We start from the raw sequence: 1153433 nt of genomic DNA, 5'->3' as shown, positions 1-1153433 counted from the left end.
CGCCTCTCCCCGCCCCCCGGCACCCCCCGAATCTTTTCACCCCCCGAATCTTTTCACCCGAGTACTGAAGTACTCGAAAATGGCGGTACTCGGGTGCGTAAGTGCTCGAAACGAGTACGTTCGCTCATCTCTACCAGCCACACAGAATTTTATTAAAGGCATATTGTTGGTATTAAGAGACTATATACAATTCGATATAAAAAAAAAAAACAAAAAAAAAAAACATCTGCACTGCTATTAACATCTCAGTTCAAGAACTTTGTGATGGAGTCAACTATGCAGAATCAAAAATGTCCGAGCTGACAAAGTCGTACAAAGACCTAATAGGTGCCCATTATTCACAAGAAGAAGAAGTGCAGCAACTCAGAGCCAAAATTACAGATATGGAAGATCGTAGTAGATGCAATATCATCAAGCTTTGTGGCATCCCTGAGCCTGTCTCTACACCAAATTTACAGGACAGATAGAGCACACAGGCTCCCAGACCTAAATTCCTGATGGTATCTACCGCTCATGACAGCATTGCTCGTATTCACTTTTTTCATCCCAAGGAAGCGCTGATGTCATCTTACAGAAAATTAGACCATCTCCTGAGTCTCTACTTAGACATTCAATTATACGCCTTTGAATTCCAAGCTACGATACAGAAAATTGCTCTTGCCTATAACTACTTCCCTCAGGAAGGCAGATATTACTTACAAATGGGGATTCCCCACTAAATCTTCTATATATATATAAAAACGAATGTATGTATGTCTGTCTGTTTGTCCTTTATGCATTACTACACCATTCATCCGATCGCCATGAAACTTTGGGAAGTTGTTGAGTACACTCCTGCGTAAGTTTCTGGCATAGTCCATCTATCCTACGATAGGTGGCGCGCGTGTTGAAGGTTTTATTATTTTTCAGCAAATTAGTGAGCATCGTCGACAGTTACCGGGTGTATAATGTGAAATCATTTGCATTCATTGTGAACATCCAATCGCCGCTCTCACTCAATACATTTACACACATTTTTTTCATCGTGAGTTTAATCGATTGAAATTCTCATAAACTTTCGAATACTGCATTTTTCCATTTTTTTTTTGTTTTTCAGCAAATTTTTCAAGCATCGTCAACAGTTATGCTCCCAAAACGGAAATTGATTGGACGCTCTACATCTGTTTGAATACAAACTGCTGAAGCCCGTTCTTTTAAACTAATGAGCAACGAGAATCAAGATCGGAAGCTGATTAAGTTCACACTGCTCAAGCCCGTTCTTCTCAAACGAATGAGCAACAAGAATCCAGATTGGAAACTGATCAATTACGCACTACCCAAACCTGTTCGAATGACACAATTGACCAACGGAGAGCAAGACTGGAAACCATTCGAGAACCCAATGTACGATCTAGACAGACACTGCATGATGATTTGAATCTTGCTGCGTTCCATGCTGATTATGATTACAGTCTTCATCTAAGTGTCGTTATTGGAAAAATTGACAACATATGCCAATTTTGCCGTGCATTGAAATTCAAAAATGAAACTCCAGGAATGTGCTGCGCAGGTGGAAAAGTGAAATTGCCTGAATTGCATTTACCAGCCGAACCATTATCAATGTTGGTATCAGGTGACACAAGCCAGTCTAAACATTTCTTGGCAAACATACGCAAGCACAATTCATATTTCCAAATGGCATCATTCGGTGCAACAGAAATCATACGTGACAATTCACTGAGTCTCCGAAACTCATCGCTCATACGATGCATTGCAGTATCCAATTTTATTCTGGCAAGGAGAAGATGGATATCATTTCATCATCAAAATGAGAAATCCACAAAAATATGGATAGACCAATAAGAAAGTTAGTGCCATGAATTACTATTCATATCAATTGATGATTCGTGAGAACCCAGACAATCACATTTTGAAATGTCGGCAATTGTTCCATCAATAGTTTGTCAATCTGTATGCCATAACTGAAACCGAACAACTTATCTTCATTCGATCGAATCAAACCAAACTGCATTCAGAAGAATACATTCATTTACGCGATGCAATTGCTACTGATGGCAATCCCATTGAACTAGGAAAAATGGTCATACTACTGGCTACATTCACAGGAAGCCCAAGGCGCATACATGAATGCGCACAAGGTGCAATGACTTATGTTCGCGCATACGGCCGTCCAGATTTTTCATAACATCCATGTGCAATCCTATGTGGGATGAAATTTAAGAACTTCTGTTGACTGGACAATCGTCTTCGGATCGCCATGACGTCATCGCACGTGCGTTCAAACAAAAATTGAAATCTATGATGGATTCCATTGTCAAACATTATGTTTTTGGGGTGACACACTGTTGGATGTATTCCATTGAATGGCAGAAAAGAGAATTACCGCATGCACACATTTTGATTTGGTTGATCGACAAAATTACACCAAGCAAAATTGATGAAGTCATCTCAGCAGAAATCCCAGATGTCGACATTGATCCAGGCTTATTCGAAGTCGCTACCAAAACATGCTTCATGGTCCATGTGGTGCGATCAACAACTATTCTCCGTGCATGAAGGATGAAAAATGCACAAAACGCTATCCAAGAGACTTACACACCAAAGCTATCACTGGAAAGGATGGATATCCACAATATCGTCGACGATCAACTGAAGATGGTGGCAAATTCGTACTTCTAAAAGTGTGAATTTAACGTCGATAATCGTTGGGTTGTGCCGTATTCACCATAACCCTCAAAGATGTTCAAAGCACACATCAATGTCGAGTATTGCAATTCAGTGAAATCGATCAAATACATTTGCAAATATGTCAACACTTAGGCGACATGGCAGTTTTTGGAGTGGGAAATGCATCTGCACCAATCGATGAAATCGAGCGATATCGATTGGGACGCTACATTAGTAGCAATGAAGCTGTTTGGTGTATTTTCTCATTTTCAATTCATGAATGTCATCCAACAGTTGTTCATTTGGCAGTACATCTTGAAAATGGACAGCGCGTATGTTTTACAACAGAAAATATACATGCAAGAGCATCTTCACCACCGCAAACAACATCAACTGCCTTCTTCTCATTGTGCATGCATGATTTGTTCGCAGGAACGCTACTTTACTCAGAAGTGCCAAAATACTACACATGGAATGCATCAGCGAAAAACTATCAACGTCGTAAACAGGGCAAACCAGTTGAAGGACATCCGAATTTATATTCGTCCGACACGTTAGGCCGCCTGTATACAGTTCATCCAAACAATTAAGAATGTTTGATTGTTACTTGTGATTACTGTTAGTTAACATGCGTGGACCGAAATCCTTCCAAGAACTGAGAACAGTAAATGGTGAAGTATGTGCGACATATTGAGAAGCTTGACAACAATTAAATCTTATTGAAAACGATGCCCATTGGGACACAGCACTCAATGATGCATCGAATACTACTCAACCACAGCAAATATGCACTTTATTTGCGATAATATTGACAAAGTGTTTCCCATCCAATCCAAAAGATCTTTGGGGAAAATACAAAGATTACATGAGTGAAGACATCCTACATCGTTTGTGAGCAACGAATCCGAAGATGCAATTCACAACAAACGTGTATAATGAGGCGTTAGTTTTGATCAAGGATATATGTTTGGCAATCGCTAACAAAGGATTGGTGCAGTTGGGAATGTGTGCACCGAATCGAGCTGCAAATGACGCTTATGATCGTGATTTGCAACGTGAAACACACTTCGATGTCGATGATTTGGGTACATTTGTTGAAAAGAATCTTCCATATTGGTTCCAGAACAACGCATTGTATATGACACAATCATAAAAGCAATTACAAATCAAAGCAGAGGACTGTACTTCATAGATGCGCCCGGGGGTACAGGCAAAACTTTTCTCATTTCAATCATCTTGGCAACTATACGATCACATAATAAAATTGCACTGGCAATTGCATCATCTGGAATTGCGGCAACATTTTAGGATGGTGGTCAAACAGCGCATTCAGCACTGAAATTACCCTTGAATTTGCAAACCACTGAGACGCCAACATGCAATATCACCAAAAATTCCAGAATTGGCAAAGTTCTCCAAACGTGTGCACTTATAATGTGGGATGAATGCATAATGGCTCACAAAATAGCATTGGAAGCGCTTGATCGTACACTGCAAGATTTGAGGGGAAATGCACAGCCCTTCGGAAAAGCTCTCATTGTATTGTCTGGTGATTTTTGACAAACTCTGCCAGTTATACCACGTTCCAACACCCGCTGATGAACTTAATGCATGTCTCAAATCATCAGTTCTATGGCGACATGTTAAGAAATTGACTTTGAAAACCAATATACCTGTTTAACTACAAAATGATGCATCTGCCGAACATTTCGCTAAGGCCTCATGTCCACGGGGAAAATAATAATTAAAATCCGCAGCGGATCACCCGCGCGCGGATCCGCGCCCCATAGGAATGCATTGACCACCCGCGGGTAGCTAAATACCCGCGGATGGTCAATAAATGTGAATTAGAAAAATCATGGAGCATGAAAAAAAATGGACATGCTCCATTTAGGTGCGGATCACGCTCCGGATGGCCCCATTGATCTCTATGGGGTGCGGGAAATCCGCTGCGGGTGTTAAATGCCATTTATTTGGGTGCGTGAAATCTGCATGCGGATTACAAGTTTGGCTTCTTTTTCAGTGGCCTTGCATTTTTTTTCACGCGCAGATGCAAAAATGCCATCCGCGTGCATACACGCGTGAAAAAAAACGCATCCGCGTGTCATCCGCATGCAATAAAATACTATTTTAAGCTCATCCGCACTGCATCCGCGGCCCAAATCCGCGTTACAAATCCGGAGCAGATTTGATTTTCCCCGTGGACATGAGGCCTAAACAATTGCTGGATATTGGGAAAGGGAGGATGGCAATCGACAATGTATCACATTGCCAAAAAACTTTGGTAAGATGACATCAACCAAAGATGAATTCATTCAAAAGGTTTTCCCAAATATCACGCGGAATTACAAAAATCCTCAGTGGCTCAGCGCACGGGCTATATTAGCAGCTACCAACAACAATGTCAATGCCATCAATTTCAGCATTCAAAACGGAATACCAGGCGAAGCGACAACATATAAGTCTATTGATACTGTGATGAATCAAGACGAAGTTGTCAATTACCCAACGGAATTCTTGAATTCACATGATTTTCCCGGTATGCCACCACACATTTCAACAGTGAAAATTGGCGTGCCTATCATTCTTCTCCGAAACATCCATCCACCACGACTTTACAACGATACAAGACTTTTGGTGAAAAAGATGATGAACAATGTCATCGAAGCTACAATTCTGAATCGGAAATTTACGGGGGAAGATGTCCTGTTGCCACGGATTCCAATTATCCCAACAGATATGCCATTTTAATTCAAACGTTTACAGTTTCCGGTGCGACTCGCTTTTGCAATGACCATCAAAAAAGCACAAGGACAGTCGCTGCAAGTGTGTGGGCTAGATTTGGAGAATCTGTGCTTCTCACATGGATAACTGTATGTGGCCAGCTCACGCCTCAGAATACCTTCTGATTTATTCTTGTACGCACCAGACGCAAAACAAAAAATATCATGGATCCACAAGCACTTGAATAAATAAAGAGAATTAAAACAACACTTTGAAATGTTTTCCATATGAAAATGAATATGTTTCAATAAAAATTAGACAATGTAAATTCAATGTTACTATAACAAGTTTCCTTGAATTTCCTTTATTCAGAGGTCACAGCAACGCGTCACGGGTAAGCTAGTTAATAATAAACAAGGACGGCAAATTACATACCATGTACAATCTAAAAACAGGAGAATAAACATTTAACTCTTGGGGAATACCTCCCATTTCAAATACTCATGACAATGCAAGATTTGGGCCTTCGAAACGTAACAGTACTGGGACTCGTAAGAAATCAGTCCATTGACTTTTATGTTTAATTCTACTATTAAGGGAGGCTACCATATATTTAAAAGACTTTTCACCCCTGACTAATTGCAGGTTACAATCCTGCCATGTTTTTCTTTAATGTTGTTGTCTGGGCGATCTTCTGGCCTACCATTGGGACACCTGGTCCTTTGTCCGGGCTTCTCCAGTGGTGGGCAGGCGACCTGCTAGACTACTTGTTTTTCTGTTTAATTGGTTTTTATTGTTTTACGCTCTCATTATTATCAAATATTCTGTTCCACAGTTTATTGCTTAATATGTACATATTTGAATGTCAGTAAACATTTTCTCCATTGACACACATGGCTTAAATTCACCATATAGAAGAGCTGCATGGAGAGGGGCACTTAAATCTTGAGTCGATATAGTCTGCTTACAGAAATCCCATTTTAAAGCTTTGCACCTCCTATTATGACACACCCCAAATTCCCCACTTTGTTTACTGCAAATGCAAGCAAAAATGGGCTGGGGGTAATTATAGCCATAATGACTCTTTAAATTTCACAGTAGAGGATCACATTTTAGATTCTAGAGGCCAATACATTTTTCTCAACTGAACAATGAATTTATTCCCAGTAACGTTAACTAATATCCAGGCTCCAAACAACAGGCAAATCCATTCTTTGAACAGGGTGCGGAAGCTTTCTAAGGGCGATAAGAAAATCTGTGGTGATTTTAATATGACTCCGGACAGGGAAATAGATTATACAGGAATTAGCAATAGACACAGTCCCTCTTTGCGCTAGTGGCTACCAAAAGAGGCACTATAAATCATTTTCTGATGCAAAAATGCCTCATAGAGGGAATTTTCCTTCTATTTCGGTCATTACAGTTCATTCTCAAGAATAGACCTGTGTTTGGTGAATAGATCTCGCTTACCAAACGTGTTGACTTTCAAATTGGGCACTGCCACATGGTCAGACCACGCTCCCTGTATCACCGCCTTCTCCTTGGGCATGTCCCAATTGCCTCCTAAGTCCTGGAGAATTCCTCAATGTAAGGCAATTATAATGGAAGAAATTAAAAACTACTTTAGCTCTAATGCCATTCCGGGGTCTAATTCTGCGTGGTTTTGGCTTGTCCACAAGGCATATATGAGAGGTGTCTATTAAATTAGGGGCAAGGTAAAAGAGAGAGAGAAAACAAAGGAGATTGACGAACTCACAAAGAAAATTCAAATTATAGAAAACGATTTGAGAATGAACCCCTTGAATGGTGCTCATGAACAACTTTTCAAACTTAGGGAGCAACTACGCCAATCTCTTTTCAGCGACTATCCAAACCAGTATAAAGAAAAAGACCCCCGCGCTCCGGGACCAGGAAACTCCGTTACATAAATTAAATAACTTTTATTGCGACGCGTTTCAACGGTACACAGCCGTCTTTCTCAAGCATTACATACACAATCAAATACACACCTTTATATACATAAATAAATCAATCTTTACTCACTACACCCGGCTCGGATAAACGCCGCATCCCGGCGCCATCTTGAAACCACGTGGAGTGATCCAACATACAATCCACGTGATGATGATGAACACGTCATCTATTTCATTCATAAAACAAACCTATTCACCACTGCTATAATCTCTATTAAAACCGAATCACATGGTCAAAAAATAGCCTTATTCCGTAAAATTATATATTAAACAACATATCATAATTATCAGTAGATCATTATCTCTATCATATACAAAAATTCCCTTCCATTATATACTATCATAATATAATTATAAACATTTGTAGACGCAAACCATAAATCTATTAAATAATGAATATATGTAAAAAAAACAATAATAAATAATGTATTATCACATAGTCCCTCTATATGGATAAATGAAAATAAATAAATAAATATATCTAATTATATAAGTATAGGTAGCATATTTTATCTAAACAATCATATCCTAATTATAATTCTATAAAAATTAATAAATATATTGTCATCATATAAAATACTCTATAAAATTAATATAATAAATATATGTTATATCTCAAATATTCTATCAATAATAAATCCAATATTTCCCCTTAATTCGTATTTATTTTAGGAGAGAAAAAAAAAAAAACATTAAAAAACCTTTTTTATATATTACTAGAGATGAGCGAACACCAAAATGTTCGGGTGTTCGTTATTCGTAACGAACTTCCCATGATGCTCGAGGGTTCGTTTTGAACAACGAACCCCATTGAAGTCAATGGGCGACCAGAACATTTTTGTATTTCGCCGATGCTCGCTAAGGTTTTCATGTGTGAAAATCTGGGCAATTCAGGAAAGTGATGGGAATGACACAGTGACGGATAGGGCAGGCGAGGGGCTACATGTTGGGCTGCATCTCAAGTTCCCAGGTCCCACTATTAAGCCACAATACCGGCAAGAGTGGGCCCCCCCCCTCCCAACAACTTTTACTTCTGAAAAGCCCTCATTAGCATGGCATACCTTTGCTAAGCACCACACTACCTCCAACAAAGCACAATCACTGCCTGCATGACACTCCACTGACACTTCTCCTGGGTTACATGCTGCCCAACCGCCCCCCCCTCCCCCCCACAGCGCACACCAAAGTGTCCCTGCGCAGCCTTCAGCTGCCCTCATGCCACACCTCGCTCATGTCTATTTAGAATTGCGTCTGCCATGACGAGGGACCGCAGGCACACACTGCAGAGGTTGGCACGGCTAGGCAGCGACCCTCTTTAAAAGTGGCGGAGCGATAGCCCACAATGCTGTACAGAAGCAATGAGAAATAGAATCCTGTGCCACCGCCATCAGGAGCTGCACACGTGGGCATAGCAATGGGGAACCTATGTGCCACACACTATTCATTCTGTCAAGGTGTCTGCATGCCCCAGTCAGACCGGGCTTTTTAATTCATAGACACAGGCAGGTACAACTCCCTATTGTGAAGTCCCTGTCGACCCACAGCATGGGTGGCTCCCTGGAACCCACCGGCGGTACACAGAAATATCCCATTGCATTGCCCAACACAGCTGAGGTAGTAATGTCGTGCTTAATGCAGGTGGGCTTCGGCCCACACTGCATGCCCCAGTCTGACTGGGGTTCTTTATAAGTGTACAGATGTAGTAAAAACTCCGTGTGCACCTACAGCATGGGTGGGTGCCAGGAAGCCACCGGCGGTACATAGAAATATCCCATTGCATTGCCCAACACAGCTGAGGTAGTAATGTTGTGCTTAACCCTTTCCAATCCAATTTGTATATGGTTTTCCTAGGGGGCTTACTCTTTTTCTGCTGTTATACAACGGCGCTATATGCTGGCTAAAGCCAGTACTGCATGAGCTGACACGTAGGATAGGCTCCGACAGCAGAGAGGCTGGCAATATACAGTAAGAGAACCCCAACGGACGTCTACCAACAACGGAGCTGTACAGCCTTAAACCCTAATGTCTTCACAGGTCACACAGTGGACTGGAAAGGGTTAATGCAGGTGGGTTTCGGCCCACACTGCATGCCCCAGTCAGACTGGGGTTCTTTACAAGTGGACACATGTAGGTTTAACTCCCTGTGGACCCACTGCCTGGGTGGGTGCCAGGAAGCCACCGGCGGTACATAGAAATATCCCATTGCATTGCCCAACACAGCTGAGGTAGTAATGTCGTGCGTAATACATGTGGGCTTCGGCCCACACTGCATGCCCCAGTCAGACGGGTTCTTTAGAAGTGTACAGATGTATTAAAAACTCAGTGTGCACCTACAGCATGGGTGGCTCCCTGGAACCCACCGGCGGTACACAAAAATATCCCATTGCATTGCCCAACACAGCTGAGGTAGTAATGTCGTGCGTAATACAGGTGGGCTTCGGCCCACACTGCATGCCCCAGTCAGACTGGGGTTCTTTACAAGTGGACACATGTAGGTTTAACTCCCTGTGGACCCACTGCCTGGGTGGGTGCCAGGAAGCCACCGGCGGTACATAGAAATATCCCATTGCATTGCCCAACACAGCTGAGGTAGTAATGTCGTGCGTAATACAGGTGGGCTTCGGCCCACACTGCATGCCCCAGTCAGACTGGGGTTCTTTACAAGTGGACACATGTAGGTTTAACTCCCTGTGGACCCACTGCCTGGGTGGGTGCCAGGAAGCCACCGGCGGTACATAGAAATATCCCATTGCATTGCCCAACACAGCTGAGGTAACGTCAGCTGTAATGCAGGTGGGCTAAAAATTAATTAGATTACACTGTAGGCGAGGGCCCACAAAAATTGCTGTATCAACAGTACTAATGTACATCCCAAAAATTGGCCATGGCCAGCCAAGAGGGCAGGTGAAACCCATTAATCGCTTTGGTTAATGTGGCTTAAGTGGTAACTAGGCCTGGAGGCAGCCCAGTGTAACGAAAAATTGGTTCAAGTTAAAGTTCCAATGCTTTTAAGCGCATTGAAACTTATAAAAATTGTTCTGAAAAATTATTTGAGTGAGCCTTGTGGCCCTAAGAAAAATTGCCCGTTCAGCGTGATTACGTGAGGTTTCAGGAGGAGGAGCAGGAGGAGGAGGAGGAGGAATATTAGACACAGATTGATGAAGCAGAAATGTCCCCGTTTTGGATGGTGAGAGAGAACGTAGCTTCCATCCGCGGGTGCAGCCTACGTATTGCTTACGTATCGCTGCTGTCCGCTGGTGGAGAACAGAAGTCTGGGGAAATCCAGCCTTTGTTCATCTTGATGAGTGTTAGCCTGTCGGCACTGTCGGTTGACAAGCGGCTACGCTTATCTGTGATGATTCCCCCAGCCGCACTAAACACCCTCTCCGACAACACGCTAGCCGCAGGACAAGCAAGCACCTCAAGGGCATACAGGGCTAGTTCAGGCCACGTGTCCAGCTTCGACACCCAGTAGTTGTAGGGGGCAGAGGCGTCACCAAGGATGGTCGTGCGATCCGCTACGTACTCCCTCACCATCCTTTTGCAGTGCTCCCGCCGACTCAGCCGTGACTGGGGAGCGGTGACACAGGCCCTTAAAGACTGTTGCACTGCCTGGGAAGTACATGCTGCTCGATCTACGCACATCCCCTGCAACATGGCCCTCGGAACTGCGCCTTCTGCCACTAGCGCTGTCGGCTGGGAATTTTACCATCAGCTTGTCCGCAAGGGTCCTGTGGTATAGCAACACTCTCGAACCCCTTTCCTCTTCGGGAATCAGAGTGGGCAGGTTCTCCTTATACCGTGGATCGAGCAGTGTGTACACCCAGTAATCCGTAGTGGCCAGAATGCGTGCAACGCGAGGGTCACGAGAAAGGCATCCTAACATGAAGTCAGCCATGTGTGCCAGGGTACCTGTACGCAACACATGGCTGTCTTCACTAGGAAGATCACTTTCAGGATCCTCCTCCTCCTCCTCCTCCTCCTCCTCCTCAGGCCATACACGCTGAAAGGATGACAGGCAATCAGCCGGTGTACCGTCAGCAGCGGCCCAAGCTGTCTCTTCCCCCTCCTCCTCATCCTCCTCATGCTCCTCCTCCTCCTCCTGTACGCGCTGAGAAAAAGACAGGAGGGTGCCCTGACTATCCAGCGGCACACTGTCTTCCCCCGCCCCCGTTTCCGAGCGCAAAGCAGCTGCCTTTATGGTTTGCAGGGAATTTCTCAAGATGCATAGCAGAGGAATGGTGACGCTAATGATTGTAGCATCGCCGCTCACCACCTGGGTAGACTCCTCAAAATTACCAAGGACATGGCAGATGTCTGCCAACCAGGCCCACTCTTCTGAAAGGAATTGAGGAGGCTGACTCCCACTGCGCCGCCCATGTTGGAGTTGGTATTCGACTATAGCTCTACGCTGTTCATAGAGCCTGGCCAACATGTGGAGCGTAGAGTTCCACCGTGTGGGCACGTCGCACAGCAGTCGGTGCACTGGCAGCTTAAAGTGATGTTGCAGGGTGCGCAGGGTGGCAGCGTCCGTGTGGGACTTGCGGAAATGTGCGCAGAGCCGGCGCGCCTTTACGAGCAGGTCTGACAAGCGTGGGTAGCTTTTCAGAAAGCGCTGAACCACCAAATTAAAGACGTGGGCCAGGCATGGCACGTGCGTGAGGCTGCCGAGCTGCAGAGCCGCCACCAGGTTACGGCCGTTGTCACACACGACCATGCCCGGTTGGAGGCTCAGCGGCGCAAGCCAGCGGTCGGTCTGCTGTGTCAGACCCTGCAGCAGTTCGTGGGCCGTGTGCCTCTTATCGCCTAAGCTGAGTAGTTTCAGCACGGCCTGCTGACGCTTGCCCACCGCTGTGCTGCCACACCGCGCGACACCGACTGCTGGCGACATGCTGCTGCTAACACATCTTGATTGTGAGACAGAGGAGGAGGAGGAGGAGGAGGGTGCTTTAGTGGAGGAAGCATACACCTCCGCAGATACCAGCACCGAGCTGGGGCCCGCAATTCTGGGGGTGGGTAGGACGTGAGCGGTCCCAGGCTCTGACTCTGTCCCAGCCTCCACTAAATTCACCCAATGTGCCGTCAGGGAGATGTAGTGGCCCTGCCCGCCTGTGCTTGTCCACGTGTCCGTAGTTAAGTGGACCGAGGCAGTAACCGCGTTGGTGAGGGCGCGCACAATGTTGCGGGAGACGTGGTCGTGCAGGGCTGGGACGGCACATCGGGAAAAGTAGTGGCGACTGGGAACTGAGTAGCGCGGGGCCGCCGCCTCCATGATACTTTTGAAGGACTCCGTTTCCACAACCCTATACGGCAGCATCTCAAGGCTGATGAATTTTGCGATGCGGACGGTTAACGTTTGAGCGTGCGGGTGCGTGGCGGCGTACTTGCGCTTGCGCTCGAACACTTGCGCAAGCGACGGCTGAACGGTGCGCTGAACTACACTGCTGGATGGGGCCGAGGACAGGGGAGATGAGGGTGTGGGTGCAGGCCATGAGGCGGTAGTGCCTGTGTCCTGAGAGGGGGGTTGCATCTCAGTGGCAGGTTGGGGCACAGGGGGAGAGGCAGGGGTGCAAACCGGAGGCGGTGAACGGCCTTTGTCCCACCTTGCGGGGTGCTTGGCCATCATATGTCTGCGCATGGTGGTGGTGGTGAGGCTGTTGTTGTTGGCTCCCCGGCTGAGCTTTGCGCGACAAAGGTTGCACACCACTGTTCGTCGGTCGTCAGGCGTCTCTGTGAAAAACTGCCAGACCTTAGAGCACCTCGGCCTCCGCAGGGTGGCATGGCGCGAGGGGGCGCTTTGGGAAACACTTGGTGGATTATTCGGTCTGGCCCTGCCTCTACCCCTGGCCCTGGACACCGCACTGCCTCTTGCAACCTGCCCTGCTGATGCCCTTGACTCCCCCTCTGAAGACCTGTCCTCCTGAGTAAGCGTTGCACACCAGGTGGGGTCAGTCACCTCATCGTCCTGCTGCTCTTCCTCCGAATCCTCTGTGCGCTGCTCCCTGGGACTTACTACCCTTACTACTACCTCACTGCAAGACAACTGTGTCTGATCGTCATCGTCCTCCTGACCCACAGAAAGTTGTTGAGACAGTTGGCGGAAGTCCCCAGCCTCTTCCCCCGGACCCCGGGAACTTTCGAATGGTTGGGCATCAGTGACGATAAACTCCTCTGGTGGGAGAGGAACCGCTGCTGCCCAATCTAAGCAGGGGCCCGAGAACAGTTCCTGGGAGTGCTCCCGCTCCTGAGCAGGTGTTATTGTAGTGGAGTGAGGAGGCTGGGAGGAAGGAGGAGCAGCAGACAGAGGATTCGGATTGGCAGCAGTGGACGGCGCAGAACTGCGGGTAGACGATAGGTTGCTCGAAGCACTTTCTGCCATCCAGGACAGGACCTGCTCACACTGCTCATTTTCTAATAACCGTCTCCCGCGTGGACCCATTAATTGGGCGATGAATGTGGGGACGCCAGAAACGTGCCTCTCTCCTAATCGCGCAGCAGTCGGCTGCGACACACCTGGATCAGGAGCTTGGCCTGTGCCCACACCCTGACTTGGCCCTCCGCGTCCTCGGCCGCGTCCACGTCCTCTAGGCCTACCCCTACCCCTCAGCATGCTGTATTACCAGTGATTTGATTTCACAGGCAGGAAATAAATTGGCGCAAGACTGCAGGCCAAATATAATTTTTGCCCTTTTTGGAAAACGAAAGGCCCCACTGCCTCTAGTGAATGAATAATCTAAGTTTAATAACTGTGCTGTGTCCCTGCTTATGTGTCACAGAACGTGAGGGTAGCAGAGTTATTATAACTCTTGGAGAGCAGGTATTTTTTTCCCAATTAAGGAAAGCAAATGGCGAAGCCAGCAGTAAAGCGTAGCTGGGTGCGTATGATTTAGCACTGTTCTTCACGCAGCTCACACGTCTCCACCGCCCGTAAGGACGGACAGAGGCTGGACAAATAGATTTGTTTTCAGTTTTTTCCCACCAACAGGCAGCACTGCGTATATTTAATGAACATGAGAAGTTTAATAACTGTGCTGTGTCCCTGCTTATGTGTCACAGAACGTGAGGGTAGCAGAGTTATTATAACTCTGGCAGAGCAGGTATTTTTTTCCCAATTAAGGAAAGCAAATGGCGAAGCCAGCAGTAAAGCATAGCTGGGTGCGTATGATTTAGCAATGTTTTTCACGCAGCTCACACGTCTCCACAGGCGTAAGGACGGACAGAGGCTGGACAAATAGATTTGTTTTCAGTTTTTTCCCACCAACAGGCAGCACTGCGTATATTCAATGAACATGAGAAGTTTAATAACTGTGCTGTGTCCCTGCTTATGTGTCACAGAACGTGAGGGTAGCAGAGTTATTATAACTCTGGCAGAGCAGGTATTTTTTTCCCAATTAAGGAAAGCAAATGGCGAAGCCAGCAGTAAAGCATAGCTGGGTGCGTATGATTTAGCAATGTTTTTCACGCAGCTCACACGTCTCCACAGGCGTAAGGACGGACAGAGGCTGGACAAATAGATTTGTTTTCAGTTTTTTCCCACCAACAGGCAGCACTGCGTATATTCAATGAACATGAGAAGTTTAATAACTGTGCTGTGTCCCTGCTTATGTGTCACAGAACGTGAGGGTAGCAGAGTTATTATAACTCTGGCAGAGCAGGTATTTTTTTCCCAATTAAGGAAAGCAAATGGCGAAGCCAGCAGTAAAGCGTAGCTGGGTGCGTATGATTTAGCAATGTTTTTCACGCAGCTCACACGTCTCCACAGGCGTAAGGACGGACAGAGGCTGGACAAATAGATTTGTTTTCAGTTTTTTTCCCACCAACAGGCAGCACTGCGTATATTCAATGAACATGAGAAGTTTAATAACTGTGCTGTGTCCCTGCTTATGTGTCACAGAACGTGAGGGTAGCAGAGTTATTATAACTCTGGCAGAGCAGGTATTTTTTTCCCAATTAAGGAAAGCAAATGGCGAAGCCAGCAGTAAAGCGTAGCTGGGTGCGTATGATTTAGCAATGTTTTTCACGCAGCTCACACGTGTCCACCGCCCGTAAGGACGGACAGAGGCTGGACAAATAGATTTGTTTTCAGTTTTTTCCCACCAACAGGCAGCACTGCGTATATTCTATGAATAATAACTGTGTTGTGGCCCTGCCTATACAATTCTTTCCCTGCAGTATCAATGGAGGGTGGAATGCTCTGCAGAGGCGATTTTGAGAAGCCCAAAAAAAATGCAGCACAGCTAACAGCAGCCTGGACAGTACTGCACACGGATAAATATGGCCCTAGAAAGGACCGTTGAGGTTCTTGAAGGCTACACTCACTCCTAACACTCTCCCTGCCTATGCAGCACTTCTGTCCCTAATGCCAGGTGCAACGGTCTGCAGAGGCGATTTTGAGAAAAAAAAAAATCCCACTGCTAACAGCAGCCAACACACAGCTATCAGTGGCCCTAATAAGGACCTTTGGGGGGGTCTTGAAGCCTACACTAACTACCAATTCTTTCCCTACAGCAGCTCCGGTATAAACAGCACTGTCCCTCATCTAACTCACACCGCATCTGAGGCGAGCCGCGGGAGGGGCCGACTTTTATATTAGGCGAACACCTGATCTCGCCAGCCACTCACAGCAGGGGGGTGGTATAGGGCTTAAACGTTACAGGGGGAAGTTGTAATGCCTTCCCTGTCTTTCAATTGGCCAGAAAAGCGCGCTAACGTCTCAGGGAAGGAAGTGAAAGTAACCAGAACACCGCATGGTGTTCGTTACGAATAACGAACATCCCGAACACCCTAATATTCGCACGAATATCAAGCTCGGACGAACGCGTTCGCTCATCTCTATATATTACTTCTCTATAAAAATATTTTTTTCTATATATATGTTCAAAATTCATATTTTCCTCCCTAATACATCTAGATTTTTTCTAATATTTCATTCAAACCTCCAGGTACCAGGGTCTTCAATTTATAAATCCAGTACATCTCCTTACGTCGGAGATGACTGATTGATTTATTCTGAACTTGTTCCAGAGGGGTAACCTTCATATATTTCGGTTCACAGTTGTGCTTCTCCAAAAAGTGACGTGATAGGCTGTGTTTCAAATAACCTCTCTTGATATTAAATCTATGGTTATTGATGCGCATTCTCAGGGTATTTTTTGTTCTCCCTATATACCTCATATTGCAACTACATTCTATTAAATAAATGATGCGTTTACTACCACAGTCTAGTCTATTTTGATTACCACATTTCACCATTTGATCATCAAGTTCAACGGATGTTATCCCTTGTTGAATATGCGAACAGCATCTACATTTAGTTCTGCCGCATTTAAAAATACACGTTTTTTTTAAAAAAAGTTCCCATCTCTATCTCTCCCGATTTTTTTAGCTTCTGCTCTTGAGGGGGCAATGTTATCCTTAATAGTTTTATTTTTCCTGAAGATTAATTTTGGATATTCATCTATATTTTTCCCAAGTATTGGATCACTTCTGAGGATGACCAATTTCTTTGTAAAATCCTGCGGATTTCCCGATTTTGGTTGTTATATTTTGTTATAAAAGCTGTCTTATATGCATTCGCCCCGACGTATGCAAATTTATATGTGGGGGATTTTGAGAGACATCGATTTTTAGATACACGTATAGTCTTTTTTAAAAGGTTTATAGACGGTATTATTCTGATTTGGGATGGGGAAAAAACGAATTATTAGATTTTATAGCGACATTAAACAATAATGATTATAATTTACGTTTTACATCCAATATTGATCATAATAATTTGGTTTTTGTAGACTTGGAATTAACTCATATTAATAATAAAATCGTTACCCGTACTCATTTTAAGAAGGTGGATAGTAATAGTTATGTTGATTTTTATAGCTGCCATGCACGTCCATGGAAAGTAAATATCCCATACGGCCAACTCAAAAGAATTAGCCGTAACTGTACTAGAGATGATGATTTTAAAAAACAGTCCCTCATTTTAAAAAAGCGATTTTTAGATAAAAATTATCCTGTAGGTATTTTTAATACAGCATATAATAGAATATGGAAAGAAAGAATTAATGTTGAAAATAGGTTATCAAAACACACGGAAGATTTAGATAATGATAATAGTTCAGGAAATAAATTTGTAAATGGGAATAAAAATACTCTCAAAACAATTAATGAAGAAAAAAATGCATATAAGACAGCTTTTATAACAAAATATAACAACCAAAATCGGGAAATCCGCAGGATTTTACAAAGAAATTGGTCTATCCTCAGAAGTGATCCAATACTTGGGAAAAATATAGATGAATATCCAAAATTAATCTTCAGGAAAAATAAAACTATTAAGGATAACATTGCCCCCTCAAGAGCAGAAGCTAAAAAAATCGGGAGAGATACAGATGGGAACTTTTTTTAAAAAAACGGGTATTTTTAAATGCTGCAGAACTAAATGTAGATGCTGTTCGCATATTCAACAAGGGATAACATCCGTTGAACTTGATGATCAAATGGTGAAATGTGGTAATCAAAATAGACTAGACTGTGGTAGTAAACGCATCATTTATTTAATAGAATGTAGTTGCAATATGAGGTATATAGGGAGAACAAAAAATACCCTGAGAATGCGCATCAATAACCATAGATTTAATATCAAGAGAGGTTATTTGAAACACAGCCTATCACGTCACTTTTTGGAGAAGCACAACTGTGAACCGAAATATATGACGGTTACCCCTCTGGAACAAGTTCAGAATAAATCAATCAGTCATCTCCGACGTAAGGAGATGTACTGGATTTATAAATTGAAGACCCTGGTACCTGGAGGTTTGAATGAAATATTAGAAAAAATCTAGATGTATTAGGGAGGAAAATATGAATTTTGCACATATATATAGAAAAAAATATTTTTTTAGAGAATATATAAAAAAGGTTTTTTAATGTTTTTTTTTTTTTTTCTCTCTCCTAAAATAAATACGAATTAAGGGGAAATATTGGATTTATTATTGATAGAATATTTGAGATATAACATATATTTATTATATTAATTTTATAGAGTATTTTATATGATGACAATATATTTATTAATTTTTATAGAATTATAATTAGGATATGATTGTTTAGATAAAATATGCTACCTATACTTATATAATTAGATATATTTATTTATTTATTTTCATTTATCCATATAGAGGGACTATGTGATAATACATTATTTATTATTGTTTTTTTACATATATTCATTATTTAATAGATTTATGGTTTGAGTCTACAAATGTTTATAATTATATTATGGTAGTATATAATGGAAGGGAATTTTTGTATATGATAGAGATAATGATCTACTGATAATTATGATATGTTGTTTAATATATAATTTTACGGAATAAGACTATTTTTTGACCATGTGATTCGGTTTTAATAGAGATTATAGCAGTGGTGAATAGGTTTGTTTTATGAATGAAATAGATGACGTGTTCATCATCACGTGGATTGTATGTTGGATCACTCCACGTGGTTTCAAGATGGCGCCGGGACGCGGCGTTTATCCGAGCCGGATGTAGTGAGTAAAGATTGATTTATTTATGTATATAAAGGTGTGTATTTGATTGTGTATGTAATGCTTGAGAAAGACGGCTGTGTACTGTTGAAACGCGTCGCAATAAAAGTTATTTAATTTATGTAACGGAGTTTCCTGGTCCCGGAGCGCGGGGGTCTTTTTCTTTATACTGGTTTAGATGTCGGAAGCCTGAAGGCTTTACACCCCGGGACGTCTCTCCTGCAGATACAGGATTGAAGACCAGGATCTTTCTGAAGGCAAACGTGGATATCGGGTGCCGGTGGCTCCTTTGATTAGGAGCGCACTGTGCACCAGGTGAGTTGTCACTCACCATTCTTTACATTTACCTATTTTTTTTATATATTTTGAGGCGCTGAGATTTTATTTCTTTTTTTCAGCGACTATGATAGAGAATTAAATAAGTTTAAGTCATCTACATACTCAGGAGTGCGTAAACCATCTAAATACCTGGCGAGGAGAGTCATAAAGAGAGAAGCTAAAACAAAAATTGTGTGGGACCCTGGGGATCAGGGTTTTAAAATCTCCCACCCAGAACAAATTGCTGAAACTTTTAGGTCCTATTAGGAGAAATTCTATAATCTTAAAAAATAACACAAATCTTTCACATACAATAACAGAAAATATAGAGGGCTTTCTACAGCAAATTCCTTTTCCGACTATCTCTAAAGAAGACAATGCAATATTAGAAGCCCCTTTTTCTCCACTGGGGTTAGAAGAAGTAATCAAAACATTGAAACCAATGAAAGCACCAGGTCCAGACGGATTTGCCAGTGAATATTTCAAATTTTTTGTAGAACACTTTTCTCCATATTTATTAGAAGCATTAAAATTAGCAGCGCAAATTGAATATCTCCTCGCCAAATTTTTACAGGCCACCATTGTCACCTTGGGAAAACCTGGCAAGGAATCATGTTCTCCTGGAAATTTTCATCCAATATCCCTTTTAAACATGGATGCAAAAATCTACGCCAAAATAATTGCTACATGCCTTCTCATTATTCTTCCCAATGTAATTCACTCTACTCAATTGGGATTTACAAAGGGCAGACAATCTTCAGATAGAGTCATAACTTTGATACACAATGTAAAACAATCCCACATCTTGACTGTATTATTAGCGCTATATGCCGAAAAGGCCTTTGATAGAGTGCATTGGGATTTTGCCTTTGCGACCCTTAAAAAGTTTGGTCTGGGAAGTAACGCAATCAGAACAAAGCACTGATGCAACTGTTCTTTGGTATTTCTAATGGCGTTAGACAAGGCTGCATATCTCTACTTCTTTTCACTCTAACTATAGAACTCCTCGCAGAACTAATTTGTCTTAACCCAAACGTGCAGTGAATTCGCACAGGGATGTGAATAAATGTCAACCTATCCCTCACAGTGCAGGCCTCTTTAGAAAATTAGAAAACACCTTTAAATATTCCCTCTCAATTCACTAAACCTAGTATACCCATAGAAACATTAGAATTCTAATTGCCCTTGAGTATATGGAAATCAAAGGGAGTAACTTATGTAGAAGAGATTTTCGAATGATCTGTCATAATGCCTTTTGACACTATAAGGGCTCAGTCACACATGCGTTTTTAATGTGTGTTTTCTGCACGTCAAAAAAAATTCGCACTAGATAGAACCAATGCTTTTCAATAGCAGCAGTTACATGTGCGAATTTTACATGTGGAAAAACACCTGCGGCGAAAATTATAGGACACCGGTTCATAGAACGCATGTAACTGCAGCAAACTGGTGTTCTATATAAGATCCTTTTTGCACTCAACAAATTTACAGAAGATTAAGAAACCCATAAAAAGCATTGAAATTTAAAGTCAAGCTCTCTAATAAACAAATCCCAGATAGGAGTCTTCTATGATTGCCTGACTGGTAATAGTATATTGAGCAAAAAGATACACTTATTAAACTGGGAAAGAGATTTAAAGGCAGTATTCAATGATGCCCCATTCAAACATCTAAAGCAAGCAAAGGCTCAGGGGTTCTTCAAGTATACATAAAAATTGTAACACGGGGGTTAATTGAAAGTGACTAGAGATGAGCGAGCACACTCGTCCGAGCTTGATGCTCGTTCGAGTATTAGGGTACTCGAGTTGCTCGTTACTGGAGTCGAACACCTCGCGGTACTCGAGTCAATTCCATTTGCTTCCCCGCATGTTTACCGCCGTTTTCTAGCCAATAGACATGCGGGGAAGGCATTACCCCTTCCTCCTGTGACATGCCAGCCCTATCCCACCCCCCAGCAGCGAGTGGCTGGCGAGATCAAGTGACCGCTGAGTACTTAAAGCGGTCCCGCCCGCGGCTCGCCTCAGACACTCACTGGCAGAGGTTAGGGAAAGTGCTGTTGCTGATATAGGGAAAGTGTTAGCGTAGGTCCTGTCTTCAAGAACCCCAACGGTCCTTCTTAGGGCTACATCTGACTGTGTGCATTACTGTTGTGGCTGGCTGGGAGCAGTAGTGTACAATTCTTTTTAATCTCTTGCTGTGCAGGACATTTCTCAGTCTGCAGTGTATTATACAGAGTATAGGGAAAGTGCTGCTGAGATAGGGAAAGTGTTAGTGTAGGATCCTGTCTTCAAGAACCCCAACGGTCCTTCTTAGGGCCACATCTGACCGTGGGCATTACTATTGTGGCTAGCTGGGAGCAGTAATGCACCATTTTTGTTTTCACCTGGGGCTGTGCAGGCCATTTCAGCTATAGCGTTCTCAGTCTGCACTGTATTATACAGAGTATAGGGAAAGTGCTGCTGCTGATATAGGGAAAGTGTTAGAGTAGGTCCTGTCTTCAAAAACCCCAAAGCTCCTTCGTTGGGCTACATCTGACCGTGTGAATTTTAATTGGGGCCTGCTGGGAGTAGTAGTGCTTCCATTTTTGTATTATGCAGCTATGCCTGTTTGCAGCCTTTCAGTAATACTTTTGTTCTGGCTGCAGTGCCGTACAATACCGCTCTCACTGTGAAAGTGCACTCAAATAATTCCTAGCCTGCTGCGAACTACTTCATTTATACCGTTCTCTGTCTGCAGTGCATTAGACAGAGGTCTCACCGGTAAACAGTACTGTAATATTTCCTGGGCCACTGCAAAGTATTTCAGCTCTGCCGCTGTGTAGAGCGTCTCACAATACCATTTCCGTTGGTAGGGTTGAGATAGCTGCAGTTACCAGCACTATCCACTGGCTTTAGAGTCTTCTCCCACTCCACACAGCCTCTATTATCTACAAGTCTCTGTGAGCGGTAAATTACCCCTAGGTATCAGCGCAAGACAGTGGGTTCCTATTTTCAAGCCACAGCATAGAGCCTCCGCTATCTACAAGTCTCTGTGTGCGGTGAATTAAGCCACAGTTGTCAGTGCTGTACAGTGGGGTAATTTATTTGGGCCCTGCTCTATTCTTAATCCCCCATTGATGAGGAGTAATGGTCCAGGATGTGGACGCGGATGAGGACGCGAACATCCAAGCGAGAATGTGGGCACAGGCCGACTTCCTGGTCCAGGTGAATCACAGCCGGCTGCTGCGGGATTAGGAGAGAGGCAAGTTCCTGGGGTCCCCAGCTTCATATCCCAATTTATGGGTCCGTGTGGTAGACCTTTATTACAGAACAGAGCAGTGTGAGCAGGTTCTGTCGTGGATGGCAGAAAATGCATCTAGCAATGTATCGACCACTCAGTCTTCTACACAGTCCACTACTCCCGGACTAGGGACTGCAATTCTGAATCCTCTGGCTGCTGCTCCTCCTTCCTCCCAGCCTCCTCACTCAATGAAGATGACATATTCTGATGAGCAGGCAGACTCCCAGGAACTGTTCTCGGGTTTATGCCATGAGTGAGAAAAGATGGTTCCTCTCTCACCGGAGGAGTTTGGCGTGACCGATGCCCAACCTTTGGAAAGTTCCCGGAGTCCGGGTGATGAGGCTGGGGACCTCCGGCAACTGTCTCAAGAGCTTTTTGTGCAAGAAGAGGATGATGATGATGAGACACAGTTGTCTGTCAGTGAGGTAGTAGTAAGGGCACTAAGTCCGAGGGAGGAGCGCACAGAGGATTCGGATGAAGAGCAGTTGGACGATGAGCTGACTGACCCCACCTGGTTTGCTAAGCCTACTGAGGGACAGAGGGGGAGGCAAGTGCAGCAGCAGGACAGGTTGGAAGAGGCATTGGGGTGGCCAGGGGGAGCGGCAGAGTGAAGAATCCCCCAACTGTTTCCCAAAGTACCACCTCGCGGCAAGGCTCCGTGCAGAGGGCTAGGCGTTCAAAGGTGTGGATCTTTTTCAGTGAGAGCGCAGACGACCGACGAACAGTGGTGTGCAACATGTGTCGCACCAAGATCAGCCGGGGAGCCACCACTACCAGCCTCACCACCACCAGCATGCGCAGGCATATGATGGCCAAGCACCCCACAAGGTGGGACCAAGGCCATTCACTGCCTCCGGGTCACACCACTGTCTCTTCCCCTGTGCCCCAACCTGCCACACAGATCCAATCCCGCTCCCAGGATACAGGCACGAGCGCCTCCCGGCCTGCACCCACACCCTCACCTCCACTGTCCTCCACTCCATCCTGCAATGTCTCTCAGCGCAGCGTTAAGCTGTCGCTAACACAAGCGTACGAGCGAAAGTGCAAATTCACCGCCACGCAATCGCACGCACAAGCTTTAAATGTGAACATTGCCAAATTAATCAGCCTGGAGATGCTGCCGTACAGGCTTGTGGAAACGGAGGCTTTCAAAAACATGATGGCGGCGGAGGTCTCGCGCTACTCGGTCCCCAGTCGCCACTATTTTTCCCGGTGTGCCGTTCCAACCCTACACCAGCACATCTCCTGCACATTAATCATGCCCTCACCAACATAGAAACTGGGAAGGTCCACTTAACCACAGACACGTGGACAAGTACTAGTGGGCAGGGCCACCATATCTCCCTGATGGCAGATTGGGTGAATTTGGTGGAGGCTGGGACCGAGTCAGAGCCTGGGGCCGCTCATGTCCTTCCCACACCCAGAATAGCAGGTCCTACCTGCTGCTGGTATCTGCAGCGTTTTATGCCACCTACTCCAACCCTCCCTTCTCCTACGCCACCTCTACCTCTCAATTAAGAAGTGTGGCGCACGTCGCCAGCAGTCGGTATTGTGCGGCAGCACAGCAGTGGGCAAGCATCAGCAGGCCGTGCTGAAACTACTCAGCTTAGGTGACAAGTGGCACATGGCCCCCGAACTGTTGCAGGGTCTGACAGAGCAGACCGACCTCTGGCTTTCACCGCTGAACCTGCAACCGGGCATGGTCGTGTGTGACAACGGCCGTAACCAGGTGGCGGCTCTGCAGCTCGGCAGCCTCACACACGTGCCATGCCTGGCCCACGTCTTCAATCTGGTGCTTCTGTGGTTTCTGAGTAACTACCCTCACTTGTCTGACCTCCTCGGCAAGGTGGACCGCGTCTGCGCGCATTTCCGCAAGTCCACCATGGACGCTGCCACCCTAAGGACCCTGCAACATCGGTTTCAGCTGCCCGATCACCGACTGCTGTGTGACGTGCCCACATACTGGAATTCTACGCTGCACATGTTGGCCAGGCTGTATGAGCAGCGTAGAGCAATTGTGGAATATCAACTCCAACATGGGCGGCGTAGTGGTAGTCAACCTCCCCAATTCTTTACTGAGGACTGGGCCTGGATGGCAGATATCTGCCAGGTCTTCGGAAACTTTGAGGAGTCTACCCAGATGGTGAGCGGCTATGCAGCAATCATGAGCGTTACCATTGCGCTGCTTTGCCTGCTGAGACGTTCGCTGCAAAGCATAAAGGCCAATGCTTTCCAGTTGGAACAGGAGACGTGGGATGACAGTTTTGGAGGAGGAGGGAGGAGAAGCAGGAGAGGGAAGAGACAGTTGGGCACACTGCAGAGGGTACCCATGCTGCTTGCCTGTCATCTGCTCAGCGTGTATGGGCTGAAGGAGAGGAGGATCCTGAAAGTCATCTTCCTAGTCAGGACAGCGATGTGTTGCGTACTGGTACCCTGGCACACATGGCTGACTTCATGTTAGGCTGCCTTTCTCGTGATCCTCACATTAGACGCATTCTGGCCACTACGGATTACTGGGTGTACACCCTTCTTGACCCACGGTATAAGGAGAACCTTTCCACTCATTCCCGAAGAGGAAAGGGGTACGAGAGTGATGCAATACCACAGGGCCCTGGTGGAAAAAGTGATGCTAAAGTTCCCATCTGACAGCACTAGTGGCAGAAGATGCAGTTTTGAGGGCTAAGTAGCAGGGGAGGCGCGGGGATCAGGCAGCATGTCCAGCACAGGCAGGGGAACACTCTCCAAGGCCTTTGCCAGCTTTATGGCTCCCCAGCAAGACTGTGTCACCACTCCCCTGTCAAGGCTGAGTCGGAGGGAGCACTGTAAAAATATGGTGAGGGAGTCTGTAGCCGATCGTACCACCGTCCTCCATGATGCCTCTGCTCCATACAACTATTGGGTTTCAAAGCTGGCCAATTGTAAATAATAGTACATATGATGTACTATGTAAGTGGCGAAACAACGCAGCCCCTCTAACATACTTCTAACTTATGCACTTTGTGCATTAGCCTGGATAACATTATGCGTTCCATTGTGGAACGCTCGGCACAATGCGCGTGTGCGGTACACTCTGTGACGCGCGCTCACATGATCGCTATACTACTGTTGCGTCCTCCGGAATTGCAACCTCAAAAACACAAACAAAAAGGCACAACTGTGCAAAAGGAAACAAAAACTAAAGTGGAATGCTCTCCCTATCATCCCCTAACCCGGGAGGGGGCCCTGCCTACTCAGCGGACAGACCGCTCTGACAAGTGCGAGCCCGCTTGCATGCCTGGGCCACTGACAAGTCCCTATAGGGGAGCCCTGGCACAACAGAGACACAAAACCGAAAACCAAACAAAGCATAAAAGCACTTAGCTAGGAGCTTCAGCCAAGGTACGATCCTCCATCGCTGTCCACAGGTAACTGAAGGATTGACCAGCACTGGAGATCATGCTGGCACTGTTGGAGCCAAGCTACTCAGCACCAGGTGCTGACTGACGTTACTCCTGCAACTATCACGCCCCTCAGCTCCAGGAGAAGCAAGGGCACACCCAAAACCTGGTCTGGCCTGCAAGCCCGCTGCAGGCCTCAGAACGGCTGCAACAGTACCTCCCCTTCTAGAAGGGGCCCCAGGACCCTTAGGACCAGGACGACCAGGGTGTGATCTATGAAAATTTTTTACTAGCCGATCTGCATGAACATCCGCTGCAGGAACCCATGACCTCTCTTCTGGGCCATAACCACGCCAGTGCACCACGTACTGTAGGGAATTCCTGACTAGACGGGCGTCCAGAATGCGACTGATTACAAACTGCTCCTTCCCATCCACTAGCACAGGGGCCGGGGGATGGTGAGTCATTCCCAAAAAAGAAAAAGAAAAAAAAATGGATGAATCTTTTGAGCAGAGATTTATGGAACACATTGTTGATTTTCATCGTGCTGGGAATTTCTAACTGGAAGGCCACCGCGTTAATCTTTCCAATTATTTTAAACGGACCGATAAATCGCGGGCCCAGTTTAGCGGATGGTTGTTTGAGTTTTATATTTCTGGTAGACAACCACACCAAGTCTCCAACACAGAATCACGCCCCCTCTGAGCGATGACTGTCTGCAACTCGCTTGCTGCGCGAAACGGATCGCTGTAAATTTTTCTGGACCTCCGCCCACCCGGCCTAAATATCAAAACTAATTTGCTCCTGGTATCTCCGAAACCCTCTTGGAAAGGCGGCCAAAACATGGGTGAAATCCGTAGTTACAAAAGAACGGTGAGGTCCCCGTAGCCTCCAGTGGTCTATTGTTTAGAGCAAACTCGCCTAGTGGAAAGAACTTCGACCAGTCCTCCTGATTTTCCGAGGCATAACAACGTAAATACGGCTCCAGGTTCTGATTACACCTCTCCGTTTGCCCATTGGTCTCAGGATGGTATGCCGAGGAAAACGAAAGCTGGACACCCAAACGAGAGCAGACTATTCACCAAAAGCTAGCCACAAATTGTACACCGTGATCGGAGACTATATTCTCTGGCAAACCATGTAGTCTAACGATGTGGCAATTGAACAAACTCGCCAACGTCTTGGCATTAGGTAAACCGGGGAGCGCCACAAAATGGCACTAACATACCCGCTGGCCGACTGCGGGATGACTTGGTTCTGGCACACACCTCACATGACGAAACAAAACTGAACGTATCCCGTCGTAATGACAACCACCAATATGTTCTAGAGAGTAACTTACGGGTATTATTAATCCCCAGATGCCCGGCCAACACCGAACTGTGAATCTCGGCCAGCACCTGTAACCTTAGATGAACCGGAACAAAAAGCTTCCCAGCCGGAAGCTTTGACGGGGCCAAACTTTGTGCTTTACAGACTTGCTCCTCTAACTCTAACGACACTGCCGACACTACCACCCCTTCAGACAGGATAGGGGCAAGAGGTTCCTCAGAAACCACTGGAAGAAAACTTCTGGAAAGAGCATCGGCCTTCACATTCTTCCAGCCTGGACGATATGTAACTAAAAAATTGAAATGGGAAAAGAAAAGCGACCAGCGTGCCTGTCTGGAATTAAGTCTCTTGGCAGATTCCAGATATATGAGGTTTTTGTGATCCGTGAAAACCGTTACTTTGTGTCGCACCCCCTCTTGAAAATGGCACCACTCCTTGAATGCCCATTTAATCGCCAGCAATTCCCTGTCCCCAATGTCATAATTTCGCTCCGAAGACGAAAATTTATGGGAGAAGAATGCACACGGCAGGAGATCTTGCAATGTCTCCGTTCCCTGAGATAGAACTGCTCCAACCCCCACCTCAGAAGCATCGACCTCAACAATAAAGGGCCTGGAAGAATCTGGCTGCACCAGAACCGGAGCAGTAGCAAAACACCTCTTCAATCTTTGAAATGACTGCATAGCTTCCGTCGACCATTTAGTAGGAAAGCACCCCTTAGTCATATCAGTGAGAGGTTTAACTATCACCGAAAAATTCCTACTGAATCTACGGTAATAGTTGGCGAACCCCAAGAACCTTTGTAAGGCTTTCACATTTTCTGGTAAGACCCAATCCTGTACAGCTCGGACCTTCTCAGGATCCATCATGAACCCTTCGTGGGTAATTATATGCCCCAAAAATGTGATCTCTTGTACAGCAAACACACACTTTTCTCTTTTGGCGAACAAACAATTCACACGCAAAGCTTGGAGGACCTGGCAAACATGAGAAACATGGGACTCGAAATCCGGAGAAAAGATCAAAATATCATCCAAGTATACTAGTACAAATCTGCCCACAAATTGAGAGAGAACCTCATTGATCAAGGACTGGAATACAGCAGGGGCATTAGTGAGACCAAAAGGCATCACCAGACTCTCAAAATGCCCCTCTGGGGTATTAAACGCAGTCTTCCACTCGTCCCCCTCCCTAATCCGGATTAAATTATATGCCCCGCGCAAGTTCAGTTTGGAAAACCAATTGGAGCCGTTCAACTGCGAAAACAGATCCGGAATAAGGGGAAGAGGGTATGGATTGCATTTCGTGATTTTGTTCAAATCCCTAAAGTCAACACAGGGACGTAACCCGCCATCTTTTTTCTTTACAAAAAAGAAACCAGCTGCTAGTGGGGAATTAGATAGTCGTATATGATTCCATCTCAAGATGTCCTGGATATAATCTTTGAGCGCCTCTCAGGGGCCGATATGTTGAACATGCGACTCTTGGGGTACTTGCAGTCAGGGAGAAGTTCAATGGCACAATCCCCCTTTCTGTGCGGTGGTAATTTGTCTGCCCCCTCTTGGGAAAACACATCAGAGAAGTCAGCGATAAATTCAGGCAACTTCTCTGCCTGAATGGAGGCTATATCAGCAGAAATGCAACCGGACAGACAACCAGGGCTCTATTTAACAATGTCCCCCTTTTCCCAGTCCACTACCGGGTTGTGTAGGCGCAGCCAGGGAAACCCCAGAACTACTTGCGTAGGGAGGGATTCCATGACATATAGTGTTATACATTCCGTGTGGAACAGCCCAATCTTTAAATGGACATTAGGTACACAAAAGCTCAGATTTCTCTGAGATAGTGGAGCAGCATCAATGGCGGACACAGGGAAGGGAGAATCAAAAGCACTCATCTCTAAGCCTAAACGTTTGACAGTCTCCTGATGTATTAAAGTAATACTAGCTCCACAATCCAAGACTCGTATGGGACTGTCAACACTGCCACAACGAATTTCAGCGGGAAGTGCCAGCCTGGAAGAGGATACCCAAGCTATCTGATGGCCTAGGGTAACCTTCCTTCTAACCTCTAGGCCATCTAGTTTTACCCCTGAGCATTATGACGTGGGCAAAACTGAGCCATATGACCTGTATGATTACAGACAAAGCATCGGCCATTAAACTGTACCGTCCTTCTCCTCCTAACCCTGCCAGCCAGAGAACCCAGCTGCATGGGCTCTTCCATACCTGTAGGTAGGAGGTCGGGATCCGTAGACGGTTCCTGATGCCTCTCCCTGATCCGTCTCCCAACTTTAATAGCCAGAGACATGGCCTCATCTAGACTGCGAGGTACTGGATGTCCTACCAGTACGTCCTTGATCTCATTGGACAGACCACAATGGAACTGGCTCTTTAAAGCAGGGTCATTCCACTGAGTTTCCGCAGCCCAACGTCGAAACTTAGCACAATCTTCAACAGTGGAATCTCTCTGTCGTAAACGCCTCAGAACGGCTGCAACAACTACGACATGACGCTGGGTCATGTGACATCGGCGTCATGACTCGTCCAGCCAGGATACCGGCACTAGACTGAACAACTGAAGAAAGTGGCAAGCATAGTTGTGCTTACAGCTGTCTTAAACCACCCATATTATAGAGTGATAAAGCAGAAAATCAAGAATAGACGGAGAGAATATACAAAAGAACTATATGCTAGCCAGTCTGAAGACCAAAAAGATAATGATATGGCCATATGGACATGAAACCTAACGTTTTGGAAGAAGAAATAGCAAGGGCTGTGAGACAGCTGGCAAATAAGAAAGCCGCAGTAAGGCCGCCTGCAGACGGCCAGGTCGGATCTGGGTGCGAGAATTCTCACCGACCCGACCCGAGCCCCTGCAGAGAGCAGTGCGTACTCACCCATGCCCCACAGCTCCGACTCTCTTGTGCAGAGCAGAGCTGGCGGTACAGAATTAGAACATGCCGCGGTTTGCTTGCCGCGCGATATTTCGATAGTTTGCTAACGCAATCCTATGACAGCTTCCAAGGGCGGAAATTCTGCGGGAAATCCGGCCGTGGAATTTCCGCCCGTCTGCTGGCGGCCTAAGTGATATGATACCTGTGGAGCTTATGAAACCAATATCAGTCAGTACCCTCACAGTCTTCTGCCAACAGATATTCCAATAAAAGAAATAGCCAGCAGCATGCATGGATGTGAATAGCACAAAGACTTTTGTTGCCCCATCACATAGACAGCGACGTTTCGGCCGTAGTGGCCTTCCTCAAGCCTATACATACAAATACATACTATAAGGCAGTAAATCCTTCAATTAACCAATAACATTGTGAGACACACCTTGACATCATGTGTAGATCCTGTGTCCCTGATTGCCTTGCCTCCACCACATACTATCCCTGTTATATGCAGGCATCCAGTGAAGCAGAAACTCAGCTGTGTATAGTAAAGTCCAATGGGCGCAGGCCTGGAAATACAAGACACGCGGGAGTACCGCGTCACAGGGAACCACATCGCCGTCGCAAGGCACATGCGCGGGAGTACCGTGACCGCGAGAACACGGCATCACAGGAACTCATCCGCTCAGTGAAGAGCCACAGCGCAGGCGCAAAAGTCCATGACACACAGGGTATCAGCCACTACAGCGTTATGGTCAGCGCATGCGTGCCACATATACCGCAAGTCTCAGTACCTGAGCATCGTCATAAAAACGACATTATCTAACGCAACCTAACTGTGTGGCCAACAAAATAGCAATATATCCTCTGAATTATCAGTCCCAATGCATAATATCCAATTGTTACTTATAATGTAGTTGCATAATTTCATATGTATGTATGTATTCCATTCTCACAAAATGTTCCATATATTTTTATTATGCTCGAATATTAAATGTGTAAGTGCTGCATACTATGTATCTTGTGTCATTAGGCAAAACAGGTAATGCCATATAAGGTGTCCCAATTCATAGACACATTCAAATTGTACATCAGTACAAGGATGTGTATACATCAAAAGGGACCTAATTACAAGTTAGGGTATATATAGAGACTATAAATGTCTCAAGTGCCTCATACATGCCACCCAACGGTATATACGGGTGATGCATTAATAAAGATGTATAATTAACCCTACAGGTAGGTCCCAAGCACAGGCACTATGCAATAAGTGGGACACGACCATTACTGTACTATGTACATACAATCCAAGTCCCACCATATCGGTCATAACACCAGACCCTATTCAACCAACTAAGGAAAAACAGAGTCAAAAATCATTGTATCATTTGCAGCATAATTTATTAAAGATTGATAATTTTTAACAAAACGAGGATGTGAATTTGGAAAAAAAATTTTGGGGAAAAAAGATAATTTTCAGTAAATATGAAAGAACGTTTTGTGTATATTTAATAAAGACAAAAGAGGCGGCGGTGGAAAGAGACGAGGAACCAACGAGACACGGATCCTGTAACGACAAACAAAAATATGAAATAACATATAGTACACAAATTATAATATACTCATGACAACACACAAGAATAATCAAATAAAATTGTACCCAACATACACTGTTCAATGTCAAAAGAATGTCATAAATGTGGCTGGAAAATGAACTCTTGATTAAGACCCTTGGGGGACATAGTATCGAGCTCAAATATCCATTTGAGCTCCCGTTTTTCAGGAGTTTCTCCCTGTCCCCACCTCTCGGTAGTGGGGGTATATGGTCGATCACCCTGTACCTGAATTGGCTAATGGCGTGCCTAGCTCAATGAAATGTCTGGAGACAGGGGGTTGCATATTCTTTGTTCTGATGGTACTCTTGTGCTTCACCATACGTGATCTCACCTCCATTGTGGTCTCGCCTACATAGCCCATTGCCACATGGGCATGTGATGAGGTAGATCACTTATGATGAAGCACAAGTAAATCTCCCCTTGATTTTACACCTGTTGCCCCTCAGAGGGTGAGACAAATATTCACCCCTGGCTATGTTGCTGCAGCAGGAGCACGCAAGGCATGGGAAATTCCCCCTTTGTGGAGGTATCAATGTTGATTGGATGGATGTTTTTTTACCCCCAAAAAATTATCCTTCGACATGATTGTTCTCAATGTAGAATTTCTTTAAATTGCAATAGAAGTACATCACGACTGACTACTCTTGAAAATAATATTCTGGAGCTAATATCACAAGAGGAATGGACTAAACACAAGGAGAAAAAAAATGGTGAATATAAAACGACATCAGGAAGAAATGGAGAATATTAAAAAGACAATGGTTCTGGGACGTTGACGACTATAGTCATGGTTGTGTATTTAATTGGCAAGTCTCTAAAAACAGAAATAAGGACGTCTTCGACACAACGACAAGACCAAGAAGACAAAGACGGCGCCCACCCAGGAATAGGGCCCACTTTGGTTTTTCCTCACGGGGCTCCATCTCGACGGATGACTTGAGCAAAAACGATAATACAATGGGTGCCTCTACATCTTTTTTAGGTCGGACAGCTACCATCAGAGGGAAGAGAAAGGAGGGTCCTTCCAATCTAAACGCTGAGCACGAAAGCATCATAGGACATACAAATGGTCCAGATGGGATGATAACTCGATCTACGAAGAGACCTCCCCCAATGGATCCAAGGAAGTGAATGATGGGGACATTGTGGTAAATATCTCATCTAGAACATTGTCACAGATGGAAAGTAGGGTATTGTCTAAAGGTCTCTCCTTCTGTCCCATTTCTCATGTGAACTGGTTTGACTTAAATCTTGATTTACATCGTTTCTTTAGAAATACCAGATTGAAAAGTAATTTTGCCTCACAGCCGACACGTACTGCTACACAGACCAACCCCCGTGAGAATTTTTCTTTGGGGGGTGTTGGTCTGCGTAGCAGAAGTAATTATCAGCCCCCTATGACTAACCACCAGGTGGAGGTGTTTGCGAGTGCTGTATTAGGAGACGTGGAACAATTGAGATTGAATACTCTCAGCAGAAGCAATAGATCTAAACGTAATCTTTCTAGGCCCGAGGAAGAAGCTCTCACGGCACTTTCCTCGGATGAGAGTATAATAGTCAAGCCGGCTGACAAAGGCAGTGCTATAGTTGTTATGGACACAACTAGGTACACAAGGGAAGTTGAGAGACAGCTCTGCGACACCAACATCTATTAAAAACTTAAACATAACCCAACATCCAGATACCAAAATCAACTTAGGATCATGTATAATGATGCTCTATTTATAGGTATAATAGATGACAAACTATTTAAGTTCTTGGACGTTCAATACCCGGTGGTCCCCACCTTTTATATCCTGCCTAAAATCCATAAAGATTTAACCCCCTCCTCGGAAGACCTATAGTGTCTGTCCGGGACTCTCTTTTGTGGTCCAGCTCGTTTCCTCGATAAAATATTGAGGCGATTTTCAGATGAGGCAGTCACACATCCGAGACACGTCAGACTTTCTGAATAAAATCTCCACCCTTACAATAACGGAAGGGACAATTTTGGTCCCATTCGATGTGGCTGCCCTTTATACCTCCATTGACCACTCCAAGGGGGTACAGGCAGTCAAACGATTCCTTGTGGCTTCGGACATGCCCTCCAGTTGTGTCAATTTTGCCCTGTCGCTGCTGGAGTACATCATCGTGAACAATTATTTTTTGTTCGGGGGAGGGGGGGGGTGTACTTCAGAAAGCAACAGGGAACCGCCATGGGTTCGAATATGGCGCCTATATACGCCAATATCTTTGTGCGCCAATTTGAGGAACAATTTATCTACACCTCTACATACAAATCCTCGATTCTGTACTGTGGTCGATATATCGATGATGTCTTCGTACTATGGGATGGTTCGCTAAAGACATTACATGAATTTCACAGCTTCCTTAATTCTGTATACCCTGAGTTACAATTTACAATGACACACTCGACTTGTGAGATTCAATTTCTGGACGTTCTCGTCAAAAAAAAAGGTTTTTGCTTACAAACTGATCTGTTTGTTAAAAACACAGATCGCAATAGCCTCCTCCTCTACAGTAGCAACCACCCCACGGCTATGAGGAACTCCTTACCTTGGAGTCAGTTACTACCAGTGAGGAGGATTGCGCATGATGAAACTGTAGACCAGATGTGTGACAGGTTTGTTAGCAGGGGCTATCCTGAGCAGGTTGTAAGAAAAGCTAGAGCCTTATCCCAACGGGACCTATTAATCCCCAAATCCAGGACTAGGGACTTAAAGAGGTTACCGTTTGTGTCCACATACAACAGTATGAGTGGTACTATGAAAAGCATAATAAAGAAACATTGGCCTTTATCGACTTTGGGTGGCCCAGAAGTGTTAGAATTTAATAACGCTCCACTGATGGCGTACAGGAGGGGGACCACTATTAGAAACAGATTGGCGAATTCCCACTTTTTGGGTAAAAAAACATCCATCCAATCAACATTGATACCTCCACAAAGGGGGAATTTCCCATGCCTTGCGTGTTCCTGCTGCAGCAACATAGCCAGGGGTGAATATTTTTCTCACCCTCTGAGGGGCAACAGGTATAAAATCAAGGAGAGATTTACTTGCGCTTCATCATACGTGATCTACCTCATCACATGCCCATGTGGCAATGGGCTATGTAGGCGAGACCACAATGGAGGTGAGATCACGTATGGTGAAGCACAAGAGTACCATCAGAACAAAGAATATGCAACCCCCTGTCTCCAGACATTTCGTTGAGCTAGGCACGCCATTAGCCAATTCAGGTACAGGGTGATCGACCATATACCCCCACTACCGAGAGGTGGGGACAGGGAGACACTCCTGAAAAAACGGGAGCACAAATGGATATTTGAGCTCGATACTATGTCCCCCAAGGGTCTTAATCAAGAGTTCATTTTCCAGCCACATTTATGACATTCTTTTGACATTGAACAGTGTATGTTGGGTACAATTTTATTTGATTATTCTTGTGTGTTGTCATGAGTATATTATAATTTGTGTACTATATGTTATTTCATATTTTTGTTTGTCGTTACAGGATCCGTGTCTCGTTGGTTCCCTCGTCTCTTTCCACTGCCGCCTCTTTTGTTTTTATTAAATATACACAAAACATTCTTTCATATTTACTGAAAATTATCTTTTTTCCCCCAAAATTTTTTTGCAAATTCACATCCTCGTTTTGTTAAAAATTATCAATCTTTAATAAATTATGCTGCAAATGATACAATGCTTTTTGACTCTGTTTTTCCTTAGTTGGTTGAATAGGGTCTGGTGTTATGACCGATATGGTGGGACTTGGATTGTATGCACATAGTACAGTAATGGTCGTGTCCCACTTATTGCATAGTGCCTGTGCTTGGGACCTACCTGTAGGGTTAATTATACATCTTTATTAATGCATCACCCGTATATACCGTTGGGTGGCATGCATGAGGCACTTGAGACATTTATAGTCTCTTTAGCCTAATGATACAAGATACATAGTATGCAGCACTTACACATTTATTATTCAAGCATAATAAAAATATATGGAACATTTTGTGAGAATGGAATACATACATACATATGAAATTATGCAACTACATTATAAGTAACAATTGGATATTATGCATTGGGACTGATAATTCAGAGGATATATTGCTATTTTGTTGGCCACACAGTTAGGCTGCGTTAGATAATGTCGTTTTTATGACGATGCTCAGGTACTGAGACTTGCGGTATATGTGGCACGCATGCGCTGACCATAACGCTGTAGTGGCTGATACCCTGTGTGTCATGGACTTTTGCGCCTGCGCTGTGGCTCTTCATTGAGCGGATGAGTTCCTGTGATGCCGTGTTCTCACGGTCATGGTACTCCCGCGCATGTGCCGTGCGACGGCGATGTGGTTCCCTGTGACGCGGTACTCCCGCGTGTCTTGTATTTCCAGGCATGCGCCCATTGGACATTACTATACACAGCTGAGTTTCTGCTTCACTGGATGCCTGCATATAACAGGGATGGTTGGTGTGGTGGAGGCAAGGCAATCAGGGACACAGGATCTACACATGATGTCAAGGTGTGTCTCACAATGTTTTTGGTTAATTGAAGGATTTGCTGCCTTATAAATAGTATGTATTTGTACTTGTATGTATAAGCTTGAGAAAGGCCACTACGGCCGAAACTTCGCTGTCTATGTGATGGGGCAACAAAAGTATTTGTGCTATTCACATCCATGCGTGCGGCCGGCTATTTCTTTTATTGGATTATCACGTGGAATCTGTCTGGTTTGGACTGCGGCCTGGCTTTGCATCTTACCAGCCTGACCCTGAAGTGGGATTATCTGAAGTGCTGCTAGTGGAGCTTTCGCGTATTTCTGCCAGCAGATATGTCTACTTGTAAATGGCCAAATGATTTGACAAGATCAGTATTCAACACACTACCAAAGAGAGGTGATGTCTTAGATTGCTCCAATTATCTCACAATAACACTAATGTCCCAAACCAGTAAGATCCAATTGAACATTATTCAAAAGAAGTTGCAGCAAGTCATTGATCAGGAGCTGTGTAATGCCCAAGCCGGTTTTAGGAAGGGGAGATGTACTAGGGGTCTCATCACCAACATCAGATGGATCATGGAAAAGGCCACGAATATCAGAAAGATTTATACATATATTCCATTGACTACAGCAAGGCTTTCAACTGCATTGAATATGACATGATCCGAGCAGTTCTCAATGATATCCGTGTATCAAATCACTGTATATTAATCAAGAAGCAATGGTGCAAACACTCTATGGAGATACAGACTGGCTCAAAATTGGCAGAGGTGTGAGACAGGGCTGCATATCGTCCCCATTTCTTTTCAGCCTTTAGACATCTTTCACACGAGCAGATATCGTCCGACTGTTTTCACGGCCGGCCAGTATACACTACGTCGGTTGAGAAAAGTTTGGTGAACAAACATTTGTGCGCCCCTTGAAATGGCATGGTGAGCCCAGCGCAAATGCGCCGAGATCACCAGGCCATCGCTCATTTCCCCTCCCCAAGGCGGGATACCTCTCTTTCTCCCTGCTCGTTCTGTGCAATGGGAGGGGGCAGGATGTGGTGGAGCTAAGTGCCAGTCGCCACACCCGCTCCGATTGATGGCTATAGACAAGGGGCAGGAAGAGGGCGGCCATTTAGCTCCGCCCCCATTCCACCCCCATCTATACTATCAATGAGAGGAGGTGGGGTGGACCAGCGCTTGGCTCCGTCACTGCCCCACCCCTTCCATTGCACACAACGAGCGGGGAGGAATACAGATGAGCCTGCATGGGAGAAGGAGAACAGTGGGAGGGAGTTTAGCAGCTACGCTCCCTCCCACTTACGGCTGCTGCCATGGGCTTCCATAGGAGCCTATTCAGCGGACGACGTATTCCGGCCCAAAACATAGTTCCAGAACTATGTTTTGGGTCTGACATAAAAATGCCTGGCGCTATATTGGCTTGGTCGGACGTTTTTACGTCTCACAAATACGCCCATGTGATCTGATGCATTGGAATCCAATGCATCAGATCACAGCGCATATTTGGCTGACCCTGAAAAGTTTGCATTGCTGCGATTTTTGTGCAATGCGATTTTAACATTAGAAAGTCCCATTGACATTTGGAAAAAAACGCAGCAAAATCGCAGCGAAAAAAAAACGCTTGTGGATAAAAACACTTAGAAAGTGCAAAAATTGGGCTACACCTTAACATCAAGGAAACAAAGAACAGGACAACAGCAGCTAATGGAAAATTGAAGCTAAAAATTAAAATACAAAAAAATTTAATCAGTTCAGGAATTCATCTTCCTTGGATCAAAAATCAACCATGATGACGAATCCAACCCAGAAATCAAACATAGATTAACATTGGACCACCCGCAATGGTTTCTTATAAAATCTGGAAGAGCAAATACATCACTCTAATTATCAAAAGCAGACTAGTAAGAGCCATCGTCTTTCCTATGATGATGTATGGGTCTGAGAGTTGTAAACTTAGTGAAAAGTCGACAGAAGGAGAATCAATGCTTTCAAAATGGGATGCTGGCGGAAATTATTAAGAATGCCATAGACAGATAACAGAGAAGTGTTTGATTGCATGAAACCAGGAAAATTGCTAGAAGCTAAAATTCACTAGATTGCGACTGACTTATTTTGGCCACATCATGTGTGCAAATGATGAACAGAAGAAGGGGCCAACAAAGAACAGATTGGCTCGACACCATCAAAATAGATACCAATTTGTGTGTCAAGCAATTAAAGAAGCAGTGCTTGACGGGGTAGCTGGAGAATGTTTGCTTATAAAGTCACTTAGAGTCAGTCGCAACTAAATGGATAGATTGAATGTCATACAGAAAAGGATTACTTCAGGTTGCTGCTAAAGGTGGTTTAGCAAGCTACTGATTCATGGAATGTACTTAATTTTTTACACACTGCTTCTGTATTTTGTCCTAGTTTTTGTTAAAGAAACAATTACTTATTTTTATGTGTTTTAGTACATCTGAGGTTGCATTTACCTAATTTTAAGACCTTCTAAAGAACCACGTGTCCTCACCTGTTAAGCAAATAGCATTCAAGTAGGGTGTACTTCGTTTTCTCATGACTGTATGTTAAGGACTGGGATACTCTGACCCACATTGCACCTGGTGGATGCATCTAGGTGGAAAATGTTTAAAGGGTTGACCAAGTACATTATGTGTGCAGCTCTCTCCACCCAATTCTATTATGCAGTTGAGTCAACAGCAGTCACATATTTATAGCATAACCTGTGGTTATGCCCTAAATTTCTGAGATGAGAACACCTCTTTAAGTGGTTCCATATCTGGCCACCTATTGAGGAATAAAAACTCTTACAATAAGTTTTCTACTTGTATCTTTAACTTCTTTGTTATTCAGACTGTAAATTAGAGGGTTCAGTAATGGACAGATAATATAAGACAATGAGAAATATTTTCCTTGGTTGGTGGAGTATTGAAATGATGGACCAAAATACATGATAATTGCCGTCCCATAAAATAAAACCACCACAGTGATATGGGAAGTGCATGTAGAGAAGGCCTTAGACCTTTCTGTAGAGTGAATCCTTAGGACAGAGGATATAATACAAGCATAAGAAACAATAACAAACAAAAAAGGTAGAAAAAGGGAGATAAAACTACTCAGAAACATCGAAAGTTCATTAAAGTAAATCTTATCACAAGCCAACTGCATGACAGCGAGAGTCTCACACATATAATGATTGATATAGTTTGGGTAACACAGGTCGATTGGCATCAAAAGGCAGGGAAGGATGACGACCAAAAAACTTATTATCCACAGCAAGGCTGTTAGACGATAACAAATGCTCCACCTCATCAGGATCCGATAGTGGAGAGGGCGGCAGATGGCGATGTATCTATCATAGGCCATTAGAACAAGTAGGAAGGACTCGGTTCCTGACATAAGTAGTAAGCTGTAGAACTGTATGGTACAAGCACCAAGAGATATCAACCTAAGTGTGGAGAGCAGGTCTGCCAGGAGTCGGGGCACAACAGATGTTGACATACATAGATCCACCAAGGATAAAACAAAAAGGAAGAAGTACATTGGGGTATGTAGATTGGGGGCTGTTATAATTAAGCTTATAATAAGAACATTTCCAATGACAGTTACTATATAGATCACCAAAAACAGCAAAAACAGGAAGATATTCACCCTAAGATCCTTAGAAAAACCCAGGAGGATGAATTCAGTTGCCAGGGTCCGGTTCATGATCTTCAAATGGCAGACAGTGGAGAAGATTATTATTAGATATACAAAACAAAAGGTGGTAAGATGAAAAGGTTATGAGAAATCTTCATTTCTGGGTTTTGCAGATATTAGCAGAAGAAGCCGACTTGATATTCCATCAGGAATGTCCTGAGGGATTTTCAGTCCAGCAGTCAATTGGCTCATCCCAACTCATACATTGCTCAAGCTAAACTAACTGGCCTCCATAGGTTAGATGCTAGCAGGAACTCTGGAGTCAGCATGTAAGGGGGCAGTCCTCCTTCAGTGATAAAGAAGTGTGAGGAGTAAATATTAATCACTATTTCATGCACATAAACTAGGTTATAGTTGATTAAGACCCTGTGTCAACGTATTAGTGTCACTCTTCTCAGCAACTATAGGCACTAGTAGAAAGGACAGAGTCAAGAAAACGTTACTACCAGATCACACCATACAACGTCTGGAAATAAATAGGTCTGTATATGAGATAAATACACAAGATGGCAGGGGATTTACTTAACCAAGTCTATTTGCATAATTGTACAATTTTTATTTTAGATGCATTTGAGCAATTGACTAGAAAGTTGTTACTGTTTATTTTGAGTCAGAATTCACCCGAAGAAATATCTGAGCCACTTGACTAACATGGCTCACACAAAGACTGAATATTCGCACATTTTTAACATAGTCTAATAGCAAAACTTTGAAGCAAGATTTCCATTGACTAAGATATCTGATTTCACCATGTGCTTAAGACCTCATGGACAGAGCCATATCAAAGATCTGCACAAACCTCTAGTTGCATGGAGCTGTAACATGACACTTATGAACCATACTGGTACTTCAATTGCAAATTGAATGAAATAAAAGATAAAATTGTGCCATGCTCCATCAAATGTCATAGAATGCTGGCGAGCTCCTCTAAATGCAGTCTTCTAAGAAGAAACACTTAGATAATATGTAGCTGTACACAGATATACATAGGTTTCTACTGTTGAATTCCTACAAAATTACACTGGAAAACACTATGAGATACTCCACTGCACTGTTTATACGTTATGGATGGTCAGTTGAGAAGTCATTGCCACTCCAAGAATCCCAAACACAAGTGTAAAATTTCTCTGCCAATAACTTCCTCACAATTATACCTGTCCGTTTTCAAATTCACCTGTCATCTCTAAAACATAGGAAGAAGACAGGGTATACTGCATTAAAACTGTGTCAACAAGAGAAGTATGGTTATGTTTCTTTAACTATACTCACAAATGAATTAGTAGCCCCGGAATAAGCTGTAAAAGTGAAAACTCGATTCAGGCAGAAGAGGACTCTCCATGTTGGATTGTCTTCACACCATTTACACTTTGTCATCTGTGAGTGTATTAATAGGATTGTACCCATACTGCTATTGTGGCCAAAACTTTATTGCACTACATCCTGTTTTCTATCTCTGTATTTGGGATGACAGGTTTAATTGTGTAAAAGCTATCGGCATAGATCGGTACTTGTGTCCAGGACTCTTGGAGTGGTGATCTATGAATATTGTATGAAAGAGATTTGGGACAATTCTGGCTGGCTGCACCCAGTAAACGTTTACCAACTGCTAGAACATTATTCTTTCCGTATACATTCTGCCATTGAGCGCTGGATTATGGAGCATTACCTGATTAATACAGTGCTGTATGGACACACTCCAATCCTGGCACACAGAGTTCTTACAGCTCTGATTTAAAGGGCTATAGGGACTTCAGGGGCTCCTGGGCTACAGTGTGTGCCTGACGCCTTACATAGAGCAAACATATTGCACTCTTAATATCCAAATTATAGAATTGAAAGCTATTATACAGTAAGTCAGTGTTGGGTGCCGATGATATCCATCCTACAAAGGATCTGGAACTGCAATTTAGTCTTCACGATAAACAGAAACCACCTAAACATACAGTCTCAGATAGTGTCATAAATAGTCCCATTACATAGTGATTTGATTCTGAATAAAACAGGCAGCAGCTCACATTACATTTAATTCAGTGACACACATGAATCTCTATTCCTACAGCATGGCACAGCAAATTGTAAGTTCCATCTGCAGTTTGGAGCCAACAATTACTGCTGAGTCTTTATAAGCCACCAGGAACTCTAGAGATCAATTAATGATACCCAGGACAAAGAATTGCATATGGAGACGAGGGATTTATCATCAACTGTTTTTTGTAATTATCTTCTATTAAATATAATTAGTCTATTTATTAGAGATGAGCGAGCGTACTCGTCCGAGCTTGATACTCGTTCGAGTATTAGGGTACTCGAGACGAGCACCACGTGGCACTCGAGTCAATTCCATTTCCTTCCCTGAGACATTTGCGCCATTTTCTGGCCAATAGAAACACAGGGAAGGCATTACAACTTCCTCCTGTGACGTTCCAGCCCTATCCCACCCCCCTCCAGTGAGTGGCTGGCGAGAATAAGTGACCGCCGAGTATATAAGGCAGCCCCACCCGCTGCTCGCCTCAGACACACGCTGGCAGAGCTTAGGGACAGTGCTGCTGCTGCTATAGGGAGAGTGTTAGCGTCTACAAGAACCCCAACGGTCCTTCTTAGGGCCACAGCTCACCTAGTGCATTACTGTTGTGGCTGCTGTGAGCAGTTTTGCACATTTTTTTTATGTATATCGGGCGTGCAGGCTATAGCGTTCTCAGGCTGCAGTCTGTACTTGAGTAAAGGGGCAGTATTGGTCAGGCAGGGACAGTGGTAGTGTAGAATTCTGTCTACAAGAACCCCAGCGGTCCTTCTTAGGGCTACCTGTGACCGTGTGCATTTAACTCCGTGGTTGCTGGGAGTTGTAGTACCTCAGTATTGCACAGCAAGGCCTGCGTGCAGCCTTTATTTAAATATTTTAAAATAAAATAAATATTTTTCTGCCCGCAGTTAGCGTAACGTCAGCGCTGTCTGCTTCCAAGTGTACGCCAAGAAACCCCAAATTTTGTACAACGCTCTGAGTTACACGCCGCTGCCTCAGAAGTGTACGGTGTGTCAGACACCCATAGATTGAAAGTGCAATACACACTGCATAGCCTCAGCCTGCATTGCATAGAAAAAAAAGGAAATTTAAAAAATAAATACTTTTTACGGCTACCGGTGACCCAGTGCATTTGCCGTCCACTGCTGCAACTCTGAATCCTCTGGCTGCTGCTCCTCCTTCCTCCCAGCCTCCTCACTCCATGAAAATGACACATTCTGAGGAGCAGGCAGACTCCCAGGAACTGTTCTCGGGCCCCTGCCCAGATTGGGCAACAATGGTTCCTCTCCCACCGGAGGAGTTTGTCATGACCGATGCCCAACCTTTGGAAAGTTCCCGGGGTCCGGGGGATGAGGCTGGGGACTTCCGGCAACTGTCTCAAGAGCTTTCAGTGGGTGAGAAGGACGATGAGACACAGTTGTCTATCAGTGAGGTAGTAGTAAGGGCAGTAAGTCCAAGGGACTGGTGTGATAAGCCAACTGAGGACAGGTCTTCAGAGGGGGAGGCAATTGCAGCCACAGGACAGGTTGGAAGAGGCAGTGGGGTGGCCAGAGGTAGAGGCAGGGCCAGAGCGAATAATCCACCAGCTGTTTCCCAAAGCACCCCCTCGCGCCAAGCCACCGTGCAGAGGCCAAGGTGCTCTAAGGTGTGGCAGTTTTTCACTGAGACCTCGGACGACCGGTGAACAGTGGTGTGCAACCTTTGTCATGCCAAGATCAGCCGGGGAGCCACCACCACCAGCCTCACCACCACCAGCATGCGCAGGCATATGATGGCCAAGCACCCCACAAGGTGGGACGAAGGCCGTTCACCGCCTCTGGCTTGCGCCACTGCCTCTCCCCCTAGGCCCCAAGCTGCCACTGAGATCCAACCCACCTCTCACGACACAGGCACGAGCGTCTCCTGGCCTGGACCCACACCCCCACCTCCGCTCTCCTCGGCCTCATCCAGCAATGTCTCTCAGCACAGCGTCCAGCTGTCGCTAAGAGAATCGTTGGAGCAAAAGCGCAAATACGCCGCCACGCACCAGCACGCTCAAGCTTTGAATGTCCACATAGCCAAATTGATCAGCCTGGAGATGCTCCCCCACAGGCTTGTGGAAACTGAGGCTTTCAAAAACATGATGGCAGCGGCAGCCCCGCACTACTCTGTCCCCAGTCGCCACTATTTTTCACGGTGTGCCGTCCCAGCCATGCACGACCACGTCTCATGCAACATTGTACGCGCCCTCACCAACTCAGTTACTGGCAAGGTGCACTTAACAACGGACACGTGGACAAGCACAGGCGGGCAGGGCCACTATATCTTCCTGACGGCACATTGGGTGAATTTAGTGGAGGCTGGGACCGAGTCAGGGCCTGGGACCGCTCATGTCCTACCCACCCCCAGAATTGCGGGCCCCAGATCGGTGCTGGTTTCTGCGGCGGTGTATGCTTCCTCCACTAAACCTTCCTCCTCCTCCTCCTTTAACGCAACCTCTACCTCGTAATCAAGACATGTCAGCATCAGCACGTCGCCAGCAGTCGGTGTCGCGTGGCAGCACAGCGGTGGGCAAGCGTCAGCAAGCCGTGCTGAAACTACTCAGCTTAGGAGAGAAGAGGCACACGGCACACGAACTGTTGCACGGTCTGACAGAGCAGACCGACCGCTAGCTTTCACCATTGAGCCTGCCACCGGGCATGGTCGTGTGTGCCAAGGGCCGTAGCCTAGTGGCGGCTCTGCAGCTCGGCAGCCTCACGCACATGCCATGCCTGGCCCACGTCTTTAACTTGATGGTTCAGCGGTTTCTGAAAGGCTACCCACACTTGTCAGACCTCCTCGGCAAGGTGCGCCGGGTCAGTGCACATTTCCGCAAGTCCAACACGGACGCTGCCACCCTGCGGACCCTGCAAGATTGGTTTAATCTGTCAGTGCACCGACTGCTATGCGACGTGCCCACACGCTGGAACTCTATGCTTCACATGTTGTCCCGGCTGTATGAGCAGCGTAGAGCTACAGTGAAATACCAACTCCAACATGGGCATCGCAGTGGGAGTCAGCCTCCTCAATTCTTTACAGAGGAGTGGGACTGGATGGCAGATATCTGCCAGGTCCTTGGAAACTTTGAGGAGTCTACCCAGATGGTGAGCGGCGATGCTGCAATCATTAGCGTCACCATTCCCCTGCTATGCCTGTTGAGAAGTTCCCTGCAAAGCATGAAGGCTGATGCTTTGCGGTCGGAAACTGAGGCGGGGGAAGACAGTATGTCGCTGGATAGTCAGAGCACCCTCATGTCTATATCTCAGCGCGTTAAGGAGGAGGAGGAAGGGGAGGAGCCTGAGGAGGAAGAAACAGCTGGGCCCACTGCAGAGGGTACCCATGCTGCTTGCCTGTCATCCTTTCAGCGTGTATGGTCTGAGGAGGAGGAGGATCCTCAAAGTGATCTTCCTAGTGAGGACAGCCATATGTTGCGTACAGGTACCCTGGCACACATGGCTGACTTCATGTTAGCATGCCTTTCTCGTGACCCTCGCGTTAGACGCATTCTGGCCACTACGAATTACTGGGTGTACACACTGCTTGACCCACGGTATAAGGAGAACCTTTCCACTCTCATTCCCGAAGAGGAAAGGGGTTTGAGAGTGATGCAATACCACAGGGCCCTGGTGGACAAACTGATGGTAAACTTCCTATCTGACAGCGCTAGTGGCAGAAGGCGCAGTTCCGAGGGCCAAGTAGAAGGGGAGGTGCGGAGATCAGGCAGCATGTTCAGCGCAGGCAGGGGAACACTCTTCAAGGCCTTTGCCAGCTTTATGGCTCCCCAGCAAGACTGTGTCACACCTCCCCAGTCCAGGCTGAGTCGGAGGGAGCACTGTAAGAAGATGGTGAGGGAGTACGTAGCCGATCGTACCACCGTCCTCCGTGACGTCTCTGCTCCGTACAACTGCTGGGTGTCAAAGCTGGACACGTGGCCCGAACTCGCGCTGTATGTCCTGGAGGTGTTGGCTTGCCCTGCGGCTAGCTTCTTGTGTGAGAGGGTGTTTAGTGCAGCTGGGGGAATCATCACGGACAAGCGTACCCGCCTGTCAACTGACAGTGCCGACAGGCTTACACTCCATAAAGATGAACAAAGCCTGGATTTCCCCAGATTTCTCTTCTCCACCAGCGGACAGCAGCGCTACCTAAAGACCTTTGTCAATCTGTGTATGATATTTATCCTCCTCCTCCGGCTCCTTCTCCTGAAACCTCACGTAATCACCGCAAACGGGCAATTTCTCTGTGGGCCAAAAGGCGCACATAATTTTTCTAAATAATATTTATCTGTTTCAATTCTCATTAAAGCATTGAAACTTCGACCTGTACCAATTTTTATTTTGACTAGGCTGCCTCCAAGCCTAGTTAAAAATTAAGCCACAGTAAGCTAAGCGATTAATGGGTTTCACCTGCCCTCTGGGTTGGGCATGGGCAATTTTTTGTGGGGTACATTTGTACTGTCGGTACACCAATTTTTCAGGCCCACGCCTACAATGTAATCCAAGTAATTTTTATGGGCTTCGCCGGCACTCATGCTACACCACTGTGTCTGGCCTACACTTTTGCTACAGAAATGTAACTCTGTTCTGCCTACCTATACTTCTGCCACAGTAATGCTACAGGGCTCTGACTATACTTCAGCAACAGAAATGTAACTTCTGTCTGCCGAAACTTCTGCTCCTGAAATGTTACCTTGGTTGGTGTATACTGTTACTACTGTAATTTTACTAATACTGGGCTCTGCCCATACTGCTTCAACGGAAATGTTACTGGGGCATGTCTATACTGCTACTACTGAAATGTTACAAATACTTTGCTCTCCCTACACTGTTGCCAGGGAAATGTTTTTCTGCTGCTTTGCCCATACTGCTTCTACGTAAATGTTACTGCGGCCTGCCTATACTGCTACTACTGAAATGATACAAATACTATGCTCTCCCTACACTGCTACCAGGGAAATGTTTTTCTGCTGCTTTGACCATACTGCTTCTACGTAAATGTTACTGGGGCCTGTCTATACTGCTACTACTGAAATGTTACAAATGCTGTACTCTCCCTACACTGCTGCCAGGGAAATGTTTTTCTGCTGCTTTTCCCATACTGCTTCTACGTAAATGTTACTGGGGCCTGTCTATACTGGTACTACTGAAATGTTACAAATACTATGCTCTCCCTACACTGCTACCAGGGAAATGTTTTTCTGCTGCTTTGACCATACTGCTTCTTCGTAAATGTTACTGGGGCCTGTCTATACTGCTACTACTGAAATCTAACAAATGCTATACTCTCCCTACACTGCTGCAAGGAAATTGTGAATCTGCTGCTTTGTCCATACTGCTTCTACGTAAATGTTACTGGGGTCTGACTATACTGCTACTACTGAAATGTAACAAATGCTGTACTCTCCCTACACTGCTGCAAGGGAATTGTGAATCTGCTGCTTTGTCCATACTGCTTCTACGTTAATGTTACTGGGGTCTGACTATACTGCTAATACTGAAAGGTTAAAAAAATATGCTCTCCCTACAGTGCTGCCAGGGAAATGTGAATCTGCAGCTTTGCCCATACTGCTTCAACGTAAATGTTACTGGGGTCTGTCTATACTGTTATTACAACTGAAAAGTTACTGCACTCTGTCAATACTGCTGCAAATGAAATGTTGGCTCAGCCTACACTGCTGCAACGGAAATGTTAAAGGAGTGTCTCTATAATGTTACTACTACTGAAATGTTACTGGGGTCTGTCTACACTGCTGGAACAGAAATTTTACTGGAGCCTGTCCCTAATGATACTACTGAAATGTTACTGGGGTCTGTCTGCACTGCTGGAACGGAAATGTTACTGGGGTCTGTAAATACTGCTGTAAATGCAATGTTACTGGGGTCTGTCTAGACTTATACTACTGAAATGTTACATGGGTCTGTCTAGACTGCTGCAAATGAAATGTCAGTGGGGTCTGTCCCTACTGCTGCCAATGAAATGTTACTGGGGTCTGTCCATACTCTTACCACTGAAATGTTACTAATTCTCAGCTCTGCCTATACTGCTGCTACTGCTGTGTTACAGGGTTGTGGAAACGGAGGCTTGCCAAAGACATGATGGTGGCGAGGCCGCGCTATTAGGTCCCCAGGCGTGACAATTTTTCAGCGACGCAGTTACTGGTAAGGTGCATATAACCACGAACACGGGGACAGGACACGTACTGCCTCAAAGACATCCCCCTCCTTATCCTCCAACAATGAAAACATTCTTGGCAAATGCTTTCGCAGTGGTCCGTCTGGCGGCAGTCCAAGAATTTCACCTTAAACGACACAATAAGAAAGCCCCCCACCACCACCCCGCCACGGCCCACTTAATCCTGGCCACATCCTGAAAACCAACTAAATACAACCGCGGTAGTATTCCATTATCCCTAGCTGAAGCTTTTAGCCGACTGGTAGAGCATTGGTGGCTTTAAAGTTCTTAGTACTGCTAAGTTCAAAGATAAGCGTACAGCTGAGGTCGGAATATAGGTGACTATAGAACACACCATCCCTGCAGGGCAAGGGACTAAGTGGCCGCAGGTACCGACCCTAAATGGAAGCAGGCTAGCTGAGAACCGCATACTCCCTGAATGATTTTGGACTGACCCATGATGAGGGCTTTTTTTGTGATCATCTTTGGTAATTCCTAAGAAAGATGCTTGCGTGGTAGTAGCCGGAAACTTGGATTGCTATTTGCTAACACTTTGAAATGGACAACGGAAACCATAGGAATGAAGCCTTTCCATTTTCCAGCTTGAGATGAGAAGGAGTGCAGACTTTCAGTACCTTGAGTATCCTTTTCATTGCAATCAAATGCCCCTCTCTTGTCTTAGAAAATCCTAGCTTTTCCACAAAGGTGTTGTCAATCTGTCTATACTGTTACTACTGAAATCCCACTAATACTGGGCTCTGCCTATCCTGCTGTAACGGAAATGTTACAGGGGTCTGTCGATACCGTTACTACTGAAATGTAATTGATACTGTGCTCTGCCTATACTGCAGCTACTGAAATGTCACTGGGGTCCGTCTATACTGTAACTACAGAAGTGTTAATAAGGTCTCCCTAGACTTCTGCAACATAACTGCTAGTGGGGTGTGCGTATACCTTAGCTACAGGAGTATTACAGGGGTTGGTGCATACTATGGGTGCACTAAGTGTTCCCATCGCTGTGTTCCACCTACATGGCCCAAAAAAAAATTACCCAGTCTGACTAGGGCATGCAGTGTGGGCAAAAGCCCACCTGTATGTAATCTGACGTTAGCTCTGCTGTCCAGGGCACTGCAATGGGATATATTTATGTACCGCCGGTGGGTTCCAGGGAGCCACCCATGCTGTGGGTCCACAGGGACTTCACAATGGGGAGTTGTACCTGCCCGTGTGTATGTATAAAAAAACCCGGTCTGACCGGGCATGCAGTGTGGGCCAAAGCCCACCTGTATTTTATCTGACGTTACCTCAGCTGTGCAGTGCAATGCAATGGGATTTATTTATTTACCGCCGGTGGCTTCCTGGGACCCACCCATGCTGTCGGTCCACACGGAGTTGTACCTGCCTGTGTCTACTTATAAAAACCCCAGTCATGCAGTGTGGGCCGAAGCCCACCTTTGTGCAGAGGCCTATGTCCTGGGTGCAGTGAAAGTCGGCTCCCTGCCTAGGATTGCTAAAGCTGTGGGCCGAGGCCTATGTCGTAGGCACGGTGCAAGTCTGCCATGTTTGGCCGCTCAGATCTATTTTTTGTTCATGTCTTGGGTTTCCTAGGATCCACCTATGCTGTTGGTGCAAACTTAGTTCCCATCGCGGTGTTTGACCTGTCTGGCACAAAGACACTGACTGACTTGGGTAGGGGGCAGAGTGCAGATGGCTTTCCCCTTGCAGTGTCGATTGAGCTATGCGACACCTTGACAGAACGAATACTGTGTGGTACATGGATTCCCCATTGCTATGCCCACGTTGGCAGCTCCTGACGGAGGTGGCACATGATTGGATTTCTCATTGCTTCTGTACAGCATTGTGGGCTATCGCCCCGCCACTTTTAAAGTGGGTCGCTGCCTTGCCCTGCCAACCCTCCGCAGTGTGTGCCTCCGGTTCCTCCTGATCGCAGACACACTTATAAATAGACATGAGGGTGGTGTGGGTATGCAGCCAGCGTGTGGCATGAGGGCAGCTGAAGGCTGCGCAGGGACACTTTGGTGTGTGCTGTGGACGCTGGGTCGTTTGGGGGGGGGAGGGGGTTGGGCAGCATGTAACCCAAGAGAAGAGGCAGCGGTGTGTCCTGCAGGCAGTGCTTGTGCTTAGTTGGAGGTAGTGTGGTGCTTAGCTAAGGTGTGCCTTGCTAATGAGGGTTTGTGCAACGTAAAAATTGTTAGGGGGGAGGGGCCCACTCTTGCCGCTATTGTGGCTGAATAGTGGGACCTGGCAACCTGAAAGGCAGCCCAGCATGTTGCCCCTCGCCTGCCCTATCCGTTTCTGTGTCGTTTCCATCACTTTCTTGGGTTTTGCAGATTTTCACCAATGAAAACCTTAGCGGAGCATGGGTGATATACAAAAATGCTCGAGTCGCCCATTGAGTTCAATGGGGTTCGTTACTTGAAACGAACCCTCGAGCATCGCGGAACGAGCATTTTGGTGCTTGCTCATCTCTACTATTTATTTATTGTTTTATCAGAATTCTCTAGTGACATACATAGAAGATAAGGGTCCAAAATAAAAATAAGTCCCGATTAGTCCACTTGAATTTGATATCCAGGCCAGGAGGACCTTGCATTTGTTTGCCCTCCACGCTCTATCCATGACCATTGGGCCAAATTTACAACCTTTTTTCAATAACAATGCAGCCACTCTGGGTTGCCACTATAGTACAATTGTCCTTGATTATGTAGCAGGATTACAGATTGCCCCACTTCAATTAATATAAAGTCAGAAGCATTAAGATTAGGGATGAGCGAGTATACTCGCTAAAGCACTACTCGTTCGAGTAATGTGCTTTAGACGAGTATCTCCCTGCTCGTACCTGAAGATTCAGGGGCCACCGCGGCGGGGGAGAGCGGGGATAAACGGAGGGGAGATCTCTCTCTCCCCCGCCCGCTCTCCCCTGCTCCCCGCCACAACTCACCTGTCAGCTGCGGCGGCTCCCGAATCTTCAGGGACGAGCAGGGAGATACTCGTCTAAAGCACATTAGTAAAAAGCAAGTAGTGCTTTAGCGAGTATACTCGCTCATCCCTAATTAAGATCAATGGACTGTTATGCAGACTGCAAAAAAGTTGTCCTCTCCAGGAGGATGATTTGCTTATTCCAGCTGCATTCTTTGAAGAGTGAAAATATCCTTGAGCGGTACGATTGCTGAGTTTAGCCATGTCCGTTGCAATCTGGGAAGAGTGAAGAGTAGAGATGAGCGAGCGTACTCGTCCGAGCTTGATGCTCGTTCGAGTATTAGGGTGTTCGAGATGCTCGTTACTCGAGGCGAGCACCACGCGGTGCTCGACTCCATTACATTTCCTTCCCGGAGAAATTTGCGCGCTTTTGTGGCCAATAGAAACACAGGGAAGGCATTACAACTTCTTCCTGTGACGTTCCAGCCCTATCCCACCCCCCTGCAGTGAGTGGCTGGCGAGATCAAGTGACCCCCGAGTATTTAAATCTGCCCCGCCCGCGGCTCGCCACAGACACAAGCTAAGAGAGATAAGGGAAAGTGCTGTTGCTGCTGTAGCTGCTATAGGGAGAGTGTTAGGTGTTATTTTAGTCTTAAAGAACCCCAACGGTCCTTCTTAGGGCCACATCTGACCGTGTGCAGTACTGTTGAGGCAGCTTTTAGCAGTTTTGCACAATTTTTTTTTTTTTTTTTTAATATCGGGCGTGCAGACCATAGCGTCCTCAGTCTGCAGTCATTTTACAGAGTATAGGGGCAGTACTGCTGAGGCAGGGACAGTGGTACAGGGAAAGAGATATACTGGCTATATAGGCAGTGGGCTTTTTCAAAAAAATTGTAAAAAAAAATCTTTGGGCTGCCTGTGACTGTGTTCAGTTTACTGCGTGTCTGCTGGGGGTAGTAGTCGCTACCTATTACCCAGCTAGGTGTTACTGCAGCCTTGCGCATAATTTTTTCTGGCTGCACTGTGCTTTCAATAACCACAGTCATCCTCCAACAGGGAAATCCTTATACAGGCTATATAGGCAGTTGGTAAAAAAAAAATACTATATTTGGGCTGCCTATGACCGTCTTCAGTTTACTGCGTGTGTGCTGGGGGTAGTAGTCGCTCATTATTACCCAGCTAAGCGTTACAGCAGGCTTGCGCATAATTATTTCCTGGCTCTGCTGTGTCCGTTACATGATCGCCGTCATCCCGCCAGAGGGAAAGAGTATACATATATACGTTGCATACGATGTGTCTGGTTTTTCACCTCACCATTTTAAAAAATTGAAGCAAAATACTTAAGGCCTACCGCTGGCCTTTGGCCACTTGACTGGTTCTGCCCTGTGAATCCCAGTAGCTCAGTCATACGCACCTAGGTCTGACTACAGGCTTGCGCATAATTGTTTCCTGGCTCTGCTGTGCGTTCCGTAAGCGAAGTCAGCCTCCAACCACAGGAGGCACATTTAATTACAGCGTTCTGTTTCTGCTCTACTCGTAGTACACCATGCTGAGGGGTAGGGGTAGGGGTAGGCCTAGAGGACGCGGGCAAGGATGTGGGCGAGGACGCGGAGGCCCAGGTCAGGGTGTGGGCACAGGCCGAGCTCCTGGTCCAGGTGTATCTCAGCCGACTGCTGTGGGATTAGGAGAGAGGCAAGTTTCTGGGGTCCCCAGATTCATCTCACAATTAATGGGTCCACGCGGTAGACCTTTATTAGAAACTGAGCAGTGTGAGCAGGTCCTGTCGTGGATGGCAGAAAGAGCAACCAGCAATCTATCGACCACCCAGTCTTCTACGCCGTCCACTGCTGCAACTCTGAATCCTCTGGCTGCTGCTCCTCCTTCCTCCCAGCCTCCTCACTCAATGAAAATGACACATTCTGAGGAGCAGGCAGACTCCCAGGAACTGTTCTCGGGCCCCTGCTCAGAGATGCCCAACCTTTGGAAAGTTCCCGGGGTCCGGGGGATGAGGCTGGGGACTTCCGGCAACTGTCTCAAGAGCTTTCAGTGGGTGAGGAGGACGATCAAGATGAGACACAGTTGTCTATCAGTGAGGCAGTAGTAAGGGCAGTAAGTCCGAGGGAGGAGCGCATAGAGGATTCAGAGGAAGAGCAGCTGGACGATGAGGTGACTGAGGTGACCCCACCTGGTTTGCTAAGCCTACTGAGGACAGGTCTTCAGAGGGGGAGGCAAGTGCAACAGCAGGGCAGGTTGGAAGAGGCAGTGCGGTGGCCAGGGGTAGAGGCAGGGCCAGACCGAAAAATCCACCAACTGTTTCCCAAAGCACCCCTCGCGCCATGCCACCCTGCAGAGGCCGAGGTGCTCAAAGGTGTGGCAGTTTTTCACTTAGAGTGCAGACGACCTACAAACTGTAGTGTGCAAGGTTTGTCGCGCCAAGATCAGCCGGGGAGCCACCACCACCAGCATGCACAGGCATATGATGGCCAAGCACCCCACAAGGTGGGACGAAGGCCGTTCACCCCCTTCGGTTTGCACCACTGCCTCTCCCCCTGGGCCCCAACCTGCCACTGAGATCCAATCCCCCTCCCAGGACACAGGCACGACCGTCTCCCGGCCTGCACCCACACCCTCACCTCCGCTGTCCTCGGCCCCATCCAGCAATGTCTCTCAGCGCCGCGTCCAGCCGTCGCTAGTGCAACTGTTTGAGCACAAGCGCAAGTATGCCGCCACGCACCCGTACACTCAAGCGTTAAACGTGCACATAGCCAAATTGATCAGCCTGGAGATGCTGCCGTATAGGCTTGTGGAAACGGAGGCTTTCCAAAACATGATGGCGGCGGCCCCGCGCTACTCGGTTCCCAGTCGCCACTACTTTTCCCGATGTGCCGTCCCAGCCCTGCACGACCACGTCTCCCGCAACATTATACGCGCCCTCACCAACACGGTTACTGCCAAGGTCCACTTAACAACGTACACGTGGACAAGCACAGGCGGGCAGGGCCACTATATCTCCCTGACGGCACATTGGGTGAATTTAGTGGAGGTTTGGACCGAGTCAGAGCCTGGGACCGCTCACGTCCTACCCACCCCCAGAATTGCGGGCCCCAGCTCGGTGCTGCTATCTGCAGCGGTGTATGCTTCCTCCACTAAACCACCCTCCTCCTCCTCCTCCAACACAACCTCTGTCTCGCAATCAAGATGTGTCAGCAGCAGCACGTCGCCAGCAGTCGGTGTCGCGTGGCGTGGCAGCACAGCGGTGGGCAAGCATCAGCAGGCCGTGCTGAAACTACTCAGCACACGGCCCACGAACTGCTGCAGGGTCTGACAGAGCAGACCGGCCGCTGGCTTGCGCCGCTGAGCCTCCAACCGGGCATGGTCGTGTGTGACAACGGCCGTAAACTGGTGGCGGCTCTGCAGCTCAGCAGCCTCACGCACGTGCCATGCCTGGCCCACGTCTTTAATTCAGTGGTTCAGCGGTTTCTGAAAAGCTAACCACACTTGTCAGACGTGCTCGGAAAAGTGCGCCGGGTCCGCGAACATTTCCGCAACCTGCGGACCCTGCAACATCGGTTTAATCTGCCAGTGCACCGACTGCTGTGCGACGTGCCCAAACGGTGGAACTCTACGCTCCACATGTTGGCCAGGCTCTATGAGCAGCGTAAAGCTATAGTGGAATACCAACTCCAACATGGGCGGCGCAGTGGGAGTCAGCCTCCTCAATTCTTTACAGAAGAGTGGGCCTGGTTGGCAGACATCTGCCAGGTCCTTGGAAACTTTGAGGAGTCTACCCAGATGGTGAGCGGCGATGCTGCAATCATTAGCGTCACCATTCCTCTGCTATGCCTGTTGAGAAGTTCCCTGCAAAGCATACAGGCAGGCGCTTTGCGCTCGGAAACAGAGCCGGGAGAAGACAGTATGTCGCTGGATAGTCAGAGCACCCTCCTGTCTATATCTCAGCGCGTTGAGGAGGAGGAGGAGGAGCATGAGGAGGATGAGGAGGAGGGGGAAGAGACAGCTTGGCCCACTGCTGAGGGTACCCATGCTGCTTGCCTGTCATCCTTTCAGCGTGTATGGCCTGAGGAGGAGGAGGAGGATCCTGAAAGTGATCTTCCTAGTGAGGACAGCCATGTGTTGCGTACAGGTACCCTGGCACACATGGCGGACTTCATGTTAGGATGCCTTTCTCGTGACCCTCGCGTTAGACGCATTCTGGCCACTACGGATTACTGGGTGTACACACTGCTCGACCCACGGTATAAGGAGAACATTTCCACTCTGATACCCGAAGAGATAAGGGGTTCGAGAGTAATGCTATACCACAGGACCCTGGCGGACAAGTTGATGGTAAAATTCCCATCCGACAGCGCTAGTGGCAGAAGGCGCAGTTCCGAGGGCCAGGTAGCAGGGGAGGCGCGGAGATCAGGCAGCATGTACAGCACAGGCACCGGAACACTCTCTAAGGCCTTTGACAGCTTTCTGTCCCCCCAGCAAGACTGTGTCACCGCTCCCCTGTCAAGGCTGAGTCGGCGGGAGCACTGTAAAAGGATGGTGAGGGAGTACGTAGCCGATCGCACGACCGTCTTCCGAGACGCCTCTGCCCCCTACAACTACTGGGTGTCGAAGCTGGACACGTGGCCTGAACTCGCGCTGTATGCCCTGGAGGTGCTTGCTTGTCCTGCGGCTAGCGTCTTGTCAGAGAGGGTGTTTAGTGCGGCTGGGGGAATCATCACAGATAAGCGTACCCGCCTGTCAAACGACAGTGCCGACAGGCTAACACTCATCAAGATGAACAAAGCCTGGATTTCCCCAGACTTCTCTTCTCCACCAGCGGACAGCAGCGATACCTAAGCAATACGTAGGCTGCACCCGCGGATGGAAGCATCGTTCTCTATCACCATCAAAAAACGGGGACATTTTTGCTTCATCAATCTGTGTATTCTATTCATCCTCCTCCTCCTGCTCCTCCTCCTGAAACCTCACGTAATCACGCCGAACGGGCAATTTTTCTTAGGCCCACAAGGCTCAGTCATATAATTTTTGTAAACAATTTTTATACGTTTCAATGCTCATTAAAGCGTTGAAACTTGCTCCTGAACCAATTTTTATTTTAACTGGGCTGCCTCCAGGCCTAGTTACCAATTAAGCCACATTAACCAAAGTGATTAATGGGTTTCACCTGCCCTCTTGGTTGGGCATGGGCAATTTCTCTGAGGTACATTAGTACTGTGGGTACACCAATTTTTTGGGACCCTCGCCTACAGTGTAATCCAATTAATTTTTTGCCCACCTGCATTACAGCTGACATTACATCAGCTGTGCTGGGCACTGCAATGGGATATATTTATGTGCCGCCGGTGGCTTCCTGGCACCCACCCATGCTGTCGGTCCACACGGAGTTGTAACTGCATGTGTCGACTTCTAAAGAACCCCAGTCTGACTGGGGCATGCAGTGTGGGCCGAAGCCCACCTGCATTAAACATGACATTACCTCAGCTGTGATGGGCAATGCAATGGGATATATTTATGTGCCGCCGGTGGCTTCCTGGCACCCTCCCATGCTGTCGGTCCACAAGGACTTCACAATAGGGAGTTGTACCTGCCTGTGTCTATGAATTAAAAACCCCGGTCAGGTTGGGGCATGCAGTGTGGGCCGAAGCCCACCTGCATTTAATCTGACGTTAGCTCTGCTGTCCAGGGCACTGCAATGGGATACATTTATGTACAGCCGGTGGGTTCCAGGGAGCCACCCATGCTGTGGGTGCACACAGAATTTCCATTGCGGAGTTGTACCTGCCTGTGACTATTTATAAAAAAACGCGGTCTGACTGGGGCATGCAGACACCTTGACAGAATGAATAGTGTGTGGCACATAGGTTCCCCATTGCTATGCCCACGTGTGCAGCTCCTGATGGCGGTGGTACATGATTATATTTCTCATTGCTTCTGTACAGCATTGTGGGCTATCGTCCTGCCCCTTTTAAAGAGGGTCGCTGCCTAGCCGTGCCAACCCTCTGCAGTGTGTGCCTGCGCTTCCTCCTCATGGCAGACGCACTTATAAATAGACATGAGGGTGGTGTGGCATGAGAGCAGCTGAATGCTGCGCAGGGACACTTTGGTGTGCGCTGTGGACACTGGGTCGTGCGGGGGGGAAAGGGGGTTGGGCAGCATGTAACCCAGGAGAAGTGGCAGCGGAGTGTCCTGCAGGCAGTGATTGTGCTTTGTTGGAGGTAGTGTGGTGCTTAGCTAAGGTATGCATTGCTAATGAGGGCTTTTCAGAAGTAAAAATTGTTGGGAGGGGGGGGGGCACTCTTGCCGCTATTGTGGCTTAATAGTGGGACCTGGGAACTTGAGATGCAGCCCAACATGTAGCCCCACGCGTGCCCTATCTGTTGCTCTGTCGTTCCCATCACTTTCTTGAATTGCCCAGATTTTCACAAATGGAAACCTTAGCGAGCATCGGCGATATACAAAAATGCTCGGATCGCCCATTGACCTCAATGGGGTTCGTTATTCGAAACGAACCCTAGAGCATCGCAAAATTTTCGTCCCGAGTAACGAGCACCCGAGCATTTTGGTGCTCGCTCATCTCTACTTGTGAGCATTCCATGTAGTAATTGGAGATATCCCAGGGTGGTGTTGTTTTTGAAATATTCTTTTAAGTTGGACACGATTGTATTATGATATTTTGGAAGCTTCATTAGAAACACGTTGTTTCTCCAAGATTTGGCTCTTTCTTGGGCGCCTTCGAAAGTTATGGAGATTTATGTGGTGGCATGATTAGACCAAGTCATAGAAGCCAACTGAGCACTCGTGATCAGGGGAAGAGCATTTTTATTAACTAAAATGAGATCTATTCTAGAAAAAAGATTTATGTCTTGCTGAATAAAAGGAATATTCCTTGGCGGAAGCATTTAAGCATCTGAAAGTATCATATAGCGCCTCTTTTTGAATCCATCGTGCCAACTAGGGGGTAGATCTTAGGGAGCCTCTTGATGAATCAAGCAATTTGTCCGGAACAGTGTTGAAGTCTCCACAAATAATGAGGGTACCCATCTCGTGTTTTCTTACCTTTTTCATTAATTTGTTTAAGAAACGTATCGGAGCATTGTTAGGTGTGTATAGATTGACGAGAGTAAAAGGTTTTAAATTTAATGAGCCCGATAATATCAGATATCTGCCTTCAGGATGTGAAGTTTGTGAAGTTATTTCAACTTGTATGGATTCTCTGAAGGCTACCAAAATTTCAGCTCATTTTTTAAGGAAACATGCTAAAAAAATTTTGGAAATTTTTTATGTGAAATGTTGTGGCAGGCAGATGTCACGAGATTGGTCTCCTGTGCACAAATCATATCTGCTTCTACAAAGATAGCTTCTTTCCACAAGGCGGATCTTTTAAAGGGGGAATTGAGCCCGTTAACATTCATGGATAATATTTTAATAGCCATTTTAACGGTATATTGGGGAGTGAGGAAGAGATATGTAGGGTTGCGAGGTTTCCAAGTAGACCAGAAATATAAATTTCAAAGATTAACAAGAAAAAGCAATTCTAACGCATATCAGAATATTCTTTGTTTACAGTGTTTGTATATATATTTTTTGACAACAATAAAAATGAAACACAATAGATTTCAGTTAGAAAGAATAGAAAAGATGAACGTTGGATTGACACAGGTACTAAGCCTGTGCAATAAGGGGGGGGGGGGGGTAGCAGAAAAGTTCACCTGGAGAGGAGCTCTCCAGAACCACCTAGATGAGTCATGTGGCTTGTCTTCTCCTGATGAGTCGGTCATTTGTTGAATGTTTCTTGATCTTGGTCATGTGATTTTTTTAGGTGATACTTGCTGGCGTTGAGGTAGTGGTAGGTTTATACCCCAAGTTTTGAGTTGTTGCTCAGCTTCTTCTGGTTTGACAAATACATGGGTGTAGTTGTCTTTTCTGATTATGAGTTTTGTGGGGAAACCCCATCTATAGGGGATTTTTGCTTGGCGCAAGGCTGAGGTAACCGGAAATAATTTTTTCCTTTCTGACATAGTAGTTTTAGATAAGTCTGTAAAAAGACGGATATCTTCATATGGAGCAGGTAGCTGAATATATTTTCGGGCAGCTGCCATAAGGGCTTCTTTTGTTTGAAAAAAATGGATTCTTGCGATAATGTCTCTTGGTATAGAGTCGGCGATAAATCTAGGCTTGGGTAGCCTATGGGCTCTATCTATAATTAGATCTTGTGGCGTAGCATCAGGTAGCATAGTGACCATCAGCTGGTTGATGTATTTGGGGATTTCAGATGTTGTGATAGATTCAGGTACCCCGCAAATTTTTATATTATTTCTTCTATTTCTGTCCTCCATATTTGCAAGTTTCGCTTTAAGTTGGTCTACTTCGTCAGCTAGGTCATAGTGTGCATCAATCAGGGCATTATGCGATTGTGAAAATTCCCCTAATTTATTTTCGGTGTGGGAGACTCTTGCGCCAAAGTCTTCAATTATTGCTTTCAGAGCTGAATTTAAAGATTTAAAATTGGATTGTAGAGAGTCGCTTAGCGCGATCACCATGTCTTTAATGAAAGACTCTGAGGCAGGTTTTGTAGATGAGGGTAAAGATGATATGTATTCTTTTAAGGAGGAATCTTGGATTTCAGAAATATCCTTAAATTCCTTTCTAGGGCGCTGCTTAAGAGGGCTTATTGAGGGGGAGATATCCAGTGACCCCTGTGATGGAGAAGTCGGTGCCATGTTGTGAATTTGCTGGGGGGAGTGGTTGTGTCTTTTTTCCCCTGTTTTATAGTATGTTGAAGAGGCTGCGTGCTCACTCACCATTCTCTGAGATGAGCGCTCCGGCTGGGAGGTTACTGCTGCCGCTGGAGGTGTTGATCTCTCTCCTCTGCTTTCAGCGCTTGAGGTAGGAGAGGCAGGAGCTGTGGCTGCAGGAGCACGCCGGGCCGCCGGCGCTGTGAAGAAAGCTTCCAGCCGCTTTGGCTGTGACCGCGGAGCTCTTCGTCGGGACATCCCGGAGGTGAGAGATACTTGGCAAGTATAGATGCGGTACAGGAGAGTTTTTTTAACTGCTTTTTAGTTGCTTCTAGGCAGGTTCTCTAGCGGAGCTCAGGATTTATGCCACCATCTTAGAGCTCGTTCAGGCCACGCCCCCCAATTTCCATTCTGACATGTAAGAGGATGTCAAAATTATAAATGGCAAATGGTAGGTGAGGTTGCTCTGGGGCACACCCATGGGCATCTGGGCTCCCTAATCCAAGACATTGCCTGGTTAACGTGACTTACAATGAACCAGGTTACTAATAAAGAAATCTACCAATACTCTGGTATGCACCCAATACATTCCCAAGTCACTGAAGACAAACTCCATTTTGTTGGGCACATTTTTTGCCTCTCTTAGACAAGACTGGGAAGAATCACCATCTCATGGAATCCAAAAAATGGGCAGCGTCATTATGGAAAGCAAAAGATCACCTGGCGACATACATTTATAGAGGACTTGCGTACTATTAATCTTTCTTGGCTTGATTCCAAAACTGCTGCCTTTTATTCTCAACGATGGTGTTCTTTTCCGAAGTGCCAAAAGGCATGGGAGGACCTAAGTAAGTCCCCTTATAGCATTTGGCACCAGAGTGAAAGAGGTCAGGTAACTTCTGTACAGCCAGTGGCAGTCAACATTTTCTGCAAGTAAATAGCCCAGGAACAGACTAGGCAGGCAAGAGCAGACTGAGGCCACCTGCAACGATAATTGTATTATTACCCGCTGCAGTAGATGTTGCAATTAGCATGGCTCCACCACTTGAAATTGATTATTAGTGTTGAAGGAACCAGAACAGTTGAACCCTGTTTTCAGTTGAACTTTGCTAAATGATCAGTTCGACATGAACCCAAGCCTCAGGTGATTCTTCTTGGCCGAACCCACTAAAATGACACCTACCACATGGCAGAAAGGAGAAGGTGAAAAGATCACGATGACAAAAGTTTTACATCTAATATGCCGATACTATTCACAGAGAAAGTAACTTTCTTTTAATTTAAATAGCTAATCACAGAAGAAGAAAAATGATTAAAAACTAGCTTTATTAGGTATACTTAAATTAATTGGGACAGATTTAAAACATATAAGCAGACAGTAAGAAAGAAGCATATTAGAGTTAAAGTCCACCCTTCTGATTAATTTAAATTGTCCTGATGATAAGCAGACAATTTAGAGTATGGGAGAATTGATAGGTGTGCAACACTTAACTCTTTATTACTGCGATCCCACTACTAATTGAATGAGTGGGGAGGATAGGGTTATCTCCGAGACAGCAAGGACAGCATTAATGTTATAACCTACATACAATTGATATGTATTTTCTTCCCTGCTGAAGTATAATACTCACAATAGTGTAGTATTCTTAATAAATAATGACTTTGTGTATTTTGTCAGTTGTTTGTATTTACTTAATTTTAAGACATTCTAAGGACCAGATGTTTTTATTAAGTCCTGACTTGTAATGCCATAGCATTCAAGTAGGGTGTACTTAGCTTTTCTCATGACTATATGTTGAGGACTTGGATTCTCTGACGCACATGATGGATGCATCTAGGTGGATAAAAATTAAAGAGGTGACCAAGTACATTATGTCTCCATTCAAATCTATAGAACAGTTGAGTCAACAGTAGTCACACGTTTATAGCATAGCCTGTGGATACGCCCTAATTTTCCGAGATGAGAACCCCTCTTTAAGTGGTTCTATATCTGGCCACCTATTGAGTAATAAAAACTCTTACAATGAATTTTCTACTTGTATCTTTAACTTCTTTGTTATTCAGACTGTAAATTAGAGGGTTCAGTAATGGACAGATAATATAAGACAATGAGAAATATTTTCCTTGGTTGGTGGAGTATTGCAATGACGGACCAAAATACATGATAATTGCCGTCCCATAAAATAAAACCACCACAGTGATATGGGAAGTGCATGTAGAGAAGGCCTTAGACCTTTCTGTAGAGTGAATCCTTAGGATGGAGGATATAATACAAGCGTAAGAAACAATAACAAACAAAAAAGGTAGAAAAAGAGAGATAAAAGTAGTCAGAACCATCAAAAGTTCATTAAAATAAATCTTATCACAAGCCAACTGCATGACAGCGAGAACCTCACACATAAAATGATTGATAAGGTTCGGGTAACACAGGTCAATTGGCATCAAAAGGCAGGGAAGAACGAAGAGCATGAAGCTCACTATCCACAGCAAGGCTGTTAGACGATAACAAATGCTCCACCTCATCACAACTGGATAGTGGAGTGGGCGGCAGATGGCGATGTATCTATCATAGGCCATTAGAACAAGTAGGAAGGATTCAGTTCCTGACATAAGAAGTAAGGTGTAGAACTGTATGGTACAAGCTCCAAGAGATATCAACCTAAGTGTGGAGAGCAGGTCTGCCAGGAGTCGGGGCACAACAGATGTTGACACACATAGATCCACCAAGGATAAAACACAAAGGAAGAAGTACATTGGGGTATGTAGCTTGGGGGCTGTTATAATTAAGCTTAAAATGAGAACATTTCCAGTGACAGTTACTATATAGATCACCAAAAACAGCAAGAACAGGAGGATATTCACCCTAAGATCCTTAGAAAAACCCAGAAGGACGAATTCAGTCACCAGGGTCCGGTTCATGATCTTCAAATTGTAGATAGTGGAGAAGATTACTGTATATACAAAACAAGAGGTGGTAAGATGAAGAGGTAATAAGAAATCTTCAATTCTGGGGGTTGCAGAAGAAGCCGACTTCAGACTCCATCAGGAGTGTCCTGAGGATCTTTTTTTCCAGCTGTCATTTGGCTCATCTCTGAATACATCGCTGAAGCTAAACTAACCGGCCTCCATAGGTTACATGCTAGCAGGAACTCTAGAGTCAGCATGTAAGGGGGCAGTCCTCCTTCAGGGATAAAGAAGTGTGAGGGGTAAATATTAATCACTATTTCATGCACATAAACTAGGCTATAATTAATTAACACCCTGTGTCAACTTATTAGTGTCACTCTTCTTGGTAATCTACAGGCACTAGAAGAAAGGACAGAGGCAAGAAAACGTGACTACCAGATCACACCAAAGTCTGAAGATAAATAGGTCTGTATATGAGATAAATACACAAGATGACAGGGGATTTTTTTAACCAGTCTATTTGCATAATTGTACAGTTTTTATTTTAGATGCATTGGAGCAATTGACTAGAAAGTTGTTACTGTTCATTTAAATTCAATATCCAACCGAAAAAATATCTGAGCCACCTCATCAATATTGCTCACACACTAAAGACAGAATATTAGCACATTTCTAACTCAGTAAAATGATTATCAACGCAAAAAAAAAATTGTGCCATGCTCCATCAGATGTCATAGAATGCTGGTGAGCTCCTCTAAATTCAGTCTTCTTAGGAGAAACGTTTACATACCATGTAGCTGTACACAGATATACATAGGTTTTTACTTTTGAATTCCTACAAAATCACAGAGGAAAACACTATGGGATACTCCACTACACTGTTTATACTTTATAGAATGGCAGTTGAGAAGTGATTGCCACTCCAAATATTCTAGACGTAAGTGTAAATCTTCTTGGCCAATAGCTTCCTCACAAGTAGACCTGTCTGTTTTAAATCTGGCATCTCTAATACAGCGGTAGAAGACAGGATATAGTGCAATAAAGTTTTGACAACAAGAGAAGTATGGGTATGTTCCTTTAACTATACTTACAAATGCATTGGAAGCACTTCAAGAAGCTGTGAAAGCGAAACTCAATGCAAGCAGAGAAGGACTCTCCATGTTGGACTGTCTTCACACCATTTACACTTTGTCATCTGTGAGTGTATTAATAGGATTGTACCCATATTGCTATTGTGGCTAAACCTTTATTGCACTACATCCTGTTTTCTACGTCCATATTAGAGATGAGAGGTCTAATTGTGAGGAAGCTATTGGCATAGAAGATTGGTATTTGTGTCTGGGATTTTTGGCATTCCATTCTTTGTTTTCCAGTGAAGTGTATTCCGTAATGTATAAATATGGAATTAAAGATTTGGGACACTTTTGGCTTGCTGCATCCAGTAAGCCTTAACCAACTGCGAGGAATATTATTCTTAGTGTATACATTCTGCAATTAAACATTGTATTATGGAGAATTACCTGAGTAATACAGTGCTATATGGACACATCATGCGTGGCACTCCGAGTTCTTACAGCTCTGCATCAGGGGGCGATAAGAACTTCAGGGGCTCCTTGTACTTGGCTACACTGTGTTTCTTACATAAAACAAATTGCACCGTTAATATCCAAATTATAGAATTGAAAGCCATTATGTTGGGTGTTGATGGCATCCATTATACAATGGATCTGAACAGCAATGAAGTCTTCACTATAAACAAAAAACGCAAAATAAATGTTAATAGAGCCTCAGATAGTTTCATAAATAATCCCATCATGTAGAAATCTTAGCTCACATTACATCTAATCCAGTGACTCACATGAATCCCCATTCCTGTGACTATAGCATTCCACAGCAAATTGTAAACTGCACCAGCAGCTTGAAGCCAACAATTACTGCTGAGTTTTTATAAGCCATTGGGAACTCTAGAGATCAATTAATTAAACCAAAGACACATACGGAGATGAGGGATTTATCATCAACTGTTTTTTGTTATTTTTTTAAATTAAAATAATTATTTATTTATTAATTAGTTTATCATAATTTTCTGTTTTTTAGTAACATACATAGAAGAGCGGCATCCAAAGTCAAAATAAGTCCCTATTAGTCTGCTTGAATTTGATATCAAGCATAGTAGAATATTGTATAATCAACAGCATGCGGAGATATAGATACCTCCTGGTGTTTTTAAAGCCTTAACCCAATGCGAGGAGGATGATGCAAAGCCAGGTTAGATCCGGATCAAAGACCAAGTAATTATCCACTGTAGTAAAGAGTTCCAGGCAGCATCAGATGAGTTTATTCATCCATAGTAAAAAGATTGACCAGCAATGTTTCGACCTACATACCGAGGTCTTTGTCAAACTCAGCCATCATTAACAAATGCCACATATAAATACATACACACAAAATTAGAAAAACCATTGCAGCTGTGAGAAGGGGGGTGCTGCTGTCCATCACCACAGGTGCCTCACCTCATTTACATCATCGCAATCCAGTTAACCAACTCATGGCTGAATAGCCTATTCTTACAATGTAGAAGGTAAGTATAGGCTATTCAGCCATGAGTTGGTTAACTGGATTGCGATGATGTTAATGAGGTGAGGCACCTGTGGTGATGGACAGCAACACACCCCTTCTCACAGCTGCAATGGTTTTTCTAATTTTGTGTGTATGTATTTATATGTGGTATTTGTCAATGATGGCTGAGCTTGACAAAGACCTCGGTATGTAGTTCAAAACATTGCCGGTCAATCTTTTTACTATGGAGGAATTAAAGGATTTTAAACTCATCTGATGCTGCCTGGAACTCTTTACTACAGCCAATTTGATATCAAGGCCAGAAGGACCTTGCATTTGTTTGCCTTCTACGCTCTATCCGTCACCATTGGGCCAATTTTACGACTTTTTTTTCAATAACAATGCAGCCACTCTGGAGAGGGCAGTCCTGCACAGGTTAATGTAGAAACCCACATGGGTTGTCACTATGGTACATATGCCCTTGTTTATATAGCAGGAAGACAGGTTGCCCCACTATAATTAATATAAAGTCAGCCACATTAAGATCAATGGACTTTTATTCAGTCAGCAATACGATTGTCCTCTCCAGGAAGATAATTTGCTTATATCTGATGTATTCTTTGAAGAGGGAAGGGACCTGTTGAGTAGGATGATTGCTGGGTTTAGCCAAGTCTAGCTGCTTGGAGGAAATTGCCAGGCCAGGGATCAGAGCTCTAGAAATATAATTTGCTTATACCCACATGCTGCAATCTTGGAGGAGTGAAAAGTGAAAAATTTGTACACTTAGTAACATCTTATACTGTAGGTTAAATATCATTGCAAGAAATTTTGACTTTTAAAAGTTTGGAAGTGGACATACACTGACAACATGGAAGGGAAGAGTAGCCAAATGATGAGCTGCAAAATGTGTTGTATCTTTACTGACCTACCAGAGGAAAAGTCAAACTTCACCTTCCAGAAATACAAGCTTGTGTATCTATTGCAGGATAGCAAATAGCAAAGTCTTCAGGATAATAGCTACATTGAAAACTCATTAAGGAAGATGGGTATTTCCTTGACATAGCTGAAGTAACTCTCCAGAAAGTTGCAGGAAAATAAGTGTTCAGTGTACCTGTAGTAGTGGGGGAATGGAAGAATGGAACTCAAAGAATCGGGAGGATCTGGAGTTGCTCAGAGCAGTATAGCATCTACATATCTCATCAAACACCCTCTTCTAGCAAAGTGACAGGTGCCACACCCACTGACCTTTTGAGCCCTTTGATTAACTGAAACAAGTGTGATCACCATGCCCCTGCCCTTTTGACCTCATTTGATAGTTTTTATCCCCCCCTCCCGCAGAGTGTACTATGATTATGAGGCTTTTATTTATATTTTTAGTTATGGCATGGAATTTATACACCTCGAAGACGTAGTAAAAGGTATCCCCAGCCGTTATTAGATTTATGCAGCCTTCCACGTAAATTGTGTTATTAATATAAGGCTTTATTTATGGCCTGACATAAAGTTATGTAGCTTCAAGTCCTAGTCTAGACAGCCCCCACCTTTTTTGTTTGACAAGAACTTGTAGACATATTATAGTAATATAGAGATCATGCTGCAGACTATGCAGACTAAATGCAAAGTTTTAAAAAGCTTTATTGAGTGTACGTATGAACACATTAACGACATACGATAAAAAAATATGGCTAATAGAATTATTACATAAATATGTATAACATTAACAGTGACATATTACATGGTAATGAATATATTGTATAACGTGTATTCTCCTTTAGCTGTAGGATAACGAATACAACGTGTAAATAGTAGAGATGAGCGAGCACCAAAATGCTTGGGTGCTCGTTGCTCGAGTCGAACTTTCCGCGATGCTCGAGTGTTCGTTTCGAGTAACGAACCCCATTGAAGTCAATGGGCGACTCGAGCATTTTTGTATATAGCCGATGCTCGCTATGGTTTTCATTTGTGCAAATCTGCAAAACCTATGAAAGTGATGGAAACGACACAGAAACGGATAGGGCAGGCGAGGGGCAACATGCAGGGCTGCATATCAGGTTCCCAGATCTCACTATTAAGCCACAATAGCGGAAAGAGTGCCCCCCCTAAAAATTTTTACTTCGGACAAACCCTCATTAGCAAGGCACACCTTTGCTAAGCACCACACTACCTCCAACCAAGCACAATCACTGCCTGCGGGACACACCGCTGCCTCTTCTCCTGGGTTACATGCTGCCCAACCCCCCGCACGACCCTGCGTCCACAGCGCACACAAAAGTGCCCCTGCGCAGCCCTCAGCTGCCCTCATGCCACACGCTGGCCTCATAGCAACACCACCCTCATGTCTATTTCTAAGTGCGTCTGCGATGAGGAGGAACTGGAGGCACACACTGCAGAGGGTTGGCAGGGCCAGGCAGTGACCCTCTTTGAAAGCGGGGGGGGGGGGGGTGGTAGCCCACAATACTGTTGAGAATTGGTAATAGATTGACGTTCCATCTTTATTCCAATCCTTTGCCACCTCCGTCAGGAGCTGCAAACGTGGGCATAAATGGGAGCCCGCTGCCAGCCCAGCACTTCTACACATCTCCACAATGCAGCAATACTCGGTGTGGGCAGTATGTGAGCGGACCCTGGGTCAGCCTCTGTCCCAGCAAACACCTTGTGTGGTCCAAGGTGCTGCGAGTGACAGAGCAATGGGGACTCCATGTGTCCACACACTACTCATTCTGTTTGGGTGCCGGATACCTCATTGACAACGCAAGGGGTAAACCATCTGCACTCTGCACCCTACCCAAGTCTGTCAATGTTTTGGGGGCAGACAGGTAAAACACCTCAATGGGAAGTCTGTGTGCACCCACAGCATGGGTGGCCCCCTGGAACCCACAGACGGTACATAAAGAAATCCCATTGCAGTGCCCCGGATAGCTGAGGTTACGTGATAGAAAATACATGTTGGCTTTGGCCCACACGCCATGCCCTAGACATTCGTGGTTTCTTTAAAAGTGCCAGGCAGGTACAACTCTGCTATGGCAAGTCTGTGTGCACCTACAGCATGGGTGGCTAGCAGGAACCCACAGACGGTACAGAAAGAAATCCCATTGCAGTGCCCCGGATAGCTGAGGTTACGTGAGAGAAAATACATGTTGGCTGCGGCCCACACGCCATGCCCTAGACATTCTGTTTTTTTTTTAAAAGTGCCAGGCAGGTACAACTCCGCTATGGCAAGTCTGTGTGCACCCACAGCATGGGTGGCTAGCAGATACACACAGACGGTACAGAAAGAAATCCCATTGCAGTGCCCCGGATAGCTGAGGTTACGTGAGAGGAAACACATTTTTACGGGAGAGGAACCATTTTTTCCCAATCAAGGCAGGGGCCCGAGAGCAGTTCCTGGGAGTCTGTCTGCTCATTAGAATGTGTCATTTTCATGGAGTTAGGAGGCTGGGAGGAAGGAGGAGCAGCAGCGAGAGGATTCAGAGTTGCAGCAGTGGACAGCATAGAAGACTGGGTGGTCGATACATTGCTGGATGCATTTTCTGCCATCCACGACAGGACCTGCTCACACTGCTCAGTTTGTAAAAAAGGTCTACCACGTGGACCCATGAATTGTGATATGAAGCTGGGGACCCCAGAAACTTGCCTCTCTCCTAATCCCGCATCAGCCGGCTGTGATTCACCTGGACCAGGAACTCGGCCTGTGCCCACACCCTCACTTGGACCTCCACGTCCTCGCCCGCGTCCACGGCCATGTCCTCCAGGCCTACCCCTACCCCTCAGCATGGTGTATTACCAATAGAGCAGACACAGAACGGTCTGAATAATTATGCAATTAGTGGAGTTGGAGGCTGACAGCGGTTACGCACACTGCAGTCCGTAAAAAATTATACGCTTGGCTGCAAAAAGGCCTAGCTGGGTAAGAGTGAGCCACTGCAACTCCCAGCGGCCACGCAGTAAAATGCACATGGTCACAGGTAGCCCTAAGAAGGAGCTTTTTTTCAGATTTTTGTAAAAAACCCAGCAGCCTAGATAGCGTGTATATGTCTTTCCCTTTATCAGCGGCTGTGGGCATACGTTGTGCGTGAAGTTGACGGGACGCACAGAGCGGTGTAAAAAATTAGGCAATTATTGGCCTGCACTTGGAGTGTCACAGCGGTTATGTTACGCACACTGTAGGCCGAAAAAAATATACGCTGGGCTGCAGAAAGGCCTAGCTGGCTAATAGTGGGCCACTACAACAGTAATGCACACGCTCACAGGTAGCCCTAAGGAGGAGTGTTTTTTTAGATTTTTTGTGAAAAAACCAGCAGCCTAGATAGCGTGTATATGTCTTTCCCTCTATCAGCGGCTGTGGGCGTACGCTGTGCGTGAAGTTGACGGGACGCACAGAGCGGTGTAAAAAATTAGGCAATTATTGGCCTGCACTTGGAGGGTCACAGTGGTTATGTAACGCACACTGTAGGCCGAAAAAAATATACGCTGGGCTGCAGAAAGGCCTAGCTGGCTAATAGTGAACCACTACAACAGTAATGCACGCGGTCACAGGTAGCCCTAAGGAGGAGGTTTTTTGGGGTACTTGTTGACAGGATTCTACACTACCACTGTCCCTGCCTGACCAGTACTGCCCCTATACTCTGTATAATTGGCTGCAAACTGAGAACGCAATAGTCTGCATAGCCCAAGATGAAAACAAAAAAAATGTGCAAAACTGCTCCCAGCAGCCACTACAGTAATGCACACGGTCAGATGTGGCCCTAAGAAGGACCATTGGGGTTCTTGAATACGCTAACACTCTCCCTATAGCAGCAGCAGCACTCTCCCTAATCTCTGCCAGCGTGTGTCTGAGGCGAGCAGAGGGCGGGACCGCTTTATATACTTGGCGGTCACTTGATCTCACCATCCACTCACTGCAGGGGGGTGGAATAGGACTGGAACGTCACAGGAGGAAGTTATAATGCCTTCCCTGCATGTCTATTGGCCAGAAAATGGCGCTAAACATGCAGGGAAGGAAATGGAATTGACTCGAGTACCGCGTGGTGCTCGTCTCGAGTAACGAGCATCTCGAGTACCCTAATACTCGAGCGAGCATCAAGTCTGGACGAGTACGTTTGCTCATCTCTAGTATATAGTGCGACAGAGGCGCAAAAGTATTTTGACTTAAGTTTAAGGCATCTAAGAGATCACGCGTGCAAGGGACAGCAGCAATATCAGTCGGTAAATTAATCTCATGCATAGAAATGTTCCATCCCACTGGCAGAGTTTTTTTGATGAACATGTGGCTCTGCATCGTATGTCTGATCAATGCAGGGTTGTTTGATTCCGTAATAACGGTTCCCTTGTAAACCAGTTCACCTTTAGTGTTCCAGGTAATAATATATCACTGTTAGAGTAGTTTGCCCAGCAATTGCACTGTTTTTCCTCCATGCTGGTACCAGGTCGCATCGCTGTATGACATTTGTTATTTCAGTCTAATATCGCTCTCTATCAGCATTCTGGATCATTGAAATAGCATAATACATTGTATCCGTCTCAGTGTCTTTCAGCTCAATGTTTCAGAGCCAAGCATGTGTTAATAGTGGGGAGTTCAACCATAGAATGAAGAGTTGGCTACATTACCATACAGCAGTTATTAAAATAAAAGCCCTGCAGGTGTATGCACCGTAGTGGGGGGCTGACATGCCTCGTAATGATTATACAGGTGTAAGCGTTTAAACATGCAAGGGTCTATTTAGGGCTAAGTGAATTTTTAATTAAAGGCTGTGAAGGCTAAGTAAAAGTTTAATTTGAGGCTGTGAGAGTCATCTAGTAGTTAAGCCCCTAATCAGCTATTGAGAGCTTGGCATGTCATGTTATAAACACATTCCCTGGGGCATCGGTGCTGGGGCTCAGGGAATTTCTCTTTTATTTAATTTATAAGCTGTAGTGTGTTCATAATTAGTCGTAATCATACAGGACTTCTATTCTGTGGTTAATTTCTAGAATAGTGGGATTGACGACATATACTATTATATTTACAGTATGGGGCGTTGGAGCACAAAATCTTATTTCAGTGCGTAGGTTTCCTATTTTAATGAGGGAAAAGTGTATTCCTGATTCTTGATCAGGCAAAAGATCAAAAGGAAAAAAAATGTACTCTCTAATGGCTAATTCAGCCTCAAAATTAGGCTGAAAAGGCCTGGCGTGGGTCTGCTGACCGTCTAGATACAAAGCGGCGTGATACACGTTCTACTAGTGGAAACGTCTTTTTTCTGGTAGCTGCCACTAAAGGCTTCATTATCAATAAATTCCAATATAACTTTTTTAGGAATCTGTCCCAAGAACAAATTTTCATGGTTGGTATTTCTTGTTCCCGCGGGTATGCTGTATACTTCAGCTATAAAGGTTATCTAACTGCGAAATAAGCCGATCTCCCAGTGTGATGACCACTTGATTGAAAATTGTAGCTATTGGATAATTAATAAACCCACACAAGAGTCATTGGGAATTATGTTGAGTTATCTTGTTTCACTATACGACAATTTATATACAAGAGGGTGTTATTCAGATCGTAATACTATTCGTCATTACCGGACATGAAGAATTCCAACGGAGAGTTTTCAATCAGCGCTACTATAGGCTGGACTTCGACAAATAGTTAATTTTCAATGTTCGTTTGCATGGGCAGTATGTCGAAAATGTCCAATTCAGATTTGGTGCACTCCACAGATCCTTCTTGTATGAAAGCCATGTTAACAAATTAGAAGATGTTGTCCGCTGAGCGTCTAACGAATTTCCATCATCTTCCCCCCTCATGTCCCCTTCTTTCTCTCCCTTCTCCCCCCTTATTTCTTTCTATGTGTTACTTGTTTGGTAATGTCTGTCTTTTATTTGGCTGCTATTTTGTTTACACCTTTGGAGTAATTTTACATGTCTGGGATGTGGCCTTGAGAGGGCGTGAGGAGTTTTGCCACCCTTTTTTGCTACTCCATGTTCTTACAGGGACCATTGAGGCCATAGATACTCTCTGGATGACGGTGACATGTTGTGCACTGTTTGTATAACTTGTGAAAATTTAATAAATGATGATTAAAAAAAAAAATGTATTTTAAAACGTCATTCGCTCCTGAATAATCAAGCATACTAACTAGATCCGCTTGCCATTGTGAATCAAATACTGAAACTTTAACGACTGTGGATGGGGAACCACTGTGTTCCAATCCAACACGGTTGACAGCCGATTCCAGCGTGGGAGGTAAGATACCAGATTTACAAACCTGTATGAAAATGAAAGCTAGGGAAAGTATCTTGCCCTAAGCTGATAACCAGGAGTGGAAGACCCCTGCCTAAAAGCGGGGCTGTCGTCCCGATAGGGATGACCCCACGGTCTTCTTCTAGGTACTGACTGACCCTGACAGGACAGAACACCTATAAAACAAAAGACAGAACGATATCAGGGAGTACAGGTACAAAGGAGGTACAGGCTAACAAGGATAAACAGAGAATCAGACTCACAAGGATGACATGCAGCAGGATACATGAATGGAGGACACAGAACATGAGCAGAAAGCAAGGTAGCAAGGTAATAGCCTAAGCAGTGGCTAAACATGAAGTTATGGACACGAATCACACAACACTATAGCACTGTCTGAAAGGCCCAGGGCAGCTATATGGGGTGGTGCATTAGCTGAGCAGGAGGCCCAGAAGCAATTAACCCTAGGTGTACTGAAAGAGAATAAATGAAAGTTCAGTGAACAGGGAAGCAGGACGACTCCCATGCATGCTAGACACAGAAGCAGAGGATTGTGCCTGGACAGTGCACCTAACAGAAACTATTATTCTATTACACACAAATGTTTTCTTAACAGGTTTGTGCAAAGTATAGGTGTCTTCTTTTTTTAAGCCAGGCTTTGATGTCATTTTTCTTAATTTTCTTATGTCGATAGACGAATATAACCTATCAATCCCACCATAGGATGCACTGTATTTGGGATTGTAATAATGGCTTTTTAATACCTAAGCAGTCTGTCCCGCGGCCATGGAGCTAATTACAGAACACAGATGACCTACACCTTTAACTCCTTCCCGCTCCAGGATATACACTTACATCCTGGAGTATCGGGGTATGTATGAAGAGAGGTCGCGGGGCGACCTCGCTTCATACAGTGCGGGCGCCAGCTGTTTATTACAGCTGACACTCACAGGCAATAGCTGCAATCGGCTGTGCGGCAGATCGCGGCTATTAACCCTTTAAATGCCGCTGTCAATTGTGCCAGCGGTATTTAAATCCCCCGAATGATGTTCGTGGGTCCCATATGCCCCCCCCCCCCTGCGGTGAGATCAGGGGGGCCATGCAGGTGTCATGGCCCCAGGGCTGCCTTGTGAGACTGCCTATCAAGCTATCCTCAGCTGCCTGTCAGAATGCAGTATGACATAATGCTATAGCATTACAGCATGCTGCAGGAGCAATCAAAGCATCGCATGTAGAGATGAGCGAGCACCAAAATGCTCGGGTGCTCGTTGCTCAAGTCAAACTTTTCGTAATGCTGGAGAGCTCGTTTCGAGTATCGAATCCCATTGAAGTCAATGGGGGACTCGAGCATTTTCGTATGCAACCGATGCTCTGTATTGGTGATGACTTGTAAAACACCTGAAAACATCAGAAACTCATGGAAACACCACAGAAATGGGTAGAGAACGGCAGGGGCAGCATGCATGGCTGCATCCGAGGCTCCCAGGTCCCACTATTAAGCCAAAATGGGGGCAAGAGCCTGGCCGTCAACCCCCTGACAATTTACTTGGGACAAACCCTCATTAGCAAGGCACACGCACTGGCACATCTAAGCTAAACATCACACTACCTACAACCAAGGACAATCACTGCCTGTGGGTGACACCGCTGCCTCTTCTCCTGGGTTACATGCTGGCATTGCTGTCCCATCCCCCGCAAGACCCTACGTCCACAGCGCACACAAAATTTTGCCTGCGCAGCATTCAGCTGGCCTCATGCCACACGCTCGCTTCATAGCCACACCACCCTCATGTCTATTTATAAGTGCGCACTGAATGAGGAGGAACCGGAGGCACACACTGCAGAGGGTTGGCAGGGCCAGGCAGCGACCCTCTTTGAAAGTGTGGGTGATAGCCCACAATGCTGTTGAGAATTGATGATAAATTGACGTACAATCATCATTCCAATCCTGTGCCACCTCCGTTACAAAATTGTCAGGAGCCGCAAACGTGGGCATAATGCAGACTCAGGTGCCAGCACTTCTACACATCTCCACAATGCAGCAATCCTCTGTGTGGGAAGCACGTGAGCGGGCCCGGGATCAGGCTCAGACCCGGCCTCCACCATGTGTGACCCAAGGTGCCGTGAGTTACATAGCAATGGGAAATCCATGTGTCCCCACACAATTCATTCTGTGTAGGTGTCAGATAGCTCAACACCGCAATGGGAAGTCCTTGAGTTCCTTGGGCTCGCCTATGCTGTGGGTGTACAAAGATGGTATTACACAGGAAGAAATAAGAGTGCCTAAACATGGCAGAGTTTCACTCCGCCAAGGACCTCAGCCTCAGCCCCCATTTCTGCCCAAGTCAATCAGTGTATTTGTGCCAGATGGGTAAAACCCTGCGATGGGAAGTCTTTGTGCATCCACAGCATAGGCAAGGCAAAGGAACTGAAAGATGGTATTACACATGAGGAAATCAGAGTGCCCAAACATGTCAGAGTTTCACTCCACCAAGGGCCTTGGCCCACATTTCTGCCCTAGTCAGTCAGTGTATTTGTTCCAGACAGGTAAAACACCGCGATGGGAAGTCTTTGTGCACCCACAGCATAAGCGACCCCAGTTACATTTCTGTAGCAAGAGTATAGGCGGACCCAAGTAACATTTCTGTAGCAAGAGTATAGGCGAACCTCTCAAACCATTCAGTAGCAAAAGTATCGGAGGACACCAGTAACATTTCTGTAGCAAGAATATAGGCAGACCCCTGTAACATTTCTGTAGCAAGAGTATAGGCGGACCCCAGTAACATTTCTGTAGCAAGAGTATAGGCGAACCCCAGTAACATTTCTGTAGAGGTTAAGCGGACCCCAGTATTACTTATTTAGCAAGAGTATAGGCGGACCCCTCAAATCCTTCAGTAGCAACTGTATAGGCGGACCCCAGTAACATTTCAGTAGCAAGAGTATAGGCGAACCGCTGAAACATTGGTGTACCAATAGAATAGGCGATCACACGTAAAAATTTGTTTACCAAGAGTATAGACGGAGCCTGGAAAAATAAGTTTGCTAACAGTATTGGCAATGGCCTGAAAACTTGGTGTACCAAGAGTACAAGTGTACCCGTGAAAAATTGCTGAATGCCGAGGGCAGGTGACACCCGCAAACATTTTTTGAAGATACAGCTCGTTATTGGTTAATTTGTAACAGAGCCTGGAGGCAGCCCTCCACAAACATTGGTTTAAGTTTAACTTTTAAAACTTTAAAAACCTATAAAACTTTTAAAAAGAGCCTTTTGGGCCGCATAGAAATTGGCAGTTCAGCGTGAAGACATGCTGTTTTAGAAAGAGGAGGAGAAAGAGTAATAATATCCGATAGGGATACACAAAGCTAATTCTCACTTTTTTGGGGGTGATAGAGGATGGATTTTTCTCCTTTTACAGCGAAAAGATTCTTTAGTATCTGCTGCTTTCCACCAGTGGAGAAGAGAAGTCTGGGAAAATCCAGCCTTTGTTTATCTTTATGAGGGTAAGCATGTCGGCGCTGTCATTTGACAGGCAGGTACGCTTATCCGTGATGATCCCCCCAGCAACACTAAACACCCTCTCTGACAAGACGCTAGCGGCAGGGCAGGCCAGCACCTCCAGGGCGTACAGCGCAAGTTCCTGCTACTTGTCCAGCTTTGACACCCAATAGTTGTATGGAGCAGAGGCATCACGGAGGACAGTGGTACGGTCGGCTATGTACCCCCTCACCATCTTTTTACAGTGCTCCCTCTGACTCAGTCTTGACTGGGGAGTGATGACAGTCTTGCTGGGGAGACATAAAACTGGCAAAGGCCTTGGAAAGTGTTCCCCTGCTTGCGCTGGATATGCTGCCTGATCCCCACGCCTCCCCTGCTAGTTGGCCCTCTGAACTGCGTCTTCTACCGCTAACGCTGTCAGATGGGAAGTTTAGCATCAGCTTTTTTTTCACCAGGGCCCTGTGGTATTGCATCACTCTCGTATCGCTTTCCTCTTCGGGAATGAGAGTGGAAAGGTTCTCCTTATACCGGGGGTGAGAAGGGTGTACACCCAGTAATCCATGTTGACAAGAATGTGTCTAACGCATGGGTCACAGGAAAGGCAGCCTAACATGAAGTAAGCCATGTGTGCCAAAGTCCAAGTACGCAAAACATCGCTGTCCTCACTAGGAGGATGCACCTCCTCCACGCCCTCCCCCTCCTCCTCCTCATCCTCCTCCAAAACCTGCTAAGATATAGACGTGAGGGTGGTCTGGCTATCAAGCGACATACTGTCATCCCCTTTCTCCTCTTCTAACTGCAAAGCGTCAGCCTTTATGCTAAGCAGCGAACTTCTAAGCCGCATCGCCGCTCACCATTTGAGTAGACTCTTCAAAGTTTCCGAGGACCTGGCAGATGTTGGCCATCCATGCTCACTCCTCTGTAAAGAACTGCGGAGGTGAACTACCACTCCGCCACCCATGTTGCAGCTGGTACTCCACAATTGCTCTACACTGCTCGTGCAGCCTGGCCAACATGTGTAGCATAGAATTCCAGTGAGTGGGCACGTCGCACAGCAGTCGGTGCTCTGGCAGCTGAAACCGATGTTGCAGTGTCCTGAGGGTGCCAGCATCTGTGGTGGACTTTCGGAAATGTGCACACACATGGCGAACCTTGCCGAGCAGGTCAGACAAGTGGGGGTAGTTTTTCAGAAACCGCTGAACCACCAGATTGAGGACGTGCGTAAGGCATGGCACGTGTGTGAGGCTGCCAAGCTACAGAGCCGCCACCAGTTTGCGACCATTGTGACACACGACGATGCCCGGTTGTAGGCTCAGCGGCGAAAGCCAGAGGTCGGTCAGACCCTGTAACAGCTTGGGGGCCGTGTGTCTCTTGTCACCTAAGCTGAATAGTTTTAACACAGCCTGCTGACACTTGCCCACTGCTGTACTGCCGTGCTGTGCTCTACCACCTGCTGGCGACGTGCTCACACTATGTATTTGAGAGGTGGCGGTGGAGGAGGAGGGGGGGGGTGGAGGAGGTGGCATAATACGCAGCAGATACCAGCACCGAGGTAGGACCCGCTATCCTTGGTGTGGGTACCACATGAGTGGTCCCAGGCTCTGACTCGGTCTCAGCCTCCACCAAGTTCACTCAATGTGCCGTCAGGGAGATATAGTGGCCCTGCCCGCCAGTACTTCTCCACGTGTAAGTCATTAAGTGGACCTTCCCAGTAACAGCCTTGTTGAGGGCACAGGTAATGTTATGGGAGATGTGCTGGTGTAAGGAGGGGACTGCACACTGGGAAAAATATTGGCGACTGGGGACCGAGTAACGTGGGACCGCCGCCGCCATCATGTTTTTGAAAGCCTCCGTTTCCACAAGCCTGTAAGGCAGCATCCCCAGGCTGATTAATTTGGCAATGTGCACGATTAAAGCTTGTACATGTGGATGGGTGGCAGTGTATTTGGGCTTTCGCTCCAATGCTTGTGTTAGCGACAGCTGAACGCTGCACTGAGAAACATTGCTAGAGGCCGTAGAGGACGGTGGGGGTGAGGGTGTGGGTGCTGGCCAGGAGATGCTCGAGCCTGCGTCCTGGGAGGGGGATTGGATCTGTGGCACAGGTTGTGGCACAGGGGAAGAGTCAGTGGTATGGCACGGAGGCGCTGAATGGACTTCGTCCCACCTTGTGGGGTGCTTGGCCATCATATGCCTGCGCATGCTGGTGGTGGTGGTTCCCTGGCTGATCTTGGTGCAGCACAAGTTGCACACCCCTGTTCGTCGGTCGTCCACGCTCTCACTGAAAAACATCCACACCTTTAAACATCTAGCCCTCTACACAGAGGCTTGTTGCAAAGGGGTGCTGTGGGTAACACTTGGGGGATTCTTTGTTCTAGCCCTGCCTCTCCCCCTTGCCATCCAACTGCCTCTTTCTACCTGTCCTGCTGCTGCACTTGCCTCCCCCTCTGAAGACCTGTCTTCATTAGGCTTAGCAAGTCAGGTGGGGTCAGTCACCTCATCGTCCAGCAGCTCTTCCTCCGAATTCTCGGTGTGCTCCTCCCTCGGACTTACTGCCCTTACTACTACCTCACTGACAGACAACTGTGTCTCATCATCCTCATCCACTGAAAGCTCTTGAGACAGTTGCCAGAAGTCCCCAGCCTTATCACCCAGACTCCGGGAACTTTCCACAGGTTGGGCATGGGTCACGACAAACTCCTCTGGTGAGAGAGTAACCGTTTTTTCTCCTCTGGGCAGGTATCTGAGAACAGTTCCTGGGAGTCTGCCTGCTCAGAATCTGTCATTTTCCTGGAGAGACGAGGCTGGGAGGAAGGAGCAGCAGCCTTAGGATTCAGAGGCGCAGTCCCTAGGCCGGAAGTAGTGGACTGCGAAGAAGAATGGGGGTTTAATACATTGCTGGACGCATTATCTGCCATCCATGACAGGATCTTCTTGTAATATAGGTCTACTACGCGGACCCGCAAATTGTGATGGGAAGCTGGGGAGCGTATTGACTTGGCTGTCTCCTAATCCCTCAGCAGCCGGCTGTGATACACCCCACCCAGAACCTTGGCCTACGCCCACACCCTCACTTGGACGCCTGCGGCTGCATCCATGTCTTCGACCCTTACCCCTACTCCTCATCATGTCGGATTTAGAATAGAGGAGGGCTAAAATAAATTACTCCACCGTACAGCACTGAGAACTGTGGCTAATTTACCACACACAGAGACTTGTAGATACTGTAGGCTCTATGCTGTGACCGGAAAAAATTAAACCGCTGTCTTGTGCTGATACGTACGGGTCATTTACCGCTCACAGAGACTTGTGTATAATAGAGAGGCTGAATGGAGTGGGAGAAAAATAGAAAGCCAGTGGATAGTGCTGGTAATTGGGGCAACTTCATTACACCCAAGAAAAGGGTATTGTGTGATGCTCTGCCCAGGGGCAGAAAGCTTTAAAGCCAGTGGATAGTGCTGATAACAGGGGCAACTTCACCGCACCCAAGGAAAGGATATTGTGTTACGCTCTGCCAGGGGCAGAAAGCTATACAGCCAGTGACCAGTGCTAATAACAGGGGCAACTTCACCGCACCCAAGGAAAGGATATTGTGCGATGGTATGCACAGGGGCAGAAAGCTATATAGCCAGTGGATTGTACTGATAACTGTGGCAACTTCACCCAGCACATAGAGTGGTATCTGTGAAATGCTGTTCTGCAGTGGGCCAGGAAATATTTGCGTACTATTTAGCGATGAGAGGGAGCTGCTATCGCTGGAATGCTCTGCAGAGGGATAGATGTTTAAATAAATAAATAAATTGGTGCACTACTGCTCCCAGTCAGCTACAACTGTAATGCACACGATGAGGAGTAGCCCTAAGAAGGACCGTTGGGATTCTTGAAGACAGGATCTTACTCTAACACTTTCCCTACATAAGCAGCTCTTTCCCTCAACTCTGCCTACGGCACTGCACACACAGAACAATATAGGTGTAATGGCCTGCAAAGGCCTAGATGCTTAAAAAAAAATGGTGCACTACTGCTCCTAGCCAGCCACAACTGTAATGCACACAATGAGGAGTAGCCCTAAGAAGGTCCATTGGGGTTCTTGAAGACAGGATCCTATGCTAACACCTTCCCTGTATAAGCCTCAGCACTTTCTCTAACCACTGCCAGCATGCGTCTGAGGCGGGACTAGTTTAAGTACTCGGCGGTCGCCTGATCTCACCAGCCACTCACTACTGTAGGGGGGAAGGGCTGGCACGTCACAGCAGGAAGTGGTAATGCTTTCCCCGCATGTTTATTGGCTAGAAAATGGTGCTAAACATGCAGGGGGGAAATGCAATTGACTCGAGTACCGCGTGGTGTTCGTCTCGAGTAACGAGCATCTCTAGCACCCTAATACTCGAACGAGCATCAAGCTCAGACGAGTGTGCTCGCTCATCTCTAATCGCATGTTGTAGTCCCAAGGTGGACTTAAGAAAAAGTGAAAAAAAGATCAATAACGTTTTAATAATTGTAAAAAAAAGAAATAAAAGTTTAAATCACCCCCCTTTTGCCATATTTATAATAAAAAATTTCTAAATCATAAAAGAAAAATTCATATTTGGTATCGCCACATCCGTAAAAGAACAAACTATCAAAGTAGTGCATTATTTACCCTGCAAGGTGAACGTTGTTTGAAAAAAAAAACCCGCCAGAAATGCACTTTTTCAGTTACCCTGTCTCCCAGAAAAAAACGCAATAAAAAGCGATCAAAAAGTCATATGTATTCCAAATTAGTACTATCGGAAACTAGAGTATAGCGTGCAAAAAATGAGCCATCACTCAACTTCGTCGACGGAAAAGTAAAAAAGCAATTGCACGCAGAAGATAATTGAAAATTAAATGTCTTTGAAAAGAAAAAAATAGTGCAGTAAAAAAAAAACTATACAAGTTGTGTATCGTACTAATCATACTGACCCATAGCTACTCACCACTCCCCCGCGCCGGCACCCGAACCTGCAGTCTCGAGCGGGGGAGATACTCGCTAAAGGCAATGCTCACTCGAGCAATTGCCTTTAGCGAGTATACTCGCTCATCTATAGTTATGATGTCATTTTTGTTGCAGTTTGTGTGCCGTACAAAAAAACAAGACACACTGAAAGGTGGCGGTATGTCGTTTTTTTTTTTCATTTTACTCCACTTACAATTTTTTAAAGTTTTTCAGTACATTATATTGTACATTAAATAGCATAATTGAAAAGTACAACTCGTCCTGCAAAAACCAAGCCCTCATACAGTGACATCAATTGATAATTAAAGGAGTTATGATTTTTTTTAAAGGGGGGGGGGCGATAATGGGGAAAAAAAGGGGCCGCATCATTAAGGGGTTAATTAAATAAGTCCTTTTAACAAACTAACTAAGAGGCTTCATTAACTAGGTGGTTAACTCCATGACCAGTAAACGAACAACCAGTTGTAGCGGTGTGAGTTACTCCTGTGACCCCCTAACTTACAGAGTTAAATACAGCAAGACTTTTTTTTAAAAGCGTAAAAGACATACTGGATGTGCCAGAGACAAAACTGTCTAATTACAGAAGACCTTTAATGATCTAGCGGCACAATGAATGTATGTAAGAAGATGCAGAAGAAAGATGTATGTATATAAGCCGTGACTACAAACAGTTCTCTATAAACAGCCTCTCTACAGAGAGCAGTCAAAGTCATCATTCTGTGGTAAAGGTAACTCTTTTAGTTGTTTTTTTTTTTTGTATTAGATGAATAAGAGCCTTGTGTGCCGCAGTGTTAAATACAGCAGAATTACAGTCCTAAGCTCTCGCTCACGATTTGAAGGTTGCGAGTTCAATCCCCGCTTGCTTCAGGTAGTCGGCTCAAAGTTGACTAATCCTTCCGAGGTCACTAAAATGACTAGCTTGGTGGGGGTAATAAATAAGTTATCGGATAGCGCTGCAGAATAAGTTGGTGCTATACAAGTTTGTTTTACAAGATTTATTTTAATAAGCATAAATGGCTTGTTTATACTGTCCCGTATTTGATAAGGTTTAAACAGGATCTCTGGCCGGTACCTGCATGAATGTTACAGCTATGTATATATATATTTTTTTTTTGTATATCTGACTCGTAATGTTTGTGTGGTCTAGATTGATGTTGAGATGACAGTGTATTTTTTAATATTTAAATTAGATTTTTAATATTTATATTGGATCTCTGTCTAGTGTCTGAGTTATTCTCACAGAGCTGTATGTTCTGTGAAAACCGCATAATAAAAAGAAAACGCTTGCTGTTGATATTATTTAGTGATCTACACAGATATGTTGTGTATAACTATGAAGCCCTTTTAAACATGTATAAATTTCTGTATTAGTATACACGTCTGGTAATCAGTAAAAAACATCTATAATCATATACGTAGGATAAATGGATGGTTATTTATAGCTATATATGCAACATGTGTAATCACTGTATAATTCATAAACTATGTTATGCTTTTTTGACCAGAGAATGAGTGGGTAGCTCCAGAAAAACCACTACAGCTACGATGTCAAAATCTCCAGCACCATGTACGGAACGCAAGACCGCATCGGTGAGGGTCGACAATCCGGAACTAAAGGCCCACACGGATCCGCAAAGATATGTGCAGCTACAGATAGCGCGCCCAATAGAACCAACAGTAGTTCATGAACATATCTCAGCCCTGGCTGCATGCGTCAACCCGCAACACCCCGCATTAAGACAACAAAATGGATGTGTGAGATACAAAGCACTATCGCCTACTTGTATACACAAACGTTCAAAATGTCATATATGTGAGGGTCTGTGCTGAATTATTTGTAAAAAAGTTGCAGAAATTTGACGTGCACTTCTGCTCTATGCAAAATTACCACCCGAGGAAAGAATTGGTTCATTGATTTACTTAATTTCATTCCCATGCATCTTAGTAAACTACCACAGGCTATGGGGTTTTCAGGGTCATTTCCCCTACTTTTTCAACACTGATAAAAACCAAAATTATGTTGAGCCCCTACCTGATGCTAAATATCACACCCCCAAGTACATGATGCCGGATGAGAAAAACAAGTTTGTGCAGTGGTATGAGGAGCAAAAAGGATGTACTTTTGTTTTAAAGGCAGAGCTAAAAGCTTACTGCAAGCAGGATGTTGAGGTATTGAGGCAGGCTTGTGAACGTTACGGAGATCAGGTAATGGAAATGTCTGAAAAAAAACTGTTACAAGGTATTGTGAGGAAAAAACAAAAACGGCAGAGTGACTTATCGCGTTTACTCGCTCCAGCACATCACCCAGGCTTCTGTATGTATGGCAATATACAGGTTTAAATTCCTGCCTGAAGACACTTTAGCTATTTTGTCCTCTGTTAATTATCACAAGGCCAAAAAAATGTTACTCAACCCCGGCCATTCACAGGCTGATATACGTGTCTCACAGCGAAAACGTAGTCATACAGCACACATTGAGAAGCGGTCAGTAATTATTATTTAGACAGTTACATGTATGTTGAAGGTTGTCATATCACGTTAGAATTTCAGGGTTGTTTTTACCACAAATGTCCCGTCTGCTATAATGAAAACACCAAAAATAACATCACTAAAACCATGTACAGTCAACTATACCAGGCTTTTTTAGCCACAAACACTCTTTACAACACACAGGATACACTGTACATGTTTTATGGAAACATGAGTGTCGAGAAATGGTTGAGAAGGATTCGTGCCTTCAGGCATTTCTTCTTAAAATGCAGTTCCCAACAATGCTAGACCCCCGCAATGCCCTATATGGTGGCAGAACTAACGCCATACCACAAAGCAGAGCGAGACGATAAATTGTTATAATTTAACTGGTCTGTAACGCTTTGTCAACAAGACAAAGACTTATCTTAGAGGGCATCCAATGATCATTTACAAAAAACTTTGGCTACATCCAAAACTACTTTGGCATTGCAAGAGTTAAAGTGAAGCCACCGAGAGATTTGTTTTTTCTGGTACTGCCAGTGAAAATGAATTATAAATTGATTTTTCTCTCTGCTACACATGTGTTCTATATTCACAGCCAGTTCCATGTACACATACTGTTGAGGAGTGCTCTCTGATTAGTACTTGGGGCATGATAGAGCTGGAGATTGTTGTGGAAAAAAGGGTACAGTATAGCACAACCCTACAAATTTTGTCATTTTCCAGAAACATCAGATGACCTGTTTACATCTTACATAAAACTACATCTTAGGGATAACTAAGAGGCTTCAGGGAACCCTAGCTGGTGTACAGACAATGTCAAGAAAAAAGCATACTTTTTTTCCCCACACCTTCTTGAAAAAGAAGGTGTGGAATTGCATAGGGGCGAAGTAGGTGTAAATCCTGCTAAAATACAAATCTCCAAGCTTTTCTTAAACTGCTTGTGGGGAAAAAATTTGCACAGAAACCAAATTTCTATGTACCAGCATTATGAGTGACCCTGACAAACTCTTTGAGTATGTGTTTCTACCCCACTACGAAATTTCAGACCTGAATTTTATCGATGATGACACAGTCAACATCACGTGGAAATACAGAAAAGAGGACCAAACGGTCAACAAAAATATCAACATCTTATTTTACAACAGCCTACCCCAGACTAAAGCTCTACTCACTTCTGGACAGACTGCAGTAACACTATTTTTACCACGGCACAGATTCTGTCATTTTTGTCCATCAGGAAGGTAAGTGGAATCCACCGTTAAGCAATTATCTGGGTGAATTGACCAGCAAGATTCCCGATGATACATAAATCACACAGTTTGTATCTGCGGGTTCCAAAACCTACGGATACAAACTAAGTACAGGTAAAATGGTGTTAAAAGTTAAAGGCATAACTTTAAATGATGCCAACACCCAGCTCATAAATTTTGACAGCCTGAAAGATCTGGTTTTGGATTACCCGCATAACACATCCTCTGAAACGTATAATCACTAGGAACACTATGATGGTAGGTTGGAGAGCAATCCAGCTGAACTGAACGATATAATAAACGAACAACCTAATAAATAGAACTAAACAATATAATAAACAGAACTATGTATACATGAAATGAGAATGACATGTAAGAAAGCTATATAGTCCATCTGATTGCTTCTGCCTCAATTACAGGCAGTGGATATTTATCATTCCACAGCCTTGTGCATTTTTCGGAAAGCTACTGTTGGACAAAAACAAACATAACAATAGCTAAAACCTAAATTCAATAAGCAAGAGAGCTGCATAACTCACCTGATCGCTTTTGTCCTATGGACACACAGTGGCTGTTTATTATTCCACTTGTGCGCTTCATATGGGGAACTATTGTTTACGTTAATTAGCTCTCTGCCACTTACCCTCAGAAGATTAGTGAGTAGAGATAAGGGTCCAAGCAATATTGACAGGGGCCCTATCATCACTCCATTTTTTTTACTCTTTTTTTTACACCTTTTGACATTTTGTCAAAATTTACCTCAATTGTCACTTGTTTTTTTTGTTCGCTTCTTGGTCCTTTTATGTTAATTCTATAATAGAATTTTAATTAAATCTACAATAAAAGCTATATTTTAAGAGGTCCCACCCAGTGATTATGCTATATTCCCTTTTTGGGATCTCTCCCGCATCAGTGACTTTTTTTATCCTCTATAACTCGGAAAACCGTTAGGATAGAGAAGCCAGGGTTTGTAGGAAATAAGAAGTATTGGGACATCAATACAAGGCCGCTGCACAAAACACAGAGGTGTGTTTATACAAAGAGACATCTATTATATGATTTTAGAACCCTACCTTACAGTTATTAGCTCTGCTACTGTGAAATTCGCTGCTTCAGACACACAAACACCCGTGAACCCATAATATTGTTTGATTTTATACATGCCGGCAAAATTATATGATGGTCTGACTGTCTCTTTTCCTAACCAGGTTTTGTAATAAATAAGAGGTATCGGGTCACGGGTTTTAGACAAATGTACTATATAAATTCACGGTTATTAGCTCCGATGTGATGGTCACATGCTTGCAACACCCCTTCTCGTGTATTTTAATGGGACCGTCTAACTCTGAAAGAAATTACTTTGTAAAACAACTGTTACATAACTCCGCGACAGATATATCGCACAAACCCGATAATATTGTTTGGTTTTATGCATGTTGGCAAAAAGTGTATGATGAACTGAGTAATTATTTTCCTAACATCAGGTTAATCAAAGGTCTTCCACAGACCTTTATTGACAACTTTTTTTCTCCCTACAAGGTAAATTTGACTGTTGTTGATGATCCCATAGAGAGTGCTAGTGAAAACTGCAAAATGGAAAAAATGTACTTGGTCCTTAAACACGAGCTTAACAAGATAAGGCAAGCTGTTACAATGTCCCCTAACATACATCAGGCTGCTATTCATCACCTTGAGGATAAAATTAGCTGTTTTACAGCGTTGTGACCTACCGGATGATGTGAAAATTAAAAAAATACACTGCTGTGCTACGAAGATACTTGGTTCATGTTAAACAGCATGCAAAAAAGCTAATAACTTTAAATGTTGTAACTCTGAGTGCAATAACAGAAAACGGCCATTACTTACTGAATAAGGAGTGCATATAGCTGCATCCTCTCACCATGCAGGTAGCTGACTACTAAATGAGGGAGCTAACTGCACCTGTGCGGGACACCGATGAGACAGCCACTCACACTGCCTCTTGATATAGATCGGGGTAGCTGCTTGGTGTATATTCCCACACAGAGTGGATACAAAGTGGCAGACCATTCTGATACATGTAGGTCACCATGCAGACTAGCAACCTATTAATGATTATGTTACGGCACTCTGACCCCCTGAGCGCCAGGTGGGGTGCCCTGAACTTCCCGAAGGGACGAAGGGTTTCAACAAGGACTTGTGGAAAACCCTATGCACTTTCCACGTGGCTGGCAGCTCAAGTTCGTAAGCGAGCAGGTTAATTACCCGCGTGATGGTAAAAGGACCTACAAAGTGCGGCGCGAGCTTTAAGGACGAGACCTTCAGTCTAAGGTTCCTGTAGGACAGATACACCTTTTGACCCACTTTGTAAGGTTCAGAAACTGAGAGGCTTCCCCCACTGCGCAGCTGCATGCGAGACCCCACTACTTCTGGATTCTTTTGCACTTCCTTCCATCCCCCCTGCAGCACCTCAGTGGCGACATCAGCTGCAGGACAGGCAGACGGGGTAGAAAGAGGAGTCAAAACACGGGGATGCCCTTGTGATTCTGGCAAGTCGGTAACAAAATCCACCGAAAGATGCGACCGGGGGCGCGACGGCACGGGCAACGGTCGCAGGGGACCATCCAGACGCTGCCGGCGACTCTTGCCGCGAGCGCAAACAGAGCACCCCCTTACGAAGTCATGTATCTGATGAGACATGCCAGGCCACCAGTAGAGCCTGGAGCAGAGATCCCGAGTCCCTTGCACTCCCGGATGACCCGCGAAAACTGACGAGTGGGACTCTTCAATAACCGTGAGGCGTAACGATTCGGGCACAAACCATCTGCCCTCAGGAACCCCTGGTGGAGCGTCCTGCTGAGCACTCTGAAGGCGGGGACTGAGCGCGGTCTCTACTGAGCAGAGAGGAAGGGGAGCAAGATGGCTATGGCAGGATGGTCCCCAATGAGTCAGTTCCCGGGTGGCCCAATTGAATTGGGGGTTGTGCAACGCCAACCACGGCATCCCTAGTACCATGTCTACCCACATTTTCTCCATCACCAGGAATGATAGATCTTCCGAGTGGAGACCCCCCACCGTGAACTGTAACACTGGGGTCCTCCATCGTAACAAGCCCGTAACAAGAGGTGTAGCATCAATGCTAGTAAAACGAATTGGCGTCTTTAGCGCCACAAATTCAGCCATCAGGGGTCTAGCGAAACGCATGCTTATCAGGTTAGCGGCTGCTCCAGAATCAAGAAACGCCTGCCCTGGGCGGGAAAAGTTCCGGAATCTAACCTGACAAGGTACCAGAAGTTTCGGAAGTGCCTGAAGTCCTAGGCGATCCTCCCTGCAATCGCCTAGGACTTGGAGTTCTTCCGCCGGTTCAGACTGTGAACGCTGAGGCCTCAGGGGGTAGGTTATCACCCGATGTCCAGCTTTCCCGCAGTGGAGGCAGAGATGATGCAATAAACGAATCTGGCGTCGCTCCTTGGGGTCCAGCGGGTCCACCTCCATAGGCTCGGGAACAGAGACTGGTGATGAAGAAGGGGGAACAGGACAAATGACCTCCTGCTCTCTACGGGCCTGTCTATCTTGCTTCCCAGCCCTGAGCCTCCTATCCGCCTTCACCGCTAGCTCCATAGCTTCCTTTAAGGACCCGGGAACGGGATGGGAAATTAACAGGTCTTTAACCGAAACCGAGAGGCCCTGCAGAAAAACGTCTTTCAGAGCGCTATCGTTCCATGCTGTATCACCCGCAGAGCGTCTGAAGTTAGAGCAATAATCCCCCACACAAATCGACCCCTGATGCAACGCCAACAGCCGAGAAACCGCCAACCCCACTTGGTCCGGTTCATCAAAGATATCCCCGAGTTCCTGAAAAAAGGAGTCCACCGACTGTAGGCAGGGGGAACCCTCGGAAATGGAAAAAGCCCAGGTCTGGGCAGAGCCCTGCAGCAGGGACATTATAAGCCAGACCCTCTGGGCCTCCGACCCGGAAGAGTGGGGACGCATCCGAAAAAACAAGCGACATGCCTGTTGGAAAACAAAAAACTTGTTCCTCTCCCCAGAGAACACCTCGGGAAGAGGGCACTTGGGTTCGGGACTAGTTGAGGCGTCCGGCCCCTGCGACAACCCCCGCTGCTCCTGGGCCGCCATGCGAGCGGATAAATCCTGGACTAGGGCTTGCAGCTGGGTCGCCAGGGAGCTGATCGCCTTCATGGCAAAAATAGTTTAAAGGGCCAGTTATTATGTTACGGCACTCTGACCCCCTGAGCGCCAGGTGGGGTGCCCTGAACTTCCCACACCCCACTGTCCCTGCCTACTTGCCTCGGCCCTGGCTAACCCCAGGCGGACAACTGAACGTCGGTCCCTACCCTTGGCTAGGGACCTGGCAACTACCAGATGGAACTACCTAACAGGGGGCAAAGTGCCGACAAAGGAAGGCAGATGGAGATACCAACAGAAAATGCTGAGCACTAGACAAAGCTAGGGAAAGGAAGCTGACAAGCAGACTAGCGGACTGACGCCGGAGCCAAAGCCGAAGCGGCGCGCACCGACTGCGGGACCCCGCGCTGTATGGTAACAGATTATTTATATTAGTATTTATATTAGTGTAGGGACCCACTACAACGCAAGGAACCGTGACATGGTTAGTGGGCTGATGTATCTTGGCCAAAATCCAACTAATGCCTTGCATTTATTATCTATCATTCACATGCAGTGTGTCTTTAAGACTCCAGGGGGAGCCCAGGGTGGCAGTACCAATGTGGTTCACTGTTGGAAGTGCAAGACAACCCGCCGAATTATTATGCATCATTAATAGGTTGCTGGTCTGTATGGTGAGCTACATGTATCAGAATGGTCTGCCACTTTGTATCCACTCTGTGTGGGAATATACACCAAGCAGCCACCCCCATCTATATCAAGAGGCAGTGTGAGTGGCTGTCTCATCGGTGTACCGCACAGGTGCAATTAGCTCCCTCATTTGGTAGTCAGCTACCTGCATGGTGAGAGGATGCATCTATATGCTTTCCTTATTCAGTAAGTAATGGCCGTTTTCTGTAATTGTTTTTATGTTCCTTATTTGTAACTCCGAGTGAAACTGGTCATCAGCAATTGTCAATCACTAAACCTGATAATAAAAATACTGTTCATTAAATTATAAGTTACGTCAGCCCCCATTTACACTAAAATGCAGAACTTTTGCTAAACAGGCTGTCACAGAATGGTGATTTTACAGCCTGCAACAATAAGGATGAATTCATCTAAAAGGGGAGCGCCATCCACAACTCCAACATATTGGACTTGATCCATCATGCGACACAGAACCATAGCCTCTGGATTGGTAAACTTTTTTGCGATCCATGTTCAAGATTAATATACCTTCTACAGTCATAGGCAACCATGGTACTAGAGAAATTCCTTAGATGCTGAAAATGGGTTTAAATGTCGATTCTGTGTACGTTACCCTGCAAAGCATAAACCGGCCATTCACTTCCACAACTCCAGGATTAAAACAGGCCAGCTCGCTGCCTAAAAAGAGGACTCTACTGCTGCTTCAGGGCTTGGTCACACGGGCGTTTTTTGGTCCGATCTGCAGACGCGCTTGCGATTTCATGAATGGGTGAGTGAGTGCTGCCTCTGATTGGCTGAGTGCAGGGACCAATCAGAGGCAGCTCTCAGATATTGAATGACAGCTGAGAGCTGCTTCTGATTGGCGCTCAGCCAATCAGAGGCAGCACTCACTCACCCATTCGTGAATTCATGAATGGGTGAGTGAGAGCTGCCTCTTATTGGTGAGGGCTGTGACCAATCAGAGGCAGCCCATTCGGCATAATCTAATTCTCTCACCTCCCGATGTCATAGAAACTTGAAGTTTGGCACGAGCATTGATTATGTCGTAAATAGGAAAAGTTAATGGGTCCCAACTCGATTATTCAATTCTGGAGCAAAAAAATTAGCGTCCATATGTTACGTACGAAGTCTAATTCTCTCACCAATGTCATAGAAATTTGAAATTCGGCACAAGCATTGATTATGTCATAAATAGGAAAAGTTAATAGGTCCCAAGTTGATTATTCAATTCTAGCACAAGAGAGCTGGCGTCCAAATTTTATGTACGTTATCTAATTCTCTCACTTCCCAATGTCATAAAAATTTGAAATTTGGCACAGGCATTGATTATGTCATAAATAAGAGAAATTAATGGGACCCAACTCGATTATTCAATTCTAAGCGCAAAAGAATTAGCGTCCAAATTTTACGTACAGAATCTAATTCTCTCACTTGAAATTTGGCACGAGCATTGATTATTATGTCATAAATAGGAAAAGTTAATGGGTCCCAACTCGATTATTCAATTCTAAGCGCAAAAGAATTAGCGTCCAAATTTTAAGTAAGGAATCTAATTCTCTCACTTCCTGATGTAATTTTATATAAAGGAAACGTTGCATGGTTACCTTCACGTGGTGCTTCCTGGGTAACGCAAAGAACCATGGAAAATGGTGAACATATTTTTCTCGGTATCTCAAAAGTAACCACGACTTCATAAGATTTTCTGTGTGAACACCAGATAAACACCAGTACTGAATTAACGCGGGCGAAGCCGGGTATATCAGCTAGTCTATATATATAAAGACAAAAGCCTTCACCGACTGACTGACTGACTCACTCACTCACTGACTGACTTGCCACTAATTCTGCAACTTCCGGATGTCGTAGAAACTTGAAATTTGGCACAAGCATAGATTATGTCATAAATAGGAAAAGTTTATGGGTCCTAACTCGATTATTCAATTCTAAGCGCAAAAGAACTAGCGTCCAAATTTTATGTACAGAATCTGATTCTCTCACTTCCTGATGTCATCAAAATGTGAAATTTGGCACGAGCATTGATTATGTCATAAATAGGACATCTGATGGCCCCCAACTCGATTATTCAATTGTAAGTGCAAAAGAATTAGCATCCAAATTTTACGTGTGGAATCTAATTTTCTCACTTCCCGATGTCATAGAAAGTTGAAATTTAGCACGAGCATTGATTGTGTCATAAATAGGAAAAGTTAATAGGTCCCAACTCGATTATTAAATTCTAAGCACCAAAGAATGTGTCCAAATTTTATGTATGGAATCTAATTCTCTCACTTAAACTTTGGCACGAGCATTGATTATGTCATAAATAGGAAAAGTAAATGTGTCCCAACTCGATTATTCAATTCTAAGCGCAAAAATATTAGCATCCAAATTTCACATACGGAGTCTAATTCTCTCACTTCCCGATGTCATAGAAACTTGAAATTTGGAAAGGACTTTGATTAATTCATAAATAGGAAAAGCTAATGGGTCCCAACTCGATTATTCAAGTCTCGGGCAAAAGAACTAGCGTCCAAATTTTACGTACATAATCTAATTCTCTCGCATCCCGATGTCGAAGAAACATGAAATTTGGCAATGACATTGATAATGTCATATATTGGAGAAGCTTTTGCGTCCCAACTCGATTATTCAATTATAAGCGCAAAAGAATTAGCATCCAAATTTTACGTACGGAATCTATTTCTCTTACTTCTCGATGTCAGAGAAATTTGAAATTTGGCACGAGCATTGATTATGTCATAAATAGGAAAAGTAATTGGGTCCTAACTCGATTATTTAATTCTAAGCGCAAAAGAACTAGCGTCCAAATTTTACATTCGGAATCTAATTCTCTCATTTCTCAATGTCATAGAAACTTGAAATTCGGCACGTGCTTTGATTAGGTCATAAATAGTAAAAGCTAATGGGTCCCGACTCAATTATTTAATTCTAAGCGCAAAAGAACTAGCGTCCAAATTTTACGTACGTAATCTAATTCTCTCATTTGAACTTTGGCACGAGCATTGATTATGTCATAAATAGGAAAAGTTATTGGGTTCGAACTTCATTATTCAATTCTAAGCGCAAAAGAACTAGCGGCCAAATTTTACGTACGGAATCTAATTCTCTCACTTCCTGATGTCATAGAAACTTGAAATTTGGCAGGGCATTAGAGATGAGCGAACGTGCTCGGCCACGCCCCTTTTTCGCCCGAATACTGCGATTTTCGAGTACTTCCGTACTCGGGTGAAAAAATTCAGGGGGCGCCGTGGCGGCACGGGGGGTAGCAGTGGGGAGTGGGGGGGGGGAGGGAGAGAGAGAGGGCTCCCCCCTGTTCCCCGCTGCTACCCCCCGCACCGCCACGCCTCTCCCCGCCCCCCGGCGCCCCCCGAATCTTTTTACCCGAGTACTGACGTACTCGAAAATGGCGGTGCTCGGACGAGTAGTTACTCGAAACGAGTACGTTCGCTCATCTCTACAGGGCATTGATTATGTCATACATAGGAAAAGTTAATGGGTCCCAACTCGATTATTCAATTTTAGGGGCAAAAGAATTAGCGTCCAAATTTTATATACGGAATCGAATTCTCTCACTTCCCGATGTCATAGAAACTTGAAATTTGGCACGGACATTGATTATGTCATAAATAGGAAAAGTTAATGGGTCCCAACTCGATTTTTCAATTTTAAGCACAAAAGAATTAGCGTCCAAATTTTATATACGGAATCTAGTTCTCTCACTTCCCGATGTCATAGAAACTTGAAATTTGGCACGGGCATAGATTATGTTATAAATAGGAAATGTTAATGGGTCTGAACTCGATTATTCAATTCTAAGCACAAAAGAACTAGCATCCAAATTTTACATACGTAATCTAATTCTCCTATTTCCCGATAGAAATTTGAAATGTGGCTTGGGCATCGATTAAGTCATAGATAGGAAAGCTAATGGGTCCCAACTCAATCATTCAATTCTAAGCGCAAAACAATTAGCGTCCAAATTTTAAATACGTAATCTAATTCTCTCACTTCCTGATGTTATTTTATATAAAGAAAGCGTTGCATGGTTACCTCCACGTGGTGTTTCCTGGGTAACACAAAGAACCATGCAAAATGGTGAACATATTTTTTTCCCTGGTATCTCTAAAGTAACCACGACTTCATAAGATTTTGCGTGTGAACACCAGATAAACACTAGTACCAAATTAACTCGGGCGAAGCCGGGTATATCAACTAGTTGTAAAATATAAATATATCTCAGTTAACGTTATACATCTTTATGTAATAATACTGTAAACCATATTTTGTATTGTAAATCATTTATATATTTATATGTGCGCTCAATATAGATTTTTGAAACTGTGCATTTAGTCTGCAGTTTCATCTTTATACTACTATAATAAGTCTTGATGGTTTTGCGAAACAAAAAAAGTGGAGGCTGGATAGACTAGGACTTGAAGCTACATAGCTTTATGTCAGCCTATAAATAAAGCCTTATACTCATAATAAAAGTATATACTAGGACTTGAAGGTTTATAAGTTCATGTCAGGCTATAAATAAAACCTTATACTCATAATACAATTTACGTGCAGGGCTGCATACATCGTATAAGGGCTGGGGATACAATTTATTAGAATTCCGAGGTGTATAAACTTCATGCCATGGCTAGAAATATAAATAAAAGCCTAATAATCATAATAAACTCTGTGGAAGCGGGGGATAAAAACCATCAAATGGTGTCAAAAGGACAGGGGGTATGGTCATCACACGAGCCTCACTGAGTCACACTATCAAATGGGTCAAAAAGTGGCACCTGTCACTTTGCTAAAAGAGGATGTTTGACAAGATATGTAGATGCTATACAGCCAGCACCCATGCAGATCAGGTACCAGTACCACACTCTGAGGCAGGAGAATAACAAGGAGGTACATCAAGTAATGACTTTGGCCACAAAGAACAGTCTAGTAAGCACTCAGATATCTGTTGTGTTGGGACTAACCTCTTGGAAGACATTGCCAGACAGCACACTGTTAGGGCTTTTACCCTCTAGCATTTTTTTTTTAGACCTGCGATATTTCTGCATTTTTTTTAATGGGACTTTCTGATGTTAAAATCGCATCGCAAAAAAATCGCAAGTGCACAAACTTGTGATTTTTGTGCGATGCGATTTTAACATTAAAAAGTCCCATTGAAAAAAGCACAGTGATATCTCAGCGTTAAAGGAAACGCTAGTGGGTAAAAGCCGTATACTTCATAACATCTTATAGGTTAAATATCATTGCAAGAGTTGACTATTTGAAATGTCATTAACTGACTATGTGAAACACGGAAGAGCAGAGTAGCTATAAGAAAAGCTGCAACATATGCTGTATTAGCTGATATACCCGTCCTCGCCCGAGTTAATTTGATACAGGTGTTTATGTGTTGTTTGCACAGAAACTTTTATGAAGTCAAGGTTACTTTAGAGTAACTGAGGGAATAAAATATACACTACCGTTCAAAAGTTTGGGGTCACCCAAACAATTTTGTGTTTTCCATGAAAAGTCACACTTATTCACCACCATGCGTTGTGAAATGAATAGAAAATAGAGTCAAGACATTGACAAGGTTAGAAATAATGATTTGTATTTGAAATAACATTGTTTTTACATCAAACTTTGCTTTCGGCAAAGAATCCTCCTTTTGCAGCAATTACAGCATTGCACACCTTTGACATTCTAGCTGTTAATTTGTTGAGGTAAGCTTGAGAAATTGCACCCCACGCTTCTAGAAGCATCTCCCACAAGTTGGATTGGTTGGATGGGCACTTCTGGCGTACCATACGGTCAAGCTGCTCCCACAACAGCTCAATGGGGTTCAGATCTGGTGACTGCGCTGGCCACTCCATTACCGATAGAATACCAGCTGCCTGCTTCTGCTGTAAATAGTTCTTGCACAATTTGGAGGTGTGTTTAGGGTCATTGTCCTGTTGTAGGATGAAATTGGTTCCAATCAAGCGCTGTCCACTGGGTATGGCATGGCGTTGCAAAATGGAGTGATAGCCTTCCTTATTCAGAATCCCTTTTACCCTGTACAAATCTCCCACCTTACCAGCACCAAAGCAACCCCAGACCATCACATTACCTCCACCATGCTTAACAGATGGCGTCAGGCATTCTTCCAGCATCTTTTCATTTGTTCTGCGTCTCACAAACGTTCTTCTTTGTGATCCAAACACCTCAAACTTGGATTCATCCGTCCACAACACTTTTTTCCAGTCTTCCTCTGTCCAATGTCTGTGTTCTTTTGCCCATCTTAATCTTTTTCTTTTATTGGCCAGTCTCAGATATGGCTTTTTCTTTGCCACTCTGCCCTGAAGCCCAAAATCCCGCAGCCGCCTCTTCACTGTAGATGTTGACACTGGTGTTTTGCGGGTACTATTTAATGAAGATGCCAGTTGGGTACCTGTGAGGCGTCTGTTTCTCAAACTAGAGACTCTAATGTGCTTATCTTCTTGCTTAGTTGTGCAACGCGGCCTCCCACTTCTTTTTCTACTCTGGTTAGAGCCTGTTTGTGCTGTCCTCTGAAGGGAGTAGTACACACCGTTGTAGGAAATCTTCAATTTCTTAGCAATTTCTCGCATGGAATAGCCTTCATTTCTAAGAACAAGAATAGACTGTCGAGTTTCAGATGAAAGTTCTCTTTTTCTGGCCATTTTGAGCGTTTAATTGACCCCACAAATGTGATGCTCCAGAAACTCAATCTGCTCACAGGAAGGTCAGTTTTGTAGCTTCTGTAACGAGCTAGACTGTTTTCAGATGTGTGAACATGATTGCACAAGGGTTTTCTAATCATCAATTAGCCTTCTGAGCCAATGAGCAAACACATTGTACCATTAGAACACTGGAGTGATAGTTGCTGGGAATGGGCCTCTATACACCTTTGTAGATATTGCACAAAAAAAACAGACATTTGCAGCTAGAATAGTCATTTACCACATTAGCAATGTATAGAGTGCATTTGTTTAAAGTTAGGACTAGTTTAAAGTTATCTTCATTGAAAAGTACAGTGCTTTTCCTTCAAAAATAAGGACATTTCAATGTGACCCCAAACTTTTGAACGGTAGTGTATATACACATAGAGGAGCATTAGATTCTCCTCAGGCTGCATGTACCGATGTCTCTTTACAGAATGTACTACCTCTCCCACCCTCCTCATTTGGGACCTAGAGAATGCTTGCACCAAATTTTACACTTGTAGGACACCAGGAATTTACATTACATAGGCGTCCACTTAGTTTTGCAATTAGCATTGAATAATTGAATTGTAACCCCTTTACTTTTCCTATTTAAGACCGAAAGAATGGTCATGCTAAAATTCATGTTTGTATGACACCGGGAAGTTAGAGAATTAGGTTAGCAACATTACATGGGGGTGCCAATACTTTTGCACTTAACATTGAATAATCGAGTTGAGCCCTCTTTACTTTTCTTATTTAGGACCTAAAGAATAGTTGTGCCAAATTTCATGTTTGTACAACACCGAGAACAAACATTTCATAGGGTGCCAATATTATGCACTTAGCATTGAATAATCAAGTTGTGACCCCTTTACCTTTGCTATCTTGGACCTACAAAATGCTTCTGACAAATGTCATGCTTGTTCGACACTGGGAAGTTACATTACATAGGGGTGCCAATACTTTTGCAGTTAGCATTGGATAATCAAATTTTGATCCCTTTACTTTTCCTTTCTATGAACTAAAGAATGCTCCTGCCAAATTTCATGTTTATACGACTTTGGGAAGTTAGACAATTAGTTTAGAGTCAGTCAGTCAGTGAGGGCTTTTACCTTTATTTATAAACATGAGGAGACGCTTCTGTAGTAATACTGTATAATGTCTGCTCCTCCACACACACTGACAGACATGAGGAGACGCTGCTGTAGTAACTCTCTATAATGTCTCCTCCTCCACAAACATTGACAGACATGAGGAGACACTGCTGTAGTAATAATGTATAATGTCTCCTCCACAGAAAGTTACAGATATGAGGAGACACTACTGTAGTAATATTGTATAATTCCTCCTCCTCCGCAGACACTGACAGACATGAGGAGACACTGCTGTAGTAATACTGTATAATTATAGATGAGCGAGTATACTCGCTAAAGGCAATAGCTCGAGCGAGCATTGCTGGCAGCGGGCACGGAGCTGCGGGGGAGAGCGGGGCGGAACGGAGGGGAGATCTCTCTCTCCCTCTCTCCCCTCCGCTCCCTCCTGCTGACAGCCGCAACTCACCGCTCCCCCGCGCCAGCACCCGAACCTGCAGTCTCGAGCGGGGGAGATATTCGCTAAAGGCAATGCTCGCTCGAGCAATTGCCTTTAGCGAGTATACTCGCTCATCTCTATGTATAATGTTTGTTCCTTCACAGACACTGGCAGACGTGAGGAGATGCTGCTGTAGTAATACTGTATAATGTCTTCTCCTCCGCAGACACTAACAGACATGAGGAGACAATGCTGTAGTAATTGTTACGTTCGTGTGGGCAAACAAGCACCAGGCGCACACGAACGTGACCCGAAATCACAGGTTTTGGGACAACTGACCCTATGCTGAAGGGAAGATGGCGAGACCCTTCCTAACAAGCGGGGCGATCGCCTCTACAGATATTGACTGATATAAGGAGACACTGCACAGTCTGTCTCCAACTTCTCCACAATGGCTGCAGGACTTTGCCATGGCTGGAAAGCTCCCCCGCTGCCACTGGCACATTAGTGGCAGACAGTGCGGCTATTGGGTTTAGACGCAACCCATCCTAACCTCCCCGCAACTTTAGGTCCTGGCTTCAATCTTCACGCTAGACCCGACTAGGCCACAGTATTAAGAAGCGTCGAAGAAGGATGCAAGACCCTTTTTCCAATGCCTCCCTTGGTGGTGGAGACCCTGATGGTGATAGGCAGCACTTCTAGGGCTCTGTATGCTGGATGGCTGCAAATTTTTGGGTAGACAGGCGGAGCTCTGAAGTGGTACATCTTCGGTCTCTAATGGCTAGGCCAACCCCTCCGAAAAATGGCATTTTAACAGTTGTTTGTGGACTTTTTATATACAATGTACATGTTGCAGTTGTTTCTGAATGTGATACGTAAAGGGTAAAACTTCTAAACAGTTGCTTATTAATTCCTAATCTCCAGATGCAATTCTGTGTTCCGGGGTATCAGTAATTGATCTCAAGAGTTTCCATCATCCTATAAAGACTCAGCAGTAATTGTTGTCTCAAAGCTGCAGGTGGTAAATGACGGCGGCCGCAGAGTTCACGTCAGACACTGGATTGGATGTAATGTGAGCTGCTGCTTGTTTTATTCAGGATTAGGCTATGTGAATTGTTGTTTTGTAAAGATTATTTAAGACTCTGTTAATGTTTGTTTCATTAAAAAACACAACGCAGCACCAAGAGATACCACCGGCATCCAATGCAACCTACTGATGTACTGTATAATGGCTTTCATTATAAAATTGGGATATTACATCTATCTATATATATATATATAAGGTGAAAGCTCTCACTGACTGACTCTCTCACTGACTGACTGACTGACTGAATGACTGACTCGCCACTACTTCTCAAACTTCCTAATGTCTTACAAACTTGAAATTTGCCACAACCACTTTTTGGTCCAAAATAGGAAAATTAAATGGAACTCAAATATATTATTCAATGCTAAATGCAAAAGTAAGTGACCCTCATTGTAATGTATGAAATCTAATTCTCTAACTTTCTGATGTCGTACAAACTTGAAACTTGTCAGGAGCATTATTTTGGTCGTAAATGGGAAAAGTAAAAGGGCCGCAACTTGATTATTCAATTCCAAGTGCAAATGTAATGTAACTAATACCACATATCTGTTTAGCATAAACGTTAAATTTGGGACGACCATTCTTCAGGTCCTAAACAGGAAACGTAAAGGGGTTGCAACTTGAATTTTCAATTCTAAGTGCAAAATTAAGTGACCCCCTATGTAATGTAACTAAATACACACATCTGTACCGCACAGTCTGAGGAGAATCTACCACTCCTCTACGTGTGTACATATTTTATTCCTCGTTTCCTCTGAAGTAACCACAACTTCATAAAATTTTCTTTGCAAACAACAGGTAAACACCTGTACCAAATTAACTAGGGCAAAGCTGGATATATCAGCTAGTAAACAATATGTTTTTCTTACTTAAGGTCTCACACACAGAGTAGCCAGGTACAAGCCGCCCAGAGTCCCCATAGCTCTCTAGTGCAGTGCTGAAGGCTGTCTGTGTCATGTGTGGTGTCTCCATACAGCACTGTATTACAGATATTTTTGCTAGTAGCAATGCACCATAATACAATATACAATGGTTCTTTCCTATCAGATTTTGTAGGAATCCAAGAGGAAAACACTCTGTAAACTGCATACAGCCCTGTATTACATGCATAGATATTTTTGTTAATATGCTTGTTAAGGGGAGAACACCAGCACCATATGGCATCTTGATTCAATGTCCTGCAATTTTTCAAAAAATCAACTTTGCAAATAGTCATGATTTAAAATTGTCTGCCATCTTGTGTATACAGATCATATGCAGACCTTTGCATCTCCAGACCCTGTGTGGTGTGATCCCGCAGTCATGTGTACTTGACTTTGTCTGTTCTTGTAGTGTTTATAGATTAGCTAGAAGAATGATGCTAAGAAGCTGACAACTTGCTTCAATCGAGTTTATGTGCATAAAATAGCAATTAATATTCACTCCCCATACTTCTTTATCACTGGAGGAGGACTGCCACCTTACATGCAGACTCCAGAACTTCTGATAGAATGTAACCTATGGAGGTCAGTTAGCTTAGCTTCGGCAATACATGAGTAGAGGTTACTGCTGATGGACTACTGGGTTACAAACCCCTTAGGACACTCCTCATGGAGTCTGAGGCCATCCTCTTATGTTATTATCTACAGCCCACAGAAATGTAGATTTTGTCATAATCTCTTCATTATACTACCTTCTATTTTCTCTATGCAGCAACCTTCTCCACTATCTGCCATTTGATGACCCCAATGAACCGGACCCTGGCAACTGAATTTATCCTCCTTGGCTTTTCTAACAATCTTAGGGTGAATATTAGCTTGTTTTTGCTGTTTTTGGGGATCTATCTAGTAACCGTCAATGGAAATGTTCTTATTATGAGCCTAATTCTAAGAACCACTAATCTACATACCCCAATGTACTTCTTCCTTTGTATTTTATCCTTTGTGGATCTATGTATGTCAACATCTGTTGCGCCCCGACTTCTCGCTGACCTATTCTCCACTCATAGGTTGATATCTCTTGGTGCTTGTGTCATACAGTTTTATACTACTCTTCTTATGGCAGGAACGGAGTTCCTGCTCCTTGCCCTAATGGCTTATGATAGATACATTGCCATCTGTCGCCCGCTCCACTATCCGGTCCTGATGAGGTGGAGCATGTGTTATCGTCTAACAGGCTTGGTATGGATATTTGGTTTCATGCTCTTCGTCCTTCCCTGCCTTTTGATGCCAGTTGACCTGTGTTACCCAAACCATGTTAATCATTTTATGTGTGAGCTTCTCGCCATCATACAGTTGGCTTGTGATGACACTTACTTAAGTAAAATTTTGACGCTTCTGACGAGTTTAATTGCAATTTTTCTCCCTTTTATGTTTATTATTGTTTCTTATGCCTGTATTATATCATCCATCCTAAGGATTCATTCTACAAGAAAGTCAAAGGCCTTCTCTACATGCACTTCCCATATCACTGTGGTGATATTATTCTATGGGACGGCAATGTTTGTATATTTTAGTCCATTATCTCAATCCTCCACCGACCAGGGAAAATACTTAGCACTATTTTATTATATTATCTGTCCATCATTAAACCCTCTAATTTACAGCCTGAATAACAAAGAAGTTAAGGAAGTTATCCAAAAGATGTTTCATAAATGCCTGACTAATGTGGACTCAACTGCTCCATAGAATTAAATTGAGGGAGATGTGTACATAATGCAAGTGGTCATTTCTTTATTGATTCTCCACCTGGATGCAGTTAAGATCCACCCCATCAGGTGTGATATTGGGTCAGGGGCTACCAGCCGTTATCATGGGTATAAAGTGACAATGTTTAATGCCATAAATGTCTGGGATTGGAATACTCACTTAAATGTTTCTTATTGCTATACAGTTATGCACAACTGCATGTGGTTGGGCAATTAAGAAGAGTGCATGGATCTATTGATTTTTAGAGAGAAAATACAAACACAATGAAAACCATAAATAAGAGTTTATAAGTTTTTCTGGGTGGACTACATAGGATGAACATTACTTCTTTATTGCCCTAATATGGCTTCAATGCCCATGACATTCTATTCCATACAGATGTCCTGTTGTGAGGTCACAAAAAGGCAGTGGCACTTCAGTCCCTTGGCACAGGGTGTAACTACAGCGGATGCAGGGCTATTATTCGCTATTTGGCACTTTAGCCTTAGGAGACCAAAAAGCTCCTCCATCACATAAGAAGACATCAGTATTATAAACAGTACATGGTGGGTGTGGGCCTTGTTACATATTTTACATTGGGGCCTAAGAGCTTCTAGTTATGCCTCCGCCTTGGGAGGACCATTTTGACGGCTCTTGAGACACTAAATCCATGAAATGACATCATAATTGGGATGCAACATTATGGTGCTGAAAATAGGTCCCTGGAAAAGATTTGTTTGTTTTCCATGACATTGGAAACTAGGTGTGTGTGTGTGTGTGTGTGGGGGGGGGGGGGGGGGGCATTGCAGGAATTGTAATTCCAGTAAATACTAGAAAACCAGGGTTTGGTACACAGGTTTGTTGGGATAGAACAAATCAAAGAGTCAGGCCATAACCCTGACTTATTTTTTATATTGAAGCCAGTAAATATAATGTGTTTCAAGGCAATATACCCCTTTATCAGATGTTGCTGGAATGTGCTCAGTTGTGGTCTTGGGATCAGCTTAATTCGGGGCCGTAAAAACATGTTGACTCTGAAGAATAAAGCTGCGGAGTCGGGGAATGTGACATCTTCATGCTGTCAGTTACAAGAGGTACCTGAGAACCTGGAGCTGTCATCGGGCGCTGCAGTTGTCAGTCTCCTATCACACGGTCGCCATTATCCAATGGATAATGGCGATCATATAATGGTTGAAAAAAAGGTAAAAAGTTAGTTTCATCTCCCCCAATGGATATGATGCATGCGGAGAGATGAAACTTCTTATTGGAGGCCCCTGGATTCGTCCCCCGATGCAATCATCCTCCAAGGACCTTCCCCGCTTTCAGCGCATGCAGCTGCCATCAAAATAGTGAGTACATGCACAGAAGCCAGAGAGAGAACAGACAATTAAAAATCTGCTTGCTCCGGGCCACCAAAGGTAGCTGAGAGCCTGGAGCAGTGACTGGAGACCTCGCTAAGCAGTCACTGATCATGTAATCGCCATTATCCAATGGTATAAAAAGGTAGCAATCTATCTTAGACCGGTCTCACACGACTGGAAAGTAATTGTGGATTCCGCAAGCTTTTGATCTGCGGTAATACACGGATCAATCAAATGCCTTGGATTGCACAGTTCTGTTCACATTTGTGAGTCGGAATTCCATAATTCGCTTGTAGAAAATAAAACACAGCATGCTCTATTCTACTGTGGATATCTGTGACACAGGGACTATTGTGCTCTATGGTCGCAGATATACCTGGACCCCATGTGCCACATACTCGGGTACCCTCATCATCACTAAGGGATGGCACAGGAAATATAAACATACAGAAAAGGTGTACTGTGCATGACCACCTGTGTGAATATGCAGTCATGTGTATAATGGGTATGTAATTTAGAAAAAGTCCCAGGGGACGCCAACTTTCCTGCAGTTCCAGGAGTAGCTTGTTGAGTGCCTATTGTTTGAGACCACCGCACTTCAACAAGCTTACGAGTCTGAGGAGGTGTGAAGGCTCAAAGTGCACCACTTCCTATACCCCCCTTCTTCCACTGAGGTAAAAAAAAAAAGTGATGGCTTTACAGCAAGCATGAGAAAAGGGATACACCGCTTAACAGCCCATGTGCCTATCCCAACTAGTTTTTTGTAATTAGCCCCACACGGTTTTACATTATACCTTTTATCTAAGATTTAGGGAATGCCAAAAAGGCGGGTGGGGAATCTTTTTAGGGAGTCAATTTTTTTTTCTGCACGAGTGTGCAATGGGGCCTGGTATTTATTCAGCTGTGGCCTGGAAGCCAATGGATGATCCCTCCATTGTGGGCCTAGCCATGAGTCTAGTAAGAATATTGGGCTGCAGTGGGTATGATTCTGAACACAGGGCAAACAGGGGTATCCATATTGGGGTGTAAGTCTTTGGTGGATTTTCATCTCCACTTTTCAAAAGGCATAACTTTATATTTTTCCATTGCCATGGCCATATGAAGGCTTGTTGCTAGCATGGTAAATTGTAGTTTTCATTGGTACCATTACACATACAGATCTACTACATTCATCCTGACCCCACACATCACACACAGCACATAACACACACAGCTCTACTACATTCCAATTCACACACATACGGCTCTGCTACGTATTACATCCATTATGATCCGCAAACATCACACACAGCTCTACTACATCCATCCTGATTCACACACATGCCATACACAGCTCTGCTACATCCTGATTCACACGCACACAGAGCTCTGCTACATCCACACACACAGCTCTCCTACATCCATTCTGATTTTCACACATCACCAGACTCTTGGATACAGTGATCATCCCCTGGTCTTATTGATTCCTGACTCCACCCACGCAGGTGATCACATGGCGGTGACATTGTCACAGGTCCTGGTGGCTGCTGTCGGGTTATAAAGTATACAGCACTTTCTACCAAATTGCACAATGCCAGTAATGTCACCGCAGGTCCTTCAGGCCACCGGATCTCTTTTACTAAACTACACAATGGCTACTCCCACAGTAGTGATGTCACCGCAGGTCGTTCACCCCACTGTATCACTGAGGTAATGGTAGGTCGGTGTCTTCTATCAGGATTGCTAAGTTGTGTCTGAGATAATAACGGCTTAGTTGTATTCTCATTTTGTTATTTTTGTTCTCCACTTTTCAGGAGCCCTAACTGTGTTGTTCTTCTGTCGGTCAGGCTCTGTGTTTTATATATGTTGTAGGACCTTCAATGATGTCACCAGGGGGCAGAGCGATGACGCCACCATGGGTGGATCATCAGAAGCACTCACATACATACTAACGGACAAGTGATCGTTAGTAGTTTGACTGCATAATTCTAACGGTGTCTGTAACATCTTTTCTATTGGCAACCTGACATGATAAAACATATTTTGGTGCTGTGAATAGGATATGATAGAAAATGATATATAACTAGAATAAACCACCCATATATTGGGTCAAAAGATGAGAAGAGAGGGGGCGGAGGCTGAGCGGGATGGAGTGCTGAGAGTGAAGCTCCGTCCCAGCGGCACCTAACGGGACCCTATTCAGCTAACAAAAGTCTTACCATGGCGAAGACAAGTAAGGAGAGAGGCAGTGATCTTCAGAGCATCCCCCGATCGAGCAAGGGACAGGTAGATATGCAGCGGTACTTAAAAGAACGGAGCGCTTGGTCCCTGTATGAAGCACCCAAGATGGCGCCCACCCAGGAGTTAAGCAAGGCTGTCGGAGGAGACAGAGAGGAGGAAGCTTTCTCGGAGGGAGATGAAGGTGAGATCATCTCTAAAGCTTTCATGAGGGATCTGCTGACATGCACCATGAGACCTGTGCTGGCAGAGCTGGGAGAAATTAAAGAAGAAATGAAGCTCCTGGGCAGACGAGTGGAGAGTCCTCTTTTTCCGTTTGGCCTTGGCATTTCACACAAAGGGCGGAGGCTGAATATCTGCTCACCGGAGGACCTGCAGAACTGCTGGCAGATCTTAGAATTAGAACCCATAGAATTGCCCTGCTGGCTGCCCATCCCTGATCTCCCACGTTTTCCTCGACTGGAACCCCCTGAAAGATGGCAACCGGTGGTGAATGTGAAATCCCCTAGAGGGAAAAAGAAGAAGGCACGGGAGGAGACCGCGGGTTACGACAACTGAAGTAGATGTTATTTCACTGGGCGGTATTTCCTCTGCTCCTATTTTGTTTTTTTTTTGCTCTTTATGACATGCTGTTCGCATAATGTTTCAGGAGCTTTGTGGCTTGCCCGACTCTTACCACCATGCTCAGACCAGTAGCAACGCTGCTGGGGGGAGAAGCTGAGAACAGAGGTTCTCCCAACTGAGCGGGCCGCCCCTAACCGCCTTTTTGAGCCTTCCTTCTCTCTTTTGAGGGCTCATCTGATGTTCCTCTGTTTAACATTTTCTTATCTGTCTCTCTCTGAATGTATCAAAATACACTTAATTACCTATGTCTGTTCTCCCCCCCCCCTCCCTTCCCGCATGGGTCCTAATTGGTGCCTGTCAGGTCGGGATGTGAATAGTTTTCTCCTGCGATTGTACCGTAGTTGTAGTCGCTTATTTCGCTCGCCCGCATACTTGGAGGGCGCTTTCTAAATCTTTTTTGGGAAGCCCGCTCCATCCTTTTCTGTCTGAGTTTTACTTTCTTTTTCAAGCTTTTATCTGTTTTACCCACTTTACCTCTGTCTAGGATTAAGTTCCTACTTTCCCCCCTACCTTGTGTGCCCCTCTGACCCTAGCCTTACCAACTCTCGTCCCCCTCCTCCCCCCTCTGTCCCACTTAAAAGAGCCGATTGTTACAGCCAGTTCAACAGATAAGTCTAGGACCACAGTAACATTACCTTTACAATCCATACTCGTAGGCTAGCCTCCACCGGAACTGGTCCTCTTATCTCATGATGGACGACTTACGGATCACGTCCTTTAATGTGAGGGGCCTCAACTCTCTCGTCAAGAGACACAACGTTACCCTGCTGGCTAAAAGGTATGGCACAAGCATTCTTCTTTTGCAGGAGACACTCTTTAAAAAAGCTAAATGTCTCTCCCTACCAGGAAGACAATTTGAGCAAAGTTTCCACTGCGCCCATCCCTCCTCGGCCTCCAAAGGGGTGTCAACCTATTTTCACAAATCTACAAACTTCTCCTGTCTCTTCCAGTATAGGGATGAGGAAGGCAGAGTCCTGTATCTAATGACCATAGCAAATCTCTATGCCCCAAATGTAGACCAAATTCCTTGGCTAATCAAACAACTGACAACTCTGAGTCACTTTGCAGAGGGCCATTTGATTCTGGGAGGCGATATTAATGTCGCTCTCCACCCATTGGTCGATTCTTCGGTGGGACGCTCGCATATCTCACAGTCAAAACTGAAAAGGCTTTCCCATGTCCTTCAAGATTTAAATTGGGTGGATGCTTGGCACCTTCTGAACCCCTCTACAAAAAACTACACCTATTTCTCCCAGGTGCACTCGTTCTTTCAAAGGTTGGACTAGCTCTTTGTCTCCTCTGACCTCCTGGCGCGCCTTGGGGGAGCTAAAATTGAGATGATGACTGTCTCTGACCTCGCCCCAGGCCACATGGAAATCCGCCCGTTACACCCTAAACCCAGAGAGTGGAGATGGCGGCTCAATGCATCACTATTAGTCTCTCATGAAGAGAGAGATTGCCTCTCCAAACTCATTGAAGAATTTTTTTCAGGTGAATACGGAGGGTGGTCCCGAGGCTCCATTGGTCTGGGAGGCCCACAAGGCCTTTGCTCTGGGTTTATTGATAGCATTGGGCTCTAAAACTAAAAAACTTCCACAAAAAGCCATAGATGACAAACTCAGCAAAATTGCCAAATTAGAACAGATGGTGAAACTTTCCCAAACCCAAATCATCATGGATAGTCTTACAGAGCTGAGGAGGGATCTGAAACAAGCCCTTGAATCAAGATTTAACAAAAAACATTTGTTTTTAAAACACGCAGTCTATGCGCAAGGTAACAGGGGGAGCAAATGTATGTCCGCTTTAATAAAAAAAAGCGTGAGCAAAAAAAATGTATTAAATCTATTAAGACCCCTACAGGTACTTCGGTGACCTCCTTGGCAGATATAGCCAATGCCTTTCAGCAATTCTATTCCCATCTTTACAATATCAGACAGGACAACCTCCCCCCCCCCCCCCCAGCAGGCTCTGATATGAAAAAACTGACTGAATCCATTCTATATCGGGCACAACTTCCGAAGTTGAGTGACAGTCAAGCTGACTCCTTACTAGCCCCGGTTACACAATCAGAAGTGGAATTGTTATTAGCTTCATGCCCTCATAGTAAGAGCCCTGGTCCAGATGGTTTGAATCTCCCATATTATAAATCCTTTAGTCCAATTCTGATTCCCAGATTAACAGAACTCTTCAACGCACTTATGAGAGGTTCTACCTTGCCCAATCAAGCCCTAGAAGTGAATAACCTTAATCCACAAAGAAAATAAAGATCCGGAGATAGGTGGCAGCTATCGTCCGATCTCCCTGATCAATTTCAACATTAAGCTTTGGCTCAAACTTATGACCAAAAGGCTTGAAAACTATATCCCCCTATTGGTCAATGAGGAACAAACGGGCTTTGCATATCCTAGTTTGGGAGAAAAAATATCCTAAAAACCTATGTTCTACCCATAGTGCTCTACAAAATCAGGATGCTTCCCATCCACCTACCAGTGAGCTTCTTTGGGGTAATACGCAGAGCTTTCTCCGGGTTTGTCTGGAGGCAGAGGAGACCGAGACTGGCTTACAGCCTAATGATTAAGAGGGGTTCGGAAGGTGGCATAAATCTTCCAAACGTCCATGATTTCTAACGGGCCTCCCATCTGAGCTATTGGATGGATTTAGTGCATCCAATTAAGGACCAACTACTTGTTTCCCTGGTGGAGGGTGCTGGAGATAACTCGCTTGTGGAGGATTTCTGATTCCCATCCAAAAACAAATGTAGATCAAAAGACTTTAACCTACTAATCAGAGGTTACGAAACTTCCCCTGAAGGGAGAGTTGGCACCGGACCCTTCCCCTTGCTCCCCATTAAGTTCTATCCCCAAACTTTTGAGCATCCCCTATGATCTAACCTCCAGGTCAGTCTGGAGGAGATTTAATCCTTTCAAACTAGGTGACCTCCAAGACCTGGCGCATAAAAATCTCACTGACATTCTTCAAACCCTACTACCGCAACAAAACCTTTCCTTCCTACAGCAGGCTTCTGTTAAGAAAATGTTCAGTGAGTTTCTCAAAAGATTCCACTCCACCAGACCCCTGACGCACTTTAAGAGAAGGCTGAAGGAAACTAACTCTAAATTCAGGAAAACAGCCTTTGTACGTAAACAATTTATTGTAAGGGCTCCTTCAACCAAACCATCTTTCTTTATTTTTTGGGGGAAAAAATTAGGCATTTCTCTCTCCTTGAGTGTCATAAAGTCAATCTTAAGCACATCCTTTGGCCTCTCCCCCTGTATCCTAGCACAAGAAAGCCACTACAAGTTACTTGTCAGATGGTACAAAACTTCTCAGTGGCTCTTTGCATATAAATTGGCACTGCATGAGAGATGCTGGAGATGTGAGAAGGAGCCGGGATCCTACCTCTATATTTGGTGGAGCTGCCCGATATTGACACCCTTTTGGCATGAGGTGGAGGAAGTAATGAGGAAACTTACTCCAAATCTCTCTATCTCACCAGAGATGATATTTTTGTGGAAACCCTCACCAGTGTTTCACCCTAAGAAGAATAGACTCATTGCCTTCCTACTAGATGCTGCTAAGGCCCTGATACCCCCACAGTGGCTTCAAAAAACCCCACCTTCTCTGGCACAGTGGTTAGAGAAGGTAGACACATTTTGTAACTTAGAAGAACTTTCCAGCTGGTCCAGAGGTTCCCATGATAGCTTTGTGCGGACATGGGGTCCTTGGAGGAATCTAAGGTCAGTGTCTTCTTGAGGGGGGTTGCTGGGAACCCCCGTTGAGATCAATCTTCCAGCCATTTCCCGGGAAATTACATCTCCAGAGGTTCGATCCCCACCCAATATGCTTCCTGATGCCTCACAGGCTCGACGGGACTTAGAGCATGGACCCCCTGCCCAGTTACAACCCCAGTAAGACTCTGGGGAAAACCCCGGCAACGACTACACTTAGAGTTCTCCTACCCCCCTAGGCATCCTTCGGATATGGGGCCCCCGTCACGGTCCCGATATCTACCCTCCCCTGCCGTCTACCTCCCCCAAGCTGCCCCCTCCTACCCCCCCTTCTCCTGGTCCCCACCCACCGTCCCCCCCCCTACTGTCTCCAGTTCTTATTCTTCAGTTGTTATAGAGTCTCCAGACCGTGGACTACTCCATGCAGTTCTTTTCTTTAATTGATCCATCTTTCATATACTTCAGAGTCTACTCACATAACACACCGAGGCGGATCAGTCCGTGCAAGTTATGTGTTATTTGAAAGAACGTGTTCTCATGAAGTACTTTGATCGTATAAGTGTCCGCTTCTATCCATACCATTGTTGTACACTGCTGTGTTATAAAACGAAAATTGAAATAAAACTTGATTAAAAAAAAAAAAAAGATGAGAAGAGAGACCAATCCAGTGGGTTTTAGGGAACTATCATAATTATCCTAGGAGGACTTTCAATTCCATCTTCAAAAAGGTGGAGTAGACTAAACAGCAGATTCCAAAAAGGAAAATGCTGTTAAAAAGAGTATCAAAAAAATATCCTTCCCAAAAAAGTGATATGACATGATTGAATTTAGATAGATACTCTATCAATGAATACCAGGGAATGTTAATGGCATATAAGTTCACCTGTATATATCGTTGGGGCACCTATCATTGCTGCACCTCGTGTGGCGCAGAGTACTAAAGCAGTAGAAATGCATTCCTTGGCACTCGCTCACGACCTTAAGGTTGCGAGTTCAATCACCTCATGGTTCAGGTAACCGGTAGAGATGAGCGAACGTACTCGTCCGAGCTTGATGCTCGCTTGAGTATTATGGTGCTCGAGATGCTCGTTACTCGAGACGAGCACGACCCGTTACTCGAGTCAATTCCATTTCCTTCCCTGCATGTTTAGCGCCATTTTCTGGCCAATAGACATGCAGGGAAGGCATTACAACTTCCTCCTGTGACGTTCCAGCCCTATCCCAACCCCCTGCAGTGAGTGGCTGGCGAGATCAAGTGACTGCCGAGTATATAAAACAGTCCCACCCGCTGCTCGCCTCAGACACACGCTGGCAGAGATTAGGGAGAGTGCTGTTGCTGCTATAGGGAGAGTGTTAGCATTCAAGAACCCCAACGGTCCTTCTTAGGGCCACATCTGACCGTGTGCATTACTGTTGTGGCTGCTGGGAGCAGTTGTGCACATCTTTTTTGTTTTCATCTTGGGCTATGCAGACTATTGCGTTCTCAGTCTGCAGCCAATTATACAGAGTATAGGGGCAGTACTGGTCAGGCAGGGACAGTGGTAGTGTAGAATCCTGTCAACAAGTACCCCAAAAAAACTCCTCCTTAGGGCTACCTGTGAGCGTTTGCATTACTGTTGTAGTGGCTCACTATTAGCCAGCTAGGCCTTTCTGCAGCCCAGCGTATAATTTTTTCGGCCTACAGTGTGCATAACTAGAGATGAGCGAGTATACTCCCTAAAGGCAATTGCTCGAGCGAGCATTGCCTTTAGCGAGTATCTCCCCCGCTCGAGACAGAAGGTTCAGGTTCCGACGCGGGGGAGCGGTGAGTAGCGGCTGTCAACAGGAGGGAGTGGGGGGGAGAGAGGGAGAGAGAGATCTCCCCTCCGTTCCGCCCCGATCTCCCCCGCAGCTCCGTGCCCGCTGCCGGCACCCGAACCTTCAGTCTCGAGCGGGGGAGATACTCGCTAAAGGCAATGCTCGCTCGAGCAATTGCCTTTAGCTAGTATACTTGCTCATCTATATGCATAACATAACCGCTGTGACCCTCCAAGTGCAGGCCAATAATTGCCTAATTTTTTACACCACTCTGTGCGTCCCGTCAACTACAAGCACAGCGTACGCCCACAGCCGCTGATAGAGGGAAAGACATATACACGTTTTCTAGGCTGCTGGTTGTTTCAAAAATATCTGAAAAAACACTCCTCTTTAGGGCTACCTGTGAGCATGTGCAGTACTGTTGTAGTGGGTCACTATTAGCCAGCAAGGCCTTTCTGCAGCCCAGCGTATATTTTTTTCGGCATACAGTGTGTGTAACATAACCGCTGTGAACCTCCAAGTGCAGGCCAATAATTGCCTAAATTTTTACACCGCTCTGTGCATCCCGTCAACTTCACGCACAGTGTACACCCACAGCCGCTGATAGAGGGAAAGACATATACACGCTATCGAGGCTGCTGGTTTTTAAAAAAAAATCTGAAAAAACACTCCTCCTTAGGGCTACCTCTGACCGTGTGCTTTATTGTTGTAGTGGCTCACTATCAGCCAGCTAGGCCTTTCTGCAGCCCAGCGTATAATTTTTTCGGCCTACAGTGTACGTTACATAACCGCTGTGACCCTCCAAGTGCAGGCCAATAATTGCCTAATTTCTTACACCGCTCTGTGCGTCCCGTCAATTTCACGCACAGCGTACGCCCACAGCCGCTGATAGAGGGAAAGACATATACACGCTTTCTACGCTGCTGTTTTTTTTTTTTAATCTGGAAAAACACTCCTCCTTAGGGCTACCTGTAAGCGTGTGCATTACTGTTGTAGTGGCTCACTATTAGCCAGCTAGGCCTTTCTGCAGCCCAGCGTATAATTTTTTACGGCCTACAGTGTACGTTACATAACCGCTGTGACCCTCCAAGTGCAGGCCAATAATTGCTTAATTTTTTACACTGCTCTGTGCGTCCCGTCAACTTCACGCACAGCGTACGCCCACAGCCGCTGATAGAGGAAAGACATATACACGCTATCTAGGCTGCTGGTTTTTTAAAAAAAAAATCAGAAAAAAAAGCTCCTTCTTAGGGCTACCTGTAAGCGTGTGCATTACTGTTCTAGTGGCTCACTATTAGCCAGCTAGGCCTTTCTGCAGCCCAGCGTATAATTTTTTCGGCCTACAGTGTGCGTTACATAACCGCTGTGACCCTCTAAGTGCAGGCCAATAATTTCCTAATTTTTTACACCGCTCTGTGCATCCCGTCAACTTCACGCACAGCATATGCCAACAGCTGCTGATAGAGGGAAAGACATTTACACACTATCTAGGCTGTTTGCTTTTTTGAAAAAATGTGAAAAAAAAGCTCCTTCTTAGGGCTACCTGTAACCGTGTGCATTTTACTGCGTGGCCGCTGGGAGTTGTAGTGTCTCACTATTAGCCAGCTAGGCCTTTTTGCAGGCTAGGGTATAATTTTTTACGGACTGCAGTGTGCGTAACATAACCGCTGTCAGCCTCCAACTGCACGCCACTAATTGCATAATTATTCAGACCGCTCTGTGTCTGCTCTATTGGTAATACACCATGCTGAGGGGTAGGGGTAGGCCTAGTGGACATGGCCGTGGACGCGGGCGAGGACGCAGAGGTCCAAGTGAGGGTGTGGGCACAGGCCGAGTTTCTGGTCCAGGTGAATTGCAGCCGGCTGATGCGGGACTAGGAGAGAGGCAAGGTTCTGGGGTCCCCAGCTGTTTTGCCAACTCGAAAGGCAACAAGTTCGGATACGGCTTTAAAGAAGGACAGATAGGTTGATGCAACTCAATTTTATTAATAAGATGATAATTGAACAAAATTGTATAAAATAAGTGATAATCAAAGTAAGTTACATAAAATAGGTGATATGGCATACACTTTTACAATATTTCTTATGCAAAGGTTAAGTACTAAAATCACCAAGAGTTATACATGAATCATATGCACCTTACCTAGGAATATACTCACATCACAAACACATCATCTGTCTTGGAACATCAACTGCAGGAAGAGGCAGTGAAAAACAGAGAACCAATCCCATCTGTAGGAGCCTTCCTTAACATCATCTGTCTGGACGTCCACTGGAGAAGCGGACAGCGGAAGACAGAGAGCCCCTGGGAACTACACCATGAGAGAGCGTCCCCTAATCATGGGTCCATGGCTTCTGTCTTCCATGCATCAACTCCAATCTTTTATACGCTATAAAGTAGCTTAGTCATCTACTATGTCCTAAGCTTGCATTTTTGCAAAGAACAAAGGTTTGTTTCCCTGAAGTTATTACACATCCAAAGTGGCCACATTTAGAGTGTAATAAAGTCTGGTCAAACAAGACAATGGGGATATTAGCACTGGATTAACTAGGCTCAACAGGTCTTTTACAGAGATGTTCATAGTCCATACAATGATATACTCATGGAAAATCTAATTATATAATCATCATATATATAGTCATGGTTACTAAGATACAAACTGGTGGGCTACAAATAGTCACTTTTATACATTTTCATCACAATCCACCCTTGGCTATTTGTAGCCATTATAACTAAAAAGAATTAAACAACGATTTTTTGATATATCATGGTTTGATTTTCAAGTTCTATTAATGAATAGATTCTAAATGTTCCCTTTAAATATTCCATATTCTTCATAACAATGATACATTCACCTTTATTACACTGTTCCCTATATTTTCATTTGCTATCAACATAAAACCAATCTTGACAAATCTGGGCTCAGAGCAAAAATAAAAACAAAAATGAAAAAAAAAAACAAAGCCTTCATATGTTGAATACAAATGTCTCTTTTTCTTCTTCTCTTGATCTCCTTTGGACCCTAAATCCACAGGGTCTCCGATGCAAGGAAGCAGGGGATTATTATGCCCTTACTGCTTTCCCTGGTTGGCCAAAGAACAGACCCTAAGCAGGAATCTGTCCCGCCCATTACATTGGTGTCAATCAATCTTCTCCATTCTCCAAATCCAGACGTATCCACAGCTGACTATAGAGCCCCTTTGCTTTATAGATTCCACAGTTGCAGATGCCCTCTGTACACCACTGCGTTGCCCAAGGTCCTCAGGGAGGAGCTGTGATGCTTAGCCCTCATTTAACGTCATCAGTTGGCACTTGGTGTGACAGTTTAGCAGCACTCAGGCACTTTGTTAGAAACACTTGTCAGTTCTTCAGGCTCAGATGAATAGTCATACCTATGGATAGATGCAGCATGCACTTAGAAAGGATGAAATTTAAAATCACACTTGGAAAGTCCCGATGTCCTGGCGGAAATAACTCAGTTCATGAATTTACTCAGTCCGAAATAAACTTGATCCAGAATAATTCAGTCCAAAACAGTTCGAACAACACTAAAACAACAAAATGGCAGTCCTGGGTCTTCTGTGCTTTTCTTCACCCCTCCATAAAAATAGATAAAACAAAAATCTGTAGGTCCATTTTATCAATAAAACATTTTTTGCCCAGAGTGACCTGATAAGTTTTCTGCTGCAGCAAATGAATATTTCTAATATTCCTAGACTATCTTCATTACAAGCACAAACTTCTATATACAGTATACATAAAACTAATCAATGAATTATTACTATTTAAACAAACAATATAATATCAAACATTGCAAATCAACTTTACAATACAATAATCTTCGATTTATCATCAACATCATCAGCACAGTTATTGGTTTATCACATATGCTATCAAATACTGCAAGTCATGTTATTCAAATTTATAACACACTCTTCGATTTATCATGATTATCTTCATCAATAGTTACCTATTTACCACATCCAATTTCTAGATTTGTCGTAACAAGTTTTCACAAATAGATTGTTCTGCATTATATTCACATAATTCTCAGTTTTCCCCCCAAACACAACCCAAATTGATATACTATTAATCCAACCCATGCAAATGAATTTGTACGTAACAATGTCCCATCCCACATCGATCATGCGCATCTCACACTTACTTTCCCTATCTTCACCAATCCATCCAGTCAATATGTAGTAACGTTTCTGATCTACACAAATAACCATATATTTCATAAACCCCACATTTGTATTGCATTCTGCATCATCTCAGATGTGTAGATGCAAAACCTGTTACCAGGATCCACAAACTTTTAACGTACACAAACCATTTACATGTAGACAGACCACAGACAAACATTAGACATTGAACAAGGGCTTTCCTACAGCTAATATGCATAGGAAAGACAGTCTGTTTTTTTTCAACACATATGAGTTCTTCTGAACTCCATATGCACTGGAGCTCCAGAAAATATGGAAATCAAAAACCTTTCTCTACATAGGTTGGTTATACAATGTATAGTGAAGCAAAGCTAACACTATCTATTCTATCTATTGTTGGGTGATATCACATGTCAATGAACGACCACAATTCTGCTCTTGTATTCCTACAAACAAACAAAAGTTATTAGCATTCTTCTTTTCCCAACTGAGCAGCAAATAACCAGTAGTTTTAATTTCTGTTCTGCAAAATAAAACATCTCATTAGAAAAGGTACTTCTGTGTTTTTTTCAAAATCAACTATCTCAGCCGGCACAACATCATCCTAGTATTCCTTGCTGGAATACTTCTCCTGTTAGTTTCAAAGAGGAAAAAGAAAACGCAAAACATAGTGAGACAAGCATCACATTAAAGATCAAATGATAACAATCATTATAGTCTTTCCACATTGATGGATTTGGAGTTCTATCATGTACATTTTCCCTGAATTCTTCCCCTGTGTCATACAATTCACTTTTCTTATACTTTCTCCACATGTCATCTGTATGGATCCCATCTATTTTCTCCCGTGGGACCCCATCTTTTAATAAAACTGGGAACATATTTGTCCTGCTCACTTCATCTTGATTCACCGGTGTTCTAGTAGGATTGGGATTTTGATCTAGCTGTGACTCCTCCTCCTTTTCCTGTTTTAACTCTTTCACCAATGATCTAACTTCCGAATAAAAATCCTCTAACCTCGATGCAGTGGGTTGTTCCGGCGACATGGAAGGACGGAAGTCTCTCTTGCCACGTGACCCAATACACCCCCACTGTGGAATTTCTGAATCTTTAATCGTTACCTTTTTATTTTGGGACCCCTGTTTCTTATTAAGCCCCCTTTCCTGGTACATCCTCCACATATCTGCTGTGCTTATACCATCTATTGTGTCTCTCATGACACCATCTTTCAATAATGCAACATTTCTTTTCTAGTAACCTGAGTCTTATCACTAGTACTCTGTTCCTCATCTCCTGTTTCTCTAGTAGAAGGTTGCTGGGGACCCCATTCTCCTGTTTCTCTGGTAAATGATTGCTTGGCACCCCATGCTAAGTCTCCCAATTGTCTGACCGCCTCCAGAACGGCTCCTGTTTCTTGTCCAGTCTGGTTCACCAATAAAGCCATAATAACAGATTTGTATGCTGGCGGAGCACATTTAAAAATTTTATTCCTCACACCCACTGGAAAGGGCAACTATATCATTCCATCTGCATGTCCCACAACAATAGCTGTTTTCATCATCTCCTATTTAATACGCTGCATGCAATCTCTTACCGTAAACCACTGTCTATCATTAGAAGGCCAATCAGCTTCACTGGGATATTTCTCATTACACCCCCTGGCTGCTACAGCTAACACATTTGTTAACCCTTCTTGCTCAGTATAATCATGGAATGCTGTTTGGACATTTGGTTCATTACTAAGGGTGATAAACTTTTTCACAACCTGTGCATCCAAGTTAACCCCTGACGCTCCTTGATCATATAGGTGGACCATCCAAGCTATTAAACTTTCTCCTGACTTCTGCTGAAATCTACCAATAAGATCCATTATTTCTTGCTGAGAAAAATCTTCTCTTGTGTTAGTAAATTTTGTAGCTATTTGACCATTACCATGAGTATTTACCTGCTTTCTTCTAACAGCTGGTTTAGCCTCAACAGATAAGGAATCTACTCCTCTTTGTTCATTACAACCCTCATCATCCTCTTCACTACTGCTAGAATCCCAGATATTTCCATCCCATTTATCAGGATCCCATTTAACCCCTGCTTCAGCTATAGCCAAGGCAACTTTCCTTTTATTTACTCTTCGTCTTTTCTTACACTTATACTGAGCCACTCGTACTGCTGCCTTCTCAGCTACATACTGATAGCCATCACATTTATCCATAAGCAGCTTATTTTGACACTGAGCAACTGTCCAAGCACTTTGTGCATCACACAACTGTTTTTCCAATTCTTGCACTTGCACCAACGTTCGCTCCTTCTCTTCTCGCTGTTTACGGTAGGCAACTAGCAATATCCATCCACGTCTGGACACAGTAATAAAATCTTTTTCTTTCCTCAATTTCACTTTTTGCAAACACGCTACCACATTCACTGGTTCTGCATCTTTCAAACACTTTTCCCATGATTCACTTAAACCTGCACATTTTGACCATTCAGCGGCCAATGTATCATCGGGAGTCTCCTCCCACCCTGGGATCTCAACAGATTCATTCAAAATATTCTTTTTCTTAAAAAGAGACATGGTATGCAATATCACACTATGTCCTGGATTATTAGACCGAGTCCTTAAAATTCCAGATTATCGGAATTTTGCTAAAAATCAACCTCTGAACCTTCTGCGTATCCTGTTCACAGCGCCAATTATGTATTGCCAACTCGAAAGGCAACAAGTTCGGATACTTTAAAGAAGGACAGATAGGTTGATGCAACTCAATTTTATTAATAAGATGATAATTGAACAAAATTGTATAAAATAAGTGATAATCAAAGTAAGTTACATAAAATAGGTGATATGGCATACACTTTTACAATATTTCTTATGCAAAGGTTAAGTACTAAAATCACCATAGTTTTACATGAATCATATTCACCTGACCTAGGAATATACCCACACCACAAACACATCATATGTCTTGGAACATCAACTGCAGGAAGAGGCAGTGAAAAACAGAGAACCAATCCCATCTGTAGGAGCCTTCCTTAACATCATCTGTCTGGACATCCACTGGAGAAGCGGACAGTGGAAGACAGAGAGCCCCTGGGAACTACACCATGAGAGAGCGTCCCCTAATCATGGGTCCACGGCTTCTGTCTTCCATGCATCAACTCCAATCTTTTATACACTATAAAGTAGCTTAGTCATCTACTATGTCCTAAGCTTGCATTTTTGCAAAGAACACAGGTTTGTTTCCATGAAGTTATTACACATCCAAAGTGGCCACATTTAGAGTGTAATAAAGTCTGGTCAAACAAGACCTTGCTTCAGACAATGGGGATATTAGCACTGGATTAACTAGGCTCAACAGGTCTTTTACAGAGATGTTCATAGTCCATACAATGATATACTCATGGAAAATCTAATTATATAATCATCATATATAAAGTCATGGTTACTAAGATACAAACTGGTGGGCTACAAATAGTGACTTTTATACATTTTCACCACACCAGCTTCATATCACAATTTTTGGGTCCATGTCGTAGACCTTTATTACAAACAGAGCAGTGTGAGCAGGTCCTGTTGTGGATGGCAGAAAATACATCCAGCAATGTATCGACCACCCAGTCTTCTTTGCTGTCCACTGCTGCAACTCTGAATCCTCTTGCTACTGCTCCTCCTTCCTCCCAGCCTCCTCACTCCATGAAAATGACACATTCTGATGAGCAGACAGACTCCCAGGAACTGTTCACATGTATCTCTAAAGTAACCACGACTTCGTAAGATTTTCCGTGTGAACACCAGATAAACACCAGTACCAAATTAACTCGGGCGAAGCCGGGTATATCAGCTAGTTATGTCATAAATAGGAAAAGTTAATGGGTCCCAACTCGATTATTCAATTCTAAGCGCAAAAGAATTATCGTCCAAATTTTAAGTAAGGAATCTAATTCTCTCACTTCCTGATGTAATTTTATATAAAGGAAACGTTGCATGGTTACCTTCACATGGTGCTTCCTGGGTAACGCAAAGAACCATGCAAAATGGTGAACATATGTTTTTCTTGGTAACTCTAAAGTAACCACAACTTCATAAGATTTTCCGTGTGAACACCAGATAAACACCAGTACTGAATTAACTCGGGCGAAGCCAGGTATATCAGCTAGTCTATATATATAAAGCTGAAAGCCCTCACTGACTCACTGACTGACTCACTGACTGACTCACTGACTGACTCACTGACTGACTCACTGACTGACTCGCCAAAAGTTCTCCAACTTCCCGATCTCGTAGAAACATGAATTTTGGCACGAGCATAGATTATCTCCAAAATAGGAAAAGTAATTGGGTCCCAACTCGATTATTCAATTCTAGCGCAAAAGAATTGGCGTCAAAATTTTATGTACGTAATCTAAATCTGTCACTTCCCAATGCCTTAGAAACTTAAAATTTTGCACGGGCATTGATTATGACATAAATAGGAAAAGCTAATGGGTCCCAACTCGATTATTCAATTCTATGCGCAAAAGAATTAGCGTCCAAATTTTACGTACAGAATCTAATTTTCTCACTTTCCGGTGTCATAGAAACATGAAATTTGACACGAGCATTGATTATGTCATAAAAAGGAAAAGTTCATAGGTCCCAACTCGATTATTCAATTCTATGCGCAAAAGAATTGGCGTCAAAATTTTACGTGCGGAATGTAATTTTTTCACTTTCCGGTGTCATAGAAACATGAAATTTGGCACGAGCATTGATTATGTCATAAATAGGAAAAGCTAATGGGTCCCAAGTCGATTATTCAATTCTAGCACAAAAGAATTAGTGTCCAATTTTTATGTATGTAATCTAATTCTCTCACTTCCTGATGTCATTTTATATGAAGGAAACGTTGCATGGTTACCCCCACGTGGTGTTTACTGGGTAACGCAAAGAACTATGCAAAATGGTGAACATATGTTTTTCCTCAGTATCTCTAAAGTAACCACGACTTCATAAGATTTTCCGTGTGAACATCAGATAAACACCAGTACCAAATTAACTCGGGCAAAGCCGGGTATATCAGCTAGTCTATATATATAAAGACGAAAGCCTTCACCGACTGACTGACTGACTCACTCACTCACTGACTGACTCGCCACTAATTCTGCAACTTCCGGATGTCGTAGAAACTTGAAATTTGGCACAAGCATAGATTATGTCCAAAATAGGAAAAGTTAATGGGTCCTAACTCAATTATTCAATTCTAAGCGAAAAGGACTAGCGTCCAAATTTTATGTACAGAATCTGATTCTCTCACTTCCTGATGTCATCAAAATGTGAAATTTGGCACGAGCATTGATTATGTCATAAATAGGACATCTGATGGCCCCCAACTCGATTATTCAATTGTAAGTGCAAAAGAATTAGCGTCCAAATTTTACGTGCGGAATCTAATTCTCTCACTTCCCGATGTCATAGAAAGTTGAAATTTAGCACGAGCATTGATTGTGTCATAAATAGGAAAAGTTAATAGGTCCCAACTCGATTATTAAATTCTAAGCACCAAAGAATGTGTCCAAATTTTATGTACGGAATCCAATTCTCTCACTTGAACTTTGGCACGAGCATTGATTATGTCATAAATAGGAAAAGTAAATGTGTCCCAACTCGATTATTCAATTCTAAGCACAAAAATATTAGCATCCAAATTTCACGTACGGAGTCTAATTCTCTCACTTCCCGATGTAATAGAAACTTGAAATTTGGAACGGGCGTTGATTATTTCATAAATAGGAAAAGCTAATGGGTCCCAACTCGATTATTCAAGTCTCGGGCAAAAGAACTAGCGTCCAAATTTTACGTACATAATCTAATTCTCTCGCTTCCCGATGTCGAAGAAACATGAAATTTGGCAATGACATTGATAATGTCATATATTGGAGAAGCTTTTGCGTCCCAGCTCGATTATTCAATTCTAAGCGCAAAAGAATTAGCATCCAAATTTTACGTACGGAATCTATTTCTCTTACTTCTCGATGTCAGAGAAATTTGAAATTTGGCACAAGTATTGATTATGTCATAAATAGGAAAAGTAATTGGGTCCTAACTCGATTATTTAATTCTAAGCGCAAAAGAACTAGCGTCCAAATTTTACATTCGGAATCTAATTCTCTCATTTCTCAATGTCATAGAAACTTGAAATTCGGCACGTGCTTTGATTAGGTCATAAATAGGAAAAGCTAATGGGTCCCGACTCAATTATTTAATTCTAAGCGCAAAAGAACTAGCGTCCAAATTTTACGTACGTAATCTAATTCTCTCATTTGAACTTTGGCACAAGCATTGATTATGTCATAAATAGGAAAAGTTATTGGGTTCTAACTCCATTATTCAATTCTAAGCGCAAAAGAACTAGCGTCCAAATTTTACGTACGGAATCTAATTTTCTCACTTCCTGATGTCATAGAAACTTGAAATTTGACAGGGCATTGATTATGTCATACATAGGAAAAGTTAATGGGTCCCAACTCGATTATTCAATTTTAGGGGCAAAAGAATTAGCGTCCAAATTTTGTATACGAAATCTAATTCTCACACTTCCCGATGTCATAGAAACTTGAAATTTGGCTCGGACATTGATTATGTCATAAATAGGAAAAGATAATGGGGCCCAACTCGATTAATTAATTCTAAGCGCAAAAGAACTAGCGTCCAAATTTTACATTCAGAATCTAATTCTCTCACTTCTCAATGTCATAGAAACTTGAAATTCGGCACGTGCTTTGATTAGGTCATAAATAGGAAAAGCTAATGGGTCCCAACTCAATTATTTAATTCTAAGCGCAAAAGAACTAGCGTCCAAATTTTACGTACGTAATCTAATTTTCTCACTTCCTGATGTCATAGAAACTTGAAATTTGGCAGGGCATTGATTATGTCATACATAGGAAAAGTTAATGGGTCCTAACTCGATTATTCAATTTTAGGGGCAAAAGAATTAGCGTCCAAATTTTATATACGGAATCTAATTCTCTCACTTCCCGATGTCATAGAAACTTGAAATTTGGCTCGGGCATATATTATGTTATAAATAGGAAATGTTAATGGGTCTGAACTCGATTATTCAATTCTAAGCACAAAAGAACTAGCGTCCAAATTTTACACACGTAATCTAATTCTCCTATTTCCCGATGTCATAGAAATTTGAAATGTGGCTTGGGCATTGATTAAGTCATAGATAGGAAAGCTAATAGGTCCCAACTCAATCATTCAATTCTAAGCTCAAAACAATTAGCGTCCAAATTTTAAATACGTAATCTAATTCTCTCACTTCCTGATGTTATTTTATATAAAGAAAGCGTTGCATGGTTACCTCCACGTGGTGTTTCCTGGGTAACACAAAGAACCATGCAAAATGGTGAACATATTTTTTTCCCTGGTATCTCTAAAGTAACCACGACTTCATAAGATTTTCCATGTGAACACCAGATAAACACTAGTACCAAATTAACTCGGGCGAAGCCGGGTATATCAACTAGTTGTAAAATATAAATATATCTCAGTTAACGTTATACATCTTTATGTAATAATACTGTAAACCATATTTTGTATTGTAAATCATTTATATATTCATATGTGCGCTCAATATAGATTTTTGAAACTGTGCATTTCGTCTGCAGTTTCATCTTTATACTACTATAATAAGTCTTGATGGTTTTGCGAAACAAAAAAAGTGGAGGCTGGATAGACTAGGACTTGAAGCTACATAGCTTTATGTCAGCCTAAAAATAAAGCCTTATACATATAATAAAAGTATATACTAGGACTTGAAGGTATATAAGTTCATGTCAGGCTATAAATAAAACCTTATACTCATAATACAATTTACGTGCAGGGCTGCATACATCGTATAAGGGCTGGGGATACAATTTATTAGAATTCCGAGGTGTATAAACTTCATGCCATGGCTAGAAATATAAATAAAAGCCTAATAATCATAATAAACTCTGTGGAAGCGGGGGATAAAAACCATCAAATGGTGTCAAAAGGACAGGGGGTATGGTCATCACACGAGTCTCACAGAGTCACACTATCAAATGGGTCAAAAAGTGGCACCTGTCACTTTGCTAAAAGAGGGTGTTTGACAAGATATGTAGATGCTATGCAGCCAGCACCCATGCAGATCAGGTACCAGTACCACACTCTGAGGCAGGGGAGTAACAAGGAGGTACATCAAGTAATGACTTTGGCCACAAAGAACAGTCTAGTAAGCACTCAGATATCTGTTGTGTTGGGACTAACCTCTTGGAAGACATTGCCAGACAGCACACTGTTAGGGGTTTTACCCACTAGCATTTTTTTTTTAGACCTGCGATATTTCTGCATTTTTTTTAATGGGACTTTCTGATGTTAAAATCGCATCGCAAAAAAATCGCAAGTGCACAAACTTGTGATTTTTGTGCGATGCGATTTTAACATTAAAAAGTCCCATTGAAAAAAGCACAGTGATATCTCAGCGTTAAAGGAAACGCTAGTGGGTAAAAGCCCGTATACTTCATAACATCTTATAGGTTAAATATCATTGCAAGAGTTGACTATTTGAAATGTCGACGTAGTCATTAACTGACTATGTGAAACACGGAAGAGGAGAGTAGCTATAAGAAAAGCTGCAACATATGCTGTATTAGCTGATATACCCGTCCTCGCCTGAGTTAATTTGATACAGGTGTTTATGTGTTGTTTGCACAGAAAATTTTATGAAGTCAAGGTTACTTTAGAGTAACTGAGGGAATAAAATATATATACACATAGAGGAGCATTAGATTCTCCTCAGGCTGCATGTACCGATGTCTCTTTACAGAATGTACTACCTCTCCCACCCTCCTCATTTGGGACCTAGAGAATGCTTGCACCAAATTTTACACTTGTAGGACACCAGGAATTTACATTACATAGGCGTCCACTTAGTTTTGCAATTAACATTGAATAATTAAATTGTAACTAGAGATGAGCGAACGTACTCGTCCGAGCTTGATACTCGTTCGAGTATTAGCGTGTTCGAGATGCTCGTTACTCGTGACGAGTACCACGCGATGTTCGAGTTACTTTCACTTTCATCTCTGAGACGTTAGCGCGCTTTTCTGGCCAATAGAAAGACAGGGAAGGCATTACAACTTCCCCCTGCGACGTTCAAGCCCTATACCACCCCTCTGCAGTGAGTGGCTGGCGAGATCAGGTGTCACCCGAGTATAAAAATCGGCCCCTCCCGCGGCTCGCCACAGATGCGTTCTGACATACTTTAGGGAAAGTGCTGTTTTGGTGGAGTTGCTATAGGGAGAGCGTTAGGAGTATTTTAGGCTTCAAGAACCCCAACGGTCCTTCTTAGGGCCACATCTAACCGTGTGCAGAACTGTGGAGGCTGCTTTTTGCAGTGTTGCACTTTTTTTTTTTTTTTGGTATATCGGCCGTGCAGAGCATTGCGCCCTGCAGTAATACTCCAGGGCCAGAAGTGGTGGTTAGGCAGGGACAGAAGACATATATTGTGAGGCAGGGACAGAACACATATATTGTGAGTCAGGGACAGAAGACATATTTATTGAATATAGGCAGTGGGCCTTTGCAAAAACATTTGGGGAAAAAAATCTATTTGGGCTGCCTGTGACTGTCCTCAGTGTTCTGGGTCTGTGTTGGGTGTAGTAGTCCTCCTAATTCATACGCAGCCAACTAAGTGTTACAGCAGGCTTGCGCAAAATTATTTCCTGGCTCTGTGTTGGCTGTTAAATCACCGCTGTATTACAGTCCACAGTGCAACACTCTGCAGTTATTTGACATACTCCAGGGCCAGTAGCGGTGACGCAGAGAAAGAAGAGATATATTTATTGAATATAGGCAGTGGGCCTTTGCAAAAACATTTGGGGAAAAAAATCTATTTGGGCTGCCTGTGACTATCCTCAGTGTTCTGGGTCTGTGCTGGGTGTAGTAGTCCTCCTAATTCATACGTAGCCAGCTATGTGTTACAGCAGGCTTGCGCAAAATTATTTCCTGGCTCTGTGTTGGCTGTTACATCACCGCTGTATTCCAGTCCACAGTGCAACACTCTGCAGTTATTTGACATACTCCAGGGCCAGTAGCGGTGACGCAGAGAGAGAACAGATATATTTATTGAATATAGGCAGTGGGCCTTTGCAAAAACATTTGGGAAAAAAAATCTATTTTGGCTGCCTGTGACTGTCCTCAGTGTTCTGGGTCTGTGCTGGGTGTAGTTGTCCTCCTAATTCTTACGCAGCCAGCTAAGTGTTACAGCAGGCTTGCGCAAAATTATTTCCTGGCGTTCCGTAAGCGAAGTCAGCCTCCAACCACAGGCCAATAAGCGGCACATTTAATTACAGCGTTCTGTTTCTGCACTACTGGTAATACACCATGCTGAGGGGTAGGGGTAGGCCTAGAGGACGTGGATGCGGGCGAGGACGCGGAGGCCCAAGTCAGGGTGTGGGCACAGGCCGAGCCAGTGCGGTGGCCAGGGGTAGAGGCAGGGCCAGACCGAATAATCCACCAACTGTTTCCCAAAGCGCCCCCTCGCGCCATGCCACCCTGCAGAGGTCAAGGTGCTCTACGGTGTGGCAGTTTTTCACAGAGACGCCTGACGACCGACGAACAGTGGTGTGCAACCTTTGTCGCGCCAAGATCAGCTGGGGAGCCATCACCACCAGCATGCGCAGATATATGATGGCCAAGCACCCCACAAGGTGGGACGAAGGCCATTCACTGCCTCCGGTTTGCACCACTGCCTCTCCCCCTGGGCCCCAACCTGCCACTGAGATCCAACCCCCCTCTGAGGACACAGGCACTACCGTCTCCTGGCCTGCACCCACACCCTCACCTCCGCTGTCCTCGGCCCCATCCACCAATGTCTCTCAGCGCAGCGTCCAGACGTCGCTAGCGCCACTGTTTGAGCGCAAGCGCAAGTACGCCGCCACGCACCCGCACGCTCAAGCGTTAAACGTGCACATTGCCAAATTGATCAGCCTGGAGATGCTGCCGTATAGGCTTGTGGAAACGGAGGCTTTCAAAAGCATGATCGCGGCGGCGGCCCCGCGCTACTCGGTTCCCAGTTGCCACTACTTTTCCCAATGTGCCGTCCCAGCCCTGCACGACCACGTCTCCGGCAACATTGTACGCGCCCTCACCAACGCGGTTACTGCCAAGGTCCACTTAACAACAGACACTGGACAAGCACAGGCGGGCAGGGCCACTATATCTCCCTGACGGCACATTGGGTGAATTTAGTGGAGGCTGGGGCAGAGTCAGAGCCTGGGACCGCTCACGTCCTACCCACCCCCCGAATTGCGAGCCCCAGCTCGGTGGTGGTATCTGCGGCGGTGTATGCTTCCTCCACTAAACCACCCTCCTCCTCCTCCTACGCAACCTCTGTTTCGCAATCAAGATGTGTCAGCAGCAGCAGGACGTCGCCAGCAGTCGGTGTCGCGCGGCACGGCAGCACAGCGGTGGGCAAGCGTCAGCAGGCCGTGCTGAAACTACTCAGCTTAGGAGAGAAGAGGCACACGGCCCACGAACTGCTGCAGGGTCTGACAGAGCAGACCGACCGCTGGCTTGTGCCGCTGAGCCTCCAACCGGGCATGGTCGTGTGTGACAACGGCCGTAATCTGGTGGAGACTCTGCAGCTCGGCAGCCTCACGCACGTGCCATGCCTGGCCCATGTCTTTAATTTGGTGGTTCAGAGCTTTCTGAAAAGCTACCCACACTTGTCATACCTGCTCGGAAAGGTGAGCCCGCTCTGTGCACATTTCCGAAACTCCAAGACGGACGCTGCCACCCTGCGGACCCTGCAACATCGGTTTCATCTGCCAGTGCACCGATTGCTGTGCGACGTGCCCACACAGTGGAACTCTACGCTCCACATGTTGGCCAGGCTCTATGAGCAGCGTAGAGCTATTGCGGAATACCAACTCCAACATGGGCGGCGTAGTGGGAGTCAGCCTCCTCAATTATTTACAGAAGAGTGGGTCTGGTTGGCAGACATCTGCCAGGTCCTTGGAAACTTTGAGGAATCTACCCAGATGCTGAGCGGGGATGCTGCAATCATTAACGTCACCATTCCTCTGCTATGCCTCTTGAGAAGTTCCCTGCAAAGCATAAAGGCAAACACTTTGCACTCGGAAACGGAGGCGGGGGAAGACAGTATGTCGCTGGATAGTCAGAGCACCCTCATGTCTATATCTCAGCGCGTTGAGGAGGAGGAGGAGGGGGAAGAGACAGCTTGGCCCACTGCTGAGGGTACACATGCTGCTTGCCTGTCATCCTTTCAGCGTGTATGGGCAGAGGAGGAGGAGGAGGAGGGGGAGGAGCATGAGGAGGAGGGGGAACAGACAGCTTGGCCCACTGCTGTGGGTACACATGCTGCTTGCCTGTCATCCTTTCAGCGTGTATGGCCAGAGGAGGAGGAGGAGGAGGAGGAGGAGGAGGATCCTGAAAGTGATCTTCCTAGTGAGGACAGCCATGTGTTGCGTACAGGTACCCTGGCACACATGGCTGACTTTATGTTAGGATGCCTTTCTCGTGACCCTCGCGTTACACGCATTCTGGCCACTACGGATTACTGGGTGTACACACTGCTCGACCCACGGTATAAGGAGAACTTTTCCCCTCTCATTCCCGAAGAGGAAAGGGGTTCGAGAATGATGCTATACCACAGGGCGCTGGTGGACAAACTGATGGTAAACTTCCCATCCGACAGCGCTAGTGGCCAAAGGCGCAGTTCCGAGGGCTAGGTAGCAGGGGAGGCGCAGAGATCAGGCAGCATGTACAGCGCAGGCAGGGGACCATTATCCAAGGCCTTTGCCAGCTTTCTGGCTCCCCAGCAAGACTGTGTCACCGGTCCCCAGTCAAGGCTGAGTTGGCGGGAGCACTGTAAAAGGATGGTGAGGGAGTACGTAGCCGATCGCACGACCGTCCTCGGTGACGCCTCTGCCCCCTACAACTACTGGGTGTCGAAGCTGGACACGTGGCCTGAACTCGTGCTGTATGCCCTGGAGGTGCTTGCTTGTCCTGCGGCTAGCGTCTTGTCAGAGAGTTTGTTTAGTGTGGCTGGGGGAATCATCACAGATAAGCGTACCCACCTGTCAACCGACAGTGCCGACAGGCATACACTCATCAAGATGAACAAAGCCTGGATTTTCCCAGACTTCTCTTCTTCACCAGCGGACAGCAGCGATACCTAAGCAATACGTAGGCTGCACCCGCGGATGGAAGCATCGTTCTCTATCACCATCAAAAACGAGGACCTTTTTGCTTCATCAATCTGTGTATAATATTCCTCCTCCTCCTCCTGCTCCTCCTCCTGAAACCTCACATAATCACGCCGAACGGGCAATTTTTCTTAGGCCCACAAGGCTCAGTCATATAATTTTTCTAAACAATTTTTATACGTTTCAATGCTCATTAAAGTGTTGAAACTTTCACCTCAACCAATTTTTGTTTTAACTGGGCTGCCTCCAGGCCTAGTTACCAATAAAGCCACATTAACCAAAGCGATTAATGGGTTTCACCTGCCCTCTTGGTTGGGCATGGGCAGTTTTTCTGAGGTACATTAGTACTGTTGGTACAAAAATTTTTTGGGGCCCTCGCCTACAGTGTAATCCAATTAATTTTTAGCCCACCTGCATTACAGCTGACGTTACATCAGCTGTGTTGGGCAATGCAATGGGATATATTTATGTACCGCCGGTGGGTTCCTGGGAGCCACCCATGCCGTGGGTCCACAGGGAGTTGTAACTACATGTGTCCACTTCTAGAGAACCCCAGTCTGACTGGGGCATGCAGTGTGGGCCGAAGCCCACCTGCATTAAGCACGACATTACCTCAGCTGTGTTGGGCACTGCAATGGGATATATTTATGCACCGCCGGTGGCTTCCTGGCACCCACCCATGCTGTCGGTCCACACGGAGTTGTAACTGCATGTGTCCACTTCTAAAGAACCCCAGTCTGACTGGGACATGCAGTGTGGGCCGAAGCCCACCTGCATTAAGCACGACATTACCTCAGCTGTAATGGGCAATGCAATGGGATATATTTATGTACCGCCGGTGGGTTCCAGGGAGCCACCCATGCTGTGGGTGCACACGGAATTCCTATTGCGGAGTTGTACCTGCCTGTGACTATTTATAAAAAAACGCGGTCTGACTGGGGCATGCAGACACCTTGACAGAATGAATAGTGTGTGGCACATAGGTTCCCCATTGCTATGCCCACGTGTGCAGCTCCTGATGGCGGTGGCACAGGATTATATTTCTCATTGCTTCTGTACAGCATTGTGATCTATCGCCCCGCCCCTTTTAAAGAGGGTCGCTGCCTAGCCTTGCCAACCCTCTGCAGTGTGTGCCTGCGGTTCCTCCTCATGGCAGACGCACTTATTAATAGACATGAGGGTGGCGTGGCATGAGGGCAGCTGAAGGCTGCGCAGGGACAGTTTGGTGTGCGCTGTGGACACTGGGTCGTGCAGGGAGGGGTTGGGCAGCATGTAACCCAGGAGAAGTGGCAGCGGAGTGTCATGCAGGCAGTGATTGTGCTTTGTTGGAGGTAGTGTGGTGCTTAGCTAAGGTATGCATTGCTAATGAGGGCTTTTCAGAAGTGAAAATTGTTGGGAGGGGGGGGGGGCACTCTTGCCGCTATTGTGGCTTAATAGTGGGACCTGGGAACTTGAGATGCAGCCCAACATGTAGCCTCTCGCCTGCCCTATCCGTTGCTGTGTCGTTCCCATCACTTTCTTGAATTGCCCAGATTTTCACAAATGAAAACCTTAGCGAGCATCGGCGATATACAAAAATGCTCGGGTCGCCCATTGACTTCAATGGGGTTCGTTACTCGAAACGAACCCTCAAGCATCGCAATAATTTCGTCCCGAGTAACGAGCACCCGAGCATTTTGGTGCTCGCTCATCTCTAATTGTAATCCCTTTACTTTTCCTATTTAGGACCGAAAGAATGGTCATGCTAAAATTCATGTTTGTATGACACCGGGAAGTTAGAGAATTAGGTTAGCAACATTACATGGGGGGTGCCAATACTTTTGCACTTAACATTGAATAATCGAGTTGAGCCCTCTTTACTTTTCTTATTTAGGACCTAAAGAATAGTTGTGCCAAATTTCATGTTTGTACAACACCGAGAACAAACATTTCATAGGGTGCCAATATTATGCACTTAGCATTGAATAATCAAGTTGTGACCCCTTTACCTTTGCTATCTTGGACCTACAAAATGCTTCTGACAAATGTCTTGCTTGTTCGACACTGGGAAGTTACATTACATAGGGGTGCCAATACTTTTGCAGTTAGCATTGGATAATCAAATTTTGATCCCTTTACTTTTCCTTTCTTGAACTAAAGAATGCTCCTGCCAAATTTCATGTTTATACGACTTCGGGAAGTTAGACAATTAGTTTAGAGTCAGTCAGTCAGTGAGGGCTTTCACCTTTATTTATAAACATGAGGAGACGCTTCTGTAGTAATACTGTATAATGTCTGCTCCTCCACACACACTGACAGACATGAGGAGACGCTGCTGTAGTAACTCTCTATAATGTCTCCTCCTCCACAAACATTGACAGACATGAGGAGACACTGCTGTAGTAATATTGTATAATGTCTCCTCCACAGAAAGTTACAGATATGAGGAGACACTACTGTAGTAATATTGTATAATGCCTCCTCCTCCGCAGACACTGACAGACATGAGGAGACACTGCTGTAGTAATACTGTATAATTATAGATGAGCGAGTATACTCGCTAAAGGCAATAGCTCGAGCGAGCATTGCCAGCAGCGGGCACGGAGCTGCGGGGGAGAGCGGGGCGGAACGGAGGGGAGATCTCTCTCTCCCTCTCTCCCCTCTGCTCCCTCCTGCTGACAGCTTCACAGACACTGACAGACGTGAGGAGATGCTGCTGTAGCAATACTGTAAAATGTCTTCTCCTCCGCAGACACTGAAAGACATGAGGAGACAATGCTGTAGTAATTGTTACGTTCGTGTGGGCAAACAAGCACCAGGCGCACACGAACGTGACCCGAAATCACAGGTTGAAGGGAAGATGGCGAGACCCTTCCTAACAAGCGGGGCGATCGCCTCTACAGATATTGACTGATATAAGGAGACACTGCACAGTCTGTCCCCAACTTCTCCACAATGGCTGCAGGACTTTGACATGGCTGGAAAGCTCCCCCGCTGCCACTGGCACATTAGTGGCAGACAGTGCGGCTATTGGGTTTAGACGCAACCCATCCTAATCTCCCCGCAACTTTAGGTCCTGGCTTCAATCTTCACGCTAGACCCGACTAGGCCACAGTACTAAGAAGCGTCGAAGAAGGATGCAAGACCCTTTTACCAATGCCTCCCTTGGTGGTGGAGACCCTGATGGTGATAGGCAGCACTTCTAGGGCTCTGTATGATGGATGGCTGCAAATTTTTGGGTAGACATGCGGAGCTCTGAAGTGGCACATCTTCGGTCTCTAATGGCTAGGCCAACCCCTCCGAAAAATGGCATTTTAACAGTTGTTTGTGGACTTTTTATATACAATGTACATGTTGCAGTTGTTTTTGAATGTGATACATAAAGGGTAAAACTTCAAAACAGTTGCTTATTAATTCCTAATCTCCAGATGCAATTCTGTGTTCTGGGGTATCAGTAATTGATCTCAAGAGTTTCCATCATCCTATAAAGACTCAGCAGTAATTGTTGTCTCAAAGCTGCAGGTGGTAAATGACGGCGGCCGCAGAGTTCACGTCAGACACTGGATTGGATGTAATTTGGCTGCTGCTTGGTTTATTCAGGATTAGGCTATGTGAATTGTTGTTTTGTAAAGATTATTTAAGACTCTGTTAATGTTTGTTTCATTAAAAAACACAACGCAGCACCAAGAGATACCACCGGCATTTAGATAAGGTGAAAGCTCTCACTGACTGACTCTCTCACTGACTGACTGACTGACTGAATGACTGACTCGCCACTACTTCTCTAACTTCCTAATGTCTTACAAACTTGAAATTTGCCACAACCACTTTTTGGTCCAAAATAGGAAAATTAAATGGAACTCAAATATATTATTCAATGCTAAATGCAAAAGTAAGTGACCCTGTTTGTAATGTATGAAATCTAATTCTCTAACTTTCTGATGTCGTACAAACTTGAAACTTGTCAGGAGCATTCTTTTGGTCGTAAATGAGAAAAGTAAAAGGGCTGCAACTTGATTATTCAATTCCAAGTGCAAACGTAAGTGAACCCCTATGTAATGTTACTAACTCCACATATCTGTTTAGCATAAACGTTAAATTTGGGACGACCATTCTTCAGGTCCTAAACAGGAAACGTAAAGGGGTTGCAACTTGAATTTTCAATTCTAAGTGCAAAATTAGGTGACCCTCTATGTAATGTAACTAAATACACACATCTGTACCGCACAGTCTGAGGAGAATCTACCACTCCTCTACGTGTATACATATTTTATTCCTCGTTTCCTCTGAAGTAACCACAACTTCATAAAATTTTCTTTGCAAACAACAGGTAAACACCTGTACCAAATTAACTAGGGCAAAGCTGGATATATCAGCTAGTAAACAATATGTTTTTCTTACTTAAGGTCTCACACACAGAGTAGCCAGGTACAAGCCGCCCAGAGTCCTCATAGCTCTCTAGTGCAGTGCTGAAGGCTGTCTGTGTCATGTGTGGTGTCTCCATACAGCACTGTATTACAGATATTTTTGCTATGGGGAATGATGCTAAGAAGCTGACAACTTGCTTCAATCGAGTTTATGTGCATAAAATAGCAATTAATATTCACTCCCCATACTTCTTTATCACTGGAGGGGTACTGCCACCTTACATGCAGACTCCAGAACTTCTGATAGAATGTAACCTATGGAGGTCAGTTAGCTTAGCTTCGGCAATACATGAGTAGAGGTTACTGCTGATGGACTACTGGGTTACAAACCCCTTAGGACACTCCTCATGGAGTCTGAGGCCATCCTCTTATGTTATTAGCTACAGCCCGCAGAAATGTAGATTTTGTCATAATCTCTTCATTATACTACCTTCTATTTTCTCTATGCAGCAACCTTCTCCACTATCTGCCATTTGATGACCCCAATGAACCGGACCCTGGCAACTGAATTTATCCTCCTTGGCTTTTCGAACAGTCTTAGGGTGAATATTTGCTTGTTTTTTCTGTTTTTGGGGATGTATCTAGTAACAGTCAATGGAAATGTTCTTATTATGAGCCTGATTGTAAGAACCCCTAATCTACATACCCCAATGTACTTCTTCCTTTGTATTTTATCCTTTGTGGATCTATGTGTGTCAACATCTGTTGCGCCCCGACTCCTCGCTGACCTACTCTCCACTCATAGGTTAATATCTCTTGGTGCTTGTGTCATACAGTTTTATACTATACTTCTAATGGCAGGAACTGAGTTCCTGCTCCTTGCCCTAATGGCTTATGATAGATACATCGCCATCTGCCGCCCGCTCCACTATCCAGTCCTGATGAGGTGGAGCATGTGTTATCGTCTAACAGGCTTGGTATGGATATTTGGTTTCATGCTCTTCGTCCTTCCCTGCCTTTTGATGCCAGTTGACCTGTGTTACCCAAATCATATTAATCATTTTATGTGTGAGCTTCTCGCCATCATACAGTTGGCTTGTGATGACATTCACTTAAGTAAAATTTCTATGCTTTTGACATGTTTAATTGCAATTTTTCTGCCTTTTATGTTTATTATTGTTTCTTATGCATGTATTATATCATCCATCCTAAGGATTCATTCTACAAGAAAGTCAAAGGCCTTCTCTACATGCACTTCCCATATCACTGTGGTGGTATTATTCTATGGAACGGCAATGTTTGTATATTTTAGCCCATTATCTCAATCCTCCACCGACCAGGGAAAATACTTAGCACTATTTTATTATATTATCTGTCCATCATTAAACCCTCTAATTTACAGCCTGAATAACAAAGAAGTTAAGGAAGTTATCCAAAAGATGTTTCATAAATGCCTGACTAATGTGGACTCAACTGCTCCATAGAATTAAATTGAGGGAGATGTGTACATAATGCAAGTGGTCATTTCTTTATTGATTCTCCACCTGGATGCAGTTAAGATCCACCCCATCAGGTGTGATATTGGGTCAGGGGCTACCAGCCGTCATCATGGGTGTAAAGTGACAATGTTTAATGCCATAAATGTCTGGGATTGGAATACCCTCTTATATGTTTCTTATTGCTATAAAGTTATGTACAACTGCATGTGGTTGGGCAATTAAGAAGAGTGCATGGATCAATTTATTTTTAGAGAGAAAATACAAACACAATGAAAACCATAAATAAGAGTTTATAAGTGTTTCTGGGTGGACTACATAGGATGAACATTACTTCTTTATTGCCCTAATATGGCTTCAATGCCCATGACATTCTATTCCATACAGATGTCCTGTTGTGAGGTCACAAAAAGGCAGTGGTACTTCAGCCCCTTACAGGGGTGTAACTACAGCGGATGCAGGGCTATTATTCACTAGTTGGCACTTTAGCCTTAGGGGACCAAAAAGCTCCTCCATCACATAAGAAGACATCAGTATTATAAACAGTACATGGTGGGTGTGGGCCTTGTTACATATTTTACATTGGGGCCTAAGAGCTTCTAGTTATGCCTCCACCTTGGGAGGACACTTTTGACGGCTCTTGAGAGAGTAAATCCACGAAATGACATCATAATTGGGATGCAGCATTATGGTGCTGAAAATAGGTCCCTGGAGAAGATTTGTTTGTTTTCCATGACATTGGAAACTAGGTGTGTGTGTGTGGGGGGGGGGGGGGGGGGGCATTGCAGGAATTGTAATTCCAGTAAATACAAGAAAACCAGGGTTTGGTACACAGGTTTGTTGGGATAGAACAAATCAAAGAGTCAGGCCATAACCCTGACTTATTTTTTATATTGAAGTCAGTAAATATAATGTGTTTCAAGGCAATATACTCCTTTATTAGATGCTGCTGGAATGTGCTCAGTTGTGGTCTTGGGATCAGCTTAATTCGGGGCCGTAAAAACATGTTGGCTCTGAAGAATAAAGCTGCAGAGTCGGGGAATGTGACAGCTTCATGCTGTCAGTTACAGGAGGTACCCGAGAACCTGGAGCTGTCATCGGGGGCTGCAGTTGTCAGTCTCCTATCACACAGTCGCCATTATCCATTGGATAATGGTGATCACATAATGGTTGAAAAAAAGGTAAAAAGTTAGTTTCATCTCCCCCAATGGATATGATCCATGCGGAGAGATGAAACTTCTTATTGGAGGCCCCTGGATTTGTCCCCCGATGCGATCATCCTCCAAGGACCTTCCCCGCTTTCAGCGCATGCAGATGCCATCAAAATAGTCAGTACATGCACAGAAGCCAGAGAGAGAACAGACAATTAAAAATCTGCTTGCTCCAGGCCACCAAAGGTAGCTGAGAGCCTGGGGCAGTGACTGGAGACCTCGTTAAGAAGTCACTGATCATGTAATCGCCATTATCCAATGGTATAAAAAGGTAGCAATCTATCTTAAGCCGGTCTCACACGACCGGATAGTAATTGTGGATTCCGCAAGCTTTTGATCTGCAGTAATACACGGATCAATCAAATGCCTTGGATTACACAGTTCTGTTCACATTTGTGAGTCGGAATTCCATAATTCACTTGTAGAAAATAAAACACAGCATGCTCTATTCTACTGTGGATATCTGTGACACAGGGACTATTGTGCTCTATGGTCGCAGATATACCTGGACCCCATGTGCCACATACTTGGGTACCCTCATCATCACTAAGGGATGGCACAGGAAATATAAACAAACAGAAAAGGTGTACTGTGCATGACCACCTGTGTGAGTATGCAGTCAGGTGCATAATGGGTATGTAATTTAGAAAAAGTCCCAGGGGACGCCAACTTTCCTGCAGTCCCAGGAATAGCTTGTTGAGTGCCTATTGTTTGAGACCACCGCACTTCAGCAAGCTTACGAGTCTGAGGAGGTGGTAAGGCTCAAAGTGCACCGCTTCCTACACCCCCTTTCTTTCACTGAGGTAAATTAAAAAAGTGTTGGCTTTACAGCAAGCATGAGAGAAGGGATACACCGCTTAACAGCCCCATGTGCCTATCCTAACTAGTTTTTTGTAATTAACCCCACACAGTTTAATATTATACCTTTTATCTAAGATTTAGCGAATGCCAAAAAGGCGGGTGGGGATTCTTTTTAGGGAGTCAATTTTTTTTCTGCACGAGTGTGCAATGGGGCCTGGTATTTATTCAGCTGTGGCCTGGAATCCAATGGGTTATCCCTCCATTGTGGGCCTAGCCATGAGTCTAGTAAGAATATTGGGCTGCAGTGGGTATGATTCTGAACACAGGGCAAACAGGATATCCATATTGGGGTGTAAGTCTTTGGTGGATTTTCATCTCCACTTTTCAAAAGGCATAACTTTATATTTTTTCATCGCCATGGCCATATGAAGGCTTGTTGCTAGCATGGTAAATTGTAGTTTTCATTGGTACCATTACACACACAGATCTACTACATTTATCCTGACCCCGCACATCACACACAGCACATGACACACGCAGCTCTGCTACATTCTAATTCACACACACACGGCTCTGCTACATATTACATCCATTATGATCCGCAAACATCACACACAGCTCTACTACATCCATCCTGATTCACAAACTTGCCATACACAGCTCTGCTACATCCTGATTCACACACACACAGCTCTGCTACATCCACACACACAGCTCTCCTACATCCAGATTAGAGATGAGCGAACGTACTCGTAATGAGTACTTACGCACCCGAGTACCGCCATTTTCGAGTACTTCTGTACTCGCGCGTAAAGATTCGGGGGGCGCCGGGGGGCGGGGAGAGGCGCGGCGGTGCGGGGGGTAGCAGCGGGGAACAGGGGGGAGCCCTCTCTCTCTCCCTCTCCCCCCCACTCCCCGCCGCAACCCCCCGCGCCGCCACGGCGCCCCCCGAATTTTTTCGCCCGAGTACGGAAGTACTCGAAAATCGCGGTACTCGGGCGAAAAAGGGGCGGGGCCGAGCACGTTCGCTCATCTCTAATCCAGATCCATTCTGATTTTCACACATCACCAGACTCTTGGATACAGTGATCATTCCCTGGTCTTATTGATTCCTGACTCCACCCATGCAGGTGATCACATGGCGGGGACATCATCACAGGTCCTGGATGCTGCTGTTGGGTTATCAAGTATACAGCACTTTCTACCAAATTTCACAATACCTGTAATGTCAACGCAGGTCCTTCAGCCCACCGGATCTCTTTTACTAAACTACACAATGGCTACTCCCACAGTAGTGATGTTACCGCAGGTCGTTCACCCCACTGTATCACTGAGGTAGGTCAGTGTCTTCTATCAGGATCGCTAAGTTGTGTCTGAGATAATAACGGCTTAGTTGTATTCTCATTTTGTTATTTTTGTTCTCCACTTTTCAGGAGACCTAACTGTGTTGTTCTTCTGTCAGTCAGGCTCTGTGTTTTATATATGTTGTAGGACCTTCAATGATGTCACCAGGGGGTGGAGCGATGACGTCACCATGGGTGGATCATCAGAAGCACTCACATACATACTAACGGACAAGTGATCGTTAGTAGTTTGACTGCATAATTCTAACAGTGTCTGTAACATCTTTTCTATCGACAACCTGACATGATAAAACATATTTTGGTGCTGTGAATAGGATATGATAGAAAATGATATATAACTAGAATAAACCACCCATATATTGGGTCAAAAGATGAGAAGAGAGGGGGCGGAGGCTGAGCGGGATGGAGTGCTGAGAGTGAAGCTTCGTCTCAGCGGCACCTAATGGGACCCTATTCAGCTAACAGAAGCCTTACCATGGGGAAGACAAGTAAGGAGAGAGGCAGTGATCTTCAGAGCATTCCCCGATCGAGCAAGGGACTGGTAGATATGCAGCGGTATGAGGGTTAAAATTCTAAGTGCAACACCAATCGGGCCCACCCCACTTGCCCCGCTGCCGGCCGTAAGAATAGACACCACACACAGGAGTCTGGTATAGTTTCTCACACGGGAGAAAAAACTGCGCACTTTATTACAGATTACATGAGATCTTATACCCTCTGCCCTCTCACCACTAAGGGGTGATGGGCTTATAACCATATATGGGCAGTCCGGATTTGCGGACTGAGACAGTGAAAATCATATAACAGTCATGTACATTTGAACATCTTGATATCTTGTTCCAGCGCTTCTGGGAAATTGGCCAAGTACATGCGTCCTTGCGTCTGGTTCGGTATCTTCTCTGAACTTCTAGGACATCTCTTGCAAAACCTTGGCATATCTGATGTAAGGCGAAGTATTAAAGTTTTTTCTCATTTGGAATTGAATAAAACTTGCATATAGGTATAAAACCATAAAAAACACATATGGCAATATATATATATACCCTCACAAACCCCCCTAAAAAACTTAATATGGAGATCAAGCATCAGACCTTGCACTCTTCCTCGGTCGTCTCTCCCTTGCGTCAGGGTTTCTCCACTGCCCGTAAGTCCCTACTCCTAAAAGGGAGGGATCCCTACCTCACCTCAGAAGGAGGCCATGGATTCCCTGGGCTTATTTCCGGGCCTCCATACCCTCTATCTGTACAAGTTAACACCCCACAGGGTGTGCCCTCGCCGGAACCTAAGGTCTTCTGCACTTTCCTTAGGCAAATGGGAAGTCCACTGACAGTCCATCTTATGAGACTGAGGCAGACACAGTACTAGTCCATCTCTCCATTCTTCTGGTAACGTACCTGGTTGGCATTATCGGAACTGGCTCTTCATCTTTTTCAAACAAGGGAAATTTTGGTCACATTATCCAGTCCCTTACTCATACTCTTTGATCAAAGGGAAAATACACATACATGAAATTACATACCCCACCTCTTTCTACTAAAACCATATCCACGGCCACTCTATTTTGGAACGCCATGGATGCAGTGGGCCCTAACTGGTCAGCTAACCCTTGTAAAGCATCTCTGGTGTAGTTTACAAATCTCTGCTGATTGTAAAAGATATAATTCATCTAATCTACATTATTATTAACAGTGACAATAGAAAATAAGGACTCAAAACCTACTTTAACCTGATCTCTAGAATTAAATTCATCTCGCACCCCCCTTGGCACTCCTATTGTATCTATGTGTACATGTGGATCAAAGTTACCACCTGGAGTGTCAATGTCTCTCCTAGCACGATGCGGTGTTGGATTCTCATCCTCAGTGTACTCTTATTGCACATTTCATTGTATTAATTTGTTCTGAAACAGGGGGCTAGTGTACAGTAGTCAAAGGTGTGTGTTAGAGGAATTGTACCACATTATAGCATGTAAAGGATATGCAGGATCATTAGTTTTTGCAGTGCGAAGTGTGGATCCAAGTGGGTTTTCCTTCGAGCTTGACTGCAGTTGGGTGAACAACATCTGGTAAGGACCTTTAAACAGGGTTTCTCTCTCAACTTTTTCCACATAGACCCTGTCACCTGGTTTTAGATTGTGACACTCATCTGTAGGACCTGGGATAAAAGCAGAGACTACAGAATACATTATTGACAATTCCTTGGAGAAACCTATGGCAAAATTAACAAGAAAATCATTCCCCAAACTCTGATACTGTGGCATGTATCCTCCTAAGGAAAAAAAACTAATGGAAAACACTCAATTCAAAATTTTACCATTTTCTTCATTGCCTTTTGTATCTACTTTCCCCCTACTCCGCGGACGGTAGGGTGTGTGAAAAGCCTGGAAAATACCCAAAACAGACATGATGTGTTGCATTATTTCACCTGTGAAGTGTGTACCTTTGTTTGACTCAATCACTTCTGGTACCCCATATCTGCGGATTACCTCATTCATGAGCTTCTGTGCGGTTACCTGCTTATTTACTTTGGTAACAGGGTAGGTCTCCAACCTGAAAAACATTAACATCAACAACAAGCACATATTCATGCTTCCCAACAAGTAGGAGCTGAGTGTAGCCAATTTGCAATCCCTGAAATGGGTAGAGTGGTCTAGGCAAGTGTGATGTGGCAAATTTACTTCTGCCCTGTTGCTTACGGCAAAGATCATGCAAAATTGGACAAATGATGCAGTAGCTACAGAAAACCAAGGAGCCACCCGTCCTTGTTCAAGCGTTGTCATCATTGTTGCTTTAAGAGGTGCGTCTTTCCGTGCGTCAGCTGGGCCATTATGAGGCACAGGGACTATGGTAAGCAAGTTCTGTTGACTGTTCACCATACGCCGTCCCTTTTTAGTCCATTTGTCTTTTTCTTAACTGTAAAGTCATTAGCATATCAAAGTCCAATGTTTTTATCAAAGTCCAAGATTTTTATCAAAGTCCAAGATTTTTATCAAAGTCCAAGTTTAGTCAAATTCTTCTTTTCTTCTGTCTTCCACGGCTTGAGGGCCGCTGCTTTTGCTGTGTGGTCTGTGATGGCGTTGCCTCTTGTTTCTCCGGTGTAGGAATTGGTGTGAGCTTTCCACCTTGTCAGGTAGAAGTAGGGTCTCCATGAGACTCTGCACCGCTGCAACATTCTTAATTGGCTGTCCTGCTGTGGTAAAAAACTGTCTGGCCTTCCATTTTGGGCCTTAATCATGAGCTATGCCAGATGCATACCGGGAGTCAGTGTAAATGTTTACCGTCTTACCTGTGGCCACTCCACACGCCTCCGTGAGTGCTTTTAGTTCCGCTTCTTGTACTGCGACATGCGGAGACATTCTGCTTTTTAGGACATCTTGTTGTGTAACCACCGTATATCCAGTGTGGAGTCGTCAATCACCCTGGTACCATCTATAAAAAACAACTCAAAATATGCATTATTAACAAGGGCTTTGAGTAACTTTTTTAAACTTAAAATTTTCTTGTTGCATCAATGCTAGACAATCAGGCTGGTATTCTATTTCAAAAAGATCAGAATCTTGTTGCAAAAAATTTAAAAATGTAAAAATGGCTTGCAAAAAATTTAAAAATGGCTGAATTTAAAAATGGCTGACTTGCAATACCTAGATCACCTATGCCTTCTCCTCCCCCCCTTTAAACCAGGGTACGCAATTGGAACAATAGTAGCCGGGTTTAAGTTATTATAACATTGTAAAAAGATTTGATGGATGCAGATAAGGCCTGTAAAATGTTAGCACCTATAACAGAAACATGAGTTACACCGGGGAAGAATAATCTACAAAACCTCTACTAATATTTGAAATGTGATATCCCTTTAAGTGAATTCATTATTAGTCTGATCCTGCCTGCAATATCTTTATCAAATTTCAGACAGGAGAAAAAAAAACAAAACAAAAAAAACTAGCTGCTCAAAATTCTCCCCCCTCCCTTGTGCAGGAGGGATGAAACATTATTACGTACTATTACATCATCTAACTCCACCCCTTCGATATTGGCACATTGCGTCCGTCTTCTCAACTTAATTTCAGCTTAACCGTCCACACGTCCACATCTCAACCAAGCAAAGTCCCATGCATGGGGTAGGACTTTTACCCCCAGTCAATTATCTGCATCACACATTCCACACAGCCCAAACACGGGTCACTAACTCTCATCCATCCATTCTCTCAAGTCTGCTCCGTCACCCCCCTTTAAAGGTGTACCAGTCCATACAGATGCACGGACAAAAAAAGTTTGGCAAACATACATACATCAGTTGAAAAACATTGAGGTGAGTGCTTTTAATTTTATAAAGTACATTATTCTATTGAGATGAGATTGTGAATGAGCGCTATCTTTGACAAATTATGTGAAAAAGTTTGCTGAGTGACTGAAATATTCTATATTTCTTATCTACTGAAGCTATTATATGCTGTATTAAACGCTAAAGTATTTAGTTTCTGTGACCCTGAATTTGGAGTGAATTCTGAAAGCCCCCACCCTTTTTTAAAACAAACCTCTTATCTCTCCGCGACTATGAAACACAAACTGATTTGTTTTAGCTTAAACTATTGAAAAAACATTTGAAATCATAATTAACACATATGCTGGGACCTTACAACATTCATTTTCAACCCCTGTATAAGTAAGAATATACATTAGAAATTACTATATTTTCCTGCCTACTAAGACAGTATAACTAATTAAATTCATTTCAATTCATTGCAAGCAAGCCAAGATATTAACCAAGGATGTTATTGCATTTCCTCTCTCGCTGTTATCTTCCAGACCTTGGAAGGCTACACAGAGTCGCAGCTATATGTCAACAGACTCTTCTCACCTAAGAGCAAGCTGTTAACTATTTGCACATACAGTATATATATATATATATACACACATATATCCACCTAGTATGGATTATACATATTATCTATTATCTATCTTGTATTATACACATTTCCATCTCTCTTTACCAACAAATCACGTGCATTGTACTTCTCTCCCCTACCTAACTGCCAATATAACCTTCAATAGACCCTCTCCTAACGCCCTCTTGATCACTTACTGTACTTTTCAACATTTCACTTACGGATACTTTCTTAAACAAATAATGCGTACATACGTAACTTACTCTGACTGTCTATCTCTCTCTAGCAAACCTTGGTCTTCCAAGGCACCTCTGGGTCCTAAAGACCTCCTCCCAGACACCATTTTGTAATCTGCCGTAGGGTCGGTGTCACACATTTTCATTAGAGTTTTCTTACATTTTACAGATTCATCCACACGGCGGCAGCCCTTGAGGGGCTCTGTCTTCTTTAATAAGATCTTACGCATATTACAACAAAAACAACAAAAAATAACACGCTCCATAGAATGCATCCCTCTTAATTTTCAAATTGTCAGCCCCTTATATACCGGCAGACAACCGAGGGTCCCTTCTCCTTATGGAACCAGTCCCATAAAAATGCATCTCTCTGAAATCAAATCGCTAGCCCCATATATAAGGCAAACCGACCGAGAGTCCCTTCTTTCTATGAGACATCTCACAAAATGCATCCCTCTCTGCTAAACCATTAACAACTAACTAAACTAACCTGAGGGTCCCTTCTCTTGTGAGATCAAATGAAAAGTAAGAGAAAAAAAATTCTGCAGATACAACAAACAATCTCCACTATCGCTAAAACGCTACGGACTTCAAAGTACAAATAAACTACAGACTAGTTTCTGGGTGAGCCATTGGTGCGCATATCACGGTCAGTGGTCCATGACGGCAAACCCGGAGCCCACACGAGTTACCGTGTAGAACTCTTAACCCAACCCGTCCGGTCACAAACCACAGGTAGTCAGTCCCGCTGCAAGACTCTCAGCGTAAAACACAACATAAATATATGTTTGTCTTACCTGGAGTTCTAAGTGAGTTGATCAGGCTCGGTTTGCAGTAGGACGGTTTCTCAGTAGCGTGGATCCGGGTGAATTGCGCTGTAAGCTCCGATTTTACCGCCCCAGTTGGTTGCGCCATTTATGAGGGTTAAAATTCTAAGTGCAACACCAATCGGGCCCACCCCACTTGCCCCGCTGCCGGCCGTAAGAATAGACACCACACACAGGAGTCTGGTATAGTTTCTCACACGGGAGAAAAAACTGCGCACTTTATTACAGATTACATGAGATCTTATACCCTCTGCCCTCTCACCACTAAGGGGTGATGGGCTTATAACCATATATGGGCAGTCCGGATTTGCGGACTGAGACAGTGAAAATCATATAACAGTCATGTACATTTGAACATCTTGATATCTTGTTCCAGCGCTTCTGGGAAATTGGCCAAGTACATGCGTCCTTGCGTCTGGTTCGGTATCTTCTCTGAACTTCTAGGACATCTCTTGCAAAACCTTGGCATATCTGATGTAAGGCGAAGTATTAAAGTTTTTTCTCATTTGGAATTGAATAAAACTTGCATATAGGTATAAAACCATAAAAAACACATATGGCAATATATATATATACCCTCACAGCGGTACTTAAAAGAACGGAGCGCTCGGTCCCTGCATAAAGCACCCAAGATGGCGCCCGCCCAGGAGTTAAGCAAGGATGCCGGAGGAGACAGAGAGGAGGAAGCTTTCTCGGAGGGAGATGAAGGTGAGATCATCTCTAAAGCTTTCATGAGGGATCTGCTGACATGCACCATGAGACCTGTGCTGGCAGAGCTGGGAGAAGAAATTAAAGAAGAAATGAAGCTCCTGGGCAGACGAGTGGAGAGTCCTTTTTTTCCGTTTGGCCTTGGCATTTCACACAAAGGGCGGAGGCTGAATATCTGCTCACCGGAGGACCTGCAGAACTGCTGGCAGATCTTAGAATTAGAAGCCATAGAATTGCCCTGCTGGCTGCCCATCCCAGATCTCCCACGTTTTCCTCGACTGGAACCCCCTGAAAGATGGCAACCGGTGGTGAATGTGAAATCCCTAGAGGGAAAAAGAAGAAGGCACGGGAGTACACCGCGGGTTACGACACCTGAAGTAGACTTTATTTCACTGGGCGGTATTTCCCCTGCTCCTACTTTTTTTTTTTGCTCTTTATGACATGCTGTTCGCATAATGTTTCAGGAGCTTTGTGGCTTGCCCGACTCTTACCACCATGCTCAGACCAGTTGCAATGCTGCTTGGGGGAGAAGCTGAGAAGAGAGGTTCTCCCAACTGAGCGGGCCGCCACTAACCGCCTTTTTGAGCCTTCCTTCTCTCTTTTAAAGGGCTCATCTGATGTTCCTCTGTTTAACATTTTCTTATCTGTCTCTCTCTGAATGTATCAAAATACACTTAATTACCTATGTCTGTTCTTCACCCCCCCCCCCCCCCTTCCCGCATGGGTCCTAATTGGTGCCTGTCAGGTCGGGCTGTGAATAGTTTTCTCCTTCTGCGATTGCACCGTAGTTGTAGTCGCTTATTTCGCTCGCCTTCACACTTGGAGGGCGCTTTCTAAATCTTTTTTGGGAAGCCCGCTCCATCCTTTTCTGTCTGAGTTTTACTTTCTTTTTCAAGATCTTATCTCTTTTACCCCCTTTACCTCTGTCTAGGATTAAGCTCCTACTTTCCCCCCTACCTTGTGTGCCCCCCTGACCCTAGCCTTACCAACTCTCGTCCCCCTCCTCCCCCCTCCGTCCCACTTAAAAGAGCCGATTGTTACAGCCGGTTCAACAGATAAGTCTAGGACCACAGTAACATTACCTTTACATTCCAGCGGACCAATCCGACTCGTAGGCTAGCCTCCACCGGAACTGGTCCTCTTATCTCATGATGGACGACTTACGGATCACGTCCTTTAATGTGAGGGGCCTCAACTCTCTCATCAAGAGACACAACGTTACCCTGCTGGCTAAAAGGTATGGCACGAGCATTCTTCTTTTGCAGGAGACACTCTTTAAAAAAACTAAATGTCTTCTCCTACCAGGAAGACAATGTGAGCAAAGTTTCCACTGCGCCCATCCCTCCTCGGCCTCCAAAGGGGTGCAAACCTATTTTCACAAATCCACAAACTTCTCCTGTCTCTTCCAGTATAGGGACGAGGAAGGCAGAGTCCTGTATCTAAAAGGGCTAGTTAACAACACGAAAATGACCATAGCAAATCTCTAAGCCCCAAATGTAGCCCAAATTCCTTGGCTAATCAAACAACTGACAACTGAATTCATGAATGGGTGTGAGTGAGGGCTGGCCTCTGATTGGTCAGGCTGTGACCATTCAGAGGCATCTTATTCAGCAGGCGGGGATTTTAAATCCCCGGCTGCTGAATACTACTCACAGCTGTTCAGAGCAGTTCAGGAGAACTGCAGCCTGCCGCGCTGAACTCCGTCTGTCGGCACCAGGTGAGTATATATATATTTTTTATTTTTACACATTTCTGGATGAATTGCAGGAAAGGGCTTATATATTTAACCCCTTTCCGACAATTCATCCCGCGATCGCCGGCAGCCCATTGCATTCAGTGGAGTCGGCTGTAATGCCGGTTCCATTGAATTCAATGGGCAAACATCGTTCTTCTCTGTCACAGCTGTTACAGCTGTGGCAGAGAAGAAGGATTTGTCTTCTATATGTTCTCAATGGGGTTGGCGCTGCTGCCGCCGGCCCCATTGAGCGCATATAGAAATGATTTCTCAGGGAAGAAAGTTAAAGTAACCCGAACATCCGAACATCGTGTGGTGTTCGTTACGAATAACGAACATCCCGAACACCCTAATATTCGCCCGAGCATCAAGCTCGGACGAGTACGTTCGCTCATCTCTAATTAAGACCCCTACAGGTACTTCGGTGACCTCCTCGGCAGATATAGCCAATGCCTTTCAGCAATTCTATTCCCATTTTTACAATATCAGACAGGACAACCTCCCCCCCAGCAGGCTCTGATACGAAAAAGCTGACTGAATCCATCCTACATCGGGCACAACTTCCGAAGTTGAGTGACAGTCAAGCTGACTCCTTACTAGCCCCGGTTACACATCCAGAAGTGGAATTGTTATTAGCTTCATGCCCTTATAGTAAGAGCCCTGGTCCAGATGGTTTGAATCTCCCATATTATAAATCCTTTAGTCCAATTCTGATTCCCATATTAACAGAACTCTTCAACGCACTTATGAGAGGTTCTACCTTGCCCAAACAAGCCCTAGAAGAGCATATAACCTTAATCCACAAAGAAAATAAAGATCCGGAGATATGTGTCAGCTATCGTCCAATCTCCCTGATCAATTTCGACATTAAGCTTTGGCCCAAACTTATGGCCAAAAGGCTTGAAAACTATATCCCCCTATTGGTCAATGAGGAAGAAACGGGCTTTGTGTGGGGGAGGGAGGGCAGAGACAACTGCCGCAGATTGCTCCACGCAATACGCTTCGCCCAAAAGAGCCACATTCCACTAGCCCTAGTGGGCACGGATGCTGAAAAGGCGTATGACCAGGTTGACTGGGATTATATGATAGACGTCCTATTACATCTCAACTTCCCCCCGATCTTCGTCCTTTCCCTGTATTCAACTCCGTACGCCAGGCTGAAAATCAACGAAATCCTATCCCCACCCTTTGACATTAAAAACGGCATCCGTCAGGGTTGCCCGCTCTCCCCCACTTTATTCTTCCTGGCACTGGAACCCCTCCTTCAACTAGTAAGACAAGACCCGTAGATCACAGGACTCATAGTCTTTCTCGTAACAAATCCTGAGAGAGGCCTTCCCAAACTAGTCGACCTCCTGAACAGCTTTGGCTTAGTGTCCAATTTTAAAATTAATTTTTCAAAATCAACAGTTCTTAACGTATCTATCCCAGCAGTCCAGAGCAAACATTTAAAGGAGAGCTCTTCTTTCTTCTGGTCAGAATCCTCACTGGACTTCTTAACTTCTTAGGGGTTATAATAACTAAAGAGCTACACAACCTCTATTCCGCTAATTTTCCACCCCTACTAGGATTGATAAAAAACCTTCTGAGAACATATGACCTGCCCTGCATATCCTAGTTCGGGAGAAAAAATATCCTAAAAACCTATGTTCTACCCATAGTGCTCTACAAAATCAGGATGCTTCCCATCCACCTACCAGTGAGCTTCTTTGGGGCAATACGCAGAGCTTTCTCCGGGTTCGTCTGGAGGCAGAGGAGACCGAGAATAGCCTACAGACGAATGATTAAGAGGGGTTCGGAAGGTGGCATAGATATTCCAAACGTCCATGATTTCTAACGGGCCTCCCATCTGAGCTAATGGATGGATTTAGTGCATCCAATTAAGGACAAACTACTTGTTTCCCTGGTGGAGGGCACTGAAGATAACTCGCTTGTGGAGGATTTCTGGTTCCCATCCAAAAACAAATGTAGATCAAAAGACTTTAACCTACTAATCAGAGGCCTCTGCGAAACTTCCCCTGAAGGAAGAGTCGGCACCGGACCCTTCCCCTTGCTCCCCATTACGTTCTATCCCAAAACTTTTGAGCATCCCCTATGATCTAGCCTCCAGGTCAGGCTGGAGGATATTTAATCCTTTTAAACTAGGTGACCTCCAAGCCCTAGCGCATAAAAATCTCACTGACATTCTTCAAACCCTACTACCGCAACAAAAGCTTTCCTTCTTACAGCAGGCTTCTGTTAAGAAAATGTTCAGTGAGTTTCTCAAAAGATTCCACTCCACCAGACCCCTGACGCACTTTGAGAGAATGCTGAAGGAAACTAACCCTAAATTCAGGAAAATAGCCTTTGTATGTAAACAATTTATTGTAAGGGCTCCTTCAACCAAACCATCTTTCTTTATTTCTTGGGGAAAAGAATTAGGCATTTCTCTCTCCTCGAGTGACATAAAGTCAATCTTAAGCACATCCTTTGGCCTCTCCCCCTGTATCCTAGCACAAGAAAGCCACTACAAGTTACTTGTCAGATGGTACAAAACGTCTCACTGGCTCTTCGCATATAAATTGGCACCGCATGAGAGATGCTGGAGATGTGAGAAGAAGCCGGGATCCTACCTCCATATTTCGTGGAGCTGCCCGATATTGACACCCTTTTGGCATGAGGTGGAGAAAGTAATGAGGAAACTTACTCCAAATCTCTCTATCTCACAAAAGATGATATTTTTGTGGAAACCCTCACCAGTGTTTCACCCTAAGAAAAATAGACTCATTGTCTTCCTACTAGATGCTGCTAAGGCCCAGATACCCCTACAGTGGCTTAAAAAAAAAACCACCTTCTCTAGCACAGTGGTTAGAGAAGGTAGACGCAATTTGTAACTTAGAAGAATTTTTCAGCTGATCCAGAGGTTCCCATGATAGCTTTGTGCGGACATGGGGTCCTTGGAGGAATCTAAGGTCAGTGTCTTCTTGAGGGGGGATGCTGGGAACCCCCGTTGGGATCAATCTTCCAGCCATTTCCCGGGAGATTACATCTCCAGAGGTTAGATCCCCACTAGAGATGAGCGAGCGTACTCGGATAAGCACTACTCGCTCGAGTAATTGGCTTTATCCGAGTATCGCTGTGCTCGGGTCTAAAGATTCGGGTGCCGGCACGGAGCGGGGAGCTGCAGGGGAGAGCGGGGAGGAACGGAGGTAAGATCTTTCTCTCCTTCTCTCCCGCCCGCTCTCCCCTGCTCCCCTGCTCCCCGCTGCGACTCACCTGTCAGCCGCAGCGGCACCCGAATCTTTAGACCCGAGCACAGCGATACTCGGATAAAGCCAATTACTCGAGCGAGTAGTGCTTATCCGAGTACGCTCGCTCATCTCTAATCCCCACCCAATATGCTTCCTGATGCCTCACAGGCTCGACAGGACTTGGAGCTTGGACCCCCTGCCCAGTTACAACCCCAGTAAGACTCTGGGGAAAACCCCGGCAACGACTACACTTCGAGTTCTCCTACCCCACTAGGCATCCTTCGGATATGGGGCCCCCGTCATGGTCCCGATATCTACCCTCCCCTCCCCTGCCGTCTACCTCCCCCAAGCTGCCCCCTCCTACCCCCATCCCTCCTGGTCCCCACCCACCGCCCCCCCCCCTTACTGTCTCCAGTTCTTATTCTTCAGTTGTTATAGATTCTCCAGACCGTGAACTACTCCATGCAGTTCTTTTCTTTAATTGATCCATCTTCCATATACTTCAGAGTCTACTCACATAACACACCGAGGCGGATCAGTCCGTGCAAGTTATGTGTTATTTGAAAGAACTTGTTCTCATGAAGTACTTTGATCGTATAAGTGTCCACTTCTATCCATACCATTGTTGTACACTGTTTTGTTATAAAACGAAAATTGAAATAAAACTTGATAAAAAAAAAAAAAGATGAGAAGAGAGACCAATCCAGTGGGTTTAGGGAACTATCATAATTATCCTAGGAGGACTTTCAATTCCATCTTCAAAAAGGTGGAGTAGACTAAACAGCAGATTCCAAAAAGGAAAATGCTGTTAAAAAGAGTATCAAAAAAAGATCCTTCCCAAAAAAGTGATATGACATGATTGAATTTAGATAGATACTCTATCAATGAATACCAGGGAACATTAATGGCATATAAGTTCACCTGTATATATCGTTGGGGCACCTATCATTGCTGCACCTTGTGTGGTGCAGAGTACTAAAGCAGTAGAAATGCATTCCTTGGCACTCGCTCATGACCTTAAGGTTGCGAGTTCAATCACCTCATGGTTCAGGTAACCGGTAGAGATGAGCGAACGTACTCGTCCGAGCTTGATGCTCGCTCGAGTATTAGGGTACTCGAGATGCTCGTTACTCGAGACGAGCACCACCAGGTACTCGAGTCAATTCCATTTCTTTCCCTGCATGTTTAGCGCCATTTTCTGGCCAATAGACATGCAGGGAAGGCATTACAACTTCATTCTGTGATGTTCCAGCCCTATCCCAACCCCCTGCAGTGAGTGGCTGGCGAGATCAAGTGACCGCCGAATATAAAGCAGTCCCGCCCGCTGCTCGCCTCAGACACACGCTGGCAGAGATTAGGGAGAGTGCTGTTGCTGCTATAGGGAGAGTGTTAGCATTCAAGAACCCCAACAGTCCTTCTTAGGGCCACATCTGACCGTGTGCAAAACTGTTGTGGCTGCTGGGAGCAGTTGTGCACATCTTTTTTGTTTTCATCTTGGGCTATGCAGACTATTGCGTTCTCAGTCTGCAGCCAATTATACAGAGTATAGGGGCAGTACTGGTCAGGCAGGGACAGTGGTAGTGTACAATCCTGTCAACAAGTACCCCAAAAAACCTCCATCTTAGGGCTACCTCTGACCGTGTGCATTACTGTTGTGGCTGCTGGGAGCAGTTTTGCACTTTTTTTTCATCTTGGGCTCTGTAGACTATTGCGTTCTCAGTCTGCAGCCAATTATACAGAGTATAGGAGCAGTGCTGGTCAGGCAGGGACAGTGGTAGTGTAGAATCCAGTCAACAACTACCCCAAAAAACCTCCTCCTTAGGGCTACCTGTGAGCGTTTGCATTACTGTTGTAGTGGCTCACTATTAGCCAGTTAAGCCTTTCTGCAGCCCAGCGTATAATTTTTTCGGCCTACAGTGTGTGTAACATAACCGCTGTGACCCTCCAAGTGCAGGCCAATAATTGCCTACATTTTTACACCGCTCTGTGCGTCCCATCAACTTCACGCACAGCGTACGCCCACAGCCGCTGATAAAGGGAAAGACATATACACGCTATCTAGGCTGCTGGTTTTCTAAAAAAAATCTGAAAAAACACTCCTCCTTAGGGCTACCTCTGACCATGTGCTTTACTGTTGTAGTGGCTCACTATTAGCCAGCTAGGCATTTCTGCAGCCCAGCGTATAATTTTTTCGGCCTACAGTGTATGTTACATAACCGCTGTGACCCTCCAAGTTCAGGCCAATAATTGCCTAATTTCTTACACCGCTCTGTGCGTCCCGTCAACTTCACGCACAGCGTACGCCCACAGCCGCAGATAGAGGGAAAGACATATACACGCTATCTAGGCTGCTGATTGTTTCAAAAAAATCTGAAAAAGCACTCCTCCTTAGGGCTACCTGTGAGCATGTGCATTACTGTAGTAGTGGGTCACTATTAGCCAGCTAGGCCTTTCTGCAGCCCAGCGTATATTTTTTTTGGCCTACAGTGTGTGTAACATAACCGCTGTGACCCTCCAAGTGCAGGCCAATAATTGCCTACATTTTTACACCGCTCTGTGCATCCCGTCAACTTCATGCACAGCGTACGCCCGCAGCCGCTGATAGAGGGAAAGACATATACACGCTATCTAGGCTGCTGGTTTTCTAAAAAAAATCTGAAAAAACACTCCTCCTTAGGTCTACCTGTGACCGTGTGCATTACTGTTGTAGTGGCTCACTATTAGCCAGCTAGGCATTTCTGCAGCCCAGCGTATATTTTTTTCAGCCTACAGTGTGCGTTACATAACCGCTGTGACCCTCCAAGTGCAGGCCAATAATTGCCCAATTTTTTACACCGCTCTGTGCGTCCTGTCAACTTCATGCACAGCGTACGCCCACAGCCGCTGATAGAGGGAAAGACATATACACGCTATCTAGGCTGCTGTTTTTTGTTTTTTTTTAAATCTGAAAAAACACTCCTCCTTAGGGCTACCTGTGCGAGTGTGCTTTATTGTTGTAGTGGCTCACTATTAGCCAGTTAGGGCTTTCTGCAGCCCAGCATTTAATTTTTTCCGCCTACTGCGTGTGTTACATAACCGCTGTGACCCTCCAAGTGCAGGCCAATAATTGCCTAATTTTTTATACCGCTCTGTGCGTCCCGTCAACTTCACGCACAGCATATGCCAACAGCTGCTGATAGTGGGAAAGACATATACACACTATCTAGGCTGCTTGCTTATTGGAAAAAAATGTGAAAAAAAGCTCCTTCTTATGGCTACCTGTAACTGTGTGCATTTTACTGCGTGGCCGCTGGGAGCTGTAGTGGCTCACTATTACCCAGCTAGGCCTTTTTGCAGCCTAGGGTATAATTTTTTATGGACTGCAGTGTGCGTAACATAACTGCTGTCAACCTCCAACTGCACGCCACTAATTGCATAATTATTCAGACCGCTCTGTGTCTGCTCTATTGGTAATACACCATGCTGAGGGGTAGGGGTAGGCCCAGAGGATGTGGCCGTGGACGCAGACGAGGACGCAGAGGTCCAAGGGAGGGTGTGGGCACAGGCCGAGTTCCTGGTCCAGGTGAAACGCAGCCGGCTGATGCGGGACTAAGAGAGAGGCAAGTTTCTGGGGTCCCCAGCTTCATATCACAATTTTTGTTTCCACGTGGTAGACCTTTATTACAAAATGAGAAGTGTGAGCAGGTCCTGTCGTGGATGGCAGAAAATGCATCCAGCAATGTGTCGACCACCCAGTCTTCTTTGCCGTCCAATGCTGCTCCTCCTTCCTCCCAGCCTCCCCACTCCATGAAAATGACACATTCTGATGAGCAGACAGACTCCCAGAAACTGTTCTCGGGCCCCTGCCTTGAGTGGGAAAAATTGGTTCTCTCTCAGCTGAGGAGTTTGTCGTGACCGATGCCCAACCTTTGGAAAGTTCCCGGGGTACAAGTGATGAGGCTGGGGACTTCCGGCAACTGTCTCAAGAGCTTTCAGTGGGTGAGGAGGTCGATGATGATGAGACACAGTTGTCTATCTGTGAGGTAGTAGTAAGGGCAGTAAGTCCGAGGGAGCAGCGCACAGAGGATTCGGAGGAAGAGCCGCTGGACGATGAGGTGACTGACCCCACCTGGTTCGCTAAGCCAACTGAGGAGAGGTCTTCAGAGGGGGAGGCAAGTGCAGCAGCAGGACAGGTTGAAAGAGGCAGTGGGGTGGCCAGGGGTAGAGGCAGGGCCTGAGCGAAGACTCCCCCAACTGTTTCCCAAAGCACCCCCTCGCGTCAAGCCACCCTGCAAAGGCCTAGGTCTTCAAAGGTGTGGATGTTTTTCAGTGAGAGTGCAGACGACCGACGAACAGTGGTGTGAACCTGTGTCGCGCCAAGATCAGCCGGGGAGCCACCAGTACCAGCCTCACCACCACCAGCATGTGCAGGCATATAATGGCTAAGCACCCCACAAGGTGGGACGAAGGCCGTTCACCGCCTCTGGGTCGCACCACTGCTTCTCCCCCTGTGCCCCAACCTGCCACTCAGATCCAACCCCCCTCTCAGGGCACAGGCACGAGCGCTTCCCGGCCTGCACCCACACCCTCACCTCCGCTGTCCTCGGCCCCATCCAGCAATGTCTCTCAGCGCAGCATCCAGCTGTCGCTAGCGCAAGCCTTGGAGTGCAAGCGCAAATATGCCGCCACGCACCCGCACGCTCAAGCTTTAAACGTGCACATTGCGAAATTGATCAGCCTGGAGATGCTGCCGTACAGGCTTCTGGAAACAGAGGCTTTCAAAAACATGATGGCGGCGGCGGACCCACGCTACTCGGTCCCCAGTTGCCACTATCTTTCCTGGTGTACCGTCCAGCCCTACACCAGCACGTCTCCCGCAACATCAATCGTGCCCTCACCAACGCGGTTACTGGCAAGGTCCACTTAACCACGGACACGTGGACAAGTACTGGAGTGCAGGGCCACTATATCTCCCTGATGGTACATTGGGTGAATTTGGTGGAGTCTGGGACCGAGTCAGAGCCTGGGACCGCACACGTCCTAACCACATCCAGAATTGCGGGTCCTTGCTCGGTTCGGGTATCTGCGGCGGTCTATGCCACCTCCTCTAAACCCTTCCCCTCCTCCTCCTACGCAACCTCTACCTCTCAATTAAGAAATATGAGCAGCACGTCGCTAGCAGTCGGCGTGGCGCGGCAGCACAGCGGTGGGCAAGCGTCAGCAGGCCGTGCTGAAACTACTCAGCCTAGGTGACAAGAGGCACACGGCCCCCGAGCTGTTGCAGGGTCGGACTGAGCAGACCGACCTCTGGCTTTCGCCGCTGAGCCTCCTACTCGCACTTGTCCCACACGTGCCATGCCTGGCCCACGTCTTCAATCTGGTGGTTCAGCGGTTTCTAAAAAACTACTCGCACTTCTCAGACCTGCTCAGCAAGGTGCGCCGCGCCTACACACATTTCCGCAAGTCCACCACGGATGCTGCCACCCTGAGAATTCTGCAACATCGGTTTAATCTGCCAGAGCACTGGCTGCTGTGCGACATGCCCACACGGTGGAATTCTACGCTCCACATGTTGGCCAGGCTCTATGAGCAGCGTAGAGCAATAGTGGAATACCAACTCCAGCATGGGCGGTGTAGTGGGAGTCAGCCTTCCCAATTCTTTACGGAGAAGTGGGCCTGGATGGCAGACAGCTGCCAGGTCCTCGGAAACTTTGAGGAGTCTACCCAGATGGTGAGCGGCGCTGTGAGGGGCAACAGTATGGTGGTCTCACGGCCTCGGCGTATAGGTACTGGGCCATTGCTGTCGGAATGGGTGCAGAAATGTTAGATTTGTATGCCCGTTCACAAGTTTTTACTCCTTAGATCGTAGTGTATATTGGTCTGCGTGAAAGAGCCCTTAGAGTGAATATTTGCTTGTTTTTGCTGCTTTTGGTGATCTATCTAGTAACTGTCATTAGAAATGTCAATAGCCTTATTCTAACAACCCCTACTCTAGATACCCCAGTGCACTTCTTCCTCTGTGTTTTATCCTTCGTGGATGTATGCATGTCAACACCTGTTGTGCCCCAACTCCTCCTGACGTATTGGTTTATGATAAATACCTCGTCATCTGCCGTCTGCTTCACTATCTGGTCCTGATAAGATGGAGCTTGTGTTATCGTCTAACGGTTTTGCTTTGGATAATTTCGTCTCCAGCCTACCTTCAAGGCTGATGACACTGCTAAAATTTTTATTTTGTGCTGCTGGGGAAATGCGGGATAGAATGTAACTCGATAGAACTATTCTCTAATTGATACTTTCTGAACTACACCTAGACACAATTTAAGCTCTATGGTTTCTTTGCAAAACTGGATAAAGGTTCTTCTATAGAACCCATCTAATTTGTTGGTTTGGTCATTGATGAAACTGTACTATGTACAGTAGAAACATGCCAAACCAGTTCATAATCATTAAAAAGAATGATTTCATCATTAGTACAGCAATAGAGAACTAGTATAGAATTAGTGCCTATTTTTTAACCAGTTTATTAATAAAGAAAACAAAAGAAAGAGCCAGCCTAAGATCTAGTACCTAACCAGTACAAGACACTTAACCATTTTACAGATTGGCAATCCCTGATAAGGGGGGGGTCCTATTTGGGCAATTCTTTCAAGGACGAACGAGCACCAATGCATTATGTGTATGGTGACTATTGCGTTCTGTCACAGCTTACCAGTTACATTAAATGGTGATATTTTTTTTTTTAGCCCCTTGCTGGCTCTTGTTTTTTTAAATTTCAGTTTACCAGACACTGAGAATTGTCATGTGTCTGTAGGCTGGAGGGAACCTTCTCCCTAAGCAGTTGATTCCTTGAACACCTAGGTGTGATTTTGTGTATATATTTGTGTCTGTTAGTTAAAATTCCGGCATAGTGATTTTTATATTCAGTCATTAATAATAATTATGTCTTAAGAGACCGAAAAAGAATCAACACAGAGAAAACTGCTTTGGATAATGAGTTTCATGATCTTCATCCTTCCAGCACTTTTGATGCCAACTGACCTGTTACCCAAACCAAATTAATCATTTTATGTGTGAAGTTCATAGAGTTGGCTTGTGATGATGTTCACTTAAGTGAAGCTGTGATGCTTTTGACAATTTTTATCGCCATTTTTCTCCTTTTTTGATGATTATTGTTTCTCCATCCTAAGCATTAATTCTACGAGAAGGTCTAAGGCCTTCTCTACATGAACATCCCATATCACTGTGGTGGTATTATTCTATGGAACAGCAATGCTTGTGCATTTTAGTCCGTTATCTCAATACTCCACCGACCAGGGAAAATACTTATCACTATTTTATTGTATTATCTGTCCATCATTACACTCTCTAATGTACAGTGTGAATAACAAAGATGTTAGGGAAGTTTTACAAAAGATGTTTCATAAATGTCTGACTAATGTGAACTCATCTGCTCCATAGAGTTGAATTATTTGATTTAGTAATAACTGGGCAAAATGTCTATATGACCAGACTAGTAATTATTAGGAAATTATAGTAGCAGTGTTTCTGGTAGTGTAATGCACCGAACAGCTTGGCTACATGCACGTCACACACACAGCTGTGGTACATGGGCGTGTGACAGACACACACAGCTGTGCTACGTACCATGCGCCTAACAGACACAGCTCTGCTACATTATATGCACGTGACAGACACAGCTGTGCCACAGTACATGCGCATGTTGCAAAATCAGTTCTGCTACATGACTTGGGCATCACAGACACAGCTTTGGTATATGACATGTGCCTGGTACAAACACAGCTCTGCTACTTTATATGTGTGTGACAGACACAGCTGTGCCACAATACATGTGCCTGTTGCAACCTCAGCTCTGCTACATAGAATGGGCATCACAGACATAACTTTGATACATGACATGCACCTGACAGACATGACATGCGCATGGTACAAACACAACTCTGCTACATTATATGCATGTGACAGACACAGTTGTGCCACAGTACATGGGCATGTTGCAAACTCAGCTCTGCTACAAGACATGGGCATCACAGACATAGCTTTGGTACATGACATGTACCTGGTACAAAACAGCTCTGCTACATTATATGTGCATGACAGACACAGCTGTTCCACAGTACATACGCATGTTATAAACACAGCTGTGCTGCATGACATCCATGCTGACACACGTGCCTTCAGCCAATCACAGCCATTCAATGACATCATTGTCATTGGCTGTGATTGGCTGAAGGCACCTGTGTTTCTGGAGGCGGGGATTTAAAGCCCTTCGTACAGAAAGCAATGCTCTGCCGGGAACCAGGAGGGAGCGACAGCCTGCAGCAGCGGCGCAGAACGCCAGGAGAAGTGAGTAATGATTTTTATTCTTTGCTCCACTGTATTGCCGGCGTATAAGGTGACAGTTGGGGGGTCGTCTTATACGCCCCGTCGCCTTATACGCCGGTATCTATTTTTATTGTAACACATTTCTGGATGAATTGCAGGGAAGGGCTTATATATTTAAGCCCTTCCCGACAATTCATCCCGCGATCGCCGGCAGCTCATTGCTTTCAGTGGAACCTGCTGTATTGCCGGCTCCATTGAATTCAATGGGCAAACATCGTTCTTCTCTGCCACAGCTGTTACAGCTGTGGCAGAGAAGAATGATTTGTCTTCTATATGTTCTCAATGGGGTCGGCGCTGCTGCCGCCGGCCCCATTGAGCGCATATAGAGAAGAGAACAGAAATCGCAGATCGCACATAGGTGCGATCTGCGATTTCTATGGCCTAAGAAGGACCGTTGGGGTTCTTGAAGCCTAAAATCACTCCGAACACTCTCCCTATAGCAGCTCCGGCATCAACAACACTTTCCCTGAACTATGTCAGAATGCATCTGTGGCGAGCCGCGGGAGGGGCAGATTTTAATACTCGGGTGACACCTAATCTCGCCAGCCACTCACTGCAGGGGGGTGGTATAGGGCTTGAACGTTGCAGGGGGAAGTTGTAATGCCTTCCCTGTCTTTCTATTGGCCAGAAAGCACGCAACTTTCTCAGGGAAGAAAATGAAAGTAACCCGAACACCGCGTGGTACTCTTTACGAGTAACGAGCATCTCGAACACCCTAATACTCGAACGAGTATCAAGCTCGGACGAGTATGCTCGCTCATCTCTAATCATGTTGCCTAATGCAGCTGCTGCAGAGAGGGCGGGGGGGGGGGGGCTGGACAGGTTATTGTAGGTTTTGTAGTTAAAAGTAATGTCTTTATTCCGTCATTGGATGGCAATGTAGATGCATGCAGAAAAGAGAATGTTTCAGCCACTAAGCCCTACCGCGTCTTAAAATTTATTTATCATGTTCCTAATAGTAACAAATGACCATCTACATACTCCAATGTACTTTTAACCCCAAGCCTACTGTAGATGGAGCTATGTATATCGAAATCAGTTGTCACCCGACTCCTCACTAACTTATTCCCACTCATAGCTGTGTGACAGTTGATGCTTTCGCAATACAGTTCTACACCATACCATGGACTAAAATGGTTTCTTCTTGCCCCTATAGTAAATTCATCCCCAAATACCATTTTCTTATCCTTATGAGGTGGAGCACTTGCTATCATCTAACAACCTTGTTAGATAGGTTGGGATAGGTTTGGTAAAGGAGCCTAAGCTAGACCTGCCAGATCGTTCTTCTGGAAAAAGGCAGAAAACTCTTTCCATTTAAAAAATCCTGCAAACTATACTTTAAACTATGCCCTTTTTCTCAGGCGATGAGTCTCAGAAGGTAGGGATGGTGATTTCCAGGTTGCAGGGAGACCCTCAGGCTTGGAGCTTTTCATTACCACCCACTTCTGAGGCTGTGGATAATTTGTTTTTGGTTTTGGGTTTGATCTATTATGACCCTGATAGCATCTCACTGGTGGAAGGTAAGATTAGAAGCCTATGGCAGGGGAGATCACCCATTGAAGACTTTTGCACAGAGTCTCGCCGTTGGGCAAACGATCTACAGTGGAATGACTCGCTTTGGGCTAGACAAGGAGATTAAAGATCTTATGGTTTCCATCCAACACCTAGAACTCTTGGCGAAGCCATGTCTCTAGCCATATGGATTGGTCAGTGGGTTAGAGAGCAGGCAAGTGACCTATTGTTTGCATTGTCTGTAGAATTTGTGGTTCTTGATGAACCCATGCAATTGGGTTCCTTATCTGGTAAAGTTGTGAGAAAGGAGAAGCAGGAGGGCACAGGTTGCTGTTTTTCTCTGCGGCCGTATAGGACACTTCATACAAGTGTGTCCTTTTCAGGAGTCTCAGTCAGTAAAATTGGATGGATTGGGGGTTAAGGGGAAGTTCCCTTTGGGTCCACAGATTGCCTGGATATCATCCTGCAAGTTGGTCCTTCCTACGCAGATTCTTTTTAGTGGACGCTGAAAACGAAACTTTTATTAAATGTTAGCTGAAAAAAAAATTATATATATATACCAACTTAAATAGAGAAACAAATGACACTTTTGTCATATAGGTGATGGAAATAATATTGTCAACAGTAGCATAAGGGGTCAGAATCGGAAAAAAAGCCCAAGTAGATGGTGCAGGTTCTTCTGTCTGGAGCGAGCAGATCCAGATATGGTGGTACAGATCCCCACAGCAAAAACTGCAGATGGATTGTCCAACCACGGAGAATACACTCAAAAATTGACATTTTGTTGTTTTTTTTGGTTCACTTTTTAGGTTTAAAACGTTTTGTCATGCAAGCGACTCATCAGGAACCGCATGAAAATAGACTTCCCATATGAAGATTTTCTAAAGAGATCTAGGTGACTTCATGACCTAGGATATAGTGATTGATTCTAGAGTAAAGTGGGAGAGACTATGAATATCTGGACAAAATAAAATAAAGCAAGGGCTCATATATATGCAAAAAATGTGTTCCAAAGTGCCCAGATAAATTCAGATTTCTAATACTAGACTGTCATTCAGCAAATTAGTCCTCATCTAACTGCAGGGTAATCTGGCAGGTCTAAGACTACAAGCTTTTCTAAAATCTGTGACTAATCTCACTCTAAAGATTCTGCTTAGTCTTGACCACATAACCCTAGGAATAAAAATAATAAAACAAGGGCATGATAGAGTCTCCAGCCTTGATGGTAGGCTGGAGAGCAATGAGAAAACCAGCCTTAGTGCTCATAATTTATGGTCCATTTGGATCCACCCCTCCTGGAGGTGGGTGTCCCCTCATCTAATCAAAACAATCAACCAGGAAGCCATGCCCATGGGGGGGAGGGGGGGATGCCCCTAATGGCTACGGGGTATGAGCTCAAAAATACCAGCATGCAGGGAGACTAATATTTGTCAGCCGCTAAGTAGAAAAAGATCCCCACCTGCGCCGGACAAGCCTGACTCCGAAGGGTGACACTGTTCATCACTGGAGGCCCGTATGTAATATCAAAAGGGACCCTCCTTCCAGGGAACAGTGATCATGTGATAATCACATGACGTGGCACCGTGACACCATCCTGTGGCGACACAGTGTGCAGAGTCAGCGTTCATGGAGGCTGGTCCCGGCCTGACGCAGGGGATCTACCTTCCCCATTGGTCATGTGACCCCAAGATGAAACCTAGTAACATACTCACAGTACATAAAATAGCGTTACCTTGGATTCCAGGATGCTGAAAATACCGAAATTACTGCTGTATGGGCAGTTGTCATGTGGCATGCATAAACAGCAGACTAAACGAATTCACCAAGCAATATCCGGGGATCATTTCAGTGACGATACATACTTTACTTTTGATTTCCTCTGCCTTAGTGATTCTTTTTTTACTGAACGCAGTTGTCCGGTGACAATTTTTTAATGTAAAATGTGTCAGGTCTCTCAGGACTGGTCCTGAGAGGTTGGTCCTCAAGCAGTAAATTGCTGACAGCTCGAGAAAGAAACATATACATCCATCCAATTCACCAGTAGCTGACGGTTTCTTTTTTGCTAAGAAGAAAGATGCAGGTCTGCGACCATGTTTGGACTTTAGGGAACTTAATAAAATGACTAAGCCCAACCCTTATCTGTTACCTTTAATTCCCGATATGTTTAGTCAGCTAATGGGTGCCAGCTGGTTTTCTAAGTTGGAATTGCGGGGGCATGTTTGGTGTTGGTTTATTTAGATGATATTCTTAATTTTTTTCTCTGAGAATGATTGCTATGTTTTGCACATTCGACAAGTGTTGCAAGCCATCCGTAAAAAATATATTTTTGCCAAGAAGTGTACTTTTGCCCTACAGGAAATTACCTTTCTGGGGCATATTATACCCCAGGTGGATCTAAGATAAACCCTGGAAAGATCCAAGCTATTTTGGATGGGGTTCAGTCTGAGAACTTGAAGGCACTTCAAAGATTCTTGGGGTTCACAAACTATTATCGGAAATTTATACAGGTGTTTTCGGCGAGGGTCAAACCTTTGACTGATATGATTAACAAAGGATCCTTTTCTTTTAAATGGTCTCCAAAAACAATTCACGCATTTGAGACTTGGAAGAGGTGTTTTGCTACTGCCCCTATTCTTATATAGCCAGATTCTTCCAGGCCATTTGTTGTTGAGGTGGATCCCTCAGAGGTCAGGGTGGGGGCTGTTCTATCTCAAGCTACTGCTGAATTGAAAAATCTTTGCCCATATGCATTCTTTTCGCAGAAGTTTACCTCAACCAAACAGAATTATGACATTGGTGACAAAGAGTTGTTGGCCATTAAATGGGCCTTCGAGGACTGGCGTCACCTTCTGGAGGGGGCTCAACATAAGGTGACAGTTATCACTGATCACAACAATCTGATTTATTTAGAATTGGCGAAGCGACTTAACCCTAGTCAGGCACGGTGGTCGCTTTTTTCTGGCTTCGATTTTGTGGTCACATGCCAGCCTGTAAGTCGGAATATCAGGGCAGATACTTTCTCCAGGAGTTTTGTCCCGGTGATCTTTGATGAACCCCCTGCACCTATTCTGTTCAAGGGGGTTGTGGTGTCTGTGGTGTCCCTGGATCTGCAGGAGCAGATTCATAAGGCCCATGATTTGGTGCCTGCTGGCCTGCCAGAAGGGAATCTTTTTGTTCCTCTACATCTGAGGTTTTAGGTACTCAGAGATGCATTGTTCTGTCCTGGCCAGTCATCCAGGCATTAATAATACTTGAAAGTTGGTAAATAGAATTTTTTAGAGGTCATCTTTGAGATGTGATGTTTTTTGCTTTGTTTCTGCATGCGAGGTCTGTGCTAGAGCCAAAGTGTCTTAGAATCTTCCAGCGGGGAAATTGTTGCCCCTACCGGTAGCAGAGAGACCGTGGACTCATTTGTCCATGGATTTCATCACCGACTTACCATCCTCGGAGGGAAACACTGTTAACTGGGTGGTGGTGGATCATTTCAACAAGATGTGTTCTTTTTTTGCTCTGCCTAGTCTACCTAATGCTCAAAAATTAGCTAAATTGTTCATAGCTCATGCTGTTAGATTACACAGGGTACCATCTAATATTGTCTCTGATCAAGGGGTTCAGTTTGTATCTGGGTTCTTGCGTTTTGTGTGTTGTTAGTTAGGTATACAGCTATCTTTAACTTCTGCTTACCATCCTGAGACAAATGGTCAGATGAAGATGTGTAACCAGAGTCTCGAAAAGTACCTGCAATGCTTAGTTTCTGATAATCAAGAATGCAGGTCTGGAAATTTACCTTTAGCAGAATTAGCTCTAAACTAAAGTTATTTAAAGTCTACAGGCACATCTCCTTTTTTTGCAACGATAGTTTCCATCTGTGTTTTGGTTCATTCACTAAATCTATATTGGAGGTGCCCCAAGATAATAAAGTCTCATCCAGACTTGAGACAGTCTAGGAAGAAGTCTAGAGAAATCTTAAATGATCAGTAAGAAGCTATAAGAGGATGACAGACAACAGTCGGTCACAGGGGGTTGGTTTTCAGGTGGGTGATTTAGTCTGTTTGTCTATCAAGAACATCAAGCTTAAACAACCATTCTTTAAGCTGGGTACATGTTTTATAGGTCCTTTTAACATCACAGAGAGCATTAACCCAATGTCATTTAGATAGGAGATCCCTAGCTCATTAAAGATCACTAATGTGTTCCACAAATCTTTACTTAAGAAAGTGGTGAATCCAGTACGTGGGTCATCCTCCCTTTCGCTAGTGTTGGTGGATGGGAATTTGGAATTTTAAGTAAGCTGCATAATTGACTCTCATTAATTCAGGAACTCGCTACAGTATCTGGTGCGTTGGGAAGAGTATGTTCTTTAGTAGAGGACGTGGGTTCCAGTGGCTGAGGTGAACGCGGACCAATTAATTAGGAACTTCTATAAAAGGAATCCCGGTAAACCAGGTCCTAGTGGTCCAGAGGCCCGTCCTTGGAGGGGAGATACTGTCGCGGCTTGTCAGTTGCAACGACGTTGATACATGGTAGCCACGACACAGGGTCTGACCCATCACCCTGTTACTATGCAGGACAAGGGTTAATGCATGTTGTGCAGAGCTGTGGAAAGCTGTATATTCCTACCAAACCCTCTTCTCCTTGCTATTGATTTCAGTTCTTTGGATGAGTTTTTGGAGTAGGTTGGTGCCTCTTTGCTGGGTGAAATAATTCCAAATTCAGATAAGTACTGGTGGTCATTTTTGTTGATTTTTGTTAACTCTTGCACAGTAGAAAGAGCAATATCGGGATGTGATTGGCGCCCTGATATCGCTCTTGCAATCCTTCTGAAGCCCTGGATACGAGGAGTTTTCACAGGGAAACAGCCTCCAATCCTAGCAGGGCTGAAGGAATCTCCTGCTGTGGGTGTGACAGACAATTGCTGAAGCAATCCCCTACTGCAGCTGTTACAGCTAGAGCAGTGAATCCTGATGTTCTCCCATTGTTCTCAATGGGGCTGGCAGCAGTGACAGCAGACTGTCTGCGGCAAAGATTTTAGGGGGGGGGGCTTAAAATATAAGCCTTACCCTGAAAATAATCCTTAATTGTAGAAAAAAAATGCATCACCTTAGAAGTGCTACCATCTCCGGTGCATCTTCTAGCTGGTCCACGACACTCTTCTTCAGCTTCTCTTCTGGCCGGGGATTGAAAACTCCCTACCTCCTGAAAGCCCTGCCTCTGATTGACTGAGCGCTGTGACCAATCCAAGGCAGCTATTCAATGAATGGCTGCAGGGCTGGCCCCATTGGAAACAATGAATGGACATAATGTGAGCCATGAGAAAGGAGCCATTGGAAGCCATTTGCTTCAGAATTTAGCGATTTCTCACAGCCTCGCAGCGCTGGAAAATCTTGCGATTTCATTGCCAGCTTGAAGGCATCCTTATTGTTTCACTTTTGCTGTGTCAGTGCACCTCTCCATGGGTTCCTACAAGGGATAGTCAGGGCCCAGGAGAAGACAGCAGGGCTGTCCTTATCAGGACAATTACTCTGCTTGTAGGCAGGGGCTCCTCACTTCCATTAGGTAAGGGACAGATTTTTCCATCTTATTTTTCATGGAGTGATGTTTACTGTCCAGCATAGTTTTGGTGTAATCTTTTTGCATTCTGTGTGAATGTCATCCTGCATTGGGGCGAGGGACGAGAGCATTATTCTTCCACTATATAAGGCACTTGTCAGGCCTCACATGGAATACTGTGTAAATTTCTGGACACCAGTGCTCAGGAAATACATCACCGTGCTTGAGGAGGTACAAAGAAGGGCAACTAAATTAAATAATGAAATGTGAGGACGAGAATACCCAAAGACGCTATCAAAATTGGGATTATTTACCCTTGAAAAAAGATGGTTAAGGGACAATCAAATAACTATGTATAAATGCATTAGAGGACAATACAAGGATCTATCCTACTGTTGCAGCCGTTCTGAGGTTCCCACCTTGCTTTCAGGCCAGACCAGGGTTTAGCAGCATTCCTACCTCTCCTGGAGCTGAGAGGTGTGGTGGTTGCAAGATTAATGTCAGTCAGCACCTGGTGCTAAGTAGCTCTGCTCCTATTTAAGCAGTGCTAACTGTTACTCCTGTGCTGGTCAATTCACTTCAGTCCTATGTTGGACAGCGTCGGAGCAACACAGCGTGGTGGAAGCTCTTTATTTGAAGCTAAGTTCTTTACTGTTTGGTTTTGTTTTGTTTCTCCTTTTGTTTTGTGCTAGGGCCCCCAGTGAGGGACTGGCCAGTGGCCCAGATTCGAGTGCAGGCTCGCACTTATCAGCTCCGTCGGTCTGCCGAGTAGGCAGGGCCCCCTCCCGGGTTAGGGGACGATAGGTAGAGCATCTCCCTTTAGTTTTGGTTTCCTTTTGCGCAGTTGTGCTTTTGATTTATGTTATTGAGGTTGCACGTTCTTAGGACGCAACAGATTGACCAGCCCTTACCTACTCAGGGAGATTCTGTGCTGTTATTATGGATCCCCTTGAGGTTTTGTCGCACCAGCTTGGCACACTGGCTGCTGAGCTCACTGAGATAAAACAGCAACAAACTGCACTGCAGGTTCCCAGCAAGGAACCAAAAATTGAGCTACCCAACCGTTTTTCTGGTGATAAGCAGGAATTCGGATCCTTTCAAGATGCCTGTAAGCTCTACTTTAGACTGTGTCCAGTGTCTTCAGGGGACGACGCCCAGAAGGTGGGCATTGTCATGTCCAGACTGCAGGGGGCGCCACAGGCATGGGCTTTCTCATTGCCCCCAATGTCTGAGGTCTTGGACTCGGTGGATGACTTTTTTGCTGCATTGGGTCTTATCTATGACGACCCAGACAGGATATCGGTGGCTGAAGGGAATATCAGACGTTTACGACAGGGAGACTCCTCTGTCAAAGATTATTGTGCTGGATTTCGACGTTGGGCAGCAGAAACCCCGTGGAATGACCCTGCTTTAAAGAGCCAGTTCCATTGGGGTCTATCCAATAAAATCAAGAATGTACTAGTAGGTTATCCAGTACCCCGCAGTCTTGATGAGGCCATGTCTCTGGCTATCAAACATGGAGACGGATCAGGGAGAGACATCAGGAACTCTCCATAGATTATGGCTTCTTATCAGCGGATGTGGAGGAGCCCATGCAGTTGGGGTCTCTGGCTTCCAGGGCTAGGAATGGGAACAAAGTACAATGTAAAGGTCGTTGCTTTTCCTGTAACCGCATTGGTCGCATGGCTCAGTATTGTCGCCGTCATAATTGCCAGCCAGGACTTGATGACCGAGAGATTACTGAGGGGGCCCCTCTAGGCCATCAAATTGCCTGGATATAACCCTCCAGACTGGTGCTTCCTGCTGAGATCCTGTCTGATAGTGTGGGCAGCCCCATAAGAGTCCTTCTGGATTGTGGAGCTAGTATTAATTTAATACATCGGCAGACGGTCAGACGTTTAGGCTTAGCGAGGACGGCTCTGGAGTTTCCGATTCCCATATCCGCCATTGATGCTGCTCCACTATCGCAGAGAAGTCTGAGGTTTTGTGTGCCTAACGTCCGTTTAAAAATTGGGCTGTTCCACAGGGAGATTATAACATTATATGTAGAGATGAGCGAGCACCAAAATGCTCGGGTGCTCGTTACTCGGGACGAAATTATCGCAATGCTCGAGGGTTCGTTTCGAGTAACGAACCCCATTGAAGTCAATGGGCAACCAAAGCATTTTTGTATATCGCCGATGCTCGCTAAGATTTTCATTTGTGAAAATCTGGGCAATTCAAGAAAGTGATGGGAACGACACAGCAACGGATAGGGCAGGCGAGGGGCTACATGTTGGGCTGCATCTCAAGTTCCCAGGTCCCACTATTAAGCCACAATAGCGACAAGAGTGGGCCCCCCCTCCCAACAATTTTTACTTCTGAAAAACCCTCATTAGCAATGCATACCTTAGCTAAGCACCACACTACCTCCAACAAAGCACAATCACTGCCTGCATGACACTCCGCTGCCACTTCTCCTGGGTTACTTGCTTAAAGCCGGTTCCACTGAAAGCAAGGGGCTGCCGGCGTGCGCGGGGTGTGAATTGTCGGGAAGGGCTTAAATATAGAAGCCCTTCCCTGCAATTCATCCAGAAATGTGTAAAAATAAAAAAAATATATATACTTACCTTGTCCCGGCAGACGGAGTTCAGCGCGGCCTACAGTGGGTGTGAAGGGGGTGTGAGTCAGACCTGCCCCCTGATTGGCTCAGTGTTTTGTTTTATTTCCCAATTATTTACCTATGTTTATGTATATACACATGCATATCAATCAGATGTAATTTGCTACTATCACATTTTTGAATACAAAACTTAATGTTTAAAAAAAACCCTGAGAAACCTCAGATTCTGACAGTTTAGACTTTACATGCCACAATCAATAGCAACTGCAGCATGTAATCGGATGACAGGGGGAGGGGGCTCTTTCTGCTGCAAATTGGAACCACACAGTGTGATTGCAAAGTACCAATAGGTTCCCTTGTCAGCCAGAAGCCTGACAAAGGCATCTATGTCTGCCATGTAATAACTCAGCATTTGAGGCCTTGCCTCCTGCAGATTCTAATTGGGCACTGTCATAGGCTTAGTAGAATGTACTGCATAAGTAATGCAGTGTACTATCATAGCAGTCAAACCATCACATCTTCAGGTCCCATTGAAGGACTTAAAAATAGCATTAACAAATTTAATTAACTTCACTTGAAAGAATAAAATCCAGTTTAAGAAAAAATACTTATTTTTCACCCCAAAAACTTTTCAAAAAAGGAAAAAATACCCACCAAAGGTTTTTAAAAGTATCATATAAATGGTATTAATGTATTTGTAATGACCCAGACTTTGAAAATATTTTGATATTTATCGTGCCTGGTGACTGCCGCAAAACAAATTTTAAAAAGTAATTTCAGTATGTTTATTTTGTTTTTAATTGCCTTACAAAAAACACAATAAAAAGCTATTCAAAAGCCACATACATCTTAAATAGTTACCAATAAAAACTACAACTCTCTCTGCAAAAAACGAGTTCTCGCATAGTTCCACACCAGGAAAAATTAAAATGTTCTGGGACTTAGATTGTAGCAATGTAGAGGCAATTGCTTTCTAAAAAAAATGTTTTAGGCCGCCTGCAGAAGGGCGGAAATTCCGCGGCGGGATTCCCTGCAGAATTTCCGCCCCTGGACGCCTGCATAGGATTGCATTACAATACACAATCCTATGCAGACGGCCGCTGTTTGTCTGAGCGAAATCACACGCAGAAAACAAACTGCGGCATGCTCTATTTCTGTGCGGGGCTCGCAGAGAAAGAGCCGGAGCTGCGGCAGCGGGTGAGTTCCGCGCTGCTCTCTGTAGGCGTTCGGGTCAGGTCCCACTGCGAGAATTCCTGCTGTGGGGTATTCCCCCTGCTGAGCAATTCCCCAGCAGCTGAGGCAGCAAGGGACTCTCTCCACCTCTCGCTCCAAAGAAATTCCCTATAGCCTGGAGAGAGAGGGGCTTTTCCCAAGTGCGTATAAGGAGGGGTGGGGCTAGAGGTATCGACCCTCTATGGTTTGCTATGGGGAATCTCTGGAGAAAGACCTATAGCCCCACCCCTCTACTTGCACTATTGGGATCTCCCTCAGGGATCAACATAGCAGGGAGAGACAAAACAGGACTATGGATTTCCCCATAGCAGGGAGAGAGAATGGAGCTATGGGGAAATAACCCACAGCCCGATCCGCCTCACCCTGCTATAGGGAATTCCCATAGCTCCACTCTCTCTCTCTGCAGTGGAGGAATTCCGAAACCTTGCAGGGCTTCTTCTCTCTTATCCTGGAGCTGCTGTGCTTCTCCAAGCACAGCAGCTTCAGTGAACAGGCAATGTTTCACGCATTTTCAACACATGCAAGTGAGCCCCTATAAGAACCAATGGCTATCACTCTTGGCCATTTTGCAGGGCCATTAGTGCTCTGGACCCAAACTTTGTCTCTACTAGATATTATCAGTAGAGCAAAATTTGCCATGTGTCTGGTGTGGGATTGGAATCTTGTGTTGTAGCCACTTACTGGAGAGTAGCAAGGACAAGGAGTAGCTGGGGTCTGGTACAGAAGATGGTGGTGTAGTACAGTAGATTCAGGCAGATTAGTTTTCAGGAGGTAGCTTAAGTCTGGTATAAGAGATGGTCGAGCAGTTGTAGAGGAGCAGGTATGAGGGAGGATAGCTTTTTTTAAAGTCACAAGGCACAATAAACATGCAAGGAAAGAGGGAAAAGGGCCATGTTTATATAGGAGACTAATTGGGAAATGTACTAAGACACGGGGTGGACTAGATAAGGGAAACACGGAACAAAGAACAGGAGACAAGGACAAGGAACACAGGAGTAGAAATCAGGGGAGCTATACAGTATTCTGAATAGCTCAGTGTGGTGCAAGAGGTCACAGGTTCAAATCCTTATTTTTTTTTTCGCCTTTCACTGTAATTGCTACAAATGCTTCTCCTTTTACAACCTGTGGTTTTGTCATAGGGAGTATTGAAAACTGTGCAATCCTATCCTGTGATTGTATTAGTAAGTCATGTTCTCCACTATTCATTAGAATAACTTTAATTTCTCCCTGATAATCTGCATCAAACACTCCTCCTAAAACTTGTATTCCTTTCAAAGCCAACCCTACTCATGGAGCGATCAATCCAAAGTGGTTGGGAGGCAGTTATATACGTATACCAGTGTCTATAACTGCAATGCTTTCATGATTAAGTTTGACTATTTTAAAGCATATAGGTCTAGATCTGCTTCTTCTGGAATAGCTCGATATGGTGATAGGACATCTGTTTCTATTTGCCAATACATGACTGTTTGGGACCTTACATATGCACTATTGACTTTTACCTGCAAGTTAATCATACTCATAAGAGAAGTTTGTAAGGTAATGCCATGATACAACATTATGAAATCTAATCTGGACAACATACACTGGCGAGGGGTGAAGGAAACTGAGCAGTTAAAATGCTTTCAGAACTCCCGCCCAGCAGCTGATTTGGGCAAGGAGCCTGACAGCAGCAGGACCCAATCATAGGATGCTGGGAGAACAGCCCCCAGCGCCTACGAGACAGGCAGAGAACCAGATATCAAGCAGAAAGTCCAGAGCAGAGATCCAGACATCAAGCAGCGAGTGAAGAGCAAACGTGCTCCCCTGCGCCGCATCCCCAGAGTCCGGGTACTAGGGCTGGTAGTGTAGGCACAGGGACCTCGAGAGTCGCCGGATCTGACATATACATTTTAATTCCAGATTGATAATGTCCTCGTGAAAGTTGCAAAGTCATTACAGAATACAATTACTGAGCTAAATGCCCAGCCTTCAATTCTGTGTCTGCACTTCCTCAATCTATTTCCCGTCTAAACCTGTCACTACTACTTTTTGTCCTCTAAATACTTTGGATTACCATAAATAAGAGTAGCCTCAGCCTAGTCTCTACTAATGCCTGAATTTACTAACCAGAAATCACTGAAGGTCCTTCTAAAACTAAATTTTTATAAGAAAATTAACGGAGGCAAATAAATAATAAATCCAAATGAAAAGCTGTCACCAAGTAAGAATATAATATAAAGCTGATCCCTAAACCGTGAAGTTGAGGAATTTGCAGCTGAGTTTGAAAGAAGTAAAGAAATGATTGATGGGAAGGCCCAGCTCTAATAAAAGAATGGGCTAGGCAAGATGTCAGACCCATGTAGATTTAACTATGTTCTAGAAAAATGGATCTAGTCAGGAAGTTCTGATGGTGAACTGATAGTAACTCAGATCCACTGAATATCACTACTGGAGATATTAATTGGCCCCCGATTGATGCCACTCGCAAGAAGGGCCCATCCGATTGTTCTATAAAGATTTAGTTTTAGAAGTACCTTCAGTGATTTCTAGTTAGTAAATAGTTTCTTCCCTGCCCTTCTGTGATACAAACTTGCCAACAAGATCCATTTTCCAGAACATAGTTATATCTACATGGGGTCTGATATCTTGTCTAGCCCATCTCTCTCCTAGAGCCAGGCCCTCACAGCAATCATTTTTTTTTTACTTCTTTCAAACTCAGAGGCAAATTCTTCTATTCCTGATGGATGTACAGGTCTTCTTACCCCTCCCACTTCTTCAGCTGGCCCCTTGGAACCAGTATGTGGAGAGTCCCATTGAGAATCTGCATCTGGGGTAGATGAAGTAAAAGAAGCTGTGGGCACCTCTCCATTTACTGTTTCTCTATTTGCCTAATTTTTCCAATCCAAACTCCTATTCTTGTACATCTTCCACAATTCATCTGTAGTAACACCAGCAATTTTATCATGAGACACACCATCTTTCAGTAAACCTATAAGCAAATATCTTCGAGACGCCTGACCGATACTCCTCTCACTCCCTCTGTCTGTCTCTTTTGTTTCAAGTCTCCAATCTGCCCAGTCACTAAGTTGCCTGCCTGCTTCCACTACCTGTGTAACCGCATTTCTTGCTAGTCATTATCCCCTGCTTGTAAGTGTAGAAAGTCTGATTATCTTATTTCGAATAGCGTTAGACAACACAATATCCCCTATATCTACTCATTGATTCAGAACTATGGCATTTTTCATAGTCTCCTCTGTAATTCTCTGTATGACATTGTTTAAGGTAAACCAAGATTTGTTATTTGGGGGCAATTTTCCTCTGAAGGATAAATTAAGATTCAACTGCTTGCTGCCTACAGCGATCACAAATATCATTTACTTCCTGTTGACTGAAATCTTCTAGCGCACCCCACTTAATCAACCCTCCTTTAGGTCCCCTCTCTGTCCGTCGTCTCTGTACTGGCTGTGTCTACATTGAAGGAGGATCATTCTATCTCTTCTGATTATAAGATTGCTCCTCATTTTCAGTATCTGACAAGGATTCTGACCCTGAAGAATCCTATACATCACCATCACATTTATCAGGGTCTCATTCTAAGCCTGCATTAGCAATAACTAAGTTCACCTATTTCCTATTTACCTTTTCGCTCCTCTTTCTGCATTTACATTGTGCCACGCATACAGCTGCCGTTTCTGCCACTGTCCTAATAGTGTCTAATGTGTCAACACATAACTGCACTATGGGGTCGTTAATACATGCTGCAAGTCACAATTCTTTTACTCCAACTTCTGTATTAACTCTTTCTACTATTCCTTCAGTTCATGCCTGTAGGCATATAGCACGATCCATCCACGCCTCCCACAGCACTGAACAATCTTCCTTTGTCTATAACAACTCTTATTAAACACTTTTATACATCTATCAGCTAAACATTTACTAAATAGCTATCTCATTCTTCATACAAATCCGCACAATGTTCAAGGATCTCTCCCATGATCTGTTTATACCCAGGACTGCATCGGTAACAATAGGGCATCCACTACGACTAGAAGAAAGAAGGTTTCATTGCCAACATAGAAGGGAGTTCTTAACTGTGTAAGAGCAGTGAGACTGTGGAACTCTCTGCCCGAGGACGTGGTGATGGCAAAATATACCCCTGTGTGTCGATGCATACTCTTTAACTGACTGTATGCAGTTTCAGTGCATATTTTGGCCTAAAACCATACACTCTATACCCACATGTACGTACTTTCAAAAAACACTTTCTAACAAGACTATATGCAGTTCACGTTTGCGTTTTTGGGGTTTAAGGCGACCGCTATGTACTCCTGTGTGTGTCCTGTCAATGCATATGCTGTAACTTGACTGTACGCAGTTTACAGAGCATATTTTGGCCTAAAATCATACACTATATACCCCTGGGTGCGTCCTTTCAAAAAACACTATTAAACAAGACTATACACAGTTTACTTTTGTTTTTTGGGGGGCTTAAAGCGTACGCTATACATCCCTGTGTAAGTACTTTTAAAAAACACTTTCTAACAAGACTATATGCAGTGTGCGTCCTGTCGATGCAACTCTGTAACTTGACTGTACGCCGTTTACAGTGTATATTTTGGCCTTAAAGCATATGCTGTATACCCCTGTGTGCGTCCTGTCAATCCACACTACCTAACAACACTAAATGCATTTTACAGTATCTGCTTTGGGCTTACAGAGTTCGCAAACTACCTTGCAGTTTGCGTAGTTTTTTGACAGAGTGCATTTTACAAGATGATGAAGGCTAAGGTAAGGGTCGAGGATGTGGATGTGGGCGTCCGAATGAGGGTGCGGGCAGTGGCTGAGGTCCTGGGCGGGGTGAAGCAGCGCTTGCTGCTGAGGGAGAAATAGAACGCCGTGTATTTATGCTCCCTAGCTTCATCTCACAGTTTGCAGGTCCACGTGGTAGACTATTATTAAAAGCACAACAGTGCGATCAGGTGATGACGTGGATAGCGGATAACGCATCCACTAATTTATCCAACACCCAGTCTTCCACGCAGTCCACTCACGCTAGCCAAGGGACTGCACCTCCCGAATCCTCAGGCTGCTCCTCCTTCCTCCAAGCCTGGTCACTCCCGGTAAAGGAGAGATTCTGAACAGGGAGACTCCCAGGAACTCTTCTGAGTCAGAAAAAATGGTTATTGAGCCACCTGAGAAGTTTGTCGTAACTGATGCCCAAAATTTGGACCTTTCACAGTCTCACGGTGATGAGGGTGGTGACTTTCAAGTAGTGTCTCAAGAGGTATTTGTTGATGATGATAATGAGACAGTTTTCTGTCAGTGAGGTTGTTGTTAGGTCATTAAGTCTGAGGGAGGAGTAGACTGAGTATTCAGAAGAAGAGCTGGTGGATGATGAGGTGACTGACCCGATCTGGGTTGGTAAGCCTACTGAGAACAGCGCTTCTGAGGGTGAGGCAACTGCAGCACCAGAACAGGTTGAAAGAGGCAGTGGGGTGGCCAGAGGGAGAGTCAGGGCCAGAGCAACTAATCCCCCTACTGTTGCCCACAGCACCTCCTTGCAGCAAGCTCCCGTGCAGAGGGCTAGGTGTTCGAAGGTCTGGAGTTTTTTTTTATTGAGAGTGTGGACGACCAACGAACAGTGGTGTGCAACCTCTGCCGCACCAAGATCAGCAGGGGAGCCACCACTTCCAGCCTGACCACCAGCAGCGTGCGCAGGTATAGGATTGCTAAGCACCCAATCAGGTGGAACGCAGGCCATTCACCACCTGCGGGTCACACCACTGCCTCTTCCCCCGTTTCACATGCTGGCACTGAGATGCAATCCCCCTCCCAGAATGTAGACACAAGCGTCTCCCGCCGTGCTTTCACCCCTTCAGCTGCATGGTCCTCCACTGTCTCCACCAATGTGTCCCAGTGCAGCGTTCAGCTGCCCATAACAGAGGCATTGGAGCGTAAGCGCAAATATGCAGCCACCCACCTGCATGCACAATTGCTAGACATGCATATAAGCAAACTGCTGAGCCTGGAGATGCTGCCATATAGGCTGGTTGCCTTCCGCAACCTTATGGCGACGGCTGTCCCACGCTACTCAGTCCCCAGTTGCCACTATTTTTCCCGCAGTGCCGTCCCCTCTCTACACCAGCACGTGTCGCGGAATATCGACCATGCCCTCACCAGCGCAGTTACTGGAGAGGTCCACTTAACTACCGACACGTAGACAAGTGCTGGCGGACAGGGACACTTCATCCCCCTGACGGCACATTGGGTTAACCTGGTGGAGCCTGGGACAGAGTCTCACCCTGGGTCCACTCACGTGCTACCCACACCAAGGATTGTGGGTCCTACCTCGGTCATGGTTTCTCCGGCTTATTATGTCACCTCCTCTAACCCCCCACCTCCTCCTCCACCTCTCAATTACCATCTGTGAGCACGTTGCCTTCAGTCGGTAGCTTGAGGCACTGCAGCACTGCGGTGGGGAAGCGTCAACAGGCCGTGCTGAAACTCCTGAGCATGGGAGACATGAGGCACACTGCCCAAGAACTGTTACAGGGTTTGACGGAGCAGACAGATCTGTGGCTTTCGCCGCTAATCCTCCAACCAGGCATGATCGTGTGTGACAATGGGCGTAACCTGGTGGCGGCTCTGCAGCTTGGCAGACTAACACATGTGCCATGCCTGGCCCACATGTTCAATCTGGTGGTTCAGCGCTTTTTTAAAAAACTACCCCAATTTGTCTGAGCTGCTCAGCAAGGTGTGTCGCGTGTGCGCACATTTCAGAAAGTCCACAGATGCTGCTACCCTCAGGACACTGCAACAGCACTTCCAGCTGCCAGTTCACCGACTGTTGTGTGACGTGCCCACGCGCTAGAATTCAACTTTGCACATGTTGGCCAGGCTTTACGAGCAGCATAAAGACATTGTTGAATACCAGCTACAACATGCCCGTCGGAGTGGTAGTCAGCCTCCGCACTTCTTCACAGAGGAGTGGGCATGGATGTCTGACAGTAGTCAACAGAAATGGTGAGCGGTGATGCGGCCATAATCAGCGTAACCATCCTGCTGCTTTGCCTGCTTAGAAGCTTGCTGCTTAGCATTAAGGCCGACGCTTTGTGGATAGAACAGGAGATGGGGATGACAATACGTCACTTGATAGCCAAACAACCCTCACGTCTGTTTCTCAGCGAGTATTGGAGGAGGAGGAGGAGGAGGAGGGGAAAAGACAGCTGTCCACACTGCAGAGGGTACCCATGGTACTTCCCTTACATCTGTTCAGCGTGTATAAGAAGAGGAGGAGGCTGAAAGTCATCCTCCTAGTGAAGACAGTGATGTGTTGCGTACTGGGATTCTCGCACATATGGCTGACTTAATGTTAAGCTGCCTTTCCAGTAACCCTCGTGTTAGACTCATTCTGGCCAACACAGATTACTGGGTGTTCACCCTTCTTGACCCACAGTATAAGGAGAACCTTTCCACTCTCATTCCCAAAGGGAAAGGAGTACGAAACAGATGCAATACCACAAGGCCCTTGTGGAAAAGCTGATACTAAACTTCCCATCTGACAATGCTAGCAGTAGAGGACATAGTTCAGAGGGCCAACTAGCAGGGGAGACAAGGGGAACGGGCAGCATGTCCAGTGAAGGCAGAGGAACACTTCACAAGGCCTTTACCATTTTTATGGCACCCCAGCCAGACTGTGTCACCACTCCCCAGCAAGACTGAGTAGGAGGGAGCAGTGAAGAAAGATGGTGAGGGAGTACATAGGCGACCGTACCAACATCCTCTGTGATCCCTCTGCTCTATACAACTATTGGGTATCAAAGCTGGACACAAGGCACGAACTTGCTCTGTATACCTTGGAGCTGCTGGCCTGCCCTGCCACTAGCGTGTTATCAGAGAGGGTGTTTAGTGCTGCTGGAGAGATTATCACGAATAAGCGTACCCACCTGTTAACTGACAGCGCCGACAGGCTTACACTTATTAGGATGAACAAAGGCTGGATTTCCCCAGACTTCTTTTTTCCACCGGTGGAAAACAGCTTAACATAAAGATTCTTAATGCTGGAACTGGAGAACCATGCACCCCCAAAAAGGGTAGAAGTAGCTTGGTCTATGCTTCTCTGATCTTTCTCCTTCTCCTCCTAAACCAGCATGTCAGCATGCTGAAGAGCCAATTCTTCAGAGGGTGAAAAGGCTTTGTGAAGACTAATTTTTTCGGATGGCTGCCTCCTGGCTCTGTTAGCAAATTAGGCAAGTACTAGCTTTTTCTTTAAAAAAAAAATTCAGGGGTTAACCTGCACTCTGGGTAAAAAAATCTTTCAGGGGTACACCTATACTCTTGGTACACACATTTTTCTGGGGTTCACCTATACTCTGGGTAAATAAATCTTTCAGGGGTTCGCCTATACTCTTGGTACACAAATTTTTCAGGGCTTCGCCTATACTCTTGGTAAACAAATCTTTCAGGGGTTCACCTATACTCCCGGCCAACAAATACTCTGCACTCTCGCTCAAAAAATCTTTCAGGTTCTCACCTGCAATCTTCGTAAACAAAATGTCTTCTTTTTAAAATGGGTTATTTTCTTCATTAAAAATGTAGAATTACTGTCCTCTGAGTCCCCCTTATGCTGGTATTTGTGACTAATGAAATACTGCAACAGAGGTGGCATGGGATGGTACATACAATCATACATTAATTTGTCTGCGATTTGTCAGCTATGAAGCACAATTTTGAAAAGGTCACGCGGCGTACGGAAACGTATCCCAGCGCGGTGTCCATCTTTGATCTTTGGCCACGGATTTTTTTACAGTTCATGCAGTCTTTCCCTGTGGCATTGGTTAACAAGCCGCTCGGGGAGAGATTTTTTTCAGTTTTTTTTTCTCTTTGCACGCTTCCTCAAATGGCAGAGGTGTCGTTGTGTGCCCGGATGCTCGGAGTTGATGCCCGGGTTGGATAACAGCCCGCCAGCTACCAAGAATGGACAGGCAGAGTGGGGTCTCGGGTATTCCATAGCTCTGCTGCAAAGGGAGGCGGTAGAGGGGCAGCTGCGGTGCAGTGACTCCAGTGTGCGCCTCCCCACTCATCAGCGCTTTAAGAAAATAGGTCAAAGACCGCCAGCTCTCTGCCAGTACTCCCAGACAAAAGCAAGTTTACCCAAACCCCTGGGACAAGAGAAGAGTGATGCTCCTCTTTTGCGTGCCGCTCTGTGGCGTCGATCCATCGGACGTCACTAGCCGGAAGGACCGGCCTACTGTGTTGCCGAGCTCCCATCGTCGAAGTATGGGATGGGGACAGCTGTACGCTGCGCTGGGAAAAAATGTTTAGTACGCTGTGGACTCAGGCTCATGCCTGCATCCTGGGGGGAAATTGGAAATTGGACAGCAATGCCAGCAGGTAACAGAGGAGAAGAAGCAGTGGTGTCACCCACAGGCAGTGATTGGCCTTTGTTGCACCTAGTGTGGTGCTTAGCTAAGATGTGCCAGCGCATGTGCCTTGCTGCTTATGTTCTGGCCCAACTAAATTGTTAGGCAGGTGATCACCAGGCTCTTGCCCACAATTTGGCTTAATTGTCTGTGAGAAATGCATACAGACTACTTATATAGTGTGGATCGACAAGACACACACTGGGGTATTTTGTGACCTGTGAGCCTCAGATGCATCCATGCATGCTGCCCCTGCTGTTCCCTATCCATTTCTTTGGTGTTTCCATCACTTTTAGATGTTTTCCGGTGATTCCCACAACCTCCCCTATGCAGAGCATGGGTCACCTTGAAAAATGCTCGAGTCTCCCATTGACTTCAATGGGCTTCGTTACTCGAAACGAGCTCTCGAGCATTACGAAAAGCTTGACTAAAGTAACGAGCACCCGAGACTTAGCACATATTATGTATTAGGAGGACATTTAGGAACTGATAAAACGCAGGATAGAATTCTTCAAAGGTTCTTTTGGCCAGGGGTATACAAGGACATAAAGGAGTACTGTGTCGCACTTCCACAGTCCCTTGGTGCGTCTCCCGATTATAGAGGTACCCTTTGAAAGAATTGGAATGGATTTAGTGGGTCCCATCGTCAAGTCGGCTAGAGGACATCAATACATTTCGGTCATGTTAGATTATGCCACTCGATACCCTTAGGCAATCCCTTTAAAAAGCCCTACTGTCAAAAACATTGCATGTGAGTTGTCCCTTATGTTCTCCAGAACAGGTCTTCCCAAGGAAATCCTCACGGACCAAGGGACCCCATTCATGTCCAAAGTAACAAAAGAATTGTGCCAACTCTTTAAAATTGATCACATACGAACCTCGGTTTACCACCCTCAGATAGATGGGTTGCTGGAGAGGTTCAATAAGACCCGGAAGCAAATGCTAAAGTGGGTAGTAGAGAAAGATAGTCGGGACTGGGACCGTCTGTTACCTTATTTCATGTTCTCCATACGGGACGTACCACAGGCTTCCACATCCTTCTCGTCATTTGAGTTGCTATATGGTCGGCACCCCAGAGGGTTGTTGGATAAAGCCAGAGAAACCTGGGAGACCGAGTCTACTCCCTATAGGAGCATCATAGAGCACGTGGCTCAGATGCAGGATCGCAATAATACTGTAATGCCCATTGTCAGGGAACACTTGCAGAGGGCACAGGAGGCCCAAAGCAGAGTGTGCAATCGTTCTGCCAGGGTGAGAACGTTTAGTCTTAGTGACCGAGTTCTCATCTTGGTGCATACTGTAGAGAGTAAATTCCTCGCCAGGTGGCAGGGTCCCTACAAAATTGTTGAGAAGATAGGCAACGTCAACTATAGAGTGCACCAGCCAAGGAAAAGGAAGCCGTATCAGGTGTACCATGTTAATTTAATAAAGCCCCGGATAGAGAAGCTTTGGCTACTTCAAGTGTCACGAGGGGTGGGCCACATCCCTCCCTGCCCGATGTTAGAGTAGGTGAGGCCCTCTCGGTGTGCCAACGGCAGGAGGCAAAAGAGTTCCTGCAAAGAAACAGAGACAAATTCTCTGACCTGCCCGGTGGTACATACTTCATAATAACACATGATATCATAACTGAACCCGGGATGAGGGTAAACTTAAAACCATACAGGATTCCAGAAGCACGTAGGAAAGCAGTTTCTGAGGAGCTTAAGCACATGCTGGAGTTAGGGGTGATAGAGGAATCAAAAAGCGAGTGGTCAAGCCCCATTGTGTTAGTCCCCAAACCAGATGGTATTTGGAGGCTTTGAAATGAATTTAGGAAGTTGAATGAAATCTCCAAATTTGATGCATATCCCATGCCCAGGGTTGATGAGTTAATTGAGAGACTGGGCAATGCCAGATATATCACCACACTTGACCCTCCCTCCCAGGCTCTTAGTCTGTACAGGGTGGAGATCCAGTCCACAACTTCACCCTGATTCTTAGGAAGCTCAGCTGTAGGCACTGACCTTATTACTGGGGCATAAAAGACTGCAGCCCCCCAGGAAGTCAGTGCCTGACAGCCTGAGGAGGAAGCCTCTGAGCACCTTGCATGGTACAGCTTTTCATTTGTGATTTTGCATGGACCTGAGCACCCTGCGTGGTGCCTCTGCTATTTTTAAAAGACTTTTCTGTTTTGCTATGCTTGACCAATAAAACTGAAGGAAATTTTATTTTACTTTTTGGTCCTGTGTATCTTTGCCACCCACCCCCTGGAGAACATTATTACATTATGTTTTTCACAGTTTTGCATGAAAGTGTGCACAGTTGTTGTATAGATTGTCACTAATATGATGATACCAAACGTGGTTTTTTTTACATTTCTCCTATTATATGTAAAGAGGGGAAAGTGCGCAAAAAGGGGTTTTTAAGTTATTTTTTTTACGCTATTTAAATTTTTTTAACACTTATGTCCCTACACCGGATTCGTGTCAGAAAAGCTCTAATCGCCATGATAATGCCTTTCAGTACTTCTGTGCTCATTATAGTGATCACAGGCCATGGCAGGCCCAGACACACATAGCAAAGGGCCAATGACATTGCAGAGGGAGCAGTCTCTCTGTGAACTCTTTACATGCCACGATCTATATTGATCGTGACATGATGAGGTTAACAGCAGTATTCTTATCAATCCCCATTGTTATAGCAGGAGTCTGGCTATCAATCATAGCCATCTTCCACTTCAGTATGCCACGGGCTCACTTCTCCTAACATCCACAGGACATATGGTAGGGTCCTTTTGTATTAACTAACATCATGCTAGGATGTAAACTTTCCTTATGTGGCTAATATTTGTCTGTGTTGGTTCCTCTCCAAATATTGGCTAGGTACCTAGAGAAGTGACAAGTCAGCAAAGCAAACATTGTTTTAGCTAGAATTTATGTTATGGCCCTTTTACATGGGACAACATTCTGCTAACCATCTGCATAAATGCTGACCTCACCGCTAAGGTTGTTAGCACTCTTGCAGAGCGTTTACACAGGCAGAGTTTGCCGCTGGATGACAGATTTCTCACTGGCTACTGACTCAGTGCTTCACATCCTACGTGAAGTACAATGCGGGGAGCATTTAAATGGAACAAGAACTCAGCAATAGTTTGTATGCTAACTGAAAGTCAGCGATAACGATCTGTGAATGAATAGTGAGTGTTTTTTTGCATTTACACTGCATGATTATCACTCAAATTGGTTCATTTTAAGGAATTTTGAGCAATAATCATTGCATATAAATGTGCCATTAGGTAAACTGTCAATAAAATGAAAACCTCTTTTACATTCAGAAAACAGTTACACTAAATGTTAGTATGACTTCCAAAATACAATATGGAGGCCATATAGAGAAAATCAATAAATCTGCGTAGCATTATGCAAAGAAGAATTGCAGGCCACTGAATGCTTTTCTGAAATGCTTTACTTATGTTGCAACCGATAAACGTAATACTAAAGACAGCTCACCATTTTTGTTAGTACAAAGACAGTTCCTATGAGCGACTGAAGATAATAATAATCTTTATTTAAATAGCGCCAACTTATTCTGCAACGCTTTTGAGGCACATAGGAAACATAAACAATAAGCAGTTTACACAAATTACAAGAGTTCCATGTGGTATTCAATTATTTGGAAACAAAGGAGGTGGGGTGATACAGAAGGTACAGGGACAAGAGGTGGAGCAAGTGGGAACACAGCAATGCAATGATAACATGTGATATGCAGTTTTTAGGACACGTATGGGGTGTGGGTAGTACAGGAGGTATGGGGCTGGAAGTTTACATGATAGGCAAAAGTGGAAAGCCATAGGGAGGAGCAGGGGGCATAAGGTGGGGTGGGAGACTAGATCAGGAGGTTTGTTATGCTTGTTTGAAGAGGTGCGTCTTTAAGGCACGTCTGAAGTTCTGTGTATTCGGAACTGTCAGGATGTTTTGGGGTAGAGCATTCCAGAGGATTGGTGCTCCTCTAGAGAAGTCCCGGAGGCAAGCATGCAAGGTTCGTATTAGAGGGGTGTTTAGTCTGAGTGCGTTATTAGGTAGGAGTGTGTGGACTCAGTGATGTATCGACAGGAGGGAAACTATGTATAGTGGCGGGGCACCATGGAGAGCATTGTTCCTAAGGGTGATGAGTTTGAATTGAGTTCTGTAGTGTATGGGCAGCCAGTGCAGCGACTGGAATAGCGCAGAGGCATTTGAGAAGTGGCTGGATAGGAAGAGGAGTCTAGATGCCACAATTACTATGGATTGGAGAGGGGAGAGTCTGATGCGGAGAAAGCCAATGAGCAGGGAGTTGCAGTCGTCAAGTTGCGGATGGATGAGTGTGAAAAAGATATTGCATACTGATATGCAGATGTTGGGGGGAAGTCAGCTGGTTGAGGTCGGAAAGATAGGGAGGTCTGTTTTTGAGAGGATATTTTTGGGAAAAGGATGGACATGGTGTTAGAGACAGCAGACAGACAGTCAGTGATGTTTTGGAGGAAAGGTGCAGAGATGTTGCGGGAAGAGGTGTATAAATAGGTGTCATCAGCGTAGAGGTGGTATTGGAGACCAAATCTGCGGATGTTTTTATCCAATTGGGGCTGTGTATATAGAGAAGAAAAGGGAGCCAAGGACCGAGCCCTGAGGGACTCCAACAGCGAGGGGGAGTGGAGAGAAGAGTAAACAAGCAAAGGAGATGCGGAAAGAACTGTCAGAGAGATAGGAGAACAGGAGAGAGCAGTATCCTTTAGGCCAATAGAGCAAAACATAGCAAGGAGGAGGTCATGGTCGACAGTGTCAAATGCAGCAGAGAGATCAAGGAGGATTAGTAGGGAGTAGTCACCCCTCGTTTTGGCCATCTTCAGGTTGATTGATACTTTTGTGAGGGTGGTTTCCTTCGAATGTAGAGGGCGGAAGCTAGACTAGAGGGGATTGAGGAGAGAGTTATCAGAGAGAAAGCGTGTGAGGTGAGAATAGACAAGGCATTCAAGTAATTGGAGATGAAGGGGAGGTTTGAGATTATCGGTAGTTGACAGCATCGGTCAGGTCAAGGGTAGGTTTCTTTCGCAGAGGGGATATGATGGATTGTTTGAATGAGGAGGGGAAAATACCAGGGATCAGGTAGAGGTTGAAGATGGTGGTGAGGTGAGTAATGACTGCCAGGGAAAGGGACCAGATGAGGTATGAGGCAAGAGGGTCATTAATGCAGGTGGTGGGGTGGTCAGCAGACATCCGTCTGGAGACTTCTTCCTCTGTTGTTGGTTCTAGTATAGATAGTGAGTAAGTGATGGATGCAGTGCTCAAGAGACTGGGATCAGGGCTAGCCGTGCAATGCTCTGAGATTTCTTTGTGGATGTTTATGATTTTTTCCCTGAAGTTGGCAGCTAGCTCTCCAGCACTGAGATCCATCATGGGGGCCTGCTCTTTGGGGTGAGCAGGGAGTGCATGGTATCAAAGAGTCATTTGGGGTTGTGGTATAATGAGGAGATGAGAGAGTTGAAATAGACTTCTTTAGCATGGTGGAGGGCAAGTTTGCAGGTTTAGAGCATAATGTGAAGTGAGTGAAGTCTGCAGAATGTTTGGATTTTCACGACAAACGTTCAGCATTCCTAGAGCATCACTGTGGTCTATGGTGGACGACTTGGATCACGGGGAGTGCTGCTTCCTCCATGGCACGTCTGAGGGTGGTGAAGTGTTCAGCAGCCAATTTGGGGCATGAGAGGAGAGAAATGGGGACAGGGAAGACTGTAAGATCTCAGCAAACTGATGTGTGTGGACAAGCTGAAGATGGTATGTAGATGGTTGAACAAACTCTATAACAAAAATGTACCTGCAGTATCTGGCTCTTAACACCTTACAGCTGAAAAAAATTTATATTTGCTGGTTTTAATTTAAAAAAAAGAAATCAGGGTCATGCCATGGCTATGTGATTTAATGTATCTAAACAAACCTGTGTGCCAAACCCTGGTTTTCTTACATTTACTGGTATTAAATTCCCTGCAATGGCCACTACCCTACACAATTTTACTAGTTTCCAATGTCAGATGAAAAAGAAAAATGAATCTTTTCCAAGGACCTATTCCCAGAACAATAATGTTGCATCCTAATTATGATGTAATTTGGTAGATATATCATCACAAAAGTCGTCCAACGCATCCTTCCAAGGCAGAAACATAACTAGAAGCTCTTGGGCCCAATGTTAATTCTGTAACAGGACCCACACCCACATGTACTATTTATGTGATGGAGGGGCTTATGGTGACCCCCAAATCTAAAGAACAAAGTAGCAATTGCTACCCCTGCATCCCCTGTAGTTACATTCCTGTCCCAAGAGACTGAATTGCCATTGCCTTCTTGTGATTTCACAACAGGACTTCTGTATGGAATAAAATGTCTAGAGCAGTGAAGCCATATCAGGGCTATAAAGAAGTCAACAGATGCATGTTTCCCCTATTGAATCCACACAGAAACACTTATAAACCCTTATTTATCGTTTTAATTGTGCTTATGTTTTCTCTTTTAAAATCAATAGACCCATGAACTCCTTTTGATTACTAAACCACAGTGCAGTTATGTATACTTTATATCAATAGGAAACATTTAACCTCTTAGTGACCAGGCCTGTTCGCGCCTTAATGACCAAACCAAATTTTGGAAATCTAACCTGTGTCACTTTGACATAGAATAACTCCGTAAAGGTTTTGCATATCCAAGTGATTCTGACATTGTTTTTTCATCACATATTGTACTTCATTTAGGTGGTGAAAATAGTCCAATAGAATGTATATATTTATTAAAAGCACCAAATTTGGAAATTTTTGAAAAAAATTGTCATTTTTTTCACATTTTCAGCTGCAATATTTCAAATATGTACAAACATACTGTACACATTTTTATAAGATATATATTTCCATCTTTTTACTTTATTCCGGAGGCACATTGGAAAAACTTCAATTTTTTTAACCGTTTAAGAGATCTACAAATTTGACATTGATTTTTAACATTTTGAGGAACATTTTCTTTTCCTACACCAAGCTAAGATTGCAAAGGCTTGTAGGTGTCAGAATGAGAAATACCCCCCACAAATGACTCCATTTTAAAAACTACACCCCTTAATGTATTCACTGAGGGGGGTAGTGTGTATTTTTTCCCAGGAATTAATGCAATTTAGAAGAGAAAAATTTAAAAGATGGGATTTTTTTATCGTGTGCATGAAAGTAAGTATTTGCACCCAAAATGGATACCCCGTTTGTCCTGTATTCAGAAACATACCCATTGTGGCCATAATCTTATGTCCGTATGCACAACGGGGCCCAAACCGAAAAGAGCAGTGGTGGCTTTCAGAACAGTCAATTTGCTTGAAGGTGATTTAGGCCCCATTGCCCACTTGTAGAGCCCCTGAGCGGCCAAAGCAATGGAGAACCACCACAAATGACCCCATTTTGAAAACTAGATTCCTTAATGAATTCATCTAGGGGTGTACTGTGCATACTGACCCCACAGTTTTTTAATGAATCTAAGCAAAGCAGGAGTTAAAAAAATTACGATTTTCGTTTTTTTGGCAATTGTGTAACTTTTAAAACAGTTTTTTTTTTTTTACAGCATACACAGGAATGAAGACTTGTACCACAAAATAGATCCCCTTGTTTGTCACGTGTTCAGAACCATTCCCATTGTGGCCCTAATATTATGTCCATATGCACAACGGGCCCCAACCAAAAGGAGCAGCCGGTGGCTTTTAGATCAGGCATTTTGCTTGAATGCGTTTTAGGCCCCATAGCGAACTAGTAGAGCACTTGAGCAGCCAAAACAACAGAGAACCACCACAAATGACTCCATTTTGAAAACTAGATCACTTAGTCCATTTATCTAAGGGTGTACTGCGCATTTTTACCTACAGTTTTTGAATGAATCTGAGCAATGCAGAAGGAAAAAATTTAGATTTTTTTTTTTTTGGCAATTGTGTCATTTTAAAAACATTTTTTTTGTACAGCACACATCTGAATGAAGACTTTCACCCCAAAATGGATCCACACCATTTGTCCCTGCACAACGGGGCTCAAACCGAAAGGCACATCAAGCTTCAACTGTGTCTTAACTTTTACGTAATCACCATTACCCATTGGATAACGACGATCACGTGACCGGCGACCGCTTACTGCAGCCTACGATGACTTCCTTCTCCAGGCTCTCGGCTACCTTTAGTAGCCAGAAGCAAGGAAGCTTTAAATTTACTGGGCCCTCCACAGCTTCTGCGCTTGTGTCCCCCATGATGTCTTTCTGGAGTGGAAGGATATTACAGGATATAAATTTTAGGTAACCAGTGGGTTGTTGATCTGGGTATACAGACAGGTAGGAACTCTTAGAGGTCGATCCAGGGATTAGTCTGATTGCCATTAGGGAGTCGGGAAGGATTTTTTCCCCCAAAAGGGCTAATCGGCTTTTGCCTTTTGGAGTTTTTTGCCTGCTTCCGCATCAACAAGGAGGATAAATAGGCTAAACTAGATGCACATTGTCTTACTTCGGCCTTATATACTATGTTATTTTGGGGAAAGGTCCGCAGATAAAGATCCCGCCGGGGGACATCGCTGGAGTTTCACCTATCCTCACGGATCAGATTCGTGATTTGAGGTGAAACTTGAACTTTTTTTTACTCTTACGTGATCACCGTTTTCAAGTGGAAAATGGCGATCACATGACCAAGGGCCGTGCACTACGGAACCCCTTGAAATCTCCAGGCTCTTGGCTATGTTTGGTAGCCAGGAGCAGGTAGATTTTAAATTACCCTAGCAATCTGCGGCTTTTGCACATGCGTCTGCCATTTTGAAAGTGGGCGCATGTGCAAAAGCCGTGGTGAGGTACTTAGGTAAATCCGGGGCCTTGAGTACGTTATTTCATTTTTCTTCACGGATATGAGCCGTGAGTGGAGTTAAAACGTAAACATTTTTTATTTTACTTTTTTAAAACTTTTTTTTTACTTTACATGATCTCTGTTATCCATTGGATAGCAGCGATCATGTGATCCGGGCCGTGAGCGCCTTCTGTGCGCATGACGTCTAGCACACATGCGCAGAAGGCACCAACGGTTCCCGGGAGGCCAGGACAGCACGGAACATCGCGGAGAAGGCAAATGAGTATTTTCAGCTGCCCTAATGGATCTGATCCATCAGAGCAGCGGAATCTTTAACTTTTTAAAAACTTTTTCTTGACTTTTATATGATCGCTGGCATTCAGTAAATGCTGACAATCATGTGATCGGGGGAGGGGTCCCACAGAAGGAATGACAGTTCCAGGTTGCTGGCTCCCTCTGAGAGCTGGCAACATGAAGCTGGCACATCCTCAGCTTGCAGTGCCTTGATCCCTGCAGGAAACATGTTTTTACATCCTCAGGGAGGAGAGCAAGCAAGCTAGGACGTAAAAATGCAATGGGCTGGTCACTAAGGGGTTAAAAGGGTATTCCAATTCCAGATATTAAAGCCATTAAAAATTGTAACCTTACACCGATGATGAGGGCTGGTAGTTCCTGACCCAAAATTACGCCTGATGAGGTGGCTTTTAACTGGATTCAAGTAAAGAATGATTAAAGAGATGACCAGTTACATTATGTATACAGCTCCCTGCATTCAATTTTATTGAGCAGTTGAGTCCACATTAGTGAGACATTTATGAAACATCTTTTGGATAACTTCCTTAACTTCTTTGTTATTCAGGCTGTAAATTAGAGGGTTTAGTGATGGACAGATAACATTATAAAATAGTGCAAAGTATTTTCCCTGGTTGCCGGAGGATTGAGATAATGGACTAAAATACACAAACATTGCCGTCCCATAGAATAATATCACCACAGTGATATGGGAGGTGCATGTAGAGAAGGCCTTAGACCTTTTTGTAGAGTGAATCCTTAGGACGGAGGATATAATACAGGCATAAGAAACAATAATAATCATAAAAGGGAAAAGAATTGCAATTAAACTTGTCAAAAGCATCACAATTTTACTAAAGTAAATGTCATCACAAGCCAACTGTATGACAGCAAGAACTTCGCACATAAAATGATTGATATGGTTTGGGTAACACAAGTCAGTTGGCATCAAAAGTGCTGGAAGGATGAAGACCACGAAACTTATGATCCACAGCAAGGCTGTTAGACGATAACAAATGCTCCACCTCATCAGGACTGGATAGTGGAGCGGGCGGCAGATGGCGATGTATCTATCATAAGCCATTAGTGCAAGGAGCAGGAACTCTGTTCCTGCCATGAAAAGTATAGTATAGAACTGTATGGCACAAGCACCAAGAGATATCAACCTAAGAGTGGAGAATAGGTCAGCGAGAAGTCGGGGCACAACACATGTTGACACACTTAGATCCAAAAAGGATAAAACACAGAGGAAGAAGTACATTGGGGTATGTAGATTAGGGGTTCTTAGAATTAGGCACATAATAAGAATATTTCCATTGACAGTTACTAGATAGATCCCCAAAAACAGCAAAAACAAGCAAATATTCACCCTAAGACTCTTAGAAAAGCCAAGGAGGATAAATTCAGTAGCCAGGGTCCGGTTCATGGTGGTCATCAAATGGCAGATAGTGGAGAAGGTTGCTGTATAGAGAAAACAGAAGGTAGTAAAATGAAAAGGTTACGACAAATCTACATTTCTGTGAGCTGCAGATAATAACAGAAGAAGCTGACCTCAGACACCATCAAGAGTGTCCCAGTGTTTGTATCCCAGCAGTCAACCAGCAGTCACCTCTACTCATATATTGCCAAAGCTAAGCTAACTGACCTCCATGGGTTACATTCTATCAGAAGCTCTGGAGTCTGCATGTAAGGTGGCAGTCCTCCTCCAGTGATAAAGAAGTATGAGGGGCAAATAATGCACATATGCTCTGTTAAAGTTGATTAAACCAAGATGTCAACTTTTTAGCATCACTCCTCTAGCTAATCTACAAACACTACAAGAACAGATAGAGTCAAGTACACATGACTGCGAGATCACACCACACAGGGTCTGGATATGCAAAGGTCTGCATGTGATCTGTATACACAAGACAGCTGGGGGTTTTAAATCATAAGTAATTGCAAAGTTCATTTTTTTTAATGTAAGATGCATTTGAGCAATTGACTAGAAAGTTATAACTGTTCATCAAGGTTCAATCGGCATCCATATAGTGTTGGAATTCTCCCCTTAAAGCTGTCTTATTAACAAAAATATCTTATTAACATGTAATACAGAGCTGTAAGCTGGCTTACAGAGTGTATTCCTATTGGATTCCTACAAAATCCGATAGGAAAGAATCATCACACTCTCCATTGTATATTGTATTATGGAAAATATCTACAATACAATGCTGTATGGAGACACCACACATGACACAGAATTCCCTTAGCACTGCACTAGGGAGCTATAGGGACTCTGGGCTCTAACTGGGTCCTTGTATTCTGTGTGTGTGAAGCCTTATGCAAGAAAAATATATTTTATATGTAATATCCAATTGATAGAGATGAAAGCCATTATACAGTACGTCAGTGGGGTGCGTTGGACGGCGGTGGTATCTCTTGGTGCTGCTTTCTGTTTTTTTCATGAAATAAACACTATCAGAACCTTAAATATTCTTTACAAACCAATTCACATAGCTGTCTGATCCTGAATAAAACAAGCAGCTCACATTACATTCAATCCAGTGTCTGACGTGAACCCTGTGGCCGCCGTCACTTACCACCTGCAGTTCACAGCTGACAATTATTGCTGAGTTTTTATAAGATGATGGAAACTCTTGAGATCAATTACTGATACCCGAGAACACAGAACTGCATCTGGAGATGAGGGATTAATAAATGGTTTTTATTTCATCCTATTAACTCAATGTTTCCCAACCTATTCAGCCTTAAGACACCCCTAGAAAAAATGTTTATTATGGGGCACCACTACCAAAAATAGGGTGTGGTCAGTGGCATAGCTGGTTGTGTAGTTTATCACAAGGTATGATTTACTGCCAGTCTTGCAGGTGACATTTCTCCCAAGCATCCTCCAATGTCATTGGAGAGGAGCAGCTCCCTTCTTTCAACATTGAATCATAGCCAACTATGGGCAGAACCTCCACTCAACCTGGTCTACCATCAGCAGTGAGCTGGAGAGGTAGGGGAGGAGGGAAAGCCCAATGGTGGCTGAGTTATTTCCAGGCTGGGAGCTGTGATGACCCTGCCAAGTTCTGCCAACACAATATGACCCGTTGTATGAATAATTCTATTGAAAAACAAACTAAAATCTTTTAGGGTGGAAAAATGAAATAAAACTAAAATAATGGGATTGCATAAGTCTGATTGTTGAAAGGTATCAGGAAACCAGGGGGTACCTAAATATACTGAAGGCATTACAAATATCACGGAACACAGAGAAGAAGTGGATTAGATTTGGCACAACAGTAATACTACTAAGCATTAGAATTCCCTCGAAGATTGATGAAAAAAAACTGCATGTGAAAACCATCTCCATATTCCTCATATGTCTGTGCTGTAGGGTAGGATAGCAAAATGGAAACAAAAGAAAATATCCAAGCCCAGCTAAGAGATGCCAAAACCTATATGACGTTTGCCAGAAGTATGTGGGAGAACATGTTGTGGTCTGATGAGATCAAGATGTACTTTATGGTCATGATTAGAGATGAGCGAGCACACTCATCCGAGCTTGATGCTCGTTCGAGCATTAGGGTGCTCGAGATGCTCATTACTCGAGACGAGCACCACTCGGTACTCGAGTCAATTCCATTTCCTTCCCTGCATGTTTAGCGCCAATTTCCATGCAGGGAAAGCATTACCACTTCCCCCTGTGACGTGCCAGCCCTATCCCACCCCCCTGCAGTGAGTGGCTGGCGAGATCAAGTGACCCCCAAGTATTTAAAGCGGTCCCGCCCGCGGCTCGCCTCAGACACACACTGGGAGAGATTAGAGAAAGTGCTGCTGCTTATTCAGGGATAGTGGTAGTGTAGGATCCAGTCCTCAAGAACCCCAACGGCCCTTCTTAGTGCCACATCTGACTGTGTGCATTACTGTTGTGGCTGCTGAGAGCAGTTTTGGACAATTTTTTTTTTTTCTCATCTCGGCCTGTGCAGGCTATTACAGCTATAGCGTTCTCAGTCTGGAGTCAATTATACAGAGCATAGGGAAAGTGCTGCTGAGAAAGGGAAAGTGTTAGAGTAGGATCCTGTCTACAAGAACCCCAACAGTCTTTCTTAGGGCTACCTCTGACCATGTGTATTTTACTATTACGCAGCTAGGCCTGTTTGCAGCCTTCCGTACAATTTTTTTCTGGCTGCAGTTTGCATTGAATAACCGCTGTCAGCGTGAAAGTGTACGCAAAAATTCCATAATTATTTACACCGGTCTGTGTCTGCAGTGAATTATACGCACAGCCCAGGGCCAACACAGCCACTTTTAAAGGGAAAGTAATATAGATAGTAAACAGACTGTATTTTTTTTCCACAAAAAAAAACCAAAAACCTTCGTTGGGCTGCATCTCAGCGTCTGCATTTTACTGGGTGCCTGCTGGGAGTTGTAGTGCTTCACTATTTCACAGCTAGGCCTGTTTGCAGCCTTTCATATAATTTTTTTCTGGATGCAGTTTGCGTTACAATACCGCTGTCAGCGTGAAAGCGCACGCAAATAATTCCATAATTATTTACACCGGTCTGTGTCTGCAGTGAATTAGACGCACAGCCCAGGGCCAACACAGCCACTGTTAGAGGGAGAGTGATATACACAGTATACAGCCTGTATTCTTTTTCAAACAAAAAAAACCCAGTTCCTTCATTGGGCTGCATCTCACCGTCTCCAATTTATTGGGTGGCTGCTGGGAGTTGTAGTGCTTCAGTATTTCACAGCTAGGCCTGTTTGCAGCCTTCCGTATAATTTTTTTCTGTCTGGAGTTAGCGTTACAATACCGCTGTCAGCTTGAAAGTGTACGCAAATAATTTCATAATTATTTATACAGTTCTCTGTCTGCAGTGAATTACACTGCGGTCCCACCACTAAACGTGGGCATAGCAATGGGGAATCCATGTGCCCACACAGTATTCATTCTGTCAAGGTGTCACATAGCTCAATCGACACCGCAAGGGGAAAGCCATCTGCACTCTGCCCCCTTCCCAAGTCAGTCAGTGTCTTTGTGCCAGACAGGTCAAACACCGTGATCAGAACTAAGTGGGCACCAACAGCATAGGTGGGTCCTAGGCAACCCAAGACATGAACAAAAAATAAATCTGAGCGGCCAAACATGGCAGACTTGCACCACACCTACGCATAGGCCTCGGCCCACAGCTTCAGCAATCGTAGGCAGGAAGCGGACTTTCACTGCACCCAGGACATAGGCCTCTGAACAAGCCCTCAGCAATTGTGGGCCTAGAGCGGACTCCAATGCTAGCGTAGCTGTGAACGTCTCATTAGCGCAGTATTGCTCCTGTAGTTTGTCCCAATGCAGTGCCCCCGATAGTAGAGCTAACGTCAGATAAAATACAGGTGGGCTTCGGCCCACACTGCATGCCCCAGTCAGACTGGGGTTTTTTATAAATAGTCACAGGCAGGTACAACTCCGCAAAGAGAATTCCGTGTGCACCCACAGCATGGGTGGCTCCCTGTAACCCACCAGCGGTACATAAATAAATCACATTGCAGTGCCCTGCACAGCAGAGCTAACGTCGGATAAAATACAGGTGGGCTTCAGCCCACACTGCATGCCCCAGTCAGATTGGGTTTTTTTTATAAGTAGACACAGGCAGGTACAACTCCTTAATGTGAAGTCCATGTGGACCCACAGCATGGGTGGGTCCCAGCAAGCCACCGGCGCTACATAAATAAATCCCATTGCAGTGCTATGCACAGCTGAGCTAATGTCACATTAAATACAGGTGGGCTTCGGCCCACACTGCATGCCCAAGTCAGACTGGGGTTTTTATAAGTAGAAACAGGCAGGTACAACTCCCCTATGTAAAGTCCCTGTGGACCCACAGCAGGGGTGGGTCCCTGGAACCCAGCGGCGGTACATAAATCCCATTGCAGTGCCCTGCACAGCTGAGCTAACCTTACATTAAATACAGGTGGGCTTTGGCCCACACTGCATGCCCCAGTCAGATTGGGGTTTTCTATAAATAGTCACAGGCAGGTACAACTCCCCTATGTGAAGTCCGTGTGGTCCCACAGCAGGGGTGGCTCCCTGGAACCCACCGGCGGTACATAAATAAATCCAATTGCAGTGCCCTGCACAGCAGAGCTAACGTCAGAGAAAATACAGGTGGGCTTCGGCCCACACTGCATGCCCTAGTCAGTCTCTGTTTTTTTTTGGGGGGGGGGGCCTTGTACGTGGAACACCGCGATGGGAACACTTATTGCACCGATAGTATGCACAGTCCCCTGTAATACTCCTGTAGCAAAGATATAAGCTGACCCCACTAACAGTTATGTTGCAGAAGTCTAGGGAGACCCTATTAACACTTCTGTAGTAATAGTATAGCCGGGCCCCATTTCCATTATAGCAGTATAGGCAGAGCCCAGTATTAGTGGGATTTCAGTAGTAACAGTATAGACAGATAGATAACACCTATGTGGAAAAGCTAGTATTTTCTGAGACGAGAGAGGGGCATTTGATTGCAATGAAAAGGATATCAAAGATACTGAAAGTCTGCACTCCTTCTCATCTCAAGCTGAAAAATGGAAAGGCTTCATTCCAATGGTTTCTGTTGTCGATTTCAAAGTGTTAGCAAATAGCAATCCAAGTTTCCGGCTACTACCACGCATCTTTCCTAGGAATTACCAAAGATAATCACAAGTAAAGCCCTCATCATCGGTCAGTCCAAAATCATTCAGGGAGTATGTGGTTCTCAGCTGGCCTGCTTCCATTAGGATCGGTACCTGCTGCAACTCTGTCCCTTGCCCTGCAGAGAAGCTGTGCTCTATAGTCACCTGTATTCCAACCTCAGCTGTACGCTTATCTTTGGACTTAGCAGTGCCAACAAGTTGGAAGCCACCATTGCTCTACCAGTCGGCTGAAAGCTTCAGCTAGGGAGAATGGAATACTACCGCGGTTTTATTTAGTTGCTTTTCGGAATGTGGCCAGGATTCACTGGGCCGTGGCGGGAATCGGGGTGGGGGTGGTGGGGGGCTTTCTTATTGTGTCATTTATGGTGAAATTCTTGGACTGCCGCCAGACGGACCACTGCGAAAGCATTTGCCAAGAATGTTTTCATTGTTGGAAGAGAAGGAGGGGGATGTTTTTGAGGCAGTACGTGTCCTGTCCATATGTCCGTGGTTATATGCACCTTATCATTAACCGCGTTGGTGGGAAAGTGGTCACGACTGTGGACCTATTAGCGCGGTTTTATTTAGTTGGTTTTCAGAATGCGGCCAGGATTAAGTGGGCTGTGGCAGGGGGTGGGGTGGGGGCTTTCTTATTGTGTCGTTTAAGGGGAAATTCTTGGACTGACGCCAGACGGACCACTGCGAAAGCATTTGCCAAGAATGTTTTCATTGTTGGAGGAGGGGGATGTTTTTGAGGCAGTACATGTCCTGTCCACATGTCCGTGGTTATATGCACCTTCCCAGTAACCGCGTCGCTGAAAAATTGTCGCACCTGGGGACCTAGTAGAGCGGCCTCGCCACCATCATGTCTTTGGGAAGCCTCCGTTTCCACAACCCTGTAACATAGCAGTAGCAGCAGTATAGGCAAAGCCCAGAATAAGTAACATTTCAGTGGTAAGAGTATGTGCAGACTCCAGTAACATTTCATTGGCAGCAGTAGGGACAGACTCCAGTAACATTTCATTTGCAGCAGTATAGACAGACCCCAGTAACATTTCAGTAGTATCAGTTGCAACATGCCCCAGTAACATTTCAGTTTCAGCAGTGCAGACAGACCCCAGTAACATTTCAGTAGTATCAGTAGGACAGGCCCCAGTAACATTTGAGTAGCAACAGTATAGACAGACCCCAGTAACAGTTCAGTAGTAACATTAGGGAGAGACCCCAGTAGCATTTCATTGGCAGCAGTAGGGACAGACCCCAGTAACATTTGAGTAGTATCAGCATGGACAGGCCCTAGTAACATTTCAGTTCCAGCAGTGCAGACAGACCCCAGTAACATTTCAGTAGTATCATTAGGGACAGGCCCCAGTAACATTTCAGTAGTATCATTTGGGACAGGCCCCAGTAACATTTCAGTAGTATCAGTAGGGACAGGCCCCAGTAACATTTCAGTTCCAGCAGTGAAGACAGACCCCAGTAACATTTCAGTAGTAACAATATAGACAGACCCAAGTAACATTTCAGTAGTATCAGTAGGGACAGGCCCCAGTAACATTGCAGTTCCAGCAGTGAAGACAGACCCCAGTATCATTTCATTTAGAGCAGTATTGACAGACCCCAGTAACATTTCAGTAGTAGTAACAGAATAGACAGACCCCTTTAACATTTCCGTAGCAGCGGTATAGGCTGACCCCAGTAACATTTCATTTGCAGCAGTATAGACAGACTCCAGTAACATTTCAGTAGCAGCAGTCTAGGCAGAGCCCAGTAACAATTCAGTAGTAACAGTATAGACAGACCCAAGTAACATTTCATTTGCAGCAGCATAGGCAGAGCAGCACATTAACATTGCCATTGCAGCACTACAGGAAGAGCACAGTATTTGTAACATTTAAGTAGTAGCAATATAGACAGGCCCCAGTAACATTAACGTCGAAGCAGTATGGGCAGAACACAGTATTTCTAACATTTCATTAGTAGCAGTATAGACAGGCCCCAGTAACATTAACGTCAAAGCAGTATGGGCAGAACACAGTATTTGTAACATTTCAGTAGTATTAGTAGGGACAGGCCCCAGTAACATTTCAGTAGGAACAGTATAGACAGACCCCAGTAACTGTACAGTAGTAACATTAGGGAGAGACCCCAGTAACATTTCATTGGCAGCAGTAGGGACAGACCCCAGTAACATTTGAGTAGTATCAGTAGCGAAATGCCCTAGTAACATTTCAGTTCCAGCAGTGGAGACAGACCAAAGTAACATTTCAGTAGTATCATTAGGAACAGGCCCCAGTAAAATTTCAGTAGTATCATTTGGTACAGGCCCCAGTAACATTTTAGTAGTATCAGTAGGACAGGCCCCAGTAGCATTTCAGTTCCAGCAGTGCAGACAGACCCCAGTAGCATTTCAGTAGTATCAGTAGGGACAGGCCCCAGTAACATTTCAGTAGCAACAGTATAGACAGACTCAAGTAACATTTCAGTAGTATCAGTAGGGACAGGCTTCAGTAACATTTCAGTTCCAGCAGTGCAGACAGACCCCAGTAGCATTTCAGTAGTATCAGTAGGGACAGGCCCCAGTAACATTTCAGTTCCAGCAGTGCAGACATACCCCAGTAACATTTTAGCAGTATCATTAGAGACAGGCCCCAGTAACATTACAGTAGCAATAGTATAGACAGACCCCAGTAACATTTCACTAGCAGCAGTCTAGGCAGAGCCCAGTAACATTTCAGTAGTAACAGCATAGACAGACCCAAGTAACATTTTATTTGCAGCAGCATAGGCAGAGCAGCACATTAACATTGCCATTGCAGCAGTACAGGAAGAGCGCAGTATTTGTAACATTTCAGTAGTAGCAATATAGACAGGCCCCAGTAACCTTAACGTTGAAGCAGTATAGGCAGAGCGCAGTATTTCTAACATTTCAGTAGTAGCAGTATAGACAGGCCCCAGTAACATTAACGTCGAAGCAGTATGGGCAGAACACAGTATTTGTAACATTTCAGTAGTATTAGTAGGGACAGGCCCCAGTAACATTTCAGTAGGAACAGTATAGACAGACCCCAGTAACTGTACAGTAGTAACATTAGGGAGAGACCCCAGTAACATTTTATTGGCAGCAGTAGGTACAGACCCCAGTAACATTTGAGTAGTATCAGTAGGGAAATGCCCTAGTAACATTTCAGTTCCAGCAGTGGAGACAGACCAAAGTAACATTTCAGTAGTATCATTAAGAACAGGCCCCAGTAACATTTCAGTAGTATCATTTGGGACAGGCCCCAGTAACATTTTAGTAGTATCAGTAGGACAGGCCCCAGTAGCATTTCAGTTCCAGCAGTGCAGACAGACCCCAGTAGCATTTCAGTAGTATCAGTAGGGACAGGCCCCAGTAACATTTCAGTAGCAACAGTATAGACAGACTCAAGTAACATTTCAGTAGTATCAGTAGGGACAGGCTTCAGTAACATTTCAGTTCCAGCAGTGCAGACAGACCCCAGTAACATTTTAGCAGTATCATTAGAGACAGGCCCCAGTAACATTACAGTAGCAATAGTATAGACAGACCCCAGTAACATTTCACTAGCAGCAGTCTAGGCAGAGCCCAGTAACATTTCAGTAGTAACAGCATAGACAGACCCAAGTAACATTTCATTTGCAGCAGCATAGGCAGACCCCAGTAACATTTTAGCAGTATCATTAAGGACAGGCCCAAGTAACATTTCAGTAGCAACAGTATAGACAGACCCCAGTAACATTTCAGTTCCAGCAGTGCAGACAGACCCCACTATCATTTCCTTTACAGCAGTATTGACAGACCCCACTATCATTTCCTTTACAGCAGTATTGACAGACCCCAGTAACATTTCAGAAGTAGTAACAGTATAGACAGACCCCTTTAACATTTCCGTAGCGGCAGTGTAGGCTGACCCCAGTAGCATTTCATTTGCAGCAGTATAGAAAGACTGCAGTAATATTTCATTTGCAGCAGTATTGACAGACCCCAGTAACTTTTCAGTTGTAGTAACAGTAAAGACAGACCCCAGTAACATTTCCGTAGCAGCAGTATAGGCAGAGCAGCACATTAACATTGCCATTGCAGCAGTAAAGGGAGAGCACAGTATTTGTAACATTTCAGTAGTAGCAGTATAGACAGTCCCCAGTAACAATAACATTGAAGCAGTATAGGCAGAGCACAGTATTTGTAACATTTCAGTTGTAGCAGTATAGACAGGCCCCAGTAACATTTACGTAGAAGCAGTAGGGGCAAAGCAGCAGCTTAAAATTTCCCTTGCAGCAGTACAGGAAGAGCACAGTATTTGTAACATTTCAGTAGAAGCCGTTTAGACGGGCCCCAGTAACATTAACGTTGAAGCAGTATAGGCAGAGCACAGCATTTGTAACATTTCAGTAGTAGCAGTATAGACAGGCCCCAGTAACATTTACGTAGAAGCAGTAGGGGCAAAGCAGCAGCTTAAAATTTCCCTTGCAGCAGTACAGGAAGAGCACAGTATTTGTAACATTTCAGTAGAAGCCGTTTAGACGGGCCCCAGTAACATTAACGTTGAAGCAGTATAGGCAGAGCACAGCATTTGTAACATTTCAGTAGTAGCAGTATAGACAGGCCCCAGTAACATTTACGTAGAAGCAGTATGGGAAAGCAGCAGATTAACATTTCCCTTGCAGCAGTATAGGGAGAGCACAGTATTTGTAACATTTCAGTACTTGCAGTATGGACAGACCCCAGTAACATTTACGTAGAAGCAGTATAGGGAGAGACCAGTATTAGTTACATTTCAGTAATAGCAGTATGGACAGGCCCCAGTAACATTAACGTTGAAGCAGTATGGGCAAAGCAGCAGATTAACATTTCCTTTGCAGCAGTATAGGCAGAGCACAGTATTTGTAACATTTCAGTACTTGCAGTATGGACAGACCCCAGTAACATTTACGTAGAAGCAGTATAGGGAGAGACCAGTATTAGTTACATTTCAGTAATAGCACTATGGACAGGCCCCAGTAACATTTACGTAGAAGCAGTATGGGCAAAGCAGCAGCTTAACATTTCCCTTGCAGCAGTACAGGAAGAGCACAGTATTTGTAACATTTCAGTAGTAGCAGTTTAGACAGGCCCCAGTAACATTAACGTTGAAGCAGTATAGGCAGAGCACAGTATTTGTAACATTTCAGTAGTAGCAGTATAGACAGGCCCCAGTAACATTTACGTAGAAGCAGTGTGGGCAAAGCAGCAGATTAACATTTCCCTTGCAGCAGTATAGGGAGAGCACAGTATTTGTAACATTTCCGTAGTAGCAGTATAGACAGGCCCCAGTAACATTTCTGTTTCAGCAGTATAGGGAGAGCCCAGTATTTGTAACATTTCAGTAGTAGCAGTATAGACAAGCCCCAGTATCATTAACATTGAAGCAGTTAGGCAGAGCACAGCATTTGTAACATTTCAGTAGTAACAGTATAGGCAGGCCCCAGTAACATTAACGTTGAAGCAGTATAGGCAGAGCACAGTATTTGTAACATTTCAGTAGTAGCAGTATAGGCAGGCCCCAGTAACATTTACGTAGAAGCAGTATGGGCAAAGAAGCAGATTAACATTTCCCTTGCAGCAGTATAGGCAGAGCACAGTATTTGTAACATTTCAGTAGTAGCAATATAGACAGGCCCCAGTAACATTAACGTTGAAGAAGTATAGGCAGAGCACAATATTTGTAACATTTCAGTAGTAGCAATATAGACAGGCTCCAGTAACATTAACGTTGAAGCAGTATAGGCAGAGCACAGTATTTGTAACATTTCAGTAGTAGCAGTATAGACAGGGCCCAGTAACATTTACGTAGAAGTAGTATGGGCAAAGCAGCAGATTAATATTTCCCTTGCAGCAGTATAGGGAGAGCACAGTATTTTGTAACATTTCAGTACCTGCAGTATGGACAGACCCCAGTAACATTTACGTAGAAGCAGCATAGGGAGAGCCCAGTTTTTGTAACATTTCAGTAGTAGCATTATAGACAGGCCCCAGTAACATTATCGTTGAAGCAGTATAGGCAGAGCACAGTATTTGTAATATTTCAGTAGTAGCAATATAGACAGGCCCCAGTAACATTAACGTTGAAGTATAGGCAGAGCACAGTATTTCTAACATTTCAGTAGTAGCAGTATAGTCAGGCCCCTGTAACATTAACGTTGAAGTAGTATGGGCAAAGCAGCAGATTAACATTTCCCTTGCAGCAGTATAGGGAGAGCACAGTATTTGTAACATTTCAGTAATAGCAGTATAGACCTGCCCCAGTAACATTTCAATTGAAGCAGTATGGGCAGAGCCCTGTATTAGTAACATTACAGTAGTAACAGTATACATAAACCAAGGTAACATGTCAGGAGCAGAAGTATCAGCAGACAGAAGTTACATTTCTGTTGCAGAAGTATAGTCAGACCCCTCTAGCATTACTGTGGCAGAAATATAGGTAGGCAGAACAGAGTTACATTTCTGTAGCAAAAGTGAAGGCCAACCCCAGACACAGTGGTGTACCATGAGTGCAGGTGAAGCCCATAAAAATTACTTGGATTATATTCTAGCCAAGGGCCCGAAAAATTGGTGTACCGACATTGCAAATGTACCCCAGAAAAATTGTCCATACCGAACCCAGAGGGCAGGTGAAACCCATTAATCGCTTAGCTTACTGGGGCTTAATTTGTAACTAGGCCTGGAGGCAGCACAGTTAAAATAAAAATTGGTTTAGGTGGAAGTTTCAACGCTTTCATGAGAATTGAAACATATAAATATTGCTTACAAAAGTTATATGAGCCTTTTGGGCCACAGAAAAATTGCTCGTTCGGGGTGATTACGTGAGGTTTCAGGAGGAGGACAAATCATACACACAATGACAAAGGTAAAGGTCCCCATTTTTTTAGGTGATAGAGAACAATGCTTGCATCCGCGGTTGCAGCGAAAACAATCTTAAGGTACCGCTGCTGTCCGCTGGTGGAGAAGAGAAGTCTGGGGAAATCCAGGCTTTGTTCATCTTTATAAGTGTAAGCCTGTCGGCGCAGTCAGTTGACAGGCGGGTAGGCTTATCCGTAATGATTCCCCCAGCTGCACTAAACACCCTCTCTGACAAGACGCTAGCGGCAGGGCAAGCCAGCACCTCCAGGGCATACAGAGCGAGTTCGGGCCACGTGTCCAGCTTTGACACCCAGTAGTTGTACGGAGCAGAGGCGTCACGGAGGACGGTGGTACGATCGGCTACGTACTCCCTCACCATCTTTTTACAGTGCTCTCCCGACTCAGCTTTGACTGGGGAGTTGTGACACAGTCTTGCTGGGGAGCCATAAAGCTGGCAAAGACCTTGGAGAGTGTTCCCCTGCCTGCGCTAAACATGCTGCCTGATCTCATGCCTCCCCTTCTACTTGGCCCTCGGAACTGCGCCTTCTGCCGCTAGCGCTTACCATCAGTTTGTCCACCAGGGCCCTGTGGTATAGCATCACTCTCAAACCCCTTTCCTCTTCTGGAATGAGAGTGGAAAGGTTCTCCTTATACCGTGGGTAGAGCAGTGTGTACACCCATTAATCCGTAGTGGCGAGAATGCATCTAACGCGAGGGTCACGAGAAAGGCATCCTAACATGAAGTCAGCCATGTGTGCCAGGGTACCTGTACGCAACACATGGTTGTCCTCACTAGGAAGATCACTTTGAGGATCCTCCTCCACCTCCTCGACAGGCCATACACGCTGAACAGATGAGAGGAGAGTAGCATGGGTACCCTCTGCAGTGTGCCCAGCTGTCTCTTCTTCCTCCCCCTCAGGCTTCTCCCCCTCCTCCTCCTCCTCCTCAGCGCGCTGAGATATAGACATGGGGGTGCTCTGACTATCCAGCGACTTACTGTCTCCCCGCCTCCGTTTCCGACCGCAAATGCCTTTATGCTTTGCATGGAACTTCTCAACTGGCATAGCCAGGGAATGACGCTAATGATTGCAGCATCGCCGCTCACCATCTGGGTAGATTCCTCAAAGTTTCCGAAGACCTGGCAGATATCTGCCATCCAGGCCCACTCCTCTCTAAAGAATTAAGGAGGCTGACTCCCACTACGCCGCCCATGTTGGAGTTGGTATTCCACTATAGCTCTACGCTGCTAATATAGCCAGGCCAACATGTGGAGTGTAGAGTTCCACCGTGTGGGCACATCGCAAAGCAGTCGGTGCACTGGCAGATTAAACAGATGTTGCAGGGTCCGCAAGGTGGCAGCGCCCGTGTTGGACTTGCGGAAATGTGCGCTGACCCGGCGCACCTTGCCTAGGAGGTCTGACAAGTGTTGGTAGCCTTTCAGAAACCGCTGAACCACCAAATTAAAGACATGGGCCAGGCATGGCACGTGTGTGAGGCTGCCGAGCTGCAGAACCGCCACCAGGTTACGGACGTTGTCACACACGACCATGCCCGGTTGGAGGCTCAGTGGCGAAAGCCAGCGGTCGGTCTGCTCTGTCAGACCATGCAACAGTTCGCCACACCGACTGCTGGCGACGTGCTGCTGCTGACAAGTCTTGATTGCGAGGTAGAGGTTGCGTTGAAGGAGTAGGAGGGTGGTTTAGTGGAGGTGGCATACACCGCCGCAGATACCAGCACCGATCTGTTGCCCGCAAATCTGGGGGTGGGTAGGACATGAGCGGTCCAGGCTCTGACTCGGTCCCAGCCTCCACTAAATTCACCCAATGTGCCGTCAGGGAGATATAGTGGCCGTGCCCGCCTGTGCTTGTCACGTGTCCGTTGTTAAGTGGACCTTGCCAGTAACCGCGTTGGTGAGGGCACGTACAATGTTGCGTGAGACGTGGTCGTGCAGGGCTGGGACGGCACACCATGAAGAATAGTGGCGACTGGGGACAGAGTAGTGCATGGCCGCCACCGCCATCATGTTTTTGAAAGCCTCAGTTTCCACAAGCCTGTACGCGAGCATCTCCAGGCTGATCAATTTGGGTATGTGGACATTTAAAGCTTGAGCGTGCGGGTGCGTGGCAGCGTATTTGCGCTTTCGCTCCAATGCTTGTGCTAGCGACAGCTGGACGCTGCGCTGGGAGACATTGCTGGATGGGGCCGAGGACAGCAGAGGTGAGGGTGTGGGTCCAGGCCAGGAGACGCTCGTGCCTGTGTCCTGAGAGGTGGGTCGGTTCTCAGTGGCAGCTTGGGGCCCAGGGGGAGAGGCAGTGGCGCAAGCCAGAGGCGGTGAACGGCCTTCGTCCCACCTTGTGGGGTGCTTGGCCATCTTATGCCTGCGCATGCTGGTGGTGGTGGCTCCCCGGATAATCTTGGCGCGACACCACTGTTCGTCGCTTGTCCGTGCTCTCACTGAAAAACATCCACACCTTTGAAGACCTAAGCCTCTGAAGGGTGGCATGGCGCGAGGGGGTGCTTTGGGAAACAGTTGGGGGAGTCTTCGCTCTAGCCCTGCCTCTACCCCTGGCCACCCCACTGCCTCTTCCAACCTGTCCTGCTGCTGCACTTGCCTCCCTCTTTTGAAGACCTCTCCTCAGTTGGCTTAGCGAACCAGGTGGGGTCAGTCACCTCATCGTCCAGCGGCTCTTCCTGCGAATCCTCTGTGCGCTCCTCCCTTGGACTTACTGCCCTTACTACTGCCTCCCTGATAGACAACTCTGTCTCATCGTCATCGTCCTCCTCACCCACTGAAAGCTCTTGAGACAGTTGCCGGAAGTCCCCAGCCTCATCCACCGGACCCCGGGAACTTTCCAAATGTTGGGCATCGGTCACGACAAACTGCTCCGGTGGGAGAGGAACAATTGTTGCCCAATCTGGGCAGGGCCCAAGAACAGTTCCTGGGAGTCTGCCTGCTCCTCAGAATGTGTCATTGTAATGGAGTGAGGAGGCTGGGAGGAAGGAGGAACAGCAGCCAGAGGATTCAGAGTTGCAGCAGTGGACGGCGCAGAACTCTGGGTGGTCGATAGATTGCTGGATGCACTTTCTGCCATCCACGACAGGACCTGCTCACACTGCTCGTTTTTTAATAAAGGTCTACGACGTGGACCCAAAAATTGCGGTATGAAGCTGGGGATCCCAGAAACTGTCCTCTCTCCTACTCCCGCAGCAGCCGGCTGTGATTCGCCTGGACCAGGAACTCGGCCTCTACCCACACCCTCACTTGGAACTCCGCGTCCACGTCCTCTACCCCTACCCCCACCCTTCAGCATGGTGGATTAAGAATCGAGCAGACACTGAGCGGTGTAAAAGTTTTTGTGAATTATTGCCGCGCAGTTGGTGCCTGCCAGCGGTTATACAACGCAAAATGAACCCAGAGATAAATTATAAGGAAGGATGCAAGCAGGACTATCTTTGCAACATGCAGTTGTGATGCACTTGAAGTCCCACAGGCCACACAGTAAGATGCACTGTGTTACAAGCAGCCGTAAAAAGGATTTCCTTTTTAAAATTGTTTTTTTTCCAATGCAATGCAGGCAATGGAGCGTGTATTGCACTTTCCCTCTATGGCTGTCTGGCACCGTACACTGTGCTGGCAACTGACTGGTAACACAGAGCGGTGAAAAAAATTAGTGCTTTCTTGGCGTGCACTTGGAGGCAGAGAGCGCTTATGTTACACTAACTGCCCCCAGCAAAAAATGTAACTGAAGGCTGAATGCAGGCCTTGCTGTGCAATGCTGAGGTACTACAACTCCCAGCAACCACGGAGTTAAATGCACAGGTAGCCCTAAGAAGGAGCATTGGGATTGCTGTAGACAGGATTCCACACTACGACTGTCCCTGCCTCACCAATACTTCCCCTATATTAGTACAGACTGCAGTCTGAGAACGCTATAGCTGTAATGGGGCTGCACGTCCGATATACAAAAAAGAAAAAAAGTGCTAAACTGCTCCAAGCAGCCACAGCAATAGTGCACTAGGTGAGCTGTGGCCCTAAGAAGGACCGTTTAGGTTCTTGTAGAGGCTAACACTATTCCTATACCAGCAGCAGCACTCTCCCTAATCTCTGCCAGCGTGCGTCTGTGGCAAGCCGCGGTCGGCGCTACTTTATATACTCGGCGGTCACTTGATCTTTCCAGCCACTCACTGCAAGGGGGTGGGATAGGGCTGGAACGTCACAGGAGGAAGTTGTAATGCCTTCCCTGCTAGTCTATTGGCCAGAAAATGGTGCACATTTTTCAGGGAAGGAAATGGAACTGTCTCGAACACCGCGTGGTGCTTGTCTCGAGTAACGAGCATCTCGAACATCCTAATACTCGAACGAGCATCAAGCTCGGACAAGTATGCTCGCTCATCTCTAATTGTTATCATTAGAGGTCGGCAATTACCTTTGCTCCACTCACAAAATGCCCCTCTTCTAGGACACGAAAGGTGCAAACGGGACAGGAGAGGGGTACCCGCCTTATCATGCTTACCTGTGGCTTGCTCAGGGGTATAACCCCAAGATGTACCTGTGTTCCATGCTGCCTGAGACCAGGAGGAACAATAATCATCACCTGGTGAGGTTACACAAATATAATATTGAGCATTTAGTGATTGTAGCTGAGACTCAGAAGCACATTTACCTATGTCACAATAATCAAACTTAATAGTGACACTGCCAGAGCTAGTATCAACATACATGTATACTGGTTTCTGCCCATTTCTATTGTTTAGCCATGAATTCGCAACACAGAGTGGTATGAGGAAACAAAATAAGGGTAAATAGATGAAAGGCTTCATTTCTCCTTTGGCTCAAGTACTTTCTTGCAGTGCGAAGCGTGTATCCAGTTGTCCTTCCCCTGTAGCTTAACAGTAGTAGGAGTGTTTAGCAGGACTTGGAAAGTTCCATCATATCTGGGCTCAAGGCTTCTCCTGACATGCTTCTTAATTACCACCCAATCTCCTGGCTTGAGACAGTGGGTTCCTTCCACAGAGTCTGCATAGACCTTTCTATGCAGTTTGGTTAACTGAGAGGTAAGTTTTCGCATGTATTGTGACATGTTATCAAATTGCAACTGTAATTGCTGAGGAAAGTATAGGCCTAGACGAGGTGCTGAACCAAACAGAATCTCATAAGGACTCAGACCTGTCTGTTTGGTGGGAGTGTGTCTTATTGAAAACAGAGCCAAGGAAAGACAATTAGGCCAAGGTTTGTTCAATTCAGTCATTGCTTTCAAAATTTTATTTTTTATGGTCCCATTCAATTTCTCTACTCTCCCACTACTTTGAGGATGGTAGGGTGTGTGAAATGCCTGTTCTATGCCTAACATCCCTGCCATCTCAGTCATGACTTCTGATGTAAAGTGTGTCCCACGTTCACTCTCAATGGTTTCTGGGACACCAAACCTACAGAGCATTTCAGAAAGAAGCTTTTTGGCTGTATTTTGGCAGTAGCCGCAGAAACAGGGTAAGCTTCCACCCAGCCAGAGAAGAGATCAACACATACAAGGACGTATTGAAATGGTCCAGATTGCGAAAGTTGTATACAGTCGATCTGCAACCTCTGGAAGGGGTACAAGGGCCTAGGAGTGTGTTTAGAAGGGGTTTTTACAGTCCTACCTGCGTTGGACAGTGCATAAGTCATACATCCCTGAGTATAAGAGGCAGCAACTACCGAAAAACCGTCCGCATACCAATACCTGGAAGCAAGATCACACATTGCAGTTTTAGAGGCATGCGTGGGGCCATGTGTTATGGAGGCTAGCACCAGAAACAAGGCTCTTGTAAGACAGGGCTTCCCGTGAAGTGTCCACATACCAATGGAATCTGAAGTGGCTCCTTTTGCTTGCCAACTCGACACTTCATGGGAAGATGCTTGTTTCTGAAAAGTCAAGGGAAGATGTTGTGAGACATTTAGTGATGGTGACATATCTTCTTCTTGGCAGGTGGCCAGAATTGCTGGTGCGAGGGGCAGCAAGGCTGCCTCTTTGGCTGCTTGGTCTGCCAAAGCATTACCTTTAGCTTCTGGACAATTGACTGACATATGTGCCTTGACTTTAAGGATGGCCACCTGTTTGGGTAGGAGAAGAGCAGTCATTAGTGCTTGAACTTGTGTTCGGTGTTTTATTGGCTGACCCATAGATGTAAGGAAGGATCTAGCTTTCCAGATTGGACCATAGTCATGTGCAATACCAAAGGCATATCTGGAGTCTGTGTAAATGTTGGCTGTCTTCTCTTGTGCCAGCGTACAGGCGTGTGTAAGGGCTTGCAGTTTGGCTTGTTGGGCTGAGACGTGTGTAGGTAATGACTGTTGATGAAGTACAGTGGTCTGCGTGGTGACCGCATATCCAGTGTGGAATTGTCCATCTACAGCATACCTGGAACCATCAACAAACAGGGTTAAGTCAGGACTGGGTAACGGGGTGTCCTTGATAGAATCAAACTCACAAGTTTCCATCTGCATGAGTTGGGCACAGTCATGAGGTTCTTCTTGAGTCGCTTGGTCAGTGTCATCCTGTTCTGGTAAGAGAGTGGCAGGATTCGATGTCTGACAGCGGATGATGGTGACATTGGCAGACATCAGGAGGGCATATTGGAGTCTCAGATGATGAGCTGCAGACAATTGCATAGGCTGAACCTGTGTTAGAATGGCAGAGATGTCATGTAGTGCTAACACTTGTACCTTATGATCCAGAACTAGGTCCGCTGACTTGTCCAACATCCTAGAGACTGCTGCTACTGCTTGTAAACAGGAAGATGATCCTCTAGTGACAGGGTCTAACCTGCTGGAGTAGTAGGCAATGGGTCATTGGTGCCCTCCGTGCTGCTGTGTAAGAACTGCTGCTGCGTGTCCATTGTTCTCATTGCAGTAGAGCCTGAAAGGTTTGTCATAGTAAGGCAGACCCAGGGCTGGGGCTGCCAAGATGGCTGCTTTAAGCTGGTGAAAAAAATCGATGGCTTCTTCTGTAAGTTCGAAGGGTTCTTTCTTGAGACAGTCACACAGTGGTTGCATCAGTTGCGAAGCATTCACAATCCATGGTCTACAATAAGAAACAAGTCCTAGAAGGGACGTAATTTAGAGACAGAAGTGGGTACCTTAATGTCCATGATGGCAGATTTACGATCCTGGGTGAGATGAAGAGCCCCTGCCGTGAGACAATGTCCAAGAAAAGTTACAGATGAACAACAAAACTGGAGCTTCTTCTTTGACGCCTTACATCCGTTCTTTGCCAGGAATTGAAGAAGAGAAATTGAAGCTTCTATGCATGTAGCTTTGTCTGGAGCACAGAGCAAAAGATCATCAACGTATTGCAACAAAACAGCTTGTGACTCAGGTTGCCAGCCTTCCAACACTTGGCCCATGAGCTGAGAGAACAGAGAGGGTGAATTCTAAACCCCCTGTGGCAACACAACCCAGGTATATTGTTTGCCTTTGTGTGTGAAAGCAAACAAATACCAGCTGTCTTTATGCAAAGGGATTGAGAAATACGCATTGGCAAGATCGACCACTGTATAGCAACAAGTTCCAGCCGAAATTTGTGCCAATAGGGTGTGTGGGTTGGGCACAATGGGCGTGTCCAAAATTGTGGCTTCATTGACTGCTCTGAGATTCTGCACCATTCTGTATTGGGCAGGTTGCCCTTTCTCACTCTTCTTTTTGACTGGAAACATAGGGATGTTACAAAGTGACTCTATTGGAATTACTGCCCCATTTTGCAGTAAAGCCTCCAGTTGACAAGAAATGGCTTCTGTTTGTGGAACTGACAATGTGTACTGAAGTATACATGGCAATGGGACGCCTGGTTTCAACCCAACCTGAACTGGTGGTACTGCCAATCTACCTATATCCACTGCTCCCTTGCTCCAGAGGATGACTGGAACTTGTTGTAAGCATTGTTCTAGCTCCTTCTCTGACAACAAAGGTGTGCATACGGCTATAGGGGTTTCTGAAGATTGACAACATGCAGCTAGTATACAGATTTATTCCTCTGCTAACTGACCAGTGATTCTAACCGACCCATCCTCCCTGAACTCTAAAGAGGCGTGGATTTTCTGTAGCAAATCTGCTCCTAGTAGGTTGAGAGGAGGGGTTTCACTAATCAACAATCGAGTAGTCAAAGAGTGGTTAGGTGTGAACTTCACTTCCATGGGTTTAGACAAAGGAATATCTTTTGGTGTTCCATCTACTCCTACATATGAAAGGCTTTGTTTACTAACGTCACTCTTTTTCACTTGTCTGCTGTGTATTACACTGGTGGCTGCTCCGGTGTCTACCAGAAAGGGGAAAGGAACTTCTGAACCTATAGTCAAAGAGACAATCGGTACTGGGCCCCTTCTGGATTTGCTAACTTGCAGAGGGCAGACGTCATCAATGAGTACAGACACCGGATTGCCTGTTTCCTAATGGTCAGAGGAGGACAGTCTGGGTTTGGACTGTCCATTCTGAGCATTAGGAGGTGTCCTACAATGTCTACGCATGTGGCCCTGTTTGCCACAGTTGTAGCAAGTGATAGGTTTTCGGGATTCATTATTGTCCAGGTTTACAAGTACCGTGGTACAGGAGCCTAACCGCGGACGACTTGAAGAAGAGTCTGAGCCTCTAGAGTACGCCATTCAGGATGGGCAGCTTCTAGTTTGTCCTTCAGGTTCTTTTTGAGACCTCCACAAAGGCTTGTGTAAGAAGTTGGGCATGTGCAGGGACATTAGGACTGTATCCCAAGTCCCTCCATGCTACCAGAATCCTAGACAGAATTTTTCTGCTGATTCTGTCTTCTCCTGCCTAACATCATGCAAGGTAATTCCTAACTCTGTCATACGCTTCGAGGCCCAGTCTTTCAGATGACATAGGAAAGTAGCCCCTGAACCTGACACCTTAGGGTCAAGTGGTGGATTAAATTGGTCCATCATCAGAGGGCAGAAGAAGGGATCAGCCTTATGTCTGGCCACTTCTTCTAGGTCTTTATAACAACAGTCATAAACTCCTGCTAACTGTAGACAAGCTCTATAAAATCCCATGGGTTGTTTCTCGGGATCTGGCATTTTATTAGTGATACTAATAATATCTTGGGGACACCAAGGAACATAGTCCTTGCGGTCAGAGTCAACATGTTGGTCAGGATCATTGGTTTTGATCCTCCAGGTAATGAGACATTTAGGAGTTTGTGCAGTGGTCCCTTCCTCCTCTATCAATTCTTCTATTATCTCTTCCTCTGTGGTGACAGGACCCTTTGACTTGGTATTATATGAGTTCATCATAGGTGCTATAACTTGTGGATGTAGAGGGGCAAAATCTTTACCTTCAGGGAACATAGGATATAATCCCGTATTCCCAACAGGCTCATGAAATTTTTCTTTTAAGGCAAACTGTCTGCTGGCTCCACAAGCCAGACAGATGTCTCTCCAATCGGGGTTTTGTTGACCACAAGAGTGACAAACCCAATAGGGGCCACCGTTGGGGTTATAGGGCGGGGGTATATTTCTAGATATTGTCTTTCTCATTTTGTACTTACTGACACCGTCATTTTCAATCCTTCCTTCAATCTTCCCTTTAGCAACCAGGCGAGCACATTGGCCCCAACCTTCAGCTGCCTCCAGGAATTTAGCATCCTTAAAACTACCTTTATATTCTATCATTGTATTTAACCACAGACAGGGACTAAGGGTCCCATGTCTGGTGTCTTGTTTCATGATAGACATCAAAGCCTTGCATTCTTTAGCTATTTCTTTACATTCCATATTCTTAACTATGTCCTTGGCCAATATCCATTCTGACTCATCCGAGGTGGCTTTCTTAGACCACCCATGTTTCACTGGTAATCTATATGGGTTTTTAATAACCTTTTTCCTCCTTATATGAGGAGAGGGTAACCCCGTCTGAGGATATTATGTTGATTATGGCAAGAGATTCTTGTCACAAATCAGACATTTTTCCTACAGACAACATACATTACAAGTGTTCCCGCTGCGTGACTCTAAAAAACTCAGACTTCACAGTGCAGAACCCACTTAAACCATATACACAGGTGTTCCCGCTGCGTGACCCTAAAAACTCAGACTTCACAGTGCAGGACCCACCTAAAGCATCGGTCCCTCGTCAGAGATCCGGAACACGTTACCAGTAGATTAGGGAATTTAGATTATAGAATAGCCACACTAGAACAATTATTCAACCTATTGATATTATTATGGCCTTTTAACACACTGAGTTACACATTCATTCAAACCTAGACAACGAGACAGCTTATTTGACAGGGTTCTTTGTCATATAAAATAGACCGAGTTTAAACCATAAATGAACCACTTAAAATAAATGAACACACTTACCCAACTTTGAGCAGACAGAAGCACAGAGACACAATGAGGGATGAGAATAAAAATTTCTTACCTGCCGGCTTTGTCCTGATTATGGGTCTGCGCAGTCTGTCCGTTCAATAAGTCGGGTCAGAGGTTCTGGTCACTCGGTCCCTGTTCGGACGCCAGCTGTTATCGGACCGCACCAGTACCGATCTGATGACCTTGTTGCCGGTGCCAAATTGGTAGATATGGAAGCCCATGATGAGGAGATTTTGCTAGCAAATAGCTATCAATAGCATGAAATTACTCCATGTTATGTCAAGACATTTCTCCAGTGAGAATCTCAATGAAATTTTACTTTATTATCAACATTGCCAACTCATACAAAAAGAAGAAGGCGTATACAAGAGCTACTTGGTACAAATATTAGTGTTACATAGTTTACTCTTACAAAGGTGAAAATACTTATTGATCATAAGACTTATTGACATCTACCAAATAGTCTCAAAGCTCTTAAGACTTATCTCAGACATGGAAATCACTAGTCAGGAAATTATTATTGTTCTAGACACTATTTCTGCTATAGTTGTGTGTCCTCTCTGTTAATATAACTTAGCCTTATTTAATTTGTCTGTTGACTTCTTATCTTAAAATACTAGTTCCCGGCACTACGAAGCATAGGTTTTATTTTTCTATTTAAGGGCCAGTAGTCCAATACAAGATAAGAAACATACACTTATTGCATTCTGAAACATAACACTCTATATTCCATGACACTAGTGTATAAAGACTCAACATCCATCGTGACCAGGATCATATCTGCTCCCAGGCATAACCCATCTAATCTCATCAAGACCATCAATGTGTCTCTGACGTATGAGGGCAGGTCCACCACCAGTTTTTTAAGGTAAAAGTCTACAAATTTACATAAGGGCTCAGATAGCCCTGCCATGCTGGACACAATTGGATATCCCTGAGGGTCACAAACTCTTATGGACCATCAGGAACATAAAGAATGCAAGGACACGTGGATGTTTGCATAGCAATCCATCCTTATCCTTTTTTGGAAACACTGGAAACATTCCCCATTTACTATCTTGAAAATCTTGACCGTAAAAGAGGACAGTGGATTACAAGATAATTTTTCATATGTATCACTTTTTTAATTGTCTATAGGCCTCCCTTTCATAGAGAGCAATAGATCATTTCACTACATTCCCCCCCTCATCCGCTGGTTTTATAACCACATCTGAACATTCCCTCAGCTACAGAGCTCGGTGCTCAATCTCTGTAAAATTCATGTTTATACAGCTTCGACAAAAGGTATGAAAGTCCTCAGTCACAAGTTTTGTAAAAACATTGATTTGAGATGACAGAGACAGGGCGAAGAAAGCGGTCGATCTAGGGCCATATTATCAGGAAATATACCTGATGTGGGTCGATCCAGATTCTCCGAGAAGGACACCAAGTCATCAAAGCAACTGATTCTAAATCACTGCTGGATCCCACACTTGGAGGCTTACTATGTATTTTATGCAAAATCAATTTTCTAAGGAATAGATAAAGGTTAGAGATGAGCGAACGTACTCGGATAAGCACTACTCGTCCGAGTAATGTGCCTTATCCGAGTACCGCTGTGCTCGTCCTGAAAGATTCGGGGCGCTCCGCTGCTGACAGGTGAGTCGTAGCGGGGAGCGGGGCAGAGCGGGCGGGAGAGAAGGAGAGAAAGATCTCCCCTCCGTTCCTCCCCGCTCTCCCCTGCAGCTCCCCGCTCCGCAGCGCGTCCCGAATCTTTCAGGACGAGTACAGCGGTACTCGGATAAAGCACATTACTCGGACGAGTAGTGCTTATCCGAGTACGTTCGCTCATCTCTAATAAAGGTCCTTCAAGGCTGTAAAAAATTTAAATTCATTGTTAGGCTGGAAGGAAAGATTCCCTAAAGAGAACATCATATGAACATCAGAAAAATTAACTCTCTGGGCATCTGAGAGATTAACTACCTCTAAAGCACTCCAACGTTTTTATCCTGCACAAAGGCTTGTAGGATAGTTGGGTATTGGATTATTCAATGGTTCAATCTAGTCTGCGGCTTTTGGTAATCCATTTATTACTTGAGTTGCCTACCTTTGTACCCACTCAAGTTCTGATGTCCTTCTCGAGCCATAAACATGGCCAATTATTGAGCGATGAACAATAATTCATTTGCTTATCATTTGTCGTTCATTTCATGCAGGCATAAAAAGAAGTGTTCGCTCGTTCACAACTCATTACATGATACAGTGAATACGAATGACTGAATGATGTAGTGAACAAAAATTTATCTTCGGGTATAAACTGGCTTTTATGATACTAGTAGTGTGCGCTGGTACGCATGGCACGGGACTTACAATACTAGTAGTGTGCACAGGTGCGCACAGCGCGGGACTTACAATTCTAGTAGTGTGCACAGGTACGCACGGTGCGTGACTCCCTGACCCTCACCCACGCCAATGTCCCTTCCTGGAGGTAGCCCCTAAGGTGGACAGGTCCAGGCCACCAATACTGACCCTATGCTGCCTAGTCACAAGGCAGAAAGGAATCGCCGTACTTATGCAGGAGAAACCTTACTAGTACCGACAGGCTAGGCAGAAAGTATAGACAAACCTGACAGAAAAACCACAAAGACGCAGCAGAAAAACAACCGGCACAAAATGGGAACAGGTCAAAGTACCAGAGCCAGAACTCAGCAGGTCTGACCAGCAGGACTGCTCAAGGATCACTGGAGATTAATCGGCAACTCCCAGGGAGCAAGAGCTGTATCTTATAGGGAGGTGGGAAAAGCTGATTGGCAGACAGACATGCAGTAAAAATGAAAAGTGAGCAGCATCATGAGTGTCTTCCATAAAATTGTATCCGAACGATAGGTTGACAGCACTCGCATTAGTACGAGTCCGAGAGCATGACGCGTTGATTTCGAGAGGTCCTCTGCTTCACACGAGACTTGCGAGGACTCGCACATGCGCAATAGAACATACTGGACGCCGATTGGAGCATACCGGCACTTGAGCATGCTAAATGTATGGAGGACCGGAGTGGCTGCGAATCCTGCACCTGCGATGGCGATTTGCAAGAAGACTTTCAGCTGTAAGTGGGATTGGCTTTATTGATTAATGTATGGTGATTGGTGAGGGTATTCTATATATTATGTGTATATGGCAATTGTCTGATACTTGAAAAAGACCCCTGCGTGGGTTGAAACGTTGTGCTGTTCTGTCTACCTTGGAGTAAATAAACGGGCAGCGTTCGGATGCAATTTTATGGAAGACACTCATGATGCTTGCCACTTTTCATTTTTACTGCATGGACTGATTTGGATCATTGTAGTCTTGTCCCCTTTCTGGTGAAGCTTTGCATTCTTAATACAGTTGCCTCCCACTGATGTGGTAGTTTGGTAGTGCCGTTGTGACTTTTCTTTATTCTGGCAGACAGACATGTCAATCAGCAGCACCCCTCTCAGAAACTAGCAAGGTAATTAACCTAGACTAGAAAGCACATGAGCTGTTAACCCTGGCTTGTCTGGACAGAACCTACAGAAACAAGGTGTGCTGGCAAATAATTAACTATGTGCTGACTGAGATGTGACACTGGCTGCACAAGCAAGCAAGTGAACGCTCTCATCGTTTGCTCATTTGTTTGTGTGAATGATTTCTTGTTCCATGTAAAAGCCCCAAGAGCGTGCCAAGCACCAAGTGTAGTTTGTCGGTCTTCTAATGTTGTATTGCCAAGTTTTTGTGTTTAAGGTTTTAATATGCCTTTAAAGAAGGACAAGGAGCTAAATCGAACACAATTTTATTAATAGAATGAGCTGTACTACAGTTGCATATAGTAAATGATATAGTGTCCTTGTTACCAGATCATCATAGCCAGCCAATTTTATTGTCAGCCAATCAAGATGAGCAAAAATAATATGTACCATACGTACAAATCATTCAGGGCACTGGGTAAAGGAGCTCTATTCCTGGTTGGTTTTATTCTCTTTCCTCTGATAACTTGTCCAGGAATCCCCTCTGCAGAGCGGTTGCATTGTTATAAAGATCTACGTGTTCAAAAATTAGTCAAAAGATAGTCAAAAAGGTCAAAGATAGAGTTTGGAGGGGGTAACAAACACAAGGTCCTTCTAGTCTGGGCAGCTTAATAGGGGCTCATTTGATTTCGGACCCCTTTCTTCTCTGCGTGTCACTGAAAAGAGAAATATATGATAAACCAATTAATTAATAAATGAATGGGCTAATTGTATTTATTAGAAGGAAATAACCAAAAGCAGTTGCTGATAAATCCCTTGTTCTGCGATGGAATTCTATACCCTTGGGTTTCAATAATTGATCTCAAGAGTTTCCATTATGTTATAGAGACTCAGCAGTAATTGTGGGCTGCAAAGAGATAAATGATGAGAATCACAGGATTCATGCCAGTTATTGGATCAGATGCAATGTGAGCTGCTGCTTGTTTTATTCACGGTCACACTTCTATGTAATAGGATTGTTTGAAAGTATATCTGAGGCTCTGTTAACATCTATCCTGTGGTTACTGTTTGCAGTAAAAACTGCATCGCAGTTCCAAATCTGTTGTATGACGGATACCATCGGCACCCAACACCGACTTATTGCATCATGGCTTTCAATTCCATATTTGGATTTCAACTGCACAATAATTTTTCCTACATAAGGTGTCAGGCACACAGAAGACCCAAGTATAAGCGGCTCCTAAAGTCCCTATAGCCTCCTAATGCAGAGCTGTAAGAATGAAGCGCAGCAAAATAAGTTGGTGCTATACAAATAAAGATTTATTATGAATAACTCTGTGTGCCACGTTAAGTGTCTCCATACAGCACTGTATTACATAGATAATGCTCCACAATACAATGTTCAATGGCAGCATATATACAGAAGGAAAAATGTGCCTCTGCATGTGTAACCTATGGACGATATTTAGCTTGGCTTTAATAATATGATTATAGGTAAGCCAATCAACTGCTTTGCTACAAATTCGCTACAAGTCTGTAGTCACTTTCTGCTATTTTCTGTAGCCCCCAGAAATGAACATTTCTCATAAGCTTTTCTCTTATCAACTTGCTTTTCCTATGACCTTCTCCACTATCTGGCATTTGAAGATCACCATGAACCGAACCCTGGCTACTGAATTTATCCTCCTTGGCTTTTCCAGGGATCTTACGGTGAATATCTTCTTGTTCTTGCTGTTTTTGGTGATCTATCTAGTAACCGTTATTGGAAATGTTCTAATTATGAGTCTTATTGTAACAACCGCCAATCTACATATACCAATGTACTTCTTCCTCTGTATTTTATCATTGGTGGATCTATGTGTGTCGACATCTATTGTTCCCCGACTACTGGCAGACCTGCTCTCGTCTCATAAGTTAATTTCTCTTGGTGCCTGTTTTACACAGTTATACATCTTGCTTCTCATGTCAGGAACTGAGTCTTTACTCTTAATGCTAATGGCTTATGATAGATACATCGCCATCTGCCGTCCACTCCACTATCCAGTCCTGATGAGGTGGAGCATTTGTTATTGTCTAACAGCCTTGCTGTGGATAATGAGTTTCATGGTCTTCATCCTTCCAGCACTTTTGATGCCAATTGACCTATGTTACCCAAACCATATCAATCATTTTATGTGTGAGGTTCTCGCTGTCATGCAGTTGGCTTGCGATATCATTTACTTAAATGAACTTGTGATGTTTGTAACTACTTTTATCGCTCTTTTTCTCCCTTTTGTCTTTATTATTGTTTCTTATGCCTGTATTGTATCTTTAGCTCTAAAGATTCATTCTACTGGAAGGTCTAAGGCCTTCTCTACATGCACCTCCCATATCACTGTGGTGATTTTATTTTATGGGACAGCAATAATCGTGTATTTTGGTGCATCATCTCAATACTCCACCAACCAGGGAAAATATTTTTCATTGTCTTTTATTATCTGTCCATTACTGAACCCTCTAATTTATAGTTTGAATAACAAAGAAGTTAAAAATGCAAATAGAAAACTCATTCTAAGATTTACTATTACTCAGTAAGTGGCCAGATATGGAACCATATGGACATTAGAAGGATATTCCCATCTTAAATTTTTATGATAAATATTTGAGTGATGTGCTTATTAAATAATGCTATTTGTATGCCCTATCTCCGCACACAATGTAGATACTTCAAGGCAGAGCTACAATGGTGTTATTCAAAAAGTGCATCGCCAAATTTCTTTGGGCTCCCATTCTTCTGGAAGGATTTATACTCCTTTAAAATGAATTTCATAGGCCATTCCAAGAAGTACAACAATCCAAAATCTAGAGTTTACATTCATAGGCCTTTTAGGGTCGGTGTAAATGGATTACCACCCCATAGTCACTGCAATGGCTTCCATTAACTTGTCAGATACTGCAAGTACTCATGAGATAAAGGCAACCTGGAAATAGGATAGAATATTAGTAGATGCTTTTGTAAATATTTTCACTATTAATTTTAAAGTTTTCGTTGATGAATCTTTATATCTGCACACAAGATCCTATATGGGCCATACCCACATTTAACAAGCAAATTACCTGTCTTAGAAATGGAAGTTTAAACAACATTTTCAGAATCCCCCTAGTTTCACTTCCATTAATTCCAATTGCTCTTAAAATCTGCCTAGCTTCCTATTTGGAACTATTTTGATTGTCATTGCCATTGTCATTTGTAAGTGCTATTGCCTACGGCCCTGCCATTAGTTTTTGCTAGTCCCCTGGCCCCCACTAGTGATGCTTCCAGAGCTATTACTCAAGAGTTTGGGAGGTCTCTCACAGGTTTTATCTTGCAGACAGGATTCCCTTTTTTCTCTAAATTGTAGTCCGGTAGTGGGTCAGAATGCTAAGTTAAAAAACCCCTAGTGATGGTGATAATGAATTACATGTTGCTCAAAGGAGTAAAGCAAAAAACATATGTATATAAAGTAGAACTACAGTAGTTATGACTGCTGTCAGGGACAGACCAGCCAAAGTAAAACTAGTCAGAAAAAAGGACACGGATAAACCAGGGCAGATCATAGGGATAATAATTCAAGGACATGCAACTAAATAAACGGGAAAAAGGATAAATTCTCACTTATGCCCCAGGACAAACTGCAGTTCAGGCGGAATATCCAAGAAGCTTCTTTTTTTGATATCTCTGCATCTACTATTTGAACATATCTGTTCAATTCCACAGAAAGATACTAATTTGCCATCCCCTTGATGGTGAGTTCTAATGTGGGATGATGGGGGTGTTTCTTCATCTCGTCTAATATTTCACACATGTGCAAGGATACGTCTGCTGAACTGCTGGATGGTTTTCCCAACATAGTTCTTAGGGCATGGCCTAGTAGCCAGGAAAATGACATTGTGTGATTTGCAATTTATAAATTCCCTGTTGAGGTACTTGAATCCAGTGGATGCTCCGATCAAGGAGTTACCCTTGCAAATGACCTTGCATGCCTTCCAATCTCCGCACCTAAAAATGCCCCTAGCGATGTCCCTATGCAACCAGGTTTGAGTGGTGCAAGATGGCTGTGAACTAGTCTATCACCCAAGTTACAGCCTCTACTAAAGGCAATGGAATGTCTTGGTGTGAGAACTTCTGAAAGATCGCTGTGTAAAATATCCAAATAAGAAGTCCATCTCGTCTCTGGGCTATAGCAAAATCAAGGGCATTTGTCACCATTGTTTCAGCATACCCATTTTAGCTGATTCTTTTCTAAAACTACCCTCATCTAAGCAATTCCTTCTGAGTCTCAGAAATTGGCTTTTAGGAATACCTCTTTTGGGGGGTTGGATGGAAATTCTCCCAACCAAGAAGATTGTCGGTGGCTGTGGGTTTTCGGAAAGCCGTAGTCATGAGGTCTTCATTTCTACCCCTCTTGATCTGAAGATCCAAGAACATAATAGTTAGAGATGAGCGAACGTACTCGTCCGAGCTTGATGCTCGGGCGAATATTAGGGTGTTCGGGATGTTCGTTATTCGTAACGAACACCACACGATGTTCGGATGTTCGGGTTACTTTAACTTTCTTCCCTGAGAAATCATTTCTATATGCGCTCAATAGGGCCGGCGGCAGCAGCGCCAACCCCATTGAGAACATATAGAAGACAAATCCTTCTTCTCTGCCACAGCTGTAACAGCTGTGACAGAGAAGAACGATGTTTGCCCATTGAATTCAATGGAACCGGCAATACAGCCGACTCCACTGAATGCAATGGGCTGCCGGCGATCGCGGGATGAATTGTCGGAAAGGGGTTAAATATATAAGCCCTTTCCTGCAATTCATCCAGAAATGTGTAAAAATAAAAAATATATATATACTCACCTGGTGCCGACAGACGGAGTTCAGCGCGGCAGGCTGCAGTTCTCCTGAACTGCTCTGAACAGCTGTGAGTAGTATTCAGCAGCCGGGGATTTAAAATCCCCGCCTGCTGAATAAGATGCCTCTGAATGGTCACAGCCTGACCAATCAGAGGCCAGCCCTCACTCACACCCATTCATGAATTCATGAATGGGTGAGTGAGGGCTGCCTCTGATTGGCTCAGAGCCCATTGTTGTTACAGCTGTGGCAGAGGAGAACGATCTTTATGCTGACAGTGCGGGGGGGGTCTCACTCTTGCCACTATTGTGGCTTAATAGTGAGACCTCGGAGCCCGAAATGCAGCCCTGCATGTTGCTCCTCGCCTGCCCTATCCATTTCTGTGTTTTTTACATGACTGTGGTGATTTGCTAAGATTTTCCTTTAAGCATATTGATGCTATTAATTTAATTCTGTTTGCTATGCACTCATCAGGTTTGTCGAGTGCATAATTATCCCCATTATTTATTATTAACCATCCAGCTTTCCGGAGGCAATTTTATTCAGCTTTCTACACAGTACAGGATTTTGCTCTCAGTATCTGTTTCTCAGAACCTTAACCTTACACCTCTTTTGCTAATTGAGGAGGGTTAAACCCATTGCATGCTCTTCTACCTTACATAATCTATCTCCACCCCTTTAAGTCTGGCTAACTGTTTATTTTTCACATTTGAAATCTAATAGTCTAACAGAGCATATCTATATATATAAAGCTGAAAGCCCTCACTCACTCACTGACTGACTCACTCACTCACTCACTGACTCGCCAAAAGTTCTCCAACTTCCCGATGTCGTAGAAACATGAATTTTGGCACAAGCATAGATTATCTCCAAAATAGGAAAAGTAATTGGGTTCCAACTCGATTATTCAATTCTAGCGCAAAAGAATTGGCATCGAAATTTTGCGTACGGAATCTAAATATCTCACTTCCCAATGTCATAGAAACTTAAAATTTGGCATGAGCATTGAATATGTCATAAATAGGAAAAGCTAATCGGTCCCAACTCGATTATTCAATTTTATGCGCAAAAGAATTAGCGTCCAAATTTTACGTACGGAATGTAATTTTCTCACTTTCTGGTGTCATAGAAGCGTGAAATTTGGCACCAGCATTAATTATGTCATAAATAGGAAAAGTTAATGGGTCCCAACTCGATTATTCAATTCTATGCGCAAAAGAATTAGCGTCCAAATTTTACGTACGGAATCTAATTTTCTCGCTTTCCGGTGTCATAGAAACGTGAAATTTGGCATGAGCATTGATTATGTCATAAATAGGAAAAGCTAATGGGTCCCAACTCGATTATTCAATTCTATGCGCAAAAGAATTAGCGTCCAAATTTTACGTGCGGAATGTAATTTCTTCACTTTCCGGTGTCATAGAAACAGGAAATTTGGCACGAGCATTGAATATGTCATAAATAGGAAAAGTTCATAGGTCCCAACTCGATTATTCCATTCTAGCGCAAAAGAATTAGCGTTCAAATTTTACGTACGGAATCTAATTTTCTCACTTTCCGGTATCATAGAAACGTGAAATTTGGCACAAGCATTGATTATGTCATAAATAGGAAAAGCTAATGGGTCCCAACTCCATTATTCAATTCTATGCGCAAAAGAATTAGCGTCCAAATTTTACGTACATAATCTAAATCTCTCACTTCACAATGTCATAGAAACATGAAATTTGGCACGAGCATTGATTGTGTCATAAATATGAAAAGTTAATGGGTCCCAACTCGATTATTCAATTCTATGCCAAATTTTATGTACGTAATCTAATTCTTTTACTTCCTGATGTCATTTTATATAAAGGAAACGTCGCATGGTTACCTCCAAGTGGTGTTTCCTGGGTAACGCAGAGAACTATGCAAAATGGTGAACATATGTTTTTCCGGTATCTCTAAAGTAACCACGACTTTATAAGATTTTCCGTGTGAACACCAGATAAACACCAGTACGAAATTAACTCGGATGAAGCCGGGTATATCAGCTAGTCTCATATATAACACAAACCGGAGCCCTTCACACACAGTCACACAAAAATTCACAAAAATAGCAGATTCACATTATTTATGGTCAGAATCGACAAGGATTTAATTTTTATTATCTAGTGTAGGAAAGTCACACATTTTTAGTTCCCATTGCACAAACATCTTTAAATCACTTTCTTCCCACCTGATTCATACTTACATGCACCAGTTTATGTTCGACTGTGAAATCTACTCCTAAGATGACAGCCCCTCCCTTTTGCCATTAATTTTATCTCTGAAGTCACAATGTATTAAATTACATGCTCTCTCACATGGGAATAACAGTCTTATTATAAAATTAGTGTTTCAGCATTAGAACACCACGATTAATGCAAAATCTGCAGTACACACTGAATATGCTGCACAAGCAGTTTCCCCTGAGACCCGTACATCACTATGTTACAGAAAACTAAAGCTGACAGCCCCTTCCTTTGGTATTCACTCTTGTCTCTCTTTGAGAAGATAAGAGTCTCTGAGAACCAAACATAATATCTATTTTAGCACTGCTACATCTGTTTATTGGTAATTGTAGTGATACCTCTCTCCGAGTGTCTAAGTAGCACTGAAACTATTAATTCATCTCTATTTAAGAATATTATATGAGAATGCCCCCTCCCCTCCCTGCAGATGCAGATTACACAAAAAGTTATTAATAGCTTTTTACAAAGCATAATTGCAGGAAACGGTCAAAAAGTGTACAGAGATCGGTAGGAAAGCCCTACACACAACAGATCTAAGTGTCTGCCCAGTATCAACCATTTCAACCGCTCAATGCCGCTGACAATCCTCAAAAGTCAATATATGGCCGATTTCCACTTGCACAATAGTTCAGGCAATCTTCTGGATTCATACCAGCTCTTTTTAACATTGCTTGACATTCTTTTAACTGCATTTTTAAACCCATTATCACTCAACAATCCCCAATGTTCACAGGTAAATTTTCTCCATTCCACAAAACATCCAAAAGACCCTTTGGCCACATGCCTACTTGTTTAAGCATCTTTTCATACCTTCTGACTGCGTTTTTGCACTTTCTCTTCCATCGGCTGCCTGGTCATCTTCCAAACAATGTCCTATTCAGCTTTATTACTTAGCCTGTTCCTCATAGTTTCTGTTTACTGTTGTATTACACAGGAATACTCAAAACAAGTTTTTTTTCCCATTGACACACGTGCTATACACCTGGGGGAACAAACACACTACAAACCTGGGAAGTGCATTACATAGTACACTCCTGGCAATATCTTTATTGTCCTGAAAAAACTCAAATTCAGCAGTAAAAAGGAAGACACACCCAGGGGGGTAGGAAAAAAACAAACGCTTCCAACCTTATTCTTTATGTCAAATAAAATTATTTTTTGTCTACCACAGCAAGAAGAGGATCTTGCACATCCTTTGCTGGATGTACAGTCCTTACGGGAAATGAGCAGTACAAAAATATTTCCTTTGAACAGAAACTACTTTACGCATAAATCAATGACAAACAATCTCAGGATAATTTACAAAATAATGTCATGTTCTGCTCTCATTTATATTTGCCAAATTCAGTTCACAGTGTGTTGTAGCCTCAGAAATATCAGGGGGAGGCAGAGGGGGGGGTAGGTGAGAAAGACGCCGCTAGCTTTTTTTTTTTTTTTTTGCAAAAGCCAAGCATTTCAAAGGAAACAGGCTTTTTAACTATTTGTAAGACGAACCATATAACGTATTTAGTACTTATTAAGGGCATGGCAAATAATTTTGATCACACCATAAACTTTTTCTACCTTTTCCTCTCGGATTCATTCAATTTGCTTCTGAACATTCATTCACTCAATCTTATCGCCCAGGACAGCTGTTTCACACAGGTACACACAGTTTCTTACTCAAAAACATACTGTCTGTCAGATGCTTTAAAACTGGTGGTCGTATCACAACAATAGTGGCCTTCAAATGCAGCAATCAGGGAAGGCTAATGCATTCAGGGAGGGACGGATAAAACGTAATAATAAAATACGTTTTGGTACCTCTTTTATGGAGCTTCTTAATCCGTCCATTTCAGAATGCAGAAATGCTTCCAGTCAAACATTGAGCATCAATTGTTAGTGCAAATAAAAGATTTGCTAATAGGTATGTCTCCAGGTATCCAAATTAATTCTTTATTTTCTAGCTCAAAGTCGTTTTATGGATCACTCACGCATTGGATGTGATTGGAAGTCATTTGTTTATTCCATTAACAAGAGGAAGTATATATAGAAAAGACATTTACAATAAGGCTAAAACACACCTCACTTGTAATAATTATAATAATTTATTATAATTAATTTATTCACATTGGTTAATACCATAGAACTAAACATAGGACAGTGACGACCCAAGGCCCATTTACATGGCCAGATGATCGCTCAAAGATCGCTCAAACAACAGTTTGAGTGACAGCTTTGAGCAATCATTTTGCATAAACTTTTAAGTAGCTACTCAGCTACTTAAGAGCAATTAAGTGTGCAAATGAAGCCGTAGCTGAAAGCAGTTAATAGCCCGAGGGCTATTATCTGCATTCAGATCCTTAGTTCTCCAGCAGGAAACAATGGTATCAGCCCTCCCGTTGGAGAACTGCTGATAAGGCTGACCAACGATTTTTAGGTTGGACGGAATTTAACAATCAGCTAGCAGTGCATGAAAAGTGCATGATGGGCGCGCATTAAGACGCGCCGATGATCACTAAAACGATCGTGTTTTTTAGTGATTTTTTAGTGATCATCGCTCAGTGTAAATGGGTCTTTTGTTGTTAGACAGTACTTCTCTTAAGCAAATAATGTATAAACAATAATATATAGATACTTCTTGGGGAACGGGTTGTGCTGACACATAGACCATCAGTCTGGTTTCCTTATCTGTGCAGTACTAGATGTTCTAAACAATCAAGGCCTTTAGAACTGTTAGTCCATATCTGTAAAATTCTTGTTAAAGGAAAATGGCAAGAATAAGAAATGACAGGCTAAAGCATACAAGATGGAAGATGGATACAAAGTGGATTAATATTTACTACCTTGATTGGCATTTGGGGGTCTTGAACAGGTCCTTGCAATGAGATCTTGGGGTGCCATTTGGTTGTTATGGCAGCTCAAGGCCTTCTAAAGGCCCCCTGAGATATTTATTGTGCAGCCTGTCCTAATGAAATGCCTGAAAGGAATACCATATACAACAATAGTGAAGGATGGCAGTATATGATTCCTCTATGAGGAATATAAAACAAAGTATAAGTGAATTTTTTTTTTCCACAGTATTGTAAAAATGAAAGGGTATTAAAGTTAAAAAAAAAAAACCTTTATCCATATTTAGGCCAAAGTCTGATGAGTGATCTTTTGTGCGCAAAAAATTCCCGCCTATGAAGTGTTCACATGTGCATTTTTCCAGGCGCAAAATACTTGCACCTGCGAAAGATAGGACATGCATGCACTGGAAAGGTCTGTGCTGCGCATAACATCTTGTGATGTTTACAGGAAGCCGCCTAATCACTGAACCCTGTGACATCACTGTCACAGTGTTCAGTGATGAGGGGACTGCAGCGAAGTTGAAAGAATCCCTTGCCACAGCTGTCACAGCTGTGGCAGAGAATCACGATGTTCTCCAATTGCTAAATGAGGCTACCGCTGCTGCCACCCCATTGAAAGCTATGGGATGCAGGCAACCCCCGCAGTGATTTATGGGGAAGGGCTTGAAATATATTAATGAGGTAAAATTCTAAACGAAGTGCCAAAGAAAGACATCATTTACATTACGGGCAATTTCAATTACAGCCAGTCGTCAGCCAGCTAGAAGCAACAATCACAGGAAGATTTGGCCTTGGTGAAATAAATGAAGCAGACGATCACCTGGTACAAGAAAATTGTCTCAGGATAACAAACTCATGGTTTATGCAACCGAAACGCCAATTGTACATGCAGACATTATCTCCCAATAGCCTCCATTGAAATCCGATTGCATCCTGTGCAATCATTATTGGCGAAGTTGCAAAGTCATTGCAATAAAAACCTTTCCTGGCACCAACTGCAGCACTGATCATAAACTCATCACAGCTAAGGTCAAGATTAAATTCTGTAGCATTAAGAAAGCTGTTCCATTGATAAAAGTTTTACATTATGAAATCCCCCCATCATATACTATTGAGGTAGCAAACAGATTCAAACTGCTTGATATATTAGAAAGGCATCAAGATTAACTATGTCACAATATACAGTCCACAGTTATGGACACAGGCATTACGCATTTCACCTATAAGTAGCAGGCTGTTCCCCTGATTTTTTTAAACTTTTGCCACTGTGTTAATGGGCCACTTAAGAGACCCAGCGATGCAGTAGAATGCTTTTGGAGGGGGGCCCAAGATAAACTTCTTCACCTGGGTCCAGGGGCCTTTAGTTATGTAGATAGGTACATAGATATGAGATAGACAGATAGATTACATAATGTGTAAGGCTGAAGAAAAAACACATATGTCCATCCAGTTCAGCCTATTACCCCTCAATGTTGATCCAGAAGAAGGCAAAAAAAACAATGAGGTAGAAGCCAATTTTCCCCACTAAGGCTTCAGTCACCTGAACATTTTTCTTTGTGCACCTATGTGTGCAAAAAAATGTGCTGCACAGATGTGGAAAATGCGCCTGACCGAAGCTCCATGCACATTGCTTTCAATAAGGCAGGTGCTACTGCTGCCCCATTTGAAAGCAATGGGATGCAGCCAACACCCGCAATAATTTTCAGGGAAGAGGTTGAAATATAAGCCCTTCCCTGAAAATCATCCCTCATTGCTGGAAAAAATAAAAAAATATATATACATCACCTCTCCGACACAGTGCAGCATTCTCTCCTGCTGTGAATTTAAAAATCCCTGCCTATGGAAAGCGCTGTGTCTGATTGCCTGAGCATTCAACCAATAACAAAAAGCGCTTAGCCATTCATTGCCATAGCCATGCAAAAAAACCACTTGTCTGACTGAGCCGTCATAATGAAAAAATCAAAAGAAAAAAGAGCAATGGCATAATTGGTAGCACCATGTCTATAAAAGTCTGATCTATAAAAGCAGTGCATTATTTACCCTGGACAGTCAACATCATCAGAATAAAATACACCAAAATTTCCATAAAAACTTTTAAAGCAAAGCAATCAAAAATTTAATAGAAATCTAAAATATGACTAATAAAAACTGCGTAATGTCGCCCAAAAAAAAAAACCCTCTTGTAGATATATCAACAGGAAAATAAAAAAGTTATATTAAAGATATTTTATAAGTACTGTAGTACCGAAAAAAGAATTTAAAAATTTGGTAGTCATAACTGTAATAACCCACAGAAGACAGTTATGTCATTTCTTCCACAGTGCGTACTCCGTAAAATCATGGTTTCACAGCCCTTTCCCCTGTGTCAGTGGATAAAGCAGCTCTTCAAAGGAAGGGCGCCCACCCACTGGCGATCTTTTTTTCTTTGCGTTTTGCGTTTTTTATCAAGAGCAATTAGAATTGAATGTACTCCTGTCCACTGGCGTTTTTTTTTGCGGTGCGTTACGATTTTTAACATAGGAACTGTCAGTTGCATATGTGTCCTTATTAATCTCCTAATGCACCCATGAATGTCAATGGAAATTAATGGAAAAGGCGCGAAAACGCCGCGAAAACGTGGCAAAAAACGCACGGAAAACGCTGCGTTTTTCACGCACGAAAATCGCAAACGCCAGTGGGTGGGCGCCCGAAGACTGATGATAGGGTATCAGCAAACAGAATAGTAATGGATAAAGTCCAGAAGATGCCTGGAGCAAGTTGAAGAGAGGGCACTTTTCAAATTCTCAAGCTGTTAAACAATGCAGAGCACCTTAAAAGAGGGTCTGTACTACACATTGCAATCGCAACAACATCCAGGACCCCCCCCCCCTTCCCCACACACACCTTTAGTGAATGGAACATGGATCATTGTGATATATATCAGGGTACAGTTGTAAGGAATTAACCCTATTGACATGCCTGACTTTACATGGTTAAAGTCATGAATAGAGATGAGCGAACATACTCGTCCGAGCTTGTTACTCGTTCGAGTATTAGCGTGTTCGAGATGCTCGTTACTAGAGGCGAGTACCACGCGATGTTCGAGTTACTTTCACTTTCATCTCTGAGACGTTAGCGCGCTTTTCTGGCCAATAGAAAGACAGGGAAGGCATTACAACTTCCCCCTGAGACGTTCAAGCCCTATACCACCCCCCTGCAGTGAGTGGCTGGCGAGATCAGGTGTCACCCGAGTATATAAATCGGCCCCTCCCGCGGCTCGCCACAGATGCATTCTGACAGAGATCAGGGAAAGTGCTGCTGGTGCCGGAGCTGCTATAGGGAGAGCGTTAGGAGTTATTTTAGGCTTCAAGAACCCCAACGGTCCTTCTTAGGGCCACATCTGACCGTGTGCAGTACTGTTGAGGCTGCTTTTAGCAGTATTGCACAATTTTTTTTTTTTGTATATCGGCCGTGCAGAGCATTGCGTTTGCAGTATGCAGTCATTGTACAGAGTATAGGGGCAGCACTGGTGAGGCAGGGAAAGAGATATTCAGGCTATATAGGCAGTGGGCTTTTTCCAAAAAATTGATCGCCGTCATCCCGCCAGAGGGAAACAGTATACATAATATTATACGCTGCCTACAGTATCTATCTGCTGGGGGTAGTAGTCATAATTAATACGCAGCTAAGCGTTACAGCAGGCTTGCGCAAAATTGTTTCCTGGATCTGCTGTCTCTGTTACATGATCGCCGTCATCCCGCCAGAGGGAAAGAGTATACATAATATTATACGCTGCCTACAGTATCTGTCTGCTGTATCAGCTCAGCATTTTAAAAAAATAGAAGCAAAATACTTAAGGCCTACCACTGGCCTTTGGCCACTTGACTGTTTCTGCGCTGTGAATTCCACTAGCTCAGTCAAACGCACCTACGTCTCACTACAGGCGTGCGCAAAATTGTTTCCTGGCTCTGCTGTGCGTTCCGTAAGCGAAGTCAGCCTCCAACCACAGGCCAATAAGCGGCACATTTAATTACAGCGTTCTGTTTCTGCACTACTGGTAATACAGCATGCTGAGGGGTAGGGGTAGGCCTAGAGGACGTGGACGCGGGCGAGGACGCGGAGGCCCAAGTCAGGATGTGGGCACAGGCCGAGCTCCTGATCCAGGTGTATCGCAGCCGACTGCTGCGGGATTAGGAGAGAGGCACGTTTCTGGCGTCCTCACATTCATCTCACAATTAATGGGTCCACACGGTAGACCTTTATTAGAAAATGAGCAGTGTGAGCAGGTCCTGTCGTGGATGGCAGAAAGTGCATCCAGCAATCTATCGACCACCCAGAGTTCTGCGCCGTCCACTGCTGCAACTCTGAATCCTCTGGCTGCTGCTCCTCCTTCCTCCCAGCCTCCTCACTCCATTACAATGACACATTCTGAGGAGCAGGCAGACTCCCAGGAACTGTTCCCAGGCCCCTGCCCAGAATGGCCAGCAATGGTTCCTCTCCCACCGGAGGAGTTTGTCGTGACCGATGCCCAACCTTTGGAAAGTTCCCGGGGTCCGGGGGATGAGGCTGGGGACTTCCGGCAACTGTCTCAAGACCTTTCAGTGGGTGAGGAGGACGATGACGATGAGACACAGTTGTCTATCACTCAGGAAGTAGTAAGTGGAGTAAGTCCGAGGGAGGGGCGCACTGAGGATTCGGAGAAAGAGCAGCAGGACGATGAGGTGACTGACACCACCTGGTTTGCTACGCATACTGAGGACAGGTCTTCAGAGGGGGAGGCAAGTGCAGCAGCAGGGCAGGTTGGAAGAGGCAGTGCGGTGGCCAGGGGTAAAGGCAGGGCCAGACCGAATAATCCACCAACTGCTCAAAGGTCTGGCAGTTTTTCACTGAGAGTGCAGACGACCGACGAACAGTGGTGTGCAACCTGTGTCGCGCCAAGATCAGCCGGGGAGTCACCACCAGCCTCACCACCAGCATGCGCAGACATATGATGGCCAAGCACCCCACAAGGTGGGACGAAGGCCGTTCACCGCCTCCGGTTTGCACCGCTGCCTCTCCCCCTGTGCCCCAACCCCCCTCTCAGGACACAGGCACTACCGTTTCCTGGCCTGCACCCACACCCTTACCTCCGCTGTGCTCGGCCCCATCCACCAATGTCTCTCAGCGCACCGTCCAGCCGTCGCTAGCGCAAGTGTTGGAGCGGAAGCGCAAGTACGCCGCCACGCACCCGCACGCTCAATCGTTAAACGTGCACATAGCCAAATTTATCAGCCTGGAGATGCTGTCGTATAGGGTTGTGGAAAGGTATGATGGCGGCCGCGGCCCCGCGCTACTCAGTCCCCAGTCGCCACTACTTTTCCCGATGTGCCATCCCAGCCCTGCACGACCACGTCTCCCGCAACATTGTACGCGCCCTCACCAACGCGGTTACTGCCAAGGTCCACTTAACAACGGACACGTGGACAAGCACAGGCGGGCAGGGCCACTATATCTCCCTGACAGCACATTGGGTGAATTTAGTGGAGGCTGGGACCGAGTCAGAGCCTGGGACCGCTCACGTCCTACCCACCCCTAGAATTGTGGGCCCCAGCTCGGTAGTGGTATCTGCGGTGGTGTATGCTTCCTCCACTAAACCACCCTCCTCCTCCTCCTATGCAACCTCTGTCTCGCAATCAAGATGTGTCAGCAGCAGCACGTCGCCAGCAGTCGGTGTCGCGCGGTGTGGCAGCACAGCGGTGGGCAAGCGTCAGCAGGCCGTGCTGAAACTACTCAGCTTAGGAGAGAAGAGGCACACGGCCCACGAACTGCTGCAGGGTCTGACAGAGCAGACTGACCGCTGGTTTGCGCCGCTGAGCCTCCAACCGGGCATGGTCGTGTGTGACAGCGGCCGTAACCTGGTGGCGGCTCTGCAGCCTCACGCACGTGCCATGCCTGGCCCACGTCTTTAATTTGGTGGTTCAGCGCTTTCTGAAAAAGCTAGCCACGCTTGTGAGACCTGCTCGGAAAGGTGCGCTGGCTCTGTGCACATTTCCGCAAGTCCCACAAGGACGCTGCCATCCTGCGCAACCCACAGGTTTCATCTGCCAGTGCACCGACTGCTGTGGGACGTGCCCACTCGGTGGAACTCTACGCTCCACATGTTGGCCAGGCTCTATGAGCAGCGTAGAGCTATAGTGGAATACCAACTCCAACATGGGCGGCGCAGTGGGAGTCAGCCTCCTCAATTATTTACAGAAGACTGGGCCTGGTTGGCAGACATCTGCCAGGTCCTTGGAAACTTTGAGGAGTCTACCCAGATGGTGAGCGGCGATGCTGCAATCATTAGCGTCACCATTCCTCTGCTATGCCTCTTGAGAAGTTCCCTGCAAAGCATAAAGGCAGACGCTTTGCGCTCGGAAACAGAGGCGGGGGAAGACAGTATGTCGCTGGATAGTCAGAGCACCCTCCTGTCTATATCTCAGCGCGTTGAGAAGGAGGAGGAGGAGGAGCATGAGGAGCCTGAGGAGGAGGGGGAAGAGACAGCTTGTCCCAATGCTGAGGGTACCCATGCTGCTTGCCTGTCATCCTTTCAGCGTGTATGGCCTGAGGAGGAGGATGAGGATCCTGAAAGTGATCTTCCTATTGCGGACAGCCATGTGTTGCGTACAGGTACCCTGGCACACATGGCTGACTTCATGTTAGGATGCCTTTCTCGTGACCCTCGCGTTACACGCATTCTGGCCACTACAGATTACTGGGTGTACACACTGCTCGATCGAGTAATGCTATACCACAGGACCCTGGCGGACAAACTGATGGTAAAATTCCCAGCCGACAGCGCTAGTGGCAGAAGGCGCAGTTCCGAGGGCCAGGTAGCAGGGGAGGCGCAGAGATCAGGCAGCATGTACAGCACAGGCAGGGGAACACTCTCTAAGGCCTTTGACAGCTTTCTGGCTCCCCAGCAAGACTGTGTCACCGCTCCCCAGTCAAGGCTGAGTCGGCGGGAGCACTGTAAAAGGATGGTGAGGGAGTACGTAGCCGATCGCACGACCGTCCTCGGTGACGCCTCTGCCCCCTACAACTACTGGGTGTCGAAGCTGGACACGTGGCCTGAACTCGCGCTGTATGCCCTGGAGGTGCTTGCTTGTCCTGCGGCTAGCGTCTTGTCAGAGAGTGTGTTTAGTGCGGCTGGGGGAATCATCACAGATAAGCGTACCCGCCTGTCAACCGACAGTGCCGACAGGCTTACACTCATCAAGATGAACAAAGCCTGGATTACCCCAGACTTCTCTTCTCCACCAGCGGACAGCAGCGATACCTAAACAATACGTAGGCTGCACCCGCGGATGGAAGCATTGTTCTCTATCACCATCAAAAACGTGGACCTTTTAGCTTCATCAATCTGTGTATAATATTCATCCTCCTCCTCCTGCTCCTCCTCCTGAAACCTGACGTAATCACGCCAAACGGGCAATTTTTCTTAGGCCCACAAGGCTTAGTCATATAATTTTTGTAAACAATTTTTATACGTTTCAATGCTCATTAAAGCGTTGAAACTTGCACCTCAACCAATTTTTATTTTAACTGGGCTGCCTCCAGGCCTAGTTACAAATTAAGCCACATTAACCAAAGCGATTAATGGGTTTCACCTGCCCTCTTGGTTGGGCATGGGCAATTTTTCTGACGTACATTAGTACTGTTGGTACACCAATTTTTTGGGGCCCTCGCCTACAGTGTAATCCAATTAATTTTTTGCCCACCTGCATTAAAGCTGACGTTACATCAGCTGTGCTGGGCACTGCAATGGGATATATGTATGTACCGTCGGTGGGTTCCAGGGAGCCACCCATGCTGTGGGTCCACAGGGAGTTGTAACTGCATGTGTCTACTTCTAAAGAACCCCAGTCTGACTGGGGCATGCAGTGTGGGCCGAAGCCCACTCGCATTTAATCGGACGTTACCTCAGCTGTGATGGGCACTGCAATGGGATATATTTATGTACCGCCGGTGGCTTCCTGGCACCCACCCATGCTGTGGGTCCACACGGAGTTGTAACTGCATGTGTCCACTTCTAAAGAACCCCAGTCTGACTAGGGCATGCAGTGTGGGCCGAAGCCCACCTGCATTTAACATGACATTACCTCAGCTGTGATGGGCAATGCAATGGGATATATTTATGTACCGCCGGTGGGTTCCAGGGAGCCACCCATGCTGTGGGTCCACATGGATTTGTAATTGCATGTGTCCACTACTAAAGAACCCCAGTCTGACTGGGGCATGCAGTGTGGGCCGAAGCCCACCTGCATTTAACATAACATTACCTCAGCTGTGATGGGCAATGCAATGGGATATATTTATGTACCGCCGGTGGGTTCCAGGGAGCCACCCATGCTGTGGGTGCACACGGAATTCCCATTGCGGAGTTGTACCTGCCTGTGACTATTTATAAAAAACCGCGGTCTGACTAGGGCATGCAGACATCTTGACAGAATGAATAGTGTGTGGCACATAGGTTCCCCATTGCTATGCCCACGTGTGCAGCTCCAGATGGCGGTGGAACAGGATTATATTTCTCACTGCTTCTGTACAGCATTGTGGGTTATCGCCCCGCCCCTTTTAAAGAGGGTCGCTGCCTAGCCGTGCCAACCCTCTGCAGTGTGTGCCTGTGGTTCCTCCTCATGGCAGACGCACATATATAAATAGACATGAGGGTGGTGTGGCATGAGGGCAGCTAAAGGCTGCGCAGGGACACTTTGGTGTGCGCTGTGGACACTGCGTCGTGCGAGGGGGGGGGGGGTTGGCAGCATGTAACCCAGGAGAAGTGGCAGCGGAGTGTCATGCAGGCAGTGATTGTGCTTTGTTGGAGGTAGTGTGGTGCTTAGCTAAGGTATGCATTGCTAACTAGGGCTTTTCAGAAGTAAAAGTTGTTGGGGGGGGGGGGGCACTCTTGCCGCTATTGTGGCTTAATAGTGGGACCTGGGAACTTGAGATGCAGCCCAACATGTAGCCCCTCGCCTGCCCTATCCGTTGCTGTGTCGTTCCCATCACTTTCTTGAATTGCCCAGATTTTCACAAATGGAAACCTTAGCGAGCATCGGCGATATACAAAAATGCTCGAGTCGCCCATTAACTTCAATGGGGTTCGTTATTCTAAACGAACCCTCGAGCATCGCGATAATTTCGTCCTGAGTAACGAGCACCCGAGCATTTTGGTGCTCGCTCATCTCTAGTCATGAAGTCATGTTTAAGGACCTTCCAGGGAAGTCACATGAGTTTAGCTCAGTTACAATAGATTACTAAAAGTACCTTTGCCCCCACTCCCTCACATGAGTGTGCAGACGTGGCCATCTTGTAAAAGGGCATTTGTGCCTAGACAGTAGTAAAATAAAGCCCTCGGACTGTAGCTCTACCCCTGCCCAGTGTGCAGAAGCATAGAAAGAGGGGAAAGCATAAAAAGCAGAGTAACAAGCAGTTCTTAGAGAGATTGTGATGCAGCAAATAAAGAGCAGAGGATCCAATGCAGTCATCCAACCTATTGAAGCGGCAGAGGGTGTTAACACCATGGAGTTTGGAACAGACCTCAGAGCAGCCTCAATCTATCCTACAAGTGAGGTAACAGCTGAGAGTGGTCTGGGCAGAAGGGAACATGCTACACTCCTGTAGGTTGTAGGGGTGCCACATGTCACAAACAAATACCAGTTAAGATAAAAGGGGGTGAGATTTGTAGTTAGGGGTGTGGATTATCACAAAGTATATTTTGAAATTTGTTATTCCAATAGCCCCACTAACAATAATGCCCCCTCTTAGAGGCCTCAATAATAATAGTGCCCCCTCTTAGGGGCCCCAACAATAGTAATTGTGACGCATTTAGTGACTGTGAGCTGTAGTGCTTGATGGCAGGGTGCTGGCCGGCTGGAGTCGCTCACATCAGGTCAATTTGGTGACTATTTTTCACTGACTGTATATTGTTAAATTCTATGTATTGTTTAATTATTTAAACCCCCTAAGGAGCACTGACACGTAAGTATTTCTGGTTACTAAAAATTTTGTTTTGTTGAATGAAATTGCCTCTGCTTTGATCTGTCACTACCCCACCATCGCACAACATTCCACTGCATCTTACAAGTTAAGACATCGGGCACATCAGATTTCAATATACATAGATCACTGGGGTATCTAGTTGGACAATTGTTCAATTTAGGCATATCAAAGGAATATTTCTGTGCTTCTTGCCAAATGTGAATACATAGTGGGTTAATACAGGCCGCTTAGTGGCTGAAACTTTGATCTCATTTACATATTTTTTGTTGCTTAATGAATAAAGACATTCTTTTTAACCACAAACCTCTATAAATTTGGTGCTTTGATGTTCTTTGCTGGAAAGAAAGTATTGTAACCAAAGCTATCCTGGAAGACTCGGTGTAATGTTGATTACAGTTTATGGTTTCAACTAAGCAACTTTTTGGCTTTATTTGTTTAAAGTTTCTCAGATAACATGGATCAAAATGTGATTGTTCCCAGCAAGAGAAACCACATAATCTTGTAGATATGATACCTTTTAATGGCTAACAAAAATACATGATGTTACAGCGAGCTTCCGAACCAGCGCAGGGTTCTTCCTCAGGCTTAAATGGATTGGATCTGAAGAGGCATGGATATTTATACACACTTATAACATACATACTTATGACAAGGCACAGATATGGATGTGATTGGTTAGCACTTAAAAGGAATTCTACAACAGCAAACAAACTTTTTTGTCTAGGCACTGATAGCGGAGTGAAAGTTTTATGGTCCCTAAATTACTGTTGGGGGGGGGGGGGGGGCGTCAGGCTAGAAATGCTACAAGAGGTACACTGACATTTTTAACTAAACACTGATAAGGGTGATAAGGGAGTGAAAGTTTATGGTCCCTGAATTACTGTTGATGTGGGTCTTATCTGTGCAATAAGTGTCTCACACTTCCTATTCACGTATAAATCCTGGGGAACGATTTAAAGCAGTATTCAGCATGTCAAAGGTTGTTATCAATTTATTTTCCCTAATTCTTCTGTGGTTTTGCGACTTGAAACCACCCTTCAATATCAATACTCTCATATCTCCTATGTCATAGGACAGTTTCCATCCTAAACACATCAAAAAGTCCATTGTCTACAGCCAGGCCATCAGGTATAACCGGATATGCTCCAACCCAACAGACAGAGAGGAACATTTGTACCATCTTAAAAGGACATTGATAAATCAGGGCTACTATCCCACCTCAATTGATGACCAAATCACCAGAGCCACCAGGATACCCAGGAATCACCAGAGCCACAAGGATACCCAGGAATCACCAGAGCCACCAGGACACCCAGAAATCACCAGAGCCGCCAGGATACCCAGGAATCACCAGAGCCGCCAGGATACCCAGAAATCAACTACTCCAATACAAGGAGAAGGAAAGAAACAATTGTGTGCCTCTAGTAGTGACCTACAATCCACAACTAGAGGTACTAAGGAAAACCGCAAAGAAACTCCACCATACCCTACACAAGGATGACCGTCTGAAAACCATATTCCCGGACCCTCCCCTTCTGTGGTACAGGCAACCTCCTAACTTGAGGAACTTTATAATCAGCAGTGCATTACCCTCTGACACACAAAAAGGAACTTATCCCTGTAATGTAAGGAGCTGTAAGACCTTCTGACACGTACTGACTGCGGACAGGATACGGATCCCCAACACACAGCAGGACTATAAGATCCCAGGGACATTCACATGTTCCACGTCCAATGTTGTGTACCTGATCCTGTGCAGTAAATGTCCTGTTGGGGGCCTTTATGTTGGAGAAACAGGACAGAAACTGAAAGCCAGGATGAGATCTCATTGCCACACGATTAAACACAGAAAAAGAGAATTACCTGTGGCTGAGCACTTTTCTAACCATGGACATGACATAGGAGATATGAGAGTTTTGATATTGAAGGGCGGTTTCAAGGAAGGTGAAAAGGAGGTGTGAGACATTTATTGCACAGATAAGACCCCCATCAACAGTAATTCAGGGACCATAAACTTTCACTCCCCTATCAGTGTTTAGCTAAAAATGTTTGTGTACCTCTAGTAGCATTTCTAGCCTGATGACCTTCCCCTCCCCCCAACAGTAATTCAGGAACCATAACACTTTCACTCTGCTATCAGTGCCTAGACAAAAAAAGTTTGTTTGCTGTTGCAGAATTCCTTTTAAGTGCAAACCAATCCCAACGATGTATATGCCTTGTTGTAATTATGTATGTTATTAGTGTGTATAAATATCCATGCATCTTCAGATCTATTATATTTTTAGCCTGACGAAGAACCCTGCGTTGGTTCGGAAGCTCACTGTAACATCATGTATTTTTGTTAGCCATTAAAAGGTATCATATCTACAAGATTACGTGGTTTCTCTTGCTGGGAACAATCACATTTTGCTCTACTGGCTAACACGGTACCAAACCTTTGTTTTCATTATGGATCAAAACTTAGTGGCACAAATTCCTATTGGTGTACGGAGGTAACAAGAATTGAAATACATATCAGGAGAAAACCATTCAGGGTCCTTGGATGATGGGGGAGGGCATTCGTGGTTTATTCCATTCCCTTTACTACGATAATCTGTCCAGGACACCCCTCTCCAGAGTGGCTGCATTGTTATCATGCCAGGTGACCAAATATTGGCCCAATGGTCAAAAATAGAGCATGGAGGGGAAACAAACATAAGGTGTTTTTTTTCCGGGATAACAAATCCAAACAGTTTATTAGGGTCTCATTTTGATTTTAGACCCCTTTCTTCTCTGTATTTTCCTGCATACAGGAAAAATGATAAACCTATTCATAAATAAATAAATGGACTAAATTCATTTAATAGAAGAAAATAACCAAAAATAGATGGTGATAAATCCCTCGTCTCCAGATGCAATTCTATGTCTCAGGTATCAGTAATTGATCTCAAGAGTTTCCATCATCTTATAAAAACTCAGCAGTAATTGTCGGCTATGAAGTGGAGGTGGTAAGTAATGTCGGCCACAGGGTTCACGTCAGACACTGGATTGGATGTAATGTGAGCTGCTGCTTGGTTTATTCAGGATCGGACCTCTATGTGAATAGATGCTCTGAAAGAAATATTTAAGGCTCTGTTAGCATTTGTTTCATCGTAAAATTTACACTGCATCACCAAGAGATACCACCGGCATCCAATGCACCCAACTGACTATATTTTTCCTACATAAGGCCTTATGCATAGAAAAGCCAAGTACAAGGAGCCAATGAGAAGCCAGAGTCCCCAAAGCTCCGTAGTGTAGTGCTAATGACACTATGTGTGCTGTGTATGGTGCCTCTGTTCATCACTGTATTGCAGCTAGAAGTAATGCTCCATTATACAGACTTCAATAGAAGTTTTGTTGGAATCCAAGAGGAAAACACTCTGTAAGCCCGAATACAGTTCTATATAATATACATAGATATTTTTGTTTATAGGATTGCTTCTAGTGGAGAACACCAACACCTATAGCATCCTAATTAAATGTCTTGCAATTAAACTGGATTTAAAAGGTCCTCATATACTGTCTTTGCTGGTGTGATGTTGGTCAAACAGCTGAGATATTTTTTTGGAATGATGCATCTAAATGAATATTTAATCTTTCCCAGTTACTTGCAGACCTATGCATCTCCAGACCCTGTGTGGTATGATCTGGTAGTCATATGTTCTTGCCTCTGTCCCTTCTACTAGTGTCTGTAGTTTAGTTAGCACAGTAAAGCTAAGGAGTTAATATATAGCTTAAAGGGGTATTTCAATGTGTTTAATATCACAAAACAATTCACTCAGATTGTTTACTGCTCATTACCAGAGATACTGAGCACCCCTATAGAAAGTAATAGCAGAGCCCAACAGCAGATGGTGGCTGGACTGATAGCTATTGCTCATGTGCTTCTGAGATCCCGGTCATCACATGTAGATGAAAGAAATACGCAAGAGGCCGCCTCCTCTGCTATTTCTTTCCATAAAAGAGGTTGTCTCTTTTCCTGGTAGGGAGCAGTAAACAACCAGTGGATAGAGTAGCCAATATCTGCATTATATGGAGAATAGAGCATTGTATACATAAATATCTTATGGATGAGAGCATTGTTTTATTCTGAAACTGGATTCCTGAAATGGGAATACCCCTTTAATCAATTATAGCCTAGTTTAAATACATAAAATACTGATAAACATTTGCCCCTCGTGCTCCTATGTCTATGGAGGAGGACTTTCTTACAAGTTGATTCCAGAGCTTCTGCTAGAATGTAATCAATGGAAGTCAGTTAGCTTAGCTTTGGCAATGTATGAGTATGAGATGAGCCGATTGACTGTTGAGCTACAAACCCCCAGGACACTCCTGATGGTGTCTCAAGTCAGCTTCTTCTACTATAAACTGCAGCCCACAGAAATGAAGATAACCTCATAACCTCTCCATTATACCACCTTGTGTTTCCTATGTACAGTAATTTGCTCCACTAACTGTCATTTGATGGAAACCATGAACCGGACCCTGGCTACTGAATTTATCCTCCTGGGCTTTTCTAATAGTCTTAGGGTGAATATCTGCTTGTTTTTGCTGTTTCTAGTGATCTACCTAGTAACCGTCAATGGAAATGTTCTTATTATGAGCCTAATTCTAAGAACCCCTAATCTACATACCCCAATGTACTTCTTCCTCTGTGTTTTATCCTTCGTGGATCTATGTATGTCAACATCTGTTGTGCCCAGACTCCTGGCCGACCTATTCTCCACTCATAGGTTAATATCTCTTGGTGCTTGTGCTATACAGTTCTATACCATACTTCTAATGTCAGGAACTGAGTTCCTACTCCTAGCCCTAATGGCTTATGATAGATACATTGCCATCTGCCGCCCGCTCCACTATCCGGTCCTGATGAGGTGGAGCATGTGTTATCGTCTAGCAGCCTTGCTCTGGTTAATGAGTTTCATGGTCTTTGTCGTTCCATCACTTTTGATGCCAACTGACCTGTGTTACCCAAACCATATCAATCATTTTATGTGTGAGGTTCTCGCCGTCATACAGCTGGCTTGTTATGACATTCACTTAAGTGAAGTTGTGATGCTTTTGACAAGTTTTATCGCCATTCTTCTCCCTTTTTTGTCTATTATTGTATCTTATGCTTACATTATAATCTCGGTCCTAAGAATTAATTCTACAAGAAGGTCTAAGGCCTTTTCTACGTGCACATCCCATATCACTGTGGTGGTTTTATTCTATGGGACAGCAATGCTTGTGTATTTTAGTCCATTAGCTCAATACTCCACCAACCAGGGAAAATACTTAGCACTATTTTATTATATTATCTGTCCATCACTAAACCCTATAATTTACAGCCTGAATAACAAAGATGTTAAGGAAGTTATCCAAAAGATGTTTCATAAATGTCTGACTAATGTGAACTCATCTGCTCCATAGAATTGAATGGAGAGAGCTGTATACATAATGTAAGTGGTCATCTCTTTAATTATTCTCCACCTTAATACAGTCAAGAGCCATCTTATCAGGTGTGATATTGGGTCAGGGGCTACCAGCCCTCATCATGGGTGCAAGGTAACAATTTTTAATGCCATAGATGTCTGGGATTGGAATACCCTCTTATATCTTTCTTATTGCTATAACGTTATGCACAACTGCACTGTGGTTGGGTAATCAAGAAGAGTGCATGGATCTATACATTTTTTATAGATAAAACGTAAACACAATGAAAACCGTAAATAAGGGTTTATAAGTGTTTCTGTGTTGATTCCATAGGACAAGCTTGGATCTCTTAATTTCTTTGTAGCCTTGATGATGCAGCTTCAATATCATTGTCATTCCATGTCAAACATATGTGCTGTTGTGAAGTCACAAGAAAACAGTGGCACTCCAATCCTTGGGAGAGGGGCATAGCTGTAGGGGGTGCACGGGCCCAAAAGCATTTCTATCATATAAGAAGACACCAATATTATAAATAGCACCTGATGGGTGTGGGGTCTGTTACAGATTTTGTATTTAGGTCGCAAAGGCTTCTATTCATGTCTTTGCCTTGCGATGACCCTTTTGATGGCACTTGGTACTGTATAAACACCAAATGACATCATCATTAGGATTTAGCATTATTGAGCTAAGAAAAATTCCATAGGAAAGGATCTGATTGTGTCCCCTTACATTGGCAACTAGCAACATGGTGTGGGGTTATGAATGCTGGTAAACCTGCAGTTTAAAGCCAGCAATTGCTGCTGAGTCTCTATAAGATTATAGGAACTCCCTGGCTTTGATTGTGTCCCCTTACATTGGCAACTAGCAACATGGTGTGGGGGTATGAATGCTAGAGTTTTATCTGGAGATGAGGGATTTATCATCAACTGTTTTTAGGTATTTCCTTCTATTAGATGAATTGATTAATTAATAAATAAATGAACTAATTATATCATTTTTTCCTGTTTGCAGTGACATACAGAGAAGAAAGGGGTCAGAAATATTAAGTTGCTTGGATTTGCCATCCTGGACAGAAGGACTTTGTGTTTGTTTCCCCTCCACATTCTACAACCATTAGGCCAATTGTTGATCACCCTGTATGATAATAATGTAGCTGCTGTAGAGAGGGGAGTCCTGGACAGGATATTGTAGCAAATGGAATGGGACCAAGCATTAATTGCTACCAAAGGGCTCTGAATGGTTTGTTGCTATGGTATATATACCTCAGCTTGTTAACTGTATATACATATAGGTTTGAGGGTTTCTGTGATTGAGTTATGACTCATTTTATCTGAGAAACCTAAATCAAATGAAGCCAAAAACATCCTTAGTTAGTTGAAACCATAAACTAATTGGCAATGCACTGAGTCTTCTAGGAATTCTTTTATTTGAGTTATGGCATTTTCTTCCCACAATATCCAACAAAGAACAATAAAGCACCAAACTTAGAGAGGTTTGCAGTTAAAAGTAATGTATTTATTCCATCATTGATTGGCAATGTAGATGCATGCAGAAAAGAGAATGTTTAAGACGCTAGGCCCCACCGTGTCTTCAAATTTGGCAACACACAAAGAAATGTATTTATCATGTTCCTAGTACTAACAAACGACCAACTACATACTCCAATGTACTTTTACCCCCAAGCCTCCTGTAGATGGAGCTCTGTATGTCGTAATCAGTTGTGACCCGACTCCTCACTAACTTGTTCCCACTCATAGCCGCGTAATACTTGATGCTTTTGCCATACAGTTCTATACCGTATCATGGACTAAAATGGTTTCTTCTTGCCCCTATGGTAGATTCATCTCCAAATACCATTTTCTTATCCTTATGAGTTGGAGTACTTGTTATCATCTAACAGTCTTGTTGTGGATAATGGAATTTGTGGTCTCCATCATATAATCTCTTTAACTGTGTATGAACTAGTGTTACTCAAATGACATTGATCACTTTACTGTCTAGTCAAAACTATTCCTACCATGCTTTTGTCTTGTGGTAATGTTTATTGTGTATTTTTTGTCCTTAACCCCTTAGTGACTATCCTTACATGATTTCATGCCCTGGGTGTCTGGGCTTTATTCTACAATGCTGTATAAACCCACTGGCGTTGTAGAATAAGCCCCCAAGGTCAGTGAGTGTGATAGCACCCTATTATCAGAGTATATTCCCCGGTCATGTTGTCACCATTATTTAGGGGATAACAACAATCATGTAAAAGCAAAAAAAAGTTTCAGAAGTTAAAATTCCATCTCAACTCATGGATCCAATCCATGCTTCATGGACCTTCCCTTAATTCTGCACATGCATGTCACAGGCAAAATGGCTACACGCATATGCAGAAGTTGGGAAGGGGCAGGAAATTTAAAATCTTCTTGTTCCCTTCTCCTTTGGTAGCCAAGATCTTCCCTCACCGATTTGCAGGCCACAATAGATAGGCCTTTAACTGGACATTTCTTCAGAAGTTGGTAGAGGCTGGTTTTAGAATAGTACATTTTTATGCATATCACTAGGCGGCAGCAATCATTTAGAGACAATAGGCAGATGGTATAAAAGAATGCTATTTTGGATGGAGTAAATCTGTAAATTTGCAGAAAACAAGAAAAAAGTAGTATACAGCGCTTCTGAGGTGATCTGCTTTGTAATCCAAGGGAGCAAAATGGAACACACAGTATTTCTGCAGAAACGTGTTAAAATCTTTATGTTGGAGGAATACTGTAGGTATCTCATTAAAAAAAAACAAGAGACCTGCAGGCCTGTGATTAAATAGAAAATACACAGTTCACAGTACCTTTCCCTGCCCTCCTCTGTGCATCTCAAGAACTTCCTCATTAATGATGAATTTCCAAGGGAAACTCAGAAAATACTAGAAGGATACTTCCATTTTAGTCATACTGAAGACATTAAGATCACCTATTTTTGGTGTGCAAATTAGGTGGTTTGGAGATGACGTTTTCTAAAAAAGGTTGCATTTAAGAAAAAGCAAAGACTTAGAGAAATAGATACACTTCTAAAAAAAATCAAAAATGTAGGGGATCAAAATAAAATTCAATTTTCTGACAAAATATTAGATCTAAACCAAGCATGTTTCCAATGATATAATCAAAACACAGAGAGAGAGCAGGAAGCAAGCAAGAACATGCCAGCACTCCAATATGCTAATTACACCTTTATTAAACATAATACACAAACACATCACCTGACAGAAAAACCTAAAAACATTTTAACACACACATGTGGCCCGAGCCTTGTGCCTAGAGTGCAGTATAGACAGCTACAGATAATGGACATACAGATACATTCAATCTAGAAAGTGCTGTGAGCATTCCAGGCTGAGGACATCCATCCCCACGATCACAGATAAGACCGGTGATCCCCTCCACATCATCCATCATGTGTGACTGCAAAACAAATGCAATGATGAAGACACAATACTTGACCTGCATGGAGGAGTCACTGCTAGGCCTGTCTTAAAGTAACAAGGTCCCCGGCCCCTTAACCTTACTCATTACACTAGTATACACCATCAGAGACAGCAGTCAAGTCAAAAATCAGGTTTAATCAATGCCTGGTGCCCCTGCTCAGGACCGCAGCCTACCCCCACTACATACTGCAAGGTCAAGCTGCAGGTCAGAGCACAACACTTCCTTGCGTTCCTTTTTGTATAGCAAAACTGATAAATGTAGAAGTTTTCCTGGCTGTACCGTACAGCGTGCTATCACGGAGTCAGACTGTCTGCGTCTCCTTATATGGTACCCCTTTCCATATGAAGTGTACAGTGGTCCCAGCCTCTGGTCCCAGATTCACATTGCTGCATAAGATCAAGTCCTAATACCATAAAGCTGGGGGAGGGGGGAAGGGAAAACACACAGAGGGTTGTTATAAATAGTATATAAGCACAGCGCTGTGCTGCCGCTTCAATCAGAGCAACCATAGTTAACCTTTTATCTACATCGGCAGGGAGGTATGGTGCTTATTAATGTCACATGTAGAGATGAGCAAGCACCAAAATGCTCGGGTGCTCGTTACTCGAGTCGAACTTTCAGTGATGCTCGAGAGTACGTTTCGAGTAACGAACCCGATTGAAGTCAATGGGCGACTCGAGCATTTTTGTATATGACTGGTGCTCCGCTAAGGTTTTCATTTGTGAAAATCTTAGCAAATCCCCAAAGTCATGTAAAAAAACACAGAAATGGATAGGGCAGGCGAGGAGCAACATGCAGGGCTGCATTTCGGGCTCCGAGGTCTCACTATTAAGCCACAATAGTGGCAAGAGTGAGACCCCCCCCCCTGCACTGTCAGCATAAAGATCGTTCTCCTCTGCCACAGCTGTAACAACAATGGGCTCTGAGCCAATCAGAGGCAGCACTCACTCACCCATTCATGAATTCATGAATGGGTGTGAGTGAGAGCTGCCTCTGATTGGTCAGGCTGTGACCAATCAGAGGCAGCTCATTCAGCAGGCGGGGATTGTAAATCCCCGGCTGCTAAATACTACAGAGAGCAGTTCAGGAGAACTGCAGTCGGCCGCGGCTGAACTCCGTCTGCCGGGACAAGGTGAGTATATATATTTTTTTTATTTTTACACATTTCTGGATGAATTGCAGGGAAGGGCTTATATATTTAAGCCCTTCCCGACAATTCATCCCGCGATCGCCGGCAGCCCATTGCTTTCATTGAATTCAATGGGCTAACATTGTTCTGCTGGTACAAGGGGAGTATATATTTTTTTTATTTTTACACATTTCTGGATGAATTGCAGGGAAGGGCTTATATTTTTAAGCCCTTCCCGACAATTCATACCTCGATCGCCGGCAGCCCATTGCTTTCAATGGAGCCGGCTGTATTGCCGGCTCCATTGAATTCAATGGTCAGTGCTCGTTTAATCGAGACGAGTACCGCGTGGTGCTCGTCTCGAGTAACGAGCATCTCGAGCACCCTAATACTCAAACGAGCATCAAGCTATGACGAGTATGCTCGCTCATCTCTAGTCACATGCCATACTCACTCTCACAGTCTAGTATAGCCATAAATGGGACTTAGCACCTAAACTGTAATGATTTTGTTCTCTGTTCTCATCTTCCGCTGCAATACTTTAAGTGGGGGCGCTACTGCTCATCAAAAAGCATACTTATAACTCAAAAAGAAAAAAAAGGGAAAAAAACACAGACACTCGTTAACCCCTTCCGGCTCCATGACGTATAGGTACGTCATGGAGCAGCGGGGTATGTATGAAGAGAGGTTGCAGGGCAACCTCTCTTCATACAGTGCAGGCGTCAGCTGTTTATTACAGCTGACACCCACGGGCAATAGCCGCGATTGGCCTTTGGGACGATCGTGGCTATTAACCATTTATTGCTGCTGTCAATTCAGAAAGCGGCATTTAAATCCTCCAAACGCTGTTCAGGGGTCCCTCACGGCCCCCCTCGATGAGATCGGGGGAGCTTTGCGGGTGTCATGGTAGCCGGGGCCTTTAGAAAGGCCCCAGGCCTGCCTTAGCAGACTGCCCATCAAGCTGTCTCCGTCGGTTGGCTTGATAGATTGCCTGTCAGAATGCAGTATGACGTAATGCAGGAGTGATCAAAGCATTACTGGTTGTAGTCCCCCAGGGGGACTTTAAAGTAAAGTAAAAAAAAAAAATAAATAAATAAAGGTTTTTAATTGAAAAAAAGTTATAAAAGTTTAAATCACCCCCTTTTGCCATATCTATTATTAAAAAGTTTAAATCATTTAATAAAAATATGTATTTGGTATCGCCACGTCCGTAAAAGTCCGATCTATCAAAGTAGTCCATTATTTTTCCCGCACGGTGAACGTCGTCCGAAAAAAAAAAACCCGCCAGAAATGCACTTTTTTAGTCACCCTGTCTCCCAGAAAAAACCGCAATAAAAAGCGATCAAAAAGGTGTATGTATTCCAAATTGCTACTATCAGAAACTACAGGGCACCTCGCAAAAAATGAGCCCTCGCACAACTACGTCGACGGAAAAATAAAAAAAGTTATTGCACGCACAAAATGACCGCAGAAAATAATTGAAAAAAAATGAAATGTCTTTGAAAAAATCAAAAAGAGTAGTACAGTAAAAAAACACGTATACAAGTTTGTTATCATAGTAATCGTACCGACCCATAGAATAAAGTTATCATTTCGCTTTTGTTGCCGTTTGCGCGCCGTAGAAACAAGACACACTGAAAGATGGCGAAATGTCGGGTTTTTTTTTCATTTTACTCCACTTAGAATTTTTTAAAAGTTTTTCGCAACATTATGTGGTACTTTAAATACCACCATTGAAAAATACAACTCGTCCCGCAAAAAACAAGCCCTCATACAGCAACGTCGATGAATGAAGGAGTTACGATTTTTTTGAAGGGGGGAGGAAAAGACGAAAATGGAAAAAGAAAAAGGGGCCGCGTCATTGAGGGGTTAAATCCTTCACATGCATAATTTGTGGTCAGATCTAGAGATGAGCGAGCACACTCGTCCGAGCTTGATGCTTGTTCGAGCATTAGGGTACTCGAGATGCTCGTTTCTCGAGATGAACACCACGCGGTACTCGAGTCAATTGTATTTCCTTCCCTGCATGTTTGGCAGCATTTTCTGGCCAATAGACATGCAGGGAAGGCATTACCACTTCCTCCTGTGACGTGCCAGCCCTATCCCACCCCACAGTAGTCAGTGGCTGGGCTGATCAGGTGAGCGCAGAGTACTTAAAGTGGTGCCGCCCGCGGCTCACCTTAGACACATGCTGGCAGAGGTTAGGGAAAGTGTTAGCGTGGGATCCTGTCTTCAAGAACCCCAACGGTCCTTCTTAGGGCTACTGACTCTTCATAGTGTGCATTACTGTTGTGGCTAGCTGGGAGCAGTAGTGCGCGATTTTTTTTTTTTCATCTCCGGCTGTGCAGGCTATTACAGCTATAGTGTTCTCAGTCTGCAGTGTATTGTGCAGCGGTTAGGGAAAGAGCTGCTGCTGATATAGGAAAAGTGTTAGTGTAGGATCCTGTCTTCAAGAACACCAATGGTCCTTCTTAGGGCTACATCTGACCGTGTGCATTATACTTGTGGCTTGCTGGGAGTAGTAGTGCATCAATTTTTGTATTACACATCTAGGGCGTAGGCCAGTTCCCAGTCTGTTCGTAATAGCGTTCTCAGGCTGCAGTGCCGTACAACCAGCTCTCACCCTGAGGGCTTAGTCACATGGGCGCATACCGTTCTGTGTCTGCAGTGCATTAGACAGAGTGTAGGGGCACAGCCACTTCTATAGGGAAAGTTATATACACTATACAGCCCTCCTGATCCACCGTGCCAGAAACCCAAAGCTCCTTCTTAGGGCTACATCTGACATCTGTGTCCCCCTCACTATTCTTTGAATCCAAGCAAAAATAATATTGAGGGATTCAACATAGTTACTTTTATGGCCCCCGACTGTAGCAAGGTATGAATCGTTACTTAAAATGCTGCCTCTGGTCTGGGTCATCAGGGCCTACTGAGGCATAAGAGAAAACACAGCCCCTTCCTTGACCTTCACCAAGGCATGTGGATATTGGAAGTTTCACAATTTCTGTCTTGCTAATCACCCATAGAATTTATGGGCCCTGTGTACAAGACAATGTTGTCCATTACCAACAGAAGTGATCCACAATAGAGATGAGCGAACGTACTCGTCCGAGCTTGATGCTCGGGCGAATATTAGGGTGTTCGGGATGCTCGTTACTCGTAACGAGTACCACGCGATGTTCGGGTTACTTTCACTTTCATCTCTGAGACGTTAGCGCGCTTTTCTGGCCAATTGAAAGACAGGGAAGGCATTACAACTTCCCCCTGTGATGTTCCAGCCCTATACCACCCCCCTGCTGTGAGTGGCTGGGGAGATCAGGTGTCACCCGAGTATAAAAGTCGGCCCCTCCCGCGGCTCGCCTCAGATGCGTTGTGAGTCACTTGTGACAGAGATCAGGGACAGTGCTATAGTGTTGGAGCTGCTGTAGGGAGAGCGTTAGGAGTTAGTATAGGCTTCAAGAACCCCAACGGTCCTTCTTAGGGCCACATCTAACAGTGTGCAGTACTGTGGAGGCTGCCTTTTGCAGTGGTGCACATTTTTTTTTTTTTCAAAATCGGCCGTGCAGAGCATTGCGCCCTGCAGTAATACTCCAGGGACAGAATTGTGTAGGCAGGGCCAGAAGACATATTTTATTGATTGAATATAGGCAGTGGGCCTTTCCTTTAAAAAAAAAAGGGCAAAAATTCTATTTGGCCTGCCTCTGACAGTCCTCAGCGTTCTAGGTACGTGTGTGCTGGGTGGAGAACGTAAAAAAAATCATACGCAGCAAGCTAAGTTTAACAGCAGGCTTGCGCCAATTTATTTCCTGGCTGGGAAATCACCGCTCTGCTGCAGTTAATAACAGTGCAAGACTGCAGTTCTGTGACACACTGCAGGGCCACAACACATTTATTATTGATTGAATATAGGCAGTGGGCCTTTCCTTTAAAAAAAAAGGGAAAAAATTCTATTTGGCCTGCAGGCTTGCGCCAATTTATTTCCTGGCTGGGAAATCACCGCTCTGCTGCAGTTAATAACAGTGCAAGACTGCAGTTCTGTGACACACTGCAGGGCCACAACACATTTATTATTGATTGAATATAGGCAGTGGGCCTTTCCATTTAAAAAAAAGGGAAAAAATTCTATTTGGCCTGCAGGCTTGCGCCAATTTATTTCCTGGCTGGGAAATCAAATCACTGGTAATACACCATGCTGAGGGGTAGGGGTAGGCCTATAGGACGTGGACGCGGGCGAGGACGCGGAGGCCCAAGTCAGGGTGTGGGCACAGGCCGAGCCAGTGCGGTGGCCAGGGGTAGAGGCAGGGCCAGACCGAATAATCCACCAACTGGTTCCCAAAGCGCCCCCTCGTGCCATGCCACCCTGCAGAGGTCAAGGTGCTCTACGGTGTGGCAGTTTTTCACAGAGACGCCTGACGACCGACGAACAGTGGTGTGCAACCTTTGTCGCGCCAAGATCAGCTGGGGAGGCACCATCAACAGCATGCGCAGGCATATGATGGCCAAGCACCCCACAAGGTGGGACGATGCCCGTTCACCACCTCCGGTTTGCACCACTGCCTCTCCCCCCGTGCCCCAACCTGCCACTGAGATCCAACCCCCCTCTGAGGACACAGGCAGTACCGTCTCCTGGCCTGCACCCACACCCTCACCTCCGCTGTCCTCGGCCCCATCCAGCAATGTCTCTCAGCATAGCGTCCAGACGTCGCTAGCGCCACAGTTTGAGCGCAAGCGCAAGTACGACGCCACGCACCCGCACGCTCAAGCGTTAAACGTGCACATTGCCAAATTGATCAGCCTAGAGATGCTGCCGTATAGGCTTGTGGAAACGGAGGCTTTCAAAAGCATGATGGTGGCGGCGGCCCCGTGCTACTCGGTTCCCAGTCGCCACTACTTTTCCCGATGTGCCGTCCCAGGCCTGCACGACCACGTCTCCCGCAACATTGTACGCGCCCTCACCAACGCGGTTACTGCCAAGGTCCACTTAACAACAGACACGTGGACAAGCACAGGCGGGCAGGGCCACTATATCTCCCTGACGGCACATTGGTCAGAGCCTGGGACCGCTCACGTCCTACCCACCCCCCGAATTGCATGCCCCAGCTCGGTGGTGGTATCTGCGGGGGTGTATGCTTCCTCCACTAAACCACCCTCCTCCTCCTCCTACGCAACCTCTGGCCAGACTCTATGAGCAGCGTAGAGCTATAGTGGAATACCAACTCCAACTTGCGCAGCGCAGTGGGAGTCAGCCTCCTCAATTATTTACAGAAGAGTGGGCCTGGTTGGCAGCCATCTGCCAGGTCCTTGGAAAATTTGAGGAGTCTACCCAGATGGTGAGCGGGGATGCTGCAATCATTAGCATCACCATTCCTCTGCTATGCCTCTTGAGAAGTTCCCTGCAAAGCATAAAGGCAGACGCTTTGGAATCAGAAACGGAGGCGGGGGAAGACAGTATGTCGCTGGATAGTCAGAGCAACCTCATGTCTATATCTAAGCGCGTTGAGGAGGAGGGGGAAGAGCATGAGGAGGAGGGGGAAGAGACAGCTTGGCCCACTGCTGAGGGGACAGATGCTGCTTGCCTGTCATCCTTTCAGCGTGTATGGCCAGAGGAGGAGGAGGAGGAGGAGGAGGAGGAGGGGGAGGAGCATGAGGAGGAGGGGGAAGAGACAGCTTGGCCCACTGCTGAGGGTACAGATGCTGCTTGCCTGTCATCCTTTCAGCGTGTATGGCCAGAGGAGGAAGAGGAGGAGGAGGAGCATTTCCGCGGCCCAGGTAGCAGGGGAGGCGCAGAGATCAGGCAGCATGTACAGCGCAGGCAGGGGAACACTCTCTAAGGCCTTTGACAGCTTTATGGCTCCCCAGCAAGACTGTGTCACCGGTCCCCAGTCAAGGCTGAGTTGGCGGGAGCACTGTTAAAGGATGGTGAGGGAGTACGTAGCCGATTGCAGCACCGTCCTCGGTGACGCCTCTGCCCCCTACAACTACTGGGTGTTGAAGCTGGACACGTGGCCTGAACTCGCGCTGTATGCCCTGGAGGTGCTTGCTTGTCCTGCGGCTAGCGTCTTGTCAGAGAGTGTGTTTAGTGTGGCTGGGGGAATCATCACGGATAAGCGTACCCGCAAGTCAAATGACAGTGCCGACAGGCTTACACTCATAAAGATGAACAAAGCCTGGATTTCACCAGACTTCTCTTCTCCACCAGCGGACAGCAGCGATACCTAAGCAATACGTAGGCTGCACACGCGGATGGAAGCATCGTTCTCTATCACCATCCAAAACGGGGACCTTTTTGCTTCATCTATCTGTGTATAATATTCCTCCTCCTCCTCCTCCTGCTCCTCCTCCTGAAACCTCACATAATCACGCCGAACGGGCAATTCTTCTTAGGCCCACAAGGCTCAGTCATATAATTTTTCTAAACAATTTTTATACGTTTCAATGCTCTTAAAAGCGTTTAAACTTTAACTTGAACCAATTTTTCGTTCAACTGGGCTGCCTCCAGGCCTAGTTACCACTTAAGCCACATTAACCAAAGCGATTAATGGGTTTCACCTGCCATCTTGGTTGGGCATGGCCAATTTTTTCTGAGGTACATTAGTACTGTTGGTACACCAATTTTTTGGGGCCCTCACCTACAGTGTAATCATAGTAATTTATATGTTCTTCGCCTGCACTCATGGTACAGAAAGGTGTGTGGGGTTGGCCTACACTTTAGCTACATAAATGTAACTGGGGCCTTGTCTATACTGCAGCTACTGAAATGTGAAAGAGACTGTTATCTCCCTAAACTGCTGCAATGGGAATGTTACTGGGGCCTGTCTTGAGTGCTACTATTACTGAAATGGAACTAAGACTGCGCTCCCCCTATACTGCTGCTAGTGATATGTTAGTGGGGCCTGTCCCTAATGCTACCGCTGAAATGTTAATAATTCTGGGCTCTGCCTATACCGCTGCTAATGGTATGTCACTGGGGTGTGGAAACAGAGGCTTCACAAAGACATGATGGCGGCGAGGCCATTTCCCACCAACGCTGTTACTGTTAAGGTGCATATAACCACGGACACGTGTAGAGGACACATAATGCCTCCAAAACATCCCCCTCCTCCTCCTCCAACAATGAAAACATTCTTGGCAAATACCTTTGCATTGGTCCGTCTGGTGGCAGTCCAAGAATTTCACCTTTAACGACACAACAAGAGAGGACCACCACCATCCCCCCGCCACGGCCCACTTAATCCTGGCCACATTCCGAAAACCAACTACATAAAACCGCGCTACCAGGTCCGCAGTCACCACCACATTACCACCAACGAGGTTACTGTTAAGGTACGTATTACCAGTCTGACTGGGGCATGCAGTGTGGGCCGAAGCCCACCTGCATTAAGCACGACATTACTACCTCAGCTGTGTTGGGCAATGCAATGGGATATTTTTATGTACCGCCGGATGGCTTCCTGGCACCCACCCATGCTGTGGGTCCACAGGGAGTTGTTACTACATCTGTCCACTTATAAAGAACCCAAGTCTGACTGGGGCATGCAGTGTGAGCCGAAGCCTACCTGCATTAAGCACGACATTACTACCTCAGCTGTGTTGGGCAATGCAATGGGATATTTTTATGTACTACCGGTGGGTTCCAGGGAGCCACCCATGCTGTAGGTGCACACGGAGTTTAACCTACATCTGTCCACTTGTAAAGAACCCCAGTCAGACTGGGGCATGCAGTGTGGGCCGAAGCCCACCTGTATCAAGCACGACATTACCTCAGCTGTGATGGGCAATGCAATGGGATATTTTTATGTACCGCCGGTGGCTTCCTGGCACCCACCCATGCTGTGGGTCCACAGGGAGTTGTTACTACATCTGTCCACTTGTAAAGAACCCCAGTCTGACTGGGGCATGCAGTGTTGGCCGAAGCCCACCTGCATTAACCACGACATTACCTCAGCTGTGATGGGCAATGCAAAGGGATATTTTTATGTACTACCGGCGGGTTCCAGGGAGCCACCCATGCTGTAGGTGCACACGGAGTTTAACCTACATCTGTCCACTTGTAAAGAACCCCGGTCAGACTGGGGCATGCAGTGTGGGCCGAAGCCCACCTGTATTAAGCACGACATTACCTCAGCTGTGATGGGCAATGCAATGGGATATTTTTATGTACCGCCGGTGGCTTCCTGGCACCCACCCATGCTGTGGGTCCACAGGGAGTTGTTACTACATCTGTCCACTTGTAAAGAACCCCAGTCTGACTGGGGCATGCAGTGTGGGCCGAAGCCCACCTGCATTAACCACGACATTACCTCAGCTGTGATGGGCACTGCAATGGGATACATTTATGTACAGCGGGTGGGTTCCAGGGAGCCACCCATGCTGTGGGTGCACACGGAATGCCCATTGCGGTGTTGTACATGCCTGTGACTATTTATAAAAAAACGCGGTCTGACTGGGGCATGCAGACACCTTGACAGAATGAATAGTGTGTGGCACATAGGTTCCCCATTGCTATGCCCACGTGTGCAGCTCCAGATGGAGGTGGCACAGTATTGGATTTCTCATTGCTTCTGTACAGCATTGTGGACTATCGCCCCGCCCCTTTTAAAGAGGGTCGCTGCCTAGCCATGCCAACCCTCTGCAGTGTGTGCCTGCTTTTCCTGTGGCAGACTCACTTATAAATAGACATGAGGGTGGCGTGGCATGAGGGCAGCTGAAGGCTGGGCAGGGACAATTTGGTGTACGCTGTGGACACTGTCGTGCGGGTAGGGGGGGGGGGGGGGTTGGGCAGCATGTAACCCAGGAGAAGTGGCAGCGGAGTGTCATGCAGGCAGTGATTGTGCTTTGTTGGAGGTAGTGTGGTGCTTAGCTAAGGTATGCCATGCTAATGAGGGCTTTTCAGAAGTAAAAGTTGTTGGGAGGGGGGGGGGCCCACTCTTGCCGGTATTGTGGCTTAATAGTGGGACCTGGGAACTTGAGATGCAGCCCAACATGTAGCCCCTCGCCTGCCCTATCCGTTGCTGTGTCGTTCCCATCACTTTCTTGAATTGCCCCGATTTTCACACATGAAAACCTTAGCGAGCATCGGCGGAATACAAAAATGCTCGGGTCGCCCATTGACTTCAATGGGGTTCGTTACTCGAAACGAACCCTCGAGCATCGCGATAATTTCGTCCCGAGTAACGAGCACCCGAGCATTTTGGTGCTCGCTCATCTCTAATCCACAACTATTGGCTAATATTACTTACTGCTCCCTGTTGCCACGTCCTCCTTATTTCCAGGCACGACTACACACAGAGTTGTGCAAGGATCTTCTGTGTGACCAGTAATTCCCACATTTAGGACGCCCACCCACTGGCGTTTTTTTTTCCCTGCGAAATTCGCAGCATTTTTTTTCTGCAGGGGTCTATGGGACTTGTAATGTTAAAATCGCAATCGCACAAAATCGCAATTTACCGCGAATCGCGGTAAATTGCGATTTTGCGCGATCGCGATTGTAACATTACAAGTCCCATAGACCCCTGCAGAAAAAAAATGCTGCGAATTTTGCAGGGAAAAAAAAACGCCAGTGGGTGGGCGCCCTTAGCAGGAACTGGGAGCAAGCAATATAAGGGGAATGCCTAGTACTTAAAATGGTCCCGCCCGCTGCTCGCCTCATGCTGGCAGAGGTTAGGTAAGTGCTGCTGCTTATACAGGGAAAGTGTTAGAGTAGGATCCTGTCTTCAAGAACCCCAACGGTCCTTCTTAGGGCTACTCTTCATCGTGTGCATTATAGTTGTGGCTGGCTGGGAGCAGTAGTGCACCACCGTGAAACAGAAAATCTAATATTTCCTAGGCTACTGCAAACCATTTCAGTTATACCATTCTCAGTCTGCAGTCCATTATGACGAGTTTAGGGACAGAGCTGTATGGACCACTGCAGAAATACTCTTGCTGCAGAAATGTTACTGAGGTCCGCCTATACACTTGCTACTGAAAGATCTGAGGGGTCCGCCTATACACTTACTACAGAAATGTTACAGGGGTCCGCCTATACACTTACTACAGAAATGTTACAGGGGTCCGCCTATACACTTACTACAGAAATGTTGCAGGTGTTTGCCTATACTCTTCTATATATATAAAATTGAATGTATGCGTGTCTGTGTGTGTGTCTGTCTGTGTGTTTGTCCTTTATGCGCTACTACACCATTCATCCGATTGCCATGAAACTTTGGGAAGTTGCTGAGTACACTCCTGGGAAGATTATAGGCATAGTACAACTATCCTACGATAAATGGCGCACGTGCGTAGATCGTTCGATTTCCATCACTGCCACTAATTCTCTCACTTCCCAATGTCGCAAAAACTTGAAATTTGGCACAAGCATTGATTATGTCAAAAATAGGAAAAAGCTAATGGGTCCCAACTCGATTATTCAATTGTAAGCGCCAAAGAATTAGCGTCCAAATTTTACGTACGGAATCTAATTTTCTCGCTTCCCAATGTCACAGAAACGTGAAATTTGGCACGGGCATTGAATATGTCATAAATAGGAAACGCTAATCGGTCCCAACTCGATTATTCAATTCTATGCGCCAAAGAATTAGCGTCCAAATTTTACGTACGGAATCGAATTCTCTCGCTTCCCAATGTAATAGAAACGTGAAATTTGGCAGGAGCATTGATTATGTCATAAATAGGAAAAGCTAATGGGTCCCAACTCCATTATTCAATTCTATGCGCCAAAGAATTAGCGTCCAAATTTTACGTACGGAATCTAATTTTCTCGCTTCCCAATGTCATAGAAACTTAAAATTTGGCACGAGCATTGATTATGTCATAAATAGGAAAAGCTAATGGGTCCCAACTCGATTATTCAATTCTATGCGCAAAAGAATTAGCGTCCAAATTTTACGTACGAAATGTAATTTTCTCACATAGAAACTTGAAATTTGGCACGGGCATTGAATATGTCACAAATAGGAAACGCTAATGGGTCCCAACTCGATTATTCAATTCTATGCGCAAAAGAATTAGCGTCCAAATTGTACGTACGGAATCTAATTTTCTCACTTTCCGGTGTCATAGAAACGTGAAATTTGGCACGAGCATTGATTATGTCATAAATAGGAAAAGTTAATAGGAAGTTGTTGAGTACACTTCTGGGAAGATTACTGGCATAGTACAACTATCCTATGATAGGTGGCGCGCGTGCGAGCGTCGTCGACAGTTATGCCCCCCAGACAAAGATCGTTTGATTTCCATCTCAAGCACAAAAGCAAAAGGCATTACGAGCAACGGGATGCGTGTTCCACTACAAAATGATGCATCCGCCGAACGTATCACAAGACAATTCCTGGATATTGAGAATACTGAGGTAAAAAAAAATGCTGTGCTGTGATTGGTTGCTATATATTATACCGCTGAGGTAAAATGAATGCTGCGCTGTGATTCGTTGCTATTTTTTGTATTGCTGAGGCAGAATAAAAGTTGCGCTGTGATTGGTTGTTATTTCTCTTACTGCTGACGTAACATGAAAGCTGCACTGTGATTGGTTGTTATATTTTATACTGCTGAGGTAACATATAAGCTGCCCTGTGATTGGGTGTTATATATTATAAAGCTGAGGTAACATGAAAGCTGCGTTGTGATTGGGTGTTATATATTATACCACTGAGGTAACCTAAAAAAGCTGTGCTGTGATTGGTTGTTATCTAGATATATAAAAACGAATGTATGTCTGTCTGTCTTCGCAGCAACGCGTGACGGGTAAGCTAGTGCTACATAAATGTTACTGAGGTCTTCCTATACTCTTCCTACTGAAATGTTACTGGGGTCCGCCTATAAACTTGCTACTAAAAGGTTTGAGGGTTTCACCTATACTCTTGCAACAGAAAAGTTTCAGGGGTCCGCCTATGCTTTTGCTACTGAAAGGTTTGAGGTGTCCACCTATAAACTTGCTACTAAAAGGTTTGAGGGTTTCACCTATACTCTTGCAACAGAAAAGTTTCAGGGGTTCACCTATACTTTTGCTACTGAAAGGTTTGAGCCGTCCGCCTATACTCTTGCTAGAGAAATGTTACAGGGGTCTGCCTAAACTCTTGCTACATAAATGTTACAGGGATCCGCCTATACTCTTGCTACAGAAATGTTACAGGGGGTCCGCCTATACTCTTGCTATCGAAATGTTACTGGGATCCGCCTATACTTTTGCTACAGAAATGTTACTGGGGTCTGCCTATACTTTTGCTACAGAAATGTTATTGTGGTCTGCCTATACTTTGGCTACCGAAATGTTACTGGGGTCTGCTTATACTCTTGCTACCGAAATGTTACGGGTGTCCACCTATACATTTTTATAAACTAAAAGGTTTGAGGGGTTTGCCAATACTCTTGCAACAGAAAAGTTTCAGGGGTCTGCCTATACACTTGCTACTGAAAGGTTTGAGGGGTTCGCCTTTACTTTTACAACAGAAAAGTTTCAGTGGTCCACTATACTGTTGGTGCACAAAGGTTTCCCATAGTGGTGTTCAGCTGCCTGACCAATACACAGAATGAAGTGTGTGGGGACACATGGATTTCCCATAGCTATGTAACTCACGGCACCCTGGGTCACACAAGGTGGAGGCTGGGACCGAGCCTGACCCAGGGCCCGCTAACGTACTTCTCACACAGAGTATTGCGGGTCCTACCTCGGTCATGGTTTCTCTACCTTATTATGCCATCTCCTCCTCCTGCTTGGGGTCTAGGGATCAGCGTTGAGCAACATGTATTTTCTCTCGTGTTACCACAGTTATCTGAGACAGTGGTTTGGGCCAAACAAAGCGAGCGTTACTGCATTAATGAGACTTCACAGCTGTACTAGCATCCGAGTCCGCTTGATGCCCACGATTACTGAGGGTGTGGGCAGAGGCCAAGGTCCTGGGGGGAGAGAATCAACTGCGCCAGTTTTGGCCTGTAGAACTTCTTTGTGGTTCATCCAGTCTTTGGAGCGATAAAAGCAACCGTACCTGCATTAATGAGACATTCACAGCTGTACTAGCATCCGAGTCCGCTTGAGGCCCACAATTACTGAGGGTGTGAGCCAAGGCCGAGGTCCTGGACGGGGTGAGACTGCCTTGTTTGGGCTCTCTGATTTCTTTATGTGTAATACTGTCTTTGAGTTTCATGGGCTCTCCTATGCTGTCGGTGCACAAAGACTTCCCAGTTATTTTACCTATCTGGCAGAAAAACACTAACTGACTTGGCAAGGGTGCAGATGGCTTTCCCATTGCCGTGTTTTACCTATCTGGCACAAATACACTGAATGACTAGGGCAGAAGTGTGGGCCGAGCCCCTGGGCGGGGTAAAACTCTGCCATGTTTGGGCACTCTCCTTTCTTCATGGTTAATAGTGTCTTTGAGTTTCATGGGCACGCCTATGCTGTGGGTGCACAAAGGCTTTCCCATTGCATTGTTCAGCTATCTGACACATACAAAGAATGATTTGGGCAGAAATGTGGGCCGAAGCCGAGGTCCTTGGTGTGGTGAAACTCTGCTATGTTTGGGCACTCTGATTTTTTAATGTGTAATACTGTCTTCGAGTTTCTTTAGCTCGTCTATGCTGTGGGTGAACAAAGATTTCCCATTGCGGTGTTTTACCTATCTGGCACAAATACACTGAATGACTAGGGCAGAAGTGTGGGCCGAGGCCCTGGGCGGGGTAAAACTCTGCCATGTTTGGGCACTCTCTTTTCTTCCTGCTTAATACTGTCTCTGGGTTCAAGGGGCTTGCCTATACTTTGGGTGCACAAAGGCTTCCCCATTGCATTGTTCAGCTATCTCACACATACAAAGAATGAGTTGGGCAGAAATGTGGGCCGAGGCCGAGGTCCTTGGCGGGGTGAAACTCTGCTATGTTTGGGCACTCTGATTTTTTAATGTGTAATACTGTCTTCGAGTTTCTTTAGCTCGCCTATGCTGTGGGTGAACAAAGATTTCCCATTGCGGTGTTTTACCTATCTGGCACAAATACACTGACTGACTTGGGTAGGGCGCAGAAGGCTTTCCCATTGCGGTGTTCAGCTATCTGACACATACACAGAATGAATTGTGTGGGGACACATGGATTTTCCATTGCTATGTAACTCGCGGCACCTTGGGTCACACAAGATAGAGGCTGTGACCGAGCCTGACCCTAGGCCCACTCATGTGCTTTCCACACAGAGTATTGTGGGTCCTACCTCGGTCATGGTTTCTCGTCCTTATTATGCCACCTCCTCCTCCTGCTTGGGGTCTGGGGATCAGCGTAACCACAGTTATCGTAGATACTGGATTGGAGCATTCACAAGAAGCCTTAGTGATTTCATGAGACTTTCATAGGGTCACTGTATACCTGTGGTGGCTACTTTTCACTTTCTTTCCACCTGATTCATACTTAAACCATGGCAAATAATTTTGATTACACCATAAACTTGTTCTACCTTTTCCTCTCAGATTCATTTAATTTGCTTGTGAGCATTCAATCACTCACTCAATCTTATCTCTCAGGACAGCTGTTTAACACATGGGTATATACAGTTTCTTACTCACAAAGATACTGTCTGTCAGATGCTTTAAAACTGGAGGTCGTATCACAACAATAGTGACCTTCTAATGCAGCAATCAGGGAATGCTAATGCATTCGGGGAGGGACAGATAAAACGTAATAATAAAATATGTTTTGTTACCTCTTTTATGGAGCTCCTTAATCCGTCCATTCCAGAATGCAGAAATGCTTCCAGTCAGACATTGAGCATCAATTGTTAGTGAAAATAAAAGATTTGCTAATAGGTATGTCTTTAGGTACCCAAATTAATTGTTTATATTGAAGCTCAAAGTGGCTTACAGATCACTCACACATTGGATGTGATTGGAAGTTATTTGTTTTTTCCATTAACAAGAGGAAGCATACATAGAAAATACATTTACAAGGCTAAAACACACCTTACTTGTAATAAATATAATTTTTAATCATTTATTTATTTTCATTAGTTAAAACCATAGAACTAAACATAGGACAGTGACGACTTAAGGCCCATTTACATGGGCCGATGATCGCTCAACGACAGTTTGAGTGACAGCTTTGAGCGATCATTTTACAGAAACTTTTAAGTAGCTACTAAGCTACTTAAGAGCAATTAAGTGTGCAAATGAAGCCATAGCTGAAAGCAGTTAATAGCCTAAGGGCTATTATCTGCATTCAGATCCTTTGTTCTCCAGTGGGAAACAATGCTATCAGCACTCCCCATGGAGAACTGCTGATAAGGCTGGAAGACGATTTTTAGGTTGGACTGAATTTAATGATCAGCTAGCAGTGCCTGAAGAGTGCACGATGGGCGTGCATTTAGATACGCCAATGATCACTAAAACAATTGTTTGTCTTTTTTAACGATCATCGCTCAGTGTAATTGGGCCTTTTGTTGTCACACAGTACTTATCTTAAGCAAATAGTGTATAAACTATAAGATATAGCTATTTCTTGGAGAACGTGTTGTGCTAACACATACACCATCAGTCTGTTTTCTTTATCTCTGCAGTACTAGATGTTCTGAACAATCAAGGCCTTTAGAACGGTTAATCCATATCTGTAAAATTCTTCTTAAAGGAAAATGGCAAGAATAGGATACAACAGGCTAAAGCATACAAGATTGAAGATGGATACTGTAAGGGCTGCCGCCTAAAAGATGGAATACAAAGACTCCATTTTGTCTCTTTGCTTGTCTGTTATAATACTCAGCTACACATATATATTTGCATGGTTTCTAATTTTTACTGTATGGTTTCCAACCTTCACTTAGAAATATGATAAATTTCACCTTGACTAAATGCAGATGGAAAAATTAATTGGGACCACCACAATGTTTCCTATATTCTTATCTTAAGATATGTCCTGCTAAAACTCACTAACGAGCGTCAGAGGATGTATCTTAAGGCTATACACCTGGGGAGAGAAGGACACGTTTGATAAGAAACTGATGTATTAAGAAACCAATATTAATTGTATCTTTAATTGTATTTGGCATAAAGCCACTCGCTTTGTTAAATCCTTTAAAGATTGAGTATATTGTACAAGAAACCAGAATGCTACACAGATACCACCATCTCTGCGTTCTCATGACCGGTCATATCACTTTATTTGGAGCCCATCAGCATATAAGCAATCCATTGAATTTCCCCATCAATACAAAAAGGATTCATATTTACTACCTTGATTGGCATTTGGGGGACTTGAACAGATCCTTGCAATGAGACCTCGAGGTGCGATTTGGTTGTCATGGCAGCTCAAGGCCTTCTGAAGGGATACTATTTAGTGTGTGGCCTCCCCTATTGGAATGCCTACAAGGATTACCATATACTACAATAGTGAAGGATGGCAGTATATGAATCCTCTATGAGGAATACAAAACAAAGTATAAGTAAATGAAAAAAAAATGTTTTAACAGTATTGTAAAAACAGAGGGTATTAAAGTTTAAAAAAAAACTTTTATCATATTTAGGCCAAAGTCTGATGAGTGATCTTTTGTGTGCACCTATGTGCGCAAAAGAAATCACGCCTTTTAGAACCATTGGTTCCCTATGAAGTGCTCACATGTGCATTTTTTTCAGGCTCAAAATACTCGCACCTGTGAAAGATAGGACATGCATGCACAGGAAAGGTTTGTGCTGTGCATAACATCTTGTGATGCTACAGGAAGACCCCCATCGCGCCAGGATTCTGGCCTTCAGTTTGGCGTAGTTACAGGAGTCCAATTCCCTTGGGTCGTAATAGGCCTTTTGGGGCTCCCCCACCAGAAAAGGGGCCACAACATCTGCCCATTAGTCCTAGGGCAGCCCTTCTCGTTCCGCAATCCTCTCGAAGATGTTGAGGTAGGCTTACACGTCATCTGCGGCAGTCATCTTCTGCAGCGCGGCTTCCACCGAGGCCCTTGCGGTTGGTTGTCCTCCTTGGGCCCCCTGTAGGTGGGTGCTCTGACTTGCTGTGACCGCAGGCCGTTGTATCAAAACCGCCTCTCGCAGTGTTGCCATTTGTTCCATTAGGAGGCGATTAGTCTTTTGCTGCATGTGCCTTGCCTCTGCCTGGGCGTTTTGTTGCTGTAGACAAATCTGCACCAGCTGTCGCACCAGGTTCTCTGTGGCAGCAGTCTTCTTAGATAGGGCACCAGTGGCTTTTACTCAGGACCAGCCTCAGCACCAGCACCTGGCTGATTGACCTCAGCACCTGTGCTGATTGACCTCGCCCACAACCTGGAGTGGAGGCAGTGGAATGGATGGCCCCACTACCAACCTAACATCCATTCCAAAAAAACAGGCCCAGATACTTTTAAAGAAAAAACCTCCAGCAAATACTTGCTGGAGATTACATTGCACTCCTGGCTTTTCATGACTCAAACATTGGGACATGCACTTCCTCCAGCCCTACTAGGCATAATAGCGGAACCTAGGGGCGATGTAGCGACCATCCACTATCACGCCCCTCAGTACCTCACAATATAAATATATATTTGTATATATATATATATAGTTTCTAATTTTCACTGTATGGTTTCCAACCTTCACTTAAAAATATGATAAATTTCACCTTGACTATTGCAGCTGGAAAAACTAATTGGGACCACCACACTGCAACATTGGTTTAATATGCTAGTGCACCGACTGCTGTGCGACGTGCTTACACGGTGGAACTCTATGCTCCACATGTTGGCCAGGCTCTATGAGCAGCGTAGAGCTATAGTGGAATACCAACTCCAACATAAGCGGTGTAGTGGGAGTCAGCCTCCTCAATTCTTTACAGAAGAGTGGGCCTGGTTGGCAGACATCTGCCAGATCCTTGGAAACTTTAAGGAGTCTACCCAGATGGTGAGCAGCGATGCTGCAATCATTAGCGTCACCATGCCTCTGCTATGCCTCTTGAGAAGTTCCCTGCAAAGCATAAAGGCAGACGCTTTGCGCTCGGAAACGGAGACGGGGGAAGACAGTACGTCGCTGGATAGTCAGAGCACCCTCTTGTCTATATCTCAGCGCCTTTTGGAAGAGGAGGAGGAGGAAGAGGAGCATGAGGAGGAGGGGGAAGAGACAGCTTGGCCCACTGTTGAGGGTACCCATGCTGCTTGCCTGTCATCCCTTCAGCGTGTATGGCCTGAGGAGGAGGATCCTGAAAGTGATCTTCTTAGTGAGGACAGCCATGTGTTGCGTACAGGTACCCTGGAACACATGGCAGACTTCATGTTAGGATGCCTTTCTCGTGACCCTCGCGTTACACGCATTCTGGCCACTACGGATTACTGGGTGTACACACTGCTCGACCCACGGTATAAGAGAACCTTTCCACTCTCATACCCGAAGAGGAAAGTGGTTCGAGAGTGATGCTATACCACAGGACCCTGGTGGACAAACTGATGGTAAAATTCCCATGTGACAGCGCTAGTGGCCGAAGGCGCAGTTCCGAGGGCCAGGTAGCAGGGGAGGCGCGGAGATCGAGCAGCATGTACAGCGCAGGCAGGGGAACACTCTCCAAGGCCTTTGACAGCTTTATGGCTGCCCAGCAAGACTGTGTCACCGCTCCCCAGTCAAGGCTGAGTCGGCGGGAGCACTGTAAAAGGATGGTGAGGGAGTACGTAGCCGATCGCACAACCATCCTCCGTGACGCCTCTGCTCCCTACAACTACTGGGTGTCGAAGCTGGACACGTGGCCTGAACTCGCGCTGTATGCCCTGGAAGTGCTTGCTTGCCCTGCAGCTAGCGTCTTGTCAGAGCGGGTGTTTAGTGCGGCTAGGGAAATCATCATGGATAAGCGTACCCGCCTGTCAACTGACAGTGCCGACAGGCTTACACTCATAAAGATTAACAAAGCCTGGATTTCCTCAGACTTCTCTTCTTCACCAGCGGACAGCAGCGGTACCTAAACAATACGTAGGCTGCACCCGCGGATGGAAGCATCGTTCTCTATCACCATAAAAAATGGGGACCTTTTAGCTTCATCAATCTGTGTATTATATTCATCCTCCTCCTCCTCCTCCTACTGAAACCTCATGTAATCACGCCGAACGGGCAATTTTTCTTAGGCCCGGTCATATAACTTTTGTAAACAATGTTTATACGTTTCAATTCTCATTAAAGCGTTAAAACTTTCACCTGAACCAATTTTTATTTTAACTGGGCTGCCTTCAGGCCTAGTTACAAATTAAGCCACAGTAACAAAAGCGATTAATGGGTTTCACCTGCCCTCTTGGTTGGGCATGGGCAATTTTTCTGAGGTACATTAGTACTGTTGGTACACCAATTTTTTTGGGTCCTCGCCTACAGTGTAATCCTGGTAATTTTTATGGGCTTCACCTGCGCTCATGGTACAGCAAGGTGTGTGGGGTTGGCCTACACTTTTGCTACATAATTGTAACTGGGGCCTTGTCTATACTGCAACTACTGAAATGTGAAAGAGACTGTTATCTCCCTAAACTGCTGCAACGGGAATGTTACTGTGGCCTGTCTTGACTGCTATTACTACTGAAATGAAACTAAGACTGTGTTCCCCCTATACTGCTGCTGCGGAATTGTTACTGGGGCCTCTTTTGACTGCTACTACTACTGAAATGGAACTAAGACTGTGCTCCCCCTATACTGCTGCTTAGGAATTGTTACTGGGGCCTGTCTGGACTGCTACTGAAATGGAACTAATACTGTGCTCCCCCTATACTGCTGCTAGTGATATGTTACTGGGGCCTGTCTAGACTGCTGCTACTACTACTGAAATGGAACTAATACTGTGCTCCCCCTATACTGCTGCTAGTGATATGTTACTGGGGCCTGTACAGACTTCTACTATTACTGAAATGGAACTAATACTGTGCTCCCCCTATACCGCTGCTAGTGATATATTACTGGGGCCTGTCCCTAGTGCTACCGCTGAAATGTTACTTATTCTGGGCTCTGACTATACCGCTACTAATGCTATGTCACGGGGGTGGGGAAACGGAGGCTTCCCAGAGACATGATGGCGGCGAGGCCATTTCCCACCAACGCGGTTACTGTTAAGGTGCATATAACCATGGACACGTGGAGAGGACACGTAGTGCCTCAAAAACATCCCCCTCCTCCTCCCACAATGAAAACATTCTTGGCAAATACCTTAGCATTGGTCCGTCTGGTGGCAGTCCAAGAATTTCACCTTTAACGACACAACAAGAGAGCCCCCCCCCACCATCCTCCCGCCACGGCCCACTTAAAGGGGTTGTCTCACGGCAGCAAGTGGGGTTATACACTTCTGTATGGCCATATTAATGCACTTTGTAATATACATTGTGCATTAAATATGAGCCATACAGAAGTTATTCACTTACCTGCTCCGTTGCTAGCGTCCCCGTCTCCATGGATCCGTCTAATTCTGATGTCTTCTCGCTTTTTTAGATGCGCTTGCACAGAAGGGTCTTCTGGCTTCTGTTCGGTCCAGTACGAGCGGCGTTTTGGCTCCGCCCCCTTCTACTCGTCATCGCGTAGCTCCGCCCCATCACGCGTGCCGATTCCAGCCAATCAGGAGGCTGGAATCGGCAATGGAATGCACAGAGCCCATGGTACACCATGGGAGAAGACCCGCGGTGCACCATGGGAGAAAACAGCAGTGCATCCCTGGGAAAGGACCGGCCGCCATCTTAGGCAGAAGATTTTTTAAACTTCATATTTCGTCGGATCGGTGAGTAGCAAGCGGCTTAAAAACCACTTTAAATTGCTATTTTATGCCAGGGGGGTGACAGAGGGAATGGGGTAATCTAAAATTTTGATGTTTGCCGTGAGACAACCCCTTTAATCCTGGCCACATTCCGAAAACCAACTTAATAAAACCGCGCTACTATTTCCACAGTCGCGACCACATTCCCACCAACTCGGTTACTATTAAGGTACATATTACCAGTCTGACTGGGGCATGCCCTGTGGGCCGAAGCCCACCTGTATTGTATTTGACGTTAGCTCTGCTGAGCAGGGCACTGCAATGGGATACATTTATGTACCGCCGATGGGTTCCAGTGAGCCACCCATGCTGTGGGTCTACAGGGACTTCACATTACGGATTTGTACCTGCCAGTGTCTATGTATTAAAAACCCCGGTCAGACTGGGGAATGCAGTGTGGGCCGAAGCCCACCTGCATTTAATCTGACGTTACCTCAGCTGTGCTGGGCAATGCAATGGGATTTCTTTATGTACCGCTGGTGGGTTCCAGGGAGCCACCCATGCTTTGGGTCCACACGGACTTCACATTAGGGAGTTGTACCTGCCTGTGTCTACTTATAAAAAAAACCCAGTCTGACTGGGGCATGCAGTGTGGGCCGAAGCCCACCTGCGTTTAATCTGACGTTACCTCAGCTGTGCTGGGTAATGCAATGGGATTTATTTATGTAACGCCGGTGGCTTCCTGGGACCCACCCATGCTGTCGGTCCACACGGAGTTGTACCTGCCTGTGTCTACTTATAAAGAACCCCAGTCTGACTGGGGCATGCAGTGTGGGCTGAAGCCCACCTGTATTTAATCTGACTCTAGCTCTACTATCCGGGGCACTGCATTGGGACAAACTACAGGAGCAATACAGCGCTGATGAGATGTGCACAGCTACGCTAGCATTGGAGTCCGCTGTAGGCATGCGATTGCTGAGGGTTTGTGCAGAGGCCTATGTCCTGGGTGCAGTGAAAGTCCGCTTCCAGCCTAGGATTGCTGAATCTATGGGCCGAGGCCTATGCCGTGGGTGCGGTGCAAGTCTGCCATGTTTGGCCGCTCAGATTAATTTTTGGTTATGTCTCGGGTTTCCTAGGACCCACCTATGCTGTTGGTGCAAACTTAGTTCCCATTGCGGTGTTTGACCTGTCTGGCACAAAGGCACTGACTGACTTGGGTAGGGCAGAGCGCTGACGGCTTTCCCCTTGCAGTGTGGATTGAGCTATGTGACACCTTGACAGAATGAATACTGTGTGGCACATGGATTCCCCATTGCTATGCCGACGTTTGCAGCTGCTGACGGAGGTGGCACAGAATTGGAGTTCTCATTGCTTCTGTACAGCATTGTGGGCTATTGCCCCACCCCTTTTAAAGAGGGTCACTGCCTGGCCCTGCCAACCCTCCGCAGTGTGTGCCTCCGGTTCCTTTTATGGCAGACGCACTTAGAAATAGACATGAGGGTGGTATGGCTATGAGGCCAGCCTGTGGCATGAGGGCAGCTGAAGGCTGCGCAGGGAAACTTTGGTGTGCGCTGTGGACACTGGGTCGTGCGGGGGGGTTGGGCAGCATGTCACCCAGGAGAAGTGGAGTGTCATGCAGGCAGTGATTGTGCTTTGTTGGAGGTAGTGTGGTGCTTAGCTAAGGTATGCCTTGCTAATGAGGGTTTTTCAGAAGTAAAAATTGTTGGGGGGGCCCACTCTTGCCGCTATTGTGGTTTAATAGTGGGACCTGGGAACTTGAGATGCAGCCCAACATGTAGCCCCTCACCTGCCCTATCCGTTTCTGTGTTGTTCCCATCACTTTCTTGAATTTTCCAGATTTTCACAAATGAAAACCTTAGCGAGCATCGGCGATATACAAAAATGCTCGAGTCGCCCATTGACTTCAATGGGGTTCGTTACTCGAAACGAACCCTCGAGCATCGCGGGAAGTTCGACTCGAGTAACGAGCACCCGAGCATTTTGGTGCTCGCTCATCTCTAGTGATAACAAATCCAAACAGTTTAATAGGGGCTCATTTTGATTTCAGACCCCTTTCTTCTCTGTATTTCACTGGAAACAGGAAAAATAATAAATCGATTCATAAATAAAGAAAATGGACTCATTTCATGTTATTGAATAAAATAACCAAAAATAGTTGGTGATAAATCCCTCGTCTCCAGATGCAATTCTATGTCTCGGTTATCAGTAATTGATCTCAAGAGTTTCCATCATCTTATAAAAACTCAGCAGTAATTGTTGGCTATGAAGTGCAGGTGGTAATTGATGTCGGCCACAGGGTTCACGTCAGACACTGGATTGGATGTAATGTGAGCTGCTGCTTGGTTTATTCAGGTTCGGACCTCTATGTGAATAGATGCTCTGAAATAAATATTTAAGGCTCTGTTAGCATTTATTTTATCGTAAAATTTACACTGCATCACCAAGAGATAACACCGCTGTCCAATGCACCCAACTGACTATATTTTTCTTAGATAAGGCCTTATGCATAGAATAGCCAAGTACAAGGAGCCAATAAGAAGCCAAAGTCCCCATAGCTCCGTAGTGTAGTGCTAATGACACTGTGTGCTGTGTATGGTGCCTCTGTTCATCACTGTATTGCAGCTAGAAGTAATGCTCCATTATACAGACTTCAATGGAAGTTTTGTTGGAATCCAAGAGGAAAACACTCCGTAAGCCAGAATACAGTCCTATATTAGATACATAGATAGTTTTGTTTATAGGATTGCTTCTAGTGGAGAACACCAACACCTATAGCATCCTAATTCAATGTCTTGCAATTAACTGGATTTAAAAGGTCCTCATATACTGTCTTTGCTGGTGTGATGTTGGTCAAACAGCTGAGATATTTTTTGGAATGATGCATCTAAATGAATATTCAATCTTTCCCAGTTACTTGCAGACCTATGCATCTCCAGACCCTGTGTGGTATGATCTGGTAGTCATATGTTCTTGCCTCTGTCCCTTCTTCTAGTGTCTGTAGTTTAGTTAGCACAGTAAAGCTAAGGAGTTGATATATAGCTTAAAGGAGTATTTCAATGTGTTTTTATATCACAAAATAATGCACTCAGATTGTTTACTGCTCATTACCAGAGAAACTGAGCACTCCTATAGAAAGTAATAGCAGAGCCCAACAGCAGATGGTGGCTGGACTGATAGCTATTGCTCATGTGCTTCTGGGATCCCGGTCATCACATGTAGATGAAAGAAGTAGGCAAGTGCCGGCCTCCTCTGCTATTTCTTTCTAAACAACCAGAGGACAGAGTAACCAATATCTGCAATATATGGAGAATAGAGCATTGTATAAATAAATATCTTATGGATGAGAGCATTGTTTTATTCTGAAACTGGATTCCTGAAATAGGAATACCCCTTTAATCAATTACAGCCTAGTTTAAATACATAAAATACTGATAAACATTTGCCCCTCATGCTCCTATGTCTATGGAGGAGGACTTTCTTACAAGTTGATTCCAGAGCTTCTGCTAGAATGTAATCAATGGAAGTCTGTTAGCTTAGCTTTGGCAATGTATGAGTATGAGATGAGCCGATTGACTGTTGAGCTACAAACCCCCAGGACACTCCTGATGGTGTCTCAAGTCAGCTTCTTCTACTATTAACTGCAGTCCACAGAAACGAAGATAACCTCATAACCTCTCCATTACACCACCTTGTGTTTCCTATGTACAGTAATTTGCTCCACTATCTGTCATTTGATGAAGACCATGAACCGGACCCTGGCTACTGAATTTATCCTCCTGGGCTTTTCTAACAATCTTAGGGTGAATATCTGCTTGTTTTTGCTGTTTTTAGTAATCTACCTAGTAACCGTCAATGGAAATGTTCTTATTATGAGCCTAATTCTTAGAACCCCTAGTCTACATACCCCAATGTACTTCTTCATCTGTGTTTTATCCTTCGTGGATCTATGTATGTCAACATCTGTTGCGCCCCGACTCCTCGCTGACCTACTCTCCACTCATAGGTTAATATCTCTTGGTGCTTGTGTCATACAGTTCTATACTATATTTCTAATGTCAGGAACAGAGTTCCTGCTCCTGGCCTTAATGGCTTATGATAGATACATTGCCATCTGCCGCCCGCTCCACTATCCGGTCCTGATGAGGTGGAGCATGTGTTATCGTCTAGCAGCCTTGGTCTGGTTAATGAGTTTCATGGTCTTTGTCGTTCCAGCACTTTTGATGAAAACTGACCTGTGTTACCCAAACCATATCAATCATTTTATGTGTGAGGTTCTCGCCGTCATACAGTTGGCTTGTGATGACATTCACTTGAATGAAGTTGTGATGCTTTTGACCTGTTTTATCGCCATTCTTCTCCCTTTTTTGTCTATTATCGTATCTTATGCCTGTATTATAATCTCTGTCCTAAGAATTAATTCTACAAGAAGGTCTAAGGCCTTCTCTACATGCACATCCCATATCACTGTGGTGGTTTTATTCTATGGACCGGCAATGCTTATGTATTTTAGTCCATTAGCTCAATACTCCACCAACCAGGGAAAATACTTAGCACTATTTTATTATATTATCTGTCCATCACTAAACCCTATAATTTACAGCCTGAATAACAAGGATGTTAAGGAAGTTATCCAAAAGATGTTTCATAAATGTCTGACTAATGTGAACTCATCTGCTCCATAGAATTGAATGGAGAGAGCTGTATGCATAATGTAAGCGGTCATCTCTTTAAATATTCTCCACCTCAATACAGTCAAGAGCCATCTTATCAGGTGTGATATTGGGTCAGGGGCTACCAGCCCTCATCATGGGTGCAAGGTAACAATTTTTAATGCCATAGATGTCTGGGATTGGAATACCCTCTTATATCTTTCTTATTGCTATAACGTTATGCACAACTGCACTGTGGTTGGGTAATCAAGAAGAGTGCATGGATCTATACATTTTTTATAGATAAAACGTAAACACAATGAAAACCGTAAATAAGGGTTTATAAGTGTTTCTGTGTTGATTCCATAGGACAAACTTGGATGTCTTGACTTCTTTGTAGCCTTGATGATGCAGCCTCAATACCGTTGTCATTCCATGTCAAACATATGTGCTGTTGTGAAGTCACAAGAAAACAGGGGCACTCCAATCCCTTGGGAGAGGGGCATCGCTATAGGGGGTGCATGGGCCCAAAAGCATTTCCATCATATAAGAAGACACCAATATTATAAATAGCACTTGATGGGTGTGGGCTCTGTTACTGATTTTGCATTTGGGTCGCAAAGGCTTCTATTCATGTCTTTGCCTTGCAATGACCCTTTTGATGGCACTTGGGACTGTATAAACACCAAATGACATCATCATTAAGATTTAGCATTATTGAGCTAAGAAAAATTCCATAGGAAAGGATTTGATTGTGTCCCCTTACATTGGCAACTAGCAAAATGGTGTGAGTGTATGAATGCTGGTAAACCTGCAGTTTAAAGCCAGCAATTGCTGCCGAGTCTCTATAAGATGATAGGAACTCTTAAGATCAATTATTCATATCTCAGAACATAGAATTTTATCTGGAGATGAGGGATTTATCATCAACTGTTTTTAGGTATTTCCTTCTATTAGATGAATTGATTAATTAATAAATAAATGAACTAATTATATCATTTTTTCCTGTTTGCAGTGAAATACATAGAAGAAAGGGGTCAGAAATAATAATAAGCTGCTTGGATTTGCCATCCTGGACAGAAGGACTTTGTGTTTGTTTCCCCTCCACACTCTGCAACCATTAGGCCAATTGTTGATCACCCTGTATGATAATAATGTAGCTGCTGTAGAGAGGGGAGTCCTGGACAGGATATTGTAGCTAATGGAATGGGACCAAGCAGGAATTTCTACCAAAGGGCTCTGAATGGTTTGTTGCTATGGTATATATACCTCAGCTTGTTAACTGTATATACATATAGGTTCGAGGGTTTCTATCTTTGAGTTATGACTCATTTTATCTGAGAAACCTAAATCAAATTAAGCCAAAAACGTCCTTACTTAGTTGAAACCATAAACTGTAATTGGCATTGCACTAGTCTTCTTGGAATTCTTTCATTTGTGTTATGGCATTTTCTTCCTAAAATATCCAACAAAGAACAATAAAGCACCAAACTTAGAGAAGTTAGCAGTTAAAAGTAATGTATTTATTCCATCATTGATTGGCAATGTAGATGCATGCAGAAAAGAGAATGTTTAAGACGCTAGGCCCCACCGTGTCTTCAAATTTGGCAACAAACACAGAAATGTATTTATCATGTTCCTAGTACTAACAAACGACCAACTACATACTCCAATGTACCTTTACCCCCAAGCCTCCTGTAGATGGAGCTCTGTATGTCGTAATCAGTTGTGACCCGACTCCTCACTAACTTGTTCCCACTCATAGCCGCGTAATACTTGATGCTTTTGTCATATAGTTCTATACCGTATCATGGACTAAAATGGTTTCTTCTTGCCCCTATGGTAGATTCATCTCCAAATACCATTTTCTTATCCTTATGAGTTGGAGTACTTGTTATCATCTAACAGTCTTGTTGTGGATAATGGAATTTGTGGTCTCCATCATATCAGCTCTTTAATTGTGTATGAACTAGTGTTACTCAAATCACATTGATCACTTTACTATCTAGGCAAATCTATTCCTACCATGCTGTTGTCTTGTGGTAATGTTTATTCCGTATTTTTTGTCCTTAACCCCTTATCGACTATCCTTATATGATTTCATGCCCTGGGTGTCTGGGCTTTATTCTACAATGCTGTATAAATCCACTGGCATTGTAGAATAAGCCCCCAAGGTCAGTGAGTGTGATAGCAGCCTATTATCAGAGTATAGTCCACGGTCATGTTATTTAAGGGATAACAACAATCGTGTAAAAGCAAAAAAAAGTTTCAGAAGTTAAAATTTCATCTCACCTCATGGATCCAATCCATGCTTCATGGACCTTCCCTTGATTCTGCACATGCATGTCACAGGCAAAATGGCTACACGCATATGCAGAAGCTGGGAAGGGGCAAGAAATTTAAAATCTTCTTGTTCCCTTCTCCTTTGGTAGCCAATAGTATACACCATCAGAGACAGCAGTCAAGTCAAAAATCAATACATAGTGCCCCTGCTAAGGACCGCAGCCTACCCCCACTACATACTGCAAGGTCAAGCTGCAGGTCCGAGCACAACACTTCCTTGCGTTCCTTTTTGTATAGCAAAACTGATAAATGTATAAGTTTTGCTGGCTGTACCCTACAGCGTGCTATCACGGAGTCCGACTGTCTGCGTCTCCTTATATGGTACCCCTTTCCATATGAAGTGTACAGTGGTCCCAGCCTCTGGTCCCAGATTCACATTGCTGCATAAGATCAAGTCCTAATACCATAAAGCTGGAGGAGGGGGAAGGGAAAACACACAGAGGGTTGTTATGAATAGTATATAAGCACAGCGCTGTGCGGCCGCTTCAATCAGAGCAACCATAGTTAACCTTTTATCTACATCGGTGGGGAGGTATGATGCTTATTAGAGATGAGCGAGCGCACTCGTCCGAGCTTGATACTCGTTCGAGTATTAGGGTGTTGGAGATGCTCGTTACTCGAGACGAGCACCACGCGGCATCCGACTCCATTACATTTCCTTCCCTGAGAAATTTGCACCCTTTCCTGGCCAATAGAAACACAGGGAGGGCATTACAACTTCCTCCTGTGACATTCCAGCCCTATCCCACCCCCCTGCAGTGAGTGGCTGGCGAGATCAAGTGACCCCCGAGTATTTAAATCTGCCCCGCCCGCGGCTCGCCACAGACACGCACTAAGAAAGATCAGGGAAAGTGCTGCTGCTGCTATAAGGACAGTGTTAGCGTCTTCAAGAACCACAACGGCCTTTCTTAGGGCCACAGCTCACCTAGTGCATTACTGTTGCAGCTGCTGGGAGCAGTTTTGCACAATTTTTTTTTTTTATGTATATCGGGCGTGCAGGCTGTAGCGTTCTCAGGCTGCAGTCTGTACTTCAGTATAGGGGCAGTATTGGTCAGGCAGGGACAGTGGTAGTGTAGAATCCTGTCTACAAGAACCCCAACGGTTCTTCTTAGGGCAACCTGTGACCGTGTGCATTTAACTCCGTGGTTGCTGGGAGTTGTAGTACCTCTGCATTGCACAGCCTAGCCTGCATGCAACATTCATTTATAAATATTTTTCTGTCCGCACTTCGTGTAGCATCACTGCAGTCTGCCTCTAAGTGTACGCCAAGAAACCAGACATTTTCTACAACGCTCTGTTATACATGTGCTGTCTTAGACATTCACGGTCTGCAATGACGCCCATAGATTGAAAGTGCAATACACACTGCCTAGCCTCAGGCTGCATTGCAGAGTAAAATAAGGAGATTTAAAAAAAAATCCTTTTTACGGCTAACGGTTACCCAGTGCATGTGCCTGCGTGGCCTGTGGGACTTCACGTCCATCCAAACTGCATAGGTCATAGCTAGGCCTGCGTGTAGCCTTCATTTATAAGTACTTTTCTGTCCGCACTTCACGTAGTCTCACTGCAGTCTGACTCTAAGTGTACGCCAAGAAACCACACATTTTCCACAACGCTCTGTTATACGTGTGCTGTTTCAGACGTTCACGGTCTACCCGACGCCCATAGATTGAAAGTGCAATACACACTGCCTAGCCTCAGCCTGCATTGCAGAGTAAAATAAGGAGATTTTTTTTTTAATTCCTTTTTACGGCTAACGGTTACCCAGTGCATGCGCCTGCGTGGCCTGTGGGGCTATACGTCCATCCAAACTGCATAGTTCACAGCCTAGCCTGCGTGCAGCCTTCCTTATAATTTATCTCTGGCTTCATTTTGCGTTATATTACCGCTGGCAGCCACCAACTGTGCGGCAATAATTCACAAACATTTTTACACCGCTCTGTCTCTGGTCGATTCTTAATCCACCATGCTGAGGTGTAGGGGTAGAGGACCTGGAAGCGGTCACGCTCGAGGACGCGGAGGTCCACGTGAGGGTGTTGGCATAGGACGAGTTCCTGGTCCAAGTGAATCGCAGCCGGCTGCTGCGGGAGTAGGAGAGAGGACAGTTTCTGGGGTCCCCAGCTTCATATCACAATTTTTGGGTCCACACGGTAGACCTTTATTAAACACTGAACAGTGTGAGCAGGTCCTGTCGTGGATGGCAGAAAGTGCATCCAGCAATGTATCGAACACCCAGTCTTCTACGCCGTCCACTGCTGCAACTCTGAATCCTCTGTCTCTTCCTTCCTCCCAGCCTCCTCACTCCATGAAAATGACACATTCTGAGGAGCAGGCAGACTCCCAGGAACTGTTCTTGGGCCCCTGCCCAGATTGGGCAGCAATGGTTCCTCTCCCACCGGAGGAGTTTGTCGTGACCGATGCCCAACCTTTGGAAAGTTCCCGGGGTCCGGGGAATGAGGCTGGGGACTTCCGGCAACTGTCTCAAGAGCTTTCAGTTGGTGAGGAGGACGATGACGATGAGACACAGTTGTCTATCAGTGAGGTAGTAGTAAGGGCAGTAAGTCCGAGGGAGGAGCGCACAGAGGATTCGGAGGAAGAGCCGCTGGACGATGAAGTGACTGACCCCACCTGGTGTGATAAGCCAACTGAGGCCAGGTCTTCAGAGGGGGAGGCAATTGCAGTCGCAGGACAGGTTGGAAGAGGCAGGGGGTGGCCAGGGGTAGAGGCAGAGCAAGAGCGAATAATCCACCAGCTGTTTCCCAAAGCACCCCCTCACGCCAAGCCACCGTGCAGAGGCCAAGGTGCTCTAAGGTGTGGCAGTTTTTCACGGAGACGCCGGACGACCGACGAACAGTGGTGTGCAACCTTTGTCGCGCCAAGATCAGCCGGGGAGCCACCACCACCAGCCTCACCACCACCAGCATGCGCAGGCATATGATGGCCAAGCACCCCACAAGGTGGGACGAAGGCCGTTCACCGCCTCCAGCTTGCACCACTGCCTCTCCCCCTGGGCCCCAACCTGCCACTGAGATCCAACCCCCCTCTCAGGACACTGGCACAACTGTCTCCTGGCCTGGACCCACACCCTCACCTCCGCTGTCCTTGGCCCCATCCAGCAATGTCTCTCAACGCAGCGTCCAGCTGTCGCTAAGAGAATCGTTGGAGCGAAAGCGCAAATACGCCGCCACGCACCCGCACGCTCAAGCTTTAAATATCCACATAGCCAAATTGATCAGCCTGGAGATGCTCCGCTACAGGCTGGGGGAAGTGAGGCATTCAAAAACATGATGCCGGCGGCAGCCCCGCGCTACTCTGTCCCCAGTCGCGCAACATCGTACGTGCCCTCACCAACTCGGTTACTGCCAAGGTCCACTTAACAACGGACACGTGGACAAGCACAGGTGGGCAGGGCCACTATATCTCCCTGATGGCACATTGGGTGAATTTAGTGGAGGCTGAGACCGAGTCAGAGCCTGGGATCGCTCATGTACTACCCACCCATAGAATTGCGAGCCCCAGATCGGTGCTGGGATCTGCGGCGGTGTATGCCACCTCCACTAAACCTTCCTTCTCCTCCTCCAACGCAACCTCTACCTCACAATCAAGACTTGTCAGCAGCAGCACGTTGCCAGCAGTCGGTGTCAGGGGGCGGCAGCACATCGGTGGGCAAGCGTCAGCAGGCTGTGCTGAAACTACTCAGCTTAGGAGAGAAGAGGCACACTGCCTACAAACTGTTGCACGGTCTGACATAGCAGACCGACTGCTGACTTTCACCACTGAGCCTCCAACCGGGGATGGTCGTGTGTGACAACAGCCGTAACCTGGTGGCAGCTCTGCAGCTCGGCAGCCTCACGCACGTGCCATGCCTGGCCCACGTCTTTAATTTGGTGGTTCAGCGGTTTCTGAAAGGCTACCCACACTTGTCAGACCTCCTCGGCAAGGTGCGCCGGGTCAGCGCACATTTCCGCAAGTCCAACACAGACACTGCCACCCTGCGCACCCTGCAACATCGGTTTAATCTGCCAGTGCATCGACTGCTTTGCGACGTGCCCACACGGTGGAACTCTACGCTTCACATGTTGTCCTGGCTGTATGAGCAGCGTAGAGCTATAGTGGAATACCAACTCCAACATGGGCGGCGAAGTGAGAGTCAGCCTCCTCAATTCTTTACAGACGAGTGGGCCTGGATGGCAGATATCTGCCAGGTCCTTGGAAACTTTGAGGAGTCCACCCTGAGGGTGAGCGGCGATGCTGCAATCATTAGCATCACCATTCCCCTGCTATGCCTAAGTTCCCTGCAAAGTATGAAAGCTGATGCTTTGCAGGCGGAAACGGAGGCTTGGGAAGACAGTATGTCGCTGGATAGTCAGAGCACCCTCATGTCTATATCTCAGTGCATGGAGGAAGATGAGGAGGGGGAGGAGCCTGAGGAGGAAGAGAAAGTTGGGCCAACTGCAGAGGGTACCGATGCTGCTTGCCTCTCATCCATTCAGCGTGTATGGCCTGAGGAGGAGGAGGAGGTGGAGGATACTCAAAGTGATCTTACTAGTGAGGACAGCCATATGTTGCGTACAGGTACCATAGCACACTTGGCTGACTTTATGTTAGCATGCCTTTCTCGTGACCCTTGTGTTAGACGCATTCTGGCCACTACGGATTACTGGGTGTACACACTGCTTGACCCATGGTATAAGGAGAACCTTTCCACTCTCATTCTCGAACAGAAAAGGGGTTTGAGAGTGATGCAATACCACAGGGCCCTGGTGGACAAACTGATGGTAAACTTCCCATCTGACAGTGCTAGTGGCAGAAGGCGCAGTTCCGAGGGCCAAGTAGCAGGGGAGGCGCGGAGATCAGGCAGCATGTTCAGCGCAGGCAGGGGAACACTCTCCAAGGCCTTTGCCAGCTTTATGGCTCCCCACCAAGACTGTCTCACACCTCCCCAGTCCAGGCTGAGTCGGAGGGAGCACTGTAAGAAGATGGTGAGGGAGTACGCAGCCGTCTGACTATACTTCAGCAGCAGAAATGTTACTTCAGTCTGCCGATACTTCTGCTCCTGAAATGTTACCTTGGTTGGTGTATACTGTTACTACTGTAATTTTACTAATACTGGGCTCTGCCCACAATGCTTCAACGGAAATGTTACTGGGGCAGGTCTGTACTGCTATAACAGAAATGTAACTAATACTGGGCTTTGCCCATACTGCTTCTACGTTAATGTTACTGGGGCCTGCCTATACTCCTACTACTGAAATCTTACCAATACTACGCTCTCCCTACACTGCTGCCAGGGAAATGTGATTCTGCTGCTTTGTCCCTACTGCTTCTACGTTACTGTTGCTGGGGACTGACTATACTCCTACTACTGAAATCTTACCAATACTATGCTCTCTCTACACTGCTGCCAATGAAATGTTACAGGGGTTTGTGCATACTCTTACCGCTGAAATGTTACTAATTCTCGGCTCTGCCTATACTGCTGCTACTGCAATGTTACAGGGTAGTGGAAACGGAGGCTTCCCAAAGACATGATGGTGGCGAGGCCACGCAACTAGGTTCCACAGGCGCGACAACTTTTCGGCGACGTGGTCACTGGGAAGGTGCATATAACGACAGACATGGGGACAGGACACGTACTGCCTCAAAAACTTCCCCGTCCTCCTCCTCCAAGAATGAAAACATTCTTAGCCGAAGCCCACCTGCATTTAATCTGACGTTAGCTCTGCTGTCCAGGGCACTGCAATGGGATATATTTATGTACCGCCGGTGGGTTCCAGGGAGCCACCCATGCTGTCGGTCCACAGGGACTTCACATAGGGGAGTTGTACCTGCCTGTGTCTATGAATTAAAAACCCCAGTCAGGTTGGGGCATGCAGTGTGGGCCGAAGCCCACCTGCATTTAATCCGACGTTACCTCAGCTGTGCTGGGCAATGCAATGGGATTTATTTATGTACCGCCGGTGGCTTCCTGGGACCCACCCATGCTGTCGGTCCACACGGAGTTGTAACTGCATGTGTCTACTTATAAAGAACCCCAGTCTGACTGGGGCATGCAGTGTGGGCCGAAGCCCACCTGCATTTAATCTGACGTTACCTCAGCTGTGCTGGGCACTGCAATGGGATTTATTTATGTACCGCCGGTGGGTTCCAGGGAGGCACCCATGCTGTCGGTCCACAGGGACTTCACATAGGGGAGTTGTACCTGCCTGTGTCTATGAATTAAAAACCCCGGTAAGGTTGGGGCATGCAGTGTGGGCCGAAGCCCACCTGTATTTAATCTGACGTTAGCTCTACTATCCGTGGCACTGCATTGGGACAAACTACAGGAGCAATACAGCGCTAATGAGACGTGCACAGCTACGCTAGCATAGGAGTCAGCTGTAGGCCCGCGATTGCTGAGGGTTTGTGCAGAGGCCTATGCCCTGGGTGCAGTGAAAGTCCGCTTCCTGCCTAGGATTGCTGAAGCTGTGGGCTGAGGCCTATGTCGTGGGCGCGGTGCAAGTCTGCCATGTTTGGCCGCTCAGATCAATTTTTTGTTCATGTCTTGGGCTTCCTTGGACCCACCTATGCAGTTGGTGCAAACTTAGTTCCCATCGCGGTGTTTGACCTGTCTAGCACAAAGACACTGACTGACTTGGGTAGAGGGCAGAGCGCTGAAGACTTTCCCCTTGCAGTGTGGATTGAGCTATGCGACACCTTGACAGAATGAATACTGTGCGGCACATGGATTCCCCATTGCTATGCCCACGTTTGCAACTCCTGACGGAGGTGGCACAGGATTGGATGTCTCATTGCTTCTGTACAGCATTGTGGGTTATCTCCCCGCCCCTTTTAAAGAGGGTCGCTGCCTGGCCTTGTCAACCCTCTGCAGTGTGTGCCTGCGGTTCCTCCTCATGGCTGACGCACTTATAAATAGACATTAGGGTGGTGTGGCTGTGAGGCCAGCGTGTGGCATGAGGGCAGCTGAAGGCTGCGCAGGGACACTTTGGTGTGCGCTGTGGACACTAAGTCGTGCGAGGGGATTGGGCAGCATGTAACCCAGGAGAAGAGGCAGGGGTGTGTCCCGCAGGCAGTGCTTGTTTTTAGTTGGCGGTAGTGTGGTGCTTAGTAGAGATGAGCGAACGTGCTCGGCCCCCCCCTTTTTCGCCCGAATACCGCAATTTTCGAGTACTTCACTACGCGGGTGAAAAGTACTCGGGTGCGCCGGGGGGCGGGCAGAGGCGTGGCGGCGTGGGGGGTAGCAGCGGGGAACAGGGGGGAGCCCTCTCTCTTTCTCTCTCCCCCCCCCCACTCCCCGCTGCAACCCCCCCGCGCCGCCACGGCGATCCCCGAATTTTTTCGCCCGAGTACGGAAGTACTCGAAAATCGCGGTATTCGGGCGAAAAAGGGGCGTGGCCGAGCACTTCGCTCATCTCTAGTGCTTAGCTAAGGTGTGGCTTACTAATGAGGGTTTGTCCGAAGTAAAAATTGTTAGGGGGGGGCACTCTTGCCGCTATTGTGGCTGAATAGTGGGACCTGGGAACCTGAAATGCAGCCCAGCATGTTGCCCCTTGCCTGCCCTATCTGTTTCTGTGTCGTTTCCATCACTTTCTTGGGTTTTCCAGATTTTCACTAATGAAAACCTTAGTGGAGTATGGCTGATTTACAAAAATGCTGGAGTCGCCCATTGACTTCAATGGGGTTCGTTACTCAAAACGAACCCTCGAGCATCGCGGAAAGTTCGACTTGAGCAATGAGCACCCGAGCATTTTGGTGCTCGCTCATCTCTAGTGCTTATTAATGTCACATTCCATACTCACTATCACTATCACTTAGCACCTAAACTGTAATGATTTTGTTCTCTGTTCTCATCTTCCGCTGCAATACTTTAAGTGGGGGCGCTACTGCTCATCAAAAAGCATACTTATAACTCAAAAAGGAAAAAAAAAAGAGAAAAAACACAGACACTTATTAAATCCTTCATATGCATAATTTAGTTCTAAATAGCTCATAAAGACCCAGAAAAACATTTTTATTGGTCATAAAGACCCAGAAAAACATTTTTATTGGTCGTTTCCGAGGTTGGGGGTGGTGGGTGGGGTATATTTATGTAAAGGCAAAATTCTTCTTTACAATATTTGACCAAAAATCAAGCTCTGTATGCCCACTTATTTAATGCAGTCCCATACATCAGTCCAAGTGATGCGAATTGTCCGTTATGGTGGAAAAAAGGTCTTCAGTGGGCAAACAGCCCACAAATCCCAACTCTAAGATGGTTTCTCGGTCTCTTCTATCGTCTGGTAGGGTACACATAGTTACCCAACGTGCAATCCCTATTAGGGGGAAAAAAAGACAAAACAAAAAATTTAAATAAATAATTATTACATTTATATAGAGTGTTTCAAGGGTTAATTTACATAATACAACGCATTACTGTTTATAAAAACAGTGAAAAGCAGATTGTCATTAGGTCCCCTAAGAGCCAACCAAAGAAGGAAACCAGGATACCATACTTAGTTTTTGCACCTAACAACAAAATTATAAACCCTCGCCAAATTGCAGAAGAATTTGCTAAATAATCTAAGTCAATGTACAACTTAACCCATTAAGGACATGGCCTATTTTGGGCTTAAGGACGCAACGATTTTTGACAGATTTTTATCCCCATGTTTGAAAAGCCATAACTTTTTTACTTTTGTGTGGACGCGCCCATATAAGGGCATGTTTTTTGCGTGGCGAACTGTAGTTTTTGATGGTGCCATTTTTGTGTACATAGACTATATTGTAAAGCTTTTGTAATTTTTTTTTATGATAACAGGGAGAGAAAACGTATCAATTCTGCCATGGATTTTGGTTTTTTTTTTTACAGCGTTAATCATGCAGCATAAATTACACAATATATTTTTTTCTGCGGGCCAGTACGATTACAACGATACCAAAATTATTATATTTTTTTGAGGTTTTTCCACTTTTCAGCAATAAAAACCCTTTTTTTTTAATCTTTTTTTTTTCTATATCGCTGCATTCAACGCCCTGTAATTTTTTTTAATTTTTCTATGTATGGAGCAGACGAGTAGTAATTTTTATTGGTTCCATTTTAGGGAACAAATGGCTTTTTTGAGCACTTTTTGCCGTACAAAAAAAAGTGTGTTTAACTTTTTGTACACATCGTTACGGATGAGTCAATACCAAATATGTGCCATTTTAATTTTTTTTAACCTTTTTTATATTAATATGAGAGAAAAAAATAGTTTTTTAAACATTTTTTTACATATTTTTTTTTGTACATTTTTTTTACACTGTTTGTGTCCCTCTGAGGGACTTAAAGCACAGCACTGATGATCGCTGTGATAAGGCATGGCAGGACTTCTGTCCTGCCATGCCTTATCGCTTATACAGCGATCCCAGGCACTGGCAGCACAGGACGACAGTATCTGGCATTCTGTTACCATGGCAACAGGCCGGGCTCTCTGTGATTATATCGCGAGAGCCTGGCAACTTCACAGAGGGAGCGCGCTCCCTCTGTGAACCCTTCCCATGCCACGATCTACATAGATCGTGGCAGGGAAGGGGTTAACAGCGGGGGGGGGCGCATATCCAATGCACCCCCACTGCTGCAGCAGTAACCGGCTGTCAGTGCTGCACTACTCGGTCCCCAGTCACCACTATTTTTCCGTTGTGCCATCCCAGCCCTACACCAGCACGTCTCCCACAGCATGAATCGTTCCCTCACCAATGCCGATACTGGGAAGATCCACTTAACCACAGACACGTGGACATGTACTGGTGGGCAGGGCCACTATATCTCCCTGATGGCACACTGAGTGAACTTGGTGGAGGCTGTGACTGAGTCAGAGCCTGGGACCGCTCAAATCCTACCCACACCCAGAATATCGGGTCCTACCTCGGTGCTGGTATCTGCGTTTTATGCCGCCTCCTCCATACCCTCCCCCTCCTCCTCTTCCACCACATCTACCTCTCAATTAAGAAGTGTGAGCACGTCGCCAACAGTTGGTAGCGTGCGGCGCGGCAGCACAGCAGTGGGCAAGCGTCAGCAAGCCGTGCTGAAACTAATCAGCTTAGGTGCAAGAGGCACACGGCCCCTGAGCTGCTGCAGGGTCTGACAGAGCAGACCAACCTCTGGCTTTCGCCGCTGAGCCTCCAACCGGGCATGGTCATGTGTGACAACGGCCGTAAGCTAGTGGTGGCTCTGCAGCTCGGCTGCCTCACACACATGCCATGCCTGCCCCACTTCTTCAATCTGGTTGTTCAGCGGTTTCTGAAAAACTACCCCCACTTGTCTGACCTGCTCAGCAAGGTGCGCCACGTCTGCGCACATTTCAACAAGTCCACCACGACGCTGCCACCCTGAGAACCCTGCAACGTTGGTTTGAGCTGCCAGAGCACCGACTGCTGTGCGACATGCTCACACGCTGGAATTCTACGCTACACATGTTGGCCAGGCTGTACGAGCAGCGTAGAGCAATAGTGGAATACCAGCTGCAACATGGGCAGCGGAGTGGTAGTCAGCCTCCGCAATTCTTTACTGAGGAGTGGGCATGGATGGCAGAAATCTGCCAGGTCCTTGGAAACTTTGAGAAGTCTACCCAGATGGTGAGCGGCAATGCGGCAATCATTAGAGTTAACATCCCACTGCTTTGCCTGCTGAGAAGTTCGCTGCTAAGCATAAAAGCCGACGTTTTGCGTTTGGAACAGGAGACGGGGGATGACAGTATGTCGCTTGATAGCCAGACCACCCTTATGTCTATATCTCAGAGCGTTTTGGAGGAGGAGGGGGAGGGAGAGGAGGGGGTGGAGGAGGAGGAGCAGGAGGAGGGGGAAGAGATAGCTGGCCACTCTGCAGAGGGTACCCATGCTGCTTGCCTCACATCAGTTCAGCATGTATGGGCGGAGGAGGAGGAGTATCCTGAAAGTCATCTTCCTAGTGAGGACAGTGATGTGTTGCGTACTGGGACCCTGGCACACATGGCTGACTTCATGTTAGGCTGCCTTTCCTGTGACCCTCACATTAGACGCATTCTGGCCAACATGGATTACTGGGTTTACACCCACAGTATAAGGAGAACCTTTCCACTCTCATTCCCGAAGAGGAAAGGGGTATGAGAGTGATGCAATACCATAGGGACCTGGTGAAAAAGTGATGCTAAAGTTCCAATCTGACAGCGCTGGTGGCAGAAGATGCAGTTCAGAGGGTCAACTAGCAGTGGAGGCACGGGGATCAGGCAGCATGTCCATCGCAGGCAGGGGAACAAGCTCCGAGGCCTTTTCCAGCTTTATGGCTCCCCAGCAAGGCTGTGTCACCACTCTCCAGTCAAGGCTGAGTCGGAGGGAGCACTGTAAAAACATGGTGAGGGAGTACGTAGCCAATCGTTCTCTGTGATGCCTCTGCTCCATACAACTATTGGGTGTCAAAGCTGGACACATGGCATGAACTTGCGCTGTACGCCCTTGAGGTGCTGGCCTGCCCTGCCGCTAGCGTCTTGTCAGAGAGGGTGTTCAGTGCAGCTGGGGGAATCATCGCGGATAAGCGTACCCGTCTGTCAACTGACAGCCCCGACATGCTTACCCTCATAAAGATGAACAAAGGCTGGATTTCCCCAGACTTCTTTTCTCCACCGATGGAAAGCTGCGGATCCTAAACAATCTTTTCACTGCAACAGGAGAAAAATGCATCCTCCATCACCCCAAAAAAGGGGAGAATTAGCTTTGTGTATCCCTCTCGGATATTATTACTCCTCCTCCTCCTAAAACAGCATGTCATCACGCTGAACTTCCAATTTCTAAAAGGCCCAACATGCTCTGTTTAAAACTTTTAAAAGTTTTATCATTTTTTAACATTTTAAAAGTTAAACTTAAACCACTGATTGCAGATGGCTGCCTCCAGGCTGTAACAAAAATAACCAATAACGAGCTGTATCTTCAAAAAATGTTTGTGGGTTTCACCTTCCCTCGTTGTTGAGCAATTTTTCAGGGGTACACTTGTACTCTTGGTACACCAGTTTTTCAGGCCATTGCCAATACTGTTAGCAAACTAATTTTTCCAAGGCTTCGCCTATACGCTTGTTAAACTTTTTTACAGGTGTTCGCGTATACTCTTGGTACACTAATGTTACTGGGGTTTTACTAATCACTGTGACAGTAGGGTTCTTTTTAAACTTAATTATTTACACTGGGAAGAGCCCACTAACTAATTTTAAACATAAAATATAACTTTTATTCATTCTGTTAAAAATTGAGCTCACTGACAAACATACACAGATATATATCAATCTAAATGATCAATTTACGATCAGTAAAGTATCAACACTGTAGTTCCAATATTAATAGATTCTGTTGGTGGACAAAAAGTATATAAATTATGCACGATCAACTTGTTTTTGTGTATCGTGCAGAAATTAATTTATTCTCCCACAGTCGACGCGTTTCTTCAGTCACCTCCAACCTGTGACTGATTCATCAGGATGGGGAGACAGTAAATTACAGAAATAGGTCCACTTTGATGATGGATAGTGAGGATGTATTAATCACTTATCAAAAACTCCCTTTTTTTTTTTTTTTTTTTTTCCTTTTCCTGTGGATTTTTATATAGTACGGGAGTTTTCTTTTCCCCAAAATTTGATGATACTTGTGTTGCAAATGGTCTGAATTCTGATATTAATTGGTTTCAGCTCAGTACTTGAACTAATGATAACACAGTTTATCAATGGGCTCATAATATTGAGGCCCAACTGTGTTTATGACCGCCTATATAAAAACATTTCAAGTAGCTGAGTAACATCTGTTAGCTACTTACTGATGGTTTATAAACAAACATCAGGGACAGCTACACAGAAGTACCCCAGTAAGTTACTAGAATAATTTATGGAATAAGATCACACTGATGACCATTAGTCTAACAGAGTCACAGTGAAGATACATACATCAGTTGGATACCAGTCCGTGTATTATCGTAACCACATGATTTCTGAATGATATCATTAATGTGGTTAGAGATCTAGCTCGGATGGCATCCGTTAACCATGATTAAACCTAAATCAATCTGGGCTGGATACTAGAGATGAGCGAACATCAAAATGTTCGGGTGTTCGTTATTCGGAACGAACTTCCCGTGATGCTCGAGGGTTCGTTTCGAACAACGAACCCCATTGAAGTCAATGGGCGACCAGAACATTTTTGTATTTCGCCGATGCTCGCTAAGGTTTTCATGTGTGAAAATCTGGGCAATTCAGGAAAGTGATGGGAATGACACAGTGACGGATAGGGCAGGCGAGGGGCTACGTGTTGGGCTGCATCTCAAGTTCACAGGTCCCACTATTAAGCCACAATACCGGCAAGAGTGGGCCCCCCCCCCTCCCAACAACTTTTACTTCTGAAAAGCCCTCATTAGCATGGCATACCTTTGCTAAGCACCACACTACCTCCAACAAAGCACAATCACTGCCTGCATGACACTCCACTGACACTTCTCCTGGGTTACATGCTGCCCAACCGCCCCCCTCCCCCCCCACAGCGCACACCAAAGTGTCCCTGGGCAGCCTTCAGCTGCCCTCATGCCACACCACGCTCATGTCTATTTAGAATTGCGTCTGCCATGACGAGGGACCGCAGGCACACACTGCAGAGGTTGGCACGGCTAGGCAGCGACCCTCTTTAAAAGTGGCGGAGCGATAGCCCACAATACTGTACAGAAGCAATGAGAAATAGAATCCTGTGCCACCGCCATCAGGAGCTGCACACGTGGGCATAGCAATGGGGAACCTATGTGCCACACACTATTCATTCTGTCAAGGTGTCTGCATGCCCCAGTCAGACCGGGCTTTTTAATTCATAGACACAGGCAGGTACAACTCCCTATTGTGAAGTCCCTGTCGACCCACAGCATGGGTGGCTCCCTGGAACCCACCGGCGGTACACAGAAATATCCCATTGCATTGCCCAACACAGCTGAGGTAGTAATGTCGTGCGTAATACAGGTGGGCTTCGGCCCACACTGCATGCCCCAGTCAGACGGGTTCTATAGAAGTGTACAGATGTATTAAAAACTCAGTGTGCACCTACAGCATGGGTGGCTCCCTGGAACCCACCGGCGGTACACAAAAATATCCCATTGCATTGCCCAACACAGCTGAGGTAGTAATGTCGTGCTTAATGCAGGTGGGCTTCGGCCCACACTGCATGCCCCAGTCAGACTGGGGTTCTTTACAAGTGGACACATGTAGGTTAAACTCCCTGTGGACCCACTGCCTGGGTGGGTGCCAGGAAGCCACCGGCGGTACATAGAAATATCCCATTGCATTGCCCAACACAGCTGAGGTAGTAATGTCGTGCGTAATACAGGTGGGCTTCGGCCCACACTGCATGCCCCAGTCAGACGGGTTCTTTAGAAGTGTACAGATGTATTAAAAACTCAGTGTGCACCTACAGCATGGGTGGCTCCCTGGAACCCACCGGCGGTACACAAAAATATCCCATTGCATTGCCCAACACAGCTGAGGTAACGTCAGCTGTAATGCAGGTGGGCTAAAAATTAATTTGATTACACTGTAGGCGAGGGCCCACAAAAATTGCTGTATCAACAGTACTAATGTACATCCCAAAAATTGGCCATGGCCAGCCAAGAGGGCAGGTGAAACCCATTAATCGCTTTGGTTAATGTGGCTTAAGTGGTAACTAGGCCTGGAGGCAGCCCAGTGTAACGAAAAATTGGTTCAAGTTAAAGTTCCAATGCTTTTAAGCGCATTGAAACTTATAAAAATTGTTCTGAAAAATTATTTGAGTGAGCCTTGTGGCCCTAAGAAAAATTGCCCGTTCAGCGTGATTACGTGAGGTTTCAGGAGGAGGAGCAGGAGGAGGAGGAGGAATATTAGACACAGATTGATGAAGCAGAAATGTCCCCGTTTTGGATGGTGAGAGAGAACGTAGCTTCCATCCGCGGGTGCAGCCTACGTATTGCTTACGTATCGCTGCTGTCCGCTGGTGGAGAACAGAAGTCTGGGGAAATCCAGCCTTTGTTCATCTTGATGAGTGTTAGCCTGTCGGCACTGTCGGTTGACAAGCGGCTACGCTTATCTGTGATGATTCCCCCAGCCGCACTAAACACCCTCTCCGACAACACGCTAGCCGCAGGACAAGCAAGCACCTCCAGGGCATACAGCGCTAGTTCAGGCCACATGTCCAGCTTCGACACCCAGTAGTTGTAGGGGGCAGAGGCGTCACCAAGGATGGTCGTGCGATCCGCTACGTACTCCCTCACCATCCTTTTACAGTGCTCCCGCCGACTCAGCCGTGACTGGGGAGCGGTGACACAGTCTTGGTGGGGAGCCATAAAGCTGGCCAGGCCCTTAAAGACTGTTGCACTGCCTGGGATGTACATGCTGCTCGATCTACGCACATCCCCTGCTACCTTGCCCTCGGTACTGCGCCTTCTGCCACTAGCGCTGTCGGCTGGGAATTTTACCATCAGCTTGTCCGCAAGGGTCCTGTGGTATAGCAACACTCTCGAACCCCTTTCCTCTTCGGGAATCAGAGTGGGCAGGTTCTCCTTATACCGTGGATCGAGCAGTGTGTACACCCAGTAATCCGTAGTGGCCAGAATGCGTGCAACGCGAGGGTCACGAGAAAGGCATCCTAACATGAAGTCAGCCATGTGTGCCAGGGTACCTGTACGCAACACATGGCTGTCTTCACTAGGAAGATCACTTTCAGGATCCTCCTCCTCCTCCTCCTCAGGCCATACACGCTGAAAGGATGACAGGCAATCAGCCGGTGTACCGTCAGCAGCGGCCCAAGCTGTCTCTTCCCCCTCCTCCTCATGCTCCTCCTCCTCCTCCTGTACGCGCTGAGAAATAGACAGGAGGGTGCCCTGACTATCCAGCGGCATACTGTCTTCCCCCGCCCCCGTTTCCGAGCGCAAAGCAGCTGCCTTTATGGTTTGCAGGGAATTTCTCTAGATGCATAGCAGAGGAATGGTGACGCTAATGATTGTAGCATCGCCGCTCACCACCTGGGTAGACTCCTCAAAATTACCAAGGACATGGCAGATGTCTGCCAACCAGGCCCACTCTTCTGAAAGGAATTGAGGAGGCTGACTCCCACTGCGCCGCCCATGTTGGAGTTGGTATTCCACTATTGCTCTACGCTGCTCATAGAGCCTAGCCAACATGTGGAGCGTAGAGTTCCACCGTGTGGGCACGTCGCACAGCAGTCGGTGCACTGGCAGCTTAAAGTGATGTTGCAGGGTGCGCAGGGTGGCAGCGTCCGTGTGGGACTTGCGGAAATGTGCGCAGAGCCGGCGCGCCTTTACGAGCAGGTCTGACAAGCGTGGGTAGCTTTTCAGAAACCGCTGAACCACCAAATTAAAGACGTGGGCCAGGCATGGCACGTGCGTGAGGCTGCCAAGCTGCAGAGCCGCCACCACGTTACGCCCGTTGTCACACACGACCATGCCCGGTTGGAGGCTCAGCGGCGCAAGCCAGCGGTCGGTCTGCTGTGTCAGACCCTGCAGCAGTTCGTGGGCCGTGTGCCTCTTATCGCCTAAGCTGAGTAGTTTCAGCACGGCCTGCTGACGCTTGCCCACCGCTGTGCTGCCACACCGCGCGACACCGACTGCTGGCGACATGCTGCTGCTAACACATCTTGATTGCGAGACAGAGGAGGAGGAGGGTGCTTTAGTGGAGGAAGCATACACCTCCGCAGATACCAGCACCGAGCTGGGGCCCGCAATTCTGGGGGTGGGTAGGACGTGAGCGGTCCCAGGCTCTGACTCTGTCCCAGCCTCCACTAAATTCACCCAATGTGCCGTCAGGGAGATGTAGTGGCCCTGCCCGCCTGTGCTTGTCCACGTGTCCGTAGTTAAGTGGACCGTGGCAGTAACCGCGTTGGTGAGGGCGCGCACAATGTTGCGGGAGACGTGGTCGTGCAGGGCTGGGACGGCACATCGGGAAAAGTAGTGGCGACTGGGAACTGAGTAGCGCGGGGCCGCCGCCTCCATGATACTTTTGAAGGACTCAGTTTCCACAACCCTATACGGCAGCATCTCAAGGCTGATGAATTTTGCTATGCGGACGGTTAACGTTTGAGCGTGCGGGTGCGTGGCGGCGTACTTGCGCTTGCGCTCGAACACTTGCGCAAGCGACGGCTGAACGGTGCGCTGAACTACACTGCTGGATGGGGCCGAGGACAGCGGAGATGAGGGTGTGGGTGCAGGCCATGAGGCGGTAGTGCCTGTGTCCTGAGAGGGGGATTGCATCTCAGTGGCAGGTTGGGGCACAGGGGGAGAGGCAGGGGTGCAAACCGGAGGCGGTGAACGGCCTTCGTTCCACCTTGTGGGGTGCTTGGCCATCATATGTCTGCGCATGGTGGTGGTGGTGAGGCTGTTGGTGTTGGCTCCCCGGCTGAGCTTTGCGCAACAAAGGTTGCACACCACTGTTCGTCGGTCGTCAGGCGTCTCTGTGAAAAACTGCCAGACCTTAGAGCACCTCGGCCTCTGCAGGGTGGCATGGCGCGAGGGGGCGCTTTGGGAAACACTTGGTGGATTATTCGGTCTGGCCCTGCCTCTACCCCTGGCCACCGCACTGCCTCTTGCAACCTGCCCTGCTGATGCCCTTGACTCCCCCTCTGAAGACCTGTCCTCCTGAGTAAGCGTTGCACACCAGGTGGGGTCAGTCACCTCATCGTCCTGCTGCTCTTCCTCCGAATCCTCTGTGCGCTGCTCCCTTGGACTTACTGCCCTTACTACTACCTCACTGCAAGACAACTGTGTCTGATCGTCATCATCCTCCTCACCCACAGAAAGTTGTTGAGACAGTTGGCGGAAGTCCCCAGCCTCTTCCCTCGGACCCCGGGAACTTTCGAATGGTTGGGCATCAGTGACGATAAACTCCTCTGGTGGGAGAGGAACCGCTGCTGCCCAATCTAAGCAGGGGCCCGAGAACAGTTCCTGGGAGTGTTCCCGCTCCTGAGCAGGTGTCATTGTAGTGGAGTGAGGAGGCTGGGAGGAAGGAGGAGCAGCAGACAGAGGATTCGGATTTGCAGCAGTGGACGTCGCAGAACTGCGTGTTGACGATAGGTTGCTCGAAGCACTTTCTGCCATCCAGGACAGGACCTGCTCACACTGCTCATTTTCTAATAACCGTCTCCCGCGTGGACCCATTAATTGGGCGATGAATGTGGGGACGCCAGAAACGTGCCTCTCTCCTAATCGCGCAGCAGTCGGCTGCGACACACCTGGATCAGGAGCTTGGCCTGTGCCCACACCCTGACTTGGCCCTCCGCGTCCTCGGCCGCGTCCACGTCCTCTAGGCCTACCCCTACCCCTCAGCATGCTGTATTACCAGTGATTTGATTTCACAGGCAGGAAATAAATTGGCGCAAGACTGCAGGCCAAATATAATTTTTGCCCTTTTGGGAAAACGAAAGGCCCCACTGCCTCTAGTGAATGAATAATCTAAGTTTAATAACTGTGCTGTGTCCCTGCTTATGTGTCACAGAACGTGAGGGTAGCAGAGTTATTATAACTCTGGCAGAGCAGGTATTTTTTTTCCCAATTAAGGAAAGCAAATGGCGAAGCCAGCAGTAAAGCGTAGCTGGCTACGTATGATTTAGCAATGTTTTTCACGCAGCTCACACGTGTCCACAGGCGTTAGGACGGACAGAGGCTGGACAAATAGATTTGTTTTCAGTTTTTTCCCACCAAAAGGCAGCACTGCGTATATTCAATGAACATGAGAAGTGTAATAACTGTGCTGTGTCCCTGCTTATGTGTCACAGAACGTGAGGGTAGCAGAGTTATTATAACTCTGGCAGAGCAGGTATTTTTTTTCCCAATTAAGGAAAGCAAATGGCGAAGACAGCAGTAAAGCGTAGCTGGGTGCGTATGATTTAGCAATGTTTTTCACGCAGCTCACACGTGTCCACCGCCCGTAAGGACGGACACAGGCTGGACAAATAGATTTGTTTCCACTTGTTTTTCCACCAAAAGGCAGCACTGCGTATATTCTATGAATAATAACTGTGTTGTGGCCCTGCCTATACAATTCTTTCCCTGCAGTATCAATGGAGGGTGGAATGCTCTGCAGAGGCGATTTTAAGAAGCCCAAAAAAAATGCAGCACAGCTAACAGCAGCCTGGACAGTACTGCACACGGATAAATATGGCCCTAGAAAGGACCGTTGAGGTTCTTGAAGGCTACACGCACTCCTAACACTCTCCCTGCCTATGCAGCACTTCTGTCCCTAATGCCAGGTGCAACGCTCTGCAGAGCCGATTTTGAGAAAGAAAAAAATGCCACTGCTAACAGCAGCCAACACACAGCTATCAGTGGCCCTAATAAGGACCTTTGGGGGGTCTTAAAGCCCACACTAACTACCAATTCTTTCCCTACAGCAGCTCCGGTATAAACAGCACTGTCCCTCGTCTAACTCACACCGCATCTGAGGCGAGCCGCGGGAGGGGCCGACTTTTATATTAGGCGAACACCTGATCTCGCCAGCCACTCACAGCAGGGGGGTGGTATAGGGCTTAAACGTTGCAGGGGGAAGTTGTAATGCCTTCCCTGTCTTTCAATTGGCCAGAAAAGCGCGCTAACGTCTCAGGGAAGGAAGTGAAAGTAACCAGAACACCGCATGGTGTTCGTTACGAATAACGAACATCCCGAACACCCTAATATTCGCACGAATATCAAGCTCGGACGAACGCGTTCGCTCATCTCTACTGGATACTTCAAGTACTGAGCTGAAACCAATTAATATCAGAATTCAGACCATTTGCAACACAAGTATCATCAAATTTTGGGGAAAAGAAAACTCCCGTACTATATAAAAATCCACAGGAAAAGGAAAAAAAAAAAAAAAAGGGAGTTTTTGATAAGTGATTAATACATCCTCACTATCCATCATCAAAGTGGACCTATTTCTGTAATATACTGTCTCCCCATCCTGATAAATCAGTCACAGGTTGGAGGTGACTGAAGAAACGCGTCGACTGTGGGAGAATAAATTAATTTCTGCACGATACACAAAAACAAGTTGATCGTGCATAATTTATATACTTTTTGTCCACCAATAGAATCTATTGATATTGGAACTACAGTGTTGATACTTTACTGATCGTAAATTGATCATTTAGATTGATATATATCTGTGTATGTTTGTCAGTGAGCTCAATTTTTAACAGAATGAATAAAAGTTATATTTTATGTTTAAAATTAGTTAGTGGGCTCTTCCCAGTGTAAATAATGTTACTGGGGTTCGCCTATTTTATTGCTACAGAACTGTTACAGGGGTTCACCTATACTTTGCTACAGGAATGTTACTGGGGTTCACCTATACTTTGCTACAGAAATGTTACTGGGGTCCGCCTATACGCTTGCTACAGAAATGTTACTGGGATCTCCCTATACTTTTGCTACAGAAATGTTACTGGGGTCCACCTATACTTTGCTATAGAAATGTTACTGGGGTCTGCCTATGCTGTGGGTGCACAAAGACTTCCCATCGCGGTATTTTACCTATCTGGCACAAATACACGGGCTGACTTGGGCAGAAATGTGGGCCAAGGCCGAGCTCCTTGGCAGGGTGAAACTCTGCTTTGGGCACTCTGATTTCTTCCTGTGTAATACTATCTTTGTGCACCCACAGCATAGGCGAGCCCAAGGAACTCACAGACTTCCCATTGTAGTGTTGAACTATAATGAAAACAAAGGTTTGGTACCATGTTAGCCAGTAGAGCAAAGTGTGATTGTTCCCAGCAAGAGAAACCAGGTAATCTTGTAGATATGATACCTTTTAAAGGCTAACAAAAATACATGATGTTATAGCTCGCTTCCCAAGAACCCTGCGTTGGTTCGGAAGCTCGCTATAACATCATGTATTTTTTATTAGCCATTGAAAGGTATCATATCTACAAGATTACCTGGTTTCTCTCGCTGGGAACAATCACAGTGTTGAGCTATCTGTCACCTACACAGAATGAAGTGTGTGGGGACACATGGATTACCCATTGCTATGTAACTCGTGGCACCTTGGGTCACACAAGGTGGAGGCTGGGACCGAGCCTGACCCTGGGCCCGCTCACGTGCTTTCCACACAGAGTATTGCTGCATTGTGGAGATGTGTAGAAGTGCTGGCACCTGAGTCCCCTTTATGCCCACGTTTGCGTCTCCTGACAATTTCATGATGGAGGTGGCATGGGATTGGAATGAAGATCTTACATCAGTTTATCATCAATTCTCAACAGCATTGTGGGCTATCGCCCATACTTTGAAAGAGAGTCGCTTCCTGGCCCTGCCAACCCTCTGCAGTGTGTGCCTCCGGTTTCTCCTTATCCTGTGTTTAACTCACGGCACCTTGGATCACACAATGTGGAGGCTGGGACCAAGCCTGACCCAGGGCCCGCTCACGTATTTCCCACACAGAGTATTGCGGGTCCTACCTCGGTCATGGTTTCTCTGCCTTATTATGCCACCTCCTCCTCCTCCTGCTTGGGGTCTGGGGATCAGCGCTAGGCAACATGTATTTTCTCTTTTATTACCACAGTTATCTGAGACACTGCTTTGTGTCAAACAAAAGGAGCATTACTGCATTAATGAGACGTTTATAGCTGCACTAGCATCCGAGTCCCCTTTATATAATTAATGAAGGTGTGAGTCGAGACCAAGGTCCTTGGCATGGTGAAACTTCCTTGTTTGGGTGCTCTGATTTCTTTATTCGTAATACTTTCCTTGGGTTCCAGGAGCTGGCCTATGCTGTGTGTGCACAAAGACTTTCCATTGCAGTGTTTTACCTGTCTGGCACAAATACAGTGACTGACTAGGTCAGAAATGTGGGCCAAGGCCGAGGTCCTTGGCTGGGTGAAACTCTGTGATGCTTGGGCACTCTAATTTCTTCTTGTGTAATACCATATTCGTGCACCCACAGCATAGGCGAGCCCAAGGAACTCAAAGACTTACAATTGCGGTGTTGAGCTATCTGACACCTACACAGGGGCACATGGATTTCCCACTGCTATGTAACTCGCGCACCTTGGGTCACAAAAGGTGGAGGCTGGGACCGAGCCTGACCCTGGGCCCGCTCACGTGCTTTCTACACAGAGTATTGCTGCATTGTGGAGATGTGTAGAAGTGCTGGCACCTGAGTCCCCTTTATGCCCACGTTCGCGGCTACTGACAATTTTGTGACTGAGATGGCACGGGAATGATGATCGTACATCAATTTATCATCAATTCTCAACAGCATTGTGGGCTATCGCCCACACTTTGAAAGAGAGTCACTGCCTGGCCCTGTCAACCCTCTGCAGTGTGTGCCTCCGGTTCCTCCTCAACCAGTATGCACTTATAAATAGACATGAGGGTGGTGTGGCTATGAAGAGAGCGTGTGGCATGAGGGCAGCTGAACACTGCGCAGGGAAAATTTTTTGTGCTCTGTGGACGCAGTGTCGTGCGGGGGGGGGGGGGGGGGTTTGACAGCAATGCCAGCATGTAAACCAGGAGAAGAGGCAGCGGTGTCACCCACAGGCAGTGATTGTCCTTGGTTGCAGGTAGTGTGGTGCTTAGCTAAAATGTGCCAGTGCGTGTGCCTTGCTAATGAGGGTTTGTCCAAAGTAAATTGTTAGGGGGGTGATGCCAGACTCTTGCCCCCATTTTGGCTTAATAGTGGGATCTGGGAGCCTCAGATGCAGCCATGCATGCTGCCCCTGCCCTTCCCTATCCATTTCTGTGGTGTTTCCATGACTTTCTGATGTTTTGCAGTGTTTAACAAATCATCACCTATGCGCAGCATCAGTCTAATACAAAAATGCTCGAGTCGCCTATTGACTTCAATGGGGTTCATTACTCAAATCAAGCTCTCGAGCATTACGAAAAGTTCGACTTGAGCACCCGAGCATTTTGGTGCTCACTCTTCTTTACTTTCCTTCACTTATTGTTCTACACATTTACCTACTAAGTAAAACGTCAGCTAGAGCGGGCAGCACCTTTGGTATCTATACCTCTTTGTCTTAAAACAGTGTATCCGGGTCATAGCCCCACTTGTTACACCATTCCCTCTTTCACCAGGCTTGCTCCACCTTTTTTTCTATATATTACAAATCCTTAATTTAGAAATTAAAAATCAATCTCTTCTTTTCTAACATCCATGTATAAATTTAACAGGGTTACTGAAACTCTCCCAAATATACAAATACTGCTGCTACAGAAATGTTACTGGCGTCTGCCTATACTGCTGCTACAAAAATGGTACAGGGGTCTGCCTATGCTTCTGCTACATAAATGTTTCAGGGGTCTGCTTATACTGCTGCTACAGAAATGTTACTGGGATCTGTCTATACAGTTACTACATAAATGTTACAGGGGTCTGCGTATACTTCTGCTACAGAAATGTTACTGGGTCTGCCTGTACTTCAGCTACAGAAATGTTACTGGGGTCTGTCTATACTGTTACTACATAAATGCTACAGGGGTCTGCGTATACTTCTGCTACAGAAATGTTACAGGGGTCTGCCTATGCTTCAGCTACATAAATGTTACAGGGGTCTGCCTATGCTTCTGCTACTTAAATGATACTGGGGTCTGCCTATACTGCTGCTAGAGAAATGTTTGTTGGGTCTGCGTATAAACAATAAAAACATTGAACAGTATTTAAAAACATACTAACGATAAAATATAGAAACAATCTTTAAAAATGTACACGTAAATTTTAAATGGGTGCCTTCTGGCAAAAGGAAAACAACTGTTAGAATCAAGAACTTTAGATTATTATTATTACTTTTTTTTAACACTGTAGATATGAATGCCCTTCACTTAGAACATAACGGTACAAGTATTTTGGTTTTAGAACGTATAAGGGTTAAAAATAGATGGATTACAAACGGTCGATGGATCAAACATGGCAGCTGGGTTATTGTCATAAGAGGCAGGAGCCTGAAAACTAGGTTGCAATGGATAGGATGGCCAAACAAGGGCTGTTCCTTGTATGGGGTTTGACTGGTTAGCTGGGGGCACAACATGAAAATTATTGTTGTTCTGGATTGCAATCTCCTGCAGGTTATTTGACAGTAAACACAGAAGGTTTATCGGTTCTGGCATACCCACTTCTGCCACCCCAGTGCTCTGCTGCCCTACAGCTGGAAGCCCTTGTTCTGCCATCAAGTTCTCCTCTCTTTGGACATCTTCTAATATAGATAAGAATATGTCATCGGGAACATCCAGCTCCTTCTCTCTTTGTATCTTGCGGACTTTTCTGGGACAAAAAGGCCAACATGGATGGTTTGGAAGAAGTAGGAGCAGTAAAATGATAGGATGATCATCATCAAGACCTGGCCCCCCTAAGGGTTGAAGTTTGGAAGGTAATGGTTGGCATGCTGCCAGAGGAATAATGAAGGCTTCCATCTTGTTGGTAGTGATAATTACATATTTTAGTTTACAGCTGAGGTAGGAATAGAGCCGACTATAGAACACAGCATCCCTGAAGGTTTGGAGACAGAGTTGCAGCAGGCACATATCCTTGGTGGAAGCAGGCTAGATGAGATCCACATACTCCCAGACTGATTCTGGACTGATGAAGCCTTTACTTGTGATCATCTTTGGTAATTCTTGACAAAAGATGAGTGGTTTGCCAGAAACTTGCATTGCAAACACTTTGAAATGCTTAATAGAAAACATATGAATGAAGCCTTTCCATATTTCAGATTGAGATGAGGAGGAGTTCTGACGTTTAGTACCTAGAATATCCTTTCCATTGCTATCAAATGCCACTCTTGTCTCAGAAAAGAGGAGTTTTTCCACATAGCTGTTGTCGCTTCCACTTTTGTTCTGTGGCTTTACTTTTGTCCATTGGCTCATATTTGTATCTGAAGGTTTGCTTTTGCGCATGGAGACAAAATTCAAGGTGGAGGCGCGGAACCAAGCTTGATCCTGGGCCCGCTAACGTGCTTCCCACACAGACTATAGCGGGTCCTGGTCATGGTGTCTTGGTCTTGTAATGCCACCTCCTCCTGCTTGGGGTCAGGTGATCAGCACTGGGCATCATGTATTTTCTCCCGTGTTACCACAGTTATCTGAGACACTGGTTTGGGCCAAAGAAGAGGAGCGTTACTGCATTGATGAGACCTTCACAGCTGTACTAGCATTGGAGTCAGCTCTATGCCCACGATTGCTAAGGGTGTGGGCAGAGGCGCACTTAAAGTCTGGCATGTTTGGGCACTCTAATTCCTTCATATTTATTGCTGTCTTTGGGTTCCTTCGACTCGCCTATGCTGTGGGTGCACACAGACTTCCCATAGCGGTGATTTCCCTGTCCTGCACAAAGTGACTGACTGACTTGGATAGGGTGCATAGTGCAGATGTCTTTCCCCTTGCGGTGTTGCTAGAGCTATCTGACACCTAGACAGAATGAATACTGTGTGGGCACATGGACTGCCCATTGCTATGTCAGTTGCGGCACCTTGGGTCTCACAAGGTGTTTGCTGGGACCAGGCCTGGCCAAGGGCCCGCTCACATCCTTTCAACACAGGCTACAGCGGGTCCTGGTCATGGTTTCTTGGCCTTGTAAGGCCACCTCCTCCTCCTGCTTGGGGTCAGGGGATCAGCATTGTGCATCATGTATTTTCTCTCGTGTTACAACAGTTATCTGAAAAAACTCGTTTGGGCCAAAGGAGAGGAGCGTTACTGCATTAAAGGGGTTGTCCCGAGGCAGCAAGTGGGTCTATACACTTCTGTATGGCCATATTAATGCACTTTGTAATATACATTGTGCATTAATTATGAGCCATACAGAAGTTATAAAAAGTTTTATACTTACCTGCTCCGTTGCTAGCGTCCTCGTCTCCATGGTGCCGACTAATTTTCGCCCTCCGATGGCCAAATTAGCCGCGCTTGCGCAGTCCGGGTCTTCTGCTTTCTTCTATGGAGCCGCTCGTGCCAGAGAGCGGCTCCGTGTAGCTCCGCCCCGTCACGTGCCGATTCCAGCCAATCAGGAGGCTGGAATCGGCAGTGGACCGCACAGAAGAGCTGCGGTCCACGAAGGTAGAAGATCCCGGCGGCCATCTTCAGCGGTAAGTATTGAAGTCACCGGACCGCCGGGATTCAGGTAAGCGCTGTGCGGGTGGTTTTTTTAACCCCTGCATCGGGGTTGTCTCGCGCCGAACGGGGGGGGGGTTTAAAAAAAAAAAAACCCGTTTCGGCGCGGGACATCTCCTTTAATGAGATGTTCACTGCTGTTCTAGCATCAAAGTCCGCTTCATGCCTACGATTGCTGAAGCTGTTGGCTGAGGCCTAAGTCCCGGGGGAAATTGCAACTGCGCCAGGTTGGGCCTGTGGGACTTTTTACTGGCTAATCCAGTCTTTGGAGCGGTGAAAGAAAACGTAACTGATTTAATAAGACCTTAACAGGTGTACTAGCATCGAAGTCCGCTTCATGCCCACAATTGCTGAAGCTGTTGGCTGGGGCCTATGTCCCGGGGAAACTGCAACTGCACCAGCTAGGCCCTGTGGAACGTTTTCCTGGCTAATCCAGTCTTTGGAGCGGTGAAAGAAAACGTAACTGATTTAATGAGACCTTCACAGGTGTACTAGCATCGAAGTCCACTTCATGCCTATGATTGCTGATGCTGTGGGCCGAGCCTATGTTGTCAGCGCAGTGTAAGTCTGCCATGTTTGGCCACTCTGATTTCTTTATTGTTCATGTCTTGGGTTGCCTAGGACCCACCTATGCTGTTGGTGTACACAGACTTCCCATCGCGGTGTTTGACCTGTCTGGCACAAATACACTGACTGACTTGGGTAGGGGGCAGAGTGCAGATGGCTTTCCCCTTGCGGTGTCGATTGAGCAATTTGACACCTAGACAGAATGAATACTGTGTGGGTACATGGATTCCCCATAGCTATATAAGTCATGCCCACGTTTGCAGCTCCTGACGGAGGTTGGCACTTTATTGGAATGAAGATCGAACATCAATTTCTCATTGATTCTCAACAGCATTGTCGGTTATCGCCCCCCCCCCCCCTTTTAAAGAATGTTGCTACCTGGCCCTGCCAACCCTCTGCAGTGTGTGCCTGCGGTTCCTCCTCATGGCAGACGCACTTATAAATAGACATGAGGGCAGTGTGGCTATGAAGCCAGCGTGTGGCATGAGGGCAGCTGAAGGCTGCACAGGGACACTTTTGTGTGCGCTCTGGACGCTGGGTTCTGCAGGGGGTTGGGCAGCATGTAACTCAGGAGAAGAGGCAGCGGTGTGACCCGCAGGCAGTGATTGTGCTTGGCTGGAGGTAGTGTGGTGCTTAGCTAAGGTGTGCCTTGCTAATGAGGGTTTGTCCGAAGTAAAAATTGTTAGGGGGGGGGGGGGCACACTCTTGCCGCTCTTGTGGCTTAATAGTGAGACCTGGGAGCCTTAGATGCAGCCCAGCATGTTGCCCCTCACCTGCCCTATCCGGTTCTTTGGCGTTTCCATGACTTTCGGATGTTTTCCAGATTTTCACAAGTGAAAACCTAAGCAGAGCATCGGTCATATACAAAAATGTTTGAGTCGCCCATTGACTTCAATGCCGTTTGTTACGCGAAACGAGCTCTCGTGCATCGCGGGAAGTTCGACTCGAGCAACGAGCACCCGAACATTTTGGTGCTCGCTTATCCCTTACTTAGACCATTATGGCTGGATGACCTGCCTAAATCTTAGGTCTTAATTGAAAAATCCCCCCCACCCCCAATGTACTTATTAGCTATTTTATTTTTTTTTATCCAACGATCGATTTGCCCCAAGTACTCTACAGACTATTTCAAATGTATGAAAAAGGGCAACACACAAGAGCCTATTGATCTCTTTTCATATTCATAAATATGACCTGGAGTTAGTTGAAGTTGCAATCAGAAACATCTTCCTGGAAAACTGTGGGTTCATCACATATTCACCACTATGGGATGGAGAATCCTTATTTCCTTTGCTGATATGACCCTCAATGATTTAACAATTTAATATCCATCAATCAGTTCTCCTCAAGCACATTCAAATGAGCCATTTACTAAAATCCTTTCCTCCTCCTTGGAAAATTAATGTACCTTCAAAACTGGATAATTGGTTAACTTCCCTCCAAGATTCTAATAAAGGCCTTTCTACCTGCTACCAAATTCTAAACTCCTCATCCGTTGACCCCATGCTTAACCTAAACAGAAAATAAAAATGACCTAAAAACTACATTCTCAGATGATGAATGGTACAGTGCCTACTCTTCAGTTTTCTCGATCGATCTCTAAATAGACAAATCATTTTGAAAACTCCTGCAAGGCCCTATATAGGAGGTATGTCACTCCTCGTATCCTTAATAAAATTACATCCCACTTTTCTAAACCGCTTTTGGAGGTGTGGTTTAGTGGACAGTACCTTGCTACACCTATAGTGGGACTGCCCTTATGTTTCAACCTTGTGGAAATGGGTCTTTCAGCTGATGTCAATATTTAGCTGCTTTCAACTACATCCTAATCCTGCAATAGCTTTACTAAATATAGATAAGAATCAACTCCCAAGTCTACTTCGCACCCCCCTGCTTCACATTATCATTGCTTCTAGAGTAACCACTTCTCGCCATTGAAAAAACAATTCTATTCCTTCCACATCTGAAATAACCAGATTAGTAAATAAAAAACTGCTGGTTCGAAGATATGAGCGCAAGTGCCTTAAAAAAAAAAGGAACATTTAGAAAGGATTGGGCAGCCTGGCTCCAGAATACTCTGTGCTACATGCATTCTTTTTTAGATCACTGACATCTACCAATGTCTTTAATCTCTTTATTTGAAAAATGTATCAACACTGATCATGAATAAGCTTGTCTTACTCGTGTCACTTGTTTCGCTTGTTTTACTTATTTTCTATATTTTTAACTTTTTACCCAAAGTGTTTTGTTGTATTTCCCAATTGTTTACCTATGTTTATGAATATACATATGCATGTCAATTAGATTTTTCAATACAAAACTTAATGTTTCAAAAAAACCTGAGAAATTTCAGATCCTGACAGTTTAACCCTTACATGTCACAATCAATAGCAACTGCAACATGTAATCAGATGACAGGGGGGAGGGGCTCCTTATGCCGCAAATTAGAACCCCACAGTGTGATTGCAAAGTACCAGTAGGTTCCCATGTTAGTCAGAAGCCTGACAAAGGCATCCATGTCTGCTATGTAACTCAGCCTATGAGGCCTCACCTCTTACAGATTCTAATTGGGCACTGCCATAGGCTTAGTAGAATGCACCTACCTAAGCAATGCAGTGTACTATCCTAGCTATCAAACAATTGCATCTTCAAGTCTCCTTGAAGGATTAAAAAATACCATTAAAAAAATGTAATCAATATCAATTAAAAGAATAAAATCCAGTTTAAGAAAAAATACTTAGGCAGTTATTGACCTATATCAGTATCTATAATTGCAATGCAATTGTCAGGGTAAAATTCTAAGTACAGCACCAATCAGGCCCACCCCACTTGCCCCGCTGCCGGCGGAAAGAAGAAAACACCACACGGAGGTCTGGTATAGTTTCTCACACGGGGACATGACTGCGCTCTTTTTTTATTACAGATTACATGAGATCTTATACCCTTTTGTCCCATCACCAGGAATGGATGATGGGCTCATTGGCTAAAATTCACAGCATAACCATATATGGGAAGTCCGGATTTCCGGCCTGAGACAGTGAAAGTTCAGATGCATAGTTGAACATCTTGATATGGCGCTTCTGGGAAAACGGCCAAGTACACGCGGCCTTCTTGTCTGGTTATTCCTTGTGTTCAAGATACATTTTGTCTTCGCCTGGCAAGGCCTTTGGCATATCTGATGTAAGGCGACATATAAGTTTTTCTCATTTTAACTTTGAATAGAACTTGCATACAGGTATAAAAGCATAAAGAACATATGGCAATATATACATATACCCTCACACTTCTATGATTAAGTTAGATTTTTTCAAAGCCTATAGGTCTAGATCTGCTTCTTCTGGAGTAGCTCGATATGTGATAGGGCATCTGTTTCTATTTGCCAATATATGACTGTTTGGGACCTTACATATGCACTATTGATTTTAATCTGCAAATTGAGAATAATCATCCGCATAAGAGGGGTTTCTGTTTCTGCAATAGATTGATTGTTTGAGAGGTGATCTCTCCATTGACCAAAAGTACCCTCTCCTAATTTTCTCAGCTGTTGTTTCAATAATCTGCTCATTTTTTCTATTAATCCTGATTAATCCCACATCTTGAGGATAACAAGGAATATGGAATATCCATTATATATTATGTTGTTGACAGAAATCCTGAACTACCTTATTTTTGAAATGAGATCCATTATTTCTCTGTATTTGTAATCTAATGCCATAATACAAAATTATCAAATCTAGAGTTGTTATCGTATTTTCCTAAGTCGCTGTTTTGCAAAGATTAGCTATTAGATATCCCAAATATGTGTTTGCAGCTGTATAGATATATTGGCTTTGTGTCAAGGTGCCAATATGAACCTTTTGCCAGATCTGGCCAGGCAATTTGTCTCAGGCCAATTGTTCTTTGACTATATCTGGGACTTCTCATTGTTGACATGTTGACCTACTGTACACTGGGCTATAATGGGTTAAATAATATCAACTATAAGTGGTATACCTCCAATCTGTGCAACCTGCAAGTAGTTTTCTCTCCTAGGTCTCCATATTTTTGAAGGACCCACTAAGCCAAATCTGTGTGTTCTTATCGTTGAATCTCTTCCACATCCACCTGTGAAACTTTTGATTGTTTATCTGTAATAGAATTATACCATTGTTCTAGAGTGTCTAAAACCAAACTAGAAAATTTCCTTCTAAACATCTTTTCCTCACACTTCTTTTGCATGAAGATACCAATCATTTTAACCCACATAACTATCCATGTATTTACCGATTTACAACAGACTATGAATCAGTATATACATGACATCTTTCTGTCTCAATGCTTGGAACATGCCATTTCTGAAAACGGCCTGCTCGTTATCCCTGTGGCAGTGAATAATAACACTGTGCAACACAATCTTTGTAATCGATAAGCAGGTAGATGGCTTATAGTAACTTTAGTGTGCTAAATTCAAATATATCTGTTTTCTTTTTCCACATAAGGTTTTTTGAATGATGGGGAATATTGTAATCCTATTGCCGTTGTATTGTATTTTTTGGAAACATGCCTACACAATTAATCCAGTAGGCTCGCCATTAACCTTGCTTAATAAAAATAATAACAAAAGTGATTGTGCAACTATTTCACAATCACTGTTACACACCAGGTGCTGACTGAACACTATAAGGGTAGGTTTATGTAACATATAGGGCATGTTTCCACGTGGTGTAAATACTGCGGATCATTCACCAGTAAGTTGTAATTAATGAACTGTGTGTTTACAGGTCATTGCTTAGACTAAATAAAAGAATCGAAATCATAAAACAAAAACACATGTTTGGTATCGCTAAATCCGTAAGTCCGATCTATCAAAGTAATGCATTATTTACCCTGCAGGGTGAACGTTGTCCGATAAAAAATGAAGAATGCCTGAAATGCGCTTTTTCAGTCTTTCTGTCTACAAGAAAAAATGCAATAAAGAGCAATCAAAAAGTCATATGTGTTATGTCCGCTTGGCGCATTAAAGCACCACTTCTCAGAGTGGACGCAGGATTGTGTCCTTGTAAAACCGCAAACACTCGCATGTTGTTTGCATGGACAAACTGCACCTCTCCAGGCTAAGATGGAAGCACCCCTGTGCCTTACTAAACAGGGTAAGTGGGGAGCCCCTTCCTAAAAGCGGGGTAATCATTCCAATAAGGTTGGCCCCACTGTCTTCCTCTGGGACCTAGCTATCCCTGATCAGGAACCTGGAGAGATGCACTAAAAACACAGGACACGACTTTGTTCACACACAATGAACACAGAACAGGACTGCACATAAAGCACTTGTCTGGCCACCAGCACAGACATAGAAAACAAGTCACTGTTCACACCAACATACAGAGAAACATAAACCTCATAGAACAAGACTACACATAGAACACATGTCTGGCCACTTGCACAGACCTAACACACGTCACTGTTCACACCAACATACATGGATATTCATACACCATATAACGGGAACCCCACCCCGAGCTCACATGCATACAGATGGAATACCATAGTCAGTCCAAGTATTCTCACACCAGGGAAATAGAATGTCAGTCACTGTGCTGACATAGGGAACAGTGTCAGACATCATTCATTAAATAAAACAAAAAAATAAAAAAATGGTTTGGTACCGTGTTAGCCAGTTGAGCAATGTGTGATTATTCTCACCACCATTCACCACCAGGATACCCAGAAATCAACTACTCAAATACAAGTAGAAAGAAAAAAATAGACGTATACCTTTAGTAGTAACCTACAATGCACAGCTAGAGGTACTGAGGAAGACTGCAAAGAAACTCCATCATACCCTACACAAGGATGACTATCTGAAAACCATATTCCTGGACCCTCCATTTCTGTGTTACAGGCAACCTCCAAATTTGAGAAACTGTATAATCAGGAGTACATTGCCCTCTGACACACAAAAAGGAACTCATCCCTGTAATGTAAGGATCTGTAAGACCTGCTCACATATACTGACTGCGGATAGAATACAAATCTCCAACACACAGCAGGACTATAAGATTACAGAGACATTCACATGTTCCATGTCCAATGTTGTGTACCTGATCCTGTGCAGTAAATATCCTGTAGGGGGGCTTTATATAGGGGAAACAGGACAAAAACTGAGAGCCAGGATGAGATCTCATTGACACTCAATTACAGAGGGAAAGACTGAACTACCGGTGGCAAAACATTTGTGTGGTCAGGGACACAGCATAGAGCAAATGAGAGTTATTATACTGAAGGGCAATTTCAAGTCGCAGCATCACAAAAGAATTTGGGAGTACAAATTTATAGTCATGTTTGACACCCTCAAGAATGGATTGAACCTCAGCCTGGGATTCTTGCATATGTGGAAAATATGAAAGATCTGAAGGAGGTCAAGAGGGATGTCCTCCTCCGAATCATTAACCCCTTAGTGACCAAGCCTGTTTACGCCTTAATGACCAGGCCAAATTTTGCAAATCTGACACGTGTCACTTTAGCATGGAAAAACACCAGAAAGGTTTTGCATATCCAAGCGATTCTGACATTGTTTTTTCGCCACATATTGTACTTCATTTAGGTGGAAAAAAAAGACCGACAGAATTTGTGTTTATTTATTAAAAGCGCCAAAATTGGGAAACTTTTGAAGAAATCGTCATTTTTTCACATTTCCAACTGCAATATCTCAAATATGTGCAAACATAATATAGAACTTTTTGCTAAGATTTATATTTCCATCCGTTTACTTTATTTTGGGTGCACATTGGAAAAACTTTCGTTTTTTTTTAACCATTTAGGAGACGTACAAATGTAACATTACTTTTCAGCATTTTGAGGAACACTTTGTTTTCCTACACTAATCCAAGATTGGAAAGGCTCATAGGAGTCAAAATGATAGATACCCCCACAAGTGACCCCATTTTAAAAAGTACACCCTTTAACGTATTCACTGAGGGGTGTCATGAGTATTTTAACCCCACAGTTTTTTTTCAGGAGTCAATGCAATTTAGAAGAGAAAAACAAAAATTTCATATTTTTGCAAATATGTCATTTTAAAGGCAGGACTTTTTTCTATAGTACACATGAAAATTAGGATTTGCACCCCAGAATGGATACCCCTGTTTGTCCCGTGCTCAGAAACATACCCATTGTGGCCCTAATCTTACGTTTGGATGCACAATGGGGCCCAAAATGAAAGGAGCAATCGGTGGCTTTCGGAACAGAAATTTTGCTTGAAGGAGATTTAGGCCCCATTGCCCAATTGTAGAGCCATTGAGTGACCAAAACTATGGAGAACGCCCACAAGTGACCCCATTTTGAAAAGTAGACCCCTTAACGAATTTATCTAGGGGTACGATGACTTTTTTGACTTCACAGTTTTTGAATGAATCTAAGCCAAGCCAAAGGAAAAAAATTACAATTTTCATTTTTTTGGTAATTCTGTCATTTTAAAAGCAGTTTTTTTGTACAGCACATATATGAATGAAGACTTGCACCCCAAAATGGATACCCCTGTTTCTCCCGTGCTCAGAAACATACCCATTGTGGCCCTAATCATATGTCTAGATGCACAATGGGGCCCAAAATGAAAGGAGCAACCGGTGGCTTTCGGAATAGAAATTTTGCTTGAAGGAGATTTAGTCCCCATTGCCCACTTGTAGAGCCATTGAGTGACCAAAACAATGGAGAACCCCCACAAGTGACCCTATTTTGAAAAGTAGACCCCCTAACGAATTTATCTAGGGGTATGATGACTTTTTTGACTTCACAGTTTTTGAATGAATCTAAGCCAAGCAGAAGGAAAAAATTATGATTTTAATTTTTTTGGCAATTGTGTCAATTTAAAAACAGTTTTTTTTGGAAAGTGTACATAGGAATGAAGACGTTCACCCCAAAATGGATATCCCTGTTTGTCCCGTGTTCAGAAACATACCCATTGTGGCCCTAATCTACTTAAAGGACACATGGCTAGGCCTATAATGGAAGGAGCACCCGTTGGATTTCAGGGTACAACGGAATAAATTCCAGTCCCCATTGCCCACATGTAGAGCCATTGAGCGTCCAAAACGATAGAGAACCCCCACAAATGACCCCATTTTAAAAACTAGACCCCTTAACAAATTAATCTAGGGGTGTACTGCATATTTTGACCCCAAAGTATTTGAATGAATCTAAGCAAAGCAAAAGGAAAAAAATACGATTTTCATTTGTTTGGCAATTTTGTCAATTTAAAAACAGGTTTTTTTGAACAGTGTACATAGGAATGAAGACTTTCACCCCAAAATGGATACCCCTGTTTGTCCCGTGTTCAGAAACATACCCATTGTGGCCCTAATCTACTTACAGGACACATGGCTAGGCCCATAATGGAGGGAATGCCAGCTGTATTTCAGGGCAGAACTGAATAAATTCCAGGCCCCATTGCCCACTTATACGGAAAAAAATTTGACTTCCTAAAAATAATCCCCCACCCCCCCGCCCGACATCCCCATTTTTTGGCATTCCCTAAATATTAGATAAAGGTAATAATATAAACTGCGTTTTATGTCCGAAGACAGGGGTATTTACGGAGGCTGGTTGGATTGGACACATGGGGCAAGAAAACTGGGTATCCCCCCCCCTCCTCTCATGTATTTTGGGGGGTATTTCGTAACCTCAGCGGCGGGGATGGGGTGTAGAAAGTGGCGCTGTGAGGCTTTGTAATCTTGCTGCGGTGCGGCGGTCTCACAGACAAGGCGCACAACAAGCTGCTCCTGGAACTGCAGGAAGGCGAGCGTTCCCGAGGCTTCTTGTAAATTACGGATTACAGGTAGCGGTCTGAATAACGCCGGGCTCACGTAGCCGTAGGCGGAATCCGCTTGCCGAGGCCCGCAGCGGATCCCAGCTGTGAGCCCGGCTGTGACCCTGCGTACGGTTGCGTAATGTACTGCGCATAACTGCCTACTCACACAGGCGGTTTTTTGTTTGCATTTCCCGCGCCGTCGCTTAGAGATGACCCGGGTACCCGCAGCCCGTACACAATGTGTTTGTATATGGGCTGCGGGTATATCCGCGGTCATAGAGCACAATCGGCTCTAGGTCGCGGATATCCGCAGTAAAATATAGCATGCCGTGTTCTGTTTTCTGCGAGTGGATTACGTAATTCCGACCCGCTAATTGGGGGGAATTGTGTAATCCAATGCATGCGATTGATCCGTGGATTACCGCTGATCAAGCGCATGCAGAACCTGTAATTCCTCTCTGGTCATGTGTGACCGGCATTATGTTAGTTCGCTACTTTATCACGTGACCGGGGACCGCTCAACGAGGCCATCGGTCACTGCTCCAAGCACTCAGCAACCATTGGTCACTGGGAGCAAGGAGATTTAAAATTTCCTGGGCTTCCCGGCTCCTGCGAATGTGTCCGGCATTTTGCCGGCGGGCGCATGCGCAGCAGCCGGAAGGGTCCATGGAGGATAATCGCATCTGGATTCAAATGCGGAAGCCTCCGAGAAGATGTTTCATCTTCCCCAACCGATCGGTGAGGGGAGATGAAACTGCCACTTTTTAAAGAACTTTTACGTGATCGCCATTATGCATTGGATAACGGCGATCACGTGACCAGTAACCGCATACCGCGGCTCCCCGTGACATCTCCAGGCTATTGGCTACGTTTGGTAGCCAGCAGCAGGGAGATTTTATATTTCTTGGGCAATATTTCACTTTTGCGCATGCGTCCGCCATCATGCTGACGGGCGCATGCGCCGAAGCTGGGGTAAGATCCGCGGATCAACATCCCACCAGGGAACAAATCCGGGACCTTGGGTACGTAATTTCATCCCCCCTTACCGATACGATCCGTAAGGGGAGATGAAACTTTAACTTTTTAAACTTTAAAATCTGTGACAGCCGGGTGCAGGGAGATTTTGAATTTGCCGGGCTCGCCGGCTTCTGCGCATACGCGCCTCATCGGCACATCGCAGAAGCCAGCGGGGGGTCCCGACACCGGCCGGAGGACATCGGCGGACCTGAGGTGAGTATTTTCACCTCCCCTCATGGATCCGATCCATGAGGGGAGGTGAAACTTTTCTTTTTTTACACTTTTTTTCACTTTTCCGCGATCGTCGTTATCCATTGTATAACGGCGATCGCGGTACCGGGGACCGCTCACCGCAGTCCCCGCTGACATCTCCTGCCTCCCGGCTACCTACAGGAGCCGGGAGCCAGGAGATTTTAAGTCTCCCGCGCCGCCGGGCCTTCTGCGCATGCGGCTGACGTAATGCCGCCTGGCGCGCATGCGCAGAAGGACGGCTACGGCGCCCGGAGCATCGGGACAGCGGGGAGTCGTGCGGCGGACCTCGGTGAGTAATTTCAGCTGCTCCGATGGATCTGATCCATCAGAGCAGCTGAATCTTTAACTTTTATTGCACTTTTATTTACTTTTTTGCGATCGGCGCTATCCATTGCATAGCGCCGATCGCAATGCCGGGCGGGGGTCCGAACAGCCCGGGATGACAGCTCCATGCTGTCAGCATGGAGCTGTCACGTCCAGAGCCCGAGGGGCATTATTCTCTGCAGGAAGCATGTTTTTACGTCCTCAGAGAATAAAGCCCACTTCGGGAGGACGTAAAAACACTATGGGCTGGTCGTTAAGGGGTTAAAAATAGTTTAGTTTTTTTTTTTCCTTTTACTTTAAAACTTCATAAATATTCAGAACTTGACTTGTAATAATGTTGCTATCTACTAGGTAGTGCTGCATCTCCTTCTATGTGCAGGTTGAAGGAGAGATAAGATGCATCATGAAACTGTCCTGTGCCCAGTGGACTGATTTACTATGTATGTCTCCTCTCTGCTTGTTTGTTGCTTTAAGTTTTGAGTGCAAAACAGTCCCAAATTTCTGTGTGTTAACATTTATTTTGATCAAGAAGAATGTGTTCTCCTCCCCTCCCCTCTGCATCTGTATGTAATAATTTTGTGCCATCCAAACTAGTTTTATTCAATAGCCTGACGAAGGAGGCGAGATATCCCCGAAAGCTTGCTTGCTGTAACATCATGCATCTTTGTTAGCCATTAAAAGGTATCATATCTACGAGATTACTTGGTTTTTTGCTCTGAGAATAATCACAAAGGGATCATTCATCTGACACACACATAGGACATTAGGCGTATGGGGGGGGCTGCACCTGCCCAGGGATAAGGAGAAACCTGCGGCCTGCACCTGTGTGATCACCGTACCACACACTACACAATGCATGTACCCCAGAAACTGCAAGGAGGGGAGGGAAAGCAGGTGCTCAGACCATCTTCAGGGGAGGAGGGAGACACTTCAAATAAGCATGCACCACACCAGCTCTGAGTGGGCTTAACACAGGGTACAACAGTAAAGCACTAAAATAACCAGGAATCTCTCCCAAGAGTTTGCTGGTATTTATCTGCAGCAGACAAGGGGAATTGGCTGGTGGAGAATACCACACCCAGCCTGCTCAATTAACCCCTACATGTAAAGGTGTGACAAGAAAGCCTGAAGAGCCACAGGTCCCAGATGTGCAACCTAAACAATATGTATTCCAAAATGGTACTAACGCAAACTATAGGACATCCTTTGAAAAAAAATAAAAGTAGTACAGCAAAAAAACTACATACTTTGGTATTGTAGTTATTATACTTACCTACAGAATAAAGTTATCATGTCATTGTTGGTTGCAGTTTGTGCACTGTAGAAACAAGATGCACCAAAAGATGGCAGAATTTTGTTTTTGTTTTTTTTTCATTTTACTCCACTTAGAACTTTTTAAAAGTTTTTCAGTACATTATATGGTACTTTAAATAGTGCCATTAAAAAATACAACTCATCCCACAAAAAATAATCCCTCATACAGATACGTTGATGGATAAATAAAGGAGTTATGATTTTTTAAAATGAAAAAAGCTTGGTCGCTAGGGGGTTAAATAACTTGAAAATGAGACGTACTGCTATTATTCAGTTTTGACACATCCAATGGAGGACTAAATTATTCCCGAGGATTTATGGGTGAATGGGAGGTATGAGACATCTATAGCACATATAAGACTGCTGTAAGCCCCCCTCCCCCCCCCCAACAGTAATTCAGGGACCATAAACGTTCACTCCCTTATCAGTGTCTAGTTTAAAATCTTTGTGTACATGTTGTAGTATTCCTGGCCTGGCGACCTCCCAAGAGTAATTCAGGGACCATAAAACTTTTACTCCCTTGTTAGTGCCTAGTTAAAAATGTTTGTCTCTGTTGCAGCATTCCTTTTAAGTGCAAACCAATCACATCCATGTCTGTGCCTTCTCATAAGTATGTATAAATTTCCATGCCTCTTCAGGTCTATTCCTTTTAGCCTCAAGAAGAACCCTGCATTGGTTCGGAAGTTCGGTATAACATCATGTATTTTTGTTAGCCATTAAAAAGGTATCATATCTACAAGATTACTTTATTTCTCTTGCTGGGAACAATCACATGATAAGACTAATTGTGGTAGTATTATCTCTTGAAATTTTTTATAGTATGCCAGGGGAGACCACCAGGCCCTGGACTTTTATGTAAAGGTAAGCTGTTTAGGACTAATGTGAGTTCTTCAAGTGAGAGCAGTGTTACTAATTCAGAAGCCTTGTCCCGGTTCAGAGAAGGGAGAGTAAGCGAAGACAGCAAGTCTTCAATTTTTTTTTTCTTTAGCATCTCTCATATGATTATCAGGCTCGCTCAGGTTACGCAATTCTTCATAGATTTCCTAAAAAGTTTGTGTTATTTTAGTAGATTTTTGGTAAATCCCTCCAGACCGATCACTAATGCTAAAGATATGCGTTTTGCTTTTGGCCTTTTTTTTATTAGGGAGGACACCCTTTATTACAATGTTAATAGAGCTGGTGTTTGAAGTTTAGTAGAGATTTTGCAAATATATTGTTAAGTATTAGAGATGAGCGATCACACTCGTCCGAGCTTGATGCTCGTTCGAGCATTAGGGTACTCGAGATGCTCGTTACTCGAGACGAGCACCACGCGGTACTCAAGTCAATTCCATTTCCTTCCCTGCATGTTTAGGGCCATTTTCTACCCAATAGACATGCAGGGAAGGCATTACAACTTCCTCCTGTGACGTGCCAGCCCTATCCCACCCCCCTGCAGTGAGTAGCTGGTGAGATCAAATGACCGCCGAGTATTTAAAGCGGTCCCGACCGCGGTTCGCCTCAGACACACACTGGGAGAGATTAGGGAAAGTGCTGCTGACGAAATAGAGAAAGTGTTAGTGTAGGATCCTGTCCTCAAGAACCTCAACGGTCCTTCTTAGGGCCATATCTGACCGTGTGCATTACTGTTGTGGCTGGCTGGGAGCAGTTTTGCACAATTTTTTTTTTTTTACATCTCGGGCTCTGCAGGCCATTACAGCTATAGTGTTCTCAGTCTGCAGTCTATTATACAGAGTATATGGAAAGTGCTGCTGAGATAGGGAAAGTGGTAGTGTAGGATCCTGTCTACAAGAACCCCAAAGGTCCTTCTTAGGGCTACCTCTGACCGTGTGCATTTTACTGGGTGGCTGCTGGGAGTTGTAGTGCTTCAGTATTACGCAGCTTGGCCTGTTTGCAGCCTTCCGTATATTTTTTTCTGGCTGCAGTTTGCATTACAATACCGCTGTCTGCCAGAAAGTGTACGCAAATAATCCCATAATTATTTACACTGGTCTGTGTCTGCAATGAATTATACGCATGGCCTAGGGCCAACACAGCCACTTTTAGAGGGAAAGTGATATACACAGTATACAGCCTGTATTCTTTAAAAAAAAACAAAAAAAACCCAGCTCCTTCGTTGGGCTGCATCTCACCGTCTGCAATCTACTGGGTGGCTGCTGGGAGTTGTATTGCTTCAGTATTTCACAGCTAGGCCTGTTTGCAGCCTTCCGTATTATTTTTTTCTGGCTGCAGTTTGCGTTACAATACCGCTGTCAGCGTGAAATTGTACGTAAATAATTCCATAATTATTTATAAAGTTCTCTGTCTGCAGTGAATTAGACAGAGGTCTCACCGCTAAACAGTACTGCAATATTACCGGGGCCACTGCAGAGTATTTCAGCTCAGCCGCTGTGCAGAGCGTCCCACAATACCATTTCCGTTGGTGGGGTTGAGATCGCCGCAGGTACCAGCACTATCCACTGGCTTTAGAGTCTTCACCCACTCCACACAGCCTCTATAATCTACCAGTCTCTGCGAGCAGTAAATTACCCCAAGGTATCAGCACGAGACAGCGGGTTACTTTTTCCTAGTCACAGCATAGATCGTTCACTATCTACAAGTCTCTGTGTGCGGTGAATTTAGGCACAGTTGTCAGTGCTGTACAGTGGGGTAATTGATTTGGCACCTGCTCTATTCATAATCCACCATCATGAAGGGTAGGGGTAGAGGTCGAGGACGTGGACGTGGACGTGGCCGAGGACACGGAGGTCCAAGTGAGGGTGTGGGCACAGGCAAGTTTCTGGGTTCCCCAGCTTCATATTACAATTTACGGGTCCGCGTGGTAGACCTTTATTACAAACTGAGCAGTGTGAGCAGGTCCTGTCGTGGATGGCAGAAAATGCATCGAGCAATGTATCGGCCACCCAGTCTTCTAGGCAGTCCACTGCTGCAACTCTGAATCCTCTCGCTGCTGCTCCTCCCTCCCAGCCACCTCACTTCATGAAAATGACATATTCTGATGAGCAGGCAGTGTCAGGACGCGGGGTCCGGGAAACTGGAGGTCCCTGAAAATACCCGCAACCCCTGTCCCTACCTACTTGCCCCCCTGGGCTAAGCCCCAGGGCGACAACTGGGCGACGGTCCCTACACTCACTAAGGAAGGGGGACAAGGGGACTAACGAACAGACAGGCACTGGAACAAACAACAGCAAGGAGAGTCAGACAATCCGGGTCAGCAACAAGAGGGTACGCGGTACAAGAGGGTCAGGAACAGGCAACGTCAGGTCCAAAGGCAGAAGGTCAGTAACAGGAGTCAGGAGTCAGAAGTATGAGGTACGCTGGTGTAGCAGGAAATCCAAAACTAACACTGGCAATGCTAGAGAGAAACAGGCACGTTTAAATGCTGTCAGAACTCCCGCCCCAGCAGCTGATTGGGGCGGGGAGTCTGCCAGCAGCCAGACCTAGGCAAAAGGCAGCGAGTGCAGATCCCAGACCTGCAGCAGCAAGTGCAGATGCTGCTAATCCTAACAGTACCCCCCCTTCTACGGGGGGACACTGGACCCCCAAGACCCAGAGCTGGCTTAAGAGGGAGGGCCCTGTGGAATAATCGGACCGGACGTGGGGCATGAACCTCTCTGGCAGGAACCCAAGTCCGTCCATCAGGGCCAAACCCACTCCAGTGGACCAGATACTGCATAGAGTGCCGAACCCGCCTGGGGTCAACAGTACTTTCCACCTCAAATTCAAATTCTCCTTGCACCAGCGTAGGAGAGGGCGGGTCACGGGTGGGCAAAACTGAAGTCACATATCTTTTTAGCAAGCTTTTATGAAAAACATTATGAATCTTCCAAGAGCCCGGAAGAGACAATCTATAAACCAGTGGGTTAATAACCTGCAAAATAGAAAAAGGACCAATAAACCGCGGTGCAAGTTTTAAAGACGGAACCTTCCGTCTCAAATTCTTAGAAGACAATAAAACTTGCTCCCCAACCAAAAAAGGTGCAGTGATAGTGCGTTTCTTATTAGACTGCCTAAGTACCTTCTCCTGGGAACCCTGAAGGTTCTTATGAACCTGGGCCCAAACTGTGCACAGTTCATCAATAGCAGTATTAGCGGGTGGAGTGTTCGAAACAGGAGGCGTAGAGAGTGCAAATCGAGGATGGAAACCATAATTACAGAGAAACGGCGAAACTTGGGAAGACGAATTGTCATGAATATTGAATGCAAATTCAGTGGATTCTGCAGGTTCCGGGGTACAAAAACTCCTAGACAAGGCATCTGCTTTAACATTCTTTGAACCAGTTCTGTAAGTCACTGCAACATTGAACCGTGAAAAGAACCCAGCCCAGCGGGCTTGTCGAGCATTCAACCTCTTGGCGGAGTCTAGATACATGAGGCTTTTGTGGTCTGTAAGTACAGTGATTTGATGGAGGGCACCTTGCAGGACGTGCCTCCATTCCTCAAAAGCCCATTTAATAGCTAGTAACTCCCGGTTACCTACGTCGTAATTACGCTCAGTAGAGGAGAATTTTCTGGAAAAGTAGGCACAAGGCCTAAGGTTTGTGAGTGTGGAGGTACCTTGGGACAGTACCGCTCCTACTCCAAACTCGGAGGCGTCTACCTCCACCACGAACGGACTGGATAGATCAGGTTGGATGAGGACGGGCGCTGAAGAGAGAGCAGCCTTCAGGGTGGTGAAGGCCGCAAGTGCATCTGGCGACCAATTACTCACATCCGCCCCCTTTCCGGTGAGATCCGTTAAAGGCTTAGCCACCACGGAGAAGTTCTTAATGAACTTACGATGATACTCAGCAAACCCCAGGAAGCGCTGCAGGGCTTTTAGGGTAACTGGCTGAGCCCATTCCGTGATAGCTTTCACCCTAATGGGATCCATCTGAATATCACATGGTGTAGTGATATATCCCTTTGTCAAACTGTCCTGAATATTGTCCTTTCTGGACTCTCTCTCAGGAACAGTTACATTGTAGATCCGACCCTTTGGGAGTTTAACACCTGGGGTCAGATCAATTTCACAATCAAATTCTCTAAGAGGAGGCAATCCTTCAGAGAGTTGTTTGGAGAAAGCATCAGAAAACTCATTAATATAGTCTGGTAACTCGACCCCCTCCAAAACAGAAGTATCCAGGTGCACTGGATTCATGTGATTAGTACAGTGGGACCCCCACTTGACCAGCTCCAGCGTGTCCCAATTAATAATGGGATTGTGTTCTCTTAACCAAGGGAGCCCTAAGACTAGGTCCACCGACAAGTCTTTCATAACGAGGAAGGTGCAAGTCTCAGTATGCTGGGCTCCAATGGTGAATGTCAACTCTGGGGTAACAAGATTGACGAGGCCGGCATGCAAGGGAGTGGAGTCTACCCCTGCAATCTGAATAGGAGGATCTAAACGTAGCAAGGAACCAAAAATCTGAGCCACAAAATCAAAGTTCACAAAGTTTGCTGCTGCCCCAGAATCAACAAAGGCTTGTCCTGCACGAGAGAAGGAACGGAGCTTCAAAACGCAGGGCAAGAACATTTTAGACACAACAGGGGGTACCTGAGCCCCTAGACAGTCCTCTTGACAACTGCCTAGGAGCGGAAGTTTCTCCTGCCGAGGTCTTTTCCCGCAGGTAGCGATGCGATGACCAGGCTCTCCGCAATAGAAACAAAGGTTCTTGTTTAACCGATATTCCCTTCGCTGTTTAGGTGACATCGTCCCCAGTTCCATGGTTTCAGCGGGGGGAGGTGAGGTTGTCGGTCTTGCCGCAGAAGTGGCCGGGAAGGCCGGATGGATCAGACTGGGCCGAGCAGATAGTCTGGCCCTCAGGCGCCGGTCGGCTCGGATGGCTAACGACATTGCTTGTTCCAAGGTACCAGGCTCCGGCTGGGCCACCAGCAGCTCCTTTAGGTCTTCAGATAGACCAGTCAAGAACAAGTCCTTGAGGGCTGAGTCGTTCCACCCCGACTCAGTGCAGTGCTGTCTGAATTGGGAGCAATAATCTTCTGCCACCTTCTGACCCTGTCGCAAGGACAACAGTTTGGCGACAGCGTAGGCAGCACGGTCGGGTTCGTCATACAGCTGGCCCAAAGCAGCAAAAAAGGCGTCTAGTGACTGTCGGGTGGGGGAGTCAGCTGGTAAGGAGAAGGCCCAATTTTGGGGTTCTCCCCTCAGGCGAGTTATCACGAAACCCACTTTCTGGTACTCTGTGCCAGAGGTGTGGGGTCGGAGGTCAAAATAAAGCTTGCAGCCTTCTCTGAACACAAAAAACTGACTTCTCTCACCGGAAAAGAAGTCAGGAGGTGTTGCTCGGGGTTCAGAAACCGTACCAGGAGTGGCAGGGAGCTGCATCATATTAGAAGCCCCTCGCTGCTCCTGAAGCTGCTGGCGGGCAGTCAGGTCCTGGACCAGGTCCGTCAGAGTCTGTACCTGGTTGGCTAAAGCCGCCACAGCCTCCATAGTGGGTTTCAAGGTTGCTGGTCGGATGTAGGGAACCGACTTCCGTTCGGCCAGTGTTACTGTCAGGACGCGGGGTCCGGGAAACTGGAGGTCCCTGAAAATACCCGCAACCCCTGTCCCTACCTACTTGCCCCCCTGGGCTAAGCCCCAGGGCGACAACTGGGCGACGGTCCCTACACTCACTAAGGAAGGGGGACAAGGGGACTAACGAACAGACAGGCACTGGAACAAACAACAGCAAGGAGAGTCAGACAATCCGGGTCAGCAACAAGAGGGTACGCGGTACAAGAGGGTCAGGAACAGGCAACGTCAGGTCCAAAGGCAGAAGGTCAGTAACAGGAGTCAGGAGTCAGAAGTATGAGGTACGCTGGTGTAGCAGGAAATCCAAAACTAACACTGGCAATGCTAGAGAGAAACAGGCACGTTTAAATGCTGTCAGAACTCCCGCCCCAGCAGCTGATTGGGGCGGGGAGTCTGCCAGCAGCCAGACCTAGGCAAAAGGCAGCGAGTGCAGATCCCAGACCTGCAGCAGCAAGTGCAGATGCTGCTAATCCTAACAGGCAGACTCCCAGGAACTGTTCTCGGGTCCCTGCCTTGAGTGGGAAAAAATGGTTCCTCTCTCACCTGAGGAGTTTGTCGTGACCGATGCCCAACCTTTGGAAAGTTCCTAGAGTCCGGGTGATGAGGCTGGGGACTTCCGGCAACTGTCTCAAGAGCTTTCAGTGGGTGAGGAGGTCGATGATGATGAGACACAGTTGTCTATCAGTGAGGTAGTAGTAAGGGCAGTAAGTCCGAGGGAGGAGCGCACAGAGGATTTGGAGGAAGAGCAGCTGGATGATGAGATGACTGACCCCACCTGGTTTGCTAAGCCTACTGAGGACAGGACTTAAGAGGGGGAAGGCAAGTGCAGCAGCAGGACAGGTTGGAAGAGGCAGTGGGGTGGCCAGGGGTAGAGCCAGGGCCAGAGCGAAGAATCCCCCAACTGTTTCCCAAAGCACCCCCTCGCGGCAAGCCTCCATGCAGAGGGCTAGGTGTTCAAAGGTGTGGATGTTTTTTAGTGAGAGCGCGGATGACCGACGAACATTGTCGCAACCTGTGTCGCGCCAAGATCAGCCGGGGAGCTACCACTACCAGCCTCACCACCACCAGCATGCACAGGCATATGATGGCCAAGCACCCCACAAGGTGGGAAAAAGGCCGTTCACCGCCTCCGGGTCGCACCACTGCCTCTTCCCCTGTGCCCCAACCTGCCACTCAGATCCAACCACCCTCTCAGGACACAGGCACGAGCACCTCCCGGCCTGCACCCACACCCTTACCTCCACTGGCCTCCACCCCATCCAGCAATGTCTCTCAGCGCAGCGTTCAGCTGTAGCTAGCACAAGCATTGGAGTGAAAGAGCAAATACGCCGCCACGCACCCGCACGCACAAGCTTTAAACGTGCACATTGCCAAATTAATCAGCCTGGAGATGCTGCTGTACAGGCTTGTGGAAACGGAGGCGTACAAAAACATGATGGTGGTGGCAGTCCTGCGCTACTCGGTCCCCAGTCGCCACTATTTGTCCCGGTGTGCCGTCCCAGCCCTACACCAGCACGTCTCCCGCAACATAAATCGTGCCCTCTCCAACGTGGTTACTGGGAAGGTCCACTTAACCACGGACACGTGGACAAGTACTGGCGGGCAGGGCCACTATATCTCCCTGACGGCACATTGGGTGAATTTGGTGGAGACTGGGACCGAGTTAGAGCGTGGGACCGCTGACGTCCTACCCATACCCAGAATATCGGGTCCTACCTCGGTGCTGGTATCTGTGTCGGTCTATGCCACCTCCTCCAAACCCTCCCCCTCCTACTCATCCTCCACCTCTACCTCTCAATTAAGAAGTGTGAGCACGTCACCAGCAGTCGGTATCGCGTGACGCGGCAGCACAGCATTGGGCAAACGTCAGCAGGCCGTGCTGAAACTAATCAGCTTAGGTGACACATGGCCCCCGAACTGTTGCAGGGTCTGACAGAGCAGACCAACCTCTGGCTTTCGCCGCTGAGCCTCCAACCGGGCATGGTCATGTGTGACAACGGCCATGACCTGGAAGCACATAAATGTTACAGGGGTCTGCCTATACTTCAGCTACAGAAATGTTACAGGGGTCTGCCACTATTTTTCCCGGTGTGCCGTCCCAGCCCTGCACTAGCACATCTCCCGCAACATTAATCGTGCCCTCACCAACACAGGTACTGGGAAGGTACACTTAACCACGGACACGTGGACAAGTACTGGCGGGCAGGGCCACTATATCTCCCTGGTGGCTCATTGGGTGAATTTGGTGGAGGCTGGGACCGAGTCAGAGCCTGGGACCGCTCACGTCCTACCCACACCCAGAATAGCAGGTCCTACGTTGGTGCTGGTATCTGCGGCGTTTTATGCCACCTCCTCCAAACCCTTCCCCTCCTCCTCCTCCTCCGCCACCTCTACCTCTTAATTAAGAAGTGTGAGCACATTGCGAGCAATCGTAATTGCGCGGAGAGGAAGCACAGCGGTGGGCAAGCGTCAGCAGGCCGTGCTGAAACTAATGAGCTTAGGTGACAAGAGCACACGGCCCACGAACTGTTGCAGGGTCTGACAGAGCAGACCGACCTCTGGCTTTGGCCACTGAGCCTCCAACCGGGCATGGTCGTGTATGACAATGACCGTAACCTAGTGGCGGCTCTGCAGCTCGGCGGCCTCACACACATGCCATGCCTGGCCCAAATCTTCAATCTGGTGGTTCAGCGGTCTCTGAAAACTACCCCCACTTGTCTGACCTGCTCGGCAAGGTGTGCCGCGTCTGCGCACATTTCCGCAAGTCCACCACGGACGCTGCCACCCTGAGGACTCTGCAACATCGGTTTAGGCTGCCAGAGCACCGACTGCTGTGCGACGTGCCCACACGCTGGAATTCTACGCTGCACATGTTGGCCAGGCTGTACGAGCAGCGTACAGCAATAGTGGAATACCAACTCCAACATGGGCGGCATAGTGGTAGTCAGCCTCCCCAATTCTTTACTGAGGAGTGGGCCTGGATGGCAGATATCTGCCAGGTCCTCGGAAACTTTGAGGGGTCTACCCAGATGGTGAGCGATGATGCTGCAATCATTAGCGTTACCATCCCGCTGCTTTGCTCCTGAGAAGTTTGCTGCAAAGCATAAAGGCCGACGCTTTGCGGTTGGAACAGGAGATGGGGGATGACATTATGTCGCTTGATAGCCAGACCACCCTTATGTCTATATCTCAGCGCGTTTTGGAGGAGGAGGAGGAGCAGGAGGACGAGGGGGAAGAGACAGCTGGGCACACTGCAGAGGGTAGCCATGCTGCTTGCCTCTCATCTGTTAAGAGTGTATGGGCTATGGAGGAGGAGGAGGAGTATCCTGAAAGTCATCTTTCTAGTGAGGACAGCAATGTGTTGTGTACTGGTACCCTGGCACACATGGCTGACTTCATGTTAGGCTGCCTTTCTCATAACCCTCGCGTTAGACGCATTCTGGCTAACACGGATTACTGAGTGTACACCCTTCTGGACCCACGGTATAAGGAGAGCCTTTCCACTCTCATTCCCGAAAAGGAAAGTGGTACGAGAGTGATGCAATACCACAGGGCCCTGGCGGAAAAAGTGATGCAAAACTTCCCATCTGAGAGCACCAGTGGCAGAAGACGCAGTTCCGAGGGCCAAGTAGCAGTGGAGGCGCGGGGATCAGGCAGCATGTCCAGCGCAGGCAGGGCAACACTCTCCAAGGCCCTTGCCAGCTGTATGGCTCCCCAGCAAGACTGTGTCACCACTCCCCAGTCAAGGCTGAGTCGGAGGGAGCACTGTAAAAAGATGGTGAGGGAGTACGTAGCCGCTCGTACCACCGTCCTCCGTGATGCCTCTGCTCCATACAACTATTGGGTGTCAAAGCTGGACATGTGGCACGAACTTGCACTGTACGCCCTGGAGGTTCTGGCCTGCCCTGCTACTAGCGTCTTGTCAGATAGGGTGTTTAGTGCAGCTCGGGGAATCATCATGGATAAGCATATCCGCCTGTCAACTGCCAGTGGCGACATGCTTACACTCATAAAGATGAACAAAGGCTGGATTTCCCCAGACCTCTCTTCTCCACCGGCGAAAAGCAACGGAACCTAATGATTCTTTCCGCTGCAACAGGAGTAAAAAGCATTCTCTATCACCAGAAAAAAAGGGCGAATTAGCTTTGTCAATCATTCTCAGATATTATTACTCCTCCTCCTCCTACTCCGCCTCCTAAAACAGCATGTCATCACGCTGAATTGCCAATTTTTCTGCAGCCCAAAAGGCTCTGTTTATAATTTTTTTTACAATTTTTCAAAGTTTAAAAAGCATTGATACTTTTAAAGAAAGCAATTTTTTTTCACAAGGCTCTGTTACAAATTAAGCAAGAGCGAGCTGTATCTTTAAAAAATATTTATGAGTTTCACCTGCCCTCGCGGTTGAGCAATTTTTCATGGGTACACTTGTACTCTTGGTACACCAATTTTTTTGGCCCTCGCCTATACTATTGTCTAATTATTTTTTCCCGCCTTCGCCTGCACTCACGGTACACCAATGTTTCAGGGGTTCGCCTATACCCTTGCTACAGAAATGTTAATGGGGTCTGCCTATACTTCTGCTTCAGAAATGTTACAGGGGTCTGCCTCTACTTTTACTACAGAAATGTTACAGGGGTCTGCCTATATCTTTGCTACAGAAATGTTACTGGGGTCTGCCTATACTTCTGCTACAGAAATGCTACAGGGGTCTGCCTATACTTTTACTACAGAAATGTTACTGGGGTCTGCCTATACTTTTGCTACAGAAATGTTACAGGGTCTGCCTTTACATTTACTACAGGAATATTACAGGGGTTTACCTATACTGTGGGTGCACAAAGACTTTACATCGCAGTATTTTACCTATCTGGCACAAATACACTGACTGACTTGGGTAGGGTGCAGAGTGCAGATGGCTTACCCCGTGCGGTGCTGATTGAGCTATTTGAAACCCACACATAATGAATTCTGTGGGGACACATGGATTTCCCCTTGCTATGTAACTCAGGGCACCTTAGGTCACACAAGGTGGAGTCTGGGACTGAGCCTGACCCAGGGCCCGCTTACATACTTTCCACACAGACTATAGCGGGTCCTGGTCATGGTTTCTTGGCCTTGTAATGCCACCTCCTCCTCCTGCTTGGGGTCAGGGGATCAGCACTGGGCAACATGTATTTTCTCTCGTGTTACCACAGTTATCTGAGTCACTGCATTAATGAGACGTTCACAGCTGTACTAGCATCGTAGTCCGCTTTAAGCCCACGATTGCTGAGGGTGTGTGCAGAGGCCTATGTCCTGGGTGAAATGCAACTGCGCCAGGTTGGGCCTGTGGAACTTGTTCCTGGTTAATCCAGTCTTTGGAGCGATGAAAGCAACCGCAACTAATTAAATGAGACGTTCACTGCTGTACTAGCATCGGACTCCTCTTTATGCCCACGATTGCTGAGGGTGTGGGCAGAGGCCTATGTCCTGAGGAAAATGCAACTGCGCCAGGTTGGGCCCGTGGAACTTGTTCCTGGTTAATCCAGTCTTTGGAGCGATGAAAGTAACCGCAACAAATTAAATAAGACGTTCACTGCTGTACTAGCAACGGAGTCCACTTTATGCCCACGATTGCTGAGGGTGTGGGCAGAGGCCTATGTCCTAGAGGAAATGCAACTGTGCCAGGTTAGGCCCGTGGAACTTGTTGCTGGTTAATCCCTTCTTTAGAGCGGTGAAAGCAACCGCAACTAATTAAATGAGACGTTCACATCTGTACTAGCATCGGAGTTCGCTTTATGCCCACGATTGCTGAGGTTGTCTGCAGAGGCTGAGGTCCTCGGCGGAGTGAAAGTCTGCCATGTTTGGGCACTGTAATTGCTTCATGTTTAATACTTTTCTTCGGTTCCTTTGGCTCGCCTGTGATGCGGGTGCACAAAGACTTCCTATCACATTGTTTTACCTGTCTGAAACAAATACACTGACTGACTAGGGCAGAAAAGTAGGCCGAGACCCTTAGCAGGGTGAAACTCTGCCATGTTTGGGCACTCTGATTTCTCATGTGTAATACCATGCTTGAGTTCCTTGGACTCGCCTTTTCTGTGAGTGCACAAAAACTTCCCATTGCGTTGCTTTACCTGTCTGGCACAAACACACTGACTGACTAGGGTAGAAATGTCGGTCGAGGTCCTTGGCAGGGTGAAACTCTGCCATGTTTGGGCGCTCTGATTTCTTCTTGTGTAATACCATATTTGTGCACGGAAAGCATAGGCAACCCCAAGGAACTCAAAGACTTTCCATTGCGGTGTTGAGCTATCTAACACCTACACAGAATGATTTGTGTGGGGACACATGGATTTCCCATTGCTATGTAACTCGTGGCACCTTGGGTCACACAAGATGGAGGCTGGGACCGAGCCTGACCCTGGGCATTGTGGAGATGTGTAGAAGTGCTGGCACCTGAGTCTCCTTTATGCCCACGTTTGCGGCTCCTGACAATTTTGCGACGAAGGGGTCATGGGATTGGAATGATGATCGTACATCAATTTATCATCAATTCTCAACAGCATTGTGGGCTATCGCCCACACTTTCAAACAGGGTCGCTGCCTGGCCCTGCCAACCCTCTGCAGTGTGTGCCTCCGGTTCCTCCTCATTCAGTACGCGCTTATAAATAGACATGAGGGTGATGTGGCTATGAAGCGAGCGTGTGGCATGAGGGCAGTTGAACACTGCGCAGGGAAACTTTTGAGTGCGCTGTGGACGCAGGATCGTGCGCGCGCGGGGGGGGGGGGGGGGCGGGGTTGGACAGCAATGCCAGCATGTAACCCAGGAGAAGAGGCAGCAGTGTCACCCACAGGCAGTGATTGTCCTTGGTTGCAGGTAGTGTGGTGTATAGCTAAGGTGTGCCTTGCTAATGAGGGTTTGTCTGAAGTAAAAATTGTTAGGGGGGTGATGCCAGACTCTTGCCCCCATTGTGGCTTAATAGTGGGACCTGGGAGCTCAGATGCAGCCATGCATGCTGCCCCTGCCCTTCCCTATCCATTTCTGTGGTGATCCATGACTTTGAGATGTTTTCCGGTGTTTCACAAGTCATCAGCTATGCGGAGCATTGGTCCCATACAAAAAATGCTTGAGTCGCCCATTGACTTCAATGGGGTTCGTTACTCGAAATGAGCTCTCGAGCATTACGAAAAGTTTGACTCGAGCAACGAGCACCCGAGCATTTTGGTGCTCGCTCATCTCTAATAAAGACATATTAATTAAACCCCTACATGATATGTTCCAGACCCTGATGGATGGAAAAATTTCGCCACAGGAATTCCTAAACTCCAACCTTAGGGCGCCCACCCACTGGCGGTTTTTTACCTGCGTTTTGCGTTTTTCCTGCACAGGCATAGAGATAACATGTGTTCCTGTCCACTGGCGTTTTTTTTTGCGTTGCGTTTGCGTTTTTAACATAGGAACTGTCAGTTGCATATGTGTCCTTATTTTTCTCCTAATGCACCCATGAATGTCAATGGAAATTAACAGAAAAGCCGCGAAAACGCCGCGAAAAACGCCGCGAAAAACGCAAACGCCAGTGGGTGGGCGCCCTTACAGTGATCCCCAAGGCTATCAAGGACCTTCTAATCCCAAAGAATTATAGACCTATATCTCTCTTGAATATAGATTACAAACTATTCACTAGCATCCTAGCAGCCCGGGTAAACCATCTTCTTCCAAAACTAGTCCATAAGGACCAGGTGGGGTTCATTCCACAGAGACAGGCCCCAGATAATATGAGGAAAGTTCTCAATATTATTGACCAGACACAGAAAAACAATGGCTCTCTAACCCTCCTTGCCTTAGACATTGAAAAGGCGCTTGACTCCTTATCTTGGAATTATTTATTTTTTATATTACAACAAATGGGTTTCAAGGGGGAGTTTATACAGGCTCTTAAAACCCTCTACTCCTCGCCATCCACCCTCCTAAAACTCCCAACGACTAAGGAAACTCCCATCCCAATTAGGCGAGGCACCCGTCAAGGATGTCCCCTCTCGCCTGCACTTTTCGCATTAGCCATGGAACCTTTAGTGATTGCAATACGAAAGAATCCCAATATAAAAGGTGTTAATCTGGGGAAGGAGGAATACAAACTAAGTCTATTTGCAGATGATCTATTACTCACTATCACTCAACCGTTGACGTCGCTGCTGAACCTAATAAGCTTACTAGGGAAATGGGCGGCCCTTATGGGACTAAAAGTAAATACCGATAAAAGTGACATCGCTTATGTAAACACCCCACCCTCTGTATCAAAACTAGTGGACTTAAATTTTGGCTTTCAGCAACAGGCACACTATATCCCATATCTGGGAGTCAACCTGACCACCTCACTATCTACTTTATATAAGTGGAACTATCCACCCCTGATAAGGAAACTTTCCATAGAGCTGCAGAAATGGGATGACCCAATGCTATCCTGGGTAGGAAGGATACACGCTGTTAAAATGAACCTACTCTCTGAACCATGCTCATTCCAATCCCAAGAGAAGCTCTGAATAATCTTCAAAAACTTATTTTTAAGTTTATCTGGGCCAATAAACACACTAGAATAAGAAATAATGTTATGTACTACCATAAAAAAACAAGGGGGTCTCTTGGTCCCTAACTTGAGGAAGTACTATACAACGGCTAGAATAGCACAATGGATTGAGACTTTCGGGGGAGTTGGAGCCCCTCTGTAGGTAGAATTGGAAGCATCAGGAATAGCCCAACACACATTCCCAGAATTGATATGGTCTAACACCCCCATGATTACTAACCTTCATGGCACAAGTCCATTCTCATACTACTTATTATGTACCTGGAGGAACACCCGATATAAATATAAACTCTCAACAAGCCCTTCTAGACTACTACCCCTGATTCCAAATGAGAGATTCCCACCAAGCTTGGACGTGGTTCATTTTCAATGGTGGAAAATCAATGAAGTCACTAACCTTCACCACTTGATAGAGAATTCACGCCTGCTGACCTTGAGCCAATTCCAAACCAAGTTCAATCCCCCTTCTTCTGAAAGTTACTGGGTTAATCAAGTATTCCATTTCCTAGGCTCACTCCAACTAACTCGAGTTCTCCCGGATATAACTATGTTTGAGAGATTATGTTTACGAGACCCTATGAAGAAAGGCACTTTATCTCTGATTTACAGTGTCCTGAACAACCCGACGGGAGAGGGCAAACTACCTTATACGGAAAAATGGGAGAAAGACCTGGGTGTCAAAATGTCAATGGAAAGATGGGGACATTGTTGCGAAATAATATCTAAAGGTAGCCATCAGGTAACTTTGATGGAAACCTCCCTAAAAATTTTGCATCGTACTCATTTGGTACAAACGAGATTACACAAAATTTACCCAACCTCTTCACCCCTATGTTTTAGGGGTTGTGCAGAAGAAGGCTCCCAGTTACACATCTGGTGGACCTGTCCAGTAGTATCCAGGCTCTAGACACAGGTACACAGACTTCTACACAGACTATTTATAGGCACACTCAAAAATCTCCATCAGTGTTCCTCCTAGGGGATCACCAACCAGGAGTCAGCTACTAAGCACATAAATTGATTCAAATTATTTGCATGGCGGCTAGAATTCATATTGCAGCCAGATGGAAACAACAGAAACTTTCATTCCAGGATGTGATGAATAGATTCTCACAGATCGCATTGTATGAGAGACTACATGCCATAGGGTCAGACTCATTAGAAAATTTCAGGCAAGTTTGGGGACCCTGGATAGAACTGGTAGACATTCCGGGATCCAGACACGTCCTACAGTCGACAATGAACACTTAAATCTTTGGATAAGATAAATAAAAGTCGAAACTAATAAAGTAGGCGATTACAAGAAAATAAGTTTATTTAAACTATATGTATAAGTATTTTGATATCAAACTGATTGCAAACTTACATGTTATGCCCCCTGCGAGGGAATCTTCGCTGTTTAAAAAAAGATAGACTTATCAGTATATGCTTCTCTAATGAAAGTTATTTGAAACTGAGTGTCTTAGTGGATCAGAGTGTGTGGGCTGGGTGGTGTACGGAGAAGAGGGAGGCAATGTATCATGGCGTGGCACCATAGAGAGCTTTGTGGGTAAGGTTGAGGAGTTTAAATTTAATTCTGCAGTGGATGGGCAGCTAATGCAGTGACGGGCATAGTGCAGAGGCATCTAAGTAATGGCTGGATAGAAAAATGGGCCTAGCTGCCGCATTTAGTATGGATTCGAGTGGAGAGAGTCTGGTGTGGGGAAGGCTGATGAATAGCAAGTTGCAGTAGTCGAGTCGGCAGTGGGTGAGGGCGACCATGAGTGCCTTTAGCGTGTCCGTGGTGAGGAACGGCCATATTTTAGCAATATTTCTGAGGTGCATGTGGCATGTTTGGGCCAGAGATTGGATGTAGGGGGTAAAAGAGAGGTTAGAGTCCAGTGTGACCCCAAGGCAGTGGGCATGCTGTCTGGAGGTTATGATGGTGCCAGACACTGGAATGAAGATGTTGAGGGGAGGTCAGTTGGAAGGTGGAAAGATGAGAAGTTCCGTTTTAGAGAGCTTTAGTTTGAGAAAAAGGGAGGACATAGTATTAGAGACAGCTAACAAATAGTTGGTGATGTTTAGGAGGAATAGTTCAGAGATCTCATGGGAAGAGATGTATAGTTGGGTGTCATCAGCGTAGAGATGGTATTGGAGGATGGTTTGTCTAATTGGGGCTGTGTAGATAGAGAAGAGAAGAGGATCAAGGACCAAGCTCTGGGGTACCCAAACAGCGAGTGGAAGTGGAAAGGAGATAGAGTCAATGAAGGAGACACTGCAAGAGCGGTCAGAGAGGTAGGAGGAGAGCCAGGAGAGCAGTGTCCTTTAGGCCAATAGAGCAGAGCATACTAAGAAGGAAGTCATGGTTGACAGTGTCAAATGCAGCAGACAGGTCATGGAGGATTAGTAGGGAGTAGTAACCTCTCGACTTAGCCGTCATCAGGTCATTTGATACTTTTATGAGGGCAGTTTCCATCAAGTGTAGAGACCGGAATCGAGACTGGAGGGGGTCGAGGAGTGAGTTGTCAGACAAAAAGCATGTAAGGTAGGAGTAGATGAGGCGTTCTAGTAATTTGGAGATGAAGGGGAGGTTTGAGGTGGGCCGGTAGTTGGCATTGGTCAGGTCAAGGGTTGTTTCTTTAAGCAAAGGGGATATGATGGTTTAAATGAGGAGGGGAAGGTTAGTTAGGCGAGAGGATGATGCCGACTCCGCCATGTCTGTTGTCCGATCTGGGAGTGTGGGAGAACTGCAGACTGTCATAGGTCAATGCAGCGGGGAAGGTAGAATTGGACTGCTGTATCCAGGTTTTGGTGAAGGCGAGCAGGTTGAAGTGTTTGGTGGTAAAGAGGTTGTGGATATTTGGGAGTTTGTTGCATACAGATTGGGAATTCCATAGGGCACATTTAAAAGGGGCAGGTGGAGCATTTTGGTAGAGAGCAGCACGAGGTGGGCCTGGGTTGGGGATATGTCCCCTGCGGCTAGGAGTAGCAAAGTAGTGAGGGTGAGCACGTGGTTAGGGAATTTTTGTGGGTGGATGAGGTGTTTCTGGGTGGTATGGGGGGGTTAAAGGGGTCTGAAGATGGTGAAAAGTGCATGGGAGCTGTGCCATAGATGAGTCTTCCATAGTATTTCCCATTATTTGGCTGTATTTAACTGTTATTGTAATTGCTGCATGTCCTATGACTGTCTTGCTAATTTTGTTTCTTTTTATTGTATTGTGCAATAATAAATTTGGAAAATACCAATAAAACCATATTTACAAAAAAATACAGCAGAGAGGTCAAGGAGGATTAGTAGAAAGAAGTCTCACCTCATTTTGGCCGTTCTCAGGGCGTTTGATACTTTCGTGAGGGCGGTTTTGGTCGAATATAGGGGACAGAAGCCAGACTGGGAGGCATCAAGGATAGACTTATCAGAGAGAACGCGTGAGAGGCTAAAATAGATAAGGCATTCAAGTAGTTTAGAGATCAAGGAAACGTTTGAGATGGGTCATTGGTTGGCAGCATCAGTCGGGTCAAGGGTAGATTTTTTTAGCAGGGGGGATATGATGGATTGTTGAATGAGGAGAGGTTGAAGATGGTGGTGAGTTGAGTAATGACTGCCAGGGAAACAGGTCGGAAGAGGTGTGAGGGACCTGGGTCGCTAGTGCAGGTGGTGGGGCGGGCAGAGGAAAGCAGTCTGCAGACTTCTTCCTCTATCATTGGTTCTAGTATAGATAATGAGTGATGGATGCAGTGCAGAAGAGACTTTGGGGTTGCCGTGTAATGTTCACAAATTTCTTTGTGGATTTGTTCAATTTTTTTCCTTGAAGTGGGAAGCTAGCTCTCCAGCACTGAAATCCATCATGGATGCCTGATCTTTGGGGCTGAGCAGGGAGTGGAAGGTATGGAGGAGTTGTTTGGGGTTGTTAGATAGTGAGGAGAGGATATAGGTAAAAAAAACTTATTTGGCAAGGTGGAAGGTGAGGTGGTAGGTTTTGAGTATAAATTTAAGGTCAGTAAAGTCTGCAGGGTTTTGGGATTTGCACCACAAACGTTCAGCACACCTAGAGTATCACCAGATGAAGCACATTTGGGGCATGAGCCAAGGTTGCCGTGGTCTGTGGCGGGCAACCTGGGTCACGGGGGGAGGGCGTTGCTCCATTTATGGCATGTCTTAGGGCAGTGGAGTAGTGTTCAGCAGCCAGGTTGGCCCATGAGAGGAGAAAGATGAGGACAGGCAAGACTGTAAGGTTTCAGGAAACTGCTGAGTGTGGACAAGCTGAAGGTGGCATGTAGAAGCGGTTCAACAAACTCTATAACAAAAATGTACTTGCAGTATCTGGCTCTTGACACCTTACAGATAAAAAATGTTAGACTTGCTGATTTAAAGGAAAGAAAAAAGAAGTCAGGGTCATGCCATGGCTCTGCGATTTATTATATCCCAACAAACCTGTGTGCCACACCCTGGTCTTCTTGCATTTACCGGTATTAAATTCCCTGCAATGGCCCCCCTCCTCCACAATTTTACTATTTTTCAATGTCAGAGGAAGCAAACAAATCTTTCCCAAGGACCTATTCCTAGAACAATAATGTTGCATCCCAATTATGATGTTATTTGGTGGGTATAGCTATAAAGAAGTCAACAGATGTATGTTTGCCTTATAGAGTCGACACAAACACTTATGAACCCTTATTTATGGTTTTCATTGTGCTTATGTTTTCTCTATAAAAATCAGTAAATCTATGGTCTCTTCTTGATTGCCCAATTACGGTACAGTTGTGCATACCTTTATAGCAATAAGAAACATTTAAGAGAGTATTCCAATCCCAGATATTAAAGCCATTAAAAATTGTAACCTTACACCCATGATGAGGGCTATTTGGTCCTAACCCCAAATTACGCCCGATGAGGTGGCTTTTAACTGGATCCAAGTGAAGAATGATTAAAAAGATGAGCACTTACATTATGTATACAGCTCCTCCCCATTCAATTTTATTGAGCAGATGAGTTCACATTAGTCAAACATTTATGAAACATCTTTTGGATAACTTCCTTAACTTCTTTGTTGTTCAGGCTGTAAATTAGAGGGTTTAATGATGGACAGATAACATTATAAAATAGTGCTAAGTATTTTCCCTGGTCAGGGGAGTAATCAGATAATGGACTGAAATACACAAACATTGCCGTCCCATAGAATAAAACCACCACAGTGATATGGGAAGTGCATGTAGAGAAGGCCTTAGACCTTTTTGTAGAGTGAATCCTTAGGACGGAGGATATAATACAGGCATAAGAAACAATAATAAACATAAAAGGGAAAAGAATTGCAATTAAACTTGTCAAAAGCATCACAATTTTACTAAAGTAAATGTCATCACAAGCCAACTGTATGACGGCGAGAGCCTCACACATAAAATGATTGATATGGTTTGGGTAACACAGGTCAACTGGCTTCAAAAGTGCTGGAAGGATGAAGACCATGAAACTTATTATCCACAGCAAGGCTGTTAAACGATAACACATGCTCCACCTCATCAGGACTGGATAGTGGAGCGGGCGGCAGATGGCGATGTATCTATCATAAGCCATTAGGGCAAGGAGTAGGAACTCTGTTCCTGCCATTAGAAGTATAGTATAAAACTGTATGACACAAGCACTAAGAGATATTAACCTATGAGTGGATAATAGGTCAGCGAGGAGTCGGGGCACAACAGATGTTGATACACATAGATCCAGAAAGGATAAAACACAGAGAAAGAAGTACATTGGGGTATGTAGATTAGGGGTTCTTAGAATTAGGCTCATAATAAGAACATTTCCATTGACAGTTACTAGGTAGATCACTAAAAACAGCAAAAACAAGCAGATATTCACCCTAAGATTGTTAGAAAAGCCAAGTAAGATAAATTCCGTAGCTAGGGTCCGGTTCATGGTGGTCATAAAATGGCAGATAGTGGAGAAGGTTGCTGTATAGAGGAAATAGAAGGTAGTAAAATGAAGAGGTTATGGCAAATTTACATTTCTGTGGGCTGCAGATAATAACAGAAAAAACTGACCTCAGACTCCATCAGGAATGTCCCAATGTTTGTATCCCAGCAGTCAACCAGCAGTCACCTCTACTCATATATTGCTGACGTTAAGCTAACTGACCTCCATAGGTTACATTCTATCAGAAGCTATGGTGTCTGCATGTAAGGTGGCAGTCCTCCAGTGATAAAGTAGTATGGGGAGCGAATATTAATTGCTGTTTTATGCACATAAGCTCTGTTAAAGTTGATTAAAGCAAGGTGTCAACTTTTTAGCATCACTCTTCTAGCTAATCAACAAACACTACAAGAATGGACAGAGGAGAGTACACATGACTGCAGGATCACATCAGAAAGGGTCTGGAGATGCATAGGTCTGCATATGATCTACATACACTAGACAGCTGGGGATTTGAAATCACAACCAATTGCAAAATTGATTTTCCTAATGTAACATGCATTTGAGCAATTGACTAGTGCAGCGCCTGAGGAGCAGGCCCACAGCCGATGAGACAGCGGGGTAGAGAAAGGCCTTGTCATGGGGGTTCTACCATCTTCTTTCCTGGTGTAGTAACCAAAGGTTACCTGTATTCCACTTGTCACTCATTTGACCGCCGTTCCGTCCTCTGTGGCAGATCTTCCAGACGTAATAAAGTAGTCCACACACAGGGTAATTTCTGAACAAGAATCGGGAAGGGTCTATTATGTTCCTTTACTGAAGCTCTTGAACTTAGATCCAAATAAACAGTCTTTATACAGAAAGCAAGTCATAGTGGTATAACCAGGAGGATTCTCGGGGCATTTGTATAATCCACAGTCTAACTTATCTGTACGATTCTCACCTGCAAACTCTCTCTTCACGGGCAAACACTCAAGATCTCTCTCTTCCCTTCTCACTATGAAGCGGCTTGTCCTTCTCCTAGAGCTCAGCAGAAGCCCTGAGGATTTCTGGGTTAAACAGGCCCAGGCTAAGCATAAGGAAGTTGCCTCCTCCTTGTTCTCCACACATGAGACGATCTCACAGCCTCACTCACTGTCTGCCAACCTCACTCCTCCTCACTCACTGACAGAACCTACCAGACATTAATTCTTTCTGTCCTGCAGACATTTAATATACATAAATCTAATGCATTCCACAAACAAGACATTGACATAAGACAGACATAGAACATTATGGAGGGGCCCCACTAACTCTGGGCCACGACACTAGAAAGTTGTAACTGTTTATTAAGGTTCAATCGTCATCCAGTTTAATTGCAAGACCTTGAATCAAGATGTGATATGTGTTATTGGTATTCTGCCTTTAAAGCAGTCTTATTAACATAACTATCTATGCATGTAATACAGGGCTGTATGCAGCCTACAAAGAGTTTTCCTCTTGGAATCCTACAAAATCTAATGGGAAAGAACCATCACATTCTCCATTGTATATTGTATTATAGAGCATTGCTATTAGGCAAAATATCTACAATACAGTGCTGTATGGAGACACCACACATGACACAGACGGCCTTCAGCACTGCACTAGGGAGCTATAGGGACTCTGGGATCCTTGTATTCTCTGTGTGAGGCCTTATGCAAGAAAAAACATATTGTATATATTATATCCAAATGCTAGAGATGAAAGCCATTATACAGTAAGTCATTGCGGGGTGTTGGATGGCGGTGGTATCTCTTGGTGCTGCATTGTGTATTTTCATGACACAAACGTTAACAGAATCTTAAGTATTATTTACAAAGCAAAAATTCACGTAGACGTTTGATCCTGAATAAAACAAGCAGCTCACATTACATCCAATCCAGTGTCTGACGTGAACCCTGTGGCCGCCGTCAATTACCACCCGCAGTTTGGAGCCAACTATAATTGCTGAGTCTTTATAAGATGATGGAAACTCTTGAGATCAATTACTCATACCCAAGAACACAGAACTGCATCTGGAGACGAGGGATTAATAATAACAGTTTTTTTATTTCATACTATTATCTTAGTATTTTCCAACCTATTCAGCCTTAAGACACCCTTGGAAAATATTTTTGTTGCGGGGTACCACTACCAAAAATGTGGTGTGATCAGCAGCATGCTGGGTATGTAGCTTATCACAAGGTATGATTTACCACCATTATTCCAGTGACTTTGCCACCCAGTCTTGCAGGTAGTGTTTTTACCAAGCACCCTCCAATGTCATTGGAGAGCAGCAGGTGCCTTATTTCTCCTTAGCTGACTATGGGAAGAACCTCCACTCAACTTCATCAACTATCTGCAGTGAGCTGGAAAGGTAGGGGAGGGGGGAAATATCAATGGTGGCTGAGTTATTTCAAGGCTGGGAGCTGCGACAATCCTGCCGAGTTCTCACAACACAATATGACCCATTGTACTATGAACTATTCCATTGAAAAAAAAAAAATAATTAATTTGGAGTGGAAAAAATGTCCTGTTGGAGAGCTATATATTGTGGGAACAGGACAAAAACTGAACTGAGAGCCAGGATGAGATCTTATTGGCACACAATTAGGGAATTACGAAATTACCTGTGAAAAAACATTTTTCTAGTCATGGACACTACAATAGAAAAGAGAGTTATCATGCAGAAGGGCAACTTGAAGTCGCAGCATCACAGAAGAATTAGGTAATATAAATGTAGGGCCATTTTTGATACCCTAAAGAATGGAATGAAACTCAAAGTGGGGTTCTTGCATCAGTGGAAAATATGAAAGGTATAAAGGAGGTCAAGAGGAGTGTCCTTAAGGAGAGCACCCAGGGCGTGCGTGGAGACAGGCGTGCGTGGGGGGGGGGGTGAGCAGGTCGGGGGATGGCATTGTCTCTCCCAATGAGAGCATCCAGAAGGGGTGCTATTCACAATCATTGTGTTACAGGCTTGGTTAAAATTCATACATTGATTTGAAGGAATGCTACTATCCAAAAGTTAGCGCTGCAGAGGTTTTGTTCCATCTTCCTTATTTACAGATCTGAAGGACAGATAACACACAGGGTCACAGACTGTGATTCCCTAACACCAATATAGAGATTAGAGATGAGCGAGCACCAAAATGCTCGGGTGCTCATTGCTCGAGTCGAACTTTCTGCAATGCTCCAGAGCTCGTTTCGAGTAACGAACCCCATTGAAATCAATGGGCAATTCGAGCATTCTTGTATGGGACCGATGCTCCGCATCGGTCATGACTTGTGAAACTCTGGAAAACATCCGAAAGTCATGTAAACACCTCAGAAACGGATAGGGAAGGGCAGGGGCAGCATACATGGCTACATCTGAGGCTCCCAGGTCCCACTATCAAGCCACAATGGGGGCAAGAGTCTGGCGTCACCCCCCCTAACAATTTTTACTTCGGTCAAACCCTCATTAGCAAGGCACACCTTAGCTAAGCACCATACTACCTGCAACCAAGGACAATCACCACCTGTGGGTGACACCGCTGCCTCTTCTCCTGGTTTACATGCTGGCATGGCTGTCCACCCCCCCCCTCCCCCGCACAATCCTGCGTCCACAGCGCACACAAAAGTTTCCCTGCGCAGCCTTCAGCTGCCCTCATGCCACATGCTCGCTTCATAGCTCCACCACCCTCATGTCTATTTCTAAGTGCATCTGCGATGAGGAGGAACCGGAGGCACACACTGCAGAGGGTTGGCAGTGCCAGCAGCGACCCTCTTTGAGAGGGGGGGCAATAGCCCACAATGATGTTGGGAATCGATGATAAATTGACGTACGATCATCATTCCAATCCCTTGGCACCTCCGTAGCAAAATTGTCAGGAGCCGCAAACGTGGGCATAAAGGGGACTCAGGTGCCAGCCCAGCACTTCTACACTGCGCCACAATGCAGCAACACTCTGTGTGGGAAGCACGTGAGCGGGCCCAGGGTTAGGCTCGGTCCCAGCCTCCATCTTGTGTGACCCAAGGTGGTGACATAGCAATGGGAAATCCATGTGTCCACACACTATTCATTTTGTGTATGTGTCAGATACCTCAATCGACAAAGCAAGGGGAAAGCCACCTGCACTCTGCACCCCACCCAAGTCAATGTATTTGTGCCAGACAGGGAAAACACCACTATAGGAAGTCTTTGTGCACCCACAGCATTGGTGAGTCCAAGAAACCCAAAGACAGTAAACATGAAGAAATCACAGTGCCCTAACATCGCAGACTTTCACTTTCTCCGCACACACCCTCAGCTATTGCGGGCATAGAGCGGACTCCGATGCTAGTACAGCTGTAAACGTCTCATGAATGCAGTAACGCTCCTCTTGTTTGGCCCAAACCAGTGCCGCGGATAACTGTGGTAACACAAGAGAAAATACATGTTGCCCATTACAAGGCCAAGAAACCATGACCAGGACCCGCTATAGTCTGTGTGGGAAGTATGTGAGCGGGCCCTGGGTCAGCATCGGTCCCAGCAAACACCTTGTTTGACCCAAGGTGCTGCGAGTGACATAGCAATGGGAAATCCAAATGTCCACACACTATTCATTATGTGTAGGCGTCGGATACCTCAATCGACAACGCAAGGGGAAAGCCATCTGCACTCTGCACCCTACCCATGTCAGTGTATTTGTGCCAGACAGGTAAAACACCGCTATGGGAAGTCTTTGTGCACCCACAGCATAGGGGAGTCCAAGGAACCCAAAGACAGTAAACATGAAGAAATCACAGTGCCCAAACATGGCAGACTTTCACTGCGCCGAGGACATAGGCCTCTGCACACACCCTCAGCTATCGCGGGCATAGAGCGGACTCCGATGCTAGTACAGCAGTGAACGTCTCATTTAATAAGTTGTGGTTACTTTCATCGCTCCAAAGATTGGATTAACCAGGACCAAGTTCCACAGGCCCAACTTGTTGCAGTTGCATTTCCCCCAGGACATAGGCCTCTGCCCACACCCTCAGCAATGGTGGGCATAAAGCGGACTCCGATGCTAGTACAGCTGTGAACGTCTCATTAATGCAGTAACGCTCCTTTTGTTTGGCCCAAACCAGTGCCGCGGATAACTGTGGTAACACGAGAGAAAATACATGTTGCTCAGTGCTGATCCCATGACCCCAAGCAGGGGGAGGAGGTGGCATTACAAGACCAAGAGACCATGACCAGGACCCGCTATAGTCTGTGTGGGAAGTATGTGAGCGGACCCTGAGTCAGGTTCGGTCCCAGCAAACAACTTGTGTGACCTAAGGTGCCGCGAGTTACATAGCAATGGGAAAATCCATGTGTCCACACACTGTTCATTCTGTGTAGGTGTCGGATAGCTCAATCAGCACCGCGAGGGGAAAGGCATCTGCACTCTGCACCCTACCCAAGTCAGTCAGTCTATTTGTGCCAGGCAGGTAAAACACAGCGATGCGAAGTCTTTGTGCACCCACAGTAGAGGTAATCCCCTGTAACATTCCTGTAGCAGAAGTATAGGCAGACCCCACTAACATTCCTGTAGCTAAGGTATAGACAGACCACTGTAACATTTCAGTAGCAGAAGTATAGGCAGACCCCAGTAACATTTCTGTAGTAAAAGTAGAGGTGGACCCCAGTAACATTTTTGTAGTAAAAGTAGAGGTGGACCTCAGTAACATTTCTGTAGTAAAAGTATAGGCAGACCCCTGTAGCATTTCTGTAGTAAAAGTATAGACAGACCCCTGTAACATTTCTGTAGTAAAAGTATAGACAGACCCCTGTAACATTTCTGTAGTAAAAGTATAGACAGACACCTGTAACATTTCTGTAGCAGTAGTGTAGGTGGACCCCAGTAACTTTTCTGTAGAAAAAGTAGAGGCAGACCCCTGTAACATTTCTGTAGCAGAAGTGTAGGCAGACCTCTGTAACATTTATGTGGCAGTAGTATAGGCAGACCCTAGTAACATTCCTGTAACAAATGTATAGGCAGACCCCTGTAACATTTCTGTAGCAAGAGTATAGGCGAACCCCTGAAACATTGGTGTACCATTAATGTAGGCGAAGGCCAGAAAAATTAGTTAGATAAGAGTATAGGCGAGGGCCAGATAAATTAGTGTACCAAGAGTACCAGTGTACCCCTGAAAAATTGCTCAACCGAGAGGGCACGTGAAACCCATAAATATTTTTTAAAGATACAGCTCGATCTTGCTTAATTTGTAACAGAGCCTGGAGGCAGCCCTGTGGAAAAAAATGGTTTATGTTAAGGTATCAAAACTTTTGAAGCTTTGAAAAATTGTTAAAAAATTGTAAGCAGAGCCTTTTGGGTTGCAAAAAATTTGGCAGTTCAGCATGATGACATGATGTTTCAGGAGGAGGAGTACGAGGACTAATATCCGAGAGTGATTGACAAAGCTAAATGCCCCTTTTTTTTCCGGTGATAGGGAATGCTTTTTTCTGTGGTTGCAGCTAAAAGAATCTTTAGGTTTCGCTGCTCTCCGCCGGTGGAGAAGAGAAGTCTGGGGAAATCCAGGCTTTGTTCATCTTTATGAGTGTAAGCACGTCGGCACTGGCAGTTGCCAGGCAGGTAAGCTTATCCGTGATGATTCCACCAGCTGCACTAAACATCCTCTCCGACAAGACGCTAGCAGCAGGGCAAGCCAGCACCTGCAGGGCGTACAGCGCAAGTTCGTGCCACGTGTCCAGCTTTGACACCCAATAGTTGTATGAAGCAGAGGCATCACAGAGGACGGTCGCACGATCGGCTATGTGCTCCCTCACCATCTTTTTATAGTGCTCCCTCCGACTCAGCCTTGACAAGCTGGCAAAGGCCTTGGAGAGTGTTCCTCTGCCTGCGCTGAATATGCTGCCGGATGTCCGCGCCTCCCCTGCTACTTGGCCCTCGGAACTGTGCCTTCTGCCACTAGCACTGTCAGATAGGAAGTTTTGCATCACTTCTTTCACCAGGGCCCTATGGTATTGCATCACTCTAGTACCCCTTTCCTCTTCGGGAATGAGAGTGGAAAGGTTCTCCTTATACCGTGGGTCGAGAAGGGTGTACACCCAGTAATCCATGTTGGCCAGAAAGCGTCTAAGGTGAGGGTCATGAGAAAGGCAGCCTAACATGAAGTCAGCCATGTGTGCCAGGGTATCAATATGCAAGACATGGCTGTCCTCACTAGGAAGATGAATTTCAGGATCCTCCTCCTCCTCCACAGCCCATACACGCTGAGCAGATGAGAGACAAGCAGCATAGGTACCCTCTGCAGTGTGCCCAGCTATCTCTTCCCCTCCTCCTCCTGCTCCTCCCCCTCCTCCACCTCCTCCAAAACACACTGAAATATAGGCATGAGGGTGGTCTGGCTATCAAGCGACATACTCTCATCCACCGTCTCCTGTTCCAACCGCAAAATGTCAGCCTTTATGCTTTGCAGCGAACTTCTCAGCAGACAAAGCAGCGGAATGGTAGCACTAATGATTACAGCATCGCCGCTCACCATCTGGGTAGACTCCTCAAAGTTTCCGAGGATCTGGCAGATATCTGCCATCCAGGCCCACTCCTCGGTAAAGAATTGAGGAGGCTGACTCCCACTACGCCGCCCATGTTGGAGTTGGTATTCCACTATTGCTCTACGCTGCTCATACAGCCTGGCCAACATCTGCAGTGTAGAATTCCACCGTGTGGGCACGTCGCACAACAGTCGGTGCTCTGGCAGATTAAACCGATGTTGTAGGGTGGTCAGGGTGGCAGCGTCCGTGGTGGACTTGCGGAAATGTGCGCAGACGCGGCGCACCTTGCCGAGCAGGTCAAACAAGTGTGGGTAGTTTTTCAGAAACCGCTGGACCACCAAATTGAAGACATGGGCCAGGCATGGCACGTGTCTGAGGCCGCCAAGCTGCAGAGCCGCCACCAGGTTACGGTCGTAGTCACACATGACCATGCCTGGTTGGAGGCTCAGCGGCGAAAGCCAGAGGTTTGTCTGCTCTGTCAGGCCCTGTAACAGTTCGGGGGCCATGTGTCTCTTTTCAACTAAGCTGATTAGTTTCAGCACGGCCTGCTGACGCTTGCCCACCGCTGTGCTGCCGCGCGATGCCGACTGCTGGCGATGTGCTGCTCACACATTTTAATTGCGAGGTAGAGGTTGCGTAGGAGGAAGAGGGTGAAGGCTTAGAGGAGGTGGCATAAACCGCCGCAGATACTAGCACCAAGGTAGGACCCGCTATTCTGGGTGTGGGTAGGACGTGAGTGGTCCCAGGCTCTGACTCGGTCCCAGCCTCCACTTAATTCACCCAATGTGCAGTCAGAGAGATATAGTGGCCCTGCCCGCCAGTACTTGTCCACGTGTCCGTGGTTAAGTTGAGCTTCCTAGTAACCGTGTTGGTGAGGGCATGTATAATGTTGCGGGAGACGTGCTGGTGTAGGGCTGGGACGGCACACCGGGAAAAATAGTGGCGACTGGGGACCGAGTTGTGTGGGACCGCCGCCGCCATCATGTTTTAAAAAGCCTCCGTTTCCACAAGCCTGTATGGCAGCATCTCCAGGCTGATTAATTTGGCAATGTGCACGTTTAAAGCTTGTACGTGCGAGTGCGTGGTGGCCTTCTTGCGCTTTCGCTCCAACGCTTGATGGATGGGGTCGAGGACAGAGGAGGTGAGGGTGTGGGCAGAGGCCTATGTCCTAGAGGAAATGCAACTGTGCCAGATTAGGCCCGTGGAACTTGTTCCTGGTTAATCCCTTATATGGAGCCGTGAAAGCAACCGCAACTAATTAAATGAGATGTTCACAGCTGTACTCGCATCGGAGTCCGCTTTATGCCCACGATTGCTGAGGGTGTCTGCAGAGGCCGAAGTCCTCGGCGGAGTGAAAGTCTGCCATGTTTGGGCACTGTAATTGCTTCATGTTTAATACTTTTCTTGGATTCCTTTGGCTCGCCTGTGCTGCGGGTGTACAAAGACTTCCTATCACATTGTTTTACCTGTCTGAAACAAATACACTGACTGACTAGGGCAGAAAAGTAGGCCGAGACCCTTAGCAGGGTGAAACTCTGCCATGTTTGGGCACTCTGATTTCTCATGTGTAATACCATGCTTGAGTTCCTTGGACTCGCCTATTCTGTGAGTGCACAAAAACTTCCCATTGCGTTGCTTTACCTGTCTGGCACAAACACACTGACTGACTAGGGTAGAAATGTCGGTCGAGGTCCTTGGCAGCTTGAAACTCTGCCATGTTTGGGCGCTCTGATTTCTTCTTGTGTAATACCATATTTGTGCACGGACAGCATAGGCAACCCCAAGGAACTCAAAGACTTTCCATTGCGGTGTTGAGCTATCTAACACCTACACAGAATGATTTGTGTGGGGACACATGGATTTCCCATTGCTGTCACTCTCACCACCTTGGGTCACACAAGATGGAGGCTGGGACCGAGTCTGACCCTGGGCATTGTGGAGATGTGTAGAAGTGCTGGAACCTGAGTCCCCTTTATGCCCACGTTTGCGGCTCCTGACAATTTTGCGACGAAGATGTCATGGGATTGGAATGATGATCGTACATCAATTTATCATCAATTCTCAACAGCATTGTGGGCTATCGCCCACACTTTCAAACAGGGTCGCTGCCTGGCCCTGCCAACCCTCTGCAGTGTGTGCCTCCGGTTCCTCCTCATCCAGTACGCGCTTATAAATATACATGAGGGTGGTGCGGCTATGAAGCGAGCGTGTGGCATGAGGGCAGCTGAACACTGCGCAGGGAAACTTTTGGGTGCGCTGTGGACGCAGGATCGTGCGGAGGGAGGGGGGGTTGGATAGCAATGCCAGCATGTAACCCAGGAGAAGAGGCAGCGGTGTCACCCACAGGCAGTGATTGTCCCTTGTTGCAGGTAGTGTGGTGCTTAGCTAAGGTGTGCCTTGCTAATGAGGGTTTGTCTGAAGTAAAAATTGTTAGGGGGTGATGCCAGACTCTTGCCCCCATTGTGGCTTAATAGTGAGACCTGGGAGCTCAGATGCAGCCATGCATGCTGCCCCTGCCCTTCCCTATCCATTTCTGTGGTGATCCATGACTTTCGGATGTTTTCCGGTGTTTCACAAGTCATCAGCTATGCGGAGCATTGGTCCCATACAAAAAATGCTTGAGTCGCCCATTGACTTCAATGGGGTTCGTTACTCGAAATGAGCTCTCGAGCATTACGAAAAGTTCGACTCGAGCAACGAGCACCCGAGAATTTTGGTGCTCGCTCATCTCTAATAAAGACATATTAATTAAACCCCTACATGATATGTTCCAGACCCTGATGGATGAAAAAATTCTGCCACAGGAATTTCTAAACTCCAACCTAACAGTGATCCCCAAGGCTAACAAGAACCCTCTAACCCCAAATAATTATAGACCTATATCTCTCTTGAATATAGATTACAAACTATTCACTAGCATCCTAGCAACCCGTGTAAACGATCTTCTTCCAAAACTAGTCAATAAGGACCAGGTGGGGTTCATTCCACAGAGACAGGCCCCAGATAATATGAGGAAAGTTCTCAATATTATTCACCAGACACAGAAAAACAATGGCTCTCTAACCCTCCTTGCCTTAGACATTGAAAAGGCGCTTGACTCCTTATCTTGGAATTATTTATTTTTTATATTACAACAAATGGGTTTCGAGGGGGAGTTTATACAGGCTCTTAAAACCCTCTACTCCTCGCCATCCACCCTCCTAAAACTCCCAACGACTAAGGGAACTCCAATTCCAATTAGGCGAGGCACCCGTCCAGGGTGTCCCCTCTCGCCTGCACTTTTCGCATTAGCCATGGAACCTTTAGTGATTGCAATACAAAAGAATCCCAATATAAAAGGTGTTAATCTGGGGAAGGAGGAATACAAACTAAGTCTATTTGCAGATGATCTATTACTCACTATCACTCAACCGTTGACGTAGCTGCTTAACCTAATAAGCTTACTAGGGAAATGGGCGGCCCTTATGGGACTAAAAGTAAATACCGATAAAAGTGACATCGCTTATGTAAACACCCCACCCTCTGTATCAAAACTAGTGGACTTAAATTTTGGCTTTCAGCAACAGGCACACTATATCCCATATCTGAGAGTCAACCTGACCACCTCACTATCTACTTTATATAAGTGGAACTATCCACCCCTGATAAGGAAACTTTCCATAGAGCTGCAGAAATGGGATGATCCAATGCTATCCTGGGTAGGAAGGATACACGCTGTTAAAATGAACCTACTTCCGTGAATACTTTATCTCTTTCGAACCATGCCCATTCCAATCCCAAGAGAAGCTCTGAAAATCCTTCAAAAACTTTTGTTTTTAAGTTTATCTGGGCCAATAAACACACTAGAATAAGAAATAATGTTATGTACTACCATAAAAAAACAAGGGGGTCTCTTGGTCCCTAACTTGAGGAAGTACTATACAACGGCTAGAATAGCACAATGGATTGAGACTTTCGGGGGAGTTGGAGCCCCTCTGTAGGTAGAATTGGAAGCATCAGGAATAGCCCAAGACACATTCCCAGAATTGATATGGTCTAACACTCCCATGATTACTAACTTTCATGGCACAAGTCCATTCTCATACTACTTATTACGTACCTGGAGGAACACCCGATATAAATATGAACTCTCAACAAGCCCTTCTAGACTACTACCCCTGATTCCAAATGAGAGATTGCCATCAAGCTTGGACGTGGTTCATTTTCAATGGTGGAAAATCAATGAAGTCACTAACCTTCACCACTTGATAGAGAATTCACGCCTGCTGACCTTGAGCTAATTCCAAACCAAGTTCAATCCCCCTCCTTCTGAAAGCTACCGGGTTAATCAAGTATTCCATTTTCTGGGCTCACTCCAACTAACTCGAGTTCTCTCGGATATAACAATGTTTGAGAGATTATGTTTACGAGACCCTATGAAGAAAGGCACTTTATCTCTGATTTACAGTGTCCTGAACAACCGACGGGAGAGGGCAAACTACCTTATATGGAAAAATGGGAGAAAGACCTGGGTATCAAAATGTCAATAGAAAGATGGGGACATTGTTGCGAAACAATATCTAAAGGTAGCCATCAGGTAACTTTGACGGAAACCTCCCTAAAAATTTTGCATCATACTCATTTGGTACAAACGAGATTATACAAAATTTACCCAACCTCTTCACCCCTATGTTTTAGGGGTTGTGCAGAAGAAGGCTCCCAGTTACACATCTGGTGGACCTGTCCAATAGTAACCAGGCTCTAGACACAGGTACACAGACTTCTACACAGACTATTTATAGGCACACTCAAAAATCTCCCTCAGTGTTCCTCCTAGGGGATCACCAACCAGGAGTCAGCTACCAAGCACATAAATTGATTCAAATTATTTGCATGGCGGCTAGAATTCATATTGCAGCCAGATGGAAACAACAGAACCTTTCATTCCAGGATGTGCTGAATAGATTCTCGCAGATCGCATTGTATGACAGACTACATGCCATAGAGTCAGACTCATTAGAAAATTTCAGGCAAGTTTGGGGACCCTGGATAGAACTGGTAGACATTCCGGGATCCAGACACGTCCTCCAGTCGACAATGAACACTTAAATCTTTGGATAAGATAAATAAAAGTCGAAACTAATAAAGTAGGCGATTACAAGAAAATAAGTTTATTTAAATTATATGTATAAGTATTTTGATATCAAACTGATTGCAAACTTACATGTTATGCCCCCTGCGAGGGGATCTTCGCTGTTAAAAAAAGATAGACTTATCAGTATATGCTTCTCTAATAAAAGTTATTTGAAACTGAGTGTCTTAGTGGATCAGAGTGTGTGGGCTGGGTGGTGTACGGAGAAGAGGGAGGCAATGTATCATGGCGTGGCACCATAGAGAGCTTTGTGGGTAAGGTTGAGGAGTTTATTATTTAATTCTGCAGTGGATGGGCAGCTAATGCAGTGACGGGCATAGTGCAGAGGCATCTAAGTGATGGCTGGATAGAAAAATGAGCCTAGCTGCCCCATTTAGTATGGATTCGAGTGGAGAGAGTCTGGTGTGGGGAAGGCTGATGAATAGCAAGTTGCAGTCGTCGAGTCGGCAGTGGATGAGGGCGACCATGAGTGCCTTTAGCGTGTCCGTGGTGAGGAATGGCCGTATTTTAGCAATATTTCTGAGGTGCATGTGGCATGTTTGGGCCAGAGATTGGATGTAGGGGGTAAAAGAGAGGTTAGAGTCCAGTGTGACCCCAAGGCAGTGGGCATGCTGTCTGGAGGTTATGATGGTGCCAGACACTGGAATGGAGATGTTGAGGGGAGGTCAGTTGGAAGGTGCAAAGATGAGAAGGTCCGTTTTAGAGAGGTTTAGTTTGAGAAAAAGGGAGGACATAGTATTAGAGACAGCTAGCTGACAGTTGGTGATATTTAGGAGGAATAGTTCAGAGATCTCATGGGAAGAGATGTATAGTTGGGTGTCATCAGCATAGAGATGGTATTGGAGGATGGTTTGTCTAATTGGGGCTGTGTAGATAGAGAAGAGGATCAAGGACCAAGCTCTGGGGTACCCAAACAGCGAGTGGAAGTGGACAGGAGATAGAGTCAATGAAGGAGACACTGAAAGAGCGGTCAGAGAGGTAGAAGGAGAGCCAGGAGAGCAGTGTCCTTTAGGCCAATAGAGCAGAGCATACTAAGAAGGAGTTCATGGTTGACAGTGTCAAATGCAGTAGACAGGTCATGGAGGATTAGGAGGGAGTAGTAACTTCTCAACTTAGCCGTCATCAGGTCATTTGATACTTTTATGAGGGCAGTTTCGGTCGAGAGCGGAATCGAGACTGGAGGGGGTCGAGAAGTGAGTTGTCAGACAGAAAGCATGTAAGGTAGGAGTAGACGAGGCGTTCTAGTAATTTGGAGATAAAGGGGAGGTTTGAGGTGGGCCGGTAGTTGGCATTGGTCGGAATGATTAGATGAGGAGGGGAAGGTTAGTTAGGCGAGAGGATGATGCCGACTCGGCTATATCTGTTGTCCGATCTGGGAGTGTGGGAGAACTGCAGACTGTCATAGGTCAATGCAGGGGGAAGGTAGAATTGGACAGCTGTATCCAGGTTTTTGGTGAAGGCCAGCAGGTTGAAGTGTTTGGTGGTAAAGAGGTTGTGGATATTTGGAAGCTTGTCGCATGCAGATTGGGAGTTTCATAGGGCGCATTTAAAAGGGGCAGGTGGAGCATTTTGGTAGAGAGCAGCACGAGGTGGGCCTGGGTTGGGCATATGTCCCATACGGCTAGGAGTAGCGAAGTAGTGAGGGTGAGCATGTGGTTAGGGAATTTTTGTGGGTGGATGAGGTGTTTCTGGGTGGTATGGGGGGGTTAAAGGGGTCTGAAGATGGTGAAAAGTGCATTTGAGCCGTGCCATAGATGAGTCTTCCATAGTATTTCCCATTATTTGGCTGTATTTAACTGTTATTGTAATTGCTGCATGTCCTATGACTGTCTTGCTAATTTTGTTTCTTTTTATTGTATTGTGCAATAATAAATTTGGAAAATAACAATAAAACCACATTTACAAAAAAATGCAGCAGAGAGGTCAAGGAGGATTGGTAGAAAGTAGTCACACCTTATTTTGGCCGTTCTCAGGATGTTTGATACTTTCGTGAGGGCGGTTTTGGTTGATTGTAGGGGACAGAAGCCAGACTGGGAAGCATCGAGGAGAGAGTTATCAGAGAGAAAGTGTGAGGGGCGAAAATAGATAAGGCGTTCAAGTAGTTTGGAGATCAAGGGAACGTTTGAGATGGGTCATTGGTTGGCTGCATCAGTCGGGTCAAGGGTAGATTTCTTTAGCAGGGGGGATATGATGGATTGTTGAATGAGGAGAGGTTGAAGATGGTGGTGAGTTGAGTAATGACTGCCAGGGAAACAGGCCGGAAGAGGTGTGAGGGACCTGGGTCGCTAGTGCAGGTGGTGGGGCGGGCAGATGAAAGCAGTCTGCAGACTTCTTCCTCTATCATTGGTTCTAGTATAGATAATGAGTGATGGATGCAGTGCAGAAGAGACTTTGGGGTTGCCGTGTAATGTTCAGAGATCTTTGTGGATTTGTTCGATTTTTTCCTTGAAGTGGGCAGCTAGCTCTCCAGCACTGAAATCCGTCATGGAGGCCTGATCTTTGGGGCTGAGCAGGGAGTGGAAGGTATTGAGGAGTTGTTTGGGGTTGTGAGATAGTGAGGAGAGGATATAGGTAAAATAAAACTTATTTGGCAAGGTGGAAGGTGAGGTTGCAGGTTTTGAGTATAAATTTAAGGTCAGTAAAATCTGCAGGGTTTTTGGATTTGCACCACAAACGTTCGGCACACCTAGAGCATCACCGGATGAAAGCACATTTGGGGCATGAGCCAAGGTTGCCGTGGTCTGTGGCGGGCAACCTGGGTCGCGGGGGGAGGGTGTTGCTCCATTTATGGCATGTCTTAGGGCAGTGGAGTAGTGTTCAGCAGCCAGGTTGGCCCATGACAGGAGAAAGATGGGGACAGGCAAGACTGTAAGGTTTCAGGAAACTGCTGAGTGTGGACAAGCTGAAGGTGGCATGTAGAAGCGGTTCAACAAACTCTAAAACAAAAATGTACTTGCAGTATCCGGCTCTTGACACCTTACAGCTAAAAAATGTTAGACTTGCTGATTTAAAAGAAAGAAAAAAGAAGTTAGGGTCATGCCATGGCTCTGCGATTTATTATATCCCAACAAACCTGTGTGCCACGTCCTGGTTTTCTTGCATTTACCGGTATTAAATTCCCTGCAATGGCCCCCCTCATCCACAATTTTACTAGTTTCCAATGTCAGAGGAAACAAACAAATCTTTCCCAAGGACCTATTCCTAGAACAATAATGTTGCATCCCAATTATGATGATATTTGGTGGATATAGCATCTTAAAAGACATCAAAAGGATCCTCCCAAGGCAGAAGCATAACTAGAAGCTCTCAGGCCCTGATAAAAATTCTGTAATAGAGCCCACACCCACCATGTATTATTTATAATACTGTTGTCTTCTTATGTGATGGAGGGGCTTATGGGTAACAATTGCTACCCCTGTATCCCCTATAGTTTCATCTCTGTCCCAAGAGACTGAACTGCCACTGCCTTCTTGTTACTTCACAACAGGACATCTGTATGGAATAGAATGTTAAGAGCATTGCAGTCAAATCAGGGCTATAAAGAAGTCAACAGATTCATGTTTGCCTTATAGAGTCGACACAAACACTTATAAATCCTTATTTATGATTTTCATTGTGCTTATGTTTTCTCTATAAAAAATCTATGGACTCTTCTTGATTGCCCAACTGCGGTACAGTTGTGCATACCTTTATATCAATAAGAAACATTTAAGAGGGTATTCCAATCCCAGATATTAAAACCATTAAAAATTGTAAACTTACACCCATGATGAGGGCTATTAGCTCCTAACCCCAAATTACGCCCGATGAGGTGGCTTTTAACTGGATCCAAGTGAAGAATGATTAAAAAGATGAGCACTTACATTATGTATACAGCTCCCCCCCATTCGATTTTATTGAGCAGTTTAGTCCACATTAGTGAGATATTTATGAAACATCTTTTGGATAACTTCCTTAACTTCTTTGTTATTCAGGCTGTAAATTAGAGGGTTTAATGATGGACAGATAACATTATAAAATAGTGCAAAGTATTTTCCCTGGTTGGCGAGGGATTGAGATAATGGACTGAAATACACAAACATTGCCGTCCCATAGAATAATATCACCACAGTGATATGGGAAGTGCATGTAGAGAAGGCCTTTGACCTTTTTGTAGAGTGAATCCTTAAGACGGAGGATATAATACAGACATAAGAAACAATAATAAACATAAAAGGGAAAAGAATTGCAATGCAACTTGTCAAAAGCATCACGATTTTAGTAACGTAAATGTCATCACAAGCCAACTGTACGATAGCGAGAGCCTCACACATAAAATGATTGATATGGTTTGGGTAACACAGGTCAACTGGCTTCAAAAGTGATGGAAGGACAAAGACCATGAAACTTATGATCCACAGCAAGGCTGTTAAACGATAACACATGCTCCACCTCATCAGGACTGGATAGTGGAGCGGGCGGCAGATGGCGATGTATCTATCATAAGCCATTAGGGCAAGGAGCAGGAACTCAGTTCCTGCCATTAGAATTATAGTATAAAACTGTATGACACAAGCACCATGAGATATTAACCTATGAGTGGAGAGTAGGTCAGCGAGGAGTCGGGGCACAACAGATGTTGATACACATAGATCCAGAAAGGATAAAACACAGAGAAAGAAATACATTGGGGTATGTAGATTAGGGGTTCTTAGAATTAGGCACATAATAAGAACATTTCCATTGACGGTTACTAGATAGATCCCCAAAAACAGCAAAAACAAGCAAATGTTCACCCTCAGATTGTTAGAAAAGCCAAGGAAGATAAATTCCATAGCCAGGGTCCGGTTCATGGTGGTCTTAAAATGGCAGATAGTGGAGAAGGTTGCTGTATAGAGGAAATAGAAGGTAGTAAAATGAAGAAGTTATGACAAATTTACATTTCTGTGGGCTGCAGATAATAACAAAAAAAACGGACCTCAGACTCCATCAGGAATGTCCCGATGTTTGTATCCCAGCAGTCAACCAGCAGTCACTTCTACTCATATATTGCCGAAGCTAAGCTAACAGACCTCCATGGGTTACATTCTATCAGAAGCTCTGGAGTCTGCATGTAAGGTGGCAGTCCTCCTCCAGTGATAAAGTAGTATGGGGAGCGAATATTAATTCCTGTTTTATGCACATTAGCGCTGTTAAAGTTGATTAAAACAAGGTGTCAACTTTTTAGCATCACTCTTCTAGCTAATTAACAAACACTACAAGAATGGACAGAGGAGAGTACACATGACTGCAGGATCACATCACAAAGGGTCTGGAGATGCATAGGTCTGCATATGATCTACATACACTAGACAGCTGGGGATTTGAAATCATAACTAATTGCAAAATTGATTTTCCTAATGTAACATGCATTTGAGCAATTGACTAGTACAGCGCCTGAGGAGCAGGCCCACAGCCGATGAGACAGCGGGGTAGAGAAAGGCCTTGTCATGGGGTTCTACCATCTTCTTTCTTGGTGTAGTAACCAAAGGTTACCTGTATTCCACTTGTCACTCATGATGCCACCGTTCCATCCTCTGTGGCGGATCTCCCAGACGTAATAAAGTAGTCCACACACAGGGTAATTTCTGAACAAGAATCGGGAAGGGTCAATTATGTTCCTTTACTGAAACTCTTGAACTTAGATCCAAATAAACAGTCTTTATACAGAAAGCAAGTCACAGTGGTATAACCAGGAGGATTCTCGGGGCATTTGTATAATCCACAGTCTAACTTCTCTGTACGATTTCTCACCTGAAAACTCTCTCTCCACGGGCAAACACTCATGATCTCTCTCTTCCCTTCTCACTATGAAGCGGCTTGTCCTTCTCCCAGAGCTCAGCAGAAGCCTTGAGGATTCCTGGGTTAAACAGGCCCAGGCTAAGCATAAGGAAGTTGCCCAGCCTCCTCCGTGTTCTCCACACATGAGACGATCTCACAGCCTCACTCACTGTCTGCCAGCCTCACTCCTCCTCACTCACTGACAGAACCTACCAGACATTAATTTTTTCAGTGCTGCAGACATTCAATATACATAAATCTAATGCATTCCACAAACAAGAGATTGACATAAGACAGACATAGAACATTATGTAGGGGCTCCACTAACTCTGGGCCACGACACTAGAAAGTTGTAACTGTTTATTAAGGTTCAATCGTCATCCAGTTTAATTGCAAGACCTTGAATCAAGATGTGATATGTGTTATTGGTATTCTGCCTTTAAAGCAGTCTTATTAACATAACTATCTATGCATGTAATACAGGGCTGTATGCAGCCTACAGAGAGTTTTCCTCTTGGAATCCTACAAAATCTAATGGGAAAGAACCATCACATTCTCCATTGTATATTGTATTATGGAGCATTGCTATTAGGCAAAATATCTACAATACAGTGCTGTATGGAGACACCACACATGACACAGACGGCCTTCAGCACTGCACTAGGGAGCTATAGGGACTCTGGGATCCTTGTATTCTCTGTGTGAGGCCTTATGCAAGAAAAAAAATATTGTATATATTATATGCAAATGATAGAGATGAAAGCCATTATACAGTAAGTCATTGCGGGGTGTTGGATGGTGGTGGTATCTCTTGGTGCTGCATTGTGTATTTTCATGAAACAAACGTTAACAGAATCTTAAGTATTATTTACAAAGCAAAAATTCACGTAGACGTTTGATCCTGAATAAAACAAGCAGCTCACATTACATCCAATCCAGTGTCTGACGTGAACCTTGTGGCCGCCGTCAATTACCACCCGCAGTTTGGAGCCAACTATAATTGCTGAGTCTTTATAAGATGATGGAAACTCTTGAGATCAATTACTCATACCCAAGAACACAGAACTGCATCTGGAGACGAGGGATTAATAATAACAGTTTTTTTTATTTCATACTATTATCTTAGTATTTTCCAACCTATTCAGCCTTAAGACACCCTTGGAAAAAAATGTTTGTTGCGGGGTACCACTACCAAAAATGTGGTGTGATCAGCAGCATGCTGGGTGTGTAGCTTATCACAAGGTATGATTTACCACCATTATTCCAGTGACTTTGTCACCCAGTCTTGCAGGTGGTGTTTTTACCAAGCACGCTCCAATGTCATTGGAGAGCAGCAGGTGCCTTATTTCTCTATAGCTGACTATGGGAAGAACCTCCACTCAAATTCCTCCAACAATCTGCAGTGAGCTGGAGAGGTAGGGGAGGGAGAATATCAATGGTGGCTGAGTTATTTCAAGGCTGGGAGCTGCGACAATCCTGCCGAGTTCTCACAACACAATATGGCCCATTATATGAACTATTCCATTGAAAAAAAAAATTAAATTAATTTGGAGTGGAAAAAATGTCCTGTTGGAGAGCTATATATTGTGGGAACAGGACAAAAACTAAGAGCCAGGATGAGATCTCATTGGCACACAATTAGAGAATTATGGAATTACCTGTGAAAAAACATTTTTCTAGTCATGGACACTACAATAGAAAGAGAGTTATCATGCCGAAGGGCAATTTCAAGTCGCAGCATCACAGAAGAATTCGGTAATATAAATGTATGGCCCTTTTTGGTACCCTCAAGAATGGAATAAACCTCAAAGTGGGGTTCTTGCATCAGTGGAAAATATGAAAGGTATAAAGGAGGTCAAGAGGAGTGTCCTTAAGGAGAGCATCCAGGGCGTGCGTGGAGACACTTGGGCGGTGAGCGGGTCGGGGGATGGCATTGTCTCTCCCAATGAGAGCACCCAGAAGGGGTGCTATTCATAATCATTGTTTTACAGACTTGGTTAAAATTCATACATTGAATTGAAGAAATGCTACTATCCAAAAGTTAGCACTGCAGAGGTTTTGTTCCATCTTCCTTATTTACAGGTCTGAAGGACAGATAACACACAGGGTCACAGACTGTGATTCCCTAACACCAATATAGAGGTTAAAGATGAGCGAGCACCAAAATGCTCGGGTGCTCGTTGCTCGAGTCGAACTTTCTGCGATGCTCCATCTGCGTAGACTCCTCAAAGTTTTTGAGGACCTGGCAGATATCTGACATCCAGGCACACTCCTCGGTAAAGAATTGAGGAGGCTGACTACCACTACGCCGCCCATGTTGGAGTTGGTATTCCACTATTGCTGTACGCTGCTCATACAGCCTGGCCAACATGTGCAGCGTAGAATTCCACCGTGTGGGCACGTCGCACAGCATTCGGTGCTCTGGCAGATTAAACCGATGTTGCAGGGTCGTCAGGGTGGTAGCGTCCGTGGTGGACTTGCAGAAATGTGCGCAGACGCGGCGCACCTTGCCGAGCAGGTCAGACAAGTGGGGGTAGTTTTTCAGAAACCGCTGAACCACCAAATTGAAGACGTGGGCCAGGCATGGCACGTGTGTGAGGCCGCCGAGCTGCAGAGCCGCCACCAGGTTACGGTTGTTGTCACACACGACCATGCCCGGTTGGAGGCTTAGCAACGAAAGCCAGAGGTTTGTCTGCTCTGTCAGACCCTGTAACAGCTCGGGGGCCATGTGCCTCTTTTCAACTAAGCTGATTAGTTTCAGCACGGCTTGCTGACGCTTGCCCACCGCTGTGCTGCCGCGCGATACAGACTGCTGGCGATGTGCTGCTCACACTTTTTAATTGTGAGGTAGAGGTTGCGTAGGAGGAGGAGGGGGAAGGTTTAGAGGAGGTGGCATAAACCGCCGCAGATACCAGCACCGAGGTAGGACCTGCTATTGTTGGTGTGGTTAAGACGTGAGTGGTCCCAGGCTCTGACTTGGTCCCAGCCTCCACCAAATTCACCCAATGTGCAGTCAGGGAGATACAGTGGCCCTGCCCACCAGTACTTGTCCACGTGTCCGTGGTTAAGTGTACCTTCCCAGTAACCGTGTTGGTGAGGGCACGTATAATGTTGCGGGAGATGTGCTGGTGTAGGGCTGGGACGGCACACCGGGAAAAATAGTGGTGACTGGGGGCCAAGTTGTGTGGGACCGCCGCCGCCATCATGTTTTTAAAAGCCTCCGTTTCCACAAGCCTGTATGGCAGCATCTCCAGGCTGATTCATTTGGCAATGTGCATGCTTAAAGCTTGTACATGCGGGTGTGTGGTGGCGTACTTGCGCTTTCGCTCCAATGCTTGTGTTAGCAACAGCTGAACGCTGCGCTGAGAGACATTGCTGGAAGGGGTCGAGGACAGTGGAGGTGAGGGAGTGGGTGCAGGCCGGGAGGTGCTCGTGCCTGTGTCCTGAGAGGGGGGTTGGATCTGAGTGGCAGGTTGGGACACAGGGAAAAAAGGCAGTGGTGTGACCCGGAGGCAGTGAATGGCCTTCGTCCCACCTTGTGGGGTGCTTGGCCATTATATGTCTGTGCATGCTAGTGGTAGTAAGACTGGTACTGGTGGCTCCCCGGCTGACCTTGGTGTGACACCGGTTGTACACCACTGTTTGTTGGTAGTCCGCGCTCTCACTGAAAAACATCCACACCTCTGAACACCTAGCCCTCTGCACGGAGGCTTGCCGCAAGGGGGTGGTTTGGGAAACAGTTGGGGGATTCTTTGCTCTGGCCCTGCCTCTACCCCTGGCCACTCCACTGCCTCTTCCAACCTGTCCTGCTGCTGCACTTGCCTGCCCCTCTGATGACCTGTCCTCAGTAGGCTTAGCAAACCAGGTGGGGTCAGTCACTTCATCGTCCAGCTGCTCTTCCTCCAAATCCTCTGTGCGCTCCTCCCTCGGACTTACTGCCCTTACTACTACCTCACTGACAGAAACTGTGTCTCATCATCATCCCCCTCACCCACTGAAAGCCAGTTGCCGGAAGTCCCCAGCCTCATCACCCGGACTCCAAGCACTTTCCAAAGGTTGGGCATCGGTCACGACAAACTCCTCAGGTGATAGAGGAACCAGTTTTTTCCACTCATGGCAAGTACCCGAGAACAGTTCCTGGGAGTCTGCCTGCTCAGAATATGTCATTTTCATGGAGTGAGGTGGCTGGGAGGAAGGAGGATAAGCAGCCATAAGTAGCAGTCCCTAAGCTGGGAGTAGTGGACTGCGTAGAAGACTGGGTGGTCGATACATTGCTGGATGCATTTTCTGCCATCCACGACAGGACCTGCTCACACTGCTCTGTTTGTAATAAAGGTCTACCACGTGGACCCGTAAATTGTGATATGAAGCTGGGGACCCCAGAAACATGCAGAAAAATGGTATTGTGAGACGCTCTAGACAGCGGCTGAGCTGAAATACTTTGCAGTGGCCCCGGAGATATTACAGTACTGTTTAGGGGTGAGACCGCTGTCTAATTCACTGCAGACACAGAACGGTATAAATAAGTTTGTTCGCAGCAGGCTAGGAATTATTTGCGTGCACTTTCATGGTGAGAGCGGTATTGTTTGGCACTGCAGCCTGAATAAAAATTTTACTGAAAGACTGCAAACAGGCCTAGCTGCGTGATACAAAAATAGTAGCACTACAACTCCCAGCAGGCACCAAGTAAAATGCACACGGTGAGATGAAGCCCAGCGAAGGAGCTTTTGTTTTTTTGCACAGAGGATACAGACTGTATAGTGTATATAACTTTCCCTCTAGAAGTGGCTGTGGCCCAACGCTCTGCGTCTAATTCAGCCTTCAGTGTCGCAAGTCTGATTATCTTATTTCGAATTGCTTTAGACAACACAATATCCCCTATATCTACTAATTGATTCAGAACTATAGTATTTTTCACAGTCTGCTCTGTAATTCTCTGTTTGACATTGTTTAAATTAAACCAAGGTTTGTCATTTGGGGCCAAATTACCTCTGAAGGATAATCTAAGATTCACCTGCTTACTGCCTAAAACAATCATGCATATCATTTACTTCCTGTTGACTGAGATATTCTACCACATCCCAGTTAATCAACCCTCCATTAGGTCCCCTCTCTGTCCGTCATCTCTGTACTGGCTGTGCCTACATTGAAGGAGGATCATTCTACCTCTTCTGATTATAAGATTCCTCCTCATTTACAGTATCTGACAAGGATTCTGACCCTGAAGAATCCCATACATCACCATCACATTTATCAGGGTCTTAATCTAAGCCTGCATTAACAATAGCTAAGCTCACCTAGTTCCTATTTACCTTTCCTTTCCTCTTTCTGCATTTATATTGGGCCACCCATATGGCTGCCTTTTCTGCCACTGTCCTAAAAGTATCCAATGTGTCAACACACAATTTATTCTGGCACTGTGGGGTCGTTAACGCATGCTGAAGGTCACAATTCTTTTACTCCAACTTCTGTATTAACTCTTTCTACAATTCCTTTCGTTCATGCTTATTTCTTGTATAGGGACATAACACGATCCATCCACACCTCGTCACAACATTTCCTTTCCTTTTTCTATAACAACTCTCTTTACACACTTTTTCTACATCTACCAGCTCAAAATTCACCAAACATATATCTATTCTTCATACAAACCCGCACAATGTTACCACTCTGTGGCCTAGCTGCCATAGGACTCTTACCCACTTGCGTTTTTTTAATGCTGCGATATTGCTACGTTTTTTTAACGCGATTGCCAGTGGGACTTTCTAATGTTAAAAATGCATTGCAAGTTTGTGCTTTGTGATTTTTGTGCGTTCAATTTTTAAGATTAGAAAGTCCCATTGACAATTGCATTAAAAAAAAAACAATATCGCAGTGGGTAAGAGCCCATAGGGAGGATTTTTCCATCAGGCAACACTAATACCTAAAGCATTACCATTAATAGCATTAGATTCTATTTTCTTCCTAAAAAGAAACATTTTCTATCATATCCTGTACACAGTGCCAAAATATGTTTTACCAAATCAGGATGCCAATGGCTGCTGTATCACATTGTTGACTCATGTTCAGACTATAATCTATTAGTATTCTGAAGTCTGTTTCACATGTGCTGATGCTTAGCCCAATTTCTCCCATTCTGCATGTGTTTTATTACCACATTTCCCTTATCAACACAGTTGGTGATTCTGTCATAGAAGGAAATTAGAATTGTCTGGCATGACTTGTTTGTTACAAACCCATGCTGGCCCTGGTTAATTACTCCATTCTTATCCAAGTACTTGCCTACATGCTGTTTAATAATTTGTTCAAAGATCTTTCCCAGTATAGAAGTCAGGCTCACAGGCCTGCAATTTCCTGGATCCACCTTTTTTTATATATTCTTTTTTATATGTTTTCTTTATAATTCGTTTTGGATATGCTTCCAGTCTGTTATCATGTTTTTAATCCTCACATATCTGTGTGTATATCGTAACCCCCTTGGTTGTCCAGTCTGTGTGTATCCCTTGTTTTGATAGATATGTACTTTGTTTCAGATTTCTTTTGGGACATGCGTGATGTGGTGACGACGATCCATCTGGCACCCTCTATGAGATTGTTTTTTTTTACTTTTGACGCACGACTGCGGATGATAGTTTAAGTAATGTGTTAGTTACAAATGTTTCTATATTGATGCTGTCGACATGGCGTTATATCACTGGCTATACCTCCTTTACAGATACCAAGAGTTGGTATTTTTTTGTTAAAGTAATGAGATGGATTTTCTGCCCAATTGTCAATGGATGTATTAATAAACTTCATGTATCAGTTGTGGGTATTTATCGTATACCACCCTCTGCGTGGTTTTGTATATGCTTATATATACATATATATTGTGGATAACAGTAAAGCAGCCATTTTTATGACACATATGATGTATATTTTTGTAATGCACTATTCCACCATTAAGAGCCGATATTGCCGATTTGCATGGCATATACATACATCTTTCATAACTTGGATACTTACGTATATGTTGCGGCAGGTTAAATAACTTTATTTTCCTGATACAGCCATTTTTTCCATTATCGAAGATATGAGGTCGGTATAGGTTAGAGTGGGAAGTGATACTCATGCCCACATTGAGGACCTTTTGACTTGACATACGTGTTTCGTATGCATTCGGAATGCAGAGTATTGATCAGCTGTCCACTACTCTGATCATGTGACTATGACGTTGGATGTCACATGGGTAGCGTGACGTGCTACACCATGTTACCCGATAGATGTTTGGTACATACATTTGGATCGCATAGCGCCGATCAATTGATTACCCTGTCTATCATGTGACTATGACGTTTTATATCACATTGGATCCATGTACCTTCTCACATGGCACTTAGTTGTGTGAGTCGCGCCATTATGACGCCGGATGTGTTCTAGTTGGGTGCCAGGTAAGTGATTGAACACCCTAGTTCCATTGCATGTGATACTTATTGTGGGTGCACACACGATTGGCCGCTGAGGGAGGTGTGTTTTAGTATGTTAATTATTTAATGATACTGATTTTAGTGTGCAGTTAGCTTGAAAAAGATCCCAGTAGGGATTGAAATGTTGCTACTGTACTTTTGTTTGAACACTCATGTCTTGGGACCAATAAAGACAACTTTTCATATGGACTGAATGAATCTATTGGGATGCTGTTGGACACTTCATCCATTTGATGTACCTCTTGGAGAGCTAGGATCCAGCTCTTTGTCCTAACTTGCATTCATGGTAAGACCACGATTTACCGCACCCAGGTGAGTGTTTCTGCTACTCTCTTTTTTTTAATTTCTCGTAGTGGATCCAAGCCAGCGAGCACACCCCAGAGCCATGGGTGGCTCCTATGATCCTGTTAATGACTTTCCTGCATCCTCCCAGACATTTGCGTACACTGACGAGGACGCCACAAGAATTTTGAGTGATCTGAATATTGATGGTACATTTGTCCAATCTCCTTCAATCCTTCTATTACAAAGGAAATACGAGGTTGAACGAAAGCGATTGATCTCTCTACAGTTACATATGACGACCCTGAGTGAGTATTTCTCAGCGAAAAAGGATCCCTAGGGGTCTACGAGCACATACTTGGCCCACCCTTATGGCGGACAATCCGTCGTTTTGTCACAAATTTGAATTGATTGCCAATAAATTTGCCTTCGATTTAATCTTGTTCAACATTGAATTTCTCAAAGAGGAGATTAGGAAGCATCAGGATGTCGCTGATGAAATTGAGATGCAAATACATCGGCAAATGCCCCCTAATGAATGGGACACATTGAAAAAACAAATGGAAGGGCTGTGTAAACGATACAGAGATAATATAAAACATGTAAAGAAGTCAAAAGGGTAAAGTGATTTGGAGGACTATAGAGATGGGAGGGTATATGCATGGCAATACTCTAAAACTTCTGCTCGAGATATACGGACACAGGGAGGTTCATTTTCCAGGAATGCCAGACGTAAGAGAAGACCACGCCAGTTTGGATTCTCCTCAGCAACTTCCTATTCCACGGATGAATTGGGTAGTTCTACATGATCTGGAAGGAGAAATCCATCTTTTTAGGCCAAGAGACCTCCACCACAGGTGAAGGAACGATGGCAGGGATCAGAAGCTCACGAAGGGGAGGCAGGAAACACAATAGAGGCAGAAAGAGGGGTGGTCCAAACAAGATCCTCAACCAGGAAGCCTCAGACCGAGAGGGGATGGATTTAGCGATCAATCTGTCTTCTCAGAGCCTTACCGACGTGGAAATAAAGGTACTATCTCGGGGTTTGACTTTTTGTCACTCCTCTGATACTAACTGGTTCCAACTTGACCTTGACTATGAGGGCTTCATTTGGAGACTTAAGTGTAAATTGTTTTTTGCAGATAAATTACCAGTGCCTCCTACTTCTGGGTCAGTGGAGCAGTTCACGTCCCAAAAAGTAGGGTTACGCTGTAGAAGCAATTTCCAACCCCCTATATCTGATGCCTCCCTAGAAATTTTTTCTAGATTAGTCAAAAAAGATATCTCTAACTTTTTTTTTAACCATTAGATTTTTTTTATTGAGGATAAGAAAGTAGTACAGTACAGTCGTTGATATGCATTACAAACCTAATCATACAAGAATGTCAAGTAACAAATACAGAGTGTATCTTTACATCCTCAGTATTTTCCTTTTTTTAAAAAAACACTATAACAGAGAAACACGTCTCTTTTATATAAGGACATGAACTTTCTTGTTGTCGTACTGACTTTCTAAGAATAGTCTGCGATATATAATTGTCTAAACTAAAGATAACATCAAACTTGGCATCGCGAAATACTTAATCATTTCAAGATTTTGTGTATTCTCTCCAAGCGCTCCACCTCTCCTCATGTCTCTCTAAGGCATTGTCCTTGAACGCCAGCAATCTCTCGAATACATTCTGTTCAGCCATGCGGTCTTTGAACTCTCTAACGGGTGGGGGTTCAGGCCCTCTCCAGTGTTTTGCAATTATAGTCTTTGCGGTCATTAAAGCGTGGCCAATTAGGTATCTAGATGGTGGTGGGTATTTATCTAAGTCCACCAACAGCAAAATCAATTTTGCTTCTCTGTGAATATGAATTTGCAAGATTTCGTCAATCAGATTCAGTATTTTTTGCCAGTAGCGGTTTAATTTAGGACATGACCAAAATATATGTGAGAGAGAGCCTTTGTGGCCACAGTTCCTCCAGCAGGTACCGTCACCCCTATGGAGCCTACTCGTTAGCAGTGTGGGGGTATAGTGCCATCTCATCTTAATTTTCATTTGTACCTCCAGTATACCTAGTCCCTTGGTTGATTTTCCTGCCAGTCTATAAGCTTTGTCCCATGCTTCAATAGGAATAACTGCCCCCAATTCTTTCTCCCAACTCAGCATTTGTGTTTTTTTTGTCAACTTATTATTACCTGTCAAAGTATCATAAAATACCCTGGTGTCGGATTTCCCTAACTTAGGGTTTGAAATTATTCTGTTAATAATTTCAGTTGGGATCTTCATTCTGTGTATTTGAGACTTTTTTATGAAGTGTTTGGCTCTAGAGTACTTGAATATATCCTGTTGCGGTAAATTGTAGGTGGTTTTGAGCTCTTCAAAGGGTTTGACTGTGTTTCCTGATATAAGGTCATTTAGTTCTCTCACGCCCCTTTTCTTCCATTCTTTTAGTTCCAATTCAGGTATGTATACATTTAAAATTTCAAGAGGCAGAAGAGGAGTCTTAAGAGTGTTGTATGTGGCTACTTTTTTGAGTTAGCTCCTTCCAGACCTCAAGGGAGGCCAATGTGTGTGTGTGTGTGTGTGTGGGGGGGGGGGGGGGGGCAGCATTTCAATTTTTATTTTTAGGTCAAGGAGAGCTGATAGAGCCTCCAGGGAAGCTGCGAATAAGAGCGGCTTGCTCGAAGAAAGTATGGTGAAGCTGTTCTCCATGCCCACCGAGCTCAGTGTATCTCCTTGGTGTAGCCAACTACCAGTTTGGTTCAGAAGAGTGGCTTTAAAGTATTTTTCTATGTTGGGTATGTCCGCCCCTCCCCTAGTGTGACGCAAGGCTAAGATTGACAGCGCTAGGCGAGGCGTTTTACCCCCCCCCCCCAAACAAAGTCTGATAATTGTTTTTGAAATTTTTGCAACGTGGTCTTTGAGATCAGAACTGGCAGGACTCTGAAGAAGTAAAGGACTTTGGACAAGATCTTCATTTTGTAAGTCATAATTCTTCCTAGCCATGTAAGGCTCAGTTTGGATAGGCGCTCCATCTCCCTCTGAGTGGAGTCTAGCAGTGATATGTAGTTATTTTTTTCTAAGTCTTTTAAGTCAGGTGTCTTATGAACTCCCAGGTATGGTAAGTCTTTTTCTTTCCACTCGAAAGGAAATTCTCGTTGGATTGCCATCTTTAAGTCTTTTGGAATGTTTATTCCCAAATTCATTGATTTTCCCACGTTGAGTTTATATAGTGATATGCTACTGAATTGTGATAGAGTTCGTTGGGCCGCTCGCAGGGACTTCAGTGGATGAGTCAGAGTAAGGATAATATAATCGGCAAAAAGGCCAATTTTATGTTGATGGAGATTTAGGGGCACTCCTTCTATCTCGAGTGACGACCTGATTGCTTCCGCTAGTGGTTCAATTGTAAGAACAATTAAAATAGGAGAAAGCGGGCAGCCCTGTCTCGTGCCATTTGTTATTTTAAACGGCTCTGAGAGTACTCCATCTATCAGTATTTTGGCTGAAGGTGATGTATACAGGGCCCGGATGGCACGTTACACCCCCTCTCCCAGTCCATACCTAGATAGGGTTTTAAATGCATAGTCCCTATTGACGCGGTTGATAGCTTTCTTAGTGTCTAAGGCTAGCATAACAGCCAGAGAGCGGGACATTTTCAGAGAATGCAGGAGGTTCATGATTTTTCTTGTGCCATCAGAGGCCTGCCTCCCCTTAACAAAACCGACCTGATCTGAATGAATTATTTCGGGGAGAATACTGAGTAATCTATGGGCCAGCGTTTTTGAGTATATTTTAATGTCAGTATTTAGTAACGAAATTGGTCTACAATTTGCTGGGTCGTTCTTTTCCTTGTTTAGGTAGAACTACAATGGTGGCCTGAAGCGCCTCCTCCGGGAAAGAGCCTCACTGCATAGCTACATTAAAATTTTTTATTAAATGTGGGGACAATGACCCTAGAAATAGCTTATAATATTCAGTTGAGAACCTGTCAGGTCCTGGGGCTTTTTGGGTTTTCATGTCTGAGATTGTGTCCGTGATTTCAGGAATTGTCATTTCCCTATCTAGCGCCTCTATCTGTGAATTGCTTATTTTTGGAAGGTTTAATGTGTTTAAAAATTCTTCTATCGTAGCACTGTGGGGCTGTTCTAAGTGTTTGTCGTTTTTTAGGTTATACAGTTTGCTGTAATAAGAACAGAATGAGTCTGCGATTTGTTTCGGGTGGGTGATTTTAAACTCTTTGTTTCTTGAGTTGCACTCATAGGGAAAGCTAGCTTTAATTGTCTTCTTTTTTACCAGGTTGGCCATCCATTTAGACGGTTTGTTTAGTGAGGAATATATGTTAGCCCGGTGTGCGTTAACTTTTTTGTCATGGTCGCTCTGTAACACCTTACGGAGTTCCAGTCTTGCTTTGAATAATTTATCATGGGTGGACTGGGAGGGGTTTTTTTGTAGCTCATTTTCTAGAAGTTGGATGCTAGCCACGAGGGATTCAGTTTTGTTGAGTTTACTTTTTTTTATATCTGGCGCCTAGCTTTATAAGAACTCCTCTCATATAAGCCTTATGGGCATTCCAAAGTGTCACAGGGTCTATATCTGGAGTATTATTAAAAGCAAAAAAATGCGTCCAGATTTTTTTGTATTTCTTTCTTGTAGTCGGGGATTTTCATTAGGTAGGTGTTATTTCTCCATGGTCTAGTTTTTTGGCGATGGCTACATAGTGCAATTGTTGTCAATGTCGGAGCATGGTCCGACCAAGTGGCTATACTAATTTCAGCTTTAACTACTGAAGTTATTAAGTGTTTATCTGCCAGGCAAAGGTCTATTCGGGAGAATGTTCTATGACGTGCACTCGTGTACTCGTGTACACGTGTATGTGTACGTGTACTCCCTTGCAGATGCATTGAGACAGCGGAAGGTGTCATATAGTGCCACACTCCGCAGCCACCCGCCCAGTGAAGTGCCTTTTTTTGCGGTTTGTTGTGTGGAGTCAGTAGGTCTATCTGGAACTAAATTGAAGTTCCCGCAAAAAATCAAAGAACCTTTTGCCACCCGGGTTATGTTCTTTTTTAGTTTGTTTAGGAAGTTAATTTGTTTTTGGTTTGGGACATAGGTGTTGATAATTGTAACCAATGTGTCTCTTAAAGACCCAACCAGGACTATATAACGGCCTTTAGGGTCGCAGATTTTCTTCTCTACAGTGAATAGTGAAGAGTCCTTTAATGCTACCATGACCCCTGCTTGCTTTCTGGGTGCACAGGCAAACACTGAGGATATCTGAGGATATTTTTTATGTGTCATGCGGCCCGTGTCTGTGTCTAGCAAGTGTGTGCTTCTTTCCAGATGGATCTTCTCTTGAGTTCAGACCATTGGCGTTCAGAGATAGTAATTTCGTAGCCATTTCGGATTCGGAGAGCAGAAGAGCAGGAGTAGAAGACGATGCCTGTTAACAGAAAACTACAACAAAGACAAACATGAAACATGCTGGATATCTCAAGTGATTGGAGCAATAAACCAAGTGTGAGAGTCTTGCTGAAAAAAAAATAGCAAGACCCTAAAAAGTAAGCAGGACAAGTTGATGCTTGTATTCTCATTTGGGGTACGTGTGTGGACACTATCAAGCAATGTCTGTGATGTAGCGGGACCAGAATGGTATGGTCTACAGCTTCATTACAGGGAAACTTGTTTCTTCTTTTTTTTCTTTTTTTCTTTTCTTTTATTTTTTATTTATTTATTTTTTTTACTTCAATTTTTTTTGGGACTGTTTGTCTCGAGAGCTCCTGGGGCCCGTTCTGGCGTAGCCAAGGATGGGGTCTTGCAGATTTACTCCCCAGGATCTCAAAGTGTCCATTGCCGAAGCAGGGTTTTGGAAGACATAATTTTTGTGGGGAAGCCCCACCTATAGGGTATGTTCGCCTCTCTCAGAGTAGAAGTTACACCCGCAAAACCACGTCTCGCCTCCATGGTGGCCTGAGAGAGGTCGATGAAAAGACGTATGTCAGTGTAATGACTCGGTAGCGTTTTCAGCTTCCTTGCCGTATTCATTAGGGCTTCCTTCCGGCACTATAATGTCCGGGGGCTGTTTTTTTTTAAGGATTCGAGGGAGAAGAAGTCTATGAGCCCTATCTATTTTGAGATCTTGTTCAGGGAGATTCGGGAGGATTTTTCGAATAAGGCGGGTGACATAATCAGAGATTTCAGCGTTGGAGACTTTTTCGGGAACACCGTGGATTTTAATATTGTTGCATCTGTTCCTATCCTCGAGATCTGTTAATTTACTTTGTAGTTTGGTGACTGTCTCCTCCAGCTCGTAGTGCGCGTCTATAAGTTCGTTATGTGATTTAACCAGCTCCTGCATTTTGCTTTCTGTATTATTTAATCTGTTATTGACCTCCAGAACAGAAGTATTCACATGGTGTGTTAGGCTTTTTAGGTCAGCCTGGATGGTGTTTCTAAGTGCCATTATTGCTTCTTTAATATAGCATTCTTAGGGTGGCTTGTTAGATGCAGAGAGGCTGACCAAGCCACTTTCACTTTCACTGTCAGAGCCGAGAGACTCAGGAACATCTGCCTCTGCATCTACAGACAGTTTCTGCCTCTGCTTGGCTGGGCTACTGACTGCAGGGGAGCTTTCCCCCAGCGTGGTCGGCGCCATCTTTTTGTCAAAATGGTGCGCTGTGGAGTCTCCCGACATCTGTGTGCATTCCCCTGCAGCTCCCCCCTCTGCCTGTCCGGACCCTGCGTCCATATCCTGATCACTGGCATTCTCTCCTTCTCTTATGAGCAGGGGCTCTGGGGAGTCCCGATGATCTCTTACCGTTGGAGCAGCTGCTGGAGCGTCCTCCGCCGCCATTGCAGGGAGAGGGCCGCGCGGCACAAAGAACTCCACCAGTCTCGTCGGCTTCGCCTTGGAGACTTTCCTTCTGGACATGGTTTCCGTCCTGGATGTTTCCCCCGGCAGTAAGGTGAGTGGGGATAACCGCTGGTCGCTGTGAATAGTTGCTGGGTATCCTACCGAGCGGAGCCTAAGCAAACACGGCCGTCTCGGTGTCTCTCCAAGCCACGCCCCCCCAAGATATCTCTAACTTGAGGGCACGGGAATACAAGCATAGTCTTAGGTCCAATTCCAGCAAGAGGGACAAGTTAGCTGTTAAAGAGCTCAAAAATGAATCCTCCATTTTTATCAAGCCGGCTGACAAGGGGGGAGCCATTGTCATCATGAACAGAGCCGACTATGAAAAAGAAATAGACCACACAATCTGATAGTAGTCTCTCTATCAACCTCTTGAGTTTAATCCCCCGCCACGCTTACAAAGAGAATTGAAGTCGTTGGTTGATGAAGCTCTATTGGATGGTTTGATTGATTATTCTTTATCTGAATTTTTGAATATTCATTTTCCAATAGTTCCATGCATCTACGTATTGCCAAAAATCCACAAGAGACTTACCAACCCCCCCAGGTAGACCCATCATTTCCAGAAGTGACTCTTTGTTCAGTAATCCATCACGGTTTCTTGATTGTATTTTACGCCAATTTGCACAAAACGCCAGATCTTATATTCGAGACACAAGCGATTTTTTAAATAAAATCTACTCATTAATAGTCCTGGGTGGGACTCTCTTGGTAACCTTGGATGTAATTTCCCTGTAATATTACACATGCGAGGGGAATTGAAGCGGTCCGTGACAAGCTTCTCTTCACAGAATGGTCTGGCAGAAGGGTTCAATTCATTCCAAACCTTCTGGAATTTATCTTGACTAACAATTTTTTCATCTATGGTGAGAATTTCTACCAGCAGATGTGCGGGACTGCTATGGGGTCCAATGTGACCCCTACATACGCCAATATGTACATGGATGCTATAAAGTGCCAACACATCTATACCTCCCCATCCTGGAAATTTGTACTAGGATGATGGAGGTATATTGATGATATTTTTGTATTATGGAGCGGCTCAGCACATGAGCTGGTTGATTTCCGAAATTAACAATATTCTCCCTGAATTAAAGTTTACATTAAACTATTCACAAGTTGAGATATAATTCCTGGATGTCCATGTGAGTATCAGGAATCAGCATCTCAGTATGGACATCCTTTCAAAACCAACCGATAGAGACATCATTTTACGTTACAACAGTTGTCATCCACTGAAGATGATTGAATCTCTTCCGTGGAGTCAACTGTTACGAGTCCGACGAATCATGGATGATGAGAAGGTGGATGTCAGATTACAAGAAATGTGTCAGAAATTTATCAATAGAGGTTACCCAAGTGATCTGGTGACCAAATTTGCCTCTAGAGCCAAATTGACTCCATGTTTGGAGTTACTGACACCTAGCGAATAGAGATGAGCGAACGTACTCGTTTAGGGTGATTTCGCAATCGAGCATCGCTTTTTTCGAGTAACTGACTACTCGAGCGAAAAGATTCGGGGGGCGCTGGGGGTGAGCGGGGGGTTGCAGAGGGGAGGGGGGACAGAGAGATCTCCACCCTGCTCCCCACTGTTACCCCCCGCTCCACCACACTGCCCCCCGGCGCCCCCTGAATCTTTTCGCTTGAGTAGTCAGTTACTCGAAAAAAAGCGATGCTTTATTGCGAAATCGCCCTAAACGAGTACGTTCGCTCATCTCTAATACCCATCATTTGTGATTTAGTAGGGTAAACTTTATAATAGGAGATGGCTCCAAATTGCTGCAACGTAGACAGTAGAGATGAGCGAGCATGCTCGTCCGAGCTTGATGCTCGTTCGAGTATTAGGGTGTTCGAGATGCTTGTTACTCGAGACGAGCACCACGCGGTACTCGAGTCAATTCCCTTTCCTTCCCTGCATGTTTAGCGCCATTTTCTAGCCAATAGACATGTAGGGAAGGCATTACCACTTCCTCCTGTGACGTGCCAGCCCTATCCCACCCCCCTGCAGTGAGTGACTGGTGAGATCAAGTGACTGCCGAGTATTTAAAGTGGACCCGCTCACGGCTCGCCTCAGACACACGCTGGCAGAGATGAGGCAGAGTGGTGTTGTTGCTATAGGGAGACTGTTAGCGTCTTCAAGAACCCCAACGGTCCTTCCTAGGGCCACATCTGACCATGTGCATTACTGTTGTGGCTAGCTCGGAGCAGTTTTGCACAATTGTTTTTTTTCATCTTGGGCTGTGCAGGCCATTACAGCTATAGCGTTCTCAGTCTGCAATCTATTATACAGTGTATAGGGACAGTGCTGGTGAGACAGGGACAGTGGTAGTGTACAATCCTGTCTCCAAGAACCCCAACGGTTCCTCTTAGGGCTACCTGCGACCGTGTGCATTTTACTGCCTGGCTGCTGGGAGTTGTAGTGCATCACTATTGCAGGGCCAGACCTTTTTCCAGCCTTCCGTATAATTTTTTTTCTGGCTGCAGTTTGCGTTACATAACTGCTGTCAGCCTCCAACTGTACGCCAATATTTCCATAATTATTTACACCGCTCTGTGTCTGCCGTCAACTTCACGCACAGCGTACGGCGACAGCCCCTGATAGAGGGAAAGTCATATACAAGCTATATGGCCTGTATTCTTTTTCAAAATTTTTTTTTTTTTTAACTCATTCTTAGGGCTACCTGTGACCGTGTGCATTTTACTGCCTGTCTGCTGAGAGTTGTAGTGCATCACTATTGCAGAGCCAGACCTTTTTCCAGCCTTCCGTACAATTTTTTTCTGGCTGCAGTTTGCAATACATAACCGCTGTCAGCCTCCAACTGTACGCCAATAATTCCATAATTATTTACACCGCTCTGTGTCTTCTGTCAACTTCCCGCACAGCGTACGGCGACAGCCACTGATAGAGGGAAAGTCATATACACGCTATATAGCCTGTATTCAATTTTTAAAAAATTAAAATAAAAGCTCCTTCGTACGGCTAGCTCTGAGCATCTGTAATTTACTGGGTGTCTGGTGGGAGTTGTAGTGAATCACTATTGCACAGCTAGGCGTGTTTGCAGCCTTCTGTATTCTTTGTTTCTGCCTGGAGTTAGCGTTACAATACCGCTGTCAGCCTCCAACTGTATGCAAATAATTCCATAGCTATTTACACCGCTCTGTGTCTGCCGTCAACTTCACGCACAGCGTATGGCGACAGCCACTGATAGAGGGAAAGTCATATACACGCTATATAGCCTATATTCAATTTAAAAAAAATTAAAATAAAACCTCTTTCTTTGGGCTACCCCTGACCGTCTGAGATTTACTGGGTGTCTGGTGGGAGTTGCAGTGCATCACTATTGCATGGCTAGGCCTCTTTACAGCCTTCCGTATTCTTTTCTTCTGCCTGGAGTTAGCGTTACAATACCTCTGTCAGCCTCCAACTGTACGCAAATAATTCCATAATTATTTACACCGCTCTGTGTCTGCTCTATTCATAATCCACCATGCTGAGGGGTAGGGCTAGAGGATGTGGACGTGGACGTGGGCGCGGGCGAGGACGCGGAGGTCTAAGTGAGGGTGTGGGCACAGGCCGAGTTCCTGGTCCTGGTGAATCGCAGCTGGCTGCTGCTGGATTAGGAGAGAGCCAAGTTTCTTGGGTCCCCAGCTTCATATGACAATTTATGGGTCCACGTGGTAGACCCTTATTACAAACAGAGCAGTGTGAGCAGGTCCTGTCGTGGATGGCAGAAAATGCATCCAGTAATGTATCGCCCACCCAGTCTTCTACGCCGTCCACTGCTGCAACTCTGAATCCTTTTGCTGCTGATCCTCCATCCTCCCAGCCTCCTCACTCCATGAAAATGACACATTCTGATGAGCAGACAGACTCCCAGGAACTGTTCTCAGGCCCCTGCCTTGATTGGGAAAAAATGGTTCCTCTCTCACCTGAGGAGTTTGTTGTGACCGATGCCCAACTTTGGAAAGTTCCCGAAATCCGGGTAATGAGGCTGGGGACTTCCGGCAACTGTCTCAAGAGCTTTCAGTGGGTTAGGAGGACGATGATTATGAGACACAGTTGTCTATAAGTGAGGTAGTAGTAAGGGCAGTAAGTCCGAGGGAGCAGCGCACAGAGGATTCGGAGGAAGAGCAGCTGGACGATGAGGTGACTGACCCCACCTGGTTCACTAAGCCAACTGAGGACAGGTCTTCAGAGGGGGAGGCAAGTGCAGCAGCAGGACAGGTTGGAAGAGGCAATGGAGTGGCCAGGAGTAGGGGCAGGGCCAGAGTGAAGAATCCCCCAACTGTTTCCCAAACCACCCCCTTGCGGCAAGCCACCGTGCAGATGCCAAGGTGTTCAAAGGTGTGGATGTTTTTCAGTGAGAGCGCGGACGACCGACGAACAGTGATGTGCAGCCTGTGTCACGCCAAGATCAGCCGGGGAGCCACCACTACCAGCCTCACCACCACCAGCATGCGCAGGCATATGATGGCCAAGCACCCCACAAGGTGGGACAAAGGCCGTTCACCGCCTCCGGGTCGCACCACTGCCTCTCCCCCTGTGCCCCAACCTGCCACTCAGATCCAACCCCTCTCTCAGGACACAGGCACGAGCGCCTCCCGGGCTGCACCCACACCCTCACCTCCGCTGTCCTCGACCCCATCAAGCAATGTCTCTCAGCGCAGTGTCCTGCTGTCGCTAACACAAGCGTTGGAGCGAAAGCGCAAATACGTCACCACACAACTGCATGCTCAAGCTTTAAACGTGCACATTGCCAAATTGATCAGCCTGGAGATGCTGCCTTACAGGCTTGTGGAAACGGAGGCTTTCAAAAACATGATGGCTGCGGCGGTCCCACGCTACTCGGTCCCCAGTCGCCACTATTTTTCCCGGTGTGCCGTCCCAGCCCTACACCAGCACGTCTCTGGCAACATCAATCGTTCCCTCACCAAGGCGGTTACTAGGAAGGTCCACTTAACCACGGACACGTGGACAAGTACTGGCGGGCAGGGGCACTATATCTCCCTGACGGCACACTGGGTGAATTTGGTGGAGGCTGGGACCGAGTCAGAGTCTGGGACCGCACACGTTCTACCTACACCCAGAATAGCGGGTTCTTCCTCGGTTCTGGTATCTGCTGCATTTTATGCCACCTCCTCTAAACCCTCCCCCTCCTCCTACGCAACCTCTACCTCTCAATTAAGAAATGTGAGCAGCACGTCGCCAGCAGTCGGTGTGGCGCAGCAGCACAGTGGTGGGCAAGCATCAGCAGGCTGTGCTGAAACTCCTTAGCCTGGGTGACAAGAGGCACATGGCCCCCGAACTGTTGCAGGCTCTGACAGAGCAGACCGACCTCTGGCTTTCGCCGCTGAGCCTCCAACCGGGCATGGTTGTGTGTGACAACGGCCGTAACCTGGTGGCACTTGTCTCACCTGCTTTGTAAGGTGTGCCGCATCTGCGCACATTTCCGCAAGTCCACCACGGATGCTGCCAGCCTGAGGACCCTGCAACATCGGTTTAATCTGCCAGAGCACCGACTGCTGTGCGACGTGCCCACACAGTGCAATTCTACGCTGCACATGTTGGCCAGGCTGTATGAGCAGCGTAGAGCAATAGTGGAATACCAAATCCAACATGGGCGGCGTAGTGGGAGTCAGCCTCCTCAATTCTTTACCGAGGAGTGGGCCTGGATGGCAGATATCTGCCAGGTCCTTGGAAACTTTGAGGAGTCTACCCAAATGGTGAGCGGTGATGCTGCAATTATTAGCGTCACCATTCCTCTGCTATGCCTGCTGAGAAGTTTGCTGAAAAGCATAAAGGCTGACGCTTTGCGGAACAGGAGATGGGGGAAGAGAGTATGACGAGTCAGAGCACTCTCATGTCTACATCTCAGCACATTTTGGAGGAGGAGGGGGAGGAGCAGGAGGAGGGGGAACAGACAGCTGGGCACACTGCAGAGGGTACCCATGCTGCTTGCTTCCCATCTATTCAGCGTGTTCTGAAAGTGATCCTGAAAGCGATCTTCCTAGTGAGGACAGCGATGTATTGCGTACTGGTACCCTGGCACACATGGCTGACTTCATGTTAGGCTGCCTTTCTCGTGACCCTCGCGTTAGATGCATTCTGGTCAACACGGATTACTGGGTATACACCCTTCTCGACCCACGGTATAAGGAGAACCTTTCCACTCTCATTCCCGAAGGGAAAGGGATTCGAGAGTGATGCAATACCACAGGGCCCTGGTGGACAACATGATGGTAAACTTCCTATCTGACAGCACTAGCGGCAGAAGGCGCAGTTCCGAGGGCCAAGTAGCAGGGGAGGTACAGAGATTAAGCAGCATGTTCAGCGCAGGCAGGACAACACTTTCCAAGGCCTTTGCCAGCTTTATGGCTCCCCAGAAAGACTGCGTCACCACTCCCCAGTCAAGGCTGAGTCGGCAGGAGCACTGTACAGAGATGGTGAGGGAGTATGTAGCTGATCGTATCACCGTCCTCTGTGATGTCTCAGCTCCATACAAGTATTGGGTGTCAAAGCTAGACACGTGGCACGAACTTGCGCTGTATGGCCTGGAGGTGCTGGCTTGCCCTGCCGCTAGCGTCTTGTCAGAGAGGGTGTTTAGTGCAGCTGGGGGAATCATCCTGGACAAGCGTACCCGCCTGTCAACTGCCAGTGCCGACATGCTTACACTCATAAAGATGAACAAAGCCTGGATTTCCCCAGACTTCTCTTCTCTACCGGCGGAGAGCAGCCGAACCTAACGATTCTTTTCGCTGCAACCGCATATAAAAGCACTCATCTCTATCACCGGGAAAACGGGGCATTTCTTTTTGTCAATCTGTCTCTGACATTAGTCCTCCTCCTGCTACTTCTCCTCCAGAAACAACATGTCATCACGCCGAACGGCCAATTTTTCTGTAGCCCAAAAAGTTCATCTACCAATGTTTTTACAATTTTTCTAAGTTTCAAAAGTATTGATACTTTAACATGAACCAATATTTCAACAGGGCTGCCGACAGGCTCTGTTACAAATTAAGCAACAGTGAGCTGTATCTTTCAAAAAATATTTATGGGTTTCACCTGCCCTCTCGGTTGATAAATTTTTCAGAGGTAAACTTGTACTCTTGGTACATTTATTTTTCGGACCCACACCTACACTCTTATCCAACTAATTTTTTCGGGTTTCGCCTACGCTCATGGTACCCCAATGTTTCAGAGGTTGGCCTATACTATTACTACAGAAATTTTACTGAGATCTGCCTGCCTATACTTCTGCTACAAGAAAGTTACAGGGGTCTGCCTAAACTGCTGCCACTTAAATGTTACAGGGGTCTGCCTATACTTCTGCCACGTAAATGTTACAGGGGTCTGCTCATACTGCTGCCACAAGGATGTTACAGGGGTCTGCCTATATTGCTGCCACGTAAATTTTACAGGGGTTTGCTCATACTGCTGCCACAAGGATGTTACTGGGGTCTGCCTAGACTGCTGCCACGTAAATGTTACAGGGGTCTGCCTATACTTCTGCCACGTAAATGTCAAAGGGGTCTGCCTATACTGCTGCCACAAGGATGTTACTGGGGTCTGTGTATACTTCTGCTACATAAATGTTACTGGGATCTGTCTATACTGTTACTACAGAAATGTTACAGGGATCTGCGTATACTTCTGCTACAAAAATGGTACTGGGGTCTGCCTATGCTTCTGCTACATAAATGTTACAGGGGTCTGCTTATACTGCTGTGACAGAAATGTTACAGGGGTCTGCCAATACTGCTGCCACGTAAATGTTACAGGGGTCTGCTTATACTGCTGGTACATAAATGTTACTGGAGTCTGCATATACTGTTACTACAGAAATGTTACTCAGCTCTGTCTATACTGTTACTACTGAAATGTTACAGGGGCCTACGTATACTTCTGCCACATAAATGTTACAGCTGTCTGCCTATACTTCTGCTACAGAAATGCTACAGGGGTCTGCCTATACTGCTGCCACAAGGATGTTACTGGGGTCTGCCAATACTGCAGCCACTTCAATGTTACAGGGTCTGCCCATACTGCTGCCATAAGGATGTTACTGGGGTCTGCCTATACTTCTGCTACAGAAATGTTACTGGGATCTGTCTATACTGTTAGTACAGAAATGTTACAGCGGTCTGCATATATTCTGCTACAAAAATGGTACTGGGGTCTGCCCATGCTTCTGCTACATAAATGTTACAGGGGTCTGCCCATACTGCTGCTACACAAATGTTACAGGGGTCTGCCTATACTTCTGCTTCAGAATTGCTACAGGGGTTTGCCTATACTGCTGCCACAAGGATGTTACTGGGGTCTCCCTAGACTGCTGCCACCTAAATGTTACAGGGGGCTGCCTATACTTCTGCCACGTAAATGTTACAGGGGTCTGCCTATACTGCTGCCACAAGGATGTTACTGGGGTCTGCCTATACTTCTGCTACATAAATGTTACTGGGATCTGTCTATACTGTTACTACAGAAATGTTACACGGGTCTGCATATACTTCTGCTACAAAAATGGTACTGCGGTCTGCCTATGCTTCTGCTACATAAATGCTACTAGGGTCTGCTTATACTGCTGCAACAGAAATGTTACTGGGGTCTGCCTTTACTTCTGCAGAAAAGGTACTGGGGTCTGCCTATACTGCTGCTACAAAAATGGTACTGGGGTCTGCCTATGCTTCTGCTACATAAATGTTACAGTGGTCTGCTTATACTGCTGCTACAGAAATGTTACAGGGGTCTGCCTATACTGCTGCTACACAAATGTTGCGGGGGTCTGCCTATACTGCTGCTACAGAAATGTTACAGGGGTCTGCCAATACTGCTGCCACGTAAATGTTACAGGGGTCTGCCAATACTGCTGCTACATAAATGTTACTCGGGCCTGCCTATACTGTTACTACAGAAATGTTACTCGGCTCTGTCTATGATGTTACTACAGAAATGTTACAGGGGTCTGCGTATACTTCTGCCACTTAAATGTTACAGCTGTCTGCCCATACTTATGCTACAGAAATGCTACAGGGGTCTGCCTATACTGCTGCCACAAGGATGTTATTGGGGTCTGTATATACTGCTGCCACTTAAATGTTACAGGGGTCTGCCCATACTTCTGCCACGTAAATGTTACAGGGGTCTGCCCATACTGCTGCCACAAGGATGTTCTTGGAGTCTGCCTATACTTCTGCTACAGAAATGTTACTGGGATCTGTCAATACTGCTACTACATAAATGTTACAGGGGTCTGCGTATACTTCTGCTACAAAAATGGTACTGTGGTCTGCCTATGCTTCTGCTACATAAATGTTACAGGGGTCTGCTTATACTTCTGCTACAGAAATGTTACTGGGGTCTGCCTTTACTTCTACAGAAATGGTACAGGGGTCTGCTTATACTACTGCTACAAAAATGTTACAGGTGTCTGCCTATACTGCTGCTACACAAATGTTACAGGGGTCTGCCTATACTGCTGCCACGTAAATGTTACAGGGGGCTGAATATACTGCTGCTACATAAATGTTACTGGGGTCTGCTCATACTTCTGCTACACAACAGTTACAAGGGTCTGCCAATACTGCTGCTACATAAATGTTACTAGGGGGTCTGCATATACTTCTGCTACTAAAATGTTACTGGGGTCTGCCTATACTTCTGGCATGTAAATGTTACAGGGGTCTGCCTATACTTCTGCTAATGAAATGTTACTGGGCTCTGTCTATACATGAGGGTGGTGTGACTATGAAGCGAGCGTGTGGCATGAAGGCAGCTGAAGGCTGCACAGGGACACTTTTGTGTGCCCTACAGACGCAGGGTCGTGCGGGGGGTTGGGCAGCATGTAACCCTGGAAAGGAGGCAGCAGTGTGACCCGCAGGCAGTGATTATGCTTGGTTGGGGTGGTGTGGTGCTTAGCTAAGGTGTGCCTTGCCAATGAGGGTTTGTCCGAAGTAAAAATTGTTAGGGGGGCGGCACACTCTTGCCGTTATTGTGGCTTAATAGTGAGACCTGGGAGCCTGAGATGCAGCCCTGCATGTTGCCCCCCGCCTGCCCTATCCTTTTCTGTGGCGTTTCCATCACTTTCTGAGGTTTTACAGCATCGCAGAAAGTTCGACTCGACCAAGGAGCACCCGAGCATTTTGTTGCTCGCTCATCTCTAGTAGACACCACTTTGGGAAGTGAGGCTCTCGGATTTGTTAGGGTTTATATTACGTTATCGGCAAATAGGTTAATTTTATGTATGTTTTTCCCTATAGGGATGCCCTTAATATGTGGTGTGAGGTACTGAGGGGCGTGATAGTGGATGGTCGCTACCTCGCCCCTAGGTCCCGCTATTATGCCTAGTAGGGCTGGAGGAAGTGCATGTCCCGCTGTTTGCGACATGAAAAGGCCAGGAGTGCAATGTAATCTCCAGCAATCACTTGCTGGAAGTCTTTCCTTTAAAAATATCTGGGCCGGGTTTTTTGGAATGAATGTCAGGTTTGTAGTGGGGCCATCCATTCCACTTCCTCCACTCCAGGTTATGGTGAGGTCAATCAGCACAGGTGCTGAGGCTGAGCCAGGTGAGGTGTAGATATAAATAGCAGTGTGCATAGACACAGGGGGGGGGGGGATTAGATGGCTGCTGGACCCAGGCAGCCTGTGATACCGGCTAGAGCTGAAAACCCTGCTGTGTGGTGCACCTGCAGAGCGTTACCTTGTCAGGCAGAGGCTGCCTATTGTTATTCCTGGACTGTTATTTTTGTGCCTAAAGCTAAGGCTGCATTTGTGTTTACCATTTTGGACTGAAATAAACGCAGGTCATGCCTGCTTTTGGACTTGATCCACTGGTTTTTGCTTTTGACTGCCGCCCACCCGCTCTCTTCCAAGCTGTCCTCCCACAGTGGGTTGAACCTTATTGCCTCAGCCAGTGGTTCCATCAACATTGAGAATACAAGTGGGGATAGTGAGCATCCTTGGCGTATGCTGTTAGTGATTTGAAATGGTTTGGATAGAATGACATTCGTCAGGACAGAAGCTGACGGGGTGGTGTATAGGGCGGCTTTGACCGAGAGGATCGGCCCGGAGAGGCCATAGCTTTCCAATATCCGGCGCATGAATCCCCAGTGTACTGTGTCGCATGCCTTCTCCGCATCCAGAGCAAGGAGTAGAGAAGGCATCCGCATAGCGCAAGCTCTGGCTATAAGATTGATCAGACGTCTAGTTCTATCTGGAGCCTGATGTCCTCTTGTAAAGCCCAGTTGGTCGTTTTTAATAAGTTGGGGAATGATAGGAAATAGTCGGTTGGCTATTATTTTTGCATATAGTTTTATATCCGAGTTGAGGAGTGAAATTGGTCGAAAATTGCCTGGGGTCTCAGGAAACTTACCCTGCTTGGGAATAGTAACTATAATTGCTTTTAGGTTTTCCGGAGGAACTTTACCTGTAGACTTTATGTGGTTAAAGAAGTCGCATATATATTGAAGTAAAGTTGGCTTGAAACGTTCGAGAATCTGTCTGGGCCTCGTGATTTGCCTGTCTTTAATGATCGAATAGCCCGTTCCACTTCTTAAAAAAAGCAAGATCAGCGCCTACTCGTTCATAACAATTTTTAAACGTTGTGTGAATACTTATAGTACTCACCTGGTGCTCGGTAAGACCCCCTGCTTGGAAGGTCCACCCGCACCCTGTATCCTTGCTGGCTTGTAACCGTTCCTAGAATTCCAAATCCCGATCTCCGGAGAGCGATCAATGGGGTAACAGCCCGGAATCGGCTGTTTGCATATACACCTTATAAGAACCAGAAAAATCCCCCCGCGCTCGTGGTTTCCAGGAACATCAAAGGACACAATGGTCCATAGAATATAATTATATTTTATTAATTATCTATTGCTACACGTTTCGGCGTTTTAAACCGCCCTCTTCAAGCAATGTAATAGGGAGGCTCAGCTCTTATGTTTGTTTTTGTGAGAGAGATGGGAGAGATAATGTGGAGAGGAATGCGTTGATTAACTCCTCAGTAGGTTGGGGGGTATCCTTGTTGTGACTTAAGTTATAGAGTGAATTGTAGTATTTGCTAAATTCATCAGTGATTTCTTGTGGGCTGTAAACCCTGTTGTTCATCGTCAGATATATTAAGTAAGGGATTCTCGTGTTGGCTCTTGTTGTTTTAACTCTATTGGCCATTAATTTGCTCGCCTTATTATGCGAGTAATAGTGTTGCATTTTAAGTCTTAGGTAGTCTAGGTAGTTCTCGTGGTGTAATGCAAGATGCGCTTATAGTTCCGTTCTTGCTTTTTTTAAGGTAAGTAAATTTCCCAGGGAGGGATCTGCCTTGTGAATCGCAGCCAGGGTGGAAACCTTGGATAGTAGGTCTTGTGTGGTTGCGTTACGTTGCTTTTTATAGTACGCTGCTTGTTGGATGAAAAGGCCTCTTATAAATGCCTTATGTGCATTCCATAGCATGGAAGGGCTGGTGAAGTGGAGAGAATTGAAGGTGAAGAATTTAGTTAGGATCTTTTCAGTGGTAGTAGTGTTGTTCTTAAGGGACATAACATAAGTGTTGTTTCTCCAGATAAAAGTATTTGTGGGTGGGTAGGACAGGTGGAGGGACAGGGTAATCGGGTCGTGATCTGACCAAGTTATGTCTCCTATTTCACAACTTGCCACCATTGGTAAGAGCCATTTAGTTGTTAGAAACATGTCGATACGAGAGTAGGTGTTGTGTCTGTGTGAGAAGAACATGCAGTCTCTCTCAGATAAGGGAGATGGAATAAATCCTCCACAGTGCCACCTATTGAAAGGCAGCATTCCTTCGAGTCAAAGTGGGACTTTTTATACAAGTCTTGTTACAATTACTGGGAATTAAAAGCAAGATTGTAACAAGACTTGTATAAAAAGTCCCACTTTGACTCGAAGGAATGCTGCCTTTCAATAGGTGGCACTGTGGAGGATTTATTCCATCTCCCTTATTTGCATATTACCCAGAGGAGCGTGCGTGGCCATTTGAGTCTCCTCACTTAGTTTATAGTATATAGTTGCTCTCCCTAAGGAGAAAAGAGCGTTTCTGACACCCGTCTCTCTCAGAGGCATGTTTACATCACCATACGTTCTATAAATCTTCTCTTCGTAGTCACTCGGAGAGGTGGGGGGGAGGCCTGTTGCTTTTCGTTGTGGAGTCCAAATCTGGACTATTGATATTATTGAAGTCCCTGCATATCAGGAGTTTGCCTTTAATTGTATGTGAGATCTGTTTGAGGACAGAATTTAGAAAGGCAAGCTGTGCAGAGTTGGGGGCGTATACACTTACTATAGTGAGTGTCACATTATTGATCTTACATACCAAAGCGACTAATCTCCCTCTCTCATTCAGGACCTCCTGCAGGAGCTGGAAGGCAACAGTTTTTTTAATTTCAATAAGGACTCCCGCTATTTTATTTGGGCCATTAGCATAGAAGATTTGAGGGAAGTCCCTATTAGTCAATCTGGTGGTGTCAGATTTTTGGAGATGAGTTTCCTGAATGCAAACCACCTCCGCTTTGGACCTTTTAATTTCTCTCCACAGAAGTGACCTTTTAAATGGGCTGCTCAAGCCTTTCACATTAAGAAACAAGACTTTCAGTGCCATATGAATTAAAGTAGTATTGCGGAAACCACATCCTGATGATAACTACAACTGGGACACCAATTTGTGTAGAATGTCAGTGAAAATATGCAGTCTGTAGAAAACAAGCAATTAGGCAGCTTTTGGGGGACAACAAACATTTGGAGAAATGTAAATATAAACAGAAATATAATCGCACAGTGATTCAAACTGCGCAAACTTGGGGAAAGTCTGCAGAAATATTGTGGCAAGACCTGTACTTGTACAATCAATGATCAGCGGCACAGCCATTCTAAGTTGCATCTTTCCACTTCTAAGCAATCTTGGGGGAAGAGTTGTTCCTCTGTGACTGGTTTTGGTCCGACCGCGTTGGCAAGGAATGTTCCACTTCTCCAATAGTTCCAAGCCTTTATCAAGGGTAGAGATTACGTGGGTTCTCCCGTTCTTTGTGATGATACCTTTAGTTGGGAAGCCCCATTTATATCTTACATCATGGTTATGTAAAGCAAAGGTAATAGGGGTCAATTTCTTCCTTGCTGCTATCGTAGCTTGGGAAAGGTCAGCATAGAGTGTAATGTTCTGGAAAGGAGCTGGTAATGAGGGCATTTGTCTCGAGGCTCGCATGAGTTGGTCTTTGATGTGAAAAAAGTGTATCTGGGCAATTGTGTCTTGAGGATAAGACGTCGGTACAGACTGAGCTCTTGGTAATCTGTGGGCCCGGTCAATTGTGAGGTCCAAGGATGAACATTGTGGAATGACTGCACAAATTAGGCTTTGCAGAAATGCAGTGAGCTCAGTAGGAGGTCTCGATTCTGGAATACCTCTTAACTTAATGTTGTTCTGGCGGTTTCTATCCTCGATATCTGCGAATTTGTTTAGCAGATTTTTTACTTCTTCTTCTATATTATTATGTGAGTCCGTCGCTTTTATGCCCGCAAGGCTGTTGGCAATGTCTTTTTGTATTGAGATGTGTAGTGCCAGAATTGCATCCTTCATGAACCTTTCAGAGGCTGCATGGTTATGGGCTGGCATATCTTCTAGCGACATTTCAGTTGGTTGATCGGAGCTAGTGGAATAGCGAGCTCGCTGTTTTAATGGGCTGGAGGAGTTTGAGTTAGTGTTCTTCGTCACTTATGAACTGAGTGGGGGTGTTGGATACCTCTTTTGCTGCTTGTCACCACTAACTTGGCAGAGGAGGCGTCAACAGGGTTTTTGTGAGCCCCATCCAGGTGTTTTTTGTCAGCTAAGGGAGACTCTTTAGTCTGGGATTTTTTAGTAGGCGAAGCACGAGGAGGGTTACGTACATTTATACAAGACCGTTCCCCAAAGGTTGAGTTGGTCTAAAGTCTCATAGAAGTGCCTGGTGTCAGGGCGTCAGCATTTAGATTGTCTTGGGGAGTACTCCCTGCTTTAGTTGGGGCTCCAGCTAGAGGCTTTAGGTAGCTATTGTCAGTTGCCTTAGAGCCTGTGATTTGGATTCTGGTCTGGAATAATTCACAGGGGGAGCGCCCCCAGTCAGCATGGGCCCGAGAGGCTGTGCAGGGATGTCCTCTGGGACTTGCAGTAGCAGTGGCTCCGGCAGGGCGGCTCTCATCTTGAGTGATCTGGGGGAAGAGCACTGCACCCACCTGCATATTCCATGCCCAGTCCGGACGGCCAGTGGCACTCACAGTGAGCGGTGTGGGCAGAGGTTCCACAGCGGATCCCAGGAGGGCAGCGAAGTCGCGAGGAGCCTGAATCCAGCCTCCGTTCTCTATCTCCTCCTGAAGTGCGGCCGGAGACCCCGCGGGTGAGTCTAGTGCGGCAGGGGAAGCTCCGTGCCTCCAGTCTGAGCGGCTCTCGGTGTCAGCAGTGGGAGATCCTTCCAGGGAACCAGCCGTGGCGGAGGCGGGGGGATCTCTCGGCCCCCGGCTCGAGCAGTCACCTGTCATCTCCCCAGTGTCCGTGGATAGCGGTGTTTCATGCAGGGAAGCAGGGGGTAGAATCCTCCAACCTGTAGGCAGTTCAGGGAGGCTTCGTCCTCTGTTGTGGCTTGTCTCTCGTCCAGCAAGTCCAGGTGCGTTGTCTAGGATCTTCTCTTCTCTCACTGAGCACGTAAGTTCAGGACTGCTATCTTTGGGCTCGTCTCCTCGGCTTCTTGTGGAATAAAAGTCAGTTAATCTCTTAGGAGACAGCTTTCTCACACTTCTGGGCATGGTGTGTGTGTAGTTATCCTTCCTCAGGAGTAGAAGTAATGTAATCTAAGCTGATTTAATAGTTGCTTTTCCAGTCACTAAGCAGATTAGGAGGAGAGCTGTATTAACGTGAAACCATTTAGCACTCTTCCTAGGCCACGCCCCCCATTTTTTTTACTTTTGATGCACGACTGCAGATAATGGTTTAAGGAATGCATTAGTTACAAACGTTTCTATATTGATGCTATCGACATGGCGTTGTATAACTCCCTATACCTCCTTTACAGATACGGAGATTTGGTAATTTTTTGTTAAAGTAATGAGATGGATTGGCTGCCCAATTGTCAATGGATGTATTAATAAACTTCATGTATCAGTGCATTTCTGTGATTATTGTGTTTTTATGATCAATTAGTTGTGGGTATTCATCTTATACCACCCTCTGGGTGGTTTTGTAAATGCTTATATATACATATATATTGTGGATAACAGGAAAGCAGCCATTTTTATGACACATATGATGTATATTTTTGTAATGCACTATTCCACCATTAAGAGCCGATATTTTCGATTTGCATTGCATATACATATATTTTTCATAAGTTGTATACTTACTAAAGATGAGCGAACGTACTCGTCCGAGCTTGATGCTCAATCGAATATTAGCGTGTTCGGGATGCTCGTTACTCGTAACGAGCACCACGCGATGTTCGGGTTACTTTCACTTTCATCTCTGAGACGTTAGCGCGCTTTTCTGGCCAATTGAAAGACAGGGAAGGCATTGCAACTTCCCCCTGCGACGTTCAAGCCCTATACCACCCCCCTGCTGTGAGTGGCTGGCAAGATCAGGTGTCACCCGAGTATAAAAATCGGCCCCTCCCGCAGCTCGCCACAGATGCATTCAGACATAGAGGAGGGAAAGTGCTGTTGGTGCCTGATCTGCTATAGGGAGAGTGTTAGGAGTATTTTAGGCTTCAAGAACCCCAACGGTCCTTCTTAGGGCCACATCTAACCGTGTGCAGTAGTGTGGAGGCTGCTTTTTGCAGTGTTTCACTTTTTTTTTTTTGGTATATCGGCCGTGCAGAGCATTGCGCCCAGCAGTAATACTCCAGGGCCAGAAGTGGTGGTTAGGCAGGGACAGAAGACATATATTGTGAGGCAGGGACAGAAGACATATATTGTGAGGCAGGGACAGAAGACATATTGATTGAATATAGGCAGTGGGCCTTTGCAAAAAAATTTGGGGAAAAAAATCTATTTGGGCTGCCTGTGACTGTCCTCAGTGTTCTGGGTCTCTGCTGGGTGTAGTAGTTCTCCAAATTCATACGCAGCCAGCGAAGTGTTACAGCAGGCTTGCGTAAAATTATTTCCTTGCGTTCCGTAAGCGAAGTCAGCCTCCAACCACAGGCCAATAAGCGGCATATTTAATTACAGCGTTCTGTTTCTGCACTACTGGTAATACACCATGCTGAGGGGTAGGGGTAGGCCTAGAGGACGTGGACGCAGGCGAGGACGCGGAGGCCCAAGTCAGGGTGTGGGCACAGGCCGAGCCAGTGCGGTGGCCAGGGGTAGAGGCATGGCCAGACCGAATAATCCACCAAATGTTTCCCAAAGCACCCCCTCGCGCCATGCCTCCCTGCAGAGGTCAAGGTGCTCAACGGTGTGGCAGTTTTTCACAGAGACGCCAGACGACTGACGAACAGTGGTGTGCAACCTTTGTCGCGCGAAGATCAGCTGGGGAGCGACCACCACCAGCATGCGCAGGCATATGATGGCCAAGCACCCCACAAGGTGGGACAAAGGCCGTTCACCGCCTCCGGTTTGCACCACTGCCTCTCCCCCTGTGCCCCAACCTGCCACTGAGATCCAACCCACCTCTCACGACACAGGCACTACCGTCTCCTGGCCTGCACCCACACCCTCACCTCCGCTGTCCTTGGCCCCATCCAGCAATGTCTCTCAGCGCAGCGTCCAGACGTCGCTAGCGCCATTGTTTGAGCGCGAGCGCAAGTACGTCGCCACACACCCACACGCTCAAGCGTTAAACGTGCACATTGCTAAATTGATCAGCCTGGAGATGCTGCCGTATAGGCTTGTGGAAATGGAGGCTTTCAAAAGCATGATGGAGGCGGCGGCCCCGCGCTACTCAGTTCCCAGTTGCCACTACTTTTCCCGATGTGCCGTCCCAGCCCTGCACGACCACGTCTCCCGCAACATTGTACGCGCTCTCACCAACGTGGTTACTGCCAAGGTCCACTTAACAACAGACACGTGGACAAGCCCAGGCGGGCAGGGCCACTACATCTCCCTGACGGCACATTGGGTGAATTTAGTGGAGGCTGGGACAGAGTCAGAGCCTGGGACCGCTCACGTCTTACCCACCCCCCGAATTGCGTGCCCCAGCTCGGTGGTGGTATCTGCGGCGGTGTATGCTTCCTCCACTAAACCAACCTCCTCCTCCACCTCCTACACAACCTCTGTCTCGCAATCAAGATGTGTCAGCAGCAGCACATCGCCCAGCAGTCGGTGTCGCGCGGCATGGCAGTACAGCGGTGGGCAAGGGTCAGCAGGCCGTGCTGAAACTAATCAGCTTAGGAGAGAAGAGGCAGATGGCCCACAAACTGCTACAGGGTCTGACAAAACAGACCAACCGCTGGCTTGCGCCGCTGAGCCTCCAACCGGGCATGGTCGTGTGTGACAACGGCCGTAACCTGGTGGCGGCTCTGCAGCTCGGCAGTCTAACGCACGCGCCATGACTGGCCCATGTCTTTAATTTGGTGGTTCAGCGCTTTCTGAAAAGCTACCCACACTTGTCATACCTGCTCGGAAAGGTGCGCCGGCTCTGCGCACATTTCCGCAAGTCCCACACGGACGCTGCCACCCTGTGGACCCTGCAACATCGGTTTCATCTGCCAGTGCACCGATTGCTGTGCGACGTGCCCACACAGTGGAACTCTATGCTCCACATGTTGGCCAGGCTCTATGAGCAGCGTAGAGCTATAGTGGAATACCAACTCCAACATGGGCGGCGTAGTGGGAGTCAGCCTCCTCAATTATTTACAGAAGAGTGGGCCTGGTTGGCAGACATCTGCCAGGTCCTTGGAAACTTTGAGGAGTCTACCCATTTGCTGAGCAGGGATGCTGCAATCATTAGCGTCACCATTCCTCTGCTATGCCTCTTGAGAAGTTCCCTGCAAAGCATAAAGGCAGACGCTTTGCACTCGGAAACGGAGGCGGGGGAAGACAGTAATTCGCTGGATAGTCAGAGCACCCTCATGTCTATATCTCAGTGCGTTGAGGAGGAGGAGGAGGAGGAGGAGGGGGAGGAGCATGAGGAGGAGGGGGAAGAGACAGATTGGCCCACTGCTGAGGGTACACATGCTGCTTGCCTGTCATCCTTTCAGCGTGTATGGCCGGAGGAGGAGGAGGATCCTGAAAGTGATCTTCCTAGTGAGGACAGCCATGTGTTGCGTACAGGTACCCTGGCACACATGGCTGACTTCATGTTAGGATGCCTTTCTCGTGACCCTCGCGTTACACGCATTCTGGCCACTACGGATTACTGGGTGTACACACTGCTCGACCCACGGTATAAGGAGAACCTTTCCACTCTCATACCCGAATAGGAAAGGGGTTCGAGAGTGATGCTATACCACAGGACCCTGGCGGACAAGCTGATGGTAAAATTCCCATCCGACAGCGCTAGTGGCAGAAGGCGCAGTTCCGAGGGCCAGGTAGCAGGGGAGGCGCGGAGATCAGGCAGCATGTACAGCACAGGCAGGGGAACACTCTCTAAGGCCTTTGACAGCTTTATAGCTCCCCAGCAAGACTGTGTCACTGGTCCCCAGTCAAGGCTGAGTTGGCGGGAGCACTGTAAAAGGATGGTGAGGGAGTACGTAGCCGATCGCACGACCGTCCTCCGTGACGCCTCTGCCCCCTACAACTACTGGGTGTCGAAGCTGGACACGTGGCCTGAACTCGCGCTGTATGCCCTGGAGGTGCTTGCTTGTCCTGCGGCTAGCGTCTTGTCAGAGAGTGTGTTTAGTGTGGCTGGGGGAATCATCACGGATAAGCGTACCCACCTGTCAACCGACAGTGCCGACAGGCTTACACTCATCAAGATGAACAAAGCCTGGATTTCGCCAGACTTCTCTTCTCCACCAGCGGACAGCAGCGATACCTAAGCAATACGTAGGCTGCACCCGCGGATGGAAGCTACGTTCTCTCTCACCATCCTAAACGGGGACATTTTTGCTTCATCAATCTGTGTATAGTATTCATCCTCCTCCTCCTGCTCCTCCTCCTGAAACCTCACGTAATCACGCCGAACGGGCAATTTTTCTTAGGCCCACAAGGCTCAGTCATATAATATTTCTTAATCATTTTTTATGTTTCAATGCTCATTAAAGCGTTGAAACTTCCACGTGAACCAATTTTTATTTAAACTGGGCTGCCTCCAGGCCTAGTTACCAATTAAGCCACATTAACCAAAGCGATTAATGGGTTTCACCTGCCCTCTTGGTTGGGCATGGGCAATTTTTCTGAGGTACATTAGTACTGTTGGTACACCAATTTTTTGGGGCCCTCGCCTACAGTGTAATCCAATTAATTTTTTGCCCACCTGCATTACAGCTGACGTTACCTCAGCTGTGCTGGTCACTGCAATGGGATATATGTATGTTCCGCCGGTGGGTTCCAGGGAGCCACCTATGCTGTGGGTCCACACGAAGTTGTAACTACATCTGTCCAGTTCTAAAGAACCCCAGTCTGACTGGGGCATGCAGTGTGGGCCGAAGCCCACCTGCATTAAGCACGACATTACCTCAGCTGTGCTGGGCAATGCAATGGGATATATTTATGTACCGCCGGTGGGTTCCAGGGAGCCACCCATGCTGTGGGTCCACACAGAGTTGTAACTGCATGTGTCCACTTCTAAAGAACCCCAGTCTGACTGGGGCATGCAGTGTGGGCCGAAGCCCACCTGCATTAAGCACGACATTACCTCAGCTGTGATGGGCAATGCAATGGGATATATTTATGTACAGCGGGTGGGTTCCAGGGAGCCACCCATGCTGTGGGTGCACACGGAATTCCCATTGCGGAGTTGTACCTGCCTGTGACTATTTATAAAAAACCGCGGTCTGACTGGGGCATGCAGACACCTTGACAGAATGAATAGTGTGTGGCACATGGGTTCCCCATTGCTATGCCCACGTGTGCAGCTCCAGATGGAGGTGGCACAGGATTGGATTTCTCATTGCTTCTGTACAGCATTGTGGACTATCGCCCCGCCCATTTTATAAGGGGGTCGCTGCCTAGCCATGCCAACCCTCTGCAGTGTGTGCCTGCTTTTCCTCTGGCAGACACACTTATAAATAGACATGAGGGTGGTGTGGCATGAGTGTAGCTGAAGGCTGCGCAGGGACACTTTGGTGTGCGCTGTGGACACTGCGTCGTGCGGGGGGGGGTTGGGCAGCATGTAACCCAGGAGAAGTGGCAGCGGAGTGTCATGCAGGCAGTGATTGTGCTTTGTTGGAGGTAGTGTGGTGCTTAGCTAAGGTATGCCATGCTAATGAGGGCTTTTCAGAAGTCAAAGTTGTTGGGAGGGGGGGCCCCACTCTTGCCGCTATTGTGGCTTAATAGTGGGACCTGGGAACTTGAGATGCAGCCCAACATGTAGCCCCTCGCCTGCCCTATCCGTTTCTGTGTCGTTTCCATCACTTTCTTGGGTTTTGCAGATTTTCACCAATGAAAACCTTAGAGAGCATCGGCGATATACAAAAATGCTCGGGTCGCCCATTGACTTCAATGGGGTTCGTTATTCGAAACGAACCCTTGAGCATCGCGAAAAGTTCGTCTCGAGTAACGAGCACCCGAGCATTTTGGTGCTCGCTCATCTCTAATACTTACGTATATGTTGCGCAGGTTAAATAACTTTATTTTCCTGATGCAGCCGTTTTTTCCATTATCGAAGATATGAGGTCGGTACAGGTTAGAGGGGGAAATGATACGCATGTCCACATTTAGGACCTTTTGACTTGACATACGTGTTTCATATACATTCAGATTGCAGAGTATTGATCATGTGTTCCCTACTCTGATCATGTGACTATGACGCTGGATGTCACACGAGTTGCATGACGTGCTACACCATGTGACCCGATAGATCTTTGGTACATACTGTATATTTGGATCGCATAGCACCGATCATGTGATCACCATGTCGATCATATGATTATGACGTTTTATATCGCATGGGATCCATGTACCTTCTGACATGGCACTTAGTTGTGGGTGTTGCGCCATTATGACGCCGGATGTGTTCTAGTTGGGTGCCAGGTAAGTGATTGAACACCCTAGTTTCATTGCATGTGATTCTTATTGTGGGTCCACACACGATTGGCCGCCGAGGGAGGTGTGTTTTAGTGTGTTAATTATTTAATGATACTGATTGTAGTGTGCAGTTAGCTAGAAAAAGATCCCAGCAGGGATTGAAATGCTGCTGCTGTACTTTTATTTGTACATTTATGTCTTGAGACCAATAAAGACACATTTTCATATGGACTGAATGAATCTATTGGGATACTGTTGGACACTTCTTCCATTTTATTCCATAAATCTGTTATCTTTAGTTGTGACATACAATACATTGATTAGGAGTGGAGGGTCCTTTTACTTAAGGGCTTGATCAATAAGAACAAAATAACCATCATGAACCTTTATATGCCTAACTCGGACTAAGTGACTTGGTAAGTCAAACAGTTAGATGTTCTCAAACAGTTTGCCGTGGGTCATGTTCTGCTGGGAGGGGATCTAAAGTCACAGTACACTCTTTACTTGACTCTTTAGTGGGTCACTCCCAAGCCTTGCAGGTGAAACTAAGGAAGCTAGGTCGGTGTATCCAGAAACTGTGAGTAGTGGAGGCATAGTGTCCTTTACATCCCTCGACAAAGGACTTTACTTCTTTCTCCCAAGTCCATTCCTCCTTTCAGAGGTTGGACTATTTGTCTCCTCTGGCCTCTTGACTTTCTTAGAGAAAGTGAGTATTGATACTATGACTGTCTCGGACCATGACCCATTACATATTTATATCCGCCCCTTGCAGGAAGTACCTCGGGAATGGAGCTTTCATCTCAATGACTCCTTATTTACCCAGTTGAAAAAAGAGTGAAGAAGCAGCGACAAAGGGGGCATGGCCTAGCCGAGCTTGAAGATGGCAGCATAATCCGTACGCTCCGTGCAGATACCACCGAAATCTACTAAAAAAAGCAGCTCTCCGCTCACCTGTCACAGCGCACTGCAGCCCCCAGCTCTTCTTACTACAGTGATGACCCGATTCCGTCCTTCCAGGTCTCAGCTGAGATGCCTGGATGAATTCTTCCTCCCAACGGAGGTCCCGCGCCTGAGAGCCGACAGCCTCCCGGCTTCTCCCACCTCACAAACAGCAGGCAGAGAGGAGGAGAATGCCGAGACTGACTCAGACCACGCAGAGGGCTACCTCCCGGACAGGGAATTGCGGGACCTGGTGAGTGAAACTACATCATCCTGACCACGCAGCCAGAGAAGCAGGGAGAGACAGAGCCCCTCATTACAGCCACACATCAAAATGGCTGCGGCCATCCCAGCCTCCACAAAACAGGGTCCCCCTTCTCCGACTGAAATCCCTCCAGACTCACTCAAACAGCGTTCCAAGGCAGAACGTGCTAAGACCTCCCTGATAGACTGGGAATCCGGAGATCGGGTGAGTGATTGTCCATACACCTCACCTCACAATCAGACGGGAGGAAAAAGACAGAAATCCCCCTCACAGGCTCACATCAAAATGGCTGCAGCCATAGCTGAACCTACAAAGCATGGTCCCTGTCCTCTAACTAACTCTCCCTCGGATAGCCCACTGAAACAGCGCCCCAGAACAGATGAAGGGAACACCCCAGATAACCAACCAGAATCTTTACGCAATTTTATAACTTCCCTACCATCGTCATCCCAGCCTGCCTCAGAGGCTTTAATCAAAAATATGGTAGTAGCTCTCAGCGATTCCTTCCAAGCCAGCTTCAAATCACTCAACTCATCCATAAAAAACACCATCGATTCTATTGGAGTAAGAGTGTCGCACACCGAAAACAAAATGGGAGAAATAACACAATCCCATAATGCCTTGATTGACGCGCACTACGAATTGGTAGAAGAAGTAACCCAGCTTAAAACTAAGCTCGCCGATATAGAAGACAGAAATAGACGCAATAATATAAAATTTTGCGGTATCCCTGAGTCTATTGCAACATCTGAACTGTCCAACTACTTAAAAAAATTCATGTCAACTCTTCTCCCGGAGGCCACTCCATATGATTTAACCATTGACAGAGCCCACAGGCTCCCCAGGCCAAAATTCGTACCTGATTCTAACCCGAGAGACACTATAGCCAGAATCCACTTTTATCACATAAAGGAAGCCCTAATGGCCTCGGCCGGCAAAAAGAATCAGCTTCCAGCTCCTTTTTCCAACATCCGACTTTTTGCAGACCTATCACAAGTCACCATGAATGAGAGAAAAAAAATTCTTACCAATCACCGCAGCCCTACGCCAAGCCAACGTTCTATACCGCTGGGGCTTTCCAGCAAAAATAATAATACGTAAGGATAACTACACACATGTCCTACAAAAGCCAGAGGACATCCACCAACTACCAAAGTCCTGGGGAGTAAAGTTACCATCCCCACAACACTCCCAACCTCTTCCGAGGAAACCAGGAAAGCAAACCCAAGAATGGATCCAGACCTGAAATCTCAAGCGGAACTGACATTTACCCATAACAACCATTAAGGTGGTTGCACCTTTGGAAAGCTCCTCAACAGGCGAATTCTTCCATCCCCCCACTTATTCAGCGTCCTCACGCACTTGGCTGAATCGACGTTTCATGTCTACCACCCCAACCCCAACCAAGATTACTAATTCTAAAAGTGTTTGTTGCTCAAGATTTTTCTACTTTTACATTACAATGCAATGGAAACCAAACAGTTATGCAAATGCTAACATAATTTTCTATAATTGCAAAACAAATGTTACATCTTTTAATGTTACTGTTCTTCCTCTTTTCCACACTTCACCGATCTATAGAAGGCTTCCACGGACCCTCAAATCAATACTAAATAAACAAAAATGTCTACAAAAATATTATCCCTAAATGTAAATGGGCTAAACTCGCCATTTAAAAGGTCATCCTTCTGGAAGGAGGCGCTTAATTCAAAAGCCGAAATAGTATGCGCTCAAGAGACACACTTTGCCTCTGACCCATGCCCAACTATATCACATAAGAAATTCCCAAAAATCTTTAAAGCATGCTCCGCTAAAAAACAAGCAGGAGTCTTGATAGCCTTTAAAGACTCACTGCAAATAGATGTAACCCATCAAGAAGTGGACACCAAAGGCAGATATCTGATCCTGACAGGTCACATCAACGGCAAGCCATTCACAATCGCCAACATCTACACCCCAAACTTTGCCCACCTGCGTTTTCTAAATAAGATAATGAAAAAAATAAGAAAATGTGAGAAAGGCACCCTACTAATATGTGGGGATTTCAACTCTGTTCCTGATAACTATCACCGAAAGGACCACAAATTATAAAACTTAACTTTTATTAAATTTCAATGTGTTAAAAGGCGAACCAAAAGATTTCTATTGTGACCGCGGTCACACTAAACTAAAAAACAAAGGGGTTCATCTATTGCAAACGTGGTCCACAGTGGTCTATCGCAATAATTGATATGACAGTATCCACTGCTGGTACCACTGATAGTTTCGATCAGTGATAATTTGCTAAACCCCAAGATGAACAATGGTTATATCAATGACTTTAAATCTTGAGTCAAATGCTAATAATCTGATGTTCAAATGTTTGCCTCCGCTATTCTGTGCAGGCAAACTTTAATACTTCGGCTATTTGATAATATATGATGAGATCATGCATGTCACTATGAGGATGGAATATATGTAGTGTATCCCTATTTTTCAAGCGTCACATTCCTGCACACTTAGATATCGAATGGAATGCCTTATGTTAAGTTAAAAGTTACGTTTTATAATTTGTGGTCCTTTCGGTGATAGGTTCAATAGTTGAATTAAAGGATTAACTGCTACGGTGACACTGTTCCTTATAACTTACTCGATTCTACAAAGGGACTAACGAGATCCACCCCCCCCCCACCCCCCTCTACTCCCCTGGCTTCACAACAACGCTCTATTTGACACTTTCAGATGCCTCAATGCATCATCAAAAGAATTCACTTTTTACTCCTCAAGACATAAATCATTTTCAAGGATCGACCTAATCTTAACAGACAGATCTGCTTTACCCTATATCAAATCAGCACAAATAGGAACGGCCATGTGGTCAGACCACGCACCCGTATCAATATCAATCTCCCTTGGACAAACAAACAAAATCCCAAGATCATGGAGAAACAATGTGTTCCTCATGAAACTACCAAAAAAACAAGCAGACATCTCCTCAGCTATAGAAGAATACTTTAAAATGAACACAACCCCGGATGTCTCCCCCACCACCATCTGGAACGCCCATAAAGCCTACATTGGAGGAACTTTAATTAAAAATAGTGCAAGATATAAAAAAGAAAAAGCCCACCAACTAAACGAACTCCTATTACAAATAACTGAAATAGAAAGCCAACTGTCCAGATCCCCCTCTGATACTCTCCACATCAAATTATTTAAACTTAGACAAAATCTTAGAAATCTACTGATTGACAACTATGAAAAAGAAATGAAATCCTCAAAAGCAACTTACTATTCATCAAATAACAGATCCACACGCATGATGGCAAACTTAGTCAAGAAAAAGATCTCCAGAACCAAAATCCCATATCTATATGATCCCCATAACCACAACAACAAAGTATACCACCCCAACCATATAATAGAACTCTTCCACCAATACTACAAGGAACTTTATAACTTAAAAGACGACCCCTCCACCCCTCAACCCCATTCATCCAACATTGAACAATTTCTCAGAGGAATAAATCTTCCTTCACTCTCAGAAACACAACTCAACTTCCTCAATGCCCCCTTAACACCCAACGAAATCATAGATAATATCAAATCTTTAAAACCCCATAAAGCCCCAGGCCCCGACGGGTTTTCTAACGATTACTATAAACTCTTTTCAACACTTTTGGCTCCACACCTATCTAAAGCATGCAATCAAGGAATTAATGAAGCTTCCTTCCCAACTGAAATGTTAGAAGCCACAATAATAACAATCCCCAAATCAGGGAAAGAACCCACCTCTCCCTCCAACTTTAGGCCAATATCCCTATTAAACTGTGATATAAAAATATACGCCAAAACATTAGCACTAAGACTTTTAAACATATTACCCAATTTAATCCATTCAGATGATGTGGGATTCGTAAAAGATAGACAAGCCTCAGATGGAACTAGAAGGATACTCAACCTCTTATACAAACTTGAAACCACACACACTCCCTCAGTCTTACTTGCCCTCGACGCTGAAAAAGCCTTTGATAGGCTCCATTGGAAATATGCATTTGCCACCCTACAAAAATTCAGATTCTCTGGTAATATACTTAAAGCTATCCAAGCCCTGTATACTTCCCAATCGGCAAAAATCTTTGCTGACGGTATGCTATCATCCCCTTTTCCAGTCACCAATGGCACACGCCAGGGCTGTCCGCTTTCCCCCTTAATATTTAACCTGGTTATGGAACCCCTATCGGAATATATAAGAACCTGCCCGGACGTCCAGGGAATAGTAGCCGGCTCGAGACAACACAAAATAAGCCTATTTGCCGATGATATCCTACTAACGCTCTCCAACCCAATCTCATCTTTAAGAATAATGCAAAAAATACTAAAAAAAATTTCGGAAATCTCCTATTATAAATTGAATATTACCAAATCACAAATTTTAGGCATAAATACACAGGGAAGTCTAAAAAAGGATATACAAAAAGAATTCCCCTTCCAATGGCAACTAAAGTCCATCCCATATCTAGGTATAAATTTAAGCTTTCCCACATTGCACTTAATAGCGGCAAATTTCCCCTCACTCCTAGAAGACCTTCAAAAAGAACTAGACACATATCACGCCTACCCTCTCTCATGGCTAGGCGCATCACCATATATAAAATGATGACTTTACTTAAGATCCTACACTACTTTCACACCCTACCAATACCTATACCTAAAACCCTTCTCAATAGATTTCAAAGACAGCTATCAAACTTTGTGTGGCAAAATAAAAACCAAGAATCGCACTCTCTATCTTAACCTTAAACAGGCGCCAAGGAGGTTTGGGTCTTCCCAACCTAGACTCATTCCGCAAATCTACTATTCTTAACAACTTAAGAGCCTGGACAAGACAGAACTCAAAAATAAGCTGGCCCTCCTTGGAAAAGGACTTTAATGACCAAAAACCCTTAAAACATCTTCTAATTACATCTATCATAGGTATTATACACCCCGCAATATCGAAACATTCTAAAAACTCACACCTCTCTCCACCAATGAGAGCATCGATAGAAGCCTGGACAGATCTGATACGCAACCTCGATAACTCTACACCTCCTACCCCCCTGAAAATACCTTTGGAAACCATAGAACTTCTTATTCCTAACCTAAATATTAGGTCATGGTCCAGACAGGGCCTTGAATTCATATCTGACCTTTTCCTCTCAAATAAACTACTCCCTTTTCGGGACTTGACCAACAATTTCCAACTCCCAAACTCAGATATTTATAAATATATTCAAATATCCTCCTTCTTACACAACCACCAACTAGAAAATATCAGAATCCCTAAAATAATTGCTGCATTCTTAGACGAACCACAAAGCAAAACGAGCACACGGATATTCTACGACATCTTCTCAGGAAACCTGAGACCACCGGACAAATGTCATCTCATTAATTGGAGCAAGGACTTCGGGAAGGAAATACCCCTAGACCAGTGGCTCAGAGCCTTTGAATGGGCTAGACAATCATCGCAGGGCGCAAATCTAATTGAAACACATTTAAAGCTCCTCACACGTTGGTATTACACCCCTCTGGTCCTAGCCAGAAGGGGACTTTCTGATAGCGACAGATGCTGGAGAAACTGCAAAAATAAAGGCTCCCTCATCCATATTTTTTGGTCATGCCCTCTCCTAACCCCATTATGGAAAGAAGTATATAATCTCATATATAGACTTACAGCTTTCAAACTCCCCTTCTCTCCAGAACTTGCCTTGCTGCTCCTAAACACAGCCAAAATGCCCTCACATCATAAAAAACTGGTAGGCCATATATTCTTGGCAACAAAATCCCTTATAGCCAGACGTTGGAAATCTGAGACAGTCCCAACGCTGACAGACCTCATCAACCTAGTGTCGGAACATAGCCTTACGAAAAGATTTTAGCCCTCAGAAACAATGACATCAATAGATTTGAATTGATGTGGAAGCCTTGGATCAACACATTCCATCCCTAACAACAAAAATTTCGGTGAATCTATGCTTTTCATTCTATCACTATCAAACATCCCCTGCTTTCTACCTTCCTTAAATCACCTCCACATCCCAACCCTCCCTCCCCCCCCATTCACAAACACGCTTACACTATGTTTCAAACCAGTTTCAAACTGTTTAGTTTTTACCAACTAATATCGAGCGGTTACTCGATAGCTATGAATACCGTTTTATTTCTGTTATGCATAAATGAGTACCACGTATAAAAGACTTATGTATACTGCTTATACTCAGAGCGTGAATTTCTAGTTCTGTAACCTTCCCTATAAAACAATAAAAAAACTATTGAAAGAAAAGAAGCAGCAACAAAGAGATCGATATTGATTATTCCAAATAGCAAAACTTGAACAGGTATTGAAACGCTGCTAGACGAGGGACAACTTAGCAGAAATTACATTCCTGAGACGGGACCTTCGCTGCTGCCTCAAGTCTAAATTTAATAAGAAACGCTTATTCCTTAAGCATGCAGTGCATGCCCATGGTAATCAAGGGAGCAAATTTATGTCTGCCTTACTCTAAAAAGCACATACTAAAAACTTTATTAAATCGATTAAAACACAATCAGGTAAATCCATTTCCTCGACTCCGGAGATAGCTAGGGAATTCCAACAATTCTATTCACAATTATATAAAATCAGGGATCAAGGTGCACCTTTAGACTTAAAGAAAACAAAGGAGAAAGTAGACTCCTTTTTAAGCTCTTTACACCTTGCCAAACTAGTAGATGAAGATGTTTCCACCTTATTAAGACCAACTTCGACTCTAGAGGTAGAAGGTATTCTAAACTCGTGCCCTCTGGGTAAAAGCCCTTGACTTGATAATCTCTCCAAAGCATTTTTTTTTAAAAAAGCCTTTAAAACATTATTGGTCCATCTGTTGCTAGATCTTTTTAATGCATTGCTTCAGGGAGGGGCACTACTGAAACAATTTTTAGGAAGCTCACATCACACTTTTACAGAAAGAGAACAAAGACCCAGAATTATGTGGCAGCTATAGGCCGATCTCTTTGATAAACCTGGACGTCAAATTATGGACTAAAGTCTTGTCGAAAAGATTATAAGATCACATCCCTGCCCTGATAAATAGTAAACAGTCAGGTTTTGTTAAAGGGAGAGATGGTAGAGATAACTGCCTTAGGCTGCTACACACTGCTAGATATGCCCAAATTCACAATATCTGCACCCAGATATTAAAGGTTTAAGTCTTGGACCTCTGCTGCTGCATTTGCGGATGATATCGTGTTTGTGGTATCTGAACCTGAGAGAGGTATTACTAGACTTGCCTCACTTCTGGAGGAATTTGGGGTCATCTCAAACTTTAAAGTGAATTTGCATGGTCGGACACATCATTAGATTATTTGTGTATTAAGTTTACCAAACAAGCAGAGGACCTTTATTCATTTAAGTTTCAGTCTCACCATGTTAAGTCACTGCTTTGATCTTATGATTTACCCTTTATTTCCGGGTTTGGCCAAAAGAATATCTTAAAAATTTTAAGTACTTCCCTCAATTCTATATAAAGTCTGCATGCTCCCAATTTACCTGCCTAAGAGTTTCTTTAGGACCCTTTGTACGGTGTTCTCAGGCTTTGTCTGGAGGCAGAGGAAACAGCGCCTGGCTTATAGTTTAATAATTAGGTGGCTGTTAAGGTTGTACATCTGGGAACTGTGGTTCTACAGGCTTTCTTCTGCACACCTTCCCGGGTAGGGGTTAACTTCCTCATAACCCTGGTCATTATCTATGCACCAAATTCATTTCAGATCTGATTTCTGACCAGGGTGATGAGGAAAGCAACACAGATTCAACAGGGAAGTTTTATACAAATAAAGATTAGTATTATTTGTTATTATTATCTATTTCCGCAGATATCTTCACATTGTAAAAAATAAATGGATGGGGTTGAGAGAAGGAAAAAAAAAGGATGGGTGGGACAGGGAAAGGGTCAGGATAAGTTCTAACCTGAAGGCATTTAATACCTGTTTCACTCTCAGTTACGTCTGCCACTGTCGCCAACTTCCAAGTCTGAGGCCACAACAATAAATTATGTTAGAAAGAATGCAAATAAACACCAACCACTGGGCATAGCTCTCTACATCTACTTGGAATATTTCAACCATGATTGTGAAAAGCAATTGAGTCACCTATCGTTTCTGAACCAATGTTCTCCAGGGGTTTCAAGTCTGCACAAATCTATTATGTGAGCCCTTTGACCAACTCAAGAGTTCCTCTAAGTTATAAATGAGTTCCACCTTCTCTCTCCACTGTGCTAGGGAGGGAGAAGTTATTTTGCAGCCAAAATAGGGGAATCAAGGCCTTTGCTGCATCTATCAAAAGGGCAATCAACTTATTTTTCAAGGGGTGAAAACTGGAGGAAGGCCTCCAGAGGAAAATCATGTCTGCTGTAATAGACAGATCTGGGGTGAGGCGCCTCATTACCTTCTCAACATCCCTCCAGCATAGGGGAATGCGTGCAGTACGGGAATTTCAGGTGGAAATCAATTATTAGAAAGCAAACGGGATAGGGCGGTAAGGATGTGCAGGAGTAGAGGTCGTATGTGATAGGCAGGGTGGAAGGTGTGGGGAGCCATAGGGAGGGGCAGGGGGACTAGGTCAGGGGATTTGGTATGCCTCCCTGAAGAGGTGAGTTTTTAAGGCGCATCTGAAATTTTGTGCATTGAGAATTGTCCGTATGCCTTGGGGTAGAGCATTCAAGAAGATGGCTGCTGCTCTGATGAAGTCCTGTAGGCAGGCATATGAGGTTCATATTAGAGAGGTGTTTAGTCCGAGTGTCTTAGTGGATTGGAGTGTGTGGGCTGGGTGGTGTACGGAGAAGAGGGAGGCAATGTATCGTGGCGTGGCACCATAGAGAGCTTTGTGAGTGAGGTTGAGAAGTTTAAATTTAATTCTGCAGTGGATGGGCAGCTAATGCAGTGACGGGCATAGTGCAGAGGCATCTAAGTAATGGCTGGATAGAAAAATGAGCCTAGTTGCCGCATTTAGTATGGATTCGAGTGGAGCGAGTCTGGTGTGGGGAAGGCCGATGAATAGCAAGTTGCAGTAGACAAGTCGGTAGTGGATGAGGGTGACCATGAGTGTCTTTAGCGTGACCGTGGTGAGGAACGGCCGTATTTTAGCAATATTTCTGAGGTGCATATGGCATGTTTGGGTCAAAGATTGGATGTAGGGGGTAAAAGAGAGGTTAGAGTCCAGTGTGACCCCAAGGCAGTGGACATGCTGTCTGGAGGTTATGATGGTGCCAGACACTAGAATGAAGATGTTGAGGGGAGGTCAGTTGGAAGGTGGAAAGATGAGAAGGTCCATTTTAGAGAGGTTTAGTTTGAGAAAAAGGGAGGACATAGTATTAGAGAAGAGCTAGCTGACAGTTGGTGATATTTAGGAGGAATAGTTCAGAGATCTCATGGAAAGAGGTGTATAGTTGGGTGTCATCAGCGTAGAGATGGTATTGGAGGATGTTTTGTCTAATTGGGGCTGTGTAGATAGAGAAGAGAAGGGGATCAAGGACCAAGCTCTGGGGTACCCAAACAGCGAGAGGAAGTAGAAAGAGATAGAGTCAATGAAGGAGACACTGAAAGAGTGGTCAGAGAGGTAGGAGGAAAGCCAGGAGAGCAGTGTCCTTTAGGCCAACAGAGCAGAGCATACTAAGAAGGAGATCATGGTTGACAGTGTCAAATGCAGCAGACAGGTCATGGAGGATTAGTAAGGAGTAGTAACCTCTCGACTTAGCCGTCATCCAGTCATTTGATACTTTTATGAGGGCAGTTTCGGTCGAGTGTAGAGAGCGGAAACCAGACTGGAGGGGGTCGAGGAGTGAGTTGTCAGACAGAAAGCATGTGAGGTAGGAGTAGACAATGCGTTCTAGTAATTTGGAGATGAAGGGGAGGTTTGAGGTGGGCTGGTAGTTGACATTGGTCGGGTCAAGGGTTGTTTTTTTAAGCAGAGAGGATATGATGTTTAAATGAGGTGGGGAAGGTATAGTTAGGCGAGGGGATGATGCCAACTCTGCCGTATCTGTCGTCCGATCTGGAGGTGTGGGAGAACTGCAGGCCGTCATGGGTCAATGCAGCGGGGAAGGTAGAATTGGACTGATGTATCCAGGTTTTGGTGAAGACGAACAGGTTGAAGTGTTTGGTGGTAAAGAGGTTGTGGATATTTGGGAGTTTGTTGCATACAAATTGGGAGTTCCATAGGGTGCATTTAAAAGGGGCAGTTGGGGTATTTTGGTAGAGAGCAGCACGAGGTGGGCCTGGGTTGGCGATATGTCCCCTGCAGCTAGAAGTAGCAAAGTAGTGAGGGTGAGCACATGGTTAGGGAATTTTTGTGGGTGGATGAGGTGTTTCTTGGTGGTATGGGGGGGTTGAAGGGGTCTGAGGATGGTAAAAAGTGCATGGTAGCCGTGCCATAGATAAGTCTTCCATAGTATTTCCCATTATTTGGATGTATTTAACTGTTAGTGTAAGTGTTGCATGTCCTATGACCGTCCCAGGTTGGGACTCTTGCTAATTTTATTTCTTTTTATTGTATTGTGCAATAATAAATTTGGAAAATACCAATAAAACCATATTTACAAAAAAATGCAGCAGAGAGGTCAAAAAGGATTAGTAGGGAGTAGTCACACCTCATTTTGGCCGTTCTCAGGGCATTTGATACTTTTGTGAGGGCAGTTTTGGTCGAATGTAGGGGACAGAAGCCAGACTGGGAGGCATCGAAGAGAGAATTATCAGAGAGAAAGCATGAGAGGTGGAAAAATACCAGGCGTTCAAGTAGTTTGGAGATGAAGGGAGCGATCGAGATAGGTCATTGGTTGGCAGCATCAGTCGGGTCAAGAGTAGATTTCTTTAGCAGAGGGGATATGATGGATTATTGAATGAGTAGAGGTTGAAGATGGTGGTGAATTGAATAATGACTGCAAGGGAAACAAGCCGGAAGAGGTGTGAGGGACCTGGGTCGCTAGTGCAGGTGGTGGGGCGGGCAGAGGAAAGCAATCTGCAGACTTCTTCCTCTATCATCGGTTCTAGTGTAGATAATGAGTGAAGCATGCAGTGCTGAAGAGACTTTGGGGTTGCCATCTAATGTTCAGAGATTTATTTGTGGATTTGTTTGATTTTCTCCTTGAAGTGGGCAGCTAGCTCTCCAGCACTGAAATCCATCATGGAGGCCTGATCTTTGGGGCTGAGCAAGGATTGGAAGGTATTGAGGAGTTGTTTGGGGTTGTGAGATAGTAAGGTAAGATACTTAGTAAGATAGAAAGTAAAGAAAAAATTCTTTGGCATGGTGGAAGGTGAGGTTCTAGGTTTTGAGTATAAATTTGAGGTCTGTAAAGTCTGCAGGGTTTTTGGATTTGCATCACAAATGTTCAACACACCTAGAGAATCACCGGATGAAGCAGCATTTGGGGTGTGAGCCAAGGTTGTCGTTGTCTGTGGTGGGAGACCTGGGTCACAGGGGAGCGAGGTGCTGAACTATCTATAGCGTGTCTTATGGCAGTGGAGTAGTGTTCAGCAGCCAGATTGGGCCATGAGAGGAGAGAAATGGGAACAGGCAAGACTGTAAGGTTTTAGCAAACTGCTTAGTGTGGACAAGCTGAAGGTGGCATGTGGAAGCGGTTCAACAAACTCTATAACAAAAGTGTACTTGCAGTATCCGGCTCTTGACACCTTACAGCTAAAAAATGTTAGACTTGCTGATTTAAAAGAAAGAAAAAATAAGTCAGGGTCATGCCATGGCTCTGCGATTTATTATATCCCAACAAACCTGTGTGCCACATCCTGGTTTTCTTGCATTTACCGGTATTAAATTCCCTGCAATGGCCACTACCCTACACAATTTTACTAGTTTCCAATGTCAGAGGAAAGAAACAAATCTTTCCCAAGGACCTATTCCTAGAACAATAATGTTGCATCCCAATTATGATGTTATTTGGTGGATATAGCATCTTAAAAGACATCAAAAGGATCCTCCCAAGGCAGAAGCATTACTAGAAGCTCTCGGGCTCTGATAAAAATTCTGTAACAGAGCCCACGCCCACCATGTATTATTTATAATACTGGTGTCTTCTTATGTGATGGAGGGGCTTATGGGTAACAATTGCTACCCCTGCATCCCCTATAGTTTCATCTCTGTCCGAAGAGACTGAACTGCCACTGCCTTCTTGTTACTTCACAACAGGACATCTGTATGGAATAGAATGTTAAGAGCATTGCAGTCATATCAGGGCTATAAAGAAGTCAACAGATTCATGTTTGCCTTATAGAGTCGACACAAACACTTATGAACCCTTATTTATGGTTTTCATTGTGCTTATGTTTTCTCCATAAAAATCAGTAAATCTATGGTCTCTTCTTGATTGCCCAACTACGGTACAGTTGCGCATACTTTTATATCAATAAGAAACATTTAAGAGAGTATTCCAATCCCAGATATTAAAGCCATTAAAAATTGTAACCTTACACCCATGATGAGGGCTATTTGGTCCTAACCCCAAATTACGCCCGATGAGGTGGCTTTTAACTGGATCCAAGTGAAGAATGATTAAAAAGATGAGCACTTACATTATGTATACAGCTCCCCCCATTCGATTTTATTGAGCAGATGAGTTCACATTACTCAGACATTTATGAAACATCTTTTGAATAACTTCCTTAACTTCTTTGTTATTCAGGCTGTAAATTAGAGGGTTTAATGATGGACAGAAAATATAATAAAATAGTGCAAAGTATTTTCCCTGCTTGGCGAGGGATTGAGATAATGGACTAAAATACACAAACATTGCCGTCCCATAGAATAAAACCACCACAGTGATATGGGAAGTGCATGTAGAGAAGGCCTTTGACCTTTTTGTAGAGTGAATCCTTAGGATGGCTGATATAATACAGGCATAAGTAACAATAATAAACATAAAAGGGAAAAGAATTGCAATGAAACTTGTCAAAAGCATCACAATTTTAGTAACGTAAATGTCATCACAAGCCAACTGTACGATAGCGAGAGCCTCACACATAAAATGATTGATATGGTTGGGGTAACACAGGTCAACTGACTTTAAAAGTGATGGAACGACAAAGATTATGAAACTTATTATCCACACCAAGGCTGTTAAACGATAACACATGCTCCACCTCATCAGAACTGGATAGTGGAGAGGGCGGCAGATGGCAATGTATCTATCATAAGCCATTAGGGCCAGAAGTAGGAACTCTGTTCCTGTCATGAAAATTATAAAATAGAACTGTATGGCACAAGCACCATGAGATATTAACCTATGAGTGGAGAGTAGGTCAGCGAGGAATCGGGGCACAACAGATATTGATACACATAGATCCAGAAAGGATAAAACACAGATAAAGAAGTACATTGGGGTATGTAGATTATGGATTCTTAGAATTAGGATCATAATAAGAACATTTCCATTGACGGTTACTAGATAGATCCCCAAAAACAGGAAAAACAAGCAAATATTCACCCTAAGATTGTTAGAAAAGCCAAGGAAGATAAATTCAGTAGCTAGGGTCCGGTTCATGGTGGTCATAAAATGGCAGATAGTGGAGAAGGTTGCTGTATAGAGGAAATAGAAGGTAGTAAAATGAAGAGGTTATGACAAATTTACATTTCTGCGGGCTACAGATAATAACAGAAAAAAACAGACCTCAGACTCCATCAGGAATGTCCCGATGTTTGTATCCCAGCAGTCAACCAGCAGTCACCTCTACTCATATATTGCCGAAGCTAAGCTAACTGACCTCCATAGGTTACATTCTATCAGAAGCTATGGAGTCTGCATGTAAGGTGGCAGTCCTCCTCCAGTGATAAAATAGTATGGGGAGCGAATATTAATTGCTGTTTTATGCACATATGCTCTGTTAAAGTTGATTAAAGCAAGATGTCAACTTTTTAGCATCACTCTTCTAGCTAATTAACAAACACTACAAGAATGGACAGAGGAGAGTACACACGGCTTCACGATCACATCACAAAGGGTCTGGAGATGCATAGGTCTGCATATGATCTACATACACTAGACAGCTGGGGATTTGAAATCATAACCTATTGCAAAATTGATTTTCCCAATGTAACATGCATTTGAGCAATTGACTAGTGCAGCGCCTGAGGAGCAGGCCCACAGCCGATGAGACAGCGGGGTAGAGAAAGGCCTTGTCATGGGGTTCTACCATCTTCTTTCCTGGTGTAGTAACCAAAGGTTACCTGTATTCCAATTGTCACTCATGATGCCGCCGTTCCGTCCTCTGTGGCGGATCTCCCAGACGTACTAAAGTAGTCCACACACAGGGTAATTTCTGAGCAAGAATCAGGAAGGGTCAATTATGTTCCTTTACTGAAGCTCTTGAACTTAGATCCAAATAAAGAGTCTTTATACAGAAAGCAAGTCATAGTGGTACAACCAGGAGGATTCTCGGGGCATTTGTATAATCCACAGTCTAACTTATCTGTAACTATTCTCACCTGCAAACTCTCTCTCCACGGGCAAACACTCAAGATCTCTCTCTTCCCTTCTCACTATGAAGCGGCTTGTCCTTCTCCCAGAGCTCAGCAGAAGCCTTGAGGATTCGTGGGTTAAACGGGCCCAGCCTAAAGTTGCCCAGCCTCTTCCGTGTTCTCCACACATGAGACGATCTCACAGCCTCACTCACTGTCTGCCAACCTCACTCCTCCTCACTCACTGACAGAACCTACCAGACATTAACTCTTTCAGTCCTGCAGACATTCAATATACACAAATCTAATGCATTCCACAAACAAGACATTGACATGAGACAGACATAGAACATTATGTAGGGGCTCCACTAACTCTGGGTCACGACACTAAAAAAGTTGTAACTGTTTATTAAGGTTCAATCATCATCCAGTTTAATTGCAAGACATTGAATCAAGATGTGATATGTGTTATTGGTATTCTGCCTTTAAAGCAGTCTTATTAACATAACTATCTATGCATGTAATACAGGGCTGTATGCAGCTTACAGAGAGTTTTCCTCTTGGAATCCTACAAAATCTAATGGGAAAGAACCATCACATTCTCCATTGTATATTGTATTATGGAGCATTGCTATTAGGCAAAATATCTACAATACAGTGCTGTATGAAGACACCACACATGACACAGACAGCCTTCAGCACTGCACTAGGGAGCTATAGGGACTCTGGGATCCTTTCATTCTCTGTGTGAGGCCTTATGCAAGAAAAAAAATATTATATCCAAATGATAGAGATGAAAGCCATTATACAGTAAGTCATTGCGGGGTGTTGGATGGCGGTGGTATCTCTTGGTGCTGCATTGTGTATTTTCATGACACAAACGGTAACAGAATCTTAAGTATTATTTACAAAGCAAAAATTCACGTAGACGTTTGATCCTGAATAAAACAAGCAGCTCACATTACATCCAATCCAGTGTCTGACGTGAACCCTGTGGCCGCCGTCAATTACCACCCGCAGTTTGGAGCCAACTATAATTGCTGAGTCTTTATAAGATGATGGAAACTCTTGAGATCAATTACTCATACCCAAGAACACAGAACTGCATCTGGAGACGAGGGATTAATAATAACAGTTTTTTTTATTTCATACTATTATCTTAGTATTTTCCAACCTATTCAGCCTTAAGACACCCTTGGAAAAAATGTTTGTTGCGGGGTACCAATACCAAAAATGTGGTGTGATCAGCAGCATGCTGGGTGTGTAGCTTATCACAAGGTATGATTTACCACCATTATTCCAGTGACTTTGTCACCCAGTGTTGCAGGTAGTGTTTTTACCAAGCACCCTCCAATGTCATTGGAGAGCAGCAGGTGCCTTATTTCTCCATAGCTGAATATGGGAAGAACCCCCACTCAACTTCATCAACTATCTGCAGTGAGCTGGAAAGGTAGGGGAGGGGGGAAATATCAATGGTGGCTGAGTTATTTCAAGGCTGGGAGCTGCGACAATCCTGCCGAGTTCTCACAACACAATATGACCCATTATATGAACTATTCCATTGAAAAAAAAAAAAAATTAATTTGGAGTGGAAAAAATGTCCTGTTGGAGAGCTATATATTGTGGGAACAGGACAAAAACTGAACTGAGAGCCAGGATGAGATCTTATTGGCACACAATTAGGGAATTACGAAATTACCTGTGAAAAAACATTTTTCTAGTCATGGACACTACAATAGAAAAGAGAGTTATCATGCAGAAGGGCAACTTCAAGTCGCAGCATCACAGAAGAATTTGGTAATATAAATGTATGGCCATTTTTGGTACCCTCAAGAATAGAAGGAACCTCAAAGTGGGGTTCTTGCATCAGTGGAAAATATGAAAGGTATAAAGGAGGTCAAGAGGAGTGACCTTAAGGAGAGCACCCAGGGCGTGCGTGGAGACACCTGGGGGGTGAGCGGGTCGGGGGATGGCATTGTCTCTCCCAATGAGAGCACCCAGAAGGGTGCTATTCACAATCATTGTTTTACAGACTTGGTTAAAATTCATACATTGATTTTAAGGAATGCTACTATCCAAAAGTTAGCGCTGCAGAGGTTTTGTTCCATCTTCCTTATTTACAGGTCCCAGTAACCGCGTTGGTGAGGGCATGATTAATGTTGCGGTAGACGTGCTGGTGTAGGGCTGGGACGGCACACCGGGAAAAATAGCGGTGACTGGGGATTGAGTAGCCCGGGACTGCCGCTGCCATCGTGTTTTTGAAAGCCTCCGTTTCCACAAGCCTGTACGGCAGCATCTCCAGGCTGATTAATTTGGCAATGTGCAAGTTTGAAGCTTGTGCGTGCAGGTGCGTGGTGACGTATTTGCGCTTTCGCTCCAATGCTTGTGTTAGCGACAGCTGAACGCTGCGCTGAGAGACATTGCTGGATGGGATGGAGGACAGTGGATGTGAGGGTGTGGGTGCAGGCTGGGAGGCACTTGTGCCTGTGTCCTGAGAGGGGGGTTTGATCTGAGTGGCAGGTTGGGGCACAGGGAAAAAGGCAGTGGTGTGACACAGGTTGGTGTGACACAGGTTGCACACCACTGTCCGTCGGTCATCCGCGCTCTCACTGAAGAACATCCACACCTTTGAACACCTAGCCCTCTGCACGGAGGCTTGCCGCGAGGGGGTGATTTGTGAAACAGTTGGGGGATTCTTTGCTCTGGCCCTGCCTCTACCCCTGGCCACCGCACTGCCTCTTCAAACCTGTCCTGCTGCTGCACGTGCCTCCCCCTCTAAAGTTCTATCCTCAGTAGGCTTAGCAAACCAGGTGGGGTCAGTCACCTCCTCGTCCAGCTGCTCTTCCTCCGAATCCTCTTTGCGCTCCTCCCTTGGACTTACTACTACCTCACTGACAGACAACTGTGTCTCATCATCATCATCCTCCTCACCCAAAAAAAGTTCTTGAGACAGTTTCCGGAAGTCCCCAGCCTCATCACTTGGATTTCGGGAACTTTCCAAAGGTTGGGCATCGGTCACAACAAACTCCTCAGGTGAGAGAGGAACCATTTTTTCCCACTCATGGCAGGGACCCGAGAACAGTTCCTAGGAGTCTGCCTGCTCAGAATATGTCGATTTCATGGAGTGAGGAGGCTGGGAGGAAGGAGGAGCAGTCAGAGTGGACTGCGTAGAAGACTGGGTGGTGGATACATTGCTGGATGCATTTTCTGCCATCCGTGACAGGACCTGCTCACACTGCTCTGTTTGTAATAAAGGTCTACCACGTGGACCCATAAATTGTGATATGAAGCTGGGGACCCCAGAAACTTGATTCTCTCCTAATCCCGCAGATGCCGGCTGTGATTCACCACGACCAGGAACTCGCCCTGTGCCCACACCCTCACTTGGACGTCCGCGTCCACGTCCTCGACCCTTGCCCCTACTCCTCATCATGCCGGATTAAGAATAGAGCAGGGCCCAAATAAATTACCCCTCTGTATAGCACTGACAACTGTGGCTTAATTCACCACACACAGAGACTGGAAGATAGCGGAGGCTCTATGCTGTGACTTGAAAAAAGTCTGTTTTGCGCTGATACCTATGGGTAATTTACTGCTCACAGAGACTTGTAGATAGTAGAGGCTGTGTGGAGTGGGAGAAGACTCTAAAGCCAGTGGATAGTGCTGGTAACTGCGGCTATCTCAACGCTACCAAGGAAAGGGTATTGTGAGACGCTCTGCACAGCGGCAGAGCTGAAATACTTTGCAGTGTCCCCGGTAATATTTCAGTACTGTTTAGCCGTGAGACCTCTGTCTAATGCACTGCAGACACATAACGGTATAAATGAAGTCATTCACAACAGGCTAGGAAATATTTGAGTGCAGTTTCACGGTGAGAGCTAATTATACGACACAGCAGCCTGAGAACACTATTACTGACAGGCTGCTAACAGGCCTAGATGGGTAATACAAAAATGGATGCACTACAACTCCCAGCAGGCCCCAACTAACATGCACACGGTCAGATGTAGGTAAAACGAAGGAGCTTTATGGTTTTTGCACGGAGGATACGGAATGTATAGTGTATATAACTTTCCCTATACAAGTGGCTGTGCCCCAACACTCGGTGTAATTCAGTGGAGACGGAGAACGGTATAAATGAAGGCGTTCACAGCAGACTAGGAATTATTTGAGTGCAGCACTGTACGGCACTGCAGCCTAAAAAAACTATTACTGAAAGGCTGCGAACAGGCCAAGATGCGTAATACAAAAAATGGATGCACTACAACTCCCAGCAGGCCACAAATAAAATGCACAAGGTCAGATGTAGCCCTAAGGACTGTTGGAGTTCTTGAAGACAGGATCCTACACTAACACTTTCCCTATCTCAGCAGCACTTTCTCTATACTATGTATAAAAGACAACAGACTGAGAACGCTATAGATGAAATGGCCTGCACAGCCCAAGATGAGAAAAAAAAGTGCACTACTGCTCCCAGCCAGCCACAACAGAAATGCACACGATCAGATGTAGCCCTAAGAAGGACCATTGACGTTCCTGAAGACAGGATCCTACGCTAACGCTTTCCCTGAATGAGCAGCAGCACTTTCCCTAACCTCTGCCAGCATGTGCCTGAGGCGAGCCGCGGGCGGGACCGCTTTAAGTACTCGGCGGTCACCTGATCTCACCAGACACTCACTGCTGGGGGGGTGGGATGAGGCTGGCACGTCACAGGAGGAAGTGGTAATGCCTTCCCCGCATGTCTATTGGCTAGAAAATGGCGCTAAACATGCGGAGAAGGAAATGGAATTGACTCGAGTACCGCGTGGTGTTCGTCTCAAATAACGAGCATCTCGAGTACCCTAATGCTCGAACGAGCATCAAGCTCGGACCAGTGTGCTCGCTCATCTCTAATAAAGACCTAAAGGAATCAAGCATCTCATCTTTCTGTAACTATGGAACTAACGTTGATACCCTTCTTCTTCTACTCCTGCTTGAATTAAGCTTCCCCTCTACCATCATATTAAAATCCCCACATTCTACAAAACTTCCCTGTTGAATCTTTGTTGCTTTCCTCATCACCTTGGTCAGAAATCGGATCTGAAGTGAATTATATATTGACCAGGGTTATGAGGAAATTATTAATGTTATGTATCAAAATTTTGAATCGACCCCTTTCGTCCAATACTGTTTCCAATAATTGGCAGTCTAAAGAATCTCTAATTGCCACCATCACCCCTGCTTTCTTTTTCTCTGCGTTGGCCATAATAATTCTGGAGTATTTTAGATGAGACAGACCTGGTCAGTTGTTCTTCACGGGAAGGGTTTCTTGTACACACAAGATGTCCACCCCTATCATGAAGGGTTATTTCTAAAGCACTCTCCTTTTAAAAGGTGTACTTAAGCACTCTTGCGTTAATAGTTGACTTTTGGGGCTTTGATGCAGAGGTTGCTTTTCCAGCTCTATCTGTGACGTCTGTGTGTATGTCCGTCTAAGGTAAATCCTGTTGGATATTGGTTTTCTGGGTTTGGATCTTCATTTTAGATATTGAGGGAAACTTGAGATAACCTTTTGGGATGTGTGTCCCTTTAACTTTTAAGAACAGTTGAATGAATAAGTATAACAAAATAAAATGGACGTTCTTTGAACTATGGTACTGTTGAGCTGATTCGTAGAGATCGAGGCATTAGGCAAATCGAGTTCAGCCTGCATTTGGAAGGTACATTTTTAGTCGTCGAGAGGACCGCCAATATTTGCAATTCAGCAATGAGTTAGAGACTTCCTCTGGGCTCTGAGTTTCGAGCTCTGTGACCTCTTGTTGGTTAAATGATTAGGGTCACTATCTGAGGTTATTTAAAATCCCTGTTTTAGTGTTCAATAATTTTTATTGTAAAGAGATGGTGCATACATAAAAATTACAAATACAATTCGAGCTGTAATATTCTTAACATGCGTATATATGCACTAGGAAATGAAACTTGTTTACAAATAACTTGTTATATTTTGAACTCTATAGGGGGGGTGAGTGGAGGGTGGGATGTGGGGGAGTAGAGGGGGGGGGGGGGTTGGGGGAGCTAGGGAACAGGTAAATAGGATCCATACTGTGTAGCCTCAAATTGATCATCACATTTCCTCATGTTTCTAAGTGCATTTGGCTTGAGAAAGGTGCCTGTTGCACCGAAACGCGTTGCTTGTAACCTAACTCTACTAGTAAAATTGAAAAATCGAACCCGCCTGCCACAGTAATATCTGCGATTGGGAGAATCTAGAGGAGTCAGCACTTCAAGGAGGGGGCTTCTTGCATAAAACACCCCCCTCCTCCCGAGTAAGTGCCATTCTTTTTTCTTTTTCGTTTTCACCAAATCGACGCTTCTACTTGGGGTTACTTTCTTGCATTTTCCACGAGTGCTGACGTTTTTTACTCAAAACTTGCTGTTCATATTTCTAAGTGGTACTTTCTTTAAAGACAAGGTGAGTATATCACCAATGTAGGGGTCTACAGTGATATTGTGGTCTAGTTGAAAATGATTTGTCCATGGGGCCCAATCTTCCCTAAGGCTTGCAACTCTGTCCTGCCTGAAGGTGAAAATCCTTTCCATTATAAAATGTTCTGACATTAGCCGGGTTATGTCTAGCAGGGAAGGAGAGAGCTGAGACTTCCAGTTTCTCACTATCAACAGCTTTATGGCTGGAAGTCCATGGGCTACCCATTTTCTATGCCTTCGAGGGATGTTTTCTATACCTAATAGCAAAATTGCTAATTCTGGAGAAGAGGGAACTCTAAGTCCCGTCATCTCTTTTATGAGGTCGAAAAATTCCTGCCAGGTGGGTCTAATGTTTGGGCACCAGAAAAAAACTATGTAGTAGGGAGCCTCTTTTCCCACAACCTCTCCAACATCTGTCTGGGACTCCAGGGAAGAAGTCTGCTAGTCTTGCCGGGGATCTATACCAACGGGTGAGGGTCTTGTAATGGACCTCTACTAGAGAGGCGCAGGATGACACCTCGTTTGCTCATTTGTGCGCTTTAGACCATTGAGATGGCGAGAACAAGCTCCTCAACTCCTGCTCCCAGTTGAGTAGGTGTGCCCTTTTTGGGTGGTCTTGTTTGGTGTTAGCACCTCCGCAAAAAAGCTCATATATGTCTTTCAGAGGGAGTTTGTGAGGGGAGGAGTTGAAAATATATTTAGCCAGAGGGGAGGGCAAGGAGACCTCACCGGAAACTATCATGGGCCAGCTACTTCTGATTTGGGAGTACAAGAGGAATTCTCCACTCAGGAGTCCATATTCTTTCTGTAGAGAGTGGAAAGGTTTTATTTTGTTTCCGGCGGCTAGGTCCGAGACCCACTTAATACCTTTACTCCTCCAGTTTTTTGTGCTAAGGTTGTTTATAAGGAATTCTGTTAATTCCAATGGGAGGGGTATCTCCGTTTTGGGGGAGAAGTTTTTTGTAATCTGTAGAAGGTGTTGTTGCGTCCTAAGAACGTGCAACCTCAATAACATAAATCAAAGGCACAACTGTGCAAAAGGAAACAAAAACTAAAGGGGAATGCTCTCCCTATTGTCCCCTAACCCAGGAGGGGGGCAATGAAAAAGCCCATGCCTGCGGCTCCCACTGCAGTCTAGACATGACAATGCCCACCTTCTGGGCGTCGTCCCCTGAAGACACTGGACGCAGTCTAAAGTAGAGCTTACAGGCATCCCAAAAGGATCCGAATTTCTGTGTGTCCCCAGAAAAATGGTCGGGTAGCTCAATTTTTGGTTCCTTGCTGGGAACCTGCAGCGCAGTTTGTTGCTGCTTAATCTCCGCAACCTCCGCAGCCAGCATGCCGAACTGGTGCAACAAAACCTCAAGGGGATTCATAGTAACAGCACAGATTCTCCCTGAGTAGGGCTGGTCAATCTGTTGCGTCCTAAGAACGTGCAACCTCAATAACATAAATCAAAGGCACAACTGTGCCAAAGGAAACAAAAACTAAAGGGGAATGCTCTCCCTATTGTCCCCTAACCCGGGAGGGGGGCCCTGCCTACTCGGCAGACCAATCGCGCTGACAAGTGCGAGCCTGCACTCGAACCTGGGCCACTGACCAGTCCCTCACTGGGGGCCCTAGCACAAAACAAAAGGAGAAACAAAACAAAACCAAACAGTAAAGAACTGAGCTTCAAATGAAGAGCTTCCACCACTCTGTGTTGCTCCGACACTGTCCAACATAGGACTGAAGTGAATTGACCAGCACAGGAGGAACTGTTAGCACTGCTTAAATAGGAGCAGAGCTACTTAGCACCAGGTGCTGACTGACTGACATTAATCTTGCAACCACCACACCTCTCAGCTCCAGGAGAGGTAGGAATTCTGCTAAACCCTGGTCTGGCTCGAAATCAAGGTGGAAACCTCAGAACGGCTGCAACAGTACCTCCCCTTTTAGGAGGGGCCCCAGGACCCTTAAGATCAGGACGACCAGGGTTTATCTGTGAAATTTTTTGACTCGACGGGAGTCCAAAATGTGACTTATTACCAACTGCTCCTCCCCATCCTCTAGCACAGGAGTCGGGGGTGGAGGGTCATTCCCAGGATCGATGAATCTTTTGAGCAGAGATTTGTGGAAAACATTGTTAATTTTCATCGCCCTGGGAATTTCTAACCGGAAGGCCACCGCGTTAATCTTCTCAATTATTTTAAACGGACCGCTAAATTGCGGGCCCAGTTTAGCGGATGGTTGTTTGAGTTTTATTTTTCTGGTAGACAACCAAACCAAGTCTCCAACATGGAATTCCGCCCCCTCTGGGCGGTGACTGTTAGCAACTCGGTTTCTCCGCTGAACTGCTTGCCGTAACTCTCTCTGGACCTCGGCCATAATAGGGCCAGAAGAATCCGGCTGCCCCAGTGCCGGAGCCGTAGCAACACACTTCTTCAAATTCTGAACCTTCTCAGGATCCATCTTAAAACCCTCTTGGGTATAAGCTTTGAGCGTCGGTCTCTCAGGAGGGGGTATGCGGCTCCTGGGGAACTCGTAGTCAGGGAGAAGTTTAATAGCACAATCTTCCTGTCTGTGCGGTGGTAATTTGTCTGCCCCCACTGGGGGAAGCCCCTCCGTGAGGTCGTCGATGACCTCTGGCAGCTCTTCTGTCTGAGTAGAAGCTATATCAACAGAAACACAACCGGACAGACAACCAGGGCTCCATTCAACAATGTCCCCCTACTCCAAGTCTACTACCGGGTTGTGTAGACGTAGCCAAGGCAGCCCCAAGACTACTTGCGAAGGGAGGGATTCTATGACATATAATGTTATAATCTCCCTGTGGAACAGCCCAATTTTTAAACGGACGTTAGGCACACAAAACCTCAGACTTCTCTGCGATAGTGGAGCAGCATCAATGGCGGATACGGGAATGGGAAACTCCAGAGCCTTCATCTCTAAGCCTAAATGTCTGACCGTCTCCCGATGTATTAAATTAATACTAGCTCCACAATCCAGAAGGACTCTTATGGGGCTGCCCACACGATCAGACAGGATCTCAACAGGAAGCACCAGTCTGGAGGGTGATATCCAGGCAATTTGATGGCCTAGAGGGGCCCCCTCAGTAATCTCCCGGTCATCAAGTCCTGGCTGGCAATTATGACGGGGGACAACACTGAGCCATGCGACCAATGCGGTTACAGGAAAAGCAACGACCTTTACACTGTACTTTGTTCCCATTCCTAGCCCTGGCAGCCAGAGACCCCAACTGCATGGGCTCCTCCACGTCCGCTGATAAGAAGCCAGAATCTATGGAGAGTTCCTGATGTCTCTCCCTGATCCATCTCCCAGCTTTGATAGCCAGAGACATGGCCTCATCAAGACTGCGGGGTACTGGATAACCTACCAGTACATTCTTGATTTTATTGGATAGACCCCAATGGAACTGGCTCTGTAAAGCAGGGTCATTCCACTGGGTTTCTGCTGCCCAACGTCGAAAACCAGCACAATAATCTTCGACAGAGGAGTCTCCCTGTCGTAAACGTCTGATATTCCCTTCAGCCACCGGTATCTTGTCTGGGTCATCACAGATTAGACCCAATGCAGTAAAAAAGTCATCCACCGAGTCCAAGGCCTCAGACGTTGCGGGCAATGAAAAAGCCCATGCCTGCGGCTCCCACTGCAGTCTAGACATGACAATGCCCACCTTCTGGGCGTCGTCCCCTGAAGACACTGGACGCAGTCTAAAGTAGAGCTTACAGGCATCCCAAAAGGATCCGAATTTCTGTGTGTCCCCAGAAAAATGGTCGGGTAGCTCAATTTTTGGTTCCTTGCTGGGAACCTGCAGCGCAGTTTGTTGCTGCTTAATCTCCGCAACCTCCGCAGCCAGCATGCCGAACTGGTGCAACAAAACCTCAAGGGGATTCATAGTAACAGCACAGATTCTCCCTGAGTAGGGCTGGTCAATCTGTTGCGTCCTAAGAACGTGCAACCTCAATAACATAAATCAAAGGCACAACTGTGCAAAAGGAAACAAAAACTAAAGGGGAATGCTCTCCCTATTGTCCCCTAACCCGGGAGGGGGGCCCTGCCTACTCGGCAGACCAATCGCGCTGACAAGTGCGAGCCTGCACTCGAACCTGGGCCACTGACCAGTCCCTCACTGGGGGCCCTAGCACAAAACAAAAGGAGAAACAAAACAAAACCAAACAGTAAAGAACTGAGCTTCAAATGAAGAGCTTCCACCACTCTGTGTTGCTCCGACACTGTCCAACATAGGACTGAAGTGAATTGACCAGCACAGGAGGAACAGTTAGCACTGCTTAAATAGGAGCAGAGCTACTTAGCACCAGGTGCTGACTGACTGACATTAATCTTGCAACCACCACACCTCTCAGCTCCAGGAGAGGTAGGAATTCTGCTAAACCCTGGTCTGGCCCGAAAGCAAGGTGGAAACCTCAGAACGGCTGCAACAGGTGTTTCCATGTATGGATAGCGTTTTGTACTATCGGATTATTCATACGGCCTGTTTTAATGTTGATACTTGAAGCCAATAAAAGACTTCTAAGAGATTTGTTGTTTATGGAGCTTTGTTCGATGTTGGGCCAGCTAACGCCTTCGTGAGGGACTCCCCATGGTCTCAGTTGGGAGACAATGTTGGCTTCATAATAGGCCGTCAGATTAGGGACACCCAATCCGCCTGACCTTCTAGGTCTAAACAAGATGGTTGCTGCTACTCTGCGTCTTTTATAGTTCCAAATAAAAGACATCAGTTGGTTTTGCAGGATTTTTAATGATTTGGGGTTGCATTTAAGAGCTAATGTTCTAAAGATGTAAAGAATCATCATTTTGTAGAGCACAATTCGTCCCACCCATGAAAGTTCTATTTTGTTAAAGTTGTTTAAGTCATGTTGGATGTTCTCCGCTAGCAATGCTATGTTGTGGTCCATAATCTTGTTTAGTGGCAGTTTAATTGTGGTACCCAGGTATTGGATGCCTGAGGGGTCCCAAGCGTACGAGAATTCTGCTTTGATCAGGTCTTGAAGCCCAGGAAGTAAATTGATTGGAAGAAGTTTTGATTTAGTTGGGTTAACTTTATAAAAGGAAATTGTCCCAAAGGGGGTGAGGAGGTCTGAGGCCGCTCTAAGTGAGTTCAGGGGGCCGGACAACATTAATACGATATCGTCTGCGAATAGACCAATTTAATGCTGTCTATTTGCCAAGGGGATACCTTTTATTTCGCTGCACATTTGTATTGCTTCAGCTATCTCTTCCATTGTGAGAATGAATAGCGAGGGAGAAAGGGGGCAACCCTGTCTGGTTCCGTTAGTTATATTAAATGGTTTGGAGATTACTCTGTTGATAAAGACCCGAGCCGAGGGTGCTCCGTATAAAGTTTGAATGGCCATAGCTATATTTCCTTTAAAGCCGAACTTCGCAAGCACAGAGAAGGTATATCCCCAATGTATTCTGTCGAACGTCTTCTCTGCGTCCGGGGTAAGGAGCAGAGAAGGCGTTCAAGAGATCTTGACCTCGGCCAAGACCCCCAGCAATCGTCTTGTTGCATCTGACGCTTGTCTACCTTTGACGAAGCCGACTTGGTCGCTGTGGATTAGATCCGGGATGACCTCCAATAGTCTTAGAGAAAGAATTTTTTTTTTTATAAATCAGTTTTTATTGAAGTTTTGACAATTAGACAGAAATATCAATAGATACAACATGTAACAAGCATACAAGGGAAGGGAGAGTACAACCTGCCAGTATTATAATTTCATACTCGGCTATTCTTTCTGCGATTGGCATTATGAAATGATATTTGTAACCCTTCTAGAGGAGTTTTAATAATAAACTCAAGCAACACTATCAAAACTCTTCTCCAGTTAAACTCTCTAACCCGACAGATGGTAATATAACACAAGATCAACATCTGTGGATTGTGAGGGGGTGGGGTAGGAAGGAGGGGGAGGGGATGCGGTAGGGACGAAGGGGGAAGGGAGATGGGTATGCCGCGGTGATCTCTGAGTACAGGGGGGGGGGGGAGGTGAGATGGAAAGAGCACTCCCAACTCATCAGTCTCTTTAGTCCCACAACGCGAGAAAGAATTTTTGCGCAGATTTTGGTGTCATTATTTAAAAGTGATATAGGTCTGAAATTTGCAGGGGATGAGGGCTCTCTACATGGTTTGGGGATTGTTACAATATTTGCTTGAAGCATTTCAGGGGGTATTGAACCACTCGACATTGCCTTGTTAAAAAGATTTCTCATGTGGGGAGAGAGATAATCTTTGTATAACTTGAAGTATTCGTACGAGAAGCCATCAGGGCCTGGGGCTTTGTCTTTCTTGGCTTTATTGATAACTTGGAGTATCTCTTGAGATGAGATTGGTGAATTAAATTTTTCTAGTTGAGAATCTGACAATTTAGGAAGTTGTAAAGTTGAAAGGAAATTATTTATGGCAGCTTCTGTGGACTGGGCGACGGCTGCGTCTCTGTTGAGGTTGTAAATTTCTTCATAAAATTTCCTGAATTCCTCAGCTATAGTTAAGGGGTTCGCTATTTTGTTGTTAGTTAGAGGGTCGTTTATGAAGGGAATCTCAGCTTTGATCCTTTTTTGTTTCACTCTATTAGCCATCCATTTTGAGTTTTTATTATTGGCAGTATAGTACGTTGTTTTGATAGATTTTAGGTTCCTTTCGTGTTCATCTATCAAAATGTTACGGACTTTAAGTCTAGCCGTTCTAAGTTCGTTAGATAAGATTGGCAAGGGGTTGGTTCTGATAGATTTTTCTAGAGATTCCAACTCCTCTAAAGTCTTTTTGAGGAGGCTAAGCTTTTCTTTTTTGAAGATGGAGCCCTGTTGTATCATTATACCCCTCACAACTGGTTTGTGGGCATTCCAGAGGGTAAATCGACATGTTTCTCGGGTATCATTGTGTTGAAAATATTCTTCAATCGTTTCTTTGATTTTCTTTTGATATTTTGGGATCTTCATTAGGAAGATGTTATTTCTCCAGTTGTTAAAGCGTGGGGTTTTAGGGCCTAGTTTTAATGTTAATGTAATCGGAGCATGGTCTGACCAGGAAGTAACACCTATTTTTGCTTCTTGGATTCTGTTGAGAATTTGGAAGTCCACCAGAAACATGTTGATTCTTGAGAATGACCTGTGTCTAAAAGAATAAAAAGTATACTCTCTGGAATTTACGTTTAGGGCTCTAAAGGCATCAAAGAGTTCAGTGTTTCGCAGCCAGGGGGCTAAATTTACCCCTCTACTCTTCCCTGTGTTGCTCGAGTCTAGTGATTCGTCTACTATAGAATTAAAATCCCCACATATAATTAAAGGACCCTGTTGTATCTTCTTTATTTTCCTTGTCACCTTGCCCAAGAACCTAAGTTGTCTACAGTTGGGAGCGTAAATATTGACCAGGGTGACAAGGAAGCCATTGATTTTGCATATCAATATTATAAATCTACCATCGATGTTCCCACCTTCCTCTATACGTTGAAAGTCCACTGAGTTCTTGATAGCGATAAGGATGCCGGATTTTTTTTTTGACGCATTGGCAGTGAGGATTCAAGGAAACCTTGGGTGGGAGATCTTCGGCAGGTTGTGGTTGGATAGGTGGGTCTCCTGGGCGCAGAATATGTCTGCCTCCGACAAGTTAGCTTCTTTCCAGAAGGCTGCTCTTTTGAAGTGGGAGTTCAGTCCCTTTACATTAAGAGATACCACTTTTAGGTCCATGTGGAAGTTTGGGGAATTGCAGCGTAAGTAAATTGACCTTGTTTGTGGGCAGGTATTAGGAGATTTTCTGACCTTGTTCAATAGGTCGGAGTAGATGATCCATGAGCTTGTATATGAGTCCTATTTAGGGGTGGAGGAAGGAGAGAAAGGGGGAGGGAAAGAGCAGATATGGTCGTCTTGTTCGGTTTAGGTGTCATTACTTGGTTTGTAATTTCTCAACTGTTGAAGAATAAAGAAAAAGGACCTTTCCAATTGTTGGGATTTTGTCCTTGGAATAAGGTCTTGGTTGGGGTTAAACTGACATCAGCCTGTGTTATAAGTGCAGAACGTTTTAGCACGAGGTCGATTAGGTGGAACCATATGAAGTCGAATGGTAAGCTAGCGGTTAGGGGCCCGTCCTCTGCTGGATTTGCTTGGTTGCTTCCGAGACCAGTCCTTTTGGATGTAATTAGGACTGTGAGGATTGGTTACGGAGAGGTTCCATTTCTGAAGTAGAGTTAGGCCTTCTTCTTGGGTGATTATGGTGGTGACGGTTCCTTCTTTGTTGATGTAGAGCTTGGTTGTGAAGCCCCATCTATAAGGAATATTGTTTTCTCTCAGGGTTGTCGTTATGAGAGATAGCTTTTTGCGCGCGGCCATCATGACCTGAGAGAAGTCGGAATATAACTTGATGTTACTGTAGGGGGGTGGTAGGATTTTAAGATTTCTGGCTGCTCTCATCATGTTTTCTTTGGTGTGGAAAAGTGTACTCTAGCTATAACATCTCTAGGTACATTTTCAGGGATGTTTTTGGGTTTGGAGAGCCTGTGGATTCTATCCAATATGCGTTCCTCTGCTTTAGAGTCAGGCAGGAGGATTTTAATGACATCTTGAGCATATTCATTTAGTTCTTCTGTTTAGATCGATTCCGGTATTCCTCTAAATTTTATGTTGTTGCGGCGGTTTCGATCTTCAAGGTCCGCTATTTTGTTTTTAGAGATTCGAACTCCTCTTCTAATTTGTAGTGGGTGTCAATTAATTCATTGTGTGAACTGGTGAACTCTCCTGTTTTGTTCTCTAGATGGTCTACTCTGACGCCTATTTCTTCTATGGTGTTGTTAATTTTTGCGTTCATTTCAGCTATATCTCTTTTTAATGAGCCCTTTAGAGCTATAACCATTTCTCTGATAAAGTCTTCAGAAGCGGTCTGGTGGGTGCACTGTAGGTTAAATAGAGGGTCTAGAGAGTCCTCTTCCCCAGGCCATTCTGATGAGGTTGTGACTACTAGGGGAGAAGTATTCTCCCTTCTGGGATGTCTTTTTTCAGGACTCTCCTTGGGAGAGCTTATGCTTCTTTTCTCAGTGCCTGACATTAACTGCATGGGAGAAGATGGCGCCGAGTCCCCGCAACTCCCCCCCCCCCACCCTCCTGAGGAGCATTGGTGCTCTGTCACCTCTCTGCCTTCTAAGTATTCCACTGCTGGCCTCTGGGACCGGGAGTTAGGAGGAATGAGAGTGTTAGGATGAGTGTGAAGCAGCGGTGGGGAGATTGATGAGCTGCGCTTACCGTTCTTCTTCTCTGCAGCGTCCACAGGACCCTCCACTTCTGTATCCCGCTCCCGCTCCATTCTGCATGAGGCTGCCTCCATCATGTTTCCCTCTTCCTCCAGGCCACGCGCTGGGTAAAAGTCCGTCAGGTGCTTCGGTCCGGGCTTTCCCGTTCTCCTCCTGGACATTTTCGGGATGAGGTAAGTTTCCCTTTTCTTCTTGGCTAGGTTTTAAGTACCTCGGCTGGCTGCAAGTTGCTTTAGGCTTGAGTCTGTAGCGGCGCTATTCAGAACCCGTCTGCCACCGGCTCTGTTCAAGCCATGCCCCCTAAAATCCCTGGGTTTTTTTCAGAAAAAATAGACCTTCTTCTAGATTTGTGATGGTGTGGTTTAAACCCTTCCTGTTAACAATCAATTTGGTCAGAAAACCCCACTTGTATACGATTTTCATCTCTCTAAGTAATAAGGTTAGTGGCGTTAGCCTTCTCTGAGACAGCATCACTGCTTGTGAAAAACCTGAGAATAGCTTAATGTTCTCATAAGGGGGAAGTTTGATTCTGTAGTTTCCTTGCAACATTCATCATATCTTCCTTAATATGAAAAAAGTGGACTCGTACGATCACGTCTTTGGGTACATTCTATGAGATATATCTGGGTTTTGAAAGCCTGTGTACCCTATCCAGTATATATTCCTCCAGGTTAGATTCAAGAAGCAAGATATGTATGAGAGCACGTATTTCCACAAGTCTTCATGTATTTCCACAAGTCCTCCGTACCCACTGATTCTGCTATTCCCCTGAACTTCCCGTTATTATGTCCGTTGCGGTCATCCAGTTCTGCTATTTTATCTTTGACCACTTCCAGCAGTGCATCTACTAGCTCCTTATGTGAGCTTGTTATCTCTCCTGTTTTCGATTCTAAGTGATCTACTCTCTCTTCTAGATCTGATATAGCAGTGTTGACTGTGCTGTGTATCAGTGAGCTCTTTTTTCAAGGATCTCCTCAGGGCAAGTACCATATCACTTATACAAAAAACTCTGATGCAGCTTGACTAGAGCATGCTATATATTTAGGATACGGTCTTTCTTTTACGGGTAATTCCGGCTCTCAGTTTTTTGTCCTGTTCCCACAATATATAGCCCTCCAACAGGACATTTTTCCACTCCAAATGATTTCACTTTGTTTTTCAATGGAATAGTTCATAGTACAATGGGTCATATTGTGTTGTGAGAACTCGGCAGGATTGTCGCAGCTCCCAGCCTTGAAATAACTCAGCCACCATTGATATTTCCCCCCTCCCCTACCTTTCCAGCTCACTGCAGATAGTTGATGAAGTTGAGTGGAGGTTCTTCCCATAGTCAGCTATGGAGAAATAAGGCACCTGCTGCTCTCCAATGACATTGGAGCGTGCTTGGTAAAAACACTACCTGCAAGACTGGGTGACAAAGTCACGGGAATAATGGTGGTAAATCATACCTTGTGATAAGCTACATACCCAGCATGCTGCTGATCACACCACATTTTTGGTAGTGGTACCCCGAAACAAACATTTTTTCCAAGGGTGTCTTAAGGCTGAATAGGTTGGAAAATACTAAGATAATAGTATGAAATAAAAAAACTGTTATTATTAATCCCTCATCTCCAGATGCAGTTCTGTGTTCTTGGGTATGAGTAATTGATCTCAAGAGTTTCCATCATCTTATAAAGACTCAGCAATTATAGTTGGCTTCAAACTGCAGGTGGTAATTGACGGCGGCCACAGGGTTCACGTCAGACACTGGATTGGATGTAATGTGAGCTGCTTGTTTTATTCAGGATCAAACGTCTACGTGAATTTTTGCTTTGTAAATAATACTTAAGATTCTGTTACCGTTTGTGTCATGAAAATACACAATGCAGCACCAAGAGATACCACCACCATCCAACACACCGCAATGACTTACTGTATAATGGCTTTCATCTCTATCATTTGGATACAATATATACAATATTTTTTTACTTGCATAAGGCCTCACACAGAGAATACAAGGATCCCAGAGTCCCTATAGCTCCCTAGTGCAGTGCTGAAGGCTGTCTGTGTCATGTGTGGTGTCTCCATACAGCACTGTATTGTAGATATTTTGCCTAATAGCAATGCTCCATAATACAATATACAATGGAGAATGTGATGGTTCTTTCCCATTAGATTTTGTAGGATTCCAAGAGGAAAACTCTCTGTAAGCTGCATACAGCCCTGTATTACATGCATAGATAGTTATGTTAATAAGACTGCTTTAAAGGCAGAATACCAATAACACATATCACATCTTGATTCAAGGTCTTGCAATTAAACTGGATGATGATTGAACCTTAATAAACAGTTACAACTTTTTTAGTGTCGTGACCCAGAGTTAGTGGAGCCCCTACATAATGTTCTATGTCTGTCTCATGTCAATGTCTTGTTTGTGGAATGCATTAGATTTGTGTAGATTGAATGTCTGCAGGACTGAAAGAGTTAATGTCTGGTAGGTTCTGTCAGTGAGTGAGGAGGAGTGAGGTTGGCAGACAGTGAGTGAGGCTGTGAGATCGTCTCATGTGTGGAGAACACGGAAGAGGCTGGGCAACTTTAGGCTGGGCCCGTTTAACCCAGGAATCCTCAAGGCTTCTGCTGAGCTCTGGGAGAAGGACAAGCCGCTTCATAGTGAGAAGGGAAGAGAGAGATCTTGAGTGTTTGCCCGTGGAGAGAGAGTTTGCAGGTGAGAAATCGTACAGATAAGTTAGACTGTGGATTATACAAATGCCCCGAGAATCCTCCTGGTTGTACCACTATGACTTGCTTTCTGTATAAAGACTCTTTATTTGGATCTAAGTTCAAGAGCTTCAGTAAAGGAACATAATTGACCCTTCCCGATTCTTGCTCAGAAATTACCCTGTGTGTGGACTACTTTAGTACATCTGGGAGATCCGCCACAGAGGACGGAACGGCGGCATCATGAGTGACAATTGGAATACAGGTAACCTTTGGTTACTACACCAGGAAAGAAGATGGTAGAACCCCATGACAAGGCCTTTCTCTACCCCGCTGTCTCATCGGCTGTGGGCCTGCTCCTCAGGCGCTGCACTAGTCAATTGCTCAAATGCATGTTACATTAGGAAAATCAATTTTGCAATTGGTTATGATTTCAAATCCCCAGCTGTCTAGTGTATGTAGATCATATGCAGACCTATGCATCTCCAGACCCTTTGTGATGTGATCCTGAAGCCGTGTGTACTCTCCTCTGTCCATTCTTGTAGTGTTTGTTAATTAGCTAGAAGAGTGATGCTAAAAAGTTGACACCTTGCTTTAATCAACTTTAACAGAGCTTATGTGCATAAAACAGCAATTAATATTTGCCCCTCATACTTCTTTATCACTGGAGGAGGACTGCCACCTTACATGCAGACTCCATAGCTTCTGATAGAATGTAACTATGGAGGTCAGTTAGCTTAACTTCGGCAATATATGAGTAGAGGTGACTGCTGGTTGACTGCTGGGATACAAACATCGTGACATTCCTGATGGAGTCTGAGGTCTGTTTTTTCTGTTATTATCTGCAGCCCACAGAAGTGTAAATTTGTCATAACCTCTTCATTTTACTACCTTCTATTTCCTCTATACAGCAACCTTCTCCACTATCTGCCATTTTATGACCACCATGAACCGGACCCTGCCTACAGAATTTATCTTCCTTGGCTTTTCTAACAATCTTAGGGTGAATATTTGCTTGTTTTTCCTGTTTTTGGGGATCTATCTAGTAACCGTCAATGGAAATGTTCTTATTATGATCCTAATTCTAAGAATCCATAATCTACATACCCCAATGTACTTCTTTATCTGTGTTTTATCCTTTCTGGATCTATGTTTATCAATATCTGTTGTGCCCCGATTCCTCGCTGACCTACTCTCCACTCATAGGTTAATATCTCATAATGCTTGTGCAATACAGTTCTATTTTATAATTTTCATGACAGGAACTGAGTTCCTACTCCTGGCCCTAATGGCTTATGATAGATACATCGCCATCTGCCGCCCGCTCCACTATCCAGTTCTGATGAGGTGGAGCATGTGTTATCGTTTAACAGCCTTGGTGTGGATAATAAGTTTCATAATCTTTGTCGTTCCATCACTTTTGAAGTCAGTTGACCTGTGTTACCCCAACCATATCAATCATTTTACGTGTGAGGCTCTCGCTATCGTACAGTTGGCTTGTGATGACATTTACGTTACTAAAATTGTGATGCTTTTGACAAGTTTCATTGCAATTCTTTTCCCTTTTATGTTTATTATTGTTACTTATGCCTGTATTATATCATCCATCCTAAGGATTCACTCTACAAAAAGGTCAAAGGCCTTCTCTACATGCACTTCCCATGTCACTGTGGTGATATTATTCTATGGGACGGCAATGTTTGTGTATTTTAGTCCATTATCTCAATCCCTCGCCAACCAGGGAAAATACTTTGCACTATTTTATTATATTTTCTGTCCATCATTAAACCCTCTAATTTACAGCCTGAATAACAAAGAAGTTAAGGAAGTTATTCAAAAGATGTTTAAAAAATGTCTGACTAATGTGAACTCATCTGCTCAATAAAATCGAATGGGGGGAGCTGTATACATAATGTAAGTGCTCATCTTTTTAATCATTCTTCACTTGGATCCAGTTAAAAGCCACCTCATCGGGCGTAATTTGGGGTTAGGACCAAATAGCCCTCATCATGGGTGTAAGTTTACAATTTTTAATGGCTTTAATATCTGGGATTGGAATACTCTCTTAAATGTTTCTTATTGATATAAAGGTATGCACAACTGTACCGTAGTTGGGCAATCAAGAAGAGACCATAGATTTACTGATTTTTATGGAGAAAACATAAGCACAATGAAAACCATAAATAAGGGTTCATAAGTGTTTGTGTCGACTCTATAAGGCAAACATGGATCTGTTGAACAAGGCTTTACGCCGATACGCGTTCTTGTACTTGTAAAACCATGTACCTGTGAAACCATGTACCTGACTATGCAAGCCTGATATGGAAATAAAGCAAAGGAAAAATTTTATCCATGTGTCCGGATTCCCACACCTTTTTTTGCTAATGAACAAGCCATAGGACCGGATGGCTAAACGGATCTAAGGTTGTTTTTCCTTTGGGCAGACAAACTACAAGTACCGCAAAAGCTCTTCTATAGGTGAGATAATTTTTTCATTATTGCAAAAAGACTTCTTTATAGCCCTGATATGACTGCAATGCTCTTAACATTCTATTCCATACAGATGTCCTGTTGTGAAGTAACAAGAAGGCAGTGGCAGTTCAGTCTCTTCGGACATAGATGAAACTATAGGGGATGCAGGGGTAGCAATTGTTACCCATAAGCCCCTCCATCACATAAGAAGACACCAGTATTATAAATAATACATGGTGGGCGTGGGCTCTGTTACAGAATTTTTATCAGAGCCCGAGAGCTTCTAGTAATGCTTCTGCCTTGGGAGGATCCTTTTGATGTCTTTTAAGATGCTATATCCACCAAATAACATCATAATTGGGATGCAACATTATTGTTCTAGGAATAGGTCCTTGGGAAAGATTTGTTTCTTTCCTCTGACATTGGAAACTAGTAAAATTGTGTAGGGTAGTGGCCATTGCAGGGAATTTAATACCGGTAAATGCAAGAAAACCAGGATGTGGCACACAGGTTTGTTGGGATATAATAAATCGCAGAGCCATGGCATGACCCTGACTTCTTTTTTTTTTTTTTTTTTAAATCAGCAAGTCTAACATTTTTTTAGCTGTAAGGTGTCAAGAGCCGGATACTGCAAGTACATTTTTATTATAGAGTTTGTTGAACCGCTTCCACATGCCACCTTCTGCTTGTCCACACTAAGCAGTTTGCTAAAACCTTACAGTCTTGCCTGTTCCCATTTCTCTCCTCTCATGGGCCAACCTGGCTGCTGAACACTACTCCACTGCCCTAAGACACGCTATAGATAGTTCAGCGCCTCGCTCCTCTGTGACCCAGGTCTCCCACCACAGACCACGACAACCTTGGCTCACACCCCAAATGCTGCTTCATCCGGTGATGCTCTAGGTGTGCTGAACATTTGTGATGCAAATCCAAAAACCCTGCAGACTTTACAGACCTCAAATTTATACTCAAAACCTAGAACCTCACCTTCCACCATGCCAAAGAATTTTTTTTTTACCTATCTCCTCTCCTTACTATCTCACAACCCCAAACAACTCCTCAATACCTTCCACTCCTTGCTCAGCCCCAAAGATCAGGCCTCCATGATGGATTTCAGTGCTGGAGAGCTAGCTGCCCACTTCAAGGAGAAAATCGAACAAATCCACAAAGAAATCTCTGAACATTAGATGGCAACCCCAAAGTCTCTTCAGCACTGCATGCTTCACTCATTATCTACACTAGAACCGATGATAGAGGAAGAAGTCTGCAGATTACTTTCCTCTGCCCGCCCCACCACCTGCACTAGCGACCCAGGTCCCTCACACCTCTTCCGGCTTGTTTCCCTTGCAGTCATTACTCAATTCACCACCATCTTCAACCTCTACTCATTCAATAATCCATCATATCCCCTCTGCTTAAGAAATCTACTCTTGACCCGACTGATGCTGCCAACCAATGACCCATCTCGATCACTCCCTTCATCTCCAAACTACTTGAACGCCTGGTATTTTTCCACCTCTCATGCTTTCTCTCTGATAATTCTCTTTTCGATGCCTCCCAGTCTGGCTTCTGTCCCCTACATTCGACTAAAACTGCCCTCACAAAAGTATCAAATGCCCTTAGAACGGCCAAAATGAGGTGTGACTACTCCCTACTAATCCTTTTTGACCTCTCTGCTGCATTTTTTTGTAAATATGGTTTCATTGGTATTTTCCAAATTTATTATTGCACAATACAATAAAAAGAAACAAAATTAGCAAGAGTCCCAACCTGGGACGGTCATAGGACATGCAACAATTACACTAACAGTTAAATACATCCAAATAATGGGAAATACTATGGAAGACTCATCTATGGCACGGCTACCATGCACTTTTTACCATCCTCAGACCCCTTCAACCCCCCCATACCACCAAGAAACACCTCATCCACCCACAAAAATTCCCTAACCATGTGCTCACCCTCACTACCTTGCTACTTCTAGACGCAGGGGACATATCCCCAACCCAGGCCCACCTCGTGCTGCTCTCTACCAAAATGCCCCAACTGCCCCTTTTAAATGCACCCTATGGAACTCCCAATTTGTATGCAACAAACTCCCAAATATCCACAACCTCTTTACCACCAAACACTTCAACCTGTTCGTCTTCACCAAAACCTGGATACAGCAGTCCAATTCTACCTTCCCCGCTGCATTGACCCATGACGGCCTGCAGTTCTCCCACACCTCCAGATCGGACGACAGATATGGCAGAGTTGGCATCATCCCCTCGCCTAACTATACCTTCCCCACCTCATTTAAACATCATATCCTCTCTGCTTAAAAAAACAACCCTTGACCCGACCAATGTCAACTACCAGCCCACCTCAAACCTCCCCTTCATCTCCAAATTACTAGAACGCATTGTCTACTCCTACCTCACATGCTTTCTGTCTGACAACTCACTCCTCGACCCCCTCAAGTCTGGTTTCCACTCTCTACACTCGACCGAAACTGCTCTCATAAAAGTATCAAATGACCTCATGACGGCTAAGTCGAGAGGTTACTACTCCTTACTAATCCTCCATGACCTGTCTGCTGCATTTGACACTGTCAACCATGATCTCCTTCTCAGTATGCTCTGCTCTGTTGGCCTAAAGGACACTGCTCTCCTGGCTTTCCTCCTACCTCTCTGACCGCTCTTTCAGTGTCTCCTTCATTGACTCTATCTCTTTCTACTTCCTCTCGCTGTTTGGGTACCCCAGAGCTTGGTCCTTGATCCCCTTCTCTTCTCTATCTACACAGCCCCAATTAGACAAAACATCCTCCAATACCATCTCTACGCTGATGACACCCAACTATACACCTCTTTCCATGAGATCTCTGAACTTTTCCTCCTAAATATCACCAACTGTCAGCTAGCTCTTCTCTAATACTATGTCCTCCCTTTTTCTCAAACTAAACCTCTCTAAAACGGACCTTCTCATCTTTCCACCTTCCAACTGACCTCCCCTCAACATCTTCATTCCAGTGTCTGGCACCAACATAACCTCCAGACAGCATGTCCACTGCCTTGGGGTCACACTGGACTCTAACCTCTCTTTTACCCCCTACATCCAATCTCTGACCCAAACATGCCATATGCACCTCAGAAATATTGCTAAAATACGGCCGTTCCTCACCACGGACACGCTAAAGACACTCATGGTCACCCTCATCCACTGCCGACTTGTCTACTGCAACTTGCTATTCATCGGCCTTCCCCACACCAGACTCGCTCCACTCGAATCCATACTAAATGCGGCAACTAGGCTCATTTTTCTATCCAGCCATTACTTAGATGCCTCTGCACTATGCCCGTCACTGCACTAGCTGCCCATCCACTGCAGAATTAAATTTAAACTTCTCAACCTCACTCACAAAGCTCTCTATGGTGCCACGCCACGATAGATTGCCTCCCTCTTCTCCGTACACCACCCAGCCCACACACTCCAATCCACTAAGACACTCGGACTAAACAGTTTGGTAAACTTAATACACAAATAATCTAATGATGTGTCCGACCATGCAAATTCACTTTAAAGTTTGAGATTACCCCAAATTCCTCCAGAAGTGAGGCAAGTCTAGTAATACCTCTCTCTGGTTCAGATACCACAAACACGATATCATCCGCAAATGCAGCAGCAGAGGTCCGAGACTTAAACCTTTAATATCTGGGTGCAGAAATTGTGAATTTGGGCATATCTAGCAGTGTGTAGCAGCCTAAGGCAGTTATCTCTACCTTCTCTCCCTTTAACGAAACCTGACTTTTTACTATTTATCAGGGCAGGGATGTGATCTTCTAATCTTTTTGACAAGACTTTAGCCCATAATTTGACATCCAGGTTTATCAAAGAGATCAGCCTATAGCTGCCACATAATTCTGGGTCTTTGTGTAAAAGTGTGCTGTGAGCTTTCTAAAAATTGTTTCAGTAGTGCCCCTCCCTGAAGCAATGCATTAAAAAGATCTAGCAACAGATGGACCAATAATGTTTTAAAGACTTTTTTTTAAAAATGCTTTGGAGAGATTATCAAGTCAAGGGCTTTTACCCAAAGGGCACGATTTTAGAATACCTTCTACCTCTAGAGTCGAAGTTGGTCTTAATAAGGTGGAAACATCTTCATCTACCAGTTTGGCAAGTTGTAAAGAGCTTAAAAAGTTGTCTACTTTCTCCTTTGTTTTCTTTAAGTCTAAGGCCTCCTTCCCACGAACGGATTTCCGCCGCGTAATTCGCGGCGAAAATCCGCTGCGTTGCACGCAGCTATTAGGTTCTATTGAACCTAATAGCTCCATGCTCACGATGCGTAATTCCACCGCGGAATTACGCACCGCGATTTCTCCCGTCCTCACCCGCAGCATGCTCTATTTTCTGCGGGTGAGGACGGGCTGTACGCACTGACGGCTTCCATTGCAGTCAATGGAAGCCGTCCATTCACGCTATCTCCCGCTGTAACCAGCGGGAGATAGCGTGAAAAAACGCTTTCCCGCCCACCGCCGAGCGTCATATGACGCCAAATGACGCGGTCCGGCCGCGTCACGTGACACGGCTGGTGACGCGAGAGCGGTGGGCGGTGACGAGCGGTGACGAGCGGTGACGCGGCGGTGGTGGGCGGGGAAGCGATTTCACGCTATCTCCCGCAGGTAAGTATAGGGGCTCTGGGGGGCGCCGTGACGGGCTTCACAGCGGAATATTACGCTGCGGAGCCCGTCACGCTCGTGGGAAGGAGGCCTAAAGGTGCAGCTTGATCCCTGAGTTTATATAGTTGTGAATAGAATTGTTGGAATTCCCTAGCTATCTCCGGAGTCGAGGAAATGGATTTTCCTGATTGTGTTTTAATCGATTTAATAAAGATTTTAGAATGTGCTTTTTTTGCGTAAGGCAGACATAAATTTGCTCCCTTGATTACCATGGGCATGCACTGCATGCTTAAGGAATAAGCGTTTCTTATTAAATTTAAACTTGAGGCAGCAGTGAAGGTCCCGTCTCAGGAATGTAATTTCTGCTAAGTTGTCCCTCGTCTAGCAGTGTTTCAATACCTGTTCAAGTTTTGCTATTTGGAATAATCAATATCGATCTCTTTGTTGCTGCTTCTTTTCTTTCAATAGTTTTTTTTATTGTTTTATAGAGAAGGTTACAGAACTAGAAATTCACGCTCTGAGTATAAGCAGTATACATAAGTCTTTTATAAGTGGTACTCATTTATGCATAACAGAAATAAAATGGTATTCATAGCTATCGAGTAACCGCTCGATATTAGTTGGTAAAAACTAAACAGTTTGAAACTGGTTTGAAACATAGTGTAAACATGTTTGTGAATGGGGGGAGGGGTGAGGGGGAAGGGAGGGTTGGGATGTGGAGGTGATTTAAGGAAGGTAGAAAGCAGGGGATGTTTCATAGTGATAGAATGAAAAGCATAGATTCACCAAAATTCAAATCTATTGATGTCATTGTTTCTGAGGGCTAAAATCTTTTCGTAAAGGCTATGTTCCGACACTAGGTTGATGAGGTCTGTCAGCGTTGGGACTGTCTCAGATTTCCAACGTCTGGCTATAAGGGATTTTGTTGCCAAGAATACATGGCCTACCAGTTTTTTATGATGTGAGGGCATTTTGGCTGTGTTTAGGAGCAGCAAGGCAAGTTCTGGAGAGAAGGGGAGTTTGAAAGCTGTAAGTCTATATATGAGATTATATACTTCTTTCCATAATGGGGTTAGGAGAGGGCATGACCAACAAATATGGATGAGGGAGCCTTTATTTTTGCAGTTTCTCCAGCATCTGTTGCTATCAGAAAGTCCCCTTCTGGCTAGGACCAAAGGGGTGTAATACCAATGTGTGAGGAGCTTCAAATGTGTTTCGATTAGATTTGCGCCCTGCGATGATTGTCTAGCCCATTCAAAGGCTCTGAGCCACTGGTCTAGGGGTATTTCCTTCCCGAAGTCCTTGCTCCAATTAATGAGATGACATTTGCCCGGTGGTCTCAGGTTTCCTGAGAAGATGTCGTAGAATATTCGGGTGCTCGTTTTGCTTTGTGGTTCGTCTAAGAATGCAGCAATTATTTTAGGGATTCTGATATTTTCTAGTAGGTGGTTGTGTAAGAAGGAGGATATTTGAATATATTTATAAATATCTGAGTTTGGGAGTTGGAAATTGTTGGTCAAGTCCCGAAAAGGGAGTAGTTTATTTGAGAGGAAAAGGTCAGATATGAATTCAAGGCCCTGTCTGGACCATGACCTAATATTTAGGTTAGGAATAAGAAGTTCTAAGGTTTCCAAAGGTATTTTCAGGGGGGTAGGAGGTGTAGAGTTATCGAGGTTGCGTATCAGATCTGTCCAGGCTTCTATCGATGCTCTCATTGGTGGAGAGAGGTGTGAGTTTTTAGAATGTTTCGATATTGCGGGGTGTATAATACCTTTGATAGATATAATTAGAAGATGTTTTAAGGGTTTTTGGTCATTAAAGTCCTTTTCCAAGGAGGGCCAGCTTATTTTTGAGTTCTGTCTTGTCCAGGCTCTTAAGTTGTTAAGAATAGTAGATTTGCGGAATGAGTCTAGGTTGGGAAGACCCAAACCTCCTTGGCGCCTGTTTAAGGTTAAGATAGAGAGTGCGATTCTTGGTTTTTATTTTGCCACACAAAGTTTGATAGCTGTCTTTGAAATCTATTGAGAAGGGTTTTAGGTATAGGTATTGGTAGGGTGCGAAAGTAGTGTAGGATCTTAAGTAAAGTCATCATTTTATATATGGTGATGCGCCTAGCCATGAGAGAGGGTAGGCGTGATATGTGTCTAGTTCTTTTTGAAGGTCTTCTAGGAGTGAGGGGAAATTTGCCGCTATTAAGTGCAATGTGGGAAAGCTTAAGTTTATACCTAGATATGGGATGGACTTTAGTTGCCATTGGAAGGGGAATTCTTTTTGTATATCCTTTTTTAGACTTCCCTGTATATTTATGCCTAAAATTTGTGGTTTGGTAATATTCAATTTATAATAGGAGATTTCCGAAATTTTTTTTAGTATTTTTTGCATTATTCTTAAAGATGAGATTGGGTTGGAGAGCGTTAGTAGGATATCATCGGCAAATAGGCTTATTTTGTGTTGTCTCGAGCCGGCTACTATTCCCTGGACGTCCGGGCAGGTTCTTATATATTCCGATAGGGGTTCCATAACCAGGTTAAATATTAAGGGGGAAAGCGGACAGCCCTGGCGTGTGCCATTGGTGACTGGAAAAGGGGATGATAGCATACCGTCAGCAAAGATTTTTGCCGATTGGGAAGTATACAGGGCTTGGATAGCTTTAAGTATATTACCAGAGAATCCGAATTTTTGTAGGGTGGCAAAGGCATATTTCCAATGGAGCCTATCAAAGGCTTTTTCAGCGTCGAGGGCAAGTAAGACTGAGGGAGTGTGTGTGGTTTCAAGTTTGTATAAGAGGTTGAGTATCCTTCTAGTTCCATCTGAGGCTTGTCTATCTTTTACGAATCCTACATCATCTGAATGGATTAAATTGGGTAATATGTTTAAAAGTCTTAGTGCTAATGTTTTGGCGTATATTTTTATATCACAGTTTAATAGGGATATTGGCCTAAAGTTGGAGGGAGAGGTGGGTTCTTTCCCTGGTTTGGGGATTGTTATTATTGTGGCTTCTAACATTTCAGTTGGGAAGGAAGCTTCATTAATTCCTTGATTGCATGCTTTAGATAGGTGTGGAGCCAAAAGTGTTGAAAAGAGTTTATAGTAATCGTTAGAAAACCCGTCGGGACCTGGGGCTTTATGGGGTTTTAAAGATTTGATATTATCTATGATTTCGTTGGGTGTTAAGGGGGCATTGAGGAAGTTGAGTTGTGTTTCTGAGAGTGAAGGAAGATTTATTCCTCTGAGAAATTGTTCAATGTTGGATGAATGGGGTTGAGGGGTGGAGGGGTCGTCTTTTAAGTTATAAAGTTCCTTGTAGTATTGGTGGAAGAGTTCTATTATATGGTTGGGGTGGTATACTTTGTTGTTGTGGTTATGGGGATCATATAGATATGGGATTTTGGTTCTGGAGATCTTTTTCTTGACTAAGTTTGCCATCATGCGTGTGGATCTGTTATTTGATGAATAGTAAGTTGCTTTTGAGGATTTCATTTCTTTTTCATAGTTGTCAATCAGTAGATTTCTAAGATTTTGTCTAAGTTTAAATAATTTGATGTGGAGGGTATCAGAGGGGGATCTGGACAGTTGGCTTTCTATTTCAGTTATTTGTAATAGGAGTTCGTTTAGTTGGTGGGCTTTTTCTTTTTTATATCTTGCACTATTTTTAATTAAAGTTCCTCCAATGTAGGCTTTATGGGCGTTCCAGATGGTGGTGGGGGAGACATCCGGGGTTGTGTTAATTTTAAAGTATTCTTCTATAGCTGAGGAGATGTCTGCTTGTTTTTTTGGTAGTTTCATGAGGAACACATTGTTTCTCCATGATCTTGGGATTTTGTTTGTTTGTCCAAGGGAGATTGATATTGATACGGGTGCGTGGTCTGACCACATGGCCGTTCCTATTTGTGCTGATTTGATATAGGGTAAAGCAGATCTGTCTGTTAAGATTAGCTCAATCCTTGAAAATGATTTATGTCTTGAGGAGTAAAAAGTGAATTCTTTTGATGATGCATTGAGGCATCTGAAAGTGTCAAATAGAGCGTTGTTGTGAAGCCAGGGGAGTAGAGGGGGGTGGGGGGGGTGGATCTCGTTAGTCCCTTTGTAGAATCGAGTAAGTTATAAGGAACAGTGTCACCGTAGCAGTTAATCCTTTAATTCAACTATTGAACCTATCACCGAAAGGACCACAAATTATAAAACTTAACTTTTAACTTAACATAAGGCATTCCATTCGATATCTAAGTGTGCAGGAATGTGACGCTTGAAAAATAGGGATACACTACATATATTCCATCCTCATAGTGACATGCATGATCTCATCATATATTATCAAATAGCCGAAGTATTAAAGTTTGCCTGCACAGAATAGCGGAGGCAAACATTTGAACATCAGATTATTAGCATTTGACTCAAGATTTAAAGTCATTGATATAACCATTGTTCATCTTGGGGTTTAGCAAATTATCACTGATCGAAACTATCAGTGGTACCAGCAGTGGATACTGTCATATCAATTATTGCGATAGACCACTGTGGACCACGTTTGCAATAGATGAACCCCTTTGTTTTTTAGTTTAGTGTGACCGCGGTCACAATAGAAATCTTTTGGTTCGCCTTTTAACACATTGAAATTTAATAAAAGTTAAGTTTTATAATTTGTGGTCCTTTCGGTGATAGTTATCAGGAACAGAGTTGAAATCCCCACATATTAGTAGGGTGCCTTTCTCACATTTTCTTATTTTTTTCATTATCTTATTTAGAAAACGCAGGTGGGCAAAGTTTGGGGTGTAGATGTTGGCGATTGTGAATGGCTTGCCGTTGATGTGACCTGTCAGGATCAGATATCTGCTTTGGTGTCCACTTCTTGATGGGTTACATCTATTTGCAGTGAGTCTTTAAAGGCTATCAAGACTCCTGCTTGTTTTTTAGAGGAGCATGCTTTAAAGATTTTTGGGAATTTCTTATGTGATATAGTTGGGCATGGGTCAGAGGCAAAGTGTGTCTCTTGAGCGCATACTATTTCGGCTTTTGAATTAAGCGCCTCCTTCCAGAAGGATGACCTTTTAAATGGCGAGTTTAGCCCATTTACATTTAGGGATAATATTTTTGTAGACATTTTTGTTTATTTAGTATTGATTTGAGGGTCCGTGGAAGCCTTCTATAGATCGGTGAAGTGTGGAAAAGAGGAAGAACAGTAACATTAAAAGATGTAACATTTGTTTTGCAATTATAGAAAATTATGTTAGCATTTGCATAACTGTTTGGTTTCCATTGCATTGTAATGTAAAAGTAGAAAAATCTTGAGCAACAAACACTTTTAGAATTAGTAATCTTGGTTGGGGTTGGGGTGGTAGACATGAAACGTCGATTCAGCCAAGTGCGTGAGGACGCTGAATAAGTGGGGGGATGGAAGAATTCGCCTGTTGAGGAGCTTTCCAAAGGTGCAACCACCTTAATGGTTGTTATGGGTAAATGTCAGTTCCGCTTGAGATTTCAGGTCTGGATCCATTCTTGGGTTTGCTTTCCTGGTTTCCTCGGAAGAGGTTGGGAGTGTTGTGGGGATGGTAACTTTACTCCCCAGGACTTTGGTAGTTGGTGGATGTCCTCTGGCTTTTGTAGGACATGTGTGTAGTTATCCTTACGTATTATTATTTTTGCTGGAAAGCCCCAGCGGTATAGAACGTTGACTTGGCGTAGGGCTGCGGTGATTGGTAAGAATTTTTTTTCTCTCATTCATGGTGACTTGTGATAGGTCTGCAAAAAGTCGGATGTTGGAGAAAGGAGCTGGAAGCTGATTCTTTTTGCCGGCCGAGGCCATTAGGGCTTCCTTTATGTGATAAAAGTGGATTCTGGCTATAGTGTCTCTCAGGTTAGAATCAGGTACGAATTTTGGCCTGGGGAGCCTGTGGGCTCTGTCAATGGTTAAATCATATGGAGTGGCCTCCGGGAGAAGAGTTGACATGAATTTTTTTAAGTAGTTGGACAGTTCAGATGTTGCAATAGACTCAGGGATACCGCAAAATTTTATATTATTGCGTCTATTTCTGTCTTCTATATCGGCGAGCTTAGTTTTTAAGCTGGGTTACTTCTTCTACCAATTCGTAGTGCGCGTCAATCAAGGCATTATGGGATTGTGTTATTTCTCCCATTTTGTTTTCGGTGTGCGACACTCTTACTCCAATAGAATCGATGGTGTTTTTTATGGATGAGTTGAGTGATTTGAAGCTGGCTTGGAAGGAATCGCTGAGAGCTACTACCATGTTTTTGATTAAAGCCTCTGAGGCAGGCTGGGATGACGATGGTAGGGAAGTTATAAAATTGCGTAAAGATTCTGGTTGGTTATCTGGGGTGTTCCCTTCATCTGTTCTGGGGCGCTGTTTCAGTGGGCTATCCGAGGGAGAGTTAGTTAGAGGACAGGGACCATGCTTTGTAGGTTCAGCTATGGCTGCAGCCATTTTGATGTGAGCCTGTGAGGGGGATTTCTGTCTTTTTCCTCCCGTCTGATTGTGAGGTGAGGTGTATGGACAATCACTCACCCGATCTCCGGATTCCCAGTCTATCAGGGAGGTCTTAGCACGTTCTGCCTTGGAACGCTGTTTGAGTGAGTCTGGAGGGATTTCAGTCGGAGAAGGGGGACCCTGTTTTGTGGAGGCTGAGATGGCCGCAGCCATTTTGATGTGTGGCTGTAATGAGGGGCTCTGTCTCTCCCTGCTTCTCTGGCTGCGTGGTGAGGATGATGTAGTTTCACTCACCAGGTCCCGCAATTCCCTGTCCGGGAGGTAGCCCTCTGCGTGGTCTGAGTCAGTCTCGGCATTCTCCTCCTCTCTGCCTGCTGTTTGTGAGGTGGGAGAAGCTGGGAGGCTGTCGGCTCTCAGGCGCGGGACCTCCGTTGGGAGGAAGAATTCATCCAGGCATCTCAGCTGAGACCTGGAAGGACGGCGTAGGGTCATCACTGTAGTAAGAAGAGCTGGGGGCTGCAGTGCGCTGTGACAGGTGAGCGGAGAGCTGCTTTTTTTAGTAGATTTCGGTTGTATCTGCACGGAGCGTACGGATTATGCTGCCATCTTCAAGCTCGGCTAGGCCACGCCCCCTGTGTCGCTGCTTCTTCACTCTTTTTTCAACTGGGTAAATAAGGAGTCATTGAGATGAAAGCTCCATTCCCGAGGTACTTCCTGCATGGGGCGGATATAAATATGTAATGGGTCATGGTCCGAGACAGTCATAGTATCAATACTCACTTTCTCTAAGAAAGTCAAGAGGCCAGAGGAGACAAATAGTCCAACCTCTGAAAGGAGGAATGGACTTGGGAGAAAGAAGTAAAGTCCTTTGTCGAGGGATGTAAAGGACACTATGCCTCCACTACTCACAGTTTCTGGATACACCGACCTAGCTTCCTTAGTTTCACCTGCAAGGCTTGGGAGTGACCCACTAAAGAGTCAAGTAAAGAGTGTACTGTGACTTTAGATCCCCTCCCAGCAGAACATGACCCACGGCAAACTGTTTGAGAACATCTAACTGTTTGACTTACCAAGTCACTTAGTCCGAGTTAGGCATATAAAGGTTCATGATGGTTATTTTGTTCTCATTGATCAAGCCCTTAAGTAAAAGGACCCTCCACTCCTAATCAATGTATTGTATGTCACAACTAAAGGTAACAGATTTATGGAATAAAATGGAAGAAGTGTCCAACAGTATCCCAATAGATTCATTCAGTCCATATGAAAATGTGTCTTTATTGGTCTCAAGACATAAATGTACAAATAAAAGTACAGCAGCAGCATTTCAATCCCTGCTGGGATCTTTTTCTAGCTAACTGCACACTACAATCAGCATCATTAAATAATTAACACACTAAAACACACCTCCCTCGGCGGCCAATCGTGTGTGGACCCACAATAAGAATCAGATGCAATGAAACTAGGGTGTTCAATCACTTACCTGGCACCCAACTAGAACACATCCGGCGTCATAATGGCGCAACACCCACAACTAAGTGCCATGTCAGAAGGTACATGGATCCCATGCGATATAAAACGTCATAATCATATGATCGACATGGTAATCACATGATCGGTGCTATGCGATCCAAATATACAGTATGTACCAAAGATCTATCGGGTCACATGGTGTAGCACGTCATGCTACTCGTGTGACATCCAGCGTCATAGTCACATGATCAGAGTAGGGAACACATGATCAATACTCTGCAATCTGAATGTATATGAAACACGTATGTCTAGTCAAAAGGTCCTAAATGTGGAAATGCGTATCACTTCCCCCTCTAACCTGTACCGACCTCATATCTTCGATAATGGAAAAAACGGCTGCATCAGGAAAATAAAGTTATTTAACCTGGCGCAACATATACGTAAGTATCCAGCTTATGAAAAATATATGTATATGCAATGCGAATCGGCAATATCGGCTCTTAATGGTGGAATAGTGCATTACAAAAATATACATCATATGTGTCATAAAAATGGCTGCTTTCCTGTTATCCACAATATATATGTATATATAAGCATTTACAAAACCACCCAGAGGGTGGTATAAGATGAATATCCACAACTAATTGATCATAAAAACACAATGATCACAGGAATGCACTGATACATGAAGTTTATTAATACATTCATTGACAATTGGGCAGCCAATCCATCTCATTACTTTAACAAAAAATTACCAACTCTCCGTATCTGTAAAGGAGGTATAGCCAGTTACACAAAGCCATGTCCATAGCATCAATATAGAAAGGTTTGCAACTAATGCATTCCTTAAACCATCATCTGCAGTCGTGTGTCAAAAGTAAAAAAAAAAAGGGGGGCGTGGCCTAGGAAGAGTGGAAGGATCTCCCACTACTGATACCGAGAGCCGCTCAGACTGGAGGCACGGAGCTTCCCCTGCTGCACCAGACTCACCCGCGGGGTCTCCGGCTGCACTTCAGGAGGAGATAGAGAATGGAGGCTGGATCCATGCTCCTCGCGGCTTCGCTGCCCTCCTGGGATCCGCTGTGGAACCTCTGCCCACACCGCTCACTGTGAGTGCGACTGGCCGTCTGGACTGGGCATGGAATATGCAGGTGGGTGCAGTGCTCTTCCCCCAGATCACTCCAGATGAGAGCCTCCGTGCTGGAGCCACTGCTGCTGCAAGTCCCAGAGGACATCCCTGCACAGCCTCTCGGGCTCATGCTGACTGGGGGAGCCCCCCCTGTGAATTATTCCAGACCAGATTCCAAATCACAGGCTCTAACGCAACTGACAATAGCTAAAGCCTGGAGCTGGAGCCCCAACTAAAGCAGGGAGTACCCCCCAAGACAATCTAAATGCTGACGCCCTGACACCAGGCACTTCTATGAGACTTGAGACCAACTCAACCTTTGGGGAATGGTCTTGTATAAATGCACGTAACCCTCCTTGTACTTCGCCTACTAAAAAATCCCAGACCAAAGAGTATCCCTTAGCTGACAAAAAACACCTGGATGGGGCTCACAAAAACCCTGTTTATGCCTCCTCTGCCAAGTTAGTGGTGACAAGCAGCAAAAGAGGTATCCAACACCCCCACTCAGTTCATAAGTGACGAAGAACACTAACTCAAACTCTTCCAGCCCATTAAAACAGCGAGCTCGCTATTCCGCGAGCTCCGATCAACCAACTGAAATGTCGCTAGAAGATATGCCAGCCCATAACCATGCAGCCTCTGAAAGGTTCATGAAGGATGCAATTCTGGCACTACACACCTCAATACAAAAAGACATGGCCAGCAGCCTTGTGGGCTAAACGCGACGGACTCACATATTAATTTAGAAGAAGTAAAAAATCTGCTAAACAAATTCGCAGATATCGAGGATAGAAACCGCCAGAACAACATTAACCCTTTCCAATCCAATTTGTACCCTGGTTTTCCCAGGGGGCTTACTTTTTTTCTGCTGCTATAATGGCGCTATCTGCTGGCTAAAGCCAATACTACATGAAGTGACACATTGGATAGGCTCCGGCAGCAGAGAGGCTGGCAATATACAGTAAGAGAATCCCGACGGACGCCTTCCAAAATCGGAGCTGTACAGCCTTAACCCCTTAGTGACGGAGCTTTTTTGCTTTTTTCCATTTTTGTTTTTTCCTACTCCCTTTTAAAAAATCGTAGCTCCTTAATTTATCCATCGACGTCGCTGTATGTGTGCTTGTTTTTTGTGGGATGAGTTGTATTTTTCAATGGCACTATTTATTTTACCATATAATTTACTGAAAAACTTTTTAAAAATTCTTAGCGGAGAGAAATGGGAAAAAAACAACATTCCACCATCTTTCGGTGCGCCCTGTTTCTACAGCACACAAACTGCAACAAAAACGACCTGATATTTTTATTCTATGGGTCAGTACGATTGCTACGATACCAAACTTGTATAGTATTTTTTTTGCTGCAGTACTTTTTTTTTTTTTTTAAGATATTTAATTTTTTTCAATTATTTTCTGCCGTCATTTTGGGCGCGCAATACCTTTTTTATTTTTTCGTCGACGTAGTTGAGCAAGAGCACATTTTTTGCGGAATGTCCTGTAGTTTCCGATAATATCAATTTGGAATACATCCGACTTTTTGATCGCTTTTTATTGCGTTTTTTTCTGGGAGACAGGGTAACTAAAAAAGTGTATTTCTGGCGTTCTTTATTTTTTTTTCAGACGACGTTCATCATGCGGGAAAAATAATGCACTACTTTGATAGATCGGACTTTTATGGACGCGGCAATATCAAATACATATTTTTATTTTATGATTTTGATTTTTTAATAATGGATATGGCAAAAGGGGGGTGATTTAAACTTTTATAACTTTTTTTTTTTAACAATTAAAAAAAAATTATTGATTATTTTTTTTACAATACTTTAACATGCGATGCTTTGATCGCTCCTGCAGTATGACATAATGCTACAGCATTACGTCATACTGCTTTTTTACAGGCAGTCTTTCAAGCCACCCTGTGTGGATAGCTTGATAGGCAGTCTGCTAAGGCAGCCCTGGGGCCATTCATTAGGCCCCCAGCTGCCATGACACCTGCACGGCTCCCCCGATCTCACCGCGGGGGAGCCGTGCGGGACCCTCGAACAGCGTTCGGGGCATTTAAAGGGTTAATAGCCGCGATCGGCCGAACGGCCGAGCGCAGCTATTTCCCGCGGGTGTCAGCTGTAATAAACAGCTGATGCCCACGCTGTATGGAGGGAGATAGCGCCGCTACCTCCCTCCATACACGTCCGACAGCAGGACGTAGTTTTACGATAGGGCTGTCACTAAGGGGTTAAATCATAATGTATTCAGACGTCAGACAGTGGATTGGAAAGGGTTAAATTCAGAGGTATTCCAGAATCCACACCTCCTACTGAGCTCACTGCATTTCAGCAAAGCCTAATTCGTGCTGTCATTCCACAATGTTCATCCTTGGACCTCACCATTGACCGGGCCCACAGATTACCAAGAGCTCAGTCTGTAACGACGTCTTATCCTCAAAACACAATTGCCCAGATACACTTTTTTCACATCAAAGACCAACTCATGCAAGCCTCGAGACAAATGCCCTCATTACCAGCTCCTTTCCAGAACATTACACTCTATGCTGACCTTTCCCAAGCTACGATAGCAGCAAGGAAGAAATTGATCCCTATTACCTTTGCTTTACATAACCATGATGTAAGATATAAATGGGGCTTCCCAACTAAAGGTATCGTCACAAAGAATGGGAGAACCCACGTAATCTCTACCCTTGATAAAGGCTTGGAATCACTGGAGAAGTGGAACATTCTTTGCCAACGCGGTCGGACCAAAACCAGTCACAGAGGAACAACTCTTCCCCCAAGATCGCTCAGGAGTGGAAAGATGCAACTTAGAATGGCTGTGCCGCTGATCATTGATTCTACAAGTACAGGTCTTGCCACAATATTTCTGCAGACTTTCCCCAAGTTTGCGCAGTTTGAATCACTGTGCGATTATATTTATATTTATATTTACATTTCTCCAAATGTTTGTTGTCCCCCAAAAGCTGCCTAATTGTATGTTTTCTACAGACTGCATATTTTCACTGACATTCTACACAAATTGATGTCCCAGTTGTAGTTATCATCAGGATGTGGTTTCCGCAATACTACTTTAATTCATATGGCACTGAAAGTCTTGTCTCTTAATGTGAAAGGCTTGAGCAGCCCATTTAAAAGGTCCCTTCTGTGGAGAGAAATTAAAAGGTCCAAAGCGGAGGTGGTTTGCATTCAGGAAACTCATCTCCAAAAATCTGACACCACCACGGCTAAATGGCTCTTACCAATGGTGGCAAGTTGTAAAATAGGAGACATCACTTGGTCAGATCACGCCCCGATTACCCTGTCCCTCCACCTGTCCTAAACACCCACAAATACTTTTATCTGGAGAAACAACACTTACGTTATGTCTAAAGATGAGCGAACACCAAAATGTTCGGGTTCGCGTTATTCGAAACGAACTTCCCGTGATGTTCGGGTGTTCGTTTCGAATAACGAACCCCATTGAAGTCAATGGGCGACCGGAACATTTTTGTATTTCGCCGATGCTCGCTAAGGTTTTCATGTGTGAAAATCTTGGCAATTCAAGAAAATGATGGGAACGACACAGCAACGGATAGGGCAGGCGAGGGGCTACATGTTGGGCTGCATCTCAAGTTCACACCCATTCATGAATTCATGAATGGGTGAGTGAGGGCTGCCTCTGATTGGCTCAGCGCAGGGACCAATCAGGGGCAGCTCTCAGCTGAATATATATTATATATATATTAAAAAAGCCAGCCTGCAGGAGAGCTGCCCCTGAGCCAATCAGAGGCAGCCCTCACTCACCCATTCATGAATTCATGAATGGGTGTGAGTGAGGGCTGGCCTCTGATTGGTCAGGCTGTGACCAATCAGAGACATCTTATTCAGCAGGCGGGGATTTTAAATCCCTGGCTGCTGAATACTACTCACAGCTGTTCAGAGCAGTTCAGGAGAACTGCAGCCTGCCGCGCTGAACTCCGTCTGCCGGCACCAGGTGAGTATATATATATTTTTTATTTTTACACATTTCTGGATGAATTGCAGGGAAGGGCTTATATATTTAACCCCTTTCCGACAATTCATCTCGCGATCGCCGGCAGCCCATTGCATTCAGTGGAGTCGGCTGTATTGACGGCTCCATTGAATTCAATGGGCTAACATCGTTCTTCTCTGCCACAGCTGTTACAGCTGTGGCAGAGGAGAACGATCGTTATGCTGACAGTGCGGGGGGGGGGGTCTCACTCTTGCCGCTATTGTGGCTTAATAGTGGGACCTGTGAACTTGAGATGCAGCCCAACATGTAGCCCCTCGCCTGCCCTATCCGTTGCTGTGTCGTTCCCATCATTTTCTTGAATTGCCAAGATTTTCACACATGAAAACCTTAGCGAGCATCGGCGAAATACAAAAATGTTCCGGTCGCCCATTGACTTCAATGGGGTTCGTTATTCGAAACGAACACCCGAACATCACGGGAAGTTCGTTTCGAATAACGCGAACCCGAACATTTTGGTGTTCGCTCATCTTTAGACATAACGTAAGTGTTGTTTCTCCAGATAAAAGTATTTGTGGGTGTTTAGGACAGGTGGAGGGACAGGGTAATCGGGGCGTGATCTGACCAAGTGATGTCTCCTATTTTACAACTTGCCACCATTGGTAAGAGCCATTTAGCCGTGGTGGTGTCAGATTTTTGGAGATGAGTTTCCTGAATGCAAACCACCTCCGCTTTGGACCTTTTAATTTCTCTCCACAGAAGGGACCTTTTAAATGGGCTGCTCAAGCCTTTCACATTAAGAGACAAGACTTTCAGTGCCATATGAATTAAAGTAGTATTGCGGAAACCACATCCTGATGATAACTACAACTGGGACATCAATTTGTGTAGAATGTCAGTGAAAATATGCAGTCTGTAGAAAACATACAATTAGGCAGCTTTTGGGGGACAACAAACATTTGGAGAAATGTAAATATAAATATAAATATAATCGCACAGTGATTCAAACTGCGCAAACTTGGGGAAAGTCTGCAGAAATATTGTGGCAAGACCTGTACTTGTAGAATCAATGATCAGCGGCACAGCCATTCTAAGTTGCATCTTTCCACTCCTGAGCGATCTTGGGGGAAGAGTTGTTCCTCTGTGACTGGTTTTGGTCCGACCGCCTTGGCAAGGAATGTTCCACTTCTCCAGTGATTCCAAGCCTTTATCAAGGGTAGAGATTACGTGGGTTCTCCCATTCTTTGTGATGATACCTTTAGTTGGGAAGCCCCATTTATATCTTACATCATGGTTATGTAAAGCAAAGGTAATAGGGATCAATTTCTTCCTTGCTGCTATCGTAGCTTGGGAAAGGTAAGCATAGAGTGTAATGTTCTGGAAAGGAGCTGGTAATGAGGGCATTTGTCTCGAGGCTTGCATGAGTGGGTCTTTGATGTGAAAAAAGTGTATCTGGGCAATTGTGTTTTGAGGATAAGACGTCGTTACAGACTGAGCTCTTGGTAATCTGTGGGCCCGGTCAATGGTGAGGTCCAAGGATGAACATTGTGGAATGACAGCACGAATTAGGCTTTGCTGAAATGCAGTGAGCTCAGTAGGAGGTGTGGATTCTGGAATACCTCTGAATTTAACCCTTTCCAATCCACTGTCTGAAGTCTGAATACATTATGATTTAACCCCTTAGTGACAGCCCTATCGTAAAACTACGTCCTGCTGTAGGACGTGTATGGAGGGAGGTAGCGGCGCTATCTCCCTCCATACAGCGTGGGCATCAGCTGTTTATTACAGCTGACACCCGCGGGAAATAGCTGCGCTCGGCCGTTCGGCCGATCGCGGCTATTAACCCTTTAAATGCCCCGAACGCTGTTCGGGGGTCCCGCACGGCCCCCCCCGCGGTGAGATCGGGGGAGCCGTGCAGGTGTCATGGCAGCTGGGGGCCTAATGAATGGCCCCAGGGCTGCCTTAGCAGACTGCCTATCAAGCCATCCACACAGGGTGCCTTGAAAGACTGCCTGTAAAAAAGCAGTATGACGTAATGCTGTAGCATTATGTCATACTGCAGGAGCGATCAAAGCATCGCATGTTAAAGTATTGTAAAAAAAATAATCAATAATTTTTTTTTAATTGTTAAAAAAAAAAAAGTTATAAAAGTTTAAATCACCCCCCTTTTGCCATATCCATTATTAAAAAATCAAAATCATAAAATAAAAATATGTATTTGATATCGCCGCGTCCGTAAAAGTCCGATCTATCAAAGTAGTGCATTATTTTTCCCGCATGATGAACGTCGTCTGAAAAAAAAAATAAAGAACGCCAGAAATACACTTTTTTAGTTACCCTGTCTCCCAGAAAAAAACGCAATAAAAAGCGATCAAAAAGTCGGATGTATTCCAAATTGATATTATCGGAAACTACAGGACATCCCGCAAAAAATGTGCCCTTGCTCAACTACGTCGACGAAAAAATAAAAAAGGTATTGCGCGCCCAAAATGACGGCAGAAAATAATTGAAAAAAATTAAATATCTTAAAAAAAAAAAAAAGTACTACAGCAAAAAAAATACTATACAAGTTTGGTATCGTAGCAATCGTACTGACCCATAGAATAAAAATATCAGGTCGTTTTTGTTGCAGTTTGTGTGCTGTAGAAACAGGACGCACCGAAAGATGGTGGAATGTTGTTTTTTTCCCATTTCTCTCCGCTAAGAATTTTTAAAAAGTTTTTCAGTAAATTATATGGTAAAATAAATAGTGCCATTGAAAAATACAACTCATCCCACAAAAAACAAGCACACATACAGCGACGTCGATGGATAAATTAAGGAACTATGATTTTTTAAAAGGGAGTAGGAAAAAACAAAAATGGAAAAAAGCAAAAAAGCTCCGTCACTAAGGGGTTAAGGCTGTACAGCTCCGATTTTGGAAGGCGTCCGTCGGGATTCTCTTACTGTATATTGCCAGCCTCTCTGCTGCCGGAGCCTATCCAATGTGTCACTTCATGTAGTATTGGCTTTAGCCAGCAGATAGCGCCATTATAGCAGCAGAAAAAAAGTAAGCCCCCTGGGAAAACCAGGGTACAAATTGGATTGGAAAGGGTTAATGTTGTTCTGGCGGTTTCTATCCTCGATATCTGCGAATTTGTTTAGCAGATTTTTTACTTCTTCTTCTAAATTAATATGTGAGTCCGTCGCGTTTAGCCCACAAGGCTGCTGGCCATGTCTTTTTGTATTGAGATGTGTAGTGCCAGAATTGCATCCTTCATGAACCTTTCAGGCTGCATGGTTATGGGCTGGCATATCTTCTAGCGACATTTCAGTTGGTTGATCGGAGCTCGCGGAATAGCGAGCTCGCTGTTTTAATAGGCTGGAAGAGTTTGAGTTAGTGTTCTTCGTCACTTATGAACTGAGTGGGGGTGTTGGATACCTCTTTTGCTGCTTGTCACCACTAACTTGGCAGAGGAGGCATAAACAGGGTTTTTGTGAGCCCCATCTAGGTGTTTTTTGTCAGCTAAGGGATACTCTTTATTCTGGGATTTTTTAGTAGGCAAAGTACAAGGAGGGTTACGTGCATTTATACAAGACCATTCCCCAAAGGTTGAGTTGGTCTCAAGTCTCATAGAAGTGCCTGGTGTCAGGGCGTCAGCATTTAGATTGTCTTGGGGGGTACTCCCTGCTTTAGTTGGGGCTCCAGCTCCAGGCTTTAGCTATTGTCAGTTGCGTTAGAGCCTGTGATTTGGAATCTGGTCTGGAATAATTCGCAGGGGGGGCTCCCCCAGTCAGCATGAGCCCGAGAGGCTGTGCAGGGATGTCCTCTGGGACTTGCAGCAGCAGTGGCTCCAGCACGGAGGCTCTCATCTGGAGTGATCTGGGGGAAGAGCACTGCACCCACCTGCATATTCCATGCCCAGTCCAGACGGCCAGTCGCACTCACAGTGAGCGGTGTGGGCAGAGGTTCCACAGCGGATCCCAGGAGGGCAGCGAAGCCGCGAGGAGCATGGATCCAGCCTCCATTCTCTATCTTCTCCTGAAGTGCAGCCGGAGACCCCGCGGGTGAGTCTGGTGCAGCAGGGGAAGCTCCGTGCCTCCAGTCTGAGCGGCTCTCGGTATCAGCAGTGGGAGATCCTTCCACTCTTCCTAGGCCACGCCCCCCATTTTTTTTTACTTTTGACACACGACTGCAGATGATGGTTTAAGGAATGCATTAGTTGCAAACCTTTCTATATTGATGCTATGGACATGGCGTTGTGTAACTGGCTATACCTCCTTTACAGATACGGAGAGTTGGTAATTTTTTGTTAAAGTAATGAGATGGATTGGCTGCCCAATTGTCAATGAATGTATTAATAAACTTTATGTATCAGTGCATTCCTGTGATCATTGTGTTTTTATGATCAATTAGTTGTGGGTATTCATCTTATACCACCCTCTGGGTGGTTTTGTAAATGCTTATATATACATATATATTGTGGATAACAGGAAAGCAGCCATTTTTATGACACATATGATGTATATTTTTGTAATGCACTATTCCACCATTAAGAGCCGATATTGCCGATTTGCATTGCATATACATATATTTTTCATAAGCTGGATACTTACGTATATGTTGCGCCAGGTTAAATAACTTTATTTTCCTGATGCAGCCGTTTTTTCCATTATCGAAGATATGAGGTCGGTACAGGTTAGAGGGGGAAGTGATACGCATGTCCACATTTAGGACCTTTTGACTTGACATACGTGTTTCATATACATTCAGATTGCAGTGTATTGATCATGTGTTCCCTACTCTGATCATGTGACTATGACGCTGGATGTCACACGAGTAGCATGACGTGCTACACCATGTGACCCGATAGATCTTTGGTACATACTGTATATTTGGATCGCATAGCACCGATCATGTGATTACCATGTCGATCATATGATTATGACGTTTTATATCGCATGGGATCCATGTACCTTCTGACATGGCACTTAGTTGTGGGTGTTGCGCCATTATGACGCCGGATGTGTTCTAGTTGGGTGCCAGGTAAGTGATTGAACACCCTAGTTTCATTGCATGTGATTCTTATTGTGGGTCCGCACACGATTGGCCGCCGAGGGAGGTGTGTTTTAGTGTGTTAATTATTTAATGATACTGATTGTAGTGTGCAGTTAGCTAGAAAAAGATCCCAGCAGGGATTGAAATGCTGCTGCTGTACTTTTATTTGTACATTTATGTCTTGAGACCAATAAAGACACATTTTCATATGGACTGAATGAATCTATTGGGATACTGTTGGACACTTCTTCCATTTTATTCCATAAATCTGTTATCTTTAGTTGTGACATACAATACATTGATTAGGAGTGGAGGGTCCTTTTACTTAAGGGCTTGATCAATAAGAACAAAATAACCATCATGAACCTTTATATGCCTAACTCGGACTAAGTGACTTGGTAAGTCAAACAGTTAGATGTTCTCAAACAGTTTGCCGTGGGTCATGTTCTGCTGGGAGGGGATCTAAAGTCACAGTACACTCTTTACTTGACTCTTTAGTGGGTCACTCCCAAGCCTTGCAGGTGAAACTAAGGAAGCTAGATCGGTGTATCCAGAAACTGTGAGTAGTGGAGGCATAGTGTCCTTTACATCCCTCGACAAAGGACTTTTCTTCTTTCTCCCAAGTCCATTCCTCCTTTCAGAGGTTGGACTATTTGTCTCCTCTGGCCTCTTGACTTTCTTAGAGAAAGTGAGTATTGATACTATGACTGTCTCGGACCATGACCCATTACATATTTATATCCGCCCCTTGCAGGAAGTACCTCGGGAATGGAGCTTTCATCTCAATGACTCCTTATTTACCCAGTTGAAAAAAGAGTGAAGAAGCAGCGACAAAGGGGGCGTGGCCTAGCCGAGCTTGAAGATGGCAGCATAATCCGTACGCTCCGTGCAGATACCACCGAAATCTACTAAAAAAAGCAGCTCTCCGCTCACCTGTCACAGCGCACTGCAGCCCCCAGCTCTTCTTACTACAGTGATGACCCGACGCCGTCCTTCCAGGTCTCAGCTGAGATGCCTGGATGAATTCTTCCTCCCAACGGAGGTCCCGCGCCTGAGAGCCGACAGCCTCCCGGCTTCTCCCACCTCACAAACAGCAGGCAGAGAGGAGGAGAATGCCGAGACTGACTCAGACCATGCAGAGGGCTACCTCTCGGACAGGGAATTGCGGGACCTGGTGAGTGAAACTACATCATCCTCACCACGCAGCCAGAGAAGCAGGGAGAGACAGAGCCCCTCATTACAGCCACACATCAAAATGGCTGCGGCCATCTCAGCCTCCACAAAACAGGGTCCCCCTTCTCCGACTGAAATCCCTCCAGACTCACTCAAACAGCGTTCCAAGGCAGAACGTGCTAAGACCTCCCTGATAGACTGGGAATCCGGAGATCGGGTGAGTGATTGTCCATACACCTCACCTCACAATCAGACAGGAGGAAAAAGACAGAAATCCCCCTCACAGGCTCACATCAAAATGGCTGCAGCCATAGCTGAACCTACAAAGCATGGTCCCTGTCCTCTAACTAACTCTCCCTCGGATAGCCCACTGAAACAGCGCCCCAGAACAGATGAAGGGAACACCCCAGATAACCAACCAGAATCTTTACGCAATTTTATAACTTCCCTACCATCGTCATCCCAGCCTGCCTCAGAGGCTTTAATCAAAAACATGGTAGTAGCTCTCAGCGATTCCTTCCAAGCCAGCTTCAAATCACTCAACTCATCCATAAAAAACACCATCGATTCTATTGGAGTAAGAGTGTCGCACACCGAAAACAAAATGGGAGAAATAACACAATCCCATAATGCCTTGATTGACGCGCACTACGAATTGGTAGAAGAAGTAACCCAGCTTAAAACTAAGCTCGCCGATATAGAAGACAGAAATAGACGCAATAATATAAAATTTTGCGGTATCCCTGAGTCTATTGCAACATCTGAACTGTCCAACTACTTAAAAAAATTCATGTCAACTCTTCTCCCGGAGGCCACTCCATATGATTTAACCATTGACAGAGCCCACAGGCTCCCCAGGCCAAAATTTGTACCTGATTCTAACCCGAGAGACACTATAGCCAGAATCCACTTTTATCACATAAAGGAAGCCCTAATGGCCTCGGCCGGCAAAAAGAATCAGCTTCCAGCTCCTTTTTCCAACATCCGACTTTTTGCAGACCTATCACAAGTCACCATGAATGAGAGAAAAAAAATTCTTACCAATCACCGCAGCCCTACGCCAAGCCAACGTTCTATACCGCTGGGGCTTTCCAGCAAAAATAATAATACGTAAGGATAACTACACACATGTCCTACAAAAGCCAGAGGACATCCACCAACTACCAAAGTCCTGGGGAGTAAAGTTACCATCCCCACAACACTCCCAACCTCTTCCGAGGAAACCAGGAAAGCAAACCCAAGAATGGATCCAGACCTGAAATCTCAAGCGGAACTGACATTTACCCATAACAACCATTAAGGTGGTTGCACCTTTGGAAAGCTCCTCAACAGGCGAATTCTTCCATCCCCCCACTTATTCAGCGTCCTCACGCACTTGGCTGAATCGACGTTTCATGTCTACCACCCCAACCCCAACCAAGATTACTAATTCTAAAAGTGTTTGTTGCTCAAGATTTTTCTACTTTTACATTACAATGCAATGGAAACCAAACAGTTATGCAAATGCTAACATAATTTTCTATAATTGCAAAACAAATGTTACATCTTTTAATGTTACTGTTCTTCCTCTTTTCCACACTTCACCGATCTATAGAAGGCTTCCACGGACCCTCAAATCAATACTAAATAAACAAAAATGTCTACAAAAATATTATCCCTAAATGTAAATGGGCTAAACTCGCCATTTAAAAGGTCATCCTTCTGGAAGGAGGCGCTTAATTCAAAAGCCGAAATAGTATGCGCTCAAGAGACACACTTTGCCTCTGACCCATGCCCAACTATATCACATAAGAAATTCCCAAAAATCTTTAAAGCATGCTCCGCTAAAAAACAAGCAGGAGTCTTGATAGCCTTTAAAGACTCACTGCAAATAGATGTAACCCATCAAGAAGTGGACACCAAAGGCAGATATCTGATCCTGACAGGTCACATCAACGGCAAGCCATTCACAATCGCCAACATCTACACCCCAAACTTTGCCCACCTGCGTTTTCTAAATAAGATAATGAAAAAAATAAGAAAATGTGAGAAAGGCACCCTACTAATATGTGGGGATTTCAACTCTGTTCCTGATAACTATCACCGAAAGGACCACAAATTATAAAACTTAACTTTTATTAAATTTCAATGTGTTAAAAGGCGAACCAAAAGATTTCTATTGTGACCGCGGTCACACTAAACTAAAAAACAAAGGGGTTCATCTATTGCAAACGTGGTCCACAGTGGTCTATCGCAATAATTGATATGACAGTATCCACTGCTGGTACCACTGATAGTTTCGATCAGTGATAATTTGCTAAACCCCAAGATGAACAATGGTTATATCAATGACTTTAAATCTTGAGTCAAATGCTAATAATCTGATGTTCAAATGTTTGCCTCCGCTATTCTGTGCAGGCAAACTTTAATACTTCGGCTATTTGATAATATATGATGAGATCATGCATGTCACTATGAGGATGGAATATATGTAGTGTATCCCTATTTTTCAAGCGTCACATTCCTGCACACTTAGATATCGAATGGAATGCCTTATGTTAAGTTAAAAGTTACGTTTTATAATTTGTGGTCCTTTCGGTGATAGGTTCAATAGTTGAATTAAAGGATTAACTGCTACGGTGACACTGTTCCTTATAACTTACTCGATTCTACAAAGGGACTAACGAGATCCACCCCCCCCCCACCCCCCTCTACTCCCCTGGCTTCACAACAACGCTCTATTTGACACTTTCAGATGCCTCAATGCATCATCAAAAGAATTCACTTTTTACTCCTCAAGACATAAATCATTTTCAAGGATCGACCTAATCTTAACAGACAGATCTGCTTTACCCTATATCAAATCAGCACAAATAGGAACGGCCATGTGGTCAGACCACGCACCCGTATCAATATCAATCTCCCTTGGACAAACAAACAAAATCCCAAGATCATGGAGAAACAATGTGTTCCTCATGAAACTACCAAAAAAACAAGCAGACATCTCCTCAGCTATAGAAGAATACTTTAAAATGAACACAACCCCGGATGTCTCCCCCACCACCATCTGGAACGCCCATAAAGCCTACATTGGAGGAACTTTAATTAAAAATAGTGCAAGATATAAAAAAGAAAAAGCCCACCAACTAAACGAACTCCTATTACAAATAACTGAAATAGAAAGCCAACTGTCCAGATCCCCCTCTGATACTCTCCACATCAAATTATTTAAACTTAGACAAAATCTTAGAAATCTACTGATTGACAACTATGAAAAAGAAATGAAATCCTCAAAAGCAACTTACTATTCATCAAATAACAGATCCACACGCATGATGGCAAACTTAGTCAAGAAAAAGATCTCCAGAACCAAAATCCCATATCTATATGATCCCCATAACCACAACAACAAAGTATACCACCCCAACCATATAATAGAACTCTTCCACCAATACTACAAGGAACTTTATAACTTAAAAGACGACCCCTCCACCCCTCAACCCCATTCATCCAACATTGAACAATTTCTCAGAGGAATAAATCTTCCTTCACTCTCAGAAACACAACTCAACTTCCTCAATGCCCCCTTAACACCCAACGAAATCATAGATAATATCAAATCTTTAAAACCCCATAAAGCCCCAGGCCCCGACGGGTTTTCTAACGATTACTATAAACTCTTTTCAACACTTTTGGCTCCACACCTATCTAAAGCATGCAATCAAGGAATTAATGAAGCTTCCTTCCCAACTGAAATGTTAGAAGCCACAATAATAACAATCCCCAAATCAGGGAAAGAACCCACCTCTCCCTCCAACTTTAGGCCAATATCCCTATTAAACTGTGATATAAAAATATACGCCAAAACATTAGCACTAAGACTTTTAAACATATTACCCAATTTAATCCATTCAGATGATGTGGGATTCGTAAAAGATAGACAAGCCTCAGATGGAACTAGAAGGATACTCAACCTCTTATACAAACTTGAAACCACACACACTCCCTCAGTCTTACTTGCCCTCGACGCTGAAAAAGCCTTTGATAGGCTCCATTGGAAATATGCATTTGCCACCCTACAAAAATTCAGATTCTCTGGTAATATACTTAAAGCTATCCAAGCCCTGTATACTTCCCAATCGGCAAAAATCTTTGCTGACGGTATGCTATCATCCCCTTTTCCAGTCACCAATGGCACACGCCAGGGCTGTCCGCTTTCCCCCTTAATATTTAACCTGGTTATGGAACCCCTATCGGAATATATAAGAACCTGCCCGGACGTCCAGGGAATAGTAGCCGGCTCGAGACAACACAAAATAAGCCTATTTGCCGATGATATCCTACTAACGCTCTCCAACCCAATCTCATCTTTAAGAATAATGCAAAAAATACTAAAAAAAATTTCGGAAATCTCCTATTATAAATTGAATATTACCAAATCACAAATTTTAGGCATAAATACACAGGGAAGTCTAAAAAAGGATATACAAAAAGAATTCCCCTTCCAATGGCAACTAAAGTCCATCCCATATCTAGGTATAAATTTAAGCTTTCCCACATTGCACTTAATAGCGGCAAATTTCCCCTCACTCCTAGAAGACCTTCAAAAAGAACTAGACACATATCACGCCTACCCTCTCTCATGGCTAGGCGCATCACCATATATAAAATGATGACTTTACTTAAGATCCTACACTACTTTCACACCCTACCAATACCTATACCTAAAACCCTTCTCAATAGATTTCAAAGACAGCTATCAAACTTTGTGTGGCAAAATAAAAACCAAGAATCGCACTCTCTATCTTAACCTTAAACAGGCGCCAAGGAGGTTTGGGTCTTCCCAACCTAGACTCATTCCGCAAATCTACTATTCTTAACAACTTAAGAGCCTGGACAAGACAGAACTCAAAAATAAGCTGGCCCTCCTTGGAAAAGGACTTTAATGACCAAAAACCCTTAAAACATCTTCTAATTACATCTATCATAGGTATTATACACCCCGCAATATCGAAACATTCTAAAAACTCACACCTCTCTCCACCAATGAGAGCATCGATAGAAGCCTGGACAGATCTGATACGCAACCTCGATAACTCTACACCTCCTACCCCCCTGAAAATACCTTTGGAAACCATAGAACTTCTTATTCCTAACCTAAATATTAGGTCATGGTCCAGACAGGGCCTTGAATTCATATCTGACCTTTTCCTCTCAAATAAACTACTCCCTTTTCGGGACTTGACCAACAATTTCCAACTCCCAAACTCAGATATTTATAAATATATTCAAATATCCTCCTTCTTACACAACCACCAACTAGAAAATATCAGAATCCCTAAAATAATTGCTGCATTCTTAGACGAACCACAAAGCAAAACGAGCACACGGATATTCTACGACATCTTCTCAGGAAACCTGAGACCACCGGACAAATGTCATCTCATTAATTGGAGCAAGGACTTCGGGAAGGAAATACCCCTAGACCAGTGGCTCAGAGCCTTTGAATGGGCTAGACAATCATCGCAGGGCGCAAATCTAATTGAAACACATTTAAAGCTCCTCACACGTTGGTATTACACCCCTCTGGTCCTAGCCAGAAGGGGACTTTCTGATAGCGACAGATGCTGGAGAAACTGCAAAAATAAAGGCTCCCTCATCCATATTTTTTGGTCATGCCCTCTCCTAACCCCATTATGGAAAGAAGTATATAATCTCATATATAGACTTACAGCTTTCAAACTCCCCTTCTCTCCAGAACTTGCCTTGCTGCTCCTAAACACAGCCAAAATGCCCTCACATCATAAAAAACTGGTAGGCCATATATTCTTGGCAACAAAATCCCTTATAGCCAGACGTTGGAAATCTGAGACAGTCCCAACGCTGACAGACCTCATCAACCTAGTGTCGGAACATAGCCTTACGAAAAGATTTTAGCCCTCAGAAACAATGACATCAATAGATTTGAATTGATGTGGAAGCCTTGGATCAACACATTCCATCCCTAACAACAAAAATTTCGGTGAATCTATGCTTTTCATTCTATCACTATCAAACATCCCCTGCTTTCTACCTTCCTTAAATCACCTCCACATCCCAACCCTCCCTCCCCCCCCATTCACAAACACGCTTACACTATGTTTCAAACCAGTTTCAAACTGTTTAGTTTTTACCAACTAATATCGAGCGGTTACTCGATAGCTATGAATACCGTTTTATTTCTGTTATGCATAAATGAGTACCACGTATAAAAGACTTATGTATACTGCTTATACTCAGAGCGTGAATTTCTAGTTCTGTAACCTTCCCTATAAAACAATAAAAAAACTATTGAAAGAAAAGAAGCAGCAACAAAGAGATCGATATTGATTATTCCAAATAGCAAAACTTGAACAGGTATTGAAACGCTGCTAGACGAGGGACAACTTAGCAGAAATTACATTCCTGAGACGGGACCTTCGCTGCTGCCTCAAGTCTAAATTTAATAAGAAACGCTTATTCCTTAAGCATGCAGTGCATGCCCATGGTAATCAAGGGAGCAAATTTATGTCTGCCTTACTCTAAAAAGCACATACTAAAAACTTTATTAAATCGATTAAAACACAATCAGGTAAATCCATTTCCTCGACTCCGGAGATAGCTAGGGAATTCCAACAATTCTATTCACAATTATATAAAATCAGGGATCAAGGTGCACCTTTAGACTTAAAGAAAACAAAGGAGAAAGTAGACTCCTTTTTAAGCTCTTTACACCTTGCCAAACTAGTAGATGAAGATGTTTCCACCTTATTAAGACCAACTTCGACTCTAGAGGTAGAAGGTATTCTAAACTCGTGCCCTCTGGGTAAAAGCCCTTGACTTGATAATCTCTCCAAAGCATTTTTTTTTAAAAAAGCCTTTAAAACATTATTGGTCCATCTGTTGCTAGATCTTTTTAATGCATTGCTTCAGGGAGGGGCACTACTGAAACAATTTTTAGGAAGCTCACATCACACTTTTACAGAAAGAGAACAAAGACCCAGAATTATGTGGCAGCTATAGGCCGATCTCTTTGATAAACCTGGACGTCAAATTATGGACTAAAGTCTTGTCGAAAAGATTATAAGATCACATCCCTGCCCTGATAAATAGTAAACAGTCAGGTTTTGTTAAAGGGAGAGATGGTAGAGATAACTGCCTTAGGCTGCTACACACTGCTAGATATGCCCAAATTCACAATATCTGCACCCAGATATTAAAGGTTTAAGTCTTGGACCTCTGCTGCTGCATTTGCGGATGATATCGTGTTTGTGGTATCTGAACCTGAGAGAGGTATTACTAGACTTGCCTCACTTCTGGAGGAATTTGGGGTCATCTCAAACTTTAAAGTGAATTTGCATGGTCGGACACATCATTAGATTATTTGTGTATTAAGTTTACCAAACAAGCAGAGGACCTTTATTCATTTAAGTTTCAGTCTCACCATGTTAAGTCACTGCTTTGATCTTATGATTTACCCTTTATTTCCGGGTTTGGCCAAAAGAATATCTTAAAAATTTTAAGTACTTCCCTCAATTCTATATAAAGTCTGCATGCTCCCAATTTACCTGCCTAAGAGTTTCTTTAGGACCCTTTGTACGGTGTTCTCAGGCTTTGTCTGGAGGCAGAGGAAACAGCGCCTGGCTTATAGTTTAATAATTAGGTGGCTGTTAAGGTTGTACATCTGGGAACTGTGGTTCTACAGGCTTTCTTCTGCACACCTTCCCGGGTAGGGGTTAACTTCCTCATAACCCTGGTCATTATCTATGCACCAAATTCATTTCAGATCTGATTTCTGACCAGGGTGATGAGGAAAGCAACACAGATTCAACAGGGAAGTTTTATACAAATAAAGATTAGTATTATTTGTTATTATTATCTATTTCCGCAGATATCTTCACATTGTAAAAAATAAATGGATGGGGTTGAGAGAAGGAAAAAAAAAGGATGGGTGGGACAGGGAAAGGGTCAGGATAAGTTCTAACCTGAAGGCATTTAATACCTGTTTCACTCTCAGTTACGTCTGCCACTGTCGCCAACTTCCAAGTCTGAGGCCACAACAATAAATTATGTTAGAAAGAATGCAAATAAACACCAACCACTGGGCATAGCTCTCTACATCTACTTGGAATATTTCAACCATGATTGTGAAAAGCAATTGAGTCACCTATCGTTTCTGAACCAATGTTCTCCAGGGGTTTCAAGTCTGCACAAATCTATTATGTGAGCCCTTTGACCAACTCAAGAGTTCCTCTAAGTTATAAATGAGTTCCACCTTCTCTCTCCACTGTGCTAGGGAGGGAGAAGTTATTTTGCAGCCAAAATAGGGGAATCAAGGCCTTTGCTGCATCTATCAAAAGGGCAATCAACTTATTTTTCAAGGGGTGAAAACTGGAGGAAGGCCTCCAGAGGAAAATCATGTCTGCTGTAATAGACAGATCTGGGGTGAGGCGCCTCATTACCTTCTCAACATCCCTCCAGCATAGGGGAATGCGTGCAGTACGGGAATTTCAGGTGGAAATCAATTATTAGAAAGCAAACGGGATAGGGCGGTAAGGATGTGCAGGAGTAGAGGTCGTATGTGATAGGCAGGGTGGAAGGTGTGGGGAGCCATAGGGAGGGGCAGGGGGACTAGGTCAGGGGATTTGGTATGCCTCCCTGAAGAGGTGAGTTTTTAAGGCGCATCTGAAATTTTGTGCATTGAGAATTGTCCGTATGCCTTGGGGTAGAGCATTCAAGAAGATGGCTGCTGCTCTGATGAAGTCCTGTAGGCAGGCATATGAGGTTCATATTAGAGAGGTGTTTAGTCCGAGTGTCTTAGTGGATTGGAGTGTGTGGGCTGGGTGGTGTACGGAGAAGAGGGAGGCAATGTATCGTGGCGTGGCACCATAGAGAGCTTTGTGAGTGAGGTTGAGAAGTTTAAATTTAATTCTGCAGTGGATGGGCAGCTAATGCAGTGACGGGCATAGTGCAGAGGCATCTAAGTAATGGCTGGATAGAAAAATGAGCCTAGTTGCCGCATTTAGTATGGATTCGAGTGGAGCGAGTCTGGTGTGGGGAAGGCCGATGAATAGCAAGTTGCAGTAGACAAGTCGGTAGTGGATGAGGGTGACCATGAGTGTCTTTAGCGTGACCGTGGTGAGGAACGGCCGTATTTTAGCAATATTTCTGAGGTGCATATGGCATGTTTGGGTCAAAGATTGGATGTAGGGGGTAAAAGAGAGGTTAGAGTCCAGTGTGACCCCAAGGCAGTGGACATGCTGTCTGGAGGTTATGATGGTGCCAGACACTAGAATGAAGATGTTGAGGGGAGGTCAGTTGGAAGGTGGAAAGATGAGAAGGTCCATTTTAGAGAGGTTTAGTTTGAGAAAAAGGGAGGACATAGTATTAGAGAAGAGCTAGCTGACAGTTGGTGATATTTAGGAGGAATAGTTCAGAGATCTCATGGAAAGAGGTGTATAGTTGGGTGTCATCAGCGTAGAGATGGTATTGGAGGATGTTTTGTCTAATTGGGGCTGTGTAGATAGAGAAGAGAAGGGGATCAAGGACCAAGCTCTGGGGTACCCAAACAGCGAGAGGAAGTAGAAAGAGATAGAGTCAATGAAGGAGACACTGAAAGAGTGGTCAGAGAGGTAGGAGGAAAGCCAGGAGAGCAGTGTCCTTTAGGCCAACAGAGCAGAGCATACTAAGAAGGAGATCATGGTTGACAGTGTCAAATGCAGCAGACAGGTCATGGAGGATTAGTAAGGAGTAGTAACCTCTCGACTTAGCCGTCATCCAGTCATTTGATACTTTTATGAGGGCAGTTTCGGTCGAGTGTAGAGAGCGGAAACCAGACTGGAGGGGGTCGAGGAGTGAGTTGTCAGACAGAAAGCATGTGAGGTAGGAGTAGACAATGCGTTCTAGTAATTTGGAGATGAAGGGGAGGTTTGAGGTGGGCTGGTAGTTGACATTGGTCGGGTCAAGGGTTGTTTTTTTAAGCAGAGAGGATATGATGTTTAAATGAGGTGGGGAAGGTATAGTTAGGCGAGGGGATGATGCCAACTCTGCCGTATCTGTCGTCCGATCTGGAGGTGTGGGAGAACTGCAGGCCGTCATGGGTCAATGCAGCGGGGAAGGTAGAATTGGACTGATGTATCCAGGTTTTGGTGAAGACGAACAGGTTGAAGTGTTTGGTGGTAAAGAGGTTGTGGATATTTGGGAGTTTGTTGCATACAAATTGGGAGTTCCATAGGGTGCATTTAAAAGGGGCAGTTGGGGTATTTTGGTAGAGAGCAGCACGAGGTGGGCCTGGGTTGGCGATATGTCCCCTGCAGCTAGAAGTAGCAAAGTAGTGAGGGTGAGCACATGGTTAGGGAATTTTTGTGGGTGGATGAGGTGTTTCTTGGTGGTATGGGGGGGTTGAAGGGGTCTGAGGATGGTAAAAAGTGCATGGTAGCCGTGCCATAGATAAGTCTTCCATAGTATTTCCCATTATTTGGATGTATTTAACTGTTAGTGTAAGTGTTGCATGTCCTATGACCGTCCCAGGTTGGGACTCTTGCTAATTTTATTTCTTTTTATTGTATTGTGCAATAATAAATTTGGAAAATACCAATAAAACCATATTTACAAAAAAATGCAGCAGAGAGGTCAAAAAGGATTAGTAGGGAGTAGTCACACCTCATTTTGGCCGTTCTCAGGGCATTTGATACTTTTGTGAGGGCAGTTTTGGTCGAATGTAGGGGACAGAAGCCAGACTGGGAGGCATCGAAGAGAGAATTATCAGAGAGAAAGCATGAGAGGTGGAAAAATACCAGGCGTTCAAGTAGTTTGGAGATGAAGGGAGCGATCGAGATAGGTCATTGGTTGGCAGCATCAGTCGGGTCAAGAGTAGATTTCTTTAGCAGAGGGGATATGATGGATTATTGAATGAGTAGAGGTTGAAGATGGTGGTGAATTGAATAATGACTGCAAGGGAAACAAGCCGGAAGAGGTGTGAGGGACCTGGGTCGCTAGTGCAGGTGGTGGGGCGGGCAGAGGAAAGCAATCTGCAGACTTCTTCCTCTATCATCGGTTCTAGTGTAGATAATGAGTGAAGCATGCAGTGCTGAAGAGACTTTGGGGTTGCCATCTAATGTTCAGAGATTTATTTGTGGATTTGTTTGATTTTCTCCTTGAAGTGGGCAGCTAGCTCTCCAGCACTGAAATCCATCATGGAGGCCTGATCTTTGGGGCTGAGCAAGGATTGGAAGGTATTGAGGAGTTGTTTGGGGTTGTGAGATAGTAAGGTAAGATACTTAGTAAGATAGAAAGTAAAGAAAAAATTCTTTGGCATGGTGGAAGGTGAGGTTCTAGGTTTTGAGTATAAATTTGAGGTCTGTAAAGTCTGCAGGGTTTTTGGATTTGCATCACAAATGTTCAACACACCTAGAGAATCACCGGATGAAGCAGCATTTGGGGTGTGAGCCAAGGTTGTCGTTGTCTGTGGTGGGAGACCTGGGTCACAGGGGAGCGAGGTGCTGAACTATCTATAGCGTGTCTTATGGCAGTGGAGTAGTGTTCAGCAGCCAGATTGGGCCATGAGAGGAGAGAAATGGGAACAGGCAAGACTGTAAGGTTTTAGCAAACTGCTTAGTGTGGACAAGCTGAAGGTGGCATGTGGAAGCGGTTCAACAAACTCTATAACAAAAGTGTACTTGCAGTATCCGGCTCTTGACACCTTACAGCTAAAAAATGTTAGACTTGCTGATTTAAAAGAAAGAAAAAATAAGTCAGGGTCATGCCATGGCTCTGCGATTTATTATATCCCAACAAACCTGTGTGCCACATCCTGGTTTTCTTGCATTTACCGGTATTAAATTCCCTGCAATGGCCACTACCCTACACAATTTTACTAGTTTCCAATGTCAGAGGAAAGAAACAAATCTTTCCCAAGGACCTATTCCTAGAACAATAATGTTGCATCCCAATTATGATGTTATTTGGTGGATATAGCATCTTAAAAGACATCAAAAGGATCCTCCCAAGGCAGAAGCATTACTAGAAGCTCTCGGGCTCTGATAAAAATTCTGTAACAGAGCCCACGCCCACCATGTATTATTTATAATACTGGTGTCTTCTTATGTGATGGAGGGGCTTATGGGTAACAATTGCTACCCCTGCATCCCCTATAGTTTCATCTCTGTCCGAAGAGACTGAACTGCCACTGCCTTCTTGTTACTTCACAACAGGACATCTGTATGGAATAGAATGTTAAGAGCATTGCAGTCATATCAGGGCTATAAAGAAGTCAACAGATTCATGTTTGCCTTATAGAGTCGACACAAACACTTATGAACCCTTATTTATGGTTTTCATTGTGCTTATGTTTTCTCCATAAAAATCAGTAAATCTATGGTCTCTTCTTGATTGCCCAACTACGGTACAGTTGCGCATACTTTTATATCAATAAGAAACATTTAAGAGAGTATTCCAATCCCAGATATTAAAGCCATTAAAAATTGTAACCTTACACCCATGATGAGGGCTATTTGGTCCTAACCCCAAATTACGCCCGATGAGGTGGCTTTTAACTGGATCCAAGTGAAGAATGATTAAAAAGATGAGCACTTACATTATGTATACAGCTCCCCCCATTCGATTTTATTGAGCAGATGAGTTCACATTACTCAGACATTTATGAAACATCTTTTGAATAACTTCCTTAACTTCTTTGTTATTCAGGCTGTAAATTAGAGGGTTTAATGATGGACAGAAAATATAATAAAATAGTGCAAAGTATTTTCCCTGCTTGGCGAGGGATTGAGATAATGGACTAAAATACACAAACATTGCCGTCCCATAGAATAAAACCACCACAGTGATATGGGAAGTGCATGTAGAGAAGGCCTTTGACCTTTTTGTAGAGTGAATCCTTAGGATGGCTGATATAATACAGACATAAGTAACAATAATAAACATAAAAGGGAAAAGAATTGCAATGAAACTTGTCAAAAGCATCACAATTTTAGTAACGTAAATGTCATCACAAGCCAACTGTACGATAGCGAGAGCCTCACACATAAAATGATTGATATGGTTGGGGTAACACAGGTCAACTGACTTTAAAAGTGATGGAACGACAAAGATTATGAAACTTATTATCCACACCAAGGCTGTTAAACGATAACACATGCTCCACCTCATCAGAACTGGATAGTGGAGAGGGCGGCAGATGGCAATGTATCTATCATAAGCCATTAGGGCCAGAAGTAGGAACTCTGTTCCTGTCATGAAAATTATAAAATAGAACTGTATGGCACAAGCACCATGAGATATTAACCTATGAGTGGAGAGTAGGTCAGCGAGGAATCGGGGCACAACAGATATTGATACACATAGATCCAGAAAGGATAAAACACAGATAAAGAAGTACATTGGGGTATGTAGATTATGGATTCTTAGAATTAGGATCATAATAAGAACATTTCCATTGACGGTTACTAGATAGATCCCCAAAAACAGGAAAAACAAGCAAATATTCACCCTAAGATTGTTAGAAAAGCCAAGGAAGATAAATTCAGTAGCTAGGGTCCGGTTCATGGTGGTCATAAAATGGCAGATAGTGGAGAAGGTTGCTGTATAGAGGAAATAGAAGGTAGTAAAATGAAGAGGTTATGACAAATTTACATTTCTGCGGGCTACAGATAATAACAGAAAAAAACAGACCTCAGACTCCATCAGGAATGTCCCGATGTTTGTATCCCAGCAGTCAACCAGCAGTCACCTCTACTCATATATTGCCGAAGCTAAGCTAACTGACCTCCATAGGTTACATTCTATCAGAAGCTATGGAGTCTGCATGTAAGGTGGCAGTCCTCCTCCAGTGATAAAATAGTATGGGGAGCGAATATTAATTGCTGTTTTATGCACATATGCTCTGTTAAAGTTGATTAAAGCAAGATGTCAACTTTTTAGCATCACTCTTCTAGCTAATTAACAAACACTACAAGAATGGACAGAGGAGAGTACACACGGCTTCACGATCACATCACAAAGGGTCTGGAGATGCATAGGTCTGCATATGATCTACATACACTAGACAGCTGGGGATTTGAAATCATAACCTATTGCAAAATTGATTTTCCCAATGTAACATGCATTTGAGCAATTGACTAGTGCAGCGCCTGAGGAGCAGGCCCACAGCCGATGAGACAGCGGGGTAGAGAAAGGCCTTGTCATGGGGTTCTACCATCTTCTTTCCTGGTGTAGTAACCAAAGGTTACCTGTATTCCAATTGTCACTCATGATGCCGCCGTTCCGTCCTCTGTGGCGGATCTCCCAGACGTACTAAAGTAGTCCACACACAGGGTAATTTCTGAGCAAGAATCAGGAAGGGTCAATTATGTTCCTTTACTGAAGCTCTTGAACTTAGATCCAAATAAAGAGTCTTTATACAGAAAGCAAGTCATAGTGGTACAACCAGGAGGATTCTCGGGGCATTTGTATAATCCACAGTCTAACTTATCTGTAACTATTCTCACCTGCAAACTCTCTCTCCACGGGCAAACACTCAAGATCTCTCTCTTCCCTTCTCACTATGAAGCGGCTTGTCCTTCTCCCAGAGCTCAGCAGAAGCCTTGAGGATTCGTGGGTTAAACGGGCCCAGCCTAAAGTTGCCCAGCCTCTTCCGTGTTCTCCACACATGAGACGATCTCACAGCCTCACTCACTGTCTGCCAACCTCACTCCTCCTCACTCACTGACAGAACCTACCAGACATTAACTCTTTCAGTCCTGCAGACATTCAATATACACAAATCTAATGCATTCCACAAACAAGACATTGACATGAGACAGACATAGAACATTATGTAGGGGCTCCACTAACTCTGGGTCACGACACTAAAAAAGTTGTAACTGTTTATTAAGGTTCAATCATCATCCAGTTTAATTGCAAGACATTGAATCAAGATGTGATATGTGTTATTGGTATTCTGCCTTTAAAGCAGTCTTATTAACATAACTATCTATGCATGTAATACAGGGCTGTATGCAGCTTACAGAGAGTTTTCCTCTTGGAATCCTACAAAATCTAATGGGAAAGAACCATCACATTCTCCATTGTATATTGTATTATGGAGCATTGCTATTAGGCAAAATATCTACAATACAGTGCTGTATGGAGACACCACACATGACACAGACGGCCTTCAGCACTGCACTAGGGAGCTATAGGGACTCTGGGATCCTTTCATTCTCTGTGTGAGGCCTTATGCAAGAAAAAAAATATTATATCCAAATGATAGAGATGAAAGCCATTATACAGTAAGTCATTGCGGGGTGTTGGATGGCGGTGGTATCTCTTGGTGCTGCATTGTGTATTTTCATGACACAAACGGTAACAGAATCTTAAGTATTATTTACAAAGCAAAAATTCACGTAGACGTTTGATCCTGAATAAAACAAGCAGCTCACATTACATCCAATCCAGTGTCTGACGTGAACCCTGTGGCCGCCGTCAATTACCACCCGCAGTTTGGAGCCAACTATAATTGCTGAGTCTTTATAAGATGATGGAAACTCTTGAGATCAATTACTCATACCCAAGAACACAGAACTGCATCTGGAGACGAGGGATTAATAATAACAGTTTTTTTTATTTCATACTATTATCTTAGTATTTTCCAACCTATTCAGCCTTAAGACACCCTTGGAAAAAATGTTTGTTGCGGGGTACCAATACCAAAAATGTGGTGTGATCAGCAGCATGCTGGGTGTGTAGCTTATCACAAGGTATGATTTACCACCATTATTCCAGTGACTTTGTCACCCAGTGTTGCAGGTAGTGTTTTTACCAAGCACCCTCCAATGTCATTGGAGAGCAGCAGGTGCCTTATTTCTCCATAGCTGAATATGGGAAGAACCCCCACTCAACTTCATCAACTATCTGCAGTGAGCTGGAAAGGTAGGGGAGGGGGGAAATATCAATGGTGGCTGAGTTATTTCAAGGCTGGGAGCTGCGACAATCCTGCCGAGTTCTCACAACACAATATGACCCATTATATGAACTATTCCATTGAAAAAAAAAAAAAATTAATTTGGAGTGGAAAAAATGTCCTGTTGGAGAGCTATATATTGTGGGAACAGGACAAAAACTGAACTGAGAGCCAGGATGAGATCTTATTGGCACACAATTAGGGAATTACGAAATTACCTGTGAAAAAACATTTTTCTAGTCATGGACACTACAATAGAAAAGAGAGTTATCATGCAGAAGGGCAACTTCAAGTCGCAGCATCACAGAAGAATTTGGTAATATAAATGTATGGCCATTTTTGGTACCCTCAAGAATGGAAGGAACCTCAAAGTGGGGTTCTTGCATCAGTGGAAAATATGAAAGGTATAAAGGAGGTCAAGAGGAGTGACCTTAAGGAGAGCACCCAGGGCGTGCGTGGAGACACCTGGGGGGTGAGCGGGTCGGGGGATGGCATTGTCTCTCCCAATGAGAGCACCCAGAAGGGTGCTATTCACAATCATTGTTTTACAGACTTGGTTAAAATTCATACATTGATTTTAAGGAATGCTACTATCCAAAAGTTAGCGCTGCAGAGGTTTTGTTCCATCTTCCTTATTTACAGGTCCCAGTAACCGCGTTGGTGAGGGCATGATTAATGTTGCGGTAGACGTGCTGGTGTAGGGCTGGGACGGCACACCGGGAAAAATAGCGGTGACTGGGGATTGAGTAGCCCGGGACTGCCGCTGCCATCGTGTTTTTGAAAGCCTCCGTTTCCACAAGCCTGTACGGCAGCATCTCCAGGCTGATTAATTTGGCAATGTGCAAGTTTGAAGCTTGTGCGTGCAGGTGCGTGGTGACGTATTTGCGCTTTCGCTCCAATGCTTGTGTTAGCGACAGCTGAACGCTGCGCTGAGAGACATTGCTGGATGGGATGGAGGACAGTGGATGTGAGGGTGTGGGTGCAGGCTGGGAGGCACTTGTGCCTGTGTCCTGAGAGGGGGGTTTGATCTGAGTGGCAGGTTGGGGCACAGGGAAAAAGGCAGTGGTGTGACACAGGTTGGTGTGACACAGGTTGCACACCACTGTCCGTCGGTCATCCGCGCTCTCACTGAAGAACATCCACACCTTTGAACACCTAGCCCTCTGCACGGAGGCTTGCCGCGAGGGGGTGATTTGTGAAACAGTTGGGGGATTCTTTGCTCTGGCCCTGCCTCTACCCCTGGCCACCGCACTGCCTCTTCAAACCTGTCCTGCTGCTGCACGTGCCTCCCCCTCTAAAGTTCTATCCTCAGTAGGCTTAGCAAACCAGGTGGGGTCAGTCACCTCCTCGTCCAGCTGCTCTTCCTCCGAATCCTCTTTGCGCTCCTCCCTTGGACTTACTACTACCTCACTGACAGACAACTGTGTCTCATCATCATCATCCTCCTCACCCAAAAAAAGTTCTTGAGACAGTTTCCGGAAGTCCCCAGCCTCATCACTTGGATTTCGGGAACTTTCCAAAGGTTGGGCATCGGTCACAACAAACTCCTCAGGTGAGAGAGGAACCATTTTTTCCCACTCATGGCAGGGACCCGAGAACAGTTCCTAGGAGTCTGCCTGCTCAGAATATGTCGATTTCATGGAGTGAGGAGGCTGGGAGGAAGGAGGAGCAGTCAGAGTGGACTGCGTAGAAGACTGGGTGGTGGATACATTGCTGGATGCATTTTCTGCCATCCGTGACAGGACCTGCTCACACTGCTCTGTTTGTAATAAAGGTCTACCACGTGGACCCATAAATTGTGATATGAAGCTGGGGACCCCAGAAACTTGATTCTCTCCTAATCCCGCAGATGCCGGCTGTGATTCACCACGACCAGGAACTCGCCCTGTGCCCACACCCTCACTTGGACGTCCGCGTCCACGTCCTCGACCCTTGCCCCTACTCCTCATCATGCCGGATTAAGAATAGAGCAGGGCCCAAATAAATTACCCCTCTGTATAGCACTGACAACTGTGGCTTAATTCACCACACACAGAGACTGGAAGATAGCGGAGGCTCTATGCTGTGACTTGAAAAAAGTCTGTTTTGCGCTGATACCTATGGGTAATTTACTGCTCACAGAGACTTGTAGATAGTAGAGGCTGTGTGGAGTGGGAGAAGACTCTAAAGCCAGTGGATAGTGCTGGTAACTGCGGCTATCTCAACGCTACCAAGGAAAGGGTATTGTGAGACGCTCTGCACAGCGGCAGAGCTGAAATACTTTGCAGTGTCCCCGGTAATATTTCAGTACTGTTTAGCCGTGAGACCTCTGTCTAATGCACTGCAGACACATAACGGTATAAATGAAGTCATTCACAACAGGCTAGGAAATATTTGAGTGCAGTTTCACGGTGAGAGCTAATTATACGACACAGCAGCCTGAGAACACTATTACTGACAGGCTGCTAACAGGCCTAGATGGGTAATACAAAAATGGATGCACTACAACTCCCAGCAGGCCCCAACTAACATGCACACGGTCAGATGTAGGTAAAACGAAGGAGCTTTATGGTTTTTGCACGGAGGATACGGAATGTATAGTGTATATAACTTTCCCTATACAAGTGGCTGTGCCCCAACACTCGGTGTAATTCAGTGGAGACGGAGAACGGTATAAATGAAGGCGTTCACAGCAGACTAGGAATTATTTGAGTGCAGCACTGTACGGCACTGCAGCCTAAAAAAACTATTACTGAAAGGCTGCGAACAGGCCAAGATGCGTAATACAAAAAATGGATGCACTACAACTCCCAGCAGGCCACAAATAAAATGCACAAGGTCAGATGTAGCCCTAAGGACTGTTGGAGTTCTTGAAGACAGGATCCTACACTAACACTTTCCCTATCTCAGCAGCACTTTCTCTATACTATGTATAAAAGACAACAGACTGAGAACGCTATAGATGAAATGGCCTGCACAGCCCAAGATGAGAAAAAAAAGTGCACTACTGCTCCCAGCCAGCCACAACAGAAATGCACACGATCAGATGTAGCCCTAAGAAGGACCATTGACGTTCCTGAAGACAGGATCCTACGCTAACGCTTTCCCTGAATGAGCAGCAGCACTTTCCCTAACCTCTGCCAGCATGTGCCTGAGGCGAGCCGCGGGCGGGACCGCTTTAAGTACTCGGCGGTCACCTGATCTCACCAGACACTCACTGCTGGGGGGGTGGGATGAGGCTGGCACGTCACAGGAGGAAGTGGTAATGCCTTCCCCGCATGTCTATTGGCTAGAAAATGGCGCTAAACATGCGGAGAAGGAAATGGAATTGACTCGAGTACCGCGTGGTGTTCGTCTCAAATAACGAGCATCTCGAGTACCCTAATGCTCGAACGAGCATCAAGCTCGGACCAGTGTGCTCGCTCATCTCTAATAAAGACCTAAAGGAATCAAGCATCTCATCTTTCTGTAACTATGGAACTAACGTTGATACCCTTCTTCTTCTACTCCTGCTTGAATTAAGCTTCCCCTCTACCATCATATTAAAATCCCCACATTCTACAAAACTTCCCTGTTGAATCTTTGTTGCTTTCCTCATCACCTTGGTCAGAAATCGGATCTGAAGTGAATTATATATTGACCAGGGTTATGAGGAAATTATTAATGTTATGTATCAAAATTTTGAATCGACCCCTTTCGTCCAATACTGTTTCCAATAATTGGCAGTCTAAAGAATCTCTAATTGCCACCATCACCCCTGCTTTCTTTTTCTCTGCGTTGGCCATAATAATTCTGGAGTATTTTAGATGAGACAGACCTGGTCAGTTGTTCTTCACGGGAAGGGTTTCTTGTACACACAAGATGTCCACCCCTATCATGAAGGGTTATTTCTAAAGCACTCTCCTTTTAAAAGGTGTACTTAAGCACTCTTGCGTTAATAGTTGACTTTTGGGGCTTTGATGCAGAGGTTGCTTTTCCAGCTCTATCTGTGACGTCTGTGTGTATGTCCGTCTAAGGTAAATCCTGTTGGATATTGGTTTTCTGGGTTTGGATCTTCATTTTAGATATTGAGGGAAACTTGAGATAACCTTTTGGGATGTGTGTCCCTTTAACTTTTAAGAACAGTTGAATGAATAAGTATAACAAAATAAAATGGACGTTCTTTGAACTATGGTACTGTTGAGCTGATTCGTAGAGATCGAGGCATTAGGCAAATCGAGTTCAGCCTGCATTTGGAAGGTACATTTTTAGTCGTCGAGAGGACCGCCAATATTTGCAATTCAGCAATGAGTTAGAGACTTCCTCTGGGCTCTGAGTTTCGAGCTCTGTGACCTCTTGTTGGTTAAATGATTAGGGTCACTATCTGAGGTTATTTAAAATCCCTGTTTTAGTGTTCAATAATTTTTATTGTAAAGAGATGGTGCATACATAAAAATTACAAATACAATTCGAGCTGTAATATTCTTAACATGCGTATATATGCACTAGGAAATGAAACTTGTTTACAAATAACTTGTTATATTTTGAACTCTATAGGGGGGGTGAGTGGAGGGTGGGATGTGGGGGAGTAGAGGGGGGGGGGGGGTTGGGGGAGCTAGGGAACAGGTAAATAGGATCCATACTGTGTAGCCTCAAATTGATCATCACATTTCCTCATGTTTCTAAGTGCATTTGGCTTGAGAAAGGTGCCTGTTGCACCGAAACGCGTTGCTTGTAACCTAACTCTACTAGTAAAATTGAAAAATCGAACCCGCCTGCCACAGTAATATCTGCGATTGGGAGAATCTAGAGGAGTCAGCACTTCAAGGAGGGGGCTTCTTGCATAAAACACCCCCCTCCTCCCGAGTAAGTGCCATTCTTTTTTCTTTTTCGTTTTCACCAAATCGACGCTTCTACTTGGGGTTACTTTCTTGCATTTTCCACGAGTGCTGACGTTTTTTACTCAAAACTTGCTGTTCATATTTCTAAGTGGTACTTTCTTTAAAGACAAGGTGAGTATATCACCAATGTAGGGGTCTACAGTGATATTGTGGTCTAGTTGAAAATGATTTGTCCATGGGGCCCAATCTTCCCTAAGGCTTGCAACTCTGTCCTGCCTGAAGGTGAAAATCCTTTCCATTATAAAATGTTCTGACATTAGCCGGGTTATGTCTAGCAGGGAAGGAGAGAGCTGAGACTTCCAGTTTCTCACTATCAACAGCTTTATGGCTGGAAGTCCATGGGCTACCCATTTTCTATGCCTTCGAGGGATGTTTTCTATACCTAATAGCAAAATTGCTAATTCTGGAGAAGAGGGAACTCTAAGTCCCGTCATCTCTTTTATGAGGTCGAAAAATTCCTGCCAGGTGGGTCTAATGTTTGGGCACCAGAAAAAAACTATGTAGTAGGGAGCCTCTTTTCCCACAACCTCTCCAACATCTGTCTGGGACTCCAGGGAAGAAGTCTGCTAGTCTTGCCGGGGATCTATACCAACGGGTGAGGGTCTTGTAATGGACCTCTACTAGAGAGGCGCAGGATGACACCTCGTTTGCTCATTTGTGCGCTTTAGACCATTGAGATGGCGAGAACAAGCTCCTCAACTCCTGCTCCCAGTTGAGTAGGTGTGCCCTTTTTGGGTGGTCTTGTTTGGTGTTAGCACCTCCGCAAAAAAGCTCATATATGTCTTTCAGAGGGAGTTTGTGAGGGGAGGAGTTGAAAATATATTTAGCCAGAGGGGAGGGCAAGGAGACCTCACCGGAAACTATCATGGGCCAGCTACTTCTGATTTGGGAGTACAAGAGGAATTCTCCACTCAGGAGTCCATATTCTTTCTGTAGAGAGTGGAAAGGTTTTATTTTGTTTCCGGCGGCTAGGTCCGAGACCCACTTAATACCTTTACTCCTCCAGTTTTTTGTGCTAAGGTTGTTTATAAGGAATTCTGTTAATTCCAATGGGAGGGGTATCTCCGTTTTGGGGGAGAAGTTTTTTGTAATCTGTAGAAGGTGTTGTTGCGTCCTAAGAACGTGCAACCTCAATAACATAAATCAAAGGCACAACTGTGCAAAAGGAAACAAAAACTAAAGGGGAATGCTCTCCCTATTGTCCCCTAACCCAGGAGGGGGGCAATGAAAAAGCCCATGCCTGCGGCTCCCACTGCAGTCTAGACATGACAATGCCCACCTTCTGGGCGTCGTCCCCTGAAGACACTGGACGCAGTCTAAAGTAGAGCTTACAGGCATCCCAAAAGGATCCGAATTTCTGTGTGTCCCCAGAAAAATGGTCGGGTAGCTCAATTTTTGGTTCCTTGCTGGGAACCTGCAGCGCAGTTTGTTGCTGCTTAATCTCCGCAACCTCCGCAGCCAGCATGCCGAACTGGTGCAACAAAACCTCAAGGGGATTCATAGTAACAGCACAGATTCTCCCTGAGTAGGGCTGGTCAATCTGTTGCGTCCTAAGAACGTGCAACCTCAATAACATAAATCAAAGGCACAACTGTGCCAAAGGAAACAAAAACTAAAGGGGAATGCTCTCCCTATTGTCCCCTAACCCGGGAGGGGGGCCCTGCCTACTCGGCAGACCAATCGCGCTGACAAGTGCGAGCCTGCACTCGAACCTGGGCCACTGACCAGTCCCTCACTGGGGGCCCTAGCACAAAACAAAAGGAGAAACAAAACAAAACCAAACAGTAAAGAACTGAGCTTCAAATGAAGAGCTTCCACCACTCTGTGTTGCTCCGACACTGTCCAACATAGGACTGAAGTGAATTGACCAGCACAGGAGGAACTGTTAGCACTGCTTAAATAGGAGCAGAGCTACTTAGCACCAGGTGCTGACTGACTGACATTAATCTTGCAACCACCACACCTCTCAGCTCCAGGAGAGGTAGGAATTCTGCTAAACCCTGGTCTGGCTCGAAATCAAGGTGGAAACCTCAGAACGGCTGCAACAGTACCTCCCCTTTTAGGAGGGGCCCCAGGACCCTTAAGATCAGGACGACCAGGGTTTATCTGTGAAATTTTTTGACTCGACGGGAGTCCAAAATGTGACTTATTACCAACTGCTCCTCCCCATCCTCTAGCACAGGAGTCGGGGGTGGAGGGTCATTCCCAGGATCGATGAATCTTTTGAGCAGAGATTTGTGGAAAACATTGTTAATTTTCATCGCCCTGGGAATTTCTAACCGGAAGGCCACCGCGTTAATCTTCTCAATTATTTTAAACGGACCGCTAAATTGCGGGCCCAGTTTAGCGGATGGTTGTTTGAGTTTTATTTTTCTGGTAGACAACCAAACCAAGTCTCCAACATGGAATTCCGCCCCCTCTGGGCGGTGACTGTTAGCAACTCGGTTTCTCCGCTGAACTGCTTGCCGTAACTCTCTCTGGACCTCGGCCATAATAGGGCCAGAAGAATCCGGCTGCCCCAGTGCCGGAGCCGTAGCAACACACTTCTTCAAATTCTGAACCTTCTCAGGATCCATCTTAAAACCCTCTTGGGTATAAGCTTTGAGCGTCGGTCTCTCAGGAGGGGGTATGCGGCTCCTGGGGAACTCGTAGTCAGGGAGAAGTTTAATAGCACAATCTTCCTGTCTGTGCGGTGGTAATTTGTCTGCCCCCACTGGGGGAAGCCCCTCCGTGAGGTCGTCGATGACCTCTGGCAGCTCTTCTGTCTGAGTAGAAGCTATATCAACAGAAACACAACCGGACAGACAACCAGGGCTCCATTCAACAATGTCCCCCTACTCCAAGTCTACTACCGGGTTGTGTAGACGTAGCCAAGGCAGCCCCAAGACTACTTGCGAAGGGAGGGATTCTATGACATATAATGTTATAATCTCCCTGTGGAACAGCCCAATTTTTAAACGGACGTTAGGCACACAAAACCTCAGACTTCTCTGCGATAGTGGAGCAGCATCAATGGCGGATACGGGAATGGGAAACTCCAGAGCCTTCATCTCTAAGCCTAAATGTCTGACCGTCTCCCGATGTATTAAATTAATACTAGCTCCACAATCCAGAAGGACTCTTATGGGGCTGCCCACACGATCAGACAGGATCTCAACAGGAAGCACCAGTCTGGAGGGTGATATCCAGGCAATTTGATGGCCTAGAGGGGCCCCCTCAGTAATCTCCCGGTCATCAAGTCCTGGCTGGCAATTATGACGGGGGACAACACTGAGCCATGCGACCAATGCGGTTACAGGAAAAGCAACGACCTTTACACTGTACTTTGTTCCCATTCCTAGCCCTGGCAGCCAGAGACCCCAACTGCATGGGCTCCTCCACGTCCGCTGATAAGAAGCCAGAATCTATGGAGAGTTCCTGATGTCTCTCCCTGATCCATCTCCCAGCTTTGATAGCCAGAGACATGGCCTCATCAAGACTGCGGGGTACTGGATAACCTACCAGTACATTCTTGATTTTATTGGATAGACCCCAATGGAACTGGCTCTGTAAAGCAGGGTCATTCCACTGGGTTTCTGCTGCCCAACGTCGAAAACCAGCACAATAATCTTCGACAGAGGAGTCTCCCTGTCGTAAACGTCTGATATTCCCTTCAGCCACCGGTATCTTGTCTGGGTCATCACAGATTAGACCCAATGCAGTAAAAAAGTCATCCACCGAGTCCAAGGCCTCAGACGTTGCGGGCAATGAAAAAGCCCATGCCTGCGGCTCCCACTGCAGTCTAGACATGACAATGCCCACCTTCTGGGCGTCGTCCCCTGAAGACACTGGACGCAGTCTAAAGTAGAGCTTACAGGCATCCCAAAAGGATCCGAATTTCTGTGTGTCCCCAGAAAAATGGTCGGGTAGCTCAATTTTTGGTTCCTTGCTGGGAACCTGCAGCGCAGTTTGTTGCTGCTTAATCTCCGCAACCTCCGCAGCCAGCATGCCGAACTGGTGCAACAAAACCTCAAGGGGATTCATAGTAACAGCACAGATTCTCCCTGAGTAGGGCTGGTCAATCTGTTGCGTCCTAAGAACGTGCAACCTCAATAACATAAATCAAAGGCACAACTGTGCAAAAGGAAACAAAAACTAAAGGGGAATGCTCTCCCTATTGTCCCCTAACCCGGGAGGGGGGCCCTGCCTACTCGGCAGACCAATCGCGCTGACAAGTGCGAGCCTGCACTCGAACCTGGGCCACTGACCAGTCCCTCACTGGGGGCCCTAGCACAAAACAAAAGGAGAAACAAAACAAAACCAAACAGTAAAGAACTGAGCTTCAAATGAAGAGCTTCCACCACTCTGTGTTGCTCCGACACTGTCCAACATAGGACTGAAGTGAATTGACCAGCACAGGAGGAACAGTTAGCACTGCTTAAATAGGAGCAGAGCTACTTAGCACCAGGTGCTGACTGACTGACATTAATCTTGCAACCACCACACCTCTCAGCTCCAGGAGAGGTAGGAATTCTGCTAAACCCTGGTCTGGCCCGAAAGCAAGGTGGAAACCTCAGAACGGCTGCAACAGGTGTTTCCATGTATGGATAGCGTTTTGTACTATCGGATTATTCATACGGCCTGTTTTAATGTTGATACTTGAAGCCAATAAAAGACTTCTAAGAGATTTGTTGTTTATGGAGCTTTGTTCGATGTTGGGCCAGCTAACGCCTTCGTGAGGGACTCCCCATGGTCTCAGTTGGGAGACAATGTTGGCTTCATAATAGGCCGTCAGATTAGGGACACCCAATCCGCCTGACCTTCTAGGTCTAAACAAGATGGTTGCTGCTACTCTGCGTCTTTTATAGTTCCAAATAAAAGACATCAGTTGGTTTTGCAGGATTTTTAATGATTTGGGGTTGCATTTAAGAGCTAATGTTCTAAAGATGTAAAGAATCATCATTTTGTAGAGCACAATTCGTCCCACCCATGAAAGTTCTATTTTGTTAAAGTTGTTTAAGTCATGTTGGATGTTCTCCGCTAGCAATGCTATGTTGTGGTCCATAATCTTGTTTAGTGGCAGTTTAATTGTGGTACCCAGGTATTGGATGCCTGAGGGGTCCCAAGCGTACGAGAATTCTGCTTTGATCAGGTCTTGAAGCCCAGGAAGTAAATTGATTGGAAGAAGTTTTGATTTAGTTGGGTTAACTTTATAAAAGGAAATTGTCCCAAAGGGGGTGAGGAGGTCTGAGGCCGCTCTAAGTGAGTTCAGGGGGCCGGACAACATTAATACGATATCGTCTGCGAATAGACCAATTTAATGCTGTCTATTTGCCAAGGGGATACCTTTTATTTCGCTGCACATTTGTATTGCTTCAGCTATCTCTTCCATTGTGAGAATGAATAGCGAGGGAGAAAGGGGGCAACCCTGTCTGGTTCCGTTAGTTATATTAAATGGTTTGGAGATTACTCTGTTGATAAAGACCCGAGCCGAGGGTGCTCCGTATAAAGTTTGAATGGCCATAGCTATATTTCCTTTAAAGCCGAACTTCGCAAGCACAGAGAAGGTATATCCCCAATGTATTCTGTCGAACGTCTTCTCTGCGTCCGGGGTAAGGAGCAGAGAAGGCGTTCAAGAGATCTTGACCTCGGCCAAGACCCCCAGCAATCGTCTTGTTGCATCTGACGCTTGTCTACCTTTGACGAAGCCGACTTGGTCGCTGTGGATTAGATCCGGGATGACCTCCAATAGTCTTAGAGAAAGAATTTTTTTTTTTATAAATCAGTTTTTATTGAAGTTTTGACAATTAGACAGAAATATCAATAGATACAACATGTAACAAGCATACAAGGGAAGGGAGAGTACAACCTGCCAGTATTATAATTTCATACTCGGCTATTCTTTCTGCGATTGGCATTATGAAATGATATTTGTAACCCTTCTAGAGGAGTTTTAATAATAAACTCAAGCAACACTATCAAAACTCTTCTCCAGTTAAACTCTCTAACCCGACAGATGGTAATATAACACAAGATCAACATCTGTGGATTGTGAGGGGGTGGGGTAGGAAGGAGGGGGAGGGGATGCGGTAGGGACGAAGGGGGAAGGGAGATGGGTATGCCGCGGTGATCTCTGAGTACAGGGGGGGGGGGGAGGTGAGATGGAAAGAGCACTCCCAACTCATCAGTCTCTTTAGTCCCACAACGCGAGAAAGAATTTTTGCGCAGATTTTGGTGTCATTATTTAAAAGTGATATAGGTCTGAAATTTGCAGGGGATGAGGGCTCTCTACATGGTTTGGGGATTGTTACAATATTTGCTTGAAGCATTTCAGGGGGTATTGAACCACTCGACATTGCCTTGTTAAAAAGATTTCTCATGTGGGGAGAGAGATAATCTTTGTATAACTTGAAGTATTCGTACGAGAAGCCATCAGGGCCTGGGGCTTTGTCTTTCTTGGCTTTATTGATAACTTGGAGTATCTCTTGAGATGAGATTGGTGAATTAAATTTTTCTAGTTGAGAATCTGACAATTTAGGAAGTTGTAAAGTTGAAAGGAAATTATTTATGGCAGCTTCTGTGGACTGGGCGACGGCTGCGTCTCTGTTGAGGTTGTAAATTTCTTCATAAAATTTCCTGAATTCCTCAGCTATAGTTAAGGGGTTCGCTATTTTGTTGTTAGTTAGAGGGTCGTTTATGAAGGGAATCTCAGCTTTGATCCTTTTTTGTTTCACTCTATTAGCCATCCATTTTGAGTTTTTATTATTGGCAGTATAGTACGTTGTTTTGATAGATTTTAGGTTCCTTTCGTGTTCATCTATCAAAATGTTACGGACTTTAAGTCTAGCCGTTCTAAGTTCGTTAGATAAGATTGGCAAGGGGTTGGTTCTGATAGATTTTTCTAGAGATTCCAACTCCTCTAAAGTCTTTTTGAGGAGGCTAAGCTTTTCTTTTTTGAAGATGGAGCCCTGTTGTATCATTATACCCCTCACAACTGGTTTGTGGGCATTCCAGAGGGTAAATCGACATGTTTCTCGGGTATCATTGTGTTGAAAATATTCTTCAATCGTTTCTTTGATTTTCTTTTGATATTTTGGGATCTTCATTAGGAAGATGTTATTTCTCCAGTTGTTAAAGCGTGGGGTTTTAGGGCCTAGTTTTAATGTTAATGTAATCGGAGCATGGTCTGACCAGGAAGTAACACCTATTTTTGCTTCTTGGATTCTGTTGAGAATTTGGAAGTCCACCAGAAACATGTTGATTCTTGAGAATGACCTGTGTCTAAAAGAATAAAAAGTATACTCTCTGGAATTTACGTTTAGGGCTCTAAAGGCATCAAAGAGTTCAGTGTTTCGCAGCCAGGGGGCTAAATTTACCCCTCTACTCTTCCCTGTGTTGCTCGAGTCTAGTGATTCGTCTACTATAGAATTAAAATCCCCACATATAATTAAAGGACCCTGTTGTATCTTCTTTATTTTCCTTGTCACCTTGCCCAAGAACCTAAGTTGTCTACAGTTGGGAGCGTAAATATTGACCAGGGTGACAAGGAAGCCATTGATTTTGCATATCAATATTATAAATCTACCATCGATGTTCCCACCTTCCTCTATACGTTGAAAGTCCACTGAGTTCTTGATAGCGATAAGGATGCCGGATTTTTTTTTTGACGCATTGGCAGTGAGGATTCAAGGAAACCTTGGGTGGGAGATCTTCGGCAGGTTGTGGTTGGATAGGTGGGTCTCCTGGGCGCAGAATATGTCTGCCTCCGACAAGTTAGCTTCTTTCCAGAAGGCTGCTCTTTTGAAGTGGGAGTTCAGTCCCTTTACATTAAGAGATACCACTTTTAGGTCCATGTGGAAGTTTGGGGAATTGCAGCGTAAGTAAATTGACCTTGTTTGTGGGCAGGTATTAGGAGATTTTCTGACCTTGTTCAATAGGTCGGAGTAGATGATCCATGAGCTTGTATATGAGTCCTATTTAGGGGTGGAGGAAGGAGAGAAAGGGGGAGGGAAAGAGCAGATATGGTCGTCTTGTTCGGTTTAGGTGTCATTACTTGGTTTGTAATTTCTCAACTGTTGAAGAATAAAGAAAAAGGACCTTTCCAATTGTTGGGATTTTGTCCTTGGAATAAGGTCTTGGTTGGGGTTAAACTGACATCAGCCTGTGTTATAAGTGCAGAACGTTTTAGCACGAGGTCGATTAGGTGGAACCATATGAAGTCGAATGGTAAGCTAGCGGTTAGGGGCCCGTCCTCTGCTGGATTTGCTTGGTTGCTTCCGAGACCAGTCCTTTTGGATGTAATTAGGACTGTGAGGATTGGTTACGGAGAGGTTCCATTTCTGAAGTAGAGTTAGGCCTTCTTCTTGGGTGATTATGGTGGTGACGGTTCCTTCTTTGTTGATGTAGAGCTTGGTTGTGAAGCCCCATCTATAAGGAATATTGTTTTCTCTCAGGGTTGTCGTTATGAGAGATAGCTTTTTGCGCGCGGCCATCATGACCTGAGAGAAGTCGGAATATAACTTGATGTTACTGTAGGGGGGTGGTAGGATTTTAAGATTTCTGGCTGCTCTCATCATGTTTTCTTTGGTGTGGAAAAGTGTACTCTAGCTATAACATCTCTAGGTACATTTTCAGGGATGTTTTTGGGTTTGGAGAGCCTGTGGATTCTATCCAATATGCGTTCCTCTGCTTTAGAGTCAGGCAGGAGGATTTTAATGACATCTTGAGCATATTCATTTAGTTCTTCTGTTTAGATCGATTCCGGTATTCCTCTAAATTTTATGTTGTTGCGGCGGTTTCGATCTTCAAGGTCCGCTATTTTGTTTTTAGAGATTCGAACTCCTCTTCTAATTTGTAGTGGGTGTCAATTAATTCATTGTGTGAACTGGTGAACTCTCCTGTTTTGTTCTCTAGATGGTCTACTCTGACGCCTATTTCTTCTATGGTGTTGTTAATTTTTGCGTTCATTTCAGCTATATCTCTTTTTAATGAGCCCTTTAGAGCTATAACCATTTCTCTGATAAAGTCTTCAGAAGCGGTCTGGTGGGTGCACTGTAGGTTAAATAGAGGGTCTAGGGAGTCCTCTTCCCCAGGCCATTCTGATGAGGTTGTGACTACTAGGGGAGAAGTATTCTCCCTTCTGGGATGTCTTTTTTCAGGACTCTCCTTGGGAGAGCTTATGCTTCTTTTCTCAGTGCCTGACATTAACTGCATGGGAGAAGATGGCGCCGAGTCCCCGCAACTCCCCCCCCCCCACCCTCCTGAGGAGCATTGGTGCTCTGTCACCTCTCTGCCTTCTAAGTATTCCACTGCTGGCCTCTGGGACCGGGAGTTAGGAGGAATGAGAGTGTTAGGATGAGTGTGAAGCAGCGGTGGGGAGATTGATGAGCTGCGCTTACCGTTCTTCTTCTCTGCAGCGTCCACAGGACCCTCCACTTCTGTATCCCGCTCCCGCTCCATTCTGCATGAGGCTGCCTCCATCATGTTTCCCTCTTCCTCCAGGCCACGCGCTGGGTAAAAGTCCGTCAGGTGCTTCGGTCCGGGCTTTCCCGTTCTCCTCCTGGACATTTTCGGGATGAGGTAAGTTTCCCTTTTCTTCTTGGCTAGGTTTTAAGTACCTCGGCTGGCTGCAAGTTGCTTTAGGCTTGAGTCTGTAGCGGCGCTATTCAGAACCCGTCTGCCACCGGCTCTGTTCAAGCCATGCCCCCTAAAATCCCTGGTTTTTTTTCAGAAAAAATAGACCTTCTTCTAGATTTGTGATGGTGTGGTTTAAACCCTTCCTGTTAACAATCAATTTGGTCAGAAAACCCCACTTGTATACGATTTTCATCTCTCTAAGTAATAAGGTTAGTGGCGTTAGCCTTCTCTGAGACAGCATCACTGCTTGTGAAAAACCTGAGAATAGCTTAATGTTCTCATAAGGGGGAAGTTTGATTCTGTAGTTTCCTTGCAACATTCATCATATCTTCCTTAATATGAAAAAAGTGGACTCGTACGATCACGTCTTTGGGTACATTCTATGAGATATATCTGGGTTTTGAAAGCCTGTGTACCCTATCCAGTATATATTCCTCCAGGTTAGATTCAAGAAGCAAGATATGTATGAGAGCACGTATTTCCACAAGTCTTCATGTATTTCCACAAGTCCTCCGTACCCACTGATTCTGCTATTCCCCTGAACTTCCCGTTATTATGTCCGTTGCGGTCATCCAGTTCTGCTATTTTATCTTTGACCACTTCCAGCAGTGCATCTACTAGCTCCTTATGTGAGCTTGTTATCTCTCCTGTTTTCGATTCTAAGTGATCTACTCTCTCTTCTAGATCTGATATAGCAGTGTTGACTGTGCTGTGTATCAGTGAGCTCTTTTTTCAAGGATCTCCTCAGGGCAAGTACCATATCACTTATACAAAAAACTCTGATGCAGCTTGACTAGAGCATGCTATATATTTAGGATACGGTCTTTCTTTTACGGGTAATTCCGGCTCTCAGTTTTTTGTCCTGTTCCCACAATATATAGCCCTCCAACAGGACATTTTTCCACTCCAAATGATTTCACTTTGTTTTTCAATGGAATAGTTCATAGTACAATGGGTCATATTGTGTTGTGAGAACTCGGCAGGATTGTCGCAGCTCCCAGCCTTGAAATAACTCAGCCACCATTGATATTTCCCCCCTCCCCTACCTTTCCAGCTCACTGCAGATAGTTGATGAAGTTGAGTGGAGGTTCTTCCCATAGTCAGCTATGGAGAAATAAGGCACCTGCTGCTCTCCAATGACATTGGAGCGTGCTTGGTAAAAACACTACCTGCAAGACTGGGTGACAAAGTCACGGGAATAATGGTGGTAAATCATACCTTGTGATAAGCTACATACCCAGCATGCTGCTGATCACACCACATTTTTGGTAGTGGTACCCCAAAACAAACATTTTTTCCAAGGGTGTCTTAAGGCTGAATAGGTTGGAAAATACTAAGATAATAGTATGAAATAAAAAAACTGTTATTATTAATCCCTCATCTCCAGATGCAGTTCTGTGTTCTTGGGTATGAGTAATTGATCTCAAGAGTTTCCATCATCTTATAAAGACTCAGCAATTATAGTTGGCTTCAAACTGCAGGTGGTAATTGACGGCGGCCACAGGGTTCACGTCAGACACTGGATTGGATGTAATGTGAGCTGCTTGTTTTATTCAGGATCAAACGTCTACGTGAATTTTTGCTTTGTAAATAATACTTAAGATTCTGTTACCGTTTGTGTCATGAAAATACACAATGCAGCACCAAGAGATACCACCACCATCCAACACACCGCAATGACTTACTGTATAATGGCTTTCATCTCTATCATTTGGATACAATATATACAATATTTTTTTACTTGCATAAGGCCTCACACAGAGAATACAAGGATCCCAGAGTCCCTATAGCTCCCTAGTGCAGTGCTGAAGGCTGTCTGTGTCATGTGTGGTGTCTCCATACAGCACTGTATTGTAGATATTTTGCCTAATAGCAATGCTCCATAATACAATATACAATGGAGAATGTGATGGTTCTTTCCCATTAGATTTTGTAGGATTCCAAGAGGAAAACTCTCTGTAAGCTGCATACAGCCCTGTATTACATGCATAGATAGTTATGTTAATAAGACTGCTTTAAAGGCAGAATACCAATAACACATATCACATCTTGATTCAAGGTCTTGCAATTAAACTGGATGATGATTGAACCTTAATAAACAGTTACAACTTTTTTAGTGTCGTGACCCAGAGTTAGTGGAGCCCCTACATAATGTTCTATGTCTGTCTCATGTCAATGTCTTGTTTGTGGAATGCATTAGATTTGTGTAGATTGAATGTCTGCAGGACTGAAAGAGTTAATGTCTGGTAGGTTCTGTCAGTGAGTGAGGAGGAGTGAGGTTGGCAGACAGTGAGTGAGGCTGTGAGATCGTCTCATGTGTGGAGAACACGGAAGAGGCTGGGCAACTTTAGGCTGGGCCCGTTTAACCCAGGAATCCTCAAGGCTTCTGCTGAGCTCTGGGAGAAGGACAAGCCGCTTCATAGTGAGAAGGGAAGAGAGAGATCTTGAGTGTTTGCCCGTGGAGAGAGAGTTTGCAGGTGAGAAATCGTACAGATAAGTTAGACTGTGGATTATACAAATGCCCCGAGAATCCTCCTGGTTGTACCACTATGACTTGCTTTCTGTATAAAGACTCTTTATTTGGATCTAAGTTCAAGAGCTTCAGTAAAGGAACATAATTGACCCTTCCCGATTCTTGCTCAGAAATTACCCTGTGTGTGGACTACTTTAGTACATCTGGGAGATCCGCCACAGAGGACGGAACGGCGGCATCATGAGTGACAATTGGAATACAGGTAACCTTTGGTTACTACACCAGGAAAGAAGATGGTAGAACCCCATGACAAGGCCTTTCTCTACCCCGCTGTCTCATCGGCTGTGGGCCTGCTCCTCAGGCGCTGCACTAGTCAATTGCTCAAATGCATGTTACATTAGGAAAATCAATTTTGCAATTGGTTATGATTTCAAATCCCCAGCTGTTTAGTGTATGTAGATCATATGCAGACCTATGCATCTCCAGACCCTTTGTGATGTGATCCTGAAGCCGTGTGTACTCTCCTCTGTCCATTCTTGTAGTGTTTGTTAATTAGCTAGAAGAGTGATGCTAAAAAGTTGACACCTTGCTTTAATCAACTTTAACAGAGCTAATGTGCATAAAACAGCAATTAATATTTGCCCCTCATACTTCTTTATCACTGGAGGAGGACTGCCACCTTACATGCAGACTCCAGAGCTTCTGATAGAATGTAACCTATGGAGGTCAGTTAGCTTAACTTCGGCAATATATGAGTAGAGGTGACTGCTGGTTGACTGCTGGGATACAAACATCGGGACATTCCTGATGGAGTCTGAGGTCTGTTTTTTCTGTTATTATCTGCAGCCCACAGAAATGTAAATTTGTCATAACCTCTTCATTTTACTACCTTCTATTTCCTCTATACAGCAACCTTCTCCACTATCTGCCATTCTATGACCACCATGAACCGGACCCTGCCTACAGAATTTATCTTCCTTGGCTTTTCTAACAATCTTAGGGTGAATATTTGCTTGTTTTTCCTGTTTTTGGGGATCTATCTAGTAACCGTCAATGGAAATGTTCTTATTATGATCCTAATTCTAAGAATCCATAATCTACATACCCCAATGTACTTCTTTATCTGTGTTTTATCCTTTCTGGATCTATGTTTATCAGTATCTGTTGTGCCCCGATTCCTCGCTGACCTACTCTCCACTCATAGGTTAATATCTCATGGTGCTTGTGCAATACAGTTCTATTTTATAATTTTCATGACAGGAACTGAGTTCCTACTTCTGGCCCTAATGGCTTATGATAGATACATTGCCATCTGCCGCCCGCTCCACTATCCAGTTCTGATGAGGTGGAGCATGTGTTATCGTTTAACAGCCTTGGTGTGGATAATAAGTTTCATAATCTTTGTCGTTCCATCACTTTTGAAGTCAGTTGACCTGTGTTACCCCAACCATATCAATCATTTTACGTGTGAGGCTCTCGCTATCGTACAGTTGGCTTGTGATGACATTTACGTTACTAAAATTGTGATGCTTTTGACAAGTTTCATTGCAATTCTTTTCCCTTTTATGTTTATTATTGTTACTTATGCCTGTATTATATCATCCATCCTAAGGATTCACTCTACAAAAAGGTCAAAGGCCTTCTCTACATGCACTTCCCATATCACTGTGGTGATATTATTCTATGGGACGGCAATGTTTGTGTATTTTAGTCCATTATCTCAATCCCTCGCCAACCAGGGAAAATACTTTGCACTATTTTATTATATTTTCTGTCCATCATTAAACCCTCTAATTTACAGCCTGAATAACAAAGAAGTTAAGGAAGTTATCCAAAAGATGTTTCATAAATGTCTGACTAATGTGAACTCATCTGCTCAATAAAATCGAATGGGGGGAGCTGTATACATAATGTAAGTGCTCATCTTTTTAATCATTCTTCACTTGGATCCAGTTAAAAGCCACCTCATCGGGCGTAATTTGGGGTTAGGACCAAATAGCCCTCATCATGGGTGTAAGTTTACAATTTTTAATGGGTTTAATATCTGGGATTGGAATACTCTCTTAAATGTTTCTTATTGATATAAAGGTATGCACAACTGTACCGTAGTTGGGCAATCAAGAAGAGACCATAGATTTACTGATTTTTATGGAGAAAACATAAGCACAATGAAAACCATAAATAAGGGTTCATAAGTGTTTGTGTCGACTCTATAAGGCAAACATGAATCTGTTGAACAAGGCTTTACGCCGATACGCGTTCTTGTACTTGTAAAACCATGTACCTGTGAAACCATGTACCTGACTATGCAAGCCTGATATGGAAATAAAGCAAAGGAAAAATTTTATCCATGTGTCCGGATTCCCACACCTTTTTTTGCTAATGAACAAGCCATAGGACCGGATGGCTAAACGGATCTAAGGTTGTTTTTCCTTTGGGCAGACAAACTACAAGTACCGCAAAAGCTCTTCTATAGGTGAGATAATTTTTTCATTATTGCAAAAAGACTTCTTTATAGCCCTGATATGACTGCAATGCTCTTAACATTCTATTCCATACAGATGTCCTGTTGTGAAGTAACAAGAAGGCAGTGGCAGTTCAGTCTCTTCGGACAGAGATGAAACTATAGGGGATGCAGGGGTAGCAATTGTTACCCATAAGCCCCTCCATCACATAAGAAGACACCAGTATTATAAATAATACATGGTGGGCGTGGGCTCTGTTACAGAATTTTTATCAGAGCCCGAGAGCTTCTAGTAATGCTTCTGCCTTGGGAGGATCCTTTTGATGTCTTTTAAGATGCTATATCCACCAAATAACATCATAATTGGGATGCAACATTATTGTTCTAGGAATATGTCCTTGGGAAAGATTTGTTTCTTTCCTCTGACATTGGAAACTAGTAAAATTGTGTAGGGTAGTGGCCATTGCAGGGAATTTAATACCGGTAAATGCAAGAAAACCAGGATGTGGCACACAGGTTTGTTGGGATATAATAAATCGCAGAGCCATGGCATGACCCTGACTTCTTTTTTTTTTTTTTTTAAATCAGCAAGTCTAACATTTTTTTTAGCTGTAAGGTGTCAAGAGCCGGATACTGCAAGTACATTTTTATTATAGAGTTTGTTGAACCGCTTCCACATGCCACCTTCTGCTTGTCCACACTAAGCAGTTTGCTAAAACCTTACAGTCTTGCCTGTTCCCATTTCTCTCCTCTCATGGGCCAACCTGGCTGCTGAACACTACTCCACTGCCCTAAGACACGCTATAGATAGTTCAGCGCCTCGCTCCCCTGTGACCCAGGTCTCCCACCACAGACCACGACAACCTTGGCTCACACCCCAAATGCTGCTTCATCCGGTGATGCTCTAGGTGTGCTGAACATTTGTGATGCAAATCCAAAAACCCTGCAGACTTTACAGACCTCAAATTTATACTCAAAACCTAGAACCTCACCTTCCACCATGCCAAAGAATTTTTTTTTTACCTATCTCCTCTCCTTACTATCTCACAACCCCAAACAACTCCTCAATACCTTCCACTCCTTGCTCAGCCCCAAAGATCAGGCCTCCATGATGGATTTCAGTGCTGGAGAGCTAGCTGCCCACTTCAAGGAGAAAATCGAACAAATCCACAAAGAAATCTCTGAACATTAGATGGCAACCCCAAAGTCTCTTCAGCACTGCATGCTTCACTCATTATCTACACTAGAACCGATGATAGAGGAAGAAGTCTGCAGATTACTTTCCTCTGCACGCCCCACCACCTGCACTAGCGACCCAGGTCCCTCACACCTCTTCCGGCTTGTTTCCCTTGCAGTCATTACTCAATTCACCACCATCTTCAACCTCTACTCATTCAATAATCCATCATATCCCCTCTGCTAAAGAAATCTACTCTTGACCCGACTGATGCTGCCAACCAATGACCCATCTCGATCGCTCCCTTCATCTCCAAACTACTTGAACGCCTGGTATTTTTCCACCTCTCATGCTTTCTCTCTGATAATTCTCTCTTCGATGCCTCCCAGTCTGGCTTCTGTCCCCTACATTCGACCAAAACTGCCCTCACAAAAGTATCAAATGCCCTGAGAACGGCCAAAATGAGGTGTGAATACTCCCTACTAATCCTTTTTGACCTCTCTGCTGCATTTTTTGTAAATATGGTTTCATTGGTATTTTCCAAATTTATTATTGCACAATACAATAAAAAGAAACAAAATTAGCAAGAGTCCCAACCTGGGACGGTCATAGGACATGCAACAATTACACTAACAGTTAAATACATCCAAATAATGGGAAATACTATGGAAGACTCATCTATGGCACGGCTACCATGCACTTTTTACCATCCTCAGACCCCTTCAACCCCCCCATACCACCAAGAAACACCTCATCCACCCACAAAAATTCCCTAACCATGTGCTCACCCTCACTACTTTGCTACTTCTAGCCGCAGGGGACATATCCCCAACCCAGGCCCACCTCGTGCTGCTCTCTACCAAAATGCCCCAACTGCCCCTTTTAAATGCACCCTATGTAACTCCCAATTTGTATGCAACAAACTCCCAAATATCCACAACCTCTTTACCACCAAACACTTCAACCTGTTCGTCTTCACCAAAACCTGGATACAGCAGTCCAATTCTACCTTCCCCGCTGCATTGACCCATGACGGCCTGCAGTTCTCCCACACCTCCAGATCGGACGACAGATATGGCAGAGTTGGCATCATCCCCTCGCCTAACTATACCTTCCCCACCTCATTAAAACATCATATCCTCTCTGCTTAAAAAAACAACCCTTGACCCGACCAATGTCAACTACCAGCCCACCTCAAACCTCCCCTTCATCTCCAAATTACTAGAACGCATTGTCTACTCCTACCTCACATGCTTTCTGTCTGACAACTCACTCCTCGACCCCCTCCAGTCTGGTTTCCGCTCTCTACACTCGACCGAAACTGCTCTCATAAAAGTATCAAATGACCTCATGACGGCTAAGTCGAGAGGTTACTACTCCTTACTAATCCTCCATGACCTGTCTGCTGCATTTGACACTGTCAACCATGATCTCCTTCTTAGTATGCTCTGCTCTGTTGGCCTAAAGGACACTGCTCTCCTGGCTTTCCTCCTACCTCTCTGACCGCTCTTTCAGTGTCTCCTTCATTGACTCTATCTCTTTCTACTTCCTCTCGCTGTTTGGGTACCCCAGAGCTTGGTCCTTGATCCCCTTCTCTTCTCTATCTACACAGCCCCAATTAGACAAAACATCCTCCAATACCATCTCTACGCTGATGACACCCAACTATACACCTCTTTCCATGAGATCTCTGAACTATTCCTCCTAAATATCACCAACTGTCAGCTAGCTCTTCTCTAATACTATGTCCTCCCTTTTTCTCAAACTGAACCTCTCTAAAACGGACCTTCTCATCTTTCCACCTTCCAACTGACCTCCCCTCAACATCTTCATTCCAGTGTCTGGCACCAACATAACCTCCAGACAGCATGTCCACTGCCTTGGGGTCACACTGGACTCTAACCTCTCTTTTACCCCCTACATCCAATCTCTGACCCAAACATGCCATATGCACCTCAGAAATATTGCTAAAATACGGCCGTTCCTCACCACGGACACGCTAAAGACACTCATGGTCACCCTCATCCACTGCCGACTTGTCTACTGCAACTTGCTATTCATCGGCCTTCCCCACACCAGACTCGCTCCACTCGAATCCATACTAAATGCGGCAACTAGGCTCATTTTTCTATCCAGCCATTACTTAGATGCCTCTGCACTATGCCCGTCACTGCATTAGCTGCCCATCCACTGCAGAATTAAATTTAAACTTCTCAACCTCACTCACAAAGCTCTCTATGGTGCCACGCCACGATAGATTGCCTCCCTCTTCTCCGTACACCACCCAGCCCACACACTCCAATCCACTAAGACACTCGGACTAAACAGTTTGGTAAACTTAATACACAAATAATCTAATGATGTGTCCGACCATGCAAATTCACTTTAAAGTTTGAGATTACCCCAAATTCCTCCAGAAGTGAGGCAAGTCTAGTAATACCTCTCTCTGGTTCAGATACCACAAACACGATATCATCCGCAAATGCAGCAGCAGAGGTCCGAGACTTAAACCTTTAATATCTGGGTGCAGAAATTGTGAATTTGGGCATATCTAGCAGTGTGTAGCAGCCTAAGGCAGTTATCTCTACCTTCTCTCCCTTTAACGAAACCTGACTTTTTACTATTTATCAGGGCAGGGATGTGATCTTCTAATCTTTTTGACAAGACTTTAGCCCATAATTTGACATCCAGGTTTATCAAAGAGATCAGCCTATAGCTGCCACATAATTCTGGGTCTTTGTGTAAAAGTGTGCTGTGAGCTTCCTAAAAATTGTTTCAGTAGTGCCCCTCCCTGAAGCAATGCATTAAAAAGATCTAGCAACAGATGGACCAATAATGTTTTAAAGGCTTTTTTTTAATGCTATAGGGAGATCATCAAGTCCAGGGCTTTTACCCAGAGGGCACGAGTTTAGAATACCTTCTACCTCTAGAGTCGAAGTTGGTCTTAATAAGGTGGAAACATCTTCATCTACCAGTTTGGCAAGTTGTAAAGAGCTTAAAAAGTTGTCTACTTTCTCCTTTGTTTTCTTTAAGTCTAAAGGTGCACCTTGATCCCTGAGTTTATATAGTTGTGAATAGAATTGTTGGAATTCCCTAGCTATCTCCGGAGTCGAGGAAATGGATTTTCCTGATTGTGTTTTAATCGATTTAAGAATGTGCTTTTTTTGCGTAAGGCAGACATAAATTTGCTCCCTTGATTACCATGGGCATGCACTGCATGCTTAAGGAATAAGCGTTTCTTATTAAATTTAAACTTGAGGCAGCAGTGAAGGTCCCGTCTCAGGAATGTAATTTCTGCTAAGTTGTCCCTCGTCTAGCAGCGTTTCAATACCTGTTCAAGTTTTGCTATTTGGAATAATCAATATCGATCTCTTTGTTGCTGCTTCTTTTCTTTCAATAGTTTTTTTTATTGTTTTATAGAGAAGGTTACAGAACTAGAAATTCACGCTCTGAGTATAAGCAGTATACATAAGTCTTTTATAAGTGGTACTCATTTATGCATAACAGAAATAAAATGGTATTCATAGCTATCGAGTAACCGCTCGATATTAGTTGGTAAAAACTAAACAGTTTGAAACTGGTTTGAAACATAGTGTAAGCATGTTTGTGAATGGGGGGAGGGGTGAGGGGGAAGGGAGGGTTGGGATGTGGAGGTGATTTAAGGAAGGTAGAAAGCAGGGGATGTTTCATAGTGATAGAATGAAAAGCATAGATTCACCAAAATTTTTGCTGTTAGGGATGGAATGTGTTGATCCAAGGCTTCCACATCAATTCAAATCTATTGATGTCATTGTTTCTGAGGGCTAAAATCTTTTCGTAAAGGCTATGTTCCGACACTAGGTTGATGAGGTCTGTCAGCGTTGGGACTGTCTCAGATTTCCAACGTCTGGCTATGAGGGATTTTGTTGCCAAGAATACATGGCCTACCAGTTTTTTATGATGTGAGGGCATTTTGGCTGTGTTTAGGAGCAGCAAGGCAAGTTCTGGAGAGAAGGGGAGTTTGAAAGCTGTAAGTCTATATATGAGATTATATACTTCTTTCCATAATGGGGTTAGGAGAGGGCATGACCAAAAAATATGGATGAGGGAGCCTTTATTTTTGCAGTTTCTCCAGCATCTGTTGCTATCAGAAAGTCCCCTTCTGGCTAGGACCAAAGGGGTGTAATACCAATGTGTGAGGAGCTTCAAATGTGTTTCGATTAGATTTGCGCCCTGCGATGATTGTCTAGCCCATTCAAAGGCTCTGAACCACTGGTCTAGGGGTATTTCCTTCCCGAAGTCCTTGCTCCAATTAATGAGATGACATTTGCCCGGTGGTCTCAGGTTTCCTGAGAAGATGTCGTAGAATATTCGGGTGCTCGTTTTGCTTTGTGGTTCGTCTAAGAATGCAGCAATTATTTTAGGGATTCTGATATTTTCTAGTTGGTGGTTGTGTAAGAAGGAGGATATTTGAATATATTTATAAATATCTGAGTTTGGGAGTTGGAAATTGTTGGTCAAGTCCCGAAAAGGGAGTAGTTTATTTGAGAGGAAAAGGTCAGATATGAATTCAAGGCCCTGTCTGGACCATGACCTAATATTTAGGTTAGGAATAAGAAGTTCTAAGGTTTCCAAAGGTATTTTCAGGGGGGTAGGAGGTGTAGAGTTATCGAGGTTGCGTATCAGATCTGTCCAGGCTTCTATTCAATTTATAATAGGAGATTTCCGAAATTTTTTTTAGTATTTTTTGCATTATTCTTAAAGATGAGATTGGGTTGGAGAGCGTTAGTAGGATATCATCGGCAAATAGGCTTATTTTGTGTTGTCTCGAGCCGGCTACTATTCCCTGGACGTCCGGGCAGGTTCTTATATATTCCGATAGGGGTTCCATAACCAGGTTAAATATTAAGGGGGAAAGCGGACAGCCCTGGCGTGTGCCATTGGTGACTGGAAAAGGGGATGATAGCATACCGTCAGCAAAGATTTTTGCCGATTGGGAAGTATACAGGGCTTGGATAGCTTTAAGTATATTACCAGAGAATCCGAATTTTTGTAGGGTGGCAAAGGCATATTTCCAATGGAGCCTATCAAAGGCTTTTTCAGCGTCGAGGGCAAGTAAGACTGAGGGAGTGTGTGTGGTTTCAAGTTTGTATAAGAGGTTGAGTATCCTTCTAGTTCCATCTGAGGCTTGTCTATCTTTTACGAATCCTACATCATCTGAATGGATTAAATTGGGTAATATGTTTAAAAGTCTTAGTGCTAATGTTTTGGCGTATATTTTTATATCACAGTTTAATAGGGATATTGGCCTAAAGTTGGAGGGAGAGGTGGGTTCTTTCCCTGGTTTGGGGATTGTTATTATTGTGGCTTCTAACATTTCAGTTGGGAAGGAAGCTTCATTAATTCCTTGATTGCATGCTTTTGATAGGTGTGGAGCCAAAAGTGTTGAAAAGAGTTTATAGTAATCGTTAGAAAACCCGTCGGGACCTGGGGCTTTATGGGGTTTTAAAGATTTGATATTATCTATGATTTCGTTGGGTGTTAAGGGGGCATTGAGGAAGTTGAGTTGTGTTTCTGAGTGTGAAGGAAGATTTATTCCTCTGAGAAATTGTTCAATGTTGGATGAATGGGGTTGAGGGGTGGAGGGGTCGTCTTTTAAGTTATAAAGTTCCTTGTAGTATTGGTGGAAGAGTTCTATTATATGGTTGGGGTGGTATACTTTGTTGTTGTGGTTATGGGGATCATATAGATATGGGATTTTGGTTCTGGAGATCTTTTTCTTGACTAAGTTTGCCATCATGCGTGTGGATCTGTTATTTGATGAATAGTAAGTTGCTTTTGAGGATTTCATTTCTTTTTCATAGTTGTCAATCAGTAGATTTCTAAGATTTTGTCTAAGTTTAAATAATTTGATGTGGAGGGTATCAGAGGGGGATCTGGACAATTGGCTTTCTATTTCAGTTATTTGTAATAGGAGTTCGTTTAGTTGGTGGGCTTTTTCTTTTTTATATCTTGCACTATTTTTAATTAAAGTTCCTCCAATGTAGGCTTTATGGGCGTTCCAGATGGTGGTGGGGGAGACATCCGGGGTTGTGTTAATTTTAAAGTATTCTTCTATAGCTGAGGAGATGTCTGCTTGTTTTTTTGGTAGTTTCATGAGGAACACATTGTTTCTCCATGATCTTGGGATTTTGTTTGTTTGTCCAAGGGAGATTGATATTGATATCATTGGTGCGTGGTCTGACCACATGGCCGTTCCTATTTGTGCTGATTTGATACAGGGTAAAGCAGATCTGTCTGTTAAGATTAGGTCGATCCTTGAAAATGATTTATGTCTTGAGGAGTAAAAAGTGAATTCTGTTGATGATGCATTGAGGCATCTGAAAGTGTCAAATAGAGCGTTGTTGTGAAGCCAGGGGAGTAGAGGGGGGCGGGGGGGTGGATCTCGTTAGTCCCTTTGTAGAATCGAGTAAGTTATAAGGAACAGTGTCACCGTAGCAGTTAATCCTTTAATTCAACTATTGAACCTATCACCGAAAGGACCACAAATTATAAAACTTAACTTTTAACTTAACATAAGGCATTCCATTCGATATCTAAGTGTGCAGGAATGTGATGCTTGAAAAATAGGGATACACTACATATATTCCATCCTCATAGTGACATGCATGATCTCATCATATATTATCAAATAGCCGAAGTATTATAGTTTGCCTGCACAGAATAGCGGAGGCAAACATTTGAACATCAGATTATTAGCATTTGACTCAAGATTTAAAGTCATTGATATAACCATTGTTCATCTTGGGGTTTAGCAAATTATCACTGATCGAAACTATCAGTGGTACCAGCAGTGGATACTGTCATATCAATTATTGCGATAGACCACTGTGGCCCACGTTTGCAATAGATGAACCCCTTTGTTTTTTAGTTTAGTGTGACCGCGGTCACAATAGAAATCTTTTGGTTCGCCTTTTAACACATTGAAATTTAATAAAAGTTAAGTTTTATAATTTGTGGTCCTTTCGGTGATAGTTATCAGGAACAGAGTTGAAATCCCCACATATTAGTGGGGTGCCTTTCTCACATTTTCTTATTTTTTTCATTATCTTATTTAGAAAACGCAGGTGGGCAAAGTTTGGGGTGTAGATGTTGGCGATTGTGAATGGCTTGCCGTTGATGTGACCTGTCAGGATCAGATATCTGCCTTTGGTGTCCACTTCTTGATGGGTTACATCTATTTGCAGTGAGTCTTTAAAGGCTATCAAGACTCCTGCTTGTTTTTTAGAGGAGCATGCTTTAAAGATTTTTGGGAATTTCTTATGTGATATAGTTGGGCATGGGTCAGAGGCAAAGTGTGTCTCTTGAGCGCATACTATTTCGGCTTTTGAATTAAGCGCCTCCTTCCAGAAGGATGACCTTTTAAATGGCGAGTTTAGCCCATTTACATTTAGGAATAATATTTTTGTAGACATTTTTGTTTATTTAGTATTGATTTGAGGGTCCGTGGAAGCCTTCTATAGATCGGTGAAGTGTGGAAAAGAGGAAGAACAGTAACATTAAAAGATGTAACATTTGTTTTGCAATTATAGAAAATTATGTTAGCATTTGCATAACTGTTTGGTTTCCATTGCATTGTAATGTAAAAGTAGAAAAATCTTGAGCAACAAACACTTTTAGAATTAGTAATCTTGGTTGGGGTTGGGGTGGTAGACATGAAACGTCGATTCAGCCAAGTGCGTGAGGACGCTGAATAAGTGGGGGGATGGAAGAATTCGCCTGTTGAGGAGCTTTCCAAAGGTGCAACCACCTTAATGGTTGTTATGGGTAAATGTCAGTTCCGCTTGAGATTTCAGGTCTGGATCCATTCTTGGGTTTACTTTCCTAGTTTCCTCGGAAGAGGTTGGGAGTGTTGTGGGGATGGTAACTTTACTCCCCAGGACTTTGGTAGTTGGTGGATGTCCTCTGGCTTTTGTAGGACATGTGTGTAGTTATCCTTACGTATTATTATTTTTGCTGGAAAGCCCCAGCGGTATAGAACGTTGGCTTGGCGTAGGGCTGCGGTGATTGGTAAGAATTTTTTTTCTCTCATTCATGGTGACTTGTGATAGGTCTGCAAAAAGTCGGATGTTGGAGAAAGGAGCTGGAAGCTGATTCTTTTTGCCGGCCGAGGCCATTAGGGCTTCCTTTATGTGATAAAAGTGGATTCTGGCTATAGTGTCTCTCGGGTTAGAATCAGGTACAAATTTTGGCCTGGGGAGCCTGTGGGCTCTGTCAATGGTTAAATCATATGGAGTGGCCTCCGGGAGAAGAGTTGACATGAACTTTTTTAAGTAGTTGGACAGTTCAGATGTTGCAATAGACTCAGGGATACCGCAAAATTTTATATTATTGCGTCTATTTCTGTCTTCTATATCGGCGAGCTTAGTTTTAAGCTGGGTTACTTCTTCTACCAATTCGTAGTGCGCGTCAATCAAGGCATTATGGGATTGTGTTATTTCTCCCATTTTGTTTTCGGTGTGCGACACTCTTACTCCAATAGAATCGATGGTGTTTTTTATGGATGAGTTGAGTGATTTGAAGCTGGCTTGGAAGGAATCGCTGAGAGCTACTACCATGTTTTTGATTAAAGCCTCTGAGGCAGGCTGGGATGACGATGGTAGGGAAGTTATAAAATTGCGTAAAGATTCTGGTTGGTTATCTGGGGTGTTCCCTTCATCTGTTCTGGGGCGCTGTTTCAGTGGGCTATCAGAGGGAGAGTTAGTTAGAGGACAGGGACCATGCTTTGTAGGTTCAGCTATGGCTGCAGCCATTTTGATGTGAGCCTGTGAGGGGGATTTCTGTCTTTTTCCTCCCGTCTGATTGTGAGGTGAGGTGTATGGACAATCACTCACCCGATCTCCGGATTCCCAGTCTATCAGGGAGGTCTTAGCACGTTCTGCCTTGGAACGCTGTTTGAGTGAGTCTGGAGGAATTTCAGTCGGAGAAGGGGGACCCTGTTTTGTGGAGGCTGAGATGGCCGCAGCCATTTTGATGTGTGGCTGTAATGAGGGGCTCTGTCTCTCCCTGCTTCTCTGGCTGCGTGGTGAGGATGATGTAGTTTCACTCACCAGGTCCCGCAATTCCCTGTCCGGGAGGTAGCCCTCTGCGTGGTCTGAGTCAGTCTCGGCATTCTCCTCCTCTCTGCCTGCTGTTTGTGAGGTAGGAGAAGCCGGGAGGCTGTCGGCTCTCAGGCGCGGGACCTCCGTCGGGAGGAAGAATTCATCCAGGCATCTCAGCTGAGACCTGGAAGGACGGCGTCGGGTCATCACTGTAGTAAGAAGAGCTGGGGGCTGCAGTGCGCTGTGACAGGTGAGCGGAGAGCTGCTTTTTTTAGTAGATTTCTGTGGTATCTGCACGGAGTGTACGGATTATGCTGCCATCTTCAAGCTTGGCTAGGCCACGCCCCCTTTGTCGCTGCTTCTTCACTCTTTTTTCAACTGGGTAAATAAGGAGTCATTGAGATGAAAGCTCCATTCCCGAGGTACTTCCTGCAAGGGGCGGATATAAATATGTAATGGGTCATGGTCCGAGACAGTCATAGTATCAATACTCACTTTCTCTAAGAAAGTCAAGAGGCCAGAGGAGACAAATAGTCCAACCTCTGAAAGGAGGAATGGACTTGGGAGAAAGAAGTAAAGTCCTTTGTCGAGGGATGTAAAGGACACTATGCCTCCACTACTCACAGTTTCTGGATACACCGACCTAGCTTCCTTAGTTTCACCTGCAAGGCTTGGGAGTGACCCACTAAAGAGTCAAGTAAAGAGTGTACTGTGACTTTAGATCCCCTCCCAGCAGAACATGACCCACAGCAAACTGTTTGAGAACATCAAACTATTTGACTTACCAAGTCACTTAGTCCGAGTTAGGCATATAAAGGTTCATGATGGTTATTTTGTTCTTATTGATCAAGCCCTTAAGTAAAAGGACCCTCCACTCCTAATCAATGTATTGTATGTCACAACTAAAGATAACAGATTTATGGAATAAAATGGAAGAAGTGTCCAACAGTATCCCAATAGATTCATTCAGTCCATATGAAAATGTGTCTTTATTGGTCTCAAGACATAAATGTACAAATAAAAGTACAGCAGCAGCATTTCAATCCCTGCTGGGATCTTTTTCTAGCTAACTGCACACTACAATCAGTATCATTAAATAATTAACACACTAAAACACACGTCCCTCGGCGGCCAATCGTGTGCGGACCCACAATAAGAATCACATGCAATGAAACTAGGGTGTTCAATCACTTACCTGGCACCCAACTAGAACACATCCGGCGTCATAATGGCGCAACACCCACAACTAAGTGCCATGTCAGAAGGTACATGGATCCCATGCGATATAAAACGTCATAATCATATGATCGACATGGTAATCACATGATCGGTGCTATGCGATCCAAATATACAGTATGTACCAAAGATCTATCGGGTCACATGGTGTAGCCCGTCATGCTACTCGTGTGACATCCAGCGTCATAGTCACATGATCAGAGTAGGGAACACATGATCAATACTCTGCAATCTGAATGTATATGAAACACGTATGTCTAGTCAAAAGGTCCTAAATGTGGAAATGCGTATCACTTCCCCCTCTAACCTGTACCAACCTCATATCTTCGATAATGGAAAAAACGGCTGCATCAGGAAAATAAAGTTATTTAACCTGGCGCAACATATACGTAAGTATCCAGCTTATGAAAAATATATGTATATGCAATGCGAATCGGCAATATCGGCTCTTAATGGTGGAATAGTGCATTACAAAAATATACATCATATGTGTCATAAAAATGGCTGCTTTCCTGTTATCCACAATATATATGTATATATAAGCATTTACAAAACCACCCAGAGGGTGGTATAAGATGAATATCCACAACTAATTGATCATAAAAACACAATGATCACAGGAAAGCACTAATACATAAAGTTTATTAATACATTCATTGACAATTGGGCAGCCAATCCATCTCATTACTTTAACAAAAAATTACCAACTCTCCGTATCTGTAAAGGAGGTATAGCCAGTTACACAACACCATGTCCATAGCATCAATATAGAAAGGTTTGCAACTAATGCATTCCTTAAACCATCATCTGCAGTCGTGTGTCAAAAGTAAAAAAAAATGGGGGGCGTGGCCTAGGAAGAGTGGAAGGATCTCCCACTGCTGATACCGAGAGCCGCTCAGACTGGAGGCACGGAGCTTCCCCTGCTGCACCAGACTCACCCGCGGGGTCTCCGGCTGCACTTCAGGAGGAGATAGAGAATGGAGGCTGGATCCATGCTCCTCGCGGCTTCGCTGCCCTCCTGGGATCCGCTGTGGAACCTCTGCCCACACCGCTCACTGTGAGTGCGACTGGCCGTCTGGACTGGGCATGGAATATGCAGGTGGGTGCAGTGCTCTTCCCCCAGATCACTCCAGATGAGAGCCTCCGTGCTGGAGCCACTGCTGCTGCAAGTCCCAGAGGACATCCCTGCACAGCCTCTCGGGCTCATGCTGACTGGGGGAGCCCCCCCTGTGAATTATTCCAGACCAGATTCCAAATCACAGGCTCTAACGCAACTGACAATAGCTAAAGCCTGGAGCTGGAGCCCCAACTAAAGCAGGGAGTACCCCCCAAGACAATCTAAATGCTGACGCCCTGACACCAGGCACTTCTATGAGACTTGAGACCAACTCAACCTTTGGGGAATGGTCTTGTATAAATGCACGTAACCCTCCTTGTACTTCGCCTACTAAAAAATCCCAGACTAAAGAGTATCCCTTAGCTGACAAAAAACACCTGGATGGGGCTCACAAAAACCCTGTTTATGCCTCCTCTGCCAAGTTAGTGGTGACAAGCAGCAAAAGAGGTATCCAACACCCCCACTCAGTTCATAAGTGACGAAGAACACTAACTCAAACTCTTCCAGCCCATTAAAACAGCGAGCTCGCTATTCCGCGAGCTCCGATCAACCAACTGAAATGTCGCTAGAAGATATGCCAGCCCATAACCATGCAGCCTCTGAAAGGTTCATGAAGGATGCAATTCTGGCACTACACACCTCAATACAAAAAGACATGGCCAGCAGCCTTGTGGGCTAAACGCGACGGACTCACATAATAATTTAGAAGAAGAAGTAAAAAATCTGCTAAACAAATTCGCAGATATCGAGGATAGAAACCGCCAGAACAACATTAACCCTTTCCAATCCAATTTGTACCCTGGTTTTCCCAGGGGGCTTACTTTTTTTCTGCTGCTATAATGGCGCTATCTGCTGGCTAAAGCCAATACTACATGAAGTGACACATTGGATAGGCTCCGGCAGCAGAGAGGCTGGCAATATACAGTAAGAGAATCCCGACGGACGCCTTCCAAAATCGGAGCTGTACAGCCTTAACCCCTTAGTGACGGAGCTTTTTTGCTTTTTTCCATTTTTGTTTTTTCCTACTCCCTTTTAAAAAATCGTAGCTCCTTAATTTATCCATCGACGTCGCTGTATGTGTGCTTGTTTTTTGTGGGATGAGTTGTATTTTTCAATGGCACTATTTATTTTACCATATAATTTACTGAAAAACTTTTTAAAAATTCTTAGCGGAGAGAAATGGGAAAAAAACAACATTCCACCATCTTTCGGTGCGCCCTGTTTCTACAGCACACAAACTGCAACAAAAACGACCTGATATTTTTATTCTATGGGTCAGTACGATTGCTACGATACCAAACTTGTATAGTATTTTTTTTGCTGCAGTACTTTTTTTTTTTTTTTTAAGATATTTAATTTTTTTCAATTATTTTCTGCCGTCAATTTGGGCGCGCAATACCTTTTTTATTTTTTCGTCGACGTAGTTGAGCAAGGGCACATTTTTTGCGGGATGTCCTGTAGTTTCCGATAATATCAATTTGGAATACATCCGACTTTTTGATCGCTTTTTATTGCGTTTTTTCTGGGAGACAGGGTAACTAAAAAAGTGTATTTCTGGCGTTCTTTATTTTTTTTTCAGACGACGTTCATCATGCGGGAAAAATAATGCACTACTTTGATAGATCGGACTTTTACGGACGCGGCGATATCAAATACATATTTTTATTTTATGATTTTGATTTTTTAATAATGGATATGGCAAAAGGGGGGTGATTTAAACTTTTATAACTTTTTTTTTTTTAACAATTAAAAAAAAATTATTGATTATTTTTTTTACAATACTTTAACATGCGATGCTTTGATCGCTCCTGCAGTATGACATAATGCTACAGCATTACGTCATACTGCTTTTTTACAGGCAGTCTTTCAAGCCACCCTGTGTGGATGGCTTGATAGGCAGTCTGCTAAGGCAGCCCTGGGGCCATTCATTAGGCCCCCAGCTGCCATGACACCTGCACGGCTCCCCCGATCTCACCGCGGGGGGGCCGTGCGGGACCCCCGAACAGCGTTCAGGGCATTTAAAGGGTTAATAGCCGCGATCGGCCGAACGGCCGAGCATAGCTATTTCCCGCGGGTGTCAGCTGTAATAAACAGCTGATGCCCACGCTGTATGGAGGGAGATAGCGCCGCTACCTCCCTCCATACACGTCCTACAGCAGGACGTAGTTTTACGATAGGGCTGTCACTAAGGGGTTAAATCATAATGTATTCAGACGTCAGACAGTGGATTGGAAAGGGTTAAATTCAGAGGTATTCCAGAATCCACACCTCCTACTGAGCTCACTGCATTTCAGCAAAGCCTAATTCGTGCTGTCATTCCACAATGTTCATCCTTGGACCTCACCATTGACCGGGCCCACAGATTACCAAGAGCTCAGTCTGTAACGACGTCTTATCCTCAAAACACAATTGCCCAGATACACTTTTTTCACATCAAAGACCAACTCATGCAAGCCTCGAGACAAATGCCCTCATTACCAGCTCCTTTCCAGAACATTACACTCTATGCTTACCTTTCCCAAGCTACGATAGCAGCAAGGAAGAAATTGATCCCTATTACCTTTGCTTTACATAACCATGATGTAAGATATAAATGGGACTTCCCAACTAAAGGTATCGTCACAAAGAATGGGAGAACCCACGTAATCTCTACCCTTGATAAAGGCTTGGAATCACTGGAGAAGTGGAACATTCCTTGCCAACGCGGTCGGACCAAAACCAGTCACAGAGGAACAACTCTTCCCCCAAGATCGCTCAGGAGTGGAAAGATGCAACTTAGAATGGCTGTGCCGCTGATCATTGATTCTACAAGTACAGGTCTTGCCACAATATTTCTGCAGACTTTCCCCAAGTTTGCGCAGTTTGAATCACTGTGCGATTATATTTATATTTACATTTCTCCAAATGTTTGTTGTCCCCCAAAAGCTGCCTAATTGTATGTTTTCTACAGACTGCATATTTTCACTGACATTCTACACAAATTGATGTCCCAGTTGTAGTTATCATCAGGATGTGGTTTCCGCAATACTACTTTAATTCATATGGCACTGAAAGTCTTGTCTCTTAATGTGAAAGGCTTGAGCAGCCCATTTAAAAGGTCCCTTCTGTGGAGAGAAATTAAAAGGTCCAAAGCGGAGGTGGTTTGCATTCAGGAAACTCATCTCCAAAAATCTGACACCACCACGGCTAAATGGCTCTTACCAATGGTGGCAAGTTGTAAAATAGGAGACATCACTTGGTCAGATCACGCCCCTATTACCCTGTCCCTCCACCTGTCCTAAACACCCACAAATACTTTTATCTGGAGAAACAACACTTACGTTATGTCTAAAGATGAGCGAACACCAAAATGTTCGGGTTCGCGTTATTCGAAACGAACTTCCCGTGATGTTCGGGTGTTCGTTTCGAATAACGAACCCCATTGAAGTCAATGGGCGACCGGAACATTTTTGTATTTCGCCGATGCTCGCTAAGGTTTTCATGTGTGAAAATCTTGGGAATTCAAGAAAATGATGGGAACGACACAGCAACGGATAGGGCAGGCGAGGGGCTACATGTTGGGCTGCATCTCAAGTTCACAGGTCCCACTATTAAGCCACAATAGCGGCAAGAGTGAGACCCCCCCCCCCCCCCCGCACTGTCAGCATAACGATCGTTCTCCTCTGCCACAGCTGTAACAGCTGTGGCAGAGAAGAACGATGTTAGCCCATTGAATTCAATGGAGCCGTCAATACAGCCGACTCCACTGAATGCAATGGGCTGCCGGCGATCACGGGATGAATTGTCGGAAAGGGGTTAAATATATAAGCCCTTCCCTGCAATTCATCCAGAAATGTGTAAAAATAAAAAATATATATATACTCACCTGGTGCCGGCAGACGGAGTTCAGCGCGGCAGGCTGCAGTTCTCCTGAACTGCTCTGAACAGCTGTGAGTAGTATTCAGCAGCCGGGGATTTAAAATCCCCGCCTGCTGAATAAGATGCCTCTGATTGGTCACAGCCTGACCAATCAGAGGCCAGCCCTCACTCACACCCATTCATGAATTCATGAATGGGTCAGTGAGGGCTGCCTCTGATTGGCTCAGGGGCAGCTCTCCTGCAGGCTGGCTTTTTTAATATATATATAATATATATTCAGCTGAGAGCTGCCCCTGATTGGTCCCTGCGCTGAGCCAATCGTTCTGTTACCGCTGTGGCAGAGGAGAACGATCGTTATGCTGACAGTGCGGGGGGGGGGGGGGGGTCTCACTCTTGCCGCTATTGTGGCTTAATAGTGGGACCTGTGAACTTGAGATGCAGCCCAACATGTAGCCCCTCGCCTGCCCTATCCGTTGCTGTGTCGTTCCCATCATTTTCTTGAATTGCCAAGATTTTCACACATGAAAACCTTAGCGAGCATCGGCGAAATACAAAAATTTTCCGGTCGCCCATTGACTTCAATGGGGTTCGTTATTCGAAACGAACATCCGAACATCACGGGAAGTTCGTTTCGAATAACGCGAACCCGAACATTTTGGTGTTCGCTCATCTTTAGACATAACGTAAGTGTTGTTTCTCCAGATAAAAGTATTTGTGGGTGTTTAGGACAGGTGGAGGGACAGGGTAATCGGGGCGTGATCTGACCAAGTGATGTCTCCTATTTTACAACTTGCCACCATTGGTAAGAGCCATTTAGCCGTGGTGGTGTCAGATTTTTGGAGATGAGTTTCCTGAATGCAAACCACCTCCGCTTTGGACCTTTTAATTTCTCTCCACAGAAGGGACCTTTTAAATGGGCTGCTCAAGCCTTTCACATTAAGAGACAAGACTTTCAGTGCCATATGAATTAAAGTAGTATTGCGGAAACCACATCCTGATGATAACTACAACTGGGACATCAATTTGTGTAGAATGTCAGTGAAAATATGCAGTCTGTAGAAAACATACAATTAGGCAGCTTTTGGGGGACAACAAACATTTGGAGAAATGTAAATATAAATATAAATATAATCGCACAGTGATTCAAACTGCGCAAACTTGGGGAAAGTCTGCAGAAATATTGTGGCAACAACCTCGCTACACAGAGTTCTTGCTGGAGATGTGGGAGGGACGTTGGTTCTTACCTACACCTCTGGTGGACGTGTCCATTAATGGACCCCTTCTGGAGAGAGGTAGAAAAGATTATTCAGATTTTATCCCCGAATTTATCCATCTCACCAGATATGGTCCTCCTGTGGAGACCGTCATCTCAATTCAACCCATTGAAGGACAGATTACTAGCCTTTTTATTTGATGCAGCGAAGTCCTTAATACCTTCTCTCTGGATGCAAAACATACCTCCATCGACCAGACAATGGAAAGAGAGAGTCGATAACCTTTTCAATCTAGAAGAGTTACACAGTTGGTCTACAAACTCTCATGACAAATTCCTTCTAATTTGGGAGCCATGGGTGAGACTCAGGCAACTGGTGTGCCCGGACTCTTGAGACGATGTCCATCTACTCTTGGAAGAATCTCTAACACTCACGCCCAATACCAACAGCACCCCTTCCTTCTGACTCCCCTCCCCCCCCCCCCTCCTCCCCTCAGTCGGTTTCCCCTAATGTTTCCTTGTCTTTGTACCCCCCCCTGTTTGTCTTGATCGAGGCCTCCAAGCTAAGCTTAGACACATTAAGGATATTTAGTCCTGTTTCATTCCTTCAGTTATGGTCATTTATGCAGCTCGCTAATTGATCCCATCATCAGTCATGGCGAGATGACAGTGAGACTGTATCACTTCCCTTCCTATTTGTGACCATCAGTTTTTGTCAGTTGTAATGGGCCTAAGATCAACCTATGTCTTGTAACCTTTGTATGTATCAAAATCCTTTAATAAAAATTGATTTGGAAAAAAAAAAAAAAAAAAAGAAATATTGTGGCAAGACCTATACTTGTAGAATCAATGATCAGCGGCACAGCCATTCTAAGTTGCATCTTTCCACTCCTGAGCGATCTTGGGGGAAGAGTTGTTCCTCTGTGACTGGTTTTGGTCCGACCGCGTTGGCAAGGAATGTTCCACTTCTCCAGTGATTCCAAGCCTTTATCAAGGGTAGAGATTACGTGGGTTCTCCCATTCTTTGTGATGATACCTTTAGTTGGGAAGCCCCATTTATATCTTACATCATGGTTATGTAAAGCAAAGGTAATAGGGATCAATTTCTTCCTTGCTGCTATCGTAGCTTGGGAAAGGTCAGCATAGAGTGTAATGTTCTGGAAAGGAGCTGGTAATGAGGGCATTTGTCTCGAGGCTTGCATGAGTTGGTCTTTGATGTGAAAAAAGTGTATCTGGGCAATTGTGTTTTGAGGATAAGACGTCGTTACAGACTGAGCTCTTGGTAATCTGTGGGCCCGGTCAATGGTGAGGTCCAAGGATGAACATTGTGGAATGACAGCACGAATTAGGCTTTGCTGAAATGCAGTGAGCTCAGTAGGAGGTGTGGATTTTGGAATACCTCTGAATTTAACCCTTTCCAATCCACTGTCTGACGTCTGACTACATTATGATTTAACCCCTTAGTGACAGCCCTATCGTAAAACTACGTCCTGCTGTAGGACGTGTATGGAGGGAGGTAGCGGCGCTATCTCCCTCCATACAGCGTGGGCATCAGCTGTTTATTACAGCTGACACCCGCGGGAAATAGCTGCGCTCGGCCGTTCGGCCGATCGCGGCTATTAACCCTTTAAATGCCCCGAACGCTGTTCGGGGGTCCCGCACGGCCCCCCCGCGGTGAGATCGGGGGAGCCGTGCAGGTGTCATGGCAGCTGGGGGCCTAATGAATGGCCCCAGGGCTGCCTTAGCAGACTGCCTATCAAGCCATCCACACAGGGTGCCTTGAAAGACTGCCTGTAAAAAAGCAGTATGACGTAATGCTGTAGCATTATGTCATACTGAAGGAGCGATCAAAGCATCGCATGTTAAAGTATTGTAAAAAAAATAATCAATAACTTTTTTTTAATTGTTAAAAAAAAAAAAGTTATAAAAGTTTAAATCACCCCCCTTTTGCCATATCCATTATTAAAAAAACAAAATCATAAAATAAAAATATGTATTTGATATCGCCGCGTCCGTAAAAGTCCGATCTATCAAAGTAGTGCATTATTTTTCCCGCATGATGAACGTCGTCTGAAAAAAAAATAAAGAACGCCAGAAATACACTTTTTTAGTTACCCTGTCTCCCAGAAAAAACGCAATAAAAAGCGATCAAAAAGTCGGATGTATTCCAAATTGATATTATCGGAAACTACAGGACATCCCGCAAAAAATGTGCCCTTGCTCAACTACGTCGACGAAAAAATAAAAAAGGTATTGCGCGCCCAAAATGACGGCAGAAAATAATTGAAAAAAATTAAATATCTTTAAAAAAAAAAAAAGTACTGCAGCAAAAAAAATACTATACAAGTTTGGTATCGTAGCAATCGTACTGACCCATAGAATAAAAATATCAGGTCGTTTTTGTTGCAGTTTGTGTGCTGTAGAAACAGGGCGCACCGAAAGATGGTGGAATGTTGTTTTTTTCCCATTTCTCTCCGCTAAGAATTTTTAAAAAGTTTTTCAGTAAATTATATGGTAAAATAAATAGTGCCATTGAAAAATACAACTCATCCCACAAAAAACAAGCACACATACAGCGACGTTGATGGATAAATTAAGGAGCTACGATTTTTTAAAAGGGAGTAGGAAAAAACAAAAATGGAAAAAAGCAAAAAAGCTCCGTCACTAAGGGGTTAAGGCTGTACAGCTCCGATTTTGGAAGGCGTCCGTCGGGATTCTCTTACTGTATATTGCCAGCCTCTCTGCTGCCGGAGCCTATCCAATGTGTCACTTCATGTAGTATTGGCTTTAGCCAGCAGATAGCGCCATTATAGCAGCAGAAAAAAAGTAAGCCCCCTGGGAAAACCAGGGTACAAATTGGATTGGAAAGGGTTAATGTTGTTCTGGCGGTTTCTATCCTCGATATCTGCAAATTTGTTTAGCAGATTTTTTACTTCTTCTTCTAAATTAATATGTGAGTCCGTCGCGTTTAGCCCACAAGGCTGCTGGCCATGTCTTTTTGTATTGAGGTGTGTAGTGCCAGAATTGCATCCTTCATGAACCTTTCAGAGGCTGCATGGTTATGGGCTGGCATATCTTCTAGCGACATTTCAGTTGGTTGATCGGAGCTCGCGGAATAGCGAGCTCGCTGTTTTAATGGGCTGGAAGAGTTTGAGTTAGTGTTCTTCGTCACTTATGAACTGAGTGGGGGTGTTGGATACCTCTTTTGCTGCTTGTCACCACTAACTTGGCAGAGGAGGCATAAACAGGGTTTTTGTGAGCCCCATCCAGGTGTTTTTTGTCAGCTAAGGGATACTCTTTAGTCTGGGATTTTTTAGTAGGCGAAGTACAAGGAAGGTTAAGTGCATTTATACAAGACCATTCCCCAAAGGTTGAGTTGGTCTCAAGTCTCATAGAAGTGCCTGGTGTCAGGGCGTCAGCATTTAGATTGTCTTGGGGGGTACTCCCTGCTTTAGTTGGGGCTCCAGCTCCAGGTTTTAGCTATTGTCAGTTGCGTTAGAGCCTGTGATTTGGAATCTGGTCTGGAATAATTCACAGGGGGGCTCCCCCAGTCAGCATGAGCCCGAGAGGCTGTGCAGGGATGTCCTCTGGGACTTGCAGCAGCAGTGGCTCCAGCACGGAGGCTCTCATCTGGAGTGATCTGGGGGAAGAGCACTGCACCCACCTGCATATTCCATGCCCAGTCCAGACGGCCAGTCGCACTCACAGTGAGCGGTGTGGGCAGAGGTTCCACAGCGGATCCCAGGAGGGCAGCGAAGCCGCGAGGAGCATGGATCCAGCCTCCATTCTCTATCTCCTCCTGAAGTGCAGCCGGAGACCCCGCGGGTGAGTCTGGTGCAGCAGGGGAAGCTCCGTGCCTCCAGTCTGAGCGGCTCTCGGTATCAGCAGTGGGAGATCCTTCCACTCTTCCTAGGCCACGCCCCCATTTTTTTTTACTTTTGACACACGACTGCAGATGATGGTTTAAGGAATGCATTAGTTGCAAACCTTTCTATATTGATGCTATGGACATGGCGTTGTGTAACTGGCTATACCTCCTTTACAGATACGGAGAGTTGGTAATTTTTTGTTAAAGTAATGAGATGGATTGGCTGCCCAATTGTCAATGAATGTATTAATAAACTTCATGTATCAGTGCATTCCTGTGATCATTGTGTTTTTATGATCAATTAGTTGTGGGTATTCATCTTATACCACCCTCTGGGTGGTTTTGTAAATGCTTATATATACATATATATTGTGGATAACAGGAAAGCAGCCATTTTTATGACACATATGATGTATATTTTTGTAATGCACTATTCCACCATTAAGAGCCGATATTGCCGATTTGCATTGCATATACATATATTTTTCATAAGCTGGATACTTACGTATATGTTGCGCCAGGTTAAATAACTTTATTTTCCTGATGCAGCCGTTTTTTCCATTATCGAAGATATGAGGTCGGTACAGCTTAGAGGGGGAAGTGATACGCATTTCCACATTTAGGACCTTTTGACTAGACATACGTGTTTCATATACATTCAGATTGCAGAGTATTGATCATGTGTTCCCTACTCTGATCATGTGACTATGACGCTGGATGTCACACGAGTAGCATGACGGGCTACACCATGTGACCCGATAGATCTTTGGTACATACTGTATATTTGGATCGCATAGCACCGATCATGTGATTACCATGTCGATCATATGATTATGACGTTTTATATCGCATGGGATCCATGTACCTTCTGACATGGCACTTAGTTGTGGGTGTTGCGCCATTATGACGCCGGATGTGTTCTAGTTGGGTGCCAGGTAAGTGATTGAACACCCTAGGGTCCACACACGATTGGCCGCCGAGGGAGGTGTGTTTTAGTGTGTTAATTATTTAATGATACTGATTGTAGTGTGCAGTTAGCTAGAAAAAGATCCCAGCAGGGATTGAAATGCTGCTGCTGTACTTTTATTTGTACATTTATGTCTTGAGACCAATAAAGACACATTTTCATATGGACTGAATGAATCTATTGGGATACTGTTGGACACTTCTTCCATTTTATTCCATAAATCTGTTATCTTTAGTTGTGACATACAATACATTGATTAGGAGTGGAGGGTCCTTTTACTTAAGGGCTTGATCAATAAGAACAAAATAACCATCATGAACCTTTATATGCCTAACTCGGACTAAGTGACTTGGTAAGTCAAACAGTTAGATGTTCTCAAACAGTTTGCCGTGGGTCATGTTCTGCTGGGAGGGGATCTAAAGTCACAGTACACTCTTTACTTGACTCTTTAGTGGGTCACTCCCAAGCCTTGCAGGTGAAACTAAGGAAGCTAGGTCGGTGTATCCAGAAACTGTGAGTAGTGGAGGCATAGTGTCCTTTACATCCCTCGACAAAGGACTTTACTTCTTTCTCCCAAGTCCATTCCTCCTTTCAGAGGTTGGACTATTTGTCTCCTCTGGCCTCTTGACTTTCTTAGAGAAAGTGAGTATTGATACTATGACTGTCTCGGACCATGACCCATTACATATTTATATCCGCCCCTTGCAGGAAGTACCTCGGGAATGGAGCTTTCATCTCAATGACTCCTTATTTACCCAGTTGAAAAAAGAGTGAAGAAGCAGCGACAAAGGGGGCGTGGCCTAGCCGAGCTTGAAGATGGCAGCACAATCCGTACGCTCCGTGCAGATACCACAGAAATCTACTAAAAAAAGCAGCTCTCCGCTCACCTGTCACAGCGCACTGCAGCCCCCAGCTCTTCTTACTACAGTGATGACCCGACGCCGTCCTTCCAGGTCTCAGCTGAGATGCCTGGATGAATTCTTCCTCCCAACGGAGGTCCCGCGCCTGAGAGCCGACAGCCTCCCGGCTTCTCCCACCTCACAAACAGCAGGCAGAGAGGAGGAGAATGCCGAGACTGACTCAGACCACGCAGAGGGCTACCTCCCGGACAGGGAATTGCGGGACCTGGTGAGTGAAACTACATCATCCTCACCACGCAGCCAGAGAAGCAGGGAGAGACAGAGCCCCTCATTACAGCCACACATCAAAATGGCTGCGGCCATCTCAGCCTCCACAAAACAGGGTCCCCCTTCTCCGACTGAAATCCCTCCAGACTCACTCAAACAGCGTTCCAAGGCAGAACGTGCTAAGACCTCCCTGATAGACTGGGAATCCGGAGATCAGGTGAGTGATTGTCCATACACCTCACCTCACAATCAGACGGGAGGAAAAAGACAGAAATCCCCCTCACAGGCTCACATCAAAATGGCTGCAGCCATAGCTGAACCTACAAAGCATGGTCCCTGTCCTCTAGCTAACTCTCCCTCGGATAGCCCACTGAAACAGCGCCCCAGAACAGATGAAGGGAACACCCCAGATAACCAACCAGAATCTTAACGCAATTTTATAACTTCCCTACCATCGTCATCCCAGCCTGCCTCAGAGGCTTTAATCAAAAACATGGTAGTAGCTCTCAGCGATTCCTTCCAAGCCAGCTTCAAATCACTCAACTCATCCATAAAAAACACCATCGATTCTATTGGAGTAAGAGTGTCGCACACCGAAAACAAAATGGGAGAAATAACACAATCCCATAATGCCTTGATTGACGCGCACTACGAATTGGTAGAAGAAGTAACCCAGCTTAAAACTAAGCTCGCCGATATAGAAGACAGAAATAGACGCAATAATATAAAATTTTGCGGTATCCCTGAGTCTATTGCAACATCTGAACTGTCCAACTACTTAAAAAAATTCATGTCAACTCTTCTCCCGGAGGCCACTCCATATGATTTAACCATTGACAGAGCCCACAGGCTCCCCAGGCCAAAATTCGTACCTGATTCTAACCCGAGAGACACTATAGCCAGAATCCACTTTTATCACATAAAGGAAGCCCTAATGGCCTCGGCCGGCAAAAAGAATCAGCTTCCAGCTCCTTTCTCCAACATCCGACTTTTTGCAGACCTATCACAAGTCACCATGAATGAGAGAAAAAAAATTCTTACCAATCACCGCAGCCCTACGCCAAGCCAACGTTCTATACCGCTGGGGCTTTCCAGCAAAAATAATAATACGTAAGGATAACTACACACATGTCCTACAAAAGCCAGAGGACATCCACCAACTACCAAAGTCCTGGGGAGTAAAGTTACCATCCCCACAACACTCCCAACCTCTTCCGAGGAAACCAGGAAAGCAAACCCAAGAATGGATCTAGACCTGAAATCTCAAGCGGAACTGACATTTACCCATAACAACCATTAAGGTGGTTGCACCTTTGGAAAGCTCCTCAACAGGCGAATTCTTCCATCCCCCCACTTATTCAGCGTCCTCACGTACTTGGCTGTATCGACGTTTCATGTCTACCACCCCAACCCCAACCAAGATTACTAATTCTAAAAGTGTTTGTTGCTCAAGATTTTTCTACTTTTACATTACAATGCAATGGAAACCAAACAGTTATGCAAATGCTAACATAATTTTCTATAATTGCAAAACAAATGTTACATCTTTTAATGTTACTGTTCTTCCTCTTTTCCACACTTCACCGATCTATAGAAGGCTTCCACGGACCCTCAAATCAATACTAAATAAACAAAAATGTCTACAAAAATATTATCCCTAAATGTAAATGGGCTAAACTCGCCATTTAAAAGGTCATCCTTCTGGAAGGAGGCGCTTAATTCAAAAGCCGAAATAGTATGCGCTCAAGAGACACACTTTTCCTCTGACCCATGCCCAACTATATCACATAAGAAATTCCCAAAAATCTTTAAAGCATGCTCCTCTAAAAAACAAGCAGGAGTCTTGATAGCCTTTAAAGACTCACTGCAAATAGATGTAACCCATCAAGAAGTGGACACCAAAGGCAGATATCTGATCCTGACAGGTCACATCAACGGCAAGCCATTCACAATCGCCAACATCTACACCCCAAACTTTGCCCACCTGCGTTTTCTAAATAAGATAATGAAAAAAATAAGAAAATGTGAGAAAGGCACCCTACTAATATGTGGGGATTTCAACTCTGTTCCTGATAACTATCACCGAAAGGACCACAAATTATAAAACTTAACTTTTATTAAATTTCAATGTGTTAAAAGGCGAACCAAAAGATTTCTATTGTGACCGCGGTCACACTAAACTAAAAAACAAAGGGGTTCATCTATTGCAAACGTGGTCCACAGTGGTCTATCGCAATAATTGATATGACAGTATCCACTGCTGGTACCACTGATAGTTTCGATCAGTGATAATTTGCTAAACCCCAAGATGAACAATGGTTATATCAATGACTTTAAATCTTGAGTCAAATGCTAATAATCTGATGTTCAAATGTTTGCCTCCGCTATTCTGTGCAGGCAAACTTTAATACTTCGGCTATTTGATAATATATGATGAGATCATGCATGTCACTATGAGGATGGAATATATGTAGTGTATCCCTATTTTTCAAGCGTCACATTCCTGCACACTTAGATATCGAATGTAATGCCTTATGTTAAGTTAAAAGTTAAGTTTTATAATTTGTGGTCCTTTCGGTGATAGGTTCAATAGTTGAATTAAAGGATTAACTGCTACGGTGACACTGTTCCTTATAACTTACTCGATTCTACAAAGGGACTAACGAGATCACCCCCCCCCCCCCCCCTCTACTCCCCTGGCTTCACAACAACGCTCTATTTGACACTTTCAGATGCCTCAATGCATCATCAAAAGAATTCACTTTTTACTCCTCAAGACATAAATCATTTTCAAGGATCGACCTAATCTTAACAGACAGATCTGCTTTACCCTATATCAAATCAGCACAAATAGGAACGGCCATGTGGTCAGACCACGCACCCGTATCAATATCAATCTCCCTTGGACAAACAAACAAAATCCCAAGATCATGGAGAAACAATGTGTTCCTCATGAAACTACCAAAAAAACAAGCAGACATCTCCTCAGCTATAGAAGAATACTTTAAAATTAACACAACCCCGGATGTCTCCCCTACCACCATCTGGAACGCCCATAAAGCCTACATTGGAGGAACTTTAATTAAAAATAGTGCAAGATATAAAAAAGAAAAAGCCCACCAACTAAACGAACTCCTATTACAAATAACTGAAATAGAAAGCCAACTGTCCAGATCCCCCTCTGATACCCTCCACATCAAATTATTTAAACTTAGACAAAATCTTAGAAATATACTGATTGACAACTATGAAAAAGAAATGAAATCCTCAAAAGCAACTTACTATTCATCAAATAACAGATCCACACGCATGATGGCAAACTTAGTCAAGAAAAAGATCTCCAGAACCAAAATCCCATATCTATATGATCCCCATAACCACAACAACAAAGTATACCACCCCAACCATATAATAGAACTCTTCCACCAATACTACAAGGAACTTTATAACTTAAAAGACGACCCCTCCACCCCTCAACCCCATTCATCCAACATTGAACAATTTCTCAGAGGAATAAATCTTCCTTCACTCTCAGAAACACAACTCAACTTCCTCAATGCCCCCTTAACACCCAACGAAATCATAGATAATATCAAATCTTTAAAACCCCATAAAGCCCCAGGCCCCGACGGGTTTTCTAACGATTACTATAAACTCTTTTCAACACTTTTGGCTCCACACCTATCTAAAGCATGCAATCAAGGAATTAATGAAGCTTCCTTCCCAACTGAAATGTTAGAAGCCACAATAATAACAATCCCCAAACCAGGGAAAGAACCCACCTCTCCCTCCAACTTTAGGCCAATATCCCTATTAAACTGTGATATAAAAATATACGCCAAAACATTAGCACTAAGACTTTTAAACATATTACCCAATTTAATCCATTCAGATGATGTAGGATTCGTAAAAGATAGACAAGCCTCAGATGGAACTAGAAGGATACTCAACCTCTTATACAAACTTGAAACCACACACACTCCCTCAGTCTTACTTGCCCTCGACGCTGAAAAAGCCTTTGATAGGCTCCATTGGAAATATGCCTTTGCCACCCTACAAAAATTCGGATTCTCTGGTAATATACTTAAAGCTATCCAAGCCCTGTATACTTCCCAATCGGCAAAAATCTTTGCTGACGGTATGCTATCATCCCCTTTTCCAGTCACCAATGGCACACGCCAGGGCTGTCCGCTTTCCCCCTTAATATTTAACCTGGTTATGGAACCCCTATCGGAATATATAAGAACCTGCCCGGACGTCCAGGGAATAGTAGCCGGCTCGAGACAACACAAAATAAGCCTATTTGCCGATGATATCCTACTAACGCTCTCCAACCCAATCTCATCTTTAAGAATAATGCAAAAAATACAAAAAAAAATTTCGGAAATCTCCTATTATAAATTGAATATTACCAAATCACAAATTTTAGGCATAAATATACAGGGAAGTCTAAAAAAGGATATACAAAAAGAATTCCCCTTCCAATGGCAACTAAAGTCCATCCCATATCTAGGTATAAACTTAAGCTTTCCCACATTGCACTTAATAGCGGCAAATTTCCCCTCACTCCTAGAAGACCTTCAAAAAGAACTAGACACATATCACGCCTACCCTCTCTCATGGCTAGGCGCATCACCATATATAAAATGATGACTTTACTTAAGATCCTACACTACTTTCACACCCTACCAATACCTATACCTAAAACCCTTCTCAATAGATTTCAAAGACAGCTATCAAACTTTGTGTGGCAAAATAAAAACCAAGAATCGCACTCTCTATCTTAACCTTAAACAGGCGCCAAGGAGGTTTGGGTCTTCCCAACCTAGACTCATTCCGCAAATCTACTATTCTTAACAACTTAAGAGCCTGGACAAGACAGAACTCAAAAATAAGCTGGCCCTCCTTGGAAAAGGACTTTAATGACCAAAAACCCTTAAAACATCTTCTAATTATATCTATCAAAGGTATTATACACCCCGCAATATCGAAACATCCTAAAAACTCACACCTCTCTCCACCAATGAGAGCATCGATAGAAGCCTGGACAGATCTGATACGCAACCTCGATAACTCTACACCTCCTACCCCCCTGAAAATACCTTTGGAAACCTTAGAACTTCTTATTCCTAACCTAAATATTAGGTCATGGTCCAGACAGGGCCTTGAATTCATATCTGACCTTTTCCTCTCAAATAAACTACTCCCTTTTCGGGACTTGACCAACAATTTCCAACTCCCAAACTCAGATATTTATAAATATATTCAAATATCCTCCTTCTTACACAACCACCAACTAGAAAATATCAGAATCCCTAAAATAATTGCTGCATTCTTAGACGAACCACAAAGCAAAACGAGCACCCGAATATTCTACGACATCTTCTCAGGAAACCTGAGACCACCGGGCAAATGTCATCTCATTAATTGGAGCAAGGACTTCGGGAAGGAAATACCCCTCGACCAGTGGCTCAGAGCCTTTGAATGGGCTAGACAATCATCGCAGGGCGCAAATCTAATCGAAACACATTTGAAGCTCCTCACACATTGGTATTACACCCCTCTGGTCCTAGCCAGAAGGGGACTTTCTGATAGCAACAGATGCTGGAGAAACTGCAAAAATAAAGGCTCCCTCATCCATATTTTTTGGTCATGCCCTCTCCTAACCCCATTATGGAAAGAAGTATATAATCTCATATATAGACTTACAGCTTTCAAACTCCCCTTCTCTCCAGAACTTGCCTTGCTGCTCCTAAACCCAGCCAAAATGCCCTCATATCATAAAAAACTGGTAGGCCATGTATTCTTGGCAACAAAATCCCTTATAGCCAGACGTTGGAAATCTGAGACAGTCCCAACGCTGACAGACCTCATCAACCTAGTGTCGGAACATAGCCTTTACGAAAAGATTTTAGCCCTCAGAAACAATGACATCAATAGATTTGAATTGATGTGGAAGCCTTGGATCAACACATTCCATCCCTAACAACAAAAATTTTGGTGAATCTATGCTTTTCATTCTATCACTATGAAACATCCCCTGCTTTCTACCTTCCTTAAATCACCTCCACATCCCAACCCTCCCTTCCCCCTCACCCCTCCCCCCATTCACAAACATGCTTACACTATGTTTCAAACCAGTTTCAAACTGTTTAGTTTTTACCAACTAATATCGAGCGGTTACTCGATAGCTATGAATACCATTTTATTTCTGTTATGCATAAATGAGTACCACTTATAAAAGACTTATGTATACTGCTTATACTCAGAGCGTGAATTTCTAGTTCTGTAACCTTCCCTATAAAACAATAAAAAAACTATTGAAAGAAAAGAAGCAGCAACAAAGATCGATATTGTTTATTCCAAATAGCAAAACTTGAACAGGTATTGAAACGCTGCTAGACGAGGGACAACTTAGCAGAAATTACATTCCTGAGACGGGACCTTCGCTGCTGCCTCAAGTTTAAATTTAATAAGAAACGCTTATTCCTTAAGCATGCAGTGCATGCCCATGGTAATCAAGGGAGCAAATTTATGTCTGCCTTACGCAAAAAAAGCACATACTAAAATCTTTATTAAATCGATTAAAACACAATCAGGAAAATCCATTTCCTCGACTTCGGAGATAGCTAGGGAATTCCAACAATTCTATTCACAACTATATAAACTCAGGGATCAAGGTGCACCTTTAGACTTAAAGAAAACAAAGGAGAAAGTAGACAACTTTTTAAGCTCTTTACAACTTGCCAAACTGGTAGATGAAGATGTTTCCACCTTATTAAGACCAACTTCGACTCTAGAGGTAGAAGGTATTCTAAAATCGTGCCCTTTGGGTAAAAGTCCTTGACTTGATAATCTCTCCAAAGCATTTTTAAAAAAAAGTCTTTAAAACATTATTGGTCCATCTGTTGCTAGATCTTTTTAATGCATTGCTTCAGGGAGGGGCACTACTGAAACAATTTTTAGGAAGCTCACAGCACACTTTTACACAAAGACCCAGAATTATGTGGCAGCTATAGGCTGATCTCTTTGATAAACCTGGATGTCAAATTATGGGCTAAAGTCTTGTCAAAAAGATTAGAAGATCACATCCCTGCCCTGATAAATAGTAAAAAGTCAGGTTTCGTTAAAGGGAGAGAAGGTAGAGATAACTGCCTTAGGCTGCTACACACTGCTAGATATGCCCAAATTCACAATTTCTGCACCCAGATATTAAAGGTTTAAGTCTCGGACCTCTGCTGCTGCATTTGCGGATGATATCGTGTTTGTGGTATCTGAACCAGAGAGAGGTATTACTAGACTTGCCTCACTTCTGGAGGAATTTGGGGTAATCTCAAACTTTAAAGTGAATTTGCATGGTCGGACACATCATTAGATTATTTGTGTATTAAGTTTACCAAACTGTTTAGTCCGAGTGTCTTAGTGGATTGGAGTGTGTGGGCTGGGTGGTGTACGGAGAAGAGGGAGGCAATCTATCGTGGCGTGGCACCATAGAGAGCTTTGTGAGTGAGGTTGAGAAGTTTAAATTTAATTCTGCAGTGGATGGGCAGCTAGTGCAGTGACGGGCATAGTGCAGAGGCATCTAAGTAATGGCTGGATAGAAAAATGAGCCTAGTTGCCGCATTTAGTATGGATTCGAGTGGAGCGAGTCTGGTGTGGGGAAGGCCGATGAATAGCAAGTTGCAGTAGACAAGTCGGCAGTGGATGAGGGTGACCATGAGTGTCTTTAGCGTGTCCGTGGTGAGGAACGGCCGTATTTTAGCAATATTTCTGAGGTGCATATGGCATGTTTGGGTCAGAGATTGGATGTAGGGGGTAAAAGAGAGGTTAGAGTCCAGTGTGACCCCAAGGCAGTGGACATGCTGTCTGGAGGTTATGTTGGTGCCAGACACTGGAATGAAGATGTTGAGGGGAGGTCAGTTGGAAGGTGGAAAGATGAGAAGGTCCGTTTTAGAGAGGTTTAGTTTGAGAAAAAGGGAGGACATAGTATTAGAGAAGAGCTAGCTGACAGTTGGTGATATTTAGGAGGAATAGTTCAGAGATCTCATGGAAAGAGGTGTATAGTTGGGTGTCATCAGCGTAGAGATGGTATTGGAGGATGTTTTGTCTAATTGGGGCTGTGTAGATAGAGAAGAGAAGGGGATCAAGGACCAAGCTCTGGGGTACCCAAACAGCGAGAGGAAGTAGAAAGAGATAGAGTCAATGAAGGAGACACTGAAAGAGCGGTCAGAGAGGTAGGAGGAAAGCCAGGAGAGCAGTGTCCTTTAGGCCAACAGAGCAGAGCATACTAAGGAGGAGATCATGGTTGACAGTGTCAAATGCAGCAGACAGGTCATGGAGGATTAGTAAGGAGTAGTAACCTCTCGACTTAGCCGTCATGAGGTCATTTGATACTTTTATGAGAGCAGTTTCGGTCGAGTGTAGAGAGCAGAAACCAGACTGGAGGGGGTCGAGGAGTGAGTTGTCAGACAGAAAGCATGTGAGGTAGGAGTAGACAATGCGTTCTAGTAATTTGGAGATGAAGGGGAGGTTTGAGGTGGGCTGGTAGTTGACATTGGTCGGGTCAAGGGTTGTTTTTTTAAGCAGAGAGGATATGATGTTTAAATGAGGTGGGGAAGGTATAGTTAGGCGAGGGGATGATGCCAACTCTGCCATATCTGTCGTCCGATCTGGAGGTGTGGGAGAACTGCAGGCCGTCATGGGTCAATGCAGCGGGGAAGGTAGAATTGGACTGCTGTATCCAGGTTTTGGTGAAGACGAACAGGTTGAAGTGTTTGGTGGTAAAGAGGTTGTGGATATTTGGGAGTTTGTTGCATACAAATTGGGAGTTCCATAGGGTGCATTTAAAAGGGGCAGTTGGGGCATTTTGGTAGAGAGCAGCACGAGGTGGGCCTGGGTTGGGGATATGTCCCCTGCGGCTAGAAGTAGCAAAGTAGTGAGGGTGAGCACATGGTTAGGGAATTTTTGTGGGTGGATGAGGTGTTTCTTGGTGGTATGGGGGGGTTGAAGGGGTCTGAGGATGGTAAAAAGTGCATGGTAGCCGTGCCATAGATGAGTCTTCCATAGTATTTCCCATTATTTGGATGTATTTAACTGTTAGTGTAATTGTTGCATGTCCTATGACCGTCCCAGATTGGGACTCTTGCTAATTTTGTTTCTTTTTATTGTATTGTGCAATAATAAATTTGGAAAATACCAATGAAACCATATTTACAAAAAAATGCAGCAGAGAGGTCAAAAAGGATTAGTAGGGAGTAGTCACACCTCATTTTGGCCGTTCTCAGGGCATTTGATACTTTTGTGAGGGCAGTTTTGGTCGAATGTAGGGGACAGAAGCCAGACTGGGAGGCATCGAAGAGAGAATTATCAGAGAGAAAGCATGAGAGGTGGAAAAATACCAGGCGTTCAAGTAGTTTGGAGATGAAGGGAGCGATCGAGATGGGTCATTGGTTGGCAGCATCAGTCGGGTCAAGAGTAGATTTCTTTAGCAGAGGGGATATGATGGATTATTGAATGAGTAGAGGTTGAAGATGGTGGTGAATTGAGTAATGACTGCAAGGGAAACAAGCCGGAAGAGGTGTGAGGGACCTGGGTCGCTAGTGCAGGTGGTGGGGCGGGCAGAGGAAAGTAATCTGCAGACTTCTTCCTCTATCATCGGTTCTAGTGTAGATAATGAGTGAAGCATGCAGTGCTGAAGAGACTTTGGGGTTGCCATCTAATGTTCAGAGATTTCTTTGTGGATTTGTTCGATTTTCTCCTTGAAGTGGGCAGCTAGCTCTCCAGCACTGAAATCCATCATGGAGGCCTGATCTTTGGGGCTGAGCAAGGAGTGGAAGGTATTGAGGAGTTGTTTGGGGTTGTGAGATAGTAAGGAGAGGAGATAGGTAAAAAAAAAATTCTTTGGCATGGTGGAAGGTGAGGTTCTAGGTTTTGAGTATAAATTTGAGGTCTGTAAAGTCTGCAGGGTTTTTGGATTTGCATCACAAATGTTCAGCACACCTAGAGCATCACCGGATGAAGCAGCATTTGGGGTGTGAGCCAAGGTTGTCGTGGTCTGTGGTGGGAGACCTGGGTCACAGGGGAGCGAGGCGCTGAACTATCTATAGCGTGTCTTAGGGCAGTGGAGTAGTGTTCAGCAGCCAGGTTGGCCCATGAGAGGAGAGAAATGGGAACAGGCAAGACTGTAAGGTTTTAGCAAACTGCTTAGTGTGGACAAGCAGAAGGTGGCATGTGAAAGCGGTTCAACAAACTCTATAATAAAAATGTACTTGCAGTATCCGGCTCTTGACACCTTACAGCTAAAAAAATGTTAGACTTGCTGATTTAAAAAAAAAAAAAAAGAAGTCAGGGTCATGCCATGGCTCTGCGATTTATTATATCCCAACAAACCTGTGTGCCACATCCTGGTTTTCTTGCATTTACCGGTATTAAATTCCCTGCAATGGCCACTACCCTACACAATTTTACTAGTTTCCAATGTCAGAGGAAAGAAACAAATCTTTCCCAAGGACCTATTCCTAGAACAATAATGTTGCATCCCAATTATGATGTTATTTGGTGGATATAGCATCTTAAAAGACATCAAAAGGATCCTCCCAAGGCAGAAGCATTACTAGAAGCTCTCGGGCTCTGATAAAAATTCTGTAACAGAGCCCACGCCCACCATGTATTATTTATAATACTGGTGTCTTCTTATGTGATGGAGGGGCTTATGGGTAACAATTGCTACCCCTGCATCCCCTATAGTTTCATCTCTGTCCGAAGAGACTGAACTGCCACTGCCTTCTTGTTACTTCACAACAGGACATCTGTATGGAATAGAATGTTAAGAGCATTGCAGTCATATCAGGGCTATAAAGAAGTCTTTTTGCAATAATGAAAAAATTATCTCACCTATAGAAGAGCTTTTGCGGTACTTGTAGTTTGTCTGCCCAAAGGAAAAACAACCTTAGATCCGTTTAGCCATCCGGTCCTATGGCTTGTTCATTAGCAAAAAAAGGTGTGGGAATCCGGACACATGGATAAAATTTTTCCTTTGCTTTATTTCCATATCAGGCTTGCATAGTCAGGTACATGGTTTCACAGGTACATGGTTTTACAAGTACAAGAACGCGTATCGGCGTAAAGCCTTGTTCAACAGATTCATGTTTGCCTTATAGAGTCGACACAAACACTTATGAACCCTTATTTATGGTTTTCATTGTGCTTATGTTTTCTCCATAAAAATCAGTAAATCTATGGTCTCTTCTTGATTGCCCAACTACGGTACAGTTGTGCATACCTTTATATCAATAAGAAACATTTAAGAGAGTATTCCAATCCCAGATATTAAAGCCATTAAAAATTGTAAACTTACACCCATGATGAGGGCTATTTGGTCCTAACCCCAAATTACGCCCGATGAGGTGGCTTTTAACTGGATCCAAGTGAAGAATGATTAAAAAGATGAGCACTTACATTATGTATACAGCTCCCCCCATTCGATTTTATTGAGCAGATGAGTTCACATTAGTCAGACATTTATGAAACATCTTTTGGATAACTTCCTTAACTTCTTTGTTATTCAGGCTGTAAATTAGAGGGTTTAATGATGGACAGAAAATATAATAAAATAGTGCAAAGTATTTTCCCTGGTTGGCGAGGGATTGAGATAATGGACTAAAATACACAAACATTGCCGTCCCATAGAATAATATCACCACAGTGATATGGGAAGTGCATGTGGAGAAGGCCTTTGACCTTTTTGTAGAGTGAATCCTTAGGATGGATGATATAATACAGGCATAAGTAACAATAATAAACATAAAAGGGAAAAGAATTGCAATGAAACTTGTCAAAAGCATCACAATTTTAGTAACGTAAATGTCATCACAAGCCAACTGTACGATAGCGAGAGCCTCACACGTAAAATGATTGATATGGTTGGGGTAACACAGGTCAACTGACTTCAAAAGTGATGGAACGACAAAGATTATGAAACTTATTATCCACACCAAGGCTGTTAAACGATAACACATGCTCCACCTCATCAGAACTGGATAGTGGAGCGGGCGGCAGATGGCGATGTATCTATCATAAGCCATTAGGGCCAGGAGTAGGAACTCAGTTCCTGTCATGAAAATTATAAAATAGAACTGTATTGCACAAGCATTATGAGATATTAACCTATGAGTGGAGAGTAGGTCAGCGAGGAATCGGGGCACAACAGATATTGATAAACATAGATCCAGAAAGGATAAAACACAGATAAAGAAGTACATTGGGGTATGTAGATTATGGATTCTTAGAATTAGGATCATAATAAGAACATTTCCATTGACGGTTACTAGATAGATCCCCAAAAACAGGAAAAACAAGCAAATATTCACCCTAAGATTGTTAGAAAAGCCAAGGAAGATAAATTCTGTAGGCAGGGTCCGGTTCATGGTGGTCATAAAATGGCAGATAGTGGAGAAGGTTGCTGTATAGAGGAAATAGAAGGTAGTAAAATGAAGAGGTTATGACAAATTTACACTTCTGTGGGCTGCAGATAATAACAGAAAAAACAGACCTCAGACTCCATCAGGAATGTCCCGATGTTTGTATCCCAGCAGTCAACCAGCAGTCACCTCTACTCATATATTGCCGAAGTTAAGCTAACTGACCTCCATAGGTTACATTCTATCAGAAGCTCTGGAGTCTGCATGTAAGGTGGCAGTCCTCCTCCAGTGATAAAGAAGTATGAGGGGCAAATATTAATTGCTGTTTTATGCACATTAGCTCTGTTAAAGTTGATTAAAGCAAGGTGTCAACTTTTTAGCATCACTCTTCTAGCTAATTAACAAACACTACAAGAATGGACAGAGGAGAGTACACACAGCTTCAGGATCACATCACAAAGGGTCTGGAGATGCATAGGTCTGCATATGATCTACATACACTAGACAGCTGGGGATTTGAAATCATAACCAATTGCAAAATTGATTTTCCTAATGTAACATGCATTTGAGCAATTGACTGTGCAGCGCCTGAGGAGCAGGCCCACAGCCGATGAGACAGCGGGGTAGAGAAAGGCCTTGTCATGGGGTTCTACCATCTTCTTTCCTGGTGTAGTAACCAAAGGTTACCTGTATTCCAATTGTCACTCATGATGCCACCGTTCCGTCCTCTGTGGCGGATCTCCCAGATGTACTAAAGTAGTCCACACACAGGGTAATTTCTGAGCAAGAATCGGGAAGGGTCAATTATGTTCCTTTACTGAAGCTCTTGAACTTAGATCCAAATAAAGAGTCTTTATACAGAAAGCAAGTCATAGTGGTACAACCAGGAGGATTCTCGGGGCATTTGTATAATCCACAGTCTAACTTATCTGTACGATTTCTCACCTGCAAACTCTCTCTCCACGGGCAAACACTCAAGATCTCTCTCTTCCCTTCTCACTATGAAGCGGCTTGTCCTTCTCCCAGAGCTCAGCAGAAGCCTTGAGGATTCCTGGGTTAAACGGGCCCAGCCTAAAGTTGCCCAGCCTCTTCCGTGTTCTCCACACATGAGACGATCTCACAGCCTCACTCACTGTCTGCCAACCTCACTCCTCCTCACTCACTGACAGAACCTACCAGACATTAACTCTTTCAGTCCTGCAGACATTCAATATACACAAATCTAATGAATTCCACAAACAAGACATTGACATGAGACAGACATAGAACATTATGTAGGGGCTCCACTAACTCTGGGTCACGACACTAAAAAAGTTGTAACTGTTTATTAAGGTTCAATCATCATCCAGTTTAATTGCAAGACATTGAATCAAGATGTGATATGTGTTATTGGTATTCTGCCTTTAAAGCAGTCTTATTAGCTAAAATATCAATGCATGTAATACAGGGCTGTATGCAGCTTACAGAGAGTTTTCCTCTTGGAATCCTACAAAATCTAATGGGAAAGAACCATCACATTCTCCATTGTATATTGTATTATGGAGCATTGCTATTAGGCAAAATATCTACAATACAGTGCTGTATGGAGACACCACACATGACACAGACAGCCTTCAGCACTGCACTAGGGAGCTATAGGGACTCTGGGATCCTTGTATTCTCTGTGTGAGGCCTTATGCAAGTAAAAAAATATTGTATATATTGTATCCAAATGATAGAGATGAAAGCCATTATACAGTAAGTCATTGCGGTGTGTTGGATGGCGGTGGTATCTCTTGGTGCTGCATTGTGTATTTTCATGAAACAAACGTTAACAGAATCTTAAGTATTATTTACAAAGCAAAAATTCACGTAGACGTTTGATCCTGAATAAAACAAGCAGCTCACATTACATCCAATCCAGTGTCTGACGTGAACCCTGTGGCCGCAGTCAATTACCACCTGCAGTTTGGAGCCAACTATAATTGCTGAGTCTTTATAAGATGATGGAAACTCTTGAGATCAATTACTGATACCCAAGAACACAGAACTGCATCTGGAGACGAGGGATTAATAATAACAGTTTTTTTATTTCATACTATTAACTTAGTATTTTCCAACCTATTCAGCCTTAAGACACCCTTGGAAAAAATGTTTGTTTCGGGGTACCACTACCAAAAATGTGGTGTGATCAGCAGCATGCTGGGTGTGTAGCTTATCACAAGGTATGATTTACCACCATTATTCCAGTGACTTTGTCACCCAGTCTTGCAGGTAGTGTTTTTACCAAGCACCCTCCAATGTCATTGGAGAGCAGCAGGTGCCTTATTTCTCCATAGCTGACTATGGGAAGAACATCCACTCAACTTCATCAACTATCTGCAGTGAGCTGGAGAGGTAGGGGAGGGGGGACATATCAATGGTGGCTGAGTTATTTCAAGGCTGGGAGCTGCGACAATCCTGCCGAGTTCTCACAACACAATATGACCCATTGTACTATGAACTATTCCATTGAAAAACAAAGTGAAATCATTTGGAGTGGAAAAATGTCCTGTTGGAGGGCTATATATTGTGGGAACAGGACAAAAAACTGAGAGCCGGAATTACCCGTAAAAGAAAGACCGTATCCTAAATATATAGCATGCTCTAGTCAAGCTGCATCAGAGTTTTTTGTATAAGTGATATGGTACTTGCCCTGAGGAGATCCTTGAAAAAAGAGCTCACTGATACACAGCACAGTCAACTCTGCTATATCAGATCTAGAAGAGAGAGTAGATCACTTAGAATCGAAAACAGGAGAGATAACAAGCTCACATAAGGAGCTAGTAGATGCACTGCTGTAAGTGGTCAAAGATAAAATAGCAGAACTGGATGACCGCAACAGACATAATAACGGGAAGTTCAGGGGAATAGCAGAATCAGAGGGTACGGAGGACTTGTGGAAATACATGAAGACTTGTGGAAATACGTGCTCTCATACATATCTTGCTTCTTGAATCTAACCTGGAGGAATATATACTGGATAGGGTACACAGGCTTTCAAAACCCAGATATATCTCATAGAATGTACCCAAAGACGTGATCGTACGAGTCCACTTATTTCATATTAAGGAAGATATGATGAATGTTGCAAGGAAACTACAGAATCGAACTTCCCCCTTATGAGAACATTAAGCTATTCTCAGGTTTTTCACAAGCAGTGATGCTGTCTCAGAGAAGGCTAACGCCACTAACCTTATTACTTAGAGAGATGAAAATCGTATACAAGTGGGGTTTTCTGACCAAATTGATTGTTAACAGGAAGGGTTTAAACCACACCATCACAAATCTAGAAGAAGGTCTATTTCTTCTGAAAAAAAAACAGGGATTTTAGGGGGCATGGCTTGAACAGAGCCGGTGGCAGACGGGTTCTGAATAGCACCGCTACAGACTCAAGCCTAAAGCAACTTGCAGCCAGCCGAGGTACTTAAAACCTAGCCAAGAAGAAAAGGGAAACTTACCTCATCCCGAAAATGTCCAGGAGGAGAACGGGAAAGCCCGGACCGAAGCGCCTGACGGACTTTTACCCAGCGCGTGGCCTGGAGGAAGAGGGAAACATGACGGAGGCAGCCTCATGCAGAATGGAGCGGGAGCGGGATACAGAAGTGGAGGGTCCTGTGGACGCTGCAGAGAAGAAGAACGGTAAGCGCAGCTCATCAATCTCCCCACCGCTGCTTCACACTCATCCCAACACTCTCATTCCTCCTAACTCCCGGTCCCAGAGGCCAGCAGTGGAATACTTAGAAGGCAGAGAGGTGACAGAGCACCAATGCGCCTCAGGAGGGTGTGGGGGGGGGGGGGAGTTGCGGGGACTCGGCGTCATCTTCTCCCATGCAGTTAATGTCAGGCACTGAGAAAAGAAGCATAAGCTCTCCCAAGGAGAGTCCTGAAAAAAGACATCCCAGAGGGAGAATACCTCTCCCCTAGTAGTCACAACCTCATCAGAATGGCCTGGGGAAGTGGACTCCCTAGACCCTCTATTTAACCTACAGTGCACCCACCAGACCGCTTCTGAAGTCTTTATCAGAGAAATGGTTATAGCTCTAAAGGGCTCATTAAAAAGAGATATAGCTGAAATGAACGCAAAAATTAACAACACCATAGAAGAAATAGGCGTCAGAGTAGACCATCTAAAGAACAAAACAGGAGAGTTCACCAGTTCACACAATGAATTAATTGACACCCACTACAAATTAGAAGAGGAGTTCGAATCTCTAAAAACAAAATAGCGGACCTTGAAGATCGAAACCGCCGCAACAACATAAAATTTAGAGGAATACCGGAATCGATCTAAACAGAAGAACTAAATGAATATGCTCAAGATGTCATTAAAATCCTCCTGCCTGACTCTAAAGCAGAGGAACGCATATTGGATAGAATCCACAGGCTCTCCAAACCCAAAAACATCCCTGAAAATGTACCTAGAGATGTTATAGCTAGAGTACACTTTTTCCACACCAAAGAAAACATGATGAGAGCAGCCAGAAATCTTAAAATCCTACCACCCCCCTACAGTAACATTAAGTTATATTCCGACTTCTCTCAGGTCACGAAGCTATCTCTCATATTGACAACCCTGAGAGAAAACAATATTCCTTATAGATGGGGCTTCACAACCAAGCTCTACATCAACAAAGAAGGAACAGTCACCACCATAATCACCCAAGAAGAAGGCCTAACTCTACTTCAGAAATGGAACCTCTCCGTAACCAATCCTCACAGTCCTAATTACATCCAAAAGGACTGGTCTCGGAAGCAACCAAGCAAATCCAGCAGAGGACGGGCCCCTAACCGCTAGCTTACCATTCGACTTCATATGGTTCCACCTAATCGACCTCGTGCTAAAACGTTCTGCACTTATAACACAGGCTGATGTCAGTTTAACCCCAACCAAGACCTTATTCCAAGGACAAAATCCCAACAATTGGAAAGGTCCTTTTTCTTTATTCTTCAACAGTTGAGAAATTACAAACCAAGTAATGACACCTAAAACGAACAAGACGACCATATCTGCTCTTTCCCTCCCCCTTTCTCTCCTTCCTCCACCCCTAAATAGGACTCATATACCAGCTCATGGATCATCTACTCCGACCTATCGAACAAGGTCAGAAAATCTCCTAATACCTGCCCACAAACAAGGTCAATTTACTTACGCTGCAATTCCCCAAACTTCCACATGGACCTAAAAGTGGTATCTCTTAATGTAAAGGGACTGAACTCCCACTTCAAAAGAGCAGCCTTCTGGAAAGAAGCTAACTTGTCGGAGGCAGACATATTCTGCGCCCAGGAGACCCACCTATCCAACCACAACCTGCCGAAGATCTCCCACCCAAGGTTTCCTTGAATCCTCACTGCCAATGCGTCAAAAAAAAAATCCGGCATCCTTATCGCTATCAAGAACTCAGTGGACTTTCAACGTATAGAGGAAGTTGGGAACATCGATGGTAGATTTATAATATTGATATGCAAAATCAATGGCTTCCTTGTCACCCTGGTCAATATTTACGCTCCCAACTGTAGACAACTTAGGTTCTTGGGCAAGGTGACAAGGAAAATAAAGAAGATACAATTAATTAATTATATGTGGGGATTTTAATTCTATAGTAGACGAATCACTAGACTCGAGCAACACAGGGAAGAGTAGAGGGGTAAATTTAGCCCCCTGGCTGCGAAACACTGAACTCTTTGATGCCTTTAGAGCCCTAAACGTAAATTCCAGAGAGTATACTTTTTATTCTTTTAGACACAGGTCATTCTCAAGAATCAACATGTTTCTGGTGGACTTCCAAATTCTCAACAGAATCCAAGAAGCAAAAATAGGTGTTACTTCCTGGTCAGACCATGCTCCGATTACATTAACATTAAAACTAGGCCCTAAAACCCCACGCTTTAACAACTGGAGAAATAACACCTTCCTAATGAAGATCCCAAAATATCAAAAGAAAATCAAAGAAACGATTGAAGAATATTTTCAACACAATGATACCCGAGAAACATGTCGATTTACCCTCTGGAATGCCCACAAACCAGTTATGAGGGGTATAATGATACAACAGGGCTCCATCTTCAAAAAAGAAAAGCTTAGCCTCCTCAAAAAGACTTTAGAGGAGTTGGAATCTCTAGAAAAATCTATCAGAACCAACCCCTTGCCAATCTTATCTAACGAACTTAGAACGGCTAGACTTAAAGTCCGTAACATTTTGATAGATGAACACGAAAGGAACCTAAAATCTATCAAAACAACGTACTATACTGCCAATAATAAAAACTCAAAATGGATGGCTAATAGAGTGAAACAAAAAAGGATCAAAGCTAAGATTCCCTTCATAAACGACCCTCTAACTAACAACAAAATAGCGAACCCCTTAACTATAGCTGAGGAATTCAGGAAATTTTATGAAGAAATTTACAACCTCAACAGAGACGCAGCCGTCACCCAGTCCACAGAAGCTGCCATAAATAATTTCCTTTCAACTTTACAACTTCCCAAATTGTCAGATTCTCAACTAGAAAAATTAAATTCACCAATCTCATCTCAAGAGATACTCCAAGTTATCAATAAAGCCAAGAAAGACAAAGCCCCAGGCCCTGATGGTTTCTCGTACGAATACTTCAAGTTATACAAAGATTATCTCTCTCCCCACATGAGAAATCTTTTTAACAAGGCCATGTCGAGTGGTTCACTACCCCCTGAAATGCTTCAAGCAAATATTGTAACAATCCCCAAACCAGGTAGAGAGCCCTCATCCCCTGCAAATTTCAGACCTATATCACTTTTAAATAATGACACCAAAATCTACGCAAAAATTCTTTCTCGCGTTGTGGGACTAAAGAGACTGATGAGTTGGGAGTGCTCTTTCCATCTCACCTCCTCCCCCCCCCCTGTACTCAGAGATCACCGCGGCATACCCATCTCCCTTCCCCCTTCGTCCCTACCGCATCCCCCTCCCCCCTCCTTCCTACCCCACCCCCTCACAATCCACAGATGTTGATCTTGTGTTATATTACCATCTGTCGGGTTAGAGAGTTTAACTGGAGAAGAGTTTTGATAGTGTTGCTTGAGTTTATTATTAAAACTCCTCTAGAAGGGTTACAAATATCATTTCATAATGCCAATCGCAGAAAGAATAGCCGAGTATGAAATTATAATACTGGCAGGTTGTACTCTCCCTTCCCTTGTATGCTTGTTACATGTTGTATCTATTGATATTTCTGTCTAATTGTCAAAACTTCATTAAAAACTGATTTATAAAAAAAAAAATTCTTTCTCTAAGACTATTGGAGGTCATCCCGGACCTAATCCACAGCGACCAAGTCGGCTTCGTCAAAGGTAGACAAGCGTCAGACGCAACAAGACGATTGCTGGGGGTCTTGGCCGAGGTCAAGATCTCTTGAACGCCTTCTCTGCTCCTTACCCTGGACGCAGAGAAGACGTTCGACAGAATACATTGGGGATATACCTTCTCTGTGCTTGCGAAGTTCGGCTTTAAAGGAAATATAGCTATGGCCATTCAAACTTTATACGGAGCACCCTCGGCTCGGGTCTTTATCAACAGAGTAATCTCCAAACCATTTAATATAACTAACGGAACCAAGACAGGGTTGCCCCCTTTCTCCCTCGCTATTCATTCTCACAATGGAAGAGATAGCTGAAGCAATACAAATGTGCAGCGAAATAAAAGGTATCCCCTTGGCAAATAGACAGCATTAAATTGGTCTATTCGCAGACGATATCGTATTAATGTTGTCCGGCCCCCTGAACTCACTTAGAGCGGCCTCAGACCTCCTCACCCCCTTTGGGACAATTTCCTTTTATAAAGTTAACCCAACTAAATCAAAACTTCTTCCAATCAATTTACTTCCTGGGCTTCAAGACCTGATCAAAGCAGAATTCTCGTACGCTTGGGACCCCTCAGGCATCCAATACCTGGGTACCACAATTAAACTGCCACTAAACAAGATTATGGACCACAACATAGCATTGCTAGCGGAGAACATCCAACATGACTTAAACAACTTTAACAAAATAGAACTTTCATGGGTGGGACGAATTGTGCTCTACAAAATGATGATTCTTCCTAAGATTCTTTACATCTTTAGAACATTAGCTCTTAAATGCAACCCCAAATCATTAAAAATCCTGCAAAACCAACTGATGTCTTTTATTTGGAACTATAAAAGACGCAGAGTAGCAGCAACCATCTTGTTTAGACCTAGAAGGTCAGGCGGATTGGGTGTCCCTAATCTGACGGCCTATTATAAAGCCAACATTGTCTCCCAACTGAGACCATGGGGAGTCCCTCACGAAGGCGTTAGCTGGCCCAACATCGAACAAAGCTCCATAAACAACAAATCTCTTAGAAGTCTTTTACTGGCTTCAAGTATCAACATTAAAACAGGCCGTATGAATAATCCGATAGTACAAAATGCTATCCATACATGGAAACACCTGTTGCAGCCGTTCTGAGGTTTCCACCTTGCTTTCGGGCCAGACCAGGGTTTAGCAGAATTCCTACCTCTCCTGGAGCTGAGAGGTGTGGTGGTTGCAAGATTAATGTCAGTCAGTCAGCACCTGGTGCTAAGTAGCTCTGCTCCTATTTAAGCAGTGCTAACTGTTCCTCCTGTGCTGGTCAATTCACTTCAGTCCTATGTTGGACAGTGTCGGAGCAACACAGAGTGGTGGAAGCTCTTCATTTGAAGCTAAGTTCTTTACTGTTTGGTTTCTTTTTGTTTCTACTTTTGTTTTGTGCTAGGGCCCCCAGTGAGGGACTGGTCAGTGGCCCAGGTTCGAGTGCAGGCTCGCACTTGTCAGCGCGATTGGTCTGCCGAGTAGGCAGAGCCCCCCTCCCGGGTTAGGGGACAATAGGGAGAGCACTCCCCTTTAGTTTTTGTTTCCTTTTGCACAGTTGTGCCTTTGATTTATGTTATTGAGGTTGCACGTTCTTAGGACGCAACAGATTGACCAGCCCTACTCAGGGAGAATCTGTGCTGTTACTATGAATCCCCTTGAGGTTTTGTTGCACCAGTTCGGCATGCTGGCTGCGGAGGTTGCGGAGATTAAGCAGCAACAAACTGCGCTGCAGGTTCCCAGCAAGGAACCAAAAATTGAGCTACCCGACCATTTTTCTGGGGACACACAGAAATTCGGATCCTTTTGGGATGCCTGTAAGCTCTACTTTAGACTGCGTCCAGTGTCTTCAGGGGACGACGCCCAGAAGGTGGGCATTGTCATGTCTAGACTGCAGTGGGAGCCGCAGGCATGGGCTTTTTCATTTCCCGCAACGTCTGAGGCCTTGGACTCGGTGGATGACTTTTTTACTGCATTGGGTCTAATCTGTGATGACCCAGACAAGATACCGGTGGCTGAAGGGAATATCAGACGTTTACGACAGGGAGACTCCTCTGTCGAAGATTATTGTGCTGGTTTTCGACGTTGGGCAGCAGAAACCCAGTGGAATGACCCTGCTTTACAGAGCCAGTTCCATTGGGGTCTATCCAATAAAATCAAGAATGTACTGGTAGGTTATCCAGTACCCCGCAGTCTTGATGAGGCCATGTCTCTGGCTATCAAAGCTGGGAGATGGATCAGGGAGAGACATCAGGAACTCTCCATAGATTCTGGCTTCTTATCAGCGGACGTGGAGGAGCCCATGCAGTTGGGGTCTCTGGCTGCCAGGGCTAGGAATGGGAACAAAGTACAGTGTAAAGGTCGTTTCTTTTCCTGTAACCGCATTGGTCGCATGGCTCAGTGTTGTCCCCCGTCATAATTGCCAGCCAGGACTTGATGACCGGGAGATTACTGAGGGGGCCCCTCAAGGCCATCAAATTGCCTGGATATCACCCTCCAGACTGGTGCTTCCTGCTGAGATCCTGTCTGATAGTGTGGGCAGCCCCATAAGAGTCCTTCTGGATTGTGGAGCTAGTATTAATTTAATACATCGGGAGACGGTCAGACATTTAGGCTTAGAGATGAAGGCTCTGGAGTTTCCCATTCCCGTATCCGCCATTGATGCTGCTCCACTATCGCAGAGAAGTCTGAGGTTTTGTGTGCCTAACGTCCGTTTAAAAATTGGGCTGTTCCACAGGGAGATTATAACATTATATGTCATAGAATCCCTCCCTTCGCAAGTAGTCTTGGGGCTGCCTTGGCTACGTCTACACAACCCGGTAGTAGACTTGGAGTAGGGGGACATTGTTGAATGGAGCCCTGGTTGTCTGTCCGGTTGTGTTTCTGTTGATATAGCTTCTACTCAGACAGAAGAGCTGCCAGAGGTCATCGACGACCTCACGGAGGGGCTTCCCCCAGTGGGGGCAGACAAATTACCATCGCACAGACAGGGAGATTGTGCTATTAAACTTCTCCCTGACTACGAGTTCCCCAGGAGCCGCATACCCCCTCCTGAGAGACCGACGCTCAAAGCTTATACCCAAGAGGGTTTTAAGATGGATCCTGAGAAGGTTCAGAATTTGAAGAAGTGTGTTGCTACGGCTCCGGCACTGGGGCAGCCGGATTCTTCTGGCCCTATTATGGCCGAGGTCCAGAGAGAGTTTCGGCAAGCAGTTCAGCGGAGAAACCGAGTTGCTAACAGTCACCGCCCAGAGGGGGCGGCATTCCATGTTGGAGACTTGGTTTGGTTGTCTACCAGAAAAATAAAACTCAAACAACCATCCGCTAAACTGGGCCCGCAATTTAGCGGTCCGTTTAAAATAATTGAGAAGATTAACGCGGTGGCCTTCCGGTTAGAAATTCCCAGGGCGATGAAAATTAACAATGTTTTCCACAAATCTCTGCTCAAAAGATTCATCGATCCTGGGAATGACTCTCCACCCCCGGCTCCTGTGCTAGAGGATGGGGAGGAGCAGTTGGTAATAAGTCACATTTTGGACTCCCGTCGAGTCAAAAAAATTCACAGATAAACCCTGGTCGTCCTGATCTTAAGGGTCCTGGGGCCCCTCCTAAAAGGGGAGGTACTGTTGCAGCCGTTCTGAGGTTTCCACCTTGCTTTCGGGCCCGACCATTGTTTAGCAGCATTCCTACCTCTCCTGGAGCTGAGAGGTGTGGTGGTTGCAAGATTAATGTCAGTCAGCACCTGGTGCTGAGTAGCTCTGCTCCTATTTAGGCAGTGCTAACCTTTACTCCTGTGCTGGTCAATTCACTTCAGTCCTATGATGGACAGCGTCAGAGCAACACAGAGTGGTGGAAGCTCTTCATTTGAAGCTAAGTTCTTTACTGTTTGTTTTGCTTTTGTTTCTCCTTTTGTTTTGTGCTAGGGCCCCCAGTGAGGGACTGGTCAGTGGCCCAGGTTGGAGTGCAGGCTCGCACTTGTCAGCGCGGTCGGTCTGCAGGGCCCCCCTCCTGGGTTAGGGGACAATAGGGAGAGCATTCCCCTTTAGTTTTTGTTTCCTTTTGCACAGTTGTGCCTTTGATTTATGTTATTGAGGTTGCACATTCTTAGGACGCAACTACACCTTCTACAGATCACAAAAAACTTCTCCCCCAAAACGGAGATACCCCTCCCATTGGAAATAACAGAATTCCTTATAAACAACCTTAGCACAAAAAACTGGAGGAGTAAAGGTATTAAGTGGGTCTCGGACCTAGCCGCCGGAAACAAAATAAAACCTTTCCACTCTCTACAGAAAGAATATGGACTCCTGAGTGGAGAATTCCTCTTGTACTCCCAAATCAGAAGTAGCTGGCCCATGATAGTTTCCGGTGAGGTCTCCTTGCCCTCCCCTCTGGCTAAATATATTTTCAACTCCTCCCCTCACAAACTCCCTCTGAAAGACATATATGAGCTTTTTTGCGGAGGTGCTAACACCAAACAAGACCACCCAAAAAGGGCACACCTACTCAACTGGGAGCAGGAGTTGTGGAGCTTGTTCTCGCCATCTCAATGGTCTAAAGCGCACAAATGAGCAAACGAGGTGTCATCCTGCGCCTCTCTAGTAGAGGTCCATTACAAGTCCCTCACCCGTTGGTATAGATCCCCGGCAAGACTAGCAGACTTCTTCCCTGGAGTCCCAGACAGATGTTGGAGTGGTTGTGGGAAAAGAGGCTCCCTACTACATAGTTTTTTTCTGGTGCCCAAACATTAGACCCACCTGGCAGGAATTTTTCGACCTCATAAAAGAGATGACGGGACTTAGAGTTCCCTCTTCTCCAGAATTAGCAATTTTGCTATTAGGTATAGAAAACATCCCTCGAAGGCATAGAAAATGGGTAGCCCATGGACTTCCAGCCATAAAGCTGTGGATAGTGAGAAACTGGAAGTCTCAGCTCTCTCCTTCCCTGCTAGACATAACCCGGCTAATGTCAGAACATTTTATAATGGAAAGGATTTTCACCTTCAGGCAGGACAGAGTTGCAAGCCTTAGGGAAGATTGGGCCCCATGGACAAATCATTTTCAACTAGACCACAATATCACTGTAGACCCCTACATTGGTGATATACTCACCTTGTCTTTAAAGAAAGTACCACTTAGAAATATGAGGAAATGTGATGATCAATTTGAGGCTACACAGTATGGATCCTATTTACCTGTTTCCCAGCTCCCCCCCACCCCCACCCCCCACATCCCACTCTCCACTCACTCCCCCCTATAGAGTTCAAAATATAACAAGTTATTTGTAAACAAGTTTCATTTCCTAGTGCATATATACGCATGTTAAGAATATTACAGCTCAAATTGTATTTGTAATTTTTATGTATGCACCATCTCTTTACAATAAAAATTATTGAACACTAAAACAGGGATTTTAAATAACCTCAGATAGTGACCCTAATCATTTAACCAACAAGAGGTCACAGAGCTCGAAACTCAGAGCCCAGAGGAAGTCTCTAACTCATTGCTGAATTGCAAATATTGGCTGTCCTCTCGACGACTAAAAATGTGCTTTCCAAATGCAGGCTGAACTCGATTTGCCTAATGCCTCGATCTCTACGAATCAGCTCAACAGTACCATAGTTCAAAGAACGTCCATTTTATTTTGTTATACTTATTCATTCAACTGTTCTTAAAAGTTAAAGGGACACACATCCCAAAAGGTTATCTCAAGTTTCCCTCAATATCTAAAATGAAGATCCAAACCCAGAAAACCAATATCCAACAGGATTTACCTTAGACGGACATACACACAGACGTCACAGATAGAGCTGGAAAAGCAACCTCTGCATCAAAGCCCCAAATGTCAACTATTAACGCAAGAGTGCTTAAGTACACCTTTTAAAAGGAGAGTGCTTTAGAAATAACCCTTCATGATAGGGGTGGACATCTTGTGTGTACAAGAAACCCTTCCCGCGAAGAACAACTGACCAGGCCTGTCTCATCTAAAATACTCCAGAATTATTATGGTCAATGCAGAGAAAAAGAAAGCAGGGGTGATGGTGGCAATTAGAGATTCTTTAGACTGCCAATTAGTGGAAACAGTATTGGACGAAAGGGGTTGATTCCAAATTTTGATATATAAAATTAATAACTTCCTCATAACCCTGGTCAATATATAATTCACTTCAGATCCGATTTCTGACCAAGGTGATGAGGAAAGCAACAAAGATTCAACAGGGAAGTTTTGTAGAATGCGGGGATTTTAATATGATGGTAGAGGGGGAGCTTAATTCAAGCAGGAGTAGAATAAGAAGGGTATCAACGTTAGTTCCATAGTTACAGAAAGAGGAAATGTTTGATTTCTTTAGGTCTTTATTAGAGATGAGCGAGCACTAGAGATGAGCGAACATACTCGTCCGAGCTTGATACTCGTTCGAGTATTAGGGTGTTCGAGATGCTCGTTACTCGAGACGAGTACCACGTGATGTTCGAGTTACTTTCACTTTCATCTCTGATACGTTAGCGTGCTTTTCTGGCCAATAGAAAGACAGGGAAGGCATTACAACTTACCCCTGCGACGTTCAAGCCCTATACCACCCCCCTGCAGTGAGTGGCTGGCGAGATCAGGTGTCACCCGAGTATTAAAATCTGCCCGCCCGCGGCTCGCCACAGATGCATTCTGACATACCTCAGGGAAAGTGCTGTTGGTGCCGGAGCTGCTATAGGGAGAGCGTTAGGAGTTATTTTAGGCTTCAAGAACCCCAACGGTCCTTCTTAGGCCATAGAAATCGCACCTATCTGCGATCTGCGATTCCTGTTCTCTTCTCTATATGCGCTCAATGGGGCCGGCGGCAGCAGCGCCGACCCCATTGAGAACATATAGAAGACAAATCATTCTTCTCTGCCACAGCTGTAACGATGTTTGCCCATTGAATTTAATGGAGCCGGCAATACAGCAGGTTCCACTGAAATCAATGGGCTGGCGGCGTGCGCGGGATGAATTGTCAGGAAGGGCTTAAATATATAAGCCCTTCCCTGCAATTCATCCAGAAATGTGTTAAAATAAAAAAATATATATATATACACTTACCTTGTCCCGGCAGACGGAGTTCAGCCGCGGCGGCCGGCAGTGGGTGTGAAGGGGGTGTGAGTCAGACTCAGCGCTGAGCCAATCAGGGGGCAGGCTGGGACAAGGTAAGTATATACCGTATATACTGGCGTATAAGACGACTTTTGAACCCCGAAAAATCTGCTCTGAAGTCGGGGGTCGTCTTATACGCCGGTAATACAAAAAAAAGAAAGTGTCAAGAAATAAAAATCATTACTCACTTCCCCCGGTGTTCTGCGGCGCTGCTGCAGGATGTCGCTCCCTCCTGGTCCCCGGCAGAGTATTGCTTTCTGAACGCAGGGCTTGAAATCCCCGCCTCCAGAAAGCTACTGTGATTAGCTAACACACGCCGTCAGCCAATCACAGCCATTCAATGACATCATTGTCATTGGCTGTGATTGTCTGAAGGCACGTGTGTTTTCTGGAGGCGGGGATTTCAAGCCCTGTGTCCAGAAAGCAATGCTCTGCCGGGGACCAGGAGGGAGCGACATCCTGCAGCAGCGCCGCAGAACGTCGGGGGAAGTGAGTAATGATTTTTATTTTTTGACAGTTGGGGGGTCGTCTTATACGCCCCGTCGCCTTATACGCCGGTATTTTTTTTTATTTTTACACATTTCTGGATGAATTGCAGGGAAGGGCTTCTATATTTAAGCCCTTCCCGACAATTCATCCCGCGCACGCCCGCAGCCCATTGCTTTCAGTGGAACCTGCTGTATTGCTGGCTTCATTGAATTCAATGGGCTAACATCGTTCTTCTCTGCCACAGCTGTTACTGCTGTGGCAGAGGAGAACAATCTTTATGCTGACAGTGCGGGGGGGGGGGCACTCTTGCCGCTATTGTGGCTTAATAGTGGGACCTGTGAACTTGAGATGCAGCCCAACATGTATCCCCTCGCCTGCCCTATCCGATGCTGTGTCGTTCCCATCACTTTCTTGAATTGCCCCGATTTTCACAAATGAAAACCTTAGCAAGCATCGGCGATATACAAAAATGCTCGGGTCGCCCATTGACTTCAATGGGGTTCGTTACTCGAAACGAACCCTCGAGCATCGCGATAATTTCGTCCCGAGTAACGAGCACCTGAGCATTTTGGTGCTCGCTCATCTCTATACGGAATGTATAGTGTTTATAACTTTCCCTACACAAGTGGCTGTTCCCCAACAATCGGTGGAACCGAGTGCTCCAACCCCCCCCCCCTGCAAGGCCCCCCCGCCGCACGACCCAGTGTCCACAGCGCACACCAAATTGTCCCTGCGCAGCCTTCAGCTGCACTCATGCCACGCCACACTCATGTCCATTTATAAGTGCGTCTGCCATGAGGAGGAACCACAGGCACACACTGCAGAGGGTTGGCACGGCTAGGCAGCGACCCTCTTTAAAAGGGGCGGGGCGATAGCCCACAGTGCTGTACAGAAGCAATGAGAAATATAATCCTGTGCCACTGCCATCAGGAGCTACATGGGCATAGCAATAGGGAACCTATGTGCCACACACTATTCTGTCAAGGTGTCTGCATGCCCCAGTCAGACCGCGTTTTTTTATAAATAGTCACAGGCAGGTACAACTCCGCAATGGGAATTCCGTGTGCACCCACAGCATGGGTGGCTCCCTGTAACCCACTGGCTGTACATAAATGTATCCCATTGCAGTGCCCAACACAGCTGAGGTAACGTCCGATTAAATGCAGGTGGGCTTCGGCCCACACTGCATGCCCCAGTCAGACTGGGGTTCTTTAGAAGTGGACACATGCAGTTACAACTCCCTGTGGACCCACAGCATGGGTGGCTCCCTGGAACCCACCGGCGGTACATAAATATATCCCATTGCAGTGCCCAACACAGCTGAGGTAACGTCCGATTAAATGCAGGTGGGCTTCGGGCCACACTGCATGCCCCAGTCAGACTGGGGTTCTTTAGAAGTGGACACATGCAGTTACAACTCCGTGTGCACCCACAGCATGGGTGGGTGCCAGGAAGCCACCGGCGGTACATAAATATATCCCATTGCATTGCCCATCACAGCTGAGGTAATGTCATGTTTAATGCAAGTGGGCTTCGGCTCACACTGCATGCCCCAGTCAGACTGGGGTTCTTTAGAAGTGGACACATGCTGTTACAACTCCCTGTGGACCCACAGCATGGGGGGCTCCCTGGAACCCACCGGCGGTACATAAATATATCCCATTGAAGTGCCCAACACAGCTGATGTAACGTCAGCTTTAATGCAGGTGGGCAAAAAATTAATTGGATTACACTGTAGGCGAGGGCCCCAAAAAATTGGTGTACCAACAGTACTAATGTACGTCAGAAAGATTGCCCATGCCCAACCAAGAGGGCAGGCAAAACCCATTAATCGCTTTGGTTAATGTGGCTTAATTTGTAACTAGGCCTGGAGGCAGCCCAGTTAAAATAAAAATTGGTTCAGGTGAAAGTTTCAACGCTTTAATGAGCATTGAAACGTATAAAAATTGTTTACAAAAATTATATGACTGAGCCTTGTGGGCCTAAGAAAAATTGCCCGTTCGGCGTGATTACGTCAGGTTTCAGGAGGAGGAGGATGAATATTATACACAGATTGATGAAGCTAAAAGGTCCACGTTTTTGATGGTGTAGGAGAACAATGCTTCCATCCGCGGGTGCAGCCTACGTATTGTTTAGGTATCGCTGCTGTCCGCTGGTGGAGAAGAGAAGTCTGGGGAAATCCAGGCTTTGTTCATCTTGATGAGTGTAAGCCTGTCGGCACTGTCGGTTGACAGGCGGGTACGCTTATCTGTGATGATTCCCCCAGCCGCACTAAACACCCTCTCTGACAAGACGCTAGCCGCAGGACAAGCAAGCACCTCCAGGGCATACAGCGCGAGTTCACGCCACGTGTCCAGCTTTGACACCCAGTAGTTGTAGGGGGCAGAGGAGTCACCGAGGACGGTCGTGCGATCGGCTACGTACTCCCTCACCATCCTTTTACAGTGCTCCCGCCGACTCAGCCTTGACTGGGGAGCCGTGACACAGTCTTGCTGGGGAGCCAGAAAGCTGTCAAAGGCCTTAGAGAGTGTTCCCCTGCCTGTGCTGTACATGCTGCCTGATCTCTGCGCCTCCCCTGCTAAATGGCCCTCGGAACTGCGCCTTCGGCCACTAGCACTGTCGGATGGGAATTTTACCATCAGTTTGTCCGCCAGGGTCCTGTGGTATAGCATCACTCCCTTTCCTCTTCGGGTATGAGAGTGGAAAGGTTCTCCTTATACCGTGGGTCGAGCAGTGTGTACACCCAGTAATCCTTAGTGGCCAGAATGCGTGTAACGCGAGGGTCACGAGAAAGGCATCCTAACATGAAGTCAGCCATGTGTGCCAGGGTACCTGTACGCAACACATGGCTGTCCTCACTAGGAAGATCACTTTCAGGATCCTCCTCCTCATGCCATACACGCTGAAAGGATGACAGGCAAGCAGCATGGGTACCCTCAGCAGTGGGCCAAGCTGTCTCTTCCCCCTCCTCCTCATACTCCTCATGCTCCTCCTCCTCCTCAACGCGCTGAGATATAGACAGGAGGGTGCTCTGACTATCCAGCGACATACTGCTGCTGCCCTGCTGCTGCCCTTGCCTCCCCCTCTGAAGACCTGTCCTCAATAGGCGTAGCAAACCAGGTTGGGTCAGTTACCTCATCGTCCTGCTGCTCTTCCTCCGAATCCTCTGTGCGCTCCTCCCTCGGACTTACTCCAATTACTACTACCTGAGTGATAGACAACTGTGTCTCATCGTCATCGTCCTCCTCACCCACTGAAAGCTCTTGAGACAGTTGCCGGAAGTCCCCAGCCTCATCCCCCGGACCCCGGGAACTTTCCAAAGGTTGGGCATCGGTCACGACAAACTCCTCCAGTGGGAGAGGAACCATTGCTGGCCATTCTGGGCAGGGGCCCGGGAACAGTTCCTGGGAGTCTGCCTGCTCCTCAGATTGTGTCATTGTAATAGAGTGAGGAGGCTGGGAGGAAGGAGGAGCAGCAGCCAGAGGATTCAGAGTTGCAGCAGTGGATGGCGCAGAACTCTGGGTGTTCGATAGATTGCTGGATGCACTTTCTGCCATCCACGACAGGACCTGCTCACACTGCTCATTTTCTAATAAAGGTCTACCACATGGACCCATTAATTGTGAGATGAATGTGGGGACGCCAGAAACGTGCCTCCCTCCTAATCCCGCAGCAGTCGGCTGCGATACACCTGGATCAGGAGCTCGGCCTGTGCCCACACCCTGACTTGGGCCTCCGCGTCCTCGCCCGCGTCCACGTCCACGTCCTCTAGGCCTACCCCTACCCCTCAGCATGGTGTATTACTATTATTGTAGTGCAGAAACAGAATGCTGTAATTAAATGTGCCGCTTATTGGCCTGTGGTTGGAGGCTGACTTCGCTTACGGAACGCCAGGAAATAATTTTGCGCAAGCCTGCTGTAACACTTAGCTGGCTGCGTATGAATTAGGAGGACAACTACACCCAGCACAGACCCAGTACACTGAGGACAGTCACAGGCAGCCCAAATAGATTTTTTTCCCCAAATGTTTTTGGAAAGGCCCACTGCCTATATTCAATAAATATATGTCTTCTGTCCCTGCCTCACCACCACTACTGGCCCTGGACTATGTATAATTACTGCAGGGCGAAATGCTCTGCACGGCCGATATACAAAAAAAAAAAAAGTGCAACACTGCAAAAAGCAGCCTCCACACTACTGCACACGGTTAGATGTGGCCCTAAGAAGGACCGTTGGGGTTCTTGAAGCCTAAAATACTCCTAACGCTCTCCCTATAGCAGCTCCGGCACCAACAGCACTTTCCCTCCTCTATGTCAGAATAAATCTGTGGCGAACCGCGGGAGGGGCCGATTTTTACACTCGGGTGACACCTGATCTCGCCAGCCACTCACTGCAGGGGGGTGGTATAGGGCTTGAACGTCGCAGGGGGAAGTTGTAATGCCTTCCCTGTCTTTCTATTGGCCAGAAAAGCGCGCTAACGTCTCAGAGATGAAAGTGAAAGTAACTTGAACATCGCGTGGTACTCGTCTCGAGTAACGAGCATCTCGAACACGCTAATACTCGAACGAGTATCAAGCTCGGACAAGTACGTTCGCTCATCTCTAATTCCGTATCCTCCGTGCAAAAACCATAAAGCTCCTTCGTTTTACCTACATCTGACCGTGTGCATTGTAGTTGGGGCCTGCTGGGAGTTGTAGTGCATCCATTTTTGTATTACCTATCTAGGCCTGTTAGCAGCCTGTCAGTAATAGCGTTCTCAGGCTGCTGTGTCGTACAACCAGCTCTCACCGTGAACCTGCACTCAGATATGTCCTTGCCTGTTGTGAATGACTTCATTTATACCGTTCTGTGTCTGCAGTGAAATTAGACAATTTCATCTCCTTCCCCGCATGTTTAGCACCATTTTCTAGCCAATAGACATGCAGGGGAGACATTACCACTTCCTCCTGTGACGTCCCAGCCCTATCACACCCCCAGCAGTGAGTGGCTGGCGAGATCAAGTGACCGCCGAGTATTTAAAGCGGTCTCGCCCGCGGCTCGACTCAGACACACACTGGGAGAGATTAGGGAAAGTGCTGCTGAGATAGGGAAAGTGTTAGTGTAGGATCCTGTCTTCAAGAACCTCAACGGTCCTTCGTAGGGCCACATCTGACCGTGTGCATTACTGTTGTGGCTGGCTGGAAGCAGTTTTGCACAATTTTTTTTTTTTTTCATCTCTGGCTGTGCACGCCATTACAGCTATAGCGTTCTCAGTCTGCAGTCTATTATACAGAGTATAGGGAAAGTGCTGCTGAGATAGGGAAAGTGGTAGTGTAGGATCCTGTCTTCAAGAACCCCAACGGTCCTTCTTAGGGCTACATCTAACCGTGTGCATTTTACCGGGTGGCTGCTGGGAGTTGTAGTGCTTCCATTTTAGCATTACGCAGCTAGGCCTGTTTGCAGCCTTCCGTAATATTTTTTTCTGGCTGCAGTGTGCACTAAAATACCGCTCTCACCGCTAAACAGTACTGTAATATTGTTGGGGCCACTGCAAAGTATGTCAGCTCTGCCGCTGTGCAGAGCATCTCACAATACCCTTTCCTTGGTGGTGTTGAGATATCCGCAGTTACCAGCACTATCCATTGGCTTTAGAGTCTTCTCCCACTCCACACAGCCTCTACTATCTACAAGTCTCTGCGAGCAGTAAATTACCCCTAGGTATCAGCACAAGACAGACTTTTTTCAAGTCACAGCATAGAGCCTCCGCTATCTACAAGTCTCTGTGTGTGGTGAATTAAGGCCCAGTTGTCAGTGCTGTACAGTGAGGTAATTTATTTGGGCCCTGCTCTATTCTTAATCCGCCATGATGAGGAGTAGGGGCAAGGGTCGAGGACGTGGACGCGGACGTCCAAGGGAGGGTGTGAGCACAGGCCGAGTTCCTGGTCGTGGTGAATCACAGCCGGCTGCTGCAGGATTAGGAGAGAGGCAAGTGTCTAGGGTCCCCAGCTTCATATCACAATTTATGGGTCCGCGTGGTAGACCGTTATTACAAACAGAGCAGTGTGAGCAGGTCCTGTCACGGATGGCAGAAAATGCATCCAGCAATGTATCCACCACCCAGTCTTCTACGCCGTCCACTATGGCTGCTCCTCCTTCCTCCCAACCTCCTCACTCCATGAAATCGACATATTCTGAGCAGGCAGACTCCAAGGAACTGTTCTCGGGTCCCTGCCATGAGTGAAAAAAACTGGTTCCTCTCTCACCTGAGCAGTTTGTCGTGACCGATGCCCAACCTTTGGAAAGTTTCCGAAATCCCGGTGATGAGGCTGGGGACTTCCAGAAACTGTCTCAAGAGCTTTTTGTGGGTGAGGAGGATGATGATGATGAGACACAGTTGTCTATCAGTGAGGTAGTAGTAAGTCCAAGGGAGGAGCGCACAGAGGATTCGGAGGAAGAGCAGCTGGACGATGAGGTGACTGACCCCACCTGGTTTGCTAAGCCTACTGAGGACAGAGCTTTAGAGGGGGAGGCAAGTGCAGCAGCAGGACAGGTTGGAAGAGGCAGTGGAGGGGCCAGAGTTAGAGGCAGGGCCAGAGTGAATAATCCCCCAACTGTTTCACAAATCACCCCCTCGCGGCAAGCCTCCATGCAGAGGGCTAGGTGTTCAAAGGTGTGAATGTTTTTCAGTGAGAGCGCGGATGACCGACGGACAGTGAAGTGCAACCTGTGTCACACCAAGATCAGCCAGGAAGCCAGCACTGCCAGCATTCGCAGGCATATGATGGCCAAGCACCCCACAAGGTGGGACAAAGACTGTTCACCGCCTCCGGGTCGCACCACTGCCTCTCCCCCTGTGCCCCAACCTGACACACAGATCCAATTCTCCTCTCAGGACACAGGCACGAGTGCCTCCCAGCCTGCACCCACACCCTCACCTCCACTGTCCTCCATCCCATCCAGCAATGTCTCTCAGCGCAGCGTTCAGCTGTTGCTAACACAAGCATTGGAGCGAAAGCGCAAATACATCGCCACGCACCCGCACGCACAAGCTTCAAACTTGCACATTGCCAAATTAATCAGCCTGGAGATGCTGCCATACAGGCTTGTGGAAACGGAGGCTTTCAAAAACATGATGGCAGCGGCGGTCCCGCGCTACTCACCACTATTTTTCCCGGTGTGCCGTCCCAGCCCTACACCAGCACGTCTCCCGCAACATTAATCATGCCCTCACCAACGCGGTTACTGGGAAGCTCCACTTAACCACGGACACGTGGACAAGTACTGGTGGGCAGAGCCACTATATCTCCCTGACGGCACATTGGGTGAATTTGGTGGAGGCTGGGACCGAGTCATAGCCTGGGACTGCTCATGTCCTACCCACACCCAGTATAGTGGGTCCTACCTCAGTGCTGGTATCTGCGGCGTTTTATGCCACCTCCTCCTACACCACCTCTACCTCTCAATTAAGAAGTGTGAGCACGTCGCCAGCAGTCGGTATTGTGCGGCAGCACAGCAGTGGGCAAGCGTCAGCAGGCCGTGCTGAAACTAATCAGCTTAGGTGACAAGAGGCACACGGCCCGCGAACTGTTGCAGGGTCTGACAGAGCAGACCGACCTCTGGCTTTCGCCGCTGAGCCTCCAACCGGGCATGGTCGTGTGTGACAACGGCCGTAACCTGGTGGCGGCTCTGCAGCTCGGCGGCCTTACACACGTGCCATGCCTGGCCCACGTCTTCAATCTGGTGGTTCAGCGGTTTCTAAAAAGCTACCCACACTTGTCTGACCTGCTCGGCAAGGTGCGCCGCGTCTGTGCACATTTCCGCAAGTCCACCACGGACGCTGCCACCCTGAGGACCCTGCACCATGGGTTTTAGCTGCCAGAGCACCGACTGCTGTGCGACGTGCCCACACGGTGGAATTCTACGCTGCACATGTTGGCCAGGCTGTATGAGCAGCGTAGAGCAATAGTGGAATACCAACTCCAACATGGGCGGCGTAGTGGTAGTCAGCCTCCCCAATTCTTTACCGAGGAGTGGGCCTGAATGGCAGATATCTGCCAGGTCCTCGGAAACTATGAGGAGTCTACCCAGATGGTGAGCGGCGATGCTGCAATCATTAGCATTACCATTTTGCTGCTTTGCCTCCTGAGAAGTTTGCTACAAAGCATAAAGGCCGACGCTTTGTGGTTGGAACAGGAGATGGGGGATGACAGTATGTCGCTTGATAGCCAGACCACCCCCATGTCTATATCTCAGCACATTTTGTAGGAGGAGGAGGAAGGGGACGAGCAGGAGCAGGAGAAGGAGGGGGAACAGACAGCTGGGCACACTGCAGAGGGTACCCATGCTGCTTGCCTCTCATCTGTTCAGCGTGTATGGGCTGTAGAGGAGGAGGAGGATCCTGAAAGTCATCTTCCTAGTGAGGACAGCGATGTGTTGCGTACTGGGACCTAGCACACATGGCTGACTTCATGTTAGGCTGCCTTTCTCGTGACCCTCGCGTTAGACGCATTCTGGCCAACACAAATTACTGGGTGTACACCCTTCTCGACCCACGGTATAGGGGAAACCTTTCCACTCTCATTCCCGAAGAGGAAAGGGGTACGAGAGTGATGCACTACCACAGGGCTGTGGTGGAAAAAGTGATGCAAAACTTACCATCTGACAGCGCTAGTGGCAGAAGACGCAGTTTTGAGGGCCAACTAGCAGGGAGGCATGGGAATCAGGCAGCATGTCCAGCGCAGGCAGGGGAACACGCTCCAAGGCCTTTGCCTGCCTTATGGCTCCCCAGCAAGACTGTGTCACCACTCCCCAATCAAGGCTGAGTCAGACGAAGCACTGTAAAAAGATGGTGAGGGAGTACATAGCCGATCGTACCACCGTCCTCCGTGATGCCTCTGCTCCATACAACTATTGGGTTTCAAAGCTGGACACGTGGCACGAACTTGCGCTGTACGCCCTGGAGGTTCTGGCCTGCCCTGCCGCTAGCGTCTTCTCAGAGAGGGTGTTTAGTGCAGCTGGGGGAATCATCACGGATAAGCGTACCCGCTTGTCAACTGCCAGTGCCGACATGCTTACACTCATAAAGATGAACAAAGGCTGGATTTCCCCAGACTTCTCTTCTCCACCGGCGGAGAGCAGCGGAAACTAAAGATTCTTTTCTCTGGCAGCTAGGGCGTGGCCTAACCTGCAGAGTGGATGGTCGCACGGAACCAGGGCTCCTTAACCAGAAGGGAAATTTTACATCTTGAAGACCTTCCTGGCACCTCAAGATCTTCAGGGACCCGTGTGAACCACAGCTGCTCCCCCTGCACGCTGAGACAACCCTGAGCGTGACCCGACACCGATACTAACAGCGTCCGAGAAGCGGGTCCGTGCACCGGAGAGGAGCCGCGGCCATCTTATGCACTGAAGGGCTGTGCGCTGTCTGAAAAAAGGAAGCGTCCGGCGGAGGCTCGTTGGGAACGGAGCAGGCGGCAGTTCCACTCTCCGAGGCGGGCAAAGGGGAAGGAGAGTGAGACGTGCGGCGCTCACCGGAGCAGCAGGCTTTCGGCTCCACCGGAGCTATAGAAACAGACGTCAGGACGGGTGAGCGGGTCAGCAAAGGAGGGAGACGGTCTGGTGCGAGGTGGATAACGAAGGGAGCCAGCTCCGATACACCCCCCACTAAAGGGAGAAGCTAAATCAGCTAAATCAGCATTTCAAGTGCCTTCTGCCTCCTCGCCATCCCCCCCCCCCAGCTTCCCCCTCCTTCTTCTCCCTCCTCGGCGGGAAGTTTCCCGCCCAACCTCACCACCACTCCACCCCCCCTGGGGGAAGACAGAAGAATTACCTCCAAAGGGAGAACCTGTTAACCCCTGATTAGCCACTGCCTACACCTCCAAGTGGCCCAGAGGCTTATATATAAAAGGACGGCTCTAATTTTTGCGGATCCTGCGGCGCAGGTTCTAAACCACAACAATTTTTTAAACTATAGACTCTCATACTGAAAGTCAATTTTTCAGGGGCGGAGCCTGGACGCTGAGAGAGATGGCTGCCTGAGAGCCGCACCCCTCAGACAGACGCCCACAGAACCTTACAACAACGGCAGAACAATAAGAAAATGAGAAAGACAGCAAAGGAAAAGAACACAGACCTGCAGAGTACCCCTCGGCCGACCAAAACACAGGTGAATGTGCAACGTTTCTTCAAAGAACGGACTTCTCGTTCCCCGCGGCCCCCGTCCAAGATGGCGCCGGCACGAGCGCTCGCCCCTGTACTCAACCAGGCGGAGGAAGAGGAACCCCCCTCAGAAGGAGAAGAGGGTGAGTCAGTATCAAGGGGATTCATGATAAACTTGATTTCTCAAGCCCTGCACCCCATTAGCTCAGATTTGGCTGAAATAAAAGACGATCTTAGACATCTGGGACACAGGGTGGAGGATTTAGAGTCATCCACTGCCGCCATTGTATCTCATTCCCTGCAGTTAGAGCAAGCAGTTAAGGAGCAGCATCTATACCTTAACAGAGCGCTCCTGCTCCAAGAAGATCTCGAGAACAGGAATAGGCGCAACAACTTGCGCCTAAAGGGGATTCCACAATCCTATGCTAACGAATGCCTACCGAAGATTGCCAAAGAACTTTTTGCTACCCTGCTGGGGGAAGAAAGAGCATCTAGCATCAGTATTGATAGAATACATCGAGCTCTCAGACCCCCGCCTAGCTCTTCCGATTTCCCCAGAGATGTGGTCTGCAAGCTGCTTGCGTTCCCCGACACAGCTGCGGTGCTGAGAGCTGCCAGATTGCATGGTGAACTGAAATATACGGACCCTGTGGTTCGAATCTTTCAAGACCTAGCCCCCTCCACCCTGGCTAAGCGACGTGCTCTGCGTCCACTGCTGGAGGTCCTCAAATCCAGGGACTTGAGATATGCCTGGTTATTCCCCTTCGGCATCAGCATCCCTATACAAGGGAAGAAGTTCAATATTCGCACCCAGGAAGATATGCAAAAGTTGTGGGAGCTTCTAGATATTGAACCGATTGACCTCCCTAATTGGCAGTCGATCCCTGACCCGCTTCAATTCCAACCGCTTGAGGACCCAGGTGACTGGTTGTCAGCGGGTAGCTCAAAATCCCCGAAGGGGAAAAAGAAGAAGCCACGTCAGGATTCGTGAGTCCAGTAATTGCTGTTTTGCTGCACATCGCCCTATTGTTCGACAGAGTCGAACAGACCCTAGGAGCAGCCTTCATCCCACCCAGGCTGATCGCCTACTGCAGGGGTTATGTTCCTCTGTCTCTTTGTTTATCTCCCTTTTTCCAGATTTTCCAGATTAATTATTTACCTCCACAGCCCAGAGAGGTCTGAAGGCGCAGAACTGGTTCTCCCGCCTCCACAGGATACCCCGGAGGGATGGCGAGATTGCTCTCTCTACAAACCTCCGGCACATTGTCTCGGAACTGGTGACTGTTACTTAACAAGTTATTGACCATTAATGTCCCTCCTTACTTTCGGCCCCCTCACACGTTTTACAATATATTTTGCTGTTGCATATTGCATATTACCTTTCACCTCGGGCGCTTAGCCCGCTAGTTCCCCTCTGAAGGGACTGGATGGGTGTCTGTACTGATCTGTCCAGGCAGTAAGCTTTGCTCTGATCTCCCGAAATAGTCTACAACTCCTCGGGCTTTCAGAAGACCGTCCTCGGTTATTAAGCTACAGATTTTATAGTTACAGATTTAAAAGTTATTCTCTTTAGTGGACAGAGACTCTCCTTTGTAGGGAATCTCTGCCCTTTCTGTTGAAAGCAAGACTTGTGTTTGCACTTCCCCACCCCCTTACCCTCCCCCTCTTCCCTAACTTTTCCGCACCCTGTAATACTTACCCCCACCGCTTAGGTGCTGTGATCTCACGAAGGAGATCCATAGCGGACGCTCCTATCCTCCAATCTTGTGCGATTATGATTTAATTTGCATTTCTGTCTGTTCATTCCTTAGCTCAGGTACACCCTCATGAGTGGTTTACGTCTCACGTCCTTTAACGTCAGGGGCCTCAACTCTCCGTCAAAACGTCATGACCTTGAACTACTACTGAGAAGGTATGATACCAAAATTCTTTTTCTCCAAGAAACCCACTTCAAGGGAGGCAAATCCTTCTCCCTTCCGGGGAAATGTTTTCCCAGTGCCTTCCATAGCACTCACCCCTCGTCGGCCTCGAAGGGGGTCTCCATATTCTTACACAAAACGATCAATTTCGTGGAGGAGGCCTGGTTTGGGGACGAGGAGGGTAGAGTTCTCTTCCTGAGAGGTACACTAAATAACACCAAAATGACCCTAGCGAATATCTATGCTCCCAATTCGGAGCAAGTGCCCTGGCTGTTAAAACAGCTGGAAATCCTGAAACAATTTAGTGCAGGTCAGATTATTCTAGCAGGTGATTTTAATGTCACCTTCAACCCCGCTTTAGATTCCTCTTCTGGCCGATCGCAGATCTCGCAGGGCAAACTGAGAAGACTGGGCAAACAGATTCAGGAGCTCGGCTTGGTGGACTCGTGGCGCTCTCTAAACCCCACCACGAAAGACATCTCTTATCTCTCTTCGGTACACTCAACATACCAGAGGTTAGACTACATCTTGGTCTCCTCCGCCCTCCTCACGACGCTGGTCAGTGCCGATATAGACACTATGACGATATCGGATCATGCCCCCGTGCATGTGACGATCCGTCCACCACAATTATGCGCTAGAGAGTGGAGATGGTCACTCAATACATCTCTTCTAGATCAGATAGAGGACAGAGAATACCTGACCAAACACCTAGAGGAGTACTTTCTCCTTAATTCTACAGAGGGGTCTAAGTCCCCGATAGTCTGGGAGGCCCATAAGGCCTATATGCACGGCCTGCTGATTGACCTGGGTTCTCGGGTCAAGAAACGCACACAGAAGGCTATTGACGATAAGCTCTCACAAATTGCCAAGCTAGAGTTAACAGCGAAACTGTCACAAACTAAACTAAACCTAGATAAATTGTCTGAGGTAAGAGCTGACCTGAAACTACTATTGAACTCTAAATTCAATAAAAAACAGCTATATTTCAGGCATAAGGTTTATGCCCAGGGCAACAAAGGCAGCAGACTTATGTCAGCACTAATTAAAAAAGCTTGCACAAGGAACCAGATCAGGGCCATTAAGTCCCCATCGGGAGTAACTATGACCGCCTCCAAAGATATAGCGGAAGAATTCCGAAAGTACTACTCGGACCTATATAATATAAAAAAAGAAGGTGACACTTCTCCCCCAGAGAGGCACGCAGACCTCAATGACGGATTTCTCTGGCGGATCAAAATGCCTAGAATTGATTCATTGGAGGCTTCCTCCCTAACTGGACAGATAACACAAGCCGAGGTGGAGGAACTGATAACATCCAGCCCTCCAAATAAAAGTCCCGGTCCTGACGGTTTTCCTCTTCACTATTATAAAATATTTCTCCCAGTGTTAAAACCCAGATTAACAACCCTGTATAATGACCTGTTGGGAGGCGCATCCCTGCCGAGACAAGCCCGGGAGGCACACATCTCCTTGATTCATAAAGATAACAAAAACCTGGGGCTTTGCGGAAACTACCGCCCCATATCTTTGATTAATCTAGATATGAAATTGTGGGCTAAACTGTTAGCAAAAAGACTAGCCCCCTTTATACCCTCCCTGATAGAAGGAGAACAGGCGGGTTTTGTTAAAGGAAGGGAGGGGAGAGATAATTGTCTTAGACTTCTCCCTGCGGCCAGATATGCTCAACACCACAATATCCCTCTTGCCCTAGTAGGTACGGATGCCGAAAAGGCTTTTGATAGGGTTGACTGGCTGTACATGGAGAGGGTGCTCCACCACTTTAACTTCCCCAAGCAGTTCATACGTGCAATTTTCTCGCTATATGCTTGCCCTCATGCAAGACTTAGAGTAAACGAGATTCTCTCCCCTCCCTTCCACATAAAAAACGGCACTCGGCAGGGGTGTCCCCTCTCCCCCTCCCTCTTTATTTTGTCACTGGAACCTCTACTTCTGAGGATAAGGCAGGACGCTGTGGTGAAAGGCCTCAATATCGGTGGCCAACAACTCTCAGCGGCGGCCTTCGCGGACGACGTGGCATTCTTGGTTACCGACCCCCAGAAGAGTTTGCCCAGACTCTTAGAGCTCCTAGAGGAGTTTGGCGGATTATCAAACTTTAAAATTAATTTCGCAAAGTCGACAGCTCTGAATATCTCCATACCATCCAAGCAGTATGACCAGTTGAGAGCCAACTCGCCATGGGCCTGGTCATCCTCTTACCTAGAATATCTGGGTATCAGACTGACCAGAAAAGCTGAAGATTTATATAACGCGAACTTCGCCCCTCTCATCGACCGGGTCAAGCACCTTCTCAAAAATTATGACATCCCATTTGTGTCATGGTTTGGGAGAAAAAACATTATAAAAACCTATATTCTCCCCATTATTCTGTACAAGATTAGGATGCTCCCTATCCACCTCCCTACCAGCTTTTTTAAAGAGCTGCGTTCGTCCTTCTCGTGTTTTGTGTGGAGGCGGAGGAGACCAAGACTAGCGCACAGCCTGATGATCAGGAGGGGCAGGGAGGGGGGCATAGACCTCCCCAACCTATGCGACTGCTATAGAGCTTCCCAGCTTCGATATTGGTGGGACGTGACGCAGATGGAGGGGGATAGGATACTCACAAAGTTGGTAGAGGGGTATAACAGAACTCCTCTGGCAGAGGACCTATGGTTCCCAGTCAGCTCGCACTACCAGTCCAGGACCTACAACCCGCTTCTCAGAGGGCCTTGTGAGGTCTGGGACAAGCTCAGAGAGGAGCTGGCTCCATCTCCCTCACCCATACTTCCGCTGTCCTCCATCTCCAAAATTTTAAACCCCCACTTGAGTCAAGACATTGCCCCGGTGTGAGGGAAATTTAAGTCACTTCATATTGCAAAACTACAATCTCTTGCCCATCTGGACCCTATCAGCATTCTTCAAAAGCTGCAGCCGGAGCAGAACTTCTCCTTCTTAGAGGAAGCTCAGGTGACGGGCATATTTAGATCATATCTCAGCACATATAAATCCACTAGACCTTCTACACCCTTTGAAAGGGCCTGGTTAGATAACAAAGCCTCCCAGAGGAGAATTTCCTTTCTTCGTAAGAACTTTATCTCCCCAGATCAGCCCTATAAACCAGCCTTCCTCACCTCGTGGGAGAGGGAGCTGGGGATACACCTAAGTGCAGAAGAAACTAAATCAATCCTAAATACTTCATTCGGTCTGTCCCCTTGCGTCATGGCCCAAGAGGCACACTATAAACTGCTGGTAAGGTGGTATCGGACCCCTCAGTGGTTATATGACCACAAACTCTCCACCCAGAAAGCTTGCTGGAGATGTAAGAAAGATGAGGGGACGTACCTTCACATCTGGTGGTCATGCCCAGTGCTGACCCCCTTTTGGAGGGGCGTGGACAAAATCATACAGAAGATTAACCCAAAGATCTCCATCTCCCCTGACTTAGTCCTGATATGGAGACCACATGAGCATTTCCACCCCACAAGGAATAAATTGATTGCTTTGCTCCTGGATACTGCTAAATCCCTAATTCCCTGTCTATGGCTACAAAACACTCCCCCTACGCTGAGTCAATGGAGAGATAGAGTTGACAATTTATACTCGTTGGAAGAATTACATAGCTGGTCCAACAATTCTTATGACAAGTTTATCGTAACATGGGCGCCATGGCGGGAGATACGGCCCCTGACGTTGTGGGACTAATGAGACTGATGTGATGAGGGTGCCCTTTCCCTCTCCCCCCCTGTACTATGGGCCCACCACAGCATGTCCATCTCCCTTCCCCCTTGGTCCCTACCCCTTTCCCCCCATCCCTACCTCCCCCTCCCCTCACAATCCACAGATGTTGATTTTGTGTTATATTACCATCTGTCGGGTAAGAGAGTTAAACTGGAGGAGAAGAGTTTGATATTTGATGCCCGACCTTCTTATTAAACTCCTCTAGAAGGGTTACAAATATTGTTTCATAACGCCAACCGAAGAACGAATAGTTGAGTATGAAATTATTAACACTGGCATGTTTGTACTCTCCTTCCCTATGTATGCTTGTTACATGTTGTATCTTTTGATATTTCTGTTTAATTGTCAAAACTTTAATAAAAAACTGATTTATAAAAAAAAAAAAAAGATTATTTTCTCTGTAACCAGAGAAAAAAGCATTCTCTATCAGCGGAAAAAAAGGGGGAATTAGCTTTGTCAATCACTCTCGGATATTATTACTCCTCCTCCTGAAACAACATGTCATCACGCTGAACTGCCAAAAAGGTTCTGCTTATAATTTTTTTTACAGTTTTTTAAAGTTTCTAAAGTATTGATACTTTAACAGAAACCAATTTTTGTCACAGTGCTGCCTCCAGGCTCTGTTACAAATTAAGCAACAGCGAGCTGTATCTTTAAAAAATGTTTTTGGGTTTCACCTGCCCTCACAGTTGAGCAATTTTTCAGGGGTGCACCTCTACTCTTAGTACACCAATTTTTCTGGCCCTCGCCTATACTGTTATCTAACCTATTTTTCCGCCCTTCGCCTACACTCATGGTCCACCAATGTTACAGGGGTCTGCCTATACTTCTGCTACAGAAATGTTACAGGGGTCTGCCCATACTTTTGCTACAGAAATGTTACTGGGATCTGTCTATAATTTTACTACAGAAATGTTACTGGTAAAGATGAGCGAACACCAAAATGCTCGGGTACTCGTTGCTCGAGTCGAACTTTCCGCTATGCTCGAGGGTTCGTTTTGAGTAACGAACCCCATTAAAGTCAATGGGCGACTCGAGCATTTTTGTATATCGCCGATGCTCGCTAAGGTTTTCATTTGTGCAAATCTTTAAAACCTACGAAAGTGATGGAAACGACACAGATACGGATAGGGCAGGCGAGGGGCAACATGCTGGGCTGCATCTCAGGTTCCCAGGTCCCACTATTAAGCCACAGTAGTGGCAAGAGTGAGCCCCCCCTAACAATTTTTACTTTGGACAAACCCTCATTAGCAAGGCACACCTTAGCTATGCACCACACTACCTCCAACCAAGCACAAGCGCTGCCTGCGGGACACACCGCTGCCTCTTCTCCTGGGTTACATGCTGCCAACCCCCTTCCCGCACGACCCTGCGTCCGCAGCGCACACAAAAGTGTCCCTGTGCAGCCTTCAGCTGCCCTCATGCCACACGCTGGCTGCATAGCCACACGACCCTCATGTCTATCTATAAGTGCGTCTGTCATGAGGAGGAACTGGAGGAACACACTGCAGAGGGTTGGCAGGGCCAGGTAGCGACCCTCTTTAAAAAGGGGCGGGGCGATAGCCCACAATGCTGTAGAGAATCGATGAGAAATTGACGTTTGATCTTCATTCCAATCCTGTTCCACCTCCGTCAGGAGCTGCAAACGTGGGCATGAGTTACATAGCTATGGGGAATCCATGTGCCCACATAGTATTCATTCTGTCTAGGTGTCAGATAGCTCAATCGACACTGCAAGGGAAAGCCATCTGCACTCTGCCCTCTACCCAGGTCAGTCAGTGTCTTTGTGCCAGACAGGTCAAACACCGCGATGGGAAGTCTGTGTGCACCAGACTATGGGTCCACGTGGTAGACCTTTATTGCAAACAGAGCAGTGTGAGCAGGTCCTGTCGTGGATGGCAGAAAATGCATCCAGCAATGTATCGGGCACCCAGTCTTCTATGCAGTCCACTGCTGAAACTCTGAATCCTGTGGCTGCTGCTCCTCCTTCCTCACAGCCTATACTGCTGCTACAAAAATGGTACTGGGGTCTGCATATGCTTCTGCTACAGAAATGTTACTGGGGTCTGCCTCTATTTTTACAACAGAAATGTTACAGAAGTCTGCCTATACCTTTGCTACAGAAATGTTACAGGGGTCTGCCTATACTTCTGCTACAGAAATGTTACAGGGGTCTGCCTATACTTTTACTAAAGAAATGTTACTGGGGTTTACCTATACTTCTGCTACAGGAATGTTACAGCGGTTTACCTATACTGTGGGTGCACAAAGACTTCCCATAGCTGTGTTTTACCTATCTAGTACAAATACACTGACTGATTTGGGTAGGGTGCAGAGTGCAGATGGCTGTCCCCTTTGCGGTGCTGATTGAGCTATCTGACACCTACACAGAATGAATTGTGTGGGGACAAATGGATTTCACATTGCTATGTAACTCATGGCACCTTGGGTCACACAAGGTGAAGGCAGGGACCGAGCCTGACCCAGGGCCCACTAACATACTTCCCACACAGACTGTAGCGGGTCCTGGTAAGGGTCTCTTGGCCTTGTAATGCCACCTCCTCCTCCAGCTATTGGTCAGGGGATCAGCACTGTGCAGCATGTATTTTCTGTCGTGTTACCACAGTTACCTGCGACACTGCTTTGGGCCAAACGAAAGGAGCGTTACTGCATTAATGAGACGTTCACAGCTGTACTACCATCGGAGTCCGCTTTATGCCCATGATTGCTGAGGGTGTGTCCAGAGGCTGAAGTCCTGGGGGAAATGCAACTTCGCCAGGTTGAGCCTGTGGAACTTGTTCCTGGTCAATTCAGTCTTTGGAGCGATTAAAGCAACTGCAACTAATTAAATGAGACGTTCACTACTGTACTAGCATCGGAGTCCGCTTTGTGCCCACGATTGCTGAGGGTGTGTGCAGAGGCCGAGGTCCTGGGGGAAATGCAACTGCGGCATGTTGGGCATGTGGAACTTGTTCCTGGTTAATCCAGTTTTTAGAGCGGTGAAAGCAACCGCAACTAATTAAATGAGCTGTGCTGGCATCAGAGTTTGCTTTATGCCCACGATTGCTGAGGTTGTGTGCAGAGGCCGAGGTCCTGGGGGAAATGCAACTGCAGCAGGTTGGGCCTGTGGAACTTGTTCCTGGTTAATCCAGTCTTTGGAGCGATGAAAGCAACTGCAACTAATTAAATGAAACGTTCGCTGCTGTTCTAGCATCGGATTCCGCTTTATGCCCAAGATTGCTGAGGGTGTGTGCCAAGGCCGAGGTCCTCGGCGAAGTGAAAGTCTTCCATGTTTGGCACTGTAATTGCTTCATGTTTAATACTTTCCTTGGGCTCCTTTAGCTCGCCTATGCTGTGAGTGCACAAAGACTTCCCATAGCTGTGTTTTACCTGTTTGACGCTAATACACTGACTGACTAGGGCAGAAAAGTAGGCCGAGGCCCTTCGCAGGGTGAAACTCTGCCATGTTTGGGCACTCTGATTTCCTCGTGTGTTATACCATGCTTGAGTTCCTTGGGCTCGCCAATGCTGTGAGTGCACAAAGATTTCCCATTGCGTTGCTTTACCTGTCTGGCACAAATACACTGACTGACTAGGGTAGAAATGTGGGCCGAGGTCCTTGGCGTGGTGAAGCTCTGCCATGTTTGGGCACTCTGCTTTCTTCTTGTGTAATACCATCTTTGTGCATAGGCAAGCCCAAGGAACTCAAAGACTTTCCATTGCGGTGTTGAACTATCTAACACCTACACAGAATAAATTGTGTGGGGACACATTGATTTCCCATTGCTATGTAACTCGCGGCACCTTGGGTCACACAAGATGGAAGCTGTGACCAAGCCTGACCCTGGGCCCGCTCACGTACTTCCCACACAGAGTATTGCTACATTGTGGAGATGTGTAGAAGTGATGGCACCTGAGTCGCCTTTATGCCCACGTTTGAGGCTCCTGAGAATTTTGTGATGGAGGTGGCACGGGATTGGAATGATGATCATACATCAATTTATCATCAATTCTGAACAGCATTGTGGGCTACCACCCCCCACTTTCAAAGAGGGTCGCTGCCTGGCCCTGCCAACCCTCTGCAGTGTGTGCCTCCGGTTCCTCCTCATCGCAGACGCACTTATAAATAGACATGAGGGTAGTGTGGCTATAAGGCCAGCGTGTGGCATGAGGGCAGCTGAAGGCTGCGCAGGGGCACTTTTGTGTGCGCTGCGGACGCAGGGTCGTGCGGGGGGGGGGCGGTTGGGTAGCATGTAACCCTGGAGAAGAGGCAGCGGTGTGTCCCGCAGGCAGTGATTGTGCTTGGTTGGAGGTAGTGTGGTGCTTAGCTACGGTGTGCCTTGCTAATGAGGGTTTGTCCGAAGTAAAAATTGTTAGGGGGGTGACGCCAGCACTTGCCCCCATTGTGGCTTAAAAGTGGGACCTGGGAGCCTCAGATGCAGCCCAGCATGCTACCCCTGCCCTTCCCTATCCGTTCCACAAGTCATCACCTATGCGGAGCATCGGTCCCATACAAAAATGCTCGAGTCGCCCATTGACTTCAATGGGGTTCGTTACTTGAAACGAGCTCTCGAGTATTACGGAAAGTTCAACTCGAGCAACGAGCACCTGAGCATTTTGGTGCTCGCTCATCTCTAGTCTTTAAATACACTGCCCAATGATGATTTTGTTTCTGTCTCAAAATTAGCATAGTCTTATGTATTTCCATCTGCTGAATTCAGAAATCACTATAACAATGACTGATTAGTTCTTGCTTTGGAAATACAGTGACATTTCATTTTTTAGAGTTTACATTTTTATTTTGTGGGAATTGTTTTTTTTCTGGGGGAGTTGTCACACCACTCAACTGACATAACACAACATTCTCCATATGTTTGTAGGTTATCAGCATAATAAATGTTGCTCTGACTGAGTTTTTTTTTTTTTGTTTTTCTTTTCAGAATTTCTGGTTTTGGATTGCTTTTGAAGTGTACAATTTGCAATATCAAAATACCACAAAAATGTGTAAATTTAGTGAATCATTTTTGCTACATTTGTGGTTAAATAACATTTTCGTTACAGAAACACAATCTGACGCCTCTTGTGAAGACTGCCTATCATCATTATTTTGGTATGAATGTAGGGGACCAGGATAAGTCATGGGCTCCACATATATGTTGCAACTCTTGTTCAGTTAAGCTATGAGAATAGCTGAAAAAAACAAAAAAAAAAACAAAACAATCTTTGGCTTTTTCTGTGCCTATGGTTTGGTGGAGGCCTACAAACCACACAGAAGACTGCCATTTCTGCTTGACTCCACCTATAAAGGCAGGATTGTCAATGAAGAATACAGGAACAGTTCAATAACTGAATCTTCCATCTGCTATTCGATCTATTTCACATTCATATAGTTTACCAGTTCGTACTCCACCCCAACAGTATGATCTTGAAGTAGAAAATGACGAAAGTGTGAAAAAAGTAGAACACAACAAGCCTTCCCCATCCTATGACCCTGACTTTGAGGTAACAGATCATACACCACACAGAGTCAAGCAGAATTCAGTTATCTCATTCAAGACTTTGACTTGTCAAAGGAGAAGGCGGAACTTCTAGGGTCAAGACTACAGCAATGGAATCTTCTCCAACGTGATGTCAGAGTTTCACAGACGTCAGAGGGATCTGCTTCCTTTATTTGAGAAGAAAAACAATGTGGTTGTTTGCTGCAATGTTAATGGCTTGATGAAATGTTTCAATTTGAACTATGATTCAACTGAATGGAGGCTATTCATAGACTCCTCCAAGCTTAGTTTGAAAACTGTATTACTTCACAACAGCAACCATCATTCCTGCTGGTCATCAGTTCACATGAAGGAGACATATGCAAACATGTCCTCCCTCCTCGACTCAATCAAATATGCTGAACACAAGTGGAAAAACTGTGACAATCTAAAAGTCATAACTGTACTCTTTGGAATGTGAATGGGTACACTAAATACTTTTGCTTTTTATGTAAGTGGGACAGTAGGGATAGGAAATCACATTACATTCAAGCGGATTGGCCTGCAAGAAATCTTGACTCTACCGAGAAAAATGACATTGTCGAGTCTTTTGTGGACCCAAAAGATGTTCTTTTTCCACCCCTTCATATAAAGCTAGGTTCAATGAAAAATTTTCTCAGAGGTATGAACCAAGAAGGACAGGCATTTAAGTACTTAACCCCTTAGTGACCAAGCCTGTTTACGCCTTAATGACCAGGCCAAATTTTGCAAATCTGACACGTGTCACTTTAGCATGGAAAAAGACCAGAAAGGTTTTGCATATCCAAGCGATTCTGACATTGTTTTATCGCCACATGTTGTACTTCATTTAGGTGGAAAAAAAAGACTGATAGAATTTGTGTTTATTTATTAAAAGCGCCAAAATTGGGAAAATTTTGAAAAAATCGTCATTTTTTCACATTTCCAACTGCAATATCTCAAATATGTGCAAACATAATACAGAAATTTTTGCTAAGATTCATATTTCCATCCGTTTACTTTATTTTGGGCGCACATTGGAAAAACTTTCGTTTTTTTTTAACCATTTAGGAGACGTACAAATGTAACATTACTTTTCAGCATTTTGAGGAACACTTTATTTTCCTACACCAATCCAAGATTGGAAAGGCTCATAGGAGTCAAAATGATAGATACCCCCACAAGTGACCCCATTTTAAAAACTACACCCCTTAACGTATTCACTGAGGGGTGTCATGAGTATTTTAACCCCACAGTTTTTTTTTCAGGAGTCAATGCAATTTAGAAGAGAAAAACAAAAATTTCATATTTTTGCAAATATGTCATTTTAAAGACAGGACTTTTTTCTATAGTACACATGAAAATTAGGATTTGCACCCCAGAATGGATACCCCTGTTTGTCCCGTGCTCAGAAACATACCCAATGTGGCCCTAATCTTACGTTTGGATGCACAATGGGGCCCAAAATGAAAGGAGCAATCGGTGGCTTTCGGAACAGAAATTTTGCTTGAAGGAGATTTAGACCCCATTGCCCACTTGTAGAGCCATTGAGTGACCAAAACTATGGAAAACCCCCACAAGTGACCCCATTTTGAAAAGTAGACCCCTTAACGAATTTATCTAGGGGTACGATGACTTTTTTGACTTCACAGTTTTTGAATGAATCTAAGCCAAGCCGAAGGGAAAAAATTACAATTTTCATTTTTTTGGTAATTCTGTCATTTTAAAAGCAGTTTTTTTGTACAGCACATATATGAATGAAGACTTGCACCCCAAAATGGATACCCCTGTTTCTCCCGTGCTCAGAAACATACCCATTGTGGCCCTAATCATATGTCTGGATGCACAATGAGGCCCAAAATGAAAGGAGCAACCGGTGGCTTTCGGAACAGAAATTTTGCTTGAAGGAGATTTAGTCCCCATTGCCCACTTGTAGAGCCCTTGAGTGACCAAAACAATAGAGATCCCCCACAAGTTACCCCATTTTGAAAAGTAGACCCCTTAACGAATTTATCTAGGGGTACGATGACTTTTTTGATTTCACAGTTTTTGAATGAATCTAAGCCAAGCCTAAGGAAAAAAAATCCGATTTTCATTTTTTTGGTAATTCTGTCATTTCAAAAGCAGTTTTTTTTGGTACCGCACATATATGAATGAAGACTTGCACCCCAAAATGGATACCCCTGTTTGTCCTGTGCTCAGAAACATACTCATTGTGGCCCTAGTATTACGTCTATATGCACAATGGGGCCCAAAATGAAAGGAGCAACCGGTGGCTTTCGGAACAGAAATTTTGCTTGAAGGAGATTTAGTCCCCATTGCCCACTTGTAGAGCCATTGAGTGACCAAAACGATGGAGAACCCCCACAAGTGACCCTATTTTGAAAAGTAGACCCCCTAACGAATTTATCTAGGGGTATGATGACTTTTTTGACTTCACAGTTTTTGAATGAATCTAAGCCAAGCAGAAGGAAAAAATTACGATTTTCATTTGTTTGGCAATTTTGTCAATTTAAAAACTGTTTTTTTTGTATAGCCTACATAGGAATGAAGACTTTCACCCCAAAATGGATTCCCCTGTTTGTCCCGTGTTCAGAAACATACCCATTGTGGCCCTAATCTACTTACAGGACACATGGCTAGGCCCATAATGGAGGGAATGCCCGCTGGATTTCAGGGCAGAACTGAATAAATTCCAGGCCCCATTGCCCACTTACACAGAAAAAAATTTGACTTCCTAAAAATAATCCCCCGACATCCCCATTTTTTGGCATTCCCTAAATATTAGATAAAGGTAATAATATAAACTGCGTTTTATGTCCGAAGACAGGGGTAATTACGGAGGCTGGTTGGGCTGGGCACATGGGGCAAGAAAACCGGGTATCCCCCCCCTCCTCTCATGTATTTTGGGGGGTATTTCGTAACCTCAGCGGCGGGGATGGGGTGTAGAAAGTGGCGCTGTGAGGCTTTGTAATCTTGCTGCGGTGCAGCGGTCTCACAGAGAAGGCGCTCAACAAGCTGCTCCTGGAACTGCAGGAAGACAAACGTTCCTGGGGCTTCTTGTAAATTACGGATTACTGGTAGCAGTCTGAATAACGCCGGGCTCACGTAGCCGTAGGCGGAATCCGCTTGCCGAGGCCTGCAGAGGATCCCAGCTGTGAGCCCGGCTGTGACCCTGCGTACGGTTGCGTAATGTACTGCGCATAACTGCCTACTCACACAGGCGGTTTTTTGTTTGCATTTCCCGCGCCGTCGCTTAGAGATGACTCGGGTACCCGCAGCCCGTACACAATGTGTTTGCATATGGGGTGCGAGTATATCCGCAGTCATAGAGCACAAAGGGCTCTAGGTCGCAGATATTCGTGGTAAAATATAGCATGCTGTGTTCTGTTTCTGCGAGTGGATTACGTAATTCCGACCCGCTAATTGGGGGGAATTGCGTAATCCAATGCATGCGATTGATCCGTGGATTACCGCTGATCAAGCGCATGCAGAACCTGTAATTCCTCTCCGGTCACGCGTGACCGGCCTAATGTTAGATCGCTACTTTATCACGTGACCGGGGACCGCTCAGCGAGGCCACCGGTCACTGCTCCAAGCACTCAGCGACCGTTAGTCGCTGGGAGCAAGGAGATTTAAAATTTCCTGGGCTCCCCGGCTCCTGCGAATGTGTCTGGCATTTTGCCCGCGGGCGCATGCGCAGCAGCCGGAAGGGTCCATGGAGGATAATCGCATCTGGATTCAAATGCGGAAGCCTCCGAGAAGATGTTTCATCTTCCCCCACCGATCGCATCGGTGAGGGGAATTGAAACTTCCACTTTTTAAAGAACTTTTACGTGATCGCCATTATGCATTGGATAACGGCGATCACGTGACCAGTAACCGCATATCGTGGCCCCCCGTGACATCTCCAGGCTCTTGGCTACCTTTTGTAGCCAGCAGCAGGGAGATTTTATATTTCTTGGGCAATCTTTCACTTTTGCGCATGCGTCCGCCATCATGCTGACGGGCGCATGCGCCGAAGCTGGGGTAAGATCCGCGGATCAACATCCCACCAGGGAACAAATCCGGGACCTTGGGTACGTAATTTCATCCCCCCTTACGGATACGATCCATAAGGGGAGATGAAACTTTAACTTTTTAAACTTTTTTTTACTTTTAACTTTTTTTTTTTTTTTTTTACTTTTTAACTTTATATGATCACCGTTATCTGATGGATAACGGTGATCATATGACTGGAAACCGCATACAGCGGTCCCCAGTCATATCTCCCTGCACTCGGCTATCTGTGACAGCCGGGTGAAGGGAGATTTTGAATTTGCCGGGCTCGCCGGCTTCTGCGCATGCGCGCCGCATCGGAACATGGCAGAAGCCAGCGGGGGGTCCTGACACCGGCCGGAGGACATCGGCGGACCTGAGGAGTATTTTCACCTCCCCTCATGGATCCGATCCATGAGGGGAGGTGAAACTTTTCTTTTTTTACACTTTTTTTCACTTTTCCGCGATCGCCGTTATCCATTGTATAACGGCGATCGCGGTACCGGGGACCGCTCACCGTGGTCCCCGCTGACATCTCCTGCCTCCCGGCTACCTACAGGAGCCGGAAGCCAGGAGATTTTAAATCTCCCGCGCCGCCGGGCCTTCTGCGCATGCGGCTGACGTAATGCCGCCTGGCGCGCATGCGCAGAAGGACGGCTACGGCGCCCGGAGCATCGGGACACCTGGGAGTCGTGCGGCGGACATCGGTGAGTAATTTCAGCTGCTCTGATGGATCCGATCCATCAGAGCAGCTGAATCTTTAACTTTTATTGCACTTTTATTTACTTTTTTGCGATCGGCGCTATCCATTGCATAGCGCCGATCGCAATGCCGGGGGGGGGGGGGGGGCTCCGAACAGCCCGGGATGACAGCTCCATGCTGTCAGCTACCTGCGGACACCAACAGCATGGAGCTGTCACGTCCACAGCCCGAGGGACATTATTCTCTGCAGAAAGCATGTTTTTACATCCTCAGAGAATAAAGCCCACTTCGGGAGGACGTAAAAACACTATGGGCTGGTCGTTAAGGGGTTAAGAGACACATTTTCAGAGATTTAGCGATGGAAACGTTAAGGAAAGTATTTTTGTTGGGCCACAAATTTGACAAATTGTAAAGGATCCTGCGTCTGACCAAGTTTTAGAGAAAAGAGAAGGAAGCTTGGCAAGCCTTGAAGGGAGTTATTCATGGATTCTTGGGCAACAAAAGAGATGATAACTGCACTCAGTTGGTGACAGTACTTTTGGAAAATTACCATCAACTTGGAACTTGTCTCTTAAAATGCATTTTCTCTACTGCCACCTAGACTTTTTCACTGCTTGTTGTGGAGCTGTCAGTGATGAACACAGAGAAAGATTCCACCAAGATATTTCTGTAATGGAACAAAGATATCAGGGTCGTTGGAATGAAGCAATGGACTGCTGGTCTGTGTGTAGAGATGCACTGCTGCCAATCCCATTGAAAGCACTGCTTTCTGCCAAGCCCGCAGAATGATTATCGGGAAAGGGCTTGAAATATAAGCCCTTCCCCGATAATCTGCCAAAAGTGTGTAAAAAATTTTTAAAAAATTATACTCACCTCAGGCGCTCAGCCGCGTCCTCCTGGTGGCTTCCCAGCACTGCTATTAAGCTCTTTCAGAAGTCGGGGATTTAAAAATCCCTGCCTCCTGAAAGGGCGGTGCAGATTGGCTGAGGGCTCAGCCAATAGCAGCTACTGCTTAGCTATTGGCTGAGCACTCAGCCAATGACACATTGCCCTTAGCTATTGATTCATGAATTCATCATGCCAATCCCATTGAAAGCAATGGGATAGAATGCCGGGGACTTCTGCCACAGCTGTGACAGCTGTGATAGCTGTGGCAGAGGATTCCTTCATCCCCACGGTCCCCGCAGGGATGAAGAAAATTCCTGCCACAGCTGTCACAGCTGTGGCAGAAGTCCCCGGCATTCTGCTTCTCTTTTTAATGGGGGTAGCGCTGCTGCCGCTGGCCCCATTGAAAAGACTGGCGATATGCCGGCGTCATGCCGATATCTCAGCGTGCTGCTGGCTTTTTTCTCGCACTGCGATGCGAGACTTTAACTTTAGTCTTGCATAGCAGTGGAGAAAAAAACGCCAGTGGGTGTCTACCCTAATATTTCCTGGGCCACTGCAAACTATTTCAGTTATACCATTCCATGTCTGCAGTGCATTGGGAGGAGGTGTCACCGCTAAATAGTACTCTAATATTTCCTGGGCCACTGGAAACTATTTCAGTTATACCGTTCTATGTGTGCAATGCATTAGACAGAGGTCTCACCGCTAAACAGTACTCTAATATTTCCTGGGCCACTAAAACTATTTCAGTTATACCGTTCTATGTCTGCAGTGCATTAGGCGGAAGTCTTGACGCAAATCAGTAGTCTAATATTTCCTAGGCCACTGCAAAGTCTTTCAGTTATACCGTTCTATGTCTGCAGTGCATTAGGTGGAGGTCTCACCGCTAAACAGTACTGCAATATATTCTTGGCCACTGCAAGCTATTTCAGTTATACCGTTCTGTGTCTGCAGTGCATTAGACGGAGGTCTCACCACGAAACAGTAATGTAATATTACCGGGGCCACTGCAAAGTATTTCAGTTATACCGTTCTACGTCTGCAGTGCATTAGACAGAGGTCTCACTGCTAAACAGTACTTTAATATTTCCTGGGCCACTTCAAACTATTTCAGCTCTGCCACTGTGCAGAGCATCTCACAATACCCTTTCCTTGGGTGCCGTGAATTAGCCGCAGTTATTAGCACTGTCCACTGGCTGTATAGCTTTATGCCCCTGTGCAGAGCGTCGCACAATAACCTTTCCTTGGGTGCGGTGAAGTAGCCGCAGTTATTAGCCCTGTCCACTGGCTGTATAGTTTTCTGCGCCTGTTGAGAGCATCTCACTATACCCTTTCCTTGAGGGGGTTGAGGTAGCCGCCGTTATTCGCACTATCCAGTGTCTTTATAGCTTTCTGCCCCTGTGCAGAGCGTCTCACAATACTCTTTCCTGGGGGGAAGGGTGGGGTTGAGGTATCCGCAGTTATTTGCACTATCCACGGGCTGTATAGCTTTCTGCCCCTGTGCAGAGCGTCTCACAATACCCTTGCCTTGGGAGGGGTTGAGGTAGCCGCAGTTAGCAGCACTATTCACTGGCTTTAGAGTTTCAACCCACTCCATACAGCCTCTCTTATCTACAAGTCTCGGTGAGCGGTAAATGACCCCTAGGTATCAACGCAAGACAGCAGTTTAATTTTTTCAAGTCACAGCATAGAGGCTCCGATATATACAAGTCTCTGTATATGTTGAATTAGCCACAGTTGTCAGCGCTGTACAGTGGGGTAATTTATTTGGGCCCTGATCTATCCTTAATCCGCTATGATGAGGAGTAGGGGTAAGGGTCAAGGACGTGGAGGCGGACGTGAGGGTGTGGGCACAGGCTGAGTTCCTGGGCAGGGTTAATCACAGCCAGCTGCTGAGGGATTAGGAGAGAGCCAAGTTTCTAGGCTCCCCAGCTTCAAATCACAATTAGCGGGTCCACGTGGTAGACCTTTATTACAAGCAGAACAGTGCGAGCAGGTCCTATCGTGGATGGCAGATAACTAGTCCAGCAATGTATCGAACACCCAGTCTTCTACACAGTCCACTACCCCTGGCCTAGGGAGTGCACCTTTAAATCCTCTGGCTGCTCCTCCTTCCTCCCAGCCTCCTCACTCAATGAAAATGACATTCTGAGCAGGCAGACTCCCAGGAACTGTTCTCGGGTCCCTGCCCTGAGTGGGAAAAAATGGTTCCTCTCTCACCTGAGGAGTTTGTCGTGACCGATGCCCAACCTTTGGAAAGTTCCCGAAATCCGGGTGATGAGGCTGGGGACTTCCAGAAACTGTCTCAAGAGCTTTTTTGTGGATGAGGATGATGAGACACAGTTGTCTGTCAGTGAGGTAACAGTTGTCTAGTAGTAAGGGCAGTAAGTCCGTGGGAGGAGCACACAGAGGATTCGGAGGAAGAGCTGCTGGACGATGAGGTGACTGACCCCACCTGGCTTGCTAAGCCTACTGAAGACAGGGCTTCAGAGGGGAAGGCAAGTGCAGCAGCAGGACAGGTTGGAAGAGGCAGTGTGATGACCAGGGGTAGAGGCAGAGCCAGAGCAAAGAATCCTCCAACTGTTTCTCAAAGCACCCCCTCGCGCCAAGCCTCCCTGCAGAGGGCTAGGTGTACAAAGGTGTGGATGTTTTTTCGTGAGAGTGTGGATGACCGACGAACAGTGGTGTGCAACCTGTGCCGCACCAAGATCAGCCGGGGAGCCACCACTACCAGCCTCACTACCACTAGCATGTGGAGGCATATGATGGCCAAGCACCCCACAAGGTGGGACGAAGGTGATTAACCGCCTTCTGGTCACACCACTGCCTTTTTCCCTGTTCCACAAACCACCACACAGATCCAGTCTCCCGCCAGAGCGCAGGTACGAGCGCCTCCAGGCCTGCACCCACACCCTCACCTCCACGGTCCTCCACTCCATCCAGCAATGTCTCTCAGCGCAGCGTTCAGCTGTGACTGACACAAGCGTTGGAGCGAAAGTGCAAATAGGTCGCCACCCACCCGCATGCACAAGCTTTAAACGTGCACATTGCCAAATTAATCAGCCTGGAGATGCTTCCGTACTGGCTTGTGGAAACAAAAGCTTTCAAAAACATGATGGCGGTGGCCTGGATGGAGAGCTGGATGGTCGCACCTTAACTTAGCTCTCCTCCAAACCTGTCTAGCGACTGTAAAAGCGATTCATTATTCAGCTTAATCTACAAGAAAAGTACTTCTGAGGACAACTGGCAGCAGAAACCATGCCCAGAAGAGTCAGAAAGCTGTCTCCGAAGAAGTTAACAGATTTCTACGCTACAAGGAGCCGAGAAGAGGAGCCTAAAGATGGCGGCCCTGAGCTCCCGGGCGTGGCAAGAGAGGAGAGCTCTCCACACCCCACGGCTGCACTAATACAGAAAACCCAAAAAAGCAGTGGAGGTAGGAGCCTGCCTGAGCTGCCAACAGGCAGAGGAAGCTGTACCCCTTCCTCACCAATAGCAGAGTTGCTTCTAACAAATAAAGAAACCCCAATGCCCGACCGTGCAAACCGTGAGCTGCGGAGCTTCACTGCCGACACTGCATCCAATTTACCAGGAGGTCCTCTTGCTGCTGACACGAGAAGCTGCTTGAGCGGACGAGACAGAGCCCCTCCCTGCCACAATAGAAGCGCCAGCAGAGTCACCGGCTGCTTCTCGAGAGGTGACAGGAGCCGACCACAGAGAGAGCACCTGCCGCGGCTCTCCCTCATCCCTGGAGGAAGCTCCTGAGCGCTTGCCCTCACAGATACAGAGGGCTGCCGCTGACAGCTCGGGCCGACTGCATGATTTACAGGTGGGTTAGAGAAGCCCCCCCTAGCTAGCTCTAGATGAGAGCACTCTGCTCCAAGTTGCGGCAGCTGTAAATTTAAAGGGGCAATCCTCCCAGCTGACATGGCCCAGACACCCAGAGAAGTCTCCCCCTGCAAAACTCCACAGCCTATGTTGCAGAGGGGAAGCTCTGAAGATAAAGCAACCAATCACCACACTAAAGGGGCTGAAGCCCCAATGGAATTGAATTATGCCCTCCAAAGCAAACCTAAACCTGGTGCCGTATCGCCGGGCTCCCACAGGAGAAATGAGGTTAACCCAAAAAAACCCACAAACGCAAGCTCCTCCCCACGATCCCCACTCACGGAAAGATATCTGACCGAAAGTCCCTATATGACAGACACCAGTCTCCCAGACTGGGCTCAAACAGATTCCTCTGTTTTTCCTGCGACGTCCTCAGGGACACTAAGCAACAAAAGAGCCCTGCAACAACCTTTATTTAATCCAGAATTGACGAAAAACAACAAATCAAACAATGCCAGCTCGCTAAAACAATGAGCCCGCTACTCCACAGGCTCTGAACAACTACCTGAACCAGCGCTAGAAGACATACGAGGTCACAATCATGCAGCCTCTGAAAGGTTCATGAAGGAAGCAATGCTGGCATTACAGACCTCAATAAAAAGAGACATTGCCACAAGCCTTGCAGGCATAAACGCGACAGTAGAAGACCTAGGAGAACGCGTGGATCATACAAAGCGTAAAATGGGAGATTTTGCATCTGCCCATAACTCACTGGTGGACTCACATAACAATTTAGAAGAAGAAGTGGAAGCCTTGCAAAACAAATTGGCAGATATTGAAGACAGAAATCGCCGAAACAACATTAAATTCAGAGGCATTCCAGAATCGACTCCTCCCTCCGAGCTCATCGCCTTTCTACAAAGCCTAATTCAAGCGGTTATCCCACAATGCTCACTCCTGGACCTCACTATCGACAGAGCCCATAGACTTCCTAGAGCCCAGTCGATACCAACTACCTACCCCAGAGACACGATCGCTCGGATACACTTCTTCCACATTAAAGAACAACTCATGAAAGCCTCAAGACAGTCACCCACGCTACCAGCTCCTTTCCACGACATAACACTCTATGCCGACCTCTCCCAAACCACAATTGCAGCAAGAAAGAAATAGATCCCCATAGCCTCAGCCTTACGAAACCACAAGTTAAGATACAAATGGGGCTTCCCAACTAAGATCATCATTATAAAAAACGGGAGAACCCACGTAATTCCGACACTAGAAAAAGGAATGGAGCTACTGGAGGAGTGGAACATTCCTTGCACAACACGGCCGAACCAAAGTCAAGCCAAGAACAACAACCCTTCTCCCAAGATCGTACAGGAGTGGAAAGATGCAACCTAGAAGTCCAGAATTGCTGAACACTGGAGCCAAAAGTACAGGTTTTGTCACCTTTATTGCAGATCTTCCCCGAGTCTGCGCAGTATGACTTACTGCACGATTATGGTTTTGTTTATACTTACAAATGTTCTAATGTTCTTTACCCCCTGTAAGGTACCTAACAACTGGCCTCCTACAGACTGCATACTTCTGTTGAAAATCAATGATATATACTGTCTTATATATAAATGGTGTTGCGGCGCGGTTTCCTTGATGCAAACCCAAGATAAATCAAATGGCGCTGAAAATTATATCTCTTAACGTAAAGGGTTTGAACAGCCCTTTTAAAAGATCTCTCTTGTGGAAAGAAATCAAAGATCCAAAGCAGAAGTGGTTTGCGTCCAGGAAACCCACCTTCAAAAAACTTATACTACCACATTGTCTAACAAAGACTTCCCTCGTATTTTTTACGCAAATGGCCCAAAGAAAAAAGCAGGCGTCCTTTTTGCAATAAAAAAAACGGTTGCCTTTCAGCTACTACAAGAGGTTCTCGACGAGAGGGGTAGATTTGTCGCCTTGGTATGCAAGATAAATAATGTGACACTCACCATAGTGAGCGTCTACGCTCCTAACACTGCACAGATAGCCTTTCTAAATATCGTCCTCAAACAGATCTCACACATAGTAAGAGGCAAACTCTTGATATGTGGAGATTTTAATATCATTCATAGTCCAGATTTTCATTCCCCTTAAGAAGCGACAGGCCTCCCCCTCACCTCTCTCAGTGGCTTCGTAAAGAAGACCTACATGATGTATGGAGATGCAAACACGCATCTGAGAAGGATTACACGTTCTTCTCACACAGACACAATACCTACTTCCGTATTGACATGTTCCTAAAAACTAAATGGCTTCTACCAATGGTTGAAAAATGCGAAATTGGAGATATTTCATGGTCAGACCATGCCCCAATTACCATGTCCCTCCGCCTGTCCTCGCCAACCCAAAACACATTTATCTGGAGAAACAACACTCACGTAATGTCCCTTAAAGTTAACACCACCACAACCGAAAAGATGCTCTCTGAATTCTTTGCCTTTAATTCTCTCCCCTCCACTAGCCCAGCCACGCTATGGAACGCACATAAGGCATACATAAGAGGTCTCCTCATCCAACAGACAGCACACTACAAGAAACAACGCAACGCCATAACAGCAGACCTATTAACTAAAGTGTCCACCTTGGCAGAGACTCACAAAGCGGACCCCTCCTTAACAAACTTACTTTCTTAAAGAAAGCAAGAACGGAACTTCAGGCACATCTTGCTCATCAGACTCAGAATGCAACATTACTACATGCATAACAAGGCGAGTAAATTAATGGCTAAAGTTAAAGCACTCAATGCAAGATCGAGAATCCCCTTCTTAATATCCCAGACAACTAAAAACAAAGTTTACAGCCCACAAGAAATCGCTGATGAGTTTAGCAAATACTATAACGCACTATACAATTTAAGCAATGACAAAGACACACCCCAGCCTACCGAGGAATCAATTAATTAATTCCTCTCTACACTCTCGCTTCCATCCCTTTCACAAAAACAAATACAACAATTAAGTCTCCCTATCACACTACAAAAAGTAGATCAAACTATCTGCTCACTAAAAAAGGGCAAATCTCCGGGTCCGGACGTATTCTCCAACGAATGCCTTAAACTATTTAAGCCAGCTTTACTCCCACATATTTGCAACTTCTTCAATAACATAATGTCATCAGGCACAATACCACCGGAGAACCTAAAAGCAATAATAGTTACTATTCCTAAAGAAGGGAAACCCCCTAAGACACCAAGCAACTTTTGCCCTATTTCCCTCCTCAATGCAGATATTAAATTATATGCAAAAATAATTGCTAATAGGCTATTCCCCATTTTGCCTCAGCTCATCAAAAATGACCAAGTGGGTTTTACGAGGGGTCGTCAGGCCCCAGACGGAACAAGATGATTGATTGATCTAGTCGCCAGGACTGACAAAACGCAAATGCCTTCTCTGCTCCTCGCTCTGGATGCGGAGAAGGCATTCGACAGGGTGCATTGGGGATTCATGCGTCGCACTCTAGAAAGATTTGGCCTATCCGGGCCGATCCTCTCAGCCGTGACAGCGTTCTATACCGCCCCCTCAGCCTCTGTGCTAACAAATGGGGTCCTATCTAAGCCATTTCAAGTAACAAATGGCACACGACAAGGATGCCCACTCTCCCCTCTTGTATTTTCCATGATAATAGAACCAATGGCGGAAGCAATAAGGACTAACCCACAAATAGAAGGCATTCCCATAGGAACAAGCACACACAAAATCAATCTATTTGCCGACGATGTGATTTTAACTTTAACAAACCCAAGATCCTCACTTCCTCAAGTAGTGTCCACTTTGCAACTATTTAGCTATGTCTCCCTCTATAAGGTGAATTCTACCAAATCACAAATGATGGGCATCAACCTAACCAAAATGGATGAAAAGTTCCTAAAAACATCATTTCCATTCCAATGGTGCTCAGACTCTCTACCCTATTTAGGAATAGCCCTAACTTCCTCAGCTGATGCCCTCCCAACAGCAAACTTCCCCACACTGAGATCCTCAATACAAAAAGAACTAGATTGCCTGTCCACATACGAACCCAGTTGGATGGGGAGGGTGATTTTGTACAAAATGCTTATCCTGCCTCAAATTTTGTACTACTTTAGGACCATTGCAGTACTCATCCCGGACTCCATACTTGCATCACTTCACCAACAGATGAACAAGTTCATATGGAGAGGAACAAAACCTAGAGTGGGGTTCTCTATCCTAAACAGACCTCTGAAATTCGGAGGTATGGATCTTCCCAACCTCCGAAATTACCACAAAGCTTTCTTAATCGACCAGACAAGACACTGGTGTAATACGGAGTCAGACAAAACGTGGGCGACCATTGAATTAACCACAACAGGTTTATCCAGCGGGAAGGCATACCTTTTAGCTAACTCAATTCAACTCCAAGGAGACCCACAACTCCTCCCGCCAGTGAAAGCCACACTACAAGCATGGCACACAATAAGAGGAGGAGTAAACGTAGAACAAAACATATCAACAAACATCCCACTTCCACTTCTCACCCTAAAGCACCTAATCCCAGACCTCTCTTTAAACAACTGGCCACACAAAACATCCATGTCTATCTCAGACCTGTTCCAAGGAGACACTATACTTACCTTCCAACAGATACAAGAGAAATACACAGTCCCCCTCTCGGAACAATATACATACCTCCGTATCTGCAACTATTTAAAGGCTCATAAGAGTACCTCCTTAGCGCTCCCCAACCCCCTAAACGACTTGCTAAATGCAAACATAGCACCAAAGAAAAACTATCCAAAACCATCTACACCTGCCTCTCTGGAATCCAATTTTTTTAAGAAAACAATGAATTTCCTAAGCTGGGAAAAAGACTAAAAACATAATTTCTCGTTTTGAAAATAAAAACTACCCAAAGCAATTATTAAAAGATGCTTACAAAAAACCCTAAAAAGTAAAAAATCTATGAACAAAACAGATATAAAACAAAATACCTATAACAATGATGTTTTTATAACAAAATTCAGCACAGACCATAATAACATAAAAAGCATTATACAAAAAAAAACTGGACTTTTTTTAAAAAATGATCCCTATCTTGGTAAAACATTAGAAAAAAATCCCAGAATTATTTTCAGAAAAAAATAGGACGATTGGTAACAGCTTAGCCCCATCAAAGCCTTTAAATAAAAAAGAAAAGAACAATCCATTTAAAGAGAAAAATAAAACAATTACAGGTGGTTTCAAATGTAACAGCACGAAATGTAAATGTTGTACACACATATGTCCTAAACAAAATTATGTACAAAAAGGTGAGGAAAAAATAGAAATAAAAGAAAAAATGTTATCTACTTATTAGAATGCCCTTGTGGCTTGAGAACAACTAATAGCCTGAACATTAGGATCAACCAACATCGGTATAACATAAAAAGTGTGTATGAAAAACATAGCATATCAAAGCAATTCAAAGAAAAACACAACAAAAATAGTGAAAAATTAAAATTAATTCCTCTAGAAACCATAAAACATAACTCAATAATGAAACTCAGACGAAAGGATTTATCGTTTAAATACTCTGTCAGAAGGATTAAATGAAGTACTGGAGAAATTTTAATAAAATAACAAAAATTAATAACAGATAGAAGTATATATATATATATATATGCACTCACAATTTATAGAACATGGAAGTTTCACAATAAGAAATAAAAAAAGTCTTTTACAAAACATAGGAAAATGAATAAATAGTAGAGATGAGCGAACATACTCGTCTATACTTGATACTCGTTCGAGTATTAGCGTTTTCGAGATGCTCGTTACTCGAGACGAGTACCACGCGATGTTCGAGTTACTTTCACTTTCATCTCTGAGACGTTAGCGCGCTTTTCTGGCCAATTGAAACACAGGGAAGGCATTACAACTTCCCCCTGCGACGTTCAAGCCCTATACCACCCCCCTGCAGTGAGTGGCTGGCGAGATCAGGTGTCACCCGAGTATAAAAATCGGCCCCTCCCGCGGCTCGCCACAGATGCGTTCTCACAGAGATCAGGGAAAGTGCTGTCTTGCTGGAGTTGCTATAGGGAGAGTGTTAGGAGTATTTTAGGCTTCAAGAACCCCAACGGTCCTTTTTAGGGCCACATCTAACCGTGTGCAGTAGTGTGGAGGCTGCTTTTTGCAGTGTTGCACTTTTTTTTTTTTTTTGTATATCGGCCGTGCAGAGCATTGCACCCTGCAGTAATTATACATAGTCCAGGGCCAGTAGTGGTGGTGAGGCAGGGACAGAAGACATATTTATTGAATATAGACAGTGGGCCTTTCCAAAAACATTTGGGAAAAAAAATCTATTTGGGCTGCTTGTGAATGTCCTCAGTTTACTGGGTCTGTGCTGGGTGTAGTTGTCCTCCTAATCATACGCAGCCAGCTAAGTGTTACAGCAGGCTTGCGCAAAATTATTTCCTGGCTCTGTGTTGGCTGTTACATCACCGCTGTATTCCACTCCACAGTGCAACAGTCTGCAGTTATTTTACATACTCCAGGGCCAGTAGTGGTGAGGCAGGGACAGAAGACATATTTATTGAATACAGGCAGTGGGCCTTTCCAAAAACATTTGGGGAAAAAAATCTATTTGGGCTGCCTGTGACCGTCCTCATTGTACTGGGTCTGTGCTGGGGGTAGTTGTCCTCCTAATTCATACGCAGCCAGCTAAGTGTTACAGCAGGCTTGCGCAAAATTTTTTCCTGGCTCTGCTGTGCGTTCCGTAAGCGAAGTCAGCCTCCAACCACAGGCCAATAAGCGGCACATTTAATTACAGCGTTCTGTTTCTGCACTACTGGTAATACACCATGCTGAGGGGTAGGGGTAGGCCTAGAGGACGTGGACGCGGACGAGGACGCGGAGGCCCAAGTCAGGGTGTGGGCACAGGCCAAGCTCCTGATCCAGGTGTATCGCAGCTGACTGCTGCGGGATTAGGAGAGAGGCACGTTTCTGGCGTCCCCACATTCATATCACAATTAATGGGTCCACGGGGTAGACCTTTATTAGAAAATGAGCAGTGTGAGCAGGACCTGTCGTGAATGGCAGAAAGTGCATCCAGCAATCTATCGACTACCCAGAGTTCTGCGCCGTCCACTGCTGCAACTCTGAATCCTCTGGCTGCTGCTCCTCCTTCCTCCCAGCCTCCTCACTCCACTACAATGACACATTCTGAGGAGCAGGCAGACTCCCAGGAACTGTTCCCGGGCCCCTGGCCAGAATGGGCAGCAATGGTTCCGAATCCTCTCCCACTGGAGGAGTTTGTCGTGACCGATGCCCAACCTTTTGAAAGTTCCCGGGATCCGGGGGATGAGGCTGGGGACTTCCGGCAACTGTCTCAAGACCTTTCAGTGGGTGACAAGCATGATGACGATGAGACACAGTTGTCTATCACTCAGGTAGTAGTAATTGGAGTAAGTCCGAGGGAGGAGCGCACAGAGGATTCGGAGGAAGAGCAGCAGGACGATGAGGTGACTGACCCCACCTGGTTTGCTACGCCTACTGAGGAAAGGTCTTCAGAGGGGGAGGCAAGGGCAGCAGCAGGGCAGGTTGCAAGAGGCAGTGCGGTGTCCAGGGGTAGAGGCAGGGCCAGACCGAATAATCCACCAACTGTTTCCCAAAGCGCCGCCTCGCGCCATTCCACCCTGCAGAGGCCGAGGTGCTCAAAGGTCTGGCAGTTTTTCACTGAGAGTGCAGACGACCGACGAACAGTGGTGTGCAACCTGTGTCGCGCCAAGATCAGCCGGGGAGCCACCACCACCAACATGCGCAGACATATGATGGCCAAGCACCCCACAAGGTGAGACGAAGGCCGTTCACCGCCTCCGGTTTGCACCGCTGCCTCTCCCCCTGTGCCCCAACCTGCCACTGAGTTCCAACCCCCCTCTCAGGGCACATGCACTACCGTCTCCTGGCCTGCACCCACACCCTCACCTCCGCTGTCCTCGGCCCCATCCACCAATGTTTGTAAGCGCACCGTCCAGCCGTCGCTAGCGCAAGTGTTGGAGCGCAAGCGCAAGTACGCCGCCACACACCCACACGCTCAAGCCTTAAACGTGCACATAGCCAAATTTATCAGCCTGGAGATGCTGCCGTATAGCCTTGTGAAAACGGAGGCTTTCCAAGGTATGATGGCGGTAGCGGCCCCGCGCTACTCAGTTCCCAGTCGCCACTACTTTTCCCGATGTGCCGTCCCAGCCCTGCACGACCACGTCTCCCGCAACATTGTACGCGCCCTCACCAACGCGGTTACTGCCAAGGTCCACTTAACAACAGAGACGTGGACAAGCACAGGCGGGCAGGGCCACTATATCTCCCTGACGGCACATTGGGTGAATTTAGTGGAGGCTGGGACCGAGTCAGAGCCTGGGACCGCTCACATCCTACCCACCCCCAGAATTGCGTGCCCCAGCTCGGTGGTGGTATCTGCGGCGGTGTATGCTTCCTCCACTAAACCACCCTCCTCCTCCTCCTTCTACGCAACCTCTGTCTCGCAATCAAGATGTGTCAGCAGCAGCACGTCGCCAGCAGTCGGTGTCGCGCGGCGTGGCAGCACAGCGGTGGGCAAGCGTCAGCAGGCCGTGCTGAAACTACTCAGCTTAGGAGATAAGAGGCACACGGCCCACGAACTGCTGCAGGGTCTGACAGAGCAGACCGACCGCTTGCTTGCTTGCGCCTCTGAGCCTCCAACCGGGCATGGTCGTGTGTGACAACGGCCGTAACCCGGTGGCAGCTCTGCAGCTCGGCAGCCTCACGCACGTGCCATGCCTGGCCCACGTCTTTAATTTGGTGGTTCAGCGCTTTCTGAAAAGCTACCCACGCTTGTCAGACCTGCTCGGAAAGGTGCGCCGGCTCAGCGCACATTTCCGCAAGTCCAAGACGGACGCTGCCACCCTGCGGACCCTGCAACATCGGTTTAATCTGCCAGTGCACCGAATGCTGTACGACGTGCCCACACGGTGGAACTCTACGCTCCACATGTTGGCCAGACTCTATGAGCAGCGTAGAGCTATAGTGGAATACCAACTCCAACATGGGCGGCGTAGTGGGAGTCAGCCGCCTCAATTCTTTACAGAAGAGTAGGCCTGGTTGGCAGACATCTGTCAGGTCCTTGGAAACTTTGAGTCTACTCAGATGGTGAGCGGGGATGCTGCAATCATTAGCGTCACCATTCCTCGGCTATGCCTCTTGAGAAGTTCCCTGCAAAGCATAAAGGCAGACGCTTTGCGCTCGGAAACGGAGGCGGGGGAAGACAGTATGTCGCTGGATAGTGAGAGCACCCTCATGTCTATATCTCAGCGCGTTGAGGAGGAGGAGGAGGAGGAGGATGAGGAGGAGGGGGAAGAGACAGCTTGGCCCACTGCTGAGGGTACCCATGCTGCTTGCCTGTTATCCTTTCAGCGTGTATGGCCTGAGGAGGAGGAGGATCCTGAAAGTGATCTTCCTAGTGAGGACAGCCATGTGTTGCGTACAGGTACCCTGGCGCACATGGCTAACTTCATGTTAGGATGCCTTTCTCGTGACCCTCGCGTTACACGCATTCTGGCCACTACGGATTACTGGGTCTACACACTGCTCGACCCACGGTATAAGGAGAACCTTTCCACTCTCATACCCGAAGAGGAAAGGGGTTTGAGAGTGATGCTATACCACAGGACCCTGGCGGACAAACTGATGGTAAAATTCCCATCTGACAGCGCTAGTGGCAGAAGGCGCAGTTCCGAGGGCCAGGTAGCAGGGGAGGCGCGGAGATCAGGCAGCATGTACAGCACAGGCAGGGGAACACTCTCCAAGGCCTTTCCCAGCTTTATGGCTCCCCAGCAAGACTGTGTCACCGCTCCCCAGTCAAGGCTGAGTCGGCGGGAGCACTGTAAAAGGATGGTGAGGGAGTACGTAGCTGATCGCACGACCGTCCTCCGTGACACCTCTGCTCCCTACAACTACTGGGTGTCGAAGCTGGCCACGTGGCCTGAACTCGCGCTGTATGCCCTGGAGGTGCTTGCTTGTCCTGCGGCTAGCGTCTTGTCAGAGAGCGTGTTTAGTGCAGCTGGGGGAATCATCACGGATAAGCATACCCGCCTGTCAACCGACAGTGCCGACAGGCTTACACTCATAAAGATGAACAAAGCCTGGATTTCCCCAGACTTCTGTTCTCCACCAGCGGACAGCAGCGATACCTAAACAATATGTAGGCTGCACCCGCGGATGGAAGCATTGTTCTCTATCACCATCAAAAACGGGAACCCTGTAGCTTCATCAATCTGTGTATTATGTTCATCCTCCTGCTCCTGCTCCTCCTCCTGAAACCTCACGTAATCACGCTGAACGGGCAATTTTTCTTAGGCCCACAAGGCTCAGTCATATTACTTTTGTAAACAATGTTTATACGTTTCAATTCTCATTAAAGCGTTGAAACTTGCACCTGAACCAATTTTATTTTAACTGGGCTGCCTCCAGGCCTAGTTACAAATTAAGCCACAGTAACCAAAGCGATTAATGGGTTTCACCTGCCCTCTTGGTTGGGCATGGGCAATTTTTCTGAGGTACATTAGTACTGTTGGTACACCAATTTTTTTGGGCCCTCGCCTACAGTGTAATCCTAGTAATTTTTATGGGCTTCGCCTGCACTTATGCTACAGCAAGGTGTGTGGGGTTGGCCTACACCTTTGCTACATAAATGTAACTGGGGCCTTGTCTATACTGCAACTACTGAAATGTGAAAGAGACTGTTATCTCCCTAAACTGCTGCAATGGGAATGTTACTGTGGCCTGTCTTGACTGCTACTACTACTGAAATGGAACTAATACTGTGCCCCCCCTATACTGCTGCTTCGGAATTGTTACTGGGGCCTGTCTTCAGTGCTACTATTACTCAAATGGAACTAAGACTGTGCTCCCCCTATACTGCTGCTTCAGAATTGTTACTGGGGCCTGTCTGGACTGCTACTACTACTGAAATAGAACTAATACTGTGCTCCCCCTATAATGCTGCTAGTGATATGTTACTGGGGCCTGTCACTAATGCTACCGCTGAAATGTTACTAATTCTAGGCTCTGCCTATACCGCTGCTAATGCTATGTAACTGGGGTGTGGAAACGGAGGCTTCCCAAAGACATGATGGTGGCGAGGCCATTTCCCACCAACGCGGTTACTGTTAAGGTGCATATAACCACGGACACGTGGAGAGGACACGTAGTGCCTCAAAAACATCCCCCTCCTCCTCCAACAATGAAAACATTCTTGGCAAATACCTTTGCATTGGTCCGTCTGGTGACAGTCTAAGAATTTCACCTTTAACGACACAAGAGAGCCCCCCACCATCCCCCCGCCATGGCCCACTTAATCCTGGCCACATTCCGAAAACCAACTAAATAAAACCGCGCTACTAGGTCCGCAGTCGCTACCACATTCCCACCAACGCGGTTACTGTTAAGGTAAATATTACCACTCTGACTGGGGCATGCACTGTGGGCCGAAGCACACCTGTATTGTATGTGATGTTAGCTCTGCTGAGCAGGGCACTGCAATGGGATACATTTATGTACCGCCGATGGGTTCCAGGGAGCCACCCATGCTGTGGGTCCACAGGGACTTCACATTAGGGATTTGTACCTGCCTGTGTCTATGAATTAAAAACCCCGGTCAGGTTGGGGCATGCAGTGTGGGCCGAACCCACCTGCATGTAATCTGACGTTAGCTTTGCTGTCCAGGGCACTGCAATGGGATATATTTATGTACCGCCGGTGGCTTCCTGGGACCCACCCATGCTGTCGGTCCACACGGAGTTGTAACTGCATGTGTCTACTTATAAAGAACCCCAGTCTGACTGGGGCATGCAGTGTGGGCCGAAGCCCACCTGCATTAAACCTGACGTTACCTCAGCTGTGCTGGGCACTGCAATGGGATTTATTTATGTACCGCCGGTGGGTTCCAGGGAGCCACCCATGCTGTGGGTCCACAGGGACTTCACATTGGGGATTTGTACCTGCCTGTGTCTATGAATTAAAAACCCCGGTCAGGTTGGGGCATGCAGTGTGGGCCGAAGCCCACCTGCATGTAATCTGACGTTAGCTTTGCTGTCCAGGGCACTGCAATGGGATACATTTATGTACAGCCGGTGGGTTCCAGGGAGCCACCCATGCTGTGGGTGCACACGGAATTCCCATTGCGGAGTTGTACCTGCCTGTGACTATTTATAAAAAACCGCGGTCTGACTGGGGCATGCAGATACCTTGACAGAATGAATAGTGTGTGGCACATGGGTTCCCCATTGCTATGCCCACGTGTGCAGCTCCTGATGGAGGTGGCACAGGATTGGATTTCTCATTGCTTCTGTACAGCATTGGCTCTACTGGCTAACATGGTACTAAGCTTTTTTTCATTGAAGTAACCAAATAATGAGAAAAGTAAATTGTCAGAAACGCACAAGTAAATAAACTAAAGAATGGTTGAAAAACAAGATTTGTGTTTGGGAGCAGCCAAGTCAGAGTTTTAACTTTTATCCTTACTGACATGACCTGAAGAGGACTGTGCACACAAGGCAATCCAAAAATATTGATGAACTGAAGTACATTTGGAGGGAGACATGGTCCAAAATTCCTCTTCAATACGATGCAAATCTAATTTGTAGCTACAGGAATTGTTTAGTGGAAGTGATTGCAGCTAAAGGGTGGATCTGCAAGTTATTAAAATATGTTTATCAACTGGTTTTTAGCACTATAACCAGATTGTATTATAAGGCATGCTATTGGTGGATTGTATTACAAGCTATGCTATTGGTGGATGAAGATAGCTCATTAGATTCAATGAAGAAATATCATTGTTGCCCTGCTTCCCACACAATATGCAAGTGACAGGTAAACCACAGGATGAGCAACTCACCTTCTGCATTGTTTTGGACTTTCCCCCTTCTTTTGTCTAAATACACCCATTTGAATCTTGATTGATGCTTCCAATTCAGGCAGCCAGAGATGATGTGCATGTTAGACACTCTGAGCATGTGCTGCACTCGGGGATCCTGCATATACCCAAAGATTCAATCACAGCTTTCCACATGATAAATTACATCACATACCTGTACTGTCCTATTTGCAGATCAAGTACAGAGTGTCTGAAACTAGCAATGGCTTCCTGAGCTACAAACATCAATCAATACTCCAATGGACAAGTTTAGAGTAAAGAAGGGGGAGACAGCCGGCACCAGTAGAGGAGGTGAACTGCTCATCACACGGTTCACCTGTCATCTGCATACAGCATGGGAAGCACTAGGCCATCCAAACCTTAAGCATCAAAACTGTACAACGGTAAGATAGGTGGGTTGATGCAGCTGTCATCATTCACTGCAGGGTCTTCATATGATGACCAAGTGTGAAGAGGAAAGGACTAGAGATGAGCGAACACCAAAATGTTCGGGTGTTCGTTATTCGTAACGAACTTCCCGTGATGCTCGAGGGTTCGTTTCGAACAACGAACCCCATTGAAGTCAATGGGCGACCGGAACATTTTTGTATTTCGCCGATGCTCGCTAAGGTTTTCATGTGTGAAAATCTGGGCAATTCAGGAAAGTGATGGGAATGACACAGTGACGGATAGGGCAGGCGAGGGGCTACATGGTGGGCTGCATCTCAAGTTCACAGGTCCCACTATTAAGCCACAATAGCGGCAAGAGTGCCCCCCCCCCCCCCCCACTGTCAGCATAAAGATCGTCCTCCTCTGGCACAGCTGTAACAGCTGTAGCAGAGAAGAACGATGTTTGCCCATTGAATTCAATGGAACCGGCAATACAGCCGACTCCACTGAATGCAATGGGCTGCCGGCGATCGCAGGATGAATGGTCGGAAAGGGGTTAAATATATAACCCCTTTCCTGCAATTCATCCAGAAATGTGTTACACTAAAAATATATACCGGCGTATAAGGCGACGGGGCGTATAAGACGACCCCCCAACTGTCACCTTATACGCCGGTAATACAGTGGAGCAAAGAATAAAAAGCATTACTTACGTTTTTAGATGATCTGCGGCGCTCCTGCAGGCTGTCACTCCCTCCTGGTCCACGGCAGACAAGCTTTCTCCACGAAAGACTTTAAATCCCCGCCTCCAGAAACACAGCCAATCACAGCCATTCAATGACATCATTGTCATTGGCTGTGATTGGCTGAAGGCACGTGTCTTTCTGGAGGCAGGGATTTAAAGTCTTTCGTGGAGAAAGGAATACTCTGCCGTGGATTAGGAGGGAGCGACAGCCTGCAGGAGCGCCGCAGATCATCTAAAAACGTAAGTAATGCTTTTTATTCTTTTCTCCACTGTATTACCGGCGTATAAGGTGACAGTTGGGGGGTCGTCTTATACGCCCGGTCGCCTTATACGCCGGTATATATTTTTAGTGTAACACATTTCTGGATGAATTGCAGGAAAGGGGTTATATATTTAACCCCTTTCCGACCATTCATCCTGCGATCGCCGGCAGCCCATTGCATTCAGTGGAGTCGGCTGTATTGCCGGTTCCATTGAATTCAATGGGCAAACATCGTTCTTCTCTGCTACAGCTGTTACAGCTGTGCCAGAGAAGAAGGATTTGTCTTCTATATGTTCTCAATGGGGTCAGCGCTGCTGCCGCTGGCCCCATTGAGCGCATATAGAATGCATCCATAGCGAGCAGCGGGAGGGGCAGACTTTCATATCAGGCGGACACCTTATCTCCCCAGCCACTCACAGCAGGGGGGTGGTATAGGGCTTAAACGTTGCAGGGGGAAGTTGTAATGCCTTCCCTGTCTTTATATTGGCCAAAAAAAAGCGCTAACGTCTCAGGGAAGAAAGTTTAATTTACCAGAACACCGCATGGTGTTCGTTACGAATAACGAACATCCCGAACACCCTAATATTCGCACGAATAGCAAGCTCGGACGAACGCGTTCGCTCATCTCTAGAAAGGACCTTTCTTAGTTTACTTAATGCACTTAGTTTACTTAATGTGGAAGAGAGCTAACTTGTATAGAGGTGACTAATAAGAGATTAAAGGAAAGATTGAGGTCACAAACCGAGAGTAAATATTCAACATATCAGCAAGCCAGGTGACTTGTAAAGAGTTAGAGGAGCACAAACTTAATTAACCAAAGTCATCTGTGAGTTGTAACCTTTCAGAAATATTATTCACCATGCTTGGCCAAACAGGGATGATGTTAATTGAAAAAGGCTGTGGATGTGAGCAAGTAGGATAGGAAGCAAGAGACAAGGTAGGAAAATGGATTAGCCTAAAATCAGATTCTTGAATAAATAGAATATCAGGTTTTTGTGTCCTTTGAAAGGTAATATATATTTTCTCTTTTGAGGGGTATTTAGCCACTGTACTTGCTAGGAGGTGGAGGGAGCTCTCATTACTCCCTCCACTGTAAGAGGGTGCTCTAAGTACGTGGGGTAAGCCTTATCTTCTTCCAGGGACAAAGCAGTATTGGAGATTTCACTTGGCACTTCGAGTGCCAGGACTAAGTCCCACCCTGGCAATGAAAGCGGTGAATTAGAGGCACTGTGAATGCCAAGAGAATGTGGCTCCACCCCATATGACATCAGCAGTCGACAGAGCTAGCACAGCCCTGTTGTGAAGTTCAGCCTCCTCATAGATGCAGCCTCGGTGTTAAGCAGGTATCTTATAAAAGGCTAGTCGTTTCATCAAGCGGTGTTGACATAGCCATGCAAAATTATAGTACTTGTAAAATCCACAGTATTCCCAATATGTATATCTCTGCACAAGCCCAGGAAACATCTCTTGTATATCTCTGCCAATAGCATAGTCAGAGGAAGTTACTTTAGGTGGTCCCAGCTTTTTTCCTGTACTATCACTGGCCTGTATGCCCTCACAATAACACTTGCACCTTAGACAAGCTATGGGGTCCACTTTAATTTCAGTACAGGTATTTTTACTCCTGCTGGTCTCCACATTCAAAGGCTGGCCATAATCCTGCAGTTATCAGGTGTTGTATGCTGCATCAGCGGAGTGGGGTTAGATAAATAACTTCCTTCTCAGCTACAGCTCCATTCTCTCTAACTATCTCTCTGTGAACTAAACAGGAAGTGCAGGGTCTTATGTTATCTCCCCTTTCAGAAGTTTCTAGGACCTAACAAATTAACCCCTCCTCAGCCAATCGAGACTCAGGTAAAATAGAGGGACTGACCAGTAGCTGGGGATTTCCCAGTTTCTCAGGCCATGCAGAGATACTGTAGATACAGACATATAGTCAAACATAGTGCAATAAAAATGCATATGGTGACATAGATGTTAATTAGAGATGAGCGAGCATACTCGTCCGAGCTTGATGCTCGTTCGAGTATTAGGGTGCTCGAGATGCTCGTTACTCGAGACGAGCATCACGCTGTACTCGTCTCGATTAAACGAGCACTGACCATTGAATTCAATGGAGCCGGCAATACAGCCTGCTCCATTGAAAGCAACGGGCTGCCGGCGATCGCGGGATGAATTGTCGGGAAGGGCTTAAATATATAAGCCCTTCCCTGCAATTCATCCAGAAATGTGTAAAAATAAAAAAAATATATACTCACCTTGTCCCGGCAGAACGATGTTAGCCCATTGAATTCAATAGAGCCGGCAATACAGCCGGCTCCATTGAAAGCAATGGGCTGCCGGCGATCGCGGGATGAATTGTTGGGAAGGGCTTAAATATATAAGCCCTTCCCTGCAATTCATCCGGAAATGTGTAAAAAAAAAATATATATATATACTCACCTTGTCCCGGCAGAACGATGTTAGCCCATTGAATTCAATGGAGTCGGCAATACAGCCGACTCCATTGAAAGCAATGGGCTGCCGGTGATCGCGGGATGAATTGTCGGGAAGGGCTTAAATATATAAGCTCTTCCTTGCAATTCATCCAGAAATGTGTAAAAATAAAAAAAGTATATATACTCACCTGATCCCGGCAGATGGAGTTCAGCGCGGCCGGCTGCAGTCCTCCTGAACTGCTCTGAACAGCTGTGAGTAGTATTCAGCAGCCGGGGATTTAAAATCCCTGCCTGCTGAATGAGCTGCCTCTGATTGGTCACAGCCTGACCAATCAGAGGCAGATCTCACTCACACCCATTCATGAATTCATGAATGGGTGAGTGAGTGCTGCCTCTGATTGGCCTCTCAGCTGAGAGCTGCCCCTGAGCCAATCAGAGGCAGCACTCACTCACCCATTCATGAATGGGTGTGAGTGAGATCTGCCTCTGATTGGTCAGGCTGTGACCAATCAGAGGCAGCTCATTCAGCTTTTAAATTTAAATTTTAAATCCCCGGCTGCTGAATACTACTCACAGCTGTTCAGAGCAGTTTAGGAGAACTGCAGCCGGCCGCGCTGAACTCTGTCTGCCGGGACCAGGTGAGTATATATATATATATATATATATATATATTATATATATTTATTTTTACACATTTCTGGATGAATTGCAGGGAAGGGCTTATATATTTAAGCCCTTCCCGACAATTCATCCCGCGATCGCCGGCAGCCCATTGCTTTCAATGGAGCCGGCTGCATTGCCGGCTCCATTGAATTCAATGGGCTAACATCGTTCTTCTCTGCCACAGCTGTTACAGCTGTGGCAGAGGAGAACGATCCTTACGCTGACAGTGCGGGGGGGGGGGTCTCACTCTTGCCACTATTGTGGCTTAATAGTGGGACCTGGAAACTTGAGATGCATCCCAACATGTAGCCCCTCGCCTGCCCTATCCGTTTCTGTGTCGTTCCCATCACTTTCTTGAATTTCCCAGGTTTTCACAAATGAAAACCTTAGCAAGCATCGGCGATATACAAAAATGCTCGAGTCGCCCATTGACTTCAATGGGGTTTGTTACTCGAAACGAACTCTCGAGCATCACTGAAAGTTCGACTCGAGTAACGAGCACTCGAGCATTTTGGTGCTCGCTCATCTCTAATGTTAATATTAACTACTAGTGCCAGTACTGGGTAACTACATATGTGGGTCAGAGGTTTCCACAAATTTGGTATAGATCGGGCATACATGAACAATGTCAGCCTTTTACATGGTCGCATTGACCATGGGATCTAAAGGGTTACACAGCGGAGATCAGAGAGCTCTCTGGTTCCCCTGTTTGAGCAAATGCCAGGCTTTTATCCAATAGCTGAGCAGTTACTCCCGTTGGCAAGAAAGACCCATTTCTGGCTTCTGATGTAGCTCTGTGAAGAGGCAATTGCATCAGAATAAAGCCCCTTAACAGCTGCTGTCAAAAAGCGTTAAGGGGTTAATAGGTGAACACTAAAGATACAATAAAATGTTCTGTAGAAGCATTTAAACAATAGCAAGTTCAATTAATTTAACGGAACTGGAAGAAATGCTAAATTAAATAAATAAATAAAATATATATATATGTGTATATATATATATATATATATATATATATATATATATATATATATATATAAAGAAAAAAAACTATTACAATTTTGCAACAAAACAATGTAAACAATGAAAAAAAGCATTAATTAGATTTTTGTCACTGTTTCTGAAACTTACTAAACATCCCATTCTTTATCTTACATGGTGAACACTATAAGAAGAAAAATTCATAATCCCAGAAATGTGTTTTTTGCTTACCCATCTCGAATTAAGAAATTTATATTACCCGACAAAAAATTATATTGTCCCACAACAGTAGTTAAAGGGTGAAGTTCAATGTTAAGTCGTACACACAAGTGATGGCTACAGATTTGTTAACATTCTTTAAGAATTCCCAATTGTTACTAATCCTTAGTGTTTGATTATACAGAAGAATAATTAATCTCTGGAGTATATATATATTCTTATAAAATGTTCTCAGTCCTGTAATGCGAACAGTGCATGAGATTGGACATCGACAGCTGCTGCATCCATGTTACTCAATGATATCATGTACTTCCAGCATGTAGATGACTGAGCTGTGAGGTCTGGAGGAGAAACATTGGAGAGAGGGAAGATTTGATCAGTACTGTCATTACTTTTTAATGGGTGGAAGTTTGACCTTTTGAACACCAACAGATCCTGAGAATGGAGGGGCTGCAGTTCTGGTTTATAGCTCTTCCCTGCTTTTTCCTGCACAGCAGCACTCCAAACTACAGCTTAGAGATTGGGAGCACTGCTGTTTATGGAAAGCTTTAATTCCACTACAGTCACAGCAAACTTTGTCTTCTATACAGGAAAAGGACATTATAGTTTTTAACAAACACAGCTTGTTCAACTTCAAACAGTTGTAGCTCCATTTTATACAACTGAAATGCAGTTTCTTGGCTTTAAATTGACATAAGAAGCTTGTCCATAGCATCAATAGAAACAAAGCTACAGCCGTATGAAGTGGGGTAGGGAATACTGAATTTACAGCTATCACTTCAGTCCGTGTGCAGTGCAGGGGAGCATTAACTAAGGAGCAGAAAACAGAAAAGAGCTGTGATTCCCTGCTTCTTCCCCTGTCCCAGGGAGGGATAGAATGGAGTTTTTTTTTATGTAATCAGCCCCCTTATCAATCAGGAAATGTTTTTGCCCTCTGATTGTCACCTATTAGGGGAAGTCTTCTTTTATTCCAGAGCACTCATATAATCCCTCCTCAATGCTGTTTAACCCTGCAGATGTCACAGTCATTGCTGACTAAACGTTTTTACAAAGAAACACTAAAAAATACAAAAAATTATATCACCATATCTGTAACAACTGATACTATAAAATATTATATTATTTATCTAGCCAAAGAAAAAGGAAAATGACAAAATAGTTTTCAGGTGATGTGACTTCCCCAAAATAGGAATAAAAAATGATCAAAAAGTAAAAACAACCCTGAAAAATTGCCAATAAAAATTACAAGTCCTCGTGCAAAGAACAAGTCTCATACAGCTCTGCCAGCAGAAAAATAGAAATGTTCTAGTCTTGTCATGTGGCGTCACTCAAAAAGTACATTTGTTAAAAAAATGCTTATATGATCAACGTGACTTTCCTGTTGTGCACAGGTTCCTCTTCCAATGGACATTAAGAACCAGACACTGGCCACTGAATTGTTTCTGATGGGCTTTTCCAGGGATGTTAAGACAAATATTGTGTTATTTTGTATCTTTTTGTTGGTATATGTTATAACATTTATTGCTAATAGTGTCATTATATATGTTATTTTCTATTGCCCTCATTTACATACCCCAATGTACTTTTTCCTCTGCATTTTGTCCTTTTTGGACTTGTCTTATTCTTCGACTGTTATGCCAAAAATGTTAGCTGATCTTCTATCTACCGATCATAAAATCTCCATTGGTGCTTGTGCCATACAACTCTACTTCATACTTCTTTTGGGTGGTACAGAATGTCTTCTACTCGCCGTCATGGCTTATGACCGCTATCTGGCCATCTGCTGTCCACTTCACTATCCGATTCTGATGCGGTGGAACATTTGCTACTGTTTGACAGCAATTATGGGGTTCTTGGGTTTTATTATATTTGTTCTTCCATCTTTATTGACGCCTGTACCTATTTGCTATCCAAATCAGCTCAATCATTTCATGTGTGAGGTTCTAGCTGTGCTAAAGTTGGCATGTGGTCAAATCTACTTGAGTGAATTTGTGATCTTCTATTCCAGTTTTATATCACTTCTCCTCCCATTTGTGTGCATTATTATATCTTATACTTGTATTATAGTCTCTGTATTAAAGATTCGTTCGTCTGGAAGATTGAAGGCTTTTTCGACTTGCACCTCCCACATTTCTGTGGTGGTCTTATTTTTTGGGACAGGAATGATTATGTATTTCGGGCCTTCATCCTTGTACTCATCAAATCAAGAGAAGTACATTTCAGTTGTTTATGTGATATTAACTCCAATGCTAAATCCTATAATTTACAGTTTAAACAACAGGGATGTAAAAGTGTCATTTAGAAAAGTATTAGCAATGTCTAAAAGTGACAATTTCCTAAAATAAATGAAGAGTTAAGCTGTGAATCAGATATATTAACCTCACTGAGCAGATCCTTAAATGAGTTGACTAAGTGGATTGAGCCATGGACAAGACTGTATTTGCCACTAGGCACTGAAGGACCAGTGCCTCGAATGTCCATCTATGAAGTAGTGGCCCCAGGACCAGCCAGAATTCTTTATTTGATTTTTACACCTCTTTGGACCTTTGTCTCTTGCCATGTGTGTGTTTGTGGGGGTGGGAAGTGGGGGTTGGGTAGGAAAAGGTCAAACTGTTGGGCTTAGTTAATTGTGAGCATTATTGGAGCAAGACAGGGCTCAGCATAGCATGAAATGTTTGGGTGCTGGCTGGCGCTTGGCAGATACAGTATTGGTGAGTGACTGCCCAGTAGCTGCTATCCACTTGACAGCAGACTAAAATGCTCAGATGAATCATCCAACTTGTCAATGGAGGCTCTTTAGCCTTCGTCAAACGCCAGCATAGTGAATGCCAACCACAACGTTTCAGATAGCGCAACCCCCACTCTCCCAAAAAACTTTCTAGCCCAGATATAAATACTGTTGCAGAAGGAACTTTCAGAAAATTTCTTCTGAATTATGACTAAAGTATCCAAAGAACAATAGCCCTAAAAGACAGAATGGACAATGCCACCATAGTCCTAGACTCCCACGAGAAAGAAATAGAACAACGCCATGAGGAGATACACTTTCTCCATGACAAATTAGAAGATGTGGAAAATAAAGCACATAGAGGCAATCTGTGCATCCAAGGAGTCCCCAAATCAATCAGACATCTCCAATCGACAGTGATGGTATTATTCCACAAGTAATTTTTTGCCCAAATATTCCAATCAAATGACTGGAACTTGACAGAGTTAATAGAGCTTTACAAAAACAAAACCCAAACAGTCCCCCTAGGGACATTGTGCTGAAACTTCACTTCCACTGCACTAAATAGCAATTGATATGTGCAGCACACTCCTCCCACAAATTAACATTTCAGGGCTTTGAGTATCAGCTGTTCCCTGACTTAGTATCATCGGCACTATCTAAGAGGAGAGCCCTCAAGCCATACTTAACAATCCTGCAACAGGAAAATATCCAAAACAGATGGGGTTTCCCATTTAAATTATTGTTCTCATACCAGGACATGGTGCACACTATTCTATACCCTGAGGGTACCCGACGCTTTAAGGAGCTACAGCTACTGCAAGCACCACCTCAGCCGGGTTCTGCTGCTTCATCGCCTATACCCTTCTAACCTTCTAAATCTGCACCTGGAGCCAGAGCGAACAGTATTGCAACTTCCAGGAATAGTCCACAGTCAGGCGATCGCAGGTTCACTCTATTCTATTACCCGAGGGTGCCAACCGCTGCTTTAAGGAGCTACAGCTACAGCAACCTCCACATCAGCCAGGTTCTGCTGCTTCATGGTCTATTCCTTCCTCACCCCCTAAATCTACACCTGTAGTCATAGCTACAACATCACAAAAGGTATCCGAGACAAGATGACCCGATGACCTTATGTCGGCTCTCTTCCGCGCATGCAGCAGACATTCCACCTTATCCCTGCAAGCAATAGACCATTCCACAAAGACACTCAAGAAGACCTTACTATACAAATGAAGGGAACATAATGAACTATAAATAATCCTGGCAATCACTGCTCAGTGTAACAGTATGCCGAGTCCTTCTAACTAGTTAAAGTACAAAAACAGCTAGTACTTTGACTTCATAGCCAGGTTGTCTCTTGCTCAGATTTGACTCCCTCTTTCTCATGCTTTCCTCCTCTCCCTCCGGCCTCCTACAGGATCTCCCCCTAATATTAGCCATCAGCACTATAAGCCACTCCACGTCTGTGCTGAAGTGGCTTCTCATCCCTGAACCCTTCAGTGGCAATGAAATCCACATCAGCTACAACTACCAAGTCAATTCCACTCATAGTTTCTAAAGTTAACATTTCTTGTTGGCTGCATCCTGTCCACCCCTGCTTCTTTCCCTTTCCCCAACCCCCTTTCCATGGGGTGCAGGTTCTGAGACAGCTACCACACATAATATTCCCCGTGCCCACCCACAATGACTTCAAAATTATATCACATAACCTACTTATTCCCCACAAAAAAGATCAAAGGGTTTTTAATATTACAAAAGAAGACACACAGATATTATATGCCTGCAAAAGACCCATTTCTCCATTAATTCTGCCCCATGTTATCTCTTTTCCCAATACCCCACATTCTACTCGGAGAAAGCCCCAACCAAAACTAAGGGAGTTACCATTTGTTTTAGTAAATCAGCCCCTTTCACCCATGCGTCCAGCATCGTGGACCCAGAGGGCCGCTACTTAATATTAACAGGCACCATCCAAGATGTACTATGTTCTCCTACTATGCTCCAAATTCTAGCCAAATACAATATTTTGCGAAGCTCTTTGAGCTAGTTGAGACCAACAAAACAGGCACAGTTATTCTCTGTGGTGACTTAAACTGTATCCTTGACTTGAGTCTAGATAGGAATGCCACTACTCGTACTGCCCCTCCTCCATTACCCCAACATTCAATTTTGCCCAATTTAAAATCTCTCCTTCAACAATACCACCTAGTAAACACGTGGCAGGAACTGAACCCAACCATCAAAGACTTTACACACTTTTCAGCTCCACGTCTGACACCTGTCTGACGCAGATACTACAGTCAAAAATCCTCTTGGTCCCATGGTCATATCATAGCCCAATGTCTGTCCCCTGTAACTATCTGATAGCCAAACCCACAAATACATCTTAGACCCTTAACGACTCCCTTTTATCTATCCCTGAGGTGGTTTTCTTATTAATGCCAAAGCTGGAAGAATACTTCCAAATTAATAGCCAGCCCACTCTCTGTCCCATTTCCCTCTGAGAAGCACATAGAGTTGTAATTCGTGGTCACCTAATTTTGATTACTGCTTGCCGTAAAGAGGAATGCATGGCATGACAGCTGGATTTAGAACAGCAAGTATCATCACTTGAAGAGGAAGCCAAAAAACACCCATCAAAAACAATCTTCAAACATTGTCCTGGGCTAGAGCTGAGCTGGACTCATGCCTTACTGATTCCATAGAAAGGAAATTATGGTGGTCCCGTCACCGATTTTATATACTCAGAAACAAACCCTCCATACCCCTTGGCCGCAGACTGTTCACACCTTAATATAAGCCCCTTTTACAAACTCTGCACAAACCAAAACATAATCAATGGTAACCCTCTCACGATATTTCAAGAATTTAAAAAGTTCATAGCTAAGTTGTATTTGCAGCCAAGCTCCTTCCCCACAAATCAAATCAGTTCTTACTTCCCAGAAATTGCTTTACCTACGCTTGATGAAGCGTTCCTTGAAATACTTGCATCTAAAATCACCCAAGAGGAAGTGCCTAACGCCATAAAAGTATTGAAATTCAGTAATAGCCCAGGCCCAGACATTTTTTCAGCACCATATTAGAAGATGCTTTCACCAATTTTGTGTTCCTATCTAGCAGACTATTTTAACGGCATAAAAGGAGGTCGCCAGGTCAGCCAAACAGCCCTTTTAACAGCAATATCTATGTTTCTTAAACCAGAGAGAAACCCTTTGGACAAGCAAAATTATTGCCCTATTTCCCTAATAATTGTGTATATGGAATTATTTACCACCATCTTAGCAGCACATTTAAATATAGCCCTTGCTTCACTAGTTGGTAAAGATCAAGTGGGCTTAGTCCCAGGATGTCAGGCCGCAGACAGCATTCACAGAGTGACCCACCTCACTCATCTCTGCAAAATCAGAGGTATCCCATCCCTTCATATACACAATACTTTTGACACTTTAGGCTGGGCATACTTATTCTTGGTCCTAGAACATTGGGGGTTCCCTGGTGAGTTCCTCACATGGTTGTGGATACTATATGCCCACCCCAGAGCCTTTCTGTGTTACAGGGGTTTCTGCTCTGATATATTCCCAATCCAGCAGTGGACTCGACAGGGTTGGCTATTAAACTTCGCAATAACCCTAATATAAAGGGGATTGAGGTTGTGTCAGTCCACCACAAACTCTCAATGTTTGCAAACAATCTTCTGATGTTCATTTCTTCCCCCCACACTACCATACCCAACCTTATAGCTTAATTGGCCAGATTTGGGTCTCTCTCTGGTTTGACAATCAATCACACAAAGTCCTAAGCATTTAATTTTACACAACCTGGAGTCAGTTGCTTTGCTCCAGATTAACTTTTCCTTCCAGTAGGCAACGGACTTGCTGGGTTACCTGGATGTCCACTTGATGAACACATATGCATCATTATATAGCCCAAACTATATCCCCCTCCTCTGCAAAACATGGTTACTCCTGGAGATTTGGAGCCAGTACCACATTTCTTGGATTGGGAGAGTCAATGCCTTAAAGATGATGCTTTTTCCTAAGCTATTATACTACTTTAGAGCTCTCCCGATTCCGGTACCAGGTTATGTGCTGAAAACTCGTCAGCAGTCATCCCTTCGATTTGTCTGGAGCGACTCCATTCCTAGGGTTTCATGGTTTACCCCGTTTAGACACCGATGGAAAGAAGGGTTGGGAGTTCCTAATTATTCAAAGTACTACGAGGCGGCCCAGGTGGCCCATCTGGCTCTGTTACACTCCGACTCTAATACCCCTCTCTGGGTTTCCCTAGAGGCAATTGAAACTCACCACTTTACTATCAACTCCATATTATGGATACCACCTAACCACAGACCTCCAATCAACAATCCCATTACGAGTCACTCTCTTCGCATCTGGGACTCTATAAAATACTCAGCGAATTTAATATCCCCTCACCTGCCTCTTATGTAGAACTCTATGTTCCCACCAGGGATGGAATCTCCACAATCATTTAAATATTGGACAAGATCAGGCCTCACTAAAGTGTACCACTTACTTTCCATAAACGGAACCACCCCATTCCCTACCTTACAAGAAAAATATAACTTACAGCCTTTGGAAGTGTATAGATACCTACTACTAAAACATTTTTCATCCTCCTTAAGAATACATGCTCTTTATTGACTTTTATACCATTTGAAAAATAGTCTTATAAATACCCCACATGCCTCCTACCGTACACAGTTACCTTATGTCACATGCTGGGAAAAGGATCTAGGTGAAACTCTTTCTGAAGAGGACTGGACTCAAATATGGGAGTTTACTAATAGTAGTGCCAGAAACATATTAATTCTAGAAATTCCATTTAAAATCTTACTTCAAAAGTACTTTGCTACTACTTAACTCCTGACGGAATAGCCCACACAGTACCTTGATACCCTCCCGATTGTTTCCGTGGATGTTCAGCGCCGGGAGATATGCTCCACATTTGGTAGTCCTGTCCTGAGTTAAGAGGCTATGGATCAGAGTGTATTCCCTAATATACTCAATCACAGGCCATAATCTATGAAAACACCCTTGAGAGGCTCTATTAAACAAGCACATTAATAATATCTCTCCTGATTCTAGGAAACTAATTTCTTCTTTTTCCTGGCCACGAAACACGTTATCACTCGCTCGTGGCGAAAAGCTTCCTTGGATTTTACTGATGGATTGGTATTTGATTAATGAAAAACTGACTTATATTCTAGCAGATAGATACAGGTAATTCCTGAAAAAATGGACCCCTTGGCTAGAATACACTATCCCCCCACAAGGTAACAGATCCCTAGTCTGTCTATAATAACAGTAACTAAAGCACCTATTACAACTCCACTCTACAATCCAAAGCGGCTTTTGGTAGCATCCACCCTATGGGAACAACATCCTTGTTTCAAAAACCCCCCTCTCCCCTTTCCCTTCCATTACCCAAACCTTCCTTCCTTTCATGTAATTCAAGTTAGGCCTTGGCCAGGCCACCAGTACTAAGATTGTTTCACATAGCAGTCAAATCCCAGGTTTGTTCCGGGACTTAAAAGAGAGGATTTTATTATAAATTGCTCTTCTGCTATGTCTTTTTCTCTCTTTTCCCCTAATCTGTATCACTGTAAGAAGCATTTGCATTTGTTTTGTACTAATGTTACTAAAATTTATTACAAAAGTTGTTTTCTGCATTATTGTAATCTCATAAATCTTTAATAAAAATTAAAGTAAAAAAAAAAATCCTAAAATGCTGCACTTCTCACACTGACTACTAAGTATGATAACAGTCTGAAACTTACTGTTCTTTACAAATCACTTCCAAACAGTCATCTCATTATCATCACAGACATGATTACAATGGAGCATGATCACAACTTCTCCATTCTGCTTCCTGTACAATAATATCTGCACATGTCACAAAGAATGTCTAAAATACTCTTCCATATGGTTTAGCTCTGGTCCACTCTGTGAATGGCCTGTGAGACTGCTCTAATGCATATCTCTAAATGCTGTTAACTACAGCTCTGGCCACCCTCATAGTCATGTACAAACAGATTTTAATTAAAAATATTGTGAATAATGAAAAATCTGTCACTCTTTTGCATTAATTGGTTAAAAAAGTATATGTAATGCATTCCCAGTAACTAGAGGTATAACAGAAAAAAACTGAAAGAAATGCCTCAGCACTCATAACATTTAATAGCTGAATAAAATGGTGCAAATGTTAATACTAACTGCAAAAATTTGCAAGGTTCTAAGCTCATATATAAATCACTGAGGCAGAGGGATACAGAAAAAGTATCACAATTTATTCACTGTGTGGATCCCTTAAAATATAACTTTTATTAAATAATTTCTTAAAAATGTAATGCCTCACAGACACAACAAGGAACAAAAGGACAAAAAAGAGGACAAGATTAAATGAAGACAAAAACTAAAGCCCACTAAGTGGCAGCCCTTGACCCGTCTGGGTGAGCGGAAAAGGGGTATTGAGTTACAAAATTCTCCTGACCACCAGAATCTTTAATGCCACCGTAACGGATGTAATGTTACACTTTCAGAGACCGATTGGGGAAGAAATTGCATTATATACCCTTAATTATGCAGTTAGGGGTTCGTGACCCAATAATGGTCACCTAAAGGGGCTAATTCACAACAGATGACTGACTTGTGGTTAGTCGGTTAAGGCTTTAGTGTTAAGTTTAATTACAGTTAGTACCCAGACCGTAAAAATATGAATGGTTCGATGACTAGTATGCTGTTGATCAGTAAGAACTAATCAACAACCTGACTGTTCAATAAAAGTAGGTTCAGTTGGTTCAACGCATTTCTGTCAAATATTGACTCATCAGGAACCCAGATACAAAGTGACTGTCATCTAATAAATTTGGTAGAATCACCATAGATAGGCATGTGGCTGTTACACGTCAACTTAAAGGTCCCCTTCAGTATCGATATAGATGCATCCCAAACAACAAATATTTATGAATTGGTCGCCTATAACTGAGAGCCCTCATAAACAACTTAAAGGTGCCCTTTAGTAACGGTATAAAGGCGCCCCAAATAACCAATGTTTTGAATTGGTCGCCTTTAACTAAGAGCCCTCATTAAAGGGGTTGTCCCGCGAAAGCAAGTGGGTCTATACACTTCTGTATGGCCATATTAATGCACTTTGTAATGTACATTGTGCATTAATTATGAGCCATACAGAAGTTATCAGAAACTATTCACTTACCTGTTCCGTTGCTAGCGTCCTCGTTTCCATGGTGCCGTCTAATTTTCAGCGTCTAATCGCCGGATTAGACGCGCTTGCGCAGTCCGGTCTTCTCCTTTTCTCAATGGGGCCGCTCGTGCCGGAGAGCGGCTCCGTGTAGCTCCGCCTCGTCACGTGCCGATTCCAGCCAATCAGGAGGCTGGAATCGGCAATGGACCGCACAGAAGAGCTGCGGTCCACCGAGGGAGAAGATCCCGGCGGCCATCTTCAACCGGTAAGTAAGAAGTCACCGGAGCGCGGGGATTCAGGTAAGCGCTGTGCGGATTTTTTTTTAGGTCCCTGCATCGGGTTTGTCTCGCGCCGAACGGGGGGGCTGTTGAAAAAAAAAAAAACCCGTTTCGGCGCGGGACAACTTCTTTCATGACCTCCAAGGTGCTATTCTAGCCTCAAGAAACCAACCTGCTGGCTATAGAAAGAGTATCAGACCTGGAAGGATCCCAAATTACACTGAGGCAATACCCAGATAAAACCAATAGTTAATGTTAGGCTAACTAATGGGGATGAGCCATGGTTAGACTCTAACTCATTCTAGCTTGTTGGGAGAGAGGAGACGAGCCAGCATCTCCAGTCTGGATGGTAGACTGGAGAGTAATGTGGTCCATGTATGGATGTGTCTCTTAAATAAGGCAACCTGGCTACCGCCCCAAGGGGGTGTGTCTCTATTCACCAATCAACAGATTCTGACCATGGAGTCCGTCCCCTCAATGGGTGGGACGGATTGAGTGACCCAAAAGTATACGGCAATCCACTTGAAAAATGTGGCACCGACCTTGATTCGGGCCGGGGCCGTGTAGTAGGAGACAACCTAGATAGCTGATTAGCACCACTATGTGCCGGAGGGCCCAATCCTAAGCGCTGGGACAACGGCAATACAGGTGACAGCAAGGAGGTTGCGTCACCCCGTTCGTGCGTGACTGCGTCATGACGCGATGACGCGTGAGGGCAGAGTTCCGTTGATTGGAGCGTCTAGTCGGGTAGAGCGTCCTGTCACCATAGGGATGGTGACGCTGGTGATACGTCCATCACCGCGTCATGATGCGATGACACGTGGGGGCGGAGTCCCATCGAATAGAGCATCTTGTGGGGTGGAGCGTTCCTATCACCATGGGGATGGTAACGCTAAAGATGCATGTCTCCATAGAAGCCGAGTAAATCCCGGCTGTTATAGGAAACACTGGTATGTTGTTCAAAGGTGCTCAGTGTCATATTCAAAGTGAATAAATGATACATACTGGATATCCGATCATAATCAAGGCAGCATCGGAGTATAGAAGAATAAGATAAATGCCCATATATGAACAACAACCAATGAAAAAACCATATCTAGGGTCATGATAAGAAATAGAAAAAATATGAAATGCATGCAATAATTCAATAAACTGACTGGTCAGTTAGAAAAAGACCCAGTTGATGAATTGATATGAGTCAAACAGCACTTACATGCTTGGTCAGATAGTTTGATTGTGAGAGAAATAGAGGACAAGAGAGGATGAATAAATAGAGGACGAGCCGACAAATACGGATGAATTCTGACTAGAAAACTTATAACATGATCATAAAAAGCACCCATCATGATCATGTTATACGTTTTCTATTCTGGATTATTATTATTGGGTCACGAACCCCTAACTGCATAATTAAGGGTATATATTGCAATATCTCCCCCCAATCGGTCTCTGAAAGTGTAACATTACATCCATTACGGTGGCATTAAAGATTCTGGTGGTCAGGAGAATTTTGTAACTCAATACCCCTTTTTCGCTCACCCAGACGGTTCAAGGGCTGCCACTTAGTGGGCTTTAGTTTTTGTCTTCATTTAATCTTGTCCTCTTTTTTGTCCTTTTGTTCCTTGTTGTGTCTGTGAGGCATTACATTTTTAAGAAATTATTTAATAAAAGTTATATTTTAAGGGATCCACACACTGAATAAAGTTCTAAGCTCATAGTTTGATCAAAACATGGAGACTCACCTGGGATGTTCGTGGGAAACTTAGTGGATAGGTTCCTAACTCTAAAAGACAAAGGAAACCATCCAATAAGATTCACCTGGATAGGCCTCCATGTGTTAACCAAAGTAAAAATTAAAAGCCTTGCAGTTTTTATGCAGTTAGTATAAATAACAATTGTATTCAGATACTAAATGTGTGGGAGTTCTGAGGTGTGTGTTTCTGTTACTGTATTTTCTCAGCCATAGTATATGCTTACCTTCAGATTTAAATTTATTTGCTGGAAGCGCGGGCTTTATTTTTTCTAGAGTTAATTTTCTGTCTACTAGTTGCAAACTTGAAATAAAATATATGAACTTAATTATCATAAACCTTTAAGCACACTAACCCAAAACAGAAAAACAATCAGTTGTATGAAAGTTCAATAAAATAATGTAATTTTAATATGATAGTTGAATGTTCTTATGAAGAAATAGTTGATCTTAGAGTTATAGTACCTTTTTTTTCCTTCATCTTTCTTTTTTTTTTTTTTTTTAAATCATTAAAATTAAACAGATTTCCCTGCGGGATGAAATGACACATTTATTTTTCATGTACTGTATAACAAGCATTGTCGACATATTTTGAAAACAGTTCTTATAAATTCCCCAGCGTCCATAATCATGTCATAGTCAACATTCAACGGAAACATAATTAATCTCAAAAGATTTTACATGAACCTCAACACAATATATTATAAAAAAGAATCTTGGACGATGACTATTAGATAATAAATAAATTTTATTTAGGAAGTTAAGAAAGACTTTGTATACACAACTATATACTGAAATGTTTGGTTCAAGAGTAAAAACTAATAAAACAGATATTTTAATTTTGGAAATATTTTCTGAAATTAAATCATTTGCAGATTTGATTGTACATTTAATTTTATACATTTTTTTTTTATTCTTGGTGCCTAAGCAGTTTTATTTAATATCTATTTGCATATATTTTGTTACTTTAATATTTTTATCAAATATTTCATTTTTTTCTCAAATTTATTCTTCCATATTTATTGCAAATTTAAAATGAAAAATTATGAATTTTGACCATTAATTGCTATCTATAAAATGTTAAACCCTTAACAACTCAACAACCCATGATGCAAATGTATGTCTTGCATGTCTGTCTGTTCCCGCATCATGACATACCTGCAGGATGGTTTGTGTTACACAGCTATATAGACTTTGCTTCTCATTAAATAAATCATCAGTTGTTCCGGTAAACTTCCATAAACTTACAATGTTGTTTTGGGGTGCTGATGGATTATGCTAGCAGTCAGGGGTATAATATAAGCTGTAACAGTGTGGCATAATTGGTTGACTGTCAGTGCAACAGACAGGCAATAATACTTTGGGAATACTAAGTATTCCAAAGCATTATACAAGCAGTCAAATGATCACTGCTTTAGGGCTCATGCAGATGAGTGTAGTTGTCAGCAGTGCTAGCAGCGAGAAAAGCTTGCTGCTAACAGCCCTGTGAAGATCATGTGAATGGGCTACTTTAAGCTCTCTGAAGCAGCCCGTTCACGTGCTCTGAGGTGCGGGCTGCATGCTTTCGAGGCTCTCCCAGGACCCTATGGAAAGCATTCAGCAAAGACAGGACAAGTCCTATCTTTGCTCACACCTCAGAGCCGACATGCGAGTTTGCACTTGCATGTCCTATCTTTGATAGGTGCGCAGAGTTTTGTGCACCTAAAAATCCTCCATGTGAACATTCTGTAGGAACCTATTGGTTCCTATTAGAAATGTGTTCTGTGCGCTGCTAGCAGCACAGAAGCTACATTAATCTGAACGGGATAATTGTTTTTGTATTTGCCCCCCAAAATAAGAATCAATTAATCAATATATTGTATGTACCCTAGAAAATGTACTATTATATAAAAAAAACAAGCTCATATACATTTACTTCAGTGGAAAAAAATCTTATGACTGTTGGAATAGAAGGATAAAAGAAAGGGAAAAAATTGTTTGGTCTTTAAAGGGCTTTCCCAGTATGTCCAATCCCTCCCAAAATGCAGGTGAAGGCAACACTCAAGCATGGGCCTTCTCCAAGTAACAGCTATAGAGCTATCAAACAGTTTGCTATGCAAGACAGTATATGTGCTGCTTGTTTAAAAGCAATGTTGTAACGTTTGCAGAGGAGTAATTCTACCGGGTAAACAGAACAGCCAAGCATGGGCCTGCTCCAAGGAAAAGCTGTAGAGCTACAGCTGCTTTTTGTGTTGTGGGAGGAGGAGCAAGTAACATGTCGAGAACAGAAGAAGGAAAGCAGCACCAGCAACAGCAACAGCATCTTGAGGTTCCAGTGTGGTCTTTGATATAAATCTGCGCTCAGTTATATGTGTGTTAAAATTGCCAGCATGCTAACTACTCAGTGGAATCTGCCATGGAGGTGCAGAAGTCAGGTGAAATCCTGGTTCATTTTTATAAATATCAACCGATCCATAATGTCTGTGGACAGGCGGATGCATCTGTTAGTTATCACACTTCCCAGCTGTGCTCAACACCCTTTCTGATAGCAAGCTGACAGCAGGACAGACAAGCACCACTAAAGCATTTTGTGCAAGTTCTGGTCACTTGTTTAGCTTTGACACCCAGAAGTAAAAGAGGGGCAACACCATGTGGGAGTACATCCACGTAGGAACTAACATGCTTTTGGACCATCATGGACAAGTGGTGCCTGTGACTGTCAGTCCTACCCTGTGCTGTTGCTGCAGGCTGTGATAAGCTGAAAAAAATATTCCTGTGTTAGAGTTCCCCTGCCGCCGGCCATAGTGCTGCTGCGGTAGCTTCCTGCTAATGTGCCATGAGCTGTAGAGCTGCTGTCCATTGCAAATGCATTCCCACAGTTACAGAGAAACTCTCAGCTCAAGCTTCTTGGCAGTCTGTCCTGCATTTTGAAGTCCCTCTCCACTGCCAGAATTAGATTTGTCATTTTGATCTTTTAGCGGGGAACACATACACTGCCTGCTAATCGCATACACTATCTGATACTCCATGATTACTCTCTGCTACTGGCTTCGCCTCTGCAAAGTATGCAGACCACATGTTATATAAGCATTAGAGATGAGCGAACGTACTCGTTTCGAGTACTTACGCACCCGAGTACCGCCATTTTCGAGTACTTCAGTACTCGGGTGAAAAGATTCGGGGGGCGCCGGGGGGCGGGGAGAGGCGTGGCGGTGCGGGGGGTAGCAGCGGGGAACAGGGGGGAGCCCTCTCTCTCTCCCTCTCCCCCCCACTCCCCACTGCTACCCCCCGTGCCGCCACGGCGCCCCCCGAATTTTTTCGCCCGAGTACGGAAGTACTCGGAAATCGCGGTATTCGGGCGAAAAAGGGGCGTGGCCGAGCACGTTCGCTCATCTCTAATAAGCATGTAAACATGATACAGCTTCTTTCTCTGGTCCCTCCAATATAACCTCAGTATGCAAGCTTTAACACTCATCTGCAATATTACATTAGTAGAATATCTGTCCCTATTAACAACAGACCATGTGTTATGTAGGCATATAAATATAATGAAGCTGTTCTGTCATCTGCTCAACTGTAAAATGGCCAGTAGTTACACATATTTACACATGTTACATATGGCTAGGTCATGTGATACAAGCATCCATTGAAACTGCTGCTCATATGCAAAATTGAGAGCTCATTTAGTGATATCAGCAAGGCACCATGCTAAAGATTGGCTGCATGCTGACCTCTACCGCAAGCATTATGGGAAATGTAATTTTCCTGTAATTTTAAACAAGATTGGTTTGAACTAACTCAATTTGATTTTGTGAAAATTGGGATGATTTTATTGCTTGGCTAATTATGATGAGAAACACTAATGACAGGTCTCTTCAAGTAGGGATGATCTAAATTGACAGATATTAGGGGTATTGGACAACTGGAGCATATCTGAAACAACATGGGGAGTCCATGGAAGGGCAATGTTAGCTTCTTGCTTTCTGGGGTTGGAGATGATAATATAATTATAATAATCTTTATTTGTATAACGCCAACTTAAGGCCCATTTACGGAGGCGAATGTCGGGCAAACGATATCCGACATTCGTCCCCGCATGTACTGTCGCACAGAAGCGAGTATAGCTGGCTCTCAGTGCGGCTAGAGGAGATTTCTCTGCTCGCTCTCCCCTGCCCTTCTCAATTCACTTAACATAGCGGACATTCAGTACTGTTTATGTAGTATAAACAATAGACAATGAGATGAATGATAATCGTTCAGTGTAAATAGCAGCCGTTCAGGATTGAATGGCCGCTCTGTTGGGCTCTCTGTCAGAGAGCCAGCAAAACTCACTCCTGTGTGACAGCATGGGAGTGAGTGTGTGCGGGGACGAGTGTCGGGCATCGTTTGCTCGACATTCATTCTGCATAAATGGGGCTTTATTCCACAGTGCTTTTGATGCATGGAGAACTCAATCAGGATGGGATGGCATGGTACAGGAAGTATGGGGCAGAGAGTGTACATGATGGGAATAATCTCAGGGAGCAGGACTAGGTCAATAGAGTTGGTATGCTTCTCTGAAGAGGTGAGTCTTTAGGGCATGTCTGAAATTCTGTGCATCAGGGATTGTCCAGATGTCTTGGGTAGAGCGTTCCATAGGGTCCGTGCTGCTCTCTTAAAATCCTGGAGGCAAGCACGTGAGGTTCATATTATGGAGACGTCTAGTCTGACTGTGTTGGCAGAATGGATGTATGGATAGGAGGGAGGTAATGTATAGTGCAGGGGTACCATAAGGAACTCTGTGAGTGAGGGTGCTGAATTTAAATTGAGTTCTGTGATACATCGGCAGCCAATGCAGTGACTGGCATAATGCAGAGGTATCTGAGAAGTGGCTGGACAGGAAGATGAGTAAAGCTGCCGCATTTAGTATGGATTGGAGAAGGGAGAGTCTCGTGCGTAGAAGGCCAGTGAGCAGGGAATTGCAGTAATCGAGTCTGGAATGGATGAGGGCGACGACAAGAGTCTTTAGCGTGTCCATGGTCAGGAGAAGATGGATTTTTGCAATGTTCCTGAGGTGCAGGTGGCAAGTTCGGGCCAGAGATTGGATGTGGAGAATGAAGGAGAGGTCTGAATCCAATGTGACCCTCTAGGCAGCGGGCATGCTGTCTTGGGGTTATGGTTGTGCCAGATACTGATATGGAGATGTTGGGGGGAGGTCAGCTGGTAGAAGCTAGAGAAAAATGAGAAGGTCAGTTTTTGAGAGGCTAAATGGAGGACATGGTGTTAGAAACAGCGAATAGACAGTCAGAGATGGTTTGGAGGAAGGGTGCGAGATGCCATGGAAAGAGGTGTATAACTGGTTTGTCGTCAGCATAGAGGTGATGTCAGAAGCCAAATCTGCGAATGGTTAGCCCGATTCGGGCAGCATAGATAGAGAAGAGAAGGGAGCCCTGGATGAGCCGACAGCAAGAGGAAGTGAAGAGCAGGTGGAGCCAGTGAGAGAGACGCTGAAAGAGTGGTCAGAGAGATAGGAGGAGAACCTTGAGAGAGCAGTGTCGTTTAGGCTGATAGTGTGGAGTTTAGCAAGGAGGAGGTTATGGTCAACAGTGTCAAACGCAGTGGACAGGATGATTAATAAGGAGTAGTCGATACAGGACTTGGCAGGTTTTAGACACTTTTGTAAGGGCGGTTTTAGTCAAGTGGAGGGGGCGGAAACTGCATTGAAGGGGGTCAAGTTGTTAGAGAAAAAGTAAGTAAGGTGGGAATAAACCAGGCATTCAAGTAGTTTTGAGATGGAGGGGAGGTTAGAGACAGGTCGGTAGTTGGCAGCATCAGTCGGGTTGAGGGTTGGTTTTTTAAGAGAGGGAATATGATGGAATTTTTGAAAAAGGAGGAGAAAATACCAGTGCACAGAGAGAGGTTGAATATGGTGGTGAGGTTTGCAATAACCCGCCATGGAGAGGGACCGAAAGGGGTGTGAGGGTAAAGGATTGCTAGCACAAGTGGTGGGGTGAGCAGCGGAAAGCAGTCTGGAGACTTCTTCCTCTACTGTTGGTTCAAGTACAAATAGTGAGTAAAAAAAAAAAAAAAGAGAGTATACAAGCAACATTCCTTCCTAATCCACAAGGACAGGACCATAAAATTGCAAAGCCATGGTAGAAGGAACCCGGACTCTGGTACCAAGAAAACAACCAAAAAAAACATGAAAGCTGCAGCAGCAGAAAAGATGCAGTAAAATCTTGAAGCTTCATTCCTCCATACATATAGCTGCGCTACGTTTCACCCTGTGGACAGGTCTTTTTCAAGCACATAGTGAGTGAGTGATGGGTGCAGTGCTGAAAAGTTCAGGGTTGGGGCTAGCTGTGCAATGTTTGGGGAATTCTTTACAGGAAATTGTAACTTTTTCCTTTGAAATTATTGGCTAGCTCTCCAGCACTGAGGTTTTTTGGGGGGGCTAAGGAGGGAATAGAAAGTGTCAAAGAGTTGTCTGGGGTTGTGGGACACTGAGAAGATGAGGGAGGTGAAGAAGACGAAGTGGATGAAGTCTGCAGGCTGCTTGGATTTACCCCAAAGCCGTTCAGCACATCTGGAACACCGCCAGATGAAACACGTTCCAAGTAAACGGAAATTCACTTCGAGACTGTATCTTTAGTAAAATATCTGGATTTACCAGCCTTTTATTGCAGTTTCACAGTTTTATCATCGACATCACAGTGTACATGTCATAACACCAACCAAGTTCATTATCATACCCAACCAGCGTGTGTCCACACCGGACCTCAGGCTTGCAGCCCTTTCAGCTCTCCTGAGCTGTCTGTTTTCCTTCGCCCTTGCAGCAGTGTGTTTGGAAATGTTATCTCTTCCAGACATGCCCATATAGCTGTTCTATCATATTGCCTCCGTTTGTCTGATTCCATGCCCCTTAAAGGCTATCCTGTGAACTGCAGCACTCTTCCTGGTACTTTGACAATAAAAATTCAGCTTTTCCAAAATAGTGCCATCAACACGCCCCACCAGAGCTTCCAGCACTAGTTTCCTGTTTTCTACTGACTACTCTGGTTTGTTTTTGTGTTATGATGGAACAAGATACAGCACAGGGAAAAGCTGAGAAATAGAAAGTTGCTGTTTCTTTTTTAGAAAAAGAACGCAATAATTGGTGGTGATCATAGCATTTAAAGGGTGGAAAAGAGTTGAACAGCGGAGATCAAAGACTTAGTTGATATCTGCCATTAGAGAGAGCTGTAATTTTGTATTACAGTTACAATGCCCATGCGATCATACTTATCAACACAAAAAGCAGGCAACTGCCTGTTTCTTATGACAACTATACTGTTTATTAGTCATCAAGAGCTCAAAGACTAGTACCGGGTGACATGCATGTATAGGTCAGTAGCTGCTTGACATGCAGTTGTGTCTTATTTGTACATTGGGTAATTGAATTAAAGTCTAGATCAAAATTATATTATTTTACACATATTTTACTATTTTAAGTACTGTATCAATAAAACTCATACACAAATGTTGGGGCATTCAATATTCGCTCTAAGGGCGCCTACCCACTGGTGTTTTTTTTTCCTTTGCGCTTTGCGTTTTTTTCTGAAGAGCAATTAGTATAGAATGTGTTCTTGTCCATTTGCGTTTTTTTTTTTCGGTCCGTTGCAATTTTTCACATAGGAACTGTCAGTTGCATATGTGTCCTTATTTTTCTCTTAATGCACCCATGAATGTCAATGGAAATTAACGGAAAACGCGCAAAAAAGCCACGAAAAACGCGCGGAAAACGCGGCAAAAACGCAGCAAAAATGCTGCGCTTTTCACGCACGAAAATCGGCAACGCCAGTGGGTAGGCGCCCTTACTCACCAATTTCAGTATTTTTTTCCCGAAAGTTTGAGAATCTAACAAAAAGCTTTCAGCGGAAAAAAATAATCATGAAGAAAATTGCTCTTGTGAAAGGTGAGCACAGGCAAGACATGTATTGTGAACTAGGAACAAATAAAATGGCAAAAGTACAAGAGAAGTTTCACATATGCAACTCTGTTCTTTGTTATTTCCAACAGCAACATGACTATTAAGTAAGCCACAATGCCACCACAAATAGCAACTTACCATACCACTATTTTAGTATGTCAAACTCACAACCAGCAAATTAAGGGCAAACACTACATAAAATACTTACCTAAGCTAGAAAAAAAACAATCATCCATCTAATTATCTGGTACAACCTTTCTCATGCTACCAAAAAGGGACCCCTTCCCAAACCCCAGGTAGCTGTGGCCAATTTCTTCATGTCTGACCAACAGAGCATCTTAAAAATGTATATCATGTGGTATATGTATTTAACTGGATGCCTCTGTATGGAATAGCTCAGAATATTATGCTATTGCATGAAGTTAAAAAAAAAGGAGAGATATGCATACCAGCCCAATAAATGGGAAAAGGACACTTTGTGGCATCTGTTGGATGAATGGGACTCTATGAACATATGTGTCTACTGTGCTGGAAACATTCACCATACTGACCCTACAAACACGGTGTGAACTGACCCTTATACATGAAAAATTAAAAATGTGGACCAGTAGGATAATTATTTTTATACCTGTGTTTTCCATCTCAGAACTCATTTTTTAAATAAAATGTAGTAGACTTGGTTCTGCAGTTGGAGAAATGGTGTTGTTAAAAAAATTCCATTTGAGCAGCTCAAATAACTTGAGTGTTTTCAATCAGTTTCTTTCAATTCCAGCAAAATAGCCTGAAACTGCTCTATTACTTGTTTACTGTTAAAAAAATTTTGGTGACCTCTTTGTTTTTCAGACTGTAGATAAGAGGATTTAACATCGGAATCATAATACCATAAAACACAGAGATATACTTTGTCTGATTCGATGTATAACGTGAAGCAGGCCCAAAGTACATAACCATGGCTGTTCCATAAAACAACACCACTACTGTAAGATGGGAGCTACATGTAGAGAAGGCTTTAGACCTTCCAGAAGATCGGATCTTTAACACAGAGGATATAATAAAAGTATAAGAAAGTAAAATAAAGACAAAGGGAAAGAGAAGAGAGAAAAAACTGAGAGAGAAGGTCACAACTTCACTCTGGTGAGTGCTGTCACATGACAACTTTATTACTACAATGACCTCACAAGCAATGTGATTGATCTGGTTTGGGTTACAGACCCTCATTGGCATCAGCAGTGATGGAACCACAGTTGTCATAAAACTGGATATCCACACAAGAACAATGAGTCTATAACAAATGCTCCACCTCATAAGAACAGGATAGTAGAGTGGTCTACAAATAGCGGCATATCGGTCATATGCCATGAGGACAAGTAGCAAGCTCTCAGTGCTTCCAAGAAAAAGTCCAACAAATACTTGAACGCCACAAGCAGTAAGTGACGTTCTTCCATTCATAGACAAGAGGTCCACCAAGAGTTTTGGAAGTGTTGATGAAGAATAGAAAAAGTCTATAATAGCCAAATTGCAGAGGAAAAAGTACATCGGGGTATGTAAGTGGCTGCTGAAGATGATTGCAAACACCATGAAGCCATTGCCAGATATAGTTACTATATAGATGGCCAAAAAGAAGAAGAAAAGTGCAAGGTTTATCTTAAAATTTCTGGAAAATCCAAGTAGAATGACCTCAGTGGCAAGAGTCCTGTTAACGGGGAGATCCATTCAAAAGAGTTCTTTAAAATGTAATGTATGGTATCTGGGTATAACTCAGCTAATATTACATCCAAATCTATAAAATTTAGACATTTTTGTAGAGATTGATTAGGATTTTTATAACAAAATTTTATTTTTGAACCAAAGAATCAGAACTCTGATGTGAAGCTTGTTGCACTGCAAGTCACTCATATAATACTGTTATAATATATAACCGTTCTTCTAGTTAATTAGACTAATTTCAATTAAAAGCAGCATTAATCGATGTCTCCTTCGTGTTCCACATGAAAGAATGTCCTATCAGATTCCGTATGTATGGATTTATGAGGAAATATTACTTCTAGAGAATTGGTTCATGCACATGTAATCCAATGAAGCCTGTACGTTACTGTACTGAGCCTGTTTAGCACCATACTAGGGAACCGTAAAGCTCCATGCAGTGCTGTATACACTATGCTCCCTGCACAGTGCTCTGCTTGGTGGATGAGCCCCAACCACATATGACTATGCGAATAATGGTAACATAATACACATACTCACAGGCCTGGTCCTCCATGTGGGGCCCCCACTGCATTGTACTGGACTTTATATAGAGACCTGCACTCTTATTCGACCCATGAGATTAAATATCATTATCAGTAATTAGCTTCTGGGATTTTTGGCTCATGTTATTTTTAATTTTGTCTTTACATTTCATATTGTAAAAATTATAAAACTGTTCTTAAGAATGATAACTTTCTATACCTCAGCTTTTGGATGACAGGAACATTTCTTAATGTGGAGTCATACATTTTTGTCAAAAAAAAATTAAGCACCTGGAAGTTGTCATGGTCTTGCCACCTGAAGCCATAAATGTGGTTGCACCTTTGGCCTGTGAAACACAGTAATATAGTATGTTAGGCCCAAAGAAGACAATGCCCATCTACTGTACTGCAGCCTGTTTCCACCCCTCCTTGTTGATCCAGAGGAAAGCAAAAAAAAAAAAACAATGCGGCATAAGACAATTTAGCCCATACGGAGGAAAAACGTTCTTCCCGACTCCATAATGGCAGTTAGGATAATACCTGGATGAATGTTTTGAAAGTTCTCACCTGACTCCAAGACCCGGATCAACCACCCTACTGGTTATGTAATGTCTATATCCTGCAATATCATAGTGCTCTAGAAAGGTATCTATCTAGTCCCCTTTTAAACCCCTCTATCGATTTTGTAATTACTACGTCCTCAGGCAGTTCCGCAGTCTCACTGCTCATACAGTAAAGAACCCCCTTCTGTGTTGGTAATGGGAAATCTTTACTCTAACCATAGAGGATGCCCTCTTATTACCGTTGCAATCCTGCTTATAAATAGATCAAGGGAGAGATCCCTGTATTACCCCCCAAATGAATTTATACATAGTTATTTGGTTACCCCCTTAATAGAGATGAGCGAGCGAACTCGTCCGAGCTTGATACTCGTTCGAGTATTAGGGTGTTCGAGATGCTTGTTACTCGAGACTAGAGATGAGCGAGCACCAAAATGCTCGGGTGCTCGTTACTCGGGACGAAAATTTCGCCATGCTCGAGGGTTCGTTTCGAGTAACGAACCCCATTGTAGTCAATGGGCGACCGGAGCATTTTTGTATTTCGCCGATGCTCGCTAAGGTTTCCATTTGTGAACATCTGGGCAATTCAAGAAAGTGATGGGAACGACACAACAATGGATAGGGCAGGCGAGGGGCTACATGTTGGGCTGCATCTCAAGTTCCCAGGTCCCACTATTAAGCCACAATAGCAGGAAGAGTGCCCCCTCCCAACAATTTTTACTTCTGAAAAGCCCTCATTAGCAATGCATACTTTAGCTAAGCACCACACTACCTCCAACAAAGCACAATCACTGCCTGCATGACACTCCGCTGCCACGTTTCCTGGGTTACATGCTGCCCAACCCCCCCTGCACGACCCATTGTCCACAGCGCACACCAAATTGTCCCTGCGCAGCTTTCAGCTGCCCTCATGCCACACCACCCTCATGTCTATTTATAAGTGCGTCTGCCATGAGGAGGAACCGCAGGCACACACTGCAGAGGGTTGGCACGGCTAGGCAGCGACCCTCTTTAAAAGGGGCGGGGCGATAGCCCACAATGCTGTACAGAAGCAATGAGAAATCCAATCCTGTGCCACCTCCATCAGGAGCTGCACACGTGGGCATAGCAAAGGGTAACCTATGTGCCACACACTATTCATTCTGTCAAGGTGTCTGCATGCCCCAGTCAGACCGGGGTTTTTTATAAATAGTCACAGGCAGGTACAACTCAGCAATGGGAATTCCGTGTGCACCCACAGCATGGGTGGCTCCCTGGAACCCACCGGCGGTACATAAATATATCCCATTGCATTGCCCATCACAGCTGAGGTAATGTCATGTTTAATGCAGGTGGGCTTCGGCCCACACTGCATGCCCCAGTCAGACTGGGGTTCTTTAGAAGTGGACACATGCAGTTACAACTCCGTGTGGACCGACAGCATGGGTGGGTGCCAGGAAGCCACCGGCGGTACATAAATATATCCCATTGCAGTGCCCATCATAGCTGAGGTAATGTCATGTTTAATGCAGGTGGGCTTCGACCCACACTGCATGCCCCAGTCAGACTGGGGTTCTTTAGAAGTGGACACATGCAGTTACAACTCCGTGTGGACCGACAGCATGGGTGGGTGCCAGGAAGCCACCGGCAGTACACAAATATATCCCATTGCAGTGCCCATCACAGCTGAGGTAATGTCATGTTTAATGCAGGTGGGCTTCGGCCCACACTGCATGTCCCAGTCAGACTGGGGTTCTTTAGAAGTGGACACATGCAGTTACAACTCCGTGTGGACCGACAGCATGGGTGGGTGCCAGGAAGCCACCGGCGGTACATAAATATATCCCATTGCAGCGCCCAGCACAGCTGAGGTAATGTCATGTTTAATGCAGGTGGGCTTCGGCCCACACTGCATGCCCCAGTCAGACTGGGGTTCTTTAGAAGTGGACACATGCAGTTACAACTCCGTGTGGACTGATAGCATGGGTGGGTGCCAGGAAGCCACCGGCGGTACATAAATATATCCCATTGCAGTGCCCAGCACAGCTGATGTAACATCAGCTTTAATGCAGGTGGGCAAAAAATTAATTGGATTACACTGTAGGCGAGGGCCCCAAAAAATTGGTGTACCAACAGTACTAATGTACCTCAGAAAAATTGCCCATGCCCAACCAAGAGGGCAGGTGAAACCCATTAATCGCTTTGGTTAATGTGGCTTAATTTGTAACTAGGCCTGGAGGCAGCCCAGTTAAAATAAAAATTGGTTCAGGTGCAAGTTTCAACGCTTTAATGAGAATTGAAACGTATAAACATTGTTTACAAAAGTCATATGACTGAGCCTTGTGGGCCTAAGAAAAATTGCCCGTTCGGCGTGATTACGTGAGGTTTCAGGAGGAGGAGCAGGAGGAGGATGAAAGTAATACACAGATTGATGAATTCCCCAGCCGCACTAAACACCCTCTCTGACAAGACGCTAGCCGCAGGACAAGTAAGCACCTCCAGGGCATACAGCACGAGTTAAGGCCACGTGTCCAGCTTCGACACCCAGTAGTTGTAGGGAGCAGAGGCGTCACGGAGGATGGTCGTGCGATCGGCTACGTACTCCCTCACCATCCTTTTACAGTGCTCCCGCTGACTCAGCCTTGACTGGGGAGCGGTGACACAGTCTTGCTGGGGAGCCATAAAGCTGGAAAAGGCCTGCGAGAGTGTTCCCCTGCCTGCGCTGTACATGCTGCCTGATCTCCGTGCCTCCCCTGTTACCTGGCCCTCGGAACTGCGCCTTCTGCCACTAGCACTGTCGGATGGGAATTTTACCATCAGTTTGTCCGCCAGGGTCCTGTGGTGTAGCATCACTCTCGAACCCCTTTCCTCTTCGGTTATGAGAGTGGAAAGGTTCTCCTTATACCGTGGGTCGAGCAGTGTGTACACCCAGTAAACCGTAGTGGCCAGAATACGTGTAACGCGAGGGTCACGAGAAAGGCATCCTAACATGAAGTCAGCCATGTACCTGTACGCAAAACATGGCTGTCCTCACTAGGAAGATCACTTTCAGGATCCTCCTCCTCCTCAGGCCATACACGCTAAAAGGAATGACAGGCAAGCAGCATGGGTACCCTCAGCAGTGTGCCAAGCTGTCTCTTCCCCCTCCTCCTCATGCTCCTGCCCCTCCTCCTCCTCCTCAACGCGCTGAGATATAGACATGAGGGTGCTCTGACTATCCAGCGACATACTGTCTTCCCCCGCCTCCGTTTCCAAGCGCAAAGCGTCTGCCTTTATGCTTTGCAGGGAACTTCTCAAGAGGCATAGCAGAGGAATGGTGACGCTAACGATTGCAGCATCACCGCTCACCATCTGGGTAGACTCCTCAAAGTTTCCAAGGACCTGGCAGATGTCTGCCAACCAGGCCCACTCTTCTGTAAAGAATTGAGGAGGCTGACTCCCACTACGCCGCCCATGTTGGAGTTGGTATTCCACGATAGCTCTACGCTGCTCATAGAGCCTGGCCAACATGTGGAGCGTAGAGTTCCACCGTGTGGGCACGTCGCACAGCAGTCGGTGCACTGACAGATTAAACCGATGTTGCAAGGTGCGCAGGGTGGCAGCTTCTGTCTTGGACTTGCGGAAATGTGCGCTGAGCCGGTGCACCTTTCCGAGCAGGTCTGACAAGCGTGGGTAGCTTTTCTAAAACCACTGAACCACCAAATTAAAGACGTGGGCCAGGCATGGCACGTGCCCGAGGCTGCCGAGCTGCAGAGCCGCCACCAGGTTACGGCCGTTATCACACACGACCATGCCCGGATGGAGGCTCAGCGGCGAAAGCCAGTGGTCGGTCTGCTCTGTCAGACCCTGCAGCAGTTCGTGGGCCGTGTGCCTCTTCTCTCCTAAGCTGAGTAGTTTCAGCACGGCCTGCTGACGCTTGCCCACCGCTGTGCTGCCACGCTGCGCGACACCGACTGCTGGCGACGTGCTGCTGCTGACACATCTTGATTGCGAGACAGAGGTTGCGTAGGAGGAGGAGGAGGGTGGTTTAGTGGAGGAAGCATACACCGCCGCAGATACCAGCACCGAGCTGGGGCCCGCAATTCTGGGGGTGGGTAGGATGTGAGCGGTCCCATGCTCTTACTCGGTCCCAGCCTCCACTAAATTCACCCAATGTGTCGTCAGGGAGATATAGTGGCCCTGCCCGCCTGTGCTTGTCCACGTGCCCGATGTTAAGTGGACCTTGGCAGTAACCGCGTTGGTGAGGGCGCGTACAATGTTGCGGGAGACGTGGTCGTGCAGGGCTGGGACGGCACATCGGGAAAAGTAGTGGCGACTGGGAACCGAGTAGCGCGGGGCCGCCGCCGCCATCATGTTTTTGAAAGGCTCCGTTTCCACAAGCCTATATGGCAGCATCTCCAGGCTGATCAATTTGGCTATGTGCACGTTTAACGATTGAGCGTGCGGGTGCATGGCGGCATACTTGCGCTTGCGCTCAAACAGTTGCGCTAGCGATGGCTGGACGCTGCGCTGAGAGACATTGCTGGATGGGGCCTAGGACAGCGGAGGTGAGCGTGTGGGTGCAGGCCGGGAGACGGTTGTGCCTGTGTCCTGAGAGGGGGGTTGGATCTCAGTGGCAGGTTGGGGCACAGGGGGAGAGGCAGTGGTGCAAACCGGAGGCGGTGAACGGCCTTCGTCCCACCTTGTGGGGTGCTTGGCCATCATATGCCTGCGCATGCTGGTTGTGTTGAGGCTGGTGGTGGTGGCTCCCTGGCTGATCTTGGCACAACAAACCTTGCACACCACAGTTCGTCGGTCGTCTGCACTCTCAGTAAAAACTGCCACACCTTTGAGCATCTCGGCCTCTGCAGGGTGGCATGGCGCGAGGGGGGAGCTTTGGGAAACAGCTGGTGGATTATTCGGTCTGGCCCTGCCTCTACCCCTGGCCACTGCACTGCCCCTTCCAACCTGCCCTGCTGCTGCACTTGCCTCCCCCTCTGAAGACCTCTCCTCAGTAGGCTTAGCAAACCAGGTGGGGTCAGTCACCTCATCGTCCAGCTGCTCTTCCTCCAAATCCTCTGTGCGCTGCTCCCTCGGACTTACTGAAATTACTACTACCTCACTGACAGACAACTGTGTCTCATCGTCATCGTCCTCCTCACCCACTGAAAGCTCTTGAGACAGTTGCAGGAAGTCCCCAGCCTCATCCCCCGGACCCCGGGAACTTTCCAAAGGTTGGGCATCGGTCATGACAAACTCCTCCGGTGGGAGAGGAACCATTGCTGCCCAATCTCGGCAGGGGCCCGAGAACAGTTCCTGGGAGTCTGCCCGCTCCTCAGAATGTGTCATTTTCATGGAGTGAGAAGGCTGGGAGGAAGGAGGAGCAGCAGCCAGAGGATTCAGAGTTGCAGCTGTGGACGGCGTAGAAGACCACGGCGGTGGTCGATAGATTGCTGGATGCACTTTCTGCCATCCACGACAGGACCTGCTCACACTGCTCAGTTTCTAATATAGGTCTATCGCGTGGACCCATTAATTGTGAGATGAATCTTGGGACCCCAGAAACTTGCCTCTCTTCTAATCCCGCAGCAGTCGGCTGCGATACACCTGGACCAGGAGCTCGGCCTGTGCCCACACCCTGACTTGGGCCTCCGCGTCCTTGCCCGCGTCCACGTCCTCTAGGCCTACCCCTACCCCTCAGCATGGTGTATTAGAAGTAGAGCAGAAACTGAACGCTGTAATTAAATGTGCCGCTTATTGGCCTGTGTTTGGAGGCTGACTACGCTTACGGAACGCACAGCAGAGCCAGGAAACAATTATGCGCAAGCCTGTAGTTAGAACTAGATGCGTATGTCTGAGCTGCTGAAATTCACAGGGCTGAACCAGTCAAGTGGCCAAAGGTAGGCCTTAAGTATTTTGCTTCAATTTTTTAAAATGGTGAGGTGAAAAACCAGACAGACACCGTATGCAGCGTATGTATGTATACTCTTTCCCTCTGGCGGGATGATGGCGATCATGCAAATAAGGGAGATGGAATAAATCCTCCACAGTGCCACCTATTGAAAGGCAGCATTCCTTCGAGTCAAAGTGGGACTTTTTATACAAGTCTTGTTACAATGACTGGGAATCAAAAGCAAAGCCAGACTCCATGTACATACAGCTGTTTCTGGGTTATTGCCCATCATCAGTGTACAGTAGGAGTCTGGCTTTTGCTAGTGAGAGGCCTGGGACAGGGGTCAGAAACGCTCTTTTCTCCTTAGGGAGAGCAACTATATACTAAGTGAGGAGACTCAAATGGCCACGCACGCTCCTCTGGGTAATATGCAAATAAGGGAGATGGAATAAATCCTCCACAGTGCCACCTATTGAAAGGCAGCATTCCTTCGAGTCAAAGTGGGACTTTTTATACAAGTCTTGTTAAGTCTCCTCACTTAGTTTATAGTATTGCTCTCCCTAAGGAGAAAAGAGCGTTTCTGACCCCTGTCCCAGGCCTCTCACTAGCAAAAGCCAGACTCCTACTGTACACTGATGATGGGCAATAACCCGGAAACAGCTGTATGTACATGGAGTCTGGCTTTGCTTTTGATTCGCAGTCATTGTAACAAGACTTGTATAAAAAGTCCCACTTTGACTCGAAGGAATGCTGCCTTTCAATAGGTGGCACTGTGGAGGATTTATTCCATCTCCCTTATTTGCATATTACCCAGAGGAGCGTGCGTGGCCATTTGAGTCTCCTCACTTAGTTTATAGTATTGCTCTCCCTAAGGAGAAAAGAGCGTTTCTGACCGATGGCGATCATGTAACGGACACAGCAGAGCCAGGAAACAATTATGCGCAAGCCTGTAGTGAGACCTTGGTGCGTATGACTGAGCTACTGGAATTCACAGGGCAGAACCAGTCAAGTGGCCAAAGGCCAGTGGTAGGCCTTAAATATTTTGCTTCAATTTTTTAAAATGGTGAGGTGAAAAACCAGACAGACACCGTATGCAGCGTATATATGTATACTCTTTCCCTCTGGCGGGATGATGGCGATCATGTAACGGACACAGCAGAGCCAGGAAACAATTATGCGCAAGGCTGGGTATTAATCAGCGACTACTACCCCCAGGACACACGCAGTAAACTGAAGACGGTCACAGGCAGGCCAAATATAGTATTTTTTTACAATTTTTGGGAAACAGCCCACTGCCTATATAGCCCGTATATGGATTTCCCTGTTGGAGGATGACTGTGGTTATTGAAAGCACAGTGCAGCCACAAAAAATTATGCGCAAGGCTGGGTATTAATCAGCGACTACTACCCCCAGCACACATGCAGTAAACTGAAGACGGTCACAGGCAGGCCAAATATAGTTTTTTTTTACAATTTTTGAGAAACAGCCCACTGCCTGTGATATAGCCTGTATTTGGATTTCCCTGTTGGAGGCTGACTGTGGTTATTGAAGGCACAGTGCAGCCAGAAAAAATTATGTGCAAGGCTGCAGTAACACCTAGCTGGGTAATAGTTAGCGGCTACTACTACCCCCAGCAGACACGCAGTAAACTGAACACGGTCACAGGCAGCCGAAAGATTTTTTTTACAATTTTTTTGAAAAAGCCCACTGCCTATATAGCCAGTATACCTCTTTCCCTGTACCACTGTCCCTGCCTCAGCAGTACTGCCCCTATACTCAGTAAAATGACTGCAGACTGAGGACGCTATGGTCTGCAGTCCAGCACTTTCCCTGATCTCTTTCAGCGTGCATCTGTGGCGAGCCGCGGGCGGCCTCAGTTTATATGCTCGGGTGGCACCTGATCTCCCCAGCCACTCACTGCAGGGGGGTGGGATAAGGCTGGAATGTCACAGGAGGAAGTTGTAATGCCTTCCCTGTGTTTCTATTGGCCAGAAAAGTGCGCAAATTTCTCAGGGAAGGAAATGTAATGGAGTCGAGCACCGCGTGGTGCTCGTCTCGAGTAACGAGCATCTCGAACACCCTAATACTCGAACGAGTATCAAGCTCGGACGAGTATGCTCGCTCATCTCTATTATTTAATCCACTCTGGATTTGTTGAGATATAGTTCTCCTATGAACAGATTCCAGTGCATATACAATGCATGGAGAAAAGTATTGGCACGCTGCATGTTTTTTTTTTTAAGTGCTTTATTATTCTATTTAGTAATGTGCCTTTCCTCCTTTTGGTTGTATTACAGCGGTAACACGTCGAGGCAGACTTTCCACAACCTCTCTGTAAGTCTGGGCAGGACTAGCTCGCCATTCCTTGTGCAAGGCTGTGAGAAGAGATTGTTGTGGTGATGAGCGTGGGCGGCGGGGTCGTACCCATCGCTCCAGTTCGTCCCACAAGTGCTCGATCAGATGAATGAATAGTCATTACAAAATGAGCAGCTTTTTATTTTAACCATGCCCTTCGAAGCATACCGTTTAGAAAACTCAGTATTTGCATATTTGCAGATTTTCTGCAGTGTCCAAATACTTTTATCCATATTTGAGTGTATTTGAGCGAGGAACAAATTATTATGGGGAGAATTCCAATATTATTTACTACTTTATGTTTTGAGGAAGTACGTAAATATTCTAGTCTTTAGTATGAATTGCGTACTGTTGAAAAATAAGCATGGTCTTTAAAAAATGTGCTGTGTAGCCTCCAGGGATCAGGTTAGCAGACTGGATTGCTTTATTGAGTTTGGCTATATGACTGTGTGAGTGTGTCGTGGAGCCTGTGGAAGTATGCATGAAAGGAATTGAGAGAAACATTAAAGTCACCACCTACTATTCTCATACCCTCCCCAAATGCATTGAATTTTATTAGGACCTTCCCAATTCAGCTTCTTTCATATGAGTTAGGAGTATACAAATTTGCTATAGCAATTGGGATATTGTCCAGTTTCCTTTTTTATGACTAGGGAGCATCGTTCCGGGTCTGACTGCGTCATTACGTGTTCTAAGGTCATCTTCTCATTTATAGTTATACTGATGCTTTATGGAAAGAACTCTGAAATCAAAGTTTAAATTGTGATGTTGGGGGAGTGGGGCCAAATTTAACCCCTTAATGACCACCCATACGTCTTTTGACAGCGGCCATTAAGGGACTTTTTTTCTGCAATGCTGTGAAAAGACGGTGCTGCATTAGAGGCTTGGTGCAGGTCTCCCATGTTGGGTAGAGTAGGTGCTCTTCTGTCACATGATAGCCGAGCATTTTCTCTAATAGCGGGAAACAAAGAGACCTTCAATTCCTGCTATTTAAACCTTTACATGTCACAGTCAGTGCAACTGCAGCATGTAACAGGCAGACAGTGGCAGGGGGCTCCCTCTGTTATTCATTTGACTTCTGAGATGTGATTTCAGGGTCCCGATGGGTTGCTATGGCACCCAGTGACTTGGATATAAGCTCTGGGTCTGCCAACTATAGTGATCCATGAGGCTCAGACTCTGGCTGATCTCATAAGCTTTGAAATGCACTACTATACTGATGCATAGTAGTGTATTAGAAGATTAATAAAATATGCTGATTGTCAAGTTACTTAGTGGGACAAAAATGAAAAGTTGAAAAAAGTATTAAAAAGTTTTAAAAAATAATTAAAATAAATGTCTCAAAGCCCTACCCTTCCCTTTTTAGGCCTCAGTCACACCGGCGTTTTAACATGCAAATTTTTGTGTGCAGTTGTCATTCAATAGCTGAGTGCTGCGTCTGATTGGTCAAAGTGCTCAGCCAATCAGAGGCAGCCCATTCACCAGCTAGGGATTTTAAATCCCCGCCTGCTGAAATCACTTCAGAGGAGTGCAGGAGAAGATCCGGCTAGACGTGCCTGAGCCTTGGCAGCTGCAGAGAGGTGAGTATATATATATTTTATTTTTTTACACCTTTTAGGGATGATTTTTCAGCGAAGGGCTTATATTTAAAGCCCTTCCCTGAAAATCACTGCAGGGCTTGCCAGCAACCCATTGCTTCCAATGGAGCTGGCTGTAGCCGTCACAGCTGTGCCATAAGATCACACTGATCACTAAGTCTAATAACAGTCTGAAACTTACTGTTCTTTAGAAATCACTTACCATCAGTCATCTCATTATCATCATAGACAGGATTACAATGAAGCATAACATCTATATATGACAGGATCCATTGTTTACAATAGGGCATGGTCACTACCTCTCTATCCTGTGTCCTCCACAATAATATCTGTCATAAAGAATGTCTAGAATACTCTTTCATATGGTTTAGCTCTGGTCCACTGTGTGAATAGCCTGAAAGGCTACCCTAATGCATATCTCTAAATGCTGTTAACTGCAGCTCTGGCAAGATGGCCACTCCCATAGATATGTCCAAACAATAGACTAAAACAATCTACAATCATATAAAAAAAAACAATTAGAATAATAGAAATGTTTCACGCTTACACTCGAAATCAAGGGGCAACTACTCCCTACTAATCCCCCCTGACCTCTCTGCTGCATTTGACAATGTTGACCATGACCTCCTCCTTGCTATGCTTCACTCCATCAGCCTAAAAAACACTGCTCTCTCCTGGTTCTCCTCCTACCTCTCTAACCGCTCTTTTAGTGTTTCCATTGCTCACTCTGTCTTACTGTTGGGTTCCCTCAGGGCTCGGTCCTTGGCCCCATTCTCTTCTCTATCTACACAGCCTCATTCGGCCATCTGCAGATTCAGCCTCCAATACCATCTCTATGCTGATGCCATCCAGTTACATACCTATTCCCATGACTAGAGATGAGCAAGCATACTCGCTTAGGACAAATACTCGAGTGAGTATTGTCCTTAGCGAGTACCTGCCCGCTCGTGAGAAAAGATTCGGGTGCTGCTCACCCCCGATACTCGCTCGAGTATTTATCCTTAGTGAGTATGCTCTCTCATCTCTACCCATGACATCTCTGCACCTTTTCTCCAAAACATTATGGACTCTTTGTTGTCTCTAACACCATGTCCTCCTTTTTTATCAAACTTAACCTCTCAAAAACTCCTTGTCTTTCCCCGCCTTAACCAACTGACCTCCTCCCAACATCTCAATATCAGTATCTGGCACCATCATGACCCCCAGACAGTACACCCGCTGCTTTGGGGGTCACAAGGAATATTAATAAAATCTGGCAATTCCTCACCACGGACACACTAAAGACTCTTGTTGTCACCCCCATCCATTCCCGGCTCAACTACTGCAACTTCCTGCTCATTGGCCTTACCTGCACCAGACTCTCCAATCTCCAATATATACTAAATACGGCAGCTAGACTTATCTTCCTATCCAGCCAGTTCTCAGATGCCCCGTACTCTGCCAGTCGCTGTCATACACTACAGAACTCAATTCAAACTCATCACTCTCACCCATAATGCTCTCCATGGAGTCGCACCATCGTTCATCACTTCCCTCCTGTCCATACATCACCCAGCCTGCGTTCTCTGATCTGCCAACACACTCACACTAAACACCTGTAAGAAACACTGAAAAACATGGACATCAAAAAGGGGGAAAGCAAACAGGGACATGAACAAAGGGCAAACAGACATAAACAAATCCTTATCTGTGTACCTGCACATTCCGTAATGTCAAACTGGGACATAAACACTCATCAGAGTCTTACTGGTACATGGACAGCAGAACTGCAAACTGGACTCAGAAACAGTGGACAGATGGGCACATGGACATGAAAAAGGGGAGAAACAAGGAAATAAAAAAGTTGCAAATAGACATACCAGACTGCATGTAACACAGACGGATCATTAACATAAACCTGTTGCTAACACAACGTGTCACTAACATAATGCAACATAGACATGACATCATGCAACATGATGCCCCTCTTTTAAAATTGGGAAGCATAATGTTACGTTTGTGTGGGCTAGTGTGCATCCGACCCACATGAACGTGACCCAAATTGATAGGAAACACCAGGTGAAACTATCACAGATTAACACCTCTCCCTATCTTCTACTAGTGACACTGTCCTACCTTAGCAGGGACATCACCCGCATAAAGGGTGGCCCAGCGGTCTTCGGCTCTGAGACCTTGCTACTCCTAGGAATCCACGGATCTAGGCTAGGATGCATGCACGTGCCACCACTGATAGCAACAAACTAGACAAGAAGACACATAGAGCCATAATTACTCCATACATCAGCCAATACACAAACACTAGTAGCAGATGTTAATGCTATAAATGCCAGGTATTTTGATCACAATATGGAAGCTAGTGGGCCACGTCACAGCTCCTGGCTTTACCGCTAGTACCTACACTAACCAGGAGTCCAGTGACATAACCAAAAGACACAAACCTTCCTTGCAGCCACCAGAAATAGATCCTGCTCACACCACACACAGAGAGACAATGAGAACAGAGAAAACTGACCACGCCCACACCTGGGAAGACAGCTTTTATGTGTACTGTCCTGCAGTGACTGGCTGACTGGAGACACACACACCCAGCCAGCTCAATCAACACCATCTGTGGAGCTATGCTGCTAGAAAAACTGTGACACAAAAGATCCCAGCCAGCACAACCCTAACACTACCACTCTAATATAATCCTTACATGCTCACCTCCAGGACTTCTCTAGAGCAGCACCAATCCTCTAGAATGCTCTACCTAAAAACATCTGGACAATTGTGGACACACAAAACCTCAGACGTGCCTTAAATACACACCTCTTCAAAGCAGCATACAAACCCCCCTGATCTAATCATTTACCCCCACAATATGCCCCATTCCCCTCTCTATGGCTTTCCACTCCCTGCCCAATACTTGCTAATCTACCCCCAAATCATTTGTATCCTAACAACTGTATATCACATGTTATTGTTGCATTACTCTGTTCCTCCATTGCTCCACTGCTTGCTGTCCTCGTACCATCTGTATCACCCCCTTTGTCTCCAAATAATTGAATACCACATGTAACTGTTGTAATCACTGTAAATTTTGTATTGTATATTTTCTCTATGTGCCTCAAAGGTGCTGTGGAATAAGTTGGTGCTATACAAATAAAGATTCTATATTATTGCAAGGTTCTTAGATCATATTTTGATCAAAACTTGGGTCTCACCTGCAATGTTCATGGAAAACTTAGTGGATAGGTTCCTAACGCTAAAATACAAAAGGAAACCATCCGATAAGATTCACCTGGATGGGCCTCCATGTTTTGATCAAAGTAAAAACTAAGAACCTTGCATTTTTTATGTAGTTAGTATAAATAACAATTGTACAATTTTTTCATTTACACATATTAAATGTGTGTGAGTTCTGAGCTGTGTGTCTATTACTGTATTTTTCACAGTCATAGTATATGTAGCTTCACATTTAATTTATTTGCTGGACTTTGTTTTTTCTAGAGCTAATATACTGTGCTAATTGAAAACTTTCAATGAAATACATGAATTTAAATATTATAAACTTGTGAGCACACTGATCCAAAACATAAAAGAATCAGTTGTGTGAAAGTTTAATAAAATAATGTACTTTTAATTTTGAATTTTCTTAAATAAATAAATAGTTGATCTTAGAGTTATATTATTTATTTTTCCCTTCATCTCTTTTTTTTTAATCCTTAAAATTAAACAGATTTCCCTGAGGGTTAAAATCATAAATTTATTTTTCATGTACTGTATAACAAGCATTGTCGACAAATTTTGAAAGCAGTTCTTATAAATTCCCCATAGTTTATAATCATTTAATAGTCAACATTCAACAGAAAAAAATAATTAATCTCAAAAGATTTTGCATAAACCTCAATACAATATATTATAAAAAAAAAGAATCTTGGACGATGACTATTAGATAAAAACTGCATTTTATTTAGGAAGTTAAAATGATACCTTGTATACGCAACTATATAATGAAATGTTTGAGAGCAAAACTAATACCGTATATACCGGCGTATAAGACGACTTTTGAACCCCGAAAAATCTGCTCTGCAGTCGGGGGTTGTCTTATGCGCCGGTAATAGAAAAAAAAAAATATGTAAAAAAAAAAAATCATTACTCACCTCCCCCGGCGTTCTGTCGCGCTCCGGCAGGATGTCGCTCGCTCCTCGTCCCCGGCGCAGCATTGCTTTCTGAATGCGGGGCTTGAAATCCCCGCTTCCAGAAAGCTAATACACACGCCGTCAGCCGGTACAGCTATTCAATGACAGCATTGAATGGCTGTGATTGGCTGAAGGCGCACATTGCTTCAGCCAATCACACCCATTCAATGATGTCATTGAATAGTGTGATTGGCTGAAGCCACGAGCGCCTTCAGCCAATCACAGCCATTCTGTAACTGGCTGCCGGCGTGTGTATTAGCTTTCTGGAGGCGGGGATTTCAAGCCCCGCATTCAGAAAGCAATGCTGCGCCAGGGACGAGGCGCGAGCGACATCCTGCCGGAGCGCGACAGAACGCCGGGGGAGGTGAGTACAGATTTTTTTTTTCTCCACTGTAATACCGGCGTATAAGGTGACAGTTGGGGGGTCGTCTTATACGCCCCGTCGCCTTATACGCCGGTATATACGGTAAATGGATGCTTTTATTCTGGAAATTTGTTTCTGAAATTAAATCACTTACATGTTTGAGTTTACATTACATTTTTAAAAAAAATTTTTGGTGACTACGCAGTTTTTTTAGTATTTAGTTGCCCATATTTTATGTTGCTTTAATAATTTTATCATTTATTTCATTTTTTTCCTCAAATTTATTCCTGCATATTTATTGCAAATTTAAAAAGAAAAAAAAAAAATTTTTTACCATTTATTGATGTCTGTAAAATGTAAAATCTTCAATACCTCAACCACCCATGATGCAAATGTATGTCTTGAATGTTTGTCTGTTCCCCATCATGACATACCTGCAGGATGGTTTGTGTTACACAGCTATATAGACTTTCCTTGTTATGAAATAAACCATCAGTTGTTCCGGTAACCCATCAGAACCTTAATAATGTTGTTTTGGGGTGCTGATGGATTACACTAACACTGAGGGGAATAACAACACTGTGCCATAATTGTTTGACTGTCAGTGTAACACAAACAGGTAATAATGCTTTGGGAATACTAAGTATTCCAAAGCATTATACAAGCAGTCACATGATCACTGCTTTAATGACAGAATAGCTATGTTTGTATTTCCTCCCAAAAGTAAAAATCAATTAATAATCAATACATGATATGTACTCTAAAAATTGTTCTATTACAAAAAAAAACAACTCATATACATTTACTTCAATGGAAAAAAAATCTTATGACTTTTGGAACACAAAGAAAGGGAAAAAAATGTTTGGTCTTTAAAGCGATTGTCCCAGTATGTCCACTCCCTTCCAAAATGCAGGTAAAGACAACACTCAAAGATGGGCCTACTTCAAACAGAAGCTGTAGAGCTATCAAACATTTTGCTACGCAAGACAGTATATGTGCTGCTTGTTTAAGAGCATGTTGTAAAGTTTGCAGAGGAACAATTCTACCAGCTAAACAGAACAGCCAAGCACGGGCCTGCTCCAAGGAAAAGCTGTAGAGCTACAGCTGCTTATTGTGTTTTATCAATTTTTGTTGCGGGAGGAGGAGGAAACATGGTGAAAGCAGGAGAAGGAAAGCGGCACCATCACCAGCAACAGCACCTTAATGTCAAAGTGTTGTCTTTGATATAAATCTATACTCAATCATATGCGAGTTAACTAATCAGTGGAATCTGCAGTGGGGCTGCAGAAGTCAGGGGAAATCCATGCCTGGTTCATTTTTATAAATGTCAGGCAATCAACAATGACTGTGAACAGGCGGATGCATCTGTCAGTTATCACATCATCAATTGTGCTGAACAGCCTGACAACGGGGCAGGCAGGCACCTTTAAAGCATGTTGTACAAGCTCTAGCCACTTGTTTACGCTTTGACACCCAGAAGTCAAAGAGTGTGAGTACATCCACGTGGGAACTGACATGCTTTTGGACCATCATGGATAAGTGGTGCCTGTGACTGTCAGTCCTACCCTGTGCTTTTGCTGCAGGCTGTGACAAGCTGAAAACAATATTCACCGCCTGAGTTAAATTTCCCCTGCCACCGGCTACGGTGCTGATGTGGCAGCTCCCTGCCAGTCTGCCATGAGCTGTAGAGCTGCCATTCATGCCACTCCAGAGCTTCCAACACAGACTTCCTGCTTTCTTCAAGCTTATAAAATCCAATTATATCCCCTGCTGACTACTCTGGTTTGTTTTAGTGTCATGATGGAACAAGATAAGTAGGGATGAGCGAGCACCAAAATGCTCAGGTGCTCGTTATTCGAGTCGAACTTTCAGTGATGCTCGAGAGTTCGTTTTGAGTAACGAACCCCATTGAAGTCAATGGGTGACTCGAGCATTTTTGTATATGACTGATGCTCACTAAGGTTTTCATTTGTGAAAATCTGCAAAACCCAAGAAAGTGATGGAAACGACACAGAAACGGATAGGGCAGGCGAGGAGCTACATTTTGGGCTGCATCTCAAGCTCCCAGATACCACTATTAAGCCACAATAGTGCCAAGAGTGAGACCCCCCCTGCACTGTCAGCATAAAGATCGTTCTCCTCTGCCACAGCTGTAACAGAACGATGTTAGCCCATTGAATTCAATGGAGCCGGCAATATAGCCGGCTCCATTGAAAGCAATGGGCTGCCGGCGTACGCGGGATGAATTGTCGGGAAGGGCTTAAATATATAAGCCCTTCCCTGCAATTCATCCAGAAATGTGTAAAAATAAAAAAAATATATACTCACCTTGTCCCGGCAGAACGATGTTAGCCCATTGAATTCAATGGAGCCAGCAATACAGCCGGCTCCATTGAAAGCAATGGGCTGCCGGCGATCGCGGGATGAATTGTCGGGAAGGGCTTAAATATATAAGCCCTTCCCTGCAATTCATCCAGAAATGTGTAAAAATAAAAAATATATATATACTCACCTGGTCCCGGCAGATGGAGTTCAGCGCGGCAGGCTGCAGTTTCCCTGAACTGCTCTGAACAGCTGTGAATAGTATTCAGCTGCCGGGGATTTAAAATCCCCACCTGCTGAATGAGCTGCCTCTGATTGGTCACAGCCTGACCAATCAGAGGCAGCCCTCACTCACACCCATTCATGAATTCATGAATGGGTGAGTGAGTGCTGCCTCTGATTGGCTGTATTGCCAGCTCCATTGAATTCAATGGTCAGTGCTCGTTTAATCGAGACGAGTACCGCGTGGTGCTCGTCTCCAGTAACGAGCATCTCGAGCACCCTAATACTCGAACGAGCATCAAGCTCGGACGAGCATGCTCGCTCATCTCTAAAGATAAGCAAATAAGGAAGATGGAATAAAAGCTCTGCAGCGTCACCTATTGGAAGGCAGCATTCCTTCAAGCCAGAGTCAGACTCTTTATACATGCCTTGTAACAATGACTGGAAATTAAAAGCAAAGCCAGACTCCATATACAGACAGCTCTTTTAGGGTATTTGCCCTTTATCAGTGTACAGTAGGAGTCTGGCTTTGCTAGTGAGAGGCCTGGTGCAAGGGTCACAAACACTTTTCAAAAAAACTATTGTTATAAACTTTGGATGGCCTATCCGTAGGATAGACTATTAGCGGTAGATTGGCAGAGGTTCGCTATTTGGGACCCCTGCCGATTAGCTGTTTACCAGTCTAGTGTACTCATACAATGAGCTTATTTCAGCAGAAAGGAGAACACTCTGTTCTCTCTGCAGTGACAAGGCCTGATATTATGAGCACAGTTTACATTCACTTCAATGGGTACTTCACCTACCTTAGCAAGTGTGGCCATGGCAGTAGAAATGGAGCTGTCTGCTTTCTGCAGAAATCACCTCGGTGTACAAGGACACCGACCTGGCAAACAACTGATCAGCTGGGTTCCTGATCTACCTTTGATGACCTTAACCAAGGATAAGCCACCTATAGTTTACAACTGGACAGCTCCTTTAACTGTGAAGTTGTATAATATAACCATTTCCGTCATGGTGAGTATGGATGTAATTTGTGTTCTTGAATCCAGACCCTACAGCCATTAAAAGGGGTTAGGCACCAGGCAGCTATACTGGGCATCTGTGAACAAATGAAAGGGCACATTGTGCCTGGCAGGGATATGCCTATGAAGTATATGAGGTGGGCTATGGCACACAAATATTTGTTGTGTAGCCACAGAGCTGAGGAGCATATTTAAGCATGTGTGGACAATGCTATGAGGGGGTGGTCAGGCCTAGACCTACGAGTGAACCCTGAAAGCATATGCAAAGAGATTGGGAGCAGCTGAGTCGTGTGAACTGTGTGAGTATTTCCTGGAGCCTCCTGCTGGAAGATAAAATGTATGGAAAGTTGAACTGTAATAACTGTGGTAGCTCTGGTCAAACTTCCACTGTGTTGCTAAGAGAGCCCTCTACAAGAAAGACAGTAAGTGTTAAAACACTGTGAGACATGTTGAGTGCCTATGCAGGCCTGATAGTAATTAGAAGACTGTGTGTAATTCAGGAGGCCTGATAAATACTAAGAGACTGAATGTAACTAAGTGACTGTGCAAATATGTGAAGCTTAACATTTTGCAACATGCCTCTAATTGTACCAGTAGCGGCGACTTTCTTCTGCAAAGGTTGGCAAGCTGTTGCAGTGTTGCTGAATGTTAACCCCTTAGTGACAGCCTGTTTGTGCCTTAGTGAAAGAGTCAAATTTTGGAAATCTGACGTGTCACTTTTTCACAGAATAATTCCATAAAGGTTTTGCAGAAAGGGGTGAGGGACAGCGCTCCAAGAAACAATATATGGAGTTGTGAGATGCTCTAAATCCAGCCAAAACCCACAACAGGTGTGAAGCCACGACACCAGAAGACCCAGGTATCATTCCAGAAATTCATGCAAATTGAGAGAAAAAGGAGGCCACGCTCAGTTGGTGAACAGTTCACATATACATAAAACATCCCAGGGGATGAATTTCCTGTGTATGCCATGAAATATACAGTGAAACACCTACTGATTTAGGGGATCTGCTACATGGGTCCCCCTACAGAATAACACAGCGATGAGCAGTGAAGTTAGTGCCACAGCAGGGACATATCAAAAGGTCCCGTTTAATCAAGACTGATATAAGTAATGTACAATAATGTGTTTTGGCCTCTAATCGGCCTTTTTCAAGCTTATACAAGCAGCGGGGAACAGGGGGGAGCCCTCTCTCTCTCCCTCTCCCCCCCCACTCCCCGCTGCAACCCCCACTCACCCACGGCGCCCCCAGAATCTTTTCACCCGAGTATGGAAGTACTCGAAAATCGCGGCGCTCGGGCGAAAAAGGGGCGTGGCCGAGTAGGTTCGCTCATCTCTACTATTGACGTAATGACATCAGGATATCATCTCATAGTGTGTTGGAGAGCACAGAAGCGCGCATACCAAAAAAGAGGGTTGCGTAATGGAATATGTACGTAGCTATTGAGTCTGACAGGAGCCGATGTTATGTATGGTTACATGGAGAAGCATGCTATCACATCAATTGTCATACTAGTGCCGGAGAGTCCTGAAAGGCTGATTGGCATAAAATGCTTAGAGGATATGTAACTTTATCTAAATAAATACAGCTTATGATGATCTTATATGCAAAAATTGTGTATATAAAATGATTATCAATAAATATCTGTAATTAAACACAAAATTAAATGTTAAGATGTTAAAAAATGTGTTAATGCCTCCTCGCATGCAACACCGCTGGCCACTGACGTCAGAGAGATGACAGGCAACCGCTCGGGCTGGGGGACGAGAGACCCCCACCCCCCACCTCCGCCATGACCGACTCCCTGGAGGGACTTCCTGCCGTTGACGCCAAAAAGCAGCTCAGACTGGGCACACAGAGCTTCCCCCGCCGCACCAGACTTACCTGCGGGACCTCCGGCTGCACTCCAGGAGGAGACAGGGAACGTAGGTTGTATCCACGCTCACCGCGGCTCCCCCGCCCTCCTAGGATTCGCCGTGGATCCTCCACCCGCACCACTTGCTGTGAGTGCTGCTGGCCAGCCGGACTGGGCACAGGATATGCAGGTGGGTGCAGTGGATTTCCTCCGGGCCGCTCCAGATGAGAGCCCCCCTGCCCAGGTCGCCACTGCTGCAGGTCCCAGCGGACATCCCTGCTCAGCCTCTCGGGCTCATGCTGACAAGGAGACCCCCCCTGTGACACACCACAGATTAGACACCAAACTACAGGCCCTGAGGCAACTGATAACAACTACCCAGAGGCAGGGGCCGGAGCCCCAACTAAAACAGGGGGTACCCCCCAAGATAATTTAAATGCTGTTTCCCTGACACCAGGCATCTATATGGGAAACGATAGCAATCCAGTCCTCGAGGAAGGAACCTTTACAGACGCACGTAACTCTCCTCGCGTAACGCCTACTAAAAGGTCCCTGACTAAGGGGTCCTCCCTGGCTGACAAAAATCACCCGAACCAGGCTCATAAAAACCCTATTGATGTCTCCTCTGCCAATTTAGTGGTGACAAGTAGCAAAAGAGGCATCCACCACTCCCCACTTAATTCAGAAGCGACGAAGAACAATAAATCAAACTCTTCCAGCGAGCTTGCTTCTCCACTAGCTCCAATCAACCAACTGAGCTGTCGCTAGAAGATATGCCAGCCCACAACCACGCAGCTTCTGAAAGGTTCATGAAAGAAGCAATGCTGGTACTACACACCTCAATACAAAGAGACATTGCCAATAGCCATGCAGGCATAAATGTGACAGTAGAAGAACTAGGAGAATGAGTGGACCATGCAGAGCATAATATGGGAGAATTTGCATCAGCCCACAACTCACTAGAGGACTCTCATAACAATTTAGAAGAAGAAGTAGAATCCCTGCGCAACAAATTCGCAGATATCGAGGATAGAAACCGCCGGAAGAACATTAAATTTAGAGGTACTCCTACTGAGCTCACTGCATTTCTGCAAAGCCTAATCCGGGCGGTTATCCCACAATGCTCATCCTTGGACCTCACCATCGACCGGGCCCACAGATTACCAAGAGCTCAGTCTGTCCAAACATCTTACCCTCGAGACACAATTGCCCGGATATACTTCTCCCACATCAAAGACCAACTAATGCAAGCCTCGAGACAAATGCCCACATTACCAGCTCCTTTCCAGAACATTACACTCTCTGCTGACCACTCCCAAGCTACAATAGCAGCAAGAAAGAAATTGACCCCCATAACCTCTGCTTTACAAAACCATGCTGTAAGATACAAATAGGGCTTCCCAACTAAAGTTATCGTCACAAAGAATGGGAGAACCCATGTAATCTCTACACTGGATAAAGGCCTGGAATAACTCTTCCCCCAAGATCGCTCAGGAGTGGAGAGAGGCAACTTAGAATGACCGTGTCACTGATCACCTGTTCTACAAGTACAAGTTTTGCCACCATATTTCTGCAGACTTTCCCCAAGTTTGCGCAGTTTGAATCACTGCACGATTATGTTTCTGTTCACATTTATCCAAATGTTTTTTGTTCCCCATAGGGTACCTAATTGTTTGTTCTCGACAGACTGTACATGTTTGCTGACATTTTACACTATCTGGTGTCATTAAAGGTTATGTCTGCTAACGCAAAAGGCTTGAATAGCCCATTTAAAAGATCCCTTCTGTGGAGAGAAATTAAAAGGTCCAAAGCAGAAGTGGTTTGTGTTCAGGAAACTCATTTCCAAAAATCTGACACCACCAGATTAACCAATAGGGACTTCCCCAAAATTTTCCACGCTAATGGTCCAAAAAAAATGCGGGAGACCTTATTGCAATTAAAAAAATGGTCGCCTTCCAGCTGCTGCAGGAAGTTCTAGATGAGAGGGGTAGATTTGTCGCTTTGGTATGTAAGAGCAATAATGTGACGCTCACCATAGTGAGTGTCTACGCCCCCAACACTGCACAGCTTGCCTTTCTGAATGCTGTCCTCAAACAGATCTCACATATAATTAAAGGCAAACTCCTAACATGTGGGGATTTTAATATTATCCAAAGTCCAGATTTGGACTCCAGATCGAGAGGTGACAAGTCTCCCCCTCACCTCTCCGTGTGACTGCGAAGAGAAGATCTATATGACGTGTGGAAATGTAAACATGCATCTAAGAGAGACTTCATGTTTTTCTCACACAGACACAACACCTACTCTCGTATCAACCTGTTTCTAACAACCAAATGGCTCTTTCCAATGGTGGCAAAATACGAAATAGAAGACATCACTTGGTCAGATCACGCCCTGATTAACCTGTCCCTCCACCTGTCCTATCCGCCCTCAAATACTTTTATCTGGAGAAATAACATTTACGTTATGTCCCTTAAGAACAACACTACTACCACTGAAATGATGCTCACTGAATTTTTTGCTTTTAACTCTTACCCCTCGACCAGACCTTCCATGCCGTTGAACGCGCACAAGGCATTTATAAGAGGGCTTTTCATCCAACAAACAGTGTACTATAAAAAACAATGCAACGCAACCGCACTAGACCTACTATCCAAGGTTTCCACTCTGGCTGTGATTCATAAAGCAGATCCCTCCCTGGGAAACTTCCCTTAAAAAAAGCAAGAACGAAATTACAATCGCACCTTGCAATAGACCATGACAGCCACCTAAAGAGACTTAAAATGCAACATTATTACTCACATAACAAGGCAAGCAAATTAATGGCCAGTAGAGTTAAAGCAATTAAAGCAAACACGAGAATCCCTTACTTAATATCTCAGACAACAAACAACAAGGTTTACAGCCCACAAAAAATCGCTGATTAATTTAGCAAATATTATAACTCACTCTATAATTTAAGCCATGACAAAGATACCCCCCAACCTAATAAAGGGAGTTAATTAACGTATTTCTATCTACATTATCTCTCCCATCCCTCCCACAAAAACAAACACAAGAGCCGAGCCTCCCTATTACACTGCAAGAAGTAGAACGAGCTATTCAATCATTAAAGACGGGCAAATCTCCAGGCCAATCACTATTCAAGCCAGCTTTGCTCCCGTATATATGTGACTTCTTTAATCACATAATGTCAACAGGTAAAGTCCCCCCGGAAAATTTAAAAGTAATTATGGTTACTATTCCCAAGGAGCGTAAGTTTCCTGAGACCCCAGGCAATTTTCGACCTATTTCACTCCTCAACTCGGATATTAAACTATACGCAAAAATAATAGCCAACCGACTATACATCATCCTGCCACAACTTATTAAAAATGACCTGGTGGGGGGGCATTGTTGGAGAGGCACCGGGACGGCAGCTGCAGCTTAGGCTCTCCTCCGTGAAGGCACTGTGTAGCAGCACATAGCATTAACAGAGAGGAGAAACTTACCTTTTCAGCTGTGGGAACACTTCAAGAGCCCAGCGATGTCCCGGAGGAGGTCAGTAAAAAACAATCTTGTGAGACTGGAGGAGTTCTTTGGGGCACACCGCTCCTGCTCTGCAATGGCCACAGAGGACACGTCCACCCCTGGATCCCCAGCAAAACAACAAAATGAGCAGCTGGAGTGTGTATCTGAGGAGGGTACAGTCCGAGGTAACAGTGAAGAGGCTGCAGGATCAAAATGGATGGCTAACCTTGTCAAAAGAAAATCAATTAGAGCCATTATTCCCTACATTTGGGACTCAAAAAAAAAGAAATATAAAGTAACGCACCCAAAAAAAAATTTGCTGATACATTTCACTCATTCTATAATAACTTGTACAACCTACAAAACAATTCTTATGTAAACAAACCAAACAGTGGCACAACAGCGGAGTTTTCACAAAAAAATAAACTTACCTTCTATAAGCACCTCACAAGCCGAAAACTTAAATCAACAAATAACAATTCCTGAAATAGCAGAAACGGTTTCATCCATGAAAAACTTAAAACCTCCAGGACCAGATGGATTTTCGGCGGAGTATTATAAAACTTTCTGGCACCACTATCCCCATTCATAGCTAAAACTTTTAATACAGCCATCCAAAGGGGAGCGTTCCCTGAGGAGATGCTTCAAGCTACTATAGTAGTCTTGCCCAAGCCAGGCAAGGAACCAAATAATACAGCGAACTTCAGGCCAATCTCGCTACTCAATACAGACATAAAAATTTACGCCAAGATACTTGCAGGTAGAATACTGAAGGTTCTTTCGGATATAATTCACTCTGACCAAATAGGCTTCGTTAGGGGCAGACAGGCCTTAATGGCCCAAGAAAAATTCTAAACCTTTTACATTTTGTGGAAGCCTCCCAAACACCAACAATTATGTTAGTCCTAGATGCAATAAAGGCTTTCAATAGGGTTCATTGGGCTTATGCCTTTGAAACATTAAAAATATTTGGATTTGAGGAGGGAGTGATAGGTCCCATCTGGGCCCTGTATACACATCCCACTCCCAGAGTGTTACTGGATGAAGTTCTGTCAGACCCCCTGAAAATTACCAATGGTACAAGACAGGGTTGTCCACTATCTCCAATATTGTATGTTCTTACGGTAGAACCACTAGCGGAATTAATCAGGTTCTCCCCAGAAACACGTGGTACTCCCCTAAATACCCGTCAATATAAAATAGGATTGTTCGCGGACGACATAATCCTGATCATGATGCGTCCTTTGGAATCGTTAAGAACCGCCTACCAAATCCTGAAACAATTTAGCAATATCTCTCTATATAAACTAAACGAAGACAAATCGTTAATCCTTGCGCAAACATTTCAAATAGTCCAAAATCTGTAATTCAAACTGAATTTCCTTTCGCATGGAGAAAGGAAAGCATACCACATCTAGGAGTTGCCCTAACCTCTAATATTAAGGATCTAGAAAAAGAGAATTATCCTGCACTTCTAATCACTATTTAGAAAGAAATAGACCATTTACTTAAATTGAATTTAAAGTGGTTCGGCAGAATAATGACCTACAAGATGAAAATGTTACCATTTTTTTTAGAGTTTTGCCGATATTAATCTCCAAAGAGATGTTGACCAGATTACAAAAACAACTATCCAACTTTTATTTGAGGGGGGGGGGGGGGGGAACGCGGTTATCGCTATCAATGCTAGCTATGCAGCGGAAACAAGGGGGGTGGGAGGGATTCCCAACCTAGAAATGTGTTTTAAAGCCACAGTATTAAACCAAACCAGCAGCTGGGTAAAAAAAATGTGGTCCAGCTTGGGTGGGCATTGAAAATAGCTTAGCAAAAGGAGTTACTGGCCAACTAATACTTTATGCAGCATCAGTAGAATCTATGTTAGGTTCTCCAGAGTTGAAAATATTGAGCATGGGAATGTCTCCTTCTATGCAAATTTCTACTGACTCATGGAAAGTCTTAACACAAAAAATTGGCTGTGCACAGTACTTTGAAAAGGCCGAGGTTGTCTCTTAACCTCCTGGGCCTTCTTATGCTGGACTTAGAGGTGGAGTTATGGAGGGAAAAAGGAATATAATGGATAGCTGACTTAATTTGTGCAAATAATAGAGATGAGCGAGCACACTCGTCCAAGCTTGATGCTCGTTCGAGCATTAGGGTACTCGAGATGCTCGTTACTCGAGACGAGCACCACGCGGTACTTGAGTCAATTCCATTTCCTTTCCCGCATGTTTAGCACAATTTTCTAGCCAATAGACATGCAGGGGAGGCCTTACCACTTCTTCCTGTGATGTGCCAGCCCTATCCCACCCCGCTGCAGTCAGTGGCTGGCGAGATCAAGTGACCACCAAGTATTTAAAGCGGTCTCGCCCGCGGCTCGCCTCAGACACGCACTGGGAGAGATTAGGGAAAGTGCTGCTGACATAGGGAAAATGTTAGTGTAGGATCCTGTCCTCAAGAACCCCAACGGACCTTTGTAGGGCCACATCTGACCATGTGCATTACTGTTGTGGCTGGCTGGGAGCAGTTTTGCACAATTTTTTTTTTCATTTCTGGCTGTGCAGGCCATTACAGCTATAGTGTTCTCAGTCTGCAGTCTATTATACAGAGTATAGGGAAAGTGCTGCTGAGATAGGGAAAGTGGTAGTATAGGATCCTGTCTTCAAGAACCCCAATGGTCCTTCTTAGGGCTACATCCGACCGTGTGCATTTTACCGGGTGGCTGCTGGGAGTTGTAGTGCTTCCATTTTAGTATTACGCAGCTATGCCTGTTTGCAGCCTTCCGTAATATTTTTTCTGGCTGGAGTGTTCGTTAAAATACCGCTCTCAGCGTGAAAGTGTACGCAAATAATTCCATACTTATTTATACCGTTCTGTGTCTGCAGTGAATTAGACGCAGAGCGTAGGACCACAGCCGCTTCTAGAGGGAAAGTGATATACACTATACAGCCTGTATCCTCTGTGCAAAAAAACCAAAAGCTCCTTCGTTGGGCTACATCTGACCGTGTGCATTTTACTGGGTGGCTGCTGGGAGTTGTAGTGCTTCCATTTAAGTATTACGCAGCTAGGTCTGTTCGCAGCCTTCCATAATATTTTTTTCTGGCTGAAGTGTGCGTTAAAATACCGCTCTCACCGATAAAAAGTACTGTAATATTACCGGGGCCACTGCAAAGTATTTCAGCTCAGCCGCTGTGCAGAGCATCTCACAATACTATTTCTGTTGGTGAGGTTGAGATCGCTGCAGTTAGCAGCACTATCCATTGGCTTTAAAGTCTTCTTCCACTCCACACAGCCCTCTTTAATCTACAAGTCTCTGCGAGCAGTAAATTACCCCTAGGTATCAGCGAAAGACAGCGGGTTACATTTTTCTAGTCACAGCATAGAGCCTGCGCTATCCACAAGTCTCTGTGTGCGGTGAATTAAGGCCCAGTTGTCAGCGCTGTACAGTGGGGTAATTTATTTGGCCCCTGCTCTATTCGTAATCTGCCATGATGAGGAGTAGGGGTAAGGGTTGAGGATGTGGATGTGGACGCGGACGTCCAAGTGAGGGTTTGGGCACAGGCCGAGTTCCTGGTCCAGGTGAATCACAGCCGGCTGCTGCGGGATTAGGAGAGAGGCAAGTTTTTGGGGTCCCCATCTTCATATCACAATTTATGGTTCCACGTGGTAGACCTTTATCACAAACAGAGCAGTGTGAGCAGGTCCTGTCGTGGATGGCAGAAAATGCATCCAGCAATGTATCGACCACCCAGTCTTCTATGCAGTCCACTATTTCCAGCTTAGGGACTGCAACTCTGAATCCTCTGGCTGCTGCTCCTCCTTCCTCCCAGCTTCCTCACTCAATGAAAATGACATATTCTGATGAGCAGGCAGACTCTCAGGAACTGTTCTCGGGTCCTTGCCATGAGTGGGAAAAAATGGTTCTTCTCTCACCGGAGGAGTTTGTCGTGACTGATGTCCAACCTTTGGAAAGTTCCCGGGGTCCGGGTGATGAGGCTGGGGACTTCCGGCAACTGTCTCAAGAGCTTTCAGTGGGTGAGGAGGATGATGATGATGATGATGAGACACAGTTGTCTATCAGTGACGTAGTAGTAAGGGCAGTAAGTCCGAGGGAGGAGCGCAGAGAGGATTCTGAGGAAGAGCAGCTGGACGATGAAGTGACTGACCCCACCTGGTTTGCCAATGCTACTGAGGACAGGGCTTCAGAGGGGGAGGCAAGTGCAGCAGCAGGACAGGTTGGAAGAGGCACTGAAGTGGCCAGGGGTAGAGGCAGGGCCAGAGCGAACAATCCCCCAACTGTTTACCAAAACACCCCCTCGCGGCAAGCCTCCGTGCAGAGGGCTAGGTGTTCAAAGGTGTGGATGTTTTTCAGTGAGAGTGCGGACGACCGACAAACAGTGGTGTGCAACCTGTGTCGCACCAAGATCAGCTGGGGAGCCACCACTACCAGCCTCACCACCACCAGCATGCGCAGGCATATGATGGCCAAGCACCCCACGAGGTGGGACGAAGGCTGTTCACCGCCCCCGGGTCACACCACTGCCTCTTCCCCTGTGCCCCAACCTGCCACTCAGATCCAACCCCCCTCTCAGGACACAGGCACGAGCGCCTCCTGGCCTGCTCTCACACCCTCACCTCCACTGTCCTCCACCCTATCCAGCAATGTCTCTCAGCACAGCATTTAGCTGTCGCTAGCACAAGAGTTGGAGCGAAAGCGCAAATACATCGCCACGCACCCGCACGCACAAGCCTTAAATGTGTACATTGCCAAATTAATCATGCTGCAGTACAGGCTTGTGGAAACGGATGCTTTCAAGAACATGATGCCGGCGGCGGTCCCGCGCTACTCGGTCCCCAGTCGCTGTTGTGCCATTTTTTTCCCGTTGTGCCGTCCCAGCCCTACACCAGCATGTCTCCCACAACATAAATCATGCCCTCATCAACGCGGTTACTGTGAAGGTCCACTTAACCACGGACACGTGGACAAGTACTAGCGGGCAGGGCCACTATATCTCCCTGATGACACATTGGGTGAATTTGGTGGAGGTTGGGACCGAGTCAGAGCCTGGGACAGCTCACGTCCTACCCACACCCAGAATAGAGGGTCCTGCCTCGGTACTGGTATCTGCGGCGGTCTATTCCACCTCCTCTAAACCATCCCCCTCCTCCTTCTCCAACGCAACCTCTAGCAGTCAATTAAGAAGTGTGAGCAGCACGTCGCCAGCAGTCGGTGTGGCGTGGCACGGCAGCACAGCGGTGGGCAAGTGTCAACAGGCCGTGCTGAAACTATTCAGCTTAGGTGACAAGAGACACACGGCCCCCGAACTGTTGCAGGGTCTGACAGAGCAGACCGACCGCTGGCTTTCGTAGCTGAGCCTCCAACCGGGCATGGTCGTGTGTGACAACGGCAGTAACCTGGTGGTGGCTCTGTAGCTCGGCAACCTCACACACGTGCCATGCCTGGCCCATGTCTTCAATCTGGTGGTTCAGCAGTTTCTGAAAATCTACCTGCACTTGTCTGACCTGCTCGGCAAGGTGCGCCGCGTCTACACACATTTCCGCAAGTCCACCACGGACGCTGCCACCCTGAGGACCCTGCAACATCGGTTTACTCTGCCAGAGCATCGACTGCTGTGTGACGTGCCCACACAGTGGAATTCTATGCTGCACATGTTGGCTAGGCTCTATGAGCAGCGTAGAGCAATAGTGGAATACCAACTCAAACATGGGCGGCGTAGTGGTAGTCAGCCTCCATTTCTTTACCGAGGAGTAGGCTTGGATGGCAGACATCTGCCTGGTCCTCGGAAACTTTGAGGAGTCTACCCAAATAGTGAGCGGCGATGCTGCAATCATTAGCGTTACCATCCCGCTGCTATGCCTGCTGAGAAGTTCGCTGGAAGGCATAAAGGCCGACGCTTTGGGGTTGGAACAGGAGACGGGGGATGACAGTATGTCTCTTGATAGCCAGACCACCTTCATGTCTATATCTCAACACGTTATGGAGGAGGAGCAGGAGGAGGAGGGGAAGGAGCAGGAGGAGGAGCAGGAAGAGGGGGAAGAGACAGCTGGGCACCCTGCAGAGGGTACCCATGCTGTTTGCCTTTCATCTGTTCAGCGTGTATGGGCTATGTAGGAGGAGGAGGATCCTGAAAGTCATCTTCCTAGTGAGGACAGCCATGGTGAACAAACTGATGCTAAACTTCCCATCTGACAGCGCTAGCAGTTCCGAGGGCCAAGTAGCAGGGGAGGCACGGAGATCAGGCAGCATGTACAGCGCAGGCAGGGGAACACTCTCCAAGGCCTTTGCCAGGTTTATGGCTCCCCAGCAAGACTGTGTCACCACTCCCCAGTCAAGGCTAAGTCAGAGGGAGCACTGTAAAAAGATGGTGAGGGAGTATGTAGCCGATCGTACCACCGTCCTCCGTGATGCCTCTGCTCCATACAACTATTGGGTGTCAAAGCTGGACACGTGGCACGAACTTGCGCTGTACACCCTGGAGGTGCTGGCTTGCCCTGCCGCTAGCGTCTTGTCAGAGAGGGTGTTTAGTGCAGCTGGGGGAATCATCACGGATAAGCGTACCCGCCTGTCAACTACCAGTGCCTACATGCTAACTCTCATAAAGATGAACAAAGCCTGGATTTCCCCAGACTTCTCTTCTCCACCGGCCAAAAGCAGCGGTACCTAAAAATTATTTTCGCTGCAACCGGACAAATAAGCATTCTCTTTCACCGGAAAAAAAAGGGGGCATTACCTTTGTCAATCACTCTCGGATATTAGTCCTCCTTCTCCTCCTCCTGAAACAACATGTCGTCACGCTGAACTGACAATTTTTCTACAGCCCAAAAGGCTCTGCTTACAATTTTTTTACAATTTTTCAAAGTTTTAAAAGTATTGATACTTTACCAGAAACCAAGTTTTTTCACAGGGCTGCCTCTAGGCTCTGTTTAAATTAAGCAACAGCGAACTGTATCTTTAAAAGATATTTCTGAGTTTCACCTGCCCTCCCAGTTGATAAATTTTTCAGGGGTACACTTGTCCTCTTGGTACACAAATTTTTCTGGCCCTCACCTATACTGTTATCCAACTAATTTCCCGGACTTCACCTACACTAATGGTACACCAATGTTTCAGGGGTTCGCCTATACTCTTGCTACAGAAATGTTACAGGGGTCTGCCTATACTTCTGCTACAGAAATGTTACAGGGGTCTGCCTATACTTCTGCTACAGAAATGGTACTGTGGTCTGCCTATACAGCTGCTACAAAAATGTTACAGGGATCTGCCTACACTGCTGCTACAGAAATGTTACTGGGGTCTACATAAACTTCAGCTACAGAAATGTTACAAGGGTCTACCTATACTTCTGCTACAGAAATGTTACTGGGCTCTGTCCATACTTTTACTACAGAAATGTTACTGGGGTCTGTCTATACGTTTACTACAGAAATGTTACAGGGGTCTGCCTATACTTGTGCTACAGAAATGTTACAGGGGTCTGCCTATACTTGTGCTACAGAAATTTGACAGGGGTCTGCCTATACTTGTGCTACAGAAATGTTACTGGGGTCTGTTTATACCTTTGCTACAGGAATGTTACAGGGGTCTGTCTATACTATGGGTGCACTAAGTCTTCCCATTGCGGTGTTTTACCTATCTGGCACAAATAATACAGTGACTGACTAGGCCAGAATTGTGGGTCAAGGAAAGGTCCTTTGTGCACTTACAGCATAGGTGAGCCCAAGGAACTCAAATACTTCCCCTTGCAGTGTTGAGCTATCTGTGTTGGGACACATGGATTTCCCAGTGCTATGTAACTCAGGGTACCTTGGGTCACACAAGGTGAAGGCTGGGACCGAGCCTGACCCTGGGCCCGCTAACGTGCTTCCCACACAGACTATAGCGGGTCCTTGTCATGGTTTCTTGGCCTTGTAATGCTACCTCCTCCTCCTGCTTAGGGTCAGGGGATCAGCACTGGGCATCATGCATTTTCTCCCGTGTTACCACAGTTATCTGAGACACTGGTTTGGGCCAAAGAAGAGTAGCGTTACTGCATTAATGAGACGTTCACAGCTGTACTAGCATCAGAGTCCGCTCTATACCCACGATTGCTGAGGGTGTGTGCAGAGGCTTATGTCCTCAGTGGACTGAAAGTCTGCCCTGTTTGGGCACTGTCATTTCTTCATGTTTATTACTGTCTTTGGGTTTCTTCGGCTCGCCTATGCTGTAGATGCACACAGACTTCCCATAGCAGTGTTTTACCTGTCTGGCACAAAGACACTGACTGACTTGGGTAGGGTGCAGATGGCTTTCCCCTTGCGGTGTGGATTGAGCTATCCGACACCTACACAGAATGAATAGTGTGTGGACACATGGATTTCCCATTGCTATGTAACTCGCGGCACCTTGGGTCACACAAGATGGAGGCTGGAACCGAGCCTGACCCTGGTCCCGCTCATGTACTTCCCACACAGAGTATTGCTGCATTGTGGAGATGTGTATAAGTGCTGGGCTGGCACCTGAGTCCCCTTTATTCCCACGTTTGCGGCTCGTGACAATTTTGCGATGGAGATGGCATGGGATTGGAATGATGATCGTACGTCAATTTATCATCGATACTCAACAGCATTGTGGGCTATTACCCCCCTTTCAAAGAGGGTCGCTGCCTGGCCCTGCTAACCCTCTGCAGTGTGTGCCTCCGGTTCCTCCTCATCGCAAATGCACTTATAAATAGACATGAGGGTGGTGTAGCTATGAAGCGAGCGTGTGGCATGAGGGCAGCTGAAGGCTGCGCAGGGAAACTTTTGTGTGCCTGTGGACGCAGGGTCGTGCGGGGTGTTGGGCAGCATGTAACCCAGGAGAAGAGGCAGCAGTGTGACCGTCAGGCAGTGATTGTGCTTGGTTGCAGGTAGTGTAGTGCTTAGCTAAGGTGTGACTTGCTAATAAGGGTTTGTCTGAAGTAAAAATTGTCAGGTGGGAGGGGGGGCAGACTCTTGCACCTATTGTGGCTTAATAGTGGGACCTGGGAGCCGGAAATGCAGCCCTGCATGCTGCCCCTGCCCTTCCCTATCCGTTTCTGTGTTTTTTCTATGACTTTCGGATGTTTTCCAGAGTTTCACAAGTGAAGACCTATGCGGAGCATCGGTCATATACAAAAATGTTTAACAATTCTCTGTTCTCAACCTTTCTGACTTACCCTACTAAATATCCTCTCACCAACATTTTTTGCACACAATAGTTTTGCAAGTTATAGGTTTATTATTTTAATAGAATGACTGCTGTGGCCAATTTAATTCATCCCCTTGGGTAATTGGGGGAGGAAGGGATTGGGATCTCAACCATTAATTGAGAAGCAAAATTAGTTAACAGACTAGAATCAACAGTAACAGATCATTAAGATCATGACCGTATTTGTGCATATTTTTGCAAGTGTAAAATAAACGAGCGTAATACACAGAGAACAGAACCCAAGGATTGCAATGGGTTTGTTCTCATGAGCATGATTTGGACGCAAATTTTGTGAACATGGAAAAAAGTAGGACCTACTCTATATTTCTGCTTTTTGCGCAGCAAAGGCCCAATAGAAGTCTGTGGGGTTTATGCCAATTTCCAAAGGGGTGCATGAAACACTGCGCAAAACCTCAAAAAAAAAAAAAGACTACATCTGGATCTCATTGGGGTAAACAGCCGTTTAATCCACAGAAGTGGCATGTCACATATGTGAACTGGACCTGTGTTCTGAAAAGGTACATTAATATGAACAGACATACACGCAAATCAACCTTATCAACCTCGTTCATGTACAAATACGTTGCTCTCAGGTGAGGTGAGCGGTTTTGTGCATATGCCCGTGTGAAGTGGTCATGTAAAAGGTGGACATGCTGTGTGTTCGGGACAAACCTTGAATCACCCCCTATGTGGAAAATCAAAGTCTTCTATTTCTCAACTTTCTTGCTTTGCAGATAGAAATAATCCCTAAATGATCAGAATAATCCCATATCCTCAGGGTAATCATGCCATCATCTAGTAATTAATTAATCTCCAGAGTCTGAGCTCTTCATATACTGTTCTATAAAATGATATAAAAGAGCACGAGGAGGTGCCAGGTCTCTTATTTGAGGCCATTGTGCCTCACCATCTGCCGCTCCGTATATTATTCCTTATGCTTTTTTATTTAGCTATGTTTAACTATCAGAATAGAAATTGCTCATATCAAGGAAGATTTACATGAGATTTATATCTCTGACTGATCTGTGGCTACACAGCAAGCTGCGATGTCTTGTGTAATCTGACACCTGTCTATGATCACCAGCAGGGACTCTATCAATAATTTGTCCTACAGTCGCTCTTCTATGAGATCAGACCAGCAGCCTTCACCTCACACACATCAATGAGCCTTTAGCGCCCATAACCACGTCATCGGTCACTACCTGTCCTCGGACCACTTTTGGTAGGTACTAACCACCACATACCAGGAACACCCCACAAGACTAATCATTCTGAAGATGCTCTGACCAGTTGTCTACACATCAAAATCTGTCCCATGTCACAGTCACTCAGACTCTTACACCTCTCCATCTTTCCTGATTCCAACATCAACTTCAAGAACTGAATGGTTACTTCCTTCCCCATTTACCTCCTGACAGGTGCCACTGTCACAAATCAGTGTTATTCACTTCGCCCGCCAGTGGTTTTAATTTTATAGGTGATCAGTATATAACAAATGTAAGGAAATGTTCTTGATACATGCAATATAAATGTCATTTACTAGAGGCAAGGACAAAGGCACTGTACTACACTGAGCGCACAGCATGGTTGTCTTGTCCAGAAAGTGGTCTGGACCTGCTCCAATCTTTCAGGCACATCTCTAGTTAAAAGGTTTTTCGCAGGCATGGCAGTCCCAAGCAAGACCACAGCTGATAAGCTGATAAAGATGACAGGGAGACAGATTACTACCCAACAAGATTTCAGGATCAACAGCAGTAGTGGGTCTCACTGCCCAAATCCACTGCACTTTCACAGACCTGGCCGGTTGATGCTGCAGCTCACTGTGAGTGCTTTACTATCACTCACAGTCATGCCTGATACATGCTGTAGTCTACTGATAATCTTACAAAGAAAACATGTAAATAGTCTCTGTTTATCTCAACTACCCCTTTACAGCTGCCAATAGTTTAGACTTTTATGTGACTTTTTAAAGGGACTGTCTGCTTTGGAATCCCTACTTGTTAGAAGGGTCCCTTAAGAAAAGCTTGAGAAAAATGTTTCCCTGTGTTGGGATCCTCAATCATCAGATATAATTTTTGTAGGCAAACCTGAAAGTATGTTTACAATTTTCCTGCAGCACCACCGCAGTGAAATGAAGCATTACATAGCATTCATTCATATCAATGTGTTCTCTGTGTACTGTAAGATAGGACAGGACCTCCAGAGTGAGAGGAGGATGCTGAACAAAGGACCCCCATCTATCAACACAGAACTCACTAGCAGAGTCCATAAGAATGCGTTTTGTAGACTTGACAATCCCTTTAATGTTGTGCTTTAATAATACTTATTTTCCTTTTTTCTCTTGCTTATGGTCTTCCCCTGCTTTTACTCTCTCTTCCTTTTTCCTCATTCTCTCTCTCCCCCTCCATCCTCCTGTTCCTTATTTAATTTCTCTCCTTTCTTATTCTCTTTCATTCATTCTTCCTCCACTTACCGATGCCCCATCTATTTCTCTTCTTTATTTTCTTCCTTTATCATCTTCATGTTTTTTTAATTGTCTTTATCTAACTTCTTCTATTTTATTTTCTTCTTTTTCCTGACTTTACTCCTTTATCTCCTCCTCCCCCATGCTGGTCTTCTTCCTTATCCATTTCTCTCCTTTTCCCATTTCATTTTCTTTTTTTTTCTCTTTTTTCCCCTCTCCCTCTTCTTTATCCATTTGCTCTCCATTTCCCTCTCCCTATCAATCTTTTAGCTTTCTTTTCTGCCTTCCTTTGCCCTATCCCTTGTCTTTCCTACTTTTTTGCTTACCAACACTCAACATCTTCCTCTCCTTCCTTATTGTTCCTCTTTTTTTCTCTTGCTTCTTTGGTTTTCCATTTCCTTACATTTTTCGTTATCCTGTTACACTTTCTCTACATCTCTTTCTTCTTCTTCCTTATCCACTTTCTCACAATTTCCATCTTCTGTCCCTTTCCTATTCTCTCTCACTTCTTTCTACTTGGCCTTTTGTCCTTCATCTTTGTTCCTCTTTCCTATCGTCTTTCTCTCTGTATCCCTTTTCCACCATATTTTTTCTCCTTACTTCCATCCTTCCTTTTCCTTCTTTGCCTCCTTCTTTATATTCTTCAATAATTATTTAGAGGGATAATACACTCTGTATCATCATCTTGAATACACACAGAGGGCATGAATAACCTGACAACCCCAACAGAATTCATATTAGTGGGATTTACAAACAATCCAACCATCAACTTTGTCTTATTCCTCATTTTCCTTGTCATCTACTCCATTACCGTTATTGGGAACCTCCTGATAATATGTATTATCCTGGTCAACCATTGCCTGCACATCCCCATGTACTTCTTTCTTTGCATCTTAGCATTTCTGGATCTATGTAATTCTTCATCCGTTGTCCCCAAGTTCCTTTTAGATCTCCTTTCTGTGTATACAGTTATCTCAGCAGGTCTATGTGGCATGCAACTCTATGTTATTCTCTTCTTGGGAGGAGTAGAATGCCAACTCCTTGCTCTTATGGCTTATGACCGATATGTCGCCATCTGTAGGCCACTCCACTATCCGGTTGTGATGAGATGGAGCGTTTGCTACAATTTAACAGCCTTTGTATGGATATTTAGTTTCATGATTTGTATTATTCCATCATTGTTTACTCCTATGACGCTTTGCTATCCCAACCGTATAAACCATTTTATGTGTGAAGTCCTCGCAATTCTGAAGCTTGCCTGTGGAGATATCCACTTGAGTGCAATGCTCATATTTTCCATTAGTTTTGTATCTCTTCTTATGCCCTTTGTGTTGATTATTTTGTCGTATATTTTCATTATAGTGTCTGTGTTGAAGATTAAGTCTGCTGGAAGGTCAAAAGCCTTTTCTACGTGCACCTCCCATATTACAGTGGTGGCTGTGTTCTTTGGGACTGGGATGTCCATGTACTTTGGGCCCTCATCAGAATACTCATCCAATCGGGAGAAATATTTATCTGTATTTTATCTCATCATCTCTCCAATGCTAAACCCTTTAATATACAGTCTAAATAACAGAGATGTCAGACAGTCAATTCAGAAATTATTCACAAAGTTAATTAGGTCCACAAGCATATAGAAGGGATGTGCTGTTAGGGGTAATATGGTGGGAACATTACTAAAGATGGAATTAGCAAGCTGATATTTCTGCAACTTAGAGTTTCTCTATTAAAGATATTTAACCCCTACCAAGGGGATAGGGAATTAAATATCTGATGACTTCAGGGTCCAGCTGCAGAGACTTCCAGCAATCCAGAGACCAGGGCACCCAAATGGTCCGTGTGAATGGAGCAGTGGTTTGCATGCTAAACCGGTGCTCTATTCACTTCTACAAAACTGGTGGAGATTGCATCTCATTTTGTCTCATGGAAATGAATGGAGCAATGGTTATGCATGCACACCACTGCTTCATTCACATGGAACATTTTTGGTGCGTTGATCTTGGTATTGCTGGGGGGGTCTGACATTTACCAAAGAATACATGTCTTTAATGAGAAAACACTTGTAACTCATCAGCAGTATTAACCGAAGCTAGAGACTTTATGTGGTATACGGGAACTGGACTTCAATACCACAGAAATGTGTTCCTGTAAATGGGATGTTATAATGTTTAATGATGTTTAGCCCATTTTAGACATGCATTGTGTTCTGGAGCCAAGCCTACTCGATGCACAGTGGATGTTGGCCATATTTTACAACTGACACCTGTCTACTACAGCCACAATTGGAAAAAACTTCAATTGAGGTCATTAAGCCTTTAACTGTTCCAATCAAGATTTTGAGTCCACGTGATGAGATCGCAGGGTATTTTCTAGGTGCAATGGTGGTCTGAGGCCTTCTAAAGGGCCACCTTGAATAAAGACTATGTAATTTGGTATTTCCTTAATCATACACTGGGAACACCAGAAAAATACCCCTTAAAAAAAATGACGCAATTGCATTTTTTTCCATTTTCCCCCATTTAGTGATTTTTACACCATTGAAAAATACTACTTGTTTTGCAAAAAAAAAAAAGCAATCCGTCATGTAGCTATGTTGGTGGAAAAAAAAGTTTGGATTTTTTAAAAACTGGGGAGGAATAAATGAAAATGAAGAACTTAAAGGAGTGTAGTGAAAAGACGTTCAAGGGGTTATTACTGTATGTTTTTCTCACTGTATTTTATTTCACTTTTGGTGGCTGCTCCTGACCCATATACTGTAGCGCAGCTACGACTCTTACACACGTGCCTTTTTTTAATACTGCGATATTGTTGCGTTTTTTAACGGGATTGTTAATGGCACTTTCTAATGTTAAAAACGCATTGCGATTTTTGTGCAATGAGCTTTTAACATTAGAAAGTCCCATTGATAATCGCATTTAAAAATCGCTGCAATATCGCAGCGTTAAAAAAACGCAAGTGAGTAGGAACCCTAAGATTTAATCAGATTTGCTTAGTTTCTAGTGATGTTCGCATAGCCAATCAGAGCTAGGCTAGTGGATACAGCTTACTTTATATAAAGCCAAGCATGCATCTGAAAAAGTTCATTAACCAATAAGTATCTAGTTAGAGGAACAGTGGGTTTACTATCTTTCTGTTATTAATCAAAGCCTTAGGAAGCCAACTCCTGCGTAGATGACCACACAGCCCAGACAAAGCTAGTTCCTGCAGCCTGCCAGATTTGTTTCATGATTTCAGGCCAAGACCAGGAAATACAGTAGCACCACTGATGGAGAGGCTACCTAAAAAAGGCTAGAGACTCCAGAGCTATGAGGATACCTCATAAGGCAGTACGGAGATTGAGGATCGATCTAAAGAAGAAATCACTCGCCACCATTACTGTCTGCGTAAAACTGCTTGTTCAAGAACTGTACCTCCTTTTTAAATGTCTGTAACCCTCAAGCTTATTGCACAAGTAAATGTGAGTTACTGTTTTTCTCCTGACTATCTGGACCATTATTTGAAGTTGGCACTGCATCATAAGCACCTACACCACAGAGCAGAGACCAACCCAGTGAATCTTACCATCACCCTATCTATATATTCTTGTGTTGCTGACTGGCTTGGGGAGTGGCATGCTGCAGACAGACTCCATGACAAAAGGCTTGCAAGAACAGCCCCTTGCTCAGTCATCCCCATTCCTGGTCACCACATAAAGAAATGGACTCACAAACAGAGTTTCAGTCTCTGCTACCTTACATAGCTGTCAGTTTGTGCAGTACCACAGCTGATTAGGTGCTAGGAGTATTTTGGAACTTCATAAAGCTTAATTTTTTTAACACATAATGGTGCAGTAAAACATTAACTAATGCCTTTTTTCTTTATCCAAGATGTGCCATTCCACTATTAGCAATCCACGCCAAGTGATCTGCTCTGTCCCGTTCTGCAAAGTTCAATTGACATACTTAACACTTTCCAGTTGCCATGATCTTCCAGTTCTATCTATCCCTTCTCTGCAGCATGAATATTAATTAGCCAGGTGGGTGAACAGGACCAAAGGATTACTTGTGTGTAGTTAACCTCTTTGTTGGATTGTGTAAAGCTTGTTGACCACTAGGCACCTCTATGATGCAATCAAAGAGATTCAACCCAGTTACCTGGGAGGGAGCGCTTTATTGGAAAGCGAGAAGCTGGATGGCATTGAAGAATTGCCCACCACCTGGACTGCTCCAAGCAGACCATTAGGGGGTGTTGGAACAAGTGGATATGTGAGGACCTGCACACAAGACAACCAGGCTCAGGACACTCTAGACAGATCACCAGTAGAGAGGATTGTCCGAATAGCACAAACCAGCACACATAACAATCGGTCAACCCTAGCAATAGTATGAGGGACACTGACAGCTTGGCAATATGTTCAGCACATGCTGCAGGAAAATGTGTTGCCTCTCATAGCGGCTCTTCCAAGAGGCATTTCCCAGCAGGATAATGCTGAGCTGTATACAGCAAGGGTATCATAGGAATGCCTTCATAACTGAAAAAATAGCCATATGATACTTTGTTGTTTGCAAGATGAGCTGTACTTTTTATTGGTATCACTTTGGGATAAATATAATCTATTGTTTAACTTGTATTAACTTTGTTGTGGGGTGGATGGAAAAAAATCAAAAAGTGTTGCCATTTTTTATGGTGTTCACTATAAAGCATGAATTACATGTTACCTCAATTCTGTGTTTTTTCCAAGTATTACTATTTTTTCCACAACAATTTTTGTTGTCAAAAGATACTTTTCATGTTAAACACCTCAATTATTCTACTACATTCCAATTCCATTGCATGTCTAAATCAAGAGGAGTCTTCATCAAAAAAAAATAAATTCTGTAGCATTTCTGCCCATTCAGGAAAATATAGTCCCACAAGGTAGATATGTCAAAATAGTTTGTTTTTAGAAATAATTTAGATATACACTTTGGTGTCCATCAATGCCCTAAACAAAAAAACATAGACGTTTTACCCAAAAAGTCCTACGCATACTCTTTAGATGCAAACAATTCCATTGAAGGAGAACTCACAACCTCCCGTGGTAACCTGTTCTACTCATTGATCCCCCTCATTGTCTAATATCTAGTTTTTGTCTCCTCCCTTTCAGTTTCATCCCATTGCTTCTAGTCTTTCCCTGTGCAGATGAGAATAGAGCTGATCCCTCTGCAGTGTGACAACCATTCAGATATTTGTAGACTGCTATTAAGTCTCCTCTCAGCCTTCTCTTCTGCAAGCTAAACATTCCCAGATCCTTAACCGTTCTTCAAAGAAAAGGATTTGCAGACCGCTCATCTTGGTAACTCTTCTCTGAACTTGCTCCAGTTTGTCTATGTCTTTTTTTAAAGTGGGGTGCCCAGAACTGGACACAGTATTCCAGATGAGGTCTGACTAAGGAAAAGTAGAGAGGGATAATGACCTCACGTGATCTAGACTCTATACTTCTCTTAATACATCCCAGAATTGTGTTTGCCTTTTTGGCTGCTGCATCACATTGTTGACTCATGTTCAGTCTATGATCTATTAGTATACCCAAGTCTTTTTCACACGTGCTGCTGCTTATCTCAATTCCTCCCATTCTGTATGTGCTTTCTTCATTTTTCTTGCCCAGATGTAGGACTTTGCATTTCTCCATGCTAAATACCATTATGTTAGTCGCTGCCCACTGTGCAAGCTTTTCTAAATCTTTTTGAATAGTCTCTCCCTTCCTTAGTGTTAGCTATCCCTCCTAGCTTTGTGTCATCAGCAAATATGATCAGTTTCCCATCAATTCCCTCCTCCAGATCATTTATAAAAATGTTGAACAACACTGGGCCTAGGACAGAGCCTTGTGGTTCCCCACTTGATACATTCTTCCACTGGGATGTGCAACCATTTATTAACCACTCTTTGAGTATGATCACTCAGCCAGTTGTGAATCCACCTAACAGTTACCTTGTCGATCCCATATTTGGTCATTTTTTCAATAAGTATAGTATGAAATACTTTGTCAAATGCTTTACTAAGGTCAAGAAAAACTATATCTACCGCATTTCCCTGATCAACCCAGTCAGTGATACTATCATAGAAGGAAATTAGATTAGTCTGGCATGACTTGTTTGTTACAAACCCGTGCTGGCTCTGGTCAACTACTCCATTTTTATCCAAGTACTTGCATACATGTTGTTTAATAATTTGTTCAAAGATTTTCCTGGTATAGATAGATAACATCCCAATTTGAGTTAGAAAGTTGGTCGTACATAGTCTTCTTTCACTCAAGTTACTTATGGAAAATGAGTCACACCGCCACAATTATCGAAATAACTAAGATGATAACAGAACACTGCATATATGAAAAGATATATGCCTACAGGAATGACAGAGCCAAAGATTTTAAAGAGACCTGGGGGCTCTGGTTGGACTGCTTCCAATTAGAAAATTTTACACCCAAGAAATAAAATACTTTTGATGGATTTCGACTTTTTTCTTGAGGAGCATACTGTGATTAATCCTGGTTGGAGTATTTGAAGAATGCATATAAATGAAAAAATGCTATAACGTCTGTAATAATAAAAGTCGGATCCTTTTGCCCTTCCCTCCCCCATCCTATTGCTTCCTCCCCTTATTTTCTATGTTTTAGTTTTAACATCTTTTATTGAAGCTAAACAAATTACATTTCTTTTATACACCAGTAACGACTAGATAGATTTGTTATTGCCCCAAGGAATGTATCTTAGTTTGGTATAGAAATGTGTATTTTTGCAACAAAGTTTGTTGGTAATCAATAAAAATTATTGAACACTAAAACTTGCCTGGCAAACAGGGATCTTAATGAAGGGCTCAGCCACACGGGCGCATCGGCACCCGTGTTACTGCAGCCAGCAGACGGACATACCTGACGGCCGTCTCTCTGCAGCGCCGGGAGGAAGAACATGTGACCGGCTCCATTGCCGGTGATGTGTTCTATGATCAGCGCTGGAGAGAGATGGCCGTCTTCACGTACGGCAGTCTTCTAACTGTCAGTCACACGGGCGCATTGGTGCCGGTGTACGGGTGCCGATGCGCCCGTGTAACTGAGCCCTGACTGTGAGGACTGGGTGAGGATCATCTGATTAATTGACAAGCACGTGCAGCTCCAACTGTTTAGTTGTCCACCAACCAGAGACAGTTGCCACCATTGTTAGACCCCTGTGTTGGTCAGAACCAAATCCAGGCAATTAGATAAAGGGTATTTGGTCTCATGTTGCCCATTACATGTACGGCATTTGACACCCAGCTACTATCACCTCTATTTGCAGTGGTGTCTTGAATAGAGATGAGCGAGCACCAAAATGCTCGGGTGCTCATTGCATCAGTCGAACTTTCCGTAATACTCGAGAGCTCGTTTTAAGTAACGAACCCCATTGAAGTCAATGGGTGACTCGAGCATTTTTTGTATGGCACAGATGCTCCGCATAGCTGATGACTTGTCAAACACCAGAAAACATCTGAAAGTCATGGAAACACCACAGAAACGGATAGGGAAGGGCAGAGGAAGCATGCATAGCTGCATATGAGGCTCCCAGGTCCCACTATTAAGCCAAAATGGGGGCAAGAGTCTGGCGTCACCCCCCTAACAATTTTTACTTCAAACAAACCCTCATTAGCAAGGCACACCTTAGCTAAGCACCACACTACCTGCAAACAAGGACAATCACTGCCTGTGGGTGACACTGCTGCCTCTTCTCCTGGGTTACATGCTGGTATTGCTGTCCAACCCCCCCACACGATCCTGTGTCCACAACGCACCCAAAAGTTTCCCTGCGCAGTGTTCAGCTGCCCTCATGCCACATGCTCGCTTCATAGCCACACCACCCTCATGTCTATTTATAAGTGCGTACTGGATAAGGAGGCACATACTGCAGAGGGTTGGCAGGGCCAGGCAGTGACCCTCTTTGAAAGTGTGGGCGATAGTCCACAATGCTGTTGAGAATTAATGATAAATTGACGTACGATCATCATTCCAATCCTGTGCCACCTCCATCACAAAATTGTCAGGAGCCGCAAACGTGGGCATACAGGGGACTCAGGTGCCAGCACTTCTACACATCTGTACAATGCAGCAATACTCTGTGTGGGAAGCACGTGAGCGGGCTCAGGGTCAGGCTCGGTCCCAGCCTCCACCTTGTGTGACCCAAGGTGCCGCGAGTTACATAGCAATCCATGTGTCCCCACACAATTCATTCTATGTAGGTGTTAGATAGCTCAACACTGCAATGGAAAGTCTTTGAGTTCCTTGGGCTTGCCTATGCTGTCACTGCACAAAGATGGTATTACACAAGAAGAAATCAGAGCGTCCAAACATGGCAGAGTTTCACCACGCCAAGGACCTCAGCCTCAGCCCACATTTCTACCCTAGTCAGTCAGTGTATTTGTGCCAGACAGGTAAAGCAACGCAATGGGAAGTCTTTATGCACTCACAGCATAGGCAAGCCCAAGGAACCCAAGCATGGTATTACACATGAGGAAATCAGAGTGCCCAAACATGGCAGAGTTTCACCCTGCTAAGGGCCTCGGCCTACATTTTTGCCCTAGTCAGTCAGTGTATTTGTGCCAGACAGGTAAAACACCACTATGGGAAGTCTTTGCGCACCCACAGCATAGGTGAGCCAAAGGAACCCAATGAAAGTATTAAACATGAAACAATTACAGTGCCCAAACATGTTAGACTTTCACTCCGCCGAGCACCTCGGCCTCTGCACACACCCTCATGGGCATAAAGCGGACTCCGATGCTAGTACAGCTGTGAACGCCTCATTTAATTAGTTGTGGTTGCGTTCATCCAAAGATTGGATGAAGCAGGAAGAAGTTCCACGGGCCAAACCTGGCACAGTTGCATTTCCCCCAGGACTTCAGGCTCTGCCCCCACCCTCAGCAATCGTGGGCATAAAGCGGACTCCGATGCTAGTACAGCTGTGAATGTCTCATTAATGCAGTAACACTCCTTTTGTTTGGCCCAAACCAGTGTCTCAGATAACTGTGGTAACACGAGAGACAATACATGTTGCCCAATGCTGATCCCCTGACTCCAAGCAGAAGGAGGCGGTGGCATAACAAGGCCAAAAAACCATGACCGAGGTAGGACCCGCAATAGTCTGTGTGGGAAGCACGTGAGCGGGCCCAGGGTCAGGCTCGGTCCCAGCCTTCACCTTGTGTGACCCAAGGTGCCCTGAGTTACATAGCAATGGGAAATCCATGTGTCCCCTCACAATTCATTCTGTGTAGGTGTCAGAATGCTCAACACCGCAAGGGAAGTCTTTGAGTTCCTTGGGCTCGCCTATGCTGTCAATGCACAAACATGGTATTTCACAGGAAGAAATCAGAGTGCCCAAACATGGGAGAGATTCACCCCGCCAAGGACCTAGGCCTCGGCCCACATTTCTGCCCTGGTCAGTCAGTGTATTTGTGCCAGATAGGTAAAACACTGCTATGGGAAGTTTTGTGCACCCACAGTATAGGCAGACCTCAGTTACATTTCTGTAGCAGAAGTATAGGTAGACCCCTGTAACATTTCTGTAGCAAGAGTATAGGCGAACCTCTGAAACATTGGTGTTCCATGAGTGTAGGAAGAGGCCGGAAAAATTAGTCAGATAACAGTATAGGCGAGGGCCAGAAAAATTAGTGTACCAAGAGTACAAGTGTACCCCTGAAAAATTGCTCAACCGCGAGGGCAGGGGAAACCCATAAACATATATTAAAGATACAGCTCGCTGTTGCTTAATTTGTAACAGAGCCTGGAGGCAGCCCTGTGAAAAAAAATGGTTTCTGTTAAAGAATCAATACAATACTTTTGAAACTTTAAAAAATTGTAAAAAAATTGTAAGCAGAGCCTTTTGGGCCGCAGACAAATTGTCAGTTCAGCGTGATGACATGCTGTTTTAGGAGTAGGAGTAGGCTCTTACTTGGCCCTCGGAACTGCATCTTCTGCCACTAGCGCTGTCAGATGGGAACTTTAGCATCACTTTTCCCACCAGGGCCCTGTTACCGACGGGACAAAGGGTTTCAACAAGGATTTGTGGAAAACCCTATGCACTTACCATGTGGCTGGCAGCTCGAGTTCCTAAGCGAGTGGGTTAATTACCCGCGTGATGGTAAAAGGACCTACAAAGGACGGAACCTTCAATCTTAGGTTCCTGGAGGACAGATACACCTTCTGACCCACCCTGTAAGGTTCAGAAACTGAGAGGCTTCTCCCACTGCGCAACTGCATGCGAGACCCCACTACTTCTAGATTCTTTTGCACTTCCTTCCATACCCCCTGCAGCACATCAGTGGCGATATCAGCTGCAGGGCAGGCAGACGGGGTAGGAAGAGAAGTCAGGAAACGGGGATGCTGGCCATAAACGCACAAAAACTGAGAAACCCCAGTGGAAGAACTGGTACGGTTGTTCAGTGCAAACTCAGCCAACGGCAGAAATTCAGCCCACCGATGAGCCTTCTCACTTGCAAACAGCCTTAAATATTGCACCAAATCCTGGTTCTTCTGCTCAGTTTGACCATTAGTCTGCGTGTGGAATGCTGAAGAGAATAAAAGCGAAGTCCCAAGATTTCTGCAGAAAGCCCGCCAAAACTGCGCCACGAACTGAAGCCCGCGATCGGACACAATGTTCTCAGGAACTCCATGTAGGCGAACAATTTCTTTAACGAAGACCTGGGCAAATTCAATCGCCGAAGAAAGTTTCTCTAACGCCACGAAATGGGCCATCTTAGAGAAACGGTTGACCACCACCAGAACGGTGGTGAACCCTTGTGACTCTGGCAAGTCGGTGACAAAATCTACCGAAAGGTGCGACCAGGCGCGCGATGGTACCGGCAACGGTCTCAGAGGGCCCTCAGGACGCCGCTGGCGACTCTTGCCGCGAGCGCAAACAGAGCACCCCCTTACGAAGTCCCGTATCTGACGAGACATACCAGGCCACCAGTAGAGCCTGGAGCAGAGATCCAGAGTCCCTTGCACTCCCGGATGACCCGCGAAAACTGACGAGTGGGACTCTTCAATAGTCGTGAGGCGCAATGATTCGGGCACAAACCATCTGCCCTCGGGAACCCCTGGTGAGCACTCTGAAGGCGGGGAATGAGACCAGAGTCCACAGCCACAACCACAACCCCAGGTTCCAGGATATTTTCGGGAGGCAGTGACTCACAGGCTGCCCCCTTAGGGATGGGCTTGTTTGGAATAAGGTCTATCCCACAATCCCACTCTCCGTGAGGAGGCAGGGTCTCTGACAGGCTTTTGGAGAACACATCCCGGAAGTCAGACACGTGTTCCGGAGTGAGCGCGGTATCTACTTAGCAGAGAGGAAGGGGAGCAAGATGGCTATGGCAGGATGGTCCCCAATGAGTCAGTTCTCGGGTGGTCCAATTGAATTGGGGGTTGTGCAACGCCAACCACGGCATCCCTAGTACCATGTCTACCGACATTTTCTCCATCACCAGGAATGATAGTTCTTCCGAGTGAAGGCTCCCCACCGTGAACTGTAATACTAGGGTCCTCCATCGTACCAAGCCCGTAGCAAGAGGGGTAGCATCAATGCTAGTAAAACGAATTGGCGTCTTCAGCGCCACAAATTCAGCCATCAGGGGTCTAATGAAACGGATGCTTATCAGGTTAGCGGCAGCTCCGGAATCAATAAACGCCTGCCCGGGGCAGGAAAAGTTCCGGAATCTAACCTGACAAGCTACCAGAAGTTTAGGAAGTACCTGTAGTCCTAGGCAATCCTCCCTGCAATCGCCTAGGACTTGGAGTTTTTCTGCCGGTTCAGACTGTGAGCGCTGAAGCCTCAGGGGGCAGGTTATCACCCGATGTCCAGCTTTCCCGCAGTAGAGGCAGAGATGATGCAGTAAACGAATCCGACGTCGCTCTTTGGGGTCCAGCGGGTCCACCTCCATTGGCTCAGGAACAGAGACTGGTACGGTAGAGGAGGGAACAGGACAAACGACCTCCCTGACTCTACGAGCCTGTCTATTTTGCTTCCTAGCCCTGAGCCTCCTATCAGCCTTCACCGCTAGCTCTATAGCCTCCTTTAAGGACATGGGAACGGGATGGGAAATTAACAGGTCTTTAACCGCGTCCAAGAGGCCCTGCAGAAAAACGTCTTTCAGAGCGCTATCGTTCCATGCCATATCACCCGCAGAGCGTCTGAAGTTGGAGCAATAATTCTCCACACACAGCGACCCCTGATGCAACGCCAACAGCCGAGAAACCGCCAACTCCCCTCGGTCCGGTTCATCGAAGATACCCCCGAGTTCCTGAAAAAAGGAGTCCACCGACTGCAGGCAGGGGGAACCCTCGGGAATGGCAAAAGCCCAGGTCTGGGCAGAGCCCCGCAGCAGGGACATTATAAGCCCGACCCTCTGGGCCTCCGACCCGGAAGAGCGGGGGCGCATCCGAAAAAACATGCTACAAGCTTGTTGGAAAACAAAAAATTGGTTCCTCTCCCCAGCAAACACCTCGGGAAGAGGGCACTTGGGTTCTGGACTGGTTGAGGCGTCCGGCCCCTGCGACAACCCCCGCTGCTCCTGGGCCGCCATGCGAGCGGATAAATCCTGGATCACCGGCACCAGGTCTTGCAGCTGGTTCGCGAGGGAGCTGATGGCCTCCATGGAAAAAACAGTTTAAAGGGCCAGTTATTATGTTACGGCACTATGTCCCCCTGAGCGCCAGGTGGGGTGCCCTGAACTTCCCGCACCCCACTGTCCCTGCCTACTTGCCTCGACCCTGGCTAACCCCAGGCGGACAACTGGACGGCGGTCCCTATCCTGGCTAGGGACCTGGCGACTACACAAGATGGAACTACCTAACAGGGGGCCAAGTGCCGACAAAGGAGGCAGATGGAGTACCAACAGAAAATGCTGAGCAAAGACAAAGCTTGAGAAAGGAACTCACTAGTAACCTAGCGAGCTGACTGAGGAGAACCAACAGACAGGACAGACTAGCAGCAGACTGAACCAATAACTGGCAGTGAGCTCAGGTCACTGCCAGCGTTATAACTGCAAAACTCCGCCCATGGGCGGAGAGTGGGAGGAGCCAACTCCCCCGCTCACAATGCAAGAGAGAGGAAGGGGTGCGGGCGGCGCCCTATGGGCGGACCCGCCCACGCCGCCGCAGACCGTCCGCCCCACGTCGCCGGGAGAGCCCTGATGTCACAGCTCCGGGACGCCGGAGCCGAAGCCGGAGCGGCGCGCGCTGACTGCGAGACCCTGCGCCGTGCTGCATGGTAACAGGCCCTGTGGTATTGCATCACTCTTGTACCCCTTTCCTCTTCGGGAATGAGAGTGGAAAGGTTCTCCTTATACCATGGGTCGAGAAGGGTGTACGCCCAGTAATCTGTGTTGGCCAGAATGCGTCTAACGCGAGGGTCACTGGAAGGGCAGCCTAACAGGAAGTCAGCCATGTGTGCCAGGCTACCAGTACGCAACACATCGCTGTCCTCACTAGGAAGATGACTTTCAGGATCCTCCTTCTCCTCCTCCTCTATAGCCCAAACACGTTGAACAGATGAGAGGCAAGCAGCATGGGTACCCTCTGCAGTGTGCCCAGCTGTCTCTACCCCTCCTCCTCCTGCTCCTCGCCCTCCTCCTCCCCCTCCAAAACGCGCTGAGATATAGACATGAGGGTGGTCTGTCTATCAAGCGACATACTGTCATTCTCCGTCTCCTGTTCCAACTGCAAAGCCTCGGCTTTTATGCTTTGCAGCGAACTTCTCAGCAGGCAAAGCAGCGGGATGGTAACACTAATGATTGCCGCATCACCGCTCACCATCTGGGTAGACTCCTCAAAGTTTCCGAGGACCAGACAGATATCTGCCCATTCCTCAGTAAAGAATTAGGGAGGCTGGCTAGCACTACGCCGCCCATGTTGCAGCTGGTATTCCACTATTGCTCTACGCAGCTCGTACAGCCTGGCCAACATGTGCAGCGTAGAATTGCAGCGTGTGGGCACGTCGCACAGCGGTCTGTGCTCTGGCAGCTGAAACCGATGTTGCAGGGTCCTCAGGGTGGCAGCGTCCTCAGGGTGGACTTGCAGAAATGTGCGCAGACGCGGTGCACCTTGCTGAGCAGGTCAGACAAGTGGGGGTAGCTTTTCAGAAACCGCTGTAGCACCAGATTGAAGACGTGGGCCAGGTATGGCACGTGTGTGAGACTGCCGAGCTGTAGAGCCGCCACCAGGTTATGGCTATTGTCACACACGACCATGCCCAGTTGGAGGCTCAGCGGCGAAAGCCAGAGGTCAGTCTGCTCTATCAGACCATGCAACAGCTCGGGGGCCGTATGCCTCTTGTCACCTAAGCTGATAAGTTTCAGCAAGGCTTGCTGATGCTTGCCCACCTCTGTGCTACTGCGCCGCACGATACCAACTGCTGGCGACGTGCTCACACTTCTTAATTGAGAGGTAGAGGTGGCAGAGGAGGAGGAGGGGGGGGGGGGGGGTTTGCAGGAGGTGGCATAAAACGCCGCAGATACCAGCACCTAGGTAGGACCCACTTTTCTGGGTGTGGGTAGAACATGAGCGGTCCCAGACTCTGACTTGGTCCCATGCTGGTAGGGGTGGCTTCCCGGCTTATCTTGGCATGACACAGGTTGCACACCACTGTTCGTCGGTCATCCGCGCTCTCATCCACACCTTTGAACACCTAGCCCTCTGCACGTAGGCTTGCCGCTAGGGGGTGCTTTGGGAAACAGTTGGGGGATTCTTCGCTCTGGCCCTGCCTCTACCCCTGGCCACTCCACTGCCTCTTCCAACCTGTCCTGCTGCTGCACTTGCCTCCCCCTCTGAAGCCCTGTCCTCAGTAGGCTTAGCAAACCATGTGGGGTCAGTCACCTCATCGTCCAGCTGCTCTTCTTCCGAATCCTCTGTGTGCTCTTCCCTCTGACTTACTGCCCTTACTACTACCTCACTGACAGAAAACTGTGTCTCATCATCATCCTCACCCATAAAAAGCTCTTGAGACAGTTGCCAGAAGTCCCCAGCCTCATCACCTGGACTCTGGGAACTTTCCAAAGGTTGGGCATCGGTCACGACAAACTCCTCAGGTGAGAGAGGAACCATTTTTTCCCACTCATGGCAGGGACCCGAGAACAGTTCCTGGGAGTCTGCCTGCTCATCAGAATATGTCATTTTCATGGAATGAAGAGGTTGGGAGGAAGGAGGAGCAGCAGCCAGAGGATTCAGAGTTGCAGTCCCTAGGCCGGGAGTAGTGGACTGCGTCGAAGATTGGGTGGTCCTTACATTGCTGGACGCATTTTCTGCCATCCACGACAGGACCTGCTCACACTGCTCTGTTTGTAATAAAGGTCTACAACGCGGACCCATAAATTGTAACATGAAGCTGGAGACCCCAAAAACTTGCCTCTCTTCTAATCCTGCAGCAGCCGGCTGTGATTCACCATGACCATGAACTCGGCCTGTGCCCACACCCTCACTTGGACGTCCACATCCACGTCCATGTCCTCGGCTCTTACCCCTACTCCTCATCATGGCGGATTAAGAATAGAGCAGGGCCCAAATAAATAACCCCACTGTACAGCACTGACAACTGTGGCTTAATTCACTGCACACTGAGACTTGTAGATAGCGGAGGCTCTATGCTGGGACTTGAAAAAATTAACCCCCTGTCTTGCGCTGATACCTAGGGGTAATTTACTGTTCACAGAGACTTGTAGATTATAGAGGCTATGTGGAGTGGGAGAAGACTCTAAAGCCAGTGGATAGTGCTGGTAACTGCGGCAGTCTCAACGCCACCAAGGAAAGAGTATTGTGAGACACTCTGCACAGTGGCAGAGGTGAAATACTTTGCAGTGGCCCCGGTAATATTACAGTACTGTTTAGCCTGTTTAGTCGTTCGCAGCAGGCTAGAAAATATTTGAGTGCAGTTTTATGGTGAGAGCTGGTTGTACAGCGCTGCAGGCTGAAAAAGCTATTACTGAAAGGCTGGGAACAGGCCTAGATGCGTAATACAAAAATGGATGCACTACTACTCCCAGCAGGCCACAACTAAAATGCACACGGTGAGATGTAGCCCTAAGAAGGAGCTTTGGGGTTTTTGCACGGAGGATATGGACTGTATAGTGTATATTACTTTCCCTATAGAAGTGGCTGTGCCCCAACACTCTGTGTCTAATGCACTGCAGACACAGAACGGTATAAATGAAGTCGTTTGCAGTAGGCTAGGATATATTTGAGGGCAGTTTCATGGTGAGAGCTGGTTGTACGGCACTCCAGGCTAAGAAAACTATTACTGAAAGGCTGGGAACAGGCCTAGATGCGTAATACAAAAATGGATGCACTACAACTCCCAGCACGCCACAAGTATAATGCACACGGTCAGATGTGGCCCTAAGAAGGACCGTTGGGGTTCTTGAAGACAGGATCCTACATTAACACTTTCCCCATATAAGCAGCAGCTCCTTCCCTAAACTCTGCATAATACACTGCAGACTGAGAACACTTTAGCTGAAATGGCCTGCACAGCCCAAGATGGAAAAAAAATGGTGCACTACTGCTCCCAGCCAGCCACAACAGTAATGCACACGGTCAGATGTAGCCCTAAGAAGGACCGTTTGGGTTCTTGAAGACAGGACCTATGCTAACACTTTCCCTATATCAGCAGCAGCACTTTCCCTAACCTCTGCCAGTGTGTGTCTGAGGCGAGCCGCGGGCAGGGCCAGTTTAAGTACTCGGCGGTCACTTGATCTCGCCAACCACTCACTGCTGGTGGGTGGGATAGGGCTGGCACGTCACAGGAGGAAGTGGTAATGCCTTCCCCGCATGTCTTTTGGCTAGAAAATGGCGCTAAACATGCGGGGAAGGAAATGCAATTGACTCGAGTACCGTGTGGTGTTCTACTCGAGTAACAAGCATCTCGAGTACCCTCGGACAAGTGTGCTCGCTCATCCCTAGTCTTGAACGATGAAACTGAACTCTACAGACCAGGATCAGGTTATCTTCAGCGATGAATGCAATTTTAGTTTGGGCACTGATGATGGCTGTGTTTGTGTCTGAAGACCTTGGGGTGAGTTCCTCAATCCTGTCTTTGCTGTGGAGTGACACACTACTCAGATGGTCTGAGGGGTCATCGCATATGACAGTCGATCACCACAGTAGTGATACGAGAGACAATGACAGCTCAGCGATATTTTCAGGGCATCCTGCAGCCACATGTGTTCCTCTTATGGCAGCTTCCAAGAGATTTCAGGATAATGCTCGGCCGCATGCACAAGGGGGTCACAGGAAGCCCCCACAACATTGTCACACTTCTGTGACTGCCTAGTTGCCAGATTTACCATTAATAGAACATGTATGGTACCAGCTGCCAACTTTGACAGCCTATGAGGTTGCATGATCCAGAGGCTAAGTTACAGCAAATGTGGAGAGATAGCCATGGCTGCTGGTACCCTTGATGAACATAGCAGTATATTCTCTAGTATTTCATCCATGCCCAGGAAAGAGTGTTCTGGAATTGATGTACCTTATTGAAAATACAGACGTGTCAAGATTTAAATGAGTATTCTGCAAGAACGAAGAGGTTAAGGAATCAGAAGGTAGATTTTGAGTAGCTAATAGAAGATTGGATAAGTTAGGAGGAACATGATAGTGCACAGTGGATTTTAGAAGGAGAAGGTATTTATCATTCCTTCCAGTATCCAGAGAAGCAGTTGGCATGTCCACCCTTTTTTGCCAGTTCATCTAGTCTTGAGCCAGGGCTTCCCTAGTATCTAAATTATTGCAGCAACCAGTGGTTACCATCAGATGTATGGGCACCAAGAGCACACTTGTAAGAAATTACAGAAAAAGCAGTTTCACTTGGGCCTAGGTGCTTGGGGAGGACAAAAGACTCTTTGCGACATAAATAGGAAGGACCCAGATTTAGTATTGGGGCCAATAGGTCCTAGTTATGTGTTTAGTGACAACTGATCTTAAAGTGAAAAAAAACTGATATGGATGTTTCATGTTATTCCAGCAACAGTCAGAAACAGTTGCTAAAATGTAAGCTGGGGGTGAAGTACACTTGACAACTTTGTGACCGCAGCACAGCCAGTTGTTGTAGTGTAATTGGGGATTATGCATTTGGGTACTGCCTGAATAATGACCTACCTTTGTTATTCTGCATCTTCATTTATGGTCATTTGCCCTACTCATTACTTTTTACATCAACATGTCTGTTTGTGGCATTCCTCTGGTGTAAATGGAGAAGGGTGTAAACTGGAAGCAACACCAACTGAACTGTTCTATACCCTAGCCATGCAGGACACAATACGGGAGATTTATTAAGCTAAATGTGCTGGAATTCTAACTGAATTTGCACGAAAAAAAATGGCATACATACCTTGTACCACATTTCTTAGGTTTTCAGACACATCGCTTTTTAGACTGGCTTAGCTGGAAGAGACATGGCTTGATATGTAATGACATGCACAAAATTATTCTAAATGTGTGGCAGAAAATAACTCCACCAATAGGTAGATGAAAGTAAGACAAAGATGTCTAAAAATGAGCCAAATTTATAATACAGCATAAGTAACTGAGACATTTTGCAAATTTTTAGACTGTCTTGTCAACGTTTATTATTAGAGATGAGCGAGCACCAAAATGCTCGGGTGCTCGCTGCTCGAGTCGAGCTTCCCGCGATGCTCGAGAGTTTGTTTCGAGTAACGAACCCCATTGAAGTCAATGGGCGACTTGAGCATTTTTGTATATGGCCGATGCTCGCTGAGGTTTTCATTGGTGAAAATCTGCAAAATCTACTAAAGTGATGGAAACGACACAGAAACAGATAGGGCAGGCGAGGGGCAACATGCAGGGCTGCATCTCAGGTTCCCAGGTCTCACTATTAAGCCACAATAGCGGCAAGAGTGCCCCCCCCCCTAACAATTTTTACTTCGGACAAACCCTCATTAGCAGGGCACACCTTAGCTAAGCACCACACTACCTCCAACCAAGCACAATCACTGCTTGTGGGACACACTGCTGCCTCTTCTCCTGGGTTACATGCTGCCCAACCCCCCGCACGGCCCAGCGTCCACAGCGCACACAAAAGTGTCCCCTGCGCAGCCTTCAGCTGCCCTCATGCCACACGCTGGCCTCATAGCCACACCACCCACATGTCTATTTATAAGTGCGTCTGCCATGAGGAGGAACCGGAGGCACACACTGCAGAGGGTTGGCAGGGCTAGGTAGTGACCCTCTTTAAGGGGGGGGGGGGCGATAGCCCACAATGCTGTTGAGAATTGATAATAGATTGATGTTCCATCTTCATTCCAATCCTTTGCCACCTCCGTCAGGAGCTGCAAATGTCGGCATAAAAGGGAGTCCGCTCCCAGCCCAGCACTTCTACACATCTCCACAATGCAGCAATACTCTGTGTGGGAAGTATGTGAGCGGGCCCTGGGTCAGCCTCTGTCCCAGCAAACACCTTGTGTGGTCCAAGGTGCTGCGAGTGACACAGCAATGGGGACTCCATGTGTCCCCACACTACTCATTCTGTTTGGGTGTCGGATACCTCATCGACAACGCAAAGGGTAAACCATCTGCACTCTGCACCCTACCCAAGTCTGTCAGTGTTTTAGGGACAGACAGGTACAATTCCGCTATGGCAAGTCTGTGTGCACCCACAGCATGGGTGGCTAGCAGGAACCCACAGACGGTACATAAAGAAATCCCATTGCAGTGCCCCGGATAGCTGAGGTTACGTGAGAGGAAATACATGTTGGCTGCGGCCCACACGCCATGCCCTAGACATTCTGTTTTGTTTTTTTTTAAAGTGCCAGGCAGGTACAACTTTGCTATGGCAAGTCTGTGTGAACCCAAAGCATGGGTGGCTACCAGGAACACAAAGACGGTACAGAAAGAAATCCCATTGCAGTGCCCCGGATAGCTGAGGTTACGTGAGAGGAAATACATGTTGGCCTCAGGCCACAATCCATGCCCTAGTCAGTCTGGGTTTTTTGGGGGGCCAGATAGGTAGAACTCTGCGATGGAAAGTGCACCCATAATATACACAGACCCCTGTAATATTCCTGTAGCAAAGGTATAAGCTGACCTCAGTAACAGTCTAGGGGGACCCCAGTAACATTTCTGTAGTAACATTATAGACAGACCCCAGTAACATTTCATTAGCAGAAATATAGGCAGACCCCTGTAACATTTACGTGCTAGAAGTATAGGCAGAACCACAGTAACATTTTAGTAGCAGCAGTATAGGCAGACCCCTGTAACATTTATGTAGCAGCAGAATTGGCAGACCCCTGTAACATTTTAGTAGCAACAGTATATGCAGACCCCTGTAACATTTCAGTAGCAGCAGTACAGGCAGAGCCCAGTATTTGTAACATTTTAGTAGTAACAGTATAGACAGACCCCAGTAACATTTCTGTTGTAACAGTATAGACAGAGCCGAGTAACATTTCTGTAGTAACAGTATAGGCAGACCCCAGTAAAGTTTCTGTAGCAGCAGTATAGGTAGACCCCTGTAACATTTCTGTAGCAGCAGTATAAGCAGACCCCTGAAACATTTATGTAGCAGAAGCATAGGCAGACCTCTGTAACATTTTTGCAGCAGCAGTAGAGGCAGACCCCAGTACCATTTCTGTAGAAGTAAAGGCAGACCCCAGTAACATGTCTGTCGCCACAGTATAAGCAGACCCCTGTAACATTTATGTAGCAGAAGCATAGGCAGACCCCAGTACAATTTTTGTAGTAGAAGTATACGCAGACCCCCTGTAACATTTATGTGGCAGAAGTATAGGCAGACCCCAGTAACATTCTTGTAGCAGAAGTATAGGCAGACTCCTGTGACATTTTAGAGGCAGCAGTATAGGCAGACCCCTGTAACATTTCTGTAACAGCAGTATAAGCAGACCCCTGTAACATTTATGTAGCAGAAGCATAGGCAGACCCCTGTAACATGTCTGTAGTAGAAGTATAGACAGACCCCAGTAACATTATTGCAGCAGAAGTATAGGCAGACTCCTGTAACATTTACGTGGCAGAAGTATAGGCAGACCCCTGTAACATGTAAGTGGCAGCAGTATAGGCAGACCCCTGTAACTATCTTGTAGCAGAAGTATAGGCAGGCAGGCAGACCCCAGTAAAATTTCTGTAGTAATAGTATGGGCCAACCTCTGAAACATTGGGGTACCATGAGCGTAGGCGAAGGCCGGAAAAATTAGTTGGATAAGAGTGTAGGAGTGGGCCCCAAAAATTAGTGTACCAAGAGTAAAAGTGTACCTCTGAAAAATTTATCACCCGAGAGGGCAGGTGAAACCCATAAACATTTTTTTAAAGATACAGCTCACTGTTGCTTAATTTGTAACAGAGCCTGGAGGCAGCCATGTTGAAAAAATTGGTTCATGTAACAGTCTCAATACTTTTCAAACTTAGAAAAATTGTAAAAACATTGGTAGATGTAGATGAGCCTTTTGGGCCGCAGAAAAATTGGCCGTTCAGCGCGATGACATGTTGTTTCTGGAGGAAGAGTAGCAGGAGGAGGACTAATGTCAGAGACAGATTGACAAAGATAAATGCCCCGTTTTCCCGGTGATATAGAAGAGGACTTTTATCTGCGGTTGCAGCGAAAAGATTCTTTAGGTTCCGCTGTTCTCCGCTGGTGGAGAAGAGAAGTCTGGGGAAATCCAGGATTTGTTTATCTTTATGAGAGTAAGCATGTTGGCACTGGCAGTTGACTGGCGGGTACGCTTGTCCGTGATGATTCCCCCAGCTGCAATAAACACCCTCTCTGACAAGACGCTAGCGGCAGGGCAAGCCAACACCTCCACGGCATACAGCGCAAGTTCATGCCACGTGTCCAGCTTTGACACCCAATAGTTGTATGGAGCTGAGGCATCATGGAGGATGGTGGTACGATCGGCTACGTACTCCCTCACCATCTTTTTACAGTGCTCCCTCCGACTCAGCCTTGACTGGGGAGTGGTGACACAGTCTTGCTGGGGAGCCATAAAGCTGGCAAAGGCCTTGGAGAGTGTTCCCCTGCCTGCGCTGAACATGCTGCCTGATCTCCGCGCCTCCCCTGCTACTTGGCCCTCGGAACTGCGCCTTCTGCTGCTAGCGCTGTCAGATGGGAAGTTTACCATCAGTTTGTCCACCAGGGCCCTGTGGTATTGCATCACTCTCGAACCCCTTTCCTCTTCGGGAATGAGAGTGGAAAGGTTCTCCTTATACCGGGGGTCGAGAAGGGTGTACACCCAGTAATCCATAGTAGCCAGAATGCGTCTAACGCGAGGGTCACGAGAAAGGCAGCCTAACAGGAAGTAAGCCATGTGTGTCTGGGTGCCAGTACGCAAGACATGGCTGTCCTCACTAGGAAGATCACTTTCAGGATCCTCCACCTCCTCCTTGTCCACAGGCCATACACGCTGAACAAATGGGAAGCAAGCAGCATGGGTACTCTCTGCAGTGGATCCAGCTGTCTCTTCCCCCTCCTCCTCCTGCTCCTCCCCCTCCGCCTCCTCCTCCAAAAAGCGCTAAGATATAGATACGAGGATGCTCTGACTATCAAGCGACATACTCTCTTCCCCCGTCTCCTGTTCGGACCGCAAAGTGTCAGCCTTCATGCTTTGCAGCGAACTTCTCAGCAGGCATAGCACAGGAATGGTGACGCTAATGATTGCAGCATCGCCGTTCACCATCTGGGTAGACGCCTCAAAGTTTCCGAGGACCTGGCAGATGTCTGCCATCTAGGCCCACTCCTCGGTAAAGAATTGGGGAGGCTGACTCCCACTACGCCGCCCATGTTGGAGTTGGTATTCCACTATTGCTCTACGCTGCTCATAGAGCCTGGCCAACATCTGCAGCGTAGAATTCCACCATGTGGGCACGTCGCACAGCAGCCACTGCTCTGGCAGATTAAACCGATGTTGCAGGGTCCGCAGGGTGGCAGCGTCCGTGGTGGACTTGCGGAAATGTGCGCAGACGCGGCACACCTTGCCGAGCAGGTCAGATAAGTGCGGGTAGTTTTTCAGACACCGCTGAACCACCAGATTGAAGACGTGGGCCAGGCATGGCACGTGTGTGAGGCTGCCGAGCTACAGAGCCGCCACCAGGTTACGGCTATTGTCACACACGACCATGCCCGGTTGGAGGCTCAGCAGCGAAAGCCGGAGGTCGGTCTGCTCTGTCAGACCCTGCAACAGTTCGGGGGCCGTGTGTCTCTTGTCACCTAGGCTGAGTAGTTTCAGCACGGCCTGCTGATGCTTGCCCACCACTGTGCTGCCACGCCACACCAACAGCTGGCGACATGCTGCTCACATTTCTTAATTTAGAGGTAGAGGTTGCGTAGGAGGTGGAGGAGGGGGAGGGTTTAGAGGAGGTGGCATAGACCGCCGCAGATACCAGAACCGAGGAAGGACCCGCAATTCTGGGTGTGGGTAGGACGTGTGCGGTCCCAGGCTCTGACTCGGTCCCAGCCTCCACCAAATTCACCCAATGTGCCATCAGGGAGATATAGTGGCCCTGCCCGCCAGTACTTGTGCACGTGTCCGTGGTTGAGTAGACCTTCCCAGTAGTGGACCGCGTTGGTGAGGGCACGATTGAAGTCGCGGGAGACGTGTTGATGTAGGGCTGGGACAGCACACCGGGAAAAATAGTGGCGACTGGGGACCGAGTAGCGTGGGACCGCTGCCGCCATCATGTTTTTGAAAGCCTCCGTTTCCACAAGCCTGTACGGCAGCATCTCCAGGCTGATCAATTTGGCAATGTGCACGTTTAATGCTCGAGCGTGCAGGTGCGTGGTGGCGTATTTTGCTCCAACGCTTGCGCTAGCGACAGCTGGATGCTGCGCTGAGAGACATTGCTGGATGGGGCCGAGGACAGTGGAGGTGAGGGTGTGGGTGCAGGCCGGGAGGCGCTCATGCCTGTGTCCTGAGAGGGGGTTGGATCTGAGTGGCAGGTTGGGGCACAGGGGGAGATGCAGTGGTGCAACCCGGAGGCGGTGAACGGCCTTCGTTCCACCTTGTGGGGTGCTTGGCCATCATATGCCTGCGCATGCTGGTGGTGAAGAGGCTGGTACTGGTGGCTCCTCGGCTGATCTTGGCGCGACACAGTTTGCACACCATTGTTCATCGGTCATCCGCGCTCTCACTGAAAAACATCCAAAACTTTTGAAGACCTAGGCCTCTGCATGGTGGCTTGGCCCGAGGGGGTGCTTTGGGAAACAGTTGGGGGATTCTTCGCTCTGGCCCTGCCTCTACCCCTGGCCACCCCACTGCCTCTTCCAACCTGTTCTGCTGCTGCACTTGCCTCCCCCTCTGAAGACCTGTCCTCAGTTGGCTTACTGAACCAGGTGGGGTCAGTCACCTCATCGTCCAGTGGCTCTTCCTCCGAATCCTCTGTGCGCTCCTCCCTCGGACTTACTGCCCTTACTACTACCTCACAGATAGACAACTGTGTCTCATCATCATCGACCTCCTCACCCACTGAAAGCTCTTGAGACAGTTGCCAGAAGTCCCCAGCCTCATCACCCGAACCCCGGGAACTTTCCAAAGGTTGGGCATCGGTCACGACAAACTCCTCAGGTGAAAGAGGAACCATTTTTTCTCAATCAAGGCAGGGGCCCGAGAACAGTTCCTGGGAGTCTGTCTGCTCATCAGAATGTGTCTACCATGTGGACCCAAAAATTGTGATATGAAGCTGGGGACCCCAGAAACTTGCCTCTCTCCTAATCCCGCAGCAGCCGGCTGCGATTCACCTGCACCAGGAACTCGGCCTGTGCCCACACCCTCACTTGTACCTCCAAGTCCTTGCCTGCATCCATGTCCACGTCCTCTAGGCCTACCCCTGCCCCTCAGCATGGTGTATTACCAATAGAGCAGACACAGAGCGTTCTGAATAATTATGCAATTATTGACGTGCAGTTGGAGGCTGACAGCGGTTATGTAACGCACACTGCAGTCCGTGAAAAATTATATGCTAGGTTGCAAAAAGGCCTAGCTGTGTAATATTGAGCCACTACAACTCCCGGCAGCCACGCAGTAAAATGCAGACGGTCACAGGTAGCCCTAAGAAGGAGCTTTAAAAAATTATTTTTTTTAAAAAAGCAAACAACCTAGATAGCGTGTATATGTCTTTCCCTCTATCAGCGGCTGTGAGCGTACGCTGTGCGTGAAGTTGACGGAACGCACAGAGCAGTGTAAAAAATTATGCAATTATTGGCCTGCAGTGGGAGCATCACAGCAGTTATGTAACGCACACTGCAGTACAAAAAAATTATACGCAAGGCTGCAAAAAGGCCTAGCTGGGTAATAGTGAGCCACTACAACTCCCAGCAGCCACGCAGTAAAATGCAGACGGTCACAGGTAGCCCAAAGAAGGACCGTTGGGGTACTTGTTGACAGGATTCTACACTACCACTGTCCCTGCCTCACCAGTACTGCCCCTATACTCTGTATAATTGACTGCAGTCTGAGAACCCTATAGCCTGCACAGCCCAAGATGAAATGCACATGGTCAGATGTGGCCCTAAGAAGGACTGTTGGAGTTCTTGAAGACGCTAACAGTAGCCTAGCACTCTCCCTATAGCAGGAACAGCAGGAACAGCAGGAACAGCACTCTCCCTAATCTCTGCCAGCCTGTGTCTGAGGGGAGCCGCGGGCGGGACCGCTTTAAATACTCAGCGGTCACTTGATCTTACCAGCCACTCACTGCAGGGGGGTGGGATAGGGCTGGAATGTCACAGGAGGAAGTTGTAACGCCTTCCCTGCATGTTTATTGACTAGAAAATGGCACAAAACATGCAGGGAAGGAAATGCAATTGACTTGAGTACCGCGTGGTGCTCGTCTCGAGTAATGAGCATCTCGAGCACCCTAATACTCGAGCGAGCATCAAGCTCGGACGAGTACGCTCGCTCATCTCTATTTATCATCTATTTATTAGACAGCATTAGTAAATTGACCCAAATCTCTAAATATTACTAGTTCAGAAGTTATTTCCTGACAAAGTTCAATTAGATATCAAAAAATACGTTGATCGGCGAAACAGGTGGTAGAAAATTCCCTTTTGTCTTTCATAAGACATTCTTTGTTCTTCACATCTGCTGGAGATATAATAGGGAAACGGCAACCTGACTCACATGTGATGATTGTGCCAAAACCACAAACTATTCCCTCAGGGTGCGTTCACACTAGCGCATAAACGGCGCGAAAAAACGTCGCAACGTAAATACATCGCCATAGTTACAATAGCCTTGCAATGCTTTGGTTCACACGAGCGAATGTACGTCGCGTATGTACGTGGGCAGTAGAAATTCGCATTGTGCGCGACGTAAAAACGGCGTAGTGGTATACAAACGCTGCGTCCGCCGTATTGCCGTGATTGTTTTCAGAAGCAAACAGGTGCTGCCGCTTTTCCCAATTAGTATGATTTGCCGAAAGGACCAGCTGTGTTTCGCGGATGCGAAGCCTTTCTATCTGGAAAGATGATCAGCTGTACATTATGCGTGCACCTGGCGGTAGGCGGCAACTACAAAAAAAAGCAGCGATCTTTGAGTGCGCTCTGGCCTCCAGCAGTTTTGCGGTGTCACTATTCTAACGTGATGAACAGGCTGATCCCTGCCGTTGAAGCGCGCCCCCCACTGTGGGACACGCGGCACCGCCAATTTCGGAATGTCCAGAAGAAGGACGCCCTTTGGCGAGAAGTCGCCCAAGCGACCTATAGGAACCAGTGGTGGGCGGCAAACACATTGGAGCGTGCGGAATTAGGTAAGCAATTTATATGCAATTTCTCCCCAAGATGGCCATAGCGAGAATAACTGTCACGGCGCTACTGCAGTTGGTACAAGTAATCCACGAATGTCTGTATAGTCGCAAGGTGTTGCATTGCGAAGCCTTAGTTCTGCGGTTTGTTTTAGTGTGCAGACAGTACATGATATCTCAACCACGCAAACATTGGGACAAGCTCACGAACGCTAAGTGATATGTTCCTACATCCATCATTAGACGCACCCAATGCAGTGGCAACCGAGGGACACTATCCTTTAAACAGTTACCTTTTCGATTATACCACCAAGTATGCAATTGCGTGCGTGCCTTGGCATACAGCTGTTGAAAGGGGAAAGGTGAGTGCAATAGCTAACTAACTTGCTACTGGTAACTAACAGTTTTTTTGCCTATCCCTGCAGTGGCCGCGGTGCAGCGCAATTGGAAGTCGGCACGCGGCCAGTACAGGCGCGAATCCAGAATGTCGCAAAGTGGGGAGCAGCTTACAAAGAAACGCTACAAATTTGCACATCTGTTGGCATTCCTTGACATTATAATGGATGTTGGAGCGTAAGTTCCCCATTACACTCTTTCAACTGCATGCAAGTATTAGCGAGTGTCAGACGCTGCATGTTGGCCATACTGATATTAAGTGTGGCTGGCATTCTGCATTGCTATGCGCGCGTATATTTTGCTACCTTCTTTTTGTGTTTTTCGGGTGCAGACTCTTTAAGCATTTAGCACTTTCGCTGCCAACAATGTTACATAGCCATGCCCAATGTTGATTACATTGCTTGCAACAGCTTTCTGGTTGCGCGCTGCCGACTCCTTCGGCAACAGTACCAATGCTTTCCTAATTTGGGAAATTCATGTACACTTATGTCCTTAGCGCGGTCCTTCTTCCAGCATAGCTTCGCTGCATTCCAGACTGCAACGGTCGCATCCCAACACCAGGGAAAAGTAGATCCTTTTTCTTTTAAAGAAAGAAACGTTACAAAAATAGGTTCCATGGGCAGCTCTAAATTTGCATTACAGTATTAGTCAGTAATGCATATAGCTCTGTATGTTTTTTCACGTTTGACACTCTAAACGCTTTGTGTGCTTTCTGTGCGTTGTTTTTTGTTTTGCGCTGCATGACGTCCTCGCCGCACATAACACAGAAACTACACTCAAGCATGAGATGTTCTTGGAGGATAGTGGGACATACTGCTGTACTGCTAGCAGACTTTGGTGCAACAGACTCTGCCTAGTCTCCAAGCGCACACTGAACACTGCCTAGTGCACAAATTTGTTTGCAAACATTTGCTTCCTTTCACTAGTACACAAGCACTAACAGTCATTTGAAGGCTGGCATATAGCAAATGGTTAACAGCTCCTACATTGTTTGACCGTTTTTCGGCCGGCAAGCAGCCCTTGTGCATTATTGCAGTGTTGCCTTGGCAAATTTATAAATGTGTTCCAGACTGTGGGAAAATATAACAAACTGAACGACCAACATCACTGCAGTTTTGATTCTACAGAACTCCCGTTGCAAACTTATGATCGAACTGGAGCTTCGTTGACCATATTACAGACTTCCATTGAGCAGTACCACACAAGATGCATGCCAAACACAGCAATGTAATTCGACACCACAGCGAGCGGGACAAGTAGTAACCTCTAGCCTTGCGTGCTAGTAGGCACTTGCATGCTGCTTTGACACTACAGAGCTCTCCCTTTCCAGCACTGCAGTTGCACTGTTAGACAATCAGAGACCCGGTGTAAACCTTAAACTATATAACGGCCAATACATGTTATTAGCTGACTCCAGTTCTTAGTAAGTTATGCGCCAGGATGGGAAGCAACCATCCGGCTTATTGGGCTACAGTTTAAAGCATTACATTGCCCTGCTTCCAAGTGACGGAATGTCGCAAAGTGTGTGGGTTGTCTCCTTCACACAATTTTGTGTGCTAGCTGGAGTTAGCCCCAAACTGTACTATGACCTCCATAACGCGCAAGACTGAAAGCTCGAACACCTTGTAGTGTGCACATGCATAGTATATGGAGTACCAAACGGTACTGCATGCAAAAGCACTGTTGTCTCCATGAAACTGTCAATGTAGAAGGACCTTCTTAGGACTTTGGCGGTCTTGGTAAATGTTACAATGCTTTAAATCTCACGAGAGCACGGACCCTGAGTATGCTTTGTTTTTCATTGCAAATCTGTTTCCATCATAAGTGAGATATGCCTAGGCGGTGTAAATGCGATTCCCGAACAGAGGAGTGACGCACAGAAGGTTAAGAAGATTACTCTAGCATTCCTTCTTTGTCTCCATGCATGCACCTCTGATCGCCATGTGTAGCTGGGGACGTTTTGGGCGGGGTGGGTTTTGGCCATATGGAATGTCCAAGGTCACGTATGCGTCACCTCTCCTTATAGCCTCGTTCCCCATTCGCTGACACTCTACCTGTAACTGTAAAGTGACCAAGAAGGGCAACTGTACATTGTTTGTTTACAAGTTGGTCCCCTGTTAAGAGACGCAATGTATCATTGACAACAGGGATCTTTCTTCCTGGACCTTGTCATTGTTATGACTAACCATTATTCTCCTTTTTCCAATTCAACAGGGTTACCACCAATTTGCCGGCCGCACAGGACTCCGCATCGGCACAGGAGGGTGAAGGGACGGGCCCAGTGCACAGGCGAGCTGCGGCGATCGGCACTCGTCCAGACGTACAGCGCACTGAAAGGCGCCCAGGCAACAGCTCGGCCTCTGAAATATCCGCACGCCGCGCCCAGCGCAGCGAAGAACAGCAGCGTCCAGAATCTGTTCCCTCAAGAACGAACCCGCCGCCTGGAAGTCTGTCCCCGTGCTCACGGGTTGACCAGGCCGTTTTGGGTTACCTTCGGGGGAGGGAGGGCGGGGACTGGGCGGATGCGTATTGCGCCTCTTTGGCCCACAGTTTCCGCGCTCTCCCTGCCCATTTTGTCCCGAAGATGAAAGTGGCCATGGAGACTCTATTTGAGTCCGCGCTGGGGCCAAATCCAACAGAGGAATGCTTCTGGATGCTGACGCAATGGAGTCTCCACGGCCGCGATCGCTACCCCAGTCGGGGAACCTACAGCTGGGACCCGACAGCGAGACCAGTCAACCCGGTTGAGCCCGGGCCAGAGACAGTGTCAGACTTCTCGCCACTTTTGGAGGGCCTCAGGTCACCTATTCCAGCACCAATCACTGCAAACCAAGCTACAACGCAGCCACCAGCCGAGCAGCAGCAAAGCAGTGAAAAGACTGTTGCCGTATATCAGCCTAGCTGTCCCGGCAATGCACTGCCGGGGCGACAGCGGCCAAACAGCGACACAGACGTGCCACAGCCATTGCAGACAGTGCACAAGCCGAAGGGAATGACAACACCCACCGCAACACAACGATCGGTCCTGTGTCCCACACCTCCCCGCGTGAAATTGCAGCGCAAAACTGCCACAAGAACGTCCTCTGTCTTTCAACAGCGCCATGGCTGGGAGACAACTTCCAGCGAAGAAGACCTGAGATACAGCAGGCCCTGCCTAACTCCAGCACCCGCTGGCACTGCGGGGACAAGTGCGAGTATGGCTGCTCGCTCTCCGGCCATACCGCTTGTTGCAAGCGTAGCACGATTAAGGGCAGCAGCCTATCGTTCGTGTTTTGACGATGAAACAATGGAAACCCCCTCCCGAAAAGGCCACTGCAGTACAGCAGCAGATCCAGAAGTATTTCAAACAAAGCATTTTTTAAGCGGCTACGCCCACACTTCGGATTCACCTAGTGAAGCGGGCGATGAGTGAACCGCAAGATAGTGCTATATGTGAACTGTATGTCGAAATGCATGGATTGGCTGACATGCTGCATAGCAATTACGTTTCTTGCTGCTGTTTTGCAGATCAAGGAAACGGTGGGAAGTGGGGTTTTTGGACTAATAAGACCGATGATAAGACTCGGTCGCTGCAAGAGCATTCTTGTTTGCCCAAGCAGGACGCATTACTTTGCTTTCGCATCCTTTTTTGTAGGTTAATTCACACCTGCAACTTCCCAAGCTCTTGCTTGCAAAAGTTTAAGCTCGTGGTTACTGCAATCCAAGTACATGATGGTTATTCTTTTATTTGCCAGTAAACTGATTTGTCAAAAAGAATGACACTTGTGGTTTGTCAATAAAACATCCTGTGCTATTATGTCGCTCCGGCCGAGCCCCGCTATGTTACTATTTTAGGGCAGCATTGCTTCTAACTACTTCCCATCCCAAACATCATTCTAAGACAGTATTCTCATATTTCTAGCCAGCTGGCAAACATAAAAGGGAGACAAGCCGTCCATTACAAATTGTTGCGTCACGGTTGGATTACCCATTGCTGACATAGTTGTTTGTCAGACCTGCTGCTGCAAAGGCTGGCAACTGCGTAACAGCAATGGAAATTTTAGGCCTTACAATTATCCGGCCTGTCTTTAAGGGCTCTGGTGTGACAAACCAATGGCCGCCCCACGCTCATTGTAACGTGCGGCAGTGTCTTCCAAGTATTAACAAGGCTGTGTATATATCAAATACACTATCAGCCCGGCTTTGCGGTTCGTGGGACAAGAGATTGGCGCGTAGCCTATTAGAAGTCAGCGCTATACTTGCAGTCAGGACACACACCGGTAAATACTTTCAGAAGCGTTACGCATTGCCTTGCAGTTCTTGGATGGGGATACGTGTTTCTTGTGGTGCCGGGTTACAGACAGGGTAGCAGTGGGGAGAAGGGGTGATGTATCTATTTCCATGGGCAAGGGTTTCTCAGCATGTATTTAGAGCACTTTGCTGTCGAGTAGTTAATGCATTAACATTATTTCAGGTAACATCCAAAGTAAAAGTCATTTCTGGTTACTTGGGTGAGTTCAGTTTGCACTGCAGTGGGATGAGACTGTCCTTTTTGGGCGTTCACACGTGCAGCTCAACTCAGGGAATTTTAGCTTCCCTGCGCCAACTGCCTATGGCTGCAAGTGCAACAGCAGTGTTAGCAAACGACCTAGCACGTGTGGCCGGGACCAAAGGTTTTTTTTTTGGTTGGTTTAACGCACCACCCACAAAACGGCAGTTGACGGCAACAGCGCTAAGTGGCTGTTTGCTGCTGGCAAAGCCATGGTCAGCAATGGGAGGTCTCGGCAATCACTCTGCGCCTAGGTGCACATTTAACGGCGAGTAGTAAGCTTTTTAACAGCAACCTCTGCTAATGTATAACTTCTTGCAGCCTCTGAAACGCCGGACTAACGGCATTTGCTACCCTCGCAGGTGCATACAGCCGTTACATAGGGGGAATGTATTATTACGACCCAGTACATACCATTAGTGTAAACGGTGGTGTCATGCTACCGTGTTCGCGGACAAAGTGTATAGGCTAGTCCTGTACGCGCTTTCGCGTCGCGTCGCTGCGATGCTAGTGAAAAAGCCAAATACAAAATAGAAAAACGCTCCGACGACTATCGAGACATGAAAGGGCGACATACCCGTTAGAATTGCTACTTGTTTGTGGAAAGGTCGCCCATTTGGGAAAAAAAAAATCGCAACCTCGCGAATAATTCCGTAATGAAATTGCATATGCCTGCAATGACGGCTTGTCTCTGGGCCTACAACGGAAACGTGTGTCAACGCGGCGCCCCGAAACAGGAAAGGCGGGAAAATTCAGCGATTTGGCGCGCACCCCAGGCCCCCCCCCACACCCCCACAAATTGTCTAAGATGGCTGCCCGCACCGCACCACTTGCCAAACGAGAACTGCACACATTTGTGCATATTATGGATCGTAGGGACTACGATGGAGTGAAAGGGCCCTACTTGCGCCCCAACGCTCATAAGCGTAGTGTTTTGCGGGAAGTCGCTAAAACTTTGGAGCGGCGCTATGGGACCGTGCGAACCCACACCCAGCTCCAAAAGAAGTGGAGCGACCTGAAGGCCAAGGACCCGGAAGGACTGCGCTCCATCCGCAGACGCAACCGTCGCCGCGAAAGAGGTAGGCCCTGTTTTGCTAAGGTAAAAGTGACATGCCGTAATTTTGAAGTAGCTCCGCGGGGTTTGTTCCGGGAACAATTCGCTCGTGCGAAAATTTACGGAAAACTATAGTGTTATGGGCGTACACTTGCAAATAACGGTCGATCCACAGAGGTGGGGGTTCGTTAATAATGCAACGCCGGAGATGGTGGACGCTAAGGGAAATTGCGTGTTCATGATTATACATTCCCCGACGTTCGACAAACTTCGTCGGCATTGCGGTGTGCAGTGAGAACGCATGCTCACCTTCTAGGGTTTGGGAAATTGGGCCAAAAATTTGGTACATGCAGGAAGAGAATTGGCCTTCTTTTGGTAAAATGCCTTTACTAGTTGTGCAGTTGCATAGCCGTTTGGGGAAAAGCATTTGTCTCGGAACCAAAGAAACGTCAGGCAAATGCAGTAATGCTTTATGGCCACGCTCATGCCCTGCTGTGCCCCGGTTTAGTGAAATCAACATCCGTAGTGGTTTGATCACTCCTATACAGCCCTTTGATAAAGTGAGCCAATGTTGGTGCAAAGGATGAGTCCGAGGTTTCCAGGCATACTAACTTTCTGTTCTCGAGTACACTAAACTATGACCACGTCAAACTGCTGTGGTCCAAGGCGGGAACTTAACATTTATTTTGGTGGCTTGCCGCCGCGTGCCTCAGTCTCCTGTTGTGCTCGGTTGCTCAGTGTGTGCATCCCTAAGGCTGCAGAGAATAGCGGTTCCTAACTGGCATATCCTGGGCCAAAGGAGATGGCTTCACCAGCAAAGTATGACTGTGTCGTGCCGCAGCACCGTTGTTTACCTCCGTAAGAATGCCCGTTGACGGCCACCCCCCGCTTTGCGGCTAGCGCTGAATGCAATCGCATTTGTCCACATAGTGATTTTTTTTTTTTCAAAAAAACAAATACAATAAACAAAATTTTGCATTCCAGAGGCAGTAATTTTGCTGCAGTACGGAAAGTGTAAACTGTAGACAAACACACTTCATGAACATGCACAAACAACATGGAGAATGAAGGGCTACGTGCTCACTGTGCTGACGCAGCGTGCAATCAAGCTGCATGCATTCCACGCATTCCATACCGTGCTACGTGTCTCGTTAGCGATACATCTGTTAGTAGTTTCGTCAGTCGAAAGCATAATTCATTTTGAGTGGCATGCCTACTGTCCGCAGTAAAATGATAATTGCATCTTGACCTTTGCAAACAGGCCCGCCACACAGACGACCCACAAGGAACGGTGAGGAGCAGTTAAGAACCCAGATTCTCGACGGTCAAGTCCGCCAGGGGAATTTCGCCGCCATGGTGGGCGCAGAATTGCTGAACCACACGGTCGTACAGCGCCAGAGCGTCCAGAGTCACCCCGCAGAGAATGGCGTGAACAGGGTATGCAATGCTTTCATTGTTAACGCACTAAAAGAACTTTTATGTCGTCATGGGGTCGAAGTGGGCATTCTTCCTAAATGTTGCAGAGTCGCAAACTGTGCTCCGCGTCAAGCATGCTAAGTACTTTCTGACACTTCCAGCGACTAGCACCAAAACAAGTATTTGCATTGATTGGCTTAGTGAAACTGAACTTGTAGCGGGAGCAGTGTAACTAGCGACATGGACGAGATACTCTACCACCTGAAGTGTGATTGATGGAAAACTACATGGAGTCCACCCGCTAAACCCGTTAACAAACCAGCCACCTTGTTTTGGGCGCTGAAAAGCATAAAAAAGGGAAAAAATCTATAGCACTGCTTTACATCATTCCGCTCCGATCTACTGTACTAGGACAGGCCATTGCATTACTTTCATCCACATTGCATGTCTTTTGGACTAGCCAAGACCCAATTCTTTCTAATTTGTCCTTGTGTCCAATGAGCAATAGCAAAGCTTCTAATCTCTTCCATCTGCAAGGCCAACCACGCATAAAGGGTTTTTCCTAGCACACCGCGCTGCTACTACTTACAGGATGGCGAGTCAGTCTTTCATGGAATGCTAAACTGCACGCTGAGGTGGCATTGCATTGCAGTTTCAACAAGTTATGTTGAACGCGTGGCGGGTAGCTCTTGATACCACGAATAACAAAAGGACAGCTTCTCAGTGTGCGTGCTACAGAGGCTGCAGTGGTAAAAAGGAAAGGAGCACGGAACTGGACACGCACACGCTGCACATCGCAAAGCTGCGCACACTGGGGGCCCCCCCCAGGGCAAGCTAAAGGCGGGGCATACAAAGATATTAACAAACGCTATGTCGCAAGCAGTTGTGGGCCCTTTAAATGGTTATGGAAGTGTTAGACTGCCATACGCCGTTAGTTCAGCCAACGGTATCTTGCTAAGGGCGTGTGTTGAAAGCAAATTGCGCACGTTGCAACAGTGCACCGCTGTTATGGCATATTGGCGCATTATGCCTGTGGCGGAAGGAGACCTGAGAGCACTGTGTTGCGTTCCACAAATGCTACAACTACCAGTAATCAGAACAAGCTAGACCACTGGGACCCAAACAGCATTGGTCTGGTTGTAATGTTCGAGCCGAGGTTCCACTGCTGCTTGTGGGAAGCATTAGGGATCATTCATCCCACTAACATGAATTTCACAGAGCATCTATGCATAGTTAGGCAATGGCAAATATATTGCTGTACGTCTTCTGGCCGCACTCGCTTTGGTTGCTCCCTGCAGTTGGGGAAAAGCGATTGCCCATTTCAGAAATCCATAGCAGTATGTTGCATTCGGTGACATCTGCGACTTTGCCTTTAGATGCTCTTTCGGTGTAAATCGCACTGCAACAGCATCTAGAAGATGACATGCCCTTCCCTAACTTGCCCAGCGCAATAGCAGGAGAAGCGGTAGAATCTAAGCCAAGAAATTGCGTGCGTTCCACCGAACGTTGCATTCCATTTGAATCTTCATCAGCAGAGAAGACCAAATGAGAGAATACGATGGCAAAGCAAGCGGTTAGGTTGTACTTGCAAAGGCAGACTGCTCTGAAAAGCCACATTGCACAATTTGGTGTATATGTCGACTTGCGTCATCTGACCACAGCTTTTCTTCCCCTTTTGCTAGATTCCATGCCGGAGCCGAACCAGACCAATACCAGCACGGTGCAGCAACTGATACTGAGCAGCACGGCGTCACTGCTTGCGGCGCAACACCACATTTCTGAGGCCCTTGAGTGCGTTGCCCAGCTAGAGGCGTGGCGGGAGGAAAATATCGGCACACACCTTTAAGTTGGTACGGCTGGTTTTTTTTAAAAGTGATAATAATCACCAGTTAAACTCATGTTTTTCAATTGGACATTGCAGCCCTTGGCGTTAGGTTATTATTTTTTTTTTTTTTCTATTACAGCACTGGGTGACATTTTGTATTAAAAAAAGGTTACGCACTTTTGCAATTTCTGCGCTAATTTTATCTCAGCTGGGTCAACTTGTAGCAGGATATGCACAACGGAGATAGTTATGTGTTCACAGATGCGCTTACAAATCCGATAACTTCCGCCCTCTTCTACTCTTCATTGGACACCCACATGGATGAGTAGACATGATAGGAGTGCCGTTGGAACACCACTTACAATACAAGACAGACAAACGGAGTGAAAAAGGTACTAAAATGGTTCTATGCCTCTGTCCGCATAATGGACACCAGAAAGTTTGCATTACATACCCTCTAATTGGACTGCAAGTGCCCCATGCCCTTTTGAAACAATCCCATGTGCGTGAATCCGCACTATGGCCTTGATTTTTTAATGCTTCATGCATTCCCTCATATAAGGTAATCAAAAACATGTGGCAGTGTAGCACACGGTTCAGCGTTGAAACATCGTTAAGTGCCCCGAGGGATCTTAGTACTTCGTCAACACTTCTGCCATTAAGCCTGTCGCGCACACAAATCAGTGAGGCATTGGCTTCTTTGTCAGAATAACTTACCTAGCTATGAACTTGTTTAGGCAGAAGTGTGCATTCGGTGGTCCTTTTTTTAGTCCACTTTTAAGTCCGCGCCGATAAACGTAGTCCTCATCTGCAGATGGGGGGGGGGGGGGGCTGGAAGAGCCCAGGAGCAGGAACTGTGCTCCCGCCCCCCCACACTGCCTCCTCTCCGCCGCTCTGCAGTATTTGCAAGGCGGCGAGGCAGGACGGGGCCGGGGCAACTTTTTGGGAAGTTAGCCCCACCCCCCGTTCCGCCTCTTCCCATTGCAAACATTGCAGCGTGGTGCAGTGAGGGAGCGCAAGCTGTTTTTCTGCTCAAGGGCTCTTCCAGCTCCCCCCCCCCTGGTCATGAGGAGAACGCATGTGGCCTCGACGTAACCACCTAGTAGTTCTACTTCCGCGTGAACACGCACGATAAACTGTGGAGCGTCCAAAGAGTTTAGAATAGTCGAAGAGGTGAAAAACCCGTAAAGCATACCGATTCGAACGTGGAGAGCTGAACGAAAATCTGAAAATGTCAGGTGGCAAAATGCTAAGGCGCCGCTGTAATGCAGCTTTGAACATGCAAAAAACCTTCCCTTACAAGTTCTATAACTGATCAGGTCTTGGGCAGCTAAACTTACCAAAGCATTTAAACGTGCGAGTTCATGCAGTACACCCATACAAGTACAAATAAATACACATTTAGTAAGCACAGGGCTTAGAAATGTAGCTGCGAAAAGTAATGCAAAAGAGTGTATTGGGCCTCCACCGCTCTTGAAAAGTGGCATACTGCACACAAATGGCATCGGTATGCCACACAGACATTGTTTGTACTGCGCTGCAACCATGGAGAGCAACGGGCATATCGAGGGCCAAATGCTGTCACTTGCTGGTTTGGGTCCTTACTTCGGAGATTGCTTTGCGTCTGCAGTAATGCAAGCCATTGCCCGTTGCTGTACTCATATGTCAGAACACATCTTTGAAACCACAGCAGTGCTGCGCTGCGCAAGACTTCAGGTATTAAATAGTGGCATTTAGCAAAGCAGTAATGCCAGAATTTCTCAACAAAGAACTAAATGCTCAGCTTATGGGGGAAATTACTGCAATGAAGGTTTTAATCACCACCATTACACTAATTATCCATACCATCCACTTTCCCGGTTCAGTCCAGATGCACAAAACTAGAAACACTCCATGTGAAAACTGTAGCCCAAGCGTTATGCTATAAACATATAAGGGCCATTACACTAGCCTGCAGGTACAATGGCCGGACCGGTATTGTGTGTTGCCGTGCAATGTATTGGTCGTCGGCAACAGCATTATAATTGCTTCAAAGAGCTAAAGTGTGTTTAATTCCAGGAATGAATATTCATTTTGTGGTAGTGGTAGTAACTCCGTTATCGGCTAACAGAAGGTATTCGCTGAAACGGAGGCTATTACATTTCAGCTGACTTATCAGTGATACTGCAGTAACGGAGTGCTGACAGCAAGAACAGAGGAAGCCATATAACACTGCATTGCTAACTTTTTCCCAGTGTGCCAACTAAGAGGCTACGATGTTTCAAGAAGCGGGTAAGTTTCGCCACACCAGCAAAAGTCATAATGACAGTTTGCGGACGATCGCCTTAGCAACTCATGCATTATCGGAAATGGCTTAGAAGTATGGACAGCAAATTTGTGGAAATAAAGAGATCTTCCTGTTGAGTCGTGAATGCGGGCACCGAATTTTGGATAAGTGCCTGTCTTAGTTGGCAGGTAAGGTAAGTGTCTGAGGAAGCTCCTGATGTTGTCATGAAATACTACACACAGCTAAAGACATTAGAATTATCAGAAATCGAGGTATTAGTTACAACATATGCCGTGCAAATGTTTGCTTAGCTGTGCCAAGCAAGGAGAAAATGAAAGAAATCTGCACGGCATATGATGCTTAAGCTCGCAACCCACGTCACGGGTCCTCGATGCTTGCGAGTCCCTAGCCTTTGTTGTACCAACAACTGAGCAGCCCACATTCATCTGCTTTCATAAATCTTATAGGCTTAAAAAAAAAAAAAATGCTGCTAGGATGGGCAAGTTCAACTGCCTCCCTGCACATGATCCATCTGCCAGGGAAGGTGTCCATGTGGACTCATAAAAAAGTGAGAAAAACTGTCTCGCACTCGCACAGCAGTTGGTACTTGCCTTGCATACTGCCTCAGGTTTAAGTTTGCATTGTGAATGGCAAACTGACCATCGACAGCATTCCAGGCAACATTGCTTCGCCGACAGAAGTTATGCAAGACCACGGCCGCTTTAATTACAGCGCACACGTGCTCCGGCGTCAGTTGTATAGCTGAGTGCAGCACCCGCCACCGGTTACAGAGCAACCCGAAAGTGCACTCAACAAAACGCCTGGCGCGTGTAAGCCGATAATTAAATACCTGCTTCCTGGTGCTCATGTTCCTGCGAGCAAAGGGCCGCATAACATGGTTTGACAATCCAAAACCTTGATCCGCCAAAAAAACAAAAGGAATGGCTGGTTCAGTCAGACCAGGAAGCGCACATGGTTCAGGCAGGGCAAGCTGGCCAGCCGAAAGCCTCCTACTCATTCGTGAGGTGCTAAAAATGCGTGCGTCAGCACTGCTACCATATGCTCCAATATCAACTATGCGGAAGCAGTAGTTGCTATCGGCTACGGCAAGAAGGACCATTGAAAAAAAATGCCTATAGTTGAAATATCGGGAGCCAGAATTAGGAGGCTTTCGAACGCGTATATGCTTGCCGTCCAGCCCCCCAAGACAATTTGGAAAGTTGGCCCTCTCCCAGAAGGCACTCGCAACTTCTTGCCAATCTTGCTGCGATGGAGGGGCCATTACTATAGGAACTAGATACTCCCATATGAGAGTGCATGTTTCAGGGACAATAACGGAAATTGTGGAACGTCCTCGTTGAAATGCAAACCGCAGAGATGCATATGAATGTCCCGTTGACAGAAACCTATGAAACAAAAAAAAGGTAAATAGTATAACAATTCCTTTGACTTCCATTGACTACACATTACTGTATCGAACAGACTCTGGCCTCAGAATGTCATAGGTAGATGTAATGGGTAAACGTAATGTTGCTTTACAATTGCCACTATCACCTGCTACACAGTCACCACATAGGCCATAGGATCGTTTGACATGCACAGCCAATGCGAAACGTCGTATTTTTAGTGCTAGCAGCAATGGAATTTCCAGCGCGTTACCTATGATTGCGTGACGTTGTGTTATAACAAGTCAAAGACGGTGCTTAAACGGCCCACTGGCAAAGTTGCAATATAAGATTAGGCAACAATGTGACAAAGGCCTACAAAGTGATTGCAGCACCATAACAGGTTTAACTGCTCTGCCCAACGAGCACAAGCAGAACAAAGACTGTGGCTACTATAATGTATGGTGTGGGGGCGTAGAAATGGTATCTTTTCTGTACGCTGCATCCCTAATGCAACATGCGCATGAGGCAAGACTATGAGCTTGGCGAGCGCAGAGCACCGGCAGTATGTGACACCACCTTGTTTTAAGAGAGTATTGCCAAGCTTCCGGCGCATCTTTTCAAAACATTGCCAAGAAATAATGCAACTTTCACATTCAAAGTGCTCTTGTAAATACTGTCCTTCGCATTAGTAATCTCAGTATAAATAGCAGTAACGCTTTCATTTCAGCATGCAAGAAAACCAGGACTGATAATGCAATGCATAGACGAAAGGCTGCAGAGATTTCATTTTATCTGTGTCAAGATACTCTTGTGGCAAGCTACGCAATAACCATGCTAATTTAAGCTACATGAACACGCGGTTACTTTTTCGGCCAGACACAATGCACTTTAATTTCAAAGACTTGTTGGCCTGGCGTGTAAGGCAACCAAAGGGGAACAACTATTTAGGTAGTGGTCTGCGAAACGCTATGGAACTTACATAAAAAGCTTACTTACCGCAAGGTTATTAAGAGGCGTTCCTCAGGTGGCACTGAGTCTCGCATGACTGTGTTTTGGCGTGTGAGAGCAACGGACAAACCCTGCAGGAGAGAGTCAAACTGCAATATCGTGAGGCTACAGAACAGCTTAAACTGTTCCGGATAGCTGCGTAATGCGGCATACATCTGTGGGAAGAAGTCCTGGCTCTGCGCTGACAGCATTATGGGATGCACCCAAAAGCGTCGCTCACTTTCTGTCCTGCGCTGCATGTTTGGCTCAGCATGCAGCAACAATGCATGCTCTGCTCCAGAAAGACGCCGTTGCCTTCTGCGCCGTCGACAGAAACGGCGATGCAGCAGCCATGCCGCGGCGGCATCGTCCCTGGTGATGGGGAGCATATGAAGAGTAACTGAAGGATTTCTGCAAGGAGTATTCAGTGTCTCCTGTTGCAAAGTGCAGTCAATGTGGAGTGAAGAACTCCTTGTGTAACGGTGGTAAGCCAAGGGGCAGGGCCAGCTCATTAAGCGGTAATGGCACACAGCTTGCAGCGTCTGCATTCTTATCGATGTTTTTTCGCCAGCGCTTCGACGCTCGTATGAACGGGCGACACACCGCAGAACTTTCCGCGTGAAATACGACCGCCAAAGCGCATTTACGTCGCACTCGCTTCGCCGCGTAAACGGCGACGCTCGTGTGAACGCACCCTGAGAAATGTTTAATGACAAGCACAAAAGTTGTACAATTTGTTTGTATTTATTAAGTCGGTCATTCTTTATGTCAGTCAAGAGCTTTGTGAGGACCTTCTTAAGGCCCTTTTATACTAAACGATTATTGTGTGGTCGCGGTAATCTGAAGTTAATCGTTCAGTGTAAATGCCGACAGAGACTGAATGACAAACAATAATTTATCATTCAGTTTCTGCAGGTATAAAAATCAAATGATTGGCTTGTGTAAACAGGCAGCAGCAATCCACGGCCCACTCCTCCTCCATTCACTGAGAGATCCTTGCTTTTGTGTGAAACCACAGGTATGATTATTGTGGGATGACTGTCAGCACTGAAGCGCCAGACAGTAGTTCCAAGTAAGAGGGTCTTCATGACATGGCCTATTTTGAGCTTAAAGGGGTTGTCCCGCGCCAAAACGTTTATTCGTTTTTTTTCAACAGTCCCCCCGTTCGGCGCGAGACAAACCCGATGCAGGGGTTAAAAAAGAACACCGCACAACGCTTACCTGAATCCCCGCGCTCCGGTGACTTCTTACTTACCTGCTGAAGATGGCCGCCGGAATCTTCTCCCTCGGTGGACCGCAGGGCTTCTGTGCGGTCCATTGCCGATTCCAGCCTCCTGATTGGCTGGAATCGGCACGTGACAGGGCGGAGCTACCAGGAGCCGGTCTCCGGCACGAGCGGCCCCATTCAGAAAACAAGAAGGCCGGACTGCGCAAGCGTGTCTAATCCGGCGATTAGACGCTGAAAATTAGACGGCTCCATGGAAACGAGGACGCCAGCAACGGAACAGGTAAGTGAAAAACTTCTGATAACTTCTGTATGGCTCATAATTAATGCACAATGTACATTACAAAGTGCATTAATATGGCCATACAGAAGTGTATAGACCCACTTGCTGCCGCGGGATAACCCCTTTAAGGACACAACAATTTTTGGCGGATTTTCTTCTCCGTTTATCAAAAGTCATAACTTTTTTATTTTTCCGTCGACGCGGCCGTATGAGGGCTTGTTTTTTGCGTGGCGAACTGTAGTTTTTATCGGTGCCACTTTTCGGTACATAGACTATATTGTAAAACTTTTTTTTTTTTAATGATAGCGGGGAGAGAAAACGCATCAAACGCTTTTTTACAGCGTTAATCATGCAGCATAAATGAGACATTCCATTTTTTCTGCGGGTCGGTACGGTTACAACGATACCAAAATTCTTACATTTTTTTTAGGTTTTCCCACTTTTCTGCAATAAAAACCCTTTTTCTTGGAAATCTTTTTTTTTCTAAATCGCTGCATTCAAAGTCCTGTAACTTTTTTATTTTTTGATGTACGGCACTCTATGAGGGCTTATTTTTTGCAAGACAAGCTGTAGATTTTATTGGTACCATTTTGGGGTACATATGGCTTTTTTGATCACTTTTATTGCGTTTTTAGTGAGGCAAAATGCTAAGAATTAGCATTTTGCCTCAGTTTTTTAGTGTTTTTTTAGCGTTTTTTTCCTTGCACAGTCAAAAGCATGTGCAACTTATTGTATGCATCGTTACGGACGCGACAATACCAAATATGTGGGATTTTTTTTTTTTTACCTTTTTTTATGCTAATCTGAGAAAAAGCATAAAAAAATGTTTTTTTTTACTCTTTTTTTACATTTTTTTAATTCATTTTTTAATCTTTGTTTTTTTTACACTATTTGAGTCCCTCTGAGGGACTTTAATCACTGCCCTGATGATCGCTGTTATAACGCATGGCAGAGCTACTGCTCTCCCATGCCTTATCGCTTATACAGCGATCCTAGGCATAGGCAATACAGGACGCCAGTGTCTGGCGTCCTGTTGCCATGGTGACAGGCCGGGCTCTCGCGATGACATCGCGACTTCCGGCCGGAGACACAGAGGGAGCCGTGCTCCCTCTGTGAACTCTTTCCCTGCCGCGAGCTACTTAGATCGCGGCAAGGAAGGGGTTAACAGCGGGGGCGCAACTCCGATGCCCCCCCCGCTGTAGCAGCGGGACGCCGGCTGTGACTGACAGCCGGTTCCGGCTGCGGGATAGCACGAGATCATATGTGATCCCGTGCTATCTCCAGGACGTAAGTTTATGTCCTGTTGCGGGAAGTACCAGGCTGCCAGGACGTAAACTTACGCCCTGCAGCGGGAAGGGGTTAGGTGCCTTTAGCTTCTCTGTTATTGAGGCTATTTCTTTTATCGCATTAGTATTGTTTAAGCTATGTGCCCTGAGTTTTCCTTGGTGCAGTGAAATTGGTATGTTGTGTATTCCTTTAATTTTAGACTGAGTGGTGTTGCGTGGCATCGTAGAGCAACATAGGAGGTCCTGCAGAATCAGTCCTGCAGGTTAAAGAGCCGAGGAAAAGATATGCTACCAGCGGAGTGATACAGCACATCTGACAAAAGGTGGTTCTGCCAGGGAGAGCTGAAATTAGCACAAGACTGGATAAAGAAAGCCTTAAGCTATTTGAAAGGAAAGTAGAGCCAAGTGAAGAGCTTCTTATTGCCATTCTGATGTTAATAAACATGTTAAGCATTCAGTAATATCGTGAGTTTTTCCAATGAATCCCAGAACACTAATCCAGCAAATGGTTCCAAAATGCCCATCAGGATGCCCAGCCTTTTCCCCAGTGAGGACGACTGGAGTGTAAGGTGGGTCAGCACATTTATACCCCACGAGTGGCTCACGCATGCTTTTCTTCGCAGATAAGCCCCTTGACCTAATTCTGGATTAGGAGTTCATGATCCCGGCGCCTCTTGGGGTCTTTCAAAGACTGTTGATAAGAGGATTTATCACTGGGCACAAAACAACATAAAATATGGAGTTTAATTCTGCCTGATTTATGAAGTATATGGATGAGGGGGCCAAAATACATCAGCATGACTGCCCCGAAGTACAAAGTCACCACCGCTGGATGGGATGTAGAGGTGGAAAAAGCTTTAGACTTTCCAACCGAGCAAATGTTTAGTAGAAAGGATATGATAAAATCATAAGGCAGTAAGTTAAGCACAAGGAGAATGAACAGAGAAATAAAACTGATGAAAATATCAAAAGTTTGTTGGCAGAGATGTTCTAATAAAAATAACTTCAGGACGGCCAACATCTTGCAAATGAAGTGGTTGGTCCAGTTGAAACAAAGTGTAACTGGCATAAAAATGAAAGGGAAAATAGTAAGCATATAGGTTGTTATGAAGATAAGATCTAATGGCTTATAATAAATGAACACGAACCAAAACTGCAGCAAGTCTGTAATGGTACAGCAGCCCAGCGGCTCCTTCATACTTACACAGCACTGACCTCTGACGGAGTTTTTAGCAATGACATTCCAGGGTGAGCGGAAGAGTTCTAAATGAGATGCATGGGGTTTCTCTTCACCTGGAGACACAAAGGACAGCAGGGATTCAAGTGGAAGATCCCTTAAAGATGTGCTATGCTCTCCTCCATGCCTGCAGAGTCCCCCAGCCATGTATCTGCTTCAGGGCTGCTTCAGGGCTCCCACCGCAACTCCCCTCAAGGATAAAATCACATCTCTCCACATTGCAGGCTCTGCTGCATCTAGTTTACCCACAGATAGCCCAGTTAAGCAGAGACCCAGGATGGAAGATCCTCACTCATCCCAGCCCCAAGCACAAGAAAATACTGATCAAATCAACAATGTCCCTTCATCTAACAAGCCTGCTTTAGAAGTCATTTTAAAGGACATAACTCTGGGATTAAAAGGCTCCATACAAAACCAGAATTCCTGAATCCTCCTAGGAAAGCAGAGGGGCAGGCATTAAGATACAGCCCTCGTGTGGATTGGACCACACACTGTGCAATGTAGCATAGGAAGTCAGAGAATCATTGAGTGGTAGAGTTGGAAGGGACCTTCGGGGTCATCTGGTCAAACCCCCTGCTCAGTGCAGGATTCACTAAATCATTCCAGACAGATATTTCTCCAGCCTCTGAACACTTCCATTGAAGGAGAACTCACCTCCTCCTGCGGTAACCTGTTCCACTCATTGATCACCATCGCTGTCAAAAAGTGTCTCCTTCCATTTATTTTCATCCCATTGCTTCTAGTCTTTACTTGTGCAGATGAGAATAGGGCTGATCCCTCTGCACTGTGACAGCCCTTAAGATATTTGTAGACAGCTATTAAGTCTCCACTAAGCTTTGTTTTGTGTAAGCTAAACATACCCAGATCCTTTAGTCCTTTTCTGATAGGACTTGATTTGCAGTCTGATCACCATCTTGGTAACTCTTCTCTGAACTTGCTGCAGTTTGTTGATCTCTTTTTTAAAGTTGGGTGCCCAGTACTGGACACAGTATTTCAGATGAGGTCTGACTAAGTAAGAGTAGAGGGGGATCATTACCTCACGTGATCTAGACTCTATGGTTGTCTTAATCCATCCCAGAATTGTTTGCCTTTTTGGCTGCTGCATCACATTGTTGACTCATGTTCAGTCTATGATCTATTAGTATACCCTAGTATTTTTAAAATGTGCTGCTTAGCCCAATTCCTCCCATTCTCTATGTGTTTTTTTTTTGTTTGTTTTCATTTTTCTTGCCCATATGTTGGACTTTGCATTTCTCCTTGTTGAATTCTGTTAGTCACTGCAAACTATTCAAGTCAAGGGCAGGGAAGAGCAGAATGGTGAACTGCTGGCTTGCTACATATTCCATGCAGGCATGAACCAGGGTACAAACAGCAGCAAATGAGTGGGTAAGGAAAACCTAGCATATTTTAGAGAACATGCTGAAAATTCAGATATGCTTTAATAACTGAAACAACTGAGATTATGGTATATTAAATAGCCCATCCGATAATGTATTTTTCATTCAATACCTAGGTATTCTGCTACCCCACTCCCATCCATCCAGTATATATAAGTAAGCTAGTGTTGACTAGGTTAGTTATTCCTTTCTCTCTTAGCCCCATGGTCTTCTTTTTCCCTTCAGATGGTCAAGTGATCTTAATTCGGACTACCTCAGATCTATTTGGGTTTTTGTTGCCTGAAAATAGTTATTTTTTTAGACTGTGCGATGCTGTTACATGAACACTACTACAGAAATTGCCTGCAGGGGATACAGAATCTTCAATCACAATTGCTAATGATGATTACACAGTTCTTTTCACACAGTTATAATAGAGGATATGACAGCTCATCCCCCTGACCATATTTATGGTTTGCAGCTTATTTAGATGAATATAGAAGGTTGTAGCAGCCTGGTGAATAAAGCTATGCTAGATACTAATCTCTAATTACAACACACTAATATCCAATCAATGGGTAACTACAGTATTCGTAATATACAAAAACTGCAGGTTTCTTCTTTGGTATAATAAACGGGTGGCAGTTATATTAAAGGAGTTGCCCAGTTACTGGACAACCCCGTTACAATAGCACTGCCTGCATTACAACAACAAATTTAAGTATACTTACCCATCTGTGGCTGCCAGAATCCAGTACTGCAGTCTTTGTGATCGTTGTGACATAAGCAAAATGTTCCTTAACTCCTAGCATCATGGCGCTGAGTAAGTGGTGCTCATTGGCTACACTGTCACCTGATTTTCTGTAACATCATCTGTCACAACAAGCACCAGGACTGCAGCAGGATCTGACGTCCACAAAGGGGTAAGTATACTTTGGCTTGTTGTCTTAATGCAGATAGTGCTATTGAAGCTGAGTTGTCTGGTAACCAGTCAACTCCTTAAATACTTAGACGTATATACATTAAATACCCCTCAGATATTCCTTCACCTTCACTTACCTCAGTATCATGGCCATCTTGTTTGATGAAAATCAGTTTCTTCCCTATCTAAGAGGAAATCTCTGGCTACTCACTTGCTGCTTTCTGTGGTCACTTGGTATCAGTCAGGAGTCTGTCTTATAAAGCACAAAGGGTCTGACATCACCATTGACATCTCTTGTACTCTCAGATATGACTAACACGTGGCCTATATAGTAGCCTACATGTCACTCAGGCCATTCCTGCTTTGCACCTCTTATGTCAGTGTCTTGTTATGTCTTGAGATAACTTGTCTCCTGCTCACAAGTTTGACCTCAGAATTCCTTATTTTCTCTCAGCCTTCACTTGATAGGACTGGATACTTTTTACCTCAGCTTTTCCTCAGAACTTCAGGCTCTCCTGTTTCCTAACTCCCTCTCAGGGGTTGATGGAACCTGCAGTTCAGTTTCTTTTTCTGTGTACCTGTATGTTCTCAGAGGCTACATGTGTAGTGACATCCGGTTCTACTTGGGTAGAGCTCGTTGACCACTAGATATGCCTCTATGATGCAATCTAACAGAGTTTGAGAGCGAGGACAATATTAGAATGTGAAAATCTGGACGGTCATATCAACGAATTGCCTGCCATCGGGGCCATTATGACCAGACTGTTAGGAGGTGTTGGGACCAGTGGATGTATGAGGGCTTAGGATGCCCTCGACAGACGACCGGTAGAGAGGATCGTTTGATCACCCAACAAGTTCCAGCAGCTCCAACTATGTCATTGTCCAATATCCAGAGAGGGGGCACCACGTTTACATGTCCTTATGTCTATCAGAACTGTTTTCGAATGGTTAGCTGCAGGACATTTGTTTACATGGTGCCCGTTACTTATATGGTCTTTGGCACCCACCATAGCCTCAATTTGTAGTGGTATCATGAATGACTAAAATGGACTCCTACAGAGTGGAACTGGGTTGACATCAACAACAAATCCAGGTTTAATTTGAGCACTAATGATGGCCATGTTCCTGTCTGGAGACCTAGGGGTGAGCGACTCAATCCCACATTTGCTGTGGAGAGGTCCACTGCCTGACTCCTACCTATTCCAAGTCTGCAAAACCAATAGTGGACCTTATTAGACAGTTGGTTAAGAATTTTTTGTCCACTTTTACATTTACATATGATAAGACATACTGTAAGTACAGTCATTGTTGCAGTGCATTGGATCTTTCCCTTCCTTGGGCAGAATTGAAATATGGGACTCTAAAGGCCCATTTAGACACAACAATTATTGATCAAAATTTGCTCAAAAGACTTTTTTTGAGTGATAGTGTCTAACTTCACTGACATTGTGCAGTTTTCGTTAAGCAGTCGCTGATCATTGTCTTTTAGCATGCTGAAAGATCAGCGATCAGTTATCAGGAATTCACAGCAGGATACAGCTGATACTATTGTTTCAGCTGTATCCCACTCACTGAACACAGGCGGGGTATGAAGAACACAGCTATTCAGCTTTTTAAATATATTAAAAAAGAATATGACCCAATACTGTCCCCTGTGGTATATCACAAGTAACAGTGACCCAATCAGAGTATGTACTGTCATGGAATATAAAGTGTTACGTTTCAGAATGCAATAAGTGTATGTTTCTTATCTTGTTTTGGACTATTGACCCTTAAATAGAAGACTAAAACCTATGCTTTGTAGTGCCGGGAACTAGGATTTTAAGATAAGGAGTCAACAGATAAATTAAATAAGGCTAAGCTATGTTAACAGAGAAGACACACAACTATTGCAGAAATATTGTCTAATGCAACAGCAATATCCTGACTTAGGTAATTTCTATGTCTGAGATGGGCCTTAAGAGCTTTGAGACTATTTAGTAGATGTCAATAAGTCTTGTGATCAATAAGTATTTTCACCTTTGTAACAGTAAGCTACGTAACACTAATCTTTGTACCAGGCAACATTTGGATACGCCCTCTTCTTTCTGTATAAGAGTTGGCAAGGCTGATAATAAAGTAGAATTCATTGAGATTCTGACTGGAGGTGTCTTGACATAACATGGAGTGATTTCATGCTATTGATAGATAATTGCTAGCAAATCTTCTCATCATGGGCTTCCATATCTACCAATTTGGCACCTGGCAACGAGGTCATCAGATCGGTACCAGTGTGGTCCGATAACAGTACCAATAAAAACCACCCTTTGCTTATTATCACTGACCAGTTACTTATGCACTTACCTACATTCTCGCCCAGACCAAGCATTCTCATTTTATATACCAACCCTTTATTCGGCACAGTATCAAACACTTTGGAAAAGTCCAGATAAACAAGATCCAATGACTCTCCCCAGTCCAGTCTAGAACTAATCTCCTCATAGAAGCTGATCAGGTTGGTGTGACAAGAGCAATTTCTCATAAACCCATGCTAATACGGAGTTAGGGCTTAGTCACACGGGCACATCAGCGCCCGTGTTACTGCAGGAAGAAGATGGCTGCACTTCAGGATGGGCATCTCTCTGCAGCGCTGGAAGAAAGAACATGTGACCGGCTTCATTGCCGGTCATGTGTTCTTTCTTCGGCGCTGCGGGCAGTCGTCCATCCTGAAGTGCTGCCGTTTTTTTCCTGCAGTAAGGGCCGATGCGCCCGTGTGACTAAGCCCTTATACAGCTATTTTCTGTGAGGTCCTCCAGGAAAGCATCTCTTAGCAACCCTTCAAACATTTTACCCACAATAAAAGTCAGACCTACTGGCCTGTATTTTCCAGATTCACTTTTTGACCTCTTTGTAAATAATGGCACCATATTAGCTATGTGCCAATCCAGTGGCACAGACCCTGTCACTATTGAGTCCTTAAACATAAGAAACTACAGTTTGTGTTTCACATTACTTAATTCCTTTGAAACTCGAGGTGTATGCCAACACCAGCAATTTGTCTATTTTAATGATTTTAAGATAACACTGCACTTCTTCCTGGGTAAAGCTGGTGGCATTTGCTGGAGAGTGTATGTCACCACTCTGCATCTTATCTGACGTTTCATTTTCCACTGTGATTAAACTGGAGAAAAAATACTTAATAGCTTTGCTTTCTCCTCATCTCTCTCTGCACTATTTATTATAGGGACAACACTTTCAGTATTAATCTTTTAATTTTTATATAATTGAAGAACAGTTCAGGGTTAGTTTAAGTCTGTTTGGCAATGAGTCTCTGCTTTCACTTTTGCTACCTTTATCTGCTTTTTACATAATTTATTATTTTTTCTTATAGATTTTTAGTGCTTCTTTGCTGCCTTTTTGTTTTAGTAGTTTAAATGCATTCTTTTTTCTGTTTATTGCCAATTTCAAACCTTTTTGATTAGAATCAGCTTCAGAAAAGGAAAGCACGAGCTGTGTGGTAGCAATATGCCAACAATCCAAGGATCAGGGTAATATGCTGCATTCAAATGTCTGCGGTCTACAATTATTTATCACTGTTTTTGTCTTGGGTTACTGGTTTAAGCAACATGTTCCACTTGTTTAGAATGCCCAATAAGATATCTTGATAAACTAATATATATATATATGGGCATCTTTGAATAAAATACAGTATTAAACAGACAAATTGAGGAGGTCAGACATAATGTCCTGAGGCGGGGGATCCTCTTCCATTGGTTGTGGGCACAAAGTGCTATGCAATTGTTTACTCACCGGGTCTGGGTCATAGTCCAGACTTTGGAGGCATTCTGGATCACACTGATCTGTAAAATTATTTTTGTGGCTTTGGTTCTCCTGGCTCTCAATGTATGTGAATTTTGTGTTGAAGTAGTACAGGTATGTAGTAAATGCCATTATGATGGGCTCCTAAAAAATTAGGAGATATGCCTGCAATTCATCTAATTCCTTTTACTGACCACCGATATGTCTAGGATCTTGGTTCATCTAAGTGAGATTCATCATTTCTGGTTCTTGTGCATTTTTTTAGCCATTTTCTCCATTGCTTTATGTGATATGTGCAGCAGGGGTTCCAGCTCAATAGAGAGCAAAGGTAACAGTTTACACAAGATTCAAGATCTTCTCTACCACATAGGAAGATATCAGTATTAGAAACGACATGTATTACATAAAGGGTAACACAGATTTAGCGTAAGCACTCTCTGATGTGTATTATGAAATCACTTCCTTCTGCCCATGAGAACTCTATATAAATAGTCAATGTGTTGAAAGTCCTTGATGGAAGTACCCAAGACTATCCTGTAAAATTCTCTTTCTGGATTTTTTTTCTCTCTCATAAAAACTTCAGTTTTTGGAGTGTCCCACTGTTGCCTGGGCTTTTGCTTCTCAATCTTGGTCATGGTGATAAAAAAAAGCAGCACTTTCATGGGGCATACGAGAGGTAGTATTATAGCTAGAGATGAGCGAACGTACTCGTCCGAGCTTGATACTCGTTCGAGTATTAGCGTGTTCGGGATGCTCGTTACTCGTAATGAGTACCACGCGATGTTCGGGTTACTTTCACTTTCATCTCTGAGACGTTAGCGCGCTTTTCTGGCCAATTGAAAGACAGGGAAGGCATTACAACTTCCCCCTGCGACGTTCAAGCCCTATACCACCCCCCTGCAGTGAGTGGCTGGGGAGATCAGGTGTCACCGGAGTATAAAAATTGGCCCCTCCCGCGGCTCGCCTCAGATGCGTTGTGAGATAGCTGAGGGACAGTGGTATCGTGTTGGAGCTGCTGTAGGGAGAGTGTTAGGAGTTAGTGTAGGCTTCAAGAACCCCAACGGTCCTTCTTAGGGCCACATCTAACCATGTGCAGTAGTGTGGAGGCTGCTTTTAGCAGGGTTGCACATTTTTTTTTTTTGGTATATCGGCCGTGCAGAGCATTGCGCCCTGCAGTAATAGTCCAGGGACAGAAGTGTGGAGGCAGGGAGAGCGTTAGGAGTTAGTGTAGGCTTCAAGAACCCCAACGGTCCTTCTTAGGGCCACATCTAACCGTGTGCAGTAGTGTGGAGGCTGCTTTTAGCAGTGTTGCACATTTTTTTTTTTTTTGGTATATTGGCCGTGCAGAGCATTGCGCCCTGCAGTAATACTCCAGAGATAGAATTGTGTAGGCAGGACCAGAAGACATATATTATAGATTGAATATACGCAGTGGTCCTTTTGAAAAAAATCTTGAAAAAATATCTAGTTGGCCTGCCTGTCACTGTGCTCAGTGTTCTGGGTCCGTGTCTGCTGGGGGTAGTAGTTCTCCAAATTCATACGCAGCCAGCTAAGTGTTACAGCAGGCTTGCGCCAAATTATTTCCTGGCTCTGAAATCACCGGTCTGTTGCAGTTAATAACAGTGCAACACTGCAGTTCCGTGACACAGTTCAGGGACAGATTTGTGTAGGCAGGGACAGAAGACATATACTATTGATTAAATATATGCAGTGGTCCTTTTGAAAAAATCTTGAAAAAAAATCTATTTGGCCTGCCTGTCACTGTGCTCAGTGTTCTGGGTCCGTGTCTGCTGGGGGTAGTAGTTCTCCAAATAAATACGCAGCCAGCTAAGTGTTACAGCAGGCTTGCACCAAATTATTTCCTGGGGTTCCGTGAACGAAGTCAGCCTCCAACCACAGGCCAATAAGCGGCACATTTGATTACAGCGTTCTGTTTCTGCACTACAGCTAATACACCATGCTGAGGGGTAGGGGTAGGCCTATAGGACGTGGACGCGGGCGAGGACGCGGAGGCCCAAGTCAGGGTGTGGGCACAGGCCGAGCCAGTGCGGTGGCCAGGGGTAGAGGCAGGGCCAGACCGAATAATCCACCAACTGGTTCCCAAAACGCCCCCTCGTGCCATGCCACCCTGCAGAGGTCAAGGTGCTCTACGGTGTGGCTGTTTTTCACAGAGACGCCTGACGACCGACGAACAGTGGTGTGCAACCTTTGTCGCGCCAAGATCAGCTGGGGAGGCACCACCACCAGCATGCGCAGGCATATGATGGCCAAGCACCCCACAAGGTGGGACGATGCCCGTTCACCACCTCCGGTTTGCACCACTGCCTCTCCCCCTGTGCCCCAACCTGCCACTGAGATCCAACCCCCCTCTGAGGACACAGGCAGTACCGTCTCCTGGCCTGCACCCACACCTTCACCTCCGCTGTCCTCGGCCCCATCCAGCAATGTCTCTCAGCGTAGCGTCCAGACGTCGCTAGCGCCACAGTTTGAGCGCAAGCGCAAGTACGACGCCACGCACCCGCACGCTCAAGCGTTAAACGTGCACATAGCCAAATTTAGCAGCCTGGAGATGCAGCCGTATAGGCTTGTGGAAACGGAGGCTTTCAAAAGCATGATGGCGGCGGCGGCCCCGCGCTACTTGGTCCCCAGTCGCCACTACTTTTCCCGATGTGCCGTCCCAGCCCTGCACGACCACGTCTCCCGCAACATTGCACGCTCCCTCACCAACGCGGTTACTGCCAAGGTCCACTTAACAACAGACACGTGGACAAGCACAGGCGGGCAGGGCCACTATATCTCCCTGACGGCACATTGGGTGAATTTAGTGGAGGCTGGGACAGAGTCAGAGCCTGGGACCGCTCATGTCCTACCCACCCCCCCGAATTGCGTGCCCCAGCTCGGTGCTGGTATCTGCGGGGGTGTATGCTTCCTCCACTAAACCCTCCTCCTCCTACGCAACCTCTGTCTCGCAATCAAGATGTGTCAGCAGCAGCAGCACGTCGCCAGCAGTCGGTGTCACGCGGCGTGGCAGCACAGCGGTGGGCAAGCGTCAGCAGGCCGTGCTGAAACTACTCAGCTTAGGAGAGAAGAGCCACACAGCCCACGAACTGCTGCAGGGTCTGACAGAGCAGACCGACCGCTGGCTTGCGCCGATGAGCCTCCAACCGGGCATGGTCGTGTGTGACAACGGCCGTAACCTGGTGGCGGCTCTGCAGCTCGGCAGCCTCACGCACGTGCCATGCTTGGCCCATGTCTTTAATTTGGTGGTTCAGCGCTTTCTGAAAAGCTACCCCCACTTGTCATACCTGCTCGGAAAGGTGCGCCAGCTCTGCGCACATTTCCGCAAATCCCACACGCACGCTGCCACCCTGCGGACCCTGAAACATCGGTTTAATCTGCCAGTGCAGCGACTGCTGTGCGACGTGTCCACACAGTGGAACTCTACGCTCCACATGTTGGCCAGACTCTATGAGCAGCGTAGAGCTATAGTGGAATACCAACTCCAAGTTGCGCGCCGCAGTGGGAGACAGCCTCCTCAATTATTTACAGAAGAGTGGGCCTGGTTGGCAGCCATCTGCCAGGTCCTTGGAAAATTTGAGGAGTCTACCCAGATGGTGAGCGGGGATGCTGCAATCATTAGCGTTACCATTCCTCTGCTATGCCTCTTGAGAAGTTCCCTGCAAAGCATAAAGGCAGACGCTTTGGAATCAGAAACGGAGGCGGGGGAAGACAGTATGTCGCTGGATAGTCAGAGCAACCTCATGTCTATATCTCAGCGCGTTGAGGAGGAGGGGGAGGAGCATGAGGAGGAGGGGGAAGAGACAGCTTGGCTCACCGCTGAGGGGACAGATGCTGCTTGCCTGTCATCCTTTCAGCGTGTATGGCCAGAGGAGGAGGAGGAGGAGGAGGAGGAGGGGGAGGAGCATGAGGAGGAGGGGGAAGAGACAGCTTGGCCCACTGCTGAGGGTACAGATGCAGCTTGCCTGTCATCCTTTCAGCGTCTATGTCCAGAGGAGGAGGAGGAGGAGGAGGATCCTGAAAGTGATCTTCCGAGTGAGGACAGCCATGTGTTGCGTACAGGTGGCACACATGGCTGACTTCATGTTAGGATGCCTTTCTCGTGACCCTCGCGTTACACGCATTCTGGCCACTACGGATTACGGGGTGTACACACTGCTCGATCCACGGTATAAGGAGAGCCTTTGCACTCTCATTCCCGAAGAGGAAAGGGGTTCGAGAATGATGCTATACCACAGGGCGCTGGTGGACAAACTGATGGTAAACTTCCCATCCGACAGCGCTAGTGGCCGAAGGCGCATTTCCGCGGCCCAGGTAGCTGGGGAGGCGCAGAGATGAGGCAGCATGTACAGCGCAGGCAGGGGAACACTCTCTAAGGCCTTTGACAGCTTTATGGCTCCCCAGCAAGACTGTGTCACCGGTCCCCAGTCAAGGCTGAGTTGGCGGGAGCACTGTAAAAGGATGGTGAGGGAGTACGTAGCCGATTGCAGCACCGTCCTCGGTGACGCCTCTGCCCCCTACAACTACTGGGTGTTGAAGCTGGACAAGTGGCCTGAACTCGCGCTGTATGCCCTGGAGGTGCTTGCTTGTCCTGCGGCTAGCGTCTTGTCAGAGAGTGTGTTTAGTGTGGCTGGGGGAATCATCACGGATAAGCGTACCCACCTGTCAACCGACAGTGCCGACAGGCTTACACTCATCAAGATGAACAAAGCCTGGATTTCCCCAGACTTCTCTTCTCCACCAGCGAACAGCAGCGATACCTAAGCAATACCTAGGCTGCACCCGCGGATGGAAGCATCGTTCTCTATCACCATCCAAAACGGGGACCTTTTTGCTTCATCAATCTGTGTATAATATTCATCCTCCTCCTCCTGCTCCTCCTCCTGAAACCTCACGTAATCACGCCGAACGTGCAATTTTTCTTAGGCCCACAAGGCTCAGTCATATAATTTTTCTAAACAATTTTTATACGTTTCAATGCTCATTAAAGCGTTGAAACTTTCACCTCAACCAATTTTTATTTTAACTGGGCCGTCTCCAGGCCTAGTTACCAATTATGCCACATTAACCAAAGCCATTAATGGGTTTCACCTGCCCTCTCGGTTGGCCATGGCCAATTTTTCTCAGGTACATTAGTACTGTTGGTACACCAATTTTTGTGGGCCCTCGCCTACAGTGTAATCCAATAAAAATTTGGCCCACCTGCATTACAGCTGACATAACATCAGCTGTGATGGGCAATGCAATGGGATATTTTTATGTACCGCCGGTGGGTTCCAGGGAGCCACCCATGCTGTGGGTCCACAGGGAGTTGTAACTACATGTGTCCACTTCTAAAGAACCCCAGTCTGACTGGGGCATGCAGTGTGGGCCGAAGCCCACCTGCATTAAACATGACATTACTACCTCAGTTGTGTTGGGCAATGCAATGGGATATTTTTATGTACCGCCGGTGGGTTCCAGGGAGCCACCCATGCTGTGGGTCCACAGGGAGTTGTAAATGCATCTGTTTCCACTTCTAAAGAACCCCAGTCTGACTGGGGCATGCAGTGTGGGCCGAAGCCCACCTGCATTAAACATGACATTACTACCTCAGCTGTGATGGGCAATGCAATAGGATATTTTTATGTAGCACCGGTGGCTTCCTGGCACCCACCCATGCTGTGGGTCCACAGGGAGTTGTAAATGCATCTGTTTCCACTTCTAAAGAACCCCAGTCTGACTGGGGCATGCAGTGTGGGCCGAAGCCCACCTGCATTTCATCTGACGTTAGCTCTGCTGTCCAGGGCACTGCAATGGGATACATTTATCTACAGCGGGTGGGTTCCAGGGAGCCACCCATGCTGTGGGTACACACGGAATTCCCATTGCGGAGTTGTACATGCCTGTGACTATTTATAAAAAATCGCGGTCTGACTGGGGCATGCAGACACCTTGACAGAATGAATAGTGTGTGGCACATAGGTTCCCCATTGCTATGCCCACGTGTGCAGCTCCAGATGGAGGTGGCACAGGATTGGATTTCTCATTGCTTCTGTACAGCATTGTGGACTATCGCCCCGCCCCTTTTAAAGAGGGTCGCTGCCTTGCCGTGCCAACCCTCTGCAGTGTGTGCCTGCGGTTCCTCTGGCAGACGCACTTATAAATAGACATGAGTGTGGCGTGGCATGAGGGCAGCTGAAGGCTGCTCAGGGACACTTTGGTGTGCGCTGTGGACACTGGGTCGTGCAGGGGGGGTTGGGCAGCATGTAACCCAGGAGAAGTGGCAGCGGAGTGTCATGCAGGCAGTGATTGTGCTTTGTTGGAGGTAGTGTGGTGCTTAGCTAAGGTATCCATTGCTAATGAGGGCTTTTCAAAAGTAAAAGTTGTTGGGGGGTCCCACTCTTGCCGCTATTGTGGCTTAATAGTGGGACCTGTGAACTTGAGATGCAGCCCAACATGTAGCCCCTCGTCTGCCCTATCCGTTGCTGTGTCGTTTCCATCACTTTCTTGAATTGCCCCGATTTTCACAAATGAAAACCTTAGCGAGCATCGGCGATATACAAAAATGCTCGGGTCACTCATTGACTTCAATGGGGTTCGTTATTCGAAACGAACCCTCGAGCATCGCGAAAAGTTCGTCTCGAGTAACGAGCACCCGAGCATTTTGGTGCTCGCTCATCTCTAATTATAGCATATTTTCTATCTAATTCAGAGTCAAGGTTCCTTCTCCATTTTTCTTGATTTCACATAAAGTCTGATTTCTAGACTGCACAACTTTGTATGAAGTTTGTGAAGAACTTTTGGAAAGTTTCTTTAACTTCCCTATTATTGAGACTATAGATGAGAGGATTCAACATTGGAGACACAATAACATAAAATATGGAGCTGTATTTCTCCTGATCGGTGGAGTACATGGATGATGGGCCAAAATACATCAGCATGACCGTCCCAAAATATAAAGCCACCACTGCTAAGTGGGACGTACAGGTGGAAAAAGCCTTAGACCTTCCTGCAGAGCGAAGTTTCAGTATAGTGGATATGATAAATCCATAAGACAGTAAAATGAGCATAAGAGGAATGAGAAGTGTTATAAAACTGACTGAAAATATATTAGTTTCACTGGAAGAGAGGTCATCACATGCCAGTTTGATGAAAGCCAGCATTTCACACATGAAATGGTTGATCCGGTTGTAGCATATTGTAAGTGGATTGAATATTGATGGAAAGATACAAAGCATAAAGCTACAGATGAATACTAATGAAACCAGTCTATAGCAAATGCTCCAACGCATTAATATAGAATAGTGGAGAGGTCGGCATATGGCTGTGTATCGGTCATAAGCCATCACGGCAAGGAGCTGACACTCACATCCTTCTGCGAGGAGAATGCAGTAACATTGAATGACACAAGCCGCCAATGAAATTGTCTTCTCAGTAGAAAGGAGGTCTGTTAATAACTTTGGCATAACAGTGGATGAATAACACAAGTCAAGAATGGATAACATGCAGAGGAAGAAATACATAGGTTTGTGCAACTTGGGGTTGATGATGACCATAAGGATTATAAGGCTGTTTCCAACAGTGGTTACAATGTAGATTACTAAAAATAAAACAAAAAGCCCGAGATTTATCTTTACATCCATTGTAAACCCAAGCAAAATGAATTCTGTGATGATGGTTTGGTTTTTGAGCTCCATCTTTGTGTAGAGTTCCAGTAATAGTCTGCAAAGATGTCTGAAGAGGAAAACAAAAGCTATTTGTCTCACAATTTTTCTTATGTCCTATTAGCAGGTGTAAGGTCTGATAAAAATGACAGTAAGGTGCCTGAATTTTTGTGGCCAAATTATGGCCACAAAATCTGGACCTACTAAATCGTAGATTACCATACGATTCTACGGTGATCTCTGTAGAACCACAGGATGTCTAGGTATTAGGACTGTTATATAGCCACATAAAGCCATTCTTACCTGATTATATAATTTTTCGCAAATGGGCAGTTATCAATACTAACAGAGCATCATAAAATTCCCTTTATTAGTCAACTGTAGTATATACCATGTATTCCTTTGCTTGTTAAGTCAGAGGCAGGTGTAAAAAACAGTGCGGTTTTCTACAACATTAGGTTCTAGAGGGTCTCCTCATAGTCAACTTTTTACCCAATGTGTCCTAAACAGAGAGTATTGTCTGAAGTCTTCTGCACAAACATAAGAATCAAATTGCGCATAAAACAAAGTGCACATGTGCAATACAGGGTGTCGTCAACAACACCGTTCCAGCATTATATCTCAATACTGGAAACTATGTGTTATGGATTTACTTTTTTTGTTGTGGCCCCTATAAGAGATAGAAATTAAAACACAATTGCAAAGTAACATGTGAGAAGCAAAAATCTACTATGAACAGAAGAAAAGCAATGTAACTCAACAAGACTGTAGGGGGGTAGTAAGTGAAAAAAGAAAGCATTTAAGTTACTAAAAGGAGAAGGCAGTGATGAAGCGCTAAAAACATACAGGGAAAAAAACTAATTATGTAAGAAAAAGCTAAAAACTGCAAAGGAGGAAATAGACAGACTAATTGCCAAATAGAGCATAAATAGCCCTAAACTATTTTTCAATTAGATAAACGGGAAGAGAATTTGCCCTGAAAGTACTGGCAGTTTACCAAATAATGCAGGAGAAATCATAGAAGAAGATGGGGAAAAGTGAATCTAATAAATAGATTTTTCCCAAGTATATTCACCAGAGAAAAAGAAATGTCACATGAGATGCAAAGGGATAAAATGACCTCTCCACTATATATCACCTGCTTAACACAGGAGGGAGTGCAGAGTCAGCTAAAAAAGATTAAATCGACAAATCACCGAGTCCGGATGAAATACACTCAAGTGTTCTAAGGAAACTAAGTAGTGGGATACACAGACTGCTATTTCTTATATTTAGGGATTCTATTGAGACCGGGGTTGTACCACTGGTTTAGAGCATTGCCAATGGGGTTCCAGTATACAAAAATTGGTCGAAAAGAGAGTCTGGTAACTACAGGCCAGTAAGTCTCACTTCAATAATCAGTAAAATATTTGAAGGGTTTCAGATGCCATCCTGGAATATCTCAAGGAAAGCAATGGTATAACTCCACATCAGCATGGGTTCATGAAGGGGACGATCAACAAACTTCATCAGCTTCTTAAGCATAGTAAGTTCTAGTCTGGACCTGGGAGAAGCTATTGATCTTATATATCTGGATTTTCTAAAGCATTTACCCCATGCTGCATAACAGGTCAATATATAAAATTAAACAGCTCAGTCTGGGTGAAAACGTGTGTATCTGGTAGGAACCTGGGTCAGAGATAGAAAGGAAGGGGTGTTAATTAATGGTTTGTAATCCGATTGCGCCAACATTGCTAGCAGAGTGCCACAGAGTTCAGGACTAGGCCCCATTCTGTTCAATATATTTATCAATGACTTGATAAAGGGACTTCATGTAAAATATCAATATTCGCAGATGATCCAAAACTATACAAAATAATTAATACAACGGAGGACAAGGTACAGCTGCAAATGGAACTAGATAAGCTGGGGGCTTAGGTAGAAAAATTGCAAATGAAGTTCAACATTGATAAATGTAAAGTTATACACACGGGCAGGAGAAACGGGTGTCACCAATATACACTAAATGGGGTTCAGCTAGGGAAAAGGGATAAGGAAAAAGACTTGGGGATATCAGTTGACTGTAGACTTAACTGGAGCAATCAAGGCCCGTGAGCTGCTGCAAAAGCAAATAAAGTCTTGGGCTGCATTAAATGAGATATAGGGGTGAGGGACGAGAATATTATTCTTACACTATATGGCAATTGTCAGGCCCCACATGTGTACTGTGTACAGTTTTGGACAACAATACTCATTGAAGTGCTTGAGTGGGTTCAAAGAAGGGCGATTAAATGGAATAGAAGGATTAGAATACCCAGAGAGGCTATCAAAATTGGAATTATTCACCTCAGAAAAAGACGATTATGGAGCGACCAAATAACTATGTATAAATGCATTAGGGAACAACACAAGGATCTCTCACATGACCTGTTTATACCCAGGACTGCGACGGTAACGAGAGGGCATCATCTACATCTAGAAGAAAGAAGGTTTCATCACAAACACAGTAAGAGCTGTGAGACTGTGGAGCTTTCTGCCTGAAGACTCAGTGATGGCAAAATTGATAGAGGAGTGTAAGAGGGGATTAGATATCTTTTAAGAGCACCATGACATTACAGATTATAGACATTAAATAGTCAGAAGGGTTGCTGATGAGGGCATCTTCCGACGGCTGGACTTGAAGTCAGGAAGGAACCTTCTCTGAAAAGTGTTGATCTAGGGAGTATTCTGACAGCCATTATGGAGTCAACAGGTATTTTTTTCTCCAGAATGGGGTAAATTATCCTTTGTCTCATTGGGGATGAGAGCAAAGATGAGATCTCACCGCCACGCAACTAAAATAAGAAAGACAGAATTACCTATGGCAGAGAATTTCTCTAGTTATGGACACAACATAGAACATATGAAAGTTACTATGTTAAAAGGCAACTTTAAATCTTTACGTCATAAAATAAATACAAGTTGATAACCATCTTTGACACTTTCAACACAGGCCTAAATATTTCAAGAGGGTTAATGCGTGACTGGCAATTATGATTAATCTATTGCACAGATAACACACAGAGACCATAAAACTTTCACATCCGTTATCAGTGGACTAATTAAGTATTTACCCCTTTACCCATCATGTTCTGGTACTGTTTTGAAGTGCATATTAGTCACAAACATGTCTGTGCCTTGTCATATGTATGTGTGGATCTATTCCATTAAGCCTGAGGAAGAACTCTATGTAGGTTTGAAAGTTCGCCATAACATTATGTTTTTCGTTAGCCATTAACCCCTTGAGTGGCACGCCCGGAAAATTTCCGGGACGAGCTCCACTGCTCATAGCAACATAGCCCGGAAGATTTCCGGGCTATGTATCACTATGGGAGCTGCAGAGCACAATGCCACAAGCTGTGACAGTGTGCTCTGCCTGCACAGACCCACAGAGAATAAAGCAAGGGCTTTGAAAAACCAGCAGAAGATATTGCCGACATGCCGGCAACCTCCTGCTTTGTTTACAGGTTGCCATAGAGACCATCGGCTTGTCAAAAGCAAGCCGATGGTCTCTGTGGCAGGGAGAGCTTGGTGCTTGGCTGTCAGAGGACAGCTAGGTACCAGCTCTTACAGCAGAGATCAGAGAAAACCTCTGGTCTCTGCTGTGGTAACCCCTTACATGCTGCAGTCTATGTGACTGCAGCATGTAAAGGGTTGTCACTACAGCATGTAAAGGGCTGTCACCATCGGACCCCCGGAATGTGATCAGGGGTCCTGATGGGTCCCTGTGGAAGTCCCCTAAAGGGACAAAAAAAAAAAGTTAAAAAATTATAAAAAAAATAATAAAAACACTTGTCTCCCTTTACTTTGTAAAAAAAATCAAAAATACAATCACACATGTGGTATCCATGCATCGTAATGACCCAGAGAAGGAAGTTAATGCATTATTTAACCCCTTAATGACATGGCCCCTTTTTTTCTTTTTTCCCCATTTCTTTCTTTCCTCCCCCCTGTTTAAAAAATCACAACTTGTCCCGCAAAAAACAAGCCCTTATATGGCCATGTCAATGGAAAAATGAAAAAGTTATGGCTCTTGAGACGCAACTGAAAAATTAGTTGAAATTCAATGATTAGACCATTTTAAAAAACCTGCCCTGGTGGGCACGACAGGGTGGTAGGAAACCCGCCACTCAAGGGGGTTAAAAGGTATCATATCTATAAGATTACTTGGTTTCTCATGCTGAGTACAATCACATTTTGCTCTACTGGCTAACATGATACCAAACTTTTTTCTTTTTTCCTGCTGCAAGACAGGAGACAAGCGGATGAGGGTGTAATACTCATAGATCTCAATGACTGATCAATAAGTAATTATACAGAAAAAATGAGCAGACATGTACCAGCTCCCTATAGTATTTCAATTAATGGGGGGGGAGGGGGGAATCCACTCACCTGGTACACAGTGGGACTCCTGGATAGGGATCCCACTGGTACCTAGTGCCCAAACCTGCATATCAGTATATCTCTTCGTCCTTTGATCCAGGTGCCCTGGAGAGATGTCTCAGAGGTTAGGAGCCCTCTGGATAACCAGGGGCTTACAGCCAAACCAAAAAATGAAAAAGTAAAAAAACTCCACGCTCTAGGACTATAATAGAAATCTCAGGACCCACGGGTTAAATGGTTAAATAAGCGTATTTATTTATTGATTCACTTATGCAATGCCTTTTGGCGCACTTTGGCGCCTTTCTCAAACATAAAAATAACATCCACAATGTACATTTATATAAGCACAATCTATTGAAAAACTTACAATCAGAATTCCCGCTTTGGACGGTCCTTATTATTAAAAGTATCACATTATCAATCGTATTTGGTTATCTCGGAAAGAAAGCTCGCTATAGTAAAATTGCTGTCTGTCGCCAAGAAAAAAAGTTGAATAGAGAGTGATCAAAAAGTCGTACGTTCTCCAAAATGGTACCAATACAAACACGTTTCCCAGTAAAAAATTAGTTACTTCTCACACAGCCCTATCAACTGAAAAATAAAAACGTTATGGGTGGTAGAAAGCAGTTTTTGTTAGTTGTTTAGTTGTGTGTAAAGCAAAGACCAAATAAACTCATCTGCTAATGTGAGATGCTGGCTGCTACGCCGGTGCTGTGTCTACATTCGTGGCAGCAGTCACATGAGCTGTTTAGCCATGTGACTGCTGCATGCTACAGACGTTCGGCATTGATGTTTGGATATTATCAGTGAAGTGCTGTAAATCTACCTTGGGGGTTCTACATTAGAAGGCCATGTGACAGGTTTACAAGACCTTACCAGGAGTGCTGGCTGGAAGGTACGGCAGTGAATTTATTTATTTTATATAGTTTTGGGCATGGAGAGTCCCAAACTATATAAAATAAACAACTCTAAAAGAACCCTTTAAGTAACGTCTCTGGTCGAGGAACTAACTGAGCCTCCTGTATAGTTGAAGATCCTTATTACAAACATGGTCTTTTATTTCGTAGGTTTACCATCATATAGCTGACAATGGTTTACCATCTTAAGTGGGGTTTTTAAAAAGATGAGGAGATTGGACTGTGAACATCTGTATCCTAACTGACCTTCAGGTTTCCATTAATTATGGACTATGGAAACAAAGTATTTGTTGTAATCTTGTGGTCCAACTGCTTACTCGACAACCAATCACCCTGAGAATGAGTTTTGGACAAAGCCCTGAATAAGGTCATTGTTGTATCTAATTATCTATTCAAATTGTAATCATATATGCTGAAATGAGGAGAAATTTTGGGACTCAGATGACATGTCCATTATTATTGTAAATCTAAAAAATAATGTTGTGACACCTGAGTGTCTGGAAGACATACCAGCAATGGTTGGCACTTGGCTCGCCCATGGAATTTCTGTCCAAGTTATGGGGAGGGTTATTGCATTGATGGCTTTATGGAAACACTAATAAGGTGAACTATCGGCTAAGAGCCTACAATTAGTCAAACAATGAAAAAGTAAAAAAAAAAAACTCTGTGCTCTAGGACTATGAGAGACATCTCAAGACCCACGGGTCTACTGGTTAAATAACCATATTTATTCATTGAATCACTTATGCAATGCGTTTCTGCGCACTTTGGCGCCTTTCTCAAGAATAAAAATATCATCCACAATGTACATTTATATAAGGACAATCTAATGTACTGAACGGTGGCTGTTTAAACTGAGCAATGAGTGATGAGCAATGTTTGGGACATGTAAATCCTAACATTTAAATGCTGCTGTCAGAACTGATAGAAGTGTTTAAAAGGTTAGCAGGCACGATCAGAGTTATCCTCAATGACAGCAGGTAGATTAAAACTGATATATCAGTGGGGGTGTGAGTGCTGGGACCTCCACTGATCTTGAGAATATGAGTCTTGTTGGTCTGCAAGGGAATGGAAAGCAGGTCAAACAGCTGGGTCACCACTGCTCCATTCATTTCAATGAAAGTGCCGCAGATTACTGAGCCATTGGAATCTTTTAGGCTTCATGTCCACGGGGAAAATCAGGCCCGCTACGGATTCTCCATGGAGAATCCGTAACGGGTCCCTCCTGAAAATAAGCGCTGAAAATAAGAATAAATAAGAATTAACTCACCTCTCGCCCGCTCCGGATCCTTCCTTCGCCGCGGCGTCATCTTCTCTGCGTCACGGCCGGATCTTCTTTCTTCGGCCCGGCGGATGCACAGGATGACGTTGGTGACGTGTCCCGCGCATGCGCCGGCCCGAAGAAAAAAGATCCGGCCGCGACGGAGAGAAGATGGCGCCGCGGCGAAGGGAAGAACAGGAGCGGGTGAGTAAATTCCGTTTTTTGTCTCCCGCGGATCCGGACGGCTTCCATAGGCTTCAATAGAAGCCCACGGGAGCCGTCCCCGTGGGAGACCCGCACGAAAATGGAGCATGGTCCAGATTTTTTCATGCTCCATTTTTTTTTTAATCCCTTTTATTGACCATCCGCAGGTATTTATCTACCCGCGGGTGGTCAATGCATCCCTATGGGATGCGGATCCGCGGGCAGGAGAAGAGTTAAAATCCGCTGCGGATTTTAATTCTTCTTTTGCCCGTGGACATGAGGCCTTAGTATTTACCTTTCCAGTGAATGAGTGAAAAGTTTACAAAACATTAAGTCTCTAGAATACCCCTTTAAGTAGACTATACTGTATATTTATCTTTCCAAGTTCTTTCCAATGACCTACATGATACATGACACCATCACTACATCACCAGAGAGTTATTATTTAGAGATTTTGATGAGCAACGTTGGGATTTGTCATGATGGCCATATTAGTTATCGGTTTTCCTAGAATTGGAACTAGACCTCATTCATACCTCTAAGAACATGTGACATTGGGACTTACGCCACACAGGATACTTGGATTTTGCAGTTTCAGAGCCCAGACTAGATTTACCCATACTTTTAAGTTTGACCGGTTTCATTCAGAAGAGAATCTCATGCAAGTTTAGTGTGTTGCGAGATGCACAAAACGCATGTGAATATAAACTCCATTCTTTTTAATAAAGTCATATACATAAGTGTTGTCTTTCCTCACTGTGATGCATCGAGGGAAAAAAAAGAATTGCTGTCCTTGGAACGCATCACCCATGGATTTCAATGGAACCTACATGTCATGCTATGTGCATATGAGTGTAATGCAAAATTTCCCATTGAAATCAATGGGAAACAGTTTTGATCCTCTTTAGGGGTGAAACTCCCTCCAGACGACTGGAATTTCACAGAAGAGATAAAAGGCCATTATGCATGCAAATTGCCTCACATCTGCGGGTAAAGCGCAGGTTGCCAAGCATGATATTGGGTCAATTTTCTTTGCCCAATATTGCACTTGCCTATGTATAGATAGCCTTACCTCACTAATAAAAGGTTTCTGTGTTTTTCTTTATCTGTTATTTACCCCAAACCTCTCCAAGCTGTGATTTCCCTTTCTTTTGCTGTCACTCTCTCCCTTCCTCCCTTGAATACAGCTGCAAGAAAAAGTAAGTGAATCCTTTGGATTACCCTGGACTTCTGCATTGATTAGTCATAAAATGTTTCCTGATTGTAATCTAAAGCCTCCCTCACACTGCCATTTTTTTCAGTGTTTAGCACTAAGCGCTTTTATAGGCTCCCATTGTTATCAATGGAGCCTCTCTCACACAGCCTCAGACAGCCGCTCAATTATTGAGCAGAGTCTATTCCATTTTTAGGCATTTAATGCACCTCATCAATGATGAGGAGCACTAGAAGCTGACGTCAAAAATGAAAGCAAAATGTGGCAAAGTGATGCAATTTAAATGGACGGGCTTTTAGCAACCTCTGTGTGAGGGATGCCTAAGTCACCATTTTACCGGTCATGAGTAGATTGAGTAACATCCACACTGTAGGACAAAAAGTAAGTAAACCTCAGTATAATGACTTCTCCAAGAGCTAATTGACAAAATGTGTTTAAGTTAAGGAGATGATATTGGAAGTTTGGATTTCACAGGAGCTTTGGTCACTACATAAAGGTACCCAAAGACTGGTTACTGACATATCTGTTCTCCTCCAGAAAGACAGGTTGGTGTGAGCTACACCTTGATGCAAACAACCAACAGAAGACTTCAGTAGATGTGTTACAGGGATGCATGAAGCTGGAAAAGTCTACAAAAGCTAAAGACCTGGGTGTACATCAGTCCACGGTTAGATTAGTCATCTACTAATGGAGAAAAATCAGGACTGTTACTACAACCTCTTTAAGAAGCATCCTGTCAAGATCATTCCAAGATCACAACATGCAATCCTGAAAGTGGTGAGAAAGAACTCAAGGGGAACAGACAAATAAAACAGAAAGATAATTATGTAAGAGTCTACAAACTGCAGACTCTCCAAAGGGTTAACTTACTTTTTTCAATGGTAAGTCACTTAATATCAATGTTAAGAAGGCTTTGATGAGTGGACACAGAGCGAATTATGTAGTCTTTGCTGGAGCATGATGTAAAGTCTGTCAGTACCAGTCTTCTTTGGAAAATTTCACTTGCAGTACAAAAAGTCATGCCATCCTGTAGCAAGTCCATATTGCAGCACATTATAGAGCTAGATAGTAAGTTGTACATCGACAAATCAATTTACAAAACTGATCTGCAAAAATCTACATAAAATGTTGACATGAGTCATTTGTCTCACTTATCTAGTTCTCATTTCAAGTTACCTTTAACCTTAAGTCAGAATTAGACTAACTAGAGAGCAGTGCATTATGGGATGAGATATATAATCTGATAGGGTACATGTCTGAGAGGAGGTGGAATAATAACACCCATCAACAGAACTTAAATGACATGCGGAATATAAATGAACTCAAAGCAGTACAAAAACAGTAAAGAAAAAATTGAAACAAAAGTATCAAATTTCATGAGTAAATTTCAAAATGTGAAATGTTTTCGGAAGTGGAATTAAAATTTTAAAACATTTGTCTTTGAAAATACATATAATGTTCATGTTTATGTGAAATAAGATATTCAGTAAAACAAAAAAGCAGAATAAAGAAATGAACAAAGAGAACGTAAAAAAATCACAGGCTCATGGCAATGCGGCCACAACTGATCTGCGGCGCGGATTATATAAGGTTTTGTAAAGGTGCAGTAATCATGGGTGAACTCTGGAGATTAATTATTCTACAACTAGAGATCAACAGAATTAGGCAAGTCATGGGAGTTTATTCAAATTGATAAGATTTGCTAAAGAAAAAAAGTAAAACGTGAAGGACCAAAGCCATGGTATTTTTGGAGAATCTATGCTTGATAGTCTAGGTTTGATATATACAGCAGAGGGCTTGTAAGCAAGATAAGTATTTGAGCCCCTTGTCTCATGCTTTGTTATGGAAAGCTAGTCGTGGAGCAAGAGTCTTAGGGTTCCTTAGAAAATTCCTAGCTAATGTAAGAAACAGACAGCAGAAGCCCATGCCCGAGAACTGTATTTGGGGCCTTGCTGTGCAACAGCTTAATTATTTTGAGCTTGTCACCACTTTCCCTACCAAAACCTCAGACTAGGTCAGAAGTAGACAGCAGAAGGCTCTTGTGCAAGATCTCTTAATCCTGGACTAGAGGTGTAGCTAAAGGTTTAGCTTATTAAACACATCTAAAGCCTGAGTGGGTCACTCGACCCAGCTTGAGCACGTTTGCAACTGCAGAAATTCATCATATGCAAATAGGGATAAAAAATATTAGCATGTAAATTCCCAATAAGTTAATATTTGTACTTTCAATAGGCCTGGGAAAAATGACTAAGAATATAAGCCATACCAGAGTTTGACTTAGATGCTCAGTTATGTTGTGAAGGACTGTTGAAAATTGGGAATTGACTTAAAGAAATGTCAAATTTGAATACGTAGTACTGTGGAGGTACTTTGCCATTCCCTATTTGCATATATTTTTTCCTACCCCAACTTAGCACAGGGATACTTTATTCCCCCAAATGAAGTTCATCTTAATCATAGTACTTATGCAAAGACCAATATTTCCTCTATACAGGTGGTAGAAATCAGTTTTATAACTCTCATCATGCTGCATAGACCAATTGTACCACTCCAGGTAAAGATTGAAGGACCCCTGTCCCTAACTAATCAGGGAAAGTGGGGAACCCCTTCCTAAAAGCAGGGTGATTATCCCAATAAGGAAAGCCCCACTGCCTTCATCTGGGACCTGGCTATGCCTGATTAGGAACCTGGAGATATGTACAAAACACAGGACATGACACTGTTTACACACACAGAACACAATAGTTCCCAACTCATGCCTGACCTGCACAGACATACGGAACAATTTGCTGTTCACACAAACACATAAGATCATGCACAGCACACAGAACAGGACTGCGCATAGAGAACATGTCTGGCCAACTGCACAGACATACAAAACACATCGCTGTTCACACCAACACACAGGGTTATGTATACCACATAGAACCGGAACCCCAGTCAGAACTCACATGCATAAAGGTAGAAAACTATAGCTAGTCCAAGTGTCCTCACACCAAGGGAATAGAGAGTCAACCACCATGCTGACATAACAGAGAATAGTGTCAGGCATCACCCATCTGACACACACACAAGACATCAGATGTCTGGAGGCCACACCTGTAAAGGGATAGAAAGAAACCTGCGGGTGTATGCACCTGTGCGGTCACTGTACCACACACTACTCAATGCGCGCAAGGAGGAGATGGACAACAGGTGTCCAGACCGTCCTCATGTGAAGGTGAGAGAGACTCTTCAAAAAAGCGTGTTGAGGCACACCATAAATATCAAGGAGCTGCGCCACAGCTTTAGATTACAGAGAGCAGAGGCAGATCTAGGGGACCAGTGAGCAGTGTACAACAGAATGTGTTGGTGGTCATTAAGAGGGGCTGTTGCAGGCAGTTCACCGTTCAAGGGGAGCTACTGAGAAACCAAAAATACCCCTGAAGTCCAAGGGACAAAGATGGAGGGCTGGTTGAAAAAAATAAAGTAAAACTTATTCTTATTTAATCCTAATGAATAGAGATGAGCGAGCACCAAGATACTCAGGGGCTCGAGTCGAGATTTTCGTAATGCTCGAGAGCTCGTTTCGAGTAATGAACCCTATTGAAGTCAATGGGAGACTCGAGCATTTTTCAAGGTGACCCATGCTCCGCATAGTGGAGGTTGTGTGAATTACCTGAAAACATCAGAAAGTGATGGAAACACCACAGAAATGGATAGAGAAGGGCAGGGGCAACATGCATGGATGCATCTGAGGCTCCAAGGTCTCACTATTAAGCCAAATTGTGGGCAAGAGTCAGACGGTCACTCCCCTAACAATTTAGTTGGAACAGACCATAAGCAGCAATGCACACGCACTGGCACATCTTAGCTAAGCACCACACTAGGTGCAACAAAGAACAATCACCATCTGCTGGTGACACCACTGCCTCTTCTCCTGTATTACATGCTTGCATTGCAGTCCAGCTCCCCGCACGAGCTTGCTTCCCCAGCGTACTGAAAATTTTTACAAGCGCAGTGTTCAGCTGTCCTCATGCCACATGGTCGCTTGATAGCCACACCACCCTCTTGTCTATTTATAAGTGCGTATTAGATGAGGAGGAACAGGAGACACACACTGCAGAGGGTTGGCAGGGCCAGGCAGCGACCCTCTTTGAAATTGTGGACGATAGCCTACAATGCTGATGAGAATTGCTGATAAATTAACGTACAATCATAATTCCAATCCCGTGCCACCTCTGTGACAAAATTTCATAAGCCACAAATGTGGCCATAAAGCGGACTCAGATGCCAGTACTTCTAAACATGTCCACAATTCTGCAATGCATTCTAAAACCAAAGATTGGTTTGAAGCAGGAGGTGTTTCAAAAGTAGCCACCACAGGTCTACAGTGAAATTGTCAATGTCTCATGAAATCAGGTATGCTTTTTTTGATCGCTACGAGGACCGGGTTATCCATGCATAAATTTGAGTGGCCAAAGCAGGACCCCATGCTGGGCAGCAGATCTGGAGCAGATTCTACATACCAAACAGCGCTGAGCGCCAGGGATGCGTGAGTTTATTAGACCTAAACCAAACTGGCTGTTTACCACTCAGGGTATTTTACGCCCGCTTACATCCAAAAACAGACAGTGTGCAATGAGTTGCCTTGTTATACAGTACTGATCAGAATTGCAATCCCATGCCATCTCCATCACAAAATTGTCAGGAGCCACAAACGTGGCCATAAAGCGGACTCAGATGCTAGTGCTTCTATCTAGAGATGAGCTAGCATACTCATTAAGGGACAATACTCTAGTGAGTATCGTCCTTTTCGAGTACCTGCCTGATCGTCAGAAAAGATTTGGGTGCCGGCAGGGGGTGGGAGTGCTGCGGGAAAGCGGGGGTCAACGGGTCGGATATCTCAGCACCCGAATCTTTTCTGACGAGCAGGCAAAAACTCGAAGAGGAAGATACTCGTTTGAGTATTTTTCCTTAACAAGTATGCTCGCTCATCTCTACTTCTAACCATCTGCACAATTCAACAACCCATTCTAAAACAAAAGATTGATTTGAAGCAGGAGGTGTCGCAAAAGTAGCCACCACAGGTATGCAGTGAACCTGTGAAAGTCTCATTAAATCAGTTATCAAAAAGGTTTATAATAAAAATGTTTGCGCTCTTGAAAAATGAAAGAAAGTAACCCAAATTCGTTGTCAAGCCCGGTGAAAGAGAAATCAAGACGGCACTTACTCAGGAGGAGGGGGGTGTATGAAACAAGAAGCCTCCTCCTTGAAGTGTCGACTCCTCAAAGAACTCCCAGTTGCGGATAATACTGCCACAGGAGGATTAAGTCTTCGTTTTTTATTGTAGAATAATGTTGGAAACGCGTTTCGGTGCAAAAAGACACCTTTCTCAAGCCAATACAATGAAGAAACATACAAAACATACTCACATTTATGGAAAAACGTGTATCACCCAACAGGGCTTAAAATAACGCCCCTTGAACAGATCAAACCAGGCCTCTTCTCTTTATTAAAGAGAAGAGAGATGTATTGGATTTTTAACATGCAAACACTTATTCCACAAGGCCTCAATGAAGTACTGGAGAAAAACTTTTAATTTTTAATATGTATTCGGACTGTGTATCTTTCATCATGTTTTATTCATTTGAGCTGTTTGTTTGTCATGTTTTAACCAGTTTAATAGGATTCCTTTTATGAAACTATTTATTCAAACGAATCATAACATATGTTTACTTATTTAGTGAATTCATGAATTTAAAATGACATATTTTGAGTAATGCTATCTCTTTTAAGCAATATGCGAGTTTTATTTATTTATATTATTTTATTTTTTCAGTGTATTACTTTATTCACATGAGACGTAACAAGAGGGCTACTAACTTATTTATTTAATTAACTTGAAAATGAAAGAAAGTAGCCCAAATTCATTGTCAAGTCCGGTGAAGGAGAAATCAAGACGGCACTTACTCAGGAGGAGGGGGGTGTATGAAACAAGAATCCCCCTCCTTGAAGTGTCGACTCCTCAAAGAACCCTTAGGATTCGCTCTCCCTGTGAGAACCCCCCAAATTGTCGTTGCAGCTCTCCTTTCCTGCAAAGGATTTGAAAATGCTAAGATGGATAACCCGCTTCTAATCCCTTGGCGCTATCTGATCTGCAGTGTTTTCTAATTAAATCAGTTATGGTTCCTTTGATTGCTACAAGGACAGAATGAACCTTGAAGAAATTTGAGTGGCCAAACCTGGCACAGTTGCACCCCACCCAGGACCTTGACTTCTGCCCACACCCTCATTTGAGCGCCCACGTCCACGTCCTTGTCCTTGACCCTTACCCCTAGTCTTCATCATGCTGTATAAATCACTGCATCAAAATGCTAAGTAGCCACCACAGGTCTATAGTGAACCTGTGAAAGTCTCATTAAATCAATTACGCTTTCTCCAATCCAGTATCTTGGATAACTGTGGTACCGAAGAGATAATACATGGCGACTAGCGCTGACTCCCAGGGATGTGTGCGTCAATCAGACCCAAACCAAACCATCTGTTTCCCACTTCGGGTATTTTACGTCCGCTTTAATCCAAAGATACGCAGTGTACAATGAGTTCTGTCTTGCTATACAGTACTGATCAGAATTGCAATGCCCATGCCAGCTCCGTCACAAAATTGTCAGGAGCCAATTGTGGCTATTAAGCAGATTCGGATGCTAGTACTTCTAGCCATCTGCACAATTCAACAACCCATTCTAAAACAAAAGATTTGTTTTAAGCAGGATGTGTCACAAAAGTTGCCACAACAGGACTACAGACAAACGGTCAATCTCTCATGAAATCAGTTACACTTCCTTTGATCGCTGCAAAGACAGCATAAACCATGAAGAAATTTAAGTGGCGAAAGCAAAACAATTCATTCTGTGTATGTGTCAGATAGCTGAACACTACACTGGGAAACCTATGTGTACCAAGAGTATAGGCGAACCCCTGAAACATTTTTGTACCAAAAGTAGAGGAGACACCCTGAAACATTTGTGTACCAAGAGCATACGCGAACCTCTGAAACAGTTGTGTACCAAGAGTATAGGCGAACCCCTGAAAAATTGTTGTACCAAGAATATAGGCGAACACCTAAAAAATTTGTTTACTAAGAGTATAGGCGAAGCCCGGAAAAATGTGTTTACTAAGAGTATAGGCGAAGGCCTGAAAAATGTGTTTACCCAGAGTGCAGGTGAAACCCAGAAAGTTTTTTTAAACATAGAGCTTGTACTTGCTTAATTTGCTAACAGAGCCTGGAGGCAGCCCTCCGAAAAAAATAGTTTTTACAGAGCCTTTTGGCTCTCTGAAAAATTGGCTGTTCAGAATGCTGACATGCTGGTTTAGGAGGAGGAGGAGGAAGATCAGAGAGGGATAGACCAAGCTACTTCTCCCCTTTTTTGGGGTGATAGAGGGTGCATGGTTCTCCTGTTCCAGCTTAAAGAATCTTTATGTTCTGCTGCTTTCCAGTGGGGGAGAAGAGAAGTCAGGAGAAATCCAGGCTTTGTTCATCTTAATGAGTAAGCCTGTCGGCGCTTTCAGTTGACAGGCATGTACACTTATACAGGATAATTCTCCTAGCAGCACTAAATGATCTCTCTGATAAGACACTAGCAGCAGGACAGGCCAGCACCGTACAGCGCAGGTTTGTGCCACGTGTCCAGCTTTGACAAGCAATAGTTGTATGGAGCAGAGGGATCGCGGAGGACGTTAGTACGGTCGGATATGTACTCCTTCACCATCTTTTTACAGTGTTTCCTCCTACTCAGCCTAGACTGGGAAGTAGTGAAACAGTCTGGCTAGGAAGCTATAAAACTGTCAAATGCCTTGGTGAGTGTTCCCCTGCCTGCGCTGGACATGCTGCCTGTTCCCCGCACCTCCCTTGCTAGTTGGCCCACTGAACTACGTCCTCTACCACTAGCGTTGTCAGATAGGAACTTTAGCATCAGCTTTACCACTAGGGCCTTGTGGTATTGCATTACTCTTGTATTCTTTTCCTCTTTGGGAATGAGAGTGGAAAGAAGGGTGTACACCCAGTAATCCGTGTTTGCCAGAATGCATCTAACCCAAGGGTCACGGGAAAGGCAGCTTAACATGAAGTCAGTCATGTGTCCCAGTACGCAACACATCGCTGTCCTCACTAGGAGGATGACTCTAAGTCTCCTCCTCCTTCTCTTCAGCCCATACACGCAGAACAGATGTGAAGGAAGTAGCATGGGTGCCCTCTGCAGTGTGGGCAGCATTCTCTTCCTCTCTCCTCCTCCTCCTCCTCCAATACGCCCTGAGAAACAGACGTGAGGGTGGTCTGGCTATCAATCGACGTATTGTCATCCCCATCTCCTGTTCTATCCACAAAGTGTCAGCCTTAATGCTTAGCAGCGACCTTCTCAGCAGGCAAAGCAGCAGGATGGTTACGCTAATAATGGCCGCATTGCCGCTCATCATTTGTGTAGACTCTTCAAAGTTTCTGAGGATCTGACAGATTTCAGACATCCATGCCCACTCCTCTGTGAAGAACTGTGGAGGCTGACTACCACTCTGATGGCCATCTTGCAACTGGTATTCTACAATGGCTCAATGCTGCTCATAAAGCCTGGCCAACATGTGCAATGTAGAATTCCAGCACGTGGGCACTGGCAGCAGGAAGCAATGTTGCAGTGTCCTGAGGGTGGCAGCATCTGTGGTGGGCTTTCTGAAATGTGCGCACATGCGACACACCTTGCTTAGCAGGTGAGACAAGTGGGGGGCGTTTTTAGGAAAGTGCTGAACTACCAGATTAAACACGTGGGCCAGACATGGCACGTGTGTTAGTCTGCCAAGCTGCAGAGCCGCCACCAGCTTATGCCCATTTTCACACACGACCATGCCTGGTTGGAGGCTCATTGGCAAAAGCCACAGATCTGTCTGCTCCGTCAAACCCTGTAACAGCTCTTGGGCGGTATGCCTCTTGTCACCTAAGCTCAGAAGTTTCAGCACAGCCTGCTGACGCTTCCTCATGACAGTGCTGCACTACATCGAGCTACCGAATGCAGGAGACATGCTCACACATGGTAATTGAGAGGTGGAGGTAGTGCAGGAGGAGGAGGGGGGGTGTTTGGAGGAGGTGGCATAATAAGTCAGAGAAACCATCACCGAGGTAGGACCCACAATCCTCGGTGTGGATAGCACGTGAGCAGACCCAGGGTCAGACTCGGTCCCAGCCTCCACCAAGTTAAACCAATGTGCCGTAAGTGCGTTGTAGTGTCCCTGCCCACCAGAACTTTTCCATGTGTCGGTGGTTAAGTGGACCTTCCCAGTAACCGCGTTGGTGAGGGCACGGTTTATGTTCCGTGAGACGTGCTGGTGTAGGGCGGAGACGGCGCACCGGTAGAAATAATGGCGACTGGGGACCGAGTACTGAGGGACCATCACTGCCATCAAGTTGTGGAAAGCCTCTGTTTCTACTAGCCTGTATGGCAGCATTTCCAGGCTGAGTAGTTTTGCATGTTTAAAGATTGTGCATGCGGGTGGGTGGCTGTGTATTTCCACTTTCGTTCCAACGCTTGGGTTAGCAACAGCTGAACGCTGCACTGGGACACATTGGTGGAGGCAGTGGAGGACCGTGGAGGTGAGGGTGTGGGTGCAGGCCGGAAGGCGCTCGTGCCTGCATCCTGGGAGGGGGATTGCATCTCTGTGCTATTATGTGATACAGCAGAAGAGGCAGTGGTGTGACCTGCCGGCGGTAAATGGCCTTCATTCCACCTCATCGGGTGCTTAGCCATCATATGCCTGTGCATGCTTGTGGTGGTCAGGCTGGTAGTGGTGGCTTCCCTGCTGTTCTCGGTGCAGCAGAGTTTGCACACCACTGTTTGTCGGTTGTCAGCGCTCTCAATAAAAAACCTCCAGACCTTCGAACACCTAGCCCTCTGCATGGAGGCTTGCCGCGAGGAGGTGCTGTGGGGAACAGTTTGGGGATTACATGCTGTGGCCCTTCTTCTCCCTTTGGCCACCCCACTGCCTCTTCTAACCTGTTCTGGTGCTGCACTTGCCTCCCCCTCCGAAGCCTTGTCTTCTGTAGGCTTAGCAACCCAGGTGGGGTCAATCACCTCATCATCCACCTGCTCTTCCTCTGAATCCTCTGTCCACTCCTCCCTCAGACTTACTGCCCTAACAACAACCTCACTGACGGACAACTGTGTCTCATTATCATCCACAAAAAGCTCTTGAGACACCACTTGGAAGTCACCAGCCTCATCACCCTGAGGGTGGACACCCACTGGCGTTTTTTTCTCCACTGCAATGCAAGAGTAAAGTTAAAGTCTCGCATCGCAGTGCGAGAAAAAAATCGGCATCACGCCAGCATATCGCCAGTCTTTTCAATGGGGCCAGCGGCAGCAGTCCTAGCCCCATTGAAAAGAGATGGAGAATGCCGGGAACTTCTGCCACAGCTGTGACAGCTGTGGCAGGAGTTTCCTCCATCCCCGCGGGGATGAACGAATCCTCTGTCACAGCTGTCACAGCTGTGGCAGAAGTCCCCGGCATTCTATTCTATTGCTTTCAAGGGGATCGGCACTGCTGTGATCCCATTGAAAGCAATGGGTTCAGCCAAGCCCCGTAGTAAGATTATCAGGGAAGGGCTTGAAATATAAGCCCTTCCCCGATAATCTGGAAAAAGTGTGTAAAAAAAATTAAAAAATTATACTCACCTCTCCTGCGCTCAGCTGCGTCCTCCTGCTGGCTCCCGGGGCACTATAAAGCTCTTTCAGCAGTCGGGGATTTAAAAGTCCCCGCCTCCTGAAAGGGCTGTGCAGATTGGCTGAAGGCTCAGCCAATAGCAGCTACTGCTTAGCTATTGGCTGAGCGCTCAGCCAATCACACATAGCCCTTAGCTATTCATTCATGAATAGCTATATCTTAGCTTGACAAAGACTCCATGAGTCGAAACGTCGTTGTTTTCTTGTCTTGGGAGGAATAAAAAAAACACTTGTATCTTGCACCACAACTGCTGCCTTCATCAACTATTTTGCAAGTATCTACATTTAGTGGTTTGTCCTGGATCCAAACCACAGTTGGTGATGCAGAACACCTGTTCAACCTTGTGGGGTACATTTAGTGCTGTTGACATATCTATTACTTTTGTACCCCAAAAAACTAAAAAAAATTAAAAAATGATATGAGTTTTGCATGAAACCGGTAACAGTGGGCAGAATACAGCCGGGATGCTTGAGGAAAAATTTGTGCGCACTACTGGTCCCAGACAGCTAAAATGCTGGTGCATACAATGAGAGAAGTATTAGTCCTAAAAGGACTGTTGGGTTCTTGGAGTAAGGATACCTGCTTAACCGCAACCTAATCCCCACACTAACACTTTCGCTGAATAGTAGCAGACCCATTCCTCAGCCCATGCAGCAGGCGTCTGAGGCGAGCCGCAAGTGACCAGAGTTTTAATACTCGGCGGTCACCTGATCAGCCCAGCCAGTCACTGCTGTAGACGTGCACACTGTTGGCACGTCACAGCAGGAAGTGGTAAAGCCTTCCCTGCATTTCTAGTGGCCAAAAATGACGCTAAACATGCGGGGAGAGGACATAAAATTTTCTCAAGCACCGCATGGTGCTCGAGCGAGTGATGAGCACCATCGAGTACGTTACTGCTTGAACGAGCATCAAGCTCGGACAAGCATGCTTGCTTATCTCTACTAATGAACACAGAGTCAGTTTCTTTCCAAACTCAGGAGGCACAATGGAGCAATGTCATGGTGCCACTTGGGCCTGGTAGCTGTCCATCGTCCCAGCTTCCGAAGGTCGCAGACCTACAGTGGCCTGCAGCTTACAAAATTGAGAATGATAGGACAGTGATCCTCTGGCTCCCTGCTCTACTATAGGTTTTAACTGTACCAATATCTTATGTATCCTCTAACAAGTGCCTGGAGCCTTTTGTTAGTGATGGGGTTTCAAAGAGATTGCTGAGATTGGCTTATCCAGCGCCAATCACAGCTAGCGCTGGATGCACAATTGCAGCCGTTCAATGAATGATGGCTTGTGGCTCAGCCAATTAGAGCAATCTCTTGCTGGGAGTATGGTCTTGAAAACCCATTACCAGCAAGAGATGCTCTGGAAGCACAGACAAGTGCCTGGAAGCCTCCATTGACATCAGACGTCACCTACTAGATGAGTATTGTATTTTATTTCAGCTTCCTTGACTAATGGTGATTGTCTATCTGGAAAACTTCATGCCATCAGCAAGCCAAATCAACCACTTCTGCATCAATGGGCTCCCAGAGACCAAAAGAACTACAAGTCCCAGGAGCACAATGTGACAGTTAGTACTGAGTGCTGGCTGTAGAGCAGTCTCCTGGTTGTCTGGTAAAGTCTTCATGGTTGTCATCGCAGCTTATACATGTAGGTCAGTAGACCTGGAAGAACATTGTTGTTTCCCTGTTAAAATGGTAGTAGGCTCTTAACTATGTAAAGTAAAAATGTGCTTTAGTGTTTTTTTGGGGGTTTTTTTTTGAAATGTACTGTTACAGATGCAGCTTTATTTTTGAAGTTTTACCAACGGAAAAAAGCACCAAAGCAAATTTTGCTCATATCTGGTAGATATTGGTGTCAAGATGTCTCTTTGCCTGAGCATGTCTCATATAGTACATACACTGCTGAAACAGAGATGAAGTTGGTCTTTGCTGTTGGAGGTAGCAAGGTCTGATATGTTGGGTTTGAACATACCTGTTTTTTTGTTCCACCTAAAGGTAAGCATGATTCAGATTGTCTAGGAGCTTTTTACTTTCTTTTATTATGCAGTAATCACAAATGATCAATCACCAGTTTTCTAGCTAGTAGTGCCTTGAAAGTCTTGCTACTTGAAATATCCAAGAAGGACTTGAGGTAGATGAGTAGTGCAGACCCTTGGAGAATTGCCCTTTTCGTCCTCCCTAGAAATATTTTGTGGCCTCTGATATTGTCTATCAACAGTAAAATACCATCAATCAATATTGAGATGAATCCTGCTAACATTTTGTGGGCTCCTCAAAACAGTCCACCACAGTCCCTTAATATCACGTTGATTTGATTTTATGGAAAATATGGTTGAATGCATGTACTAAGATTCTTTTGAAACTTATGATTAAGCCTTGGGGTTAGCTGTTTTTGTGTAGCTCACATATAATTACATTGGCTCCATCAACTGCTCACATTTAAATGCTGTTATAGCAAGCACTGGTCCCAGGAGGAGGACTACACAAGAAGCTGTGGGATATTGCTTTACTGACCATTGCCAAGGTCCATGACCACATCAATGTTTTTGAACAGATGATTTCCTCTACCATGGCAGTGGTCTTCATGCTTAGTTACATCTACATATGGTTTGACAGTTTAACAATGTTCATGGCAGCTAAGTCCAGCTCATGCTCTCTTGCATTGATAATATCCATTTATGAAGGCCCATGAGGTTTTATATCAACAAGTCTATTGATCATAATATAGCAGCATTATCTTGGTACTACCATGTGGGGGCATTCTGCTTCACTTTGTGACATTAGTACATAGAATTATAAAAATAGCACCCAAGTAATTGGCAACTAAACTTTCATAATAAAGTACATTGCTTTTTGAGTTTGGGAAAATGGGGTGAATTGTGCCAAAATTATCTGGAAAACACATGTTTTATTATACCTTGTCACTAGAGATGAGCGAACGTAGTCGTCCGAGCTTGATACTCGTTCCAGTATTAGCGTGTTCGAGATGCTCGTTACTCGTGAAGAGTACCACGCGATGTTCGAGTTACTTTCACTTTCATCTCTGAGACGTTAGCGCGCTTTTCTGGCCAATAGAAAAACAGGGAAGGCATTACAACGTCCCCCTGCGACGTTCAAGCCCTATACCACCCCCCTGCTGTGAGTGGCTGGCGAGATCAGGTGTCACCCGAGTATATAAATCGGCCCCTCCCGCGGCTCGCCACAGATTTGTTTTGACATAGAGCAGGGAAAGTGCTGTTGGTGCCGGAGCTGCTATAGAGAGAGTGTTAGGAGTATTTTAGGCTTCAAGAACCCCAACGGTCCTTCTTAGGGCCACATCTAACCGTGTGCAGTAGTGTGGAGGCTGCTTTTTACAGTGTTGCACATTTTTTTTTTTTTGTATATCGGCCGTGCAGAGCATTGCGCCCTGCAGTAATTATACATACTCCAGGGCCAGTAGTGGTGGTGAGGCAGGGACAGAAGACATATATTGTGAGGCAGGGACAGAAGACATATTTATTGAATATAGGCAGTGGGCCTTTGCAAAAACATTTGGGGAAAAAAATCTATTTGGGCTGCCTGTGACTGTCCTCAGTGTTCTGGGTCTGTGCTGGGTGTAGTTGTCCTCCTAATTCATACGCAGCCAGCTAAGTGTTACAGCAGGCTTGCGCAAAATTATTTCCTGGCGTTCCATAAGCGAAGTCAGCCTCCAACCACAGGCCAATAAGCGGCACATTTAATTACAGCGTTCTGTTTCTGCACTACTGGTAATACACCATGCTGAGGGGTAGGCCTAGAGGACGTGGACGCGGGCGTGAACGCGGAGGCCCAAGTCAGGGTGTGGGCACAGGCCGAGCCAGTGCGGTGGCCAGTGGTAGAGGCAGGGCCAGACCGAATAATCCACCAACTGTTTCCCAAAGCGCCCCCTTGCGCCATGCCACCCTGCAGAGGTCAGGTACTCTACGGTGTGGCAGTTTTTCACAGAGACGCCTGACGACCGACGAACAGTGGTGTGCAACCTTTGTCGAGCCAAGATCAGCTGGGGAGCCACCACCACCAGCATGCGCAGGCATATGATGGCCAAGCACCCCACAAGGTGGGACGAAGGCCGTTCACCGCCTCCGTTTGCACCACTGCCTCTCCTCCTGTTCCCCAACCTGCCACTGAGATCCAACCCCCCTCTGAGGACACAGGCACTACCGTCTCCTGGCCTGCACCCACACCCTCACCTCCGCTGTTCTCGGCCCCATCCAGCAATGTCTCTCAGCGCAGCGTCCAGACGTCGCTAGCACCACTGTTTGAGCGCAAGCGCAAGTACGCCGCCACGCACCCGCACGCTCAAGCGATAAACGTGCACATTGCCAAATTGATCAGCCTGGAGATGCTGCCGTATAGGCTTCTGGAAATGGAGGCTTTCAAAAGCATGATGGCGGCGGCGGCCCTGTACTACTTGGTTCCCAGTTGCCACTACTTTTCCCGATGTGCCGTCCCAGCCCTGCACGACCACGTCTCCCACAACATTGTACGTGCCCTCACCAACGCGGTTACTGCCAAGGTCCACTTAACAACGGACACGTGGACAAGCACAGGCGGGCAGGGCCATTATATCTCCCTGTCGGCACATTGGGTGAATTTAGTGGAGGCTGGGACAGAGTCAGAGCTTGAGACCGCTCACGTCCTACCCACCCCCAGAATTGCGGGCCCCAGCTCGGTGGTGGTATCTGCGGCGGTGTATGCTTCCTCCACTAAACCACCTTCCTCCTCCTTCTCCTCCTACGCAACCTCTGTCTCGCAATCAAGATGTGTCAGCAGCAGCACATCGCCAGCAGTCGGTGTCGCGCGGCACGGCAGCACAGCGGTGGGCAAGCGTCAGCAGGCCGTGCTGAAACTACTCAGCTTAGGAGAGAAGAGGCACACGGCCCACGAACTGCTGCAGGGTCCGACAGAGCAGACCGACCGCTGGCTTGCGCCGCTGAGCCTCCAACCGGGCATGGTCGTGTGTGACAACGGACGTAACCTGGTGGAGGCTCTGCAGCTCGGCAGCCTCACGCACGTGCCATGCCTGGCCCATGTCTTTAATTTGGTGGTTCAACGCTTTCTGAAAAGCTACCCACACTTGTCATACCTGCTCGGAAAGGTGCGCCGGGTCAGCGCACATTTCCGCAACTCCAAGATGGACGCTGCCACCCTGCGGACCCTGCAACATCGGTTTAATCTGCCAGAGCGACGTGCCCACACGGTGGAACTCTACGCTCCACATGTTGGCCAGGCTCTATGAGCAGCGTAGAGCTATTGTGGAATACCAACTCCAACATGGGCGGCGTAGTGGGAGTCAGCCTCCTCAATTCTTTACAGAAGAGTGGGCCTGGTTGGCAGACATCTGCCAGGTCCTTGGAAACTTTGAGGAGTCTACCGAGATGGTGAGCGGGGATGCTGCAATCATTAGCGTCACCATTCCTCTGCTATGCCTCTTGAGAAGTTCCCTGCAAAGCATAAAGGCAGACGCTTTCCACTCGGAAACGGAGGCGTGGGAAGACAGTATGTCGCTGGATAGTCAGAGCACCCTCATGTCTAAATCTCAGCACGTTGAGGAGGAGGAGGAGGGGGAGGAGCATGAGGAGGAGGGGGAAGAGACAGCTTGGCCCACTGCTGAGGGTACACATGCTGCTGCCTGTCATCCTTTCAGCGAGTATGGCCAGAGGAGGAGGAGGAGGAGGATCCTGAAAGTGATCTTCCTAGTGAGGACAGCCATGTGTTGCGTACAGGTACCCTGGCACACATAGCTGACTTCATGTTAGGATGCCTTTCTCGTGACCCTCGCGTTACACGCATTCTAGCCACTACGGATTACTGGGTGTACACACTGCTCGACCCACGGTATAAGGAGAACCTTTCCACTCTCATTCCCGAAGAGGAAAGGGGTTCGAGAATGATGCTATACCACAGGGCGCTGGTGGACAAACTGATGGTAAACTTCCCATCCGACAGCGCTAGTGGCAGAAGGCGCAGTTCCGAGGGCCAGGTAGCAGGGGAGGCGCAGAGATCAGGCAGCATGTACAGCGCAGGCAGGGGAACATTCTCCAAGGCCTTTGCCAGCTTTATGGCTCCCCAGCAAGACTGTGTCACCGGTCCCCAGTCAAGGCTGAGTTGGCGGGAGCACTGTAAAAGGATGGTGAGGGAGTACGTAGCCGATCGCACGACCGTCCTCGGTGACGCCTCTGCCCCCTACAACTACTGGGTGTCGAAGCTGGACACGTGGCCTGAACTCGCGCTGTATGCCCTGGAGGTGCTTGCTTGTCCTGCGGCTAGCGTCTTGTCAGAGAGGGTGTTTAGTGCGGCTGGGGGAATCATCACGGATAAGCGTACCCGCCTGTCAACCGACAGTGCCGACAGGCTTACACTCATCAAGATGAACAAAGCCTGGATTTCCCCAGACTTCTCTTCTTCACCAGCGGACAGCAGCGATACCTAAGCAATACGTAGGCTGCACCCACGGATGGAAGCACCGTTCTCTATCACCATCAAAAACGTGGACATTTTTGCTGCATCAATCTGTGTATAATATTCCTCCTCCTCCTCCTGCTCCTCCTCCTGAAACCTCACATAATCACGCCGAACGGGCAATTTTTCTTAGGCCCACAAGGCTCAGTCATATAATTTTTGTAAACAATTTTTATACGTTTCAATGCTCATTAAAGCGTTGAAACTTTCACCTGAACCAATTTTTATTTTAACTGGGCTGCCTCCAGGCCTAGTTACCAATTAAGCCACATTAACCAAAGCGATTAATGGGTTTCATCTGCCCTCTTGGTTGGGCATGGGCAATTTTTCTGAGGTACATTAGAGTACTGTTGGTACACCAATTTTTGGGGGCCCTCGCCTACAGTGAAATCCAATTAATTTTTAGCCCACCTGCATTACAGCTGACGTTACATCAGCTGTGTTGGGCACTGCAATGGGATATATTTATGTACCGCCGGTGGGTTCCAGGAAGCCACCCCTGCCGTGGGTCCACACGGAGTTGTAACTGCATGTGTCCACTTCTAAAGAACCCCAGTCTGACTGGGGCATGCAGTGTGGGCCAAAGCCCACTTGCATTAAACATGACATTACCTCAGCTGTGATGGGCACTGCAATGGGATACATTAATGTACAGCCGGTGGGTTCCAGGGAGCCACCCATGCTGTGGGTGCACACGGAATTCCCATTGCAGAGTTGTACCTGCCTGTGACTATTTATAAAAAACCGCAGTCTGACTGGGGCATGCAGACACCTTGACAGAATGAATAGTGTGTGGCACATAGGTTCCCCATTGCTATGCCCACGTGTGCAGCTCCTGATGGCGGTGGCACAGGATTATATTTCTCATTGCTTCTGTACAGCATTGTGGGCTATCGCCCCGCCGCTTTTAAAGAGGGTCGCTGCCTAGCCGTGCCAACCCTCTGCAGTGCGTGCCTGCGGTTCCTCCTCATGGCAGACGCACTTATAAATAGACATGAGTGTGGCGTGGCATGAGTGCAGCTGAAGGCTGCGCAGGGACAATTTGGTGTGCGCTGTGGACACTGGGTCGTGCAGGGGGGGGGGGGGGGGGTTGGGCAGCATGTAACCCAGGAGAAGTGGCAGCGGAGTGTCATGCAGGCAGTGATTGTGCTTTGTTGGAGGTAGTGTGGTGCTTAGCTAAGGTATGCATTGCTAATGATGGCTTTTCAGAAGTAAAAGTTGTTGGGGGGGCACTCTTGCCGCTATTGTGGCTTAATAGTGGGACCTGGGAACTTGAGATGCAGCCCAACATGTAGCCCCTCGCCTGCCCTATCCGTTGCTGTGTCGTTCCTATCACTTTCTTGAATTGCCCCGATTTTCACAAATGGAAACCTTAGCGAGCATCGGCGATATACAAAAATGCTCGGGTCGCCCATTGACTTCAATGGGGTTCGTTACTCGAAACGAACCCTCGAGCATTGCGAAAATTTCGTCCCGAGTAACGAGCACTCGAGCATTTTGGTGCTCGCTCATCTCTACTTGTCACACATTGGTGGGCATGTTAAGAGACTTCTTTACACTTTAATGCACATCATGGCTGGTGTACTTATACATGAACAATTCACACTCAAGCAATAGCTTTGCTGTAACATGTAATGATGTAACATGTAATGATGGTATGTATGCCAGGGTTCTTGCCCTTTGTTAGTGCATGGTAGGATTACATTCGGTTTGGAGAGGGGCCTCTTATGTGGATCTGGGAAAGTACTGTTTCTCCTCATGTTGATGGTTGCCATGTGGAGAATTATAGGCATTGCTGTGCTCCTCTGGGAAATAAAGTATGCAAATGGTGGGTGGCATGCAAAGGTAGCTTCCCTATAAGTCAATGGCTGACAGGCCTTGCAACATGACTAAGGATATAAGCCAAACTAGCATCTTCTTCGTAATGAAGGGGACTGAAACTATTATTGTATTTAAAGGACCCCAAAATACAAAAAGTAGACAAAAAATTAAACAAATCCATCAATTCCTCCTCCAGTCTTCTCTTTTTAACCTATTCTATTTCATTGTGTATTCAAAGCTTTGTGAAGCATCTTAAGAAATCTTCTAAATATATCCGAAATGATGACAGTATTTTCTCCTCATGAATTCCAGTTCAGACCTATCTCTAGCTGTAACGCAACTAGTTGGGTTAGAAGCACTTCCCCACTGCTCCGTTTGCAATTGGAGACCAAGAATGCTAAGCTCCCTAAGATATTTCTCAGCAAAAATTAGAGGGGGTCCGAAAGAAATTAAGGGCCCTTTTACACAGATGCCTGACAGGTTGTCCCAGAGATGATTATTACTGTGCTTTTACATAGGAACAATCTTGTGAATGAAGGCAGAAAAGGTATAATTAATCACTCCAGCCCACCCAGCTTCATTCACAGTAAACACGCAGTCATTCAGAAATGAACACCTGCCTGAATCCGTTGCTCAGTTTTATGCACGCAGAAACTAAATGATGAATGAAAAGCGAACTATGTGTAATTTTTATTTCGTCATTCAATTGCAAAAAGGCCTCAACTCTTCAACAGGGTTGTAGCTATAGGAGTGCAGTGAAAATATTGTGGGTTTTTTGATTGGGGGTTTATTCAAAACAATTGTTGCCTGTTAGGGTTCTTCTAGCATGTTGCAGAAATGTATTAAATTTGTATAATGAAAAATTGGGAGTCCTTAACCAAGTTGAAGGAAAATAAGGGTGGACACTAGAGATGAGCGAACGTACTCATTTAGGGCGATTTCGCAATCGAGCATCGCTTTTTTCGAGTAACTGACTACTCGGGTGAAAAGATTCGGGCGGCATCAGGGGGCAGGGGGTGGCGTGGTGGAGTGGAGGTAGCATTGGGGAACAGGGGGGAGCTCTCTCCCCCCCCCCCCCCGCTCCCCTCTGCAACTCCCTGCTCATCCCCGGCGCCCCCCGAATCTTTCCGCCTGAGTAGTCAGTTACTCGAAAAAAGCGATGCTCGATTGCGAAATTGCCCTAAACGAGTAGGTTCGCCCATCTCTAGTGGACACATCTGTATATGCTCTTGAAGAAGTTGTCCAAAAAAGTCACTCTAACCCAAATTTTCTCACCCTTAAAAGTCTCTCAATCTCTAGGATTATTTTTTTCAGTGTAGTCTTGGGTTATGTCTATCTGAAGTTTTTTAGAAGTTTGCAACCTAACAGGCAGCTTGTACAGATCTGATCTCCTATTACAGCATAGCATCTGTCTTCCTTACTCTGTGCATATGAGAAAGAATGCAAATGTATAGTCTTGCTGTACTCACTGCCCGGGGCAGACATTCACACTTCAGCTGTGCTTGCCCTGTATGTCCTGGGAAAAGTAGTTTTCAGCGCTGAATCAGGTGGTTATGTGATCCGAGGTGATAGACCATCCTTCTATCTTGTTCTACTCTAATGGTGACAAAGCCACAAGAATGCTAATTTTGCCAGGGAGGAAGCAGAGGAGGTGCGCGAATGCCTAGGCAGTGTGCATTTTTTCTTTTATCAACAAGTGCTTTATTGGATTTTCTAACATGAAATAAGAGACAATGAAAATTACATATTGCAAAATGTACCCAGTGCATAACATGTACAATTCCTAGTTTATAGCCCACAACCTTAGTATAGACAATCACGTAGGTCAATTCCACCATATAATGGGACCTGGGTATGGTGTTGTTAATGCAAACAAATATTTGCTATGCGATATGAGATTTGGGGTCCAAATTAATTTTTTTAGAGGTAAACTGAGCTCAGGAGACTAACATCAAATCACACAGCAGAGGTACCTGAACGACTCTCCTGCAGTACAATTTGGGGGTTCTGTTCAGTTGTCATGGCAGCCTGGGGCCTTCTGAAAGCCTCCAGGGCTGTCAAGAATGATGAGTGCCAACAGTGGTGTATGACCTATGCTATTGCATTGTGAAAGCGATCAAATGATTGCAAGTTCAAGTACCCTATGGGACTGAGAAAATGTAAAAAATAAGTAAAAAAAATATTATTAGATATTCGAAAAAGGTAAAAGCAGTGAAATTTTTTCCCTGTTGTCTCATTAAAAATAAAAAAGAATGCAAATTTGGTATAATTACATCTGCAAAATATCACATTATTAATCTTGCACAGTGAACACCATCAGAAAAAAAATATACACATTGCAAAAACTTTGTGTTTTGGTCATCCTATATCCAAGGAAAAATTGAATAAAAAGTGATCTAACGGTCGTATGAACCTGAAAATTGTATTAATAAAAATTACAGGTCATCGCAAAATAAATAATATAGAGATACGAGGCCCAAGTCCTCAACATACCATGGTACCTGATGCTAAGTTGCTGACTGGAGATGGGCGGGCGTGCTCGTTGGGGGCGATTTCGTGGAGGGGCCTCGCTGTTTTTGACTGCCTGGCTGCTCGGGTGGGGGGGTTCGGGGGGCGCCGGGGGTGAGCGGGGGGTTGCGGAGGGGAGTGGGGGGAGAGAGAGAGCTCCCCCCTGTTCCCCACTGCTGCCCCCCGCTCCACCACGCTGCCCCCCACCCCCCGGCGCCCCCTGGGTCTTTTTGCCCGAGTGGTCGGGTGCTTGGGGGTGGCGGTGCTCAGTTGCGGGGTCGCCCTTGGTGAGTGCGTTCGCTCATCTCTATTGCTGACACTATAAACATTATTATTGATTATTATTAGAGATGAGCGAGTATACTCATTTCGAGTAATTACTCGATCGAGCACCACGATTTTCGAGTACTTCCATACTCGGGTGAAAAGATTCGGGGGGCGCCGGGGGGCGGGGGAGGTGTGACGGAGTGGGGGGTAGCAGCGGGGAGCCCTCTCTCTCTCCCTCTCCCCCCCACTCCCCGCTGCAACCCCCCACTCACCCACGGCGCCCCCCGAATCTTTTCGCCCGAGTACGGAAGTACTCGAAAATCGCGGCGCTCAGTCGAAAAAGGGGCGTGGCCGAGTAGGTTCGCTCATCTCTAATATATTATTATTCACTTTAACTGAACAAATAGAAGAGTTATCATTTTTTGAAAGTGGGGAGGAAAATAAAACAACAAAATGAAAAAGGGCTGGAGCAGGAAGAGGAAAAGGTCCTCTCTCTCTGTGTACCAGTCTGTCACACATTTGGTTAACGTTCATTGAACTTGCTTTTTCTTCTGTTATGTACTTAAATCCTGTTTTATGTATAACTCCCTGGCACTTTAAAATGAATAATATTTTAAAGAAAATAAAAAAAATCTAATGGTTTTAGATTGGGTAGAAAAGCAATATGACTGCAATAGGTTTGCTTCAGGGTAATCAAAATCAGCCTGGGGCTACCATGATTAAACTTTTTTTTCTTTTGCTGAGAACTACATGTGATGTATTTGTGAAAATGGTGTACATGTCTATATTTACTTCAAATTATATGACTCATTTTATGCACTCTATATTGTATTAGACCTGTCTTACATAATAAAATACCTGCAACTCCTAAAAAATAAAATAAAAATCACACAGCAGAGGATGTGATCCAAAGTAATCAGTTTATTTGAGTGACAAGCGACCCTTTTATTGGGCCACATGTTCAATTACAATAATTCAAATCTATGATAATTCATTTGTTACCATTGGTCAAAAAACATAAATAATATATAATATATACAAGATAAAGGATCGAACATCTAAAATGCCAACCAAACGTACGCAGGCGCAGAGTTGACTATATATGATTAACTTCTTGGAACAGTAAATGTAAACAATGGGATGTTAACATAGAATGTTTAGGAACATATGTGAGCATGTCAGTTTGACCCGCCGGACAGTCTAAGGGTGCGTTCACATGAGCGTAGGCGTATTTACGTTCGCACGAGCGCAGCGTATAATCGCCGGAAAGAACGTTTTTCGCCGATCACGACCAGAGCTAGAAAGCGTATTTTTGTTTGTTCCTACTTTTTAAACGGTCTTTTCGGCCATCGAATGTTCGCCGGCACGTATTTCGGTCGCGTATGTCCGTTTTTACGCGGGTTGCCGTTTTTACGCGCCGTAAAATCGCCCATGTGAACGAATACATTCTAAACCATTGCCTCAGATGGTCACGTATATACGTTTGGTCGCAAAAACGCGCCGTTTATGCGCTCGTGTGAACGCACCCTAAAGGCCACAGTAGATGTCTTCTGGAGCAAAAGTCTTAATGATTCACTCAAGGTTTATTAAAGAACTATTTATCCATAAATCCTTCAGAAGATAACAAGTGAATACAGTGAAAAAAGACCCAGAAGATGACTGCAGGCCAGAGGCTTTTATTAAGGTCTGCTCATAGTATTAAGCAAACAACTTTATGTTGGTTTATTGTTTTTAGACTTTTTGTAATACAAGTGTTGCCTAGTATTGGGGACATACACTGAGGCTATGGCATATTTTGCACTATTAATGAGCAGATCAGCATGACAAATCACCCATTTTTCATCAGTGATCTCTTTCTGTAGAGATAATGCGGCAGTGTCCTCGATGGCTTTAGATACTCCACCATTTTTATGCGTGGTGTCGGAGGAAAATATATGGGGGAATTTGTTTGTTAGTCTAAAGGTGTCATCTTTAAGTGTCTTTCTTGAATGCATAGTATGTTGATGTTAGTTAGGTGTGCTTCTTTCCATAGCATTGATCTCTTAAAGAGTGAGTTTGGACACTTGGTGTTAATAGATAGCATTTAAAATACCATATTAGGGAAAATTATTTTGCCTAGGTCAGTGAAGAATCTGGGGGGCCCAGGTGTTCCTGCCCCTGATGCAATCCCAATTACAGCCCCGTTGGTAAAAACAATTACATGTGGAAAAATCCCAGACCAATCAGTAAAGAGTATAGATAAAGATTTGAGAAACCAAACATAAGAGACAAACAAACCAAGGGCCTGAAAGGCCAACAGAGTGGGAGACAAGAGAGCAGTAGACAAGAAAAATGGTACACATATTGCCATAGTCCTGGAGGGGCACTGGATTTACTGGCTACCAGTAGGTTACATGGCAGCGATTCCAACTGTAGGAAAAAGAAAGGGAACAAAACTATTCGGGATTAAGCAGGAGCTGTGGATATGTTGAGGGATCAGTCCTCTTGGTGGAATCAAGGAATCCTATTTGGAGTAATGTTTGCCATTGGTGGACCATTCCTCTTGCAGAGTAGGTGAAATTCTCATTCCAATTGTGGCTGGTGGATTGGTAATCTTCGGCAGGAGTAAGTTACATTTCTTGCACAGTTGTAAGGCAGCCTCTGGGGATTGCACCAAGAATTGTGTCTCATGTTTTGTGATAATTAGTTTTACTCAGAACCCCCACTTATATGCAATGCTGTGATCTCCTAAGATTTGGGTGCTGCGTGCATATGCCTTTCTTCACAGTAGCATTGTTGCAGATAGATCTGAAAAAAGTGAAACATTTCTAAAGTGGTCTGGAAGAGTAGGTGGCAATTTGGTGGGTTCCATTAGCTTGTCTTTGATGTTTAAAAAGTGTATATGAGCAATGACATCTCTTGGTGTTGAGGTAGACAGGAATTTAGGCTTAGGAGGCCTATGTGCTCGGTTGATTATTAGGTCTCGTTGAGGAAAGCAGTAGAGAAGTCGGTGAGAAATCCTCGAAGTTCCTCAATTTTACCTAACTCAGAAATACCTCTAAACATAATTGTGTTCTGACTAGATCTGTCTTTAATGTCTTCTAGCTTCAATCTCAGGGTTTCTAAGTCATCCTCCATTGTATTAGCGCTATCAGTGAGCTCGTTGTGGATGGTCATCAATTCGGCCATTTTATTTTCAATGTAAAAGGTGTGATCACCAATTGCTAAAATCTCCACCTGCCTTGAGGAGAATGCCTCATGATGAGTCATTCACTATGTGCAAGTGAGAGCAGAAGACGCTGCTGGCAGATGGTGAAGCAGGGAGCTGCTTCTGGCCGACACCATCTTAGGGACTCCCATTAGTAGAAAAGAACTTGGTTACTTTGAGAAGGCTTTTCTTCACAGTGCCGTGGACACTCTTAACCACTGGTGAAAGCAAAGACCGTGGATTCAGGGGTGAGTGATATGTGGTTTTCCCAGCTGTTCACTTAAAGATCAGTTTGAAGCCATGTAAACTGGCTTCAAACTGGCCTTACAGTTCAGAGATTACGCGACATTCACAATTCACTATTGACCACTCCCCTGGTAGCGTGCATTTTTAATGCTACATGAATCTAGGCATTTGGAAACAACATGGCCTCTTTTACACTCCAAGTTTTAGGAATACTTAGAAAAATAATCTTTTTAAGGAGTCATGAATCACAGAACCATAGTCTATGACTTGTACATCAGCTGATCTGGTCACAGATACAGATGTGTCCTTATCTGAGCTTTCCTTTTGGCTGTAAACAACATATCCTGAGATATGTGGCACTAAATGACCACTTTGGCACAAAAAAAATATATGATTTCACATTACTCTGGGGAAGATAGCTATCCTGTTTGTTTCTACTAGTGGATGTGGGGGTGTATTGCAGCCTGTCGAGTTTTTGGTTAGCATGTCATGATATCAAATTTCTATCATGAGAAATTGCAGTCCTGAAAGAAATTAGCAGAAGGGTAAATGTGCATTCATCTCTCTCTCCACAATATCCACAATGCATTGCTCTACACTTTATACCCTTATTGGCTTAAATACTGATTGGGTAACTGATTCCTGTAATTTTATTTTTATTGTATATGCCAAGACAAAGGGCTGGTCCTATGTCAAAATTAGCACAATATATCCATTATGATACATGGTGGGATCCATTGCAAAATTAGCACAATATATCCATTGTGATACATGGTGGGATCCATCCATTTCTCCTGTAGATTCTCAACTGTTTTAGCAAAGATATTGCTCTCCTGTAGAGTGTAAGCTCTTATGGATGGGATCCTCTCTCCTGTGGAATTTCAGTTCTTATGTGTAGGAATTTCTCTCCTGTTGAGCTTTTGAGTGTGCAGTGCTTTCTTTACTGTAGTATTAGCTCTTATCGGCAGATACTACTCTCTTATAGAGGGTAAGCTCTTATGGGCAGGGACCTCTTTTTTGTAAAGCGTAAGCTCTTATGAGTGCAGTTTTCTTGCTTCTCTCTCTTCTGTAGTATCAGTTCTAATGGACAGAGTCTTCTCTCCTAAAAGGCCTCTTCCCTGTGTAGTGTAAGCTCTTATGGGAAGGCATCTCTTTCCTGCAGAGTGCAGCTCTTCTGGGTGGGGTCCTCTCTCCTGTAGAGTGTCAGCTCTTGTGGGCAGCGCCCTCTCTCCTGTAGATTGTCAGAGATTTTGCCGTATTGGTTGCTAACAAACTGTAAACTATTTGAAATATGTTGGCACAAAATAAAGATTATCAGAAATAAATACAAAGTTGAAAAAAAGTGATCACACATTACTAATTTTATTTAGTACTCTATATGGAGCCTTCATGTATGCTGTACACAAAATATGACTTTTTTAACTTAAATATTTTAAGGAAAAATGCTGCCCACAGACAGATTTGAAACGTTTTTCCCACGATGGAAAGCCGCGTGTGAATTCCACAGTGGCAAGGTTCTAATGAAAAAAAAAGCGACTACCCGCTGGCACTTTTTTGTTTAGAAATTCGTGGGCGTATTCCGCATCCTTCATGGATATGAGCCGTTAATCATGTAAATGAAAAGTCCCAAGAATTTTCTTGCTAGCTTTACAATCAAACACATTTCACAATATCCTATAATTCATTGTAGCTAAAAATAAAGAAAGTTAAAATCATTGTCAGATATGAAATGGTTCAAAACATCTGAGTATTTTATGACAGCATTGTAGATAAAATGCACTTTGCATCTGGTTATTGACTTGATACAAGGAGTTAACTCCAACCATGCTTCCTTTATCCACCTCGCAGAATTTGTTATTAAATAATTAGGTATATTATCTGACGTTCAATACAATTTCTCTGATCAAGAATCCCCAGTTGTTTTAATTACACTAAATTATTTCTTCTTTTACGAAAAAACACAGGGGAAATAACGACTATGTATAAATTGCCTGTAAAATAAATGAACCTTGTTGAGCCATGAAGAGAAAAAGAGGACCTTCATTCTCAGATAATGGTATGTGACTTATTTAGTAAGGAAAGGAAAAGTACATGTTTTTTATTACTTTTATTTTCAATTTCAATTCAAAATAAAACAAAAACTTAATTTGCCAAATATTAACATAATGAAAAAATACAACAGATGAATAAAAACAGTAGCTTTTATAATTTTGTAACAAAATGAAAGTGGTTAAAAACATTTTATATTTTTCAATTATTGTTTTAAAATTTTATGTTTATATATTTACTCATGCTTTATTTGCACATTCATTTAAAAACTAAGAAAGGCAGTGAAAGGAAATAAATATGCATTTTTTTTTTTACTTTATCAGTCTCTAAACAAAAACTTTATTTGTAAAATAGCAATATAATCCAAGAAAAAAATTCAAAATGTATTAATGAAAATGGCATTTCTTGTTTTGGTTATTAAAAAAATATTGATGTTGATGTAAATCTAAAAACTAAATTTTGGTTAAATTGTTTTTTTATATTTTTAAATGTATTTTCACATTAGTTTTTTTTATAGTTCCTTTAGCTTTTTAATCTCTTAGTGGCTTTTCTTTTATGATAAACATTAAATAGTGCCACTAACTATGCTTCTCAAAACATATGTAGGCAAACATGATTTATTGGCTGATTTGTACAAATGTAGAAATATGTTTAAACCTATTTCAGACAAGTGTAATGTAGTTGTGTAATTGTCAGGGATATTTTAGGGACCCCTCAGTTGATATCTTGCCAAGTTCCAAATTATTATTGTATATCCAGCCAGAAAGAATCAAAGAATTCTACCGTTTATTCTACAAACAACGCTTTATGGAGAAAGGGAGTGGCTTTATGCAAAGCTGTATACAAGTTGTTTTGAGAAATATCGAGACAACAAATGATAACAGGCATCGCTGCATAACACATACATAGTCTAAACATATAGCAAGTGCAGTCATGAGAAACAGACTGACTCGTTACTACAAGACAAACAATACATTTTATCACTAAATTTAAGACCAAACAATTAGATAATTTTCATGAGAAGCACTGCACAGGTGATGCTGGCAGCAGGCCCAGAAAATTCATATCACAATTTGTATAAGAGAATTGATCTAAAAGGGCATGAGATACTTAAAGGAGACACTAGTTAGTTTGCAAAGAGAATGAATCTGAAGCTTAAAAGATGGCTGACTGGAGACAAGATGGATAGCCTGAAACCAGAATTCTAACATTATGGATGAGTATCCAGATCTGACCCCGGATACCTATGATGCTGTGAGTTCAGATCAGTAGATCTAAAGTCAGGCCGGGACACTTCCCCATAATAAAGGGGCATTTTTATGCCTGTAGATTTGCGATTGGGCCATATTACTGCTCCATAACACGAGAACAAAAATGCACTCATATTGTACTTGCCTGAAGAAGCTATAGGGTATTGAGAATTCTTTTAGAATTTAAGCGCAGTTTCCAACAATGTATATGAATGGAATATTTTATAACTCATTCACATGCTCAGGAAAATATCTGTTTAGAATAATGAATACTGTTGCTGCACTGAAATCCTGCAGGTTTATTCCATTAAATTGCAATTCAACTAATCCATGACTTGACCTTCTTGCCAATATAGAGATGAAATTTGAGTTTCACCTGTGAATTTCTACTGTGTGCTTTCTAAAATATAGAAAATGGATTTGTCACAGTCAAATTCCTACCATATAAACATGACTTCATAGTTGCAAACATCTAGAGCATATATTAGCGGCACTCTTCAAACATTCTCACCAAATATGTAGCCGAAATATGATATATGCACAGCCTAAACCTCTGTACATATAAGTGTTGGAGGAATTATTTAGAGGAGAAATTTCTTTAGGTCTAATGCACAGAACCATATTAATGCAAGTGCAACCATCATGCTTTACTTTACCTCTCAATGTCTCCAAATTAAAACTGGAATGTATATTGAGTTTTTTCTGTTGGAGTTCCTATGAAAAAAAAATGATCGCACTGTACAAAGGCACCATATGGTGGAAGCTGATCGATTACATGTGCCGCCATGCATGGCCTGCCATATACATGATGCCTTAAGCTGGCCATACAATTTTATAGGTCTTAGTTATATGCTCATTCAGCCAAGAGCTATTCCACCCAACCTCCCACCATTCATAAACATATTTAGCTCAGTCTGCATATGTTGTCAATGAGAAGAGGGGAATAAGCTACTTTAAGACACCTCTGGCAGCTTATCAAGAACAAAGAAATTGGCATATGGAAATTTGATACACTTGGTTCTTTTTTCCAAGGGCATCTGCTATCAAGACATCATAATACATATTAGATGGTTAGACAGTCATGTCAAACTCTGTGAGTTTAGCTGACATTCAAGATGTATTCTTGCAATGAGATGTTTTTTTCAATTTTCACTCATACACTAGATGGATGACAACTGATAAATTGGTGGGAGTCTGACTGCTGGAACCCCCACTGATCTCGAAAATGGGGAATCTGTCCCCCCCCCCCCCCATTTCACAGTTGAAGTTGCAGTCCCAATTCTGTTGTATATTGTGGAAAAGAACCGCTTATCAAAGTTGTGCAGCAGCTCCTTTACTCTCAATGACACAGATACCCAAGTAATGTACTCAGCTATCTTTGTCTGCACAATTGAATTGAATGCAGTGGTGATACCATGGTGGTCTAAGTTTGGTTTCGGAGAATGTCGGGAGGTCTGCTAAAATGCACCCATACAGTCTTCTCTAATAACATTACTGTTCTGAAACCACATACAGTACTTTCTACAAAACTGCAAAATAACTCCTTCCACAACAGTAATTTCCCCACAGGTTCTTCAGCCCAACAGATCTCTGTGGTGATGGTAGGTCAGTGTCTCGTGTCAGGACCGCTGAGTTGTGTCAGATAATAGCGTCTTAGTTGTATTCTCATTTTGTTATTTTTGTCCTCCTCCTCCAAGAGCCCTAACTCTGTTGTTCTTCTATCGGTCAGGCTCTGTGTTGATATGTGTTGTAGGACCTGCGATGATGTTACCAGGGGGCAGAAGGATGAGGTCACCAGGGGGTGTAGCATGATAAGCACATAAATACATACTCACTGACAAGTGGGCATTAGTAGTTTGATTTGGCTTATATACATTGAATTATTTTCATATTTTATGTCATCTTGCTTCTCTTGAAAATTCCTTTATTAGTCAATACATTCTGATTGCGTCTTTATGCATCTTAAACACAGTCTTTATTTTCCCATGTCAACATGAAGAACAAGACACTTGCAACAGAATTTATCTTGTTAGGTTTTTCCAAAGACCACACTATCAACTCGATCTTGTTTGTGTTGTTTTTCCTGATTTATGTGATAACCATAATAGGGAACAGTCTTATAATACTCGTTATAATCATCAACCCCATGATGCACACCCCCATGTACTTCTTCATCACCAAGCTCTCCATCATAGACTTATGCAACTCATCTTCTGCTGTACCTAAAATGTTGATGGACCTACTGTCTACTCAACGGACTATATCCTTGCTGGCTTGTCTCACCCAACTACACTTTCTACTACTAATAGGCACCTCAGAGTGTTTTCTTCTGGTCCTTATGGCCTATGACCGGTGCTTGGCCATATGTCTACCTCTCCACTACCCAGTTATAATGAAATGGAGCATGTGTCATATACTTGCTGCTCTGATTTGGATATTCAGTCTCCTGGTCATCATATTCCCATCATTACTGATGCCCGTAGCCTTATGCTATCCTAACCAAATCAATCACTTCATGTGTGAATCTATTGCCGTCTTACATTTATCATGTGACAAAAATTACATGAAGGAGCTTGTGATCTTTTTGTTGAGTTTTATTACTATTCTCCTCCCTTTTGCCTTCATTATTACATCCTATCTGTGTATTATTCGTGCTGTATTAAAGATTAAGTCATCAGGAAGAGCTAAGGCTTTCTCTACTTGTACCTCTCATGTGAGTGTTGTGGCTATGTACTTTGGAACAGGTATGGTCACATATCTAGGACCATTACAGAAGAAATCTTCCAACCAAGGAAAACATGTCTCCATTTTCTATGTTATTATTGCTCCCTTACTAAATCCACTCGTCTACAGTCTGAACAACAGGGATGTAAAGAAGGCACTAACAAAGTTATTATCAAAATGTTTTTCTTTTTCTTGAACTTTAAGTGCATGTCTAATGATAACAATGGCTATCTTACCTGCCAGAAGGTTAAAATTGTTGCTAGGAGACATAGTCAGGATGTTCCAGTTGCTCGTACCACTGAATGATACCAGAAGCTTCTTTCTACAAGAGACTCTTGGTGTTATACAATTGCTAAGGCCACTGAGCCTCATACTCTCCAGGCCATGTCCCACATCTCTTTTAAACTTCTAGTTGGAGACATTGTCATCATCATTTTTAAAGGTATACTTTATTATGAATTAAATGAGTTCTCCAGGAGTACAAAACTGATGACTGTGCCTTATAACTTCTGCACCAGCTTCCATGTTGTGCATGTATAAATGTACCATGTGACACAATGACAACACCTGAATCTTCCCAATTTCTTAATGTTTGTTGAATGAGTTTTACTTGTTTTGGTGACATTAGGTGTATGTATATACGGAAAGACCAATCTAGTACATGCTGGACTTCCTTTAGCTTTTATAACCCAAGCAATACATCCTGGCAATGATTCTACAAGATGCTGACATCATGCTGCAGGAATATCAGTCTGTGCAGACAAGAAGCTCCTTGTAGTTACTGCTAATTAAATGGAGGTACTGGCACGCACTGAACAGCTGATAGGAAGTGGTCATTAATTTATTCTGCTTGCACCAAATTATGGCGCTCCCAGTAGCATGATGCAACAGAAATCTCAACTTATCTGACCAGGCAGTATTTTTCTACAGCTTAGTGATCCAGTTTTTTCACTCTTAGGGCGCCTACCCACTTGCGTTGCCGATTTTCACGCGTGAAAAACGTGGCGTTTTTCGCGGCGCTTTTCGCGCGTTTTTTGCAGCCCTCCATTGACAATCATGGGTGCATTAAGAGAAAAATAAGGAGACATATGCAACTGACAGTTCCTAAGTGAAAAAAACCCCCACGAAACCGAACAAAAAACCCCAGATGGACAAGAACACATTCTATACTAATTGCTCTTGAGAAAAAACGCAAAACATCACAGGAAAAAAAATCGCAAGTGGGTAGGCACCCTTACTCTAATGCATTCCTGTTTCTCTTAGAAAGCAATGCAACTGAAACTGGTAATTTTGCTGTCAAAGCACATCTGTGCCAACCAACAAGTTTTGTATTTGGACACAATTGTTGGAGCTTTGGCCTTGTATTTCTCTGCCATTTGCTTGACTGGGTCTTGCCTGTTCATCAAAACAATTATTTAAATCCTCCTATGATGCTAATCATCAACAAGTTGGTTCTATTCGCAGGATTCGCTATCGATAGATGTTTTTCATCTATCATGCCATTCTTAGCATACTCTGTATAACATTACATGAGGAAACTCCACAAGGTTGGCAGTAAAATCTTAGTGACTACTAATCTAGCACAGATGCTCAGGGCTCATTGGACATCACTTGGAGCACTGGATTTTCATATTCTTCAATGTAACTAATCCAAACTTGCTACATGATTTTATGTTGCACTCTGGGGTCATAGCTCTAATTTCGATATAAATGGACCAGTTAGTACACATTGGTGTTTAATCTTTATCAACCTAAGCAAATCATACTTTTATTTTATTTCAATGTTGCTCACTCATTGCCATCAAAAATAAGTTCTTACAACGATGAGAAGAGTTAAATGTCCTGTATATATGCACTTTCAAGACAAAATTAAAATTAAGTACATTTTTCTATTTTACAAAAATGTTTTTTTGTCTAGATAAAAAATTTTTTATTCTTTGTTAATTATTTTATTTGTACTTTTTTTTAAGCAATGGTAAAAAGTAGAGATGAGCAAGCACACTCATCCGAGCTTGATGCTCGTTCGAGCATTAGGGTACTCGAGATACTCGTTACTCGAGACAAACACCATGTGGAACTCGAGTCAATAGGATTTCCTTCCCCGCATGTTCAGTACCATTGTCTAGCCAATAAACATGCGGGGAAGGCATTACCACTTCCTGCTGTGAGGTGCCAGCCCTCTGCCTGCCAACAGCAGTGAGTGGCTGGGCTGATCAGGTAACCGCCGAGTACTTAAACTGATCCCGCCCGCGGCTCGCCTAAGACACATGCTGGCAGAGGTTAGGGAAAGTGCTGCGGCTTATATTGGGATACTGTTAGCATATGATCCTGTCTTCAAGAACCCCAACGATCTTTCTTGGGCCACATCTCACCGTATGCATTATAGTTGTGGCTGGCTGTGAGCTGTAGTGCACTAACTTTGTATTACGCATCTAGGCCTGTTCCCAGCCTTGCAGTTATAGCGTTCTCAGCCTGCAGTGCTTTACAACGAGCTCTCATAGTGAAACGGCACTCTAAAAGTTCCTCGGCTACTGCAAAGTACTTCAGCTATACCGTTCTGTGTGTGCAGTGCATTACACAGAGTTTAGGGACAGAGCTGCCTATATAGGGAAAGTTTTACAGGACTCCTGATCCTCTGTGCAAGAACACCAAGGCTCCTTTTTAGGGCTACATCTCACCGTGTGCATTATAGTTGTGGCTGGCTGAGAGCAGTAGTGCAACAACTTTTGTATTACGCATCTAGGCCTTTTCCCAGCCTTGCAGTTATAGTATTCTCAGACTGCAGTGCATTACAACAAGCTCTCACCGTGAAACTGTACTCTAATATTTTCTAGGCGACAGCAAAGTATTTCAGCTCAGCCGCTGTGCAGAGCATCTCACAATACCCTTTCTTCGAGGGGGGTTGAGATAGCCGCAGTTAGCAGCACTATCCACTGGCTTTAGAGTCTTCTCCCACTCCATACAGCCTCTCTTATCTACAAGTCTCTGTGAGCAGTAAATTACCCCTAGGTATCAGCGCAAGACAGCTGGTTAATTTTTTCAAGTCACAGGACAGAGCCTCCGCTATCTACAAGTCTCTGTGTGTGGTGAATTAGCCACAGTTGTCAGCGCTATATAGTGGGGTAATTTATTTGGGCCCTGCTCTATCCTTGATGAGGAGTAGGGGTAAGGGTCGAGGACGTGGACGCGGACGTGGGTGTCCCAGTGTTGGTGTGGGCACAGGCCGAGTTCCTGGGCGTGTTGAATCACAGCCGGCTGCTGAGGGATTAGGAGAGAGGCAAGTTTCTGGCCTCCCTAGCTTCATATCACAATTTGCGGGTCCGCGTGGTAGACCTTTATTACAAACAGTGCAGTATGAGCAGGTCCTGTCGTGGATGGCAGAAAATGCATCCAGCAAAGTATCGACCACCCTGTCTTCTACGCAGTCCACTACTCCCGGACTAGGAACTGCAACTCTGAATCCTCTGGCTGCTCCTCCATCCTCCCAGCCTCCTCACTCCATGAAAATGACATATTCTGAGCAGGCAGACTCCCAGGAACTGTTCTCGGGTCCGTGCCCTGAGTGGGAAAAACGGATCCTCTCTCACCTTTGGAAAGTTCCCGGAGTCCGGGTGATGAGGCTGGGGAATTCCGGCAACTGTCTCAAGAGCTTTTTGTGGATGAGGATGATGAGACACAGTTGTCTGTCAATTGGGTAGTAGTAAGGGCAGTAAGTTCGAGCACACAGAGGATCACACAGAGGAGCACACAGAGGATTCGAAGGAAGAGCTGCTGGACGATGAGGTGACTGACCCCACCTGGTTTGCTAAGCCTACTGAGGACAGGGCTTCAGAGGGGGAGGCAAGTGCAGCAGCAGGACAGGTTAGAAGAGGCAGTGGAGTGGCCAGAGTAGAGGCAGAGCAAGAGCGAAGAATCCCCCAACTGTTTCCCAAAGCACCCCCTTGCGGAAAGCCTCCGTACAGAGGGTTAGGTGTTCAAAGGTGTGGATATTTTTTAGTGAGAGCGCTGGCGACCGACGAACTGTAGTTTGCAACCTGTGTTGCCCCAAGATCAGCCGGGAAGCCACCACTACCAGCCTGACCACCACCAGTGAGGACCCCACAAGGTGGGACGAAGGCCATTCTCCGCCTCCGGGTCACACCACTGCCCCTTTCCCTGTGCCACAACCTGGCACACAGATCCAATCCCCCTCCGAGGTTGCACCCACACCCTCATCTCCACCCTCCTCCACTCCATTCAGCAATGTCTCTCAGCGCAGTTTTCAGCTGTCACTAACAGAGACAGCAAAATACGCCGTCACCTATCCGCTTGCACAAGCTTTAAACGTGCACATTGCGAACTTAATCAGCCTGGAGATGCTTCCGTACAGGCTTGTGGAAAGAGAGGCTTTCAAAAACATGATGGAGGCGGCGGTCCCACGCTACTCGGTCCCCAGTCGCCACTATTTTTCCCGGTGTGCCATCCCCGACCCTAAACCAGCAAGTCCCTGGCAATATAACTCTTGCCCTCACTAACGCCATTACCTGGAAGGTCCACTTAACCACGGACATGTGGACAAGTACTTGCAGGAGGGGAACTATATCTCCCTGACGGCACATTGGGTGAACTTGGTGGTGGCTGGGACCGAGTCAGAGCCTGGGACCGCTCACTTCCTACCCACACCCAGAATAGCGGGTCTTACCTCGGTGCTGGTATCTGCGGCATTTTATGCCACCTCCTCAAAACCCTCCCCATCCTCCTCCTCCAGCACTTCTACCTCTCAATTAAGAAGTGTGAGCACGTTGCCAGCAGTCGGTAGAGCGCGGCGTGGCAGCACAGCGGTGGACAAGCATCAGCAAGCCATGCTGAAGCTATGTTTAAAAAAAGACTTTCATCCCACCTTAGACGGCTTCTAGCTCCTGGTTCCATACAGCAGATGTGTCTCCAAGTGCTTATGCAGCCTTGTAGTCACTTTGGCTTTCTTTCACACGTAAATTCCATAGACGGGGAGGCACTGGTGTGACAAACTTGCTGCTTTACTGTTTAAAATATGTGCATATTCACAGATAAAGGACGTGTTTCAACTCTATCAAGAGCCTTGTTCACAGATAAAGGAGGACGTGTTTCAACTCTATCAAGAGGTGAACAAGGCTCTCGATAGAGTTGAAACACGTCCTTCTTTATCTGTGAATATGCACATATTTTAAACAATAAAGCAGCAAGTTTGTCACACCAGTGACTCCCCGTCTATGGAATTTACATACTGAAACTAATCAGCTTAGGTGACAAGAGGCACACGGCCTCCGAGCTGTTGCAGGGTCTGACAGTGCAGACTGACCTCCTGCTTTCGCCGCTGAGCCTCCAACTGGGCATGGTAGCTCTGCAGCTCGGCAGCCTCAGACACATGCTATGCCTGGCCCACGTCTTCAATCTGCTTGTCCAGTGGTTTCTGAAAAACTACCTCCACTTGTCTGACCTGCTCAGCAAGGTGCGCCACGTCTGTGCACATTTCCGCAATTCCACCACGGACGCTGCCACCCTGAGGCCCTGCAACGTCTGTTTCAGCTGCCAAAGCACCGACTGCTGTGTGATGTGCCCACACGCTGGAATTCTACGCTGCACATGTTGGTCAGGCTGTACGAGCAGCGTAGAGCAATAGTCGAATAGCAGCTGCAACATGGGCGGCGTAGTGGTAGTCAGCCTCCGCAATTCTTTACTGAGGAGTGGGCGTGGATGGCAGATATCTGCCAGATCCTCAGAAACTTTGAGAAGTCTACCCAGATGGTGAGCGGTGATGCGGCAATCATTAGCATTACCATCCTGCTGCTTTGCCTGCTGAGAAGTTCGCTGTTAAGCATAAGGGACAACGCTTTGTGGTTGGAACAGGAGACGGTGAATGACAGTATGTCGCTTGATAACCAGACCACCCTCATGTCTATATCTCAGCACGTTTGGGAGGATGAGGAGGAGGGGGAGTAGGTGGAGGAGGAGGGGGGAAGAGACAGCTGGCCACACTGCAGAGGGTACCCATGCTGCTTACCTCTCATCTGTTCAGCATGTATGGGCTGAAGAGGAGGAGGAGGAGGATCCTGAAAGTCATCTTCCTAGTGAGGACAGCAATGCGTTGCATACTAGGACCTTGGCACACATGGCTGACTTCATGTTAGGCTGCCTTTCCCATGACCATCGCGTTAGACGCATTTTGGCCAACACGGATTACTGGGTGTACACCCCTCTAGACCCACAGTATAAGGAGAACCTTTCCACTCTTATTTCCAAAGAGGAAAGGGGCACAAGAGTGATGCAATACCACAGGGCCCTGGTGGAAAAAGTGATGCTAAAGTTCCCATCTGACAGCGCTAGTGGCAGAAGACGCAGTTCAGAGGGCCAAGTAGCAGGGGAAGCGCGGGGAACAGGCATCATGTCCAGACCAGGCAGGGGAACACTCTCTAATGCCTTTGCCAGCTTTATGACTCCCCAGCAAGACTGTGTCACCACTCCCCAGTCGAAGCTGAGTCGGCGGGAGCACTGTAAAAAGATGGTGAGGGAGTACATAGCCGATCGTACCACGATCCTCCGTGATGCCTCTGCTCCATACAACTATTGGGTGTCAAAGCTGGACACGTGGCATGAAATTGCTCTGTACGCCCTGGAGGTGCTTGCCTTCCCCACCGCTAGCAACAATATGTAGATACCCGCAGCACTACATCAAACCCTTATCCAAGGGGAGGCTCTCCCTGCACAGCCGTTAATCAGGAGACAGATCCAGATCATCCAAAAATCTCAGAATATATCCAAAAGAAAGCAGCAGGAGCATCCAGGTGCAGTAAAACAGGTATTATTCCTTTATTCCATCCTCAGTAATAATGCAACGTTTCGGCCGTTACAAACAGCCTTTGTCAAGCATCTTGTCAGAGAGAGTGTTTAGTGCAGCTGGGGAAATAATCACGGACAAGTGTACTCGCCTGTCAACTGCCAGTGCCGACATACTTACACTCATAAAGATGAACAAAGGCTGGATTTCCCGAGACTTCTCTTCTCCACCGGCGGAAAGCAGCAGAACCTAATGATTCTTTTCGCTGCAACGGGAGAAAAATGCATCCTGTATCACCACAAAAAAAGGGGGAATTAGCTTTGTCAATCACTTTTGGATAATATTACTCTTCCTACTACTACTTCTCCTCCTAAAACAGCATGTCATCACGCTGAACTGCCAATTTTTCTGCGTCCCAGAAGGCTCTGTTTAGGCCGCCTGCACACGGGCGGAAATCCCACGGCGGTATTTCCCGCGGGATTTCCGCCACTGAAAGTTTGCATAGGAGTGCATTACAATACGCACTCCTATGCAGATGGCCGCAGTTTGGCCGCGCAAAATCTCGCGCGGCAAGCAAACCGCGGCATGTCCTATTTTTGTGCGGGGCACGCACTCACCCGGCCGCCGGCTCCGGTCTGCGCATGCGCCGGCTGCGCTGCAGCCGGCACATGAAAGAGCCGGGGCCGCCAGGCGCGGGTGAGTACGCGCTCGTCCCTGAAGGCTCTTGGGTCGGGTCCCGCGGGGAGAATTCTCGCTGCCAGATCCGACCCGCTCGTCTGCAGGCGGCCTTAAAAGTTTTTACAATTTTTCAGGGGTACACTTGTATTCTTGGTACACAAATTTTTCAGGCCCTTGCCTATACTGTTATCTAACTAATTTTCCCAGGTTTCGCCTACACTCTTTGTAACCAAATTTTTTCAGGTGTGAGCCTATACTGTTGGTACACCAATGTTTCAGGGGTTCACCTATACTTTTGCTACATAAATGTTACAGGGGTTTGCCTATACTCTTGCTACAGAAATGTTACTGGGGTCCACCTATACTCTTGATAGAGAAATGTTACAAGGGCTCGCCTATACTTTTGCTACATAAATGTTACTGGGGTTCGCCTATACTCTTGCTACAGAAATGTTACTAGTTGTCCGCCTATACTCTTGATACAGAAATGTTACAAGGGTTCGCCTATACTTTTGCTACATAAATATTACTGGTGTCCACCTATACTCTTGCTACAAAAATGTTACTGGGGTCCGCATATACTCTTGCTACAGAAATGTTACGGGGGTCCACCTATACTCTTGCTACAGAAATGTTACTGGGGTCCACCTGTACACTTGGTACTGAAAGGTTTGAGAGGCTCACCTATACTCTTGCTACAGAAATGCTACTGCGGTCCGCCTATACTCTTGCTATGGAAATGTTACAGTGGTCTGCCTATACTCTTGCTGTATAAATATTACTGGGGTCCACCTATACTCTTGCTACAGAAATGTTATTGGGGTCCGCCTATACTCTTGCTACAAAAAAAGGTACAGGGGTTCGCCTACACTCTTGCTACATAAATGTTACAGGGGTCCGCCTATACTCTTGCTACATAAATATTTCTGAGGTCCGCCTATACTCTTGCTACATAAATGTTACTAGAGTCCACCTATACTCTTGCTACAGACATGTTACAGGGGTCTGCCTATACTCTTTCTACATAAATGTTACTGGGGTCCGCCTGTACTCTTGCTACACAGAAAGGTACAGGGGTTCGCCTATACTCTTGCTACATAAATGTTACTGGGGTCCGCCTATACTCTTGCTACAGAAATGTTACAGGGGTCCGCCTATACTCTTGCTACAGAAATGTTACAGGGGTCCGCCTATACTCTTGCTACATAAATATTACTGAGGTCCGCCTATACTCTTGCTACATAAATGTTACTAGAGTCCACCTAAACTCTTGCTACAGACATGTTACAGGGATCTGCCTATACTCTTGCTACAGAAATGTTACAGGGGTCCGCCTATACTCTTGCTACATAAATGTTACTAGAGTCCGCCTATACTCTTGCTACAGACATGTTACAGGGGTCCGCCTATACTCTTGCTACAGAAATGTTACAGGGGTCCGCCTATACTCTTGCTACAGAAATGTTACAGGGGTCCGCCTATACTCTTGCTACAGAAATGTTACAGGGGTCCGCCTATACTCTTGCTACATAAATATTACTGAGGTCCGCCTATACTCTTGCTGCATAAATGTTACTAGAGTCCGCCTATACTCTTGCTACAGACATGTTACAGGGGTCTGCCTTTACTCTTGCTACATAAATGTTACTGGGGTCCGCCTATACTCTTGCTACACAGAAAGGTACAGGGGTTCACCTATAGGATGAGCTCCATGCCTGGCAATGTCATCCAGTGTGCTACTTGTGCAATGTATGCGGTCCTTGATCAGCCGATCGAGGGTGCATACTGTTGCGCAAGATGCATGCACGTTGCAAATTTAGAAGCCCAAATTCTGGATCTAAATGGGCAACTGGCAACACTGAGAGCCATTGACATCATGGAAAGGAGTTTGGTGCTCACTGAGCAGGCACTCGCTGGGGTAGAGGCGGGGGCGGATGGTAGTACGGAAGTGCAGGGGGAGCAGGCAGTCAGCTGGGTGACAGAAAGAAGGAGGGATAGAGGGAAGAGAACCAGGGAGGCTAGTCCTGAACTGGCACAACCCAACAAGTTTACACGATTGGCAGATGAGGGGGATGCCATTACAGAGCCAGCACCGCTGCAGCACGACACGCCCTCTGAACGCCAGGGGGATGACTGCTCCAGTGAGACGGGGACGGGGAGCGCAGGGCAGGCTAGACAGGTTCTAGTGGTGGGGGACTCAATTATTAGGGGGACAGAGAGGGCAATCTGCCATAAAGACCGGGATCGTCGAACAGTGTGTTGTCTTCCTGGCGCTCGAGTTCGACACATCGCGGATCGGATTGACAGATTACTGGGAGGGGCTGGTGAGGATCCAGCAGTCATGGTGCACGTTGGCACCAATGAACAAGTTAGAGGTCAATGGAGGGCCCTCAAAAATGATTTCAGGGACTTAGGGTCCAAGCTCAGGGCGCGGACCTCCAGGGTAGTTTTCTCGGAAATACTACCTGTACCTAAAGCCACACTAGAAAGGCAGCAGGACCTTAGGGAGGTAAACAAGTGGCTCCGGAGTTGGTGCAAGAAGGAGGGATTTGGGTTCCTGGAGAACTGGGCTGACTTTGCGGTCGGCTACAGGCTCTACCGTAGGGACGGGCTGCATCTAAATGGGGAGGGTGCAGCTGTGCTGGGGGAAAAGATGGCTAGAAGGCTGGAGGAGTGTTTAAACTAGGGACTGGGGGGGAGGGTAAAATGAGAAATAGTGGGGTAGCCAGTGTAATTAGCGATCTGGGTCCAAGCAAAGGGAATGGGGGACGAGCAGGGGGTGGGGTTAGTACAGTTAGAACTGATAGATCAGCCATAAGTACGAATAGCAACAAAACAAATTTAAAAAACAAAAAAAATGAAATAAATTGTATGATCACGAATGCACGAAGTCTGATCGGTAAAGTGGGCGAGCTAGAAGCAAGAATGACTGATGAAAACTATGATATAGTCGGAATTACTGAAACATGGCTTGATGATAAGTGCGATTGGGCGGTGAATTTGCAGGGGTACAATCTCTTCAGAAGAGACCGAAGGAACCAGAAAGGGGGAGGGGTATGTCTGTACGTCAAATCGAACTTGAAGCCGAGGCTACGGGAGGATATAGGGGTAGGAGACGAACAGGTGGAATCTCTGTGGGTAGAAATACAGGGAGGAAAAAATAACAAAATCCTGATAGGGGTCTTCTATCGACCACCAAAAGCAACAGAAGAAACTGAAGACTTACTACTAAGGCAGATAGAAGAGGTGTCAAAGCGCAACGAAGTAATTATCATGGGGGACTTTAATTACCCAGATATAACATGGGAGAACGAAACCTGCAAATCTCACAGGGGTGATAAGTTCTTGAGAGTAATTAAAGACAATTACCTGAACCAACTTGTGCAGGAACCAACAAGAGGGAGAGCCATTCTGGACCTAGTGCTAACTAACAAACCGGAACGTATAAAGGGGGTGCAGGTTGAGGGGCACTTGGGGAACAGCGACCACAATATAATCAACTTCCAGCTGTCAATCAATAGGAAGCCTTATCAGGGAGCGACAAATAAACTAAACTTTAGTAAAGCAAAATTTGATGAGCTTAGAACTACTATCGGTAACATTAATTGGGACAACGTCCTCAAAAATATCAGTACGGAGGACAAATGGGAAAAGTTCAAAAGGATCCTAATCACCTCATGTGAGCAGTTCATTCCCTTTAAAAATAAAAGAAACTCAGCTAAAAGGAAACCAATGTGGCTCGACAAGACGGTATGAGGGGCAACAAATGAAAAGAAGAAAGCGTTCAAACTACTAAAGCAACAAGGCAGCGAAGAAGCGCTAAAATCATACAGGGAAAAAAACAAAATATGCAAAGACACGATTAAAACTGCCAAGGAGGAAGCAGAAAGACGGATCGCAAAAGAGAGCAGAAACAACCCGAAGCTATTTTTCAACTACATAAACAGCAAAAGGATTTGCAGGGAGAGCGCTGGCCCTTTAAAAAACAATGCAGGAGAAATCATTGATGATGACGAAGGGAAAGCAAATCTAATAAACAGTTTCTTCTCAAGTGTGTTCACCAAAGAAAAGGAAATGCCACACGAGATGCAGGGGAATAAAACGAACTCCTCACAAAATATCTCATACCTAACGCAGGAGGAGGTGCGGAAGCGTCTAAAGAAAACTAAGATTGATAAATCACCGGGCCCAGATGGATTACACCCAAGGATACTAAAGGAACTAAGTGACGAGATAGCTAGGCCGCTATACCTAATATTTCTAGACACTATCAAGACCGGAGTAGTACCATTGGACTGGCGCATTGCCAACGTGGTTCCAATTTACAAAAAAGGGAGCAAAAGTGAGCCTGGTAACTACAGGCCAGTAAGTCTCACTTCAGTAACGGGAAAAATTTTCGAGGGGATTCTGAGAGACGCCATCGATGAGTACCTCAAGGAGATTAAGGGAATAACTCCTCACCAGCATGGATTCATGAAGGGTCGCTCATGTCAGACAAATCTGATCAGTTTCTACGATGAAGTAAGCTCTAAGCTGGACCAGGGAGAATCTATTGATCTTGTATATCTGGACTTCTCTAAAGCCTTTGACACCGTGCCACATAATAGGCTAATATACAAAATGAGGCAGCTCGGACTGGGCGAAAACGTGTGTAAGTGGGTAAAAAATTGGCTCAACGATAGAATGCAGAGGGTGGTAATAAATGGTTCGTACTCTGATTGGACCACAGTCGCTAGCGGGGTGCCACAGGGTTCAGTACTAGGCCCCACTCTGTTCAACATATTTATCAATGACCTGATAGAGGGGCTGCACAGCAAAATATCAATATTTGCAGATGACACAAAATTATACAATATAATTAATGCAACGGAGGACAATGTGCGGCTACAAACGGACCTGGATAAGCTGGGGGCTTGGGCAGAAAAATGGCAAATGAAGTTCAATGTTGAAAAATGTAAGACTATGCACATGGGCAAGAGGAACGGATGTCACAAATATTCACTTAATGGGGTACCACTAGGGAAAAGTGATATGGAAAAGGATCTGGGGGTATTAGTGGATAATAGACTGAGCTGGAGTAACCAATGCCAGTCAGCCGCTGCAAAGGCAAATAAAGTCTTGGGGTGCATCAAAAGAGGTATAGGGGCGAAGGACGAGAACATTATCCTTCCATTATATAAGGCACTTGTCAGACCTCACATGGAATACTGCGTACAATTCTGGACACCGGTGCTCAGGAAAGATGTCACAGTGCTTGAGGGGGTTCAAAGAAGAGCGACTAAACTAATACATGGAATGACGGGACTGGAATACCCAGAGAGGCTATCCAAATTGGGACTATTTACTCTAGAAAAAAGAAGGTTAAGAGGCGACCAAATAACCATGTATAAGTACATGAGGGGACAACACAAGGATCTCTCCCGTGATCTGTTTACACCCAGGACTGCGACGGTAACAAGAGGACATCCGCTACGATTAGAGGAAAGTAGGTTTCATCACCAACACAGAAAGGGGTTCTTTACTGTAAGAGCAGTTAGACTGTGGAACTCTCTACCGGAGGAAGTGGAGATGGCAAAATCCATAGATGAGTTTAAAAGGGGACTTGATGTCTTTCTGAAGAAGGATATTACAGGATATAAATTTTAGGTTAAGTGTCAATCCTGGTATACAGGCAGGTAGGAACTATTAGGGGTTGATCCAGGGAACAGTCTGATTGCCATTAGGGAGTCGGGAAGGAATTTTTTCCCCAAAAGGGCTAATTGACTTCTGGCCTTGGGGTTTTTTGCCTTCCCCTGGATCAACACAGTAGGATAGACAGGCTGGACTAGATGGACAATGTCTTCATTCGGCCTTACATACTATGTTACTATGTTACTATGTTATACTCTTGCTACATAAATGTTACTGGGGTCCGCCTATACTCTTGCTACAGAAATGTTACAGGGGTCCGCCTATACTCTTGCTACAGAAATGTTACTGGGATCCGCCAATACTCTTGCTACATAAATGTTACTAGAGTCTGCCTATACTCTTGCTACAGACATGTTACAGGGGTCCGCCTGTACTCTTTCTGCATAAATGTTACTGCGGTCCACCTATACTCTTGCTGCAGAAATGTTACTGGGGTTCACCTATACTGTTGCTACAGAAATGTTACAGGGATCCGCCTATATACTTGCTACAGAAATTTTACAGGGGTCCACCTATACTCTTGCTACAGAAATGCTACTGCGGTCCGCCTATACTCTTGCTATGAAAATGTTACAGTGGTCTGCCTATACTCTTGCTGTAGAAATATTACTGGGGTCCACCTATACCCTTGCTACAGAAATGTTACTGGGGTCCGCATATACTCTTGCTACAGAAATTTTACACAGGTCCGCCTATAGTCTTGCTATTTAAATGTTACTGGGGTCCACCTATACTCTTGCTACAGAAATGTTACTGGGGTCCATCTGTACTCTTGCTACAGAAATGTTACTGGGGTCTGCCTATAAGCTTGCTACATAAATGTTACTTCAGTCCGCCTATGCTCTTGCTACAGAAATGTTATTGGGGTCTGCCTATACTCTTGCTACAGAAATGTTACTGCGGTTCGCCTATAATCTTGCTACAGAAATGTTACAGTAGTTCGCCTATACTCTTGCTACATAAATGTTACTGGGGTCCACCTATACTCTTGCTACAGAAATGTTACTGGGGTCCATCTATACTCTTGCTACAGAAATGTTACTGGGGTCTGCCTATACGCTTGCTACTGAAAGGTTTGAGGGGTTTACCTATACTTTTGCAACAGAAATGTTACTGGGGTCCACCTGTACACTTGCTACTGAAAGGTTTGAGGGGTTCGCCTATACTCTTGCTACAGAAATGTTACTGAGGTCCGCCTATACTGTGGGTGCAAAAAGGTTTCCCATTGCGGTGTTTAGCTGCCTGACACATACACAGAATGAAGTGTGGGGGGACACAAGGATTTCCCATAGCTATTTAACTCATGGCACCTTGGATCACACAAGGTGTAGGCTGGGACCGAGTCTGACCCGGGCCCGGTCACATGCTTTTCACATAGAGTATTGCGAGTCCTACCTCGGTCATTGTTTCTCGTTCTTATTATGCCACCTCCTACTCCTGCTTGAGATCTGGGGATCAGCCGAGGGCAATATGTATTTTCTCTCGTGTTACCACAGTTATCTGAAACACTGGTTTGGGTCAAACAAACGGAGCGTTACTGCATTAATGAAACATTCACTGCTCTACTAGCATCGGAGTCCGCTTTATGCCCACGATTGCTGAGGGTGTGTGCAGAGGCCGAGGTCCTGGGCAGAGTGAAAGTCTGCCATGTTTGGGCACTGTAATTGCTTCATGTTTATTACTTTCCTTGGGTTCCTTTGGCTCGCCTATACTGTGGGTGCACAAAGACTTCCCATAGCGGCGTTTTACCTGTCTGGCACAAATACACTGACTGACTTGGGTAGGGTGCCGAGTGCAGATGGCTTTCCCCTTGTGCTGTTGATTGAGCTATCTGACACGTACACAGAATGAATTGCGTGAGGACACATGGATTTCCCATTGCTATGTAACTCAGGGCACCTTCGGTCACACAAGGTGGAGGCTGGGACCGAGCCTGACCCAGGGCCCACTCACATACTTCCCACACAGACTATAGCGGGTCCTGGTCATGGTTTCGTGGCCTTGTAATGCCACTTCCACATCCTCCTCCTGCTTGGGGTCAGGGGATCAGCACTGGGCAACATGTATTTTCTCTCGTGTTACCAGAGTTATCTGAGGCACTGGTTTGGGCCAAACAAAAGGAGCATTACTGCATTAATGAGACGTTCACAGCTGCACTAGCATCCGAGTCCGCTGGAGGCCCATGATTACTGAAGGTGTGTGCAGTGGCCAAGGTCCTGGGGGGGGGGGGAGAATCAACTGCCTCAGGTATAGCATGTGGAACTTTTTTGTGGTTCATCCAGTCTTTTGAGCGATGAAAGCAACCGTAACTGATTTAAAGAGACGTTCACAACTGTACTAGCATCCGAGTCCACTTCATGTCCACGATTACGGAGGGTGTTAGCCAAGGCCGAGGTCCTTGGCGGGGTGAAACTGCCTTGTTTGGCCGCTCTGTTTTTTTTTATATGTAATACCGTCTTTGAGTTTCATGGACTCGCCTATGCTGTGGGTGCACAAAGACTTCCCATTGCGTTGTTTTACCCGTCTGGCAGAAATACACTGACTGACTTGGCTAGGGTGTAGGCGGCTTTCCCATTGTGGTGTTTTACCTATCTGGCACAAATACACTGAATGACTAGGGCAGAAGTGTGGACCGAGGTCCTGGGTGGGTTACAATTCTGTCATGTTTGGGCACTCTCTTTTCTTCCTGTTTAATTTTTACCCTGGGTTCCAGGGGCTTGCCTATTCTATGGGTGCACAAAGGCATTCCCATTGCATTGTTCAGCTATCTGACACATACAAAGAGTGAATTGGACAGAAATGTGGGCCGAGGCGGAGGTCCTTGGCAAGGTGAAACTCTGCCATGTTTGGGCACTCTGATTTCTTCATGTGTAATACCATGTTTGAGTTCCTTGGGCTCGCCTATGCTGTGGGTGCACAAAGACCTCCTATTGTGGTGTTTTACCTGTCTGGCACAAATACACTGACTGACTAGGGCAGAAATGTGGACCAAGGCCCTTGGCGGAGTGAAACTCTGCCATGTTTGGGCACTCTGATTTCCTCATGTGTAATACCATGTTTGAGTTCCTTGGACTCGCCTATGCTGTGGGTGCACAAAGACTTCCCATAGCGCTGTTTTACCTGTCTGGCATAAATACACTGACTGACTAGAGCAGAAATGTGGGCCGAGGTCCTTGGTGGAGTGAAAATCTGCCATGTTTGGGCACTCTGATTTCTTCCTGTGTAATACCATCTTTGTGCACCGACAGCATAGGCGAGCCCAAGGAACTCAAAGACTTCCCACTGCGGCATTGAGCTATCGGACACCTACACAGAAGGAATTGTGTGGGGACACATAGATTTCCCATTGCTATGTAACTCGCGGCACCTTGGGTCACACAAGGTGTAGGCTGGGACCGAGCCTGATCCTGGGCCTTCTTAAGTGCTTCCCACACAGAGTATTGCTGCAGTGTGGGATGTGTAGAAGTGTTGGCACCTGAGTCCCCTTTATGTCCATGTTTGCGGCTCTTGGCAATTTTGTGACGGAGGTGGCACGGGATTGGAAAGATGATCGTACGTCAATTTATCATCAATTCTCAACAGCTAATGTCGCCCACACTTTCAAAGAGGGTCGCGACCTGGCCCTGCCAACCCTCTGCAGTGTGTGACTCCGTTTCCTCTTCATCCAGTACGCACTTATAAATAGACATGAGGGTGGTGTGGCTATGAAGCGAGCGTGTGGCATGAGGGCAGCTGAACGCTGCGCAGGAAAAATTTTGCGTGCGCTGTGGACGCAGGGTCATGCGGAGGGTTGGACAGCAATGCCAGCATGTAACCTAGGAAAAGAGGCAGCGGTGTCACCCACAGGCAGTGATTGTCCTTGGTTGCAGGTAGTGTGGTGCTTAGTTAAGATGTGCCAGCGCGTGTGCCTTGCTAATGAGGGTTTGTCTCAAGTAAATTGTTAGGGAGGTAACCGCCAGACTCTTGCCCCCATTTTGGCTTAATAGTGGGACCTGAAAGCCTGAGATGCAGCCATGCATGCTGCGCCTGCCCTTCCCTATCCATTTCTGTGGTGTTTCTTTGACTTTCTGATGTTTTCTGGTGATTCACAAGTCATCACCTATGTGGAGCATCGGTCTTATACAAAAATGCTCGAGTCCCCAATTGACTTCAATGGGGTTCATTACTCGAAATGAGCTCTGGAGCATTACGAAAAGTTCGACTCGAGTACCAAGCACTTGAGCATTTTGGTGCTCGCTCATCTCTAGTAAAAAGATTACAAAATATAAATGAGGGTGATGTTTTTGGCCTTCTTGAATTAATCCTGAGGTAAAAATAAAAATTTGGTCATTTATACAAGATCTTCATTCTCAATCTCTTTTCTATTTTATTCCCATACAGCAAAATGGATAAGAATGGAATAATTAACCAGAGCCAGCATGGGTTTGTAACAAACAAATCATGCCAGACTAATCTATTTCCCTTCTATAATAGAATCACTGACTGATTTAATCAGGAAAGTGCAGTAGATATAGTATATCTTTAATTTAGTCCAAATACAGATTGACAAGTCAACTGTTAAAGTGGTCAAAAAGGACTGCACATTAAACTGGGAGAATTCCTCAAATGTGGTTCCACCAAGCTCTGTCCTGAGGCCACTGCTGTTAAACATTTTTATAAATTATCTAGTGGAGAGAATTGAGGGGAAACTGATCAAATTTGCCAACAACAAAAAACTAGAATGGATAGCTAATACTAGGGAAGAGAGAGAGAGAGACGATTAAAAAGGATCTAGACAGGCTTGAACAGTTGGCAGCAACTAATATAATGGTATTAAACAAGGAGAAAATCAAAATCCTACATCTAGGCAAGGAAAATTAAATACATAACAAAACAAACATGAACATGAAAAAATAAAAGTGGACTTAGGGAAAGAAGGCTCATGAACATCTAAGGATTGAAGAGCATGTTGCGATCTTAGAAAGGCCAAAAACATACAACTAGGTATTGAAAAAAACTTACAAAGTGTAGAAAAATCTAATATAGAACTATTTTCATATAAATCAACAATTTGCCTTATGCCCAAATAATCCCAAGCTCCAAAATCAAAGTCTGTGAGGATGGAGGATAAAAATGTAAAGGAAGGACCAAGATCAGAACCAGAGATACTAATTAGGAAACATAATGCTGCCAGACATGAGTCAAGATTAGCAAGCTCAGTAGGGAGTGAGACGATGAAAGAGAAATCACAGGGGCGCCTAAGATGGTGGACTTAATCGATATCAACCTTTTATTCAAAGAGGACATCCATCAATGTTTGCGATGGTGCAAAATTACTGCAGGAAAATAATGTTTAATGTCTGGGGACAGCTGCTGTGAAAAATAGAACAGCATTTATCGCATGTGACCAATGGAAAAAAATGTAAAACCCCTGGATGCTGTCACATCCAGGTGTTTCACCTTGCTGTCAATGGGGATGGCAGCAGCAGCACCGGCCCCATTGAAAACATAGGGAGTAGATCACGCTTCCCTGCCACAGCTGTGGCAGAGGAGCACAATGCTATCCTATTGCTTTCAATGGGGCAGGTGCTGCTGCTACCCCATTGAAAGCAATGGTATGTAGGCAACCCATGCAGCAATGATTTTTGGGGGAGAGGGGGCATGAAACTTAAGCCCTACCCCAAAGATCAACCCCAGCTGTAGAAAAAAAAAGGTTAACTCACCTAGAAGCACTTCTCCCCATCCCCAGCAGTCTTCTTCTGTATTATGGTGGCGGGGGATTGAAAAATATTTGCCTCCAAAAAGCGCTGCCTCTGATTGGCTGAGCACTGTGACCAATCAGAGGCAGTGCTCATCAGCAGTGCTGACCCCATTGAAAGCAATGGGATAGCATTGGGCTCCTCTGCCACAGCTGTGACAGCTGTGGCAGGGAAGTGCGATCTTCTCCCTATGTTTTCAATGGGGCCGGCGCTGCTGCCACCAGCCACATTGACAAGGTGAAGCAAAGTTGCTGGAGAGAGATCAGGGAAGATCAGTATGGCATTATATGGGTTTGGTAAAGATTCTCTTAGCCTTCCTTCATTTAGAAGTTTCTCCTCCAAAGAACTCGGTCAGATGAGTGTTTTTTGAAAGCATTTAGGTGTGTGAAAAATTTGCACAACACGTGTTGAAAAAAGTGCGTGACTGGGTGCATTTGCACTCATAAGTCCTATCTTTTGCAGGTGCAAATTTTATTTGCATGTAAAAATCGCACAAGTTACCGCTAGCATTGAAAAGTATTGGTTCTAATAGATGTGATTCGCAAATGCAGATAACATGCACAAAAAAAATGCTTGTCTGACTAAGGGCGCCCACCCACTGGCGATTTTTTTTCCTTTGTGTTTTGCGTTTTTTCTCAAGAGCAATTAGTTTTGAATGTACTCCTGTCCACTGGCGTTTTTTTTTTCAGTCCGTTGCAATTTTTAACATAGGAACTGTCAGTTGCATATGTGTCCTTATTTTTCTCTTAATGCACCCATGAATGTCAATGTAAATTAACGGAAAAAGCTGCGAAAATGCAGCGAAAACGCCGCGAAAAACGCGCCAAAAACGCTGCGTTTTTCACGCACGAAAATCGCAAACGCCAGTGGGTGGGCGCCCTTAGCCCTAAAAATGATTTGAGCTAAGACGTCCTATGAAGCAGCCTCTAAGACAGAACGAACTTTAGGAATTCTGTGTGCTCTATCAATGGTATATTCCAGTGGAGAGAAAGATGAAAGCAAAGTTAAAAGAGCTAAAATATTTATGAAGGTCAACAGGGAATAGAGATTCTGGAATCCTACAGAATTTTATGTTGTTTCTTTGTGGCCTATCTACAAAGTCTATAACTTTTTCGAGGCATTGTGGGCTTCTACAAACTCATTGTGGGCAGTGGAGAATCCACCAATTTTTTAATTAACATGGGCCGTTCACGTGTCAAGGTGGTCAATATTGGATTTAGGTTGATAAGAAATGTTTTCCATATCTTGAGAAATGTTCTTTTGAAGAGACAAAAGCAGCTCCTTCAATGTATTAGCGGTTAAAGGATTACCCTCCCTGGATATGATTATAACTTGCAGGGGAGGTCCTACATTCTTAGATTATCTGTAGTGGTAGAATGAGTTCTCTTTTTGGAAGAAGGGCCTTTAGAGTTGGGGGAGGCTGTTAGGGAGCCTGTAATACCTCTTTTGGCTCTTTTAGTGACCTCTTTGGAAGCAGGGCTTTGTTCCATTGATTCAGATGAGGAAGAGCCAGAATGTTGTGATGGAGAGCTTTGTTCCCGAGAAGCTGCTGCTGTTTGATCCAGTTTTGAGCTATGATTATAAAAATCTGCATCTCCACTAGTGCCATGAGGGCCAAAGGAAACAAAAATGTAAGTTTCCTAGGAGCTATAAATTTGACTCACTTTTGGCCCATATTAGGCTGATAATAACACAACTTTAAGTATTTTGGTAATGTTCCCTTTCTTGATTATAGAGGGATATTTATCTGCAGCATATTACTCTCGTGGTCTACAAATAGATGAGTCAAGAATGTCCATTATACATATTGTGAAAAATGGCAAAAACTGATTTGCATAGTCGGGTTATGAGGTAATGATCAAGAATGGAGGTTTCAACTTGACCATGGCATTGTGTGATGTTGTAGTCTCGCACACTGCAACTCAGCAAGGAAAACATAATTTATTGCTTATAATACGTGCACCAATAAGTGTTTATGCAGAGAGCAGGACATTTGCAGAGTTCATCAGATACTTGGGGGTTGGGCCGTCAAGTTCAGCTACCAGACAGCAACCAGCTCAAACAGTGTCCACTGAGGCCACTATTAGGCTTCCAACTGCCAAGGCAATCCATTTGCCCTCTAAGAATACGTTGCAGAGGGCTGATGACTTGACAAAGGTAACTCACTCCTTATGAGAGATTTATTTTGCATGGTACTATTGGATGCAGTGCTGGTTGTGTGTCTGCTGTCCATCTTCCAGAAAACTGCATAGGGACTGAAAGCAGAAAGGAATTCTAGGGATCAATTTGTGAGATGTGGACCTCTTAAGTCTCCATTTCACATAGTTTCCACCGTATCAGTCTTTTAAACTGGATAAAACAGCGCTATCCTGAATTCTGTCACTATATAGTTTTCTGCATAGAAGACAAATAGTAGGGATAGATACAGCATTGGATCCAAGAGTGTAATGTTAAAGAAGCCTTAATTGTTTACAGGCCATACTCAGCATTGAGCTTGGAATCTAAACAGTTTACGTCTGGGATCACGGTTATCTCCAATCCCAGCAATTGTAATGAGTCCCTAACTGCCAGTTACAGCAGACTCGAACTGTGGATGGTGTGTGTTCAATTGTTTTAAAGCCCATCCACTCATGATATTTATACAAATCCAATTCCAGAAGAGTTGGGATGCTGAGTAAAATGTTAAAGGGTTTGTCTCACGGCAGCAAGTGGGTCTATACACTTCTGTATGGCCATATTAATGCACTTTGTAATATACATCGTGCATTAATTATGAGCCATACAGAAGGTATTTCCTTACCTGCTCCGTTGCTAGCGTCCCCGTCGCCATGGATCCGTCTAAATTCGCTGTCTTCTGGCGTTTTTAGACGCGCTTGCGCAGTCCGGTCTTCTGCCTGGTGAATGGGGCCGCTCGTGCTGGAGAGCTGGTCCCGCGTCGTGATCGTAGCTCCGCCCCGTCACGTGTGCCGATTCCAGCCAATCAGGAGGCTGGAATCGGCAATGGACCGCACAGAGCCCACGGTGCATCGTGGGTGAAGATCCCGGTGGCCATCTCAAAGAAGGAAGAAAGAAGTCGTCGCAGAGCGGGGATTCGGTTAAGTAATATATATATATATTTTTTTTTTTAAACCCATCCCTTGGGTTTGTCTCGCGCCGAACGGGGGGCCTATTGAAAAAAAAAAAACCCGTTTCGGCGCGAGACAACCCCTTTAATAAATGTACATACAAAACATCAGAAGTTGAAAGTGAGACTATTTTCTATTTTATTAAAAAAAAAAAAAACTTAACTCATTTAGAAATTGATGGCAGCAACATTTCTTACAAAGGTTTGCCCAGGGCCATGTCTACCATTTTGTAATATACCCTCTTTGGGAAAGTGAGGAGAACTATTGCTGGAGTTTTGGGAGAGGATTGTTGTTGCTCAGCAGTCTTTGGTCTTCTTGATGGATTTTTCATTTTCTAATGTGCTAAATGTTTTCTATTGGTAAAAGGTCTGGATGGCTTGCAGACCAGTTCAGCACTCAAACTCTTCTTTTTCAAAGCCATGCTGTTGTGATGGATGCAATAAGTGGTTTAGTATTGTGTTGCTGAAATATACAAGGCATTTTCTTAAAGAGACATTGTCTAGATGGAGCATATGTTGCTCTTAAACCTCTATGCATTGCTCTTTCAAGATGTGTAAGACACTCATACCATAGAAACACATGCAATCTCATACCATCAGAGAAGCAGCCTTTTGAACTGTGCGTTAACAACAAGTTGGATGGCCCCTCTCCTTTTGAGTCCGGAGGGCGCAGTGTCCATGGTTCACAAAAAGAATTTCAAATTTTAATTGATCTGATCACAGAACAGTTTCCTATGTTGCTTGAGTCCATTTTAAATGAGCTTTGGCCCAGAGAAGACGCTGGCATTTTTGGATTGTGTTGATAAACGGCACCTTAATGCGCAAATGGATACCTAAGCACCTACTGCCACTAGATCTTGCTGTAGGCCTTTTGAAGTCACTGAATGGTTTTTAACCACTTGCCTGCATATGAATTTGGTGGCAGCTCTTGATAGCTTCCTCTATCTGCCATGTCAGGCTAATTTGTCCAGGGCTGCTTTAACTTTGAACTTGAGTACTAGATTTTCAACTGTATCTCGAAGTACATTCAGTGCCTTTGCAATCATTTTGTCAGGACCAGCGGTTCTCGGGGTCTCCATGCCCACACTGCTGGTCCTATCAACCGGGCTGTGGGGATGCTGCATAGGGAAGCCCCGGTCTTGGTGACTTCCCCTGGCTGCCGTAATCCTGGACACCAATTCCGGGCGCGCCCCCCTGTGCTCTGGGAGCGGGCGCCTAGGTAGCCAGTTCCCCGTTGCGATGATACCTGAGCGTGCTTGCTCTGTCTCTACCTGTCTTTAGCAGGAGCCGGGGGCTGGTTCTCCCAGCATCCTGTGATTGGGTCCTGCTGTTATCAGGCTCTCCGGCCCAATCAGCTGCTGGGGCGGGAGTTCTGACAGCATTTAAACGGCTCAGTTTCCTATTTGTCTGTGAGTCTGACTCCTGCCCCACATCCCTATTGAGCCTAGGGACTGTTGCCCTGTTGTCGCCCCAGGGCCTAGCCTAGGGGGGCAAGTAGGTAGGGACAGGGGTCGCGGGTAGGACTAGAGACTTCCACTGCCCAGACTCCAGTCGTGACAGATACACTGGCCTACAAAGGGTCAGACTATAATATCTAACCCGCTACGTTAACTCCTTCCATGGAGTCTGTGTCGGCCGTGGCAAACTAGGTCCAGGCCCTGAAGAACCTGGTCAGACCTGACTACCCATTTGCAGCAACAGGAACAGGTGTTGTCTATGGCTCAGGTTCAACCTCCCTCTGTTCCGCTGACAATTTCTGAGCCTCGGGCTACTCTGCCTGACTTCTTTGCTGGTGAGAAGAAACAGTTTATTGCCCTCCAGGAAGGCTGCAAGCTATATTTTGATCTGTGACCCCAGTCTTCTGGCAAAGAGTACCAGAGGGTAGGAATTGTGATTTCCCGACTAAGAGGAGACCCTCAAAACTGGGCTTTCTCTTTACCCTCTTACTCTCCCACATGACAGTCTTTTGATGGCTTCTTTTCAGCTCTGGGTCAAATCTATGATGAGCCCGACATTGCTGCCTATGCTGTCTCTCAACTGTTGTTCTTGCGTCAGGGTCAGAAGGTGGTGGACTACTGCTCCCAATTCAGACAGCACTGCACTGGGTCGGGGGTGCTACGACTCAGCCCTCAAGAACTGGTTCTTGGCCGGTCTATCCGAAGTCCTCAAGGATTTGCTGGTTGCCCATCCTGAGCCTAATACCCTGGAGCAAGCAATGCCGCTAGCTATTCGAGCTGACCGTCGACTGAGGGCCACACGATCCGTTAGGACCTGTCCGGTCCTCCTGTCCACCTCTTCTGTAGATGAGATAACTTCACCTCCCTCCGCTGAACCCATGGAATTGGGAATGATGTCACCTAAGCAGCGAAGGGATTACGACTAAAGAAGAAACTTTGCTTGTAATGTGGAGAGTCTGGTCATCGGATTGCTATCTGTGGGAGAAAGCCTCGGCAGGAAAACTTCGGCTCCTAGTCAGTCTTTGGGAGGACTGTCTAGGAGCTAAGGTACTCCCAGTTGTGTCTAAGATGTTCTTGTCCTGCGCCTTAGATTGTCTTTCTTTCTCTTATGCAGGGCAAGCCTTTGTTGATTCTGGGGCTGCAGCAAACTTGTTAATTTTGATTTTGTGGCTCAGATTTCTGGTTCCTTGGTACGTTTAGATCCTCTGATTCAGGTTTCTGGGGTAGACTCCACTCTTTTGTGTGCGGGCCTCATTAATCTGGCTACCCTAGTGTTAAAATATACAGTAGGAGCCTTGCATTCTAAGTCTTGCACCTTCCTCATCATGAAAGACTTGTCTGTGGACATAGTCTTAGGGCTACCTTGGTTAAGAGAAGACAATCCTGTTATTAATTGCGGCACTCTGGATCTGGTCAAGTGGGGTCCTCAGTGTACCAATCACATGTGTCCTGTGAACTTAGGTACCTTTGTTTGTGATGGTGTTGAGTTACCAGACTGTTTCTCCAATTTCTCCAAGCAGCTATCTGAAGTTTTGTCTCCCCATAGAGATTTTGACTGTAAGATTGACCTGGTGCCAGGTGCCAAACTTCCTAAGGGTCGGATCTACAACATAACTGTCCCTGAGAGGGAGGCCATGAAGGACTATATTCAGGACAGTTTGGCCAAGGGGCACATCCGACCCTCTGAGTCCCGAGTTTTTCTTCGTCGAGAGGAAGGAGGGGGGTCTCAGGCCCTATATTGATTACAGAGAGCTCAACAAAATAACCGTCAAAAACCAATACGCTCTTCCTCTCATCCCCAACCTCCTCAATCAGGTTTCTGGGGCCCAGTGTTTTTTAAGCTTAACCTGAGAGGAGCTTATAATCTAATCTGTATACAGGAAAGGGATGAGTGGAAAATGGCCTTTAATACACCCATTGGCCACTTTGAATACTTCATTATGCCTATTGGGTTATATAATGCCCCAGCTATTTTCCAAGGGTATACAAATTCCATTTTCCAGGATATCATGGGCGTGTTCGTAGTGGTATACCTGGATGACATACTGATTTTCTCCCCTGACTGGGAGACACACCATGTCCATTTACAAACCATGATTGCTCGCCTCAGGGCTAACAAATTGTTTGTTTGATTTAAAAAATGTGTTTTCGGCGCCTGGAAAATATTCTTGAGGTACATCATTACACCCTGCGATATTCAGATCAACCAGGTAAAGGTGAAAGCGATCATGGAATGGGCTCAGCCAGTCACCTTAAAAGCTCTACAGCACTTCCTTGGGTTCTGTAACTACTATCGTAAATTTATTAAGAACTTCTCCATGGTAGCTAAGCCTGTAACCCCTTGAGTAGCGGGTTTCCTACCCCCCTGTCGTGCTCATCAGGGCAGGTTTTTTTAAATGGGCCAATCATTTAATTTCAACTAATTTTGCAGTCACGTTCCAAGAGCCATTACTTTTTCACTTCTCCATTGACACGGCCCTGTGAGGACTTGTTTTTTGCTGGAGAAGTTGTACTTTTTGATGGCATCATTTTTGGGTATATATAATGTATTGCATAACTTTTGTGAAAAAATTTGTAGGGAGATTAGAGAAAACAAGTAATACAAGTTAAATCACCCTCCTTTTGCCATATCTATAATAAAAAAAATCTAAATCATAAAAAAAAAATACATATTTGGTATTGCCGCATCCGTAAATGTCTGATCTATCAAAATAGTGCTTTACATACCCCCCATGGTGAACTTAATCCGAAAAAAAAAAAAAAGAACGCCAGAAATGCACTTTTTCAGTCACCCTGTCTCCCAGAAAACATGCAATAAAAAGCGATCAAAAAGTCATATGTATTCCAAAATGGAACCAACGTTAACTACAGGACGTCCTGCAAAAAATGAGCTCTTGCTCAAGTACGTCGATGGAAAAATAAAAAAGTTATTGCGCGCAGAAGATGCAGCAGAGAATAATTTAAAAAAATTAAATGTCTTTGAAAACAAATTCAAGTGCTATAGTAAAAAAAAAGTATACACATTTGGTATCGTAGTAATCGTACTGACCCATAGAATAAAGTTATCAGGTTATTTTTGTTGCAGTTTGTGTGCCGTAGAAACAAAACGCACTGAAGGATGGTGGAATGTCATTTTTCTTTCATTTTACTCCACTTAGATTTTTGTAAAAGTTTTTCAGTAGATTATATGGTTCTTTAAATGGCACCATTGAAAAATACAACTCGTCCCGCAAAAAACAAGCCTTCATACAGCGATGTTAATGGATAAATAAAGGAGTTATGATTTTTTAAACGGGGGGAGGGAAAAAAGAAATGGGGAAAGAAGAAAAAAAAGGACCGTGTCATTAAGGGGTTAAATAATGTACTAACGTCCTTCTCTGTGTCATTACGATGCAGGGATACCACATGTGTAATTTTATTTTTAATTTTTCACAAAAGAAAGGGAGACAGGTGTTTTTAATTTTATTTATTTTATCTTTTAAATAATTTTTTACTTTTTTTTTTTTTACTTTTTTTTATTTTTGTCCCTTTAGGGGACTTCCACAGAGACCCATCAGGACTCCCTGATCACATTCTGGAGGGGTCCCATGGTGACAGCCCTTTACATGCTGCAGTGACATAGACTGCAGCATGTAAAGGGTTAACACAGCAGAGATCAGAGGTTTTCTCTGATCTCTGCTGTAAGAGCTGCTACCTAGCTGTCCTCTGACAGCCAATGACCAGCTCTCCCTGCCACAGAGACTATCGGCTTGCTTCTGACAAGCCGGTGGTCTCTATAGCAACCTGTAAACAAAGCAGGACATTAGAAGCAGGAGATTGCCGGCAGATCGGCAATATCTTCCTGCTTCTCAATGTCCTGCTTTGTTCTCTGTGGGTCTGTGCAGGCAGAGCACAATGTCACAGCTTGTGGCATTGTGCTCTGCAGCTCCCATAGTGATACATAGCCTGGAAATCTTCGGGCTATATCGCTATGAGCAGTGGAGTTCGTCCCGGAAAATCTCCGGGCGTGCCACTCAAGGGGTTAATGGATCTCACCAGAAAGGGGGCTGATGTGAGTCCCTGGTCTTCAGATGCTCTTTTAGCCTTCTCTTCTGCACCCGTCCTTATCCAGCCTGACCTATCCTGTCTGTTTGTGGTGGGGGTAGATGCCTCCGAGTTTGGAGTTGGAACGGTACTGTCTCAAGGTCCCTCCACACTCATGAACCTTAGACCTTGTGCTTACTTTTCCAAGACCTTCTTGTCTGCCAAACAAAATTATGACATAGGCAACCAGGAATTACTAGCTATTAAGTGGGCTTTGAGAAATGGAGGCACTTTCTGGAAGGAGCACTCCATCAAATCAATGTACTCACAGACCATAAAAACATCATTTATCTAGACTCCACTAAGAGGTTGAATGCTCGGCAAGTCCGATGGGCCTTGTTCTTTTCATAGTTAAACTTTTTGGTGACTTACAGACCCGGCTCAAAAAATGTTAAGGGGGATGCCTTATCTAGGAGTTTTGGTACCAGAGTCTGGTTCTCGCTGCTGTCTCCTCCGACCTTTCACCTCTTATACACGTTGCTCAACAATTGGCCCCTGAAGCCCTTCCAGAAGGCAAACCTTTTGTCCCTTTGTCCTTGAGGTTGAAGGTGTTAGAGGAGATGCATGGTTCAGTCTTAGCTGGTTACCTTGGTATCAGGGGTACTCAGGGGTACGCTCGCTCATTTCTAGTCATAGTTGATCGTTTTTCCAAAATGTCACATTTCGTTCCTCTATGCAAATTACCTGATGTCAAGCAACTATCTGAACTGTCTATCAGGGAGATTGTTCAGCTACATGAAATTCATCAGAATATTATCTCTGATAGAGGAGTACAGTTTATTGCTCGCTTCAGGTGAACTTTCTGCAAAAACCTGAATGTTAACTTGTCTTTTTCTTCTGCATTCCATCCTGATTTTAACAGACAAACTGAACGCATGAATCAAGAATTAATCCAGTATCTGCAACTTTTTGTTTCTGATAACCAGTTTCAGTGGGCCAACTACTTACCTATCGCCGAATTTGCCATCAATAACCATGTTAATTCATCTTCCCAAGTCTCTCCGATTTTCTGTAATTATTGTAACCATAAGGTGGCTGAGGGTCCTCCCAGGGCGACGGGGTGCTGGGTCCCACGGACGGGGCGCGTCCCTCCGGCTGGTTGTCCAGCTGCCGGGGGCGCAGGTGGCTGGTCGGTGCGATGCACGTGCTCGTGGGTCTGGGCGGCGACGTGTGCGCGCCAGTGAGTACAGCTCTGTGCATGAATCCCTGGTTATGTGATTCTGCTGGGAGATAGTCACCTCCCTCTCTCTGCCCCTGGGTGGAGGCTTCTGTTTATAAGGCTGGCAGTGAGGTCCATTTACTGCCAGTTATTGGTTTCTGTTCAGTGTGCTTCCATCTTGCCTCTGTCAGTCTCCTGTTCAGCTTTTGCTATTTCTGCCAGGTTATCCCATTTGCCTCGGTCTGCGTTTATTTCCTGTTGGTTTTCTTCATCTTCCCTTCCTGTCGGTATTCTACCCTGTTCCATCTTGGTACGCCAGTCCCCCCTCTCGGTCCCTAGTGAGAGCAGGGACCGCTGCCCAGTTGCCCGCCTGCGGTTAGCCAGGAGTGAGGCAAGTAGGCAGGGACAGGGATTGCGGGTTAGTTCTAGGGCAACCCAGGTTGACGTATCATTGGGTAGGATACCGTAACATATATGGTTTCCATCCCCAGTTTACATTCTCTACTCCTGCTTCTGACACTCCGTCTGCGGATACATATACTGATGAACTGTTTGGGCCCAGGGTCGTAATAACCTTCCGGGTTCCCAGGAGAAACTGCTGAGGCAGTCAAATAAAAGATGCACTATCTCTGTACCTTTTGTGGTTGGGGAGCAGGTTTTACTGTTGTCTAAGAATTTGAGACTTAACGTTCCTGTCTTAAAACTTGCTCATCTTTTATTGGTCCATTTTCAATCTCTCAGGTTGTTAATCTGGTGGCATATAAATGATCCCTTCCTGGGTCTTGGAAGGTTCACAACATCTTCCACAAAAGTTTGCTTAAGAAATGTGTGACTCCAATTTTGCCCGCCCATGACCCGCCCTGTCCTAAGCTAGTGCAAGGAGAATTAGAATATGAGGTAGAGAAAATCATTGATGCCAGATGGGTCCGGGGCTCGATTCAATATCTGGTCCAGTGGAGAGGGTTTGGCCCTGAGGATAGGCTGTGGAACCCTGCCAGGGATGTTCGTGCGCTACGCCTGGTCCGACTTATTCACAGGGCCTTCCCTCTCAAGCCCGCTCCTGGTCGTGGGGGTCCAGTGACACCCATAAAAGGGGGTACTGTCAGGACCAGCGGCTCTCGGGGTCTCCATGCCCACACCGCCAGTCCCATCTCCCGGACTGGGAGGGTGCAGCGTAGGGGAGTTCCCCATGGCACCGTAATCCTAGATGCCGGTTACGGGCACACACTCCCATGCTCAGGAGCGCGTGCCTAGGTAGCCGGGTTGCTGGAGACGTGGTGGGTGCCGTCCTGGACTGTGTCCCCTTTGCCATGATACCTGAAAGTGCTTGCTTTGTCTCTACCTGTCTTTAGCAGGTGCCAGGGACTGGTTCTCCCAGCATCCTATGATTAGGTCCTGCTGCTGTCAGGCTTCCTGGCCTAATCAGCTGCTGGGGCGGGAGTTCTGACAGGATTTAAACTGTTCAGTTTCCTTCTGACCTTGCCAGTGTATGTTTGGTGTCCAGCTACACCTGCGTTACCTTGAATTGATGCCCTGTTTTGACTCGCTAGCTTTGGACCTGACTTCGACTTTGCCTGACCCCTTGTACCGAGTTCTCTTCTGTTACCGACCCAGATATCCTGACCTGCTTTTGTGTTTGTTTGTTTTCCTGTATTTGTCTGTGAGTCTGACTCCTGCCCTGCATCCCTAGTGAGCCTAGGGACTGTTGCCCAGTTGTCGCCCTAAGGCCTAGCCTAGGGGGGCAAGTAGGTAGGGACAGAGGTTGCGGCTAGGACTAGGGACTTCCACCTAACCAGACTCTAGTCATGACACATTTTATATCATTATCTTTTTGTTAGGTAATAACCTCTCTCTGGACTACTCTTTCTTTGTCATATTTCTAAAATCCAATAAACATTACAGTCAACAAACCGCTAGTCAATCCAGGTCATTGGTAAGTTTAAGTGCAAGCACACCTGATGCAACTAATGAAGTCCTTGTTTAGTTGCATCAGGTGTGCTTGAGACAATATCTGATGTACAAATATGTGCTGTTATATGGGATTCTTATCTATAAGCTGAATAATTTTGAGGCAGTATTCAGTAAAGTGACATTGTGTGGTGAATTTGGAGAAACCTTTTGATATATTAGTTATGTTGAGCTTTTTTTTTTTAACTCGTTTTATTGAAAATTAAGTAGCATAGAAAAACATAGTCATAGGTGCAGTACGTAAATAGTATACATCACTGTATAATTAGACTGGTAGGGAGGTTTAGTTATGTTGAGCTTTTTAATACTTCTTAATTGATTTTTCTTTGAACAGCTGATTTTTTTTTACATTTGACAAAAAAAACTTGTAGTGGAGGTTAAATAATTTTGATTACAACTGTAATATCTAATGCTGATTCTATTGTCTGTGTAATTGAAGCAGCAATGGTGGCTCTGGAGATTTCATATAAGGGTTTATATATCTCTTGTGGTCCCATTCAGAGGAGCAGATAGACTGTAGGAATGAGTCTGTGCATGTTTTTTATTCTTCATAGACTTTGAAGGTTTTTCCATCCTTGTTATTGCTTGGTTTGTTGCTGTCCTTAGCAATATGGACTAAGGAGGTAAGTCTAACTATTATTTTTGTTTTTGTTCTCCCTAAACCTTCAATTCAAGTGCTTAAAGCAATTGTCTACCCATTACCTCAAAATGATATGTAAGTCAGTATCTATAGGTGATGCTTACATGTTATTTAAGTTCCTCAATGTTTGCTCATTACTGCTTTTTAGATCAGCTTTATTAGGGCAGAACTGTTATTTGTGACTTTTGATGATCATTGCATGTCTGACAATGAATCCTCTCTGGTGATCACCGGATATTGAGCCTTCACACTAAAATGAAATTTATACTCTATAGCTCCCTTATAGATCCCCACCTCCAACACGACCACCAGGCACATTAAATTTTGAAAAACATATTGAAAACATTTCTTTTACTGACGATTTTTAAGACTCAAGTAAATATATTTGGTGCATAATTCTGATGCCCTAAACACATTTTAACCCCTAAGTGACATACCTTATCTCTGTGTTCCAGCGATCAAAACTTATTTTTAAATCTTAATTTAATGTAGCTGTATGAGACCTTGTATCTTGCAGAATCAGTTGTAGTTGTTATTGATTTTGGGGTATATATAATTTATTGAATTCTTATTTTATATATTTTTTTTTGTGGTGGGGGGTGGATGTAAAAAAAAATGCTGCAATTCTGTTATTGGTTTTGGATTTAACTTTAGCAAATCATTCACATGAAGTATAACTGATAACATGACAGCATTATTCTAACAATTGCTGTAATTATGATGATACAAATTTGATTTGTATTTGTTATGTTTTACTACTTTTGCAAAATAAAAACACTCCTTTTTACCAATTGACTTGTTTTTGTGTTGCTCTGTTACAAGACCCATAAAATTTTTATAGTTCATCAAAATAGCTCTGTGAGAGCTTGTTTTTTATATACGGAAGAGATAAATGCCTACAGCAATAAATTTGAAGCTAAAACATATTACTTGAGCAAATATATTGGTTTTGGTATTAATTACAGTGGGGCCCTGCTGGACTCTGAGCCTTTCCTTTTTGCTTTTCCACATTCGATTTTCTTTTCATTGTATGCTTCATTCATTCTCCTCCAGACACATTTCTGCTCCATAGCACAGAATATAAAAACGTTTATACATTGAGCATATTGGAAGCAGCTTTTCTTGTGCTTTTGGGTCAGTAGAGGTGGTTGTCTTGGAGATTGGGCATGAAGACCTGGCTTCAGCACTTAGTATGCACCTTAATGAATAAGAAAGGTGGGATAGATATTGCAAAGAAAAATGAAGTACAGGAAAACATGAAACAGAATATGGCTTTTACTACAAAAATTAATTTGCAACATGAAAAAATTCAATTTAAGATCGATTCTTAAGAAACATTTGGGAATATTGAAGGGTGACGCTTTTTTGGGGAACCTTATTCCCGCAAGCTCAATCAATCGAACTTTAAAAAGTATTCTAGCTTCATCCATTCCAAGTAGTTTTAAAAATATTTTAAAAGTTTTTTCCAAAAAGAAGGGATCCTTTAAATGTGGATCAACGAGATGTATGTGTTGTGAAAACATACAGAACGGTGTAACAGAAGTACCTATATTTAATGGAGGACCAGTGTTTAAATTGAAAGATTGTATGACTTGTAAGTCAAGCTATATAGTTTACTAGCTGATATAACCGGCCTCGCCCAAGTTCATTTGATACAGGTATTTACTTGTTGTTTGCACAGAAGGTTTCTTTAGAGTAAGCGGGGAATAAAATATGTATACACATAAAAGAGCGATGCCCCTCTGCAGAAAGTACCACCTTTCCCACTCTCCTCATTTAGGACTAGAGATGAGCGAACGTACCCGGTAAGGGCGATTTCGCAATCGAGCACCGCGATTTTCGAGTACTTCACTACTCGGGTGAAAAGTACTCGGGTGCACTGTGAGTGAGCGGGGGTGGTAGCGGGGAGTGGGGGGGAGAGGGAGAGAGAGAGGGCTCCCCCCTGTTTCCCTTGCTACTCCCCACTCCCCTCTGCAACCCCCCGCCCCACAGCACACCCGAGTACTTTTCACCCGAGTAGTGAAGTACTCGAATATCGCGGTGCTCGATTGCGAAATCGCCCTTACCGAGTATGTTCGCTCATCTCTATTTAGGACCTAAAGAATGCTCGTGCCAAATTTCACACTTGTATGACACTGAGAAGTTTCATTACATAGGGGTGCACTTACTTTTACAATTAGCATTGAATAATCGAATTGTGACCCCTTTGCTCTTCCTATTTTGGAACCTAAAGAATGGTCATGACAAATTTCATGTTTATATGACACTGGGAAGTTGGAGAATTAGATTTGGTACATTACACAGTGGCACCAATACTTTTGCGCTTAGCATTGAATAATCAAGTTGTAACTCCTTTACTTTTCCTATGTAGGACCTAAAAATGATCATCTCAAATTTCAGGTTTGAACATCATCGGGAAGTTAGAGAGTTAGTGGAGAGTCAGTCAGTCAGTGAGAGCTTTCAACTTTATATTTATTGATTTAATTGATTGCCCATAGCTCCTCCATTATGTATGATGGACTACAAACAATTTATGGACTAGAGTGAATCAACAGTGTCATAATATCATAAAAGGCTATCTAAAGCATAGCATAATTGGCATTTTACCATGGTTCACAATAAAAAAAAGTAATAGGATTAAAAAATAACGCCCTTAGAAATGATAGAATATAGACATTGTACTAAATTAAAGCAAAAAGAAATGCATTGCATCTATAGGCCGAATAACTTGATGCCAGGTGGACTTAATGGGGTTTTAGAAAAAAATTATATATATATATATATATATATATATATATATATATATATATATATATCTCAAGATCCCTGTACATAGCAAGCACTGGTGATATTAGTTATACATTTTTTATATATACGGGTCTAGTATACTGGATAAATTATATTTCCTATATTTATAATATATTTTTGATATATAGTCAGAGTATTAAATATCTATAGGGGGATTGTATTTAGTTTTTTTTATCACTGTTTATAGATGAATTTATGTGCTCAATAGGTATCAATTTAAATTACTTTATGCGTTTTTTTTTTAAATTTATGACAATATTATTTTAAAATATTGATTTGCCTTATTGTAATAAGAGGTGTGTTTTAATTTTATATTTTCATTTTGTAAGTAATGAGATTGGGCATTTCATCCTGTTCCTTGCATAGTTTATAAATTAATAGCATTAATTTTGCCCCTTTCCGCTTGCTGTTCGAGGGCCCTTGAGACCTCCGACTGTGTGAGGATATGGATTGTGCTTGCTCCTTGCGTTGAACCACAACTCCAACGTTTAAAGTTTCCTTGTGGAACGCAAGACGCGAAGCGTACTGACACACTTACGCTGTTCTTCATCACGCCATGACATAATGATATCATTTACGGTTATTTGAGGAACAATTTTACAGCAAGATGGATACTTGAAAAAGGGGCGTCAGGGCCCCGAAATGCATTGCACCTGAATTATATGCAGCTTAATTATGTTGTTTCTTAATTTGGTTTTGTTTGTCTGAATAAAATATTTGCCAGTACCTTGAAGAGTCTGGATTGTACTACATCACTGCAATGCTCTGAATGGCTCATCATTCAAGATTGGGGGGTCTCCAGGGAGAGGACCACCCAAAGAAGTAAATCTTTTTCTGGATGAAAATCTCTTGTGCTCTATCCCTATAAGGAGTGCGGGATGAAATATTTTTTTGTCTTTTTCTCTTCTGTTCTATTCCTGGGTCCATCTGGATATCTTGTGCTGAGATCCTGCTGCTCACCAGCGATTCCTTCTGGTTAAAGGGAGTGAGCTTGGCTGTAAGCACTTTGGGAGGGTCGATCGCTGAGGTACAGCAGTCTGTCCCCTTGCTAGCGGCTGGGACCACGAGCACCGGGTGATTCCCCTCCTTTTCTATACATCAAATTGTCTAAAGAGTTTATGTTTACCTTGAGAGCTGTTCCTAATTAAGATTGTCTTGTTTTTTGTACAGCAATATGTAGCTTTTATTAGCATCATTTTGGGGTAAAAGATTTACAGAAAATGGCTATTCTGGCATTGTTTATCAGAGGTTTTTTAATGGCATTTGCCATTAATTTTATAGCATAGATTGCAGGATGCAGTGAATACAATTATATGTGTAGTTTATTATTTTTATTTTTTTTTATACTAAACATTGTGTAACAGCAAAAAGTTTTTTTATTTTTGTAAAACTGCTTACGTGCATTGACTGTGACATGAGGGATAATAGACCACCATATAGTATGCTCTCTGATTGAAAAGCCCAGATACTTGGCTTTGAAACAACACCAGAACCACGGCTTTAGCCTTATGTAGCCAGAGATAGAGCCTTTAGAAGAAGTATCCCTTCTGTACAAATTGTTCCTGGCCCAAACTGTCAAGCACGTTTCTTGAAGCCTGAATACTGCTTGGGCAAAACTGTTAGGTGATTAACTGTCTGAAAGGCTGATTGGTAGGAATATTCTGCCTAACTAACTGAATGATTTCAATAGGATATTCAGCTGCACGTCCCAAGCAACCAGTCTGACTCAAGTAAGCTGGGTATTCACTTTATGGCAGAATTACCGGGAGTTAAAAAGCATCAAAAAGGCCCTTTAAGACTAGTGATGATCAGTTAGTGGAATAATTAGTTTGTGTAGGTATCAAGCCAATTTCACGAAAATTATCATGAAGTGGGATGACTGATTCCATGTCCAATTAAAGTCAATAGGAGTAAAAATCTAGTTCACTAATTTGCCCTCCAGAAGGTTTCCTGTACAGCCAAAAAAACAGATTGCATGAGAATATAGTCGCACATCTGGGGAACACTGTGCTCCTCCCCAAAATTGGTCAAAATAGTGTACAGTGGCATAGGGGTCGATTGTAGGGGCGTCACTGAAAACGAAAGAAGGTCAATTTAAAGTCTCCTAGATCAAAAATTGTGACAAGGAAGAAAGCAGGTGTGCTGTGTATTGTTGGGCTCCTGGGACTTGTAGTTCTGTGGGTTTCCAGGAGCACACTGCTGCAGGTGTGGTTAATTTGGCTGGTTGATGGTGTGGAGTTCTCCAGACCGCCAATCACTATCGCTCTTTTTGCATATAAATACCAGCCACTCTTACTAGAGGGTGCTGGTCATGTATCAATTATTCCTTTCACACTCTGTACTTTTTTGTTTGGTGTTATATATGCTGCTAGTTTGAGTTGCTTTCCCCACCTTCCCTGAAGATGGTCTGGACATCTGATCTCCCCATCTGCATTTTCTTCAGCCCCTTCTCCCTTTCCTTTTATCAGATATGGCCTTCAGACATCAGATGTCCTGTATGATGTCAGATGGGTGATATCTGACATGCTCTTTTTACATCAGATTGATGTCTAACTTTTTTCCCTTTTCTTGGTGTGTGGAAACATGAACTCCTGTTCTATCTCTGCAAGCATGAAGTTCTGCAAGGTTTCCTTTTGTCTGTGAGGTGAGCAGACCTCAGATATGAACAATGTTCTGTTCACTGTATGTCTGAAGGTGTAGACTACACTTGGTGTGAACAGGGTACTACTAAGTGTATGTATGAAGGTGTGGACTACATTTGGTGTGAACAAGGTTCTGGTTAGTGTATGTCTCAATGTGTGGACTACACTAGGTGTGAACAAGGTCCTGGTCAGTGTATGTCTGAAAGTGTGAACTACACTTGGTGGGAAAAAGGTCCTGATTAGTGTATGCCTGAAGGTGTAAACTACACTTGGTGTAAACAAGGTCCTACCCAGTGTATGTCTGAATGTGTGGACTATGCCAGGTTAGAGCAATGGCTTAATATAAATAGGGTCATGTTCAGTGTATGTCTGTAGATATTGATTACAATTGATGTGAACAAGGTCCTGTTCAGTGCGTATGTTGCTTTTCCCTCGTCTGGTGTTTGAAGGTGTGAACTACACTTGGTGTGAACAAGGTACTGGTCAGTGTATGTCTGAATGTGCGGACTACACTTTTGAATGGGGTCCTGGTCAGTGTATGACTAAAGGTGTGGACTATACTTGGTGTGAACAAGGTCCTGGTCAGTGTATGACTAAAGGTGTGGACTATACTTGGTGTGAACAAGGTCCCGGTCAGTGTATGTCTGAGGGTGTGGACTACAGTAGGTGTGAATAAAGTCTTGTTCAGTGTATGTCTAAGGGTGCATTCACACGAACGTATATCGGCTCAGTTTTCACGCCTAGCCGATATACGTTGTCCTGGTGTGCAGGGGGGGAGGATGGAAGAGCCCAGTGCAGGAACTGAGGCTCCCGCCCCCACTCTGCCTCCTCTCCGCCCCTCTGCACTACTTGCAATGAGAGGAGGCGGGACGGGGGCGGGGCTAAAGTACGGGAATTAGTCCCGCCTCTCCCCATTGCAAATAGCGCAGAGGGGCGGAGAGGAGGCAGAGAGGGGGCGGGAGCCTCAGTTCCTGGCCCTGGCTCTTCCATCCTCCCCCCCTGCACACGAGGACAACGTATATCGGCTCGGCGTGAAACCCGAGCCGATATACGTTCGTGTGAATGCACCCTAAGGGTGTGGACTACACTTGGTCTGAACAAGGTCCTGGTCAGTGTATGTCTGAAGGTGTGGTCTATATTTGGTGTGAATAAGGTTCTGTTTAGTGTATGTCTGAAGCTGTGGACTAAATTTGATGTGAATAAGGTCCTGGTCAGTGTATGTTTGAAGATGAGGACCACACTTAGTATAAACAAGATCCTGTTTAGTGTATGTCTGAAGATGTGGACTACACTAGCTGTGAACAAGGTTGTGGTCAGTGTATGTTTGAAGGTGTGGACTACACTTGGTGTGAAAAAGGTCCTGATTAGTGTATGCCTGAAGGTGTAAACTACACTTGGTGTAAACAAGGTCCTACCCAGTGTATGTCTGAATGTGTGGACTATGCCAGGTTAGAGCAATGGCTTAATATAAATAGGGTCATGTTCAGTGTATGTCTGTAGATATTGATTACAATTGATGTGAACAAGGTCCTGTTCAGTGTGTATGTTGCTTTTCCCTCGTCTGGTGTTCCTGCCATTACCGTCTAGAGCGAGTCAGGCCCCTAGGTGTCAGTGTTGGGTTATGCCTATTGGGATGTTTGCTCCACTTGGTCTATATTTAGTGTGAACAAGGTTCTGGTCAGTGTATGCTTAAAGGTGTGGACTACACTTGGTGTGAATGGGGTCTTGGTCAGTGTATGTCTGAAGGTGTGAACTACACTTGGTGTGAACAAGGTACTGGTCAGTGTATGTCTAAAGATGTTAACTATACTTGGTGTGAACAAGGTCCTGGTCAGTGTATGTTTGAAGGTGTGGACTACACTGGATGTTAATGGTGTCCTGATCAGTGTATGTCTGAAGGTGTGGACTACACTTGGTGTAAACAAGGTCTTACCCAGTGTATGTCTGAACGCGTAGACTACATTTGGTGTGAACAAAGTTCTGGTCAGTGTATGCCTAAAAGTGTGGACTACACTTGGTGTGAATGGGGTCTTAGTCAGTGTATGACTAAAGGTGTGGACTATACTTGGTGTAAATGGGGTCCTGGTCAGTGATTGTCAGAAGGTGTGGACTACACTTGGTGGGAACAAGGTCCTGTTCAGTGTATGTCTGAGGGTGTGTACTACATTAGGTGTGAATAGAGTCTTGTTCAGTGTATGTCTAAGGGTGTGGACTACACTTGGTGTGAACAAGGCCCTGGTCAGTGTATGTCTGAAGCTGTGGACTAAATTTGATGTGAATAAGGTCCTGGTCAGTGTATGTTTGAAGATGAGGACCACACTTAGTATAAACAAGATCCTGTTTAGTGTATGTCTGAAGATGTGGACTACACTAGCTGTGAACAAGGTTGTGGTCAATGTATGTTTGAAGGTGTGGACTACACTTGAGGTGAACAACTTTCTGTTAAGTTTATGTCTGAAGGTGTGGACTACACTTGGTGTGAACAAGGACTTGTTCAGTGTATGTCTGAAGATGTGGACCACACTTAGTATAAACAAGATCCTGTTCAATGTATGTCTGAAGGTGTAAATTATACTAGCTGTGAACAAGCACCTGGTCAGTGTGTTTGAAGGTGTGGACTACAGTTGATGTGAACAAGGTTCTGTTGAGTTTATGTCTGAAGGTGTGGACTACACTTGGTGTAAACAAAGTCCTGATCAGTGTATGTCTGAAGGTGTGAACGTCACTAGGTGTGAACAAGGTACTCCTCAGTGTATGTCTGAAGGTGCAGCCTACACTTGTTGTGAATGGGGTCCTGGTCAGTGTATGTCTAAAGGTGTGGACTTAACTTGGTGTGAACAAGGTCCTCTTCAGTGTATGTTTGAAGGTGTGGACTACACTTGATGTAAACAAGGTCCTGGTCAGTGTATGCCTGAAAGTGTGGTCTATATTTGGTGTGAACAAGGTTCTGGTCAGTGTATGTCTGAAGGTGTGGACTACACTGGGTGTGAACGGTGTCCTGGTCAATCTATGTCTGAAGATGTGGACCACACTTAGTATCAACAAGATCCTGTTCAGTGTATGTCTGAAGCTGTAAACTACACTAGTTGTGAACAAGATCCTGGTCAGTGTGTTTGAAGGTGTGGACTACAGTTGATGTGAACAAGGTTCTGTTCAGTGTATGTCTGAAGGTGTTGACTACACTAGCTGTGAACAAGGTCCTGGTCAGTGTATGTTTGAAGGAGTGGACTACACGTGATGTGAATAAGGTTCTGTTTGGTGTATGTATGAAGGTTTTGGACTACAGTAGGTGGGAACAAGGTCCTGTTCAGTGTATGTCTGAAGGTGCAGACTACATTTGGTGTGAACAAGTTCCTGGTCAGTGTGTATCTGAAGGTGTGGACTATGCCAGGTTAGAGCAATGACTTAATATAAATAGGGTCATGTTCAGTGTATGTCTGTAGATATTGACTACAATTGATGTGAACAAGGTCCTGTTCAGTGCGTATGTTGCTTTTCCCTCATCTGGTGTTCCTGCCCTTTACCATCCAGAGCGAGTCAGGCCCCTAGGTTCCAGTGTGGGGTTATGCCTATTAGGATGATTGCTCCACTTGTGGTTTTAGTTGTCTTGTTAGTGTAGGGAATAACAAGACAACCAGGACTCTTGACATGGGCTTGTGAGCTTACATTTTCTGGCCAAAATATAAACTCATACATTGTATGTACTTTTTAATATCTTGTCTGTTAGAGTTGTAGCACATTTAATAAGTATTTTGGCATTTGCTGTCTTTGTAGCTGTTTGTTTGCACGTTTGGTTTATTTTTGATATTGTTGATGTCCGTTCAAGTGCATATTCTTTCTGTTTCCATCCAGGTTTCTATTTAGATTGTGTAGGTCACTGTTCACATGACCTGCACGAATGTAACATGCTGCTTGTTTTAAAAGTAATGTCAAAGCTTGGGAGGTGAAAACAACACTAGAGCTTTGGGTCTCCTACTATTTCTCCTTCAAGGAAAAGCAGTAGAGTTGCCAAGAAATTATGCCAAGGGAGATAGCAGGTGTGGACCTTGTTTTAAAAGCAATGTTATAAAGTTTGCAAAGGACAAATTCTACCAGGCAAAGAGAACAGCCAAGCACGAGCCTTCTGAAAAGAAAAACTGTAGAGCTACATCTGTTTCTTAGGCTTTAGAACATTTTATTTTTGGGAGAAGCAGGAGGAGAGAAGAAGCAGCACTAGCACCAGCAGCAGTAACAGCACCTTGAGGACAGAGTATGTACCTAGTGAAAACAAGAGGGCTGTAGCTCCATATTTCCATATTGACATATTTTTCATTTGGGGGGTTCGGAGGAGGAGTCATGGTGGAAGCAGGAGAAGGTGAGCAACAGCACCACCACCAGCAGAAGCACTTTGAGGTCACAGTGTAGTCTTTGATATAAATCTGTGCTCAGTCATATGTGAGTACAAATTGACTGCTTGCTAATTAATCAGCAGAATCTGCTATGGGGTGCAGAAGTCAGGTGAAATCCATGCTTGGCTCATTTTTATCAATGTCAGGCAATCCACATTGTTTGTGGACAGGCAGATGCGTCTGTAATTTATCACATACCCAGCTGTGCTGAAAACGTTTCTGATAGCACGCTGACAGCGACCGCTGGCCACTCTTTCAGCTTAGACATCTGGAAATCAAAGGGGTCAATGCCATGTGTGAGTACATCCATGCAGAAGCTGACATACTGGTGGACCATTATATATAAGTGCTGCCTGTTACTGTCATTCTTACCCTGTGTTTTTTCTGCAAGCTATGATGGGCTGAAAAAACTATGCCTCACCTCTGTTAGACTTCCCCTGCCCCCGGTGATGGTGCTGCTCTGGTGGCTTCCTGTACATCTTGCATGAGCCACAGAGCTGTCATCCATTGCATCCCTACAGCCATGGGGAAATGCTGTGCTCAAGCTCACTAATAGCCTGTCATGATACTGTTGCTTTTTGAGATTTGTCACAGATAAAGGAGGGTGGCCACCCAGTAATGATCTGATATTTTGATGTTGGCTATGTGGTCCTTCTGCAAGTACTGAAGCTTAAAATTATCAAAGTGCCTAAGGGTGATGGCCCACATTTCTTGGGATCAGACCTAAGAGTGTCTTCTGGCTGGTAATGCCATCCATGTAGAATAGCAGGGGTTAGTGATACATGTAAGTAAAATTGCGGAGCCCCCTTCCCTGCCTCTGGACCTATATTATCCCCCTTTTCTTCCTCTGCTATACTTTTCCAATGGGTGGATAAACATGGGGGAGAAGATGCCCCATTCCGTGCCTAAAACCACCATCCCTGCAATGTTGAGTAATGGTGGACTGTCCATACAGTTGTGAGATTGGCATCCCTCCATCCTCCTCCTGTGAAAACAAAACGTCATTATCCCGGATGCTCTGTAATGACTGTTCCAGCAGGCAGACAACACGGATGTTTATACTGATCAGTGTGTTATAACAACTGACCATATGACCATTTTGGTCACTTCCTCAAAGCAGGCTAAAACAGCACACGCATCTGCAGCCATTCTAAAAGCATCAAGTTACCAACCTCCATACAACGTCTGCTAATGGCATACACCATCTAGTAAGCTGTGATTGCTCTCTGCTGTTGGCCTATCCCCGGCAATGCATACAATGTGGAATTCCACCATGAAATGTAGACCATCACCTGCAGGATATTGATTTGGTGTTAAAGATATGGAATGCCCTGGCCATGATTTCTTGACCACAATTTGCATGGTCAGATGCACCCTGCCACTGACAGCATTCTTCAATGCCAGTGACACATTATAACTCCCAAATGGTGGCTCGGCATCTAGTATTGTGGATTTGCATGCAGCATCATGTTGTGGGAAGCATCTGTGTCCACTAGCTTGAAGGGTAGCATTTGTCCTTGCCAGCAGCGTACAAACCTTGTATTCAGGCTTCCACCCCTTGCGAAACAAATTGATAGCACTCCTGATGGAAGCGCGATCGCGATTTAAACATTACAAGTCCCATAGAGCCCTGCAGTAAAAAAAAAAACGCTGTGAATTTCGTAGTGAAAAAAACTGTAGTGGGTAGTCACGTTAAATTTGTAATTTGGAGGCATTCTTGAGCTCGTCGAAGGGCACCCATGATAGTTTTGAACAGATCTGAAACACCTCGTGAAAACTGAGACAAGCTCTCTGAGTGACAGGAAAAATTTATTGGCTTAAGAAATTTTGTGTGCTGTTTGGAACACTCCTGGGGGTCTGGGGCTGTCTCTCCTGCAGCAAATAGTAAATTGCGACCTCAGACATTGTAGAAATAAAGGTTGAGCAGCATCACTGAGTGGTTTAAAACCAATGCATCAGGTTTGATGCTCCTTCATTCATCCAATTTAAAACACAATGTTTCAACTCCATAATGGAGTCGTTGTCAAGCCTGATACATTGATTTAAACCACTTGTTGATGCTGCTGCTCAACCCTTTATTTCTACATACGTGATGTGGGACGTTGGAGTCAGATCCCTATCTGAGCTTGCGCATACTGAATTGCCTCATCCCAGCGGTATTTCATTTGGAGTGCTGCTGCGTTGTGCTATACTCCCTGTCTCTGACATTGTCAGTCATGATGGCTTGGTTAAAAATGACAATGCTATGGCAAAGTTTCTGTTCTAAGACTCTATTTGCCCTACCCCACCTTTCTCTCCCTGAAGGGACTTTGATTACTTTATGCCGCAGTACTTGAGTACTACTTAAAATCTCCTATTTTGCAAGGCCTCGGTTGAAATCCCGTTCATATTCCTTGTGACGGCGAATGTAATCTATATATATAAATGAATGTATGTCTGTCTGTCTGTCCTTTATGCATTACCATAACCTTCATCCGACCACCATGAAACTTTGGGAAGTTGTTGAGTACATTCCTGGGAAGATTATAGGCATAGTACATCTAGCCTACGATAGGTGGCGCACGTGTGAGCATTGTCGACAGTTATGCCCCCCCCCCAGACGTAGATCGTTCGATTTCCAGCTCAAGCATGAAAAAAAAGGCATTACGAGCAACGGGATGAGTGTTCAACTACAAAATGATGCATACGCCGAACGTTTGGCAAGACAATTGCTGGATATTGAGAATGCTGAGGTCAAATGAAAGCTGCGCTGTGATTGGTTGTTATTTCTTATACTGCTGAAGTAACATGAAAGCTGTGCTGTGATTGGTTGTTATTTCTTATACTGCTGAGGTAAAATGAAAGCTGCAATGTGATTGGTTGCTATTTCTTATACTGGTAAGGTATACTGAAACATGTGCTGTGATTCATTGTTATTTCTTATACTGCTGAGGTAACATCAAAGCTGTGCTGTGATTGGTTGCTATTCCTTATACTGCTGAGGTTACATGAAAGTTGCGTTGTGATTGGTTGCTATATATTATACCTCTGAGATAAAATGAATGCTGCGCTGTGATTGGTTGCTATTTCGTATATTGCTGAGGCAGAATAAAAGCTGTGCTGTGATTGGTTGCTATTTCTTATACTGCTGAGGTAACATGAAAGCTGTGCTGTCATTGGTTGTTATTAGAGATAAGCGAACGTACTCGTCCGAGCTTGATACTCGTTTGAGTATTAGGGTGTTCGAGATGCTCGTTACTCGAGACGAGCACCACGCGGTGCTCGACTCCATTACATTTCCTTCCCTGAGAAATTAGCACGCTTTTCTGGCCAAAAGAAGCACAGGGAAGGCATTACAACTTCCTCCTGTGACATTCCAGCCCTATCCCACCCCCCTACAGTGAGTGGCTGGGGAGATCAGATGACACCTGAGTATTTAAATCTGCCCCGCCCGCGGCTCGCCACAGATGCACGCTGAGAGAGATCAGGGAAAGTGCTGTCTTGCTGTAGCTGCAATAGGGAGAGTGTTAGGTGTTATTTTCATCTTCAAGAACCCCAACGGTCCTTCTTAGGGCCACATCTGACCGTGTGCAGTACTGTTGAGGCTGCTTTTAGCAGTGTTGCACTTTTTTTTTTTTGTATATCGGGCGTGCAGACCATAGCGTCCTCAGTCTGCAGTCATTTTACTGAGTACAGGGGCAGTACTGGTGAGGCAGGGACAGTGGTACAGGGAAAGAGGTATACTGGCTATATAGGCAGTGGGCTTTTTAAAAAAAATTGGGGAAAAATACTATATTTGGGCTGCCTGTGACCGTATTCAGTTGCTAATTAATACCCAGCTAAGCGTTACAGCAGCCTTGCGCATAATTGTTTCCTGGCTCTGCTGTGCCCATTACATGACCGCCGTCATCCCGCCAGAGGGAAACCGTATACATAATATACGCTGCATACAATGTCTGCTGGGGGTAGTAGTTGCTAATTAATACCCAGCTAAGCGTTACAGCAGGCTTTCGCATAATTGTTTCCTGGCTCTGTTGTGCCCGTTACATGACCGCCGTCATCCCGCCAGAGGGAAACAGTATACATAATATACGCTGCATGCGGTGTCTGCTGGGGGTAGTAGTTGCTAATTAATACCCAGCTAAGCGTTACAGCAGGCTTGCGCATAATTGTTTCCTGGCTCTGCTGCGCCCATTACATGACCGCCGGCATCCCGCCACAGGGAAACAGTATACATAATATACTCTGCATGTGGTGTCTGCTGGGGGTAGTAGTTGCTAATTAATAACCAGCTAAGCGTTACAGCAGGCTTGCGCATAATTGTTTCCTGGCTCTGCTGCACCCGTTACATGACCGCCGTCATCCCGCTACAGGGAAACAGTACACATTATATCCGCTGCATGCGGTGTCTCTGGTTTTTCACCTCACCATTTAAAAAACATTGAGGCAAAATACTTAAGGCCTACCACTGGGCTTTGTCCACTTCACTGGTTCTGCCCTGTGCATTACAGCAACTCAGTCATACGCACCTAGGTCTCACTACAGGCTTGCACATAATTGTTTCCTGGCTCTGCTGTGCGTTCCCTAAGCGAAGTCAGCCTCCAACCACAGGCCAATAAGCGGCACATTTAATTACAGCGTTCGGTTTCTGCTCTACTCGTAGTACACCATGCTGAGGGTTGGGGTAGGCCTAGAGGACGTGGACGTGGACGCGGGCGAGGACGCGGAGGCCCAAGTCAGGGTGTGGGCACAGGCCGAGCTCCTGGTCCAGGTGTATCGCAGCTGACTGCTGCGGGATTAGGAGAGAGGCAAGTTTCTGGGGTCCCCAGATTCATATCACAATTAATGGGTCCACGCGGTAGACCTTTATTAGAAACTGAGCGGTGTAATCAGGTCCTGTCGTGGATGGCAGAAAGTGTATCCAGCAATCTATCGACCACCCAGTCTTCTATGCCGTCCACACCTGCAACTCTGAATCCTCTGGCTGCTGCTCCTCCTTCCTCCTAGCCTCCTCACTCCATGAAAATGACACATTCTGAGGAGCAGGCAGACTCCCAGGAACTGTTCTCGGGCCCCTGCTCAGATTGGGCAGCAATGCGTCCTCTCCCACTGGAGGAGTTTGTCGTGACCGATGCCCAACCTTTGGAAAGTTCCCGGGGTCCGGGGGATGAGGCTGGGGACTTCCGGCAACTGTCTCAAGAGCTTTCAGTGGGTGAGGAGGACGATGACGATGAGACACAGTTGTCTATCAGTGAGGCAGTAGTAAGGGCAGTAAGTCCGAGGGAGGAGCGCACAAAGGATTCGGAGGAAGAGCCGCTGGACGATGAGGTGACTGACCCCACCTGTTGTGATAAGCCAACTGAGGACCGGTCTTCAGAGGGGGAGGCAATTGCAGCCGCAGGACAGGTTGGAAGAGGCAGTGGGGTGGCCAGGGGTAGAGGCAGGGCCAGACCGAATAATCCACCAACTGTTTCCCAAAGCGCCCCCTAGCGCCATGCCACCCTGCAGAGGCCGAGGTGCTCAAAGGTGTGGCAGTTTTTCACTGAGAGTGCAGACGACCGACGAACTGTGGTGTGCAAGGTTTGTCGCGCCAAGATCAGCCGGGAGCCACTACCACCACCAGCATGCGCAGGCATATGATGGCCAAGCACCCCACAAGGTGGGACAAAGGCTGTTAACCGCCTCCGGTTTGCACCACTGCCTCTCCCCCGGTGCCCCAACCTGCCACTGAGATCCAACCCCCCTCTCTGGACACAGACACGACCGTCGCCTGGCCTGCACACACACGCTCACGCTCACCTCTGCTGTCCTCGGCCCCATCAAGCAATGTCTCTCAGCGCAGCATCCAGCCATCGCTAGCGCAACTGTTTGAGCGCAAGTGCAAGCACGCGCATGCTCAAGCGTTAAACGTGCACATAGCCAAATTGATCAGCCTGGAGATGCTGCCGTATAGGCTTGTGGAAACGGAGACTTTCAAAAACATGATGGCGGCGGCCCCACGCTACTCGGTTCCCAGTCGCCACTACTTTTCCCGATGTGCCGTCCCAGCACTGCATGACCACGTCTCCCGCAACATTGTATGCACCCTCACCAACGCGGTTACTGGCAAGGTCCACTTAACAATGGACACGTGGACAAGCACAGGCAGGCAGGGCCGCTATATCTCCCTGACGGCACATTGGGTGAATTTAGTGGAGGCTGGGACCGAGTCGGAGCCTGGGACCGCACACGTCCTACCCACCCCCAGAATTGCGGGCCCCAGCTCGGTGCTGGTATCTGCGGTGGTGTATGCTTCCTCCACTAAAACACCCTCCTCCTCCTCCTACGCAACCTCTGTCTCGCAATCAAGATGTGTCAGCAGCAGCACGTCGCCAGCAGTCGGTGTCGCGCTGTGTGGAAGCACAGTGGTGGGCAAGCGTCAGCAGGCCGTGCTGAAACTACTCAGCTTAGAAGAGAAGAGGCACACAGCCCACGAACTGCTGCAGGGTCTGACAGAGCAGACCGACCGCTGGCTTTCGCCGCTGAGCCTTCAACCGGGCATGGTCGTATGTGACAACGGCCGTAACCTGGTGGCGGCTCTGCAACTCGGCAGCCTCACGCACATGCCATGCCTGGCCCATGTCTTTAATTTGGTGGTTCAGCGGTTTCTGAAGAGCTACCCACGCTTGTCAGACCTGCTCGGAAAGGTGCGTTGGGTCAGCGCACATTTCCGCAAGTCTAACACGGACGCTGCCACCCTGCGGACCCTGCAACATCGGTTTAATCTGCCAGTGCACCGACTGCTGTGCGACGTGCCCACACAGTGGAACTCTACGCTCCACATGTTGGCCAGGCTCTATGAGCAGCGTAGAGCTATAGTGGAATACCAACTCCAACATGGGCGGCGCAGTGGGAGTCAGCCTCCTCAATTCATTACAGAAGAGTGGGCCTGGTTGGCAGACATCTGCCAGGTAGGTCCTTGGAAACTTTGAGGAGTACCCAGATGGTGAGCGGCAATGCTGCAATTATTAGCGTCACCATTCCTCTGCTATGCCTCTTGAGAAGTTCCCTGCAAAGCATAAAGACAGACGCTTTGCGCTCGGAAACGAAGGCGGGGGAAGACAGTATGTCGCTGGATAGTCAGAGCACCCTCATGTCTATATCTCAGCGCGTTGAGGAGGAGGAGGGGGAGGAGCATGAGGAGGAGGGGGAAGAGACAGCTTGGCCCACTGCTGAGGGTACCCATGCTGCTTGCCTGTCATCCTTTCAGCGTGTATGGCCTGAGGAGGAGGAGGATCCTGAATGTGATATTCCTAGTGAGGACAGCCATGTGTTGCGTACAGGTACCCTGGCACACATGGCGGACTTCATGTTAGGATGCCTTTCTCGTGACCCTTGCGTTAGACGCATTCTGGCCACTACGGATAACTGGGTGTACACACTGCTCGACCCACGGTATAAGGAGAACCTTTCGACTCTCATTCCCGAAGAGGAAAGGGGTTCGATAGTGATGCAATACCACAGGGCCCTGGTGGACAAAGTGATGCTAAACTTCCCATCTGACAGCGCTAGCGGCAATAAGCGCAGTTCTGAGGGCCAAGTAGCAGGGAAGGCACGGAGATCAGGCAGCATGTTCAGCGCAGGCAGGGGAACACTCTCCAAGGCCTTTGCCAGCTTTATGTCTCCCCAGCAAGACTGTTGCACCACTCCCCAGTCAAGGCTGAGTCGGAGGGAGAACTGCAAAAAGATTGTGAGGGAGTACGTAGCAGATCGTACCACTGTCCTCCGTGATGCCTCTGCTGCATACAACTATTGGGTGTCAAAGCTGGACACGTGGCACGAACTTGCGCTGTATGCCCTGGAGGTGCTGGCTTGCCCTGCCGCTAGCGTCTTGTCAGAGAGAGTGTTTAGTGCAGCTGGGGGAATGATCACGGATAAGCGTACCCGCCTGTCAACTGACAGTGCCGACATGCTTACACTTATAAAGATGAAGAAAGCCTGGATTTCCCCAGACTTCTCTTCTCCACCAGCGGAGAGCTGCATTGCCTAAACATTCTTTACTCTGCAATTGCGGATGTAAGCATTGTTCTCTATCACCGTAAAAAAAAAAGGGACATTTACCTTTGTCAATCTGTGTATGATATTAGTCCTCCTCCTCCTGCTCCTCCTCCTGAAACATCACGTCATCACGCTGAACTGCCGATTTTTCTGTGGCCCAAAAGGCTCATATACATTTTTTAAAACAATATTTCTACGTTTGAGCCAATTTTTTTTAACAGGGCTGCCTCCAGGCTCTGTTACAAACTAAGCCACAGTAAGCTAAAAGATTAATGGGTTTCACCTGCCCCCTCGGTTGAGCAATTTTTCTGGGGTACATTTGTATTGTTGGTACACAAATGTTTTGGGCCCTCGCCTACACTGTAATCCAAGTAATTTTCTGGCCTTCGCCTACACTCATGGTACACCAATCTGTGAGGGGTTGACCTACACTCTTGCTACAGAAATGTAACTCAATTCTGCCTGCCTTACTTCTGCCACAGTAATGCTACAAGGGGCTGCCTATACTTCTGCAACAGAAATGTTACAGGGGTCTGCCTATACTTCTGCTCCTGAAGTGTCACTGTGGTCTGTCTATACTGTTACTACTGAAATGTTACTAACACTGGGCTATGCCTATACTGCTGCTACGGAAATGTTACTGGGGTCTGTCTATACTGTAACTACAGAAATGTTACTGGGGTCTACCTAGACTTCTGCAACATAACTGTTAGTGGGGTCAGCTTATACCTTTGCTACAGGAATATTACAGGGGTCTGTGCATAGTATGGATGCACTAGGTTCCCGATCGTGGTGTTCTACGTATCTGGCCCTAAAAAAAAGACCCAGACTGACTAGGACATGGAGTGTGGGCCGAAGCCAACCTGTATTTTATCTCACGTTAGCTCAGCTATCCAGGGCACTGTAATGGGATTTATTTATGTACTGTCGGTGGGTTCCAGGGAGCCACCCATGCTGTGGGTGCACACAGACTTCCCATAGTGGAGTTGTACCTGCCTGTGACTATGAAAAAAGCCCAGACTGACTAGGACATGCAGTGTGGGCCGAAGCCAACCTGTATTTTATCTCACGTTACCTCAGCTATCCGGGGCATTGCTATGGGATGAATTTATGTGCCGTCCCAGCCCTACACCAGCACGTCTCCCGCAACATCAATCGTGCCCTCACCAACGCGGTTACTGGGAAGGTCCACTTAACCACGGACACGTGGACAAGTACTGGCGGGCAGGGCTATGCGACACCTAGACAGAATGAATACTCTGTGGGCACATGGATTTCCCATAGCTATGTAACTCATGCCCACGTTTGCAGCTCTTGACGGAGGTGGCACAGGATTGGAATGAAGATCGAACATCAATTTCTCATTTATTCTCTACAGCATTGTGGGCTATCGCCCCGGCCCTTTTAAAGAGGGTCGCTACCTGGCCCTGTCAACCCTCTGCAGTGTGTGCCTCTGGCTCCTCCTCATGGCAGACGCACTTATAAATAGACATGAGGGTGGTGTGGCTATGCAGCCAGCGTGTGGCATGAGGGCAGCTGAAGGCTGCGCAGGGACACTTTTGCAAGCGCTGCGGACGCAGGGTCGTGCGGGGGGGGTTGGGCAGCGGTGTGTCCCGCAGGCAGTGCTTGTGCTTGGTTGGAGGTAGTGTGGTGCTTTGCTAAGGTGTGCCTTGCTAATAAGGGTTTGTCCGAAGTAAAAATTGTTAAGGGGGGGCTAACTCTTGCCGCTATTGTGGCTTAACAGTGGGACCTGGGAGCCTGAGATGCAGTCCAGCATGTTGCCCCTTGCCTGCCTTATCCGTTTCTGTGTCGTTTCCATCACTTTCTTGGGTTTTCCAGATTTTCACAAATGAAAACCTTAGCGGAGCACCAGTCATATACAAAAATGCTCGAGTCGCCCATTGACTTCAATGGGGTTCATTACTCGAAACGAACTCTCAAGCATCGCAGAAAGTTTGACTCGAGCAACGAGCACCCGAGCATTTTGGTACTCGCTCATCTATAGTAGAGTGCCCTAGGCAAGTGTTTTTGTGGCAAATTTACTTCTGCCCTGGGTTGCCTATGACACAGATCATGCAAGACTGGACAAATGATGCAGCAGCTACAAAGAACCCAGGAGCCACCCATCCTTGTTCCAGCATCGACATCATCGCTGCTTTTGATAGATGCATCGATCCTTGCATCAGCTCGGCCATCATGGGGTACAGGGACCATAGTAGGCAATTTCTGTTGACTGTTCTTACGCCGTCCTGTCCAGCTGTTCCCATTTTTAGTGCATTTAACCTTTTCTTCCTTGCTGGCTTGTAACTGTAAAGTCCTTAGCATATCAAGGTTCAAATTTTTGTTAATGTCCAAGTTTTTGTCAATATCTTCTTTTCTTCATTCTTCCCTGGCTTGAGGGCCGCTGTCTTTGCTGTGCTTTCTGTGAGAACATTGCCTCTTGCTTCTCCAGTGTAGGAATTGGTGTGAGCTTTCCACTTTGTCAGGTAGAAGTAGGGCCTCCATGAGACTCTGCACTATTGCTTCATTCTTAATTGGCTGTCGTGCTGAGGTAAGAAACTGTCTGTCCTTTCATATTGGGCTGTAATCATGAGCTATGTCAAATGCATACTTGGAATCAGTGTAAATTTTTGCCATCTTACCTTCTGCCACTCTACACGCCCCAGTGAGGGCCTTCAGTTCTGCTTCTTGTGCTGAGACATGCGAAGGCAGAGATTCTGCTTTTAGGACATCTTGTTATATGACTACTGCATATCTGGTGTGAAGTCGTCAATTCTCACCCTAGTACTATCTACAAAAAGCTCAAAATATGCATTGTCAACTGTTTTAAAACCTGAATTTTCTTGTTGCATCAATACTAGATAATCATGCTGGTATTCTTTTTCAAATGGATCAGAATCTTGTTGTAAAAAATGTAAAAATAGCTGATCTGCAATACCTAGATCACCTATGCCTCCCCTTCCCCCATTTGAACCGGGATACTAGATTGGAAGAAGAGTAGCCTGGCTCTAGGTAGTACAACGTTGAAAAGAAATATCAGGGAGGGGGGGGGGGGCATGAAAAGAGCACATTTTACCTGGATCTGACAAGCCAGAGATAAGTGCTTGGGTTGCATTTGCGTGAGTATGCTCTGGATGTCATGAGGGGTGAGAACCACTAGGGGGTAGTCCAATACCAACTCAGAAAAGTTGTCAACCATTGCCTGTACTGCTGCCACCGCACAAACACATGAGGGAGCTCCTCGAGCCACTGCATCCAGCTTCATGGAGTAGTATCCAAGTGGCCGAGGTTGTCCTCCTTGCTTTTGTGTCTACACTGCTGTCGCATGGCCAGAAAGTTCAGTACAGAAAAGTGTAAAGGGTAAAGTGTAGTTGGGAATACCCAAGGCTGAAGAGCTGAGAATGGAGAGTTTTAGAGTGTAAAAGTTGTCTGTTGCTTCAGGGGGAAATGAGAAAGGGATCATTGAAAGACAGTCAGAGTGGTTGTGTGAGCGGAATGGAAGTTCCATGATATTATTATCTAATATATATATATATATATATATATATATATATATATATATATATATATATATATATATATATATATATATATATGCATGTTTTTCTATTTGACGTATTAAACGAATATAAAATATATACTCCAATATACTGGTATGTATACACACATATATCTATATACTCAATAGTAGGTTCCTTAACTCAGGAAGTAGATATAAGGATGAATCAGCTTATGTAGCAGCAGCATCACCGGGGGTCCAATTGAAAACACATGACACAGGAATGTCTTTGTCCTTGACAAACAGAGAGGAGAAACAGGATGTTCTTCTCATGAGGCTAAATTCAAGAATAAACTGAGCGCGCTCACCGAAGTTCCTTCCAGATGGATGACATCATAATCTACCTCACTAATAACTTCCGGAGAAATGGACGTATCAGCACAAGAGATTTTGAACTGAATTTGAATAACTGATTTTCTTTGTTAGAAAGCAATAAATACCCCTGCTTTGGCAAGAGGCCAGGAGAGATCGCTGATGGATACATAGCATACACATGTGTCCTGGTGTTTCTTTTGTATGAGCTCATACTCAATCTTACATTTTCAATTTGGTTACCCAAAAACATATAAGTAGCGAAATTTCGCTAACAGTTGCATAACAGAAAAAGCAGAGTGGTTGCATGTGTGGCAGTATAAAACAAGGCCCAGAAAGGTGCAGAGTTTGGCAACGGATGTAGGTACAGGTATGGCCTGGACAGCAGCCTTCCGTTGCTCTCTCAGATGTCTAGTTCCTTGGGCTAAGCAATGACCCAGGAGAACAACCTTTGTTTTGCAGAATTAGAGTTTGTCTTTGCAGGCTTTACAACCATTTTCTGCAAGGAAAATTGACAGTGAAATTGTGGCCTGTTGGCAGGCCTCCAAATCATCAGCACACAGCACCTACATGCGGTAGGTGTCTGGCTGACCCTTCAGCATCTTTTCTTGACTGGAAAAAGAGGGGTGTTTGCTGGAAAACGTATCTCGTGCAAAGCCCCCATCGGAACCAAGTCTCCCACTTGTTCCCCAATCTGCATTTTTCTTGTGGGAAACTAAGGGGATAATGTTTGACCCAGGGGTGTTTATCCTGGCTTCAGATTTACCATCATAGGGGGTACATGCAATTTCCCTATGTCTTTCTTGGAGGTGGCCCACGATTTGTCGAGACCTGCGGAAAGCTGAGTTTCTGCAGCAGCTGTCAGGACAAACACATGAGCCGATCCACCAAGAGAGCAGTTAGTTTACAAAACTGTTCTGAACTGGCACCTCAGGTCTCAACCTGTACCAATCCATTCGGTGAGAATTTGATGGTTGCAGATAAGGCTTGTAAGTTGTCAGTGCCAATAACAGAGACATGAGTTACATCAGGGCAGAATAATCCACAAACATCTATCCACATTGGAAATGTGATATTCTTTAAGCAAATTCATCATCCATCCATGCATTCAATCGCTATCACAGACATTCTTTTCTCATAATAGGAACACTCATTTCTCCTACCAAATATTATCACACTGAAACACCATTTAGCAAGTGTACACACATCCAACCAATCACAGAACTGACATGTACACAAATATCAGCAAGAATGTACCTTAAAATTCCTATATTTCCTATTTTAAAGACACTATAATTCACTAGATTCATTACAGGTTTCTATTCAAATCACGCAATTTGATGCAAGATTCATAGAGTCAGTCTCACACACTCCGCCTTTCTGCTGGCTATCTTATCTATAAGGAGGGGGCTGTGCCCACAGCTCCAGCTCCAGCTCCTCGCAGCACACATTCATTCTCTGCAAAGTCAAGGATTCCTTCGATCTCACTAAACTCTGAAGGGGGAAGAGGGGTGGCAGGGGGGAAAACAAATAAAGCATTAACCCTTTTATCTATTCATATATATATATATATATATATAAGCTGATATACCCGGCTTTGCCCGAGTTAATTTGTTACTGGTGTTCACATGGAAAATCTTATGAAGTCGTGGTTACTTTAGAGATACAGAGAAAAAAAATCTGTTCACCATTTTCCATGGTTCTTTGCGTTACCCAGGAAACACGACATTGAGGTAACCATGCATTGTTTTCTTTATATAAAATGACATCAGGAAGTGAGAGTATTTGATTACGTATGTAAAATTTGGACACTAATGCTTTGGCGCTTAGAATTAAATAATCGAGTTGGAACAAAATAGCTATTCATGACATAATCAATGCTCATACCAAATTTCAAGTTTCTATGACATCGGTAAGTGAGAGAATTAGATTCCGTACATAAAATTCGTACGCCTAATTCTTTTGCACTTAGAATTGAATAATTGAGTTGGGACCCTTTAACTTTTCCTATTTATGACATAATCAATGCTCGTGCCAAATTTCAAGTTTCTATGACATCAGGAAGTTGGAGAATTAGTGGTAAGTAAGTCAGTCAGTAAGTGAGTCAGTCAGTCAGTGAGTCGGTCAGTCATTGAGTCAGTCAGTGAGTCGGTCAGTGGGGCTTTTGTCTTTATATATATATATATATATATATATATATATATATATATATATATATATATATATACATACACCTAGTAGCATACATATTTTCCTATATATCTATAGGTGACACGATTACACTGTATATATATGTTATTATATATATATATATATATATATATATATATATATGTATATATATTATGAGAAGAGGACAACACGTACAGCAAAATAAAATTTCATTTTTTTCTATATAACACATGAAAATGAGGATTGACACCGCAAAATGGATACCCCTGTTTCTCCCGTGTTCAGAAATATACCCATTGTGGCCCTAATCTTATGTCTGGATTCACAACGGGGCCCAAAACGAAAGGAGTAGTCAGCGTCTTTCAGAACATAAATTTTGCTTGAAGGCGTTTTAGGCCCCATAGCACTTTTGTAGAGCTCTTGAGCGGCCAAAACCATAGAAAACCCCCACAAGTGACCCCATTTTGAAAACTAGACCCCTTACCGAATTTATCTAGGGGTGTATGCCCATTTTGACCCCACAGTATTTGAATGAATCTAAGCAAAGCAGAAGGAAAAAATTACTATTCTCATTTTTTTGGCAATTTTGTCAATTTAAAAACAGGGTTTTTTGTACAGTGTACATAGAAATGAAGATGTTCACCCCAAAATGGATACCCCCATTTGATCTACGTATTACCGCGGATCAGACGCATGCAGAATCCGTAATTCCTATCTGGTCATGTGAGATCGGCCTAAGGTAGATCGCTACCTTTTTATCACATGACCGGCGACCGCTCAACAATGTCACTGCTCCAGGCTCTTGGCGACCATTGGAGTAAGGATATTTTAAGTTTCCTGGGCTCCCCGACTCCTGCGCATGTGTCCGGTGTTTTGCCGGTGGTCACATGTGCAGAATCAGGGAAAGTTCACGGAGGAAGATTGCGTTGGGTTCAAATACGAAGGCCTCCACTGGATAGCGGCGATATTAAGATTATATAGAATCTCGTAATATTTCCTAAAGATCTTCGCCATATCCATGGGGCTAGTTATCTTCTGCCCTGATATTGGGTCTATCATATGTGGGATTTTTGCTTTGGATTTCTTTTGTTTTACCCTATTGGCCATTAGATAGGTATATCTATTGTTGGAAATGTAAATATTTGGCTCATAGTGACCTCAATTTTTTTTCATGCTCGTTCAGGAAAATGTTTTTCATCATCAGCCTAGCTTCCATCAATTCATCATGTAGGAAGCTTAATGGGTGTTTTCGCATTTCCTTTTCTATATTTGCTAGTTCTACTGTAATATTTTACATTTTTTCGTTTTTCTCTCTTTTATATATAAAGCTTTGTTGTATTAGAATTCCTCTAATAACTGGTTTATGAGCATTCCATCATAAATACCAACATGTTCCTTGGGTATAATTGAGGCAGAAATCTGGCATCACATATTATCTTTATATGTTGGTAATTTTAGCAAAAAAGTGTTGTTCCTCCAGTTTTGACTAATAGGAGATTGGGTTCCTATTTAGACCATCAATAATACTGGTTCATGGTCAGACCAAGAGGCTACTCCAAACAATGCCCCATGTGTTCCTTTCGCATATGATAATCAACCAGGAACATGTCAATTCTCGAGTAGGATTTATGTCTTGCCAAATAGAAGGAATATTCCCTTGAGCACGCATTTATACATTTAAAGGAGTCAAACAACCATTGATTTAGGGAGAGAACCACCCTTCTACTGGCATTGCTTGAATCAATCTCCCCATCTGCCCTTACATTGAAATCACCACAAAAAACCACAGAGGTGAGGGAAACAACAAAGATATTATTTACTGAAAAAGCCAAAAATGCAATACCTGACAATCTGCAAAGCAGACACAGTCGCCATAGGCATGATCGCCATAAGGCAGGCACAATCGCCGTAGGGCAGGTGCAACTGCCATAAGCCCTAAAGGTTTGCAACTAGACTATGGTGTGGAGGAGCAACTTGTTCATTGCAGATTAATATGCAGTCACCCACCCAACCCAGCCCAGATTGGAGAGGAGTGACTGCATATAATCATAGCCTGCACATGTGAAAGATACCAAGATGCAAGCCAAAGATAGATGGCGACCCACCATACAGGATATCAACCCTCACTGATATAATAGCGGGTTGCCCTGTATCTCCAAAGTGGGCCACACTGGGTGACATCTTGGGCTCCCCCAACAACTCTAGCAAACTACATACAAAAATAATAATGCATACTAATAAATGCGGATGTTGGTACTGCATTTTGTGATGCCATTTCATTTGTTGTGGTTTTCTGCGTTCGCCATTTTGTTCTTGACCTTCTCCAGCTCCTCTGCCAATTTCTAATGCGTTTTCATTACCTTATTGTGGGAGCCTGTGATTTCATTGCTTTTTGTCTCCAAGTAATCTACTCCTAGGTTTGATATAGCAGAGTTTACTGAGCATAGTTAAGAGATCATTTTTCAGGGAGCCCTTCAAGGCTAGTACCATGTATCTTATGAAACCTTCAGAAGCAGGTTAGCTGGAGCATGCTGCATTCCATATAGGATCATTACCTTCAGCTTCCTCTCTTTGATTCTGCTTTGCTGGGATATGTAGTGCAACTTCCTCCCTTCATGGTATTCTATTAGTGGTCTCTCTCTGAGAATATGTTACGTCCTCCTCTTCATTCCCTTCCCTGGGTATGAGCAGAGGGGATAACCCCTCTCTGATTGTTGATTCCCTTATCCCTGCCACGGAGCCTCTTTCCTCTTCCTCTCCCTGATCTGATGATGTCATCAGCATTAGCGGTGGCTGAAAGCTCCGCAGCCGCTGCAGTGTTTGCCTTGAGATTGGGGGGCAGGGGGAAGCCTACTTACCGAGTCTATGGCACGAAGAGTGGCCTCAGCCTGTCACTCCCTGCTCCAATCTCTCTATCTCTAACAGCAGTGCGTCCTGCACTTCCAGTTCTTCTCCAGCCTCCCCTGCTGCAAAGAAGTCAGGGAGGCATCTCAGCCCCAAACTTGCTGGCTTTCTCCTTGTCATCTTTGTGGTCCTCCACTTCAGTTAATTGTCTCGGCTGTCCCCTGGAGTCGCTGATGACTTGCTCATAAAGTGGACAGTAGCAGAGCTTTACCAGCATACGTCCGCCAACTTTGTCATCCAAGCCATGCCGACTTAGCGTAATCTTTTAAGAGGCACATTTTCTGATGGGTTCATTTTATGTGGGACATCCTGCAATTTCTATTTGTACCATTTTGGAGTACATATGACTTTTTTATTGCTTTTTATTGAATTTTTTCGTGGAGTGTGGGATAAATAAAATCTTTCTTTGATAGAGTGGACTTCTATGGATATAGCGTTATCCAATTAAGCTCTTTTTTCACAGTGACTTTGGCTTTAAGCAACATTTCCAAGCTCTAACATTTTTTACAGCAGAAAAACTACCAAAAATGTTGCGATAATCACAATTACTCCAACCATGTTGGTATTTTTTAAGTTAATAGAACACTACTGTGATCTGAAAATTTTTATTTAAGCCAGACGTCGATGTAAATTATGGTGCAAATGTATATCGGCTTATAATTGTCGCAAAGCCAGAGATCTGATAATTAACAGGTATGTGCTTCAATAATTTTGTTGCAATTTACTGTACTAAGACAGAGTATGAAATGACAATCTTAAGTAAATGAAGAGGAGCCTTATTCATGAAGATGTGCTTTGAGTATCCATACTGACATATAACTTGGGTGCATAACAAGAGAGTGATGGTCAGTCTATTCACATGGTAAAATCACAATAAAGACTTCAGTAGCAAATCTACATGATGCCATGAGAGTTTGGAAAATTCATCAGTATAGCCCTATTGGTGATCATCCCCTTTACGATGGTGGAGGTTGCATCTTTGCTGTTGCAGGGAGGCTCTCTGTCCCATAGTTCACTCTCATAAACCAAAAGCCACTTTAGACAAATAGGCTATGGGAGATGCAATCATCTGGAGGAGCCTGTGGCCTGCAATGCACCACTGAAAACATGGGAGTGGGAGTTACATGAGAATTATATTCTTTGGGGGGATGGGAAGCAGCCTAGGGAGTTTTCTTTTATTAATAAGGACACTCTTAGGGAGCATTGCTGCTATGTGGGACACTATTACTAATGGGGCACTTAGGAGATTAATATTACTATTGGGGGCTTTATGAGGAAACTACTACTAATGGGGGCTCACTGGGTAAGACTTATTATAATTACTTTTGTGGACACTATTAGTATGGAAGGATACCCTGTCACAGTTAATTTTGAGGACACAACTACTATACTATTACTGTGGGGATGTGCCCTGGCAAAGTAACTTTTGCGGGTACTATGGGGAGTACTATTAATGTCATGAGCACTATTTCCTGGTACAATTATTATTGACTGGACTTCATGTGAATCTAAGAGCTGTGTGGTACTAGTATTGTATGTAATATCTGTATAGCACTAATATTTCTGTAGTACTGTACAATACACAGGGACAATGGGCAGTATTCAGTTTATAAAGTATTAGTAGTAGCCATAGGATGACACTGTTAGTGTACCAGGATGGGGAGATCATATTGAGAAGCTGTCTGGGAAGCAAAATGTGTAGAGTCTAGTCATGGCTTGAAGAGGTGCAAAAGTAGTCATAACCAAATGGAAAAGATGAGAAAAAAGAACAGCTTCAATTAAAGAGTATGTTACCTGTGAGTCACCGCATGTTATTGTTGAGTATTTTGCCTCATTCTGTATGTGATCAGTGGTAAATTCTTTTACTCATATATGCAGGGAATAGAATGGGTTAGATTCAACACACCTGATCATTTTTTTACAGACTTCTGCCAAAAAAACATTGTATGAACATTTAATACATATTAGATGGTTGGATGGTCAGAGAGATTCAGTTGTCCTTAGTCTAATGTTTATGACCACCTTGACCCTATTGAACTTCCTACATTGGAGAATAATATCACCTAACATATGCACACCTAACTGTTTGATTTTCCACTCTCAAAACAAATTGGTAACAAATTAGCTTCATTACCATTTCTTGTTTGTGATCATTAGATATGTTTATCTTACAAATTGCATAAAAATAATTAATCTCCAGAGCCGATCAATTCTGATTCCTTTATCTAGAAATACTATATAAGCTGTATGTTTACCTTGTAAGCCGGACTGTAGAGCATTAACTCTTGTTTTATGTTCTCATTCAATTTTTTTAAATTTTCTTATGTATTACTCTTGTATATTATTTCTTATTACATTTGACTTTGATGTAATGAATTTATAATTTAACATAGACCCTAGAAAAATATGCTTACAGGTAAATTGCAGCTTTAGATTTCTTGATGTTAAATAGATTTAACTTTAACAAATAAAATAAAATTGGACATTTTTTTAACACTGTACAGATGCCTATTTCAGAAAATATATCATATACATTACATTGTGCTGAAATGCAGAGAAAACAGTATATAAATACAGTAAATCTGCCTATTATGATCACAGTGAATAGTTTGAACTTATCATCAGGTGTTCGTCCTGCTACAGTGATTTTATTATGATCACTGACAACCATTCTTAATTTTTGCAATCTTCAGGCACCTGGCTTTTCTATGAATATATGTTGGACAAATCCATAAAAACCTTTAAGGACATATTGTATATCCATTTGCCTATAATTTTATTCATGTTCCATTGCATGCCATATTATCATATTTTTGGGAAGTTATGAATTCTGCCTGCAACTTGTTGGCCAGGCTACAAAAGTTCAATTAAAGTTAAACTTTAATTATTTACTCAGTGAACAACTTAAGGAGCTCGCCTGGTTACTGTTGGGATACAGGATACAGTTGGAGCAAAGCTAAATTTATCTATGTCTATCTAACTCACATTATTATTCTGGACAAGTAGAAGTTTTAAAAAAATTGTAATGGAGAACATTACTCTGGACATGTGTCAGAATCAGATGATGGAAATAAGTGGAAAATTGAATAGTGTACTGTTTGAAGCTTTGCTGTGGTTACTTTTTACGCTCCTGTATGGCAGGTGGTTTTTGCTTCCTCCTGGATCAATTGGGGTCCTGAAGTATAAAAGGCTGATCTTAATAGTTTTTAGTGTTCTTTTTAAACCCACTCACTAGATAACTTTTAAAATGTTCTCTACTTTCTTTAAGTATATTCCAGATGTATTTATGTTTCTTTTTACTATTTTGTAGTGATTCTTATCAACTTTCCATGAACTTTTTGAAAACATTTGTATTAGCTTAAAGTCACAGGGGCAGATTTGCTATTTAAATATTGCCAGTTTTCTGGGGCACATTGGACCAGAAAACTGTATTTTATGGGTTGTAACTCATGTATTGATTATTATTAAATGCAACACTCCACTCTAAAAATTGCAATAATTTTGGTGCAAATTTGGTATAAAAAACTAATAATTGGTATAAAATTAGAGTAAACATTCAGAAGATACACCAGAGTTATCATTCAGCAAAGTACTTTGATAAATCTGGTACATTAAATGTAATTAACTTTCGTGCATTGACTCTAAAGAGCTGGACTGTGGACTAAAGGATACATACTCTGTTATACAGTCCACCCCAAAAACATTCCTTTGCTATCCAAAAGCAAACTTATTGATTACATTTCACTACAGTACTACACAGATGCAGCCCAAAAATAGGCATACAACACGCACACCTTATTTGCATTAACTCCGTTATTCCCAAATCCCAGCTACCACACTGATATCTCTGTATGATCATGGTTCTTCCTTAAAAGTGAATTTATGAACATAACATAAAAAGGAAGGAATTGATTTTTTTGTCATACAATATTTATATCACTGCTGTTCACAATATGGATATGTTTCTCTTTCTTTTACAAATAAGTAAATCAACAGCCCAGGAACAAAAAGCCATAAAAAGCTAAAAATAAATTTTGTATGAGAATTTTCTGTGTTAGATGCTATAAAAAATATTTAGACCAAACTGATTAATGCTGATTTACAATTTGGATAGCATAAAATAAGAGGAGACTGGAAGAAACTTCACCACATTTTGTGCAGTGGGATACTTTTGATGTATCTTCCTTGATGTGTTAGATGTTCTGATCTTCCATATTCTACCTTTTGACTGATTTACTCTAAATCAACAATTTTCTTCCAATTAATGGAAAATGTTAATAATACATCTCCTACATTTTGTAACTCCATTTATTTATGCCCCTTTTCCTAAACACACCCAAAGATAAAAAGCCTTTAAAATATATAATTAATTTGGCACACGGATTGTACACAAGTTTTTTAGCCGCAATTTAAACCACAATTCTGCTGCATGTTGTTCAGTGAATCTCCCTTTCTGTTTTTTCCTAGCTTTCATTAGATTAATTACTATGCCATTAATCCTGATGGACTTCAACATTGAAATTCACATTTTATAGTTTAATCAAAAATTTCTTTTTGGCCGATCTTTTGAAGGTCTTTTTTGCATAGAGGGATATTATTTTTAGATCTTATGAGATGGGAAATATATAAAATTGAATTGTATTTTATGATGGGCATTGAGAATCATAATAGTCACTAGCACAATCTTTCTGCTGGGCTTCTCTGAAGATCTGAAGATAAGTATTGTGTTATGGATCACTCATTTGCAGAGACCTTTGGCAAACCCAAAAATACATCCATCCCTCTCATATATAACTATCACTGAGGTATAACTCATGACAACTGCATCTGTATGTTTCTGAGGTGCTACATCTCATCATTGCTACTGATTTTATACGGCATTTTCTCTGGTATTAACCGCCATCAATAATCGTCTGCAAATGCCTTGTCTCATAGTTTGCCATAACCTTCAACTTAATGTCAAATTATTGTAAGAATAATGCCCTGTTATGAACAGTGGAGCTAAATATATCTCTATTTCTTTGCACATTTGGAACATCTTACGCTATGGAGACAACAAATCAGACTATTGTCACAGACTTGGTTCTTCTCGGTTTTACCAATAATAATAAGATAAACTTTTTGTTGTTCTTTATTTTCTCCATCATCTATGTTGTGACAATTTTTGGAAATATTCTAATCATTTATATAACCCTTATAAATCCTCACCTCCATGTCCCAATGTATTTCTTCCTCACTAATCTGTCCATCATAGATTTATGTAACATTTCATGTGCTGTACCCAAGTTGTTGATGGACCTCCTTTCAACACAGATTACCATATCACTAATGGCCTGTACCATACAAATTTTACTTCTACTATGGATAGGAGCTAATGAGTGCTTGCTTCTTGCTGTTATGGCTTTTGATCGATATGTGGCCATTTGCCATCCTCTCCATTATCCCATTGTCATGAGGTGGAGTGTTTGCCGTGGTCTTGCCATTTTTGTATGCATATTTAGTTTCACCTTTGTCTTTATTCCATCATTTGCAATGCCAGTAACATTGTGTTACCCTAACACGGTCAACCATTTTATGTGTGAGGCCCTCTCTGTGATGAAGCTAGCATGTGGCGATGTTCATAATAATGAGACTGTCACATTCTTCTTCAGTTTTATGTCACTTTTCTTCCCTTTTGTAATTATTCTAGTGTCCTATATTTGTATTATATCCTCTGTGTTAAAAATTCATTCTTCAGGAAGATCTAAAACTTTTTCAACATGCACATCCCACATCACAGTGGTGGCTTTGTACTTTGGCTCTGGAATGGTCACATACTTAGGACCTTCCACAGATGCTTCTTCAGACCAGGATAAATTTGTATCAGTCTTTTATGTTATTATATCTCCAATGCTAAATCCTTTCATTTATAGTCTGAACAATAGAGATGTCAAAGGAATCATTGCAAAGATGTTGTGAAATTTCATATGAAATCAGTGTGATCAAATGATCAAGGTGCTCCACAAACACTCTAAAAATAGTGCTATAGGCATTTTTGTGAGCCTGTGGATGTTTAAGACTCAGTGGTTCATGCATATCCATGTTTTCTTTAGGAAACATAGTGGCAGTGAGATCCATGGCCTGAGTTAATGTCAGGATCAGCGGCCATAGATCCACTGTGCCATGCACTCACTTGGTTTAGGGCTACATCCAGAGACAGCACCAAAGGTACTCTGGAAATTCACGCTTTGACTCCACCAATCTTGATTTTGGCTTTGATTCATGGACCCAAGGCCATTGCTCTGGAAGTGGTCTATTAATAGGGTAGCTGACACTACTATAAATCAAAGTGTGGTTCCTGAGGGTGTGAACCTGAGCAAAGTCAGATAATCTGGGTCGGGGAGGGCAGCATAACTTAAAAAAAGAACAAGCTGCACGTAAGGATACACAGAATAGTTTCAACACAGTACAACAGGCCGAAGGTTGGGGCAGGCAACAGACAGAGGCGCATTCAGTAATACGCGCTGAGGTGAGAAGTGGAGACAGGGATATAGTTAGAATAGCTAAAGTCATAAACCAGAATATCAGGATATACTAGGACAACACTTTAAGCAGGACAAAAATACCACAAACCCTGGCACTGTTCATAGTGTAGGATGCCTGATATAACCAAGTGTACCACATAATTGGCAGATTAGAAATTTATGAGGTGAAAGTTCATGTCACATCCAACCTGAACACCCTAGCTTTGGAACTCGCACAATTGCATTCATGCTAAGCACCAAAGGAAAGTGAACTGCAAACTGGACTCATTTACAATGACTAACAAATGCCCAGAACACTCACCTAGCATACCTGCATGCATAAACAGTTGGAACAAATACTAGCCCGCAAAAAGGGTCTTATCTCGTTATCTCGTAGGACCCTACTCTCACCCAGAAAACTTACTACATGAGTCCTGCCTGCAAGTGGGTTGACTGTCCCAACAGGGACAACCCCACACTAGAATAAAACACTTTATTAGGCTAGAGCTCCACATTGACTTTTACTTTGTGCCAACCTCAACAGTTTCTTGCAGCAGAAAAACTCCCAGAACATTTGAGATAATCAATATGATGATATTATTTCTGTTGACAGAAATACTTTTTGACCATTAGGTAAATATTAGACATATGAAATGGTGAACTTTCAATCTGTGAATGTTTTTCCCACAGAATCTTTGTAGTTCTGTTATTAACAAACTCCCCACTTTTCCTTGAATCACTTATACCTATGACTGTTCTTCACATCTGCTTTCTTTTTGTCATTTCTAAGAACCTTTGAAGCTCATAAGACCCTCAGTATTAGATTATATTCATCTGAAAACCAGATGAATCCAAAACGAATTGAGGTTTGGTAGGATTGTGGATGGCAGCTTGGACACCTCCAGCTAATGAAACCTACTGTGGAGGGGAGTGGTAGTCCTTGATTATAGGTAAACAGTTTATCAGTTTAAAGGAACTATGCATGTTGTCTGATGCATGTCCTAAGAGCAGATGCAAACTCTGATAAGATAAAAGTATGTATCCTAATAGACGCTCCTATTCACCCCACTCAACCAACCTATTGTACTACAAGTGATGATTCAAAAAGTTATCATGATTGTTCTACAAAGTCAGAAGCAAAAGCTGCTTAAACCGACTCTTCTTCTCATTTTCACAATCAGTACAGACGATTGTCTGAAGGAACAACGTAGATGTGCAACTGCAAATGTAAAACATTCAATTCATTTCCAACCTGGTTGTTGACTGTTGTAAATGTGTTGGTGAAAGATAGCTTCTCAAGGAGAAATCAGAGTACTACAATGCTGTACACTAGGACTGCACTGTAAGTTATTAAAAAGAGGGAGGTAGAATTTTCTGATACCTGATGTAAAATGCAAAAAATAGCCACAATCCGGCTAACTCCCCAAACTCTCAAAACTAAATGGGTTTCTCCTCTGGCACCACAGTCTCTTCATTCCTAGGACTTTTAAGTACCCTTTAGATCAGACAGTAATGACATAGTCTATCACTATGCTAGCAACAGTGAGGAAAAATGACTATTTGGTCTATAATCTATCTTGTTCAGAAAGCAGCGTTACAGAAGTGGCAAAGAGTTTGTGCAATGCCTATGTATAAATATCCACCTGCCACCACTTTATGTTTGTTGATGCCTAATTTTGAGACTTTTGCATTCTAAAATGTCAGCAGGGTGGCATCAGTAGGCTGGACATAGGCTCAGGTCATCCTGGGTCTTGACTTTTGGATCTGATTATGAAATTATATTACAATTAGGGATGAGCGAGTATACTCGCTAAGGCACTACTCGCTCGAGTAATGTGCCTTAGCCGAGTATCTCCCTGCTCGTCCCTAAAGATTCGGGGGCCGCCGCAGCTGACAGGTGAGTTGCGGCAGGGAGCGGGGCAGAGCGGGCGGGAGAGAGGGAGAGAGAGATCTCCCCTCCGTTCCTTCCTGCTCTCCCCCGCAGCTCCCCGCCCTGCGGCGGCACCCGAATCTTTTGGGACAAGCGGGGAGATACTCGGCTAAGGCACATTACTCGAGCGAGTAGTGACTTGGCGAGTATACTCGCTCATCCCTAATTACAATACATAGAAGTCAAAACGTTTACATATTGTACTCTTATAATCATAAGGAGTTACCTCATAGACTGCCATAGTCCGGGTTTTAATTGTCTCACTACCACATAAGTAACCCACTGCCAGCAGGTCTCTAACATTCTAGCTCCCTGATAAATTGTGTTTTATGCACTGAAGATTTTTCTATGCACTTTAATTATATGTTACTATTACACAAGGTGCTGGACAGGATGTAAATGAATCACAGCCCCTTCTCCCTCTCCCTGATTCACAACAGCATCTCAAAAAAGGAGGGGGCACTTTGATTCAAGGAGCTGCAAAGTTCAACACAGTAGGATTTTCACTTATCTTAAATTGCTTTATGTGTTTAAGTGGGGCATACATACATTCAGGATGCACAATATTCAACTCAGTTTTTCTACTGACTAGAATGTCCCACCTCCCCCCTTCACAACGTCTGCAACTACAATCTGCAGTTTATGAAGCAGCGGAGGTTACATTTCTGTGCATTCCAAAATGTTTAACAGCTGCATACAAACTGAGCTTTAGTACAATTTATATAACCATCGTTTTCTATCCAGCAATTCTGTCGATATGCAAATGCCCTTTATTTCCATACCGGCTTTCATCAAGGTTTATGGTCCAAGGATATAAGAAAAATACTCCACGCTCAGTGGATCGGGACAAAAAAACTGTCACTATAGCTGAAATTTCACATTGAAATGGGCACTATTTTGCGCCGAAGCAGTTTGCAACTTTGTTTAACTTCCATGACTAATAAACATAGAATAACGATTTAGCTATAGTGCCAACTTGTTTGTCCTTATCCACTGAGCGTGGAATCATTTTATTTGTTTCCCTTTTTGGACCATAAACCTTGATATATGCATATGCCTACTGAGGACCAGTGAGCATACTCTCCCTAATGATTCTCTGGAACATCTTGACAAGGACGGGATCCAAGTGCTGTCACCACTTACATACAGCAAACCAGGACCCAGAGGTGCTAGCAGGTTATTCCTCTATGAGGAACCTCCACCCAACACCAGATGAGTCCTCTCCTTTTATGCACTGAAGATTTCTCTATGCACTTTAATTAGATGTTACCATAATACAAGGTGCTGTTCATTTGTCTCTAATACCTGCTTTTATGTATTGTTGCCTTATTTTCCATATACTACCCATATCAGATCCTGCATCGTGTTCTCTTTCTGATCAGTCATGGGTAGCTTCCTATAGCAACTTGCAAGATAGAGTAAAATTGTTAGAACAAGACCTGGCAATGGGTGGCAATTAGAGATGAGCGAGCACCAAAATGCTCGGGTGCTCGTTGCTCGAGTCGAACTTTCCATGATGCTCAAGGGTTCGTTTCGAGTAACGAACCCCATTGAAGTCAATGGGCGACCCGAGCATTTTTGTATATCGCCGATGCTCGCTAAGGTTTTCATCGGTGAAAATGTGCAAAACCCAAGAAAGTGCTGGAAACGACAAAGAAACTGATAGGGCAGGCGAGGGGCAACATGCTGGGCTGCATTTCAGGTTCCCAGGTCCCACTATTAAGCCACAATAGCGGCAAGAGTGCCCCCCCCCCTACCAATTTTTACTTCGGACAAACCCTCATTAGCAAGGCACACCTTAGCTGAGCACCACACTACCTCCAACAAAGCACAAGCACTGCCTGTGGGACACACCGCTGCCTCTTCTCCTGGGTTACATGCTGCCCAACCCCCCCCCCCCCCCCGCACGACCCAGTGTCCACAGCGCATACCAAAGTGTCCCTGCGCAGCCTTCAGCTGCCTTCATGCCACACGCTGGCCTCATAGCCACACCACCCTCATGTCTATTTATAAGTGCGTCAGCCATGAGGAGGAACCGGAGGCACACACTGCAGAGGGTTGGCAGGGCCAGGCAGCGACCCTCTTTAAAAGGGGAAGGGCGATAGCCCACAATGCTGTACAGGAGCAATGAGACATCCAATCCTGTGCCACCTCCATCAGGAGCTGCAAATGTGGGCATAGCAATGGGGAATCTGTGTGCCACACAGTATTCATTCTGTCAAGGTGTCGCATAGCTCAATCCACACTGCAAGGGGAAAGCCGTCAGCGCTCTGCCCTCTACCCAAGTCAGTCAGTGTCTTTGTACCAGACAGGTCAGACACCGCGATGGGAACTAAGTTTGCACCAACAGCATAGGGGGTCCTAGGAAGCCCAAGACATGAACCAAAAATTGATCTGAGCGGCCAAACATGGCAGACGTGCACCACGCCCATGACATAGGCCTCGGCCCACAGCTTCAGCAATCCTAGGCAGGAAGCGGACTTTCACTGCACCAAGGACATAGGCCTCTGCACAAACCCTCAGCAATCGCGGGCCTACAGCGGACTCCTATGCTAGCGTAGCTGTGCACGTCTCATTAGCTCTGTATTGCTCCTGTAGTTTGTCCCAATGCAGTGCCACGGATAGTAGAGCTAATGTCAGATTAAATACAGGTGGGCTTCGGCCCACACTGCATGCCCCAGTCAGACCGGGGTTTTTTATAAATAGTCACAGGCAGGTACAACTCCGCAATGGGAATTCCGTGTGCACCCACAGCATGGGTGGCTCCCTGGAACCCACCGGCGGTACATAAATAAATCCCATTGCATTGCCCAGCACAGCTGAGGTACCGTCAGATTAAATGCAGGTGGGCTTCGGCCCACACTGCATGTCCAACCTGACCGGGGTTCTTAATACATAGACACAGGCAGGTACAAATCCCCTATGTGAAGTCCCTGTGGACCGACAGCATGAGTGGCTCCCTGGAACCCACCGGCAGTACATAAATATATATATGAGCCTCGTGTGGAGCACAGTGTAAGCTCTCGCCTACAACCTGAAGGTTGCAAGTTCGATCCCCGCATGCGTCAGCTAGCCAGCTCAAGGTTGACTCATCCTTCTGAGTTTGGTAAAATGAGAACCCAACTTGGTGGGGGTAATAAGTAATTACTACCTGAAAGCGCTGCGGAATAAGTTGGCGCTATACAAATACCAAGATCTATTTATTTATTTATATACCATTGCAGTGCCCAGCACAGCTGAGGTAACGTTAGACTTAATGCAGGTGGGCTTCGGCCCACACTACATTCCCCAGTCAGACCGGGGTTTTTAATACATAGACACAGGCAGGTACAACTCACTAATGTGAAGTCCGTGTGGACCGACAGCATGGGTGGCTCCCTGGAACCCACCGGCGGTACATGAATATATTCCATTGCAGTGCCCAGCACAGCTAAGGTAACGTCAGATTTAATGCAGGTGGGCTTCAGACCACACTGCATGCCCCAGTCATACTTGGGTTCTTTATAAGTAGACACATGCAGTTACAATTCCGTGTGGACCGACAGCATGGGTGGGTCCCAGGAAGCCACCGTCTGTACATAAATATATCCCATTGCAGTGCCCTGGACAGCAGAGCTAACGTCAGATTAAATGCAGGTGGGCTTCGGCCAAGAATGTTTTCATAGTTGGAGGAGGAGGACGGGAAAGTTTTTGAGGCAGTACGTGTCCTGTCCCCGTGTCCGTGGTTATATGGACCTTCCCAGTGACCGCATCGCTGAAAAGTTGTCGCGCCTTTGGAACCTAGTAGCGTGGCCTCGCCACCATCATCTCTTTGGGAAGCCTCCGTTTCCACTACCCTGTAACATTGCAGTAGCAGCAGTATAGGCAGAGCCGAGAATTAGTAACATTTCAGTGGTAAGAGTATGCACAAACCCCTGTAACATTTCATTGGCAGCAGTGAGGACAGACCCCACTAACATTTCATTTGCAGCAGTATACACAGACCCCAGTAACATTTCAGTAGTATCAGTATAGACAGACCCCAGCAACAGCAACGTAGAAGCAGTAGAGACAAAGCAGCAGATTCACATTTCCCTGGCAGCAGTGTAGGGAGAGCGTAGTATTGGTAAGATTTCAGTAGTAGGAGTATAGACAGGCCCAAGCAACAGTAACGTAGAAGCAGTATGGGAAAAGCCCACTATTAGTTACATTTCTGTTATAGCAGTATAGACCTGCCCCAGTAACATTTCCGTTGAAGCATTATGGGCAGAGCCCAGTATTAGTAAAATTACAGTAGTAACAGTATACACCAACCAAGGTAACATTTCAGGAGCAGAAGTATCGGCAGACCGAAGTAACATTTCTGTTGCTGAAGTATAGACAGACCCCTGTAGCATTACTGTGGCAGAAGTATAGGTAGGCAGAACAGAGTTACATTTCTGTAGCACATATGTAGGCCAACCCCAGACACAGTGGTGTACCATGAATGCAGGCGAAGCCCATAAAAATTACTTGGATTACATTGTAGGCAAGGGCCCGAAAAATTGTTGTACCGACAGTACAAATGTACCCCAGAAAAATTGCCCATGCCCAACCAAGAGGGCAGGTGAAACCCATTAATCGCTTAGCGTACTGTGGCTTAATTTTTAACTAGGCCTGGAGGCAGCGCAGTATCCTCCTCCTCCTCCTCCTCCTCAGGCCATACACGGTGAATGGAAGAGAGGCAAGCTGCATGGGCACCCTCTGCAGTGGGCCCAGCTGTCTCTTCCTCCTCAGGCTTCTCCCCCTCCTCCTCCTCCACGCGCTGAGATATAGACATGAGGCTGCTCTGACTATCCAGCAACATACTGTCTTCCCCTGCCTCCGTTTCCGCCTGCAAAGCATCAGCCTTTATGCTTTGCAGGGAACTTCTCAACAGGCATAGCAGGGGAATGATAACGCTAATGATTGCAGCATCGCTGCTCACCGTCAGGGTGGACTCCTCAAACTTTCCAAGGACCTGGCAGATATCTGCCATCCAGGCCCACTCCTCTGTAAAGAATTGAGGAGGCTGACTCCCACTACGCTGCCCATGTTGGAGTTGGTATTCTACTATAGCTCTACGCTGCTCATAGAGCCTGGCCAACATGTGGAGCGTAGAGTTCCACCGTGTGGGCACGTCGCACAGCAGTCGGTGCACTGACAGATTAAACCGATGTTGTAGGGTCCGCAGGGTGGCAGCGTCCGTGTTGGACTTGCGGAAATGTGCGCTGACCCGGCGCACCTTTCCGAGCAGGTCTGACAAGTGTGGGTAGCTTTTCAGAAACCGCTGAACCACCAAATTAAAGACGTGGGCCAGGCATGGCACGTGCGTGAGACTGCCGAGCTGCTGAGCCGCCACCAGGTTACGGCCGTTGTCACACACGACCATGCCCGGTTGGAGGCTCAGCGGCGCAAGCCAGCGGTCGGTCTGCTCTGTCAGACCCTGCAGCAGTTCGTGGGCCGTGTGCCTCTTCTCTCCTAAGCTGAGTAGTTTCAGAACGGCCTGCTGACGCATCCCCACCACTGTGCTGCCACGCCGCGCGACACCGACTGCTGGCGACGTGCTGCTGCTGACACATCTTGATTGCGAGACAAAGGTTGCGTAGAAGGAGGAGGGTGGTTTAGTGGAGGAAGCATACACCGCCGCAGATACCAGCACCGAGCTGGGGCCCGCTAAATTCACCTAATGTGCCGTCAGGGAGATATAGTGGCCCTGCCCGCCTGTGCTTGTCCACGTGTCCGTTGTTAAGTGGACCTTGCCAGTAACCGCGTTGGTGAGGGCGCATACAATGTTGCGGGAGACGTGGTCGTGCAGGGCTGGGACGGCACATCGGGAAAAGTAGTGGCGACTGGGAGCCGAGTAGCGCGGGGTCGCCGCCACTATCATGTTTTTGAAAGCCTCCGTTTCCACAAGCCTATACGGCAGCATCTCCAGGCTGATCAATTTGGCTATGTGCACGTTTAACACTTGAGCGTGCGGGTGCGTGGCGGCGTACTTGCACTTGCGCTCAAACAGATGCGCTAGCGACGGCTGGACGCTGCGCTGAGAGACATTGCTAGATGGGGCCAAGGACAGCGGAGGTGAGGGGGTGGGTGCAGGCCGGGAGACGGTCATGCCTGTGTCCTGAGAGGGGGGTTGGATCTCAGTGGCAGGTTGGGGCACAGGGGGAGAGGCAGTGGTGCAAACCGGAGGCGGTGAACGGCCTTCGTTCCACCTTGTTGGGTGCTTGGCCATCATATGCCTGCGCATGCTGGTGGTGGTGAGGCTGGTGGTGAGGCTGGTGGTGGTGGCTCCCCGGCTGATCTTGGCGCGACTAACCTTGCACACCACTGTTCGTCGGTCGTCTGAACTCTCAGTGAAAAACTGCCACACCTTTAAGCACCTCGGCCTCTGCAGGGGGGCCTGGCGCGAGGGGGCGCTTTGGGAAACAGTTGGTGGATTATTCGGTCTGGCCCTGCCTCTACCTCTGGCCACCGCACTGCCTCTTCCAACTTGCCCTGCTGCTGCACTTGCCTCCCCCTCTGAAGACCTGTCCTCAGTAGGCTTAGCAAACCAGGTGGGGTCAGTCACCTCATTGTCCAGCTGCTCTTCCTCCGAATCCTCTGTGCGCCCCTCCCTCGGACTTACTGCCCTTACTACTACCTTACTGATAGACAACTGTGTCTCATCGTCATCGTCCTCCTCACCCACTGAAAGCTCTTGAGACAGTTGCCTTAAGTCCCCAGTCTCCTCACCCGGATCCCGGGAACTTTCCAAAGGTTGGGCATCGGTCATGAGAAACTCCTCAGGTGATAGAGGATCCATTTTTTTCGTACTCAAGGCCGGGACCCGAAAACAGTTCCTGGGAGCCTGCCTGCTCTTCTAAATGTGTCATTTGCTGGGAGGGAGGAGGCTGGGAGAAGGGAGGAGCAGCAGCGAGAGGATTCAGGGATGCAGCAGTGGACGGCGTAGAAGACTGGGTGGTGACGGTGGATAGTTTGCTGTATGCACTTTCTGCCATCCATGACAGGACCTGCTCACACTGCTCAGTTTCTAATAAAGGTCTACCGCGTGGACCCATTAATTGTGAGATGAATCTGGGGACCCCAGAAACTTGCCTCTCTCCTAATCCCGCAGCAGTCGGCTGCGATACACCTGGACAAGGAGCTTGGCCAGTGCGCACACCCTGACTTGGGCCTCCACGTCCTCACCCTCGTGCACGTCCACGTCCTCTAGGCCTACCCCTACCCCTCAGCATGGTGTATTACGAGTAGAGCAGAAATAGAACGCTGTAATTAAATGTGCCAATTATTGGCCTGTGGTTGGAGGCTGACTTCGCTTACGGAACGCACAACAGAGCCAGGAAACAATTATGCGCAAGCCTGTAGTGAGACGTAGATGCGTATGACTGAGCTACTGGAATTCACAGGGCAGAACCAGTCAAGTGGCCAAAGGCCAGTGGTAGGCCTTAAGTATTTTGCTTCAATTTTTTAAAATGGTGAGGTGAAAAACCAGACAGACACCGTATGCAGCGTATATATGTATACTCTTTCCCTGTGGCAGGATGACGGCGATCATGTAACGGACACAGCAGAGCCAGGAAACTATTATGCGCAAGCCTGCTGTAACGCTTTGCTGGGTAATAATGAGCGACTACTACCCCCAGCAGACACGCAGTAATCTGTACATGGTCACAGGCTTGGCTGGGTAATAATGAGCGACTACTACCCCCAGCAGACACGCAGTAAACTGAAGACGGTAACAGGCAGCCCAAATATAGTATTTTTTTTCCAATTTTTGGGAAAAAGCTCACTGCCTATATAGCCTTTATATGGATTTCCCTGTTGGAGGATGACTGTGGTTATTGAAAGCACAGTGCAGCCAGAAAAAATTATGCGCAAGGCTGGGTATTAATGAGCGACTACTAACCCCAGCAGACACGCAGTAAACTGAAGATGGTCACAGGCAGCCCAAAGATTTTTTTTTCCAATTTTTTTTGAAAAAGCCCACTACCTATAAAGCCAGTATATCTCTTTCCCTGTACCACTGTCCCGGCCTCACCAGTACTGCCCCTATACTCAGTAAAATGACTGCAGACTGAGGACGCTATGGTCTGCACGCCTGATATACAAAAAAAAAAAAAATGTGCAAAACTGCTAAAAGCAGCCTCAACAGTACTGCACACGGTCAGATGTGGCCCTAAGAAGGACCATTGGGGTTCTTGAAGACGAAGATAACAGCCTAACACTCTCCCTATAGCAGCTACAGCAGGACGGCACTTTCCCTAATGTCTCTCAGTGTGCATCTGTGGCGGGCCGCGAACGGCCCCAGTTTCTATACTCGGGTGTCACCTGATCTCCCCAGCCACTCACTGCAGGGGGGGTGGGATAGGGCTGGAACTTCACAGGAGGAAGTTGTAATGCCTTCCCTATCTTTCTATTGGCCAGAAAAGAGCGCAAAATTTTCTGGGAAGAAAATGGAAGTGACTCGAACACCTTGTGGTGCTCGTCTTGAGTAACGAGCATCTCGAGTACCCTAATACTCGAACGAGCATCAAGCTCGGACGAGTACGTTCGCTCATCTCTAGTGGCGATCCCTCTGCTTTCTGTTGTTTCTGCCAGCTACTGACTCACACAACAGTAGATGTTTAAATCCAGGCAACTGAATACAGACCAGCAGATTTTGGAGAGGAATTTACGCTTGTAACCGTTAAACATATACTCACACCAAAGTCCCCATCAGCACACTCACTGACATCATAAATAACAGCTCCTTACGCTAAGGGATGTAAAACAGCATATTAAAAAATATCCAGGAATATCCAGGTATTAGAGATGAGAGAGCACACTCGTTCGAGCATTAGGGTATTCGAGATGCTCGTTACTCGAGACGAGCACCACGCGGTACTCAAGTTAATTCCATTTCCTTCCCTGCATGTTTAGCGCCATTTTTTAGCAATAGACATGCAGGGAAGGCATTACCACTTCCTCCTGTGACGTGCCAGCCCTATCCCACCCCCGTGCAGTGAGTGGCTGGTGAGATCAAGTAACCGCCGAGTACTTAAAGCGGTCTCGCCCGCGGCTTGCCTCAGACACACACTGGGAGAGATTAGGGAAAGTGCTGCTGCTGCTATAGGGAGAGTGTTAGTGTAGGATCCTGTCTACAAGAACCCCAACGGTCCTTCTTAGGGCCACATCTGACCGTGTGCATTACTGTTTTTTTTCATCTCGGCTGTGCAGGCTATTACAGCTATAGCGTTCTAAGTCTGCAGTCTGTAATACAGAGTATAGGGAAAGTGGTGCTAAGACAGGGACAGTGGTAGTGTAGGATCCTGTCTAGAAGAACCCCAACGGTCCTTCTTAGGGCTACCTGTGACCGTGTGCATTTTACAGGTTATCTGGTGGGAGTTGCAGTGCATCAGTATTGCATAGCCAGACCTTTATGCAGCCTTCCGTATAATTTACGGCTGCAGTTAGCGTTACAATGCTGCTGTCAGCCTCAAACTATACGCCAATAATTCCATAATTTTTTTACACTGCTCTGTGTCTGCAGTGAACTTAACGCATAGCGTTACGGCCGCAGTCACTGATAGAGGGAAAGTCATATACACACTATATAGCCTGCATTCTTTTTCCAAAAATTTTTTAAAAAAAACTCCTTCTTTGGGCTACCTCTGACAGTCTGAAATTTACAGGTTGTCTGGTGTGAGTTGCAGTGCATCACTATTGCACAGCTAGGCCTGTTTGCAGCCTTCCGTATTCTTTGTTTCTGCCTGCAGTTTGCGTTACAATACGGCTCTCAGCGTCAAACTGTACCCCAATAATTCCATAATTTCTTACACCGGTCTGTGTCTGCAGTGAACTTCACGCACAGCGTACGGCCACTGATAGAGGGAAAGTCATATACACGCTATATAGCCTGTATTCTTTTTCAAAAAAATTAAAATAAAAGCTCCTTTGTTGGCCTACCTCTGACCGTCTGAAATTTACTGGGTGTCTGGTGGGAGTTGCAGCGCATCACTATTGCACAGCTAGGCCTGTTTGCAGCCTTCCATATAATTTTTTTCTGTCTGCAGTTTGCATCACAATACCGCTGTTAGCCTCTAACTGTACACCAATAATTCCATAATTTCTTACACTGGTCTGTGTCTGCAGTGTACTTCAAGCACAGCATACAGCTACAGTTATTAATAGAGGGGAAGTCATATACACACTATATAGCCTGTATTCTTTAAAAAAAAATTTTTTTAAAAAGCTCCATCTCAGTACTACCTCTGACCATCTGAAATTTACTGGGTGTCTGGTGGGAGTTGCAGTGCATCACTATTGCACAGCTAGGCCTGTTGGCAGCCTTCCATATTCTTTGTTTCTGCCTAGAGTTAAAATACCGCTGTCAGCGTGAAAGTGTACGCCAATAATTCTATAATTATTTACACCGCTCTGTGTCTGCTCTATTCGTAATCCACCATGCTGAGGGGTAGAGTTAGGGCTAGAGGATGTGGATGTGGACGCGGGCGAGGACACAGAGGTCCAAGTAAGGGTGTGGGCACAAGCCGAGTTCCTGGTCTAGGTGAATTGCAACCGGCTGCTGCGGGATTAGGAGAGAGGCAAGTTTCTGGGGTCCCCAGCTTCATATCATAATTTATGGGTGCACGTGGTAGACCTTTATTACAAACAGAGCAGTGTGAGCAGGTCCTGTCGTGGATGGCAGAAAATGCATCCAGCAATGTATCGACCACCCAGTCTTCTACGCCGTCCACTGCTGCAACTCTGAATCCTCTCGCTGCTGTTCCTCCTTCCTCCCAGCCTCCTCACTCCATGAAAATGACACATTCTGATGAGCAGGCAGACTCCCAGGAACTGTTCTCAGGCCCCTGCCTTGATTGGGAAAAAATGGTTCCTCTCTCACCTGAGGAGTTTGTCGTGACCGATGCCCAACCTTTGGAAAGTTCCTGGGGTCCGGGTGATGAGGCTGGGGACTTACGGCAACTGTCTCAAGAGCTTTCAGTGGGTGAGGAGGACGATGATGATGAGACACAGTTGACTATATGTGAGGTAGTAGTAAGGGCAGTAAGTCAGAGGGAGGAGCGCACAGAGGATTCAGAGGAAGAGCCGCTGGACGATGAGGTGACTGACCCCACCTGGTTCGCTAAGCCAACTGAGGACAGGGCTTCAGAGGGGGAGGCAAGTGCAGCAGCAGGACAGGTTGGAAGAGGCAGTGCGGTGGCCAGGGGTAGAGGCAGGGCCAAAGCGAAGAATCCCCTAACTGTTTCCCAAAGCACCACCTTGCACCAAGCCACCGTGCAGAGGCCTAGATGTTCAAAGGTGTGGATGTTTTTCAGTGAGAGTGCGGACGACCAACGAACAGTGGTGTGCAACCTGTGACGTGCCAAAATCAGCCGAGGAGCCACCACTACCAGCCTCACCACCACCAGCATGCGCAGGCATATGATGGCCCAGCACCCCACAAGGTGGGACGAAGGCCGTTCACCGCCTCCGGGTCGCACCACTGCCTCTCCCCCTGAGCCCCAACCTGCCACTCAGATCCAACCCCCCTTTCAGGCTACAGGCACGAGCGCCTCCCGGCCTGCACCCACACCCTCACTTCCGCTGTCCTCGACGCCATTCAGCAATGTCTCTCAATGCAGCGTCCAGCTGTCGCTAGCGCAAGCGTTGGAGCGAAAGCACAAATACACCACCACGCATCTGCATGCTCAAGCTTTAAACGTGCACATTGCCAATTTTATCAGCCTGGAGATGCTACCGTACAGGCTTGTGGAAATAGAGGCTTTCAAAAACATGATGGTGGCGGCGGTCCCACGCTATTTTTCCCAGTGTGCCGTCGCAGCCCTACATAAACACGTCTCCCGCAACATCAATCATGCTCTCACCAACGCGGTTACTGGGAAGGTCCACTTAGCCACGGACACGTGGACAAGTACTGGCGGGCAGGGCCACTATATCTCCCTAATGGCACATTGGGTGAATTTGGTGGAGGCTGGGACCGAGTCAGAGCCTGGGACCGCACACGTCCTACCCACACCCAGAATAGCGGGTCCTTCCTCGGTTCTGGTATCTGCAGCAGTCTATGCCACCTCCTCTAAACCCTCCGCCTCCTCCTCCTCCTACGCAACCTCTACCTCTCAATTTAGAAATGTAAGCAGCACATCGCCAGTAGTCGGTCTGGCGCGGCACGGCAGCACAGCGGTGGGCAAGCGTCAGCAGGCCGTGCTGAAACTACTCAGCCTAGGTGACAAGAGGCACACGGCCCCCGAACTGCTGCAGGGTCTGACAGAGCAAACCAACTTCTGGCTTTCGCCGTTGAGCCTCCAACCGGGCATGGTCGTGTATGACAACGGCCGTAACCTGGTGGTGGCTCTGCAGCTCGGCAGGCTCACACTCGTGCCATGCCTGGCCCACGTCTTCAATCTAGTGGTTAGCGGTTTCTGAAAAACTACCCGAACTTGTCCGACCTGCTCGGCAAAGTGCGCCGCATCTGCGCACATTTCCGCAAGTCCACACGGACGCTGCCACCCTGAGGACCCTGCAACATTGGTTTAATCTGCCAGAGCACCGACTGCTGTGCGAAGTGCCCATTCGGTGGAATTCTATGCTGCACATGTTGGCCAGGCTCTATGAGCAGCGTAGAGCAATAGTGGAATACCAACTTCAACATGCGTGGCGTAGTGGTAGTCAGCCTCCCCAATTCTTTACCGAGGAGTGACATCTGCCAGGTCCTTGGAAACTTTGAGGAGTCTACCCAGATGGTGAGCGGCGACGCTGCAATCATTAGCGTTAACATCCCGCTGCTTTGCCTGCTGAGAGGTTCGCTGCAAGGCATAAAGGCCGACGCTTTGCAGTTGGAACAGGAGACGGGAGATGATAGTATGTCGCTTGATAGCCAGACCACACTCATGTCTATATCTCAGCGCGTTTTGGAGGAGATGAAGGAGGGCGAAGAGACAACTGGGCACACTGCAGAGGGTACCCATGCTGCTTGCCTCTCATCTATTCAGTCTGTATAGGCTGTGGAAGAAGAGGAGGAGGGGGAGAATCCTGAAAGTCATCTTGCTAGCGAGGACAGCGAGGTCTTGTGTAGCGTTACCATCCCGCTGCTTTGCCTGATGAAAAGTTCACTGCTAAGCATAAAGGCCGACGCTTTGCAGTTGGTACAGGAGACAGGGATAACAGTATGTTGCTTGATAGCCAGACCACCCTCATGTCTGTATCTCAGCTTGTTTTGGAGGAGGAGGAGGAGGGGAGGGGGAGGAGCAGAAGGAGGAGGGGGAGAAGACAGCTGGCCACACTGCAGAGGGTACCCATGCTGCTTGCCTCTCAATTGTTCGGCGTGTATGGGCTGTAGAAGAGGATCCTGAAAGTCATCTTCCTAGTGAGGACTGTGATGTCTTGCGTACTGGGACCCTGGCACACATGGCTGACTTCATGTTAGGCTGCTTTTCTCGTGACCCTCATGTTAGACGCATTCTGGCCAACACGGATTACTAGGTGTACACCCTTCTTGACCCACGTTACAAGGAGAACCTTTCCACTCTCATTCCCGAAGAGGAAAGGGGTACGGAAGTGATGCAATACCACAGGGCCCTGGTGGACAAACTGATGCTAAACTTCCCATATGACAGCGCTAGCGGCAGAAGGCGCAGTTCCGAGGGCCAAGCAGCAAGGGAGGCGCGGAGATCAGGCAGCATGTTCAGCGCAGGCAGGGGAACACTCTCTAAGGCCTTTGCCAGCTTTCTGGCTCCCCAGCAAGACTGCATCACCACTCCCCAGTCAAGGCTGAGTCGGAGGGAGCACTGTAAAAAGATGGTGAGGGAGTGCGTAGCCGATTGTACCACCATCCTGTGTGATGCCTCTGCTGCATACAACTATTGGGTGTCAAAGCTGGGCACGTGGCACGAACTTGGGCTGTATGCACTGGAGGTGCTGGTTTGCCCTGCCGCTAGCGTCTTGTCAGAGAGGGTGTTTAGTGCAGCTGGGGGAATCATCACGGACAAGCGTATCCGCCTGTCAACTGCCAGTGCCAACATGCTTACACTCATAAAGATGAACAAAGCCTTGATTTCCCCAGACTTCTCTTCTCCACCGGCGGACAGCAGCGGAACCTAAAGATTCTTTTTGCTGCAACCACAGATAAAAGCACTCTTCTCAATCATCGGAAAAACAGGGCATTTAGCTTCATCAATCTGTCTCTAATATTAGTCCTCCTCCTGCTACTCCTCCTCCAGAAACAACATGTCATCGCGCTGAACTGCCAATTTTTCTGCAGGCCAAAAGGCTCATCTAACAATGTTTTTACAATTTTTAAAAGTTTCAAAAGTATTGATACTTTAACATGACGCAATTTTTTCAACAGGGCTGCCTCCAGGCTCTGCTACAAATTAAGCAACAGCGAGCTGTATCTTTCAAAAAATATTTATGGGTTTCACCTGCCCTCTCGGTTGATAAATTTTTCAGAGGTACACTTGTGGTCTTGGTACACGAATTTTTCGGGCCCACGCCTACACTTTTATCCAACTAATTTTTCCGGCCTTCGCCTACACGCATGATACCCCAATGTTTCAGAGGTTGGCCTATTACTACAGAAATTTTACTAGGGTCTGCTTGCCTATACTTTTGCTACAAGATTGTTACAGGGGTCTGCCTATACTGCTGCTCCATAAATGTTACAGGGGTCTGCCTATACTGCTGCTACAAAAATGTAACCGGGGTTTGCCTATACTTCTGCCACATAAATGTTACAGGGGTGTGCCTATACTACTGCTCCATAAATGTTACAGGGGTCTGCCTATACTTCTACTACAGAAATGGTGCTGGTGTCTGCCTATACTGCTGCTACAGAAATGATACTGGGGTCTGCCTATACTGCTGCTACAAGAATTTTACTGTGGTCTGCCTATACTTCTGCCACATAAATGTTACAGGGGTCTGCCTATACTTCTACTACATAAATGGTGCTGGTGTCTGCCTATACTGCTGCTACAGAAATGATACTGGGGTCTGCCTATACTGCTGCTACAAGAATGTTGCTGGGGTCTGCCTATACTTCTGCCACGTAAATGTTACAGGGGTCTGCCTATACTTCTACTACAGAAATGGTGCTGGTGTCTGCCTATTCTGCTACTACAGAAATGTTACAGGGGTCTGCCTATACTGCTGCTACAAGAAAGGAAACTGCACCAGGTTGGGCCTGTGGAACTTTTTCCTGGCTAATCCAGTCTTTGGAGCGGTGAAAGAAAACGTAACTGATTTAATGAGCCCGTCGCAGCTGAACTAGCATTGAAGTCCGCTTCATGCCCGCGATTGCTGAAGCTGTTGGCCGAGGCCTATGTCTTGGGGGAACTGAAACTGCACCAGGTTGGGCCTGTGGAACTTTTTCCTGGCTAATCCAGTCTTTGGAGTGGTAAAAGAAAAGTAACTTATTTAATGAGCCCGTCGCAGCTGAACTAGCATCGAAGTCCGCTTCATGCCTGCGATTGCTGAAGCTGTTGGCCGAGGAATATGTCCTGGAGGAACTAAAACTGCGCCAGGTTGGGCCTGTGGAACTTTTTCCTGGCTAATCCAGTGATTGGAGCAGTGAAAGAAACCGTAACTGATTTAATGAGCTCGTAGCAGCTAAACTAGCATTGAGGTCCGCTTCATGTCCGCGATTGCTGAAGCTGTTGGCCGAAGCCTATGTCCCGGGGGAACTGAAACTGCACCAGGTTGGGCCTGTGGAACTTTTTCATGGCTAATCCAGTCTTTGGAGTGGTAAAAGAAAAGTAACTGATTTAATGAGCCCGTAGCAGCTGAACTAGCATCGAAATCCGCTTCATGCTCACGATTGCTGAAGCTGTTGGCTGAGGCCTATGTTACGGGGGAACTAAAACTGTGCCAGGTTGGGCCTGTGGAACTTTTCCCTGGCTAATCCAGTCTTTAAAGCGGTGAAAGAAAACGTAACTGATTTAATGAGCCCGTCGCAGCTGAACTAGCATCGAAGTCCGCTTCATGCCCGCGATTGCTGAAGCTGTTGGCCGAGGCCTATGTCCTCGGCGCAGTGTAAGTCTGCCATGTTCAGCCACTCTGATTTCTTTATTGTTCATGTCTTGGGTTGCCTAGGACCCACCTATGCTGTGGGTGCACACAGACTTCCCATCGCGGTGTTTGACCTGTCTGGCACAAAGACACTGACTGACTTGGGTAGGGGCAGAGTGCAGATGGCTTTCCCCTTGCGTTGTCGATTGAGCTATCCGACACCTAGACAGAATGAATACTGTGTGGGCACATAGATTCCCCATAGCTATGTAACTCATGCCCACGTTTGCAGCTCCTGATGGACGTTGGCACTTTACTGGAATGAAGACCGAACGTTAATTTCTCATTGATTCTCAACTGCATTGTGGCCTATCACCCCCCCCCCCCCAACCTTTTAAAGAGGGTCGCTACCTGGCCCTGCCAACCCTCTGCAGTGTGTGCCTCTGGTTCCTCCTCATCGCACTTATAAATAGACATGAGGGTGGTGTGGCCTTGAAGCGAGCGTGTGGCATGAGGGCAGCTGAAGGCTCCGCAGGGACACTTTTGTGTGCGCTGTGGACGCGGGGTCGTGCGGGGTGTTGGGCAGCATGTAACCCTGGAGAAGAGGCAGCGGTGTGACCCACAGGCAGTGATTGTGCTTGGTTGGAGGTAGTGTGGTGGTTAACTAAGGTGTGCCTTGCTAATTAGGGTTTGTCCGAAGTAAAAATTGTTGGGGAGGGGGCACACTCTTGCCACTATTGTGGCTTAATAGTGAGATCTGGGAGCCTGAGATGCAGCCCTGCATGCTGCCCCTGCCCTGCCCTCTCCGTTTCTGTGGTGTTTCCATGACTTTCGTATGTTTTCCAGATTTTCACAAGTGTAAACCTAAGCGGAGCATCGGTCATATACAAAAATGCTCGAGTCGCCCATTGACTTCAATGGGGTTCGTTACTCGAAACGAGCTCTCGAGCATCGCGGAAATTTCGACTCGAGCAACGAGCACCCGAGCATTTTGGTGCTCGCTCATCTCTATCTGTTATCCATACAGAAAACAGTCATGACATAATAGTCACACGTATGTGCCAAAGAACTGAAAGGCGCTTTGGTTGACTATTTAACAAGTTACAGTATAAACACACCGGTAACAGAGCAGTCTCATGAAACAATTTAAAATTATCTGGCTAGTGAAAAACCCACGCTACTGATTTATATATATGCATTCAGCCAAAGCAACATTACACAGAATTCATACCTATATAAGCCAAAATAATATCCAACATTCCGTACTGCTGCCTTTAACATAACTTAGTTCATGCACACTGGTAAAACATCTGGTTTCAATTTAATCTTTAATGGAATAACTCTTAACATACCAATATCCTATAAGTGTTAACAGTGAAACTCCTGTGTAGGTGTCACTTAGCATTCTCTCCCTCTCCTGCTAATCACTGAAGTGATGCATAATTAGATTAGAGGAGATTAGAAGAGAGGCTGCACCCATCTTTGGATCATCACTCTGCACATACATCAATCTTAAACATTATATGAGCTCCCACAGCTATAAAACAATAATATCAAACCACTGCATGTTGCATCATACCTTTCCCTTATATGGAGCATACTGTTATAGAACCCTTCAGGACTGATAATCTGATAATCTACTCGCCATAAGCAGTAGTTTACTTTGTGACAAGCAGAAAACCCTGTCTCTCCCTCAGAACAGAACAGAAAACAAGATTAGGCGGTGTTCTCATTGGAGTAAGTGACTCATCATCACTTTCCCTATTGGCTTGCCCCCTGAAGCGCTGGGGTCTTTTTTCTCTTTTTTTAACCTATTGTATATTTGCTTCTTATCTGAAATCTGCATTTTGGGTCCCCACTAATGCTCTCTCCTCTCTTGGGATGTCCATGTGCTCAGGGCTAGCTGATCCAACCAATCTCTTATCATTGCTTTACAGGACTTTAGGCATGACAGACTGCCCTTTACTTGGGATAAAGAAGTAAAAGATGCAGTATGCACACAAATGAATAGGAGATGACTTACCTAACATGATCGAACTGCAGTTTGATCATGTCAGGTAAGTCATCTCCTATTCATTTGTGTGCATACTGCATATTTTACTTCTTTATCCCAGGAGCACTGCTCTTGTTGATTGTCTTTTCCATAGTTAAATGGATGCACAAATCCCCCCTGTCCATAGGTATGAGGATGTGCAATTAGCTTCCTATTGTAGAAAAAAAAGGTAAAATAGGTCAGCACTTCACAATAGAAATCCATAGGTGCATGTTAAACCAGGGCTGCAACATACAATAGAAGCAGAAACCAAAAAGTTGCAACAACACTCAAAATACATCTACTATCAGAAGTATACATACCTATAATAAATACACTAACCACATTAAATAATGTAAGGTTCTTGGTATATAATTTGTTCAAATCATATTGACCCATCTACCAAAATCCAGGTATTTTACTTCTTATTCAACTTTTTTTACCTTGAGAGAATATGTTTTGCACAAGGTACAAAATGCTCATATTTCTGTGGTGTACATACTTGGTAAACACTTTCTCTATTTTGTTGTTCTCGCTGGCACTCTCCATGAGATCATCAACAACGGTCAAATTTTCCTTATCAGGCAAGAATAAGTCAGCATCTATAAAGGTCTGAGGTATATAAATCTAATGTTAGAAAAAGAGGTAGAGAGTTTGTCATAAAGTGGCTGCCAACATGAATAAAAATAAATGAAGTTGTCAGGTTTGTGCAATATATGACTGGCAGAGCTATATATATTATACAGCTGCTAAGAGCCGCAAGGCTATGTTGTAAATTCACCTAATAACCGTATACTCACACGAGCTCATTGGCTACGCGGCGCTGATGCATCTGCGATCCGATATTTCATATTCCTTACAAAACCCGGTTGTGAGGATAATCCAAAACCAGATCTTTCAGGCTGTCAAAATGTATGACCTGTATGGTGCCAATATTTCAAGTTATATACCTTTAACTTTTAACATGGTTCTACCCATGTTCAGCTTGTACCCATAGGTTTTGGGTCTTGCAGATACAAACTCAGTGATGTATGTATCATCGGGAATCTCACTTGTCAATTCGCCCAGGTAGTTGTCTAGCAGCAGATTCCACTCAACCGGGCGCTGTACAAAAATGACAGAATCTGGGGGCGTGGCTTGGATGCAGTCCGGGACTGTCGCAGAGTCTTGAGCTCCGCTCTAACCCAGCTTGCCTAGCTATTCATAGCTACCCCAGCTTCCTAAAAAAGCTTCAGCAGTGCCTGGGAAGACTTTCTGGGAACAATGCATAAGAGAAGGAACTCAAAAACCCCTCTGAATAAGGTCTCCAACTTCTTTGCCTCCCGCGGCCCAAGAAGAGCGGGACCGCCGAACAAATATGGCTCCCCTCCGTCTACAAGCCCTCACATAGCATCAGAGGACTCACCTAATGCTGCACGCAGAGGAGCGGACTGTGTCGGCGGCTTGGAGCCGCTGGAAGGAGAGCCGCCGCTGATTTCATTCCGGCGCCGGGTGAGTGACTCAGCCGAGAGGCTCGACACAACATTTACAGACTGCCTCAAGCCCCCGCTCTCCATCTTCTTCATCCACTCCCTCTGTAAGCCCCGAAAAGCAGCGACCCCGTCTCTCACCCCCTGCTAGTCCATCCCAACGAGAGGGTGAGCCAGAAGAAGACTTAATAAGTAGCGTCCCATCCTCAAATCTTCCTGCAACCGAAAACTTCATCAAAAATATGATACTAGTACTACGTGGATCGCTCCACAAAGATATTAAAGCCATGTCAGTCACCATCAACTCATCTTTACAGGAGCTTGAGACACGGACCGATCATCTAGAGAATAAGATGGGAGAAGTTACTGCATCCCACAACAAATTAATCGATGCACACTACTCCCTAGAAGACGAAGTGGAAGCCATTAAAAATAAGCTTACTGATTTAGAAGACAGAAGTAGGCGAAATAACGTTACATTTAGGGGCATCCCAGAAAGCGTTCCTCAATCAGATTAAAAGAACTATCTGACCAAATAATTAAAAGCTTCCTTCCAAATACCTAAGAACAGGATTGCATTATCAACCGTGCTCACAGATTAATGAAGCCGAGTTTTCTGCCAGACTCGGTTCCACGAGACGTAATTGCAAGACTTCATTTTTTTCATATCAAAGAAGCATTAATGTCAGCATCAAGGAACCATGGACCTCTTCCACCTCCATATGCTGGTATCGGCCTCTTCACCGACCTATCTCAAAATACCATTCAAGCCAGAAAGGCCTTTCACCAAGCTACTGCATCTCTGAGAGCCGCTAAAATCCCATACAAATGGGGTTTTCCTGCCAAAATAATTATTCACAAGGATAATGCCATGCATATTCTTTCATCTCCGGAAGAGAGCATCAACATCCTATCAAAATGGAACATTTTGCTACCAGAAAATTCTCCACCAGTCAAACCTCAAAGATCCCACAAACCTCCACATCGCCGCACACTTCCCACTGCAACCTCCTTAAAGGACCCACCTGATCCTCATCAGATGTCTAACCAACAGCGAATGCTGGACTTAATCTACGCCTTCAAAAGGCAAATGGCTAAGTATCTCCAAGCCGAACTTTTCCATCCCCAAATATGACCCAGGTTAAGTTACCTGTCTTTCTTCACTATTTTACCTGCCTTTGTTTACAGGTTTTCATCCGCTGTCTCGGGGAACAAAAGCTTGCAGCCCCCAGTGATAGTGGTTTTTCCACACCCTTTGTTCCCCGTTACAGGAAGAGCAACTCATCATCTCTACTATTTTCTGCTAACAGGATTATAACAGTTTTTGCCTGTTTTTTAGTTAAAGTTGAAAATGTTATACATGCTGCCTTATTGTTTCCACTGAATAAGCAAATATTTCTATGCCAAAATGTCTATAAAAATATGCTCTCATAACGTAAAGGGATTAAACTCCCCTTTCAAAAGAGCAATGGTATGGAAGGACGCCAAATTATCAAAAATAGACGTACTATGTCTTCAAGAAACCCATTTTGCACATCACTCATGCCCCAAATTCACGAATAAACACTATCCACACATTTTTGCATCAAACACCCAGAAAAAGCAGGCCGGTGTGTTGATAGCCCTTAGCAACAACATATGTTTCTCCCTTAAAGAACAGATATCTGACGACAAAGGTAGATATTTGATTCTGATAGGCACAATCAACGAGTCCTTGATAACCCTGGTAAATGTATACGCACCAAACAAGTCGCAGATATCTTTTCTAAGTAAATTAATAAAAAAGATCTGAAAGAATCACGCAGGTAAATTAATTATCTGCGGTGATTTCAACACTATCCCGGATAAAAAGATGGACTCTACCTCACATTCTAGAACTACAGCTGTACTTCAGCCATGGCTACATAAAGAGTACCTATATGACACCTTTAGGTGCCTCAACTCCTCCTCAAAAGAGTTCACATTTTATTCATCAAGGCATAAAACGTACTCAAGGATTGACCTGTTCCTAGCAGACAGGTGGACTCTTCCATCAATTTCAAACTCCACAATAGGTACCACTACGTGGTCAGATCACTCGCCTATTTACCTAAAACTAAATATGGGCACCCCTTTTAACCCAACAAAAATTTGGCGAAATGACACCAACTTATTCAAATCTCCCATAAACCAAAAAGTAATTAAAAACGCCTTAACAGAATATTTCGCTCTAAACTCAACCCCCGACATCAGCAACTTTACGCTTTGGAATGCCCACAAAGCGGTCATAAGAGGGGTCCTAATAAAACTCAAAGCACAGGAGAGGAAAAACAAACAAGCCAAAGTAGATCTTCTACTAGAAAGCATAAAAAAATTGGAAAAATTCCGACAAGAATCCTTCCAAAATAGAATCGCTTTGGAACTAGCCTCCTTGAGAAGAGATTTGCATAAGACTCTCCTAGACAATTTTAACAAAAATCTTACATATTCTAAAGCAAACTTCTATTCCTACATGGACAAACCCTCGAAACTTATGGCCAACCTTGTTAAAAAAAAACAAGCCAAAGCAAAAATTCCTTTAATTACAAAGAATACTTTCTCAACGACAAAAATTACCCATCCTCAACTAATAGGGGAACAGTTCAAAGACTACTACAACAATTTATACAACCTATCAGACAATACTAACATAGTCCATCCCACACCAGAATACATAAACAAGTTTCTAAATAATGTATCTCTCCCGACATTAAACTCACATAAAAATGCTCTAAATAAACCAATTTCAACTGGCGAAGTACTTAAAGCTATCAATAGTTTGAAAAACTATAAGTCCCCCGGACTAGACGGTCTAGCAAATGAATATTATAAAATCTTTGCTTCATCTATATCTCCTTACTAGAGATGAGCGAGCACCAAAATGCTCGGGTGCTCGTTACTCGGGACGAAATTATCGCGATGCTCGAGGGTTCGTTTCGAGTAACGAACCCCATTGAAGTCAATGGACGACTCAAGCATTTTTGTATATCGCCGATGCTCGCTAAGGTTTCCATTTGTGAAAATCGGGGCAATTCAAGAAAGTGATGGGAACGACACAGCAACGGATAGGGCAGGCGAGGGGCTACATGTTGGGCTGCATCTCAAGTTCCCAGGTCCCACTATTAAGCCACAATAGCGGCAAGAGTGCCGCCCCCCTCCCCCAACAACTTTTACTTCTGAAAAGCCCTCATTAGCATGGCATACCTTAGCTAAGCACCACACTACCTCCAACAAAGCACAATCACTGCCTGCATGACACTCCGCTGCCACTTCTCCTGGGTTACATGCTGCCCAACCCCCCCCCCCCTGCACGACCCAGTGTCCACAGCGCACACCAAATTGTCCCTGCGCAGCCTTCAGCTGCCCTCATGCCACGCCACACTCATGTCTATTTATAAGTGCGTCTGCCATGAGGAGGAACCGCGGGCACACACTGCAGAGGGTTGGCACGGCTAGGCAGTGACCCTCTTTAAAAGGGGCGGGCGATAGCCCACAATGCTGTACAGAAGCAATGAGAAATATAATCCTGTGCCACCGCCATCAGGAGCTGCACACGTGGGCATAGCAATGGGAACCTATGTGCCACACACTATTCATTCTGTCAAGGTGTCTGCATGCCCCAGTCAGACCGCGTTTTTTTATAAATAGTCACAGGCAGGTACAACTCCGCAATGGGAATTCCGTGTGCACCCACAGCATGGGTGGCTCCCTGGAACCCACCGGCTGTACATTAATGTATCCCATTGCAGTGCCCATCACAGCTGAGGTAACGTCCGATTAAATGCAGGTGGGCTTCGGCCCACACTGCATGCCCCAGTCAGACTGGGGTTCTTTAGAAGTGGAAACATGCAGTTACAACTCCCTGTTGACCCGACAGCATGGGTGGCTCCCTGGAACCCACCGGCGGTACATAAATATATCCCATTGCAGTGCCCAACACAGCTGATGTAACGTCAGCTGTAATGCAGGTGGGCAAAAAATTAATTGGATTACACTGTAGGCGAGGGCCCCCAAAAACTGGTGTACCAACAGTACTAATGTACCTCAGAAAAATTGCCCATGCCCAACCAAGAGGGCAGGTGAAACCCGTTAATCGCTTTGGTTAATGTGGCTAAATTGGTAACTAGGCCTGGAGGCAGCCCAGTAAAAATAAAAATTGGTTCAGGTGCAAGTTTCAACACTTTAATGAGCATTGAAACGTATAAAAATTGTTTAGAAAAATTATATGACTGAGCCTTGTGGGCCTAAGAAAAATTGCCCGTTCGGCGTGATTATGTGAGGTTTCAGGAGGAGGAGCAGGAGGAGGAGGAGGAATATTATACACAGATTGATGCAGCAAAAATGTCCCCGTTTTTTATGGTGATAGAGAACGATGCTTCCATCCGCGGGTGCAGCCTACGTATTGCTTAGGTATCGCTGCTGTCCGCTGGTGTAGAAGAGAAGTCTGGGGAAATCCAGGCTTTGTTCATCTTGATGAGTGTAAGCCTGTCGGCACTGTCGGTTGACAGGCGGGTACGCTTATCCGTGATGATTCCCCCAGCCGCACTAAACACCCTCTCTGACAAGACGCTAGCCGCAGGACAAGCAAGCACCTCCAGGGCATACAGCGCGAGCTCAGGCCACGTGTCCAGCTTCGACACCCAGTAGTTGTAGGGGGCAGAGGCGTCACGGAGGATGGTCGTGCGATCGGCTATGTACTCCCTCACCATCCTTTTACAGTGCTCCCGCCGACTCAGCCTTGACTGGGGAGCGGTGACACAGTCTTGCTGGGGAGTCAGAAAGCTGTCAAAGGCCTTAGAGAGTGTTCCCCTGCCTGTGCTGTACATGCTGCCTGATCTCCGCGCCTCCCCTGCTACCTGGCCCTCGGAACTGCGCCTTCTGCCACTAGTGCTGTCGGATGGGAATTTTAGCATCAGCTTGTCCGCCAGGGTCCTGTGGTATAGCATCACTCTCGAACCCCTTTCCTCTTCGGGAATGAGAGTGGAAAGGTTCTCCTTATACCGTGGGTCGAGCAGTGTGTACACCCAGTAATCCGTAGTGGCCAGAATGCGTGTAACGCGAGGGTCACGAGAAAGGCATCCTAACATGAAGTCAGCCATGTGTGCCAGGGTACCTGTACGCAACACATGGCTGTCCTCACTAGGAAGATCACTTTCAGGATCCTCCTTCTCCTCCTCCTCCTCCGGCCATAAACGCTGAAAGGATGACAGGCAAGCAGCATGTGTACCCTCAGCATTGGGCCAAGCTGTCTCTTCCCCCTCCTCCTCATGCTCCTCCCCCTCCTCCTCCTCCTCAACGCGCTGAGATATAGACATGAGGGCGCTCTGAGTATCCAGCGACATACTGTCTTCCCACGCCTCCTTTTCCGAGTGCAAAGCGTCTGCCTTTATGCTTTGCAGGGAACTTCTCAAGAGGCATAGCAGAGGAATGGTGACGCTAATGATTGCAGCATCCCCGCTCACCATCTGGGTAGACTCCTCAAAGTTTCCAAGGACCTGGCAGATGTCTGCCAACCAGGCCCACTCTGCTGTAAAGAATTGAGGGGGCTGACTCCCACTACGCCGCCCATGTTGGAGTTGGTATTCCACTATAGCTCTACACTGCTCATAGAGCCTGGCCAACATGTGGAGCGTAGAGTTCCACCATGTGGGCACGTCGCACAGCAGTCGGTGCACTGGCAGATTAAACCGATGTTGCAGGGTCCGCAGGGTGGCAGCGTCCGTCTTGGAGTTGCGGAAATGTGCGCTGACCCGGCGCACCTTCCGAACAGGTATGACAAGTGTGGGTAGCTTTTCAGAAAGCGCTGAACCACCAAATTAAAGACGTGGGCCAGGCATGGCATGTGCGTGAGGCTGCCGAGCTGCAGAGCCTCCACCAGGTTACGGCCGTTGTCACACACGACCATGCCCGGTTGGAGGCTCAGCGGCGAAAGCCAGCGGTCGGTCTGCTCTGTCAGACCCTGCAGCAGTTCGTGGGCCGTGTGCCTCTTCTCTCCTAAGCCGATTAGTTTCAGCACGGCCTGCTGACGCTTGCCCACCGCTGTGCTGCCACGCCGCGCGACACCGACTGCTGGCAACGTGCTGCTGCTGCTGACACATCTTGATTGCGAGACAGAGGTTGCGTTGGAGGAGGGCGAGGAGGAGGGTGGTTTAGTGGAGGAAGCATACACCGCCGTAGATACCACCACCGAGCTGGGGCTCGCAATTCTGGGGGTGGGTAGGACGTGAGTGGTCCCAGGGTCTGACTCTGTCCCAGCCTCCACTAAATTCACCCAATGTGCCGTCAGGGAGATATAGTGGCCCTGCCCGCCTGTGCTTGACCACGTGTCCGTTGTTAAGTGGACCTTGGCAGTAACCGTGTTGGTGAGGGCGCGTACAATGTTGCGGGAGACGTGGTCGTGCAGGGCTGGGACGGCACATCGGGAAAAGTAGTGGCGACTGGGAACTAAGTAGCGCGGGGCCGCCGCCGCCATCATACCTTTGAAATCCTCCGTTTCCACAACCCTATACGGCAGCATCTCCAGGCTGATAAATTTGGCTATGTGCACGTTTAACGCTTGAGCGTGCGGGTGCGTGGCGGCGTACTTGCGCTTGCGCTCCAACACTTGCGCTAGCGACGGCTGGACGGTGCACTGAGAGACATGGGTGGATGGGGCCGAGCACAGCGGAGGTGAGGGTGTGGGTGCAGGCCAGGAGACGGTAGTGCCTGTGTCCTGAGAGGGTGGTTGGATCTCAGTGGCAGGTTGGGGCACAGGGGGAGAGGCAGTGGTGCAAACCGGAGGCGGTGAACGGCCTTCGTCCCACCTTGTGGGGTGCTTGGCCATCATATGTCTGCACATGCTGGTGGTGGTGAGACTGGTGGTGGTGGCTCCCCGGCTGATCTTGGCGCGACAAAGGTTGCACACCACTGTTCATCGGTCGTCTGCACTCTCAGTGAAAAACTGCCAGACCTTTGAGCACCTCGGCCTCTGCAGGGTGGCATGGTGCGAGGGGGCGCTTTGGGAAACAGTTGGTGGATTATTCGGTCTGGCCCTGCCTCTACCCCTGGACACCGCACTGCCTCTTCCAACCTGCCCTGCTGCTGCACTTGCCTCCCCCTCTGAAGACCTGTCCTCAGTAGGCGTAGCAAACCAGGTGGGGTCAGTCACCTCATCGTCCTGCTGCTCTTCCTCCGAATCCTCTGTGCGCTCCTCCCTCGGACTTACTCCAATTACTACTACCTGAGTGATAGACAACTGTGTCTCATCGTCATCGTCCTCCTCACCCACTGAAAGCTCTTGAGACAGTTGCCGTAAGTCCCCAGCCTCATCCCCCGGACCCCGGGAACTTTCCAAAGGTTGGGCATCGGTCACGACAAACTCCTCCGGTGGGAGAGGAACCATTGCTGGCCATTCTGGGCAGGGGCCCGCGAACAGTTTCTGGGAGTCTGCCTGCTCCTCAGAATGTGTCATTGTAATGGAGTGAGGAGGCTGGGAGGAAGGAGGAGCAGCAGCCAGAGGATTCAGAGTTGCAGCAGTGGACGGCGCAGAACTCTGGGTGGTCGATAGATTGCTGGATGCACTTTCTGCCATCCACGACAGGACCTGCTCACACTGCTCATTTTCTAATAAAGGTCTACCGCGTGGACCCATTAATTGTGAGATGAATGTGGGGACGCCAGAAACGTGCCTCTCTCCTAATCCCGCAGCAGTCGGCTGCGATACACCTGGATCAGGAGCTCGGCCTGTGCTCACACCCTGACTTGGGCCTCCGCGTCCTCGGCCGCGTCCACGTCCTCTAGGCCTACCCCTACCCCTCAGCATGGTGTATTACGAGTAGTGCAGAAACAGAACGCTGTAATTAAATGTGCCGCTTATTGGCCTGTGGTTGGAGGCTGACTTCGCTTACGGAACACACAGTAGAGCCTGGAAAGAATTATGCGCAAGCCTGTAGTGAGACCTAGGTGTGTATGACTGAGCTACTGGAATTCACAGCGAAGAACCAGTCAAGTGGCCAAAGGCCAGTGGTAGGCCTTAAGTATTTTGCTTTAATTTTTTAAAATGGTGAGGTGAAAAACCAGACAGAAACCGTATACAGCGTATAAATGTATACTCTTTCCCTCTGGCGGGATGACGGCGATCATGTAATGGACACAGCAAAGCCAGGAAACAATTATCCGCAAGCCTGCTGTAACGCTTAGCTGGGTAATAATGGGTGACTACTACCCTCAGCAGACACGCAGTAAACTGAAGACGGTCAGAGGCAGCCCAAATATAGTATTTTTTCAAATTTTTTGGAAAAGCCCACTGCCTATATAGCCTGTATATGGATTTCCCTGTTGGAGGATGACTGTGGTTATTGAAAGCACAGTGCAGCCAGAAAAAATTATGCGCAAGGCTGGGTATTAATGAGCGACTACTAGTACCCCCAGCAGACACGCAGTAAACTGAAGACGGTCACAGGCAGCCCAAATATAGTATTTTTTCCAATTTTCTGGAAAAAGCCCACTGCTGCGGGATTAGGAGAGAGGCACGTTTCTGGCGTCCCTACATTCATCTCACAATTAATGGGTCCACGCGGTAGACCTTTATTAGAAAATGAGCAGTGTGAGCAGGTCCTGTCGTGGATGGCAGAAAGTGCATCCAGCAATCTATCGACCACCCAGAGTTCTGCGCCGTCCACTGCTGCAACTCTGAATCCTCTGGCTGCTGCTCCTCCTTCCTCCCAGCCTCCTCACTCCATTACAATGACACATTCTGAGGAGCAGGCAGACTCCCAGGAACTGTTCTCGGGCCTCTGCCCAGATTGGGCAGCAATGGTTCCTCTCCCACCGGAGGAGTTTGTCGTGACCGATGCCCAACCTTTGGAAAGTTCCCGGGGTCCAGGGGATGAGGCTGGGGACTTTCGGCAACTGTCTCAAGAGCTTTCAGTGGGTGAGGAGTACAATGACGATGAGACACAGTTGTCTATCAGTGAGGTAGTAGTAAGGGCAGTAAGTCCGAGGGAGGAGCGCACAGAGGATTCGGAGGAAGAGCAGCTGGACAATGAGGTGACTGACCCCACCTGGTTTTCTAAGCCTACTGAGGACAGGTCTTCAGAGGGGGAGGCAAGTGCAGCAGCAGGGCAGGTTGGAAGAGCCAGTGCGGTGGCCAGGGGTAGAGGCAGGGCCAGACCGAATAATCCACCAACTGTTTCCCAAAGCGCCCCCTCGCGCCATGCCACCCTGCAGAGGCCGAGGTGCTCAAAGCTGTGGCAGTTTTTCACTGAGAGAGCAGACGACCGACGAACTGTGGTGTGCAAGGTTTGTCGCGCCAAGATCAGCCAAGGAGCCACCACCACCAGCTTCACCACCACCAGCATGCGCAGGCATATGATGGCCAAGCACCCCACAAGGTGGGCTGAAGGCCGTTCACCGCCTCCGGTTTGCACCACTGCCTCTCCCCCTGTGCCCCAACCTGCCACTGAGATCCAACCACCCTCTCAGGATACAGGCACTACCGTCTCCTGGCCGGCACCCACACCCTCACCTCCGCTGTCCTCGGCCCCATCCAGCAATGTCTCTCAGCACAGCGTCCAGCCGTCGCTAGCGCAACTGTTTGAGCGCAAGCGCAAGTACGCCGCCACGCAACCGCATGCTCAAGCGTTAAACGTGCACATAGCCAAATTTATCAGCCTGGAGATGCTGCCGTATAGAGCAGCGTAGAGCTATAGTGGAATACCAACTCCAATATGGGCGGCGTAGTGGGAGTCAGCCTCCTCAATTCTTTATAGAAGAGTGGGCCTGGTTGGCAGACATCTGCCAGGTCCTTGGAAACTTTGAGGAGTCTACCCAGATGGTGAGCGGCGATGCTGCAATCATTAGCGTCACCATTCCTCTGCTATGCCTCTTGAGAAGTTCCCTGCAAAGCATAAAAGCAGACACTTTGCGCTCGGAAACGGAGGCGGGGGAAGACAGTATGTCGCTGGATAGTCAGAGCACCCTCATGTCTATATCACAACGCGTTATGGAGGAGGAGGAGGGGGAGGAGCATCAGGAGGAGGGGGAAGAGACAGCCGGGCCCACTGCTGAGGATACCCATGCTGCTTGCCTGTCATCCTTTCAGCGTGTATGGCCTGAGGAGAAGGAGGAGGAGGAGGATCCTGAAAGTGATCTTCCTAGTGAGGACAGCCATGTGTTGCGTAGAGGTACCCTGGCACACATGGCTGACTTCATGTTAGGATGCCTTTCTCGTGACCCTCGCGTTACACGCATTCTGGCCACTACGAATTACTGGGTGTACACACTGCTCGACCCACGGTATAAGGAGAACCTTTCCACTCTCATACCCGAAGAGGAAAGGGGTTCAAGAGTGATGCTATACCACAGGACCCTGGCGGACAAACTGATGTTAAAATTCCCATCCGACAGCGCTAGTGGTAGAAGGCGCAGTTCCGAGGGCCAGGTAGCAGGGGAGGCGCGGAAATCAGGCAGCATGTACAGCGCAGGCAGGGGAACACTCTCCAAGGCCTTTGCCAGCTTTATGGCTCCCCAGCAAGACTGTGTCACCGCTCACCAGTCAAGGCTGAGTCGGCGGGAGCACTGTAAAAGGATGGTGAGGGAGTACGTAGCCGATCGCACGACCGTCCTCCGTGACGCCTCTGCTCTGTACAACTACTGGGTGTCGAAGCTGGACCTGTGGCCTGAACTCACGCTGTATGCCCTGGAGGTGCCTGCTTGCCCTGCGGCTAGCGTCTTGTCAGAGAGGTTGTTTAGTGCGGCTGGGGGAATCATCACGGATAAGCGTACCCGCCTGTCAACTGACAGTGCCGACAGGCTTACACTCATAAAGATGAACAAAGCCTGGATTTCCCCAGACTTCTCTTCTCCACCAGCGGACAGCAGCGATACCTAAACAATACGTAGGCTGCACCCGCGGATGGAAGAATCGTTCTCTATCACCATAAAAAACGGGGACCTTTTAGCTTCCTCAATTTGTGTATAATATTCCTCCTCCTCCTCCTGCTCCTCCTCCTAAAACCTGACGTAATCACGCCGAACGGGCAATTTTTCTTAGGCCCACAAGGCTCAGTCATATTACTTTTGTAAACAATGTTCATACGTTTCAATTCTCATTAAAGCGTTGAAACTTGCACCTGAACCAATTTTTATTTTAACTGGGCTACCTCCAGGCCTAGTTACAAATTAAGCCACAGTAACCAAAGCCATTATTGGGTTTCACCTGCCCTCTTGGTTGGGCATGAGCAATTTTTCTGAGGTACATTAGTACTGTTGGTACACCAATTTTTTGGGCCCTCGCCTACAGTGTAATCCTAGTAATTTTTATGGGCTTCGCCTGCACTCATGGTACAGCAAGGTGTGTGGGGTTGGCCTACACTTTTGCTGCATAAATGTAACTGGGGTCTTGTCTATACTGCAACTACTGAAATGTGAAAGAGACTACCTAAACTGCTCCCTTATCTCCCTAAACTGCTGCAAAGGGAATGTTACTGTGGCCTGTCTTGACTGCTACTACTACTGAAATGGAACTAATACTGTGCTTCCCCTATACTGCTGCTTCGGAATTGTTACTGGGGCCTGTCTTGACTGCTACTACTACTGAAGTGGAACTAATACTGTGCTCCCCCTATACTGCTGCTAGTGATATGTTTCTGGGGCCTGTCTAGACTGCTACTACTACTGAAATGGAACTAATACTGTGCTCCCCCTATACTGCTGCTTTGGAATTGTTACTGGGGCCTGTCTTGACTGCTACTATTACTGAAATGGACGGTTGGGCAGCATGTTACCCAGGAGAAGTGGCAGCGGAGTGTCATGCAGGCAGTGATTGTGCTTTGTTGGAGGTAGTGTGGTGCTTCGCTAAGGTATGCCTTGCTAATGAGGGTTTTTCAGAAGTAAAAATTGTTGGGGGGGGCACTCTTGCCGCTATTGTGGCTTAATAGTGGGACCTGGGAACTTGAGATGCAGCTCAACATGTAGCCCCTCACCTGCCCTATCCGTTTCTGTGTCGTTCCCATCACTTTCTTGAATTTCCCAGATTTTCACAAATGAAAACCTTAGCGAGCATCGGCGATATACAAAAATGCTCGGGTCGCCCATTGACTTCAATGGGGTTCATTACTCGAAACGAACCCTCGAGCATCGCGGGAAGTTCGACTCGAGTAACGCGCACCCGAGCATTTTGGTGCTCGCTCATCTCTAGTGGTAAACTCTCCTGTATGTAGGTAAAAAAATGAGTTAGATTCAACACACCTGATCATTTTTTTTACAGTCTTCTGCCAAAAGAACATTGTATGAACATTTAGTACACATTAGATGGCTGGCTGGTCAGTGGGATTCGGTTGTATTTAGTCTAATGTTTATGACCATCTTGACCCTATTGAACTTCTTCCTACATTGGAGAATAATATCACGTAACATGTACACATTCAACTGTTTGATTTTCCACTTTCAAAACAAATTGATTACAGTCAGATGAGCTTCATTAACATTTCTTGTTTGTAATCAACAGATATTTTTATCTTACAAATTTCATAAAAATAATTAATCTCCAGAGCCGATTAATTCTGATTCCTTTGTCTAGAAATGCTATATAAGCTGTACGGTCACATTGTAAGGGGGACTGTAGAGCAGTACCTCTTATGTCATGTTCTCATTTTTTTTAATCTTCTTATGTATTATTCTTGTACATTATTTCTTATTGCTTCTGACATTGATGTAGTGAATTTATAATTTAACATAGACGCTAGAAAAACTCTTCAGGAACAATACGTGTACAGGTAAATTGCAGCTTTAGATTTCTTGATGTTGAACAGAATTAATTTTAAAAATAAAATAAAAATCGAACATTTTTTTGAATACTGTACATATGCCTATTTCAGAAAATATATCATATGCATTCCCTTATGCCAGGCTCATAATACCAGCTTAAGGAGCTCCCCTGGTTATTGCTAAGATACAGGATACAGATGTAGCATAGCAAAGGTAAATTTATCTATGTCTATCTAACTCACATTATTAATCTGGACTACTAGAAGTTTTAAAAATGATGTATGGGAGTATATTACTCTGGACGTGTCAGAATCAGAGGATGGCAATAAGTGGAAAATTGAGTAGTGTACTGTTTGAAATTTTGCTGTGGTTACTTTTTACATTCCTGTATTGCAGGTAGTTTTTGCTTTCTCCTGGATCAATTTGGGTCTGGAAGTATAAAAGCTTGATCTTTTTTTAGTGTTCTTTTTAAACCTACTAACTAGATAGCATTGAAAATGTTCTCTATTTTCGTAAAGTGTGTTTCAGATGTATTTATATTTATTTTTACTATTTTGTAGTGATTCTTATCAACTTTCCATGAACGTTCTGAAAACATTTGTATTAGCTTAAAGTCACAGGGGCAGATTTGCTTTTGAAAAATTGCCAGTTTTCTGGTGTACATTGGACCACAAAACTGTCTTGGGTGGGCTGTAACACATTTATCATAAATTATTAAAGACTTTTTATAGCTTGTCCAACAAAAGGGCATGGTTTTGTAAAAAGGGGGGAAGTCTAAAGGCCTAACGTGACATCAAACTAATAGTTGATATAAAATTAGAGTAAATATTCTAAAGCTACACCAGATTTATCATTTAGCAGAGAACTTTGATAAATCTGGTGCATGAACTGACAGAGAAGTAAGGAAATGATTGTGTACCTCTAGTAGTGACCTTCAATTCACAGTTAAAAGTGCAAAGGAAAACCGCAAAGAAACTCCACCATATCCTACACAAGGATGACCATCTGAAAGCCATATTCCTGGACCCCCACTTTTGTGTTACAGGCAACCTCTAAATTTAGAAGCTTTATAATCAGGAGTGCATTGCCCTCTGTCATACAAAAATGAACTTGTCCCTGCAATGTAAAGAGCTGTAAGACTTGCTCACATATACTGACTGCAGACATGATATAGATCCCCAACACACAACAGAACTATAAGATTTCTGGGACATTCAAGTGTTCCACCTCTGATGTTATGTACCTGATCCTGTGCAGTAAATGTTCTGTTGCAGGGCCTTTATGCTGGAGAAATGGGTTAAAACTGAAAGCGAGAATAAGATCTCACCGCCACACAAACAAAGAAAGAAAGGCAGAATTACTTTTGGCCAGGCAATTTTCTAGTCACAGACACAACATAAAACACATAAAAGTCACCATATTAAAAGGCAATTTCAAATCACAAAGCCATAGAAGAATTTGGGAGTAAACATGTATAACAACTTTTGACACTTTTAACAGAGGGCTAAATTCTTCAAGAGGGGTTATGTGTGACTGGGAAGTATGAGAAATCTGTAACACAGATAATACTACTAGCCTGGTGACCCCCTAACACTAACTCAGAGACCATAAAACCTTCACATCTTTATCAGTGGACTATTTAAGTATTTATTTCTCTACTCATGCTGTTGTGTTATTCTTTCAAGTGCAAATTAATCACATCCATGTACGTGCCTTGTCATAAGTATGTGTGTACATATATGCATCCCTCTTTGGATCTATTTCATTATGCCTGAAGAAGGACCCTGAGTACGTTAGAAATCTCACTATAAGATGATGTATTTTTGTTACCATTAAAAGGTATCATATCTACAAGATGACTTGGTTTCTCTTGCTGGGAACAATCATATTTTGCTTTGCTGGCTAACACGGTACTAAGGTTTTTAATATACCCCATAAACTGTTACATTTCATTTAGTTTCATATTTCAGTTTTTTTTCTCCATTTTCTTTTCTCTACTCTTGTTCTCACTTCTATTTTTCTAGTCCTTCTCTCTTTTTTCTTCTCCTGTGTTATTGTAGCATCCAAAGACACCGAGGAAGATTCTTCAGAAATTATAGCTTTTTTAATATAAATAGATGTATACATATGTGCCCAGTAAAATCATTTCTAAAGAACTGGACTGAGGACTAAAGGATATATAGTCTCTTATACAATCCACACAAAGACATTGCTTTGTTATCTAAAACCAAATTGATTGGTCACATTTCGCTACCGTACTACACAGGACCAGTAACTCTTTAACCCTACAATTGCTGTCTCATCTCCACCCCAAAAATAGGCATACTACACCTACATCTTACTTGCATAACTCTTTCATATCCCAATCCCAGCTACCACACTGATATCTGTGTATGATCGTGATTCTATCTTAAAAGTGAATTTATGAACATAACATAAAAATATTATATTTGTCATACAATATTTATATCACTGCTGTTCACAATGTGTATATATTTCTCTTTCTTTAATAGATAAGTAAATCATCAGCCCTAGAACAAGAAGCCATGAAAAGCTAAAAATAAATTTCATATGAGAATTTTCTGTGTTAGATGCTATTAAAAAAAACATTTGGAGCAAACTGATTAATGCTGTTTTACAATTTGAATAGCATAAAATTAGAGGAGACTGGAAGAAACTGCACCAAATTGTGTACAGTGGGATACATTTGATGTGTCTTCCTGGATGTGTTAGATGTTCTTATCTTCCATATTGTGAATTTGGACTGATTTACTCTAAACAATTTTCTCCAAAATAATGGAAAATGTTAATAATACATCTCCTACATTATATGACTCCATTTATTTACGCCCCTTTTCCTAAACACACCCAAAGATAAAAAGTATTTAAAATATATAATTAATTTGGCACACAGATTGTACACAAGTTTTTTGCTGCAATTTAAACCACAATTCTACTGTATTTTGTTTAGTGAATCTCCCCTACTATTTTTCTAGCTTTCGTTAGATTAATTAATATGTCTTTAATTCTGGTGGAAATCAATACTGAAATTCACATTTTTATGGTTTCATCAAAAAAAATTTTTTGCCCGATCTCTTTGATAATCTTTATTGCATAGAGGGATATTATTTTTAGATATTATAATATGGGGAATATATAAATTGAATTATATTTTGATATATGATATACTCGTATGGCGCAGAGTGTAAGCTCTTGCCTACAACCTGAAGGTTGCAAGTTCAATCCCCACATGATTCAGGTAGCCGGCTCAAGGTTGACTCAGCCTTCCATCCTTCCGAGTTTGGTAAAATGAGAACCCAGTTTGGTGGGGGGTAATAAGTAATAATTACCTGAAAGCGCTGCGGGATAAGTTGGCGCTATACAAATACCAAGATTTATTTATTTTATGATGGGCATGGAGAATCATAATAGTCACTAGCACAATTTTTCTGCTGGGCTTCTCTGAAGATGTGAAGATAAGAATTGTGTTATGGATCACTCATTTGCAGAGACCTTTGGCAAATCTCAAAATACATCCATCCCTCTCATATATAACTATCGCTGAGATATAACTCATGCCAGTTGCATCTGTATGTTTCTGAGGTGCTACATCTTATCATTGCTACTGATTTTATATGGCATTTTCTCTGGTATTAACCGCCATCAATAATTGCCTGCAAACGCTTTGTCTCATAGTTTGCCGTAACCTTCAACTTAATGTCAAATTATTATAAGAACAATGCACTGTGTTGCGAACAGTGGAGCTAAATATATCTCCAATTCTTTGCACATTTGGAACATCTTATTCCATGGAGACAAAAAATCAGACTATTGTCACAGACTTGGTTCTTCTCGGTTTTACCAATAATAATAAGATAAAGTTTTTGTTGTTCTTTATTTTCTCCATCATCTATATTGTGACACTTTTTGGAAATGTTCTAATCATTTATATAACCCTTTTAAATCCTAACCTCCATGTCCCAATGTATTTCTTCCTCAGTAATCTGTCCATCATGGATTTATGCAACATTTCATGTGCTGTACCCAGGTTGTTGATGGACCTCCTTTCAACACAGATTACCATATCACTAATGGCCTGTACCGTACAAATTTTACTTCTAATATGGATGGAAGGTAATGAGTGTTTGCTTCTTGCTGTTATGGCTTTTGATCGATATGTGGCCATTTGCCATCCTCTCCATTATCCCATTGTCATGAGGTGGAGTGTTTGCCGTGGCCTTGTCATTTTTATATGCATATTTAGTTTCGCCTGTGTCTTTATTCCATCATTTGCAATGCCATTAACATTGTGTTACCCTAACACAGTCAACCATTTTATGTGTGAGATCATCTCTTTGATGAAAATAGCATGTGGCGATGTTCAATATAAAAAAACTGTCACGTTCTTCCTCAGCTGTACTGCACTTATCTTCCCGTTTGTAATTATTCTAGTGTCCTATATTTGTATCATATTCTCTGTGTTACAAATTCATTCTTCAGGAAGATCTAAAGCTTTTTCAACATGCACATCCCACATCACAGTGGTGACTATGTACTTTGGCACTGGAATGGTCACATACTTAGGACCTACCACAGATGCTTCTTCAGACCAGGATAAATTTCTATCAGTCGTTTATGTTATTATAGCTCCAATGCTAAATCCTTTCATTTATAGTCTGAACAATAGAGATGTCAAAGAAACCATTGCGAAGATTTTGTGAAATTTCATATAAAAAGAGTATAATGAAATGATCAAGGTGTTCCACAAACACTCTAAAAACAGTGCTATAGACATTTTTGTGAGCCGATGAATGTGTAAGACTCAGTGGCTCATGCATATCCATGTTTTCTTTAGGAAACGGATTGCCAGAATATCCATGGTCTGAGTTAATGGAAGGATCAGCAGACGTAGATCCACTGTGCCACACACAGGTTTGGTTTAGTGCTAAATCTAGAGACAGCACCAAAGGTACTCCGGAATTTGTGCTTTGACTCCACTGCTCTGGAAGTGGTCTATTAATAGGGTAGCTGACACTACTACAGACCAACGTGTAGTACCTGAGAGTGTGAACATGAGCAAAGTCAGATAATATGGATCAGGAAAGGCAGCACAACTTTAAAAAAAGGAACAAGCTGCAGGTAAGGATACACAAAATAGTTTTAACACAGTGGGGATTAGCTAACTGGAGAACTCCACAACTACAAGCCAGCTCAATTAACCATCACATGTGAAGCTGTATTCCTAGAAACCTAGGTAGAAAAACAGGTTCCAGCAACACAAGCTAACAGTTGAGTCATCAAGAGCACTGGTATGTGTGTGAACTCTGAGCCACTGTCAGTGAATGAATAGATATCTGGGCATGATGTTTGGTAAATACAGTTACAGGGCATGTGCCCAGAAGGGACAATCTAGAGTTCACAGCCACAAACAGTAACGAGATGAATTAAGTTCTGGCCTATTGATACTCATTGTCAGTGTTCCAGTTTTTGAAGTCTTCAAAAACTCTTTATTAGGCTAGAGCTCCACATTGACTTTTACTTTGTGCAAAAGTAACACGACCTCAACAGTTTCTTGCAATAGCAAAATTCCCAGAATGTTTGAGATAATCATTATGATGGTATTATTTATGTTGACTAAAAACTTTTTGAGCATCAGGTAAATATTAGACTTACAGGATGATGATCTTTCAATCTTTGAATGTTTTACCCACAGTTTTCTGGTGAATCCTTTCATGCTGAGAGTCTTTGTAGTTCTGCTATTCACAAACTCCCCACTTTTCCTTGAATCACTTATCCCCATGAATGTGCTTCACATCTGCTTTGGTTTTGAATCTCATAAGACCCTCAGCATTAGATTATATTCATCTGAAAACCAGATGAATCCATAACAAATGGAGGATTGGTAGGGCTGTGGATGGTGGCTTGGAAACCTCCAGCTAATGAAGCCTACTTTGGAGGGGAGTGGTAATTTTTATTCTTCCTATATTTTTATTGTCAATGGGCATAACATATTACATATACAAAATCAGTTGCATAGTCATGTAAAGTCTAGTGATAATCTCTTCTTTTCCGAACAATCATAAGCTTACAAAACTAGCCTATAGATAATGAGTATAATTGTAACTACTAAAAGGGGGAGGGGGATGGAGGGAAAAGAGGGGGAGAAGGGGAGGAAAGGGTTATAGAAGGAAACTAGAAAGAAGGATTAAGCGCTTATTTCTCAATTATAGTCTACATCTGCTTCACAACACATCAGACGGCACGATCTTCAGAGAAGAAAAACATAGTCAATTTTGTTTTTAAGGGTTTAACTTGACTGTCATGTGGTGTAATTGAAGGAAGTCTATTCAGGGACCCCACTCCTCATTGAATTCTGAGACTCTGTTATATCTAAGGGCAAAAATCTTTTCCATAGCCATGTGTTCTGATAACATCTGAGTTACATCTATCAAGGAAGGGGTGAGATGGGACCCCAGTTCCTCACTAACAGTAATTTGATGGTTAGGATTCAATGTGAAAGGAACTTCCTAAACAGCCAAGGGACATTCTCTATTCCTACCATTAAGATTGCTAACTCCGGTGAGGGTGGTATTCTGACTTTAGTTATGTTGTTAATAAGTGAGAAAAAATCTTGCCAGATAGAGTTGATTTTTGTACAGGTCCAGAAAATGTGTAGTAAGGAAGCTCTTCTCCAACAGTCTCTCCAACATCTGCCCAAGACTTCTGGGAAGAAGTCTGCCAATCTCGCTGGAGATCTGTACCAACGAGTTAGTGTCTTATAGTGGACCTCCACCAAGGAGGTACATACTGATGCTTTGTTTGCCCATTTATGGGCCGTGGTCCACTGTGATTCTGGGCAGGATCTCCCCAGCTCCCTCCAATTGAGAAGGGGCACTTTTTTCTTTTGGCTTTGTCCGGGGTTCCCTCCGCTGCAAAGGATCTTATAAGTGTTCTTCAAAGGTACTTTATTGGGGGAAAGGTTAAGAAGGAATTTGACCAGGATAGAAGGTAGAGACGTCACTCCAGACGCCACCCTAGGCCATCTACCTTTAATTTAGGAATATAGAAGGAAGTCTCCTCCAGGAGACGATGGAAGGATTTCATTTTAGTTCCCTCAACTAAGTCTGAGATCCATTTAATGCCTTTTAATCTCCAGTTTCTTGTATTGATATCCTCTATGCAGTATTCAATCATTTCCACTGGCAGAGGAATATCTGTTCTAGGTGAATAATTCTCTGTGATTGCTAATAAGTGCCTCCAAACTGCAATGGAATTCGCGATTATTGGGTTTTTCACAGGGCCTATTTCTATATTTATACTTGTAGCTAATAATAAGTTTCTGAGAGATTTATTCCCCAGGGAGCATTGCTCAATGGATGGCCAGCTTATTCCTTTCTGGGGGATCCACCATGGTCTTAACTGAAAAAAAATTATATTTGCCTCATAGTAGGTGACTAGGTTGGGTACACCCAAACCCCTCAGCCTTTTAGGACTGTATAAGATGGAAGCAGCTACTCTTGGTTTCTTGTAACCCCATATGAAGGTCATGAGTTGGTTTTGCATTTTTCTTAGCAATCCGAGATTACATTTTAGGGCTATTGTTCTGAAGATATATTCAATTTTAGGGAGGATCATCGTTTTATAAACGACGATCCTTCCCAGCCAGGAAAGCTCTACTTTATGGTAGTGAATCAAGTCTTGTTGTATACTTGCCATTAATAGTTCTATATTTTGGTTCATTGTGTTACTTAGAGGTAAGTTGATTATAGTGCCTAAGTATTGGATTCCAGAGGGGTCCCATTGGAATGGAAATTCTTCCTTTATTAGCGCTTGGAGTTTGGGATGTAAATTAATTGATAGTATTTTTCATTTTGTTGGGTTAACTTTATAATAGGAAATTGTCTCAAAATATTTCCGGAGGTCTGAGGCTGCTCTAAGGGAGTTCAGAGGGGAGGACATCATCAAAACAATGTTGTCCACGAATAATCCAATTTTGTGATTTTTACTTGCCAGAGGTACTCCTTTAATTTCTCCACACATACGAATAGCCTCTGCTAATGGTTCTATTGTGAGGATAAACAGTGTGGGCGAAAGAGGACAGCCTTGTCTGGTTCAATTGGTAATTGCGAATGGTCTAGACACCACTCCATTGATAAGAACTCGGGCTGAAGGGCCTTTATATAAAGCTTGGATGGCCGACAAAAAGTGCCTCTGAGACTGAACCTCTCAAGAACAGAGAAGGCATAATTCTAGTTTATTCTGTCGAATGCCTTCTCTGCATGCAGTGTAAGGAGCAGACAAGGCATTCGAGAGCACTGAACCTCCCCAACTATATCCATCAAACGACGAGCTGCATCTGATGCTTGTCTTCCCTTGACAAAACCTACTTGGTCGCTATGGATAAGATCAGGGGTAACCTCCAATAGCCTCAGGGATAGGATTTTAGGATATATTTTTGTATCGTTGTTTAAGAGTGATATGGGTCTGAAATTTGCAGGTGATGATTTTTCTTTATACGGTTTTGGAATAGTTACAATATTTGCTTGGAGCATTTCAGGGGGCAGTGATCCAGTCATCATTGCTTTATTGTATAGATTTCTCATATGGTCTACAAGTAGATCTTTATATAGTTTGAAATATTCGTACGAAAAGCCGGGGGCTTTATCTGTTTTGGCCTTATCAATGATTTGCACAATCTCTTGAGTGGTGATAGGTAGGTTTAGTTTGTAACTGTGTTTCTGTTAGTTTGGGAAGCTGCATAGAGGATAGGAAGTTGTTAATATTTGCTTCAGTGGGCTGAGGTACCGCCGGATCATCGCTAAGATTGCATAGATCTTCATAGAACTTCCTGAATTCCTCAGCAATGGCTATGGGATTCAATATCTTATTCTTTGTGACTGGGTCAATTATAAAGGGAATTTTAGTTTTAGTTCTTTTTTGTTTGACTTTATTAGCCATCCATTTAGTGTTTTTATTGTTGTCGGTATAATAAGTTGTTTTTATAAGTTTTAATTTTTTCTCATGTTCGTCTATTAAAATATTACGAACTTTAAGTCTAGCTTCTCTAAGCTCACTACCTAGTGATGGTGAAGGGTTAGAATGAATAGATTGAACGAGGTTTTTCAATTCCTCCATGGTCTTTTTCAGGAGGCTATTTTTTGGAACCTTGCTGTATCATTACACCCCTTATTACTGGTTTATGAGCGTTTCAGAGAGTGAGGCCTTAGTCAGACGGGCGTTTTATCGCGCGATTTGCGCATCGCATGACGGATGCGCATGCGCAATTCACGTGACCGGGCCCGAAAAATCGCCCGAAAATCTGCTCCTAGCCGCGTTTCATTAGAAACGGGCCGGAGCTGTCCAGCGCATTGCATTCAATGGAGCCGGCAATACAGCCGGCTCCATTGAAAGCAATGCGCTGCGGGCGAGCCCGGGATGAATTGTCGGGAAGGGCTTAAATATATAAGCCCTTCCCTGCAATTCATCCAGAAATGTGTTAAAATAAAAAAAATATATATACTAACCTTGTCCCGGCAGACGGAGTTCAGCGCGGCCGCCTGCAGTGGGTGTGAAGGGGGTGTGAGGCAGACCTGTCCCTGATTGGCTCAGCGCTGAGCCAATCAGAGGCAGGTCTCACTCACACCCATTCATGAATTCATGAATGGGTGAGTGACTGCTGCCTCTCATTGGCTCAGTGGGAGCTGCCCCTGATTGGTCCCGCTGAGCCAATGAGAGGCAGCAGTCACTCACCCATTCATGAATTCATGAATGGGTGTGTGAGTGAGACCTGCCTCTGATTGGTCAGGCTGTGACCAATCAGAGGCAGCTCATTCAGCAGGCGGGGATTTTAAATCCCCGGCTGCTGAATACTACAGAGAGCAGTTCACGAGAACTGACAGCGGCCGCGGCAGAACTCCGGCTGCAGCGGAAAGGTGAGTATTAGAGATGAGCGAACGTACTCGTAATGAGTACTTACGCACCCGAGTACCGCCATTTTCGAGTACTTCAGTACTCGGGCGTAAAGATTCGGGGGGCGCCGGGGGGCGGGGAGAGGCGCGGCGGTGCGGGGGGGGGGAGTAGCGGGGAACAGGGGGGAGCCCTCTCTCTCTCCCTCTCCCCCCCCACTCCCCACTGCTACCCCCCGTGCCACAACGGCGCCCCCGAATCTTTACGTGCGGGTACTGCTGTACTCGAAAATGGCGGTGCTCGGGTGCGTAAGTACTCGTAACGAGTACGTTCGCTCATCTCTAGTGAGTATACATTTTTTTTTATTTTAACACATTTCTGGATGAATTGCAGGGAAGGGCTTATATATTTAAGTCCTTCCCGACAATTCATCCTGCGCACGCCGGCAGCTCATTGCTTTCAATGGAGCCGGCTGTATTGCCGGCTCCATTGAATTCAATGGGCAAACATCGTTCTTCTCTGCCACAGCTGTTACAGCTGTGGCAGAGAAGAATGATTTGTCTTCTATATGTTCTCAATGGGGTCGGCGCTGCTGCCGCCGGCCCCATTGAGCGCATATAGAGAAGAGAACAGGAATCGCAGATGGCAGATAGGTGCGATCTGCGATTTCTGTTCTATAATTTATCGGACGAGCGCATAAAAAGCGCTCATGTGTCCGATACCGTTGCAAAGCAATGGTTTTAAAACATCGCCGGACACATGCGCATGCGCAAATCGCGCGAAAATACGCCCGTCTGACTAAGGCCTGAATAAACATGTTTCTGGGGTATCATTATGTTGAAAATATTCCGTAATTGTTTCTTTGATTTTCTTTTGGAATTCAGGGAGCTTCATTAGAAAAGTGTTATTTCTCCAGCTGTTAAAATGCGGGACACAGGGGCCTAATTTTAGTTTTAGTGTAATCAGAGCATGGTCAAACCATGAGGTTACATCTGTCTTTGCTTCTTTTATGCTATTGAGAATGTGAAAGTCCACCAGGAACATGTCTATTCTTGAAAAAGACCAGTGCCTGAATGAGTAAAAGGTGTATTCTCTGGAGTTTACATTCATAACTCTGAATGCATCAAATAGATCAGTATTATGTATCCAAGATGATAGTGTGAATCCTCTGCTATTCCTTGTATGGCTCGAATCTAAGGTATCATTTGCTATGGCATTAAAATCTCTGCATATTATTAACGAGCCTTGTTGTACTTTTCTTATTTTCCTTGTCACTCTGCCCAAGAATCTCAATTGTTTTGAGTTGGGAACGTAGATGTTCACCAGGGTGACAGGGAAGCCATTTAGTCTACATTCTGGTATCAAAAACTTGCCCTCTTCATCATCCACTTCCTCTATTAATTGAAAGTCTAGCGACTCTTTCAATGCTATCAGGACTCCAGATTTTTTATTTGGGGCGTTCGCTATGAAAGTTCTGGAGAACTTAGGGTGGTTCACTTTTGGTGGATTCTGACGGCCCAAGTGAGTCTCTTGAGCACAGAAGATGTCCACCTGAGACGAGAGAGCATCTTTTCACATGGCAGCCCTTTTTATAGGGAGAATTGAGTCCCTTGACGTTTAGCGATACTAGCTTTATGTCCATCTTAATAAACGGGCCAACAGTGCTAAACTAATTTGATCGTGTTTGTAGGCTTAAAGAAACCAATGTTCTTTGTCTGTCTGTACGTGATGGAAGGCTGATTTGTTTATGATTGTAGACATCCTATTTTAGAGTTTGAAGAGAGAGAGGCAGAAGGAGAAGCGGAACAAGGGTAAGCTTCTCAGTTGGAGTAATTAACGAAACTTGAGTTGTAGTTTAACACTGGTAATTAACTAAAGAAAGAGGTCTTTTCCAATTGTTGGAACGAATACTTTGGAAAAGGTCTTTGTTGGGGTTCAATTAAGTTCAGTCTGAATTTTGAGCTCAGATGGGTCTTTGCTCAAGGGCCTTAGGAATCAAACTTTTAGTTCCCGCGGGGAAAGCTCAACAGTTGAGAGCTGTATCTCTATTTGCTCAGTTGGTTGTTTCCGGGACCAGTCCTTATTAATGTATTTAGGGCTGTAGGCTTTAGGTGCAGGGAGGTTCCACTTTTGTAAGAGGGTCCTGCATCCCTCTTGAGATAGTATGGTAGAAAGCGTGCCTTCTCTGTTGATATAGAGCTTGGTGGGGAAGCCCCATCAATAAGTGATGTTGTTTTCTCTTAGAACCGCTGTTATTGGAGCGAGTTTCCTGCGTGCCGACATTGTGGCCTGGGAGAAATCAGAGTATAATTTAATACTTCCAAAGGGAGGAGGAAAATCTCTTAGGTTTCTGGCGACCTTCATCAAGTTATCTTTAATTTTGTAGAAATGCACCCTAGCAATCACATCTCTAGGTGCGTTTTCAGGGACGTTCTTCGGCTTGGGAAGCCTATGAATTCTCTCTAGGATGCGTTCTTCAATCTTGGAATCGGGCAGGAGAGACTTAATGAGGTCTTGAACATATTTATTCAATTCTTCTGGTTTAACAGTTTCGGTGATACCCCTAAACTTTATATTATTGCGACGATTGCGATCTTCAAGATCCGCCATCTAATTCTTCTTCCAGTTTATAGTGGGCGTCTATAAGTTCGTTGTGTGAACTAGTGATCTCTCCTGTCTTGCTCTCAAGGTGGTCTACTCTGTCCCCCAGTTCCTCGATGGTGTTCTTAATTTTTATATATTTATTTCAGTGAAATCTCTTTTAATAGAGCCCTTTAGGGCGAGCACGATATACCTAATAAAACATTCTGAGGCTGTTTGGTTGGAACACTCAATGTTCAATATGGAGTCTACAAAATCCTCCTCTTCACCCCAATTTAGTGCCTCAGTGACTGGGATTTGTTATGGATTCTCCCTTCTAGGACGTCTTTTTTCTGGGCTCACTCTAGGTGAGCTTATGGTTCTCCTTTCTGCTTGTAATATAAGTTGCAGTGAGGAAGATGACACCTGCTCCTGCGTCTCTCCCCCCCACTTCCCCTCCGCCCTGGTGAGTTTCTCTCCCTTCCCTTTGCTCCTTTATAGGGCTCTGAACATGTGGAGAGAGCGGCATGGGGCCGCTTGGATGTACTCATAGCAGTGACAGGGGGACTGGTGCAGTCAGCACCTCTCTCTCCATAGTGTCCTCCGGTCCCGTCAGCTCCATATCCTCCCCTCCCGCAGCGCAGCATGCAGCTGACTCCATTGTGCTTTCCTCTTCAGAGCCGCGCGCTGGATAGAAGTCTGGGAGGCGCTTCGGGATGGTTTTCCCCCGATCTTCTCCGGGGCATCTTCGGGTGGGGGTATGTTTCTCACCGTTCTTTGCTTTGTAGGTACCCTCGGCAAGCTATGTGTTGCTTTTTAGCTGGTTTTTGAAGCAGAGCTGCTCACTGCATGTCCGCCATCGGCTCCTTCCAGGCCACGCCCCCGGGAGTGGTAATTCTTGATAAAAGGTAAATAGTTCATCAGTTTAAAGGAACTGTAAATGTTGTCTGATGCATTTCCTCAGAGCAGATACAAACTCTGATAAGATAAAAGTATGTATCCAAATAGACGCTCCTATGCACCCCCCCCAATCAACCTATTGTACTACAGGTGATGATTTAAAAGGTTCTAATGATCTTTCCACAAAGTCTGAAACAAAAGCTGCTTAAACCAACTCTTCTTCTCATTTTCACAATCAGTACACACGATTGTCTGAAGGAACAACGTAGATGTGCATCTGTAAATGTAAAAAAATCAATTCACTTCTAACCTGGTTGTTGACTATTGAAAATGTGTTGGCGAAAGATAGCTTCTCAAGGAGAAATCAGTGTACTTCAATGCTGTAAACTAGAACTGCACTTTAAGTTATTAAAAGAGGTAGATATAGTTTTCTGATACCTGATGTAAAATGCAAAAAATAATCACAATTCGGCTAACTCTCAAAACTAAATGGGTTTCTCATCTGGCACCACATTCTCTTCTTTCTAAGGACTTTTGAATACCTTTTAGATCAGACAGTAATGACATAGTCTATCACTATGCTAGCAATGGAGAGGAAAAATGACTTAAAAAAAATCCTGTTTGGTCTATGATCTATTTTGCTCAGAAAGCAGAGTTTAGAATTGGCAAATAGTTTGTGCAATGCCTATGTATTAAAATTCACCTGCCACCACTTCATGTTTGCTGCTGCCTAATTTTGAGACTTTTGCATTTTAAAATGTCAACAGGGTGGCACCAGTAGGTTATTCTGGGTCTTAACTTTTAGATCTGAGTATGAGATTATATTTAGAGATGAGCGAGCACCAAAATGCTCGGGTGCTCGTTACTCGGGACGAAATTATCGCGATGCTCGAGGGTTCGTTTCGAGTAACGTACCCCATTGAAGTCAAGGGGCGACCCGAGCATTTTTGTATATCGCCGATGCACGCTAAGGTTTTCATTTGTGAAAATCTGGGCAATTCAAGAAAGTGATGGGAATGACACAGCAACGGATAGGGCAGGCGAGGGGCTACATGTTGGGCTGCATCTCAAGTTCCCAGGTCCCACTATTAAGCCACAATACCGGCAAGAGTGGGCCCCCCCCCCCTCCCAACAACTTTTACTTCTGAAAAGCCCTCATTAGCAATGCATACCTTAGCTAAGCACCACACTACCTCCAACAAAGCACAATCACTGCCTGCATGACACTCCGCTTCCACTTCTCCTGGGTTACATGCTGCCCAACCCCCGCCCCCCCCCCCCCCCGCACGACCCAGTGTCCACAGCGCACACCAAACTGTCCCTGCGCAGCCTCAGCTGCCCTCATGCCACGCCACACTCATGTCTATTTATAAGTGCGTCTGCCATGAGGAGGAACCGCAGGCACACACTGCAGAGGGTTGGCACGGCTAGGCAGCGACCCTCTTTAAAAGGAGCGGATCGATAGCCCACAATGCTGTACAGAAGGAATGAGAAATCCAATCCTGTGCCACCTCCATCAGGAACTGCACACGTGGGCATAGCAATGGGGAACCTATGTGCCACACACTATTCATTCCGTCAAGGTGTCTGCATGCCCCAGTCAGACCGCGTTTTTTTATAAATAGTCACAGGCAGGTACAACTCCGCAATGGGAATTCCGTGTGCACCCACAGCATGGGTGGCTCCCTGGAACCCACCGGCGGTACATAAATATATCCCATTGCAGTGCCCAACACAGCTGATGTAACGTCAGCTTTAATGCAGGTGGGCAAAAAATTAATTGAATTACACTGTAGGCGAGGGCCCAAAAAAATTGGTGTACCAACAGTACTAATGTACCTCAGAAAAATTGCCCATGCCCAACCAAGAAGGCAGGTGAAACCTATTAATCGCTTTGGTTAATGTGGCTTAATTTGTAACTAGGCCTGGAGGCAGCCCAGTTAAAATAAAAATTGGTTCAGGTGAAAGTTTCAACACTTTAATGAGCATTGAAACGTATAAAAATTGTTTACAAAAATTATATGACTGAGCCTTGTGGGCCTAAGAAAATTTGCCCGTTCTGCGTGATTACGTGAGGTTTAAGGGGGAGGAGGAGCAGGAGGAGGAGGAGGAATATTATACACAGATTGATGAAGCTGAAATGTCCCCGTTTTGGATGGTGAGAGAGAATGATGCTTCCATCCGCGGGTGCAGCCTACGTATTGTTTAGGTATCGCTGCTGTCCGCTGGTGGAGAAGAGAAGTCTGGTGAAATCCAGGCTTTGTTCATCTTGATGAGTGTAAGCCTGTCGGCAATGTCGGGTACGCTTATCTGTGATGATTCCCCCAGCCGCACTAAACACCCTCTCTGACAAGACGCTAGCCGCAGGACAAGCAGGCATGGCAAGGGCATACAGCGTGAGTTCAGGCCACGTGTCCAGCTTCGACACCCAGTAGTTGTAGGGGGCAGAGGCGTCACGAAGGACGGTCGTGCGATCGGCTACGTACTCCCTCACCATCCTTTTACAGTGCTCGCGCCGACTCAGCCTTGACTGGGGAGCGGTGACACAGTCTTGCTGGGGAGCCATAAAGCTGTCAAAGGCCTTAGAGAGTGTTCCCCTGCCTGTTCTGTACATGCTGCCTGATCTCTGCGCCTCCCCTGCTACCTGGCCCTCGGAACTGCGCCTTCGGCCACTAGCGCTGTCGGATGGGAATTTTACCATCAGTTTGTCCGCCAGGGTCCTGTGGTATAGCATCACTCTCGAACCCCTTTCCTCTTCGGGTATGAGAGTGGAAAGGTTCTCCTTATACCGTGGGTCGAGCAGTGTGTACACCCAGTAATCCGTAGTGGCCAGAATGCGTATAACGCGAGGGTCACGAGAAAGGCATCCTAACATGAAGTCAGCCATGTGTGCCAGGGTACCTGTACGCAACACATGGCTGTCCTCACTAGGAAGATCACTTTCAGGATCCTCCTCCTCCGCCTCCTCCTCCTCCTCCTCAGGCCATACACGCTGAAAGGATGACAGGCAAGCAGCATGGGTACCCTCAGCAGTGGGCCAAGCTGTCTCTTCCCCCTCCTCCTCATCCTCCTCATGCTCCTCCTCCTCCTCCTCAACGCGCTGAGATATAGACAGGAGGGTGCTCTGACTATCCAGCGATATTCTGTCTTCCCCCGCCTCTGTTTCCGAGCACAACGCGTCTGCCTTTATGCTTTGCAGGGAACTTCTCAAGAGGCATAGCAGAGGAATGGTGACGCTAATGATTGCAGCATCGCCACTCACCATCTGAGTAGACTCCTCAAAGTTTCCAAGGACCTGGCAGATGTCTGCCAACCAGGCCCACTCTTCTGTAAAGAATTGAGGAGGCTGACTCCCACTGCGCCGCCCATGTTGGAGTTGGTATTCCACTATAGCTCTACGCTGCTCATAGAGCCTGGCCAACATGTGGAGCGTAGAGTTCCACCGTGTGGGCACGTCGCACAGCAGTCGGTGCACTGGCAGATGAAACCGGTGTTGCAGGGTGCGCAGGGTGGCAGCGTCCGTGTGGGACTTGCAGAAATGTGCGCAGAGCCGGCGCACCTTTCCAAGCAGGTTTGACAAGTGTGGGTAGCTTTTCAGAAAGCGCTGAACCACCAAATTAAAGACGTGGGCCAGGCATGGCACGTACGATAGGCTGCCGAGCTGCAGAGCCGCCACCAGGTTACGGCCGTTGTCACACACGACCATGCCCGGTTGGAGGCTCAGCGGCGCAAGCCAGTGGTCGGTCTGCTCTGTCAGACCCTGCAGCAGTTCGTGGGCCATGTGCCTCTTCTCTCCTAAGCTGAGTAGTTTCAGCACGGCCTGCTGACGCGTGCCCACCGCTGTGCTGCCACGCCGCGCGACACCGACTGCTGGTGACTTGCTGCTGCTGCTGCTGACACATCTTGATTGCGAGACAGAGGTTGCGGAGGAGGAGGGTGGTTTAGTGGAGGAAGCATACACCGCCGCAGATACCACCACCGAGCTGGGGCCCGCAATTCTGGGGGTGGGTAGGACGTGAGCGGTCCCAGGCTCTGACTCAGTCCCAGCCTCCACTAAATTCACCCAATGTGCCGTCAGGGAGATATAGTGGCCCTGCCCGCCTGTGCTTATCCACGTGTCCATTGTTAAGTGGACCTTGGCAGTAACCGCGTTGGTGAGGGCGCGTACAATGTTGCGGGAGACATGGCCGTGCAGGACTGGGACGACACATCGGGAAAAGTAGTGGCGACTGGGAACTGAGTAGCGCGGGGCTGCCGCCGCCATCATACCTTTGAAAGCCTCCGTTTCCACAACCCTATACGGCAGCATCTCCAGGCTGATAAATTTGGCTATGTGCACGTTTAACGCTTGAGCGTGCGGGTGCGTGGCGGCGTACTTGCGCTTGCGCTCCAACACTTGCGCTAGCGACGGCTGGACGGTGCGCTGAGAGACATTGGTGGATGGGGCCGAGCACAGCGGAGGTGAGGGTGTGGGTGCAGGCCAGGAGACGGTAGTGCCTGTGTCCTGAGAGGGGGTGGGAGGATCTCAGTGGCAGGTTGGGGCACAAGGGGAGAGGCAGCGGTGCAAACCGGAGGCGGTGAACGGCCTTTGTCCCACCTTGTGGGGTGCTTGGCCATCATATGTCTGCGCATGCTGGTGATGGTGAGGCTGGTGGTGGTGGCTCCCCAGCTGATCTTGGCGCGACAAAGGTTGCACACCACAGTTCGTCGGTCGTCTACACTCTCAGTGAAAAACTGCCAGACCTTTGAGCACCTCGGCCTTTGCAGGGTGGCATGGCGCGAGGGGGCGCTTTGGGAAACAGTTGGTGGATTATTCGGTCTGGCCCTGCCTCTACCCCTGGCCACCGCACTGCCTCTTCCAACCTGCCCTGCTGCTGCACTTGCCTTACCCTCTGAAGACCTGTCCTCAGTAGGCGTAGCAAACCAGGTGGGGTCAGTCACCTCATCGACCTGCTGTTCTTCCTTCGAATCCTCTGTGCGCTCCTCCCTCGGACTTACTCCAATTACTACTACCTCACTGATAGACAACTGTGTCTCATCGTCATCGTCCTCCTCACCCACTGAAAGCTCTTGAGACAGTTGCCGTAAGTTCCCAGCCTCATCCCCCGGACCTCGGGAACTTTCCAAAGGTTGGGCATCGCTCACGACAAACTCCTCCGGTGGGAGAGGAACCATTGCCGGCCATTCTGGGCAGGGGCCCGGGAACAGTTTCTGGGAGTCTGCCTGCTCCTCAGAATGTGTCATTGTAATGGAGTGAGGAGGCTGGGAGGAAGGAGGAGCAGCAGCCAGAGGATTCAGAGTTGCAGCAGTGGACGGCGCAGAACTCTGGGTGGTCGATAGATTGCTGGATGCACTTTCTGCCATCCACGACAGGACCTGCTCACACTGCTCATTTTTTAATAAAGGTCTACCGCGTGGACCCATTAATTGTGAGATGAATATGGGGACGCCAGAAACGTGCCTCTCTTCTAATCCCGCAGCAGTCGGCTGCGATACACCTGGATCAGAAGCTCGGCCTGTGCCCACACCCTTACTTGGGCCTCCGCGTCCTCGGCCGCGTCCACGTCCTCTAGGCCTACCCCTACCCCTCAGCATGGTGTATTACCAGTAGTGCAGAAACAGAACGCTGTAATTAAATGTGCCGCTTATTGGCCTGTGGTTGGAGGCTGACTTCGCTTACGGAACGCACAGCAGAGGCAGGAAAGAATTTTGCGCAAGCCTGCTGTAACACTTAGCTGGCTGCGTATGAATTAGGACAACTACCCCCAGCAGAGACCCAGTACACTTGTGGACAGGAATACAGCGGTGATGTAAGAGTCAACACAGAGGCAGGAAAGACTTTTGCGCAAGCCTGCTGCAACACTTAGCTGGCTGCGTATGAATTAGGACAACTACCCCAGCAGAGACCCAGTACACTTGTGGACAGGAATACAGCGGTGATGTAAGAGAGAACACAGAGGCAGGAAAGAATTTTGCGCAAGCCTGCTGTAACACTTAGCTGGCTGCGTATGAATTAGGACAACTACCCCCAGCAGAGACCCAGTACACTTGTGGACAGGAATACAGCGGTGATGTAAGATGCAACACAGAGGTAGGAAAGAATTTTGCGCAAGCCTGCTGTAACACTTAGCTGGCTGCATATGAATTAGGACAACTACCCCCAGCAGAGACCCAGTACACTTGTGGACAGGAATACAGCGGTGATGTAAGAGGCAACACAGAGGCAGGAAAGAATTTTGCGCAAGCCTGCTGTAACACTTAGCTGGCTGCGTATGAATTAGGACAACTACCCCCAGCAGAGACCCAGTACACTTGTGGACAGGAATACAGCGGTGATGTAAGAGGCAACACAGAGGCAGGAAAGAATTGTGCGCAAGCCTGCTGTAACACTTAGCTGGCTGCGTATGAATTAGGACAACTACCCCCAGCAGAGACCCAGTACACATGTGGACAGGAATACAGCGGTGATGTAAGAGGCAACACAGAGGCAGGAAAGAATTTTGCGCAAGCCTGCTGTAACACTTAGCTGGCTGCGTATGAATTAGGACAACTACCCCCAGCAGAGACCCAGTACACTTGTGAACAGGAATACAGCGGTGATGTAAGAGGCAACACAGAGGCAGGAAAGAATTTTGCGCAAGCCTGCTGTAACACTTAGCTGGCTGCGTATGAATTAGGACAACTACCCCCAGCAGAGACCCAGTACACTTGTGGACAGGAATACAGCGGTGATGTAAGAGGCAACACAGAGGCAGGAAAGAATTTTGCGCAAGCCTGCTGTAACACTTAGCTGGCTGCATATGAATTAGGACAACTACCCCCAGCAGAGACCCAGTACACTTGTGAACAGGAATACAGCGGTGATGTAAGAGGCAACACAGAGGCAGGAAAGAATTTTGCGCAAGCCTGCTGTAACACTTAGCTGGCTGCGTATGAATTAGGACAACTACCCCCAGCAGAGACCCAGTACACTGAGGACGGTCACAGGCAGCCCAAATAGATTTTTTTTCCCAAATGTTTTTGGAAAGGCCCACTGCCCATATACACTAAATATGTCTTCTGTCCCTGCCTCACCACTACTGGCCCTGGACAATGTAAAATTACTGCAGGACGCAATGCTCTGCACGGCCGATATACAAAAAAAAAAAAAAAGTGCAACACTGCAAAAAGCAGCCTCCACACTACTGCACACGGTTAGATGTGGCCCTAAGAAGGACCGTTGGGGTTCTTGAAGCCTAAAATAACTCCTAACGCTCTCCCTATAGCAGCTCCGGCACCAGCAGCACTGTCCCTGATCTCTGTCAGAATGCATCTGTGGCGAGCCGCGCGCGCGGGGGGGGGGGGGGGGGGGCGATTTATATACTCGGGTGACACCTGATCTCGCCAGCCACTCACTGCAGGGGGGTGGTATAGGGCTTGAACGTCGCAGGGGGAAGTTGTAATGCTTTCCCTGTCTTTCTATTGGCCAGAAAAGCGCGCTAACGTCTCAGAGATGAAAGTGAAAGTAACTCGAACATCGCGTGGTACTCGTCTCGAGTAACGAGCATCTCGAACACGCTAATACTCGAACGAGTATCAAGCTCGGACGAGTACGCTCGCTCATCTCTAAAACTGAACTACATAATATTAACTTCCCTCTGCTGTCATGGCTGGGTAGAAAAAATCTGGTATCAACTTATATACTACCATATATTCTCTATGTTCTACAAACAGTCCAGATAGAGATCCCTGGCAAATTCTTCTCTAACTTGCACAGAATGTTCCAGACATTTATCTGGAATAAATGGAAACCGCGACTGGCATTCTCCTACCTGACGCAAAAGAAACCACAAGGGGGCTTTGGCCTACCAGACATACTTAAATATTACAAAGCGATTCCTATAGCTAGATGGTTTGACTTGGTAGACCGCAAGCTAGACTCTCCTTCACTCAATTTAGAAAGATCATTAATAGACCAGATTGAACAGTTCCTCCTCTGGACCAACAGTAAAATGTCATATAAAAAACAAACACTCAGCCCGACACTAAGAGGCACAATTAAAGTAATGCACTCCATAAAAACAGAAAGCGGAAACCAACATAAACTAACGCCAATGACACCTGCATCACTGGTCCCCTCTATTATGGCTAACAAGCTAATAAAAACAACCAACCCCTGGGCAAAACTGAATTCCCTGACAATCCAAGACATCATTAAGGGAATTAAAATAAACAACCCCTTGCACATTGAATCACTCTTACCAGATCCCTCCTTAAACTTCCTGGAAACCTCGGGCATCTACTCCTCACTCAAAAAATTTCAAGAGAAGTACCAGAGTGGACTGAGAGACCCGCTTTGGTTTGAAACATACCTCTCCCTCCCGGAGAGACCAAATAAACTCATGACACATCTATACAGAGGCCTACTACTGAACGCCGCGCCCGACAAGCCGTGGTTTCTTGGAGTTTGGGAAAGAGAATTGGGGACGACCTTCGATAGGGAAGAGACTAAAAAAATGTTAACAAACTCCCATGGATTCTCAAAATGTGTCCGCATCCTGGAAAACTCATTCAAATTAGTAACCCAATGGTATAAAACCCCAGTTTTGATCTCCAAACTCAACGCCACACAGTCTGATAGGTGCTGGAGGTGCGACTCAGATAGAGGGAGCCTATTACATATATGGTGGCACTGTCCACAAATCAAACCTTTCTGGCAAAACATCACACTCCAGATAAACAAAATCTGTAATTCTTCTTACACACTCATCCCTGATGAAGTCCTACTCTGTAAACCCTGGAAACAGCTCACACCCTCGAAACACTGCCTCCACACCATCCTAATCGCAGCAGCAAAACTACTTATCCCACCACTATGGAAATCGAACCAAATACCTACAATAGCACAGTGGAAAGATAAGTTATCACAAATTCATAGATTTGAGGAACTAGCTGAATGGGAATCCAATACGAGGGAAGAGTTCCTCAAACTCTGGTCACCGTGGTACACATACCTGAAGGAATAAATAACAATAAATAACATAAAATAATCCAAGTAATTTTAAATGGGGTGCCGCACAAGAATACCTAACAACAGCCCATTCACTCGGATGCTCCTCTCGATGATCCAGTTTTTCCCCCTTTTGTTATGTTTCATACCAATGTTTGCAAATAATAGGCCGTGCCGCTGGGGCGTGTGCGGGCAGGTGCGATCAGCCGATCTGACACACCAAATCTTGTCATCCCACGACCACCCTGCCTTCCTCCTACTCTGGTGGTTAAACACTCGAGTGGGCCCTATTGAGGTGGGGTTGTGGCGCCTGCACACACACGTCTCATACTCCCGCCGATCATACTCAAAATAAACCTATGCAACTTATAAAGATGAAATATCACACTATGATGTTACTTCAGTCTGCAACGTCCACAACTTCTGATCTGACAGTAATGTTTTACATCGGCAATAATTCTGTAAGATGTCTCCCTTTGTTTGTAAACGATTTCATGTCTATTCAATAAAAAACGAGATTGTTTAAGAAAAACTTTGCCATAATCACAATTATTCTGACCATGTTGGTATTGTCTATGCTAATAGAACACTGCCGTGGCCTGATAGTTTTTATTTAAGCCAGAAGTTGGTGTAAATTATGGTGCAAATGTATGTTGGCTCATAATTGTTGCAAAACCAGAGATCTGATAATTAACAGGTATGAGCCTCAATAATTTTGTTGCATTTTACTGTACTAAGACAGAGTATGAAATGCCAATCTTGGGTAAATGAAGAGGAGCCTTATTCATGTAAGATGTGCTTTAAGTAGCCATACTGACATATAACTTGGGTGTATAACAACACAGCGATAGTCAGGCTACTCACATGGTAAAATCATAATCCCCCTCATAAAGACTTCAGCAGCCAATCTACATGATGCCATGAAAGTTTGGAATATTGATCAGTATAGCCCTATTGGTGGTCATCCCCTTTGCCAGGGCAGAGGTTCCACCGTTGCTGTTGCAGGGAGGTTCTCTATCCCACCGCTCATCCTCATAAACCAAAAGCCACTTTAGACAAATAGGCTATGGGAGATGAGATCATCTGGAGGAGCCTGTGGTCTACAATGCACCACTGAAAACATAGGAGTGAGAGTTATGTGAGAATTGTATTCTCTTGGGGGGTGGGAAGCACAATAGAGAGTTTTCTTTTACTAATGAGGACACTCTTGGGGAGCATTGCTGCTACATGGGACACTATTACTAGTGGGTCACTTAGGAGATTAATATTACAATTGGGGGCTCTATTACTAATTGGGGCGCTCTGGGCAAGACGTCTTACAATTACCTTTGTGGACACTATTAGTATGAAAGGTTGCCCTGTCACAGTTAATTTTGAGGACACAACTACTATACTATTACTGTGGGGATGTGCCATGGAAAAGTTACTTTTGCGGGTACTATGGGGAGTACTATTAATGTCATGAGCACTGTTTGCTCGTACAATTATTTTTGACTGGACTACAATAAAACTAATTATTGTGTGGCACTATTGTATGTAATATCTGTATGGCACTAATATTTCTGTAGTACTGTACAATACATGGGCTGCACAGTATATACAATATTATTATCCTCACACCATGCAGGTAGCTGACTACCAAATGGAGGAGCCAATAACACCTGTGCAGGACACCGATAAGACAACCACTCACACTGCCTCTTAATAATGAGGGGGGTGGATGCTTGGTGTAAACTCTCACACATAGTGGATACAGGGTGCCAGACCATTCTGATATATGTAGTTCACCATGCAGATCTGGCACCCTGTATCCACTATGTGTGGGAGTTTACACCAAGCATCCACCCCCCCCCCCTCATTATTAAGAGGCAGTGTGAGTGGTTGTCTTATCGGTGTCCTGCACAGGTGTTATTGGCTCCTCCATTTGGTAGTCAGCTACCTGCATGGTGAGAGGAGGATGCAACTATATGCACACCTCAGTCAGTAAGTAAAGGCCATTTTCTGTGATTGTTTTACATTTTTTGTTTCCCCTTCTGTGACGCACTTATATTAGTGTAGGGACCCACTACAAGGCAAGGAACCGTGAAGTGGTTAGTGGGCTCATGTATCTTGGCCAACATCCAACCAATACCTTGCATTTATTATCTATCATTCACATGCAGTGTGGCTTTAAGACTGCAGGGGGAGCCCAGAGTGGCAGTACCAATGTGGTTCACTGTTTGAAATGCAGGGCAGCCCGCCGAATTATCATGGCGTCATTAATAGGTTGCTGGTCTGCATGGTGAACTACATATATGAGAATGGTCTGGCACCCTGTATCCACTATGTGTGGGAGTATACACCAAGCATCCACCCCCCTCATTATTAAGAGGCAGTGTGAGTGGTTGTCTTATCGGTGTCCTGCACAGGTGTTATTGGCTCCTCCATTTGGTAGTCAGCTACCTGCATGGTGAGAGGATGCATTTATATGCACTCCTCACCCAGTAAGTAACGGCCATTTTCTGTGATTGTTTTTAATTTTTTGTTTCCCCTTTTGTGACGCATACAATATTATTAGTAGCCATAGGATGACACTGTTGGTGTACCAGGAAGGGGAGTTCGTATTGAGAAGGTGTCTGGGAAGCAAAATGTTTAGAGACTAGTCATGGCTTGAAGAATTGCTAAAGAAGTCTTAGCCAAATGAGAAGATGAGAAAAAAGAACAACTCAAATCAAGGAAGATGTTACCTTTGAGTCACCACATGTTATTGTTGAGTATTTTGCCTCCTTCTGTGTGTGATCAGTGGTAAATAGAGATGAGCGAGCGTACTCGTCCAAGCTTGATACTCGTTCGAGTATTAGGGTACTCGAGATGCTCTTTACTCGAGACGAGCACCACGAGGTGTTCGAGTCACTTCCATTTTCTTCCCAGAAAATTTTGCGCCGTTTTCTGGCCAATAGTAACACAGAGAAGGCATTACAACTTCCTCCTGTGAAGTTCCAGCCCTATCCCACCCCCCTGCAGTGAGTGGCTGGGGAGATCAGGTGCCACCCGAGTATACAAACTGGGGCCGCGCGCGGCTCGCCACAGATGCACGCTGATAGACATTAGGGAAAGTGCCGTCCTGCTGTAGCTGGTATAGGGAGACTGTTAGGCTGTTATCTTCATCTTCAAGAACCCCAACGGTCCTTCTTAGGGCCACATCTGACCGTGTGCAGTACTGTTGAGGCTGCTTTTAGCAGTTTTGCAATTTTTTTTTTTTTTGCATATCGGGCGTGCAGACCATAGCGTCCTCAGTCTGCAGTCATTTTACTGAGTATAGGGGCAGTACTGGTGAGGCAGGGACAGTGGTACAGGGAAAGAGGTATAGGCAGTAGGCTTTTTTAAAAAAAATGGAAAAAAACAATCTTTGGGCTGCCTGTGACCATGTTCAGTTTACTGCGTGTCTGCTGGGGGTAGTAGTCGCTCACTTATTACCCAGCTAGGTGTTACTGCAGCCTTGCGCATAATTTTTTCTGGCTGCACTGTGCTTTCAATAACCATAGTCATCCTCCAACAGGGAAATCCATATACAGGCTATATAGGCAGTGGGCTTTTTCCCAAAAATTGGGAAAAAATACTATATTTGGGCTACCTGTGACCGTCTTCAGTTTACTGCGTGTCTGCTGGGGGTAGTAGTCGCTCATTAATACCCAGCTAGGCCTGTGACCATCTACAGTTTACTGCGTGTCTGCTGGGGGTACTAGTAGTCGCTCTTTAATACCCAGCCTTGCGCATAATTTTTTCTGGCTGCACTGTGCTTTCAATAACCACAGTCATCCTCCAAAAAGGAAATCCTTATACAGGCTATATAGGCAGTGGGCTTTTTCCAGAAAATTGGAAAAAATGCTATATTTGGGCTGCCTGTGACCGTCTTCAGTTTACTGCGTGTCTGCTGGGGGTACTAGTAGTCGCTCATTAATACCCAGCCTTGCGCATAATTTTTTCTGGCTGCACTGTGCTTTCAATAACCACAGTCATCCTACAACAGGGAAATCCATATACAGGCTATATAGGCAGTGGGCTTTTCCAAAAAATTTGAAAAAATACTATATTTGGGCTGCCTCTGACCGTCTTCAGTTTACTGCGTGTCTGCTGAGGGTAGTAGTCACCCATTATTACCCAGCTAAGCGTTACAGCAGGCTTGCGGATAATTGTTTCCTGGCTTTGCTGTGTCCATTACATGATCGCCGTCATCCCGCCAGAGGGAAAGAGTATACATTTATACGCTGTATACGGTTTCTGTCTGGTTTTTCACCTCACCATTTTAAAAAATTGAAGCAAAATACTTAAGGCCTACCACTGGCCTTTGGCCACTTGACTGGTTCTTCGCTGTGAATTCCAGTAGCTCAGTCATACGCACCTAGGTCTCACTACAGGCTTGCGCATAATTGTTTCCAGGCTCTACTGTGTGTTCCGTAAGCGAAGTCAGCCTCCAACCGCAGGCCAATAAGCGGCACATTTAATTACAGCGTTCTGTTTCTGCACTACTCGTAATACACCATGCTGAGGGGTAGGGGTAGGCCTAGAGGACGTGGACGGGGCCGAAGACGCGGAGGCCCAAGTCAGGGTGTGGGCACAGGCCGAGCTCCTGATCCAGGTGTATCGCAGCCGACTGCTGCGGGATTAGGAGAGAGGCACGTTTCTGGCGTCCCCACATTCATCTCACAATTAATGGGTCCACGCGGTAGACCTTTATTAGAAAATGAGCAGTGTGAGCAGGTCCTGTCGTGGATGGCAGAAAGTGCATCCAGCAATCTATCGACCACCCAGAGTTCTGCGCCGTCCACTGCTGCAACTCTGAATCCTCTGGCTGCTGCTCCTCCTTCCTCCCAGCCTCCTCACTCCATTACAATGACACATTCTGAGGAGCAGGCAGACTCCCAGGAACTGTTCTCGGGCCTCTGACCAGATTGGGCAGCAATGGTTCCTCTCCCACCGGAGGAGTTTGTCGTGACCGATGCCCAACCTTTGGAAAGTTCCCGGGGTCCAGGGGATGAGGCTGGGGACTTTCGGCAACTGTCTCAAGAGCTTTCAGTGGGTGAGGAGTACAATGACGATGAGACACAGTTGTCTATCAGTGAGGTAGTAGTAAGGGCAGTAAGTCCGAGGGAGGAGCGCACAGAGGATTCGGAGGAAGAGCAGCTGGACAATGAGGTGACTGACCCCACCTGGTTTTCTAAGCCTACTGAGGACAGGTCTTCAGAGGGGGAGGCAAGTGCAGCAGCAGGGCAGGTTGGAAGAGCCAGTGCGGTGGCCAGGGGTAGAGGCAGGGCCAGACCGAATAATCCACCAACTGTTTCCCAAAGCACCCCCTCGCGCCATGCCACCCTGCAGAGGCCGAGGTGCTCAAAGCTGTGGCAGTTTTTCACTGAGAGAGCAGACGACCGACGAACTGTGGTGTGCAAGGTTTGTCGCGCCAAGATCAGCCAAGGAGCCACCACCACCAGCTTCACCACCACCAGCATGCGCAGGCATATGATGGCCAAGCACCCCACAAGGTGGACCGAAGGCCGTTCACCGCCTCCGGTTTGCACCACTGCCTCTCCCCCTGTGCCCCAACCTGCCACTGAGATCCAACCACCCTCTCAGGACACAGGCACTACCGTCTCCTGGCCGGCACCCACACCCTCACCTCCGCTGTCCTCGGCCCCATCCAGCAATGTCTCTCAGCACAGCGTCCAGCCGTCGCTAGCGCAACTGTTTGAGCGCAAGCGCAAGTACGCCGCCACGCAACCGCATGCTCAAGCGTTAAACGTGCACATAGCCAAATTGATCAGCCTGGAGATGCTGCCGTATAGGCTTGTGGAAATGGAGGCTTTCAAAAACATGTTGGCGGCGGCGGCCCCGCGCTACTCAGTCCCCAGTCGCCACTACTTTTCCCGATGTGCCGTCCCAGCCCTGCACGACCACGTCTCCCGCAACATTGTACATGCCCTCACCAACGCGGTTACTGGCAAGATCCACTTAACAATGGACACGTGGACAAACACAGGCGGGCAGGGCCACTATATCTCCCTGACGGTACATTGGGTGAATTTAGTGGAGGCCGGGACTGAGTCAGAGCCTGGGACCGCTCACGTCCTACCCACCCCCAGAATTGCGAGCCCCAGCTCAGTGCTTGTATCTGCGGCCGTGTATGCTTCCTCCACTAAACCACCCTCCTCCTCCGCAACCTCTGTCTCGCAATCAAGATGTGTCAGCAGCAGCACGTCGCCAGCAGTCGGTGTCGCGCGGCATGGCAGCACAGCGGTGGGCAAACGTCAGCAGGCCGTGCTGAAACTACTTAGCTTAGGAGACAAGAGGCACACGACCCATGAACTGCTGCAGGGTCTGACAGAGCAGACCGACCACTGACTTTCGCCTCTGCGCCTCCTACCGGGCATGGTCAGCGCACATTTCCGCAAGTCCAACACAGATGCTGTTACCCTGCGGACCCTGCAACATCGGTTTAATCTGCCAGTGCACCGACTGCTGTGCGACGTGCCCACACGGTGGAACTCTACGCTCCACATGTTGGCCAGGCTCTATGAGCAGCGTAGAGCTATAGTGGAATACCAACTCCAATATGGGCGGCGTAGTGGGAGTCAGCCTCCTCAATTCTTTATAGAAGAGAGGGCCTGGTTGGCAGACATCTGCCAGGTCCTTGGAAACTTTGAGGAGTCTACCCAGATGGTGAGCGGCGATGCTGCAATCATTAGCGTCACCATTCCTCTGCTATGCCTCTTGAGAAGTTCCCTGCAAAGCATAAAAGCAGACACTTTGCGCTCGGAAACGGAGGCGGGGGAAGACAGTATGTCGCTGGATAGTCAGAGCACCCTCATGTCTATATCACAACGCGTTATGGAGGAGGAGGAGGGGGAGGAGCATCAGGAGGAGGGGGAAGAGACAGCCGGGCCCACTGCTGAGGATACCCATGCTGCTTGCCTGTCATCCTTTCAGCGTGTATGGCCTGAGGAGAAGGAGGAGGAGGAGGATCCTGAAAGTGATCTTCCTAGTGAGGACAGCCATGTGTTGCGTACAGGTACCCTGGCACACATGGCTGACTTCATGTTAGGATGCCTTTCTCGTGACCCTCGCGTTACACGCATTCTGGCCACTACGAATTACTGGGTGTACACACTGCTCGACCCACGGTATAAGGAGAACCTTTCCACTCTCATACCCGAAGAGGAAAGGGGTTCAAGAGTGATGCTATACCACAGGACCCTGGCGGACAAACTGATGTTAAAATTCCCATCCGACAGCGCTAGTGGTAGAAGGCGCAGTTCCGAGGGCCAGGTAGCAGGGGAGGCGCGGAAATCAGGCAGCATGTACAGCGCAGGCAGGGGAACACTCTCCAAGGCCTTTGCCAGCTTTATGGCTCCCCAGCAAGACTGTGTCACCGCTCCCCAGTCAAGGCTGAGTCGGCGGGAGCACTGTAAAAGGATGGTGAGGGAGTACGTAGCCGATCGCACGACCGTCCTCCGTGACGCCTCTGCTCTGTACAACTACTGGGTGTCGAAGCTGGACACGTGGCCTGAACTCACGCTGTATGCCCTGGAGGTGCCTGCTTGCCCTGCGGCTAGCGTCTTGTCAGAGAGGTTGTTTAGTGCGGCTGGGGGAATCATCACGGATAAGCGTACCCGCCTGTCAACTGACAGTGCCGACAGGCTTACACTCATAAAGATGAACAAAGCCTGGATTTCCCCAGACTTCTCTTCTCCACCAGCGGACAGCAGCGATACCTAAGCAATACGTAGGCTGCACCCGCGGATGGAAGAATCGTTCTCTATCACCATAAAAAACGGGGACCTTTTAGCTTCCTCAATTTGTGTATAATATTCCTCCTCCTCCTCCTGCTCCTCCTCCTAAAACCTGACGTAATCACGCCGAACGGGCAATTTTTCTTAGGCCCACAAGGCTCAGTCATATTACTTTTGTAAACAATGTTCATACGTTTCAATTCTCATTAAAGCGTTGAAACTTGCACCTGAACCAATTTTTATTTTAACTGGGCTGCCTCCAGGCCTAGTTACAAATTAAGCCACAGTAACCAAAGCCATTAATGGGTTTCACCTGCCCTCTTGGTTGGGCATGGGCAATTTTTCTGAGGTACATTAGTACTGTTGGTACACCAATTTTTTGGGCCCTCGCCTACAGTGTAATCCTAGTAATTTTTATGGGCTTCGCCTGCACTCATGGTACAGCAAGGTGTGTGGGGTTGGCCTACACTTTTGCTGCATAAATGTAACTGGGGTCTTGTCTATACTGCAACTACTGAAATGTGAAAGAGACTACCTAAACTGCTCCCTTATCTCCCTAAACTGCTGCAAAGGGAATGATACTGTGGCCTGTCTTGACTGCTACTACTACTGAAATGGAACTAATACTGTGCTCCCCCTATACTGCTGCTAGTGATATGTTACTGTGGCCTGTCTTGACTGCTACTACTACTGAAATGGAACTAATACTGTGCTTCCCCTATACTGCTGCTTTGGAATTGTTACTGGGGCCTGTCTTGACTGCTACTACTACTGAAATGGAACTAATACTGTGCTCCCCCTATACTGCTGCTAGTGATATGTTTCTGGGGCCTGTCTAGACTGCTACTACTACTGAAATGGAACTAATACTGTGCTCCCCCTATACTGCTGCTTTGGAATTGTTACTGGGGCCTGTCTTGACTGCTACTATTACTGAAATGGACGGTTGGGCAGCATGTTACCCAGGAGAAGTGGCAGCGGAGTGTCATGCAGGCAGTGATTGTGCTTTGTTGGAGGTAGTGTGGTGCTTCGCTAAGGTATGCCTTGCTAATGAGGGTTTTTCAGAAGTAAAAATTGTTGGGGGGGGCACTCTTGCCGCTATTGTGGCTTAATAGTGGGACCTGGGAACTTGAGATGCAGCCCAACATGTAGCCCCTCGCCTGCCCTATCCGTTTTTGTGTCGTTCCTATCACTTTCTTGAATTTCCCCGATTTTCACAAATGAAAACCTTAGCGAGCATCGGCGATATACAAAAATGCTCGGGTCCCCATTGACTTCAATGGGGTTCGTTACTCGAAACGAACCCTCGAGCATTGCGGGAAGTTCGACTCGAGTAACGCGCACCCGAGCATTTTGGTGCTCGCTCATCTCTAGTGGTAAACTCTCCTGTATGTAGGTAATAAAATGAGTTAGATTCAACACACCTGATCATTTTTTTTTACAGTCTTCTGCCAAAAGAACATTGTATGAACATTTAGTACACATTAGATGGCTGGCTGGTCAGTGGGATTCGGTTGTATTTAGTCTAATGTTTATGACCATCTTGACCCTATTGAACTTCTTCCTACATTGGAGAATAATATCACGTAACATGTACACATTCAACTGTTTGATTTTCCACTTTCAAAACAAATTGATTACAGTCAGATGAGCTTCATTAACATTTCTTGTTTGTAATCAACAGATATTTTTATCTTACAAATTTCATAAAAATAATTAATCTCCAGAGCCGATTAATTCTGATTCCTTTGTCTAGAAATGCTATATAAGCTGTACGGTCACATTGTAAGGGGGACTGTAGAGCAGTACCTCTTATGTCATGTTCTCATTTTTTTTAATTTTCTTATGTATTATTCTTGTACATTATTTCTTATTGCTTTTGACATTGATGTAGTGAATTTATAATTTAACATAGACGCTAGAAAAACTCTTCAGGAACAATACGTGTACAGGTAAATTGCAGCTTTAGATTTCTTGATGTTGAACAGAATTAATTTTAAAAATAAAATAAAAATCGAACATTTTTTTAATACTGTACATATGCCTATTTCAGAAAATATATAATATGCATTCCCTTATGCCAGGCTCATAATACCAGCTTAAGGAGCTCCCCTGGTTATTGCTAAGATACAGGATACAGATGTAGCATAGCAAAGGTAAATTTATCTATGTCTATCTAACTCACATTATTAATCTGGACTACTAGAAGTTTTAAAAATGATGTATGGGAGTATATTACTCTGGACATGTGCCAGAATCAGAGGATGGCAATAAGTGGAAAATTGAATAGTGTACTGTTTGAAATTTTGCTGTGGTTACTTTTTACATTCCTGTATTGCAGGTGGTTTTTGCTTTCTCCTGGATCAATTTGGGTCTGGAAGTATAAAAGCTTGATCTTTTTTTAGTGTTCTTTTTTAAACCTACTAACTAGATAGCATTCAAAATGTTCTCTATTTTCGTAAAGTGTGTTTCAGATGTATTTATATTTATTTTTACTATTTTGTAGTGATTCTTATCAACTTTCCATGAACGTTCTGAAAACATTTGTATTAGCTTAAAGTCACAGGGGCAGATTTGCTTTTGAAAAATTGCCAGTTTTCTGATGTACATTGGACCACAAAACTGTCTTGGGTGGGCTGTAACACATTTATCATAAATTATTAAAGACTTTTTATAGCTTGTCCAACAAAAGGGCATGGTTTTGTAAAAAGGGGGGAAGTCTAAAGGCCTAACGTGACATCAAACTAATAGTTGATATAAAATTAGAGTAAATATTCTAAAGCTACACCAGATTTATCATTTAGCAGAGAACTTTGATAAATCTGGTGCATGAACTGACAGAGAAGTAAGGAAATGATTGTGTACCTCTAGTAGTGACCTTCAATTCACAGTTAAAAGTGCTAAGGAAAACCACAAAGAAACTCCACCATATCCTACACAAGGATGACCATCTGAAAGCCATATTCCTGGACCCCCACTTTTGTGTTACAGGCAACCTCCAAATTTAGGCGCTTTATAATCAGGAGTGCATTGCCCTCTGTTATACAAAAATGAACTTGCCCCTGCAATGTAAAGAGCTGTAAGACTTGCTCACATATACTGACTGCAGACATGATATAGATCCCCAACACACAACAGAACTATAAGATTTCTGGGACATTCAAGTGTTCCACCTCTGATGTTATGTACCTGATCCTGTGCAGTAAATGTTCTGTTGCAGGGCCTTTATGCTGGAGAAATGGGTTAAAACTGAAAGCGAGAATGAGATCTCACCTCCACACAAATAAAGAAAGAAAGGCAGAATTACTTTTGGCCAGGCAATTTTCTAGTCACGGACACAACATAGAACGCAAAAAAGTCACCATATTAAAAGGCAATTTCAAATCACAAAGCCATAGAAGAATTTGGGAGTAAAAATGTATAACAACTTTTGACACTTTTAACAGAGGGCTAAATTCTTCAAGAGGGGTTATGTGGGACTGGAAAGTATGAGAAATCTGTAACACAGATAATACTGCTGGCCTGGTGACCCCCTAACACTAACTCAGAGACCATAAAACCTTCACATCTTTATCAGTGTACTATTGAAGTATTTATTTCTCTACTCATCCTGTTGTGTTATTCTTTCAAGTGAAAATTAATCACATCCATGTATGTGCCTTGTCATAAGTATGTGTGTACATATATGCATTCCTCTTTGGATCTATTTCATTATGCCGGTCTTTCTCTGTATGGAGGAATAAAGGATGCTTAAAAACTTTTGCAAAATCATCAATTGCTGCCTGGTTACTTCTTACTTCCAGTTTACTGTGGTCTTGGATCCGGACCATACCGGGCTCCTGCAAATTCTCTCCTCACTGTATCTTACAGATATTCCCCTTGGGGGAACCAGAGTGTTATCTCTTGAAACTCTGGAGTGTGTGCTGCAGTTGTGCTTCTTTTTGGGGGGGATTATGCCTAAAGAAGGACCCTGAGTACGTTAGAAATCTCACTATAAGATGATGTATTTTTGTTACCATTAAAAGGTATCATATCTACAAGATGACTTGGTTTCTCTTGCTGGGAACAATCATATTTAGCTTTGCTGGCTAACACGGTACTAAGGTTTTTACATATACCCCATAAACTGTTACATTTCATTTAGTTTCATATTTCAGTTTTTTTTCTCCATTTTCTTTTCTCTACTCTTGTTCTCACTTCTATCTTTCTAGTCCTTCTCTCTTTTTTCTTCTCCTGTGTTATTGTAGCATCCAAAGACACCGAGGAAGATTCTTCAGGAATTATAGCTTTTTTAATATAAATAGATGTATACATATGTGCCCAGTAAAATCATTTCTAAAGAACTGGACTGAGGACTAAAGGATATATACTCTCTTATACAATCCACACAAAGACATTGCTTTGTTATCTAAAACCAAATTGATTGGTTACATTTCGCTACCGTACTACACATGACCAGTAACTCTTTAACCCTACAATTGCTGTCTCATCTCCACCCCAAAAATAGGCATACTACACCTACATCTTACTTGCATAACTCTTTCATATCCCAATCCCAGCTACCACACTGATATCTGTGTATGATCATGATTCTACCTTAAAAGTAAATTTATGAACATAACATAAAAATATTATATTTGTCATACAATATTTATATCATTGCTGTTCACAATGTGTATATATTTCTCTTTCTTTAATAGATAAGTAAATCATCAGCCCTAGAACAAGAAGCCATGAAAAGCTAAAAAGAAATTTCATATGAGAATTTTCTGTGTTAGATGCTATTAAAAAAACATTTGGAGCAACTGATTAATGCTGTTTTACAATTTGAATAGCATAAAATTAGAGGAGACAGGAAGAAACTGCACCAAATTGTGTACAGTGGGATACATTTGATGTGTCTTCCTTGATGTGTTAGATGTTCTTATCTTCCATATTGTGAATTTGGACTGATTTACTCTAAACAATTTTCTCCAAAATAATGGAAAATGTTAAAGGGGTTGTCCCGCGGCAGCAAGTGGGTCTATACACTTCTGTATGGCCATAATAATGCACTTTGTAATGTACATTGTGCATTAATTATGAGCCATACAGAAGTTATAAAAAGTTATTCACTTACCTGCTCCGCTGCTGGCGTCCTCGTTCCCATGGTTGCCGTCTAATTTTCGCCGTCTAAAATGGTCTAATGGCCAAATTAGACGCATTTGCGCAGTCCGGGTCTTCTGCTTTCTTCAATGGGGCTCCGTGTAGCTCCGTGTAGCTCCGCCCCGTCACGTGCCGATTCCAGCCAATCAGGAGGCTGGAATCGGCAATGGACCGCACAGAAGAGCTGCGGTCCACGGAGGAAGAGGATCCCGGTGGCCATCTTCAGCCGGTAAGTATAGAAGTCACCGGAGCGCGGGGATTAAGGTAAGCGCTGAGCGTTTTTTTTTTTAAGTCCCTGCATCGGGGTTGTCTCGCGCCGAACGGGGGGGGGGGGGGGGGGTTTAAAAAAAACAACCCGTTTCGGCGCGGGACAACCCCTTTAATAATATATCTCCTACATTATATGACTCCATTTATTTACGCCCCTTTTCCTAAACACACCCAAAGATAAAAAGTATTTAAAATATATAATTAATTTGGCACACAGATTGTACCCAAGTTTTTTGCTGCAATTTAAACCACAATTCTACTGTATTTTGTTTAGTGAATCTCCCCTACTATTTTTCAAGCTTTCGTTAGATTAATTAATATGTCTTTAATTCTGGTGGAAATCAATACTGAAATTCACATTTTTATGGTTTCATCAAAAAAAATTTTTTGCCCGATCTCTCTGATAATCTTTATTGCATAGAGGGATATTATTTTTAGATATTATAATATGGGGAATATATAAATTGAATTATATTTTGATATATGATATACTCGTATGGCGCAGAGTGTAAGCTCTTGCCTACGACCTGAAGGTTGCAAGTTCAATCCCCACTTAATTCGGGTAGCCGGCTCAAGGTTGACTCAGCCTTCCATCCTTCTGAGGTCGGTAAAATGAGAACCCAGTGTGGTGGGGGGTAATAAGTAATAGTTACCTGAAAGCGCTGTGGAATAAGTTGGCGCTATACAAATACCAAGATTTATTTATTTTATGATGGGCATGGAGAATCATAATAGTCACTAGCACAATTTTTCTGCTGGGCTTCTCTGAAGATGTGAAGATAAGAATTGTGTTATGGATCACTCATTTGCAGAGACCTTTGGCAAATCTCAAAATACATCCATCCCTCTCATATATAACTATCACTGAGATATAACTCATGCCAGTTGCATCTGTATGTTTCTGAGGTGCTACATCTTATCATTGCTACTGATTTTATATGGCATTTTCTCTGGTATTAACCGCCATCAATAATTGTCTGCAAACGCTTTGTCTCATAGTTTGCCATAACCTTCAACTTAATGTCAAATTATTGTAAGAACAATGCACTGTGTTGCGAACAGTGGAGCTAAATATATATCCAATTCTTTGCACATTTGGAACATCTTATTCCATGGAGACAAAAAATCAGACTATTGTCACAGACTTGGTTCTTCTCGGTTTTACCAATAATAATAAGATAAAGTTTTTGTTGTTCTTTATTTTCTCCATCATCTATATTGTGACACTTTTTGGAAATGTTCTAATCATTTATATAACCCTTTTAAATCCTAACCTCCATGTCCCAATGTATTTCTTCCTCAGTAATCTGTCCATCATGGATTTATGCAACATTTCATGTGCTGTACCCAGGTTGTTGATGGACCTCCTTTCAACACAGATTACCATATCACTAATGGCCTGTACCGTACAAATTTTACTTCTAATATGGATGGAAGGTAATGAGTGTTTGCTTCTTGCTGTTATGGCTTTTGATCGATATGTGGCCATTTGCCATCCTCTCCATTATCCCATTGTCATGAGGTGGAGTGTTTGCCGTGGCCTTGTCATTTTTATATGCATATTTAGTTTCGCCTGTGTCTTTATTCCATCATTTGCAATGCCATTAACATTGTGTTACCCTAACACAGTCAACCATTTTATGTGTGAGATCATCTCTTTGATGAAAATAGCATGTGGCGATGTTCAATATAAAAAAACTGTCACGTTCTTCCTCAGCTGTACTGCACTTATCTTCCCGTTTGTAATTATTCTAGTGTCCTATATTTGTATCATATTCTCTGTGTTACAAATTCATTCTTCAGGAAGATCTAAAGCTTTTTCAACATGCACATCCCACATCACAGTGGTGACTATGTACTTTGGCACTGGAATGGTCACATACTTAGGACCTACCACAGATGCTTCTTCAGACCAGGATAAATTTCTATCAGTCGTTTATGTTATTATAGCTCCAATGCTAAATCCTTTCATTTATAGTCTGAACAATAGAGATGTCAAAGAAACCATTGCGAAGATTTTGTGAAATTTCATATAAAAAGAGTATATTGAAATGATCAAGGTGTTCCACAAACACTCTAAAAACAGTACTATAGACATTTTTGTGAGCCGATGAATCTGTAAGACTCAGTGGCTCATGCATATCCATGTTTTCTTTAGGAAACGGATTGCCAGAATATCCATGGTCTGAGTTAATGGAAGGATCAGCAGACGTAGATCCACTGTGCCACACACAGGTTTGGTTTAGTGCTAAATCTAGAGACAGCACCAAAGGTACTCCGGAATTTGTGCTTTGACTCCACTGCTCTGGAAGTGGTCTATTAATAGGGTAGCTGACACTACTACAGACCAACGTGTAGTACCTGAGAGTGTGAACATGAGCAAAGTCAGATAATCTGGATCAGGAAAGGCAGCACAACTTTAAAAAAAGGAACAAGCTGCAGGTAAGGATACACAAAATAGTTTTAACACAGTGGGGATTAGCTAACTGGAGAACTCCACAACTACAAGCCAGCTCAATTAACCCTCACATGTGAAGCTGTATTCCTAGAAACTTGTAGAAAAACATGTTCCAGCAACACAAGCTAACAGTTGAGTCATCAAGAGCACTGGTATGTGTGTGAACTCTGAGCCACTGTCAGTGAATGAATAGATATCTGGGCATGATGTTTGGTAAATACAGTTACAGGGCATGTGCCCAGAAGGGACAATCTAGAGTTCACAGCCACAAACAGTAACGAGATGAATTAAGTTCTGGCCTATTGATACTCATTGTCAGTGTTCCAGTTTTTGAAGTCTTCAAAACCTCTTTATTAGGCTAGAGCTCCACATTGACTTTTACTTTGTGCAAAAGTAACACGACCTCAACAGTTTCTTGCAATAGCAAAATTCCCAGAATGTTTGAGATAATCATTATGATGGTATTATTTATGTTGACTAAAAACTTTTTGAGCATCAGGTAAATATTAGACTTACAGGATGATGATCTTTCAATCTTTGAATGTTTTACCCACAGTTTTCTGGTGAATCCTTTCATGCTGAGAGTCTTTGTAGTTCTGCTATTCACAAACTCCCCACTTTTCCTTGAATCACTTATCCCCATGAATGTTCTTCACATCTGCTTTGGTTTTGAATCTCATAAGACCCTCAGCATTAGATTATATTCATCTGAAAACCAGATGAATCCATAACAAATGGAGGATTGGTAGGGCTGTGGATGGTGGCTTGGAAACCTCCAGCTAATGAAGCCTACTTTGGAGGGGAGTGGTAATTTTTATTCTTCCTATATTTTTATTGTCAATGGGCATAACATATTACATATACAAAATCAGTTGCATAGTCATGTAAAGTCTAGTGATAATCTCTTCTTTTCCGAACAATCATAATCTTACAAAACTAGCCTATAGATAATGAGTATAATTGTAACTACTTAAAGGGGGAGGGAGAGGAAGGAGGGAGGGGGATGGAGGGAAAAGAGGGCGAGAAGGGGAGGAAAGGGTTATAGAAGGAAACTAGAAAGTAGGATTAAGCGCGTATTTCTCAATTATAGTCTACATCTGCTTCACAACACATCAGACGGCACGATCTTCAGAGAAGAAAAACATAGTCAATTTTGTTTTTAAGGGTTTAACTTGACTGTCATGTGGCGTAATTGAAGGAAGTCTATTCAGGGACCCCACTCCTCATTGAATTCTGAGACTCTGTTATATCTAAGAGCAAACATCTTTTCCATAGCCATGTGTTCTGATAACATCTGAGTTACATCTATCAAGGAAGGGGTGAGACGGGACCTCCAGTTCCTCACTAACAGTAATTTGATGGTTAGGATTTAATGTGAAATGAACTTCCTTAACAGCCAAGGGACATTCTCTATTCCTACCATTAAGATTGCTAACTCCGGTGAGGGTGGTATTCTGACTTTAGTTATGTTGTTAATAAGTGAAAAGAAATCTTGCCATATAGAGTTGATCTTTGTACAGGTCCAGAAAATGTGTAGTAAGGAACCTCTTCTCCCACAGTCTCTGCAACATCTGTCCGAGACTTCTGGGAAGAAGTCTGCCAATCTCGCTGGAGATCTGTACCAACGAGTTAGTGTCTTATAGTGGACCTCCACCAAGGAGGTACATACTGATGCTTTGTTTGCCCATTTATGGACCGTGGTCCACTGTGATTCTGGGAAGGATCTCCCCAGCTCCCTCCAATTGAGAAGGTGCACTTTTTTCTTTTGGCTTTGTCCGGGGTTCCCTCCGCTGCAAAGGATCATATAAGTGTTCTTCAAAGGTACTTTATTGGGGGAAAGGTTAAGAAGGAATTTGACCAGGATAGAAGGTAGAGACGTCACTCCAGACGCCACCCTAGGCCATCTACCTTTAATTTGGGAATATAGAAGGAAGTCTCCCCCAGGAGACGATGGAAGGATTTCATTTTAGTTCCCTCAACTAAATCCAAGATCCATTTAATGCCTTTTAATCTCCAGTTTCTTGTATTGATATCCTCTATGCAGTATTCAATAATTTCCACTGGTAGAGGAATATCTGTTCTAGGAGAATAATTCTCTGTGATTGCTAATAAGTGCCTCCAAATTGCAATGGAATTTGCGATTATTGGGTTTTTGACAGGGCCTATTTCCATATTTATACCTGTAGCTAATAATAAGTTTCTGAGAGATTTATTCCCCAGGGAGCATTGCTCAATGGATGGCCAGCTTATTCCTTTCTGGGGGATCCACCATGGTTTTAACTGAAAAAAATTATATTTGCCTCATAGTAGGCGACTAGGTTGGGTACACCCAAACTCCTCAGCCTTTTAGGGCTGTATAAGATGGAAACAGCTACTCTTGGTTTCTTGTTACCCCATATGAAGGTCATGAGTAGGCTTTTCATTTTTCTCAGTAATCCGAGATTACATTTTAGGGCTATTGTTCTGAAGATATATAAAATTTTAGGGAGGATCATCATTTTATAAACGACGATCCTTCCCAGCCTGGAAAGCTCTACTTTATGGTAGTGAATCAAGTCTTGTTGTATACTTCCAATTAATAGTTCTATATTTTGGTTCATTGTGTTACTTAGAGGTAAGCTGATTATAGTGCCTAAGTATTGGATTCCGGAGGTATCCCATTGGAATGGAAATTCTTTCTTTATTAGCGCTTGAAGTTTGGGTTGTAAATTAATTGATAGTATTTTTTATTTTGTTGGGTTCACTTTATAATAGGAAATTGTCTCAAAATATTTCAGGAGGTCTGAGGCTGCTCTAAGGGAGTTCAGAGGGGAGGACATCATCAAAACAATGTCGTCCGCGAATAATCCAATTTTGGGATTTCTACTTGCCAGAGGTACTCCTTTAATTTCTCCACACATACGAATAGCCTCTGCTAATGGTTCTATTGTGAGGATAAACAGTGGGGGCGAAAGAGGACAGCCTTGTCTGGTTCCATTGGTAATCGCGAATGGTCTAGACACCACTCCATTGATAAGAACTCGGGTTGAAGGGCTTTTATATAAAGCTTGGATGGCCGAAAAAAAAGTTGGCTCTGAGAACGAACCTATCAAGAACAGAGAAGGCATAATTTCAGTGTATGCTGTCGAATGCCTTCTCTACATCCAGTGTAAGGAGCAGACAGGGCATTTGGGAGCACTCAACCTCCCCCACTATATTCATCAAACAACGAGTTGCGTCTGATGCTTGTCTTCCCTTGACAAAACCTACTTGGTCGCTATGAATAAGATCAGGGGTAACCTCCAATAGCCTCAGGGATAGGATTTTAGCATATTTTTTCGTATCGTTGTTTAAGAGTGATATGGGTCTGAAATTTGCAGGTGATGATGTTACTTTGCCCGGTTTGGGAATAGTTACAATGTTTGTTTGGAGCATTTCAGGGGGCAGTGATCCAGTCGTCATTGCTTTATTGTATATATTTCTCATATGGTCTACAAGTAGATCTTTATATAGTTTGAAATATTCGTACGAAAATCCATCGGGGCCAGGGGCTTTATCTGTTTTCACCTTATCGATGAATTGCACAATCTCTTGGGAGGTGATAGGTAGGTTTAGTTTTTGTAACTGTGTTTGTTAGTTTGGGAAGCTGCATAGAGGATAGGAAGTTGTTAATGTTTGCTTCAGTAGGCTGAGGTACGCCGGATCATCGCTAAGATTGTACTGATCTTCATAGAACTTCCTGAATTCCTCAGCAATGGCTATGGGATTCGATATCTTATTCTTTTGGTCAATTATAAAGGGAATTTTAGCTTAATTTCTTTTTTTTGCTTGTTTGACTTTATTAGCCATTCATTTAGTGTTTTTATTGTTGTCGGTATAATAAGTTGTTTTTATAAGTTTTAATTTTTTCTCATATTCGTCTATTAAAATATTATGAGCTTTAAGACTACCTAGTGATGGTGAAGGGTTAGAATGAATAGATTGTTTGAGGTTTTTCAATTCTTCCAAGGTCTTTTTAGGGAGGCTATTGTTTCCCTTTAGTAGATGGAACCTTGCTGTATCATTACATCCCTTATGACTGGTTTATGAGCGTTCCAGAGAGTGAATTGACATGTTTCTGGGGTATCATTATGTTGAAAATATCCTGTAATTGTTTTCTTGATTTTCTTTTGGAATTCAGGGAGCTTCATTAGAAAAGTGTTATTTCTCCTGCTGTTAAAATGCGGGACACAGGGGCCTAATTTTAGTTTTAGTGTAATCGGAGCATGATCAGACCATGAGGTTACACCTATCTTTGCTTCTTTTATTTTATTGAGAATGTGAAAGTCCACCAGGAACATGTGTCGATTCTTGAAAAAGACCAGTGCCTGAATGAGTAAAAGGTGTATTCTCTGGAGTTTACATTCATAACTCTAAATGCATCAAATAGATCAGTATTATGTATCCAAGACGACAGTGTGAATCCTCTGCTATTCCTTTTATGGCTGGAATCTAAGGTATCATCTGCTATGGCATTAAAATCTCTGCATATTATTAACGAGCCTTGTTGTACTTTTCTTATTTTCCTTGTCACTCTGCCCAAGCATCTCAATTGTCTTGAGTTGGGAACGTAGATGTTGACCAGGGTGACAAGGAAGCCATTTTGTCTACATACTGGTATTAAAAACCTGCCCTCTTCATCATACACTTCCTCTATTAATTGAAAGTCTAGCGACTCTTTCAATGCTATCAGGACTCCAGATTTTTTCTTTGGGGCGTTCGCTATGAAAGTTCTGGAGAACTTAGGGTGGTTCATTTTTGGTGGATTCTGACAGTCCAAGTGAGTCTCTTGAGCACAGAAGATGTCCGCCTCAGAGAGAGAGAGAGAGAGCATCTTTCCACATGGCAGCCCTTTTATTGGGAGAATTGAGTCCCTTGACGTTTAGTGATACTAGCTTTATGTCCATCTTAATAAACGGGCCAACAGTGCTAAACTAATTTGACCGTGTTTGTAGGCTTGAAGAAATCCATGTTCTTCGATCTGTCTGTACGTGATGGAAGGTGGATTTGTTTATGATTGTAGACATCCTATTTTAGAGTTTGAAGAGAGAGAGGCAGAAGGAGAAGGGGAAAAAGGGTAAGCTTCTCAGTTGGAGTAATTAACGAAACTTGAGTTGTAGTTTAACACTGGTAATTAACTTAAGAAAGAGGACCTTTTCAATTCGTTGTTGGAACGAATACTTTCGATAAGGTCTTTATTGGGGTTCAATTAAGTTCAGCCTGAATTTTGAGCTCAGATGGGTCTTTGCTCGAGGGCCTTAGGAATCAAACTTTTAGTTGCCGCGGGGATAGCTCAACGGTTGGGAGCTGTATCTCTATTTGCTCTATTTGGTTGTTTCCGCGACCAGTCCTTATTAATGTATTTAGGGATGTAGGCTTTAGGTACAGGGAGGTTCCACTTTTGTAAGAGGGTCCTGCATTCTCTTGAGATATCTGTTCATATAGAGCTTGGTGGGGAATCCCCATCTATAAGTGATGTTGTTTTCTCTTAGAACCGCTGTTATTGGAGCGAGTATCCTGCGCACCGCCATTGTGGCCTGGGAGAAATCAGAGTATAATTTAATGCTTCTGAAGGGAGGAGGAAGATCTCTTAGGTTTCTGGCGACCTTCATCAAGTTGTTCTCTTTAATCTGGTAGAAATGCACCCTAGCAATCACGTCTCTAGGTGCGTTTTCAGGGACGTTCTTTGGCTTGGGAAGCCTATGAATTCTGTCTAGGATGCATTCTTCAATCTTGGAATCTGGCAGGAGAGACTTGAGGTCTTGAAGATATTTATTCAATTCTTCTGGTTTAACAGTTTCGGCGATACCCCTAAACTTTATGTTATTGCGCTGATTGCGATCTTCAAGATCCGCCATCTTGTTTTTTAAAGATTCTAATTCTTCTTCCAGTTTGTAGTGAGCGTCTATAAGTTCGTTGTGTGAACTACTGATCTCTCCTGTCTTGCTCTCAAGGTGGTCTACTCTGTCCCCCAGTTCCTCAATGGTGTTCTTAATTTTTATATTCATTTCAGTGAGATCTCTTTTAATAGAGCCCTTTTGGTCGAGCACCATATCCCTTATAAAACATTCTGAGGCTGTTTGGTTAGAACACTCAATGTTCAATATGGGGTCTACAAAATCATCCTCTTCACCCCAATTTAGTGCCTCAGTGACTGGGATTTGTGATGGATTCTCCCTTTTAGGACGTGTTTTTTCTGGGCTCACTCTAGGTGAGCTTATGGTTCTCTTTTCTGCTTGTAATATAAGTTGCAGTGAGGAAGATGGCACCTGCTCCCGCGTCTCTCCCTCCACTTCCCCTCCGCCCTGGTGAGTTTCTCTCCCTTCCCTTTGCTCCTTTATAAGGCTCTGAACATGTGGAGAGAGCGGCATGGGGCCGCTTGGATGTACCAATAGCAGTGACAGGGGGGCTGCTGCAGTCAGCTTACCGCTCTCTCTCTCCGCGGTATCCTCCGGTCCCGTCAGCTCCATCTCCTCCTCTCCTGCAGCGCAGCATGCAGCCGACTTCATTGTGCTTTCCTCTTCAGAGCCGCGCGCCGGATAGAAGTCCGTGAGGCGCTTCGGGCCTTTTCTTTCCTGTTCTTCTCTGGGACATCTTCGGGTGGGGGTATGTTTCTCACTGTTCTTTGCTTTGTTGGTGCCCTCGGCAAGCTATGTGTTGCTTTTTAACTGGTTTTTGAAGCGGAGCAGCTCACTGTATGTCCGCCATCGGCTCCTTTCAGGCCACGCCCCTAAGAGTGGTAATTATTGATAATAGATTAATAGTTCATCAGTTTAAAGGAACTATACATGTTGTCTGATGCATGTCCTCAGAGCAGATACAAACTTTGCACTACAAGTGATGATTTAAAAGGTTTGTGAAGGTATATGTATATATTGCCATATGTTTTTATGCTTTTATACCTGTATGCAAGTTCTATTCAAAGTTAAAATGGGAAAAACTTAATCTGTCGCCTTACATCAGATATTCCAAAGGCCTTGCAAGGCGAAGACAAAATGTATCTTGAACACCGCAAGGAAAAAACGGACACGAAGGCCGTGTGCTTGGCTGTTTTCCCAGAAGCGCCGTATCTAGATAACGACTGTTCAACTACGTATATAACTATCAGTGCCTCAGGCGGAAATCTGGACTTTACATATATGGTTATGCGGTAAATTTGAGCCAATGAGACCATTACCCATTCCTAGTGATGTGGCCAAAGGTTATAAGACCCCATGTAATCTGTAATAAAGTGCGCAGTTATGTCCCCGTGTGAGGAACTATACCAGACCTCCGTGTGTGGTGTCTCTTCTTTACCGCCGGCAGCGGGGCATTGGGATAGGCCTGATTGGTGCTGTACGCAGAATTTCCCTGAAAAATGGCGCCCAAATGTGGGGCGGTAAAACCGGAGCCGTGCAGCCCTGTCCACCCGGATGCACGCCACGGGGAAACCGTCCTGCTGCAAATTGAGCCTGATCAACTCACAGAACTCCAGGTAAGACCGGCATATATTTATGTTGTGTTTTACGCTGAGAGTCTTGCAGCAGGAGGGACTATCTGTGTTTTTTGACCGGACGGGTTGGGTTAAGAGTTCTACACGGTAACTCGTGGGCTTCGGGTTTGCCGTTACGGACCACTGACCGTGATAAGCACACCAATCACCCATCCAGGGACTGGTCGATAGTTTATTTGTTGCTGAGGTGCATAGTGTTTTAACGATGGTGAAGGTTGTTTGTTGTATCTGCAGATTTTTTTTTTCTCTTTCTCTTTTCATTTGGTCTCACAGACGAAGGAACCCTTGGTTGTTTTAGTTGTTGATTGCTTAGCTGAGAGGGATGCACTCTGTGAGATAGGTCCCATAGACGAAGGAACCCTCCGTTTTAGTTTAGTTAGTTGTTGATGGTTTAGCTGAGAGGGATGCACTCTATGGGACTGGTTCCATAGAAGGAGATGCCTTCGGTTGTTTTGCCGTATATAAGGGGCTAACAATTCGGGTCAGAAGGATGCACTCTATGGAGCGTGTTATTATTATTGTTGCTGTTGTTGTTCTAATATGCGTACGACCTTATTAAAGAAGACGGATCCCCTTATGGGTCGCAGCCGTGCAGATGAATTGGTGGAGGAGAGACAAGGGTCCCAATTTGTAAAATGTAAGAAAACTCTTATGAAAATGTGTAACAAGGACCTGCACGGTAGATTACAGCATGGTGTCTGGGAGGAGGTCTTTAGGACCAAGAAGGGTGCCTTGAAAGACCAAGGTTTGCTAGAAAGTGCTAAAGTGAGGAGGAGAGAGACAGTCAGAGAAAGTTAAGTATGTACACATTATTTGTTTAAGAAAGTATCCGTAAGTGAAATGTTGGGAAGTACAGCAAGTGATCAAGAGGGTGTCGGGAGAGTGTCTATTGAAGGTTACATTGGCAGTTAGGTAGGGAGAGAAGTATGGGGAACAAGCAAAGTCGAGAGGAAAGTTACAAAGCATGTGATTTGTTGGCAGAGAGAGAGAGGAAAAGGTGTATAATACTAGGTGGATAGATATAGATGTATAGTATGTGTGTGTGTATATATGTATATATGTGCAAATGGTTAACTGAGCTTGCTTTTAGTGGGAGAAGGATTGTTTACTTGAAGCTGCAGTTTGTGTCTAGCTTTCAAGGCCAAGAAGATAACAGAGCGAGAGAAAATGCAATACTAACCCTAGAAAGTAGCCTTGTTTGCTTGAATGGAATGAAAGCTTGTAATGAATCAATGAATTATACTGTCAATTTCTAAGGTATATTCTTACTGGGTTCTGAGGTCACAAATGGACACGTCTTGGTCTCTTTCATACAGGTGTAAGAAAGTTATACCCTACTCACATCCTGTGGGGGCTTTTAAGAATACAGGGGTTGAAAATGAAGAACATGTTGCATTGTCAGAAGGTCCCAGGATATGTATTAATTATGAGTTCAAATGCAGGGAATAGTTAAACTAAAACAACTTTGTTCAGTCTGTGTTTCATATTTGCAGAGAGATAACAGTTATTTTGCAAAGGTGGGGGCTTTCAGACTTCACTCTAAGCTCAGGGTCACAGAAACTAAAATACTTCAGCGTTTAATATAGCATATAATAGCTTCAGTAAATAAGAAAGATAGAATGTCTCAGTCACTCAGCAAACTTTTTCACATAATTTGTCAAAAATAGCGCTCATTCACAATCTCATCTCAATAGAATCATGTACTTTATAACATTATAGCACTCACCTCAATGTTTTTCAACTGATGTATGTATGTTTGTCAAACTTTATTTGTCTGTGCATCTGTATGTACTGGTACACCTTCAATGGGGGTGACGGGGCAGACTTGAGCGCATAGATGGATGAGAGTTAATGACCCGTGTCCAGGCTGTGATGAATGTAAGGAAAATGTGTGATGCAGATATTGACTGGGGATAAAGTCCCCCCCCCCCCCCCCCCATGCATAAGACTTTACTTGTTTGAGATGTGGATGCTTAGACTGTGGAGTTTAAATGAAGGTGTGAAAATAGAAGCAAGCAGCCAGTGTCGAAGGGGTGGAGCTAGATGATGTAAAAGTACGTAATGGGTCATCCCTCTTGTCCACAAGGGAGGGGGTGACAATCTTGAGCAGCTAGTAAAAGTTGTTTTTTCTTTCTCTCTCAAATTTGATAAGGCATTGCAGGCAGGATCAGATTAATAATGAATTTGCTTAAAGGATATCACATTTCAAATATGAATAGATGTTTGTAGATTTTTCTGCCCTGATGTAACTCATGTCTCTGTTATTGGTGCTAACATCTTACAGGTCTCATCTGCATCCATCAAATATTTTTCCAATGTTGTACTACCTTGAACCCGGCTACTCTTCTTACAATTGAGTACCCTGGTTCAAGGGGGGGGGGAGGAGGCATAGGTGATCTAGGTATTGCAAATCAGCCATTTTTAAAATTTTTGCAACAAGATTCTGATCTATTTGAAATAGAATACCAGCCTGATTGTCTAGCATTGATGCAACAAGAAAATTTAATTTTTAAAAAGTTACTGAAAGCCCTTGTTAACAATGCATATTTTGAGTTGTTTTTTATAGATGGTCCCAGGGTGATTGACGACTCCACACTGGATATGCAGTGGTCACACAACAAGATGTCCTAAAAGCAGAAGCTCTGCCTCTGCATGTCTCAGTACAAGAAGCGGAACTGAAGGCCCTCACTGAGGCGTGTAGAGTGGCAGAAGGTAAGACGGCAACCATTTACACTGACTCTTAGTATGCATTTGGCATAGCTCATGATTACGGCCCAACATGGAAGGCCAGACAGTTTTTTACCTCAGCAGGACAGCCAATTAAGAATGGTGCAGCAGTGCAGAGTCTCTTGGAAGCCCTACTTCTACCTGACAAAGTGGAGAGCTCACACCAATTCCTACACCAGAGAAGCAAGAGGCAACGCCATCACAGACCACACAGCAAAGGCAACGGCCCTCAAGCAGTGGAAGAAAGAAGAAAAGAAGAATTTAACAATCACTTTGGAGTTTGACTAAAAACTTTGGACTTTGATAAAAACTTGGACTTTGATATGCTAAAGACTTTACAGTTACAAGCCAGCAAGGAGGAAAAGGAAAAATGGACTAAAAAGGGATGGCGTATGGCAAACAGTCAACAGAACTTGCCTACCACGGTCCCTGTGCCCCATGATGGCCCAGCTGAGGCACGGAAAGACGCACCTCTCAAAGCAGCAATGATGTCGACGCTTGAACAAGGACGGGTGGCTCCTGGGTTTTCTGTAGCTGCTGCATCATTTGTCCAATTTTGCATGATCTTTGCCATAAAGCAACAGGGCAGAAGTAAATTTGCCACATAACACTTGCCGGGGCCACTCTACCCATTTCAGGGATTGCAAATTGGCTACACTCAGCTCCCACTTGTTGGGAAGTATAAATATGTGCTTGTTGTTGTTGATTTCTTTTCAGGTTGGAGAGACCTACTCTGTTACCAAAGTAAATAAGCAGGTAACCACACAGAAGCTCATGAATGAGGTAATCCGCAGATACGGGGTACCGGAAGTGATTGAGTCAAAGGTACGCAATTCACAGGTGAAATAATGCAACACATCATGTCTGCTTTGGGTATATTCCAGGCTTTTCACACACTCTACCATCCACAGAGTAGTGGGAAAGTAGATACAAAAGGCAATGAAGAAAACAGGCAAATTGAATTGATTGTCTTCTATTAGTTTTTCTTTTTCCCCGGAGGGTACATGCCACAGTATCAGAGTTTGGGGAATGATTTTCTTGTTAATTTTGTCATAGGCCTCTCCAAGGAACTGTCAGTAACGCATTCTGCAGTCTCTGCTTTTCTCCCAGGTCCTACAGATGAGTGTCACAATCTGAAGCCAGGTGACAGGGTCTATGTGAAAAAGTTTGAGAGAGAAACCCGGTTTGAAAGTCCCTACCAGATGTTGCTCACCACCCCAACTGCAGTCAAGCTCGAAGGAAAGCCCACTTGGATCCACACCTCGCACTGCAAAAAGGCCCTGGGTCCCGGAACACAGAACTCATGATCCTGCATATCCTTTACATGCTATAATGTGGTACAATTTCTCTAACACACACAAGTAGCCACATACACATTTGACTTCTGTACACTAGCCCCCTGTTTCAGGGATCAGAACAAATTAATACAATCAAATGTGCAATATGAAGACTACACTGAAGGTGAGAATCTAACACTGCATCGTGCTAACATAGATGCTATAGGAGTGCCAAGGGGGGTGCCAGATGAATTTAATTCTAGAGATCAGGTTAAAGCAGGTTTTGAGTCCTTATTTGCTATTGTCACTGTTAATATTGTAGATTGGATGAATTATATCTAGTATAATCAGCAGAGGTTTGTAAACTACACCAGGGATGCTTTGCAAGGGTTAGCTGACCGGTTAGGGCCCACTGCATCCATGGCCTTTCAAAATAGAGTGGCCCTGGTATGATTTTAGCAGAAAGAGGTGGGGTATGTAACTTCCTGTACGTATACTATCCCTTTGATCAAAAAGAGTATGAGTAAGGGACTGGATAATGTGACACCAACATTTCCCTTGTTTGAAAAAGATGAAGAGCAAGTTCCAATAGTGCCAACCACGTACGTTACCAGAAGAATTGAGAAATGTACTAGTACTGCGCCTGCCCCGATCTCCAAAGATGGATTGTCAGTGGACTTCCCATTTGCCTAGGGATAGTGCAGAAGACCTTAGGTTCCGGCGAGGGCACACTCTGCGGGGTGTTAACTTGTACAGATAGAGGGTATGGATGCCCGGAAATGAGCCCAGGGAATCCATGGCCTCCTTCTGAGGTGAGGTAGGGATCCCCCCTCCTAGGAGTAGGGCCTTATGGGCAGTGGGGAAACCCTGACACAAGGGAGAGGCGACCGAGGAAGAGTGCAAGGCCTGGTGTTTGATCTCCATATTAAGTTTTTAGGGGGGGGTTGTGAGGGTATATGTATATATTGCCATATGTTTTTATGCTTTTATACCTGTATGCAAGTTCTATTCAAAGTTAAAATGAGAAAAACTTAATCTGTCACCTTCCCTAGATATTCCAAAGGCCTTGCAAGGCGAAGACAAAATGTATCTTGAACACCTCAAGGAAAAACTGGACACGAAGGCCGCATGCTTGGCTGTTTTCCCAGAAGCGCCGTATCTAGATAACGACTGTTCAACTACGTATATAGCTATCAGTGCCTCAGCCGGAAATCCGGACTTTACATATATGGTTATGCGGTGAATTTGAGCCAATGAGACCATTACCCATTCCTAGTGATGTGACCAAAGGTTATAAGACCCCATGTAATCTGTAATAAAGTGCGCAGTCATGTCCCCGTGTGAGGAACTATACCAGACCTCCGTGTATGGTGTCTCTTCTTTACCGCCGGCAGCGGGGCATTGGGGTGGGCCTGATTGGTGCTGTACGCAGAATTTCCCTGACAGGTTCATATGATCTTTCCACAAAGTCTGAAATAAAAGCTGCTTAAACCAACTCTTCTCATTTTCACAATCAGTGCACACGATTGTCTGAAGAAACAACGTAGATGTGGATCTGTAAATGTAAAAAAATGAATTCATTTCCAACCTGGTTGTTGACTGTTGTAAATGTGTTGGTGAAAGATAGCTTCTCAAGGAGAAATCAGTGTACTTCAATGCTGTACACTAGGACTACACTGTAAGTTATTAAAAGAGGTAGATATAGTTTTCTGATACCTGATGTAAAATGCAAAAAATAGCCACTATTCGGCTAACTCTCAACACTAAATGGGTTTCTCATCTGGCACCACATTCTCTTCTTTCTAAGGACTTTTGAGTCTATCACTATGCTGGCAACGGAGAGGAAAAATGACTTACAAAAATTCCTGTTTGGTCTATGATCTATCTTGCTCAGAAAGTAGAGTTTAGAATTGGCAAAAAGTTTGTGCAATACCTATGTATTAAAATTCACCTGCCACGGGGGCGTGGTTTGGAGCAGCACCGAGATGGCTGCATTTGCTTAGGCTCCGCTCGGTATAGGCACTTCTAAGCATAAAAATCAGCACTCACCAGAGAGGAAAAACTTCTACAAGCTATAGGGAGCATCGGAGGACAAATATATGTCCAGGAGAAGAATTTCCAGACCCGCTCCGACGAGATTGGAAAGCTTCTTTGAGGCGCGCGGGTCCTCCACAGTAAGAGCTGCAGGAGAAGCGCTTGCTCCTGGCTCCCTGGAGAAAGAGCCTAGCGGCAGCATACGGCATGTTACAGAAGCGGAGAGAGAAAAGGCTGACAGTGGACAAGCTGGGGAGGACAGCGGCAGCCCTCAACAAGCAATGAAGGCTTCAGATGATGAAAGGTTGGTGAATAAAGGGGATAAGAGAGGGCCCCCCCCCCAACTAAGATGGCGCCGACCACGAGTTCACTACCCTGCAGAACACCCACAAGTAGCCCTGAAAAACAAAGGCACAAAATGTCCACTGCTGAATGGGAGGAAAACACCACTATTTGTGCAAATACAAAAGCAGGGGAGGGAGGCTTGGATGGACTAGCTGCATCTAATAAACCAGTAACTGAACTGTACATTAGAGACACTTTACAGGCAGTCATCTTGGTTCTGACTTCAAAGCTAAACTCATTGGTCCTTGACATTAATAACAGAATAGAAAAAAATGAAAAGAAAATGGGAGAAGTAGTCAAGTCGCATAATTCGTTAATTGATGCTCACTACGATCTGGAAGATAGAGTTTCCAAGCTACAAAGTAAACTTACAGATTTAGAAGACAGAAATAGGCGCAACAATATCAAAATGCGCGGAGTGCCCGAGAAAGTCTCTAACTCTGAAATTCCTAACTATGTCACACGCTTTCTACAAACACTTCTCCCAAACATACCTGCTCAGGAATTAAAAATCGATAGAGCTCACAGACTGACATCATAGTGCGCATTCATTATTACCGCACCAAAGAGGCCCTCATGAATGTAGCCAGAAAAACAACCCCTCTACCAAGTCCATATTCTGATATACGCCTCTTCATTGATCTTTCACAAGCAACTCTGGAAGCAAGACGGGGTTTTGCCGGAGTGACCGCGGCCTTGTGGAGAGCAAATATTCCTTACCGCTGGGGTTTTCCCACAAAACTGATAGCCACCAGAGATAACGTGCATCATATTTTCCAAAACCCAGAAATAGCGGTGAACGCCCTGAAAACATGGAACATTCCGATACAAGAAGTCTCCTGCCCTTACGGGAATGATGACCCTCGGAGACAACACCAATATGAAGACCACACCACTTACTCCCGGAAATAATTTGCTATTTTCTTCTCTGATGATCAAAAAGACATTACTTGATGGAGTGCCTGCCTGTTGTAGCTGGACTTCTCACCCCCAAGGAATATGCAAGCAATGTCTTGCCCAGTCCCCTTTGGGACAAAAGTTGGTATTCTCCTCCATAATATAAATTTCGATTCTGCTCATCCCTTGCCAGAAGGGGCTATGCCAGAGGAGGAGCTTGTTGTTGTTTTGTTTCTCTGTTATTCTATTTTTACAGGCATCAAAGAACTTTGTACCCTCGTGCACCCTAGAAGCTATTCACGAGGACCGAAAGGATGGCCATAAAAATCCTATTGTTGAATGTCAACGGACTGAATTCTCCATTCAAGAGACGATCTACTTGGAGAGAGGTGATATCCCAAAAAATCAACGTAGTATGTATACAGGAGACTCACTTGTAAGAATCAGACACCAAGAGAATGTTTCATAGGTCTTATCCACACACTATCTTTGCATGTGTACAAAGTAAAAAACACGCAGGAATAATGATAGCATTCAGGGAGAACACCCTATTTACCATAGCAAAACAAATATGCGACCCCAAGGGGCGTTATATAATTTTGGTAGGATCCCTAAAAAATAAAGAAATAACTCTAGTCAACACATATGTCCCGAACACACAACAAATAAACTTCCTAAACAAACTTGCGAAAAAAGTAAACCAAGTGTCGAAGGGCCCAGTAGTAATATGTGGGGACTTCAACCTAATACCTGACAACAACCTAGATACTACCAACCAAAGGATGAAAGGGAATGCCACCCTTGGAGAATGGATACATGGAAATGCTCTGTACGATACATTCCGCTGTGTAAACGCAACCGCAAAAGAGTACTCATACTACTCGCCAAGACATACGTCATTCTCGCGAATAGATCTGTGCCTAATAGAGAGAAGCCTCCTCACACTGGTAACTAAGGCGGAAATAGGAGTCGCTAGATGGTCGGATCACGCCCCGATTGTGACAACTGTAAATTTTGAGGGAAACCGGTATCCAAGCAAAACATGGAGAAACAACACATACCTTATGAGCTTACCAAACTATAAGAAAGAAATACAAAAAGCTCTGCTAGAGTACTTCAAATTTAATGCGACCCCAAACATGGACCCTATGTGTCTGTGGAATTCCCACAAAGCATTCATGAGAGGTATTCTCATTAAATTGGGAACAAAATATAAAAAAGAAAAACCAAAAAAAACAGACGATATTCTATCCCAAATTCGCACTAAAGAGTTAGAACTTCATTGATCCCCCTCGATAAGACTTCATGATGAGCTTCACAAATTAAGACTGGAGCTGCGTAAAATATCGGTGGGAGACTTTGACAGAGAGGTGAACGCACAACGGGCAAATATTTACACATCACTCAATAGGCTTTCTAGATGGATGGCGAATTTAATTAAAAAGAAAACTATTAAGGCCAATATACCTTACATTTGGAACTCAAAGGAAAAAAAAACAAAAAATAACACACCCGACACAAATTGCTGACACTTTCCGTTCTTACTATAGTAATTTATACAACCTAATAAATGAAACACAAAAATTACAACCAACAAGTGTCGCCATTCAGGAATTTTTGCAAAAAGTAAACCTCCCATCTCTAGATCCCTCTCAAGCTAATTCACTAGTAGAGATGAGCGAACGTACTCGGTAAGGCCGATTTCGCAATCGAGCACCGCGATTTTCGAGTACTTCACTACTCGGGTGAAAAGATTCGGGGGTCACCGGGGGACGGGGCGTGGCGTGGTGAAGCGGGGGGTAGCAGCGCGGAACAGGTGGGAGCTCTCTCTCTCTCCCTCTCCCCCCCTCCCGCTCCCAACTGCAACCCCCCGCTCACCCACGGCGCCCCCGAATCTTTTCACCCGAGTAGTGAAGTACTCGAAAATCGCGGTGCTCGATTGCGAAATCGGCCTTACCGAGTACGTTCGCTCATCTCTATTCACTAGATGTTCCGATGACAGTCCCCGAAATAACAGAAACAATTGCATCCCTAAAACATCATAAAGCTCCGGAACCAGACGGTTATTCTCCGGAATACTACAAAACCTTCGTGGCAACACTCTCACCGTACATAACTGACATGTTTAATGAGGCAATGCATAAAGGCACCTGTCCAAAAGAAATGCTTCAGGCCACAATTGTGGTCCTGCCCAAACCCGGGAAAGAACCCAATGTCCCAGAAAACTTTAGACCAATATCGTTGTTAAATACTGACGTAAAATTATACGCTAAGGCGCTCGCCCGTAGATTACTGAATATTCTGCCAGGTATAATACACTCAGATCAAATAGGCTTTGTTAGGGGCAGGCAGGCCTCGGATGGCACACGGAAAATCCTAAACCTACTACACTCGGTGGAAAATTAGAAAGCACCAACGATTATGCTAGCCTTAGATGCCGAAAAGGCATTCAATAGAGTACATTGGGGCTACGCTTTCAAAACACTGAAAAAATTTGGATTTGGAGAAAATATGATAGATGCCGTCCGGGCCCTGTACTCGTTCCCTTCTGCTAGGGTGCTCGTGGACGGGACGTTGTCGGACACTCTGTTGATAACGAATGGTACAAGGCAGGGGTGCCCGTTATCTCAAATACTATAAGTACTGGCAGTGGAACCCCTGGCAGAACTGATAAGAACAACGACGAATGTGAAGGGGATCCCGGTGAATTGCCAACATTACAAAATAAATCTATTTGCAGACGACATAATCTTAACGATGTCCCAGCCCCTAGAATCATTGAGATCAGTATGTGAGGTTCTGAAACATTTCAGTGCAGTCTCCTTGTACAAGTTAAATGCTGATAAGTCTCTGATTCTTGGTGTAAATGTCCCAGGGAGCTTGGAAGCCGCAATCCGAAAAGAATTTCCTTTTAAGTGGGGAAAACGAAGCATCCCATATCTGGGAATAGCTCTGACACCAAATATTAAAGATATTGAACACGACAATTTTCCAACACTATTAAAATCTGCCCAGGAGGAGATCGATCATCTTAATAAGCTACATCTAACATAGTTTGGAAGGATCATGTCCTATAAGATGAAAATCCTACCAAAGATCTTGTATTATTTCAGGGTCCTTCCAATTCCAATCTCTAACCCCACCCTTGCAAATGTACAAAAGCAAATGAATAAATATATCTGGGGCGGGAAAAAAACACGTCTGACAATCAATATTAGCACTACACCGCAAAAATGGTGGAGCAGACATTCCCAACTTGAAAATGTATTATAGAGCTATCTTACTTAATCAGTCCAAACTGATGATGACAGAAGAAAATGCCATGAGTTGGGTGGGTATGGAAAAAAGTCATATAAAAGGAATCTGAAGACAGACTTTATTGTACGCAATATCCGTGGAAGGTTTATCTCATCCCGCAGAGATAGAACTACAAATCCCAAAAATACCTCCCTCTATGCTTGCTACTGTACATGCCTGGAGGGAATTCTCAAAAACGTTGGCCTTGCCTGGAGCTACAAAGAAACCCAATTTGCCTATTGAGGTCTTAAACCTCCTTCTGCCAGACCTAGAGATGAGATTGTGAAATGTGAGAGGTGTGAAGTATGTGGGGGACCTTTTGTTGCAGGGAGTCATCAGACCCTTTGCTGAATTACAAAACAAATTCAAATTACCCCATAATGAAATCTTTAAACATCTCAGAATTAGCTCATTTCTGTCTAGGTCTCCTATCCATGAACTACATTTTCCCATAGCACTATTAAACAAAATAACCTCCCAACCTATTACAAACAAGTCAGAAACCAGATCTTTCTATGATACAATGACTGAGAATACAAATCCTCCCAAAAAAGCATACATGTTAAGCTGGGAAATCGAGCTACGGGAAAAGATACCAATAGAGGCCTGGATGGGGGCATTTAGGCCAATTTCCAAATCTACTAAAGGGTTGGACATCTTGGAATCCCAAATTAAACTACAGTTAAGATGGTACTTTACCCCCTCATTGATCCTCAACAGGCTAAACACTGGAGACGGTATGTGCTGGAGAAGATGCGGCCAAAAAGGCACACTATCGCATATATTCTGGTATTGCCCTAAACTCAAAAGATTCTGGGATGACACACTTAAATTCCTACAAGACACAACTCAATGCCATATACCTAGAAAGGCCAAATAAAAACCAAATAAAGTAAAAAAATTCACCTGCCACCACTTCATATTTGTTGCTGCCTAATTTTGAGACTTTTGCATTTTAAAATGTCAACAGGGTGGCACCAGTAGGTTATTCTGGGTCTTGACTTTTAGATCTGAGTATGAGATTATATTACAATACATAGAAGGCAAAACCTTTACATATTGTACTCTTATAATCATAAGTAGTTACCTCATAGACTGCCATAGTCCGGGTTTTAAGTGTCTCACCACCACATAAATAACCCACTGCCAGCAGGTCTCTAACATTTTAGCTCCAGATAAATTACAGGACACCTCAGGTAATAATCTTTTCAGTAGTCTGGGACTTGCAGAATGAGCTGGTGTTTGAAAAATATAGGATAATTTTCTTAGCGGGGTTATCTGGTTACTGGACAAAAGCCCTTCAATAGTCCTAGCTGTAGTACGAGAAGTATTTTTTCCTTCACTACTGTCGGTATTCAGTGCTGCAGTTTTGCTGTGTTCCCTGCATTTGGTGTGACAGCTGACGTCACCGGAAATCAGTTGACCTCTGTAGTCAATCAGAGACAGCAGCATCACTGCTTATTCTACTGACATCAGTACTTACTATTAGGGGCTCTCTGGACACAGATTATTACTGTTGTGACACTAAGGGATGCACCGTTCCTCCTCCAGCTCATCTACTATTGATTATATTTTTTTTTTCAGCTGCATGGGATACTTTAGGTAAATGTTATGTTTTCATGGTTGCTGAATCCAAAAATGACCTCTATTTCCACCCATCACGTAGTGTTTTTATTTTCCAATATATGTGTGATTCACATTATAAATGCATATGAGCAATGAAAAAAATCACAATTTTATTACAATGAACGAAACATATTATTTATTAAAAAAATACATTAATTATATATTGATCATTCTATGTTCACTCATTTTGCCTGTGAAACCTTCTCTTCCATTTGATGCTTTTTCAATCACACTTTTCCTTTCCATTTTTTGTTAACGGCTGGAGCATCCAACAGTAGTTAGCTAGCATGGAGACATCCCAAATTCCTTGGTAGCGTCTCTCAATATCACGGACATCCTTGTGAAATCTTTCACCCTGCTTTTCACTATAGGCTCCCAAGTTTTCGGGAAAATAGTCGACATGGGAGTTTAAGAAATGAACTTTTAAGCTCATATTGCATTCTTAAGCTTTAAACACAGCTAACATACATTGTACAATGGTTTTGTAGAGGGGGTCTTTAACATTCCCCAAAAACTTGAGCACTACGTCCTGGAAAGAGCCCCATGCTTCTTTTTCTTTTTCACCCATTGTTTTTTAAAAGATCGGATCAGATAAGAGTTTTCATATGTCGGCGCCAGTAAAAAGTCCCTCTTTCTACTTGGCTTCAGACAGTTTAGGAAACTTGGAACAGAGATATATAAAACATTCCTCATATTTTGGCAGCGATTTAACAAACTGCTTCCCTAAGCCCTAATTTATTGTGAAGAAGTGGTAATAATTTTTTTCAGGTGGAACCCAGGTATTATTAATGACATTTTTTCCCTGGGGGTTAAGGCACCTCACAGAGGCCAGTCAGTTTTTGTCCAATGGAGGTCTCTGGTTCAACTGTCCCACAAGCATAGGAAGCAGGGATATTTTGTATAACCAGCCTGCTAGCACAACAACATGGTTAGTATTTTGAAGTCTCCACAAACCATTCAGCGATATTCTTGATAGTTGATTTTCTTAAGAATCACAGCCAAAATCGTTGTAGTTTTCTTTCAAATGTACATAGTGCCCTATAGGAAGTGATGCAAATGTATTCCTATTATGTAGGAAGACTGCTTTGAGGCTTGTTTTAGATAAATCAATGAATAGGTACCACTCAGATGGATCATATTCTATTTCAAAGCACTTCACGAGCCTTGAACATCATTACAAAAAATGAGATTTCCCGCTTTGGGGAAAAACTGAGTGAATTCCTTCTCTCGGTATCTGTACCAAGAAAATGTAAATCTTTCAGGTGACAGCAGGTTGTTATTGTTTAGTCTTGACCCTAGCAATTTGCTGCTTGTTTGGAAAGGCCGAAATCTCTAACTAGGTCATTGAGCTCACCCTGAGAAAAAGGTTGGTGACCCTCATCAACAGAAAAATCTGAGCTAGTTCGTTCTGGGGAGGTAATGTGTCTTCCACCTCTGAATCACTCGGGATACGATCCAAACTGGGTGTGGAATTAATATTTATGAGGTTTTGGACGAGTAGCTGAATTTAGGTTTGGGTAGGATATTTTCTTTTTATATATGTATTAAATAGAGATGAGCGAGCACACTTGTCTGAGCTTGATGCTCGTTCGAGCATTAGGGTGTTCAAGATGCTCATATCTCGAGATGAGCACCATGCGGTACTTGAGTCAATTCTATTTCCTTCCCTGCATGTTTAGCGCCATTTTCTAACCAATAGAAATGCAGGGAAGGCATTACAACTTCCTCCTGTGACGTTCCAGCCCTATCCCACCCCCCTGCAGTGAGTGGCTGGTGAGATCAAGTGACCGCCGAGTACTTAAAGCGGTCCTGCCTGCAGCTCGCCTCACACACACGCTGGCAAAGATTAGGGACAGTGGTGCTGCTGCTATAGGGAGAGTGTTAGCGTCTTCAAGAACTGCAACGGTCCTTCTTAGGGCCAGATCTGACCGTGTGCATTACTGTTGTGGCTGCTGGGAGCAGTTTTGCACAAAAATTTTTTTTTATATCTCGGGCTGTGCAGACTATAGCGTTCTCAGTCTGCAGTCTATTATACAGAGTATAGGGACAGTGCTGGTGAGACAGGGACAGGAAAGTCATATACACGCTATATAGCCTGCAATATTTTTCAAAAAAATGAAAAATATGCTACTTCTTAGGGCTACTTGTGACCATGTGCATTTTACTGCCTGGCTGCTGGGAGTTGTAGTGCATCACAATTGCAGAGCCAGACCTTTTGTAAGTCCTCAGAAGAGCGGATGTTAATTCTTCGGCCTCTGAGGTTTATTCCTAGTCCGAATGGGAAGAGCCAGGAATACTTGATATCTCTAGCTCTCAGAGCTTCAAGTAAGGGCCTCATCACGCGACCTTTGGCAAGTGTTGTCGGGGCGAGATCTTGGTAGAGATATATAAACGCCCCGTCCTACTGTAGCTCCTTGTTGCTTCTTGACGCCTCCAGTATTGCTTTGGTATCCGGAAACGCCAGGAGCTTGCAGTTTACGTCTCTCGGAGGGTCCGACCCAGATGGTGGGGGTCTCAGAGATCAGTGGATGAGCTCAATAGAAACGAGTGAGGCTCTCTCTTGACCTAGGAGGAGGGCAAACAGCTCTACGGCAATCTTAGGCAAGGCCTCTGTCGCCCATGTTTCCGGAAGACCTTTAATTCTTATATTATTTCGCCTGCTGCGATTTTCGAGGTCCTCTTGCATGATCAGAGTGCGGTTTAACTGATGGTGGTGTTCTCTAACCACCTGCACGAGCTCTGTTCAATGTGATATGAGATTGGTTGAAGAGGCTTCCAGGTCCTCGATCCTTCTTCCCATGAACTTGATTTCCTCTTTGATCTCTGAGAGGTCTGGCATAATCCGTCTTAGTGCTCTGGTGATCAAGTCCCTCAAGAAACTTCGAGAAATTTGCTCGTTTTCTTTTCCTTCCGGCAAGGCCTCCTCATCTCTTTCTGTACTCAAAGGTGTTGGAGCTGTTAGGTTCAACGTCTTCTTACTAGAAGGGTGAGGGGATCTAGATACCCTCTCTTTAAGAAATCTTTGCATATCAGATTGACCCTTGGCTGGTCGGGGTGTGCTCAAGATGTTGTTGCTCTTGTCTCTGTTGTTTTTCCCCATAATGCGTTAGAGTTGGCTTTCGGTTTTAGTCATACGATGGGGCCCGTCCTGTGGTGCGCCTCTCTTAGTGAGCCATTCAATAGCTGTGGCCCTGTATCACCACTGGAGATCGGCCATTGATGGAGGCTAATTTCGTATGAAAGCAGCAAGGAGAGACGTCGGTGGGCTGCAGGTAAAGTATAGGTAGTGTGCTGCTGGGGCACCAAAAAAGCGCAATAGCTGAGGCAGCTCGTTAGAGCTCCGTGACCGGAGTTCCGTGAAAAAATTCAGGCTAGGCCTGTAAATAATTGTTAAGCAGTCAATATTGCCCCTGTGTTTGCTCTCTCAGGGCAGTAATGAAAGTGAGAGTGAGGGGTAAAGTATATATTTATATGGAGATAAAGGTTCTAAGCTCATGACAAATGTAATCAAGAAACAAAGAGAAAAAGCTTTTATCTACCAATAGAGATGAGCGAGCACCAAAATGCTCGGGTGCTCGTGTCAAACTTTCCGCGAATCTCGAGAGTTTGTTTCGAGTAACGAACCCCATTGGAGTCAATGGGCGACTCGAGCATTTTTGTATATGACCGATGCTCCGCTTAGGTTTTCACTTGTGAAAATCTGGAAAACCTACGAAAGTGATGGAAACGCCACAGAAACAGATAGGGCAGGCCAGGGGCAACATGCAGGGCTGCATCTCAGGCTCCCAGGTCTCACTATTAAGCCACAATAGCGGCAAGAGTGTGCTCCCCCCAATTTTTTTTTGTCTATTTATAAGTGCATCTGCGATGAGGAGGAACCGGAGGCACACACTGCAGAGGGTTGGCAGGGCCTGGTAGCGACCCTCTTTAAATGGGGGGGGGGGCGATAGAGAGAATCGATGAGAAATTGACGTTCGATCATCATTCCAATCCTGTGCCGCCTCCGTCAGGAGCTGCAAACGTGGGCATAAAGGGGACTCAGCTGCCAGCACAGCACTTCTACATATCTCCACAATGCAGCAATACTCTGTGTGGGAAGTATGTGAGCGGGCCCTGGTCTGCCTCTGTCCCAGTAAACACCTTGTGTAGCCCAAGGTGCTGCGAGTAACATAGCAATGGGGAATCTATGTGTCCACACACTACTCATTCTGTTTTGGGTGTCGGATACCTCATCGACAACGCAAGGGGTAAACCATCTGCACTGTGCACCCTACCCAAGTCTGTCAGTGTTTTGGGGACAGACAGGTAAAACACCTCTATGGGAAGTCTGTGTGCACCCACAGCATGGGTGGGTCCAAAGAACTTAAAGACAGTACACATAAAGAAAATCAGAGTGCCCAAACATGGCAGACTTTCACTGCGCCGAGGACATAGGCCTCTGCACAAACCCACAGCAATCGTGGGCATAGAGCGGACTCCAATGTTAGCGGAGGTGTGAATGTCTCATTAGCGCTGTATCGCTCCTCTTGTTTGTCCCAATGCAGTGCCCCGGATAGCTGTGGTAACGTGAGAGAAAATACATGTTGGCTTCGGCCCACACTCCATGCCCTAGTCAGTCTGTTTTTTTTTTTTATAATGCCAGGCAAGTACAACTCTGCTATGGGAAGTCTGTGTGCACCCACAGCATGGGTGGGTCCCAGGAACCCACAGACGGTACATAAAGAAATCCCATTGCGTGCCCCGGATAGCTGTGGTAACATGAGAGAAAATACATGTTGGCTTCGACCCACACTCCATGCCCTGGTCAGTCTGTTTTTTGTTTTTTTAAAGTGCCAGGCAGGTACAACTCGGCTATGGGAAGTCTGTGTGCACCCACAGCATGGGTGGCTCCCAGGAACCCACAGACTGTACATAAAGAAATCCCATTGCAGTGCCCCGGATAGCTGTGATAACGTGAGAGAAAATACATGTTGGTCTCAGCCCACAATCAATGCCCTAGTCAGTCAGTGTTTTTTGGGGGGCCAGATAGGTAGAACACCACGATGGGTAGACTGTGTGCACCCATAGTATACACAGAGCCCTGTAATATTCCTGTAGCAAAGGTGTAAGCTGAACCCAGTAACAGTTATGTGGCAGAAGTCTAGGGAGACCCCAGTAACATTTCATTAGCAGAAGTATAGACAGACCCCTGTAACATTTCTGTAGCAGAAGTATGGGCAGCTCCCTGTAACATTTATGTAGCAGCAGTATAGGCAGACCCCTGTAACATTTACGTGGCAGAAGTATAGGCAGACCCCTCTAACATTTAAGTGGCAGCAGTCTAGGCAGACCCCTGTAACATCCTTGTGGCAGCAGTAAAGGCAGACCCCTGTAACATTTATGTGGCAGCAGTATAGGCGGACCCCAGTAACATCCTTGTGGCAGCAGTATAGGCAGACCCTTGTAACATTTGCGTGGCAGAAGTATAGGCAGACCCCTGTAACATTTAAATGGAAGCAGTATAGGCAGACCCCTGTAACTTTCTTGTAGCAGGAGTATAGGCAGGCAGACCCCAGTAAAATTTCTGTAGTAATAGTATAGGCCAACCTCTGAAACATTGGACTATTATGAACGTAGGTGAAGGCCGGAAAAATCAGTTGGATAACAGTGTAGGCATGTGCCGGAAAAATAAGTGTACCAAGAGTAAAAGTGTACCTCTGAAAAATTTATTAACCGAGAGGGCAGGTGAAACCCATAAATATTTTTTGAAAGATGCAGCTCACTGTTGCTTAATTTGTAACAGAGCCTGTAGGCAGCCCTGTTGAAAAAATTGGTTCACGTTAAAGTCTCAGTACTTTTGAAACTTTGAAAAATTGTAAAAACATTGGTAGATGTAGATGAGCCTTTTGGGCCATTGAAAAACTGGCTGTTCAGCACGATGACATGTTGTTTCTGGAGGAGGAGTAGCAGGAGGAGGACTTATGTCAGAGAAGAATCGACAAAGCTAAATGCCTCGTTTTCCCGGTGATACAGAAGAGTACTTTTATCTGCGGTTGCAGCGAAAAGAATCTTTAGGTACTGCTGTAAGCATGTCGGCACTGTCAGTTGACAGGCGGGTACGCTTGTCCGTGATGATTCCCCCAGCTGCAGTAAACACCCTCTCTGACAAGACGCTAGCGGCAGGGCAAGCCAGCACCTCCAGGGCATACAGCGCAAGTCCGTGCCACGTGTCCAGCTTTGATACCCAGTAGTTGTATGGAGCAGAGGCATCACGGAGGACAGTGGTACAATCGGCTACGTACTCCCTCACCATCTTTTTACAGTGCTCCCTCCGACTGAGCCTTGACTGGGGAGTGGTGACGCAGTCTTGCTGGGGAGCCATAAAGCTGGCAAAGGCCTTGGAGACTGTTCCCCTGCTTGCGCTGAACATGCTGCCTGATCTCTGCGCCTCCCCTGCTACTTGCCCCTTGGAACTGCGCCTGCTGCCACTAGCGCTGTCAGATGGGAAGTTTACCATCAGTTTGTCCACCAGGGCCCTATGGTATTGCATCACTCTCGAACCCCTTTCCTCTTCGGGAATGAGAGTGGAAAGGTTCTCCTTGTACCGTGGGTCGAGCAGGGTGTACACCCAGTAATCCGTAGTGGCCTGAATGCGTCAAACGCGAGGGTCATGGGAAAGCCAGCTAACTTGAAGTCAGCCATGTGTGCCAGGATACCAGTACGCAACACATCGCTGTCCTCCCTTGGAAGATCACTTTCAGGTTCCTCCTCCTCCTCTTCCTCCACATCCCATACACGCTGAACAGATGAGAGGCAATCAGCATGGGTATCCTCTGCAGTGGGCCCAGCTGTCTCTCCCCCTCCTCCTGCTCATCCCCCTTCTCCTCCTCCTCCTCCAAAACGCGCTGAGATGTAGACATCAGGGTGCTCTGACTATCAAGCAACATACTCTCCTCCCCCATCTCCTGTTCCGACCGTAAAGCATCAGCCTTTATACTTTGCAGCGAACTTCTCAGCAGGCATAGCAGAGGAATGGTGACGCTAATGATTGCAGCGTCGCTGCTCACCATCTGGGTAGACTCCTCAAAGTTTCCATGGACCTGGCTGATGTCTGCCGTCCAGACCCACTCCTCGGTAAAGAATTGGGGAAGGCTAACTACCACTATGCCACCCATGTTGGAGTTGGTATTCCACTATTGCTCTACGCTGCTCATATAGCCTGGCCAACATGTGGAGTGTAGAATTCCACCGTGTGGGCACATCGCACCGCAGCCGCTGCTCTGGCAGATGAAACTGATGTTGCAGGGTCCGCAGGGTGGCAGCGTCCGTGGTGGACTTGTGGAAATGTGCGCAGATGCGGCGCACCTTGCCGAGGAGGTCTGACAAGTGCGGGTAGTTTTTCAGAAACCGCTGAACCACCAGATTGAAGACGTGGGCCAGGCATGGCAAGTGTGTGAGGCTGCCGAGCTGCAGAGCCTCCACTAGGTTACGGCCATTGTCACACATGACCATGCCCGGTTGGAGGCTCAGCGGCGAAAGCCAGAGGTCGGTCTGCTCTGTCAACCCTGCAACAGCTCAGGTGCCAGGTGCCTCTTGTTACCTAGGCTGATTAGTTTCGGGCACGGCCTGCTGACGCTTGCCCACCGCTGTGCTGCCGCGCCACGCCACACCGACTGCTGGCGACGTGCTGCTCACAATTCTTAATTGAGTGGTAGAGGTTGCGTAGGAGGAGGAGGGGGAGGGTTTTGAGGACGTGGCATAGGCTGCCTCAGATACCAGAACCGAGGAAGGACCCGCTATTCTGCGTGTGGGTAGGACGTGTGCGGTCCCAGGCTCTGACTCGGTCCCAGCCTCCACCAAATTTACCCAATGTGCCGTCAGGGAGATATAGTGGCCCTGCCCGCCTGTACTCGTCCACGTGTCCGTGGTTAAGTGGACCTTCCCAGTAACCGCGTTGGTGAGAGCACGATTAATGTTGCGGGAGACGTGCTGGTGTAGGGCTGGGACGGCACACCTGAAAAAATAGTGGCAACTGGGGACCAAGTAGCGTGGGACTGCCGCCATCATGTTTTTGAAAGCCTCCGTTTCCACAAGCCTGTACGGCAGTATCTCCAGGCTGATTAATTTGGCAATGGGCATGTTTAAAGCTTGAGCGTGCACTCCAACGCTTACAGGTTGCCCCGAGTGAATGGAGATGGCGTTTAAATGACTTTCTATTGGACTCCCTAAAGGAGAGATCCAACATAGGGGATCTTTTGGAGGAGTATTTCAAAAACAACTCCGATGGAAGGGTAGGATTGCCCATGGTATGGGAGGCCCATAAGTCCTTTGTGAGAGGTTAACTGATAGCTCTTTGCCCGAGGGTGAAAAAGCAGAAACAGAAAGAAATTGATAAACTTTTAGCCCAAATAGCAAAGCTAGAATACGTACAAAACTCTCACAGACAAAAAACAACCTTGAAGAATTAGCCTCCCTAAGACATCAACTTCGATGCTGCCTTGCGGATAAATTTAATAAGAAACATATGCACCTTAAACATGTCTCCTATGCCCACGGTAACCGAGGCAGTAAACTTATGACCTCACTTCTAAAGAAGACCAGGACCAGGAACGCTATCCTCTCAATAAAAACACGGACAGGAACTTTAGTTTCCACCACCTCAGACATAGCTAAGGAGTTCCAGCTGTTATACTCCCAGCTCTATAATCTTAAGGGAACAGAGATTCCCCTCTCTCGATAGAGCACTAGTGATAAGATAGACGCGTTCTTGAGATCCCTAAAATTGCCCGGACTGGACGAGACAGAGGCGTCTTCTTTGCTGATCCCGATTACAGACAGGGAAATAGAGGAAGTCTTGAATTCCTTTCTGCAGGGTAAAAGCCCGGGACCTGATGGCCTTTCTCTAACTTATTAAAAAACTTTCAGGACACAACTAGTCCCCAGACTAATCGAAACGTTCAATGTCCTGTTAAATGGAGCCGATCTCACCAAACAAGCCCAAGAAGCGCATATTACCCTTATCCAGAAAGAGAGTAAAGATCCTGAACAGTGCAGCAAGTAAAGACCCATATTGCTTATCAATCTGGATGTAAAAATTTGGGCCAAAATCCTAGCCAGGAGAATGGGAGAGTTCATCTCTGCTCTGATAGACCCTGAGCAGACAGGCTTCATCAAGGGTAGAGAGGGCAGAAAAAATTGCCTCATATTACTTCATATGCCCAAATCCGTAAAACACCAGTGGCCTTCGTAAGCACAGATGCCAAGAAGGCCTTTGATAGGGTAGACTGGATCTTCATGGAAAGGGTACTACTCCGCTTCAATCCTCCCCCCCCCACACACACACACACACTTTCATTTCAGCCATATTTTCTCTCTACTAGAAACCACACGCTAGACTAAAAATAAACGACTGACTCTCCCCTCCATTTGACGTCCGAAATGGGACACGCCAGGGCTGCCCACTCTCCCCCACGCATTTCATCCTCACTATGGAACCCCTCCTTCAGTGGGTAAGACAAGACCCGGTTATTAAGGGCATAAGCGTCTACCCGCGCACATTATCGGTGGCCTCGTTTGCGAACGACATAATGTTCGTGATCACCAAACCATAGAGGAGTCTGCCCAGACTTGCCTCGCTTCTACGGGACTTTGGCAATCTCTCGAATTTCAAGGTAAATTTCGTCAAGTCCACGATCCTCAACATCTCAATTCCGGAGGTACATTGTGCACAGTTGAGATCCAGTTCACCCTTCGCCTTGTCCGAGACAGCGGTAGACTATTTGGGGATAAAACTTACCAAGAGGTCTGAGGACTTATATCTCCACGTCCCTCTCCTGGTTTCTGAAATTATACATACTACCCATAGCCCTGTACAAACTACGCATGATTCCAATCCACCTCCCACTGTCTTTCTTTAAATTGATACGAATGATCTTCACGAGTTTCGAGTGGAGACAGAAGAGGCCTAGACTCGCATACAGTTTAATGACTAGAAGGAGGTTGGAGGGGGGGTTGGATCTACCAAGCGTCCAGGACTATTATCAAACCATCCAACTCAGTTACTGGATGGATCTGACACACCCATCCAGAGACCCGCTGTTGCAAGAACTCGCAGTGACCTCACATGGTGACTCACTTTTGAAGGACCTGTGGTTCCCGGTGAAGAGCCTATATAGAGCGAAAGGTTTTAATTAGAGATGAGCGAACATACTCGTCCGAGTTTGATGCTTGTTCGAGTATTAGGGTGTTCGAGATGCTCGTTACTCGAGACGAGCACCACGCGGTGTTCGAGTCAATTTCATTTCCTTCCCTGAAAGATTTGCGCCATTTTCTAGCCAATAGAAACGCAGGGAAGGCATTGCAACTTCCTCCTGTGACGTTCCAGCCCTATCCCACCCCCCTGCAGTGAATGGCTGGCAAGATCAAGTGACCCCCGAGTATTTAAATCAGCCCCGCCCATGGCTCGCCACAGACACACGCTAAGAGAGATCAGGGACAGTGCTGCTGCTGCTGCTGATATTATAGGGAGAGTGTTAGATCAGGGACAGTGCTGCTGCTGCTGCTGATATTATAGGGAGAGTGTTAGCATCTACAAGAACCCCAATGGTCCTTCTTAGGGCCACAGCTCACCTAGTGCACTACTGTTGTGGGTGCTGGAAGCAGTTTTGCACTTCTTTTTTTTTTGGTATATCGGGCGTGCAGCCCCATTACAGCTATAGCGTTTTCAGGCTGCAGTCTGTACTACGTAGTATAGGGGAAGTATTGGTGAGGCAGGGACAGTGGTAGTGTGGAATCCTGTCTACAACAATCCCAACGCTCCTTCTTAGGGCTACCTTGCATTTAACACCGTCGTTGCTGGGAGTTGTAGTACCTCAGTATTGCACTGCAAGGCCTGAGTTCAGCCTTCAGTTACATTTTTTGCTGGGTGCAGTTAGGGTAACGTAAGCGCTCTCTGCCTCCAAGTGCACGCCAAGAAAGCACTAATATTTTTCACCGCTCTGTGTTACCAGTCAGCTGCCGGCGCAGTGTACGGTGCCAGACAGCCATAGAGGGAGAGTCCAATAGAGGCTCCATTGCCTGCATTGCATTGGAAAAAAAAAATTTTAATAAAGAAATCCTTTTTACGGCTGCTTGTAACCCAGTGCATATTACTGCGTGGCCTGTGGGACTTGAGGTGAATCTCAACTGCATATTGCACAGCTAGTACTGCTTGCATCCTTCCTTATAACTTATCTCTGGCTTCATTTTGCGTTGTATAACCGTTGGCAGGCACCAACTGCGCGGCAATAATTCAAAAAAAATGTTTACACCGCTCAGTGTCTGCTTGATTCTTAATCCACCATGCTGAAGGGTAGGGGTAGGGGTAGAGGACGTGACCGCGGGTGAGGACGCGGAGTTCCAAGTGAGGGTGTGGGTATAGGCCAAGTTCCTGGTCCAGGCGAATCACAGCCGGCTGCTGCGGGAGTAGGAGAGAGGACAGTTTCTGGGGTCCCCAGCTTCATATCACAATTTTTGGGTCCACGTCGTAGACCTTTATTAAAAAACGAGCAGTGTGAGCAGGTCCTGTCGTGGATGGCAGAAAGTGCATCCAGCAATGTATCGACCACCCAGTCTTCTACGCCGTCCACTGCTGCAACTCTGAATCCTCTGGCTGCTGCTCCTCCTTCCTCCCAGCCTCCTCACTCCATGAAAATGACACATTCTGAGGAGCAGGCAGACTCCCAGGAACTGTTCTCGGGCCCCTGCCTTGATTGGGCAACAATGGTTCCTCTCCCACCGGAGGAGTTTGTCGTGACCAATGCCCAACCTTTGGAAAGTTCCCGGGGTCTGGGGGATGAGGCTGGGGACTTCCGGCAACTGTCTCAAGAGCTTTCAGTGGGTGAGGAGGACGATGACGATGAGACACAGTTGTCTATCAGTGAGGCAGTAGTAAGGGCAGTAAATCCGAGGGAGGAGCGCACAGAGGATTCGGAGGAAAAGCCGCTGGACGATGAGGTGACTGACCCCACCTGGTGTGATAAGTCAACTGAGGACAGGTCTTCAGAGAGGGAGGAAATTGCAGCCGCAGGACAGGTTGGAAGAGGCAGTGGGGTGGCCAGGGGTAGAGGCAGGGCACGAGCGAATAATCCACCAGCTGTTTCCCAAAGGACCCCCTCGCGCCAAGCCACCGTGCAGAGGCCAAGGTGTTCAAAGGTGTGGGAGTTTTTCACTGAGAGCGCGGACGACCGACGAACAGTGGTGTGCAACCTTTGTTGCGCCGGGGAGCCACCACCACCAGCATGCGCAGGCATATGATGGCCAAGCACCCCACAAGGTGGGATGAAGGCCGTTCACCACCACCAGCTTGCGCCACTGCCTCTCCCCCTGTGCCCCAAGCTGCCACTGAGATCCAACCCACCTCTCACGACACAGGCAGGAGCGTCTCCTGGCCTGGACCCACACCCTCACCTCCGCTGTCCTCGGCCCCATCCAGCAATGTCTCCCAGCGCAGCGTCCAGCTGTCGCTAAGAGAATCGTTGGAGTGAAAGCACAAATACGGCGCCACGCACCTGCACGCTCAAGCTTTATATGTCCACATAGCCAAATTGATCAGCCTGGAGATGCTCCCCTACAGGCTTGTGGAAACTGAGGCTTTCAAAAACAGGATGGCGGCGGCGGCCGCTCGCTACTCTGTCCCCAGTCTCCACTATTTTTCACGGTGTGCCGTCCCAGCCCTGCACGACCACATTTCACGCAACATTGTACACGCCCTCACCAACTCGGTTACTGCAAGGTCCACTTAACAACGGACACATGGACAAGCACAGTTGGGCAGGGCCACTATATCTCCCTGACGGCACATTGGGTGAATTTAGTGGAGGCTGGGACCGAGTCAGAGCCTGAGACCACGCATGTCCTACCCACCCCCAGAATTGCGGGCCCCAGATCGGTGCTGGTATCTGCGGCAGTGTATGCCACCTCCACTAAACCTTCCTCCTCCTCCTCCAACGCAACCTCTACCTCGCAATCAAGACGTGTCAGCAGCAGCACGTCGCCAGCAGTCGGTGTCACGCGACGCGGTGGGCAAGCGTCAGCAGGCCGTGCTGAAACTACTCAGCTTAGGAGAGAAGAGGCACACGGCCCACGAACTGTTGCACGGTCTGGCAGAGCAGACCGACCGCTGGCTTTCGCCACTGAGCCTCCAACCGGGCATGGTCGTGTGTGACAACGACCCTAACCTGGTGGCAGCTCTGCAGCTCGGCAGCCTCACACACGTGCCACGCCTGGGCCACGTCTTTAATTTGGTGGTTCAGCGGTGTCTGAAAGGCTACAGACACTTGTCAGACCTGCTCGGCAAGGTGCGCCGGGTCTGCACACATTTCTGCAAGTCCAACGCGGACGCTGCCACCCTGCGGACCCTGCAACATTGGTTTAATCTGCCAGTGCACCGACTGCTTTGTGACGTGCCCACACGGTGGAACTCTACGCTCCACATGTTGTCCCAGCTGCATGAGCAGCGTAGAGCTATAGTGGAATACCAACTCCAACATGGGCGGCATAGTGGGAGTCAGCCTCCTCAATTCTTTACAGAGAAGTGGGCCTGGATGGCAGATATCTGCCAGGTCCTTGGAAACTTTGAGGAGTCTACCCAGATGGTGAGCGGCGATGCTGCAATCATTAGTGTCACCATTCCTCTGCTATGCCTGTTGAGAAGTTCCCTGCAAAGCATAAAGGCTGACGCTTTGCGGTCGGAAATGGAGGCGGGGAAAGACATTATATCGCTGGATAGTCAGAGCACCCTCATGTCTATATCTCAGCGAATTGAGGAGGAGGAGGGGGAGGAGCCTGAGGAGGAAGAGACAGCTTGGCCCACTGCAGAGGTTACCCATGCTGCTTGCCTGTCATCCCTTCAGCTTGTATGGCCTGAGGAGGAGGAGGAGGAGGAAGAGGAAGAGGATGAGCCTCAAAGTGATCTTCCTAGTGAGGACAGCCATATGTTGCGTACAGGTACCCTGGCACACAAGGCTGACTTCATGTTAGGATGCCTTTCTCGTGACCCTCGCGTTAGACGCATTCTGGCCACTATGGATTACTGGGTGTACACATTGCTCGACCCATGGTATAAGGAGAATCTTTCCACTCTCATTCCCGAAGAGGAAAGGGGTTCAAGAGTGATGCAATACCACAGGGCCCTGGTGGACAAACTGATGGTAAACTTCCCATCTGACAGCGCTAGTGGCAGAAGGCGCAGTTCCGAGGGCCAAGTAGAAGGGGAGGCGTGTAGATCAGGCAGCATGTTCAGTGCAGGCAGGGGAACACTCTCCAAGGCCTTTGACAGCTTTATGGCTTCCCAGCAAGACTGTGTCACCGCTCCCCAGTCAAGGCTGAGTCGGAGGGAGCACTGTAAAAAGATGGTGAGGGAGTACGTAGCCAATCGTACCACAGTCCTATGTGACGCCTCTGCTCTGTACAACTACTGGGTGTCTAAGCTGGACACGTGGCACGAACTCGCGCTGTATGCCCTGGAGGTGCTGGCTTGCCCTGCGGCTAGCGTCTTGTCAGAGAGTGTGTTTAGTGCAGCTGGGGGAATCATCATGGACAAGCGTACCCGCCTGTCAACTGACAGTGCCGACAGGCTTACACTCAGAAAGATGAACAAAGCCTGGATTTCCCCAGACTTCTCTTCTCCACCAGCAGACAGCAGCAGTACCTAAAGATTATTTTCGCTGCAACCCCGGATGCAAGCATTGATCTCTATCACCTCAAAAAATGGGGACCTTTACCCTTGTCAATCTGTGTATAATTTTCGTCCCGCTCCTCCTGAAACCTCACGTAATCACCCCGAACGGGCAATTTTTCTGTGGCCCAAAAGGCTCATATAACTTTTGTAAACGATATTTATACGTTTCAATTCTCATTAAAGCATTGAAACTTCCACCTGAACCAATTTTTATTTTAACTGGGCTGCCTCCAGGCCTAGTTACAAATTAAGCCACAGTAACCAAAGCGATTAATGGGTTTCACCTGCCCTCTGGGTTGGGCATGGGCAATTTTTCTGGGGTACATTTGTACTGTCGGTACACCAATTTTTTTCGGGCCCTCGCCTAGAATGTAATCCAAGTAATTTTTATGGGCTTCGCCTGCACTCATGGTACGCCACTGTGTCTGGGGTTGGCCTACACTTTTGCTACAGAAATCTTACTCTGTTCTGCCTACCTATACTTCTGCCACAGTAATGCTAGAGGGGTCTGACTATACTTCTACAACAGAAATGTAACTTCGGTCTGCCGATACTTCTGCTCCTGAAATGTTACCTTGGTTTGTGTATACTGTTACTACTGTAATGTTACTAATACTGGGCTCTGCCCATACTGCTTCAACGGAAATGTTACTGGGGCATGTCTATACTGCTATAACTGAAATGTAACTAATACTGGGCTCTGCCCATACTGCTTCTACGTAAATGTTACTGGGGCCTGTCTATACTGCTACTACTGAAATGTTACAAAAGCTGTGCTCTCCCTACACTGCTGCAAGGGAAATGTTAATCTGCTGCTTTGCCCATACTGCTTCTACGTAAATGTTACTGGGGTCTGACTATACTGCTACTACTGAAAGGTTACAAATGCTGTACTCTCCCTACGCTGCTGCAAGGGAAATGTGAATTTGCTGATTTGCCCATACTGCTTCTACATAAATGTTACTGGGGTCTGACTATACTGCTACTACTGAAATGTTACAAATACTGTGATCTCACTACACTGCTGCAAGGGAAATGTGATTCTGCTGCTTTGCCCATACTGCTTCTACGTAAATGTTACTGGGGTCTGACTATACTGTTACTACCACAGAAAAGTTACTGCTGTAAATGAAATGTTACTGGGGTCAGCCTACACTGCTGCTACGGAAATGTTAAAGGGGTCTGTCTATACTGTTACTACTACTGAAATTTTACTGCGGTCTGTCTGCACTGCTGGAACTGAAATGTTAATGGGGTCTGTCTGCACTGCTGGAACTGAAATGTTACTGGGGTCTGTCTGCACTGCTGGAACTGAAATGTTACTGGGGTCTGTCTGCACTGCTGGAACGGAAATATTACTGGGGTCTGTCTGCACTGCTGGAACTGAAATGTTACTGGGGTCTGTCTGCACTGCTTCTACTGAAATGTTACTGGGGTCTGTCTATACTGTTGCTACTGAAATATTACTGGGGCCTGTCCCTAATGATACTACTGAAAGTGGGGTCTGTTTGCACTGCTGAAACTGAAATGTTACTGGGGCATGTCGCAACTGATACTACTTAAATGATACTGGGGTCTGTCTGCACTGCTGGAACTGAAATGTTACTGGGGTCTGTATGCACTGCTGGAACTGAAATGTTACTGGGGTCTGTCTATACTGTTGCTACTGAAATATTACTGGGGCCTGTCCCAAATGATACAACTGAAATGTTACTGGGGTCTGTCTGCACTGCTGGAACTGAAATGTTACTGGGGCATGTCGCAACTGATACTACTGAAATGTTACTGGAGTCTGTCTGCACTGCTGCAAATGAAATGTAACTGGGGTCTGTCTGCACTGCTGAAACTGAAATGTTACTGGGGTCTGTCTGCACTGCTGGAACTGAAATGTTACTGGGGCATGTCGCAACTGATACTACTGAAATGCTACTGGGGTCAGTCTGCACCGCTGGAACTGAAATGTTACTGGGGCATGTTGCAAGTGATACTACTGAAATGTTACTGGGGTCTGTCTGCACTGCTGCAAATGAAATGTAACTGTGGTCTGTCTGCACTGCTGGAACTGAAATGTTACTGGGGTCTGTCTGCACTGCTGGAACTGAAATGTTACTGGGGCATGTCGCAACTGATACTACTGAAATGTTACTGGGGTCTGTCCCTACTGTTACTACTGAACTGTTACTGGGGTCTGTCTATACTTATACTACTGAAATGTTACTGGGGTCTGTCTATACTGCTGCAAATGAAATGTAACTGGGGTCTGTCCCTACTGCTGCCAATGAAATGTTACTGAGGTCTGTCCATACTCTTACCACTGAAATGTTACTAATTCTCAGCTCTGCCTATACTGCTTCTACTGCTATGTTACAGGGTTGTGGAAACGGAGGCTTCCCAAAGACATGATGGTGGCGAGGCCACGCTACTAGGTCCCCAGGCGCAACAATTTTTCAGCGACGCGGTTACTGGGAAGGTGCATATAACCACGGACACGTGGACAGGACACGTACTGCCTCAAAAACATCCCCCTCCTCCTCCTCCAACAATGAAAACATTCTTGGCAAATGCTTTCGCAGTGGTCTGTCTGGCGGCAGTCCAAGAATTTCACATTAAACGACACAATAAGTAAGCCCCCCATCACCCCCCGCCACGGCCCACTTAACCCTGGCCACATTCCAAAAACCAACGAAATAAAACCGCGCTAATAGGTCCACAGTCACGACCACTTTCCCACCAACGCGGTTACTGGTAAGGTGCATATAACCATGGACAAGTGGACAAGACATGTACTGCCTCAAAAACATCCCCCTCCTCCTCCAACAATGAAAACATTCTTGGCAAATGCTTTCGCAGTGGTCCGTCTGGCGGCAGTCCAAGAATTTCACCTTAAAAGACACAATAAGAAAGCCCCCCCCCCCCCCCCCCGCCATGGCCCACTGAATCCTGGCCACATTCCGAAAACCAACAAAATAAAACCGCGGTAGTATTCCGTTATCCCTAGCTGAAGCTTTCAGCCAACTGGTAGAGCAATGGTGGCTTCCAACTTGTTGGTACTGCTAAGTCCAAAGATAAGCGTACAGCTAAGGTCGGAATACAGGTGACTATAGAACACAGCATCCCTGCAGGGCAAGGGACAGAGTTGCAGCAGGTACCGACCCTTAATGGAAGCAGGCCAGCTGAGAACCACATATTCTCTGAATGATTTTGGACTGACCGATGATGAGGCCTTTACTTGTGATCATCTTTTGTAATTCCTAAGAAAGATGCGTGCGTGGTAGTAGCCGGAAACTTGGATTGCTATTTGCTAACACTTTGAAATGAACAACAGAAACCATAGGAATGAAGCCTTTCCATTTTTCAGCTTGAGATGAGGAGGAGTGCAGACTTTCAGTAGCTTGAATATCCTTTTCATTGCAATCAAATGCCCCTCTCTTGTCTTAGAAAATACCAGCTTTTCCACATAGATGTTGTCTATCTGTCTATACTGTTACTACTGAAATCCCACTAATACTGGGCTCTGCCTATACTACTGTTACGGAAATGTTACAGGGATCTGTCGATACCATTACTACTGAAATGTAACTGATACTGTGCTCTGCCTATACTGCAGCTACTGAAATGTTACTGGGGTCCGTCTATACTGTTAATACAGAAGTGTTAATAGGGTCTCCCTAGACTTCTGCAACGTAACTGTTAGTGGGGTCAGCTTATACCTTTGCTACAGGAGTATTACAGAGGTCGGTGCATACTATGGGGGCACTAAGTGTTCCCATCGCGGTGTTCCACGTACATGGCCCAAAAAAAAATAACCAAGACTGACTAGGGCATGCAGTGTGGGCCGAAGCCCACCTGTATTTCATCTGATGTTAGCTCTGCTGTCCAGGGCACTGCAATGGGATGTATTTATGTACCGCCGGTGGGTTCCAGGGAGCCACCCATGCTGTGGGTCCACAGGGACTTCACATAGGGGAGTTGTACCTGCCTGTGTCTATGTATAAAAAAACCCAGTCTAACTGGGGCATGCAGTGTGGGCCAAAGCCCACCTGTATTTTATCTGACGTTACCTCATCTGTGCAGGGCACAGCAATGGGATTTATTTATGTACCGCCGGTGGCTTCCTGGGACCCACCCATGCTGTGGGTCCACAGGGACTTCACATAGGGGAGTTGTACCTGCCTGTGTCTACTTATAAAAACCCCAGTCTGACTGGGGCATGCAGTGTGGGCCGAAGCCCACCTGTATTTTTTCTGATGTTAGCTCTGCTGTCCAGGGCACTGCAATGGGAAGTATTTATGTACCGCCGGTTGATTCCAGGGAGCCACCCCTGCTGTGGGTGCACACGGAATTCCCATTGCAGAGTTGTACCTGCCTGTTACTATTTATAAAAAACCCCAGTCTGCTGGGGCATGCAGTGTGGGCCGAAGCCCACCTGTATTTCATCTGACGTTACCTCAGCTGTGCAGGGCAATGCAATGGGATTTATTTATGTACCGCCGGTGGCTTCCTGGGACCCACCCATGGGTGTACACACAATTCACATAGGGGAGTTGTACCTGCCTGTGACTACTTATAGAAAACGCCAGTCTGACTAGGGCATGCAGTGTGGGCCGAAGCCCACTTGTATTTATTCTGACGTTACCTCAGCTGTGCAGGGCACTGCAATGGGAGGTATTTATGTACCGCCGGTGGGTTCCAGGGAGCCACCCATGCTGTGGGTCCACAGGGACTTCACATAGGGGAGTTGTACCTGCCTGTGTCTATGTATAAAAAACCCCAGTCTGACTGGGGCATGCAGTGTGGGCCAAAGCCCACCTGTATTTTATCTGACGTTACCTCAGCTATGCAGGGCACTGCAATGGGATTTATTTATGTACCGCTGGTGGCTTCCTGGGACCCACCCATGCTGTGGGTCCACAGGGACTTCACATAGGGGAGTTGTACCTGCCTGTGTCTACTTATAAAAACCCCAGTCTGACTGAGGCATGCAGTGAGGGCCGAAGCCCACCTGTATTTTATCTGACGTTAGCTCTGCTGTCCAGGGCACTGCAATGGGATGTATTTATGTACCGCCGGTGGGTGCCAGGGAGCCACCCCTGCTGTGGTTGCACACGGAATTCCCATTGCGGAGTTGTACCTGCCTGTTACTATTTATAAAAAAACCCAGTCTGCTGGGGCATGCAGTGTGGGCCGAAGCCCACCTGTATTTCATCTGGCATTACCTCAGCTGTGCAGGGCACTGCAATGGGATTTATTTATGTACCGCCGGTGGGTGCCAGGGAGCCACCCCTGCTGTGGGTCCACACGGACTTCCCATAGGGGAGTTGTACCTGCCTGTGTCTACTAATAAAAAACCCCAGTCTGACTGGGGCATGCAGTGTGGGCCGAAGCCCACCTGTATTTTATCTGACGTTAGCTCAGCTGTGCAGGGCACTGCAATGGGATTTAATTATGTACTGCCGGTGGGTTACAGGGAGCCACCCCTGCTGTGGGTGCACACGGAATTCCCATTGCGGAGTCAATGCCTGTGACTATTTATAAAAAAACCCAGTCTGACTGGGGCATGCAGTGTGGGCCGAAGCCCACCTGCATTTTATCTGACGTTAGCTCTACTTCCCAGGGCACTGCATTGGGACAAACTACAGGAGCAATAAATACAGCGCTAATGAGACGTGCCCAGCTACGCTAGCATTGGAGTCTGCTCTTGGCCCACGATTGCTGAGGGTTTGTGCAGAGGCCTATCACCTGGGTGCAGTGAAAGTCCGCTTCCTGCCTACGATTGCTGATGCTGTGGGCTGAGGCCTATGTCATGGGCGCGGTGCAAGTCTGCCATGTTTGGCCGCCCAGATTTATTTTCTGTTCATGTCTTGGGATGCCTAGGACCCACCTATGCTGTTGGTGCCCACTTAGTTCCCATCGCGGTGTTTGACCTGTCTGGCACAAAGACACTGACTTGGGTAGGGGACAGATGGCTTTCCCCTTGCGGTGTCAATTGAGGTATGCGACACCTTGACAGAATGAATACTGTGTGGGCACATGGATTCCCCATTGCTATGCCCACGTTTGCAGCTCCTGACGGAGGTGGCACAGGATTGGATTTCTCATTGCTTCTGTACAGCATTGTGGGTTATCGCCCCGCCCCTTTTAAAGAGAGTCGCTGCCTGGCCCTGCCAACCCTCTTCAGTGTGTGCCTCCTGATCGCAGACACACTTATAAATAGACATGAGGGTGGTGTGGCTATGAAGTGACCGTGTGGCATGAGGGCAGCTGAAGGCTGCGCAGGGACACTTTTGTGTGCGCTGTGGACGCAGGGTCATGTGCGGGGGGGGGGTTGGGCAGCATGTAACCGAGGAGAAGAGGCAGCGGTGTGTCCCGCAGGCAGTGATTGTGCTTAGGTAGTGTGGTGCTTAGCTAAGGTGTTCCTTGCTAATGAGGGTTTGTCCGAAGTAAAAATTGTTAGGGGGGGGGGGCCATTCTTGCCTCTATTGTGGCCTAATAGTGGGACCTGAGAACCTGAGATGCAGCCCAGTATGTTGCCCCTCGCCTGCCCTGTCCGTTTCTGTGCCGTTTCTATCACTTTCTTGGGTTTTCCAGATTTTCAGAAATGAAAACCTTAGCGGAGCATGGGTGATATACAAAAATGCTCGAGTCGCCCATTGACTTTAATGGGGTTCGTTACTGGAAGCGAACTCTCGAGCATCGCGGACAGTTCGACTCGAGCAACGAGCACCCGAGCATTTTGGTGCTTGCTCATCTCTAGTTTTAATCCCTTACTCAGGGGACCCTGTGAGACCTGGGATAGACTCAAAGAATCGTTATCTCCGACCCCATCTCCACTGACACCAATCCAGAGTCTCTGCAGGCTGCTAGGGACTCGCCCTGATCCTGGCTCCTTAAGTATATGGAAGCAATTTCGAGGTGATAGGGTGGGTGACATTCAGACCCAAGCATATAAGACACCGGAGGACATTCTGACCACACTCGCCCCCAACAATACCCTATCTTTTCTACAACTAGCACACATCAAAAATGTCCTAAGCAAATTCTTGGTCAAGTTCAAATCTACCAGGCCTAAGACCAACTTTGAAAACACCCTGGAAGTGGGCAACTCAAACTCTAGAAAAATCTCCAATATCCGGAGGTGCTTCATAGCCCCCCCCCCCCTATTTGCCAAGCCCACCTTCCTAAGCTCCTGTCTAACCCCTCAATGGCTTCACAACTACAAATTAGCACCCCCACAACAGATGCTGGAGATGCAATGCTGTAATAGGGTCTTATCTCCACATCTGGTGGGAGTGTCCGGGCATCACCCCGTTCTGGAAAGAGGTAGAAGAAGACTTGAGGGCCCTCTACCCAAACCTATCAATCTCAGCGAACATGATCTTCCTGTGGAAACCGTCCGCAAACTTTCACCCCTACAGAAACAAACTAACAGCCTTTCTGATAGATGCAGCCAAAGCTCTGATTCCCTTGAATTGGCTCCAACAATCCCCGCCCTCCTTGATCCAGTGGAGGGAAAAAGTTGACTTGATTTGCAACCTGGAAGAGCTGACTAGTTGGTCAAGGGGCTCCCATGAGGATTTCATCTTAAGCTGGAACCCCTGGAGGGAAATGAGAAAGAAAAATTAGTATTTAGTGTCCCCCTCCACTGACCTGGGGACGTGTGGCAGGAATCCCCCTCTGGGGGACGTAGGCATTACCTGATATCCACAATCACTGACGGTCAAAGAAGATGTTACCTGTGAGTTACCGCTTGTTATTATTAAGTATTTTGCCTCTTTCTGCGTGTGATCAGTGGTAAGTTCTCCTGTATGCAGGTAATAAAATGGGTTAGATTCAACACACCTCATCATTTTCTTTACAGACTTCTGTCAAAAAACATTGTATAAACATTTAGTACACATTAGATGGCTGGCTGGTCAGCGGGATTCGGGTGTCCTTAGTCTAATGTTTATGACCCCCTTTTTCCTAATATCACGTAACATGAACACACCCAACTGTTAGATTTTCCGCTCTAAAAACAAATTGATTACAGATTAGCTTCATTACCATTTCCTTTTTGTAATTAATAGATATTTTCATCTTACAAATTTCATAAACATAATTAATCTCCAGAGCCGATCAATACTGATTCCTTTATCTAGAAATGCTATATAAGCTATACGGTCTAAGGGGGACTGTGGAGCATGTTCCATGTCCTCATTTTTTTCATTTTCTTATTTCATGTTCTCATTTTTTTTAATCTTCTTATGTATTATTCTTGTATATTATTTCTTATTGCTTTTGACATTGATGTAGTGAATTTATAATTTAACATAGAGGCTAGAAAAACTCTTCAGGAACAATACGTGTACAGGTAAATTGCAGCTTTAGATTTCTTGATGTTGAATAGAATTCATTTTAACAAATAAAATAAAATTGGACCTTTTTTTTTATACTGTACAGATGCCTATTTCTGAAAATATATCATATACATCACATTGTGCCAGGCTCATATTGCCCACTTAGGGAGCTCCCATGGTTATTATTAAGATACAGGATACAGATGTAGCAAAGCTAAATTTATCTATGTTTAACTAACTCACATTATTATTCTGGACTAGTAGAAGTTGTAAAAATTTTATAATGGAGAATATTACTCTGGACATGTGTCAAAGTCAGATGATGGAAATAAGTGGAAAATTGAATAGTGTACTGTTTGAAATTTTGCTGTGGTTACTTTTTTTACACTCCTGTACGGCAAGTGGTTTTTGCTTTCTCCTGAAACAATTTGGGTCTGGAAGTATAAAAGCTTGATCTTTTTTTAGTGTTCTTTTTTAAACCTACTAACTAGATAGCATTCAAAATGTTCTCTATTTTTGTAAAGTGTGTTTCAGATGTATTTATATTTATTTTTACTATTTTGTAATGATTCTTATCAACTTTCCATGAACGTTCTGAAAACATTTGTATTAGCTTAAAGTCACAGGGGCAGATTTGCTATTTAACAATTGCCAGTTTTCTGGTGTACATTGGACCACAAAACTGTCTTGTGTGGGCTGTAACACATTTATCATAAATTATTAAAGACTTTTTATAGCTTGTCCAACAAAAGGGTATGGTTTTGTGAAAAGGGGGGAAGTCTAAAGGCCTAACGTGACATCAAACTAATAGTTGGTATAACATTAGAGTAAACATTCTAAAGATACACCAGATTTATCATTTAGCGAAGAACTTTCATATATCTGGTGCATGAACTGACATAGAAGTAAGGAAATGATCGTGTACCTCTAGTAGTGACCTTCAATTCACAGCTAGAAGTGCTAAGGAAAACCGCAAAGAAACTCTATCATACCCTACACAAGGATGGCCATCTCAAAACCATTTCCCAGACCCCCACTACTGTGTTACAGGCAACCTCCAAATTTGAGGAACTTTATAATCAGGAGTGCATTGTCCTCGGTCATACAAAAAAGAACTTATCCCTGTAATGTAAGGAGCTGTAAGACTTGTTCACATGTACTGACTGCAGACAGGATACAGATTCCCAACACACAACAGAACTATAAGATTTCTGGGACATTCACGTGTTCAACGTCCGATGTTATGTACCTGATCCTGTGCAGTAAATGTTCTGTTGCGGGGCCTTTATGTTGGAGAAATGGGTCAAAACTGAAAGTGAGAATGAGATCTCACCGCCACACAAAGAAAGAAAGGCAGAATTACTTTTGGCTAGGCACTTTTCTAGTCACAGACACAACATAGAACACATAAAAGTCACCATATTAAAAGGTAATTTCAAATCACAAAGCCATATAAGAATTTGGGAGTAAAAATGTTTAACAACTTTTTAACCAAATAATTTTTTATTAGAATTTTGTAAAGCATACAGAGAGAGTAAAAGCATATTCTATGACATTGGTTAAAGCAATGAAAGAACAAGTATATTGAATATTTGATTCAACATCAAATATTGTTGCAACATTAGTTGTTAAAATTCTAGAAAGTGTACTAGAAAGTATCATTTACACTCTTTTCAACCTATGTTCAACTCTCTTCATTGTATTGACATTTATATGAGAAAGTTTTAATCTTCTTTAATTCAAAAATATTGTTTTAAATGTCAATTTTTGAGATGTCAAACTAAAAAAAACCCAAAAAACAAAAAAAACATGTATCAAACTGATAACATAAACTGCCGCCAAGGTTTCCATATGTTATTGAAGTTTTTCAGATTATTTTTTGACTTAGCATGAATTCTTTCATAGTTGTAGTGGACTGCTAAAGTATCCAATAGGTCTTTGATATTTGGAGAAATTTCTGATCTCCATTTTCTAGTAATTATGAGTTTAGCGGTGAGTAGATAATGGCAAATCCATCTCTGGTGGGATCTAGGGATTTGATCACACTCTAGTAGCAATAGCGCAAGGTGGGGGCTATCCCTCACCTTGAGTCCCGTAATTTTTGGGATAAGGCCAAAAACCTCCCTCCAAAAACCTCCTATTTTCGGACATTCCCATAATATGTGGAACAGTGTGCCCTCCTGTCTACATTTCCTCCAACATTGTTTATCTTGGTGGGAGAGGCTTCTGGCCAATTCGATCGGGGTATAATACCATCTTGTTAATGTTTTATAGTGGGTTTGAAGTATATTTGCTGATAGTGTAGATTTGTTAGCCCAGTGAAAGGCTTTTAACCGTTGATGAATGGGCATTTTCCTTTTTTATCCCTTTCCCAATTTAACAGATGAATTTTTTTTGAAGGACCCATATCTCCTGCTAAGATGTTATAAAAAGCTCTTGTTTTAATTATTCGCTGGGCACCTTTGGTGGTAAAAAGTGATCTAAGATCTTTTGGAAACGCAGGCACCACAATCTATTTCCCTTCAGGAAAGACTGGATTCGATAAAATGAAAAACGCTCTTCAGCGCCCAATTTAAAGTGTGTAGTAAGGGTAGAGTAAGGAAGTATATGCTCTCCCTCTACTATGTCTAAGATTTGTTTGATCCCGTGTTTTTTCCAAGTATTGATATTTAAGTCCTGGATAAAAAACGCAAGGATTTCCAAAGGGAGCTCAATCGCTAAGTTTTTTTCTGCGTCCTTTTTAAATTTACAGATGTAGGTATTCCAAGCTTGTAGAGTAGTTAGCATGGGAGGGGACTAGCGATGAGCGAGCCTACTCGGCCACGCCCGTTTTTCGCCCGAGCACTGCGATTTTTGAGTACTTTCGTACTCGGGTCAAAAGATTCGGGGGGCGCCGTGGGTGAGTGGGGGGTTGCAGCGGGGAGTGGGGGGGAGAGGGAGAGAGGGCTCCCCCCTGTTCCCCGCTGCTGCCCCCGCGCCACCACGCCTCCCCCCGCCGCCCCCCGAATCTTTTCACCCGAGTACTGAAGTACTCGAAAATCGCGGTGCTCGATCGAGTATATACTCGAAACGAGTATATTCGCTCATCTCTAGAGGGGACATGTCTTGGATATTTAGTTGAAATTGGATTTCTGGATAGAGAGTACCAATCATATATGCCTATAAGCCTTTAACTTAGGGTTCTATTTTTATTTAGATGGTTTTCAATTAGGCTGCACGCTGGGACTCCCGAGGTTCGCATCCAAACCATAGACTGATTAAGTATTGTTGCTTGGTAGTATGCATGAAGGTTAGGTAGTCCCATCCCGCCCTGATTGTGGTGTAGGAAAAGAATTTGGGCTGCTACTCTAGGTCTTTTATTACTCCAGATATATTTCATTAGTTGCTTTTGAAATTTATCTATAGTTGATTTTTGTATAGGGTATATCAATGTTCGAAAAAAGTAGAGAATCTTTGGTAAGAGTAGCATTTTGTATAGGACAATCCTTCCCACCCATGAATGTTCCATCTTTCCCAGACGATCCAGTTCTCTTTGGAAGGAGAGGAAAAGAGGGTCAAAGTTCAATTATACCAATTTTGAAAGTGGAAAACATAGCTTTGTGCCCAGGTATGGGATTTCAGATTGCCACCGGAAGGGGAACTCCCTTTGTATGTCAGCTTTTAAATGTGTATCTATGTTGATACGTAGGATTTGAGATTTGTCAACATTCAACTTATAGTATGAGGCTTTGCCAAACAGTTTTAGACATTCAGAGATTTTTCTTAGATAGTTTAAGGGGTCTGTCACAAACAGGAGGACATCATCTGCGAATAGCCCTATTTTATGTTGTCTATGTCCCAGAGGTACACCTCTGATCCCAGGTGAGGTTCTAATTAGTTCTGCTAAGGGTTCCATCATCATAGTGAACAAGGGGCTGATAAAGGGCATCACTGTCGGGTTCCATTAGTGATTTTGAATGGGGAGAATAGGGTTCCGTCCACCAAGACTCTTGCAGATGGAGCGGAGTATAAGGCCCGGACGGCTTGTATGAATTTGTCTCCCACTTCAAATTTTTTGAGAGCCGCAAAAGAAAATCCCCAATGGAGTCTATCGAACGCCTTCTCCGCATCCAGGGCAAGGAGGGGAGAAGGCGTCCGACTCGACCCAATCCCCGAAATAAGTTCACAGCTCTTCTTGTACCATCCACTGCCTGTCTTCCCTTGGTGAAACCCACCTGGTCGTTATGTATCACCTCTGGCAAAACTTCCAGAAGCCTTGTTGCTAGAATTTTGGAGTAAAGTTTAGTGTCTGAATTCAGGAGAGAAATCGGTCTAAAATTTGACGGATTGGTGGGAGATTTACCTGGTTAGGAATCATAGTGATTGTTGCCTGTAACATTTCATCTGGCAAGAAACCTTCTATCATTGCCTCGTTAAAGCTTTGGGCAAGATGGGGAGAAAGTGAAGACGCAAACAGTTTATAATATTCATTGGAGAAGCCATACGGGCCTGGGGACTTGAAATTCTTTAGATCTTTAATGGCTTTGGATAGTTCCTGAATGGAAATGGGTCTATCTAGTGTTTGGGCCCTTTCTCCCAAAGTGGGGAGGGACATTTTAAACAGAAATTTTTCAATGATAAAGGAATTAGGTTGAGGAATGGAAGGTCTTCTTTTAAATTGTATAACTTGGAGTAGTAGGTCTTAAATTCTTCCGCAATTTGCTGGGGATGTGAAATTTTGTTGGGAGGGTTGTTAGGGTTTATCAGATAGGGAATTTTAGTTTTTTCCCTTTTTGGTTTTGTTAGGTTAGCCATTAATCTCGAGGGCTTGTCTATATTTGAGTATAAGTTAGCTCTACAATACAGAGTCCATTTTAAAGTTGCCCATTAGGATTGATTTGAGGTCCCGTCTAAGTGCCATCAATTTTTGCGCAAGTGTGTTGTTTTCTAGGGAATTTTGTAGTTTTAGTTCTGTTTCTTTTATCTTTAGAGTTTCGTTGATGAGTTTTTATTTGTTACTTTTGTGTTGGATACTTATTTTTATTCAGACGCCTCTTATGACCGCTTTATGGGCGTTCCATATTGTAAAATTACTCAGTTTGAGATCACAGTTAAGGAGAAAATATTCGTTAATGGCATCATTGATTATTTTTTGGTTGTCTGGAGATTTAAGAAGGTTTATGTCATTTCTCCAAATCCTGGGACTTATGTGGGGTGATTTTAGTTCAAGTTTCAATAGGATAGGAGAATGGTCTGACCACGTTGTAGTTCCTATTTCTAAAGACCGGATAAATAGAAGCAGCCATCTGTCTGATATAAAGAGGTCTATCCTAGAAAAGGATTTGTGTCTGGGGGAGAAATAAGAAAATTCCCTAGAGGATGAGTTTAGGCAGCGGAATGAATCATAGAGATTTTCCTTATGCAGCCATGGGTTTAGGGTGGGTGCTGTTCTCTTCTTTGCAGATGTATCAATATTTTTATCAGGTACTATATTAAAATCACCACAGATTAATAATTTCCCCTTTCGGATTTTTCAATTTTTTTGTGTATTTTATTCAAGAATGATATTTGTGACTTATTGGCAGCATAGATATTAACCAATGTAATCAGATGACCTTGTAAATTTCCCACTAAAATTATATACCTGCCATTTAAATCTGTAATTAACTCCTGTAGTACGAAATCACAGTTTTCTTTAAACGCTATCAGGACGCCTTTTTGTTTCTTTATTGCACAGGCCATGTAGATTTGGGGGTATTTTTTTATTGAGGAATTTTGGACGTGACTGCTCTGAAAAGTGTGTCTCCTGGACACAGACTATATCAGCTTTTGTCTCATTTGCTTTTCTCCACATCAGTTTTCTTTTAAATGGGGAGTTTAGACCCTTGGCATTTTGAGATAAAATTCTAAGTGACATCGTGATTCTGTAAATACAAGCTAATATCCTGTAATATAATCTCGGCGACAAAACAGTAAAACAAAAATTTACCAGGTACGATACGCAAAATAAAGTCCATTGTTCGTAATTCTTTTGCAATTTTCATTTTTGGATCTTGCTGGCGTTTGTACCTGTAAGAAAAGAACAAAAACACGCAGCAAGCGAGAAAACAATACTCAATAAGCATTAGAGCAGGTTGTAATGCCTATCTGCTTATTTTGTGGGGGAAGAAAATTTCACCTGAACTGGTGCAGCCTATTTAAATCGTTGGCTTTAATAAACGCTAGCAGCAGTTTATCTGGTGGTGATGTGATTGTTCAACAGAGGTTTTTATTTTATCATTTAGTTGAAGGGTTTAACGTTGATCTCTGTGGGTTCTTGCGCTGGGGTGGATTAAAGGGCGAATCTTGTTTGCTTAACTGGATTCCCCATTTCATTAGTGTAGACACTCCATCTTTTGGAGAAGATATTACATACATGGAATTGTCCTTGTGGACTAGGAGTTTTGTGAGGAAACCCCATCTATACGGTATGCCGGCTGCTCTTAATGAAGAGGTGATCTGTGCAAAGGTTTTTCTGTTTTGTATTGTATATGCAGAAAGGTCAGCGAACAGACGCACCTCAGAGTATGGAGTAGGCAGAACCTTCATCTTTCTTGCTGTGAACATAAGAGCTTCTTTAATATGGAAGAAATGTACTCTTGCAATTATATCACGAGGGATATTCTCTGATAGGAATTTTGGTTTGGGCAGTCTGTGCACTCTGTCGATTATTCGGTCTTGTTCGGATGAATCTGGCAAGAGGGTCTCTATAAATCTGGAGAGATAATTTTGTAGCTCAGCTTGACCAACATTTTCGGGGACGCCTCTGAGTTTGATATTATTCCTTCTATTTCTGTCCTCTAGGTTTGCCATTTTGTGTTTGGTCGCTGTTACTTCCTCTTCAAGAGCATAATGGGCGTCAATCAGGTTATTGTGAGAAGTAAATTCTTCCATTTTATTTTCCACATGGTCAGTGCGCTCACTTAACTCCTGGAGCGAGTGTTGAAATGTGGAGGATATTTGTTTGATGTCATTTTGTATTGTGCCTCTCAAAGCAATAATCATATTTTTAATAAAGTCCTCTGATGCAGGAATGTTGGAAGATGGGACTTCATCTAAAAAATTATCTTCTGTAATCTGTTGCTGATATTGTGGGGTAGAGAGTCTGGGCTTCTGCTTCTCAGGGCTACTTGAGGGGGGCGAAGTGTGAGAAGATGTGTTTGAGCCCTGTGCCGCGGCCATTTTGTGTCTTTGCTTAGTAATGGAGTAAGCAGCAGAGGGGTTTTCTTTTTTATGAGAGGACACTCTGCCTCCCCCTGCTTGGCTCTGGGATTCTCCCAGGTGAGTTAGATATACTTCTTTGTGCTTATCCTGAGTTCCCTTTAATTGATTTAGCTGCCGCCGCATGGGGTGTGTGGGTGATCGGGAGCTCTCCTTTGCCATTTTAGGTGAGATTTGATATGGGGTCATGTCTCTCTCCATCCCCTTGCTTACCTCTCTGCTCGCTGGGCTGTCTTGTGTGTCTGGCAGGGAGATGCAGGGATTGGTTGCTAGGTTCTTTGCCTCCGCGGGAGATGCGGCTGGTCCTCTCTCATCCTCTTCCTCCGGCTGCACGGAAGATGGTGATGGCGGGTCCTGCATATGAGCGGTCCTCTCTCGAGCCTCCGGACGCAGCGGGAAGAAGTTAGAGACCCTCTCCGGTGGCGGTTTAAACACTCTCCTCTTCAGCATGGCAGGCAGGAGGATTGGTGCTTGTTTGCATATGTTAAAATCGCTGCTAGCCTTGTATTTTGTATTATAGTAGCTTTTAGGCTGCTTTAGGACGGAGCTTAGGAAGAGACGTCCGTCTTCTTGCTCAGTCAGGCCACGCCCCCAAATGTGTAACAACTTTTGACACTTTTAACAGAGGGCTAAATTCTTCAGGAGGGGTTATGCGTGACTTTGAAGTATGAGAAATCTGTAACACAGATAATACTGCTGGCCTGGTGACCCCCTAACACTAACTCAGACACCATAAAAACTTCACATCTTTATCAGTGGACTATTTAACTATTTATTTATTTCTCTACTCATCCTGTTGTGTTATTCTTTTAAGTGCAAATTAATCACACCCATGTATGTGCCTTGTCATAATATGTGTGTACATGTATGCATTCCTCTTTAGATCTATTTCATTATGCCGGAAGAAGGACACTGAGTAGGTTTGAAATCTCACCATAACATGATGTAGTTTTGTTACCATTAAAAGGTATCATATTTACAGGATGACTTGGTTTCTCTGAGAATAGTTTATTCACAGGGGAAGAAAAATCAACTTGGTGGCTGGACAATTTTTTCACTATGGAGATTCTTGTCTCTAAAATATAACCTTTATTGAAGATATAATTAAAAACCACTATATGGCCTGACGTTCCCACATAAAAAGGTTTTCCAAAACACCAATCGGGTGTTGGAGAAATTAGAAATAAAAATAGTGGAATGGCTACTCAGTTCAAAATACACCTAAAATGACTCTATCCCGTGACACAATGCTCATGATATCAGAGATTTTAGTGATTGATCGCTATCCTTAATCAGTATAAAGCAACGTTCATCTATCTTGTGCTCCTCAATATTGGATCCAGAAAGACTAGTGTCTTGCTCTCATCACCCTGAATCCAGAAAAATATGATTTCCAACAGGGGTGGCAGTGAAATAGCGGTGAAGAATAGTCCAACTCAAATGTCCTCAACTGCTAACATAAGTTCCAAGAAGGATTTGTTGTAATACTTCAAGAATGAGGTTCTATTTCAAATAATCAGAAGGGGTTCAGAGGAATAGTGAGAATACAAGGTTCAAAGTGCAAGGTTCAACGCGTTTCCACTACATTAAAGTAGTTTCATCAGGAACCTGTTCATCCAATATATAAATAGTTTCTCTGAGAACAATCACATTTTGCTTTGCTAGCCAACACGGTACTAGTGTTTTTACATTATGCCCCATAAACTGTTATATTTCAGTTCGTTTCATATTTCAGTTCTTTTTTTCTTTTCCATTTCCTTTTCTCTACTCTTGTTCTCACTTCTATTTTTCTTTTCCTTCTCTCTTTTTTCTTCTCCCGTGTTAGGGTGACTACCCACTACCGTTTTTTTCTTTTCGCTGAGAATACGCAGCATTTTTTTCTTCCAGCTGTCAATGGGACTTCTTAATGTTAAAATCGCGATGCACAAAAATCACAATTTTGCGGTAAATTCCGATTTTTGTGCTGCGCGATTTTAACATTAGGAAGTCCCATTGATAGCTGGAAGAAAAAAACTCTGCAAATTTGCAGCCAAAAAAAGACGGCAGTGGGTAGTCACCCTTATTGTAGGATCCAAAGACACCGAGAAAGATTCTTCAGGAATAATATATATACAGTATATATATATATATATATATATATATATATATATATATATATATATATATATATATATATATATATATATATATATATATATATATATATATATATATATATATATATATATATATATATATATATATATATATATATGTACAATCCACACAAAGACATTACTTCGTTATCAAAAAACAGATTGCTTTTTAACCGATTGGTTACATATCACTACAGTTCTACACAGGCCCAGTAACTCTTTAACCCTACAATTGCTCTCATCTCCAGCCCTACCATAGGCATACTACACCCACATCTTAGTTGCATTAACTCTTTCATATCCAAATCCCAGCTACTGTAGATTAATGCTACTGCAGTGCAATATCTGTATGATTATGGTTCTAGCTTAAAAGTGAATTTATGAACATAATTTAAAAAGGAAGGAAGGGTATTTTTTGTCATACAATATTTATATCACTGCTGTTCACAATATAGGTTTCTCTTATTTTAACAGATAAGTTAATCACCAAATTTTTTACAGTGGGATACATTTGATGTACCTTCCTTGATGTGTTAGATGTTCTTATCTTTCTTTTGACTGATTTACTCTAAACCAACAATTTTCTCCAAATTAATGGAAAATGTTAATAATATATTTCTTAAATTTATGACTACATTTATTTACGCCCCTTTTCCTAAACACGCCTAAAGATAAAAAGTATTTAAAATAATTAATTTGGCACACAAGATTTTTAGCCGCAATTTAAACCACAATTCTACTGTATTTTGTTTAGTGAATCTCCAGTACTGTCTTTTTCTAGCTTTCGTTAGATTAACTACTATGTCTTTAATTCTGATGGAACTTAATACTGAAATGCACATTTTATGGTTTCATCAAAAATGTCTTTTTGGCCGATCTCTTTAATAATCTTTATTGCATAGAGGGATATTATTTTCAGATATTATAAGATGGGGAATATATAAATTGAATTATATTTTATGATGGGCATGGAGAATTATAATAGTCACCAGCACAGTCCTTCTGCTGGGCTTCTCTGAAGATCTGAAGATAAGTATTGTGTTATGGATCACTCATTTGCAGAGACCTTTGGCAAACCCAAAAACACATCCATCCCTCTCATATATAACTGTCACTGAGATAAAACTCATGACAGTTGCATCTGTATGTTTCTGAGATGCTGTATGTTATCATTGCTACTGATTTTATATGGCATTTTCTCTGGTATTAACCGCCATCAATAATCGTCTGCAAACGCTTTGTCTCATAGTTTGCCGTAACCTTCAACTTAATGTCAAATTATTGTAAGAATAATGCCCTGTTATGAACAGTGGAGCTAAATATATCTCTATTTCTTTGCACATTTGGAACATCTTACGCCATGGAGACAACAAATCAGACTATTGACACAGAATTGGTTCTTCTCGGTTTTACCAATAATAATAAGATAAAGTTTTTGCTGTTCTTTATTTTCTCCATCATCTATATTGTGACACTTTTTGGAAATGTTCTAATCATTTGTATAACCCTTACAAATCCTAACCTCCATGTCCCAATGTATTTCTTCCTCAGTAATCTGTCCATCATAGATTTATGCAGCATTTCATGTGCTGTACCCAAGTTGTTGATGGACCTCCTTTCAACACAGATTACCATATCACTAATGGCCTGTAGCACACAAATTTTACTTATACTATGGATGGAAGGTAATGAGTGCTTGCTTCTTGCTGTTATGGCTTTTGATCGATATGTGGCCATTTGCCATCCTCTCCATTATCCCATTGTCATGAGGTGGAGTGTTTGCCGTGGTCTTGCCATTTTTGTATACATATTTAGTTTCATCTGTGTCTTTATTCCATCAAGTGCAATGCCAGTAACATTGTGTTACCCTAACACGGTCAACCATTTTATGTGTGAGATCATCTCTGTGTTGAAGCTAGCATGTGGCGATGTTCAAAATAGTAAGACTGTCACGTTCTTCCTCTGTTTTATTTCACTTCTCTTCCCTTTTGTAATTATTCTAGTGTCCTATATTTGTATTATATCCTCTGTGTTAAAAATTCATTCTTCAGGAAGATCTAAAGCTTTTTCAACATGCACATCCCACATCACAGTGGTGGCTTTGTACTTTGGCACTGGAATGGTCACATACTTAGGACCTTCCAGAGATGCTTCTTCAAACCAGGATAAATTTGTATCAATTTCTTATGTTATTATATCTCCAATGCTAAATCCTTTCATTTATAGTCTGAACAATAGAGATGTCAAAAAAACCATTGCAAAGATTTTGTGAAATTGCATATGAAAACAGTGTGATGTCATGATAAAAGTGTTCCACAAACACTCTGAAAACAGTGCTATAGACTTTTTTGTGAGACGATGGATGTGTAAGGCTCAGTGGCTCATGCATATCCATGTTTTCTTTAGGAAACGGATTGCCAATGAGATTCGTGGAATGAGGTAATGTCAGGATCAGCAGACGTAGATTCACTGTGCCACACACTCGCTTGGTTTAGGGCTAAATCCAGAGACAACCAAATGTACTCTGGACTTCACCCTTTGACTCCAAAAATCTTGATTTGGACTTTGCTCTGGAAAGCATTTGCTCTGGAAGTGGCCTATTTATAAGGTAGCTGACACTACTATAGATCAAGATGCTAAAAATTACCCTCAAGCATTGCCGTTGAGGCAGCGTGGACACCGAAGAGCTAATAATCATCTTCACACAACAGACAGTCACTCCCCTCGGTTTTAATGAGCATATCAGTTTTGTTCCATTCCTATAGGCTCTCCATGTCTCCCTGTTTCTATCAAGTGGCAGTGTTTCATGTTTTAATTGTTTTTAATGTTTTTTACTATGTTATGAGGTTAATTATTCTCTTCATATATTGAATATGGTTGTAGAGATATAGCAGTTGGTTATCATGTAGGTTATTAACAAACAGGAGACTGTTCTTGCTTTGTATATTTTTTTATATTTTTTAAGTGGTCTAATCGTGGTCGTTCTCCTCCTAAATGGATCCTATGAGGTTTTTTGGATCCTCTACTTCACTCTTTGAGCTTTTTTAAACAATTTTATTATTAAAGAAATTTAAGCCTGGGTTTCCATACAGCGGAATCCCGGCGGAAATCTCGCAGTTTGGCCGCAGCGAAAAACCGCAAGATTTCCGCCGGGAGAAGCGCTGCTTCAAAACCTGCGGCACTTAGCCACGAGTTTTGAAGCGGCCCGGCCGCTCGCTCTTCCGCTGCGGCCGGTGCTCCCATAGAAGAAGAAAAAGAATGAGCATGCTTCGGCCGGCTAATCCACGCTGCAGTGTCGGCTTCTGCCGGCTTTGCCGCTGCGGATTTGCCCTCCCTTCGCAATGGGATCAGTCACATGTCCGCTTTTTATGCGGATGTGCGAAAAATTATAGGACACTGCGTTCTGCGATTCCTTGTGTTCTATATATGCGCTCAATGGGGCTGGCGGGAGCAGCGCCGACCCCATTGAGAACATATACTTAAAGATCGCCCATTGAATTCAATGGAGCCGGCAATACAGCCGGCTCCATTGAAAGCAATGGGCTGCCGGCAACCGCGGGATGAATTTTCGGGAAGGGCTTAAAAATATAAGCCCTTCCCTGTTAACCATCCTAAAATGTGTAAAAAAAAAAAAAGTATGCTCACCTTTTCCCTGCAGACGGAGTTCAGCCTGCGTCCATCCGGCAGTTCTCCTGAACTGCTCTGTGAAGTATTCAGCAGGCGGGGATTTAAAATTCCCGCCTGCTGAATGGGCTGCCTCTGATTGGTCACAGCCCTTACTAATCAGAGGCAGCTCTCACTCACACATTCATGAATTCATGAATGGGTGAGTCAGTGCTGCCTCTGATTGGCTGAGCGCAGGGACCAATCAGAGGCAGCTCTCAGCTGCCCTTCCCGAAAATTCATCCCGCGCTCGCCGGCAGCCTATTGCTTTCAATGGAGTCGGCTGTATTGCCGGCTCCATTGAATTCAACGGGCGAACATCGTTCTCCTCTGCCACAGCTGTGCCACAGCTGTGGCAGAGGATAGCGGGCAGCGCTGGGCCATTTCACCGAAAACGCTGCTAGCTGCAGATTTTTTGGTGAATCGTCGGCCCCGGTCACGCGATTTGCGTATGCACATCCGTCATGCGATCCGCAATTCGCTCGAAAAAACGCCCGTATGATCGAGGCCTAAAGCACAAAATTTATTTGTTTATTTATTTAGTGGTTTATTTTCACCACTATGCACTTCATTTGGGGGAACTGTTTTTCGCACTATTTGTCACGTTTTTTTTTTTTTTAGTGTAGAATAATTTTGCAGTGTCACTATGCATTAGATTAATATTGGTATTTTAAATTTTTTGTGTGCTGTAGAAGATGGCAATTTTATTATTGAATCACAGCATTTTAATATATTATTAGGTGTTTTTTTTAGGATACTCCATGTAGAATGTGTGATAATTCATCTCTGTCATTGGATGTCCTTTTGGGTCAGGTGTAATATGATTGTGTAGATTAAAATTGTTATGTACATAAAATTTATTGTTTTGCCACTTGGCTTGGTTTGATCTTGCCCTTCAGCCCAGCAATTTTGCTAGGCTCATGGGCACGACTGATTTATTCACTGAGGTATTGATTTAGCTATTTTAGTTACTTTATTTATACTTATAATTGGTTTTGTTGTTTTTTTTGTAGTTATACACTGAATGTAGGAGTGTGATTATAGAGAGGATATGATTGTATGGGTTTTTCAAATTTCCATTATTTTCATCTCTTATAACTATATCTATTTTTATGCTTTCTAAGTGTACGGTGGCCATTTTTTTTGAAGCCAGACACAGGAGGTATATGACTAATGGCAGGGGCCATCTTTTTGTGGCCTGTTCATACTCAATCATATCAGCCATTTTTTTTTGTAGCCCAACATTTAAATTGTGCTTATGACTGACTAGTCATGTTATCATAGTGGCCATTTGTGGCTTAGGTATAAATATACATATTAAAACATATGCTGTCTAGCAATGTTTGATGACATAGAGGTCACATGTAGCGATGAGTCAGCACGTTCTTCCAAGCTTGCTGCTCGTTCCAGTATTAGGGTACTTGAGATGCTCGTTACTCGAGAAGAACACCACGTGGTACTCGAGTCAATTGCATTTCCCTTCCTTGCATATTTCGTGCCATTTTTTAGCCAAAAAACATGCAGGGAAGACATTACCACTTCCTCCTGTGACATGCCAGCCCTCTGCCCGGCGGTTAACAAAGTATACCCATTCCCAGTTAGGCGTGCAGAACCCCTTCATTCCTAGTTAGGCGTGCAGAACCCTGCGTGTGGAAGAACCCCCCCCCCCCCCTTATGGGTCATGGTGAGTGCTGCTGAATTCAATATTTCCTAGGCCGCTACAAACCATTTCAGTTATACCGTTCTCAGTCTACAGTGCATTAGACCGAGGTCTCACCGCAAAACAGTACCGTAATATTTCCAGGGCCACTGCAAAGTATTTCAGCTCTTCCACTGTGCAGAGCGTCTCACAATACCCTTTCCTTGGGGGAGTTGAGATAGCCGCAGTCACGAGCACTATCCACTGGTTTTAGAGTCTTCTCCAACTCCATGCAGCCTCTCTTATCTACAAGTCTCTGTAAGCAGTAAATTCAGCGCAAGATAGCAGGTTAATTATTTCAAGTCACAGCATATAGCATCCGCTATCTACAAGTCTCTGTGTGCGCTGAATTAAGCCACAGTTGTCAGCGCTGTACAAATAATTTATTTGGGCCCTGCTCTATCCTTAATCCGCCATGATGAGGAGTAGAGGTAAGAGTCGAGGACGTGGACGCGGGCGTCCAAGTGAGGGTGTGGACACAGGCCGAGTTCCTGGGTGGAGTGAATCACAGCCAGCTGCTGAGCGATTAGAAGAGAGGCAAGTTTCTGGGCTCCCCAGCTTCATATCACAATTTGCGCGTCGTGTGGTAGACCTTTATTACGCAGTCCACTACTTCCGGCCTAGGGACTGCAACTATGAATCCTCTAGCTGCTTCTCCTCCTTCCTTCCAGCCTCCTCACTCCATTAAAAATGACATATGCTGAGCAGGCAGACTCCAGGAACTGTTCTCGGGTCCCTGCCATGAGTGGGAAAAAATGGTTCCTCTCTCACCTGAGGAGTTTGTCGTGACTGATGCCCAACCTTTGGAAAGTTCCCAGAATCTGGGTGATGAGGCTGGGGACTTCCGGCAACTGTCTGAAAAGCGTTTTGTGGATGAGGATGATGAGACACCGTTGTCTGTCAGTGAGGTAATAGTAAGGGCAGTAAGTCTGAGGGAGGAGCGCAGAGAGGATTTGAAGGAAGAGCTGCTGGATGATGAGGTGACTGATCCCACCTGGTTTGCTAAGCCTACTGAGGACAGGGCTTCAGAGGGGGAGGCAAGTGCAGCAGCAGGACAGGTTGGAAGAGGCAGTGGAGTGGCCAGGGGTAGAGGCAGGGCCAGAGCGAAGAATCCCCCAACTGTTTCCCAAAGCACAACCTCACGGCAAGTCTCTGTGCAGAGGGCTAGGTGTTCAAAGGTCTGAATGTTTTTTTAGTGAGAGCGTGGATGACCGACGAACTGTGGTCTGCAACCTGTGTCGCACCAAGATCAGCCGGGGAGCCACCACTACCAGCCTCACCACCACCAGCATGCGCAGGCATATGATGGCCAAGCACCCCACAAGGTGGGATGAAGGCCATTCACCGCCTCCGGGTCACACCACTGCCTCTTCCCCTGTGCCACAACCTGGCACACAGATCCAATCCCCCTCTCAGAATGCAGGCACAAGCGCCTACCGGCCTGCACCCACACCCTCACCTCCACAGTCCTCCACTCCATCCATCAATGTCTCTCAGCACAGCATTCAGCTGTCGCTAACACAAGCGTTGGAGCAAAAGCGCAAATACGCCGCCACCCACCCACATGCACAAGCTTTAAACGTGCACCTTGCCAAATTAATCAGCCTGGAGATGCTGTTGTACAGGCTTGTGGAAACAGAGTCGCCCCCAGTCGCCACTATTTTTCCTGGTGTGCAGTCCCAGCCCTACACCAGCACGTCTCCCGCAACATAAACCGTGCCCTCGCCAATGTGGTTACAGGGAAGGTCCACTTAACCACGGATACGTGGACAAGTACTGGCAGGCAGGGCTACTATATCTCCCTGACGGCACATTGGGTGAACTTGGTGGAGGCTGGGAACAAGTCAGAGCCTGGGACCGTGCATGTCCTACCCACACCCAGAATAGCGGGTCCTACCTCGGTGCTGGTATCTGCGGCATTTTATGCCACCTCCTCCAAACCCCCCCCCCTTTCCTCCTCCTTCGCCACCTCCACCTCCCAATTAAGAAGTGTGAGCACGTCGCCAGCAGATGGTAGCGCGCGGAGTGGCAGCACAGCGGTGGGCAAGCGTCAGCAATCCGTGCTGAAACTAATCAGCTTAGGTGACAAGAGGCACATGGCCCCCGAGCTGTTGCAGGATCTCACAGAGCAGACCGACCTCTGGCTTTCGCCACTAAGCCTCCAACTGGGCATGGTCGCGTATGACAACGGCTGTAACCTGGTGGCGGCTCTGCAGCTTGGCAGCCTCACACATGTGCCATGCCTGGCCCACATCTTCAATCTGGTTGTTCAGCAGTTTCTGAAAATCTACCCCCACTTGTCTGACCTCTTCGGCAAGGTGCGCTGCGTCTGCACACATTTCCGCAAGTCTACCATGGATGCTGCCACCCTGAGGACCCTGCAACATCGGTTTCAGCTGCCAGAGCACCGACTGCTGGGTGACGTGCCCACATGCTGGAATTCTACGCTGGACATGTTGGTCAGTTGGTCATGTGGTACGAGCAGTGTAGACCAATTGTGGAATACCAGCTGCAACATGGGCGGTGGAGTGGTAGTCAGCCTCCGCATTTCATTGCTGAGGAGTGAGCATAGTTGGCAGACATCTGCCAGGTCCTCGAAAACTTTGAGGATTTTACCCAAATGGTGAGCGGCGATGCGGCCATCATTAGCGTTACCATCCCACTGCTTTGCCTGCTGAGTTCGCTGCTAAGCATAAAAGCCGACACTTTGCAGTTGGAACAGGAGACGGGGGATGACAGTATGTTGGGGGATGACAGTATGTCGCAGTAGACGGGGGATGACAGAATGTCGCTTGATAGCCAGACCACCCTTATGTCTATATCTCAGGGCGTTTTGTAGGAGGAGGGGTTAGAGGGAGGAGGATGGGGAGGAGGGGGAAGAGATGCTGGCCACACTGCAGAGCGTACCCATGCTGCTTGCCTCTCATTTGTTCAGCGTGTATTGGCTGTAGAGGAGTAGGAGGAGGATCCTGAAAGTCATCATCCCAGTGAGGACAGTGATGTGATGCGTACTGGGCCTTGGCACACATGGCTGACTTCATGTTAGGCTGCCTTCCCCCTGACCCTCACGTTAGACGCATTCTGGCGAACACAGATTACTGGGTGTACACCCTTCTAGACCCAGTGTATAAGGAGAACCTTTCCACTCTCATTCCCAAAGAGGAAAGGGATATGAGAGTGATGAAATACCACAGGGCCCTGGTGGAAAAAGTGATGCTAAAGTTCCCATCTGACAGCGCTAGTGGCAGAAGACGCAGTTCCGAGGGCCAACCAGCCGGTGAGGTGCTTGGATCAGGCAGCATGTCCAGCACAGGCAGGGGAACACTCTTCAAGGCCTTTGTCAGCTTTATGGCTCCTTAGCATGACTGTGTCACCACTCCCCAGTCAGGGCTGAGTCGGAGGGTGCAATGTAAAAAGATGGTGAGGGAGTACATAGCCGATCGTACCACCGTCCTCTGTGATCCCTCTGCTCCCTACAACTATTGGGTGTCAAAGCTGGACACGTGGCACGAACTTGCGCTGTACACCCTGGAGGTGCTGGCCTGCCCTGCCGCTAGCATCTTGTCAGAGAGGGTGTTTAGTGCAGCTGGGGGAATTATCACGGATATGTGTACCAGCCTGTCAACTGCCAGCACTGACATGCTTACACTCTGACTGACATTCAGGGAAATTCTAACGTCTAATGTATAATTACTATGTTGTAACTTCCACCTAACATTGTATGTGGTTACAATTGAATTTGGGGCTTTGCAAACATAGATGTATTTTCTTGTGGGCATGGTGGACTATGCAGTTTGTTACAGTTTGTAACGCAACATTTTCTGCATTCTTTAACCCTTTTTTCTTAAAAAGTCCCCACAGGATGTGAGTGGCATATAACTTTTTTACATTTGTATGAAGGACGTACAACAAAGATTAGATTACATAACAAGACATACAAACAAACAGTAGTTGTTATTTGTCACAGATTGTCCATGAACTTGCTTCCTCTTCTACTGCTCGGGTCTAATCCACCTGTTCTAACAATTTTAGTACATCACTAAACGTCCATCTGTGACCTTAGATACCAGTTAGAATGTACCTTAACACTTCGATCTTACCTGCCTTCTAAGACAGTATAATTCATTGCATTCATTATAATCTTTTATTCTATTAGAGCAACAAGGCTACTTCCTAAATCTAGTGCTACTTCACTTCCTCCTAGAAATGAGGAAGTAAGTTAAGGGGGGCTTCTAAGCCCACAGCTTCGAGCAAGCAGCCTTTCTCTCTCACTGAAACAAACTCGGTTAATCCTTTGTATACATTCACATACATATACATCCGTCTATATCTCTTGTCACATATGGATTCTCTCTCTCTCTGCCGCCTACAGGCACAATGTATCACATCTTATACTTTCAAACAATTCAGCAGCAACACAGTTTAGCAATCTGCCTTTACTAGAAGGGATCCAATAATGCACATTTAACCTATGCTGTTCCAAACCCACAACGAGCCGCTGTATACGGTGCATCGATCTTGGCTATAACCCAGCCAATGCTTTCTCATTGCCAACAATCCCTTCTTACAGCTTGAGTCGGACATAGCGGTGGGACGTACCGCTGGGGAGTAGCGGGAAATTAGAAACAAACAAACAGAGCACTAGTACAACTGGCTTAGTCTCACTGCCCCTTGGGATCCATGTCTGACAGTTCCCTCCTCCCAAGCCTGACAAACAGACCTCCCGGGAGTGGAAAATCCTATTCAGACCTTCTGGCAGCCTCTCTCTACCAAGCCTGACAACAGACCTTCCTGGAGTTGAGTCTCTGCGCAGGCTACCTGACCGCTTCCTGCCTCTCTCCCTGGAGGGGAAGATCCAGTTCAGGCCCACCCTGGGGCAGCCTGTTGACTTCACCAGGGACGGACACACAAATAGAGCACTAGTACAGCTGGCTTAGTCTCACTGCCCCTTGGGATACACATCTGACAGTTCCCTCCTCCCAAGCCTGACAAACAGACCTCCCGGGAGTGGAAAATCCCTATTCAGACCTTCTGGCAATCTCTCTCTCTCCCAAGCCTGACAAACAGACCTCTAGGAGTTGAGTCTCTGAGCAGGCTACCTGATAGCTTCCTGCCTCTCTCCCTGGAGGAGAAGATGCAGTTCAGGCCCTCCCTGGGGCAGCCTGTTGACTTCACCAGTTAACCAGTACTCTCCAAGACAACAGGCATGCAAACAATTCCAGTGAACGTCTCATTAAATCAGTTACGGTTGCTTTTACCACTCCAAAGACTGGATTAAAAAGGAACAAGTTCCAAAGGCCCAACCTGGCGCATTTGCATTTCCCTTAGGACATTGGCCTCTGTCCACACCCTTAGCCATAGTGGGCATAAAGCAGACTCCGATGCTAGCACAGCAGTGATCGTCTCATTTAATTAGTTGTGGTTGCTTTCATCGCTCCAAAGACTGGATTAGCCAGGAAAAAGTTCCACAGGCCCAACCTGGCGCAGTTGCAGTTCCCCCGGGACGTAGGCCTCAGCCCACACCCTCAGCAATCGCGGGCATGAAGCGGACTTCGATGCTAGTACAGCATTAAACGTCTCATTAATGCAGTAATGCTCCCTTCTTTGGCCCAAACCAGTGTATCAGTTAACTGTGGTAACACGAGAGCAAATACATGATGCCCAGTGCTGATTCCCTGACCCAAAGCAAGAGGAGGGGGTGGCCTTACAAGGCCAAGAAACCATGACCAGGACCCACTGTAGCCTGTGTGGGAAGTATGTGAGCAGGCCCTTGGTCCGGCTCGGTCCCAGCAAACACACTGTGATACCCAAGGTGCCGCGAGTTACATAGCAATGGGCAATCCAGGTCCCCTCACACTATTCATTCTGTGTTGGTGTCGGATAGCTCAATCGACACCGCAAGGGGAAAGCCATCTGCACTCTTCATCCTACCCAAGTCAGTCAGTGACTTTCTTCCAGACAGGTAAAACACCGCAATGGGAAGTGTTTGTGCACCCACATCATAGGCAAGCAGAAGGAACCAAAAGAAAGAATTAAACATGAAGAAATTACAGTGCCCAAACATGGCAGACTTTCACTTCGCCGAGGACATAGGCCACTGCACAAATCCTCAGCAAATGCAGGCATAGAGCGGACTCCAATGCTAGTACAGCTGTGAACGTCTCATTAAGCCAGTAACGCTCCTCTTCAGTGGCCCAAACGAGTTTCACAGATAACTGTGGTAACACGAGAGAAAATACATATTGGCCTCGGCCCACAATTCATGCCCTAGTCAGTGAGTGTTTTTAGGCCAGATAGGTAAAACACCACGATGGGAAGTCTGTGGGCACCCATAGTATAAACAGATCCCTGTAACATACCAGTAGAAAAGGTATAAGCTGACCCCAGTAACATTTTGGTTGCAGTAATATAGGCAGACCCCAGTAGCATTTCTTTAGTAGAAGTATAGGCAGACCCCTGTAACATTTTGGTAGCAGGAGTATAGGCAGACCCCTGTAACATTTATGGAGCAATAGTATAGGCAGACCCCAGTAACATTCTTTTAGCAGAAGAATAGGCAGACCCCTGTAACATTTTAGTGACAGCAGTATAGGCAGACCCTTATAACATTTCTGTAGCAGCAATATAGGCAGACCCCTGAAAAATTTATGTGGCAGAAGTATTCGCAGACTGCTGTAACATTTATGGAGCAGCAGTATAGGAAGACCCCATCACCATTTCTGTAGTAGAGGTATAGGCAGACCCCTGTAACACTTTTGTAGCAGCAGTATAGGCAGGCCCCTGTAACAATTACGTGGCAGAAGTATAGGCAGACCCCAGTACCATTTATGTAGCAGCAGTACAGGCAGACCCCAGTATCAGTTCTGTTGTAGAAGTATAGGCAGACCCAAGTAACATTTATGTAGCAGCAGTATAGGCAGACCTCTGTAACATTTACATAGCAGAAGTATATGCAGACCCCTGTAACATTTATGTAGCAGCAGTATAGGCAGACCTCAGTATCTGTTCTGTAGCAAAAGTATAGGCAGACCCCTGTAACATTGATGTAGCTGCAGTTTAGGTAGACCACTGTAACATTTACGTGGCAGAAGTATAGGCAGACCCCAGTAACAGTTATGTAGCAGAAGTATACGCAGACCCCAGCACCATTTCTGTTGTAGAAGTATAGGCAGACCCCAGTAACATTTATGTAGCAGCAGTGTAGGCAGACCCCTGTAACATTTACGTGGCAGAAGTATAGGCAGACCCCAGTAACAGTTATGTAGCAGCAGTATAGGCAAACCCCAGTATCATTTCTGTAGCAGCAGTATAGGCAGACCCCAGTACCATTTCTGTAGTAGAAGTATAGGCAGACCCCTGTAACATTTACGTGGCAGAAGTATAGGTAGACCCCTGTAACTTTTTGGTAGCAGGAGTATAGGCAGACCCCTGTAACATTTATGTAGCAGCAGTATAGGCAGACCCCTGTAACATTTATGTAGCAGCAGTATAGGCAGACCCCTGTAACATTTTTGTAGCAGCAGTATAGGCTGACCCCTGTAACTTTTTTACGTGGCAGCAGTATAGGCAGACTCCAGTAACAGTTATGTAGCAGCAGTATAGGCAGACCCTTGTAACATTTACGTGGCAGAAGTATAGGCAGACCCCAGTAACATTTATGTAGCAGCAGTATAGGCAGACCCCTGTAACATTTACGTGGCAGAAGTATAGGCAGACCCCAGTAACAGTTATGTAGCAGCAGTAAGGCAGACCCCAGTATCATTTCTGTAGCAGCAGTATAGGCAGACCCCAGTACCATTTCTGTAGTAGAAGTATAGGCAGACCCATGTAACATTTACGTGGCAGAAGTATAGGCAGACCCCTGTAACATTTACGTGGCAGAAGTATAGGTAGACCCCTGTAACATTTTTGTAGCAGCAGTAGAGACAGACCCCTGTAACATTTATATGGCAGCAGTATAAGCTGACCCCTGTAACTTTTTGGTAGCAGGAGTATAGGCAGACCCCTGTAACATTTATGTAGCAGCAGTATAGGCAGACCCCTGTAACATTTATGTAGCAGCAGTATAGGCAGACCCCTGTAACATTTTTGTAGCAGCAGTATAGGCTGACCCCTGTAACTTTTACGTGGCAGCAGTATAGGCAGACTCCAGTAACAATTATGTAGCAGCAGTATAGGCAGACCCTTGTAACATTTACGTGGCAGAAGTGTAGGTAGACTCCAGTAACAGTTATGTAGTAGCAGTATAGGCAGACCCCAGTATCATTTCTGTAGCAGCAGTATAGGCAGACCCCAGCACCATTTCTGATGTAGAAGTATAGGCAGACCCCAGTAACATTTATGTAGCAGCAGTATAGGCAGACCCCTGTAACATTTTAGTGGCAGCAGTATAGGCAGACCCCTGTAACATTTATGTAGCAGCGGTATAGGCAGACCCCTGTATCATTTTTGTAGCAGCAGTATAGGCAGACCCTTGTAAATTCTACGTGGCAGCAGTATAGGCAGACCCCAGTAACATTCTTGTAGCAGCAGTATAGGCAGACCCCTGTAACATTTAAGTGGCAGCAGTATAGGCAGACCCCTGTAACATTTACGTGGCAGAAGTATAGGCAGACCCCTGTAACATTTTTGTAGCAGCAGTATAGGCAAACCCCTGTAACATTTACGTGGCAGAAGTATAGGCAGACCCCTGTAACAATCTTGTAGCAGAAGTATAGGCAGGCAGACCCCAGTAAAATTTCTTTAGTAATAGTATAGGCCAACCTCTGAAACATTGGGGTACCATGAGTGTAGGCAATGGCCGGAAAAATTAGTTGGATAAGAGTGTAGGCGTGGGCCCGAAAGATTAGTGTACCAAGAGTAGATATGTACCTCTCAAAAATTTATCAACCGAGAGGGCAGGTGAAACCCATAAATATTTTTTGAAAGATACAGCTCGCCGTTGCTTAATTTGTAACAGAGCCAGGAGGAAGCCCTGTTGAAAAAATTGGTTCATGTTGAAGTATTTGAAACTTTTAAAAATAGTGTAAGATGAGCCTTTTGGGCCACAGAAAAATTGTCAGTTCAGCGCGATGACATGATGTTTCTGGAGGAGTAGCAGGAGGAGGACTATTATTAGAGACAGATTGACAAAGCTATATGCTCCATTTTTCCGGTGATTGATAAAAGTGCTTTTATTTGCAGCAAAAAGAATCTTTAGGTTCTGCTGCTCTCCACCGGTGGAGAAGAGAAGTCTGGGGAAATCCAGGCTTTGTTCATCTTTATGAGTGTAAGCATGTTGGCACTGGTAATTGACAGGAGGGTATGCTTGTCCATTATGATTCCCCCAGCTGCACTAAACACCCTCTCAGACAAGACGCTAGCGGCAGGGCAAGCCAGCACCTCCAGGGTATACCGTGCAAGTTCGTGCCACGTGTTTAGCTTTGACACCCAATAGTTGTATGGAGCAGAGGCATCACAGAGGATGGTGGTACGATCAGCTATGTACTTCCTCACCATCTTTTTACAGTGCTCCCTCCGACTCAGCCTTGAGTGGGGAGTGGTGACGCCGTCTTGCTGTGGAGCCATAAAGCTGGCAAAGGCCTTGGAGAGTGTTCCCCTGCCTGCGCAGAACATGCTGCCTGATCAGCGTGCTTCCCCTGCTACTTGGCCCTCGGAACTGCGCCTTCTGCCACTAGCGCTGTCAGATGGAAAGTTTAGCATCACTTTGTCCACCAGGGCCCTGTGGTATTGCATCATTCTCGTACCCCTTTCCTCTTCTGGAATGTAAGTGGAAAGGTTCTCCCCGTAACGTGGGTCGAGAAGGGTGTGCACCCAGTAATCCGTGTATCTAACGCGAGGGTCACGAGAAAGGCAGCCTAACATGAAGTCCGCCATTTGTGCCAGGGTGCCAGTACGCAAGACATGGCTGTCCTCGCTAGCTAGATGACTTTCAGGATCCTCCTCCCCCACCTCCTCCTCCTCCACAGCCCATACACGATGAACAGATGAGAGGTAAGCAGCATGGGTACCCTCTGCAGTGTGCCCAGCTGTCTCTTCCCCCTCCTCCTGCTCCTCCTCCTGCTCCTTCCCCCTCCTCCTCCTCCAAAACACGCTAAGATATAAACATGAGGGTGGTCTGGCTATCAAGCGACATACTGTCATCCCCCGTCTCCTGTTCCAACCGCAAAGCGTTGGCCTTTTACGCCTTGCAGCGAACTTCTCAGCAGGCATAGCAGCGGGATGGTAATGCTAATGATTGCAGCGTCGCCGCTCACCATCTGGTAGACTTCTCAATGTTTCCGAGGACCAGGCAGATGTCTGCTTTCCAGGCCCACTCCTCGGTAAAGAATTGAGGGGGCTGACTCTCTCTACGCCGCCCATGTTGGAGTTGGTATTTCACTATTGCTCTACGCTGCTATACAGCCTGGCCAACATGTGAAGCATAGAATTCCACCGTGTGGGCACGTCGCACAGCAGTCGGTGCTCTAGCAGATTAAACCGATGTTGCAGGGTCCTCAGGGTGGCAGCGTCTGTGGTGGACTTGTGGAAATGTGCGCAGGTGCGGTGCACCTTGAAGAGCAGGTCAGATAAATGCATGTAGTTTTTCAGAAAGCGCTGAACCACCAGATTGAAGACGTGGGCCAGGCATGGCACGTGTGTGAGGCTGCCGAGCTGCAGAGCCGCCACCAGGTTACAGCCATTGTCACACACGACCATGCCCGGTTGAAGGCTCAGCGGTGAAAGCCAGAGGTCGGTCTGCTCTGTTAGACCCTGCAACAGTTCGGGGGCCGTGTGCCTCTTGTCACCTAGGCTGAGTAGTTTCAGCACGGCCTGCTGATGCTTGCCCACCGTGGTGCTGCCGCGCCATACCGACTGCTGGCGACCTGCTGCTCACATTTCTTTTGAGAGGTAGAGGTTGCGTAGGAGGAGGAGAGGAAGGGTTTAGAGGAGGTGGCATAAAACGCCGCAGATACCAGAACCAAGGTAGGACCCGCTATTCTGGGTGTGGGTAGGACGTGTGCTGTCCCAGGCTATGATTCGGTCCCAGCCTCCACCAAATTCACCCAATGTGCCGTCAGGGAGATACAGTGGCCCTGACTGCCAGTACTTGTCCATGTGTCCGTGGTTAAGTGGACCATCCCAGTAACCGCGTTGGTGAGGGCACGATTGATGTTGCCGGAGACGTGCTGGTGTAGGGCTGGGACGGCACACCGGGAAAAATAGTGGCGACTGGGGACCGAGTAGCGTGGGACGGCCATCATGTTTTTGAAAGCCTCCGTTTCCACAAGCCTGTACAGCAGCATCTCCAGGCTTATTATTTTGGCAATGTGCACGTTTAAAGCTTGAGCGTGTGGGTGCATGGCGGCGTATTTGCTTTTTTGCTCCAACACTTGCGCCAGCGACAGCTGGACGCTGCGCTGAGAGACATTGCTGCATGGGGTCGAGGAAAGCAGAGGTGATGGTGTGGGTGCAGGCCGGAAGGCGCTCCTGCCTGTGTCCTGAGAGGGGGGTTGGATCTGAGTGGCAGGTTGGGGCACAGGGGGAGAAGCAGGGGTGCGACCCGGAGGCGGTGAACAGCCTTCGTCCCACCTTGTGGGGTGCTTGGCCATCATATGCCTGCGCATGCTAGTGGTGGTGAGGCTGGTAGTGGTGGCTCCCCGGCTGATCTTGGCGCGACAAAGGTTGCACACCACTGTTCGTCGATCGTCCACGCTCTCACTGAAAAACATCCACACCTTTGAACACCTAGGCCTCTGCACGGTGGCTTGGCGCGAAGGGGTGCTTTGGGAAACAGTTGGTGGATTCTTCGCTCTGGCCCTGCCTCTCCCCCTGGCCACCCAACTGCCTCCTCCTACCTGTCCTGCTGCTGCACTTGCCTCCCCCTCTGAAGACCACTCCTCAGTTGGCTTAGCAAACCAGGTAGGATCAATCACCTCATCGTCCAGCGGCTCTTTTTCCGAATCCTCTGTGCGCTCCTCCCTCAGACTTACTGCCCTTACTAGTACCTCACTGACAGACAACTGTGTCTCAGCATCATCGTCCTCCTCACCCTCTGAAAGCTCTTGAGACAGTTGCCGGAAGTCCCCAGCCTCATCCCCCGGACCCCGGGAACTTTCCAAAGGTTGGGCATCAGTCACGACAAACTCCTCAGGTGAGAGAGGAACCATTTTTTCCCAATCAAGGCAGGGGCCCGAGAATAATTCCTGGGAGTCTGCCTGCTCATCAGAATGTGTCATTTTCATAGAGTGAGGAGGCTGGGAGGAAAGAGGAACAGCAGGGAGAGGATTCAGAGTTGCAGCAGTGGACGGCGTAGAAGACTGGGTGGTCGATACATTACTGGTAGAGATGAGCGAGCACCAAAATGCTCGGGTGCTCGTTACTCGAGATGAATTTTTCGCGATGCTCGAGGGTTCGTTTCGAGTAACGAACCCCATTGAAGTCAATGGGCGACTCGAGCACTTTTGTATATCGCCGATGCTCGCTAAGGTTTTCATTTGTGAAAATCGGGGCAATTCAAGAAAGTGATGGGAACGACACAGAAACGGATAGGGCAGGCGAGGGGCTACATGTTGGGCTGCATCTCAAGTTTCCAGGTCCCACTATTAAGCCACAATAGCAGCAAGAGTGGGCCCCCCCCCCCCCCCCCCAACAACTTTTACATCTGAAAAGCCCTCATTAGCAATGCATACCTTAGCTAAGCACCACACTACCTCCAACAAAGCACAATCAGTGCCTGCATGACACTCCGCTGCCACTTCTCCTGGGTTACATGCTGCCAAATCCCCCCCCCCCCCACGACCCAGTGTCAACAGCGCACACCAAACTGTCCCTGCCCAGCCTTCAGCTGCCCTCATGCCACGCCACCCTCATGTCTATTTATAAGTGCGTCTGCCACAGGAAAAGCAGGCATACACTGCAGAGGGTTGGCACGGCTAGGCAGCGACCCTCTTTAAAAGGGGCGGGGCGATAGCCCACAATGCTGTACAGAAGCAATGAGAAATCCAATCCTGTGCCACCTCCATCTGGAGCTGCACACGTGGGCATAGCAATGGGGAACCTATGTGCCACACACTATTCATTCTGTCAAGGTGTCTGCATGCCCCAGTCAGACCGCGTTTTTTTATATATAGTCACAGCCAGGTACAACTCCGCAATGGGAATTCCGTGTGCACCGACAGCATGGGTGGCTCCCTGGAACCCACCGGCGGTACATAAATATATCCCATTGCAGTGCCCATCACAGCTGATGTAATGTCGTGCTTAATGCAGGTGAGCTTCGGCCCACACTGCATGCCCCAGTCAGACTGGGGTTCTTTAGAAGTGGACACATGTAGTTACAACTCCCTGTGGACCCACAGCATGGGTGGCTCCCTGGAACCCACCGGCGGTACATAAATATATCCCATTGCAGTGCCCATCACAGCTGATGTAATGCCGTGCTTAATGGAGGTGGGCTTCGGCCCACACTGCATGCCCCAGTCAGACTGGGGTTCTTTAGAAGTGGAAACATATGCATTTACAACTCCCTGTGGACCCACAGCATGGGTGGGTGCCAGGAAGCCACCGGCGGTACATAACAATATCCCATTGCATTGCCCATCACAGCTGAGGTAGTAATGTCATGTTTAATGCAGGTGGGCTTCGGCCCACACTGCATCCCCCAGTCAGACTGGGGTTCTTTAGAAGTGGACACATGTAGTTACAACTCCCTGTGGACCCACAGCATGGGTGGCTCCCTGGAACCCACCGGCGGTACATAAATATATCCCATTGCAGTGCCCATCACAGCTGATGTAATGCCGTGCTTAATGGAGGTGGGCTTCGGCCCACACTGCATGCCCCAGTCAGACTGGGGTTCTTTAGAAGTGGAAACAGATGCATTTACAACTCCCTGTGGACCCACAGCATGGGTGGGTGCCAGGAAGCCACCGGCGGTACATAAAAATATCCCATTGCATTGCCCATCACAGCTGATGTTATGTCAGCTGTAATGCAGGTGGGCCAAAAATTTATTGGATTACACTGTAGGCGAGGGCCCACAAAAATTGGTGTACCAACAGTACTAATGTACCTGAGAAAAATTGCCCATGCCCAACCGAGAGGGCAGGTGAAACACATTAATGGCTTTGGTTAATGTGGCTTAATTGGTAACTAGGCCTGGAGGCAGCCCAGTTAAAATAAAAATTGGTTGAGGTGAAAGTTTCAACGCTTTAATGAGCATTGAAACGTATAAAAATTGTTTAGAAAAATTATATGACTGAGCCTTGTGGGCCTACGAAAAATTGCACGTTCGGCGTGATTACGTCAGGTTTCAGGAGGAGGAGCAGGAGGAGGAGGATGAATATTATACACAGATTGATGAAGCAAAAAGGTCCCCGTTTTGGATGGTGATAGAGAACGATGCTTCCATCCGCGGGTGCAGCCTACGTATTGCTTAGGTATCGCTGCTGTCCGCTGGTGGAGAAGAGAAGTCTGGTGAAATCCAGGCTTTGTTCATCTTGATGAGTGTAAGCCTGTCGGCACTGTCGGTTGACAGGTGGGTACGCTTATCCGTGATGATTCCCCCAGCCACACTAAACACACTCTCTGACAAGACGCTAGCTGCAGGACAAGCAAGCACCTCCAGGGCATACAGCGCGAGTTCAGGCCACGTGTCCAACTTCAACACCCAGTAGTTGTAGGGGGCAGAGGCATCACCGAGGACGGTGCTGCAATCGGCTACGTACTCCCTCACCATCCTTTTACAGTGCTCCCGCCAACTCAGCCTTGACTGGGGACCGGTGACACAGTCTTGCTGGGGAGCCATAAAGCTGTCAAAGGCCTTAGAGAGTGTTCCCCTGCCTGCGCTGTACATGCTGCCTGATCTCTGCGCCTCCCCTGCTACCTGGGCCTCGGAAATGCGCCTTCGGCCACTAGCGCTGTCGGATGGGAAGTTTACCATCAGTTTGTCCACCAGCGCCCTGTGGTATAGCATCATTCTCGAACCCCTTTCCTCTTCGGGAATGAGAGCGCAAAGGCTCTCCTTATACCGTGGATTGAGCAGTGTGTACACCCAGTAATCCGTAGTGGCCAGAATGCGTGTAACGCGAGGGTCACGAGAAAGGCATCCTAACATGAAGTCAGCCATGTGTGCCAGGGTACCTGTACGCAACACATGGCTGTCCTCACTCGGAAGATTACTTTCAGGATCCTCCTCCTCCTCCTCCTCCTCCTCCTCCTCCTCTGGCCATACACGCTGAAAGGATGACAGGCAAGCTGCAGCTGTACCCTGAGCAGTGGGCCAAGCTGTCTCTTCCCCCTCCTCCTCATGCTCCTCCCCCTCCTCCTCCTCCTCCTTTGGCCATACACGCTGAAAGGATGACAGGCAAGCAGCATCTGTACCCTCAGCAGTGGGCCAAGCTGTCTCTTCCCCCTCCTCCTCATGCTCCTCCCCCTCCTCCTCCTCCTCCTCTGGCCATACACGCTGAAAGGATGACAGGCAAGCAGCATCTGTTCCCTCAGCAGTGGGCCAAGCTGTCTCTTCCCCCTACTCCTCATGCTCCTCCTCCTCCTCCTCCTCTGGCCATACACGCTGAAAGGATGACAGGCAAGCAGCATCTGTCCCCTCAGCAGTGGGCCAAGCTGTCTCTTCCCCCTACTCCTCATGCTCCTCCTCCTCCTCTGGCCATACACGCTGAAAGGATGACAGGCAAGCTGCATCTGTACCCTCAGCAGTGGGCCAAGCTGTCTCTTCCCCCTCCTCCTCCTCCTCCTCCTCCTCCTCCTCCTCCTCTGGCCATACACGCTGAAAGGATGACAGGCAAGCAGCATCTGTCCCCTCAGCAGTGGGCCAAGCTGTCTCTTCCCCCCCCCTCCTCATGCTCCTCCCCCTCCTCCTCAACGCGCTGAGATATAGACATGAGGTTGCTCTGACTATCCAGCGACATACTGTCTTCCCCCGCCTCCGTTTCTTATTCCAAAGTGTCTGCCTTTATGCTTTGCAGGGAACTTCTCAAGAGGCATAGCAGAGGAATGGTGACGCTAATGATTGCAGCATCCCCGCTCACCATCTGGGTAGACTCCTCAAATTTTCCAAGGACCTGGCAGATGGCTGCCAACCAGGCCCACTCTTCTGTAAATAATTGAGGAGGCTGACTCCCACTGTGCCGCGCAAGTTGGAGTTGGTATTCCACTATAGCTCTACACTGCTCATAGAGTCTGGCAAACATGTGGAGCGTAGAGTTCCACTGTGTGGGCACGTCGCACAGCAGTCGGTGCACTGGCAGATTAAACCGATGTTGCAGGGTCCGCAGGGTGGCAGCGTGCGTGTAGGATTTGCGGAAATGTGCGCAGAGCTGGCGCACCTTTCCGAGCAGGTATGACAAGTGTGGGTAGCTTTTCAGAAAGCGCTGAACCACAAAATTAAAGACATGGGCCAGGCATGGCACGTGCGTGAGACTGCCGAGCTGCAGAGCCGCCACCAGGTTACGGCCGTTGTCACACACGACCATGCCCGGTTGGAGGCTCAGCGGCGCAAGCCAGCGGTCGGTCTGCTCTGTCAGACCCTGCAGCAGTTCGAGGGCCGTGTGCCTCTTCTCTCCTAAGCTTAGTAGTTTCAGGACGGCCTGCTGACGCTTGCCCACCGCTGTGCTGCCACGCCGCGCGACAGCGACTGCTGGCGACGTGCTGCTGCTGCTGACACATCTTGATTGCGAGACAGAGGTTGTGTAGGAGGAGGAGGAGGGTGGTTTAGTGGAGGAAGTATACACCCCCGCAGATACCACCACCGAGCTGGGGCACGCAATTCGGGGGGTGGGTAGGACATGAGCGGTCCCAGGCTCTGACTCTGTCCCAGCCTCCACTAAATTCACCCAATGTGCCATCAGGGAGATATAGTGGCCCTGCCCGCCTGTGCTTGTCCACGTGTCTGTTGTTAAGTGGATCTTGGCAGTAACCGCGTTGGTGAGGGCGCGTACAATGTTGCGGGAGATGTGGTCGTGCAGGCCTGGGACGGCACATCGGGAAAAGTAGTGGCCACTGGGAACCGAGTACCGCGGGGCCGCCGCCTCCATCATGCTTTTGAAAGCCTCCGTTTCCACAAGCCTATACGGCAGCATCTCTAGGCTGATCAATTTTGCAATGTGCACGTTTAACGCTTGAGCGTGCGGGTGCGTGGCGTCGTACTTGCGCTTGCGCTCAAACTGTGGCGCTAGCAAGGTCTGGACGCTACGCTGAGAGACATTGCTGGATGGGGCCGAGGACAGCGGAGGTGAGGGTGTGGGTGCAGGCCAGGAGACGGTACTGCCTGTGTCCTCAGAGGGGGGTTGGATCTCAGTGGCAGGTTGGGGCACAGGGGGAGAGGCAGTGGTGCAAACCGGAGGTGGTGAACGGGCATCGTCCCACCTTGTGGGGTGCTTGGCCATCATATGCCTGCGCATGCTGGTGGTGGTGCCTCCCCAGCTGATCTTGGCGCGACAAAGGTTGCACACCACTGTTCGTCGGTCGTCAGGCGTCTCTGTGAAAATCTGCCACACCGTAGAGCACCTTGACCTCTGCAGGTTGGCATGGCGCGAGGGGGCGCTTTGGGAAGCAGTTGGTGGATTATTCGGTCTGGCCCTGCCTCTACCCCTGGCCACCGCAGTGGCTCGGCCTGTGCCCACACCCTGACTTGGGCCTCCGCGTCCTCGCCCGCGTCCACGTCCTATAGGCCTACCCCTACCCCTCAGCATGGTGTATTAGCAGTAGTGCAGAAACAGAACGCTGTAATTAAATGTGACACTTATTGGCCTGTGGTTGGAGGCTGACTTCGTTTACGGAACCCCAGGAAATAATTTGGCGCACGCCTGCTGTAACACTTAGCTGCCTGCGTATTTATTCGGAGAAATACTACCCCCAGCAGACACGGACCCAGAACACTGAGCACAGTGACAGGCAGGCCAAATAGATTGTTTTCCAATATATTTTGGAAAAGGACCACTGCGTATATTCAATCTATAATATATGTCTTCTGGCCCTGCCTACACACTTCTGTCCCTGATGTGTGTGTCACGGAACTGCAGTGTTGCACTGTTATTAAGTGTAACAGAGTGGTGATTTCAGAGCCAGGAAATAATTTGGCGCAAGCCTGCTGTAACACTTAGCTGGCTGCGTATTTATTTGGAGAAATACTACCCCCAGCAGACACGGACCCACAACACTGAGCACAGTGACAGGCAGGCCAAATACATTTTTTTCCAATATTTTTTTGAAAAGGACCACTGCGTATATTCAATCTATAATATATGTCTTCTGGCCCTGCCTACACAATTCTATCCCTGGAGTATTACTGCAGGGCGCAATGCTCTGCACGGCCGATATACAAAAAAAAAAAAAAAGTGCAACACTGCTAAAAGCAGCCTCCACAGTACTGCACACGGTTAGATGTGGCCCTAAGAAGGACCGTTGGGGTTCTTGAAGCCTACAATAACTCCTAACGCTCTCCCTGCCTAACCACCACTTCTGTCCCTGTAGTATTACTGCAGGGCGCAATGCTCTGCACGGCCGATATACCAAAAAAAAAAAAAGTGCAACACTGCTAAAAGCAGCCTCCACACTACTGCACACGGGTAGATGTGGCCCTAAGAAGGACCGTTGGGGTTCTTGAAGCCTACACTAACTCCTAACACTCTCCCTACAGCAGCTCCAACACGATACCACTGTCCCTCAGCTATCTCACAACGCATCTGAGGCGAGCCGCGGGAGGGGCCGATTTTTATTCTCGGGTGACACCTGATCTCCCCAGCCACTCACTGCAGGGGGGTGGTATAGGGCTTGAACGTCGCAGGGGGGAGTTGTAATGCCTTCCCTGTCTTTCAACTGGCCAGAAAAGCGCGCTAATGTCTCAGAGATTAAAGTGAAAGTAACCCGAACATCGCGTGGTACTCGTTACGAGTAATGAGCATCTCGAACACGCTAATACTCGAACGAGTATCAAGCTCGGACGAGTACGTTCGCTCATCTCAAATTACTGGATGCATTTTCTGCCATCCAGGACAGGACCTGCTCAAACTGCTCTGTTTGTAATAAAGGTCTACCACGTGGACCCCAAAATTGTGATATGTAGCTGGGGACCCCAGAAACTTGCCTCTCTCCTAATCCCGCAGCAGCCGGCTGCAATTCACCTGGACCAGGAAGTCGGCCTGTGCCCACACCCTCACTTGGACCACCGTGTCCTCGCCCACGTCCTCTAGCCCTACCCCTACCCCTCAGCATTGTGGATTATGCAGCCAGAAAAAAATTATACGGAAGGCTGCAAACAGGCCTAGCTGCGTAATAGTGAAGCACTACAATTCCCAGCAGCCATGCAGTAAAATGCAGACGGTCACAGGTAGCCCTAAGAAACAGCTTTTTCAAAAAAAATTTTGAAAAAGAATACAGGCTATATAGCGTGTATATGACTTTCCCTCTATCAGGGGCTGTCGCCGTACGCTGTGCCTGAAGCTGACGGCAGACACAGAGCGGTGTAAAAAATTAGGAAATTATTGGCGTATAGTTGGAGGCTGACAGCGATTATGTAACGCAAACTGCAGCCAGAAAAAAAATTTATGCAAGGCTGCAAAAAGGCCTAGCTGCGTAATAGTGAAGCACTACAACTCCCAGCAGCCACGCAGTAAAATGCAGACGGTCACAGGTAGCCCTAAGAAGGAGTTTAAAAAAAAAATGTTTTTGAAAAAAAATACAGGCTATATAGCGTGTATATGACTTTTCCTCTCTCAGGGGCTGTCGCCGTACGCTGTGCCTGAAGCTGACGGCGACACAGAGCGGTGTAAAAAATTAGGCAATTACTGGCCTGCAGTTGGAGGCTGGCAGCGGTTATGTAACGCAAACTGCAGCCAGAAAAAATTATACGCAAGGCTGCAAACAGGCCTAGCTGTGCAATAGTGATGGACTACAACTCCCAGCAGCCACACAGTGAAATGCAGATGGTCACAGGTAGCCCTAAGAAGGACCGTTGGGGTTCCTGTAGACAGGATTTTACACTACCACTGTCCCTGCCTCACCTGTACTGCCCCTATACTCTGTATAATTGACTGCAGACTGAGAACGCTATAGCTGTAATAGCCTGCACAACCCGAGATGAAAAAAAAAATGTGGGGGTGCAAAACTGCTCCCAGCAGCCACAACAGTAATGCACATGGTCAGATGTGGCCCTAAGAAGGACTGTTGGGGTTCTTGTAGACAGAATTCTACACTACCACTGTCCCTGTCACACCTGTACTGCCCCTATACTCTGTATAATTGACTGCAGACTGAGAACGCTATAGTGGTAATAGCCTGCACAGCCAGAGATGAAAAAAATTTTTTGGGTGCAAAACTGCTCCCAGCAGCCACAACAGTAATGCACATGGTAAGATGTGTCTCTAAGAAGGACCACTGAGGTTCTTAAAGATGCTAACACTCTCCCTACAGCACCAGCAGCACCCTCTCTAATCTCTGCCAGCGTGTGTCTGAGGCGAGCCGCGGGCGGGACCGCTTTAAGTACTCGGCGGTCACAGGATATAACCAGCCATTCACTGCAGGGGGGTGGGATAGGGCTGGAACGTCACAGGAGGAAGTTGTATTGCCTTCCCTGCATGTCTATTGGCCAGAAAATGGTGCTAAACATGCAGGGAAGGAAATGGAATTGACTCGAGTACCGCGTGGTGCTCGTCTCGAGTAACGAGCATCTCGAACACCCTAATACTCGAACGAGCATAAAGCTCGGACGAGTATGCTCGCTCATCTCTAATGGTAATGCATGTTATATGTGTTTGCACTAAAGATGAGCGAACGTACTCGTTACGAGTACTTACGCACCCGAGCACCGCCATTTTCGAGTACAGCGGTACTAGCGCGTAAAGATTTGGGGGGCGCCGTGGCGGCACGGGGGGTAGCAGTGGGGAGTGGGGGGGAGAGGGAGAGAGAGAGGGCTCCCCCCTGTTCCCCGCTGCTCCCCCCCGCACCGCCGCGCCTCTCCCCGCCCCCCGGCGCCCCCCGAATCTTTACGCCCGAGTACTGAAGTACTCGAAAATGGCGGTACTCGGGTGCGTAAGTACTCATTACGAGTACGTTCGCTCATCTCTAGTTTGCACCCATATAAAGGTGTAATATGGTAGTAGTAGAGATCCATATTTAACTTCATTTATTGTATTTTTCTGCATATAGTCATAAATTAAAGGTTTTAGCATTTCTATGTAGTCATCTTATGATAACCCTCTGGAATATATTTTAATGATTAATCCGTTATTTCAGTGGGTTTTTTTGCAATAAGGAATTTTCAGTGATGTGTGCTTTGGGTCATTATATGATTATTAGAGTTCAGCGAACGTACTCTGTCGAGCTTGATGCTCGTTCGAGTATTAGCGTACTCGATGGTGCTTGTTACTCGAACGAGCATCAAGCTGTGTTCAACCACGCCCCAGTCTTTAAATTCCTATTTTCTATCTCTTTTCTCTCGGAAAGTAGATGGAACATCAACTGATCTTCCCTGTGCTATTGGGGGAATAAAATAATGCAGGCTATTTATAAGCAGAGCGTTAATGAGGGAACACTTAGCTAACTTAATTGAATTTAAATTCCACGGTCCACATGAATTACATCCTAGGATACTAAAGGAAGCAGCAGAGGTAATTGCTAAACCACTCACCATTATCTTTGAAAATTTCCTGAGAAAAAGATAAGTCCCAGAAGATTGGAAAAGGGCAAATGGTGTCCCCATCTTCAAAAAAGGGAAGAAGGTGGATCCAGAAAACTACAGGCCTGTGAGCCTGACTTCTACATCGGGAAAGATCTTTGAGCAAATTATTAAACAGCATGTATACAAGGACTTGGATAAAAATGGAGTTATTAAGCAAAGCCAGCTTGGGTTTGTAGCAAACAAGTCATGCCATACTAATGTAATTTCCTTCTATGATAGTATCACTGACTGGGTTGATCAAGGAAATGCGGTAGATATAGTTTATCTTGACCATGGTAAAGCATTTGACAAATAATCTCATACTATACTTATTGAAAAAATGACCCAATATGGGATTGACAAGGCAACGGTTTGGTGGATTCACAACTTGCTGAGTGATCGTACTCAAAGGATGGGCATAAATGGCTGCACATCCAAGTGGAAAAATGTATCAAGTGGGGACCACAAGTCTCTGTTCTAGGCCCAGTGTTGTTCAACAATTTTATAAATGATCTGGAGGAGGGAATTGATGGGAAATCAATCAAATTTGCCAACGAAACAAAACTAGGAGGGATAACTAACACCAGGGAAGAGAGAGAAAGTATTCAAAAAGATCTAGAAAAGCTTGCACAGTGGGCAGCAACTAACAGAATGGCATTTAACGAAGTGAAATGCAAAGGCCTACATCTGGGCAAGAAAAATGAATAAAGCACAATCAAAATAGGAGGAATTATGCTTAGCAGCAGAACATGAGAAAACGACTTGGGTATACTAATACATCATAGACTGAACATGAGTGAACAATGTAATGCAGCAGCCAAAAAGGCAAACACACTTCTGGGATGTATTAAGAGAAGCATTGCCCTTAGCGAGTACCTGCCCGCTCGGGAGCAAAGATTCGGCTGCCGACGGCGGGCAGGGAGCTGTGGGGGAGAGTGGGGAGGAACAGAGGGGAGATCTCTCTCCCCCTCTCTTCCCCCCGCTCCACCCTGCTGACTGCTGCAACTCACCTGTCAGCCGCGCCGCCACCCGAACCTTCTCTGCCGAGCGGGGAGATACTCGCTAAGGACAGTGCTCAATCGAGCAATTGTCCTTAGCAAGTATGCTCGCTCATCTCTAATGAGCAGTCTACAGATCATGTTTTATGAAGGATGGTTAAAGGATCTGGAAATGTTTAGCTTGTGAAAAAGAAGGCTGAGAGGAGACTTAATAGATGTTGACAAATATCTGAAGGGCTGTCACAATGCAGAGGGATCAGCCATATTCTCATTTGCACATGGAAAAACTAGAAGCAATGGGATGAAACTGAAAGGGAGGAGACACTAATTAGATATTAGAAAAAATTTTCTGACAGTGAGGGTGATCAATGAGTGGAACAGGTTACCATGGGAGGGGGTTAGTTCTCCTTCAATGGAAGTGTTCAAACAAAGGCTGGACAAATATCTCTCTGGGATGATTTAATAAATCCTGCACTGTGCACGGGCTTGGAGATGATGAACCTGGAGATTTCTTCCAACTTTAACATTCTATGATTCTATAATATATCACCCTGTGTTTACGGGAGGGGGGGGGGGTATGAACACTGACCCTCCCACAACAGACCTTGACACTAACCCGTATGAGTCAAGGAGACCTAGAACCTTGGCAGAATGGAAGAGTGTGTGTAAATGAGTTTTATCAGTGCCTCCACCCACGAAAAAGCCTCCAAATGTAATGAAGAGTCTCTTTCTGAGAAGTAACTATAATTAACAATAAACAGATATACCAAGAAGCTCTGTTCAGATTACATGGCATCAGTAAAAGCCCATTTAGACAGGAGGAATGTTGGGCAAATGATGCCCGACACTTGTCCCTGTAAGAACCCGCTCCCTTGCGTTTGTACAGCAGTGGATATCGTTGCTTCACAGTTGGGTGTCTGCAAGAGATTTCTCTCCTCACTCCTCCCTGCAGCTCTCCATTGACTTGACATATCGGCTGTTCAATACTGAACGGCTGCTATTTACACTGAACAATCATTGCAGCATAAATGATGGATGATGAGCTGAACGATCATCGTTCAGTGTAAATAGCAGCTGTTCAGTATTGAACGCCGCTATGTCAAGTCAATGGAGAGGGGAGGGCGAGGACTGAAATCTCCTGAAGCCACCCCGCCCCCCTGCTGGCAATGGGCCTTAAGTGTACAGAAATACCAAACAAGGTTATAATAATAACTGAACAGTATATATATCATACTGGAAAGAACATCAATAAGCACACGGGTCAGAGGTCCTGAAGAAGCCTTACACAAAAACCCAGGTGTGTATATATATATATATATATATATATATATATATATATATATAGTCCCATGCACAATATCTACAGGTGAAACAGAAGATGATTCCGATGCAGGGGCTCCTGTGGACGACTGCAGATGCATGTTTCCTCCAAAAGGAGGCCAGCAGTAGGTCAGAAGATGATGATGGGGAAGTCCTCCAACTCGCACTCAGACAGGGTTGCAGGTGAGAAAAGTAGATGCAAGACTGACTACACCAACTTTGTCCCTAACAACCAACTGATCTAGCATTACAACGGGACCCTTTAACTTCCCATTGGCCATTGGATGCCTAACCTGTCTCTATCCTGCACTACACTCTGATGCCTAACTAAGTTACTAATTCTATCACGCTGAATAGACTATATACTATCAATAGCTGCTTAAAGCTTAGAAGGTAAGTTACAGATTTTGGCTCATATATTTATAAGAAAGCAGACTCTGCTCGCTCCGTGCAGAAAAGATGAGAGACACTCAGTAACGCCTGTGTTACACAGATACAGTTTTACTAGCAGCAACTATACCTCTATGCATAGCTATGTCCTCACTCCAGCTGTACGAAAATAAAAAGATTGCTTGCCTTGTATATTAATATTTTTGCTGATTAATAATTGTGCAACAGCTCCCTCTAGCAGCACATGTGCTCTAAATGCCCCTGTGCTAATCCCTGGGGACTCTGCTGCCAGCCAGCGGGGGCAGAAGCATGGACCAACAATCAGCTTTTCCTAGAATGTTGGACAGGTACATTATTGCAGTTGCTATACTCTAGGAAAATAGTTGCTCCTAAAAACTAATGTGTGGGGCCAACTTAACCATAGGAGGACAACATTACTACATTGATGATTTACACCCCCCCCCCCACCGCCCCTAAAACATTTTGAATTTCTATTTTCAAAAACAAATCTGCTCATTACCATTTCTTGTTTATAAGCTTTAGATATTTATAAGCTTTAGATAATTGTATGCATTGCACAAAAATAATTAATCTCCAGAGCCAATCAATTCTGATTCCATTACCTAGAAACGTTACATAAGCTGTACGGTCACACTATATGGGTGTTTATAGAGGTGTAGTTGTTGGACTATGTCTTCTTATTGTCCTTTTTGTATTTTCTTTTTTTTTTTTGTTTGCTACTTGTATAATTTGCGCTGATGTGTTGGATTTTTGAATTCATGTAGAAGGTAGTGCAACTCTTCACAAGCCACAAAGTTTACAGGTAAATTGCTACATTGCAGCCCAAGATGACCACTGAGAAGCATTCTAAAAAGTTGGAAATAATTCTTGCAATTTTGCAGTTAAATTTCAGGCAGATATGCAAATGATGATAGTTGTGATATGATTAGTTGAATAGTCTTGCCACCCAAGGGCCTAAAAGTCATTCCACCCGAGGCCTATAAAAAGTCTTTCAGATGTTCCTTGTGTGGCATGCCATATTACGAGATTACAGCGACTGTAGTAATTTAGTTATTTGCAGGAATGGAGACAGCAGAACTGAATTTGCTATTATAATGGTTCCCCAAAAGTGTATGGATAAATCAGTTCTATTGGGAAAAAAAACATCTACCTTGTATGTGTTTTTATCTCTATTAATCGGTTAACCTCTTTCAAAGTAGTAAATATAATTTTATTTTAAAGTAATTAATTCTGCTATTAATCTGGTGTAATCTTTAATTATTTTCTGATTATTCGTAAGATACAGATGTAGCAGAGCTGAATTTAGCCATGCCTATGTAACTCACATAAATAATCTGTACTTGAAGAAATTTTAAAAATGTAGTCATGAAGAATGTTACACTGGGCATGTGTCAGAATCAGATGATGGAAAGAAGTTGTGAAAAACTGAATAATGCCCCTTTGAAGAATTTTTATGGTTACTTTTTACACTCCTGTAAGGCAAATGATTTAGAAGCCAATTTTTCTCATTTTAAAGAGAAAACATTTCCTTCCCGAATCCAATCTGGCAATCAGAATATTCTCTGGATCACCGACCCTTCAGAAGTAATCAGTGATATAACATGAAATATTACATTTAAGAAAGACATCCAGGGGCCTCTTGTACTACTTTAATAGGTTCACCATCCCCACGGTCTCAGGTAGAGAGTTCCATTGTCTCACTGCTCTTACAGTAAAGAACCACCTTCTAGGTTGGTGTATAAGCCTTCTTTTCAGTAGACATAGAGGATGCGCTCTTGTCACTGTGACAGTCCTGGGTATAAATAGATAATGGAGAGAGCTCTATATTGTTCCCTGATATACGTATACATAGTTATTAGGTCGCCCCTAAGCTATTTTTTTTTCTAAATTAAATAACACCAATTCTGATAACCTCTCTGGGTATTGTAGTCTGCCCATTCCATTTATGACTTAGTTGTCTGTCTTTGAACTTGCTCAAGCTCTGATGTATCCTTCTTGAGTACAGGTGCCCAAAACTGTCCACAATATTTCATGTTTCGTCTGACTAGTGGCTTGTAAAGAAGGAAAACAATGTTGTCGTTATGCGCCCCTAGACCTCTTCATTAGCCTTGTTCTCTGTTCTTTGTTATTCTTCTTCCTTGTTCTTCTGCCTCTCGGATTTGCTACTCAGTTCTTCTTCTCCTTTCCTATATATTTTGCCTACTTTTTCTTTTCTATTCCCCTTCTCTATTCTTCTTCTGTCCTTTTTTTTGTCTTATACTTGTTTTTCCCTTCTATTCTCTCTGTTCTCTCTTACATTCCGTCTTTCTTTTTCTTTTCTCTTGTTCTCAATTTTATTTTTATTTTCCTTCACTTTGTATTTATTCAGTCTTCTTTCTGTCTTTCTTCTTCTTTAACGAGCTGCTTTCATTGTCTTACTATCCTAGTTTGGAGAATGCTTATCAGCATTTGACACAATCTCTGGCATAGTAAAACATCGAAGTTACTAGATCATTTACCAGGTTTGCCAAGTATTTCTTGAAAACTGAAAATGTAATTTTTTTTTTGTGACTATCGCAAATAATCAAAATCAGTAATAAAAAAAAGTAAACACCATTATTATATTGACAATACTTTGTATCTGTTTGATTCGATTTGTCAGAATAAAAATTGTGGTCAGTTAAACTTTTTGGCCCCATTCCAAAAAATTCTACAGCACAATGGGCTACAGGTATCTTAGATTGGAAATACACACCAGCTCTAGACTGCTCCTAAATTACGAGAAAATATGAGGTTCTGCTTAAATAAAAAGTTTTCCCACTATCTAAAAATGTTTCACAATCCTTCTGAATTTCCTGGTTGCTGCTGACCAGGGCATGTGACAGCTGCAGCTAAATATGTCCAAAACAGTGACCTTCTACAGCCAGTGATTGGCGGCAGCAGTCACATATCCTGGAACAACCCAGAAAACACAGTAGTTGTTAAGCAATATTAGCAGTGGAAAAAAACTTAAAGAAAAGAGCATAAATAGATGTAAAAGGATTCCCTACACAAAAAGAGATGAGGTGGAGAATTATCCCAGAGCTGCATTCTCATTTGACATGCAGGACATGACATTAATAAGGTCAAAGTCCCTAGGTGGCTACAAAGTCCGCTCTAATTAGGGTTGTTCTGCTAGACTTTTCAAGCCTACTGTTTTCTCAGCTTGACTTACTGAGCACTTTTCTGGCACTGATATGCAAGTTCCATTCTGGTGGTGAGATCAAGAGGGTAAATAAGGGTATATTTTGATATATCTGAGGTTGGTGACAGTTATAATATTATTGTATTTAGTTGGGCCTGATGATCACAAAGATCTCTGGAGTGAGCAGATATGGAAATATAGCCTTTTGCTCTGGCCAGAAGTGAGAAACCTAGCAGATGGGGGTAATCCAATATCTGCACCGTCAGTATAGCAGAATTTTAGAGATAATCAAACCATGAAGACCATGGTTTATGGTAAATATACAAATATTTACATTTTGAAGTATGTTACAGTCCTTCATTATGGAATACTTCCATATATATTATTTCATTACAGTTTATCTATATATGCTTTCTTAGGAATTGTAGACAGACATGAACGATAAGATATTGGCCTCCGGAGTGATTCTTCTAATCTTCTCCTATGAATTGAAGACTTGTATATATCTTTTTATTATACATGCATTTATTGTCTGTATTTGGAAACAGATTTTTAAGCTGTTGCGTTCTGCTGAACCCCAATTTACACACTCCAATGTCCTTCTTCCTCATAAATTTATTCTTCGTAGACCTGTGTTAGTGTTCATTGGCGATAACTAAACTGCTTGTAGATCTCTTATCCACTCCTAGAATAATATCAGTCATTGGTTGTCTTAAGCATATTAAAAATGTTCTATTGACAAGAGGTTCTGAATGCCAACTTCTTGCCATCATCACAAAATACAAAGAAGCAGCAGCACTCAGTCGTACAACACCATCTGGTTTGAGGTGCGGGTCATGTATGCAGGCTCCACTGGTCCCCACTCCTGGGACCCCAGTAGCAAGTGATTGTAGCAAAAAACAGAGCAGCACCACAGGTCTTTCAAAAAGCTGTTGTTTTTATTTAATCCATAGAAATGGGGCAGCAACGTTTCCACTCAAGTTGACAGCTTTTTGGAAGACCTGTGGTGCTGCTCCGTTTTTCTACAACAACTTCTTGCCATCATAGCTTCCACTACTTGCCCTTTATGACGTGAAGTGCATGTTTCCACCTTATGACCTTTTTTGACATTAGGTTTCATCCATTCAACCTATTCTTTGGAATAATCCTAATCATGTGTTATGCCAACAAGCTGAATCATTTCATGTATGAGGTCCTGTCAGTGGTTAACAAATGTTTAAAATGTCAACATGTTTCCTAGATAAAAGTATTTGGGTTGGAGAATAATACCAGAACTCCACTTATATTTGGACATTATTAATGAGGTCAAATATATTAGTGGCAATGAGAACAAGGAGCTCTGGGATGAGTTGACATGTGGATATAGCACCTTTCTATGACCAGAAGTGAAAGACCTGGTAGAGAGAATGGCTTATTACATGAACCTTTAGTGGTAATAAAACCTTAAAGATTATGGTTAAATGCATAAAGGAAATGTGATATGGTGTACTTCTACAGGAAAAAGGGAAATTCCAAGCTAATTATACATTCTCTTCTCCTCATATGAAATAATCCTGGGTAGGATTTCTGCACTATTCATCTATATTTACTTTACTAGGAATTGGAGACACGCATGGAAAATAAGACATTGGCCACTGAAGTCATTCTTCTGGGATTCTCCACTAACTTGGGGACAAATATCTGTTTATTTCCTATATTTTTCTTAATCTATGTGTTCTCTGTGGTTGGAAACTGCCTTATCATATGTGTCATTACACTTAACCCCGCCTTACACACTCCAATGTACTTTTTCCTTGTGAATTTATCCTTTATAGACTTGTGTTATTCCTCACTGGCGATACCCAAGTACCTCATAGATCTTTTATCCACGCATAAGACAATATCAGTCATTGGTTGTCTTATACAGTTTAAATTTCTTCTACTGATTGGAGCTTCTGAATGCCAACTTCTTGCTGTCATGGCCTATGACCGATACCTTGCCATCTGCCGCCCCCTCCACTATCACATTCTCATGAGATGGAGTGTGTGTTTCTATCTAGTGGCCTTTGTTTGGATATTTAGCTTCATAAATGTAGTCATCCCATCCCTTGCAATGCCCATAATCGTGTGTTATCCCAACGAGATCAACCATTTCATGTGTGAGGTCCAATCAGTGCTGAAGTTGTCCTGTGATGATACCTCTGTTCAAGAGCTTGTGATATTTAGCATGGGTTTCCTTGTTCTTCTTCTCCCTTTTGTTCTTATTATTGTGTCATATGTGTGCATTATATCTTCTATATTGCAAATTCGCTCAACAGGAAGATCCAAAGCCTTCTCTACTTGTACTTCGCATATTACTGTGGTGGTAATGTACTATGGGACTGCAATGTTGACATATTTAGGATCATCATCAACTGAATCTTTAAGTCATGGTAAATACAATTCTGTTTTTTTTGTCATCATATCTCCATTGATAAATCCTCTCATTTATACACTAAACAATAGAGAGGTCAAAAAAGTACTTACATTAAAGCATCTGTAGAGTTTTTGGGGACAAATAGTACTAGATGGAAAACAGTTGCATATGTCAGAGCTTTATGTTCAGCATGTATATCGGGAGAGTATTCTGGTGTCCGGTGTATGTACCAAAGCCTTATATCCAATAGCACTTACAGTGGAGGGACACATCTTAACTACTGTATGATGCACAGAATAAACAGAGATGTGTCCTAACAATACATACGTGATTAAATCACCCCCAGAATTCAAATATCTTCATTCTTAGGCCTTAGTCAGACGGGCGTTTTTAGCCGCGATTTGCGCATGCGCATGCGTCCGGCGATTTTATAAAACCATTGCTTTGCAATGGTATCGGACACATGAGCGCTTTTTATGCGCTCGTCCGATAAATTATAGAACAAAAAATCGCAGATCACACCGATCTGCGATTCCTGTTCTCTTCTGTATATGCGCTCAATGGGGCCGGCGGCAGCAGCGCCGACCCCATTGAGAACATATAAAAGACAAATCATTCTTCTCTGCCACAGCTGTAACAACTGTGACAGAGAAGAACGATGTTTGCCCATTGAATTCAATGGAGCAGCAATACAGCCGCTCCATTGAAAGCAATGGGCTGCCGGCGTGCGCGGGGTGAATTGTCGGGAAGGGGTTAAATATATAAGCCCTTCCCTGCAATTCATCCTAAAATGTGTTAAAATAAAAAAAAATTGTATACTCACCTTTCCGCTGCAGCCGGAGTCCAGCCGCGACCGCTGTCAGTTCTCCTGAACTGCTTCTCGGCACTATTCAGCCAGCGGGGCTTTAAAATCCCCGCCTGCTGAATGATCTGCCTCTGATTGGTCACAACCCTGACCAATCAGAGGCCGGTTTCACTCACACACCCATTCATGAATTCATGAATGGGTGAGTGACTGCTGCCTCTCAGTGCTGAGCAAATCAGGGGCAGGTCTGACTCACATACATTCATGAATTCATGAATGGGTGTGAGTGAGGCATGCCTCTGATTGGCTCAGCGCTGAGCCAATCAGGGGGCAGGTCTGACTGACACGCCCTTCACACCCACTGCAGGACGGCCGCGCGGAGCTCCGGCTGCCGGGAGAAGGTGAGTATACAATTTTTTTTTATTTTAACACATTTTAGGATGAATTGCAGGGAAGGGCTTATATATTTAAGCCCTTACCGACAATTCATCCCGGGCTCGCCCGCAGCGCATTGCTTTAAATGGAGGCGGCTCTATTGCCGTCTCTATTGAATGCAATGCGCTGGACAGCTCCGGCCCGTTTCTAATGAAACGCGGCTAGGAGCAGATTTGCGGGCGATTTGCGGGCGACTTGCGCGCACCGGTCACGCGATTTGCGGATGCGCATCCGTCATGCGATCCACAAATCGCGCGAAAAAACGCCCGTCTGACTAAGGCCTTAACCCTCCCAATAGTTTTGTTAAAATTGGAAAAACCTCTCGAAAATGTAACATTTTATTGTAGATTTTGAATTTAGGTATCGCGTAAATATATTTATCACAGGATTTCTAACCCCTTAGTGACATGACTAATGTAAGCCTTAAAAGCCTGTAAATCACATCCCCTTTTGCATTCTAGTGGTCATAACTTTTTACATTTTCTTCATCAGTGTAGCTTTGTGGGATGAATTCTAGTTTTTATAGGAACTAATTTCAGGTTCAATGACTTTCAAACATATGAGTAGCATTACAGATAAGAGCTATAGAAAGCAATTATAAGTGAGTGTGCCAGGTTTATTCTCAAGCTATCTTTATGCCCCCATATTGCGCTCCCCACCATGTGAAATACCCAAGGCAGAGGATCGCGGTGTTTCTCCAATTGCTTTCAATGCCCCCAGCCCCATCGGAAACAATGGACAATGCGACAGCACACAGCAAGATTGAACATGCGGCTATTTGCTTCCCGTATAGAATCACATCACGGCACCATGCAGGAAAACATTGCGCATGTGTATGACTCCATTAAAAAAATGTGGATCATATTTGCACGAGATTCGCGCCTCTCACAACGCACAAATTTTGCATAGTCGTTCGAGGGTGCATACTGCTTTTAGAGAAAATGCATTTATTTGCTATATCGAATGCTTCTGGGGTCCAAATTAGTTAGAAGTCTATTTGAGCTCAGAAATAACTTGCACAATCACACACAACTGGATGTGATTAAAAGTTATCTCTCTTTTATTGACAAGCAGCAGTTTTTATAGAGGCACATGCTTCAATTACAATATTTCAAAATTATAATTAATTTATTGTCATTGGTTCATAAAACTAAAACACAAATACAAACACAAATAAAACACAAGATATAGAATTTAACATCTAAAATGCCAAACAAACACGCAGGTGCAGTGGAATCATATAAGATTGGCCTTTAGAAACACGGGTACAGGAGTGTATAACAATAAAATGCTTAGTATAAATATATAGAAACATGCATGAATAGGAAGGAACAACTCATCCTGACACGTCGGTCAGTCTGGATGCTTCATAGTTATCCCCTGCAGCTCAGGCCTCGGTTGATGGCAGATGAGGAATTTATAAGATGCAAGCTGCACCTTTAAGAGCATTTTGAGGCACTGTCACTGAATGAGTATATACAGAAGCAGGGTATCTGTTGAAGACACTTGCAGGACATGTGCCCAGAAGGATCAAACTAGAGTTGACAGCAATAAACAGTAACAAAATTGGAGATGAGCGAGCACCAAAATGCTCGGGTGCTCGTTACTTGAGTTGAACTTTTCGTAATGCTCGTTTCGAGTAACGAACCCCATTGAAGTCAATAGGAGAGTCGAGCATTTTTCAAATTGACCGATGCTCTGCATAGGGGAGGTTGTGTGAATCACTTAAAAGCATCCGAAAGTCATGGAAACACCATAGAAACGGATATGGAATGGCAGGGATAGCATGCATGAGTGCATCTGAGGCCACCCGGTCCCATTATTAAGCTAAATTGGGGGCAAAAGCCTGGCGGTCACCCCCTTAACAATTTACTTGGGAGAGACCATAAGCAGCAAGGCACACGTGCTGGCACATCTTAGCTAAGCACCACACTGATTACAACGAAGGACAATCACAACCTGCAGGTGACACAACTGCCTCTTCCCCTGGATTACATGCTGGCATTGCTGTCCAATCCCCCGCACGAGCCTGCGTCCACAGCACACAAAAACTTTTCCCTACGCAGCCTTCAACTGCCGTCATGCCACACACTCACTTAATAGCCACACCACCCTCAAGTCTATTTATAAGTGCATCTTGGATGAGGAGGAACCGGAGACACACATTGCAGAGGGTTGGCAGAGCCTGGCAGCGACCCTCTTCGAAATTGTGGGCGATAGCCCACAATGCTGTTGAGAACTGCTGATATATTAACATGCAATTATAATTCCAATCCCGTGCCACCTCCGTCACAAAATTGCCAGGAGCCGCAAATGTGGGCATAAAGGGGGCTCAGATGCCAGTACTTCTACACATCTCCACAATGCAGAAGCACATACTAACACCAAAGATTGGTTTGAAGAAGGAGGTTTTGAAAAAGTTGCCACCACAGGTATAGAGTGACCCTGTGAAAGTCTCATTAAATCAGTTACGCTTCCTGTGAACGCTCCAATCCAGTATCTCGGATAACTGCGGTAACATGAGAAATAATACATGACAACCAGTGCTGACCCCCAAGGATGCATGTGTTTATCACACCTAAACCAATCCGGCTGTTTACAACTCAGGGCATTATACGTCAGCGAACACCCAAAAACAGGCAGTGTACATCGAGTTGACCTGTTACAGCCGGGATGCTTATAAAGCTTAGTTTGCACTACTAGGCACAAAAAACGTAAGCATAAAGAAGACTCGCATGCGAGTACTGCTGTGACCGTCTCATTAATTCAGTTACGCTTCTTTTGAATGGTCCAAGCCAGTGTCTCATATAACTGTGGTAACACGAGAGCAAATACATGTTGACCAGCGCTGATCCCCAGACCCCAAGCAGGAGGAAGAGGTGGCATAATAAGCCCGAGAAACCGTGACCGAGGTAGAACCCGCAATCTTCTGTGTGGGAAGCACGTGAGCGGGCCCAGGGTCAGACTCGGTCCCAGCCTCCACCTGGTTGACCCAATGTGCCATCAGTTACTGTTCCTTTCATCGCTCCAAAGACTGCATGAACCACAAAGAAATTCCACAGGCCAAATCTGGCAGAGTTGCACCCCGCCCAGGACCTTGGCCTTTGCCCACACCCTCAACAATCGTGGGCATAAAGCAGACTCAGATGCTAGTACTACTGTGAACGTCTCATTAAATCAGTTACGGTTCCTTTCATCAATCCAAAGACTGGATGAACCACGAAGAAATTCCACTGGCCAAACCTGGCACAGTTGCACCCTGCCCAGGACCTTGGCCTCTGCCCACACCTTCAACAATCATGGGCATAAAGCAGACTAGGATGCTGGTACATCTAAGCACCAGCACAATTCAATAACCCTTCCTACAATAAAAGATTTCTTTGAAGCAGAAGGTGCCACAAAAGTTGCCAAAACAGGTATACAGTGACCCTGTGAAAGGTTCCATTGGAGTAGACAAACAGGACAATTCATTCTGTGTATGTGTGAGATAGCTGAACACCGCTATGGGAAAGCTGTCTGCACCCACAGTAAAGGCGAACCCCTGAAACATTTCTGTAGTAAGTGTGTAGGTGAACCCCTGAAACATTTCTGTAGCAAGAGTATAGGCGAACCCCTAAAACATTGCTGTAGCAAGAGTATAGGCATACCGTTGAAACCTTTCCGTTGCAAGAATATAGGCGAGCCCCTGAAACATTTCTGTAGCAATAGTATAGGTGAACCCCTGAAACATTTCTGTAGCAAGAGTATAGGCGAACCCCTAAAACATTGCTGTAGCAAGAGTATAGGCATACCGTTGAAACCTTTCCGTTGCAAGAATATAGGCGAGCCCCTGAAACCTGGCTGTAGCAACACTATAGGCAAACCCCAGAAACCTTTCTGTAGAAAGAGAATAGGCGAGCCCCTGAAACATTGCTGTACCAAGTGTATCATTTAATCAGTTACGCTTCCTTTTATCTCTCCAAAGACTGCATGAACTGTGAAGAAATTGGAATGGGCAAAGCCGGACAATTCATTCTGTGTATGTGTCAGATTTCTGAACACTGCGCTGGGAAACCTTTGTTCAACCACAGTCTAGGCTAACCCCTGAAACATTGCTGTAGCAAGAGTATAGGAGATCCCCTGAAACATTTCTGTAGCAAAAGTATAGGCAAACCCCTGAAACCTTTTTGTAGCAAGTGTATCATTAAATCAGTTACGGTTCCTTTGATCGCTCCAAAGACTGCATGAACCGTGAAGAAATTGGAGTGGCAAAAGCAGGACAATTCATTCTGTGTATATGTCAGATAGCTGAATACCGCTATGGGAAACCTTTGTGCACCCACAGTATAGGTGAACCCTTGAAATCTATCTGTAGCATGAGTATAGGCAAACCCCTGATACATTTCTGTTGCAAGAGTATAGGTGAACTCCTGAAACCTTTCTGTACCAACAGTATAGCCAACTACCTGAAAAATTGGTGTACCTAGAGTACAGGTAAACACCTGAAAAACTTATTTACTAAAAGTATAAGCGAAGCCCAGAAAATTGTTTTGCTATGAGTTTGGACGAAGCCCGGAAAAATTGGTTTGCTCTAAGTATAGCTGAAGAGCAGAAAAATGTGTTTACCAAGAGTACAGGTGTACCCCTGAAAAATTGGTTTACCCACAGTGCAGGTGAAGCCCAGAAACATTTTTTTAAAGATAGGCTCGTAGTTGCTTAACTCGCTAACAGAGCCTAGAGGCAGCCCTCCCAAAAAAATTGTTTTAACAGAGCCTTTTGGCCCTCAGAAAAATTGGCTGTTCAGGGTGATGACATGCTATTTTAGGAGGAGGAGAAAGATCAGAGAGGGATAGACCAAGGTACTTCTCCCATTTTTTGGGGTGATAGAGGGTGCATGGTTCTCCTGCTTTCCACCGGTGGAGAAGAGAAGTCTGGGGAAATCCAAGCTTTGTTCATCTTAATGAGTATTAGCCTGTCAGCGCTGTCAGTTGACAGGCGGTTACGCTTATCCATGATGATCCCCCCAGCAGAAATAAACACCCTCTCTGATAAGACGCTAGCGGCAGGGCAGGCCAGCACCTCCAAGGTGTACAGCGCAAGTTCGTGCCACGTGTCCAGCTTTGACACCCAATAGTTGTATGGAGCAGAGGGATCATGGAGGACATTGGTACAGTTGGCAATGTACTACCTCAGCATCTTTTATCACTGTTCCCTGCATCTCAGCCTAGACTGGGGAGTGGTGACACAGTCTGGCTGGGGAGCCATAACACTGGCAAAGTCCTTGGAGAGTGTTCCTGCCTGCGCTGGACATGCTGCCTTATCCCCGCGCCTTCCCTGCTACTTGGCCCACTGAAGTACATCCTCTACCGCTAATGTTGTCAGATGGGAACCTTAGCATCAGCTTTTTCACCATGGCCTTGTGGTTTTGCATCACTCTCGTACTCCTTGCCGCTTTGGGAATGAGAGTTGAAAGGTTTTTCCTTATACCGTGGGTCGAGAAGGGTGAACACCCAGTAATCCTTGTTGACCAAAATGCATCTAATGTGAAGGTCACAGGAAAGGCAGCGTAACATTAAGTCAGCCATGTGTGCCAGAGTTCCAGTACGCAACACATCACTGTCCTCACTAGGAGGATGACTTTTATGATCCTCCTCCTCCTCCTCTTCAGCCCATACACGCTGAACAGATGTAAGGGAAGTAGCATGGGTACCCTCTGCAGTGTGGGCAGCAGTCTCTTCCCCCTTCTCCTCCTCATCCTCCTCCCCCTCCTCCTCCTCCAATACACGCTGAGAAACAGGCATGAGGGTGCTCTGGCTATCAAGTGACATACTGTCATCCCCCATCGCCTGTTCTAACTGTTAAGCATCAGCCTTAATGCTTAGCAGCGAACTTCTCAGCAGGCAAAGCAGCAAGATGGTTACGCTGATAATGGCCGCGTCACCGCTCACCATTTGTTTAGACTCCTCAAAGTTTCCTAGGACCTGACAGATGTCTGCCATCCAGGCCCACTTCTCTGTGAATAACTGCGGAGGCTAACTACCACTCCGCCGGCCATGTTGCAACTGGTATTCTACAATGGCTCTACGCTGCTCGTACAGCCTGGCCAACATGTGCAACGTAGAATCCCAGTCCGTGGGCACGTCACACAGCAGTCGGTGCACTGTCAGCTGAAAGAGCTGTTGCAGTGTCCTGAGGGTGGCAGCATCTATGGTGGACTTCCTGAAATGGCCGCACACGCGACACACCCTGCCGAGCAGGTCAGGCAAATAGGAGTAGTTTTTCAGAAAGCACTGAACCATCAGATTGAACACGTGGATCAGGCATGGTACCTGTGTTAGTCTGTCAATCTGCAGAGCCGCCACCAGGTTACGCCCATTATCACACACGACCGTGCCTGGTTGGAGGTTCAGCGGCAAAAGCCACTGGTCGGTCTGCTCTGTCAGACCCTACAACAGCTCTTGGGCCATGTGCCTCTTTTCTCCCAAGCTGCGTAGTTTCAGCACGGCCTGCTGACACTTTCCCACCGCAGTGCTGCAGCGCCTCAATCTACTGACTGCCAGCGATGTGCTCACACGTGTTAATAGAGAGGTGGAGGGGGTGGGGAAGGAGGAGGTGTTTGGAGGAGGTGGCATATTACGCCGGTGAAACCTTTACGCAAGTAGAACCCATAATCCTTGGTGTGGGTAGCACGTGAGCAGGCCCAGGGTTAGACTCGGTCCCAGCCTCCACCAAGTTCAACCAATGTGCCGTCAGGGAGATGTAGTGTCCCTGCCCGCCAGCACTTGTCCACGTGTCAGTCGTTAAGTGGACTTTTCCAGTAACCGCATTGGTTAGGGCATGGTTTATGTTGCGTGAGACGTCCTGGTGTAGGGCAGGAACTGCACACCAGGAAAAATCGTGCCAACTGGGGACCGAGTACGGAGGGACCGGCACCGCCATCATGTTGCAGAAAGCCTCTGTTTCTACTTGCCTGTATGGCAGCATCTCCAGGCTGAGTAGTTTTGCGATATGCACGTTTAAAGATTGTGCATGCGGGTGGGCGGCCATGTATTTCCGCTTTCATTCCAACGATTGGGTTAGCGACAGATGAACGCTGCGCTGGGACACATTGGGGGAGGCAGTGGAGGACTGTGATAGTGAGGGTGTGGGTGCAGGCCGGGAGGCGCTTGTGACTGCATCCTGGGAGGGGGATTGCAACTCTGTGCCAGGTTGGGATACTGGGGAAGATGCAGTGGTGTGACCTGCAGGCAGTGAATGGACTTCATTCCACCTCATAGGGTGCTTAGTCATTATATGCCTGCGCATGTTGTTGGTGGTCAGGCTTATAGTGGTGGCTCCCGGGCTGATCTTGGTGTGGCACGGGTTGCACACCACTGTTCGTTGGCCATCCACGCTCTCAATAAAAAACCTCCACACCTTCGAATACCTAGCCCTCTGCACGGAGGCTTGCCGCGAAGAGGTGCTGTGGGGAATAGTTGGTGGATTATTTGCTCTGGCCCTGCTTTTCCCCCTAGCCATCCCACTGCCTCTTCCAATCTGTTCTGCTGCAGCACTTGCCTCCCCCTCTGAAGCCCTGTCTTCAGTAGGCTTTGCAAGCCAGGTGGGGTCAGTCACCTCATTGTCCACCAGCTTTTCCTCTGACTCCTCAATCTGCTCCTCCCTCAGACTTACTGCCCTAACAACCACCTCGCTGACAGACAGCTGTGTCTCATCCTCATCATCCTCAAAAAGCTCTTGAGACAGTAATTCGAAGTCCCCACCCTCATTACCCTGAGTCTGTGAAAGTTCCACGTTTTCGGCATCGGTCATGACAAACTTCTCACGTGGCTGTGGAACCGTTTTTTCAGACTCAGAGCAGGGACCCAAGAAGAGTTCTTGGGTGTATGGCTGTTGATCATAATCTCTCCTTTTCCTGGAGTGACCAGGCTGTAAGGAAGAAGGAGTAGCCTGAGGATTCAGAGGTGCATTCCCTTGGGTGGCGTGAGTGGACTGTGTGGAAGACTGGGTGTTGGATAAAGTAGTGGAGGCGTTATCCGCAATCCACGTCAGCACCCGATCACATTGCTGTGCTTTTAATAATGGTCTACCACGCAGACCTGCAAAATGTGATATGAAGCTGGGGAAGGGAGATACTCGGGGCTCTACCAATCCCTCAGCAGCTGGCACTGTTTCACCCCGTCAGGACCACGGCCTCTGCCCACACCCTCATTTGGATGCCCACATCCACGTCCTCGGCCTCGACCCTTCCCTCTACATCATGTAGGATAAAGGATAGAGCAGGGCCAGAAAAAATTTAATCAGTGGATACGGCTGATCCCTGGGGCTAATTCACCCCCCACAGAAATTGGTAGATTTGAAAGACTCTGACCAAAGCCAGAATAAATGTAACTAGTGTATAACGCTGATACCTAGGCCTAAATCCCCGCCCACAGAGACTGGTAGATTTGAGAGACTCTGAGCAAGGCCTGAAAATTTTGAACCAGTGTACAGCACTGAGATCTAGGCCTAATTCACCGCACACAGAGACTTTTAGATTTGAGAAACTCTGAGCAAGGCCAGAAAAAATTAACTAGTGTATAGTGCTGATAACTAGGGATAATTCACCGCCCACAGAGGCTGGTAGAATTGAGAGCCTCTGACCAAGGCCAGAAAATATTTAACCAGTGTATAACGCTGAGACGTAGCCCTAACTCACCGCCCACAGACTTGTAGATATGAGAGGCTGTATGCAGGGGCAGAAAAAATTTAACCAATATGAAGCACTGAGAACTAGGGCTAATTCACTGCACATAGAGACTTGTAGATTTGAGAAACTCAAATTGAACAAGTGCATAACAAATTTAACCAGTGCATGGCCCTGAGAAATAGGGATAAGTGATCACACACAGAGACTGGTAGATTTGAGAGACGCTGGGCTGCGCCAGAAATAATTAAACAACTGTTTACCACAGATACCTAGCCCTAACTTACCGCCCACAGACTTCTAGATATGACAGGCTGTATGCAGGCCCCCAAAAAATGTTGCCAGCATGTAGAGCTGAGATCTAGGGCTAATTCACCGCATACACAAACTTTTAGAACTGAGAAAATGTGAACAAGGCCAGAAGAAATTTAACTTGTGTACAGCGCTGGGAAATAGGGCTCATTCAACGTGCATGGAGACTTTTAGACTTGAGAGACGCTGAGCTGCGCCAGAAATAATTAACCCACTGTATAGCACTGGTAGATACACTGCAAAACAGCCCCCCACACGGGTATATAGCGTACACCAACACACGTCGGCAGAATAAAGCCGGGATGCTTGAAAAAAAAAAATGATGCACTACTGGTCCCAGCCAGCCAAAATGATAATGCACACAATGAGAGGAGTAGTCCTAAGAAGGACTGTTGGGTTCTTGTAGTCAGGATCCCTGCCTAACAGCAACCTAATCCCTACACTAACACTTTCCCTATCTTAGCAGCTCTTTTCCAAACTTCTGCCAGCATGCGTCTGAGGCGAGTCGCAGGCAGCAACAGTTTAAGTACTTGGCGGTCACCTGATCCCGCAAGACACTCACTGCTTTAGACATGCAGAGAGTTGGCACGTCTCACCAGGAAGTTGTAATGCCTCCCTGCATGTTTATTGGCTAAAAAATAGCCCTAAACATGTGGGGAAGGGAAATAAAAATTTACTCGAGAACCACGTGGTGCTCGATTCGAGTAGCGAGCATCTCGAGTAACCTAATATTCGATCGAGCATCAAACTCAGACGAGTGTGCTCGCTCATCTCTAAACAAAATGTTACTTAGGTCGGGTTCATTGATACTCATTGTCAATATTCCAGTTTCGGAAGTCTTTGAAAACACGTTTTTAGGCTACAGCTCCACAGTGCCTTTTGCTTTGTGCAACAGTCACAGAGCCTCAACACTTCACTGCAACAGAAAAACTCCCATATTGATATTCTTTCCATTAACAGAAAAAGTTTTGACTATTAGAAAATATTGGAGTTTAAGGATTGTGTTCTTTCAATCTTTGAATGTTTCACCCACAGGTTCTGGTGAATCCTTTCATGTTGCGAGTCTTTGTAGTTCTGTTACTAACAAACTTCTAACTTTTGCTTAACCCCTTAATGACATGGCCTATTTTGGCATTGAGGACCAAGCGATTTTTTGGTATTTTTCCATCTCCATTTTTCAAAAGCCATAACTTTTTTATTTTTCCGTGGACGCGGCCGTGTAAGGGCTTGTTTTTTGCGTGGCGATCTGTAGTTTTTATCGGTGCCACTTTTGGGTATATAGACAATATCGTAAATTTTTTTTTTTTTTTAATGATAACAGGGAGAGAAAACGCATCAATTCTGCCATAGATTTTTTTTTTTTTTTACAGCGTTAATCATGCAGCATAAATGAGACACTAAAATTTTTCTGCGGGTCGGTACGGTAACAACGATACCAAAATTGTTATATTTTTTTTAGGTTTTTACACTTTTTTTCAATAAAACCCCCTTTTTTTGGAAATCTTTTTTTTTCTCTATAGCTGCATTCAAAGTCCTGTAACTTTTTTATTTTTCTATGTACGGAGCTCTTTAAGGGCTTATTTTTTGCGAGACGAGCTGTAGTTTTTATTGGTACCATTTTGGGAAATGTACGGCTTTTTTGATCACTTTTATTGCATTTTTTGTGAGGCAAAATGCTAAAAATTAGCATTTTGCCTGTTTTTTAGCGTTTTTTTTTAACGCTTTTTGTTGTACAAAATAAAAAGCGTGTTCAACTTTTTGTACACGTCGTTACGGACGCGTCAATACCCAATATGTGGGGTTTTAGTTTTTTTTCCCTTTTTTTATGCTAATATTAGAAAAAGCATAAAAAAGGGGTTTTTTACATTTTTTTTTTTACATTTTTCTTTTTTTTACACTTTTCTTTTCTTTTTTTTTATACTATTTGAGTCCTTCTGAGGGACTTGCAGCACTGTGCCTATGATCGCTGTCATAAGGCATGGCAGAGCTACTGCTCTGCCATGCCTTATCCCTTGTACAGCGATTATAGGCACAGGCAATACAGGACGCCAGTGTCTGGCGTCCTGTTGCCATGGTGACAGGCCGGGCTCTCGCGATAACATCGCGAGTTCCGGCCAGAGACACACAGGGATCGCGATCCCTCTGTGAACTCTTTCCCTGCCGCGATCTACTTAGATCGCGGCAGGGAAGGGGTTAACAGCGGCGGGCGCATCTCCGATGTCCCCCCGCTGTTGGAGCGGGACGCCGGCTGTGACTGACAGCCGGCTCCCGCTGCGGGATAGCGCGGGATCACATGTGATCCCGTGCTATCTCCAGGACGTACCAGGTACGTCATGTTGCGGGAAGTACCAGGCTGCCATGACGTACCAGGTACGTCCAGGAGCGGGAAGGAGTTAAATCACTTATTGCCATGAATGTTCTTCACTTCTACTTTCTTTTTGTTATTTCTAGTTATGTTTGAAGCTCATCAGACCCTCATCATTAGATTAGTAGCAGTATGTTCATTTGAAAACAAAAATTTCCACCTAAAACAAATGGAAGATTGATGTGGCTGCAGATGGTGGCTTGGAAACCTCCGAACTTAAAAAAGCCTACTTTGGAGGGGAGTGGTAATCTTGGATTATAAGTAGACAGTTCATCAATTCAAAAAAGACTCAAAGCAGATAAATACTCTGATAAGACAAAAGAATGTATCCCAATGGACTCTTCTATGCACTCTTCGCTCAACCAACCTATTGTACTACAAGTAATAATTTAAAAAGCTCTCATGACCTTTTTACAAACTCTGAAGTAGTTTGATTAAACCAACTCTTCTTCTCATTTTGACATGATTTTGTGAAGGATCTACATAGATGTGCATTTGCAGATGTAAAAAATTAAATTAATTTCCAACCTAATTGTTGATTGTAATAAATGTTTAGCATTTCAAGGAGAAATTAGTGTATTACATTGTGTTCCACAGAGTACCATGCTGTACAGTATGACTGCACTTTAAGTTATTAACAGGAGGAAGGTATGATTTTCTGGCACCCAATTTTATTAGCATACCCCTCATGTATGCTTTATGAGCCCTCCATAGAATCAGCAGGTCTATTTCTTGTGTGTCTTTGAGTATCAACAATAATAATTTGATGCTGATTTTATTACCTCCTTCTAGTTGGGAAGACACATCAAATACTTGTTTTTTTTCTCCATTCTGTGTGGTTGAAGGCTATTTTCTAAAGATAAAGCTATTTTTAGGGGTGTGTGGTCTGACCATGTGGCGGTACCAATTGTTGATTCCGCCACATACGCCAGTGCCTCTCTGTCCACTAGATACAGATCAATTCAGGAGAACTACCTATGTCTTTACTTTATTATTTTTTTTTATTGATTCAAAATTGCAGATTTACAAAGTATTTAGCAATACACCATAAGTAAATTGTACAATGCTTTTTTCATGAATAGCTTTGTTGTTATAGTTAGTTAACATATTATATGCAATTGAGTTTACTTCACATTTATTGAGTTAACAACATTTTTTCCAGTCTTATGTTTATGATATAGTAAAATAGAGTCGGTTTTAATGGTGAATTGTCCTGATACTATACATGCTATATTAGTTTTGTTGTTATTTTACAAACAGAAAAAACTTCTAACAATATATCATGGCATCTCTATGTATGATGGGTAGAATTAGTATATCTTGTAGAGATGAGCGAACACGTTCGGCCCCGCCCCTTTTTCGCCCGAACACCGAACTTTGCGAACACTTCAGTGTTCGGGCGAAAAAGTTCGGGGGCCGCCGTGGCAGCGCGGGGGGGTGCGGCGGGGAGTGGGGGGGAGAGGGAGAGAGAGAGGGCTCCCCCCTGTTCCCCGCTACTGCCGCCCGCGCCGCCACGCATCTCCCCGCCCCCCGGCGGCACCCGGACCTTTACGCGCGAACACTGCAGTGTTCGGCAAAGCCGGTGTCCGGGTGCGGATGTGTCCGTAACGGACACGTTCGCTCATCTTTAATATCTTGTAAAAGATTTAATACACTTTCCCAATACGTTTTATTTTAGGGCATGACCAGAAAATGTGAGATAGATTTCCTTTATGGCCACAGTCCCTCCAACACAAACCATCTCACTTATTTGATCTGTTGAATATTAAGGAGGGGGTGTAGTACCATCTTAAAAATAGTTTTGTTTGGGTCTCTAGTATGCCCAGGCCTTTGGTAGATTTTGATGCTATGTTAAATGCTCTGGACCATGAGATTTCAGTTATTTCTTCTTGTAATTCTATTTCCCAGCTTAACATATATGAGTTTTTCGTCAAAGCTGTATTATTGGTCAGTGTATCATAGAAGGATCTAGTTTCAGATTTGTTTCCGGGAGATGGAGAATCTAACTTATTTATTAGTACTAAGGGGAACTATTCTGTGTATGGGTGTATATTTTAGTAAAGAGCTAATTCTTAAATATTTAAATTTTTCACTTAGTGGTAGGTTGTAGTTAAGTTGTAGTTCATTAAATCCTTTGATTTATCCTAGGTCAGTAAGGTCACTTACCCAGTTCACCCCTTTATTTTCCATAGTCTAAGATCTAGGTCCGGTAGGAACAGGTTTAATGTTTCAATAGGTTATGAGGGTTTTTTCTTTATCCCTGATAGACCTATTTTTTTGAGTATTCACTCCATGAGTCTATTGAAGCACGTAATGTGGGGGATATGTCTGGTAATTGTGGTGTTATAATTTTTGGGTACAATAAATTCTCAATAGATATTGCATATAGCAATGCTTGTCCAGGGATGTCTTTCAGGCAGTTTTTTTCCATGATAGGCCAGCCCAGGGCACTATCACTCGGTAGTAATTGCTTGGTTTGGTTTAATATGATAGCTTTAGGATATGCTTTCAGATTGGGTACATCAGCACCCTCGGTCCTGCGGTGTAAAGCAAGAACTGGCAGTGCTAGGCGTGGTTTCTTCCCTCCCCATATATAGGTGTTCATTTGTTTTTGTAGTTTGTTGAGGGTGGAATTAGAGATTAAAATTGGTAGAACTCTGAAATAGTAGAGAATTAATGGTAATATTTTCATTTTGTAAGACACGATTCTTCCAAACCATGTTAGATTTAATTTGGATAGGTGGTCTATCTCTTTTTGTATTGAGTTTAGTAGTTTCGTATAGTTTTCATTTTCTATGTTTTTTATTAACGGAGTTAAAGCTATTCCCAGGTATGGAACACTTTTTACTCTCCATTCAAATGGGAATTCTAGTCGGATTGCGTCTTCCAAATTTTTTGAGATATTTTAACCAAGGATGAGCGATTTATCTACATTTAGTTTGTACATAGAAACTTTGCTGAAGTGCTCCAGTATCGCACAGGCAGACCTCAGAGACTCCAATGCATGAGACAACGTGAGAATTACATCGTCTGCAAAGAGCCCTATTTTATACTGCCTGTGGTTCACCGGAACACCCCTCACATCAGTACGAATAAGTTCTGCCAGGGGTTCTATAGCTAAAACTTATAATATCGGCGATAGTGGGCACCCCTGTCTTGTACCATTCGAAATTGCTAGTGAATCTGATAATGTTCCGTCTACTAGTACTCTGGCAGTAGGTGAGGAGTACAGAGCCCGCACAGCACGGATCATCTTTTCCCCGAATCCGAATTTTTCTAATGTTTTAAAAATATAGCCCCAGTGGACTCTATCAAATACCTTTTCAGCATCTAAAGTTAGCATAATTGTTGGTGTCCGAGATTTTTCTACAAAGTGTAGTAAGTTCAAAATTTTCCGCGTGCTGTCCGAGGCTTGTCTCCCCCTCACAAATCCCATTTGGTCTGAATGTATTATATTTGGGAGAAATTTTAGAATTTTTTGGGCTAGTGTTTTGGCATATATTTTGATATCGGTGTTAAGCAGCGAAATGGGTCTAAAATTCGCCGGGATATTTGGATCCTTCCCAGGTTTGGGTATTACTACGATTGTTGCTTGTAGCATTTCTTTGGGAAAACTACCTCTTTGCATAGTAACGTTATACATATTCGTCATATAGGTTAATAATGTTGCTGAGAATTTTTTATAATATTCTGTGGAGTAGCCATCGGGGCCAGGAGCTTTATGATTTTTTAATGAGATTATAGTGTTAGTAATTTCAGAGGCGGAAATTGGTTCATCTATAGGTTCAGCTTGAGATGGTTCCAAAGATGGTAGATTAACTAATTTAAGGAAATCTTGAATTGATGTGCTGTTTGGTTGTTCTAGTTGCATATTGTTTTTTAGGTTATATAAGTTGCTGTAATAGGAAGAGAACGCATTTGCTATTTGTTTTGGGTGCGTTATTTTGTGTTTTTTCTTATGGTGATCCCACACATAGGGAATGTTGGCTTTTATAGTTTTCTTTTTTATTAGATTGGCCATCCATTTTGAAGGTCTATTTATTGATGAATAGAAATTCGCTCCTTGGGCATTATCTTCCCTATCAAAGTCGCTCAAGAGAACCTTACGAAGGTCTAATCTTAACTTGTGTATATTGTCATGTATTTTTTGGGATGGATTTTGTTGCAATTCATTTTCTTTAAGACGTATATTGGTGAGGATGTCATCTATTTTTTTTGTTTTGTCTTTTTTGTATCTTGATCCTAATTTTATGAGAATGCCTCTCATGTACGCCTTGTGTGCGTTCCATAAAATTACCGGATCTATCTGAGGGGTATCATTGAATTTAAAGAATTCTAACATAGCCTCCTGAATTTCTTCTTTGTATTGTGGAAGGCTCATTAGGTATGTATTGTTTCTCCGTGTTTTATTGAGTCCATTGGGGCTTCCTATATTTAGTAATGTGGTTATTGGGGCGTGATCTGACCAAGTGGCAGTACCAATTTCCGCCTTTGAGACTGAGGTCAGGGGAGATTTTTCCATTAGACATAAATCAATTTGCGAGAAGGTCTTATGTCTTGGAGAATAGTACAAGTATTCCCTTGTAGATGCATTAATGCATCTGAAGGTGTCATATAATGAGTGTCTATGCAATCATTCCCCCAGGGTGGCATTTCTTTTAATTGTGTCGTTAGTAGTATCAATATTTTTATCGGGGACTAGGTTGAAATTACCACATATTAATATTGGTCCTTGTGCTACTCGATTAATTTTTTTCAACAATTTATTTAGGAAATGTATTTGTCGTGTGTTGGGCACATACTGTATGTATTGACTAGAGTAATTTTTTTGTTTTTTAGGGAACCCATTAAAATTATGAAACGACCCTTGGGGTCACAGATTTGTTGGTCTATTATAAATGGTGTGTTCTCTTTAAATGCAATCATTACACCTGCATGTTTCTTCTTTGCGCATGCAAATGCAATTTGTGGAAACATTCTGTGAGCCATTTTATTACAGTCTGTTTCTATTAGGTGTGTCTCTTGCATACATACTATGTCCGCGTTCTGCAGTAGCGCTTCTTTTCATGCAGGCCTTCGTTTATAAAACCATTGCTTTGCAATGGTATCGGACACATGAGCGCTTTTTATGCGCTCGTCCGATAAATTATAGAACAGAAATCGCAGATCGCACCTATCTGCGATCTGCGATTCCTGTTCTCTTCTCTATATGCGCTCAATGGGGCCGGCGGCAGCAGCGCCTACCCCATTGAGAACATATAGAAGACAAATCCTTCTTCTCTGCCACAGCTGTAACAGCTGTTACAGAGAAGAACGATGTTTGCCCATTGAATTCAATGGAGCAGGCAATACAGCCGCTCCATTGAAAGCAATGGGCTGCCGGCGTGCGCGGGGTGAATTGTCGGGAAGGGCTTAAATATATAAGCCCTTCCCTGCAATTCATCCTAAAATGTGTTAAAATAAAAAAAAATTGTATACTCACCTTTCCGCTGCAGCCGGAGTCCAGCCGCAGCCGCTGTCAGTTCTCCTGAACTGCTTCTCGGCAATATTTAGCCGGCGGGGCTTTAAAATCCCCGCCTGCTGAATGATCTGCTTCTGACCAATCAGAGGCAGGTTTCACTCACACACCCATGGGTGTGTGACTGCTGCCTCTCAGCACTGAGCCAATCAGGGGCAGGTCTGACTCACATCCATTCATGAATTCATGAATGGGTGTGAGTGAGACATGCCTCTGATTGGCTCAGCGCTGAGCCAATCAGGGGGCAGGTCTGACTCACACACACTGCAGGCCGGCCGCGCGGAGCTCCGGCTGCCGGGAGAAGGTGAGTATATATATTTTTTTTATTTTTACACATTTTAGGATGAATTGCAGGGAAGGGCTTATATATTTAAGCCCTTCCCGACAATTCATCCCGGGCTCGCCCGCAGCGCATTGCTTTAAATGGAGCCAGCTCTATTGCCGTCTCCATTGAATGCAATGCGCTGGACAGCTCCCGCCCGTTTCTAATGAAACGCGGCTAGGAGCAGATTTTCGGGCGACTTGCGCGCACCGGTTACGCGATTTGCGGATGCGCATCCGTCATGCGATCCGCAAATCGCGTGAAAAAACGCCTGTGTGACTAAGGCCTTAAAGAGTTAAATACTTAATTCCAGTCATAAAATGTCATTCTCCTTTTGCATTGCCCAGTCATGGTATTTAATATTTGGGTTTTACACTAACACTGGACCCATCTTCGCTACATAAACTCAATTACACACCACTTTTGATCGAGATGAAAAAACACCTGCAAAACTTAAATATGCCATTGCTTTTATGGATGGGATAAAAAATTTGATATCCCACTATGCATAGCCCACTGCTATTTTATTCAAAAGAAATCACAAGGAGGATTTAGCTTTCCAAGCATTCACCACTATTACAAAATGAACCATCTAGCCAGATGGCTATCGTTTGTAGATCCCTTAACAGACACCCCTGCAGTTAACCTAGAAAAGTTGCTAATACAACCCGAACTCAATTACTTGCTCTGGTTTAATGCTCAGGTTAAAAATGATAAGTGCCTCCTTAGCACTATTACCTATGGCACAATGACAACTTTACAGGGAATGTGCAAGGCAATACCAGATCCACACAACATATCCCCTATGACTCCACATTTCCTAATACCCTCAAATTAAGGAAATAAACCCTTAAAAGTACCCAAAATTTTGAACAATTTCAAACCATTGACAGTTCATAACATTCTTAGGGCTCGGTCACATGGACGTTTTGACGCACAAATTTTTGTACGTTCAAAAATTTGCATGACCTAGCAGTGTTTATCGGCTCAAATAGAGCACAGCCCGCTATCCCCTGCTGCAGCTGTGACAGCTGCAGCAAGGGATTCTTTGGATGTGAAACCCCTGGATGCTGTCACATCCAGGAGTTTCATCTGTGGTCAATGGGGCCGGCCCCAGCTGCGGCAGCCCCATTGACACACAGAGAACATCTCGCTCCTCTGCTACAGCTGTGACAGCTGTGGCAGAAGATGTCTTCATCTCCGCAGGGATTCTCTTTGCCACTGAACACTGTGACAGCATTGTCACAGTGTCAAGTGACAATGGGACTCCCCGCGGAGATGAAGAAATCCTCTGCCACAGCTGTCACAGCTGTAGCAGAGGAGCATGATGTTCTCCTATTGAATTCAATGGAGCCACCAGTATAGCCAGCTCCATTGCAAGCAATAGGCTGTCGGCAAGCCCTGCATTGATTTTTGGGGGAGGGCTTTAAATATAAGCCCTTCCCTAAAAATAAATCCAAAAATGTGTAAAAAATAAAAAAAATTCTCTCTGCAGCTGCCAGGGCTCAGCCGCTTCCAGCCGACTCTTCTCCTGCACTGCTATGAGGAGCTTTCAGCAGGGGGGGGATTTAAAACCCATGGCTGCTGAAAGGGCTTCCTCTGCTTGGCTGAGTACTGTGACCAATCAGCCGCATCTCTCAGCTATTGAATGACAGCTGATAGCTGCCTCTGATTTGTCCCTGCGCTCAGCCAATCAGAGGCAGCACTCACCCATTTCTCTGTATGGGGGCTTGTTTTTTGTGAGACACCTTGTAGTTTTTATTGGTACTATTTTGAGGTATATACAATTGTTTTTGTCCCAGAAACCATTGAAAGGTATTGTAGCACTCACTTTACTAAAATGTCAGGGGCGTTGGGCATAGAACAAACATTCCACACACCCTACCATCCTAATAACTTTTTTTTTTACAAAAAAAGGTAACTTAAATCAATATTAAGTCTCAAGGTCTAGATGAATTATATCCTTGGAAACTAAAGTAAGCAGTGGAGGTGATTGCAGAACCATTCATCATAATCTTTGAAAATTCCTGGAGAGCAAGTCCCAGAAGATTGGAAAACTGCAAATGTTATCCTTATCTTCAGAAAAAGGGAAGAAGGTGGATTCAGGAAACTACAGGCCTGTGAGCCTGACTTCTATACCAGGAAAGATCTTTGAACAAATTATTAAACAGCATGTATGCAAGTAGTTATATAAAAATTAAGTAATTAACCAGAGCCAGCATGGGTTTGTAACAAACAAGTCATGCAAGACGTATCTAACTTCTTTCTATGACAGAATCACCGATTGGGTTGATCAGGGAAATGGCATGGATATAGTATATCTTGACTCTGGTAAAACATTTGACAAAGTATCCCATACTTATTGAAAAAATAACCAAATATGGTATTGACAAGGCAACTGTTAGGTGGATTCACAACTGGCTGACTGATCGTACTCAAAGGGTGGGCAAAAATGGCTGCACATCCAAGTGGAAGAATGTATTAAATTGGGTACCACAAGGCTATGTCCTAGGCCCAGTGTTGTTCAACATTTTTATAAATGATCTGGAGAAGGGAATTGATGGAAAACTGATCAAATTGTCCGAAAACACAAAGCTAGGAGGGATAGCTAACACTAAGGAAGAGATGGAGAGTATTCAAAAAGATCTAGAAAAGCTTGCACAGTGGGTGGCAGCTAACAGAATGGTATTTAACAAGGAGAAGCACTACATCTGGGCAAGGAAAATGAAAAAAGCACATACAGAATGGGAGAAATTGGGCTAAGCAGCAATACATGTGAAAAAGACTTGGTATACTAATAGATCATATACTGTTCATGAGTCAACAGTGTGATGCAGCAGCCAAAAAGGCAAACACAATTCTGGGATGCATTAAGAGAAGCATAGAGTCTAGATCACATGAGGTAATTATTCCCCTCTACTCTTCCTTAGTCACACCTCATCTGGAATAAGGTGTCCAATTCTGGACCCCCCCCCCCTTTTTTTAAAAGACATAGACATACTGGAGCAAGTTCAGGGAAGAGTTACCAAGATGGTGAGTGGTCTGCAAATCATGTCCTATGAGGAAAGGTTAAAGGATCTGGGAATGTTTAGCTTGCAAAAAAAAAAAGGCTAAGTGGAGACTTAATAGCTGTCTACAAATATCTGAAGGGCTGTCACAGTGCAGAGGGATCAGCTCCATTCTCATCTGAACAAGGAAAGACTAAAAGCAATGGGATGACACAGGGGGGAGACACAGATTAGATATTTCTGACACTTTTGTAAATGTTTGGCAGGCAGATTGATTTGTGTAAATATAATGCCACTACTTCCCGGATTGTCATGCATGGCGGGGGTCTATGGAATGCAACCCCTGCGATAGACGAGGGATCACTGTAGTTAAAAAAAAAACAAATACCTAAGTAGAACACTTGGTGATAAAAATTATGAGAAATAAATTGTCAAATGTTGGGGCATGCTAACAGCTCTACTGCATCTCAACACATATTGCCTCCAAAAATTGGCCTTCTTCAAAGTAATCAAAAATGACACACACAGGGGAAGTAATGGCTCAGTGGAGCTTAATGCTGGCTGGCAGCCAGAGGTCCGGTGCGGACCAGTTCAGCACCATCACGTGTCTAACAGAGGAAGATACCCTCCAGAGGCTCTGGGCGTGGTAATGACGATGACCCTGTGGGTTTGACACACTATATATATATATATATATATATATATATATATATATATATATATATATATGGGCGGCCCTTAGCTATAGGTAATTTCTAGAGATGAGCGAACGTGCTCGGCCACGCCCCTTTTTCGCCCGAATACCGCGATTTCCGAGTACTTCCGTACTCGGGCGAAAAAATTCGGGGGGCGCCGTGGCGGCACGGGGGGTAGCAGTGGGGAATGGGGGGGAGAGGGAGAGAGAGAGGGCTCCCCCCTGTTCCCCGCTGCTACCCCCGCACCGCCACGCCTCTCCCCGCCCCCCGGCGCCCCCCGAATCTTTTCACCCGAGTACTGAAGTACTCGAAAATGGCGGTACTCGGGTGCGTAAGTACTCGAAACGAGTACGTTCGCTCATCTCTAGTAATTTCCCAAAAGTTAAACTTTTACTCCTCCCACCCTTAATTTTGTTCCAATTAACAAGAAACTGGGCTTTGCAAAGCTTCAGCTCAATCAGACAAGTGCTAGGTGACCCTCAAATGCCTTGAAGTTGGAACATAATATACACATTATGCCATTATTCGTTCCATTCAAAAGCGGCATGCCTTTCCCTATGTTGGCAATTTTCTTTTTTCTTCTTAGAGAAGACACATCCAGGCAACCCCAGCAATTGTTTAAAAACAGCCATGACTTCTTCTCCTGAAGATGTTGGGATTTTATGGACTCCCAACAATTGCTCCTTGCCTTGAAAAGTTACTATTATTGCCTTTTCAACACCTGCGAGTGATGAGAGCAGCTTCCCATCCCAGTGCAACACTAATTCTTGCCAGTCGTTTAGGTTACATTAGTGCTGAATTTCTCCGTCTCACTTTTCTAAATTGTTTTCTAAGGCGTTAGAAAGAAGTGCAATTTACCACCAGGTTTTCAGTATCACGCTTGAAAGCTTCTGCAGCGGCCATTAATATGTAAACCCTATTTCTATCAGTGATGTTGCTGGAACCATTGCTGAGGTTGTTGCTGTTGCTGATATTTGCTGAACGATGACAGAGAAGTTTTCACTGTCCGCATCACCATCACTGTCCTCACCACCATCACTGCTTTGCTGGCATGATATTGAAACATTAGTTTCTGATGTAGCAAGCTAATGAGTGGCAAAATGTTGTTACATTTCTTCATAAGTCCTTTTTTTCCTGGAAATTATCACCGTTAGTAGCGATGCTACTTCTAAACACAGGTAAAGTACTGCATGCAACGTTAATGTGCAACATGCAAATCACATAACATAATTATATGTCAAATCAATTGTAGTGCCGGCTTAATTTAGCAGGTGGATAAGGATATCAGGGGAGGTAACAGGGAACAGAAATTAAAATTGTTGGAGGCTAAATGGATTTACAGATTGGATTCCCTGACCCCGAATGGGTTAAATGTGGAATACAATCCATTATTACATCTTAATTAATGGGCATTATGATATTCTTGGGTGCTTTTTGACTCATACTTGCATTATTTTTTAATCACAGTATTTCACTAATTTTGTTGTGTGTTTGTTTTTTTTCAGATCACATTGGGTGTTACAGTCTGCCTATCCCGTGCGTTATAAAAGATTAATTGATTAAATCAATAAAATAAAGAATTGAGCATTTGGAATAATTGTGTGGTGTCATGCTTTTTTTGGACTTTGTTATACATCTGTCCTTTAGCTGTCAAGTGTGATCTAGAATCGGTAATTATTCGTGGTGAATGGGTAGGATATGGTTTATTAACCCTGGATAATATTTTTGGAGTTTGGAATAAAGGTGACGTAAATAGTATATATTATTCCTCTCTAGATGATCTGGCTATTAACCCGGTTTACGTTATATCGTTGCGAATGGATGCTGTAGTAATTTATGCCTATGGACCTTAATAGCCGCGGTTGCATTTGCATGCGGAAGGTTGGTCACATAATCTGTTTACGCTCTACTCGCGATGCGCTCTCATTGTAGTAGATCTATGTCACCTTTAAGTTGGAGGCACGTGGTAGCGTCCATAAATAGGCTCTAGCAGCAGTTATATGTATGTATATTGAGCCTGATGTGTAATGTGATTGGGCTCTACTGGCGATATGCGCTTAATTTTATGGGTTTACACCACAAATTGGTTGGATGCGCATGCGCATATAGCGCGATACCGATAACATGTGTGGGTTAGTAGTAACGTACTGGGCCAATGCAGGCGATGATCACAGCGTGCTTTACGCTGTGTGTATGTCGCTCTAAACAGCTGATTGTGTCACTACGATGAGGAATCCCGCGATAGTCTCGCGAGATCCCCAGCGGGAGGGTTCGAGCGGTTGACTGTGACGTCTCAGTGGGGAATCCCATGGCTATCTCGCGAGATCCCTAGCGAGAACGTTGACGTAGGAGGGCTGCGACCGGACCGGCAACGGAGGACGGGACGCCCAGCATGACACCCACACTCTCCTTGTGATTAGATATTCCGCACCTGGAGTAGGAGTTGTATACACCCAATGTTAATGCATTGCTTTTAAATGTATTGTGCAACGATAATTGTGATTGGTGAAGGTGGAGCCATGGGGGGTATTTAAAGTGGGCGTGTATTTGTATGTATTAGGACTTGACAAAGACTCTCAGCAGTTGTTTCTTTGGGGCAATAAAGATTTTTATTTCATTTAAAATCCCTGGAGTGCTGCTCTTCCATACCTTATGCTATATATATATATATATATATATATATATATATATATATATATATATATATATATATATATAGAGTTAAATCAGAGAATGGTAGGCCACCCTAAAAATGCTGTTGCAGCTCTGGAACAATCTTGGAGAGGGAAGATTGAATCAAAGATAAACTTAGGTCATTGGCGGAGCGAAGAGCATGGATAGGGTGGCAGACAGAGATATGGATCTTATTATTCTCTTGATGATGGCATTGGATAATCAACAGTAATGTCAATATCAATTACTTTTTATGCCAGGTGCCCTTATTCTATTAGACTCATGTTGTCTTTTATCACTATTGAAACATCCAGTTTTTGTTGGATTGTTGCACTTATTTGCAGCACTCTTTGCCTCTGTGGTACCACTGTGGGTGGTATCAATAGTCAGGTTTGGGAACTCAGACGTGGACATGCCCACCCACCAGAGGGTGTTTCTATTAGATAGCAATTGGCTGCATTTTTTTTCTTCTCCAGTTTGAATCTAACATTTATTTGCAAACCAGGGGCACTGCAATGGGGACCCACTATAGGGTCCTATTACACGGATCAAGAAATCCTTGGCCCAAGCAAAGAGGGAATAATGGCAGTTGTTTACATTAAAATCCAGCTACTCTCCACATGCAGAAATATAGTTTACCTTTTTTGTTCGCTAGGCCATTCAGGGCACTGTACCTGGGAACATCAACAGCTGAATAATTGCTGTTTAAATGAAGCATTTGCGAATGATGACTTTTATGCATCAAATGAACAACAAGGAACAAAGTATGATTTTAAATAAAGTCATTTAGAGAAAAGTGTTATTGGAAGCATATGTTTTTTTTTTTACATTCATCCTGAACTGCTAACAAAACCCTGAGATGACTTGGTACTGGATCGGTTGGAACTGACATGTTAGCTTGCTTCACAGGTTGCTTGATGCAGGAGCAGACAGAAATGAGAGGTAGCGATCAAGGCAGGGCCCTCAGAACCCATCACTCTGAACCCTACAGAACCAAGCTGCAGCAGAGCACCCATCCCGATAGGGACAACCCCACTACTTCCACGAGGACAGGTCCATGGTCAGAGGGTTACTAGAGAACAGTAAACCAGCGACAACCTGAAGCTGACAATAAATAAAAGCTGAGAACACAGAATACACAGACAAACAGAAACACAGAGGACAAATCAGAACACATTAGCCAGACAACAGACAGGAGCACTGAGCAAGCTTACTTGATCAGGAACACTAAAATATAAATAGCAACTCCCAGCCAGGAAGAGCTGGGTTATATAGGGAAAAGGAAGAAGCTGATTGGCTGACAGAACTGTCAATCACCAGCCACTACCTCAGCTAACAGCTACAGGACTAATTAACCTTAACTAGTCATCAAATAAGATATTAACACTAGCTAATCAGAATACAACCCACAATAGCAATGGTGTGCTGGCTGAGTCTTGTCACTCGTGGAACACCTGTACAAATAGGAAATCCACAGTGTTTAATTATTCATTCACGTTTTCAGGCAATAGGACAGCATGAGGCAAAATGGTGTAAATGCTCAGCTTTATAGAAAAAAAAATAGTTCCCACTACTGCGGTGTGCGCTCACTCTCAGTGGGCACCACGCGGTCAGCTGATCATGGGATGTAACACCCAAAGCTATCCTGCTTTTCACCCAAGTCTTCCAGCTTGCATGTCACATTATACTTAATAGCATGCTTCCTATTATGGGACCTGAACATTTTCCAAAGCTTGGGCGACATCTAGTGGTAAGATTGCATTATAGCAAATCTAATTGATATATTAGGAAACAATGATTTTGTGCAGTCTGCCAATGTTTGGCGCTCTATGATCGCTGCTTGTTTAACACTCATATCAGCCTGCGTAAAAAGATGCATAGGGCTCTTTCACATTGCTGTATTGCGTATTTTGGTCTGTGAGTACACAGCATATTCACAGAGTGAAATACACCGATTCACTGCTTGATTCTGCGTATTAGCAGTTTTTGTCAGTGCTTAAATACACAGCATATTTAGGTGCATAAAAAGCACACAATTCTATTAATTTTGTGTTTAAATATTCAGCTGTGAATGAGCTCATTAAAATGAATATGTTCTATTTACTGCACACAAGGCGTTTTCATGTCTTGCAAATATGCCCATGTGATCTGAGGCATTCGAATCCTATGGACAAGGGACAGGACATGGGCGGAGCTAACACCCACCCTCTCCCCGCCCCTTGTCCATAGCCATCAGTGGGAGGAGGCGGGGCGGATCGGCGCTTAGCTCTGCCCACGTCCCACTCCCTCCCATTGCACAGACCGAGCGGGGAGGAAGAGAGGTGAGACTGCGTTGGGGAGGGAGGGGAAATGAGAGATGGCCTGGTGAGGTCGGGGCATTTTCGGCAGCCTCACGAGGCCATATGAACGGGCGCACATATGTTTGATTTGTGCGCCCGTTAACCAGTTTTTTTTGCCCCCAACGTAGCGCATATCGGCTAACCGTGAAATCAATGCATCAGATCAAAGCGCATATCGGCCGGCTGTAAAAAAGGCTGGCTGATATGCGCTCATGGGAAAGGAGCCTTACTATTAGGCCTCTTTCACATGAGCATTGCAATTTTGGGCCTTCCATATCACGGCCAAAAATCACATGAATGAGAAAAAGCTGCGACCAAGTTGTGGCTAAATCTCGTGCCCTTTCGCCCATTCACACGACCGGGTGTGGCATATATACGCCACAATCGGAATTCCTTTGGCCACGAGAAATTTTTTAAATGACTTCTAATGGCTCAATAAAGCCAGCTGACATGGTTTAACAGCACTAGCTGCTGAACGAACGACAAACAAGGAGCAAACAAAATCTCATTCATTGTTCAGTCAGGACATGCTTCTTTACCAAACGGTATGGAAGCGAGACTCTGAATGGTCTATTGGTTCATGTAATGGGGCCTTAAGGCACAGGTGGACCCAACTACTGTGCCTAACCCAGAAGCCAGGGTCCCTGCAGCCAGCAGTACCGTACAACCATCTCTCACCGTGAAACTGCTCTCTAATATTTCCTAGCCTGCTGCAAACGACTTCAGTTAAACCGTTCTTCATCTGCAGTGCATTAGACAAAGGTCTCACGGCTAAACAGTACTGTAATATTACCAGGGCCACTGCAAAGTATTTCAGCTCTGCCGCTGTGCAGAGCGTCTCACAAAATCCTGTCCTTAGGGGAGTTGAGATAGCCGCAGTTACTAGCACTATCCAATGGCTTTAGAGTCTTCTCCCACTCCACACAGCCTCTATTATCTACAAGTCTCTGTGAGTGGTAAATTACCCCTAGGTATCAGCACAAGACAGCGGGTTACTTTTTTCAAGTCACAGCATAGAGCCTCCGCTATCTACAAATCTCTGTGTGCGGTAAATTAAGCCACAGTTGTGAGTGCTGTACAGTGGGGTAATTTATTTTGGCCCTGCTCTATTCTCAATCCGCCATGATGAGGAGTAGGGGTAGGTGTCCAAGTGAGGGTGTGGGCAAAGGCTGAGTTCCTGGGCGTGGTGAATCACAGCCGGCTGCTTTAGGATTAGGAGAGAGGCAAATTTCTGGGCTCCCCAGCTTCATATCACAATTTACGGGTCCACGTGGTAGACCTTTATTACAAACAGAGCAGTGTGAGCAGGTCCTGTCGTGGATGGCAGAAAACATGTCCAGCAATGTATCGACCACCCAGTCTTCTACGCAGTCCACTACTCCTAGACTAGGAACTGCAACTCTGAATCCTCTGGCTGTTGATCCTCCTTCCTCCCAGCCTCCTCACTCCATGAAAATGACATATTCTGAGCAGGCAGACTCCCAGGAACTGTTCTCGGGTCCCTACCATGAGTGGGAAAAAAACAGTTCCTCTCTCACCTGAGGAGTTTGTCATGACCGATGCCCAACCTTTGGAAAGTTCCAAGAGTCCGGGTGATTAGGCTGGGGGCTTCTGGCAACTGTCTCAAGAGTTTTTTGTGGATGAGGATGATGAGACACAGTTGTCTGTCAGTGAGTTAGCAGTAAGGGCAGTAAGTCCGAGGGAGGAGTGCACAGAGGATTCGGTGGAAGAGCAGCTGAATGATGAGATGACTGACCCCACCTGGTTTGCTAAGCCTACTTAGGACAGGGCTTCAGAGGGGGAGGCAAGGGCAGCAGCAGGACAGGTTGAAAGAGGCAGTGGAGTGGCCAGGGGTAGAGGCAGGTCCAGAGCAAAGAATCCCTGAACTGTTTCCCAAAGCACCCCCTCGCGGCAAGCCTCCGTGCAGAGGGCTAGGTGTTCAAAGGTGTGGATGTTTTTTAGTGAGAGCGCGGACGACCGACGAACAGTGGTGTGCAACCTGTGTCGCACCAAGATCAGCCGGGAAGCCACCACTACCAGCCTCACCACCACCAGCATGCGCAGGCATATGATGGCCAAGCACCCCACAAGGTGGGACAAAGGCCATTCACCGCCTCCGGATCACACCATTGCCTCTTCCCCCGTGCCCTAACCAGCCACACAGATCCAACACCCCTCCCAGGACACAGGCACGAGCGCCTCTCAGCCTGCACCCACACCATCACCTCCACTGTCCTCCACTTCATCCAGCAAAGTCTGTCAGCGCAGCGTTCAGGTGTCGCTTACACAAGCGTTGGAGCGAAAGCGCAAATATGCCACCACCCACCCGAACACACAAGCTTTAAACGTGCCATTACCAAATTAATCAGCCTGGAGATACTGCCGCACAGGCTTGTGGAAACGGAGGCTTTAAAAAACATGATGGCGCCGGCGGTCCCGCCATCTTCGCGCTACACCAGCACGTCTCCCACAGCATAAATCGGCCCTCACCAACGCGGTTACTGGGAAGGTCCACTTAACCACGGACACGTGGACAAGTACTGGCGGGCAGGGCCACTGTATCTCCCTGACTAAAAAACTGGGTGAACTTGGTGGAGACTGGGACTGAGTCAGAGCCTGGGACCACTCACGTCATACCCACACCCAGAATAGCGGGCCCTATTTATCCTATTTATGCCGCCTCCTCCAAACCCTCCCCCTCCTCCTTCTCCGCCACCTCTACCTCTCAATTTAGAAGTGTGAGCACGTCGCCAGCAGTCGGTAGCGCGGCGTGGCAGCACAGCGGTGGGCAAGCGTCAGCAAGCCATGCTGAAACTAATCAGCTTAGGTGACAAGAGGCACACGGCCCCCAAGCTGTTGCAGGGTCTGACAGAGCAGACTGACCTCTGGCTTTCGCCGCTGAGCCTCCAACCGGGCATGGTCGTGTGTGACAACGGCCGTAACCTGGTGGCGGCTCTGCAACTCAGCAGCCTCACACACAACCATGCCTGGCCCATGTCTTCAATATGGTAGTTTAGCTGTTTCTGAAAAACTACCCCCACTTGTCTGACCTGCTCGGCAAGGTGCGCCACGTCTGCCCACATTTCCGCAAGTCCACCACGGACGCTGCCACCCTGAGGAAACTGCAACATCGGTTTCAGCTGCCAGAGCACCGACTGCTGTGCGACGTGCCCACACGCTGGAATTCTACGCTGCACATGTTGGCCAGGCTGTACGAGCAGTGTACAGCAATAGTGGAGTACCAGCTGCAACATGGGCGGTGGATTGGTAGTCAACCTCCCCAATTCTTTACTGAGAAGTAGGCAGGGATGGCAGATATCTGCCAGGTCCTCGGAAACTTTGAGGAGTCTACCCAGATGATGAGCGGCGATGCGGCAATCATTAGCATTACCATCCCGCTGCTTTGCCTGCTGAGAAGTTTGCTGCGAAGCATAAAGGGTGACGTTTTGCGGTTGGAACAGGGGACGGGGGATGACAGTATCTTGCTTGATAGCCAGACCACCCTCATGTCTATATCTCAGCGCGTTTTGGAGGAGGAGGAGGGGGAGGAGCAGGGGGAGGAGAAGGGGGGAGAGACAGCTGGGCACACTGCAGAGGGTACCCATGCTGCTTGCCTCTGATCTGTTCAGCGTGTATGGGCTGTAGAGGAGGAGGAGAAGGAGGATCCTGAAAGTCATCTTCCTAGTTAGGCTGCCTTTCCCTTGACCCTCGCGTTCTGGCCAACATGGATTATTGGGTGTACACCCTCCTCGACCCACGGTATAAGGAGAACCTTTCCACTCTCATTCCCGAAGAGGAAAGGGGTACGAGAGTGATGCAATACCACAGGGCCCTGGTGGAAAAAGTGATGCTGAAGTTCCCATCTGACAGCTCTAGTGGCAGAAGACGCAGTTCCGAGGGCCAAGTAGCAGGGGAAAAGCGGGGATCATGCAGCATGTCCAGCGCAGGCAGGGGAACACACTGCAAGGCTGTATCATAAACAAAAAATGTTTATGGGTTTCACCTGCCCTCGCGGTTGAGCAATTTTTCAGGGGTGCGCTTGTAGTTTTGGTACACCAATTTTTCTGGCCCTCGCCTATACTGTTATCTAACTAATTTTTCCGTTCTTCGCCTACACTCTTGGTACACCAATGTTTCAGGGGTTCGCCTACACTCTTGCTACAGAAATGTTACTGGAGTCTGCCTACACCTTTTCTACTGAATGGTTTGAGGGGTTCACCTTTACTCTTGCTACAAAAATGTTACTGGGATCCACCTATACTTCTGCTACAGAAATGTTACTGGGGTCCGCCTATACTTTTGCTACAGAAATGTTACTGGGGTCCGCCTATACTCTTGCTATAGAAATGTTACTGGGGTCTGCCTACACCTTTTTTACTGAATGGTTTGAGGGGTTCGCCTATACTCTTGCTACATAAATGTTACTGGGGTCAGCCTATACTTTTGCTACAGAAATGTTACTGGTTTCCGCCTATACTCTTGCTACAGAAATGTTACTGGGGTCTGCCTATACTCTTGGTACAGAAATGTTACAGGGGTTCGCCTATACTTTTGTTACAGAAATGTTACTGGGGTCCACCTATACTCTTGCTCTAGAAATGTTACTGGGGTCTGCCTACACCTTTTCTACTAAATGGTTTGAGGGGTTTGCCTATACTCTTGCTACAGAAATGTTACAGGGGTCTGCCTATGCTGTGGGTGAAAAAAGACTTTCCATCGCAGTGTTTTACCTATTTGTCACAAATACACTGACTGACTAGGGCAGAAATGTGGGCCGAGGCCCTTAGCAGTGTAAAACTCTGCTATGTTTGGGCACTCTGATTTCTTCCTGTGTAATACCATCTTTGTGCACTGACAGCATAGAAGAGCCCAAGGAACTCAAAGACTTCTCCTTGCGGTGTTGAGCTATCTGACATCTACGCAGAATGAATAGTGTGTGGACACATAAATTTCCCATTGCTATTGGTCACACAAGGTGGAGGCTGGGACTGAGCCTGACTGAGGGCCCGCTCACGTACTTCCCACACACACTATCGTGGGTCCTACCTCGGTCGTGGTTTCTTGGCCTTGTTATGCCACCTCCTCCTGCTTAGGGTCTGAGGATCAGCGGTGGTCAACATGTATTCACTCTCGTGTTACCACAGTTATCTGACACAGTGGTTTGGGCCAAACAAAAGGAGCCTTACTGCATTAATGAAGCGTTCACAGCTGCACTAGCATCCGAGTCCGCTTTATGCCCATGATTACTGAGAGTGTGAGCCGAGGTTGAGGTCCTTGGCAGGGTGAAACTGCCTTGTTTGGGCGCTCTGATTTCTTTATGTGTAATACTTTACTTGGGTTTCAGGGCCTCCTATGCTATGGATGCACAAAGACTTCCCATAGCAGTGTTTTACCTGTCTGGCACAAATACACTGACTGACTAGGGCTGAAATGTGGGCCAACGCCCTTAGCAGGGTGAGATTCTTCTTTGTTTGGGCACTCTGATTTCCTCATGTGTAATATCATGCTTGAGTTCCTTAGGGCTCGCCTATGCTGTGAGTGCACAAAGACTTCCCATAGCGGTGTTTTACCTGTCTGGCACAAATACACTGACTGACTAGTGCAGAAATGTGGGCCAAGGCCCTTAGCAGGGTGAGATTCTTCTTTGTTTGGGCACTCTGATTTCCTCATGTGTAATACCATGCTTGAGTCCCTTGGGCTTGCCTATACTGTGGGTGCACAAAGACTTCCCATTGCAGTGTTTTACCTGTCTGGCACAAATACACTGACTGACTAGGGTAGAAATGTGGACCGAGGTCCTTGATGGGGTGAAACTCTGCCATGTTTGGGTGCTCTGATTACTTCCTGTGTAATACCATCTTTGTGCCTTGCTAATGAGGGTTTGTCCAAAGTAAATTGTTAGGGGGGGTGACCGCCAGACTCGTGCCCCCTTTTTGGCTTAATAGTGGGACCTGGAAGCCTCAGATGCAGCCATGCATGCTGCCCCTGCCCTTCCCTATCCGTTTCTGTGGTGTTTTCATGACTTTCTGATGTTTTCTGGTGTTTCACAAGTCATGACCTATGTGGAGCATCGGTCCCATACAAAAATGCTCGAGTCGCCCATTGACTTTATTGTGGTTCGTTACTCGAAAAGAGCCCTCGAGCATTACGAAAAGTTTGACTTGAGCAACGAGCACCCGAGCATTTTGCTGCTCGCTCATCTCCAATAACTACACCACAAACTATGCAGAAAAGTAGACAAAGCAAAGATGCACTTAACCAGGAACTGGAAAGCCAATCAAAGCATCACTGGTCCTTATTTTGCCTGTAGTGTCTGTACCAACTTTCTAAATATTTCTATGAATAGACTCCAAATTATCAGTTAGGTTGAAACAACACATACCCTCAAATTTCTCACACCCGTGATTGAATACCATGAATTGTAGGCTCTGTTCTGCAGAGCAGGTTTCCAAGTACCTTGCACATCCAACAGTAATAAATCAAAAGCCTGTGAGGTAGCATTAAGTGCTCTTGTTATATCACATGCTATTCCATTTATTATCTGGCCAGTAGTTATTGCTAGTCCCCAGGCCCCCAATATTGATGCTCCCAGAGCTATTACTTTACTATTACTTAACAGTGTGGGAGGTCTCTCACAGGTTTCATCTAGCTGCCAGGATTCCCTTCTTGCTTTAAATTGTAGTCAGATGTTTCATGCTTGAGAATAACTAAGTGTGATAAAATACAAAACATACTGGCATACTGTAAAGTAATCTACCACTATTGTGTGTTGGTTAGTAACAACAATCAATTAAGCTTGACTTTCATTAGTTTAATTAGCCAGTCCCCCATCCTGTGAAAATTTGATAATCTAGACAGTCTGTAACTTTCACTAACTAATCCCTCGTGGTATGAATGGGCAAATAAACCAATCCTATTAGCCATGCCCATAGACACTACGCGAGGCTTACCATTTGGCTTCGACCAATCATCCACAGCTCTCTTGCAGAGGGTATGTTCAAAGCATATCATTTATGGCAGACCATTATGCGGTAACACAAAATGAGCATGGCTACTACCGTGTGATCTAGAACTTCAGACAACTTGTCATCCAAAGAGCAGGACATTCTATGCAATTTCCCAATTTTCTACTGTCCTACCATTTATGTTGTCCCACACATTTATTAGGTAGCTTATTGCAAAGCCCGTATGGGGTGTGATTTGAAAACAGCGTTGCAACATTATTCGGGACTTCTAAATATGCACATTGTGTCCAGGAGGGATAACAGACTATAGTGGCATTTTCCTTGGCAAATGAGATGGCATGATGATCCCCAGTCCATGAGAAATGAATAATCAACCAGGGGTCACCAAGCCATGTTCTAATCATTACTGGGGGAGTAACAACACAGGGTTACAAAGAAATTTATTAAACCATGATCTGATCTCCTCCACACAAAGGGCATACAGGAGGATATTATAGGAGCATGGGTAAACATCCAGCGATTTAATTTTTTTCTGAGTCATCAAATGCTACAAGTATTTGATGATATTTGACAAACGTATTGCCTCACTTATCTTTCAATGCATTATTAAGGATCCTAAGCCATGGTATCATGACCACCACTAAAAGGGCATGCATTGTTCCAGTGGTTATTCAATTATTTTTCTTGCGCAGAAACCTGCTTATAATTGTTTTCATGGACCCAATTGTCTTTTTCTTCCAATTTGGCTGAAGTGGCAGTCATCAACTGGATATAGTGTGGTTCAAATCTTGGTTCCAAACTTTTTTCCCCATATGTCCTTTTGAGGACAACTCAGTCAAATGAAAACAAAACTATCTGACTCCTCTTTTGAGTCTGGATCTGAAATCAAGGAAAATATATATTTAATAGTGACAGTTAACTCCAAACATAACGCACTCATGTAGGAAGTGATATCTTTATGCTGAGACTGGGCAAAGTGGGACAGGAAGCTTCCTAATTTCTGTCTTACTAGTTGCCCATAAAGTATGTGAAACCTGGGTAGGCTATGTGATATCTGCAGAAGGTGTGGACTTACTAGCTTTTCCCAAGAAGACTAAATCTTTAAGCAAGCAGATTAACTGTTCATCCACCTCAGAGCTGAGGGTAACAGTATCACTGGGTGAGAAGTGAATAGGCCTGCAGTACATCTGCAGTGCTGCTGACCAGGAATTGTATTAGAATCTTATGCATATGGGAGTCCATTTTGTGACCCCTGTTACTATTTCTGGAGGGAATGAAGCTGTATTTACAATTATTTTGATTGGTGTGTGAGGGTGTTAGTTGTTCGGTCTCATACTTAGCGAATCTGGTAGCTGAAGGACATTAATTTGTGTTTAATGTAGAATTTTCATGGTGGCTGACTGCTGGTTCAATAAAGGCCTAATATCCTTAACATCGTTTTGGGTATATTCAATTTCTGCTTGTATCATTGTAAGTATATGTACTCTAAAAAGGTTCATCTCTGACACCACAAAATTTACCCACATTGGAAATGAGGTACTCTTTAAGCAAATTTGTTCTTAATTTGATTCTGTTTGGAATGCTCTCATAAGGTTTGTGAACTACATATTTTTTTTCTACCCAGATTTTCTGAGGTAATTTTACCAAGCTTTCCACACTTGAAGTTTAACAGTTCAACAGTGCACATCTCATACAACACATACAGGACTCCTTAACACTCACATACACAAAAACAACAGACCCACAGTATTTATGGTCAGAATCAACAAGAATTGCATTCTAATACTCTTGTGCAACAAAAATCACACATCTTCAATTCACATTGCACATACCACCTTTACATCACTTTCTTGTATCTTTCCTATTCAACTTTTTTTTTAGCTGCACACATACTTGCTGAGACATTTTAATTCACTTCATTTTTTCCCCATAACAATCTCCTATCCAATGTTTCACTTCCACAAACCTCCTATAAAAACATACTTTTTTTTCCATCTGATATATTGTGCACAATTCTATAAAGCAGTCTTTCTGACCCACTGTATAATTTTTCCCAAGCTAAAAGACTATTAACCCTCTCTAATCAAGACTCTATACAAGACTCTACCCCCCCCCCCTTTGGCAAATCTACAACACACAAACAGTTATTCATCATTCATTCTTAGACTGCAACTGAGTCTGTAATTGCACATAATATCCAACAGTGTATAGACACATGTAAGAAAGTCTTACGCACCAAGATTTGACGTGTCTGCCCACTATCAGCCACCCAATACTGCTGATCTTCAAAACCAATACATGGCCCATTTCAATGTACATAACTGTTGAAGCATCCTTTTGGATTCATACCAGCACTTTTTAACATTGGTTGACATTACACATTAAGAAAGCAAGTAAACAATAGAGGGCCTGATCAACATATGCTGGTGAAAAAATCTAGTTCCTGCTTATTCAAAAACACCTGAAGGTGCACAGACAGCTTAAAAACACTGCAAATAAGCAGATAGATTTAAGAAATAAGCTGTCTGTGCACCTTCACGTGTTTTTGAATAAACAGGAACTAGATTTTTTCACCAGCATGCGTTGAGCAGACCCTCTATTTTTTACTTGATTTATTCAATGTTGGGCTGAAGGAGTACCAGCCAGATGGAAGCTCTGTTTGCTGTGGATACAAGTTAATCAGAAGTCCTGCTGGAGCCGGTGAGTTGCTTTCTTGGTTTTATTCCACATTATAGTTTGTTACTGTGTAAAAATAGGGTTGAGAGGGCATCACAGGGGTGGGGTGGGGACACGCCTTATAGGTCGTATTACAGCCGAGGTGGGTTGTTGTGGTGGGCTGAACTCAGCACCCCTCCCTGTCAGTAACTCTCCCTCCAACAACTCCCCCTGCCCCACTCTAGTTGGTGTGGCAGCAATATAATGACTTGTAGTCACCACAGGGAGAAGTCCAGCATGTAAAGGGGGCGGTCATCCTGCAAGACAAGCTTAGCAGGTCTGCAGCTCATCAGGATTTTTTTGTCAACAGCACTTACATATCCAATATGGTGCATTGCTGAATGGCTGTGTCTAAATATAGTCAGCAGGAGTACAAGGATTCTTTCTGTCAGAATTGTCATTACTTCATATGTTATCACCTTGACCTCATACTCTTTAAAATCCTATTTTGTCACCTCCTCTGACATATTTTTCCACTTTTTAGCCATTTCAGTAAAACCCATTATCATTCAACCATCCCCTATGCTCACAGTTAAAGTTTCTCCATTTCTTCATATGTAAAAGACCCTCTGGCTGTATGCGTGCTTGTTTAAGCATCTTTTAACACCAGCGCCATTACTTAGCATGTTCCTCATAGCTTACCTCAAGTTTTTCCTCACTACTTAAAAACTTGGTCTGTCTTGTCTCTATACAAGCACTTACACTTTTATCCCCTATCTTTTTGGCTGCAATCTGAAAAACCTCTAAGAGATCTCCCGCAACTCACAGGACAGATGTGGATTTTTGGAAGTACAAAGTCTTCTTCAACAGTCCGTTTGGCCCACTGTAATCAGAGAAATACTCAAATGCTAACACATCTATGCTACACATTGAGGCAGCATATTCAAGGTATACTACTACAATATGATATGACAGGCTGACGCATACAAGATGGATACAAGAGACACAATGGATACACATTTACTGCTCTAACAAGGCCTAATATTGAAAACCCCCAGTTGCCAAGGATGGTGGAGAATGTAAGAGAAGGTACCTCCTAGTGCATTACAATATTTGTGTGTAACCCTGTTTGGAGGAAAGGGGGGTAATATGAACACTAACTCTCCCACAACAGACTCTAACCTGTATGGGACAAGGAGACCTAAACTCTTTTTTGAATGGAAGAGTGGGCATGTAAATGAGTTTCTCAGTGTCTCCACCCAGGATAAAGCTTCTGTATTTATTGAAGGTTCTTTTCCTGAGAATCAACTATGAATTACTATAAACAAATATACCAAGAACCTGTTCAGATTACATGATATCACAATTGTACAGAAATACCGAATAGAGTTATCACAATAATTTTACAGGATTATAAATGGCAGCAGTACATACAAGTAACTGGTGAGTATCCTGTGCTCTCATGCTATTATAGGCGTGCACCATGGATTCAACCGTTTTGCTCCAAGAAAGTTTATCTTTGATTTCTAGGGTACTAAACAGAGATGAGCGAACCTACTCGGCCACGCCCCTTTTTCGCCCGAGCACCGCGATTTTCGAGTACTTCCGTACTCGGGTGAAAAGATTCTGGGGGCGCAGTGGGCGAGTGGGGGGTTGCAGCGGGGAGTGGGGGGGAGAGGGAGAGAGAGAGGGCTGCCCCCTGTTCCACGCTGATACCCCCTCCCCCCCACCACGCCTCCCCCGCCCCCCGGCACCCTCCGAATCTTTTCACCCGAGTACGGAAGTACTCGAAAATCGCGGTGCTCGATTGAGTAATTACTTGAAACTAGTATATTCGCTCATCTCTAGTACTAAACATATCCTGTTGAATTTTTCAGAGCATCTCTGTCAGGATGGTAAGGGGTGGTCTTGCTTTTGTGGATAGTTAGCAACTTGGCTACCTACACTATAAGAATCCTGACACTGGCAGCATTCTCCTGACATACTCATTACATGAGCTTATAGAAGATACTCCTTAGTCTTTGCTGACGTGCATGCATGAGCAAAACTTTTCGAGCTAGAATGAAGCCCACCCTAGAGTGGGACAGGACTTTGGGGTGTGGCTAATCATCTCCTCTTGCCTTGCTATCTCCAACCGGAAGACATAATTGGCAGACAGCTAAGTAGCTGCAGTGAGCTGGTGTGTGCTGCTTCTTCCTAGGGAACACAAAGAGAGCTTCTGACCTACAGGCTGTTTTTATGTCCTTGCAGACATGGAAGATGGAGGGTACATCAGTGGCCACCACTAGAGGAACCTGTCCTGTAGGATCTATTTATACTAAAGCAGGAAGCAAGAAACTGCTTCTCTGAACATGGCAAACTATAAGTGGCATTACTGTGATAAGTGGCATTGCTAATTGCTATCCTACGGACTTTGTGAACTTCTAATTGCTAAGGAATTTGGTGGTTGGAAATTACTTTATTTCATTAATGTACCCAAGACAAGGGATTTGTTGCTTGTTTCATATTTTGTCTGAATAGTTCAACTGTTCATAAACAAACATTTTCTGAATCGTACCTTGTCTGACTTCATGAGCTTTCCTTGACAATCCAGCTTGGTCCTGCTTGCAAGAGGGTTCATCAGTGAGGAAAAGCATTAGCACATACCTGGCCTGAAGTGGCCAAAGCCCAGGCATGAGAGCCTAGCAGACACTGCTGCCTGAAACATGGGAACAAGGTATGACGACACCTATATGTAAATCTAGACTGCTGAAGACTGATATAAGTGACTCTGCAGCTCTTTCCCCATCAGTGAGTACAGCCTCTGTCGCAGCCAGGGTTGCATGGAACCCAGCACGTTCCTTAGGGTCCAGTTCACCTTTATGCTTTATTAGTTTTGCACCTAAATTTGCACACTTTTGGATGAGCCTTTGTGATCTACATTTATTTCCAATACCAGAATTTCGTAGTTTGGTTTCGTAGTTTCGAAGTTTGTACTCACCTTTTATTATAGGGAAACTGTCAGGTAAATTATGCTACCCTCACTTCCACAGTGCTGCCTGCTTGAGATAGGACTGGCGTATTAATAAGGTGTCATTCACCCTGGCCACCTTATGTAATTGACATTTTCCTCAGTATGCAGGGTAATAGCCAGAAAAATGTCAAAATGTGTGGCTAGGGCAAGTAGAACCTCACAAATACGCTGAACTAATGTCAAGCTGGGTGCTGTGGAAGCTAGGTCTTTTCTGTGAAGGAAGCTGTCAGAACGCAATGCCAGTGCAGAAAAACTATACTACATTGTTCCATAAGTGAGAGACCACAGGATTCAACATGTGTAAGCACTTTATACTGCCCTTAGAATAAGGAAGTTGATCTGGTCGTGTGATCAAACAAATTGAGCCCAAAGCCCAGCCATGTATTACCAGACCAGGTATAGGCTTAATATTTGGCTAAGAGTGAAGCAAAGAACACCAGGTGCCAGGAAAGATGATTGGTCGCAGGTGTGAAAAAGGCTGCTGAGCAGTGAGCAGCCTCACAGCTTCAAGAACATCTAGCTAGGAAACCTGTCCATTGACAAGGTTGCAAGTACATAGGTCCATCTGTAGCGTAACATTGGTAGATACCATCATAACAGTCAACTACTGGAGCGACCAGGAACCTCATAACAAAAATTATGTTTTGGAATATTGGAAGATGGTGCAAATGGTAGAAGAAAAAAGAAGAAAAATGATACAGCTCATCATTGGATGTTTGCACATGAAAACCAGATGTCCTTGCAAAGTGTTCCTCAGGTACATGGATGTAGTAGGTTGAGCCCAGTCCTGGTGTAAAGATGAGAAATGAGAAAATTTGATCCAGCACCAATATTCTTTTAAAAAAAACTAATTCCTTTAGTGAAAACATTAAAAATTCCCACGTGCACAGAGATTTAAAAAAAAGTCTGACGCGTTTCGGCTGTCATGCAGCATTACTCATTACATAAGCCAAAAAGCATGAGCCTGTTTTTTTAACCCCTGTGTATGAGGAATTTTTAATGTGTGTTCAATAAAGGGATTTTTTTTAAAAGAATACTAGTGCTGGATTAAATTTTCACATTTCTCAGAAATGGTAGAAGGCAGCATTCCTACATGTCTAATTTGAGTATGGACGGTTACGTTTTTTTTAGAAAAATACTCACCAGACACGTCATCAATTACCGAACAGAACGGCTAAAGCAATTAAATAACATCTCACATCATTAAAATAATTACTTGGGACTAAAATAATGACTCTTGAGAGAAGTATGAAGGTTTTTATACAACCAGAGTCCCGTTCACTCTGAGATACACGGTGATCTCAGTGGATGTCATTGCTTCATCTGTGTATATTGTCATTATTCTCTTTCTGGTTCACAATGACTTATATAATGCTTATATATGAAACTCAGTGTCTGTGTAAATGGAAAAAAAATGATTTATGACTTTTGGACATTATACGAATTTTGAAGTGAAGAAATTTAGGCTGGGCAAATCTGGGCATCTGTCAGGGGTCAAGAGGGATTTATTTTTCATTGTATAGCAGCAAGGGTTTAGTTAGCAGGGTTGATGCATAGCAGCTGCTACAGGGCCCAACAACTAAAGAGGCCCATCTTCACTCAGAGGTAAGTCGCATCTAGTAATGACTGTGGAATCGATAGATGGGAAGAGGTTGTGAAAAACGGAATTACTATTTTAATAACATTTTGCATTACCAAAACCAGATAACCCACTTTTTACATTTGCTTGGAATCATAACAATTACAAGAACTGTACTCTTCAGGTGTGTGAAGATAATAGTGATTTAAGAGTGATTTAAAGGATTTCTTACATTAGAGAGTTTAACAGCACTAAACTATTGAAAAAGATATGGTGGGGGGGGGGGTGCAAGCCAAGTACATATATTTTTGAGGACAAATAAAACCATCAAGACCATGGTTAGCACTTGAAGGACAGATATGGTTTTTGGTATATTCTCTGGTAAAATTCCTATGCTAATCATCCTTATCTACAGAGGAATTGGAGACAGACATGGAAAATAAGACATTGGCCACTGAATTGATTCTTCTGGGATTTTCCAATTACCGGACGACTAATATGTGTTTATTTCCTATATTTTTTTTCATCTATATGTTCTCTGTTGTTGGAAACTGCCTTATCATATGTGTCATTATACTGAACTCCCCCTTACACACTCCAATGTACTTCTTCCTCATTAATTTAGCCTTCATAGACTTGTGCTATTCCACATCAGCGATACCTAAGCTGCTTGTAAATCTCTTATCCACTTACAGGACAATATCAGTCATTGGTTGTCTGATACAGTTTAAAGTTATTCTGTTGATAGGAGCCACTGAATGCCAACTTCTTGCGGTCATGGCATATGACCGATACCTTGCCATCTGCCGCCCTCTCCACTACCATATCCTCATGAGATGGAGTGTGTGTTTCTATCTAGTGGCCTTTGTCTGGATATTTAGCTTCATAAATGTAATCATCCCATCCCTTGCAATGCCCATAATCGTGTGTTATCCCAACCAGATCAACCATTTCATGTGTGAGGTCCTATCGGTGCTGAAGTTGTCCTGTGATGACACTTCGGATCAGGAATTTGTGATATTTATGGTTGGTTTCATTGTTCTTCTTCTCCCTTTTGTGCTTATTCTTGTGTCATATATTTGTATTATATCTTCTATATTGAAGATTCACTCAGCAGGAAGATCGAAGTCTTTTTCCACGTGTACCTCACATATCACTGTGGTGGTAATGTTCTTTGGGTCATCAATGATGACTTATTTACGATCATCATCAACTGAATCTTTGAACCAGGACAAATATTTTCTTGCTTTTTGTGCTATGATATCACCAATGTTAAATCCTCTCATCTATAGCTTGAACAATAGAGAAGTTAAAAAATCACTTGTAAAATGCCTTTAAAATTACCTTGAAAGTGCATAGTGTAAAGTGTGGTCGAGGAGTCCGAAAGATAAGAACATGGAATGTTAAGTGTAAGGCAATCTTGCATCTAATAATCTGGGCTTTTTATGATGCTGTTTTTCTGGGCATGACAACAATTTTAGGGCACTGTACATCAATCAAGTCCAACCTCACCCATTTACAATAAGCAGTAAAGTTTGCCCAATTAATACACCTACTGTTCCAAGAGCCTGACCTAAGACAAACCATCGGTGCAAAAGGAGGTGAGTATGAAAAAAATGGGGATAAAGTCATCAGGGCAACTGCTCAACACTTATACAACCAGCCTCGCTGACTTTACACCATGATAGGTCTTCTTTAAGTACTACATGCATTATTGTTGCACTGAATTTACTATTTATTTGACCACAATATTATGTATCTCTTTAGCAATGTTTTTTTTTTTTTTTTTTTTTTTTTTTTAATCTTGGCATTGTATAATAGCATTACTTCAACATTGCCTATTCCTTAGGCAATGTATAGTAGTTTGTTTTGTAGGATGCTAATATTTTATAACTGTGAAGGAATTATTTTAGTGATATTGGTCAGGTAGTTTAAGGCGGTATTATTTGTACACTTTTTGGCAGTATTATATGGGCAATGTAAATTGATAGTATTATACACTTTATTCTATGTTCTTTATTGATGGATAAGCACTTTAAAGGAAACCAGTCACCACCATCTTAACACTTATGATGACTTCAATAGCTGGCAAGGGAAGAAAGATCAATCACATCTAATGTCATCTCTTTTCCTAATGAGCCCATATACCTCCACAGTTCATTTCCAAAGTTATGCCATGTGATGTGCAAATTAGCAGAGAAGAGTCATCTGCCTGAGAATGGTCACACCAATTCATGAGCTGCCCAGCTAACCATGCCCCCTTCCTTTGGATGAACAGTATATCCTGTGTAACTGGAGATTCATTTAACTGTCTGTCAAGAGAATTGGGTCTTCTTTAGCTTGGCAGCCTAATAATTAACATGACTCTTCTGGGCCAGATGACTCTTTTCTGCTAATTTGCAATAGTGTGATATAACTTTGGAACCGAATTGCATAGGTACATGGCTCATTAGGAAAAGAAAGGGCATTGGAAGTGATTGAATTTTCCAGGCCAGTGAAGTCAGCTGTAGGTGTGAGATGGTAGTAACAGGTTGCCTGCAAAGGTAGGAGGAACTTCATGATGGCGCTGTCCTCTGTCATTTCCGGACCAAACTGAGACTCAATATTGATGATTTCAATAGATTTCAGTGGTTTCGTTTTCACTATTGGGATTCTCGCCCATTAACTGTATGGGAGAGAAAAGATCGGACTTGCCATATCTTTCCCGGACGTAGTTAATTCTACGTACAGTAAAGATTAGACATGAGCGAGCATACTCGTTCGAGCTTGATGCTCGTTCGAGCATTAGGGTGCTCAAGATGCTCGTTACTCGAGACGAGCACCACGCGGTACTCGTCTCGATTAAACGAGCACTGACCATTGAATTCAATGCAGCCGGCAATACAGCCGGCTCCATTGAAAGCAATGGGCTGCAGGCGAGCGCAGGATGAATTTTCGCAAAGGGCTTAAAAATATAAGCCCTTCCCTGAAATTCATCCAGAAATGTGTAAAAAGTAAAAAAAAAATATATACTCACCTTGTCCTGGCAGACGGAGTTCAGCCGCGGGCGTCCGGCAGTTCTCCTGAACTGCTGTGAGTAGTATTCAGCAGCCAGGGATTTAAAATCCCCACCTGCTGAATGAGCTGCTTCTGATTGGTCACAGCCTGACCAATCAGAGGCAGCTCTCACTCACCTATTCATGAATGGGTGAGTGAGTGCTGCCTCTGATTGGCTCAGCGCAGGGACCAATCAGGGGCAGCTCTCAGAAACGAACTCTCGAGCATCACTGAAAGTACGACTCGAGTAACGAGCACTCGAGCATTTTGGTGCTCGCTCATCTCTAGTAAAGATAAAGCAGGGCCTATCTTTCCGCAGCTTTTTTCAAACTTCTGCGTTCAGCAAGGAAGGAAAAAAAAGCTGTTCATCCGCAACTACACTCCATAGTGGCGAATTTAGTTGCATATATAGCTGTCTGAAATCACCCTAAAGTATATGCAAGTGTATTCCACTTCTACTAAAAATCTATGTCATTTGAGACATTTAAATTACTAAATTGATGAGATTTTTTGTGTTTTTCATATACCGTATATACCGGCGTATAAGGCGACGGGGCGTATAAGACGACCCCCCAACTGTCACCTTATACGCCGGTATACAGTGGAGAAAAAAAAAATTCATTACTCACCTCCCCCGGCGTTCTGTCGCGCTCCGGCAGGATGTCGCTCGCTCCGGCAGGCTGTCGCTCGCTCCTCGTCCCCGGCGCAGCATAGCTTTCTGAATGCGGGGCTTGAAATCCCCGCTTCCAGAAAGCTAATACACACGCCGGCAGCCATGACATCATTGAATGGCTGTGATTGGCTAAAGCACACGTGGCTTCAGCCAATCACACTATTCAATGACATCATTGAATGGCTGTGATTGGCTGAAGGCGCACGTGTTAGCAATCACACCCATTCAATGATGTCATTGAATAGTGTGATTGGCTGAAGCCACGTGTGCTTTAGCCAATCACAGCCATTCAATGATGTCATGGCTGCTGGCGTGTGTATTAGCTTTCTGGAAGCGGGGATTTCAAGCCCCGCATTCAGAAAGCTATGCTGCGCCGGGGGCGAGGACCGAGCGACAGCCTGCCGGAGCGAGCGACATCCGGCCGGAGCGCGACAGAACGCCGGGGGAGGTGAGTAATAAATTTTTTTTTTTTACACTTTTTTTTTTTGTATTACCGGCGCATAAGACGACCCCCGACTGCAGAGCAGATTTATCGGGGTTCAAAAGTCGTCTTATACGCCGGTATATACGGTAGTTTTTTCATATAGTCAAACAAATAAACATTATACTGACTCTGTAGTGCAGTTAAGAATGATAATATCTGAGACTTATGTTCACCCTTACAGAACTTGGACTGAGATGTGCCCTTTGTAAATAGCTACTTGTAAATTTAAATAGATGCATACACGTATACATACAGGGTAAGCCAAATTAAACTTCGCAACTCAGAAGCCTCTCAAGGGAGTTCTGCTACTCAAAGTGAGATGAAATTCAGGCAATGGTCACTTCATATGATGCATTTTTGAAAACAAAAATATTTACTAAATTGCAGTGGAGCTGTAGCGGACTTTAGTTCTGGGATATCGTTTAGGACCAGGTCTACAGTGTGAGAGCTGAAGGATAGCATTTGTCGGTATGTTGCAATGATTAAAGTTGGCTAACTGCATTTAGTGGTAGAAAATAATGTATTTCAGCGCAATTTGCATAGCTACAACCCCCTTTTTTCCCCAAAAATGGTGCATATCTGAAGTTGTTATCTCATTTGGAGCAGAAGTACGTCATCCAGAGTCCTCTGAATGGGGGAGTTTAATTTGGCTAACCCTGCATTCTATTCTTTTGCTGGTTGGATTGGAGAACATTCAGAACTGTTATTCTCTCTATATAAGTTTCCTTTTTTATCACCCCAGGAGCACAATAGGCAATCCTAAAAGAGGGAAGAACCCAAGGAGACCAGTAAGAGTTCCACAGAATACTCTACAGCCTGCACATGCCCTTTAGGAATTTTGACAACACAATGCATGTGCCGGACACAGAGATCAATAAAGGACTGGTATGTATTTGGTGACATGGCACTGTGATTCATCAACCACCTGGGAATGCATTTGCACTGATGTGGGACTGCTAGTGGTAACAAATGATGACCAATGTACTGGCAGGGTTGGAATAGTCAAGAGACTGGTAGGAACATAGCAGGGTGGAACAGCTGACCGGAGCACCCATCCTCATGTAAGCAGAAGGCTTACATTTGAAAAGCTTAAAAATGTTTTTTTAGCTGGACAACTCTTTTGAGTACTTATGCTACTTTTCTGATTAAAACTTACACATTCTTGACATGATGGAACTCAGAATACATTGTTGCTGGATGACAATACCCGTTCTGTGCAACTCATCTGTAAGCTGGAAATACGATGGATATGATGCCTGTGGAGCTTGTTATAGACATTCTTTATAATGAAACTGAAGCTCAAACAATACCTGGTATATCCCGTCTCGCCCTCCACATAAGTAGAACAGGGAATCTATTGCTTGCCAAAGCTATAGAAGTGGGAGCAACATGTCATTGGGGCTTTCCCTTCTACACTAGGGCTCACTCAGATGAGCATATTTAGCTTACGTATTACACAAGTATTTTTTACATGCATAATACGAAGCATGCAGCAAATATGTATGTAAAATGGATATTTACTTCATATTTTCTGTACCAGACTATAGTAATAGTGCATAATACGCATGAAAATAGGACATGATTAGAGATGAGCGAGCGTACTCGGCCACGCCCAAGCACCGCGATTTTCGCCCAAGCACCGCGATTTTCGAGTACTTCCGTACTCGGGCGAAAAGATTCGGGGGGTGCCATGGGTGAGTGGGGGGTTGCAGCAGGGAGTGGGGGGGGGAGAGGGAGAGAGAGAGGGCTCCCCCCTGTTCCCCGCTGCTACCCCCCGCGCCGCCACGCCTCCCCCTGCCCCCCGGCGCCCCCCGAATCTTTTCACCCGAGTACTGAAGTACTCGAAAATCGCGGTGCTCGATCTAGTAATTACTCGAAACGAGTATATTCTCTCATCTCTAGACATGATGCTTTTTTTTCACGCGTGTAATACGCACACTTGAAAAACTCAGGTTTGAAAAGCTTAATGTAAATCAATGGGCTTTTAGCACTGCATATTACACATACAAAAAATAGGCACACTATACACAGTCTAAATACGCTCATGTGAGAAAAACTGACTACTTGCTTGAAGTTTCTGTTGAACCTGGGCCATGCCTTTCAATTCTTAATCATAATAGTATTTCTAAAGGTCCTTACACTCAAGACCAAAGTCTAAGTTTTCCTTTCTGCTGTCTGAACTCTGAAAATGTACCATCTTAATTCTGCTCTGATGCTGGTTAAGTGGTATCCTAATATTATCATTTGACTCAACATGCTTTGATCATTAAAGTATTTTGAGAAACCTACCAGATTTCCTTTGCTCACCCTGAACTTTTTGCTTTCTCCCTTATGCTTCCTCTCCCTTTTACCCCCTTTTCTTTCTCTCCCTTTCCTCTCGGCAGAATGATTTGACTTCATCGTCTGTTCGTTAGTTAATCAATATCCTGGACCCCCACTGCTCAGCTGTTTGAAGAGGCAGAGATGCTAGGGTGAGCTCTATGACCTCTTCACTGCATACTGGCACAGTACCTTACATTATACAACCCCAATTCAAAAAAAGTTGGTACACTGTAAAATGTACATAAATGTTAAATAGTAAAGAATACAATGATTGGTAATCTCATCCAACTATATTTTATTCACAATAGAACATATCAGAAGGGGAAACAAAGACATTTTTACATTTCACTAAAAATATAACTAATTTTGAAATTGATGGCAGCAACACAAAATCTGGGCAGGGGTAAGAAAAGGCTGGAAACGTAAGTGGTACTAATGAAAATCAGCTAGTGGGTCAATTTTCTACTAAGTAACATGATGGTGTATAAAAAGAATCTCTGAGATACAAAGATGACCAGAAATTCGCCAATCTGTGGAAAAACTGAGTGTAAAAATTGTGGAACAATTTCAGAAAAATGTTCCTCAACGTAAAATTCTAAAGACTTTGTAAATCCCCTCATCTACAGTACCTAATAAAATCACAAAATTGAAAGAATTTGGAGACATTCATATGCACAAGGGACAAGGCCTACAATTAATGTTAGATGTTCAAGATTTATGGACCCTAAGGCCTCAGTCAGACGGGCGTTTTTTGCCGCGATTTGCGGATCGCATGACGGATGCGCATCAGCAAATTCCGTGACCGGGGCCGAAAAATCACCAGAAAAATCTGCTCCTAGCCGCGTTTCCTTTGAAACCGTCTGGAGCACAGGAGCACTGTCCAGCCCATTGAATTCAATGGAGCCGGCTGTATTCATGAATTCATGAATGGGTGAGTGAGTGCTGCCTCTGATTGGCTGAGCGCAGGGACCAATCAGAGGCAGCACTCACTCACCCAGGTGAGTGAGAGCTGCCTCTGATTGGTGAGGGCTGTGACCAATCAGAGGCAGCCCATTCAGCAGGCGGGGATTTTAAATCCCCGCCTGCTGAATACTACTCAGAGCAGTTCAGGAGAACTGCAGGCCGGCCGCGGCTGAACTCCGTCTGCAGGGACAAGGTGAATATATATATTTTTTTTATTTTTACACATTTTTGGATGATTTTCAGGGAAGGGCTTATATTTTTAAGCCCTTCCCGAAAATTCATCCTGCGATCGCCGGCAGCCGATTGCTTTCAATGGAGCCGGCTGTATTGCTGGCTCATTGAATTCAATGGGCGAACATCGTTCTTCTCTGCCACAGCTGTTACAGCTGTGGCAGAGGAGAATGATCTTTGTAGTATATGTTCTCAATGGGGTCGGCGCTGCTGCCGCCGGCCCCATTGAGCGCATATAGAGAACACCAGGAATCGCAGATCGCAGATAGGCGCGACCTGCGATTTCTGTTCTATAATTTATCGGACAAGCGCATTAAAAAGCGCTCATGTGTCCGATACCATTGCAAAGCAATGGTTCTATAAAATCGCAGATCGCATGCGCATGCGCAAATCGCGCGAAAAATCGCCCGTGTGACCGAGGCCTAAAGAAGGCTTTTCATTAAACAGGCATGATTCTATAATGCAGATTATTGCATGACTCTTGTCTGTGAACACAGTTTGCCATGCAACCCACAAATGCAAGATTAAGTTGCATCATACAAAGAAGAAGCTAAATATCAATTCAGTTTAGAAATGCTAGCATTTTCTCTGGGCCAAAGACCATTTAAAATTAACTAAAGCAAATGAAAAACTGTTCTGTGGAAAGATTAATCATAATTTTGAACTCTTTTTGGAAACCATGGATGCCGAGGCTCCTTATGAAATGAAAAACCTCACAAAGATGACCCAGGACTGCTGAGCAGCTAGAATCCTACATCGGACAGGAATAGAACAATATTCCTCTCCCAAAACTCCAGCAATTGGTCTTCGAACTTCCCAGATGTTTACAGACTGTTATAAAAAGAAGAGGAGATGCTACACAATGGTAGACATGGCCTTGGCCCAAGTTATGTGAGATGATTTTCTGTCATCAGTTTCTAAATTAGGTAATTTTTTTTAGATAAAATGGAAAAATGTCCCCCAGCTGCTCTGATATCTCTGATATGTGTTCTACTGTGAATAAAATATAGTTAGATGAGATTTCCAAATCATGGCATTCTTTTTCCTTTACAATTATTTACATTTTGCAGGGTCCCAATTTTTGGGGGAATTGGAGTTGTAGAAATTGTGCCTGGTACAGTAGCTCAATCCCATTTACTTAAATGGTGACATCACTAGCCAAAGAAAAGGCCTCAAACAGCTGATTAGCAGAGGTCCTGGGTAGTAGTCTCACACAGATCTGATATTGATTAATGTCTCATTCTGAGGATAGTTTATCAATGTCTTAGTCCCTTTTAAAGGTTTATATTTCAATATGAAGGATCCATTTCAACCAGAAGAGCAGCAGCAGAGCTAAAGCTAAGTGCTATTTCAATCCACCTCTACGTGAGCGTGCAAGGTGAGTGAGTGTGTGGCTGGCAGAACTGTACTGTGGTTTAAGTGTATTGTGTCATAAGTGTGACCTGGGATTAGCGACTTTGGATTCAGAGACTTTGGAATAGTCATTTGCATTTAATTACCGTTTATTTCTTTGAATTTACTACTTTCATCTAATCTATTTGTAAGGTTCCCATTTAGAATGAGCTCAATGATTGACAATATCGTCCAATGTACATATTGTACCTTGTATGCTGTCCTTGACCAGCATACTGATGTACAAGATATAAGTATGTTGCACATTTGGTGAAGGTGAAGAGGAGTGCAGGGCAGGGTAGACAGGTCCTCATAGAGGGATATTCATTTATTAGGGGGACAGACAGGGCAATCTGCCTCGAAGACCGGGATCGTCGAACAGTATGTTGTCTTCCTGATGGTCAAGTTCAACATATCATAGTTTGGGTTGACAGATTACTGGGAGGGGTTGGGGAAGACCCAGCAGCCATGATACACATTGACACCAATGACAAAGTTAGAGGGAGGTGGAAGGTCTTTAAAAATGATTGCAGGGAACTAGGATGTAAGCTTATTGAAAATGCTAATAAAGAATTTTTAAAAGTACACCTATATTGGATAATTTACACATAATGAGAAGTAAGTTAATTGGGTATTGAGTGGATTGAGAAAGGTATTCAATATTTACACCAATTATATGAGAGGTTTATTTTCCAAGCTTTTTAATCCCTTAAGGACATGGCCCTTTTTTTCCATTTTTGTTTTTTTCCTTCTCCCTTTTTAAAAAATCATAACTCTTTTATTTATCCATCTCCTCTGCTGTCTAAGGCTTGTTTATTGTTGCACAAGTTGTAATTTTTTAATGCTACTATTTAAAGGGGTTGTCCCACGATAGCAAGTGGGGTTAAGTACTTCTGTATGGCCATATTAATGCACTTTGTAATATACATCGTGCATTAAATATGAGCCATACAGAAGTTATTCACTTACCTGCTCCGTTGCTGGCGTCCCCGTCTCCATGGTGCCGTCTAATTTCAGCATCTAATCGCCCGATTAGACGCGCTTGCGCAGATGGGTCTTCTCCCTTCGGCTCGGCAGCAGCGGTGTTCTGGCTCCGCCCCATTCTATGCGTCATCGCGTAGCTCCGCCCCATGACGTGTGCCGATTCCAGCCTCCTGATTGGCTGGAATCGGCACGTGTGACGGGGCGGGGCTACGCGATGATGCATGCAAGGGGGCGGAGCCAGAACGCCGCTGCTGCCGAGCCGAGCCGAAGGGAAAAGACCCATCTGCGCAAGCGCGTCTAATCGGGCGATTAGACGCTGAAATTAGACGGCACCATGGCGACGAGGACGCTAGCAACGGAACAGGTAAGTGAATAACTTCTGTATGGCTCATATTTAATGCACAATGTATATTACAAAGTGCATTAATATGGCCATACAGAAGTGTATAACCCCACTTGCTGCCGCGGGACAACCCCTTAATGTACCATATAATGTACTGAAAAGCTTTAAAAAATTCTAAGTGGAGTGGAATGGGGAAAAAAATGAAATTCTGCCATATTTGAGTGTCTTGTTTCTACAGTGTACACACTGCAACACAAATGATATGATAACTTTATTCTATGGTTCAGTACCATTACTATAATACTAAACATAAAGGGTTTTTTTTATCTGTACTATTATTTTTTTTCAAAGATATTTCATTAAAAAAATAATTTTCTATCGCTATCTTCTGACCACAATAGCTTTTTTGTTTTTCTGTCTACATAGTTGTGCAAGGGCTCATTTTTTGCGGTAAGTCCTGTAGTTTCTGATGACATTATTTGTTAATACGAGGGGCTGCTGATAAGTCTTTGGCTTTACCCAAAAAGAAATGAGATAGGAAGATGAAACTTTACATTTCTTCCCTATACTCTCCACTGATGCCAACACACTTCTTATATCGGTATTCAAAGTTCTGTATGCCTTGCAAAAAGAAGGATTTCGGTTGTGCCCCAAACCAGTCATCCGTAGCAGCCATGGCATCAGAAATGGTGTGAAATTTGGCAAAATTAAGGTGTTTCTTCAGGTTTGGAAACAGATGATAGTCGGAGGGAGCTAGATCTGGTGAATAAGGTAGGTCAACCACCTTGAAGCCTAGCTCCACCAGTTTTGCCGTGGTCGCTTGTGCAGTGTGAGCGGAGGCGTTGTCTTGCAGGAACAAGATTCCTTTGGACAGCTTGCCGCGCCTTTTGGCCTTCAGAGCTGCCTTCAATTGGTCCAAAAGTTCAATGTAATACCTTGCATTGGTGGTGGAACCATTTTGAAGGCAGTCCACTGGCAGCACGCCCTCCTTATCCCAGAACACAGACACTTTTTTTAAACTTTTTTAACTTTTTTTTTTATAATTAATAAAACTTATTTTTGCTTTGCTTTTTAGTTCCCAGAGAGACAAGAACATGCAATGTTTTGATCGCTCCTGCAGTATGATATAGTTCCATAGCATTACATTAAACTGAGATCTGACATGCATTATATCAAGTCTCGCCATATGCATAGTTTGATAGGCATTCTGCTATGACAGCCCTGGGGCCTTTCAGAAAGCCCCTAGCTACCATGACATGGCTGCTGTACTGGACCCCCGAACATCGGTCGCGGGATTTAAACACCGCTGTCAGAATTGACGGCTATAAGAAAAGGCCAGCAGCTGTATGCTGTTAAGGATAGGTAATGACCCTGGCCATCGTTGCTGGGCTACATGTCCGTGGTCAGGTGCACCTTGACACTGACAGCATTCTTTAATGCAAGGGAGACATTATCACTCTCATGGCAGTGAAGGGCAGGGACGTTTTTTTTTTGGTAAAGAAAAATTGCATCAGGACATCTAGTACTGTTGGTTAGCATAGAGCATCGTGTCACAAAAGATGGCTGCTCCACTAGCATGAAGGGGGAGAATTTTCATCGCAGGCAGCTGTGCAATAGATACATTCAGGCTCTGTGCTAGTGGGTCATTGGGGTAGTGTTTTTCTTCATGTTTCCTTAGCTGGAGTAGGGAAGGTTAGCTACTGAGCTGGAACATGCTGGAATATGGGGTAGATATTAATGTCGATCAAGATGGCAGTGATGGTGGTGGCTCGACTTTTGCTCTCTGTTTCCCACTCCTGATTCTGAAGTCTACAGCTCAATCATCAATTCTGGAGGAAAGACCTGTAGTAGGCATGCTACTGCCCCTACACAAAACTGCCTCTCTATGCTCAGAGGCTACTGCATGAACAAGAAGGGAGATGAATGAATAGGCAACTGAAAAGGAAGCAGAATGAGGCTGACTCCTTGCCCTCTGGCCCAGATGGGCTCTCCAAAGCAGTGTCTATTGATCGTTCATGTTACTATTCATACACGTTGTGTTAAAGTTTGCACAACATCTGAGATCACTGTCATACACTGTGTATATTTGCTGTTTCCCTGTTGGGCTTTCTTTATTTTAATATTAACTATGTAATTACTGTCAACTAAATATGCCACAATCCCTGGGTGGCACAATATGTGAAAACAGAAAGCCACAAAGTTGAGTTTGTATCTTTGTGAGCTTTCCCTGTTTGATGCAGCATAATTGAATTTCCCAATCGCCACTGCAAGTTGGATAGTTGGATAAGGTCTGCAAGTAAAGACCAGAATGGTGACTTTCAATGACGTCTGAGGCAACAAACATAGAACTGCAGTACAATGCTCAAATGATCCGAAGGCTGTAGGATATGCAATTATATCTGGTAAGGCTTTAGCACCAATATAAGTCATTTTTAGAGAAACAATAAGTCTATAAGTCATGTTTTAAAGAAAGCTACTTGGTCTTCAACTATGGCAGCCATGGGAAATAGGGCTCCTACTACAGGACTGGATACTTCTACACACCCATCCTCTTTCTCCACACTAGGCAATCCAGATCGTCTCAATAGAGCATCTGCCCCAATGTTCTTCGAGTATCCCCAAGAAGGCTTTTGGATAATCCCCTCTTGTTTCCTTGTTCACCTATATGCCCCTTCAACAAGTCAGGAGGAAAAAAGCTGTTTTTGAGTAACCTTTTAAATATTGGCAGAAGAAATTTAACAAACTTCTTGCCTCATATGTTGCCCCTTGTTTATACGAAAACCCTGTGCCAATCCCTAGGGTCTATGCTGACAGCCAGCAGGGGCAAAAGCATGGGTCAAACATCAGCTATCCATAGGATGTTGGCCAGCTACATTATCTTCAGTTGCTATATCCTAGGAAAATAGCAAGTTCCTACATGTTATTTTCTTTTCTTTTATGTTTAAAGTTTGTGCTTGTAACAAAGTGTTTCTCCCGATTACACATGGGAACCTATTTCTCTAACTGCAGTGCAGTGACCCCCAGGGTGTTTGGAAATCTATACCCTAACCAATATAGTACTGAAAAGTTATTGACTCAGACACCATGTTGTACAGATATATCAACCAGGAATATGTTCCACTTGTTATAGTTTTCACATGATTAGTTGTAATTGTCCTGCTTAGAATCTGATTGTGGTCTCCGTTTACCTTATTGCTTTAGTCCCTGGGTTTAATTACTCATTACATGCACTTATAAAAGGGAATCCTCACTTTTCACTAATGTGAATGCCTGAGCCAAACTGTTCCAGCTGGAGCAAAGCCAACCCTCATAGCGGGACAGGACTTTTTCCCTTGCCTTGCTAGCTTTGAACGTAAGTCGGAAGGGAAACATCATTGGCTGGTGTGTGCTGCTTCTACCTAATGACCATGAGCAGGGTTTCTGCCTAACGGACTGCCTGTATTCTCTCCCTGCAGACATGGAAGATTAAGAGTACACCAGCGTCCACCACCGGAGGAACCTGACCTGTGGGACCTTTTTAGAAACAACAGGAAGTGAGAGACTGCTTTTCCTGAACATTGTGAACTATAAGTGGTATTACTGTGCTAAGAGACATTGTTAATTGCTGTAATATGGATTTTTTGAACTTATAATTACTAAGGACATTCAGATATGACTATCTTTCATTAATGTACCCAAGACAAGGGATATGTTGCTTGTTTTATATTTTATCCGGATAGGCCTGAAGTTAAACTGTTTATAAACAAACGTTTTCTGAATTGTACCTTGTCTGACTTCATGAGCTTACCTTGACAATCCAACTTGGTCCTGCTTGCAAGAGGGTTCATCAGTGAGGAAAAGTATTACCCCATACCTGGCCTGAAGTGGCCAAAGCCCATGCATGAGAGCCTAGCAGACACTGCTGCCTGAAACATGGGAACAAGGTACGACGACACCTATATGTAAATCTAGACTGCTGAAGACTGATATAAATGACTCTGCAGCTCTTTCCACATCAGTGAGTACAGCCTTGGTCTAAGCCAGAGTTTTCTGGAACCCTGCACCTTCCTTAGGGTCCAGTCCACCTTCATGCTTTATTAGTCTTGCACCTAAATTTGCACAACACTTTTGCATGAGCCTTTGTGATCTATGTAGATTTCTAATCCAAGGATTTCCCAGATTGTACTCACTTTATCTTATCGGCAATCTGTTAGGTAAATTATGTATAACCCTGGTTGGGCGGGTGAGGAGGTTATGAATAATAATCCTCACCAACAGGCACCTTCACTGAGTGGAAGAATGAGTGTATAAATGAGTTTTTTGTCAGTGCCTTCACTCAGGACAGAGATTTTGACATAGCAAGAATCTCTTCCTGTGAATAACCTATGCATTAACATAAACATTTAAAGAAAAAGACAGGGAGCCAATTCCGCAGCATTTCTGCATCCAAAAACAGTCAAAATCTGTACTTTTGGTGTGGATTTTGACAGGAAATCAGTTGCTTATCCACAGCTGGTTTCATACTATGCAGCACTTCCCTTCACCTCCTCCGAAGGCTTCCCACTATTGGCGCTCCCTGGCTTCCGTTTTATTTACTTTAAGTTTTAATCTTTCGTATCAGCTGCTTCAGACCGGCTTCTGTTTCTGCAAACAAAGTTGTGTCATTTGCATAATGGAGATTGTTGATGTTTCTTCCACTTATTTTCAGCCTGATTTCCAATTCATCTACGTCCATTTTCCGCATGATCACTTCCGCATATAGGTTTGCCAATCCCAAACTAATCTGTGTCCCCATACTCTGTTCTCACAGGGGCTTCTTGATTAGTATAAAGGGATTTTATTAGCTTGACTAGACGTGCCTAGATGCCCAGCTCTTGTAGGGGGTGCCATAGCTTGTCATGGTCAATGCAGTCAAAGGCCATCCTCTGACATTTAGAAAGAAAACCTGATTTTACATATTAAGGCCTTAGTCAGACGGGCGTTTTTAGCCGCGATTTGCGCATGCGCATGCGTCCGGCGATTTTATAAAACCATTGCTTTGCAATGGTATCGGACACATGAGCGCTTTTTATGCGCTCGTCCGATAAATTATAGAACAGAAATCGCAGATCGCACCGATCTGCATCTGCGATTCCTGTTCTCTTCTCTATATGCGCTCAATGGGGCCGGCGGCAGCAGCGCCGACCCCATTGAGAACATATAGAAGACAAATCATTCTTCTCTGCCACAGCTGTAACAGCTGTGACAGAGAAGAACGATGTTTGCCCATTGAATTCAATGGAGCCGGCAATACAGCCGCTCCACTGAAAGTAATGGGCTGCCGGCGTGCGCGGGGTGAATTGTCGGGAAGGGCTTAAATATATAAGCCCTTCCCTGCAATTCATCCTAAAATGTGTTAAAATAAAAAAAAATTGTATACTCACCTTTCCGCTGCAGCCGGAGTCCAGCCGCGGCCGCTGTCAGTTCTCCTGAACTGCTTCTCGGCACTATTCAGCCGGCGGGGCTTTAAAATCCCCGCCTGCTGAATGATCTGCCTCTGATTGGTCACAGCCCTGACCAATCAGAGGCAGGTTTCACTCACACACCCATTCATGAATGGGTGAGTGACTGCTGCCTCTCAGCGCTGAGCCAATCAGGGGCAGGTCTGACTCACATCCATTCATGAATTCATGAATGGGTGTGAGTGAGACATGCCTCTGATTGGCTCAGCGCTGAGCCAATCAGGGGGCAGGTCTGACTCACACCCCCTTCACACCCACTGCAGGACGGCCGCGCGGAGCTCCGGCTGCCGGGAGAAGGTGAGTATATATATATTTTTTATTTTTACACATTTTAGGATGAATTGCAGGGAAGGGCTTATATATTTAAGCCCTTCCCGACAATTCATCCCGGGCTCGCCCGCAGCGCATTGCTTTAATGGCTCTATTGCCGTCTCCATTGAATGCAATGCGCTGGACAGCTCCGGCCCGTTTCTAATGAAACGCGGCTAGGAGCAGTTTTTCGGGCGATTTGCGGGTGACTTGCGTGCACCGGTCACGCGATTTGCGGATGCGCATCCGTCATGCGATCCGCAAATCGCGTGAAAAAACTCCCGTGTGACTAAGGCCTTAGATATATACCAGTGTATTTCACTTCTATTAAAAATCTATGTATATTGAGGCATTTAAAATACTGAAATGATGAGATTTATTTATCTTTTTCATATAGATTTTTTAAATAATATCTACATCTTTGAGAAAAAAAAATGAATTCACAATCAATGACAGAATACCAGACAAAAAAATAACAATGTGGTGATTTAATATCATTTTGAACACGTTTTAATTATGTTATAAATCGTGAAAACACAAAGATGTACGGACAAATAAACATTATACTGAAGCTGTAGCACATTTGAGAATGGTGATATCTGTGACTTAGATTCTGAGTTTTTATTTCGGAAAAATATGAAACTTATGTTCGCCCTTACAGAACATGGACTGAGATGTGCTCTTTGTAAATAGCTGCCTGATCATTTAAATGGACTTATATATGTATACATATAGGGTTAGCAAAATCAAACATCCCAACTAAAAGAGGTTTCTCAAAGGTGTTCTGCTACTCCAAATGAAATTAAATTCAGACAATGGCCACTTCAGGTGATGCGCTCTCCATTTATGAAAGAGTATAAAAAATGTTAGTAAAAAAAATTGTTTATAGGTGGCGCTGTAACAGACTTCTGGTTACGGAATTTCTTGAAGAACCAGATTTACAGTGTTAGATATGTAGGACAGCACTTGTCAGTATGTTGAAATGACTAAAATTAACTCACTGCATTCAGCCTTAGAAAACATGTTTATGAAGTGTGATTTGTATAGCTACAGCGCCACCATTTTTTTCTTATAAATGGTGAGTGCATACTTTGCAGTGGCCGTTGTCCAAACTTTATCTTATTTAAAGGCAGCAGAATGTTCTTCAGAGTCTTCTGAATAGGGGGAGTTTAACTTTACTAACCCTGCATTCTACTCTTTTGCAGGTTGGATTGGAGAAAATTCAGGACTGTTCTCCTCTCCCTAGGTAGGAGTTTCCTTTTATATTACCCCAGGAGCACAATAGGCAATCCTGAAGGAGGGGTGAAGCCAAGGAGAACAGAAAAAGTCCCATTAAATACTCTACAGCCTGCGGAAACCTCTGTTTATACATCCACTATTTAAGAAACACTGACCAAGAATGGTGATCATGGAAGGACAACATGAGGAAAGCTGCTGCTGGCCTGAAAAAAGAAAAAAATATTGAAACCCATCTCAAATTTACCCAAGACCACCTGTATGTTCTAAAATGCTGTTTAGAAATTGTTCTGTAGACTGATGAGACATAAGTGACATTTTTCAGCACAAAATACGCAATGCTATATTTGGAGGAAGAAGACCAAATTTGCATACCAAAACCAAACTCTCATCTCAGCTGTAATGCATGGTGGAGGGTTCATCAAGGTTTGGTGCTATGGTGGAGAGGGCATTATGGCTTGGGGCTTTGATGAATGGGGCGCGATTGTTTGGAGCTATGCTAGAGAGGACATCATGGTTCTGGGGTGTGGTGTAGAGGGCTTCATGATTTAGGGCTGTTTTGCTCCTCAGGGCCTGGACACCTTGTAATTATTGAGAGAACAATACATTTTAACCCTTTCCAATCCAATTTGGGATTCAGGGTTTCCTAAAAGGCTTTCTCTTTTTGCTGTTGTACAACGATGCCATCTGCTGGCTAAAGACAGTGTGTGTGCAGCAGAGAGGCTTCAACAGTTGAGTGGCTGGCAATAGACTATAAAAATACCCTGTTGGGCGTCTTCTGACATTGGAGCTGTACAAGCTTCAATCAGAATGTAGAAAGACATCAGATAGTGGATTGGAAAGGGTTAAGATAGATCAGAACATCTTACAGGAAGATGTAAGGGCCGCTGTCAATGACCTCAAGTTGAACAGCTGTTGGGTGATACAACAAGACAATAACCCAAAGTGTACACGTAAATTAACTGAAAAATAGTGGCAGGACCTGTAGACTGTCGTGCGCACAAGACACCCCAGAAATATTAAGGAACTGAAACACATTTGAAGAAAGGAATGGTCCAAAATTCCTTTTCATCATTGTGGAAGTCATATTGCAACTGGAGGAAACATTTGGTGAAGGTGATCCAGCTAGAGATGGATTGAAAGAATTTTAACTGCACCACACTTGTGCCAGACACACAGGTTGAGCAAGAATGGGGATGTACAACTCACCTGTAAGCTTGAAAAAATTGGGTATGAATTATTGGTTAATATGACATCTATGGAACTTCTTATGTTGTCAGCATTCTTTATAATGAAACTGAAGTTCAAATAATACCTAGCATATCCCGTCTCACCCTCTACATGAGTAGAACAGTGAAGCTATTACTTGGCAAAGCTGAAGAAGCAGGAGCAACATGTTGATATTTTCCCTTCTACATTACAGCTCTGTCAGATGACCATATTTAGCCTGCATATTATGTGCATTTTATTTTCACGCATAATACACAGTACGCAGCGAATACACATTTGACATGCATATTTACTCCGTATGTTATGTACTAGACTATGATAATGGATCATAATTAGAGATGAGCGAGCATACTCGTCCGAGCTTGATGCTCGTTCGAGTATTAGGGTGCTCGAGATGCTCGTTACTCGAGACGAGCACCACGCGGTACTCGTCTCGATTAAACGAGCACTGACCATTGAATTCAATGGAGCCGGCAATACAGCTGGCTCCATTGAAAGCAATGGCCTGCCGGCAAGCGCGGGATGAATTGTAGGGAAGGGCTTAAATATATAAGCCCTTCCTTGCAATTCATCCAGAAATGTGTAAAAAAAAAATATATATATACTCACCTTGTCCCGGCAGAACGATGTTAGCCCATTGAATTCAATGGAGCCGGCAATACAGCCGGCTCCATTAAAAGCAATGGGCTGCCGGCGATCGCGGGATGAATTGTCGGGAAGGCGTTAAATATATAAGCCCTTCCCTGCAATTCATCCAGAAATGTGTAAAAAAAAAAAAATATATATATATATATATATACTCACCTGGTCCCGGCAGACGGAGTTCAGCGCGGCCAGCGGCAGTCCTCCTGAACTGCTCTGAACAGCTGTGAGTAGTATTCAGCAGCCGGGGATTTAAAATCCCCGCCTGCTGAATGAGCTGCCTCTAATTGGTCACAGCCTGACCAATCAGAGGCAGATTCCACTCACACACCCATTCATGAATTTATGAATGGGTGTGTGACTGCTGCCTCTGATTGGCTCAGCGTGACCAATAAGATGAGAGGCAGCAGTCACTCACCGATATTGAATTCAATGGGCTAACATCGTTCTTCTCTGCCACAGCTGTTACAGCTGTGGCAGAGGAGAACGATCTTTATGCTGACAGTGGGGGGGGGGGTCTCACTCTTGCCACTATTGTGGCTTAATAGTGGGACCTGGGAACTTGAGATGCAGCCCAACATGTAGCCCCTCGCCTGCCCTATCCGTTTCTGTGTCGTTCCCATCACTTTCTTGAATTTCCCAGGTTTTCACAAATGAAAACCTTAGCGAGCATCGGCGATATACAAAAATGCTCGAGTCGCCCATTGACTTCAATGGGGTTCGTTACTCGAAACGAACTCTCGAGCATCACTGAAAGTTCGACTCGAGTAACAAGCACCCGATCATTTTGGTGCTCGCTCATCTCTAATCATAATATGTACTAAAATGGGACTGTCAGGGATCTGGGGTCCGGGTACGGGATTCCCTGAAAACAACCCACTACCCCTGTCCCTACCTACTTGCCCCCCTGGGCTAAGCCCCAGGGAGACAATTGGGTGATGGTCCCTACACTCCCTAGGGGCACCGTGACCGATACAGACAAACACTGGAAACAAACGAACACAGAGGAGAGTCAGACAGTCCGAGTCGGTAACTGGAGGGTACGAGGTACAAAGGGGTCAGGCAAAGCAAAGTCGGGTCCGAAGTCCGAGGGTCAAAAGCCGGGAGCACAAACCAAATATACGGGTGTAGCCTGGAGACAAACATACACTGGCAATGCTGGGAGGAAACAGGCACATTTAAATGCTGTCAGAACTCCCGCCCCAGCAGCTAATTAGGGCGGGGCCCTGCCAGCAAGGAGACCCAGACATAAGGCAGTGAGTGCGGAGATCCAGACATACAGCAGCAAGTGCAGATCATGCTAGTCAGGATGTCATGGCAACGGGGATGGCATCAGCCGTATCCCCAGCAACTCGATTACCCAGGCGCCGCCCCCTGAGCACAGGAGCATGCGCCCGGAGCCAGTGTCCGGGACCCCCACAGCCAGGGGAGGTCACCAAGACCGGAGCTCCCCTGCGCCGCACCTGATCAGCTCGGGTGATAGGACCGGTGGTGCGGACACGGAGACCCCGAAATCGTCCGGTCCTAACAGTACCCTCCCTTCTACGGAGGGACACTGGACCCCCATGACCTGGAGCAGGCTTAAGAGGAAAGGCCCTGTGGAATAATTGGACCAGACGTGGGGCATGAACATCCCTGGCAGGAACCCATGTCCGTTCCTCAGAGCCAAATCCTCTCCAGTGGACCAGATACTGTATTGAGCCCCGAACCCGCCTGGAGTCAACAATTCTCTCCACCTCAAATTCTAATTCTCCTTGCTCCAGCTTAGGAGAGGGCGGGTCACGGGTGGGTAACACTGGAGTCACATATCTTTTTAACAAGCTTTTATGGAAAACATTATGAACCTTCCAAGAGCCAGGAAGGGAAAATCTATAAGCCAGCGGGTTAATAAAAATAGAAAAAGGACCAATAAACCGTGGTGCAAGTTTTAAAGACGGAACCTTCAGTCTCAGATTTTTTGAAGACAGTAAGACCTGCTCCCCAACCACAAAAGTTGCAGAGATAGTGCGTTTCTTATTACACTGCCTAAGTACCCTCTCCTGGGAACCCTGAAGGTTCTTACGAACCTGGGCCCAAACTATGCACAGTTCATCAATAGCGGTATCAGCGGATGGAGTGTTCGAAACAGGAGAAGTAGAGAATGCAAATCGAGGATGGAACCCATAATTACAGAAAAACGGCGAAACTTGGGAAGACGAATTGACATGATTATTGATAGCAAATTCAGCGAGAGGTAAGTAGTTTGCCCACTGAAACTGATTATCGGAAACAAAAAGTCACAGGTACTGGATCAATTCCTGATTCATGCGTTCAGTCTGACGATTGGACTCAGGATGGAATGCGGATGAAAAGGACAAATTAACATTTAGACTTTTGCAAAAAGCCCACCAGAATTGAGCGACAAACTGTACCCCTCTCTCCGAGACTATATCCTCTGGAATCCCATGAAGCCGAACAACCTCCTGGATAAATTTTTCAGATAAATATTTGGCATTAGGCAACTTACAAAGAGGAACGAAATGTGCCATCTTGGTGAAACGGTCAACAATGACCCAAATGACCGTGTTCCCAAGTGAGGGAGGCAAATCCGTTATGAAGTCCATGGACAGATGGGACCATGGTCTGGACGGAATGGGCAAGGGATGAAGAGGACCTTCAGGACGTCTCCTGAGACTCTTCCCCCTGGCGCAAACCGGGCATGCCGTCACATATGCGCGGACGTCTTTAGCCATAAGAGGCCACCAATACATTCTGGCAAGTAGTTCCTGTGTACCCTTGATCCCAGGGTGACCACCTAAGACTGACGCATGCGTCTCCTCTAACACCTTCAACCTTATTGGCAAGGGAACAAAAAGTTTGCCTTCCGGAAGGGCTTCAGGGGCAGATTGCTGAGCAGCATGTATCAGCGGTGAAAGGTCAGAGGAGACAGAAGCGAGAACCACCCCAGGGGAAAGGATAGTCTCCGGCTCCAAATCAGTAGGTTCCGGGGAACCAAAACTCCTGGATAAGGCATCTGCCTTTTCGTTTTTTGAGCCTGGTCGGTAAGTAACTAAAAAGTTGAAGTGTGAAAAGAACAGGGCCCAGCGGGCCTGCCGAGCATTCAACCTCTTAGCTGAGTCTAAATAAATGAGATTTTTATGGTCAGTGAGCATTGTGATCTGATGTCGTGCTCCTTCAAGGAAATGCCTCCATTCCTCAAATGCCCATTTAATAGCAAGTAGTTCTCGGTTGCCTATGTCGTAATTTCGTTCGGCAGACGAGAACTTCTTGGAAAAATAGGCACATGGTCTGAGATTCGTGAGCGTGGAGGAACCTTGAGACAGTACAGCTCCAACACCGAACTCGGAGGCATCTACCTCCACCACAAATGAACAGGATAGGTCAGGTTGGATAAGAACAGGCGCTGAGAAGAAGGCAGCCTTCAGAGAGGAGAAAGCCGCAAGTGCATCCGAAGACCAGGTACTCACATCAGACCCTTTTCTAGTGAGATCTGTTAAAGGCTTAGCCACCACGGAGAAGTTCTTAGTAAATTTACGGTAGTAATTAGCGAAGCCCAAGAATCGTTGCAACGCTTTCAAAAAGACTGGTTGAGCCCATTCTGTGATGGCCTTCACCTTAACAGGATCCATCTGAATATCAGAAGGTATAATGACATATCCCAAAAAGGATATTTTCTGGACACCAAAAACACATTTTTCAAACTTAGCAAATAACTTGTTCACCCTAAGGCGAGTCAGTACAGTGTGTAAATGGGCACAGTGTTCTTCCCAGTCCGAAGAAAAGATCAAGATATCATCCAGGTAAACCACCATGAATACACCCATGATATCCTGGAAAATGGCGTTCATGAGCCCTTGAAAGACCGCCGGGGCACTGCATAAACCAAAAGGCATAACGAGATATTCAAAGTGCCCAAGCGGTGTATAGAAGGCGGTTTTCCACTCATCCCCTTCTTGTATACGAATCAGGTTATAGGCTCCTCTCAAGTTGAGTTTGGAGAACCACTGAGCCCCGGAAACCTGGTTGAGGAGATCAGGAATGAGAGGAAGCGCATACTGGTTTCTGACGGTGATCTTGTTGAGTTCCCTGTAATCTATACAGGGTCGGAGGCCCCCATCCTTCTTCTCAACGAAGAAGAACCGGGCCCCAGTAGGAGACTATGAGGGTCAGATGTGCCCTTTGGCCAGACTGTCCTGAATATAGTCCTTCATGGACTTCCTCTCTGGAACCATTATGTTGTAGATCCTCCCCTTAGGAAGTTTGGCACCCGGGACCAGATCAATCTTGAAGTCGAACTCCCTATGGGCAGGCAAGACTTCAGATAACTGTTTAGAAAACACGTCAGAAAATTCAGAGATGTATTCCGGCAACTCAATACCCTCCAACACTGAGGTATCCAAGTTCACCCGGCTCATGTGCCTGGAACATCAAGAGCCCCATTTGGCCATCTCCAAAGACTCCCAATTGATCACAAGATTGTGTTCCTTTAACCAAGGGAGTCCCAAGACTAGGTCCACAGACAAGTCTTTCATCACCAAAAATGTGAAGGCCTCCGTATGCACGGCTCCAATGGAACACTTTAACTCCAGGGTAAATAAATTGACGAGACCAGACCGTAATGGCGTGGAGTCTACCCCAGAGACCTGAATCGGGGGGTCTTAATGTACCATGAAACTAGAAATCTGCTTCACAAAGTCTAAATTAACAAAATTCGCTGCAGCCCCAAAATCGACAAAGGCTTGTCCTGTACGAGAGAAAGAACCAAACTCTAAAGTGCAGAGCAAGAACATCTTAGACACTGTGGGGAGTACCTTAGCTCCTAGACCGTCCTCCCGACAACTGACTAGGGGCGGAAGATCTTCCGGCTGGGACTTCTTCCCGTAGTTAGCGACTCGATGACCAGGTTCTCCGCAGTACAGACAGAGGTTCTTTCTTAGTCTGTATTCCCTTCGCTGTTGAGATGACATAGTACCCAAATTCATGGGTTTAGCGAGGGAAAGTGGAGTGGTCTGATCTGCAGATGAAGTAGTCGAACTGGTCCTAGCGGGTTGCCTGGCCCTCAGTCAGCGATCAGCTCGAATGGATAGCGACATCGCTTGTTTCAGAGTCCTCGGCTCCGGATGCGCAACCAGCAGATCCTTAAGACCTTCGGATAGGCCGGACAAGAACACATCCTTGAGGGCTGAATCGTTCCACCCCGACTCCATACAGTATTGCCTGAACTGAGAACAATAGTCCTTCGCCAACCCCCGACCCTGGCGCAAGGACAAAAGTTTTGAAACCACGTAAACGGCCTGGTCAGGTTCGTCGTAGATCTGCCCTAGAGCAGAGAAAAGGCTTCTAGGGACAGTCAAGTGGGGGAGTCTGGGGATAAGGAGAAGGCCAAGCCCCAGGGCGACAACTGGGCGACGGTCCCTACACTCACTAGGGAGAGGGGCACCGTGACCGATACAGACAAACACTGGAAACAAACGAACACAGAGGAGAGTCAGACAGTCTGAGTCGGCAACTGGAGGGTACGAGGTACAAAGGGGTCAGACAAAGCAAAGTCGGGTCCGAAGTCCGAGGGTCAAAAGCCGGGAGCACAATCCAAATATGCGGGTGTAGCCTGGGGACAAACATACACTGGTAATGCTGGGAGGAAACAGGCATGTTTAAATGCTGTCAGAACTCCCGCCCCAGCAGCTAATTTGGGCTTGGCCCTGCCAGCAACCAGACCCAGACATAAGGCAACGAGTGCAGAGATCCAGACATCCAGCAGCAAGTGCAGATCATGCTAGTCAGGATGTCATGGCAACGGGGACGGCATCAGCCGCATCCCCAGCAACTCGATTACCCAGGCGCCTCCCCTGAGCACAGGAGCATGCGCCCGGAGCCAGTGTCCGGGACCCTGACGGCCAGGGGAAGTCACCAAGACCTGAGCTCCCCTGCGCCGCATAGAACTGGTGGTGCGGACACGGAGACCCCGAGAGCTGCTGGTCCTAACAGAGACATGATGCTTTTAATTTTCATATGTTTAATACACACAGTTGAAAGACTCAGGTTTGAATTGCCCAATGCAAATCAATGGGATTTTAACACTGCGTGTTAGGGCGTGTAGAAAATTACAGCGTAATACGCAGGCTGAGTATGCTCATGTGAGTGAGCCCTTTACTCTGAATAATTGTTTGAAGTTTCCATTGAACCTGGATGATGCCTTTCAATTCTTGGTCATAACAGTATTTCCATTACAAAAAGATCCTTATACTCTAAGTTTTCCTTCCTGCTGCTCCACCTGAAAATGTACCATTATAATTTTGTTCTGAAAACAAAAGAAGGCCCACGTAGGGTCTCCTACACAAAACAATTAAACTAAGAAGGACAGTAGGTGTGCTGCTTTTTAAAAAGCAATGCATTAAATCTTAGAAAGACAAATTCTGCCAGGTGAACATAACAGTCGAGCAAACCCCTGCTACAAAGAATAGCTGTAAAGCTACCAAAAATTTTGCTACGCAAGACAGCAGGTGTGATGCCTGTTTTAAGAGCAATGTCATAAATTTTGCATGAAGAAATGCCGCCCGGTGAAGACAAAACTCAATCACATGATTTCTACTCCTTCTCTTCCTACTCCACCAAAGAAAAGCAGTACAGTTACCAAAAATTACGCCAGGGGAGACAGCAGCTGTGTTGCTTGTGTTAAAAGCAATGTCATAAAGTTCACAAATATCAAATTCTACTAGGTGAGCAGAACAGCCAACTCAGGCTTTCTGCAAAGGAAAAGCTGTAGAGATACAGATGTTTTCTTGTGTGTTAGAACATTTTCGTTTTGCAAGAAGGATGAGAGAGTGAGGAGGGGACAAACAAGGATGAATGTCCAACAACCCTTAGAGGTACCATGTAACATGGACCACCACTTTCGGCTTTATGCCCCTCATGTAGGTCATTAACCCAATGTGCTGTTAAGGATATGTAATATCCCTCGCCATGCTTGCTGGATCAAGTGTGTGTGGCGAGGTCCACCCTGTCACTAACAGTATTTTACAATGCCAGGGACATATCACTCACATGGCGGTGCAGGATGGGAATTTGATCTTGTTGAAAGAAATATTGGCTGGGCATCTGGTACTGTAGGATAGCATGGAGAATAATGTTACGGAAGGACTTGCTGGGATATGGGGTAGATGTCAAAGTCAACTTCTGCTGTTTCTCACCCCTGGCTCTGAAGTCTGCAGCCCAATCGTCAATTGTCAAGGAATAGCCCCCAAGTTAAACTATTCAAAAAGTTTTGTGCATTGTAATGTCAGCGCAACGGGGCGCTACGGGTATATTCTTTTCTTCCAAATCAGGGTAAAGCATGATCTGCTTGGAGAATCACTAGCAAGCCACAAGCACTTGTGTAAATCACTAATGATTCAGTTTATTTGTTAACAAGCTGAAGTATTTATAGTCCTTTTAGACAAATACATTAAAAATGAAGCTAGAGGATACTTGACTAATGCATATGCATAATTTGTTACGATTCATAATTTGTTGCTTCTCTAATTGCATGCTGTTTGCTTTTTCTGGGATCATAAATTGGTTAATCTAAATGCATTCCTGAGCTTAGTTAAGGTTTACATAGTTAAATATAGGTATTGAAGATCAAATAAAGAGCTCTTTATCATCTGCTTTACTGTTTACTAAGTATACTACAGTTCTCAAACAAAGTCCATCTTTAATCAGCCGTCATCCACGGGAGCACACACTTGTGTGAACGAAAGTCAATTGCAGCTTTTCTTCTTCAGGCCTTGTATACTTCTGATTGTTCTGCTCATGTGCCATAATATCTGAATATATGTGGCAAGTAAATTAGAAAATGGAGTGGGGAACAAAATAGTATTCCGCAAACACTGGGGATTCTCTCGCAGTAACATGTCTGACATCATGAGCTTTCCTTGACAATCCCACTGAGTCCTGCTTCCAAGGGAGTTCTACAATGAGGTAAAGCCATGCCCCGTACCTGGCCTGAAGTGGCCCAAGCTTGGGCATGAGAGCCTAGTACATGCTGCTGCCTGAAACTTGGGAACAAAGTACAATGACGCCTAAATGTAAATGGAGCCTGATGCCGACTGATATAATTGACTCTGCAGCTCCCTCCACATCAGAAAATACAGCCTGGATCCTAGTCAGGGTTTCATGGAACTCTGCATCTTCCTTAAGGTCAAATCACCGTTCATGCTTTATTAGCCTTTAACCTACATTTGCACAAGACTTTTTGATGAGCCTTTGTGATCTACGTGTATTTTTAATCCTAGAATTTTCCAGATTGTACTCACAGTACCTTATAGAGAAACTGTCAGGTAAATTATGCTACCCTCACTTCCACAATGCCTTCCTTGAGATAGGTCTTGCATATTTATAAGGTGTCAGTCGCCCTGGCCACCGAATGCGATTGACATTTTTCTCAGCATGCTGTGTAATAGCCAGAATAATGTCACAACTTGTAAGTAGGGCAAGCAGAACCCCACAAATATGCTGGACATAACGTAAGCTGGGTGCTGGGGAAGCTAGGCCTTTCCCATGCAGAGAGCTGTCGCAACACTATGTGAGTGCAGAAAAATCCCCACTGGATTTAGCATCTGTCAGTACTTCATGCTGCTCTTGGGATTGGTTATGAACAGTAGTTGATCTGGTCATGTGATCAAGCCCATTCCCAAAGCCCAGCCATGGACTACAAGCCCATGCAAAGGTTTAATATTTGGTTTGCTGTGGAGTAAAGAACACCAGGTGCCAGGAAAGATGCTTGGTGGCTGATGCAGCTAAAGGCTGTCGAGCAGTGAGCAGCCTCACAGCTTCAAGAAAATCTAGCCAACATTCCTGATTATGGACAAGGTTGTAACTACAGAGGTGCAACTCTGGTGTAATATTGGTAGATGCCATCATATCAGTCAACTACTAGAAAGACCAGGAACCTTTTGCAGCACCTATTGATGTTTCTGAATATTTCTCTCTGCAAATGAGAGATGGTACAATGCCTCAACAATGACACCTGTTAGAAGGTAACTTTCCTACAATCCAATGTCCAACCTTTTAACAGGCCTTGTAAAATGACTGGGAATAAAAACCAAAATTATTCAAAAGAAAATGCTAAACTATACACAGATAGACTATTTCTGGGCTTGTGCCCCTCATCAGTCTACAGTAGGGTTCTGACTGGCTGGGTGAGAGGCCTGTAATATGGAGAAAGCCTAGTAGGTCTGAGGAGACTTAAAAGTCCATTCAATGCTCCTCAAGAAAATTTGGTATGTAAAAGTAGCATGTGATAATGCCCAAGCAAAGGCATTCACTAGATGGCAGCTTTCCTTCAAGTCAAAGTTGAGCATTTATGGATAGGTTTTTGTACAAAACTATTCACCAAACAAGTCGTCAATTACCGAACAGAACAGATAAAGCAATTAAATAACATCACACACTCATTACATTAATTACTTGGGACTAAAATAATGACTCTTGAGAGAAGAATGAAAATTTTTATACAACCCAGAGTCCCATTCATTCTGAAATACATGGTGATCTCAGTGGATGTCATCCTTTCTTCTGTATATATTGTTATATTCTCTTTTCCAGTTCACATTGACTTATATAATGTTTGTATGTTAATGAGATAAGTAACTCAGTATCTGTGTCATTGTAAGAAAAGTTATTTATGACTTTTTGGTGTTATAGCAATTTTGCAGATTTTAGTAGAGAATACATTGCAAAGTGATTTAAAGAGTTTTCTACATCATAGGGGTTTCCAGCTCTAAACTATTGCTAACCCATTCTCAGGATTAGTCATCATTGATCGTGGGGATCCATCGCTTGGGATCTTACTGATTTAAATGACAGCAACACTTGGGTGATTGCAGCTGTTACATCAGTTCATACCAGCACAGTGCCATACATTGTATAGCAGCTGTGCCAGTTATTGCAGCTCCGACCAATTCACATGATGGGACAAAGCTACTCTCAGGCCATGAGATGAATAAACATTACTGGCCTGAGAAGAATCCATGCTGCTCACTGGGGGGGCCGCAGTCTTTATAAAAATCAGGTGATCAGCATAAATCCCCATCAGCAGACCTCCACCGATCAACTATTGATGACCTATCTTGAGGATAAATCATCAATTGTTAGTCCTGCAAAAACCCTTTAAAGAGAATAGGGTGAAGTATAATACTACAGTTAGTTGCAATGTCAATTGAGGCTCTGGTGGAAGTTAGAGACTGTTTAGACAGCTTTCCTAAGTGTATTTTGTGCTACTTTTCCATGGTTCAGCCTGTATAAACTACTGACTGTATAAAATTATATTATTTCTTCAATGTATCTTTATTAAATCAGTAATGAGTAGAGATGAGCGAACGTACTCGTCCGAGCTTGATGCTCGGGCGAATATTAGGGTGTTCGGGATGCTCGTTACTCGTAACGAGCACCACGCGATGTTCGGGTTACTTTCACTTTCATCTCTGAGACGTTAGCGCGCTTTTCTGGCCAATTGAAAGACAGGGAAGGCATTACAACTTCCCCCTGTGATGTTCCAGCCCTATACCACCCCCCTGCTGTGAGTGGCTGGGGAGATCAGATGTCACCCGAGTATAAAAGTCGGCCCCTCCCGCGGCTCGCCTCAGATGAGTTGTGAGTCACTTGTGACAGAGATCAGGGACAGTGCTATAGTGTTGGAGCTGCTGTAGGGAGAGCGTTAGGAGTTAGTGTAGGCTTCAAGAACCCCAACGGTCCTTCTTAGGGCCACATCTAACAGTGTGCAGTAGTGTGGAGGCTGCTGTTGGCAGGGTTGCACATTTTTTTTTTTTCCAAATCGGCCGTGCAGAGCATTGCGCCCTGCAGTAATACCACAGGGACAGAAGTGGTGGTTAGGCAGGGAGAGTGTTAGGAGTTAGTGTAGGCTTCAAGAACCCCAACGGTCCTTCTTAGGGCCACATCTAACCATGTGCAGTACTGTGGAGGCTGCTGTTAGCAGTGTTGCACATTTTTTTTTTTTCCAAATCGGCCGTGCAGAGCATTGCGCCCTGCAGTAATACTCCAGGCACAGAATTGTGTAGGCAGGGCCAGAAGACATATTTTATTGATTGAATATAGTCAGTGGGCCTTTCCTTTAAAAAAAAAGGGCAAAGAGGCGGAGCCTAGCTACCGAGAGTGATGGCTGCATAGAGAGTGTGCTCCCTCACTACGGCACTGATTACAGGCACTTATCAGCAGCCAACATGTCCAAAATAGGAAGACACAGCAAGGAAAGAGGAGGGGAACATTCCCTGACACCGCGCCTGGCCCGGGGACAATCCGATCTCCAGAAATATCTGAAGGAAAAGACAACCAGGTCCCCCCATGCTACAAGTAAGATGGGGCCAGCAGCTGCAGCCGCACTGTGCACAGCGCGGGAAGATGACTCTGACTCAGAGGGAGAAGAAGAGGGACCTCTATCCAGGAGCTTTATGAAGTCTCTACTTACCAAAACGATGAGCCCAGTCCTGGCAGAACTTGCTGAAATAAAAGAAGAGGTGAGGCATATGGGGAGGAGGGTAGAGGAGCTAGAGGGAGCATCAGCCATAGTCACATCACATGCTCTGAGTATGGCCGACATCTTAAAGGAGCAGCACCTGCAAATAAATAAAATGCTTCTTATGCAAGAGGACTTGGAAAACCGCAATCGGCGGAACAATTTGCGCATTAAGGGTTTACCAGAGTCGTGGGCACCTGATGTTCTCAAGAAAGTGCTGTTAGAAATATTTGCAGATCTGGTCGGATCTGAAAAAGCTGGTGCTATCAATATTGAAAGAGCACACAGGGCCCTGAGGCCACAACCAGCTGCTGCAGAACCTCCCAGAGACATAGTATGTAAACTGCTTGCATTCTCGGATACAGCGGCCATTTTAGAAGCTGCCCGCAATCGCAAAAATCTACAGTATGAGAGCTCGCCCATACAGATTTTTCAGGACCTTGCACCAGCAACTCTGGCCAAGCGCAGGCTTTTGAAACCGCTTCTGGATGAACTGAGAGCAAAAAACATCAAATACGCCTGGCTCTATCCTTTTGGTTTGGGCATTAATTATAAAGGCAAGAGAATTAATATACGATCACCAGAGGACTTAAGAGAATGCTGGCCCCACTTAGGTCTGGACCCTATCGAGTTACCCAATTGGCTCCCTCTGCCGGATCTCCCGTCACTGCCTCATCTTCCGACACCAGAAAATTGGCGCACAGTGAGTCACGCCAAATCCCCGAAAAGCAAGCAAAAAAAGAAAAATAGAGAAGAGGAATCAACAAGAGACACCTGAACACTTAAGTATGGACTCTATAAAACCTCCACTCTGTATCGGAAGATACATTTGGCGTTGAGTGTCGCTGAAATATTTAGCCCCTAGGGTCGATACTACCCTAATGGACCCTCACACAGTTCCAGGACTTATTTCCTCAAATCTTGAATGTTTTTCATGTTTCTCATGTTTCTTTCTTCCTTAAGAAAGTGCCTGTATTGTGCCCCTCTAGTTAGGCGAAACTTCATTAATAACAGTTTTTTGGCACATATGCCGCCTCCATTATACGTTTGAGCTCTGACTGTTACGAGAGCCCAGTCGTATACACCTGTAGATAAGAGTGTATTGCTTGATTGAAGTTATCTTCTGGTAACCTACTCTGCACCTATCTACTTAACCGCATTTATTTCTATTTTGTTGTTACATCATTTACCTCTGTTTCTGTTCTTTTTCCTTCCCCTTTCCTCTCTAATTTACCCTTCCCCCACCCTATATCTCTAGATACCTTATCTGACGAGAACAAATAACAGCTCGCCTGCAAGCCAGCTCCCATTGTGTCCTTTTCCATATATTGAGATTAATTTATATCTGTACCGTATCCTCTATACATCTAGGCACCTTAGCGGGTGAACGACCGGGGCGAGTGTCGACAATGGAGGCAATACGTGTCACCTCGTTCAATGTCCGGGGTCTCAACCTACCACAGAAGAGATCGTCTGTCCTACAACTCCTGAAAAGGTATAATTCCAAAATTGTTTTATTACAAGAAACACATTACAAAGGAGACAAGTGTTGGCCCCTCCCGGGGAAACACTTTACATCAAATTTTCACAATTCCCATCCCACCTCTGCTTCAAAAGGTGTGTCCACCTTCATACATAAATCCATCCAATTCTCACTCAAGGCCAAGTACTCAGACGAAATGGGGAGAGTCCTATTCTTAAAAGGCTCTATTAACAATTCCACCTTAACAATAGCAAATCTGTATGCCCCAAACACAAACCAAGTGAATTGGTTGATTACCCAATTAGAGATCTTGAGAGAGTTTGCGGAGGGCCAGGTCATTCTGGGAGGGGACTGGAACATTACATTGAATCCCAAATTAGATTCCTCCTCAAACAGATCCAGAATCCCACAGAAACAGATAAGGAGATTGAATAATGCCCTACATGAAATGGGAGTCGTGGACGCATGGCGCTCCCTGAACCCCTCAACAAGAGACTACTCACACTACTCCCAAGTGCATTCTTCATTCCAAAGAATTGATTTTATTTTTGTTTCTGGCGATTTACTAACTAAAGTTCTAAAAGCTAAGATAGACCCAATTACGGTGTCGGACCACGCCCCCATTCACATTAATATCCTAATTAGAGGAGACGGTCCCAGAGAATGGAGGTGGCGGCTCAATCCTTTCCTTTTAGACTCCGAAATTGAGAGGTGCAACCTCTCTGATATGATAGAAGAATATTTTCAGATTAATAACGACGGATCTACAAAGTTACCGGTGGCATGGGAGGCACATAAGGCCTATGTACGGGGACTTCTGATTTCCCTGGGCTCGAGAAGTAAAAAAAAGCAACAAGCCGAGGTGGACAAGCTTCTGTCACAGATAGCTAGAATAGAACGAGAGACAAAGCTCTCTCATATAACAAACAAACTAGATGAACTGACAGAACTAAGACGCTCATTAAAAAATTTGTTGGAATTAAGATACAACAAAAAACTCCTCCACCTGAAACATATAGCCTATGCCCATGGCAACAAGGGCAGTAGGTTCATGTCGGCGATCCTCAAAAAATCACGCGCCAAAAACGCTATTGTAGCTATCAGAGACCAAGCCGGCAAAAAGCTCACATCGTCCCAGGGGATAGCGGAGGTCTTTCAACAATTTTACACGGACCTTTACAATTTGAAAGATCAACATTCCCAGTCACCACATAGTAACAAAAGAGAAAAAATAGACGCATTCTTAAATAATACCAAACTACCAAAATTGGATGAAGATGCGAGGCTCTTACTATTAGAACCAATAACTACACAGGAAGTGGAGGATATTATAGCAAACAGCCCCACGGGAAAAAGTCCAGGCCCGGATGGTCTATCGATCGACTATTACAAAATCTTTAAGTCAATTCTAGCCCCAAAATTAAAAGACCTATTCAATGCTCTCCTTATGGGCGACACACTACCCAAACAGGCTCAAGAGGCCCACATTACTCTACTGCACAAAGAGGGAAAGGATCCGGAGATGTGTGGCAATTACAGACCCATATCTCTTATCAATGTGGATGTAAAGTTCTGGGCAAAACTCCTAGCCAACAGAATGGAAAGCCTAGTCCCCCTCTTAATAAACAGAGAACAAGCAGGCTTTATAAAAGGGAGAGAGGGGAGGGACAATTGCCTCAGAATATTACACGCAATCAGAGGCGCCCAAGCCCACGGCATTCCTGTCACCCTGATTGGGACTGACGCCGAAAAGGCTTTTGACAGGGTGAGCTGGCTTTACATGGAGAGGGTCCTAGCCCAATTTAACTTCCCTCCCAAGTTTATCTCGGCAATCTTTTCACTGTATCAAGACCCCCATGCAAGACTAAAAATTAATAATATTCTATCCCCACCCTTCAATATTCGCAATGGAACACGCCAGGGATGCCCGTTATCACCCACCCTCTTTGTATTGGCCCTGGAACCACTTCTGCAGGAGGTAAGACTGAACCCAGATATAAACGGCCTCAAAGCTGGATCCGACACTCTAACAACTGCTGCATTCGCAGATGACATTATGTTCATCATCTCGGACCCAGAAAAAGGAATACCCAACCTGGTTTCAGTCTTGAATCTCTTTGGAGAACTATCTAATTTCAAAATTAATTTCTCTAAGTCAACTATGCTCAATATCTCAGTTCCCCCAACAAGTTGCGACTCCCTGAAAGCCAGCTCACCCTTCAAATGGTCAGATTCCTACATAGAATACCTTGGGGTTAAGGTTACAAGGAGAACAGAAGACTTATATAATGCTAATTTCCAACCGCTCCTGACGCATATAAGAAACCTGCTACAAAAGTACGATATACCATTTCTTTCATGGTTCGGAAGAAAAAATATTATAAAATCCTACATTTTGCCTATAATACTATATAAAATCCGAATGCTCCCAATTGCATTACCTCAAACCTTTTTCAAAGCATTAAGAGCGACTTTTTCCAACTTTGTTTGGAAGCAAAAAAGACCCCGCCTGGCATACAGCCTTATGATTAAAAGACGTGAAGAGGGGGGGATCGGGTTGCCGTGCGTCCACGACTTTTACCAGGCCACCCAAATTCAATACTGGATGGACCTGACTCATCCAACAAAAGACAAAATGTTATTCTCTTTAGCAACATTCTCACATGGTAGCTCTCTCCTAGAGGAATTATGGTTCCCCCACAGACTCTCGTACAGGTCCAAAAGTTTTAATCCACTTATTAGAGGGCCCTGTGAAACGTGGGATAAACTGAAAACATCTTTGGCCCCCGAACCCTCTCCCATTACTCCACTGAGATTGGCCCAAAAATTGCTTAACATACCCACAGATTCAGCAACTAGGAGCCTGTGGGCAAAATTCAGGGACCTGCGTATATCAGACCTACAAGCTTTAGCACACAAAAAAACGCCCGAAATTATACAGGAATTAATTCCACAAACATCCCTATCCTTCCTACAAAGAATTCATATCGTCAAGGTCCTGGATGGTTTCAAGGAGAAATACAGATCTACTAGACCCGCTACTCCCTTCGAGAAATCAGTAACGGGGAACTCCCCGAGGAACAAGACAATCTCCTTCATAAGGAGAAACTTTATCTCGACACCAGTAGAATACAAACCAAACTTCCTAAATTCGTGGGAAAAAGAATTAAATATATCCCTATCCCCAACAGACATAAAAGTGATCCTACAAACATCACTCGGCCTATCTCAATGCATACTCTTACAGGAAAGCCATTACAAGCTCCTTGTACGTTGGTACAAGACCCCTCAATGGCTCTTCACTTATAAGCTTGCTCCACACAACAGGTGTTGGAGATGCAACACTGAGGAAGGCTCATTTAAGCACATATGGTGGGAATGCACCAGGATAGACCCCTTTTGGAAAGACATTGAAAAAGTACTACGGTCCCTCAAAACAGATTTGACAATCTCAGCGGAAATGATTTTCCTCTGGAAGCCATCCCGGGATTTTCATCCCAGAAAAGATAAATTAATCGCTTTTCTACTTGACGCAGCAAAAGCATTAATACCCACTAAATGGCTCCAAAGAGAACCCCCTACACTAAAACAGTGGCAAATGAAGGTGGACTCAATCTGCAACCTGGAGGAACTCTCTAGCTGGAATAGAGGCACACAAGAGGACTTTATTATCACATGGGACCCATGGAGGAAACTAAGACGGTAGACGCATCCCCCTCCCGCCCTATGGGGTGGAATGGGGACCAAGGCTGGTTGAGACCTCGGACATTGGGACTGGCTGGATCGCTCCTGGTAACGTCAACCCGACTCCGACGGGCCTTCTGTGGTGGACATCAGTGGGGTGAGCAGATGTCGTCGGCTTCTATATCCTCCTCCCCTCCCCCTCCTTTTCCTTCCCTTCCCCTCGGACATACCCCCCCCCCCCCTCTTTTTCTCTTTTTCAAAAGGTTTAATTCAACAGTTAATATATAAGGATTAGACATAAGGGAAGATCTCCTTGCTAAAACAGTCCATCTTTCCGACGATCGGAGATCCGCAAATATGTGCATTATATTATGTTTATTGTCTAATGAAAATCTACCCCCTGTCAGGGGACATAACCTTGTATTGTTAAAAAATCTTAATAAAATCTGATTTACAAAAAAAAAAAAAAAAAAGGGCAAAAATTCTATTTGGCCTGCAGGCTTGCGCCAATTTATTTCCTGGTTGGGAAATCCCCGCTCTGCTGCAGTTAATAACACTGCAACACTGCAGTTCTGTGACACACAGCAGGGCCACACAACACATGTATTAATTGATTGAATATAGTCAGTGGGCCTTTCCTTTAAAAAAAAGGGCAAAAATTCTATTTGGCCTGCCTCTGACAGTCCTCAGCGTTCTGGGTACGTGTGTGCTGGGTGGAGAATGTAAAAAAAATCATACGCAGCCAGCTAAGTTTAACAGCAGGCTTGCGCCAATTTATTTCCTGGCTGGGAAATCACCGCTCTGCTGCAGTTAATAACACTGCAGTTCTGTGACACACAGCAGGGCAACAACACATTTATTATTGATTGAATATAGTCAGTGGGCCTTTCCTTTTAAAAAAAAAGGGCAAAAATTCTATTTGGCCTGCCTCTGACAGTCCTCAGCGTTCTGGGTACGTGTGTGCTGGGTGGAGAACGTAAAAAAAATCATACGCAGCCAGCTAAGTTTAACAACAGGCTTGCGCCAATTTATTTCCTGCCTGGGAAATCACCGCTCTGCTGCAGTTAATAACACTGCAGTTCTGTGACACACAGCAGGGCAACAACACATTTATTATTGATTGAATATAGTCAGCGGGCCTTTCCTTTTAAAAAAAAGGGCAAAAATTCTATTTGGCCTGCCTCTGACAGTCCTCAGTGTTCTGGGTACGTGTGTGCTGGGTGGAGAACGTTAAAAAAATCATACGCAGCCAGCTACGTTTAACAGCAGGCTTGCGCCAATTTATTTCCTGGCTGGGAAATCACCGCTCTGCTGCAGTTAATAACACTGCAACACTGCAGTTCTGTGACACACAGCAGGGCTACACAACACATTTATTAATTGATTGAATATAGTCAGTGGGCCTTTCCTTAAAAAAAAAAGGGCAAAAATTCTATTTGGCCTGCAGGCTTGCGCCAATTTATTTGCTGGCTGGGAAATCAAATCACAGGTAATACAGCATGCTGAGGGGTAGGGGTAGGCCTAGAGGACGTGGACGCGGCCGAGGACGCGTAGGCCCAAGTGAGGGTGTGGGCACAGGCCGAGCTCCTGATCCAGGTGTATCGCAGCCGACTGCTGCGCGATTAGGAGAGAGGCACGTTTCTGGCGTCCCCACATTCATCGCACAATTAATGGGTCCACGCGGTAGACCTTTATTAGAGAATGAGCAGTGTGAGCAGGTCCTGTCGTGGATGGCAGAAAGTGCTTTGAGCAACCTATCGTCCACCCACAGTTCTGCGCCGTCCAGTGCTGCAAATCCAAATCCTCTGGCTGCTGCTCCTCCTTCCTCCCAGCCTCCTCACTCCACTACAATGACACATGCTCAGGAGCGGGAAGACTCTCAGGAACTGTTCTCGGGCCCCTGCTCAGATTGGGCAGCAGTGGTTCCTCTCCCACCAGAGGAGTTTATCGTCACTGATGCCCAACCATTGGAAAGTTCCCGGGGTCCGGGGGATGAGGCTGGGGACTTCCGGCAACTGTCTCAAGACCTTTCAGTGGGTGAGGAGGACGATGACGATGAGACACAGTTGTCTATCGGTCAGGTAGTAGTAAGGGCAGTAAGTCCGAGGGAGGAGCGCACAGAGGATTCGGAGGAAGAGCAGCAGGACGATGAGGTGACTGACCCCACCTGGTTTGCAACGCCTACTCAGGACAGGTCTTCAGAGGGGGAGGCAAGGGCAGCAGCAGGGCAGGTTGCAAGAGGCAGTGCGGTGTCCAGGGGTAGAGGCAGGGCCAGACCGAACAATCCACCAACTGTTTCCCAAAGCGCACCCTCGCGCCATGCCACCCTGCAGAGGCCGAGGTGTTCTAAGGTCTGGCAGTTTTTCACAGAGACGCCTGATGACCGACGAACAGTGGTGTGTAACCTTTGTCGCGCCAAGATCAGCCGGGGAGCCACCACCAACAGCCTCACCACCACCAGCATGCGCAGACATATGATGGCCAAGCACCCCACAAGGTGGGACGAAGGCCGTTCACCGCCTCCGGTTTGCACCGCTGCCTCTCCCCCTGTGCCCCAACCTGCCACTGAGATCCAACCCCCCTCTGAGGACACAGGCACTACCGTCTCCTGGCCTGCACCCACACCCTCACCTCCGCTGTCCTCGGCCCCATCCACCAATGTCTCGCACCGCACCATCCAGCCGTAGCTAGCGCAAGTGTTTGACCGCAAGCGCAAGTACGCCGCCACGCACCCGCACGCTCAAGAGTTAACCGTCCACATAGCCAAATTTATGAGCCTTGAGATGCTGCCTTATAGGGTTGTGGAAACGGAGTCCTTCAAAAGCATGATGGCGGCGGCGGCCCCGCGCTACTCAGTTCCCAGTCGCCACTACTTTTCCCGATGTGCCATCCCAGCCCTGCACGACCACGTCTCCCGCAACATTGTACGCGCCCTCACCAACGCGGTTACTGCCAAGGTCCACTTAACAACGGACACGTGGACAAGCACAGGCGGGCAGGGCCACTATATCTCCCTGACGGCACATTGGGTGAATTTAGTGGAGGCTGGGACAGAGTCAGAGCCTGGGACCGCTCACGTCCTACCCACCCCCATAATTGCGGGCCCCAGCTCGGTGGTGGTATCTTCGGTGGTGTATGCTTCCTCCACTAAACCACACTCCTCCTCCTCCTCCTCCGCAACCTCTGTCTCGCAATCTAGATGTGTCAGCAGCAGCAGGACGTCGCCAGCAGTCGGTGTCGCGCGGCGTGGCAGCACAGCGGTGGGCAAGCGTCAGCAGGCCGTGCTGAAACTACTCAGCTTAGGAGATAAGAGGAACACGGCCCACGAACTGCTGCGGGGTCTAACAGAGCAGACCGACCGTTGGCTTGCGCCGCTGAGCCTCCAACCGGGCATGGTCGTGTGTGACAACGGGCGTAACCTGGTGGCGGCTCTGCAGCTCGGCAGCCTCACGCACGTGCCATGCCTGGCCCACGTCTTTAATTTGGTGGTTCAGCGCTTTCTGAAAAGCTACCCACGCTTGTCAGACCTGCTCGTAAAGGTGCGCCGGCTCTGCGCACATTTCCGCAAGTCCCACACGGACGCTGCCACCCTACGCACCCTGCAACATCGGTTTAATCTGCCAGTGCACCGACTGCTGTGCGACGTGCCCACATGGTGGAACTCTACGCTTCACATGTTGGCCAGGCTCTATGAGCAGCGTAGAGCTATAGTGGAATACCAACTCCAACATGGGCGGCGCAGTGGGAGTCAGCCTCCTCAATTATTTTCAGAAGAGTGGGCCTGGTTGGCAGACATCTGCCAGGTCCTTGGAAAGTTTGAGGAGTCTACCCAGGTGGTGAGCGGGGATGCTGCAATCATTAGCGTCACCATTCCTCTGCTATGCCTCTTGAGAAGTTCCCTGCAAAGCATAAAGGCAGATGCTTTGCGCTCGGAAACGGAGGCGGGGGAAGACAGTATGTCGCTGGATAGTCAGAGCACCCTCCTGTCTATATCTCAGCGCGTTGAGGAGGAGGAGGAGGAGCATGAGGAGGATGAGGAGGAGGGGGAAGAGACAGCTTGGCCCACTGCTGACGGTACCCATGCTGCTTGCCTGTCATCCTTTCAGCGTGTATGGCCTGAGGAGGAGGATCCTGAAAGTGATCTTCCTAGTGAAGACAGCCATGTGTTGCGTACAGGTACCCTGGCACACATGGCTGACTTCATGTTAGGATGCCTTTCTTGTGACCCTCGCGTTGCACGCATTCTGGCCACTACGGATTACTGGGTGTACACACTGCTCGACCCACGGTATAAGGAGAACCTTTCCACTCTCATTTCCGAAGAGGAAAGGGGTTCGAGAGTGTTGCTATACCACAGGACCCTGGCGGACAAGCTGATGGTAAAATTCCCATCCGACAGCGCTAGTGGCAGAAGGCGCAGTTCCGAGGGCCAGGTAGCAGGGGAGGTGCGGAGATCGAGCAGCATGTACAGCACAGGCAGTGCAACACTCTTTAAGGCCCTGGACAGCTTTATGGCTCCCCAGCAAGACTGTGTCACCGCTCCCCAGTCAAGGCTGAGTCGGCGGGAGCACTGTAAAAGGATGGTGAGGGAGTACGCAGCCGATCGCACGACCGTCCTCCGTGACGTCTCTGCCCCCTACAACTACTGGGTGTCGAAGCTGGACACGTGGCCTGAACTCGCGCTGTATGCCCTGGAGGTGCTTGCTTGTCCTGCGGCTAGCGTCTTGTCGGAAAGGGTGTTTAGTGCGGCTGGGGGAATCATCACAGATAAGCGTACCCGCCTGTCAACCGACAGTGCCGACAGGCTTACACTCATCAAGATGAACAAAGCCTGGATTTCCCCAGACTTCTCTTCTCCACCAGCGGACAGCAGCGATACCTAAGCAATACGTAGGCTGCACCCGCGGATGGAAGCATCGTTCTCAATCACCATCCAAAACGGGGACATTTCTGCTTCATCAATCTGTGTATAATATTCCTCCTCCTCCTCCTGCTCCTCCTCCTGAAACCTCACGTAATAACGCCGAACGGGCAATTTTTCTTAGGGCCACAAGGCTCACTCATATAAGTTTTCTAAACCATTTTTATACGTTTCAATGCTCTTAAAAGTGCTGAAACTTTAACTTGAACCAATTTTTCGTTAAACTGGGCTGCCTCCAGGCCTAGTTTTACCACTTAAGCCACATTAACCAAAGCGATTAATGGGTTTCACCTGCCATCTTGGTTGGGCATGGCCAATTTTTTCTGAGGTACATTAGTACTGTTGGTACACCAAGTTTTTTGGGCCCTCACCTACAGTGTAATCATAGTAATTTCTATGTTCTTCGCCTGCACTCATGGTACAGAAAGGTGTGTGTTGTTGGCCTACACTATAGCTACATAAATGTAACTGGGGCCTTGTCTATACTGCAGCTACTGAAATGTGAAAGAGACTGTTATCTCCCTAAACTGCTGCAATGGGAATGTTACTGGGGCCTGTCTTGAGTGCTACTATTACTGAAATGGAACTAAGACTGCGCTCCCCCTATACTGCTGCTAGTGATATGTTAGTGGGGCCTGTCCCTAATGCTACCGCTGAAATGTTAATAATTTTGGGCTCTGCCTATACCGCTGCTAATGGTATGTCACTGGGGTGTGGAAACAGAGGCTTCACAAAGACATGATGGCGGCGAGGCCATTTCCCACCAACGCTGTTACTGTTAAGGTGCATATAACCACGGACACGTGGAGAGGACACATAGTGCCTCCAAAACATCCCCCTCCTCCTCCAACAATGAAAACATTCTTGGCAAATACCTTTGCATTGGTCCGTCTGGTGGCAGTCCAAGAATTTCACCTTTAACGACACTACAAGAGAGCACCACCACCATCCCCCCGCCACGGCCCACTTAATCATGGTCACATTCCGAAAACCAACTACATAAAACCGCGCTACTAGGTCCGCAGTCACCACCACATTACCACCAACGAGGTTACTGTTAAGGTACATATTACCAGTCTGACTGGGGCATGCAGTGTTGGCCGAAGCCCACCTGTATTGTATCTGACGTTAGCTCTGCTGAGTAGGGCACTGCAATGGGATATATTTATGTACCGCCGGTGGCTTCCTGGCACCCACCCATGCTGTGGGTCCACAGGGAGTTGTTACTACATCTGTCCACTTGTAAAGAACCCCAGTCTGACTGGGGCATGCAGTGTGGGCCGAAGCCCACCTGCATTAACCACGACATTACCTCAGCTGTGATGGGCAATGCAATGGGATTTATTTATGTACCGCCGGTGGCTTCCTGGCACCCACCCATGCTGTGGGTCCACAGGGAGTTTAACCTACATCTGTCCACTTGTAAAGAACCCCAGTCAGACTGGGGCATACAGTGTGGGCCGAAGCCCACCTGTATTAAGCACGACATTACCTCAGCTGTGATGGGCAATGCAATGGGATTTGTTTATGTACCGCCGGTGGCTTCCTGGCACCCACCCATGCTGTGGGTCCACAGGGAGTTTAACCTACATCTGTCCACTTGTAAAGAACCCCAGTCAGACTGGGGCATGCAGTGTGGGCCGAAGCCCACCTGTATTAAGCACGACATTACCTCAGCTGTGATGGGCAATGCAATAGGATTTTTTTATGTACCACCGGTGGGTTCCAGGGAGCCACCCTTGCTGTAGGTGCACACGGAGTTTAACCTACATCTGTCCACTTCTAAAGAACCCCAGTCTGACTGGGGCATGCAGTGTGGGCCGAAGCCCACCTGCATTAACCACGACATTACCTCAGCTGTGATGGGCAATGCAATGGGATTTATTTATGTACCGCCGGTGGCTTCCTGGCACCCACCCATGCTGTGGGTCCACAGGGAGTTTAACCTACATCTGTCCACTTGTAAAGAACCCCAGTCAGACTGGGGCATGCAGTGTGGGCCGAAGCCCACCTGTATTAAGCACGACATTACCTCAGCTGTGATGGGCAATGCAATGGGATTTTTTTATGTACCACCGGTGGGTTCCAGGGAGCCACCCATGCTGTGGGTGCACACGGAATTCCCATTGCGGAGTTGTACCTACCTGTGACTATTTATACAAAACCGCGGTCTGACTGGGCCATGCAGACACCTTGACAGAATGAATAGTGTGTGGCACATAGGTTCCCCATTGCTATGCCCACGTGTGCAGCTCCAGATGGGGTTGGCACAGAATTGGATTTCTCATTGCTTCTGTACAGCATTGTGGACTATCGGCCCGCCCCTTTTATGGGGGGGTCGCTGCCTAGCCATGCCAACCCTCTGCAGTGTGTGCCTACTTTTCCTCTGGCAGACCCACTTATAAATAGACATGAGGGTGGCGTGGCATGAGGGCAGCTGAAGGCTAGGCAGGGACAATTTGGTGTACGCTGTGGACACTGTTGTGCGGGGGGGGGGGGGGGGGGGGTTGGGCAGCATGTAACCCAGGAGAAGTGGCAGCGGAGTGTCATTCAGGCAGTGATTGTGCTTTGTTGGAGGTAGTGTGGTGCTTAGCTAAGGTATGCCATGCTAATGAGGGCTTTTCAGAAGTAAAAGTTGTTGGGAGGGGGGGGCCCACTCTTGCCGGTATTGTGGCTTAATAGTGGGACCTGTGAACTTGAGATGCAGCCCAACATGTAGCCCCTCGCCTGCCCTATCCGTTGCTGTGTCGTTCCCATCACTTTCTTGAATTGCCCAGATTTTCACACATGAAAACCTTAGGGAGCATCGGCGAAATACAAAAATGCTCGGGTCGCCCATTGACTTCAATGGGGTTCGTTACTCGAAACGAACCCTCGAGCATCGCGAAAAATTCGTCTCGAGTAACGAGCACCCGAGCATTTTAGTGCTCGCTCATCTCTAGTAATGAGTCTTCTACATTTTGCTAAAAGCCTTAATTGACATTGCAACTCAGTTTAGAACAGTATTAAACTGAGGTTCCTTGTGCCCACCAGATTAAATAATTCTGCAGGACTGCCCTCCATCTATACAGATGTTGCACACATCTTTTAATGTTATTGTAAATGTGTCATTGCACATGCGGGATGTACCTATCATCTAAAAAGTCAAAAAACCTGGTGATAAGACAACTGGCTACCAGGTCCTCTCTACATGTGGTCTTCTGCTGGAACTTTTGGGCTTTATATTTTGTCGGAGTTTTGGCTTACTGGAGGATCTTCTGGGCTTTGGTAGGTCAATCCGACCCTGGTGGTGAGTTCCAGAGTGTAACTATTGTCACCGTAGCAATGAAATCCTTTTTCAACTTTAATGAAACTTGTCACCGAAAGGACCAAAAATAATAAAACTTAGCTTTTATTGATTTTTAAATAATAAGAAGGCGTCCTTATATTTTCTCATATGTGCTAAAAGTCACACAATAATTAAAAACAGTAGGGCTTAGATATAGAGATGAATACTGCTCTGTCCCAACAATCTAGGTGCATTGGCCGGGAATCGAACCCGGGCCTCCCGCGTGGCAGGTGAGAATTCTACCAATTCAATTCCCGGCCAATGCACCTAGATTGTTGGGACAGAGCAGTATTCATCTCTATATCTAAGCCCTACTGTTTTTAATTATTGTGTGACTTTTAGCACATATGAGAAAATATAAGGACGCCTTCTTATTATTTAAAAATCAATAAAAGCTAAGTTTTATTATTTTTGGTCCTTTCGGTGACAAGTTTCACCAGAGTGTAACTAAGGGTATCATCCTATATAATTGAGGTGGGTGAAAGGTATGATCATTTTGATGTGCAACACTGGGTTTGATGATCACAAGGAATTCTAAAGTGAGCTGACATGGGAATGGAGACTCTTGCTATAACAGGAAAGGAAAGATCTGGTCAGTGGTGGCTAACCAAATGGATGTATTTTGGAGGCAATCAAAACCGTCAAGATCGTTGTTAACACTTGAAAGGAACTTATGGTATTTGATACATATTATTCTCAGGTATTTCTATGCTAATCATCCATATGTACATAGGAATTGGAGACAGTCATGGAAAATAAGACATTTGCCGCTGATTGATTCTTCTGGGATTTTCCAATTACCGAACGACTAATATTTGTTTATTTCCTATATTTTTTTTAATCTATATGCTCTCTGTAGTTGGAAACTGCCTTATCATATGTGTCATTATACTGAACTCTCCCTTACACACTCCAATGTACTTCTTCCTCATTAATTTATCCTTCATAGACTTGTGTTATTCCTCATCAGCGATACCTAAGCTGCTTATAGACCTCTTAGTCACTCATAGGACAATATCAGTCATTGGTTGTCTCATACAGTTTAAAGTTATTCTGTTGATTGGAGCTTGTGAATGCCAACTTCTTGCGGTCATGGCCTATGATCAATACATTGCCATCTGCTGCCCTCTCCACTACCATGTTCTCATGAGATGGGGGGTGTGTTTCTCTCTAGCGGCCTTTGTCTGGATATTTAGCTTCATAAATGTAATCATCCCATCCCTTGCAATGCCCATAATAGTGTGTTATCCCAACGAGATCAACCATTTCATGTGTGAGGTCCTATCGGTGCTGAAGTTGTCCTGTGATGACACTTCAGCTCAAGAGCTTGTGATATTTTATATGGGTTTCATTGTTCTTCTTCCTTTTGTGCTTATTCTTGTGTCATATATTTGTATTATATCTTCTGTATTAAAGATTCACTCGGCGGGAAGATCGAAGGCTTTTTCGACGTGTACCTCACATATCACTGTGGTAGTAATGTTTTTTGGGTCACAAATGTTGACTTATTTCCAATCATTATCAACTGAGTCTTTGAACCAGGACAAATATTTTCTTGCTTTTTGTACTATGATATCGCCAATATTAAATCCTCTTATCTATAGCTTGAACAATAGAGAAGTTAAAAAATTACTTGTAAAATACCTTTACATTTACCATGTAGGTGCCTAGTGTATAGTGTGGGCCAGGAGTCTGATAGATAAGAGCGTGGAGTGGTAAGTGAAAGATAATCTTGTGTAGTGGCCCAGAGTTAGTGGGGCCTCTCCAGAATGTTCTGTGTCTTACTTGCATCAACATCTTGTCAGTATCTTCTTTATGGAGTGCATTAGATTTCTACTAAGCGAAAGGAACGTGAGTGTATGACAGGATAGACAGCTTCCTGGGAGAGAAATCTTACAGATAACTTAAACTGTGGATTCTACAAATGCCCTACTATAACTTATTTCTGTACAAAGACTGATTATTTGAATATAATTTCAAGAGTTTAAGTAAACGAACAGAATTGACCGTTCCCAGTTCTCGTTAAGAAAATAAACTATGTGTGGGCTACTTTATTACATCTGAGAGATCTGCTGCAGAGGACGGAACATTGGCGCCACGAGTGATAATTGGACTACAGGTAACCTCCAGGATACTATCCCTGAGATTTTCCCCAGCAGTGCCGTGGTCGGGTCCTGAGCTACCCCAGAGAGAGGAGGTGGTAGAGTCCGGTGGCAAGGCCTTTCTTTACCCCACTGTCTCCTTGGCTGTGGGTCTGCTCCTCGGGCGCTGCACTTGTATAACATGATCTGGGCTTTTTTATGACATTGATTATCTGGGCATGACATAACAATTTTAGGGCACTAAACATCAAGTCCAACAGCACTCATTGTCAATAAGCAGTGAGGATTGCCCACCTCATACACCAACAGTTCGAGGAGCCTGACCTAAGACAAGCTATTGGGGCAAATGGAAGTGATTATGAAAAAAAATGGGGCTAGAGTCAGCAGGGCAACTGCTAAAGAACTAAAAATGTATTATTTATTTGATTACTAGCTTACCCGTCGCGCGTTGCTGCGAAGACAGACATACATACATTCGTTTTTATATATCTAGATAACAACCAATCACAGCGCAGCTTTTTTAGGTTACCTCAGTGGTATAATATATAACAACCAATCACAGCGCAGCTTTCATGTTACCTCAGCTTTATAATATATAACACCCAATCACAGCGCAGCTTATATGTTACCTCAGCAGTGTAATATATAACAACCAATCACAGTGCAGATTTCATGTTACGTCAGCAGTAAGACAAATAACAACCAATCACAGCGCAACTTTTATTCTGCCTCAGCAATATAAAAAATAGCAACGAATCACAGCGCAGCATTCATTTTACCTCAGCGGTATAATATATAGCAACCAATCACAGCACAGCTTTTATTTTACCTCAGCATTCTCAATATCCAGGAATTGTCTTGTGATACATTCGGCGGATGCATCATTTTGTAGTTGAACACACATCCCGTTGCTCGTAATGCCTTTTGCTTTTGTGCTTGAGATGGAAATCAAACGATCTTTGTCTGGGGGGCATAACTGTCGACGACGCTCGCATGTGCGCCACCTATCATAGGATAGTTGTACTATGCCAGTAATCTTCCCAGGAGTGTACTCAACAACTTCCCATTAACGTTTCCTATTTATGACATAATTAATGCTCGTGCCAAATATCAAGTTTCTATTACATCGGGAAGCGAGAAAACTCGATTCCGAACGTAACATTTGGACGCCAATTGTTTTGCGCTTAAAATTGAATAATCGAGTTGGGACCCATTAACTTTTCCTATTTATGACATAATCAATGCTCGTGCCAAATTTCAAGTTTCTATTACATTGGTAAGCGAGAAAATTAGATTCCGTACGTAAAATTTGGACGCCAATTCTTTTGCGCCTAGAATTGAATAATCGAGTTGGGACCCATTAACTTTTCCTATTTATGACATAATCAATGCGCGTGCCAAATTTCGAGTTTCTATTACATTGGGAAGTGAGAGAATTAGATTCCGTACGTAAAATTTGGACGCTAATTCTTTTGCGCATAGAATTGAATAATCGAGTTGGGACCCATTAGCTTTTCCTATTTGTGACATATTCAATGCCCGTGCCAACTTTCAAGTTTCTATGTGAGAAAATTACATTCCGTACGCAAAATTTGGACGCTAACTCTTTTGCGCATAGAATTGAATAATCGAGTTGGGACCCATTAGCTTTTCCTATTTATGACATAATCAATGCTCGTGCCAAATTTCACGTTTCTATGACACCGGAAAGTGAGAAAATTACATTCCGTACGTAAAATTTGGACGCTAATTCTTTTGCGCATAGAATTGAATAATCGAGTTGGGACCCATTAGCTTTTCCTACTTATGACATAATCAATGCTCGTGCCAAATTTCAAGTTTCTATGACATTGGGAAGCGAGAAAATTAGATTTCGTACGTAAAATTTGGACGCTAATTCTTTTGCGCATAGAATTGAATAATCGAGTTGGGACCCATTAACTTTCCCTATTTATGACATAATCAATGCTCGTGCCAAATTTCACGTTAATATGACACCAGAAGGTGAGAAAATTAGATTCCGTACGTAAAATTTGGACGCTAATTCTTTTGCGCATAGAATTGAATAATGGAGTTGGGACCCATTAGCTTTTCCTATTTATGACATAATCAATGCTCGTGCCAAATTTCAAGTTTCTATGACATTGGGAAGCGAAAGAATTCGATTCCGTACGTAAAATTTGGACGCTAATTCTTTTGTGCATAGAATTGAATAATCGAGTTGGGACCGATTAGCTTTTCCTATTTATGACATATTCAATGCTTGTGCCAAATTTCGAGTTTCTATGACACTGGGAAGCGAGAAAATTAGATTCCGTACGTAAAATTTGGACGCTAATTCTTTTGCGCATAGAATTGAATAATCGAGTTGGGACCCATTAGCTTTTCCTATTTATGACATAAATTATGTACGGAATCAAATTCTCTCGCTTCCCAATGTAATAGAAACTCGAAATTTGGCACGCGCATTGATTATGTCATAAATAGGAAAAGTTAATGGGTCCCAACTCGATTATTCAATTCTAGGCGCAAAAGAATTAGCGTCCAAATTTTACGTACGGAATCTAATTCTCTCGCTTCCCAATGTCATAGAAACTTGAAATTTGGCACGAGCATTGATTATGTCATAAATAGGAAAAGCTAATGGGTCCCAACTCGATTATTCAATTTTAAGCGCAAAACAATTGGCGTCCAAATTTTACGTTCCCGTCGTAAGCTAGTATATAGATAATTTTATGGATCTCTTTGGCATTTTTTTTATCTTGGCACTGTAGAACAGCATTATTGCAGCATTGTCAATTCTTGAGGCAATGTATAAGTAGCTAAAATTTCATAACTGTAGAGGAATTATTGGGGGTAGATCGCTTCCAATCTTGTTGTTACAATGGTATCCATTGCTATTTGCATTGGTGGTGGAGGTAATGGCAAGACAGTTAAGGCATAGTGAAATGCTGAAAGACTTTCAAATTTGGTGATCATGAAACAAGGGTTTTTTGGAGTATTCATTATTATTATTTATCAGTGGCTAAGTTGACTGGTGAGTATAGAAGATTTTACAGTTTAGTCATACACTGGCGAAAACTGTTATTGCTACCTTTAGCTAATAAGAGGAATTGTCATGTCTTTATATCAAGGGTACTGGTCTGTAGTTTTGCAGTGGCGGTTCCCGCTGACTCCAACCATGACTTTCTTTTGCTTACACTTACCCCCACTCCTCCATATCAATTCAAGTGACTCGTAGGGAAATGGCAAGGTGACACAGCTGACTACCGGAGCACCCGTTCTTCTGTATGTAGAGGGCCAGAATACATTTGAAAAGCTTAAAAATCTTTTTTAGCTGGAGTTCCTTGACATGGGCAATTTTGCACCTGTTTTTGCATGGCCAAAAACTAAAACAATAGAATCCATTGTTTTCAATGGGTTCTCTTACATTCTGCGTTTTTGCATGCAAAATTTGTTTGCATGGAAAAATATGTGACATACTCTATTTTTGAGCACATTTACCCACCATTAGGAGTCTATAGGAGCGCGTAAATGCGCCCCTCATTCACACAAAATTGTGTGCATAACTCTACGAGTTTGCAGTGTTCATCGCTAACACCTGGGACTAATTAGGCTGCTGAGTCAGTTCAAAATTGGCGCAGATGTGTCCTGTGCTGATATAAATGGGCCCAGTAATGCGAAAAAGTACAGTAAGCTGTAAGAAAACACTTGAGAGAAAACGTGATAGTGCCCCATTCAGGGCACAATCACGTCACACTATCGCGAGCGTTGATATATTATACTGATGTGTAGGAGCCCTTAACATTTTTTAGATAAAAAGTTAAGTGTCACATTCGTGACATGATGGAATTAGGAATAGATTGTTGCTCGATGTCACTACCGTTCTGTGCAACTCCTCTATAAGCTGAGAAAAATTGAAACACTTATTGGGTATGAATTATTGGTTAAATATGAAGCCTGTGGCTTTCTTTATAACAAAGCTGAAGTTTAAAAAATACCTGGTATATCCCTTCTCAACCTCCACATGAGTAGAACAGGGAAACCATTGCTTGTCAAAAAGAAAGAAGCAGGGACAATATGTCGAAGGAGTCTTCCCTTCTACATTAGGGCTCACCAACACATAATACGCAGTATGTAGCAAATGCACATGTAGCATATTTACTCCATATTTTATTCACGATACTATGATAATGGCACCAAAATAGGACATGCTGCTTTCATTTTTCATACGTGTGAATACGCACTTGAAAAGCTCAAGTTTGAACGGCTCAATGTAAATCAATGGACGTTTAGCACTGCATGTTATGTGTGCAAGAAATTCTTGCATAATGCACAGGCTAAGGGCTTATTCAGACGAGTATAGATGTAAATACTCTCAGGGGCATGAAGCACAGGTACGACTGAATGAGGGGAATCCCTTCTGCCTTGCTGGCTATTCAAACTCCATTCCAGAGCACAGGAATTTACAAAATACTGCGAAAAAGCAGGTGCTGCCCGATCTTCCCTGCACGTAGTTTAACTAGTTGTGTAAAAGATAGGGCAGTTCCTATCTTTTCCATGCCATATAAATCACAGCCGGGAAAAGAGGTGGTGAAAACAAAACCACTGAAATTCTGTCCAACACGGATTGCTGGGTGTACACCCTTCTCGACCTACGTTACAAGGAGAACCTTTCCACTCTCATTCCAGAGGAGGAAAGGGGTACGAGAGTGATGCAATACCACAGGGCCCTGGTGGACAAAGTGATGCTAAAAGTCCCATCTGACAGCACTAGTGGCAGAAGGCGCAGTTCCGAGGGGCAAGTAGCAGGGGAGGCGCAGAGATCAGGCAGCATGTTCAGCGCAGGCAGGGGAACACTCTCTAAGGCCTTTGCCAGCTTTATGGCTCCCCAGCAAGACTGCGTCACCACTCCCCAGTCAAGGCTGAGTCAGAGGGAGCACTGTAAAAAGATGGTGAGGAAGTACGTAGCCAATTGTACCACCGTCCTCCGTGATGCCTCTGCTCCATACAACTATTGGGTGTCAAAGATGGACACATGGCACAAACTTGTGCTGTATGCCCTGGAGGTGCTGGCTTGCCCTGCCGCTAGTGTCTTGTCAGAGAGGGTGTTTAGTGCAGCTGGGGGAATCATCACGGATAAGCGTACCCGCCTGTCAACTGCCAGTGCCAACATGCTTACACTCATAAAGATGAACAAAGCCTGGATTTCCCCAGATTTCTCCTCTCCACCGGCAGAGAGCAGCGGAACCTAAAGATTCTTTTCGCTGCAAGCGCAGATAGAAGTATTCTTCTCAATCACTGGAAAAACGGGGCATTTAGCTTTGTCAATCTGTCTCTGATATTAGTCTTCCTCCTGCTACTCCTCTTCCAGAAACAACATGTCATCGCGCTGAACTGCCAATTTTTCTGCGGCGCAAAAAGCTCATCTAACAATGTTTTTACAATTTTTAAAAGTTTCAAAATTATTGATACTTTAACATGAACCAATTTTTTCAACAGGGCTGCCTGCAGGCTCTGTTACAAATTAAGGAAAAGCTAGCTATATCTTTCAAAAAATATTTATGGGTTTCACCTGCCCTCTCGGTTGATACATTTTTCAGAGGAACACTTGTAGTCTTGGAACATTAATTTTTCGGGTCCACGCCTACACTCTTATCCAACTAATTTTTCCGGCCTTCACCTACACTCATGGTACCCCAATGTTTCAGAGGTTAGCCTATACTATTACTACAGAAATTTTACTGGGGTCTGCCTGTCTTCACTTCTGCTACAAGATTGTTACTGGGGTCTGCTTATACTTCTGCCACTGAAATGTTACAGGGGTCTGCCTATACTGCTGTTTCATAAATGTTACAGGGGTCTGCTTATGCTTCTGCCACGTAAATGTTACAGGGGTCTGCCTATACTTCTACTACAGAAATGGTGCTGGGGTCTGCCTATACTGCTGCTACAGAACTGATACTGGGGTCTGCCTATACTGCTGCTACAGAAATGGTTTGGGGTCTTCCTATACTGCTGTTCCATTAATGTTACAGGGGTCTGCCAATACTTCTGCTATGTAAATGTTACAGGGGTCTGCCTATACTTCTGCCACTTAAATGTTACAGGGGTCTGCCTATACTTCTGCTACAAGTATGTTACTGGGGTCTGCCTATACTTCTGCCACGTAAATGTTACAGTAGTGTGCCTATACTGCTGCTCCATAAATGTTACAGGTGTCTGCCTATACTTGTACAGAAATGGTACTACTGGGGTCTGCCTATACTCCTGCTACTGAAATGTTACAGGGGTCTGCCTATACTCCTGCTACCAAAATGTTACAGGGGTCTGCCCATACTTCTACTAAGGAAATGGTACTGGGGTCTGCCTATACTACTGCAACCGAAATGTTACTAGGGTCTGCTTATACCTTTTCTTCTGGAATGTTACAGGGGTCTGTTTATACTATGGGTGCACACAGACTTCCCATCGCGGTGTTTTACCTATCTGGCCCCAAAACACTCACTGACTAGGGCATAAATTGTGGGCTGAGGCCAATATGTATTTTCTCTCGTGTTACCACATTTATCTGTGAAACTCTTTTGGGCCACTGAAGAGGAGCGTTACTGCCTTAATGAGACGTTCACAGCTGTACTAGCATCAGAGTCTGCTCTATGCCCGTGTTTGCTGAGGGTGTGTGCTGTGGCCTATGTCCTCGGCGGAGTGAAAGTCTGCCATGTTTGGGCACTGTAATTTCTTCATGTTTATTATTTTCTTTTGGTTCCTTCTGCTCGCCTATGCTGTGAGTTCACAAAGACTACCCATTGCGGTGGTTTACCTATCGGGCACAAAGTCACTGACTGACTTGGGTAGGGTGCAGAGTGCAGATGGCTTTCCCCTTGCAGTGTCGATTGAGCTATCCGACACCAACACAGAATGAATAGTGTGAGGGGACCCGGATTGCCCATTGATATGTAACTCGCGGCACCTTGGGTACTACAGTGTGTTTGCTGGGACCGAGCCGGACCAAGGGCCTGCTCACATACTTTTCACACAGGCTACAGTGGGTCCTGGTCATGGTTTCTTGGCCTTGTAAGGCCACCTCCTCCTCCTGCTTGGGGTCAGGGGATCAGCACTGGGCATCATGTATTTGCTCTCGTGTTACCACTGTTATCTGCTACACTGGTTTGGGCCAAATAAGTAGAGGGTTACTGCATTAATGAGATGTTCAATGCTGTACTAGCATCGAAGTCCGCTTCATGCCCGCGATTGCTGAGGGTGTGGGCTGAGGAATATGTCCCGGGGGAACTGCAACTGCACCAGGTTGGGCCTGTAGAACGTTTTCCTGGCTAATCCAGTCATTGGAGAGGTGAAAGTAAATTTTAAGTAATTTACTGAGACCTTCGCAGCTGAACTAGCATCAAGGTCTGCTTCATGCCCGTGATTGCTGAGGGTTTGTGCAGAGGCTTTCCGTGTTGCTCGAGAGCTCGTTTCGAGTAACGAACCGCATTAGAGTCAATGGGCGACTCGAGCATTTTTGTATATGACCGATGCTCCGCATAGGTCTTCACTGGTGAGACCCGAGTCTGGTGCTTCCCCTTGAGCACCCGAGTCCTCGGCGCAGTGAAAGTCTGCCATATTTGGGCATTCTGATTTCTTCATGGTTCATGTCTTGGGGCGCCTAGGACCCACCTATGCTGTGGGTGCACACAAACTTCCCATTGCGGTGATTTACCTGTCTGATACAAAGACACTGACTGACTTGGGTAGGGGGCAGAGTGCAGCTGGCTTTCCCCTTGTGGTGTCAATTGAGCTATCCGACACCAACACAGAATGAATCGTATGTGGGCACATGGATTCCCCATTGCTATGTAACTCACAGCACCTTGGGTCACACAAGATGGAGGCTGGGAACGAGCTTGACCCTGGGCCCGCTTACGTGAAGATCGAACGTCAATTTCTCATCAATTCTTAACAGTGTAGTGGAAACCCAATATATCTATGTTCTGGACTGTGGACCTTTGGTAGTGGACAGTGAACCTATATTTGTACGTTTAACATTCTGTATAACAAATGACATGTTTGTCTTCTGTTCTGATACAAATATAGATATATGTTCTTACATTTATGCAATATTTCTACTTCCTTTTTGAAACATCTTTTTCCTAAACTCTGCTGACAAAGATGATATTTAACATGAACACGCTATACTTTTCCATCTGTTTTGTAACTTTAGAATCTTAAAAATCAGACATAGATAACCGCAGTCTGAAACAACTACCACAATAATAACCCAAGCAGTTTTACTGGAAACTTATGCAAATAACACGGGGGGTTTGTGCAATAAATAGTTCAAGCTGTAGTATCCAATCATATCGAAGGAACCACATGTGGGTCCGAGACAACCCACTCATCTCGTCCACCACCTGATGGCCAATCACAGATGACCGGAGGATGGAAGAATTGCAAGATGCTTATCCAATAATCAAACAATACGTTGTATCTATGTAATCTTTGACCTGCCCAGATGGGCAGATATGTTAAAAGAGGCTGCGCGCCCAACATTAAAGCAGAATTGAGGAAGCTTATACATGCTGAACCTGTGTCAGTGTGAAAACTTCTTATGCGCATAATCAATTCAGAATTAATCTGGAAGGGTGTAAATTTGTAGCTTATGGTGATGGTAGTGTTAAAAAAGTCACCAGATCAGGTAAAATTATTACTAAGGAGTCATATTCGATCACACCCTTTAGAATAATTCAGACGACACAGATCTGAGTTGATTTAAGGATCACAGTTTCTAGAGTGAACTGTTCCCTCATCATCTTTTATAGAAATAGGTTGTCTTACAAGTATGACAAAATCAAGATATATGACTAAATACATTCTTTGCCGAAAAATAACTTTCCCAGGCTAAAATGGTCAATGTGGCGTTGAAATCAAGATTTGGCAAGACAAGCCCACCATCTGGTCATCTTTCACATTGCATGGATATGGCTCCTCTATCTCCCACACACATCCCCTCATTCTGGCATTATCTAGACAACAACCTGGATAGACTACATGTTTCTGGGATTTTCAGAACTGTGTTCTTGTTTTATTTAACTCAAGGCTCTTGGAGAGGTCATACTGACCTCTTCACTGATATCTTAAAGACGTTATGCCTTCTTAAATGGACTAGATTTCTCTATCAGTAGATCCCTTATGTTTGACGGTAATACTCTACTCCCTGTCTTAGCATCTGGCAATGTCCGCCTCTTCCACCAGCCTCTGCTAGCTGCTATCATGACCCTCTCTGTCTGTCTATGTTGGGTCTAGCACCTCATCATCTTCCACCTCCTTTTCCTGCTCATCGTCCTTCTCCTACCGAGTAGAATCTATGTCAAAGTGAACACCAGGAGCTGGCACCTCCATTTCCACGCCCCTCTGAGCATACATTGCCTGTGGAGGGCTGACCACGTTTGCAGACTCAATCTCATCTTCCTCTTCGGAGAAAAAAATGATTGGAATTAGTGCCTTCAATGTATTAGTTTTCTCTCTCGGATTGTTTGGTATGCCTCGTTGACATCCATGACACTGAATGATCAAATAGCTCCTCAGACTGATCCATCTGTATTACTTTGGAGAGTGTAAGAGATTTGGTATGGGGCAAACTAGAGGGGGGATGTTCATGGCTGACTGGTGCAGACTGTCTGCTATGTGTCTGCAACTGGGAAAAGGACGAGGTGATGGTACTTAGGACATGCTGTGTCAGCCACTTTACTACCTATTCTGAGTGCTGCACATATTACATACAGCCAGAACCACTTCTAAAAAATGGCAGCAGGTTTGTATCGCCTCCTGAAGAACATGGAGCCATTTACACATAGTTTAGTGTAATTTTATGTAACTTATAAGCTAATTTTGCAGTTTTCAGGAAACCACTGCTAGCTACGTAGGCACGCAAATAATTTGTAGTGGCCAGAATGGAGACTTTGAATAACATTTGAGGCCCCTCACATGCACTGTGTTTATTTGCTGTTTCCCTGTTGGGTTTTCTTTTTTAAATAAGCTGCAATCCCTGGCACAATATGTGAGAATAAAAGGTGACAAAGTAAAGTTTGCATCAATGTGAACTGTCCCTGTTCGGCGCAGAGTAACTGAGTTTCCAAAACCCCACCACTAGCTGCATAAGATTTGCAAATAATTTGTAATGGCCAGTATGGGGAAGTTGAATGACGTCTAAGGCCACAAACATAGAACTGCAGTATTCTTTAAGCCAAAATGTAGTTTTTTGCTATACATTGACAGTAGCAGAAATATGCCCTCTCTTAATGAACAGACCACGTTTCATACAGGTATATAAACATAATGCAGCTTCTTTCTCTGGTTCCTCCAATTGAACACCATCTAAAATCTCTGCTGGGATAAAAGCTTTCCCACTGACAGGAATATATCCTCTGTGGAATAACTGTCCCTATTAACAACAGACCTCATGTTATTAAAGTATATAAAGGTGATGCAGCTGTTTCCTCCAATATAACCAGTATACAACTGTAATACAGATGCTGGTTACAGCGTGCCTGTTATATATATGGCTAGGTCATGTGATGCAGTCATCCAATGAAACTGCTGTCCATAAGCAAGATGGAGGACACATTTGGTGACATAGGCATCCTGGCTGCTGATGGGCTGCACGCTGACCCCGACAGCAGGCATTATGGGAAATTTGATTTTACTCTAACCTTTGCAAAAATCGGGGACATTTTATCACCCAGCTGATCAAGACGAGCAACACTAATAATAACAACTATTCTTTGCAGGTACCTGATAAAATAGCTTTTGCAGATAGGATCTTGTGGAATCATAAACTGCCAGATGACGCTGGTAAAAATGTGTTATTCATTATGTAACTAGTCATCTAGTGTGCTGTATATTGTTGAACACTGAAGAAAACAGACCAGAGGACGATTGATGTCTTCATTTTGGTGTTGAAGGAATTCCTTGGACTGCTAAGATCACAAACAAAATAATCCTAAACTGCATCAAATGAAGGTTTTCATTGGATGGCAAAATTACAAAACAGAGACTCTCAACATCCCCCGTCTCTTACAATAGATCATCAGGATTGCAGACATTAATCCCTTCTATACCCTAGACCACCAGGGATGATAATGATAATAAAAATATATTTGCTGCTGTTTTGGATTGCCAAGTTTAGAAGGAACATTGGTTAGGCATGTAGTGATGCTAATCAGCATCAGGAGTGACCTCATTATTTTTCTTTTCTATGTAGCGCCTCACTTAACTGCTTAAGGGAACATATGAAGTGTCCATGATCCCCGAAAACTAAAGTTATAGATTCATAAGACGCAGATTCCATGAGTTCAAGGGAGTGATTTGTATATTCATCTGCCTCCTCGTTCCCTCTTTGTCTACCTGCTAAACTGTCTCTTGGTCCATTGAGCAGACTCCTCTTCATTATGAACAGTGTGTACATGCAAAGAAAATTAGTCTCTACAATGGATCAAGCACCGGTTTTACAGGTGGACACATAGAGAATGGGGAGGCAAATGAGTATGCAAATCACTCCCTTGTCCTATGTGTCCATAAGCTAAGAATATGGGTTCATAAGACCTCAAAGGATCCCTTGAATAATTTTGATAGATATTAAAGGAGTTGTACCACTTCCAACTATTGATGATCCTCAGAATAGGTCACTTTAATCAGGCTTCACTTCAATGAGACTCAGACTGCAGTACCACACTGGGCCACTGCGCAATATACCAAACTATCTGCATCCGGCAACACAGCAGCTCCACATACTGGAATGGTGGCCCAGAGGAACAGCTGACTGCTGGTGGACTGTTGCTGACCTGCTGTTGATGACCTGAGCATAGGCCATCAATATCAACAGTTAAAAGAGGGACAACCCTTTTATCATTGACTGTAGTTCTCTGCACTGGAATTCTCCAGGGTAATACGGGTATTTCACATCTCTCCAGCTTCAGGACACCTCTTCTACAGTTACTTTTTATTTTCAATGCAAATTGTTTGGAAAGTTTTGCACTTTTCGAAGAGTCTGCCTTAGAGCCATAAATAGAGGAGAAATCTCCAGCTAGTAATTAGTGAATTGTGTATAATTATTCCCAATTGGTCTTGGTTATTTTATAAGCCATCTGTAACACAGTCTCGTAATACTGTAACAATGTGAAGTCTATGCTGGTCACTGTCTTTTTGCTTCCTGGATTTTCATTTCATCGCCTCTTTATATCTTTTCTTACTGTGTCTTAGTGGAAACCAAAGTGGTAAGTGAGAATCCAGTGGGAAACATGTTATCAGGATGAACTCTGCAATCAAGTAGTTTTTATTTTAGAACATATCATAAAAGTTAGCTGCCCCTAAAGATCCCTCAGCCTGCTGAGGCTGATTCTTGCCTGCCGGATGTTGTATTTTAATGTATTACACTTTATATATATGTTCTAATGTGTCCCAAATAAATATCTTGAAATTAGAGATGAGTGAAAATTACAATTTGCTTTACAGCATTTACGTTTCCTATTTATTTACTACTTATAACTCGGAAATATGTGTTCTTCTTTCATAGTTTGCTGTCCTTAACTATACCAACCCAACGGAACCTAATCCTACTAACTGGTCTAACTATAAACCTGCTAACTTGGCTAACCCCTAATCTACTTACTCTAACCCTACTACTTAATTATACTTACAGAACCCAACTAACCTTAAAGTCAGCTTCACACGCAGCATATTCACTGTGCGCAGAAAACCAGTAGCAAGTACACTGACAAACAACCGTGGCCAAATAGGCACCTAAATCGAGTGGATTTGGCTGTGGTTTTGTAGCTGACCAGCTGCAGAATTTTAACTCTTGTATTTCAAGGGTTGAAATCCACAGCAAAAATCTGCAGCATAAAGAGGTATGGTCCAGATTTAGAATCTGCAATGTTTTTCAAAACCCCTGTGGCCTTTTTGCACTCCATGTGATATTCAAAATCTCCTTCACAGGGTTTGTATTGTAAATGCTGCAGAATTTCAACAAAAAAATCCACTGCAGAAATTCCGCAGCATTTACTCCATGTGTGAAACTGCCCTAGCCCTACTAAGATTTTCTATGGGGTTCAAGTACGGCGACTGTGTCGACCATTTCAAAATTTTCTAGGACTTTTTATGACCTGTTGCAAAGGTGATGCATAGGTAGGCAGCAGCTTTTGGCAGTGTTCATGAGGAATCTTAGACCATTCCTCAAGGGCAATGGCCTCAAGGTCATTATTATTCTTGGGTGGGAAGCTGTGCTTCTGGGACCTGTAGTACTATGGGTTTCCAGGAGCACATTCCCACAGGTGTGGCATGATTGAGATGGCTGGGTGTGATGTTCTCCAGCCAGCCAATCATCACCGATCTGTTGCATATAAATATTACCCCTCTGGCTGGAGGGATCTGGTGTTCCTCATTCCTCCTTGTGTTTGCATTCATGTGGGTGTGAGCTGGTTGCCAGACATGTGGTGTGAACAGTCCTGTTCAGTTGTGTATGCGTTCCATGCTGTGTTAGTGTGAACTGTGTCCTGTGCTGCTCAGATCATTTACCATCAATGGGCGACTTACGTCCTTAGATTCCAGTGCATGGCCATTCCTATCTGGATGATCACCCTGCTTGCCACCAGGCTTTAAGAGGTTAGTTGTCTCGTTAGAGTAGGGACCCAACAACAGGGTCTTTAAAGTGGGCTCACAGACTTTAGTGACTTGGCCGAATATACAAATTATTACCTTGTACCCAAACTATTCCATCTGTTTGTGTGCGGGTATGCTTAGTGAGTATTTTGGATTATTTGTCAGTCACTGGTTTATATCTGTGTTCCGTCGTATGTCTGTTTTAACCATCCACTTGTTGTTGTTTATTTGCCCTACCCATCTATTGGTGGGTGGACTACAGATCCATGTCCTGTCCCATTCGTCCATTGGTGGGCAGACGTTAGGGTCGTGTTTGTCTGTCAGTGCCTGTGTCTGGCCATCTATAATGCAAGCTGACATGTCCGTCCTGACTGCATTAGTACCATGTGATCCCAGAGTCCCGTTGGCAGTCCAGGACAGACATATTATTGAGTTTGTGTTCTGCAACCTCTCTCCTATCCCATCAAAGATTTTCTATAGGGTTCAAGTCAGGTAATGGAGATGGCTACTCTAAAATCGTTTATAGTTTTTTTCTTAAATCAAGCCTTGGTGGACTGTGAGGTATGCTTGGGATCATTGTCCTGTGGGAGGGTTCAGTGATGCCCAAGCTTGAGCTTCCTCACATAATGCATGATGTTTATTCCCAGGATTTCCAAATACTTGATTGAATCCATCTTGACGCCCCCCATCCCCCATGCTGCAGATTTCCAGTGCCAGAGGAAGCAGAGAAGCCCCAGAACATCTCTGAGCCACCACCATGCTTCAACCTAGAGAGGGAGCTATTTGTAGCATCTACTTCGTTCTACTTCCTCCAGACATAAAGCTGATCCACAGGCCTGAAAAGCTTCTCAGAACAGAATCCCCAAATTTCTGTGGCTTGTTTGTATAGTTTTGAACAATCTGGAGGTGACTTTTCTTGAGCTTTGGGGTTAGTAGATGAGGTGTTTTAGCATGAAGGCCTTCTACATTTAGTGTGCAAACAGATGCCTTAAGTGCTTGTTGCCACTAAATCTTGCTGCAGGTCTTTTGCAGTCACTCAAGATTTTTTGACCACCTACCTCCTCATGAATCTGGTGGAATCCAGTGATAGCTTCCTCTTTCTGTCATGTCCAGGCAGCGTAGTCAGCGTTCCTTTAACTTTGAATTTGTGAACTGTTTCAAATTGTATCTCTACAGTATCTGTCTTTTCTGTCTTTTTTATACTTTTCCTTGTTTGTACAAGGCAATGATGTATTCTCTTAACTTTTTCGACTACTCTCTTGACTTAGACATATTTGTAACATGCAATCGAACGTCACAGTCAGTAAAGTCCTCACCAGTACAGGTATTTGATGTTTTTTACCTCAAGCACACCTGATGCAACTAATAAAGTCATTGATTAGTTGTAACTGGTATGCTTGAAACAACACCTAATTTGCAAATGTCCCTCCCACAGGTGTTGCTGAAAGCTCCACGATTTAAATTGCGCGCTGTGCCATGTTTTACTTTCATTTTCAGCCACAGCATTGCTGCATCCGATGCCAACATTTAGCGCTCCTCATCATCGATGAGGAGCACTAAATGCCCTAAAATAGAACAGACTCTGCTTGAAAATCGTAGTGTTGGAAAAAGCCATGTTCAAGCAGCTGTCGTAGGCTGTGCGAGAGGCTCCATTGAAAACAATGGGAGCCTCTGACACCGTTTACCGCTGTGCTGACCACACAGCACTAAACGTTGAAAAAAACATCTGTGTGAGGGAAGCCTTATAAGGGATTCTGTTCATGTGGGGGGTTGGAATAGTTCTGAAATTGCTGTATTCATTAAAAGTGGCATTTATTGTTAAATTTGGAGAAACAACTTGTTATATTATTTGTGTTGAGCTTTTTAAATTTTTCTTTCTTTTTTTTTGCAAACAGCTGAAAGTTTGTAAATTTAGCAAATAAATCTACAGTAAATTGGAATGGGGATTGTATAATATCAATTACAACTATATGGGAACACCGCTGAATGTGAGGTGGCTGGGCTGATGGAAACAGCCAAGCTCAATACACTGTTTCCACAACTGCCATAGAATTGAATAGGAGTTACATAGCTATATACACTGTATCCACAGCTCCCAAGTTACAGAAATAGTGTAGCTCACCATGCTATACTGTCTACACTAACTTGTATGGGAGTTATAGAAACAGCATAGCACAGGGCATTCAGCTATTTCCATCTTCCTGACCGCCTCTGTTCAAAGTGCTCCAAAGTCCATTTAAGTCTGAGAGAGGAATATCATTTTAACTCATCTATAACTACATCTAAAAATTCTTGTATGTCTACTATTAGATTTGGGAGCAGACGTCAGAATCCTAATGTCAAATATGTTCCAGGCCACCACACACCATGTGCCATATAAAATACTGTTCTCCTGTGTCAACTATCTCCATAAAAACTCTTTTGATGTTCTTGTCATCTTGCCTCTTCCATGTATTTTGGGACATTAAGAACTTTTTTTTAATTTTATGAACAGTTTAAAAGAATTCTAATGCAAGTTTAAATTTTTGGAAATTCGGCAGCATGAACATGAGAAACAACACAACGGTCACCGAACTCATCCTCTTGGGGTTTTCCAATGACTTGAAAATAAACATTTGCCTGTTTTTGTTATTTTCCTTGATCTACTTCATAACAGTTTTTGGAAATGTTCTTATAATGTGCATGGTGTTTATAAACCCTCACTTACGGACCCCCATGTACTTCTTCCTTGTCAATCTGTCCTTCATAGACTTGTGCAACTCTTCTTCAGCTGTACCCAAACTATTGATAGACCTCCTTTCTTCTTACCGAAACATTTCCCTCAGTGCTTGCCTCATACAATTTAAATTTCTAGTACTGATAGGGACTACAGAGTGCAACCTACTGGTCATCATGGCGTATGACCGGTATGTGGCCATCTGCCGCCCTCTACACTATCCTGTAGTGATGAGATGGAGTGTGTGCTACCGGTTGATGGTCTTTGTGTGGTTGTTTAGCTTTACCATTGCTGTTATGCCATCCTTTGCATTACCCCTAGTATTATGTTACCCAAACCAGGTCAATCATTTCATGTGTGAGATTCTAGCAGTGCTCAGATTATCATGTGATGATGATGATGCACGTATTAAAGAAATTGTGATATTTTCCCTTAGCTTGATTACCATATTTCCTCCACTGGTCTTTATCGTAACATCATATGTTTGTATCATATGCTCTGTCCTAAAGATTCAGTCTGCTAGAAGGACTAAGGCGTTCTCGACGTGCACGTCCCATATTATGGTGGTGGTGATGTATTTTGGTACCGGGATAGTCACATATTTTGGACAGTCAGCCAAGGACTCAGTAAACCAGGAGAAATATGCCTCTATTTTTTATGTTGTTATTGCCCCCATGTTAAACCCTCTGATTTACAGCTTGAACAACACAGAAGTAAGACGAACTAAAGTGGCTTTCAGAAAATTCTCCTGACAAAAACAATAAAACATTTTCATCTGTTTGCTGAGAGCCATAAATTGAGCCCCATACATTGTATGGCTACACTGAGTCATCCCAGTATATTGTGGTCACTACTGTGCAAAGCCAAGAGTATAATACACCTATGAAAGTAATAAAATTCTAGACCAAATATAATTAAAAAAAGAGTAAATTAAAAAGGGATTAAAAAGAAATGTAAAAGAAAAGCATAATAAAAATAATAATGAGTTTAAAGTAATTTTCCAGGACATGAAAAAATAAATTTTACTGGCTTAAAATGCAGAAAGACTGAATGCTCACCTATCCCAGTGGCTGAACGGTCCAGTGTACAATGAATGGCGTGTGATTGCCTGCTGATTCTTCCGGCTACCGTGCAGTGGGCACCGAAGCTGCAGTGTCAGGTGGAGAGCCGCCGGATGGAGAGCCAAACTGGATATATTGTATTACATGCATTTCTTTTGTTTTTTTTGTCAAGGACTAACATTTCTATTTGTAATAAAAACGTGAAAAATAACATGGCAGTTCACCGCCTAAGTTTGTCATCAAAGTTTTCCCTTTTCCCCAAAGTATTTAGTGTTTTGTGATTAGTGGAATATTTTAGTTGGGAGTGCCCGACCAGATTTTCAAAAATATTTGTGAATCAAGACTACTGAATCCAACTCCCATTTAAATCAATGGGCGCAAAAATCCAGTTCACTAATTTACCCTTCAGAAAGTCTCTAAAGTAGCATAGTGGTGCTGGTTTCTCCTTAATGAATGTGGTTCAGGTGTTAGCACTGTTGCATTGCAGTGCTGAGATCCTAGATTCAAATCCCATCAAGGACAACATCTGTATGGATTTGGAAAACTCCATCAAGATGTGGCCCTTGGACAGATTTAAACTTAGAGCTCCAGCACTGCAAATCAACAGTCCTAACAACTGAGCCACCACACTTGTTCTTTCCACTCCAAAGGAGGAGAAGATGGAGAAGAAAGAGAAGAAGCACAAAGAAAACATACAAGCTTCATGCAGATGTTTTCCATAGCATACGTGAACCTACAACCCCAGCACTGCAAGGCAACAGTGCAAGCCACTGAGCCACCAATCTTCCTCCTTCCTCCACCTCCTGCTTCTTGCTTCTCTGGAGGATGAGGAGAAGGAGAAGAAGAAAAAGATGTGACTAAAGAAAACACCTGCAAGGAATTTGTGTGCTCTCTTTGCGTTTATCCTTCTTCTATTCCTCAAAAGAAGAGTGAATACCAAGCATGGTGGCTCAGTTGTTAGCACAGTTACTCTAGAAAGCAATTGCAACATCTGGCTGGAGTTCTTTATATTCTCTTTGAGTCTTTTCTTCATGTTCTCTCGCTCCTCCTATGAAGCAGTGAGGATAAGTGTGGTGGCTTAGTTGCCTTGCACTGCTGGAGTTCTAGCATCAAATTTGTGTAAGGGCAACAACTGGTTAAGTTTTTCAAAGTCTATGCAGAAGTTGTCATTGATAAAATTTGAACCTAGGACCCCAGCACTGAAAGTCAACATAGCTAACCACTATGATTGAAACAAACACACCTACTTACTACTGTTTGTTTCAAAACTGATTTTTACAATGATTTTTGCTAAAAATCAAGTTGAGGTGACCTGATTGAACTTTGCAAAAACTGGCCTGATTTTATCAACCAGCTAATTATGATGAGCAACACTATTTCCTACAAATACGGTTGAGAAACATTTATCAAAAGCTAAAAAAATGTTAAAACAACCACCAGGGCTCATATTCGCTAAATATTTAATGCCATCTTTTTGGGAGTAAACTGTGCCATAAAAGATACAAATGATGACAAGCAACAAGTTGTCATAGCTGATTAATGTGGCAAATTCATAGAGAGGTCTGAAACTTGTGACAACTTGGTAGAAAACACTCTATGTCTGTTACTTTACTGGTATAAAAAACATCACTTTTAGTCAAAGTAGACACAAGCATTCGATTTCTTGTGAAAATGCAGGTTGGGGAACTGTTCCATTCTATGTGGTAGTATGACTGCTCAGCTTAAATACTACCCCCATTCAGGGAAAGTATACTCTTGTGCTGACCCCCTGAGATTTCTCTTTAAAGTCAGCATTCATGAAATCAGAGACGTAACTTAAAGGGGTTGTCCCGCGGCAGCAAGTGGGTCTATACACTTCTGTATGGCCATATTAATGCACTTTGTAATGTACATTGTGCATTAATTATGAGCCATACAGAAGTTATAAGAAGTTTTTCACTTACCTGCTCCGTTGCTAGCGTCCTTGTTTCCATGGAGCCCGTCTAATTTTCGGCGTCTAATGGCCAAATTAGACACGCTTGCGCAGTCCGGGTCTTCTTCTTTTCTCAATGGGGCCGCTCGTGCAGGATGCCGGCTCCGTGTAGCTCCGCCCCGTCACGTGCCGATTCCAGCGAATCAGGAGGCTGGAATCGGCAATGGACCGCACAGAAGCCCTGCGGTCCACCGAGGGAGAAGATCCCGGCGGCCATCTTCAGCAGGTAAGTAAGAAGTCACCGGAGCGCGGGGATTCAGGTAAGCGCTGTCCGGTGTTCTTTTTTAACCCCTGCATCGGGGTTGTCTCGCGCTGAACGGGGGGGGGGGGGGGGGGGGGTTTGAAAAAAAACAAAAACCTGTTTTGGCGCGGGACAACCCCTTTAAAGCTCCTGGGCCCCAATGCAAAATGTGTACAGGGCCCATAATTAGAATTTTTTATTAATAGTTCTGGGCTCCCTACATGGAGAAGAGAGGCCTTATTGGCCCCCTAAAGCTCCGGGGCCCCGATGCAACCGTATCCCCTGCACCCACTATAGTTACGCCCCTGCATGAAATGCTTTGGCCCACCATAAAGAGAATTGTGTGAATGTATATGGTCTGTATCCCTACCTGTACTCACTTCTTTTATCAATGTATTGAGAAAAGAGAAATTAAGTGATCAGATTACAGCCTACTGTTACAGCCAGGACAATACTGGAGCATGGAGGGGTGAGTAATGTAGTGGACACAAGTTATGAAAGATTTAACAATAAACTGCCCTAGACCACTAGGGATACTAACATTAACACTACACTGCCCTAGACTACCAGGGATACTAACATTAAACTCTAGATTGCCCTAGATCATTAGAAATGCTATCACTACACTGATAGACTATTGGCGATATAAAAACAAATCTTTTTATTGGCCTAAACTTCCAAGCATACTGCCATTAATCCTTTCACTGCCCTACACCACATAATAAGCTATCATTAACCCATTCTTTGTCCAAGACCCCCCAAGGATGATGATGATAAGTTTTCTGCCCTTGGCGACTATGACCTGACAGTAAACCCTTCTCTTACCTAGACTCTCTGAATGCTGACTGTAAGGCTGGTGTATGTGTATCCATCTTGTCATGCATTGATTTGGCTTAAGGCTATAACTGCAAACAGCACCTGAGGAAACCCAGTTTTCACCCTTGACTCCTTCAAGCAGGATTAGGTCTTCACTGTGGTTTTCCTCAAGCCAATATTTGCAATACCTGAGGGTGTGAACACTGACATATTTAGAAGACAAGGGGCAAGCAGCATATACTTCAATAGAATATAAACCAATAGGTCAAAGTAGGTGGCAAATAGTGGAATCCAGAAACATAGCCAAGGTCAGGAACACATTGGTCAAATGCACTCAGAAGCAAACACAAGTCTTAACCATGAGAACTCCATACTAACTGGAGTTTAGTCATAATTGGACTTGAACCAAATTGCTTAGACATCCTATATGGATGCTTAATATAGGAGAACAACAAGTGGAGTGCAAGTAGAGTCTGAGGTCTGTTCTCTGATCCCAGTTACCTAGTTCCTACTTGTTGACAAGTGGCAGGATGCAATCTCAAAAGCAGGAAAGTGGGGGTGACTATGGCAGTGTGTCAGGGATTGAACCCGGGACTTCCTGTTCTCAGTCAGTAGCTTTCACTACTGAGCTATCCAGACTAGCAACAGTTCACTGGCACAACTCTCAGCTGTGTTCTCTGATCCCAGTTACCTAGTTCCTACCTTCTGGTCCTGACCCTGACTTTGTCTTGATTGCGCTTCCTATAAAAGGCTGGCCCTGCCACTCCCTCATTTAATCAAGCTCCACTTCTGCCTGCTTCTCTACTATTGGTACAAGACCTCCAGATACCGACATCTGTCTTCCCTTCTGTTTACTCTACCGACCTCATCCATTTGTACTGCAAACCAAGACCTCCCGTTGCTGACTACTGGTTTGCCTTCTGACTACTCTCCAGACTTGTGGCTGCTATCCCTGAGGCTCCAACTTAGTGCCTGAAATTGCTACAAAATTATCACACCCCTAAAATGGAGCCTATAGTGACTACCCTGCAGAGACAAGTGACAGAGCTCCAAGAATTCAGTTCCTCCTGCCAGGAGAAGGTTTCTGGATTACAGACCCTGGTGCTGGTTAAAGAGAAGGGGATAATTACATTACAGAAACAACTGCTGGATTTGTTGGGAGATCATCACCAATACCAAGGTTTCCTAAATCAATACCGAATGTATTTTCAAATGCAGACAACCTTGCTTACCAGTGACCAGAAAATGATAATCTGGAAGACTTCATTCAGTTGTACATGCAAATTGATCACAGACTTTCTGCAGAAAGACTGCAGGGTTGGGCACTAACACCCCTACACTCCTTCAATTAATCTATGTTGTGTCCCCTGACGAAAACTGAAGCTGCTACAGAACTGATGCGGGTCGATCTCATCCCCAAACCCCTTTCCACCTCTGAGAAAGAAAGGCACCATGTAGAAAATCAGTGCCTTTATTGTGGAAAATCGGAACATTATGCTTTAAACAAGTTCCAAAGGACTCTAACTCTAGCAAACATCAAGACAACAACAAATCCAGCCACCAGGAAACAAGAGGATGCCACCAAACACACCTTTGCACCGTTAGTTCAAGACAAAGTGAAAACCCTTACCCTGCTCCACCATTTTGTCCTCCCAATAGAGATCTTAACAGGTAATCAGAAGATGCGGTGCTCAGTAGAGATGAGCGAACGTGCTCGGCCACGCCCCTTTTTCGCCCGAATACCGCGATTTTCGAGTACTTCCGTACTCGGGCGAAAAAATTCGGGGGTCGCTGTGGCGGCGCGGGGGGTTGCAGCGGGGAGTGGGGGGGAGAGGGAGAGAGAGAGGGCTCCCCCCTGTTCCCCGCTGCTACCCCCCACGCCGCCACGCCTCTCCCCGCCCCCCGGCGCACCCGAGTACTTTTCACCCGAGTAGTGAAGTACTCGAAAATCGCGGTATTCGGGCGAAAAAGGGGCGGGGCCGAGCACATTCGCTCATCTCTAGTGCTCAGTAATGTTGGATTTAGGAGCGGGAGAAACTTCATGGACTTAAAATTTGCTCTTAACAAAAACATTGCCACCAGGCTTAAGCCCATACCAATTAATATGAAAATCGTGGACCGCCTGCTCTCGGGGTCTCCGTGCCCGCACCCTGGTCCTATCATCCAAGCTGATCGGGTGCCGTGCAGGGGAGCCCCGATCTTGGTGACCTCCCCTGGCTGCCGGGGTCCCGGACATTGGCTCCGGTCACACGCTCCAGTGCTCAGGGGGCGGCGCCTGGTTAATCGAGTTGCTGGGGACGCGGCGATGCCATGACATTTTGATTAGCATGCTCTGCAATCATTGCTCGATGTCTGGGTCTCTGCACTCGCTGACTTAGGTCTGGGTCTGGCTGCTGGCAGGCTCCCCACCTCAATCTGCTGCTGTGGCGGGAGTTCTAACAGCATTTAAATGTGCCTGTTTCCTTTCAGCATTGCCAGTGTATGCTCATCTGCAGGCTACACCCACATTATTCTGATCTGATTTCCCGTTGTGACCCTCTGCTTTTGGACCTTACTTTGACCTTGCCTGATCCCTGGTACCGCGTATTCTCCTGTTGCCGACCCAGACTTCCTGACTTGTCTCTGTGTCTGTTTGTCTCTGTACTTGTTTGTAAGTCTGACCCCCTGCCCCGCTTCCCTAGTGAGTATAGGGACCGTCACCCTGGGGCCTAGCCCAGGGGGGCAAGTAGGTAGGGACAGGGGTTGCGGGTAGCTTTTAGGGACTTCCAGTACCTGGACCCCAGTTCCCTGACAATAGGTCCCCCTTATCCATGGGACCTGTGATATGAGAGACAATCGAACTGGAGCTCTGCATGAAACCTGACCATGAAGAAACGATCAGCTTCCAGCTCATCTTGTCCCCTAAATTTTCAGCGATCCTCGTGATTCCCTGGATCTCTACCCATAATCGCACTATCAACTGTGAATCAAGAACCATTGCCTTCCCTTCAGAATACTGTAAAAAGAACTGCCAGATTGCACCATCCACCCTTAGACCAATGCAAGACCCCAAGGATTTTGAGAAGTTAGCAATTCAATGCCAGATGTTTAGGGATGTCTGCAGCATTGATTACTGGGAACTAAAGATCACTATAAAGAATCTCTATCCTCTCCTGTTAATCCCAGAACTGCTGTAGAAGCTTCAGGCAGCCAAAGTCTTTACTTAACTGGACCTCGGAGGAGCATATAATCTGGTACAAATCCGACATGGATTGAAAACAGCTTTTAGAACATATGAACACTTCAAATCTCTAGTGATGCTGTTGGGCCTTTTAATGCTCCTGCCACCTTCCAACACTTTACCAGTGATGTATTTCAAGACCTGTTGGACCAATTCATGGTTGCATATCTCAACAAAATCCTCATCTTCTCTGATAACCTGAAGGAACATCGCAGACATGATCAGGTGGTCTTGAAATGACTTCAAAAGAATAATTTCCACATCAAACTAGAGAAGTATGGGGGGCGGAGCTAAGCCTGCAACGAGTGAAGACGCTTGGAACCTGGGCTCCTGACCCACAGAGAGATAAAGCCATTTTCAGGCAACTTCGAGTCACCAGACAACCAGGGCTTTACTACCATCAGCGTCCCGACATCACAAGGAACACTCGAAGGGCATTCCTGGCGGAATCGGTGGGGTCCGAAAATCGGGGCCTAACACCCAGCACCAAGCCGCGGCCTAGATTTCCGGGCGGGAGGAAGAGGCCGAGACCGGAGGATCTCCGAGAGCGGCAAAATCCACAAGTAAGCCAGCGGACCTACCTCGGAGTGCTCCGGAGCGCCGGCGGAGGGAGAGAGAGGAGCGGGAGAGTCCCGTTGTCACTCGGCGGCGGGCTCCGGACCCGGAGCTGACGGGGACTGTGAGGGCGGGCAGCGGCTCCGAATCCAGAGAGGAGCTGAGGCGGAGGGACCGGCGGTGAGTGAGAGAGACTGCTGCGATCTCTGTCACACGGCATAACTGTAGAAGTGGAGCCCCTGAAGCCTCTTGGCGGCCCTCCCGCTGCAGATCCTGCTCCCTTGCCGGGCTGACTGCTCTTTCCCGCGCAAACCCCCCGCCATTTTATCTCCTCTCCCCCATCTCAAGCTCATCGGCAAAATAAGGGGAAGAAGAGGGAGCAGGACAAAGAAACCCCACATAGAAAGCCCCCCAGAGCTAGCCAGCATAACTGGGAGACTTAAAATAGAAGAAGAGCTCTGCTCAAATTTTTTCGGAGCTGGTAAATCCAGCTCCAATAAACAAACAACAAGAAACGGGGAGCACGACCTAACACCCGAACATACACCTAAAACATTTTTTTCAACTTGCTTAACAGAGTAAACAAGTGCATTGCCTCAATTTTTTCTCTTCAATTTTTTATGGAACTTGCAGAATAAGTTCTGAACACTAACAATATTCTATAACATAAAGACTCTCACATAAGAAAGTCTATCCCCGAGGGGGTGCCTGACCGCGGAGAGTAATGGCTCTTTGAATTTAGAGTTCCGTTACAATGGCACAATCCGGGGCCCATACCAGCAGCGATCCTGAGCAAAAAAATGGTCAAGACAACTAAAGAAAAAGGGGGAGACCTCCAGGGAACACCTCGCCCAGTCAGAGGGCAATCAGACCTACAAAGGTTCCTGAAAGACAGGTCCTCTCACTCCCCTCACGCAAAAAACAAGACAGCATCGTCCCAACAGACTACAGCAAGGAAGGTAACAGATAGAGAAACTGAGGACTCTTCCGAAGGAGAGGATGGAGAAAGAATTTCAAAGGGCTTTATGAAAGAGCTATTGTCATCAGCCCTTCGCCCTGTAATGGCGGATCTCAATGAAATCAAGGAGGAAGTTAAAAGCATGGAAAGGAGGATAGATGATCTTGAATCCTCCACATCCTCCATTACAGCTCACTCACTGGAACTATCTCAAGTATTAAAAGATCAACATAACCACCTGAATAAAGTTCTTATCTTACAAGAGGACTTAGAGAATCGCAACAGACGCAATAATGTGCGCATAAAAGGCCTGCCGGAATCCTGGGCTGCAGAGGCTCTGGACAAAGTCACATCAGAAATCTTCTCCTCCCTTCTGGGTCCAGAAAGGGCGACCACTATTGCAGTGGAACGAGTTCACAGAGCATTAAGACCGACCCCGACCAGCGCTGAACCTCCCAGGGACATAATCTGCAAACTATTGTCCTTTCCAGACGCTCTGGCGGTCCTTAGAGCAGCAAGAAATAACCAAGACCCACAATATGGAGGAGTCCCTATTCAAATATACCAAGATCTGGCTCCATCCACCTTGATAAAAAGACGGGCATTGCGCCCTTTGCTAGAAGCGCTGAGACTGAAAAATATAAAATATGCGTGGCTATTTCCTTTTGGGTTAGGCTTCAGCCACAAAGGCAGACGCTTCAACATTCGCTCACCAGACGAACTGCAAAACTGCTGGCAACATTTGGGAATTGAGCCAATAGATTTACCAGGCTGGCTGCCCTTGCCGGACTTTCCAACCTTCACGCACCTCTCCACACAGGAGACTTGGCAGCTGGTCAGAAACCAAAAGTCCCCCGGATGCAAAAAGAAGAAGAGCAGAGAGGAAGTAACATTGAGTGACACCTGAAACCTGTCCACCAAGGGTCCTATTGACCCAAATTTGACCATTTGATCATTTGACCACTTTAACCAGTTACTTGTTAAGTAGTAATTAACCCTTTAAAGTTTTACAGGCGGTCATGTTAGTTAACATGTTTTTTCTATGCTAGAATTACAGTTTGACCACACTTGTATTGTGTCAGTTTTCCACTTGATCATAGTTAACTTACTCACTAGTGGAGTAAGAACAGTTAAATTGGGCCCCCGCAGTGCCTGTACCGATCAGGCTAAGCCCGTTTAGAACATATAGTACAGATTACTGTATTTTCTCTACCTCTCCACATTCACGTACGACTACGTACTTTCACGAGCTCCTAGAGGAGCCGGAAGAAACTTTCTACACACCCTACGTGCACAAAGACCTAAAGAGAGTGCCGTAGCTCATAGTACTGACTGATTGACTGTCATTTTTTCTCTCTTTACTCCCCCCCTTCATCTCACTCTCCTATTTGTGTTTTCCTGACCCCCCCATCTTCCCCCTCCTGCCCTCCCATCCCCGATCACTACACCAGAAGGTACCTCCTAAGCATACCAAAAGTTTATCTGGAATACAACAAGGTCTCACTCTAATCTCTATTTTCAATGTTCTGTAAGAAAGTTGAAGATCCTCTCTACATTTGTTCTCGAAGACCGGAAATGGAAACCACCCGTATCACCCCGTTCAATGCCCGGGGCCTGAATACACCGCTTAAAAGACACAACCTTGCACACCTGCTAAAGAGGTATGGCACGAGGATTCTTTTCCTCCAGGAGACTCACTTTAAGGGCAACAAACATGTGTCACTCCCGGGGAAATTTTTCTCACAGGAGTTCAACAACACACACCCTACATCAGCTTTGAAGGGGGTCTCCATCCTTTTCCACAGATCCATCCCTTTTAAATACGAAGACCAATATTCAGATGGAGAGGGGAGAGCCCTTTTCGTAAAAGGAACAATAAATAACATGAAAGTAACTCTCCCAAACTTATATGCCCCTAATTCCGACCAGGTACCATGGTTAGTGAAACAATTAGACATTCTCAAGCAATTTGCAGTGGGCCAGATTTTTGTGGGAGGGGATTGGAATTTAACTTTGAACCCATTGCTGCCGCGTCAACGGGTCGCTCCCAGGTCTCAAAAAGGAAACTCGGAGCTTTGCACCGAGCCCTCCAGAAATTAGAGGTCACAGATGCGTGGAGATACCTACATCCGTCTACAAAGGACTACACATACTATTCCTCTGTACACTCCTCTTTCCAGAGGCTTGACTATTTATTCGTATCTTATTCCCTAATTCAACAAGTAGGAAAAGCCCATATAGACGCGATGACCATTTCAGACCATGCCCCGCTACACATAGACATCAGACCCTGCAAAATAGAACCAAGAGAGTGGAGGTGGCGACTCAACGAGTCGCTATTAGACTCAGACGATGAAAGGACACGACTGTCCGAATTGATAGAGGAATTTTATAAATTAAACATGGAAGACGAAACAGAAATGCCAATAATTTGGGAAGCCCACAAGGCTTATACAAGAGGCCTCCTAATAGCACTAGGGACGAGAGTGAAAAAGCAACAACAAAGGGTCATTGACAACAAACTTAACCAAATTGCAAATTTGGAGCAAAAAGCGGAAACCTCCCAGGCCAAAAAAGACCTAGAGGAACTAATTACACTGCGACGGGAATTAAAAAACCTACTAGAGGCTAGGTTCAACAGACAACGTCTATTCTTCAAACACACAGTATATGCACACGGCAATAAAGGCAGTAGGTTCATGACAGCACTAATTAAGAAAGCTAGAGCCAGAAACCACATATCTGCCATACAGACACAAACAGGTAGGGTAGTCTCCACCACCCCGGATATAGCCAAAGAATTTCAGAAATACTACTCTGAACTGTATGATTTACATCGTCGGGCGGAAAAACCTATCCCACAAAAAACTAAAGATGAAATAGACAGTTTCTTGAACACCCTAAATCTACCCAAACTGAACGATACTGAAGCTAGCACCTTAACGATTCCAGTCACCAGTGCAGAAATAGAATCCGTCCTAGAATCCTGCCCAGCGGAGAAGAGTCCAGGCCCAGACGGCCTATCCTTAGCCTATTATAAATCCTTTAAGGAAATACTAATACCCCGACTTAAACATTTATGCAATGCGCTGCTCCAGGGGAAACCCCTACCCAAACAATCTTTAGAAGCGCATATTACGCTGTTACATAAGGAGGGGAAAAACCCTGAACTATGCGGCAGCTATAGACCTATCTCGCTCATCAATGTAGATGTAAAGATATGGGCTAAGGTGCTGGCCAAACGACTAGAAGACTTTATCCCCGAACTGATTAACAAGGAACAAGCAGGATTCGTCAAGGGAAGAGAAGGAAAGGACAACTGCCACCGATTGCTTCATGTAGCCCAATCCCGAAATATTCCCTTGGCCTTCCTGGGGACCGACGCTGAAAAGGTGTTTGATAGGGTGAGCTGGACTTATTTAGAGGCAACACTCAGACACTTCAACTTACCTCCCCCTTTCATCACCTCAATCTTTTCGCTTTATTCTAAACCGTACGCTAGGCTAAAAATTAATGAAACTTTGTCCCCTCCATTCGATATACGTAACAGAACCCGCCAAGGATGCCCGCTTTCACCCTCCCTTTTCATCCTGGCACTGGAACCTTTGCTCCAGAGAGTGAGGCAGGACCAGACCATTCGAGGCTTGGAGATAGGTACCAACTCCATATCCACCGCTGGTTTCGCTGACGATGTCATGTTCATTGTCACGGAGCCAGCAAAGGGGATACCCAAGCTGGTCTCTCTCCTAGAGGAGTTCGGATCGCTATCAAACTTTAAGGTGAATTTCTCAAAATCCACAATCCTAAACATCTCTATTCCCAGACAACAGCATAGCCTCCTACAGTCCAGCTCACCCTTCAAATGGTCCAATTCCCACATTGACTATCTGGGTATCAAACTCACTAGGAAAGCCGAAGATTTATACACCCATAACTTCCCCCCCCTAATTACTAAAACCAACGACATGCTCCACTCTTACAACTTGCCCCTCATTTCCTGGTTTGGCAGGAAAAACATCCTTAAATCCTACGTACTCCCAATAATTCTCTACAAAATACGCATGCTCCCAATCTCCCTTCCAAAATCCTTCTTTAAAGCCATTAAAAAAGCCTTTTCAGATTATGGAGGCACAAAAGGCCACGTTTGGCCCACAGCCTAATGATAAAAAAGCGATATGCGAGGGGAATGGACCTTCCCTGTATCGAAGATTTTTACAAGGCAGTACAATTAGGATACTGGATGGAACTCAGCCAACCCTTAAAGGATCCATTTCTTCCCTTACTAGCAGAAGGAGCATACGGGGACTCCCTAATGGAAGATCTCTGGATCCCCCCTGGGTTCAGATCCAAGAGAAGCAGACGCGAGCCTCTCTTACGAGGCCCCATCGAGACCTGGGAGGGACTCCGGAATTCGCTGGCTCCAGGCCCCTCCCCCGTGATGCCCCTACGAATGATATGCAAATTATTAGACATACCCTCAGATTCATCGACTTCTAACATATGGAAGAAATTTAAGGGAGTCACGGTGAGAGATCTCCAAACCCAAGCACACAAAAAAACCACCTGAAATATTGCAGGCCCTTCTCCCTCAGCATGCTTTCTCCGATCTACAAAAAACCCACGTCACAAAAACCTTTGAAAAATTTCTGAAAACATTTAAATCCACGAGACCTGGGACTGCCTTTGAGGGGGTCTTGGAGGAGATAACACCTGGAAAAAGGAAGTTAGCCAAGTTGAAGAAGCGCTTTGTCGCTCTAGCCTCTCCTACAAAAACTGCCTTCCTTTTGTCATGGGAAAAAGAATTGAACATTACTCTCACCTCGGAGGAAGTTAGGGTGATTATGAAAATGGCCTTCGGGCTCTCCCCATGCGTGTTAATACAGGAAAACCATTATAAGCTATTAGTAAGATGGTACAGAACCCCACAATAGCTACACGCATACAAATTAGCACCTCATAATAAATGCTGGAGATGCGAGACTGGGGTGGGCTCCTTCCTGCACATCTGGTGGGAATGCCCGATCATAGTGCCCTACTGGAAAGAAGTAGAGAAAGCTCTACAAATCATTTCACCGAATCTATCACTAACAGCTGATATCATATTCCTCTGGAGGCCATCCAGTACCTTTCACCCATTAAAAAACAAACTGATAGCAATATTGATAGATGCAGCAAAAGCGCTGATTCCTCTATTATGGCTCCAAAAAATCTCGCCCACTTTGAATCAGTGGAAAGAAAAAGTAGACTCAATATGCAACTTAGAGGAACTGGTGAGCCGGGCCAAAAACGATCGTGATGGATTTGTGGAAATGTGGAGCCCCTGGAGAGCTGTGGCCTGAGTCGTCCGGGGAGGGGGGAGTCTGGTGCCGATTGTACTACCTGGTGAGTGTCGGTGTGGTAGGGCCCCGGTTAGTGAACGAGTAAGAATGACATTAAAGCATGAGGTCAGATATGCAAGATACCACTTCCCACCCCTCTCTCCCAATAACCCCTACTCGCCACCCCCCCCTTCTGTACGTCAACCCTTCCATACACCCCCTGCCCCCCCTTCTCCTTCTTTTTTCTTTCATTAAGATGTTTTATATATCTTGGAAAGTCCCTGCTTCACATTGACTGTAATTAAGCGAGGACATATGCTTAAATCGCTAAGCAGAGACCTTAGTTTAAAGTTAAATAGTTAAATGTATGGCTAAGTTTAAGAATGAAACGGAAGCATTATCCATTGTCTATTGTGCACTTATCAAGATCTAATGTTGCATGATATGATATGCAATGTAAAACTTGAAAAAACTTTAATAAAAAACTTAGATTAAAAAAAAAAAAACTAGAGAAGTATGAGTTTGAATAGACACAATTCCTGGGATACATTATCTTCCAAAACTGCTTAAGTATGGACCGAGCAAGATTAAAGACATCTTGGATTGGCCCATTCCAAAAAATTTGAATGAAGTACAGCGCCTGATCGGTTTCCAAACTTCTACAGAAGATTTATTAAGGACTTCTCAAAGCTCATCTCTCCCATCACCTCTCTCACAAAGAAAGCACACACATTTTCCTGATCTCCAGAGGCACAAATCGCTTTGGAGAAACTAAAGATTCTGTTTACTTTAGTACCAGCACTGATCCACCCAAGACCAAAGTTGCCCTTTGTTGTGAAAGTGGACACCTCCAAATCTGCTGTGGGAGCTATCCTGTAACAATGAGTCATAGATAAGATGCCACTACATCCTTGGGCATTTCGGTCCTACACCTTATTACTTATCAAAAAAAAAAAACAATGACGTTGGGAACAAGTAACGTCTGGCCATCAAGGTGGCTTTCACCAAATGCAGGCACTTCCTGAACATAAAAATTTTGAATTTCTCTGTACTGCCAAGAGGTTATCTTCAAGACAAACACGATGGGCCCTTTTCTTCTCCAGGTTTAATTTCATCGTCTCCTAATGACCCAGCTCCCGAAATGGCAAGACAGATGCATTGTCAAGGATGTTTTCAGAGGCTGAAGAGAGGTAAAATACAGACTACACAGTTATGTCCCGCAAAAAATTTTGGGGGTATTCTGCATTCTGAAGACCTCTTAACAAATCTTAAGGGAGGCTATCGTAAGGGCAAACAAAACTAATTTTAGTTAGAGGATAGGCTAAGCTCAGGAAAAAACTTTCAGCACAACACATGGGACGTGACCTAAAACTTATCTGTTTATTGATTGACAGGCAGCAGCTTTTATAGAGGCACATGCTTCAATTACAATAATTCAAATTTATTATAATTCATTTATTATCATTGGTCGAAAAAACATAAATGCAATATGAATATTCAATATAAGGAATTTAACATCTAAAATGCCAGGCAAGCGCAGAAGTATCATATGTGATTAATTTCTCAGAACACAAAAGTACATTAATTCTCAACAATAAGTTGCTTAAAGAGAATATTTTGCAACATATGTGAACAACAAGAAACATAAATCTTGACCCGCCGGCAGTTCTGGCCTCGGTTATTTACTCAAGGTTTTTTGAGTGACTTTTTAATATCTATAAATCCTCAAGAAAGAGGACAAATTAATATAATGAAAAGAGGCATACAGGTTGGCTACCTGACACAAAATGGCTATGCATAGAATATAACATGGAGTCATATTCATTTCACTAACCATACGAAAGTAACCCTTTTCTAAGTGATCCTTCTAAGTATGTGAAGCGTCCTTTAAAGAATTGACTTTGGCAAGAACACCAACTATATGGTTCTGAGGCCGGTCAACTCAAAGTCCTCAAACTGGTCCAGGATTCCAAGTCACAAAGACTCTCGAACTCTTGCTTTGTTCCTTCTGGTGGCCTGACTATAGGAGGGATGTGAAGAGGTATGTCACCTATTGCAAGGTAAATGCCCAGAACAAGACTCCACAAGCTCCACATGGGGATGTATATTGATGGACTTTCTAGTGGACCTGCCCCCATTGAAAGGAATGGCTGCTATCCTTGTTGTCTTGGACAACTTGTCAAGATGGCTTACTTCAGCCCCATAAACAAGTTCCCACTGCCAAGCACACCGCAGAGATGATGATCCAGGAAGTTTTCAAACTGCATGGAATACCAGAAGATGTAGTTTCAGACAAGGGGGTACAATTCACTTCTAAGTTCTCTGAAGAGTGTTTGCACAGCTCTGGGCATCACTATTATTCTGTCTTCTGCTTTCCACTCCCAGTCCAACGGGTCAGAAGAACGAATTACACTTTGGAACAATATCTCTGATGTTTTATCTCCCACCTCCAGGATGACTGGATGGAATATCTATCAACAGTGGAGTTAACGTATAGCAATTCCCAATATAGTTCTACTGACCAGAGCTCATTCTATGTCAACTATGGGACGACCTTGTTTTCATTCCTGACCTTCTTAACAACACCCCTGTCCTAACCGACAACAACAGACCTGCAGAATTGGCGGATATTCAAAAGGAATTAAAGAAAGCCTCACAGGAAGCCCAGGATGTCTATAAGAAAGCAGCAAACTAACACCATCAAGTGGTTCCTACCTTTCGAGTTGGAGAAAAAGTAGTTGTGCATGAAGAATCTTAAGGCCCATATACCCTCTCCCAAACTTGGACAAAGATTCATCAGCCCCTTTCCAATCTTAGTGAGGGTCACCCAGGTGGCATTCTGGTTGAAGCTCCCGGGCAGTCTGAGGATTCACCCCATCTTCCATGTGTACTTGTTAAAATATTTTCTGGAGAATACCTTCATGGGAAGGCAGCAACCATCTTAAAGATAAAGTAAGAAAGATGGAACAATACCTCTGCAGCACCACCTATTGGAAGGCAGTATTTCTTTAAATCAATGTCCGACCCTTTATAAAGGTCTTAACAAAGATTGGGAATTGAAAACCAAGCCAGATTCCATACACAGGAATGGAATAGCTGTTTTGGGGTGTTTACCCCTCATCATTGTGCAGTAGGATTCTTGCTTGGCTAGTGAGAGGCCTACGAAGTGAGTCAGAAGGGGTATTATCTATCCTTAAAGAGAGCACAAAGAAGGTGAGTGAGAAGGCTTATAAGACACCCCAAAACAATTGTCTAGGTATGGAATCCGGCTTGGATTTCAATTACCAATCTTTGTAAAGACCTATATAAAGGGTTGGATATTGATTTGAGGGAATGCTGTCATCCAATAGGTAGCGTTGCAGAGGTATTGTTCCATCTTTCTTATTTGCATATTACCCAGAGGAGCATGCATGGCCTTATAACTCTCCTCACTCACCTTCTAGGTGTTCTCCTTAAGGAATGATATTAGCCCTCCCAACTCATGTCACAGGCCTCCCACTAGCCAAACCAGAATCCTACTGCACACCAATGAGGCGCAAACACCCCAAAACAGCTGTCTTTGTATGGAGTCTGACCTAGTTTTTAATTCCCAATCTTTGTTAAGACCTTGCTTGGACATTGCTCTTTGTTTGGACATTGATTTGAAGGAATTCTACCATCCAGTAAGTGGCACTGTAGAGGTATTGTTCCATCTTTCTTATTTAGGTCTTTGATAATGATGCATAATAACATTCTATTATCCCTGTCCTTCAGGGTAATGAGAGAATTTTTACTTTTGTTCTGCTTCAGAAGCCCCATCTACAGTTTCTTTGTACTTTACGTGAAACGTTTTTGAAAGAAGTTGCCCTTTTTGAAGAGTCTAAACATTCATTAAAGCCATAAATTGTAATTTCCAGACTGTAATTAGTGGGTTGTCTAATTAATCCCACTAGGTGTTGGTTGTTTTATAAGCTGCTTCTAATAGTCTTGTAATTGTATAAGAATGTGTGGCCCATCCCGGTCTATGTATTTTTGCTTTTTGAATTTATATTTCATATCCTGTTCACGTTTGGATTTCTTCTGTGTTTTAGTGTAAATCAAGGAGGTAAGTAAGAATCCTGCTGCATGTTATCATGATGAACTCTGCAATGAAGTACTTATTATAGGAAATATCCTAAAAGTCAGCTGCCCATAAAGATCCCTCAACTTGCTGAGGCCGATTCCTGCCTGCAGGATGTTCTATTTTAATTATCACAGGCTTGAAATATGTTCACTGAATGTGTTCTAATCAAACATCCTGACATTAGAGATGAGTGAAAATGACAATCAGCTTTGTGATGGACACATTTCCTATTACACACAATATTTACCGCTTATAAGACAATAGAGTCTGAAAATGGGATTCCTATCTAATTTTACTAAACTTAACCCTACTAATCATTATCCTATTCTGGACATTTAAGCCTTTTTAGCACTTATGACCTAACCTCAGGATAAGTTATCAGTAGTTATTAGCATGGGTCTGCTGCCAAGGACCCCTGGCAATCACCTGATCTCAGCCCTCACACTGACTGCAGTGGGGCTAGACATCTGCATTGGATTCAGAGCCAGATGTGCAATAAAAAGTATAGTTCCCATTGATTTAAATAGGAGTCAAGCCTTTTATTACACTTTCAGCTTCATCCCAGCTGGAAGTTTAATAGAAGGCTTTGCTGTCATTGAAATCAATGGGAGTTATACCTTCTATAGCACTTCTTGAACTGACTCCAATGTGCATAGAGCTATTCTAAAAAGTTATCTGTACTAAAAGGGGTTAAATGCCTGGAATATCATTTCAACCCTACTAACCCCATTAACCTTAACCTTACTAACTTTAACCTGAACATGTAGGTAGATGCTAGGAATTTAGCTTGGTTCTAGCTCTAAAATGGATCCATTTTCAGCCTCTGTTGGAAATTGGTCTGCCAGCAAAAAAGTCAGCAGAGTTTCACTCATCTATATGAAGACACTGAAACCAGCTCACCTAGCAGTAAGGATGCATGGTCATGACAGGAACACCAAGCGATGAGGAATAAAATAGGAGGGTCCAGCATTTATCAAAATGAAGGCTTCAATAGGAGGAATCCAGATAAAACACTAATCAAAATGGAAGAAAGAGACACATTCATAAATGTTTCAGGCTGCTTGAACCCTTATTCAGCTATTTATGTTTCTCTGAACAGAGTTGGGATCCACATCTACCAGTCATCTATGATATATCTTATGGATATGCTATAAAGGTCTGAGGGAGGAATACCCTTTACCTCATCTATAACTACATCTATAAAGTCTTGTATGTCTACTATTAGATATGGGAATATATTACAGCAGCTACAAAATCCTAATACCAAATGTGTACCAAGGTCCCCCAACATGTGCCATTTATAATACTGTGTCATGTGTCAACTTTTTTCTCAAAAACTTTTCTTTCAAAGTTTTTTCTTGTGTTGCTTCTTCCATGCACTTTGGGATGTTTAGATCTTTTTTCATAAAACATCTGAAAAACCGTTTGAAAGAACTCTAAGCTTTAATTCTTGGAAATTCTGCAGCATGAGCATGAGAAACAACACAACGGTCACCGAACTCATCCTCTTGGGGTTTTCCAATAACTTAAAAATAAACATTTGCCTGTTTTTGTTATTTTCCTTGATCTACTTCATAACAATTTTTGGAAATGTTCTTCTAACGTATGTGGTGTTTATAAACCCTCACTTACGGACCCCCATGTACTTCTTCCTTGTCAATCTGTCCTTCATAGACTTGTGCAACTCTTCTTCAGCTGTACCCAAACTGTTGATAGACCTCCTTTCTACTTACCGAAACATTTCCCTCAGCGCTTGCCTCATACAGTTTAAAATTATTTTACTGATAGGGACTACAGAGTGTAACTTATTGGCCATTATGGCATATGACCGGTATATTGCCATCTGCCACCCGCTTCATTATCCTGTAGTGATGAGATGGAGTGTGTGCTATCGGTTGACAGTTTTTGTATGGTTGTTTAGTTTTATGACTGCTGTTATGCCATCCTTTGCATTACCACTATTACTATGTTACCCAAACCAGGTCAATCACTTTATTTGTGAGATTCTAGCATTGCTCAGATTGTCATGTGATAATGATGATGTTCGTGTTAAAGAAATTGTGATATTTTGCTTTAGTTTGATGACCTTATTTCCTCCACTGGTCTTTATCATAACAACGTATATTTGTATTATACGCTCTGTCCTAAAGATTCAGTCTGCTAGAAGAACTAAGGCGTTCTCGACGTGCACGTCCCATATTACGGTGGTAGTGATGTATTTTGGTACCGGGATAGTCACATATTTTGGACAGTCGGCCAAGGGCTCAGCAAACCGGGATAAATATACCTCTATTTTTTATGTTGTTATTGCCCCCATGTTAAACCCTCTGATTTACACCTTGAACAACACAGAAGTAAGACGAACTAAAGTGGCTTTCAAAAGATTCCCTTGACAATGAAAATGTCTAAAAGATTTTCATCTGTTTACTGAGAGTCATACATTTAGTTCTACACTTCAAGCCCTTCACAGAATAGACTAATATAAAATGACTAATCTTTAATAAAGTTAATTAAACAGACATATAAACATAAGGGCACAGTAACCTCAAAAATAGGAGGTGAAGTATAGTGTCTTACACTCCAACTGGGCAGTAGGAACAAACATACATCACACAAACACACTAAATACCTCAATAAGGACTGGTCTCCTGATGTTAATATTAATGCTTACTTGGTCGAGGCTATCAGCCCTTAACCCCTTAGTGACGAAGCCTGTTTGCGCCTTAGTGATGGAGCCAAATTTTGGAAATCTCAAACGTGTCGTTCAACATAGCATAACTCTGTAAAGGTTTTGCATATCCAAGTGATTCTGACATTGTTTTTTTTGCCACATATTGTACTTCATTTAGGTTGTAAAAATGGACCAATATAATTTGTGTATATTTATTAAAAGTACCAATATTGGAAAAATGTTTAAAAAAATTATCATTTTTTCACATTTTAAACTGTAATATTTCAAATATGTGCAAACATACTGTACAAATTTTTGATAGGATATATATTTCCATCTCTTTACTTTATTCTGAATGCACATTTGAAAAACATTTGTGTTTTTTTAACCATTTAGATGACGTACAATTTTAACCCTTTCCAATCCACTGTCTGACGTCTGAAGACATTCTGATTTGAAGGCTGTACAGCTTCCAATGTTGGAAAAGGTCCAGCAGGGTATTCTTACTGTATATTACTGCCCACTCTGTTGTCAAGGGCCTCTCCAGCATGTCCAATACCACAGTACTAGCTCTAGCCAGCAGGTGGTACCATTGTATAATGGCAGAAATAGAAAACCCCCTAGGAAAACCTGAATCCAAAATTGGATTGCAAAGGTTTAACATTACTTTTCAGCATTTTGAGGAACACTTTGCTTTCTTACAGCCAGCCAAGTTTGCAAAGGCTCATAAGTGTCAGAATGATAGACAACCCACAAATGACCCCATTTTAAAAACTACACCCCTTAGTGTATTCACTGAGGGGTGTCATGAGTATTTTGACCCCACAGTTTTTTTTTCAGGAATTAATTCAATTTAGAGGAGAAAAAATAAAATTTCATTTTACAGACATATTTTTTTCCTATAGTGCACATGAAAATGAGGATTGACACTGCAAAATTGATACCCCTGTTTCTCCCGTGTTCAGAAACATACCCATTGTGGCCCTAATATTATGTCTGGATGCACAATGGGGCCTAAAATAAAAAGGAATAGTCGGAGTCTTTCAGAACAGAAATTTTGCTTGAAGGTGATTTAGGCCCCATAGCACTCTTGTAGAGCTCTTGAGCGGCCAAAACCATAGAGAACCCCCACAAGTGACCCCATTTTGAAAACTAGACCCCTTAACAAATTTATCTAGGGGTGTACTGCATATTTAGACCCCACAGTTTTTGAATGAATTCAAGCACAGTGAAAGGAAAAAATTGTGATTTTCATTTTTTTGGCAATTCTGTCATTTTAAAAACAGCTTTTTTTGTACAGCACACACATGAATGAAGACTTTCACCGCAAAATGGATACCTCTGTTTGTCCAGTGTTCAGAAACATACCCCTTGTGGCCCTAATCTACTTAAAGGACACATCGCTAGGCCTATAATGGAAGGAGCACCCGTTGGATTTCAGGGTACAACAGAATAAATTCCAGGCCCCATTGCCCACTTGTAGAGCCATTGAGCATCTAAAACGATAAAGAACTCCCACAAATGACCCCATTTTGAAAACTAGACCCCTTACTGCATATTTTGACCCTACAGTATTTGAATAAATCTAAGCAAACCAGAAGGAAAAAATTAGAATTTTCATTTTTTTGTCAATTTAAAAACTGTTTTTTTTGTACAGTGTACATAGAAATGAAGACATTCACCCCAAAATGGAATCCCCCTTTTGTCCCGTGTTCAGAAACATTCATGTTGTAGCCCTAATCTACTTATAGGACACATGGCTAGGCCTATAATGCAGGGAACACCCGTTGGATTGCAGAGCACAACTGAATAAATTCCAGGCCTCATTGCTGACATGTACAGAATAAAAATTGATACCTTAAAAAATCCCCCCCCCCCTCCGCGCCCTTTTCCGCGTTCCCTATATCTTAGATAAAAGTAATAATGTGAACTGTGTGGTATTTCCAAAGACAGGGGTAATTACGGAGGCTGGCTGAGATGGGTACATGGGGCAATAAAACTGGTATCCCCCCTCCTCTCATCCTTATTGTGGGGTATTTTTTTACCTCAATGGCGGGTATGGGGTGTAAAAAGTAGCGTTCCATGAGTCTTCGTAATCTTGCTGAGGTGCGGTGGTCTCACACAGAAGGCGCTCAACAAGCTTCTCCTGGAACTGCAGGTAGGTGAGCGTTCCAGGGGCCTCTTGTAAATTACATATTACAGGTAGCGGTCTTAATGATGTCGGGCTCATGCAGCCGTAGGTTGAATCCGCTTGCGCTGGCACTGCGTACTGTGCATAACTGCGTACTCACACAGGCAGTCATGCGCAGTACACCTTTTTTTTGTTTGTATTTCCCGCACCGTCGCTTAGCGATGACACGGGTACCCGCAGCCCGTACACTCTGCTGATGCACTATGAGATTGATTGAAAGTAAAAGTAAAAACTCACTTTCAAAATGGTGCCTGATAAGTATTAGACAGGGGCTGCACTGCAGAGAAGTGATTGGAGTACACAGAGGAGACCACCAGAGTGTGACGGGCAATTGGGTGAGGAGGGCAGCGGTGGAAAAATGTTTTTTTTTGCCAGTGTCTCCTTAAAAGGACCCAATAATCACCTTTTGAGCCCCATAAAGTTACATGGCTCAAAGGGAAGGGAACTGGGAGCCCAGTGAGCTGTGTTTTATACTCACCAAGTATCCCATTCTAGTGCTGTATTCCTGCAAAGTCTGCTGGACTCTTTCAGCATGCACATCTCTTCTTCATCTCTACAGAGATGCATGTACAGAAAGAGTCAAGCTGCCAGAGCGAACTAACATCTTGGGAATCCAATGCTGAAAAGGGGTGCTTAGTCAGTATGAAACACTCCTCTCTGTGTTCTCTGTTCCATCATCTTTGAGCCCCATCACTTGATTAATGGGGCTCAAAGTTCAAAACTGTGTCCCATTAACCCTTTCCAATCCAATTTTGGATTTAGGGCTTCCTAAAAGGCTTTCTCTTTTTGCTGTTATACAATGGTGCAATCTGCTGGCTGAAGGCAGTGTGTGTGCCAGAGAGGCTCTGACAGTAAAGTGGCTGGCAAAAGACAGTAAGAATACCGTGTTGGACGTCTTCTGACATTGGAGCTGTACAAGCTTCAATCAGAATGTAGAAAGACATCAGACAGTGGATTGGAAAGGGTTAAGTGAATCTTGTCCACTGCATTATATCCTACAGGTTCTGGCTTAGAAAGAATATAGTAAAAAAATGGTTAATAAGCCCATATTGTAGTTGCATGCACTAGAGCCAATTAGAGGCACGCTAAAGGTTAGAGTTCAAATTGTAAAAGTTAAAGGTGTTTTATCATTTTAAAAAAGTCAATACTTACCTATTCCTCCCCAGGCAATCTTCTTACCACATCTTCTCTAGTCCCCTGTGTCACATCACCGCAAGCTGGCTAGATCCTCTACTTCTTGATATGGAGCATCAATTATCTGCATTCTTCTTCCTGCAGGTCAGTGTAGATTACATCACTAGTGACGCAGCATTCACTGCCTAACAAGAAACGAAAGGGAGGAGACAAAAATTAGATATTAGAAAAAAACTTTCTGACAGTGAGGGTGATCAATGAGTGAAACAGGTTCCTATGGGACATGGTGAGTTCCCCTTCAATGGAAGTGTTCTATGCTCTACTGCCAAAACTGTGCATGCACGCTGTCTCGCCACGAGTGTTTATACACTTTTGCAGAGGGATAGTGTGCATGTGCAGTCTCAACAATAGCTTGGCATTCCTTGTTAGGCTATGAATGCTATGTCACTAGTGACTAGGTACACTGACTTGCAGGGAGAAGCCTGCAGAAAATGGACACTTCATCTCTGGAAGAAGAAGAATCGGCTGGCTGGAGGTGATGTGACCATGGGGACTGCAGAGCCCAGGGTAAGATCCGTGGGGAGAAGATGAGGTAAGAAGACTGACGGGGGAGGAAAAGGTAAGTATTAATTTTTTTGTTTTCTAATGACAGAACCCCTTTAAGGCACACATCTAGAACGTTCAGTAGACAAGATGTTGCTGCTGCTGGTTAAAGGTTCAGTTAGCTTACAGAAACTTCCTGCATATCTTCAAACCTAGAGAAAAAGCTGACGTGGAGGCCCACTGAGGAGTGGATAAAAGGCTTGCTATCCTGCTCCTGGATCACTTCATACAGGATTCCAGACACAACAGGATTGGCTTCATTGATGGACAGGGAAGGCTACAGACTCCAGGGCCATGAACTCCTCAGATAAGGGCAGTACAGAAATTTGGCGGACTTCAGGGCCATTACGAAATCACAGTAGTGGAATAAGATAGGTTGAGAGAGATCAAAACTATCACCGATGTTCAAAATGCTTATTCACAAGAAATGTGCCTTCATCTTTTGTATGCTGAACCACTGCACTTTAAAGTGCAAGTAAACATCAGTTTACCGCACTACAACATCCAGACCAATGAGCAGAGACAAGCTCCAGTGCACCTCCCCATTAGCTCATACACTTTTAATTGTCTGACTGGCTTGGGCAGGGATACACTGAAAACAGCTTCCACGGAGGGAAACAGATGACCTAAAAGTACAGCCCCCAGCTCAGTTATCCTCTTTCCCAGTCACCAAACAAGCAGCTTCTTCTGTCATACTGTCATATCTTCCAGTCATTAATTGCAAGGTATGTAGGCTGAGTACAATGAGGCATGTCTGGGAGAAAGTAACCTAGCTCTTGTAAGGTCATAGTTTCCCAGTCCACAAAGTTTGGCAGAGTCATCAGCAATGCCTCGTGACCAGGTTCTGGCCACACTGACTTGGTACTGGGTGTTGACTAGAAGTATGCCCAAATAATTAAACAACCTTTGACTGCTGTAACTGGTATTATATGATCAACACTGGGAATATCGAATATCAGAATATAATGTTCCTTATCAGTTCTCTTTGACTGGTCTGATCCGTAGCCCAGATACCGGGTCTATTTTACAGTCTCTCAATTAGGTGATACCTACTGGTCACCAGTTTCCTCTCTTGCAGTGGTTGGCTACTAAGGGGCAAGAAGTCAGAAAAGCCTGAAGGAATGTCTTTCTCTGGTTGGGTGCAGAATCAGCATTCTCAACTTCCTCTTCAGTCCGTAGGACACCATACTTCGTGGTAATGCCAATTCTCTATGTCACACATAGGGCACTGGAACTCACAACCAACACTCAGTGGTGGAAGTACTCCATGCATGTCTGCTTACCTCACTTGTCAGCATGCTCTGCCTACCTTCTGGTTTCTGATCAGAGATAGTGTACCAGAACCAGATGCTCCTTTAGCCCTTCCCCTCCTAAAGAGACAAAATACTTATCAGCACCTTAAAAACAATATAACGATAATAAACAATGGAACCAAAGTACCCCCTTTATATTCATTGCTTGTATAGTTCTACACTAAAGATTACTGAACTCCTTGAAGAAAAATAGATACAATCCAGTACCATAAAAACTTACTGGAATCCGCCACTCTCTTCTCCTGTCCTAGAGTACACTATAGGAAGAAGGTGGTCAGGTCAGCCCGCCATGTTATAAAAGTTTTTTTTATAGAATCTATATATACATTTCATGTGGGATTCTGAGTTGTGCTGTGGGACTGGTGCAGGGGGGCCTTAATATCTTCCTCAAATACTCGGTCATCCACATTGGCTACATGTACCTCCACTGTAGATACAGAGCTGCAGTCTCCTGAACAACGTCCTGGACATCTTACCATATTGTGTCCCTGATACAGTCTTTGAGACCAAGTCCATGTTCTTTTAGCTCGCTTATCTCCCAAAAAAGCTGTCTCAACATTCTGATGCACTTGTGTGGGGCACTAATAATATCTTTTTCTGTATCTTATTGGTATTAAGGTTGTTGGTGTCAGTTTCTGGTAGCAGGTTAGAGGGTCGATAGATGAGAAAGACAACATAGTCTGATTTAATATAGAACAAGTCTTAATATAAAAATGAGTTGTCGAAGGGAGAAGCAGACAGCCAAAGCCACAAAATACCAGAACAAAAGGATAATCAGGAATATAGGTTGTCCTAGGACTGGCTTTCCTTGTTGTCATAAAACCAGAAAACCTCTTGCCAGTCCAGAAGCTAGTGTCATGAGAAAAGGCCTACAAGTGCTCTTTCTAGTCCAGAAGCAACCATGGCCAGTTCACACAGCAGGGTTCCTTAGCTCTGTGGTTGGAAATCCGTGCTGTAAGGGGAGGAGGATAAGTAACGGTCAGACACGTCTTTCAAAGTGTATCGTTTGACCAAAGATTTAGGTAGGTATACTAAAATCCAACATGTTGATCTTGTCCACCCACTCACTGGCGGATTTCTGCTGCAGAATCCACGGCAAGTGTCCGCATTGCGGATTCCGCAGCTGATACCACCCATAGCATGCTATGGAAAATCGATTCTTCCTGCACACTTGAGGTTTCTGCAAGCAGAGAAAAAATCGCAGCATGCTCCAGTTTTCTGCAGATTCCGCGTGGATGGCTTCCATTGAAGTTAATGGAAGCCGTCCGATCTGCAGCCCTTCCGCAATGATATTGCAGAAAGGTTGTGGATTCCCCATCATCGCCTAGCAAAAAGCTGTAGTTCCAAATAAATGGCAAGCCGTGCGAACCATCTGCAGTACAAAAGAAAACTGAAAGCACCAGGTACACGCAGATGTCACTGTGGGATTCTGGGAAGGGAGCACTGTCAATTTTTTTTTTAATGGACCTCCAACAACCTTGATAAAGTCCTGCCTATGGATCTGTGATCATTGATTCTTGCAAGAAAAACTCCTTTAACAATTTCTGAAATAGTAGACAACTGAATAAATAAATGCTTGCCAATAACTGCCTTCATCGATATTATGATCTGTCTCAGTTACACAAACATTTGTTCTGTTCCACCTGCTCTGACTTCTTCACCGATCAATTGCTACTGACTCATTCATACTGCTTGTACTAGCCACGGCCTGCTACTAAATTTGTACTTGGGCATCAAGACTTATCCAGAGAAGTCAACTCATAGACTGGTAGTTTGGGTTTCAAAGATTTCACCACCATACCGGGCACCACCAGTATGTCTCCAGAGAAAGATGGAACCCTCTGATTGACCCATTCTCTGGAAATTGGGGATCTGCACTTCAAACAAGCATGGTGGTCCTTGATCCTCTACAAGGGTACTCGTGACTCTATCTTCCAGGCATACTACAGCAAAGAGAATGGCCAAGTTGAGCCGAGCCTGTCAAGCATCAACTCGCTGTGTGATGGTAGGTCCAGACGATGTTTACAAAATCTTCTGGCCATTTCTCATGGTCCTCATCCCCCAATATCCTGAGCCCTTACACACCCATTACCCTGTGGATCATAACAAGTATACACAGTAGGCATACCTTCTTGATGAGATGTTACTTAAAGGGGTTGTGCAGTTTATTAAAGCCATTTTAGTACACCCTGTTAGTATTAGATTCAATGGAGGTCATCTGTTTAGGATCCTCATTTCTTGGTCAGAGTAGACAGCGGGTACAAAGAGCATTTCTTGCTCTGGAAGACATGCCCTGTGCTGTATTAGAGCTCTTTCACATGAGCCCTGCTTAATCACTCAGATAGCTGCGCTAAAACAGCGCAGCAATCTGAGCGATAAACCGCGTGAATGAATAGCAGCTGCGAGTATGTCACGGCTGCTATTAGCAAGATGGCTATTGCCAGACAGCTCCCAGGGGAGTCTATGGGAGCCGCCAGCACTGCGCTGTCAAAAGATAGGACATGTCTTTTGCCTATCGCTTTATCTTTTGACACGTGATTTTCTTGGTGCGTCAAAAAATCGCTCATCTGAAAGAACCCATAGGAACCATAGGTGAAAGAGGCCTGAGGCTAAGTTTCTCACCGGCGTTCCCGATTTTGCTGTGCATCTTTGTTCCTGCCATTTTTTAAGGTCACTGCTGCTTTTTTTTAGAATAATCTCGCCTCACATCGCTGCCGCCCCGTTAAAATCGTGTGAGAAAATTGCAACTTTTTTAACATGAAAGTCAATAGGAGTTTCTAATATTAAAATCGCATCACAACGCAAGTTTGATAAAAAGCAGGCTCCTAAGGGAAACATGGGAGATTAAGAAAATCGCACGTCGCAGAAAGATAGAGCATGCTGGGATTTTTTGTTCTCTCAACATGGCATCAGTGAAAACATTGCAGATGGCAAGGAAACCAATGAAAATCATTGGTTTCATAATCTGCTTTTTTACTGACTTTAGCATCACGCGAAAATCATGCGATTTTCTCGCCCGTGTGAAACCACCCTAAGGGTGCCTTCACACATGTGAGAAAATCATGCGTTTTTTGAGCGACACGAGAGTGAGTGAAAACAGAACTATGAAACTAATGCATTTCAAGGTTTTCCTTCTGATTTGCAATGTTTTCACTCATGTTATGTTGTGAAAAAAAAAAAATTGCGGCTTGTCCTATCTTTCTGTGTTTTGCGTTTTTTTTATCACCCATGTTTCCCTCTGGAGCCTCTTTGTTATCGCATCGCAAAGCACGAACTCGTGATTTTCGCTGCAACCCATTTTTAACATGACAAAGTCTTGATTTTTGCGTTAAAAAAATTGGGGAGAAATTGCGTGAAAAATTCTTCAGACCGAGAGGCACTCAATTTGTAAGAGGAACAGCTTGGAGATTCTTAGAGGGGGAAGAAGCTTTATGATACAATGCAAACAATAACTACGAGTGTCATCCCCAGCTTCCTGTTGGCCGAATGAACAAACCATGTTTATATTGCAATGCTCTTAAGTGGCCCCAGAAGACCTTCGGACTATAAAGTGGCCCCAGAAGACCCCTGGACTATGTTGCTGTGGAGGGAAGGTTTTACTATCGATGCTTAGAACTCCTCCTGAAGCACTAGAGACTCTCATGTCAGGGTCATAAGATATTTATCGGGTACCCAGCTTGTTGTATATATGATGCATACATATTCTGCTGGAAGGATTGTCAAGGATACGGTATGAAGAAGAGTTGGGGGTGGAGGAAGGTTTTACTTAGAGTTTTTATGATCCTGATGGTATTTGATTGCTTTATATGAAATCCAAGGCACCGTACAGAATGTCCCAATATGAAGACGATGGCTTATGTACGAACAGCAGAGCCTCATGGAGGTTAACAGATACCGCTTTACGTCTCTGTCCAATTTGAAGGTTGTACTGAGCCACAAAATACTCGTATACACAGGAGTAGAGATGAGCGAGCACGCTCGGATAAGGCAATTACTCGATCGAGTATATCTCTTCTCGAGTAACTGCATTCTTGTCCGAGCAGGCTTGGGGGCGGGAGGGGGGGAGTGAGAGACTCCCCCCCCCCCCCCCCCCAGCCTGCTCAGACAAGAATGCAGTTACTCGAGAAGAGCGATGCTCGCTAGACTAACTGCCTTATCCGAGCGTGCTCGCTCATCTCTACACAGGAGGTTAACCCTATTGACCTCCTTTCAGAGGACAGCAACAGGGCAGAAGTCATTTTCACATCCAACATCTTGAGATTCCATTTTCAACCATTAAATGTAAACAGATTAATTAATGTTAATTTCATGTTGGGAACCATGGGGTATTTTTATTTTACAAATTACAGATTAATGAATCTCCAGAGCCGATCACTTCTGATTTCTTCATCTAGGAGCATTATAAAAGCTGTGCGCTCCTGTCCTCAGGCTTCTGTAGAGCCGTAGTTCTTGTCGTTAGACTCAGTGTCATTTTTATATATTATTTTATTTTTCTTCGACTATAATTTGTTCTGATCTTATAGATTTATGGTTTCATATAGGGGGTGGACATATCTTTTACAGAGTTTCCAGGTAAGGGGGCGCCAGAATATTTTAACGTTGAGTTGAAATGGCTTTGCATTTGATTTTACTTTTTTATGTTGAATATTTGCTTTTTAATCTAAGAATGCAGTGAAGTGCAGCAGGCAGACTGTTGGAGTCTTTCTAGCACTGATTATATCTTCAAGACTAGGAGGGTGTCTTTACGGTGCATTCACACAAGTGAGTTCCTAACGCACGTATTGTACATTGCGAGACGCGCAAAACTCACACTGAGCTAGACCCCACTGTCTTCACGGCGATGCTGCAAGATAGAATTCAATGGAAGTCTTCAGAGGCCGGACAAAGATCTGTTTGGGATGATTTAGTGATCCTGCACTGAGCAGGGGTTGGACCCGATGACCCTGGAGGTCGCTTCCAGCTCTACCATTCTATGATTCTATGTTACACATGATCTGCAGCAGAGGAGTAAGAAATCAGGAGAGGGGTTTTTGTAAGGGTGCATTCACACGGGCGAGCATGATATCGGTTTTGAGAAATTCGGACTAATATTGCACTTGTAAAATTGTGATGTTCACTGCGAGTGTATTGTGATTTGTGAGAAAGTCACATCACATCACCGAACCCGTGTTTTTCACACATTTTAAAATCAAATGTATTTTCAATAAGGAGAATTAAAAATTGCATTCCAATTGCATGTATAAGTGAGTGCGATGTGAGTATGATACAACCTTGCTTCTATCCAATTGTAAGTGATGGGTGGAACTTGTTTGCATTTAAATGTTACCTTTTTTGTGGAATTTATTAAGAATAATAAAAAAATTATGTGAAAAAATAAGAATATTCACTTTTTCTATTGCGCTATACTTCAATCACGACATGTAAAATGTGTAACAGGGCACTGGGGAACTCAAGGGGGTCTGAATCCATCTATTATCGATTGGATTTGCTCTAATACAGTTCATCAGTCGGGGGTCCGCCGCTTAGGATCCCAGCCAGTCAGCCGGGGTCTGATCAGCTGATTAGCCTGGGTCCCAAGTGGTGGATTCCAATTGATCATCTATTGATGATACCCAGAAGTGAAGACAACCCAGGAGCAAAAAGCAGTAAGTTAATTGAGGGGTCTAGTCTGGAATTGGAATGTTTTTTGTAAGTCTGGTCCAGGGTCTGAATATACTAACATATGGCTGAATCTTGCAGCGGATATAAGGCCAGAAAATACAATATGCTTACCTATCTGGATGCTGCAGGGCCAGATATTCTTTCTTCTGCGCGGCAGATGTGCTCGGGATGTCGGCGGTGTGCCAGATGCATGTGCTGTGCATTCTTTTTTTTTTTAACCCCTTAGTGACCAAGCCTGTTTGCGCCTTAATGACCAGGCCAAATTTTGCAAATCTGACACGTGTCAATTTAGCATGGAAAAACACCAGAAAGGTTTTGCATATCCAAGCGATTCTGACATTGTTTTTTCGCCACATATTGTACTTCATTTAGGTGGGAAAAAAAGACCAATAGAATTTGTGTTTATTAAAAGCACCAAAATTGGGAAAATTTTGAAAAAAATCATCATTTATTCACATTTCCAACTGCAATATCTCAAATATGTGCAAACATAATATAAAAATTTTTGCTAAGATATATATTTCCATCCGTTTACTTTATTTTGGGCGCACATCGTTTTTTTTAACCATTTAGGAGACGTACAAATTTAACATTACTTTTCAGCATTTTGAGGAACACTTTGTTTTCCTACACCAAGCCAAGAGTTGAAAGGCTCATAGGAGTCAAATGATAGATACCCTCACAGTGACCCCATTTTAAAAACTACTCCCCTTAACGTATTCACTAAGGGGTGTCATGAGTGTTTTAACCACACAGTTTTTTTTTAGGAGTCAATGCAATTTAGAAGAAAAAAACTAAAATTTCATATTTTTGCAAATATGTCATTTTAAAGACAGGAATTTTTTCTATAGTACACATGAAAATGAGGATTTGCACCCCAGAATGGATAAGCCTGTTTGTCCCATGCTCAGAAACATACCCATTGTGGCCCTAATCGTATGTCTGGATGCACAATGGGGCCCAAAAGGAAAGGAGCAACCGGCCCTTTTAGGCCCTATTGCACACTTGTAGAGCCATTGAGTGACCAAAACGATGGAGAACCCCCACAAGTGACCGCATTTTGAAAAGTAGACCCCTTAACGAATTTATCTAGGGGTACGATGACTTTTTTGACTTCACAGTTTTTGAATGAATCTAAGCCAAGCCGAAGGAAAAAAATAACACTTTTCATTTTTTTTGCTAATTCTGTAATTCAAAAGCAGTTTTTTTTGTACAACACATATATAAATGAAGACTTGCACCCCAAAATGGGTACCCCTGTTTGTCCTGTGCTCAGAAACATACCCATTGTGGTCCTAGTATTACGTCTGTATGCACAATGTGGCCCAAAATGAAAGGAGCAACCGGTGGCTTTTGGAACAGAAATTTTGCTTTAAGGAGATTTAGTCCCCATTGCCCACTTGCAGAGCCATTGAGTGACCAAAACGATGGAGAACCCCCGCAAGTGACCCCATTTTGAAAAGTAGACCCCTTAACAAATTTATCTAGAGGTACTATGACTTTTTTGACTTCACAGTTTTTGAATGAATCTAAGCCAAGCAGAAAGAAAAAATTACGATTTTCATTTTTTTGGCAATTGTGTCAATTTAAAAACAGGTTTTTTTGTCCAGTGTACATAGGAATGAAGATGTTCACCCCAAAATGGATAGCCCCGTTTGTCCTGTGTTCAGAAACATACCCATTGTGGCCCTAATCTACTTAAAGGAAACATGGCTAGGCCTATAATGGAAGGAGCACCCGTTGGATTTCAGGGTACAACAGAATAAATTCCAGGCCCCATTGCCCACTTGTAGAGCCATTGAGCGGCCAAAACAATAGAGAACCCCCACAAATGACCCCATTTTGAAAACTAGACCCCTTAACGAATTCATCTAGGGGTGTACTGCATATTTTGACCCCACAGTATTTGAATGAATCTAAGCAAAGCAGAAGGAAAAAATTACGATTTTCATTTTTTGGCAATTTTGGCAATTTAAAAACTGTTTTTTTTTGTACAGTGTACATAGGAATGAAGACTTTCACCCCAAAATGTATATCCCTGTTTGTCCCGTGTTCAGAAACATATCCATTGTGGCCCTAATCTACTTACAGGACACATGGCTAGGCCCATAATGGAGGGAATGCCCGCTGGATTTCAGGGCAGAACTGAATAAATTCCAGGCCCCATTGCCCACTTATACGGAAAAAAAATTGACTTCCTAAAAATAATCCACCCCCCCCCCCATTTTTTGGCATTCCCTAAATATTAGATAAAGGTAATAATATAAACTGCGTTTTATGTCCGAAGACAGGGGTAATTACGGAGGCTGGTTGGGTTGGGCACATGGGGCAAGGAAACCGTGTATCCCCCCTCCTCTCATGCTGCTCCTGGAACTGCATGAAGGCGAGCGTTCCAGGGGCTTCTTGTAAAATACGTATTACAGGTAGCAGTCTGAATAACCCCAGGCTCACACGGCTGTATGCGGAATCTGCTTGCGGAGGCCCACAGCGGATTCCAGCTGTGAGCCCAGCTGTGACCCTGCATACGGCCGCGTAATGTACTGGGCATAACTGCCTACTCACACAGGCGGTCATGCGCAGTACGCAGTTGTTTCTTTTTATTTGCCGCGCCGTCGCTTAGAGATGACCCGGGTACCCGCAGCCCGTTCACAATGTGTTTGCACATGGGCTGCGGGTATATCCGCGGTCATAGAGCACAATGGGCTCTAGGTCGCGGATATCCGTGGTAAAATATAGCATGCCGTGTTCTGTTTCTGAGAGTGGATTACGTAATTCCGACCCACTAATTGGGGGAATTGTGTAATCCAATGCATGCGATTGATCCGTGGATTACTGCTGATCAAGCGCATGCAGAACCCGTAATTCCTCTCCGGTCATGTGTGACCGGCCTAATGTTAGATCGCTACTTTATCACGTGACCGGGGACCGCTCAGCGAGGCCACCGGTCACTGCTCCAAGCACTCAGCGACCGTTGGTCGATGGGAGCAAGGAGATTTAAAATTTCCTGGGCTCCCCGGCTCCTGCGAATGTGTCCGGCATTTTGCCGGCGGGCGCATGCGCAGCAGCTGGAAGGGTCCATGGAGGATAATCGCATCTGGATGCAAATGCGGAAGCCTCCGAGAAGATGTTTCATCTCCTCTCACTGATCGCATCGGTGAGGGGAGATGAAACTTCCACTTTTTAAAGAACTTTTACGTGATCGCCATTATGCATTGGATAACGGTAATCACGTGACCAGTAACCGCATCCCGCGGCTCCCCGTGACATCTCCAGGCTCTTGGCTACCTTTAAATTTCTTGGGCAGTATTTCACTTTTGCGCATGCGTCCGCCATCATGCTGACGGGCGCATGCACAGAATCTGGGGTAAGGTCCGCGGATGAACATCCCATCAGGGAACAAATCCGGGGACCTTGGGTACGTAATTTCCCCCCCCCCCCCCTTACGGATAAGATCCGTAAGGGGAGATGAAACTTTAACTTTATAAACTTTTAACTTTTTTTTTTTACTTTTTAACTTTATATGAACACCGTTATCTGATGGATAACGGTGATCATATGACTGAAAACCGCATACAGCGGTCCCCAGTCATATCTCCCTGCACTCGGCTAACTGTGACAGCCGGGTGCAGGGAGATTTTGAATTTGCCGGGCTCGCCGGCCTTCTGCGCATGCGCGCCACATCGGCACATCGCAGAAGCCAACGGGGGGTCCAGAGACCGGCCGGAGGACATGGAGGAAGCGGGGTGAGTATTTTCACCTTCCCTCATGGATCCGATCCATGAGGGGAGGTGAAACTTTACTTTTTTAAAACTTTTTTGCAGTTTTCCGTGATCGCCGTTATCCATTGTATAACGGCGATTGCGGTACCGGGGACCGCTCACCGTGGTCCCCGCTGACATCTCCTGCCTCCCGGCTACCTACAGGAGCCGGTAGCCAGGAGATTTTAAATTTCCCACGCCGCCGGGCCTTCTGCGCATGCGGCTGACGTAATGCCGCCTGGCGCGCATGCGCAGAAGGACAGCTACGGGGCCCGGAGCATCGGGAGAGCGGGGAGCAGCGTGCCGGACCCGGGTGAGTAATTTCAGCTGCCCCGATGTATCCATCAGGGCAGCTGAATATGTAACTTTTTTTCAACTTTTATTTACTTCTTTGCGATCGGCGCTATCCATTGGATAGCGCCGATCGCAATGCCGGGGGGGGGGGTGGGGGGGGGTCCGTACAGCCCGGGATGACAGCTTCATGCTGTCAGCTACCTGCGGACACCGACAGCATGGAGCTGTCACGTCCAGATCCCGAGGGGCTTTATTCTCTGCAGGACACATGTTTTTACGTCCTCAGAGAATAAAGCCCACTTCGGGAAGACGTAAAAACACTATGGGCTGGTCGTTAAGGGGTTAAACTACCGCTTGCCCGCGGTATGAACGACGTGACAGCTGCGTCTGTACCGTCGATCAGGAGCCATCCGTGCGGGAAAACCGCATAAAAATAATGCATGCTGCGTTTGTTTACCCATGGGTGCCCAATCATTCCCTATGAGCACGGATCACACATGTGGGAGATCCGCGTGATTTTTGAAATACCATTTTTACCGTGGACATGAGGCCTTAGGCTTTTTTTGGTACAACTTAGCTGCCATGTTTATTTTTAGAAGCCACACTTGTTCAGTCTTTTTCTATTAGTATAGTCATGAACAAGAACATTTAACATCATAGCTGAGGCTTTTAGAGTCAGAGATGTTTTCTTGCAGCTTCTCCGAGCGTTGCAGTTTGACCTTTGAATTTTTTTGGGATGTCCACTACTGGGAAAAACTCTCTTGAATGTTTTCTACTTGTAAATAATCTCTCACTGTAGAATAAGGAATTCCAACTTGTTTGGAAATGGCCTTATAAACTTTCTCAGATTGGTTGGCAGCCACAATTGCTTCTCTAAGGCCTCCTTCACTCAAGTGACACAGCATTGCCGCAAGAAAATCGCATTGATATCTCATCGCTGGTCCGTGCGATATCACTGCGATGTCTCGCGATGATACCGTGATTTTGTAGTGCTACAAAGTCACATGTGCTTTGTTACGTGACTTTGTAGCACCACATGCAAGGCTTTTGGGGTGGGGCTTGAAATATGAGCCCTATTCTAAAAATATGCCCTAGCTGCAATGAAAAAAAAAGTATACATCACCTTAGCAGTGCTGTCCAGAGCTCCACTGCAGCTTCTTCTCGGTCCCCGGCACTCTTCTTCTTCAGCTCTTCTGGCCAGGGAAAAATCCCCACCTCCAGGAAGCGCTGACTGTGAGTGGCTGACACTTAGCCAATCAGTGCCTTCCTTTTAATGAATAGTTGTGATTGGTGCATCGAGTGCTGGCTGTGATTGGCTAAGCATCAGCTAATCACAGCCAGTGCTTCCAGGAGGCGGGTATTTTTCAATCCTTGGCCAGAGGAGATAAAGAGAAACAGTGTCGGGACCAGGAGGAAGCTGCAGTGGAGCCAGACAGTGCTTCTTAGGTAATGTTTGTGTTTTAATTTTTTTTCTGCAGCTAGGGGTTACATTATGGCTTTGACAGTGGGATTTCCTACTGTAAAAGTTGCATTGCCCTTTGAAATCGCGTTTTTGAGCCATGCAACAGAGAGGAATACTCTATAGGGAAACATGGGCCACAAAACCTTGCGAGTCATAACGCATGCTACAAAACATTGCACGTGAGAAGTTACCCATTGGAAAGCATGGGCTTCACATACATGCGATTTTTAGCATTGTCACAACGCGACAAAATCTTGTGGCTTTACCGCCTGTATGGAGGAGGCCTAAGATCATTGCGGGTGACTTTCTTTCTTGGTATTGTGTTAACGCACACTTGAATGCTCCAAGCCAACAAACTTTCAAAATTTCTCCTTTTATAGATTTGTCCACACTTGTTGATGTTCAATTAATCATGGGTATTTAATTAGCAGCAACTAGTCTCTACCTACCCTCTTAATTAACTGATGACAGTGTGAGTTGGCATATGTAGTTGCTATTCTGAGGTTGTATTTACCAAAGTTTATGACCTTCTAAGAACCAGATGTTTTTATTAGTAATATTTAAAACCATAGAATGTAAATAGAGTCTACTTAGCTTTTCTTGTGACTGTAAATAATGGATTCAGAGAGGGTTTCAATTTCCCTGCATGACTTACACTGTTAGGGCTTAATCACACATCCGTATATCGGCCGGCTTTTCACGCCCGACCAATATACGGTATCCCTTTCTGCAGGGGGAGGAGGCGGGCCGGACTGGGAGCAGTACACTGAACTCCCACCCTCTCTCTACCCCTTGCCATTATTTGCAATGGGAGAGGGCGGGGCAGGGTAGAACTTAGCTCCACCCCATCCCACCCATCCCATTGCAAACAGTGGCAAGGGGCGGAGAGTGGTTGGTAAGAGGGCGGAGAGGGGGCGGATGCTCAGTGCACTGCTCCCAGCCCAATCTGCCTCCTCCCCCTGCAGAAAGGGACACTGTATATCAGTCTGGCGTGAAAACCCAGCCAATATACGGACGTGTGAATAAGCCCTCATACTGCTTAATTTGAAGGAAGAAACTTTTTAATCCCTTTATAGTCACATTCAAAGTCCCATAACGTTTTGACTTTTTCATGGGTGGAGATCTGTGGAGATTCTTTTTTTGTGTGAGGAGCTGTAGTTTTTATTGGTGCCATTTTGGGCTACATGCAGCTTTATTATCACTTTTAGGGCTTTTACCCATTAGCGTTTTTTTAATGCTACGATATCAATGCGTTTCTTTAATGCAAATGTCAATGGTACTTTTTAATGTTAAAATAGCATCACAGAAAAATTGCAAGTTCGTGCTTCTGCAATTTTTCTGCGATGCGATTTTTGGGAGCCAAATTACCAATATAAGTATTTTGACTTAGGCAGGTTTTTTTCACATTTTTTTTTTTTTTTGCCACGCAAAATAAATGCTTTGTTCAATTTTTTTTGCAGGGGAAAATGAAAAAAGGGGTTGTTTTTTATGTGTGTTTTTTTTTACACAATTCTTTTATTATATTTTTTATGTCCCTGTTGGGGACTTGAACCATTAAAGTTATGATTGTTAGGATAATGCCTTATTCCTTAAAATAGTGATAATAGGCCATGGCAGGCTGGGACTCCAGTATTTGGCGTCCAGTTACCATGGCAACCCATCAGACCTCGGTGATGTAATTCTGTACCTGAACCCTTTACATGCCTTGATGTACATTGATCGTGGCATGTGGGGGGTTAGCAACAGGGAGTGCTGTTTGATCGCCGCTGTTGCAGCAAGGCGCTGGCTGTCAGATACAGCCGACTCCTGCTGCAGAATTTTGTAGGTTCACTTAATAAGTTTATACCCTGTTGCATTAACGACCTCCCTGCCCGTGTGTAAGCTTACATCTAATGGCATAAAAGGGTTCAAGAGGTTGTCACATAATTAAAACGTAATTTGTCTGCTACATCAGGAAAATATAATTTTTGAATGGGAATCGTTTAAAAATGCTCTTGTGTCTAGATATTGCTGTTAGATACAAATGTAATACTCCCTGCTGTTTCTAGAGCTGATTCTTATCGTCAGTCTTTACAGTAGCGGCAGGGGCGTAACTATAGGGGATGCAGGGGATGCGGTTGCACCCGGGCCGTGGAGCCTTGGGGGGCCCATAAGGCTTCTCTTTTGCATATAGGGAGCCCAGTACTATGACTAAAGCATTATAGCTGGGGCCCAATACAGATTTTGCATTGGGGCCCAGAAGCTTCAAGTTACGCCTCTGAGCAGCGGGTATCAAAAATTGTGCCTATTTGTGGAGTTTGATGTGGAATTGAAAAGCCACAAAACTTATGAGTTTTGGTGCAGAATTTGCAGTAATGAATTCGGGTGCAGATTTGGGTGCGTGATGCCGGCTAATTCTGGCCGGTGTGGAAGCACCTTCTGGTAGAGAACTCTTTTTATGTTGTGTATTAAATTGCTTAATTAGGTCCTTGCATTTTTTTAAAAAATAATAATTCTATGGTTTAGACAAAAAAAATAGAAATTTTTCAATAAAAATTTTTTGTATTTATAAAACTATAATAGTAGTACAAAAAAATATTTAGGAACTAATAATAAATCAATAGATCCATTCTTCAGCAAACAAACATTTAGCACCACAGCTGTTTATTTGGAGCGCCAAACATTAGCTCAGCATCTTTTGCTATTTGCATACCCTATCGTAGTTTATTGACTGCCGGGCTACACAAATAGCATAGACGGACTACGATAACATACTGTAGTGCACTGCATCAGTCCAATTAATGAATACATCTGTACAAGTAAATATCCTGCATACTGTGTAATATATCCATACATTTCTGTCATCCAAACAATGGTCTAGGATGGGAACAAAGAACCAGACAGTCATCACTGAAGCCATCCTACTGGGTTTCTCCAAAGACCTGAAGATAAACGTTGCTTTGTTTTTGCTATTTTTGACCATCTACCTAATAACCATCGTTGGAAATTGTCTTATAATATGCATCATCCTAACAAACTCTCGTCTACACGTCCCTATGTACTTTTTCCTCTGCAATCTATCCTTCATAGACTTTTGTTACTCATCAACCGCGGTGCCAAGACTGTTAGCCGATCTCTTCTCCCTCCATAGAACCATTTCCAAACTTGCCTGTGGGGTCCAGCTCTACATAATACTCTTCATGGGTGGAACTGAGTGTCAGCTTCTAGTCCTAATGGCTTACGACCGCTACATTGCCATCTGTAAGCCGCTACACTATCCGATTCTGATGAGATGGAGCGTTTGCCATCGACTCATTGCCTTTATGTGGATTTTCAGCTTCATGGTCAACATCTTTCCATCCCTATTGATGCCAATCTCTTTATGCAATCGTAACGAGATCAACCACTTCATGTGTGAACTGCTAGCTGTCATAAAGCTCTCATGCGGCGACATCTACACGAATGAACTTACAATATTTTGCATTAGCTTTATTTCGCTTTTGCTTCCGTTCTCACTTATTATCATTTCCTACATTTGTATTATCTTCTCTGCATTAAAGGTTCGCACTGCTGGGAGGTTTAAAGCTTTCTCCACATGCACCTCTCATGTCATCGTGGTGGCTTTGTACTTCGGGACTGGGATGTTCACTTACTTTAGCCCCTCATCCCAGTACTCATCAAACCGGGAGAAGTATATCTCAATATTTTATGTTGTCATCTGCCCAATGTTAAATCCACTCATCTACAGTTTGAACAATAGAGAAGTGAAAAAATCCTTTAAGACATTATTTACAAAACATGTTGTCTCCATCACAATAAATTAAAATGTCAAAAATGCAACAATGATTTCCAAGAAGTGACAGGTTCTTCTCATCATTGGAGGATTTCTTACCTTTTGTTACACTTTGTTTTATCTTTGTTCTATATTTCTCCTTTATTGGAGTTGCCTTTTTAAGTTGGCGCTATATAAATAAAGATTATTATTATTATTGTTACAGCCCTTGTCTACATGCTGTATTACACCACTGGATGACCGACATACTGAGGATATGGGTCTCTTGACAAGAATTCCCCTCAATATGACAGTATCTTTAGGATGTTTGTGACTCTACAGTTGAAGTCATAAGTTAAAAAAAACAACACATTTTTCCATCTCTGCCTCCTCATCTAATTCCCTATCACACTCTGGAGGTCCTCCCTGTGCATTACGGCCAATTATTTGCAGTGCAACCTCCTGTCTGATGCTTATCAGGCATCGTCCTGAAGCTGAGATTTTTTTACTCTCAGTTTCACATCTATCCCATGATGCATCAGCACAGCAATAGCATCATGGGATTTTTGTCTGCTAGAGGGAGAGTTTATTATTATCTTCTATATTCACCTATAAAAGCGGCAGATCATACGTATACAGTCAGGAGGATGAGCTGTGATCTCCTCTATTATAGCTGTGTGACAGGAAATGTGTGAATATCATCAGTAACTATGATAGGAGTGTCAGTGTCTCTTGGGAGTTTCTGTGGAAGGGTCCATGTGTTAGTGTAGTGTACAGGATTGTACACTCCATAACTAACTATGGACTTCAAAGTGAATAATGTATCTGTCACTTTAAAGTTATTGTTGGTCAACCACACTTTGCCTAGGAAAGCTCAGCCTAGTTTAGGAGGCAAGAGTCAGGCAGTCAGGAGATAGACAGCCTGTAATAGGCAGAAAGGTCCTACATATGAGTTGGTTAGCAATGGAGTTTGGTATAAAATGGAGAGGAGGAGTTGAGTAGAGGGTTCTAGAGAGAGATCACAGGAGAGAACAGAGAAGGAAGATGCAGTGCTAGCAAGAAGAAGCTAGAGCTGAGATACAGTGCATTGGGAAGAAGGGTAAGTACTAGAGATGAGCGAGCACCAAAATGCTCGGGTGCTCGTTGATCAAGTCGAACTGTCCGCGATGCTCGAGAGCTCGTTTCGAGTAACAAACCCCATTGAAGTCAATGGGCGACTCAAGCATTTTTGTATGGGACCGATGCTCCGCATAGGTCATGACTTGTGAAACTCTGGAAAACCTCAGAAAGTCATGGAAACACCACAGAAACGGATAGGGAAGGGCAGGGGCAGCATGCATGGCTGCATCTCAGGCTCCTAGGTCCCACTATTTAGACAAAATTGGGGCAAGAGTCTGCCCCCCCCCGCCCCCAACATTTTTTACTTCAGCTGCCCTCATGCCACACGCTTGCTTCATAGCCACATCACCCTCATGTCTATTTATAAGCGCGTACTAGATAAGGGGGAACCGGAGGCACACACTGCAGAGGGTTGGCAGGGCCAGGCAGCGACCCTCTTTGAAAGTGTGGGTGATAGCCCACAATGCTGTTGAGAATTGATGATAAATTGACGTACGATCATCATTCCAATCCCGTGTCACCTCCGTCACAAAATTGTCAGGATTTTGTGGGCATAAAGGGGACTCAGATGCCAGCACTTCTACACATTTCCACAATACAGTAATACTCTGTGTGGGAAGCACGTGAGCGGGCCCAGGGTCAGGCTCGGTCCCAGCCTCCATCTTGTGTGACCCAAGTTGCCGCGGGTTGCATTGCAATGGGAAATCTATGTGTCCCCACACAATTCATTCTGTGTAGGTGTTAGATAGCTCAACACTGCAATGGAAAGTCTTTGAGTTCCTTGGGCTTGCCTATGCTGTTGGTGCACAAAGATGGTATTACACAAGAAGAAATCAGAGTGCCCAAACATGGCAGAGTTTCACCCCGCCAAGGACCTCGGCCCACATTTCTACCCTAGTCAGTCAGTGTATTTGTGTCAGACAGGTAAAACACCGCTCTGGGAAGTCTTTGTGCACTCACAGCATAGGCGAGCCAAAGGAACCAAAGGAAAGTATTAAACATGAAACAATTACAGTGCCCAAACATGGCAGAGTTTCACCCTGCTAAGGGCCTCCGCCTACATTTCTGCCCTAGTCAGTCAGTGCGTTTGTGTCAGACAGGTAAAACACCGCAATGGGAAGTCTTTATGCACCCACAGCATAGGCGAGCCCCAGGAACTAAAAGATGGTATTACGCATAAGGAAATCACAGCGCCAGAACATGGCAAAGTTTCACCCCGCCATGGACCTCGGCCAACATGCTCCGCAATCGAGGGGATAAAGCGGACTTCGATGCTAGTACAGCTGTGAACGTCTCATTTATTTATTTGCGGTTGCTTTCACTGCTCCAAAGACAGGATTAACCAGGAACAAGTTCCACAGGCCCAACAAGGCGCAGTTCCATTTCCCCCAGGAAATAGGCCTCTGCCCAAACCCTCAGCAATCGCGGGCATGAAGCGGACTCCAATCCTAGTACAGCTGTGAAGGTCTCATTAAATCAGTTACGTTTGCTTTCACCGGTCCACAGACAGGATTAACCAGGAACAAGTTCCACAGGCCCAACCTGGAGCAGTTGCATTTCCCCCAGGACATAGGCCTCTGCCCACACCCTCAGCAATCGCGGGCATGAAGCGGACTGCAATGCTAGTACAGCTGTGAAGGTCTCATTAAATCAGTTACGTTTGCTTTCCCCGCTCCAAAGACTGGATTAAGCAGGAACAAGTTCCACAGGCCCAACCTGGCGCAGTTGCATTTTCCCCAGGACATAGGCCTCTACCCACACCCTCAGCAATCGCGGGCATGAAGCGGACTCCGATGCTAGTACAGCTGTGAAGGTCTCATTAAATCAGTTACTTTTGCTTTCACTGCTCCAAAGACTGCATTTACCAGGAATAGGTTCCACAGGCCAAACCTGGTGCAGTTGTATTTCTCCAGGACATAGGCCTCTGCCGACACCCTCAGCAATCGCGGGCACATTGCAGACTCTGATGCTAGTACACCTGTGAAAGTCTCATTAATGCAGTAACGCTCCTCTTGTTTGGCCCAAACCAGTGCCCCGGATAACTGTGGTAACACAAGAGAAAATACATGTTGCCCAGTGCTGATCCCATGATCCCAAGCAGAAGGAGGAGGTGGCATTACAAGGCCAAGAAACCATGACCAGGACCCGCTAAAGTCTGTGTGGGAAGTATGTGAGCGGGTCCTGGGTCAGGCTTGGTCCCAGCAAACACCTTGTGTGACCCAAGGTGCCGCGAGTAACATAGCAATGGGAAATCCATGTGTCCACATACTATTCATTCTGTGCAGGTGTCAGATAGCTGAACAACGCAATGGGAAAGCAATCTGCACTCTGCATCCTACCCAAGTCAGTCAGTGTATTTGTGCTGGGCAGGTAAAACACCGCTATGGGAAGTCTTTGTGCACCCACAGCATAGGCGAGTCCAAGGAATCCAAAGACAGTATTAAACCTGAAGAAATCACAGTGCCCAAAATGGCAGACTTTCACTGCGCCGAGGACATAGGTCTCTGCCCACACCCTCAGCAATCCCGGGCATAGAGCGGACTCCGATGCTAGTACAGCTGTAAACATCTCATGAATGCAGTAATGCTCCTCTTGTTTGGCCCAAACCAGTGCCGCGGATAACTGTGGTAACACGAGAGAAAATACATGTTGCCAAGTGCTGATCCCATGACCGCAAACAGGAGGAGGAGGAGGCCTTACAAGGCCAAGAAACCATGACCTGGACCTGCTATAGTCTGCGTGGGAAGTACGTGAGTGGGCCCAGGGTCAGGCTCGGTCCCAGCAAACATCTTGTGTGACCCAAGGTGCCCTGAGTTACATAGCAATGGGAAATCCATGTGTCCCCACACAGAAAGCTCAACACTGCAAGGGAAGTCTTTTAGTTCCTTGGGCTCGCCTATACTCTCAGTGCACAAAGATAGTATTACACAGGAAGAAATCAGAATGCCCAACATGGGAGAGTTTCACCCTGCCAACGACCTTGGCCTCGGCACACAATTCACGCCCTAGTCAGTCAGTGTATTTGTGCCAGATAGGTAAAACATGGGAAGACTTAGTGCAGCCATAGTATAGACAGACCCCTGTAACATTCCTGTAGCAAAGGGATAAACAGACCCCAGTAATACTTCTTTAGTAAAAGTATAGGCAGACCCCAGTAACATTTCTGTAGCAGAAGTATAGGCAGACCCCTGTAACATTTCTGTAGCAGAAGTATAGGCAGACCCCAGTAACATTTCTGAAGCAAAGGTATAGGCAGACCACTGTAACATTTCTGTAGCAGAAGTATAGGCAGACCACAGTAACATTTCAGTAGTAAAAATATAGACAGACCCCAGTAACATTTCTGTAATAAAAGTATAGACAGACCCCAGTAACATTTCTGTAGCAGAAGTATAGACAGACCCCAGTAACATTTCTGTAGCAGAGGTATAGGCAGACCCCAGTAACATTTCAGTAGCAAACGTATAGGCAGACCCCAGTAACATTTCTGTAGCAGAAGTATAGGCAGACCCCTGTAACATTTCTGTAGCAGAAGTATAGGCAGACCCCAGTAACATTTCTGAAGCAAAGGTATAGGCAGACCACTGTAACATTTCTGTAGCAGAAGTATAGGCAGACCGCAGTAACATTTCTGTAGCAGAAGTATAGGCAGACCCCAGTAACATTTCTGAAGCAAAGGTATAGGCAGACCACTGTAACATTTCTGTAGCAGAAGTATAGGCAGACCGCAGTAACATTTCTGTAGCAGAAGTATAGGCAGACCCCAGTAACATTTCTGAAGCAAAGGTATAGGCAGACCACTGTAACATTTCTGTAGCAGAAGTATAGGCAGACCCCAGTAACACTTCAGTAGTAAAAATATAGACAGACCCCAGTAACATTTCTGTAGCAGAAGTATAGGCAGACCCCTGTAAAATTTCTGTTCCAGAAGTAAAGGCAGACCCCAGTAACATTTCTGTTGTAACAGTATAGACAAACCCCTGTAACATTTCTGTAGCTGAAGTTTAGGCAGATCCCAGTAACATTTCTGTAGCGGACGTATAGGCGGACCCCAGTAACATTTCTGTTGTAACAGTATAGACAGACCCCTGTAACATTTCTGTAGCAGAAGTATAGGTAGACCCCAATAACATTTCTGTAGCAAAGGTATAGGCAGACCTGTGTAACATTTTTGTAGTAAACATATAGACAGACCACAGTAACATTTCTGTAGTAAAAATATAGGCAGACCCCATGTATGCCAGGGTACCAATACGCAACACATTGCTGTCCTCACTACGAAGATGACTTTCAGGATCCTTCTTCTCCTCCTTCTCTTCAGCCCATACACGCTGAACAGATGAGAGGTAAGCAGCATGGGTACCCTCTGCAGTGTGCCCAGCTGTCTTTTCCCCCTCCTCCTCCTCCTGCTCCTCCCCCTCCTCCTCCAAAACGCACTGAGATATAGACATGAGGGTGGTCTGGCTATCAAGCAACATACTCTCATCCACCGTCTTCTGTTCCAAATGCAAAGCGTTTCTAAGCAGCAAACTTCTCAGCAGGCATAGCAGCGGGATGGTAACGCTAATGATTGCAGCATCGCCGATCACCATCTGGGTGGACTCCTCAAAGTTTCCGAGGATCTGGCAGATATCTGCCATCCAGGCCCACTCCTCGGTAAAGAATTGGGGAGGCTGACTACCATTACACCGCCCATGTTGAAGTTGGTATTCCACTATTGCTCTACGCTGCTCAAAGAGACTGGCCAACATGTGCATGGTAGAATTCCACCGTGTGGGCACGTCGCACAGCAGTCGGTGCTCGGGCAGATTAAACCGATGTTGCAGGGTCCTCAGGGTGGCAGTGTCCGTGGTGGACTTGCGGATATGTGCGGAGACGCGGCGCACCTTACCGAGCAGGTCAGACAAGTGCGGGTAGTTTTAATGAAACCGCTGAACCACCAGATTGAAGACATGGGCCAGGCATGGCACATGTGTGAGGCTGCCGAGCTGCAGAGCCGCCACCAGGTTACGGCCATTGTCACACACAACCATGCCCGGTTGGAGGCTCAGCGGTGAAAGGCAGAGGTCGGTCTGCTCTGTCAGACCCTGCAACAGCTCTGGGGCCATGTGCCTCTTGTCACCTAAGCTGATTAGTTTCAGCACGGTTTGCTGACGCTTGCCCACCGCTGTGCTGCCACGCCACGCGCTACCGACTGCTGGCGATGTGCTCACACTTCTTAATTGAGAGGTAGAGGTTGCGTTGGAGGAGGAGGAGAGTTTGGAAGAGGTGGCATAAAACGCTGCAGATACCAGCACCGAGGTAGGACCTGCTATTCTGGGTGTGGGTAGGACGTGAGCGGTCCCAGGCTCTGATACGGTCCTAGCCTCCACCAAATTCACCCAATGTGCCATCAGGGAGATAAAGTGGCCCTGCCCGCCAGTACTTGTCCACGTGTCCATGGTTAAGTGGACCTTCCCAGTAACTGCGTTGGTGAGGGCACGATTTATGTTGCGGGAGACGTGCTAGTGTAGGGCTGGGACGGCACACTGGCAAAAATACTGGTGACTGGGGACCGAGTAGGGTGGGAACGCTGCCGCCATCATGTTTTTGAAAAAGCCTCCATTTCCACAAGCCTTTACGGCAGCATCTCCAGGCTGATTAATTTGGCAATGTGCACATTTGAAGCTTGTGTGTGCGAGTGGGTGGCGGCGTATTTGTGCTTTCGCTCCAACGCTTGTGTTAGTAACAGCTAAACGCTGCGCTGAGAGACATTGCTGGATGGAGTGGAGGACGGTGGAAGTGAGGGTGTGGGTGCAGGACGGGAGGCGCTCGTGCCTGTGTCCTGGGAGGGGGATTGGATCTGTGTGGCAGGTTGGGGCACAGGGGAAGAGGCAGTGGTGTGACCGGGAGGCGGTGAATGGCCTTCGTCCCACCTTGTGGGGTGCTTGGCCATCATATGCCTCCGAATGCTGGTGGTGGTGAGGCTGGTAGTGTTCGCTCCTCGGCTGATCTTGGTGCAACACAGGTTGCACACCACTGTTTATCGGTCGTCCACTCTCTCACTAAAAAACATCCAGACCTTTGAACACCTAGCCCTCTGCACGGAGGCTTGCCGCGAGCGGGTGCCTTGGGAAACAGATGCGGGATTCTTCGCTCTGGCCCTGGCTCTACCCCTGGCCACTCCACTGCCTCTTCCAACCTGTCCTGCTGCTGCACTTGCCTCCCCCTCTGAAACCCTGTCCTCAGTAAGCTTAGCAAACCAGGTGGGGTAAGTCACCTCATCGTCCAGCTGCTCTTCCTCCGAATCCTCTGTGCGCTCCTCCCTCGGACTTACTGCCCTTACTACTACCTCACTGACAGACAACAGTGTCTTATCATCATCCTCACCCACAAAAAGCTCTTGAGACAGTTGCTGGAGGTCCCCAGCCTCATCACCCAGACTCCGGGAACTTTCCAAAGGTTGGGCATCGGTCACAACAAACTGCTCAGGTGAGAGAGGAACCATTTTTTCCCACTCATGGCAGGGGCCCGAGAACAGTTCCTGGGAGTCTGCCTGATCATCAGAATATGTCATTTTCATAGAGTGAGGATGCTGGGAGGAAGGAGGAGCAGCAGCCAGAAGATTCAGAGTTGCAGTCCCTAGGCCGGGAATAGTGGACTGCGTAGAAGACTGGGTGGTCTATACATTGCTGGATGCATTTTCTGCCAACCACGACAGGACCTGCTCACACTGCTCTGTTTGCAATAAAGGTCTACCACGCGGATCCGTAAATTGTGATATGAAGCTGGGGACCCCAGAAACTTGCCTCTGTCCTAATCCCACAGCAGTCGGCTGTGATACACCACGAGCAGGAACTCGGCCTGTGCCCACACCCTCACTTGGACGTCCGCGTCCACGTCCTCGATCCTTACCCTTACTCCTCATCATGGCGGATTAAGAATAGAGCAGTGCCCAAATAAATTACCCCACTGTACAGCACTGATAACTGGGCCTTAATTCACCGCACAGAGACTTGTAGATAGTGAAGGCTCTATGCTGTGACTTGAAAAAAGTAACCCACTGTCTTGCGCTGATACCTAGGGGTAATTTACTGCTCGCAGAGACTTGTAGATGATAGAAGCTGTGTGGAGTGGGAGAAGACTCTAAAGCCAGTGGATAGTGCTGGTAACTGCGGCTATCTCAACGCCACCAAGGAAAGGGTATTGTAAGATGCTCTGCACAGCGGCAGAGCTGAAATACTTTGCCATGGCCCAGGAAATATTACAGTACTGTTTATCGATGAGACCGCTGTAGACACAGAACAGTATAAATGCAGTCGTTTGCAGTAGGCTAGGAAATATTTGAGTGCAGTTTCACGGTGAGAGCTGGTTGTACGGCACTGCAGCCTGAGAAAACTATTACTGAACGGCTGGGAACAGGCCTACATACGTAATACAAAAATGGATGCACTACAACTCCCAGCAAGCTACAACTATAGTGCACACGGTCAGATGTAGCCCTAAGAAGGAGCTTTGGGGTTTTTGCATGGAGGATCAGGACTGTATAGTGTATATAACTTTCCATATAGAGGTGGCTGTGCCCCAACACTCTGTGTCTGATTCATTGCAGATACAGAACAGTATAAATGAAGTCATTCGCAGCAGGCTAGGAAATAATTGAGTGCAGTTTCATGGTGAGAGCTGGTTGTACGGCACTGCAGCCTGAGAAAACTATTACTGAAAGGCTGGGAACAGGCCTAGATGCATAATACAAAAATGGATGCACTACAACTCCCAGCAAGCCACAAGTATAATGCACACATTCAGATGTGGCCCTAAGAAGGACCGTTGGGGTTCTTGTAGACAGGATCCTACTCTAACACTTTCCCTATCTCAGCAGCAGCACTTTCCCTTTCGTGTGTCTGAGGCGAGCCACGGGCGGGACCGCTTTAAGTACTCGGTGGTCACCTGATCTCGCCAGCCACTCACTGCTGTGGGGTGGGATAGGGCTGGCACGTCACAGCAGGAAGTGGTAATGCCTTGCTGCATGTCTATTGGGTAGAAAATGGCGCTAAACATGCAGGGAAGGAAATGGAATTGACTCGAGTACCGCGTGGTGCTCGTCTCGAGTAACGAGCATCTCGAGTACCCTAATACTCGAACGAGCATCAAGCTCGGACGAGTGTGCTCGCTCATCTCTACTCTTGACCCATTAGGAATCTGCAGATATGCTGTAAATGTACTTCATTTATATTGTAAACATCCACTTAGCAAAAACGCCGCAAATAAAAACGCCATTGTAATGTTTCAGATAAAAGATAAAAATACAAAGTCCTGTCAGATTACCTGCATGGCCGCCACCACACCGACCTCACAGTCAATGAAGGAAGAAAGCTAAATACAATCAACTTGACACTGGCAGCCTGCTGTAAAAAGTTGCGCAAGCGCACTGAGAAAGATGGACTGGTTGCAAAGCTATTCAGGACTGAACCAATATTTGCTGAATTACTGATCTATACTTGTGTGAGCGCACTAGATAGAGGGGACCTATTATCAGGTTAATCTAGATACTATTATTAAATGAGTTGTCTAGTTACTGGTCAACCCTGCTTCGATAACAGTGCCTGCATTGAAATATTAAACAGAAGTATACTTATATCTCCAGTGCTGCAATACTGGGTTGAAGTCCTGATTGATTGTTTTGATGGACTATAAACACTCATCTTATATTACCTGTGTCATGCTGATCCTGTGTACATGTATATATGTGTCCCAAGGTTCAGTGGGTCAGTCCCCTGAGGGTTTGAGGCACAGGGTATAACAATAGCTAGTATCTCCCCAGGAAGGATAGTAGTCACCAGTTCCATGAGGAGGAACCGTCTGTACCTTAAGTCCATAAGCCATGAAGAAGTCACTGGGAAGCCACCTGAATGCACTGTAAATGGAGTTGCTGTAGTTTATTTTTGATAAATCAGTAGACGACCACAAGCTGGAATGCTTGCAATTTTACTTGAACACAACAGCTAGCATTGAGCAATAATAGTTGGTACCATAGGCGTACCGTCAGAAGTCACTGGGGTCGCGGTGGCGACCCGACCGCTGCACTGAGGGGGCCTAGAGGCTGTCCTCCAGCATATACATATGCACATTCAGTGCATTACCGGCTGACTGCTCTGTGTGCAGCACCGCACCGATCACGCAGAAGGCAGAGTGGCCATCCTGAGAGGAACTAGAGAAGAGCAGGAGGGAAGAGAACGGAGGCAGTCGCACGGGCCAGCAGGGAACAGTGATGACGTCATCATGTGCTGCCCCTGGCTCCTGCTCGACAGAGGCTGCTGCATCTGCCTGTCCTGCTGCGATCAAGGGAAAAGTGGTCCAGGCCCCGGGGTGTGTATATATATATATATATATATATACACAAAATGTAGTGTGTGCATATATATAGTCCCTTCACAGATATAGATATTAAAATTTAATGACTTTTATTAGTAAATTCTAAAAATGTGGGCTCACATATAACACTTACAGACGATACACAAAAAAAAAAGTGACAAGTATATAAGAGATGAACCCTAGGTAGGGATCGTGTAGGGTTGCGCGTCTCCCAGATAGATTAGGGAGATAGGTACCGTTCATGTATATAAATGAAAAAAGAAGGAAAAAAGACCTATGGTTCACATGAGCCCAGGTTTCCAGCACTGCCTTATGTGTAAAACAACACTGTGCTCTAACTGGGGACTGATAGAAAATTGCTTTAGCATTTCGAATATGCAAAACAACATCGTGCTATAAGTGGGTTTTGTACCGCAACAGTATCTAAAAACATCTATCCTCTTGACTTGGACACAAAGAACTTTGTGAACCATAGGTCTTTTTTCCTTCTTTTTTCATTTATATACATGAACGGTACCTATCTCCCTAATCTATCTGGGAGACGCGCAACCCTACACGATCCCTACCTAGGGTTCATCTCTTATATACTTGTCACTTTTTTTTTTGTGTATCGTCTGTAAGTGTTATATGTGAGCCCACGTTTTTAGAATTTACTAATAAAAGTCATTAAATTTTAATATCTATATCTGTGAAGGGTCTTTTGAGAATACTATATAGATTTCTATTCCTCTGTGATTTTGTGCATATATATATAGTGTATATTATAATATACTGTGTGTGTGCGTGTCTATATATCGTTCTCATACCTATCTATCTATCTATCTATCTATTTATGAATGGTATAAGTTATACATATCCCTGGATTTACTGTATATAATTTCACACTTTACACGCAATTAAAATACGCATCAAAAATATAAGCAGTTTTTAATAGTGTTTACAGCTTCTTAATAACGTAAGGGGTCTTTAAATACTGCATGCAGGTTTTTGATGTGTTTTTCTTAATTGTGGTTCTAAAGTACAACAAACACATGAACATACCCTAAAGCCGCGGTCACACAGGACCGAAATCCCATGGAAATCTTGCGGATTGACCGCACAAAAATATCTGAAGATTTCCACAGCAGAAAAGTAGCTTTAAAGCCTGTATTCTGCTGCGGCAATCTCTGCTCATAGAGAGGAGATAGGCCGCCGCGGAAATAGCGATACATTCGAAATGCCGCAGCTTTGTTTTCCACGCAACATATCAATTTCAGCACGGCTCTACCGAGACAGACTGGCCGCAGCATATGGACAAGATTTTTGCAAATCTCGTTCACTTTGCTGCTTTGTCCCAGGATAAAAATTGCAGGCGGAATGTCTGTGCAGAAAGTCTGCACGGAAATTCTGCGGCAATTCCACCTCGTGTGAACCCAGCCGAAGGCCGCTCTCATGTGTATTCACAAAACGCAGCTTGAAATCATGACATTTTTACCAGTATTTTAAGCTGCGTTTTTGAACGCATGGTACAGTGTTTGACAGCGATTTTTAATACACCCCATCATTGTGATGGGTGAGGAGGTTAAAAAACACGAAAGCGCAGAAATAGAACAGACAGCTCTCGAAAATTGTGGCGTTAGGAACACCGCGTTCAAGTGCAGGTTTGAGTAACCACATTAAAATCAATGAGAGTGTTGTACCATGTACAAGTATGGCACTTGGGACGCCGCACTAATATCGGTAAAAAGCGGTGTATGCATGAGAGTGGCCTGCGGGGCTACAAACAAATTTTCATGTGCAGGAAATGAGTAACATTTGGAAAGATTACGCTAAGCTTGATCATGTGTGGAAATTTTTTTGCAGCTGTATTCAGCACAATTTGGTTATGGGTACAGGGTGGGGGATGGAGGCCCGTGGGGGGTGTGGGGTGATGGACTTTTGCACCCGGACCCCTGAGCCTTTAGGTATACCCCTGGTTGGTATAGTAGCTTTTGTTATAGCTATGGTACTTTGACTGGGTCAGCGGTGGACATCATGCAGTTGGCTTTGTCAGCAATGGTTCGACAAGTCTCTAGTGTCAATCTTGCGATGCTTTGGTTGTCGGTAGGACTTTGATGCAGAGACTTCTGCCCGCCATAGGTATCTTCCTCACCAGCCCTTCTCTTGCACACTCTGTCATGCAACCTAGCCTGAAAGTCCCTGGCCAATCACTTGACCTGAGCCAAGTGTCCCAGAGTGTCCCCTACTTACAGGTACAGAGCACCACAATGCAGCATAATAAGAAGGCATTTCAGAAAGTTGTAGGCATATAAAAAGGAGAGGTTGTCTCACTCCTTTACACTTAAAAAAGGGGAACTATTGTCTGAAATGCATCGTTTCATGGATACAAATCAAGCCTGAGTTTGGTTCTGGGACCAGTGCCTTGGCAGTGACTTCCTTTGGTGCATGTATAAGCAACCCTGGGAAAACTATGTCTCCCTTTATCATCATGAGATGGCCACAGCTGGGGTTCTTATGAACTAGTGTTGCACTTGTATTGTGCAAATCTGGGAGATAGCACCTACTTCATCCTTCATTTATTCATTCACTGGAGGTTTTTAACCTATGCAGCGCTGTTCTTCTTTCGTTTGGAGTCCTAACTGGAGGTTGGCTTTAATTTATTCATATTATCTGCCCGTGATCCCATGACCAAACTACAGATTTAGATTACTGAGCAAGATTCATTGTTTCAATGCAAAAACTTTTAGATGGGACAAATGTTTCAATGAAATTCTAAGTTTATTAGATTCTTGACTATCTAGTATTTGGGATTTGGTAAAGCTGATAGAAATCCATAGAATACTTCAGGGTGGTTTGTAATCAGTGTAGATTCGTTATGATAGAACTTAATCCCATGTTGACAGTCATTAGACACCTCTGTTGGCCAGGACAAAAAATAAGAATAATCTCCAGAGTTGGCAAATTATATTTATGTGGTCTCTTTAAATGTTATAAAAGCCGATGGATCCAAATGCCCAGAGGCTTTGGGGAGCCGAGTGCTGTGTGTGCCTCGTCTGTTACTTGAATATTATTTATTTTCTACTCTTTCATGAAATTGGTGTTTCTATACATGAAAATGAAAAGGCTGAGATGGGGAGAATGTTAAAGAAAATCTGCACGAAGTTGCTCAAAAAAATTACTAAACTTTTACAGGTAAATTGGGGTCGTGCACATTGATCCTTTGTTTCCGGTATGTCAGCTTATGAGGAGGGCAAGCAATGGTGTTAAAATGTTTTCAACAATCGAACTTCAAAGAAAATGTAATGCTTGTGTAAAACTTTTCCTTTTCCCGGTCGATCCCTTCTTCCATTCCCGAAAATGCAGAACACCAAACACACAACATGGCGTTCAAATGTAGCATCATTAACACAAACATTTGGTGCGCCAAAAAAGGTTATTTGGTGGGGTGAATGTTTGTACACAATTTGTGTAGCATGGCCACTACAATTCAGTTTAAACAGCCAGCAGCACTACCCAAATAGCATAGCCATGCTACACTATTGCCGTGTTGCACTAATTCAGTTAGAGAGGCCCCATCCGGGGGACATATTACTTGGATTTAATATTCAGTGAAGTGTCTATTAGTTTATCTACTCTTGGTTTACCACAACCCCTTCAGGACCAAGCCTGTCCGTACCGTAATGACCAGGCTAAAATATGGAAATCTCACATGCATCACTTTAGCAGAGAGTAACTCTGTAAATGTTTTACACATCCAAGTAAATCCTGTTTTTCGTCACATATTGTACTTTATTTAAGTGTTAAAAGTCAACCTATACGATTTGTGTAGGTTTATTAAAAACTCCAAAATTAAGGAAAATTGTAAAAAATTGTAGATTTCTTCAACTGTCATATGACATATGTAAATATATATTGTACTAATTATTTACCAGCTATATATTTCCACTTGTTTACCATTTTTTGGAAGCACGTTTGAGAAATGTTGCACATTTCTGAACATTTTAAGAGGCTAACTAATTTAACATTAATTTTTAAAATTCGGACATATTGTTTTTAATTTGAACCCTACACTATACAATCACCTATACGAACTAAATAACGCAGATGATTGTAATAGAAGCGGTTAATGTATGGAAGGGGTAAATGTTTTACACAATATGCTCACTTCATCTCTGATCTCACACTGACAGAAGAGCAGAAGAGAAAAGGGGAGACACATGCTGTTACACCCAGAAAGTTTGTTACTAAATTTAAGTTTCTTGGCCAGTGCTGTGATTGGCTGGCATTGATGATGTCATAGGCAATTGAATCAATCAGGTCCTGATGGCAACACTGAATAGGGCATTAGTAACATCCTGCTTTGGGTGTTTTATCTGCTGTGTTTAGCGAAGGGGAGTTCAGCGATCACTTGCTGATAGCAGAACTTAAATTTACATCACTGTTGCGCAGAGCTCAGGCAACCGCGATGTAAATTTACTGCAGGCGGTCTCTAAGAGGTTAATCTCCGTGTGCTAGACCAGCTGTATATAATTAGATAAAAGGGTCAATTATTTCTCCTACTACAATCCTCTTCAGCAATGTTACTTTCTTGGAGCTTAAAGGGAATATATATTAAGCTCTCACTAACAGCAGCATAACAAAGTCCCAGACAGACTGATTGCAGTGATATGTCTGTTGTATGTATTAAATCAGTAGTTTGGGAGAAACTTGCATATGTCCCAAACATATTGCTGAGCTATCAAGCTACTAGGTGGAACCGACTGTCATATGCAATGGCTCCCAGACTATTACACCAGCAATTGGGGCAGTGTGCCGCTCCACAGCAAAGGCACGATTGAGGCATGCTCTCCTAGGTCTCCAGACACGAACATGGCCATTGTCAGCTCCCAAACTAAACCTGGATTCATGGTGAAGACAATCTGGTTCCATGACAGACACAGAGGTGTAACGATGACACCACCTGTCACTGGATGACAGAGTTGGAGCTCTTTGTGCTTGTCTGATGATCAGACAATCCTCTCTACTGGTGGTCTGTGGGGGGCGTCCTGAAAAGTCTGAATAGCCCCAAAGGCAAGCAATTCGTTGATATGACCATTTAGCTTCTCACATTCTAATCTGCCCCCTCTCAAACACTGTTAACTGGGCAAAAGCTCTTTGATTGCATTGTAGAGGTGTCTAATGGTCAACAAGCTCTACACAAGCGGAAGAGGTCACTACACACAAGGAGCCTCCGAGAGCCTTTTATGGGCCAAGGGGGAACCTCTTTTAGGTCCTCTGGTGACAAGACCCTTCATCTAATCACACCACAACTCATCATTTGTATGTCTGCCTGAGATGTAACTGAGTGTCAAGTTAGCGGCTAGATTTTATTTTTACGAAGAGTGTATTTTTTGCTCAACACTGTCACCAGCATGGGTTCATGAAGGGTGGATAATGTGAGACCAATCTGATCAGCTTCTACGATGAAGTAAGCTCTAGGCTGGATCTGGGAGAGTCTATTGATCTCGTATATCTCAACTTCTCTAAAGCATTTGACACTGTGCTGCATAATAGGCTGATATATAAAATGAGGCAGCTCGGACTGGGCAAAAACGTGTGTATCTGGGTAAAGAATTGACTCAGAGATAGAAAGCAGAGGGTGGTAATAAATGGTTCATACTCTGATTGGGCCACAGTCGCTAGCGGGGTGCCACAGGGTTCAGTATTGGGCCTCATTCTGTTTAATATATTTATTAACGACCTGATAGATGGACTGCACAGTAAAATATCAATATTTGCAGATGACACAAAATTATACAACATAAATAATACAACAGAGGAAAAGGTACGGCTACAAACGGACCTAGATAAGCTGGGGGCTTGGGCAGAAAAATGGCAAATGAAGTTCAATGTGGATAAATGGAAGGTTATGCACATGGGCAGGAGAAACGGATGTCACCAATATACACTAAATGGGGTACTGCTAGGGGAAAGTGAGATGGAAAAAGACCTGGGGATACTAGTGGATTGTAGATTTTACTGGAGGAACCAATGCCAGTCAGCTGCTGCAAAAGCTAATAAAGTCTTGGGGTGCATTAAAAGAGGTATAGGGGCGAAGGATTAGAACATTATTCTACCACTATATAAGGCACTTGTTAGGCCCCACATGGAATACTGCATACAGTTCTGGTTGCTGGTGCTCAGGAAAGATGTTTCAGTGCTTGAGAGGGTTCAAAGAAGGGCAACTAAATTAATACATGGATCGAAGGGACTGGAATACCCAGAGAGGCTATCAAAATTGGGATTATTTACCCAGGAAAAAAGACTGGCTAAGGGGTGATCAAATAACTATGTATAAATACATGAGGGGACAATACAAGGATCTCTCCCATGATCTGTTTATACCCAGGACTGCGAAAGTAACAAGAGGGCATCCGCTACGTCTAGAAGAAAGCAGGTTTCATTTCCAACACAGAAAAGGGTTCTTTACTGTAAGAGCAGTGAGACTGTGGAACTCTCTGCCTGCGGATGCGGTGATGGCAAAATCTATAGAGGAGTTTAAGAGGGGACTAGACATCTTTCTAGAGCAGAAGGATATTACAGGATATACATTTTAGACGACTAGCAGGTTGTTGATCAGGGTATACAGACAGGTAGGAACTATTAGAGGTTGATCCAGGGATTAGTCTGACTGCCATTAGGGAGTCAGGAAGGATTTTTTTCCCCCAAAGGGGAGGATTGGCTTCTGCCTCTTGGGGTTTTTTGCCTTCAACAAGGAGGTTAAACAGGCTGAACTAGATGGACATTGTCTTCATTCGGCCTTACATACTATGTTACTATGTTACCTTATTCTTTACATGCTGTTTGAATAAAGACCATATATTCGTATATCTCTAATTTTGAGGTCTGGGCTTTGGGTTTCATTTACGAAGGTGTGGTTTATGCTAGTGCTGTTTTAGATTTTCCTCTCAGCTTTCTCTAGCACTGGTGGGAATGTCTATAGGAATGTTCTGCTACCTGTTGCCTCTGCTTAGCAATTAGGGAGGACTTTTATTCCTATCTTGGCTGTAGACCTGTGCTGATTATTCTCAGTCTTCATCTGATAGTTGCTAGAATCAGAGCTTATTTTCTGTTTTTCTCTGCTCATCTCAAGCTAAGTACGGTGGTTATTGATGGTAGTTGTATTTTTTCTTACTTGTTTGCTTCTGACCCAGATAGGGACAGTGAGTGGCCAAGGATCGTGGGCCAGGTGTGTTTTTATCAGGACAGGACATCCCCTATATGCAGGTATGGTCTCTTACTCTGAGTCATATAGGGAATGCTCCCCTCTCCATCTGTTGTTCCACACGTTACGTGTGGTGATTTATGTTCTTTGTTCCACTATGTAAACATAGCCCAGGAAGTTTTTGGGGTACCTGTTTTGGTACACCCTGTTACATATGACATAATCAGCCAAGACTTTTTCCCTGTAGGATATGATTTAGCTTTTTCTATGCATTCCATAGAGACATTATCTAACCAGCTTAGAACACTGGCTATTAAGGCTGCCAAGATCAAGCGGCAGTGTCTGGTCCAAACAGTATCAGTAAAAGAACCTAAACTCGAGTTACAGAATCATTTTTCTGGTAACGGGCAGGAGTTTGAATTATTTAGAGAGTCTTATGAATTATATTTTAAATTGCACCCCATATACTCAGGAGAAGAGTCTTGGAAGGTCGGGTGGTTATTTCTAGATTGCAGGGAGACCCTAGGGCCTTTTCCTTACCACCCACTTCTAAGGCTTTATCTTCTGTGGATAATTTTTTTTCTGCCTTGGGTTTGATCTATGACAATTCTGATAGAGTGCGTCTGGCCAAAAGTAAACTCCGAAATCTATATCAGGGTCTTCCATTAAAGAGTTTTGTGCAGAGTTTCATCACAGTGTGACTGAAACTCAGTGGAATGATCCTGTACTACAAAGTCATTTTTGTATTGGATTAAGTGATAAAATTAAAGACCTTTTCCCCGCAGTTTGGACAATGCCATGTCTTTGGCCATTTGAATTGAGCGGCAAGTAAGGGAACAACATGGTGAGCTTTTCTCACAGTCATTTATTGAATTTATGGATGTGGAAGGACCCATGCAATTGGGTTTGGTTTCCTATGGTACCAGAAAAGGGGACAGAAGTCGGTTTACAGGCGATTGTTTCAATTGTGGCTGAACTGAGCATTTCATTCATCTTTTTCCTTACCGTGGATATCAGTCGGAAAACTAAGTGGACTGGAGGCTAGAAGAAAGTTTCTTCTAGGTTTACAGATTGCTTGGATGTCATCCTCCAGGATGCTCCTTCCTGCTGAGATCCTTTGTGCTGATGATAATTTTCTGGTTTCAGTATTTCTGGATTGTGGAGCTGGAGTTAACTTTGCGGCCTTGTCTGGATTTCCGGGAGCTCAATAAAATCACTAAGCAAAATTCATACACTTTATCACTAATCCTTGACCTGTTTAGTCAATTGCATGGTGCCAGCTGGTTTTCAAAGTTCGATTTATGGGTTGTGTATAATTTAATTCAGGTCAAAAAGGGTGATGAGTGGAAAACGTCCTTTAACACTCTTGAGGGACATTTTGAGAACCTAGTAATACCCTTTGGTCTTACAAATGCTGTCTTTCAGGCTCTCATCAATGAAGTACTTCACTAGGTTATCAGCCATATTATACTAGATTACCTTGATGATATTTTTATCTTTTCGCCTAGAAGAATGTTTCAAGTGTGGTACCACAAGACTCTGTCCTGGGCCCAGTGTTGTTCAAGATTTCTATTAATGATCTGGAGGAGGGAATTGAGGGGAAACCGATAGCTAACACTAGAGAAGAGAGAGAGAGAAGATTTAAAACAATCTAGAAAAGCTTGATCAGTGGGCAGCGACTAATAGAATGATATTTAACAAGGAGAAATGCAAAGTCCTACATCTGGGCAAGAAAAATGAAAAAAGCACATACAGAATGGGAGAAATTGGGCTAAGCAGCAACACATGTGAAAAAGACTTGGGTATACTAATAGATCATAGACTGAACAAGAGTCAACAATGAGATGCAGCAGCAAAAAAGTCAAACACAATTCTGGGATGTATTAAGAGAAGCATAGAGTCTAGATCACATGAGGTCATTATCCCCCTCTACTCTTCCTTAGTCAGACCTCATCTGGAAAACTGTGTCCAGTTCTGGGCACCCCACTTTAACCCCCTTAATGACGCGGCCCCTTTTTTTCAGTTTTTGTTTTTTCCTCCCCTCTTTAAAAAAATCGTAACTCCTTTAGTTGTCCATCGACGTCGCTGTATTAGGGCTTGTTTTTTGCAGGACGAGTTGTATTTTTCAATGGTGCTATTTAATGTACCATATAAGTAACATAACATAGTATATTAGGCTGAATGAAGACAATGTCCATCTAGTTCAGCATATTTCTACCCTCTAGTTGATCCAGAGGAAGGCTAAACCCCCAAGAGACAGAAGCCAATTAGCCCATTTGGGGGAAAATTCCTTCCCAATTCTAGAATGGCAATCAGAATAATCCCTTTAAACCGCGGCATTTAAAGGGTTAATAGCCACAATCGTCCACGAGGCCAATTGCAGCTGTTGCCCATGGGTGTCAGTTGTAATAAACAGCTAACACCCGCACCCGATGCTCCAGGACGTAAATGTATGTCATGAAGTGGAAAGGGGTTAAAAAGAACACAGACAAACTGGAGCAAGTACTGAGAAGAGTTACCAAGATAATGAGCGATCTGCAAATTATTTTCTGTGAGGAACAGTTAAAAGATCTGGGAATGTTTAGCTTGCAAAAAAAGAAGGCTGAGTGGAGACTTAATAGCGGTCTACAAATATCTGAAGGGCTGTCACAGTGCAGAGGGATCAGACCTATTCTCATCTGCACAAGGAAAGAGTAGAAGCAATGGTATGAAACTGAAAGGTAGGAGACACAAATTAGATATCAGAAAAGACTTTCTGACAGTGAGAGTGATGAATAAGTTGTACAGGTTGCCACAGGAGTACTTCTTTAATGGAAGTTTTCAAACAGACACTAGACAGACATAGGTTTGGGATTATTTAGTGAATCCTGCATTGAGCAAAGGGTTGAACTCTAGGACCCTAGAGGTTCCTTCCAGCTCTACTATTCTACAATTCTATGACTTTCATGGTTTGCATGTCCATCAGCTACTACAGAAACTGCGGGAAAATTATTTATTTGTTGGGAAAAAAATGTGTCTTCGACACTCAAGAGATTACATTTTTTGGTCATATTGTCACCCCAAAAGGTTTCAAGATGGATCCAGTAAAGGTCCGTACTGTGAGGGACTGGGTATGGCCAGAAAATGGGAGGTTTCTGGGGTTTGCTTATAACTATCAAATATGTATTCAGGGACTGCCGGTGGTAGTTAAACCTCTTACAGACATGACCAAGAAGGATAGTTTTCCTTCTAAATGGCTTTCAAAAGTACTGCATTTTTTTCAGGCTTTGAATAAATGTTTTCTGACAGCTCTGGTTCTGGTGCAGCTGGATTCATCCAGGCCTTTTATGGTGGAGGTAGATGCCTCTGAGGTGCGTGTTTGTGCATTATTTTCTCAGGGATCTGGCACACTGCAGAATCTTCAACTTGTGCTTTTTTCTTGCAAAAATTTACTGTGACTAAACAAAATTATGACATAGGTGACAGAGAACTGTTAGGTATCAAGTTGGCCTTTCACGAGTGGCGCCATCTTCCCGCAGGGAGGAATAAACTATTTTTCACGCTATACGCCTGGAATGCTGCCATCTTTCTACTGAAACACTGGATTACGCTTCAGGGGTTTTAGAGGCTCTGACACCTACTTCTTGGCGTGCATATACTGGACTTGTAAGTCCCCCTTAAACAGATTTAAAAATCCTGAGGTGTTCTGCGGGTTTTTGGAGTGGATTGCGCTTTCACGAGTGGCGCCATCTTCTCGCAGGGACTCAACACAAGGTGACAGTCTTCACAGACCACAAAAAACTGATTTACCTCAAATCAGTTAAGAGACTAAATCCAAAGCAGGCACGGTGGTCATGGTTTTTCTCCTGTTTTGATTTTGTGGTCACGTACCATCCTGGCAGTAATGTCAAAGCAGATGTGCTCTCCAGGAGTTTTATTCCGGTGGTCTCGGGTGAACCTCCAGCACCCATTGTATCTGATGGTGTAGTAGTTTTGGCAGTGTAGTTATATTTGAAAGAACAAGTTCTTAAGGCACAATATTTAGCTGTGACAGGTCTACCTGAGGGACAGCTTTTCGTTCCTGTACATTTAAGACTGCAAGTTCTTTCAGAGGTGCATAGTTGAGTCTTGGTGGTTCATTCTGGGATTAATAACACTTGGAAACTACTTCTGAAAAATTTTTGGTGGTCAGCTTTATGAAGGTATGTATTTAGTTTTTGTTTCGGCGTGTGAGGTTTATGCTAGAACTAAATTGCCTTGGAATCCCCTAGCCGGGAAGTTCTTACCTTTACCGATGAAACCTTGGACTCATTTTTCCATGGATTTCATTATGGATTTACCACTTTCTGAAGCTTACACAGTCATCTGGGATGTGGTTGATTGTTTCAGCAAGATGTGCCATTTTGTGGCTCTGCACACTTTTCATAATGCTAAAACTTACATGGGTTAACTGTTAATATCGTCTCTGACCAAGGGGGCCAGTTTGTTACCAGGTTCTGGTGGTTTGTGTGTACTTGGTTAGGAATACAACTCTCTTTTTCCTATGCGTCTCATCCAGAAACTAATGGCCAGATGGAAAGGTGTAACTCAAGTTTAGAAGAGTACTTCCGATGTTATATTTCAGATAATCGGGAGGTTGGAGTTTTTACCTTTAGCGGATTTTGCTTCAAATAATAGATTGTTAAAGTCTACAGGCACATCACCTTTCTTTTGCAATTATGGATTTCATCAATGTTTTTGTTCTTTTTCCAAAATTATTTCAGTGATTCAGGAGAAGGATGAAGCTTTCTCTAACATCAAGGGGATTTGGGATGAGATCCAGGAAAATCTTTGGAGGTTGGTACAAAATTTCAAGCAGGTGGCGGAAAGAAGGTGGTCCCTTCAGGAGCTCGTGGTTACTCCATTGCCTGACCCTGGCCACACTGTTACAACAGTGTCATATCACATTTTTTTAGCTATGATTAGGAGCATTATTTGTTTAAATTGTGTTAATTATCATACATACATTTTTAAGTAGCCATTTGGATAAAGTTCAGTTTTTATTTGAAGAAGTGCAATACTGGATTTCTTTCTGCTTTCATTTGGGATGAACCAGCTGCATGTAATGACACTTAGTGTATTGCAGAGTGGGTGTTGGTGTGCTCATTTGTACTGAGAGGAGCTTACATGTTGAAAGGCTTCATCAAATTTAAATACTGTGGGAGAGTTAGCTCAGGTAGAGCGCGAGATTGCAGCGTGAACGTCAGTCAGAGTCCACGACACAGGTGTAGTCCAATACAGGCTTGGCCTGCGTTTATTAAAAGTTCATAAAATAAACAAAACACAGCCTTAGCTTTAGGCATAAACAAAATCCTGCTTCTCCAGCACTAGCTAAACAGAGTAATTCCCTGGCTATACGATACGGCTAGCTGTAGCCACATGAACATCAACCATTTTGCACAAAGTCCAGTTCCTCTTGGTCAGGGATAAAGCGTCCCTTGAGACCATCAGCTTCCAGCATACCTTGCTGCACCCAGCCTCCACTTGATGGACTAGGTAATTACCCAGCCTCTGCACCTGAGGAGCTTGCCTCCCCATAATAAGACCTGGAGTGGAGGGAGTGGAATGGACAGCTCCACTACCGAGCCTGCCATCCATTCCAAAAAAACAGGCCCAAACAAGTTTTACAAAAACATCTTCTGCAACTACCTTTACTGGAGATCACATCACACCCTGGTTTTTCCTGTGTTTCACGTGATACCTAATGAGCGTAATACCTGAACCTCGGCGAAATATAGCGACTGTCAAGGATGAACCCATTCGGTGTTTTACAGGCTGCGAACACTTTTGTTCTGGACAACCCATCAGCATTCCCCTGTAGCTTACCAGCTCTGTGTTAGATGCTGAACTTGAATTTCTGCAAAGTGAGAAACCACCTTGTCACTCGTGAATTTCGTTCCTTAGCCTGGCTCATCCAGGTGAGAGGGGAGTGGTCCGTTACTAACCTGAATGGTTGACCTAGCAGGTAGTACCTCAGGGACCCAGAGCCCACTTTACCGCCAGACACTCCCATTCAACGATGCTGTAGTTTTTCTCTGCAGGTGTAAGGTTCCTACTCAGATAGGCGATTGGGTGCTCCTCACATACAACCTCTTGGAAAAGGACAGCCCCTAGTCCCACATCAAAAGCATCTGTCTGAACTATGAACATTTTCGCAAATTCGGGAGTAATTAAGACTGGCTCTCTGCCATGGGCTGACTTCAGTTTTTGGAGCGCCTGTTCAGCCTCTTCATCCCACTTGACCATGAGGGACCTACCTCCATTGGTTAGAACTGTCAGGCTCGCAGCAATAGGGGCAAAGTTAGCAATGAATCTGCGGTAGTAGCCCACAATACCCAGAAACGCTCTTACCTGTTTCTTGGTCACTGGCTGGGGCCAGCTTTGGATGGCCTCTATTTTATTAACCTGAGGCCTTATGACACCTCTGCCTATAAAGTACCCCAGATAACGTGTCTCCTCCAAACCCAACGCACACTTTTTAGGGTTTGCCATCAACCCTGCAGCCCTGAGGGAATCAATTACAGCCTGTACTTTTGGCAAGTGACTTTTCCAGTCCTCACTGAACATAATGATATCTTCTGGATATGCGGACGCATATCTACAGTGGGGTTTTAAGACAACATCCATCAGCCTTTGGAAAGTGGCAGGGGCCCCATGTAACCCAAAGGGAAGACAGATATACTGAAACAGACCTTCAGGGGTAACAAAAGCAGTCTTTTCCTTGGCTTCATCAGTGAGTGGCACCTGCCAATGCCCTTTAGTCAAGTCTAATGTAGTAAAGAACCTAGCATGGCCCAGTCTCTCTCTCAGCTCGTCAACATGTGGCATCGGGTAGGTGTCAAACTTTGACTCGTTCAACTTCCGGAAATCATTGCAGAACCTCAGTGTGCCATCTGGTTTGGGAATCAGGACTATGGGACTTGACCAATCACTCTTTGACTCCTCAATAAGCCCAAGTATGACTTAGAACAGACCCGCACCTCGGTAAGGATGTCATGTTTGATGACTGAAGTATGCCCAGGTACTTCTGAAAATACATCAAAGTTTCTGTGCGCAAACTCTTTTGATTCCTGCCTTTGTACCTTAGACAGGGTCTCTGAGATACGCACTTCTAGTTCCTTCTCACTAGAGCCATATCTCAGAGATTTAGCCGAAACATTGTGGGCGGGTGAGACAGCCTCCAATATGTGTACATTGTTCTTGTTACTGTATATAGTCCTCTACTGTGTGTTTTATTATTTGTCCACAAGAGGTCGCTGTTCTGCAAAAAGATGATGGTCAAGCTGTGAGGTGACAGGACCATGGTAGCCTGTGATTGGAGCACCTGTTGCCTGGTTACAGCGTGCGCACGGGAAGAGAAAAAATTAAAAGCGTGCGTACACTGTGAGGTGTCAGTTGGTCGAGAGACCAATCTGTGTGGAGCTATGGAAGAGGGAAGGAGGTTGTATCCTGAAGGGACCGGAGCTGCAGCGGATTCAGATTTGGACCAGATGCCCGCTGGATGGGAGAAGACTTGCTGCCGGGGATGTTGCTGAACAACCGGAGCGAGACTGGATATTGTGTGGACAATACTGGATTCCACTGAGGAAGTGAGTAACGGCTCTCTGCGGTACCGCACACTTTTCTGGAGGAGCCCCTCATCCGTCTAGACTCTTTGGCTGATCATACAGCGGACCGGTCTACGTGCACACAAGACACAATATTTTGTCGCCAAGTTACTTGGGACTGCGTTTTGGCCTGTAGTTAGATTAGGTAGGGTTATGGACCGTGTCAGGCCACACTTCAGTGGGATCGGCATAGTGGCTGGCAGGCCACATCCAGCCATCAGTAAGAAGCTTATGGAGAACATTCACCTGGCTATATGGCCGCTGTTCTTTATACGTGTCCCTTATTGTATTGGGTCTGGGGGGATAGAGTCATTGTTAAGTTTGTAAGCTGTTGTGCTGCACCGCCGGTACTCAGATCACTCTCCCTTTCCTTTGTTCCTTAGTAGCAGTATTAATAGGTAACAAGGGGCCGGTTTATTTAGGCCTGCACGCTAGGTAAAAGCATAGTCTATTATAGTAGCGCCCTTTGGGGAGTACAGCGCTGTACAGCACAAGGGCCTCAGCCATCTGGCTGAGTGTATGTGAGTTTTGTCGGGTTACCTATTGTTTGTGGTCACATGGGCCACAGTGCTTTAGTAAAATTCGGTTTGCACCTGAACTGGTGTCAGAGCCGTTTTCCTTGTCTGTGACTTTGCTGTATACTGGGGAGCCCACCCCGATACACGGCTTACAACATCACTACTCAGCACACTTACAGCTGACAGAGATTCTCTATCTTTCCAGGGTTTGAGCAGATTCACATGGTATATCTGCTCGGGCTTTCTCCTGCCAGGCTGGTACACTTTGTAATTGACTTCTCCGACCTACTCAATTACCTCATAGGGTCCTTGCCACTTAGCCAAAAACTTGCTTTCTACAGTGGGCACCAATACCAACACTCTGTCATCCAGGTTAAAAGTTCTGACTTTAACGTCCCTGTTATAGACCCGACTCTGAGCCTACTGTGCTTGCTCCATGTGTTCTTTCACTTTGGGCATGACTGCTGCTATTCGGTCCTGCATCAGCTTAATGTGTTCTATGACACTTTTGTAACGGGTGTGTTCACTCTCCCAGGTTTCTTTGGCGATGTCAAGGAGGCCACGTGGGTGTCTGACATACACCAACTCAAATGGGGAGAAACCTGTGGAAGACTGAGGCACCTTCCAGATGGCAAACATCAAATATGGTAACAAACAATCCCAATCCTTCCCATCCTTGCTGACCACCTTTTTTAACATGCCCTTCAAAGTTTTGCTAAACCTTTCCACCAGGCCAACCGTCTGGGGATCATACACTGATGAATGCAGCTGTTGAATTTTTAGAAGCTTACACATTTCCTTCATGACTTTGGACATGAATGGAGTCCCCTGGTCCATGAGGATCACCTTGGGTATGCCTGTGCGGGAGAACATATGGAACAGTTCCCTGGCAATGAGCTTGGGGGAGGTGTTTCTTAGCAGTTTGGCTTCGGGATACCATGTGGCGTAACCCTACACAACTAGTATATGCTGATGCCCCCTAGCGGACTTCACTACTGGGCCGATTAGGTCCACGGCGATCCTGTCAAAAGGCACCTCTATCCCAGGTAGAGGTACTAAAGGGCTTCTAAAGTGAGACATGGTAGCAGTAAGCTGACAGACTTGACATGAGCCACAGTATCTTTTAACATCCTCATGTACACCTGACCATTAGAACCTTTGTAGCACCCGCTCTCTGGTCTTTTCACATCCTATGTGATCACCTAGCACATGTTTATGGGCCCGGTCTAGCACTGCACGGTGGTATGGTTGGGGCACAACTAGCTACTCCAGCTCCTCCCCGCGTACCTTATTTACCCTGTACAGTACTGTTAACTGCCATATAAGGGTACTATTCATTTGCCCTGGGGGTTTGAGGTACACCGTTGACCACATTCTCATGTTCCCGGGCCCTTAACAAGGTGGGATCCCGGAGTTGAGCAGTAGCAAAATTTTCACAGAACATTTCAAGTTCTGGCATGTCAGGAACTTCTTCCTGACTCTCCGCGTCACCAACCAGCATAGCTGGGGGAAAATTGTCACTGTCACCTGTGGTCACCCCTACAGCTGTTACCTCGGCATCTGGGTTATATGGTTCTGGGGTTACCTCCTGGCACACAACATCTACATTTTTAGAAGACCATGGGTTTCTACCCCTCCACAAGTCCCAAAATAACGGAAAGTCACTTCCGAGTAATACTTTATGTATTAGCGCTGGAACTACCCACATTTCATGGGCAGTTGTTCCACAAGGTGTGTCTATGCAAATAACAGTGGTGGGGTACTCACGAGTGTCCCCATGGATGCAAAGTACTCCCTCTTTCTGTCCGTGAATTGACCAGAGTTCCATGCAGCAATCTCACAAGACTTCCGGAGTCCAGCAGAGCCGGAACGGGATAACCCCCAATGCACACGGTGCACACTTGCGGTTCAGTCTCGGCCATAGTTTCTGCAGCCATAATGGGGCGTGCATATAAGGACACAGGTCTGGAGGTGCTGCAGTCCATGGGCTCGGTGGTAGGGGGACAGTGGGCGACTGTGTGATTCATGACATCACCAACATTCTATGCAGCCTGGATATCTGTCTCGAGGCCCCCGGTGAGGCCCAGCTGCTGGTTCTCCCTCTGAGTCAGCTCTCTTTACATCACGCCTCCCGCCAGAAGTGAATGGAGCAGTCTTACCTTTGGCTGCCTTGGCCTCCTTGGCAAACCCCGGCCAAAAGAAGTCTGTAGCAGCTCCTCTGTGACACAATACCTCTCCACCAAATTCACCAGCTGGTTGGCATCGGTAGGTCATGCTTGTCCATCCCAGTGCTGTATCCTAGGCGGCAAGGAGCAGTTGTACTTGTCCAGGACGACCCTCTCGACCACCTGCGCTGGAGTGCCCTTCTCGGGCTATAGCCACTTTGTTTCCAGGTGGACCAAGTCATGCATCTGGGACCGAGCTGATAGGCTTTTCGTGAAAGTCGAGGCGTGAACCCAGCCTGCACGCACCTGTATAGTAACCCACAGATGAGCTAGGATCTCCGCATTTAGCTTGGCGTAGTCATGGGAGTTCTCCTCATTCATGTCATAATAGTCCTTTTGGGGTTCAGCTGTCAGTAAAGGCACCACAACATCCGCCCACTTGTCCATAGGTCGCCTTTCTCGCTTTGCTACCCTCTTAAAGATGCTGAGATAGGCCCCTACGTCATCTGAAGGGGTCATCTTTTGCAGCAAAGCTCGCACTGTGGGCCTCACAGATGGTTGCACACTACGGACCCCTTGCAGGTTTGCGTTTTTCCCCTCAGCAGTCGCAGTCCGCTGCATAGACACCGCCTCTCGAAATGCAGCCATTTGTTCCAGCAGGAGACGATTTGTTTCCTGTTGCTGCAGACTGACCTGCACCATCTGTCTGAACAGGTCGTCCATGGTAGCACCCTTATTATGCAGGTCACCTGCCACTTTTACCTTGGACATTCAGTGTCAGCAGAATATGACAGTCCTTTTCCGGGTATGTCTCTTTAAGACTGTGTTTGCTTACTGCGAACTCCGAAGCACCATATGTGGGAGAGTTAGCTCAAGTAGAGTGCGGGATTGCAGTTTGAATGGCAGTCAGAGTCAAAGTCACAGGTATTGTCCAATACAGGCTTGGACTGCCCTTATTAAAAGTTCATAAAACAAGCAAAACACAGCCTAAGGGCGCATTCAGACTACCGTATATCGGCTAGGTTTTCACGCCCAGCCAATATACGGCGTTCCTCTCTGCAGGGGGAGGAGGCTGGAAGAGCCGGGAGCAATGCCCTGAGCTCCCACCCCCTCTCCGCCCTTCACCACTATTTGCAATTGGAGGGGGCGGGCAGGGGCAGAGCTATTTCCTGGAACTTAGCTCCGCCCCATCCCACCCCCTCCTATTGTAAATACTGGTGAGGGGCAGAGAGGGGACTGGAGCTCACTGCACTGCTCCCAGGTATTCCAGCCTCCTCCCCCTGCAGAGAGGGACGCCGTATATCGGCCGGGCATGAAAACCTAGCCAATATACGGTCGTCTGAAGGTGCCCTTAGTTTTAGGCATAAACAAAATCCTGCTTCTCCAGCACTAACTAAACAGTCATTCCCTGACTATACGATATGGCTAGCTGCAGCCACACAAACACCAACCATTTTGCACAAAGTCCAGTTCCTCTTGGTCATGGATAAAGCGTCCCTTAAGACCAGCAACTTCCAGCATCTAGCTGCACCCGGCCGCCACTCTGTCTGCAGCTTTGCAGACTTTATGGACTAGGTAATTACCCAGCCTCTGCCCCTGAGGATCTTGCCTTCCCATAATAAGGCCCAAACAAGAATTACAAAAACATCTCCAGCAACTACCTTTGCTGGTTATCACGTCACACCCTGGTTTTTCCTGTATTTGACGTCATACCTAATGGGCGTAATACCTGAACCTCAGCGAAATATAGCGACCATCCAGGATTAACCCCTTCAGTGTCTCACAATACATAAAGAGTATAACACAGTGTCAGTTAAATTTTTAAAATTTGTATTGCTTTTCAACAGAGTATAGAAGTCTTAACGCTATTGCATTTTGTTGTTCTCATCAGAACATAAGTCATAGTAACCTCTGTATACTCCAGGATTGATGGACCTTCCTAAAACCGACATTGTGTGTGAATATTCAGCATGAGACAATGACCTTTATAGGTTTAGGCACACATTTTATTTGGAAATATAAAATTATATTTTTAGAAAATTCTCTATCAGATTCGGTTCCACCATTTTATAACAATGTTTAACTAGCATGGACAACCAAACCATCATCACTGAAATCATTCTACTGGGTTTCTCCAAAGACCTGAAGATAAATGCTGTCTTGTTTTTCTTATTTTTGACCATCTACATGATAACCATCATTGGAAATAGCCTTATAATATGCATCATTCTAACAAACTCTCGTCTACACGTCCCTATGTACTTTTTCCTTTGCAATCTATCACTCATGGACTTCTGTTATTCATCAACCGCAGTGCCAAGATTGTTGGCCGACCTCTTTTCCATCCATAGAACCATTTCCATTCTTGCTTGTGGTACACAGCTCTATATTATACTCTTCTTAGGAGGAACCGAGTGTCAGCTTCTTGTCCTAATGGCCTATGACAGGTACATCGCCATCTGCAGGCCACTCCACTATCCGATTCTAATGAGATGGAACGTTTGCTACCAACTTATAGCTTTTGTGTGGATTTTTAGTTTCATGATCTACATCTTCCCTTCCTTATTGGTACCTTTGAAATTATGTAACCGTAACCAGATCAACCACTTCATGTGTGAGCTTTTGGCAGTCACACGGTTAACTTGCGAAGACATTCATTTCAATGAGATGGGGATATTTTCCATCAGCTTTGTCTCACTCCTTCTCCCTTTTGTGCTCATTCTAGTGTCATATTTTTGTATTTTGTCCTCCGTGTTGATGATGCGCTCGGCGGGGAGATCTAAAGCCTTTTCCACATGTTCTTCCCATGTCATTGTGGTCATTCTATTTTTCGGGACCGGTATGTTTTCATACTTTGGACCATCCTCTCAGTACTCATCTAATCAGGACAAATATACCTCCATTTTTTATGTTATCATCTGCCCCATGTTAAACCCCCTCATCTACAGTATGAATAACAGTGAAGTAAAAAAGTCGTTAAGCATTTTGTTTACAAAATTCAGCGTTTCAATTAAAATATGATTCTATTTTGACTGTGTTCTGTTAATGTTCAGTTTTTCTGACCAGAAAAAAGGGCATCTTGCAGAGTAATTGTTACTGTCCAAAAAAACGGATAGCGAACAGTAAGCACCTTTCTGTGTTTTTTTTTGCATTGAAGTCAATGGCAGATGTAGGCAAACTGAAGCATTTCTGTTTGCCTTCTGTGTTGATAGGATCCTTTTTACCAGTACATTGAACAGCAAAACAATAGGTGACCTCAGAGGGAGAGGGAGGGGGAAAGAACAGTAGCCCGGAGGGGGAGGAGGGGGAGGGAAAAGCCCAGCCACCACCCACCGGTCAAGAGTATGTATTATGTGCATGGTACTGGCTTTTAGGAAGAGTTCTGGTAGACCTCCCAGAGTAAAATTTGTGGAATGTGAAAGGACCTGCATAACCAATAAGCTACTCTACCCCCAAAAAGGTATTTGCATGCATCAGTTCTGCTTCCGTTTTTAATCACTCGGCATTCAGTTAAAAGCTGATCAGCTTTAAAAGGACTCCAAAAACAGGTGTGAAACCACCCTTTCCATCTTCAGCTTTCCCCAATCACACAGGTTGCGTAGTTGACATCATATTTAGTTTCACTGAACAGGAAAATTATATAGTCTGCATGGGAAGCTGTCTGGTCTTATGAGCACCAAAGAATAAAGTTATAGGACATGGGTCAATATATTTGGAAGTGAAGAAGATAGCTTAAAAAGGATAAGGTGTAATTATAATATATGTATAACAAAATGAATATGGAGGACTCACATGGTGTAGACAGCTAAGCCAAATGAAAAAGTTCAGCTGTTACACCTGTAATCCCCATAGACTAAATTCTAGGAAAGACGAGACACTCTATTAACGAGAACATCCACAAGTGGGGAAAGCGTCAACCACGGAGGGTCCAGGAATCTCTAAGAGTCTTGAAAAAATAAATGTGTAAACAAATATGTTGATGAAAAAACTCCCACACTCCAAAAATCCACCTAAAAGACAATGGTAAAAATATAGAACAACACTTACATAGACAGGAGGTCAAATGAGGATACTGACCCCACCCTTAGTGGATCCATGTAGCCTGATGTAATGTTGAACCAGAAGGATGATTTCGAGGAAAGGGTATTTTATTAACACAAAAATAATAAAATAGCTTATTGATTACATACAAACAAATAAAACAAACAAGCTTAAAGAAAAAAAGTGGACTAGGGGCTATAATACAGGGCAACATGTTTCAGAATTGAGCTCCTTTCTCATGCACAAAAGGAACGTCTTGACAGTGAGGGGGGGATATATATAGAAACTGAAGAGGCGGGCTCGCGACCTGACACTGAGGAAGCACTGCACTAAGGCTACGTACCAAACGATCACAGGGTACTTCAAAAGGGTCCTAGATGCTCATGACAAAAACATGGGGGTATATTACTTAAGACCGGTATTTAAATGTTGGTTTTAACATGATTTCCCTTGGTACATGATGCACCTAACATATGAAAAGACACTCGCTGCTTTATGTAGTACGTGCATTTTGGAGACTCCATATGTCTGCACGGACCTAGCACACATTTCCAATATAATTTATTCCAGTTTCTGGTGTAAATTATACACAAATTTGTCATTCTGGGACAGCCACATCCCTTCTTTTTAGGAAAGTGGCGGGGCCAGTGCAAAAGGCCAAAAAGTAGCAAATTTTTGCTCAAGCGGCACTTGCAAGAAAATTCCCATTTTGCACCCAAACTGTGGGATAAAATCTTTAATAAATGTCCCCCACAGGACTTCCAATTAACAAAACACAAGTAAGTATACTATATTTAAATGTTCAACTGATTATAAAACATTGAAACACTGCTAGGAATATCAGCCAAACTAGAGACACCCATCTGTAGACCACTGTTTCCACCTCACAGGCTACAATTTAAAACCTAAGGAGGCAGTTTTCAAATTTTGTGTTGAAGATAGCCTCGTGGACAAACATTTGTGATCCATTGGTCTCCTGTGTGAGGTCTCATTGGTAGGCTGCCCCAAGTGATAAAAAGAAAAAAAAATCCTGTGCTTCCTTGGTCAGTTGGTGGAGGAAACCACATTACTCCAGTCAGTCTGTTAAGGCTTTGTTTATTGCTAGTGTGGTTTCCTCCACCAACTGACCTAAGGAGAACAGGATTTTTTTTTATTGCTTTGGACACTATTCTGTACTCAATATGTAGTGAGTATATTCATCCTGGCAACTCTCCTGCAAGCAGGATACTGAAGGACTGAAGGGATACCCATGATGATTTAAGGCTGACCAGGATCTCGAGGTGCTGGTGGGGGACCCTGCCAATCACTGAGTAAGTTCCATCATATTTTCTGGATATTTATCCTTTGTCATTAGTAGCGGAGTGCTGTCCAATATTTCTTTTCTCTTATTCATTGGTAGACTGTGTTCTACTGCTTGGATTCCACTGTTCTACCACTACAATAAATGACTTCCTTGCTTCGATGGTTTAGTAGAGTTATAGACAGCTTACTGAAAGAAACTATTTGGTGTTGTAGGAAATGTCATTTTTATGGTAAATCAATTTCTTTAGAAACCCATCTTGCATGCTAGGACATATTTAAATCAACATATTGTTGGGCACATGAGGTGCACAGGGATTGTTCAAAAAGTCACTTCTTAATTTTTTATGGTTAAACTATTTCACATAGAAATAACTGGGCCTTGTGTGGTGCAGAATGTTAAGGCAGCAGATTGCCTAAAGGTTGTAAGTTCAATCCCTGCATGATTCAGGTAGCGAGCTGAACTTTGAATCCTCCTACCGAGGTTGGTAAAATGAGTACCCATTGGTGGGGGGTAATAAATAAAGTTGCAGAATAAGTTGACGCTATACAAATAACAAGTCCCTTGCCATAGAGGATATTTTTATATTTGTGACACTGGGCATCTTTTTTAACAGGACATGGAGGGATTTTAATTACGATTGTGTCTGCACTTTACCAGAGGATTAAATCAGCATCAAATTTGCTTACGTTTACTTTACAAGTGGCGATTATCTTCCAAAATTTCTCTGGAAACAGAGAATTTGTGCAATAATCATCCCATGTACATGTGGCTGCCGAGAAGGAACTAAGAGTAAGATTGCTCACATGTCAAAGTCACTTGTTTTTTAACATAACTCAATGTTTGAGCTAATCCTGTTTACTATGAATGGAGGCAGGCAAGTCGGGGTGATCCTGGCCTGATCTGCCTTTATTCACTTGAATGACTACTGATCCTTAGGATGCAGTCTGTGTGATGACTCTCAGGCCATGTAAAGGGAACTTTAGCCAACTCCACTAACGCCCACGAGTGTAGGTTTTGGGCTAGATGGGGAAAGAAGGTAAATCCAAAAAGCAACATCTGCTAGTAGGTTTCTGTATACAAGTTGTATATTCAGCATCACATTTCTCTTCTGTTTGATCTCTCTTATTGGAGGCTTCAAAATGTTTTCTCCAGTTTCAGGCAAAAACCTGGAAAATTGCTATAAGACAATAAAACAAGAAGTAGCTATGTATTAGATCCAACGTCACTGCTCTCCTTGTTGGGCTTTGTTTATCTGACTATAATGATGATGCCAAATTAACACCGGTAGCTGTTGTGGCCTTAATCTGGTAGGGTTAACTCGAAGGAAAATATTAGATTATTTCTAGCTGCGGTGGTTGTCACCCAATACAGACGGAAGCACCGACACCACTAATGGTTACACAAGGCATATGATGAAGATTGCAAATGAATGAATTTGTGACACCAATGTCTCTTGTCAGTATCAAAGAAATACGTGTACATGTAAAGGAAAACTAACACCAAGAAACAATTCTAGTAAACCAGAGACACTAAGTTTATTTAGATGTGATAAAGAAATTATGCACCAAAAATACCCTGTGCCACCTTTGGTGCCACTACAGTTCCCCCGTTTTAAACACATCTGTCCTAGCGGTGTATTCACAATTGAAGAATGAGGCAGGTTACCCCCTATTTTATGATGACTCACTAACAAGAACATACCCGTCCGGGATCTCTGTACGATGGGCAGTACTGAATTCCTACTCCCAGCTTGCTACGGCGCCCATACACAATACTTCTCCCCACAGTCAAAATAGTATGCATAACACGTATACATTAAAATACAAGAAAAATGAACCATAAGAGGAGCAACCTGGGAAAGTGGGAATTCCAGGTTAACTGTAAACCGGGGCTTGACTTGTAAGTCCCTAAAAAAATAGTCCAGCAGTATAGAAAAAGCGTAGAAAAAAACCCCACAGTAAATGAGGTGGGGAAGAATGGCTTACATTAATGGGGTAACAATATAAAGGTTGTAACACAGGAAAAACAAACAACTAAACATCTTCGAGTAGTCTCTCAAGGTACCAACCTGAACGTTGCAACATTTTTGAGGATTCTCTCAGGGCACAGACTTGAAACTTCTATTCCTTGGGGTATTTAATCCAGATAGGATGCTGGTAATTGTCCATCGGTTCTTCTCATGGAATGCCGGGCAATTGGTAGCAGTATTTTCAATCAACTGTTCCGAATATGAAACAACAAAGGGGTAGGATCGGGCGAGGACTGTTGTGGAGATTCCTGTATGGATTCAGGAAGGGATTCAATGGTGGGAACAAGAACAAGGTCTGCCACTGGTGAGTCAGAGTCAGGAAGCCTCATCAAGGGATGATGGTACCATGCAATTACATGACTAGAATCAAACTGCGTTGGACACAGATGATCTGAAGATCCTTCTGACTCTGCTACGGATACAGTCTCAGCTTCCTCTCTCTCTGAATCACTTGGTTCTGACGTAGACAGAGGAAGAACGCACAACTTAAGGCAGTTCCAGTGCACAAGTTGAGGTCTTCCGCTAGACGCATGGATATTATATAATCCTTTTTCTGGAGAAGGAATATCAGAGATCTCATTTGGCTTTAACTCCTAACGAGAATCTAACTTTGCAGACTGATGTTTTTTTCACAACCAGACCTGGTCACCAACTTGGAAAGGTGAAGCCTGAGCATTCTTATCGTAATCCACTTTTTGTCTTTCTTTCACTCCTTTCAAGTGAGCGTACACAATTAGCTGGGCTTTTTTTAGTCATTGCTGGTGTTCTTGTACCCCTTCTGTAGTGGGCAATGGATTGAGATTATCTAGAACCTAGACACTCAGAGCGAGATCGGCAGGTAACTTTTCTTGATGCCCAAACATCGAATAGTAAGGAGAGAATCCTGTAGAATAATGGGGGGTGTTGTTATACATATACATAAGTTCTTGGAGAAGGCTGGGCCAATACGCTCGCTGCTGTTGTGGAATGGTGCCTAATAAGTCTAGGATAGTCTGGTTAGTCTTCTCACAGAGTCCGCTCCCTTGACGATGGTAAGCTGTAGTACGGATCTTTTGGCACTTATGTTTCAACGGTTTTTATTGAAATAAAATCTTAAGATTGGCAACACTCTGCCGCAATTTCCCCACGCAGGGGGATAAAGTTTTGGCATTACAGTACAGAGTCTTTGGCCTGTTTTTAACTTATATAATGTAAATAACACATAACAGAACTAAAATATTTATTCAGTTTGCGAGGATAGGGTTACATCATGGTATTATGAGTCTCACATGTTTTTGTTAGAATGGTAGGGGGGTGGGGGGTAGGGGGGGGGGGGGGTAAAACAGATCTCGATGTCCTCCAGCTCTGGCCGTGACTAAGAGATTCATTATTTTTTATTAGAAGTCTTTGCCACCTTCATAGTGGATATTTTTAGATTAGTGAGTATAAATAGATGGAGCTAGCAGGATCTTCCACTTATGTCCTCATGTGGTTGTATAGATTAGGGATGTTGATGTGCGTTATCCAGGGATTCCATATCTTCTCGAATTGGGGGGTTGTGTCTTGCCGGATGGCAACAAGCTTTTCGTTTACAAAAATCTTATTTATTCGTGTTATGCAGGCTTCGAAGGGTAGTGTAGGTTTTCTCCATTGTTGTGCTATTAGTATGCGAGCTGCCATAGTTATATGTTGGAGTAACTTGAATGGCGGGTTGCGCATTCCTGTGGGTTTATTTCCCAGTAACAGGATGAATGGGTCTAGTCCAATATCTGTCCCTGTTACCGATGCTATGAGATGGGAGACTCTTTTCCAGAAGTCTTGGGCTTTTGGGCATGACCACCATATGTGTTTATGCGAACCCGTGTCATTGCATCCTCTAAAGCATAATTGTGAGACATCTGGGTATATGTTGTGTAGTCTTTCGGGTACTAGGTACGTTCTGTGTAGTACCTTTAGGGAGGTCTCGGTTAATGATATTTGCCAGCTATTCTTGCTGAGGGTTTCACAACAATGGTGCCAGCGGGCTAATGACAAGGTTGTGTTAAAATCAGTTTCCCACTGTAGCATGCACAGAAGCTTGTGATCTGATAGTGTGTTGTTTAACATAGCATAAAAGTGGGATAAGGTTCCCGGGTGGGTGGGGCAAAACTTACATATGGCTTCCATCCGATTTAATTCTATCTTTGTTGATAGCTTTAGTTTTGAGGTCCAAAAGTGGAAGATCTGCGCTTTCCTCCACCACTCGCCAGGTGGTGGGTTGTAGTGGCTGTTAAAAGTGGACATCGATATCAGTTTGCCATGGATCAGAAAGTCATATAAAGTATTCAGATTGTTTGCTTTCCACCATATGAATTGAGACTCTTCTAGCCCGGGTGGGAAGTCTGGGTTATGGCACAAAGGTGTCAATGGTGATGGGGTAGCGGGTACGTTTATTTTAAATCTAGTTTGTCTCCATAATAGTATGGAGAAGAAGGTATATGGAGAGTTGGTTTTTAGATTAGGTGGGAGGGGGACTTTTGTCCACAGAAGTGATGGCCAGGTGTATGGTTTAAATTTGGTTTCTTCTATGGTGGTCCATAGTGGCGATTGGGAGCCTGCGTATACGGGTGGTATTTGGGCTAGTCTTGCGGCCTTATAATATTTTATAATACAGGGTACTGACAATCCCCCGTGTTTCTTATGGAGATGCATTATGGGTTTGGATATTCTGGGGCGTTTGTGTGCCCAGATGAATGAGGATATTTTCTTTTGAAAGGAGCGTAGTTCTGGGGTTGGGACTGGTATGGGGAGGGCTCTAAAGAGATATAGCAACTTTGGAAGTAGAGTCATTTTAATGCTGTGGATGCGACCGATCCACGATAAGAGTGGGTTTTCCCATCTCACCATGTCGAGAGTTAGTTGTCTGAAGAGTGGGACGTAGTTCCATTTGTGTAATGTATCGAGTGAGTTAGTGAGCTTTATCCCTAGGTATGATATGTAGTGTTTTTGAGTTTTAAATTGGAAATTTATTTCGATTAGTTTTTGTATATTTGGCGGTGTGTTGCAATAGAGGATTTCAGACTTAGACTGGTTTATGTTGAGTCCCGAAACACTGCTAAATTTTTCTAGTATCCTCCCCAAATTTGGGAGTGAGGTTAATGGGTTGGTTATAGTAAGGAGCAGGTCGTCAGCAAAGAGACTGAGTTTGTTGTTAGTATCACCAATCCGTATTCCTTTGATATTAATGTTACTTCGAATGGCAATTGCTAGAGGTTCTATTGCGAGGGCAAATAGGGCTGGTGATAGGGGGCATCCCTGACGTGTTCCTCTCAGAATATGGACTGGGGAGGGGTGGGATGAGGGAATTTTAAGGTAAGCTGTCGGTTTAGAGTAGAGTGCGGATAATAGTTTCACGACAGGGCCTTTAAAACCCATCTTCTGGAGGGACAGTTGAAGGTAGGGCCAGGAAAGGGAATCAAAAGCTTTTTCTATATCTAGTGCCAATATTGACAGGGGGGTTTTATTTGTGTTTGCATGGTTAATGAGGTTGAGAATTTTTCTTACGTTATCTGGTGCCTGTCTGCCTGGAATAAAGCCCACCTGATCCCGGTGAATTAGTGCGGGGAGTAGTCTGTTTACTCTGTTTGCTATTATGGATGTTAGTAATTTTAAGTCTATATTAAGAAGTGAGATTGGCCTATAGTTGGAGGGGAGGGTTTGGTCTTTCCCTGGCTTAGGTATTGTTGTAATCAGTGCTTGCAAAAAGTCGGGGTGCACGTGTCCTTCTTGGAGTATGTGGTTGAATAATTGTACTAAGTGTGGTTTCAGGGTCTGGGCAAATTTTTTATAATATAATGATGTAAAGCCGTCCGGGCCTGGAGCTTTTCCTCGTTTAAGCCGTTTGATCGCCCAGTCTACATCCTCTTCCGTGATGGGTGAGTTAAGATTTGTTGAGCTCGATTCAGATAGGCAGGGAAGCTTAAGTTGATTTAAGAATTCAGTTATTTGTGGTTCTGTGGCTGTTTGTTGGTTATTGTATAGCTTTTGATAGTATTGATGGAATGTTTTGTATATTTTTTCCGGGTTGGATGTTAGCTGGCCGCGTCTGGTTTGGATTTTATGGATTATGTTTATAGTTTGCTTTTCCCTAAGCTTTCTAGCCAGGAGTTTGTCAGGTTTATTTGCGAGTTGGTAGTATGTGGCTTGAGTCCAGGCCAGGGCTTTTTCTGTTTTATGGGTTAGCAGCATGTTAAGTTCTAATCTAGTGTCTCGGATGGCTTTTCTCAGATAATTTGAGGGGTTCTGCGTGTTTGCTATCTCAAGTTTGCGTATCTTGTATTCTAATGTAGCTTGTGCTTTGTTTTTTTCTTTTTTTCTTTGTGAGGCTATAGAAATTAGTGTTCCTCTTATCACTGGTTTATGAGCTAGCCACCTTATATCAGTTTCTGTGTCGTCTGGTCCATTTTGTTGGAAGTACTCGTCTAATTTTTGTTGTATGGTGTCTCTTATTGTGGGGTTGGTGAGGAGAGCCTCGTTAAGTCTCCACGTGTAAGGGATTCGTGTCTGGGGTGAAAATAGGAATTCGGACAGAACAGCGTCATGATCAGACCATGCCATTATTAAGTGACGGGTAAAGGACAGTAGTGGCAGGGTCACAGTGTTGGTGAGGATCCAGTCTAGTCTATAGTGTTGTTTATGGGCCGGGGAGTAATAGGTGTAACCTCTCTTATGTTGGTTGAATTCTCTCCATGTGTCGGCTAAAGTTAGTAAATTAAAGGCTTCTTTAAGTTTGCGCCTTAGTCTTTTCTCTCTTGGAGGGGGTGTTTGTGACGTTGAGTCAATTTTGGGATCAATAGTAAAGTTGAAGTCCCCGCACCAAATTAATCTGGTGTACTCCAGTGGTAGAAGAATATCACAGACCGTTAGGAAGAACCCTATTGGATTTTCATTCGGTGCGTATGTATTTACGACACAGAGTTTATCATTGTAGAGTTCACCTATGAGGATCAGGTATCGTCCCTGCTCATCGGCCATAGTGTTGTTTATTTTAAAGGGGAGGGAGTTACGAATAAAGGTAGAAACTCCTCTGCTTTTAGTGGTGTATTTGGCGTGGAAATGGGTTTGGTACCTTGGATTGAAAAAGTTAGGGCTAGATGTAGTTGAGAAGTGGGACTCTTGTATGCATAGGATATCTGGTTTGTGCCTTTCGTAATCAAGGAATGCTTTTCTTCGTTTGTTTGGGGAGTTAAGTCCCCGTACATTGTGGCTTAGAACTCTACACATGGTGGCTTATCTGGGTGAGGCTGCTGATGTATTTGGGTGGTGTTTGAGATCTGTTTTTTTGGGGGGGCGGAGGGGGGGGAGGGTTTGTAGGGGAAGCTTTAGTACTCTTGTGAGATTTGAGATATTTAAATTGGGTGATGGTAGTGTAGCCCTGAGAGATTTTAAGTGGTAACGCAACTTGACTAATAACTTTTAGACATATTCTAAACATCAACAAAATAGTAAGAATGCGACGGGGGTCCTTGTGGTGGACCATCCTGGATCGCATATTCCAATTGGACAGCATAGTGTCCGTGGTGGTAACAGTGATACTTTAAAAATTATTTGTGGCCTATGGGCCACTTGTATTGCAACTAAATAACTTGTTGAACTCTACTATTCTTAAAGAAAAACATTATTAACCTGAGCAAATTTTACTTCACTTTAAAGGAACTTTTCAATGACTCTAAGTAATCTAGCTTCCTCAGTGTGAATTGAAGGAAAATATACATTACAGTTCCTGAAGAGCGGTGGGGTCCTGGTGTTTATGCCTCGGGATCTTGTGATGGTCTGGTGCCGGGTCTTCGGCGTCTGTTTTCCCAAAGTCTTTCTGGGCGCTGAGTGAAGCCAGGTTGTTGTCTGGTTGTTGTGGGGTCCTCTATTGGTATATTTGCGGCTTGGAGAATTTCTTGTCCGTCTTCTAGTGTGCGGATGATATGAGTTTGGTCTTCAATTTGGAAGGATAGCATAAATGGGAAGCCCCACCGATATCTTATTTGAGCCTTTTGTAGTGCCAAGGTAATGGGTCTTAATCGTCGTCGGCGCTCAAGGGTAGATGGTGCTAGGTCTGCATATAATTGCACTCCTTGTTCGGCTCCCGGAATTGGAGATATGTTTCTAGCTGCTGAGAGGATCATGTCACGCGCTTCTGGGTAATGGAATTTTAGGATCACGTCTCGGGGTTGGTTTGGATTACGGGGTTTGTTGAGTGCTCTGTGTATGCGGTCCATTCTAAAGAGATCTGGGCTTGCCTGCGGTATTAAGGCTTGGAATATATTCATTGCCGTTTCTTTTAGTGCTGTGAAGCGTTCCGACAGGCCTCTTATACGAAGATTCGCTCTTCTAGATCTGTTCTCTTGATCTTCCAATTTAAGTTCTAGTTGCTCTATTTTCTCTTGGTTTTCTTTGATGAGGTTTCTATCTTGATCTAATGCTTCTATAACTTCGTCGGTTTTATTCTCTATCTCCTCGACTCTTTGTCCGAGTTCTTGAGTTTGCTTGGAGAATTCGGCCACAGCTTCCAGCAATTCTTTTTTGAATAATTGTTGTATATTTTCGTATAGATCTTTGATTTCTTGACTTGAAAATTTGGGGTTGCTTTGCGGTAGGCTTTTTGGGTCCTGGTCTAGGCTCTGTGACGTGGTTGGGTGGTCTTGCTCTTGGGTCTCCATTTCTGTGGCTTGTGATGGGCGGAACAATTTTGGTATTGGTTTGGCTGTGGGACGAAGCGGAGTTGATTTTGGATATTTCCCGTACTTTGGCATAGTAGAGAGTTTTCAGGGCAGAGCGCACTAGTTTTTCTTGCGGTTATATTTGTTGCAGCTTGATAGCGTCACTTTCCACCATCCGGTCGGAGGCTAGTGTAGTAGCATAGCGTCTCCGAGTATGCGTCCTATGGGTAGGTGTTGTCTTGATTACTCCATTTAGCGTGGAGAGGTGTTAAAGTCCTTCTTTACTAGCTTTAAATGTTCTATGTTGTTTTTTTTTTCTTTTGTAGTATAGAAAAGTTAGGAGCTTGCAATATGGTAGGTGGCCAGTAGGTGGCGATAGAGATTTGTACAGGAATTCCTTGTAGAGGGGGGTTTCCCTCACTTTACAGCCGGCAGGACTCTCCGTTTATCCTGAGACCCCTCTGCTGGATTGCTGTGAGTAACAGTGGGGGGCTGTGGTGGGCTGCTCCTTCTTGTGCTGTATAGATCCTGCCTTGCTTCTGTCTTCGCTGTCATGCAGCTTCCTTCTCCCTGGGAGGCTGCCGTTAATTGTGGGCTGAGCTGCAGGCTCTCTTCCCGGAGCTCGGGCTCTTCTGCCCTGCAGGGCTTTGGATTTGTGGGGTCTCTGGGGCAGGGACAGTCAGGGGTGTCTCTGTCAGTCCCCAATTCCCTCTTCTCACCTTCCGGACTTGGCCTCCTGCTGTGCTGCACCGGGGGGGGGGGGGGGCGCGCAACGCCCGTGCTGTTTTCTCCCGCTCCTCCGGTCTCTAAGGCTGCTAGGAGGGGGGAGGGGGTGATTTTGGGCTCTCCGGTGACTCCGGCGGTGGATTGGATGTTCCCCCTCTGCTTGGGCTGCCGCCGATCGCTCCCCCGGCTCGCGCCGACCAGCGGCGTCCCGAAATCTAGGCCGGGGATGCAGTCGCGGCAGTAGGCCTCAGTCTCCGTACCTCACGGAGCGCGTCGGGAGAGGTGTCTTCCTGCTCCTCCTGTGCTGGGCCGCGCGGCTAGACAGGTAAGCGGCTTACCGGGGGTGTCGGTAGGGCAGGACGCTCCGTTTTTTAGCGCTTGGTGCGGAGCCCGGGTAATGTGCGACTTTCTTCATCTTTTGGCACTTAGATGCTGCAGAGTTCTTGGAACAATTGGCACTCAAAGGCTGGACCTCTATCTGAGAATATTTTATCAGGACATCCATATGGGATAATTAAATGTTTCCATATGATGGCAGCTGAGGTTTTTGCAGTTAGATTCTTGACTGGCACAGCTATTGTGAATTTAGTATAATGATCCATTAACATCAACACATGACTGAACCCAGAGCGACTGGTCTCAATTTTCAAATGGTCTAGTGGTCACAATGGGGTGTAGAGCAACTTTCTGGTTGGACTTTGCTTTATGCCTGGTCTTAAAACAGGTAGTACATTCCTGGCCTCATTTTTCAACATCAGCCCACATACCAATCCAGTAGAACCGACGACAGATGGTGCTCTCGGTCTTATGGACTCCAAAATGTCCAGACTGGAATTCAAATAAGCTACCGGGTTGTTATCAGTATACGTAGTGAGCTTAGCAGTGGCTAGATAATCTTTAAAGCTTTGTGTCACAGCCCACACAAGTGCTAACAGTTCTAACTTGAAGCAGCTATAATTCTCATCATTTTGTTCTGTGGCCTATAGAATAGGCAATAAACCTCTCCTTATTTTCTTGTATCTGACTCAACACTGCCCCTAAAACCTGGAATCTAGCATCGGTTTACAGATGGAAGGGTTTGGTGTAATCAGGATAAGTAAGTATTGGGGGAGTGATCAACTTTTCTTTCAGAACTTGGAATGCTATGTCTTGTTCTTCCCCCCAATTTATGAAGATAGGCTGTGATATGGTTCCTTAGTGTGTCCCCTCAATAATGCCTGTAAAGGTGCAGACACACAAGCAAAATTTAGAATAAACCTCTGACATACCCCACTAACCCCAAGAAACTACAAATATCTTTAAGAGTTTTAGGGGTAGGCCAGTTTTTAATGGCCTCGATTTTGTCAGCATCAGGCTGGATCCCCTCGGTACTGACAATATGGCCTAGGTATCAGACTTAGGTTTGTAACAGGTGACATTTGCTAGGTTTGACTTTTAACCTATGATCCATAAGGATCTGAAACACTTCCTCAGTGTTGAAGATGTTCTTCGTAGGTCTGGGAACAGATAATAACATCATCCAAATAGAGGAGAACAGTTTCAAAGTTCTTGTGGTTCAGACAGCATTCCATCAATCTGTGAAAGGTGTCTGGGGAATTGCACCAGCCAAAGGGCATACAATTGAACTTAGGCAACCCCATAGTAGTAAAAGCTGTCTTCTCCCTGTCTGGTTCATACATAAGGACTTACCAGTACCCAGTTGTGAGGTATAGAGTGGAGAAATATGCTTCCGACTTCAGGGCAGTCAAAGATTCTTCAATTTGAGGAAGTCAGTAGGTGTTCTTGTTGGTAATACTGTTTAATTTGCCATAATCCACGCATAATCCACGCTATCCTTCTTCCTTACCAAAACGATTGGTGCTGCCCAGGGACTATAGCTGTCTCGAATGATATAGTTGTCCTTCATTTCCTTGATGAGAAGTTTAACCTGTTGGTGTGAGGTAGGGGGAATTGGTCGATAATATTCTCTAATGGGCAGATATCCATTGGTCGGAATGACATGAGAAATATTTTTGACTTCCAAAATCGTTATCGAACTTGTTGAAGGCCAATTGTTTTTCCAAGATGACAGCTTGATCTCCCTGGATCTGATCTTGTGGTATCTGAGGACCACCAATATGTAATTTGGTGAGCCAAGGCTCTAGGCCAGAAAGAGATTTTTGGGTTTGTTGGACATATTGTCAACTGTCAACCCTCTCAACCACTACGAAATCCTCTGGTTGCAGGAGTGAAACTTGAGCTGCGACTACATATTTTTGCAGCTATATTGGAGATGTTCCAATGTTGAGCAGTCGTACAGGCACTCTTCCCGCAACGACAGTCACTAGACTTCGAGCTGCCATTAGGAAGGGATGTACCTCGATGGGAATGGACTCCATGACAGCCGCATAGTCTTGTCCTTGAAGTCCCAGCCTGGTCTGGCACTACATCAAAAATTCCGACTCTGGCGGGATCATTACAGGCCAGGTGTCCTTGACTCGAGCTCGACCTACATGATCTTGAATGTTGGCAAATCTCTGCTGAGCAGACAAGGTTCGCTTAAGGTTCACTTAAGCACCATTTGCTGGGCTTGAGATGCCACTGGAACAGACTGTCGTAGGGCTTCTAACATCTCGGTATAGCAGTTGTGAAGGATGTTCATACCGAGTACTATGGTCGGTGCATGCCAATCTATAACATCCACTACTAGGATGCCTTGCTTAGCCGGTCCGGTGAGTACGGTGGGCTCCCAATACCATACCACAGGTACTGGTTGACCATTGCTTGCAGTAACATTCACTAACTGGTCTGGTGGGCAACTTAGAGCATCCCAAGTCCAGTACTTTTCAAAGTCACTCTTCTTTATAGTGGTCACCTGAGAGGTGATATCTAGCAGAGCTGGTAGTGGGAAGCCATCCACATATATG

General features: G+C 45.0%; 2 protein-coding genes across 2 annotated transcripts; both read left to right on the top strand.

Moving 5' to 3' along the window:
- The first annotated feature begins 239155 nt into the window (after nt 1-239155).
- LOC136605705 (olfactory receptor 2G3-like) lies at nt 239156-240094 on the top strand. The gene has a single exon (XM_066588981.1). The coding sequence runs from the start codon at nt 239156-239158 to the stop codon at nt 240092-240094; it is 939 nt and encodes a 312-aa protein (XP_066445078.1).
- Nucleotides 240095-269103: 29009 nt separating this feature from the next.
- LOC136605548 (olfactory receptor 2G3-like) lies at nt 269104-270042 on the top strand. The gene has a single exon (XM_066588975.1). The coding sequence runs from the start codon at nt 269104-269106 to the stop codon at nt 270040-270042; it is 939 nt and encodes a 312-aa protein (XP_066445072.1).
- The last annotated feature ends 883391 nt before the right edge of the window (nt 270043-1153433 follow it).

The sequence above is a fragment of the Eleutherodactylus coqui genome, chromosome 1, assembly GCF_035609145.1.
Source record: "Eleutherodactylus coqui strain aEleCoq1 chromosome 1, aEleCoq1.hap1, whole genome shotgun sequence".
Lineage (NCBI taxonomy): Eukaryota > Metazoa > Chordata > Amphibia > Anura > Eleutherodactylidae > Eleutherodactylus > Eleutherodactylus coqui.
The sequence above is the reverse complement of the archived record's forward strand: the minus strand, read 5'-3'. Positions and strand labels throughout refer to the sequence as shown.

Excerpts from the sequence above, each read along its gene's own strand:
- LOC136605705 (XM_066588981.1), top strand. The coding sequence starts at position 239,156 with ATGAACCGGACCCTGGCTACTGAATTTATCCTCCTGGGCTTTTCTAAT.
- LOC136605548 (XM_066588975.1), top strand. The coding sequence starts at position 269,104 with ATGAACCGGACCCTGGCTACTGAATTTATCCTCCTGGGCTTTTCTAAC.